This window comes from Lynx canadensis, chromosome A2 (genome assembly GCF_007474595.2).
Source record: "Lynx canadensis isolate LIC74 chromosome A2, mLynCan4.pri.v2, whole genome shotgun sequence".
NCBI classification, from domain to species: Eukaryota; Metazoa; Chordata; class Mammalia; order Carnivora; family Felidae; genus Lynx; species Lynx canadensis.
Genome location: NC_044304.2, coordinates 19,342,658 through 20,496,090, shown reverse-complemented (window position 1 = coordinate 20,496,090; position 1,153,433 = coordinate 19,342,658). Strand labels below are relative to the sequence as shown.

General features: G+C 42.4%; 24 protein-coding genes, 1 long non-coding RNA gene, 1 other non-coding gene and 4 pseudogenes across 46 annotated transcripts; 15 read left to right on the top strand and 15 right to left on the bottom strand.

Annotated features, from left to right (window-relative positions):
• Positions 1 to 10,825: 10,825 nt before the first annotated feature.
• RPL29 (ribosomal protein L29) lies at positions 10,826 to 18,068 on the top strand. 2 transcript variants are annotated; one of them, XM_030306917.1, is made up of 5 exons: positions 10,826 to 10,830; positions 15,677 to 15,688; positions 16,107 to 16,151; positions 16,478 to 16,542; positions 17,566 to 18,068. In XM_030306917.1, exons 3-5 carry the CDS (start codon positions 16,115 to 16,117, stop codon positions 17,947 to 17,949), a joined length of 486 nt encoding a protein of 161 aa, XP_030162777.1. In that variant the 5' UTR covers positions 10,826 to 10,830; positions 15,677 to 15,688; positions 16,107 to 16,114; the 3' UTR covers positions 17,950 to 18,068. The 2 variants fall into 2 exon arrangements, with proteins under 2 accessions (XP_030162777.1, XP_030162776.1); XM_030306916.1 differs by lacking the exon at positions 10,826 to 10,830 and having other exon boundaries at positions 15,612 to 15,688.
• A 2,157-nt stretch (positions 18,069 to 20,225) lies between these two features.
• On the bottom strand, positions 20,226 to 25,273 carry LOC115508332 (aminoacylase-1). 3 transcript variants are annotated; one of them, XM_030306911.1, is made up of 15 exons: positions 25,165 to 25,273; positions 24,545 to 24,656; positions 23,783 to 23,847; positions 23,607 to 23,711; positions 23,151 to 23,245; positions 22,786 to 22,862; positions 22,605 to 22,694; positions 22,448 to 22,504; positions 22,035 to 22,108; positions 21,900 to 21,949; positions 21,660 to 21,804; positions 21,490 to 21,558; positions 20,780 to 20,859; positions 20,586 to 20,646; positions 20,226 to 20,504 (listed from the first exon to the last, which is right to left on the bottom strand). In XM_030306911.1, exons 2-15 carry the CDS (start codon positions 24,636 to 24,638, stop codon positions 20,340 to 20,342), a joined length of 1,227 nt encoding a protein of 408 aa, XP_030162771.1. In that variant the 5' UTR covers positions 24,639 to 24,656; positions 25,165 to 25,273; the 3' UTR covers positions 20,226 to 20,339. The 3 variants fall into 3 exon arrangements, with proteins under 3 accessions (XP_030162771.1, XP_030162770.1, XP_030162769.1); XM_030306910.2 differs by having other exon boundaries at positions 25,051 to 25,173; XM_030306909.1 differs by lacking the exon at positions 25,165 to 25,273 and having other exon boundaries at positions 24,545 to 25,044.
• A 1,533-nt stretch (positions 25,274 to 26,806) lies between these two features.
• Positions 26,807 to 31,914, bottom strand: ABHD14A (abhydrolase domain containing 14A). The gene is made up of 5 exons (XM_030306915.1): positions 31,792 to 31,914; positions 29,278 to 29,489; positions 28,987 to 29,102; positions 27,368 to 27,603; positions 26,807 to 27,161 (listed from the first exon to the last, which is right to left on the bottom strand). The coding sequence occupies exons 1-5, from the start codon at positions 31,873 to 31,875 to the stop codon at positions 26,979 to 26,981; spliced, it is 831 nt and encodes a 276-aa protein (XP_030162775.1). The 5' UTR covers positions 31,876 to 31,914; the 3' UTR covers positions 26,807 to 26,978.
• An 835-nt stretch (positions 31,915 to 32,749) lies between these two features.
• Positions 32,750 to 37,097, top strand: ABHD14B (abhydrolase domain containing 14B). The gene is made up of 4 exons (XM_030306914.1): positions 32,750 to 33,039; positions 33,952 to 34,190; positions 35,389 to 35,630; positions 36,012 to 37,097. The coding sequence occupies exons 1-4, from the start codon at positions 32,765 to 32,767 to the stop codon at positions 36,189 to 36,191; spliced, it is 936 nt and encodes a 311-aa protein (XP_030162774.1). The 5' UTR covers positions 32,750 to 32,764; the 3' UTR covers positions 36,192 to 37,097.
• A 1,038-nt stretch (positions 37,098 to 38,135) lies between these two features.
• Positions 38,136 to 48,234, top strand: PCBP4 (poly(rC) binding protein 4). Its single transcript, XM_030306912.1, is given in 14 exon segments — positions 38,136 to 38,306; positions 44,383 to 44,524; positions 44,669 to 44,692; positions 44,801 to 44,833; positions 45,059 to 45,175; positions 45,397 to 45,528; positions 45,688 to 45,816; positions 46,063 to 46,137; positions 46,303 to 46,347; positions 46,424 to 46,487; positions 46,611 to 46,663; positions 46,753 to 46,782; positions 46,785 to 46,924; positions 47,346 to 48,234. Coding segments are annotated over 13 exon segments (1,212 nt in total). The 5' UTR covers positions 38,136 to 38,306; positions 44,383 to 44,443; the 3' UTR covers positions 47,635 to 48,234.
• A 669-nt stretch (positions 48,235 to 48,903) lies between these two features.
• GPR62 (G protein-coupled receptor 62) lies at positions 48,904 to 50,147 on the bottom strand. The gene is given in 8 exon segments (XM_030306913.1): positions 48,904 to 49,034; positions 49,036 to 49,200; positions 49,203 to 49,235; positions 49,237 to 49,392; positions 49,394 to 49,417; positions 49,419 to 49,565; positions 49,567 to 49,601; positions 49,604 to 50,147. Coding segments are annotated over 8 exon segments (1,098 nt in total). The 5' UTR covers positions 50,067 to 50,147; the 3' UTR covers positions 48,904 to 48,959.
• Positions 50,148 to 55,381: 5,234 nt separating this feature from the next.
• Positions 55,382 to 55,759, top strand: LOC115508338. The gene is made up of 2 exons (XR_003966982.1): positions 55,382 to 55,453; positions 55,696 to 55,759. It is a non-coding gene; the product is annotated as an uncharacterized LOC115508338 (long non-coding RNA).
• PARP3 (poly(ADP-ribose) polymerase family member 3) lies at positions 55,699 to 62,066 on the bottom strand. The gene is given in 12 exon segments (XM_030306907.1): positions 55,699 to 55,949; positions 56,401 to 56,556; positions 57,763 to 57,940; positions 58,197 to 58,283; positions 58,497 to 58,643; positions 58,891 to 58,995; positions 58,997 to 59,118; positions 59,208 to 59,340; positions 59,552 to 59,740; positions 59,957 to 60,082; positions 60,728 to 60,917; positions 62,003 to 62,066. Coding segments are annotated over 11 exon segments (1,596 nt in total). The 5' UTR covers positions 60,911 to 60,917; positions 62,003 to 62,066; the 3' UTR covers positions 55,699 to 55,779.
• A 370-nt stretch (positions 62,067 to 62,436) lies between these two features.
• RRP9 (ribosomal RNA processing 9, U3 small nucleolar RNA binding protein) lies at positions 62,437 to 70,072 on the top strand. The gene is made up of 15 exons (XM_030306908.1): positions 62,437 to 62,569; positions 62,855 to 62,937; positions 65,527 to 65,636; positions 66,002 to 66,069; positions 66,151 to 66,192; positions 66,467 to 66,593; positions 67,428 to 67,552; positions 67,635 to 67,727; positions 68,057 to 68,157; positions 68,237 to 68,371; positions 68,448 to 68,510; positions 68,661 to 68,806; positions 68,889 to 68,968; positions 69,717 to 69,790; positions 69,904 to 70,072. Exons 1-15 carry the CDS (start codon positions 62,483 to 62,485, stop codon positions 69,995 to 69,997), a joined length of 1,428 nt encoding a protein of 475 aa, XP_030162768.1. The 5' UTR covers positions 62,437 to 62,482; the 3' UTR covers positions 69,998 to 70,072.
• Positions 70,073 to 77,699: 7,627 nt separating this feature from the next.
• Positions 77,700 to 77,808, bottom strand: LOC115509464. Its single transcript, XR_003967365.1, has one exon. It is a non-coding gene; the product is annotated as a U6 spliceosomal RNA (small nuclear RNA).
• A 2,327-nt stretch (positions 77,809 to 80,135) lies between these two features.
• On the top strand, positions 80,136 to 83,096 carry LOC115501164 (IQ domain-containing protein F1-like). The gene is made up of 4 exons (XM_030296093.1): positions 80,136 to 80,165; positions 81,583 to 81,693; positions 81,828 to 81,890; positions 82,647 to 83,096. Exons 1-4 carry the CDS (start codon positions 80,136 to 80,138, stop codon positions 83,094 to 83,096), a joined length of 654 nt encoding a protein of 217 aa, XP_030151953.1.
• Positions 83,097 to 92,328: 9,232 nt separating this feature from the next.
• LOC115500038 (IQ domain-containing protein F5-like) lies at positions 92,329 to 95,360 on the top strand. The gene is made up of 2 exons (XM_030294348.1): positions 92,329 to 92,338; positions 94,921 to 95,360. Exons 1-2 carry the CDS (start codon positions 92,329 to 92,331, stop codon positions 95,358 to 95,360), a joined length of 450 nt encoding a protein of 149 aa, XP_030150208.1.
• Positions 95,361 to 107,663: 12,303 nt separating this feature from the next.
• On the bottom strand, positions 107,664 to 109,083 carry IQCF2 (IQ motif containing F2). Its single transcript, XM_030294334.1, has 3 exons — positions 109,066 to 109,083; positions 108,806 to 108,889; positions 107,664 to 108,047 (listed from the first exon to the last, which is right to left on the bottom strand). Exons 1-3 carry the CDS (start codon positions 109,081 to 109,083, stop codon positions 107,664 to 107,666), a joined length of 486 nt encoding a protein of 161 aa, XP_030150194.1.
• Positions 109,084 to 121,725: 12,642 nt separating this feature from the next.
• Positions 121,726 to 123,561, bottom strand: IQCF3 (IQ motif containing F3). The gene is made up of 4 exons (XM_030294326.1): positions 123,544 to 123,561; positions 122,877 to 122,914; positions 122,192 to 122,206; positions 121,726 to 122,119 (listed from the first exon to the last, which is right to left on the bottom strand). The coding sequence occupies exons 1-4, from the start codon at positions 123,559 to 123,561 to the stop codon at positions 121,726 to 121,728; spliced, it is 465 nt and encodes a 154-aa protein (XP_030150186.1).
• A 10,081-nt stretch (positions 123,562 to 133,642) lies between these two features.
• LOC115500016 (IQ domain-containing protein F5-like) lies at positions 133,643 to 135,212 on the bottom strand. Its single transcript, XM_030294314.1, is given in 3 exon segments — positions 133,643 to 134,037; positions 134,040 to 134,076; positions 135,147 to 135,212. Coding segments are annotated over 3 exon segments (498 nt in total).
• A 27,704-nt stretch (positions 135,213 to 162,916) lies between these two features.
• Positions 162,917 to 163,510, top strand: IQCF6 (IQ motif containing F6). Its single transcript, XM_030294303.1, has 2 exons — positions 162,917 to 162,931; positions 163,142 to 163,510. Exons 1-2 carry the CDS (start codon positions 162,917 to 162,919, stop codon positions 163,508 to 163,510), a joined length of 384 nt encoding a protein of 127 aa, XP_030150163.1.
• Positions 163,511 to 191,085: 27,575 nt separating this feature from the next.
• GRM2 (glutamate metabotropic receptor 2) lies at positions 191,086 to 202,153 on the bottom strand. The gene is made up of 5 exons (XM_032592165.1): positions 199,794 to 202,153; positions 196,491 to 197,328; positions 193,914 to 194,989; positions 191,870 to 192,050; positions 191,086 to 191,640 (listed from the first exon to the last, which is right to left on the bottom strand). Exons 1-5 carry the CDS (start codon positions 200,241 to 200,243, stop codon positions 191,567 to 191,569), a joined length of 2,619 nt encoding a protein of 872 aa, XP_032448056.1. The 5' UTR covers positions 200,244 to 202,153; the 3' UTR covers positions 191,086 to 191,566.
• A 2,804-nt stretch (positions 202,154 to 204,957) lies between these two features.
• On the bottom strand, positions 204,958 to 235,929 carry TEX264 (testis expressed 264, ER-phagy receptor). Of its 4 annotated transcripts, none has more exons than XM_032592158.1 (6): positions 235,875 to 235,929; positions 234,865 to 234,940; positions 232,060 to 232,352; positions 222,306 to 222,527; positions 208,987 to 209,155; positions 204,958 to 205,552 (listed from the first exon to the last, which is right to left on the bottom strand). In XM_032592158.1, the coding sequence occupies exons 3-6, from the start codon at positions 232,315 to 232,317 to the stop codon at positions 205,260 to 205,262; spliced, it is 942 nt and encodes a 313-aa protein (XP_032448049.1). In that variant the 5' UTR covers positions 232,318 to 232,352; positions 234,865 to 234,940; positions 235,875 to 235,929; the 3' UTR covers positions 204,958 to 205,259. The 4 variants fall into 4 exon arrangements, with proteins under 4 accessions (XP_032448049.1, XP_030162761.1, XP_030162762.1 ...); XM_030306901.1 differs by lacking the exon at positions 235,875 to 235,929 and adding an exon at positions 235,062 to 235,851; XM_030306902.1 differs by lacking the exon at positions 235,875 to 235,929 and adding an exon at positions 235,082 to 235,851.
• Positions 235,930 to 243,108: 7,179 nt separating this feature from the next.
• Positions 243,109 to 354,507, bottom strand: RAD54L2 (RAD54 like 2). The gene is given in 32 exon segments (XM_030306900.1): positions 243,109 to 243,322; positions 243,325 to 243,352; positions 243,354 to 243,392; positions 243,394 to 243,456; positions 243,458 to 243,501; positions 243,504 to 243,536; positions 243,539 to 243,565; positions 243,568 to 243,633; positions 243,636 to 244,280; positions 246,152 to 246,244; positions 248,455 to 248,544; positions 249,609 to 249,644; positions 249,647 to 249,807; positions 252,830 to 253,026; positions 253,767 to 253,939; positions 254,592 to 254,797; positions 255,549 to 255,648; positions 258,517 to 258,635; positions 259,964 to 260,082; positions 260,310 to 260,561; positions 261,810 to 261,987; positions 262,674 to 263,016; positions 264,383 to 264,579; positions 265,787 to 265,920; positions 266,046 to 266,228; positions 268,493 to 268,719; positions 269,041 to 269,157; positions 269,929 to 270,068; positions 271,071 to 271,272; positions 306,446 to 306,638; positions 351,921 to 352,065; positions 354,320 to 354,507. Coding segments are annotated over 30 exon segments (4,386 nt in total). The 5' UTR covers positions 306,585 to 306,638; positions 351,921 to 352,065; positions 354,320 to 354,507; the 3' UTR covers positions 243,109 to 243,287.
• Positions 266,914 to 267,332, top strand: LOC115527214 (annotated as a pseudogene).
• LOC115508328 lies at positions 277,199 to 277,408 on the top strand (annotated as a pseudogene).
• Positions 283,808 to 284,244, top strand: LOC115508327 (annotated as a pseudogene).
• Positions 354,508 to 382,700: 28,193 nt separating the features above from the next.
• On the top strand, positions 382,701 to 464,595 carry DCAF1 (DDB1 and CUL4 associated factor 1). 7 transcript variants are annotated; one of them, XM_030306892.1, is made up of 25 exons: positions 382,703 to 382,879; positions 393,850 to 393,967; positions 398,842 to 398,918; positions 401,041 to 401,114; positions 403,518 to 403,631; positions 413,708 to 413,845; positions 415,451 to 415,963; positions 416,282 to 416,383; positions 420,092 to 420,250; positions 421,964 to 422,143; positions 422,755 to 422,964; positions 423,620 to 423,789; positions 427,948 to 428,072; positions 429,221 to 430,484; positions 431,101 to 431,299; positions 432,479 to 432,561; positions 433,136 to 433,220; positions 436,209 to 436,442; positions 437,500 to 437,593; positions 438,109 to 438,213; positions 438,422 to 438,495; positions 439,024 to 439,125; positions 453,478 to 453,483; positions 459,120 to 459,372; positions 463,611 to 464,595. In XM_030306892.1, the coding sequence occupies exons 2-25, from the start codon at positions 393,858 to 393,860 to the stop codon at positions 463,667 to 463,669; spliced, it is 4,530 nt and encodes a 1,509-aa protein (XP_030162752.1). In that variant the 5' UTR covers positions 382,703 to 382,879; positions 393,850 to 393,857; the 3' UTR covers positions 463,670 to 464,595. The 7 variants fall into 7 exon arrangements, with proteins under 7 accessions (XP_030162757.1, XP_030162756.1, XP_030162758.1 ...); XM_030306891.1 differs by having other exon boundaries at positions 453,475 to 453,483; XM_030306897.1 differs by lacking the exons at positions 459,120 to 459,372; positions 463,611 to 464,595 and adding an exon at positions 458,212 to 458,528 and having other exon boundaries at positions 382,701 to 382,879.
• Positions 464,596 to 465,918: 1,323 nt separating this feature from the next.
• Positions 465,919 to 471,169, bottom strand: RBM15B (RNA binding motif protein 15B). The gene has a single exon (XM_030306899.1). The coding sequence runs from the start codon at positions 471,105 to 471,107 to the stop codon at positions 468,411 to 468,413; it is 2,697 nt and encodes an 898-aa protein (XP_030162759.1). The 5' UTR covers positions 471,108 to 471,169; the 3' UTR covers positions 465,919 to 468,410.
• Positions 471,170 to 473,362: 2,193 nt separating this feature from the next.
• MANF (mesencephalic astrocyte derived neurotrophic factor) lies at positions 473,363 to 477,447 on the bottom strand. Its single transcript, XM_030296081.1, has 5 exons — positions 477,370 to 477,447; positions 477,053 to 477,275; positions 476,183 to 476,310; positions 475,054 to 475,195; positions 473,363 to 473,866 (listed from the first exon to the last, which is right to left on the bottom strand). The coding sequence occupies exons 1-5, from the start codon at positions 477,445 to 477,447 to the stop codon at positions 473,682 to 473,684; spliced, it is 756 nt and encodes a 251-aa protein (XP_030151941.1). The 3' UTR covers positions 473,363 to 473,681.
• Positions 477,448 to 479,244: 1,797 nt separating this feature from the next.
• On the bottom strand, positions 479,245 to 1,076,482 carry DOCK3 (dedicator of cytokinesis 3). Of its 6 annotated transcripts, none has more exons than XM_030306883.1 (54): positions 1,076,439 to 1,076,482; positions 980,997 to 981,080; positions 935,468 to 935,508; positions 896,332 to 896,387; positions 859,156 to 859,252; positions 711,886 to 712,034; positions 696,779 to 696,863; positions 678,423 to 678,464; positions 677,627 to 677,781; positions 618,124 to 618,205; positions 612,338 to 612,398; positions 610,906 to 611,053; positions 595,898 to 595,986; positions 590,407 to 590,532; positions 578,425 to 578,549; positions 576,746 to 576,908; positions 576,102 to 576,208; positions 575,365 to 575,536; positions 574,895 to 574,992; positions 571,800 to 571,883; positions 570,620 to 570,720; positions 567,501 to 567,582; positions 563,151 to 563,321; positions 559,320 to 559,512; positions 556,097 to 556,224; positions 553,318 to 553,464; positions 551,290 to 551,388; positions 540,435 to 540,529; positions 538,663 to 538,738; positions 538,044 to 538,144; positions 537,722 to 537,780; positions 535,109 to 535,257; positions 520,722 to 520,807; positions 518,098 to 518,124; positions 517,865 to 517,960; positions 513,448 to 513,508; positions 512,848 to 512,941; positions 510,405 to 510,553; positions 504,642 to 504,728; positions 503,157 to 503,261; positions 498,909 to 499,050; positions 497,708 to 497,874; positions 497,478 to 497,564; positions 496,820 to 496,999; positions 496,102 to 496,185; positions 495,863 to 495,979; positions 493,800 to 493,921; positions 492,389 to 492,527; positions 491,719 to 491,866; positions 487,825 to 487,943; positions 486,606 to 486,693; positions 482,702 to 482,824; positions 482,092 to 482,174; positions 479,245 to 481,314 (listed from the first exon to the last, which is right to left on the bottom strand). In XM_030306883.1, exons 1-54 carry the CDS (start codon positions 1,076,473 to 1,076,475, stop codon positions 480,805 to 480,807), a joined length of 6,216 nt encoding a protein of 2,071 aa, XP_030162743.1. In that variant the 5' UTR covers positions 1,076,476 to 1,076,482; the 3' UTR covers positions 479,245 to 480,804. The 6 variants fall into 6 exon arrangements, with proteins under 6 accessions (XP_030162743.1, XP_030162744.1, XP_030162747.1 ...); XM_030306884.1 differs by having other exon boundaries at positions 487,825 to 487,925; XM_030306887.1 differs by having other exon boundaries at positions 491,719 to 491,800.
• LOC115527210 lies at positions 1,027,860 to 1,030,260 on the top strand (annotated as a pseudogene).
• Positions 1,076,483 to 1,100,508: 24,026 nt separating the features above from the next.
• On the bottom strand, positions 1,100,509 to 1,129,330 carry MAPKAPK3 (MAPK activated protein kinase 3). Of its 3 annotated transcripts, none has more exons than XM_030306879.1 (11): positions 1,128,962 to 1,129,330; positions 1,128,042 to 1,128,318; positions 1,108,906 to 1,109,045; positions 1,107,657 to 1,107,721; positions 1,107,108 to 1,107,187; positions 1,105,196 to 1,105,319; positions 1,103,947 to 1,104,022; positions 1,103,476 to 1,103,600; positions 1,102,965 to 1,103,050; positions 1,102,612 to 1,102,692; positions 1,100,509 to 1,101,923 (listed from the first exon to the last, which is right to left on the bottom strand). In XM_030306879.1, the coding sequence occupies exons 2-11, from the start codon at positions 1,128,264 to 1,128,266 to the stop codon at positions 1,101,771 to 1,101,773; spliced, it is 1,155 nt and encodes a 384-aa protein (XP_030162739.1). In that variant the 5' UTR covers positions 1,128,267 to 1,128,318; positions 1,128,962 to 1,129,330; the 3' UTR covers positions 1,100,509 to 1,101,770. The 3 variants fall into 3 exon arrangements, with proteins under 3 accessions (XP_030162739.1, XP_030162738.1, XP_030162740.1); XM_030306878.1 differs by lacking the exon at positions 1,128,962 to 1,129,330 and adding an exon at positions 1,128,590 to 1,128,713; XM_030306880.1 differs by lacking the exon at positions 1,128,962 to 1,129,330 and adding an exon at positions 1,128,620 to 1,128,698.
• LOC115527202 (ubiquitin-conjugating enzyme E2 L3-like) lies at positions 1,115,805 to 1,124,076 on the top strand. The gene is given in 3 exon segments (XM_032595194.1): positions 1,115,805 to 1,116,156; positions 1,116,159 to 1,116,295; positions 1,123,945 to 1,124,076. Coding segments are annotated over 3 exon segments (621 nt in total).
• Positions 1,129,331 to 1,132,922: 3,592 nt separating the features above from the next.
• Positions 1,132,923 to 1,138,351, top strand: CISH (cytokine inducible SH2 containing protein). 2 transcript variants are annotated; one of them, XM_030306882.1, is made up of 4 exons: positions 1,132,928 to 1,133,199; positions 1,134,264 to 1,134,365; positions 1,136,275 to 1,136,495; positions 1,136,735 to 1,138,351. In XM_030306882.1, exons 3-4 carry the CDS (start codon positions 1,136,354 to 1,136,356, stop codon positions 1,137,265 to 1,137,267), a joined length of 675 nt encoding a protein of 224 aa, XP_030162742.1. In that variant the 5' UTR covers positions 1,132,928 to 1,133,199; positions 1,134,264 to 1,134,365; positions 1,136,275 to 1,136,353; the 3' UTR covers positions 1,137,268 to 1,138,351. The 2 variants fall into 2 exon arrangements, with proteins under 2 accessions (XP_030162741.1, XP_030162742.1); XM_030306881.1 differs by lacking the exon at positions 1,134,264 to 1,134,365 and having other exon boundaries at positions 1,132,923 to 1,133,199.
• Positions 1,138,352 to 1,153,433: the final 15,082 nt, after the last annotated feature.

Sequence of the window (1,153,433 nt, the reverse complement as noted above, 5' to 3'; positions counted from 1 at the left end):
GATCATGACTCTGACCTCTGAACTTACATCAGCCTGAGAGTCCTGACCCTGACCTCAGACTGAGCTTGGCTCTCCATCCTCATCAAGTTCTGAGCAATGGCTCCTGCCCTCTGACCCCCTACTCCAAGCTAAGTCTGGGCCTTTGACTGCTGGACAAGACTGAAGCCCAACCCTCTGATCTCCGACCTCAGCTCCAATTTGTCTGAACCCTTAGGCCCAGGTTGAATCTGGGCCACCAAGCCCTGACTCACATCCCAGGCTGAACCCCAGGCCAGCCCCCAGGTCTAATGAGGACTGGCCCTCACTTCCTTTCCTGGGCCTCCGTCCTGGGCTCACCCCGGCTTCCAGCTTCGTGTCTCAGTGTGGAGGAGGCCCTGCAAGCTCCTTACACTCACTCAGCCACCCCCACCCTGGGTTTTGAAGCAAGAAGCACATCACACCAGGCGATTTATGACTTGGATGAGCAGAGGCTGGAAACATATGCTATTTCGGGGCTGGATCCTATCGGTTTGGACTGCAGGGGAAGCAGAGCCCACAGCAGAGGGGAGAGAAACATTCAGGCAGACAGACCCTCGTGCATACGGACACCACGTGGTGGGGTACAGGGGCCCTGGTAACCTGGCGCTGGGACCACGCTCCCCTGGGGCAGAGAGGCAGGTGTGCCTGCACGCACTGACCCGGAGGAAACAAATGATGATAAATGTGACATCCCCTCTGACTCCTACACCTAGTTTTCTTTCCAGCCAAGGGACCCATATGCCCTGGTGGCTCAGAGAAGAAACTGGGTCCAAGTCCTGGCTCGCCTTCCCGCAAGCTGTGAGACCTAGGGCAGGCTGCTCAGCCTCCTACAGTCTCAGCATCCTCATCTGTAAAATGGGAATGTGTTGCTACCTTCTTCACAGGCGTTTGTGAAGACAAAATACCACTGTGGAGGCAGAGCCCCTATGTGTGCCTGGCACGTGGCAAGAGCTCACAGAGCAACAGCTACTAGTATTTCATCAGAGATCAAAGTCCAGCTGCTCCAGTTGGAGGGTCAGTAGCATCTCCCTTCTTTTCCCACCTAAGGGCTCCTTGGCGGGGGGGGGGGGGGGGGGGGGGGGGGGGACACAGTTTGGAAACCCTTGACCTAGATTCTAGGCTGGCAGTAGGACCAAAAGTAGCATTAGCTGATGATTACAGGGGCCCGAACAGCATGGAATTTGTCAGCATGGAATTAGGTCACCGAATTCTTAAAACAGAGGAGCCAGAGAAGCCAAAAAAACTCAACATCTGAAGGCGCAGTGCTCTCCCAGTTTAAGAATGGAGCGCACTAACCCTGAAAGGGTGGCTTCCTGCCTTGGGCGGCAGGCACGTGCCGTCAGCTTCTCCCTGGGGGGCCCTGCCACATCAGGGACTAGGAGGGCCCTTCAGCTCCACCAGGAGCTTCCAAGTCACCCATTTCCTGGGGAGTTGGGGGATTTCCCACTTCCCCACCTCTACTCGGTTCAGGTGCCTGGAAGGTCCAGCCCCTCCTAGGCCTCCTTCCTCTACCCAGCTGCCTCTACTGACCCCTCCCAGGACTGCCTGGCTGGCTGCTGAGTCCCTTGGGGTGAATCCCAGGGAGCCATCCCTGCTGCCTCCAGGAACCCTGCAGAGTGGGCTGAGGACACATCGGTGGCCTCAGGCCCAACCGTCTTTGGGTTTCCTCTCCTCACGAGTAACATAAGGAATTGGCAGCATGGAGGAAGGTGGGCGCCCATGCGCTGGGCACCCACAGTGCACCAGGTGTTTTAGGTCCCTCATCTCTGATTTAGGAAACAGAGTCAGACAGGGGTGACAGGCCCGAGGCCACATTGCTGGGAAGTGGTGTGGGAGGATTTCACCTAAGGCTGCTGTCCTGAGAGAAGAGGCAAGAAGTGAGCTCCCAGGTGTGGGGTGGGCTACCTGTAAGCGGCCTGTGGCCTTCGGGTCCTCACCCTGATCTCTAGGGGTGGCCCAGCCTCCACCACGACCGGCTGAGACCCGCCCTCAGTGCCAATTCCACATGACCTTTCCAGGTGGCTAATGAGGGCCCAGGCATCACTCAGTAATTGGCCTCATTAGGCGGCTGGGGCTGCCCGGGGGATGGGGTGGCGGATGCTGGGCCCCGTGGGGACAGGCCAGACAGCCTCCCGTTAATTACCTGAAAAATCAGACAATTAGGCCTCCTGCCACCCGCCTGCCCACGTCCTGCTGGCCCCTAATTACCGACGGCTACTGAGCAGGCCGGGAGTGACCTGGATTTGGACCAAGGACCAGCCATTGCCATCTCCCCCACCACCACCCCCCCCACCCTGCATCCATCACAGGCCATGGACACGGAAGGGTTGGGGAGGCAGAGGAGTTGTCTGTCCACAGGATCCTCCTGTGGTCCCCTTCCTCAGCCCCGGACCCTTTCCGCCCACAGTCTCTCCCGACAAGGGCAGTCTCAGAAGAAAAGAGACAGATGCCTGTGCAGTCCTGGAGGCCCGCAGGGAAGATGAGTGGGTTGCTGGGGCAGGGGCAAAGACTCAGAAAGAGGGGTCCAAGAGGTGTGGGGAATGACAAAGTGACTGACCTCCCCCTTCGGCCTGGCCCCTCCAGGGGAAATATACTGGACCGTGTTCAGGAATAGGAATGGCCAAGAAGACGAAGCAGGGAGCTCTCCTTGGGGGTCCCGGCCCAGCCCAGGAAACGCTGGGAGCCTGAAACTGACCTTGGGGAGTCCCCCCACTCAGAAGGGGAGATGGGCCTGGACAAAGCACAACCAGAATAAAGCCTGTGGTGTTGGGGGAGGTGTGGAGAAAGGGGCCTGGTTTGGCTGGGGTAGTCCTGGAAGGCCTCCCAGAGGCAATGATCTTTTAGGCTGAGCCAGGTGAGGAGCGCGCTGTTCCAGGCAGAGGGAACAGTGAGCGTGAGGGTCTGGGGTGAATCTTCCCCTGCTGAAAGCCCCTGCAGGCACCAGGCAGTCTGGTGGAGACTGTGAGACCAGCTCTGCCCCCGAGGGGGGTGCTCAGCAGGGGAGCCAGACGGACTGCTTAGCAAGGATGGGTGACGCAGATGCCCTGTCCCTCCACCCGAGAGAGTGCTGGGAGCTGCCACCTTTGCAGACAGGGCTTGAAGGAGAGAATCTGATCTGGGAGTGCGGGGCCTCTTCTCTTAGTGCTCCTTAGCATTCCTTCCTAGCCCTAAAGCAGCTTGTAGGACGCACGAGGGCTACCTCCCTGACTTGTTGCCTTTCCTGGCTTCTGTGCTAGGATTGAAAGTCTCCTGCCTTGTTTCCCTGGGGGACTTGTAGACCCAAAATTGCCCGCTGCACAGAGAAACAGTTTCAGTCCAGAGAGGTCAAGAGTCTAAGCTGAGGTCACCCAGCCAGCTGGCTGGAGTGGGCCTCAGAGGCATCCACTCTGGTCTTCTGGTAGAGATCTTGGCCTAGACAAGGCTAGAGCCGTGGCAGCAAGATAGGAGAGAGGCGGGAGGGAGACAGGACCACATGGGGAGGCTGGACCCTGCATTTGGGAGAGAATTTCCCTGGCTGCCAAAACATATGCCAAACTCATCTCCCAGCCTTGTTCCACCTCCAGTCTTCTCTTTCCCCAAACCGTCCCTGTGAAGAAATGGCGGGGGTGGGTGGGGGGGGTGAGGGTGTAGTGAGACCAGAACCCTAGAGGGATTCTGACCCTGAATGTTTCCAGGAAATAGGACAAAGTCGGGGCATGGAGGGGAGGATTGCTGCCTCCTGTGGCAGTTATGAGATGGGAAGGAGATCCATACGGACACCCTCAGAAAGGCCTCAAGGCAGACAGTCTGAGATGTTCAGAACATCCAAGCATTCCTCGTAGGCGGAAATCATCCAGAAGTTCCGGCTGTTGCTACTTTTGTAAAGTACAGGGTCAGTGGATGTTTTTAAGTGACTTCTTCACTTAATAGCCATGTGAGCTTCACTTCTCAGACCTTCAGTTTCCTCATCTATGATATGGGGATGTGAAGAGAGCCTCCCTTGTAAGTTGCTGTGGGAGTAAAATGAGACAAAGTGTCAGTCATTGAGGTAGGCTGTGTGCACCTGCTCTCAAGTCCTTCTGTCTCCCCATCTGTGAAATGGGCCCCACAGCCCAGAAAGTCAGAGGCAATCCTGATTTCCAAGTTCTGTCTTTCTGTCCTTGGGCATCACTGAAATGTGCCAGAAGTTCCAGATTCTGGGTTTCTGAATGGCACCTCTCAGGCAGCTTCACATCCAGGAATGCAGCAGGGGGCAGGGGTGGGGGGTGGGCTTGTGGGGGAGGGGGCGGTGGTGGGAGGTCAGGGACAGCCAGAAGAAGAGGAGGCAGGGAGGAAGCCCTTGAAGAAGGCAAAACAGGCCTTGGACCAGCAGAGGGACAGAGGAAGGACGTTCCTGGAAGGAAGCTTTGTGGGCAGTCATGAAGGCAGGAACAAAGCTGACTGTGGTGGAAAAGGTGGCTTGGAGATTCGCGGAGAGGAGAATGGACAGGTGTCAGGATAGAAGAGTAGAATTTTTCTTTCTTTTTTTTTTTTTAAGATTTTATTTTTATGTAACCTCTACACCCAACATGGGGCTCAAACTTACAACATGAGATCAAGAGTCACATGCTCTACCGACTGGGCCAGCCAGGCACCCAGGAGCAGAATATTTCATATAATCAGTACTGCAGCAAGGATGGTATGGTATGTGCTGGGTATTTTACACACATGCTGAGTCGTCCCAAGAACTGATATGATCACCCCACTTTATAGATGCAGTAACTGAGGTTCGGCCAACCAGTCACCTCCCTGAGGCCGCACACACAGCAGCAAGCAGAGCAGGGCATTCAAGGAACAATGTATTTCTCCAGCAGGTGCCGCATTGTGTGCCAGGGCCCAGGAGACAGAAGCATCAAGATGGACCTCAGGGACTCTCTCTCTGCCCCTCCCCCGTTCATGCTCTGTCTCTCTCCGTCCCAAAAATAAATAAACGTTGAAAAAAAAAAAATTAAAAAAAAAAAAAAAAAAGGGGCGCCTGGGTGGCGCAGTCGGTTAAGCGTCCGACTTCAGCCAGGTCACGATCTCGCGGTCCGTGAGTTCGAGCCCCGCGTCGGGCTCTGGGCTGATGGCTCGGAGCCTGGAGCCTGTTTCCGATTCTGTGTCTCCCTCTCTCTCTGCCCCTCCCCCGTTCATGCTCTGTCTCTCTCCGTCCCAAAAATAAATAAACGTTGAAAAAAAAAAAAAATTTAAAAGATGGACCTCAGGGAGCCCACAGGTCATAGGTCTGGTCATAGGTGAAGCCCTGGCCTGGGGACTCCCAAGTGTGGGCTTAACCTGAACTTGCCACCTTCGCCTTAGCTTTGAAGCCAGGTGTCCTGACTCCCTGGAGCCGTGCTCCTTCGCCGGCCCCATTCTGAGTCTTGTGGGAAACCACCTTTCCAAGCCGGGGAAATGGGGATGCACTCACTCTGCAGAGAATATCTGGAGCCAAACAAGGGTTGGGGCCCAGCAGTGCCCCTTCTAGGCGTGTGCCCTTGACTGCCCTCCCTTGAGCCTCAGTTTTGCCATCTTTCCCATGAGGCTGAAATGGGAGCCATGAAAAAGTGGCCAGGAGGCTTTGTGAGCTTCTTGTAGCATGAGACTCCGTGTGGCTGGAGGTCAAAAGCTGCAGCAGAGCCTGGGGGGCAAAGCAGCTGAAGCCCCTTCCTCTCCATCCCTTTCCACTGGTCTGGGTTTGCTGACAGTCACTGGTGTGACTGCCCTGTGCTCCACAACGCTAATTGCCATGGCTACCCAGGCCTTTCCTGGTAAACACATTAATTTTCTGGGTGGCAACCACTGTAGGGATGTGGGGCCCCAGGCTCCTGCCAGCTGCTCCCTGAGAGTCAGAGCGCCATGACACACACACACTCAGGCACACAAATAGTCACCCAACCCTACAGACTCTTGTCTTGTAGGGCTTCCTCTCCTGTTCCTGCTACTGCCAGCCATCAAGCCATGAGTCCTCCCGTAATCCTTCCCAAATGCCTTTGTGTTCCACCATGGTAGCACTGAGGGTCCTGGATGGAAACCCTATGTCCATCTCCCTCAGGGGATGGGGAGCTCCTGGAAGGTGGCAACTGTTTTCGTTCACAGTTGGGGACACTCCTTTAACGTGAATATTTGTTAAATAAATGGATGGATGGTTGGTTGGAGGGACAGATAGATAAATGGGTGGATATTTGGTTGCCTGATGGATTGGATCATTAGATGATGTATTAGTTTCCTATCTCTGTTCTAACAAATTACCACAAACTTAATGGCATAAATCAACACAAATCTATTATCTTATAGTTCTAGAGGTTAGATATCTGAACTGGATCTCATTAGGCTAAAATCAACGTGTTGACAGAGCTGTGTTCCTTCTGAAGGTTCCAGGGGACATTCCACTTTCTCATTTTTCCGGCTTCTAGAGGCTGTTCATTCTCCTTGTCTTTGGGTTCCATTCCTTTATCTTTAGAGCCAGCAATGCTGCCATCATGTTCTGTCTTCTGATTCCCTCTTCCACCCTTAAGGAACCTTGTGATTTCATTGGGTCCACTCAGATAATCCAGGATAATCTCCCTATTTTAAGGTCAGCTGATTAACCACCTTAATTCCATCCATAATCTTAATTCCCTTTTGCCGTGTTAAGTAACATATTCACAGAGTCTGGAGATTAGAATGTAGGCATTTTTGAGGGTTATTATTCTGTCTACCATAGATGGTTGGTTGGATGATGTATAGATGTATGAATAGGTGGATCGATGAGTGGATGGATGGATGGATGGATGGCAGACTGAGCTCCCCAGGTAGAGATCAAGAGCTTGAGACAGGGCATACATGTTAACCTCCCCCCTTCTGCATTTTCTGCTTCTGTTAATATAGTACAAAAGCCCTGGGCCAAGGGAGAGATTTTTCCCAGGTTCTGTACTTCTCTCCATTGCATTTTATCTTCCCAACTGGCTCTGGCTCTCCCAAAGGTCAGGTATCCTACCCCACATACCAATCTGGCACTCCAAACCAAATCTGACCCTTGCCTTCCAATGAGTGAGACAGTGACCTTGTGGGACTTTCAACTGGGATCGGAAATTGGAGGGGGGATAGGGGTGCAGAAGGGGATTCCTTTTAGATGAATGTGATGGAATATCAGTGAGAGGAGGCAAAGAGAGTGGGTCAGGCTCTGGAGCTCACCCACTTTGGGATTTTTTTTTTTTTTTGAGGGAGAGAGCAATTAAATTTGTGTTTATTCCTTATTTATCTGTTTAAACATAATATCTGTTTAATGTAAAGGAATATCTGGAAATGGCAATGCATAATGATATAATGGACACTGGTGACCTACCAAACAATACGAAAAGGGGAATGAAATTTGCCTTGTAAGACTGTAAGCAACGTGAGGCCTGGGATTCCTGTCTGTCTTGCTCAGGCCTGCATCCCCTCCAGTATCAATAGTACTTGGTATCCTGTGGACTCTTGAGAGATGTTCACTGGTAGAATTTTCTTGTATGCGCCACGCCTACCCAACTCTTGTCTACCCCAGGGTATCAAGAATCTCTCCTCCTGGATTCTGACACAGCCCCCACCTGCTCTGAGGATGGTCTTTCTCAGCCCTGCACCAAGGGGGTGATGGCGACCCCAACTCTCCAGCCTGATGGAGGAAGTGGGATTAGGAGAGGCCTCAGCAGGCCCAGGAGTCAAGTGCTTAATTTTGCATTTCCCCCAGTTTTCATATGAGGCTCAGTGTCACAAGGCAGGGAAGGGAGAAATAGGGAACTGGAGCCCAGATCCAAGCCCCTGTCTGGGCAGGAGCGAGTGGAGGGGGCTCCTGCCCTGACAGTATGTGGGGGGTCTCCTCCAAACAGACTCTGGTGCTGGAAGGAGCCCGCTGCCACCATATCAGCCAGGCTGGTCTCCCTCCATGATGCAAGTCCAGGGGTCAGGCCAGCCTTGGTCCCCAGCTCTGCTCCATAAATACTGTGCTCCAGGAACAGGCCCCCGGGGAAGTGGGTGAGAAAGGGCCATATTCCCTGCACCGTCCTGCACCCCTTCCCACCTACCGGCACTACTTTGTTCCGTCTTCTCTCAGGGAACCCCCTCTCCAGGCTGCTGCCACATTCCCACCCCCGCAGCCCCCAGGCCCCTCCTCCCGCCAGGGTGGGAGCATAGCAATTCAAGTTATTTTTAGCCAAGCCTCATCTCCAGGAGAGGCAAGTCAAGGGGAAGCCGCCCCCGCACCTCCAGGAGCTGCTTGTGGAAAACGATTAAAACCAGTGCGGCCAGGCCCGTGCCAGATGGGCAGCCGTGCAGAGACAGGCCCAGTGAGGACCACTGGGCTCTCACCCGCCACCGCCACCGGCTCCCAGAGCTGGGGCCTGGTTGCCAGGAGTGGTGGGGATCTCATCTCACATGCCCCTCATAGCCACCCCCACTCCGCAGCAGCTCCTCAGCCCGCCCTCTCCTGGCCCCGCCCCCACCATCCCGGCCCAAGGTGAGGAGGGCATCCCAGGGCATCCCTGCTCTCCCATCTCCCTCTGGACAGGGCACCCTGGGGGTGGGCAGCTTCCCTATTTCCAGAAAAGATCTGGGGGGTAGGGAAGGACCCCCATAGTGCCTGCCTGGCCTCTGGCTGCTTCAAGCCTGGTCTCAGCAGGATAGAGATCGCGGCCAGACCCCGGTAAGTGCGTGGTAGGAATGGGTCCCTGAAGCCTCACCACAACCTGCCAAGTAGGTAGTGTCCTCATCCTCATCTTACAGGAGGGGTCACTGAGCCACAGGGGGTTCAGTATTTGCTCAGGCTCACCCAGCTGCTATGTGTCAGGCAAGATCTGGATCGTACTCTTGAACTTTCGCCAGTGGATGGGCTGGGGGTGCCTGAGAATGTGACGGCCAGCTGATGAACAAGTGTGCGATAGACACAGAAAGGAAGGACGCACCAATGTTATTCTGGGGGGATGAGATAGGCCCTCCACTCTCTGCTACTTGCTGTGGATGCCAGAGCACGCTCTATCACTGACTCACTCCTCAGGTGAGGCATCACTCTCCTTTTCCCAAACTGTCACCAGTGTGAGAGTCTCAGGCAGGGTCCAAGCCCAGAAGACCTTCCAAGAGTGGCTTTGACAGAGGAGAAGAAGTTGGTGACCCTGGGCAAGTCACTTCACCTTTCTCAGCCTCAGTTTCCCTATCTGCAACATGGGAGCAACGAGGGAAGCCGCTCTGAGGGTATGGTGAGGACCGGTGATGAGCAGTGAAAAGCTCCTGGCTCCAGACCTCAGCAGGGCACCCCTCTCTGCTGAGGCCTGGACTTAGGGCTGTGTGCTGGGAAGGCAAGGATGCCCACTGTGGGCCAGGCCCTTGGACTTTGAGGGTACAGGTCAGGGAGGCCCGGATCAGCTGGGGTCTCCTGCCAGAGAGCTCCCTGCCCCCTTCCCGTCCCCTCCCCACTCCTGCCTGATCTTTCACGGCCTACCTTCCAGCCAACAGCATGCCTCCTCTCCCAGGAAGACTTCCAGGTCCTTCCTCTAACCCCTAGAGGCTCCTGGCCTGGATGGACCCTCTCTGTTCTTCATTCTGGTGTTCTGTGCCTACATCTTCCTCTCCACCCAGTCCTCCAGGCTCTGTGCACAGTAGATGCTCCTGGTGATCGTGGCCACAGCTACGGCCCAGCAGACATAAACGGTTTTAAGCTCAGGGCCTCCCAGGGTCCATCCACAGATCTCCTGGAGAGGTCATCCTTTTTCTTTGCTGCATCACTAGAATCTCCCCCAGCCTGCATGGCTGACCCCATTTTACATGGAATGGGGGCAGAAGGGGAGTAAGGGGTAGCCCCTAGGAAGTTGGGTGATTTACCCAGGGACACAGGTTAGAAAGGGCAGTGTCTATGTCCACAAGCCCTTCTTGATAAGGGGGCATTTGATGGGACCTCAGCCCTCCTGGCTATGCTGTTCCTCAGATCCCCAGCTCCTTTTCTGGTGTCTCTTGTGCCTCCCTAAACAGGGGTGGGCTTCCTTCTCCCTCATTTCGTCCATGATGCACTGGGCCCTTCGAGGGGGGTTTACTAAAGGACTAAATGGGAAGCAGACAAGGGCAAGTCAAGAGCCTCCCCTAGACCTCCCCCACCCCACCCCCTGGCTTACAACCCTCCTGTGGCCCTCATGGCCTATCTGTCCTTCAGCCCGACAGTAAGATGCTCCCCCCACCCCAGGCCTCTCTTTAGCTTGGGCTGGGACAGTGGGCATCCAGTCAGGACGGGGTAAAGGAGAAAGGGGAGCTGGAGGGGCTGCGGTTGCCATAGCAATGACATTGCTGACTCCCTGGAAGCTGCTGGGGAGGGAAAGGAAAGGGTCCCTCCCAGCCCTCTGCTTCATTCTTCCTTTTCAGACCCTCTTTGTTAAAAAGGAGTCCCCTTGGCTGTTTTGTGTTTTCCACCTCAGAGGCGAGGCGGGAGTGGGGGGAGCCACTCGGGGATGCAGTCTTGCCCTGTCCAACCCCCTCACACGCACCTACTCCCCCTCCATGCCCAGCGAGTCAGTTCTTTGAGGCACTGAGCTTCTCCTCCATTCACATCCTGCCTGCCTCTGCCCGCCTGAGGCTGGCTGACCCCTGCCTCCTCCCAGGGTCACTGCCACCATCACCAACACGCCCTCCTTTCTAGGCCTGTTCTGGGTGAGTGAGTCTGAGCAGAGGCAGGGGCTAGCACTGAGGATGCTCCCACTCAGAGCATCTGTTGACCTTAGAGGCCAAGGGCTTCTCCCAGATCACCTGAGGGGTGGGAGTCAGCATCACAGGGCTCCCTCTATGGCCTCACCAGGCATACACCATCCCATGCTCTTCCGGGTCCCACTGGGCGTCTGGACTATGGCAGCCCTCCATTTGGCTGTGGGACCTCTAGCAAGTCATGCCCAAAGACTCCCCTTTCTCCATCTGTGAAATATGGTAACGAAAGCCCCATCACCCCCCAAGGCTGCCAGGTGGTCTCATGAATGCACATCCAGGCCCTGGGAGGCTTTCCTCCTGCTCAGCACTGGGTGATGCTCTCCCCCACTGTTACAGATGAGGAAACTGAGGCTCAGAAATGTGAAGTCACTCTGCTGGTGAGTGGCAGTCTGATTTGAACCCAAGCCCACCTGATGCCCAAACTGTGGCTTCCTATAACTCTCAGGTAGACCAACAGGGGCGGTCCCCACAGGCTTCGTTTTCTCTACCCTGAACTCTCTTCGGGGAAGACACCCACCCACCCCCCATCACCACCAGGCTCTTGATGGGGCCAGGGGGACCCAACCTACCCAGAGCACCTGCCAAGAATGGCAGATAGAGGCTTGATCCACAGGTGGAGGTGGATGGAAAAGTAGTGTGTGTGTGTGGGTGTGTGTGGGGGGTGGGCGTGTGAAAGAGAGAAAGAGAGAGAGGGACAGAGAGAGGGAGAGAGGGACTGGAGGCTCAAAGGGTTCCCATGAGAGGGAGCCCCAGCCTACCAGCTGCAGCACCATTCCATTCGTGGGCCCGTGCTGCCCCCATGCGGATAGCAGGCTCACATTCCTGGCTGGGGACACTGCAGCACTCCGGGGCCAGAGGCCCCCCCCAGAGGGAAAATCGGTGGCCTGGGGCTGTTGAAGACATACCCAGTGACCTGAGGGATGGGCTGCACCTCCAAGCCTCCGCTTGATCTGTCCTCTCTTTTCCTGCCAGGCCCCAAGCCCCACGCTGGCGTCACACGCTGCCCACCACCTTTCCTTCTTCAGGAACTTTGAATCCCAGACTCCCAGAGATAAGTGAACTGAAAGGTTATATTCTCCAACCCTCTATCCCATACTTCATCCTCATCTTCAGTAATTAAATCACTGCTTGCATACCTCTTGTACAAGAGAGCTCACTGCTTCTGGGAACTCACTGCTCCATAGTTCGGAGGAAATTCTGATTGATCTGAAATAATCCTCATCCATGGAGCTGGTATTGGCCTTCCTCGGTCACAGCTTTGCCTTCTGTGGCCACATAGAGCTAGGTGGCCTCTCAGTTGGGAATTTCTAAGCAGATCCAAAGCCACTGCTCAGGGGGCCTCCTCTTCTGTGCCCCCCCCCCCCCAGTCTTCTACAGAGAGAACATCCTGGTTTCTGATAACCCACCCACAGTCCCTCTTATCTGGTACACTGGGGGTCCCTGTCCCTCTGGAACTGAGGGGACTCTAGCCTGAGGGGAATCTGGACCCCTGAGGACTGTCCCTTCCCTCCAGCCTGACCCTCCCTTGGATCCTGTCCTCATTTTTAGCATTCACTTGCCTCTGACATTCTTTCCCTGAGCCTTCTCCCCCTCTTCAGAGGCCTTGTGGGGAAAAAAGCATAAAGGAGACTGACAATGATTGAGCACCTAATGTGTACTCAGCACAGTGTTCAGTGCTTTACTCAAATTATCCAGTGTCACCCTGTGGAGCAATTACTGTGTTTGTCCCCAGGTTACACTCAGAATGAAGCTTAGAGAGCAGAGATCTGACCTGGTCAAAGAGCTGACTCTTATCCCTGTGAAATCCCTTCAGGCTGATTGGCTTCTTGCCTCTCGATTTGCCATCTGCCTGGGTTTGTGAAGTGTGTACATTTAATTCCTCAAATACTTATCAGGCCCCCACATGCACCTGGACCTGTGCCAGGCACAGCAAAAATAATCCCAGATGTCTCCAATCCTGTTACTTTGGTGAATGGGCCCTACTGGATCCTACTTGGACTGTGGCTCTGGACAAGGCCTGGGCAAGACAATGCCACTGGAGGCCACGTGGTTCAGGTGGGTCACATCCAGCCTCGTCCAGTGCAAGGTTTATCTAGGCCTCTCCTCTCCAGCTTGTGCCCAAGGCATCGGCAAGGGGCCTGGTTGATAGACACTCCGCTGAGTCTAGCTAGTGGCTCTGCCCTAGGCTAGGCCACTGAGGATGGAAGGTGGACCCAGGCCTCCACATGGACCTGAAATGGGGCAAGAGCTGCTCATTCATAGAGGGTGGAAGTGTGTCAACCTTGGAGGAAAGGTTACATTTTTCACCTTTTTTGTGTCAGAGACTCCTTTGGCATCTGGTGATGTTTACTGACCTCTTTCAGAATAATGCATTGTTGTGGTGGGGTTTTTTTTTGTTGTTGCTTATTTACTTATTTATTTTAAGTACTCTCTACGCCCAATGTGGGGCTTGAACTCACAAGCCCTATATCAAGCGTCATACACTCTTCTGAGCCAGCCCCAGAATAATGTTTTTAAAGGCTTTTTTTTTAAATTAAAAAAATGCTTATTTATTTTTGAGAGAGTGTGAGCAGGGGAGGCGCAGAGAGAGGGGGACAGAGGATCCAAAGCAGGCTCTGTGCTGACAGTAGTGAGACCAACATGAGGCTTGAACTCTTGTGAACCATAAGATCATGACCTGAACCAAAGTCGGATGCTCAACCAACTGAGCCACCCAGGAGTCCCATATTCCTTTTTTTTTTTTTTTTTAGTTTACTTATTTATTTTGAGAGAGAGAGAGAGAGAGAGAGAGAGAGAACAAGCAGGACAGGAGCAGAGAGAGGGGGAGAGAGAGAATCCCAAGTAGGCTCCTCAATGTCAATGCAGAGCCCGATGCGGGACTCAAACCCACAAACTGCAAGATCATGACCTAAGCCAAAGTCAGATACTTAACCAACTGAGCCACCCAGGTGCCCCCCCAACACACACACACCAATAATGTTTTCAAATGAGCAAAATAAAATAGGACCACAAAGGATTTTCATGAACAGGGAAGGATGTCCATGAATTATGACTGAATGAATACAATTGTCACAAAAGAGCTTTCACGGAAAAAGAATGAGAGAAAGAAAGGAAGGGAGGGAGGGAGGAAGGAGGGAGGGAGGGAGGGAGAGGGAGAGGGAGAAAGAGAGACGGAGGTGAGGGAGGGGTGAAGAGGGAGGGGTGAAGAAGGGAGGGAAGGATGAAGGGAGGGAGAGAAGAAGGGAGGGGGGAGGGAGGAAGGAAGAAGGAGGGAACTATCCCTATACATAAGGCTGGCCCTACCATCTTGCCTATTGAAAGGCATGGCAGGCAAGTGGCTCTAGGTAATGTTCCCTTTTGGCTCCTGAACAAGTCCCAGATCAATCAAAGCTCCCCACTCTTGTCACTGCTCCCCCTTTGACAGGCAGCTGGGATTTCACCCTGGGCCAATCCCTATAGCAGCTCCAATGTTAATGCATGGCCATCACCTGTCTTTGAATCTGCCTCCCCTGTCGGACTATGGCTCTCTGCTCACTGCTTGCTCTGCCACTGTTATAACAACCTGGCAAAACTAAGTCCCGAGCAGATGTCCACACCTCCCTTTCCCCTTCACCCCCCAACTCTCTGCAATATGCTCCTGTCACTCCGTGAAACCACCTTGCCAAAGAACGTCCATTCAGCAGGTGTTTATTAAGTTCCTGTTCTACATCAAGTCCTATGTCAAGCAATGGGGGAAGTAAAAGTGACCAAACCAGTCCTGAACTCATGGCACTTGTGCCAGTGGACACGTACACAAGTAAATATAGAACATAATTAGAGTCTGGAAAGTTCTATGAAGGAAGCAAAGAGAATGAGAGGACACAGAATAACTGAGGAGATGGAGTAGAGTGTATCTATTTTAGATAGGGTGGGCAGTCTTTGGGAGACCTCTCCAAGAAAGCACACCATCCAAAGAGCATAGTCCAGGGAGAAGGTAGTCCAGTCAGAGAGGATAGTAAGTGCAAAGGCCTTGAAGTCAGAACAAGCATTTGTACTTGGCAGGAAAGGAAAAAAGCCCATGGGTTTGGAGAGAAGTGAATGATATGGAGAAGACTGCCAGGGTTAGGGGAAGTAAAGAGTTTCTTTCCAAATGCAAGAGGAGGCCTTTGAAGACTTTCAATGACAAGGTCTGATTTGTGTCTTTAACCGTGCCCTCCGGTCCCACTGCTGCGTGGAGATGAACTGTGGAGGGGGAGAGGGGAAGAGGGAAAAGTTGTCAGGAGGAAACGCCCGACTCATTTTGGATGTCCCACAGGCGTGTCACATTTAATGCATCCAAACAGAAACATCTGGATCACTGGCCTCCTCAAAGCAAAGCAATAAAAGCCCTGTCCCTCCCAACCTTCCCCACTTCTGTGAACAGTACCAGCATTCATCCAGACGTTCAAGCCAAAAATTTAGGGGTCACCTGGCCTCCCTCTCCTCCCTCATCTTCTGCATCCCAAATCCAGTCTACTGATCCACTCTTCCCCATACCGGCCGCCCTGGCTGGGTTCCAGGTTCCCCCACTCTCCAGTGGCACCACGGAGAAGACGGCACCAGCCGCCCCACACCTCCCCCGCTTCACTTCTGCCCCCTACAGTCCATTCTCCGCACAGCAGCCAAGGTACTTTTAAAGAACACAAGTCTGTCACTCCTTTCCTAGCATGTATTCCTCAGGGTCTCCCTTCGTCTTCGGGACCTTTAATGAGAACTGGGCCCCAAGAGCCTAGTCCAGGAAGAATAAACGTGGGTAAAACCTGCAGGAAGCTGCGCGAGGCTCGTAGCGCCGCCTTCCCATCTGGCTTGTACCCTCCCAGGCTTCGGAACCTTTCTTCCCGGCGCTGGGGGAAGCTTTTCCGGAAGAACCTTCCGGCCCGGACGACCCTATTTCCCGTGCTGCACAGCGGCCTTCCTCTTTCTCTTCCTGTCCAGGGCGCTTCGGGAGCCGCGGGCTTTGGTGAGTTTTGGCCGCGCGGTATCCGGAGCCATCCGCGGCTCCCAGCCAGCTGCCGGGCGCAAACCCCGCGAAGGACAGGGAGACCGGCTGCGTGACTGTGGGGAGCGGAGGGCGCGGAGCGCGCGTGGTGCTTGCGGGTTCTCAAGGAGTGGATGGGAGGGGGAGGATTCGGATTTGGGGTAGAGCGCAGCCTTGGGAGGGAGGGTTGGTTTCAGGGCACTGTTACCCGAGTTCGGGAGGCGGGGACCGGCGTCGGGTCGTGCTGAGTAAGTTGAGGCCGGTGGAGGCCGCAGATGCAAGGCAGGCATCTGTGTGCAGCTTCATTCCGGCTTCTGGCCCACGTCCTTACACATCAGGGCGGCAGTGATAGGCCCAGCCCTGTGAGCCCCCGGGCCTGACCGCCACTCTCCTCTTCCAGGTGCAGATATGGCCAAGTCCAAGAACCACACCACGCACAACCAGTGTAAGTTCCCCAGGCCCAACCTCTTATCTCACACTTCAGACCCTGACAAGAACTAGGGATGCGGGGCAGGGCAAGGGGGCACATTTCTACTGTGGGCCTGGGGCTGATTTTGTTTTCAGTCACTGTTACCTTTGGGTTATAGTTGTAGAAGCCAGGCATCCGCTTGAGATACCCACCGTGCTTTGCATTCAATGATAAGGGTTATTCCAGATCTCAAGAAGGCCTACTCTGGGAAGTAATGGTTTTTCCCAGGCTGGCCAGCTGTGATGTTGGGTGGTCTTACTAGAGCAAATCTCATTTGGTCTAATTCCTTTGCTTCCTCACAGCACGGAAATGGCACAGAAATGGCATCAAGAAGCCCCGGTCACAAAGATACGAATCTCTTAAGGGGGTGAGTGTGTGTGCCGCATCACATACAAGTGTGTCTGTTTGGCCCCAGTTGCACCATCAGAGAGCCTTTCATGTATCTTTTTCTGGCTTCAGCATCTGCCTGAGCACCGTTATGAACTGTCTCTTGTCTTACCTGGACTACCAAAGTCCACGGTTTCTCTATCCAGCCACCTTTTGCTTGGACTTGAAGTTCTGCCAAACCCATAAGAAACCTTTACTTGGCTTTTCCCAGCCCAGGTCGTAACTCCCTGGTCAACTGTCACCTGCCTCCTGAGGGTAGTTTGACCATCCCCATTGTTTATCCAGAGCACTTGAAGGGAGGGAATGGCTTTATCTTTGTGTACTGCGCACTTTGTGAGAGTCTTCCATTCTTCTAGTCACATGACCTTGATCTGACCCGGTGCTGAGCTTGGGGGTCAGCTTTCCTTCCTGTGCCAAGGAGTTCCAAGAATTGGCTGAGAAGGCTGAGGCTACAGGGTCGAAGCAAGAGAACAGGGTCCTGTCTCTTCCCTGTGCCCTTGGTCTCTGATCTGTGGAATGAATCTTTGAATTTCACAGCTTCAGTTTCCCCATCTTGATTTCTTTTTCAGCCTTCTTTGCCATGAATCTGTTGTACCAGGTTTGGTGTTTAACTGACACTTTCCTTAAAAGAGGTGGGGATGGCCCTGAGGGGTTTCAGGAAAACTGAGCTGACGCCCTGCAACCCTGGCAGAAGGGGCAGCCTTCATTTGTTCTTTCCTTCTGCACTTGATTTGAGCTCTATTGGGCTCTGGGCATGTAGCCCGGAAAATGTGTGTGTGGAGCATTAGGGTGGAGTGTTGGCTTCTGGGGTTGTAGTACGTGTTTCTCTTCAGGTGATTTGTGAGGGGTGTATATTTCAGCATTTAAGTTTGACTGTCTACCTCCCCAGTAGGCCTTGGCTGGAGCCCAGCAATCTCCTGGGTACAGCTGTGGAGAGGGCCACAACAGGTGACTTGGGGCCCACGTGTTGCACTTACAGTGTCTGCTTTTTTTTGCCTTCCAGGTAGACCCCAAGTTCCTGAGGAACATGCGCTTTGCCAAGAAGCACAACAAGAAGGGCCTGAAGAAGATGCAGGCCAACAACGCCAAGGCCATGAGTGCACGTGCCGAGGCTATCAAGGCCCTTGTCAAGCCCAAGGAGGTCAAGCCCAAGATCCCAAAGGGTGGCAGCCGCAAGCTCAATCGACTTGCCTACATCGCTCACCCCAAGCTCGGGAAACGTGCTCGTGCCCGCATTGCCAAGGGTCTCAGGCTCTGCCGGCCAAAGGCCAAGGCCAAGGCTCAAACCAAGGCCCAGGCTGCAGCTGCAACTCCTGCTCCAGCTCCTGCTGCAGCTCAGGCTCAGGCTCCCAAAGGTGCCCAGGCCCCCACAAAGGCACCAGTGTAGAGGCTTCCATCTGCCAGTGTGAGGGTAGAAGGACTGGTGTGACCCCTGGGCTTCTGTCTGCATGGGGCTGGTGTCCTCCTGTGCTATTTGTACAAATAAACCTGCGGCAGGATCTGTCAGTTGGCCTGTGTCTGTGATCTTGGAACTAGGGTTGGAGTGGGGTTGGTACCTCCATTTTTTGCTTTCTCTCGGTGGTAGGGTATGGGTGGGAGTCAGGGGAAATGGGGTTCTGGAGTGTAGGAAGGGGACCTGGTAAAAGAAATGGTGGTGGGCCTTAGGGAGGCTGGAGCACATAGCCTGCTGGACTAGGCAGGCTGGTGAGGAAAGTAATCACAAACATCCTGATCTTTGAATTTACCCAGGAGATAAAGGACCCTGCTGAATTCTGCACTCTGGCCTGAGCCATTACACACTTAAGCTGTTCCTAGTGTACGTGGCCAGCATCCACTATTCTGGTTGTTCTGGTCCCCCCCAAGCGCTGGGGGCCCTGGCAGGCAGGGCAGTGGTGGCACTGTCTTCCTAGTGCAACTGCGCCAGACCCTGCTGTGCACCCTGGATCAGCTGCTTTATTTGCAAAGTCTTCGTCCTTAGAGGAGTCAATGAAGCAAGTGGTACACTGGTCATTGGTATCTGGGGGCTTCCTATAGAAGGTGCCAAGCATATCACTGTTCCTGGTCACCCAGTCCTCAAAACTCACATTTGAGTATGGTGATCATGTAATTTGTGAACCAGCCTTGGGCACTTGTCTCAAGGATTTCACTTCCTTACTCTGGGGTACTAGCTACAACCCATGATAAATGGTCTCCCTTCTGAGGTAGGTATTACTATTCTTTTTGTTTTACAGGGAAGGAAATTTGTTCCAAGATGATGGAGCTAGGCTGGGATGGAAGTCGCATTGGGACCCAGGCAGCCCATGCTGGACCCCAGAAAGTTTGCTTGGCCAGCCAAGGCTGGGCTGCTAGCTCATGACTGTCATCCTGGCATGCTCTGGATGGCCAACTGCCCCATTACCAGGGGGTGTCAGATAGGTGGGGTCTTGAAAGGGACCAAAAGCAGGTTTTATGTCCTGAAGGTAGCTTGGCCCACCCTGAGGTTACCAGGTCATGTGGCTTCCACTAAGGCCTGTGCTCTAATCCCCAAGAGAGGGGGCATAAAGACTCCTTTGCCCAGTCATCCTGCTGCAGTCTGAAGGGGGAGGCCAGACCCCAGGTCAGGGGCTTCAACTAGGCCTACTGAACGTCACAACCAGCTTGCTGCACTCAGCTTTTGCATGGAGCCTCCCTTGTGTAGAAGCACAGGTCCCCAGTTCTTGAGTCTCAATTCTTTGTGGCCTCCCATTACCTGCAAGCTATGCAGTCCTGGACAGGGTATTCTAGCAGAGCTTCTAAAGGGGTTCCAGTGAAACCTGCATCCAGGGGCTGCTGTGAGGGTTCAAAGGTAACAAAGTCCTGGCTCCTTGTCAGAACTCCAGGTGCAGGGGTTACTACCATGGGGACTAAGCCTGCAGACCACAGAACCAGGCTGTGGACTTCCCTCTGGCCACTATCAGCACTTAAAAGCCCAGCCATACCTGTCCCACCCAGTTCCTGTGGAGGCCAGAACAGGACTAGATCGGATAAGCTAGAGGAACAGGCTCAACTCTCAGGGCCACAGTGACTCTTGGTACTGCCTAGAGCCCTAGCAGTGCTGACAGACTGAAGCCCCCATTCGTGAGCCACTCTGCACACTGATCCTTCCCTGCACAGGGTGCTGGGGACCCTAAAGTCAACTAACCAGGTCTACCAAGGCTCCTGCCCCTCTGTGACTCAAGCTCCCAACACCAGAGCAGGCGCCACACCTGTCATCCCTAGGGTCTGGCAAATGCGAGCAGTCATGACTTGCTCATTATCTGCCTGCCCCGACATCTGGCAGGGCCCACCTGGCCTCCAGTTCTAGTTCTATCTCAGGATCCCAAGTGTGTTTCCAGAAAGCCAGGAATGTTTCCCTGAGATCTTTGTCTTAGTTTCCCCCTCAACGCGGATGGTATCCCCGACCTTAAAAGTCAGATATAGGTATAGTGACCATTGAGAACAAGAATTATGGTCCTTTGATGCCAGACAGGGCTGGGTGGTACTGAATGAGCATGCTGTGTCGAGGGGCACAAGAGCAGCATAGGGTGCTAGAGACATATCCAGAGCCAGGCTCAGTTTCCTCATCTGTGAACGGGGGATGATAACAGCATGTCCACAAAGAAAATGACAGAATCCCTGCTTCATGAACATCCTTGCTCTTAGTACTTCAGAACTGGCCCCTGTCCGCACACAGACTTTATTGTGGGGCAGGGGGGCAGAGGGGTACTTAACACTGGTCAGGATGGACACTCCCGGGGTAGAGGCTGGGGAGCCTGGGACTCAGCTCTCACTGGGCAGGGCAGGCACGCTGGCCAGAGCAGGCAGCAACCGTGTGTATATGTCAACCCCACGGAGGAACACAGCCTCATGCAGACGCTCATCGTGGTCATGCAGCAGCACGGGTGTGCAGTTCATGGGTGAGAAGCCCAGAGCTGGGACCCCCACCTGCAGGGAGCAAGGAGAAGCTGTTAGGAGGAAGGCCAGGATCCAGGCCCACCCACTGCTCATCCATTGCATGAGGCTCACCGCACGGAGATAACGGCTATCGGTGGCAGCTGGGAAGATCTCCGGCTCCAGAGTGAGGTTCCTGCCGAGGGAAGAGCCTGGTGAATGGGGAGGCAGTGAGGGGAGAGGGCAAGGGAAGGATTGAAGGGACAAGGAAGGTGGAAGGGAGGTAGGGGAAGGACAGAGGAAAGGGAAAGGCTGGCCAGTATGCTCACATGTCCTTGAAGACCCCACTGAATGCTGCCCACCAGGGATCTGAGTCATTAGTAGATGTCACTCGGGACTCTGTCCACTTCTGGGGGGAGGGGAAGGAAGGCAAGATCAGGACAGGGCCCGGACATCTTGCCCTATTCTTCATAGGGTGGGCTGTGCCTGCCACAGGCACACATCCAACCCCCACTCCCCACCCTGGCCTCAATCCACCTATTCAGATGCCCAGCTGGCCAGTCCAGCCACAGGTCTGGGACCTTGCCCTGCTCTCCATCTTCTTACTTCCTGTCCATCCTTCATATCCTAGGCCAAGTGGCCCTTCCTCAGGTTGGCTCTCCCAGACCTCTCAGACTGGCCGAATACTCGTTATGGGTTCTCAGAGTGTGGGGTCCCACCCTTTCCTGAACCACATGTGTTCATACTTATGTAAAAGTAATATTATACAAATGTCTAATTCAGGTCTATTCCTTTTTTCGTGCTGTAAGGACTAGAAGGCCATGAACTGTGCCTAATTTTACTCCTATGCTATGCTCAGCACCCAACAGTGGCCTCCATGACTAATGCTTGTTGGTGAATAAAACGTGTCTCTCATAGCTAAAGCAATGTCTAGATATATGCACGCACACCAAGCGCACACTCCCACTGTGACCCACACTCAGCCAGCCCGGTCTCCCCTGTGCCCACGGCTCCCCGACCATGGGTCCCCAGCCGATACCTGAATAAACTCGAAGGTGACTCCCTCGCCGGCTGCCTGGCACCAGCCCTGCAGCTGCTCCTCGAAAGCCTATGAGAAGGGAGATGAGCTGACCTCTCGGGCTCTCCCTGAGCCTCCAAGATAGGTTTGAGGACCTGGCTCCCTCCTCCAAACCCAGGTAGAGGTGGCACCTTCAGGTCTACATCCGGTGCCACACGGAAGTCAAAACTGGCGCTCATAGTAGCAGGTACCACATTGCAGGCCACGCCGCCCTCTAGCTTAGTCAGGTTCACAGAAGTCACAGCCCCCTCCTTCAGGTGGGGGTTTGACTGCAGCCTGCGGTGGGAGACAGGGCAGGGGCAGCAGGGGGAACCTCCTTTCTCTCCTGCACAGATGCTCAGACCCCCACCCTCTTTCCCAGGCTGCCTTACCTCTGCCTCTCCTTCTCCCGGAAAGCCAGGATTGAGCTCACGACCTTGTGCTAGGAGAGTGTGAGATCGGATGTGAGAGTGGCCCTGGGATAGAGCCTTGGGAATTCCCAAACTCCCTCCCTGTGTGCCACGCACCAGCTTCTCTGCTGCTGTGTCCTCAATGAAGCGTGAACTGTGACCCGGCTTCCCGATGCTTGTGACCCGCACCCCTGGGAAAAATGAGTGAGAAGTGGGTGTCTTAAGCATGCGTAGGGCTGAAAAAGTATCAGCCCTGGGGTGGACCCAGGTCCTCCCCTCATTCCAAGCTCCTCTGGCAGGGCTGTCCCCCACAGAATGCACAGTGTAGAGCTGGCTTCTGCTCATGGCAGGGGGTTACCCTAAGAAGCTCAGGAAGGAGAAGCCCAGGTAGGAAGGGTCTGGGAGGCAGAGGCTCTGGGTTCAAGGCCTACTCAGGTCCAAACCTGCTGCATGACCCTGGGCAGACCCCTGCCCCTCTGGCCCAGCACCCCATCTGCACAGTGACACCCTCCTGCCGAGCCCATACTCACACCAGGGGCTCCGCTCACTATAAAAGACAGTGAAGGCATCGGCGGGGTTGGCCAGGCCTGGGGAGGAAAAGGGGATTCAGAGGGTGGAGTGGCCCAGCCCCCACTAGCAGATTCCCTATCCCCTACTGGCCGCTCAGGGGCCTGCCACCCTGCTCACCCTCATCGAGGGCAAAGCCAGCCCTAAGAGCCTGGAACTCGGGCCGCTGCACAAACAGCTCCATGCCTTGGTGACCCCCAACCTCCTCATCTGCAAAAGCAACAAGGACATGAGATGAGGGAGCCACCCTCACCAACACATCCTCCTCCCTTGAAAGTGTCCCTCCCCAAGCCACTCCTACCTGGCACAAAGGTCATGTGGATGGTTCTGGGGAAATGGTGGCCCTCAGCCTTCAGCCTCCTCACAGCCTCCAGGTACCTGAGGGGCAATGACAGGAGGTAAGCCAGGTGTTGAGGGAGCCACCAGATGCTTGGGTCGGCAGGCTGGAGCCCTGGGCCCTGGGCCCTACTCTGCCACAATCTGGTAGGGGGACTCTGGGAAATCCCTGTCCCTCAGTCTCCCTATCCATGTAATGGTGGTAATTCCTGTCCAAGGTAAGGGGTCAAGATGTTCCTTGGCCCTGAGTTTCTCCAATCACACCCCAGGTCCTGTGTCAATTCAATGGGCCAGTGACATTGGAGGGGACAGGGAATGGAGGACACTCACTGGATGCTGACACACTTCATGTCCTGGGTGCCCCTGGCATAGATGTAGCCCTCGGCATCCTTGAAGGCCTCAAAGGGGTCATGACTCCAGTGTTCCTGGGGTGGAGATGAGAAGAAGGACCCAAGCCCCAAATTTAATCTATTCTGCTCAACTGTGGCCCTGTCCTGGAAGTCCATAGTAGAGTTGGGGTGTCAAGTGGGGTGGTGAAGGGGATAGAAGAGGGCTGAAGAGGGCAGCTGATTGCCATCCCTCAACTCTGTTCCCACCATCACCCCCACCCCCACTGTGGGCACAGAATGGACCACTGGACAAAAGCTGCTTGAACAGAGTAACGCCCTATGAGATCAGGAGTCAGTTTTAGGACCAGCCCAGTAGGATCCCTGGGGTCCAAGAGAAGGTCTACATCATCTTCACGTGCCTCAAAGCCTACACCACTCCCCCCGTCCCCACACACACCTTGAAGACAGGCACCACATCCGTGTGGGAGTTGAGTAAAAGGGAGGAGAGTCTGGGGTTGGTGCCTGGCCACGTCAGCACGGTCACCACACGGCCTGGTGCCACCTGGAGAGGACCAGGAGGTGAGGAGATGCCCCAGGGCCAGATCCCCTCCCCATGCAGGGCCCCAAGCTCACCTCTACTTTCTGACAGCTCAGGCCCAGCTGGTGGGCTCTCTTCTCAAGGAAGGCCACGGCAGCCTCTGGGGACACAGAGAGTCTTGGGGTTGCTTCTGCCTACCTACACTTCCCACCGATCCAGGCAAAGCTGGGGTGCATTCAGAGAGGGGAGCCCATTCGAAATGGGCTGCTGCCTCCTCAGTGCAATTCCACATCCCTCAGGGACACCTGCATTTCTGTCTCCAAGGAAGAAGATATTTTTGGCCAGTCAGGGACCCTTTGTGGAAGGTCAAGTGGGAAGTCCACAGTTAGAAACAGGAGTGATTGCTATCTTCCTTAGAAATAGGAAAACTGTGGTACAGAGACATGAGATTCACCTAATGTCTCTCAGCTGGTAAATACAGGGCAGGGGTTTGGACCCACGTCCACAATTTCCAGCCACCAAGCTTGATTCCCTAAGGGCTGTGGCCTTTGTCCTGCCCCAGTAGGCTTCTGGAGCGTCTTTCCTTGTGGCTGTCTGGTCTCCCCTCCCCGACCTCAAACACTGGGCAGTGAGGTGAAGTTGTTCCTTAACTAGCCACCAGGAGTAACTTCTGGTGCAGCACAGTCTGAAGGGGGCGGCTGAGCAGTCTGTTGGTCTGGGGAATGGCTAGAGGCGTTGAGGCGCCATTTGGGGCAGCAGAGTGGGGCTCAGCTGGGTGACAGGGGTTGGAGTCTGGTATAGAGCACAGTCCCCGCCCTGGGGCCCCACCGCAGGCCCTGGAACCACCGCGTTCTCACCGTAGTCGGGTTCCGGCTGGACGGTGCGGATGCGCAGGTACTGACGGAAGAGTGTCACGGACGGGTGCTCGCCCTCGAGACCCTCGCTGGCCATGGCGCTGCGCGGGGTGAGCTGGGGGCAAAGCGAGTGGCTACCTACCCCTCCCGTCTGGGGCCCAGTGGACTCCATCTGCACACAGGCCCTCCCCAGGGCGGTTCCTCCAACGTCCCACAGGGAGAACACACCCCGTTTTGGAGCCCCCATTCTGTTTCAGGAGCCGTGCTGGCCGCTTTCGACACATGCCCATTTGAATCCGCCAAAAAGCCCCATGAAATTGTGCCTCTGAATGTCCACTTTACAGAGGAGAAAGCTGAGGCTGAGAGGTTCAGGGACAGCTAGAGAATAGCTGAGCCAGGTTTGATCCCAGGCATTGACTCCCCCAGCCCTTCCCAAATCATTCTCCCAATTGCCCGGATTTTATCCCATGGAACCCCAGATCGCTCTACTCCTCTCCGGGGCCCCCCACCTCGCTCTCTGCCGGTCTTGGGCCCGCGGTTGCCTCTCAGCGCCCGCTCCGGACTGTGCCCAGGGCTCAGGGTCCTGCGAGGTCGCGGGCTCAGAACCGCCCGGGTCTGCCTACCACGTGCCCGGACCAGGTCGCGGGGCGGGGCCGAAGACTGCGAGTAAGGGCCGCCCCAGTCTCTAGGGCCGCGTCGGCGCGGGAGTCTCCGCCCGCCCCTCGTTCCAGCCTCCGCTCCGATTACCGGATCCCTCTCGGGGGCAGCCTCCGCCGCCACCTGCTACGCCCCGCGGCTGACTGCTGGCCCCCGCTGGCCCCGCCCCCGCCCCCACAGGCCCCACCCCGCCAGGCCCCGCCCCCGGGCCTAGAAGCGAGCTCCGGATGGTCCCGCCTCCAGAGGGCTCTATCTCCCACAACTTCCACATGGGGACAGAAGAGAGGCGGGTAGATACTGACGCACGAAGTGTCTGCCCCTCCAGCGCCCCTTACTCTTGGGGTACAGAGCTGCAAAGTCCTGCCAGAGCTGGCCCCTGCCTGCTCCCCGACCCCCTCCCATGCGTCTCCGACTTCTCCCCCATTCCGTGTCTCAGCTCCTCAGGGAGGGCTTCCCTGACTGCCACAGCCCCCTATGTGGAGAGGTTATTGGTCAATATCTGTTTTTTCATACTGTGTAAGCTCCAGGAGGCCGGTCCGTGTACCCGCAGATCCGTGTACCTGGTAGGGCACTGAGCCTATGCCTGGACAAAGTGCCAGGAAAGGATAAATGGACAGAGGGGCACATATGTGACTGCCTGTGAGATCGTGCGAATGTGCAGCTGTGTGGGCAAATCTAACAGTGTGCATCAGTGTGTGTGACCGTGTGTGTGACAATACGAGTGTGAGGTGGTGGTTGGGTGTGGTAGCATCTGTGTGACAGAGAATGTCATGGTGGGAGGATGAAACTGAGGCTGCGTGACAGCGGGAGAGGTGGGGAAACTGCACAAAAGCATACATGTGACATACTGTTGGCTGACCCTGTGCCAGGCTTCCTGGCTCTTCTGCAGCCACCGGAGAGGGAGGATAAAGAGGCACAGGTGTCGTACTGGCCACCCCCAGACTGCACACAGTTGTAGCTGCCCACTTGTGCCCCCAGTTGCCCTTTGTACCCTTAGGCAGTTCTGAGTCAGCTTGGGGAGGGGCAGGGTTGAAGACTTCAGCCTCCTGGCTCAGAGGAGGCAGGCCAGGAGGGTAGGGTAGGGGTCCATCCCAACGCTCCCAGGGTTTAAGTCAGGTCTGCTTACATACCCAGGAGCAAGCAGTCTTGATAGTTCACCACCAATGCTATGTTAATTGTTAAACCACATTCCTCACCTCCAGCCCTACACATCCTGCTCCCTTGGGCCATAGGTCCTGCATTCCTGACTCACTCCGTTCAACTGCCAGATCCTGGATTTCCCACCAATCCCAGTGGGCACGCAGCAGTAGTAATACCCCCTCGCCCTGACCCCCTCCAGCTCCGTGTGGCCAAGTACCTCACTTACCCAGACTGATTCAATCCTAAAACCAAATTTTGAGTTAGGTATTAACATCATGCCCATTTTACAGATGAGGAAATTGAGTCACAGAGTGGTAAGGGCAGCCAGCTAGGAAGTAGCCCATGTTCTTAGTCTTCCCAGGCTGCTGAAACCTCCCTCCAGCTCCCAGCCCCAAAGCAGTTCCAGACTTGCCTCCCAGTCCCACCCCACCTGCTGTAATACCAGGAAACAGGACCTGTCACTCCCCAGGCATGACAAAAATGCTCTTTTTTATTGTGCCTGTGAGATGAAATGAGAGGTCCTGACTGGGTCTGGCCCTCTGACCTCCACCCTCCAATCCCAGGGGCTGCCTCCCTGGTGAGGTGCTGGTCCAGACTCTCCAAGCTCAGGCCAGGCCTCGGGCCTGGCCAGTGGGTGACCTCAAGGCAGGTGGTCAAGGAAGGCAAGGAGGACAAGGTGGAAGTCTTGAGGCTTGTGGAGGTAGCAGGCGTGGCCTGCATCACGCAGCTTCACCACGGAGTGGTTGGGCAGGTGACGGAGCTGCCGCAGTGACTCCCGAGCCAGGATGCGGTCCAGCTCCCCATACAGGATGAGAGTCGGGGTCTGCAGGGCAAGGCAAGGGCTTGTGATCCTGGAGCCTGATGGGAACTCACCCTCTAGCCACCTCCTTAGGAAATCTTTCCCAAACACCCCATCTCTTTCTATCCAGATGAGGCCGTGTGTCCTCCAAGTGAGACCTGAGTCCTTTCCTGCCATGACTCAAGCCAGGGATAGCAAGCCAGGACCTTTGGAAACCCTCCTCCTAGTACCTTCACAGCCCAGAATTGTTCCTGGGTGTAGTTCTGGGTGGAGGCGGGTGCGATGGGCACGAATCCACGCAGCTGGTGGTGGCCTTGGATCAAAAAGGGCAGGGCATAACGGCCACTCAGAGAGGGGCTCACCAACACGGCATTCCGCACCTCCAGGTCTCGAAGCACTCGCTCCAGCAGCTCTGCCCGCCCTGCCTCTGTGCTTGCCTCCTTGGAAGGTGCTGAGTTCCCAAAACCTGGGAACAGCAGGAGGCACCAGCTGAGGGAGGCTGGAAAGGAACTCAGGACTTCCTGCCCACCACAGTGGGGGAAAGAGCAGTGGCACGTGGCAATGCTAGCCCAAACTTCCCAGAAGCTACTTTTTTTTTTTTTTTTTTTTAATAATTTTTTTTTTCAACGTTTATTATTTATTTTTGGGACAGAGAGAGACAGAGCATGAACGGGGCAGGGGCAGAGAGAGAGAGGGAGACACAGAATCGGAAACAGGCTCCAGGCTCCGAGCCATCAGCCCAGAGCCCGACGCGGGGCTCGAACTCACGGACCGCGAGATCGTGACCTGGCTGAAGTCGGACGCTTAACCGACTGCGCCACCCAGGCGCCCCAGAAGCTACTTTTTATAATGTGATAGGTCTGCTAGAAAAGCATTTTTAATTCATTACATTGGCAAAACCAAGAAGATTGATAATACGCAGTGTTGGGAAAGATGAGGAGAAATGGGCAGGCACATTCATAAATGACGGATGGGAGGATAAATCCATATAGCATTTTTGGAGGGTAAGGTAGTATTTGTCAAAATTTTTTTAAATGTGTATCTTTTGACCCATCAATGTCCTTGGTAGCTACCCTACAGAAATTATTGCCTTTGTGCTCAGAGACATGTCCAAAGTTGCTTCAGCTTCATTTCTCAAGCATTTCAATTTACACTGAAAACTCTAAATCAACCTACATATCCACCAGTAGAGGAATGGGCAGATAAAATGTGTCCATGCCTCCAATGGCACATAGTACACATACAGATGACTGGCATGACCTATGAGACATGGTACAGGAGGAGAAAACCAAACTGCGGATAGATTTGCTAAGCAGACGGGACACCAGTCACGTTCCTAACCTCACCACACAATCCTGCAGAACCACATTTTTCTATATATGGAAACGCCCAAAGGGAGTCAGGAACCCCCAAACTGCTGGGAGAGAAATGTGGCATGGGTCTCTGAGGGCATCTCTCTTGTTGGATTTTTTAAAGACCAGAATAATAGCACAAACCATTTGCATAACTAAAAAAACCAAAAAGCTACCTAGTTTGTCATAAAAGTACAGTGAGGTCTCTCCATGTGATGGCTTGTAAAGTGAGTCATGTTTCTATTTGCTCTGTGACATGCAACAATCCACATTCTAGTTTTCAAGGTAGAGAATAAAAACACAGGCACTTTAGTATGGCCATCTTGTCTTGCGACCTGCCACCGTTTGTCCAGACACTGGGATCCAAATGCCAACCCCTCCCCCCCCCAGCCATACCGTAAGGCTTTTCTACCCCTCCGACTCCCCACTCTGGGAAACTGCCCCCTTGTACCTGCTGGATGTTGTCGCTTCCCTAGACCCCGGAGTGGGGCTCTCACCTGGGAGGTCAAGGGCCACGGCCCGGTAGCCCCTCTGCGCCAGCAGCTGCAGTGTGCCCAGCTGCTCCCACGTGTGGGAGTTAAAGGCCTTTCCATGGAGCAGCACCACCTCCACCCTGTGGGCACACAGGGGAGTGTGTGTCCTGGGGGTCTGAGAGTGGCCCGCCATTCTTTCTTTTAGGCTTCTCCCACTGCCCTCCCAGGCCCTGAGCACCCTGAGTTGAGCTGGGGTCCCACACAGGACTCCCCTTGGACCTAGTCCTTCCACTGTACCCTGGGGTCAGCACCCACCTGCGTGCCCGGTGGAGTGGGAGCACCTCGCGGTAAAAGATGGGGGAGTTGCCAGGGGTGAGACCAGCCAGGATTGTGACATTGGGGCCTCCCCAGAGCCAGGAGGTCTGCTCAGGGGGGCCTGGCAGCCCCACGTACAGTAGCAGCATGAGCAGCAGGCCCAGGCCCAGCAGGGCTACCTGGGACCGGCTCATGGAGGTCTGTACCACAGTCTGGAGGAGAGGAGAGGAAGAAGAGGCTGGCGCTGCACCTCCACCAGGCCCCCGGGACCCCATCCCCAAACCCCACCCGGAAGCCCCCAGCAGAGGAAGAGCTCAGCCCTTGCCCTTTCTCCTGCTCTGGGCAGGGATCTGACGTTCATACTCAACTCCTCCACATGCTGGCGCAAGGGCTCAGATACCCTGCAGTGTGAGAAGGGGCATCTGAGATGTCTCGATACACAGCATGCTCAGTGACCATCACCACTGTGCCAGCTGAAACCACTTCCATTCATCGGGTGCTGATGACAGCCAGATCCTGTGTTTGGCCCTTCGCATGCAAGGGCTCATGAATCCACACAAGAACGAACACTGGGGAGCAGATATGATTATGGTTCTCTTGCAGATGAGGAAACAGGCCCAGAGAGGTAAATTCTCTTGCCCAAAATGCAGAGTAGCAAGTAGGGGAGCTGGGATTTGAATCCGGGGCTGGGCTGCTAACCACCAAGCCACACTCCGTTTGCCAAGGAAGAAACCATGGGGCTGAGAAGTGAGGGATGAACTGGAGCCTTGCTGGTGGACAGAGGAGTGAGAGTCATCAAAAGTGAAGGACTATGTGTAAAGCTACATCCCACTGACAGCATGTTTGAAATGGTCCTTTTTTTTCCTTTTTAATCACATTGCATAGAATAGTGCTTAAATCAGAATGTGTTTTTTTACAGTTGATGGGAATATTTAACACTCTACCTCAGCTGATATTAAGTGGGAGGAGGGCTCCTGGAGAATATCTGGGATGGGGGAAATGCTGAGGCATGAGGGGTATGGGGCAAGGGAGGAGCATAGTACACCTAGAAATGGAAAAGGCGGCATGGAGGTTGGAGAGATGAATGCTTCCCCGACCCCAGCTTCATGACCTCAGTCTGAGTCCTCTGACTATCTAGAGCACAGACTCCAGGACCCAGGACCCAGACAGAACAGTTAGCCCTGGCTTCAAGATTCTGTTTGCCACTTCCTGGCTGTGTGTCTTCAGTTTGTCAGTAAAATGGGGGGAAAGGATAACCTTGCATCAGCCCTTTCAAATTTCCTGTGATATGTCAATAAGACAGTGGACCTGATCCAGGGATGTCCTGTCATCATTTCTTGGGCCTAGGATGAGTACACCTGCCTTATTCCGATTGCAGCGAACACATCTTTATTGAGTGCCAACTGGGTGCTGGCCCTCGCTAGGAGCTGGAAACCCATCTTGAGCCCCACACTCCTCTCCTGGGAGCTTTGGGGATATTTCCCAAGCCCCCACCTCTAGGCTCCCAGTCCCGTGGTGGGTGGGCAGTGGCAGCCCCTCTGGTGCTGATGGAGAGCCAGGAGCTGAGGAGAGGAAAATGGCGCTCCTCTCTTCCTTCTGACCACGAAGAGCAACCTCCCACTTGGCATTAGCCTATGTTCCCACCAGTGGGAGAATCTGTGCTGTACCTTTCCCTGCAGGCGCCCAGCACCTTACCCTCTGGGGGTAGGGAGAGTCAGGACTTTGGCCGTTGCCTTGGCAACCCAGGCAGCTAGTGCACTAGACCATGATAGTGGACAGCTAGCAAGCAACTGGCTGCAGGCAACTACAGATACTGTGTGGGGACAAGGAAGCTTTACTCAAGTTAGGTCCTTGACATACGTGTCAACAATGACACACAGGTGTACACATGTGCGCACAAACATCGAGTCCTGCTCCCACATGCTTTTCTTTTGCACAAACTATTCCCCGCACGTACAGGCAGACATGTGGCCTGTGAACAATTGATCCCTTGAAATACATACCCTCAAAATCAGGCATACAGTCAGCCATCAGGAAGGCAGGTGGACATACTGACACACGCTTTCAAAACCATGCAGACCCTCACATTTCCAGCACACAGTCATTCACACAATCCTAAAACTACACATGCATACAAGAAACACACGTGCACATGACAGACAGACATACCCTCAGAAATACACTCACAGGGAGATACACACCCTCAAAATCACATGTACGCAGAAATGCACACAGTTGACATACACAAACACAAGCGGACAGACCGATCCCCAACCCTCCGCTATGTATGCATGTAGAAACAGACACACACATCGACACACACGTACATTCAGACCACTAAGAACACACGCACACAAGCGCGTGCGTGCACACACAACACACCAACACACACACTCACTGCCCCAGCGCCTGCCACTCCCGCAGGACTCTGCCCGAGGACTCTGGGGGCAAGGGGCGGAGCCAGGATGGCCCGCCCCGGGCACCCTGCTGGCTTCACTCCCCGGGGACACTCACCCGACCGACCGGGATGACCGGGCCGGACACCCCAGAGCGGGCCCCGCCCACGCGGAACCAGCAGCCAAACAGCGCCGCAACCATTGCGCTGCCTCGGCGGCTCCGCAGGCTGCTGCGGGCACTGGTGTGGCGGAAAGCGTGGCCAAGGAGGCGCGCTTGCGCAGTCCGCAGTCGCAGCACCTCCCCCCCACCCCCGCCTCCTCCCCCACCCCCGCCTCCCAACCCAGATGGGGGGGAGTCCAGGCGGCGCCTGAAAGCACACAGGCCTCGTCCCCCGTCCAGATTTTCCGGATTGCTTCCATCCCGAGGGCCAGGGGAGAGCCACCGGCTTCTTCCACCAGACCATCTCTATCGTGGGTCAGTCCCTGGTCTGCACAACGGGGTTAAGGATAAGGGTTGTCTTAAGGACCACAAAGGACCGGTCAGGCCTTAGCTCAGTGTCTGGCGAGGAGTCCCTTGCCTGGTAAATGTCAGATATTGTTGTTACTTGGTAGCTCCAGGTCTCAGCCCAACTGCTTCCCCAACCCCTACGGATACACATGCGCACGCACTTGGTCACAGCCCAGGGCAGCCTCTCGCTCCTTCACGGCTCTTTATAGCACCCATCCTGGTGGGCAATGTGTGACCAACGTGTGGTCTGCCCCGGGCTCAGGACAGGTCCCAGGCTTGGCGGCCAGGCCTGGCACGGGGAAGCTGCGCTGAGCATGCAGGACTCACTCTGTTATCGACACCCTGCTAAAAAGGCAACATCACACCCATTCTACAGGCCAGGAGGCTCAGCGACGATAGGTAAACGACCAACGCCACCTGGCTGGACTTTGTCAGTACCTCGCGTTCAAAGCTGTTGGGTTTCACTGCATGTCAGGTGCACAACTCTGGGCCCCGGGGCAGTCAAGGCCCCAGGGATGAGTGGGTTGGGGACAAGGCGGGGAGGAGCAGCAGGGATGAGACTCCATGAACCTCAAGCCGCACCATGTGCATCTGGGGCAGGTTTCTGGGAGCCGCACCTAGCCGGGTACTTGGAACACAAGGGGCCGAGGGGCTCTGGGAAACTGAGGCCGCTGCGACAAGAAAGAGGTCTAACGGCACCGACAGGCCTGCGACGTCTTGTGGCCACAAGAGGGCGCCCCGTAGCACGGCCTGGTCCCCGCCCTCGGCCAGGCCAATTCCCGGTTTCCCTGCCCCGGGCCTCAGTCGCAGCCAGCACTCGCCTGCTTCTTGTCTGCGCGAGCCTACGCAGCTCCTCAGGTACCGGCCCTGCACCCCCGACCCTCTCTTCCGCTATCCAGTGAGGGCCCACCCCTACTACCCCAAGTTCTTCCCCTTCCCCTTCTCGGCTCCCCAGGTTCCCTCCTCGGGTCTGCCCCCACCCTTCCGCGTGCGCCTTACCGGGCCCTGCGAGCCAGAACCGAGGTCCGCGGAGGGGACAGAGAGAGCCGCTGCAGCGCCGTTGACCGTGCCCCCTGACCACGGCGTCAGAGCGTTGGCCCCCAGCGGGAAGCGCGCTGGGCACTCCGCATCCCTTGCAGGCCGGAACTCCAATGCCTTTCCCGGCTCTGCTCCAGCTTCCGCCTCCGGAAAATGGGTTTTTAACTCCATCCCCGACCCCCTCTGGCCTGTGGTGCCAACCTACAGCCTGTAACAGTGCCTTGAAGAGGAAGAGGTCGATAAGCAAAACAGCACCTTACTGTTGATTGAGCACTTACTATGCTCCCTATGTGTTAGGAACGATGTCCAGCGTTTTACATGCCTGAGCTCATTCAATCTCATCAACTACCTATGAGCCGAACACTATTGTATTATCCCTATTTGTAGAAAAGTATAATAACAGTGAGGACAATAATCGTAATGGGAGCCCCATGTATTGCATTCTAAGGGCAGGCACCCTCATCTGTCAATTCTTTTTTTTTTCTTAACCCATTAATTCTTGAGGTAGGCTTTATTGTTCCTTATTTCAGAAGAGGAAATTGAGGCCCAGGACCACACAATTGAGTGGGAGAGGCATAAAAACACTATGTCTTCCTCCCCCCCCAAAGCATGTTCCTAGAGTTCTGGTAGCTTCCTGGAGGCCTTCTTGCTGCTTCTTGAGGGACCCCTTCTCTCTCTGTGGTAGCCTGGGCAGGGTGTTTTGTGGCTCATCAGTCTGGCCTTGAACCATAGGTGCTTCACCAGTGCAGCAGCCAGTATGGCGGGTGTGGAGCAGCACGAGGGCACCATCCAGGTGCAGCAGGGCCAGAGCCTCTTCTTCCGAGAGGCTCGGCCAGGCGGTGGACAGGCTGCCTGCTTCTCAGTTCTGCTGTTGCATGGTATCCGCTTCTCCTCTGAGACCTGGCAGAACCTGGGCACGCTGCACAGTCTGGCTCAGGCTGGCTACCGGGCTGTGGCCATCGACCTGCCAGGTACTTCTGGGGTGGGCTCCTGGACAGGGGTTGTGGGGGCCTCACTGGGGGCTGGGGGACTTGGGAGGACCTGGCCAGGCTGGGCCCCAAGCTCCACAGGGCACGGTGCACACTGTGGGGCCTTCCACTGTCTCTAGTCTCCATCCGGATGTGATCTGGACACTGTCCAGATCCTTCTAACTGTGTTGTCCTGGGGCAGTGTCTCAGTATCTCTGAGCCTCTGTTTCCTCATCTGTAACGGGAGATACATTCATTTTGAGGGTTGGCTCTAGTGAGAATGGACTGAGATTATGTGAATAGTGGCCAGTACCTGACACCCAGTAATCGGTGCTCAGCCAATTGGAAGTAAAATCTTTTGATGGAGCCATAACCATAGGGTCTGTTGGAAGTCCTGCCTAGTAAGACTGAATCTTCTGACACATTTGGGGGTGGGGCAGACCCTGGAGGGTGGCTAAGCCATGTACAAAGCCCTAAACTGGGTTCTGGAGTAGGCAGGGACAGCCCCAGACTGGCAGTCATAACCTAGACATGGTGACATGTGAAGGGGCAGCATAGCTGACCTGTTCCCCTCACAGGCATGGCTGCCATGTTTTCAGTGCCCAGGTGTGGGCCTCTAGGCCCAGATGGAATTGGTTCAGACAGTGGGTTGGGCTGATCTTCCAGGTGAAGGTCTTAAGCTAATCTTTGTGGGAAAGGTACGACTAATTGGAGGGGAGGTCCATGTGCAGAGCGAGCTCCTCAGTCACTGTCCGTTCTGCCAGCCCTGGGATGGGTGTCTCTTAACCAGTTAACTCACTTAATTTTCACAACAATCTGAAACGACAGATACTTTTGTTATCTCCTTTAACACACGGGGAAACTGAGCAGCCGAGAGAGGGTTGAGGAGGGTTTCCCAAGGTCACATAGATAGTAAGTGGAAGACTGAGACTTGGACCCAGCTGGGTTGGACTTCAGAGCCTGATCCTTTCCAGGACCACTCTACTGCCGGGAGAGATGGGCACAGACATCGAGGGAAATGCCTCATGCTTGCCACAGATAATGGTAGATCTAGGCTGCTGTAGGAATAAGCTTGGGTACGCTGTGTGCTGCAGGAACCTGGCACAGAAAGATCCACCTAGGAGGACTTCCTGGAGGAAGGGACTGTCTCTTCCACTTCCCGATTCATGCCTTTGTCTTTCTCACACCTGAATCCCTGCAGGTCTGGGGCGCTCCAAGGAAGCAGCAGCCCCTGCCCCTATTGGAGAGCTGGTCCCCAGCAGCTTCCTGGCAGCTGTGGTAGATGCCTTGGACCTGGGTCCCCCAGTTGTGATCAGCCCGTCGTTGAGTGGCATGTACTCCCTGCCCTTCCTGACAGCCCCCGGCTCCCAGCTCCGGGGCTACGTGCCAGTGGCCCCTATCTGCACTGACAAAATCAATGCTGCCGACTATGCCAGTGTGAAGGTACCCCTGTGTGGGAGGCTGAGATCCCCCTGCCACGAGCAAGGAAGGGTCCATCCTGGGGCCTTTCCTCACCTGGGGGCAGGGTAACCAAGGGGTGTCTTCTGGGAGGAGCTAAATGACCAAACTCCACCCTTTTGGTTTACTTAGCAGATTACTGTGCCTTGGCCTGTGTTAATCTGTATGCTGGGGCAGACAACATCCATGCCTCTATCCGCCTGGAGCTGGGGCTTCTACCACCCACTGGGCCAGCTTGTCTCTCCCCCTAATTTGGGGTGACCCCAGGGAGAGACTGAAGTGATTGTGGGGCTAGAGCTGACTTCTAGGAGGCTGGGGCCAGTGTGTCAGGTCCCTGTTTACTCTGTCTCCCTTTCCTTTCTCTAGACCTCAACACTTATTGTATATGGAGACCAGGACCCCATGGGTCTGACCAGCTTTGAGCACCTGAAGCATCTGCCCAACCACCGTGTGTTGGTCATGGAGGGGGCAGGGCACCCCTGTTACCTTGACAAACCTGGGGAGTGGCACACAGGGTTGCTGGATTTCCTGCAGGGGCTAGCATGAAATCCAGCCCTGCTGATGGGGGTGGCTGCTGGTCTGCCTTGGGCTCTGTCTCCTTCCTCCTGCCATGGGTCCCTGCGCATCATGTACATGCAACAGGTGTGTCTCTATCTGGTTTCTTGTCTTTGGGGTCTATCTTTTCCTCTTCCTCTTTCTCTTGCAGTGACAGACTTTGGAGGTGAAATAAAGAAGAAAAGCCCCAGGAATCAAGAGACATAATCTGGTGGAGGGTAATCCATTAGATGGGCTTCTCCTATAGGCTTTCCTGTTTGCTTGCACCCCTTTTTCTGCCCTGTTCAGCCTCCCCATCCTGCCTCCAGCTTCTCTTTGGCTGTCCTATGGGGCATTCACATCCCCTACCCCTGCCTTAGACCACACATACATCCAGATACATCCATGACCACATGCATGCTTACACATTTAGAGCCATCTATATTCCCAAATATGACCCTTCACCTGGGAGCAACTGCATAGGTACAGGCAACTCTGGGCTGACATGCACATTGTCACCTGCAGCTTTGCCCTGCATGCACTCACACACATACATTCTTGTGCCTCCACACATGCCCCCTCCCAACCATGCAGCACCCACTGTTCAGGAAGGTGGGGACCCAATAGGCCAGTCCTAGCAGGAGGCCCTCTGCCAAGCTTAGGGGTAGCCAGCCCTGAACTTCATTCACCCACAGGTTGCAGCAGGCCCCCCGACCAGAACTGCCCCCCAAAAGGTGACATCTTTTCGACCCTCAGATCTCCCTGCCCTCCCCTCCTCTCTTTCTGGGTGCTCCACACCTCCCCAGGTTATTAGGCCTGCATCTGCTCAGCCAAGCTTGTTTCCTGCTCTGAGGTTTGGGGGTTGGGGAGACGGAGAGTGGAGAGTGGAGGTCGGTGAAATAAAGTGATGCAATTAGACCCCGCAGGCTTTCGCTGTCTCCAGAGCGCCGCCCCTCCCCCGTCCCTGGGGACAGCCACTGTAGGCCCCTCCCCCACCCTGGCGGGACCAGATGGTCCCCCTGCCCTTTGTCCACCCGGCCAGATGGAGGGGAAGGGAGATTGGATTCCCCTCCCCACCCACACACACCCAGGTGCCAAGAGACTCAGCTGTGGGGGGAGGTGGAGGTCAGTGGGACCAGGCTGAGCCGATTACGAAGGAGAGGGGGAGGTAGATCTGCTCCCCAGGGGGTGCGGTGGGGGAAGGAGAGGGCTTGGGGGACCGTCCAACTCCTCCCATTCCCTAGCAGAGTACTCTACTGCGTCGCGGCCCTTGCGACCCTAGTCCCCAGGAGGAATTCTGGGGGGTAGCTTTGGGAGAATGGCGGGGCGGGCTGCACGGGATCACACCGCTCTCAGGCCCCTCCTCCAGCTGGTCCGGTAACTTGTCCCGGGTGGACAAGGGCCGGGCCTCGCGGAAGCTGTGGGTGGTTGAGGGGCGCGGGTCTTGGTGGGCGAGAGCCCCGCGCGGGGTTGCGGGGATGGAAGGCGCAGAAGCGAGCAGAGCTGGGAACCGGGTCGGGCGGAGGGTCGAAATCCGGGCTCCGAGGGATCCGAGCCCGAGCGAGGCAGCGTGGGGCCTGGCGGCCGGCCCGCGACCGAGATTTGGGAGCGGTGGGCTCGGCGCAGGCGCCGGGCGGGCGGCCCTGGCGGGCAGAGAGCGCAGGGGCTCGGGGCCAGGCACCGCGGGACCACTGGGCGGTCGCTCGCGGCCGGGCACCCCCTCCACCCCTACCCAGCCAGGTCCCCCGCTCTCGGCGCGCGGACGACCTCCCGGGGGAGGGTCGCACCAGCCCTCCCGGAAGCGGCCACCGCTCGGGGCGCACCGCGGCGCGCGGGGCGGGGCGGGCGGCTGCGGCACTGGGGCGGCTGGGGCGGGCCCGCCGCGCTGTAATCGGATCCGGGGAGGGGGCGGGGAGGGGCCGGGCCGGGCGGGCCGGGGGGTGGGGGGGGGGGGCGCGGAGCCGGGCTCCGGGCCGGCCGGGCTCCGCGCCTGTCAAACCCCTCATTGTTCGCAGCTGATGTCACTCGCAGTTGTGAGCGGCCGCCTCTCCCGGGGACAATGTGGGACTGAGCGGCCCAGCCGCCGCGCCGCCGCCGCCGCCGCCGCCGCAGGACAGCCCCAGCGAGGTAGGGCGCGGGCCGGGCGGGGCACCGCGGGCCGCGAAGTTTGGGGGTTCGGCTGGGGGGTGGGGAGCCCGCGCTGGAGTCTACAGGCCGGGGTCCAGATTTGGGAGACTGGGAGACATGCTTCCCTGTCCCACTCGGGCCCAGGCCTGCACAGGTGGGGGGCGCTGCTCTGCCAGAGGAGCCCCCAGCACCAAGGGAGGGCCTTCCTGGACCTGAGACCCCAGATTCGAGGCCCACATCCCACTTGCTGTTTCTGTTCTTTGGACCTGCTCTTCTCTCGATCTCCTGCCTTGGGTTCTGGTTCTGCTCCATCTCTATCCCCATCTGCCATTCCCCTGCAGTTCCTGGCTGGACACACACCCCTTCCCATTCTCCGCAGTCCTTGATTTGGGGGGGTGGGGGCGGCAGACAGATCTCCATCCAGGGGTGTGTGGAGATGACAGTTGGGGGCTCAGAGTGGTCCTTCACGCCCTGTGGCTCTTCAGCCCCTCAGCTCTGACCTAGCTTCTAGCTGGAGTCCTGGAGGACAGGGGGTGTCTCTGGCTACTCACTTCAGCCTGGCTCTCATGCCTGCCTGGCCAGGAGAGGGAGGTGCCCACCTCCTCACTCCCCTGTCCCAGGCCCGCCATCTTGAGACCTGTGGCACCCAGTGCTCCGCCCGGCTCCAGCACCATGGGGAGTGGTCTTCAAGGGGATGCACCCACAGCCAGTTGCATGCCCTCCTTCCAGAATGTGGGCTCTTGGTCCCCACCAAGCCCACAATGTTTACCTTTATGCTGGACCAACAGGGCATGTATCCCTAGGGGCCCTCCTTCTCCTACAAAGAGCTCTTAGACCCCAGGGACTCTCCAGGAGCTTAAACCTTAGCTCCAGTCTTCACTCTTTCCTGAGGTTACCCTCACTGCTTCAGGGCCAGCACCTGGGATCCTATCCTTTTCCCATCTGAAGGTCCCCTAGTTGCTCTGGGCCCTGGAACCCCCTCAATCTCCAAAGCACCCCCATCCCAGCCCCCACCCCCCAGACTTCATCAGCATGCAGGCTCAGACTGCCCAAACACAAGGGGATTGTTCTTCCTGCATGCTCAGGGTGGGGGGCTGGGAGCAGGCGGCCCACACACCCTGGCAGGCCCAGGCCACAGGGAGGCTGGCTTTGCCCCGCCCTGTGTCCCCAGACAGGCTCTGTCCACCCTCCCTACTCCCATCCCTGCCACCTACCCCCCCTCTAGCCTCCATCACCATCGCCCAGTGGCATTGACCTCTTGAGGAAAGAGCTCTGAGCTGCACAGGTGGACCCCTGGTTCTCCCAGCTCTGCCAGTTGCCTTCCATGTAGCCTTGTAAACAAATGCGTTCCTCTTTGGGCCTCAGGTTCTGATTTTGTGAAACCTGCGCCACTCCCCAGCTCTTCTTCCAGCCTCCCTTCCACATGGGGAACCCATTCTGGGCCCCTGGAAGTCTCAAAGCACAGCACAAATTCCCCACCCCAGTGACATGCCCTGGAAGCACCTAGATCCAAAGAAACAGCAGGAGCAGGGGCTCTGCTGAGGAATGGAGAGAGGATTCTGTCTAGCCAGATCCTGGGCCTCCTATGTGGCTGGTCCCCCCCATGCCCTGATCTTCTCACCCCATCCTCACTGCTTCTCTGGGACCCTCAGCCCCATCTCTGGTCCCTAATGCCGCCAGGCCCTTCTCCCTGCACACGTCCTGGCTCCTGATCTCCTGGAGGAACTCTTACTTTCCTGGGGAGTAGAAAGATAGGCTTGAAAATGCCCAGTTGGGGCTCCTTTGAGTTGAGGCATATCTTTAAGGGGCACAGAGGCCTGAGTGGTTATATCTGACTTGGAAGGTTGGGGAAGGCTTCACAGAGGAGGTGGCATTTGAGAAGGATTTTGACAGAGAGTGAGGAGGATGGGCATTTCAAGCTGGGTTCAGCCTGGGCAAAGGCCCAGAGGCCTGGAGGTGCTAGGCGTGTTTTGCAGCCTGGTGTGTAGGGGAGAAGGGGTAGAGATGAGAGAAGAGAAGCTGGCAGGGACCAGATCACAAAGGGCCTTGAGTGCTTGTCTGTGGTGATCAGGCTTTATTCCTTGGGCACTGGGGAGCCATCGATGGCTGTTGAGCAGCAGAATGACCGAGTCTCCAGCATGGAAAATAAAAGCTAGAGACCTTTCTCAATTTGGGTGAGGCAAAGGGTATCAGGGGGTGGGGCTGTACCATGAAGCTGTGTCCTTCCTCCTGGAGCCCAGTCTGGGCCTGCCTCAGTTTCCCTCGGCTGTGAGGACTCTTGAGGAGTTGCCTAATGATGCCCTAAGGAGGCTATAGCATTTCTGACACCAGACAACTTGTCAGAGCTCCCCTTCGCTGCCTAGCACAGATTCTACAGGATAGCTTTGGGTCAGGAAACCAGAGGGTGGAGCTCATGGACCCCCCAGGCTGCTCCCCTGCAGGCCTCTCCTCCCCTGACTCTCCCAAGAAGTGCTATGAATGGTCATCCTGGGAAGCTGTAAGGCTGAGAGGCTGGGCACATGGGTCGGAGGATACTGGAACATTTCTTGTGGAGGCCTGGGGAATCAAGAAGGGGGAGCATACCCAGTGAAGGGGATAGGCAAGGGAGTTAGGATCCCTCCCTCAGTGCTGATCTCCCCAAGCCTAGTGTCCACCTCCCGCCACGCCCTGCTTCGCCTGATGTCCCGAGCCATTCCCCAGCATCACTGGGTGTGGCCAGCATGGCTGCTTTTGGATTAGGAGTAGGAGGCTGCTAGGTTGGAGCCTGGTGGTGCTGAGGGGGATGTCAGGGGATGTGAGGTGGGGGATGAACTTGGAGACTGCCCCACACACACACACACTTTCTCTCTAGCCCAGGTGGGTCTGTAGGCCCTGGTTGGTTGGTCCAGACACTGGCTAGCAGAGCCAAGGGAATCCCCCAAGGGGCGGTCCCGTCCACTTGAGTTGCCTGGCCCCAGGAGCCCTCCCCTCCCCCGGATTGTTCTTGCTCCAGAACAAAGCCAGGGTGGACACTTGATCCCTGCATGTGGGGGGGAGCTGGCTAAGCCCCCGGCCCTTTGATTGGGCAGCTGTCATGAGAGAGAGACAGCTGGGGGGGAGGGGCAGGAAGGGGCAGCCGCCATCGCTTACACAGCTGTCACCCCCCCCCCCCCCCCCCCCCAGCCTGGGTGGCAGGAAGCCAGGGACAGAAGGAGTGGGCACTCGATCTGGGGAGGGGGCCTGGGGAGCAGAAGGGAACACCCGAGGTCAGAGGCCTGGTCTGAGCTTGGTATGTTCTGCCAAGGAACCCTGCTGACCAGAGGGGGCTGGGCACCCCCAGAGGTGAGCTGGAGGTCAGTATGGCATGACGTGTGGCTGCCATGTGGGTGGCCCAGCAGGGACCCAGGGCCCACCAGCAAATAACTCCCTAGAACCCTGGTGAGGGCAGAAGGGGAGCCAGCACGCCTAATAGGACTGTTTGCTCTTAGGGCCCCTAGGAGACTAATTTGGGAAACCTGTGTCAGGAACTCTTGTTCTCTCCTAAAAACAGGAAAGATCTTGAGGGTGTCTCAGAACAGGAAGGACACAGAGATACCAGCACCAGCAACCCCCAGCCCCATACATACACACATAGCACAGGTGGGTAAACTGAGGTCCATGTCAGGTGAAGGCCTGGCCAAGGTCACCCATGGAACTTGAGGCAGTGGGCTCTACTACAGACCCAGGTACCGTTTGCAGGGCAGGAACTCTAGTTCTGGCCACATTCTAGGCCCTTTGCCTTTTTTTCCTCAAGCCTTATGACCCCAAGAGGTAATGTGGCAATGGTATGGGGACAGTGTGAAGTCTCCCACTGATTGCCACTCCAAAGGAGTCCCTGAGTGTCTGAAAATTCTGGAGCCTAAGACCGTAGCTTTGGACAAGTTGTCAGTCCTTTCCAGACATGACCCACATGTACTAGCCAGGCAGGGGTCTCACAGACTACTAAGTCTGCTCCTCACCTTTCAAGAGCCCTGCTCCAGGAAGAGGACTGACAAATCCAGACGGGACAGCCAGAAAGGAGAGGCGGACGGGGCCTGTGACAGAGCCCCACACTAGCAGGCAGGACTGTGCTTTCCCCCACCTCTCTGTGACCTTGGGCAGGTTATAGACCCTCTGTTGGCATCAGGTTGCCTTCTGTCTGGTGAATTCATTTGTTCAGCTCACCATTATGTTCTGAACACCTTCTCCAGCTTGGCTCTGGTCTGAGCTCTGGGGACACAAAGAGAAGGTGGCAGCCTTGGCCCCTGCTCTAAGGGGCTCCCAAGCTTGGCTGTCCAGGGAGGCACAAACTAAGCACGTCATTACAAGTGCTTTGCTGGAGGAAGTGCATGCAGCTGGGGGAACATTCGCAAGGGCAGCCAGCATGAGGCTGGCCAGGATGCTCACAGAACAGAGTCCCTGTATCCACTGTTGACTTCTGACCTCTGGAGAGCCTATGGACAGGACTCAAGGGGAGGGAGGAGCCTGTGCTGGGGAGACAAGTTACTGAGTGCTTGGGGGGACAGCATTGTCCCCCAACGGTACAGGGAAGGAACAGGCCTCATGCCGTAGAGTGGCTTGCTTGGGCTTCCTGAGAAAGCCAGGCTGGGGGCACCCCTTTCCTACTCCATGCCCAAGCTCTGGCTAGCACGGGGGTTCCAACGAGGGGATAGGACAATGCTCCACGCCCTTGACCCTCATGTCAGAATAGGGCAGGGGGCTGAGGAAGAAGGTGCCCAGAGGTCTCTAGAGTGCTCTAGGCAGGCACACTCATCCTTGGCTCCCACACCCTCTTGGGCAGAAGGAATTTGCAGAGTTAGGGCTTGGTCCTTGGCTCAGCTTTGGCACCAATTGGTCCCACTCCATTTTCTGCCTTGGGTTCTGGTCCCCCAGTTAGCTCCCCATCAAGGCTGAGCCTTGGTAGGAGACAGCCGGCTGGAGGAGAGGGATTTCCAAGCAGGATTAAGGTTCAGGATTAAGTCGGGGCATGAAAAGGGGTCGGGTAGGGAGGGCTGGGAGGGCTGGCGGCTGGGCTAATCCCAGAAGCTAATCTCTGGCTCCTCCTTCCTCTGTCAGTTAACAGTTAACGGCCTTGACATTTCCCAGCCCCCAAATCCCTTTCTTACCCATCACCCAGTCCCAGGGGGGAAGCATTCTCTCCATTTTATAGGTGAGGAAATTGAGACTGGGAGCCCAGTGACTTGTGTCTGGTGCAGTAGAAAGTATTCCTGGCTGGGAATGTGGCCACTTCTTACCTCTGCAGCACACAGGAGATGGCTTGGAAAACCATTATGCAGACTGCTGGTCTCCTGACATCACCCCCCTTGCCCCATGTGCTGAATGAACCCTGCTGTCTGCAGGGAGGCTCTGCTTTAGTGACCAGTGGAGGTGGTATTCCCAGCCCTTGTGCCCCAATCCCCACAAGCCTCTGCCAGGCAGTGGGAAGGCTGGGGCAAATGGACCCTCCTAGAACCTTGCTATCTTTACTTCCACCCTCCTTTCAAGGCCTTCCTGTGGCTCCCGATGGGCTCTCCAGCCTCAGCTGCAGCAGGCAACTCCATGTTATAGTCCTGGGGCAGGGGCGGGGGGGTGGGGAGCTCTGGCTCCTGGATGCAAGTGCTTCTCATTTGAAATAACTTCAACCTTAACCAAACTTTCAAGGCCCAATCCACAGGGGTCCCCTTTTCCAAAAGGTCAGAGAGGAGGCTCTCCCTCTCTGGACTCCCATAGGCCTCCTGGTTAATTTTTCTAATATATGTGGGAAAGGGAAGGATACCCATGGAGACTGGCTGCCTACCGCATATGTACTTAGCTCATTTTAATTCTCATAACTCTTTGATGGTAGGACTTGGTAGTCTCCTCTTACAGATGAGGAAGCGGAGGCTCAGATGGGTTAAATGAACTGTCCAGGGTTACCTAGCAAGTAGTTGTATACAAGGACACCGGTCAGTGTGACATTCGAAACTGTCTCTCTTCTGTAGGAATTTAGTTAGTTTGGCTCTGATATCTTCATGTAAGGGCAGGGAACCCAAAAGAGACCTGGGCTCCTCTCTAACCCCGCTTCTGCTGCACCCACCAGAGCCGGCTGGGCACCGTGGACGCACCCCCAGGCCGCTGTGGCCCCAGCCCCGCCTGACAGGATGAGCGGTTCAGATGCGGGGCTGGAGGAGGAGCCAGAGCTCAGCATCACCCTCACACTTCGGATGCTAATGCATGGAAAGGTGAGTGGGTGGGGGGCAAGGTGAGGCATGGCCAGCCAGCAGTTTGATCTCCTGCGTTCTGTCTCTGCTAGAGCTCCTGTCCCGGCGGAGGGGCAGGGCCTGGGGCATCGGTGCTCCCTGACTCTACTCTTGTCTCATTTGCAGGAGGTTGGCAGCATAATTGGGAAGGTAGGTGCCCAGTTCTGTTCTGTGTAGACTTCAATCTCAGGCCTTAGGCCAGGTGTGGGGGCAGTGACCAGTCAGGCTAAGAGCCATTCTGTGTTTTGTCTCCTACAGAAAGGAGAGACTGTAAAGCGAATCCGGGAGCAGGTGAGGATGGAGTTTGGGAGAGCTGCCCAGGGCACCTGGTTTGGAGGGGAGGGGAGATCCCTAGCTGCATTTTCCCTGAACCCCACTATTTGGGATGACCAGTGAGTGCCCTTGGAAGGTAGCTGTTTCCAGCCTTGGCCGGGGCCTGGCGAGTGGGCAGGCAGACAGGTTCCTGGCAAGGAAGTGGAGAAGGAGACCTGCTGCCCGGCCTTTCTGTACCCGCAGAGCAGTGCCCGGATCACCATCTCTGAGGGTTCCTGCCCCGAGCGCATCACCACCATCACTGGGTCCACAGCAGCCGTCTTCCATGCAGTCTCCATGATCGCCTTCAAGCTGGATGAGGTCCGTGGGTGGCTGGGGTGGGAGGCCAGGGGTGGTTCCCTGGGGCAGGGGAACAGGGCTCCGACTCCACGCAGTGGCTGTAGGTGGCAAGAAAGGCTAAGCCCGGGGCAGGGTTCTTTCATTAGGGTGGGATTTGGGCAGGGCTTCCCTCCTTCAAACCCCAGCAGGAAGGTGCTCCGGGGGTGGGGCAAGCACAGCCAAACCACAGTCTTCCTACCCAGGACCTTTGTGCTGCTCCTGCAAATGGTGGAAATGTCTCCAGGCCTCCGGTGACCCTGCGCCTTGTCATCCCTGCAAGCCAGTGTGGCTCACTGATTGGGAAGGCTGGCACCAAGATCAAGGAGATTCGAGAGGTGAGGAGAAGGGGGATACCACCCTCGGGGAGTCCTACCCTCCACTTCAGAGAGTGGACCTGGGCTTATGGCTTCCTGTCCCCTGGGGAGCTCTAAGCCTGGGCAGCCCTAGCCTGGATATGAGGGCAGCCAGAAGTGGCCCCTGTTCTCTGCTTGCAGACCACGGGTGCCCAGGTGCAGGTGGCGGGAGACCTGCTCCCCAACTCTACAGAGCGTGCTGTCACTGTGTCCGGGGTACCTGATGCCATCATCCTGTGTGTGCGCCAGATCTGTGCTGTTATCCTGGAGGTGCTGCCCTGGTGCAGGGAGAGGGGACGGGGATGGGCCCTGGTCCGTCTTGTCAAGCCACCAAGTCCTATGCATATGGCACTGAGTGGAGGCAGGGCAGGGCTGCAGGGATGGACTGGGAGCTCCAGGGTGTCGGGATGTATTTACCCTGGGGGTCATGGGAAGGGCCTTGAAAACATAGGCCCTTGGGGGATACAGGGGGGCCTGGAGGGTCCTGACAGAGCCTCCCCCATTTGTGCCTTCTAGTCCCCACCCAAAGGAGCTACTATCCCATATCATCCAAGCCTCTCCTTAGGTACCGTCCTTCTCTCTGCCAACCAGGTGAGGTGGAACAGTAAGAGGGGTGAGAAGCATTACTGGAGAAGGGACTTGAGATGGGGGAGGGATGGAAGAAGGGACTTGGAGGTTGGGTGGGAGGAGGAGTGACTGGCCAAATTGGTTTGACTTGTCACAGTAACCCCCCTTCACCCACTTTGTCTCCCACAGGGCTTTTCTGTCCAGGGTCAGTATGGGGCTGTGACCCCAGCTGAGGTGAGTAACCATAGCCCAAGGGAGTCCTTCCCAAACCAGGCCTCCTCTGACTTCTGACCCTTCTTCTTTGGCACAGGTCACCAAGCTCCAGCAGCTCTCGGGCCACGCAGTCCCCTTTGCCTCACCCAGCATGGTGCCAGGTGAGCAGCCCTGCAGAAGGAGGCAAGCGCACACTCCAAGGGGCAGACAGCCCCCTTGGGATGTACACGGGGAGGCAGGAAAGGCCCAGAATCACATCTGATCCCTCTTCTCCTCCCTCCCAGGACTGGATCCTGGCACACAGACCAGCTCACAGGAGTTCTTGGTTCCCAACGATGTGAGCAGGGGATCGGGTAGTTTGAGGGTGGGCAGCAGGGGCCCAGGAGTCTGGGCCTGGCCTCGTGTTGAATTCTGTTGTCCCCCCAGCTGATTGGCTGCGTGATCGGGCGCCAGGGGCAGCAAAATCAGTGAGAATCCGGCAGATGTCAGGGGCACATATCAAGATCGGGAACCAAGCAGAGGGTGCTGGCGAGAGGCACGTGACCATCACTGGTTCCCCTGTCTCCATCGCCCTGGCCCAGTACCTCATCACTGCCTGGTGAGTGTGGGGAGGGGCTGTCCCAGGTCACGGGGCTTATGTGCCTGTGAAAAGCACACCTGGGGCGGGAAAGCTGATCTCCCTTTTCTGTCTCTGTCTGGGTGTGTCCTCTGCCTCCCCAACCCTGCCTTTCCCACTCCATGTTGCCCCATCTCCCCTCCACGTCTATTCCTTGTGTCTTCTTTTCCCATCCCTGTCTTTTTCCACTGGGTTTTGCCCTCCCTGCGTCTCCTCTCACCCCGCACCTTACCTGCTTATTCTTTCTTCCCGTTTCCCACTCTCCTGCCATTCCTGTTCTCTCGGGTTGAACATTGTCCTCGATTCCTCTCCATCTTTCATCTAATCTCCCCTATATTTGCCCTCATTGCCCCTCTCTCACCCCCACCTTCCCCTGCATCTCCCCCCATATCCCTCTCTCCAGTCTAGAAACGGCCAAGTCTACCTCTGGGGGGACGCCCGGCTCGGCCCCCACAGACCTGCCTGCCCCCTTCTCGCCGCCCCTGACGGCCCTGCCCACAGCTCCCCCAGGCCTGCTGGGTACACCCTATGCCATCTCCCTCTCCAACTTCATCGGCCTCAAGCCTGTGCCCTTCTTGGCTCTACCACCTGCCTCCCCAGGGCCGCCGCCGGGCTTGGCGGCCTACACTGCCAAGATGGCAGCAGCCAATGGGAGCAAGAAAGCTGAGCGGCAGAAATTCTCCCCCTACTGAGGCCGGCTGAGGCACAGGCGCAGGGGCAGGCAGGACCACCGGTAGGGGCTGCCTCTGCACCCTATCTGCCCAAGGAGACTCCACCCTGGGGTCCCAAACACCACTAATGCCCAGACGCATGGATGCACCCCCCACCCGGCCCCGGTTTGTGGGAGTAACTCCTCTTAGAGCGGGAGCAGTTTCTGGCCCAGGGTCTGGGGAACTGCAGCAGCTCCAGGGTAGGGGGCTCCACCCCCTCTAGCTCTATGCTTGGATGCAGGGAGCATCCTTAGTGCCCTCACTTCAAAGGGTCACTCATGCACTCCCCATCCCTTAGGGCTTCCCAGTCTCCTGCTCCTCTGTGGGGATCAGGGAGGAGGGCTGGGGGGTGGCTGGGGGCCATGCTTCTCTCCCCACCTCCCTGCAGATTCCTGCTGCTTCCACTGATACCCTTTTGACTGGAATGGACTGGCTGGGCTTGGCAGAGGGCAACCCAAAGAGGGGACCCTGCTGGGCAGCTGGGGGAGTGGTGTGGAGGCAGGGGCCGAGTTCTCAGCAGCAGACACTCTGTACAGTTTTTTCAATCCCTGTTTTTGAATAAATATTCTCAGAGACCAGGAAGCTGTGAAACATTGTGGGTGTTGGCAAAACCTCCAGAAAATGGGTGTTGACAAGGTCCCGGAGGACCCCATCTGTGAATCCGCCGGTCCCCATTGGGCTTTGGCTCCTTCCACATGCCAGTTTTGGGGCTCGGGCCCTTTGGGGTCATGTTGTTCAGCCTCCTGCCTCTGGCACCACACTGATCCAGTTGTTTTCTGGGCACTTTAGAAGCTGGTAGAGGAGTTCCAGTAGCTTGGTCCAGCCTCTCCTTGGTGTAGATGTCAGGGAAGTCCTTCTGAGTATCTCTCCACTGGTTCCTCCTGCTGTGGCTGTTACCTAGACCTTGCCCTGCTTCGTCCATCCCTTTGGCTGTAAACCCTTAGAGCCCACTTCTCTGTGATCCTGCCCACTTCCTCTCCTTCTTTGGCCTGGGGACTAGCCGTGAGTGTCCAAACCCACCTAGCTGGAGGAGCTCTTAGAGATGGTCCAGGATACAAATGGGAAAACAGGCCTAGGAAAGGGTAGGTCTGTATACAAAGCTATGCAGAGTCACGGCTCAGAACCAGGATTCCCTAGCTCCCAGAAGCCTCTTGGCCTCACCAGGCTGCAGGCCCTCTTTCTCCTGTTCCAGAGCCAGAAATCCAGGCAGGCACCTGCCTGGAAACTGTGCAGGAGTTTGGATGGGCCTCCTTCTGACACCACCATCTTTCTCCAGTGCCAGCTCAGTATGGGAGACAGATCTCCTCTCAGGTGGCCCCTGTCATGCTCAGGTTCTCCCCTTCTGGCAAATCTGGGGCTTGTTCTGGTGCCCCAGGAGGGCCCTAGGGCAGGGCGCAATGAAGGTCCCTGGAGGTGCTGCAGAAATGTCGGCAGGTGCCAGGCCCGAGAGTACAGGTCCGCGGGGGGCTGGGGCAGAGCCCGGCGGGCAAGGCGGCCCAGTGCCCGGCGTACGGGGCGCTGTAGCAGGCCATACAGGAAGGGTGTGAACCCGCGAAGGCCGAGTAGGCCACCCAGGTGACGGGGCGCCTCAGCACACTGCGGCTTGCTCAGCGGGCGCCAGCACGCACAGCCATAGGGCAGCCAGCAGGCTGCGAACTGGCCCACGGCCAGGGCTGGGGCCAGGGCTGCTTTGCCCCCAGGCAGGCGAGGCCGGAGGGGTGGCAAGATGGAGAGGCGGCCTATCCAGAGAGTCGGAGCGCGGCCGGGGAGCCGCGCGCGGGCCGCGGGGGCCGCAGGGGCCGCAGGGCCGCACGGCGGGCCACGAGGAAGATGCCGCCATAGGCGCCGAGCAGCAGGAGGGCCGGTAGCGCGAAGGCCAGCAGCGCCCAGAGCGGCCGGAAGGGCCCGAGGCCAACCGGCCAGGACGGAGCAGCGCGTTGGAGCCGGGGTGGAGCGGGCGGCGGCCGAGGCAGGGAGAGCGCGCCCAGCAGCCCCGCGGCGGCCCACACGGCCGTGAGCACCAGGCCCGGCGGAGGCCGCGCGCCCGGCCGCAGCGGGTGCACTATGAGGCGGTAGCGCGCCAGACCGAGCGCGGCCACCCCGAGCGTGCAGGCGGGGAGCAGCGCCGCCGAGAGGAAGCGCGCGGCGCGGCACGGCGCGGGGCCCAGGCGCACGCGGCCCAGCCCGGGCGGTGGCTGCGGCCAGCAGGCCAGCGGCATGATGGAGGCGGCCGCCAGCAGGTCCACGACGCACAGGTGCACCAGGTAGAGCGTGTCACGCAGTCTGGGGTGCGCAGCACCAACGACCAGCAGCGCGCCGTTGCCCAGCAGTGCTGCTGCCTCCACGACAGCCGCCAGGATCAACCCTGCCGTGACGGCGACTTCTGAGGTGTTCAGCACTGTGGTGTTGGCCATTGGAGCGCTCAGGCTTCACCCTGTGCTGGGCTGCAGAGAGCGAAATGGAGCGTCTTCCCTCCCCCCTTCCCATCACCTGTCCCTTGCTCCTCTGGCCCCTCACCTCACAGGATGCCCCGGTGCTGGCTCCATCGCCCAGGCTGCCATCCTCTCAGGGGCTTGGGCGGCCCCATGGAGGGATGCAAGGCTGGGACTTCTGCTCTCTCCCCTTACCGCCGCAACTCAGCCTCTGCTGGAGATGGTACTGGCTGACACTCTGATGTTGCCCTTTAGAGACAGAGCTGGCAAGGGAGGAGCAGGGCCTGGCACCAGCCCCCTGGGTCCTAGCAGCTGCCAGCTGCTGGCTGGAGACTGTGCTGTGGAGGAGCTGGGGGTGCCTCTGGAGGGGGGCCCAGAGCAGGCACAGGCTGGAGTCTAGACTGAGACATCAGAGTGGGGGCTTCAGAGTCTGTGGGACCCTGCTCTGCCTTTCCCCAGGGCAGGAAGTGGTCCTCCACATGCTCTCCCTTCTCATCTCCACCAGTGGGGGTAATCAGATTATTCAGCCTTTGTCCTGAGGGGAAACTGGGGTACCAGTAAGACAAGGGCTGCAGCGGGGAGGGCTACAGGAGGGCTAGTTCTCTCAGAGAGGAGGCTAGGAAAAGTGAGGGAAAAACATTGTAGGATGTGGCGCATAGTAGGCTCTCCACAAGGATTAACTTGGCACAGACTAGGTGCTTCATGATAGTGTGTGGAATTAATAAGAGGAGGCTTTGGGGGAAACTCTTGGGGTTTTTTGTTGTTTTAATTGAAGTATAGTTGACATATATTAATTCAGGTGTACATTCAACAATTCTATACATTACAAAACCACGCTAAGTGTAGTTACCATTTCGACTGCTGTTTTTTTGTTCGGTTTTGTTTTTGCTGTTAGCAAACAAGTCCCTTCTGCTAAGAGCACCCTGAGTTTCCTTTAAGAAACCACCCCTCCCCAATTCTCAGGGTTAGGGGTTGGGAGAGCAAGATCCCCACCCTCTGTTTTCCTAAGGTGCAAAACCCAGTCCCAGCCAGTGTATGGCATCCCCCCACACCTGAGGTGGTTGGCTCTGGGAAAGCCATGTGACTCTAATGGGGCATATGCCCCCAGGTGAAGTCACCCAGTCCCCTGTCCAACCCCCTTCTATGCCCTGGTGGTTTGACTAATATCCGAAGCTCCTTTCTCTCCCCTGCCTCTCCAACATCTCCCCCAGTACTTTGACTACTGGGTGCCTTAAACTTCCTATGTCCAAAACAGAACCATGACTCTTGACCTCTCTCCTCAATGTGCTCCTCTCAGAGTCTTCCCCATCTCAGAAGGTTTTACTAATGTCTCCCTTCCCCCAGGCCCCATGTCCAATCCATTAATATGTGTGAATCCAGCCATTTCTCCCACCACCACCCCTCACCCGAACCACTTCAGCATCCTCTCAACTGATCTCCTGGCCTCTGCCTCTGCACCTCATGCAGTCATTTGTTTGTCCTCAGATCCATTCCCCAGTCTTCCCCAGTGCTCCGCCTTCCAGGGAACTGTACTTCTTAGGGTTCTTTATAGCTGGTTTTTGGGTGTATTCAGCTAATGGAAGTTAGCAGAAGACTGGAGGGTGGAGGGAGGGAAGAAGCCGAGGTATTTTCCCTCTCATGCTCTCAGCCTGGGGCTCTGAATCTACTGTCCTTTGTGGAGGACAGCCTCTCTCTCCTTCACGCAGCCCCCTCTGTCGTTCCACACCTGAAGGGAGACCCTGGCTTCCCATGGTGGAATATCATTTCCTTCCATTATCCCTCCAGCCTAAGGGTGGTAGCAACTTCCTGCTGTTGCTAATCTTTGGATTGCCTCACCATCCCCTCTGGTAGTTCAGTTTCTTTCCTGTATCAAATTCCCCTTGTCTGGAATCCCCAGGGTGATTTTAGCTTTGCTGATGGATCTTCATTAACACACCCTCCAGTCCATCTCTACACAGCTGCTGAAGTGGATCCCTCTAAAAACAAATCAGATCATGTCACGATCCTGCTGTTATCCCTCTCAGAGCTTCCCATCATCAGAATAGACTCTCAGCTCCTCTGTGCCCAGTTGGCCTCTCCCCACCTTTCTGACCTCACACTCTTTCTTGATGACCACACTTCCAGCCATAGCAACCATCTTGCTGATCCTCCAACATGTCAAACTGGTTTCCACCTCAGGATCTTCACATGTGCTATTTCCTCTATCAGAATATGCTTCCCTCAGATCTGTCCAGGAGTTAGTCCTTCACCTAATTCAGGGCTCTGCTTGAGAGAGGCCTTCAGTGACCATCTTTTCTAACATCCCCCCACCTTCCCATCACTAATTCTTTTACCCTGACTTATTTTTCTTCCTGGCACTTTCCCTACTTGATAAATTTCATATCTATGCATGTGCTTGTTTACAGCCTGTTGTACTAGCCTGTAAGGTCCATGAGAGCAGGGGTTTTGGCTGTGTCTTGCTCGTGCCTGTGCCCCTAGAACCCACCCCAGGCACATGATCAGCGTTGTATAGAGCTAGATGGTAGCCACCAGGGCATGAACCTCCAGATTTGACTCATTTCCTGCTGGAATTTGAAGGGCCTGATCCAATTCTCCATTATTCAAATGAGAAAACTGGCACTCAGAGAGGTAAGGAATGTGTCCCAAATCACACAGCTAAGTTGTACCTGGAACCCAGGTCACCTGCTTCCTGGGCTCTGTCCACACAGGCACCACTTCCTGAGCTTGGCCACAATTTGAACACAGGTATTTGCCTCTAGGAGGTGAAGCTGGATTTTTGAGGTCTTGGTTGAGAGTAAGGGGAAGTCCAACACGTTCTCCTTCGTCTTCTCCCTGCCCAGCTGGGCCTGCAGGGCTGGGGCAGTGCCTGAGCCACCAGAGCCTGGGGAGGGTTCAGAAGGGCCAAGTGGGAATAGCAAATGAGAAACGTGGGCTGGGAAAGGTGCTAGGGGAGGGACAGAGACGATGGTGGGTTGGAGAGTGCCCCCTCCCACCAAAACAGTCCTACTCAATTAAAAATGGGGGGAAAATGGAACACTTCATAGTTTATGTGGGGTTTTTTTGGTTTAATTTGCACAAAGAAATGAAGGAAGGATAAATCAGAAACTGCAGCAGGTTGGTGGGAATGGAGTGAAAGGCTGGAGAAGGACACTTTTCGGAGTGCATGCTTATGTCCAAAAGATTGGACTTTTGGGGACTCTGTTAATGTTCTATGGATTGAAAAAAACAAATCAATGAAGATGAGGGAAACTCCCTGAAAGTGAACTATAAACAGGAACAAATGAACCTCCCTGTATTTCAAATGCATAACAGCCACACTGAAGAGAAATAAATAGCTCATCCAAATAACATTTGAACCTGTGCTCAAACTGCTGCTTTGACCATTGACCCTCAGTCTAGAGGGTGGTCATGAATAAAATTCAATACATCTGGAGCTTGACTTAGGTTTGTTTTTCATAATGGTACAGGTGTAGCAATTCTGAAGCCCCTTTTCACATGGGATTTAGTGATAAGTAAATATATTAAGGTTGATGGAAACCAAGATTCTGACTGTTAGAGAAAAGAGATTTTTAAATATGTATTTGAGGAAGAATGGAAGAGCCCTGTGGTGTTGGATTAGAATTGAAGAAATAGATATAGACAGACAGATGTGTTAATTTATTTACATATATGTATTTCCTGGCTCTCTTTACTACAAGAACTTACAAGCAATGACACCCCAGAACTAAGGAGCATACCTACTGCCCAAATCTGGGATGCTAAATACCATTTCCTGCTCTAGGGAACCAGGGCTCCTTGGAGAAATGGCTGATTTGGGTTTGTGTGAGATGAGCCTGGAAAATCTTGTGATGCCAGAAAGTAAGGAAGTGCTCAGAAAATGACATAGATCCAGGAATCAGTTTGAAGGGCCTTCTGCTGGCAAAATCTGGGGCATTTTGAAGATCAGGATAATTATAGTAATGGATTATAACCTAATGCATAAAATAAGAATCCACAAGTCCATATGGATAATAAAGAAAGAAAAAGGACTAGTATCAATAAATATAAAAGAAATGGTGGGATTAGATAACTGTCATTTGCAACCATCTTACCAAAAATTGATTTAAGTCATTGATTCCAGGTAAAAGTCACCAGTGGATGTTAAAGCTAGTGGGTGAAAGTCCAGGAAAAATGGGACACTTACACCTCAAAATATTTTCCCACAGATTACTGATTAATTACAAATAGGAGAAATGGTAATTTTCCAGTGGAGAAACCTGGTGGTCACCACCTTAAGAGATCAAAATTAACATCACCTAGAATGGGACATGTCCCTCTGGATATAATGCACCGAAGACACATCACATAGGTCACGTCCCTGCTCAAACTGCACTACCCAAATCTGATCATGACAAAACATCAGACAAACCCAAATTTTCAGTTAGTCTGTAAAACAACTGGCCCATCCCCTTCACGAGTGTCAAGAATGTCAAAGTCATGAAGGGACAAGAAGGGCTGAGGAATGGCTTCAGACTGAAAGAGACGGATGAGACACAACAACTAAATGCAGTGTGAGACCCCGGACTGGATCCTGATTGCTCTCTAGTACCTGCACCCCATTTGTGGACAGGGTTACCTGGGGGTGGCTGTCATTCCTGATTGTACAGCAGTATTCCATGGATATGTGCTGAACTTAGTAATATTCAGATGTAAGATACATATGGATGCTTGGCCCCAAGACAGGAATGCTTGATTTGCCTGGCTGTGTCTGGGCCAAATGAGTCCCCAGATGCCCAGGTGAGTCTCCAGATGCCCAACAGTTTTGAATCCCCCTTTGAAGGCTCAATGATCAGGAGGCTAGTTGTTGCAGACTTGGATGTAGATCGACCTGTGCGTGCGTGTGTGTGTGTGTGTGTGTGTGTGCGCGCATGCGTGTGCATCCCACATCAACCTTGTGAGTGCTTGCTCCCTGGAGTGGGCTGGTGCGGCTATGCGGTGTAGTGGGTTCCCAACAAGAGAAAAGGAGGCCTGGGCCTGGTGCAGCTGCGGCACAGACAAGCAGAGGCCAGGGAGTGAGCAGATACAATATTTAATAAGCTTGCTGTGCATGCTTGAAGTTTAGCCTACCCTGGTGCTCACACCTCTCGGACAGACAACCTGGGCCAGGGTGGACAGCCCAGATGGATCTGGGATTCTGCCCACTCTCAGTCTGTGCTCCTCTAACTTGAATGGGCTGCTGTATCTGTGCCCCAGTAATAATGGCAGCCCATCATGCCCATCACCTTAGGAGGTGAGACTCTGGGGCCACAGCCATGCCAGGGCTAGCAAGGATTGGAGGGAGGGGGGATCACTGTCTGGGACACAAGAGGGAGATCTGGGGGCAAGAAGGGGTGATATGGGGGCGCCTGGGTGGCGCAGTCGGTTAAGCGTCCGACTTCAGCCAGGTCACGATCTCGCGGTCCGTGAGTTCGAGCCCCGCGTCAGGCTCTGGGCTGATGGCTCAGAGCCTGGAGCCTGTTTCCGATTCTGTGTCTCCCTCTCTCTCTGCCCCTCCCCCGTTCATGCTCTGTCTCTCTCTGTCCCAAAAATAAATAAACATTAAAAAAAAAAAATTAAAAAAAAAAAAAAAAAGAAGGGGTGATATGGGGGATGGGCAGGAAGGTTGAGATGATGGTCTAGCGGCCAGCAGGCCCCGGGGCAAGGGTAGGGGGACAGCTCAGAGATGAACCTCTAGCAGGTAGCGCAGGCGACACTGGCTCTCTTGGTAGATGAGATATTCGCTCTGGGAGAAGGTGGAGCTGCTGAACTCTGCGCAGGGCACGGGCTGGCCCTGGGGCACCGCCACTCGCTGTCCATCCAGCTCCAGCTCGGTGTCCTTGGCTGGATCTGCAGGGCACAGCAAGGGCCATGGGTGACTCAAGGGTCACTGGTCCTTGGCTTTACCAGTAAGTTCTGCCTCCTATGCTCTCCACTTCTGCCACAGGGAACACCTGCTCATTCCCCCCCTTGCAATCTCCAAGCCACTGCACAGGCCGGGCCTTCTGCCTGGAGTATCCTCCCCATTTCTCTGCCTGGGAAATGCCTACTTATATCTTTCAATGCTCAATGACACCTTTTCGTTGAAGCCCTCCTGGATGCCCAGGAATATGTTCAATCAGCAAATGTTTGTCGAATGACAAAGTGAATGACCATAGTGAGGAAGCCTACTGCTTTTTGTCCCTCTCCTCAGCTCCTTCCCTGCCCACCTCCTGGGCCCACCATGCCCTGAAAGCATCCTGGTCCCCTAGCTCAGCCCCAGGTCTCTATCCTCAGGCCTGTCTAGCTTTTCAGGACTCACCAGGCTCTGTGTGGCCTCGGGCAATGACACTGTCGAAGCCAGGGGGTGGCTGCTTCAAGCTGGGCTCGTCGATGGTGATGTGGTACTCTCTGCCCAGTGCCACCTCACCCAGGAACATGTAGCCAATTTGGTGGGCTCCGCAGGACATGCCAGTAACTGGGGGACACAGGGAAGAAGCTTGACCCTCCTACCTGACTCCCTGGTCCCCTTCTGCTGCATCCTTATCTCCTCTGGCTTTGTTGACCGAGCCCAGGAAAGTGCCCACTCTTCCTGCATCCTTAAAAACACCGCTTGTCCTGGCTGTGCTCCCCCCCCACCCCTTACCCCACTCTTCTGATCCCTGAGAGCAGGTGTATGCAGCCCCTTCTACCCGACACCAACATCAGCAAGGGGCTCCCAGTGACCAAATCCAGGGTGGAGGCCTTTTCTCTCTGGCCTGTTCTGTTGATTTTACCACTGGCATCCTCCACCCCCTAGCCTAGGACCCCCTTGCACTGGCTCTGCTGAGGCTACCCTCTACTCCTTCATAGGCTCTTCTGCCCTCCTGGTGGTCCTCTTGGCCTTGAGCAACCTCAGACATCCAAGAACATCAGCCCCATCCAACCTTGCTCTCTTGGATCAGTGGGTGGTGGTGGTCTCCAATGATGGGCTGGCCGGGGAGCCAGTCTGGGGAGGTCTCCTCAGTGAGGACACCTCTGGACAGAAACTTGGGGATCATCAGAGATACTTCAACCCTGTCACACATGCTGCCCATCCCACCTCCCACACATCCCTCTCACAGATTCTTTCTTCCCCCACCTCCACTGCTTGGGTTGTGTGCCCATCACATCTGGCCTGGGTAAGAACATGGCCTCCCTATGCCTCTGGCCTCAGTCACTCTCCCTGAGGCTGTAGCCACTGAGATGCTGCTGCTATACCAAGTCTGGTGAGGGTCCCATCACTATCTGGATAAAGCTCCCTTGATCTTCCAGGCCCCAGCCCTCCCGTCCACACAAGGCATTTGCTTGGAGCCTTATCATCAGGCTGTGCTTGGAGGTCCTGACATGGTGTGCGTAGCCTCCCAGCCTGTGTGCCACTTCCTAGTTTCTTTACCTCCAAACCTCCTCTTTCACTGCACTCCCCTCCACATCTGGCTGGCACGCTCATCCTATCTGCATCACCTGCTCCAGGAAGAGATGCTGCCTGGGGCTGTCTGACCTGTCTGTGACCACTGGCCCCTCCACGGAGTCCCCATAGGACTCAGGATGCCCTGCTGAGCACTCTCGTCAGTAGCTATTCAAGGTTTCCTCTTTTGGGCGAGCACTGGGCCTGGTCCTCCCTGGTGTCCTGCATCTGCCCAGGTGGCCCCCGGGGGTATCTCACCATAGCCCGCTGACTTGCTATTCTCTGAGGCGAAGTAGATGCCCTTGCCAACGCGGCCACCAGAATGTGGCATGATGCGAAGCCCACTGGTGAGGATGGCGGCCACCACAGCCACATTGGTGCCATGCCACAGCAGCCTCCGATTACCCAGCTTGGCGTGGGCCTGGAACCTATCTCCCTGGGGGGAAGGAGGTGGGAACAGGAAAGGTCATGCTATCCAAGCTCAGGTGCTTCTCCCTGATGCTCAGAGAGCACCACCAAGGCCAAAGGCCCCTCTGGCCAATCACATCCACTCATGTACACGTGCACAAGACCTGGGTCTGAGGGAAACTGACAAGTTGTTAAGCTGACTCACTAATGGGCACATAAACTAAGGTCATCTCCTTCAGAGTCAGATAGTGATAGGGGAGTGGGTTGGGAGGAATCTCTCTTACCTCCCCTTCTCGGTTTACTTTCCAAACATGTTGAAGAACAGGGCACCTGTAGGTGTTGCCAGTCTGTTCTAAGTAGGTATATATTACCTGCAAGGAAAGCAGATGCTGGATGCCGAGGCTGACAGATGTGTGGACAAACCCCCACTGGTGCCCCAGTCCCAGAACTCTCCTTGGGCCCTTCAGACACAGGGAGAGAAGGCCAAGGCCAAGGCCAAGGGATTCCTCTGCACACCAGGAGGGCAGATGGGTAGAGGGACAGTGCCTGCTATTAGCCAGGCTCCTCTGTGGGACCTGGCCCACCTTGTACTCGGGTGCCTCGGAGTCGAGCAGCTGGAGCTGGCGCTTAAGGAGCTGATAGTCTCGGTCCAGTGGGTGTGGTACCTCCTTCACCTTCTCCTCTTCAGGGGCTGCCTGCAGGGTCTGAGCCAGCTCGATGTCTGCCAGCACCTAAAGTGATGGGCACTGGAAGCTTGTCTGTCCACTTGACTCCCAGCCTCCTCCCTCCCACACGACTGGGACCATGGTCACCCCACCTGTGCACCCCCATACCATCTATCTGCCTGGCCTTCCCCTCCCCTGTCCTTCAACCTACCCATTCAGTCCACCTATCTGGGCCTTCTTGGCCATCTGTCCTCCATCTCCCTTGCCCAGTCTGTCTGTCTGCCCCACTGCCCACCCACTTGCCAACCCTCACCAGCAGCATGTCCTTTTTGGCCTGCAGAAGCTCAGGGGAGTTGATAGATGGGGGCCGATTGCGGCCAAAGTTGTGGGGAATGACAGTGTAGAAGTGGGAGGATAGGCTTCTCCAGGCTGAGGCCACCATCCGTAGGGTCTTTGAGGGCTGCCTCCAGTGCCTCCAGAGCCTCGAAGCCCTGTGCAATCTGCTGCTTGCTCAACTTCCCTAGGGGCATCTTCTTCACATCTAGGAGGTGGGGAAAGTCAGGGAGACTCAGTCTCATGGCCTTGCAGCCCCCAGGCCCCTGCAACCCTGTCCGGCCTCTCTCCCCTCACCCAGGTTCATGAGGGTCATGGCATTCTTGAACATGTCTTTGCTGAAGATGTTGGTGATGAGCTTCTGTGTAGCTGCGTCCAGGGAGCAGGGCCGCACCTGCTGAACCATGGTCCTTACTGGGCCTCCAACCATCTAGAGGTAGAGGGCACAAATGAGCAGGAGTAGCTGGGCACAGCCAGAGAAGAACCTGGCATTAAACAGAGACTGGCCAGGTTGAGGCCAGAGAAGAGAGGTCTATGCCTGAGGCCACAAAGCTGGACAGTGGCAGAACACAACTGGCTGGGTCTCTCCATCTAGTCCCCTCCCTCAACGCAAGGCCCACCACCCTCCCTGGCCACTTCACCTTCACCATGGCTTCCTGGGCCTCGTCCTCTCCCCGTACTTCAATAAGCATGTACTTGCCCGGGTGGGCCACAAAATGGTCCCGATCCACCCAGCTGTTCTTGGTCTTGTCCCGAAACTTCTTCTCAAAGTCCTTTTTTGCATCCTCCAGTAACACGAAATAGCTGAGCTTTGACTGGCCCACTTCTCCCTGCAACCAACAACCTTCAGGGGTGTGCCTGCGACAGTACCCACTGTGGACATTAGTTCCCCTCTGCTGTGCCAAGAGCCCCTGGGTAGTCAGAAGTGGGGAGGGGGTGTGGTCGGCAGCTGAGTAAGTTGTGGGGACCCTGGGGGAGTAGGGGGCATGTATTGTAAAGGGAGAGGTGGGGAGGAGGTGGGCACAGGGTGGGAAGGTGGCACTCACTACACGACCCCAGCGGTTCCAGCAGGCGAAGCGGTCACCCTCTTCCAGTAGCTGGATGATGTAGAATTTGTTGTTGTTGCTCCCGATGTTGGTCTGGTTCAGGGTGCAGGCGTAGTCTTCATGCACCTGGGGCCAGAGGGGGCATAGGGAAGGCAGGCTGGCTTGGGCTGCCCTTGAATGAGACAGGGTACCCAGCTGCACAATGACCGGGGTCTGATGGGGAAGGAGTCATGCTGCACTGGGGCATCGGAGGAGGCCCTGTCAGAGAAGGCTTGAGGAGGTCACGGTTCTGCCCTGGGGGACACAGACTGAGGGGACATGACTCAACCCAGGCAGTTGGGGGAGTTCTGGGAGGACATGGCTGTGCTCTGTGTCAGGGAATCAGAGAGAGACATTGGTTCTGCCCTGGGGGGTTGACAGGACATGACCCTGCCATGCAAGGGATCTCAGGGGACATGGCTCTGTGGGGATGCTTTAGGGGACATAGTGAGCCCTGGGAAGACTGAGGGGTCACAGCCCTGCCTTAAGTGTGGCAGGGGGAGGCCTAAGAAGCTCAGGGGCCTGCTCTGGGGTCTGAAGAACAGACATGACCTGCCTGGATCTGATGGTATATAACCCTCCATGACCTTTGGGGTCTTGGGAGAATATAGCTTACTTGGGACCTTGACCTATCAGGCCAGAAACAAGCCCCAGTGGGAAGCAGAGTAGGTCTGAGTGTATTTATACCTAGGAAGGAGTAGGCTCCAAGACTGGATGGGGCCTACAGCTTACCTGAGTCCTGGGACTGTGGCTGAGTGGGCATGCTGGATCCACTCGGACTATGTGCTTCTCCGTGGGTGCAGCTCTGAGAGCCTTGGCAGTGGAGTGGAAGCTGTCCTCCTCCTCTGCCCCCTGACGCCCCTTCTTTTTTTCAGGACCCGCATGTTGCACCGGGGGCTTGCGCTTTGGAGCCATGGCTCTTCTGGGGCACAGAGGGGTCCCTCAGGGCTTCGTGGACTCTGCATTCCACCTGGCTGGCACAGCACCAGCTTGCCCCACTTTGGGTTTGCCCTTTGGTGTTCTGCCCCCAACCCCCCACCCTCAAGCCACTGTCTCCCCCTGCTTCCATTTCCCCATTCCCAGACTCAGACCAAAACCAGCTCTCTGTACCAGTCACCTTTCCCTTTTCCCATTCAGAGGGGCCAGGCCAGGACCCTGTACAGTCTGCCCAGGGTCAAGGAAGAGTGGTTCCCTATCCTCTAGCAATCCAGTATGTCCTGATGAGGGAGGGAAAGTGAAAGGAGAATCTCCTTCCTCTTGCTTCTGGGCTCCTCCTCCCTTCAGAGCACTCCCTGGGTACTGCTTGCTCCTCCCCTGTCTCAGCTGACTCAGATGGGCCTGACATGGTTGCTAGGCTGAGTCACCCAACTATGGAGGACAGTGGGCAGTAGTAGCTCCCCGGGGCCACACTCCTGGGGCCAGATGTGTCCCTCCAGAACGTGCGACCCAGGGGCCCAGAAACCATTCATTCCCAAGGGGTTCAAAAGTTCTGGGGTGCCAGTCAGGGTGTGAGATCAGTGGCCTTGAACTGCCAGAGGGCAAGGGCCAGTCCCACCCATCCCTGCCCTGCCCTGCGGAGGGCTGTGGGCTGGATCATAGGGCACTCACCTAGGAGAAAGAAGCCGTGACCTGGCGGCTAGTGGCGGCCACTAGGTCTACTATCAGGACCCCCACAGCAGTTCCAGTTCTAGGGCCTTGTCTAGCAACCCTCTGTAACCTTAGGTGTGACTTGGAGAGTGATTTCCCTACAATCGCCAGAGGTGGGGGCAGGGGCAACACAGGAGTGGGGGGTGTGGTTTTCTAGCTATCTGGCCATCAGTCAAGTGAGTCAGAGGCTGGGCAGGAGGAGGCCGGCAGCCTGTCCCACGGACCCATGGACACTTGATAGGGATACAGCCAAGGCCTAAGGGACTGACGCATCCTGAGCGCCGCTTGTCTGGCCAGAAGTGCGCAGTACAAGTCCGCCGGTTGCCAATGACCTTGGACCCTAGTGCAGGCACTGCCTACCTCTTCTCGAGGCTGCCTAGATTCCCCGGGTTATCTAGTGCCAGGCTGGTTCGTTCTTGCCCCCGCCCCCGACGGGGAGGAGTCACGTTCCGAGACGTGAAACCCTGCATCTCTGACACCTCCCAGCGTTCAAGGGCCGCAAACACAGAGAAAGCCCGTCTCTTCCGACCCGCCCTTGGACGTCAGCATGAAGCAGAGCGCACGCGCCACTGCCTTGTGCCGGAAGCGCCCGGAGAGGCTTGCTACCTACTGGAGACTGGCGCGGGAGCCTGTAGGAACTGTTGGAGGCGTGGCCACAAGCGTTTACCCTATGGACGCTTGGGGGGCGTGGCAGAGTTTACAGAAGGACCCAATGGAGCTGTGGGAGGCGGGGCTCACCGGGCAATGGGAGCCTATCCGGGCCCGGAGTCTTGCCAGACCGCCTGGGTTTAGCAGCCACGTGAGTTCTCCGTGGCGGTCCTTACACGCAAGGTGGGCAGCATGTCGGCGGCAGCGGCGGCTCGAAAACGCGGAAGGTCGGCCTCGGGGGCCGGGGCCGGTGCAGGGGCCGGCAAGCGGCGGCGGAAGGTGAGTCTGGCTCTTCTGCAGGCCAGAGTCAGTCCGTTACTGGGACCACCGTCATCTCCTACGGACACCCTGGCCCCCGGCCCCTCCGTGGCCCTTTTTTCGGGATTCCAGCTGGAGTCAGCTTCGTCCCTCTCTCCGCGGGCCAAATCCTGGAAGGCCTTGCACTTGAGACGGGGGGCCACCGCCTTTCCTAGTCCCGTGGCTCTCGAGGGATCGGAAAGGGCTCTTGCACAGTGCCGGGGTGGTTGGGACCCTTGACCAACGAAAGGATTATTTAATTCTCAGGCGGATTCTGCCGGGGAGAAGGGCAAGTCCAAGGGAGGCGGCAAGATGAATGAGGAGATCTCCAGCGACTCCGAGAGTGAGAGGTGAGCTTTCTTCCACTGGGGGAAGGGGACACTGAGGCCCATGGTGTATGGAAGACTCAGTGAGTGTGGGCAGAGCTGGGCCTAGAACCCAGGTTTCCCGCCTTTTTGGCTCTTAGATCTTGGCTCTTTCCTCCAGTTCTAACCCTGATGAGTAGGTCTCATCTTGAGGAGATTGAGAAGTCTCATCTCCTTCCCTGCAGGGTCCCAATGCGAGACCAGTGAGAGCTCCCTCATTGGCAGGGACCTGAGCACAGGCTGGACTGGCTGGTAAGGGAAGTGGAATGCAAGAAATGCTTGCTAGTTCTTCATCTGCTTTCCCACAATTTTACAATTGCTGCTCTCCCCGCTGACTCTCAACATACGCCAGGTACTGGCTTTACTGTTGAGAATAGAGATCAGCAGGCAGGTGAAGACAAAACTGTTGTAATAGGATGTGTATTCTACAGCTCTGTGTTCTGGAGACAGGTGAGGGAACATTTAAATAGGGCCTGGAGAGATGAAGAGGAGTCCCTCATGTAGAGGTAGGGAGGACACTCAGAGATCAGAGAAAAGTCTAAGGCTTTTTGTATGTAAATTGTCAAATTTGTATGTAAAACTGCCAGACTGGGAGATGGAGAGGATGGAAAGGTAGGTGTTGGCTGCATCCAGATTGTGGAGGGCTTTTAATACCTCCCTCATTATGCAGGTGACAGGGGTGGGGCATGATGCAGGGTTTCAGAGGACGCTAGCAAAGTGTCAAGTCCTGAGCCTGTGGAATGGAGTCTGTCATATCAGGGGATGGATCCTAGAGTTGGCCTTAGAAATTCAGCTTCTAAAACTGAGTACATGTTGGCCTTAACCTGCTCACAGAGATATATATTTTCTCTCAAGGTTACTCTGGGCAGGTGTGTGTCTGGCCCTGTGCCAAATACTTTTAACGTTTAAAGAATGTGTTGTGAATGTATGAGATACAGAAGAGTTCATGAAACGCGTTTGTACTATAGGGAGCAGTGGTGAAATGATGAACCTCTGTGCGCCCACCCCTTAGGTTAGGAACTAGACCATTTGCGGAAACTTGGAAGCCCCAACTGCATTCCTGACTTGAGTTAATCATTTCTTTGGTCTCCCCTTCTTCCTCTCTCCCCTCCTTCTCCTTCTCTTCTTCATTTTTTTCATTCAGATACAATTTACATATAGTAATATTCACCTTTTTTAGCGTACAGTTTGTGAGTTAAACACATGTAGTTGTATAACGACCACCACTGTGAAGGTATAGAAGGGTTTCATCACACTCCAGAACTCCCCCCCACTCCTTTGTGGTCAGTTACTGCCCTGCCTCCAGTCCCTGCTAACTACTGTCCCTGGATTTTGCTTTTTCCAGAACATCAAATGAGTGGAATTATACAATACAATGTATATTTCCTTTGCTTTCCTTTAGAGTTCTGTCTCCTATGTGTGAACCCCTAAACAATAGACCGATTCGTTTGGGTAAACGGAGTGCAAGTTCTAACCTTGGCTGGTTAGCAAGGCAGCCACCAACCCTGTTGGCTGAAGGCTTGCTGAGCACTGAGTACTAAATGGTCTCTGTGACCTGATTTAGCTTCGGCTTCCTTGAGAGTTTCCAAGGTCCTTTCTGGGAAAGTTGTGGGCAGGGTCATGAATGAGTCCTGGGGAACAACTGGGGCATTTGACAGGGACTAGGTATCTTTAGGCATGTGATCAGAAGGGACGGTTCCTGTGACCTACCTCTAGCTCCCAGGAGCAAGTCAAAGTAGGACTTGTCTTGAGTAAAGAAAGTGCCCTCAGCTGGGGTAGGGAGTGGGGCGTGGAAGGGAAAGCAGAAACTTCAGCACAAGGTCAAGCCAAGACCAGTTAAGCTTCACCTGGAATCCTGTCCTCAAGGTAGAGGATGGTGCTATGGCATCCATAGTGAGGTGGCATCCAAGGTGAGGATGAGGCAATGACATCCCAGCGTGTCTGCCTCTTGGGTCCTTTTTTCAGACCTGGGCTGGCTGCTCCCCTGTCTGGGGGTGGTTCTGGGATTTACCTTTTCTGCTTTTCATGTTGGATCTCCTATTCCCTGTCTCCCATGCCTTTCTCATTCTTAGTTTATCCTCTTGTTTGGGGAGCACATCCCCATCCTTAAATGAGGTGTAGAAAAGACCAATCTTGTGGCACCTTGTATATCTGATAGTAACTGGCATGGCCTTCCAGGAGTTCACATTTTCCTTCAGAATTTTGTGTGTGAGGCTCCTTTGCCTGCCTGCTTTCAGTGTTGCTGTTGAGACTTCTGAAGCCTTTTGATTCCTGACCCTTTGTATTTAACCTTTTGTCAGCAGCCTGTAGAACCTTCTCTTTCCCTCTAGAATTGAGAAACTTCACAGTGATCTTCTTGGGTTTGGGGTCTCTTTTCACCCTTATGTCGGGCACTGGGTAGGTCCTTTCAATTTGGTAAGTCACCTGTTTTGGTTTTCTACATGTGTAATCGTTGGCCATGAGGGCTGGCAGGGATGGGGGCGGTTGAGTGTCGGGAAGCAGCAACGAGGCATGGTCGTAGGGGCTAGAGGAGCGGGGTGAGCCCCCTCAGAGCCAGCCCCTCCCCACCCCCAGCCTAGCTCCCAGGAGGACTGAGGAGGAAGAGGAGGAGGAGCTGGAGGAGACAGCCCAGGAAAAGAAGCTGCGCTTGGCCAAACTCTACTTGGAGCAGCTCAGGCAACAAGGTGAGCCCATGCACTGGGCCTGTGAGTTCAGGGTCTGTGCTTAAGGCTGCCTGCTGTACCTGATGGGTGACTGATGCAGGTACCTGGTGGGCTGTCAGAGCTCCTGGTGCCAGTGGCCCTGGGGGAGAATGGCTAGGAGAGTAACGGGCCTCCTGGGCTGGGCCAGACCTTCAGCTTACTTTATCTCTAAGTAAAGGCAGGGGGTAGGCAGGAGGAGACCCCTCCTTTGCCCAAGGCATCCTAAACTTTCCATGGACCACAGCTTGAGTGTTTGGGGCCCAGGATGGAGGTGGTGGTGGTGGGGATGGGAAGGGAGAAGTGGAGTCTCGGCCTCGGTTTACTTGGTCTGGTCTGTCCTTGCACAGAGGAGGAGAAGGCTGAGGCCCAGGCATTTGAGGAGGACCAGGTGGCAGGGCGCCTGAAGGAGGACGTGGTGAGTGTAGAGGGAAGGTGGTAGGAGAGAAGGGTGGGGCTGGCCCTGCTCCTGGGAGCTCACCCTTTCCTCTCTGTGCAGCTCGAGCAGAGAGGCAGGCTGCAGAAGTCGGTGGCAAAGGAGGTGAGTGGGCAGGGCACTTTGGTGTAAGTAAGCTTGGGGACTCAGGCTGTGGGGGTCTTTCTTTGCTCTGGAACATGGTGAGCACTAAGGCAGACAGGACGGACCAGATAAGGGTCTGATCCTTGCAGTTCTGTGTCCACTTTGCCTTCTGGTCAGGGTGGTGGGAAAGGATGGCGTGTGTGTGTGTGTGTGTGTGTGTGTGTGTGTGTGTGTCTGTGTGTGTGTGTCGGGGCCTTCCTGCCCCCTGTCGCAGTGACCCAGCCCTGCCCACCAGATTCAGGCCCCAGCCCCGGCTGACATCCAAGTCTTGCGGGGGCACCAGCTCTCCATCACATGCGTGGTCATCACCCCCGACGACTCAGCCATCTTCTCTGCTGCCAAAGACTGCACCATTATCAAGTGTGAGTGAGCAGCTGGGTGGGGGTGCAGCCTCACCAGGGGTCTTTGGGGAGGGCTAGTCTGCGGAGGAGGGAGTAATCAGGGCAGACCGAGGCCTGATGGGGAAAGCTTCTGGAGGTAAGTTTGCTCCTGAAGAAGTGTTTTTTGTGGGCGCCTGGGTGGCTCAGTCGGTTGAGCATCCAACTTCGGCCCAGGTCGTGATCCCGTGCTTCCTGGGTTCGAGAACTGCGTCGGGCTCTGTGCTGACAGCTTGGAGCCTGGAGCCTACTTCAGATTCTGTGTTTCCCTCTTTCTCTGCCCCTCCCCCAGTCTGTCTCTCGGTCTCCCAAAAATGAATAAACATTAAAAAAAAAAAAACGAAGTGTTTTCTGGATGACAATGGAAGCTTCTGCCCAGGAGTGGCGCTAGTGACTCTGTGTTGCTGTCACTGGGGATGATGAGGCAGGATAATGATTGAATGAGGAGTGATGCTGCAGGTGGGCAGCTGGAGGGTACCTGAGGCCCTGTGCAGTCTTGGGATTGCATTCCTGGTCCTCCTGGGTCTCCCCTTTGACAGCGGAGTACTTTCCTCAGGAGAAACCAGAAGAACGCGCACCCTTGGTCCCAAAGCTCCATCCTGTCCTTTTCTTTGGGGCTTTGTGGCTGCTTTTTGGCATTATTGTCACCATTTAACAGATGAGGAAATTGAGGGGATTTGTGCAGGGTCTCACAGTGGCTGAGCCAGATCTTTGGCCCTGAGGCCACGACCTTTTCCACAGCCCCATTACTGCCCCTTGAGGGGGTTGCCAGCCAGTCCTCTCCTCTGTCACAGTAGCCTCTCTCTTTCCTGGTGTTAGGGAGTGTTGAGAGCAGACGGAAGCTTCATGTGATCCCACGAGCCAAGAAGGGTGTGGAGGGGCAGCCCCCCGGCCACGGCAGCCACATCCTCTGCATGGCCATCTCCTCTGACGGCAAGTACCTTGTAAGGCAGGGTTGGCCCTGGGAGTGGGTCAGAGGCCCGGGCACACATCGGGTGCCTGGGGCCATTGTCATCATCTCCACAGGCCTCGGGTGACCGCAGCAAGCTCATTTTCATTTGGGAGGCCCAGAGCTGCCGGCACCTGTACACTTTCACGGGACACCGGGACGCTGTGTCGGTAGGAACTATGGATGTTTGGCGGTGCTTGGGTGATGGGGTGAATGAGGCAGGGGGTCCTTGAGGTCAGAGAACCTGTACTTCTGTGCAGTCGGTGGCACTGTAAAGGACATAAAGGGGTGAAGGGATAGGGAAGAGCTGGGAGAGGCTGAGTGGGCTTGCCTAAGAAGCAGGGAGCCCTCTGAGAAGTCTGCAGCTGCTTGATGGCTAGGGAGTGTGCCCTGACTCCTGTGCTTTGTGACCTGCTTTTCGGGAAGTCCTCCCTGGGCCTGACCCGTCTCGTCTGCCGTAGTCCAGGTCCCCTTTCACCTGCTCTCTGTGTACCCTTAGGGGCTGGCCTTCCGCAGAGGCACCCACCAGCTCTACAGCACGTCCCACGACCGCTCTGTGAAGGTGTGGAATGTGGCGGAGAACTCCTATGTGGAGACACTGTGAGTGTGTGCGGGGACAGGGTGTGCGGATGTGGGTGCTTGTTCATGTGTGACCCATCCTGCCTCTGCCCCCCTCCAGCTTTGGGCACCAAGACGCCGTGGCCGCGCTGGATGCCCTGAGCAGGGAGTGCTGCGTGACGGCCGGGGGCCGAGACGGGACGGTGCGCGTGTGGAAGATCCCGGAGGAGTCCCAGCTTGTCTTCTATGGCCACCAGTAAGGCGATCCGCTGGGCCGGGTTGGGAAGGGTGTTGGGGAGAGGGGCCATGCCCCTTACTGCTTCTTTTGTCAGGGGCTCCATCGACAGCATCCAGCTCATCAATGAGGAGCACATGGTGTCGGGTGCAGACGATGGGTAAGAACTGCCTTTTGGATGTCTCGTGCCACTGCCACTGCTCCTGGACTTGCCTCCTGGAATCCCCCTGTGTGGCTGGTGTGATTCCTTTCCGCTGAGTGGCCTTTCTGCCCTACCCCAGCCCCTCATGATCATATTCTCCGTTCGCAGCTCTGTGGCCTTGTGGGGCCTCTCTAAGAAGCGGCCACTTGCCCTGCAGCGTGAGGCCCATGGGCTGCAGGGGGAGCCAGGCCTGGAGCAGCCCTTCTGGGTGTCATCGGTGGCAGCCCTTCTCAACACGGACCTTGTGGCTACAGGTGGGTGCTCTTTGAGGCAGGGAGGAGGGGGTTGCAGGGTGGGCTGGCGTGGGGGTGCCCACTGTCTCCCTGTCTCCCACAGGCTCCCACAGCTCTCGCGTGCGGCTCTGGCAGTGTGGGGAGGGCTTCCGACGGCTTGACCCCCTCTGTGACATCCCCTTGGTGAGTGGGGCTCTAGTGCCCAGCCTGTCTTTGCCACAGTCCCGAGGCCCAGGAGCTCGTGGCCCCTGGAATTAGACCCTTACTGTATTTTCCTACCAGAATGGAGGCTCCTCAGGTCAGGGCCAGCTATGACTTCTCTTTTTTATAGTCCCAGCTCCTAGCATAGGACCTGACAGGAACCCTCCCTCCTTTTTCCTCTTCCTTCTTCCCTTCCTCCCCTTTCCCCTTTTCTTCTCCCTACCTTGTCCTGGGTGCAGGGGAACAAGGCAGGGACAAGGCAGGGAACATTGTGTGCAGAGCCATGGAGGGCCTGGTGCTGTGATGGGTTCTGTGAGGCTGGTGCCAGATTGACACCAGTCTAGGGCTTGTGAACGTGTGGCACCCTAAGGGATAGTGGCAGGATGGTCAGCGACATCTGGTGACAGTGAAGGGCTTGATGATGGTCATGGGGTCTCTAGGATCCCACAGCCAGGAGCTAAGCCCTGGGCTACCCCTGACACCCAACGTACTTGGCATACACTGTCTCCTTAAATCCTCACAAATTTCACTGTGCGGCTGCTGCTCTGTTATCATCCACCTCACAGGTATGGAGGCTGAGGCCCTGACAGGTCAAGGGCTGGTCTGGGTGCAGGAGGCAGAGCAGGGATTTAACCTGGCCTGCTGAGGCCAAGCCCTTGGCTGTGAGGCTGGGGCTGTGGTGTTGGGGGAATCTGTTCTCACATCCTCCCATGTCTCTCCCTCTTCTCAGGTGGGCTTCATCAATAGCCTCAAGTTCTCCACCTCTGGGGATTTCTTGGTGGCTGGGGTGGGGCAGGAGCACAGGTATGAGGCATCCTTGGAGGGGTGAGGGTGGTGAAGCTGGGGTACCTGGTGGGACTGGGGGTGGTGGGGGCTGGGCCTGGCCTCAGCTGCTCCTTTCGTTTTGTCTTCTGCAGGCTTGGCCGCTGGTGGCGCATCAAAGAGGCTCGGAACTCCGTCTGCATCATCCCCCTCCGCAGGGCCCCCAGGCCCCCCACTGCCGGCTCCTGACTCCTCTCCACTTTATTTAAGTCCTTCCCAGGCCAGGCCCTGCCCTCTTTGTATTAAAAGCCTCCTCTTTTGGGCCTTGTCTCTTGCAGCTTCTTGGGCGGGGACAGCGGGTGATGGTGGGACTGTGGCTTGGAAAAGGCCAGGGAGGGACAGGGCTCCCACAGTCTCCATTCTGCCCCTCTGATGGCAGAGAGCTTTTTATCCTTTTCCATGGAACTTGGGGATAGAGACCTCAGAAAGCCCCTGGTCCCTAAGTATCCTTATTAGGCCAGGTCTCTACCCACTGCTCTGGGCTGGTAGGTGTCAGAAGCTGACCTCTCAGCCAGGAAGCCATGGCTGTCCAATTATGTGTTGGGGCTGGCTGTGGAGTCTGAGAACTGACAAGACCACTAGGCCTACAAGTCAGGGTGTCAGGGTGACCTGCCCCCCACCCCCGCCATTCCTGCCAGGGCCAGGTCAAGAACCTGGAGGGGACAGACTGCCCCTGGGGTGGGAGTGACACGCTACACTGCTTATTGCCTGGGGACAAGTGTCAGACTTAGGAATAGTGTGGTCCCCTCAGGAAGCCACAGGCTTCTCTCCTGCTCCCATGCTCTTGAGGCCTCACCCTCAGACCTGCTCCTGCCTGCCCTCATTCTTCTGAGGCCAGCGGGGTCAGGTTCAAATCAAACCCCCAAAAATCCTGTTCGAGGTCAGAAGACGTCGATAGAATTCATTTCATGTGTCTCTCCTCCAATTCAGCTCAATGATGGCATAAACATACCTCCTGAAAGACATTGCAAAGCAACACTGAAGTATACCTTAATATACTAACCCCTTTCCTATGGGCGTGCTCCTACTAGGGGAAATCCACAGCCTTTGAATCCTTGCTCCCCACTAAGTAATGCATCATTTTTCTTCTGACTGCTTTTATGATTTTTCTTGAGATTTGATATTCAGCAGTTTAATTACATGTGTGGGCATGGTTTTCTTTCTTTTTTTTTAAATGTTTGTTTATTTTTGAGATGGAGACAGAGCGCGAGTGGGGGAGGGGCAGAGAGAGAGGGAGACACAGAATCCGAAACAGGCTCCAGGCTCTGAGCTGTCAGCAGAGCCCAATGTGGGGCTCGAACCCACAAACTGCGAGATCATGACCTGAGCCGAAGTCGGATGCTCAACCGACTGAGCTACCCAGGCGCCCCAAGGCATGGTTTTCTTGAATACATCTTTTTCTTTTTTATTGTGTTAAAATACACAACAAAATTTACCACTTTTAATTTACCTTTACTTTTTAATTTACCTTTACTTTTAATTTAATTTTTAATTTACCATTTTTAAGCATACAATTCAGTGGTATTAGGTACCTACACATTGTGCAGCTGCCGCCACTGTCCACCTGCCAAAAGCTTACAAATCTGAAACTCTGTACCTATTAAATAATACCCCCCCCAACACACACACAGGCCACCTTCTCACGAGCCCCTAGCAACCACCATTTTACTTACGATTTTGACTACAACTAGCTCCTATAAGTGGAATTATACGCTATTAGTCTTTTTGTGACTGATGCATTTCTGATGTATTTCACTTCAGATAATGTCCTCAAGGTTCATTCATGCTGTAGCAGGTGTCAGAATTTCCTTTCTCTTAAAGACTGAATAATATTCCATTGTACGTATATGCCACATTTTGTTTATCCATTCATCCACCAAATGGATTGCTTCCATGTTTTAGCTATCGTGAACAATGATGCTCTGAACACAATTGTACAAATATTTCTCCAAGACTCTGCTTTCGGTTTTTTTGGAGGGGTGTATGCCTAGAAGTGGAATTGCTGTGACATATGGGAATTTTATGGTTAATTTCTTGAGGAGCCTCCATACAGTTCTCTACAATGACTACCATTTTACATTCCCACCAACAGTGCACAAAGGTTCCAATTTCTCCACATCCTTGCCAACACTTGGGTTTTTTTGTTTTGTTTTTGTTTTTTGATAGAGCCATCCTAATGAGCGTGAGGTGGTATCACCTTTCACTTTTGACTTGCATTTCCCTAATGATTCATCATGTTGAGGATCTTTTCATGTACTTCTTGGCCACTCAGATATTTTCTTTGGATAAATGCTTATCCAAGTCCTTTGCCCATTTTTTAATTAGGTTGTTTGCTTTTTTGTTGTTGATCGAGTATATCCCCTTTGGTGTTTGCTGAGATTCTTGAATTTGTAAATTTATGCCTTTCACAAATTTGGGCAGTTCTTAGCCTTGCTTCAAAAGTTTTTTCTACATCAACTTCTTTACTTCTGGGACTCTAATAACATAAGTGTTAGACCTTTTAATATTGTCCCACAGATTGCTGAGGCTCTTTTAATTGTTTTCACAATATTATTTCTCTTTGGATTATTTCATTCCTGTTGCTCTATATTCAAGCTCACTGATTTCTCTGTCATCTGCATTCTGCTAATGAGCCTGCCAGTGAGTTATTTCAGATATTGTATTTTACACTTATAAAATTTCCACTTGGTTCCTCTTTAAGTTTTTTGTTTTGTTTTAATTTTTTTAAGTTTATTTATTTTGAGAGAGAGAAAGCACGAGTTGGGGAGGAGCAGAGACAGGGGAGAGAATCCCAAGCAGGCTCCGCACAGTCAGCACAGATCCTGATGTGGGGCTCAAACTCAAGAACCATGAGATCATGACCTGAAACGAAATCAAGAGTTGGGACACTTAACCAACTGAACCACCCAGGTGACCCTTGTTTGTTTATCTTCTAGTAATCTCTGCACCTAATGGTGGGCTCAAACTCATGATCCTGAGATCAAGAGTTGCATGCTCTACCGATTGACCCAGCCAGGCATCCCTCTTTTGTTTTATTTTAGTTTTTATGTCTCTTCTGAGAACTATGTTTTTGTTCATTTAGAAAGGGTTCACCTTTACCATCATGGAAGATAGTTACAACTGTTAAAAACGTTGTCGTCTGATACTTGTAAACATTAAACTTGTAAACATTGTCGTCTGATACTTGATACTTGTCTTTTTCCTTAAGAATTAATCAGATTTTCCTAGATCTTTATAAATTGAGTAATTCTGGATTGTATCCTGGATGTTTCCTCTAGCCAAGGAGATGATTTTTCAGAAGCTCATGGTGCTACCACTGTGACAGCACTATGACTTTGCCATGGGGCAGAGCCGTGGGAGAAAACAAAAACAGGAAAATGGGGGGTGGGGTGGGGGAAGGGATGCTGTCCATAATCTTTGGCTTGAGGAGGTGTCTTTTTTTGACCCTCTGGTAAAAAAGAGGGGTTTTCTCTTGGATCATTTGCCACCCACACTAGTGCAATTCTGTGTTTTGAGACACCTTCAGCTCTGATGTGGAAACAAATTGACAGTTCAAATTTTGTCTTTCTTCCCCAATCTACCTGCTATCGTCCACTTTTCAGAGTCCAGTTGCTTTCTCCCCAACTTTTTTTTTTTTTTTTAACGTTTTTATTTTTGAGACAGAGAGAGACAGAGCATGAACGGGGGAGGGGCAGAGAGAGAGGAAGACACAGAATTGGAAGCAGGCTCCAGGCTCTGAGCCATCAGCCCAGAGCCCGATGTGGGGCTCGAACTCACGGACCGTGAGACCGTGACCTGAGCTGAAGTCGGACGCTTAACCGATTGAGCCACCCAGGCGCCCCATCTCCCCAACTTTTTAAAAACGTTCATTTTAGAGAGAGGGCATGTGAGTGGGGCACAGGGAGAGGGAGAGAGAGAGAATCTTAAGCAGGGCTCAATCTCATGACCCTGGGATGAAATCAAGAGTTGGGTGCTCAACCAACTAAGCCATCCCAGTGCCCCTCCAGTTGCTTTTGGTATTCTAGCCATAGTTTTTAGTTGTCATCATTGGGAAGGATTAGCTGTAATGCCCTTATTCCATCTTGCCAGCACCAGACTCCATGGTATTTTAAAGAAATTTTAAAAGATGGTCTTTTCTATGGGGCACCTGGGTGGCTCAGTCAGTTAAGCCACCGAAACTTTTTTTTTTTAATGTTTATTTATTTATTTTGAGAGAGAGAGAGCACGATACAGGGAGGGGCAGAGAGAGAGGGAGAGAGAGAGAATCTCAAGCAGGCTCTGTGTTGTCAGTGCAGAGCCCCATGTGGGACTCGAACTCACATACCATGAGATCATGACTTGAGCCGAAATCAAGAGTTGGACACTTAACCCACTGAGCCACCCAGGTGCTCCCACTGACTCTTGATTTTAGCTCAGGTCATAATCTCTCATTTCATTGACAGCACAGAGACTGCTTGGGATTCTCTCTCTCCCTCTCTCTCTGCCCCTCCCCCATTCACACTCTCTTTCTCTCCTCTCTCAATATAAATAAATAAAGTTGAAAAAAAAAAGATGGTCTTTTCTAGACGTCCAGATAGCCAAGACACGTGAAAAGATGCTCAATATCACTCATCAGGGAAATGCAAATAAATGAGATATCACCTCACACCTGTCAGAATGGATTAAAAAAAAAAAAGTGTTAAAAAAATTTTTAATAAAAAAAAAAAAGGGGCGCCTGGGTGGCTCAGTCGGTTGAGTGTCCGACTTCGGCTCAGGTCACGATCTCGCGGTCCGTGAGTTTGAGCCCCGCGTCGGGCTCTGGGCTGATGGCTCAGAGCCTGGAGCCTGCTTCCGATTCTGTGTCTCCCTCTTCCTCTGCCCCTCCCCCGTTCATGCTCTGTCTCTCTCTGTCTCAAAAATAAATAAATGTTAAAAAAAAAAATTAAAAAAAAAAGTGTTGACAAGAAGGTGGAGAAAAAGAACCCTCGTGCACTGTTGGTGGGAATGCAAACTGATGCAGCCATTGTAGAAAACAGTATGGAGGTTCCTCAAAAATTTTAAAATAGGGGCACCTGGGTGGCTCAGTCGTTTAAGCGTCTGACCTGGGTGTAGGTCATGATCTGACAGTTCGTGGGTTCTAGCTCCGCATCAGGCTCTGCTGACAGCTCAGAGCCTGGAGACTGCTTCGGATTCTGTCTCTCTCTCCCTCTCTCTCTCTCCCTCTTTCTGCCCCTCCCCTGTTCTTGCACTATCTCTCTCTCATAAACATTAAAAAAAATTACAAGAAAATTTAAAAATAGAATACCTTATGATCCAGCAATCACACTACTGGGTATTTACCCAAAGGATACAAAAACACTAATTCTAAAGGATATATGCACCCCTATGTTTATTGCAGCGTTATTTACAATCCAAATTATGGAAGCAACCCAAGTATCCATGGACAGATGAATGGACAAAGATACACACACACACACACACACACACACACACAGGAATTTTATTCAGCCATAAAAAACATGAAATCTTACCATTTGCAACAACATGGATGGATCTAGAGAGTATAATGCCAAGTGAAATGCCAGAGAAAGACAAATACCATATGATTTCATTCATATGTGGAATTTAAGAAATAAACAGGGGCACCTGGGCAGCTCAGTCAGCTAAGCGTCCGACTTTGGCTCAGGTCATGACCTTGCAGTTTGTGAGTTCGAGCCCCGCATCGGGCTCTGTGCTGACAGCTCAGAGTTTGGAACCTGCTTTGGATTCTGTGTCTCGTTCTCTCTCTGTCCCTCCCCTGCTCACCCTCTGTCTCTCTCTGTCTCAAAAATGAATAGAACATTAAAAATTTTTTTTAAGAAACAAAGGGGGAAAAAAGAGAGAGAGAGAGACAAATCAAGAAACAGACTCTTAACTATAGAGAACAAACTAATGGTTACCAGAGGGGAAGTGGGTGGGGGAATGGATGAAATAGGTGATAGGGATTAAAGAGTACACTTACCGTGGTGAGCACTGAGCAATGTACGGAATTGTTGGATCATTATATTGTACACCTGAAACTAATACAACACTGTATGTTAACTATACTGGAATTAAAATTAAAAGCTTAAAGAAAAAAAAAGATGGTCTTTTCTATTTACCCAACGTTCACTACTTCTGGGGCCTTCGATTCTACCTGCTGATGTGGGCTTCCATATGGGATCTTCCTTCAACATTTCTTTTAATGTGAATCTGTTAGCAATTTTGTTTTCTGAATTCTTATTTTTTTTTGAAAATGGCTTTATTTCAACTTTATCTTAAAAAAAATCAAGGTTATAATTTATGTATAGTGAAATGAAGAAATTTTAAATGTGCAGCTAAATAAGTCTTGCCAAATGCATACATCCCATAAATCTGTACCTTATCAAGATATAGGGCATTTCTATCACTCCAGAGAATTCCTTCATGCCTCTTTCTAATCTGCCCTAATTCCCAAAGGCAACCCTGGTTCTGATTTCTATCCCTATGTATTAGTTTTGCCTGTTATCAAACTTCGTATATGGAATTATACAAAATGTTCTGTTTTGTGTTTGTCTTTTTTTCCCCTCAACATAATTCTGGAGATTTATCGATGTTATTACATGTATTGTTAGTTCTTTACTTTTTATGGTTTAATAGTATTTTATGAGTATACTCATAAAAAATATTTATCCATTCTCCTATTTATAGACATTTGACTTGTCTCCAGTATTTGGCTTTTATGAATGTAATGCTACAAGCATTCCTGTACAAGTCTTTTTGTGAACATACATTTTCATTTCCCTCAAGTAAATATGAAGGAGTGGAATTGCTGAGTCACAGAACAGGTGTACGTGTATGCTTAATTTTATCAGGGGCAGCCAAACTAATTTCCAAATTGGTCATTCCATTCTGCCAACATTTGGTCTCAGTTTTTAAAAATTCTTTCATTTGAGCCATTATAATGGATAAGTAGTGGTATCTCATTGTAGCGTAAGTTTTGACTTTCCCTAATAAGCAATGATGTTGAGAAACTTTTCATGTGTTTGGTGGTTGTTTGTATATCTTCTTTTATGGAGTATTAAGTCTTTTGCCCATTTTTATTGGGTTGCTTATCTTTATTATTAAGTTGCAGAAGTTTTTCTATCCTGGACTAAAGACCTTTGTCACATTCTCTCTCTGTCTCTATGTATATATAATATATACAGTGAATATTCTTTTCTTTAGCCTGTGACTTCAAAAAAAAGTTGAGGTATAATTGACATACAACATTATATTAGTTTTAGGTGTACAGCATAATGATCTGATATTTGTATATATTGTAAAATGTTTACCACAGTAAATCTAGTTAACATCTGTCACCACACAGTTACAGAAGTTTTTTAACTTGTTAAGAGAATTTTTAAGATTTACTCTCAGGGGCACCTGGGTGGCTCAGTCAGTTAAGTGTCTGACTCTTGATTTTGGCTCAGGTCATGATCTCACAGTCATGAGATCAACCCCCCACCCCCTTCAGGCTCCACGCTGACAGCATGGAGCCTGCTTGGGATTCTCTCCCTCCCTCTATCTCTGCCCCTCCCTCACTTGCACTCATGCACTCTTTCTCTTTCTCTCAAAACAAATAAATAACATCTAAAAACAAAAACAAAAAAGAGGGCCGCCTGGGTGTCTCAGTTGGTAAGCATCCGACTCTTGATTTTGGCTCAGGTTATGTTCTCATAGTTTGTGAGTTCGAGCCCCACATCAGGCTCCACATTGGCAGTGTGAAGCCTGCTTGGGATTCTCTCTCACCCTCTCTCTGTCCCTCCCCCATCAAATAAATAAAATAAAATAAATAATAATAAAACAAAGAGATTTACTCTCTTGGCACCTCTCAAATATGCCATACAGTGTGTTGACTGTGGTCTCCATACTGAAAAATATGGTACATGTCATGTATTTGTATGTCACCCTTGCACAGGAGCCATGATAATCTTCTTTGCATAGTTCCAATTTTAGTGTATGGGTTGCCCAAGTGAGCACCCAGCTGACCTTTAAAAATGCTGTCTTTTGATAAACAAATAGTTTTAATTTGGATGAAGTCCATTCTATCAATATTTTGTACTTAATGTTTTCTCTGTCTTGTCTAAGAAATCTTTGTCAACTCCAAGGTCACAAAATAATTCTCATGGTTTTTCTTCTAGAAGCTTTATAGTTTTAGCTTTAATTTTTGTTTAGATCTATGACACATCATGTGTGGGTGTGTTTTGTCTATGATATTAGATAGGGGTCAAGATTTTTTCTTTTTTCCCCATTGAAAATGCATTTCCTTTCTGTACTGAATTATCTTGATACATTAAAGAAAATCAATACACTGTGTAAATGTGAGTCTATTTCTGGCTTCTTCATTCTGTTTCATTGATCTGTTTGTCTCTTCTTACACTAAAACCACATTGTCTTGATTACTGTAACTTTATAGTCTTCCAAGACAGTAAGTCTTGAAATCAGATAATGTAAGTCTATTTTGTCTAAGTGGGTACCCCTGTTCTCTCTTGGTTCCTTTTGCATAGAATATCTTTTTCTATCCCTTCACTTTTAGGCTCATGTGTGTCCTTGAAACTTAAGTCTTTGTTAACTAGCATTACCTGGGTCTTTTCTGTTTGTTTTGTCCATTTAGCCACTCTGTGTCTTTTTGATTGGAGAATTTAATCCATTTACACTTAAAGTACTTACTGATAGGTAAAGATTTACTAATGCCATCTTATTGTTTTCTGGCTCTTTTGTAGTTCTTTTATTCCTTTCTTCTCTTGCTGTCTTTCTTTGATGTTTTTCCATAGTGGTATGCTTAAAATTTTTTTTTTTAAGATTTTATTTTTTGTTAGGCAATCTCTACACCCAACATGGGGCTCGAACTTACAGCCCCAAGATCAAGAGTCACATGTTCTACTGACTGAGTCAGCCAGGTGCCCCTATAGTGGTATGCTTTGATTTCCTTTTTTTTTCTTTTGTGTATCTACTGTATGTTTGTGCCTTGTGGCTACCATGAGTCTGACATAAAACATCTTATAGTCTAAGTTGATAACAACTTCAATTGTATATACAACCTACCCTTTTACTCCTCCCCCAACTCTGTTTTTGATGTCATAATTTACATCTTTTTATATTGTGTATATATTGACAAATTGTTGTAGCTATAGTTATTTTTAATACTTTTGCCCTTTAAAATTTTTTTTTTTCAACGTTTATTTATTTTTTGGGACAGAGAGAGACAGAGCATGAACGGGGGAGGGGCAGAGAGAGAGAGAAACACAGAATCGGAAACAGGCTCCAGGCTCTAAGCCATCAGCCCAGAGCCTGACGCGGGGCTCGAACTCACGGACTGCAAGATCGTGACCTGGCTGAAGTCGGACGCTTAACCGACTGCGCCACCCAGGCGCCCCAATACTTTTGCCCTTTAACCTTTGTACTAAAATTAAGTGATTAGCGCAGCACCAGATTACAATATTACAGTATTCTAAATCTGACTGTATACTTACCTTTACCAGTGTGCTTTATATTTTCATATGTTTTTGTTATTAATTAGCATCCTTTCATATCAGCTTGAAGAACTCCTTGCAGCATTGCTTGTAAAGCAGGTCTTGTGGTGAGAGAGATGAACTGTCAGCTTTTGTGTGGGAAAGTATTTATCTTGTCTTCATTTCTAAAGGACAGCTTTATTCCTGATTAGCAGGGTTTTTTTTTTTTTTCTTTTAGCACTTTAAATATATCATATCTTTGAATATATCACTTTCTCATGGCCTGTTCTGCTGAGAAATCCACTGATACCTTTAAGGAGTTTCCCTTATATGTGAGAAAATGTTGCTCTTGTTGCTTTTAAATTTTGCAGGGGTGGGGCACCTGGGTGGCTCAGTTGGTTAAGCATCTGACTTCAGCTCAGGTCATGATCTCATGGCTTGTGGGTTCAAGCCCCGTGTCGGGCTCTGTGCTGACAGCTTGGAGCCTGCAGCCTGCTTTGGATTCTGTGTCTCCCTCTCTCTCTAGTCCTCCCCTGCTCGTGCTCTATCTCTCTCTCCTTCAAAAATAAATATACCTGCTCCATACTTCTTATTCCTTCTCGAGAGGATTCTTAAGATTGTATGTCTTCTCTCAATCCTGTAAAGCCAGGCTGAATTCTGATAGCCTCCTGTTTGCTTTCCCTGGAGCAGTGCTGAATGTTCAAATTGTGTTCTTTCTCAGTCCCACAGAGTCAACTGGCTTTGTATGCATGCTCACTGGCCATCTGCAAAGGCTTCTACTCGTCATCCTCAGAGGCCTACACAGGGAGCCAGCCATGGGTAAGGGAGTATGGGGTGAGTGGCACAGAGTGCTAGAGATGTCCATATGCCAGCTGGGGAATCTGAAGGTGAAGCATCCTCAGTGGCTTGTGGGCAGGCTTCCTGAAGGAGTCTGGTTAGAAGAACCCACATCCCTTTGATACATTTTGAGCCCTACCTGATATTCTCTCAGTTCCTCCCCACTGCTCAGTCATGTGGCTTACCTCAGTGTTCTGGAAGATATGAGAAATGCACTCTCAGTGACACCTGGGGTTGTGACTCTGAGGGGCTACCAGGGACTCACACTAACCAGGTGGGTTTTCACAGGACAAGAACAGGCAAAGGTGGGGAGGTCTTGTGGCAAGTGCCTTTTGTATGGTTCAGAGCTAAGAACACAGCCAAGAACTTCTATAGTGGCCACTCCTCACCATAAAATGTAGCCTTGAGTCCCTCAGGGAAGAAGACAGGAGGGCACCTGAGACCATTGCAGTCTGCAATGGGGGCCCCAGGTGGTCCTGGAAGCTTCATGGAGTTTCCTGGGCCTTGTATGGATGGTTCAACAATTCAACTCTTCCAAGGTAATCATTGGTAGCAATTTGGTACATATACCTTTCTCCCCCGTTATATGCATTTACTATATATGTATAATTATGTATCTTGATGACTTTACTTACATGAATGGGATCATAATGATCTCCAACGTTTTCACTTACAAATATATCTTAGATACACTTTCTCATCAGTACATATAAATCAAATTCATTATTAAAAAATTCTTTTTCTTTCTCTCTCTCTCTCTTTCTTTCTTTCTCTCTCTCTCTCTTTCTTTCCTTCCTTCCTTCCTTCCTTCCTTCCTTCCTTCCTTTAAATAAGTTCTACATCCAACATAGGGCTTGAACTCATGACCCTGAGATCAAGAGTCACATGCTCTACTGACTGAACCAGTGAGGCACCCCTAAATTCATTTTTTTACAGTTATAATTTATTAGTATTCTCTGAGTATAAATGGACTGTTAACAATTAAATCAATCTTCACTTTTACCAATTAGGGATATGATCAATGACTGGTTATTTTTGTATACCTGTACATCAGTGTGCCAATATTCTAGTGTCTTACTTTTGTATTCAGGGCTTTGGCCATTTCCAGCAGAAAAGAATGGACAGCACTTTTGTCTTTTCCTTGGATGCAGCTCAACTATCGGGAGCATCCTTGTGCCTGAGTCACAGCTGCCCTTATGACATCATAGGTCTCCCCCTCCACTCCATCTACCCATCCATGGATAGAGGAAGACCTGAGGGGATTTGAACCATCTACACCCAATCCAATGGTGAGTAAGTGAGAGACAGACAAACCAGGCTTTTTAGGGATGTCTCCATAAATCTCTTAGGATAAGGGGATCCCCCTGGCATATGAATACTCTGGGAAGCCCTGGAAGCTAGAGATACTGAATGCAGAGGGAGGGAGCACAGCTTCACTCTTGACTTTTCCCTAACTGCTGATTGCAGGAGAAGGACCAGCCTCAAAATATTAATGAACCCACTGAAGATGAGTCTCAGCAGAAAGAGGAACCGACCAGTTTATCCTCAGTACCACTGACCTCAGAGAATAATGTAGAGGTGGGAGGAGCCTTGACTTGGATGTCTCTGGTCCTTGTGTCCTAGTGCCTGTAGCTAGTGTTTTTTGCATGGTCTAGAACCAAGAAAGGAATAAACTCATTCTTGTTTGTCCTCTTTCCCCATTTCTTTTTCAGGCTGAAGATGTAAATACAGTTGAGACACAGACAGTGGATGGTGCTGATAAGAAAGCTAGACAAGTATGAGCTCCTATCCCCCAAGACCACACAGGGCTGGGGCTGGGAATGTAGGGGCTGTGTTTGTGGAATGGAATAGCCAACATATGGAAAGCTGAGCTTAAGCAATATTTGTCTGTGTGTGTGTGTGTGAGAGAGAGAGGGAGAGAGAAAGAGAGAGAGAGAGAGAGAGCATGTGCATATATGTTTGCTTGTTAAGAGTTAAAATGTGAAAGTCAAGAAGAGTAAGGATGGGGAAAAGATAAGAAATAAACTTTATGGGGTGGGGGATACTTAATACCATAACATGACAGAGGAAGAGAGTAGGTTGTGGTTTGGAGCTGGAGTCAAGGATGAAAGGACAGGATTAGCAAAAGATGCCACTTCTCTAGCAGGTGAGTGGAGTCTGAAAGGAAGGATCATAGGTCTTGATCAGGTGGAACATGTAACTTTTTGACCCATAGGTCATGTGTTCTTGCTCTAGGCTGGCCAACTTAATCCATATAAAATAGACAGGGCAGACGTACTCGCATTTTACAGATGGAGACTTTGAGATTCAGAGGTCAACATGTTGTGTCCATGTCCATTAACCAGAGAGTGGCAGAGACAGGACACCTACCTGGTCTTTTTGTTACAGCCAGTGCCTTGTCCAGTGCTCCTGAGCTTCAGAAGAAGGGCAGATTGTAGATAGGGAATCTGGGCCCCTTTCTGGCATGCCCCCAAACTCAAATGGGTAGGGAACATTCTCAAAATGCCCCCTCCTTTTTTTTTTCTTGCAAGATCCCAAGAAATCAAAATAAGCCCTCTACCAGTAATAATCAAGAAGTCATAAAGATCCAGGCCTGGTGGCGAGGCACCCTGGTGCGCCGGACACTACTGCACGCGGTAATCAGAGCGCTGATCATCCAGCGCTGGTGGAAGCACATCCTGACAAAGCTAATGGAGAGGAGGCGGCGGACAGCACTGGAGACCTTTACACGGAAGGAGTGGGCGGCAGTCAAGCTGCAGTCCTGGGTCCGCATGTGGCGCATCCGGAGGCGCTATTGCCGTTTGCTCAATGCTGTCCGCATTATCCAGGCCTACTGGAGGTGCCACTCCTGTGCTTCCCAGGGTTTCATCAAGGGCCAGTACAGAGTCACTGCCAACCAGCTGCATCTGGAGCTAGAGATCTTGCTGGGCTCAGGGCCTTGCATTGTGACAGAGTGTATTCCCCTCCCAATAAAACAGTGAAGTGGTCTTCCCCCAGGCTCTTTCTTTGACATGTTCCAGGAGGTCAGGGCACATGATAGCAGATACTTCACATCTGGCACTGAGGAATGGGCCGGGTTGTCCAAAGGCCCGAGTGTGTTAAGGGGAAGGATCCTGAGCCTTTGTCCAGACTGAGGAGAGACTGATTAGCAAGGTCTGCCATAAGTAGAAAAGTTGGTGAAACCTATCTGTCATGTTGGCCAACTCTGGGAGCATCCTTCAGGTAAATGGTACCCCTCCCCAAGGTTGCATATAATGGAGGCCTGGTGGGGGTGGGGGTTAGTGATGGCAATGGCAACACATTTGTCGGGAATTCACCCACCTAGGTCTAATTGCTTAGGGCTTGTTCTCTCACCTGCATGAATGAGAGGAGCCCACCCACCCCAAGCTCTGTGATCATGGTTCCCATTGGCTCATAAACTGGCCCCCATTATAAAAGGCAAGGAGAGATGGAAAGGAGGAGGCAGGCTGTTTCAGATTGGTAGGTGGCAGGTTTAATAAGTAAATGAACTTATGTATGAGGCTTGTCTTGTGTGGCTGCAAGGTGAGTAGATCTCACCTGCCTGCCAGAATCTTAAAAGTTTATATATAAGCCTTAACAGGGTTGAGACACATATACTGTCCAGATGTTCTCAATGCCACATTGCTCTCTCAAGGCTATGTCCTTGAAAAAGGCTCCCACTGTGGCATGGTGGGTGGCATGCACATTCCAAGGATAAGGGAGGGGATGAGGGGCCTTCAGTTGCCTGGGTCCAGCTTGCAAGTCAATGTGCAGTCATATCCTCTCAATGACCTTCTTCAAAACTCCCTGCCCAACTGGGGGCTGCATCCTCATACCCAGCCTCCAAGTCAGAATGAGTCAAACTGTAAATTGTTAAGAGTGCATAGCCCCAGTCTTCATTCCTATTTCAAACTCATCCTCCAGTCCCAAACGGAGGCTAGGATTCATTCCCCTTCAGACCTGTGGGAGGTTCCACCGGAGTGGAGATGGGAAAGAACGCACTCCACTGCTAGCCTAACCCTCTAGTGAGTGTCAGGTCATAGCATCTCACAGATAAAGAGTTAAGAAAGATCTGCCATGTCTCCCTCACCCTATCCCCAGGCTCAGTCTTAGCAGAGGCTGGTCCAGCTGGAGCTGGGGCCTCTGACAGTCACTTCCTATGAAAAGCTGCCCCGCTGGGGTGGGATTGGGGCCTAGGTTGTGATAAAGGGGCCATTAAGAGGTCAAGGTTAAGTTGTCCCTTTGCCCATCTGGGCACTGCTATCCCATGGTTTCCTATAGACACAGGGTCCTGGGGTCTTGGGTTATTCTCCATCAAGACTGCAAGCTCAAAAGCCCTATATCTGGTCCTGCTCCATCTACTCTGCCCTGACAAACTAGTCCTTCAGCTCACAGGGTTCTGAGATACTGCCTGGAGGCCTCAGGTTCCAGCTCTCTGTATTGCATTGGGGCATGAGCTCTGTATGTCCAGTTCTGTGTCTCTGTGCCCCACCCCTGTGTCTCACACAGGTTCTGGTCTCTCACTCTGAAGGATTTCTGTCTTTTTCCTTGACTACCTTTCCCTCTTGTGTTCAGTGTCTCAGAGTAAAGAGCAAGGATTTTGGAGTCAAACCCTAGGTCAGATCCCTTACTCCACCACTCACTGCTGTGTGGCTGTGGACACATTTTACCTCTCTGAGCTCATTTCCTGAGCTGATTCTCATCTTTCAGCACAAAGGTCAAGTGCCATAAAAATTTTGCATCAGCAACAAAGCATGGAAAGGGGTCACACCCACCTTAAAAACTGGCAGCCAGGGAAAAACTGCAAATTTGGGGATGCAGTAGAGTACCCCAGAGAGCACAGCAAGGTGTTCTCATTATCATTGGGGTGCAATGGTCCCAGGCCCTCTCAGTGCACAGAGATAGGGAATATATGTTTGTGCATACACACAAGCACACATTATCTACCTATCTATCTATCATCTATATCATCTATCATCTATCTATATTGAAATGTATGAGTTCACACTGATATCTCCAATTACAATCTAAAATCAGAGTTCTTTCTAGTTTTCTACTTTCTATGTTTCTACCTCCTGTTTCCAAGATTAAGACACCTGGTCCCAATTATACTTAATACATTTTCTTATCTGGTCTCCTCTGTATGTAATTAATCTTCCATGGCTGCTGCTGGCTATGCAGACATTGTCCTCACCCTGCTTGAGCTCTGACACCCTGCTGGGCCATTACCCTCTTCATGTATCTCAGGTTCCAGTTTCCCGCATTGGTTGCTGTCCTCTGTGAATGCCCCTCTCACCTAACTTGGGGCTGACATGAAATTTCAGGATGCCCTCTGCACAGATACCCTCCTTGCTGTACTCAAGTTCTGATTTCCTATACCATTAAGGATGCCCTCTTCATCTTGTCCATGCTATGATACCTACTACTGCCATGGCCTTGAACTCCCATGTCCAGACCCCCCCCCCCCTTTACTCTGCCTGGGTTCCAAATTGGCAACTCTTTTATGCCAACACCTTCCTCACCCTCTTGGAATCCATGCCCTGTTCTGTGTCACAGTTTCTCTTGCCCTTGTATACCTATGTTGCATTGCCCAGCCTAATGGCTTTCAGACTAAATTGTTCAGGAAGAGAAGGGACTAAAATGAGGGAAAGGATGAGAGGAAACTAAAATTTCCATTTAAAAACAGAGAAAAACCATCTGCAGAAAAAAATTCCCAGTCATTAAAATCTGCTTCAACATTTTTATCTCAAACCTCAACGAAACATGACCATAAAGAAAACCAGAAAAATGTCCATGAGAAAATGGCTCAACATGTTTGAACACAGGTTCAGGTCTTCTTCTCTTGGTGTAAATTCATAGGAATAACAGAAAAAGAATATATTTATTTAAAAAATCTCTAATAGAGGCGCCTGGGTGGCTCAGTAGGTTGAGCATCCAACTTCAGCTTGGGTCATGATCTCATAGTTTGTGGGTTCAAGCCCTGCATTGGGCTTGCTGCTGTCAGCGCAGAGCCCACTTCAGATCCTCTGTCCCTCTCTGTCTCTGTCTCTCCCCCATTTGTTCTCTCTCTTTCAAAAATAAAATAACCATTTAAAAAATTAAAATAAAAAAATAAAAAATCTCTAATAGTACCTAAACATTTAGGAAGGGAACTAAAATGGACAGAAATATGTGGCCTCCTTAAAGGACAGAAGGCAGATGTGAAAACACCAAAAGAACATATATCAAAGCTCTAAAAAAAGGTCTCCTATCAAGGAAGAGAATGGCCATGCAGTCCCTCCAAGCTTGGAAGCAGCTGATTCAGGAGGCAGCAGGGGCTGGTGGCTACTGTGGGGACTAGCTGGGATATAACCATAGAAGGGGCAGCCAGCTCTAGCTGAGCCATGTGGTTGGCAAGAGAAGGACTATCTCCAGGGAGGAGCTATGATTGGTAGGGCCTGATACCATGTGACTCCCTTGCACAGCAAGACTCCTGCCCAGGAGACCACCCACCATGAGATCCCACCCCATGCTTCCCTTGCAACCCATGGACATAGCAATCATCAAGAGGCAAAGAGGAAATCACAGGACAAAGATGAGTACTCAAACAAGAATCACCAAGCTTTGGAGGAAACCAACCGCAGAAAAAAAGCATCCCTAGACTCAATAATGAGAAACACAATGGCCAAGGGAAAGACTAAGAAGGCAACTTAAAGAGGTGGAATTAATATTCTCAGTGGATGGGAGGAGACATTTTAGCCATAAAAGAACAAACCATTATTTAAAAGAGCTATTTATGGATCTTAGAAAGGAACAGTGTTAAAATTCAAACTTGATAGATGGGATGAATAGCAGAATGCACATCACCAAAGTTAATGAGTAGAAAGTTTGACAAGAGAACTCTTGAAATACAGCAGAAAAGGGAAAGATTCAGAGAAATGAAAAGGTTGAAGAAAAGCAAATTTAAAAATGGAGCACCGATCCAGAAGTTCTACTCATGGTTGAATTAGTGTTCTTGAGAAAGGAAGCACAGAGATGAAAAGCAGGAATCTTCAAGGCATTAACGAGTTTCTCAGAACTCATCAAGGAGATTCAATTGCCCTAAAAAAGGTGGCATCCATCTGTTTTCCAAACAGGTTGCAGCACAGTCTCATAGCTGATGAAGATAATATACGTAAACATTTGAAGAGGAAGAAAAAATCCAGAAACTACCCACTCAGGAATAAGTTTCAGACTGACCTCAGCCTTCTCAGCAGCAACACTGGGTGTGAGGAGATTAAGTGGAGTGACACCCTTAATGTTCTAAAAGAAAAGAAATGTAAGCATTGAATGATATACCACCTATGACATCATTCAAGTCTAAGGGCAAAAAATGAAAGACATTTTTATTAATTCAAAGTTTACATTGAAAGTCTCTCAAAGTATTTCTGGGAAATGAATTCCACAATAAAGGAAAATGAATCCAGGAGAATGACGTAAGAAGCAGTAATGAGTACAGATGCCATTAAAATTTGTTGTTACAAGAAAGATTTTTCTATTAAAAAAATGTGTACTATCTCAGAAGATACTAACATGAGAGGATGCTGGAGGCAGTGAGTGAAGTAAGGAAAATTGGGCAGAAGTCCTTGCCAGATTTGGGGTAGAAGTGACAGATACTGATTGGGTCAAAATTTTCCATGACATAAAATTTAAAGTGTAAGTGTTAAAATGAACCTAAGTATAAATAAGTACTAGAAGAAAAGGAATAAATTGTATAACTTTTATAGAAATTTGAAATTATGTTCAGAGAAAACAAACCTAAATTTGAGGAGATAAACAAACTAGGGGTTTGTTTTTACATTACAGAAATCTGAGCATGGACAATCCAAGCCTGGTGTAGCAGTTCATGTAACTAAGCTACTAGTTTCTCATCTGCTCCTCCTCATTATCTTAGAGATGTAAGCCTTATTCTCATGTCCTCAAAGTGATTACCAGAGTGCTGGCTATCAAGCCTACTTTTTAGGGAAGAAGAGGGTTCAGGTAGAATGACAAAAAGGATTCATTTGCATTCTTAAGGAGCTTTCCCAAAAGACTTACCCAGCAACATCTCATTGGCCAGTGAGTATCACATGGCCACTCCAGTCAAAAGACATCCTGAGAAACGTCATTTTACTTAAATGAGCATGTTGCCAACTCCAATGAAATCAGTTCTTTTGGTAAGAAAGAAGGGTGTGGATATGGGTAAGCAACTCACAATCTCTGTCACAATTGCTAAAATAGTAGAAGGGAAGAAACTCACCAACCTCCAAACTCACTGAAAACTCAATCTGACAAAAAACAGGGAAAGAAAAACAGATCATAAGAAAAAATGATAGATTTAAAGCACAAAATAAGATGGTAGTAAGTCCATATATATTAGGAATCAATAAATGTGAATTAGTAATATCCATCTATTGAAAAATATTCTCCTTCTGAGTTAAACAGATCTTGCTTTTGGTAGACATGGAGATGAATTATACAGACTCCCCTTCAAGGAAGAACCTGCTGCCTTGGCTCCTGGGAGTGCTGATAGCAGCTGTCAGCCCTTTCAGGGACTGCTTCAGCTGCAAAGAGCCTGCCTTGCCCAAAGTCAAGCCCTTCAGATACCACCCTCAATGACTGATCTAAGTGAATGTGTAAAGACCTGGCCATTTGGACTTAATGTGGGTCAATCTTGCTAGGCCATTTCAGCAACAGAACTTCCTGTGGTGCTTGCTAAGGCTGCCAGCTGAATTGCTGCATCTTCTCCCTCTACCCAATCCTGTTTCCTTCCCTTTCTTCCCATAGGTGTTGATCCCAAGGGTACTCCCTAATACATAGCCTGAATGCTAAACTCCATCTCCTTTCTTGGAGAACCCAAAGTACAACAGTTGATGCCAGAGGTTGCCTGAGAAAGAAGATAATAAGATGGGGTTTTGAAGTGGGATCACTGACTTCATCAGTGCCTGGTTGGCAATGAGGACCCCAAATACTAGTGGTATGTGCAGCACAGATAGCCCCTGACACAGGGTGGTGGTTTAAATGGTAACCTTCTCAAGCGTGAATGGGATCATATATATATCCACTAGCTGGTGTGACATAGCAAGCATTTGGAAAGTAGGGGGGAATTAAGTATAAAGAATTGGATGGCTATTTTAGGCTCTATGAAGCTCTAGAAAAAGATAACAGATGGCTGAGAACAAGTAACAGGTAATTAAAAAGTAAGTGTAAAAGCCAGAGTGCCTTCTTGATGGCATATGAAGAAACTCTTGTCTACAATGGTAGGGCTTAAAAAAGCTGAGGGCCAGGCCCAGGGCTTAATCATCAAAGTGGCCAACATCCTAAGAAGGTTAAATTCTCCATCAAGGTAGGATGTTCTGCCAAAATCAGGGCAGGAAAAAGATGGAACTCTGACACATGGGATAGGATAATTTGGGTTGATGGCCCCCCAAATCTTTAATTCCCAAGTTCCCCTGAACCCTTTGAATCTGAAGAAATGTGATACTCCTCCTTAACTTCACTGATAGTAATGGTGACAGACAATGGGAAACTGAAGATGCAAACTACATGAGCAGGTAGCTTAGACTCTTGAGTACCCACCACTGTTGTGCCATCAGCCCTCTTAGCTCATACTCATGTGGGCTTATAGGGAATCCCTTGGGTCCAGCTGACATAAGAGGAAAATGCCTGACTTGCAGATTGTTAAGCTTAGTATGTGTATGCCATCCCCAAAGAGCAGGTGAGCCACAGCCTCATTCAAAGGTAGCCTTGAAAGACAGTGAGTGGTGAGGGGAAAGTCCTCTCAGTTGTCAGAGTTTCAGGCTGAACACCTACTTTATGCAGAAAGAGAAGTGGTCTGAGATAGAATATATATGGGCTTGGGGCGCCTGGGTGGCGCAGTCGGTTAAGCGTCTGACTTCAGCCAGGTCACGATCTCGCGGTCCGTGAGTTCGAGCCCCGCATCAGGCTCTGGGCTGATGGCTCGGAGCCTGGAGCCTGTTCCCGATTCTGTGTCTCCCTCTCTCTCTGCCCCTCCCCCATTCATGCTCTGTCTCTCTCTGTCCCAAAAATAAATAAAAACGTTGAAAAAAAAAAAAGAATATATATGGGCTTTTCAGTAGCGGTGAATGGCTTATTGGTCAGTTTCCTGGCAACACAAAGGCTTGAACAATGGGGACAAGGAAGTCTGGTCTAGAGGCAGATAGATGGACATACGGGAGTATACACAGAGTAAAAAATCTTTGTATTGTATGTTAACACCTGCCACCAGGGTACATCTACCACGGAATAGGCACTAAACAGTGAAGTAGACAAAAACACTGGACTGGTTGATGTCAGCCAACTTCTGTCACTCATTCTATTGCTGGAACAATGGGTCCTGGATGGTCATGGAGGCAGAGATAGAGGCAATATATGGACCCAACAGCATAGGCTCCAAGTTAGCAAGGCTTATGTAACTCTTGCTACTGCTATGTTCAAGTCATGGAGTTGTGGTGTGTTTGGTAAATCAGAACATTCACCTTCTGTTTCTGAGAAAAAGTCACAGAACTAATAATAGTTAAGTCAACAATGGCAGGAAAGCTTATCATTGATGTTCCTGCTTTAGTAACACAGTAGATTAAAATGTTTTCCCCAAAATACCTATTGATGAATAATATAATGAGTAACCATAGGCTGTAAGCACCTTACATTTTCATAAACTTTGTAAATTTGTCCAACTAAGCCTAATTTTTCTGCTTTTTTCCACATGTATTTTCACTGTATCAGTTTTATCACATCCTAGCAGATACCACTTCAGGTGGCATTGAATTTGTCTCTTCTCAGCTTCTTCAACCAGTATTCTCAACTGTAGTTGTTTTCATGCAGACTATTCATAAAGCTGAATTCTTTAGGCCTCTTAAAGTTGGCATTCACCCCTTCCATGAATGACAGCTGAGCTGTATGGTAACATCTGCTAACTCATCAACAGCTAAGGAAAAACCACTTGAAATCATTTTCCTTGTTTTAATTTGACTGTTGGTTTTGTCCCCAGTGTCTTCAACTCTCAGAGCAACTATTCCCATGAAAGGCTAATAGTGTTAAGTTTATTTTCTGTCATCACATTTTTTTTTTCCAGCTGCTGCAATTAAATATAATTTAGTTAGCTCACCAGTAGTAAACACGTTTTCTTGCTTGGCTAACAAATGAGCAGTCTGAAAACTTACTTTGTGCCCCATTTTCATTTTTTATTTTTGTAAAGAAGTTCTGCTGTGGTTAGATATCCCATTTAAAATTGCTAAATTTTAAGATCTTTGCTTTCTTGTGAGTTAGGAATAATACGGACTGCTTAGTCTGGTAATGTAGGTATATAATGCTGTATCCCTTTAGCACAGCTATAATGTTGCATAATGAACACAATGCTTTGCTATTGCCAAATAATGTGACATTTAAAGTCTACTTTTCTCCTCTGTTCTTGTTTGACATAATACATTATGTATTGGTGATAAAATATAAATCACAGCAAGCAGTATATGTGGCACTCGAAATACTATTCAGTTATAACTGCACCACTGCCATTTGTTATGTGTTGAGCAGCAGTGGGAGGTGATGGGAGGGTCATATACTGTCCCTGTCACAAATACTCAAATCTGTCATTGCGGTGCAAATGTGGCAATAGACAGCCTATAAACAAATAAACCTGGCTGTGTTCCAATACAATTTTATTTATGGATGCTTAAATTTGAATTTCATGCAATTCTCATGTGTCATGAGGTTTTTTTGTGGTTTTGTTTTGTTTTGTTTTAGTTTTTTCAACCACTGAAAAATATAAAAACCATTCTTTGCAGGATGTACAAAAACAGGCAGTGGGGTGGATTTAACCTATGTGCTGTAGTTGCTAACCCAAGCCCTAAATCAAGGCCCATTACATGGTGCTTGGTTCCTAATAGGTAGAATGTATGTGTCCCAGAATCAATGTGTGGCAGTGGTGGTGCATCCATGAGCACCCTTCCAGTTATACATGTGGGAATTTGGGCTTTGTGTCCCTGCAGGCTCCATACGACTGGGGATTCTAGTTTCTAGGGAGGAGGGTAGTCATCAAGGGTCACAATAAGGGTCCCACTAAACTTAAAGCTATGGCTGGGACCTGGTCACTTTGGACTCCTTCGCCAAGAGACAAGCAGGTATTGAAAGGAGTCACCATACTGGCAGGGATAATTAACCCTGGTCATCAGAAGGTGAGGGGGCTGCTGCCACACTATGGGGGCAGGTAAGACTATGAATGCTGCTTGGGTGATTCACTGGCAGATCTGTTGGTGCTTTGCTGCCCAGTGTAATGGTAGATGAATACAATTATGACCGGAGAAGTATGGTAACTAGAGAATCAGATACCTCACGGATGAAGGTCTAGACTCATGGATAAAGGTCTGGATAACTGCTCCCCCTGAAATTGCCTAGACCAGCAGAAGTGCTAGTCAAAGGGTGGAAGGGGGAAGGGAGAAGGGGGTAAGGAGTGTGAGTCTTCTCTACATGCCACCCCCCTGCATAGCCCCACACTGCCCCCACCCCATGCCCACTCTACATATTGCAAATGCACTCCTCAATGACCCCTGGGGCTGTGACCCTGAGAGGGGACCAGGTCTTCACAATGACCATGTGGGTCTTCAGAGGCAAGGAGCAGGCAAAAGTGGGGCACTTCTTGTGTAGTGGTTGCCCCTTACCCATCTTCTGGCTGTGACTTTGAGGTTCTCAGGGGAAAAGGAAGACAGGAGAGTGTTTGAGCCCACTTGAGCCTGAGATGAAGGCCCTGGCTAGTCCTGGGGGCTTCATGAATGCTCTCCCAGAGGACTGATAACTAGACGACCTACAGTTAGGCCAGACATAGGAGGTTTAGCAACAAGGGAGTTTATTCTGTTCCACTAATTCTGCTATCTTCTTCAGAGATGATCACTGCTAATTTTTATCTACCTTCTTAATCCCTACCCCTTTAAAAATAATGCTTTTGTGACAACATGTGTATAAATATATACTTATATTGAGTTCATCTTGATTTGATGATTGTTAATCTTGCTAAATCTTGAACACTGTTCTATATCAGTACATAGAACACTGATTCTAATTGTTATCTGGGGTGTCGTTGTTGAGATAAACTGAAATCCATATAATAAATACTATCCAGGCTTTAATGAGTATCATTATACACTTTTGTGTCAGTGGGTCAGTATTTGGGGTGTCCTTCTTTGTAGCTAGAACTCTGGCCACTCTGGTAGGAAAGAAAGGACAGTTCTTCTAGGTTTTTCTTAGAAAGGGGCTCAATTGCTGGAAGCCATCCTGGTGCCTGAGTCATAGGTGCCTTTATGACATCATATCTCTCACCCCTCTTCCACTTTTCCTGCCAGTGTGTGGCTGGAGGAGTATGGACCTGAGAGTGATGGGACCACCTTGCCCCTAACCATGGGTAATTTAGTAAAGTGCAGATCTGAGGGGGATTTGACCATCCACCTCAAGTCATGGGCATTTAATGTTTTGTAAGAAAGAGTTAGGTCCACCTGAGCTTTCTGGGAGGACAGTAAAGTTCTCAGGATGAGACCCCCCCCCCAACCCCAATCCTTCCATGTCTGAGGTCCCAGGAAAGGCCAGGAATCTGTGTGGTTGACTTGTCACCTAGTGATGGGAAGATCACCCTTACTTTCTCCAATGTTTTTCTTGGTAGTCTCTGATTACAGGACAGCAAAATTTCCAAGTTATAGTCAAAGATGATGAAGTCATATTGATAGAACAGAGGTTGAAGGAGCAAAGGGGAGAAGAGGAAGTGGCTGTCCCCCAAACTCCCACCCACATCACTACCATTACCCACTCCACTCCTCCATGTGTAGATGGTTATAGGCTTTACTATGTTGGGGAAAGTCTTGACTTGTGACATCTCTGACCCTTGGGGTTCAGTGGAGTATTCCAAAAGTCTGTGACCATGAACTTTGTTATCCAAAGAGAGATGCTTCAGTGAGTGAAGGGACACTTATTAGCGTGGCTCCAGGACAATAGGCATACACCCAGGGTGTGCTAGGCAAACAGAGGAATGGTCCTCATACACAGAGCTGGAATGAATACAGATTGACTCCTCCTTGGCTATCCTTTTCCCCCATTTTCTCCTTAGGCTGAGATGTGGGTCTGGCCAAGGTGTATAGATTGTGCCAAGGAGGTGGGCAAAGAGTATGAACTTAGACCATGCATGGTTGGGAGCTACAAGGTGGGGACTGTGTTTGGCGTAGAGGTACAGGGAGATTGGGTCTAGAAGTGTGTGTGCACGTGTATCTTTATACTAATGTATGTGTTAACTGATGTTTAAGCTCAAGTATAGATGGTGGAAGAATCTTTTAATACTTTGGTGAGGCAGAGGGGAGACAGCACGTTGTGGATGTAACCTGAAGTCAGAGGTGAGAGGGCAGGGGGTACAAAGATGCCACTTCTCCAGCAAACGGGAGGGGTCTGAGGAAAGAGACATGAACCGTACGTAGGTGGTTGGGTCCAGGTGAAACTTACATCTCTTTCACTTCTGATTATGGTGCTCTTGCTTTAAACTGGCCAACCAGGTCCATGCAAAACTGGGTGACACTGCAAGTTCAGGAGGAGGCCATGAGACTCAGAGGGCAAGATGATGTGTCCATGTCCAGTAATCAGAGAGTGGCAGAGGCAGGACACTTGCTTAATCTCCTGAGTCCATCCATTGCCCACAAAAGCTCTGCTGAATGTCAGAGAAAGGGGCAATTGTTGATAGAGGACCAGGGCTCCTTCCTGGCACACCTGGGAGTTGAAATGTATGAGTTTCCTAAGTGTCCCATTTTCTTTTGCAAGGCCCTGGAATAAAGACCACCACAAAACAGGAAGCGGCCATGTTCATCCAGGCCTGGTGGCGGGGCACCCTGGTACGCCGGACACTGTTGCACGCATCCCTCAGAGCGTGGATAATTCAGCGCTGGTGGAAGCAGATGCTGGTGAAGCTGATGGAGAAGAAGAAGCGATTATCCCTACAGTTCTATGCTCAGCAAGAATGGGCAGTGGTCAAGCTGCAGTCCTGGGTCCGCATGTGGCGCTTACGCCTTCGTTACTGCCGTTTGCTCCACGCTGTCCGCATCATCCAGATCTATTGGCGCTGGCATATTTGTCAAACACGTGGCTTTATTCAGGGCCGTTACAACCTCAAAGAAAGCCAACTAAATCTTCAACTTGAAATCTCTTTAGGCTTACAGGCTTGTAAAGTGCAACAGTGCATACCCCTTCCAGTAAATGAATGATCAGGTCTGCTATATCTGTGTCCTCTGCTCTCTTTGCCAGATTTCAAAGAGGTCATTGAGTTAATGATAGCATCTCATAAATCAGTCCCGAGGAAGTGCCAGTTCTCCTAGCATGGAGAAAGATTCTGAGAGCCCAATGCTGGATGAACAGGACCTATGAACAGATTGATTAGCAATGTCTGCCATGGGTAGGAGATTTGGGGGCTTCAGGGCCTCCAAGTTGGCCAACACAGGAGAGACTCTTTCACAGTGTGGTTCATGTAAGTGGCACCCTCTGTAGTTGTGTAACATGGAGGACTGTGCCATCTTTTGCTTCCCCCCACCCAAATGTTTAAAAAATGCCATTTAAAAAACTGTGGTTGGGGCGCTTGGGTGGCTCAGTCGGTTGAGCGTCCGACTTCAGCTCAGGTCATGATCTCACGGTCTGTGAGTTCAGGCCCCGCATCAGGCTCTGTGCTGACAGCTTGGAGCCTGGAGCCTGCCTCAGATTCTGTGTCTCCCTCTCTCTCTGCCCCTCCCCTGCTCATGCTCTGTCTCAAAAATAAAAACATTTAAAAAAAAATAAAAAAATAAAAAAATAAAAAACTGTGGTAAAATATACATAACATAGAATTGACCATTTTAACAATGTTTAAATAAACAGCTCAGTGGCATTAAGTATTTCACATTGTTGTGCAATTATCACCAGCAGCCATGTCCAGAACTTTATTCATCTTGCAAAATTAAAACTCTGTACTATTAAACAATTATTCTTCATTCTCCCTTGCCCTCAGCCCCAGGCAACCACCATTCTATTCTGTCTCCATCAATTTGGTCACTGTAAAAATCTCATTTGAATGGAATCAGACATTAGTGGTAGCAGTAGTAGTAGAAGTGACTGACTTTTTCATTTAGCATGTCTTCAAGGTTCATCCATGTTGTAGCATGTGTCAGAATTTCCTTCTTTTCTAAGGATGAATAATATTTATTGTATGTATACACCACATTTTGTCTATCTATTCATCCATGAATGGATACTTTGGTTGCTTCCACCTTTTGATTATTGTGAATAATACTGCTGTGAACATGGGTGTACAAAGATCTCTTTGAGATTCTGCTTTTGATTCTTTTGTGTATATACTCAAAAGTGGGATGGCTGCATCATTATAAAATAGTAATTCTATTATAAAATTCATTATAAAAATAGTAATTCTATTTTTAATTTTGAGGAACTGCTGTGCTGTTTTCGGTAGCATCTGTACCATTTTACATTCCCATCAACAGTGCACAAGGGTTCCAATTTCTCCACATCCTTGCCAATGCTTGCTAATCTGACTCTCTTTCTTTCTCTCTTTTTGATAGTAGCTATCTTCTGGAGGTAAAGTGGTATCTTATTGTAGTTTTTATTTTCATTTCCCTAATGATTAGTGATGTTCAGTATCTTTTCATATGCTTACTAGTCATTTGTATATCTTCTTTGAAGAAATATTTATTAAATCCTTTGTCCATTTTTGAATCAGGTTTTTTGTTGTTGTTGAGTTGTAGGTGTTCTTTCTATATTCTGGATATTAATACCTGATCAGATATATAATTTTCAAAGATTTGATCCTATTTTTTAAAAAACTAGCTGTATTGATAGCTCAGAGACTGGAGCCTGCTTCAGATTCTGTCTCCCTTTCTTTCTGCCCCTCCCCTTTCAGTGCAGCTAAAGCTAGCAGCAAGCAGGGGAGGGGTGGAGGGAGAGAGACACAAAACCTGAAGCAGGCTCCAGGCTCAGCACAGAGCCTGAACCGGGGCTCGAACTCGCGAACGGAGAGATCATGACCTGACTTGAGCTGAAGTCAGAGGCTTAACTGACTGAGGCATCCAGGTGGCTGAGAACCCAGTAGGGGTTCTTTTTTGACAGTTTTTTCCTTCTGCCTCAACGTTTCCAGTGAGATCTGCTGATGACGTTATAGGCAATCACTTATATATAATGGGTTGCTTCTCCGTTGATGCTTTCAAGATTCTCTCTTTGTCTTTGTCTTTTGGAAGTTTGATTATAGTGTTCCTTTGCATAGATCTCTTTGAATTTATCCTGCCTTGAGTTCACTGAGCTTTTAAGGTGTTTATATTCATGTATTTCATCAAATTTGCCAAGTTTTAAGCCATTCTTCAATAATCTCTCTGCACTTTTTTTTCTCTTCCTTCTAGGACTTCCACAATGCATATGCTGGAGAGGTTGGTGGTCTTCCACAGGTCTTTAAGCTATATTAGCTTTTATTCAATCTTTCTTTCTGTTCCTCAGACTCAATAATTTCAATTGTCCTATCTTCAAGTTTGCAGATTCTTTTGACTGCTCAGATATGCTTTTGAATCCCTCTAATGAATTTTCATTTCAGTTCTTGTAATTTTCAATCCAAGAATTACTTTTTAAAAGGATTTTCTATCTCTTGGGGCACCTGGGTGGCTCAGCTGGTTAAGCATCTGACTCTTTTTTTTTTTTTTTTTGAAATTTATTGACAAATTGGTTTCCATACAACACCCAGTGCTCATCCCAAAAGGTGCCCTCCTCAATACCCATCACCCACCCTCCCCTCCCTCCCACCCCCCATCAAAGCATCTGACTCTTGATCTCAGCTCAGTTCTTGATCTCAGGGTCGTGAGTTCAGGCCCCACATTGGGCTTCATGGAGCCTACTTAAAAAATGTTTTTTATCTCTTAATATTTCCATTTTGTTCTTACATCATCTTGACTTTGTCCATGTCTTCTTTTAGCTCTCTGAGCACCTTTTAGACAGCAGTTTTAAAGTCAATTTCTAGTAAGTCTGCCATCTTGTTTATCTCAGGGAGTTTCTGTTGATTTAACGTTTTTCCTTTGAATAGGACATAGTTTCTCATTTCTTAGTATACCTTGGATTTTTTTGTTGTTGAAAACTGGAAATTTGAATCTTATAATGTGGTGATTCTACAGGTCAGATTTTCACACTTTCCCTCATTTTGCTAGTTTTGTTGTTGTTGGTGGTGGTTTGTTGTAAGGTGTCTCTGTGTTTGGAGTTAATCTAAGGTGTAAATTTGAGACCTTCTCTTAAATTTTGAGCCCACACCTTTCCTGGGCAAACATAATGACTTTTTATATTACCCGGTATATGTGTTCTAGTCCTTAAATGTCTGGTACTCAATAAGGGAAAAAAAGAAAAGTAAAGAGTAAAAATTTAAAAAAAAAGGTTCCATATCTTTAAATCCTCTGGAAATTGTTTTAGCTGGAAGAAAAGGGTATTGAAACAATTGGTGGGGATTGGGAATTGCAACAATGGCTGCCTGCCTCTGTACCTCTGTGATCACAAGCAGCAATAAGCAATCAGAGCACAAATCCTTGATATTTAGAGGACAGAATCTTTATTACTCACCTTGGTTTTTGGAAACAGAATAAAAATTTTTATGGAACTCATACATGGTTGCCCACCACAGTGCTGGGGATTAGGGATAGAGTCAGGGATGGGTAGCCAGTAGTGTACAAAGGGCTGAAATTGACCAAAATTAATGACAGTTTACCATCTAGTTTTCTGGAAGTTATAAGCCTTCAAATAGAGTCCAGAGCTCCAAAACAGCTACATCAGACAGAGTCTTCCAGTGCAGTTGTTGTCTAGATGAGGGAGATGGATTCTTTGTCCATCCTTTCTGCCATGTTTTCTCTAGCTTTGACTTCATATAAAGGCTTTAATGTAAACATAAATTTCCGTCCCCCCCACCCCCCGGGAATAATACCCAAGAGTACAATTTCAGAATTGTATGAGAATTGCATATTTAGTTATTTAGGAAAATTCAAAATTGTTTTCCAGAGTTGCTGTGCCATTTAACATGCCTACCAACAATTTTTGAGAGATGCAGCTTCTCCATATTTTCACCAGCATTTGGTTTTGTCAGTATTTTTTGTTTCAGCCATTCTGATAGATAAGTAGTGACATTCCACTGTTTTTTTTTTAAAGTTTTATTTATTTAAGTAATCTCTACGCCCAAAGTGAGGCTTGAACTCATAACCCCAAGATTAAGAGTTGCACACTCCACTGACTGAACCAGGCTCCCCTTCACTGTGGCTTTAATTTCCATTTACCAAATGGTTAATTAAGTTGAATGCTTAATACTTTCAAGTGTTTATTTGCCATCTATGTACTCTCCAGTGAAATGTTTGTTAATGTCTTTTGCTTATTTTCCATCTGGATTGTTTCTTTTTTACTGTTTTGTTTTGGGAGTTTGTTTTTGTTTTTGTTTTTTAAGTAAGTTTCATGCCCAGCACAGAGCCCAACATGGAGCCCAATGCGGGACTTGAACTCATGATCCTGAGATCAAGATCTGAGCTGAGATCAACAGTTTTACACTTAACTGACTGAACCACCCAGGTGCCCCTCTTTGGGAATATAAAAGGTATATATTTTAGCAGAGAATATCAGCAAGATGATGAAAAAGGAGGCTCCCTGCTCATATTCCCTCTCAGTAGCAATAATTTGGCAGCCACCCATGGACAAAAGTACTCTGTGAGAGATCTTGGATCCAGGTAAGAGATTGTGAAACCCCAGTGGAGTCAAGACCTAAGAAGGCCATTTTGACAATGTAGGCTCATGCCCAGGTGGCTGACTCACTACCCATGGTCTTGTCTACAAACATGGAAATACCTCTATGTCCCCTGTTTGGCCTTGAGCTTACAACCAACACCATATATCAAGGAACTTGGGAGGAGTCATGTGTATCTATGTCTCAGGCAATTGTCACAGACCTTGGTCCCAGCTGTGGACCCTGAAATGGCTTGTAAACCAGTTCTAGCCCCTCTCAACCTCATCCTGGGAGCCCCTGGAGGCAAGCCTGTCAAACTTGGTCTGATGCAGATCCTGAAATGGCCCTGTGACTCACCTCAAGGTCCTCCCAACTGCAGTCTAAAGCAATCCTGACAGCCCAGGGGTCCAGGGGAAAACATGCTCCTCTGCACCCCCGGACATCCTGAAATTGCACTGTAATTTGGCTCCAGTTATTCCCAGCTTCAGTCCACAAAGTCCCAGAAGCCTGGAGATCCACTGGGAGAAATGCCCATCAGTGTCTCTGGAAGCAGGACAGCCAACTTTGGTATGACAGCAGATTCATGAAACAGCTCTGTGACTTGGCTCTAGCCCATCCCAGTTACAATCCATAAGCAGCCCTGCCCACTTAGTGACCAACTAGAAAAACACATCCACCTGTGCCTCCAGAGCCAGGCCTGCAGACCTCAGTCCTGGCTATGAACACTGAAGTAGCCTTGGGACTCAGTTCTAGCCCCTCTAAGCCATGATCTGGGCCCAGTTATGCCTTCCCAGGGCCTACCCAGTGTCCTGGCAGGATCTTTCTTAGGGACCTGGTGGGAGCCACATTCATCCATATACCTAGTAATAGAGACCATGAAGAATCAGGCAAACATGACACCAACAAAGGAAAACTAATAATGTTCCAGTAAGTGAGTCCAAAGAAATGGAGATCTGTGAATTGCCTGACAATTCAAAGTAATCACCTTAAAGAAACTGAATGAAATGCAAGAGAACACAAATAATTAAGCAAAAAGAAGAAAAAAATGAAGAAAATAAGAAATATAAAAAATAGAAAACATAAAAAAGAAACAAATTCTACAGCTATAAAATACAATGAAAGACTGAAAACCTATAGAAAACTTAAATAAGACTTGATCACTCAGAAGAAAGAATCAAGGAACTCAAATACAGGTCATCTGATAGCCAGTTAGAGGAACAAAAAGAAAAAAGGAATGAAAAAGAATGAAGAATGCCTACATGAATAATGGAATTCCACTAACTGAACAAATATACACATTATAGAAGTCCCAGAAGAAGAAGAGAGGGGAAAGGGCAGGAAGGTATTTAAGGAAATAATAGCTGAAAACTTCCTATATTTTGGGAGAGATATGGACATCCAGGTACCTGAAGCTCAAGGGACCCCAAGCAAGATCAACCCAAAGAAGACTACTCTGAGATACATTATAATCAAATTGTTAAAGTCAAAGACAAAGAGAAAAATTTAAAAACAGCAAAATAAAAGCAACTTGTCATATAGAAGAGGAACCCTCCCCCCAAAAAAAACCATACACACACACAAAGGCTATCAGTGGAAATCTCAGCAGAAACTTTGAAGGTCAGGAAGAAGTAGGATGATATAGCTGTAGTGCTGAAAGAAAAAACTTCCAACCAAGAATACTACACACAGCATTGTTGTCCTTCAGATTGAAGGAGGGATAAAGACCAGACGAAGAAAAGCAGAAGGACTTCATCATCACTAGACCTACCTTACAAGAAATGCTAAAGGGAGTCTTCAAGTTGAAATGAAAGAATGCTAAGAAATAACATGAAAACATATGAAAGTATAAAACTTGTTGGTAAAGTTAAAATATACAGTCAAATTCAGAGCACTCTAATACTGTAATTGTGGTGCACAAATAACTTTTTTTTTTTTTAAGAGAGAGAGTGTGAGCAGGGGAGAGAGAGAGAGAACCTTAAGCAAGCTCCACTCTCAGTGTGGAGCCTAATATGGAGTTCAATCCCACAACCTTGGGATCATGACCTGAGATGAAATCAAGAGTTGGACACTCAACTGACTGAGCCACCCAAGTGCCCTGGTGCATAAATCACTTTTAAGTCTAGTGTAAAAGTTAAAAGATGGTTGCCAGAAGGGGGTGAGGGTAGAGGAATGGGAAAAATGGATAGAGGGGAGTAGGAGGTATGGGCTTCCAGTTATGGAATGATTAAATCGTGGGAACAAAAGGTACAAAACAGGGACTATAGTCAGTGGTGCTGTAATAGTGTTGAATGGTGACAGATGGTAGCTACATTTGTTGTGAGAACAGAATAATGTAAGTGTTGTTGAATCACTATGCTGTACACCTGAAAATAATGTAACATTGTGGGTCAACTACATTCAATTTTTTTTTAAAAAAAACAAGGAACTGTGAAAAAAGACAATAGTAATAAAAATATAGGTACAATAATTTGTTAATAGATGCACAATATAGAAAGATATAAAGTGTGATATAAAGCATGGAAAGAAAAGTTAAAGTATAGAGTTTTTGTGTGCAATTGAAGGTAAGTTGTCAATATCTTAAGATAGATTGCTATAACTGTAAGATGTTTTATGTAAGCCTCATGGTAACCGCACACACACACACACAAATCTTCTAGTAGAGGGGCATCTGGGTGGCTCAGTTGGTTAAATGTTCTACTCTTCATTTTGGCTCAGGTCAGTTAAGTGTCGAACTCTTTTTTTTAAATTACTTTTTAAAAGTTTATTTATTTTGAGAGAGACAGAATGGGATCAGGGGAAGGGGAGAGAGAGAGAGAGAGAGAGAGAGAGAGGGAATCCCAAGAAGGCTCTGAAGGGTCAGTGCAGAGCCTGACATGGGCTTGAACTCACAAAACTGTGAAATCATGACCTGAGCCGAAATCAAGATTCAGACGCTAACCGACTGAGCCACCCACTTTTAATTTCGGCTCAAGTCATGATCTCAAGGTTCGTGGGTTCAAGCCCAGCTTTGGGCTCTGTGCTGACAGCTCAGAGCCTGGAGCCTGCTTCGGATTCTGTGTCTCCCTCTCCCTCTGCCCTCCCCCACTCACATTCTGTCTCTCTCTCAAAGATAAACATTTAAAAAACTTAAAATACATAAATGAATTCAATTCTCCATTCAAAAGGCACATAGAAAAGATTTTTAAAAAACAAGACAAACAACATGCTGCCTACAGGAGACTCACTTAAGTTTTAAGAACATACATAGGCTGAAAGTGAAGAGATGTAAAAACATATTCCATGCAAATCATAACCCAAAGAAAGCGAGCAGGGCTGGCTATCCTTTTATCAGAGGAAATAGACTTTAAAAAAAAATTTTTTTTAACGTTTATTTATTTTTGAGACAGAGAGAGACAGAGCATGAATGGGGGAGGGTCAGAGAGAGGGAGACACAGAATCCAAAACAGGATCCAGGCTCTGAGCTGTCAGCACAGAGCCCGACGTGGGGCTCGAACTCACAGACCATGAGATCATGACCTGAGCCGAAGTCAGCCGCTTAACCGACTGAGCCACCCAGGCGCCCCAGAGGAAATAGACTTTTATTCAAAATCAATCACAAGATTAAAAAGTCACTATATAGTGATAAAGAAGTCAATTAATCAAGAGGATATAACAATTATAAATAGATATGTACCAGAGCACCTAAATATTTAGAGCAAAATTTTTTTACACAATTCTTTAATGTTTATTTATTTTTGAGAAAGAAAAGCAGAGTGTGAGTTGGGGAGGAGCAGAGAGAGGGAAACACAGAATCTGAAGCAGGTTCCAGCCTGAGCTGTCAGCACAGAGCCCAATGAGGGATTCAAACCCACCAACCACAAGATCATGACCTGAACCAAAGTCAGACGCTTAACCAACTGAGCTACCCAGTTGCCCCTAGAGCAAATCTTAACAGAAGTGAGGGGAAAAACAGACAGCAATACAATAATAGTAGTGGACTTCAAACCTCACTTTCAACAATGGATAGATTATCTAGACAGAAAAACAATGAGGAAATAATAGGATTGAATAACACTATAGACTAAATGGACTAAACAGACATATCCACAGCATTCCACCCAATGGCACCAGAATACCATTCTTCTCAAGCACACATGGGACATTCCTCAGGAGAGATCATATATTGGGTCTCAAAAAAAGTCTTGGAAAATTTCAGAAGATTGACATGGTACCAAGTATCTCCTCTGACCACAATGGTATGAAATTAGAAATCAATAAAAAGAGGAAATTGAAAAATGCACAATTTGGAATTGGAAATTAAGCAATACACTTCTGAACAATCAATGAGTCAAAAAAGAAATAAAAATGGAAGTGAAAGTACCTTGAGACAAATAAAGATGAAAATAACAACATACCAAAATTTATGGGATACAGCAAAAGCTGTTCTAAGAGGGAGGTGTATAATGAGAATGCCTACATTAAAAAAAAAAAATTCAAATAAACAACCCAACTTTATATCTTAAGGAACTAGAAAAAGAAGAACAAACTAAGCCCAAAGTGAGTAAAAATAATAAACATTAGAGCAGAAATAGTATAATAGAAAAATTCAATTAACCTAAGGGCTGTTTTTTAAAAAGATAAACAATTTTGACACACCTTTAGCTAGACTAACCAAGAAAAAAAAAAGAGAGAGGATTCAAATAAATAAAATTATAATTGAAAGAGTATATTTTACACCTGATACCACAGAAATACAGAGGATCATATTATTATGAACAGCTATACACAAACTAATTGAATAACCTAGAAGACATGGATAAGTTCCTAGAAATATACAACCTACCAAGACTGAATCATGATGAAGTACAAAATGTGAACAGATCAATAGCAAGTGGATTCAAGCAGTAATAAAAAAAACAAATCTCCCAGTAAAGTCAAGTTCACATACTTGATGGGTGAATTCTAGCAACCATTTAAAGCCAATTCTTCTCAAATGTTTCCAATCACTGCCAAGACAAATGCCAAGCAGTTTTTCTCCTATGTTTCCTCCTAGAAGTTTACAGTTTCAGGTCTATGTTTAGGTCTTTAATTCATTTTCAGTTTATTTTGTACATGGCGCAAGACTAAAGGTTCAATTTCATTCTTTTGCATGTGGACATCCAGTTTTCCCATCATTTATTGAAGAGACTAGTCTTTACCCATTGTGTATTCCTGGCTCCCTTGTCAAATATTGACATACACGTGTGGGTTTATTACTGGGTGCTCTATTCTGTCTCATTGGTCTGTGTGTCTGTTTTTATGGCAGTACCATATTGTTCTTATTGCTATAGCTTTGTTAACATTAGTTGAAACCAGGAAGTGTGGTGCCTCTCAGTTTTGTTCTTTTTTTTCTAAAGATTACATTGACTATTCAGGATCATTTGTGGCTCGATACAAATTTTTGGGTTCTTTTTTCTATTTCTGTGAAAAATGCCATAGGAATTATGATAGGGATTGAACTGAATCCATAGATCACTTTGGGTAGTATGGACATCTTAACAATATTAACTCCTCTTAACCATGAACATGGAAAATGTTTCCATTTATTTGTATCTTCTTCAGTCTCTTTCATCAGGAAGGTAGATCAGGCCTGCTTCCATCAGCAGATAAGAAATGTGGTGGGTTCTGCTGCTACTGCTTCTGAGGATAGCTTGGGCCACTGCTGCTGGCTGATGTGGGGTACGGAGAGGGTAGATAAGCCTGGGTTCCATTATTGCTGCTGCTGTGGGCAGATCATGCCTGCTGCTACCAGTGGATTTGGAGCATGAGATGGATTGATCCATCTGGGTACTAGTGTCACTACTGCAGGCAGTTTAGCCTGTCATTGCCACTAGGTATGGGTCTCCCTGCATAGTTTCTGTGAGGCTACCCTTCCTTTGGCTTTAGAGAGCAGGCTGTTCTTGTTTTTGTTTTATTTCCTCTATACCCCTTAGTGGTTCTGGATTGCAGACATTTCTGGTGTCCAGTCTGAGATATATGATAGATAAAAAGAAAACCTAGAGAATTCATCATGGTGTACATTTTTAAATCTTGAGGTTCCTAGCCGATCCACCTTCTTTCCACATTTCAGAGTCCTTTTAGGATTGTCTACTGAATTATTTTCACAGTATTTAGTTTGTATTTAGAGGGAAGGAAAAGGGAGAATGTGGTGGTAGGAAGATGGGGGTCCAGTCTGCTCCCATTTCTTCAGTTGAGTGTGTGGTAACATATACCATCATCCAGTTCAAGGGGAGAAGATGTAGAACTGGACATTTGGAGAGGAGGTGATATGGATTTTCAACTCAGAACATGGAAATGCAAGCATAGCAGAGAAATTTTTTGGGAAATTTGTCCAGTAGACATCTACAGTTATGAATATTAACTGAGATAGATCATGCCTCAGGATTGTTTGTTTTGTTCCAGCCATGCTCGCTGTTCTGCAGGCACAGAGCAGGTAGATGGTTGAGTTCACCCCACACATGCTTGCAGAGAGAGGGCTAAGAGAAGTCAAGTTGTGCAGAGCAGAGATTACAATAATAACCGCAGAATCTGAACTGGGTAAAGAAAGATGCAAGGACATGTCAGGGGTGATGGCTGTAAAAAATAAAAAGGTAGGGTCAATAGATTGGAAGACTTTATCATATCTGAAGAAAGAGTCTATTGGGGGTATTTGAAAGATGAACTGGAAAGAAAGAATAAAGTAATCAGAAAATGCAACACTAGAAAAAGCCATTTGGGTAATAGAACAATTATTTGTACTGGTGAGGTCTACAGTCACACCGTCCAATAGAATAGCCACTATTCACATGTGCCCATTTAAACCTAAATTAATTTAAATAAAATAAAATCAAAGATTCAATTCTTTAGCTGCATCAGGCACACTTCAAGTACTTCGCAACCATATGTAGCTTGTGGCTACTATGTTGGATAGCACAGATCCAGTTCATTTCTATCATCACAGAAAGTTCCATTGAATCACACTGCTTTAGTATGACTATGGGAGTGAGTGGCTGAGGAGGGGAGCAAAAATGGTTTATTAGAGCAAGGAGATTGATAGGACAATCTGACTAATGATAAAATCACCGAGAGTGGAGATAAGAGTAGGGATGGGATAATATCAGAGACAGCCCTGTTTGCTACAGCCCTTAAGGAGAGGAGTTTGGGTAAGGATGCTGTGGAGACAGAGTTGGAGTACCATGAACTCATATTCTCTGTTAGTCCCCCTCAGCTGCTCATCAACATTCCTAGCTGCACCTATCACTAAGGCCAGCCTCCTGTCTTCACCTGAGGCTGCACTGCACTGCTTCTAGTAGTCAGACAAATGTTGGCATTTTCTCTAGGTGCTTGTCAAAGATACCTTGTCTGAGGTAACCCAGACCCCAGTTAACCCCTGACCCCAGGCTGACAGAGAAGAGTCTCAGAGTCTCTTCTCATGTGCAGAGATGCTCAGGGTCTTCAGTGAGATGCAGCCCACCTATCTTTCAGATCCCCAGGGGGGAAGAAAGGAAGGGTACTGGGAATGGGAACTGAGACTTCTGGCTCTGTCATATATCAGGATAGACAAGGACCTCAGTTTCTGTTTCAACAACTGAGTAAACAGCATATGGTCATTGTCAGTCCAAAATAGGGTCCATGGGCACAAGGGGAAAACCTTACTGAAGTTCTTTCCCAGGAAGAAAAGGAGGCAGCATGGCCTAAGACCCAACATTTCCATTAGCTGGAGGAGAACATGAGACATACCAGACCAGGTTAAACTTTTACTGGGGACAGGAGACACAGTGCCCCTTCTTGCCAACCTTTAGGGGTTGATGATCTCAATGTGGAACTGTAGGTGAGTGGCTGTGACTACACAGTGGCCCCGGAGGAGAGCACAGGTATGGCAGTTGTGGCATTGCCAGTGGCACTGAATGACATAGATGGCATTGAGCACCTGACGGTATCGCCAGTGGATACGCCACATACGGACCAAGGACTGGATCTTGACCACGGCCCTCACTGTATTTGCATAGGTGACCAGGGCTTGCCTTCGCTTCTTCTGCAGCAGGCTATCCAAGGTCAGCCTCCACCAGCGCTGAATGATACAGGCCCTGAGGGCTGCGTGCAGCAATGTCCGGCGTACCAGGGTGCCACGCCACCAGGCCTGGATCTCTGTAGCTGCTTTTGTTTGTTTTTTAAAAGTTTTCTAAGTGGAGATAAGAGAGACCACTCAGGGAACTTCCTGCCATCAACTTCCAAGATCTTCCTGGAAGGGGCCTGGATTCTCTTAACAGTTACCATTTTTTGGAGAGTTAAGGGGAGTTGGCAGGACACTGCCTAAGAGCCAGAAGACCTGGATAGTGAGCCCTTCTTTGCCACTGTGGGCACATCACTCTGCCCTCAGAGTCACAGCACCCTACTATCTCACAGGTGTATAGATCAAGGGGAAAACCATTAGCAGCTAGAAGGGTGCATTAGGGATGTGAGGGACTTTGTTAGTCATGGTCCACATCTTCAATGCTTATTGGGTTTTGGAGGTTTGGCCTCATAATGCCTTTGTCTGGTATTCTCTGCTAATTCTAGTCCCAAACCATCACTGGCTGATTTCCCTCTGCCACAATGTATTTCAGTACTCTGATTGGTTTTCAGCACCCTCAACCCACTTTCTACTCCAGCCTTCCCATATTTTGAACATTGTACTCTCTAATTCAGAGTCCTCACATTATCACCTTCGGCCCCATTCATTTCTTGGTGGCTTTCATTCTCCCCATTCTCTCTTCATGTCACAGTCAGACTGATACCCAGAGAGCCCATGCTGAGAAGGGAGTGGAGGAAAAATGGGCCAATATTGAGCTGACTCTTGATTATTTTAGACTCAGGATCCATAAGGAGCACAATTCCACACCCTATGGCACAAATATAAATGTTCTGGATATCTCTTAACTACATGGAAATTTTACTCACCTTGAGTTTCTGCTTCTCCGTCTTCTTCCATTCGGTTCTTTCTTCAACATCTTCAATTACAAGTACAATTAAGTTGCCGTGAGTCTGTCATCAGAATTGAATCGGAAATGAATGGATGAGTTAAGACTGCTGTTTCTCTCTATGGCTCTGTACAAAGATACCCCCTGCTTCAGCATCCCTTCTTTTCCCAAGACCTGTGAAGTCCTGGGTGATTCCCACCCACTCCTAGTTTGCCTAGTAAATCTGGCCATGTCTCTTACACAAAATCTGAGCCCCATGGCTTATCTCTAGATGGTTCATTAGCCTTGATTTCTCTACTTCCCAAAGTCTGGCATGAATAAAATGAGGGGGACAGTTATGACTTCCCAACTGCATTATGACATCAGGATTAAGATATCTGCCACAGAGTTGAGTCTTCCTCAGAAACAAGCTCCATGGGAACTTGTACTACCTTACCTGTCTACTTCCCTCCTGTCAGAGATGTACCAGAGCTCAGAGTGGAAAGATAGGGTGCGTGAGGGCCATTTGATACCCGGGGTCCTCCAGTGAGGCCCGCCCACATCCCTCCTCATTTTCAGTCACACAGGGGAGCAGGAAGGACCATGGCAGTGTATCTCTGTGGAGCTCTCTAGTGTCTTCTGAGACTTAGCATTTCCTGTCTCCCCTTGACTCAGGTTTCAGTACCTCAATACACCATAGGAAACCAGAAAGAGAAAGAACAGATGAATCTAAAAAGCAGTAAAATAAGGGTAAAAATTTAAATTAAATAGAAAACAAAAATAGGTGGTGGAAAGTAAATTGAAAATGTGGTATTTTTGAAAGGACCAATATTAAAGATAAACACTCCATGAACCTGAGTGAGGGAGAAAGAGAACAAAAATGGAATGAGAAAGGCAAAATAATCACAAAGAGAATTAAATAAATGTAAGAGAATGTCATCGTAACAAATTTGGAAACTAAGAGGAAATGCTTTCCTAACAAAATGTAAATTACGAAAATTAATTGGAGAAAATATGTAAAACTTGATAAATTGAGCAGGTTACTGAAGATCCAACATAAATAAGGCATCAAGACCAGGTAGATTCATACACAAACTTTAAACAAAACTTACAAATTCAGATATTTCCAGTGTGACAAACTATTCAAGGCAGAAGACAGAAGATAGAAGTTTCCATCAAGCATTTCATAGTGTCAATCCCCTAAAAAAATCCTGCTAGGATTTTTTTTTTAGGGGGAAGAAAAGCTATCTTCTGATACTCCTTCTAAGACCATGGACTATCCCTTCCTTTGACAAGAATTCTTTTACGTCTTTCAAAAAATAATTCTTCTATATATTTCTGTAAAGTTTTAAAAATTTTTCTGTAAAGGTCTTTTTAAGATTTTTTTTTTTTAAATTTTTTTTTTTCAACGTTTATTTATTTTTGGGACAGAGAGAGACAGAGCATGAACGGGGGAGGGGCAGAGAGAGAGGGAGACACAGAATCGGAAACAGGCTCCAGGCTCCGAGCCATCAGCCCAGAGCCTGACGCGGGGCTCGAACTCACGGACCGCGAGATCGTGACCTGGCTGAAGTCGGACGCTTAACCGACTGCGCCACCCAGGCGCCCCATGATTTTAAGTGATGTCTATACTCAATGTGGGACTTGAGAACTCACAACCCTGAGATCAAGAATCTCATGCTCCACCAATTGAGCCAGCCAGGAGCTCCTGTAAAGGTCTCTCTCTCTCTCTCTCTCTCTCTCTCTCTCTCTCTCTCTCTCTTTCTCTCTCTCTCTCTTTTGATATAATTTACATTCTACAAAGGTCACTTGTGCAACTATCACCACTATCTGATTCTAGAACATTTTCGTAAGCCCCCAAATAAGCCCCATACCCATTAGCAGTTAATCTCCATTCTTCCCTACCCCAACCTCTGATAACCACTGAACTTCTTTATGTCTTTATAGATTTGCCTATTCTGGATATTTCATATGGTTTGAATCACACAATAAATGGCTTTTTGTGTCTGGCTTCTTTTGCTTAGTACAATGTTTTCAGGATCCACTCATGTTTGTAGCATGTCAGTATGTCCTTATTTTCTATGGCTAAATAATATTCCATTGCATGTATATACTACATTTTTAATCCACTCATCAGTTAATTGGCATTTGAGTTGTTTCTACTTTTTTAGTATTATGAATAATATACCTATAAGTATTGATGTGCAAGTTTTTGTATGAGCATATACAATGCTCATACATTTTCAATTCTCTTGGATATATACCTAGAAGTGGAATTGCCAGGTCATATGGTAAGGTTTTTGTTTTTTTGTTTTTTTCCTGAAAGCAAAATAGATGCACCTGGGTAGCTTAGTCAGTTGAGCATTAGGCTCTTGACTTTGGCTCAGGTTCTCTTGGTTCATGGGATCAAGCCCCACATCAGGCTCTGCTCTGACAGTGTGGAGCCTGCTTGGGATTCTCTCTTTCCCTCTTTCTCTGCCTCTCTCCCATTCTCTCTCTCAAAATAAAGAAACTTAAAAAAAACAAAAACAAAACTGCCTTTTACAACCACCAATCTGTTCTCTGTATCTATGAGTTTGTTTTGTTGTTTCCAGTTTTTGGTTTTTTTTAGATTTCATATAAGAGAAATCATATGGTATTTGTCTTTGTCTGGCTTATTTCACTTAGTAAAATGCCCTTGAGTTTCATCCATGGTATCATAAATAGCAAAATTTCATTATTTTTTATGGGTATTCCATAAAATGGGTAACATTCCAGTGTATGTACAAACCACAATTTCTTTATCCATTCATCCATCGATGGACACTTAGGTTGTTTCCATATCTTGACTATTGCTGCAATGAACATGGGGGTGCAGGTTATCTTTTCAAATTAGTTTTTTTTTTGTTTTGTTCACATAAATACCCAGAAGTGGAATTGCTAGATCGTATGGTAGTTCTATTTTTACTGTTTTCCATAGTTTCAGCACCAATTTACCTGTCACAACAGTGCATGAGGGTTCCCTTTTCTCCACATCCTGATCAACTTGTTTTTTTTTAATTTTTTAATGTTTATTCATTTTTTTGAGAGACAGAGAGAGACAGAGCATGAGCGAGGGAGAGTCAGAGAGTGAGAGGAAGACACAGAATCTGAAGCAGGCTCCAGGCTTTGAGCTGTCAGCACAGAGCTTAACGTGGGGCTGGAACCCACGAACTGCAAGATCATGGAGCTGAGCAGAAGTTGGCCACTTAAGCGACTGAGTCACTCAGGTGTGCTGTCATCAACTTGTTATTTCTTATCTTTTTAAAAAAAATCATAGCCATTCTAACAGGTGTGAGGTTATATCTCATTGTGGTTTTGATTTGCATTTCCCTGATGACTAGTGATGTTGAACATATTTTCATGTACCTGTTGGCTAACTGTGTGTTTTCTTTGAAAAAATGTCTTAGATCTACCCGTTTTTATTATAATTAATTAATTAATTATTTTTTTGAGAGAGAGGGCGCAAGTGAGCAAGGGGCAGAGAGAGAGAGAGAGAGAGAGAGAGAAAATCCCAGAAGGGACAAAGAGAGAGAGGGAGAGAGAGAGAAAGAGAAGCAGGCTCACCCAAAGTGGGGCTCGTGTTTACCTACTGAGGTTTGAGCTCACCCCAAGCAGGGCTTGTGCTCATCTGAAGTGGAGCACAAGCTCACCTGATGTGGGATTCGAACTCATGAACCGTGAGATCATGACCTGAGCCAAAGTCAGATGCTTAATGACTGAGTCATCCATGCACCCAGACTGGCCCATTTTTAAATTGGATTGTTTGAATTTTGCTTTTGCTTTTGGTGTCAGATTTTAAAAAATCATCATAAGACCAATGTCAAGGAGATTACCACCAATGTTTTCTTCTAGGAGTTTTATAGTTTCAGGTTTTACATTCAAGTCTTTAATACACTTTGAGTTAATTTTTGTGCATAATATGTAGATAATGGGCCAGTTTCATTCTTTTGCATGTGGTTGTCTAATTTTCCCAACATTATTTATTGAAGAGACTGTCCTTTCCACATTGTTTATGATTGACTCCTTTGTTGTAAATTAATTGACCATTAGTATATGAGTTTATTTCTGAGACCTCTATTATGGTACATTGACCTTTGTGTCTTTTTTTAATGTCCATACCATACTGTTTTAATTACTATAGATTTGTAATATAGTTTGAAATCAGGGAGTGTGATGCCTCCAGCTTTGTTCTTCTTTCTCATGGCTGCTTTGGCTTGTCAGGGTCTTTTGTACAGGTTCTACTCAAATTTTATGGTAGTTGTTTTCTATTTCTGTGGAAAAAAAAAACACTGGACTTTTGATAGGGATTGCATTGAAATTTGTATATGGATTTGGGTAGTATGGCTATTTTAACAATGTTAATTCTTCCAATCCATGAGCATAAAATATATTTCCATTTATTTATGTCTTCTTCAGTTTCTTCCATTAATGTTGTGTGGCTTTCAATTTACAGGTCTTTCGCCTCCTTGTTTAAATGTATTCCTAGGTATTTTATTCTTTTTGATGCAATTATAAATGGAATTGTTTTCTTAATTTCTCTGAAAGTTCATTAAAAGTGTAAAGAAAAGTGACAGCTTTTTGTGTATTGATTTTGTATTCTGCAACTTTACTATATTTGTTTATTAGTTCTAACAGTGTTTTGATGAAGTCTTTAGGGTTTTCTAATATGGTATCATGCTAACTTCAAATAGTGGTAGTTTCACTTCTTCATTTCCAATTTGGATGCCTTTTATTTCTTTTTCTTGTCTAATTGCTCTAGCTAGGACTTCCAATACTATGTAGAATAAAAGTGGCAAGATTGGTCATCCTTCTCTTGTTCCTGATCTTAGAGGAAAAGCTTTTAGCTTTTTACTATTAAGTATGATGTTAGCTGTGTGCTTGGCATATATGGCCTTTATTATGTTGAGGTACATTTCCTCTATACCCTTCTCTGTTGAGAGTTTTTAACATAAATGAATGTTGAGTTTTGTCACATTTTTTTCAACATCGGCTGAGATGATCATATGATTTTTACTTTTCCTTTTGTTAATGTGGTGTATCACATTGGCTGATTTGTGGATTTTGAACCATCCTTGTATCCCTGGAACAAATACCACTTGATCATGGTGTATGATACTTTCAATGTACTATTGAATTCAGTTTGCTAATATTTTGTTGAGGACTTTTGCATTTATGTTTATCAGGGATCCTGGCCTGTAATTTTCTTTTCTTCTGGTATCCTTGTCTGGCTTTGGTATCAGGGTAATCCTGGCTTTGTAAAATGAATTTGGAAGAGTTCCTTCCTCTTTTATTTTTTGGAATAATTTGAGAAGAATTGGTATTTTTAAAAAAGTTTTTAAATGTTTATTTTTTGAGAGAGAGAGCTAGCCAGGGAGGGGCAGAAAGAGAGTGAGAGAGAAATCCCAAACAGGCTTTGTGCTGTCAGTGAGCCCAATGCAGGGCTCAAATCCATAAACCATGAGATCATGACCTGAGCTGAAACCAAGAGTCAGACACTTAACCGACTGAGCCACCCAGGTGCCCCAAGAAGGATTGACATTAATCCTTTTTCGAATGTTCGGTAGAATTCACCAGTGAAACTGTCTGGTCCTGAACTTCTGTTTGTTGGAAGGTTTTTGATTATGAATTAAATCTCTGCTAATAATCAGTCTGTACAGATTTTCTATTTCATCAGAGTTCAGTCTTGGTAGGTTATATGTTTCCAGGAATTTATCCATTTCTTCTAGGTAGTCCAATTTGTTGGTGTTTAATTGTTCAAAGTGGTTTCTTATGATCCTTTGTATTTCTGTGGCATCAGTTGTAACATCTCTTTCATTCCTGATTTTATTTGACTCTTTGCTTTTTTCCTTGGTGAGTCTAGGTAAAGCTTATCAATTTTGTTTATTTTTTCAAAGAACCAGCATTTGGTTTCACTGATACTTTCTATTGTCTTTTTAGTCTCTATTTCATTATTTCTGTTCTGATCTGTTATTTCCTTCCTTCTATTAACTTTGGGCTTCTTTTGCTCTTCTTTTTCTACTTTCTTGAGGTGTAGGCTTTTTATTTCATACTTTTCTTGTTTCTTGAGGTAGGCATTTATCACTATGAACTTCCTTCTTGGAATTACTTTTGCTGCATCCCATATATTTTGGTATGTTATATTTCCATTTCTGTTTGTCTCAAGGTATTTATTTCTCCTTTTGATTTCTTTTTTGGCCCACTGGTTTTATAGTAGCATGTGGTTTTAATATCCACATATTTGTGAATTTTCCAGTTTTCTTCATGTAATGAAGAATTACATTTCTATTGTAGTCAGAAAAGATGCTTGATATTATTTCAATCCTCTTACATTCTGTTCTGTAACATAACATATGATCTATCTTGGAAAATGTTCCATGTGCACTTGAAAACATGTATTCTTTTTTTTAGATTTAATTTTTTAATTTTAAATACAAGTTAGTTAGCATATAGTGCAACAATGATTTCAAGAGTAGATTCCTTAATGCCCCTTACCCATTTAACCCATCCCCCCTCCCACAACTCCTCTAGTAAACCTCTGTTTGTTCTCCATATTTAAGAGTCTCTTATGTTTTGTCCCCCTCCTTGTTTTTATATTATTTTTGTTTCCCTTCCCTTGTGTTCATCTGTTTGTGTCTTAAAGTCCTCATATGAGTGAAGTCATATGATATTTGTCTTCCTCTGATTGACTAATTTCGAACATGTACTCTTTTTCTTTTGGATGGAATGTTCTGTGCATTTGTTAATTCCATCTGGTCTAACATGTCATTTAAGATGATTGTTTTCTTACTGATTTTCTGGCTGAATTATCTATCCATTGATGTGAGGGTGTTAAAGTTCCCTACTAGCATTGTAACACTGTCAATTTTTCCTTTAGGTCTGTTAATATTTGCTTTATATATTTCGATACTCTTATGTTGGGTGCATAAATATTTACAAATGTTATATCCTCTTGTTAGATTGACTTTTTATCATTATGTAACACCCTTCTTTGTTTCTTACTACAATGTTTATCTTAAAGTCTATTTTGTCTGATATAAGTATTGCTACTCCAGCTTTCTTTTGGTTTCCATTTGCATGGAATATCTTTTTCTATCCCTTCACTTCCAGTCTGTGTGTGTCTTTATATCTGAAGTGTATCTCTTACAGGCAGCATATAGATGGGTCTTTTTAAAAATCCATTCAGCCGCTCTATGTCCTTTAATTGAAGAATTTATTCCATTCACATTTAAAGTAATTATTGAAACATATGTGCTCATTACTATTCTGTTGTTTTTTGGTTGTTTTTGTAGTTCCTCTCTGTTCTTTTCTTCTTTTCCTGCTCTCTTCCTTGGTGGTTTGATGACTTTCTTTAGTGGTATGCTTATTACTCTTTATTTTATGGGTATTTACTATAGCTTTTTGCTTTGTGGTTACCATGAGGCATACATATAACAATTTATACCTATAATGATCTATTTTTAAGGTGATAACAACTTAAGTTTGAGCCCATTCTAAAGCTCAACATTACTCTTCCCAATATGTTTTATGTTTTCAATGTCACATTTTACACCTTTTTATCTCGTATTTTACATCTTTTTGTTTGTGTATCCCCTAATTATTGTAATCATAGTTATTTTTATTATTTTTGTCTTTTAACCTTCATACTAGCTTTATTTTATTATTTTATATTTAAGTGTAGTTGACACACAATGTTGCATTAGTTCCAGGTATACAACATAGTTATCCAACAACTCTATACATTATGCTATGCTCACCACAAGTGTAGCTACCATCTAACACCATGCAATGCTATCACAATACCATTGACTATATTCCCTATGCTGTACCTTTTACTCCCATGACTTATTCATTCTATAACTGGAAGCCTGTATCTCCCACTCTCCTTCATTGATCTTGCCCATCCTCCACCCTCTCCCCTCTGGCAACATCAGTTTACTCTTTACATTTATAGGCCTGATTTTTTGTTTGGTTCATTTGTTTATTCATTTATTTTGTTTCTTAGATTCCACATATAAACAAAACCATATGGAATTTGTCTTTCTCTGACTTATTTAACTTAGTATAACACTCTCTAGGTTTATCCATGTTATTGCAAATGGCAAGATATCATTTATTTTTATGCCTGAGTAGTATTCCATTATATACATATAAAGTCACATATTCTTTATCCATTTGTCTATCAATAGACACTTGAATTGTTACCAGATCTTGGTTATTTTTTTTAAGTTTATTTATTTTGAGAGAGCATGCACACACATGAGCAGGGAGAAGGAGAATCCCAAGCAGGCTCTGTGCTCTCAGAATGGAGCCTGATGTAGGGCTCAATCTCATGAACCATGAGATAAAGACCTGAGCTGAAATCAAGAGTTGGATGCTTAACTGACTGAGCCATCCAGGTGCCCCCAGATCTTGGTTATTGTAAATAATGCTACAATAAACATATAAGTGCAGATGTCTTTTTGAATTAGTTTTTTCTTTTCTTTGGGTAAATGCCCAGTAGTGGAATTACTAGATCATATGGTACTTCTATTTTTAATTTTTTTAATGTTTATTTATTTTGAGAGAGAGAAACAGAGGGAAAGTTGGGGAGGGGCACAGAGAGAGAGAGGGAGTCACAGAATCTGAAGTAGGCTCCAGGCTCTGAGCTGTCAGAACATAGCCCGACACAGGGCTTGAACCCATGAACTGTGAGATCACGACCTGAGCTGAAGTTGGATGCTTAACCGACTGAGTCACCCAGGTACCCCCTATTTTTAGTTTTTTGAGTAACCTCCATATTGCTTTCCCAAAATGTCTGTACCAATTTACATTCCCACAACCTTTTCCTCTGAATCCTTGCTAACACTTGTTATTTCTCATTTTTAGATTCTAGCCATTCTGACAGGTGATCTCAAATTGTAGTTTTGACATACAAACTTTATAAGTAATTAATCCACTAACTTTACTATATATTTATCTTCCAGTGAGATTTATTCTTTCCTTTGTATTTTTGTTACTAATTAGCTCCCCAAACTTATACTCACAGGTCCCAAAGCAGAGGTTACTGCATATTACACAGGATCACAGGGAAGCAGCAGGTTTTAGTCAGGTGGCAGAAAGCAGGAGTAAGAAAAGAGCTTCTCACATGGCCTCTGTCAGAGTGGGAAAGGCAAGGAAGGATAGGGTAAACAGGTTAAGATTGTCTGGTTTGAGTCATTTCTGTGGTTTCTAAGCTATATACATGTCTAATACCTGGCTTCGAATGATTAAGGCAGAGGATTATGGCTTTCTGGATGTAGAGGACAAAGACAGAGGGGGTTTACCCTGAATTGGTTAGTTTGAGACCCATATAAATTGTTCCATGTATCCGTAGTTTGTTCCTTTTTACTGCTGAGCAGTGGTGCATTGTATGGATGTACCACAGTTTGAATAGTCATTTGGGTTGCATCCACTTTTCTGGCTATTATTCTACTATGAAATTTTTGTGGAAGCTTTTGTGTTTTCAATTTTCTTGGATATATACCTAAGAGTGGAATTGCTGGGTCTTATGGTAACTCTACACCTAACTTTTGAGAGATCATCAAACTATTTTCACATCAGCTACCCCATTTTACATTCCCAAGAGCAATCTACATAAGATCCAGTTTCTCCAATCCTACTATCTACTGTATTGTAGATATTACTATATTGCAGAGCTGCAGCTGACTGCATTTGCTGATGGACTGATGTGAATGGGGATGGATAGAGATAAGTAAAAGGGAGGGTTCAGAAGAGAATTTGAATCAAACAGATGTGGTGAATGGTCAAGGCACAAGGAGAAGCAATTTTGGATAAAATCATGAAGTGTGGGCGTCCTGTCTGCCACATTATGTTTGAAAAAACCTATTAGACATCAAAGCAAGACATTAAGTGGGAAGTCATACGTTGGGTATGGAATTCAGAGGCGCTATCAGGGATGGTGATGTAGATTTGAATGGCATCAGAATATAGCAGATAGCTAAGACCATGTCGATGATGTTATCTGGGAGTACACATTAAGAGGGACTAAAAGAACTTTTATGATTGAGCCCCTCATAGGTTAGAGGCTCATCAATGAAGAAGCCGTTGATAAGATTAAGAAAAAGCAGCCAGTGAAGAAAAAGCAGGAGAGTGTGATGTTCCTGAAGCCAAACAGAGTGTTTCAAGTAAGAGAGAGTTGTCAACTTGTAGTCTGATGCAGAGAGAAGGCAGAGAACAGAGGATTCACCATTTTCATGTAAGCAAGTTAGTTGGTGATTTTAGATGGTGTTAGTTTTTGTTGTTCAACCAACCACCAAAACACAGAGACTCAAAACAATAACCATTTATAGAACTCACAGGTCTGTGGAGTGACAATTTCAGCTAGGATCATCTGGGTGATTTTTCTGTTCTCAACTGGGTTCGCTAAAAATATGTGGTCCGTTGGTAGGTGTGATGGGGGCTGGTGATGTAAGATGGCCTCATCAGAGACAGCTCATCTCTGTCCCATATGTTGTCTCATGCAACAGTGGTAATCTCCTTGTTCGCATGGGAGATGGTTGTTTAAGACCTCTTAAAGTCTAGGCTTGCAACCGGCACAATATCACTTTTACTGCATACTATTGGCCAAAGAAAGTCACAGGGAGGCCTAGATACAAGAGGAGGTTAAGTAGCCTCTGTCTGTTATTGATTGAGCTACAAAGTCACATTGCAAAGGTGCATGGATACAAGGAGGACAGTAATTTTGGTCATTTTTGTAAACAATCTCTCTCAATCAATACCCTTGACCAGTGTAGCTTCCGTGGAGTTGGGGGGAAGGAAAGACCAATTGGAGTGAATTTATGAGAGAATGGGAAGAGCGAGAGAGGAAACAGTGACAACATGTTTTGCTCTAAGAAGATGCAAAGAACTGGATAGGAGGTAGTCAAGAATGGACTTTTTAATGGTGGAGGATACTTATGCTGATGTAAATGATTTGGTGAAAAGGAAGAAACCAGTTCAGAGAAACAAATGAAATTACAGAACAACATCATTGCAAAGGCAGGAGGTAACAGTGGGCAAAAGGAAAAGAAGAGCACCAGAAGAGCAAAGTGGAAGGGGTGGTATTGGATGGGGCAAAGATAATTCACTTCAACTCAAGGAAGGCAATGAATGAGTGTGGTAAAAAAGGCCAGCTGAGATGGAGGATGAGACAGTAGGGAGATGGAAGTACAGTCTGCTGCCATTTTCTCAGTTAAGGGTGTAGTGATATCATCACTTGAGGTCAAAAGGAAAAGAGGAAGAATAGCGCATTTGAGGAAAAAGGAAGTGATGTGAAATATTCAGGTCAGAAAACAAATTTACAGAGAAGTGTCTTGAGAAGCAAGTCTGTCCATCTGTGGTCTTGAAGATAAACCCAAACCACGCAATATGGTGATTTGTTTTTCTTCACGGAAATTCAGCTTTTCTTGTGGATGAAGTAGGTGAAGGGTTGGGTTCACACAAAGGTGGAGAGAGAGGGCCAACAGTGGTAAAATTCTAAGAGAATCCTCGACAGAGAATGGAATCTGAGCTGGGGAAAAGGGTAGTACAATACTGGTAAGGTCAATCTTTGGGAAGTCCTTATTAGGACTGAAGAAACATTTGGATTAATGCATAAGAATCAGCGACTCTAACACAAAGGTTGACAAACTTTTTCTGTAAAGGACCAGATACTATTTTAGGATTGATGTCACAATCACAACCACTCAACTGCAAGCCATAGTTTTCTGACTTCTGCCCTAAAGCATAGAAAGCAAAAGTTAGAGACCAAGATTATTAAAATCAGTATTGGTGTTGCTGTGGTCAGTTATGACAAGGACCAGGACAATGCCACCCAAAGTATGGTGAGCATTTGCTACCACTGAGATTAAGTACAAAGATTGAGATTAAGCACTTAGAAATTTGTATAGCAAATTGAAACAGAAATTTTATGTGTGTCCAGCCTAACAAAAGTAAGCCTTATATTCTGTATAACTTTTCTACTTGTTTTTTCCCACAATTCATTTTTATTGTTTTACAAAAGAATTAGTATATGATGGATTGGACACTTTTTTTTTTTTTTTTAAAAGGCCATTCCTTAAAGGCAGCTTGAAAAGCAACAATCTCTGGTGCAATTATAGGAGTGGGTGATTCAGGTAAAATGGAAGTCAAAATCACTGGAGGTAAGAGGCAAGGGGCTTGGAGCATCATCTAAGTTAATACTGAAGTTACTAAGAATGGTGTCACACATAGGGTGGCAGTGATATCAGTGGGAGCCCTATTTGTGTTTCAGCACCCTGGAGAAGCTGGTCCTGAGGATGGAAGCAGAGCTGAGGTTCCTTAAGATCATGATACCTGCTATTTCCCAAAGAAAACAGCATCCAAATTAGCACAAAACTTGAAAAACCTTGTGCCTAGTCACCACTAAGGTCAGCCTCCTGTGCATTCTATGGGCTGTACTGCTCTCAAGAGCCAGCAAAGTGTCTGACTTCTGTCTAGGGGCTTGCCAAATAGACAGCCAATGGGTGCAAGCCCCAGCTGGCTCATGATGGCAGGCTAACAGAGCATGGATTCAAAGGCAACTCTCATAAGAAGAGGTGCCTGGAGTCTTTGGGAATATAAAGCCTAACTGCTCCCAATTGCAAGATCAGGAGATAATGGTGCCAGGGCTATGGAATGGTACACTTGGCTCTTGATGTGTGAGAACAGCCTCAGGTAGCAGTTTCTGATTTGGATAGAGCCAGTGGCATATGGCCACTGTCAGTCAGCACTAAAGGGTGGGAGTGGGGGGAGAGATATGTGTCTTTTCCCACATAGAAGGTGGAGGCCTTGGGGTCTTCATGGTGTAGGAGTCACTGAGACACACAAAACCTGGTCAGACATTTATTGGGGGGCAGTGGAGTAGTACTCCACCCTCTGGTACTTTTAGACTGATAGGATTTCAATATGGAACTCCGGCTGGTTGGGAGTGACTTCATATTGTGCCTGTAGAATATCACTGGTCTGGAAGGCAAAATAGCTCTTTGGGGCCTGAAGGATGCAGACAGCATTGCATATTCGGCAGTAACGTCGATGGCACTGCCACATGCGAACCCAGGACTGGAGCTTGACTGCCGCCTCCTCCTGGATTACATAGATCTTCAACAGGTCCCGCCGCTGCTTAAGAACCCGCCTCCACAAAAGTGTTCTCCACCAGAGCTGAATCATCCAGGCCCTGAGGGCTGCCACCAGCAGGGTGCGACGTACCAGGGTGCCACGCCACCAGGACTGGATCTTCTCAGCTGCCTTGATTCTTGCTCTGTGACGTTTTTGACAAAGCCTCTAACCAAGCAAAGCAGAGGACTCCACATGAATTTGTTATGAACAACCACAAGTCTGGTGTCTGCCACGCAGGAGCTCTGATCTTCTTTCTTAACTAGCCTTTCCCCTGGTGGTTCTGAGGACCCAGGAGTCCTGGGTGGGGTTTTGCCTCTACTTCTACCTTACCTGTGGCCATAGACGTATTGGTCATCTTCTGAGTCATAGTGTCCTCATCTACAAAATGGGGATATGCTTGCCCTGTGATCTTCACAGGTTCTGTGGAAACAATTTCTGATCCAGAAGACCTGCCATGAGTGTGAGGAACCAAAAGGTCCTCTGAGGATGAACCTCTGCATTTATGGCCTACATCTCAACCCAAATTCCAGCCTATGATTCTGCCTCCTGATGCCTCATGCCAACCCATAGCCCCTTGAGGGCTTTCCTTTACCTCACTTCTTTTGATTTCCACTACCTTTCAGTCACTGCTATATCCTTCTAAACCCAGGCTTTACTTTCTCTGGATTTCCAGTTCCCACTACTGTGCCCCACCTTCCAGTGGCCTGTCTGCATCCTGATTCCTCACCTCTCTGCTGTCTCTTCATACTTAACATAGCTCACTCAGAATAGGGAGGGAATTTATGGGGACAGGAGAGCAACACTGAGCTGACTTCTCAGCTGTGGGACCAGAGATGGATCCTTCACTTTCAAGAACTCTGTGCTCAGATGGTCAATGAACTGTGGTTCTCTCATGCTCCTAGGCTCCACCTACCTTCAGCTTCTCAGTTTCTAGTGCATCCTTATCTGGACCAGACTTCTGCAATCAGAATATAGAGAGAAAGCATGAGTGAGGACCAGTTTCTGTGCAAAGTCCTCACAGGTCTACTTCCCCATTCTTTCTGAGTCCTTTTTTTTTTTAAGATTTAAAAAAAAAGGGGGCGCCTGGGTGGCGCAGTCGGTTAAGCGTCCGACTTCAGCCAGGTCACGATCTCGCGGTTCGTGAGTTCGAGCCCCGTGTCAGGCTCTGGGCTGATGGCTCAGAGCCTGGAGCCTGTTTCCGATTCTGTGTCTCCCTCTCTCTCTGCCCCTCCCCCGTTCATGCTCTGTCTCTCTCTGTCCCAAAAATAAATAAATGTTGAAAAAAAAAATTTAAAAAAGATTTAAAAAAAAAGTTTATTTATTTAATGTGAGAGAGAGGGAGCATGAGTGGGGGAGGGGCAGAGAGCGGGAGAGAGAGAATCCCAAGCAGGCTCCATGGCATGGAGCCCAACACAGGGCTCAATCTCACAACTGTGAGATTATGACCTGAGCCCAAATCAAGGGTGGGACGCTTAACTGACTGAGCCACCCAGGTGCCCCTCCTGAGTCCTTTTGAAGTCATCTGGTGCTTCCCTCTGCCATGGGCTAACTCCCTACTTCCAGGGAGGGGGTGTTTGGCTGTCTTACACAGCATTTACCGCCCATGGTTTGGGGCAGTAGTTCAGGTGTTCACACCCCCTCTGGTTGCTGCTCCATTGGTCCTGGCAGAATCAGGAAGGGTGGGAGAGGAGGAGATAGCCATGATGTCACAAGGGCAACTATGACCCAGGGACCAGGTTGCCTCAAATTTGTTGGGTAAAGAGGAAACATCTACCCATTTCCCTCCTGCCAGGGATTGACCAGGGATTGTCCTTGGGGAAACCATAGCCCCCGTGAATCTGTCCTGTCCAAAGGATGACCTCTAGTCTGGCCCACCCACAAGACTTTCCTGTCATCATCACTAAGGAGAGCTGCTTACACAGTGCAGAGGAAGGTTCCTGGGCTCAGGGTGCTTCCTGTGTCTTGCCTTCTTTGCCTCCATGCCCTTCATCAGTATGTGGGAAAATCCTTCTTTTAATTAGTGAGTATGTGAGTATGTGAGACTGTGAGTATGGAGGGTGAGCAGAAGGGGCTAAGGAAGGGTCAGGATGGAGGTACCTCAGCCTATTTCTATTCCCCTCCAGCTGCTGAACCCCTGTATTTCTACAGTTGTTTGGTGCCTAACAAGCCAATATATGTTCCTTAAAACAAAATAAGCCCTTCCACTCAGTGTCTGAAATTTACTGGGCTGGAGGAATTTTCCAAACATGAGTCATTATGTAAGAGACAGTGTTCCCCAGTGTAGATTCCTCTAGTGGTAGCAATGGTCATATTTGAAAGAGTCACTTAGTTATTCAGGCTTGCCTCCAAGACCAGCTGCCTCTGGCTGTCCCCACTGCCATCTCACAGGCACGTTCACTTTCATCTCTTAACTGACTCTGGATAGCCCCCTCCAGACCTCAGTGACATGCTGATGTGGTCTCTTCATTTCAAGACCTTAACTCTCCACCAAAAAAGATGAGGACTTGGCTTTCTGCCCCATCCCCAAAACCGCACTTTTTCTCCCTTCATCTTCCCCACTAGGTCACTTGCTGCCATTTAGGTCCCCAATCGCAATTTAGTGTTTATATTATCATGACTCTGTGAGTGCCACTGACCACTGTGCCATGGAGCACATTCTGGTTCCCTATCCTTTCTTGCACAACTTCATAAAAGCTTTTTATCATGAAAATGTTTAAATATATACACAATTTGACAACAGATAAGGACTCCCTATGTGCTCATGACCCAGGATAACCTGTTTTCCCTGCTCTCTGCCCCACGGATGAGTTAAGCCATGGCAGAGAGTGCCATGAGGAACATCTTCCCGCATGTGTCTGTGCCTCCATGGGAGGCATTCTCCAGGGAATGCACAGGGGGGTGGCTTGCTGTGTCATGGGACAGGTGGTTCCTCCATGCTACTAAATGCTGACAGATTGTTTTCCACAGTGGCACCACCAGTGCAACCTCTGTCAATCACCTCCTAATTTTCGCCGAACTGAAAGACGTGAAGTGGTGTCACCTTGCTCTTTTAATTTCCATTTTTTTCACTAGGGACTTGAGCAGAGCAGGATTCTTCAGGGTGAATAACAGGGATCCAACCTTGACACAGACCCTTTCTAGCTGTGTGCACTTGAGCAAGTCTTCCAGTGGTGTCTGTTTCCTCCTGGGCAAAGTGAAGATAGAAACATGGTTCCTCCTCCAAGGAGCTCTTGTGGAGATTCATGAAGGTGAAGTCCTTGGAATGGCACCCGGTCTTAGTACTGCTCTGTGTCTTTCAGCTCTTACGATTATTTCATCTTGACCTTCTAGCATCTCTGTGTAATTGCCTGGTAGAGTCCTTGGCCTATTTTTTTCTGTTGGATTCCCATCATCCTCTTGGATGACTTCCTTGGACAACCTTTTGTGGATAGATATGTTACAAATATTCTCTCCCCAACAATCATCGGCCAGCTGACTTTCTTCATGGTGTTATTCACTGCACAGATATCATTCCATCCATTTCTCCCTTTGTAATTGTGCTTTTGAAATTTTTTAAATTAGTGCTTTCTCATCTAGGGTCACATATTTTCCTGTTAAATTCTGGTTTACATCTTACACTGAGGTCTTCACCAAGTGACAGAACATGATCCTGCACATTGGGTCTCCCTCTTTCTTGGATTTAGTTCCTATTTTGGATAGAGCACATGTTATGATAGTTTCCTAAGGAAAAGTATATGGATATCAATATGTAGAGATTTGCATGTCTTAAAATGACTTTTTTTTACACCTTCAAATCTGATTGATAGTGTTGCTGAGTATGGAATTCTAGACTGAAAATAGTTTTCCCTCAGAATTTTGAGGAATTGCTTTAACTGTTTTCCTAGAGGTCTAATGTTACTCTGATTCCTTTCTCCATATGATGTGACTTATTTTTTCCTCTCTGGAAGCTTTTAGGATTTTCTCCTTATCCCTTATCTTTAGTTTTTAGGATGTTCTGAAATTACTGTTGTTTCAATAAGTGATTGCATAGTGAAGGAATACATGATTCCATCTAGGTCTTAGATTTATGCCTTCATCAGGGTTCAAACCCTACTCCTTAGAAACAACTGTCCCAACATTTCTGAGCCAACCATCCCAGATCCCTCACACCCACTAGACATGTTGTTCTCAGCCTCTCTGAGATGTTCCCCCACTCCCTGCCTCACTCACTGTATGGGGCACATTAGTTTATAAAATTTGTATTATTCAACTATTGGAAACTTTATTGTATTAGTTTTCTAAAAATCATTTCTACCTTTTAATTTTCTCCATTTTAATACTTAGAGAAAACCCATTAGATCATAGATTGATCCTCTAATTTTCCAATATTTTCTACACTATTTTCTTTGTCTTTTTATTCTACTTTTTTAGAAGGTATTCTCCATTTTTAAAAGTCTTAACTTTCAAGAGCTCTTTCTTGTCCTTGGATTATTCTTTTATAGCACAGTATTCTTATTTCATTGATTTGTTATCTTTTATTAGGAATAGTAGTAATAGGGGCACCTTAGTGGCTCAGTCAGTTAAGCATCTTACTTTGGCTCAGGTCATGATCTCTCATGGTTCATGGGTTCCAGCCCCACCAGCTCTGTGCCAACAGCTCAGAGCCTGGAGCCTGCTTCGGATTCTGTGTCTCCCTCTTTCTCTGCCCCTCCCCGGCTCGTGCTCTGTCTCTCTCTCTCAAAAATAAATAAACATTAAAAAAAAAAAGAGAATAGTAGTTGTAATTGTTAAGTTTGGTTTTTTAAACCTTTTTCTTCTGTTCCCAGTACGATCTCTTTTCTTTTAAGTCCCCTTTTTTCTTTTTATTTCAGTCTCTCATGTTAATGATCCTTGGTTGTTTATTCATGTGTGTGAGCGTGGCACTAAAATGCCAAAGGGAAGCTCAGGGTGCATGGGTGCGGTTTCTTAACTGGTACCACTCAGAGTAGGTTAATAAGGCAGAGTTGGGTTTTGTTTCAGTGGGGGACCCCCCAAATTAGCATTCATTTGTTTTATTCTTTGGAGCTTGTGGTAGATTGCTTTAGTGGTCTTACATTCATACTTTTTCCTATGGGACTTTGTAGTTTCTTCCCGTAAGGGGACAGAATCTATCTTCCTGTGCCTTAGATTGGCAATGTGATGTGCTTTGGCCAACAGAATAAGGTGGAATGATGACATGCAAGTTTGGCCTTGGTTTTGAAAGTCTTTGCCAATTTATGTTTACCCTCTTGGACTTCTGCCATTGCCAACAAGGAAGTGCCCGGGGTATGAGGAAGAGGATGAGAAACGTGGGGCAGAGTTTCTCTAGACAAGCTACCCCAGTTAAACACAGCCTAGGTCAGCATGCTTACTGCTGCCTGCCACTGAGGCTTGTGGCAGTCTGCCATGCAGCATTTGCGTAGCAATAATTGACTGATGTCCCAGAAAGGAATCCCAGAACCTCAAGTCAGAGAGTGGAATGAAATCTGACTGACTGCAAGCCTTCAGGGAGCTGAGCTGGCACCAAGGGTTGGAGGCCTCACTGTCTAGCCTACACACTTTCAGTTAATTGCTCCATTTTAGTATGCCTTCCGCCACCTCTGCCTTCACCTCTGCCTTCCGCCATGACTGAAATATTGGAGTCTAGATCCTCTCTGGTTCAACTTAGGCAGAAAAGAAGACTCTCTTCAGCCAGGGTGGAGGAGGGGCTGTTGCCAGCTGTACACATGAAGGAAGAGAATGGGATGAGGGAAATCCAACAAATCCGTATTTAAATGTTTACTCCTCACCTTAGATTCTTAGTGTCTCAACTACACACTGTTATTATTACAGTCTTTTGATGTATTTTCATGTGCTTTACCATACTCCTAGCTCTAGCCTTTTTGTCAAAACCGTCTTAACTGATTGTGGACACTTACTTAATATGATTTTTTATCAGCTTGTCAAGTTCCCAAAAACTCCTGATCAGATTCTTATAGGAATTGAGTTCCACCTGGAGATCAACTTGGAGATAATTTGCAATTTTACAATGTTGAGTCATTCTATCAATAACTATATGGTATATCTCCCCTTTTATTTGGTCTTCTGTTACCTCCTTTGAGCTATGGACAAGAGTGGCATATGTAACTTCAAGGATATGCCCTAAAAGAGAAGGAATATGCCTTTCTCCTTCTCCTTCCTCCTCGCTGGCTAGATTGTGGAGGGGATTGTTGAAGTTGAAACAGCCATTTGGGATCATGAGGTGATCTTGGGCTCACAGACCGTATACAGCAGAGTAACAAGGTAGAAGGGGCTAGGATTCTTCACCCTGTGAAGTGCCATACCGGGGTTTGGACACCTATTTCTCAACTTCTTTGGAAAGGAGAAATAAACCTCCAATTTATGTGCGGCTCTGCTAGTTTGGTCATGCTGTCCTTCACAGTGACCACATAGTTAAGATCTACCCCAGTGGTTCTCAAAGTGGGGTTCCCTAGAACAGTAGCCACAGCATCACCTAGAAAACATACTAGAAATATTCTTGGGACCCTGTAAACTAAATCAGATATGTTGGGTGGGGCCAGCAATCTGCTTTGATGAGCCCCCTCACATGATTGTGATGTATGCTACAGTTTGAAAAGCATTGCTCTATTTCGATCCAACACATATAATAGGATGTCCACTTTCTTTAAGAGACACAGCTCAGAGGTTATCCTAGAAGTGAAGACTGCACACATGTGCTTTGTGTAAGTCGAGTGAGGCAAGAGAAGGACCTGACAATTCTATTCATTCCTAACACAGTTGTTTCATGAACGGCTGATGGTTGCCCATGACTCCTGCCTGCTGACTTGTTGAACTAGGCTAAAGACTCCACATTTGGCTCATAGGTGACCAATCCATGATTAGATTCACATTCATTCATTCTGATTCTAGATAATTAGCTGATTTACCCATCAATCTATAGCACTTTCCCTTTTCACCACACTACACAGCATTAGAAGAACTGGGTTCATTAAATGAGACATAACCCCACACTTACTTGAGAATTCCCTAGGCACACCTTCTGTCAGGTTTCTAACTCAAAAACTAATTTTTGAAAACCACTTTCTGAGAAGCAGTTCACATCAAATTCAATCTCTTTTAATTTTTTTTGTCCTTACATTTTATTTAAGTCTTTTTTAAAAATTTAAATTCAAGTTAGTTAATATATAGTGTAGCAGTGGTTTCAGGAGGAGAATTTAGTGATTCATCACTTACATGTAACACCCAGTGTTCATCCCAACAAATATCTTCCTTAATGCCCATCACCCATTTAGCCTATCTCCCCAGGCACCTCCCCTCCAGCTGCCCTCAGTTTGTTCTCTGTATTTAAGAGTCTCTTATGGTCTGCCTCCTTCTCTGTTTTTATCTTATTTTATTTTTCCTTCTCTTCCCCTATATTCACCTGTTTTCTTTTTTTTTATTTAAAAATTTTTTAATGTTTATTTTTGAGAGAGAGAGACAGAGCACGAGCAGAGGAGAGGCAAAGAGAGAGGGAGACACAGAATCTGAAGCAGGCTCCAACCTCCGAGCTGTCAGCACAGAGCCCAACGTGGGGTTCAAACCCACCAGCCATCAGATCATAACCTGAGCCGAAGTTGGACACTTAACCAACTGAGCCACCCAGGCACTTCCTTTTGCTTCCTAAGTTCCACATATGAGTGAAATCATATGATATTTGTCTTTCTCTGACTTATTTCGCTTAGCATACTACACTCTAGCTCTATCCACATTGTTGCAAATGGCAAGATTTCATTCTTTTTGATCCCTGAGTAATATTTAAATGTTTATCAATCTAGTGAGATTTTTTTTTTTTTTTTTTTGCTGTTTTAACAAACTGACATAAGTGAAAATGAAGGTTTATGGGCTCACAAAATGAATTCCCATAGTATAGGTAGTTGTAGCTTCAGGCATGGCTGGCTTCAGAGGCCCAAAGGAATCCTCACGGCTTAGTCTTTCTCTTGGCAACTGATGGATCCACTTTACTCTGTGTCAGTTCCATTCTCAGCTATTTCCATGTGGTGTCCCTAGCAGCTCTGGTTTCATAATCCTTATAGTTGGTAATCCTAGGAGTTTCAATACAGCACCACAACAGAGACTCAATGGCCTGACTTATGTCATGCACTCATTCCTGAACCAATCGTTGTGGCCACATGCATAAAATACTCTGACATTTCTAAGTACTTGCACGTCCTAGGCTGAGTTTAGGTTAGGTGCATGCCTCCATCATCCAGGAGCAACCATATCGGTACCCTCCATGAGACTTCTCCATCTCATCTTTGAGGGGCTCTTAGGGATAAGGGGCAAGCAAGACCTAGAAGAGAAGAAATACATATAAGGCAGGTTAGCTATTAATGATCTCTACCAGAAAGGTACAGATCCAGAAAATCCAGTGAATTGAAAAACAGAGACATCATGAAATGTGTAGGACAGAGGGAGGCCCAGACTGGGGGAGAAAGATACTGAGGAACAGATTATAGATATAATGAGAGACAGAATTATGAGGGATAGACCGAGACACATAGAGAGATGAAAACCAACAGAGAGAGCAGTATCTGTAGATGAAATGGTGAGACCAATAGATCCTCCTTCCATTGCCCATATATACACACACACATACACACATGGAAGCATTGCCAGAGAGACATAATAATTCCAAAAATCCTAGAATAACATGTCAACTGGGTATGAAGGACCTAGGATGGTTGTCTGAGAGATTCATTCAGGGATGGTGGGGCAGCTGTTTCCAGAAAATAGGCTGTGAACCATGGTGAAGCCACAAATTCAAGTCCTGGTAGGATTGTGTATTCATTCATTACATAAATGTTTATTGAAACTGCAAAAAGACAGCCACAACCTAATGAAAAGTTTCTCAAAGTTTGAACAGACTTTTCTCCAGAGGTGGACAAATGACCAAAAGGCACAAGAAGATGCCCAACATCATTCATCATGAGGGAAATGTAAATCAGACTGCAATGAGATACCACTTCCCACTCACTGGGTTGGCTAGAATTTGCAAAAATGAAAAAAAAGTGTCAGAAAAGATGTAGAAAAATTAGAACCCTGTACCCCATTGGTGGGAATGTAATGTCGTGTAGTGGCTAAATATTTGTAGTGACATTATTCACGTAGCCAAAAGGTGCACACAATCCAAGTATCTATCAAAAGATGAGTGGAATGGGGTTCCTGGGTGGCTCCATCAGTTGGGCGTCCAGCTCTTGGTTTCGGCTTAGGTCATGGTCTTGAGGTTCGTGAGTTCGAGCCCCACACGGGGCTCAGTGCTGACAGTGTGGAGCTTGCTTGGAATTCTCTCTCTTCCTGTCTCTCTGCCCCTTCCTGCCCTCTGCCTCAAAATAAATAGATTTTTTTAAAAAGTTAAAAAAAATGAGTGGATAAACAAAAGCTGGTATAGACACACAATGTTAATCAGCTATAAAAAGTCATGAAGTACTGATGCATACTACGGTGTGGATGAGCCTCAAAACCATAGGAAGTGTATGAAACCAGACAAAATATTTTATTATTCCATTTATATGAAAAGTCCAGAGTAGGTAAACTTATGGAGACAGAATGCAGATTGGCAGTTGCCACTGGCAGGAGGACGGTTTACCAGGGAATTAACGCTTAATGAGTATAAGGTTTTCTTTTCTTTTTTAAAAATTATTTTCAATGTTTATTTATTTATTCAAAAAAATTTTAATGTTTATTTATTTTTGAGAGAGAGGGAGAGACAGAGCATGAGCATGGGAGGGGCAGGCTCCAGGTTCTGAGCTGTCAGCACAGAGCCCGAAGCAGGACTCAAATCCATGAACTTCGAGATCATGACTGAGCAGCCGGACGTTTAACGGACTGAGCCACCCAGGAACCCTTTCTTTGGTTTTCTTTCTTTTTTTTTTAAATGTTTATGTATTTATTTTGAGAGAGAGAGTGTGTGTGAGTGGGAGGGGGCAGAGAGGCAGGGAGAGGGAGAGAGAATCCCAAGCAGTCTTCATGCTAGGCACGGAGCCCGACGTGGGGCTCGATTTCACAACCATGAGATCGTGACCTGAGTCAAAATAAAGAGTCAGATGCTTAGCTGACTGAGCCACCCAGGTGCCCCTTAATGGGTACAGGATTTTCTTTTAGGACCATGAAAATGTTTTAGAACTTGATACAGAAGACAGTGGTTGCTTAACATGGCGAAGGTACTAAAGGCCACTGAATTTTTAGTCTTATATTAATCGTTAATATTATATGGCTAATCTAAAAATGGTTATGTGAATTTTACTTAAATTATATTCATGTTTTGTGTTCTTTCATGTGATGATCAGTCAGGTGCAGCTGCAAGAAAATAGAAGCACAAAATAAAGTTTATTATACTTCAATGTCTCAAAGAAGAGGTCATCGCATGTCACACAGGGTCATCAGGTTTTTGTCAGGTGGCAGAAGACAAGGATGAGGGAAAAACTTTTCCCATGGCCTATGTCGGAGTGGGAAAGGCAAGGCAGGAAAGGGTAACAGTTTAGAATGGACTGGTTTGAGTGTTTTCTGTGGCCCCTAAGCTGTTGGGGGTGGGCAGGTGCCTAGTACCTGGCTTGGGATAATTAAGGCAGAGAAATACAGCCCTCTGGGGTGTAGAGGACAGAGAGAAAGGAGGTACCTCCCTGAATAGGTTAGCTTGCAGATGAAAGGCGTGCTCTGGGATGAGTCCTTAGCTATCTCTAAGAACTAACTGGCTAGACCTGGGCGGGGCAGTGTCTCCCAACCCAGAAAGGGACTTTTTTTTTTTTTTAAGATGACAAAATGACATGATATACAAAACCTAAAATATACATACAATAACATATTAGAAAGGGAGAGAGATGAAGAAACAGAACCTACTGACCTAGGTTCTGGGAACACAGATTTGAACCCAGAGTCCTTATTCTCCTGAAGCTCATCCTCTAGTGGGGGCAACAGAAAATAGAAAATGAGGCAAGATAACCTTGGGTAGTGATGGGAACTTTGAAAAGAGGAAAGCAGAGTCAGGAGCTAGAGCGTACAGTAAGGTGGGGAAGGCATTTCAATAAGGTGGTCAAAGAAGGTCTCCTTGAGGAGAGAGAGTGGAGCACCTGAACGGAGACACACCTGAACGGAGGGGGATCTCCACCTGGTAAGAGCATCCAAGGAGAGGAGGCTGCAGGTGCAAACTGCTGAGATGGGAATGTGCGGGGAAGGTCTGAATAGCAGGGTGGGCCAAGGAGGACATGGAGAGGGCGACGTGGTCAGGGCCAGACCCTGCAGGCTTATCTAGACCATGGGAGGGCTTTTTGAATTGTTCTACATTTAATGGGAAGACATGGAAGAATTAAGGGCATCAGGGGACACAACCTCCATGTGGCATAACTATAGGAGGTGCCATTTATATAGACCACAGTGTGAAGGAGTCTCCCTGGAGTTGGTGGAGTTGGTGGCCCTGCATCCCCAACTCTCCTACCCATGGCAGACATTGCTAATCAATTACAGATCCCCCTCACCCAGAACCTGGTAGTTAGAATCCTTTTCCACAAGGGACCCCAGATGACCTCTGCCACTTCCTCAGAGCTGACCATGACATGCCCGGTATCTGCCATCATTTTCCCTGACCCTTTGCTGACACAGGACCTCCTGGAGCTTGTGACAGAGATCTGGTGACACAGAGTTGGAGCAGACCTGATTAGCTCTTTATTGGGAAGGGGATGCAGTCTGTAATCCAACAAATCTGTGACCCCAGAAAAATCTCGAGTTCTAGTCCCAGATGGGATGCTGTGAGGTCATAGCTGCCCTGGAAAAAGCCACGGCTATGGCAATTATGCCAGCGCCAATACAGCTGAATAATGCGGGCAGCATGGAGCAAACGGCAGTATCGCTGGCGTATGTGCCACATGCGGACCAAGGACTGTAGCTTGACCACTGCCCGTTCTTGCTGAGCGTAGGACTCTAGGGCTGCTCGTTTCCTCTTTTCCAGCAGCTTTGCCAGTGTCATCTTCCACCACTGCTGAATGATCCATGCTCTGAGTGTCGCATGCAGCAATGTCCTGCGCACCAGGGTGCCCCGCCACCAGGCCTGATCTTTATGGCTTTCTGTTCTTGGTCAGGGAGCTTCTTTTTCTTTGGGGGAAGAGGTTGCAAAGACAAAGAAGGGACTCTCAGGGGACATTCCCCACCCAACTCAGCTCCAGGCTGTGCCAGGAATGGCTCCTGATCCTTTGTCAACAACGTCCCCTTCCTCAGGATCTCAGGAAGACTAGGCAGGGAGCCAGTAGACCAGATAGGTGTCCTGTCTCTGCCCCTCTCTGATTAATGGACCTGGACATGTCACACTGTCTGTCCCCTGCATCTCAGGGTCCTTATACGTCCTAGCTACCACGTGGTGACATGGACCTCGTTGGTCAGCCTGGAACCAGTACATCATGTATCGTGTTGCACATGGGCCTGGCCACCTACCTGGGGTGCAATATCCCTTCCCTTACATCCCACTTGGAGGCTGGAGAAGTGGCATCCTTTGCTCACCTTTCATGCCTGACTCCAGCTCAACCCACAACCTGCTGTGTCCCTCCGGGAAGTCACAGTATAGAAGTTTCCCTGCTCCACATGGTCTGGAGTCCTTACTGAGTGAGAATGAGTCTCACTCATTTCTCACTTTCATTCTTCTTGGTTCTCACACCCTTGACTTTAGTTAGCATGCATACATGCACACATGTGTGCACATACACACACACATGTGCTCCCACACAGTTCTACACTCAGATCTCCCTGTTCGTGGCAATGCCTTCCCTACACTGGCTCACCATTCCACTCCCCAGCTTGACATGGTCTGATCCCCACTTGTTCCCCTCCCTACAACCAACTCTCCGTGCCTCAGTCACCCACATTTCTCTGACCGAGAAGGAACTAAGAGGGGAAGATAATCAAGGATGAGTCCATCCCTACTCACTCCAGCTTGGGATAGGCCAACCATTCATCCTGGTTGCCCAGGGACGTTCTGGGGTTATGCTTATTGTTCCTGAGGAATAATTGATACCACTATCTTTCACCTGTGGATCCTAGTTCAGATGACAAATTCCGGGATCATGCCATGCTATGGGGCACAGAGAGGACAACCCATGACCGTTGAGTGACTCAGGTCAGAGATGCTGCAACTAGGAGTTAACCTTCAACTTTGAGGACCTCTCACTCACCTTTGGTGGAGGGGGTGGCGGTGTGGGTGAAGGCTGTATTTTTTTCTTTTTCTCTTTTTTCTTCATTGATCTGGTTTCATCAATGTCTTCTTCTATTGTGATTTCACAAAACTGGCCATCCTTCTGTAATCAGAGTTTAGAGGGGAAAGGTATCGGTAGGTGCTCTTTGTACAACTTTGTGCCAAATCCACCAAACATTCAACCTCCTGCCTTGTCCAGAGAGAGACCCTAAATGTAGGACTGGCACCCTGAGTTAACTGTGCAAATCCACCTTCCCCTGACTGTAACTTTGGGTGGCTCTCTCTTACACAAAACCAAATGCCCATGACTTGGGACATAAATGGTTCAAATCCCCTCCGGTCTGCAATCCCCTAAATTCCCCATGATTAGGAGCTCAATGTTTTCACTGCCCCCAGGTCTGTGCTCTCCCAGCCACAGCCCGGCAGGAAGAGGGAAGAAGGAGACAGGGTTATGATGTCATAAGTGTACCTATGACTCAGGCACCAGGATGGTTCCAGACGTAGAGTTTGTTTTGGTGAAAATGTGGAAATCCTCCCACTCTTTCCTACGTCAAATGCCCAAAATTCGGCTAAAAAGGCAGCACACTGAAAATACTGGCCCACTGGCACCAAAGTGTATATAGAGACAGTAATTTCTGGCTAGTTGGTAAAAACATAAAGTTGAGACAATTTAAACATTTATTAATAGAGAATTCAATTATACGCATTTCAGTTCAAACAAATAATGGAACCAAATAAGCATTAGAAACAAGGAGTTTGGAGCAAAATCTTAAATGCTTCACAAAAGGTTTTTGAATGGCTGGGAAGCACACGAAAAGATACCCAATGGCAAAGACACACAGCAGTTGAATCTCTAATAACACTGACGGTGGGAAGGTAAGAAATAGCACTTTGGAAAGGGGTTTGGCAGTTTCTAATGAAGTTAACCATATATCCACCCTATAACTCTGCAGTTCTACTCATAGGTATTTATACAAGAGAAATGAAAACACATGTCTGCAAAAGAGCTGTGCGTGCCTGTTCATAGCAACTTTATTCAAAGAGGTCAACGTTGGAAACAACCCTAGTGTTTACCAACAGGTGACTAGACAAAGAAATTGTGGTATATTCATTTGATGAAATAACAGATGGTAATAAAAGTGAACAAACTTCTGATACACACGATAACAGACGAATCTCAAAAAACATTATGCTAAATGAAAGACATCAAAGAGCATTCACATGATGATTCCATTTATATAAAGTTAGAAAACAGGCAAACTAAACCATAGGTAAGATAATTCAGAATGGAGTTGACATCTGGGGGTAAATGTAAGAAGTGTTGCCTGAAAACAGCACAAAGAAAGAGAAATTTGTTTATCTTATTTTGGATGGTGGTTATCAGGGAATACAGAATTATGAAAACTCATCAAACTCTATTAAGAAGCACTTAATAAAGCCACAAAAAGGGGGTATGTAGAGAGGAGGCCATCTAAGGTTGGAAGGTGTTAGTGTGAAGTTAACAGGGTGAGGGGGTTGGGGAAGACAGGTGTAGGCTGGAAGATGCAGGCAGAGGTGGGAGGGATACACGGAAGGCATGGGAAGCATCTGCTTGGAGATATAGGTGTTGGACAACCCCCAAATGCCAGGCTTGCATCTTTTAATTTCTTTCTTAGTTTAGATCACGGCCCAGAAATTTTTCACTATATTGTTAATTTTTTTCCTTTTTTTAAAAGTCTATTTATTTTTGAGAGAGAGCATAAGCGAGGGAGGGGCAGAGAGAGAGAGGCAGACACAGAATCCAAAGCACGCTCCAGGCTCTGAGCTGTCAGCGCAGAACCTGACATGGGACTCAAACCCACGAACCATGAGATCATGACCTGAGCCGAAGTCGATGCTTAATGGACAGAGCCACCCAGGAGCTCCTATATTGTTACTTTTCAATCCATTCAAGCAGAAATTTAAAAAAAATATATTTTGATCAGTTCTTCCAGTTATTCTCAGGGAATGGATTAATCCTAATTACTTATCACAGCATTATCAGAAGTGGAAGTCTCTCCTGGATCATTTGTGTGTTTTTAAATCGAAGTACATTGATACACAAGGTTAAATTAGTTTCAGGTGTACAACACAGTGATTTTAACAAGTTGAACCCCTGCTATATTTTTATCCACTGCCTTATTTTCAACTTCCATCATGTTTTGTTAACAAAATACAGGTGTCTTTTTTCAGCATTCTTGCATTTATTAAAATTCAAAAATCAAAATTTGATTCTTGTACCAAAGGATTTGTAAACAAAGCACATACAGTCATACGTAGAGCACATGTAACAGTGAAGAGCAGCACCTCCCCCCCCCCCCCCCCAGTAAACCCTCTAGAATAACAGTCACCAGTAGAGAATTCTGACCAAGAGCTTCTAATGATGGAATGTGTTAAAGCCACACTTACCCCCACAGGCCAGATGCAGAGTCAGGTGAACACAGCCTGGAACCAGGCTCCAAACCACTCTCATTCATTGCAGCCCATGGCACAATCTCAGGACTGCACAGACCACTACGGCCTCTCTCTCACGGTTTCACACCGTCCTCCTTCCGGACATGCTGGGAAGCTTGGTTTCCTTGTATGTGTGCTCGGGGAAGGGGTGACAGCCCCACAGGCTCCCGCTGTGCCTCATCAGGGCAGGAGCACACCCTTCATGCTCCTGGAACCATCCAGGAAAGTGACAAGGAGACTGGTGGGCGGGAGAGGGACAGAACCAGCTTGCAGAGGATACCTCTTGGGTAACACCATTCTTCTCTTTTTTAAAACAGTATTAAATTCAGAAGCACACAGGAATATAAAAATAGTAATCCACTATGTTTCATTATCAATACATCTTGGATTCTTACCCTGCCCTTTTAGCAAGGGTTTAAAAGTTTTGGAAAAATCTAAACAACAGACCTATCAATCAAAATAATTCTGCAGAATCTTTCTGAAATGACCCAGAGAAGAATATCAAATGGTGTTCACTAGTCCCAGTATGCAGAATCTCTGTGACTTCCTGGAATTCTAGAAATATCTAGTGCAGCCATATGCTGAGGGGAATCCATGCAAAATGTTCAGCAGGTTTTCTGATGTATCTCTGACAGCTTTCATCATCTGTGTGAAAGAACTGCCTTAACAGAAGAGATCCAGTTCAGATTCAGTATCTTGAGGTGGCAAGTTCGGGGCAGGGGGCAAAGGCACCACGCAGTAGCTGAGCTCTAGGGAGAGAAGCCTCTGGAAGGAGAAGCACCAAGACCTGGATGCTTCTACTAGTTGCTGGCTATAGCAGCCCCATGACCCTTTCTTTGATGTCCAGGGTCATTGCCATCCTGCTCCCACCAGACCTAGGAGTAGATGCATGAACTGTGATCTTTCCTCTTCAGAACAACATCTCAGCCACCACCTCAGCTGAGGATCTGTCCACCTGCTCCTTGCTCAGCTCAAAGCACCTGCGGGCGACCTGGCATCCTGGCATCCTCACTCACCATCAGCTCCCCGGTACATGTATATGCCCATGGCCTGAACCTCAAGGAAGAATCTCTCCACATCTTGGTAAGCTTTTGTGTATTTGTGCCTAACAATGAGTTCACACCACCCCTGGTGAACCTCTGTGTCCTGCTGGGGGAGGTGGTATGTCTTCTCCAGGCTTTGCAGAGTTCAGGGTTCAGAAGTCTTCTGCTCCAAGGGATACTCCAGAAGCAACACAAGCTTGCCTGGAAGGAGATTTTCAAACACTCCTTTGGTCTCCCTTCGTTTCCATTGTCCGGGTCTCCGGTTCACTGGAATCCATTTTCTCAACCTCGGAGCTCACCTGTCAAGTGCAAGGCCTCGCTCAGCCCGGACCTGGCCCTCCCTCTGCAGCACCTGCCCATATAAGGTGAGCGGTGGGCTCACCTTACCCCCCACCGCCTGCTGGCCCATGGGAGAGCAGTGGGGAGTGCGCGCGGCTAGCAACAGGTCAGGCGCAGAGTGGGCAACAAAATACAGGTGTCTTTTGATCCAGCAAGAAACTCTGTATTTTTAATAGATGAATACTGCAGATTACATTTATCATAATTTCTAATATGCCTGGACTTATCGCGATACTGTTTTATGGCTTCCATGCCTGGTTTTCCCAGGAAGTGGCCAGCAGAAGGGAGGAATGCTTTGTCACTCAGCCCCTGGGGAGGGAGGCTGCATGCACAGATGCTGCTTCTCAGCTCTTGCTCTGACCTTCCCTGCTGGCTCTGGCTACAGCCAGACGCTGTTGTCCTACCCTGAGTGGAGATGCCTGGGCAAGGGATGCAGAAAAATAAAGCCCAATTTCTATACTCCCTGGGGACACGTGTTAGAACATGTTCCCTGTCTCTATTCCCATCCCAGTGAGCCTGAACCCTAGGGTCTATTTCAGAGAGGAGATTTGCCAGATCTGTCATCAGGAGCAGAGGCTTAGGGTGGCCTCGACCCAGGCCCTCTTCTATGTGATAGATTTCCATGAGTGGCCATCAGGTTGACTGAGCATGAGGTAGGCTAGGGTTTCCTATGTCATGGCATTCTCTATTTTAAGCTCCACCTAGCTTTGCAGACCAGACAGATAAAACAGGAATCAAGGAGGGACCCGGTAATACTGTCTGGGGTCCTGAATCTAGCTGCAGCTTGAGCCACATCTGCCCTTTGAAAAATGGGCCTCCCAAAGATAACCACATCAAATCTCTGGAACTTGGGAAAGTGACCTCCTACTGTAAAAGATGGGATTAAGTGAAGGGTCTAGTGAGGAGGGGCTTATCCTGGATTATATGGGATAATTCGATCACACGCACGCTTCATCAGAGAGGTGCCGAGGGAGTTTTGAGAGAGACACAAAAGGGAAGGCGATGTCAGGATGCAGGCAGAGGTCACGGCAGAGGTCACAGCAGAAGCTGGAAGAGGCAAGGAAGGAATTCTCTAGAGCTTGTTGGGGGAGTATGGCTCTCCTGATTACCTTGATTTCAGACTCCAGCCTACAGAACTGAGAGAGAACAAATTTCTGTTGTTTTAAGCTCCCATGTTTGTGGTAATTCGTTGCAGCAGCCACATAAACTAATACACCCCGTAAGTTTTAAGTGAAGCGGTAAAGTCTCTTTTGCTTAAGCCAAGTCAGTTTTCTGTCATTTGCAACTGAAGGAGTCCTAATTCAGACAGGAGTTTGAGAGAACAGAGAGGCAAAAAGCATGGGGAATGTTATCTGAGCATAATGGAGGAGAGAAGAGGGGAAGGGGAAGGGTAGAGAAAAGGGGATGATGAGCCCTGCTAATGTGGCGATGTGGACACTGTTGCGGGGAGGAAAAAACAGGCGGAGTCAGCGCAGCAATGGGAACCGATAGGACCATTATGATCATCCATTATGACATAGGAACATCCATGCCATATCTACAACTGTGTGCGCATGCGTGCGTGTGAGAGAGGCAGAGACAGACAGAGAGACAAAGACATTCAGAGAGAGAGACAGTGATCAGAGGGATGAAGCTGATCTGAGACACAACCCAAGAACTGCCAACCTAAGTCTGTCTGAAAGCCCAAATGATGGAGCACCAGCTTTGTGAGAGAAAAGAAGTCAAATAGTGATAAGCCAAATTCCAGTACCTAACAGAACAAAACTGGGACCTGTTTGTTGTATGCAAAGACATAAAAAACCTGGCCCCATACTAAAAGGAGTCAAGGTAATACAAAGTTAGGGTCAGGGGCTAGAAAAAGCAGAACTTGCCTGAGGAAGGAGAAGAAAAAAGGAAAGGAAGTGGTCCCTTCTCAAATCCACGAAACTGCCAAATGTGTAGACACCCTTTATTGGTACATACAAGGGCAGACCCAGCCATGGGGGATGCCCAGCCACCACTATCCTCATCAAAGATGATTGTTAAATTTTTATAGTGTTTATTTCCCTAATCCTCCCCCCTTTAAAAATAAGGTTTTTAGGGGCACCTGGGTGGCACAGTTGGTTGAGCATCGATTCTTGATTTCGGCTCAGGTCATGATCTCATGGTCATGGGTTTGAGTCCCACGTTGGGGTCTACACAGTGTGGAGCCTGCTTGGGATTCTCTCTCTCCTCTCTCTTTCTCTGTTCCTTCCCTGTTCCCTCTCTGTGTCTCTCAAAAATAAATAAATAAACATTTTTTCTTTTAAATAAGGGCACCTTGAAGCACTTGGGTGGCCTGGTCGGTTAAGCGTCCGACTTCGCCTCAGGTTATGATGTCACAGTTCGTGGGTTCAAGCCCTGTGTCGGGCTCTGTGCTGACAGCTGGAAGCCTGGAGCCTGCTTCAGATTCTGTCTCCCTCTCTCTCTGTTCCTTCCCCGCTCATGCTCTGTCTCTCTCAAAATAATAAAGATGAAAAAAAATTAAAATAAAATAAAATAAAATAGGGGCGCCTTGGTGGCTCAGTCAGTTAAGTGTCTGACTGCAGCTCAGGTCATGACTCTTGGGTTTGTGAGTTCAAGCTGTCAGCGCAGAGCCTGCTTCGGATCCTCCATCTCCCTTTCTCTGTGACCCTCCCCCACCTCACACATGCTCGCTCTCTCTCTCAAAAATAAACATTAAAAAATTTTTTAATGAAAAAAATTAAGAAAAATACCGCTTTTATAACACATACATAGAATATGTATCTAGACAGGGTCCATATTGTGCAATTCAATTTGTTTTACTTACACCTTCCATGTCAGTCCATAGAGAACAACCTTATTCTTTGTGGTTTTATTAAGTGCTTCTTAATGGTGTTTGATGAGTTTTCACAATTCTGTATTTCCAGGTAACCACCATTCCAAAACAAGATATAGCAAATTTCTCTGTCTCTTTGTGCTGTTTGCAGGCAAGACCTTTTATACCTAGATGTAAATTCTATTCTGAATTATTTTACCTGTATTTTCCTTTTGCTGGTTTTCTAACTTTATATAAATGGGATCATCCTGTAAGTACTCTTTAACGTCTGGCTTCTTTCACTTAGCATAACATTTTTAAAATATTTATTTTTGTGAGAGAGAGAGAGACAGAGTGTGAGCAGGGGAAGAGCAGAGAGAGAGGGAGACATAGAATACAAAGCAGGCTCCAGGCTCTGAGCTGTCAGTACAGAGCCCCATACATGGCTCGAACTCATGAACTGCAAGATCATGACCTGAGCCAAAGTCAGATGCTTAACCGACTGAGCCACCCAGGCACCCCTAGCATAACATTTTTGAGATTCACCTATGTTGTGGTTATCAGCAGTTTACTCATTTTCAAGTTAAAATTTCTGTCCTATGAATTTGACTGCTTGAGGTGCCTCATATACATGGAATCATTTCTTTCTGTGAATGACTTACTTCACTTAACATAATGTTCTTAAGGCTCATCCATGCTGTAGAATGTGTCAGAATTTCTTTCCCATTAAAGGCTGAATAATGTTCCATTGCGTGTATATACCACATTCTGTTTATTCATACATCTGCCAATGGCCACTTGGGTGGCTTTCACATTTTAACTGTTGTGAAAATTGCTGACATAAACATGGGTGACAAATATCTTTTTGAGACTCATTTTCAATTCTTTTGGGCATATACCCAAAAGTGGGATTGCTAGATCACATGGTAAATTCTATTTTTAATTTTTTGAGCGTTCACTGAGCTGTTTCTATGGTGGCTGCACCATTTTACATCCCCACCAACAGTGCACGAGGGTTCCAATTTCTCTACATCCTCCCCAACAGTTGTTATTTGTGGGGTTTTTTGTGTTTTTTTTTGAGAGAGAGTGCAAGTGAGGGAGGGGCAGAAAGAGGGGGACAGAGGATCTGAAGCAGGCTCTGTGCTGACTGGCTGACAGCAGCGAGCCTGAGGTGGGGCTCCGACTCACTAACTGCAAGATCATGACGTGAGCCCAAGTCGGATGCTCAACCGAGTGAGCCACCCAGGTGCCTCTGCTGGTTTGTTTTTTTTTAATAGTATCCATCCTTATGAATGTAAGGTGTGTCTCACTGTAGTTTTGATTTGCATTTCCCTAATGATCAGTGATGTTGAGCATTTTTACGTGTATTTATTGACCATTTGTATGTCTTCTTTGGAGAAACACTTATTCAAGTCCTTATTCAAATTGGGCTGTTTCTTATGGAATTTTAGTTCTCTATACTCTAGATATTAACCTCCTAATCAAATATATGATTTCAAGTATTTTTTCCCCATTCTGTGGGCTGCCATTTTACTCTGACAATAGTGTCTTTTGATACACAAAATTATAGCTCAATTTGTCTATTTTTTGGTTTCCTGTATCTTTGGTGCCACATCCAAGAAATCACTGCCAAGTCAAATGTTGTGCAGCTTTTGCCCCGTGCTTTCTTCTGAGAGTTTTAGGTCTTACATTCAGGTGTTTGATCCACTTTGAATTAATTTTTTAATATAGGTGTTAGATAAGGGTCCAATTTCCTTCTTTTTTTTTTTTTAAATTTTTTTTTCAACGTTTATTTATTTTTTGGGACAGAGAGAGACAGAGCATGAACGGGGGAGGGGCAGAGAGAGAGAGAGACACAGAATCGGAAACAGGCTCCAGGCTCTGAGCCATCAGCCCAGAGCCTGACGCGGGGCTCGAACTCACGGACCGCGAGATCGTGACCTGGCTGAAGTCGGACGCTTAACCGACTGCGCCACCCAGGCACCCCTCAATTTCCTTCTTTTGCATGTGAAGATACAGTTTTCCCAGCACCATTTTTTAAAAAGTTTCCTTTCTCTTTTGAGTGGTCTTGGCATCCTTGTCAAAAATTACTTGACTACATAAGTGAGGGTTTATTTCTGGGCTCTCTTTTCTATTCCATTGGTCTGTCTTTATGTTGGTACCACAGTGCTTTGATTACTGTAACACTGTAGTAACTTTTTTTAATTTTTGTTTGTTTGTTTGTTTGTTTTTTTGGTAGTAACTTTTGAAATCAGGAATCAAGAATGTGTGAGTCCTTCAGTTTTGTTCTTCCTTTTCAAGGCTGTTTTGGCTATTCATTTTTTTTTTAATTTTTTTTTTTAACGTTTATTTATTTTTGAGACAGAGAGAGACAGAGCATGAACGGGGGAGGGTCAGAGAGAGAGGGAGACACAGAATCTGAAACAGGCTCCAGGCTCTGAGCAGTCAGCACAGAGCCTGACGCGGGGCTTGAACTCACGGACCGCGAGATCATGACCTGAGCCGCAGTCGTACGCTTAACCGACTGAGCCACCCAGGCGCCCCTGTTTTGGCTATTCAGAGTTCTTTGAGAGTCCATATGAATTTTAGAATGGACTTTTTCTATTTCTGCCAAAAAATGTCTTTTGAACTTTGATAGAGATGGTGTTGAATCTATAGATTACCTTAAGTCTTCCAATCCATGCATGTGGGGTGTGTTTCCATCTATTTTTGTCTTCTTTAATTATTTTCAGCAATGTTTTGTAGTTTTCATTGAACACTTGTCTTTCATTTTCTTGGTTATGTTTGTTCCTGTTTTATTCTTTTTTATGCTATTGCAAGTGAATTTTGTAATTTCCTTTTCAGACTGCTCATTGTTAGTTTACCGGGAACAACTGCTTTCTATCATTGACTTGGCATCTTGCTACTTTGCTTAATTAATTTATTAGTTATCACAGTTAGTAGAATCTTTAATGTTTTCTACATATAATATCTTATCATCTGTGAACAGAGATAATTTTATGTTTTCCTTTACCATTTGGATGCCTTTTATTTAAATTTCTTGCCTAATTGCTCTGGCTAACACTATGTTGAACAGAAGTGGTGAAAACAGACATCTTTATCTTGTTCCTGACCTTAGAGAAGCTTTTAGTCTTTCACCATTGAGTACCATGTTCACTGTGATGTTCATATATAGCTTTTATTATGTTGACTTAGTTTCATTCTATTCCTAGTTTGCCCAGTGTTTTTATCATGAAAAGGTACTGAATTTTGTCAAATGCTTTTTCTGCATTAATTGAAATGATCGTGTGGTTTTTTCCCCTTCATTCTGTTAATGTGGTGTACTACATTGATGGGTTCTGTATGTTGAACCATTCTTGCATTTCAGGAATGAATCCCACCTGGTCATGTGTATAAAGCTTTTAATATGCTGCTGAATTCAGTTTGCTAGTATTTTTTTAGGATTTTTGCATCAGAGTTCATAAGGAATACTCATCCAAAGTTTTCTTTTCTTTCTAGCCAGCCCTGCACATGTTTTTGATGGCCTGATCCCTTGTCTTCGGGTCAGCTTTCTTTCCTTTTCTTCTGTGGGTACTTGAAGATGTCCTTCCCAGCTGAATCTAGATGCCACTCAGCACGTATCTCTCCAGCTCTCCTCCGTGCTTCACAGACACACTGTTGGTCCTTTTTATTTTTTAGATATTGTACGTGAGGAACAAAATTTGAGCACTGCAGCCCAGTATATAAATTTCTTGCTCCTTACTACATGAGATGGTACAGGAAACCCAGGTATCCAAAGGTTTACTACCTCAGGGCTGGTGCCTTAATTTTCTTCCATAGCAAGCCAGCCACCTCAAGATTTTCTATGGCAGCCAATGCCAACTGGAAGGACAAGGTCCACCAGGACTTCCTTCCTGGGCTTTTCCCCAACCATCTATGTATATGTCTGCCATGGCACTGGGTCATGGCTGTGGTGACATGGTCAGGAGGAGATTTTACTTTGTTTCCCTTCATGGATTCCCTTGGGCTAGCTCATGTGATGGAAGCAAATATAAGGAAGAGGATGTTCTGGAGATGCATGTAAAGAAATGGTCATAAAATGGAGCATCTTGAAGATGTGGATGGAATTCAAGGCAGCTTTGGGCTCTGCAGGGCTTTTGCAGAACTCACTCTGGGCCACTTTCTCCAGTTCGGTTAATTTTTATGTCCTAACTTTTCTTGCTACCACCATTTCTTTATGATCTTTATTCTTTTTCTTTTCCCTGCCTTGTAACATTGATTACTGAGGAACTGGGGCTTGGCCACCACCGCTCATAACCCTCACATGTCTAGGCATGAGCCTCAGCTCTGCTACTCCCTTTTCAACTGTCTCTACTTTTTGCAATTCGAACTTCAGGGCACGAGAATTTTTTTCTTTTTTAAGATTAAAAAAATTTCAATCTCTACACCCAATGTGGGGCTCAAACTTACAACCCCAAGATCAAGGGTCATATACTCCACTGACTGAGCCAGCCAGGTGCCCCAAGAATGTTTGCTGATAGTGTTGTGTGCTTAAAAACAAGGTTCCACATATATCCAATAGCTATTTCAAATATTATCTTTTTTTGGTCCACTTTATCCTGTGAATGTCCAGGATAAGTATACGTGTAGAATTTTCTACTTGTCTCTGTAACTCTATCAGCTTTTTGTTTTTTTTCTACAAGTTAAATGTTTATTTTTGAGAGAGAGAGAGAGAGAGACAGAGTGCAAGTGGGGGACGGGCAGAGAGAGAAGGAGACACAGAATCCGAAGCAGGCTCCAGGCTCCAAGCTGTCAGCACAGAGCCTGATGCAGGGCTCCAACCCATGAACTTCGAGATCATGACCTGAGCCGAAGCTGGATGCTTAACTGACTAAGCCACCCAGGTGCTCCTATTTACACGTTTTGAAGTTATGTTGTTGAATACATACACATTCCCAGTTATTATGGCTTCTTGGAATAATGTTCCTTTCATTGGTTTAAAAAGGACCTGCGGAGCGCCTGGGTGGTTCAAATGGTTAAATGACTAACTCTTGGTTTTTGGCTCAGGTCATGATCTCACAGTTCATGAGATCGAGCCCCTTCCAGCTCTGTGCTGAGCAATGGGGCCTGCTTGGGATTGTCTCTCCCTCTCTCTCCCCCCACCCCACTACATGCGTGCACTCTCTCTCTCAAAATAAATAAACTTAACAAAAACAAAAACAGGAACTGCCAAGAGCCAGATAGTAAATATTTTGGGCTCTGCCAGCCATCTAGTCTCTGTAGCAACTGCTCAACCCTGCCATTGTAGCTCCACAGCAGCCATACACAATATGTAAACAGACAAGAGTGGCTGTGTCCTAAAAAAACATTTTTTATAAAAACAGGCAGTTGGTTGGATTGGCCAGTGGGCCACAGTTTGCTGACCCCTAGTATAAAACACTTTTAGTCCTTCCAGTGTTTAAATTCCATTTTATGTCCTATTTATTCTATTCTATGTTGCAATAGCTTTCTTTTGTTGAGAGTTTGCCTGATATATCTTCACCTTTTTGTTTTCGAATTTGTGTTACTTTGCTTTAGCTGTCCCTATTATAAACATTTGGTAGATGCATTTAATGTATTTAATTCCATCTATGAACCTGTTTTTTAGTTGCTGAGTTAATGCATTACACTTATGGTGACTGCTGACATATTTGGATTTCTTTCTGTTCTCCGTCTCGAAGTTCAGATCTGTTGCACCACCAGCAGGGTAGGTTAGCCATCAAACTCAAGACACGGTGGACTTTCATCTAGCACTAGGTTTCCTTAGCTCTGTAGAAAGCGCAGGCCAGGAAATCCACATGCGTGGCAATGTCGGTCTCCTCAGGAGCCCAACAGCTACCCATGCATGCATTCCTCCCCACCTTCCACCCACAGGGAGCACTCTGGCACGGAGAACCGGTGTCTTCGTTTCCTACTGGTCTTTTCTATCGTTCCAGTTACTCAGGCACAAGGTGAGCATTTTAACTTGCAGCTCTCCCAGCCCAGACGCTTCATAGTAACCAAGACAGATAAACTGCACCTGGTGCATGGCTTTCTATCAAACACCCTCAAGACACATGACAAGGGAAAACCAAGGCCAACGCCTGACTGGGCTTGCTGGTAAGGATGCAGTGGGCCACTTTTGATTCAGACAGTTTATCACTCTGGTAGACAGTGAAAGCAAGATTATTCAAAGCGCCATGTCCCTGTGGTTCTTGTCCCCATGCAACAACAGGAAAGATATGAAATAAAAGGGCCAGATGACTGCAGTTCAAGTCATTGCTGAGGGGCCCAATCCAAGCTACTGCTGGGTGGCTTTATATTCTGCAGTTCTATGGGGGGGGGGGGCAGGGCAAAGAGCCCTGCTCTTCTTCAGAACCCAGGGGGAGATGGCAACGGTCTCATAACAGCCTCCCCAGGAAGACAGCAGCTCCTGACATGCCCTCTGCTCCCTCATCTTCCTCCGTTCCAGGAGGATCCCAAGGTGTCCGGTCAAAGACTTGGATTCACTGTGGTTCAAGCTTTTGCCTTTTGTAACCTATGTGCATATGTGCAAGTCTGCCACGACAAGGTCATTCTTCTACAGCTCCATCCCCTTTCATGTATCCACTAAGATTTCTCAGGGGCTCAGGCCACTCCATCAGATACCATCATTAGTTGTGCATATGGGGCCTGAGCCTCATCTTAAGGCAGCATTGGATGAGTGACCATAACGTGACAACTCCCAGTCAGGTGATCAGGCCCACTGACAGTACTGACTGCAGCCAGGCTCTGCATCTGGAGCCGAGCCTGCAGAGTACGACATTCATCCAGATGCAGCAGAAGTGCTGGCAACAGGGCATGCTCCACCCCGCCCAGGCAGTAGAGTCTGGGGCGGTGCCCTTGTCACCCCCACTCACACTAGAAAGCTCAGCATGATTAGCAGTCTGTGAAACGGTATTAAAGAGTCCAAAAAAACAGGATGAAGCTGCAGAGAATCTTTTCAGTGTCCAGAAAGTCAATCTTGTTCTGTTATCTCAAATGGAGACTGCTCCTTTCTGGAATCAGCAGATGTTGGCAGGTTTCAAGAGTTTTCATTTTCTTTTATTTTTAATGTTTATTTATTTTTGAGAGAGAGACAGAGAGAGAGAGAGAGAGAGAGAGCAAGTGGGGGAGGGGCAGAGAGGAGAGGCAGACACAGAATCTGAAGCAGGCTCTAGGCTCTGAGCTGTCAGCAAAGAGCCTGACATGGGGCTTGAACTCACAAACTATGAGATCATGACCTGAGCTGAAGTCAGGTGCTTAACTGACTGAGCCACCCAGGCACCCCAAGAATTTTCATTTTCAAGGTTTTCATTGGTCAGTGGAGGGTGGTGGCGGCAGTTTGGGTAACACTGACCAGATGCCCTGAGGACAACAGCTGAGAGAGAGTAATGGTCCCTGCACCCCTCACCCTTGGGGTCTAAGGGCATTCTCTTCTTAATTTAGCTTAGTTCAGCAAGAATCTGGTTCCGTGGTCTTCCTTATATACCCTGTGCCATCCTAGCACACCTCCCATCTCCTGACGTGTCGGCCACATCATCACCACCTTAGGATCTGTCAACCATGGTCATGATCAGACTCTTTGCAAGCAAATGATCTCTGATTAGGCAGCCTGGAAGCCACTTTTGGAAGTACAGACGTCTGTGGGAAAGCCCAGCCTCACTCTTGCCCTTGACTTACAAGGTTCTTCCCCTTGCTGGAAAGATCCCAAACATCCTCTCTAGTATTTCACATCTCTGCGGTGTATCTCCTAAATTTATCTTTCTGACTTCATCTTCCTTCCTTTCCTCTTCTCTTACTCTGCTTCTGCCATACCAGCCTCCCTAGTGTCACTCGAACATGACAGGGACATTCTTGCTTCAGCTTCTTGACACCTCCCATCCCCCAGATACCTGTGTAGCTTCCTCCCTGCCTCCTTCATCATGAAGTGACCCACAATCTGACCACCCCTATAAAAGTGGTACCTCCTTTCCATCCAGCATGCTCTGCCCCCCCCCATCCAACTTTTCTCTATAACAAACATTACTATCCAAACATTCTCTATATAACTGTTCCATAAATATAGGAATCTTGCCTGCTTTTTTTCACTGTTGGATCCCCAGCCTCTACAACACTTTGTGGCAGAGTGGATGCTCAATAAATAAGTGTTGAGTAAATTAATTTGGTCTAATCCAGTGAAATAAATCCCACTGAGCACAGGCCACTCAGCCCTAGTTCATGGACAAGTGCCTTCCCTTGGCCCCAGGCCTAGTCATGGATTCCAAGCAACACTAAGCAAAGAATTTCTGCTCAAAAATTCACTCATCCATTCAACAATTACTGAACCCCTACTATGTGCCAGGTACTATTACAGGCATTTGTTAAAGCAAAGAGTGAGACAGGGAAAGTCCATACCTGCATGGAGGTCACATTCCAGTGAGGAAAACAAACCAACAAATAAATGAGCTTTCCATGAACTGGGACAGATGGTCATTTGTGATTGCTGTGCACTGACGAAGGGGTTTATGGATCCCACTGTCTAGTTTTGACAATGCTAACCCTCACCAACAATGACTAGTGTGTTAGAAAGATTCCTGCAAAAAACCCTAAACAGAAATGTTACTTACTGAACTCACAAGTCACAGAAAGAAACCCTGGTGCTGCAATTTTTCTAGCCTCTAGAGGGAGCTCCTAATCAGCCAAAATAAGATGCCACGGAAAATGCTTTTAGAAAAACAAATGTTTTGAAACATTTCCCTCCCTACGTGACTTTGTTGCCAAAAAGTTCACTTATAAAAATTCTTATAGCTAAACACTTAAAGTTTTGAAAATATAATTTCCTTATATACTTTTCACTTATCTCCCACCTTCACCCCCCCCTTAAATTTTATTAGTTGTCAGTGTTCTGGACAAAAGAATTAACTAACAAACTGCCAGAAGTATAAAATGCAGGGAGAATGTGATCATTATTATAAGAGATTTCAACATCCGTAGCCAAAACTAAGGGCACAGGGGAACTAAGAAATGATAACAAACAAAATTAATCAGACACATGCAGAACTTGACATCTTTCAAAACGGAGAGCAATCATTTATTTCATACATCCAAGAATATTTACAAAGGGCTGGCATGCACTTGGCCGGCAAAAAGAGCTTAATTTACAATTAAAAAAATTTTTTTTAATGTTAATTTATTTTTGAGACAGAGAGAGACAGAGCGTGAGCAGGGGAGGGGCAGAGAGAGAGGGAGACAGAAACCAAAGCAGGCTCCAGGCTCTGAGCTGTCAGTGCAGAGCCCAATGTGGGGCTCGAACTCATGAACCGCGAGATCATGACCTGAGCTGAAGTTGGACACTTAACCAACTGAGCCACCCAGGCACCCCTCAATTTACAATTATAATCAGTATGTCTAATTATATCAGAAACAAATACGTTAGACATGTTTAAAGTGTTATCTCATTGGAAATTAAGGAAAACCTTTGATGGAAGGCGAAACCAAAATAAAACCACAAACTACAGAAACAGCAAAAAGAAAAAGAAGACTACTTGTTATTTTTTTCTGAAAAGAGACTATTTCCTAATGAAGCCTGGACATGGACAGACTCTCACAGCCACAAAGCCTTCGTTATTACGGAAGAAAGACCAAAAATGTGGAAACCCAGTACTCATCCTTTGAATGAAGATAAAAACAAGAACAAAAATGATAGAAGAATCCAAAACAAATGAGGACAGGGAGATAATACAAACAAATAAAATTTCAAATTACTGAAACAGACACTCCCCCCCCTGCCCCCCCCAAAAAATTACAGGAAAGATAAATAAGCTTAAGACCCCCTTATTTGAGGGGTGCCTGGGTGGCTCAGTCCGTTAAGCGTCCGATTGCAGCTCACGTCATGATGTCGCAGTTTGTGATTTTAAGCCTCGCGTCAGGCTCTGTGCTGACAGCTCAGACTCTGGAGCCTGCTTCAGATTCTGTATCTCCCTCTCTCTCTGCCCCTCCCCAGCTTGTACTCTCTCTCTCTCTCTCTCGAAAGTAAATAAACATTAAAAAAAAAAAAGACTGGTTATTTGAAAAAGACTAATAAAATATATAAACTTCTATGAACCAGATTTAAAAAAAAGAGGGGGTAAAAATATACAAAATAGGAAATGAGAGCTGAGGACTACAGTAAATTTATAATTATTTGGAGAGAGTATTCTGTTCAATTTTATGGCTAACCAAATTTGAAAATATTGAGGAAATGGATGATTTCCTAGCAAAATATAAATTATTAAAATCAACCCAAGAAAAGTTGAAAACTTGAATAGATCAATTACCACAGAAGATTATATTTATTATGTATTAAATATTGCCTGGGAACCAGATGGTTTTATGGCTGAGTTTCATTTAACATTTACAGAGGAGATAATTCCAAATCTATTTAAATGATTCCACATAATAGGAAAAAAGAGGGAAAACTCTCCAATTCCTTTCAGGAAGCCAACTTAACATTCACACCAAACCTGATAAAGATAGGCGCCAAAAAGAAAGCTAGACAGACCAGGGGTTGGCAAACTTTTCCTGTAAAGAGCCAAAGAGTCTATATTTAAGGTTTGCAGGCCATACGGTGTCTGTTGCAAGTACTTAACTCTGTGTTGGAACACAAAGGCAGCCAGAGACATTATGTAAATAGATGAATGTGGTAGTGTTCCAATAAATCTTTATTATGGACACTGAAATTTGACTCTGACATAATTTCAAGTGTTGCAAAATATTATTATTATTTTGATTTTTTCCCAACCATTTAAACATGTAAAAACCATTCTTAGGTCATGGATTGTACCAAAATTGGCCAGATTTGCTTGGGCAGGTACAGTGGTTTGCTGACCAAGGTAATAGCCCAATTTCACTAATCCATATAAATGTAAAAATGTGAAATAAACATTACCAAATAGAATCCAGCAATGTCAAAAGAATCGTACGGTGGGATTAAATCAAGTTTATTCCAGGAATGGCTCAATATCAGGAAGAATTAGCATATGTCCTTAGTGAACAATTCAAAGTAAAAATGAACAGCCACTTGGCCAAGTCAATATATGCCTAAAAGGATGCTTATAAAGTTCAGCAGATCTTAGGAACACTTTGCAATAGGAAGAAACTACTTAAAATTGATGAAGACTTATTTTGTTTCAGGCAAACAGCATTCTAAATGGTAAGGGGAAAGAAAACAATTTCCAATAAAATCAGGAACCTGACAGGGATGCCTTCTATCATTCCTATTATGCACAGTGCTTTGGGTCCTGCAAACACAACAGGATGGGAAAATTAGTATAAGTTTTGAAAAGGAAATAAAAACTATTTCCTTCTGTTGCTGACGTGATCGTATACTTTGAAACTCTAAGAGAATCTAATGAGAAAAAACAGTCTATGAGAAATAGTAGAAAATTTGGCATGTGGCCTCATAAAATAAATACATAAAAATCAGCGGTGTTTCTCTGTATTAATAGTAACCAAATGGAAATTCAGTTGGATAAAACATTCCGTCCACAACAACAACAAACTATTAAATACTTAATAATAAATTAATCTGTAAGGACAATAACAGCATAAGAGAGGGGGAGCAATACAGGGTCAAAGTTTTTATATACAGTTGAAACTAAATTGTATTAATTTGAGTGGGCTGTCGTAATTTAAGGTGCTAATTGTGATCTTTGGAGTGACACTAACAAAAAATTTAAAAATATATAGTAAAGGAAACAAAAAAGGAATCAAAATGGTAAACTAGAAAACCTAACACAAAAGAAGGCAGTAAAGGAGGAACTGAAAAACCACAAGAGGGGTGCCTGGGTGGTTCAGTCGGTTAAGCGTCCGACTTTGGCTCAGGTCATGATCTCATTGTTCATGAGTTTGAGCCCTGCATCAGGCTCTTTGCTGACAGCTCAGAGCCTGGAGCCTGCTTCGGATTCTGTGTCTCCCTCTCTCTCTGCCCCTCCCCTGCTTGTACTCTGTCTCTCTCTCTCTCAAAAATAAACATTAAAAAAATTTTTTTTAAATAAAAGAAAGAAAACAACAAGGATATCACATATAGAAAACAGCAAAATGTCAGTTCTTTCTTACCCATGATTACATTAAACAGCTTAAACTCTCCAATCAAAAGCAGAGAATGACAGAATAGATTATAACAAAGAAACATGGTCCAACTATATTGTCTACAAAACACTCTCTTTGTATCCAAGAACACAAACAGGTTGAAAGAGGAAGGATGGAAAAAGATACTCCAGGAAAACCGTACCAAAAGAGAGCTGGGTAGATATACTAATATCAGATACATTAGAGTTTAAGACAAAAATCGTATAAAAAACAAAGACGTTATCTAGTAATAAGAGAGTCAATCTATCAAGAATATGTTATAATTATAGGGGCGCCTGGGTGGCTCAGTCGGTTAGGCATCTCTTTTTTTTTTTTTTTTTTAATTTTTTTTTCAATGTTTTTTATTTATTTTTGGGACAGAGAGAGACAGAGCATGAACGGGGGAGGGGCAGAGAGAGAGGGAGACACAGAATCGGAAACAGGCTCCAGGCTCTGAGCCATCAGCCCAGAGCCCGACGCGGGGCTCGAACTCACGGACCGCGAGATCGTGACCTGGTTGAAGTCGGACGCTCAACCGACTGCGCCACCCAGGCGCCCCTAGGCATCTGACTCTTGATTTCAGCTCAGGTCTTAATCTCGGGCCAGTGAGTTCAAGTCCCGCATTGGGCCCTGCGCTGGGTGTGAAGCCTCCTTAAGATTCTCTCTCCCTCCCTCTGCTCCTCTCCCCCACTTGCACAAGCTCTCTCTCTCTCTCAAAAAAAAAAAAAAAAAAAAGTAATAATTATAAACATATATGAAAGTAACAAAAGTCTCAAAATATAGGAAGCAAAACCTGACAGAAATCAGTGGAGAAATAGAAAGTTCAACAATAATAGTTGGAGACTAATCATTTGATCAATTAGACAAAAGATACTAGGGAAAGAGAAGATTTAGACATCACTATATAGCAACCAGACCTGACAGACATCTAGAGAACACCCCTCCCAACAACAGCAGAACACCATTCTCCTCGCAGGCATGTAAAACATTCTTCAGGACAGAACATATATTAGGCCACAAAACAAATCTCAATGAATTTAAAAAGGTTGAAATCATACAGAGTATCTTCTCTGACCACATGGAATGAAAATAGAAATATATATATATATTAGAATGTTAATAAAAATAATAGAAGGAAATCTGGAAAATTCACCACTCTGTGAAAATCAAAACCACACTTTATTTAAAAAAAATTTTTTTTAAGTTTATTTATTTTTGACAGAGAGAGAGTGCAAGCATGAGCTGGGCAGGTGCAGAGAGAGAGGGAGACACAGAATATGAAAAAGGCTCCAGGCTCTAAGCTGTCAGCAAAAGAGCCTCACGCGGGGCTCGAATCCATGAACTGTGAGATCATGACCTGGGCCGAAGTTGGACACTTAACCTACTGAGCCACCCAGGGGCTCCAAAAACACACTTTAAAAAAAGAATATTTATTTATTTTGAGAGAGAGTGTGTATGCACGTTCAAGAGTGGAGGAGGGGGAGAGAGAGAGGGAGAGAAAGAGAATCCCAGGCAGGCTCCACCGTTGTTAGTCCAGAGCCTGAAGCCTGAGGCCGATGTGGAGCTCGATCTTACAAACCATGAGATCATGACCTGAGCCGAAATCAAGAGTCAGACATTCAAATGACTGAGCCACCCAGACAACCCCTACTAAAAACACACTTAAAAAAATTTTTTTTTAATGTTTATTTATTTTTGAGAGAGAAAGACAGAGCATGAGTGAGTGAGGGGCAGAGAGAGACGGAGACACAGAATCCGAAGCAGGATCTGGGCTCTGAGTTGCCAGCACAGAGCGCGACGCAGGGCTCAAACTCACAAACCAGGAGATCATGATCTAAGCTGAAGTTGGATGCTTAACGGACCGAGCCACACAGGTGCATGCCCCAAAAAACATACTTTTAAATAACTAGTGGGTCAAAAAGAAATCCCAAGGAAAATTAGAAAATACTTTTATATGATTAAAAACAAAAACACAACATCCCAAAATGGATGGGATATAGCAAAAGCAGTGCTCAGAAGGAAATGTATAGCTGTGAATGCCTCCATTAAAAAAAGAAGAAATATCTCAGGGCACCTGGCTGGCTCAGTCAGAATAGTCACTGAGAGTCACTCAGTGACTCAGTGGCTCTCAGAATAGTCAAGAGAGTCACTCTTGATCTCAGGGTCATAAGTTTGAGCCCCACATTGGGCATACTTTACTTAAATAAATAAACTTAAAAAAAAAGAATATCTCAAATTAATAACCTTCCACCTCAAAAAACTAGAAAAAGAAGAGCAAACTAAATGCAAATAGGGCAGAAATAATAAAGATTAGAGCTAAGATGAACAGAATAGAAAATAAGATAAACAATAGATCAATAAAACCAAGTTGATTCTCTAAAAAGACCAACAGAATTGATAAGCCTTTAGCTAGACTGAAAACTCAAATTAGTAAAATCAGGAATGAAAGTGGGGACCTTATAGAATAAAAAGATCATGAGAATCTTACAAACAATTTGCTATACCAGCAAATTAGATAACCAAGGGGAAATGGGCAAATTCCTAGCCACACACAAACAACCAAAACTGACTGAAGAAGAAATAGAAAATCTGAATGGGCCTGTAACAAGGAAAAAGATTGAATCAACAGTTTAAAAACTTCTAATAAAGAAAAGCCCAGGGCCAGCCGACTTTATTGGTGAATTTTATAAAACATTAAAGAACTGATACCATTCCTTCTAACATTCTTCCCAAAAACAGAAGAGAAGAGAATCTTCCTAACTCATTCCTTGAGGGCAGCACTTCCATGATGCCAACTCCTGACAAAGATACCATAAGAAAAAAACTCTAAAGACCAATACCAATTATGAGTACAGATGCAAAAACCTCAAAAAAAAAAATCAGGAAATCAAATCCAAAAACATGTTAAAAGCATTATACAATGGGACCTAATGGGATTTATCCCAGGAATGGGGGGAAGGCAAGTGCAACATATGAAAATCAATGTTAATAAAGGGGAAAATCACATGATCATCTCAATTGATACAGAAAAAGAATTGACAAAATCTAGTATCTTTGATAAAAGATTTTTTTTATCTTTGATAAAAGCATTCAATAACCTAGGAGTAGAAGGAAATTTCTCAACTTGATAAAGGGCAGCTATGGAAAACCCACAACTGACATTGTTCTCAATGGTGAAAGACTGAAAGTTTTTTCTCTAAGATGAGGAATAAGACCAAGATAATCTGCTTTCATCACTGTTATTCAACATCATACTGGAAGTTTTAACCAAGGCAATTAAACAAGAAAGAGAACTAAAATGCATCCAAGTTAGATGAACCATGGGTTTGGGCCCTGCCTCGGGCTCTCCGCTGTCAGCACAGAGCCTGCTTCAAATCCTGTCCCCCCCCTTTCTCTCTGCACCTGCCCCATTCACACACTCTCTCTCTCTCAAAGTAAATAAACCTAAGCAATTGTTTAAAAAGAATAAAAATACTTAGGAATAAATTTAACCAAGCAGGTGTAGGACTTGTAGACTTAAAACTATAAAACACTGAAAGAAATTAAAGGAGACCTAAGTATATGGAAAGATATTCTGTGTTCATGGGTCAGAAGACTTAATATTCTCCAAATTGATTTACAGATTCAATGCAATACCTTTCATTCTCACTGCCCTTTTTTTTTTACAGAAACGGAAAGCTCAGATGGAATTGCCAAGGTGTCAGAATAGCCAAAATGATCTTGAAAAAGATAAAGTTGGAGTACTCAAACTTCTCAATTTCAAAGCTTACTACAAAGCTACAGTGATCAAGATAGTATGGTACTATCTAGATATGTAGATCAATGGATTAGAATTGAAAGACCAGAAATAAACCTATAGATTTATGTTCAATTGATTTTTATTTTTTTAATTTTCTAAGTTTATTTATTTTTTGAGAAAGAGAGAGCAAGAGCAGGGGAAGGGCAGAGAGAGAAGGGGACAGAGGATCTGAAGCAGGCTCAGCAGAAAGCCCAGTGTGGGGCTTGAACTCAAGAACCACGAGATCATGACCTGAGCCAAAGTCAGAGGCTTAACCAACTGAGCCACCCAAGAGCCCCTGTGTTCAACTGATTTTTCAACAAGGACACCAAGACTCAGGGGAAAGGATATTCTCTTCAGCAAACACTGCCTGGACAACTGGGTAACCCTCTGCAAAAGCATGGAGTTGCATTCTTGTCTCACAGCATACACAAATATTAACTCATAATCGATTGAAGTCCCAAAGGTAAGAGATAAAACTATAAAACTCTGAGAAGAAAACATAGGAGTAACACTTTATGAGTTTGGATTTGGCAGTGGATGGATTCTTAGCTCTAGCACCGAAGTATAAGCAATGGAAGAAAAATAGATAAATTGGATGTCAACAGAATTAAGAACTTTTGTGCACCAAACGTCATTATATAAAAAAGGAAAAAACAACCTACAAAATGGAAGAAAATATTTTTTTTTATTTTTTTAATGTTTATTTATTTTTGAGAGGAAACAGAGACAGAATGCGAGTGGGTTAGGGGCAGAAAGAGAGAGAGACACAGAAGCAGAAGCAGGCTCCAGGCTCTGAGCTGTCACACAGAGCCCAACGCGGGGCTCGAACTCACAAGCTGTGAGATCATGACCTGAGCCGAAATCAGACGCTCAACCAACTGAGCCACCCAGGTGCCCCAAGAAAATATTTTCAAATCAAATATCTGATAAGGACCTAGAGTCCAGAATATATAAAGACGTCTTACAACTCAACAATGAAAAGACAAAGAAGCCAATTAATTTTTTTTTTCAACGTTTTTTATTTATTTTTGGGACAGAGAGAGACAGAGCATGAACGGGGGAGGGGCAGAGAGAGAGGGAGACACAGAATCAGAAACAGGCTCCAGGCTCTGAGCCATCAGCCCAGAGCCTGACGCGGGGCTCGAACTCCCGGACCGCGAGATCGTGACCTGGCTGAGGTCGGACGCTTAACCGACTGCGCCACCCAGGCGCCCCTAAAGAAGCCAATTAAAAAGTGGTCAGTGGACATGAATAGACATTTCTCCAAAGAAAAATACGCAAATGCCCCCAAAGCACATGTTCAACATCATCTGGCAAATGCAAACCATAACCCCAATGAAATGCTATAATTTTTTAAAGTGGGAAATAACAAGTGTTGGCAAGGATATGGAGACTGGTGGGAATGTAAAATGGCCTGGATGCTGTGGAAAACAGATTGGCAGTTCCTCAGAAAGTTAAACACAGAATTCCCACATGACCCAGCAATTCCACTCCTAGGTATATAGTTAAAAGAACTAAAAACAGGTGTTCAAACCAATACTTGTACACAAATGCTCAGAGCAGTACTATTGACAATCACCAAAGAGCGAAAAACACTAACATATCTGCCAATTTATGAGTGGATACACAAAATGTGGTATATCCATGCAAGAAAATAGTAGTTAGCCATAGAAAGGAATGAAGTACTGATACATACGAGAACACGGATGAACCTTGAAAACATGCAAAGTAAAAGAAGCCGGTCATAAAAGGCCATTTATTCTCTCATTCCATTTATAAGAAACATCTGGAATAGGCAACTCCATACAGACTAAAAGCAGATTAGTAGCTGCCAGGGTCTGGGGTGACAGAAGAGTAGGGGGAAATGACTGTGTAATGGATACACGGTTTATTGGGGGGGAGTGGGCAAAATTAGAATTAAAACAAGCCGAGGGGCGCCTGGGTGGCTCAGTTGGTTAAGTAGATAGCAGTGATAGCAGTGATGGTTGTATAACATGGCGCATGTACTAAAAGCCACTCAATATACACTTTAAAATGGTTAAGGGGTGCCTGGGTGGCTCAGTCAGTTAAGCAACAAACTCTTTTTTTTTTTTTAATTTTTTAAATGTTTTTTTAATTTATTTGAGAGAGAGAGAGCCAGAGAGAGAGAGAGAGAGAGAGAGAGAGAGCAGGGGAGGGGCAGAGAAAGAGAGAGACACAGAATCCAAAGCAGGCTCCAGGCTCTGAGCTGTTAGCACAGAGCCCAATGCGGGGCTCAAACTCACGAACCATGAGATCATGACTCGAGCTGAAGTCAGACACTCAACCAACTGAGCCACCCCAGTGCCCCCAGCAACCAACTCTTCGTTTTGGCTCAAGTCATGATCTCAGGATTTGAGATCAAGCCCCGTGTTGGGCTCCGTGTTGGGTGTGGAGCCTGCTTAAGATTCTTTCTCTCCCTCTAACGCTTGTGCTGTCTCTCTAAATAAACAAAATAATAAAATGGTTAAAATGGTCAATTTTATGTTATGTAATTTTTACTTCAATTAACTTAAAAAAATACATAAAACACACAAAACAGTTTTATATTTCCTTAGGTACATGGATGTACCGTGTCTATAAAGGCATAACTAATTGTCCAGGATACTCTCCAAGCTGGAATTAGTACTAATGCCAAGAAGGATTGCTAAGGGATATTTTAGCTTGAAATATATGAATTAAAAAGAAATTATTTTTAATAGAACATGTAAATTAGTCTGTGCATGGTATAAATTCTGGAGGAAGAGCTTTGGAGGCAAATTTCATGGGAAATCCACTTTCCACCTTACATGTTTCTGCATTATTTGAAATGTTAGCAACATATGTACCATTTTATAATCAGATCAAGAAATCAAGCAAGGAAGAGAAGAGAGCCGGAAGCTGGGGAGCGGAGGGGACTGATGAAATAGAGACCAAGGCTCGTAGTCTGTAATCTTAGCTCTCGGACCCATCTGCTGCCAGTTTGTGAATACCTATAAAAGCATGAACATAAAAGGGGCCAGCAGGTTCTCCCAGAGACTTCTAAGAAGGAGACAAAGCCAAGGTATTCTGGCAACAACACACCTAGGCCAGAGTGGGGTAGGGGAGAGACTCACAAGGAATAGTGGGATCTGACACCCTGATCATGGCAACCTGGCCCAGATGGACTGAGCCTCCGAACACTGGCCATGCCCACAGCCTGTGGATCCCTTCTGCAAAATCTGGCGGACTGGACTGGGAGTGGATAGATGCCTGATGCCAGGACCAACAGCTGAGTGCAGCGATGGAGGCCTTTAACACACTGATATCAGCTCTCTGCTCACCCAGACTGACAGTCATTAAAGGAAGCAACAGAGTCTGCTCCAGAGGACTTTTCACATGATGCAAAGAGCTTGTGTGGCTGACAAGAGGGACAGAACCTCTGAGACACCCCAATGGCCAATGCCATGGCCATGAGAATGAGCGTTCACACAAGGTCTCAAATACACATAAACAGGAGCCACAGACAGTGCATAGCCCAACAAGCAGTGGACGCCTAGCAAACCCTCATGCAGAAAAATGAATGCTAACATGCATGCTAAAGCCAGAGCCACAATGGCCTTCCAGATCCCAAAGGACGCCCGGCATCTCTGCATCACCTGCGTCCGCACTTCCAGTCCCAACCCTGAATCCTGGAATCGCAGCTTTCTGTGAGCTCCCAGGAGACCTGGCTGCACAATTGCATTCTTACACACGGCAGGGCAGATCCAGGTTTTGTGGGGCCTGAGGCTTATATAATTTGGAAGGCCTACTTTAAGAAAAAGAATACAAAATTACAGGCTTGAAATTGGCAAGTGAATAATGAAGGACAAATAAAGAAATTACAACAAATTGTAAATTCTCAAAAGTTGGCAAATAGCAAAGCATAGCATCATGTATATATTAGCTCACCTTCCCACCTCTATCATGCTTTTCCTACATCTTTTTGCAGCATAACCTTTGATTACTTCTGAATATGATGATTTTGTAATATCATTTTTGATAGAAACTTATTTATTATAGATACTCAGGATGCCATGAAGTAAAGTATGATTTCTCATGCTGACTTACACACTGTTTGTTCTGAGTAGCTCTGCTAGTTGCTGCACTGAAATCACAGGAATTCTGATCAATTCCCTTTCACAAAATTCACACCAAAATAAGAGAAAAGTATGGCATGTTTATAATGGTCTCACTGCATTAGCAGGTATATTCCCGACAAGACAGAACCTCAGTTTTAAGCGGGCATCAGTGAGAACAGAATCTTCCAGTTACAGTTTTACATGTCTAACAAGAGGAAGAACTTTCTACAGAGCAGCTTTTATCTCCATACTTTTCAAGCCTCCGTTTTCCTCCCCCGCCCACCTACTTCTGGTGCCTGGCGCTGTAGGGCATGTTCATATCACCGTAGCAGCATGTGTCGCTGCATCTTCTTACCATGACACAGTAACTGGTGAGAGCCTTCCTGGAAGCCATTTCTAGTGGAATGGTTGGCAAGGATGTATCTATTCCCCACGGTGACTGTGAACGACATAAATCTGTCTCATTTAACCCATACTAAATACGCATATCCCAGCTCTGTTTCTCCTTAGTCATGTCCCAAAAAGGGCTGCAGCCACTCCAACACCACCCAGTAGAAGAGTGACAGAGGTGGTCAGACAGGGGGAGACAGAGGCCCTCTTCAACTGTCTTGCTTTCACAAATTTTACATGAAAGCATACTAGCCTGTGAATGCACTGTTTGGAGGCCCTCCCACGGGCTCTGACACTTAAGCTTCTGGAAATCCAAACTGGCTAGGAGTATTCCTAAGTAAAACCCCTTACTTGAAGGAAAGCTGCATGAGTCTCTTATTGCTGCCGCCAACAGGAACAGAAACAAGTGACTGGAAAGTGTAGAAAGAGCAAGACTTAAGAGGCTAGTTGGGTCTGCGAAATATACTGCAAGCAAGAGATAACGGCCGACCTCCAAAATGATGGGAATTAACAAATGAGGGGACTGGTCAATCCGGAAGGAGGCACGAACAAGAGGAGAGAGGAGAGAGATGTGGCAAAAATGTGGATGGATAGGACCTGATGAGGGAGGAGACCTGTGTGCAGGTGGGCGGAGTCTAACGGGGGGGGGGGGGGGGACTAACAGTTGAGGGCGGGGCTAAAGACTAGGGTGGCCTGATAAATGAGTGGACTCTGAAGACCAGGGCCATGGACACACAAAATGTGAGTAACACCTACACGGAAAGGGTCTGCCTGACAGATAATAAGCAGTGACTACTGATGAGTGGGGGACTGAAAATAAGATGAATGGGCCTGGAAATGGGAGGGCAGGGCCACCTGTGCCAGGCCCCCTTTCTACCCAGCACCACAGATGGGGACAGAAATGGGAGGGTACCCCAATGAGCATCTCCATGTTCTTCCCTCCCCTATCAGTTAGAGAACGCAGCTGTAAAGATTCAGTCATGGTGGCGTGGCAACATGGTGCGCCGGACGTTACTGCACACAGCACTCAGGGCCTGGGTCATCCAGTGCTGGTGGAGGTCGATGCAGGCCAAGATGCTGGAACAGAGACGGCGCCTGGCACTAAGACTCTACACCTGCCAGGAGTGGGCAGTGGTGAAAGTGCAGGCACAGGTTCGGATGTGGCAGGCTCGCAGACGATTTCTTCAGGCACGCCAAGCGGCCTGCATCATCCAGTCTCACTGGCGCTGGCATACCAGTCAAACCCGGGGTCTGATCCGGGGCCGCTATGAGGTCAAAGCCAGCCGGCTGGAACTTGACATCGAAATTCTCTTGACCTAGGGCACTAGTAGAGCCAAGGAGACTGGATCTCTCTTCCAATAAAGACACTTAACTGAGCATACTCTTGCTCTTTGGAAATTAGAGCCATAAAAGAGGGATCAGCCCATCCCAGGGTACCCCACTCTAGGCCCTTACTCTTAATGCAAATCTGACCCATCCTGTACCCAGAAGAGACCCCAGGACCCAGGACAGGCTCTGACACCTCAGCCAGCCTGACTCCAGCTCTCTCCACAAGCAGGGTTAGGCATTGGGCTTTATTTTTCTGCAGCCCCTCCCCAGGCATCTCCATTCAAGATAGGACACCAGAGAGTCACGCTGCAGCCAGAGCCAGATGGGAAGACCAGGATTCCACAGGCCTATGCTAGGCAGGGTCCTCAGGGCCAGTGCAGTGTTTGACAGGGAGCCAGGAAGACAGGGCACCCAGCTGAGCAACAGCAGGACAGGAGCTGTGCCTCACTGGGGGATAGTCAGCCAGAGCTAGCCTCTGGGGAAGACCAGGACAGGAGCCCAGGAGCAGCAGCTGTGCCTGCCGCTTCCACCACCAGGGGTTGAGAGACAAGGTTTCCCTCCCCTCTGCTGGCCACTTCCTGGGAAAACCAGGCACTGTGGGGGAGGGGAGAGAGAGCCCAGGGAGGTAGGGCTGAGGAAACAAGCAGAGGGAGTCCAAGGGTAGGCAAGGACTGTCCCTATGCCACTGGAAGTCATTGGTTTAGGGATATGACCTCTAAATGTTACCACATCTTCAGAAGCAGCTCTTCTGGCCTCCCCCCAAGATCTACTGTATTTGCCCCAACCCTCCCACAGATGGCCACGCCCCCTGCAGGGCCTGTCTCAGGAGCTGATGGCCTGTGCTGGCTGAATTTCTTGCTAACTCTCAGCACCCAGGCTCAGCCCTCTGTCTCTGTCTCTCACAGCCTCTGCTTGGATGCTCAAGGTCCCTCAGATATTTGTCTCTGAACCTGCCTCCCAGAAGCCTGAGGCTCATGACCCTCCCCAGGTGTCTGCAATGGGTGGCCTTGCCTGAGGGGTGGGAGGAAGTGTACAGAAATCAGAGGTCCTCAGGGGCCTTGCATCTGGGTAAGGCTTCCCCTCTCCTCAGGGGTGTGCGTGCGTGCGTGTGGGGCTCAGGGGAGGGTGTTTCCAGAACAGCTATGGCAGAGACGGGGATTCAGGGATCAGTCTGACACCCATTGCCTCCAGTAGCTGCAGGTGGCAGTGATGCAGCCATAGCTTGCTCTTCCAAAGGAACCCCTCCAGGAGCTCTGGACACAGCTCTCATCTGCCCGCCTCGCTGGCGTGAGAGGTAGGAGACTCGCTAGGTCTGCATGCTGAATATGGCAGAATTCTGCATGACTTTCCCTGTAGGCACCACCCCTGCAGCGAGAGATGGTTAAAACCCAGGCTGGCAAGGCTTTACGTCTCTGATTCTCAACCTATGTTTCATTGGAATCCCCTAGGACACAAAACATACCAATGCCTGGACACATCCAGAGATCCTACTTTTTACTGGTCCGTGGAGAGTCCTGGATATTGGAATTCAATGTGCAACCATGATTTGAAAACCGTTGAGTTAAGCCCTTCCCAGCTCAGGTAATATAGCCCACTAGGCCCATGTGGTCCTACCTGGGGATGGTGATGCAGAATTCCAAACTGCTCGCCAGGCTCAAGGTAATTAAGGCTTTCCACTCTGCGATGAGCTAAGAATGCAAAGTAAAACAGGGATTCAGAGGGAGAGCTCCTTTGGTGGAAAATTCTTGGAAGCAAGAAAACACAGGTAGCTGGGGCTGGGATGAGGAGAGGCTGTTGGGGGGAAAATACGTGGGGCCTCTTATCCCCAGAGACAGGACCCCAGGAATATGGCACCATTCCTGTGTGAGCAGTGGAGACTCAGGGACCAGCCCAAGAAGGCCAAGCTTCATCCAAGGTCTAAACTACCACCTTGGGTGTCCCTCTAATGGCCAGGGGTCTTGAGAACCGGAGGTGTCTGGACCTGTGGGTGTTGGGCAACAGACAGCCTGAGGCAGAAGAAATCAATGAGACATAGGATGGGAATCCACAGAGAGGATCTCCTTTAGCAGCCAGGTCTGTGGGTAGAGTCGGCCTGGATTGGTGGAGACACCCAGAGCTTCTCAGCAGAGGTGAGGCTGTAGGTGGGGCTTTCAGAGTCAGACCTCTCAAACCCTCACAGAACATCACAGAACTTCCCTTCTCTTCCCCATCATCATTGAGAATTGAGCTGGAGAAGGAACTCTGCCTGAGAATACACTGAAACACTAGAAGTAGGGATGGGGGGAGGGGGAGACACTTGTAGCCTTGGGGCAGGAGTGGTCCTGAGCACACTCTGAGGGACTTTGTATCCCCATTCTTGCTCTTTCCCCAAGTGACATTGTGTCCCCAAGAGATATTGCCCTAGGCCTGATCAACAAAGAAATATACTGACCTTCAGACTGGCCCAGCATACTAGGCCCCTAAGAAGATAGTTCAGCAAGTAAGGGCCCATCTCCTACTGGTCCCTTGCAGCTCTGAAAAAGGATTCCCAGATGGCATTTCATTCTTGCTCCCAGGATGCTCACTCCATGCTCTCAAGCCCCTCACCTGATACATCTCCAATCTCAGTTCTGATTCCACCATTCAGGGCCTCCATCCTGCCTTGTCTTCTGCTTCTCTCTGTCCCACATGGCAAACCCAAAATGAGATGGTGCTGTGCAATTACAAGATTTGCAGTACAGATACAGTAATTAAGATAGTGCAGTATTGTTGAAAGAATAGATCAATGGAACAGAAGAGAGAGCCCAGAAATAGACTCACACAAATATAGTCAACTGAACTTTGAAAATGGAGCAAAGGCAATCCAATGGAAGGTTTTTTTTCAACGAATGATGTTAAAAAACAACATCCACATGCAAAAAAGGTGAAGCTAGACACAGACCTTACACTTTTTACAAAATTAACTCAAAATGGATCACAGAAGTATAATACTCCGAGAGCTGTGAAAGAATTGATAAGCTGGACCTCATTAAAATAAAAGCTTCTGTTCTGCAAAAGACAGTGGTTACGAGACATAAGAAAAGAAACCACAAACTGGAAGAAAATGTTTGCAAAAGACAGTTGATAAAGATTTGTTATCTAAAATGTACAAATAACCCTGAAAACTTAATAATAAGAAAATGAACAACTCATTAAAAATGAAGAAAAGACCAAGCAGACACTTCACCAGAAAAGAGGTATGGATGGCAAACTAGCATATGAAAATATATTCAACATAATACATTATTAAAGAATTGAAAATTAAAACAATAATGAAATAACCCTACACATCTATTAGGAAGTCAAAAATCCAAAACACTGACAACACCAAATGCTGGCTAAGATGTGGAGCAACAGGAATGCTTATTCAATGCTGGTGGGAATGCTAAATGGCACACCCACTCTGGAGGACAGTTTGGTGGTTTAATACAGAAGCAAACATAGGCTCCCTATATGATCCAGCAATTCAGCTTCTTTGTATTTACTCAAGTGAGTTGAACACTTATGTCTACACAAAAATCTGCATATGAATGTTTATAGCAGTTGTATTCACAATTGTCAAAAGTTGAAGGCAACCAAGAAGACTTTCCAATGGGTAACTGATAAACTTACTGCGGTACATCCATACCACAATGGAATATTTAGTGAAGAAACAAGCTGTCAAGCCACAGAAAGACATGGAGGAATTTTGAACTTAAATCTGAAAAGGTAACATATTGCATGATTCCAACTATATGACATTCTGGAAAAGGCAAACTATGGAGACAGTAAATGGTTGGCAGGTGTCTGGTGGAGGGAATGAGGGATGAACAGGTGAAACCATAGGAGCATTTTATTCTGTATGATACTATAAATCCAGATACATGAAATTATGTATTTGTCAAAACCAGAGAACTACAAAACACAAAGTGAGCTCTCATGTAAACCATGGGCTTTAGTTAATAATAATGCAGCAATACTGGTTTGTCAATTGTAATAAATGTACCACGCTAATGCAAGATGTTAATAATAAGCTAAACTGTGTGCAGCAGGATGAGGAGCAGGGAGCCCAGGGGACCTCTATTTTCTGCTCAATTTTTCCATAAACCTAAAACTGCTTTAAAATGAAAGGCTGTTAATATAAAAAATAAAAGGCATAATGACTAGAACAAAAGTACTAAAGCTGTCTGCATTTGTAAACAGCTTGATTGTGTACATAGAAAGTCATTAAGTATCTACTTGAACACCTACTTGAATATGTGAGTTTAGTACAGTCATGGGATATAATGTCAATATATAAAAATCAGTTGTCCAAAGAAGGTATATAAATGGCCAACAAGCACATGAAAAGATGTGCAGCATCACTAATCATTAGGGAAATGCAAATCAAAACCATGATAAGATATCACTTTGTATCCATTAGGATATGAAGACTTTTCTGAAAAAAACCAACAAACAAAAAAACCCAAAATAGCAAGTGTTGGCAAGGATGTGGAGAAATTGACAAGTTTGTGCATTGCTGGTAGGAATGCAAAATGGTACAGCTATTGTAGAAACTTGTATGGCAATTCTCAAAATATTAAAAATGGAATTACCATGTGACCCAGCAAGTCCAGTTCTGCGTATACACCCAAAAGAAGTGAAAGGAGAAATTCAACAGATAGTATGACCCATGGTTATAGCAACATATTCACAATAACCAAAAGGTGGAAGCAACCCAAGTGTCCATTGATAGATGAATGCATAAACAAAATTAGCACATATGGAATGTTATTCTGCCCTCAAAAATAAGAAAACATCAACATATTTTATAATATGAATGAATCCTGAGGACATAATGCTAAATGAAATAAGCCAGTCACAAAAGAACAAATACTATTATGATTCCTCTTATATGAAACTTCAAGAGTAGCCAAATTCATAGAGACAGAAAGTAGAATGGTGTTTGCCAGGGGGAGGGGGAGGAGGGAATGGGAAATTAGTGTTTAATGGATACAGAGTCACGTGGAGAAGATGAAAAAGATGGATGGTGGTGATGGTTACATAACAGCATGAATATATTTAATCCCATAGAAACATTCTCTTAAAAATAGTTAAAAGGGCAAATTTCATGTCATGTATATTTTAGCACAGTAAAAAAGTAAATTATAACTAACAAAAAACTGGAAAATGAAATTAAACTTAAATAAGCATTTCCAATAGCATCAAAAAAAAAAATCAAATGCCTAAGAAACAGAAATAGAAGATTTCCATGCTGAAAACTACACAACATTGCTGAGAGAAATTAAAGAACACTGAAATAAATGAAAAAATATGCCATATTCATGAATTGAGTGACAATATTGCTAAGATTACAGTTTCCCACAAATTGATCTATATATTCAATAAATCCCAAACAAAATTCCAGAAGATTGTTTTTGTGCAACTTAAAAGGCTGATTCTAAAACCTATGTTGAAAAGCAAAGGACCTAGAACAGCCAAGACAGTCTTGAAAAAAATCAAATAAAATTGAAGAGCTTACCTCACCTGACCTCAAGCCTTACTAGAAAGCTACAGTAATTAAGACAGTGTGGTGTTTATTACGATAAATAGATCAATGAAACAAAATAGAATCTGGAAACAGTCTCACCCATTTGTGGTCAACTAGTATGATCTAAGTCCTAAATATAAAAGCTAAAAATAAAGTTTCTAGGAAAAAAAAAAGGAATGTAGTGATATCCATGAAAATGACACAGTGGATGGCTCCTAGGCCCATTCCTCCATAGAAACATCAAAAAGTCAAACAAAAACTATCAAAACCAACTTTGTCAGAACTCTACAAAACAGTCAAAAGTTTACAGCAACCAAATGAATGCTGATTAAAGAAAAAGGCAATTTAAAAACAGTAGGAAGACTTTGTGGAATTTTTACTTGCCATTGTCCCATCCCTCCTCTTCAGAATGAGGGCTGTCTTGCAGATGGCAGCCCAGTGTGGGACCTGGTTACTGATTCCAGAGCAGAGCAGACCATAGAATCATGTTTGCTGGTCTAATCTGTCTGGGTGTTACCTGAAGGACTAATGCGAAGCACCTGCCTTTGGTTTGCCAATCTCAGAGCTCATTTGGGGTGGAAAAGCAGTAAGCGTTCCTGGAACAATGTAAGGCAAATGAACAACCTCAGCTGTTTGGGGGAAAAGATTATATATTAGGCACACAACAGAGTGCTAAAAGCCTCATGGGAAAATCTGGGTGTAGTTTCCTTCAGAAATTAAGGCATTCAAAGTGCCCATGTGTACTGGGAAATTAAAAAAGCCATGTTCATGACCAGGGCAAGACTTATGCTCAGAAGACACCTGCAAAGACCTAAATCTTTCATCCCTGTCTCATCCCTAAGCTGTTTGGAAGCAAAGACTAAGGCAGATGGCCAGGCTAAATGGCCTGGCTAAGTGTTGAGGGAGTGTCCCAGTGCAGAATCAACTTGCAAAAAGTAGAAGAGTTCTTTTTTCTTCTCTCTCTTGGAATTCAAGAAATTTTCCAATAAATCACTAGCTGAACACAGGTAAAGGAAGACAGACTTCAGAAACCACACATTACAAAGAACATAGACTTGGGGAGCTTGGGTGGCTAAGTTGGTTGAGCATCCGACTTTGGCTCAGGTCATGATCATATGGTTCATGGGTTCAAGCTCCATGTTGGGTTCACTGCTGTCAGCATGGAGCCCACTTTGGATCCTCTGTCCTCTTCTCTCTTTGCCCCTACTCCATACACATGCATGCACACACACACACTCTCTTTCTCCCAAAAATACATAAACATTTAAAAAAGAACACAGACTTAAAATAATAATTTAGAAAAGTCACTAACCAAACAACCATAGCCCACAACAAGCCACAAAAACACAACTTGGGAAGAGAGAAGATTCTGACTTCCAGAGTTGCCACATTATAATCAAAATGTCCAGTTTTCAACAAAAAGTTACAAAACATGTGAAGAAACAGGAAAGTATGACACATTCACAGGAGAAATGACCAGAAATTGTCCCTGAGGAAGCACAGACATTGAGTCTACCAGAAAAAGAATCTAAATCAATGGTCCTACATATTCTCAAAAAGCTACAGGATATCAGAGACAAAGAGTTAAAGGAAACTGGGACAACAATGTATGAACAAATAGAGAATATTGATAAAGAAAAATAAATTATAAAAAGGAACCAAATAGAAAATCTAGAGTTGAAATGTACAGTAACCAAAATGAAAACTACTAAAAGGTAGTTTTCAGCAGATTTCAGCAGGCAGAAGAAAGAATCAGTGAACTTGAAGATAGGACAATCCAGTCTGAGGAGAATAAATAAAAGAAGAATGAAGAAAGGGGAACAGAGCTTAGGAGAGCGAGACACCATCAAAAGTACTAAAATATGCATAATGGGAATCCCAGATTAAGAGGACAGAGAGTAAGGGACAGACAGAATATGTGAAGACACAGTGCCTGAAAACGTCTCACATTTAATAAAATACAATAATCTAAATATCTTAAAAGTTCAATGAACTCCAAGAAGGATAAACATAAAGAAACCCACACTGAGGCACTTTATAATTAAATTGTCTAAGGCCAATGACAAAAAGAGAATCTTGACATTAGCCAAAGAAAAATTCATCATGCATAAGAGACTTAGTAAAATTAATGGATTTCTCATTAGAAATCAGGGAGATGAGAAGGGAGTGGGATATTTTTAAAGAGCCCCTAAGAGACTTTAGATTCAAAGACAGAAAGGTTGAAAGTAAAAGGATGAGGGGTGCTTGGGTGGCTCAGTTGGTTAAGCGTCTGACTTCGGCTCAAGTCATGATCTCACAGTTTGTGAGTTCAAGCCCTACGTCAGGCTCTGTGCTGACAGCTTACTCAGAGCCTGAAGGCTGCTCTGGATTCTGTCTCCCTTTCTCTCTGCCCCTCCCCCGCTCACACTCTGTCTCTGTCTCTCTCAAAAATAAATAAGCATTAAAAAAAAAAAAAAGAAAGTAAAAGGATGGAAAGACAGATTCCACGCAAACAGTAAACAAAAGAGCTGTAATGGCTGTACTATTACTATTTTAAAATGTCTATATTAAAAAGAGAGATCTCGGGGTGCCTGGGTAACTCAGTCAGTTAAGCTTCCGACTTCGGCTCAGGCTGTGATCTCATGGTTCATGGGTTCAAGCCTTGCATTGGATTCTGTGCTAACAGCTCAGAGCCTGGAGCCTGCTTCAAATTCTGTGTCTCTTTTTCTCTATGCCCCTTCCCCACTTGTGCTCTCTCTCTCTCTCACTCTCAAAAATAAATAAAAACAATTTAAAAAATGAAAAAAAAGAGAAAGATCTCAAACAGAAAGGGGACAAAAATGTCAACCAGCAATACTATATTCAGCAAAACTGTCCTTCAAGAATGAGGTAAAAATAAAGACTGCCCCAGACCAACAAAACCTGAGGGAGTTTTTCACCATTAGACATGCCTTATGAGAAGTACCAACAAGAGTTCTTTAAATTGAAATGAAAAGACATTAAACAGGAACATGAAAGCATATGAAAGTATAAATCTTACTAGTAAAGGTAAGTATAAAGACAAATACAGAATACTGTCATACTGTAATGGTAATGTAATGGTAATGTAAATCACTTTTAACACTGGTGTAAAAATTAAAGTACAGAAGTATTAAGAATAACTATAAACGGGTGCCTGGGTGACTCAGTCAGTTAGGTGTCTGACTTTAGCTCCAGGCATGATCTCAGTTTGTGGGTTCGAGCCCTGCATCAGGCTCTGTGCTGGCAGCTCAGAGCCTGGAGCCTACTTCAGATTCTGTGTCTCCCTCTCTCTCTGCACTTCCCCCACTCACACTCTGTCTCTCTCTCAAGGATAAATTTTTAAAAAAATTTTTTTAAAAGAATAACTATAAACAAAGTTGTTAATGAAAGCACAAAGTTTTAGAAAAGTAAAATCTGGGGCACCTGGGTGGCTCAGTCGGTTAAGCGGCAGACTTGGGCTCAGGTCATGATCTCACAGTTTGTGGGTTTGAGCCCCACGTTGGGCTCTGTGCTGACAGCTCAGAGCCTGGAACCTGCTTCAGATTCTGTGTCTCCCTCTCCCTCTGCCCCTTCCCTACTCACATGTGCACGCGCGCTCTCTCTCTCTCAAAAATAAACATTAAAAAAAATTTTTTTTAAAGGTAAAATCTGACATCAATAACAAAACGTGTGTGTGGGGGGGATAACATGTAGAGTTTTTATATATGATTAAAGTTAAGTTGTTACAGCTTAAAATAGACTAACATACCTATAAATTGTTTGATGTAAACCTCACAGTAAGCACAAAGGAAATAACCCAAAGTAGGTACACAAAAGATAAAGAGAAAAGAATCAAAGCATATCACCACAAAAAAATCCCTTCAAATCACAATAAAGACAATAAGAGAGTAAGATAGGAATAAGAGAGCTACAAAAAAGACATAAAACAATTAACAAAATGGCAAGAGTAAGTCCTTACCTATCAATAATTACTTCAAATGTAAATAGACTAAACAATCCAATCAAAAGACATATTGTGGATGAATGGATTTACACTTGATCTTAGCCAAAAGGTCAAGCATGGATGAATGGATTTAAAAACAAAGTCGGGGCACCTGGGTGGGTCAATCGGTGAGCATCCAACTCTTGATTTTGGCTCAGGTCATTATCTTAAGGTTCAGTTAGTAAGTTTGAGCCTTGTGTCAGGTTCCACACTGACAGAGCAGAGCCTGCTTGGGATTCTCTCTCTCCCTCTCTCTCTGCCCCTAACCCCCTCAAAATAAACAAATTAATTAAAAAAAAAAAAGGAAATCCTTTAAAAAATAAGATAAGAAATAAAAACAAAACCAAACAACATGCTGTCTACAAGTCACCTTAGATTTAAGGACACATATAGGCTACACATGAAGGGATAGAGGAAGATATTACATGCAAATGAGAACCAAGAGAGCAGCAAAGAAGGTTATTGTATAATGATTAAAGGGTCAATGCAACAAGAATATATAACAGCTTGAAATATGCGTACACTCAACATCAAAGCACCTAAGTATACAGAGCCAATGCTGGCAGATATAAATGGAGAAATACACACCAATACAATAAAATAGTAGGAGACTTTAATACCCCACTCTCAGTAATGGATAAATCATCCAGACAGAAAATCAATAAGGAAACAGAACTGAACAACACTATAGACCAAATGGCTCTAACAGGCCTATGTAAAACATTCCCCCCAACAGCAGCAGCATATTCATTTTTCTCAAGGGCACATTTTTTTCTCCAGGATAGATCATATGCTAGGTCACAAAACAAATCTTAATAAACTTAAGAAGAGTGAAGTCATTCCAAGTATCTTTTCTAATCACAATGCAATGAAAATAGAAATCAGTAACAGAAAGAAAAGGGGGAAATTCACGAATACATAGAAATTAAACAAAAACTCTTAGCCGTTGAGCCAAAGAAGAAATAGAAAAGGAAATTAGAAAATATATTCATAAACAAACAAAAGTGAAAATACCTTATACCAAAACTTGTAAGATGTAGCAAAAGCAGTTATACAAAGGAAATTCATAGCAACAAATGTCTATCTAAAATAGAAGATTTCAGGGGCGCCTGCCTGGCTCAGTGGGTACAGTATCTGACTTTTGATCTCACAGTTGTGAGTTCAAGCCCCACACTGGGCACAAAGCCTACTTAAAAAATAAAAATAAATAAGTAAATAAAAATAGAAGATTTCAAACAACCTAACTTTATACCGCAAAGAACTAGAAAAAGAACAAACTAAACCCCAAATCGGTAGAAAGAAAAAAATAAAGCAGAAATAAATGAAACAGAGAATACAAAAACAATTTAAACATTGATGAAATTAAGGGTTGATGGACTAAGAAAAATAGAGAAGATTCAAATAAATAAAATTGTGAGTAAAAGAGGAAACTTTACAATCGATGCTACAGAAATAAAAAGAATCATAAGGGACTATTATGAAAAACTATATGCCAACAAACTGGGCAATGCAGCAGAAGTCAAAAAATTCCTAGAAACACATCAAGACTGAATCAAGAAACAGAAAGCCTGGACAGACCAATAACAAAAAGGAAGGCTAGAGCAGCAATCAAAACACTCCCAACAACAGAAGACATGAATACACATTTTTCCAAAGAAGACATCCAGATGGCTAACAGACACATGAAAAGATGCTCAACATCACTCATCATCAGGGAAATACAAATCAAAATCACAATGAGAGACCACCTCACACCTGTCAGAATGGCTAAAATTAACACAGGAAACAAGTGTTGGCAAGGATGTGGAGAAAGGGAAACCCTCTTGCACTGTTGGTAGGAATGCAAACTGGTGCAGCCACTCTGGAAAACAATATGGAGGTTCCTCAAAAAGTTAAAAATGTAACTATCTTAGATCTAGCAATTACACTACTAGGTATTTACTCAAAGGACACAAAAATACAGATTCAAAGGTGTACATGGATCCTGATGTTTGTAGCAGCATTATCAAAAATAGCTAATCTATGGAAAGAACCCAAATGTCCACTGGCTAATAAATGGATAAAGAATAAGTGGCATATATGCAATCGAATATTACTCAGCCGTCAAAATGAATGAAATCTTGCCATTTGCGATGATGTGGGTGGAGCTAGAATGTATCATACTAAGTGAAATAAGTCAGTCAGAGAAAAACAATACCATATGATTTCACTCATATGTGCAATTTAAGAAACAAAACAGATGAACATACAGAATGGGGGACAAAAAAGAGGGAAACAAACTGTAAGAGACTCTTATGGATGGAGAACAAACTAAGGGCTGATGGAGAGAGATGGGTGGGGGATGGGATACATGGGTGATGGGTATTAAGGAGGGCACCTGTTCTGATGAGCACCGGGTGTTGTATGTAAGTGATGAACCACTGAATTCTACTCTTAAAACCAATACTGCACTGTATGTTAACTAACTAGAATTTAAATAAAATTTTGAAAAAAAAAAAACCCCACTCTCAACAAATAAAAGTCTAGGACCAGATAGCTTCATGGGTGAATTCTACCAAACATTTAAAAAAAATTAAAAACAGTCCCCAAACTCTTACAAATTAGAAGAAGAGAGAACACTTCAAATTCATTTTATGAGGCCAACACTACCCTGATACAAAAGTCAAAAACACCACAAGAAAAGAAATCTTCAGGCCAATATTCTTGATGAATATACATGCAAAATCCCTCAAGAAAATACTAGCAAACCAAATTTATTAGCTCATTAAAAGGATCATACAAAGTGACCAAGTAGGATTTATCCCTAGAATACAAAGATCCCAGGGATCTGGGGGCTCAGTCGGTTAAGCATGTGACTCTTGATTTTGGCTCAAGTCATGATCCCAGGGTCATGGGATCGAGCCCCATGTCAGGCCCCCCGCTGTGAAGCCTATTTAAGATACACTCTCTCTTTCTGCTGCCCCTCTCCTCCACTCCCATTCTCTCTCTCTCTCAAATAAAAAAACAAAACAAACAAAAAGATCCCAACAAACGCAAATGAATCAGTGTGAGATACCACATTAACAGAACGAAGGATAAAAATCACATGATCATCTCAAGATGCAGAAGAACATTTGACAAAATTCAACACCCTTTTGTGATTAAAACAAACCACAACTCTCAACAAATTAGGTATCAAAGGAACTTACGTCAGGGGTACGCAGACGGCTCAGTCAGTTAAGCAACCTATGCTCAGGTTCATGAGTTCAAGCCCTGCATGGGCTTCTCTATCTCCATCTCTCTCTGTCCCTCCCCCATTCTTTCTCAAACATAAATAAACATTAAAAAAAAAAAGACACTTGGGGCGCCTGGGTGGCGCAGTCGGTTAAGCGTCCGACTTCAGCCAGGTCACGATCTCGCGGTCCGTGGGTTCGAGCCCCGCGTCGGGCTCTGGGCTGATGGCTCAGAGCCTGGAGCCTGTTTCTGATTCTGTGTTTCCCTCTCTCTCTGCCCCTCCCCCGTTCATGCTCTGTCTCTCTCTGTCCCAAAAATAAATAAACGTTGAAAAAAAAAATTAAAAAAAAAAAAGACACTTATTTAGAAGGAACATAATAAAGGACATTTACGGAAAGCCCAAAGTTAATAGCATACTCAGTGGTGAAATCATACTCAGTGGTGAAAAGGTGAAAGTTTTTCCTCTAAGATTTGGAGCAGGGAATGGGTGTCCACTCTTATCTCTTCTATTCAACATAGTACCAGAAGTCTTACTCAGAGCAATTAAGCAAGAAAAATTTTAAAAACTCTAAATCCAAAAGAAAAAAGTAAAATGATCTGTTTGCAGATGTCATGATCTCATATGTTAAAAACCCTAAAATTACACACACACACACACACACACACACACACACACACACACAACCTGTTAGACTTAAACACTTTCAGTAAAGTTTCAGGATGCAAAATCAACAAACAAACAAAACTCAGGTGTATTTCTTTGTTTTTTTAAATTTTTTTAATGTTTACTTTTGAGAGAGAGACAGAGTGTAAGGGGGGGGTGGAGTGAGGGGGAAGAGAGGGAGACACCGAATCAAGAGCAGGCGCCAGTGTCTGAGCTGTCATAAAGCCTGACACAGAGCTGGAACTCACGAACTGTGAGACCATGACCTGAGCCGAAGTCGGACACTTAACCAACTGAGCCACCCAGACGCCCCAATCAGTTGCATTTCTATACACTAACAATGACCTATCTGAAAAGGAAATTAGGAAGACAGTAGCATTTACAATAACATCAAAAAGAATAAAATACCTGGGAATAAACTTAACCAAGGAGGTGAAAGACTTGTACACTTTAAACTATAAAACACTGATGAGAGAAATTAGAGACATAAATTAATGGAAGAATACCCCATGTTTATGGATTAGAAAAATTAATGCCATCAAAATGTCCATATGATCCAAAATAATCTACAGATTCAATTTAATCTCTATCAAAATTCCAACACCATTTTTTTTTTTACAGAAATAGCAAAATTCATTTGGAATCAAAGAAGACCCCAAATAACCAAAGCAATTTTGAGCAAGAAGGATAATGCTGGAGGTGTCCTATTCCTTGATTACAGACTATATTATAAAGCTCCAGTAATCAAACAGTATGGTATTGACATAATAACAGACATATAGGTCAGTGGAACTGAATAGGGAGCCCAGAAATAAACCCATGCATATATGATCAATTGGTCTTCGACAAGGGTGCCAAGAATACACAACCGGGAAAAAAACAGTCTCTTCAATAGGCGGTAATGGGAAAATTAGACTTCCACATGCAAAAGAAAGATATTGTACCTTTATTTCACACCACATATAAAAGTCACTCAAAATGGATTAAGACTCAAATATAAAAGCTAAAACAATAAAACGTTTAGAAGAAAACATAGGGAAAAGCTTCTAGACATTGGACTTGGTATGATTCTTGGATATGACAACAAAAGCACAGGCATTTAAAAAAAATACTAAGTGGGATTCCACAAAATTAAAAAGCTTCTTCACAACAAAGGAAACAATCAACAAAATGAAAAAGCAACTTATGGAACAGGAGAAAATATTTGCAAACCATCTATCTGGTAAGGGGTCAATATCCAAAAATATAAGGAACTCCTACAACTCAGTAACTACAAACAAACAAAAAAACCAAATAGGTAAAGGACTTGAATACACATTTCACCAAAGAAGACATACAAATGGCCAATAGGTAATGAAAATGTGCTCAACATCACTCATCATCAGGAAATGCAAATCAAAACCGTAATAAGATATCTCCTTACACCTGTTAGAATGGCTAGAATCAAAAAGACAAGAAACAAGGAGCACCTGGTGGCTCAGTCAGGTTAAGCATCTCTCAGTTTTGGCTCAGGTCATGATCCCATGGTTCGTTGGACTGGACCCTTAGGGCTCTGAGCTGACAATGTGGAGCCTGCCGTAGGATTCCTCTCTCTCCCTCTCTGTCCATCTCTCTCTCTCTTTCTCTCTCAAAAAAAAAAAAAAAAAAAAAAAAAAAGACAAGAAACAAGTGTTGGTGAGGATGTGGAGAAAAGGAAGTCCCATACACTTGTGATGGGAATGTAAATTGGTGCAGCCACTGTGGAAAACAATATAGAGTTTCCTTAAAAAAATTTAAAATAGAATTACGATATGATTGAGTAATTCCACTACTAGATATTTATCCAAAGAATATGAAAACACTAATTCTAAAAGATATATGCACTTGTATGTTTATTGCAGCATTATTTACAATAGCAAAGATATGGAAGCAACCAAGTTGCCTATCAATAGATGAATGGACAAAGAAGATGTGGTCTATATGCACAATAGAATATTACTCAGCCATAAAAAAGAATGAGATCTTGTCATTTGCAACAACATGATTGGACTTAGAGTACATAATGCTAAGTGAAATAAGTAAAAAAGAGAAGACAAATACCATATGATTTTACCCCACATGTGAATTTAATAAACAGAACAAATAAAAAACAGAGAAAAGAGACAAACAAAAACCAGACTCTTTTTAATGTTTATTTATTTATTTTGAGAGAGAGAGAGAGAGAGAGTGAGCAGGGGAAGGGAAGAGAGAGGAGAGGGAGAATCCCAAGCACACTCCACGCCATCAGTGCAAAGTCTATCATAGGACTTGATCCACAAACCGTGAGATCATGGCCTGAGCTGAATCAAGTGTTGGACGCTTAACTGACTGAGCCACCCAGGTGCTCCCCAAAACCAGACTTTTAAATACAGAGAACAAACTGATGGTTGCCCGAGGGGAAATGGGGGGTGGTGGTGGTGGTGGGTGAAATAGATAAAGAGGATTAAGAGTACACTTATCATGATGAGCACTGAGTAATGTATACAGTTGCTGAATCATCGTGGGGGGTGAGAAAAAACAGAATTGTTGAATCATTATGTTGTGCAAAGTAATATAACACTGTATGCTAATTATACTTCAGTTAAAAAAAAAAGAAGAAAACGTGACATATATCCTATCACACACTCACAGTGTGTGGCCATAAAAAGGAAGGAAATGCTGTCATTTGCAACACGAATAAACCTGGAGGACATTATGCTAAGTGAAATAAGCCAGATACAGAAGGACAAATACTGCATGATCCCACTTTTATGAGAAATCTAAAATAGTCAAATTCAAAGGAGAATAATCATTACCATAATGCTTGGGAGAGGTGGCGGCCAAAGCGTACAAAGTTTCAGTTATGTAAGATGAGTAAATTCTGGAGATCTGCCATACAACATAGAGCCCATAATGAACAATACTGTAGTGTATACTTAAAAATTAGCTAAGAAGGTAGATTTTTTTTTTTTTTGCCAAGGGCCTCTTAGCAAAAAAGAAAAATTTTAATTTAGTAAATAAAGAGAAAGGAAGGAATCTTTTGGATGGCTTTGATTTCAGTGATGGTCTCATGGGTGTAGACTTATCTCCAAACTAATGGTATTGTATACATTAAATATGTACAGCTTTCTGTATGTCAATCATGCCTTGAAAGAGTGGCTTTAAAAAGAATTATAAGAGGGGCTCCTGGGTGGCTCAGTAGTTTAAACGTCAGACTCTTGGTTTTGTTCAGGTCATGATCTCTCTGTTTGGGAGTTCGAGCCCCGCTGTCAGCACAGAGCCTGTTTGGGATTCTCTCTCTCCCTCTCTCTCTCTGCCCTTCTCCCACTCATACTCACTCATTCTCTCTCCTTCTCTCTCTCAAAATAAATAAGTAAACTTAAAAAATTGTTTTTAATAAAAAGAATTATAAGTATACTATGAACAATTATACTCCAACAAATCAGATAATATACATGAATTGGACCCATTCATAGAAACACACAAATTATCAAAACTGCCCCAAAGAAAAATCTGAAATAGACCTATCAGAGATTGAATCACTAATCAAAAACTCCCAATATGAAAAGTTCAGGATCAGGTGGCTTTACTGGTGAATTATACTAGACATTTAAAAAATTAACACCAATCTTTTCCAAACTCTTCCAGAACACAGAAGAGGGGAGAATACTTCCTAACTCATTCTATGAGGCCAATATTACCCTCATGCTAAAACCAGGCAAGGATGCCACAAGGAAAGAAAACTGCAGATCGATATCCCTTATGAATATAGATGCGAAAATCCTCAACAATATACGACTAAAGCAGATCCAAAAGCATATTAAAAAGACTGTACACAATGACCAAGTGAGATTTATCCCTGGGATTTAAGGCGGTTCAACATACAAAAGCCATTCAATGTAATAGAACAAAGGGGAAAAAATCCTATGAACATCTCCATTGATGCAGTGAAAGCTTTTGGCAAAATCCAACATCCTTTCATGATGAAAACATTCAGAGAACAAGGAATGGAAGATCCTGAACATGATAAAGGGCAATTAGGAAACGCCCCTGCTAACATCATACTCAATGGTAAAAAGACACAGCTTTCTCCCTAAGATTAGAAATAAGACAAGGATGCCCACTTTCACCAATGTTCTTCAACACTGTACTGGAAGTTCTAACCAGAGAAATTAGGCAAGGGAAATAAAGCATCCAAACTGGAAAATAAAGAATAGAGCTATCTCTGTTCACAGGTGACATAATTGCACAAATAATACATCCCAAAGAATTTTTTTTTTAAAACTACTAGAAGTAAGAAATGAATTCAGCAAAGTGGCAGATACAATACCAACACACAAAAATCAGTTGTGTTACTATACACCAGTAATAAACAATCTGAAAATGAAATTAAGAAAACAATTCCATAATTTACAATAGTATCACAAAGAATAGTGTATCTAGGAATAAATCTACTCAGGGAAGTGAAAGACTCACATATGGAAACTATAAAACATTGCTGAAAGAAATTATAGAAGATCTAAGTAAATAGAAAAACATCCTGTGTTCATGGGTTGGAAGACTTAATAATTTTAAGATGGCAATAATCCCCAAAGTGGGCTACAAATCCAGTACAATTCCTATCAAAACCCCAATGGTCTTATCTAAAGAAATAAAAAAGCAAATCTTCAAATTCATATGGAATTGAATAGTCAAAACAATTTTGAAAAAAAAAAGGACAAAATTAGAGTACTCACATTTCACAATTTCAAAACTTACTATGAAATTACAGTAATCAAATCAGTGTGGTACAGGCATACAGATAGATGTAGTGCTGAGACGACTATCCATATGCAAAAAATGAAGTTGGACTCCTCCCACTGTACATAAAAATTAACTCACAATGGATCAAGGACCTAAATATAAGAGCTAATACCATAAAACTCTTAGAAGAAGGCAAGGGGTAAAAATCTTCATGACCTTGGATTTGGCAATGAATTTTTAGGTTACACCAAAAGCATAAGCAACAAAAGGGAATATAGATAAATTATTTCACCGAAATAAAAAACGTGAGTGCATCAAAGGACATTATCAAGAAAGCAAAAAGACAACCTACAGAATAGGAGAGAATATTTACAAATCATACATCTGATAACGGTCTGGTATCCAACCATCAGCTAAGTGAAAGAAGCCAGACACACAGGATCACATACTGCATGATTCCATTTATACCAATATCCAGAATAGGAAAATCAATAGAGATAGAAAGTAGATTGACTGGTGATTTGCCACAGGCTGAAGGAAGGAAGAATGGGGAGTAACTGCTTAATGGGTCCAGGGTTTTATTTGAGATGATGAAAATGTTTCAGAACTATAGAGAGGTGTTGACTGTATAACAGTGTGAATTTATTAAATGCCACTGAATTGCCAATTTTAAAATGGTTAGTTTTATGTTATATTAGTTTTGCCTCTTAAAAAAAAGTATAGACCAAAAAAACAGGAGAATGTGTTCACAAACTTGGGGCAGGCAAAGATTTCTTGGACAGATCATAAAGGTACTAACCATATGCCAGAGGGAAGGGGGGCAGGGGAATGGGCAAAATGGGTGAAGAAGAGTGCATGATACAGGCTTCCAGTCATGGAATGAATAAGTCACGAGGATAAAAGGCACAGCATAGGGAGTACAGGCAATGGTACTGTGATAGCATGTCTGGTGACAGATGGCAGCTACACCTGTGGTGAGCACAGCAGAACATATAGAGAAGTTGAGTCACTATGCTGTACACCTGAAATTAATGTCACATTGTGTGTCAACTATACTAAAAAAAAATGTAAGGCACTAACCTTAAAAAAACAAAATTAAAGTCTTTGCTCATTAACTGAGTAAGATAAGTAAAAGCAAAACTACAGAATAGAGAAAAGGTTCACAATACATTTATCCAATAAACTCATCCTGCACATATAAAGAATTCCTACAAAACAGTATTAAAAAAATAAATAGCCCAATAAAATGAGCAAAAGATTTGAAGTACTTCAAAAAAGAAGATACAGAATAGCCTAAAAGAAGGTGAGAAACTGCTCAGTATAATTTACCACCAGAGAAATACAAATTAAAACCATAATAAGGGGGCGTCTGGGTGGCTCAGTTGAGTATCTGACTTCCGCTAAGGTCACGATCTCGTGGTTGGTGAATTCCAGCCCCATATTGGGTTTGCTGCTGTCATCCCCGAGCCCACTTCTGATCCTCCGTTCCCCTCTCTGCCCTTCTCCAGCTCACAGGCACACGCATATGCGCGCTCTCTCTTAAAAATGAACATTAAACACACACACACACACACACACACACACACACACAGAGTAAGATGCCACTAGACACGCACTACAGTTAAAAGGACTGGCAAGTGGCAAAGAGTATCTGGGATATATTGGTGTAAAATGGCACAATCAAGGGGTGCCTGGGTGGCTCATTCGGTTAAGTGTCTGACCTCAGCTCAGGTCATGATCTCGTGGTCCATGAGTTCGAGATCCGCGGCAGGCTCTGTGCTGACAGCTCAGAGCCTGGAGCCTACTTCAGATTCTGTGTCTCCCTCTCTCTCTGACCCGACCCCACTCACACTCTGTCTCTCAAAAATGAATACATGTTGAAAAAACAGTTTTTAATGGCATAATCACTTGAGAAAACCATTTGGAAATTTCTGATAAAGATTAAAAATCCCTGACTCTATGACTCAGCCATTCTACTCTTAGGCATTTACTAGAGAAAGTTGAAAACCTATGTCTACAAAAAGGCTTGCTCAAAAGTGTTCATAGTAGATGTATCTATAACAGCTTTAAAAATTGGAAACAGTCCAATATACATCTACAGGAGAATGGAGAGCGGAATTCCAGTGTATTTGTACAATGGAATATTACTCGGCAATAAAAAAGAAACAAAGATTCGATTCTCACAGCAACATGGATGAATCACATAAACAGATTTAGAGAAAAAAGTCAGACACAAAAGGGTACATACGGTATGACTCTATATAATAAAGTTCTAGGCAAAGCTAGTTAATGGTGATCAGAATCAAACAGTGGTCATCTCTGGGAGGACGTGGTAGTTACTGGAAAAGGGGCAGGGGGGATCTTTGAGGAGGAAAGAGAAAGTTATATATCTAGATTTGGGTGATGTTTACATCAGGGTACACGTTTGTCAAAATTCACAGAATTGTACCCCTAAAATCTGTGTATCTTATAGTATGCAGAATACTGCTCAATATTTGTTTTAAAATCAGACAAGCCTCAAATCTCCCTACAGCAACCACTCAAGGCTAGAAGACAACAGAGAAATGCCCACCAAGTTTTGAGGGGAAGAGTCTGGACGGTGAGGAAGGTGGTCGAAGGTACAGGCCTCCAGTGACAAAACAAGTGAGTGCTAGGGATGTTCCCTACCGCGTAGTGACTGAAGCTATGCTGCTGCAAGCTTATACAGGGAAGTCAACAGAGTGGATCCCAAGAGTTCTTGTCACAAGGAAAAAAGGTTTTTTCCTTGTTTTGCTTTCTCTTTTCATTTTATCTCCAAGAGATAACAGATGCTAACTAAATTTTTTGTGGTGATCATTGCACAATATGTGTAAGTCAGCCCACTCTGCTGTACACCTGAGATACACAGCGATATGGGTCGACTGTATCAATAAAACCGGGGAAAAAAGAGATATTTTTTAAAGGTTTTTTTTTTTTAATGTTTACTTTTATTTTTTGAGAGAGAGACAGAGTATGAGCGGGGAGGGGCAGAGAGAGGGGGAGACACTGAATCCAAGAAGGCTCCAGTCTCCCAGCTGTCAGTACAGAGCCCTACACGGGCTCAAACTCACCAATCGCAGGATCATGACCTGAGCCGAAGTCGGACACTCAACCGACTGAGCCACCCAGACGCCCCTAAAAAGTTTGGTGTGTGTGTGTGTGTGTGTGTTTTAATTAAAAAAAGAGGAGCCTGTTAGGTGGAAAACTGGTGGCCGAGGACACGGAGGGCAAGGAGAGACGGAAGGAAGGGCCAGGGCGCTCCAGACTGGTAGGTGGCGGGTTTAAGAAGCAAGCCGACTTACAGGCTGGTCCAGGCTTGTCTTTGACCCTGCCGGATCTGAGGCCTTAGCCCCGTTCAGAAGTTCTCAGCGCCACATTGCTCTCTCCAGGCCTCCTGCTTGAAAATGGCTCCCGCACTCGGATGGCGGCTGCGCGCATTCCAGGGACAGGGGAGGGGCGAGGAGCCCCCAAGGCCTGGATCCAGCTTGTGGCTCAGCAGCCAGCGGCCACGTGCCCCAGGCCGCTTCCTCCCACAGCGCGTAAGCGGTATCCTGGGTGGGATCCTGGAACAGAAAAAGGGTATTAGGGGGAAACTAGGAAATCTGAATCAGCTATGAATTTTTAGTTAATAAGAAGGTACCACTGTTTCCCCATTAATTGTAACAAATGTACTATTTGTTACTAATTTACTCATGTAAACTAATAATAGAGGAATCTGGGTGTGGGGCCTGTGGGAACTCTGTATCGTCTCTCACAATTTTTTTATAAAGCAAACACTTTTAAAATTTAAACTATATAAAAATGAAATAATATGAAGTTGTAACTTTTTAAAAAAAGGGCACGGACCCCCAAATACTAAAACCAGTTCATTTTTATTCAAGTACAAAGTCAAGAGGAAAATATCTCCATCACTAATCTGGGTGATAGTTTAAAGGTGTGTTCACTTTGTGAAAAAAATGCATTGAGATCTACCTCTATGAATTGTATACATTTTTCAATAAAACTTTTATTTCATGTCTGTATAATGGGTATATAAATAAAATGCACCTAACATGACTACTGGATTAAATGAAACAAGCTAAGTACAATATGAACTCTTATACACGTATATACACACACAGTCCAGAGCACAGTAAATGCTCAATAAATGTTGTATATTATTTTAATTAAAAGGATAAAAGTTCCCCTGGATTTACATTTAAAAATTCTGAAGGGGGTGAAAGGAAAAAAATAGGCATATATTTGAAAAAAATATGGGTCAGAGATTGATATAGCTAACGCTTAGTGGAGGCAGTCTACTTTTTTATATGTAAATAAAATTGTCATAGCAAAAAGGGGAAGTAATCATTAGAGACAAAGGGATGTTTTAATTAAGATGAGTTACATTAAAGGGGCGCCTGGATAGCTCAGTTGGTTAAGTGTCTGACTTCGGCTCAGGTCATGGTCTCACAGTTTGTGGGTTTGAGCCCCAAGTCAGGCTCTCTGCTGTCAGCACAGAGCCTGCTTTGGATCCTCTGTCCTTCCCCCTCTCTCTCTGTCCCTCCTCTGCTCGTGCTCTCTCCCTCTCTCAAAAATAAATAAAACATTAAAAAAATATATGTGAGTTACATTAAAATTTGGTAAAATAAGCTAATAAGACAAAATCTTCGTAATAACATTCATGGAAAATGGGGGGAAAGGACATTGTCAAATATAAAAGAAGTCAGAATATGGGGACCACAAGGCTTCCATGAAAAAGAAAAACTACTTAATAAAATTACAACAATTAAAAGTGACATCAAGGGGCACCTGGGTGGCTCAGTCGGTTGGGTGTCCGACTTTGGCTCAGGGCCTGATCTTGTGGTGGGTGGGTTTGAGCCCCAGTCAGGCTCTGTGCTGAGCCTGGGGCCTCCTTCAGATTCTGTGTCTCCCTCTCTCTCTGCCCCTCCCCCTCTTGTACTCTGTCTCTTTCTCAAAAATAAACATTTTAAAAAAATTTAAAAAAAAAAGTGACATCAAAAGTTGGAACTCAAGGGGGCACCTGGGTGGCCCAGTTGGTTAAGCATCTGACTCTTGATTTCTGCTCAGGTCATGGTCTCACAGTTGTGAGACAGAGCCCTGTGTGGGGCTCCTTAACGGCAGCTCAGAGCCCACTTGGGATCCTCTCTCTCTCCCTCTCACCCTCTCTTTCTCTGTCCCTCCCCTGCTTGTGCTCTCTCTCTCTCTCTCAAAATAAATAAACTTAAAAAAAAAAAAGTTTGAACTCAGGAATGAGGAAGCGGAAGAGGAAGGCAGCAACCTGTGGATGCCTTGGATAAACAATGAATATGAAATAACTAAGTAAATTACTGTTACCAAACAATTTAGACGAGATAAAACTGGACAGTGTAAAACTACTAGCTAATGCTAATGTTCTCAATTTCTCAACAAGGGATCAGTCAATATGGCCTACAAGGAAAATGTGGTTAATAAAAACATAATGATGCTGAAAGACCGCCAGAGTGAGTTTCAGATGTTGTGACCAAGAGGCTGTCCCAGCACCCAGTTTATTTTGCCCAGAGAAAGGACTCATTACAGGGAGCTCAGCATCCCAGGGCTTCCATGCCGCCATACCTGAGGGATGAGAACCAACGTGAATGCAGAGATGGGAGGGCCAGGTGTGGCATGGCTGAAATACAAACACCACGTGAGCCACCTGGAACCTGTGGGCGTCTGCCTCAGTGCCACAGTGCACAGTGACAACTTAGACAACAATTCCTGGGACAGGTGCAGTGTACGTGGTGGAGGGCCCACTGTCCTTTCCTTCATGGGATGAGGTTGGCCACAGGTCAGACTCACCTCAGATTCCCTGAGACTAGCCAAATGTATACCTCTAAAGGTCACTCTCTCTTTTCTTCAACCTACTGTGATTTTTCAGGGGGAACATATCTTGTGTGGTGAAGAAATGTCTGTGAAGTTCAAGAATTTCTTCAGTTTTACTTTCAGATTCATTTTCTTCAATTAGAATCAAGTAAAATTAAATCTTCACTAAGAAAATAGACATATGGCATGATCCCATTTTTATGAAAGTATTTCTATCCCTCCTTCTATCTGTAAAAAATGCATGGAAATATGTCTAGGATGCTGCACCAGAAATGTTAATGATGGTTATATTTGAATCATGCAACTGGAACTAATACTTTTTTTTTTTTTAACTTTTCCACAATGCTTAAACTGTTTATAGGGAGCGTATATTGTTTCCACAGAAAGAATAAAGTGATTTTTCTTTAAAAAACAAACAAACAAACAAATAAACAAACCTGCCTTCTTGATGAGAGCCCTTGGGGTTTAAAGCTTCCATGTTTTACTTTCTCCCTCCTCTGGCTGCCCGCCACCCCCCTTCCCCCCCCACTGTCTTCCTCCCAGTTTCCTCCATTTCTCTCCTCCCTCCCTTTGCACCCTCCAGCTTTTCACCTCCCTTTAGCCCCCCACCTCCTTCCCCTGTTTTTCCCAGATCTAGCCCCTCCCCCCCGGCTGAGGACACCCCATCTTTAGTGCTCAATGGCCTGTTGGCCCATGGGTGGGGAGGCCAGTCTCCTTTCCTTTCCTGCAGGAAAGTTGGGGTGGGGACATTTTCAGAGGGTTTTGAGATCCTCAGTGACCCCTCCTTTCCCCTCTACCTCTCCTGACCCCGGAACCCAAGGGAGGAGGCAAGAGCAGCCAGGGTGGGGTGGGGATAATGGAGAAAGAACTCTGTATGAATGTAGCCATGGGGCAAGTCTCCCCACAGGACCCAGGGGATGTGGAACAGCTTGAATCATTTCCCCAGCTCTGTGTCATCCCCTCAGCTCTATTTTTTTTTTTTTTTTGTCCCCAACACCTTTGCTCAATACATCACCAACTTCTTGGATTTCAATATTCTTTCTATCTCAAGGGCCTCCTCTGGAAAGGGCCCACTCTCCCTGATCCTATGACAGGACTGGGGGAGCTGTGAAAAGAGTGGCCTTGACCATGCCACAGGGACTCCTGGTTGAGAGAGAGAGAGAGAGTCAGGCCCACCCAGACAGGCTGCTGTAGCTTGCCCAGGACCAGTGCAAGGGACAGGTGAAAGGGTGGCAGAAGGGCAGGGTGGAGCTGTGGGCAAAGCCACAGGACAGCTGCCCAAGCAAAGCAGACTGCTGGTTACACTGAAGGACAGTCAATTCCCTATGGCTGGAGAGAACCCCAAATGTTTGGCATCTCAGCTGTCAGGCCCCAGAAAGGGCAGGGCTCTCCTTGGAGGACTCCAAGTCTCACATAAGCAGGGCCAGCCCATCAGGGACCCCTGGGCCCCCACCTGGTTCTGGCACCAGGGCTTTGTGGGACATGGATGTGGTACTGAGCAGGACAGCAGAGACATAAGCCTAGGACGGTCAGGATCAGGGGGAGGACGGGGGCAGGGGCAGCTGGAAGGGCCTGGTCCGAGCAACATGTGAGAGTTGAGGAGTGAAATCCAGCAGATTCTCTGCCCACAACAGTGTGGGCGTGGAGAAGGCAAGGCAGAGGTGGTGGTGGAAGGAAAGGGGTGTGGTGGGCAGATGTGAGGACTGGCCCTCAGGAACTCTTCATCCACCTTCTGCCCCCAGGTGATGGGTGACAGGGACAGAAGGTGATTCTTCACTGAATATTCCTTGTACCTCCTTAGTTATGAGCCATTTTAATAACTACTTTTAACAAACTATTATTATTATTATATTAAAAAATTTTTTTTTACGTTTATTTATTTTTGAGACAGAGAGAGACAGGGCATGAACGGGGGAGGGTCAGAGAGAGAGAGGGAGACACAGAATCTGAAGCAGGCTCCAGGTTCTGAGCTGTCAGCACAGAGCCCGACGCGGGGCTCGAACTCACGAACCGCAAGATCATGACCTGAGCCGAAGTCGGACGCTTAACCGACTGAGCCACCCAGGCACCCCTATATTACATTTTAAAGTAAATAGCTGAAGCCATGGAAAGGAGGGTTGCTCTCCCCGGTGCAAAACATCAGAGCACATCTTGGCCTGTCCAGAAGCTGGGAAGGTGGGCAAATGCTTCCTGGGTCCAGTTTTGCAGGAAGATCCAGAAAAGGCCACACTGGAAGCACAGATCAGCACCACAGGTCCCATGGGATACAGTGCCCCGGTGCTCAGCCACTGGGGGCTGCACACAGGCCTGGGTCATTCAAGACCAGGGATCCTGAAAAGAGACACCCCAGTAGTCTTGCCAAAATTAGCAAATGAAAATACAGGAGGCCCAGTTAAATTTGAATGTCAGATAAACAACAAAATGTTTAGTATAATTATGTCTCAAATATAGCATGGGACATACTTATACTAAAAATTTATTCATTGTTTATATGCCGTTCAAATGTAACTAGGCATTTGTATGTTATGTGGCACTCCTACACTTCAGATATTGGCTGGAGAGGAAGAGCCACTCCTGCAATTGTTGTTTTGTTTTGTTTTCTGTTTATACTTTTAAAATTGTTAACCCAAATTTCCACAGCCTTGCTAGCCTGTAACTGCAAATGAATTAACTTAAAAACAACCAATGTCCCTGGCCTGCCCATCTCCCAACACAAGACCTTGTCCCTCTGAGACTCCGCAGTGCCGGGGCACCCCAGAAGGTGCCAGGTTCTGCTCCTGTTTGAGTTCTGTGCCCACTGCCCCCCTACGCCACAGGAGGGCAGCGGTTGCCTGGCTGAGCGCTGTGCCTGAAACCCTGCCTCTGCGCCCTCTGCTGGTGAGCCCCAGATGGCAAGTGCGGGGGTGGGAGGATGCCCTAGGGCCCTGGGCCCCCCGGGCCCCACGACCCAGGCAGTTGGGGGAGAGCTCCTCCGAGACTGGAGGAGGCCCCTTCTTCCACCTCTCACAGTCTGACAGCAGATGACCTCTCTAACTGCCCAGGCTCTGTCCTTCCTGCTTCATCTCCTCCCTCCACACCAGCTCTTTCTGGCTCTGTACACGGTACCCGAACAGGCAATGTTCAGCTGTGTCTCCTCTTGGTTCCCTCCATACCAAGGCTCAGCCTGGCTTTGTGCTAACCAGTTGCTCTTCCGAGTGCCAGGCAGGCCAGCTGTGGAAAAGCCCACAGTTACCGGTCACGGTCGGCCGCCCCTCCTGCCCTACCGCCCACTCCATCCGGGTCCTCCCTTGTGCTGTCAGAGGAGCCTGAGTCCCTTGAAGACCCCTGCTCTCATCCCAGTAGTTTCTTGGCTGCTCTGCAGGGGATCCTTTTCAGAGAGGATGGCTTTCTCATCTTCTGTCTCCCCAACCAAGCAGGACTGGGTCTGTCTTGCTGGCTGCCAGATCCTAGCATCCGGCACAGAGCAGGCACAGATCAGAGTCAACAAATACTATGGAAAGGAAGGTTGGGCGGCCGTGGAGGGCATGAGGGGTCTCCCTGGGTCAAAGGCAACGAGTGATTTTTTTTAAAATAAAGACACTTTATTTACAGGTAATACAAAATAAACCACAGGACAAACTACTATGCACGGGGAGGGATGGCCCCCACAATAACCCCCCTCCCCATCCCAGAATAACTTATGTAAAAAATTAAAAAGGCCCTAGAAGGAGGGAAGGGTGGGGCTGGAAGCACCTTTGCTGATTGGGGATTGGGGCCGGTGGTCCTCGGCCATCCTGTTCCAGGGCAGAGTAGACCCTGGCTTGCTCCCTTCTGAGTCCTGCCTGGGCCTAGCAAGGAGGGGACACGCTGCGAGGACAGTTGGTGGCTGCTGCAGAGGCTCCCAGGCCAAGGACCCTGACTTCTGACTCTGAAGGGTTGGAATAAGTAGGTAGGTAAGTGGCTGCGGGGGCGGGCATGGAGTTGGGGTTATTGCAATGCTCCAGCTGACTTCCTCCTGGCCCTGGATGTGGGGGTGCACCGGATTCCAGGGAGCAGCTGTGTGGGGGCAGGAATGTGGGGTCTTCAAAGCGACGATGTTGTTGAATCTACCACCTCACGGCCGTTGCAAACGGTGGGGACAAACTGGGAGCCAGACCCTAGGAAAGGAAGTCAGAGATTGGGGCCAACCCTGAGGTCCTTTACAGAGGCAGGCAGCAGGGCAAGCAGGAGTGTGGAGGGAAGTTTCCCGCCTTCACCCCTCCCTCTCCTATCCAGCCTCATCTAAGGAGCTCTCCACCTCCAGCCAAGGAATCCCAGCAACCCAAGGAGTGGTCCCCATGTTGAGGAGCTGAGGCAGAGAGCAGGCTGCTTAGGGTGAATGCTGACCTTGGCCGAGGCTGGAGCTGGCCCTGGTGGCGGCGCTGCTGAAGCGGCTGGTGGGTGCACGATGGCTAACCACGTTCTTCTGTGGCTGGAAAAGGATGATGTGCAGCTTGGGCGCAAAGAGACAGCCGAGCACCACAGAGCCGCTGAGGCTGACCGACACGCACATGGTGGTGGTCTGCACCTGGGATGGGTGAAGTCAAGGATGAGTCTAGCCCCATGACCCCTGTCAGGCTGCAGGGTTAGGGAGTAGGGGAGATGGTAAGCATCCAACACTGGGTCTTGGTCCATTTGCCAAGCCCCAAAGGATTTCTAGGAAGGTGGGCACAGTCCCAGCGTCAGCCCGTGAACCACCTTCCCAGGGAGATCAAAGTTCCAGCTGAGGGGGGTGAACATGCAGGGTTGCAGGAATGTATGTGTGCATCGGAGTGTGTCTGCCAGTGTGTGTATAAGTGTGTATCTGCATGCATATGCGTGCAGGTATGTGTGTGTGCATGAGTGTGTGTATGTGTGCATGTGTGGATACTGCGTGTGTGTGTGTCCAGGTTAGTCCTTAGCCAACTATGATTGGCATGCAAATGCAAATCATATGCAAATGCAGGCTGAGTCAGAGCAGATTCCCTCCCCAGCCCTGGCCTCCACCAACCAGGCAGGTGGCCCAGCAGGTGCAACAACAGCCAAACCCAGCCGCCCTGGCCCCCAGCACTGCCCACCATACCTCTGTCCTGGGGGAAAGGGCCTTTGCAGGGGCTCTTGTCTCGATTTTCCTGCTCCTTTAATTGTTAAGATTGTCAGTTCAGACCCTGCTCTACACTCCCAAGCTGAGTGACCTTAGGCAAGGGATTGAACCTCCCTGAGTCTCCGTTTCTTCGTCTGTAAAATGGGGAGAGCCACGGAGTTTACTCCAGAGTTGTGAGGATTCACCAAGATGATCCTCTTACTGTCTAGAGGACAGCTCATCTGTCACCTCTGCAGAGAGGCATTCCCTGACCACCCCCATTTAAAGCAGCCATGGCCCCCTAGAAGGTGAGGAGACCTATGAGACACTCAGTGCCAGTTGGAACTTTGCTTGGAAGCCACCAACTGGGGTACAGTTTCCACCTGCTTAAAACTCCCTCAACCCTATCCCCTAGATCTCCTACTGCTCTGTGCTTTAGCTTCTCTGCCTTTCCTGCTTTCATCTCTCAACCCCAGAGCTGCACAACTCCAGGGGCACTGTGCTACACTTCAAGGCTCCAAGAGGCATCAGAGCATGGTACCCTCTGAGACCATGTGGCCTGATAGCCCACCATTCCCATTCCCATTTTCCACCCTCACCTCTGCCTATCTTGCACCATTTGTGCCTCCCCTCCTCAACAAGGGAGGTCAATGCACGCCCTCTGCTCCAATTGGCCTCTGTATTGACTGCCCTTCCCTACCTTCTCCATCCAACCTATTGAAACCTGCCTGTCTTGCAGAGCCCAGTTCAAGGACTCCTCTTCCAAGAAGCCCTCCATGATTCTCTCTCTCTCTTTCTCTCTCTCTCTCTCTCTCTCTCCACACACACACACACACACACACACACCACATACACACCACACACACACCTCCCTCTTCTGTGCTCTCACTAGGACCTAAACAAGTCAACAACATTTCCTGACTTAGTTCTTTAGTTGATCCCCTGGTCACCCACCCACTAGCCCAGGAGCTACCCAAGAGCAGAAACCAAGTGTCCCCTTCTGCAGCCAACCCCTCCATGGAGCAGGGCAGAGCATCGGCCAGCCCATCTGGACATATTTTAGTCCATGCCTCTCCTCGAGCTTAGGGGGTGACATCTGAGTCCTGAAATCTCAGCTCTAACTCCTCCACCTCCTTGTCCATTGTCTTAGTCCCCACTCAACCTTCCCACCTTCCCCTGGGATCTAGTCCCAACTGGGCCACTGCAAGCTGGGTGAGCTTTCAGCCTATCGGAGCCTCAGAGTTATCAGAAGAGTAAATGAGACACCAGGAAACAAGAGGTCCAGGACCCACCCCCAACCCCGCTGCCACTCTGTGGCAGGTGGCTCACCCGGTAGTCACTGGAGGTGACATAGAAGATGGGCAGGAAGGCCAGCCAGATGATGCAGGTGGTGTACATGGTAAAGCCTATGAATTTGGCCTCATTGAAGTTCTCGGGGCACTTGCGGGTCTTGAAGGCATAGAGCGTGCAGAGCGCGATGAGGAGCACGTTGTAGGCCAGTGAGCCCAGCATGCTTGCATCTCGATGGTTGCAGCGCAATGTCACCACCTCCCGCCGCTCCGGGGCTGTCTCCTTGCCGGTGCCCGGTGCCTCCACCACCAGCCAGGCAGCCACAATGAGCAGCTGGCCCGAGATAAGCGCCAGGCAGATGGCCACCTGTGAGGCAGGACTGATGAAGCGTGGCCGCTGGGCTCCCTCCCGGGCCCCACCGAAAATGCGCGCGATGCGGTTGGTCTTGGTGAGCAGAGCTGAGTAGCAGACAGAGAAGGCGGTGCCCAAACCAAGGCGCCGTAGGGTGCACACCACCGTGGATGGCTTGGCAATGAAGATGAAGGTCATGCAGTAGCAGAGGAAGACACCGCCCAGCAGGATGTAGCAGAGCTCTCGGCCTGAGGCCTTAACCACTGGGGTGGCATTGTGCCGCACAAAGACACCCAGCACGAAGAGGGTGGCCAGGGCGCCTAGGCAGGCAATGGTGACTGGTCCCACGGCCCAAGCATCGCCCCAGCGGATGTACTCCTGGGGCAGCTCAAAGCAGCCAGTCAGGCTGGCGTTGGGCCAGTAGCCCAGGCCACAGTCAGCACAAGTGAACTCGTCCAGCCGGTACTCGTAAGGCTGGCAGGGGATGCAGAGCCAGCAGCAGACCTCCCCTGGCTGCACACTCTTCACCTCATTCTGGAGACAGGGCTCACTGCAGCGAGACGTGGGCAGGGGGCCAGCCAAGGGCGAGGCCCATGGGATGAGGCTGGTGTCCAGGGTCAGGCCTTCTGCCCAGTAGCCCACCTTCTGGTAGCGATAGCGCCCACTGCCTGCCCGCAGGTAGGTGAAGATGTTGTAGCGACCGATACCATCACCAAAGCGGTCGAAGCGGACTTCATTGTGTGTGTCAGCTGGGCGGAAGGGGGCTGGAATTGGGGAGGGAAGAGAAGGTTGGATTGGTGGGTAGTCTTGATGTGACCTCCACCCTCACCCTAACATGGAACCCAGACCCCGACCTGAGGCCACTCCTTGTCCTTCTGAGCCCCATCCCAACACTAAAGCTGGACTTAACCCCAGCCATTGTTCTAAATGAGAGGCTACAACAAATCTCAACTCTAAACTCCAAATAAAACCCCAACCTCAAAGCCCAGGCATCTCCACAAACCTAATGTCCACACCAACACCCAACCATGACTCCCCAAAACCTAGCTTTATGCCTAGTCCCCAGTAACTTCCAACCCAGACCCCAGACCCTAGACCCCAACCTTATCACAACACACACTGCAGCCCTCCCCCCAGACTTAACACGGACACCCTCACACCTAAATTCAGCCTCAGGTCCAGTCCTGGTCCCACTTAATTCTCTTGATGACAAGTCAACTCTCTCCCCTCTAGTCCTAATACTCACATCAGTGCTAGCCAAACCCCAACTTTAGATGTGCTCATCACGCAGCTCACAAGGCACTTCTCTTCCCCATCTCCCCTCACCCGGGAACCTCACATCTCCCAGCCGGGCTCAAGAGGAAGCAGGACCCCTGTCATCCCAGGTCCCAGTGAGAAGTTGGGGTTCATACTAGCAGATGATGTGCATAAGGCTCCATATGGTGAATGATGCAGCCTGGAGTCCCTTGCAGGTTCCATGTAACCCCTGCTCCTTCAAGCCAGCCTCAAAGTCCTCAGAATCCAACTTGAGCCCTCCAATAAATCCTACCTAGCTCAGTGGGCTGAATTGAGCCTTGCTCTGATGGCAACCTCATGCACCCGAGTCCAATCCTAACCCCTCCCCTGATTCTCCCACAACTCTGAATATAAATCTCATTGGAATTATTATTCTTCTTAACCCTGGGCCAGTAGGCTTTGGGAGCCCTGGCACCCTCCCACTGCTCCTACAGTGATGCTTCCTGAAGCACAGTGATGATTCTGAGGCGTTCATTTTTCTTAAAGCTGGAACGTTCATTAAAATAAATTTTGGTATGAAGAGACTGTGGCCACCTTGAATGGAAAATCAAGACGAGGAATAGAATTTTCCCAGAAAATAGAGTGCCACCTGATGCTCACTCTCAACCCACCCTTATTCTGACTCCCACTGATGTTTTGCTGCCTGAGAATGGGCTCGAGGGCCCCCAGTCCCTACTCTCCGCATGATAAAGAGGCAGGAGGGAGAGAGAGAGCAAGGTTCAAACAGGAACTAGAGACCCTCAGTGCAGGACTAGGCCAGAAAGTGAAACCTCAGCCCTGGCTTCAGTTGGAGTCCCCTCTGTCTAGCCATCCTTGTCCTGGATCACATCCCAGCCCTCCCCCACCCCCGGGTGACTCCCTCACTTGCTGTAGGCTACGTTTTCTTAGTCAGGTAATGGAACCTGAAGACCCGATCCCTCTTGCCTGCTGAAGGCCAGAAAACTGCTGGACACTAGCCAGCCCCATTACCATCAAACTTGACATTGAGCACGAAGTCCTTGTAGAGGCGGCGCCCGTTGACAGGCCGCATTGCATCACAGAGGTGTGTGGTGTTGGGGCAGAGGGCTCGGTGCATGTTGTGCAGTGCATGGGCCATGGCATACACTGCGTTGACCACAAACATGATCTTGGACTCTTGCTCAAAGGGCACGGAGCGCAGCGAGTGGGCTGCACAATCTCGCCGCCGGAAGCTACAGCCAAACCTCTGCTCCCAGAACTCACGGAACCAGGGGTTCCGGCTGTTGTTCCAAGGGTCCAGGCTCCGGAAGTAGGAGGCAAAGTCGCTGATGGGATAGGAGGCCAGCTCGATAGTGATGGCGCCCTCAGCGGCCCCCTCGCTGCCGGCCACCACGCTCTCCAGGGCGCCCCAGCCATCACTGGCCACCCAGGTGAAGCTGGCGTTGAGACGCCGGGTGGCTGCGAGGAGCTCGCGTGCGTCCTCGGAGCGGGTGAACAGGACAGCCACACGGGCACTGGGCTTCTGCAGTAGGGCTCGCACCACGCCTTCGAAAGCTGCACGGCTCATGGCACGGCCCACCTTCTCCGAGGTGGCCACGCAGATGTTGCGGGCACGGGCCTCCAGCTCAAAGGCTTCGATGCCTGTCTCACCATAGTCACCCTCGGACGCCACCGTGGACACATATGTCCAGTTGAAGAAGCGGAGAATCTCGGCCATGGCCTTGGCTTGGAAGAAGTCGGGGGGCACAGTGCGGGCAAAGTAGTCATAGCGGGACTTGTCGCTCAGCTTGGCACTGGTGGAGGCATAGCTGATCTGTGGAATCTGAAATAGCCGCAGGAGGTTGGCCACCTGGGGGACCAGTAGAGAGGGCCAAGATCAGAGATCAGGTCAAACTCGAAAGACAGATGTGTTCCTCACAGCTACTCGACCTTGGGATCAAGTGTCTGTGTAGTCAGCCCTGAGGTCTGCTTCTCCCCAAAGACCCATACCCTGTCTTGATGTGTCTTCCCTCTGGGGGTAGGGAGTGTTCCACTCCTTCCCAAGGGCTGGGAGAGAGAAGACCTAGGGCTGAGGCACCTGGCTCCAGAGCCACACGAGGACCCCTCTACTGTCCCCCTTCAGATGCAGAGCAGTAGCAAAAGTAGGGAAGCAAGGGAAGGCCCAAAGCTTGGGCTGGGGAGAGGTTGGTACTTGGCTGCACAGGGCAGGGGGCAGGGCACTAGCTGGGATGCTCAGGGCTCTTGGGCTCTCTACCTATTTGGGCCAGGTAACCTTTCCCCAGAGTCCATCCTGATGGAATGATGGAGAAAGAAGGAAAAGGCTTCCTAAGGAAGGGAGACCCAGATCTTGGCTGCCATCAGATGGCTGAACTTGAAATAAACAAGGCTTCCTGCTTACCACTGACCACCTGGCAGGCCATCCCCTACCCTTGGGTCCCTAGGACCTGCCCGCTAGAGTGGGAGACAGACAAGGACATGGTGGGATGGGTAGGTGAGAGCAGGACAAGGCCCAGGTTCCACACGTGGGAGCTAGGTCCTGCCTTTGCACCTGGGACACAGGCTCTTACTCTGACAGTCTCAATGCCTTCTCCTCTCGTACTTTCTGCCTCTGTGTCCCTGGGCAAGTTAGCAAACCTCCCTGAGCCTCAGTTTCTCATTCCTGCCTGATGAGGTTGCTGAGTAGGGAAAAATGAAAATGCATGTGAGGTCACAGTGCCGGGCAAAAGGAAGACGATAGGGGTTTGGGCAGGAGAGATGGGGTTGAAATGAGGAGGAATTATTAACAGGCAGGTTCAGCCTAAGATGAAGGGCTGGGCCTTGTTTTGACTCAGACAAGGAAAAAGCAGACCAATTTTGAAGTGTGGGCCCTGGTACAGGAGGCAGGCAACTTGGGGTGGGAGGAAAGTAACTGGACTCCTGGAGATGAATGCATGGAGCCCTAAGAACTGTGGAGAGGGTGGATGCTGGGAAAGCACCCTGGAGGCCCCTGAAAGCATCAGCAGGTGGGATGTGGCAGATGTGGGTGCCGGCACAGCCATACCTGTCCAAGTTGCTACTGGCCACCTCCAGCAGCTGGGACTAGCAGAACAGGTAACTCACTTCCTGCAGTAAGAGGATGAGGAGGCCTCCCCCATCCCAGGTCAGAAGCTGCCTCCACAGTTCAGACTCCTGCTTCATTTCTCCTGACTAAGTGTGCCAGGTCAGGGGTCCTGGCCCTGCCTCTGACTGCAGTGCCCTTAGCTGGCCTCGTAAAGGAAGCTGAAGCCCCAGCCAAGGCCCTCTGTGCAAATCCTAATCCTGATCCCAGTTCTGGCCTCATCTTCTGGCAACCTATTCTGGGCACCAGGCAGGTAAGTGTCCAGGCAAGAGGTGGGACCCAGTCAGGGAGGGGGAGGGTCCCACATGGGCTAAAGCAGCTACACATGCCCAGGGATATCAGCTGGGCCAGTCTGTGAGAAAGCAGGAGGGAGGGTCTCATTCCCTTACCTTCCCACCCCTGCAAATCCTGTCCCCCCAAAGACCCTAAGGGACCCTCCCCCCACTTCACCCATTCTGCTTCTTTTCCTCCGGGGTCCCCATCCCTGTTTCTCTTCGCTGGGATGCTCCTGGCTTCTATCTTTCACCCCTTTCTAGTCCATGGAGAGGTGATCTGACAGAGCTGGAGGCCCTTGGCTGTGAGCTCTAGGTGAATGTCTCCACTTTGCCAGTGCCTGCCACTCTTCAAGCCTCAGTTTCCTCATCTATAAAATGGGTTAATAACAATAGCAGTTAATATTGATTATGCCTCTGACACAAGCTTTGCATGTATTATCTCATTAAATTTCCACCGCAACCTTAAGAGTGGCAAGTGTTATGAGTCCTGTTCTGTAAGGAGGAAACTGAGGCACAGAAGAGAGAAATAGCATCCAGTGTCACATAGTATGTCTGGGAGCCAGGATTCACACCTGGGGTTCTGATCCAAGAGGCCTGGCTATTAAGCTTCTTAGGACTCTTTAACATCAGCTGTGTGTGTGTATGTGATGTGGGATGTTTTCCTTATACAATTTCTAAATTGTGGGATTTAGCACAATGGGATGGGATTTAGCACAATTGTGGGATTTAGTAGCAAGTGGGATGTTTTCCTTATACAATTTCTAAAAGTCAGCCTGCATCATGTGACAGGGGCACTTTCTTGGTATTCTGTAAAAAGCTACTTAAAGGAAGCTCCTTGCCCCCCTTCTAATACATGGCAGCCTAGAGCCCCTGCTCAAAGGGAATTCTGGGCCCCTGCCTCTGGCCTCCCTCCCCAGTCCCCATTTGGGCAGCCCCACATACCTGAATGGAGACGTCGCTGTAGGAGCCGCCAATGACACCAGTGATGGCAGTGGGAGCATCACCGTGGGTGGCATAAGAGCCGTCGGGGCAGATGTGGCGTGAGCCATCGGCACCACGGCTAAGTGAGGCACGCACGAAGTCGAGTGCCTGCTCCAGGGCATGTGTGTCCTTGGAGCAGCTGTCGAGTATGTGCGCGCCCAGGCGCACACCCGGCAGCAGGCGTGGGTCACGGTTGATGCGGTCCAGTGCAAAAAGCATGGCCTCCAGGCGCTGGATGCCACGATGCTCATTGACAGGCCCACACTCCTCTGCCGGGCCGCCCTTCTGATGTACCGGGAACAGCCCACCCAGGACCAGGTCCCCCTCCAGGGTCAGCACCTTCTTGGCGGGGCCCTCAGCCACAGTGCCCCATAGCAGAAGCAGTGCCAGGAGCCCAAGCAGTGATCCCATTGTCCCAAAGGGGATGGATGGGTCCAGCAGACCTGGGCCTCCAGGGGATGAGGGTAGAAGCAGCAAAGGCAAAGAAAGGAGAAAACAGGGACCAGGAAAGGACAGGCAGGAAGAGAGATAAGAAGGGGCCCAGCTCCTGCAGAGAAAGAGACAGACAGACAAACAGGGAGAGGTGGAACCCGAGAGTGGCTACCCCTTCTGACTCTGCCGTCCCCAATTCCCTCACCTAGGGACTTTCCTAGGGAGCCAGGGAGAGGTGGTGTCACTGACTAAGCTGAGAAGCTCCTGAGACACCCATTGACCTGTTTCTCAGCCTTGCCCTCATCTGGGTCTTTAGATGGCCTCTGTGCCCATTCCATACTCAGCAGAGAGGGAGGGAGGCAGACAGTAGAGGCCCAGACATAAGTTAGGAGAACTCAGCTAACACCAATCCTGCTGTGAATCAAAGAGTGTCCAAGACCTTGCACAAATCTCCCAGGACCCCAAAATCAACACCTTTGCAGCAGGAGCCAGGTTAGAGTATAAACTTAGGGGTCCAATCTCTATCTTGAATCTTGCATTCCCAGAAATGAGCCATTGTGCCTGAGAAACCACCACAGAAGAGGGAAGGAAAAATCTCCGAAAGGTAGTCTCCAACTCCTAGAGAGCCTGGAACCCAGGGTGAGCACCCAAGTGTCCTAGCCTCTAGTTCTTAAAAAGCCATTCCCAGAGCCCCTGACTGAGGATGTAATAGAGACTCTAGACCCTGGGAGTTTGACAGCAAGGTGGAGAGGTTGGCCCCAGGGAGGGAAACTGAAGTGGCCACAGGTCTTAAGTCAACAGGAAAAGTCAATGTGAGCATATGTGTGTGTCCAGGGACAGGGTCAGTTCATCTAGTCAAAATCTCAAAATTGCTCAAGGTGAGACTTTTGGGCACCTCAGCTCTGCATAGAATGCCGTTTGAGACTTTATGCTCCTGTGTTTTCTTCAGCTCAGAACCAAGCATCAGAACCATCTCTAATCTCCTTATCCTCATCCTTTCCCTATCCTGTCCACCCTGGCCCTGGCCCTGGCCCTCAGGGACCCCTCCTTCCCTCTTCCACTCTGCACTTCATTTGTGCCCCAGCTACCCTCCCAGATGCCCACCCCACACAGGCTCTCACAATCACGCAGGCTTGGGAAGGCTAGGAGAAGGAAACTGAGGCTGAATAAGGTTAGCCACTAGTTCAAGGACCCCATGTCCTGGCACAGAGACTGGGGTTCTTCACTTTGCCCCTCAGCTCCCCAGGGTTAATCTCCCACTGGTGCCAGGGCAAGGAGACTGGGATCCTGTGGGTACCGGGAAAGCAACAGTTCAACCAGGCAACCAGGAGAGAGAGGCAAGCATGAAGACCAACACAGATGAGGAAGGGACCCAGATGGGGGCTGAGGTCCAAACGGGTCAAAACCACAAGCCTCCCACAGGGGCGGCCAGGACCCAAATTCAGACAGGGACAATACCCTGAAGGGAGATAGAATCCCAGAGGCGGGCAGCCAGGGGGCCTGGGCAAGGAGTGATTGAGACCGGTAGGCTGACACAAAGATAGAGGCACAGACAGAAAGACAGACCAAAGGATGTAAGGAGAGGAGGAACGAAGGAGCGTGATGCAGGGCGTGCGTTCTCTGGGGAAGAAAGGCGGGACGCCTGGGGTTGTCTTCCCGCTTCCCAGAGCTCCTGGCGAGCTCTGGCTGGACCCCCCGGCCCGAGCGCCCCAGAACTCGAGGGCCCGCGGGACGCTGGGACATGGGGTCAGGATCTATAAGGTCGGCGGCGGCCGCGGCACCACGGGCTTACCCTACCTGGCGCGCCCGACTCCGGCGCGGAGAGAAACGGAGAGGAGCCGGGGGCGCAGGGTTCCAGCTCTCGCTCACTAGCTCGCTCTCTCGGCAGCTCTGCGCTCTCCGTCCGCCCGCTCGCCCGGCCGCTTTCAATCGCGGCCCGCCCCGCCCCTGGCCCCGGCCCGCCCCCAGCCCCTCCTCCGTTCCTCCCCACTCCGGATCTCCCGCTCCCAACCCGGCCTCCGCCTCCCTCCAGACTCCTGCACCGCTCCGTGCCCTGCGCCTCTGGCTTGTGTTCTTCGCGGGGCTTTCGTCCCGGAGCTGTCCACCGCGTGGTGCTGAATCCTCGGGCGCTCCTGCTATGCGCAGGAGCAGGTGCCTATCTGCCCCCTCTACCCCGCGGTCAGACTGCATCCCACAGAGCAGCGGGCACGGGACAAGGGACACGGGGCTGGTAAGGTCACTGAGCCCCAGGAGGTGCGCACAATGTTATGGCGTTCCATCTTTGAGAGCGGAGGGGCTAGCCGTAGGGTCCAAAGGTGCCATTGGGAGATAGGTAAGGGGGCATGTGGGAGATAGGTAGAGAGCTTAGCCTGCTGCGACGAGTCTTTCCCTGTCCTCACATCCATTCTCTCCATCCACAGACTGCAGCTCAGTCCACATGCCAGGCCTGGGGTAGGGGCATATGTCTTTGGCCCTACGTGAGAGCTGGGGCCTGAGTCACTAGAGGAAGAGATGGGGGGGCGGTCAGAGGAGAATGGGGCCTCCTCTTCCTGCAGATGACCTTTAAAGCTGCTATCCACCCCCTACACACACCCCGCCCTGACCTCCTCCCCCACCAACCTCCACTAATCCCCACCCTCATATACAAATATTTATGGCAAAGATATATCAACCTGGGGTGTGTGGGGGGTGCTACAGAGCCAGTGACTAGGGTCAACCCTAAGGGACATGCTGGGGCTGGCAGGGGATCTGGGAGGGGAGGAGGGGTGGGGAGGAGGCTCCTGAAACTGGCTGCTGCGTAGGAGGGAACAGGAGCTGGAGCCCGAGCAGAGGGAGGACAGCTCTGAGAAGATGCTCTTGACTCTTCTTCTCTCCTGCAGCAGAATGGAGAAGGACGCCCCCATGGGTAGAAGGTGGTGGATAAACTGCAGCCCCTGATTGTGCTGAAGGGTTCGGGGGAGGGGGCCCACACCCAGGTTTAGCCCTGGAGCCTGCATGAAGCATGCACACACTAGGTGCTAAGGCACACAGCATCCCTGTATCTGCTCCCCTGGCACTGCCCTTTCTTCCACAGGTGTCAGCAGAGGCAAAGCTAGCTCAGACACATGCTAATGAGCACATGCCAAGCCCAGGTCCCTCTGGCACATGCACCTACATGTGTGTTTGGCAGTTAGGGGGGAGGGGTGTCACCAAGAAAGGATAGACTTTATCCCAGGATGCAGAAACCCAGTACCCCCACTGGGTTGGAAAGAGCACGGCTGTGAAACACACACATCAAACACAAACACAAACTCCATTGCTAATGGGAGGTAGGTGAGGTGACAGCAGAATGAGGGTTCAGAGCTGTCAGACAAGGCTGGGGAGACAGATATGTTGTCTTCCAGCCCTGGCTGCTCTCATCCTCTCTGGCTGGTTCAGAGCAACTGCTGCCTGGGGTAAGTGAGTGATGAGCTGGGCCCTTGGAGCAGAGGGGTTGATAGCAGCAGGGTGCTGAGGTAAGAGGACCACACAGCAATCCCTGCCCCCCTCACTAAGACAGCCTCACAAAAGACACAGGGCTTTAAACACAGCACCAGTCCCAGAGGCCCATTATGCGGCCCACAGAAGTGGCCTACACAGTCCCACTGCAGCGCATGGACATGCATGTATGTCCACATGTATGTACCCAGCTCTGCAGCCACCACTCCCAGCCGTGCACACAAAGACACCCAGCCTTACAGACTTGTATATATGGACATGGCCACACACAGAGAAGTATATGCAACTATACACACAGATGTACACACAGACATAATACATAACTTTACATGCAAGCAGCTGTATATATAGACACCCCATCATATACATATAACCATACACATGGACATATCTACACATATATAAACTCACAGACACAGATGCACTGACCTATAGCTTTACATGTGACACACAGAAAAGCACATAGCTTTACATGTGAACACACAATACAGCTGTACACAGACACACAGCTACACACAGATAGATGTATATGGACAAAGCCCCCACAGTGATGCTCCTAGCCAGCCACTCTCACACCTCTGTCAGTACCATCACATATAGTTAAGACACATAAAGCACAGTACCACGTGCATATAACCACATAGCCATCCACACAAATACAGCCACACTCAGCCACAATCATATCCTAATGCCTACTTGGGCACAGCTTCACCTGAGACCACCATGAACAGACCCACCTTAGTTACACACACAGAGCCAAAGGCATGTGTGCATGTGTGCAGTTACACACAAAGGTACACAGACACTGGCAGGCACAGCAGGGATGTCTTCACCTGCTAACTAGATACCAGCATGGGCATGGGCACACTTGAGCTACAGATACAAAGGCATCCCTCGGAAGCAAAGGCAGGCTGTGAGCTCCCCACTCCTGGGCCCCGAAGGGCACCCCATGCTTGGCCCTTACTCCCCTTGACCTGTTCTGCCTGTTTCCCAGCAGCCTGGGGAGCCTTTGGGGCTGCTGCAACGGAGAAGCAGGTGTCAACTGGAGCCACAGAGCAGGGAGTGGAGGGCCTTCAATACCCCGCTTCCTCCTCTCACCCCAGGGTACCTTGACATATTCCCTCCTCTCCCCAGGCTAGGGGTACTTCTGCCCACCCCCAACCTATCTGCACAGGGCTCCTCAGGGTGAAACAAACACACAAATGCACAGCCCAAATCCAGGTGAAACAAGAAAATTATATGCTTTATTCTGGTTCTGGAAGCTCCAATGTGAATCTGAAAAAAGATGTCAGAGGGGCAGTAGCCCCGGGCTCTGGGTGCAGATTACAGTCCCTGGCTCCTTTGGCCCTGGGAGCCAAAAGTGTGGTAAGAAGGCTTAGCTAGAGCCCAGGGCAGTGGAAATCAGGTCCCCCTGAGGCCCCAGGCCCCAGCCTGGGCCTGAGAGGTGAAGGAGGAAGAGGGCTGGAGAGTCTGCTCAGTTCCTTAGCGATTGCACCCCAGGAGGGTATGAGCCTAGGGTTACTCCTCACCCTTCTCGGGGGTACTAGGTTCCCGGGGCCACTTGGCAGCCCCTAGGGGTTCAGCCTCAGGGCTCAGCCTTGGCTCTCCCAGGGGTCCCTCGCCTTCCAGGTCCAGCTCCTCAAAGGATGAGCCACTGGCGCCCGACTCGCTATAGCTGTGCTCACTGCGGGTGTCACCATCGTCCCAGCCACGGCTGCTCACCCCAGGGGACAGTGTGGCAGCTGAAGTCTCCCGGCTGCCAGGACCAACCTCCAGGCTTACAGAACTCGTGTCACTCATCGTATCAGCTCCTGGACCAGGAAGAGGGAGTACACATTAGCTAGGACCCCCATGCCCTCCCCTCCTCCAGGGACAGGACAGAGGCCTTATCACTTGTTCAGCAATCCAGCATACATAGTGTGCTCATGAATAATAAAGCGGGCCCTGGCTCAGGAGACTCGTTGCAGCTGGCCTCTGGCCTCTGCCCTGAGCAGGGCTGCACTGACAGGGCAAAGGAAGAGAGGGCGGGGGAGGGCAGTCAGCTGTGCACTCCTCTCCCTCCCCTGAAATAGCCTCACAGCTCCCTGCACGCCCACAAAGCCTGCTGCCCCACCCCCACCCCCCAACAGTCCATTAAGGACCACTCAGCCCTGAGGTGAGGAGCTAAGGGTAGAACAAAAAGACTCAAGTACTGTCCCCTCCTCCACCCCCCATTTCAGGCTTAGAGAAAGGTTTGTTCAAGGCCAGCTACAGACAGTGCCTACAAGGCATGAGGACAGGAGAATGGACCAGGAGGCCTACTCTCTTGTCCCCTCCCCCATGCAGGGCTCCCCAAGGAGCAGCCATATCCAGGAAGGCAGCTGGCCTCAGCCTCTGGCCCACAGAGCCCTGATTTGAGGAGGCAGCTAGGGCAGGAGTGGGATGGAGAAGTCCTAGGAAACCAGCTGCAAGGAAGGAGGGTACTGGGATAAAGCATTTTAAAGGCTTTCTTCCCATATGCATGGGTCATCCCAGAGGAGCCCTTAAATATCTCCAATGACTGGGGGTTCCTGAGCCACAAGGCAGCAGAAGGGGACCAGAAGAGCACTCTGAGGGCAGCTGGAGAGCCCTGAGACAGGGGTGATGGTTCAGGTCCCTCCCAGTCTGTTCCTCCCACCCCTAACATCCTCCAGGCAAGCAGACACTTCATCTGCCCTCTTCAGGAGCAACCCTTCAATTCATCTCCCCAGATCAGAGAAACTGACAACAGTTGGCAGGGGGCAAGGAGGGACAAAGAGCTCAGGCCTGCTGTGTAAGAATCCAGATTGAGAGAAGGCTGATATGTCTCCCTTCCTATGTGAGAGGGAGAGGGGCAGCTGTCAAACATCACAGAGGTGAAGGGTGGGCCAACTTCCCCAGATCCTGTCTCCATGGTGATGGAGCCCCGAGCCAGGAGCAGCTGGGGAATGCTTGGCATTTGGACTTGGCCTCGAACTTACACTGTGGCTCAGATGGGGACTAGCGTAAGGATGGGGAGACTTGGAGTCCGCTCTCCAGTCCCCTTGGCCCTGAGAAGATGTCCTTTGGGCCAACTGGCAGAGGTGAAGGGGACCCTGGAAGTGCCAGGCTTCTGGTCCAGGGCCCTCTTCTGCCTGGGCCCCAATCATGACGCCCAGAATAGAGGCATCCATGAGTGACCTTGGGTTACATCCTGAGTTATGGGTGGTTCCTTCTGACTCTGGGGCAGGACTCCAGCCTCTTAGTCACTCCTTAAATGATAATCAGTGCACCAGCGGCTGTAGGCCTGAAAAGAGCAAATGAAATGGGGCCCCCAGGCCCCATTAAACTGTCATGTTCCACCAGCCCACTTACCCAATGGCTCTCTTGGGATCTGGATATGGGAACCTGCCTGCTTAGCTGCCAGCTGCCTCCTCCTCCCTCTCCCAGCTCCTAGGCTAGGGGTGATCAGAGGAAGGAGCCCAGGGAGGCCCCTTCAGGCTGGGGCCCAGTATGCTGGGATAAGGACAGCCCCTGGGGACATTTCTGGCAAATGAGTCCAAGGCAGGGAAGTGGCATCCCTCTAGGCCTACCAAGGTCTGCACCAGAGGAAGTTCCAGATCTTGGGCCTGTGTCCCAGGGCACAGGAGGCCTGGCAAGGAAGAATAGCACCTAAGTCTCTAGGGCTGCTGGGGCAGGGAATGAAGCTACCACCTTCACCCCAGTCCCTCCTTCCTCCAATGCCCACAGCCAGTGCAGGGAGATCAAATATTCATTGCTTCTCTGGAGCTAAATAATACATCAATGTAATAACAGGCATAAGGCAGCTAATCATCCCCTTTCACCTCGTAGCCCAAGTGAAGGCCCTAGTGGGGAGGCAGGCAGGGGCAGGCCAAGCCCTGGGCAGCCAAGTACCCAGCACACACTGCCATGCAAATGACATGCACCTGGCAGACACATGCTCAGAGTCTGCCCTGGGTGTCAGGGCAGACCCTGTCAGAGGTGGGCAGACCCCTTGGTGCCCCCACCAGGGAGTGGGCGGGCAGGCTAGTGGGGAGGACAGGCCAAGGCTCTGGGGGCGTGGGAGCCACGGCTGCAGCCAGCTGCAGCAGGTGCCAAGCAGTCCTTCAACACCCCTGGCAGGCAGTGTTTGGGAGAGAAGCTGGGTGGGTGGGCCAAGGACGGGGTGGGGGTGGGGTGTAAGCAGCACAGGGAGGTTGAAGGAAGGTCAAGGCACTCCCCCTTCCTTCCCTGGGGACTGCCTGGGCCTGCTGACCTTGTGCCATGTCTTGTGCCCACAGTAGGGGCACTGAAGAATGTCTGCTGGGCTCCACCAGGCGGGTGGAGCAGTGCCCCATGGAGATAATTAAGTGGCAGATGAAGTTAACTGTGTTGGACACGGCCTCTAGGGAGTGGAGACTGACTCTCAGTACCCCAACCCCCTGCTACAACGTACACCACTCTAGGGTGACCTTGGCTATGGAAGACTGGCTGGGCAGACGAAATCTAAAGAGAGAGGGACAGCTGCTCTCCTCCAGCCCTGTACCACTCCCACAGGTCTTGGGCCTCCAGAATCGATTACACAAGGCTCCACGAGCATGGACAAGGGCTGGATTCCTTAGGATATTACCAGCAGGCCCCCTTGCTCCTGGGAACAGCCCAGGGTCACAGAGGTGATGGAAGGGAGGGGGGCTGAGAGCAGGCAAACCACCAGCTGGCCTGGACCTGGGATATGAAGGCTGGCTCTGGTGGAAGGGGTAGGCACTGATCTTCTGGCTGCCCTCTGCATGCTCTCTGGCTGCTCTTCAGAAGGGAGAAAGCATCCTTCTTCTGGCTGGGTTCCATACCGGGGGACAGGAGAACAACCTGTTCCCTTCTGTACCTTCCAGATCCAGTGCCAGGCTTACTCCCTGATGAGCCCCACCCAAGTGATGCTTTTCCCAAACAGCTGCATCTACCTCCCATGAGCATCCAGCTGTCTGTGAGCTCAGTTTCCAAGGGTACTCCCTGTTGCATCTGAAGGGAATCCAGGCAGGGTCTTTGTATCTGTGTTGCCAGGGGTAACATGTGTGAATCCACATCTACATGGATCCATGTATCTGGAAACAGGCAATTCTGCATGTGGGTCCGGGGTAGGCACGTCTCCTTCCTCCACCTCTGTCAAGCTTAGCCTGGACACCCACAGTGCCAACCCAGCCATGGAGGAGTCTCCTAAACCATGCCCCACATGTCCAGGGAGAGGCTCCACAGAGGGCCCCACCATCCTTACCTGTGCCATCCATCTGGGCGTCAGTGGCCTCTGCGGGCCCTCGGCTTTTCCGCTCTGTCTCCTTCACCTCAGGCACGTAGAAGTCTCCCTGCCGTGCCAGCGGGCACATGAAATAGATCTGGTCTTGCTGGTAGATCTCTAGCCGAGGGTGGGCACACAGCTTCCGCCCCTTGTTGGAAAGTGGCAAAAGGTGGAATGAGACCTATGGGGCTTCTGACCCACTTGTCCCTGAGAGGCCCTAGGAACTGTCGATTGTGCACTCCCTCCCAGGGGGCTGGCTCTGTCTCCTAACTCAATCTCCCCCAAGTGCCAAACCTCTGCTGAGGGAGGCACACACAGAGCACCCTAAGAGCAGGGCCCATACTCCAGGAGGCAGTGGTCTAACAAACAGGAGTCCTTTGGACAACACCCTGGGGCAGGTGCTAAAAGAATCCAGGGGCCTGGAACCACTGGTCCTATCTGTATGCCTGCAACCAAAAGACTGTTCCAGAAAGCAATGGTCTCAAGGAGCCATGAAGCTTAGCGCCCCAGACTACCCCAGGGACAGGGACACCATGAACTGTGGCCCCAGCCACCCAAGCCAAGCCAAGTTGTGACCTGCTAGGTTTCCCATCCCAGGATCCTCAGGCCCTGACGTCCCCTCCACCCTGGACAATATTGATTGACCCAGAGATATCAGAAAGGAAAGGTCACTGCCCCTGACCCTTAGGCTTCCAGCTCCTGCCCTTGCAGACATGTTACTGACAAACCCTGGACAGGGGCTCCCGGCCAACTAAACCCCTCTTGCACTCCCATTCCCCTACCAGGTCAGGTCTATGCCAACCTTCAAGGTTACCAGATATGGTTGGTTCCCACCCCTTCTAGCACCTTCCCAGAGTTTCAGCCAAGGGGAAAGAGGCAGACCCTAGGCTGGAGGGGCAGGCAGGACAAGTAGAACTAGCACCGAACATCACCCCAATTCCCCAGGGAGCCGAAGTACCAGTTTATAGGGCCCCAAGTTCTGAGACAGGCACTCTACTCCCCTCTGCCTGGACACAAAACCCAAAGATCTCCCCACCCCCAGGGTGTGTGGAAGGGGGCAAAGACACATGCCAGAGCTGCACTGAGGCATTCAGAAACACTCACAACAGGGGTCAAGCCCATTTTGCTCCCCAGCCTGCCCCCCTTTCCTGCCATGGAGTGCAATTACCCACTAAGATGACTGTGAGGCCCCTGCCCTATCACTGCTCACCCGCCAGCCTTCACAACACGACTATTTATAGCACATGCCCGGCTCTCATCATGAGCTCTGAAATGAGCCTTCCACTTAGCAGTAATGAAAGACTTATTGCCTGGTAGGGAGAAGCCACTCTAGGACTCCACTTGTCCACCTCCCTGGCCAACATTAGGGTTGAGGAACCCCTTCCAATTAAAGCAGTGAAGAAGGGTAAAAATGAACCCCCCAGGGAAAGAGAAGAGGAAAAGTGAGCCTGGAAGGTTTATCAGCCAGGGAGTCCAGCAGCCAGAAGGGACAGGGTATGTCTAGGACCCCGCAGGGTAAGTAGATGGCCTGGCCAAGGTCCACCTGCAGCTCACCTCACCTGACTCCATGGGTAATGCGGGCAAGGCCCTGCACCCTAAGTCTCCATGTGCTCAAACACTGCAGGGTCGGTGAAGGAAAGTCATTATTTTCAATAGTTTGAGTCCAGTATTTTTTGCCAATTTGGGTGCTCTTCATGCTACCTCATGAGTCCACATGCCCAGCTCCTCCCATCTCCACATACACTGATGGCTGCCTCTGCTTTTCCAGCTACCCACACACTCACTCAGCCCTGGTCCTCAGGAGGATGAACAAAAACATGACATCAGGAAGTAGGAGCTACCAGGCTCTGGGGGTTACTCTAATGCCAGCACTGGGAGCATCTGCCAAACCTGAGCCCCCCTCAGTGAACTATGCCATGTCACAAGCCCAGGGTCGGGGGGGTCTCCCTGAAGAAAGTCCAAGTCCTTCCTTGGTAGCTAAAGGGAAGAAAAAGGTCCCCGAAACCAATCAGGGCATAGCTTTCACCAACATGCCCATGCTCTGGGTATTCAAAAGGTGCAGAGGAAATCTGCTGAGTGGTCATCAGCCACCTGGTAGTCCATATCTCAAGGGATGTACAATTTTAGCTTTGGGAGATGCTCCCAGGAACAAGAGTCTGTGCCCACCGAGAAATTCCAGGGACAATGGAACCCTACGCCAACTCTTGTCAACACTCAAACCACCTGCCTGGCTTCCCTTCTAGAAGTAACAGGGATGATAAGAGAGAGTAGTCCTTTTTTCAGTCTCCCCTCTAGGCTGGGCATCAGGGTGGGCAGTACCAGGCAGCCACCCTTACCACCTGCTTTGCCAGCCCCCTCATTGGCAGGCGAGAGGCAGCTCTGTGGCTGCTCTGCGCATCTGCCTCCTCCGGAGAGCCCGGCTCTGAAGTTGCCTGGCTGTGGACAGCCTCGTTGCCATGGAAACTGCATCCTCCATCCTTGCCGTCGCCTTCATCTCAAAGCCATCGGGGAGAACAGAGGAACAGGGGAGACAGAGGAGAGAGAGAGAGAACTGGCCTGCTACACAGCCCTTCCTTCCCTGTCCAGCTCTCCCTCCTTATAGCATCCCACACAAGGAGTGCCAGCTGCCCATGCCTGCCCCCAGGCCCCTGGAGGGGCAGCCTCCCACCCAAACCCAGCCTGGTCCTCCCCCCACCACCTGGGGGCCCCTGGGCCCTCCTTGGTGGAAGGAGACAGGGAGCTAATTAAAAATCTCACTGACGGCTCAGCCTCAAATCATTTTAACACATGCCAGGTCCTGTCAAAATTCAGACTCGGGGCAAAGGAGAGAAGCAGGAGGAAAGCAAAGGTGCAAACTTCCAACTCAGGCCCATAGGCAAGGGAGGGGTTTATAGTTGTCCCTGTAGCCTCTCCTCAAGCCCCCCTCCATGTTCTGCCCCCAGAGCAATAATGAGCCCAACTGGGGCTGGGGGATGAGGGACAGGACTAGCCATAAGCCCTGTCCCTAACGGATTAGGCAGAGGACAAGCCTTGCCCTGCCCCCCCCGCCCCCTGCAGCCAGGTAGAGCCTCTGAGGGAAGAGAGGGTAAACCATGGGCCAGCTCTCAGGTCCTTGCTACACAGAAGGAGCTGTGACCTGGGATGCATGTCAATGAGCTGATAAATATTGGAAAATCATTGGAGAAAGGCAAGACCAGCTGCCTCTCCCTCAGCTAGCCCCAGGGAGCCCTTGGAGAACAGACTGTCAAGGGACAAGGACACCAAGTCAATGCCACACTGACTGGTACTGCTGGGCAAAGGGGACTGGATGGGCCTGGTGTCCTTCCAGCCCTGGGCACACCCCCTCCCACAGCCCAGATAGCCAGAGGCTCCAGGAAGCATCAACAGGACAGGGGAATCTACTCTGGCCACTGAAGCCACCGGCTATTTGATGAAGCCACAACCCAAAGCAACTCACTCCCACACAGAATCAAGGAGACCACAAGGTCTCTCTCCTTGGAGGGAGAGATGCAGTCATCCACAATCCTTCCCACCTAATAGGAAAAAAGTCACTATGCCAAGGGGCCACCAGGAACTGCTAGAAACTGGATTCAGGAGTTCTAGTTCCTCAGACACATCTCCAAGGCTTACCTCCCACCTGGGCTTTTCATAGAAGAAACAAGAGGGGGACTTGGAACACCACCCATAATGCAGGGATTTCCAGGAGACCTGTCAACGGCACTTCCTCCAATACCACTGCTGCACTGACATGGGCTCATCCCCCTAGGGGTGCTGATAGACAAGGGAAGAAACGGTGTACACAGGCTGCCAGGGTGCCACTGCCTCAGCTACCTTGGTAACACACCATATATTCCCTTCTCACCTCAGGCTGAGCTCATTACTGGGTGGGTGGAAGGCAAGGATTTTGGCCCATGCAGCTTAGGGCTCCTACAGAGGCTTAGATGGTCATGGTGGGCCAAGGTTTCCCCATGCCACCCGCAGTGCTTCCCCTGGTAGTTCATACTGCATCAGGAGAGGGGAGGATGAGAGTAAGAGAGAAGACCTGAACTACTCTCATTTGAGCACCAACCAACCCATGCCCTTGGCTTTGGCTAGATGTGGGAAGGGGATGTAGGGCAGAAAAGGTCAGGTCCAGGTGGAGACTGAGGTTGGATCACACTCCCAACCTGCCTGGATGCTGGGTCTGCTCAGAGCTAGGTGGACTCAAATCCCCAAAAGGATGAGGCAAAGGGTACAGGTCAAGGATTGGTTCACACATCTCCCACCTGCATTTGAGCCCCAGAAAAAGATGAGTTCTGCTCTGTTGTCTCTACCCAATCACAGCCCTTTGCCTCACTGGGGTGAGGGGCTCTGAGCCTCCCTGTTCACCCTGAGCTGCCCAGTCCTACCCATCCCTCCATTCCAGGCTGGACAGCTGGGCAGCTACAATGCCAGCAAACAGCTGTTGCATCCCACCCGAGGTGGTGGCATCTCCTCACTGGGTGAAGTGAGGCATGCTCATTTTTAATTACACAGGCACCAATGTGTACCCGCCTGCACACAGCACTCCCTACAAATGGGGGCTCAGACCCTGGAGGCCCCTTAGGCAACTGGTCTGCATCACACGTGCAAAGTGATGGGGGAGGCACAGCAGGCGCTGCTACAGCTAGAATGTGGCACATTGTTATTATTCTGCCCAGGAACTTCCATCAACTTCCCTCTCCCTGGCTGTCTCTCATCCCCACCGGGCCTCCCAACAGCCTCTGGCCCAGAACCTAAACCTGTCTGTGGAGTGGGAGGGGATAGCACGAGATAGCTCTGGGGTCCCTGCAGTGCCACCAGGGAGAGCCTGCAGAAGGGTGGGTGAGAACCCTCCCCCCGCCACTTGTAGCAGGAGGGCTCAAAGCTATGAAAATGATGGGCAAAGGAGACAAAGAGTGAGATGGAGCTGCCAGGGAGGGGAGCGAAGGGGCAGAAGTGGCAGAGAGAGCTCCAGGCAAGAACCCAGAGCCTAGCTATTGATGAATAGATGGCTTCTCTATGGGTCTCAATATTCCCAACTGTAAAATAAAGAGACTGGAACAGATGATCCTAAAAGAAGTGAGAAACTGGAAAAGGTGAATAAAAACACCATCACTGAAAGATAGGACAATTATATACTTGAAAAACTCAAAAGGAGTCAATTGGAGAAACTACCACAAATGTTAAGATCACAAAATTAACAAAACAGCCAAGCCCAGTTTTCTGTGCACCAGTCAGCTACTTAGAAAACATAATGGAAGCAACAGATGAAGGCTTTGTGGGGTCATGTCTACCTGAAAGCCCCCCAGATGGCAAGGGAGGGGCTGGCAGAGGAGCCAGGCTTGGGCAGGAAGCTGGGAAAGACTGCAAAAAGGGGATGGTGTGAGGGAGAGTAGGGTGGGGAAGGAGGGCGCTGTGCCTGGCACCCCAGCCTGCTGTGCCTGCTGGCGCCACTGCCTCAAGACTTTTCATTTTCACCTCAGAGCCAACAGCTTGCCATGCAATTTACACCTCTGCTCATATTCCTGCATACCCAGGCTTCCTGGGCAGCTCAAGAGGGGGCCTCGGCAGCCATCAGACCAGGGCAGACTGGGGCACTAAGGAGCAGGGGAGGGTGATTCCCTCTAAGTAGGCACAGGAGACCCAGGCCCTTAAGCACCCTAGTTCCCATCTGAACCAGGAAGCCTCTGACCCTGCAGCCAAGCCCAGCCTTTCCCTTTCCCAGGGCCCAGAAGGCCAATTTCCAACCCCACCTCAGTCCCAATCTGGCCTTCTTAGGTCCTTGTGGAGTAGGACCAGGGGGCAGGGAGCCCGAGGGTGAGGACCTTATGGGAGACTTGGAAGCTCAGCCCTGGGATCCCCCCCACTCTCCCTTCCAAATATGGGAGGGGAGCCACGGCTTCCCAGACGCTGCTGTTACCATGGCAGGCTCCACATCCCACCCCTCTCCAAGACCCAGCCATTCTCTGAAGCATCTGTGCAGTCAAGGACCTTGAGCCCTGTAAGGTTCACAAGCTGACAAATATGTTACTGATTGATTATCCAGCAGCAGGAAGGCTGCTCGGTGCAGATGGAACCATGAAGCCAACCACCTGGGAGCCAGAGACATCAGGAAGTGCCAGAGGGGAAGGACAAGTGGGCAAGTAAGGATGAAGAGGAGAGGGGGAAGGAGGTAGGTGAGGAGGCGGTCCTGAATTTCTCATCTCTAACTGGTACCTCTGACTTCTGCCCTCCACCCACCCCCTAGGAAAGCCCTTTCTCTGGAGACTTAGGTTTTCCTATCTGTATAATCAGACAGCTAAACTTCCTTATCTGAGGGCTCTGCTAAAGGGCAGAGTTTTTCTGCTCTGGATGACAAGCCCCCTCCTCAAAATCTCTCCCCTTTCCCTCATTCCTGGAATCCCAAGCTTTGTGGAGAGGAACAACAGAATTCTTCCTTGGTAAATCCCATCTGCCTAGGGAAGAAGACTCCCTCTGGATTGGTGACAGCCCAACCCCACAGCACCATCCAGACAAGCCTCAGCCCCCAGGGTCCTGAGGACTGCCAAGCTACCACATCTGAGCTGGTATTTCGAGAGTAGTGGCTCCCACGCCCGCCCCAGCAAAGGCTGGCTTTGTGCTTTCAGCCCTGGGGTAGGGGAGGGGAAAGAGGTGAAGCCAGAGAGACTGAGGAACAGGTTCTAGGGCCTAGGCCAGCAGAGGGGAGAGACCTGGCCTCCTGTGGGTACCAGCCTCCAGGGGGAGTTCACTAAGAGGAGTCAGGGAAGCCATGCCCTGATAAGGTAGGGGGCTTCTCTTGGTTTGAGGGCATCTGGGAGTAGAGTGTCATTCAGAGCTCAGCTATGTGGCCTCCAGCTCTCCCTCCCCATCTCTGTGCTGAAGTCCTGTTACAAAGCCCAGCTTGGATGCTGTCACTCATCTGCTCAGACACTATCAGTGGCTGCCTGGAGCATTTAGGACCCAGCTTCATCTCTTGGGCCCGAACTTTTGCTCCTCCCCTGCACTCTAGCCACAATGTACATAAGCCATGCCCAAATCAGTGACTCTGCCTGACCTCCTTTTTCACCTCGGGAAATGCTACCTTTCTTTCAAAGCTAAGCCTAAATGCCACCACCTTCCAAAGGTTGCTTTGCCTTTCCTGGTGAATCCATCCCTCCCCTTCCCACCCCACTCTCCCTGGGCATGCCTAAACCCTGTGACTGGGGGAAATGGGCAAGGAAAGAATTCTTGGGGCCTGTCACTCAGCCCCAGGTCCTGGCACTGCTGAGAGTGCAGGTGGCAGCACCGGCAAGTGAGCCTCAGTAAGGGAAGCCTGGGAATGGAGCTGTCTCCACCTCACTGGGGGTGAGGATATGAGGCCCAATAAGGCACCTGCAGCAGCTGCTTCCTGTGCCCAGAGCAACTGCGAAGGTCTTCCTTAATGGGAACCTGCTGGGCAAATGGGCAGCCAGGCTCTTCCTGCCTTTGCTTCTGGCTCCCCAAGCTGACTTCCAGACCAGTAGCTTCAGCTCTGACTGCCCACCTACTACAGAAAGAGGGTCAATTAGATGTTGGCTCACACTGCTGCCAACCCATGCTCACTCTGGGGACCATCCCAAGTGTATCCCAAGTTCATGACAAGTCCTGAACCTCTTGGGCCCAGCCCCATTCATGGATGAGGCTAAGTGGCAAAAGGCACAAAACCATCAGAATGATACTCGGCCCAGGGCATCCAGTCTGGACTCAGCCACTGACCTTGGGTAACCTCCTTTTTCCAGGGAATGTCGGCTTTGATTGTGACCCTACGATTGCCTCCTAGCTGGTTCCCCCATCCCCTGAACAATGCAGCATAAAAGAGGGCTCAGTAAATAACTGCTGAGGTAAGCAACTGAGCTGAGGTGCCAAGAGAGCCTCCCTTATTAAAAATAAAGTTCAGGGCCACCTGGGTGGCTCAGTTGGTTAAGTGTCTGACTCTCAATTTTGGCTCAGGTCGTGATCTCACAGTTTGTGGGTTTGAGCCCCATATCGGGCTCCACACTGGCAGTGTGGAGCCTGCTTGGGATTTTCTCTCTCTCTCTCTCTCTCTCCCTCTCTCTGCCCCTCCCCAGCTCTCTCTCTTTCAAAGTAAATAAATTCTGAAAAAAAACATAAAGCTAGGAACCCTCCCACATTTGCTCAGCAAAGGTGATGGGCACAGAGAGCGATTACCCTAAATTTCACATCCCACTGGGGTGTCCTCACCTAGATTCCCACTGCCTGGGCCATGTTACTCCACACTAGTGTTCTAGCCCCAGAGTGGACTCAAATCCTGCCCGCCCCCAGCACTGACTCCCTCAAGGTTACCCAGGTAGGATAAGTGGAAACACATACAGAAGATTCTGAGCCACTGGAGAGGACCCCAGGCTGACCATGCTACTAGGAAGAAGCAACAGACTCCCACAGCTCAACAGACCAACTCACTCTTGCAGGCACCTTGCTGAGGCCCCTGTTCCTTAGTCCCCAGCTGGCTGCTCTGTGACACCATCTGATCATCTACCACTCAAGAGTTCAGTCACCACCACCCCAGGGAGAACTGCAGGACTCCCCTCAGCTCCAACTCCCAGTCAGTCATGCTCCCCAGAAACAACTGCTTCTTCTGGGGGTGCTGCCCTTGGCTTGCACTTGGGATGAGCCCAGGCGCCTCCCAGCTCCACTCACACTGCAGCTGCCACAGCGTCCTCGGGATCTGCAACAGACATGCAGTTGGCCAGTGGTAGAGGGGGCATCTGCCCAGCCATGCCCCTCTCTAAGGACAGAGGTTTTCAAACCACTTAAGCCTTAGGTGTCCTCCTCCAAACAAAAGCTCACAAGATCATCTGGTTCATTAAAACCCAGAGGAAGAGCTACTCCAGTTGAAGCAAGTAAGGGACCAAGTGTAGTCCCCTACCCCTGGCCAAGACACAGGGGCACCTAAGCATAGCCCTAGACTCCTGTCCCAAAGAGGTCTGAGAGCTATGGTCTGGGGTTCCTGCTACTTTAAACCCCTAGTAAGACAATCCCATCAGCCCAGCTGTCCCAAAACTTTACCACCAAGACTCCCCCAAACAACCAGCTCACTATATCCACCCCGCCCCCATCTGCCCCAGCTTCCCCACAATTCTATGGAGAAAGAGCCAATACTGACCTCCAAGGCCTACCTGTATTACCCAGCCAACCAGCTCCCACATGGACAATGCCCTTTGTCTCCCTAAACTCAGGAGATGTCCAAACATCACAAGGACCCTCCCCTGAAAACTCCTAGAAAGCAGAAACCTTGGGGAAGGGGGATTATGAAGATCAGGGATGCTGTTGAGAGGTAGTCAGGCACAGGGGGACTGGGCTGGGCAGTCTCACACTCTCAGTGACCTCCCCAACAACTGCTTCAGATAGCTGTGAGCCATGTACTGAGCTCAGGGGCATCTCACACACAGTCTCACACATGGGATCCCCAGGCCTCTCACTCGGTCCTGGTCTGCTCCATGTGCCCCAAGCGTTCCCTGAACACTCATTAAGACTGGTTCTACCCTGTGGTGAATCTGGGAGCCTTTGCCTATTGCTCTGGGCTGACACTTGGGCCCCAACTCTTCGGTGGCCCTGAAATTTCAGGGAAGTTCAGTTTCCTCCTGCAGCTGCCAAAAGACCCCACTTCCTGGGACAGGTCTCCTCCTGTCCTGAGGCCACCTCCTTGGACTCTGGTGGAGCAGCCTGACAAAGCTGGGGCATCTTCCACATAAATAATAGTCACGTGGTACCCAGGCATCCCTCGCACAAATGCTGTCCCAGATTGCTCTGCCTAGGGCCCCCCGGTGGTTTATGTGAAAAAAAGGCAGAGTTCTAGCCCTTACAGCTCAGCTTGCCAGGCTGCCAAGGTGGGGAGGGCTGGCCGGAGAGCCAGGGGCTGCTACACAGACCACAAAGCTGGGGATCTATCCATCCTCCCAGAATCCTCACAGAAACCTGACAAATGCTTCATCTTTGGGTCCTTACAGTGACCCCTAGGGCCGTTCTGTCCCATGAGGTCAATCCTGCCTCAGCCTCAGGCACATCTGCAACTGCCAGGACAGCACCTGCTCTCCACCTCCCTCACCCAAAACCCTGAGACCATTCACCCTGCCCCCTGCTCCAGCCTGCCAAGCCCTTCCTTCCATCCTTCTGGCAGCACAACTACTGGCCTCCCTCACCTCTCCTGAAACAGAAAGCCGATGGCTGCTGTCATTCCATTTGAAACACCTTCACAGCAAACCCAGCCTCAGATCTTGAAAGCCAGAGAGGCGGAGAAAAAGAAGGGCACACATACACGTACACACACATACATACAAAGGCAGCTATCTGTCAGAGCTGGGACAGTCAGAAGAGCCCATAGTCTCATTAGCAGCCTTCTTTCTCTGGTCCCAGGGCAGTGGGGGAAGAGGGCAGATGTGGGAGGGAGCTTTATAATTATCTTCTGTTTCCTAGGCTGAGAGGCACAGGGCCACCCCCCCTGTCCACTACAGGGTGAGCCCCTTCCTCATTTCATGTGATGTGCTCCCTGAGACACAAGATCAGGCTAAACACAGGGGCAGAGGCGACCCCTGCCTCCAGAAACCATCAGAGCACCTTGGGCCATGCCTCTACTGGGGGCAGCCTGGCATCTCTCTTCTCCCATAGCACTGTGCCTCACAGACATCCCTGGAGAAGCCCCTTGCTCTCTCCTATACCCCTGGTTTCTTCATCCAAGGCAAGAAAGAGAATGGTAGCCCCCTGCTCCAGCCCCCACCCCAGGAGAATGAAGCCCAGAGCACAGCTAACAGGCTCCCACGGGAGGAGGAAGGAGGAAGGGCTTTCATCAAAGAGGTGACGTCAAAACCAGGCAACTTGTGAAGCTGTCAGGGGCCGGGAAATTTGGACAAAGGTGTCTAAAAATAAACCCCTGAAGCCAGGAAAAGGCTTTGGTGGCTGAGCTGCTCGCCACCACACCACATGCCACACGTCCTGTTCTGAGGTCTGGAACCCACAAAGTCTCTTCCCGGGGGTGCTCTGCCAATCCTGAGGTTGAGGATGGCACTGACAGGACTGGAGACACCACACAGCAGCCTTTCTTCAGGAAGCATGCTGAGTGGACCAATGTCTGCCCTCCTGCCCTTACCACCAGCCAGCGACCCCACCTCTTGCCTCACCTTGCCCCTCAGCCTCTAGTCCAACTTACCACCAGGCAAGCACAACCCCTCCAGCACCCTACTAGCTGCCACTGCCAGCTCACAAAGGAAATCCACCTCTGTCCTCCTCACGCTCCTGCCCTGCCACAGCAACAGCCCTCCTGTTTCTTCTCTTCCTGTCCTGACCACCAAGGCCACAGCTGGTGACCCATTCATTCATTCATTCATTCCCCAGCCCTGACACCAGACTCTACACCTCCCTAACCAAGACTGTCTGAGCTCCCATTACCCATCACCAAGGCTTTGTCCCTTCCTCCAGGCTGCTCTAGAGAACAAAGCCATCGAATTCCTTCAAATCCACCAAATTCAAATTCCTGCTGACTTTCTTCTCCTGTTCCTTGACCCTAGCCACATTGGCTGCGCTCCGTGCACAGCCCTTCCTGCCAGGAACTGTCCCCAGGGTGTATACTATCCACTGGCTCAGGTCCCTAAACATATCTACCACCCCAATCCTCTCTGAAGTCCAAACTGCACATGGCACGGGGGATTCCACGCCTCTATCAAGATGTCTCCCAGGCAGCTCCCCCACTATACAGCCCACAGAGCTGGTTGCACCCCCCACCCCCCAAACCAGGTCCTCCCTCAGCTTTCCACATCTCAGTTAAAAGCACCACTACACACCTGTCCACCTGCCCAGGCTGAAGGGGACTGGAGCCTGCTGTGACTCCTCCTTCCCCAGCCTCTCCACATCCAATCCATGCACAAGTCCATCAGTTCTACCTCCAAAATAGACTGTAAATCTCCACCTTTTCTGTATCTCTACAGCCACTGCCCAAGTCCAAGCCACCACCATTCACACTAGAAATCCTGACAGCTTCTTAAGTACCTCCACTGGCCAATATGATCTGGGACCCAGTACCCACTGCCCAGGATGAGAGAGCTTATTCTGTATACACGTGGTTAGAGATGATGTATTATTTTCCTGGATGCAACACTGCAGTGATTTCCCACCACCTTTAGATCAAACCCATGCTCCCACTCTGCTCTGCCTGGAATCTTCTTCACCCCTTCTCCAAGCGCTCTTTCAAGATTCTACCCGGGAGGTAACCTCCTCCAAGAGGCTGTCCCTAACCACTTTATCCAAGCTGGACCCCTGCTTTTTCTCACCATTCTTTTCTAGCACATATCCCATTTTTGTTTGACATTTATCTTTTTAAAAAATATTTTATTTTTACGTAATCTCTACACCCATCGTGGGGCTCAAACTGACATCTCAAACTGAGATCAAGAGTCGCATGTTCCACCAACTGAGCCAGCTGGACACCCCTTGTCTGATATTTTTTACCTGTCTCTACCACTTGCTGTCAATACCTATCTACCACTGTGTCCAGCATCTCACATTGTGTCCAGCACAGTACGTGGCACATAGACATTCAGTAAATTCAAGCTGAATGGATGAATAAGCAATTGCTTTCAAGCCCAACTGGGCCATTTCCCTAATACCCAAGTTTACAAAATGTTTCAGAGGAGGAGGGATGTGCAACAGTGAAAGTTTCAAAAAATCTCTGTGGACACAGAGACCCCTCATCAGATTCTCCTAGTATCTGGCTCTCTTCCTTCCTTCAGGTAGGCCAGCCTGCCAGCGTTGCTAAAGACTAGGTCAGGAACTGAAGGAGACAGGGTTCACCACTGCCCCAGCTCTGCACTCAGGCAGCAGGTGCATAAGCCCATGCGTGGGCTGGGCCAGGGGCAACACAGTAACACCTGGGGCCTGCCAGCCACCGAAGCCTCAGGGCTCTTGTTCTGTGGGCCTCCATCAGGAAAGGGTCAGGGTAGACCTGGCCATCCATCTGAGCCTGGAGTGGGGCCTGAGAACTAAAAATGTCTCTGGTCCAAGCCAAAGCCAAACTGATCAGGCTAAGTTTCTGAACAAGCTCCCTATGCTCCCAGTAGATGCTCTGGCACCCACAAGGTCTTGGGCATTTGGGACAGATGCCAGTAGCCTCTGTCCAAATTCCTAGCTCCACAGGCACCTGCTCCATGGGGGTCCCATGGTGCTGCCCTCCCCAAACCAGCTTTTCCTCCCAGCCTGGGCAGTCCTCCCTGGCTTTCACCCAAAGGACTGGCTGTCCCCCAGCACACGCATACCCCAGGCCTGTCTCTCACCTTGATGTAGGCATCCAGGGCAGGATGGACACGGCGGGTAGCCAGCCAGATGGACAGGGTGGAGGTATAGGGGAAGGTGGCCGTCACCACATGGCTGGGTGCCGGGAAGGAGAACACCTTGAAGCCAAATTTCTGGTAGAGCTGGATGAGCTCAGAGGAGGGTGACTCCTCACCTTCACTCAGAATGCTGCCCACTGCACAGCGGCACTTCTCAGGGGGTACCTGGGGAGGAAGAGCAGGAAGTGTTAGTGTTGGGAGCAGGGGTGTTAGTGTTGGGCGAAGGAAGGAGGCTCTTAGAACTCTTGCCACTTGGGTTCTGTGACAGCTCAGGCCTGGCAGAACCACCAGTTCCAATAGGCCACAGCCCCAGATACCAGGACGGAGAGAAGTATTTTCCTGCTAGAACCTATCCATGGCCCCAGCCTATAGCATCTTGCTGCAGGACTCATCCATCCCTTCATTTATGTTTCCAACAAGCATGCCAGACCCTGTGCTGGCTGTGGAGAGGCTGCAGGAAGCACTGATCAGGAAGTGGAACCACACTGGACTCTGGGTTGCTGATGGAACTGTGAGATCCTCTTCCCAGGTTCCTCAGGCAGGGCCAGCCACCATCACCAGAGCCTCCGGACCTCCTTTCCAACCCATGCCCCCATCCCAGACCACACTTGCCAAGTCCTTTCCTGGCTCAGCTGGAGAATGCTCCTTCCCCTCCAAATCTCCCTGGGCCCCCAGTACCTGCACATCACTGTACTCTGCTCCCCTCCCTAGCTGCCCTCCCTCTCCTGGCTCACATAAAGCCAAGGCAGGTGGGGCTCCATGTGAGTCTACACACTTCCTAGGCCTGATCCCAGGCCTGTAAGGCCCAGCACTCACCTTTCCTTCTGGCGTCAAGGGGTCCCAATTTGTCTCATTTCCTGCCACCCGAGTCTATACCAGACCCTGATGCCCCCAGGGGTATCTGGTCTGGAATCTAAGACACTCATTACAGACCTTGTGCTGTCAATCCTAGATTTCCCTTGACCCGAGGGTCCCTTTCTCCCACTACCTGGGGCCCAGTGAATCACCCATAAATTCAAACTCCCTCTACCTCAGGTGCTCCTCTTCCCAGCCTACCTTCCCAGCACCATGAAGTCATTTTGACCTGTTCTTGCCTCTGCCCTCCCTTTCCAAGCCCTGTCAACAATGTCCTAGGGTTTTCTCAGCCCTGCTCTGCCTCTCTTTGATCAACCTAGCTCTGTCCTTCTAGTCTCACTTTGCCTGGGACTCATGCACCAACTGCAGGCTCTCACTTCTGTGCAGTCTCACAGCTCTCTGCAGCTAGGGCACCCATGCTGCACCCTTGAATGCTACGTCATCAAGCCTAGCTCAGGGCTTTACTGGCAGGCAATATGGTCCAGCGGTCAGGACCACGACTTCTAGAGGGAGGCAGGACTGGGTGTGAATCTTGACTTGTGTGACTCTGGATAAGTCCCTTGGTTTCTTGAGCGCCAGTTCCTTTCAGAATTGACATATTGAATGAGATGCTTTATATATGAGGGCTCATCCTGGTACAGAACTTAACAAGTGCTCTGTAAATATTGTTGGTTATATTAATAGCTATGACACAGGAAAAACAAGTGACCCTTGGCCTGGAGAATGCCCATTCACCAAACTTCTTAACATGTAGCTCCTCCTTGCCCATCTTCAGGTTCAAGCACCCTCCTGGGGAGTCTTTCAGGGTAGCTCTGTGGCACACCCCCCCCCCCCAACATTTTGCTGTAAACTCTTGCCTCCATCAACTCTACCTGGAAGCCGTCACTTAGCCAGCTGGCCACTCCTCCCACCCAACCCAGGCAAGTGCAGTACCACCTTTTGTCTACAGATGGTGCAACTGCTCCATTCACACCAAAGGCTTGAGACTGGACATACCAGCAAGGCCTCCTGCTGACAGACCAAGGGACAGTGCCTGCTGTAATACCAATCACCATGATCCAGACCCCAGCAACTTAGGATACACAAAAGAAATATTCAATATAGGTTAGATGGAGAAATGGATGGAAGGTCACCTGATCACCTCTGGCCCACCTGGGACTGGGTCCCAGGATCTTTTCTGGGATCACTTCAGCAGCCCTCATGGAACTCCCAGCTCAACATCCTCCTCAATCCCCAAAAAGCACCACAACACCCATGACCACCCTGCTTAGAACTTTTCAATGGCTCCCAATTCAGCTCTAGGATGAAATTCCCGAGCCCAGCATGAGACATTGCCTTACGTCGTCCACACAATACTGCCTAGATTTGTCCACACACTCACCTAACACTCCTTTTTTGCATCCCCAAGGCCCCAGCAGGGGCCAGAACCCAGGTGGGCAGGTGCCCATGAGCATCTGAGTGGCAGAGGGAGGGACAAATCTAGGTTCTGGCCCAGCCCACCTTGCCAACCTCCTCTCCCACCACAACCCCGCACACGCCCACACAGAACTATTTGCAGCTTCCCAGACATGCCACGTCCTCCCATGCTTCCTGCCTTTGCATAAGCTACTTCCTCTGCCTAGAGTGTCCTTCTTCACCCTACTCCAGAGTTCCTTCTGCCTGGGCAACTCCTGCCCATTCTTCAAGACTCAGCTCAACCCTCCTACTCAAAGCCTTCTGATGCTCTCTGCCGAGCAGCTCTTCCTCTATGATCCCAAACGTTCATCCAAAGGAGCAGACCTTGTGCTGCATGGTAACTGACAGCCTCTCCATCTCTCCCCACCACTCTAGGCTTCTAGACAAAATGGCCCAGGATCCTGTCCACACATTAAGTTCTTGGGCTGTGCTCAGCAACAGCACACGCATGCACGCACATGTACACACAGGGGCCCTGCACATGAGCAAAACTTTTCTTCCTCCAACTTGAAAAGAGGAATGCTCATCAAAGGAAAGGGAAGCAGCTAATAAGGAGGCAGGACTTCTGAGATCTTGAAGGTGTGTTAGCCACAGGTTCTTCCTTTCTGTCTGAGCAACCCTTCATTTCCACAAGTGAGGACATTTCCTGTTCCCCCACCCACCACCTCTACCCTGTTCTACCCTGGCCAGTGGCTAAGGGACAAACTAAGTGGTTACTCAGCAAGTCCACCAACTACTAAGCAGCTCTGTACCAAGCTGGAGCCAGGAGGCAGCTGAACCAGGCACCAGCAAGAAGAGGGAACAGGCCCTAAGACTAGTTGGGGAATGGCAAAGCTGGCTTAGGAGCAGGGGAAGGCTTCCCTGGGCTCCCTGGAGAGCCAATGCCCACCTCCAAGAGAATGGCCCACTGAGGTTGTCAGGAGCCTAGAAGATAAAGGAATGTCCTGATAGCTAGAAACTCCACCCACCTTGGTTCAATACAATGTCTCTATTTGGGCCCAGCCCTAGGAGGTCAGCCTGGGCCTCTTAGTTCCATCTGCTTGCTCCCTTTCCTCCCTGTAGCAGTCATTTCTCAGGGTACTTATGCCTAGAACAAGAGCTATGAGGCCTCTTGAGTCCTGGCATGGGAGAAGAGGGTGGTCTGCTTGGAATCTAAAGCTTCTGGACACAAATTGGCCCCACTACCCTTTCCAGAGAGGTCTTGCAGTAACAGGTTGACCCTATTGGTGAAGCCATAGTGAAAAGAGGGTCCCAGGGTGCCTGGATGGCTCAGTCAGTTAAGCATCTGACTCTTGATTTTGGCTCAGGTCATGATCGCAAAGTTTGTGAGACTGAGACCCATGTTGGGCTCTGCACTGATAGTACACAGCCTGCTTGGGATTCTCTCTCTCTCTCTCTCTCTCTCTCTCTCTCTCTCTCTTTCTGCCCCTCCCTCCCACACACATGACCACTCTCTCTCAAAACAATAAATAAACATTTAAAAAAAGAAGAAGAAAAGAAGGTTCCTGTCTGGCCAAGACTTCACTGGAAACAGGACAAGACTGATTATCTTCCAGGATCCAGGAAAGGAAAATGGTGTCAGCTGGCCCATTTTGGGGTCAATGGCTGGTCAGTAGAAATGGCCAGCCCTAGGTCCATAACCTGCAACATCTGACAAGGAGAGATGCAATGCTTGCCAATCTCAGGCCTGGAGGGCTGCCTTGACTCCTCCCTGGTCAGCATATCCAGCCCAGAGCTGCCCATAGTAAGGGGAGAAACAGCAACAATGCCCTTCACTTGCACTGGTACCCCCCCCTCCCTCCCCCCAGGGGAACACAGCAGCCACAGCTGTTCATTGCTGGAGGGTGAACAGTGGATTCATTTAACCTCCGAGGTGCTGCAGGTCAACATACCAACTTCCCCAAGCAGGTGGCACCCAAAGGCAAAAGCTGGGCTAGGACTAGTCATGAAGGGAGTGACACAGACATCAGGGTCAGAGGGTAGGACCCATATTTCAGGCTGGAGGGGAGGGGAGTCAGCAGGATGCCAACCTCCAAAGGGGGGGTCCAGGGGCTTTATGGGAACTCTCACCTAGAAGTCTTTCAGGGCCTTCCTACTTTCAGTCCCAAGCATATCGTAACAACAGCTGGTACCTGACAAGGTGCTTTCCGTCTGCCCCGGTTGCTGCCTTCTGTACATCAGCTCATTCAATCCAAACAGCATTGTGCAATAGGTACTTTTATCAATTCTGTTTCTAAGACCCAGACAGCAAAGCTATTTAGCAAGGGCCACACAACAAGGTAGTGTTGTGGAGTCCGGATTTGAACCCAGGCAGACTGGCCCCAGAGCTGTGCCACACAACCCACAGCACCTGGAAGCCCAAGATATAGGCCCTGGCTAGGAATGGCCTGCACAATGGACTCTCTCTATGCTGTACCTCGTCACATGGCCTAGGCGACCTGCAGGAGGCTAGGCCAGAGGCAGGCAAGCAGGGTTCCCAAAAGTACAAAGTCCTAGTGGCATGAGGCATGGGGGTGGGGGTAGGCAAGAGTGCTAAGCATCTACTGGGGACCAGGTATTGGGCCTTACACTTATTACTTAGTTCCTAGAGAAATAAAACCCCTGAGGTAGAGATTCTTGGAAAGGCCAAGTGACTCACTCAGAATCACACTCCAGGAAGCAGTGGGGCCTTGATTCAAACTCAGAAAGAGTCCAAAGCCCTCTCTTCCCACACCTCAGTCCTCCTCCCTACCAAAGACAGCTCTGCTGAGAAGAGGGGGTGTGCCTTTCCAGGGCTGCCCCACACAGTTAAACTGCTTATAGAGCAAAAGCCTGGACTCCATCTAGCAGAAAATCATCGCAGGTAACTGAGGTAGGGAATGGTCTGGGCTTTGGGAAACACCAGCTAGCCCACATTCCCACTGCCCTTTGTCAAGGGTCAACCCTGGGAAATCCCACTCCCTCATTCCTTCCCAGGGTCCATGTGGTCTCAATGTCTCCTGGGAGTGCAGGACGCCCCATCCCCAAACACACTAAAGGGGAAGGGGAAGTGCAGCACAGGCCTAAATCCATACTCTTACCAGCCTTAGCCCCTGCAGACGTGGTGGTCCCAAGCTGGCTTTCAGTGGACTCAAGAGAAAAAAGGAGCTTCAATACAGTCTAGTTTACTAAAGGCAGAACCCAAGCACCACCAGTTCCCATATCTGCCCCATGCCTAGGGCAAGCACCCTCTCCTAGGCCTCAGCCAGGTAAACTGAACTGGCTACCACGCCCCATTTGCCTCAGTCAGGCTCCCCACAAGGGCAGGCAGACAGGTTGCTTAAGGCCCAAACAGCAGTGGAGGCGGTAGCAGCAGAGGGTGGGGCAACAGGTGGAGGGCCAGGCTGGCACACAGGACAGATCCATGGGCATGGTGAGAGCAGCTGAGCCAGTACAGCCTATCCACAGGCCAGAGCTGGCCAGGATCAAGTGAGCCACCAGGGGTCTTCTTCCCAGCTCCTTCCCTCCCACCAACACCCAAGGCTCCCAGAGGGACCAGGCCAAGGAGGGGAGGCTAAAGTCATTGTCCAGACCCCCACACTGCACCTCAGAAGCAGGGCTGAGAGCAGAGCAGTTCTGACCCTTCTCCAGCTTTACAAGGGCAGAATTGGATCTGTGTGTGTGTGTGTACGTGTGTGTTCACATGCTTGTGCACTGAGGGAAGGGAGCAGGCACAGATCGGTGACTGACTCTGGAACGCACCCCCTCCCTTGGTCCTTAGAAGAAGAAATGGCTGCACTCCAAGAATGTTGGGCCCTGGAGAGGGAAGGAACACCTATGAGTCACTGTCAGGGTCTGTCCACTTCCTGTCACATGCTCCCTCATTCCTTGTCCTACCTCTCCAAAGGCCCTCAGGGATAGAGAATGGAATCCTTTATCTTGCCCAACACTTCCCCAGACCCTGCAACTTCCTCCCATACAGAACTCCAGGATCTGGAGTTGACTGACATATATATGCTGACAAATCCAGGACACAAAGCTGATGAGATATATATGCTCAAACAGCATTTGACACAAAAAAGTCCACAGCAATTGCCATGACCCCGCCTCAGTGGTGCCCTTTCCGGTGTCACTCCTGGGCCCACAGCCAAGTGAGGCCCCACCAGGCCTTTCTCAGAAACCAGCGTCCCCCTGCCCAGCTGAGGCCAGGAGCTGAGGCCTAGAAGGGGAGTGGCTAGAGAGCTGTCAGTCCACACATTATGGGGGAGGGCAGCAATGACAGCAGGTGGCCACCTCTCACCTGGTCACTCCCTGTCCCACTCACAGAGCCTGAAATAGCCTCATTCCTCCCTACATTCACACAGAAGCAGGTTATGGCCCCCATTGTGCTCAGCCAGGAGAGGGAGAGGGTGTGGGGATGGGCCACACAACAGTGCAACCTAGATCCTGTCCCTTCCTTCTGTGAACCACAAATACACAGGGCCCCATGCTGGACACTGCTTAGGGAGGCAGCCGAGGGAGAAGGCTTGGGTTCTTAGTCTTCCCCAGGACTGGATGGGGTTTCTCCCCCAGGCTCCCCTGATATACCCACACTGAGAGGTCCTGAGGGCTAGGCCCTTTGGTCCCCAAGGTGCCCCAGTGCCCAGCAGCATGGCATAGATCAAGTGTTCAAATACTGCTTAAAAAAAAAGCATGCGTGAACTGTGTGAGATCAATACAACTCTTGCTATATGATCCTCAGTCTCTTCCTCTATAACATAAGCACTGTGGAACCTGTGGCCTTAGGTCCTTAGAGACCAGATAGTCTGTGATAGTCATGAGTACTTGAAGTCTGAGGGTCCATGGTTCCCTGAAGCTTTTGTGAGAATCTCTTCTAGGCAGAAATATACTGCCCAACTCTAAGAGTAGGTGGAGACTAAGCATCCCTGAGCCATCCCAGGTGTCAGGGTATAACCTAGCTCTGAATGTGGACACAGTATCTTCTAGAGTGACCCAGGACTGAGAGGAACAGGATCAGAGGGGCCACTTTGACCTATATGTTTGTCCTCTGAGCCAGCCAGATGTCCATAGCCAGGCCAAGGTCTAGGCCTAGGTCATGAGAGCTCAGCCTAATGTCTCAGTGTACCTAATTAATATGAATATTTTGTCCACCCTTTTTGTTGTTGTTAAACAGCTACTGAGGGCCAGGTTGTAGGATGAATGCCTCACCTGTGTCACTTAATTTGATTCTTGCCAGACAACCTATGAAGCAGATATCTTAACACAGTTCTATAGATGAAGAAACAGAGGCCCAGAGAGATTATGTGACACGATCAAGATCCAAAGCATGACAGTGATGAGACAGAATCAGAACCCAGGGCTGCCAGTCTTGAGGCTATACTCTCAGGCTGTGGTCCCCCAAGACTGGCACCCAAGTCAGGCTGCACCCAGCCAACCCTGGACACCCAAGGCCACCCGACCTCAAGGACAATTGTATGGAGGACTGGGCTAGGAGGCCATGGGAAGAGCACTCCATGCCAGGGTTTTTCTACCTCACTCTTCCCTGGACCAGCCTCCAGCACTGACCTCAAGGTATACTCCTGCTTTGGCTCTTTCCCATCCTGGAATTAGCATTTCCAACCCAAGTGGCAACATGCTGCTTTAGGAACAGGACATGCTGATGAGGAAAGAGGCAACTGCAAGGACTCTCCTCCTTCCCACCACTGAGGCCTGCAGAGTCTCTAACTGGATCAGGTGAGGAAAGAGGGGCAGAGACCAGGGGAGGGCATATAAGAGGGGCAGGGACCTACATAACGGAGCCCTGCAAGGGTGGGGGTCGGGCATCTGGTCCAGGAGCTTCCTGAAGCCTAGCACCTGCCCCATGCCACTTAAGGTTCCAGTGCTCTAGACTCCCACTTAGTGCCATCTCCCAACCATGTGACCTCAAATCCTCATCATCTATTCATCCCTCAACCAGGCCATGTCACCTCTCACCTGGGCCCAGCCCAATCTCCTCAATGGCCTCCCTGTCTCCTCTCCTCCTCTCCTCCACCTGCCATCCAGTTAGCTTCCTAAGTCACAGGGGTCAAACTGTGCTGTGCCTTGCCTCCCAACCTGCTCTTCTTCCCACTGCCTGGCCCAGTGAACCTTTCTACCACTTTCTTCACCCACACATGTCCACTGGCCACACTTCCCCTGTCATCCCATGTCTGTAAGCCTTTACTGCTGTACTTCCCTCAATCAGGAGGCCCTTTGTGGCAGAGCAAAGTTCTACTCACGGGAGATGTCCCAGCTAAAGTCGACCTCCTCTCTAAGCCTCCTGGGCAGACTTGAGTACCCTCCCCAAATGCACAGCTCAAAGCTCTGTGGGCATCGAGTATAGTGGCTATTAGAAATTCATTTGCATGGGGCTGACTTGCCAAACACATGAAAGTTTTTGAGGCAAGGGCCAGGTCTGTTCATCTCCGGAGTGCAGACGTCATGCAGAACCTGGCACAGACAGTCAGTACACCCTTGTTTCGACTAAGTACTCCAGTGAGGCTTGGTCAGCAGATAGTGGGTAGGCTGTAGGCCTTGCCTACTTGAGCTCTTCAGACAAGGAAACCAGAGCTGGGGATTCCCAATGGCCTGTTTGCCAAGGCTCCAAGCTGAAGGCTGAAGAACTCTTGGCAGAGCTGCCAGCCCATGCAGCTGTGGGCAGTACCACCCCATGGCATGGCAGGAGGCCACATTGGTGAGCCCTGACTCACCACAGGCTGTAAGTACAGCCAGACGCCCACAGGGTGCCAGTGATGCTGGGCTCGTCTGTGAGCCCAGCATCCTAGACATTCTGGGGAGCTCACCTGGTTCCACTTGCCCCCTCCTCTCCACCAGGCCCTCCTGCAACCAGGCAGCTTGACATCCAAAGAGATGCCATATGACTGAGGCAGGAGTCACCAAAATGGCTGAAGAGGTAGGATTCTAAGCCCCATGCCCAGGGCCTGCCCTCTCAAGCCCACAGGAGCTGCAGCCACAGCAGGAAAGCTAAAAGAGGGAAGGCACAGAAACAACAAGGTATGACCCCAAAGAGAGGCAGAATCTGAACAGCCTGGCCTTAGAGTACTGGCCTCAAATGGGGATGGAAGAGGGAGGGACAGCAAGAGGAGGCAGGGGACGAAAGCCTTGGCAGAAACTAGAGACACACAATGCTGTGGCCCCCTGCAGTCAGAAGTCCATGGGTAGCTATGGGTAGCTATAAGCCAAGAACCAGACCTGGGCAAATAGAAAGGAGCATATGGATGCCTGGCACAGGAGTCCAAGCTAAATCTGGAAGGAGCTTCAAACTCAGAGAAGAGGTTGTCTGCAGGACCAGATCACAGATTTTCCCACCCCTTCCTCAGAAACTACAACCCCCCGGCCCCATGTCCATCCATGGGGCAGAACCGCAGCCAGGGAACAGGAGGCTCCTTACCATGTGGGGGTTGTCGTAGTAGACGGCGATGGAGCGGAGCTTGGGGGAGACACTGCAGCTCTCGGTGAAAAGCCTCCCAGTCTCGCTGTAGGGCCCCACGTGGAACTTGTAGGCCACAGTGACATTGCGGATGGGGGGTGAGCCGGCACTCACCACCACCCCAGACAGCAGCCCTGAGTACCCAGCAAAGGCCAGCAGTGTCAGCAGCAGCAGCAGAGTCAGGCCCACAATCAGGCCTAGGAGAAGCAGGTCAGACATGGCTCTGTGCCCCCGACACTGTGCCCCCAAGACAGCTGCAAAAGAGACAGGAGGGAGAGGAGGCTGGTAGCCTGCTCTGACCAATGTGCCCACCTGCCCGCCAGCCACTTATGGCCCAACCTCAGCCCTGCCTTGGGTGCTCTGACCCAGGAGGAGGAGGGACCAGGGTGTTTACACACAGAAGTGACCTAGAAGAGAGCTACAAAGGATGACTGAAGCCGCAAGCCTCTTTATTTCTTAATCACAATTGTTGAGGCTCTCAGAACAGCTCTGCCTGTCAGCTGGCAGCCTTGGTCACACCTGGGGAAACTGAGTCATAGAGGTGAACAGGAGTGAGTCAGCTATGGACATACTCCCAGCCCTGACCAGCCTCCCTCAAGATGGGCAAGAAAGCCAGCTTGCCTTTTCCCTACATTACTTCTTCCTTCCCACAGCAGAGCCACACTGCCTGCCCAGCTTCCCCAAGCCTCATGGACCACTATCAGAGGGAGGATGGGCAAGCGCCAGGGTCCAATCATTTATTAACAAATAGGGAAACCATAAGGAACAAAACCCCACAGGGAAAATGTACCACAGGAAGAGACTTTCATAGGAAACTCTCCTTTGTGAAGCACATCGGTCCCTCAGAATCTTGCTATCCAGCAAGCTCACCCATCCAGAACCAAGGAAAGATCGGATCAAATCAGCCAAAGCAGCCAGAACAAAGTCCAGCACTGTGCTTCCCAGACTTGAGCCAATGGTACTAATAAGATTCATCCCACTTTTCCAGCCCACAGATTAGAAACAAAGAGGAGGAAGACAAGTTTGTTAGAAATGGAAACACACCAGGGAGAACAATTACTTATCCCTGGCCCAAGCAGTTCATCCCATGGGGAAGGGGTGCCAACCTAGAGGGAGCCACAGCTGGGTCCACTTGCTGCCCTGTCCCTCTCCCCATCAGCATCTCCAGGTGTTTAGAATTAGTTTTTGTAGTTTTGATCTTGCCACCCCACCTTCTCTACTAGGTAGTTCGTGGAAAGGCATCCTGGGGTGAGGTGAGGGTGTCTTTTTTTCCTTTTTGTGTTTATGTCGTTTATCTGACAATTGTCCCTCCTCCCCATTGGCCTTTCCTCATTCCTCCTTTTTGTATGCTACAAGTAATAAAGACACTCATTTCAAGGAAAACAACAACAACAACAACAACAAAGAAACAGAGAAGCTATCCAAAAGCAGGGCCAGGAACACAACATAGAGGTTGGTGTGTGAGCCATTTAAGGCAGACTGTCCAGCCCTCTATGTCCAGCCCTCTACGAAGCTGGGGGCCAGAAGCCCAACCCTCTTATACAAAGGGCTTGATTTGAGTCCCCCAGGGGGGTGGAAAATCACAGCAGTTTAAAAAGGAAGGGAAACATGTGACCCACTGGAGGAATATTCTCACTCCAAGTATTTAAAATTTTAAAGATTTGGGGCACCAGGATGGCTAAGTAGGTTGAGTGTCTAACTATTGATTTTGGCTTGAGTCATGATCCCGGGGTCTTGGGATCGAACCCCACATCAGGCTCCACTGAGTGTAGAGGCTGCTTGAGATTCTCTTTCTCTCTCACTCCCTCTGTCCCTCTGGCCCATTCGTGCACTCTCGCTCTAAAATATAAATAAACAAAAATTTAAAAGATTTGGGAGGTGGAAATCAATGCTTCAGCCCTATGGGAAATTTAGCTCTATGGAATAATTTGTTCCCTGTGGGTTCTGGGTGTCAAAATTTTTTGCTGAAAAACGGTCTTTGGAGTCAACATACACATAGTGTTGGCCTTAACAAAGAGGCAAACTAAACTCCTAAACCTTTGATGTCATAGCATGGAGGTGCATCACACTGGTATTAGCCATCCCTGTTCCTGCGCCACAGTTGTGCTTTTTTTGGATGCATTGGCCATCCTACTCATCTTGCCTCCAGTTAGTTTCATTCCTATTTTCCTTGGTGATGATGATGATGACGATAAATCTTTCACTTACTATAGTGTAGTACTAATCTACGGTACTTACTATATGCCAGGCACTATCCAAATGTTGAAACACAGCTACTTTATTAATCCTCAAAACAAGGTAGGTAAGGATCAGGAAGTTAAGAGACTTCCCCCAAGATCACACAGGTACTAAATAGAACGACTTGGACCAAAATGCAGGCACTAGGAACTCAGGCAGTCTGACTCCAGGCTGCCATTTTCACTTTCTCCTCCCAAGTGACAGGATTTCCAGAAAGGCTCAAGCATTTAATCCATGTTGGGACATCTCTGAACCCAAGGCTCTCAGCTGGAAGCTCTCACTCAGCAGCTAGGTCTCAGTTGCCTTGAGAGTGACCATCCTTCACTTTGACCTACCCTTTCAGCTGCACATTCCCCGTCTACCTCAAAGGAACTTAGTTCCCACCTCCCTCTTCCTCTCACCTCCTAAAGTACTCAGAAGAGAGGGAAAATGCACCCCAGAGCTTAGGTCAGCACAGGAGGGAGGCAGGGCAAAGTGTATTTCCCCATACTCAAGAGAAAGGGCAGGAGAAGGGCCGAGTAAGCTCACCTGAAAAGCCAGGCTCACTTTTAGCAACTCATGGCATCCAGCGCCGCAGGGACCAAATGCTCCAAGTACTCCAGTGCTGGGGGCAGAGAGAAAATCACCACTGAGCTGGGCACCGTGCCCTGACTGTTCCCTTTTCGGGGAAAGCCCACTAGGGCCTCTACAGGAACTCCCTCCTCACCACAAGGCTGCACCTCTACCTCGTCCTCCTACCGCTTACGGAAATCAGAAGCCAAACTCGGCCTCATAATGTCAACTCTTCACTGGGGCTGTGCTTATGCCCCTGTTCTTGGAGAGTCCTCTTCCTGGAGGGTTCCAGCCTCTGTAACTGGCTTTGAAACAGCCCCTGTCGCTGACATCGGTTTCTCCTCGGGTCAGAGACCAGGGGTGGTCGTCTCTGACCCGAGCCGGCGAGGCTTCCTGAAGCTGCTCACTTGCGCCGCGGCAGTGGGCCGGGCCCTTAAACTTCGGTGCCAGTGAGCGGCGGAAAGACCCAGGCCTGCGCGGGACTGAGGTGCGCCGACTCCCACTCTGCGCTTCCAGCCCTGCTCACTCGCGCCTCGCTTATTTACCCAGCTCCTTTCTTTTCAGCCATGACCTCACGGGGTCTCACACACCTCCGTAACTTAAGAGAATCTAAAGTTTGCAGCCACGGCTGAGGCGCGGCCTCCAGGGATAGGGGCGGAGCTAAAGTGCGGTTTTTGCCTCAGTTCCCCAACCCCCACCCTCCACCCCCGGCTCCAGCTCCTCTGGCTCGGGGCGTGCCCCGTGGCCGAAGCCGGGGCAACGCGGGTGGTAGGCTGGTCCAAGGTCGCGTTCGGGCCCTTGGACCTAGCCGGGCCCTTGGACCCAGCTGTGGGCGAGACGAGATGCAAAGAGCGCCCTGGGTTGCGGGGGTCACGAAGGGGACGCGGGAACCCTTGAGGTCGCGCCCGGACAGACGGAGGCTCCAGGCCCTCAGCGCGCGTGAGGCCGCCCAGGCGGGGACGCCTCTCCTCCGGCCCAGCCCTCACCTCAGCGGCCGCCCGCCGCGGACGCCGATCCGCGCAGGCGGCTCCAGGCTAGGTCGCGGAGCCTGCGCGCGCCCGCCGCGCACGCTCGCTCCGCCCCCTCTCGCGGCGGGACGTGGCCGTGGCCGTGGGCGCGTGCGCGCGGTACCGGAGGGCGGAGGCCTGCCCCGCCCGGTCTTAGCATCGAGCGGCGCCCAGCCCCCGGAGCTGTCAGGGGCGGAGCCCACTGAGCACTTTCCTGCCTCCCACAAACTTACCCGGCCCAGGTGTTGGGGTAAGTCAGCCTGGTGGCCCACAGTAGAGAGCCAGACTGGGTCCAAGGAAGCCCGCACCAGAGTGAAGCGTTTGAAGAGGCTTGGGAAGTTCAGCACAGCAGTATCAGCCTATGGCATTTATTTGTAGTACCCTTCGTCCTGCCACTTCCTCTCATTGTAGCTTCCCGATGGACCTGGGAACCCAGCAAGTCAAGGCTACCTGCCCCCGTTTTACAACTGAGGAAACTGACGCCCAGCTTGGACTCAGGGAAGAAGCTAGTGGATCCAACCTCTGGAATAGCGCAAATATCAGTCATGCCTCCCAACACTCCACCCCACCCCACCCCCAACCACAGGAGTGGTCATTCATCCACCCAACATTTATTGAGTAACACTCCTTGCCAGGACAGTTCAAGGGGCTGGGGATACTGAAGAAACGGAACTAAGGCCCTACCCTCTTGGAGCTAAGCAGGAACCGCCCCCTTGCAGTCTCCTCCCCAGAGCCCTGGAAGTGCCTGGGGGAGGTTGGGCTGACCTTCTAGCTTAAGGTATTCTAGTGTAAACTCCTTGAACATAGGCTGAATCCTCAGCTCATATTTCTGAGGACCTACAAACTATACAAAGCACTCGTCTAGAGCCCTAAAGATAAAACTTTGCCCTCCTGAGAGGCCCAGTCTTGCAATGGAAGGGGTAGGAGAGGGAACAACTATGCTCCTAAGCTTGGCTACATGACGAGCTGGCCCAAGAGCTACCTTGGTGCCTCTGACACAGAGGATTGATATTTGGGAGGGGAATCATCTTATTCTGGATTCCACTACTGCACTAGCAAAGGGCAGACTGAACACACGGAGGCACTCATAATCCTGGCTTCCTTTCCCACTACTTCACACTGTTCCAATCCCAGGCAGGAAAGAATGACCCTCATCCACAGGGCCAAGCCTATCCCCAGCCCTCTGGGCAAACACTGGTAGGAAGAGCAGGTGGCCCCTCACAGGCACTCAGGGCTGGGCTGGCAGAGTCATGGCAGTTTGATTTTGCTTATGAACATCAAACACATGATCAAAACCTTTAGGTGCTCCAGGCAAGTGGGCTATACACTTGGAAGCATTTCCTGTGAGATAAGGGCCAATTCATGGTTCAGAGACAAGACAGCTTCTGAACACAATGTTCACCTGGTCATTTTTCCTGTTTCTCAGAATCTGATGAGATTGTCCCAAGAAACCGTTGTCTGGAGCTGCTCTTTCCTCATCTTGTCCTCTCTGCTCACTTCCTTCAGGCTGGCTGGGGAATTCCAGATGCCCACGTCAGAGTTCAGGGTGTGCCTTAGGAGCTTCACCACCTCTGTTGTCAATGGAGAGTCTACCTGTGATAGAAGCTGCTGGCCACAAGTCCCCACTCCTCCCTTTCATCTCAGGCTGCTCCCAACAGAGTAAGCCCAACCTTTGGTAGGGATCTCTGCAAGACCTCTGCTGGCCACCAGCTAAGGCAGCTAAGACGCAGTCCTCTTCGCTCTAGAAATAAGTGTAAGCAGACCTGTTCCACCTTATAGTACGAATCCTCTCATGAACCCAGACTTGGCCTTTGTCTCCTCCTGCCTTTCTCTGTCCAAGAAACCCCCACAGAGCCACTTTAATTCTCCCTCTGCAAACTTCCAGAGACTCTTTCCATAGGGCTTCTCCCCTTACAGGGACCAAACTTGGAGACAAAGAGTGGACTGCCCTCACCTTCCCTTACGTCTCATATTCCAAAGCCCTGGACAGTTCTCTGTGAGGCAATGGTTAGCTCCACTAACCCAGATGACAAATGGAGAAGGCATATGCAGTGTAAGACAGTCTGCATACCCTGCCACCAGTCATCTCCCATCCTCTGAAGGCACTGATGCTGCACCCAATCCCCAATCCCCCACAGTCTGGTTAGGGCTGCCCCAGCAGGACTTGCCATGATTGAGGATCATCTAGCTTTAAGCCACTCTGAGTCAGTTTCGATGTTTCATCTAGAGCCTGGAAATGCGGTCCTCTTCAGGTGAGCAAAGGCAGAAAAAGCCTAGTGAACCCCATTGCAACAAAGAGCCTACCAGCAGTCTGCCCTCTATTCCCACCTCTCTCCCCCACCCCACTCACATCAAGTACCATCCCAGTGCCCACTATAGTCTAAGTTTATATCCCTTTCACCACCCAGTCAGCCAGCCAGCTGTTCAGACAATTCCTTGATCAAACAACACTGCCTTCTGGAGTTTAAATTTTATTTTACAAAAAGAGAAATAAAGAAAACTGATAGGCAGTTATACTGACTTACAATTGTTCTGTTTGCTTTTTTAAAAAAGTGACATGAAACACAAGTAAAAATAAATACGTCATAGAAACAGCCAGTTGCCCAGTCTCTGGGGCAGGAGCACCTGCCCTGCTGAGAGAGGAGGGAAGCCCATGATCACACCAGCAGCTGGAGCACCCAGACACAGATGCTCCTCAAAGCCAGGCGCAGCAGGTCCCAGGCCTCAGGGGGCGTCCTGAGGAAAGAAGACGGAAAACCAAAGCCAGGTGCCAGGTCCCTGGGGCCACTTCATATCTCCCCCCCCCCCCCACCCCTCCCGGCAGCAGTGTGGCCTTAGTGGTTATCCATTGCGACCCCCTCAACCCACCTGGACCCCCTTCCCCTGACCCTTCTGGAGAGGGTACAGGATAAAACCAGTCTTGGGCAGGCTGAGGGGGATTTTTCCTGTGAGTCCCCAGCCCACCCTGAGTAACACAACCAGATAACAGTTTACACCCATATGCACGAATGCACACTCTCTCGCGCGCACACGCGCGCACACTCTCACACACACACACACACACACACACACACACACACACACACACCCCTGGGCTGAGCTCTCTTTCAGAGAAGGGTCCTGGGTCAGGTCACAGTATGAGGTCCCCTCTTCTGAATATCATCCCAGTAGTGGTAACAGAGTACCCAAATCTCCCCAAGCCCTCTGCACTACAGACTCCACAGCCTGCCTGGCTACCTCTTCCCAATGCACTGGATTACTATATCCAACCAACCTGTGAGAGAGGAAAGGGGCAGACTCAGGTCCCTGAAGAATGAAGAAGTAAGTTGGCCACTGCTTGCTCGGGAAGTTCATCGTTAAGACTTGGTATTCATAAAAGGCCTAGGGCCAAGCTAGTGGCACAGAAGAGACATGAAGGGGTCACATCAGAACACATAGGGCAGAAGAGTCAGTAGGAGGGGACAGAGTCTGACGGTGGCTGATGGAAAGCACAGCATTCTCAGGCCTTGAGGTGCAGATCTCCTGGGAACAAGTCAGAGGAGGGCCAGAAAGTCTCCTGGGGGTCTGTTGGGGGAAAGAGCTCTTATCTCAGAGTTTTGCTGGGGAAAGAATGATTGATCTGGGTGCACAGGAGGCCATGACTCAGAAGGGAGACTGGTCTTCTGAGGACTCACAGGGAACTGGGAAGCAGGAGGAAGGGGGTCATAGCCAAGAACACTAGGAATAAGGAATGTATAACCCCCAGACCTTCCCCATGGGATGAGGACTCGGTTCCAGAGCAATGCCACAGCAATGCCAGCCTCAAACAGACTGAGACAGACAGCCTTGCTCTGCTGACAGCTTTGGGAGTGACCATCCCACCCAGACCACTAAAATTTGGTTGTTTCAACCTATCAGCAAAACTTTACCCCAGTTAACTGCTTCACGCCCTAGAGAGGGCAATTTCATATTTAGTTGTGAATCACAAGTATATACAGAGATACCACATACTAATTCCTAGAGAAGAGAGTTCCAAGGACCAGAAAGAGTTCTCCTTAAGTCAGGAGGTGAAGAGATAGATGCTCAAAAAGCACAACTCGAGGGGTGTGAACTTGGCAGATATCCAATGATCTGATCCAACATGGTTCATTTACTTTCTTACTGAAATGGCTACTTTGTCTCTGGTTCCATTTTCATCCACAAAGATATTAAGAAAAGAAAATTGAACATCATTACAAATGGTAATCCTGAATCATTAAGTAGTACTATATTCCCTAGGCTGAGGATTCAGACTAAGCCAGATGGATCAAGCTTGAGAGGTCCTTGAAAACATCCTTTGGAAGACAATGGTGAGGGGAAAATGCTGAGAGGCCTGATCCACTGCACATCCCTCCCCACCCCCCACCCCCCCCACCCCCCATTATCACCATCCTTCCGTCACTCAGGCCTAGATGGTGGTTGAAAGCCACCACCAAGTGTTTCTGATCAAAGAGGCTGTAAAACATGGTTCTTAGGCTCTGAGACATTTCCTGCTTCCCTCACACACATGCTCATATTTGATGTGCATGCACACTTGCCTACCAGCACACATAAAGAGATAGCAGAAAAGTGTTTTTTCAGATTAAAAAACAAAAAAACCCCAAACATGAAACTGGTAGCATTCTAATTTCCCATGATCCCACCCCATAGCCTTTATACAATATAAGCTGCACATATCAAAAAAAGGCTTCTCTAGCCAGGTCAGCTTCCCCAAACTATTGCCTCTTCTGACCTGAAGTAAGACCCAGCCCCTGGAACCAGTGGGTAGAGAGCAGGTATGTATTGCCTCTCAGAATACCCATTCACTTCCTGGTACCTTCAAAGGCCCATCCTTCCAGTGACTGGTTTCAATTCTTTGCTGATAATTTCCAGATTCTCAGAGCCTGCTGCTGTGATTTCCTAGAGGTAAACACAGACATATTCCTCCTTCCCTAACACCACACACACACACACACACACACACACAAAACCCTCTGGGATCCCAGGGCTCTGGGGGCCTTAGAGGCATCAGTTGTAGCCCAGATTGTGAGTGTGCTCTGCAAATCAGAGATCCAGGCTAGCTCGCTCCTACTGCACCAGCCTCAAATCTGAGAGCCCACTCCAACTGAGTCCCTTCACCATCATTCTTGGGATACCTCTGAAAGAGAAAGCACTGGTTGGAACTGCTATTTTAAAATTATTAAAATAATTTGCATAGCTAAATTGTAGATCTAAGGCTTCTATGAGTAGGAGAGCTAAGTGTCTGACAGGGTACCTATGAAAACAGAGAGAGAAAGCTCTTTAAGTTCCACTTTTGGTGCAACTGGACAGCACACAAACACACACACATGCATGCATGCTCCCCCATTAGCCATCTCCTTGTCTCTTCTCTGGGGACAATACCCCAGAATGTGCTAAAGCCCTCTAACAATGGAAACAAACTTGTCAGAAGAGTTGCAGAAGCAACTACTACTAGGGGAGACTTGGCTAAGCTGCCTCCAAGGCTGGAAAGAGGCAGGTGCAGCAGCTGCCCAGTGGGGACCCATGAATAGATGGCAAAACTCTAAAGCCAGACAGGTTTGTTCTTCATAAAGAACTGCCTAGCAAAGTCTCAGTAGCAGGGGGAAAAGAGCCAATAGGAAGACAGCCAGTGTTTATGCTTAAAGACTAGTTACCCCCTCCTCTACCACTGGCAACAAGAAAGAGGAGACCCAGAATGACTGATGTATTCTTTTAAGACAAAAGCCAGACTTAAGGCTCCTACAGAGGAAGGGATGCTCTGTGTTCCTTCAAAGAGGATGGAGATAACAGACACCAGGCCACAATGATCATCTGTCAGGCTGGGGAGGCCAAGACATTTCCTAATAGGAAATCAGCAGTCTATTCTCTCAACCCAGCAGTCACCTATGCAGAGCTTCACTATTCAGCACAGAGAGCCTACCTTAAAGTCATCCCAGGAGGACACAGCTCCGAATTTGGGGTCACCGACTTCCCAATGGCAAACTCCATGATCCCAAGTTTCAATCTTTGTGGAATGAGTCTCACCTGCACTAACTATCCAGTCACAAGATTCACTGGTCTTCCTGAGAGGCCATTTCCCGAAAACATAGCTGTTTAGTGTAAACCTCGGTCAAGCCCAACTCTCTTTCCTTGGTCAATTCACCATCTACCTGGGACTTGTTTACCAGCAGCTATGGGATCTGGGAGATATTAACATTTCCCTTCCTATCTCCTACCCTCCTAAAATCTAACTACCCCCCCCCCAAGAAAAACAAGACACATGGAAAGTCCAAATAATAAATAATTGCCCATAAGAAATAAATTAACATGGAGCTTTCTAGCGGGGAAGGAAAGGAAAGGCCACAAGGATAGGCAGGTTGGGGGCTCAGGTCCATCCTTGTGAAGAAGGTCTTTTCTGGCCACAACTGCATGACCTCTTGCTCACACAACACAGTGTTCCCCGCCCCCCCCCCCGCTCCCAGCCTCTGCATACAATCTCACACCCTGTGAAGGGAAATCTGCTCAGAGACAGCCACTGGGGAAAGAGACAGAGATTGGTAATGCCCATTTTCTCTCATATTTCCCCCAAATTCTAAAATAAATGTGGCTCTGAAAACCAGGGACTTGGATTAGCTGGGCCTTCTCTTCACCCAACCAGAAGGAAACTTGTGGGTTCCATGGCTCTTTTCCTGGGCTCATCCCGATACTGATACTAATAGTTGCCATGAACCAACACACTCTGATTTCCATTTTAAAAAAGATAAATTCATTTTTTAGTTTCCCGCTTAGTGCCTCCCACCCTCCCCTCCCACCTCCACCCCTGCTCTGTTACATACAAGTACAAGTACACACACACACACACACACACACACACACACACACACACACACACACACCTGGTCTGCTTCTTCCCCCCCACCCCCAGAAAGACTCCACTTCATATGAAATCTCATTCTGTTCTCCCTGCCCACCCTCCTTCACTTACCCTCCTTCCCTCCCCTCCCCTCTCCAGGCCAAGCTAAGTCACCCAGTAAGGCAGCTCTCTTGGGAGAGAATGTTCCCAAAGACAGAAATGGGATGTGAGCTTCTATGCTCAGATGGCAAGCAAGCAAGCACACAGCATAAGCAAGGCAGGCAGGAAGAGAGGCAGGCTGCCCTGCCCCTTCATTCCTGTTTTGGGTCCCTGATTTCCCACTATTGCTGCCCTGTTGGATTATTTTGCCTCTTTTGTTACACAGCAACAGAGCCCTGCCACTACAGTCAACCACTTTTCTTTGCCCTCTTCCTTTCCCCTCCTGCCAAGTGCCCTATTCTCAGAAAGCCCAGATTGCTGCCTTTCAGCTTGGTGGGCAACCTGCTGGGGGGCCCCGAGTGAGGTGGAGAGGGGCTCCCCAGCTATTTCCCAGTGACCTCTATCACATCATCGTCCTATCCTCATCATCATTGGAGCTGAAGCCCACCCTCAGCAACCTCATGAGAGTCAAATGGAGGCACCTGGGAACCGGAGGAGGCCGCCAGCAGGGTAGCCTGCATGTGGGGACATGTAGCCTGGGTAGACAGACATAGCCCCGTGAAAGGTTGCTGGGTAAGACAGGGGAAGGAAAAGGCCAAACATCCTCGGCTCGGACAGGAGTGGCTGTGAGATGGGAGTGAATAGCTGGGTAGTATCCCTGAACAGACGGGTTGAGCATGAAGGGGGGGTTGCTGGCAGTGACTGAGGTAGCCGTGGAGGGAACTGACGGGGCCTTGCTGGCACCAGAGGGTCAGTAGTCACTGGAAACACCAGGCGGGCATCTGCCAGCAAATTGGACAGCTGGTAGTAGGAGGGGGTACTGCCCATAAACAAGGAGTTCTCCCCAGCCTGGGAGGTGAAGGGAGCGGTGAGGTTATGGTTTAAGGAGACAGGTGGCATGGCAAACCCGCCAGAAACTGGATACCCGTGTTCGTACGGCTGCACGGGGGCTGGCAGGTGGCCTTTCCTGGACCGCCGGCGGGCTGACTCTTGGGCAGCAGGTGGCGTGGCCATCTTTCGCTTATGGCCCCGTAAGTCCAACACTGGGTTCCTGTCACCACAGGGCTGGCCGGTCACCAAGAGGGAACTATTGAGGCAATGACCCCCATGTCGAGGCTCAGTCCCGAGAGCTGTCCCAGGAACAGCACTGCTGTCCACGAGTTGAGCCGGGGGGCCAGGCAGGGCGGCATTGGAATTTGGGGAGCTCTGTTGGGATTCCCTGGCGGCAGCCACATCTGCATACTGCTGGAGCTCACTGATGATCTCCGGGCTGTCTGGAGAGACGGGCCTGGCCAGCCCCTCGGGGTCGGGGGCTTTGGGTGATGAGGCACTGTGTCTGCCGTTGCTTGTGGATTCGAGAGAAGGCCCCTGGGAACCTGGGGATAAAATGTAGGTAATTGAGAACCAGAATGGCCAGGGAGAGAAGGGGAGTATAGGAAAAATTCCATTAAAAAAAACCCTTGTCCTGTGGTCCCCCAAATTCAAAGAGTTTGATATCCAACATCACCCAGTCAACTTTTCCAGTCACAAAGAAAGAAATCTCTTGATCTAGGAACAAGTCAATGATAAGACATATAACTTCTCTACACCCCAGGTCCCCAATCTGTGAAACTCGACCAAAGTGAATTCTAGGAGATAATGAATATGAAAAGCTAAGAGATCATTTCTGCAACAAGTTGGACTCTTCCAGGGGGCAGAGACAGCCAGTGACCAAGATGGGAGGGAAAAGGAAAATGAAGTTTAAAAAAAAGGTCCATCCTGGTTTAAAAACAAAACCCAATCCATGGCCATGAAAGACAACTGGGACAATTGGGGATATAGTCTAGATAGCAGGTACTATTATGGAGTTTTAAGCTTTTTAGTGTGATAATGGTGTTGTGGCTAGGAGGAGAATGTCCTTACTCTTAAGAGATGTGTGCTGAAGTACTTAAAGGTAAAATGACACGACATCTTCAGCACTATTTGCAAATAGTTCCAATAATAGGAAGGGAGAGACAGAAGAAAGTTTATGAGAACAGTAACAGTCATTGGACCTAGATGCAGGGTACATGGGTGCTCACCGTGCTGTTCTTTCAACTTGTCTGGAGGTATGGAAATTTCCATAATAAAAGCTGGAAGCAAGAGCAGTCTAGTGCTCATACTCCACAGAGGAAGGATAGATGAGAGGCACTCCTGTAGAGGGGAACTTGGACAGAGTTCCTAACACTGTTAATGTGCCACATACACACTCTTTGACTTGGCAATCACACTTCTAGGAATTCATCCTATAGACATACCCACATGACTATGAACCAGTACTGTAAGAGGGGAGTGAAACAATGTAAATGTCCAAGGACAGGGAACTCGGTAATGCGCTGTGTTATACCCATCTAACAGCATCCTGTGTACACCTTCAATAAGGCACATCTAAAGAAATGGTAAGGAACAAGTACTGAGATACACTAGTGAGTGAAAAAATAAACAGTATAGTATAGTAAGTTAGCATCTGTTTTAAAAATATAGAGGGGGAGCCTGGGTGGCTCAGCCAGTTGGGCGTCTGACTCTTGACTGTCAGCTTAGGTCATGATCTCACGGTTTGTGGGTTTGTCAGACTCTGCGCTGACAGTGTGGAGCCTGCTTGGGATTTCTTCTCTGCTCCTCCCCTGCTTGAGCTCGAGCTCTCCCTCTCTCTCCAAATAAATAATAAAGTTTAAAATAATAAATAAAAAATAAAAATACAGAGATGGGATGCCTGGGTGGCTCAGTTGGTTAAGTGTCCAACTTCGGCTTAGGTCATGATCTCATGGTTTGTGGGTTCGAGCCCTGCGTTGGGCTCTGTGCTGACAACTCAGGGCCTGGAGCCTGCTTTGGATTCTGTGTCTCCCTCTCTCTATCTCTGCTCCTCTCCCACTCACGCTCTGTCTCTCTCTCTCTCTCAAAAATAAATATCAAAAAAAAATTTTTTTTAAATACAGAGAAAAGTTACATATGTATACTTAACACACACACACACACACACACACACACACATTCCTGTACCAAGTATATGTATAATATATCTCTGAAGAAAGCAAATGAGAGTAACACCTTCAGAAAGGAGCAATAGATGGCTGGGAGTGTGGGGGGAGCAAAACTTACTTTTCACTTTACCCCTCTTAAACCTTTTGAATTGTGAACTATATACACATTATTCAAAAAATTAATTAATTACAAACCAAAACAAACAAACAAATGCCATGCAGGTCAATAGAAAGTAGAAGCCTTATACCTGAGGCAGCCATCCGACCATCTTCTGGGACCTTCGGTTTGCCAGTTGCTCGGACAGCAAAGATCCGCCCATCACTGGTGCGAATGTATGTCCCTAACAAAAAACAGGAGGAAGGCTGCTAGAAGCAGATACACAATCAGCCAACCCTGGGAACCCCAGGCCTAGGCATCGTGGGCTGGGAAACCAGCTATAAAATTAGGTCTTATGCCCTTTCTTGAGATCCCCTGAAATGACAAGTGGACCGATTGAACTGTGGACCCAGTATTACTCATTTACTCCATAAGACTGTGTGACTATGAGGCATTGTGGTAGACACTGAAGAACGTTAAGACAGAAAAGGGACCTGTCTCACAGGGGTCAACCTCTAGAGAAAGAGACAATGATACCAGAAAATATCAGGAAAGATGAAATGCAATGGAGAAAATAAACAGGATGCTGTGAAAGAGAGTAAGTTGGCTGCCTTGGTTCTGGATGAAGTACTCTGGCAGGAGTCCTCTTAATCTGGGAAGAAGGAGCCTCGTTGCCTCAACACCTTCTTCTACCTTGATAGGAATAATTTAAGACCAGCATTCTGTTCCCATAGGGCACAACCCTACCTTCTCTGTTTTTTGATATCAATCTCCTGGAAGGTCAGGGCTGCCTCTGGGCTAGAGATCAGCAAACTTTTTCTTAAAGGGCCAGCTGGTAAATATTTTTGCCTTTGTGGGCCAAAAGGTCTCTGTTACAACCACTCAACTCTCCTACTATAAATTGAAAACAGCTGGGGCATGGCTGTGCTCCAACATCTTTATTTAGGGACACTGAAATGTGAATTTCATATAATTTTTAGGTGTCACAAAACAGTATTCTTTTGATTTTTTTTTTTAGCCAATTAAAAATGTAAAACCCATGCTTAGTTCACAGTTACAGAATCCAAGCAGGTTGGATTTGGCCCATGGGCCATAGTTTGCTGACCCATGCTTTAGGCTAAGAAGAGTCTGGTAAGGAGGCTGGGTATAATCTTCTCTGTGGGTCATGTACTTCATGGCATCTTTTCCCTGAGCCTAAAAGGTACTTTGACCCAACAGAAGCTAGGGCAAAATCTCCTTGCTAAATAGCCTCAGGGAGCCTCGTAGTAAAGGTTGATATGAATGATAGGTTCAGAATGCATTCTGACAATGTCCAGTCCAGACTTCTCTTTCCAGTAATCTCATCTCCGTCTACAGTCTATAAGCAGGACAGAGGCAGTGGACTTTTTAAATTACCACACTCAAAATGTCTGTCATGCAACCCACAGATACTAATTTATCTACCCAATACATTTCCTAATTGAGACCTCCACCCCACTCTGACCAAGTGGGTAAGACAACATAGCAACATACATGTTAGCTAATAACCCATTCCACAGCTCTTTCCCTCCACTTTTGGTCTCCCTGTGTGCAGTGTAAGTGCCAGGCATTAAGCTGTTGTTTAACAAGGCATCCACTTCAAACGCATCTATCTCAAATAAGCCAATTGCACCTGTATGACAGCTACTAACTAAACAAGTAGATAAGGAACCAGACTGTGCCTACCCATGAAGTTCCCCTTTTAGAAAGCCCAGAGTAACCCAGAAAATTGAACCCTGAGTGACCCTGCTTTTCCTTTCCCATTCCCTAATTCCTGCTCTTACGTTTTAAATTTACCAATAAAGAGTAACCCACAAAACTCTAACCACCCCAACTCCTGGATCCTAATAGAAACCCAGGCCGTCTCTCCCTGTTTCTCTACCCATAAACTCATTGTGTGGCCCTGGGGTGCTGTGCACCTACCAGGACCTGTGAGTCATAAACTTTGTTTTTTCAAAGTCCACTGATGGTTGCTGCTGAGGTGCATCATGCAATCACAGTAAGAACCACAGGGCCAGTCCAGTCACCACACTGGCTCTGGGAAATGTCTGTGGGGGCTTGCCATGATTAGTACACCACCAGGTCGTACCCAGGCACTTCTAGCTGATAGCATCACTATCAACACACTGTGATTGATACAAAACATGGTGTCTATTCAAACTCAATTCAAGATTCTCCATAAAAACAAGGACAAAAATACAGGAATGGAGAGACCCTAACTCTCTTCTTTTAAGCCACTGACAGATCTCTTTTGGGCCCACCCCAACTCTGCTAAGCTCCTAGAAATGCTTCTTCTCATGCTTCCTCCACATGTGACATTCTTACATAGGACGATTCCTATCCTCCCTCTAGCTCAGGCCATATATATTTATTCTGCTTCCCAGTCCCACACTCTGAACCAAAAGTAGAGGATGGGCCCTGTGGTCGGGCTCTTACCTTTCGTCCCACGGATGATGTGAATGCTCTCACCAGCATTAATTCTCGCCTGTACATCTGTGGAGCTGTTGAGTCCAGGAATAACAATATCTAGTGAAGATACAGACCTCAGATTTAGATTACCTGACTGAGAAGGGAAGAAGATGCAAAGTCCGTGTTTACCCCTGTTCCTCAATGGCTTCCCTAAAGCCTCTCAGTGGAGCAGAGGTCTGAACCAAGGGAGGAGAAGCAAGCAGGGCCTCCTCTCACAGTTGCCTAGCAAAGAATACTGTGAGAATGAGAACCTTTTAAAAATCTGATCATCTTTCTGATCAATTTCCCTTGATTAATTAAAAATTCATAGTTTAGTCTGGAAAAAGTCCTAGTTCAAATGATTATTTCTATATTTGTTTGTTGTCCTCCTCTCTAAGCCATCTGAATCCATCTGCTCCACATCACTTTAGGCTCCAAAAGTGGCCTCGTCCTCTTCCTTGCTGGCATTACTCCACACCTAACTAAAGAATAAAACGATGTTTGAGAATCAGCAGAAGTAGGATTATAAGGGGCTCGCTTTTTGTCTTTAGTCATTTCACAATTTTTTATAATGGACACATATTATTTTCATACTCAAAATCTAAGGTATTTTTACTCAAATTTATGTACCATGAATATTTCTAGGTAATAAGATGAAAACAGCTCCATGAAATGCTTTCCTTCCCAAAGAACCACTGCAGAGAGAGACGGGCTGCCAGCCTCCTACCACTGGCCCACCATGCTCAATTCACATCAAACTCACAAAGAAAGAACAAGTGACATTCGGTATTCTAATTAATTAGGGAAGTTGACAGTTATACCCAGCTGACCCTACAGTCAAGGCAGGACTCAACACATTCACACCTCTCATACCAACTCTGGTTTCCCGTGAAATTTCCACAATCTCTACAGTGTCTATCCTACTATCACATTTAAGAAAACCCAGTTCCATGTTAGAATTCTTAGATATTCCATTAGAATGCAAATTCCTCAAGATCAGGGACTATCTTCTCTATTTTTACCCACAGTGCCAGTGTAGTAAGGCCTAGAATATAAAAGGTGTTTAATAAATACCTCCTGAATGAACAAAGTAAGTTTAAAAGGGATAGGCAGCCCTGGAAGAGGACCTAGGAGTTCCCAACCTGTTGTGGTGACCACCTTCTGCACAAGGACCCCCCGCGCTGTAGGTAGTTGATCGGGAAGTTCATGGCTGGATTTGTGCTGGAGGCAGAGCTTACACTGCCTCCCAGTGGGACATGCCGGGGCATCATGGGGATGGGGGTGGACTGCACAGGACGAACACTGGCCACAGGCTTCTCATCACTCTTCAGTGTTGGCTGCCTGTGAGAGAAAGACAAACACACTAAGAGACTTTAGCAGAACAGCCCTTACCTTTCTGCAAAGGCTGCAGAGTTTCTCCAGATTCCCCCATTCTACAGTACCCCCATTCTCAGCTGCTACTGAGAAGAACCAGAAAAACCTGCAGAGTATGGCCAATTCAAAAGGAGACTAGAAGCAGGACTGAGACAGAGTGGCAATGAGACATACAGCCTCTCAGAGTCAAAGAAGAATCAGATGTCAGCAGAATAATATCTTTTTGGAGATCTGAGGTGACATTTGCTCCTCTAGAATTTGGACTGTCTACATACATTAGGGATTAGTCCTTGGAGGGAAGTTAGGAAAAGGTAAAGATGCAATAAGGGAGAAGAAATTCTTCAGAACACAGTGCATGCCAAGTTGAAGGCAAAGGGGTGTAATTTTCCCCACTCACCCAGGAAAAGGCCATGTAATGCCACATGTTCAGGTGATCTTGAGAGAGCACATGTTCAACATCAACCATCTTTATTCTCTGGAACCTCTAGTTTCAATAAGTAATGCAGACACCTCTCTCCTCCACATTACACTTCAATTGGGCTCCTCCTGGGGCCAATGTCCAAAGTACTCCTCTAGTCATGACCACTACAAAGCAGCGGCAGCCAAAACGCTGTTCACAGAACCCGGGTCTCTGAATGGCACACAGCCCATGGCCAGCTGAGCACCGCTGTGCATCTTATGCCAGCATGCCAAATGTTACCCGATGGTCAATGATGCACTCCTCATTCTTCACTTTCCTTTCAAATGAATGTTGGTACCTTGAGAAAACTACTCCTGATTTAAGATTTTTGAAATTAAGACCCTGTCTCTAAGCTTTCTGAAATTTGTGCCTTTGGTCTTCAGTCTTGGGGGGAAGACCTCCTTGGACTGGTATATTCTTTCTTACCTGACCGAAGAACATTGCTCTGAGGTTGCTACAGGCAATTTTGGGTAGCCCTCTGGGCCCTGTGGACTCCTGTATTCCTAGATAGGCCATAGAGCACAATAAGCTCTATGTCTCATTTCCTATGCTCTATGTCTGAGTCTCATTTCCTCAGTCTGCCCAGGGTAGCTTTGCAGGAGCTAGCAGGGCTAGCAGCCCTGGTCAGATGCCAGTGGGAGTCTTCCTAGAATTCAAAGTCTGATCAGGGTAAAAGTCAGGGTAACAGGAATCTAGCCTAAGCTCCCTACTCTGCAGGGGTTGAAGCAAGGAAATTGGGCAGAAAGCCCTCCTCACATATACCCAGACAGGCGGAAGAATCAACAGGATCATGGTATGGCTCATCAAGTGCTGTGAGAGGCTAGTGCCTCCCACAGAACAGAGATGGGCCACAACAAGCCCACAGCCCAGCCCATTTGTCACATCTTCCCCCAACATGGCTTTTTTCTCACTGGGTTCAGGCTTACTCCATTCCTGTTGCTTCATGGGGAAGCCCCAGAAAAGAGAAAAAAACAGGTGGAGGACAAGAAAGGAGAACATTCCCAGACAATAGTATCTTGGAAAGTGACACAGAAATAAAGTCTGAAGGCTTTGAAAGAGAATAACATTTTTCTTGAAAGCATCTTGTACATAAAAAGTAGCAAATTTGGAGCACCTGGGTGGCTCACTCAGTTAGCCTTCTGACTTTGGCTCAGGTAACGATCTCACGGTTCATGAGTTCAAGCCCCGCCTCAGGCTCTGTGCTGACAGCTCAGAACCTAGAGCTGCTTTGGATTCTGTGTCTTCCTCTCCCTGCCCCTCCCCTGCTCATGCTCTGTCTCTCTCTCAAAAATAAACATTAAAAAAAAAAAAAGAGTAGCAAATTTACTCACCAAAATTAGTCTTAAGTAAAATTTACATGGTTTCATTTCCCTTAGAACCTCATTTGTCAAGTTTTTTTTTAACACATAATCTTCATAGGAAAAAGTTTTAGGGGCACCTGGGTGGCTCAGTCCATTAAGCGTCTGACTTCACCTCAGGTCATAATCTCAAGGTTCGTGAGTTCAAGCCCCGCGTTGGGCTCTGTGCTGACAGCTCAGAGCCTGGAGCCTGCTTCTTATTCTGTGTCTCCCTCTCTCTCTCTCTGCCCTTCCCCACTTGTGCTCTGTCTCTCAAAAATAAATAAAGGTAAAAAAACTTTTTAAAAAAGGATAATAAAACAAAAATTTTTTTAATGCAAACCACTCAATCAGGCAGTCAATCTGGTAAGGCCTATGAAGTACTTTGCCTTAAAATGAAAAAAATTAAGCATAGATAATGTTTTGTAATTTCTTACAAAGGAGCTCTTTGCTTAGCAACTAGCTTCTATCATGTTCATACTTTGGAAGCTGTTCTCAAGAAAAAGATTTTTTTCTCAGAATTGTGGCACAGCCACACAATGAAAATCCCATTAAGAGCAGCAGAATTCCTTGACTGCAATCCAAGACCCGCAAAAGACCTGGCCTTCACCCTTGAACTTCACTGCTTAAGCAAGATGTAGGACCAAGGCGCTACAGATATGAAGGCAGCTGTGTGGGAGGGATGGGCCTCTGTGTCTTGGGAAGCTGCACCTCTCCAGGAGTCTAGAAGGACTCTTCTGAGTCACAAAGCCAGTAGGTCACTCTTTCAGCCAGAGCCACTTAAAACACCAGGGCTGCTGAACTGCTTTGGAACCTCATCCAAGAGCAGAACCTGTCGGTTCACAACAACCAGCAAACAAGTTATAGGCTCTCCCTTTGTTTAAAACAGAACCAGTCAGGGCTCAACCTGGGTGGCTCAATTGGTTGAGCGACCAACTTCGGTTCAGGTCATGATCTCATGGTTTGTGAGTTTGAGCCCCGTGTCGGGCTCTGTGCTGACAGCTCAGATCCTGGAGCCTGCTTCTGATTCTGTGTCTCCCTCTCTCTCTGCCCCTCCCCCACTCATGCTGTCTCTCTCTGTCTCAGAAATAAACATAAAAAAATTTTTTTTTTTAATTTTTTAAAAACAGAACCAGTCAAAAGGTTTGGGCCTGGCCCAGCAGCAGGCCTTCCTCCCCTTTCAGTGACTCACCAGTTTCTCTGACTGAAAGCAGGGATGCTGGTCAGGTTCTGGTCGCTTGCAGGGTAATACTGCGCATACGACGGGCGGGTATAGGGGACGGATGTGCGCTTGTCTTCCTCATAGCTTTTCTTTGCTGCTTTTTTCTCAGCCTTGGTCAGCTTGTGATCCTTTCGGTTAAGGAGCAGTGACTCATGCTCAAAAGGCTCCTGGGGACACAGGAGGACATTGATTTAATTATCAGTCTGTGCCAACACAACTGATAGACAATGAGGCTTACTCTGAACTGAGAAAGGGGTGGCTATCTCCAGCACTCGCAAAGAGCCTGCTTACAGACACATAAGCAGGTTTACTGTCTTTTTGTCAAGAGTATAAACTCACAACTTTAACCCCAGCCCACCTTTAGACAGCCCAAATCTGCCTTCTATATCAAAAGGATGGGAGAGGGGCACCTGGGTAGCTCAGTCCATTAAGCATCCAACTCTTAATCTCGGCTCAAGTCATGATCTCATGGTTTGTGAGATGGAGCCCCGCGTTGGGCTCCACACTGACTGTGTGGAGCCTGCTTGGGATTTTCTCTATCTCCCTCTCTCTCCTTGGCTCACACGGGTACAGCACGTATGCTCCCTCTCTCTCTCTTCCAAAATAAATAAACACTTAAAAAATAAAAGGATGGTAGAGTTCAGAGAATTACTAGACTACATTTCTAGAACTTTACCCCTTCTTTCTGCTAGGAAAAACTCACACTGGACAAATTATTCCACATGGCTGAGCTGAGCACTGCTAGAATAAGACTGGGGTGGGAAACTTCACAGGGTAAGGAGAGAACCAGATGAGTTCAAGTCTTCTGTATGAAACAAAGCTTCAGATGAAGGAAAGTAGTTTGCCAGACAAGCTTCCCTGAGTGGACACTGCTGTACTGGGAACTGCATGCATCCCAGGCTCTCACCTTGGTGATGAGGTGAGGGTACTTCAGACAGGCAAGTTGGAGTACTGGCTCCTTGATCCCCTTTATGTTCAAGGATGCTTGGGGAGCTGGCTCCTTCTCAACAAAGTGCAGTAGGTTCTCCACCTCCTTCCGGGTAAAGTTCAGCATTGGATTGAGATCATCCACCACCCGATCTAGAAGCGAGAAGACATGGAGAAAGTCAGTATGTGACAGAGAAGACTGCAAAAGCACAGCTACAAAGGTTGGCAGACAAGAGAGGTTGTGGTTGGTATAACTGTCACTAATATCTAAACTACCTCAGTCCATCCCATATTTGAAAGTCAAAGACCAGGTCTGAGGGGCGCCTGGGTGGCGCAGTCGGTTAAGCGTCCGACTTCAGCCAGGTCACGGTCTCGCGGTCCGTGAGTTCGAGCCCCCGCGTCAGGCTCTGGGCTGATGGCTCAGAGCCTGGAGCCTGTTTCCGATTCTGTGTCTCCCTCTCTCTCTGCCCCTCCCCCGTTCATGCTCTGTCTCTCTCTGTCCCAAAAATAAATAAACGTTGAAAAAAAAAAATTAAAAAAAAAAAAAAAAAAAACCAGGTCTGAGGCCCTGGTGAAATGGAAATATCATAAGAGAAACCTGTATACCTACACTCAGTTCTTATCATTAAACCTGCCCAGGACAAGTTGAGGTCAATCACCTCTTAAGCAATTATTTGAATCAGAATGAGATGGGAGGAACTGCTGACTTTCTGTGATTCAAAGCTTACCTGTGTTCCTACAACCTGGCCCTCCCCTCCCACCACTGATACAATAAGGATAATATTGTGCCTGGAAGATGCCCTACCTGACATGCCCTGCTTGGAAATTTGTCGGTCATAGATCTTCTTTTCAAGGGTGAAATCAGCCACAAGGCGATAGATGTGACAGGGCTTTTTCTGGCCATAACGGTACACCCGACACACTGCCTGGGCATCATGGCAAGGGTTCCAAGAAGCATCAAACACCACCACTCGGTTGGCACCGATCAGATTCACACCCAAGCATCCAGCCCTGTAAAACACAAGCCAACAGTCACAGAACCTTTCGTTTTAAAGACCGTTTTCAAACTGAAATTTGACTGTGACTGATAGCCCCATATCACCTCCTTTGTTCTAAGCATGACATACTGGAGGATTGTACTCTCCTGCTGATGAACAGTACATTGCTCAAGCACTGAAAAGTATGCCCTGAAAATCCAAAACAGAAGTGTTGACCAGTTTTGAAAGAAAACCCACTCTCTCTCCTCTGTAATTAGTAAGGCCCCTGCATCCTGGCCCCAGAGTGATGTCACTTGGTGAAGGGAAACCTCTGCATACAGATGTTTCTGGTGTGTTTAGTCTAACAGCTTAGGAAAATGACTAGTTCACACCCATCAAGGGCATTCTGATGGCAGAACACAGCACAGCCTTCAAGCTGCTTGGCATAAGACAAATAATGCCATCGCCTTTTACAGTTACATTACACTTTCTGCTTTTTAAAGCACTTTCACATTAATCCCATCATCTAAGACTCAGAATACTCCTGAGAGAAAAGCTAAGTATGACTATTATTAATGAAGGGCTCAAAGAACTTCGTGACACTATTATGATGACTACCCTTCTAACACAACTTCCTTTTGGGGTCCCCTCTCTGACTTTAAAAACAAGTCACAAACCCGAGCAGATCTCTTCTGATGAAACTTGGATGAGCCTTTGGGTACCTGCCCACGTGGCTAGCTGCCCTGAATACAGCCCTCTGACCTCTGCTCTCAGGATCCACTCACCTTGTGGACAGAAGGAATAGCCAGGTGGTGAGGTTGCTGGGATCATTGAACTGATTAATGAGCCGCTCCCTCTCAAAGGCAGGGGTGCTACCATCTAGCCCTAGGACAGAAGGAAAACCACAAGAAATGGACATATAAGGGCACGGGTACACAGCAAAATCACTGGGCAAATGTGTTTTTAAAACAAAACAAATACACTACAGTATTCTGATTCCACCCCCATGGACATTCCATGGGTCTACAGTGAGTCTCAGGCACCTATAATTTTCAAATATCGCCACGTGCAACAAGGATTACAAACTATGTTTCTCCCTTTAATAGACAAACTAATTCTAAGGTCAAGGTTCCTAGACTTTAGATTGCATAAGAACCACTCTAAATACGGAAGCTTGGTAAAAGCTGGCTCAGGGTGACCTCTCTACCTCAGTCCTGTAAATCCTGGTGAGTGCAGAAGGACTAAGAGTTCTGTGTTGTGACATGGATGTTGTCCCTCCACCAGGAATTTGCATTGTTAACAAACTCCTATGATTAAGAGCTTACTATAAGGAGAAAAAGAATAGATCTGGGGCAGTGGGATGGGGCATATGGATGAAAAGAAGGAAGTTCAAAGGAAGGGGAAAAAGTAACCTTCAATTAAGAAGAAGCATGAATAACAGCAAAGAAAACAATCAACAAAACTAAAAGGCAATCTACAGAATGGGAGAAGATACTTGCAAATGACATATCGGAGAAAGGGCTAGTATCCAAAATCTATAAAGAACTTATCAAATTCAATACCCAAAAACACCAAAAAAATTCAGTTAAGAAATGGGCAGAAGACATGAACAGACATTTCTCGAAAGCAGACATACAAATTGCTTAAGACACATGAAAAAATGCTCAACATCACTCATCATCAGGGATGATTAAAACCACAATGAGATACCACCTCATACCTGTCAGAATGGCTAAAATTAATAACTCAGTAAACAACAGATGTTGGCATGGATGCAGAGAAAGGGGAACACTCTTACACTGTTGGTGATAATGCAAATTGGAGCAGCCACTCTGGAAAAGAGTGTGGAGGTTCCTCAGAAAGTTAAAGATAGAACTACCCTACAACCTAGCAACTGCACTACTCGGTATGTATCCAAAGGATACAAAAATATTGATTCAAAGGGGCACAAGCAAAAAAAAAAAGGGGGGGGGGGGACATGCACCCCAATGTTTATAGCAGCATTATCAACAACAGCCAAATTATGGAAAAAGCCCAAATGTCCACTGACTGATGAATGGATAAAGAAGATGTGGTTTGTATGTATGTAACATACAATGGAATACTACTCAGCAATGAAAAAGAATGAAATCTTGCCATTTGCAACATGGATGGAGCTGGATGATATTATGCTAAGTGAAATAAGTCAGAGAAAGACAAATACCCTATGATTTCATTTATATGTGTAATTTAAGAAATAAAACAGATGAACATAGGGAAGGAAAAATAAAATAAATTAAAAACAGAGAAGGAGGCAAACCTAAGAAACTCTTAACTATAGAGAACAAACTGAGGGTTGCTGGCAGGGAGGTGGGTGGGGGATGGGCTAAATGCATGATGAGTATTAAGGAGGGCACTTGTGATGAGCACTGGGTGTTGTATATAAGTGATGAATCACTAAGTCACTCCTGAAACTAATACTACCCTTAACTAACTTGAATTTATATAAAATCTTGGAAGGGAAAAAAAAAAAAAAGGCGGCAGCAGCATGAATAAGAGAGGAGGGGCTACATTTGTCACCCTAGGGAAAAGAGAGAAAAGGACAAAGCTAAGGAGATGAAATACCACATGCAGGACTGGATGATGACTGTTATAGGAAGTATCAGTTTAGTTGGTATTAGAGGCTCTTTCAACTGGCACCCCAACCTACCTTTCCAACCTGAGTTCCCACAGTTCCCAAGCACAGCTCGGCATTGGGTCTTCCTACCACCCATGAACCTCTATTCTCTAAATACTTCCTTTAGGCCAGTGTTTCTCAACAAGGGTTTTTTCCTAGCCCTCCCACCCTACAGGGGACAGTTGGCAGCGTCTGGAGACATTTTTGGATGTTATAACTGGGTGGATGCTACTGTCATCTAATGAATAGCGATCAGGGACACTACTAAAAGTCCTACAATGCACAGGACAGCACCCCCTTGCTGCATCCCCCCCCCCACCCAACCTACAAAAGGAATTATCTGGCCCAAATGTCAATATCTGGACAGTAAGTACATGAGGTTAATATTTCTTAACTTTTGTTTTTCATGACCACCCCCTTTAAGAAGCCTTTTTATACATTTTTTTTTCCCCAATTGACACGTCCCTCATGAAAATTTAAATGCCACAGATATACTGTATATGTTTATTTACTGGATGCCTATTTGGGCTTTATATTTGTGAAAAGTTAAGTTTTTGTTTTTTTTTGTCCCCTCAAGAACCAATTTTCACCCTCTTAGGGATACTATCTCCCCTGTACAGAATGCACGATCATGGCTTATATTCACTCTGTTGCTTCTTCCTAGAATGATCTTTGGGCCACACTAACTCTGTATATTCAAATTCTCCCCATCTTTACCAGTCTACTGCAAGTTCTGCCTCCTCCAGGAATCCTTCTCCAAGCATCCTTCCCACAACGATTCTATTCTCCTTAGAACCTATAAGGGCACTCGATCAGTGCTGCTTTGTATTTGTCTTGGAGTTGCTGTATCTCAGATGAAGACAAGGTTTATGTCTTCTACTTCTCTGCTCTCCCCGTATCTTGCCCAAGCTCCCCAGCCCCTAGTACAGTGCCTCACACATAGCAGCTTGCTCTCAATACCTCCCTGCTTTTGGTTACTCCGGATACTCCTACACATTTGGTGGAGAACGGAGTAGAAGACAAAAATGCAGAGAAGGAAAGGAAAGCCTTAAGCAGACCCTGCCAAGGCTCCAGAAACAAAGCAGCAGTGAACTCACGGAAGTAGCTGACGTTTCGAACCCACTTCTGTACTCCTTGCCCATCAGCACCAGGTAGACAGGGCACTTCTCGTTTCCCTAGGAATTCCTCGATGAGAGCCAAAGTGGAAAGGCTCTGGCTGGAAGGGACAACATTTGGTTCAGAAGGCTCCCAGACCCAAGGGAATCTTGTTCCCCAGTGGACTCACAATCATATATAGCCTTCTGACAGTGGGAGCTCCCAGAACCTGCTCCCCATAAGAGGTAACCCCACAAAGAACCACTAGGGGTATTCTCCCTAGCTCATAATGGGAGCAGAGTCGTCCATACACTTACCACCACTCCCACTAAATTTGCTACCCTATTACTTCCTCAATTCTTCCTCAATTACTTCCCCTAAATTCTGGGGTTTAGCTCAGTACATAGTAACAAATAGCATCAGCATTAAAAACCAACATTACATACGTTAGATCTAACTACAGGCCACAATCAAAATTATGGGTCTTACTAGGGCTTTCAAGTTATAAAGAGAAGCAGTCTCCTCAGAAGTGATATATAAAACCAGCGGAACACTAAACTCTCCCCCAGTTAGAATTACCGCTCTCCTCTCAACGTGTGCCACACATGGAAACCTTTACTCTGAGGCTCCCAAGATACCCCTTAGCTCTCATGGGGGCATAATCTAGCCAGAGCAAAAAGAAAGCAGGTCTGTTTGAAAGAAAATATGTCTGTTTCCCTGAAGAGTCAAGCCTTGATGGAACTCAAAACTCTGGCCACAGAATGTAACTCTGGAACAAATCATATTACTTATTTGACCTTACATACAAAGCAACAAAAAAAAAAAAAAAAAAAAAAAATTTTTTTTTTTAAGTAGACTCCACACCCAGCGTGGGGTTTGAACTCACAACCCTGAGAGCAAGTGTCACCATGCTCTACTGACTGAGCCAGCCAGGTGCCCTCCTCCTTAATTGTTTTTAATTAAAAAAAAAAAAAAAAAAGGCTGGGGAGGGACCGAAGCAAATTAGATCAGAGGTCAGCAAATGTTTTTTGGAAAAGGCCAGATACTAAATATTTTTAGGCTTTGCAGACCACATTCAGTCTGTTGAATATTCTTCTTCTTCTTCTTCTTTTAAAACATTTAAAAATGTAAAAACTAGCTTTCAGGCAAGCCACAGGCCAGATCTGATGTGGGCCACAATATGAAGGGTTAGACTATGACTCCAATGTCAGCCTAGGGTTTTAAACAGTTCTCTGCAGAGAAATCACATTGGGCAAAATAAGAAACTCCAAGAATGAGATGAAATGCAAGAAGGTCCTCACAAGAAGCACTGGTTTGCAGAGGCATGAAAACAAAACAAAACAAAACAAAAAAAAAAGGAGCTGGGGTTACCCCAGACAGTCTTACTCTGTAGGGGCTATGTCACTCTACTATAGATACACAGTAATACTGGGGAATTTCTCTTCCTACCTGAACACGAGAATCTTGTCCCCAAGCTTCACACTTTCCTCAATCAGGTGGAAAAGCAATACCATTTTGGGAGAGTTCTCTAAGACCCCAGTCTGGTAATTAGTCAAAAGGTCCTTGGCCTGCAATAGAGAAATGAGGCAGCTTAGAGAAGGTCGGTGGCCAGATCACTAGAAATAAAATTCACTCCTTCCAAGGCAGAAGCTCATGGGCAACCTTTATAGTTCCCTGCAGAGACTTGGCAGCACAATGCATTGTACAACCCCCACCCTCTTCCCACATAGGCTTTGCTTTGTACCATCCCTTCTCAGCAGTGGTTTATGGGCATAGAAGTTTCTGCTTGACTCACCCATTCATATGTGACAATGTTGTTGCCTCGCTCCTGGAAAGGGTTGAAGCCAACCCCTTGTAGGAATTTGCTATTGGTTGCTTCTCCCATTGAGGAAGCCAAGGTGCTGTCCTCCCCCTTGCCTTTTGTTCCCTGTGATGGGCAGCGAGCACTAGTCCCAGCTGAGCCAAGTTCCTCCACATCTAGGTCCTGCTCATTGGCCAGACTCTCCTTCTGAAGGGCTTCATACAGCACATCCGGGTGATTCCAGATCTGGAGTTCAAGTTAAAGGGGAAATGACACAGGGCAGAGAACAAGCTAAGGGTGTCCCAGAGAGTCAGGAAACATGTACTTGCTGAAACACACACTGGTCCTACAGCATACACTGTCACGCTAAAAATTAAAGTATCTCCAACTCCCTCATAGCCAAAGAGCCTACGCATTCATTTTAACTAACTGTGATCACCATAACACAAGGGGAAGAGTTCATACCAGCAGGCATGCCCATATGCCCATAGGCATAATCAAAAAGGCTGTGTCACAAGCCTTGCATTCTTATTTAAATAAGGGTAAGAATGTCCCTGTTTCACTGTGTGGCTACAGCCAACTACTGTCTGAAACTACAAAACAAGACCAATCTCTTCCTATGGACAAATGTGTCTAACTTACAGATGACCAACCAGAAGTCATTTCAGGGACTGTTCCCAGCAGGAGTTGAGAATTCCTGGGGTGGGGGCAGAGGTGGGGGGATAGGAAGGGTGTGTTGGCACTGTAGCATCCTCACAGACCATATCTGCTGTAGCTTCCTGGCCCTGGTCTAGGACTGTGGTTACAAAAGAAACATTTTGAAATCCCATCTGCCCCTGACATACTCCTTCAGTTGACTCATTAAAGCAGTGGTCAGTTGGGAATAATACCCAACAGGTTGGCTGACAGCTGTCAAAGAAGCAGGTCCTTCATTAGTCAACAAGAAGCACATACTAAAGATAAGTCAGGGTTCATCAACCTATTCATGAAGCTTAGTGCTAGATACCTGGGCCTTGCTATCCCCAAACCATCTCAAACATTATCAGGATGAAAGAGGTCTCAATCTAATTAAACGCAGAATCAAACACAAGGTACCCCAATAACTTGTCTAAGCTATATATTTCTTGAATCTTGATTATGCTAACAGACAAAAACTGCCCCACAATGTTTTTCCACTACCCCTTTCTCCCAAGTGAAAAAAAATCAGTGAGAAAGGAAGTGATTTCTCAAGTTTGGTACCACAAGTTGACCAGATGAACTGCACAACTGCAAGGAGCACCATTTATATCACAGGCTGAGTGGCACCCCCAGGAACTGTGCAGCACACAACCAGCATATTTCTCCTTGGGGCCCCCAGTTCTTCAATGCAGCAAACCGAGGGGGACCCCTGTCACTTTATTCTTCCCTTATCAAGGACTCCTAGCAGGAATAACTTCCTTGGGACCATGTGCAACCTTCATTCATATCTCAGTATTCCCTGAGGCCTCAACACACCTTGCAGCACACACAGAAAGCCTTGAGGGGGTTCAGCCCCAGCCAGCCACTGCTACCACAGTCTCGGAAACGGTCCATGAACTGTGTGTACAAATCTCGCTGGATCTTTGAGAGCCGCACCAGGATCACATTTTCTTCCTTGGCAGGTAGATGAATCTTCAGCACAGTGTGGCCTCTCCTACGAAGGCAGAGATCAGAATCATCAAGCCAGTGTGGCCAGGAGGGGTCAGTGCAGGATAACAAAAGAATCCTGCATTTCTGCCACACCTCCTTTTGAGGATCTCAACATTCACAACAGACTTAGAACAATAAGGATTGGTTTAGCGACCATCAGAAGAAACTCATTTTAAGGATAAGAACTAAAGCAAAGAGGATTGGGTGGCAGAGACCGGGAGCTCCAGGTTCATACCCAGATCTAGGGCTGTTTCTCTAAGCTTTCTGCACATACTCCATCTTAACAAGGAAAAACAAGGAAATTGTTTTAGACCGGCTTAACTACATCTACCGAGATGCTGACACTGGTGAGGCCATGCCCCCGGGAACCAGCATTTCTATGCTTTCAGAGTCAGCAGAAGGCTAGCTCTCTTTTGCTTCTCAGCAAGTAAGGTAGGTATCCCTAGAAACTTCAAAGATTAACTTCTGAGAGAAGTACTTCTAGGCCAAACTTTCAGAGGACTGAAACAGTGGCTATCCATCATTTGTGTGCTATTCAGGAAAAGCTACTCAGTAAAAGGAAAGTTTTACTATCACCCACTAGGGAGGGACCCTCCTGCTGTAACAGTCCCCCTTTGGGACAGCTTTGCATGCCTGTTACACCAATGGGTCTCTGATGGTTCAAAACACAGGGCCCTGAGGATGGCTCACCTCTGCACAAAGCCTTCCAGGAGGCTGTGCAAGACGTGGCTCCGGTACCGCATGAGGCGGACATCCTGAGGCGTGCTGTCAATACACTGCCCATTCAGGATGGGGCGTTCAAACATGTTGCTGAACTCCTGCCGGGTGCCGAGAAAGTCTGGGCGCACAAAGTCCACCATGCACCAGTACTCAATGAGGTTGTTCTGCAGGGGGTACCCGGTCAGCACCACTCGGCGGCGAGAGCGAATGTTCTTCAGGGCCTGTGAGGTGCTGGCCTGGCAGTTTTTGATGCGGTGTCCCTCGTCACAAATCACCACATCAGGGCCAGGGCGGCATAAGGCCTTCTCAAACTCTAGGGAGGGAAGAGGATCCGGAGTCAGAGGGTGAGAGGGCCTGCTCTTAGTCAACAATATGAGAAGTAGGGGTGCACCCTGGAGGAGACAGAAGAAATGAAGGAAGCAGGAAAGCAAGAGTCAGCCCCCATTAGTGAAAGGGAGCCAGCCATCCAGGCTCCTGCGCATTTGGTGTGACACGTTAACCTGGACTATTGACTCTTGCAGTAAATATCTCTTTTCCCTCTTTCCTTTCCTTATCTTTTTTCTTTTTCTCCTTTACACTCAAAGTAAAATACCTCGCATTCCTACCTAGGGCTTATATCAACTGGGTGGCAGAGAGTGTGACTTTACAGACTACCAGCCTAGGATTAAAAATGGGTCTGGGTAAGAGGCACTCAGATGGCTCAGTCGGTTAAGCATCCAACTCTGGCTCAGGTCATGATCTCACCGTTTGTGAGTTTGAGCCCTCCATCAGGCTCTGTGCTGACAGCTCAGAGTCCGGAACTTGCTTCAGATTCTGTGTCTCCCCTTCTCTCTCTGCCCCTCCCCTGCTCGCCTTCTGTCTGTCTTTCTCAAAAATAAACATTTTTATAAAAAAAAAACCTTTTTTTTTTTTTTTTTTAATGGGTCTAAGTGAGACTGATGGGAATCATCCAGATACTTCAGTCAACTTTCACCATTGCCAGTGTCTCTGCGCCATCTGCAGGCTGGCTGGTGGGGAGCTAGCTAAAGGACAAAATCTTTCTGGAGTTACCTGCCAGTCATTGCTAAAGGGCAAGTTCATCCCAGCTCTACCACAGAAGCAAACCTAGCACAAACATAATCTATAGATGGAGAGACCTATAAAATGAAACAGGCTCTGAACCTAAAAAAAACTTTCTTCCCCAAACAGGCAAAGCCCTTAGAAGATGGAGCAGAACTATCACTACGAGAGGAGTGACTTTCACTAAAACAAAACAAAACAAAACAAAACAAAACAAAACAAAACACAAACCTGGGATAAATTCTCCTTTTATAAAGTCACAATACCATTATTACTCTGCATATCAGTGATTTAAATACTTTGTAAATATTTTCTTAATGCTACCCCAGAACACCTCTAGGATGTGATGAGAGGAAAAGTCACTTTCCTAACTGCTCTGTGAGAGAAACAGGGTCAGATGGGCAGGGGAGTCTCCCTAAGCCAGTCTATGAGTGGCCCACCCAGAATTCTATCTTCTGAGAGCCAGTGGAGGTCATCCCACCTATCTTAGGGACCTGGATTTCTGGTTCATGACAATACAACTCACATCAATAATCTTCACATCTGACTTGGTGCTACCACAGACACTATTTCTTCCTGAAACACTACCCCTAAGAGTATCCCCAGGATAGGCTACCCACCTCTCCGAAACTCCTGCTGTCGATCTTCCTCATCCAGATCAATGATGACCGGGTGAGAGCGTTTCTTGGTTTTCTTCGATCTACCTGTGGCAAAGGATTTCTTCAGGGTGAGGAGTCTGTACATTTCGTACCCCATCAGTAGTACCCCACCCTCTGATACCCAATCAGCCATCACTTTAGCACGAGCTGCCATTGTCCTGCAAGAGTGAACAGAGAAAAAAATTATTGCTTCCACTGCTCCCCAGAAAGAATTGTTCACAATTAGAGCTGCGTTGATGTACATTCAGAAGTCCTTATTGCCAAGGACTTCAGTGGCAGCACCATAGGGCTTGCTGGCTGCCCCCCTTCCCAGTATCCCAAAGATGCTAACCGCACTGAGGATGGACGGGGAGGTCACCAATGACAGTTAAACATCAGAAAAACGGAAATGCAATGGCACAAGGCAAGCAAAAGTAATGACTCCCTTGGATGTACATGCATGACTACAATTCTACATTTGAGGGAGAATTTCAAATTATTCCCATAATAAACACAAGATAGTAAAAGCAAGGGCAATATTCTGCATTTTACCTTCCCAGGCCCCGATGAGCAAAGAGCTAAGGACAAGCAGTAAAGCAGAAAGGGCAGCAGAGCCCAGATGACACTAAGAGCACAGTCTCTCCACTCCTAAACAACTGAGTCCTGATTCTAATTCATTAACTGCATGTGGACTAACAGTTCTGAAACCCAAGAAAGAAGAGCAGGTGATCAACCACCTAGGGGGCCGCCCACAGTCTCCTCATTTTGATGTATGTGACCAAACATCACAAAAGGCAGCCTCTGAAGAAGAGAAAGTCTATCTTCTCAATTATCCATGCCAACAAGGGGAAAGGGTAGCATGGATGGCTGGCTTGGACCAAGAAATAGCTTTAGAATTTTGGAAATCAAATTGAATGTATATAATGGAAATATAATTTTATTCAAATCTAAAACAAAAGTTTACCCTTTTCAAAACTTGGAAGTTGTATCAGTAAAGGTCAACTGTAAACAGGGGCTTAAAAGAGACTTCTGATTAGGCTCCTAAGAAAGAGAAATGTAAAAGGTGAAAAGTTAGAAGATGGATAGTTTCATTTCACCATGTTGAATTTTATTACCATTCACATGGGCAAATAGGATGATGTATGCGTATTTTTCAGGATATAAAAGCACCTTCAAGCAGAACATAAGACATTTCCCAAGCTACCTAACTCTGACTTTATTGAAAAGCTAGGTAGAGAAAAAATGAGTATCAAGGAATGGGCAGTGGGGGGCAGGGGGGATTACCACATCAAGAAACCAAAAGGAATCTGGGTTAGTGCCCTGATATCCAGATCCTGGAAAGAAGTCTAAAAGGAAAGGGAGAAGAGGAGAGAGTAGGCCACTTACTTGTGCTCATCATTCAAGATGTGAACTTTAAAGAACCGAGGCTGGACTTCTTCAGGCTTGTTGTCAGCTGGAAGGGCTTCAGGTGCTGGAAGCCACATGTTGAACTCTGCCAACCAATTCTGAAGAGTATTAACCTGTCAGAAAGCCAAGTCCAGAAAAAGGATTTTAAGAAACAAGCTCATAGATGAGCTCATCAAGCTTTTTAGTACCCAGAAAGGCATTAACCCAGAGCTCTTCAGAGGGGTGACTGAACTCTTACCGGCACAATGGCAAGGACAGTTTTGGCTGGCGTGTGGCGGAAGAGGACATCGATGAAGGAGATCACTTGCAAAGTTTTCCCCAGACCCATGCTATGGGCCAGGATACAGCCAAAGCCACTACTGGTCTTAAACCTCTCCAGGGATTCAACCAGATTATCATACAGGAACCGGATCCCACCAATCTGATAAAGGGCAAACAGAGACAATAGTTAAAGGAGCTGGCAAAGACCAAGATTCGGTTTTATTCACCTTGGAATTAGAATTAAGTAAAGGAGCAGACACTATACCAGACAGTTGGTGTGGATGGCTACAGAAGTCTCCCTGTACCCTGAATGGTCTATTGGCTGATGACAGTCTTCTTAGAGAAAACACAGAAAATCATTCACCTGGTACAATGGCCTATCTGAGGCAAAAATCTGCAGTACCAAATTCTTGACAGGGTCTCTCACTCAGCCCTTAGCCGCTCACCTCAAGATAGCCCATTCCATAAGGAGTTCTTATTGTGAAGAGTTCTTACATTGAGTCAACCTCTGCCTTCATGGAATCTCCACTCACTGGTTTTGGTTCACAGCTCTTGGTCAACAAAATCTACTCTGCTCCCTCCTATCAGAAAGTTCCTCAGACTTCTGACTCTTACATCTCTTCTGGAACCACTTCCAGAGTCAAATCAATTTCCTAACCAAGGCACTGTCCTGCAGACAGCATCTCAATCAGTCTTGCAGATCTCACAGAAGAAAGCTCAAGAGTATTAAGCCAAGAGATCTGATACCTCTACATGATATGGCAAACCTGAGACTTGCCCTTCCCATTCATCAGAAATCCTGAAGCATCTACTCCTCCTTTCTGGCTGAAGCGTGTGCTCCTGCTCTGACATTGGCTGCACTCCCAGAGGGGTGGCAAGACCATGGAATCACAGAAATGACTGGGGCTGATGTAAATCCAAAGGCCTATCACCTTGCAGACACCCACCTCACCAAGAAACTACTGGACCTTGTTCAGCATCCATGTAACTACAAGCAGCTTCAGGAGCTAATGAAGCCACCAAAATCCTCAACAGAGCCATCTCTCAGTTCATCATGATGGCTGCAGATGCTGAGGCCCTGGAGATCATCCTGCACATTCTGCTGCTATGTGAGGATAAGAATGTGCCTTATGTATTTGTGGGCTCCAAGCAGGCCATGGGGTGGGCCTGTGGGGTGTCCAGGCTTGTCTTCACCTGTTTTATCATCATCAAAGAAAGCTTACAGATGAAGCAGCATATCTAGTCCATTCAGCAGTCCAACTGAAAGGCTCTTAGTCTAAAGAGGCAGCCTCTGCCCCACTCCTCACTGAGTCGTCCCCCTGCGGGGTTGCGTATCATATTGTCTGGGTTAGCATGTAGTACTTCCAGCTACCTTCTCTTCCTATATTATACTACTAAATCTGGATTTTGCATTTTTTGTATTATTTTGTTTTACAGGTTGTTACCCATATATTAATCACCCACCCCAGTCCAATCTCCCATTTTACTCTCTCTGCCATCTTATCCTCCCTTTTGAAAAATGAACTAAATGCTGAGAACAGGCAGAAACAGAGCAGTGACACCATTCAAAGGCAGGGAAGAGCCAGGATAGAGATCTGGTTCTAGCTTTCAGGTGCTAATTTCCCATTGTGTGTAGGACAAGATGTATGTAAACACCATTCACTTTGTGTCCCTTGTGCCTGGCATAAAAAATCATTCCATAAGTGTTTGCTCTCTATGGGGATTATGTAGCACTTGGGAAAAAGCATGTATCCTATGAGGTTGTTAGGTGTATGTCCAAGTGTCATGTGCTAATATACCCCTGCCGTTTGCTTTGGTAATGTAATGCTATTCCCCCTCTCCCCAACTCCTAACCATGCCCCTGAGGGTGGCAGGGCAGCAGCATACCAAAGATGTGTTGCAGAATTCCGGAGCCTGTCTGGGCAAGTTAGACATGGGGCAGTTGACCTAGGTCTTGAAGGAGTTCACAGTGGCAAGAAAAAAGAGGGTCAACTTGTGCTGGAATGAAGAAGTCTGGGCCCAAGGCATGGAGACCTGACTAGAAGCTACAGTAAAGATGTTGGAGTCAAAGAAACATCCTCTCTGGTGAATGGAGATGTCTTCAGTGGATACTTGGTACCAGCTCTGAGAGCCCTTACCCCTGCCACAGTGTGGGTCAGATGTATGTATTCTTCATCACATCAGAAAGACAGTACTAGTGTGCCATTCTTGTGAGCATCCTAATAAAAAAATACATTCATATTCCAATTAAAAAAAAAAATCCTGAAGCATCAAGTGCCAGGAGGAAGGATCAGGGCTTTCTAATAACTGCTCATGGTACCAAACAAGTACTTCACAGGCTCTGATGCTGACAACCACCAGCAGGTAATGTCCTCAGCAAAGAAGCTGAAAGGAAACAAAGAAAAGAATCAAGATTTGCTGTACCTGATGAGGTTTCACTGCCCGTGCCAACTGTGGGGCCAGGAAGACATTCTCCTCCTCCGGAGGGTGGTTCAGATTGACAAGGACCCGCCCCAGAGCATCACGCTGGTTTAAGACATCATTCACGTGGGTACCACCCTTCTCCTCTTCCTCATCTTCCTCACTGACAGATTCGCTGCTGTCCACAATATGCAGGGTATCTTCCTCTCCAGAGCTCAGTTCAATCACTTCTGAGATAGCCAACAAAACAAAACAAAAACCAAAACCCAGGGAGCAGAGATAATTTACTGCCCATTATCAAAGCTTACAGCATGGGAACAAAGTTAGAACTTGTCATCACTTATAAAATTTTGAGTTTTACTATTTCTCTCTTATGGCTTCAAGTTAAGACAAGGGAAAACCTTACATTTACAAGGAGACTCAGGGATATTTGTCACAGTCAGACCCCAAAATAAATGGGGAAGGACTGATTTCTATTCAGATGTACAGCCAATCAATCAGGGTGAACACTGAGTCAGAAGGAAGCAGAGACACCTCTGGCTCGACCTTACCATCTCGACTGCTTTTTTCATCCTCACTGCCACTGCTGCTGTCCAAACAAATGACTTCCTGGGACAGGACCCGAGGAGGCAGTTGGGGACCATCACTTGCTCTTAAGACAATTTCCTCTAGGGAAAAAAAGATGGAAGGGAATGCCAAAACCACCTTTAGTGTAAACTTATTTCCCCAAATGATTCATCAGCCCTTTACCTTTGTCACTCTCAAGGGGACAATCCCCTGAGGAGAGAAGTTGAGGGTATCTCAAACACCTCAGTTCCCTTTCTAACTTCCCTTGTCTTTACTGGTTCTTATCTCCTGGTTATTAAGTATATATTACTAAAATATATAAATTATGTATAAAATATAAATATAATACATAAGATATGTAATATATATAAATAAAAATATAATAATAATTATTTTTTAACAAGGTCCAATGTGGGGCTCGAACTCATGACCCTGCTACCAAGAGTCGCATGCTCTACCCACTGAGCTAGCCGAGTCCCCATGAGGGGTACACGTTTAACCATCTTAACTTTTCATCTTATTTAAAAAAAATTTTTAATGTTTATTTTTCAGAGAGAGAGAGAGAGAGATCGTGAGCAGGGGAGGGGCAGAGAGAGTGGGAGATGGTGGGGCTTGAACCAACAAACTATGATATCATGACCTGAGCTAAATCGAGAGTCAGACACTTAACTGACTGAGCCACCCAGGTCTCCCCATCTTAACTTTTTCAGTAAGATATTTCTGATCATCTGCTCCTAAGAAACCGAATGACTCAAAATGATTCCTGAGAGGCCACGATCTTATTTCAGATCTGCCCTTAACCATTGTGTGTGCCAAAGGCCTCTTCTCCTTATACTTCAGGCAGGGTCTTTCCCACCAACTCTGCTGCTTACCAGGAAGGAACTCCAGGGGAACAGTAGGAATGGGGGCTGCGTAATCCTTCCTCTGCTGCTCCAGGCGTTTCCTTCTTTCCAACTCTTCCTGTTGTGCTGCTTTGGTAACGGGCTCCAACTGATCCTCCCGGAGCAGCTTTCTAAACATTACAATAAGAGTGAGCACTTGGGTTGGTTCACTGGAAATTTGGACAATGTAATGACAAGCTAAAGAGCTCATTGCTGAGCTCAGAGAGCTGAGGCAAGAGGAGGAGAAGCCATGTCAGTCCCACACACCCATGCAACAGGAAAGGCAAAAAAAAAAAAAAAACAAAACAAAACAATGGAGTGGGGCGGGGGGTGAACTTCAAGGTTCAGGTGATTGTGGGCTAGCTAACATTTTTCCATATTATTTAACTTCCTGAGAGATGCTCCTGAAAACTCATCTTTGCACATAACAGATCAAAAGTAAAAGAGTAATACATGATTCATGAAGTTGAAAAGCAGTATTAAAATATAGAGTTGTTACATAGGAGGGTAGAATTATAGATCCTTATTTATCCCACATCCTCATTTCGTAAACTTTGAATAATACTTTCAAGCTATCATTATGTTAAAAAAATGAGAGTAGGAGAATAGGATATCATTTATCTCCTTTCGATAGCAAAATGGTTATGTGATGGAAGGACTGTAGGGGACTTAGACAGTGAAGGAAGTTCACATCTGCCATTCTCTTAGCTCAAGGAAGAAGCCTTCTTTGGGCCAGACAGGCCCTTGTCAATTGAAGTTGAGCGCTAAGAAAATGAGAACCCAACTTCTTTTCCTTTATCTTCCCCTGTTTTGAAACGTAAGGGAAAAATAAAGGAAAAAAACAGTCCAACCAGAGCACCCTATCATCCCTGGGCTGTCTCCCAGGACCTACAGAGAGTGGAATACTCCCCAGTACAGCTTGAGCACCATCCGTGTCTGCCCCACAACCTCAGACAGCCTGGGGGTGGTCCTAAGCTGCATCTCCACTATTAATTGGGGCACACAGCTTATACTTTTCTTTTTTGGAAAGGGGACCCTCCTGCTCAAACCAGTCCTGCTACTGACAGCCTTCAAATGAAGGTAATATCTCTCTCTATTCCTTCCCTCCTCCTCTTACCCTCAGCACAGCTCACCGTATATTTCTCCTCATGTGGGAGGGCTTCTGAGCTCTCTTCTTTTTGGGGTCCTCGGAGGTGAGGCTCTTGCCTTGGTGGCGCCTAAGCTGCTCTGAAGGCTCAGACTGAGATGAGGTAGTTGAAGTGCACCGCGGTGGCCGCTGCCCATCTTCCTCCAGTTGGGCACACTCAGTGCCACACATGTCTTCCAGGGATGGGTCTGAAAAGACAAAGGGAGAGAGGTGCCAGGGACTGACATTTACTGGGAGAAAAACAGGTTTTGATGCCAGGCACACCTAGGTTCAAACCTCAACTCAGCATCTTATTAGTTGGTGATCTAAGGCAAGTGACTTACATCTCTCTGAATCTCAATGGATTTATCTATAAAATGGGAATAGTGATGCCTACATTTCAGAGCTGTTGTGAGGACTAAATAGTGTGTGTGTCTAGAACCAAGCCTGCTCTAGAGTAGGCTCACAACAAATGATAGCCCTCACACTTGCTATAATTTACCACTATGATCAGAGTAAGAAAGTTTCATGGCCACAGAATGCTCTGAAAGTGACAGTAGGTTCCGAAAACAGCTCACACTCACCTGTGTGACACTAAGCAAGTCTCATCTGCCAACAAGAGGAATATTCCTCCTTTCACTGTCTTAAAGTGTTCACTCATTTAATTCATTGACCATTCAATGAGGACCTACAACATGGAAAACACTGTCCAAGATGCTTCAAGGGATATTTATAAGACTCCTTCCTTTCAAGGAGTTTGTTTTCTAGACATAATAAGGCAAGGTATGCTAAATACCACAGGAAGGACAGGCTAACTGACCTAGAGAACTTAAAATTTTAAGACATCATTTTTCTAACCAGAGGTAATTAGCTAAACCAAGAATAATTGCCTTAGGGTCACAGGAATATGAAAGACACTACTTTGTGGTATTATCGCACAAGAAATATGGAAGGTAAAATGTGAGTGAAGCCTTGAAAGGTGAGCAGAATATCTAAAGGTATTGCCCTGAGGAGGCGGAAAGGGGATGAAATTCCTGGCAGAGGGAATGTCATTTGTGGCATCAAACACCCGCAAGGACTGGGGTGGGGTAGGAGGGTCCGTATGCACACCCCTCTTCCTCAATCTGCTGAGCAGCATTCTGATTACTGGATGGGCAGGCTTTGACAGTCATACAGACCATAAGCCTGTCCCCAAATCCACCAGAGTCTCCCAGATACAAGCACTACACAACCAAAAGGTCTTTCCCAAAGGTAAGAGGAATTTAAAACTAGAACATAAATGCTGTAACTGAGGTGCACTAGTCAATGCCACTTGGCTTTCAGGCAGGAAGGACCAGGAAGTTTGGGGGTTTGGTGGGATGATTTTTGTTTGCTTTTAACTGAACTTTAAATTTTATTTGGATTTCACCAGTTGTTCACTAATGTCCTTTTTCTATTATAGGATCCCATCCAGAATATCATATTGCATTACCTGTCATGTCTCAGTCTCTCTCAACTGTGGCAGTTTCTCAGTGTATTCTTGTCTTTCATGACCTCAACAATTTTTTTAAAAAGTACTGGCCAGGTGTTTTGTGGACTGTCCCCTAATCTGAGCATCTGATGTATTTTCATGATTAGACTGAAGTTATGGTTGGGGTGGGGGGAGTGGAGAATACCATAGAGATAAAGTGCCCTTCTCATCACATCTTATCAGGGTACATGATATCAACATGACTTATTACTGGTGACATTAGCCTTGATCACTTGTTTAAAGTGGTATCTGCCAGATTTCTCCACTGTAAAATTACTATTTTTACCTTTCCATATTTTATTCATTAGAAGCAAATCACAGGGCGCCTGGGTGGCTCAGTTGGTTAAGCATCCGATTTTGGCTTAGGTCATGATCTCATGGTTTGTGAGTTCGAGCCCTGTGTTGGGCTCTGTGTTAACAGCTCAGAGCCTGGAGCCTGCTTTGAATTCTGTGTCTCCCTCTCTCTCTGTCCCTCCCCCTACTTGCACCTTTTCTCTCTCAAAAATAAACATGAAAAAAAAGAAAAATAATAAAAGAAGCAAATCACTAAGCCCAGCTCACATTCAATGGGAAATGAATTAAGCTCAATTTCCTGGAAAGAGGGGCATCAAAGAATTTCTGGACATATGTTAAAACTATATGCAAATAAATATTTAGAGTGGTAGGGGACTCTGAGGCCTTGAGGATGCAAATATTCTGTTTCTTAAAATTTACCCACTAATTTTAACATTCATCAGTGGATCTTACCTGGAGTAATTATTATTATGATGTTCTAATGGTGGTTTTCTCTTTCTCTCTGGGCTACTCCCTAGGTGGTACTAGTTGAATCTGGGCTCTGCCACTTGGTAGTTCTATGTTCATGGGTTCAACTTCTCTGAGTCATGGTTCCCACATTTATAAAATGGGGATGTCACCAGCTCTCTCAGGGAAAATACTCTTCTTTAAACCCAGGTCTGCCAAATTCCATGGAACTCCATACTCCCAATCACATTGAACAGTCTAGCAGCAAAGCTATGGGGCTTATTCAGCCATTCTGGGTAGCAGTGTTTATTTGTTTGGAAAACTCAAACTTTATATATCCTAATCAAAAATCAAAAATAAGAAAGCAAAAGGAGAAGCAGAAATGATACAAACTGCATTTTTTTCTCACAAAATGAGTGTTTCTTACAAATACACATGCACACACACACACCTGCCACATGAGACTGTACACATCTTCATTCCAAATCTCTCCACATGAGACTGCCACAAACTAGGCACTGCTGCTTCTCCTGCCCCCTCTGTCTTTTAGTTTAGCCTAACACACATATGAACATTTGAGTACCAGGCCCTGTGCCAAGGCACAATGGAATGGTCCACATGGGGAAACATATGTGGTGAGTGCCTAATAGCAACAACACTTTGGGAAAAGACACCCAATCCAGTCATGGAGGGTGGAGTACTTCCTTAGGAAAGGTGAAACCTGGGTTTAACCTAATACAATAAGTAGGTAACGGACAGTAAAAGAAAAGAAAGAACATTCTAGGCAGATATAGGAGCATAAGCAAAAGGAAGAGACTTTAAAATTATCCTTTTTTATTTATTTTTATTTTCAGAGAGAGAGAGAACAAGTGCGGAAGGGGCATAGAGTAGGAAAGAGAGAATCCCAAGCAGGCTCCACACTGTCAGTGCAGAACCAATGTGGGGCTCAAACTCACATACTGTGAGATCATGACCTGAACGTATACTCAACTGACTGAACCACCCAGGAGCCCCAGGAATAGAGACTTAAAATAAGGTGGAATAGTTGGAAAAATACATGTAGTTCAATACTGGCTAAAATGAATTAAGCAAAACAACAGCAGGAGGGGCCTTCCAACCCAATAACCATTTCCCTGTCTCTCCCCAGGAGCTCTTTGCCCAAGGCAGACTAAGATGTAGACCCAGATCCTTCCTGGATGCTGGCACAGAAGTCAGTCCCTGTCCCAGGGAGGACTACCTCCAAGGCCTTGTCTTCCTAGCATTCTACATTCTCCCGCCAGTTGTTTGGCTGAGGAGGGGAAGTTGATGTGGCCACGGTAAAAGTTGGGGATAGAAATGGGTAGTGGATGTGGACATGTGTGCACACATGCACACACAGTCCCATGTGAATACCCAGAGTGATTCACTCCCCTGCAGCAGCAGTGGAAGCATCTTCTTTGGCCCTCACACTGAGAGACCATGAGGGTTTAAAGCAGATAACCTTTGCTTTTTGAAGACAAAGGAGAAATGGCCAAGGGAGGCACCAGACAAGGAATGTTCATGATGGGGCACTGCAATACTATTAACATGAGCAAGAGGTTAAAACATCACAGTTCTCTGTTACCACAGGATCCACAGCAGGCCTTTTACAAAAGGTCTCCCAAAGACAGAGTCCAGGGTGGCAAGAAGCATTGGGAATGCAACATGAGCCCTGGCTTATGGACATCTTCCACCTACTGAGAAAGTAAGGTGCTACTGCTTTGTCTCCACCCAGACATGAGAACTAAAAGAGAAGCTCTGAAGGAGATGCAAGTCCGATTGGCTGCCCTCCCAAATCCACTACCCTCCCCTCAAACAGTCCTCTCCTATTTCCACCTGAAGCACTACAAGAGGAAAGCTCAGCAATTCTGTTTTCTTTAAGAACTATCATTCCTTCAGCCCCCCCCCCCCACCGCCAAAGAGCTAATACTCTCTTGGCATTGTCACATAATATTACTGTCACCTTCTTCCTAACTCACAGCCCTGAATTCTTCCCTACTAAAAGGGAAGCCATAATATTCCTCCTCCCAAAGGAACAGATGGCTGGACAGCAGAGTCCCTAAGAGGGGATAACTATTGCTAAATAGCTACTCCCACCAACACTACAGCTTGCCCTACATAGTTACACTTGAAGCTGGGTTGGTACACTTCAACTTAGTGCTTTGGTTCTCTGACCTGGTTCTGATAATGAAATTTGATGTTCTCCTGGCTTTAAGCCCTTTAGTTTCTATTTCACAAGCAAATTTATTGAGTAACCACTTGGAGGAACATTTGAAGCAAGGTTAGAGAGTAGGCAGACAGGACAGAGTCAAAGTATACAGGGCAGGCCTTGAATGTCAAGCCAAAGGGTCTGAACTTGATCTATCCAGGAGTGGGAATTTGTTGCCAACTGTTATATTTCTTTCTTCTGGTTTCTGCCTTGCAGAATGGGCTGTTTCTGGAAGGAGGAACAGAATCTGATAACCTTTCAGTATCACAGACAAATTCACAATCAAACATTCCAACTTGTGAGGCCTAGCTATGAATTCCTATCTGACCCAGGATCGAACGTGGCTAAGTACAGCAGCAATTTTAAAATGATCACAGTAGGTGTTCCTGGGTGGCTCAGTCAGTTGAGCATTCGACTCTTGATTTCGGCTCGGGTTATAATCTCACAGTGATCAAGTCCTGCATCGGGCTGTGCACTGACAGCGTGCTCAGTCTGCTTGGGATTCAGTCTCTCCCTCTCAGCCCCTCCCCTGCTCACACTCTCTCTCTTTCTCAAAATAAATAAGCATTTAAAAAATATAAAAATAAAATGATTATAGTATATACAATTCTCATGCACACTTAATTCAGACACAGGTTTCCCCTGTATTCTTAGAGGATACAGGTCTAAACCAGCTCCTTATCAGTAATCTTCAGCTTCTGGGTTCAACAACTACTGTTTGTTTGTTAAAGAGCTTTAATTTACAGATATATTAATACTTAAAAAGTCTGCTGTCATGTAAGTCAATGTTTTATAAGTGCTTCACTGCTGCTTCATGATGCTTATTATGAAGTTTCTGGTTTTTATGTAGTATCACAATATATACCACATCTTAAACTGTTCTTAATAATAAACTATTATTTCAAAATTTCTATAATTAATTTTCCTCTAAGTTAGAATGTAACTTTTCACTGCATGCTCTTTTGTATCTTCTGAATATTGGACCTTGTAAATTTACAACCTAATCAAAATAATTAACTTTCAAAAAATAGCCCTCCCTAAAATTCTGGGATATACTCCACCAAAAGTCATTGAGGAAAAAGAGAAATGGTTAAACAAGGAGGTAAAGAGACATGTGGTTTAAAAGTCATTGACTATTACGACCCAAATTCAGAATCACAGAATCAGGTCTGGTCACAAATACCCCTGAACTTTCTCCTTCACGTGAGCCAGCTGTGAGCAGCAATCACCAGAGTTACATAAACACCAATGAACAGTTACATAAGCTTCTCAGGAATGAGTTATGAACACCACCATGACAAATATGACTAGGCAAATGAGGAGCTTTGAAAGAAAAATCTCTTTTTCACTCATTGGGGGTATAAGGTACAAACACTTCCAGGGCCCTTTCTCCAGATGTTCCATCTCTTCTTCTCAATCCCATCTGTATAAACAAAGATCAGTGAATTCTAAGCCTTACCATATTCCTCTTGATGTAATGCGATAGGATGTATACACTGCAACTGTTACATATATGTGTCAAAACATTACTTGAATCTCAACACACCTTGAGATCTCACTCCCAGTTTGCAAAACCACAGGGAAAAAGAACTATGTTGGCAGAGTGGAGTGGCCACTGGAGAGGCCTGACACTGTCCTGAGGAGAACCAGCGGTGTGATGGAGCGGGCCAGGGACCGCTAACACCTGAGAAAGATTACAGGACAGCACGTACCAGAGTGGAAGTCCAAGTCAAATGCAGAAGGACAGCCTCACTGAGCAACCAAGATTGTCATCTGTACCCGAAGTGATTTCAGCAGCAGCCAGTACCTGTGGTGGATTTCCAGGTGAACTGAGGCATTCTTAGATGAGACACCAAGAGGTGGTTAAAGCAGTATTACAACATCCAGGTAGCTGATTTCCAAGCAAAAAACCAGCTGACAATGTATTGATGTATTTGAATCAGCTGACAATGTAATAAGGCTAACATCCATGATTTTTAGAAAACAAAAGAACTATGTTAAATTTGTTAAGCAAGACCACAAGGATGCAATCAGCAAAATCTAGAAATGCATAAAACTACAGTGACAAGTGAATCCTTTTCTTCTGAAAATAAGATGCAAGGAAAAAAAGAAAATGAAAAAGAAGTAGGGAAAGCTCAGATTAAAGAAATTTAAAAGACAAATGAACTAAATGTAGAAATGTGGAATTAACAGTAAAAATAATTTTTAAAAGATAATCAGAGATTATCTGGATATTTTATGATACAAGGAATTGTTTATTTAAAATATTTAGGTTTGATAATGGTATTGTGTTTCTGTTTCTAGGACTTTATATGTTAGAAGACAAAGTAAATATACTTTGAAGTTTACAGATAAAATGTCACAACATTAAGGATCTACTTCCAGGGGCAGCTGGGAGGCTCAGTCAGTTAAGCTTCCAACTTCAGCTCAGGTCACAGTTCATGGGTTTGAGCCCTGCGTCAGGCTCTGTGCTGACAGCTCAGAGCTTGGAGCCTGCTTCAGATTCTGTGTCTCCCTCTCTCTCTGTCCCTCACCCACTCTCTGTCTCTCTCCCTCTCAAAAATAATAAAATAAAAACATTAAAAAAAAAAAGTTGCTGGTAAGGTCTTAAAAAAAAAAAAAGATCTACTTGGAAGTAATCCAAGGTTGGGGGGAACAGATGAAACAACACTAACCTTGTATTCACAACTATGGCAGAGAATACTGGGAATACAGGGTTCATTTTACTATTGTCTCTCTTTTTTTATTTCGTTTGAGATTTTCCAAAATAAAAACTTCACAACTGTTTTAGAAGTCTTAATGGAAGATAAAATGTAACAAGCACTAATCTCTAAACTATTTAGATCTCAATTTTTCCATGTTTGTTAATATACATTTGCATATTCCATACTGATAACCAATGAATACACATCATTTTATGTTCTCCTTCGGTCACTTGTTACATACATATAAATATTTCTTTGACACACTCCACATGCTTGTCATTTTAATGGCAGGCTATCAGTATATCACAGAAGGTTTTTCATTCAGGCTGTTTCTTAGTTTTTATTTGCATTTGTAGTGGCAAAGACTTTAAATATTTAGATATTGGCAAACATTGCCTATAAAAAGTCTTGATAGTATATACTTTAGGTTGTGTGGGTCATACAGTCTCTGTTGTAATGAGCCAGCATTACCAGAGTAGCTCAAAAGCAGCCATACATAAACATAGAAGTGAACAAGTGTAGCTATGTTCCAGTAAAATTTTGCTTACAAAAATAGGCAAAAACAATTTTGAAAAAGAACAAAGGAGAATACACACTTCCTGATTTCAAAACTTAATATAAAGCTACAGTAATCAAAACAGTGTGGAACTGGCATAAAGACAGATATAGAAACCAATGAAATAAGATGAACAGCACAGAAATAAGCCCTCACGTACATGATCAAAGCATTTACAACAAGAGTGCCAATACCATTCATAGGAAAAGGACAGTCTTCAGCGAGTGGTGTGGGGAAAACCAAATATCCACATGCTGAAGAATGAAACTAGATCCTTAACTTATACCATATACAAAAATTAACTCAAAATAGATCAAAGACCTAAATGTAAAACCTTAAACTATAAAACTTAGAAGGAAACATAGGGAAAAAACTTCATGACACTGGGTTTGGCAATGATTTCTTGGATATGAAACCAAAAGCACAGGCAATAAAAGAAAAAAAAAATACAAACAGGACTTCATGAAAACTTAAAAATTTTTGTGCATGAAAAGACACTATCAACAGAATGAAAAGACAACCCATGGAATGAGAGTAAATATTTGCAAACCATGTATCTGATCTGGGATTAATATCCAGAATATATAGAGAACTCCTAAAACGTAACAAAAAACTGATACAAAAATGGCAAAAGATAGATATTTCTCCAAAGACACACAAATGGCCAATTAATAAAAGATGCTTAAAATCACTAATCATTAGGGAAATGTAAATCGACACTACCATAACTTATCACTGTACACCCATTTAGGGTGGCTACTATCAAAACAAAATAAATAAAAGTATTAGCAAGGATGTGGAGAACCTTGTGCACTATTGGCAAGAATGCACAATGATGGCACAAAAAAAGACACTCAGATCAACGGAACAGAATAGAGAACCCAGAAATGGACCCACAAATGTATGGTCAACGAATCTTCGACAAAGCAGGAAAGAATATCCAGTGGAATAAAGACAGTCTCTTCAGCAAGTGCTGCTGGGAAAACTGGACAGTGACATGCAGAAAAATGAACCTGGACAACTTTCTTACACCATACACAAAAATAAACTCAAAATGGATGAAAGACCTAAAAGTAAGACAGGAAGCCATCAAAATCCATGATGATCCAGGAAAAAGCAGGCAAAAACCTCTTTGATCTTGGCCGCAGCAACTTCTTACTCAACACATCTCTGGAGGCAAGGGAAACAAAAGCAAAAATGAACTATTGGGACCTCATCAAAAGAAAAAGCTTCTGCACAGTGAAGGAAACAATCAGCAAAACTAAAAGGCAACCGACAGAATGGGAAAAGATATTTGCAAAGGACATATCAGATAAAGGGTTAGTATCCAAAATCTATAAAGAACTTATCCAACTCAACACCCAAATAACAAATAATCCAGTGAAGAAATGGGCAAAAGACATGAATAGACACTTCTCAAAGAAGACATCCAGATGGCCGACTGACACATGAAAAAATGCTCAACATCACTCATCTTCAGGAAAATACAACTCAAAACCACAATGAGATACCACCTTACCCCTGTCAGAATGGCTAACATTAACAACTCAGGCAATGACAGCTGTTGGTGAGGATGTGGAGAAAGAGGATCTCTTTTGCATTGCTGGTAGGAATGCAAGTTGGTGCAGCCACTCTGGAAAACAGTATGGAGATTCCTCAAAAAATTAAAAATAGAACTACCTTACGACCCAGCAATTGCACTACTAGGTATTTATCCAAGGGATACAAGTATGCTGTTTCAAAGGGGCACATGCTCCTCAATGTTTACAGCAGCATTATCAACAATATCCAAAGTATGGAAAGAGCCCAAATGTCCATTGATGGATGAATGGATAAAGAAGATATGGTGTATATATATATATATATATATATATATATATATATATATATATACCACACACACACACACACACACACACACACACACACACAAATGGAGTATTACTCGGCAATTAAAAAGAATGAAATCTTGCCATTTGCAACAATGTGGATGGAACTGGAGGGTATTATGCTAAGTGAAATTAGTCAGAGAAAGACAAGTATCATATGACTTCACTCATATGAGGACTTTAAGACACAGAACAGATGAACATAAGGGAAGGGAAACAAAAATAATATAAAACAGGGAGGGGGACAAAACATAAGAGACTCTTAAACATGGAGAACTAACAGAGGGTTACTGGAGGGGTTGTGGGAGGGGGGATGGGCTAAATGGGTAGGGGGCATTAGGGAATCTACTCCTGAAATTATTGTTGCACTATATGCTAATTTGGATGTAAATTTAAAAAATAAAATTAAAAAAAGAATAAATCAAATTGAATTCATCATTATTCTCCCCCCCCCCAAAAAAAAAGAATGCACAATGACACAGCTGCTATGGAAAACAGTAGGGCAATCCCTCAATAAGTTAGAACACTGGAGTGCCATGTGATCCAGCCATTCCACTTCTGGACATATACTCAAAAGAACTGAAAGCAGAGTCTTGACATACAGTCTTGCTCACAGGATCATTATTCATAATAGCTAAAACAAGGAAACAACCTAGGTATCCACTGATGGATAAAAGGGTAAGTAAAATGTGATATATACATACAATAGAATACTATTCAGCCTTAGAAAGAAATTCTGACACATGCCACAACGTGATTCTTTTTGTTTCTTTTATTATTTATTTTTAAATTTACATCCAAGTTAGTTAGCATCTAGTGCAATAATGATTTCAGAAGTAGATTCTAGTGATTCATCCCCTATGTATAACACCCAGTGCTTCATTAAGAAAAACAAGTGTCTTTCTTAATGCCCCTTACTCATTTAGCCCATCCCCCCACCCACAACCCCTCCAGCAACGCTGTTCGTTCTCTGTATTTAAGAGTCTCTTATGTTTTGTCCCCTTCCCTGTTTTTATATTATTTTTGCTTCCCTCCCCTTATGTTCATCTTTTTTGTATCTTAAATTCCACATATGAGTGAAGTCATATATTTGTCTTTCTCTGACTTATTTTGCTTGGCATAATACCCTCTAGTTCCATCCACATAGTTGCAAATGGCAAGATCTCATTTTTTTTTTTAATTTTTTTTCAACGTTTATTTATTTTTGGGACAGAGAGAGACAGAGCATGAACGGGGGAGGGGCAGAGAGAGAGGGAGACACAGAATCGGAAACAGGCTCCAGGCTCTGAGCCATCAGCCCAGAGCCCGACGCGGGGCTCGAACTCACGGAGCGCGAGATCGTGACCTGGCTGAAGTCGGACGCTTAACCGACTGCGCCACCCAGGCGCCCCCCTTTTTTTTTTTTTTTTGATTGTCAAGTAATACTGCATTGTGTGTGTATATATATACACACACACACACACACACACACACACACACACACACACACCACATCTTCTTTATCCATTTACCCATCGATGGACAATTGGGCTGTTTCCATATTTTGGCTAATGCCGATAGTACTGCTATAAACATTGGGGTGCATGTGCCCCTTTGAAACAGCACACCTGTATCCCGTGGATAAATACCTAGTAGTGCAATTGCTGGGTTACAACGTGATTCTTGAGGACATGATGTTAAATTAAATAATTCAGTCACAAAAGGACAAATACTGCATGATTCTATTTATATGAAGTATTTAGCATAGTTAAAATAAAGACAGAAAGTGATGGAGAGTGATGATTTAAAGGGTACAGAGTTTCAATATGGGATGATTAAAAAGTTCTGGTAATGGATAGTGGTGAAGGTTACAAAACAGTGTAAATGTACTTAATGCCACAGAATTCTACACTTTAAAATGGCCAAAATGGTAAATTTCATGTTACATATATTTTAACACACACATACACACAGTTGGCTTAGTCATTGCACTAAGTTAAAGAAGTCTGACACAAAAGGCCTCATATTGTACAATTCCACTTATAGAAATGCCCAGAACAAGTAAATCTATATAGATAGCAAGCAGGATAGTGGTTGCAAGGGGCTGAGATAGAGGGTAATGGGAGTGCCTGCCTATGGATAACAGGGTTGTTTCTTGGAGTAATGAAAATGTTCTGAAATTAGACAGTAGTGATAGTTAAAAGCCTTGTGAATATACTAAAAATCATTGAATTATAACTTTAAAATGTACCTCAATAAGAATATATACATATTTTTAAATGTTGGCTTGGTGCTTCTGCTTCCAGCTAAGATGGAATAGCTTGAGGCAAACCACTGCTTGCACTAAGAATAGCTAGAAACATGTTATTGAATTTAAAAACAACAAAACCTTTTTGAAGGCATTGAAGAGATGCTGAGAGAACCAGAAGTAGAAGGGACAAGATTACAGAGAAAGGGAAATTAAGAAGAGGTGAGCTAGCATTCTCCTGCCATTTATTCCCCTCTTTTGCCAAGTCTGAGTGTTGGGGCAAACTGAGAGTCATCCAAACTGAGGGCTGTTAATAAAAAGCAAAGAAACCAGAACTTTTGACAATTTCATGAGGCTAAAAAGACAAAAATTGAAGACATGAGGGACCATGATCCTAATGAAATGGGAAAAGCAAAACTGAGCCAAAAACTCAGTTCATTTTCATCAGGTCATTTGCTTTGCTCTAAAGGTGAGATGGGAGACTAAAAAGCTAAGCTAAAAGCCACTGAAAAGCAGAGAATATGTTTCTGCAATCTCAAGGTGCAGAGAAGGATTAGAAATTTAGGAACCACCAGAGCAGATGGTTCCAGGGAACACCTTCGTTCTCAAGTGGAACCTATGGGATGGCCTTACTCTAGAAACAGGGGTGTGCCAGGAGTAAACAAAGGCTTATAAACTATGATCTGACATTTATTCAGCTTTGTCCTGCTGGATTAGGGTGATCAGCCCCACTGTATGTGCCTAGAAGAAAAGGAAAACTTCTCTAAAGATATTATCCATAGTCTCTATAACTTTTTATGTACACTGCCCAGCATTCAATGAAAAATTACCAGCTATGCCAGGAGACAAGACCAAATGATCAAAAACTAAGAGGGAAAATCCTGGAATCATGGCCCAGTTTGTCCGTAACCTCACGGAGAAGGCCCCAGAGCTGGTGAAGGCTGCTGTGACTTGCTCAAAGACTCAATTGGCCACATTTTGACACTATGCCAAGGTTGAGTTGGTTCCTCCAACCCCTGCTGAGATCCCTACAGCTATTCAGAGCTTGAAAAAAATAGTCAAGAGTGCTCAAACTGGTAGCTTCAAACAGCTCACAGTTAAGGAAGCTCTGCTGAATGGTTTGGTGGCTACTGAGGTGTGGATGTGATTTTATGTCAGCGAGATCATAGGAAAGCGTGGCATCATTGGCTATAATGTTTGAAGACCAATCTTTAACATCTGTCTATACTTGGTTTGTTATTTGAGTGTTTTTGGACCATGTGTGATCAGACTGGTATTTGAATAAAATAAGATAATGTATCAAAAAAAAAAAACAAAACAAAAACTAAGAGGTGATAAACAGACAACAGAACCAGAATCACTGGTGGTCTAGACACTTAAAAAATAATAATAATAAATAACTGATAAAATGTGCAAGAAAACAAAGAAATGGAGAAAATGAAAACAGGGATAATGTCACCATATAATCAGACTCAATAAAAAAAGACAATCAAAGGGAAATTCTAGAAATAACATATATAATAACTGGAATCAAGAAGCTCTATGGATGACAGGTAGGATAAATAGAAAAAAACAAAACACAACAAAAAACCATTCCTAGGGAGCTTATAGCAAAACTTTTGAAAACTAATACCAAATAAAAAGCTGTACAAGTAGTCGCAAGTGGGGGAGAACACATTACCTTCAAAGGAGCAACAATAGGAATGGCAATGTATTTTTCAGACATGAAAGATGCTAGAAGACAGTGGAAAATCTTCTAAGTGTTGAAAGAAAATAACTGGCAACCTAGAATTTTGTACCAGCTAATACATCATTCAAAAATGAGGGCAAAATAAAGCAATTTTCAGACAAACAGAAACACACATTAAATTTGTTGCCAAAAAACATTTTCAAACCTAAATACCAAAGGGAGTCCTTGAGCCAGAAAAAAAATGATCTCAGACAAGAAAGAAAGAAAGAAAGAAAGAAAGAAAGAAAGAAAAGAAAAGAAATGAAGGAATGAAAAGCACCATAAAAGGAAAGGCTCCTAACCTCTTCTAGTTGGTACCACCCTATTTGATGTTTGCTCAAATAAACTCCTAAAAATAAATAAATAAATAAATAAATAAATAAATAAATAAATAAATAAAGGAACAAAAAGGGTATAGATGAGGCAAATATAATGAATACTGACTATAGAAAAACAATAACATTTTATAGCATTTAAAATGTGTAGAATTAAGGGGTGCCTGGGTGACTCAGTCAGTTAAACATCTGACTTCAGCTCAGGTCATGATCTCCCAGTTCACAGGTTCAAGCCCATGTCAGGCTCTGCACTGACAGCTCAGAGCCTGAAGCCTGTTTCAGATTCTGTGTCCCCCCCTCTCTCTGCCCCTTCCCCACTCATGCTCACTCACTCACTCTTTCTCTCTCTCTCTCTCAAAAGTAAACATTAAAAAAATTTTTTAAGTAAAATGTGTAGAGTTAAAATAAGGATATATAACCTAAAAGGCAGGAAAGAAGTAAACAGATTTAAAATGCTGTAAGGTTAAAAATAAATAATAAGATAAGATAAGATAAGATAAGATAAGATAAGATAAGATAAAATGTTCTCAGGTTCTAATACAGTTGGGGAAGTAATAAAAGCAATGATTTATATTAGACAAGGATGCATACCATAACCTAAATAACCACTAAAAGCATGGTAAAAGATTATATAACTAACAAGCCAATAGGGAGAAAACTGAATCATACAAAAACAAAAACAAAAACAAAAACAAAAACAAAAACAAAAAAATGCCAACAACTTGATTAATCCAAAGGAAGAAGAACAAAATAGAAGATGATATAGAAAATAAACAGCAAGATGATAAATTTTAACACAACTCTATCAATAATTACATAAACTATAAATTGACTAAATATTTCAATTCAAAGACTAAAACTGTCAGACTGAATCAAAAAAACAAAACCCAACTAACTGGTGCAAGCATGAAAAACAAATAAGAACAGAGAAAAAGTTGAAAGTAAAAGAATAGACCAAAAAAAAAAAAAAAGTAAAAGAATAAACACTAATAAACACTAATCAAAAGCTGACATAGATCTATCTATACCAAATCAGGTGAAAGAGACATTAGGGTAAGAAGCATTACTAGAAATAAAAAGGGATGTTTCATAATGACAAAAGGTCATTGTACAAAGAAAATATAACAATATCAATTCTGTATACACACAACACCTTAGTGTCAAAATACATTAAAACTGACAAAACTGAAAGAAGAAATACAGAAATCTACAATCATAATGAGAGACTAACAAGTCTCTTTCAAGAATATGAGCCAACAGACAAAAACACCAGTAAGGCTATACAAGAACTGAATGAAACAACAAACCTGAATTAACAAACATATTTAGAACACTTCACTCAACAATGACAAAACACACATTGTTTTCAACAGCTCATGCATCATTTATCAAAATTGTCTATATACTGCACCATAAAGCAAACCTCAACAAATTTCAAACAAGTGAAATCATTCAGAGTATGTATCTGACCACAGTGAGAGCAGCATAGAGATACTAGAAGCCTAGCAGTGCTAGGGGAAGAGCAATGCCAGGGGAATTGGGGAGTTGTAGACTTGCCAGAGTTTAAAGATGTCATTAACATTTTATATAACACCCCTACCATCCTGCTGAGACAAAAGAAAGGCTGTCCCTAAGAGTATGAACCACATTCTACAGTAAGACCTATATACTGGATCCTCCCTAACAAAGCCTAAAACCAAGCCCTGACAAGGTCTGCAAGAAGAGAGAATTTAGAGATTGAGTCCTACCAAATTAGATTGGAAAACATCTTGGGCTTTTCACAGATTGGTACCAAAATGGCATAAAACCAAGGCTTCATAAGTTCAAGGTGATGGATCAATCAGTAACTGAGCTGCCTGTGAAAATTAGAATGAACAAGAATGAAGAGCCTCTACAATATATTACGCACAAAGACCATTTTATTTACTCAAAAATCACCAGATATGCAAAGAAACAGGAAAGTATCCATAGTCAAGAAAAATTCAATCAGGAGAAATCTAGGGGCACCTGTCTGGCTCAGTCAGTAGAGCTTGCAACTCTTGATCTTGGAGTGGTGAGTTTCAGCCCCACACTGGGGGTAGAGCTTACTTTAAAAAAATTGAAAAAGAAAGGAAGGCAGACAGGAAGGGAGGGAAGGAGGGAAATCTAGATGGCCTAGATATTAGACTGTCAGCCAAGCAGCAACCAAAAGAAATAATAAATGTTATTGTTTTAAATCATTTAAGTTTTGGGGAAATTTATGACACAGTATTAGTAACTGAAACAGAAACTTGGTACTTGGGGTAAATAAGAATAAACAAATTAATAAAAAATTAGAGTATGGTTTTGCGTTTGGTGTTAAGTGGTGAGAAGAAGCTGGAAGGGTCATAAGGAAACTGGTCATAAAAGCCCAAAGGGTCTCAAGGAGATTATTGATGAAGGCTTAAAGGAAAATGTTACAGAAAGCTAAAGGAAAAGAAACACTGTTTCAGACAGTTTAGCAACTCTATCACCAGTAGTAACATGGAAAATTGATATCAAATCCAGGGTAGACCTGTAAGATCCTTTGTTATGATTTCAGAAATATTTAAAGTAGTGCCTCATAGACCTTTTCAAACAGACTAAAAGCCTCCTAAAGATTTTGCAGGCATGCCTAGAAGATCTCTGTTAAACAAAAGACTTAGAAAAAAGTCTTCAGATAAGAGAAACTGTACTTAGGGAGTGAATTCAAGAAACTACAACTAAAAGCCACATTCACACATGGATCTGAGTTAGATGACAAGATCTTGGACTATAAACTGATGCTGAAATGGAATGAAACTTTGAGGGTCTTGAGGAAAGGGGGCAGTGTATTTTGCATGTGGGATGATGTGAATTACTGTGGCCAGAGGCTGGAATGTGGCAGTCTTTTTTCCAAAGATGAATATAACAATATCTTTCATCCCAATGCTTTCCCTCAGTTTGACCCTGATCCTCCTCCTATTGAGAAATAAATTCTAATCTTTTTCTCTTGAATCTGGATGGGCTTATGACTTGCTTATAACCAAAAGAATAAGACAGAAGTTGACACTATAACTTCCAAGGCTAGCATCAAAGGCAATGTAACTTCCACTTTGCTATTTTAACTGTGGCCACTATCTGCAACTGAAATTGACAGAAGTCTAAAATTCTTATGAAAATGCAAAAGTCCTACAGTAATCAAAATAATTTTTTAAGACAATAATGAAGTTGGAACTCTTGTACTATCTGATTGAAACTACAGTAATTATGATTTTGCCTAGGGATAAACATAGTAATTAATATAATACAGTCCAGAATTAGACCACACATTTATAGTCAATTGATTCTTTGTAAAGGTAATTAAAAGTAATTCAATGGAGAAAGATAATCTTTCCAACACACCATTTGCAACAGATACAATTCTCACCTCATTACATATTATACATAAACAATAATTCAAAATGGATCAAGGCCTAAATATAAAAGCTTAAACTATAAAACTTCTAGCAGAAAATGTAGTAGAAAATATTCACAACTTTAGGGTTAGTAAAGATTTCTTTTCTTTTCTTTTTTTTTTTAATGTTTATTTTTGAAAGAAAGAAAGAGTGAGAGTAGGGGAGGGACAGAGAGAGAGGGAGACACAGAATCCCAAGCAGGCTCCAGGCTCCAAGCTGTCAGCACAGAGCTTCATGCAGGGCTCGAAACCATGAACTGTGAGATCATGACCTGAGGTGAAGTCAGACACTCGACCAACTGAGCCACCCAGGCACCCCTAGGGTAAGTAAAGATTTCTTAAGCAGGATACAAAAAGCTTGAACCACAAGCGAAAAAAATGATAAAAGTGCTTCATCAAAATTAAAAACTTCTGCTCTTCACAAGACATCCTTAAAAAAAAAAAAAATGAGGGGTTCCTGGGTGGCTCGGTTGGGCGTCTGACTCTTGATTTCCGCTTAGGTCATGATTTCACAGTTTGTGGGTTTGAGCCGCGCATTGGGCTCTGTGCTGATGGCAAGGAGCCTGGTTGGGATTTTTCTCTCTCCCTCTCTCTCTGCCCCTCCCCTGCTCACGCTTTCTCCACACCCCCCTCTCAAAATAAACACTTAAGAACAAAGATGTTGATGAAAACCACATTCCAATCTTTAAAATATGCCTCTTTTCCACCCATGAAATAAATGACCACTGAACAATGGAAAAGCTTATTTAAAGTGACTACAATAAAATTACAGATTTTTTTTTTACAACAAAGAACACTATCAACAATGTTAAGAGATAAGCCACAGACTAGATGCTACTTATAAAATAAATAGCAAAGGAGTTGTAAGTGTAATAAAGAATACTTACAAATCTGAAAAACTTCATCGCCTACAGTAGTCAAAACCGAAATCATTACTTCAGAAATGTAGGCTGGTTCTTGAAGTATTCCCACACTTACTCCAATCACTCAACTTTATTATTCCATCAGCCACGAGAAAACTCACACTAATTTTTTCCCCTCCTTAACTGAAGTCTCCATGCTAAACACTAATGCTGATCATATACACTCAGCCTGATTTACCCCATCCTTCCATCCCCCCAAATTCCAGAAGCAACACGACACCTAGCCATTGTAACACATTAAGGGAGGGAAACCCCACTACCCAGCATGCAAAGTTGAAGAGCTGAATCCTATCTGGAAACAGCTGCAGCCCATCCAAGAGCAACATATGACCCAAGGCACCTGGTGACCATGGCACCTAGCGATCTTCAGTCAGCTGCCTGGGGTGGGGAGAGCTCTTCCTTCCAGATCTGCTAAAGGTCTCGAGTGATAATAGACTGGCCACTCTTTCCTCAAAATTTTCCCTTGTAATTTTACTTCCAAAGGTCTCTTAACTGTCTAATAAAGATTTTTAAAAAAGATTATGTGAGGGGTGCCTGGGTGGCTCAGTCAGTTGAGCTTCAGATCCTCTGTCCCTGCTTCTCTGCCCCTTCCCAGCTTGCACTATCTCTCTCAAAAACAAATGAAACATTAAAAAAAAAAAAAACTTCGGGGTGCCTGAGTGGCCTAGTTGGTTGAGCGACCAAATCTTAATTTTGGCTCAGGTCATGATCTCACGGTTTGTGAGAACCAGCTCCGCGTGGGTCTCTGCACTGACAGCACGGAGCCTGCTTGGGATTCTCTTTCTCCTTCTCTCTGTCCCTTCCCCGCTTGTGCTCTCTCTCTCCCAAAATAAATAAATAAACGTTAAAATAAAAAATTAAATAAATACTTTTAAAAATAATAAAAAATTTAAAAAACATCACCCTAAATCAATCAATCAATCAATAAATAGGGACTAGGCTAAGGACCTTAGTGGGAAGACTGAAGCAATGGACTATTGCCTTGCTTATTTCCCAAAGTATGAGTGATGCAAACATGGGAGAAATAAAAATAGAATTAAATACTCAAGCAAATTATTCCTGGAAACTTCAGGATCACTAAAGGGTCAGTGCTTCCTCCACCTGCCATTCAGCACTATAAGGAATAAAGTGGTTCTGGAAGCTGCAGCTGCTTGATGTTATATAACCAGAGAGAAGTGTCAAGACTGGAGCTGGTTCAAGGGACATGTCAGTCCATGCTGGGCTTCCTGCTCTTCTGTGACTCCAATTGGCAGCCTCTCTCAAGGAGGCTAGAAAGCAATCTCCAGGCATCCCCACTGAGCCTGACAGCTGAGTGTAAGAGGGGAAAACAGGATCTCAGCATCATCAAAGTGGGGGTTTTAAAAGAAGAATGAAGAGAATAAGCCTGTTTATGGCCTTGGGGAACTGTTGCCCCTCCCTCTGGATCTCAGGCTGGCAAAACCCCACACCCATTCTCCTGCCTGCAAACCCACTTTAAATGGTGGCAGAAGCACAGAATAACATACAAATCTTTCCATAACATGCAAACTCCACTAGGACTCCCATGTAAGGGTGTCCACAACAAGCAAGAAGAAACTAGGATGGCATTAAGTGCTGCCTCTTTTAAGAGGGAATGAGCAAAGAGAAATAGCAAAAGCTCATTCTGTGTCTTTTGAGAGAGGACTTGTGTACACACACTAAGGTGATAATCCTTCAAAATGTGTTACTTGTGTCTGTTAACCTAGAAGACAGTAAAGCTGGTCCAATGGACAAACAAAAGCGTGCTAGGGATCTGTATTGCAGGGAGGAGGTGGGGGAAGGTCAATCAACAGAACTTTTACTTTTTCATTCTACTCATGAACATTTTGATGTATTGAGGCTACCAACCACAAAAAATAAAACCTCAAATTCCCAGAAGGATTCATTAGGTGAGAAAAGGCTGTGAACAAAGAGTAGGGTTTCACAAGCAAAGCATCAAATCAGACTTCACAACAGACATCATGAAGGGAAAGCACAGGAGGCAAGAGAGAAGATACCTTTGCAAAATGCCCAAATTAGAGAATACTGCTACAGCACATAATTTCTTCCACAAAATGCATTCATGTACAACTGAAACATTTAAACAATCCCGTCAGAATTTCTGATCTGAGAGCAGAGAACAGGGTAGGTTGAGGAGCAGATGCTCTGGAGGACAGGACAGGACAGGACTCACTCTCCACACCCCAACCTGAAGAGAGCATCATTAAAAGTCATGCCTTGGCAAAATAATAAACTAGTGCAGATTACAGACTCTCGGAATAGTCTCATTGGCTGGAACCTTAAATGTTAACTCCATGAATGCAAAAGGTTAGAGAGTTGCTCTGATCAAAGAAAGACTGGTAAGGCCCTTTCTGGCTGATCATATTAAAAATAAAACAACAAAGGGGCGCCTGGGTGGCGCAGTCGGTTAAGCGTCCGACTTCAGCCAGGTCACGATCTCGTGGTCCGTGAGTTCGAGCCCCGCGTCGGGCTCTGGGCTGATGGCTCGGAGCCTGGAGCCTGTTTCCGATTCTGTGTCTCCCTCTCTCTCTGCCCCTCCCCCGTTCATGCTCTGTCTCTCTCTGTCCCAAAAATAAATAAACGTTGGAAAAAAAAAAATAAATTAAAAAAAATAAATAAATAAATAAAACAACAAGGATGCCTGGCTGGTTCAGTCAGTAGAGCATGAGACTGTTGATCTTGGGATCATGAGTCTGAGCCCCATGTTGGGTGCAGGGATTACTTAAAAATTAATTAATTAATTAAATTTAATTTAAGAAATAAAAATAAAACAACAAACCTTTTCCTTGGGGCTGTAGAAAATGCAAAGAAAATTTGTACTTATCCAGGAGCACATTACACAACAGCCTTGCTTCCTAATGGGTGAAGGGGACAATTAAAAGAAGAGTGGCTAAGAACATAAGCACAAAGTCTCTATAGTGGAAGAGCATTCCGTAGTAGCTCTCCCAGCATCCCACACCCCACAGAGTAGCAACTCTTTAGACCTCCACCACACTCAGTGACCATCAAGGGAAAAAAGCCTCATTCATTCTTGCTTTCTCTCATCTCCTCATATTCAGTCATGAATTCTGTGCCCTAAGAAGTTACCTAAATATCCCTCTCTTCTTCTCTCCACACCACTGTACTACCTGGTCTGGATTCTTGCTCTGGCCTCCAGAGTCTCCCTGCCTCCCTGCAATCCACACTGCAGAAAGAGTGAGCTTTGTGAATCCGCTCTAGTCACAGTCTCCACCCACCCAGGATCTTTTAAAACACTTTAAAACTATCCCTTCTGCTCTTAGGATAAAATCTGAAATCCTTCATGCCTTTCCTGATTGCTAGCTCACTACCTGACTACCAAAAACCTCCCTCCACCCACCCACTCTCAGTTCCATGTTCTCTAGCCTCAAAAGCATGGTGCTCTCAGAGGCTCTGGGCCTTTGCAGATGCTGTGTCCCTCTTTTCTCATTTCCTTATCTAACAGGGATGTGTTAGATTCTAATTTAATTGTAACCCATATTCTCTTTCAGGTCTCTGCCTAAAAGCCTATAGAAGACCATCTCTAGGTTTCTTCCTTTTTATTTTTATTTCAGCATGTGCTCAACATTGTTAGGCTGCAGTGCCTGTCAATATATCTGGGGAGACAAGGTTAGTAACTGATGCTTTCTCTCTTGGTACGCTGTTTGGGGAATTTTATTCAAATCTGGCACATCCTGCTTCTGTACTCTAAATTGGACCAAAGACTACTATAAGATTTCAGAATACAATTTACAAAACACTTAAAGACACTCCTTCAGGAGGATTGCTGGGAACTGTGAAGTCAGGGCAGACAAAGTAGCTGGTGAATAGCTACAGGCCCAGCACCAGGTCTGCAGTGAGCCCTACTAGATTTGGATCCCATGCACTGCATCCCCAGTCATGTCCAAGGCCATTACAAATACTATAAACATTAACTCATTCAGTCCTCAAAACAGCCCTATTAAGTAGATAGTGCTACCATTATTCCCATTTTACAGATAAGGAAATTTGCTCAAAAAGCCATTAAGTAGTAAAGATAGGATCTAAACCTAGGTGACTGATCTGTCTCCAGAGTTCATGCTCTTAGCCACCACACTGCATAATTTCCCCTCTATTCCCATTTCCCTGAAAGTTATGTGGAAAAAAAATAGAGTTCAGAGACAGCTATGTATGTACTGTGCCTCAGTTTATAACAAAAGGTACAGGAAAATGCAATGCAGAATGCTGAATCAATTAGATAATCATATTTGGAAATGAGAAGGATGAACCTTGACCCCTACCTCACACCATACAAAAATCAATTCACGATGGATCACTGACCTAAATGTGAAGGTAAAACATTTAAAGCTTCTAAAAAATAACAATATCTTCATGACCTTGGGGAAGCACTAAAGCACTAAACATAAAGGGTAAAAATAAATTTGATTTCATTATAATTAAAACATCTATTCATCAAAAATACAATATAAAAAGGAGCATAAAACTGCAAAATAAGCCCCACAAAACACAATTAAAAGTGAAAAACCAAGCAATATAGAAGGAAAAGATGTGTGTGTGTGTGTGTGTGTGTGTGTGTGTGTGTGTGTGTGTACCCAATAAGACTCATAACCAGATATGAAGAATTCCAATCAATAAGAAATAGATGAAAGGAAAGAAAAATGTTCCAAAAAATGTGTTCAGACACTTTACAAGACTGAAAATGGTCATAAGCATATAGAAAAAGCCTAACATCTTAAATAATCAGGGAAATGCAAATTAAACTCACAGTCAGAAGTTCCCACCCCCTGGATTATTGGGAAAGAGGGTTGAAGGTCCTACAAAGTCACTCTGAACAACTGGGTCAACATCTGACATGCTTTCCTGCCGCAGATTTACAAACAATCTTCTGCCCCCAGCACACCTGAACTCTGCACCTTTGTGTCTTTAAGCCTGGCACACAGAAAAGGACAGGAAATGGTTGCAAAATTGGCACTACTTCATTTCTAGTAAGAAGTCACCCTAAATTCTTGATTTAGGCTACTCTAAAAAATCAGTCCAACAACAGATATCCAACTTGTCTCAGGAAGAGGTGATACAACTTTCTGGGGAAGGGAAGAGGATAAAACAAATACAGAATAAAAAGATCTGTGGTGAATCTGTAATTTAAGGACTGGTGCTGGTCATCTAAGTTGAGAAAAAAATGCTAAAATGCAATAGAGAGCTATTTATACTGTCTGTCTTGCATTCAGGTCACATGGCTAAACTGGCCTTCCATGCAGATTCACAGCCCTTTTCTCCACTTTGGTGATTCCTCTTTGTTCCTAAAAACATGCCCATACTTCCACGTCTTCATCCAGAATGAGAAAACAACAGATCTAGAGTTCAGGTTGCAGAATTTCATCTTGCAGAAGTGAACCTGAAGGCTCAGCAAGGTCTTGCCCAAGATACAAAAATTTAGAGGAAGATGATTACCTTGCCCTGAGGGGTGTTCCTTTCTATTACACACTAACATGCTGAGGTAAAGGATTTTTGCCAGGTCTTGGCTTGAGCCAGTATGGACTGCCCCCAACTATACTGTGTCATCCATTTCTCCCTCCCTACCTGATAAGCCCCACTGGCAAAAAGTTAGAAGGATAAAACTTTTTAACTTTTAAAAAAGCCTTTCTTTTTATTTTTAATGTTTTTAGATTTATTTGAGAGAGAGGGAGGGAGAGATAGAGAATCCCAAGCAGGCTCCACACTGTCAGCACAGAGCCTAACATGGGGCTGGATCCCATGAACCGCGAGATCATGACCTGAGCCAAAATCAGGAGTCAGATGCTCAACCAACTGAACCACTCAGGCACCCCTAAAAAAGCCTTTCCTTGACCTCAAATACCCCCTCATTTATTGCTTCTTCTTTTTGTTTCCTTGTATAGCAAAACCCCTCAAAAAACTTGTCTATTCTTAGGGTCTCCAATTCCTCTCCACCTGTTCTTATTTTAGCCCCTATCATGGCACTGAAATGCTCATCAAGGTCACCAAGGACGCCCACACTGCTAAATCTGACAGCCAATTCTCTTTTAATTTTAATTCCAGTGTAATTAACAGTGTTATATCAGTTTTAGGTGTACATTACAGTGATTCAACAATTCCATATATTATTCAGTGCTCATCAAGATAAGTGTATTATTAGTCCCCTTCACCTATTTCACCCATGCCCCCAACCACATCCCCTCTGGCAACCATCAGTTTGTTCTCTACAGTTAAGAGTCTGTTTTTTTGTTTGTGTCTTTTTTTTTACTTTTGTCTTGTTTCTTAAATTCCACATGAATGAAATAATATGATATTTGTCTTTCTCTGACTGGCTTATTTTGCTTAGCATTATATTTCTAGATCCATCCATGTTATTACAAATGGCAAGATTTTGTTCTTTTTGTGGCTGAATAATATTCCATTGTATGTATGTGTGTGTATACGCATTACATCCTCTTTATTCATTCATCTACTGATGAACACTTGGGCTGCTGCCATTGTAAGTGATGCTGCAATAAACAAAGGATCCATGTATCTTTTTGAGCCAGTGCTTTTCTAAACCTTTTTTTTTTTTTTAATTTTTTTTTTTTCAACGTTTATTTATTTTTGGGACAGAGAGAGACAGAGCATGAACGGGGGAGGGGCAGAGAGAGAGGGAGACACAGAATCGGAAACAGGCTCCAGGCTCTGAGCCATCAGCCCAGAGCCCGACGCGGGGCTCGAACTCACGGACCGCGAGATCATGACCTGGCTGAAGTCGGACGCTTAACCGACTGCGCCACCCAGGCGCCCCTTGAGCCCGTGCTTTTCTATTTTTTGGGTAAATACCCAGTAGTTCAATTCTTGGATCATAGGGTAGTTCTCTAATTTTTTGAGGAACCACCATACTGTCTTCCACAGTGACTGTACCTGTTTGCATTTCCAGCAACAGTGCACGAGGGTTCCTTTTTCTACACATCCTTGTTGACACTTGTTTCTTGTGTTTTTCATTTTAGCCATTATGACAGGTGTGAGGTGATATCTCATTGTGGTTTTAATTTGCATTTCCCCGATGATGAGTGATGTTAAGCATCTTGGCCATCTGGATGTCTTCTTTGAAGAAATGTCTATTCATCTCTTCTACCCATTTTTTATTACTATTATTATTATTATTATTATTATTATTATTATTGTGTTGAGTTGTATAAGTTCTTTATATACTTTGGGTACTAACACTTTATCAGATATATCATTTACAAATTTCTTCTTCCAGTCAGTAGATTGTCTTTCAGTTTTGTTGGTTGGTTCCTTTGTTGTACAAAAGATCTTTTTTAAAATAATTTTTTTGTAAGTTTATTTATCTATTTTGAGAGAGAGAGAGAGAGAGAGAGAGAGAGAAGGGGAGGGGCAGAGAGAGAGGGAGAAAGAATACCAAGCAGGCTCCATGCCATCAGCACAGAGCCTGATGCAGGGCTTGAACTCATGAGAGATCATGACCTGAGCCAAAACCGAATCAGACACTTAACTGACTGAGCCACCCAGGCACCCCTGTTGTGCAGACGATTTTTATTTTGATGCAGTCCCAATAATTTATTTTAGCTTTTGTTTCCCTTGCCTCAGTAGACACATCTGGAAAGATGTTGCTACAACCAATGTCAGAGAAATTACTGCCTGTGTTCTCTTCTGGGATTTTTATGGTTTCAGGTTTCACATTTAGGTCTTTAATCCATTTAAAATTTGTTTTTGTGTATGGTATAAGAAAGTGGTCCAGTTTCATTCTTTTGCATGTAGCTGTCCAATTTTCCTAACACCATTTGTTGAAAAGACTGTCTTTTCCCATTGTATATTCTTTCCTCCTTTGTCAAAGATTAATTGACCATACAATTGTGCATTTATTTCTGGGCTTTCTATTCTTTCCATTGATATGTGTGTCTATTTTTTGTTCCATTACCATACTGTTTTGATTACTATAGCTTTGTAATATAACGAGGTCTGAAATTGTGATACTCAAATTATTTTCTTTTTCAAGCCTGCTTTGGTTGTTTGAGGTCTTTCTTGGTTCCATACAAATTTTAGGATTATTTGTTCTAGTCCTGTGAAAAATGCTGTTGGTGTTTTCAGAGGGATTGCATAAAATCTGTGGATTGTTTGGGGTAGTATAGACATTTTAACAATATTTGTTCTTCTGATCCATGAGCACAGAATGCCTTTCCATTTCTTTTTGTCGTCTTAAATTTCTTTCATCAATATTTTATAGTTTTCAGAATACAGGTCTTTCACCTCTTTGGTTAAGTTTATTCCTAGGCTACTTTTTTTTTTTCTGTACAATTGTAAATGGGATTGTTTTCTTAATTCCTCTTTCTGCTGCTTCATTATTAGTGTATAGAAATGCAACAGATTTCTGTATATTGATTTTGTATCCTGTGACCTTACTGAATTCATTTATCAGTTCTAGTAGTTTTTTGGTGGAGTATTTAGGGTTTTCTATATATAGTATTATGTCATCTGCAAATAATGTAAGTTTTACTTCTTCCTTACTGATGTAGATTCCTTTTATTTCTTTTTGTTGTCTGACTGCTATGGCTAGGACTTCCGGTACTAGTTGAACAAAAGTGGTGAGAGTAGACATCTTTGTCTTGTTCCTGACCTTAGGGAAAAAGCTCTCAGTTTTTCCCCACTGATGATGTTAACTGTGAGTTTTACATACAAGGCCTTTATTATGTTGAGGTATGCTCCCTCTAAACTTACTTCCTTGAGGGTTTCTATCATGAATGAATATTCTACTTTGTCAAATGCGTTTTCTGCATCTATTGAAATGATGATAAGGTTTTTATCCTTTCTCTTATTAATGTGATGTATCATGTTGATTGATTTGCAAATACTACAAATATCCAGCAGTCAATTCTTACTCCTCATACTACCCTGGTTATTGCTAGCCTTTAACTAACGAAGTTGATCACTTCCTCCTTGAAACTGTTTTTTTTTTTAAGCCACCATAGCACTTTTCTCTTGGGTCTCCTACTACGTCAGTGGCCATTTCTTCTCAGTCTTCTTTCCTAGACCCTCTTTATCACCCTCCCCACTGCTGAGTGTCCAGTGCTTAGTCACTCAGATTACTTCTCTTATTCCTGGGATGATCTCATCCTGTCCCATGTCATAAGTACCATTTATATACAGATATAGCCCATGTTTTTATCTTCAATGTAGACTTCTCTTCTGAACTTCAACTCAGTAATCTAACTAACTGCCTTCTCAACATCTTAGCTTGGAGCCATAAGACATGTCAAACTTAACATGTCTCTAAAACTACACTTCTGTCTGTCCCCATTCTGTGCCTCTCCCCCAATCTTTCCAAGCTCAGAAAATGGCATCTTCAAGCTGTTCAATCCAAAAACTTTGGGATTGATCCTTACCTTCTTTCTTTCACACAATCCATATCCACTTCGTTAACAAAACCACTATGTGGTTTCATTTATACCAAAATTCTATAAAATATAAACTAATCAGTAAGGGCAGAAAGCAGATCAATGGTTCACTAGAGACAGGGTTGGAAGGCAGGGAGGGGAGGGAAGGACTTCAAAAGGGGATAAGGAAACTTTCAGGGGTGACAAATATGCTCACTAACTTGATGATAGTTTTAAGGGTATATACACAGTATACAATTAAACCTTGATAAGCTGGAAAAACAAACAAAAATCCAAGTAAACTTTTTGACAATATAGTACTCTGTCTATGCAGCTTAAGTGAGATATATTAAAAGGAAAAAAAATTGCAAAAATAACCTTGAACTTTAGACTTATTGTTTGTAGTGGATATCTGAAACTATTTTGAGTGCACTGTACAATTGAACAAATGAATAAATACCGTGATGCTACTGGGAACCAGGTTCTCACCGGGTGAAAAGGGAGATACAGATAAGGAATGGGAGAAGGAGTAAAATTAAGAGCACTGTTATGAACACAATTTTTAATTCATTTTTTTAAGTTTTTTTTTTTTTATTTTTGAGAGAGAGAGAGAGAGAGAAAGAATAAGAGAATGAATGAGGAGGGGCAGAGAGAGAGGGAGACAGAGGATCTGAAGCAGGCTTCACTGTGTCAGCACAGAGCCCAATGCAGGGCTCAAACCCACGAGCCACGAGATTATGACCTGAGCTGAAGTCAGACGCTTAATTGCCACCCAGATGTCCCTGAACACAATTTTTTAAATAAATGTATTTCCTAGCTCTAGAGACCAAAAGAGCCAACAATCAATGATATCCTAGTAGTAATGAGCATATGTATAGCGCAGATCTTGGTTTCTAAATACCATTTCCCTCTAAAAGAAACCAGGAGTTTGGAGAAAAGGCCAATTCCCAGGTCAGAACAGAGAAGATACAAGCTAGGCTTGGAACACCATCGTACCAGAAAGAAAAGGAAGTGCTCACAAATTGTAGGGAACATGTCAAAGAAATACTGAAGTCAGCTGAAATGGGCTCCCACTAGCCAAACCCAGGACAATTTGAGTATTAAAATGAACAACAGGAATGGATTCTATCACACTAAATTTTTAAAAATGGATCTAGGAATGCCTTGGTGGCTCAGTCAGTTAAGCATCGTCTCTTGATTTCGGCTCAGGTCATGGTCTCACGGTTCATCCGATTGAGCCCTGTGTTGGGCTCTGCACCAAGAGCGCCAAGCCTTCTTAGGATTCTCTCTCTCCCTCTGTCTCTGCCCCTCCCTGGTTCACATGGGAGTGCACATGTGCCCGCTCCGTCTCTCAAAATAAATAAATATTTCCTTTAAAAACTATTCTTAGAAAAGGAAGAAATCTAGGCTTAAACTAAGAATGTCTAATGTAACAGAAAGGTCATAAAAAATGGTGAAAACTACAACTCCAAAGACTATGCTGCCTTCTGAAGGGCCCTGGGGGCTTCCATTGGAGGGAGAAAACATTGGTTAGAGTTCCCATTAGATTGCTGAAATCACCCCACCCACTCTGATCTTAGTTCAAATTTCTGGAAGCTCCCCTACACCTCTTCCACTTCCAGCTGCTCAGAGAGCATGACTTTTCCTGCAGACTGCTACTGTTTAATGATATGTCCAGAACTCGCGGTGAGAATCTGAAAAAGCATGTTGGAACCCAAACGAATAAAACCAGGGTTTGGGTATATCTCAAACTGCTACCGCTGGCCCTACATGCTCAGGCCCTCCCTATCTCATCCCAGACCACTCTGGCCTCTATTCTCTACGCTCCAGCCACCATGGCCTCTATGTTCCTGATTCTTAAACAGCAAATTCGTTCCCACACCAGGGCCTTTGCTCTGGCCCTCTGCCTAGAACACTTTACCCCTAATTCTTTACATTGTAAGCAAAGAGGACAAATAGAAAGGGGTCAGTGAAAAAGCACAAAGCAAACTCTCTGCAGGAAAGGCAGAGATCCAGAGGTTGAGAAGATCAGCTTTCCCTACTCAGTGGTCTAAGGTGAAGGAGGTCAGCCTGAGGCCAAAGTTGATATTCAGGAGGTTAGCTTTCTGTCAATAAGATGGCTATGAAGCAGGTTCCAGAAGGAACATATCTAGCTCCAGTTCCAGGATCTCAGTATCCTGATATGCCATGTAAAACAGACAAGAATAAAACAACAAAAAAAGAAGGCCTTCATGTTCTAAAAAGATGTGCCCATCAAGGCAGTCTGTGTCCAGATCTTGATTAACTTAAGCCAGGGCCTCTCAAACTTTTCCACTGACGAGTCCTGAATGTCTGCAGAAAACGTTCTTATCCCTTGGGGACTCTCATGGCACGATCCAAAATTCTAAACTCTGAAATTTATTTGAAAAAAAAAAATCTTATTTTACCTTAAAAATGCATATGAATTATTTTCTATGCCTAATTTTTATTACAATTTTTTAAAATTCCTTACCAAAGTACTAACCCCCAACCCCCAACACCACTCCACCTATCTCCTGATAAAACTGGCACTCCAACAAGGTTTGTCATGTTCATCCTGAAGCTTCATAAACTCCCAGTATGCCTACCACGGCCTGAGGAAATGAGTTTGGAAATGAAACCCTTTGGCAAGCAATCATTCTTAGAGTAACAAATAAGTTCTTTAAGTCTGCAGTTTCTGGCTGGGGCTTTGGTTTGTTTTCTAGTAATATTCCATTAGAAAAACCCTACTCTTGTGTTAGGTTAATGAGGCTGTTCACAACATGGGCCAAACAGCTTGGATGAGTAGAATGCTCTCAGAAGAAAAGAGTGGTGGTGGCCCCAGAATCCTCCTGGAGAACCAAGCAAAGACCAGAGAAACTGGCACAGGTAATAGAGTAAAAATACTGTAGGAAAGAAATGGGACATCTGGCTTTTCCTTGCAAATATTTCACAAGAATAAAGGTAGCCTAAAAGAAGTGCAAGTGGTAATGGAAAGGGGAATCATATTATTAACTAAGATTCAGGGGTGCCTGGGTGACTCAGTTGGTTAAGCGTCTGACTCTTGGTTTTGGCCCAGGTCATGATCTCACTGCTTTGTGGGTTCAAGCCCCACATTGGGCTCTGTACTGGCAGCGTGGAGCCCACTTGGGATTCTTTCTCTCCCTCTCTAGGTGCCCTTCCACCACTCATGCTGTCTCCGTCTCTCTCAAAATAAATAAACTTAAAAAAAAATTTTTTTTTAAACTAAGATTGATTATTCACTTGGAGAACAAGTGAAATCAGGAATTGGATCCATTAATCCAGATGAATGTTAATAAGAAACACATGAAGTCCTTGTTAATTAATAGTTTAAATTTTAAGCATCCCCTCCACCCACCCAACCACTAGTGCATATTCAGGACCAGGTTTCTTGCTATTTTTCTCCCTGTCTCCCTGCTGCAAGAGGACAAGAAGCTACCTTGGGGAAACAGATGTTAAGATCTTTGCCATTTGTATAGACAGGAAAACCCTTGAAAATATCTCTTGGTCTAAACTCCATCACTTACAGTTGCACTGAAGGCTTATAGTGGAGTGATGCTGAGGAAAACAAATGTGCTAATGAACCACCAAGGCAAAGAAAGATCTTTTTACAAAGCCATGTAAACATAGGACTCTGTGACAGATACCAGCTGTGCGACACTTATACATCCACTGGAATACACATTAAGCAGCAACTGAAAATGAACTTTTTTTGTAAAGACTAGATTATTCTAGGAGTTCCCTTCATCTAAATATTTCTAAGTACTTTATCTGGGGCAAGACATTGGACCTGAAGCTGAGCTAGAAGAAAATACTGAACCAGAAAAACATTTTGCATGAGGAAAGCCAATTCCCAGAGACACCAGGTTTTGAACCTCTACCTTTGATAATCAGAGACCCCGTAAGGTGCTGACATCCAACTTCTCCCACCGTTCCAAGAGAATAGAGAAAACTCAACACAGACATCTGGAGAAAAGGAAAACAGGGGAATGAGGGACGCCTGGGTTGGCTCAGTCAGTTGAGGGTATGCTCTTGATTTCAGTTCAGGTCATGATCCCAGGGTCAGGGAATTGAGCCCCATGTCAGGTTCCATGCTGAGCATGGAGCCTGCTTGAGATTCTCCCTCTCTCTGCCCTTCTCCCCCATTCATGCACATGCTCTCTCGCTCTCTTGCTCTTTCTCTCTAAAAGAAAAAGAAAAAACAAACAGGGGAAACAAAAACCAATCAAAAATGTTTCACAACATGCCATGAGCCCCTAATGTGTTAGAAATGGAAAGCACTGTTTTCTCTCTACCTTTTTAAAGACAAAATCATGGTGCTACTCCCCAAGAGCCAAAGTCTCCTTATTCTCAGACTACTACCCCACAAGTCAACGTTCAAAGGTCAGTATCAAGGAGGAGATAATGCCCCAATTTAATGTAGCAAAGCTACATCTCTAATTCCCCCACTCCCTATACCATTCTTCCCACCTTTGTAAAGATTTCATTATCTTCCCAGGCTTTACCTATTCCATCTTCAACCTGCCTCACACATCAAGTAAGTCACCAAGTCCTATAAATTCCACTGTTACAAATCTGACCATTTAATACTCCTGTGTAGGTCAACTGATCCAAACAGTTCAAATCCTCATTAATCCTTTCTGTAAAGTTCTAACACAGACCTAGTTGGTCTTCACCATCTAATAGGCCATCTCTTCTTCATGCTGCTAAAACAACATTCCTAAAAATCAAAGGTTTAATGAATGCTCCCCAGTAAAAACTTCCGTCAATTCCATGCTGCCTATAAAACAAATTCTAAACTCCTTCCTAACCTGATTCCAGGCCACCACTCCAGTCTCACTCTGGTCATCCCCCTAATGTGTCCAATTCTACATCAAACAAGATAGCTCACCATTCTCTAGCATATGCCATACTTGCCCTTCTACTTTGCCATTACTCATGCTATTCTAATTGTTCTCTCATCTCTAGTCAACAGTATTACCAATCAACTTCTTTCCTTAAAGTACAAACTAAGAGAGAAAGCAACCCATTACAGGTAGGGAATGATATGAATCTATAGTCTCAGAAGCAACATGGATTTGAAAAAGGAGTACCACTTTGGAAACCAAAGGCCCAGCTCCGCCACTTTCTTGTAAAGTTATACTGAGTAAGCCATTTGCCTTTCTGAGCCTCAGTTTCCTCATCCCTAAAATGTATCTGCTCTGCCTAACAGATAGGATTATCAAGATAAAGTAGGATAAAGTATGTCAAAATGTTTGTGAGGGGACTAAAGCAGTACTTAGAGGGAAATTTATAATTTTGATTGTTTTTATTAGGAAAAAAAGGTAAGCACATTCTTAAGAAGTTTGAAAGTACTGCTAGAAGTAGAAGGAAGATTATTATAGGTAGAAATTACAAAGAAAACATACACAAATCAAGAGAATCAACAAAGCCAAAAGACAGTTCTTTGAAAAGGTTAGTACGATTGTTCAGATGTTTGTGTAAACGATGAAGAAGCACTATAAAAGTGAGTTATTGTTATCCAATAGAGATGAAACTTCAAATAAAAAAAGCTGAAGTAATAATTTCTTTTTTGAAAGTGTTTCTCAATCTCAGCACTATTGATATTTGGCCACAATAACTGTGTGTAGGACGGAGCTGTCCTGTGCAATGTAGGATGTTTAGCAGCATCCCTGGTCTCTGCCCACAAGATGCCAGTAGCATTCCTCCCCCACCTCCCAGAAGTCGTGACAATCAAAACTGTTTTCAGACGTTGTAAATTGTCCCCTGGGAGGTACAATCATCCCAGGTTGAGAAAGACTGCTCCAAGACAACAAAAGGCCACATCACACTATACCAGCTAAGACTATTCATAGCTATTCCTAATTTTAGAATAGCGGGCCGCTCTACCCATTAAGGTTGTGAGATGACCAGCAAGCCAAGGCAGGAAAGGCAAGACTGAACAGACAGGCAGGTCTCAGATGTTTCAACAAAATTTCATAGTGTTCAAAATGAGAGAACCAGGAAAACTGTGAGCTCTAAAACAGGGCAGAATTTCCACAAGTAACACAAGTATCACTTCCATTTGGGAGTGCCTGGGTGAGCACAGCTCTAACACTACAGTGAAACATCAAAAGGATACTTAATCAAATTCCAAGAAGTTAGATAACCCTGGCAAGGCAAGAGAAAAAGTACTCACCAAATACTTTAACACTCGGAACTTTAAAGGCAATAAAAATAAGTCATTTCAAATTTTTAAAAAATTGTTTCATCTGAGAGTTGTATAAATAGTAAAAACAAACAAAAAAAAACCCTCCAGTTACACAGCTGTGACAAATCACAATTAAATTCTCACCACTTCTAGGGGCACCTGGGTGGTTCAGTTGGTTAAGCACCCGACTTCAGCTCGGGTCATGATCTTGCGGTTTCTGAGTTTGAGCCCTGCATCAGGCTCTGTACTGTCAGCTCAGAGCCTGGAGCGTGCTTTGGATTCTGTGTCTCCCTCTCTCTGCCCCTACTTTGCTCCCACTGTCTCTGTCTGTCTGTCTGTCTCTCTCTCTCTCTCTCAAAAATAAACATTAAAAACAATTTTTTTAATAAACATTAAAAAATAATTTTAAAAAATCTTGCCGCTTCTAAATAAATAATAAAGTGCACAGAAGAATATGTTTTGTTTTGTCTTAATAATTAAGAACCGAACAAGGAAACCAGAATTCCAAGAAGCCAAGAGGGAAAACTGTGTGTATATATCCATTATACCCACCAGCAACATCTAAAATCCAATCTAAACCTGACATGAATCTAGGGGGTAGCTGAAATATAATTCTGAGAACCCAAATGATAAAAAGCAAAAAGTGATGCAGATACCAGGGGTACTCTAATGCCATCTTAAGAACCATGAGACCAAAGCAAGACAGTATGATGGTATACCGTGCCAGCACACACTATCTTCCATTATTTCTACTTATTCTACTTTATATAGAAAGGAACTACAGTACCATCTTGGGAGACTCCAACTGAATTACAGTGGACAGCAAATGATATCAGGAAAAATAAATAAATAAAATGCTAATTTCCCTGCCAGAGGTGAAGTGGAAATAGGGCAGAGACTACCTAAACAGTATAAATGAGGAAAAACTGATCCCTGAACCACGTGACAACTGTCAGGATGAATGAGAACTGAAGACAGTACCAGCAGCAAAGAAACAGAATTGATGTTCATTCTCCTAGAATCTGGAGAAGAATAGTAGCACATTTTCCTAGTTCTACTATATAATTTAATTTAATTTAATTATAATATATAGAACATATAATTTCAGGAAACTCACGGTTACCCCCACACCTTCCTGTAGCCATCTGATGAATCCATGACCCTCAGACCACAAAGTCTTGCCACAAGGACTCTGCTACTGATTTCTCCATGACTCGGGCAAGTATGCTCTACTCTCAAATCTTTGAATCTGAATCCACATGTCTGTCAAAGATGAGTTAAATACTAAAGGTTCTTCCAGCACTAACGTGAGGCCTAGATAGAGGAACAACAATTCACTTCCTGAGAAAGAGCATATGAGTTAATTGTTGCTATGCAACCAGTGTCTGCCTTCTCACAATAGATGACCTAAGAAATCCAACTGGAAATACCATGCTCTTCCAGCAAAAAATCCACTAGAAGAAAAGAAAAGAAAAGACAACCCATGTCACTCAGTAGAGCCACTCACCATCCAGTAGGTCTTCCGCGTCATCCCTGCCGTGCTCCTCCACTGCCACTTCCTCCTCCTCCTCCTCCTCTTCCGCATCCTCCAGCTCCACGTCCGGGTCCAGGTCTGGATCGCTCCCTGAGGCGGATTCGTCTGACATGGCTCCCAGAGGTCCTCAGTGGGCATTACCGACTCATGGTACACTGCAGGGGTCCTGAAAGAAAGAAAAGAGGCATCAGAATCACCAAGGGCTTCACTTAGGAACAGGATTCTTTTAAAGAGAAAATGCCAAGGATGAATGCCCTGGAAGGGCAAGCTAACCATACCCGAATCTCCACCTTCCTCACAAGTGCACTAACCCTGAGAAGCTCAAGTTTCTCTTAGCTGCTTGGACATGAAAATATCTTAAAGTGACCAAACACACTCTATGCCTCAGAATTACCATTTGTTCATTCCTTCAACTTCCTGAGCATCAACTCTCTATATTTCTATTTATCCATACATATACAAATACACATTATAGATATATAATCACAGGCACTATACTAGGCTTTGGGGACACAGTAGGAAGCATGTTGGGCAGTGCTAAGAAGCTGGTGCATGCCAGAAAGAGATCAGGGAGAAGTTCTCATTGAACAGAGGCCAGAAGAAGAGGGAGACACACAGACATCTGGGGAGAGTGTGTTCTATGGAGAGTGAGCAGCAAGGGCAGAGCCCAGGAGTGAGAGTAACTGGGAGTACTCAAGGAACAGGGAGTGAGTGGGTACTGCCTAGAGCAGGGCCAGGTCCTGCCTTGCAGCACTACCCAGAAGGCCACTCTCTAACCACCTGAATAGAAGGCTTCCAGCAGGCAGCTGGCTGTTTAGCACACTCCCACTCCTCCCAAGTATGTGGGGAACCTCAGGCTCCCCATGGGCCAGAATGCCCCTGCGCCCATCTCTGCTCTCAGGTTCTGTCCTACCTCTTAGCCCAATTCCAGCTCCATTTCTTCCAAGAAGTCTTGGTCAACTGCCCCAGTCTTCTGGGATCATATTCCTGCTTCTGAACTCCAATAGCCATGCTTGACTATGCTGACCTTCACTGAAGCCTTCACATGGGTCACCTGGCAAAGTGGTTTGCCTTCTGCGGTTTCTCACCTTCAGACCAAACAGTAAATCCCTAAGGGCAGGTATTTAGCTGAGAACTGTTTTTTTGTGGCCTGGAGCTGGAAGCACGTCCTATTTAGATCAATTCATTCATTCACGTTCGCTTCCTCATTTGCCAACTTGCTCTATTAACTCTTCTATGTGCCAGGCACTGTGCATGTCTGTCTGTCTCACTCTTTTGCTCTCACTTGGTCTACTTTACTATCAGCTATAAAAGTCATTTCTTCTTGAGGGGGACAAAAACAAGGTAAAGACTGCTCTGAGATAAAGCAAATATAGCAAAATGTTAACATAAAGATTCACTGACCAATTCTTTCCATTTTTCTGTATATTTCAAATTTTTCATAATAAAATGTGGAGGAAGAACACAAAATAAATAATCTTTTATACGACAAACTGCTACAGACAACCACATCCACAATCAGGTTATCCTAAAATTCCTCCCATCTCCCAAAATAAAAACTAAAATACAAGTCTCTAATTATTCAACACAAAAACTATTGCAGAACTGAAATCTCTTAAGGTCCAGACACAATTTGAAACAGAATTTTTATGTCCTCCTGAAACAAAATGAAGTAAACTGGATCCTTTAGAGTTCTAGAAAGCTAGAATTTAAGTTCAAGACTGTTCAGTTAAAAGCCACAGGAATTATGAGTGTGTATGTGTCCTGGTGGGTCATGCACTTAGCCTCTCAAGACAATGAAACCAAAAAAAAAAAAACATCTATGAAATGATTTAGTAATAAAATTAAAATTTTTGCATTAATAACGCACTTCCAAAACACGCACAAAGTGTATTAAGGCACAGGGAAAAAAGGTGTTCCACAAATACAGATTAATATAACTAATGCTGAGTCACCATTCACTGAGTGACAAATTCCAAATTTCTCAGGGAATAACTATCCTATATCTTTAAGTTCATTAGGTTTTGAAAGGAAGTAGTAAATCAATTAGATGTCAGCAGCTTTGGAAATGAAAATTATTCTGAAGATGAGTAATGATGATAACTCAACAGCAGCTACTCTGTATGTGGAAGTCAATGTTTATAATCAGCATAACCCCTCTGGTTCATCCTAGACTGCTTGAGATAAGTGTTTTGCTTACAGTGTGTTTGGTTGATTATGGAGTGGCTTTTAGAAGACAATTTTTAATTAGCAAGCACCTTAATGTAATCTGAATGTCTGTCATTTCAGAGAAGAAATTGTGTAGTTGTGGAAGAATGACAATCACTTAGAGGTAAACAATAATAATGAGAAGCCTCCTGTAAACCTAGTTAACAAACATCTTCAAAATAACCTCAGTCCCGGGGCGCCTGGGTGGCGCAGTCGGTTGGGCGTCCGACTTCAGCCAGGTCACGGTCTCGCGGTCCGTGAGTTCGAGCCCCGCGTCAGGCTCTGGGCTGATGGCTCAGAGCCTGGAGCCTGTTTCGGATTCTGTGTCTCCCTCTCTCTCGGCCCCTCCCCCGTTCATGCTCCGTCTCTCTCTGTCCCAAAAATAAATAAACGTTGAAAAAAAAAAAAATTTTAAAATAACCTCAGTCCCAAGCTCCTAATAGATAGAAGCAAATATCAACTAAACATCAACAACCAGGGGCGCCTGGGTGGCTCAGTCAGTCAAGCATTCGACTTCAGCTCAGGTCATGATCTCACAGTTTGTGAGTTTGAGCCCTGCATCGGGCTCTGTGCTGACACCTCAAAGCCTTCGGATTCTGTATCTCCCTCCCTCTCTCTCTGTCCCTACCCCACTCAAGCTCTGTCTCTCTCTCTCTCTTAAAAATAAAAAAACACTTAAAAAAAAAAAATCAACAACCACACATACTACTAGAATTTGAGACATTGGTCCAGGCCCCTACTCAAAACATTTCAAGTACAGGACATTTTAAAATAGTACCCAGGCCAGGGGTACCTGGGTGGCTCAGTCAGTTAAGTGTCTGACCTCAGCTCAGGTCATGATCTTGCGGTTTGTGGGTTCAAGCCCCACATTAGGCTCTGTGATGATAGCTCAGAGCATGGAGCCTACTTCAGATTCTGTGTCTCCCTCTCTCTCTCTGCCCCTCCCCTGCTCGCGCTCTGTCTCTGTCTCTCAAAAATAAATAAATGTTAAAATAAAAAAATAAAATTATTTAAAAATAAAATAGTACCCAGGCCATCAGATGCCCATAACAGAATAAAGTGGAGAGTGATAGATTTCTTAAATCCCACCAAATTTGGTTATTCTCTTTCCCTACCTTGCAAGAGCCACTAAAATTTCTTTACAGAGATGACACAAATGAATTTTCTCCACTCTTCAAAATCATACCAACGACTCAAAGGGCAGGTTTTGCTGTTACTGATCTCCTTCAAAAAAGCAACAGGGATGCCCAGGTGGCTCAGTTGGTTAAGTGTCTGACCCTTGATCTCAGCTCAGGTCATGATCTCACGGTTCAGCCTCTGGGCTTACAGCATGGAGCCTGCTTAGGACTCTCTCTCTCCCTTTCTCTCTGGCCCTCCCCTGCTTATGCACATGCATGCGCGCTCTCTCAAAATAAATAAACATCAAAAACAAAAAACAAAAAAAAGCAACAAAGGGAAAATGTCAGAGGAATAGTTAACCTTGGGGGGCAGCAGCACAGTCAATTACATTCTGTCTATAAGGGTATCCACACATACAAACACTTCCATGTGGGCACAGCCTTTCAAACACAGACAGCCTGATTCAAGAAATCAGCTCTCAGTAGAACTGTAAGAGGTGAGGAAAAAGGTGATAAGGAAAAAATGTATCTCCCTCATTTGCTCCTCAGCCCATGTGAAACACTGCCTCAACCTCCAGGGAAGAGGAGCGCTAGGAGAGTGATTATGGGTGTGCTACACCTTAATGAGGACCTGTATTCCTACAAAGCAAATTCTGGGAATCAAATTCTATCTTAATGAAACTAGAGAACTAGCTATTTAAAGAAACTCTAAAAAGAATCACTCTGAAAAGTAAATATCCAATCCCTAAGTAATATGTTAAGGTCTACAGTTTAATATATTGTGTTTGCTAAAAGAGACTATATATAGTTATGAAGAAACCCACAGCCAATCCCAGGCCAGCCCCTTACAGCCTTGAGAGTAAAGGAAAATTTGGTTCCTCTGCCCTGCTAAGTTCAAAAACAATGTCACCTGTCTATAGAGTGGTGCCTGGCTAAGAATCAGTGAAATTAATCATGCGGGCACAGCCCTAAGACACACCCCTGGGGAGGAGAATACACAGGAGAGAAAAACACAAAGACACACACACATACTAGCAAAGCCTTTGTTCACAAAGCAGACCATGCTTGGAGAGTGCACACTAAAATCATAGAACTGTGGGCACATACTGCCTCACCACTGTGGGGCAGCCCATGCAATTTCAGAGGTCCTCGGCAGCATCCTGATGCTATGTTTGATATAAAAGAAACCATTCCAAACTGCCATGTCCTCATTAATTTTGGTAACCTTGAGTTGTATTACATTTCCTCAAATTATCTCAAAGCAATTCCACAGTGAGTGCCATGTACACTTCTTTTTCCATTAAGAGTATAAACAAAACCATGCATTTATGCTAATTTGCAAGGGGTATGCAGTCTTAAAAGCATGAAAATATTCAGTCTAAAACTTTAGGCAACACTTCAAAGAAACACATTAGTCAAGCAATTTATATAATTCAAAGACTTTTTAAAAAAAGAGTTCAGTCCATTTCCAGTACTCACAGGGTATCAACAAGAGTCTTCCAGTCTGCTGAGAGATCAACTGTGGATCTCTGAAATTATTTCCTGGGCAAGACAAAAGCCCAATGCATACATGTAGTCCAAATGCCTTTTAATAACCTTTCAGTCACTTAAGAACACATTTAATACACACAAAGCAGGTACAGAGCTAGAAAGTGACACAGCTTGAAATATTTTATTAATGAGACTTTTGGCAATGTGGAGCTTAATTAAGACAAAATAAGGAAAAGAAGGTGAACAAAACATTCAGGGCTCTAAGGAGGAAAGCCACAGGAGACAACTCTCCCCAAAAGGCAATGCAGTGGGGTCAGGCCCAGGGACTCAGCACAAAGCACAACAGAGGCACTGGAGCCATGTTTACAGAATCAGTCAAGAAATCTTAATTCCAGGGATGCCTAGGTGGCTCAGTGGTTAAGCGTCTGATTCTTGGGTTTCGGCTCAGGTCATGATCTCATGGTGTGTGGGTTTGAGCCCCATATCAGGTTCTGTGCTGACAGTGCAAAGCCTGCTTGGGATTCTCTCCCTCCCTCTCTCTCTGCCCCTCCCCCTCTCAAGCTGTCTCTGTCTCTCTTAAAAGAGAAAACAAAACAAAACAAAACAAAACAAAACAAAACAAAACCCTAAATTCTAGCCATAGCTCTATGGGAAACTAGCTGCATGACCTTGGTCAAATCAGTTCTCCCTCAGCTTCCATTACCCCTCTTATTCTAGCCAGGAGAGAGATGGACTCTAGTTCATCTTCAAGATCCCTTCCAGATTCTATGACAGCAGTTCTCAAAGGATGGTCCAGGGACCCCTGGGGTCCTGAAGACACTTTCAAGGGAGCCACAAAGTCAAAATCATACATGGGTTAAAGAACCATCCGAAGTGCAAGACAGACCAATGGATTTTAATGTAATAGAATACAAGAAGTTCCTGGATGTGGTTTCGAATTCCATATTACAATTAACCTTGAAGAAACTACCACTTGTCAGAGTTTAGATACAGTATTAAAGAATACCCACAATTACCTGAAAAGGCTATTAAAACACTCATCCATTTTCCACCTGCCTTCTTCATCTACTTCTACAATACAGTAAATTAACAAAACAATAAGTGACAACAAATTATATGTAGAAGCAGATCTGAGGATCTAGCTATCTCTATTCAATCAGACATTTTCAAATTTTCAAATGTGTCAAACAATTCAACTCTTCTAATTTTTTTCTTTTGGAAAACAATTATTTTTCATTAAAAATTATTTAATACATATTGAATTTATTATTTTGTTTTTAATGTTTATTTATTTATTTTGAGAGAGAGTGAGAGGAAGGGGCAGAGAGGGAGGGAGAGAGAATCCCAAGAATGCTTCTGTCAGCACAGAGCTCAGTCTCACGAACCATGAGATCATGACCTGAGCTAAAATCAAGAGTTGGTGGACTTCAAGCTGTACTACAAAGCTGTTATCATCAAGACAGTATGTACTGGCACAAAAAACAGACACTCAGATCAATGGAACAGAACAGAGAAGCCAGAAATGGACCCACAAACGTATAGCCAACTAATCTTTGACAAAGCAGGAAAGAATATCCAGTGGAATAAAGACAGTCTCTTCAGCAAGTGCTGCTGGGAAAACTGGACAGCGACATGCAGAAGAATGAACCTCGACCACTTTCTTACACCGTACACAAAAATAAACTCAAAATGGATGAAAGACGTAAAAGTAAGACAGGAAGCCATCAAAATCCTCGAGGAGAAAGCAGGAAAAAACCTCTTTGATCTCGGCTGCAGCAACTTCTTACTCAACACGTCTCCGGAGGCAAGGGAAACAAAAGCAAAAATGAACTACTGGGACCTCATCAAAAGAAAAAGCTTCTGCACAGTGAAGGAAACAATCAGCAAAACTAAAAGGCACCCGACGGAATGGGAAAAGATATTTGCAAAGGACATATCAGATAAAGGGTCAGTATCCAAAATCTATAAAGAACTTATTCAACTCAACACCCAAATAACAAATAATCCAGTGAAGAAATGGGCAAAAGACATGAATAGACACTTCTCCAAAGAAGACATCCAGATGGCCGACTGACACATGAAAAATGCTCAACATCACTCATCTTCAGGAAAATACAAATCAAAGCCACAATGAGATACCACCTCACACCTGTCAGAATGGCTAACATTAACAACTCGGGCAACAACAGATGTTGGCGAGGATGTGGAGAAAGAGGATCGATCTCTTTTGCACTGCTGGTGGGAATGCAAACTGGTGCAGCCACTCTGGAAAACGTATGGAGATTCCTCAAAAAATTAAAAACAGAACTACCCTACGACCCAGCAATTGTACTACTAGGCATTTATCCAAGGGATACAAGTATGCTGTTTCAAAGGGACACATGCACCCTAATGTTTACAGCAGCACTATCAACAACAGCCGAAGTATGGAAAGAGCCCAAATGTCCATTGATGGATGAATGGATAAAGAAGACGTGGTATATATACACAATGGAGTATTACTCGGCAATCAAAAATAATGAAATCTTGCCATTTGCAACAATGTGGATGGAACCAGAGGGTATTATGCTAAGCAAAATTAGTCAGAGGAAGACAAATATCATATGACTTCACTCATATGAGGTCTTTAAGACACAGAACAGATGAACACAAGGGAAGGGAAGTAAAAATAATATAAAACAGGGAGGGGGACAAAACGTAAGAGACTCTTAAATAAGGAGAACAAACAGAGGGTTACTGGAGGGGTTGCGGGAGGGGGGATGGGCTAAATGGGTAAGGGGCATTAAGGAATCTACTCCTGAAATCATTGTTGCACTATATGCTAACTAACTTGGATGTAAATTTTAAAAAATAAAAAATAAATAAAATAAAATAAATTTAAAAATTTAAAAAGAGCTGGACATTTAACTGAGTGAGCTACCCAAGTGCTCCAAGTTTATTACTTTTTAAAGAAATTGATATTTTTAATTTGTTTTAATTTCTAATACAGTGAAGATTAACCATTATAACCCATATAAACAAAAGCTTTTTGGGATCTTCAATAATTTTTAAGAGTATAAAAGGATCCTGAGACCAAATAGTTTGAAATCTATAGTCTTAGAGTCCATATTTTCAGGTATCATAAAGAAAAATTAGCACTTAAAAAAATGTAACAAACAGAATCACATTACATGAACAACAAAAAATATCTGGACAGTTCCATACTGTATTCAGATAAAAAAGTACAAGATTATTCTGATATATTAATGGTATACAGGTTATTTTATAGATGTAATTCAGCATCAAGGGCAAACTTTCTCAGTGACTAAAGTTAATACTACATTTGAAAAGTCAAATTTTTACTTTTACTATAATCCCCAACCTCTTTAAAATGGCCAGGGGCTGAGGTTTCTTGTGTTTGCTCCCTGACTTAGGTTCTTCATCCAAGAGGTCACTGAGCAGCGCATCCCTGCAGGGTCAGTCCCAGGTATTTTGAATAAGTAGGAGTAAAACTCTAGAAGGCCACTGCTGAGAGGAGCAAATTAAAGGCTCATTTAATTCTCCATGCAGTCAGATGGAAAAAAAGGGGGGAGGGAGGGCAGCAAACAATTGAGTTGGTAAGATATGAACTAAAGCAGCAGTGACAGCTTTGGCTGTGAGAAGGCTATGTGACATAGCCAATGTTCCCCAGAGGAATCTGGGCTCTGAAAAATTCTCTCCCTCTCTTCTCTCTCTCTCTTCTCTTCTCTCTCTCTCTCTCTCTCACACACACACACACACACACACACACACACACACGCCACATGTACATTTTAAACCATCAGTATAATCTAAGGGCAATAAAAAAATAAAAATAAAAATAGTAAAAATGAAAATAAAAATTAAAATTAAAATTAAAATTAAAAGTAAGGTCCCTGGATCTCTGAATACAGAGTAAAAGCAATTCTGGCTAAATATGTTACCATTCAACTTGTGACCCCTGTATCTCTTTCCACACAGCTCTCAATTCTTAAAGTGAGGATGACAGAGATAAGGATCTACATGGTGGGGGCATGTTTGGCCTACTTTCCCTAGGCTTGCTGAGGCCCAAACCAGCCCTGAGTGCAGATCAGCCTAAAAGCAGGTCGGGTTTATCTACTAGACGGTAAGACTGAAGTGGCTTGGAGAGAAGCCAAATCATGGCCAGTGTCTCATCTCTCCAACTCCCTCTATCTACAACCACCTCCACTGTCCCTGACCAGTCTGTTCCCAAAGCCCCAGCCCTCTGAGGCTCTTCCTTTCTCTTAGGAGTTTCTAACTATTACAGAGCCATGGAGCTCAAGGCTGGTTGTCTTCAAACTCAGACAAACACAAGCTGAGCACAGAGGGGATGGTTTGCCCTTCATAGTCCTGCAAACATTCAGCACCAACTTTGGGGAAGATCTCTCCATATCTAGTCAACTTATGTACCAGATACAGTCCTGAAAAGCTCTGTGCTAGTAGCATTTCAATAAATCAAAACTTTTAAAAATAAAACTATAGCAGGAACTCTACATGAATCCTTCTATAATGCAAATAGCCACTAATTTGCTGAGTTGATGTTGATTGCTTTAGATTTTCAGTTGTCATTCATTTTTAAATAGTTATAACTACATGGTATACAGGTTGCATACTATGTTTTTCCTAAATTGGTATCTACTACCAATTAACTAAAATTTTAATGGATAACTACTATTTTGTGATACACATGCATATTTTCAAAATATTCTATAGGAAAAATATGATATACTAATATCACTGTATTTCCATGCTTACTCAAGTTTTTGATTTAGCTTTGCCAGTAACTTGGGCACTCTGTGTGCTAAGCTAAGCTCCTTAAAGACATAAACGTTTCTATGCTTTTTTTTTTTTTAAGTAGGCTCCCCACCCACCGTGGGGCTTGAACTCACGATCCTGAGATCAAGAGTCACATACTCCAGGCGCCTGGGTGGCTCAGTCAGTTAAACATCCGACTTCATCTCAGGTCATGATCTCACAGTCCATGGGTTCGAGCCCCGCGTCAGGCTCTGTGCTGACAGCTAAGAGCTTGGAGTGTGCTTCAGATTCTTTGTCTCCCTCTCTCTCTGCCCCTCCCCTACTCACACTCTGTCTCTCTCCATCTCTCAAAAATGAATAAACATTAAAAAAAAAAAAAATAGAGTCACATGCTCTAGCAGCTGAGCCAGCCAGCCAGCCAGGCACACCAATATAAGTAAACTCATCTGGCTCCACTCTTCACAGTTCTAAAGTGAATGGTAAGACTAGTCAGGTGCATACTCCTATGGTGCCTTTGGTACAAAACAAAAATATATTTGGTCCTTTTCCCTGGTTCCTGGCAGAGCTCCCAAACCCTTAGAATTTTCTGAGTGACAGGAGTGTCTTCTGCTGTTTACCCTGAGCCCTCTTGTGATCACAGCTGAATCCGTGCCAACAAAGTAACTTAGGGTAGAGCCCCTAGACAGCCTCATGATGGCACTGGTCACCAAAAAGACCAAGTGACTAAAAGACTGGGACTTTCAGCCCTGCCCACCAACCTCCCAAGATGGGAGATGGGGAGCTGGAGAGTAAGTTCTATAAAAACTCTTGAACACTGAGATTCAGAGAGCTTCTGGGTCAGTGAATACACTGAGACGCTGGGAGAATGGCACAACTGGAAAAGGCATTGAACTCCATGCCACTCCTCCCCCATATTTTGCCCTATGCATCTCTTCCGCTTAGCTGTTCTGAGCTGTGTCCTTTCAAATAAACCAGTAAACATAAGTATATTCCTGAGTTCTGTGAGTCATTCTTGCAAATTATTGAGCCTAAGGAAGGGGGTCATGGGAGCCCTGATTTATGGTCAGTCAGAAGTATGGATAGCCAAGGACTTACAACTGGCATCTGAAGTAGGGGAAAGTCTTATGGGACTGAGTCCTTAGCGTTAGGTCTCTGCTAACTTGGAATAGTGTCAGAAATGAATTGTTGGACACCCATTTGGTATCTGGAGAATCAGAGAATTGGTTTTGGTACTGGGAAATATCCCGGTGCCATAAAGATTTAAGTGACAAACCATAGTAAAAAGTGCAACAAAAAGTCTGAAGATCTATTATTTCTTGACTTCACATGTGCAAAAATAAACTGTGGTATTTACTTCAATGCAAGAGGTAGCCTGCACTTTTAAACTACTAAACGTCACAGTTCCAGTGGACTTAAATTATTAAATGGCACAGGGATTTGTAAATGGGAATCCATACTGCATTTACCTCTCAAATCACAAAAAAAGGAAAAGAACCACCGATCAAATATGTATTATTTTCTATATTTCCAACGGATAATAAAAACTGATTATGAGAGTAAAGAAAAACTAGCAGAACCAATGAGGATCATTAGTAATGCAAGGAGTTCAAATTACATATAGAGTCTAACCATCACCTGTTATTAGATACCTCCCTTGGCCAACACACCCTCTTAGACTGCCAAATCTATTAGTAGCTACCAAAATGTAGAAGAATCAAAATGAGTTCCATTCAAATACAATCCCTTTTTTCTCAAGGTGGCAGCACCTTTCTCCAGAATGCCATGAGGAAGTAAGGATCAGAATATGAACTAGAAGACAAGAATCCAGGGGCTAACCGTGTATACCCCACCATATACATAAAATAATTCTTGAAGAATAATTTCAGATTAGAGGAGACTAAATGCAACATGGGATCCTGGATGAGATCCTGGATCTGGGGAAGAAAAGAGCTATAAAAGCCAGAACTGAGAATAGTTGAAGCAATGGAATATGGACTATGGTTTAGACAATAGTATTATATCAATATTATATTTCCTGATCTTGAGAATTATTTTGTGATTATATAAGAAAATGTCTTTAGGAAATACACCAATGAAGTCTTTAGTGGCAAAAATAAATAAACAACCTTCTAAAAGACAGTGAAAAAGAGAATAAAATTATCTATTCCTAGTTTTCCAAAGATTTAAACACTTACCAAGTACAAAAATACCTTCTTTCAAAGTATAGATTTGAAGGATTACCTAGCTGACTATTCTCTATAGTTAATTAGTAACAAATTAGTATGAAACTTCCTTTCCGTTAAGACACAAAAAACATAGGGTTAAAAAGGCTAATTAAATTAAGCCTCCCAGCATCCTCATGCACAGACAGGATGTCCTCTTGGTAGGGGGTAGGCCTCTCTCCCTCTTCCTCGGGAGCCCAGCAGGAACTGGAATCATCTCTAAGGCAAGTCTCACCTGGGTTCCCTCTGGAAGGCTCTAGGTCTGGTCAATGTCATAAACAAACAGCACCCCACCAGCAGGTAGAAATTGGACTCACCAGCTTGTCCTCCTTCTTTGTGTAGATGTGGCCCAATTCTGAACAATCTTCTAAGGAGACTTATGTAATCTATCTAGATTACATATTTCACTGTTACTTTATGGCCAAGGTTATTCAACCTGTGCCCAGTTTCTTAGGCTCTTACACACACACACACTTCACACACTTCAGCATTAAAGAAATAAGTAGCTTAAGATTCATACCACTGAACCAGTTACTTAAGTAAACGTGCCCTATAAGTCTCTCTCTGGTCTAACACTGGACATGAATATTGACAAAAACAGTGACATCTGAACATTAGCAAAAACAGGTGGAGGAAAAAGAGTGTGTACTTGACCTAAAGCCAATATAGTGAAGTAGAAAAAAAGCTTCTTCTTTCAAACTAATACTCCTATAATTCTTTGAGGAAAAGCATATGGAATCTGGACAAAACTCAGGCTACAGATTTTGCAAGTAAGAAGGGGACCTGCAGGGAAACCTCATCTCTGTAAACAGAAATGATGTAAAAATGGACATTAACCCTTGGGAAGAAAGGCCATCTCTCAAAGACTGCAACATGGCTTGTGTGGGTACATACACCAAACCATGTACTCATCACTCTTCAGAAAAAGATGCTTATTCCATGGAGGCAAGGCCACAACTTCATTACACCATATTGGAGGTACAATAGATCAAAATAATCCACATAGTAATCTTATGGCCATGAGATACTATAATGATAGAGGGGATAAAGGTCACGGACTGAGATGAACAAAAAGCTTGAGGAAATACTTCAAAGAAAAAAGTAGCTGATAGTTATTTTGTAGAAATAATGGTCAAAAGAAAAGGCAGAAAGGCTAGCAATTAATTCGGTCCAAAGCCTATGTATGACATAATAAAGACATTCTGCCAGGCATTGTGGAAATGATACAATATACATGCCTCAAAGAATGATGCAGAGCAAGAAGCCATAAGACTATCTGACTCCAAAACAGAAAGAATCAATAACAGTGTCATTTGGGGACACCAAAGAAGTCTGTAGCATTTGAGTAAATAAAAATACCAAATCAAATCTAATCATAATTTAAAATGATACCCTTAATACAAAAAAAAAAAAAAAATGATGTTTCTGTCCCACTAGGAAATTTACAATGTATTTTCTTCCCTAATCACACTAAACATACTTGATCCCTGGTGCCCAAGATACTCATGTACCCTAGTGCAGTTAAGGGTACAGTCTAGGCCTGCACAGTTGCTCTCTAACCAGGGCGAGGCTGCCCTGGAATTAAACCAAGCCTCTGTCGCATCAGCACTCACTATGCCAACCTACAAAAGTTGGCATCCACCATCCAAGAATAATCTAGTTGATTGAGAGTGAAGAATAAAAGTGGAACACCTAGAGACAACTGCCAAATCTCAAGGACACACTCCAGGGCTGGGTTTGGGCAAAGTTAAGGAAGTTCCAATCTTCTGGTCTTTTACTTAACAAGTAGTTATTACTCATTCTTGTGGCTTGTTCTCAAGTGGACATTGCCCCAGCACCATGGGCAAAATACAAATGCATGAAAAACAGAAAGGTAGTAAGTGATAGAAAAAGGACAGGATGAGGAGCTAAGCTTCCCTCCTGCTCACCACAGCATACAAGAAGGAGTGCAACTCACTGTCACATCACAGGGAGCTGAATGAAAGGCCCAGCTAAGTCAATGGTGGCACTGGCCTAGTTACAAATGCAGGGCTAGAGCTGCCACTCAGCCAAGCTAATCAAGAAACTACTGAACCCTCCACATCACAAGGAGTTCCGGAATCTCCTAATCATCTCTCCCGTTAACTAAAGATAAAAACAAAAAACAAACAAAAAACAATAGCTTCCACAACAAACAATTCTGACAAGTGAGCCTCTTCACATTCCAAATGTGCCTGCTCTTTTTTTTTTTTTTTTCAACGTTTATTTATTTTTGGGACAGAGAGAGACAGAGCATGAACGGGGGAGGGGCAGAGAGAGAGGGAGACACAGAGTCGGAAACAGGCTCCAGGCTCTGAGCCATCAGCCCAGAGCCCGACGCGGGGCTCGAACTCACGGACCGCGAGATCGTGACCTGGCTGAAGTCGGACGCTTAACCGACTGCGCCACCCAGGCGCCCCAAAATGTGCCTGCTCTTAATGAAGTTCATAACATTATTTTTACACTAGTTTGGATATGACATACGAGGCAGGCTTCTATGTATATTTTTGACTTGATATTAGTACTATACAAACTGTAGTTATTTATAAACTCTATAATAAATAAAATATTGAAATTATAAGAATAATTACATATTTTGAGCTTGGACAGGCTTCTAAAAAATGCCACTAACATAAAAGTATGGAAAGAACTTGTGCCATTTTACAAATGCTGCTTTAGTGTTGCTGTTACCTTGATCAAGAACTATGAAATACATTCCATTTCAAATTTCAGAATTAGTAAAACCCAAGATTAAGTGTGCTATTTTATAGCTTCTCTATGGATTATACTTTTGCTCCCCAAAGTCTCTAAAATTACTATCCGTCAAAGAAATTACTGATAGTGAGTATTTGAATACTGGGTATACAAGAGTCATGAAGGTAGGACAGCACCAGAAGATGCCAGGTTAACAGCTCTAGAAGCTATCTAGTAGAAACCAACAAGATAGCACCACAGTAACAAGGTCCATCTAATAATTTGGACAAGAGCTTCCTGCTTGGCACCTTGGCAGACAGGAGATCTTGCAAATTTTCCCAATGCAAAACATCTAAACATATGGGTAAAATTCTATGTAAATGTATCCATTTTAATTTTTAATTTTTTTAATGTTTATTTTTGAGAGAGAGAGTAAGCACACACGAGCAAGGGACAGGCAGAGAGAGAGAGAGAGAGAGAGAGAGAGAGAGAGAGAGACATAGAATCCGAAGCAGGGTCCAGGCTCTGAGCTGCCAGCACAGAGCCTGACACAGGGCTCAAATCCACAGACTGCAAGATCATGACCTGAGCTGAAGTCAGATGCTAAACCAACTGAGCCACCCAGGCACCCCAATATGCATCCATTTTAATTTTTTTTCAACGTTTTTATTTATTTTTGGGACAGAGAGAGACAGAGCATGAACGGGGGAGGGGCAGAGAGAGAGGGAGACACAGAATCCGAAACAGGCTCCAGGCTCCGAGCCATCAGCCCAGAGCCTGATGCGGGGCTCGAACTCACGGACCGCGAGATCGTGACCTGGCTGAAGTCGGACGCTTAACCGACTGCGCCACCCAGGCGCCCCAATATGCATCCATTTTAAATGCATAACAGTTTTCACCAAAAAAAGTAACAGAATGGACCAAGGACCAAGAATGAAAAGCAAACTGAAAACACAAATACACTTGAGAGCTAACACAATGGCAGTCCAAAGAGAAGAGGAGGGTGCCAGTCTTGGGGATGGGTGGAAGTAAGATAAGAAACAATGCCTTGGGGTTCAAAGAAGCTAAAAAGGAAAGACTGCAACCTCTACATAAAGACAGAACATGAAGAGCTATACTCCCAGGAAAGAATGATACAGAAAATAACCAGCAACATAGAAGACAACATAAAAGCTGTGTCAACCTAGTTTGGAGGAGGGGAAAAAAGTATCTAATCTACATAGTCCAAGAAATTAATCAAAACTAAAGTGGTCCCAGGCAAGTGATACACCCTAGTCAGCTAGAAGTAAATGCAAAACATCTCTGGGACACACCCCAATCTGGGCCACATAAGAGTCCCATAGATAAAGCCTTATTGAAGATGCACTCACAATCCAAAAGTACAAACACATGAACAACTAATCAAACAAAAGCAAGAGCCAACAGGGAAGACTAAAACTAGTTTCCTAAAAATTTCTTTAAAAAAAAAATTTTGTTTACATTTATTTATTTTGAGAGACAGAGAGACAGAGCACAAGTGGGGAGAGGCAGAGAGAGAAGGAGACAGAATCCGAAGCAGGCTCCAGGCTTCGAGCTGTCAGCACAGAGCCCGACACGGGGCTTGAACTCACAAACCGTGAGATCATGACCTAAGCTAAAGTTGGACGTTCAACCAACTGAGCCACTCAGGCGCCCCTAGTTTCCCAAAAATTTCTGATAATACAACTACCAGATTGAAGGAGATAATAAGCTACATGCTATCTCAAAAGATGCAGAAAAAACTTTCATAAAATTTAGAACTAATTTATGATTACAAAAGCAAACAAACTCTTAGCAAACTAGGTGAAAACTTCTTTCACTGGATAAAAGGAGTCCACCAAAAGCCACCACACCACATTTAGTATGAGAACATATGGGAACATACACTGTAAATTCAGGAACAAGACGTGGTTGCATGCTATCAAAATTTCTATCAACATCAAGTTGTTAGAGATTCTAACCAATAAATAAGACACACATAGAAACCATAAAAATTGGAACAAAGAAAGAAAACTGTCAACGATTGAGGATCCTATTATTTCAACATAGAAAATGTACAGGTAAACTACTATTAGAAATACAGGAGCTAAAAAAAAAAATAGTAAGGCAGTTATGTGAAAGATTAATATAGAAAAACCTATTTTATTATTTCTATATGCAGTTAACACCCATTTAGAAAGTATAATTTTAAAAATATTATTTACAGTAGCAACAATAACCGTATGTTACCTGACAATAAATCTAGGGAAAGATATGTTAGGATTTTTGTGACAAAAAGTATAACACTTCATTTAAAGACATTAAAAGAGGGGCGCCTGGGTGGCTGAGTTGGTTAAGCGTCCAGCTCTTGGTTTCCACTCAGGTCATGAGCTCATGGTTCATGAGTTTGAGCCCCACACGGGGCTCTGCGCTGACAGTGCAGAGCCTGCTTGGGAGTCTCTCTCTCTCTCTCCCTCTCCCTGCCCTTCCCATTCTCTCTCTCAAAATAAATAAACTTTAAAAAATAAAAACTAAAAAGAAATAAACACATTAAAAAAGACCTAAATAATCAGAAAGATTGACATGTTCCAAGATGGAGACTATCACAAAATGTCAATTCTCCCTATAAGCTTTTTTCTTTTTAATTTTTTTTTAATATTTTGTTTTTGAAAGAGAGTGCAAGTAGGGGAGGGACAGAGAGAGAAGGAGACAGAATCCAAAGCAGGCTCCAGGCTCTGAGCTGTCAGCACAGAACCAAACGAGGGGCTTGAGCCCACAAACCGTGAGATCATGACCTGAGGTCAAGTTGGAGGCTTAACCAACTGAGCTACCCAGGTACCCCTCCCTATAAACTTCTAATCAAATGAACATCTAATCAAATGCACTTCTAATCAAAATTCCCAGGCACAAAATGTGTAAACTGAAAAGGAAAAGATCAATAAATTCACTACATCAAAAATGAAAATCCACAAGAAAATACAAACAAAGCAAAGATAAGCCAGTCTGGGAGATACCTGTGGATATAGAGCCAGTAAAAGGATTAGTATCCACAATATATGAGTAACTCTTTAAAAACCAGTAAGAAGTCACAATGAGATACCACCTTACACTTGTTAGAATGACTAACATTAACAACTCAGGCAACAACAGATGTTGGCGAGGATATGGAGAAAGAGGATCTCTTTTGCACTGCTGGTGGGAATGCAAACTGGTGCAGCCACTCTGGAAAACGTATGGAGATTCCTCAAAAAATTAAAAATAGAACTACCCTACGACCCAGCAATTGCACTACTAGGTATTTATCCAAGGGATACAGGTGTGCTGTTTCGAAGGGACACACGCACCTCAACATTTATAGTAGCACTATCAACAATAGCCAAAGTATGGAAAGAGCCCAAATGTCCATCGATGGATGAATGGATAAAGAAGATGTGGTATATATATATACAATGGAGTATTACTCGGCAATCAAAAAGAAAGAAATCTTGCCATTTGCAACTACGTGGATGGAACTGGAGGATATTATGATAAGCAAAATTAGTCAGAGAAAGACAAATACCATATGACTTCACTCATATGAGCACTTTAAGAGATAAAACAGATGGACGTAAGGGAAAGGAAACAAAAATAATATAAAAACAGGGAGGGGGCAAAACATAAGAGACTTAAATACGGAGAACAAACAGGGTTACTGGAGGGGTTGTGGGAGGGGGGATGGGCTAAATGGGTAAGGGGCATTAAGGAATCTACTCCTGAAATCATTGTTGCACTATATACTAATTTGGATGTAAATTAAAAAATAAATTAAATTTAAAAAAAAACAGTAAGAAGATAAAGGATATGACTGGGTAACTCTTAGAAGAGAAAACTCAAACGACCAAGAAACATTTTATACACATTCGATAAAGTTTTTGCCACAGTCTGACAGTACAAAATGCTGGGGAGGCTGCTAAGCAAGGATTCTTACACACAACTGGTGGGAGTGCAAACTGACACTTTGAATAATTGGAAATATCTACCAGGGTTAAAGATGCTCAGCCCTATGAATTATAAATTTTGCTCCTAGAGAAATTCTAGAACAGGTATACAAGGAAATTTTGAATCTTCATTGTAACACAGTTAGGATCAGTGAAAAATAAAAAGCAATCTAAACATCCATTAATAGGAACATGCATAAACATATTATAGCCCTCTCATCCAATGGAATATTATACAACTTGAAATAAATGAACTAGAATATAACATAAATCAATATGGATAAACTTCAATGACATTAAGTGAAAAAGAAAGCTGCAGAAAAATAAATACAAGATAATAACCATTTATATAAAGTTTAAAAAATAAACAAAACAACTGGGGCACCTGGGTGGCTCAAGTTGGTTGAGCGTCCAACTTTGGCTCAGGTCATGATCTCACAGTTCATGAGTTCAAGCCCCACGTCAGGCTCTGTAATGACAGCTCAGAGCCTGGAGCCTGCTTCCAGTTCTATTGTCTCCCTCTCTCTCTGCCCCTTCCCCACTCGCGCTCTGTATCTCTCTCTCAAAAATAAATAAACATTAAAAAAAAGCATTTAAAATATACAAAACAACACTCAATGTTGTAAAGAAACACACATGCAATAAAAAAAGGAAAACATGCATGAGAATATATAATTCAGAATAGTGTTACCGCTGGGGTAAGGAAGTAAACAGCACTGAGAAGTGAAATATCTTCACTCTGATTTGTTTTTTTAAGTACGAATATCTGAAGCAGGATTATGGTATAATATTGAGATATGACAAAGCTGGAGGGCCACGAACATTTTTTTGTTACATTATTCTTGAATATTCTTCTATGTTTGAGATAAACAAAATAAACAATAACCAACCACCACCCAAAATAGTAAATAAAAACTCTGACAGGTAGCCACCCCTAAAAGTCATTTTTTGGCATTAAAAATTAGTTCAAGGGAGGGGCACCTGGGTGGCTCAGTCGGTTAAGCGTCCAACTTCGGTTCAGGTCATGATCTCGCGGTCCATGAGTTCACGCCCCACGTCGGGCTCTGTGCTGACAGCTCAGGGCCTGGAGCCTGTTCCAGATTCTGTGTCTCCCTCTCTCTCTGACCCTCCCCCATTCATGCTCTGTCTCTCTCAGTCTCAAAAATAAATAAACGTTAAAAAAAAATTTTTTTTAATTAGTTTAAGGGGCATCTGGGTGGTTCAGTAGGTTAAGCGTCCAACTTAGGCTCAGGTCATGATCTCATGGTTCATGGGTTCAAGCCCCATGTTGGACTCTGTGCTGACAGCTCAGGGCCTGAAGCCTGCTTCAGATTCTGTGTCTCCCTCTCTCTCTGCCCCTGCCCTGCTTGTGCTGACTCTCTCTCTCAAAAATAAATAAACATTTAAAAAAAATAGTTAAAAAAATCAGTTCCAGCTCTTATGATGGAAACTGGGATAAGTGGAGGTTCATCACATCATCCCAGCTGGTGACCCAACCCTAAGTCACCTCTGTCAAGGACTCAGGACACAACGCTTGTGGCATTCTGATCTGATCTTCCACAGCTACTGAGCTATGTTTCAAATTGTATCGCTTAAAATTCTCACGTTAGTTCTAACTGGATTAACATACAAGGATTTTTTTTTTTTTAAGTAATAAGATTCGTGGTGCCTGGCTGGCTCAGTCAGAAGAGTGTGCCACCCTCGATCTGGGGGTTGTGAGTTCAAGCCCCACGTTGGGTGTAGAGATTACTTACATAAACTTTTAAAATACAATAAAAATAAAGTAATAAGAATCAACATTTGGCAGAGATAAACACACTGTGAAGGAAGAACATACTTGCTGATACACCAGGACAGCAGGCTCTGTTCTGCCTATGCTAGACAGCGTAAGGTTGCGGGGGGGGGGGGGGGGGGGCGCTACTCTTGGGGAAAGACAGTCACTTCCCAAGGAAACTACACTCCTACTCCCCAAAGCCTCCTTTCCTTAAAAACAAGACAAGTGGGGTCCAGTAACACCAGTGTTAAGCAACTCTGCAGACAAAAGGTCCTAATTTCAATGAGAAAAGATTTTGAAAATGAAACCAGAAGCTGGTTCTTTGAAAAAATTAATAAAATTGATAAACCACTAGCCAGTTGGATCAAAAAGAAAAAGGAAAGGACCCAAATAATAAAACCAAGAATGAAGAGATCAACAACCAACACAGCAGAAATAAAAACAATAGTAAGAGAATATTATGAGCAATTATACACCAATAAAATGAACAATCTGGAAGAAATGGACAAATTCCTAGAAACATAAACTACCAAAACTGAAACAGGAAGAAACAGAAAATTTGAACAGGGGCACCTGGGTGGCTCAGCCGGTTAAGCATCCAACTTTGGCTCAGGTCATGACCTTGTGGTTTGTGAGTTCGAGCCCCGCATCAGGCTCTGTGCTGATAGCTTGGAGCCTGGAGCCTGCTTTGGATTCTGTGTCTCCCTCTCTCTTTGCCCCTCCCCTGCTCATGCTCTGTCGCTCTCTGTCTCTCAAAAATAAATAAATGTTAAAAAAAAATAAAAAAAAGAAAATTTGAACAGACCCATAACCAGTAAAGAAATCAAATTAGTAATCAAAACTCTCCCAAAAAACAAGAGTCCAGGGCCAGATGGCATTTCAGGGGAATTCTACCAAACATTTAAGGAAGAGTTAACACCTATTCTCTTGAAGCTGTTCTAAAAAATAGAAGTGGAAGGAAAACTTCCAAACTCTTTCTATGAAGCCAGCATTGCCTTGATTCCAAAACCAGACCAAAGGCCCCACTAAAAAGGAGAACTACAGACCAATTTCCCTGATGAACATGGATGAAAAAATCCTCAACAATATATTGGCCAACCAGATCCAATAATACATTAAAAAATATGTTCACCATGACCAAGTGGGATTCATACCTGGGATGCAGGGCTGGTTCAATATCTGCAAAACAATCAATGTGATTCATCACATCAATACAAGAAAGCACAAGAACCACGTGATCCTCTCAATAGATGCAGAGAAAGCATTTGACAAAACACAGTATCCTTTCTTGATAAAAACCCTCAAGAAAGTAGGGATAGAAGGATCATACCTCGAGATCATAAAAGCCATATATGAAAGACCCAATGCTAATATCATCCTCAATGGAGAAAAACTGACAGCTTCCCCTCTAAGGTCAGGGACAAGACAGGGATGTCCACTCTCACCACTGTTATTCAACATAGTATTTCAAGTCTTAGCCTCTGCAATCAGACAACACAACGAAATAAAAGGCATCCAAATCAGCCAGGAGGAGGTCAAACTTTCACACTTTGCAGATGATATGATATTCTATGTGGAAAACCTAAAAGATTCCACCAAAAAACTGCTAGAACTGATCCATGAATTCAGCAAAGTCACAGGATATAAAATCAATGCACAGAAATCAGTTGCATTCCTATACACCAACACTGAAGCAACAGAAAGAGAAATCAAGGAATCAACCCCATTTACAATTGCACCAAAAACCATAAAATACCTAGGAATAAATCTAACCAAAGAGGAGAAAAGTCTATACACTGAAAACTATAGAAAGCTTATGAAAGAAATTGAAGACGACATAAAAAAATGGAAAAAGATTCCATGCTCCTGGATAGGAAAAACAAATATTGTTAAAATGTCGATACTATCCAAAGTAATCTACATATTCAATGCAATTCCTATCAAAATAACACCAGCATTCTTCACAGAGCTAGAACAAACAATCCTAAAATTTGTATGGAACCAGAAAAGACCCCAAATAGCCAAAGCAATCTTGAAAAAGAAAACCAAAGCAGGAGGCATTGCAATCCCGGACTTCAAGCTATACTACAAAGCCCTAATCATCAAGACAGTATGGTACTGGCACAAAAACAGACACTCAGATCAATGGACAGAATAGAGAACCCAGAAATGGACCCACAAACGTATAGCCAACTAATCTTTGACAAAGCAGGGAAGAATATCCAGTGGAATAAAGACAGTCTCTTCAGCAAGCAGTGCTGGGAAAACTGGACAGCGACATGCAGAAGAATGAACCTCGACCACTTTCTTACACCATACACAAAAATAAACTCAAAATGGATGAAAGACGTAAAAGACAGGAAGCCATCAAAATCCTTGAGGAGAAAGCAGGAAAAAACCTCTTTGATCTCGGCTGCAGCAACTTCTTACTCAACACGTCTCCGGAGGCAAGGGAAACAAAAGCAAAAATGAACTACTGGGACCTCATCAAAAGAAAAAGCTTCTGCACAGTGAAGGAAACAATCAGCAAAACTAAAAGGCACCCGACGGAATGGGAAAAGATATTTGCAAAGGACATATCAGATAAAGGGTCAGTATCCAAAATCTATAAAGAACTTATTCAACTCAACACCCAAATAACAAATAATCCAGTGAAGAAATGGGCAAAAGACATGAATAGACACTTCTCCAAAGAAGACATCCAGATGGCCGACTGACACATGAAAAATGCTCAACATCACTCATCTTCAGGAAAATACAAATCAAAGCCACAATGAGATACCACCTCACACCTGTCAGAATGGCTAACATTAACAACTCGGGCAACAACAGATGTTGGCGAGGATGTGGAGAAAGAGGATCGATCTCTTTTGCACTGCTGGTGGGAATGCAAACTGGTGCAGCCACTCTGGAAAACGTATGGAGATTCCTCAAAAAATTAAAAACAGAACTACCCTACGACCCAGCAATTGTACTACTAGGCATTTATCCAAGGGATACAAGTATGCTGTTTCAAAGGGACACATGCACCCTAATGTTTACAGCAGCACTATCAACAACAGCCGAAGTATGGAAAGAGCCCAAATGTCCATTGATGGATGAATGGATAAAGAAGACGTGGTATATATACACAATGGAGTATTACTCGGCAATCAAAAATAATGAAATCTTGCCATTTGCAACAATGTGGATGGAACCAGAGGGTATTATGCTAAGCAAAATTAGTCAGAGGAAGACAAATATCATATGACTTCACTCATATGAGGTCTTTAAGACACAGAACAGATGAACACAAGGGAAGGGAAGTAAAAATAATATAAAACAGGGAGGGGGACAAAACGTAAGAGACTCTTAAATAAGGAGAACAAACAGAGGGTTACTGGAGGGGTTGTGGGAGGGGGGATGGGCTAAATGGGTAAGGGGCATTAAGGAATCTACTCCTGAAATCATTGTTGCACTATATGCTAACTTGGATATAAATTTTAAAAAATAAAATATAGAAAAGAATCTGAAAGACTAAGATGGTTTAATATTTATACATGTTGTTGAAGCTCAATCCATGCAATTTATGTTGGCTTCCCAGAGCACCTGAGACTGGCAATTAAACTCAGTAGTGTACAGGAGTGAAAAGGCCTCTCTGTCCTCACCTCTAGACACTGCCTTCAGGAGTCTCATACCCTCCACTGTCATCAACAAAATGAGAAGAAATAAAGTTTCTCCCATTTGGATTTGTAGAAAGGAATCAAATATGATCCTCAAATGAAAAGTGGTTTCTTAACAGCATCCTATTATAAACATATACATAACATGCACTCCATGCTCCCGCACAGCTCTAACTGCCTCTCTTTAACTCTTTTCCCCCTATTATAATATCACATCTGGGCTAGTTTCTTCAATAGCCTATCTCTGGTTTAGATAAGAATCCAATATCCATGCTTACTGAACCCCAAGAATATTAATTAGCCTCTTCTTTAGAGGGTTAAAGGGAAGGAAGACTCCAAGAGCACCTCTTATACTTCTTACCTAGTCCATTTTTAATTTCTTGCTCTGTTTACATTTGGTTAGGCATCCTGGATGACAAATCTCACATCTTCAGTTACATGTAATGGGGGACGCCAAGTCTACTGTATTCTAATTGTGGCCCACGGTAGGCATTTGATTTCCTGTGTAAGGCACAGACAAATTCCTTCATTGCTCTGGAAAAGATATTCCTGGCCTAGAGATTTCCTGAGTCCTTACTAGGACCTGGCAGCAGCTTCAAACACTTCGGAAGGCTTATCTACACAACACATTAACACCAGGAGAAAGATGCTATAGCCAGCTGACTCAAAATCCTGAAAAACACATCACTAGCTCAATTATTTAATTTTGTTTTCCAAAAGGTGTCTCCATCTAGGCTGCCTCCAAACTTGACAGGAAGTACAGTAATCTACTTATCAGAAGGTCTTCCTTCTGGTCAGTAGTAGCCTAATACTATGTTACAATGCCTACAGCATTCACCTCACCTCATCTCATCAAATAGACATTTTATCATCTCTCATCATCACAAGAAGGGTGAGTGCAATACAGTAAGATATTTTGAGAGAAAAAGACCACATTCACATAATTTTATTGTAGTATATTATTATAATTGTTCTATTTTATCATTTTTTACTGCTAACCTCTTACTGTGCCTAATTTATAAAATTAAACTTTATCATAGGTATGTATGTATGTATGTATAAGAAAAAAACAAAGCATATATAGAGTTTGGTACTATCTGTGGCTTCAGTCATCCACTGGGGCCCTTGGAACATATCCCCCACTGCTAAAGGGGGACTACTGTAATCGATTTTTAAGGAAGATTTGAAAATAGCCACAGATTATTTAGGGAATTGAGGAACATTAGTGAAAGGAAAGGGATTATGATCTGTGGAGGACAAGCTGATACTCTACCACCTAGTAACTAATCCTCCCACACCTGGGCCTTTTCCAGTATCAGGGAAAGTCAATACTTTCATTATCTGCAGACTTAACAATCAGTTAAAATTCACTAAATGTACTACCAAATGCTTACACACAGAAAACAGTTAAAAAGAAAAACCCTCCCAACAAAATGATAATGCAAATGCTATGGTATTACTACATTCTAACTGCTGACCCTTGTGATTTGTGATAAACACACTGGGGCTGGGTGGGGAGAGGAAGGCGTAGAGCCCATGGCTTTACAAACCAAGAGGTTCTTTTACTAAAACACACATTCTCTGTACACTGACATAAAGAGGCTCTGAGATCTTGGATCGGGCTGTTCTGTGAAGCTTCAGAGAAAGAAGTGATGACTGAGAACCAGTACTTGGAAAGCTCAATCACCACATGAAACCAAAGCTATAACTTAAAGATTACAACCTCCGAGGGTACTAGTGAAAAGAATCCTGTGTAGCAGTAGAGGTCCAATTTTTAAAAGGAAGAAAAAGATGATTTTACAAAAAACAGTTCTAACACATCCAAGTGCCAAAATCAGAAAAACCCCAAGCTCTGTTTTTAGTAACACGTTACATCCCTCCTGTCCAAAATTGACCTTTAGCTACTCCCAGTTATTAAAACTGACAAAACAACTCATCATTGTGGAAGCTTGATGGTCTCTGGAATGTCTTTTTAGATAGTCACATGTCTAAAAATTCTGTTCAGCTCAACAAAAACTTATTAACAACTACTATCTAGTGGGGACACAAAGGTAAAGCACAAACACAGGTCAGATCAAGTGTTAATGAGGCCCAAAGTGAGTTTTGAAGGAAAAGTTGGGCAGAGTTAGTTATGGGGGTGGGGTGGGGAAGACTAGAGATGGGGATCGGAGATGACCAGGGAAGAGGAGGGAAGAGTTCAAAGACAGGAAACTCTACAAGCAATAATTCAAAGACAAGGAAGAGCAGAATATGCTAAAGGGAATCCAAGACATTTGTACTACTGGAGCATAAAGTGGGAAGTATGAGGAAAGAGTAGAAAATGAGGCTGGAGAAGTAAGAGAGCAAAGGTCATGGAGCACCCTGAATACATGCTAAGGAGATTGGATCTTAGCCTACAAGAAGGTCAGAATGACATGATCAGATCTGTCTTTTATAAAGATCACTCTGGGGGCGCCTGGGTGGCGCAGTCGGTTAAGCGTCCGACTTCAGCCAGGTCACGATCTCGCGCTCCGTGAGTTCGAGCCCCGCGTCGGGCTCTGAGCTGATGGCTCAGAGCCTGGAGCCTGTTTCCGATTCTGTGTCTCCGTCTCTCTCTGCCCCTCCCCCGTTCATGCTCTGTCTCTCTCCGTCCCAAAAATAAATAAAAAACGTTGAAAAGAAAAAAAAAATTTAAAGATCACTCTGCACCACAGAATGTTGGATAAAAGAACAGGTATATGCAGTTTCAAACCAAAAACAAATCCCAACTCATTTTTTACTGTGACCTTGGGCAAGTCACTTAACCTCTCTGGGCCATGGTTTCTTCACCTGGAAAATGGAGGTACCCCCTACCTTCAAGGATTATTAAGAGGCTCAAGTGGGGAATTAATATAAGTGTAAACTGTATTATGAAGATAACACAGCTCAGTATTTAGCATGTGGTAAGTTCAAAGCATGGTCTGGGAGAAAAATTTGCTGGAAGAAATGTGAAGATGGAATAAAAGACAGGAAATAGAGCCAGTTAAAAAGCCAGAGGAAAGGCGAGACTTGAGAACTATTTAGGAGGTAAAATAAAGAGCTAAAGGAGTGCTGTTCTTCAAACCTCAACAAGAGTAAAAGACACAAGAGGCTTCTCTTCCAGGTTTCCCTAACCAGTGGCTAGGGTGGCACTGTCACCTCTTCCTCAGACATCAGCCCAGGCTGGAGACCAGATGTCATGCATATCCCAGCTTTTACTATTAGCAATGCTGAAGAGACAGTAGGTATATCACAGAGTGGAAGCTCTTTGATGTCAGAGAGACCCAGGTTAATGGCGTTACTTAACTGGGACAAATTACTTACCTTCTCCCCATCTGGGTAATGACACCTACACTTCAGGTGCAGTAAGGGTTCACAAAGCATATGACCCAGCAACACAATAAACCCTTAACAACCTAGCCCAACACAAATCCTACACAGATGTGTAACTTATTTTACAACGTTTCTCATGAAAACACTACAGTCTTATTGCAGCTCGAGCCCATTTGAAAACACTAGTATGTGAGACATCCCAGTACACAGCAGTATGCTGGTTCTCATATAGACAATCAATGTTCCACTTAGGGAGAGCCTGTTTTTCTTTCCAGCATGTGTATAACATCTTCCACCATAATATGTGCTATCTGGTTTCTAAACAAATAAAACTGCTTTTGGAGAGCTCATCTCTGCAGACAGCAGCTAGGATACTGTACAGTTTTACCCAAAAGTTAAGTAAAAAATTGGCCCCAAGCCCAGAATATAGGCATTCCAACCAGACAAAACTGGATAAACCAAATCTACAAACAATGAGTGAATAAAACAGTAGGAGAGAGAACACACAGACAGTGAGAATAACACACACCAAAAGGCCCACTCCCAGAAGAAACAAATAGGGCTCTGGAATATATCAGTTCAGATCTCCAGCAGACAGGTGGGGCAAAAAGTTACCAAGCATAAGACACCACAGTTACTAAAAGAAAAATATCCAGGACACAGATAGTCTCCCTTTAAGCCAGAAATGAAATTTATATAAGCAGTAAGAACCAAATGTTCTACCCACATTAAGATTCAAGACTCCTGGGATGCCTGGGTGGCTCAGTTGGTTAAACATCCAACTTTGGCTCAGGTCATGATCTCACAGTTCATGGGTTCAAGCCCCATGATGGGCTCTGTGCTGACAGCTCAAAGCCTGGAGCCTGCTTCAGATTCTGTGTCTCCTCTCTGCCCCTCCCCTGCTCACATTCTGTCTGTCTTGCTCTCAAAATAAGTAAAAACATAAAAAATTTTTAAAAACAGATTCAAGACTCCTATGGCAGGCTAGATAGATTGAGAGACATAACCCGAGGAAGGAAGAATATCGGAGGAAACAAAACTTAAACACACTAAATATGAAAGACTAACAGTTTCTACTTCAATAGGCTATTTTATTGATGCTGTTACTACTTCATAGATTTGATTTCTCATAATACACAGATTTTATACTCCACAACACATCATTCTTTGCTACTTTTACTCATGGAATAATAGTATGAGAAGTGAATCTTTAAGAGAGAAAAACTGGCCAAAATGCCCTTGACATGGAATTGTTCTTTAAGATGCTGCCATAGCACATGGTTTTAATTTTAATTAAAAAAAAAAAAAACAACAACAACAAAGGAAAAAAATCAAGCCTTCCTCTAACCATCTAAAATGTTTTTAAAAACATTTAACCTGAAATATCCACTATAGAGTCAATAGATGAAAAGCAAGTCTAGCAGGGGCCATCTGACAGATGTGACCGTGCCACAGGCCTCTCTGATGGAGAATTTGGGCTGAGAGCACTGGTTCAGTGAGCATTGGTGAATTCCAATTTGCCCTAACCAGAGCTTGTAAAACAGGCCTGGTGAGGTTCTGAACAAATAAATCTACGAATATATGAAACAGATGGCTCTGCCAAAAAGACTTCTAACCTGTTAGAGGAAGGGTCTCTCTGAGAACATACACAGTAGAGCAAATTTCAGGGGAAGAGTTTCAAGACAATTTTTACAATATAATGTTATAATAAAAAGCACACAAAAAGCTTATTAATATTTAAATCCCACTTTACAAAATAAAATAACATTCATCCAAGTATTTATATATGCACAGGGAAAAAAAAAGACAAGAAGGAAATAAAGGAAATGCACTGGGACAACTGGGTGGCTCAGTTGGTTAAGCATCTGACTTCAGCTCAGGTCATGATCTCGTGGTTCATGAATTCGAGCCCTGCATTGGTCTCTCTGCCCTCAGCACAGAGCCCACTTCAGAATCTCTGTACCCCCTCTCTGCTCCTCCCTTGCTCGCATGCACTCTCTCTCTCTCTCTCTCTCAAAAATAACCATTAAAAAAAAAAAAGGAAATGCACCAAAAGGTTAACTGTTTTTATCTCTGGGTGGTAGTTTTACCAAAAAGTTAGGGGCACTTGGGTGGCTCAGTTGGTTAAGCGGCTGACTCTTAATTTCGGCTCCAGTGGTGATCTTGAGGTTCATGGGATCAAGCTCAGAGTGGGGCTCTGCTCTCTCTCGTTCTCTGCCCTTCCCCTGCTCATGTGTGCACATGCTCGTGTGCACTCTCTCAAAATGAAGAAATAAACTTTTAAAAAATGTTATTTTTCTTTATTTCTTTTGTTTTACTTTATAATTGTAAAATCAGAATTTTGCCTTTATACATGTATTTTCATTAAAGTCAAACTGTCAGCGAACAAATCCTCCTTGGCCTTATCCCCATCCTTAGTAGCATCATATTTTCCAGGCTGTGAATGCCCCTATTCATATCCACATCCAGGAACCATGTGCTCAAACTGCCAACAATAATTAACTGGGTACCTACTACAGGGGCCCCATCTTAGCTAGGGCTCACATGAAGGCCTAAACAGCATCTGAAAAAAGACCATCAATAGTCACCCTTGAAAAACCTATTCAAGTGCCCATATAAATACAGTACAAATAGTTTCATGTATGTACTCATGTAGATATATACACTGAAAATAATTCCAAAGGGTTACAATGTTCAGAAGTTAAACCCTCATGTGTTTTGCTGCTTGGACCAGTCAAGCAATTGTATGAAGATTCCAGCTAGCAAGCTTTCCTTATTCGTCCTCCTCATCATTTCCAAATCTTTTTAAGTCAACAATTCTCTAAGGCCCCCAATTCTTTTTTTTTTTTTTTTTTTGGTACAATACTTACCAACTCATCACCATACCACTTTAACAACTTCTCTTCTGCAAATGATCAAGAATTCTTTAAATTTATAGATTTTTGTCAACCATATTAACATTGCCTGCATACACTGCCTGTGGGTACTCACTCACTGAGTAGAAATTACCTCACTAAGTCATTATTTCTTTCTCTTTTTTCTCCTTTTGCAAACAATAGTTCAATTTGAGTAAGGTAAAATGTTAGATGTAATTCCATTACATAATTACAATACCTTTTTATTGGGAATGCAAAAAAGGAATCAGTGTTGGTGGGCCTACTGTAAATCTAGTTAAGGACTGAGCTAAGATTATATTTATTAAGTGTCTAATGAATGATAGAGACCCCAAATGCACCAGAGTTCAGAGAAGAAAGCAACAGCATCTGAGGTTTAAATGCTGCTGGAAGGGGTTCTGGAGGAGGCAGATCTTGAAACAACCCTGAAGCAAAGCAGAATTAGACAAACAAGGGGGTTAAGTTTGTCTTAACTAGCTGGCTCAGTCAGTGGAGCGTGCCAACTCTTGATCTTGGGGTCACAGGTTCGAGCCCCATGTTGGGTATAGAGATTACTTAAAAATAAAATCTTAAAAAAAAAAGCAACAGAACTGGACAAGTGAAGAGGGAAGGAGAGGACATTCCACATAGGAATGATGGCTTGGATCTGAGGAGTACTGAAAAGGTAGAAAGTATCAGGTTTTCTGGAAAGGGAGATAAAATGATTCATCACTACATACTTATTAAACATCTCCTTTGACCAGCACTCGTAGACACTGAAGATACACAGAGAGAATCCTGGACATAGAGTGATGACTAGAACCCTTCAGGGATCATCCCATCAACTGACACAGATATGTAAGCACACACTGTGAGCAATCTGGCAAATACAACACGTGACTAAGGTTCAACTGATAAATGGATTAACAAAATGTAGTACATCCAGGGCCACCTGGCTGGCTCAGTTGGTTAAGCATCCAACTCTTGATTTTGGCTCAGGTCATGATCTCATGGTTCATGGGTTCGAGCCCCATATTGGGCTCCACAGTGATAGCACGGAGCCTCCTTGGAATTCTCTCTCTCCCTTTCTCTCTGCCCCTCCCCAGCTCACTCTCTCTCAAAATAAACTAAAAAGGGAATGAAGTACTGACACATGCTACAACATGGATGAACCTTGAAAACATCATGCTAAGTGAGACAAGCCAGTCACAGAAGGCCACATACTGTTTGATTCCATTCACCTGAAATGCCCAGAATAGGCAAACCCATAGAAACAGAAAGTGGATTAGTGGTGGTTACCATGCGATGGGGGGAAAGGGAGAATAGGGAGTGATGGCTTAATAAACGTGGTTTTCTTTTTGTAGTAATGAGATGCTCTGGAATTAGGCAGTGGTAATGGTTGTATAACCTTGTGAATGTACTAAAAGCCACTCAACTGAACACTTAAAAATGGTGAAATTTATGATATGTGAATTATATTTCAGAAGAAGGAAGGAAGGATGGGAAGGAAGGAGCAAATAAGGTTCTACAGGATGGAGGAGATAATTTTGCCTTGAAAAGCTGGTGAAGGCTTTCCAGAGCAGGCAATGGATCTGAATATTAGAGCTTTAAGAAGAGAAGGATGAAGTCATTCAGAGAATGACATATGCTGAAGTCCAGTTCCATGGGAATATAGGTTGGGGGAATAAATGGGGAAATTGCAAGAGATGAGAAGCAGACAGGCCAGATCCTGATCTAGCAGTATCGTGAAGACCTTACTAAGAAGCCTGAACTTTGTCCTATACAAGGATTGGCAAACATGTGGCACTTGGTAACACTTTCCTTTCTCTGTCTCCGGCAGATATAACTAGTATACCATGAGTCCTTCTCTGCTGTGCTCAGAAATGGACTTGATATCAATCTCTATGCAATGCTCCCCATAGTCTATATGCCCCTAATGAGAGCCACTGAAAGATAAGTGGCATCATCTGAATTCCCAATTTAAAAGGAACACTGGTGGCTGTGTGAAGGCAAGGAAATTAGGCAGGAAGCTGCTATAACACTTGGCAAAAGGTGGGGACGCCCTGAACCACAGTAGTGGCAATGAGAAAGGAGAAAAGAGGAAATATTAGAGACTAAGAAGAAAAAAACAGTAAGGGTTCAGTAGTCAACTGAAGCCCCATGAGGGCAGCCTTACTCACCACTATCTCCCCAGCACCCAACACAGTCCTTGGTACACAGGAAGGGCACCATAAATATCAACCAAATCGTTAAACGTTTCATCAACATTCTCTCATTGTATCTTCACTACAATACCATGAGGAAAGTAAGGTTATCCCCATTCCACAAAGAAGAAATCTAAGGTTTAGAGAGGTTAAGTGGCCTGTCCCAATTTCACCCAGCTAGAGAGTAGTAGAATTCAATTTCAACTCAGACTTCTAACTCCAGACTCCAAGCTTTTATCCATGGCCCAGGTTTCCAGCTCAAACAATGGTGCAGATAATAGTGTTGTTAATAGGGACACCTGGGTGGCCCAGTCGGTTAAGCATCTGACTCTTGATTTCTTTGGCTCAGGTCATGATCTCACAGTTCCTAGGATCGAGCCCCACGTCAGGCTCCACGCTGACAGCGTGGAGCCTGCTTGGGATTCCCTCTCTCTCTCTGTCTCTCTCTCTCTCTCTCTCTCTCTGCCCCTTCCCTACTCTCTCTATATAAAGTGTTGTTAATGGTAAAATCCCAGAAATAGCTGGAAAATGAACTGGGGTCAGAAAAACAGATTTGGGTGTTCCTACCATATTCAGGTAGCTGAAGCACCAATATGGAAGAGACTCAGGGAGTATGTGTAGAAGGGAAAGGGTAGCCAAGCATGGGCCAAACCGTGAGGGAGTAGAGAATAGCAGCCTGCACAGAAAGTCAGAGAGGCAGAGAAAGAACCAGCCAGGGAAGTACACTATCAGGAAATACATCAGCAAGATGGGCACAATCAAGAGTCAAATGCTACAAAAATTTCAGATATGGTGGGATCACTGGAACCACAAAGATATTTAGGGAAGGGATTCTAAAAGGAGTTAAAGGCTGCCTGGTGTTTCCTAAACCTGGTGTTTTCAGGGCATCAGAATCTGAAGAGCTTATTAAAAATACATAGTTCCCCAGTTCCCACCAATAGTGATCTTGTGTAAGTGACTCAGTCTCATTAAGCCTCCATTTTCCCATCTCTAAACTGCAAATAATAGCATCAGCCTCATAGTTTTATTCTGAAGACTTAACATGCTTTAAAGAAGTCCTACACATGATTACGACCCTATTTGAAAACTGGCTTTTAGAAACCTCAGATACAGGAACCACACAAGGATTTTTAACTGGAGAGAGAAGGGTGAAAGGCAATCCTTTCAGAACTGCAAAGGTGAAAGAATGGAGGGAAAAAAATCAGCTGTCACAATCCAGGACTAGACCTGGAGGGCTTAGGTTAAGAGGAAGGCAAAGAAACCAGAAAGAATGGAGCAAGGGTAAGGCACTACCAAGAAAAACTCAAACAATTGCTGCACGGGAAGGAAAGGGAGGAATTAAATAGGACTCTGAGGCTTGAAGTCTGGATGACTCCAAAGAACAAAGGCATACCTTCACCCAAATCAGGAAGAACAACAGAAGGATAGCTGGTATTGGGAAGGGAAAAATGAAGAAATTCATGCAAGTTATTGGATAAGAGATGAGTGAAAATAAATGCCAAAAGAGCCAACTGGCAGTAAATGTGTTTCGGACAGGAAAGCAGTAAACCAATGAAGAATATGGGGGGCGCCTGGGTGGCACAGTCGGTTAAGCGTCCGACTTCAGCCAGGTCATGATCTCACGGTCCGTGAGTTCGAGCCCCGCGTCAGGCTCTGGGCTGATGGCTCAGAGCCTGGAGCCTGTTTCCGATTCTGTGTCTCCCTCTCTCTCTGCCCCTCCCACGTTCATGCTCTGTCTCTCTCTGTCCCAAAAATAAATGTTGAAAAAAAAAAAAATTTAAAAAGAATATGGTCTCTAGGGGGCATGGTTGGCTCAGTTAAGGGTCCAACTCTTGATTGATCTCAGCTCAGGTATTGATCTCAGGGTCGTTGAGTTCAAGCCTCACATTGGGTTCCATGCTGGGTGTGCAGCCTACTTTAAAAAAAAAAAAAAAAGGAGAAGGAGGAGGAGAATACGGGCTCTGAAAAAAAAAAAAAAACACAAATAAAAAATAAAAAAGAATATGGGCAGGGGTGCCTGGGTGGCTCAGTCGGTTAAGTGTCCAACTTCGGCTCAGGTCATGATCTCAGTTTGTGGGTTCCAGCCCTGCATCGGGCTCTGTGCTGACAGCTCGGCTGAGCCTGTTTCAGATTCTGTGTCTCCCTCTCTCTCTGCCACTCTGCCACTCACACACACTCTCTGTCTCTCTCTCTCTAAAATATAAATAAACATTCAAGAAAAAATTAAAAAAAAATTAATGACTCTTTGTTTCAGTTCATGATCTCACAGTTCGTGAGTTCAAGCCTCATATCGGGCTCCTTGCTGACAGTGCAAAGCCTACTTAGGGTTCTCTCTCTCCCCTCTTTCTCTGCCTCTCCCACATGCGTGTGCACACACTCTCTGTCTCAAAAATAAATAAGCTTAAAAAAAAAAAAAAGAATATGGTCTCTAAGATGATATGGCCTGAGTCAGAGTCCCAGCATTGCCATTTTCTATCTAAAGGACATTAAAAGGGGAACGTGGATGGCTCTGTGGGTTGAGCTTCTGACTCTTGATTTAGGCTCAGGTCATGATTTCACAGTTCCTGGGATCGAGCCCCACCTCAGGCTTTGTGCTAAGAGCATGGAGCCTACTTGGGATTCTCTCCCTCTCTCTCTGCTCCTCCCCTGCAAGCACTTTCACACACAAACTCTCTCTCTCAAAAAAAAAATAAACATTTAAAAATAATAAATAAATAAGAAGTTACCTAATTTCTCTAAACATAGGTTTCTTCATTTATAAAATGAGAATAGTAATAGTGCATATCTCATATAAGATTATTTTTTAAATTAAGTGAAAAAATAGCACATTGCCTAGCATATGGTAAGTTAGCTTTCAATAAATGTTGATTATCTTTAGCTACTCCATGATGACAACAGTGTTAACAGCAATGCTTTGGAGAAACTAAGTCATATTATCCAAAAGTCAAAAATTTTCCCAACTCTGAGACAGGACAGGAAAGGAGAGGATTCTTTGAATTTTGAAATCAAGGAATTAGTGTCTAAATTAGTACCATTAGTACCATTTCACAAGCTAGGCCTTCTTCATTCTTGACTATTTAATTATCACATCCTTTGAACTCTGGGGTTTAAAAACATTTCTGTAGGGGCGCCTGGGTGGCTCAGCCAGTTAAGCATCTGACTTTGGCTCAATAATGATCTCACAGTTCGTGAGTTCAAGCTCCACACCAGGCTCTATGCTAACAGCTCAGAGCCAGGAGCCTGTTTTAGATTCATTCTCTCTCTCTCTCTCTCTCTCTCTCTGCCCCTCTCCTACTCACTCTCTCTCTCTTTCTCAAAAAATTAATAAACATTAAAAATTTTAAAAAATTCTATAAATGTTCTTACCTTGAAGCAAAGTCCACTTTAGTTCAGTCACTTATTCAACAAGCATTTATTGCAAAACTATTAACACAATGAATTATGCTAAATACTGTATGATGAAAAATAATACACAACGTAAATGTGGTAACTGTACTGAAAGGGATTACAAACCAGAAGGTAAAAAAAGAAAAAAGAAAAAACTTATGCAAATATCTGAAGTACCAGGCATATTGTGAAATGTCACTGATATACTGCTAGTCATGAGAGTCAGAGGAGGGAAGACTCACTTCCAATATGGATAAAACTGTCACCTGAACTAAGCCTACCAAGATGGTCATAATTTCAATGGCCAGAACTCAGGGGAAACAACATGAACATAACCAAAGGAAACAATGTGAATATAGATGCAAAGGTATGTTCCAGGAAGAGCCAGGAATCAAGACTAACTGAAGATCTAGCCATGAGGTAACCAGTCTTATGCTGAGGACAAATGAGAGGGAAGAGCCACAGGGTAAAGCCTGGATTTCCTGGGACGGGCCAGGTGGGGAAGCCAGAAACTTGTCTGGGGAGCAGAATGGTGGCTATGGTTCCATATATGTTGAGTAGGACACTTCTAAAACCACCTCCTCACAGCTGATAGGCTTTTAAAGCTGGATAGGACTTCAGACTCTAACTCAGCCCTTCTGTCCTTCTGACCGAGGACACCAAGACCAAGAGAGGTGACTGAATTGCCCAAGCCATGAAGTTAGTGGCCAAGATGTAGCTGCAGTCCTGGTCTGCAGACTCAATTCAGTGCACTTTACAGTAATTCCCCTGGTCAGACAAAAATGTCCAAAAGCCAGGAAGAAATGTGGGTTTACTGCTTGATAAAGAAACAAGGGTTATAGAATTGAGTCACTTAGAGAGCCTGAGGTGGTGGGAGTGGAAGAGCTAGGTCTCTGAGGGCCAGGATACAGAGGGAATAGAAGGAAAACAACAAACCTGGGTTACATCCATATCCAGGGGGACAAAAGGAAGGACTTTTACAAAGGCACATCTGAGAGGAAGGCAGAGAATTAAGACAGTGCAGAATCCTAGAAGCCAAGGTCAATGTCTCCTCTTCGGCTAAAACACACATGTTCAAAAAATATCTGCTGAATGAATGAATGGATGAATAAAGACAGAGTGAGACAAAATATGTTTGCACCCCACGTAGGTAAAGCACTGTACTAAGCACTTTATGTGGGAGTATATGAGATAATCTCACAACAATCTGATGAGACAGAATTATCATGATTATCCTCACTACCATTCAAGAGGAGAAAACAAACTTATAAATTGCCCAAGTTAAACAGCAGGTATCAGAGTCAGGATTAAAAATCGAGTCCTCACTATCTGGGAAATAGTGTTAATTTTTAGTAGGGTAGAAAATGGCAAGGTAATGATGTTTAAAAAAAAACAGAATGTTCTTATTAGTAAGACATATACACTCAATAACAATGTCTGAGATTTAGCTTTAAAACATACCCACAACAGGGGCACGTGGGTGGCCAAGTCGGTTCAGCTCAGGTCATGACCTTGCAGTTCATGAGTTCGAGCCCCACATCAGGCTCTGTGCTGACAGCTCAGAGCCTGGAGCCTGCTTCAGATTCTGTGTTTCCCTCTCTCTCTGCCCCTCCCCTGCTCGCACTCTGTGTCTCTCTCTCAAAAATAAACATTAAAAAAATAAAATGAGGGGCGCCTGGGTGGCTCAGTCGGTTGAGCGTCCGACTTCGGCTCAGGTCATGATCTCACGGTCCGTGAGTTCCAGCCCCGCGTCGGGCTCTGTGCTGATGGCTCAGAGCCTAGAGCCTGTTTCAGATTCTGTGTCTCCCTCTCTCTCTGACCCTCCCCCATTCATGCTCTGTCTCTCTCTGTCTCAAAAATAAACATTAAAAAAAATTTTTTTAATAAAATGAATAAATAAACATAAAAAAAATTTAACATACCAACAACAACAAAAAAGTGAGGAGAACAATTGAAAAAAAATTGGGGAAATGCTGATAATTGTTGAAACTGGGTGATGGGTACATGGGGTTAATACACTATAACTCCCTGTTGCTGTATATGTTTGAAATTTTCCATAGTAAAAAGTTCATTCATGCGTGACTTCCCTCCCTGCAAAGACGGTGGGGAGTGAGAAGTTGGTTAAAACAAGGGAGAACAAACATCCAGAAGAAAAAATGTCCCAACAACATGGATTTCACCTCAGAAATAGTGTTCAGGAGACACATAAGACCAGAAGCCAGAACACAAAACATTAACACACATAGATAAAACAGGTGGTACGGAAATGGCAGTAAAACTGTATTTTAGATAAGAAACAAGGATAGGAAGGAGAAGGCTAGGGTAGCATGAGAGGCCCAGAACTAAGTAAAGTTATTATGCTTCTACCTTGCATGTAAGGTAAAAACTAAAAGGGGAGAGAACAGGAAGATGCTAGAAAGGAGACACCGATTACTAACTAATTAATTGATCGATAATATATGAAATAAATACATGAAAAGATGCTCATTCTCCGTCCGCAACAAGAAAATGTTATCTAGGCTTCAAACAAATTAGTTACATAGGCTTCAAATTGGCAAAGATTAAATATATTGATAATGTTCAGTGCTAAAGAAGAAAAAATACAATCTTTTTAAAGTTATTTGGTAACGTCTAGAAAAATTTTATTTGTTTATTTATTTCTGAGAGAGAGGGAGAGAGAGAAACAGAGTGTGAGTTGGCAGAGGGTGGGGAGGGGGTGCACACGAGAGACAGGGAGTCATAGAATCTGAAGCAGGCTCCAGGCTCTCAGCTATCAGCACAGAGTTTGATGTGGGGCTCGAACTCACAACCCATAAGATCATGACCTGAGGCAAAGTCAGATGCTTAAATGACTGAGCCACCTAGGTGCCCCTATTGCTAGAAAAATTTTAAACATGCATATCTTTTGTTTGTTTTTTAATTTTTTAATGTTTGTTTATTGTTGAGAGAGAGAGAGACAGAGTGCAAGCAGGGGAGGGGCAGACAGAGAGGGAGACAGAATCTAAAGCAGGTTCCAGGCTCTGAGCTATCAGCACAGCACCTAATGCGGGGCTCGAACTCACAAACCATGAGATTATGACCTGAGCTGAAGTACCATGCTTAGCTGACTCAGCCACCCAGGCACCCCAACATGTGTATCCTTTGACAAAGAAATTCTACTTGTAGGAGTTTGTCCTAGGAAGTATACAATGTATATAAAGATGTATACAATGTATACAAAGAGGTGCATTGTATATATATATATATATACACATATATATACACATATACATATATATATATACACACAAGGATGCTTGTTGCTACAAAGACAGAAACAAATGTCTGTCACCAGGGGACTAGAAAAGTTGATACAATGCAATATAATACTATGTAACTATTAAAATATATGCTAGGTACATGTACTAAACAGGAGAAAATGTTCAAGATAAAACCATTAAGCCAAACCACAAAGCATTAAGAGACCTAGATAAAACAGGTGGTAAGGAAATATAGTTATATATTATATATTAGTTATATACATATTGAAAAATATTTGTAGAAGAGTAGCTATATTGTGATCCCATTTCTGTAAAAAGGAATTACTTACCTCTCTCTTTCACATACATTCACATTAGCATACATAGTAGAAAAAAATGTGAATAAATATAGACTGAATTCTTAATGGTGATTAACACTGAGACATGGGATTCTGGTTTCCTTTCCTTACTTAAAAAATGCCTGAATTTTACCGTGCTCATATATTACTGGTATAATCAGCGGGGTGGGGGTGGGGTTAAAAAGTTAAGGACTTTCCAAAGCAAGAGACTCTGAGCAATGAAAGTGTCATGATACAAAGACAAGGGGGAAAAATAGGGAGCACAAGCCTTAAAGTGAGGTCATGGTCAAGAATGAGGGAGAGGGGAGCCCGGGGCTCAGTTGGTTAAGCATCCAACTCTTGGTTTCAGCTCAGCTCATGATCTCACGGTGCCTGGGATTGAGCCCTCCCCAGAGCCTGTTTGGAATTCTCCCTATCCCTCACTCTCTGTCCCCACCACCATGTTCTCTCTCTCTCGTTCTCTCTCTCAAAATAAATAAAGAAACTAAGGGGCGCCTGGGTGGCGCAGTCGGTTAAGCGTCCGACTTCAGCCAGGTCACGATCTCGCGGTCCGTGAGTTCGAGCCCCGCGTCGGGCTCTGGGCTGATGGCTCAGAGCCTGGAGCCTGTTTCCGATTCTGTGTCTCCCTCTCTCTCTGCCCCTCCCCCATTCATGCTCTGTCTCTCTCTGTCCCAAAAATAAATAAAAACGTTGAAAAAAAATTAAAAAAAAATAAAGAAAGAAAGAAACTTAAAAAAAAAAAAATGAACGAGGGAGATGGAGGGCAGGTCTAGGGCCTAAGGGAAAAATGAGCCTTGGGGCAGTGCCTGGCTGGCTCAGTCAGTGGAGCTACAACTCTTGATCTTCAGGTTGTGGGTTCAAGCCCCACACTGGGTAAAGATTGCTTTAAAAATATAAAAAATTAAAAATTAAAAAAAAAAAAAAGAGAGAGAGAGAGAGGCACCTGGGTGTCTCAGTCAGTTGAGCCTCTGACTTCAGCTCAGGTCATGGTCTGTGTTCATGAGTTAAAGTCCCATATCAGGCTCTCTGCTGTCAGCACAGAGCCCACTTCGGATCCTCTGTCTCCCTCTCTCTCTGCCCTTCGCCCACTTATGTGCAAGCTCCCTCTCTTTCTCTCAAAAATAATAAATATTAAAAATAAAAAACAAAAGAAACAAAAATTTTAAAAAGAAAAAAAAGAAAAAATGAGCTTTGGGAAACATGCAAGCAGTTGCTATGGGAATGGGACCCTAAGAAGGCAGCACAGGAGCACCATGAGGGTCAGAGCTCAACTCAACTGAAGCAGTGGGAACTGCGGTCAGTCAACACATCCCATTTTCCTGATTCCCTAGAAACACTAAGCAACCTAGGGTTAACAAAAGAAGCCAGAGGTGAAAGTTTAGGGATGGCAACTGGCAGAACAGACAGCATACAAAGTCAGGCAGGCAAAGGGTTATCAGACCCAGGGAAGGCAGCACTGAAACTGTGGGCCATGGCAAACCAGCATCCAAGCTGAGGTGGGTGAAACAGTGGGGAAGAGAAAGGTGGAGAAACGGTGTGGGGAACACAGTGGAACTGGAAGGCACAATGAGGGCAGAGAGCCTGAGCTCAAGTCAGAATCACACCTAAAGAATTCTTTCCCACATTTTCTGGGGTCCAATTTCTATATATCATTATGTTAGGAGGAAGACCACTACTAGTGTCAAATATTGCAAAAAACATTTCCACCTGATTCTGGGTTTTTCCCTTGACCAATAAGTGATGTGTGAGGACACTGGGGCTCCACTCTCTCTAGGTTCCTCCCCCATTCAGCCTCTTCCAGAGTTTCCAGGCAACTGTTAACAGAGCAGATGCTCTACTCCCTGCGTGGCACTACATTCTTTGTGGGTATCCTTTCCTAGCCAGAAGCCTGGAATAAGGGGTAACTGTTCCCCCAAACTGAAGCCATAACAATATCCTATAAGGACATAAAAGGGGTCCTAAACCTAGGATCAGAAAACCTAGAAGCTTTTCTTCTTAATGGCTTCGTGCACTTGAAAGCAAGCTACTTCACTTTTGTGTTTTTTTCCTCAACTGTAAAATGGGGCTACCTGCTCCACAGGGTTGTTGGGAGGGTAAAGTAAAGGAAATGTATATGAAAGTTATGAGCTGTAATACCATACATGTACAAGGTATACTTATAAAGCAAACATTTTCATTTCTGCCTATGTATAACTTTCACTGATGATGTTTTAAGACCATAAGTGGGCGCTAGTAAAGCCAATGTGCCTATGCTGGCTGAAATTTTTGTTTTTATTGCTTCTAACCTACATTACAACAATTTCCTTCTCAAAATCTCAACACTGCTCACAGAATATCTTCAACAGTTGCTTGCCACATTTAATGTGCCTTATACTTTGTTTCAGTTTTCCTTATCTCATATCAATTTTTACCTTTAACTACTTTTCATGCTTTCCTTTTCTGCAATATGTTATATTTGTCACCTGCATGAAAGAAGACTACATTATATAGGCTTTAATAAGGTTCCTCACACTTGGCCTTCAGTGGGATTCTTATGTGATCTGATCAACCATGAAAATTTAAATCAATTTAGATAGTACACCCTCAAGTTATCTTACCACAAAGAAGAACCAAGAGGGTGACTTATGAAATTGGCACAATTCCATAATTTCTAGGTTAGTAACTCAGACCACATAGCCTCCTAACAAAGAATTAATTCATCAGTTCCAGTTTTAGTACAGGATTAGGCTAAGCAAAGAACTAGTACAGATAATTTCATAGTCACTGAGTTCAAATTCCTGAATGAAGTTTGAGCAACTAATCTTGTATCCTGAAAATGGTGACATTGAGCTCAATTCCAAAAGGTCCATCAGCCGGTAAAAGTCACAACATCCTGGTGTTAAATTCGTTACCCACTCCCAGGCTGGCCACTAGCTGTCTGGAGACCTTGTGACCCAAACTGACTAGTCACTCTTCTTCGTGCATGAGGACAAAGCGCTCAGAGCAGTAAATGGCCAAAGGAAAATCTAGATAATACCAATGAAAAACTTCCATTTTTTCCAAATGAAACTTTTGCCAGACCCATAGAAAGCAAGTAATAGCGCCCCCAGCCTGAAAACTATGAACATACGGAATAAGCAACACATTTTCAATCAAAATAAAGTATTGCTTTTAACAACCTGTAAGTACAAAGGCAGAAGCACTGTTTCAGCCAGGATCAGACACAGCCTTAAAATCAGAACGCTCATCACACCACCAGCTCCACAAGGAATGATTTCCTGTCACTTCATATGCAGAGGTCATTCATTTGTTCATTCCACAAAGATTTACTGAGTAGCTACTCAGTGCCAGAGATGGTTAGGTATTAGGATATAAGGATAAATAAGACAAGGTCCTGCTCTCATGCAGATTACAACCTAGCCTGTAAAACACACAAATATACCAAAAGTTAAGAGTACAGTGTACAGAGTAATTATGAAAGAAGCTTTGGGGCGCCTGGGTGGCTCAGTCGGTTGAGCGTCCGACTTCAGCTCAGGTCACGATCTCACGGTTCGTGAGTTCGAGCCCCGAGTCAGGCTCTGGGCTAATGGCTCAGAGCCTGGAGCGTGCTTCCGATTCTGTGTCTCCCTCTCTCTCTGCCCCTCCCCCACTCATGCTCTGTCTCTCTCTGTCTCAAAAATAAATAAACATTAAAAAAAATTAAAAAAAAAAAAGAAGCTTGGACAGACCTGCAATGGCCAGATAAAGGAGAGGCATTCAGCTTAATCCAGAAAGAATCAAAGAATCTTTTAAGAGATGGTGGTGCCTTAATTCCTGGTAAATGCAAGACTAAGAGTCAGAAAATCACTAGAATGGGAAAGAAAGTTAGGAGAGGAATAGCTTCAGCATGCTGGGATGTTCAAGGAGTTCACTGTAACTACAGCTTCAAGTGCCAGAGAAATTGTGGCAGAAGAGGGACTAGAACAGACACAGGAGTGGCTGAGCCTAAAGGTGAGATGTTGAAATAGAGACATACTAGCATCTAGATGTTCACAATATTTTAAGGCTAAAGGAATATTATTTACTTTTACCAGAAGTTAAAGACCAGCCACAATGGAGGAGGGATTTGACTAAGGAAAACTGGAAGAGTTGTAGGGCCGGTTATTTCTAATTACTTCTATCTGGCTTATACTTATTCTTACTTTTCTCTTGACTTCTTTTTTTCCTCCCATAGGGAAAAAATTAAACTGAACAATTCTGTAACAAAGGCTGTCAACCTTCTGTTCATCAAAAACTTTCTGAACAGAGTGCTATATTCTATCAAAATACCCCAAATTAGAGAAAGATGACAAATCTCTCTAGCATCTGGAGCCTTCCTAGCAAAAAGACCAAAGCCAGGTCTCTGATAAGACGAAAGCTAGAGAAACATCCTGACCATGGGATACACAGAACATGATGCTGCCTGTCATACTCTAGCAGTGTAAATGGGAATGCTTACAGTTCTCAAAACAAGGACATGCCGAACAGTTACCTCCTGGCTTCTCCATAGAAACTGCCAGGAAAAAAACCTACCAGTGCCAGGAATGACCTTGGACTTTATAGTGTGGACTCCTGCCCACCAGTACTAGATAAAGACTACCTCGGCAATTCTCTCACCTGTCCAGAGTACAAACAGGTGCAGACAGCAGGCTGCCTTCCTCACCAGACAAAGAAACTGAGCCCCTCATCCATGCACAGCACCTGGCTATGCTCCTACTACTAATACTACTGAAAATAGTGCCCCCATTACTACTTCTAACTACACTAACAGCTACTAAGAGCAAGACACTACTACTAACAGCAAGCACTGACTACCTACAAAGTACTAGGCCTTCATCTTCAGTCCCCAATACAATCTGCAGAGAAGGTTATACTATCCTCATTTTACAGAAGGAAAAAAATAAATAAATAAAACAAGGCTCAGAAAGGTTAACAGCTTACCCAGGTCAAAAAGCAAGAAAGAAGTAGAGGTGGGATGACTCCAAAGACCATGCCCTTCCTATTGTACTAGACACCTCAGAATTTTCCTACATAAAACAAAATCACAGGGCGTCTGTGTGGCTCAGTCAGCTAAGTGTCTGACTTCGGCTCAGGTCATGATCTCACAGTTTGTGGGTTCGAGCCCCGCATTGGGCTCTGTACTGACAGCTCAGAGCCTGGAGCCTGCTTTGGATTCTGTAACTCCCTCTCCCTCTCTGCCCCTTCCCTGCTCAAGTTCTGTCTCTCAAAAAATAAATAAACGTTAAAAAAAATTAAAAAAAAAAAAAAAGCAAAAACTCTAAGGCTTCTTTCCAAGAGTTTCTGAAGTCAATCCATTTGACTAAGAGGTATTCAAAAACACTTCTTTCAGCAATCACTTTGCTTTTAAAACAACATATGTTGGGGCGCCGGGGTGGCTCAGTTGGTTGAGCGTCCAACTTCGGCTCAGGTCATGATCTCACAGTTCGTGAGTTCGAGCCCCGCGTGGGGCTCTGTGCTGGCAGCTCAGAGCCTGGAGCCTCCTTCAGAGTCTGTGTCTCCCTCTCTCTGACCCTTCCCCGCTCATGCTCTGTTTCTCTCTGTCTCTCAAAACTGAATAAACGTTAAAAATTAAAAAAAAAAACAAAACAAAAAAAAACATATGTTGGGGCACCTGGGTGGTTCAGTCGGTTAAGCTTCTGACTTCCACTCAGGTCATGATCTCACGGTCCATGAGTTCGAGCCCGACATCAGGCTCTGTGCTGACAGCTCAGAGCCTGGAACCTGCTTTGGATTCTGTGTCTCCGTCTCTCTCTGCCCCTCCCCCACTTGTGCTCTGTCTCTCTATCAAAAATAAATAAAATGTAATAATAAAAAATTTTTTTTCAAAACAACATATGTAAACCATTTTTTCTTTTCTTTGATCAAGTGAACATTCTAGACAGAAAATGAAAGATATTTTAAAGAATTTATCATGTGAGTGCCTTGGATTTTTGGCCAAAATATAAACACAGAGAGAGAAGAGAGCAAAGGACAGAATTTCATTCTACTAGATCAGAATGGAGATTAACGATTAAGGCAAAAATTTTTTTTTCAAATATAATTTACATTATATTGTATGCAGTGAAAACCAAGAGGCAAGCAATTTCAAATAGACTGAGCCTTACCTCAATCTTATTCCTCCTGTTCTAGGGGACAGCACTCCAAGTGATCAGCAGACACTCCCAGCCTACATACAGTGAACCAGACAAAGGGGGTAAGCAACGCCTTCATGCTCCCAAACCACAGTGGAAAGGAAAGTGTGACGGCTTCCTGGGGAACCCAAGCACATATACAGTATTTATAAATCACTATTCACAAACACACACAGAAACAAAATGTTACCTGTGGTTTGTCTACAGAAATACTTAAAGTTAACAGGTGTATTTAAATTAATGCAAAAACAATCCCATACTAATGTGAACACATTATAGCTCACCTTTTTCACAAAAATATATGAAGACAATCAATTTTCACTAGTCAAAATTAATACTGTATAAAAAACTTCATTCAGCAGCTTTACCAATTAAAAGCATAATATACCTGAACCACTTCTTCTCTCACAGACCTATAGCCACTTCTGAACTAAGAACTACTATTAAAATGCCAAAAATATCACCATTGTAAAGATGCCCAACACAGTACCTGCATAATTCAACAGACACTGGTTTATGAAAGAGTTAACTATTTAAAATATAAAAATTTAAAAGAGACAGAAATCAAGGGACATACAGGATTTTTTAAAGATTAAGGGGGGAAAACCAGAACTATTAGTACAACCTACAGATAGTCAGAATTACCTCACATTTCACTGAAAATTTATAGACTCCAACTGGGCACTACCTCTTAACACTCTAAATAAACTCAGAAGGTGCAATGGTCTGATACTGCCATTTGTTGTATAGAGTTTGATACCTCATCTACAGACAACACACCAACTTTGCCTGAATGCTACACACAGAGCTCTGGTGCACAGCTGCAGGCCTCAGAGCTGGAGTTTGCACACTGCCTTCAATAATACAGATGAGACACAGTGTGCAGACCAAATTCACTGAAGACGGAGAACACTTCTAGTGAAGAAGATAATGTTCTGTAAAAGCTCAAATGGCAGTCACTAAGATTTAACAGATTCAACATAATGACTTCATGGCAGCAGGAGAAAATGAAGTTTCATGGATTAGGGATACAAAGAACATTTAACAACATAAACTGTTAGGGTTTTCACATCCCTCTGTAGAGTTGCACACATTAAACAATGACACACAAATTAGTGAAAACAGGCTCTGAAATTAATTTAGATTTCTAAGAACTGGACTGAAAACCCCTAGAATTTACATATATTATGGTGTCTAAGTTTGTCTAGCATTACAAACAATAGCCACAGTGCTGAAATGAAAGTATGAGTCACAATTCAAAAACAGGAGGAAAAAAAAAAAAGAAAAGTACAGAAGAAAGCTTTGGATCCAAATACCACAAAGAAACTCTTAACATACTGTCAAGGACAGCTACCATTCTGACTTGGAGTGAAAAGGAATGATTCCACAGTAGTCTTCTACTCTGGAACAAACTCATTCAGCCCCCAAAAGCCCTTTCCAGCCCCATCCACCTTGGTGTCCAGTCACTAACATAGTCAGCCACATCCACTAGCAAGCACGGGAATTCTAACAGATCTGAGTCACCCACTCCCCCGCAGTAAGAGGTCATTCTCTATCAGAAAGCCCACTCTGCAAAGTTCTCCTGTTCATCTCTCAGGCTGCCATCACCGTGGCCCACATAAAGCAACCTACCAAACTCGGCAGCCTACCAACACTTCTCTACACTCTCCAAATCACAACTCCAGCTCACCCTAATACCAAGGGAGGCAACGCTACTCACCGTGACACTCTGGTGACATTCAGTTCCCTGCCTGAGAACCCCTCAACGCCAGGATACGTCTGGGCCGGAGAATCCAGCTCTTTGCTCAACTCCTCTGTGCCCAGCTGAGCTTCCAGCCGTTCCAGGAACCAATCACTGGTTACCCCAGAGAAGCTAAACTCCCAGTGCCTCTACTCCCCAGCCAGACCCCAGTCGGCCAAGTTCACAGACGTGGGACGGAGGGGGCGCGGGGGGAGACACATCCCGATGTGCCTTAGGGACCAGGCACACGGAGGGCCCTAGAATTCCAAACGCAAGCCCCCCCCCCCCACATCCACCCCACTATGGTTAGCTTCCAGGGTGTCCGCATTAAGCGTCAAGAGCGCACACCACTGGAGTTAAGTCTCCGAGCCCCTGTGACTCCCTTTCCTGGCTACCAAGATACTAAATACCAAGCCACAGAGGCCCCGGGTCGAGGCCAAAACCCCAGCCAAGGCTCCGGCCACTGGAGTTCCCCAGTGGGGATCCAGCGCCCCAAGGCCCGGGCCGCTGGGACGGGCTTGCTGCCCCAGGCCGCTGAGCGCCACGGGCCCGTGCCGCGTCCCCACTCGGCCCCCATTGTTGCCGTCCCGGCGGCCCAAGCCCGGAGCCGGGGGCCAGCACCGGCACTCACCTCCTGCGCCGCGGCTCCGGGCCGCGCCGGGCCGGGCAGGGCCAACTGGCTGCGCTTCCCGCTTCTCCTGCTCGGCTGCGTCTGCGGCGGCGGGGGCGGAGGTGGCGGCTGAAGCGGGAAGCGGCCGGCCAGGCCCGGGCGCCGCGGGCTGGCTCGGGCCGAGAGTCGGTCTTCTCCGGCGGCGGCGCTCGCAGGCTCCTCTCGCGGTCCGCGCCAGAAAGTGTCCCCCTCCTGGACCGCGCGCCCGGCCGCCCGGACGGGAACACGCGCCGCCGACAGGAAAGTTCCGCTGAGAGCTGCCCGGAGGCCGTTCTTCCCCAGTGCCGGGTGGACCGTAATTCGTCCCTAGATAGAACCATCTGTGCTACAGATGACCGTTTCAGGAGTGAATGTGGCACGAAAATCCCAGGCCTGAATCCACCTGGGAACGGTTCCGGGGTGGGTGGGACAGAATGGGTTTGCACCCCACCAGCCACCAGTGCTTCAATTGAGCCTCGGTTCCTCCTTATTCCTCACTTGGGGGAGGCCTGTGAGGATTGAATGCGATGCTGCAAGTGGCTGGCACGGAGATATGGGGTTCAACATTGAGGCACGGTCATTGGCAATGCTGCCAATGATGATCGCTGCTATTACTACCGTCTCATACAGAGGTTGTGCACAGCCCTCAAGGACCATGAAATTGATGTGTGCCATGTAACTCTTGGTTTTCCCCCCTCCACCCCCACCTCCTGTCCCGTTTCCTGTTGTCTGAGGCTATCTTCAGAATTTCCTGAAAGAGCAGCAGGGACAAGAAAGGGCTTTTTAAATCACTGACACGGGGGAGTGGGGGGGGGGCGGATGGGTATGGAGCGGTTGGAAGGGTAAGGATGCAGATTCTCCTTCCTTAAATTGGGAATTGCTGCCCTGTGGGCGCCAGTTAATGAGAAGAGTGTATTGTGTCAGCTCTCTCCACTACAGCCCCAGGTCGTTATCCTCCTCCTCCTCCCCCTCCCCCTCCTCCTCCTCCTCCTCCTCCTCCTCCTCCTCCTCCTCCTCCCAGTAAGTGAACACTGGCAAGATGCTGAGAAAATTATAAAAGCAGATCTTTTTTTTTTTTTTTGGAAGACTTGTTTTGTTTTCCTCACAAAATCAAGAGGATAAAAAATCCTTTCTCTTCCCTACTTCCCTTTTCTTCTGAGCCTTCACACTTCTGGATACCAGACATAGTTATTTTTGGAACAAATTAGGTTATAAAAATACAAGTGTGTGTTCCAAACTATGGGTGGGAATTTATATCTTCAGAGGTGCTCCAAAAAGTATTACAGCTTTCACACGTTCTCAAATTTCCCATTCTCAGTCCTGTGGCTACTGACACTCAGGAAAGTTTACCCTGATACCCTTCTCCCTTGTCTGAAGAGACTTTCCAAAGGGCTCTGATATCAGTCACTTGTACCTGAATGAAATTTTGTCACTGTGTCACACACATACACACATATATTTCCTTCTAGATTATCTCCTGGGAGTAAGGAAAGGGCTCTGCCTGTCTAAAAGCATTGTGATAGCCATTTGGAAAACATCAGGCTCCTGGGTTAGAAAGCACACTCAAATCCTTTGAAGGCTCTGAGTTCCCTCAAGTAAGAGGAATTCATCCTAGGCTCTTAAAGAACAAAGGATCCCTCAAAAGCTGGTTCACTTCTCTCAGCATCCTGGGGTCAGATTAGCATTCTGATGCCTTTCTGCTCCACGCTTTGCATTTTCCCCAGTTGGTCTCTTAGCTTGGACTCTTGGTATGTGGCACATAAACGGATTTGGTGTCCAGGGCTGAAGCAAGTTTAGACAAGAATCTTAAAGATGACCAAAGGGAGAAGAAAGAGACCAGTGAGGCTGGGCAGAGGCTTGAAAAAGGAATCTTATTGTTTATCTCCCCCCTAAAAGACTAAATACACAACCATCAAAGATACCCACACTTACGTTCCTCCTTTGTCACTGAGGTTGGAGCAACAAGGTCCAGGGCTGGCTCCCCTGGTAATAGAAGCCCCTTCCATTCCCTCCTCCCAAGATGCTATTGCCCTTCTGTGACATCATGGTTTCCTTGACTTCCAAAGCTTCCCTGACTACTTGGATGATGTTATGCTCTCACAACTACCTTTGGAGATCATGTTATCCCCAATCCACCTGTAGGAAAATGGGTTCTATTGGGGGGAATTTCTAGAGTGAGTTACATGTATACCTACCTATTGATGGCCCTACCTTCAAACGAGGTTTAAAAATCTGAGATCTTCCTGAGACAAAACACATCAGCAACTTGCTAGTCAATCAGAAACTAGAACTAGGCCTTCTCCATCACTATGAACTCACACCTGGAAAAAACACCCTCTACCTTTACCCTGTTTCACCACCTCCTCATTCCATAGAAGCCAGCTCAATGCTTCCTCCATCAGCCAAACTTGAGCCCATCCCCACTTCTGGATGCCAAAGATCCTAGATGCCATCATCACTATGAGCCAGGTTCCAAAGTGGCAGATAATTTTGTCTCTTCGATAGCCATCCTATTCTTGGGATATTTTTTAAACTTTTTGTTTACACACCACTTCCCTCATACTAGATTATAATCTCTAGGAGGCTTTTTACAATTTTTTTAAAGTAGGCTCCACGCCTAATGTGGGGTGTGAACTCAAGACCCCGATATCAAGAGTCGCATGTTCTATCAACTGAGCCAGCCAGGTGCCCCTCTGGGAAGCTTTTTAAAGAAATCCACCGCAATGTCTAATGAAAGCCTGGAATAATTGCTGTACCATAAAATTCCATTTATGTTTGGCAATTACTTACTGGGTACCAGACACTGCACTGGATACTAGGGAATAGTAACAAGACATGCCAAGCATAACTATAAGCATTTTATAGGTATTAACTCATTTAATCTTTCCACTGACATTGAGGTATATACAATTAGCATCCCTTCAAAGTTGGAAAAAGTGCTTGGGGATCTTACTTGACAAGTAAGAAGAGGGTAGGGGTTTGAGTACAGGACATCTAGATCCAGAGCCCACTCTCATAACCACGCACTGAAGTGAATGAAGAACTATGCTTACAGTTGAGCTTGGAAGATTCTCATCTGTAGAGTGTTAGCTAATACAATCCTGTTCCATGTGGATGTTCATTCAGCAAACATTTATTGTCCCCAAACTGTATTTCAGGTGCTCACATAGGCCCCCAGGGAACACAGTGCTGAGCAAAAGAAAACACATCTCTGCCCTGAAGCATCTTACCTTCTAAACAGGAGAGACAAATAGTACAAAATGATTTCAAATTCTAATGAGTGCTGAAAAGAACATAAAACAGAGACTATGGGAGAGGCCATCAGGAGCAGGGAGGCATTTACTAAGACCCTGATGAGGTAAGCACTCCAAGAATGCTACAGAGAAGCATATAAAGGCTCAGGAAAGGAGAATTCTAGGCAGAAGGGCCAAAGCTCAGGGGCAGCATGGGGTGTGGTGGAACCTCAGATGACTGTCCTAGAGAGTAGAGAAGTGGCTTGTAGCTTGCTCCCAAATTCTGTGGTGTTGAGGGATCACTTTTTAGGGCTGGCACTGGCTGGAAATGGTGTGAAAGATGCTGTTGATCAACTGTCCTAGGAAAGTAGCACACATTACTATACTTATAAATGACCATGCACATTTAAGTCCATAGATAGTTGTCATGGGAACAGTTGCTTTTTAAAAAGTCCTACAGAGAATAATTCCATTCAGTTCCATCAAATTCATCAGCTTACTCAGAGAAGCCCTCCATGACTACCTACTCAATCTAAGTAACTGCCTAGTGACCATTAAACCACCCTATTTTCTCTATCTGCAGAAAATTTAATATTACCTGACATTTTTCTTCATAGGTTTATCATCTCTCTACCCTAATTAGATTGTGAGGTCCATGGAACAAGGAACCTTGTCAATCTTACCAAGATCCCCAAGCCCTAAAAGAGGTACAGAAAAGCTCAATAGCTTTCAGCTTCAGCTGAAAGAAGAAGGGCCTTTAAGGATAATGTTTTGGATAGCAGAACAGCATGGAGCAAATCAGGGATCTAAGAGGACAAGAAATAAGTTATCCTACTTTTTTTTTTTTAAGTTTGCTTATTTATTTTGAGAGCGAGAGAAAGCATGGGTGGGGGGGGCAGAGAGAGAGAGAGAGAGAGAGAGAGAGAGAGAGAGAGAGAGAGAGACTCCCAAACAGGCTCTGCACTGTCAATGTGGAGCCTAATGTGGGGCTCAAACTCACAAACCATGAGATCATGACCTGAGCCGAAGTTGGATGCCTAGCTAAATGAGCCACCCAGGTGCACTAAGTCATCCTACCTCTTAATTCTAGAGAACAAACTGATGGGTACCAAAGGATGGGGGGAATGGGTGAAATAAGTGATGTGAATTAAGGAGTGTACTTGTGATGAGGACCAGGTGATTAAAATAAAAACTTAAAGGCACCTGGGTGGCTCAGTCAGTTAAGTGTTGGACTTCAGCTCAGGTCATGATCTCATGGTTCATGGGTTCCAGCCCTACATCAGGCTCTGTGCTGATAGCTCAGAGCCTGGAGCCTGCTTCAGATTCTGTGTCTCCCTCTCTCTCTGCCCCTCCCCAGCTCACACTCTGTCCCTCTCAAAAATAAATAAATATTAACAAATTTTTAAATAAATAAAATAAATAAACTTAAGGGCACCTGTGTGGCTCAGGAGGTTGAGCATCCCACTCTTGATTTCCAATCAGGTCATGATCCCAGGGTTGTGAGATTGAGCCCGGCACCAGGCTCCATGCTGAGTGTGGAGCTTGCTTAAGGTTCTCTCTCTCCTGCTCATGCACTCCCTCTTAAAAAAAAAAAAAAAAAACAAAACCTAACTTGGATGTATGTTTAAAAAATAAATTAAAAAGTGATTTATGCACCACCATTACAATATTAGAGTGCCCTGAATTTAACTGTATATTTAACTTTATCAATGAGTTTTATACTTTCATATGTTTTCGTGTTGTTTCTAGGCATTCTTTCATGGGATCGAGCCCCATGTTAGGTTGTGCACTGGCAGTGCAGAGCCTGCTTGGGATTCTCTTGCTTCCTCTCTCACTGCCCCTCTTCCAGTCATGCTCCCTTCTCTTTCAAAATAAATAAATAAACATTAAAAAAAAAAACTTAAAAAAAAAAAGAAGTCATCCTAGCTGGACTTCAGGGTTTGGCTTGATGAATTGGGATTCTAGATTTCTATTCTAGATTTAGTGGCTGAGGTTCTATTTAACCTACCCTCTGTTAAGGTTGGGTGGGTAATGTGAGGGGCCCTGGACTCCAGAGCCATGAAGATTTACCTGCCTTTACTACACATGGATGCTCCCAGAGGTAGGGCTTGCTTTCATGATAAAAACACTCAGAAAACTAGGAAGGAAGGGAACTTCCTTAATATGATAAAGGGCACTTATAAAAAATCCACAGCTAATATTGTACTCGATGGTGAAGTACTGAAAGCTTTGAAAGCTTTCTCCTCCAGACCAGGAACAAGACCAGGATGTCTATTTTTACCACTGCCATTTAATATTGTACTGGAAGTTCTAGTCAGAGCAATTAGGCAAGAAAAAATGAAAAGCATCCAAATTGGCCCTTTTGTGATTAAAAAAAAAACCACCTCAACAAACTAGGAATAGAAGAAACTTACCTCGACATAATAAAGGTCTTATTGAAAAGCCCATAGCTAACATCATAGTTAATGGTGAAAAACTGAAACTTTCTCTTCTAAGATCAGGAATAAGACAAGCATGCCCACTCTCATCATTTCTATCCAAGATAGTACTGGTGGTCCTAACAGGAGCAATTAGGCAAGAAAAGGAAATAAAAGGCATCCAAATCGGAAAAGAGGAAGTAAAATTGTCTGTTCACAGATGACATGCTCTTATATGCAGAAAACTCTAAACATTCTACACCACACAAAAAAGGACTAATAAACATTCAGCAAAGGTACAGGACACAAAACCAATATACAAAAATCAGTTGCATTTCTTTTTTTTTTTTTTTCAACGTTTATTTATTTTTGGGACAGAGAGAGACAGAGCATGAACGGGGGAGGGGCAGAGAGAGAGGGAGACACAGGATCGGAAACAGGCTCCAGGCTCTGAGCCATCAGCCCAGAGCCCGACGCGGGGCTCGAACTCCCGGACCGTAAGATCGTGACCTGGCCGAAGTCGGACGCTTAACCGACTGCGCCACCCAGGCGCCCCAAATCAGTTGCATTTCTATACATAAACACTGAACAATCTGAAAAGGAAATTAAGAAAACCATCCTATTTACATTAGCATCAAAAAGAATAAAATACTTAGGAGTAAACTTAACCAGAGACAAAAGCCTTGTACTCTGAAAACCATAAAACATTGGTAAAAGAAATTAAATACAAAGAAATGGAGAGACATTCTGTTTTTATGGACTGGAAGACTTAATATTGTTGGATTCAATGCTACCCTAAACAATCTACACATTTGATGCAATCCCCATCAAATTGCAAGGTGTTTTTGTTTCTGTCTTTTGCAGAAATGGAACAATCCATCCTAAATCATATGGAGATGCAAGGGACTCCAAATGGCCAAAAATAATCTTGAAAAAGAAGAACAAAGCTGGAAATGATCCTGATTTGAAAACTTACTATAAAGCTACAGTAATCAAAACAATGTGGTACTGGCATAGACAGGCATATAGACCAAATGGAATAGCATAGAACCCAGAAATAAAGCCTTGTGTATATGGTCACATGATTTTCTATAAGGATGCCAAGACTATTAAGCAGGAGAAAGGATGGTCTTTTCAATAAATGGTGCTGGGAAAACTGGATATCTACATGCAAAAGAAGGAAATTGGACCCTTACCTTACACCATATACAAAAATTAACTCAAAATGGATCAAATACCTAAATGTAAAACCTATCGCTATAAAACTCTTAAAAGAAAACATAGGGCAAGGCCGCCTGGGTGGCTCAGTTAGTTGAATGCCCAACTCTTGATATTGGCTCAGGTTATAATCCCAGGGCTGTGAGATCAAGCCCCCATCAGGCTCAGTGCTGAGCAGGGAGGCTGCTTAATACTCTCTCTCTCTCTCTCTCTCTCTCTCTCTCTCTCTCTCTCCCCCTTTCCTCCACTTGTGTTCTCTCTTTAAAAAAAAAACAACAGGGGTGCATCCAGCTTCAGCTGGGGTCATGATCTCACAGTTAGTGAGTTTGAGCCCCGCGTCAGGCTCTGTGCTGACAGCTTGGAGCCTGCTCCGGATTCTGTGTCTCCCTCTCTTTGTGTCCCTCCCTTGCTTTTTCTCTCTCTCTCTCAAAAATAAATAACAATTTAAAACAAAAAACAAAACAAAACAAAACAAAACAGGAGCACCTGGGCAGCTCAGTTGATTGAGCATCCAACTTCCACTCAGCTCATGATCTCATGGTTCATGAGTTTGAGCCCCACATTGAGCTTGCTGCTGTCAGCGCAGAGTCCACTTCAAATACTCTATCCCCCTCTCTCTGTTCTGCCCCCTCTAGTGCTGTTTCTCTCAAAAATAAATAAAAATATTTTTAAAAGAAAAAAAAAAACACAGGGCAATAGCTTTATGACATTGAATTTGGCAATGATTTCTTGGATAAGACAACAAAAGCACAGGCAACAAAAGAAATATATAGAGGCACCTGGGTGGCTCAGTCAGTTAAGCATCCAACTTCGGCTCAGGTCATGATCTCACAGTCTGTGAGTTGGAGCCCTGCCCCCACACCCTGTCGGGCTCTGTGCTGACAGCTCAGAGCCTGGAGCCTGGTTCAGATTCTGTGTCTCCCCCTCTCTCTCTGCCCCTCCTCCACTGGTGCTCTCTCCCTCTCAAAATAAAAACATTTAAAAATTAAAAAAAAAAAGAAAAATATATAAATTAAGCTTTATGAAAATGAAACACTGGTATACATCAAAGTACACCAACAAAGAGTGAAAAAGATAAGCCATGGAATGAAAGAAATATTTCAAATCATGTATCTGATAAGGGATTGATATCCAGAATATGTAAAGAACTCCTAGAATTCAACGACAGAATACAAGTAACCAGACTGAAAATGAGCAAATGACTTGAATAGACATTTTTCTACAAAAGATATACAAATAGCTAGTAAGGATGTGAAAATATACTTAAAATCACTAATTATTAGGGAAATGCAAATAAAAACTACAATGAGATACTACTTCATACCCATTAGGATGTCTATTACAAAATAATGCAAAACAAAAACAAAAACAAAAAAACAAAAAACCCCCAGAAAATAATAAGTGTTAGAGAGGATATGGACACTAGAATACTTGGGTCTTGATGATAGGAATGTAAAATGTATAATCACTGTGGAAAACTGTTTGGCAGTTCCTCAAAAAGCTAAACATAGAATTATTGTAACACAGGAATTTCATCCCTGGGGATGTACCCCCGAAGAATTGAGAACAGGGACTCACAAACAGATACTTGTATGCCAATGTTCATTGCAACAATATTCACAGTATCCAAAAGGTGGAAATGCCCCAGTGTTTATCAGCAGATGAATGGATAAACAAAAGTAGTATATATATACAATCGAATGTAATTTAGCCACAAAAAGGAATGAAGACGTCCTGCTACATGCTATGACATGTAGTACCATATTGAAAATACACTAAGTAAATGAACTAAACACAAGAACTCACATGTTGTATGATTTCATTTATATGAAATATACAGAATAGGTAAATCCATAGAGACAGAAATCATGGCTGGGGGTGGGGGAGCCGGCAATGGAATGGAAAGTAATTGCTTAATGGATATGGGGTTTTATTTTGAGGTGATGAAAATATTTTAAAAGCAGATAGAAGTGGTGATTGTATAACATTGTGAATTGTTCATTTAAAGTGGTTAACTTATGTGAATTTTACCTCAATTTTAACATTTTATTTATTTTGCAGAGAGTGTGAGCAGGGGAGGGGTAGAAAGAAAGGGGGACAGAGGATCCACAGTGGGCTCCATGCTGACACCAGAGAGCCAGATGCAGGGCTTGAACTCATAAACTGCAAGATTATGTACTGAGGTGAAGTTGGATGCTCAACCAACTGAGCCACCCAGGTGCCCCAATTTTACCTCAATTTTAAAAAATCAAAAAACAAGCTTAGAGAGGTTGAGTTGCTTGAGATCTCACAGCCACTAACTAGTGGAACCAGAATTTGAACTCAGATTTGAGAATTCAAATTAAATACATACATACATACATACATACATACATATATACATACATACATATTTTTAAGATGTTTAGGGAAAGTGGGAGAATTTATTTACTTCAAGGGTAAATGACTTATACTGGTTTTTTTCTGAGAGCATGCTTATTATTTATAAGGGAGAAGAAATGATGCTTTCCACACAGTAGGTGTTCAATAGCTCTTTTTCTGAAATGGTCATCATTTACAGGCTCCATGGTCTGGAGAGAATTTGAGAGTATCTGGAAGGAGTTATAACTCCCTCCAAGCAGTGAAGGGTTCTTCCTCAAGAATGGGGGTTGGGGAGGAACCATCTCCTCCCACATGTTGTATGACCTTGGGCAAATCACTTAACCTCCCTGAGATGAGTTCTTCATCTGTAAAATGCAAATAATATGCTTGCAATGGTGAAAAAGAAATGAGAAAATGGCTATAAACTTTCTTTGGAAGTGTTAAATGTATGTGCACGTTTATTTAGTTCAGAAAAAATTAGGCTAACATTTTCACTGTTAAGTCACTCCCACTATCTTCTAGAGATGATCACAAGCTCACACTCACCTCTCCAAGAGATTGGCTGGGATTCCCAAGACTCAGCTGTACTGCTGTAATTATCTTGGGCACCTATTTCATTCTTATTGTAAATTATATTTGACTCCTCCAGATGGGACCAGGTTGGTCCATCTCAGTAGCCCCAAGTCTACTACAAAATTGGGTTCCATTAACATGTATTGAACAGAATATTAGGGGTGTCCACAATCCTCATGTTGCCATCAGGGGATTCAGGTTCATCAAAAAACCCTGGGGATTTGTTATATAAAGGTGAAAAACCACAGCCCCTGAGACTCCTGGGGGATACAGGCACACAAACATAATTATTTTACAGCCTTAATCCCTGTGAGAACAAACTACGAGTGGGGGTACAGGGGAGGGAATATTTGGTTTAGATACTCTAGGAATCTAATCTCCCCTTTGGTTACTTCTCACCCCTTTCCAGGCCTTACCCTGGCCCCACAGCAATCACCCAATGTGTTGTTAATTGTTGGGTGCTCAGTAATGTGTGGTTGGACCAACTCAGACCATAGGGCCACCATTCCCTCTTGCTAAACCTAAACCTCTACTACCGGTTAGTAAACTCACTCTGCTTTTTTTTTTAATTAAAAATTTTAAGTTTATTTCTTTATTTTGAGAGAGAGAGAGAGAGAGAGAGAGCACAAGCAGGGGAGGGGCAGAGAGAAGGAGAGACAGAATTCCAAGCAGTCTCCACACCATCAGTGCAGAGCTTGATGCAGGGCTCAAACTCACGAACCATGAGATCATGACCTGAGCCAACATCAAGAGTCGACGCTGAACAGACTATGCCACACAGGTGCCCCATAAACTCACTCTCCTTTAATTCCTGGCCCAAATGTCATCTCTTCTGGGTTGTCTCCATGAACATAAAGGCCAGTCCTTTCTCTGGGCTTTCTTGGCATTTCATTCCACAAATATTTATTGGGCACATTCTGTTTCAGCCCTGAAGACAGTTATACAGCTTGGCCTCTGTCCTTAGAGCTTATGTCCACTGGGGAAGGCAGACCAGGAGCAAGCAGCTATACCACTATGAGACGGAAGCACAAGTTAAATACCTTAAGAATTGCAGGAGACATCTTGGAGACTACTTAGCTCACACTCCCCTTTCCAAAACTTCCCACCCACTCAGGAATGAGGCCTGGAGGCTATGTTTATGCTATATGTCTCAGTTATCCAGCAGTAGCTGATTGGCCCAGGGAGAATACCTAATTACAGATGGGCCAATTGGATTCTATATCCCAAGAATTTCAAGTTTCGAAGGTACAGAGAGCTATGACACAACCAGTCAGAGGGCATTGGTCTGGGAGTCTCAGAAGAGGGAGGGAAGGAAGGGTGAGGGCTCCTGCTGGAGAAGTCCAGAAAGTGCCCCCTTCTCTTCAGTACCTTGTTTCGCTTAAGGGAGTTTCAGGGGTTTTAGGCATCATCAAAATGGCCCCAACTGAGCCAGGAGTGGTCAGGTAGGCTCCCAACCTGGCTGAGCTAAAAGGAGGTGGGGGGACAGGCAGACCAGGTCAGGAGAAGGAGTGAGAGTTGGATAAAAGGCAGGGAAGAGGATTCTGAGTAGGGGGGAACAGAATAGGCAAAAGCCAAGAGGTAGGAACTGTGCGAGTAAGATGGAAAGAAACAAAGACTAGAGTTGTGACCAGGACTAGGGTCACACATGCCCTTGTAAGGCACATTGAAGTCTAAAACAATTTGCAATTTAAATTGCACTAAGAGGGGCATCTGGGTGGCTCAGTTGGTTAAGCTTCGAATTAGGTCATGATTTCGCAGTTTGTGAGGTTGAGCCCTGCATCAGGGCTGTCAGCACAGAGCCCCACTTCCGATCCTCTGTCCCCCTCCCTCTGTGCCCCTCCACCTGTCTCAAAAATAAATAAATAAACTGAAAAAAAAATATGGGGCACATGGGTGTCTCAGTTGGTTAAGCATCTGACTCTTCTTTTCGGCTCAAGTCATATTCTTACGGCCTGTAAGTTTGATCCCTGCATCCGGCTCTGCACTGTCAGTGTGGAGCATGCTTGGGATTCTCTCTCTCCCTCTCTCTTTCTGCCTCTTCTCCACTTGTACACTCTCTCTCTTTCAAAATAAATAAATAAACTAAAAAAAAAATGCACTAACAGTGAAGGTTAGGGGATCATACCATGGGTAGTGAGAACTCTGTGATGATCCCAGCAGATGTTGCTGGCCTAAAATGAGGGTGTGGGAGAGCACAAATGGACAAATGGGGTCAGTGCTGTTTAGGAAATGTCATGGTTTGGTCTTCATAACTACAAGTGGGGATAAGGGAAGGGAGGAGTCAGTGTGACACCTGCCTACCTGGGGATGACTTTTGTGGAGAGGGGAGCTTACCTGAAATGCAGAGAAGCAGCGCTAGAGAGGTTAGGGTTGCTTAGAGCCTCATTGTGTAAAGCAGGGACCAGAACCAATAGCCATGGCCTCACTTGAGAGCTTGTTAGAAAGATGCTAAGGACCCAACCCAAACTACCACAATAAAGTTTAAGAGGCTCTCATTGAAATAGCACCTGATGAGTCATCAGTGTCAGCTCCATTCCTTTTTCCTTGTCCTGCTCTCTACCCAGTTTAATCTGTCAGTGGAGATCCCTGGGTTTTAAGGATCAGTAAAGACCTCTCAATATGTATGTAGACTTTGAGATGTATGGGTAGTTTTCTGGGGAGAGGATTTGTAGCAAGGTAAAGACCTATAAGATAAATGAAATTGAGAAAAAAGAAAATTCATGAAACCAGAAGTTGGTTCTTTGAAAAGATCAATAGGGGCACCTGGGTGGCTCAGTTGGTTAAGTGCCCGACTTTGGCTCAGGTCATGATTTCACAGTTCATGGGTTCGAGCCCTGCATCAGGCTCTGCACTGACAGTGTGGACCCTGCTTGGGACTGTCTCTCTTTCCCTCTCTCTCTGCCCCTCTCCACTTGCTCTCTCTCTCTCTCTGTCAAAAATAAACAAACTTAAAAACAAAAGATCAATAAAGTTGACAAAACTTTAGTTAGACCAAGAATAAAAGAGATTACTAAATCTAATTCAAATTGCTAAAATAAAAAAAAATGGGAGTGGGAACATTACTAATGATCCTACAGAAATAAAAAAGATTGTAAGAGATTATTATGAACATAGTAAGCTGGATGAAGTGGACAAATTTCTTGAAATACAAAACCCACCAAGATTAAATCATGAAGAAATAGAAATTTTGAGTAGACCTACAATTAGTAAGGAGATTGAATCAGTAATCTAAAGTCTCCCAACAAATAAAACCCTGAACCTAATAGCTTCATCGGTGAATTCTACCCAACATTAAAAAAAAAAAAAGTTTATTTATCTTTGAGAGGTGGGGGGAGGGGCAGAAAGAGAGGGGGAGGGAAGATCCAAAGCGGGCTCTGTGCTGACAGCAGAGAGCCTGATGCAGGGTTCAAATTCACAAACTGTGAGATCATGAACTGGTCCGAAGCCAGACACTTTAGCCAACTGAGTCACCCAGGTGCCACTCTATGCAATATTTAAAGAAGAACTAATACCAATCCTTCTCAAACTTCTAAATAAATGAAGAGGAAAGAACACTTGCTAACTTATCCTACAAGGCCAACATTGCCAATATCAAAGTCGGGTAAAAGACACTACAAGAAAACTACATATAAGTATACCTTATGAACATTGATGAAAAAATACTTAATAGAATATTAGCAAACCAAATTCAGCAGCATACTAAAAGGAATATACACCACAACCAACTGTGATCTATTCCTGGAATGCAAGAATAGTTCATCATACTAAAATCAATCAGAGTAATACTAACAAAATGAAGAAGGAGGAAGCACATAATCTCAATCGATAGAGAAAAAACATTTGACAAAATTCAACACCTTTTCATGATAAAATCACTAAAAGAACGAGTAACAGAAGGAAACTACTTCAATACGATAGAAGTCATATATAAAAAAACCCACAGCAAAAAACAAGCCCAAATCACAATGGTGAAAATCTGAAAGCTTTTCCTCCAACATCAGGAACAAGGTAACGATGGATGCCTGCTTTTGCCACTTCTATTCAATACAGTACTGGAATTTTAACCAGAGCAATTAGTCCAGAAAAAGAAATTAAAGGCATCTAAGTTGGAAAGGAAGAAGTAAAATAATCCCTGTTTGAAGATAATAGGATCTCATATGTAGGAAATCCTAAAGATTCCAAACAAACAAACAAACAAACAAACCAACAAAACTGCTAGAACTAATAAATGAATTCAGCAAAGTAGCAGGAAACAAGTCAACACACAAAATAAGTTTCATTTCTATACATTAGCAATGAAATAAACAGAAATAGCGGTGCCTGGGTGACTCAGTTGGTTAAGTGTCCAACTTCAGCTCAGGTCATGATCTCACAGTTCATGAGTTTGAGCCCCTTATCGAGCTCTGTGCTGACAGCTCAGAGCCTGGAGCCTACTTCGGATTCTGTGTCTCATGCTCTCTGTCTGCCTGGCCCCCTCAAAAATAAATAAACTTAAAAAAAATAATAAACAGAAAGAACAAGTGTTGGTGAGGAAGTGGAGAAATTGGAACTTTTCTGCATTGTTTGTGAGAATGTAAAATGACACAGCAACTGTGGAAACAGTACAGTGGCTCTACAAAAAATTAAAACTAGATTTACCATATAATATAGCAATTCCACTTCTGAGTATGTACCCCGAAGAACTGAAAACAGCATCTCAAAGAGATATTTGTACATCCATGTTTCATAGCAGCATTATTCACAATAGCTAAAATGTGGAAGGAACCCGTGTCCATTGATGCATAAATGCATGAACAAAAGGTGATATATACATACCGTGGAATATTATTTAGCCTCTAAAAGGAAGGAAATCCTGTTGCATGCTACAACATGGAGGAATCTTGAGGTCAGTCATTTGAAAGACAGATACTGTAAGATTCCACTTTTTAAAAAAATTTTAATGTTTATTTATTTTTGAGAGTGAGAGAGACAGAGCATGAGAGACAGTGAGAGAGGGAGACACAGAATCCGAAGCAGGCTCCAGGCTCTGAGCTGTCAGCATAGAGTCCAATACGGGGCTGGAACTCACAGACCCTGAGACCATGACCTGAGCCAAAGTTGGAAGCTTAACTGAGTGAGCCACTCAGGCGCCTCTGTAAGATTCCACTTACCTTGAGGTATCTAAAGCAGTCAAATTCACAGAACAGAAAGTAGAATGGTAGTTGCCAGGGACTGGGGGGAACAGAGAATGGGGAGTTAATATTAATGGGTAGAGAGTTTCAATTTTAAAAAATAAAAGAGCTACAATGAAGATGATGGATGGTGGTCATGGTTGTACATTATGAATATATTTAGTGCCACTGAACTGTACACTTAAAAAGGTTAAAAGGGTAAACTTTTATATGTATATGTATTTTATCACAATAAAAGAAAAAAAAACAGAAAAAAAAAAAAAGAGTTAACAACTAGTGGGATCCAGAGAAACTTTTCCATAGCTGGATGTGGGGTTATAAACACAAGGGAACACTCAATATTGTGTGAGAGCAAAGTGAACTTTTTGTTTTTATAAAAGCCATTTGTTTCCTATGTAAGTATATCTGGGGTTTAGGAAACACAGAGCTGGTCCTTAAGGAGCTACATGTCAACTCTCTTGAATGCTCTGATGCGCTTTAGCAGCCTGTGGGGTCCCAGAACATGTTCATTACAGCCACTGTCACATTGTATGGCTGTTTGTGTGGCTATCAACCTGAAGAGCCTGTGAACATGAGGTAGAACCCTGTTTCCTACCCAGCACATGGTGCTCCATCAATGAATGAAAGAATGAGCAAATGAGTGTCTATCAGGAGGTGATGCACCTACAGTTCTAAGAAGGAGAGGGAAATCACAGTTTCGGTTCTTCCCATGGTTCTCTCCATCTATTTATTTCCACTTTTTGCAGTCTGCCCCTGACACTTACCACTTGCAGGAAGCCTTCCCAGATTATGCCCAGCTACCACAATGAAGTTTGGGGCCTTCAGGATAACTCATCTTCATCATTTCCCTTTCACCTGGAGAAGGAAGTAGGCAAGAAAGTTAACACGGGGAAGCATGAGCTGCCTAAAAAGGCAGCTAAGTAGGCTGGGAGGGGGAGGATGGGGAATCAGACCCTCTATACTCCAGCATCTCCAACTCCAGACTCCAAAAGAGAGGGGTTGGGATGCTTCCTCATCCTTCCCCAGAGCAGGTATCCCAACAGACCTGGTGGAGGCCACTGGGCTGCTCAAGTCCCTCTGGGAAGAAGATGTTGTCCTCCAAGGTGGCATCTTCGAAAGGCTGCTGGAGGAGGGGATAAGTACCGTAGGTCAAGCCAGGGTACTGGCCGAATGCTCACTTCCTGTGCCTCCTTTCCTGATGGAGAAAGCAGGAGTTCTGGACTTTGTCCTTATAGCCGAGCAGGCTTGGACAAGTCAGTTAATTTCTCTGAGCCACAGCTTACTCATCTGTTAAAATGGAGCAATGATGCCTACCTTGTAGGACTGTTGAAAGAACACTTTGAGGGTCTGAGCATGGGACCTTGCTCAAAGGAGATGCTCTGTGTCTGCCTGGACTTAGTGCAGAACTCTAGCTGCACAAAGGTCAGTAACTTTCACCAGAGGCCTGGCTGTAGCATCACCAGTTAAACCATGTGACTGAGCTAGTGACAAAGCCTCTGGTGCCTCAGCATCCTGAGATAAAGGGTGGGAAAGATCTGTTCCCACCATCTCCCTCTCATGAGTGGCAGCTGAGAGGAAACCACGGGACAGAGATGGCTTTAGAATAAAACACAAAAGCCAACTCATACTGAGCAATTACCTGGGTCAGGCTAAGTCCTTAATGTCCATTAGCTCATATAATCCTTGCAGACACCATGGGAAGGGTACTATTATTCTCTGTATATATCAGTTTTACTTCTGTCTATCTACTTACTATTTTTATTTCTATTAAAACAATTTTTTAATGTTTATTTTTGAGAGAGAGACAGAATGCAAGCAGGAGAGGGGTAGAAAGAGAGGGAGACACAGAATCCGAAGCAGGCTCCAGGCTCTGAGCTGTCAGCACAGAACCCGATGTGGGGCTCGAACCCATGAACTGCTAGATCATGACCTGAGCCAAAGTCAGACACTCAACCAACTGAACCACCCAGGTGCCCCTCTACTTAACATTTTTAGAGAAGTTTTAGATTAACAACAAAATTGAGCAGAAAGTACACAGCCCCCACACTTCCCCCCCACACCCGCCTCCTCCCTCACCCCAGCCTCCTCAATTACCAACATTCTCCACCAGAGTGGTACATTTGTCACAATCAGTGAACCTACACTGACTCATCATCATCTCCCAGAGTCTGTAGTTTATTAGCACTCTTGGTGTTTGTATATTCTATGGATTTGGACAAATGTATGGTGACATGTATAGTTTTACTTTTCAATACGATTTATTTTTACCAAAGCAGTACATGCTCAGTGGTTTCAAAGCTAAAGTACAAAAAGAGCTTATATGGAAAAGCAATCTGCCCTGCCCACTCTTTCTAACCCAAGGCCCAGGCCTCAGGGGCAGAGTGGATCCTTGTTCTGTAGTCCTCAGCCTCGGGAGGCCGGCGGCGGTGGGGTGGGGGGGTGGTTCACCCTTAGCACTGAGGTGATGAACCCTCTTTTTAGGATAAGGACTATCAGAAGGGACTGGGGACAAATAGCCCATTGGGGCCAAATGGCCAGATTGGATACCCTCTACCCCAAGGTCAGCCAAGCATCTCCAATAAGACATTCTAAAGGTTATTATAAAATCCCTGCTTACTTCTTTAGAAGCCCTAGAGATCATTTTTGGACTTTTGCTGGATGAGGAGAGCTAAAGCCCAACACAGGAAGGCTGCCATGATGTGAAGCTCCTGGGGCAGAGGGAGATTGGGTTCTGGCTGGCTGTGTATCCTGGGAAAACTTCTCCCCTCTGGACTTTGAGATCTTCATGAGAAAAACCAGAGAGTTGGACAGTTGATCTCTACGGCCAGGCCATGTCTCAACTGACAGAGGGAGTCTGGGCTCCTATTGCTTAGCGGCCCAATCTCTAGTGCTCTTCCTGTGAGCTGGGTACTTCCTTGTAACCACCTTCAAAGTAAGCACTATTGCCCCATTTCATAGATGAGAAATTGAGACCCAGAAGGGTTGTCAGGCCACATAGCTAAAGAGGAGCAGGGTCAGGATTCTAAATCAGGGCACATGCTCTCCTTCCCCGGGGCTGGATCACTGAGACTTCTGTCCCGCTTTCACTGGAATAGGTGCTCTGGTGTGTGTGTGTGTGTGTGTGTGTGTGTGTGTGTGGCAGGTGAGTGGGTATATAGGGAGGAGAGTAACAGAGGATCCCATGGCTTCCAGTAGCAGCAGGGCCCAGCTCACTAGGCCCCCAGGATTTCAAGTCTCCAGGCCCACCTCAGGGTGAAGAGCATCACATCCACATTCTGTTTAATGCCAGCTTCTCACCCCAGACCAGTAGTTCTTGGCTTTGGCTGTGAATGAATCACCTGTGGAGCTTTGGGAAACAATAGTGTCTGTGACCCATCTGTAGAGATACTGATTTAATTGATCTGGAACAGGCTCCTGGCACTGGAAGAGCATCAAAACTCCACAGGTGATTCAAATGTGCAGCTAGGGCTGAGAACCTTGTACTAGTCTGTCAGCTTACTGAAGAGTCTTGTTTTTGCTTCACCATGCCTGGCCCTAGGGAATGTCTGCTGTCTTTGCCCTGCCTCCCTAGCCATCAGGGCAGAGAAAAAGCAGTAGCCTTTGTTTTCTGCTACAATGTAACTACCTTTCTCTGTAACAAGGTCCACAGCACCATTACTCTGCCCTCTTGAATTTCTGGTCCTCCTCAGAGTAGCCAAGGCCATGATGCTTTTTATGGATCCTTTGAAACTAAAGCCCCTGGAATCCAGTCCTAACAGGTTTGGGGGTGGGGAGCCCACCTTACTCTCTGCTCTGCATCTTTGAGGAAAAGAAATGGGGGAGGGCAGGGTTTGCTCTCCACCCAGGCTGCCCTGAGTATTTTCTGGCTCCTAGGTAAGGCTTGCAGCCCCATGAAATTAGTATGTCCTGCATTCAAAAAAGGACAAGGAGAGGGGCGCCTGGGTGGCTCAGTCGGTTGAGTGTCTGACTCTTGATTTTGGCTCAACTCATGACCTCAGGGTTGTGAGATAGAGCCCCTCTTTGGGCTCTGTGCTGAGTGTGGAGCCTGCTTGAGTGTCTCTTTCCTCCTCTCCCTCTTTGCCTCTCCCCCACTCACATGCACGTGTGCACTCTCTCTCTAAAAAAACAAAAACCCACACAAAAAAGCTCCGAAAAAACTTTAAAAAAGGACAAGGACAATTCTGGAGGCTACAAGAATCTCAGAAGAGAGGCAAATCTGAATGCTACCCAGAGAATGAGAATCTCCTGTCTCCTGCCTACTGAACTCAGGTACAGAAAGGTGCCTGATGTGCTCCTGACTTAGGACACCTATGTGGGCTTTGGGCCACAGAGCCCTGGATGCTGATTTCAGAACCCATAAAAGAGAATCAAAGTTAGGAGTAGAGGGCCAGGTGAGAGGTGGGTTGGACATGTACTGGCGGTTGTAATTAAGCCGAGCCAGGACTAGGAACTGGAAGTGATAGTGGGGGAAGTTACTCAGGACAGGACTCTGAGGTGGCCACTAAATGTGGTATTCCTTAGCCTGCTCTCTTTCTTTTTAAAGCCTGGGCTTTGAAGTCACAGATTTATGGCAGGCCAAGCCAAGATGGGTCTGGAAGTCACATGACAGATGGTTTTCAAACTGAGTTCCTTAGAATCCTAAGGAGTTCCTCAGAATTGGTAGGAACTCTGCCACACGGTGTCCTCCAACTCCCAACATGGCTTCTTTTTTCTACTTGATGAACAGATGTACAAGATTTCACTGGAAAAAAAAAAGGATTCTACACTAAAATAATACTAACAAAATTTAAAAACCATAGCTCTAGTAAACTTCTGATGGGGAAACTTGCCCAGGGTCGCCCTCTAGTCTTTTACCCCTTAGACCAGGCCTGTCCCCACAGCACACTCGCAGGCTCCATAGAGTATACAGTAGAAGACCCTCTGTGGAAGTATGGCTTCAATGCTGCAACAAAAATGGCCAAGAGAGGAGCCACATGGGGGAGGGCCACTCTTAACAGAATGAATGACCCCAAGACCCAGAACTTCAGCCCCCGAGAGGCAGTGTGAAGCTGCCTTGGCTCTAATGTCAAAAGCCCTCATGATTCTAGTCTGTTCTTACCTTCAGGTAAATGTAGGGACCTGACCTGGGAGGCAGGGCCCTAAGGGATTCCAGGCTGCCCCACCACTTCCTGGGCCATAGCTTTCTCTTTAAGGAAGGCAACTGGGGGGGTAGGGGGAGTCACCTGGGTGGCTCAGTGGGTTGAGCCTCTGACTTCGGCTCAGGTCATGATCTCATGGCCCTCGTGAGTTCGAGCCCCATGTCGGACTCTGTGCTGACAGCTCAGAGCCTGGAGCCTTCATATTCTGGGTCTCCCTCTCTCTCTCTGCCTTCTCCCGCTCATGCTGTCTCTCTCTGTCTCTCAAAAATAAATAAAACATTTTAAAAAATTAAAAAAAAAAAGGAAGGCAGCTGGGCACAGTCACTCAGCTCCTAGACTGTGGGCCCTCGAGAGCAGGACATGTCATCTCCATCGTGTGCTGCATCCTCCTCAGCCCAAGTGACACAGGACACAAGGTGAGGCATAGAGCTGAAACTCAGGAATCTTTAACTTCACAGAAAATATTTTTTATTGATTAAAAAAATTTTTTTTGAGAGAGAGAGACAGAAAGTGAGTGGGGAAGGGGCAGAGAGAGAGGGAGACACAGAATCTGAAGCAGGCTCCAGGCTCTGAGCTGTCAGCACAGAGTCCAACACGGCACTTGAACTCACAGGCTGTGAGATCATGACCTGACCCGAAGTCGGAGGCTCAACTGACTGAGCCACCCAGGCACCCCTATTGATTTTTTTTTTAAACAAGGCTTCAGGGGTGCCTGAGTGGCTCAGTCAGTTAAGTGTCTGACTTCGACTCAGGTCATGATCTCAAGGTTCATGGGTTTGAGCTCTGCATCAGGCTCTGTGCTAACAGCTCAGAGCCTAGAGTCTGTGTTTCCCTCTCTGTCTCTCCCCCACTAGTGCTCTGTCTCTTTTTCTCTCTTAAAAATAAATACTAAAACAAATTTTTTAAACAAGACTTCAATCAAGTGGCTCTCCTGAATCACCCCCCCCATACAAACTGTGACCTTCCACAGCAGTGGTTGACTTTGTATACTATATGTAGTGAAACTTTCTTCTCCCTCCTGTTTTCTTTCATGGGTTGGCTTCTCTGGTGGTAGAAATTTCTATACTCTGGAGAGAGTGGGCTCTGGGTATTCCCATTTATTCTCCCAACATTTTTCTTCCTCTGAGCAGTCCAACGGGTGAGGGTATCCCAAGGCCAACAGGGCTGCTTATCAATGCAGAAGAATGTGAGAGCATATGCTTGTCCAGGAAACAGGTGGAAAATTCAACCACAAGTGAATGACCATCGATGGATTGCACTGAGGGGAAGACTGAATCCCCAGTTCAGAGGTCTTAACCTCTCTTTGCCATGGAACATCCAGAACATCAGTGATCAGAACTTTTATATATATTCAATTGGGGTGGGGCCCTGTATTCACCCTCTTCCTCTGGGTCTCAAGGGACAGGATGATGGCCAAAGACCACAGACCACAAACCCAGGCGCCTGCTGTTCTTACCTCCCTGCAATGACCAAGATCTGAGAAACTGTTCTCATCCCCAGGTCTCCGACTGACCCCCTCATGCTTTACAACCCGAGCCCCTCCAGACCCCCCACCTCCTTCAGAGTCCAAAGGCCACTTCTGAAGCCCTCCATACCCCCAAGTAATTCCCACTAATCCCTGGTTGTCCTGGTCCCTGGTCCTGTGGGGAGGCAGCCAGCTTTGTGACTTCACAAAAGGCCATCTTGTGACAAGTTTGGACCAGATGAAGCAGGAGCTAGACAGAGGGGCTCCCCCCAGAAACACCATGTGACTTTTCATGGAGAGACACCCCTACCTCTGAGGGAATGAAGAGGAACTGCCTCATGGTAAGAGCCCAGGACATCTTCTACACTTAGAAACACCTTTCCTTAATGACTTCAACTCCCAGACCTAACTGGATATTCCTGGCTACCCTGGCAATATGTCTCAGAGGTCCAGGCCCATTGCAGCAAGGTTTAGGGAGGGGCAGGAGGTGGTGGTTACTTCAAGTGGTGGTGGTGACGGTGGGTCTCTGGCCTCTGAATGGGAAGTCAGATGAGCCTCCTTCCATTACACAAAGCTAATCTTCTCTAGGCTTTTCAAAGTAAAAAGACTGATAGATGTTTTATGTGACCTGAGTCTTCATCAGGGTCTGCCCCTGTGGTCTCCAGAGTACCTTCAAATAGGTCAGGACTGAGATCCCTGAATTCTATAGAAAGGTTTCATGGCCACAAACAGGTATTGTCAAAAATCCAAGGTCTTTTCTCTCCAATTCTGACTCCACTGTTGTTTCTCCTGGAAGAACTTATGATTCCAGGAATGTGAGGCAAAAGAGGCTGGGGGTGCTTTCTCTTTACCTTCCTTGCACCTGTTCCTCACCCTCTTACCTGGAGCATAGTCTCTGGAAAGGGCAGGCCACAGGGGTCAGCAGGGATGCTAACTGGCAGCAAGGCTGTCATCTGATAGGTAGTGCAGGTACCTGGAAGGCAGAGGTTGGCCCTCTTCATGCTGCAGCCCTTGTTTGTGATGGGCAGGTTCACTGTGAGGGTAGCCCAGGGTATATCTATGGCCACCCCCTCTGCCCTCTACTTTGTGACATCACCATCCTGCCAGAGGATCCAGAGAAAGAAGCAAGTGTGCTCTGGGCAAGGATTCTAGATACAGGCTTTATCCCAGCAGCTAGGCAGGGTGGATAGGCTGGTTTGGGAAGGTGACATGTCTGGCTTTACATCTAAGGGGCTCTTTGGCCTTGACTACTTTCACCTTTGATCAGTGGTAGCTCTTAAAGCTCTTAAAGCATCTGGAGGCCTAGGAACAGATCTTCTTAAACCACCCTCTGACCCATGCAATTTTCAGTTCTGGGGTGGGACAGAGAGGTGGACAGGTGATCCCCCCTAGGGTGGTTCCTCTGCTACTTCCCAGCACTTTTGAAAATATGCCCCAGGATTTTTTTCTGGTGAGGAGCTCATTTCTCATTTAAATGAGGAAAACCTGAGCTCTGCCAGCAGCTAGTCCTGGGGGCAAAGAGAAACCAGCTGAAGAACTTAAACAGGGACAGCATTAGACCAAGAATAATCAAAATAGGAATAGTCATCACTTCTCTAACACTTACTGTGTGGTAGGCCTCAAGCCGAGTATTTTACATGCATTATCACATTTAATCCTCAATGCTAGAAAGAAGATGTTATTTCTACTTTCCAGCAAAAGAAACTGAAGCTCAGGAGGCGGAGTGATTAGGCCAAGGTTCCACAGCTGGTAAATGGGAGCACCAGTATTAGGATGCAGGTCTATTTTCTTCCCAGGCTGGACTCCACTGCTGACCCATCTCCATCTGCAAACTCTTCCCAGTAAAGAGGAAAAACTATTTTCTTATTCTTGACCACAACCAATGGGGTTAAAGAGAGAAGGGTAGATGGGAAGAATTTGAGCCTAATAGCACTCACATCATCAGCTTGTGGCTAAAGGAGCCTTGACTGCTTTGCCTGTCTAATGAAACCCTTTGGGAGGCAGCTGTTCTTATTTGCTTCTAACTATTTTGCAGATGCTTTAAGAGAGGCTCTGGGGACCACATGCAGGGAGTCCTTGGGGTCCAGGGCTGAGCAGTGGTTCTGAGGTGGTGTTGCCAGATAAAATATAAGATGACCAGTTCACTTTTTAAAAATGTTTATTTATTTATTTTGATAAGAGAGTAAGATAATGCTTGCGAGAGAGGCAGAGAGAGAGGGAGAGAGAAAATCCCAAGCAGGCTGCACACTGTCAGTGCAGAGCCTGACACGGGGCTCAGTCCCGTGAACCGTGAGATCATGACATAAGCCAAAATCAAGAGTCAGATGCCGTACCTACTGAGCCACCCAGGTGCCCCAGGATGACCAGCTCACTTTTAATTTCAGATGAAAAATATATAAAAAAATACAAGTATGTCCTAAAGATTGCATGGGGCTCTTCTGGAGGCTCTTCGGTCTTGTTGAGACCCTGGTAGGTGGGAGCTGGGGGGGGGGGAGGGTTGGGGGGGATGGTCTGCTTCATTTCCTACTTGAGCCTCAGGCCCCTCTATGAAGTTGAACCTGTGGGAATAGGAGGCACAGACTGACTTCTGGAGACCACAGCTACTGTGGCCACTGGACAAGGTGGGGCTCAAACTCTGTGGAGTCTCATTTTCTCCCTCTGCAAAACAAGAGTGGTGGATGTGGATGCTGTCATATAGGAGTGGTTTTTTGCACACCTCATGGGCAATGGTAGTAAGTGTTCTATTTTCCTAGGGGGCTGCCAAGGTTCCCAGGCAGGAGGAGGGCACCAAATGAATGACTGGAATTCCCTCTTTGTCCAGATTGGGGCCCTCAGAGCCTCATAGCCCTAAGCTACTCCATGGTGGCTCCTGTGGCACTTGGACACTTGCGGAAGCAGTCTTGTTCAGCCAACAGTGGAGCGGGGGTTGATGTGGGATAGCTGGCCTGATCTTCTGGTCCCAAGGAGTTGTAGGAGGAGACCCAGGAACTGTGGGCACCAGTGTGGGAATGCGCTGGTGAGAACACCCGGATCTGGTGAGCCTGGAAGTAGGTGACTGGAAAGAAGGGGTGGCAGAGAGGGGTGGAACATCCTGAGGCCCAGAGGACTTGGTGCTATTGATTTTCCTACTCCAGTACATGGGCATGCTTAGGGGTAAGGGCAGGTAGAACATATCCAACTCTGTAGCCCTTGGTGTTGGGGCCAGGGATGGGCTGCTCTTGACCTTTATATGCCACCAGGCAGCCCTGTAAGCATGACTTTTGGATGGTGCCTACTGTTTCTGAGGCACACCATAGGGAGGGGTTCAGCACAGGCACAGCAGGGGAGGACAGTCCAGAGATGTTCTTCCAAAGAGGCCAAGGAATCTCTTTCCAGTGATTCATGGACAATGTGCCGAACCAAACCAGGTGTGTGGGCCTGGACTATCTGTGGATTTATGCTTGTATGTGCTTAGATGTCAAAATGTTGTCTGTGAGGCCTGGTGCCAATGCACAGGTGTGCATGCTTGTGTATCTGGCACACGTTCCTGTGCTGTGATGTATCAGTGAATATGCTTGGAATGCATCTGCAGCCTGGAAACAAGGGTGCCGTCTCCTCCCCTTCCCAGAGTGGCAGTCTGGGAGTGCCATCAATTGTGTGGCTGTGTGTGTGTTGGCAGGGGTAGGGAGGCTGCAGGCATTGTGGAGCAAAGGTTCTAGAGAGGACCACTCTACAGGCCATGCATAGCTCCTGCTCTGCTTCTCCAGCCTCCTGGGTCCTGGCTTTTCCTATTTTTAATTACAAAAAAATTTTAAGATGAAATTTATTGTCAAATTGGTTTCATACAACACCCAGTGCTCATTCCAACAGGTGCCCTCCTCAATGCCCATCACCTACCCCCCTCCCTCCCACCCCCCATCAACCTTCAGTTTATTCTCAGTTTTTAAGAGCCTCTTATGGTCTGGCTCTCTCCCTCTCTAACTTTTTTTTCCTCCCCCTCCCCCATGGTCTTCTGGTAAGTTTCTCAGGATCCACATAAGAGTGAAAACATACGGTATCTGTCTTTCTCTGTATGACTTATTTCACTTAGCATAACACTCTCCAGTTCCATCCACATTGCTACAAAAGGCCATATTTCATTCTTTCTCATTGCCAAGTAGTACTCCATTGTGTATATAAACCACAATTTCTTTATCCATTCATCAGTTGATGGACATTTAGGCTCTTTCCATAATTTGGCTATTGTTGAGAGTGCTGCTATAAACATTGGGGTCCAAGTGCCCCTATGCATCAGCACTCCTGTATCCCTTGGGTAAATTCCTAGCAGTGCTATTGCTGGGTCATAGGGTAGTTCTATTTTTAATTTTTTGAGGAACCTCCATGCTGTTTTCCAGAGCATCTGCACCAGTTTGCATTCCCACCAGCAGTGCAAGAGGGTTCCCGTTTCTCCACATCCTCGCCAGCATCTATAGTCTCCTGATTTGTTCATTTTAGCTACTCTTACTGGCGTGAGGTGGTATCTCAGTGTGGTTTTGACTTGCATTTATTTCCCTGATGAGGAGTGACGTTGAGCATCTTCTCATGTGCCTGTTGGCCATCTGGATGTCTTCTTTAGAGAAGTGTCTATTCATGTTCTCTGCCCATTTCTTCACTGGATTATTTGTTTTTCGGGTGTGGAGTTTGGTGAGCTCTTTATAGATTTTGGATACTAGCCCTTTGTCCGATATGTCACTTGCAAATATCTTTTCCCATTCTGTCGGTTGCCTTTTAGTTTTGCTGATTGTTTCCTTTGCTTTGCAGAAGCTTTTTATTTCATGAGGTCCCAGTAGTTCATTTTTGCTTTTAATTCCCTTGCCTTTGGAGATGTGTCGAGTAAGAAATTGCTGTGGCTGAGGTCAGAGAGGTTTTTCCTGCTTTCTCCTTTAGGGTTTTGATGGTTTCCTGTCTCACATTTAGGTCCTTTATCCATTTTGAGTTTATTTTTGTGAATGGTGTAAGAAAATGGTCTAGTTTCATTCTTCTGCATGTTGCTGCCCAGTTCTCCCAGCACCATTTCTTAAAAAGACTGTCTTTTTTCCATTGGATATTTTTTCCTGCTTTGTCAAATATTAGTTGGCCATACTTTTGTGGGTTCAATTCTGGAGTCTCTATTCTATTCCATTGGTCTATGTGTCTGTTTTTGTGCCAGGTCCTGGCTTTTCCAAAGTCCCTGTGTGATGCTCTTCAATCCCATCATTGACCCAGAGCCCCATTCTGAGTTTCTGAAGGGAAGCAGTGCCATCTGGTGGCAGACTGAGGCTGCACCAGGAGCAGGTAAGTGGGACCCTGGGTTCCCACAAGGGCTCTTTCAGGTTCCCAGCCAGTGGCGAAATCACAGCTGTGTTACCTAGACCATGGACAGAGGGAGGGTACTCATGCATTTTGGTTTTGTGGCTCAGGGAGGCACAGTAAGGAAGTCAGCTCAAGGAGTGCTGGAGGATAGGTATAGGAAAGCTGTGAGTGCAGCCTCTGGACCCACAAATCTGATCCCCGTTCCTTGGGCCACTTCTCTGGGCTCAGATTTCTCATCTGTATAGGTGGCTAACTGTATCTACCCTGTGGGGTAGTAGTGAAGGTTAAATGAAAAAGTGTGGGTTAAACACTTGGCTCAGAACTGAGCCTGCTGTAAAGTCAAAGGAAATGGTAGTGGCCATTACTAACATAGGCAAAGTTCCAAAAGCACAAAGAAGTGAGCTGTGCCGTCATTGCAGGTAAAAGGGTTGCAGAGAGGTGACAAGTCTGGTTCTGCCACCCCACAGTCTAGAATTTTGTGTCTGAACAGCTGCTCCAAGTTACATAGTTAAATGAGGAGGGAGGTCTCTTTTCTGGAAAAAGGGGAATGGAATCAAGAGATCCAGCATCCAGGCTCTGGTCAGCTTCTTACTAGTTGTGGAACCTGAGTATAGCAGCAGGCAGGTTTGTTGGGTTCTTGATCCCCCTGTGAAAGTGTTGGCTGTGAGGACTGCATAGAAATGCATAAAAACTTGTTCAGTTCTCCTGGAGAGAGAAAAGCTGGGTAGGGTCTTATCAGGGAGAGATTTTGCTCAGCTGTGGAATCACATATATTTTTCATATCCCTAAAAAGGGATACCTGAGTCAGAGGCAAGAATCGTTCTGGTTCCATTGCTAATTGGGTGTGGGATGCTAGGTAAGTCATTTCACTCTCTCTGGGCCTTACTTTTCCCAGCTGCAAAATAAAGGAATTAAATTAGATGACCCTGCCTTAATCTATTGCCTTTTAATTTTTTCCTTTTCTCTGCCTCATATGACACCTAGGATAAATACTGATCCCACAGGTTAAGTCTTGAACAGAAAGGAAGACAAAACCAGTGTCTTCTGTTTCATGAATGCTGTGCTTTCTGATAAGCTTGTAGGAAATATTTTCCTAGATAATGGTATACTCTAGGTATAATAGGGCAAATGAGAGAATAAAACAGAAGCTCACTCCAGTCACACAAGGCAGAATAAGGTTACTGAGAAGGTGTCAAGCGGTCGTAGCGTACGCCAGCTTGTGTGGATTTGGTGCCTCACTATGCGCTTCCGCCTTCCGAAGCAGCCAATGAGTACGCAGCAGTTCGCATCCAGGAGGAAAAACTATAAATCCCAGAAGTCAATGCGCCGGGAGTAAGGACTCAAGCGCCAATCAAGACTGATGGGCCCCGCCCCTAGAAGAGGAACTTCATTTCCCAGGCGGCCCCGGGCTCTTCGATTTTTTTCTTCCCTCGCGCTGGCATTTTCCTTCCGCCCCCTTCCAGCGAGCCTCGCGCCAAGTCGGAACGCGCGCGCGCGCGGCACGTAGCGCGCGAGTGACGCATAATATGTGGGCCGCTCTGGAGCTGTGGTCGCGCTGTGTGTGAGTGAGGGAGAGTGAGTGCGGGACCTGAGGCGGTGTGTGTGAACTGTGGCCGCTGGCGGGGTCAGGGGGGAGCGGCGGAGCCGCCCGGGAAGGTGAGTGGGGGAAGGAGGGAGACGGATCTCTGGGAGGGCCGAGAGGAGACAAGGCGCGTGGTCAAGGCGGGAGGGAGAGTGGGCGCCGGGCTGGGGGAGGGGCGGCACCTGCCTGGGCCGCCGGCGAGGAGGGGGCGGGCCGGGCCGCCGGGGAGGCTGGGTCTGGGGCCTGACAGGACTTTTCCTTCTTCAGATTCTTGGCTCGGGGGCGGGGCCTCCACGTTCTTCTCTCAGTCCGCAAAAGAAGCTTCCCGAGAGTAACTCTTCCGCCCGGAGTGGGGGGCAGGGGTGTGCTTGCCCCTGCCTGGAGGAGGGGTGCCTCCCCTTCCCCTCGTTAACCTTTTTCTTCTTAGTCTTCCCATTTTCCGTTCCGTACGGGCTGGGGGGCTCCATCTTCCTTGCCGTACGGCGGCCCCCTTCCCTGGCTGTGTCTCCGCCTCCAGCTCCAGTCACCTGGGCGGGCTCTCCCCTCCCTCGGCCTCGTGCCACCTCCCTTTGCACCCGCCCGGCTCTCTGACCGGGCGAGGGGGGCGGAGCTTTCCGGGCACTCCTCCCACCCCTATGGTGGAGGGGAGGGATGGAGGGAGAGGTGTGTAGGTCCTACTGCGGGGAACCAAACCTCGGAGTGCCCGCCTAGCTTCCCGGGAGCCTATTTCCGGGGGTTATAGTCGTTTTCAACTAGGGTGACAGGCATTTGCTCAACTCTTCTCTTCCTAGACGGTTTCCGTCTCACTTCCTCTTACTGTAGTGCTAGCTCTTGGGTTTCGAATTTGAAGAATAATTTTGGAGTGTGGGTAATGGTTCTTTTTGAGTCCCAAATGAATCGTCTTTGTCCATGTCCCATTGGCCTTAGTTTTTCTTTACTCAGTCTTTTCAGCGAAGCCTTTTAATTAGTATACACGTTTAATTATTAGCATCATCTTCCTGTTCTAAACGCTTTGTTAATGTACAGAGCGAGGAGTTCATTGGCAATGTCCTGTAATTTTCTTTTTCCGGTGTACTGAACTTTACCTTTAAGGTTTATAAAAGCTTGTATATTAAGACTCTTTAGGAATTGATTTCGTATTTTTTTTCTTGATGCTGTCAAGATTTTTGTACATAGCAGTATTATCTATTTGAGTGGTGATACATTTTTGGATGTTGAGATAATACAGAAATTGGGGAATATAAAGGACGTAATTTTATGCTCAAAATCCCTTGAGTAGTTGCTGAGTGCAGTGTTCTGTTGTACAGTTAAATTTAGTAGAGGAAGAAACTGGTAGAATGAACCACAAGATAGTTTGGAGTGAATGAAGTTGGGTTTATTATCAATTTCCTTATGTTAATTTTGTCATTGTTATGGACGCCGAATAGAAAATTGTTATATGTGATCTTGTCATTCTTATTATTGGGTAAATTTTACTTGAATCTTCAAACTTTATTTAAAAAATAAGAATGCTTTGAGACATTTGTTTCACGATTTTAGCCTTACAAGATCTGTCCTTAACATGGACTTTATTTTAGGCTTTGGTATAGTTTCTGCCAGGTAGGCCATTAAGTATTGTGTATTTGGGGAGGACAGATTTTATGATTTAAAAAATTACAAAAGGTTACAAAATAGTGGAAAAATGGTAGAGCTAGGTTAACAACCTATACTGAAAAATGTTTTTCCTTTCATTATCTCTCAGAAAATTTGTTACCTTCACAAAAGTAGTAGATATTATCTGGTGCTTGTGTGTTTTTCCAGAGATCTTTTATTCCAGGGTAAGGTGCGTGTACATGAGTGTGTACACACACACACACTGTGCTTTTCTCATTTGACACATACTTAAGAGTTGGTTCAAATTAGTAAAGGAAATGCTTATTTTTTTCAACTTAAAAAAAATTTTTTTTAATGTTTATTCATTTTTGAGAGAGACAGAGGCAGAATGCGAGTGGGTTAGGGGCAGAGAGAGAGGGAGACACAGAAGCAGAAGCAGGCTCCAGGCTTTGAGCTGTCAGCACAGAGCCCGATGCGGGGCTCGAACTCACGAGCTGTAAGATCATGACCTGAGCCGAAGTTGGACGCTCAACCGACTGAGCCACCCAGGCGCCCCTTTTTTTCAACTTTTATGGAAAATTTTAAACGATTGTTTATCCATTCCAATTCAATGATTGTTAATATCTTGTTATATTTTCTCTATAGGTGTGGTGTATATTTCTTATTTTGTGGAACCATTTGGAAGTTAGTTGCAGACACATCATCTCTAAATACTTTAGCAGGCAACCTTTAGGTTTAGGACATTCCGCATATTTTTTGTGGGCCTTTATTTCATTGCATGGACAGTATTACCATTTAGCCTTCAGAACAACCACTTCCACTTCACAGATAAGGACGTTGATATTTGGAGAAGTTAAATAACTTGACCCAAGATCTCACGGGTATATTTGCAGAGTTGGCATATGAATGCTTGAAATCCTTTTCTACCAAAGTACCAATTGATTGGTCGTTGGGACTTCTCTGAGCCCCTTTTATTATCTGTAAAAAAAAAAAAAAAAAAAAAAGGGTAGGGTTGTTGTGAAAATTCAGAATAACATTAGGAATTAGCCAAATGTCTGTCCCATATTAATATTCAGTAATTGGTAGCTATTGTGTCACTATTGGATAGGCCATAAATTCTGTGTACCACTTAAAGAGCTCACTTTAAAACGTGGTGAAGGGGCGCCTGGGTGGCGCAGTCGGTTAAGCATCGACTTCAGCCAGGTCACGATCTCGCGGTCCGTGAGTTCGAGCCCCGCGTCAGGCTCTGGGCTGATGGCTCAGAGCCTGGAGCCTGTTTCCGGTTCTGTGTCTCCCTCTCTCTCTGCCCCTCCCCCGTTCATGCTCTGTCTCTCTCTGTCCCAAAAATAAATAAACGTTGAAAAAAAAATTAAAAAAAAAAAAAAAACGTGGTGAATTGAGTAATGTACCTTCACTGTCCTGTGCATAACAAGATGACTGCACCTTTAACATTTTATGTTAATGGTCTTTCATTGATAATAAAGTAAATTATCATTGATATTTTCAAAAATTATTTTTAATGCTTATTTATTTTTGAGAGGTGGGGGAAGGGCAGAGATAGGGAGACACAGAATCCAAAGTAGATCTCAGGCTGTCAGCACAGAACCCTATGTGGGGCTCGAACTCACCCAACTGTGAGATCATGGCTTGAGCCAAAGTTGGGCACACAATCAACTGAGCCACCTAGGCACCCCAATATTAATTTAGTCAATTACAAGTTTAAGTTTTGCCTGGGCAAGTGAAAGTTATTCCCCAAATTACAGTTATTCATAAACATAATTAAATGGAAGTTTTGAAAACGATGCCAAAAGAATGTATGTGTTTCTAAATTGAACTCTAAAATTTTAGTATTTCAGTGCCCTTGATTGTACCTTTTTCTTCTTAAACTTTTTATTTTTTAAAAAAATTTTAAATGTTTATTTATTTTTGAAGAAGCGACAGAGTGTGAGTGGAGGAGGGGTAGAAAGGGAGACACAATCCTAAGCAGGCTCCAGGCTCCGAGCTGTCAGCACAGTGCCTGATGTGGGGCTCCAACTCGCGAGCTGTGAGATCATGACCTGAGCTGAAGTTGGACCCCCAACTGACGGAGCCACCCAGGCCCCCCATTAGTTTTATTTTTTTTTTTTAAATGTTTATTTATTTTTAAGAGAGGAGATTGAGTGTGAGGCAGGGAAGGGCAGAGAGGGAGGAAGACAGAGGATCTGAAGTGGGGTTCTGTGTTGAGAGTAGACAGCCTGATGTGGGGCTCGAACTCTTGAACCACAAGATCATGACCTAAGCCGAAGCCAGAGGCTTAACGACTGAGCCACCCAGGTGCCCCTTGAGTTAACCTTTATTAAACATAATATTTTCCTTAAACTTTGCCTTTATATGTTCTATGTTGATCTCTTAAGTTATCCAAGAGGCATTTCCTCCTGATTTTTTTCCCACTTAAAAAAACATGTGGTCAAATTCACATACCATAAATTGACCACTGACCATTTTATAGCGTTCAATTCAGTGGTATTTAGTAGACTAACAATGTTGTGCAACCATTACAATGTCTTTTAGTTTCAAGATGTTTTCATCACCCCATTTCCATTAGACAGTACTCCATATGTTCCCCCAATCCCAAGCCCCTGGCAACCAGTAGGCAAGTTTCTGATAAATTTACCTATTCTGGATGTTTTGTGTAAATAGAATCATAAAATATATAACCTTTTGTGTCTGGCTTCTTTCACTTAGTGTATTTTCAATTTTTTTTTTTAAAGTTTTACTTATTTATTTGGAAGGAGGATGGAGAGAGAGAGCGAGAAATCCCCAAATCCCAAACAGGCTCCACACCATCAGCGTGGAGCCTGACGCAGGGCTCGATCACATGAACTGTGAGATCATAACCTGAACTGAAATCAAGAGTTGGATGCTTAACCCACTGAGCCACTCAGGTGCCCTGAATATTTTCAGTTTTCTTTCACAGCTCTAACATATATCAGTACTTCATTTCTTTCTGTGGCTGAGTAATATTGCATTGTATAAATGTAACCACATTGTGTTTATCCACTCATTTTTCGATAAACATCTTTTGGCTATTGTTTCCACCTTTTGGCTGTTGTGAATATGCTAACTTTGAACATTTGTGTACAAATACTTCTTTGAGTATCTTTTTCAGTTCTTTTGTGCATATAACCTTAGTGTGGAATTTCTGGGTCATATGGTAATTCTGTGTTGAACTTTTTAAAAAGTTTTTGAGGAGGCACCAAACTTTTCCATAGTTGTTATGCCATTTTATGTTACCACCAACAGTGTGCTTTCCATTTTCTCCACATCCATGCCAATGATCATTATTTTCTTCTTTTTAATGTTTATTTTGATAGAGAGCATCTGTGTGTGAGTGGGAGGGGTAGAGAGAGAGAGAATCTCAAGCAGCTGACAGCACAGAGCCTAATGTGGGGCTCGATCACATGAACTGGGAGAATAATGACCTGTGTCGAAATCAAGAGTTGGACACTTATCTGACTGAACCACCCAGGCACCCTTATGATCATTATGTTCTGATTTTTTGATTCTAGTCATTTTAGTTGATGTAAGTGGTATCTTATTGTGGTTTTGATATTCATTTCTTTGATGAATATAGATCATCTTATGATATAGAGCATCTTTTGGAGAAGTGCCCATTCAGGTTCTCTGCCCTTTTTTTAAGTCAGGTTTTTGTTGTTGATGTTGTTGAATTGTTTTTTATATATCCTGGATACTAGATCCTTATCAGATACGATTTGCAAATATTTTCTCCCATTTCATGGATTGTGTTTTCATTTTTCTTGATAACGTCACTTGATGCACAAAAGTTTTAAACATTGAAGTCCAGTTTATGTGTTTGTTCTTTTGTTGCTTATGCTTTTGGTGTCATAAATAAAAATCCTTTGCCAATTTCAGGGCCATGAAGATTTACCCTTATGTGTGCCTCTAAGAGTTTTATAGTTTAAGTTTCCACATTTAAGTCTTTGATCCATTTTGAGTTAATTATTGTATGTGGTATGAGTCAAGGCCTCAGCCTCATTCTTTTGTATGTGGATATCCAGTTGTTTCAGCACCATTAGTCTTTCTAATAATGATCTATTGGTCTTTCAATAAATTCTTTCCCTATTGAATGGTCTGGCATACTTGTTGAAAATTAGTTGATTATAAATGTGAATTTTTATTTCTGGACTCTTGGTTCTGTTGCATTGGTGTATATGTCTATCTTAATGCCAGTACCACACTATTTTGATCACTGTAGCTTTGTAGTAAGTTTTGAAATAAGTGTGGGGGGTGTCTGGGTGGCTCAGTTGGTTCAGCATCTGATTCTTGATTTCGGCTCAGGTCATGATCCCAGGGTTGTGGGATCGAGCCCTTCATTGGGCTCTGTGCTGAGCATGGAGCCTGCTTAGGATTCTCTCTCTCTCTCTCTCTCTCTCTCGCTCTCGCTCTCGCTCTCTCTCAGATTACAATAAGTAAATGAAATCTGAAGTGTGAATCCTCCAATTTTGTTCTTTTAAAGATAGTTTTAGTTATCAGTGTTTCCATTTTTGCAAAAAAATGTCATTAGGATTTTGATGTGGATTGCACTGACTATTGACCATTTCGGAGAGTATTGCTTTCTTAACAGTATTAAATCTTCTAATAACGTGAACATAAGGTGTCTTTTCATGTATTTAAGTCTTCTCTAATTTATTCCAGCAATATGTTGTAGTTTTCAGTGTATAAATCTTGTGCTTTTTGGAGTTAAACTTACTCCTTAATATTTTGTTATTTTTGGTACTATTATAAATGAAACTTAAAAAATGTTTATTCATTTTTGAGAGAAAGAAAGCAAGTGGGGGAGGGCAGAGAGAGTGGGACAGAGGATCCCAAAGTGGGCTCCATGCTAACAGCAGAGAGCCCGATGTGGGGCTCTAACTCATGAGTCACAAGATCATGACCTGAGCTGAAATCAGATGCTTAACTCACTGAGCCACCCAGGTGCCCCAAGAGGGAATTTGGCTTGATTCCATGACTCTGGGATCATGACCTGACTGAAATGACTGAAATGAAGTGTCAGATGCTCAGCTGAGTCAACCTAGGCGCCCCAAAATTATTTTCTAAATTTCATATTTGGGTTGTTTGTTGCTGGGATGTAGCAGTACAACTGATTCTTTGTGTTGATCTTGTACTCAGTAACTTTCCTAAAATTTGTTAATTAGCGTTTTTTTTGTGAATTCTCTAGGATTTTCTATATATAGATTATGTTACCTGTGAGTAAGGATAGTTTTACTTCTTTTCCAACTTGGATGCTTTTTCTTTCTTTTTCTTGTTTAACTGCTCTGGCTAGAACTCCAGTACAGTGTTTAATATAAGTGTTAAAGCAGGCATCCTTGTCTTTTTTTGTGATTTTTAGGGAGAAAGCTTTCATTCTCACTGTTGAGTGTAATGTTACCTGTGGGTTTTTTTTTTTTTTTAAGTTTATTTATTTTGAGGGAGAGTGTGAGTGGGGGAGGGGCAGAGAAAGAGAGGGAGAGACCGTGAGAATCTCAAGAATCCCTGTCCACGCAGAGCCAGACATGGAGTTCAAACTCATGAACCATGAGATCATGACCTGAGCTGAAGTCAAGAGTCGAATGCTTAACTGACTGAGCCACCCAGGTGCCCTTCTGTGGGTTTTTTAAATACCCTTTACCATGTTGAGGAAGTTTTTTTCTGTTCCCAGTTTGAATTTGTTTACTTTTTCTTTTTTCACAAAAGGGTAATGGATTTTATCAGATGTTTTTTCTCCGTTAATCAGATAAGCATGCTTTCTTTTTCTTCATCCTATTAATATATTACATTGATTTTTGTATGTTGAACCACTTTTGCATTCCTAGGATAAATCCCACGTGGTCGTGATCTATAATTCTGTTAACGTGTTGCTGTGTTCAGCTTGCTAGTATTTTGTTGAGGGTTTTTGCATCTGTATTGATGAAAGATATTTGTAGTTTTCTTGTGATGGCTTTATATGGTTTTGGCATAAGGGTAATGCTGGCTTCATGGAATAGATTAGCAAGTGTCCTTTCTCTTCTATGTTGTGAAAGGATTTGAGGATTGATGTTAATTTTCTTTGAATGTTTATTAGAGTTCACCAGGAAAGCCATCTTTTTCTTAACACTTTTGGGATGTGTCTTAAGAGATTAATTTTGCTGTTACTGCTTTGCCCAGTTTCTAGATCTTCATCATAAAATTTTACTGTCTAAAAAACTTGACTTAAATTATTGTGCCCCCCCCCCAACTCCTAGTGCTAGTATTCCTCAAGATTGTGAAGGTCCTGAAAAAACAAGAAACAACTCAAAAACTCTTGTAGACCAGAGTACACTAGGGAGACATGACAACTAAGTGCCACATGGTATCCTGGATGAGATCTTGGAACAGAAAAAGGACATGGATGGAAAACCTGGTGAAATCTGAATTAAGTTGAGTTTATTTAATGATAAAGTATCAATGTTGGGTCTTTCTTTCTTTCTTTCTTTCTTTCTTTCTTTCTTTCTTTCTTTCTCTTTCTTTTCTTTCCCTTCCTTCCTTCCTTCCTTCCTTCCTTCCTTCCTTCCTTCCTTCCTTCCTTCCTTCCAGCACGAACCAGGGAGAGGAAGAGAGAGAATCTTAAGCAGTCGCCATGCTTAGTGTGGAGCCCAAAGTGGGGCTTAATACCACAACCTGGGATCATGACCTGAGCTGAAATCAAGAGTCAGATGCTCAACCAGCTGAACCACCAGGTGCCCCTCACACTTATTTCAAAACTTACTACAAAGCTACAGTGATTAAAACACTGTGCTACTGGCATTAAGATACATATGCCAATGCATAGAACTGAGAGTCCCTGATGCTTAACCAGTTGAACCACACACGTGCCCCTCAATGTTGGGTTTCTTAATTTTGATATTGTGCTGCTATAAACTATTATGGTGCATTAGGGGAAACTGAACTGGATGAGGGGTATATTTGAATTCTCTCTACTACCTTTGCAATTTTTTTATAAATCTAAAATCATTCCAAATACAGTTATTTTAAAAAATGCATAGTCCATGGTGACTGAAAAATACAACCTGGGTTTTCTCAAGTTAAAATCAGAGGTCTGTATTAGTCACACCTGCAGTATTTCCTTTTTTGTGACTCTGGCTAGAGAGGCTAAAAATGTGGATTCTTGGGGCTTCCTGGGTGGCTCAGGCAGTTAAGCTTCTGACTTGAACTCAGGTCATGATCTCATGGTTTGTGAGATCAAGTCCCGTTTTGGGCTCTGTGCTCACAGCCTGGAGCCTGCTTGGGATTCTCTCTCTCCCTTCCTCTGCCCCTCATCTGTTCACGCTCTCTCTCAAGAAAAAATAAAAAAGTTAAAACAATAAAAATGTGGATTCTTCTCTCCAGAAAAGAAGACTTTAAAAAATTTTTATTTGGAAATAGTCTCCTTTGGTGACATGAATCACAATGTACTGTTAGAAGTGCCTCTACTTTATTAAAACACGAATATTTACATTTTATTTTATTTTTAAAGTTTTTTTTTTTTTTAATTTATTTAAGTAATCTCTGCACCCAACGTGGGGCTTGAACTCATGACCCTGAAATCAAGATGCGCATGCTCCTCTGACTGAGCAAGCCAGGTGCTCCACAAATATTTACATTCTAGACATTTGGTGGTATTTTTCACATGTATTTCCTTTGGTCTTATGGTAGATATCTTTAGAAGAGTTAATAATTCTAGATCAGATAGTAATCCCTTTCTAGTGTTAAAGTGTTGTTTTTTTTTTATTTATTTTTTTTAACGTTTATTTATTTTTGAGACAGAGAGAGCATGAACGGGGGAGGGTCAGAGAGAGGGAGACACAGAATCTGAAACAGGCTCCAGGCTCCGAGCTGTCAGCACAGAGCCCGACGCGGGGCTTGAACTCACTGACTGTGAGATCATGACCGGAGCCGAAGTCGGCCGTTAACCGACTGAGCCACCCAGGCACCCCAGTGTTAAAGTGGGTTTTTTTTTTTATTTATTTATTTATTTTTTTTTAATTTTTTTTTTTTTTCAACGTTTATTTATTTTGGGGACAGAGAGAGACAGAGCATGAACGGGGGAGGGGCAGAGAGAGAGGGAGACACAGAATCGGAAACAGGCTCCAGGCTCTGAGCCATCAGCCCAGAGCCCGACGCGGGGCTCGAACTCACGGACCGTGAGATTGTGACCTGGCTGAAGTCGGACGCTTAACCGACTGCGCCACCCAGGCGCCCCTTTTTTTAATTTTTTTTTTTTTCAACGTAAAGTGTTTTTATGAGTGGTTGCTATTTCTGTGAAAACAAATTTTGCAGGGAAAGTCTGACATTTTGATCTTAAGACTACTTTGGCAAAGAAGTTGGTCTGTAAGCCATCTAAACCTTTGAGTCTCATTTATCCCTTTTGGAGCCCCTTATAAATAAACTTCTCTTCCTCATGTGGATGTCTCATGGCATCTCCTTCAAAGCTTGTCTCAGCTCCCTGTCCCTCTGTATCCGTGGACTGACCACTCAACCTAGCAACTTCTCTGCTTCTTTCCATCCTCTCATGCTCTTCCTAGGAAATCAGCTGTGAGAGAGGTTAGGAAGCCTGAAGGATAAATGGGTTTATAATGCTCCTCAACTTTCATGTTGGTAATGATCCACTTTAGTTCTTGTCCTTTTGTTAAGAATTGACACGAATATATTGTTTATCTTTCATAGAACTTTCCCCCAAAGATTTACGAGAGCAAAATATTTTGGGGAGTGGTTTTTGCTACATTTTCTATTAAAAAAAAAAAAAAAGCTTCAGGGACCCTGGGTGGGTGGCTTAGTCGGTTAAGTGTCTGACTCTTGATTTCAGCTCAGGTCATGATCTCATGGTTCATGAGATTGAGCCCTGCATTGGGCTCTGTGCTGATAGTATGGAGTTTGCTTGGGATATTCTCTCTCTCTCTCTCTCTCTCTCTCTCTCTCTCTCTCTGTGTGTGTGTGTGTGTGTGTGTTTGTGTGATCTTCCTCTGCTTGTGCACACATGCTCTATCTCTCGTTCTCTCTCAAAATATGTAGCTTCAGAATTTTGGTCCTCAGAGATCTAAGTCAAGGGAGTTTTCTATGTGTGGTATGTAGACATATGCATTTTTGAGGAGAGAAAGGGATCCCAGCTTTTTGTCTGATTCTCAAAAGGGGTTCCTGATCCTAGAAAGGTAAGAATCACAGTTTTCATCCAGTTTGTCTCATTTGACAGTTAAGCAAACCGAAGTTGGGAGGGGGTGAGAGGACTTGAAGAGTATTCTGGCTCCCAGTGCTGGGTTTCCCACTGTACCACAAATGAAATTATCTGAGGGGGGGTCTCAGAGTTAAGTTTTTGTTGCTTGCTCATGCCTTTTCTCCCCCTTTATCACTGTAGGAAGTATGTCCAGTTTATTTGCCTGTGTTCATGTGTTATTTACTTATATTTTTGATTCCTTAGGCCAAGCCATGACTACAGTAGCGGTGCATGTGGACTCCAAAGCTGAGCTCACTACCCTGCTGGAGCAGTGGGAAAAGGAACATGGCAGTGGGCAGGACATGGTACCTATCCTTACCAGGTATAAACAATTATAAATTTTAAAAAATTCATTTAAAAAAAGGGAAAAATTGGAGAGTAGGGGAACATTTTTATCTTGAATGTGAATTCTAAATCCATCTTTATCTCACTACTTCTTGAAGCTCTTACATTTCTTACTTTTCCTTTGAGGCTGTTAGTTCTTAATCTCTTTCTTTAGGTTCTTCTCTTGTCTGTGTTTCAATCCTAGGGTTTTGTTAGTGGTTCTCTTTTCTCTTCACCCTGAATATTCTACCTAGTTTCGTTCCTGTCCATGATTTAAAACATTATTCCTAGGTTCAGTTTAAAATGTCTATTTCTGCTTCAGACTCTTCTTTTTAAAAATTTCAGACCCTTTTCTCAGCTGCTTGGTATACCCATCTTTACCTGGCTATTTGCAGACACCTGAAACATACCATGTCTACAATAGAGCTTATCATATTCATCCTGCCTCCTCCTTCTTTCACTCCCTTTGTACTCCCTGCTTGGTGTACATAGTTTCAAACTAAAAACCTGAAAACCATCTCCCCAGTGTATTCCTCTCTAGTACAATTTAGCCCCCAAGCAGGATTTCTGCTTTTTCTTCTTCCCTATTCCCCCTTACCACTTTATTCATTAGATACTGATCATGTCTTGATTGGCCTCTTAGGCAGTGTGAATTTTCTCTCCATATCCAGTTTACCCTCCTCCAATACATCCTTCTATTGGCTGAAAGAGTCCTCTTTCTAAACACAAATCTGATTTTTATGTCTTTGATTGTAATTCTTCTCTGACTCCATTTTTCCTACAGAATAAAATATAAACTTTGTAGAGTAGTCTAGGAAGCCATTTATGATTTGGCCCCCGCTTCCCTTTTCTGCCTCATAGTATTAGTCTCTTTCAGTAAGGAATAGTACGGTATTTTCTAATGTCTGTGTTCCTTTGGCCTGAAATGCCTTTCTTTGGTATGTCTGTCTGCCTGACAAAGAATCAGTTTTGAGAATCATGTCTGTAAAACCTTCTCTGACTTTGACATTCCCAGGTAAGTTTGGGCACTCCTTTTTTTCTTTTTTAATACTTCTGTCGTTCATATATATGTATATGTATGTGTGTATATGCACATATACACACACACATAAAATGTGGTATAATTCCCCTCATTTTAACTCTAATCACATTGTACTATAATTCTTTTTTTTTTTTCATGTGTCACTTTACTAAATTGTAAGTTTTTTAAAGACAGGTACTACACCTTTTTTATTGGTGTCTTCTTGGACAATGACATGTGCATGCCTGGTACATAGTAACTATGTGGGACATAATTTTACTAAATGATTGTATTAAATAGGAGAATGAAAAATAAAGGCTGGAGAGGGATGCCCATGGTTTTTCTAAAGAGGAGGTCACTGGAACATGGGGATCTTTAACATCTAATCTTTGATACAGCAGAGAAAAAAGCCTTTTGTTTATGCAATGATGTATTCTACAGGAATAAAGAGAACTATGATCTTTTGAAAGTTTAAATAGGGATAAATGCTTTGTTGCTGTTGATACATGGGGAACATGTGAAAAGTGCAGTTTATTTTTTTTTTTAGGAACAGGATTATTGCTGACGGGTGGAAAGTGGATTTTAATTTGTAGAGGCATTGGAGATTAAGAACTACTGATCACAAGATACTTGAAATGCAGCCACAGTGAATTAAAGAGTCTAAGTATTGTGCAGTTAAAATATGAACTATTGCTGTAACTAAAAGAAGAGAGTCATAAATAGGGATAACAATGTTAGTGGTAGTTTCACCTAATTGGAAAAAGTATTTATTGAGTACATATACCAAAGATACTCAATGTTTTATTTTGAAGAATATTTCACATTCATGATCATATTTGACCCTCCACTTAGTCACTGTGCTGTGATATTCAGTAGTGCAAAGCCTAGAGGGGCTCTGTCTTCAAGGAGATCACCATCTGGGGGGCAACTAGCAGATACAAAACAATGAGTAGTAGTACAAATTAATATCTAATGAGGTGTTAAATTGGGCAGTATGGTTCCTTAATATTGCAATGGTTATGAGTATGGAAAGAATGTTAATGAGTCAGTTTCTTTTATTCACTCAGCAAATATTTGAGGACCTTTTGTGTGTTGCAACTATCAGATACTTCCCTGAACCTCAGTTTCCTCATTTGTCACTAAAAGTATCAATGAGAGCTGCATTGTTAAATGGCACCCTTCTTTGGAGCTACTTGCAAAAGACAGCCAGACAGTGGAGACCTAAGCTTAGAATTTTAGGTTTTAACTCCTAATTCCTGTGGTAAAGGTTTTTTGGAATAGGGAATTGAAAGATGGTGGATATAGCTTGATGAGAAGCAGAGAAAGAAGGTTTTCTAGGAAAAGTGAAAAATGTGACTAAAGCATCGAGGGGAGAATGAACTGGGGCATTTTTTTTTTTTAATTTTTATTTATTTATTTATTTTTCCAATATATGAAGTTTATTGTCAAATTGGTTTCCATACAACAACAGTGCTCATCCCAAAAGGTGTGGGGCATGTTTTTGTGGCAGTGAGGAAAGGGCCCTCTACCATAGTGAAGGGCGAATATAAGGTAGGAGTGGAAAATAAAGTTACATGGAGCAAGATCTTTAAGGATATTCAACGTTAGACAGGTTTAAGAGCTAGTAGGATGTGTTAAAAGTCCAGTATTTTTGAAATGGGCAATTCCCGTCATCCAAATTGTGGGTGTGGTAGTTCACTGGATATTTCCTGAAGTTCTTTCACATGTCTGTGGTCTCTTCTTTACCCCCACCTCAACTGACTGCATGTTTTGGGTGTTTTGGTATATTCCATGAACAGCAAATGAATTTCAGGCTTGCCTATTCTTTTATTTGCCACAACTTTCACTACTTTTTTGGCAGTTTTCCTAAGAAAAATATGTTTTTTTATCTTAGACTTTCTATTTACTATTTGTTTTTTTATTTATTGTAGTCAAATCTTTGACTTGATTCTGTGAAAAGAGACTGGAATTGGGCCAAGCTATGTGAGCGTTACCCAAGTTCTACGGTTTGTTTTTTCATACTATTGAGACATGTACTGTACAGTACTCTGCTTGATGGATTCTTTACTTGCAAAACTATCATCTATATCACATTAAAGAACTTGAGTACTACCTCCATAAGACTCCTTCCTGCCCTATCCCAGTCAAATCTACCTTAAATTGTTTTTCTGTTTGTTTTTTTTCGATTCTCAGTTTTCATTGTAACCACACTTAACTAGCTCTCACATGCAAGGTTTGTTCAAAGCAGAGTACATATATTACCTTAAACCTCAAGGAAACTCTCTAAGGTAGGGACTATTCCCCTCATCTTACGGATGAGGCACAGAAAGGTTAAATAACTTGATCAAAGTCACACACAGTGGAAGAGGTATGATTTGAACCTTAGCCATCTGGCTCCAGAATCCATGTTTTTAATTTCTGTGCTGTATTGCTTAGTTTCAGCTGAAGATACTAGTAGATCTTATGGTATGTAATTCTAAACATTTTATGTCACACCCCTTTGTGGCAAAGATAATTCTCAGAGTTTAAAGGGAAGGGTAGAAAAAGTAGAAATACTTTCGAGACTTACTGGGGAAAAATATACCAGAAAGGGCAAGAGTTTTTGTAGGTTGCTTAACTTTTAAGACTAGGAAGTATGGTTTTGTAGACATAAAGCATATAGGAGAGTTTGAGTTAGGACAGAGCATGACAGATACTGGAGAGTGTGAAAACCTTGTATTTGATTGTTGTTACAGTAGGTTAAAATATCAGTCTTAGGGTATTCAAAATGTGATTTTTCTTATTTCAAAAAGAAGGCATGAATAAAAAAAGACTATTGATACATGTAACAAATAACGTGGATCACTCAAAATATGCTGAGCTAAAGAAGCCAGTCATAAAAATAGTGTAAACAATTCCATTTATATTAAATTCTAGTACAGGCAAAACTAATCTGTGATGATAGAAAGCAGATGAGTGATTGCTTGGGATATGGGTGGGAGCTTAGGAGTGGGGGTGGGGGGAAAATGTCACAGGCTGAAGTAAAAGCACTTAGGGCCCTGAAACAATTGTGAACTCTCTGAAGAGCAGAGAAGACCATGTGACTGAAGCTTATTAAACTGGAATGGAGAGTAGAAGTCAGAGATGCCAACAGAGGCTGTGTTAGTATAAGCCATGGTCATACTTGGATTTAATTGAGGTTATTGTGGTAAGTTGCTGGAAGTTGGAGAATGAATTGCCAAACATTGAAGCAAGAAGTTTGGAGAAAAGGCTGTTGCAGGTGGTTCAAGCATTTGATGATGGTGTTCTGGGCAGGGATAGGAATGGTCAAGATTTAAAGAAATGATTGAGGGTCGCTGGGTGGCTCAGTTGGTTAAGTGCCTGACTCTTGATTTTGGCTCAGGTCATGATCTCATGGTTCTTGAGTTTGAGCTCTGTGTCAGGCTCCATGCTGACAGCGTGGAACTTACTTGGGATCCTCTCTGCCCCTCCCCTTTTTGCACTCTTTCTGTCTCAAAATAAACAAAACTTAAAAAAAAAAAATGAAGTCAGGAGATACCTGTGTAGGTAGTGCCAAAAAGAATTGTTGTGGGAGTGAGGAGAAAGGGAAGGTTTTAACGATGACTCCTAGGTTTTTGGCTCCTTGAGGGGATGGTAGTCCAATTTTTTGAGACAGGCAAGTGGAGAGAAGAATGAATTTGGGAGTGGACATTGTTTTATTTAGATCTGTGTTCATTAGGAAAATATCTTTTTTCTCACTTTTTACTTTTATTTTACACTTTGTTGAATTGACTATAGTAGGTGGTGGTACATTTTTTTTTTTTTTTTTTGTATGCTTGTCTAGAGTTGACCCTGTCTTCCCTTTGTGCTAGGATGTCTGAATTGATTGAAAAAGAAACTGAAGAATATCGTAAGGGGGATCCAGACCCATTTGATGACCGACATCCTGGTGAGACCTGTGTTCTCTTAAGCCTGGTTCTAATTTTCTTACAAAAGAAGATAGCTTAATAGGAAAATTGAAATAGCATCTTTCATGCTAAGTTTTAAGACCATCTAATTGTTAAAATATTGCTCAAGGTGAGGTAGTAAGGAAAAATAAGTTTCTAGAAAAACTGAAATTTTTGTAATATTTACATATCAAATAGAGGATAACTAAGGAGCTAAATTATGTAGGTGTACCTTATTGACTCCATTGATAGGATTACTTAGAGGGAAATGTTCTCCCTTTCTGACTTTTAACACAGAAGAGATTATTCTCTGTGCTTTAATTTTTCAAACAAGTTTGAAACAGTTACGAACTTGGATTCTTTGAAGGAATAAAAGGGATAATTACCATTTTACTATGAGGAAATGTAGTTGAATACATTAAGTGCCTTCCTTTTAGTTATGAAACGGATACTTGGAACCTTGAATAATAAATAGAGTTCTTGATGTTTGCTTTAGTATCTCAGCAGCTGAAGTATGCCATTTCATGTTAATTTGGTTTTATTTTGGGCTAATTAGAACCATGACAATCCAGTCTGCTTTGGCATAGAATTTGGTATGATACAGAACTATATGAGACTTGAGACTTTGCCATTTTATGTCTTCTCTAAGAGTACCAGTGGGAAAGCTTAAATCAAACTTTCTCTGTGTGAAGTGAGAAGCAGTCCTTTGTGGAAAAAAGAGATACTGTATGTGTGGAGAGAGATGAGAATGAGTGGGACTTATAAAAATAAGAACATTGTATATATACCTGAATGGTACAGGGTTTATTTCTATTTCCTAGACTTTTGTTCTCAAATATAAGTAAGCTAGGCATTTCAAATTGAGTGTCTAGTTATTTATGTGATGTTACCTGTTGCTCTTGTCCTAGACATCCTCACTTGTGACTTTGGAGGACTATTCACCTATTTAACTCTTACCTTCAGTGAGGCAATCAGAGCATAAGTATAAATGTGAATGTGAGAGAAGAAACTAAGTTAACTTATGGGGTTATGAAAAGAATTAAAAGAGGGATGATCATGCTTAGTGACCTTGGAAAGGCCTTGGAAAGGATGAAATGGTATGAAGAAGGGAGAGACAGAATGATGATTGATACACTTTTCAGGAGAAAATTTTAAAGGCAGTTTTTTCCTCCCTACCTCTTATGTTATTAGGTATAATTTCTATTAATAAAAGTGAGGATGTCAGTTTTGTCATTTATTAAGAGAGAAAGGTAATCTGAGGTCTTCATCTAGTTTTTATGATACCATTCTGTAACTTTTCTTTTTGTGGTTTACCTTGGAATACTGATTATAGCTTGGTAGAAACTTCATAGCAGTGGCTCACATCTTCTCTTTATCCTAAATTGTATTTTGAGTTTGACTAAATTTGCCACTCTAATGATCTTAAAGGAAAATTAAAATAGATGGTATCTGTTTTAAAAACCAATAATTCTACCAATCATTAATTCTTTTACCTGTATTGAGTAGATTCTAGGTTCCTGGCCTTTCTTTCCCCAGGAGCTGAGAAGTTAAGATGGCCAAACTTATCATATCTTTAGAGTTGGTATTACTTAGTGGGATTCCCTTCCTGTGCCTGCCCCCACAACCTGGAATATCATTACAGGTTTGAGGATGCATTTCTGCTACTTTTGGTATATAGTTGAAAAAGAGATTAGATTTGGAGTCTTATCTCCTCCAGGCCACCCATCAAAAGAAGTGCTTCCTACCTAAATCTGGCTGGGAAATCAGGGGTTTTCTTTCTCTTAGGCTCCTTTATGATTCTTTTTTAGACCTTGTGTACTCTTAGTAATGCTGGTCTGGGTCTACTGCACATTTATTTAGTTTGGCATGGCTGTGTAGGCAATGTGCTGGGAGATGGGAAAGTTAGAGAGCAGTGTCTCGAGTTTTTATATTGTCACTTTTAATTTTAGAGAATGTTTCTTATGAAATCTGATTCATCAAAAAAGTTTTTCTTTGTTTCTGTTTATTTTTGCTGGCATTTTAATGGTACTTGTAATAATCCAGGTGCCTTTCCAGAGGTCTGAGTTGCTTGACTGGGATGACTTACTCATTCCTTTGTTTGTTCCTCCCCTCTTCTTTTGGTAGGTCGAGCTGATCCAGAGTGTATGCTGGGCCACTTGCTGAGAATACTCTTCAAGAATGATGATTTCATGAATGCAGTAGGTTTGCTTCTTACTTTTCTCCAGAGATTATCATCAGTGGATGCTATACCTTTATTGTTTGTAAATAGTTTGTTTTCTCTTGAGGTCTTGACAAAGTTGGGAATAGTGTGGGTAGATTTTGTTTGTTTGTTTGTTTGGTATTGGTTCAATAAGCTAAGAGTCGTCATGGATTTCTTTCTTACCAAAGTCCTGGTCGTGGCCAAGGTGTTTTCTCTTTGGTGTGTATTTTCATTGTTTGAATATGGCAAGGACTCCCAAGGCATCTGTACTCATCCTAGGGCAAGATGATTTTGAGTTTGGGAATATAGACGTTTTCTTGAATTTCTGAATAGAAAACTCAGAGTGATGTATGTATGAGGCATGATTCTGCACTGACACTGTGGTGTGTGCATTGGGCATGTGGAGGGAGACAAAGCTACCTTCTCTAACTCAGGGCTGTTGAGAAATAAATGAGGTGGGGGGAATATATATATAGCATTCACAGGGCCTGAGATAGTAATTATTCAGTAAGTTGTAGCTGTTAGGTTTGTTTTTGGAGGCCAAATTGCATGATCCTTGAGAGCATGGGCTTTGGGGTCCATGTTTTGGGTTTAAATGGAACTTCACTGTTCACTGGCAGTTTGATCTTGAGGCAACTTAAGCCTCTCCAAACTTCATTTTCTCCAAGCTTTATTTTCCTAATCTATAAAATAGGGATGATCTTCCCTTTAAAATATTTTTGTAACCTTTGAATGAAATGAGTCATGAAAAGTGCCGTGCTCGCTTCGGCAGCACATATGCTAAAAAAAAAAAAAAAAGTGCTTAGCACAGAACTTGGTACATGAGGGCTCAGTAAGTACTATTATTATTATCTGTACTGTATTAACTATTATTCTCTGTATTGTATTAACTCCAATTTATTTCTTGATCACCAGTGTCTCTTCTCTGCTTCTCTAGAAATGTTGAGCTGTCCTCTAGATATCCCCACTTGGATATTCCCCACAGGAACCTTGAATTCCACCTGTCTAATTGTGTGCTGTATAGTCTGTTTCTCTTGTTCTCTAGCTCAGTAATGATGTCCTTGTCTAGCCAGCTAGACAACTTTATTTTTCCAAGTTCTCTTATTCAGTTAAACTTACAGGTCTTATCATTCCTTTTCATTTAACTTCATAAATCCCTCCATTTCTTTATGTCCTTGTTGCCAGACCTTAGTTTAGCCACTACCATCTCTCTCTTGGTGATCGTAATAACCTCTTAACTGATTTCTCATCTTGTCTTGTTCTCTTCCAACCTATTCTTCACTTTATAGCCCAGAAATTTTTCTAAAATGCAAAAAGTGATCATGGCATCCTCTTACTTATAATCTATTAGTGGTTTCCCATTGGCCTCAAGATGAATTTTAAATTCCTCAGTTTATAAACCCAATCTCTCTGGCTTTTGTTCTTTTAATTTTAAATTCTTGCCCTTTGTCTCGCCTCTCCTCCCCACTCTTCCTTAGCTACTCCTACTTGTCCTTTACGTTCTAGCTTGAAATCCTTCCCCCTCTAAGCCTTTCTCTGATTCCTCTGCAGGGGTTGTGTGACCTCCTACAGACTTCTGTAGCATCGTATACTCATGATACTTGTTTTTCCAACTGTCACTTCTGTTGGATTATGAACCCTTTGATGGTGGCACTACATCTTATTCACTGTTGTATACCCAGCACAGAATACAGTGCCACTTAGTAGTAGAGATTCAATAATATTTGAGTACTAGAAGGAAGTTTTATTAATGCATTTATATATGTTTATAATTTGTATATAATATTAAATGTATTTATAGTAGAAGTACAAAATTCAAGTTTTTCATTAACTATTGTCAAGAATCTGGAGGGGGTTGGTTGTCTTGCCCTGCTTTATCCTTCTGAAAAAGTGTATGTAAGAATAGGGGTTAAAAAAAGAATAGGGAGTGATTTCTTCTGGATACTCTTTTTTGAGAGAGAATGCATGTGCCCAAGTGGGGGAGTGGCAGAGGGTGAGGGAGAGAGAGAGAATCTTAAGCAGGCTCCATACCCAGCTTGGAGCCTGACATGGCCTCCATCTCAGGACCATGAGATCATGACCTGATTTGAAATCAGGAGTCAGATGCTTAACTGACTGACTGAGCCACCCAGGCCCCCCTTCTTGATATTCTTTGAGCTTTAATTTCTGTGGTTGCTGATTTGTTCTTTTGGGAGGATTTGACATTAAAGCTGCAGAAGAAATATATGATCCCATCATGGCTCAGTGGGTTATAATAATTAAGGGTTTAATTAGTAATTGTTAGGTATAATCTTCTTAAGTACCTCTTAGGGAAATGATGGGAATGTATTGAGTTTATTAGACTTCATTAATTTGCCTGGGTTGAATTTCAGATGAAAAGTATTCCTCCGTTTTTTTACAGCTGGTGAATGCATATGTGATGACAAGCCGAGAGCCCCCTTTGAACACTGCAGCTTGCAGACTTCTATTGGACATCATGCCAGGGCTAGAAACTGCTGTTGTCTTTCAAGAAAAGGTACTTACTAAAAAGAAAAGTCATTTTATTTTTAAATTGAATGTTGATCTGTTTGATTTGTCTTTGTTAAGATAATTGTTACACATTTTTATAACAATAATGTTATAGAAATATAAGAAATCAATAAAAATATAAGAGTAATTGTTTTCATGAGTACTTACTGCTTAGGTGCTATAGTATATCTTAAGTCTTAAGACTGTATGTTAAAAAAAATTAAAAATTTTTTTTTTTAATGTTTATTTATTTTTGAGACAGAGAGAGACAGAGCATGAATGGGGGAGGGTCAGAGAGAGAGGGGGACACAGAATCTGAAGCAGGCTCCAGTTTCTGAGCTGTCAGCACAGAGCCCGACGCGGGGCTCGAACTCATGGACCGTGAGATCATGACCTGAGCCGAAGTCGGACGCTTAACCGACTGAGCCACCCAGGCGCCCCCAAAAATTTTTTTTTAATGTTTATTTTGAGAGAGATAGAACACAAGTCCGGGAGGGGCAGAGGGAGAGGGAGACACAGAATCTGTAATAGTCTCCAGACTCTGAGCTGTCAGCAGAGCCTGACGTGGGGCTTGAACCCATGAACCGTGACATCATGACCTGAGCCGAAGCCAGATGCTTAACTGACTGAGCCATCCAGGCGCCCTGGTTAAGATTGTATGTTTTTAGAATGGATTTATGATATTATCCAAACTCTTATTCTTCATGAGTTGTCTTCCTTAGTGAGGAAGGACTTTTCTACTTTGAGGAAACCCATTCTATTCTTGTGTTATTTATTTATTTTTTTTAATTTTTGGGGGGTAGTATTTAATATTTCGTTAATATTTGAAGATCTGTTTTGTGCTGTGTCTTATGGTGGGTGTTGATAATACTTTTGTCAGCAAGATGGAAGATTTCACATAATGTATTTGGGAGGGCACATACAAATAAACTGATAATTTCAAATAAGGATAAGTACTATGAAGACCAGAAAGTGGTAATTTGATAGTGACTGTGATAGTGAGTGTGTGTATATACTTCAAATGTCAAAAATTTGTTGCTCTATTTTTAGAAGTAATACAGATATTTTGTTCTCAGCATTAAGAATTTGCAGTGTGAATTGGGTATGTCACATAATTTTCTTTTTCTCAAAGATATTAATATTTAATGTTCTGAAATAATCTGGAGGTCTTAGTGTAGTTAAATGTAGAAACCAAATGAAAGATCTGGAAATAGATTTTCATTTAACTTTTTTAAAAGTTTATTTTTCTTTTTTTGAGCGAGAGTGTGTGTGCAAGCGGGGAGGGGCAGAGAGAGGGAGAGAGAATCCCGAGTAGGCTCTGTGCTGACAACTCTGACATGGGGCTTGAATTCACAAATGGTGAGATCATGACCTGAGCCAGATCAACAGTTGGACACTTAACTGACTGAGCCACTCAAGTTCCCCATCATTTAACTTTTAAGGAAATTGTTACGCAATTGTATCACGTAAGGTATCTTAGAGAATAGCATTGTAATTAATGTTGTAATTTGCACATTGTATACAGACAAGTTTTAAAAATCTCCAATTAGTTATGATTGTGGGAGACCAAAAACATCTATATACTTGTCAGAAATATTTTAATATGCATTTTTTATTAAATGTTTATTTATTTTGAGAGAGAGAGCATATGCGTGACCAGGGGAGGGGCAGAGAGGAAGAGGGAGAGAGAGAATCCCAAGTAGTCTCCGAGCTGTAAGCACAGAGCCTGAGTGGGGGTGGGGGTGGGGCTCGGGCTCGATCCCACAAACTATGAGATTGACCTGAGCTGAAAGCAAGAGTTGGGCACTTAACCAGCTGAGCCATCCAGCCGCCCCTTAATATGTATTCTTTTGAAAACCAAGATGACAAATGAAGCATTTATACCAGTGTATTTGTATATGCAAGATTTGTAGAAGACTATAGATGATTTTACTGTGCTTTGTAAAAGTGTCCTGGTTGTCATTGTAGGAAAGTCATCTCTGGTTCTTTGTAGTTGCATCATTGTATATTTAGAATGAAGTAAATACCCTTTGGATGTCAGAAACACTGAGGGATTTTTTTGAGTAATAAAATTTGTTTCATAATAACTCATTTCTGGTGAGAGAAGTGAATTATTAAAGCAAAATCATATGTTAGATAGGAAATAACATAGCTTTGAATCCAGTGTCCTAGAGCACAGATTACAAACTTCTTTGAGATTGTGAGGCCTTAATGTTGGATTACATGATGATCTTTATCCTTCAGAAGTATCCTATGCAAATTTTTTGGTGTGAATCAATATTTTACTTTAAAATACAATTATAACTTGTAAATTAATGAGTTAGAGATCATTATTTTTGGAAAGATGGGCTACTGGTGTTTTACAAAGCTCTGGTTCAGACTCTGCTTTACAGCAGTATTTCTTAAACTTTGTGAACTGTAGTAACATGTTTTTACATCGCAACCCAGTACATACAGTAAGTATATGAAAAAGAAGTTTTTTGAACATTATTTACTCTTTGTGTGATATATTCTGATATTTCACTAAATTGATTCTATTTTAGCCACTATTTTTTTTTTTAAAAGTTGCTTATTTGTACTTTCAGAGATAGTGAAATAGCTTTACATTTTATTTACAATTATTTGACTGTAGTTTTCTTCATTATATTAAGCGTGTTACAGAACTGAGCACTTTAATATTATTTATGTAATAGGGTTTTTTTTTTTTTTTAACATTTATTCATTTTTTTGAGAGACAGAGAGACAGCACAAGCAGGGTAGGGGCAGAGAGAGGGGGAGACACAGAATCCGAAGCAGGCTCCAGGCTTCGAGCTGTCAGCACAGAGCCCGATGTGGGGCTCGAACTCATGAAATGCAAGATCATGACCTGAGCCGAAGTTGGATGCTCAACCGACTGAGCCACCCAGGCGCCCTGTTTTTTCTTTTCTTTTAAGAGAGAGCGCATGTGAGGTCGTGTACACATGCAGGCAGGGGAGAGACAGAGGGAGAGGGAAAGAGAATCTTAAACAGGCTCCATGCTCAGTGTGGAGCCCAATGTGGGGCCTGATACCGTGATCCTGGGATCATGACCTGAGCCAAAATCAAGAGTTGAATGTTCAACCCACTGAGCTACCAAGGTGTTCCTGTACTAGGTTTTTCCTATGGTTAAGTTTGTCAGTGTTAGGTCAGGACTTTTAGGGACTTTTTAAAAAAAAATTTTAAATTTTTATTAAAAATTTTTTTTTAATGTTTATTTTTGAGAGAGAGACAACACAAGCAGGGGAGGGGCAGAGAGAGAAGGGGAGACACAGAATCCGAAGCAGGCTTCAGGCTCTGAGCTGTTAGCACAGAGCCTGATGCAGGGCTTGGACCCATGGACCACTAGATCATGACCCGAGCTGAAGTTGGATGATTAATGGACTGAGCCACCCAGGTGCCTCTAGGGACTTATTTTTTAAGTATTGTTTTGATGTTTTTCTCTTTGAGGTTGTCCTTAAATTATTGGAGGTGGGAGGGATAAAATCAGAGAGACTGAGGTCTCAGAAAGTATAATCTGTAAGTGAGTGTTTCTCAGATTTTATATTCTGGAACATTAAGATTCCTCTAAAATGTTAATAGGTGCTTTATGAAAAAAGTGTCTATGAGATCATTTAATAGGTGGATGGCTACCATTTATTAAGTGCTAGCCCTGTGCTAAGCATTTGTTTTGCATCATGTATTAATCGTCACAGCATCCTGTGAGGTAGGAAGAAAACCATGAATATATGACCTTTCAGAAGCTGAGAGGGAAAAAAATGGTTTTAAGAAAGAAGGGAGGAGACCCAGATCTATCCAGGATAACTTGGAAACTTTCCTATTGCATGCACACACAGATTCCAGGTAAATTGCAATAAACTCTTAGAGAAATCCCTAGGTACCAGAGGTAACTGTAAAAACAAAGTGGTAGTTGAGGACAGGAGATAAAACCTTGGCTGAACAGTTGGAACTGGGACCTCGACCCCTGTGTAAAACCAGTACTCCCAAAGGACCTTCAGTGAAACAGTGCAAAAGAGAAGTATCTGCCTACTGCCATGGAAGATGACTGGTTTCTCAGTCTGTGACTCCACTCTGATGGCAGGGGGTGAGGGTGTGGGGTAGGGGTGGATAAATCTCTGAGACACCCTGGGCACAACCTTTATTTTAGTGTATGTTTGAAATTTCTGCCACATGAATAGGAACCCCAAAGTCAAGAAATTAACAAAATAATTGTCCTGAACTAACCATATTCCTTGAGTGTCTGACAAAAGCAAATGTAAAATTACTCTTGGGGGAAGCTCTCATAATCCAGGCTATAATGGATTTCAGAGAACAGCAATTTCCAGGTGAAGTGAGTTCACAAAAACATTACAAAATACACCAGGAAATAATTTTTCAGGATTAGGAATTAACAATAAAAGAGAAGAATCAAATAGAACAGATATCTGAAAGATATTAGGAAGTCCCTTTTAAATGACTGGATGTGTTTTCTTTTTGGATTTTTCATTACTAGTGTATAGAAATGCAACTGATGGGGCACCTGGGTGGCTCATTTGGTTGAGTGTCCGACTTCGGCTCAGGGATCTCATGGCTTGTGGATTCGAGCCCCATGTTGGACTTTGTGCTGACGGCTCAGAGCCTGGAGCCTGCTTTGGATTCTGTGTCTCCCTCTCTCTCTGCCCCTCCCCTGCTCATGCTCTCTCAAAAATAAACATTAAAAAAAAAGAGAAATGTAACTGATTTTGTATGCTGTAACTTTGTTGAATTCATTTATTCTAACATTGTGTGTGGAATCTTAGAAGTTTTCTACATAAAATATCATGTCATCTGTGAATAGAGATAATTTTATTTCTTCTTTTCCAACATAAATGCCTTTAATTTCTTTTTCTTGTCCAGTTCTGGCTACAGCTTACTATGTTGAATAGAAGTGGTGAAAGCAGACATCTTTGTCTTGTTCTTTTTTTTCTAAAATTGTTTTTAGTGCTTATTTTTGAGAGAGAGCATGTGTGCACTCATGAGCAGGGGAAGGGCAGAGAGAGAGGGAGACAGAATCTGAAGCAGGCTCCAGGCTCTGAGCTGTCAGCACAGAGCTGGACACCCATGGACCTCAGCCAAAGTCGGATGCTTAATCAGCTGAACCACTCAGGCGCCTCTGTCTTGTTCTTGATGTTAGGGAGAAAGTCTGTTAGTCTTTTTGATTGTTGAGTATAATGTTGAGTGTGTGGATTTTTCATAACTGGCTTTTATGATATTAAGGAGGTTTCCTTCTATTCCTAATTTATTAAGTATTTTAATGAAAGTGTGTTGATTTTTGGCAGATTCTTTTTGTATCAGTTGAGATGGTCAGATAGTTTTCCATTAATTCACAGTAATTTCATACTCATTTTATTGTGTGTAGTTTGGTGTACTAGATTGATTTTTGTATGTTGAACTATACTTGCATTCCTGGATAAATCCATTCATTGATCATGGTGTATAATCCTTTTAGTGTGCTGCTGTGGTATTTTATTGAGTTTTTTTTGTATCAGTATTCATAAGGGATATTGTTCTATAGTTTTCTTATAGTGTCTTTGGCATCAGGATAACGCTGGCCTCATGGAATGAGTTTGAAGTGTTCCTTTATTTTTTGGAAGAGTTTGAGAAAGATTGGTATTCTTTAAATGTTTAGTGTCCAATTCACCAATGAATTCATCTGGTCCTGAGTTTTTCTATTTTGGGAGATTTTTGATGACTGATTCAGTCTCCTTACTACTTAGGTCTTAATCAGTTTTTCTTTATGAATCAGTTTTGGTAGATTGTGTATCTAGGAATTTGTCCATTTTGTCATTTTACCTAAGTTATTCATTTTGTTGGTATATAATTGTTTATAGTGTTTTATGTTTTTTTTAATTTCTGCAAGATTGGTAGTAAGATTGGTATGAACTTTTGTTTGTATTTTTAAATTTTATTTGTTTTTTAAGTTTGTTTATTTTGAGGAAGAGAGAGAAACAGAGTGGGAGGAGCAGAGAGAGAGGGAGAGAGAGAATCCTAAGCAGGCTCTACACTGTCAGCACAGAGCCTGATGTGGGGCTTGAACTCCTGAACCTTGAGATCATGACCTGAGCTGAAACTTAAGAGTTGGATGCCTAACTGACTGAGCCACCCAGGCATTCCTCTCTTTCAGTTTTGAGAGTAATGTGAGTCTTTTTTATTTTTATTTTTTAAATTTCTTTGGGTCTTGTTCAAGATTTGTCAATATTGCTGGATCTTTTCAAAGAAACAACTTTTGGTTTCATTTTCTGTATTTTTCTATTTGCTGTTTTACTTATCTTCACTCTAATCTTTATTATCTGCTTCTATTACCTTTGGGTTTTGTTTGCTCTTTTTCTAGTTCCTTAAAGTGTACAGTTAGGTTATTAGGGATTTGAGATCCATTTTTTTTTTAATTGTATGTATGTTTGCAGCCATGAATTTCCCTCTTAGCAATGCTTGTGACACCTCCCACAAATTTTGGTATGCATTCATCTCAAGGTATTTCTAATTTCCCTGTGACTTCTTTGACCCCTGGGTTATTTAAAAGTGTATTAATTTCCACATATGAATTATCCAGTTTTCCTTAGGTTGTTGATTTCTTATTTAATTTCAATGTGATTGGAAAAAATTCTTTGTAAGAGTTTATTCTTCTTAATTTATTAACCCTGTTGTTGCCTAACATGGTCTATCCTGGAAAATGATCCATGTGTACTTGAGAAGAATGTATATTCTGGTCTTGTTGGGTGGAGTATTCTCTGTGTGTCTGTTAGGTGTAATTGGTTTATAGTGTTCAACTCTTAAGTTTCCTTACTGATCTTATGTTTGGTTGTTCTATCTATTATTGAAAGTGGGGGTACAGAGTTTCTGTTAGGGATAATAAGTTTTGGAAAAACATAGTGGTGATGGTTATGCAACATTGTAAATGTACTTAATCACACTGAATTGTACACTTAAGAATGGTTTAAAAGGTTCAAAATTATTGGATATGTAAAAAAAAAAAGAATCTAAATTCTTAACAAAAGTCCAAGACCATGGGAGAAAAATGGCCATTTGGGAAAGGAAACAGAGAGCTAGTATGTATAAAGTTTACAGTTATTGAATTTAAAAACATAGTAGATGAATTAGAGTGAAGTTTAGACACAGCTGAAGATAGAACCGTGATACCATGATCTGAGCTGAAACAAAGAGTCAGACACTTAACCGACTGAGCCACCTAGGCACTTCTCATGTCAATATATTTTTTTTGAAAAAGTTTTTTAATGTTTTCATTTATTTTTTTTTGAGAGAGAGAGAGAGAGAGAGAGAGAAAATGAACAGGGGAGGGGCAGAGAGAGAGAGAGGGAGACACAGAATCTGAAGCAGTCTCCAGGTTCTGAGCTGTCAGCACAGAGCTGGATATGGGTCTTGAACTCACCAGCTGTGGGATCATGACCTGAGCCAAAGTTGAAGCTCAACTGACTGAGTCACCCAGGAAGCCCTCATGTCAATATTTTAAAACAAAATTTCTCAGCATGTGTTTTTCAGAGTGTTAATTTTTTGAAAAGAGGTTAAAATGTTTAGAAATATATGGGATAATGACTCCATGACCTTAGGGAAGAATTTAAGATACAAAGTGCACAAAATTTATTTTTTTTTATTATTTTTAAAAAAAATTTTTTTTAAGTTTTATTTATTTATTTTTGAGAGAGAGACAGAGAGAGTGAGTGGGGGAGGGGCAGAGAGAGGGAGAGAGAGAGAGAATCCCAAGCAGGCTCTGTGCTGTCAGCACAGAGCCCGACGCGGGGCTCGAACTCACACACTGTGAGATCATGACCTGAGCCGAAACCAAGAGTCGGACTCTTAACCGACTGAGCCACCCAGGTGCCCCAAAGTGCACAAAATTTAAAAGAAAATACTGTTGAGTATGATTACATAAAAATTATGAACTTGTGTTTATCATAAAACACTTGTAAAAGCTGTGTATTTCACAGAAATGGAAGCCTAAATGGTCAACAGGAATGAAAAAATGCTGAACCTCATTAATAATGATGAATTCAAATTATATGCAGTGCTGTTTTTATACCCACCAGACTACAGAAGGTGAAAAATATGACTGTGGTCAAGTGTTGACAGAGATGTAGAAAAAAAGTATTCACTGTTGGTGGAAATGTGAATTGTTGCAGTCACTTTGGAAAATAGCCTGGCATTCTCTGGTAAAGTTGAACATGCACACATCCTACATCCATGATGCAGTAGTTTTTTGTTTTTGTTTTTTAATTATTTTTGAGAAAGAGAGAGTGTGCGCATGTGAGGGAGGGGCAGAGATAGAGGAGGATAGAGGATTCGAAACCGCCTCTGTGCTGACAGTAGATAGCCTGATGCGGGGCTCGAACTCACAGACCGTGAGATCATGACCTGAGCCGAAGTTGGACACTTAACCAACTGAGCCACCCAGGCGCCCCTGTTTAGTAGTTTATTTATTTATTTTTTAATGTTTATTTACTTTTGAGAGAGAGAGAGAGAGAGAGACAGTGCAAGCAGGGGAGGGGCAGAGAGAGAGGAAGACATAGAATCTGAAGCAGGCTGCAGGTTCTGTGCTGTTAGCACTTGGTGTTCGAACTCACGAACTGTGAGATCATGACCTGAGCTGGAGTCAGATGCTTAACTGACTCAGCCACCCAGGTGCCCCCTGATTTAGTAGTTCTGATCCTAGATGTCTGCTCTGTGGATAGCTATGGATAGGCTTGCACAAAAATAGTTGGTTTTTTTCTGTTTTTTTTTTTTAGTTTTTTATTTAAAGATTTTTTTTATGTTTATTTTTGAGAGTGAGAGAGAGCACGAGTAGGGGAGGGGCAGAGAGAGAGGGAGACACAGAATCTGAAGCAGGCTCCAGACTCTGAGCTGTCAGCACAGAGCCCTCCTGGGGGGCTCAGACTCACAGAGTTGTGGTTTTTAAGCCAACAAAATAGCAGCAAAATATGGAGGTGAAGAACATCTGGAGGTCAACTGCCTGGGATCAGACCCCAGCTTTCACTTAATGTTACTTCACCTTATTGTGACTCAGTTTCCTTTTCAGTAAATACTTACCTAATCACGTAAAGTTGATAGAAGTTAATAAGTAATTGTGTCTAAAGTCTGTCTTATGTTGAATGCTATTTGTGACAATTACATGTAATAATATAGGTGAATGTAAAGAACATAATGGTGAATAATAACTTGCAGAAAAATGCAGTATCATGTGGTTTATACAGTTCAAAGCATATAACTTTAACAAGTTTAATGAGAAAATTGTTAAAATTTAGTAACATGGGTACCTTTTGGGAAGAGAGGACACAGGTGGTATAAGGAGGAACACATGGAAGATCTCTATCAAGTAGATCATGGGTGATTTTCATTTTCTTTGGACTGTACATGTTTTTTTAATTAAAAAATTGTTTTTAATGTTTTATTTCTTTTTGAGAGAGAGAGAGAGAGAGAGAGAGAGAGAGAGAGAGCGCGTGTGTCGAGAAGGAGCAGAGAGAGAGGGAGACACAGAATCCAAAGCAGGCTCCAGGCTCTTAGCTATCAGCACAGAGCCTGATGCGGGGCTCAAACCCACAAACCATGAGATCATGACCTGAGCTGAAGTCAGGTGCTTAACTGACTGAGCCACTCAGTTGCCCCTGGAGTATGCATGTTTATGTGTACTATTTCATAATAAAAACTAGTGAAAAATGAGTTTGGGATATGTGGTGTTAAGTACTTTAATGGATAACTTCTCATTAGTAATGTTAATTGTGCATTGTGAACTTCAAAGAATATAGAAGTTTTAGTGCTTCCCACTTGGTCATGGAATATTTTGGGTCTCAAACATCTAAGGTAAGACTGTTATGTGATTATTGATCTTTAGCTTGAATTTCAGTGGCTAGATAGGAATCTATTTCACAGGTGCACAGATACTTTAATCCACTTAGACACTTTACTTGCATTTTTAAATTTATGAGCAGCATTGAAATATCTTATTAAGAGATTCTTTCATAAGACTAAAATCTTTGCTTATGTCTTTAATTATGAAAATGGTCTTTGCTGAATTGTACTATTTCATTTCCTTTACTATAGGAGGGAATTGTTGAGAATCTTTTCAAATGGGCCCGAGAGGCTGATCAGCCATTGAGGACGTATTCTACTGGACTGTTAGGAGGTGCTATGGAGAATCAAGACATTGCTGCCAACTATAGGGATGAGAATTCACAGCTGGTAAGGACTATGTTAGAATTACTTTTTGTATAAGGTGGGAGAATATTCACAAGTTCTTTCCTTACTACCTGAACTCGAAAAGGTAGATCTTATTCATTATATGGTACTGGAATATAGCTATAATTTTGACATTTCAAGATAACTTTTTTTTTTTTTAAGTCTGTGTATTCTGAGAGAAAGAGCGAGCTGGGGAGGGGCAGAGAGGGAGAGAGAGAATCTCGTGCGGGCTCTGTGTTGTCTGTGCAGAGCCCGATGCGGGGCTTGATCTCACAGACTGTGAGATCATGACCTGAGCCAAGATCAAGAGTTGGACGCTTAACTGACTGAGCCACCCAGGCACCCCTCAAAATTACTTTTCATAATAGTTTTGATTTTACTTTTTTTAACTTGAAAATAGCCATTTTTCATCTTATCAAGGATCATGATCGTTTATACTGGATAAAGAATAGAAGCATTCTCTTTATTTTCCTAACATTTGGATTATGAAAATTTTCAAACATACAGCAAAATAGAATTTTACAGAGAACAGCTGTGTACATACCACTTAAATTGTTTGTGAACATTTTACTATATCCATGTATACCCATCCATCCATCCACCTTTTCTTTTATTCATCCACCATCCTTTTTTTTTATGTAGTTCGAAGTAAATTGCAGGCATAATTTCTTTTTTTTTTTTTTTAAACTAAGCATAATGCTATATTTTAGTGTTGGCTCAAAAAATAAGTACTTAAGGGGTGCCTTTGGTTGAGTGTCTGACTTTGGCTCACGTCCTGATCTCATGTTCCATGGGTTAGAGACCCACATCGGGCTCTGTGCTAACAGCTCAGAGCCTGGAGCCTGCTTCAGATTCTGTGTCTCCCACTCTGTCTGCCCCTCCCCTGCTTGCACCCTGTCTTTCTCTCTCAAAAATAAATAAAACAAAAAATAAAATAAGTACTTAAAACATGAAAAAGTAGTGAACTTGAAAAAATAGATTGTATAATTATGTAGATGGCAATATCTAACAATGCAATTTACAACAGATATAAGTTTGAGAAACCTTCATGTTTTCAGACTTTTTTTTTTTAATGTTTATTTCTGAGACAGAGAGAGAGCATGAATGGGGGAGGGACAGAGAGAGGGAGACACAGAATCCGAAGCAGGCTCCAGGCTCTGAGCTCTCAGCACAGACCCCGACGCAGGGCTTGAACTCACAAATCGTGAGATCATGACCTGAGCCGAAGTCAGTCGCTCAACCGACTGAGCCACCCAGGCGCCCCTGGACATTTTTTTAAAATCATGTATATGTCTAGTGTCTGCCTCTTCAGGTGTGATGGTCCAGCCCAGCTTGATCCAGATAGATCAGCTATGAATGATGTCTGATGTGCAAATGTGGTTTGGGTTCTCTGGGAAATTTTATGAGGAATGAGAGTTCTAGCTGTTTATTTCATTAAGCTGTAGGAATGAGGTCAAAATATTTATCAAATCTTTGCCATTTCCAGATACTGAAATAACTGCATGAGGATCTACTTCTCCTTAAATGGAAATAAGAATTATTTATTAAGACTCATTTAAATTAAGATGCAGAAGAAATAAGGCCTTTTATTCCAATATCTGTTGATAGGTGGCAATAGTACTTCGAAGACTGAGGGAGCTACAACTTCAGGAAGTGGCTTTGCGGCAGGAAAACAAGCGTCCCAGCCCGCGAAAGCTCTCCTCTGAACCCCTTTTGCCTCTGGATGAAGAAGCTGTGGATATGGACTATGGCGACATGGCTGTAGATGTAGTGGATGGTGAACAAGAGGAAGCCTCTGGGGACATGGAGATTTCCTTTCATCTTGATTCAGGCCACAAGACTAGTAGTAGAGTGAACTCAGCAGCCAAACCTGACGAGGGAGGATTGAGGAAAAACAAGTCAGCAAAACAGGGTGACAGAGAGAGTTTTAGGAAGGCCAAGCAGAAGTTGGGTTTCTCAGCATCTGATCCAGATCGTATGTTTGTTGAGCTATCTAATAGCAGCTGGTCAGAAATGTCCCCTTGGGTGATTGGCACCAATTATACTCTTTATCCTATGACTCCTGCTATTGAGCAGCGACTCATTCTCCAGTATTTGACCCCCCTAGGAGAATATCAGGAGGTAAGCTTATTGGGAAGAATGCTGTTCACACTTTGGGACTAGTGCTTATTTCTGAGATATTTTAGGTAGCATTTTATACTCTGAGGTGTTTTTACTCTAATACAGAAAAGTCTTTGCCTCAAACTGGTGAAGTCTTATGCCACTGGTAAAGTCTTAGGTCACTTCAGATGTAGGTCTATTTGATAAAAGTGGGTTTGTATGTTTATAAGGGAGTGGGGGGGGGTACCTCATTTTTTAAAAATCTTTTGTCTTCATAATGGAACAGGAAATATGTGAAAATAAACCCAGTGTTAAGATTTATTTTTGTTTTCATTTCAGTTACTTCCCATATTCATGCAACTTGGATCACGGGAATTAATGATGTTCTATATTGACCTGAAACAGACTAATGATGTCCTGCTTACATTTGAGGCACTCAAGGTAAAAAAATTTTTTTAAGATTTTTTTTTTTTTTTTTTTTTTTAAGTAGTCTGTACACCTCACATGGGGCTCAAACTCACAACCTTGAGGTCAAGAGTCGTGCACTCCACTGATTGGGTCAGCCAGGTGCCCCACTTGGGGTAAAATTCTTGAAAATGTTAGGTACTGAGTGTTTTATTGACATGGATGTACCCATGTGTTTTGGTGTATAGCATCTCTGAGTTTTATTGCTCAGGGCATTTTCATTGCCAGAGGTGTCAAAATAGTAACAATTGAAAATTTCCTATTTCTGTAGAAGAGATGAGGCTTACTTACTAAGTGGTTTCACAGAAATTCAGGAGTCTGTCCTACAGGGTTGAATAGTAGAAAGTGGATCTAGATCTGGGGATGGCCTCAGTTATTTTTGCTGCATAGGAGTGGAAAACTATGTGTATAGTACCTTATATCCTACTTTTTAAATATTCTTTGTCAGGCAACATTACTTTTTCTGAATTCTTCATTATTTACATAGCGTATGATGTTAGCTTATCTAGAGTAAACAAAATGTGAATTGGAAAATGAGTAAAGAAGTAGAGGCAGACCTAAATTCAGTAGAGGTAAGTGGACTTCCTAGGTTGCAGAGGCACTAAATAGGGGAGGGCAGGTTAGCTAGCCCATGAAATTCATACTTACTCAAGTAATCTGAATGGAGAGAGATAAATTGAATGAATAACATTGTGGCTATCATACAATTCTACTCAATAGGTAACTAATGAACAGAGTACCTTTCTGTGATGTTTACACTATTAGGTAAATCAAATCTTTATAGTTTGGTTAAGACAGTCATGTAAGCCTATGATTTCTTTTAGATATTATAGATGTTGTGGAAAAAGTATGGGGCACAAAGGAAGGAGTATTGTCTTCTTCCTGAGAAATGTTTCCAGAAAAGACCTCTGAAAAAAGAAGTGATGCTCTTTCTGGCTCTTTAAAGTTACAACTTTAAGGAAAAAAAAAAAAAGAAAGAAAGAAACAACTTTATTTTTGATATTCTAGAGCTATGCTATCCAATAGAAGTTTCAGTAATGGTGGAGGGGCGCCTGGGAGGCTCAGTCGGTTAAGCATCCGACTTCAGCTCAGGTCATGATCTCACAGCTTGTGAGTTCGAGCCCCATGTCAGGTTCTGTGCTGACAGCTCAGAGCCAGGAGCCTGCTTCAGATTCTGTGTCACCCTCGCTCTTTGCCCCTCCCCCACTCATACTCTGTGTGTGTGTGTGTGTGTGTGTGTGTGTGTATGTGTCTCTCTCTCTCTCTCTCTCTCTTAAAAATAAACATGAAAAAAATTTTTAGTAATGGTGGAAATTTTCTATGTCTCTGCTTTTCAATACAGTGGCTACTAGCTGTATGAGCACTTAAAATGTAGCTAGTGTCACTGAGGCATTGAATTTTTTATCTTAATTAGTCTCGTGTGGCCAATGATTACTGCATTGGACAGCAGAGTTCCAGAGTATATTGAAATGAAATGGAGGTGAGGAAAGTTGCCTTTCAGATGCCAGAAATTTTAAACTTGGAGGAGGTCAGACATACCCTGTATAACATATCCCTGTGTGTGGATGTAGCGTGTGTGTGTGTGTGTGTGTGTGTGTGTAAATTCATTATACTTTGAACATTGGAATGCAGCTAGAGGTCAGAGTTCTCTCTAGTCCAAAGGTCTTGCTTTCAGATGCAGCATCCTGTCCTGAACCAGGATATAGTGGAAGAGGGGATTTGGGCAGTTGCTATTTCCATAGGTTATGTATGAGGAATTATAATGGATATTGTTATTCAACTATTTCCATGCAGAGTCATAGGGGATTAAAGAAAATGAAATAAGGGTGAACAGGGAAAAGTTGCAAGAGATCTTTCTTACAGGGAAATAATGTAGAAAGATGTGTACTCTTGTTTAAAAGGAAGGTTCAGGGGCGCCTGGGTGGCGCAGTCGGTTAAGCGTCCGACTTCAGCCAGGTAACGATCTCGCGGTCCGTGAGTTCGAGCCCCGCGTCGGGCTCTGGGCTGATGGCTCAGAGCCTGGAGCCTGTTTCCGATTCTGTGTCTCCCTCTCTCTGCCCCTCCCCCGTTCATGCTCTGTCTCTCTCTGTCCCAAAAATAAATAAACGTTGAAAAAAAAAATTAAAAAAAAAATAAATAAAAGGAAGGTTCAGTTGTATAGGAGAGGGGGATAGGTGTTGAAGTTAAAATAAAAATGGGTTAAAATGTAGTCATTTGAAGAACCAGACCTTATACGGAGATACAATATAAGGAGAGAAAGTAGAATCTTTGCTTACATGAGCAAAGTGATCTAGGTTATAGGCTTTGTATTGGTAAGGTTGAACCTGCTTATTACTCTCTTTTCTCTTCTACCTATCCTGGTAGTGGAACTGCCACTTTATGGTAGGGACGTGAGAAAAACTACATGCCACCTTCTAAGGGTTGTCAGGGAACCATATGTGGTTTAGCTACTTGGAGGACAGACTTGGATAACAGACAAAAAGAGTAAAGAGGTAAGAGATTTGAATTATATATGAGGATTAGTCTGAATCTGGGTGTTGAGAGAACTTCTGAAGAAGGTACATATCTGTTGTTTTTGCCATTAACCCTGGCAAGATTTGTATCAAGTTACATACTTTCCAGTCTGTTTTGTCTCTACTTTGTGCCTGCTTCACCATCTGGAAGACACCTTGGCACGAGAAACACGAGGGGGAGCTCTAGTTCTTCCGAGGCCCTGTCCACATTAGCCTGGGTTGAAGGTCATGAAGTAGCCTGCTGCTTGCATTGTACTTCCTGCCTTTAAAATTGCCCAGAAGACCAGGTCTACCCAGAGAGACTAGTGGGAACTGAACAGGAAGTTAACAAAACTTGAAAGATAACATGCTTTTAAAGATCTGTTTAAAGTGCATTCTGATAAGTTCCAAACATTTGCTAGTTTGGTAATTTGTTGAAGATGGTTATTTGGGGTTATATATAATGAGGTTCAGTATAAAAGAATACAAAATTTTGGGGTGTCTGGGTGGCTCAGTTGGTTAAGCGTCCGACTTCAGCTCAGGTCATGATCTCACGGTCGTGAGTTCGAGCCCCACATCGGGCTCTGTGCTGACAGCTTAGAGCCTGGAGCCTGCTTCGAGTTCTGTGTCTCCCTCTCTCTCTGTTCCTCCCCCACTGATGCTCTGTCTCTCTCCTTCAAAAATAATAACATTAAAAATAAAATTTAAAAAAAAAAAAAAAAAAAGAAGACAAAGTTTGGTATTTTATTAGATGATAAGTCTGACTGAGCCAAAACTAGAACATAGAGCTGATTATATTTAAAAGGATTAAAATGGGAAGGTTAAGAAAAATCCTTTAGGGAAGCTATGTAATAATAAAATGGTTGTGGGACTATGTCATTGTTTATGGCAGTATTTTTCATTTCTTGTTTTTCACCTGTATGAAAACCTTTGGTGTTAGAAGGGGATGTTAGGAAATCTTCATAGGTTTTTTTCCCCCCTCAGCTTTATTGAGATATAATTCACATACCATAGAGGGTTTTCTCTGTTTTTTTATTTCCCTTTAAGCAGTACTGGTTTTATTTCTGTTGTGAGGGAGTGGTTGTCTATTTCAGAGGATTCCTTTTATTTAGCAGCTTGATTTAATGTTTTGTGAAAAGATTTTGTGATTATTCTAGATCCTTCCACAGTAACATGTGTCCTCTTTGTTTAGCATCTTGCATCTCTCCTGCTCCATAACAAGTTTGCCACAGAGTTTGTTGCGCATGGTGGAGTACAGAAATTACTGGAAATTCCTCGTCCTTCTATGGCTGCAACTGGTGTATCCATGTGCTTGTATTACCTGTCCTACAACCAGGATGCCATGGAAAGAGTAAGTCCAGTCCATTTAGAGTTTGGGAATGGGATTGGGTGAGGAGACTTTTTAGCACCTTCACAGAAAAAAATGAGTAGTTGGGAGTTTCTTAATGAAATTTTAATGAAAATAATTTTAATGAAAGAAGCAGAGAACATGATGAATATATGGCTTTCACAAAGCATTCTAAAAATGTAAAATTGTTTACAAAAGATTGTTTTTTCTCCTATTTGAATTAAAAAAAAAAGCAAGGTAGATTGAGGTCTAGGGGCTTTATTTAGTTTTTGCCATTTCTGTTGAATTAGTATTAGTTCTTGGGTTCTTATCAGATGTTGTTAATGGAGTTATATTTTGGGTTTTAGAGTCAATCTATTATAAAAACAGATGATGCTTTGTATGTGTTAACAAATAATGTGTGGTGGAGATAAAATAATTCCCGTTGTTCTCAGGGCTCCAGAGTTTCCCCATCTGGTTCTTCTGTTTTTCCAGTTAAGACTTGTTTATTTAGTGATTTAAAAAAAAAATGTGAATGAGTTACATTTGAAAAGTAGTGGGTCCCTAGACACACCTAGGGAAGCTCTTATCATTTCCATGCCTGGAATATTTTTTCTAATGTTCTGTGTGTTTTGGCTCTTCTGGTAGAGTGAAGTTGGTAAATTCTTCTTGAGCTATGTCTTGATTCATCTTTGCATATTTGTTAATAAAGTAATGTTTTAGTTTTAATTTTTTCCCTTTTGTGATCAATACTATGCAAAGATATGTATTCTTTTGAGAATAGTAACTTAATCTGTAGGTGTGTATACAAAATTAATTATGGCTAAGATAAAAAAGTAAACCTGGGAAATGCTTTAGAATTCATTGATCCGTAGGAGACATTTTGATCCATAGGAGACATCGAAATGTATGTGAAACGAATCAGTGAGTGGATGGATAACAAACTTGTAGACTTTAGTATCAGAAGGCTCAAGTCACTTTTATCACCCATGGATATTCTCTTATCTCTTTGAGCTTCTTTCTCATCTTTTTTATTTTATTTTATTTTTTGAGAGTGAGACAAAACATGTGAGCTGAGGAGGGGCAGAGAGAGACAAAATCTTAGGCAGGCTCCACACCCAGCACAGAGCCATCTCTGGGCTCAATCTCACTACTGTGAGATCATGACCTGAGCTGAAATCAAGAATTGGATGCTTATGGGGCACTTGTGTGGCTCAGTTGGCTAAGTGTCTGACTCTTGATTTCAGCTCAGGTCATGATCTCCTCGTTCGTGGGTTTGAGCCCCACATTGGGCTCCATGCTGCCAGTGCAGAGCCTGCTTAGGATTCTCTTTTTGTCCCTCCCCCGATTGCGCGCGCTCTCTCTCTCTCTCTCTCTCTAAAACAAACAAAAAAGAGTTGGATGCTTAACTAACTGAACCATTCAGACACCCTCTTACCTTCTAAGTGGGAACTGATACCCTATGGAACTGAGCACTGTGAGCATTAGAGGATGTAAATATTTGCAAAATTTGGCATTCAGTAAATAGCTCAAATTTAAGTATCTAAATTTAGGGTGTTCAGTTTGGAATAGATTGTTACAGAATTTCATTTGTAATTTAAGTTTTAAACTCCGAATGACTGCATTAGTGATGATCGTTGTATTCTGCACAGATAGCTAGCTACAGTGGTGAATTTTTCATCCCTTTTTGAAGGTTCCTTTGCCTGAAATTTTTAAAAACTGTTTTATTTTTTGCAGGTTTGTATGCATCCCCACAATGTTCTGTCTGACGTGGTGAACTATACTCTGTGGTTAATGGAATGTTCTCATGCCTCAGGATGCTGCCATGCTACCATGTTTTTCTCAATTTGCTTCTCCTTCCGGGCTGTGTTGGAGCTCTTTGACCGCTATGATGGTCTTCGTCGTCTGGTGAATTTGGTGAGGTTCTCAGTGGCTTCTTTTTGTGAGGAATAGGGGTCTTGCTTGTCTTGGCTGCCTTTCAGTAGTGTTGAGGAGAGGAACCTTTTTTTTTTTTTTTTTTTTTTTTTAAGATTTCATTTTTAAGTAATCTCAGCACCTAATGTGGGATTCGAACTGACAACCCTGAGATCAAGAATCACTTGCTCCACCAAGTGAGCCAGCCAGGCTCCCCAAGAAGCAGCTTTGGACTGGAAGAATTTTGCTATCATTTTTTGTGAATGAAGTCTTTTACTTCTCTTAAGCGATTAGAGGACTCTGCCGTTGTAGACTTGCCTTGAATATAGTAATCTCATAGGGGGAATTGTGTTGATAATCTTGATCTTTCTTAAAGCAGTGGTTTTGTGCCTGAATGTCTTTCAACATGATTACAAGCTATGCAATTTTTCAGTAACTGTTTAATGTTTTGCTTATATATGGCAACTCTTAACATGTTTTATAGACAAATGTGCTTTGATGTTTGTCTTGTTGAGCATAAAAGTTTACTGTAATCCTTTTCCTCCTTTTACTTTTTTCTTTCTGTTTTTTCCTTCCTTCCCTTTTTCCCCATCTTTTTGTCTCTTTCCTAATAGATCAGTACTTTGGAGATTCTAAATTTGGAAGATCAGGGTGCACTTCTGAGTGATGATGAAATATTTGCTAGCCGCCAAACTGGGAAACATACCTGCATGGCCTTGCGCAAGTACTTTGAGGCTCACCTGGCCATTAAATTGGAACAAGTAAAACAGTCACTTCAGAGGACTGAGGGTGGCATTCTTGTCCATCCTCAACCCCCATACAAGGTGAGAGGACCTTGCCATAAAAGGAAAAGTTAACTCTTACAGCATTGTTGGGCCTAACACTCATTGAGATCAATGGAGTTTATGCAGTATGTACATTGTTGGATTATACTTGCCTTGTGTAGAGGCAGAATACTTGAACATGGATGTATCAGGGACTTGTTTTGCTCCTAGTTGTAAGTTGCTACTAAAAGATGAACTGAAGTGTGTATAAAAGGGCTTTCTTCTATGAAAAGTACTAGATATCCTGCCTCCTTCTGTGTGGAATTCTTTTTCTGAAAGGGCACGTCTGTTACTCCACTTCTGTATCATTTTTTAACTTTCTTGATGTGTTTTGGAATAAAGATGTATTTTAAAAATCACAAATGGAAAACAAACCAGTTATTTTATGTGGTACTTCTTTTTCAAGTTGTGAAATATATGTACCAACAAGTTGTGAACATTTTGTTACCTTTTTTGGGCAAAATGTATTATGAGTCTAATTATAAGTAAAAGATTAAACATATTCATTATTTCACATGTGAGCTATTGACTCAATTGTGAAATTTGAAAGCTGTTATTACTTAGGTTTATCAAAACTTGTTCACTACTGAGCTGTGATGAGGAAGGTAGCAAGCAGGTAATAGAGTTCTTTAATAATATGCATCTCTCCCTATAGGCGTGTTCATATACTCATGAACAGATTGTGGAAATGATGGAGTTTTTGATAGAGTATGGTCCAGCGCAACTATATTGGGAACCAGCTGAAGTCTTCCTGAAACTTTCTTGTGTTCAACTCTTGTTGCAGCTTATTTCTATTGCCTGCAATTGGAAGACCTATTATGCAAGGTGAGATTAGAGAGAGGTTTTAAATGAAGTTAGATTCTGCCTTTTGGTTAAGGTGATATTGGTTTTGTATATAGTGTATGCTTAGCAAACATTTGTTGAACTGAATTGAAATTTTGGGTGTGAATCTGAGAAAGTAGATTAAAGAGGATAATGTGTATATACATACGTATATATGTATATATATGTATACATACGTATATATGTATATATGTATATATATGTATACATACGTATATATGTATATATGTATATACGTATGTATATACACACACACATATATATATACATATATGATTTAAATGTTTATTTTTGAGAGAGTGTGTGTGCATGTGTGCATGCGCTAGTGGGGGAGTGGTGGAGAGAGAGAGTTAGAGGATCCAAAGCAGGCTCTGCGATGACAGCAGAGAGCCTGATGTGGGGCTCGAACCCACGAATCATGAGATCATGACCTGAGCCGAAGTCAGATGCTTGACTGAGCCATCCAGGTGCCCCTACGAAGATAATCTGTTTTTTCTTAACTTTTAAAAATCTTTTTTTTTTTTTTTTTTTTTAATTTTTTTTTCAACGTTTATTTATTTTTGGGACAGAGAGAGACAGAGCATGAACGGGGGAGGAGCAGAGAGAGAGGGAGACACAGAATCGGAAACAGGCTCCAGGCTCTGAGCCATCAGCCCAGAGCCTGACGCGGGGCTCGAACTCACGGACCGCGAGATCGTGACCTGAGCTGAAGTCGGACGCTTAACCGACTGCGCCACCCAGGCGCCCCGCTTTATTTTTGAGAGAGAGAGAGAGACAGAGCATGATCAGAGGAGGGGCAGGGAGAGAGGAAGACACAGAATCCAAAGCAGGCTTCAGGCTCTGAGCTGTCATCACAGAGCCCGATAAGGGGCTCGAACCCATGAACCATGAGATCATGACCTGAGCCGAAGTCAGACACTTAACCCGACTGAGCCACCCAGGCGCCCCCAGAAGATAATATTTTTAATTTACAGAATGTTTGTTTATATATATGGTTCTGATGATTATGAATACTGCACAAGAGATAGGGATCAAGGTCTGTGCTCTTATAGAAGTTATGTAATTTACACAGCTGCAGAGGTGGGTTTGAAGTCCTGTCTTGAGACTGCAGTTCAGTATTTTTTTTTTTTTTTTTTTTTTTTTACTTAGACTTTAAACATCTTTCTACTGACTGACAGCCACACATAATCTTCTTTCATAGAAAACTGTATTTTGTGCTTTTATGATTTTCACAATTCAGTTAAAAGCAGTCAGGGCACAACAGGATGAGGCTCAGAAAAGGACAGCTGATAGAATCAGGAGTTTGGGTTCTACTTGAGTGTGATATCAGAGAAAGTTATATTTTGGAAAAGATAGAATCTGAAGAGAAGACAGTAACAAAGTTTATGAAGAGTGATTCTTTACCTTCTTTCCCTATCCATTCATTGTCATAAAGACAAGACTGCCTTATTTAGGGTGCATATGGCTTGTTTGTGAAACGCCAGGATAGTAAATCTAGGGAGATAACTTTTGGAGCAGCCATTTTAAAACTTTTTGGTCTCAGGACCCTTTTATTGTATTAAAAATTGAGAACCCCAAAGAGCTTTTGTTTTTGTGGTAAATCTGTTGATATTTAACAATTAGAAAGTAAAACTGAGTAAATGTAAAAATACGAATTTACTTAAAAATAATCTTAACCCCGTTACACATTAGCATTTTTTATGAAAAGCTTCCAGAATAAAACCAGATGATTTCAGCAAGGTTTTTAAATGTCTGCCTAATATCTCATATTTGCTTCTGTATTCACTCTTTTGTGACATCACACATGACATAGCCTCAGAAAGCTCTAGTAGCCACTTGTGAGAGAGTGAAAGTGAGAAAGGAAACTAACACCCTGGTATTATTATGAAAATAATTAAAAAAATTTTTTTAGGTTATTTTATGAGAGAGAGAGAAAGAAAGCATGCACGCGCGCCAGGGAGGGCAGAGGGAGGGAGGATCCCACCCAGGCTTCACATGGTCAGCATAGTGCCCAATATGGGGCTCGAACCCATGAACCTCAAGATGATGACCTGAGCCGAAACCAGGATGCTTAACCAACTGAGCTACCCAGGCGCCCCTGAAAATAGTTTTTATATCAGGGGACTTTCTGAAAGGGTCTCAGAGATCACTGGGTTCCCCTAACCACACTTGGAGAACTGTGTTTTACTTTTATTATTTAAGTTTTAAGTATTTATTTTGAGAGAGTGTGAGTGGGGAGGGGCAGAGAGAGAGAATCCCAAGCAGGCTCCACACTCTGTGGTGAGCCCAACGTGGGGCTTGATCTCATGACTGTGAGATCATGATCTGAGCCAGTATCAAGAGTCGGACCCTTAACTGACCAAGCCATGCAGGTGCCCTGAGAACCACTGTTTTAGAGTATTAAAGTAGATTATTATATTCACTTGAACTTTGTTGAAAAGATGATGAAAGCTCAGAAGATAACTAGGAATGTTATAAATACATTTTTTGAGTGGCAAATTCATATTTGATTACAAAGAAAATATAAATATATTGGGAATGTGTCCTTTAAAAGTTTGTTTCTAAAAATCAAATACTTGTTTCTGTTTAGAATATACAGATCCTTAGAGAAGGAAATGATTTTCAGCTACTGTTAATTTCTCTAGTCTTTTTTCCATAATGTGTGTAAATATACCTAATTGAGATCATAGAATTTAACCAAATTCATCTTTTTATGAAATAATTCAATATACAAAATGTACAGAGACTAACATAACAACCCAATATGCAGTGTTGGCATGTGGTGGCATTATTTGCTTCTTTCTCAATTCCTTTTTCTGCCTCTCCATAGTGACCAATCTTCTGAATTTGGAGTATATCTCTCCATTCATACTTTTATACCACACACATGTGTGTGTATAAGCAATAATATAATACTCCTTTGTATGTTTTTAAATTATATGTTATCCTGTATGCATCTTTTGCAACTTGCTTTTTTTCAACCTTGTGTTTTTGAGATGTATATATGTTGATATTTATTTGAATTCACGTGTTTCTATATTAGTTTATTACCCTATTGATGGACATTTAGTGTTTGTTACTTCCTTTTTTGCTATCAAATGAATGATACCACATACCTCCTTTTGGGGTCTCTCTGGGGATATGATGTATATATAGCTGGATTGTAGGGTGCCTGCATTTCATCTTTATTGGATGTTGCTTTACCGTTTTCATCTCAACAGCAGGATATGGGGATTCTCATTTCTCTGCCTTTTTATCAATACTTGGTATGGTCAGACTTAAAATTTTATATCTTATGTTTTCTATTTTATTAATGTTGTATTTTGAGCCTCTCCCTTTGTCCTTTAGAATTCTTTGAGAAGGGTTGTCCATAGCTGCAGAATAGTTCATCAGATGAGTGTACTATAACTTAACACACATGTGTTCCTACTATCTGTGTAGGTTTTATAATTCTTTTGTTATTTTAAATGATGTGATAATGGACATCTTAACACATAAATGCTTGTTTGTATTTCTTTTTTTTTTTTTAATTTTTTTTAATGTTTATTTATTTCTGAGACAGAGAGAGACAGAGCATGAGTGGGGGAGGGGCAGAGAGAGAGGAAGACACAGAATCTGAAGCAGGCTCCAGGCTCCGAGCTGCCAGCACAGAGCCCAACTCGGGGCTTGAACTCACGAACCATGAGATCATGACCTGAGCCGAAGTCGGTCGCTCAACCTACTGAGCCACCCAGGCGCCCCTTGTTTGTATTTCTGATTATTTCCTTAGGACAAATTCTTCCAGGTGAAATTCCTGGGCTAAAGCTTAGGCACATTTTTAGAATCTTGTTTCCTATTTCTAGATTGTTTTTCAAAATGAGGGTCCTATTTGTACTCCCACCAAAAGTTTGAGAGCATTTGTCCTTATACATCCTTATCAGCATTGGGGATTATCCTTTGTTTTTAATTTTAGCAGTGGGGAAAATTCCATCCCCACTGTTTTGAAAGTAATGTCATGGTGACTTACAAATGCTCTCTTCATGTCTTGGCTAGGGACAGAGCCACATAGGTAGTAGTTCTGATCTATTCTGTATCTCAGTTTAACTTTTTTGTTTTGACTGTCTCCTAGTTTCCGTTTAACTAATTGTTTTTCCTGTCCAGGAATGATACTGTGCGCTTTGCTTTGGATGTTCTGGCTATTCTCACTGTTGTGCCAAAAATCCAGCTGCAGTTGGCAGAATCAGTGGATGTGCTAGATGAGGCTGGCTCCACCGTCTCCACTGTAGGTAGGTTGTACCTTTCCATTTTTGTGATTGCTTGGTCTGGATTTGTTTTCTTTTGCAATTCTGGCCGTAGTTGTATACCTGATTTGCAATATTAGAGCAGAAGGTAGTAATGGAGAATGCCTTGTCCCATCTAAGTTGTGCTATACACTTTTATTTGTTTTTATTATTATTTTTAATGTTTGTTTATTTTTGAGAGAGAGACACATGCACACTGCACGAGTGGGAGTGGGACAGAGAGAGGAGACACACAATCTGAAGCAGGCTCCAGGCTCTGAGCTGTCAGCACAGAGCCCAACGCGGGGCTCGAATTCATGAACTTCGAGATCATGACCTGAGCCGAGTCGGAATCTTAACTGACTGAACCACCCAGTTGCCCCTATATAAGGGAATCAGTTGTGTTGGTGAACTCAGGTTTTCTAAGTGATACATGTGCTATGATGGTACAAGTTCATTCTTGAAAACCTGTACTCTGCAGAGTCTTATGCCAAAAATAAAGTTTATGGGAAAAATGGGTTAGGGCAGACAGTAGAAAACTTAAAGCAACTTTGTAATCTGAGCCCTAACTCCGTAATTGGCAAGCAGCTCAGAATGGACAGAAGCTATCATACATAATAAAAGGAAAATGTATCGTATTAAGAACAGGTCAGGTAAGGGCTCCTGCTAAGGTGAGCATGGGAAGTGGTATGACTGGCTGTGGGTCTTGGGGGGTACCACTTTGGGGAGAAAGCCTGAGGTGCAGCCACTTGTTTTTAACTTTCTTCATATATAGCAGAAAGGGTTCCTGATGCCATTGTGGCAGCCAGGCTGAGGGTTTTTCTCCTTTCTGCTAAAGGTTTTAATTTATTCCTGCTATTTTTGCTCCCCTTAACCCAGGAAAAATTGCACATGACCCTGGTAACTTCCACATAATACTGACCTCATTCCCCTGTTTAACAACTGCATATGAAGTATTGTATCATGAAGCTATATTGTAGTAGAACTGATTGTATTTTATTCAAAAAGTTACTTGTCCTTTAATAAAATGGTACAGTAGTTTCAGGTGGAACAAAATGAATCGAAGTCTAAATTTTGACTCTGGAACAATCATTGAATTTGGCTGTTAGTTTTTTGAAGAACAATATAAAATGTTTTGTATTTCTCCCCAATAGGTATCAGCATTATTTTGGGAGTGGCTGAGGGTGAGTTCTTTATCCATGATGCTGAAATTCAGAAGTCAGCACTTCAGATTATCATCAATTGTGTTTGTGGCCCGGATAACCGAATTTCCAGTATTGGCAAGTTTATCTCTGGAACTCCTCGGAGAAAGCTGCCTCAGACTCCGAAAAGTAGCGAGCACACCCTGGCCAAGATGTGGAATGTGGTTCAGTCCAACAATGGCATCAAGGTGCTCCTGTCCTTATTATCCATCAAGATGCCCATCACTGATGCAGACCAGATAAGGGCTCTGGCCTGCAAGGCCCTAGTGGGCCTTTCTCGCAGTAGCACTGTCCGGCAGATCATCAGCAAACTGCCCCTTTTCAGCAGCTGCCAGATCCAGCAGTTGATGAAGGAGCCTGTGCTGCAGGACAAGCGCAGTGACCATGTCAAGTTCTGCAAGTATGCTGCTGAGCTCATTGAACGAGTGTCAGGAAAGCCTCTTCTCATTGGCACTGATGTGTCTCTGGCACGACTGCAAAAAGCAGATGTTGTTGCCCAGTCAAGGATTTCCTTCCCTGAGAAAGAGCTGCTTCTGTTGATACGTAACCATCTCATTTCTAAAGGGCTTGGGGAGACAGCAACCGTGCTGACGAAAGAGGCTGACTTGCCCATGACTGCCGCTTCTCATTCTTCTGCCTTCACCCCAGTCACTGCTGCTGCTTCTCCTGTCTCTCTTCCCCGAACACCTCGCATCGCCAATGGCATTGCAACTCGACTGGGCAGCCATGCTTCTGTGGGTGCCACTGCCCCTCCTGCCCCCACTGCCCATCCTCAGCCACGGGCCCCCCAAGGTTCACTAGCCTTGCCTGGCCCATCTTATGCAGGCAATTCCCCCTTGATTGGTAGGATCAGTTTTATCAGAGAGAGGCCATCACCCTGCAATGGCAGGAAAATCAGAGTGTTGCGGCAGAAGTCGGACCATGGCGCCTATAGCCAAAGCCCAGCCATAAAAAAGCAGTTGGACAGACATCTTCCTTCCCCACCTACGCTGGACAGTATCATCACAGAATATCTTAGAGAGCAGCATGCTCGCTGCAAGAACCCAGTTGCCACCTGCCCACCTTTCTCCCTCTTTACTCCTCATCAGTGTCCTGAGCCAAAACAGAGGCGGCAAGCGCCAATAAACTTTACCTCAAGGCTAAACCGCAGGGCATCATTTCCAAAGTATGGAGGGGTGGATGGCGGATGCTTTGATAGGCACCTTATCTTTAGCAGGTAAGGAGAGGCCACCTCACTACCTGGGAATTGGAATGATTCTTCTATTTAAATCAAAGTGTGATGATTCCAGAAAGCTGGACTATTTGTTGGTCTGAAATACCAGTGATTGTCACTTTGTGTAAATACATGAGTAATGTGACTGTACCCCCTTTTGTCAACCAGGGGTTCCTTATGTGATTGTTATTGTTAGGATATTATTAGGATAAGGATACTCTGTGTTCTTGTTACAACTAGTGTGTTTTCTAGAACTCATGTAACATTCTGTTCCTAACTAGACTCCCAAACTTGTTTTTGTGCTGGTCCAGTTGTTTCCTGTTCTGATTCTTTACAAATCTCACATAAAGATGAGGGGATCACAAGTTTTAAATATGAGGACTTTTGTTATTGTTAAAACTTGGAAGTGGAGGTCCTTTTCTCTCACTTAAAATGAAAAGGAAGCACTGAAGGTCACTATGATATTTTGGGAGAACCCATTTGAAACATAAATGCTCTTTTTTTTTTTTAATTTTTCTTTCATCCTTTTAGCAAAGTTTTCTTTTTTTGGAGTCCTTGTGCGTTGTCTCTGATTTTTCTTTTTTCTTTTCTTTTTTTTTTTTTTTTTTTTTTTGCTTAGGTTCCGTCCTATTTCAGTGTTCAGGGAAGCCAATGAGGATGAGAGTGGTTTTACTTGCTGTGCATTCTCAGCACGGGAGCGGTTCCTGATGCTTGGCACCTGCACTGGGCAGTTGAAGCTCTATAATGTGTTTAGTGGACAAGAGGAGGCCAGCTATAACTGTCACAACTCGGCTATCACACATCTTGAACCTTCCAGGGTAAGAGTCCCTTCCTAGGTGGTTCTCATTCATTCTTCTTTGATGATTTGGGAACTATGGGCTTGTGGGCTGGCTGTTAATTTGTACATAAACTTTTATTGGAACATAGCCATGCCTATCTGTTTATGTGTGGTCTGTGGCTGCTTCTGTGCTACAATGGTAGAGTTGAGTAGTTGTGACACAGACCATATGGCTTACAAAGCCTAATGTGTTTACTGTTCGGCTCTTTAAGTAAAAAAAAGCTTGCCAACCTTCTTCTAAGAGTTGTATGTGTATGTGTGTGTGAACCTTTCTTTTTTAATTTGCCTCAGATGGAAACTATGATCACAGAAGTTTTCTTTTTGTGTCAGAAATAAATCTCAAAGTACTGTGAGTTTTTAGGAAAAAAGCATTATATGGTTCTAGTGGGTCATGGTTTATTAGTATTATTCTGTGGATGGAATTGACACCTTTATTTCTAAAAGTTAGGACTGTTAAGATGACAAGGATAGTTTTCCTGATACTAGAGTAAAGGAGACTCAGCCTTTATTGGGCTTTCTTTTTTTTTAAAGTATTTAAAAAAATTTTTTTTTTTAATGTTTATTTATCTTGAGAGAGAGAGACACACACACACACAGAGTGTGAGCCGGGGAGGGGCAGAGAGAGAGAGGGAGACACAGAATCCAAAGCAGGCTCCAGGGGCTTGAACCCACGAACTGCGAAGTCATGACCTGAGCCGCAGTCGGAAGCTTAACCGACTGAGCCACCCAGGGGCCCCTTAATGGGCTTTCTTTTTGAAAAAATCCTAAGAGTTGTTAGCTAAGAAAGTCTAAGAAATGTTTTCACTTGACTGATATTTCAGGTGAGGGAGACTGAGATATATGGCCAAATGTTAAGAAAGGTGGAACCATCTTTGACATCTTTCCAAGTTTTTTTCTTCCCCTACCCTTGGAACTATTGTATTTTTTGTTACTAGCTCAGGAGGAGTTAGTCTTTTCTTAAATTTAGGTATTTTTTTAGGACATTGCATGTGCACATACTTAAATCCCAGCAGTTTCGAACACTTCTTGGTTCTTCGTAGTTTTTCTATTTTCTATATAATACAATAATAATTTTTGAGCTTGTATGTTAAAATGCTACAGGCAGACAGCATTTATATAAGCATGTGACTACCCACCTTGGGCCTCCTTCTTCTTTTAGGATGGGTCCTTGCTGCTGACATCTGCTACTTGGAGCCAGCCTCTGTCTGCACTTTGGGGAATGAAATCAGTATTTGATATGAAGTATGTATGTATTTTTTATAACCCAACTCTTTCTGTTCTACAATTTACCTAATTTATATTTCCCTTCATCCGATTCTTCAACTTTGAAGCCTTTTGGGAAAAGACGAATGCTGTGAGTTATTGCTAACTTCTCTCTTCCTTGTCTGTCGCTCATGTTTAATAAGGTTTTATCCTTAATTCTGAGATATTCTTACCAAGTATTCTTACCAGTCCCATCACACAGCTGACCCTTTACTAATCCAAAATGGCACATCTGTGTAATTTCTCATGTTCACATATGGTAGTTGTACTCTTTGCTGGAGTATGTTCAAAGACATGTGGCTTGTTATCCATTTTTTTTTTAACAAAGTAATTCCTGCTAATTAATTAATTCTTTTGGATCTGCTTGGTTAAACTGATGGAGGGATTTTTTTTTTTTTTTTAAACCTTAAGTATAGTTTTTCCTCTTTGGTTGCTGAGAATCCTCAGATGAGTATAGTCAGGCAGGAGGCTGAGAATCATGTTTATTTTCAGTCGGCTCAGTGACTGTTTCCTGAAGGTGTATCATTTAAGTACTTTTGTTGTTTGTCTGTAGGCATTCCTTCACAGAAGATCACTATGTTGAGTTCAGTAAGCACTCTCAGGATCGAGTCATAGGTACAAAAGGAGACATTGCCCACGTAAGTACTTAAGAATCCACTGCTTTCAAACTGATTATGCCCATTTGTTTGTAATGAAAACTTCTGGACTGAAGGGCAGTCCTAAGGGCAGCAAGAAATTACTTAGTGATATTCTTTCCAGATAAAATCTAGAAGTGTAGTAAAGTAGTTATAAGCCATGTGGGACCAAACATGAACTAATCCGACAACTTAAGAAAGGTATGATTAGCACAGCAGTTATTTTCAAATACTTACTAAGTTTTAGATGAAATATAAGTCCCTGCCTTTATGAAGCCTCACTGGGGAGACAAATAGAGAAGCATATATATGGTATGTCAGGTGATAAGTGCTGCCAAGGAAAAGAAAGCAGGGTAAAAGTTAGGAAGTGCTTGATGGTGCTGTGAGGGACTTCTCTTTTATCTAGGATGGTCAGTATCACTGATAGGGTGATGTTTAAGGAGTGTTTTTTTTTTTTAATTTTTTATTTTTATTAAAAATTTTTTTTTTTTTTTTAACATTTATTCATCTTTGGGAGACAGAGACAGAGCATGAGCGGGGAAGGGACAGAGAGAGGGAGACACAGAATCCGAAACAGGCTCAAGGCTCTGAGCTTTCAGCACAGAGCCCGACGTGGGGCTTGAACTCACAAACTGTGAGATCATGACCTGAGCCGAAGTTGGAGGCTCAACCGACTGAGCCACCCAGGTGCCCCCCCCTTTTTTTTTTTAATTTTTGAGAGTGCACATGCACAAGCAGGGGAGGGCAAAGAGAGGGGACAGAAGATCTGAACTGGGCTCCATGCTGACAGCAGAGAGCCCAGTGCAGGGCTCAAACTCACGTACTGTGAGATCATGACCTGAGCCGAAGTTGGATGCTTAACTGACTGAGCCACCCAGGCACCCCAGGAACCTTTCCCTTTGAAGGAAGTGTCATGCAGATATCTGGGGGGAAAAGTGTTTTAAGACCGAGGGAAAAGCCCTTTGGAGGTGGGAGAGGGAAGAGGGGTAAGAGCTCAGCTCAGTGTTGTGGGGGAATGGGTGACGCATATCATAGTAGCATCTTATATATAGGGTGTTGTTAGGACCTTTGGCTTCTCTGAGTGAGATGCAGGCACTGGAGGCTGAGCAGAGGACACATGATGGGATGTAAAGTTCCTAAAGTGTGAGTCTGGTTTCTGTGAGAGAAGCAAGAGCAGGCTTTCCAGTTAGGAGTGTGTCGGGCCAGCTCACATGTGAGGACTGTAGTGGGGCTGGGCCCAGGAGGGCATGGTACAGGTGATGAGAAGTGATACAGCCGGGCTCTGGGTTTTTGGACACAGGAAGTTTGTTATTAGACATTCAGGTAGGGAATGGGTAGTTGAACATACAAAACGGGAGTTCAGAAGAGAGGTCTGGGATAGGGGATATAAATATAGGAGTTATTCACGGGTTGATAGAGCCATGAGACTAGATGAAATCGTTAAGGAGGCTAGAGAAGAGAACTGAGGGGACAGAGTCCTGGCCTATGCCAATATTTCGAATTTGCCATGTGAGGGAGGGACTTGAGAAGGAGACCAAAAATAATGGGCAGCAGGAGACCTCAGGAAAAAGATGTGCCCCAGAAGGCAAGGGGGAAGATCCTTTGAAGGAAGAATTGATCAACTGGTCAGAAACTGTTAATGAGTTCATAAGATGAGAATTGAGAATTACCTTTGATTTAACAATATGGATCTTGTTAACCTCGTCAGGAGCTAGTTCTGTGCACTGGGGTGAAAATCTGTTCTCATGAGAGAACAGGAAAGTGGAGACACTGAGTAGAGACAAGTTTTCTGAAGTGTTTTTTGCAGAAAAACAGAAAAGTGGGGTGTAATAGCTTGAGGGTAATGGTGGGAATATGGGGTTGTGAAGGGAGGGTTTCTCAAACTTTTCATTTGAAAATGTTAAAATATGTAGAGAAATTGAAAGAATAGTACATACACCTATTACCTGGATTCATCAGTTTAATATTGCACCATATGTTCTTCCTGTGTTAATATGTATGTATTTCTGAATCATTTGAAAGTAAGTTGCAAACACATTTTATTTCTAAGTCTTACAGCATGCATATTTTAGCAGTAAGGATATTTTACTACATAATTATACTCTTATCAAATATAAGAAAATCTATAGTAATTCCCAAGTATCATCTAATATCCATTCCATACTCAGTTTTCCCTATTGTTCCTGATGTGTTTGGTTTCAAATGCTTTTTGTTTTTTGTTTTTTGTTTTTTGTTTTTTGAACCAGGATCCAGCCAAGATTCACATATTGCATTGGTTGTTATGTCTTACTAATGTTTTAAAGCCAAGAACCATTTCTCCAGTTTTCATGACATTGACTTTTGAAGAGACCAGGCTAGTTGTCTTGTCTCATGATCTTGATTTGATTGTTTTCTTGTGTCTCCTTATTGTTCCTATATTAAAGGAGGATTCTTTTTTTTTTTTTCTTAAAGATTGGAAATACTACAGCATGTTTGTAAGGTGATGGGAAAGATCTGGTCTCTGTATGGGTTGCACATTGTACATTTGGAACTTTTACTATTGTAGGGCTAAAATATGTGTATTGGGAGATTTTTAAGGAGAAAGGGGTATGTCATTGATGCCTTTCTTCAAAAAGTGGCTCTTTAATAGTATTCTATGGTTAATCATTGGTCTATCCATATGAATTTAATTTCTCAGTTTCTATTGTAGAAACATTTTCTGTTTCTTGAAAGGGGGAGGGGTAGAAGAGGGTTTTCTTATCCTTATTGCCATCTCTCTTTTCATTTTCTTGTGGGAAAGAGACTTTTCAAACCTTGAATGGGAACCAAAGCACTTAAACATTGCTTGGATGGGTGTACTCTTCATACTTTCCAGGTATTCTACAGTATTAGGGCTTTTGTGATTTTGTTGGGATTTGGAAAGCATGGAGAGATATTTTACACAGCTTCTCTTCGAATTGTTAGTGGATGGATTGGTCTGATTTTTCTCTTCCCACCCCTTCTTCTCTAAAGATTTATGATATTCAGACTGGCAACAAGCTGTTGACTCTGTTTAACCCAGATCTTGCCAACAACTACAAGAGGAACTGTGCCACCTTTAATCCTACAGATGATCTTGTCTTAAATGATGGCGTCCTCTGGGATGTCCGCTCTGCACAAGCCATCCACAAGTTTGACAAGTTCAACATGAACATCAGTGGCGTTTTCCATCCAAATGGGCTGGAGGTCATCATTAATACTGAGATTGTATCCTTTACACCCATGTCTTATTTTCCGTTTGTTATCTAGTTTGTGATGCAGAAATAATTTATCTTTCTACCAACACCCTGTTAAAGTATCCACACAGGTAATAATTTGGTGCCTCTCTTTTGATTTGAAGTGTTAGTTAATCTCCAATGGTTGGTAATTACCAGTGAACTTTCATTAGCATGTTTTTTTTTGTATTGAGAAGAGTGACCACCAGATTCTTACCTTTTACTTCTCCAGGTATTAAATTGACTTTTATATCTTCAGAAGGATTTTACTTTTGCATTGCAGAAATCACAAGTGTAAAGTGAATTGATGCTGTTGAGATGAAGGGAGTTCGTGTAGTTTTCATGTATATGAGGATACCATAGGAGATTTTCAAGGATGTTACTTGATAATAAGCATTTTATATGCTTTTGTTTACTTTGAAAGCATTTTTACTTTACTTTTATTTATTTATTTACTTTTTAAATTTTTTCATGTTTTTATGTATATATATATATATTTTTTTTTTTTCAACGTTTATTTATTTTTGGGACAGAGAGAGACAGAGCATGAACGGGGGAGGGGCAGAGAGAGAGGGAGACACAGAATCGGAAACAGGCTCCAGGCTCTGAGCCATCAGCCCAGAGCCTGACGCGGGGCTCGAACTCACGGACCGCGAGATCGTGACCTGGCTGAAGTCGGACGCCCAACCGACTGCGCCACCCAGACGCCCCATATATATTTTTTTTTGAGAGAGAGAGAGAGCGTGAGTAGGGGAGGGGCAGAGGAGAGGGAGACCCAGAATCTGAGACAGGCTCCACGCCCTGAGTTGTCAGCACAGAACCTGATGCAGGGCTCGAACTCATGAACTGCAAGATCGTGACCTGAGCTGAAGTCGGATGCTTAACCAACTGAGCCTCCTAGGTGCCTCTTTACTTTACCTTTAAAGCATTACCTTTAAAGCATTCATATCTCAACAGGAGAGGAAAAAAGAGATATTTTGGAATTTCTTCTATGAGTTTACATAAGAAATTTTGTATAAAATAGTTATCCTTGACCACTTCCCTCCTAGTGGGATCTTCGCACTTTCCATCTTTTACACACAGTTCCTGCTCTGGATCAGTGTCGTGTTGTGTTCAACCACACAGGGACAGTGATGTATGGAGGTAATAAACTTTTTACTTCTCTATATTATTCTTTTTCTCCCTTCTCTCCCCTCTCCCCTTTTGGTTTGGAAATATCTCTCAAATATGAATTGGAAAGCATTTGAAGGTTGTAACATAAAAGATAAAATGATAGCACAAATGGTGACAAAGTTTATTGATGAAAATAGTGTTGATTTAGGGTGAAGATAACAAGTACATCTTGTACAGAAAGACATTTCATGCATTAATTTCCCATCTGTATCCTTACGAACTTGTTGCATTTGTGCTTTTATGATGTTGCTGGCCTTTAGCTATAACACTTGTTGGGAGCTAGATGAAAGGTTGAGGATACTGTTCGGGGGTATGCTAGTAGGATACGTTGAAAGGAACTAATTAGATAGAATGAATTTACTACAGAGAAACTCACTAAAGTCTTGATTGTCCATTAATATTTTCTGCACTTGTGAATAGGGGATGTTTCTGATTTCTAAAAGTATTTTGCTCCTTGGCCCCCTTTCCCCCTTCCTCCCAATTAGCTATGTTGCAGGCAGATGATGAGGATGACTTAATGGAAGAGAGGATGAAAAGCCCTTTTGGATCATCCTTCCGAACATTTAATGCAACTGACTACAAACCTATAGGTAAGCTTGAAGGGGCAGACATTGTTCGTTCTGTCATGTTTTGGTTTTCCATATTTAAGATCATCCTTTTCTGTAATTCTTCATTGAAAAGCCAAGAGGTTATGGAACTATTTAGGAGCAATCACCTTGAAATTCCTTTAGAGGAAAAACTGGTTTTAAGGTCAGAGCAGTAGTCCAATCCTGAGTCTTGACACATTTTGTTTTCCAGCAACCATTGATGTGAAACGGAACATCTTTGACCTGTGTACAGACACCAAAGACTGCTATCTTGCTGTCATTGAGGTAAAGGGAGCTAGCAGAAACCCTGCTGTTTTGTTTTGATCTTTAGGATCATTTTCAAGTTATACTACAGGCATTTTGTCTGATCTAAGATGTGTTCTAAAGTTGATGCATTTCCAAAGGTAGATTATTGATAACCTACTTGCTTGATGGAGAGATCTACATTGTAAGAGAAATAATAAGAAAATTCCAGTATAAAACAACATGGACAGTCCCATCTTCTAATATCTTGGAGTCACTGTGCTCCCTTTCTGAGAGGAGTCTGGATCTCTTGACAGAGCAAGACAGGTTCATTCTGAGGATGCTCTCTTTTGCTTAATATTGCTTGCCCTGCCAAAGCCTTCTTATCCTGTTTTCTTTCCCTTTCTGTGGCCTGCGTATAACATTTTCAGAGTTAGTTCAAGAATTTTGGGTATCAGAAACTTTGACGGTTACAGGGTCAAGGTGCATGGGTGCGAGTTATAACTGAGATGTAGATGTGGGCCTTCTGAAAACTAACTGCTCTTCGTGGACTGGGTGTTTTATTTTCAGAACCAAGGCAGCATGGATGCTCTGAACATGGACACGGTATGCAGGCTGTATGAAGTGGGCAGGCAACGTTTGGCAGAGGATGAGGATGAAGAGGAGGACCAGGTCAGTGGTCTTTGAGATTTCTTGTTGCTGTACTTTATAGAGGTTATGGTCTTCTGGTTTTTGCTGTAAGGATTTTTTTAATATCAGCTTTTGTTACCTGTTGGCATATTCTGCAGGCTTGTTGTCACTAAAATCACTAACTAAAACTTTGAAGAAAGTAGATTTTTGTTATTATAAAACTTTAACGCCAGTTCCTGACAGTTCTGTGAGTTCCGTTTATAGATTAATTTGGATGTTAGCAATCTCTGATACTGTTTTAGAGATTTCTTTGAACTCACTTTCAGGACTAGTGCTTTGTGTGGCTTTAGGATGAGCAGCCCCCATATTTCCAATGTCAATACAAAACAGAAAAATCAATCTGCTGAGATGGGTCACAGAAATGGCTTAAGCTTTATAAAGTTGTGGTTTGCATTTTCTCAGTTTTATAGCATAGTCTTTTTTCACAGTAATGGATTGGAGCTTATAAGTAGAGAGAAGATTTTGATGCTTTTGGAAATTAAGCATTTATAAAATGTGGGTAGGTAGTATGTCTCACAGAATATTAGTTTGCTTTTTTTCATAGGGGATTTTAAGTTACGGTCATATTATGCTGGGTGTTTGCCTATGTGGTGTGTCTGTATCAGTTGTGAAGAATTTCTTAAACTTCTGACTTTCAGCAGATCTTTCCTGTCAAGTGGGCTCATACTACATTCTCTATTCATAAAGCTCCTATAAACATTGATGTGCAGGCTTTTGTATTTGGGTAAATACTAAGGAGTTCAGTTGGTAGATTGTATGGGAAGAGTATGTTTAATTTCATCAGAAACTGACAAACCCTCTAGCAAAGGAGCTATACCATTTTGCATTTTCATCATCAGCAAATGAGAATTCTTATTGTTCCACATCCTTACCAGCATTTGGTGTTGTCAGTATTTCGGATTTTGGCCATTTTAATAGGTATGTAGTAGTATATATCACTATTTAATTAATTAAAAAATTAGTAGATGTTCCTTTAGTTGAACAACCTCTCCACACAATCAAAATGTGTGGTTTGATTTTTTTTGAGTAGAAAAGAATCAAGATCTTGAAGTTTTATGAGCCTGCTACAAATGTTTTCTGAAAATTATTTAACTGAACCTCCTGACACCCTTACTGATGCCTGGTACCAGACCAAAAGGAAGGAAACTTTCTCCACAGTCTGTTTTGGGCCCCTTCCCCACTTTAGGGAGTTCCTTCTTTTTCCTTTTTTAATCTTTATTTACTTATTTTGAGAATGGGTAAGGATCCACACTGTCAGCACAGAGCCTGATGACCCAGGGCTCCATCCAATCCTATGAGCTGGCAGGTCATGACCTGAGTGGAAATCAAGAATTGGATGCTTAACTTACTGAGCCACCCAGGCACACCTCAGGGAGATTCTAAGTGGAAGGCTTTCTCAGTCTTATTTTAATTTGCATTTTCCTGATGACTTACGATGTGAAGCATCATTTCCATATTTGCCATTTGTAGATTTTCTTTGGTGAGGTGTCAAAGTCATTGGCCTATTTTTAAATTGGGTTTCTTGTGTTTTTATTGAGTTGTAAGAGTTTTTTTGAATGTTTTGGCTGATAGTGCTTTCTCTGATGGGTCATTTGCAAATATTTCCTCTTAGTTTATAGCTTGTTGTCTCATTCTCTTGACACTGTCACAGAGCAGAAGTTTTTGTCTTAATAAAGTCCATCTTATCAAGTATTTCTTTTGTGAATTGTGACTTTGAGGTTGCATCTAAAAAATTATCTTTAAATTCAAGGTCATGTAGATTTTCTCCTGTTATTTTCTAGGAGTTTTATAGGTAGTTGTGCATTTCACACTTAGGTCTGTGATTCTTTTTGAGTTAATTTTTGTAAAGAGTGTAAGACCTGTGTTTAGATGAATTTTTTTGCTTATAGACGCCCAGTTTAAATACCCGTTGTATTGCCTGTGCTCCTTTGTCCAAGATCAGTTGACTATCTTTATGTGGATCTATTTCTGGGCTCTCTACTGTGTTCCGCTGATCTATTTGTATATTTTCTCCAATACTATACTGTCTTGATTACTGTTACTTTATAGTAAGTTTTGAAGTTGTGTTGTGCCAGTCCTCCAACTCTGTTCACCTTCAATATGGTGTTGACTATTCTGGATTGTTTGCTTCTCCATATAAACTTTTGAATCCATTTGTTGGTATCTACAACATAACTTGCTGGGATTTTGAAGGGAGTGCATTGAGTTTATATGTATAGATCAGGTTAGGAAGATCTGACATCTTGACAATATTGAGTCTTCCTATCCATGAACATGGACTCTCTTCATTTCTTTAATTCTTTGATTTCTTTTGTCAGAGTTACATAGTTTTCCTCATACAGATATTGTACATATTTTGTTAGGTTTACCTAATACCTGATGGATTACCTAAGTATTTCATTTTGAGAGGTGGGGCTAATATAAGTGATACTGTGTTTTTAATTTTAGTTTCCATTTGTTCATTGCTGGTGTACAGGAAAACTGTTACATAGGAAAGACTGAATTAACCTTGTATCCTGCAACCCTGCTATAATTGTTTAATCCAGTTTTAATTGTCATTTCTTTGGGATTTTCTGCAAAGACAATCATATTATTTGCAAACAAAGACAGTTTTATTTCTGTAAAATGTACCCTTTTATTTCCTGTTGTCTGATAAGTAGGACTTTTAGTATGATTTTGAAAATCAGTGATCTTGATCCTGATCTTAGGAAAGTTTTGAATTTTTCATTATAAAGTATGGTGTTAGCTGTGTTTTTTTAATTTTTTTAAAGTTTATTTATTTATTTTGAAAGAGAGCAAGCACAGGCGGGGAGGGGCAGAGAAAGAGGGAGAGACAGAGCCCCAAGCAGGCTCCGTGCCATCAGCACAGAGGCTGACGTGTGGCTCGAACTCATGAACTATGAGATCATGACCTGTTCCGAGATCAAGAGTTGGAAGCTTAACTGACAGTGCCACCCAGGCGCCCAAGCTGTGTTTTTTTTTCATAGATGTTCTTTATCTGGTTGAAGAAGTTACTCTCCATTCCCATCTTACTCAAGAGTTTTTAGTTACGGGTGTTGGGTTTTGTTAGTCTTTTTCTGAATCTGTTGATAAAATCTTATTTCTTTAGCCTATTGAAGTAGTGAATTACATTAATTAGATTTTAAAATGTGAACCAGCCTTGCATAGCTGTAGTACGTCCTATTTGGTTGTGCTTTTATAATTCTTTGTATATAGTGTGTGATATGATTTGCTAATATTGTGTTGAGGATTTTTATGTCTGTGGTCATGAGACATGTTGGACTGTAGTTTTAATTTCTTGTGCAGTAGTACCCCTTCCCCCCCCCCCCTTCTGTACTTTTGCTTTCCGTGGTTTCACTTTCCATGGTTTCAGATACCTGAAGTCAACTCCAGTCTGGAAACAGATGGTCCTTATTTATTTATTTATTTATTTATTTATTTATTTATTATATTAACATTTATTATTATTATTTTTAATTTTTTTTAACATTTATTTATTTTTGAGACAGAGACAGAGCATGAACGGGGGAGGGGCAGAGAGAGAGGGAGACACAGAATTGGAAGCAGGCTCCAGGCTCCCAGCCATCAGCCCAGAGCCCGACGCGGGGCTCGAACTCATGGACCGCGAGATCGTGACCTGAGTCAAAGTCGGACGCTTAACCGACTGAGCCACCCAGGCGCCCCATTAACATTTATTTTAATGTTTATTTATTTTTGAGAGAGACAGAGACAGAATGCAAGTGGGTTAGGGGCAGAGAGAGAGGGAGACACAGACTCCAAAGCAGGCTCTAGGCTCAGAGCTGTCAGCACAGAGCCCGACGCGGGGCTTGAACTCACAAGCTGTGAGATCATGATCTGAGCTGAAGTCAGACGCTCAACTGACTGAGCCACCAGGCGCCCCATATTTAAAATTTTTTTAATGTTTGTTTGTTTATTTTAGAGACAGCACAAGTGGGAAAAGGCAGAGAGAGGGAGATGCAGAATCTGAAGCAGGCTCCAGGCTCTGAGCTGTCAGCACAGTGGGGCTCCAACCCACAAGCTGTGAGATCATGACCTGAGCCGAAGTTGTACGCTCAACCGACTGAGCCACACAGGCACCCCATTTTTTTTAATTAAAAAAAAAAAAAATTTTTTTTTAATGTTTGTTTATTTTTGAGAGAGAGAGTGACAGTAGTGGGGGAGGGGCAGAGAGAGAGAGGAAGATGCAGGATCTGAAGCAGGCTCCAGGCTCTGAACTGTTAGCACAGAACCCAAAATGGTGCTTGAACCCACAAACCGAGAGATCATGACCTGAGCCTAAGTCGGACGCTTAACCGACTGAGCCACCCAGGTGCCTCCAGATGGTCCTCTTTCTGATGTATGGTCAGAAGGTCAGTAGTAGCCTACATCATAGTGCCTATGTCATTCACCTCACTTCATCTTATTATGTAGGCTTTTTGTCATCTCACATCACCACAAGAAGGGTGAGTACAGTACAATAAGATTTTGAGAGAGAAAGACCATATTCATAAAAGTTATTGTTAATCTCTTACTGTGCCTAATAAATTAAATTTTATCATAGGCGTACATGTATAGGAAAAAATACAGGGTTTGGTGCTATCCTCAGTTTCAGGCATCCACTGTGGGTTGGGGGGAGTGGTCTTAGAACCCATCCCTATTGGATGAGGAGAGGACTACTGCAATGTCCTTGGTGTTGCTGTTAGTGTAATGCTGGCCTCATATAATGAGTCAGGAAGTATTTTACCTGCTTCTGTCTTCTAGAAGAGATATTAAAAAATTGATGTAATTTTTTATGTTTAGTAGAAGTCAGCAGCAAACCCATCTGGGCCTGGTGCTTTCTGTTTTGGAAGGTTATTAATTACTGAATCAGTTTCTTTTTAAATTTTTTTTTTTTTTCAACGTTTATTTATTTTTTGGGACAGAGAGAGACAGAGCATGAACAGGGGAGGGGCAGAGAGAGAGGGAGACACAGAATCTGAAACAGGCTCCAGGCTCCGAGCCATCAGCCCAGAGCCTGACGCGGGGCTCGAACTCACGGACCGCGAGATCGTGACCTGGCTGAAGTCGGACACTTAACCGACTGCGCCACCCAGGTGCCCCTGAATCAGTTTCTTTAATAGCTAAAGCCCTATTGAGATTGTCACATTCTTGTGTGCATTTTGGCAAATGGTGTTGTCTTTCAAGGAATTGGTCTGTTTCATCTAGGTTATCAAATTTGTGGGCATAGAGTTGTTCACAGAATTTTTAAAATACTTCTTTATTTTAGTAATCTTTATACCTAGTGTGGGGCTCAAACTTATGACCCTGAGATCAGAAGTCACATGCTTCTCCAACTGAGCCAGCCAGGTGCCCTGTTCATAGAATTTATCCTTTAAATGTCCATGGGATCTGTAATGATGTCTCCTCTTTCATTTCTGATATTAATTTGTGCCCTCTTTTTTTCTTAGCCTGCTAGAGGCTTATCAATTATCAATCTTTTTATTTTATTTCTTGAGGGAGAAAGTGAGTATGAGCAGGGGATGGGCAGAGAGAGAGGGAGAGAGAACCTCAAGCAGTCTCCGCGGTGTCAGCTTGGATCTTGTTATGGGGCTCTATCTCATGAACCATGAGATCATGGCCAGAGCAGAAATAAAGAGTTGGATGCTTAACCAACTGAGCCACCCCTATTATAGGGGCCCCAGGCACCCCTATTATATCTTTTTAAAGAGCAAGATTTTGATTGCATTGATTTTCTCTATTAATTTCCTGTTTCCAATTTCATTGATTTCTACTTTAATTTCTATTCCTACTTTTCTTCTGCTTACTTTGGATTTGATTTGCTCTTTTTTTTTTTTTTAAGTTTATATATTTATTTTGAGAGAGAGAGAGTGTGTGAGCAGGGGAGAGGCAGAGAGAGGGGGAGAGAGAATCTCAAGCAGGCTCTGCTGTCAGTGCAGACCCCTACATGGGGGCTCGATCTCAATGAACTATGACCTCATGACCTGAGCTGCAGTCAAGAACCAGACATCCAACCAACTGAGCCACCCAAGAGTTCCTTGATTTGCTCTTCTATTTCTAGTTCCCTAAGGTGGAAACTTAGCTGATTGATTTTAGGTCTGCCTTTCTAATAATTTGCATTCAGTGCTCTAAATTTCCCTCTATGCACTGCTTTCACTGTACCCCACAAAATTTTATGTGAGTTTTCATTTTCATTTAGTTCAAAGTATTTTCTGAGATTTCTTCTTTGAATCTTGCTATTTAGAAGTGTGTTGTTTAATCTCCAATATTTTGGGGCACCTGGGTGCTCAGTTAAACATCGGACTTTGGCTCAGGTCATGATCTCACGGTCCATGGGTTTGAGCCCCGCGTCAGGCTCTGTGCTGACAGCTCAGAGTCTGGAGACTGCTTTGGATTCTGTGTCTCCCTCTCTTTCTGTGCCTACCCTGCTCATGCTCTCTCTCTCTCTCTCTCTCTCTCTCTGTCTCAAAAGTAAATAAACATTAAAAAAAATTAATCTCTAAGTATTTTGGGGTTTTCTAGCTATATTTCTGTTATTGATTTTTAGTTTAATGCCATTGTGGTCTGAGAGCAAACATTATTATGATTTCTATTTTAAATTCGTTAAGGTGTGCTTTATGGCCCAGAATGTCGTCTGTCTTGGTGAATGTTTCATGTGAGCTTGAGAAGAATGTGTATTCAGTTGTTGGACAAAGTAGTCTGTAGATGTCCATTATACTCAGTTTATTGATTGTATTGATCACTTCAACTGTGTCCTTACTGGTTTTCTGCCTGATGTATTTTTCCATTTCTGATAAAGGGGTATTGAAGTCTCCATTACAATAAGTAGATTCATTATTTTCTCCTTGCAGTTCTGTCAGTTTTTGCCTCGTGTATTTTGATGTTCTGTTAGGCACATATATATTAAGGATTATTATGTTTTCTTGGAGAATTGACCCCTTTATCATCACATAATGCCTTTCTTTATCACTAATAACTTTCCTTGGTCTGAAGTGTGCTTTGTCTAAAAGTAATACAGCTACCCTAGTTTTTTTAAATTCATGTTAGCATGGTATATCTTTTTCCCGCCATTTATTTTTAATCTATATGTGTCTTTATATTTAAAGTGGGTTTCTAGGGGACAACATGTAGCTGGGTTTTGTTTCTTGGTCCACATCAATAATGTCTTTTAATTGATGCATTTGGAATGAGATTCTAAGTGATTATTGATATAGTTGGCTTTGTATCTACTGTATTTCTTGCTGATTTCTATGTGTTGCCCTTGTTTTTTCTTCCTGTTTCTGTCTGCTACTTTTTTTCTGCTTTTTGTGGTTTTAATGGAGCATTTTTCTAGGATTCCACTCCTTTGTTAGCCTATTAGTTCTATTTATTTATTTATTTTTACTTTTTTTAGTAGTTGCCCTAAAGGTTGCAATATATACATTTACAAGTAATCCAAGTCCACTTTCAAATGACACTCTATCTCTTTACAGGTAGTACAAGCACCTTATGGTAGAATAATCCTAGTTCCCATGTATTTCTCATATCTTATTGCTGTCCTTCATTTATATATAAGCATATGTACATATATATATAATAATACATAATCACACAAGTTATTGGTGTTGTTTGGATAAACTATTATTTTCAACAAAGATCAATTAAGAATGAGAAAATAAGGGACACCTGGGTGGCTCAGTCGGTTGAGCATCTGACTTTGGCTCAGGTCATGATCTCATTGTTCGTGGCTTCGAGCCCTGCATTGGGCTCTGTGCTGACAGCTCAGAGCCTGGAGCCTGCTTTGTCTTCTGTGTCTCCCTCGCTCTCTGCCCCTCTCCCGCTTGTGCTGTGTCTCTGTCTCTTTCTCAAAAATAAATAAACATGAAAAAAAAAAGAATAAGAAAAATAAAATGTTTATTCTACCTTCATTTGTTCCTTCTCCTGTGCTTTTCTTCCTTTATATAGATTGGAGTTTCTGACCTTGATGATTATCCTTCTCTCTGAAGAATTTAACGTTTCTTGCTAGACAGGTCTACTGGCAACAAATTCCCTCAGGTTTTGTATTGTTTTGTCTGAATAAGTCTTTATTTCTCCACTTTTGAAGGATACTTTCACAGGACAGGGCTATGGAATTCTAGGTTAGTGGTTTTTGTCTCTCAGCATTTTAAGTATTTCACTTCCCTCTCTCCTTGCTTGTATGATTTCTGAGGAGATGTGAGATACAATTTTTATCTGTTTTCCTCTACAGGTAAGATGTTTTTTCCCCTTGGGCTTCTTTAAGGATTTTTTTTTTTTTAAATCTTTTTCTGTAATTTGAAAATGATGTGCCTAGGTATAGGTTTTTTGGGGGCATTTATCTTGCTCAGTTTTCTTAGAGCTTCCTGGATCTGTGGTGTGGTGTCTGACATTAATTTTGGTAAAATTTTCAGTCATCATTGCTTCAGATATTTCTTCTGTTCCTTTTTTTCTCTTCCTTCTAGAATTCCCATTATGTGTATGTTATTCCTTTTGTACTCATCCCTCAGTTCTTGGATATTTTGTTCTGTGTTTTTCAGTCTTTGTTCCTCTGCTTTTCTGTTTTGGTGGTATCTATTGAGATATCCTCAAGCTCAGAGATTTTTTACTTAGCTGTGTAGTCTACTAATAAAGCCCATCAAAGCCATTCTTCATTTCTACCACAGTGTTTCTGATTGATAGCATTTCTTTTTGGTTCTTTCTTTAAATTTCCCTGCTCTGCTCCCATTGCCTGTCTGTTCTTGCATGCTGTCCAGTTTATCCATTAGAGAGCCCCCTTAGCATCTTAATCATGGTTGTTTTATATTCTTGTTCTTACAACCCCTGCCATATCTAAGTCTGGTTCTGATGCTTGTTCTGTCTCTTCAAACTGTGTTTTTTTTTCCTTTTTAGTATGTCTTATAATTTTTTTCTTGATACCTGGATATCATGTGCTGGGTAAAAAGAACTGCTGTAAATTGGTCTTTAGTAATGTGGTAGCAAGGTGTGGGGCCAGGGAAGTGTTTTACAGTTCTTTTTTCTTTTTTACATTTATTTATTTTTGAGAGACAGAGACACAGCATAAGTGGGGGAGGGGCAGAGAGAGAGGGAGACACAGAATCAGAAGCAGACTCTAGGCCCTGAGCTGCCAGCACAGAGCCCGACGTGGGGCTCGAACCCACAAGCCGTGAGATCATGACCTGAGCTGAAGTCGGATGCTCAACCGACTGAGCCACCCAGGCTCCCTGAAGTGTTTTACAGTTCTATAAGTAGGTCTCAGTGTTTCAGTGAATCTATACTTGTGTACTGTGAACTTCACACATTTCTCAGTCTTTTCTATCCCCTTTGGGAGGGATCAGAGGGCTAGAGTGGCTGGAGTTGGATATTTCCCTTCCCCCAGGTCAGTTAGGCTCTGATAATGTCCCAGCAGGTTAGGCTTTGGTTAAATAGTTTCTCCTGAGGGGAGGTCTTGTTAAGAAGAACAGAATGCTGTGATGTATTTCAAAATGGTCCCCCTCCACCTCCCGTGGGAGGCCCAAGAGGATTTTTCTGATATTCACCGTGAGAACCTGGTCAACCCAAGGGGATTTTTCTCTGATATTCATCGTGAGAACCTGGTCAACCTCCGGGAGGTAAAACTCACAAAAGTCTGGGGGCCCTGATGACTCCGTCCCCCTGGAGTTTTTATCTCTCACATTTATCCTTAGAATTGTGTCTAGCAATTTGTCAGTTACAGTTCAGGTTTCCCTGCCTTGGCACTGGTTCCTGTGAAGGTTTATCCTTTTGGGTTTATGCTCTGACAAGTTGCTATTCTCTGTATTTTCTTGTTGGTGTCTCCAATTCTGGGGACAGTGGTGCCTCTCTGACCCCACCTCTGTCGAATTTAAGAGGAGTTGTTGATTTTTCAGTTTATTGAGCTTTTTACGTGTTAGGATTGGTGACTTTAAGCTTCTTATATGCCACACTGGAAACCAGAAGCAGTACCATAGTTTTTTGAATGCCATATTTATTAAAACGGATCGTTAGGCTCTGGAGTTGAAACCACTTCAACCAATGCAGCTAGGGATCCCTAGTGGGGAAGGAGATATCCGTTAATGCTTTCCAGCTGCATGGCTTGGAGGGTCCTCAGTGATTTCCTTGGTCATGGGTAAGAGGAGCCTGCAGTGTTTAAAGCTCACGTGAGTTCTGAGATGTGGGTAAAAGGGAGAGGTCTTCAGAAGGATACTTCAGAACTTTGATTTATTTGTGACACGGTCTTCATGTTTTCTTGAGTGCTGTACTATTTAACTTGTACCTGTTGGTAGTATTTCTTGGTAGCGGAGCTTGTAAGTGGTGTTAGAGCCTCCAAATGTCACATGGTTGCTTTAGGTTGGTTTCTTCTTTCTTTTTTAAAAATTTTATTTTTTTAAATTTACATCCAAATTAGCATATAGTGCAACAATAATTTCAGGAGTAGATTCCTTAATGCCTCTTACCCATTTAGCCCATCCCCCTCCCACAACCCTTCCAGTAATCCCCTGTTTGTTCTCCATATTTAAGAGTCTTTTATGTTTTGTCCCCCTTCCTGTTTTTGTATTATTTTGGTTTCCCTTCCCTTATGTTCATCTGTTTTGTCTCTCAAAGTGCTCATATGAGTGAAGTCATATGATATTTGTCTTTTGCTGACTAATTTTGCTTATCAGAATACCCTCCAGTTCCATCCACATAGTTGCAAATGGCAGGATTTCATTCTTTTTGATTGCCGAGTATATACATTGTATATACATACCACATCTTCTTTATCGGTTCATCCATCGATGGACATTTGGGCTCTTTCCATACTTTGGCTATTGTTGATCGTGCTGCTGTGAACATTGGGATGTATGTGTCCCTTCGAAACAGCACACTGGTATCCCTTGGATAAATACCTAGTAGTGCAATTGCTGGGTCATAGGGTAGTTCTATTTTTAATTTTTTGAGGAACCTCCATACTGTTTTCCAGAGTGGCTGCACCAGCTTGCATTCCCACCAACAATGCAAAAGAGATCCTCTTTCTCTGCATTCTCGCCAACATCTGTTGCCTGAGTTGCTAACGTTAGCCATTCTCACAGGTATCAGGTAGTATCTCATTGTGGTTTTGATTTGTATTTCCCTGATGAGGAGTGATGTTGAACATTTTTTCATGTGTCAGTCGGCCACCTGGATGTCTTCTTTGGAGAAGTGTCTATTCATGTCTTGTGCCCATTTCTTCACTAGATTATTTGTTATTTGGGTGTTGAGTTTGATAAGTCCTTTATAGATTTTGGTTAACCATTTATCTGATCTGTCCTTTGCAAATATCTTCTCCCATTCTGTCGGTTACCTTTTAGTTTTGCTGATTGTTTCCTTCGTTGTGCAGAAGCTTTTTATTTTGATGAGGTCCCAGTAGTTCATTTATGCTTTTGTTTCCCTTGCCTCCGGAGATGTGTTGAGTAAGAAGTTGCTGCAGGCAAGATCAAAGAGGTTTTTTTCCTGCTTTCTCTTTTAGGATTTTGATGGCTTCCTGTCTTAAACTTAGGTCTTTCATCTGTTTTGAGTTTATTTTTGTGTATGGTGTAAGAAAGTGGTCCAGGTTCATTCTTCTGCATGTCACTGTCCAGTTTTCCCAACACCACTTGCTGAAGAGACTGTCTTTATTCCACTGGATATTCTTTCCTGCTTTGTCAAAGATTATTTGGCTGTATGTTTGTGGGTCCATTTCTGGGTTCTCTATTCTGTTCCACTGATCTGAGTGTCTGTTCTTGTACCAGTACCATACTGTCTTGATGATTAGAGCTTTTTAGTATAGCTTGAAGTCCGGGATTGTGATGCCTCCTGCTTTGGTTTTCTTTTTCAAGATTGCTTTGGCTATTTGGGGTCTTTTCTGGTTCCATACAAATTTTAGGATTATTCTAGCTCTGTGAAGAATGCTGGTATTATTTTGATAGGGATTGCATTGAATATGTAGATTGCTTTGGGTAATATTGACATTTTAACAATACTTGTTTTTCCTATCCAGGAGCATGGAATCTTTTTCCATTTTTTTGTGTCTTCTTCAATTTCTTTCATAAGCTCTCTATAGTTTTCAGTGTATAGACTTTTCTCCTCTTTGGTTAGATTTATTCCTAGGTATTTTATGGTTTTTGGTGCAATTGTAAATGGGATCGATTCCTTGATTTCTTTCTGTTGCTTCATTGTTGGTGAGCCTTAGGTTGGTTTCTTTTTTTTTTTTTTTTTTTTTCAACGTTTATTTTATTTTTGGGACAGAGAGAGACAGAGCATGAATGGGGGAGGGGCAGAGAGAGAGGGAGACACAGAATCGGAAACAGGCTCCAGGCTCTGAGCCATCAGCCCAGAGCCTGACGCGGGGCTCGAACTCACGGACCGTGAGATCGTGACCTGGCTGAAGTCGGACGCTTAACCAACTGCGCCACCCAGGCGCCCCTAGGTTGGTTTCTTAATAGAGTCTGTTCTTTTATTCTCATGGCCTGTTGTTACCTTAGACATCCCACTCCCTTAATGCATCATACTCTTTTTCCACTTTACGTGTCATGAAACAAGATGTACTTCATCCTTGAATAGATAAAGAAGATGATGTTTTTGAGCTGTTTGTCAGTATATTACAGTGGTAAAGGTGGCTGCAGACCATCTTATCACTACCAGATATTAGTTGTGTCTCAAGCTTTTCGGATGTTACATGTTGTCCTGTAAACCTAAACCAAAAACTGGGCTTATTTGAAGTTACTTATCAACACCATTATTCCTACCCTCCAACATCCTTGCAGTTTATGAGGGAGTGGCAATAATAATCTTGGTGACTGTCATTTGTGTCCAGTCCATGTGGCACCCATTATCTTTGAAGGAGAAGGTCAAGAAAAGAGAAGCTAGCATTGCCCTAGACACCTTTGGGTCTGGAGAGTTGCTATTCCCTCTGTTGGCCTCATTGCTCTGCAGACACGAAGTGATAAGAGGGGAATTTTTCATGGCTAGCTGTGAACAACTTAAGAGAAAGGACTTTTTCCTGTGCTTCTATTTAACTTTCCTTTTGAGAGGTTAAGGGAAAAAGGGATTAGAAAAGGGGTAGGTAGGGTAGTTGTTAGGACTTCTGATACTCAAATGCAGGAAGGATCAAACAGAGGCTTTCTTGTCATGGAAAACCAAGGTTGAGAGGGGCAGACTCCAGAGGGTCCTAACGAGTGGCCCTAAGGCCCAGTCTGTGGAAAAACCTAAAAGCCTTTAGCTGGGAGGAGACTAGGTGTCTGTGCAGGCAGTGTAGGTGAGTTAGCATTTCTTCTGTATTTCAAGGCTTGTTTCATTACATATTGACACCACTGTCCTTAAGGATTGTCTGGTGCATTTCATATTTAAAGGACCTCATTAGAGAACTGGTTTTATTCTTAAGTCATTGGCATTTTGGTTTTTATTTAGAGATGTTTTAGTGGGATAGACCATATCTGTTCAAGCATGTTCCCCTTGTAACCTGAATTCTGTTGATTCACATGTCCTCCTGGAATCTTGTAGTAGTGTTTTTACTGTATTTACCAGCCATCAGATTTCTGTCTTTCCTCTGCCAGCTTGATTTTATTTTTAACTATTTTTCCTTTGTGCACTTCACCTAATTTTAAAACTAGAGAATTAATTTTCTTACAAGTCATTTGCCATTCAAAGTTTTGTCCTAGTCTACATATCTGCTCTTAGGTCTTCTCAGATTTCCCAGGTCTGACTTATATGGCTCAGGGATGCTGGCACCTGTGACTGACATCTTTGAATTTGCCTTTTCATTTTAGCAAAATAAAATCAGCGGTATGAATGGTCAGCTGCTACCTGATAAAATGGTCCAGCATAAAGTACCTGTTTAAATAGCTATTTATTTAAAAAGCTTTATTGAGATATAATTTACATACCATAAAAATGGTTGTCTTTTACACTTATGTTTAAATAAGTTTGGAGATTAACAAGAAGAGATGAATGGAATCAATATATTGTTGAATGAAAACATATATGATGTGTTTGACATCCATAATATTTGGTTCCTAAGGTTGCTAGTCCTCCAGCCTTCAGGCATTTGATGAAAGCACAAATAAGTCAGTCATTTGTGAAAGCTCATATTACCCATTGGAATTTTGGTGTCTGTGTCATTTAAAAAAAAACAATTCAGTCAACTTTGATGTTGGCTTTTAGGATACTTATAAAACCAGAGATTAGTTAATTGATAATTGTTCCTAGAATTTGAAAAGGCAATACATTTCAACTAATTATAGTTAACCTTAAATTAAAAAGGAATAATGCTCTCTTTTCTCCACTCCATTTTGGAATCTGGGACACACTGTGTGCTGTGCTTCCTGTGTGTTCTGCACTGCCTAGAAGCAGATGGTAAGAGTCTTTACTGATTACACACCTGCTATAAGCCTGGTCAGTGATTCCTGAAAGGCCTTTTTCTTTCCCCCTAAATTTTTAAAATGTACATGAATTAGATTCTGCTCATGAGGAGAGAAAAACACAAGTGTTTATGACTCTGAAATAAACCTTTTATTTTAATGATTGTTAACACTAGGAGCAAGTGTCCAAAGGAGGAGCAGGAGTTTAACTTTTATAAAAATATGACACATTAGAATGTCAACAGAGTAGGCTTAGGTTTTAATTACATTTTATAAAGCTATCCTGGTTATGTATGTATGTATTTGATTTTTAAATGTTTAAGAGAGTGAGCAGAGGAGGGACTGAGAGAGAGGGAAACAGAATCCCAAGCAGGTTCCACACTGTCAGTGAAGAGCCTGATGGGGCTCAAACTCACGAAGTGTGAGATCATGACCTGAGCTGAAATCAAGAACCAGACCTTTAACTGAGCCACCCAGGTACCCCAAACTATCCTAGTTTTTAGATGAACTGTTTTAATTTTTTTAATTAATTAATTAATTTTTTTTTTTTTTCAGTTTATTTATTTACGAGAGAGAGAATGTGGGTGAGGTAGGGGCAGAGAGAGAGATGAGAGAGAATCACAAACAGGCTCTACACTGTTAGCACAGAGCCCGATGTGGGGCTTGAATTCATGAACCATTGAGATCATGACCTGAGCCGAAGCCAAGAGTTGGATGTTTAACCGACTGAGCCGAGGCGCCCCTAGATTAACTATTCTTATTATTAATATTAAAAAAATTTTTTTTTAACATTTACTCATTTTTGAAAGTGAGAGAGACAGAGCATGAGTGGGGGAGGGGCAGAGAGAGTGGGAGACACAGAATCCGAAGCAGGCTCCAGGCTCTGAGCTGTGAGCACAGAGCCCGATGCGAGGCTACAACTCACGGACCATGAGATCATGACCTGAGCTGAAGTTGGACGCTTAACCAATTGAGCCACCCTGGTGCCCCAAGATTAACTATTCTTAAAGTATGACCAGAGGTTTGGTTTTCTAAGAGGTTGGTTATATTTTTGATGGTAATACAGGCAAAAAGCTATTTCTCTTGAAAAAGAGACATGTATTCAAGAAGAATTTTGAATGGTCTAGACACAAATGCTGCACTAATTTAAAAAATCACATTAAGTCCTAGGGTATAAGACAATTGGATGTAGCAGAGAAGGTCAATGGAATACCTGGAATTACTTTTTTGGTTCTGTCATTAGGAGTCTGTGGATAGGGTATATTATTGCAAAAAAGTAGAACTTTAGAACTAGAAGGTGTTTCAGAGGACATCTTGTGCAGTGCTTCATTGGGGGTGCACTTCACAATTCCTGGGGAACCTTTCCAAAATCCACTTGTGTGAGCTTCATTCATAAAGGTTAGTTCTGTCAGCCTGGAATATGTATTTTGGAAAACTTTTTCCCAGGTGATTCTGAGAATCATTATCTGAATAGGAGTCACTGACTAAATTAAATTAAATCACCTCTTTAATAAGAAATTGAGATTCACAGAAGTTGGCATTAGAAAAATGTTCAGTAAATAGTGCTTCTGTTGTAATTCTGGAACATGGACGTGTTTATGGGGCTCCTGGGGTTTTGGATCTGGGATGGGATAACCATAGCTGGAGAGACCAGAGATGGACAGCAGGAGGGAGAATGTGGTTGGTGAGTGTAAGGAGAGTGGGTAGGAGGGAGTCCTGGGGACCTGAGATTTGTGGGAAACACTATAGTCAACTGGATGTGAAGCCATAGGAGTGGGAGAAGTGAAAGATATATGAGATTTTTCACCTGCTAACTGGGAGAAGTATGGAAAAGGTACTAGGTTTAGAGATGCTTTGAATTCAGTTTTAGAATTAAGAGATTTTAAACTTCTGTGGTACGAATGGGTAGAGCTGTCTGAGAGTTCAAGATTTAGGAATTAGGAAATATAAAGACAAATAAAAGTTGTAGGAACCTGTGTGCCTAGGAAATCTGCAAGAGACCTGGTACAGATAAACCCAGTGCAGAGGCCAGGATTGGTGTCAGTCACTATAGAGAAGCCCCACCATTGACCATTCAGGCCTTCCTTTTTCTTGTAATAGGAAATAGGTTTCCGTCCTTATAATAGGAAAAACAAACTATTGTTGAACACTTCATATATGCCAGGCACTTTCCAAAGAGATTATTATGCGTACATGCAGACATGTCCCCCCCCCCCCCAAATCCTAACAACAGCTCTGTGAAGCAGAGTAAATCATCCCAAAGTCAGGTATTGTATCAGTCTACTTTGGGTTCAGTGGCCGAAGCCATACTGTCCAGTGTTAGAGGAAGAGGGACAGAGTGAAGGAATGATTGAGCAGGTGGCAGTGGGTCCAGAGACCTAGAATAGGGTTTAGGTGGAAGTAATGTGGAGCCTATGTGGATTGAGAAGTAGTTCGGTTTATGCAAGCTTACCCTCTTCAGAGAAGGTGAGAAGCCAGTGAGAGAAGTGTGAGGGAAGTTTAGGTGTGTGGGGTGGGAAGTGAGTGACTGTGGTAACAACATCCAGAGAGGACCGCTGTGTGGAACATGAGTGGAAGGCTGGCTTCTACTGAAGGAGAGGGGCTTATGTTACCAACCAGGTACTTAAAACCAGCAGAGAATGCTCCTAAAATTATTTCCTGGACTTTCTATTGAGTTCAGCCACAGAATTAGATTCTACAGTATTTTGGACAGATCTTGTGAGCTGCTGTTTCATGATTCGGGTTTCAGATTTAAAATTTAGAAAGTGAGTTTATGGCTATATCCATGTGTAACAACATATATTAAACCGGCGTTGGTCATTAATCATAGAGTATATCTTTTTTTTTTTTTTTTTTTAATTTTTTTTAATGTTTATTTATTTTTGAGACAGAGAGAGACAGAGCATGAACAGGGGAGGGGCAAGAGAGAGAGGGAGACACAGAATCTGAAACAGGCTCCAGGCTCTGAGCTGTCAGCACAGAGCCCGACGCGGGGCTCGAACTCACGGACCGTGAGATCATGACCTGAGCTGAAGTCAGACGCTTAACCGACCAAGCCACCCAGGCGCCCCATTAATCATAGAGTATAAATGATGAAGTGATGGGTTTTACTTGAGATGCAGGTACAGCTCCCCTTCCTACTCCTTGCCCTTGCCCTTTCATGGTCCTCCTATAAGACCTCATGGCCTTCTGGGGTGAATATATATAAACTATTTCTTCAACATCAAGATTAAATATGGGTTGGATTTTTAGTCTTTTGGAGGAATTTGGAATGTTATGTGTGGTTCAGAGCTCACACTCTGAGTGACTTATTTTCTAGGATTGCTTTTGATTTAGGAGGTTTTTCGCAGTTCTCTTGGATCAGCTAGGCTTTGATGTCTTTAGAAATGAAAGCGAATGGCCTTCTGAAATTTGCTGGCTAACAGATAACTGTTTGAACAGTGTGACCTTTTACATAACCACTCAACAGTAGACCTTTGAAAGTTATGGGACATTGAAAATTTATGTAAATTGCCTAGGTTTACATAACATGTAATTGGCAAAGTCAGGATTCTAACCCAGGCGTGTTTGATCCCAAAGCCTGGGCATTTTTGCCTGTCCCATAGTCTTTAAATAATGCCAAACACGCATATCAGTAACTATGTATTAATTTTAGAATCAAAAATAAAAAATTATGCCGTCTTAAATTTTATATATTGTCCCATAGAGGCTTAAGAAACACAGGGCTTTGGATATTCTCTTCTTTTTAAAATTTTTTTTTTTTAACGTTTATTTATTTTTGAGACAGAGAGAGACAGAGCATGAACGGGGGAGGGTCAGAGAGAGCAGACACAGAATCTGAAACAGGCTCCAGGCTCTGAGCTGTCAGCACAGAGCCCGACGCGGGGCTTGAACTCACGGACCGTGAGATCATGACCTGAGCCGAAGTCGGCCGCTTAACCAACTGAGCCACCCAGGCGCCCCGGATATTCTCTTCTTTAATGTACTTGTTTTTAACTGTGGTACTTTATTAATGGATTAAACTAATTTTGGTCAAGGCCATGAAAATATGCCTGGAAAAAAGAGGCAAGAGTTGTAATTTGGTAAGCACTTTGGATTATTTCCCTGAATTTTGACCCTTCTGCCTTCTCCCAGTATTTGTATGAGCTCATGTGTTTGTAGCGGCTAAGGAGCTTGTCTGTGTCCCAGTTTGTCATTACTGCCTCCAGGCACTCTCAGCACTTTTTCAGTGGATGAATGCTTACTTAGCCATCCTTGTGGAGGTGATATGTGGCCAAGGCTGTGGGAACACTGTTACCAGGCTGTTGTGTGCTTTCACACACAGTCGCATACAAACTCTGGTCTAGACCATATACACGTTTGTACAGGCCTTAGGATTACTGAGTATTTAAAGGGATTAGTTTTTCCCATATAGCTGCCAGAAATTGTTGAAAAGTCCAAGTCACTGGGTCAAACAGTATGTCAAAATGTCTCTAAAGGATGGTTCCAAAATTATCAAAAGTCCGTAAAGCAGGGCTACTCTGCTGAATGTGAGTGAGCCTAATTTACATTATAGTTGATGAACTCTAGTGGCCAAATGAGCACAGAATTTTTGGTTTTTAAGTGATTGCCATATAGCAGCACTTTTAAAAATGTGTTCTACATATTTTTTTCTGTGCATGTTGGGCTTGTTCTTTCTTGGCTTTCATTAGGGCAATTAAGTGAATTTTATATTTTATTGCAGGAATTAGAAGAAGCGCTTTGCTACTGGCAAGGTTGACAGTTGGTGTTTGAGCAGAAGGATAAGTGAATGTTGGTTACATTTACTTGGAACACCTGTCATCCTTATCAAAGCAGAGGTGTCTTGGTTTCCTTTCAAGCAGGAGAGGACACAATTTGAATTCTAGTTGAACTCTGGCAGATGCCAGAATGTATCCTTTACAAAGCTCAGGGTACCCAGAACCAAGTATTTTGTTAGTTTTCTGGTAGTTTTCCTGCCTTGGAAAGCTCTCTTAAGAATGTGAAAGGAAGGATGGTTTCTCTAACATACTTTTGTGTGTTTTTGTGTGCGGCTTATAACCGAAAATGTGGGTATCTGTTATATTCTGTATTGTAAAAGTCAGTTTTGTTGGACTATTAGATGATCACATCCTTGGTTATAAGAGCAAGGGCAAGAACTTGAAGGGCTTAGGAGCTGACTCAGCAGCTGTGTTCTTTCTCTGTCTTGTTAAAGCATTGCTTTTTAGATTCTAGTAGAAGCTTTTGTTCCAGTGCCCCAACTGATTTTACTTGGTTTGGTTGACGCAAGAGAGAGAGAGAAGCGCCTCCTGGGTTTTGTTATTAGTTATTTAGGAACCTAGAATGCTGCTGGCAAAGACCTCTGTGAGGTGAGTTGTGTGTTTTCTTGGGTAAGGGCTGTGTGACCAGTAATGCCTTTGTGGAGTGACCAGTAATCCTCATCTGAGAGGTGCTTTGAGAATCTTGGGGAACATGTCTGGCCCGTCTCAGTCTTCATTAGATTATCTAGATTACCACTGTCTCTCCTGACAGTTTCCTCCCCTGTCCTTTGAGAAGGAGGGAAAGATTCCCCATGTGGCCCACATGGGCTTAGGCCTCTGTGTTTTCTTAATGGACCTCATGCTCTCTTACCAGGAAGAGGAAGAACAGGAGGAAGAAGATGACGATGAAGATGATGACGACACTGATGATCTAGATGAGCTTGACACTGACCAGTTGCTGGAGGCGGAGTTGGAGGAGGATGACAACAACGAGAACGCAGGGGAGGATGGGGACAATGACTTTTCTCCCTCTGACGAGGAGCTAGCGAACCTTCTAGAGGAGGGAGAGGATGGGGAGGACGAGGACTCTGATGCGGACGAGGAAGTGGAACTGATCCTGGGGGACAGTAAGTGTAGGGCTGGCCCTGAAGCTGAATCTTGGTACCCAAGGAGAGGTCCCTTCCCTGCACCCTCCCAGCCAGCAAGCCACACCAGGGTTCTGTGCCCCCTAACTATAGATTCACCACTCTGGCACCTTGAGGAAAAGCGATTTCGCATCTCCAATCCTCTGCTTTCACCAGGCTGTGTAACTAAAAGGCTATTATCTCATCTGTAAAACAGAGGTTGGCAAACTTTTTCTTAAAGGCTGGACAAATATTTTATGCTTTGTGGGCCATATGGTGTCTCTTGCAGCTCTTCAGCTCTGCTGTTGTAGTGTAAAAGCAGCCAGACACAAGACATAATTTAATGATTGTGGCTCTGATTCAGAAGTAAAAGTTTATTTACAAACATGCATGGTGGGCTTGGTTTGGCCAGTGGGCCACATAGTCTGTTGATTTCTGCTTTAGAGGATTAGCCTTAGAATGTAGTTCTTCCTGAGGGGCAGAGCCGGAGTCAGCAGCTGCTTGTGGGGGTGCTGTGCCTCCTCCTTTTTAAAGTTACGAAGAAGTAAAAGCTCTCTTGTGTTGGAATCTTTTCCTGTGCTTTTGCCTAAGGCTTCTTAGAGGCTAGGCAACAAATGTTTCTCTTTGGCTTCTGTTTTGCCCACTCATCCCCTGCTCTGCCCCCGGCTCAAAGTTATCAAGAACAACCTCTAATTTTCCTACTAATTTCTCTTTAGGACAAGTTTCTGAAGTTGACCCCTGACCATGCTAATGAATCCCAAATAAACCAGCTGTTAGTTCTAAGAGTTTGCTGGCTCTGCAATTATACTCTACCCATTTCAAGAGGACGTATCTGGCTGCCTGTTGACAGTGACGCACTTGCTGTGGTCCTGGTTCTTCCTTGTGCTATCCTGGCTGACTGGGGAGCAGTCTCTCTGATACCCAGCCATATTCATGTAGCTAACCCGGCCAGCATTCTCACAACTATGGCAGGTATTATGCCTAATATGGTGGCTACTAACCACATGCAGCCATTAAAATTTTAATTAAATTAAAAATTCATTTCCTCATTCATGTCCACAATTGAAGTACTTGGCAGCCACATGTGGTTACCATATCGAACAGCACAGATGCAGAACATTTACATGAAATTCATTTACAGGAAATACTATGTGCTGGCCTAGGCCCAACTTATGCCAAGCGTCTTCATAGTAGTTGCTTGGTTTTTATAATCATTGGCGTTTGGTGGTAGGAGGAACGTGTGTGTGTGTGTGTGTGTGTGTGTGTGTGTAAGCAGAGGGTGGTTGCGGTATATATTTAAACATACGTATAAAAGATTCTATTCCACAGTGACCCAAATCCAATTTCTTTGGGATAAATCTTACATGTGCTTCTAACCTTCAAGATGGAAGGCAGTTGGCTTAGGGGAGACTTTGTTACAGAAATCCTCTTGGTGAAGTTGTATTTTGAGGAGGCTCTGTGGGGGTTGGGAGGGAGTGCCTTCTCTATCTGCTCGTCTGCTCTTTACCAGCTTCCATTTTTCTATATTGGAGGTTGAGGTGATTCAGTGGAGGAGGACTTGCCTTGTCCCTAGCCATGGTCAGAGAGCCAGGTAAGAGGGACTAAGGGTCATGGACACATGACAGTATTGATGGGAGTAAAAGGACAATTTTTAGTGAACTTTTTGTCATCTGTGAATAGTGCCACATGGGGTACAAGTTGTGTTTCCTTCAATTACAAGTAACAAGGCCAGGAGTGCAGCTGGCAGCGGTGCTCCTGACATGAGATGGTCACTCATTTTTTTATTCTTGAATATAAAGCCACTAAATTTGTTTTTGGCCTGTAAAATTACTGCCTCCTTTATTAACTCTTTAGGAAATTCCTTCAGGCCCAAGAGGTAATCTGGAGAACCTTAATTCTTTTAGCAATGAGAATATTACTTTATTTTGGTGGGAATATTTATGATGTGAATATGCTGTAATAGTCGACAACTTGAGGACATTTCAGCTTGGGCTCCAGAACAGAGGTGGTGATATGGAGGCAGCATGGATATAGCATGTACTGCATTGCTGTCTGTTTTGTAGAGAACAACCCGCACCCCCCGGCCCCGCCCCAGAGTTTACAGCAGAGCAGAGGGAGCTACTCAGATTAGCTCTTAACCTTTCTGAGCTCATGTAGTAGCCGTTTTAGGATGTGATGAAAGTCACTGAGACTATTGAAAACCACAGCCCTGTGCCACCCCATAACTTTGCTAGGCCCAGGTCCTATAGAGAGCCAATGATCAGTTTCACATGCAGAGCCCCAGCCCTAGGAAGAGAAAACACCTTGACGCTGAAGTCTTGTGTGTTTCTGTGTTGCAGTCAGTTCTGCTTTCCCCAAAAGCTCGTGTGTTGTAGAGGCAGCAGGTTAAACACTGCAGGGATTGATTTTTTTACATCTAGACTGCCTTTGCCTCAGAGGGTCTTTCAGAAGGAGAGGTCCTGACCAGAGTCTGGGGTTGGGGCTCTTCAACACGTGAGGGTGAGAAGAGGCTAAGGAAGCTAGAGAAAGATGTCCTTTCACCTGACCACCAAGAATGGAGTCTGCACCCAGGCCCTGAAGCTTCTCTCAGACCCTGTGCCTGATTTGCTTAAAGATTGTGTCTCAGTCCTTGTGCAGCTGCATTTATACTCCTTAGATGTGAGGCACAGTTGTTAAGCTCTTAGCAGCTGCACAGCTGACGGTCAGGTGTCAGGCAGGCGGTCTGGCATTGTTGGATCATACATCACAGGAGCACTAGGGGACTCCCTGGAGGTCTGCCACAGCTGGGACACAGTGCTGTGCTTGGCTGTGGAGAGCAGGCCCTACCTTTTTCTGTTGGCGCTTCCTCCTGGAGTTCTTGCAGCAGGGAAGCTGACAAGGCCGTTTGGTTCAGCTCAGATGTTAGTTCTCTGATCTTCCTGCCCTGACATCCCTGTTCCTCACCAGTAGTCGGGTCGTGCTTGTGCCCTTGTAGGCCCAGAAGCACTGACTTTTCCAGTTACCTCTCTTGTTTACATTCAGGGCTTTTTGTATCACAGCCGTCTGTTTGCTGGTTTCATTTTATCCACTTCAGTTTTCTTTGTAAAGGAGATTGTAGTGAATGAAGGAAGGTTTGGGAACATGCATTGTTCTTGCCTCAGCTTTCCTGAGAGTTCTCAGGTATCTGGGAAAGGCTGATGGGGAATTTTTTGGAACCATTGGTGTCCCTCTCTATGTGGGAACTCCACAGCCTGTGGGCATTTGCAAGGCTCCCGCTCACAATCTGTCTACTTCCTTGGAGACCTTGTTAAAAAGGTCTCATGGCTTCCTGAACTGTAATCAACGGGGGCACCAAGACCTTTCCCTCACCTTCCTTCAGCAAGTACTAGAGTCCTTAGGAGCCTAGGTACTATGTTTCCCTCCAATCTTGATCAGCCAGACAATGGTGTATCTACCTCATTTTGAAGGTTCTTTTGCCTAGTTTCATTCCTCAGTGGATCCTTCCAGAGGTGTTAATGTGGTCTATTCACTGCCTGAGAAGGCCGATGGTCAAGCGGAGTGCTCCTCCTGTGCCAGAGACACGGTGCCACCTTCCACGGTGTCATAGCTACTCCCTGCTGGTCTCCAACCTAGAGTTTCTAGGTACTCCTCCTCTGGTGTTGCTGCATGCTGGCCTGTACCTTTCTGGGAGCTTGTTCCCTGCTGATTATATTCAGAACTTACAGAGGAATGAATCCTAGGTTGACAGTCTCTACCCTTATGAGGTCTTTGATAAGAGAGTTGTTGAGAGTTTAAGAGAAATCTCACTCTTGCTTGGGCTTGGACTCCCTTTTTAGTAGTCCTAGGGGGATCGGGCAGGCCTGTGCACCCATCCCTGAAGGACACAAGGCCAAAGGGCTCAGTCATTACTCCCTCAGCCCTGCCCCTTTGCAGCTATGCAGAAGCTTCAGGGCTTGCCCTGTCCCTTTAGCCAACCCCCCCCCGCCCCCCGCCCCCAGCAGGAAGCACCTCTAGAAAGCAGAGAGCATTGCATCCAGGCCCTTTGAAAGGCACGAGAGTAAAAGGCCCCAGGGTGCCCACTGTTGCCAACAAGTAAATTCTCCAGAGCCAGCTCCAAGTAGTTAATTGTTGTGTTTTCTTCTTTCTGGAAACTGGCAGTTAACTCTGCTCAAGCATAAATGTGTGTATGTAGGTGTTTCCTTCCTAAAAGCTTCCTGTAAGCCTAGTGCATAACCTAGTCTCTCTGTCTTCTTCCCTTTCAGCGGACAGCTCTGACAACTCTGATTTGGAAGATGACATCATCTTATCTCTGAATGAGTGAGGGACCATCATCATGTGGAAGACATTCTTGACAGGCGAGAAACTGAGTCAGATGAATTCAGAACACCTTCCCTTCCCCATCTCCCAGGGCTGTCTTTTAAGGAACTGCATGCCCTGCATTCAGAGGAATATGGCTTAGAGAGCCTCACTGGAATCTGAGGGTCCTTCTAAAACAATAACAACCACAAAAAGACAACAGGGTTTAGGCCCTATTCTGCTTCCCCCCTTCTCCTAGGATGGACAGCTCTTTCCTCAAGGGCGGGGGGGGGGGGGGGAAACATGTCTCTGGGGTTATTTCACAATATATTTTCTTTGTATAACGTTCTTTACTTAAAGAACAAGAAATAGTTTTTTATAAAACTTAAAAAGAAAAAAAAAAACAGGCATTTATAACTGAGGGTATGAACTTATATCCACCAGGTCTCTTGTCCCTGCACTTCATTTTCTATGGAAGAAAATGATGTCTAAAGAACAATACAGAGGCATTTTTACATACGTATTTAAATGAAAAGGAAAATCGTGGTTTCTTAAATTGATAAGGATTAAGAATATTTTATTATAAATATAATATATGATTTTTTAACCTGTTTTGTTGCCTCATATGCTGTCAGGTTAATTTGCTTTCCTTCGTGCCCGAGGTGGGGAGGAAGGCACTGCTTGTTTGCTGAGTAAATGCCCAGGTTCACCCACCTTCATGGTTTGGGGGCAGCAAGGTCGTTGTGGATATTGGTTTTGTGGAGTTGAGGGAACTTAGGATATAAGTTCACTCCCTCTATTTTTCTTTGTGATTGTTTTTCAAAAATTTTTTTCTTCCCTTTCTCCCCAATGTGGAAATTACAAATCAAAGGCCTTTTTTCTTTAATGTAAAGTGTATTTATTTAAAAAAAATACAAAATAAACTACAAGTCTGTCTTTGTTTGTTCATGGCCTTTCCCTGTTCTCTTTACCAAAGTGTGATGGTCCCTTTCCCTGCAGCTCTAGCCAGCCAGTAGAGAAGACGCCTTCTGGGAGAGGCAGTCCAGGATGGCGGTGAGAACACATTCTGCCCAAATAAAGCACTCTGGGGAGAAAAGTAGCTTAGTCACAGTGTCTAAACCTGGTCTGCAGCCGTGCTCCAGAGGGAGTAACGGTCTGTGCCCGAGAACCAACCACGTGGGGTGGAGGAGAGGCTTGGGCATTGTCCACCGTGGGCACATCTCTGTGTCCCAGACTGACTCAAGAAGGCAGCTCTGCCGTACGTGTTTGGTGGAACTGGCAAGTTAGGGGTCCTGGGGAGTTTTGGAGAAACATGCTGGCAAAGCTAAGGAGTGAAAACGTTTTGGCCATCTCTATAGTCGGGTGGGTGACTGTCACCAGTTTCCTCAAGGGACAGTGATAGCGGACCGGAGTTGTTCACTTTTGGCGGTTTGGGGGCAGCGGGGGCTTGGGCAGCCTGGGTTTGCAGATGCAGTCTCGGGCCTCCAAAATCAGCCTGCGGTTGGTTAAAACTGCGCTACTGCCAGGGAAGTGCCACATGCTCTGACCTTTTCACTGACCGCACCTCACCCTGCTTTCCTTCCCAGTAAACAGACCTGTCTCTTCCTTTGAGTTCGCTCAAGTAATAGCTTCTTGGTTTCTATTATGTAGGTATCACATGGCTAGAGACTTTTTTCTCCCTTTGCCAAGAGGGGACAAATTGGGTTGTGAAGTAAACAAGCAAGACAACATGGCTAAAACTCACCAGGGGCTGGCAGAGCCCTGTCGGGCTTTGGAATACCATACAATTTGTCACACACACAAACGCGGGCCTGTGTCAGACAGGTAGCTAGCTCTTGGTACTTTAGCAGAGGTCTCAGCTTCATGCCTCAGCTTTAGTGGGTTGCTAACACCTGACCCGTGGTGTAGCCTTGACTGCTGGTGCTGGATGCAGAAGAAAGCAGGTTAAAAGGCCAAAAGTAAAAGCGCTATATTCTAGACAGGAACTCAGCTGAGCCACTGGCTGTGTCCCTAAACTCTGCCGGCAGCTCTTGGGAGTGCCTACGGGTCTCTGGGGTGGAGATGAGGCCCTCCAGCAGGAAAGCAAAGTTCTGGTTGACTTGACAACGTGCCTTTAGGGAAGCGCCCTGAGAGGCTTGAGACATCAGCCCTATTTCTTACTATACCAGGGCTTAAGATTGGAGTCACTTAGGAAGAAATCTGTACAATACTAGGAAACCAATGAGGAGGCAAACTTTTCTTCACTTTTTTTTTTTTTTTTTTGCCTCAGGTTGATTTTTTTTTTTTTTAAAGCAACCCCTCAGAGAGGATCCGAACCCCCAGGTGGAGGTGCTTGATGCCTGCAGTTAAATTGTTCTCTCTGGGGCAGTCTGAAATCAACCAGTGCCTTGACCACCTGACTTACCCTTACTAGTGCTGGCCAAGGCCTGAGAGAAGTTCACAGAACCTGCTGTGTCTTAAGAGCCAAAGGAAGGAAGTGGTTGAGAAGAGGGTCCAAGGAAGAGGAGGAGGAAGGTCACACAGTAGGCGTGGCTCTTTACTAAAACTCTGTATTTCCTTTTGGGAACAGAGAACACCTATCCCTGAAGAGCGGACAAGTCAAGAGTTGAAGTGTCTTCTCCAGGTTTCCATCTGGGAATGCTAGGAGGTGTAGTATTCTGGGTTCTGAGCACCCACTCTGTGAAGGATCAGCCCAAAGAAGTTTGGGACTTAAGGGGCAAGGCACCTCTAGCCTGTGTGTGACCCAGGCATTTCTTGAAGATCTGCAGGAAGCCCTGTGATGTGCCTTCAGGTCACCCCTACCTCGCTTGCTCTGAACAAGATAAGGGCCACTCCTGGCATTATGAGCTACCCCAGGATGGTGGAGCTGTGGTCAGCTGCCCCCCCCCCCCCCCATAGACTTGCTTAGATACCCTGCAGGTGTTGCCACAGCTCAAGTACAAACAGACAAATAAACACATTTAACACCTCCTTTGTTAAGGTTTTCTGTTGTGAACATGCTTGTTCTCTCATGAGTACCAGCTTTAGCCCAGTGAGCAGTACTTGCCCAGGCACCTTACCCTGTTCATTTTAAATCTCCAAGGTCCCTAAAAGCCACCTCCTTCATTGTCCTTGTGGACAAGCATGTATTCTCCATGCAGGATACACTGAGCCTCAGCCTCCACTTCACAACTGTCGCAAAACATCTGGCTGTCACCTGTGTTGCCTTGCCCCAGCTGGGGTAATGGGTCAGGCCAGGAGAGTGGCATGGCCCACAGAACCTAGAGTTCCTGGCCTTTTGGGGGTTCATTTCTCTTACTGGGGCTTCTGCTGTCCCTCAGCTCTGACAATGAGCCTTTTGGGACATGGTGACAACTGCTGTATGACTGGTTTCCCTCCCTGGTCTCCAATGGTGCTGGCTTCATTTGCCCTATGACCTCACTAGAGACCAGTGATGACAGCATTAGTAATTCTTTAAAGAGTCCCTCCCAGCTCAAGGATGCCTCCACATTGCCCCCTAGCTTGGGCAGTGCTAGTCAAAGCCATTCAAGCCAACAAGCAAAAAGCTTGGTACCTGTGACCGCATTCCCCACAGAAGCACCTTTCTTCCAGTGGTTCCACCTCAGCAGCAGGGCAAGAGGCTGAGGCACTCTCTCTTACCTTGCACCTGAGAAACAGGTAAGCCAGTTAAGAGCATCCTCCTAACCCATCATGTTCCCTTGCAGCATTGCAAAAATTCTTCCGTCTGGGGATTCAATGTCCCTCACAAAAGCTCTAGTTACTGGGCAGAGGCCTGTTCCTTTGACAATCAGCCACGAATAACCAAAGGAAGAACCAGAATTCACAAACATTGGGTCAAGTTCAAGAATTAGCCCAGAGAAGCTTCCTGTCACCCTCCATTCTGACATCTGGCCTCTAGTGTCCCTGGGAGTTTGAGGCAGCTCGGTCTCCAACTGAGCATTCCTGGGCTGCCACATTAAGGCTGCGAGGCTGAACAAGAGGGGGAGCCTGCGTGGATATGTGGGAACGAGGCCCCTTGGCACCAATATTACACTGTTCTTCCCCATGACTACAAGACCACACAACTGCTAGACTACCGGCTCGCAAAAAGACCTCAAGATCGGGCACCTTGTCCAACAGCTACACCTCAAGTGGATGAACACGCACGTTTAGGGCAAGAGAACAAAAACTCCAAAACTACCACAGCTGCTGGTTATAGACCTTAGGCTCACCCCTTTCCTTTGCATGGGCTTTGCTCAGCCAGGCAAGGTAGGGTCCAGAGGCAAATTGAAGCCCACCTGCTCTCAGCCAAGGTTAAAAATGTGAACGCAGTCCTGACTCAGCCCAAAGAGCTGAGGGACTGAGAGCGGACAATCCATCAGAACTCTGAGCTACACCAGTGCCGCAAAGATGGCGCATTTGTGTGCAGTGGGGAAAAACTTGATTAAACCAAGACTCTGAACAGGATTAAAAATCCATCCTCTGACAAAGGCTTTACTGACAACTTTCCATACAGTTAGTCAAAAAATAAAAAAATACAGAACACAGCAGACAGTATCTTGTACACTAGAAATCAATGTGACAGGAGTCCCTTTGCTCATCGCTGTAAAAAAAAACCCTCAAAAATCTAAGAACTTAGTGTTGGTAGGGGTCAGGACTCTGGTCCCCCACCAAATGAACCAAAATAACCCAGCAGAGAATTCAAACCAAGGGAGTAGGAGGTGGGGAATCAGATTTTAAAATGACTGCTTTTGTGACACAAATGCGGAGCTGGAAACAGGTCTGGGCTAGGCAGTGTCTCTTACTATAACTATCACCATGTGTTCTTCTTCTAGCTTGCCCAATGTCCTCAGTGCTGACTGGAGGTACTGCTGTGAAAAGTCACAGGGCGGGAAGGCATAGAGCATGCCCGTGCTGTCTCTGCCCTTGGAACCACCCACCGGCAGGCTGATCACCCCCGCGGCCTGCTTCTGTTTCAAGTAGGAGACCAGGTTCCTGAGAAGCCGCCTCTGTAGGCCTGGCTCCACCGTGGGCATCCCCTCAGTGCCAGGCCCGCTGGGGGTTGCCTGGGTGGCTAGAAGCACTGCATAGCCATTGGGGCTCCCCTGCTTGATGCGCCGTGTGACCTCATCGAGCTTGGGCTGGTCCAGTCGCAGGCGCTGGGCGATCTTCAACTGGGTCAGCTTGCTCCCAGAAGTGTGATCTTTGAGGAGGCCGGTGATAACCCCTTGGTCCCCCTCTAGGATGTGCATAGATGTCGGGAAGCAACTGTTTTTCAACACTAGGAGCCCATTCCAACCCAGCTGCAGTGTCTGGGCATACTCAGAAAGATTCTTGAGCTTTTTGGTCTCGTGTTTTGGCTCTTCCAGAGGCTTGGGCTCAGCCTCAGAGGTCCGATGATTGCGCTCGCTCTCTCGTGTTTTCTTCCCGTGGGAAGAGTCTGGAGCCTCATGGTGGTGGTGGTGACTCCGCTCCTCAGCCCCATGTCTGCTGTTGCTGAGAGAATTGCTGCTTGACTCCTTGGTCCCGTCACTGGCGTGGTTCTCCTTACGGCTGCGCTCAGGAGTGCGATCAGAGCCCCGGTCCACCTGCTGCCCACCACCCTTGGTCCTGCTCCGTTCCTCGTAAGGGGAGTGGGTTGTCCTCCCGCGGTCACTGGAAAGGCTCCTCCGCTTCCGCCTCTCCTCCCAGGGCTTGGGCAGGCCCCGGTCCCCATCTCCCCAGCGTTCCCCACTCCGGCTGCGCACCGAGCGGCTGTAGCCCTCCAAGCTGTTTCGCCGGTCAGAGCTTTTACTAGGGCTGGTCCAGTCCCCTTCCAAAAAGGTCCGGTCTCGGTCTGAGTACAGGAGGTGTGGGGGGGTCCTATCCCGCACCCGCAGGTCAGCATCCAGGTTTCGGTGCCGGGTATATCCATCCGGCAGCAGCTCATAATGCACGGGGAGGGGTGAGGGCTGGTACTGCTGGGGATATCGAGTCTCCTCTGCTTTGGCAAAATCCACGCGCAGCCTTCGGTCTGGACCACCCAAGGGAAAGCCCCTCATTTTTGCACAAGCAGCCTGGGCTGCATCCAAGCTCTCATACTGGATGTAAGCAAAGCTATCTCCCTTGACGTGATCAATGGTTCGAATGCTCCCAAAGCGATCAAACTCCCGGGCCAGAGCGGCCAGTGAGGTGTTAGGTCCCAGGCCACCCACCCAGAGGCGAGTGGTGGGGTTGGCCTTGCCATAGCCTATCTTAATGGGGTTGCGGCCAATCACCCGGCCTGACATGGCCACCTTAGCCCTGTGGGCCATGTCTAAGTTCTGGAACTTGAGGAAGGCATACGCACCGCCCTGGCCACGGGCAGGTCTCTTGATGACCACCTCCTCGATGATGCCGTACTTCTCGAAGGCCCGCCGCAACTCCACCTCAGACACGCTGTGGTCCAGGTTCCCGATGAAGAGGTTGCGCGTGGCGCGCTGGTCGTCCTCAGGCATCAGGTCCTCCTCGCACACGGCCGGGTAGCCATAGGGACGCCCGCGATCGTCGTAAAGCCCGTAGTAGTCCAGGGCCCGCTCCCGGGATAGTCCCACTGCGGCAGCGGCGGCAGCATCCAGGGCAAAGGCTGCGGCGGCGTGGCGAGCACGGGGCTCCCGCAGCGGCGGGGCGGCTACGGGGGACAGCGAGCGCTGCTTATATTGGTAGCCACTGTGCAGTGGCAGGTAGCCTAGCGGGTCCGCGGGGGCGGGGGGACCTGGGGGCGGCGTGGAGGCGGCAGCGCTGCTGCTGCTGCTTCGCCGGCTGCTCCCACCGCCGCCACCACTGCTGCCGCCGCCGCCGCCGCCGCGCAGGTACACGGGCTCCACCTTGAGCGGCCGGTCGTAGAGCAGCAGCTGGCGGGCCAGGGCGTGCTGGCGGGCCTCGCGTGCGTCCTGCGGATGCCGGAAGTTCACGTAGGCCACGCGGCCCAGCTCTGGCGTGTGCGACAGGCGCAGGCTGATCTCACCGAAGCGCTTGAACTGATGGAAGAGCCGGTCCTCGAGGTGCTCGGCGGGCAGTGCAGGGCTCAGGCTGCTGATGAGCAGCGTCTTGTACTCAGGTGCGGCCGCCGACGAGCCGGGACCCGCGGGCTCGGTCCCGGGCGGCGGCGGAGGTGGCGGCAGCGGAGACGCGCGGGGCGAAGCACCTGAAGCGCCTGGGTCCCCGGAGGCCTTGCCGCCCCGTCCCCCGCCGCCGGCGCCCGAGCCCGAGGAGCGGCCGCTGCTCGCACGGTGATTCGCGTCCCCGGCGCCGCGGCCGTCGCGATGCCCACCCCCGCCGCCCCCGCTACCGCGGGGTTTGTCGCGGGCCCGCGTTGGAACGGGATGCTTGGCGCCGCCCGAGGCCTTGTGCGCTGCCCGCCGCCCGCCCGCCTCCGCCTCCCGTTCGCGCTCCCGCGGCCGCTTGGCCGACGATGACGAGCCGCGCCCGCTTGGGCTCGAGTCTCGCTCGCTCTGCCTCTTCATGGCGCCGGCGCAGCGGGCGGGCGGGCGGCCCGCAGGCCCCTCACAGCGGCGGCGGCGGCGGCCGAGGAGGCAGCGCCCCCGGCGCCGCCATCTTGGACAAAAGGACTCGGCGCGGCGGTGGCAGCGGGGCGGGGCGGGAGCAGCGCCCAGGGGCCGGGCGTCGCGTTATCAGGCTGCGCGGGACTGTCACGTGACCCGGCGGCGGGCGGGGCGAGAGCTGCGCCGGCATACGTCATCGGACGGCGCCTCTCCGTGCCACGTGACCCCGGGTGGTCTTGAAAGTGAGCTCTGACGCCACCCCGCGGCCAAGGCTCTGGGCTACGCGGAAATTCATGGCCCTCCTGAGAGCCAGGCTGGCTTGCACTGACTCTGAGCCCCGTGGGCTGCGGGCCCTGGGTGTCCCACGACGCGTGGAGTAGGAGTGGCAGCGTCTGTGGGCGCCGGGCTCCCGGGTCTTAACCCAGTGGCTCTTTACGTGGCCTCCCCCAAATCCCCACCACGGCCGTCTCCCGACTAGGGTCCGGAATGGACAGGCGCGAGAACCTCCGTAGGACCCGTCCAGGACCCACCGCCCACAGAACAGGCATCCTCAGCGTTCTGGTATCCTATGCAGTGATCGTCGTAAAGGCCGCGAGGCCATGGGCTCTGAATGCACAAGGCCAGACCTGGCAGGCGAGCCAGCAAACCTGCCGTTTACCAAGTGGGAATAGGCTCCTTGGCGCCACTGGGCCCACCCTCTGCTGCAGCCACCTGAGCAGACAGTGGGCTGTAAGGACAGGGCCACGGAGCCATGGGTGAAGACAAAGCCAAATCCAGTAGTTACCACAGCTTGCCACGCTTACCTCTGGCTGACCAGTGCCCTTCTGTTCACCTCCAGGCGAGATGTGGGGCCAGTGGGGTGGGTGGAATGAATTCTGCCCAGGCGCCCAAGCCCCCTCAGGATGGCTTCATTCCCCCGAGAGCTGTTGGAAGCATTGCAGAACCTGACCCAACTTCAGCAAGGCAACTGTGGGGTGGGTTAAAGCCTACCAGCTCCTCCTCCTCCCACAACCATAAATAAACCACTCCTGGAACAGCTGAGGCAGGTGCAAGGGGGAAAGCTTACACGAAAACACCTGTAACATTGCCAGAACTGACCTACACTTCCAGAAGGGACGAGTTAACCCTTTCATAGATAACCTCGGGGGTCAGCCCTACAGTGGGAGCGGTTGCTGTTTTCCCTGTTCTTGTGTTCAGTGTGGCCTATAGGCCATGGCCATCCATCTCCTAAGGCTTCTGCCTTTAGCTGTGGATTTTCCCAGTGCCTGTAAGGGGCTCAAGACACTGCGCTTGTCAGATCCTAACAGCTCATTCTCCAAAACAAGGAAGTCTTGGCCTGAGAAGTGGCTCAGCCTTGCTTTCCTCTTAGACGTTGTGTTGCAGATGTGCAAGATGTGGGGCCACTGCACTAGTGGATGCCACTGCAGGCTGTGACAAGGCCTGTGTAGGCAAACTGAATTTAGCAACTGTATAAATAAACTGCAAAAAAGGAAGACTGAAGTCTTTCTTGGAAAAGCACTACCGGTCTTTCCCTTCAGGTGGTCTCTGCAGGTCCGAGAAGCACAGGGGTGTCCACCAAGCCACAGCTTACACTGACAACTGGGTTCCCCAAGAGCCAACCCCAGAAGTAACTAAAAAAACCAGACTCTGGAGACACTGGGGACAAGACCTCAACTATTTTAGACTTATCTTGGGTAAACAAAGGCAAAAGGCAAGCTCTCACTGACTCTTTGTATAAACCGACCCCTGCATATCTCACAAAACCCCAATTAGGCATCAGAGGCTTGGGACTGACCCCACACCACAAACTCAGATGACCAAGTAGATGGCCAGATCTGGATGGTGCTTGGTGGAGGAAGCCAGCCCAAGAGCATCTTTAGAAATGTGATGGTACTGAACACAGGCAGCTACTGAAGTCATCGTTCCAGAAAACCATACTAAACATACCCTCAGTCCTGCTCGGACCCAGCCCTGATATAAGCCCCTCCCTTGCACACCAGATTCAACCCCCTGTGCTCTGCCAAGAGGCTGTTCGGCCTCCAGCTCCCCAGGTGGGACTTCCACTCCAAGTCACCTCGGGGTGAGGCATGGGACCCAGTCTTCTCCCGGGCTTGCCTCCAGTCCTGCACGAGCCCCCATGCCTCAGCCCGTGTCCTGCCTGGCACCTCCGGCACTGGCGGCCAAGGGGCAGATGTGAAGATAGCAGACAACTCTTGTGAACTGGAAAGCATAAACTGCTGGGATCTTCGTTAGGGCTGAAATCCTATTTCAGATTCACTTTAATTCTCCAGGGACAGCTAGAAATGTTCTTCCTTTAATAAAAAATTCCCAAACACACTTTGAAGTCCTAGAGTAAACCAGCAACAGAACAAAGTGAACCCCCCAGGGGGCGCTGTAGAGCCAGCATCGGCAGGAGAGCTCCAGGCTTCACACCTGACATTGTCAGGAGCCTGCCTAAAAAATAAATTACAAAAAGGCTGCAGGGAAGACGCAAGTGGAATGCTTTCCCCACAGGTGCAGCGGGGGGCGGGCAGACTACAAATCAGTCCGTGAACCGGCTGCCTTGGGGGCATATTTAGGCATCAGTTCATTAATCTTCCGGATGTAGTCAGACTTCTCCGCACAGCCTTTGCACGTCTCCCCCCAGTCGTCCAGGATCTTCTTGAGTTCTTTAACCCGGAGCTTCTTCAGGTCCACTGTGCTCAGGTCAATCTGCTTGTCTGGAGGAGAGAGTAGGGAGAGCTTGTGGGAGCGGCCACGGACCCTCATAGTCCTGGGATGGGTCACCCCAGCTCAGCCTCCCATCCGTTAAAACAAGCAGTCCTACTGGTCTGAGAGGGACAGACGTTTCCAGACACCTGCAGGTGTGTGTCTGTGCCCACTGCCCTGAACTGGGGGAACTGGCCTGGGCCCTTTCACCAGAAGGCTGGTCTCACGCTGGCAGCATCCACCCAGACATGCAGTATTGCCAAGGACAGGGATGGGGGCTACATGGTTCTTACAGGAGGAACCTTACAGGAGAAATGTGGTTCCCACTCCAAGTGCCTTGAAAAATAGTCACAGTAGAGGTCAAGTCATTGTAGAATGACAGCTCCACGGTGACAGAGCAGGGAGACCCCCTAGCTCCAATTTCCCAACACAGGCCCTGGTCAAGAGCTTACTCTCCCCACAACCACTTGTGACCACAGAGAGACCTTGAGCCAACAGCCTGTCAGGTCACGGTCAGGAGACTGGGCATCCTTGACACAAGTGGACAAACACAGGTCCTTGGACACTCAAGTCACAGTAAAATATGCTGGTGCTGCTTAAACTTTACAGACGAGGACAACTATTCCTGGTCCTGTTTCTGAGGCCTGCTTTTCCCCACCAGTAATGTCGGCAAGAGAGATGCTGCAGCAGCTGGAACTCCTGGCCTGCCTGTCTGCACACAGCATTTCTCTTCAAAATGAGGAAGATTGCTGGGCCTTCAGAGCTTATGGCCAGGAAAGGTCAGGCCACATCCCTTCTCTGCTCAAAATCCCATGTTCCCAACTTGACTCAGATTAAAGATCTGAAGCCAAATCTTCACCAATCTGCAAGGCCCTCTGTGCCCTGTCTACCCGCCATGCCTCTGGCTGCCTCTGCACTGCCTGTTTGCTCAGCCTGGAATGTTCTTCCCTTAGCTGTTCCCCTTGGCTAATCCACCACCTGCCTCCAAAGTATGTTGAATGTCACCTCCTCAGTGAGCCCTATTCAGACCTCCACCCATGAGGCCAGATCCACCCTGCCCCTCACTTAGCACAGTCTACCCGGCTATAAAACTCACGAGGCTCTCGTTTCTCACCTGCCTCTCCCAGCTACAAAGTTGACTCCTAATGCCTGAGCTCAGAGGGTCCGTGTTTGTTAAATAAGGTTTAGCCACACTCACCATACTTTAGCTCACAGATCTGGCTGTCCTTCTTTTTGAGCTTCTCACAGACCTTCTCCACAGGGATGTGGTGGGCCAGGGGCTTTGACACCTCGTTGATGATCTTAGTGGCAGCGTCATCTGTGGCCCCAATGTAGTAGCACTGCAGCAAGAAAGGACAATGACCTTCAGGAGGTTTCCTTTGAAAGCCTTCTCCTCCACAACACACTGATATCTCAAAACATCTCTTTGCCAGGACCCCCTTTCCCCACGCCCTCTCTGTACCAGCGGTCAGATTCAGTCAGCGTAAACCCTGGGCTCTTAATACATGCTCAGTCCCAGAGCTGACAACCTCCAAATAAGTTTAAGAGTCGCCAGGATTCAGACCTTTAAAAAAAAAGACACACAGGGGCGCCTGGGTGGCTCAGTCGGTTAAGCGTCTGACTTCGGCTCAGGTCAAGGTCTCACAGTTCGTGAGTTCGAGCCGCGCATCTGGCTCTGTGCTGACAGCTTAGAGCCTGGGGCCTGCTTCCAATTCTGTGTCTCCCTCTCTCTCTGCTCCTCCCCCGTTCATGCTCTCTCTCTCCTTCAAAAATAAATAAAAACATTTAAAAAATTAAAAAATAAATAAATAAAAATAAAAAAAGACAAACCAGCGATTGCCAGGGAAATTAAAGCTACAAAAATCATCATTAGGGCTCTTGTCCCAATTCAGCTCTGGCGTACCCTGTGCCCACTTTGTTATCTTGTGTCCTTGCACGTGGCCTCTGAACACTCACATGGTTGTTCCCTCTTCCTGGGATGCTCTTCCCTCCTGCCTTGCAATGACAACTCTTCCTCAGAGAGATTCTTGACTATTTTGCCTAAATCAGCATCTCCCCTCTCTGCCAGAGCACCGTGGTCTATTTTCTGCTGGACACTCATCCCACTGCTGTCATTTGTTTGCCTGTCATTTCTCCCCACTGATACTCCCAGTGCCCAGCACCCAGTACGTGCTCATTCAATACTAACAGGGTAACAAAACCTCACAACTGCGGAATTCATGAAAACAATGGAGACTGGAGTCCCACACTAGCATACTAACAGAACAGTTAACCTCCTGAACAGGCAAGTGGGCAGGGCCAGCCAGGGAGGGTAACCAGCTACTCACCAACCGATTCTCTTTGCCTCTTGCTTCCCGGCAGAATTTTATAAGCTCTTTTTCAACAGAGGATGGTGAGAATGTGACATCTCGATCTTTGAGGTCCTGATAAAATCTTCCCAGATAAGAGATACAGACTGGAAAAGAGAGGGAAGGGAGATGCTCAGCAATCACCAAGGTGCACCCCAATCCACCAGGAGGGAACTCCGTCATCAATTTAAATAGCAGACAAGGTGAGAGAGGAGTTTTTCCATCACCGGGTTTTCTCAGGTGCCCACGGGTGGGCAGAACCCACCTCCGGGTTGCTGGGGTCCCTTGGTACACCTAGGGCACATGGGGAACGAGCATCACCCAGTGACCCACACATGGCTCCTCCCTGCTCCTTCCATAAAGTTTAAGCCGAGATTGAACACGTGTCCTTGGGATGGACTCACTGTGACCTCAGAAGAGGCCAAACCGGAGGGCGAAGACAAAAACAATCCAAATGCTTCTCATTTCCAAATACAACATCGAACCCGAGGTGCGGCTTCGCAGGCCCACCGGCCCCAGAATGGTGCCCATGGCCGGCCCTGGGGATTCCCGACCTGGGCCAGGGAGAGCCTCTGCCCCGTGATGGGAAAGGAAAGAAACTCGGGCGTTATCTCAATTTCAAGCCAAATTTTCTGCACGATCTAGTCCCAACTTTTTCTTGTTGGACCAGTTTCCTAGGCCCAGGAACTGTTTTCTAGGCCGGCGTCCGCCCCTCTTCGGGCGGACCCCGCTGGGACGGCCGCCGCCCCCGCCCGTTCCAGCCCCGGCCTCTCGGCCGTTCGGTGGTCTGGGTGGGTTCAGAGCCGCCGCCAGGCCGGCCTCGGTGCGCGGACCCCGGCCCCGCCGCACCTTCGCAGTCGCCTGGCCGCAGAGCCCGGCCGCCCGGCAACACGCTCAGAGCCAGCGCCACCGCCAGCCCCTGCGTGGCCCACATCCTCCTCCTCCTCCACCACCGCCGCCGCCGCCGCTGCCGGACTGAACCGCGCCCGCCGTGAGGAGCTGCCTCCGGGTCCCGGCCGCGCGCCGTAGTTCCCCATTGGCGGGCGGACCCCGCGCCCTCCCACACGCCGCGCTCTCATTGGTCCACGCGCCCGGGAGCCCAGACGGGCCGCTCCACGCTGCCCTTTCTTATTGGCTGGTAGCTTCGCCCGCCCTTGGCCCTAGACAGTTGTCGGCCGCTGATTGAACCAGGGGGGCCGGCAGGAAGCGGCCGCGAAGGCGGCGGAAGGGGTCCGGGCCGCCATCTTGAGTAGGGGCAGCAGCTGTGACAGAGGCGGGGCGCCGCGGACTGGCGCAGAGGACTGGTGTGGGGTTCGGCTTCAGCTTTGCGCCAGACTTGTCCCGAGTAGTTCCTGCTCTGGGACCCACGTCTGCCCGAAAAACCCCTCCCCGCCCCGGGGCCCCAAGGGCAGGCAGGGAGAGCAGACCGCTGCAGGCCAGGTTTCGGGGAGGTTCTTTTCTTTTTTTCAAACGATACCGTGGGCGGAGGATCCAGGCTTCGGGAACGTCTGCGGAAGCTCTTGCGCCCGCGAGGCTTGCCGACCGGGTCTGAATGTCCGCATCAGGCCGGAACCCGTCCTGTAGGAGCTAACTGGACGCCGGCCGGGGTGGACAGAAGCTGGGCTGGAGGATTTCTCATTGGAAGGGCCCTCTCCGAGCGGCCGTCCTAGGCCTCGGGGAGCGCCTGGCCTCCTTAGGTGCTGTGGCTGTACGATCCGAGCCGGCCCGCCTCAGCGGGGAGCTAAAGGACTGGCCCGCCGCCTCCGGCTTTCCCACCGAGCCTCAGGATCCCTGGCTGCCGGGGGCGCCTCCTGGGTGGGGGCCCGCGAGTCAGCCGACGAGCACTTGAGGGGGTTTCCTCTTTGGCTGCCCTCCCTTCCAAGTGCAGGGCTTGGCTGGCTGTCTGAAGGCAGGGCGTGGAAAAGGCTGGCTCCGTGCTCCGTGCAGAGAGGTTTCTATGGGGTTAAAGGGCTTGGAGCCCAGCGACAAGGGATGGAGAGGGGCACTTGGGCTGCTCCCATTCAGTGAATTCAGTGGGTCAGTATCAGGTATTCATCTTTAATTCACATCACAGCAGTCAAAGGAGTGGGGAAAGGGGGAGAATCAAGTGGCAGATATTTACATCTAAAATTCACATTACTTGTTGGATTTAGAACATGCTACCACAATATATACAGTAAAATACCTTTTGGGACACTAGTACAAATTGTTTTTCCTCTTAACTTTGCTTTCTGGTACAGGTATAGGATAATTTTTAAACCACTTTTTTAAACATAAATACACACACAAAAAAAAAATGGTTAGAAGTTTTCTTATTTTAAATAAGCACAGAATGCCAGAGGTTAAAAACACATTTATAGGGCTGAATACCAATTGGACATCACACTCTATACATTTTTTGCTCAAATTCCTGTACAAATACACAGCATTCAAATAGGTATTTACAAATAAGCTTGAAAGAATGAAAATCAGTATTTCACAATCTTTTCAGAGGATTCTCATTTCTGGCCTCCCACTTCCCCTCAGACTGGCCGTTCTCCAACAAAAGGGATTTGGATTATGTCCTTTCATCCAGTTAGGGAAAATGGAAAGGGAAGACAAACCTAGCTTACCTTACATAAAAAAGCAAGGCCAAACGAACCCACAACCCACACTGCCCTCCCTACCCTCCTGTGCTACAAGGTGGAGAAGGTCGATGTTCTTATGTGATGACTGCCTTGTCCAGGGATTGAGGTTCAGAAGTGCCCTAAAATCTAAAGATGCCCTTCTACCTAAAATTCAAATCCAGAGCTAGCCCCCAACTCTCTAACACTTGTGAACACCACATACTCTACGCCTGCCCTCTGAGGTCAGGGTTGCCATGACTCACCCACTCTACCTAGAGCTATCCTTATAATTATCAGAAATGACCCACACTGGTGGGAGACACCCCCAGATGCCCTGAAGGTAATGTGGCCCTCCATCTACCCAATTGGTTACTTGCTGGCATTTCCTGTTCAATAAGCTGGCATTTGTTTACAAGAAAAGAACACCTTGGCTGGCCTTGTCTGTTTGGGAAGGTGGGCTGTGGGGGAAAGGATGGACGTCTAGGGCCCAGGGCCTGGCCAGAAGAGGAACTAGGGGAGAACACATCTGCTCAATAAGGAGAAGGCAGCCTTGTGACCATCAAAGTTGTGAACTTATGCAAATGAAAAAAAAATTTTGTAGACTTTTTTTTTTAAGTAACTTAGAAGCACCCTGGTAAAATACTATTACCACCCCACCTTATCCCCCCCCCCCAAATAATAACCCAAGAGAAAAATCCGTGCCCTGACCTGAAAAAGTTTCCTATAAAGATACCATTGCGCTCTGCCCAAAAGACTGGGAAGGCTGGAGAAACTGCCCTCCTGCCCACCCTGAACCCTGAGTGGTGGTCCCCGTGGGCTTGGAGGGGGGGGGGCGGTGAGCTACAGTTGGCCACTTGAGAGAGGATAATTCAACCTGTGTGGCTCTCTGCTTCCAAAGGAGGGGCTTCCTCCCACCCTCTTTACCTAGAAGCTTGCTGAACCTTACCACGAGTCCTCAGGGCTGGAAGCCTGGCTGGGCAGCCAGCCCCACTGCTCAGAGGTAGTGCTGAAAATCCCTGATTCAGGAACTGGATGACAGGCATTCTGGCCACTTTTGAAAGAGGATTTCTGGCCCCTGCCACACCCCAGCCTCGCTCTATACCAGCTTGTCTCTCAACACTTGGCCTCCTGGGCCATGGGGAAGAAGGTTGCTAGGGCCTCTGGCTCCACACCCCCACACAAGCGCCAGGGGGCAGAGGGTGGGAGATAACCTTTGCAGATCCATTCATCAAGGGGGCTCCTGCAGGGCATGAGGTGTATGGAGAATGTAAGGGAGCAAATGGTCAAATAAAAGTGATGGAAAAATCCAAGGTAGAGTGAGAGACAGGGCTGGCCCATGGAAGCTTGGCAGTGTGCCCTGGGCATGCAGTTAGGCCAGGTCACATGCCTGAGCTGGCAGGTTGGCTCAAGCAGCCCCTCAGTCTCGCACTCCTGGATGGAAGAGTGGGCAGGTGGGTAGGCATTTGTGCAAAACGGCTTGTAGCTCCCTTGTCCACCTGTGACATGTAGTCCACGTGGTCCTTGCGATCCCTGAATACAACCATGAGTTCTTCTGTCCAGACAGCAACAGAAGAAGTCCCTAGTGCAATTTCCATTCTTCTGTGCATCTCTGCCCTGGAGGGAGGGCCTGGAGCTCCTACCCCTGGGCCCTGCAAAGCTGCAAAGCAATTCTCTCTGTGCAATATCTCCATATAGCTCCACGTGGTCTGGAACTGCAGGAGGAAGAAAGCATCTACTGCACAAAGGAAAGAAAGGAAAACCCATAGAATGGAAACGTAGAAAATGAAATAAAAAGAGAAGCCACAACCCTTCATGCTGCTGCGGCCTCTGTACATGGCAACACACAAGTTCACGGCAGTAGAACGTAGACTCGGGGTGGTTCTCTCCTGAGTGCCAGGCCTCTCTGGCTCCCTGGCGAGGGGACTTGCTTTTCAGACCTGGAGTGGATGGGCAAGCTGCTCACAGAGGGCGGCGTCCCAGCCGCCTCCTTGCCCCTCACTGTTCCCCTCGGCCGTGTTCCCAGGCCATGCGGGCCTGCTCTTCCTTGGCGCTCCCTGGGGGCAGCGAGGCCTTGCGGTGCAGGCCCCGAGGCCTGTCAGCATCTTCACGTAGCAGCACGCCTTCATCGTGCTCCAGGGCTGGCAGGCGGGTGTGGTAGGGCTTGGGTGGCAGCGCAGGTGGGTCCATGGGGTCCTGAGGGATGACACACCCCGGTGCTGAGTGGCTTCGGCATGGCTGGGCCTTGATGGAGTCCAGAACGGCGGACTCAGAGAGGCTGTAGTGGACAGGGAGGTAGGGTGGCTCAAGATCTTCATCTGCATTCCAGGCCTGGCTCGGCATGGAGTCCATGGTGTCAGTTCGAGGTGGGACCTCTGAGGAGTGCCCAAAGTTACTCTCGCTCAGGGAGGACACGCCGCTGCTGGCACTGCCAGACAGTGTAGAGTTGCTGCCGTCCAGACCTGACTGGGGGCTTGTGGGGGAGGCTGGGATAGGGTGGAGAGGAGACTGCAAAGGAAAGGGTGGGCATATTAGAATCCCTTTCTCCAGACAGGTGGGCTGGCCCACTAGGTGAAGAGAGGACCAAGTACCCGCACATATTGGCTACACATTTGTTTCTTCAGCAGCTGCCTCCCAGCAAGCCAGTGGAACCCCAGAATCAGCTACATTTCTGTGGACAAAACTGGCCCTGGCCTGGCTGCTAGGCATTTATATCCCATGTGGCTCTGGGGTGCTGACAGAAGGGCTGGGTGGGCAGGCCAGTGCAGAGAGCAGGAAGAACCCCAGGGGACATGGGCCAGATGAATGCATTCTGTTGCTAAAATCTGTGACAGAGTCTATCTTTTCCAACATGCAGAAAAGGAGTTTTCATAAGGCTTTGCTGCCTCCTGTTTCTTGCTTTTGACTGGCCTCTAGTGTAAAATGCTCTCTGATCTACTATGGAAATGTTTTTTCACTTCTTGAACTATAGTGCATCGATACCTAGTGGTGTCAGCAGGGAGCCCCCAAGCCCCTCACTGCCCCTTGCTGACGCATTCAGGGTACTCGTGTGTTGCTGTCCCCAGGACCCTCTGACCTCCCTGTCCCCATCGCATTGATTGCAGGACACATGGGTCATCTGCAACACAAGTGTGGCTCTGGCCACCCCCAGCTTCTGCCAGGCTGGTTGCTCTGGGACAGAGGAGCACGGAAGGGCTGTGGTTCTTTTTGTAGACCCAGGAGATTCCAGAGCAGACAAGAAGATTCCTTTCACACTCTTGTGGGGTTGTTGCTTCAGTACATTACCTTGCGCAGAGTCCGGGCAGGCAGGGCCGGGGGGGTGTCACCCAGGGGGTGGTGGAAGGCGTCAAAGTGTAGGGAGTAATGACCTGCAAAGGGAATAGAACAAGAGCCTTAGCTGGGGCTTTCTTGGGCTGTGTGCTGGCACATCTTCCAACTGCACGGCTGTGGGAAGAGTCTCCTGGGCACCCCTCAGCATTGAAGGTCACAGAAAAACCTCTTTTTTCACTGAAGTTCTCCAAAACAGGCTGCTGGAGTAAAAGGCACCTGTGCCACACAGAAGGTCAAGAAGGTCAAGTACGGCCGAGCCCATGGAACGGTGGGCCACAGGCAGTTGTAGCTCTCCGACAGGCTGGTGAGGAGCCGGCCAGCACAGTCTGTTCCATTGTCTTCAGCCCCCCTGGTTGGGAAGGCCTTCCTGAGCTCACCTGCTGTACTTGGAAACCTCACGACCCCAAAGCCCAGCAGGCTTCTTCCTGTGGTGGGGATATTTCTTCCTTGGCTGAGTCAGCCCAGAGAACGGCCCATCTTCTTAGTCTCGAGGGCTGCTACCCTCGCCTCTGAGTCGAGTCTGAAACCAGGGGCTATCTGGGGGACCCGCTGGAGGTCTTCTTACCATGCAGCAGGCTTCGGGGAGGCACTGGGGGGGCCAGGATGCGCCCCATGTGGGCAGACAGGAAGGGCTGGGCCTCTCGGGCTCCGCTATCCAGGCTCCAGCTGCTGGGGGCTGCTGGCACTGCTGAAGGGTGGAAACAGATGGCATGAAGGGAGGTTACTTCTGAGCCATCCTCAGGGAGAAGCCCATCTTACAGCCTATGGCTTCTCCAGGTGTGCACTGTGTAGCCAGCACATGTGTGAGTGGCATGTCAGCCCCCCAAAAACACTGGCCACGTGAGACACTGTGGCCCATGGGGGAGAGTGACCAGGGACAGAAGCTGCTTAAGAGGATAGCAGCAGAGTGGACTGACGTCTGAAGAGTACTCAGGGTGAGGCAAGCTGAGAGACAGTGCAGCAAGGAGTGAACATCTGCAGCCTCCGGGATTTGTCAGAAGAGGACAGAGAACAGAAGTGAGCAGAGCAGAGTGGAACGGGCTGATGGGACAGAATGCAGACAGAATGCAGGCCACAGAGCTCCTCACCAGAGCCAGGTCAGGGCTCTCCAACTGCCCTGGCCTAACAGGAAAAGCAGGGAGCACAGGGGGCGGGAGGCACAGACTGCCCCATCCTAGAGCTAGTGCACAGCCAGGGTGTGGGCAGGAGTTGCCCCCCAAAAGGCCTCTGGTAACATACAAGCTGTTCCCACCCTACTGCTTCTCTGCCTACTGACTGGATTTGGGATGCACAAAGGGTTTTCAGGCAAGGACTGGTGTGCCTGCTGGAGGGAAGAGTATACAGCCCAAGAGTTGTGGCTCAGGTCTGGTTCCACCCGTGGCTTCCCAAGAAAAGGGAGGGCTGTGGGAATGAGGGTGCTTTTAGGCTTGCAGAGAGGCGCAGTTCCTGGCATCCACATGCTATGGATGCAGGGTAGAGCGGGCCTTGGACAAAGGGAAACAGAGTGTCCATCTATGCCAAGGAAGGAGGCCAGCGCCAGAATACTGGTCCGTTCACACCTCTCCCCCAGCCACAGCTGAGGTGAGCAACTTTGCAGGAGAGGAGAGGAAAGGAAGAATGGCTGGATCTTGGGCTAGAAGGTGCCACTCTGCAGAAACAGCAGGGGACATATAAATACTGTTGGCCAACTCCTCCTGGAGACCAAATACCACTGACAAGAAATGTGTCTTTTCTCTAATGGAGCTAGGCAAACATAATCTCCCTTTTGGGCTATCAGCAGCAGGGAAGCAGCTCATAATTCAGAGACCTAGCCCCTAGCTTTGTTCTGAGGCAGTTATAACTCAAGTGTGCCCGAAGAGGCTGGGGTTTGTGCTCTTCCAGCGCCAGGTACTGAGCGGGAAATGCTAGCACCTAAAGGAATAGAGAGGTTCTGGAAAGGAAGGAGCTGGGGTCTAGCCTTCAAGGAGGATGTGGCCAGGAGGGGCTGGGCCCATGTGGTCCAGGGATAAGATAGTTATGCCCTTCTCCTTCCTTCCCATTAGTGAGGAACTCAAGGGCTTGCAGTAGAACACAAGGTAGAACTCTACTACCTGAACAGCCTCAGTTCTAAGGACTGCTCAGTCTCATGGGATGGCTGATGGCAGGTGGCTGGTGGGAGGGCGTGGCAGTGATTGGGTGGGCAGGCACTCAGCTGTTGCCTAAAGGGAGGAAAGAATTCTGAATCTGATGAGCACCAGGTGGATTCCACCAGACGGCCTCCTTGGAGAGCCTGAGGCAACTGAAGAACAAGATAGGCCCATTCTCACACAGACTCTCCTCAAGATGGGGCATGAGCTTCTGGGTCCTCATCACTGAAACTTGCTCTCTCCAAAGAGAAAAGTTCTAAAAAAAAAAAAAAAAAAGCCCCCGAATTTCAGGAATTAAGAAGCTTGGAGGTGGGTCTGGGCAGCTTCCCCAAAGGGGTCCTGACAGCCCAAGCTCTCACTGCAGGGCCACAGATATTCACCCACAAGAACCCACAGGAACTTGCGGGCAGTGAGGTTATGGGGCAAAAAAGCTCGCAGGCTGCAGGGCTTTTCAAAGGGTGCCTGCCTGAGCCACTCCAGTGATCCAGAACCATCTAGTTCACCCTATAGACTGATGTTGGTGAGCAATGAGGCCCATGGACCTCTGCCATGTGATACAAATGCACTGGGGCTAGTGGAAAGTCTAAGATGGAGTGACTTATCCTGGGAGAAGGGGGCAATCCCTACTGTGGCCTGGCCATTTCTTGCTCTGTCTCTGTGAACGGAGGTCCAGCACTGGCCTGAGAGTCACTGCCTGGCAAAGAGAGATGACAAGTGAGAAGCAGAGTCCTTATGGGACTCAGGATCCTGATGACAAGAGAATGGTGATAAGTATGTATAGCTTCTGCCCTGGAGGATCCAGGAAGAGACTTAGGGAGCCACTACTCTGGCCTGTGTGTTCCCACTAGGCAAATGTCTTATTTGCTGCCCACAAAACACTGGCACTGTGGCATGGACATGCTTGCTGTGGCCTCAGCCTCTTTCCTTCCCACACGTGGGGATGGGCATGTCCAGCTTCTTGCTGCAGCCTGGTCTGAGGCCTGGTGTTCTTCTTTGTCCGGTTGGCATAGGGTCCTGGTCTGGCCACCAGCACCCACTTGAGCTCTGAGCTCTTCTGTGCTCTTGGCTAGTTTTCAGATGGCCCCACATCTCAGGTGAAGAAAAGATACTGTGGATTTTGGCCCCTGAGGCCAAAATGGCACTCTATTTTGTGGGAATAGGTGCAAGGTCCAGGTAAGCCGCATGTTTTGGGGATGTGCAGGCTTGAGGCTAGGAAGTCATCTTCGGCGGGAATCTCCATATCCTTTGTGGTTGAGCACCTGGTACCTATGCCTACCAGCCACTGAGGTTGTGGACCCAGTGTCTGGTCTCCTTAAAGAAGACACAGAGGCATGTCCTCTGTGGTGAGCAAGGGAGGAACAATGACAGTGGGGACAGTAGACAGCACTTGGTGAGGAGGTGCAATGACAACATGATGACAGCTTTGGAGGTACAGGTTCTGATGGGACAGCAACTTGTATTCCTGGGGACTGAATTTGCCCTAAGCTCCACCAGATGAAGGAGAGGGAGTGGAAACTACAGGGAGAGGGGCTGATATGGGGCCAGGTTCTGGGTGGCAGGTGGTCTAGCATAATCCTCATATAGGTATTGCTTTGTGTTAAAATTAAGTCAGATCTCCATGTGTGAGGCTTTGGGCCAGGGTCATGTAGGGTCCAAGTCTGGTTCTTCCATTAGCTTGTTGCAGCGGGACACAGGGTAAAACTCCACTATCCAAACATCCCCTGTTCTAAGGACTGCCCGGGTTCATGCCCAAGTTGATGGGCTTGCAATCCCTGCTAATAAGATAGACTCATAGCAGCTGGCCACTTGCTGGCCAGAGTGGCTGCAGGAGGACTCAACTCAGAGTACCTAGGGCTTCCTTGGAGAGGACTGTCTCTGGGAAATTCACTTTGCCATGGTCTGTCCTTCCCATTCTTCTAGGAGCTTGCTCAGCCACAGGCCTATTCTGAGCAATAAGGAGAGGTCCCTGAGGGCCCAAGTTGAGAGTGACCAAAGGGGCCATCAGGCTTGCCAAATCCTGGAGCTGGTTGGGAGAAGCCCAACAGTCTGAACACAGCAGCCTGAGTTTCCATAAAGGTGGGCTCAGGGCAGGTAGGAGCTGGGGCCTCTCTGAAGGTGGGCCCTTGGGAGAGAGATACATAAACTAACAGGATCCAAACTTAGCATCAAACCGGACATGGGTTAAACAATGAGCACAGGAGTTGGTCAGGACTCTGGACACACAAACAGGCCTGGGTGTTGGAGTGTGGCACAGCCTTGGCCAGTTGGTGCTCAGGGACAAGAGTCAGACACTCAGGATGGGGACAGACATGGGGGAAGGCCACCTGGAAAGGGGAACAATACCTTTTTCAGCCACAGACAGATTGGGATCACTGCAGGGTTTGCAGGATCCGACCACTTGCTGGAACAGGGCCCGCTGGAAATTTGGCAGCTGAGGGGGGAGAAAAATATCAAAGATGGTGAAAACAACCAGGTACACCTCAGGAGGCAGAGCTATGGGCCCAGGAGCCAGATCATATTAAGAGAAGACAGGGAAATCAAAGCAGTGGTACCGATCATGCTCAGCCATAGGAAGACTGTCCCTCGCTATCTGGCTCTGAGTGCTGCCATGTCAACATTGGAGGCACCTCCCTACAATGCCTGGCTGGGCTCCAAGCTGTCTTGTACATGGCCAAGAAAAAGGACATAGGCACCTGAGGGTATCTAACTGTATCCCTCTGTCCTGACAGGGAGACCCATTGGCAGAAAGGACTGAGGCACCCCTCTACCCCTCAGCACTGGCAGGCTTGGCCTCCTGGAGATCCTTGCACAAGCCCAAGTTAGCAATGTGGATAAGGCAAAGGGCAGCACTCAAGCCTAGAAAGTCACGGACAGGACTCACTGTTCTGATGGGCAGCTGCCAAGCAGGCCTGCTCCCTCTACCTGGCAGGGCTGATCAGGCACAAGGAAGTACAGCTGAGGTAACAGTTGCTTGGAGGTGATTTTCATGGACTCTGATAGAAGGGCAGGCAGATTGGGCACAGGAAGGAGTTAATCCCCACATCTCTTTGTTCAAGGCCCCCAGGTAGGACATCCAGAGAGCTGTGCAAATGGTGGAGAGAGTAGCCTCAAGAGGCAATGAGGGGCTTCAGATAGATGGATGGATGAAAGAGGCAGAGTCTGTCTCAGTGAGGATGCCCTTCACACACACAGGGAGGAAGACCATCCTCCAGACCCATGTCCACCACTGCCTTCTCAGGATAAGAAAGAATGAGGTTCCTCTGCTAGACTGTTTATGGATAAGGAGTCCAGGAAGCTGTACAAGCAATGGGTTGGCAAGAAGGACAGCCACACAAGCAACTGTGGCTCTAACCCGCCAGCATTCTTCCTACAGGTCCACTCCATCTGGATTGCTGATCCTCAGAGCCACTGCAGTCCTGTCCAGAGTGGGCACCCAGCAGCCTTCTGAGGGTCTTATGGCAGAATGAAGGAGGCACACAGGGCAATATAGAAAGCCTAGCAGATGCAATGAGGGCAGCCCAGGCCGCCATACTTGCAGCAGAGGGCAGTCTGGGTCCACTACCTGTCCGTTCTCCAGGATGGCTGCTGGATACATGGCACTGCTTGGGCGGTCCCGGTGTGTGGGCAGCAGCAACATCATTTCCCGGGCGTGGCGGTACTTATCTGGCAGAGAGGGAGAGCCTGTAACCAAGTGAGAACAATCACGCACAGATGACAAGCCACAGATGGAAGGCCCAGCGGGCAAGCATCCTTGGGGCCAGGGAACCAGGGTAGGTGTCCCCTTGCAGCTGGGGTGAGGATGAGCTCAGCAAGCACAGGAGGGATGAAGCAGAGCCCGCTGGTGAGATGGTGGTGGGGCCGCACCTGACATCCCAGCTGAGGTGGGCATACTGCAGACTGGGGCAATGCAGGCCCACTGATAGAGCCCCCTCACGATGCTTAGAGGCAGATCATGAGAACCGAGGACAGGAGCTGGGCCTCAAAGGGCCCCCTGCACCCAGCGCTCTTGGGATATGGGGTGACCTGGATGCTGGGCTCTTTCAGGGGGCCCAGGCATGGGCACAGGCCAGCTTGTAATGGAGCCATCACACAGAGACAGAGACACTGAGATAACATAGTGGCATGGTTCTTACTTGACGCATTATGTCTCCCCACACTTACCGTTTCCAGATATCAACTGGCTCTGTTCTCAGCTGACCCCCTATCACCTTTGCCCAAAGGCTTCTCCTTCCCATATTCAAGGCCTCCAGAGCCTGGCCTCTGCTTTCCTTGCTGTCCTACCATAGCTCCAGAGCCAGGCTGGCTGGGGGCCCAGGGCCCTACACACAGGTGGCTCTCCAGAGTTTCTCTCTCTGAGACTTGCCCTTCAGTGAACTTGGGGGTCATATGGGAGCTAGTCTGGGAGTTGTGGGGCTTTAAGCCAGGCTCTTGAGTTGACTTGGTTCCTGCTTTTCTTTTGTGAGGCTTCTGTGGTGATATCCTCTGGCCTGAGGGGCTGTTACAGAGGCCAGACCTCAGCAGATGTGGTGGTCCAGTCCCCATCAATGCAGGCCATAGCTATAGGTCTTCAGGAACCTGTCAGCCTATGGTTCTTGAGGGTACCTTCCACAGTAATAGAACAGCTTTCTGACTTTCTTTGGGAATGGATCATTTGGAAGGCCCTCCAGATGTGCACCACTCGTTCCAGACACCAGCATGTCCATGAGAAACTAGCCCATGGGCAGCCTCTGGCTGGCTCAAGTGGTTGAAACCCCTCTGTGGCGTGCTGTTAGTGAAGCTAGAGAGTCCAAGGGCTCCATCTGAGAAGTGAACCTGCAGCTCTGGAGGCTCTGTGTCCTTGAAACCCAGGGTCCCTGGGGCTTTCCTTTGACTATGCCATGAAGGCACTGTCAGAGCACAACTAAAATAGGTCTTTGCAGTCAGCTTCCCCAGGAAGCTGCGACATTCCTCTTGCACTCATTTTAGACCAAGAAGATGAGCCTTAAATATCTTGAAGAAGTCAGTATAATAAAAATCAGTAATGGCTGTTTAGAGAAAAATGGAAAAGAGTTCTTAATTGCAATGATTTCTATAGTGCCTTCCCAGCAAGAAACTGAATGCTCCCTGAGCCCTGCCAGCCACAGCTCTGGACAGGACCCTTTTACTTAGTGTGCACAGAAAGAGACATGCACCTTTACACTAATCCAGTTACATCAAACTCCAACCTAACACCCATTCCACACCAGGCACGTGGTTGGAACATGGCACACTGCCTAACTCAGGCTGGCCATGGTCCCTGACCTCACAGAACTCACAGCCTGGCTCACCAGGCCAACCCCACATCTGCATACTCCATGTGCTGATACATGTCAGGGGTGCTAGGATGGAGGGACAGTAGCCTGAAGGCCCCAGATGCTGTGCTGAGGATCTGAATCCATGTGATGGAGGCCCCTCTTGTGCTATAACAGAGAGGTGCTTTGTGCTACTGCCAAGTTTTCCAATTCTGCCACTTCACTTTTCTCTCACTGCCCTCAGCCCTGGGCAGCCAATCCCATGGTAGCAGAGAATGACGGTTACTTTTCATTAAAACATTTAAATACCACAAGGGCTTTGGTGTCACAGGACTTTTGAACTGCTTGAGTTGTAGTCTGGTAAACCCAAGGGAGGCTATGTCCCAGCATGACTGAGGTATTCAAGGAGGATCAATCAGAATCTCCAGGTTTCCTAGCTCCACTCAGTCTTTTGACCATTAGGGGGAGCTGCCTACTTACAGGAGTATAGACTGTGCCTTGCAGGCCTTCTGGAAGATTTCAACAGGGACCACAGCAGAGAGTGTCAATGGGCTTGGTGAGGAAGGCCACTGGTGTCATGACTACTCTTGGGTGTGGGGGAGGGGACTCCAATGCAAAGGACTCTCCAGAATACCTTCTCCATAAAAGCCTTCCCTTTACCCGTAACAACCAGAAAAAAGAGCAGACTTCTCCCTTCCCTCCATGCCCCCAGTGCATCTCCTACTGCATCTACCACATCTATCTGAAAAAGCAGTCTTCCTCTGCGATTCCAGATCTCTCTCCATCTTCTCTCACAGGGCCTACTGCTGGTATGCTACATACTGGCCTATGGTTTTCTCCAGATAGGCTTGCACATGGATTGCATGGATGGTGTAGCCTAGAAGTGAATTCCTGCTCCTTCTTAGCTGCCTCTGCACTCATCACCATTCCCAGCGTTGGGAATGTTTACTTTTGTACTTAATGTCTACTCCAGAAAGGGAAGGGGCTTCTGTCAGCCTTTCTCTATATGCTATCCTGGAGTTTGGCCCCTGTGATAGCTTGTCTCCAGAGATGGCAACCACCAATGCCTTCCCTTCAAAAACACACATGCCACTCTTCACATCATGAGGTGCAGTCTCATTCCCCACCTTGGTCTCTAGGTTGGCCTTAGTGACTTGACTAGTTGACAGAATGTGGCAAAAGGACCATTATGGGTTTCCAAGGCTGGGTAATAAGAAGCCTTGCAACTTCTGCCTGGGTACCTTAGAATGCCTGTTCTGAGAAAAGTCAGCTGCATGCTGTGAGAAGCCCGAGGTACAAGTAAAGACCCTCCAAAGCGACTCTGGTGGACAGTCCCAGCTGAGCTGCCAGCTGCCATTTTGGATATGCAGCCTAGCTGAACCTTTAGATGATTCCAGCCTCAGGTGACATCTGACTGCAAGCTCATGAGAGACTGCAAGCCTGGAAGCAATAGCCAGTGACCGCCTGGTGAGCTCAGACCACTCCTTTCTGTTGCCATCCTGCACAACCACCCTGAGAAGCACTAGATCCTAGTCACTATAGCTGATTGCCATCCCACTGCAAATGCTTCTGTCTAAAAGGGTGGAGAATCAAATTTCACTGAGAACTAGCATCAGATTGTGAAAAAGATGCTGGCTCAGAAAACAATATTGAGCCAATGAATAAGAAATCAGGCAATAACTGGCAAAGTAAATAGCTTTTCACAGAGCCATCTCTCCTGATTACGCCTTTCTTAGCTGACAAGGTCTTTTTGGTTGCTGTTCTTTTTTAGAATAATATTTTCCAGGGTTAAGTTTAGCCTTCAAATTTAATTTTCATACTGTGCATTCATCCTCAGTTCCTCAAGATAAGACTCATTGTTGCCTTAACTTTGATTTTTATTCTTGCAAATGTTTCAATGGAAAAGAACTGAGCTTTCTCCTGGGCCACATGTCCTCTTACTGAGGTGGAGATGCGACAGCCAGCCACCTCTGTGGTAGGGTAGCTATAACTGCTACTCAGGGCAGGGTCTGAAGCCAGACAGAGAGACTGCTGAGCTGGGAACCCTTGAGTCCCTAGTGCTAAAAGGGGAACATTCTCTAAGTCACAGGGCCGCTTTCAAAGACAGAGCCACAGATGAGAGGAGGACAAGTGGGGCTCATGAGGCCTTCTCCTCCCTTCTGCAAGCAGCGCCCTGCCCTCCTTACCTCGGGCACTGGAAGGGGCAGAGGTAATCATCTGGGATGGTGCTGAGTGAGTGGAACTCAGGCTGGAGGAAGAAGGGCTTGCCTGGGACGAGGACAGAACAGAGACGTTGGTGATTGAGCCCTGGTACCTGGGGTTGGGATACGCGAGCTGCAAAGGGAGAAAAATCAGCAGGATAGAGGTCTGAATGGCCAGGATTGTAGGACTGGCCCAGAGTTGGCTTCTTCATGCCATGAGGTGCCCAGACCCAGTGTCTGATGAGGTACCCTGGGTCCTGATGGGGGCCAGGATGGTGGCTGGCACCACAGGTCACCCTCACCACCCATGGAGCAGGGCTGTTGGGTCGATTCTAATGGTGGTGCCCATATAGGATGCAGGACTTAGCCATCAGAAATGCCAGGAAGGAAGGCAATTTGGCAGAGGATCTTTCCCATGGGATCTCTAAGAGCAATCATGACTGAAGCTAGATTTCCTTCTTGGAAAGTAATGCCTGGGAACTTTATTGACATGGGATGGAGTGGAGGGAAGGCAGTTTTACTGGCTCTGGGTATTCTGATTTCAGAAACTAGAGAACTAGGCAGGGGTATGAGCCCTCAGACCAAATCAGCCAGCAGAGAGGCGAGTCCTCCAGGTACGGTGCTCTCGCCCACACTCCTTGGACAGCTCTGGTACCTGCATATGGTGGTATAGATCCTCGGGAGCCTCGCCCATGGAGCTGTCACCCAGAACCACCACGTTTCCTGCTTCGCTAGATGCATGTGAGGAGAGAGAGGATGACGAATGGCGACCTGTGCCCATCAAGTTCATGGGGCTGCGAACAAGAGTGGGAGATAGGGAGGAGTCAGGCGGGGAGCTGAGAAACCTTGCTAGGTGGTAGGGGGACAGTGTAAGGGTGTGTGTGAAACAGTCACCCCTAGCCTCAGATGACACTAGTTTAGAGGGTTTCAGAGTTAATGCTTATACCCATTTGAGGCCTGGGGCAGTCCTGAATCCCTGCCTGCTGCTCAGGGGCCCCTGTTCTGGCAGGGCCAATGGTAGGCTGGCAAAGTCTCTATTTGGAGTTAAATGGTTTATGGCCACTCCATCTGATTATATAAATAGTTTTTCAGTTAGGAGGGATGAAAGTGATATGCTCAATCAGGTCAAGGATTCCAGGTCCCCTTCCCATTCGATGTTACTCTGAGCCAGTAGCCACCCCCTGCTGGGATTTGCTCCTAGGCTCCTAGGCCAGGGGTATCTTCCTGGTATGAGGAAGCTGTCAAAATAGCTGGCTAGGAACCATCTGTTGACTTCCTCCCACATCTGTGGTCACAGGCTCATCAATACCCTCCTCTATCAATAGTAGGCAGTCCTTTTCATTCATTCCTTCTTATTTATAGAGGCCCACTCTGTGCTAACTTACTACTTACATTGGAAAACAAACCCAAGTAAGGGGCTCCTCTCCCTGGTTCCTCCTCTGATCTGGCCTTCCTGCCCTGGAGGCTTGGAGTATCTTCAGTTGAGCCCAGACAGACCAGGACTCCTGAGTTCAGAGTAGGGACACCTTGATGTTTTTCCACATCACCATGTCATTCTCTCCCTTAAACTGACTGGTGATCCTCATTCCCCTTGGGATCAAGTCCAAAGGCCTGAATGAACATGGCCCATTTAGAGCTGGAACTGGCCCTCTTCCATGCCCTGGAATCCTGTACTCCAGCCACAAGACTCTGCTGGTAGGGCTGACCAGGCTGGCTTGTTCACATCTTGAGATGCCTGCATACGTTAGTCTCTTTGCCTGGATCTTGTTCTATCACCCTCCTAACCCCATCCCATTTCTGCCTCACAAACTTCTACTTATCCTTCAAGACCTACCCCAAATGCCCCCTCCTCTATGTTCTCACAGTACCATGTACACTTCTCTCTCTCCCAGGATGACTGGATGTGACCATGGGTCTTATGGCAAGAGCTGTGTGTTTGAGGTATGCATGGGTCAGAGGGTATGTGAGTGAATACACACACCTACTATTTCAGGCTTTCTTGCTCTGACCTCTGACATCCAGACTTACCTCCATGGAGGGGACCCTCCCCAGCTCTAAGGCCGTACCTGTGCCGGTGGGTCATCTTGATGCTCTCAGGGCTCATGGGACTATGGGATGCTAGGACATTTCCCCGTGGGGTGCTGGTGCCTGAACATGCAGGACTTAGCTTGTCCAAACCCGGAAACTCCTGTTGAGAAATGAATGTCCCTTCATCAGAGTAAACAATGAATAAGTAATTAAGGGGTGAGAGGGAAGGGCTGGCTAGTGGTAAAAATGTAAAAGAAGAATGTAAAAAGAAAAAGAATCAGATACTTTTGGCAGAACCTGAATTGCTGACTTCTTTTGGGCAATGGCCCCTTCATGACTAAAACACTCTCCTGACTGCACTGGAGTCTAGACCAGAGGCTGAGAGGCCTTGGGTTGACCCTACTAAGAGAACACATCTGGAAAAGGCTGAAGTTGCTCTGAGTTCACAGGAGTGAGGCATTCTTGGTATAGAATAAGTGGACTAAGAGCTGAGAAGCAGGAGAAGAGGAGTTGATTAACAGCTGCCAGTCAGTTTACATAAGGACTGGGGTTGGGTTTACTGGACTGCTAAATGGCCCAACTCTCAGTGTCCTGGGTTAAGTTGCCTGTGACACAGTTTATGGGGACAAACGATGTAGAATCCTGATGTGGGCCCTAAGTCCTGCAGGGGATATTTCTGAGCTTGGCCTAAAGAAGCAGCAGGTTTTCCATGCCCTTCTCCCAAAACACGCTGAAATGAAAAAGAAGGGTAAACTGGAGAGGACACCTCCATGTGTGTCCTGGAGACCTTGATGTATGCGGGTGAGTATTTTGTGATCTTTGCTAAAGTGACCCAACAGCTTTGCATGGCAGAGAACATCTCCTGTTCTAGTGGTCAGGCTCTAGCCTGCTTGGGTCACTTGTGGTGATGAGAAAGTTCGCACATAGCAGAGACTAACCAAGAATGAGAGGTAATAGAATACCCATTAGATTTAGTGACACTACCCAAGTTCTTCACTAAATGGATATTTTAATTTTAAGGTAGAAACACAAAAGACTTTCACTTTCTCTGCATGTTTCACCCTGAAATACCATGGGAAGATCATTACAGAAAGGAGAAATTTCAGGCCCTATAGGCTTTCCTCTGAAAAATGTGCCCACTTCTCAAACTACAGACAAGCTTCTTTTTCTCTTTTTGGAGTCCATGCTATCTACAACTGGGCAGGAATGGTTGAGACATGCACTGGGGGCCACCAGCATCAAGAACAAGGCAAGTCAACCCCAACAGGTTAGGCCACTGAGTCTGAGTGGTCCAGCCTCTCTAGGGCCAGTGATTATCCCTGAAGAGGAGCCTCTTGTCCGAGATGGCCTTGCCTAACACCAAACAGCTCTATTTTCCTTGTCGCAGATAATAAGGTTCACACCTCTTGAGATCTGGCACCCAGACTATTTAGCAGATAGGTTTCTCTCGAAACACCTGGAGTCAGCTTTATTGTTGAAAATGGGGTGAGGGCACATAAACAGGGGTTTCAAGACCACCTGGGCCCTGTTCTCTGCCAGCCAGCATTCCCTGCGAGACTGCTGAGGGGAAACTAGTCCTGGAATACAGGCTCTGCTTTTGCTTGTGTGAATCCGTCTTTGGGCCTACCCTGCTGTTGAAGCCCAAGAGCCAGGTCAGAGTCGGGAGAACTTCTGGAGCAAGAGGGCATGAAGATGGCAAGGGAAAGAGGGAAAAGAGGGAGATGGGGAGAGAGGGCTGGCTCAAGCTATGTCTTACCTCTGTAGGTTCTTGGGATGAAAAATATCTCCAAAGAGATATCTACATGTGGATAACATAATTTAGCTCTTTTCTTCCTCATGTGAAAACCTCTCTTCACCAGCACAGTACCTTGAAAAACATTCTTTGCCCTTGAATCTGACTCCTCCTCAGGGAGGGGAGTGCGTGAGGGGATCCTGGGCATCCTTCCCCTGGATAGAACACTCACCTCTGCCTCTTGCCCCTCTGTGGTGGGGACAGCTTTTCCTTCACATTCCCCCCACCCTTTCCTTTGGCTTGTTGCACAGTCTGCAGGGAATGGCATCTGGTTCTACGGCAGCAGGGGCATGACAGGGATCAGCTTACATGGTAGAGGCTGGCCCGCATCATCTGGAACTGATCAATTAGCTTCTTATGCAGAGGGCGCATCTCTGGGTGCACAAACTTCTCATGAACTGCGAGCCCAACTCCAAGGACATGGACCTATTAGGGTGACAGATAAGGCCACTCTGCAAGTCAGGGAGTGGACCTTGACAACTGCAGCCATCCTGTGGTGCATAGCTTTTCCCTCGTGGCCACTGGCCTCTAAGCCCTGTAAGACATACCTGCTCCTGCATGAGCTCCTTGAGCTGGGTGATCTTCTCTGCATCTCCTGGGTGCTTGGCGATATAATCTTTGTCAAAGAAGGCCTGAGAAAGGAAAGGCTCAATCAGGAAGACTTCCCAGGACTACCCCTTAGAGGGGACCCAGGAAGTGTAAGTCTAAGGTACCATTTGAAAGGAAGGTCCTGACTCCTCACAGGTATACACACCATCTCCAGCCTGGCCTGCTTGGACCTCCTGCAATCAGAGGTATGTTTTTTTGCATCTAAGAAGGACTGAAGGTGGTCAAATAATCTAAGCCTGGGTACTGGTCCCAGTCCCTCACAGAGCTTTGATGGTCTGGGTAGGGCAGGTAGGGCTGGTGGCCAGGGTGTAGGGCTCAGTCTCTTAGAAACCCACAACTTGCTTCTTGTGAAGGGCTGGGCTCCAGGGCTCCTCTTGGAGGCCATTTAACATCCTTCCCTAATCAGATGGATTACTCATCTGTCAGAGTTCAGAGAATAAAAAAGAAGAGACTGTCCCATAGGAGAGCCATGCCACAGAAACGAGGAGTGGTAGTGAGCCTCATGCCCGGGACCATCCTCCAGTCGGCTGAGGCACAGCTAAGGGAGGGCTAGCTGGGAAGGCTGCCCTAGAAGGATGGGGTCTCAAGGAGAGGAGCCTGAGAACCACCTTCTCAGCAAGGCTGCCTGTTGTGGGTTTGGTCCAGGGCCCAGCTCACCTCTTGGTATCTTGCGACACCTCCATTGACAGCGGCATCGATGACGCCATTCAGGCACATGCTGAGCAGATTGATGTTGCCATGTGCCTGTCTGTGTTGATACTGGCTAATCAGGGCCCGTAGTTCCTGGTTCTTGTTCTCAACCACTTGGATGGCATTCTCCAGAGGGCTCACCTCCACCTGAGGGCACAGGGCACAGGGCACACAATGTTGTCCCAGGCATGATAACAACCCCTTCTTCATAATGATCCTGAGAACAGGGATCTAAGGCCAGTGATGCTGATTCTCACCCTTGTTCCTGTGGACTTAAGACTCCCTGACCCCTTTCAAATGTTCTCTTCTGATTTTTAGGCACTTAGAAGTATAGTAAAGAGTGAAGAACATCAGTTTTAAAGTCAGAGAGCTCTGACTTCCTGAACCTCAGAGAATAGTTTCCACATTTGTAAATTGGGAGATTAAAAATATCTGCTCCCCTGGTGTTGTCAGGATTAAAAGGGAGAAGATGTACAAAGCTTCTGACACAGGATTGGCCTGTGGCAGTCTAGGCCAGGCAGTTGGCCGAAGCTCTCTTTCTGTCTTTGGTCCTTAGAGAAAGGTCCCTAGAGCCAGGGCTGAGGGAGCAGCTGTGAAGATCAGCTCCATCCAAAACGTGTCTCACCAGTTCCCTCCTCTCCACTTCGAACCACCGAGAGATGCCAGGCAAGCTGTGGGTGAGGGTCAGTGTGGTACGCTCGATCCACAGGCTCTGTAAGGATGGCACAGACAGGGACAGGCCATTAAGCAATTTCTTCCATACCTGCCTGCTTGAGGGATGAGACAGGGACAAGATCCTGAGAAAGTGGGGCTTGCCCCTGGCCCCACTGCCCCTACTTTCCCACTGTTGTTCACCTTGAATTCATTCTCCTTGTCCTTGGGGCCTTTGTGAAAAGGCCTGTCATACCGGAACTTCCTCACATTGTTGACACGGTAGAAGCTCTTGACGCGATCTGGGACCCTATCCATTTGAAGGACATCCACATAATCTGGAATGGGCGTCACCGCATAGATCTGCAAGTCTGGGCAGGAAGTGAAGGGGAAACCCAGACTTGCCCAAGGGATGGATCTGAATACTGACCCCTGTCATCACCCAAAGGAGAAAAGAGCCCCATAGCCCCTGTTCCCTCCTGGCAGCAGCAAGGAGCAGGACCCTTGCGCAGACTCAGGCACAGTTAGACCAGATTTCCCTATCTGCACCCTCTTCCCGCTCTAGCATTGAGCCTTCTGAGCACTCAGCCAAGGTGAGATGTCAACAGCCAAGAAAGAAGGGAAAGGGGTCAGAAGAACGCAGGTGGCCACACCGCAGGAGCAAGAAAGTTGCAAAGGCCTAAGCCTGCCCAATGTAGGTAAACTGTATTTACTGCAGAACAATCTTTTAATAAGAATACTATTTGGGGTCTTTGTAGAGAGATAACATGGGAGTCCACCTGTTCTCCCTCCCTGGAACAAGCTTACAGTCATGGTGACTGTCATGAGGTCTCCAAGGAAGCTGTGTGAGGGGGATGAGGGGGAGGCCAGTATTTGTATCCACACTTCCAAGTACCACTAAAAACACAGGCACTCTCCATCTCCTTCCCCATACCCTCCATACCCACTCCCAGGGCTGTACCTCAGTCCTCCTGACAAAGACTAGGGATAATAACAGATGCACACAGGAGTGGAGCAGGGGATAGAAATGGTAGTTATCCCTGTGGCAAGAGTTCTGGTGGGATCCCCAATTACCCTGTACAGTGCCTGCTTCTGGATGCCTAGGCAGGTCCTTCACAGGGCCAGGTAGGGACTTAGGTGATGGTAGCAGCCCAGCCTGAGGGATGAAGGTCCCGCAGAAGCCCTGCTTCAGGCACCCACAGCTAAGGGCATGCCATGCTTCTTCTGTACGAGGCTGCATGAGGGTCCTGCTAAGTGTGGGTTCAGTGATGAGGACATATTCTGTTCAGGACTTATGGGTAACTTAGCCTGTAAGACCAACAACATAGCATAGGGGCAGCTGACTGGGTGGGCCTCACCTCCCAGGACCCCAGCCCGCCTTCCCTCGCCAAGCATAGAAAGATACACTGGGCATCACACTGCAGGATGGCATCATCAGGGTGGTTGGGGTGCTGCATGGCGACCGCCTGTGGGAACTCGCTGAGCATCCTCTGCTGGAAGGCCTCCAGCCTCTCGTAGTCATGGCCCCGGCACACGTATTCTTTGTTCTGCCACAAACAAGAGAGCATGCTCTATGCCTTGCCCACAGCCCCCACCTCCACATGGGTGTCAATAGCTACTTGTGTCACAAGCATGTCCTAGGAGCCCCTGTGACAGGCATGGGGCATAGCACTCAGACTCTGCCCAAAGGGAAATGATGATCCAGAAGGGAGAGGGACAGAAAAAGGGAGACTTGCACTGTGATGTGGCAGCCGGGAGGCAGGGCACAAGTTGCAGGAAGCAAAGGAGGGAGGGCGCCTTACCCAGGAAGGGGTGAGAGGTGAAGGGTGGGATTTTAGAAAAGGCCATGCCTGAGAAGAGTCCTGAAAGGCCCACCTGGGCAGCTCTGAGGGAGGAGCGGGGAAGGGTACTCTATGTGGGCACAGTGACAACCAGGGCAGCAACAGCCTGTACAGGAAAAGGTTGTGTGTGGAGAGGTGGGAGGGTGAGGAAGATGCCTGCAAGGAATGATTTCCAGGGGTGCCACCACATAAATCTTAACAGGGGGGTGACCAAGTGCATGCTTTTGAAGGGCCACTTTGGTTAGTGGGAACAAACAGTCCAAACATTATTCAGTGTCTAGTAGGTATTCAGTAATTATTTACTACATGGGCAGTAAATTCCTTTGCAATTATGTCAGCAGAACAAATAGACATCATCCTAACTACACATTTCTTAAAACCCTGTTAATACCATATTTGGTTTGGGTTAGGTCTCAGTTTTTCTTCTAGTGGGCTGCAGTAAAACAGGGCCCCCTCAACCCTGCTATGCTTACCTCACAGCTGGTCACGAGTGAATGGAACACTTCTCCAGCCCTCTGGTGATATATGTCTGCCTGCCCAACTACCTCACTAGATCCACTTTGACAAAGTTGCATCAGGCACTGGCAGCCCCTCCTGGCATGTCTTCAGAGGAAGAGAGAGAAGTTCCACAGGGCCAGCCATATGGTTACTGGTACAGGGATGATTATAGGCCAGGTCCTGGAGGACTTCACACCTTTTGGAACAGAATTTCTGCCCCCTTTTCACCTCTCCTCTTACTATGGGAGAACTCAGCTAAGGCTGGGCCACATGTCTGGATGAATCAGAACGGAAAAACAATACCAGAAGGGAAGTCACGGTCAGGAGGAGCAGGCTGGCCTCTCCAGTGAACAGACCAATAGTTAAAGGACAAGAGACATTTCTAAGTCCCTTGCTTGATAAGCAGAATTGACAAAGAAGATAATTGTAAAGAATTGGTCTTTTCAGGGGCGCCTGGGTGGCGCAGTCGGTTAAGCATCCGACTTCAGCCAGGTCACGATCTCGCGGTCCGGGAGTTCGAGCCCCGTGTCAGGCTCTGGGCTGATGGCTCAGAGCCTGGAGCCTGTTTCCGATTCTGTGTCTCCCTCTCTCTCTCTGCCCCTCCCCCGTTCATGCTCTGTCTCTCTCTGTCCCAAAAATAAATAAACGTTGAAAAAAAAAATTAAAAGAATTGGTCTTTTCATATCAACTCAGAAATGTACAACCCTCACCAGTATCTGTTCCTGGGTCAAATAAAGAGAAACAGAAATTCCCCCAAGAAGGGAAGGCTGGATGTTTTCCTGTCCCCGTGCAGATTAGTAGATAATCACATTTGCAAAGCAAGAGAGGCAGATGGTCCAGGGAAACCAAGCTGACAGAGCTAAAGTAATAGATGGCCTATGTGTTCAAGGAAGGTGAGGGAGTAGCCTAGCCTTCTGGGGAAGGCCCAGCAGGAGGAAGGCACATAGTGTTGACCTTGATGCTGGTTGTCAGTTTCAAGTTGAGGATGCCCAGCATCCTCACATGAGACAGATCCGGCTGCTGCTGCTTTGTACTTTGTCCTTGCCATTTACCAGGCAAACAGCTACCTCTACTGGGACTTACTACATTTGCCAGAGATGAACTGAGCAGTGGAGGGAAGGGAAGGCAGCATGTGGCTAGGCCAGGCGGATCTGCATGCAGGAAACACAGCTCCTAGGGAATGCCCCTTGTGTGGAGACAGAGATGGACTGATGGGTGACATTTCCTAACACCGATTGTTATTCTTCCTCCCTTACTGGCACTGCTGAAACCACATTTGAACATTCAGACTGTCGCCTGCAAGCATTATTTGGATGGCTCAGATGCAGGTTCTACGCCAGGTCTTACTTGTTAGAAAGCTCTGAGTACCCTGAGACACTGATATACCCTGTGACATAAGCATGAGTGGTGGAAGCCAGGGCAAACCACGATGGAGAACTCCTGTTTGAAGGGGAAAGAAATGAGGATACCAAGGGCCTGATTTTGTAGTATCCAAAATAATGATGTTTTAGAGTACAATCTGGTTTATGATATACAAATTGTGGGACTAAACAAGGAGAATAAAATAGTAATAAAGCGTACTTTGCAAAGACAAAATGAGAAAGAAGTTACAAGGCCAGAATCATTAGTTTGTCTAAGGACTTTATAGAGATGCTTTTGGTTTCTTATTCTTGTGTAATTCCTTCTTTCTCTTCTGCTGACCTCTACTTCCATTGCTTTTGTATAATCTCTGCTGGCGGGGGCAGCAAATATGCCACTTCTGAGATGCCTGAAGTGGAAGGTCCCTAGAGAGTGAACAAGTCAAGTCTGGTCCTCCTGAGGAGACCCTCTCCTCATTCACATTCTGCTGCTAGAAACATTCCTGTGGACTGGAATTGGAGCCTTCCTGCAGGTCACAATTAGGTGCAGTGTACTTGCTAGCCCTGTCAGTGTTACTAGTTCCTGCAGAAGACAATTTTCTTTTTCACCTAGAATGATTACTGCCTAGGAAATGTGAAAGTTGATCTGCCCTACCACCTAAAATGTGGTTAGCTTGGACTCTTGCTAGCAGACTGGCTTTTTTTTAAATTTTTTTATTTTTTATTAAAAAATTTTTTTTTAATGTTTATTTATTTTTGAGACAGAGAGAGACAGAGCATGAACAGGGGAGGGGCAGAAAGAGAGGGAAACACAGAATCTGAAACAGGCTGCAGGCTCTGAGCGGTCAGCACAGAGCCCAACGCGGGGCTTGAACTCACGGACGGTGAGATCATGACCTGAGCCGAAGTCGGACACTTAACCGACCAAGCCACCCAGGCGCCCCTGGCTTTTTTTTTTTAAAGGAGCCACTAAGCCCAACTGACCTGTGATGTGATACCAAGCTCATCATTGCTCACTGACGAAAGGAATTTTTCCAACAAGACAGGATCCCAAACATATCAAAGGGACTCTATGAACTTTCCCAGCTGCTGGTTGAGACTTGTAAACATGGAACATTAGTAAGATATTGGGACTGGGGACAGTCAGAGCTAGTGTTAGGTCCCAACTGCAGCCCAAGGCCCCTTCATCAGCACAGCTTCTTTTAGGTCCCCTGAGAATGATGAATCCCTATGGGCTGCAGCCTACAAGCCCAGACTGACTTTTCCTGGAGCCTCTGGCTTATGTGGAATAAAGAAGAGAATCACAACTGTTCAGCTGGTGTCAGTATGTCTATAGTCAGTCATTCCTTCTCTGTTGGTATCCCACCTCAGCCTTCCAGGTGGGAGAAATGGCTTTCACCATCCGGGGATAGAGAACTGGCTGCCAGTAAAAGGCTTTCCATAGCCAGATCCCATTTGACAGCTCACAAGCTTCTCTGAAATCAACAGGTTCTCAATCCTGGCTACAGAGCATACAGTGCAGCCTGGTGTAGAGCCATCATCTTAAATGACAAAGCCCAACAGGCCAGCATCCTGTTTAGGTCAGGGTTGTACTGGTGTCCTATTTGGCTAAAAATAGTCACAATGGAGGATTACAGGCATTGGAACTATAAATTGGAAGGCTTCTAGACATACCTATGGGTCATTCTCAGACCCTGGTCATTTCCTGCAGGAATTTGGTTGATTTGGTAAGAAAGTCACCCTTGTATATTCCAGGTAGCTACAAAATAGTACAGCAGAGTAAAACAAAATCTAAAGTTGGGAGCCAGTCCAATCAAGTAAAGCCAAAAGCTTTTTGTTGACTAGTTAGTCCTTCAAAAAGTAGTATTCAGTAGAACAGGGGAAAAGATAAAAAACAGGTTATAAATGAATTACTGTGTAAAATATAAGTTCTTGTGACTACCTGAATGAACTCACCCGAAGGAAGAAAGGAAACTTCCTGCCATAGAAGCCGACCCGAAAGAACTCAGGCTCCAGGCGTTGCTGCTCCATGATGTTGTCATAGTAGCTGGCCTCCATTTTCTGTGAACAAGAAAGGCAGCTGCCTTTAGGTTGGCCTGACTGCTACTGGTGTGCAAAGCAAGTTCTCTCAGGTCCAAGTAGACACTGTCTTTTGGAAAGACTGTGTGAGAAGTGAGCCCCTAGCCATGGTCAGCATCTCCCCAGGTTGCCTCATAATGGAAGAGGAAACCCTCCTCTTCCATCATCCTCTGATGGTAGGGTGGGGACAGCAGCCCAGTGCTCATAATGTCCTACCCAGTGGGTGGGCCCAACCTGATACAGATCCAGGCTTCCTGAACTTTCAGGGGGCACAGGTTTAACATGAAATTTTTTTTGCCCAGGGATTTCTGTTTTTGACTGATACTCATTACACCAAATGACTTCTAGCTCATGTTAGTTAATTGGTGGCTAACAGCTATTCTCAGCACCATTTTCCATCAGTCTAACTGCATTGCTCTTGCTCATCTATCATCGGACTAAAGATGCTAATAATCACAGTGAGAAAGTCTCAGTTGCCAGCATCACTGGTACTGGTTCCAATTTAGGAGATTTTAAACTTTGAAAGTTGAACCAATATCTATGATTTTTACCAACATCAGTAAGTTTCTTAGTATTGGCTGACCTGGCTTCACATTCAGAAAAACTCACTGAATTTTGACTGGGAAGATAGTTGTAACACACTAAATCAAGCCAGCTTGCTGAGGAGCAGTGGCCTCCAAAGACCAGTCAAGAAGCTACTTCTAGAGAACTACATCTATTATAAAGATCCAAATATCCATCTGGATCAGGGAACGTGGCACAGCTGGCCATGCTGCAGAGGGTGCAGGAGGAGGGTAAGTTGACACTGCTGGTTTCTCTTTGCTATTGAAGTTTGTAGCTGTTATGGCTCAGAATCCAGCACCAGCAGCCAGGAAAATCTGGTGGAGACCTTCAAAGTCCATGGGACATTTCACTTAATTTTTGAATATTTTGCATCAAAGAAGGGAATAAGAACAAGGTGCTTGAAAGTGACCACAAGCCAAAGCAGGGAAAGATCTTATAAAGTTTTTATATGAAGCATCCCTGAGCAAAATCATTTCAGGTGAAGCTTCTTTGTGAAGGTGAGCTGCCATCTCCTCCGTGAACTCCCCCTTCTTATCCTACATATGCTGCTTCTCCCTTCCCCTAGCACCAGTGGCCCTTGGGGTCTGGATCATATAATCATTTGTCAGGTGTGTGTTTTAGTTCCCCAGTCAGACTGCAAATATCTCAAGGGTAGGAACCTTGGCCTCTGCTTCTCCTGTACATCCACAGCACTAAAGCAAGGGCTAGACCTGCAGTGAATGCTCACTCAGAAACGGATGCCAAGACAATGCTAGTACCTCCAGTCAGGGTTGGGTTGGGGGAAGAGACAAAGCTCACCCGAATCCAGCTGAGGCTCTGATAATCGTAGAGGCTCTCGTATTGACATGCCAGCTCCCTGCACAGTGGGATTCCAAACTCCCAGCTCTGTGTTGGAAATAGGAACAAGGCTTCAGCACCTCAGACATCCTCAGAATGGCCCAGACTCATCAAATACATTCGAGGGCACAACCAAAGGCCCCCTGCAACTCATCTGTCACAAAGAACATCTGCTCAAGATGAGTCTGTGGAGCACAACACACAGTGCTCTGGCTTTCTAGCTCAAGGTTGTCGCTTTGAGGTTTCTCCTCAAATGTCTCTATCTCCAAAAGGCCATTTCCTGACCACCTCATCAAGGACAGGAACTTCCCCAGCCATTGTCTGTTTCAGTACTCCCAAGTTATCTTTAAAGGTATTTACTTTTTTGTTGTATTAATCTCAATAGATGATAAACTACATGAGGGCAGGGACCCTGTTTATTTACTTTATCCTCAGAGCCTAGACCAGTGCCAGGCATGAGCAGATAATAAAGATTTATTTAGTAAGTTAATGAAGGAAGCAATGACTTTTGCTTTTATTTAAATTCCAGTTAGTTAACATACAATGTAATATTAGATTCTGGTGTACAATATAGTGATTCCATGCTTCCATATAACACCCAGTGCTCATCACAGCAAGTACACTCCTTAATCCCCATCACCTATTTCACCCATCTCCCCACCCACCTCCCCTCTGGTACCATCCGTTTGTTCTCTATAGTTAAGAGTTTGTTTCTTGGTTTGTCTCTCTTTTTCCCTTTGCCTGTTTGTTTTGTTTTCTAAATTCCACATATGAGTGAGATCATATGATATTTGTCTTTCTCTGACTTATTTTGCTTAGCATAATACTCTCTATGTCCGTGTTGTTGCAAATGGCAAGATTTCACTTTTTTTATGGCTAATATTCCATTGTGTGTGTGTGTGTGTGTGTGTGTGTGTGTGTGTATATATACACACCACTTCTTCTTTATCCATTCATCTGTCAATGGACACCTGGGCAGAAACAATGACTTAAATTTTTTCTTAAATGTTTATTTATTATAGGGAAAGAGAGAGACAGAGTGTGAGTGAGGGAGGGACAGAGAGGGAGACACAGAATCTGAAGCAGGCTCTAGGCTCTGAGCTGTCTGCACAGAGCCCGATGTGGGGCCCGAACCCACAAACCATGAAATCATGACCCGAGCCAAAGTCAGATGTTTAACCGACTGTGCCACCCAGGAACTCCAGAAACAATGAGTTTTGAATTAAGATCACTGAAGCTCAGAAACAGTTAAAAAAACCAAGCAGAAAGTGGCTACCCAAGGACTTAGTAGTAGGCCTGACAACTTCCTTTATAGAAATATTCAAATATCAAAGAAGGTTTCAGATGATCCTTGCCTAGTGAGGTCCCAGGCTGTCTCTGTGGTGTGGCCCCTGTTACAGTTATAGGCCCATATAACAGGTGCCTGTGGAGGGCTTAAGAGGCCTTCACTAAGGGCCAGTACTGCCCATTTCCCCTGCTTTTTAATATAGTGCTTTCTTTTGTTAGACTGGGAATCACTGGTTTACTTGATATTTCAGCCAGGCTCTTCTTGCCAACTTCTAAATGCTAATTAAAAAATTTTTATTATAGGACATTTTAAGCATATAGAAAAAGAGAAGAATGAACCCCTAGGTACTCATCACCCAGCCTCAACAATGACTCGTTGTCATTGGCAACTCATTGCCAGTCTTGTATCATTCATACCCCAACCACTTACTGCCCCCCAGAGTTTTTGAAGCAAATCTCAGACATCATATAATTTCACCTAGCCATATTCCAACATGAATGCTTTAATAGAACTATATTTTTAAAAAATACCATTTGAAATAGCATCAAGGAGAAGGACAACGCTATGTCATCTGGGACTGTGTTTCTCAAAAAGAGCAGATTATTTCTATCCTTTGAAAGAATTAATGTCATATGGATTGAAACCACAGGGCTAATTAAAAATATTGAAACAAACCAAAGGGAATTTTTAAATAGACCCTGGTTCCCTGAGCCAATACAATGCCTCTGCCCCAGTGAGCTAGGAAACCTTTTATACTCCCATATTATACCCCTTTTGAGGGGCACATGTCAGCCCCCCTTCCGGCTTCAAGTGCTACTTGGGCAGGTTTTAGCCAAGGATCCTCAATAGGGTCTGCCTGGTAGGCAGCTCCATGGGGGCCGGCTAAGCAGCTGAGCTGTGCCCAGACCTGTGGCCAGCTTGCCAAGAGTGCCCCATGGGGAACTGCTCATTTAGGTGATAAGGGCCCCACGTAGGGCTAATGGCACTCAGCCAGTTAGCAGCCTGTAGCTCCCAGTAAAGCAGGTCTTCTTCCCTACTGGGATTAATGTTCATCTGCCTTGCTGGCATCTCTGCCTGATTTGTGTAATTTGCTCTCCTGCTCCAAGCCCTCCTCCCACCCACCCTCAATTATCTTTAGAGTGAGCCAGGACCAAGATTTTTAAGACATTCTGTCAGCCTTAAGGGATTGTGCTGGAACTCTGGTGGGTCTGGGGGCTTTGAGAGCTGCCTCTGATCACAGGTGAGGAATGTGTTGCTGGTACAGTGCATCCCTGGTTAAATTTTTTCTCTTGGTTTCCTGCCTTCTGGCAGGAGGCAAATCCAACTCCAAAACTTCTTATCAATGTCTGAAATCCAATTATTTCTACCAGCTCTGGCAAGATGGGTGCTTTTACACATCCTTGTGGCCCCTTTGACAGGGATGATCCAAAAGTTACACTCACTTAGGGCTCATTCTAATCAAAGTGAAAAGGAAGGCAAAGGCCCAGGACTCAGACTGGTGGTCTTTGTACTTCTGTTTACACACAACATATTAGAAGCAACAGATTCATCAATTCTTCAGAGGAGTGTGGGCAATAGCAACTCTCAGTCAGGAGAGCCCAAGCCCAGCCCCACAGAGAAGGCTGCTCTAGTCTTAATGGTCTGTATGCCAGATAAGCAGGTGTCAGAGCCCTCTGCTAGCTTTCCTTCCTGTCTGCTCCCTCTGCCCTGCGATGGAGGACCAACTCTCATTTTTGAGCCTCTCCTTCCTTCTTTTCAACTTTACTTCTTTCCTTTCTCCTTGTCTGGCCTGGGAGTGCTGACCCTCTGTGGACTGGAACTCAGTCCAGCTTGGAGCAGGCTCCAGGCTCTCATCACTGAAGAGAATGGCCCAGGGTTAGAGTATGACCATGAGTTGAACTTCTGACTCAATCCTTCTGGGTGCTCAGCAAATAAACACAGGACCAAAGGAAGTCAGGTTATCTGTATAAAGCATATAACAGAGAGGCTGGGAGAGTGTGGAAGAAAAGTAGAGGGCCTGGCATGTGAGGCAGGGTGTGCTGGGAATGCTGAGGGCTATAACCCCTTTACCTGCCCATCCCTAGAGTCTTCTTTTTTGCCCTCCTCCTGCTGTCAAGGCAGCTTTTCTCTGGACACCAAGAACCCTACAGGAACACTTTTCTGCAGCAGCCTGGTTTTGCTTTTCTGGAGCCAATAGTAATAATAATAATAATAACAATAATAATAATAATAACAACTTCAATTAAGAGCTGGTTAACTTGAAGTTAATAATAATTAACTTCAATTAAAGAGCTGGTTAGCCCTATCCACTGGTTCTACGGGGGTACTGAGGCACAGAAACACAGAAGTTGGACCTTCTATATTAACTCAAGAGAATGAATGTGATAAATATCTCTTTGAGGATGAGCTTATGAAAGGGCTCTGCACTCAGCACAGAACTTGCTACTCCAGAAATTCACAGAAAAAACAGGGTTACTAGAATGAGTGCGAAATCCTCAAGAAGGTGGCCTACGGAGCCTTCCAGTCCTTCCCCCAAATCTGTTCATCTATGATACTCAAGCAGGTTTTGCATTTCATTCTTTCATCCATACTAAGCTTTAAACCTGCTTTTCTAAACACTACTGTAGTGTTTAGTGAAGAGGGGAACAATTAATGTTCCCATGTCCCACTGGTAGGCTCTGTCAGAACAAGACAACTCTCCACTGTGTACTCTGTGCCCACGGAAAGAAAAGAGAACTAATACACTAAAAGCACTTATGCACACTCACACCATGATCATGCCACTCCTGAGCTGGCAGGGCTTTCTGGGGATGTGGGTAGATGACAGTTCCAGGTGGGCTGGGTGCCAGAAAGGCAGGCTTGAAAGTATAGTGGTGTGGGGCTTTAAGTCCAGCCCTGGACCAGCAACAAGAGGAGGCTTTGGGCTAGCACTATGGATCAGTCACACGTGGCTGCCCGAATGCTGAGCATGGACCCCTTTTCCAGGCTAGGTTATACAAGAGCTCCTGAGATTCTGGAAAGGTTCCTGCATGGGTGAATGGTTTTGACAAAGATGTTCCCTATGTTATATGAAACTAATGAATGTTTTCTGATTTATGGGCAAAAGCCATTAATGTTTAAATCTTTCTTTTTTATGATGAATAAATACATTAAAAAAACCCAATTTCCTAAATGGGTAAGGGGCATTAAGGAATCTACTCCTGAAATCATTGTTTCGCTATATGATAACTAATTTGGATGTAAATTTTAAAAAATAAAAAATAAAATTAAAAAGTAAAATAAAATAAAATAAAATAATTTTTTAAATGTTTATTTATGAGAAGGAGAGAGAGACACAGAGCATGAGAGGGGAAGGGGCAGAGAGAGAGGGAGACACAGAATCCGAAGCAAGCTCCAGGCTCTGAGCTGTTAGCACAGAGCCCAATGTGGGGCTTGAACTCACGAACTGTGAGATCATGACCTAAACTGAAGTTGGACGCTTAACCAACTGAACCACCCAGGCGCCCCTTAAATTCAGCCTTTAAAAAAATTATTTAATGCTTATTCATTTTTGAGAGACAGAGAGAGACAGAGTGCAAGCAGGGGAGGGGCAGAGAGAGAGGGAGACACAGAATCTAAACCAGGCTCCTAGCTGTCAGTACAGAGCCTGATGTGGGACATGAACCCATGAACTGTGAGATCATGACCTGAACCGAAGTCAGATGCTTAACCAACTGAGCCACCCAGGCACCCCAAATTCAGGTTTTTAAAGCAATGATCAAAGCTGAATAATGAGCAAACAGCATCAACAAGTCACACAACCCCAGCCTTTTCAGTGTATGGGCCACAACCAACTGTAGGTGGTCAGAGAGCCCCATAAGGAGCCCGCTGAGAGATAGGAGCAGGATGGCTGGGAAGCACCAAGGAGGCCTAAACCAATGCTGACACTGCCTGCCAATCCTACAGATTGAAGCCTGATGGGGAAGAATCCCAATGAGAGAAGTCTAGTCTGTGCTGTGATGAAGGGAAATCCAAGATAAGTACATGTACCAGTAAGAGGCAGGACAGGCCTCCTTTGACTAAGGTTAAAATCCGTTTGTTTTTATAGCTCATATGTTCTATGGCAGATTAGAAAATCAACATTAATTCTCTATGTAATCTAATAAATGCAAGGGGAGGGGCAGAAGCCCCCGCTATAGGAGCATCGGCATTTATAGATGTGCAAGGGTGCTCTGTGGGGCTGTCTCATACCCTCAATCTGGAATTGGTTTCCAAACCACAGAATTAAACTGTTATATATTTTTTTCCCCAGAGAAAATCATGCTGCCTCCAAAGCTGATGCACATACACGGACATCCACCCACTTATCGCCCCCACACCACCCTCTGCAGCGTGCCTAGATGGCATGCATTATTGTAGAACCCAAAGAGCTGAACAGCTTGCCTAATGACACCTACCTTGCCTTTGTTGAAGTAGTGGATGATCTTGCGGCACAGTCCCTCTTTCCGCTGCCACTCTGTCTGGGATGGGTAGTGGAGGAATTCCCGAAGTGGCCGTTCTTCCCACTGCAGCAGCTCACAGTAGAGGAGCAGAGTGAATGCGGCCTCTGTGGGGAACAGGCAATATGGAGATCCAGGGACTTCTCCTCAGGGTTCCAGGGGGAGTCTGGTGCCAGGGGACTAGCCCAAGCACTCTGCTAGGATAGGGCATGTGCAGCCCAGGTCAGGGAAACTGGATACCAAAGGTTACATAGAGGGGCTGCCCAGCCAGCCAATAACCTTTGCCCATAGCATTAAGGAGTCAAAGATCCTGGTAGACAACTTCCTCTCATAGCCTAATTATCGATACTGGGCTCCAGATGAAATATGACCCAGCTACCTGAGAATTTGTGCACAAGTTACCTTGCTTTGGGAGACACAGACATGTCAGAGTCAATTCTTGGGTTCCTTTTTAGTCAATGTATTACAGCTTCCTTTCCAACCTTCTCAGAACTGGCTCTTGCAGGAGGGCACTGATCAAGTCTTCTCTCAGCCCTCCCTAAGCCAGCCCCAGTGCCTACAGCAACATTTTCTGACCTCAGCATGGCCTTCATCTCTACTGTTTCTACAAGGACCAGAGAGACATGTAAATGGTGGTAAGTGTGTGATGGGCCTGTAGCCAGAAGCTCCATTCCTGGAGGAGCTCAAAGTTGATGCTGAACTCAGGGCAGAGGCCCAGTGACACTTTACCCTACATGTGGAACTGTTCAAGAAAGTTATATAAAACAAGAACAACTAAATACTGTGGCCCTAAATTCTAAGGCATGAGTCACACTTAATTACAGCCACTGATCAGGGTCCTCATTATACAGTCTGCTCTTTCCTGTTCTATTTGGTCATTTTTGGTGGGCATCTCCTAGTGGCAAGGTAATTAGCTCTAGCTTCTGTCTGGCCTTCAAGGCCCTACTCAAGTCCGCTACCAATAACTGTGAAGAATCTCATTTCTAACTATTCCATGACCCACTTCCAGTTTTAGCCAAACACACCTGCCTGCAGCCACTCCCCAGGCTCTTCCTCATCCTTGCCTCTCTGCCTGTGCTCTGGTCACTGGACCTTCCTGCCCAGGGATGCACATGCCTCCTTACTGGATCCAGATGGGAAGTCTTTTATTTCTGGGGAACAAGCTCCTGAGGCACTCAAGGGCTCCCTTTGGAATTTAGGAAACCAGGTGAAATTTTTTTCTTTTCTGATCATATCCTTTTCAGATGTTATTCCTGAGGCCGCCAGAGACAAGGCTTAGCACCCTCTCTCTCTGTCCAAATCCCTGACCCCACCTCTCAGTCATGGCCCAGACCTCTAGGAATTTAGTAAATGCCTCTATATTATATGGAATTTATCAAAGTCTATTGTCTTCTCAGAGGCTTGCTGCAGTCATGGGTGGAAGTAGACAGAGAGAACGGCAGATTCAGTCCAGTCATTTCAGATTTAATTCTTGTTAACTTATGTGGTCAGAAAAGGTGGCATCTATGCCAAACAATCCCTTACATCTAGAAATAAGGAAGGAGGGTTCTGTGTTTCTACAAACCCATCTAGTTCTAGTAATGTTTGTGGATAAGAATAGCTTGAATTTCATGGTTTGTCACACAAATTCAAGTCCTATGGCTCAAGAGCTAGGATGTAGTGGCTAGTCACCACAGTGAAGAAGGTGGCTATTTTGGGGAAGCTATGGCACCAGGTGATCAGGCAGGAGACACATGCATGCACATACCCTCTTGACTGAGTGGTACTCAGTAAACAGTGTGACAGGCAGGCTGAAATGCTTTTAAATTTGTTCTATTAGAAAGGGCCTTAGTAATAAATTGTAGAAAGGGGACCTATATGGTCCATCAGAAAGCCAGATGAACACTCTCAACACTTTCTATTGGAAAATCAAAGTGGGGCTGCTGTGCATTTTGCAGGGAAGAGCCTAGACTGCAAAGCAGTTCTGCTAGCAAGTTCAGAAGTTAGGCAGATATTTCAGTGTTATGGCCTCATGTAGCTCTGGCTGTGAAGGTTTTCAAGGTCAAGAAGGCTCTGCTCTTAGAGAGGGACAGTGAGCTCAGGATGCTCTGAACCTAGTGCATGAGAATTTGGAGGTTACCCTTGAGGCCTCAGAGGGGATGGACAGGAGGCAAGGAGAGAGCAGAACAGCCTCAGACAGCAGAGGACATGGCATGAAGGCACAAGTGGAATTTATGCCTGCTTTCTTTCTGCCATATGTGACAAAGGATTTGAAGGAAAGAATGAAGTGAGGGGGCAACATAGGCCCCAACACTCCACTAAGATCTGGCAGGCACCAGTTCAGAGCCTTTCTCTGCTAGCTGTGCACACCTGTCCAGTCTTTCCTCACAGGGAGACATGGTTGGGTCCCCCTTCTACTCACCTGTGTAGTTTTCAGCCTGCAAATGCATGTCACAAAGCTTATGGATATAGCGGATATACATCTCTTCTTTGTTAATCTCAGATTTGTAAAAGTTCTGTGAGAGAGAAAAGGAAATACGCATAAAGATGAGAGAGGTTTCCACCTGTGGAGGCCATACCTGAGCTCCAGGCAGCTGGCCAAAGCCCTGGGTGTACTGGACAGGAGGAGGGCAGGCCATGGACACAGACAGCACCAGCAAGAGAAAGGATCAGCCAGAAGGCACAACTGCTCCCCAGGTATGGTGGAACGAATGGCAGATCTGCAGGAATCCAAATATTGAGAAAGAGGAGGAGTGCCAAGGCAGACTGGGAATTAGGGTATTTCATGGTTGACTGGACCTTGTTAAGAAGCCAAGGATAGAGTTCTGTCCAAGGAGAACATTCTTTTCTCAAGTGAAAATGTGACTGATGAGGTGCAGGTCTCTGAGATATTAGGGACAGAGCTGATATCCTGACTCAAGTCCTTAGGCTTGCAGCCACAGTAGAAGGGCCAAGCCTGTCACAGCGCAGGCCAGAAGCTATTCCGCTGGGCAGATAGGAGGAGGGGCCCATGTCTTCTCACCATCAGGTTAACAGTGCAGCCAATCTTCTTATTCTCTGTTTCCTCTCCTTTCATGCAGTCCCTGGAAAGGAGAGCACAGATGAATGTCCCATGGCATGAAGTGGTGGCTCTGGAACAATGCATAGAACTGCAGTGTCACAGAGGCATTAGTATAACTAAACCCTAAATTAAGATGCTCTCCAACAGAAAATGCTTCCACAGGTGGGGGCTATACAGTGAGCTCCCTCTGAGGTTTGGACCCACTCCTAGGGTTCAGAGATCTCTGTTCAACTGAACCTCTCATTCTGGTGGCAGAGTGTAGAGCCCAGATGGTACATTAGGGTAGTACCAATATCCTCAGCACAGAAGAATGTATCAGTAAAGATAAATGTCAAATCCTCAAGTCCCCAGAAGGAGAGGCACAGAGCTTTTCTTACAGGGAAAGTTTCATTTTGTAGGACAGCATTCAACAGAAGCCAATATGCTCCACTCCAGAGACCTAGCTTCAAGACCCTGTGGTTACAGCAACCGTGGCATGGCCACCATGTTAACCATCTTACTGGCTTTTCTCCCTATGGTTTCCTTCCTGTGTACTAAGTAGAAGCAGCAGGTTTAAAGTTTCTTTCTGATTTAGGGGTAGCTTCACCCAGGGCTGAGTTACATTCATGCTGATCAGAGCAGGGTTGGGTGTAAGAGGGGTCAAGCCTGGTCTGTGAGACACAGAACAACAGGAACACTGAGAATGGATCCTTCCCTAGGGAGAGAGGAGGACTGGTCAAAACCAAGCTCCTCTGGAAGTAGCAGAGTCTTGGCACAAGGAGACAAAGGAGAAGGAGAACCAGAATGGTGAATCTCGCCAGAAGCCTCCTCTACACACAGCCAGCCAGAGTTCCATCTGTTTGCTGTGTCTCCTTCTATGGCACTCTACAGTCCTCTGGCATATAGATATAGTTCCTTGTGTAGCTGTGTGTTAGGGAAAGGCAGCATAAGTGGGTTTATGGACCACTAAGATCAGGTGGAGAGAGTATCTTGACTTTGCTCTACTAACAGGCATGGGGCCCAGTGAGAAACATCACAGTTGGGAGTCAGGAGCCTTAGTCCAAGTCACTGAACCTCTGGGTGATAATGTGACAAAGTTAGTTATCCCCGCCTTCCCAGCTGCAATCCAGCTCACAAAGGGATAACTTCTTTGAAAGAAAGGAATACTGAAAAATCCACACAACTCTCATGATATTCTGCAAAGCCAAGTGTCCTCCCTTCTATGGAGGGCTACTATCAGACGTGGCAGCTCTGTGGGATTTGAAACCAAGGTCGTCCTCCTTTTTTGGTTCCCTAACTGCCATATGGCATTTGGTTCCTCTGTAGTCAGACATGGGGGTCCTTAACAGGCTACTGCAGAACCTTTTAGTGCTAGTAGGGACAGGAAAGTGCTGTGACTTTTTAAGAGGTGGACCAAATGGCCAACTAGTTAGTTACAAGCAACATAGAAAGTGGCAGGAAGCATCTGTCTCTCCAATAAGTTGGCTGATAGAGAGTAGTGAGGTCTCAACTAGCTACTTTGGCATTTAGTGTTTTTTTTTTTGTTTTTGTTTGTTTTGTTTTTTCTAGAAAGCATCTGAAACACTTCCCAGGCATCACCTTCTTTTTGGCTATAACTAGAACTTCATTGCCAAGTCAATTAAACAGGAAAGTATTGTCCTCAACCCTGTGATGTCAGGGGCATTCCCTACACCTTTGTGCTCTATGACCACCTCTCCCATGCATTGCTAACAGCTGCCTCTTCTCTTCTGTGTGGCTGTGCATCACTTCTGTGTGGCTACTCAACATAGAGGACACCTTTTAAAGCCTCTGACTTGGGTGCAGCCATTGCTCTCCCCTGTTCTTTCTCTGGAGGACGAACAGGGAAGACCCTCCTAAAGAGGCTTCTGAAGCAACCGGTTATGAGCACTGGGCTTGTGGTGACCTAGACCAGGGCCCAGGCAGCCCTTAGTGCAACTGGAGAGGCCTGAGAAAGGAAGGCTCCATAACCTCCAGTTCCTCTTCCAGGTGGAGGTTCCACTTAAAGTCCCAAGGGCTTGGCAACCCTAGCCCTGTCCCTGTATGTTCCAGGGCACTAAGAACCACTCCCCCTACCCCACGGGGCTCTGCTTCCTAACCTGAGAAATACAGTTGCCACCAGTGAGCATCTTTATATCTGACACAGAGTATCATTCACACAAAAGTTGAAAAGGTACTCCTCTGAGTACTTAAGGTTCATGCTAGTCTAAAACAGAGTCTCACACTCTAGGTTCAGATCATTCTGGAGTATAACCTATTAATTATTTGCCTAATCAATGTATATGTATCTGTCAACTATTTTCTTAGTAGGTTCTTATTGCACTAAACTGCACTGGGGTAAAAGAGACTACTTTGGTTCCTGCACGGTCTTCCAATTGGTCAATATATACTGTACACTTGTCAGAGGACCATCAAGGCTCCATGCAGGGGACCAGGGAGATAAGGACAAGGTCCCTGTCCTCAAGAGGTTTCTCTCTTCAATTGAATGAGTCAGAAAGGTGACAAATGATCATCATGCAAGGTGACTGATGCTTTGAAAGAAGTGTATACAGATCCAGGTAAGCTTTTATCTGGTAAAACTTCCTTGATGGGGCTTGGTAGGAAGGCCACTCTTGGGAGGACATTGCATGTAGAGAAGCCTGAAGAGAAGGGATGTGAGTGGTGACAACATGGATGAAAGAATAGGGCATGGCTCTTGAGTCAGATGTGGGTTCAAATCCCAGCAATGGCATTTCCTATCACTGGTGTTTCTTCACTGATAAAAACAGGGATAACCCTTCACAGCTCCTTATGGGATTAGAGATAATGCTTGTCAAGCACAAAGCACATAGTGTATTTTTAACAGATAAGAGCCATGATAAACATTGTGGTGTTTCCTTTTGTGTTAACAGGGAGCAACACTAGGAGGTTAGTATGTGCACATGGGTGCTGGGACTGTCAAGGAACAGGGCTGGAGGAGTAGGCAAAGGCCAGTTTATGAAGGGGCTTTGCTGCCATGTGAAAGAGCATGAATTTTGTTTTTTAATGAACCCATTATTGAGACAAGAAATGGAAGAGAATGAAATTGGGTTTGGCCATGAGTTTGAGTTGTTTGTACAAGGTAGATACAAAAATCAAACAGGAAGCTAGAACTAAGCTAAGAAATTAATTTAGGCTCTTTCTGGTAGGCCATAGTGAATAGAGCTTAACCTTTAGTAAATGTTTTAGGGAGGGGGAGGTATAGAGTTTTGTGCATCCCTCTTCCCTGTCTGATAGCAGGTACAGAAAAGGCTGGGGATGTGGCATGAACAAAGGAGTCCACTGATCTAAAAGGCATCCCCAAAAGGCCACTTGTCAACTTTTAAGGTCCAGGAAAAATGGGCTGAAACTTGCACAAGCACAACTGTGCTACAGGAAGAGGGGATGCCTAATATGGGAACCCATTTCTCAGGAATTCCATTTCCATGTCCAGATAGTACACTGGACACCTGAGTCTTCTGCAAAGCAGAAGTCTTGCCATAGGAGTACCTTCTATTCAGCAGCAACTGGAGGTGGCCTAAACCCCCTCATTTCCTGATGCATGGGTTGGAAGTGCTCTCCCTTGGCGTTTACATGTCTTGTAGCACAGAGGAGACAACTATTGCTTGGGGATGGATTTCCTCCGTCATTCTTCCTCATTCCCTATCACCTCCCTCTAGGCTCCTAAAAGGTACCCTTAGCCACCACATGAACTCTGCTAAGAGAATAATGAAGACTGCAATGGTGGCTTCATTGCCCCATCTGGAGTAATTCAAAAGCCGTGATATGACAGAAAGCAAGATTTCATGAAAAAACTAATTTTACATGAACTCTCAAACTGAACATAGCATAAAGATCTCTGAGCTCACAGGCTGCTTCCTCTAATCTGTTCATGGTCAGGACCAAGGGACAGAAAAAAACACTTTAGGCAAAGAATGGAGGCATGGAAAAGTAGGATCCCCAGTGCCTGGAAAAACCAACTGGAAGTCCTGCTGTGTCACACTTCTGTACCGGGTGATATTTCCCCGCCCATCTGTCATATGGCTCTCAGGAACACAGCACAAAGGACCTACAGTTGTTCGCTGCATTGCTCTGAGCTGTGACCTTTCTGGATGGAAACCTGCATGTCCCTGGGATGCCTCCTGGATATATGTGCTCACATATCAGGGGGGATCCTAGGAAGCCCTGGCCTACCCCTGGGAGAGGACTCTTTCCCTCTCTTTGGCCATCAGTAGATTCCCAATGACTGATGATGGCATCCAAACCAGAAGAGTCCTCCCCCTGAAGGCCACATGGTTTCAATTTTAAGGTCAGAGGATGTCCTTGCTGAGGCAAGTATCCTGATCAGACAAGAGGTCAGATAGGTAGGTGCCTGAGAAGATACCTGTAGTCAAGAAGGCGTTCCATGAGGCGGGTGACTGAGGTCACAAAGGAAATGCCGGTTTCACGCCATGTTTCCTGTTCAACCTTCTCCAGTAGGCTATTAGTTGGAGGGTGGGGGGAAACAAACACAGTATACAATTTATGAGCCTTCTTTGGGCACAAAAGTGAGGTCCCAGAGCCCATGGAGCCTGTGATGGATCTGGAGACAGAAGACTTACCACACTACAGTCTTACCTGGGGTAGGGCCCAAACAGCTGGGTTCTACTCCATGCAGCAGAAAGCAAAGACAAGGCGATTACTGAACTGGCAGGAACAGATGAGCATATTTTCCATTTTCCTGTATAAGTTCCTAAGGATGCCAATGAACTGAGGAAGGGGTTTTAAAGCCCCAGCCCTTTAGGTGTATGCTGTGAGGTTTGTTCTAAAACAGCAGCTGAATAAGAGCCCACTGAGGATGGATCTGGCTTTGCAGTTGGCCAACTACCTCCATCACCACTCAGAGGCATCCTCAGCAAACATACAAACTCAACTTTTCATGTAAACCAAGGAAAAGGTTCCGACTAGTCTTGAGGGCCCAGTATGAAGGGCAGTGAGTGAAACTAGGAGTTATACCTGGTCATCTCCACTGTCGGGATGTTTCCAAGTGAAAATTGCCAGAGCCAAGAGCTAAATGCCCAGGTCCTTTTCTCATTTGCCAGCCCATGCTCCTGGCACCTCAGGGTAGCCTCTGGCTTCTCTGCCTTCCCACAGATCTCTCCTAGGGGATGATGACCTAGACTCTCTGCTTGCTCTAGTGATGAGCCCAGGTCCAGGTCTCATTCCTGATTCCTTTCTACACTGTCCCTCACTCCCTAAAAGTCATGAAAGTCACCTGGAGTGGCAGGCCCAGCTAAAAGCCCAGCACTGGGCACTCCCACTCACAACCTGGCTGCTGTTAATGCTGCCATGACGGCGACAGTCTTCCCCACACAGAGTATATGGCCTGAGCTGAGGCTTCTGGGAAAGTGAGGGTTTCCCATGTGACTTATATCACTAGAGAGAGAAGGCACACCATTGCTCTGGTCTCTGAGCTGTGTGGATGAAGCCACTGTGTCAGTATTTCCCAAACTATTCTCCAGAGCTCTGCTGTCCTGGAGGACCAAGAAAGGTGTTCTGCGAGCAAACAAGCCTGGGAAATGCTGGTCACTACACACTCCTGTCAGAGATATTTCACATCTTTATACCTATTAAAGGCTTTGCTAAGTCCTGTAATAGAGGTCTGCTCAATTTTGTTTAATTGAATCTTTTCTGAACTGATCACTTACTTTTTTCCCCCAGCAACTTCCCCAAAACACAAATTGGGAAATGCTGCTTTATGGTTCTCGGAAGTTTTCAGTCCTCAAACATGATTTAGAAGAGTTTATGAAACACTATTTGGTCAGGTAATTAGTAAGTGCAAGTTATTTGTGTGCTTTTTCCTTTGTAGTAAAATCATCTGTTAGTGACTTAGGAAGAGATTTCTCTGCATTATTTCCACAGTTAGAAACATCTTTAGCTAAAAGAAAAATACTAAGGTAAAGATTCATTTACACAAATTATAATTATTTAAATTTCAAATAAATTCACATTTTGTGTGACTCATTAAGGAACAAAGTGGGTAGGATATAGCAGAAAGATTCCCCCTTCTTGAAATTGGGAGATCTGAGTCCTCCCCCCAGAGTGGCTTTTCACAGGTCATTCAACCGAGGGCATGCTAACACTTTCCTCATCTCAGTTTCACCACCTTTATTCATGAAGATAATTTCTGCCCTGCTCACTTCACAGGTGTGTTGTAAGGATTAAGTAAGAAACGTCAACACATTTGTACACTGTAAAGTTCTAAGCAAATGTACAGTATTATTATTGGAAAAATATGTCATAGGCTTGTCTTCAAAATGGCATGAAAACAAAGAAAATATTAAAGCTGGAAATAATGAGTGAGATGGGAGGGGACTCTAGAGCTATAAAAGTCTAAAGATTTTGTTTTTTTGGAAGATAAAATGTCCAGCATCACTATCTATCTGGGAGAATCATGGCTCTCCCGAGTCCCTCCTTTGGACTTAGCCCTGTGGCAAAGACTCTTGGCCTCCAACATTTCAAGACAGGAGCTATGAGGGGCGCCTGGGTGGCTCAGTCGGTTAAGCGTCCGACTTTGGCTCAGGTTGATCTCGTGGTCTGTGAGTTTGAGCCCCGCATCGGGCTCTGTGCTGACAGCTCAGAGCCTGGAGCCTGTTTCAGATTCTGTGTCTCCCTCTCTCTGACCCTCCCCTGTTCATGCTCTGTCTCTCTGTGTCTCAAAAATAAATAAATGTTTTAAAAAAAAAGACAGGAGCTATGAATGTGGACCTGGGAAAATCCCTGACATCACTCAGTACAAACACCCTGTTTCACAAACAGGGAAACTGTCCTGGAGAGTGGGCACAATTTGTTAAAGTCACAAGATCCATGGTAGTGTTTTTTCAAAGTTGATTGTACCATCTTATGAAGCAAGGATTTAACTGTTTACCTCTCAGAAATGCCAGCACTGAGCCCTCAGAGAGTCCCCATGGGCTGTGTGCCCAACTGGATACAGTGCATGCTATGAAGACATATAAAGACCCTTTTCCTATCAGCAAATCTAAGAGCTCAGAGTTACTGCCTGTCTCTACCTCTTTAGTCAACTATGGCAATCCCTGAGAGCTTGCTGCCATAATGCCACCGTCCTATTGACTAGGAACAATCTAGGTCACTCCTGATACTCACCCTCTGAAGCCCAGCCAGCGTGGGTTGCACCCCTACCCCTCATCAGCCCATTTCACCCCCTCCCCCAGTGTGGGGTGCTTGGGGCTAAAGCAGCTTACAGCAGGCCGAAGAGCTCTCTGTAACTCTCGTCGCCTTTCCCTTCTGACACCATGCTGTCCAGCTTGTCAATCAGCTCAGCCTCCACCTAGAGGGAAGCAGAGACTTCATGAACCCAAGCTGACCTCAGAGGAAGATTGGGAAATCTAGCTCCTACCACAGGTGAGAATGGCTGGGAACTGCTTCCTGATTTTGTCCTTGTACCAAATAAATCCGAGGGAAGGCAGGACCTCATCTACAGCACCAAGAAACCACTCTACCCCCTTGATTAGGAAGGCTCCCCACTCCAGTGGTTTAAAGTTGGAACTTACACACCTCAGATACTCTTTTCCCAGTCTAGGGTCAAAAGGCAAGGATTCCATGTAAAGAAAAGTATTTTGGATACAAAAGAGGTCTTTGTCAAGTGTTTCTCTTTCTTAAAAAAATGTACACTCAAAAGAATTTGTGTGAGTAAAATACATTTGGTTAGAACTTTACCCTCTAGTCAGCCAGTCACAAAGGAAGCTTGCAGCAGGGCTACCCCTTGCTCGAATGGCTGACATGATTCTGAGTTGAGCAAGGTATGAGTGTTTCCTTCAGAGATTCTACTTCAGGATAAAAAGCTCCACTGTTTGTCCCCATAGGACCTAGAGCCCTTGGGGCTGCTGCCTCGCCACTGCCTCATCACTGGGGCACCTGCATTTGTTACTGAATTCTTAAACCGTGAGGAGCAATACTGTACTTTTTCCTACTCAACTGATCTGCAAGGTGTTCAGCAGTGCTCAGCCACTTCCAATAAGCCTCACTGGATTTACTCTGAGGTGAGAAATTAGTCATAAGTGATGTGAGATAAAAGTCTTTTAAACCCCTCATTAGCCTTTAAAATGTGGTACTGGGAGCGCCTGGGTGGCTCAGTTGGTTGAGTGTCTGACGTCGGCTCGGGTCATGATCCCACTGCTCGTGAGTTTGAGCCCTGCATCAGGCTCTGCTGACAGCTCAGAGCCTGGAGCCTGCTTTGGATTCTGTGTCTCCTTCTCTCTGTCCCTACTCTGCTCCCACTGTCTCTCTGTCTTTCTCAAAATTAATAAACATTAAAAATAAAAAAATTAAACATTTTTAATGTGGTATTGTGGCACCTCACACCACTCAAGAGTGGCTAAAATTAACAACTCAGGAAACAACAGATGTTGATGAGGATGTGGAAAAAGGGGAACCCTCTTGCACTGTTGGTGGGAATGCAAACTGGTGCAGCCACTCTGGAAAACAGTGTGGAGGTTCCTCAAAAAGTTGAAAACAGAATTACACTATGACCGAGCAAGAACACTACTGGGAATTTATTCAAAGGAAACAGCGTGCTGATTCATAGGGGTACATGCACCTTAATATTCATAGCAGTGCTATCAACAATAGCCAAATTATGGAAAGAGTCCAAATGTCCATCAACTGATGAATGGATAAAGAAAATGTGGTTTATATATACAATGGAATACTACTAAGTGATGAAAAAGAATGAAATCCTGCCATTTGCAACAACGAGGATGGAACTGGAGGGTATTATGCTAAGTGAAATAAGAGAAACTCAGTCAGAGAAAGAGATATATGTTTTCACTCAGATGTGGAATTTGAGAAACTTAACTGAAGACCATGGAGGAGGGGAAGGAAAAAAAAATAGTTACAAACAGAGAGGGAGGGAGGCAAACCATAAGAGACTCTTAAATACAGAGAACAAACTGAGGGGTTGATGGGGGTAGGGGAAATGAGTGATGGGCATTGAGGAGGGCACTTGGGATGAGCACTGGGTGTTGTATGTAAGTGATGAATCATGGAAATCTACTCCCGAATCCAAGAGAACACTGTATACACTGTATGTTAGCTAGTTTGACAATAAATCATATTAAAAAAATAAATGTGGTATTTTGGTATTATTTATATAAATACTTCATATAAACAAAGAGGCATGGCTGCTTTTTTTTTTTTTAATTTTTTTTTTCAACGTTTATTTATTTTTGGGACAGAGAGAGACAGAGCATGAACGGGGGAGGGGCAGAGAGAGAGGGAGACAGAGAATCGGAAACAGGCTCCAGGCTCTGAGCCATCAGCCCAGAGCCCGACGCGGGGCTCGAACTCCCGGACCGCGAGATCGTGACCTGGCTGAAGTCGGACGCTTAACCGACTGCGCCACCCAGGCGCCCCGTGTTATAGCTCATTATTAAAAGCAGCCATGCCTTGGGGCGCCTGGGTGGCGCAGTCGGTTAAGCGTCCGACTTCAGCCAGGTCACGATCTCGCGGTCCGTGAGTTCGAGCCCCGCGTCGGGCTCTGGGCTGATGGCTCAGAGCCTGGAGCCTGTTTCCGATTCTCTGTCTCCCTCTCTCTCTGCCCCTCCCCCGTTCATGCTCTGTCTCTCTCTGTCCCAAAAATAAATAAACGTTGAAAAAAAAAAATTTAAAAAAAAAAAAATAATGAGCTATAACAGAAGCATTTTCTCACTTCACATAGGGCCAAAGAGTCCTAAAGCAATGAAGTTATAAAAAAATAATTGAATTAGAAAATTCATTGAAGGCAATTATAGTTTCTGAACCCCTTCAGCAGGAAATGAGAATGGATGAATAAATGTGGCTCTGTTTATAGTGGTCTGCTCTGCAGAGACTGTCACACATTCACGTATGGCCTGATGAGTCAGCTGCTTGAATATGCATTTCAGAGAAAGAAAATATGAGACCAGGGGTCCTTAGGGATTGATGCCATGTCTTTCTCTGTGTGGAGAAGAGACTTCAGCAGGGACTTGCCTGGGTCATGTAAAGTCAGATAGAGCCAGGACCAGAGGCCAAGGGATCTTATTCTCAGTTCAAATCTTGTCTCTTCTTACTGGGTCAATCAGTGGCCCACAAGCCTCCCAGGGGATGAAGGGTCTGTTTATAATAAGGGATCTCTCTTCAAACATGCAGGTATAGATAGATTGTGTTTTCCAGGACATGGCAAATAGGGGAAAGGGACCTGGAGCAGCAGGGGGTATGACTGTGTAAACATGGGTGCAGTAGTTCCCTTGAATTCTCAAAATGGGCCCCTGGGCTAGCAGTATCAGTCATTAGATATCATTAGAAATGAAGATTCTCAGGCTCCCAGTGGATCAGAAACTTGGGAAAAGGAGAAGCAATCTGTTTCAATAAGCCCTCCCAGTAGTGATGCCTATTCAAGTGTTAGAACTTCTGTATTAGGCAGAGGAGTTGGTGATGGGAAGATATGGGGATATTACTTCATCACCCTCTATAGTGCTGATAAAGGGAGAAGTTATTAGGAGAAACTGAGAAATCCAAAACAGGTAATGCTGTAGATCAATGTATGCAAAACCAATGTCTTTAAGTCAAATAAAATGCTAAGTTCTTCAAATATATCGTGTCATGGGGTACCTGGGTGGCTCAGGAAGTTAAGTGTCCGACTTTGGCTCAGGTCATGATCTCAAGGTTCATAGGTTTGAGCCCTATGTCGGGCTCTGAGCTGACAGCTCAGAGCCTGGAGCCTGCTTTGGATTCTGTGTCTCTCTCTCTCTGCCCCTTCCCCACTCACACTGTTTCTCTCTCTCTCAAAAATAAACATTAAAAAAAAAAAAAAATATATATATATATATATATATATCATGTCATAGTTGGTAATATTGACAATTTTGTGTTTTCAGAATTACTTTTATTCTATGGAATCAATATTCCTGAAGTGACAAGTGACATCTTATTATACATTCAACAAATATTTGTCCTGTGACAACCAGCTGCCTACTTCAGGGCAAGATATTTACTTCTCTAAGCCTACATTTCCTTGTTTGTGAAGCAGTAATGGTGGTTAACAGTCTTCTTTGGTGTCCCTGTGCTCTAGCTCTTAGAAGTGCTCAATAAATGTTAACTTTGATTTTCATCTCCATGAATCTAACATGTCTCAGGGACTATGTTGGGTTCTAAGGAAAAATGCACAAGAAACAGCCCTGGTGCCCAATACCTAACTCATCATCTGGTAGAGGAGGCAGGAACAACAGATAACACAGGCCAGCATGGTCAGTGCTTGGTGTGGGGCACACAGAAAGGGTAGCCTACAGTCTGAGATGTCAAAGGACAGCAGAGTTGTGAGAAGTGGGGTTGTAAGAACGTAATTAAGCTCTAACTTATAAAGGGAGACCTATAAGACTAGTCACAGACCTATCTACTGAAACTTGGCAGGCCAGAAACGAATGGCAGGAACTCTTCAATGTGATAAATAGAAAAAATATGTGGCTGAGAATCCTTTGTCCAGCAAGTCTGTCATTTAGAATAGAAGGAGAAATAAAGGTCTTCCCAAACAAACAAACACTGAAGGATTTCATCACCACTAAACCAGCCCTATGAGAGATCCTAAGGGGGATTCTGTGAATGAAATGTTCCAAGGATCACAAAATACCAGAGACATCACCACAAGCATGAAACCTACAGACATCACAATGACTCTAAACCCAATCTTTCTATAATAACACTGAATGTAAATGGACTAAATGCTCCAACCAAAAGACATAGGGTATCAGAATGGATAGAAAAAGAAGACCCATCTATTTGCTGTCTACAAGAGACTCATTTTAGACCTGAGGACACCTTCAGATTGAAAGTGAGGGGATGGAGAACTATCTATCATGCTACTGGAAGTCAAAGGAAAGCTGAAGTAGCCATACTTATATCAGACAAACTAGACTTTAAATTAAAGGCTGTAACAAGAGATGAAGAAGGGCATTATATAATAATTACAGAGTCTATCCATCAGGAAGAGCTAACAATTATAAATGTCTATGTGCCGAATATGGGAGCTCCCAAATATATAAAACAATCCCAAACGTAAGCAACCTTATTGATAAGAATCTGGTAACTGCAGGGGACTTTAATACTCCACCTACAACAATGGATAGATCATCTAGACACAAGATCAATAAAGAAACAAATAAAGAAACAATGATACACTGGATCAGATGGACTTGACAGATATATTTAGAACTCTGCATCCCAAAGCAACAGAATATACTTTCTTCTCCAGTGCACATGCAACATTCTCCAAGATAGATCACATACTGGGTCACAAATCAGCCCTTCATAAGTATACAAGAATTGAGATCATACCATGCATACTTTCAGACCACAATGCTATGAAGCTTGAAATCAACCACAGGAAAAAGTCTGGAAAACCTCCAAAAGCATGGAGGTTAAAGAACACCCTACTAAAGAATGAATGGGTCAACCAGGCAATTAGAGAAGAAATTTAAAAATATATGGAAACAAATGAAAATGAAAATACAACAATCCAAATGCTTTGGGATGCAGCAAAGGCAGTCCTGAGAGGAAAATACATTGTAACCCAGGCCTATCTCAAGAAACAAGAAAAATCCCAAATACAAAATCTAACAGCACACCTAAAGGAAATAGAAGCAGAACAGCACAAACCCAGCAGAAGAAGACACCCCAAACCCAGCAGAAGAAGAGAAATAATAAAGGTCAGAGCAGAAATAATATAGAATCTAAAAAAACTGTAGAGCAGATCAACGAAACCAAGAGTTGGTTTTTTTGAAAAAATAAACAAAATTGATAAACCTCTAGGCAGGCTTCTCAAAAAGAAAAGGGAGAGGACCCAAAAGGATAAAATCATGAATGAAAATGGAATTATTACAACCAATCCGTCAGAGATACAAGCAATTATCAGGGAATACTAAGAAAAATTACATGCCAACAAACTGGACAACCTGGAAGAAATGGACAAATTCCTAAGCACCCACACCCTTCCAAAACTCAAACAGGAAGAAATAGAAAACTTGAACACCGGTTAACCAGTGAAGAAATGGAATAAGTTATCAAAAATCTCCCAACAAATAAGAGTCCAGGACCAGATGGCGTCCCTGGGGAATTCTACCAGACATTTATTTATTTTTAATTTTTTTTTCAATGTATGAAATTTATTGTCAAATTGGTTTCCATACAACACCCAGTGCTCATCCCAAAAGGTGCCCTCATCAATACCCATCACCCACCCTCCCTTCTCTCCCACCCCCCCATCAACCCTCAGTTTGTTCTGTTTTTAAGAGTCCCTTATGCTTTGGCTCTCTTCCACTCTAACCTCTTTTTTTTTTCCCTTCCCCTCCCCCATGGGTTTCTGTTAAGTTTCTCAGGATCCACATAAGAGTGAAACCATATGGTATCTGTCTTTGTCTGTATGGCTCATTTCACTTAGCATAACACTCTCCAGTTCCATCCATGTTGCTATAAAGGGCCATATTTCATTATTTCTACCAGACATTTAAAGCAGAGATAATGCCTATCCTTTTCAAGCTATTCCAAAAAATAGAAAGGGAAGGAAAACTTCCAGACTCATTCTATGAAGCCAGCATTACTTTGATTCCTAAACCAGAGACCCAGCAAAAAAAGAGAACTGCAGGCCAATATCCCTGATGAATATGGATGCAAAAACTCTCAATAAGATACTAGCAAGTCGAATTCAACAGCATATAAAAAGAATTATACACCATGATCAAGTGGGATTCATTCCTGGGCTGCAGGGCTGGTTCAACATTCGCAAATCAATCAATGTGATATATCACATTAATAAAAGAAAAGATAAGAACCGTATGATCCTGGCAATCGATGCAGAAAAAGCATTTGACAAATATCAGCATCCTTTCTTAATAAAAACCCTCAAGAAAGTCGGGATATAAGGAACATATTTAAATATCATAAAAGCCATTTATGAAAAGCCCACAGCTAATATCACCCTCAATGGGGAAAAACTGAGAGCTTTCTCCCTGAGATCAGGAACACGACAGAGATGTCCACTCTCACTGCTGTTGTTTAACATAGTGTTGGAAGTGCTAGCATCAGCAATTAGACAACAAAAGGAAATCAAAGGCATCAAAAATGGCAAAGATGAAGTCAAGCTTTCACTTTTTGCAGATGAAATGATATTATACATGGAAAACCCAATAGACTCCACCAGAAGTCTGCTAGAACTGATACATGAGTTCAGCAAAGTTGCAGGATACAAAATCAATGTACAGAAATCAGTTGCATTATTATACACTAACAATGAAGCAACAGAAAGACAAATAAAGAAACTGATCCCATTCACAATTGCACCAAGAAGCATAAAATACCTAGGAATAAACCTAACCAAAGATGTAAAAGATCTGTCTGCTGGAAACTATAGAAAGCTTATGAAGGAAATGGAAGAAGATATAAAGAAATGGAAAAACATTCCATGCTCATGGATTGGAAGAATAAATATTGTCAAAATGTCAATACTACCCAAAGCTATCTATACATTCAATGCAATCCCAATCAAAATTGCACCAGCATTCTTCTCGAAGCTAGAACAAGCAATCTTAAAATTCACATGGAACCACCAAAAGCCCTGAATAGCCAAAGTAATTTTGAAGAAGAAGACCAAAGCAGGAGGCATCAAAATCCCAGACTTTAGCCTCTACTACAAAGCTGTAATCCTCAAGACAGCATGGTATTGACACAAAAACAGACATATAGACCAATGGAATAGAATAGAAACCCCAGAAGTAGACCCACAAACGTATGGCCAACTAATCTTTGACAAAGCAGGAAAGAATATCCAATGGAAAAAGACAGTCTCTTTAACAAATGGTGCTGGGAGAACTGGACAGCAACATGCAGAAGACTGAAACTAGACCACTTTCTTACACCATTCACAAAAATAAACTCAAAATGGATAAAGGACCTGAATGTGAGACAGGAAACCATCAAAACCCTAGAGGAGAAAGCAGGAAAAGACCTCTCTGACCTCAGCCGTAGCAATCTCTTACTTGGCACATCCCCAAAGGCAAGGAAATTAAAAGCAAAAATGAACTACTGGGACCTTATGAAGATAAAAGCTTCTGCACAGCAAAGGAAACAACCAACAAAACTAAAAGACAACCAACGGAATGGGAAAAGATATTTGCAAACGACATATCGGACAAAGGGCTAGTATCCAAAATCTATAAAGAGCTCACCAAACTCCACACCCAAAAAACAAATAATCCAGTGAAGAAATGGGCAGAAAACATGAATAGACACTTCTCTAAAGAAGACATCCGGATGGCCAACAGGCACATGAAAAGATGCTCAACGTCACTCCTCAGGGAAATACAAATCAAAACCACACTCAGATATCACCTCACGCCAGTCAGAGTGGCCAAAATGAACAAATCAGGAGACTATAGATGCTGGAGAGGATGTGGAGAAACGGGAACCCTCTTGCACTGTTGGTGGGAATGCAAATTGGTGCAGCCACTCTGGAAAACAGTGTGGAGGTTCCTCAGAAAATTAAAAATAGACCTACCCTATGACCCAGCGATAGCACTGCTAGGAATTTACCCAAGGGATACAGGAGTGCTGATGCATAGGGGCACTTGGACCCCAATGTTTATAGCAGCACTCTCAACAATAGCCAAATTATGGAAAGAGCCTAAATGTCCACCAAATGATGAATGGATAAAGAAATTGTGGTTTATATACACAATGGAGTACTACATGGCAATGAGAAAGAATGAAATATGGCCCTTTGTAGCAACGTGGATGGAACTGGAGAGTGTGATGCTAAGTGAAATAAGCCATACAGAGAAAGACAGATACCATATGTTTTCACTCTTATGTGGATCCTGAGAAACTTAACAGAAACCCATGGGGGAGGGGAAGGAAAAAAAAAAGAGGTTAGAGTGGGAGAGAGCCAAAGCATAAGAGACTCTTAAAAACTGAGAACAAACTGAGGGTTTATGGGGGGTGGGAGGGAGGGGAGGGTGGGTGAGGGGTGCTGAGGAGGGCACCTGTTGGGATGAGCACTGGGTATTGTATGGAAACCAATTTGACAATAAATTTCATATTAAAAAAAAAGAACCTAATTAAGGAAGGCTCTTTGACCCAGGAATTACAGTTGAGAAGTTTATCTCAGAGAATAATTAGGAATGGGTATGTGTTTTGCAATATTAACAACAACAATCTGGAATGAACTTACGTTTCTAAAACTAGGAGCTGACTAAATACATTGTGGTGTAGGCCATGCAATGGACTACTGTGTAGCCTCTAAACTAAGGGCAGGACAGAGGAGCATGAACTGACATGAAGAGATGGTGATGAAAACATGTTACTAAAAAGGGGAGATTAAAAGTCAATACACACAATGGCCCCTGAACCCCAATATACACAATGATTCCATTTTTTAACTTAAAAACCTCTATGTATGGGGAAAAACAGTCTAAAAAGACATACTCTGTCTCCCCCACAAGTTACTAAAATAGTAGGATTATGGATTAAATTTTTTCATTATATCTTATTTGCATTTTAATTTTTCTACATTAAATACCTATTGTTTTTATAATTAGAAGAAATATTTTTAGTAGGTGGGAAGGAGTAGGGGAGTAGTTAACAGAGCCAAAGCTGTGGAAAGCACAACTGTAATCAAGACAAAAATTTTGGTAATTTGGTTATGGGTCGTATTTTTTTCTTAACATTTAAAAAAATGTTTATTTACTTATTTTGAGAGTGAGAGAGAGCAGGGGAGGGGAAGAGAGAGAGGGAGAGAGAGAGAATCCCAAGCAGGCTCCACACTGTCAGTACAGAGTCCGACATGGGGCTCGAATTCACGAACTGTGAAGTAATGACCTGAGCCGAAATCAAGAATGGAACACTTAACTGACCGAGCCACCCAGGTGCCCCAAAGGTTATGGGTGTTCTTGCAGAGAGCAACTTCAACAGAAGTGGGTATACAATACATATTAGACTGGATGGATAGGAGGGTGGGAAATGGAAATGTGGGGATGAAAAGAGTAGACCACTTTTTTTTTTAAATATGAACTTTATTGTCAAATTGGTTTCCATACAACACCCAGTGCTCATCCCAACAGGTGCCCTCCTCAGCACCCCTCACCCACCTTCTCCTCCCTCCCACCCCCCATCAACCCTCAGTTTCTTGTTTTTAACAGTCTCTTATGTTTTGGCTCCCTCCCTCTCTAACCTTTTTTTTTTTCTTTTTCCTTCCCCTCCCTCATGGTCTTCTGTTAAGTTTCTCAGGATCCACATAGGAGTGAAAACATATGGTGTCTGTCTTTCTCTGTATGACTTATTTCACTTAGCATAATACTCCCCAGTTCCATCCACATTGCTACAAAAGGCCATATTTCATTCTTTCTCATTGCCACGTAGTATTCCATTGTGTATATGAACTACAATTTCTTTATCCATTCATCAGTTGATGGACATTTAGGCTCTTTCCGTAATTTGGCTATTGTTGAAAGTGCTGCTATAAACATTGGGGTACAAATGCCCCATGCATATCCAATGGAAAAAAGACAGTCTCTTTAACAAATGGTGCTTGGAAAACTGGAAAGCCACAAGTAGACCACTTTTTAAAAATATTTGGTGGCAAACGGAAGCAGCAGCAAGATTTTGCTTACCAGAGTCAACAAGGTTTACATGGCTTGCTTGATATCAATTTTTCATGATAGTCTTTTTTTTAAGTTTATTTATTTATTTTGAGAGAGAGAGAGAGAGAGAGAGAGCACGTGTGCAAGCGGGGGAGGGGCAGAGAGAGGGTGAGAGAGAATTCCAGGTTCCGTGCTGCCAGCATGAAGCCCAACACGGGGTTCAATTCCACAAACTGTGAGATCATCATCTGAGCTGAAATCAAGAGTCAGATACTTAACTGACTGAGCTGTCCAGGAACCCCACGATAGCCTTAATGAGGGAAAGAACACAGCTTAACAGCTGAGTCTTAAAGTGTGAGAAATGAGTTCCAACTTATTCTTCCACAAGGTTATCTTTCTTTATTCACTAGTCGTAATGGTAGAATACAGCCTAGACCTTCTTTTAACAAACTCAGTGACCCATGGTGCAGTTCTGCAATGTCATCTGCTTCTCCATAACTAGGTTCTCTCATCAGGCAGTTGTGGATTTTGCATAATTTAGAAGGTTGTGAAAAAAAAAAAGAAAATTAAGTTCTTTTCTGTTTGAAGTTATTATTTTCTGAAGAAATGAAGGCATTAGAGTTGCACACTCCAAAAATGGATTCTTATGTTAAATACTATTTACCCATGATAAAGAACATTTATAAAAAACCTACAACTAGCTAGCATCATACTTAATTGTGAAACACCAAATACTTTCCCTGAAGATTAAGAGCAAAGCAAGGATGTCCACTCTCATCACTCTTATTTAACACCAGACCAGAGGTCCTAGCCAGTGCAATGAGGTATAAGAAAAAAAAAGGGGGGGGGGGCATACAGATTAGAAAGGAAGACATAAAACTGTCTCTGTTTGAAAGTGATAGGATTAGAGCACTGGGTATTGTATGGAAGCCAATTTGACAATAAATTTCATAAAAAAATGAAAGTGATAGGATTAACTAAATAGAAAATCCCAAGGAATCTCCAAAACCTGCTACAGCTAATAAGTAAGTTTAGCAAGGGTGCAGGATATAATATTAATATACAAAACAACTGTATTTCTATGTACTAGCAACAAAAGTAAAATTTAAAAATCAGAATAATTTATAATAGCACCAAAAACCAGGAAATACTTAACATATAAATCTAACAACATGTACAAATCTGTGTGCTGAAACTATAAAACATTAATGAAAAAATAAAAGAATACCTAAAAATTGGAGTGATATATTGCCTTAATGGACTAGAAGTATGATTAAGTATTACTAAGATATCAATTCTTTCCAATTTGATCTACAGATTATAATGCAATCTCAACCAAAATCTCAGCAGTAATTTCTGCAGATATTGACATGCTAATTCTGAGACTTACAAGAAAAGGAACTGGAATAGCTAAGACAATACTGAAAAAAAAATTTGGAGGATTCACACCGCTTGATTTTAAGACTAACTATGAAGCTACCATAATCAAGACTGTGTGGGAATGGTGAAAGGTAAGACATAGATCAATGGAAAGACTGGAGAGCTGTATACTATGTACATGTGGAGAGAACTGTACACATACAGTGAACTGATTTTTGACAAAGAATAGTTTTTCTCTTAACAAAGGTATTGGACCTCCATGTGTGAAAAGGAAAAAAAAGTCTTGACCCATACTTCACATCTTACACAAAGGCTACCTCAAAATAGGTAATAGATCTAAATATAAAATTATAAAACCTCTAGAAGAAACACAGGAGAAAAAATTTCATGGTCCTGGGCAAAGATTTCTCAGATATGATCTCAAAAGCATGATCTATAGAAGAAAACCATTGATAAAATGGATTGCATAAGAATTAAAAATTTTCATTCTGTGAAAGACACTATTGTTAAGTGGGAAGCCAAGCTAAAGACTGGGAGGAAATATTTGTAAATCATATATTCAACAAAAGACTTACATCTAGAATACATAAAGAACCCTCAAACTCAACAATAGGAAAACAAATAACCCAATTAAAATGAATACAAGTTTTGAATAACCATTTCACCAAAGAAGATATAAAGACAGAAACACATTAAAAGATGCTCAACATCATTAATCATTAAAGAAATGGAAATTAAAACCACCAAGATATACAACTATGTATCTATTAGAATGGCTAAAAAACACACACAAAGAGATGATATCAAATTCTGATGAGCATATGGATCAACTAAAACTCTCATACAATGCTGCTGGAATTTCAAATTTGCAGCAATGTGGATGGAACTGGAAGGTATTATGCTAAGTGAAATAAGTCCATCAGAGAAAGACAGATATATGTATTCACTCATATGTGGATCTTGAGAAACTTAACAGAAGACCATGGGCGAAGGGAAGGGGAAAAAAAAGTTACAGAGAGGGAAGGAGGCAAACCATAAGAGACTCTTAAGGACTGAGAACAAACTGAGGGTAGATGGGCAGTGGAGGAGGGGAAAGTGGGTGATGGGCAGGAAGGAGGGCACCTGTTGGGATGAGCACTGGGTGTTGTATGTAAGCCAATTTGACAATAAATTATATTAAAAAAGAGAAAAAATGGCATAGCCATTTGGGAATAAAATTTGATAGCATCTTATAAAGTTAAACATACATTTACAATAGCCAACAATCCTACTCCTAGAAATTTACCTAAGAAAAATGAAAGTTTATATTCATACAAAAACCTGTAAAGAAATATTTTTTAATAGCTTTATTCATAACCAACAAAAAGTGGAAATAGTGCAAATGTCTTTCAAATAGTGAATAACTGCAATGGAATACCACTCAGCAACAGAAAAATCGGTAAGTGCAACAACATGGATGAACCTCTGGATGGCATTATGCTGAGTGAAAGAAGTCAGACTCAAAAGGCTACATTCTACATTATTTCATTCAAATGACATTCTGGAAAAGGCACACCTACAGTGATGGAGAACAGACTGTCATAGGTTAAAGGTAGGGGGAAGGTTTGACTACAAAATGGTAGCATAATGGAATTCTTAGGAATTTCAAAAATCTTGATTGTGGTGGTGGTTACATGACTATGTGTTTATCAAAATTTACAGAACTTTAAATCACAAAGAATGAATTTTGCTCTTTGTAAACTTAAAAACAAACAAATAAACAAATAAGAATTTAAAAATTATTGTCTGTCTGGTCTGTTCCTCACTGTTACAACTACTCACTACAAGACCACTGGTTATCTCAGAGTCACAGGGTTAGGAGGGAGCTTACTGGGAAACTGGTACAGTCTCCAATCCAATACATAAATTTCTTCTAGAGGTCTCCTGGGAGCTTCTGCTTGAGAATCACCAGCAAAGAACTCCCCATCTCCCAAAGCAGGCTAGCTTACACTGGACAGTTCCTGTTGCTAGCAAGTTACTTCTTTTATTAGCTAAAATCAGCTTCACTGACCACTATTGGTCCTAGTCCTATTCCTTGGAGCTACACATAAAAAGGCAGGGGCCATCTCCTCTGCCTTAGAGGTGGCAGAAGGTATGCACAGAGGAACAGTCTGAAGTGACTTAGTCAGAAGCTAAGGGCTTATACCTTCTGGACCCACTCCTCTGTGCAGGAGTCTATGAAATTCTGGGCTATGAGCCATGAGACGTCATCTGATCTTGGCTCTAGCCCTAGAAATGCTTGGACCATGCACCAGAGAGGAAGGGTACTATGCTCCCAGGGCCTCTCCTGAATGAAACTTGGTCACAGTCTCAGTCACTCTCTCCTTGAACAGAAAATTTCTTTATATCATGTTCATTCCTTTCCTATTATTCTTTTCTGACCTCTAGCTTCGTGAAGAAAATCCACAAATCAATTCTAGTCAGCAATTAAGGGAAAACCCTTGAACAGGATTCAAGATGGGCAAGCCAAGATGGGCTGTAGCCATTCCCACTAGAACCATAGTCTGGCCATCTGGATCACCTGCCTGGGCAGAAGGGGTCCATCCAGAGGAGAGAAGGTGTCATCTTACCTGTTTAAAGTTGCCATTTTTCCTCTGCTCCCAGTCCATCATGTCATGAAAGATGGGAATCATGATGTTCCGTACTTCTGGCTGTGGGACCAGTGTCACACCCAGAAAAGGACCAATCATTCCCGGAATAAAGTGGATCTTATGTTCACCTGAACAACAAAACCCAATACATATTAGTTTATGCTTTCTTTGCTCCTTCTATAGAAGCTTCCCAAGTGTGGCCATAGCAGATACTTTCATCTGCCCTAGAAACATTGAGAGGAAAGCAAGCTCTCCCCTATGGCTCTCTGAGATACTCTTTTCCTTGGCTTTTTAGAATTCATAGATAAAACTGGCCCATCCCAGCTAAAACAAATGTTCAACAGGCATAAATTGCCTTTCCAAAGAATTTATGGGGAAACTACCCAAAAATCATTCCGAGGTCAAGGAACAGAGTTCACTACTTTAGACAGAACAGGATTTCTGAGTAACCTATGACAGTTTCATATTGTTCAGCATTTATTTAGCAAGGAATATTTATCCATTTCTGCTTAAACACAATGCACTATCCCTGAGGTCTCTACCTCTAGCCCAAAGGCATTTAAGAGATTCTTAAATACTGAGAACAAACTGAGGGTTGATGGGGGGTGGGTGAGAGGGGAAAGTGGGTGATAGGCATTGAGGGGGCACCTGTTGGGATGAGCACTGAGTGTTGCATGGAAACCAACTTTACAATAAATTACATTTAATATAAAAAATAAAAATAAATAAGTGATGAGATTTTCATAGTCCCTGGTCCAGCCACCAGAGGCCTGAAGTTCATGGGCCTCTTCAAAGTCTGTGCTCATGTCTGCCCAAAAGGCTTCCTCCTGAGTTAGCAGGAGCCTCCTGCACAGCCCTACTTGGACAGAATGGCTCAGGGACTCTGTCTGTGCTCCTCCCCATGTCTGTCCCTTGTCTTCACATTGCACTCTGATGGTAGCACTGCATCTACACAGACTAGACCAGCTCATCCCCCAACATTCTTTCCATGGGAAGTGGGTGATGCAGACTTCCTTGACTGGCCTGCAATCTGGGGCATGTTTGCAGAAGCCAGGGCCAGTCCTGAGGACTGTGGGACAGAACTTTTCTCTTTCTTGCAGTGGTGGAACAGAGTGAACCATTTTCCAGAGCTTTACTTACAGTCCTTCAGAGTCTATAAAGGAGACAAACTGTGGACCAGTGTAATGATTGCTATAGCCAAGTAAAACCCGTTCTTGAGGACCAGAAAATGCCATTTACACGCAAGCGCACACACACACACACACACACACACACACACACACACACGCACACATGCACACACACACACAAGATAGAGGCAAGAATAGCTTTATCAGGCAAATTTGGCATCTTTTTTGGTTTCTTCTATTGTGAAAGCCTATCTAAGGGGCCAATATTAGCCCTGAGGCTGATTCTACATATCCCAATCTTGGTATTTGGTACAGTTTATTAGTACCTTGTGTTCCTGGGAATTTCAGAGTCAACTTCAGGGTTAAGACCTATACCCAGACTATGCTGGATGCAGGGTGTAAGAGTACTGAACTGGAAAGCCTGCTTGGTGAAATGTATCCCCACTCACAGAAGGAAGCCCTAATCTTCACTGGCAGGAATGCCTCCCACCTTGTTTGCTGCTTCAGGGTTAGTGACTGAGATGGTTAATGGAGGACTGGAAGATTTTATGACCACCATTCCTAAGGCTTCAGAGGCATGAACTCAGTTGAAAACAGTAAGAGCTAGGAAGGGTAATGGCTTTTCAGGGTAACAGCTTCTCTAGTATCCTGAGAGGCCACTCAGAAGCCTATAATACCAAAAGATGGCTCTCCTAGTCACCAGGGCAATACAAGGATTCCACCAAACAATCTGACAATTTCAGATCCAAAGCACTGGGTATTAGAGAAGCTGCTGAAGGAAAGGGAGCTAAAATCAATCTCACCTAGGGGCTGCAATTCCCTTCTTGCATGCAATCTTCGTGCAACTGGTGGCAGAAACCTGATCTGCATGGCCTGAATACCAGAGACCCAAAAGATGTTTCAATATTTATGGAAATGAATAGCTGCCCTTGCTCATGTGCTGAGTATTTCCAAGATCTATACTTCTGTGCACTTACCATGATGAACACTGAGTAATGTACAGAAATGCTGAATCAGTATATTGTACACCTGTAACTAATATAACACTGTATGTTAACTATATTGGGATTAAAATTAAAAATTTAATTAAAAAAAAGATCTATGTTTCTGAGTCTGCCACTTTTGGACTGGGACATGAAGAGTACAGAAGATCTTACTGGCATCAGTTCTTAAGCTGGAAAAAACTCCTAGAGCCTTCATACTCTTCTCCTTTGGACTTTAGTTCTCAAAAAAGGGAACGTGCATGTGTGTTACTGGGGTCTTGCTTCTCAGCCTAACTCTCCCTCTAAAAGGCTCCGTGTACATGTGTGGCAACTTCCACCTGAGGTGTTACGTTAAAGATATGTAAAGGTCACTTTGGTCTGAATTAACATCCATAAAACCTGGGGGAAGTTACTAGTCTTATCACTTTTTATTTGGCTATGCAATATGTGGAATAGAAAAATAGGGAGAAAAGACCTACCCAAATTCTGCCACATGCTGAACAGTTCATAAGCCATCATCACACGCATGTCCCCATACCTGGAAATAATAACACAGGATCCAGCTTTCAGTGGGAGAAAGTTCAGGAAGGTGGGGCTATAAACCCAATAAGGCTAGCACTTCAGCACTGTCTCTAATGCTTCCCCCAGCACTACATCATTTGGCTGTCAACTGAACTCTCACATTTGGCTCTTTGGAAAGCTACCCAGTGAGAACCTTGTGGACTTCTGAGGAACCACTCATGGAAACATAACCCTATCTGGATGTGTGGTAGGGAGGTGAATAAGAAACATATGTCTTACTTATCTATAATCTTCTTCCTCTTGGCTGAAGTGATGATTTCTAGCTGAAGGCTTGGCTGATTTATGAACAGAACTGCCAGGCTAAAATAAGAATTCCACACCTAGAGAGACAGAGAAAGAGAAAACTTGTGACAGCCCAAGTCCTTAACCTTGCAAGGAGAGATTCTAAATATATGGATATAGCACAGAATTCATTTTACAATTTTAAGATTTTGGGTTTTTTCCTTTATAAATGTCTTTGCAAACAACTTTTTTTTTCTTGACTCCTCTTAAAACCAATAGTGTTGTTTCTGGCCTAGAAAGCCTACTCCTGGATGTCTGGTTCCTAGTACCTCCAAAAGGGAGACTCTTGGGTCATATCCTAGTCATTATCAAACTTGGAAGTGGTTCAATACTATGAGCATATTAATAAAGCAAAAGCCCAGTGAGCCTGCCCTAGCTCCCAGCCACACATCTGACACCTAGCTAAGTCCATCTCAAATTCCTGACCTGAAAAATTGTGAGTAAAATAAAATGGTTGCTAATTTTAAGTAAAACAAAAACAGGAACAAAAACTGAGCTTGTTTTTTGGCTTTCTACTGTTATTACAAATATAGCAATGGATCTCAGGAGCTCCTACCTTAAAGTCGAAGTCTGTCTCTGTAAAATTCTTGTGCAGTGCAGAAGACAGGTACTGGACAGTAGTGACTATAATACTGTAGTAAGGGAACAAGGCATTGGCAGAGTTAAAAGACTAACAATGGCATCTGTCAACTTAGCATCTATGACCTATGAGTAAACATCTTGAGTACAACTTGCTCTCATATAAGATGTAACTATGAGGGAAGTGGATAGATGGCAGAAACCTCACAGAAAACTGGTCTTGGAGAAATGCTCCATAGTTGGCAGGACAGCATAGAACATCAGTGGGTTCTAGGCCTGGCTCTGCCATTACCTGACCTTGGTACAACTTCTGCCTGAGCCCAAGGGTCCCTCCCTATAACAGGGGGTGGGGGAAGTTAGTTGGTTCTTTAAGATTTCTTCTAGTTCAAAGAGTGATTCTAGTATTTTGAGGACTTTTGGGTAATGAATGTATATAATGACTACCAGAGAACTTAGAGAATAATTTTATTATTTTACTTGATAATAAGGGTTTATAATGATTAAATCCCTTTTATCATAAACTCTTATCATATACTATTATTTTTATCTATAAGTCATTTGTTTTCAGCCTTTGGTCTAGAATATCACTCTCAATTTTAGCCTGGGCAAATACAAGGAGCAATGGGAGCCTGGCTTGCCAGAGTCAAGGGCACAGGTTAAAGCAGAGAGGAAATGAAGTGGGACAGGCAGGTAAGGGTTTGATTACAGAGGGCCTTAGGTGCCAGGCAAAAGAACGTATGTCTAACACTGACTACCCTGGCTTTGGTGCAGAAGAGAGGCAAGGCAAAAAAAAGTGCATTAGAGAGACCAATCCACCAGCACAGGAAGTAACAAATTTGAAAGGTAAAAGCCTTAAAAGAAGAGGCTGTTCCTGTAGGATGGGCTGAGGAGGACCATGATGTGCTCTGAGTAGAGCTAAGAGAAAGAAACAAAAGAGAGTCAAATGGAAAATCCATGATTTAAGGAAATACATGTGCAACTTTGTTTATAACCATTCTTCTGTTCTCTATAAAATGTTTGCAATTTTGAAAAAAGAAAAAAAGTGCACTATGTTACATGTATTGCCAACATAAAAAGCGAATCAGTGGGAGAAGGCCGAGGGCTAGAAAGTGGAAACCAAGTGGCCTTCTCCTGAGTGGAGGGAAACCAGATGAGTTAGCACCTTACCACCTGCATCACTCTCCTGGTTTGCCAATTAGAAGTACAGGCTAGAAATATGAATGGAACAGGCGATCTGGGAGCAGTCTAAGGGTGAATTCTGTGGCTGGACTCAGAAGTGGTCAAAGCCTTACAGCCAGGTCTCGGGTGCATAATGAGCATTAGCTGTGGGAGGCAAGCAATATCTGGCAGACAACACAAATCAAATGAAGAGGAGGGCTTGGGATACTGCTTGCAACTAGAGAGCAACAAAGGCCAGTGGTCCATGAAACAGGTCTTTCTCAAGGAGGAACCTTCTCTGGGTATTATTATTTCACATCCTTTGTATTCCTTTTCTATATGAACCATGGGATCATCTGCCAGGCACTTAAGACTCAATTTTGAACTATCTTCAATGCTTTCTTCTTGAATTTATGGTAAACAGTCAAGTCCTGCTGATTGTGCCTCCAAACATTTTCCACATTTACCCTATTCTCTCTGTCCCCAAGGCCTTGGCAATCATCTCTGTCTTGCTTTCTCTCTGCCTCTCACACACACTCTCTCTCCTTAGTCTGAGAATAGCTCTGTTGATGCTGGTGCTTCCACACTCACTTGCTTGTGAGAAGTCTCATCACCATCCAGTCCCGAGGGAAGACACTCATCTTCATCAGGTTCCGGAACACACAGAAAATCTTCAGCAGGAATTCCTGATCCAGGAGGAAAATCTGATTGTGAGATACCACCACTACTACTACAGCATGCATTTCCTCAACAGGGCTTTCCTGACCTCTAGACCATAAGAATGGGTGGAATCAGTGGGTCAGATTCTGATACCCTTTGTGAGTTACTTCTCTTTTAGAGGACTGCATGAGAGTCAGATGTAGGCTAGATGGGAGAAGACCCAAACTGGGTAGAGCAGATGCAGCTCTGTACCCACTGAGCCTAGTACCTAAATCCCAAAGCATAGGGAAAGTTACAGCCCATCAGAACCGGTATCCAATTGGGTCTGTGGGTCTCATTCTTTGAGTCCTGGCCCTTGGGCACTTGATGCTAACAATCTGCTTTCGTGGATGTTAAGAACACATTGACAGGAGAAGCACTTTAGGAATGGCAGAATGAAGACCTCCAAAAATGTGCTCCTATATGAAAGCAATGAGAATACGGGCAAAGACAGGTTAAGCAAGGAGTTACAACAATCCAAGGAGTGCTATTCAAGAAAAATGGGTTGAATCTTAGTAGGAACAGTGGACTTCATTGCATTTTAATTTGCCCTATTCCTATCCCCTTCTTCTTCCTACCTCTACGGTATCCTTGAAAACAAGCAACTGCAGAACTACAGTAGTACTGAAAACCAGCAGCTTAGCATTCACTAGAAGGGACAAAATGGTTTTGGAGCTCCCTCAAAAGTGCCGTCCTCAGAAAATTATTAACTTTTCTATCTGTCTGGCAGCAACCTAGGAAATTCCCACTCAGAGAGCTTATTCGATCTGGTTCAGAGCTTACTCAATGAGAAGAGCCTTTTACTTGGGGGCATTTATTGGGGAAAAAAATCAGCCATAAGGATTTAACATCCTAGCTGCATGAAGAGGCCATATCAGAACACGTAAGAAAATTGCCAGAAGAGTTAAAAGAAAATCTGGGGAATGATATATATATATATATATATATATATATATATATATATATATATATAGGGACTTTGAAAATCTCTGACATATACGTGGGAATCTGAAAGTCCACACACGTTAGGGCTGTACATATTCCAAGGAAAGACCGAAGAAACCTAATCTCTCACCCTGGCTGACTTTGTGGCTCTATGAGAAGTAGGAAGTGAAGGCTAAGGCAATAATGTAAACTGCTGGAGCACTGAAGGTGAGACCCAATACATGCATACAGACACTTAGCAAAGTATCAAAGACTTATTGGCTTAAGGCATTTAAGGAAATCTCTGTCCAGGTGTTAGCTGACCACTAAGCTAACTGAATGAAGACCTCAGTGGCTTCACACAACAAAGAATACAGACATTAAAGAATTAGTCCAGGAAAGTCACTAAACAAGCAAGTAAACAAATATCAATAACAACAACAAAACAAAAAAAAGCAACAACAACAAATCCTGGGATGTGGGGTGGGGTGAGATCTGATTTCCAGAGTTGCCACGTTATTTACATTTTCCAGTTTTCAACAAAAAAAATTATAAGATGTGAAATTAAACATGAAAGTATGACCCATACGCAGGAAAAAGAAGTCAAGAGAAACTTTACCTGAGGTAGCTCAAATACTGGACTTACTAGGAAAAGACTTTAAATCAGCTGTTATAAATACCCTCAAAGAACTAAAGGAAACCATGCCAAAGAATTAAAGGAAAGTACAAGGACAATATCTCACCAAATAGAGAATATCAATAAAATAGATATAAATTATTTAAAAAGCATTAAACAGAAATTTTAGAGTTTAATAGTACCATACCTAAAATGTAAATTTTGCTAGAGAAGCTCAACAGCAGATTTGAACTGACAGAAGAAAGAATCAGGAAATTTAAAAGATAGGTCAACTGAGATTGTTCAGAGGAACAGAAAGAAAAAAATGGAGAAAAACAAACAAAGCATGAGACCTGTGGGACACCACCAATTGTAAAAACATACAAATAATAGGAGAATCAGAAAAAGAGGAGAGAAAAAGAGGAGGAGATGTTGAAGAACTTTTTGAAGGAATATTGGTTAACCCAAATTTGATGAAAAAACTCCAATTACACATCCAAACAGCTCAATGAACTCCAGATAGGATAAGACCAAAGAAATCTACATACAGACATATCATAGTGAAACTGCCAAATGCCAAAAACAAAGAGAGAATCTTGAAAGCAACAAGAGAAAAATAATTTATCATGTGCAAATGATTTTCAATAATAGGTAACTTACCAGCAGATATGATGGAGGCCAGAAGGTATTAGAATGACATATTCAAAGTACTGAAATAACATGAACATGAATATCTCGCTAATGATAGCGAGACTATCATTCAAAAATGAAGACAAAATTAAGACATTCTTAATGTAAAGAAAAATGTAATGTAAAAAAAAATTCTTAAGAGTAAAAAAAACCCCCCAAAACTGTGAGAATTTTTTAGTAGACCTGCCCTATAAGAAATACTAATGGGAGTCTCTCAGACTTAAATAAAAGTAACTTAATTGATATAAAGAAATATAAAGCACTAGGAAAGGCGACTATATAGGTAAATATAGAAGATAGTATATATGTAAATTCATTTACTCTTTTCCTTTTTGATTTACAAGGCAACTGCATAAAGCAATATTTATAAAACTATGTTGATGAGATTATAATATATAAATATGTAATTTATATGACAGTAACAGCACAAAAAGGGGAAAGAACTGGAGTTTTATTGGAGCAAGGTTTTGTATACTATAAAATGAAATTGGTAGATAGTTTTAAGATGTTAATTGTAATTCCCAGGGCAATCACTAAGAAAATAACTTTAAGGGGCGCCTGGGTGGCGCAGTCGGTTAAGCGTCCGACTTCAGCCAGGTCACGATCTCGCGGTCCGTGAGTTCGAGCCCCGCGTCGGGCTCTGGGCTGATGGCTCAGAGCCTGGAGCCTGTTTCCGATTCTATGTCTCCCTCTCTCTCTGCCCCTCCCCCGTTCATGCTCTGTCTCTCTCTGTCCCAAAAATAAATAAATGTTGAAAAAAAAAAAAAAAAGAAAATAACTTTAAAAATATACTAAAAGAAACAATGAAGAATTAAAATGGCACACTAAAAATATTTATTTAACATAAAACAAGGGATAAATGGAGGAAAAGAGGGACAAAGAAGATATAAGACAGATATGAAACAAACAGCAAAATGGCAGATGTACATCCTAACTTATTGGTAATTACAGTAAATGTAAATGAATGAAACATTCTAATCAAAAGGCAGAGATGGAAAGATGGATAACAAATAAACATTATCCAATTATATGTGGTCTACAAGATACATACTTTAGATTCAAAGACATAAATATATTGACAGTAAAAGGATAGGAAATATACTCAATGAAAATGGTACCCAAGAGAGCTGGTATGGCTATATTGATATTAAACAATATAGACTTTAACAAAAACTGTCATTAGAGACCAAAAAAAAAAAAACCATTTTATAATAACTAAAGACCCAATATGTTTTAAAGACTTAATTATTAACATATATGCATTTAAAAAAGAACCCCAGAACACATGAAGCAAAATCTGACAGAATTAAAAGGAAAAATAGACAATTCAACAATGGTAGTTGGAGGCTTCAATATACCACTTTCAATAATGTATAGCACAACTAAATAGAAGATCAGCAAGGAAAAAGAAATCCTGAACAATACTATAGACTAATTAGACCTAATAGACATATAAGACACTCCATCCCACAATAGCAGGATACACATAGAAGAATATATTCTCTAGGACAGAATGTATGTCAGTCCATAAAAAAAGCCTCAATATATTTAAGAGAAATGAAATCATATAAAGCATGTTCTTCAACCACTATGGAAGGGAGTTAGAAATCTATAGTAGAAGGAAATTTGGGAAAGTAAAACACATGTGTATTAGGGGGTGCATGGGTGGCTCAGTTGGTTAAGCATCCATCTCTTGATTTCCACTCAGGTCATGATCTCATGGGTTGGTGAGTTCAAACCCCACACTGGGCTCTGAGCTGACTGTGGAGTCTACTTGGGGTTCTCTCTCTGCCCCTCACCCTGCTTCGGTGTTTGCTTGCTCTCTCTCTTTCTCTCTACTTGGGGTTCTCTCTCTGCCCCTCACCCTGCTTCAGTGTTTGCTCTCTCTCTCTCTCAAAATAAATAAATTAAAAAATATATGTGAATTAAACAATAAACTCCCAAATACCCAATGGGTTAAACAAGAAAGCACAAGTGAAACTAGGAATACTTTGAGATGAATAAAAATGAAAACATCAAATCAAAATTTATGGGATGAAGCTATGACTTATAGCTATAGTGCCTACACTAAAAAGAGATAAGGTCTTGGAGTGCCTGGGTGGCTTAGTTGGTTGAGTAGCTGACTTTGGCTCAGGTCATGATCTCACAGTTTGTGAGTCTGAGCCCCACAATGGCTGGCTGCTGTCAGCACAGAGCCTGCTTCAGATCCTCTGTCCCCCCCTCTCTCTGCCCCTCCCCCACTCATGCTCATTCTCTCCCTCTCTTTCCCTCTCAAAAATAAATAATAAAATAAAATAAAAAGAGTTAAGATCTCAAATCAAAACCCACCTTACACCTTAAGAAACTAGAGAAAGAAGAGCAAACTAAACATAAAGCAAGTAGAAGGGAATAAGTGAAACAGAGAGAACAGAACAGAGCAAAAAATGAAACCGAAAGTTGATTCTTTGAAAAGATCAACAAAATTGACAAACCCAAGAAAAAAGAGGGAAAAAAAAGAGAGAAAGAAGACACTATTACTAAAATTAGGCATGAAAGAAGGGACACCATTACCAATGACACAGAACTAAAAAGGATTATAAGGTACTACCATAAATAAATGTACACCAACAAATTATATAACCTCAATGAAATGGAAAAATTCTTAGAAAGATACAAAAAACCAGAATTCATTTAAAATGAAACAAAATCTGAATAGACCTATCATAAATGAAGAGATGAAATTAATAATTTAAAAGATTCACACTAAGAAAAGTGCATGACCAGATGGCTTCACTGGTGAATTTCACCAAATATTTATTTTATTTTATTTTATTTTTTTATATATATATATGAAATTTATTGACAAATTGGTTTCCATACAACACCCAGTGCTCATCCCAAAAGGTGCCCTCCTCAATACCCATCACCCACCCTCTCCTCCCTCCCACCCTCCCATCAACCCTCAGTTTGTTCTCAGTTTTTAAGAGTCTCTTCACCAAATATTTAAACTAGAATTAATATTTGTCTTTTTGATTAGATCCACTCTCAATGTGAAGTGGTGTCTTATTGTGGTTTTGACTCGCATTTCCCTAATGACTAATGATGTTAAACATCTTTTCATGGGTGTATTGGCAATTTATGTATCTTCTTTTTTTTTAATATGAAATTTATTGTCAAATTGGTTTCCATACAACATCCAGGGCTCATCCCAACAGGTGCCCTCCTCAATGCCCATCACCCACTGTCCTCTCCCTCCCACCCCCCATCAACCCTCAGTTTATTCCCAGTTTTTAAGAGTCTCTTATGGTTTGGCTCCCTCCCTCTCTAACCTTTTTTCCCCCTTCCCCTCCCCCATGGTCTTCTGTTAAGTCTCAGGATCCACATAAGAGTGAAAACATATGGTATCTGTCTTCCTCTGTATGACTTATTTCACTTAGCATAACACTCTCCAGTTCCATCCACGTTGCTACAGAAGGCCATATTTCATTCTTTCTCATTGCCACGTAGTATTCCATTGTGTATATAAACCACAATTTCTTTATCCATTCATCAGTTGATGGACATTTAGGCTCTTTCCATAATTTGGCTATTGTTGAAAGTGCTGCTATAAACATTGGGGTCCAAGTGCCCCTATGCATCAGCACTCCTGTATCCCTTGGGTAAATTCCTAGCTGTGCTATTGATGGCTCATAGGGTAGATCTATTTTTAATTTTTTGAGAAACCTCCACACTGTTTTCCAGAGTGGCTGCATCAGTTTGCATTCCCACTAACAGTGCAAGAGGGTTCCCGTTTCTCCACATCCTTGCCAGCATCTATAGTCTCCTGATTTGTTCATTTTGGCCACTCTGCCTGGCGTGAGGTGGTATCTGAGTGTGGTTTTGATTTGTATTTCCCTGATGAGGAGTGACGCTGAGCATCTTTTCATATGCCTGTTGGCCATCTGTATCTTCTTTGAGGAAATGTCTATTCAAATACTTTGCTCATTTTGAAATCAAGTTGCCTTTTTATTCTTGAGTTGTAAGAGTTCTCTATATATTTTACATGCAAGTCCTTTAGTAGATATGATTTGTCAATATTTTCTTCCATTCTGTGGGTTGTTTCACTTTCTTGTTGGCATACTTTGAAATACATAAGTTTTTAATTTTGATGAAGTCTACATCTGTTTTTTCTTTTGTTGCTTGCTTTTGGTGTCATAACTAAGAAATCACTGCTAAACTGAAGGACACAAAGATACACTCCTATGTTTCCTTCTAAGAGGTTTATAGTTTAGCTCTTACATTTAGGTCTATGATCCCTTTCCTGTTGATTTTTAAAATATGATATGAGGTAGAGGTACAACTGTTTTTTCTTTTTTTTTTTTTTTTTTTTTGGCACAGAGATATCAAATTGTCCCAGCACCATTTGCTGAAATGACTGCTTTACTCTTTGAATTATCTTGGCAATATTATTGAAAATCAAATGACTAAATATAAAGGTTTAGTTCTAGACTCTCAATCCAATTCCATTGATCTTTATGTCTATCTTTATGCTAGTACCAATTCTGATTACTGTTATTTTTTTGTAAGTTTTGAAACTGGGAAGTATGAATCCTTCAATTTTGTTTTCTTTTTCAAGACCATTTGGCTATTCTGAGTCCCTTTCATTCCACTATGAATTATAGATCAGACTGTCAACATCTGCAAAATGGCAGCTCAAACTTGGAGAGGTCTTATATTGAAACCTGTATATCACTTTGTGAAGTACTGTCTTAACAATATTAAGTGTTCCAATCTATGTACATGGGGTGTCTTTTCATTTATTTATGTCTTTTAAAATTAATTTTCCTAATTATTTTATTTGTTTTTATACTATTATAAATGGAACTGGTCTCTTAATTTTATTTTTGAATTGTTCATTGCTAGTGCTAAGAAATACGATTTTTGTATATTAATTGTGTATCCTGCAACTTTGCTGAACTTATTACTTCTGATAGTATTTTTTGGATGTCTTAGGATTTTCTGTAAACAAAATCATGTCATTTGAAGACATAGTTTTACTTCTTCCTTTCCCACCTGGGTGACTTTTATTTCTTTTTTGTGCCTAAATGCTCCAGCTAGATCCTCCAATATAATGAATATAAGTGGTTAGAGCAGATGTCTTTCTCTTGTTCCTGACCTTAAGAGGAAAGCATTCAATCTTTTCTTATTAAGTCTGATGTTAGCTGTGGATTTGTCATAGATGCCCTTCATTAGTCTGAAGAAATTCCCTTCTATTTCTAGTTTGTTGAATGATTATATCATGAAAGGCTGGTGGATTTTTTTAAAAAATGTGTTTTTTTTAACATCCATTATGATGATCCTCTTTTGGTCCTTTATTCTATTTAATGGTGTATTACATTGATTGATTAGCATATATTAAGCCAACCTTGCATTTCTGTGTTCAATCCCACTTGATCATGGTGTATGCCTCTTTTAATATGTTCCTGGATTCTGTTTGCTAGTATGCTGCTAAAGGTTTTGCATTTGTATTTATAAGGGATATTGGTCTATAGTTTTCTTTTCTTGAGATGTCTGTTTTTGGTTTCCATGTCAGGGTAATACTGACCTCATAGAATGAGTTGGGTTCCCTCCTCTTCTATTTCTTGTAAGAGCTTGTGAAGGATTGGTATTAATTCTTCCTTAAAAATTTGGTAGAATGTACCAATTAAGCCATCTGGTCTTGGGCTTTTCTTTGTGCAAAGTTATAAATTATTAGCTTGATCTTGTTAATTTGTGATGTCTTTTAAGAGGGATATAATCAGGGACACTGAACTGTATAGTTTAAAAGTGTAAATTTTATGGTATGCAAATTATATCTCAATAATGCTGTCATGAAAAAAAGAACATATGTACAGAACTCTATATTTGGTGTGGTGGACTGCATATGTTCCCTCATCTCTGTTTCAGCTCAAATCCTCTAAAATGATAGTTAAGAAATACATATGTCCACAGAGACAAAGGAAACAGGAAATAAGAACACAGTAATCAGAAGAGGTGAACAAATTTTGAAAGCTTTCATGGTGACTGACTTAATATACTTGAGAAAGATGACAGCCAAGAGCCTTTGGAAGTGATAGCAACAGGAAGCAAGGATTTCAGAAACTGTAGGCATCACCAGGTACCTCTGTGGGACTGGGATATGAGGGCTAAAACCAGGAAGATTGATTGACAGTCTCCCTAAGATCCCTTCTGCCATCTCATGTCCCTGGGTGACCAGGCTTTCCCCATCCTGTCAGAAGACTGAGGGCTGCTCTCTGGAGTAGCTGATTACTGAGATCTGTTCTCAAGGATACAGCAACATATGAGGGTGGACATGCCAAAATGAAAATAGGCACCGATACAAAGTTTACCTGCTAAACTGGAAGGTCCCCAGACCCTTTGTGTTATTTGGTTCCCAAAATATTGGCAGGCTACTCCATCCCTAGGAAGGGTAAATGATTCCTCTCTCAGGAAATAGACAAGCCCAAGAGAACACACCAGTAGCTATAGGAATTAGAGGATGCTCTGACCCAATGACCAGACCCTCTTTAGTCAGCTACAGGGAAGCCTGCTGGAGACAAGCCTTGCACACATATAAAGCTTCTAAGTAGCACCAGAGCACTTCACTTTCAGACCCAGGACTGACATCCAAAAGTCTGTACATATAGGAGGAAAGTCTCTAACTTTTGTCTCTAACTTTGTTTCCTGAAACAAATAAAAACAGGGCATGTTTCCAGGAAAAAAAAAAAGTGACTTGACAGTACCCAACAGATTTGACCTTGAGGAATGCTGGAAGGAGAGATTTATTACAGAGAGGTAGTAGGAAAGCCTAGCCAGATTTAAAAACCAAAAGGAAATAAGAAACATGCAAATAACAAAAGGAGCAATTAATTCCAGGAAAAAACAAAGTTCTACAAGAAAGGAAGTGTAGTAGCACAGTAGTTGGGTCACTACAGTATTTACCTAGCTGTAATAAAGAAGAGTTGATTACCAATTTAAACAAGAGTGTATGCAAACTATATTGGAATAAAGTAACCACCTATATTGGAAGAAAGAGAGGAAAGATGTGTATGTGTGTGTGTGGGGGGGGAGGAGGAATGATACAGAAGAATCACCCTCATCTTTCATGGGAAGAAGAAAATAGATAATAACTGACAGTTAAAATTTTATTTATCATTTTTTTTGACAGTTAAAATTTTAAATGGCAGTAGAAACTTGAAGAACAGCAAAAGAGTTCAAAGTGGCTGCTTTTGGGGAGTAGCAATTGGACATGGGTCAGGTTGAGGCAGGGAACGACCATTTTATGTTATAAGCTTTGTAATATGTTTTGACTTTTAAGACCCTGTATTATTAAAAATTTAAAAACCCACAAAGTTCTGGGTATAGTGCTTGCACACAGCAGGCTTTCAATAAATGAATGACAAATTTAAAAATGAAAAATTTATGTATATATATTGTTGTTATAAAAATAAAACATTTAATTAAAAAGTAAGAGAATGATGCTAGCCTGAGCTTTTGGATGCAAATCAGTTAGTATAACACATGTGATGAAAATGCTCTAGAACAGCCAACACTGGATTTTCAGGCTCCACACTCCAGCTCAAGCACTGCTTGACTTGGATGTGAGCTTTGGGCTCTGGCTAACTTTTGGCTCACTTCAAGGGCTATCAAAGTTCATCCCTCCAAGAAGATAGGCTGACCTTATGGCAATGAGTTAATGATAACAATCTGCAGAGATCCATGTCTGTGGAAAGGCAGGCAAGATCAAATACTAGCAAGTGACGCCTAATACTTATTAACTGATACAATATGATTAATAAAGGTCATGCAAATGAAAAACAATATAATGCATTATTATGAAATGCAAATGCTGTGGTTCTGAATGGAGGCAGAGCATACAACTAAAATTTGCAATAGTTTGCTTGTCAAGGGATGAACTTAGTAGCACATTCTAAGGCAAAGACATAGCCCCAGTAGTTTGTCAGCAGTGATACCACTGGAAGCTTGGGAATGCTCCCTTGTCTGGATCATGGCCCATTTCTCTGCCCTATCTGCCCTGGTGCTCTGGATCTGGAGTCTGTAGCCAATGGGTAGTGCTCACTTTTGCTCTCTACAGGTCACTTCCAGAAATACATTTTAATGAAAAGTTGCATTATTATTATTATTATTATTAATTATCATATAGTTATTATATGTGGGGCAAAATATGAGTGTTGAGTTCATAAGAAAGGGAAGAATTCTGGTTTGCTGACAGCTACTATGGCCTAGAGCAGTCTCTCATATAGGGACATGGTCACAGGGCTGCTATTAGTGAAAACTTGCCAGTGTTACTGAGGTCTGGGTGTGTAAGAACACTGCTGGCTTTCAGCTTTGGGAAGCCATACACTCACAACTGTAAAGTGGGGCTGGTGAACCCTTCACCCTAGGCAGAGCTGGTCACTTGTACTTGCTCCCCTGGCAGGAGAAAGCCCCTGGTCAGTCTTAGCTGCATGTTTCCTTTCCTGGGTGAAAAGTCAGTTCTGAGGTAGGTTTGCTGCCTACCTTGAGTTCATCTTTGCTCTGGAAGTTGTCCAGGAGGTGCTGGTAATGGGTGTCACACATCTGGCGGAGCAGCGAGAGAAGGCAGGACACATACTCACCCTGGGGACCAACGGAGAAAATACTTGGTGCAACTAATCACAAGAGCTGTGTTTCCCCAATCCACAGAGGGCAAGGAGAGAAGGAAGGGTCTGAGATGGCCCCAATGATCATGAAAGGGAAGGTGAGAACTCTGGCCCTGAAAATGAGTTTTCCTTTCTGTTAAGTTTTCTGAAGGGCTTGGGAGTTTTAATAAGACTTCTGTAGCATGGGACTAATGGTAAAACCTTAACCTATAACAAAGAAATATTGCAAAGTGAGACAGAAAGTCTCGGTTTTTTCCCTAGGAAATTTTTGGCTACACAATCCTTTGTCACTATATATTGCCAGGCCATTGTACTGAAGTTGAAAGGGATTACTCAGAACAGGGTGCTTGGCCTTCTCTGGGCAGAATGCGGGCTCTTCCCATATTGCTCCAAGATGGGATGGCCCTTCTTCAAAATTCTTCTGGGGACCTCGTAGAGCTTACATGTGGTTACTGGAACAGGAAGATGGAACAAAGTAGTTCGACATAACTTTCTGGAAAGTAGAGTCAAAACTGACCTTTATGAGAAGGTGAATTATGGGCTTTAAGATAAGTAAAAATTTATGGATACAAAAATGAGCCTTTAAGATTCCTTCAAGTTCCAACTGGGATAACATGGAAGAAGACCTTGTTTTAAGGACTCCAAGAATTTTACCATCTTATGGCAATTTTTGGCATAGGGAAGCTGACCAAATATTTTTAAACTCATGGAAATTTGACAACAATATTTTTGGCTCTCAAATCATTTCTAGACACATGAAATTATTCTACAAATGTATATGTGTAGAACATATACATGTATATGAACCTCAGTTTTATCTGAGCATGGGCATAATAATGGGCATAATAAGCTATAATTCCTAGATTTAGTAGGAGGATTGAAGGAATGAATGCACATAAAACTTTTCAGTGAAAAAGTCCAGTATGTAAAGGAAGTGCTCAGTAAATTATGCAGTTATTATTATCTTCATTAAAACTATGTAATTTAGTGTTGCTAACTGAGTTAATATTTGTAAAGTGCATAAAGCAGGGGTAGGCCTATAGCAAGCATTGTGTAGTTGTTGGTCAGAAGGATGGGTTACCAGGACATACCAGGGTACATGTTTTTACCTATAGTGAGAGTGCTCTCAACAGGAGATCCAAAGGGAACATTCTTTCTAAGCCCAGTGCTTCAGAACACATGCCTGCTCTCTGTTCCCCTTTCCCTCCCTAGCGTTTGGCTAGCTCCCACAGAGAATTTGCTTCAAGGAAACCACTGCAGTCTCTCACCTGCCAAATGGAAGAGTCCGTGCAACCTGTTTATTGTGTTCTGCCATCAGGGGTAAGAAGTCCACTCTGGGTGGAGGAGTGGGAACTGTCTCTCTGTCCCTCCCGAGACGTTTCCCCAGGCTGTTTCTCTTCTAATTGTCCAGTAATGCCAGTGCAATTCTAACTCATCACATTTTTTCCTGATGCTAGACATTTAGATACAAATGTTGTGGACAAAAATAACTAGTTTGTAGATACAACCAAATTCTAAGAAAATTATTCTGTTGTGCACATCATTTAGGAGAGCCTGCTACTAGAAGGAATACTCCATTTTCCCCCTTCAATCTCTTACTGCATCTCTGCTCCACTCTACAGAACAGGAAATGAGTTGGCACAAAGTCAAAGGCCAACAGAGACAGTGTGCAGGAAAGCGAGACAGGGAGCATTCCCCACATCTGCCCTAGAGTAGACTTCTGGGACTACAAACATAGAGCCTTCAGAGTGGAGACAGGAGCCAGATGCGAGAAAGGAAGAAGGCAGCATGCTGACAACCATGCAGGGAGGTGGAGATGAAGGTGGTGCTATGAGGAGGTGGGGTTGGTGTGGAGGAGCCCCAGGTTAGAAAAGAAGGCAAGAAAACCTGAATGTTAGTTACTAACAGTGATCTCGGCTGTGCACTGCGGGCACCGCTGCCCTCTTACCGCCTCCTGAGCGTGCGATTTGCTCATGATGGTGAGCAGAGTCTGCAAGAGCACGTCCAGGAGGCTCTCCACCATCATTTCTACCTCCTCCATGACATCTGCCTCCTGGAGCGAGCAGTGAGAGAGCACACCGTTAGCACCAACCTGGCTGACGTGCAGCTGGCAGCACTTACAAAGTGTGTGGCATCAGGAGTGGTCTTCTGATTGGACTCTCAACACTGAGCTCTTGGCCTCACTAGCATGAGATGTCAAGGAACCTGGGACAACAGCTCTGAGAAAAGGTGAGGCAAACCTGTCTCTGTTGCCCTGGTATGGTAGCCGGGTCTTCGCCTAACCCAGCACTACTTGACACCCACAGTTCTGAACCTTAGGTAGATACCTTAATTTCAGTATACAAGGCAGAAGCAAAGGTCCTGAAGTACCTGTTTACCTTGATTTCCCTAGAAGAGTCTGGAGAAAGCACAACACTGCTAACACTTTGAGAAAATGGTATTCATGCCACAAGGTGTGGTGGTGGCACCTTCAGGACTGCTAACACACATCTGAATGCACATAGAAGTATTTCAGTCTTTAAAAGGAATGTTTTCTTCTCAGGGCTTTCTCCTTAGGTGATCTCAAGCTTTGCTGGCCCTACTGTTGCTCAGATATGTCTACATCTCTCTTTTGAGCTTCTCAGCATTCTTGCTCATGTTTCCTGGTCCACCTGAAGGACTCTGGTCTCAGTGTGTCTTTCTCAGGCAGCCTCACAAAAACAATGGCAGGCCCCCACTAAGGGCTGCTTCTCAGCCACCACACTCTGAATTTAGGAAGTGTCTGTGCTGTCCTTCTATAGACCTCTCATGTTGAATCTCAAATCTTGTAGCCGAATTTTATTTATCTCACAGAGATTCCCACTGTCCCTTCTCCAGCCTCTTTTTATTATTACTGGTACAAATGTCTATCTGTCCATCCATCCACCAACCCATTATTCATTAAGCAGTTACCATGTGCCACTCACTTTTTGTGAATCTGAGTATACAAAGGTGAACAAGGAAGATAGTATCTTTATGCTCACGGTGCTTAAATTCCACCCCAATCCATTCATTCAATGTAATTATACTGTGACCCATTCCACATGAAGAATTGGAGCAACTCTTGGTGCTAAAGTCATCTTTATCATCTGCTATACTGATCGCTAACACTCTCACCTGTGATGTCTCTCTGACTAGTTGTAAGCAACTAATTGCACCTGACTCTAGTACCACAGATACAACCAGACCATCTCTTTCAGGTTTTAACCTGTTTCCATTCCTCCTCCATTCCTTTCCTTCCCTTTATTTTCCCTTCAATTTCTCTCCTTTATTTAGCAATAAGTCTCCCACTTCCTCAAGTCTGGCCTTGGGCTGCTAATAGACCTTATGTGCTTGGTGTTGCCTCTCTGAGGCCTGGTGGGAAGGAGAGCTGCCAAACCTTGCCTGGAGCCAAGAGCAAACAATAGGGCCACTACAAGCACCATAGGCACTCTGCCAAGCAGGGCCCTGTCACCAGATGGTACTTTAAGTCTGGACACCAAAGCACCCTATTGAGGCCCTGTATCTCACTCAAACCAACCACACTCTTTTTTTTTTCAGGACCTCTCCTGTTCCACATGGATAGCCTAACCTTGCACTCTTATCACCTGTCTACTGGCCTTCATTTTATTTTATTTATTTTGTATAGAAGAGTATCTATGTAACTTTATTCTAGGAAAATACACAGAAAACAGTAACCATAAATGAAAGGACATACATTCTGTTGCATTAGAATTAATTATTCTGTTTATCAAGAGAAATAGCAGCAAAAATGAAAAGACAGCCACAAAATGGGACAAGATTTTGGATATGGATATAACTGACAAAAAAAAAAAAGACTCATCTAGAATACTGGCCTTCATTTTAAATACAGTTGTAATTTTATTCTCCAGAAACCTCATCTCCTCTTAAGATGTTGTAATAAAAAACTCATTCTTGTTCTTAATTTCTTTCTTTATACTTTCCTATAGTTTACAAATTTTCTCTAAGAAATAACCATTTTTCCTATTACCATAAATATATAAAATAAATATCATTAAAATAAATTCCTACCTTTATTCATGCCTGATACATGTCTTTCCTTCCTTCCTTCCCCTCCCACCATATATCTCTTTTTAAAAGAAAAAGTAAAGAGGAAAGAAAATAGGCAAAAGCAGTACCAGTTGAAACCTCATCTTTAAAGTCCAACTCTATTATCCCATGAGGCTCAGAACTCTTGTGGGCAACAATTATCTCTCCTATGTCCTGACCTCATCTGGCATGGTATGGAATGTCATATGGGTGGAATCGAGCTGCCAGGAAGCTGACAGAAAAGTCTGAATGAGCAAGCTGCCTCTCAGCCTGGGCTTGCCTCCCTGTGCTTGTGCCTTAGTATCCTCAGAACACTCTCAGGAACATAGGATTAATACCTTTTGATAATAACAGAATATGGCACAGGATTCGGCTTTCTGGTATTAAAGAGAACTACATTTCAGAAATGCAACTTTTTCAAATAGCAAAACTGTGTTGTGTTGAGAAGCCTGCTCAGCATACACAGGCCTCTGCTCACTTGAGCACCTTCCTGCCACTGATGAAAGCTTCTCTGACTGAGAAGTGTACAAAGTGATCTTTGTTGGTCTGCCTCTGGTTAAAGTAATACAAGACTGGGGCAGAGCTGAGGGGAGATGGAGTGGGCATGGGGCCACTACCAGAGAGCTGGTCTTGACGATGGAGAAGATGCTGCCAAGAATCCCTGAGCAGATCAGCAGCTCCTTCTGCTGCCTCAGGTGAAGGTGAATGTGATGGAGAACCACAGGAAGCAGGATGCGGCGGGATTCTGAGAGAGAAAACACAAAGGTGAAGAAGCCCTTTAGAGAAGAACTAGCTACTTCTGGGAGCCAGTGACACTGCGAGACTTAACTGGTCTCAAAGCAAATGGGGTTGAAACCAGTGCGAAGATGGAGGCCACTCCCTTCCCTTATGAGGGCCAAAAAGCCCACTTCCTGGACATTATAAGACATCCCACAGCATTATCCTTCCATTTCTCTTTCCTTCTTTCTCATTTTAAGCCTCAGTATCTATGGTATTTTGTGCAGGATGAATGTTAGGAAATTGCTCCCAAATGAAATCTCTTTAATGACTAGATCCCAAATTAAAAGCATAGCTTACACTGAAAATTCCATTCAATTGACAGACCTAGTTCTATGAACTACACTGATTGAACCTGCAGACCTGCTATGCATTATAAATGGTCACTCTTTATGATGCTCTGACTAGTTGGCCTGGCACTCCCCCCTTCCCCCATGAGCATTTACTTTGTGGCAGCCATTAGGCCTACCTCCTTTTCCCCTTAGGCTTAGAGGACAAGCTTGGCATGCCCACAGCAATGAATGGAATAGTAGCAGGATTTTGTCTTCTCATAAGCCTTTGATAATTAGCTAACCCTTACTGCCAATCCTAAGTTTTCTCCTCCCTGTTAACTGAACAACACTATCAGGAGACAACTATATTTAGGACCCTGACAGGGGCATCTGGGTGGCTCAGTTGGTTAAGTGTCTGGCCCTTGGTTTTGGCTCAGGTCATGATCTCACAGTTCAAGAGATCAAGCCCAATATCAGGCTCTATGCTGACAGCCAGGAGCCCGCTTGGGATTCTCTCTCTCCCTCTCTCTCTGCCCCACCCCAACTAGTGTGTGCATGTGCACGCGCACACACACACACACACACTCACACATTCTCTTTCTCTCTCAAAATAAATAAATAAACGTAAAAAAAAAGAGAACCCTGTCAGGAAGGCTGAATCCTAGTTCAAGATCTTTTCTTAATTTATCCTAAGACCTTAGGCAGGTTGATTCCTCCAATGGGCTTGATTTTTCCTATCTGTACAATGAGGTGCTAATTGGATTTACTTCACAGGTGTGGTGAGAAGACAAAGTGAAATACAAGTGTGAACATGTTTGTGATGCTCTGCACTCCTATGTGTCAGTGACTGTGTGATTCTACAGGTACCTTCATACCTGGCCAGCAGGATTTAGTCAGATTGTCAGTAATACAAACACACCAGGGCATTTTGGATTTATTGTTCACATTTGACCACAGTTACATGTTTCAGATAAAATTCAGAAAGAAAATCTTTTTTTTAGCCAAAGACAAACTACATGACATACAAGAGATTTGGGGGTTGTCTGGTCAAATACTTAGAATATAAAATGGAATGATAGCTATTCTATGTTTAAAAGGATGTGCAGACAAAAGAGAAGTTCTTAATACATTTTGCAGACCAAAATTATACCAACATAGCAGGATTTATATCAACCAATAATTATCTGCTGAGAAAATAGCAGTTTATTACTGGAACCAGCTGAAAAGACCAAACTGATGTGCTCTGAGAATATAAGTGTTGCTTAAGAGACACCACCTTAAGGTGCTGCTTCAAGGAACATGCTGCAACTCAAGAATTCAGTGAAATTGAGATGCAAATGAGAATCTGGGGGTGGCTTGTCATCTCAAAATCCAACTACATCGTGTCACTGCCACATAAAGTTTAAGAACAATTTTTCTTTCTTTAAAAAATTTTTTTTTAATGTTTATTTGTTTTTGAGAGACAGTGACATGGCACGAGTGGGCGAGGGGCAGAGAGAGAGAGGGAGACACAGAATCTGAAGCAGGCTCCAGACTCTGAGCTGTCAGCACAGAGCCTGACATGGGGCTCGAACTCATGAGCTATGTGAGATCATGACCTGAACCGAAGTTGGACGCTCAGCCGACGGAGCCACCAAGGCTGCCCAAAGAACAATTTTTCTTAAGTGATTATGGGAAGCAGCAAGTGCATGCAATAATATTAGAAATAAAGGATGTCAGTGAGGGCAGTCTGATGTCCCCCTTCCCATATATTCAGAAAGCATCTTTAAACAGTGCACAAAGCTTGAATGTGTGCAGTGGCCTCAGTGCTAATGTGTCCAAACTAGTGATAAAATCTTTAATCTAGGAACTGAGGAAGAGAGAAGTGTTTACCATAAATAGCTACTGGTAGAGAAAAGATGACTCTCCTGGTTGCAGCTTTGCCATGAATAATACCTTACATTGGCAGAGTTAAGTTAAAGGAAACATTTATTTAGTATTGCAATTATGTGTAGCACTTGGTTGAGAAATTACTGTTCATATACTTTAAAAGTCCAATTAAAAAATTTTTATTACCAAAAATTATAGTTATAAAAATTCTAATAATAATTGTTTTTCTCGAATTTCAGATTTATTCCTGTGCCCTAGAAATTTATTCTGATTGTAACATTCCATTTAAAGGATCAGTTTCATATTGATCGTAACATTTGGCCACTGAATATTTGGTACCACTGCCAGGATGATCTCTTGAATGTGGTTTCAGGTGTGAATCTGCAGGTTCTTTCTGAAAGGCAATCTGGGATCTTGATCATTTGTTAGTCTGTCTTGACCTCTTAGGGAGTATGGAAGGCTCACTGTCCATCTCTGTCTTTCAAAGACAGGAAGGGAATCTATGTGACTGGTGAGATAAGGAAAAAAGAAAACACAGTTGGTCCTCAGGGCCCCCTTTCAAGATCTCTCTTATTTCCTTGACTTATCCTTATCCCCATTGGGATCCCCTTCTCTCTTGTTCCCCCTTCTTTCCATCTTGCTGGGTGTGGGGTAAGCTGGCTAGGCTTGTAGGCCTAGAAGTTGCTCCACAGGCCACCTCATGGGCATGCCCCAGGGTGTGGGTCCCTAGGGATAAATCATGAGTGAGGCAGTAGGCCTAGATCTTGGCTGTAGTATCTAATGGAGTTTACCCAAAACTCTGAATTTTTAGGGCCACAGGCTTCTTGCATGATGGTTGATAAAACTGATCCTTTGATTACCACTTGACAACACCCTGGAAAGGAGGAAAGGTGAGTCTGATTCTCATCCCAACTTGATTTACCTGAGAAAGAAAACAGGCGGCTATCCACGGTCCTGGCGATGGACTGCAGCTTCACCACATCCATTGACTGCCCAATGTGCACAGTGCTGGGCATGCTCCCCAGAGTCCCTCTTACAAACTCTGCCACCTCCTGCACGGTGAACATTTGCAGCAGCTCATCAAAGATGGTTGGGAAAGAATTGAGGAGTGCAGCCTGCAGAAGCAAGTGAAGCTGCAGTTAGCACAGAGTTTGTTGTCTGTCTTTCTCACATGCTCAGACAATAATAATACAAGAGGCTGAAAAGGCATTGTAGCACCCCTGTCTCACATGAGCTCCTCCCTGGCCTTTGACTCCACACATCCCTACAGCACCCTTGGGGCATAGAACAGGGAGGAGTACAAAGGAAACCAAAACAAAATTTGCTGGGGCCCAGGTCACTTGAAACTTTCATAACTTGCCAGCATATTTGCTGGCAAGAGAAGGGAATATAAAAAGAAATCAGCTCAATATGGTTTAACAGCCATAGCTATTTTGTTTACAAAATGGATTTAAATTTTTTGTCTGTCTCTATGATCAAACACTTGACTTTCTAATTTTGGTCTCAAATTCAAGCCAGGAACCTCTCAAAGAAACTATAGCAGAGAGAGCTGGGCACCACCAAGCAGCATGAGCTGAACTCCATTCACAGCCCTGTAGCCAGCAATCCAGCTCTGTGAGCTGGACCATTTCCCCCAGGATGGACACATTTATCTGAAACCATGAAATCTGAAGACTTTATAAATGATACCCTTCATCTGTGATGCTTGGCAGTCTCAAGTGTAAATCCAAAAGGATGGAGACTGTATGGATTTAGTCAGCTATGAATTCTTGACGACTGATGATTATGTTGGCATAGAGTTCAGCAACCTAGATGGCCTTGGGCATGGGCAGGAGTCTGTGTGTTCAGAGACTTCTCTTCATGGATCTTGGCTCTGGTAGACCCATGAGGTAGACTCTTTATGATAACCTGATAATAGTTCAAGAGCCTTTTACAGGCAGAGTAGTATAGGTGAAAGAGAATGGCTTTTGGAATTAGACATGAGTTCAAATCTCAACTTTACTACTTATCTGTCGCATCACCTTAGGTGAGTTATTTGCCTAATATCAGTTTTCTTATCTATAAAATAAAGATGATGATATCACTTATCTCCTGGTATTGGCATGAAAAAAATTAGATGCATGAAGTTAGTTTCCAGTTAGAGTGCTTGGCACATCATTGGCTTTCAATAAATGCTGGTCCTCATTCTCTCTTGTCTACATGGAAGCAACATGAAGAAAGCTTTTCCACTTCTCAATACTCTTACATTATTAACCTAGAATTCACAAAGGGTAATGAAATGTCACTTTGAGATGAGAAGATGAGAGTGTACTTTTCCTGCGTGGCAGGTAGTGAATGGGAGGCTGTTTTCCTTGACTGCTTTATCAAGCAGGCCTAGAGTGAGTAAAAATGTATGCCATGGGGAAACATGTCTGTCATTCTACAGTCTATGCTAAGGCCAGGCCCAAGAATAGAACTTACATGAATTCTGCTCAGGCCAGGCCCAAGAATAGAACTTACATGAATTCTATCTATAGATTTATAACTCCCTGGAATATCAGAGATTTTTTTTACAATGATTAGAACAAGCACAAAAACATGCTGTCATAAGCAGTTAGATACAAAAGACAAAGGGGGAAAAGCAGGTCCTTTATAATCAAAAGCAAATAGTAAATGCTCTCTTAAATGGTGAGCTTTCCCATACTTATGCACCAGAACAGAAGGATCCTTGCACCCTAACATCTCCTAGTGGTCAGAAGCAAAGACATAATCTGACTGAACCATAGACTTGCTGAGAATTCTGAAACTTATGAAACATGAGCCTGGAACCAAAGAAGCAGGTCTGATCCTGACATGGGTCTAAGCTGAGACTAAATCTGAACTATCCTGATGAGATAGGAGTATGCCATGCAGTACAAAGCATTGCCAAGTTCTCAGAAAGCATATCTGCCCTGCTCTGCTAGCTACCTCTGAGCTCCCCATATCTCTGTATGCTGAAAGGAAGAGTAGGTGTCCTGGGCCCTTGTTGGCAAGAACCAATGAGCTAGAGGAGAGACACAAGGAGGAAGAGGAGTTGCTTGGAGTACTCTGGAGGAGAGACCATCAAATGAGCCTTTCTTACAAAGGCACCTGGAGACCTTGAAGAATCCTCACTTAAAGAGTTTCATTCACAGTTGCTCACCTGTTCTCTGGTCCAAGGGGCTTAAAGGCAATTGGCATGGGGGCAACATAGGGTCAAGTGGAAAACAAAAAAGCAGACTATTCTAATCTTTTTTTTTTAATGTTCATTTATTTTGAGAGAGAGAGAGAGAGAGAGAGAGAGAGAGAGAGAATGAACCAGAGAGAAAGAATGTGAGTGAGAGCAGGGGAGAGGTCGAGAGAGGGAGAAAGAGAATCCCAAGCAGGCTCTGCACTGTCAGCACAGAGCCCAACTCAGGACTCGATCTCATGAACTGTAGGATCATGACCTGAGCCAAAATCAAGAGTTGGATGCTTAACCAACTGAGCCACCCAGGCGCCCCCCAGACTACTCTAATCTTAAAGGAGATATTTAAACATATATTTGCACTCATGACAGTCCTGGCAGCAACTGAATGAATGGACGTGAGAGAGGCTGTCTGATCTTTGCTGATAGGTTTTGAATAATAACTGGCTTCAAAAAAATCAAAGAAATGGAATCTATTAGATAAAATTCTGAATTTATTTGTATAAGAAAATAACCCCCTTGTGACTGGGGTAATAAACACAATCTTGGATCCTTTCTAGGATGAAGCTACTTGGAAAAGGTAACAGATTAGCTAACTGGGCATTTCTAATATAAGGAAGCAAATTTCCTTCCCACACTGATATTTATAATAGAATTTTATCTTAATTCTTTAAAAAAAATTTTAAAGTTTATTTTTGAGAGAGAGAGAAAGACAGAGTGTGAGCAGGGGAGGGGCAGAGAGAGAGAGGGAGACACATAATCCAAAACAGGCTCCAGGCTCTGAGCTGTCAGCACAGAGCCCGATGTGGGGCTCCAACCCACAGTCTGTGAGATCATGACCTGAGCCGAAGTCGGACTCTTCACTGACTGAGCCACCCAAGTGCCCCTAATCTTAATTCTTAAGCAAAGTTTTCTAGTTATTTCTGCCTATTTTACTCAACTTCTGGAATGGACAAGTACTAAAGTTTATTTAAAAAGTTTTAAAAAAAATTAACAGTGACTAGGAAATAAAATTCTCCATTATGTTCTAAATATCCCCTTTAAATAAGATGTTCATAAATGACAAAAAGTATGTAACTAAATAAATTTGGTTTAAAGAGGGCTTCCGAGGGGTGCCTGGGTAGCTCAGCTGGTTGAGCGTCTGACTCTTGATCTCGGCTCAGGGCATGATCTCAATGTTCTGAGCTGGAGGCCCACATCAGGCTGTGTGCTGGTAGCATGGAGCCTGCTTGGGATTCTGTCTCTCCTCCATGCTCCTCCCCTGGTTGTGCTTGCTCTCTCTCAAAGTTAAAAAAATTAAAAAAAAATTAAAGAGCCTTCTGAGAATAAAGTTGTGCTTCTTCCCCACCCTAAAGCCACTGGGCTATCTTATATTTGGTAGCTGGGGCATAGCTGACTTTGAAGTAAAAATAGCATTTTGTTCTATTAGGTATTTCCTTGCAAGTCACCCTTTACCCAACACATAGGAGCCTGGCAGGGCTTCTTCAACTCTAGAAGCCAGAGGACAAAGAAACCAGCCATTAAGACAGACAAGGATCCAGCAGCAAAATTTCCCTGCAGCTTACAGACCTGAGTGAAAAGGAGTGTTTCTGAGTTTCTGCTGTCCAGACTGAGCACAAACCGGATGGACTGGAAAAGTTCTTGGATGCTGGACCGGAATTGCTCCTCTTCCATCCCACAGGTGGCTCGGGAGTACAGGATCCTGGACTGCACGATGAACTTGAAAAGGTACTCCAAGGCCTAAGTAAAAGGGATGGAGAGGTGTTAAAGATGGCCAAGAGCTAACACAGCAGGGAATAAAGGGTAAAGTAACAGCAAATTCTATACCCAAATCAGATGATGAACAATTTCAACTGTGGAGACAAGCACTTTTTTTTTTTTTTTAATTTTATCTCCAAAGTCCAACTGGTCACTGAGCAGCAGCTGTCTTCTTACTGAGGAATCATCAAATTAATTTACAACTGTTTCTGTGGTTCTGGAATTGAGGAACCACAGACTGAGGAACCACAACAGCTGAATTCAAGACCATATAGGATCCAAAGAAAATGAAGTTTCTTTGTATTTTTTTCAGGTCTGGAAATAAGAGGCTTCAAAAGCAATGATGTAACCTCTCTTAAATTTATTCCAAGAAGGAAAAGTCCTTAAGGAGCCTTCTGCACCTTTGAGATATAGCTGGGGTCTGACATGGTGCCAGGCTTCTCACTGGACATTAACTCTGGAGAAAACTTGCCCCAGGTTGCACAGCCCCAGGTGGACCTGACACACCCACTCTCTATCCTCTTCCAAACCCGGACACCTTCCCACAGACAATTTTTGAACAATGCAGAAGATGAAGCTCCCATAACTTATTTTGGGAGCAGTATCTAATTCTGAGGAGTCCTTACAGCTTGGCCCATGCTTATGAGCACAGTAATTATCTTTTAAGAGAACAGATTGAAGATCTAAGACTATGCTTTCTAATCAAAGAAATGCCACAGATTTCCCAGACACTGGGAAGGCAGAGACATTGGGAGAGAAACTTATCCAAGGATGAAACAAATGGAGCTCAGTTACTTGAAATATAAAATAGAAAACAATTCTCAAGCTACCTTTCATGACCTATGTATCTATCAAAAGGTTTGGTAAAACAAAACCTCATTTTGTTTTGTTTTGCAGCCCATATAGAATTCAGTAGGCATTGTAGAATGGCTAGGTTAGAAAAATATGTCTTCCAAGCCTTGCACCAGAAGATTGCATTAGAAAAAATTAAAGTGTGTGGCCTCAGCAGCATAAATGCTACAGCCTCCATTCCAGACTTTTAATGCCTGGTCTGAAAAGAACCGGGGAGATGTGTGCTACATACTCTAATTTTAAAAGGGAAAATGTGTACCTCATGACCTGTTTTCTTTTTCCAGTTTGAAACAGCTAACACAAGAGTGTATTGAATGGCTTGAAACATCCACTAGTTTCACAGTGAAGGGCAGAACCAGACAGAAAAATTGCTTGCATTTCCTGGGCCTGAGAGCTTAGTATCTTCATTAAATTTTAAAATATAAAACAACGTCCAAGATGGCCCTGCGAAAACCTGCATGAGGGATAAAAAATAAGTCCACTTCCAGTCATCCATCACCCCCTGACTTCCCTTGCCCACTCCTCTTGATTTTTATGGTCAGTACCAGCGTGGGAAGGACCAGGTGATGGCCAGTTGCCTCTGACTAATGGAACCGGGGAAAGAGAAGAGGGTGGGCCAGTGAGGAAGGAGGTGAGTGGTGGAGCCTATGGAGTTTGTTCAAAGTTCAAGGGTGCTCCCAACACTTCATGGAGACAATGAAACACTTAATGGTGGGTGAAGCAGCCACTCTGTGCATTTCTACTTAAGTTAATAAGCCTGAAAGAAAAAGAGATCCTAAAAGTTATTACAACCTTTCAAGCACCAAGAAGATCCATTGTGCCTGCTCTTTTCTCTCCATGGTTCCCTGGGGGACCTGAGATAGCTCACGAGTGAAAAGTGTGCTGTCTTTTTAGAATATCTTGCCAAATACCAAACTCAAACCTGTCAAAGATACCTCCTACAGGTCATTCACAAGGGACAAACAAAATAACCAAGTAAGAAAACGAAAGACTCTTTATTTTCATATTCCTTAGTGGTCAAACTTTCTTAGAAAGGCCACGACTTTGAAAGTGAAAGGAAGAGATGCGAATGAGTGGCAGCATGTATTGAATCAAGAGTAAGAAGAGGTTTCCTGGTCCACATTTTATCATACCAGACTGAGAGGTGCTAGGCCAGGACCATACGCATCCTGTGAAGGATGAAAACAGGACTGATTAGAGATTTACTGGTTTGGTCAAGAGGACTTGTCAACTAAAACTTGAAGAAGAAGGGGAAATGACCTGATAAAACCTTAGTACTGGATGCATTAGTATGAGAGGCCATTCAAACAGGTTTGCAGCGGTAAGAATAAGTATGAAAGTACCTCAGAAAAGTGCTCCCCCAAATGGATATCTTCTTTCTTTCCACCCAAACCTGATCTTCTCCCAGAATTCTGCATCTTCCTAAGTAACCCTGATATCAACTCAGCTGATCTAGCCAGATTCTTTGGAACCAGCACTTCTTCCTTTCTATCACTTCACACATCCAATTTAATGTTTGAAATTGATTCCCTGCTTTGGTCACATCAGCTATTTTTTGGTTGCTTGAAAACTCATGTTGTTTCCCACCTAGGCTTTTAAACATGCTGTTTCCTGTCTGGAATGCTCATCCCCCAGCTCTTCACATCGATTTCAGCCCAGAGGTCACCTCCTCAGACAAACTTTCCCTAAAATTTTGATCTGAAGTAAATTTCCTTCATAGTTCTTACTTATCAAGTTTTTTTCCCCACTTAATTTGTGTATTTATTGTCTGTCTCTCCTCCACTTGGATGGAAGTGCTATGAAAGCACAGCCTTTTCTGCTTGGGCCCCTGCTGAATCTCCAGTGTCTACTACGGTGTCTGACACATGGCAGGTATCAAGTAACACTGACTTGACGGAATGACTGAATGACTGATTGTTAGGAGAAAACAACTTCTGTGATGCTTTCTCCAGTATCCTGAGCAATTAATTTAGGGACTCACATAGAATCTTTTGCATTTAACTCAACTTTTATCCCCTCAAATATTGTCTGAGGCAGCTGCCAGGTACTGGGTTTAAAGAAGAACAGAATATAGGCTCTGTCCCCACATCACACTCAGAACTCTGCTCTACACCTGTGTTTGAGCATGCTTCAGTGGGGATGTGTTCTTCAAGGCAAGAGGTCTGTCTTATTCTTCTTTGCATCTTGGCATCCACAACAGATGCTGACTGCTTTGTAGACAGGTATTATATGAAGAAGGACAGAAATAATAGTTATGGCCTTACATTTTTACAGAACATACGGAGAAGAGGCAGGGGAAACACAGACCTATGATTTTATTTTGCTTCTTCAGTCTGGTAATGTTTAAGGAAGCACCTGTCTCACCTGTTAGCATGTGGACAAGAACAACAAAATCACAGGCCCAATGGTACTCAGAGCAAATGATGTGAAATTAAAAGAGGACAGAGAAAAAGCAGAACTACTTTGTTGCCACTCTTCTTTTATTACTAACTGGAAAGGGTGGGAAAGACATGGTTAAAAAGCAACTAAAAAAAATAACTCAAGAACAAGAAAATGTAGGGGCGGAAAGGGAGAAAGCATGAACTTGGTGTGAGTTCCCAAGGGATATGGCAACTTTCTTTAAAAAGCTATATTGAGAACTGTTGAGCAAAAGAGAAATCAACATTCTCTCAGTGGGTCTCCACAGAAGTACCATGAAAAGAAGTTACCAGAAAGTGAAGTTAACTCACAATGACGATGGTCCCCTGAAAACTGGAGCTGCCCAGAAATGCAAAAGGCTGCCTTATCTCGGAACCTGTCCATGCAGGAGTGCTGCCATGGGGGACTCCGGTTTCTTCCAAAGGTCAAGGTTTTAAGATTATCTTCTTAATGTATCCATATACAGTGCATCCAATCAGCTCTTTTTACTTAAAACAGTTCTAAAAAACAATGTTTAGTAACCACTGAAGACAGGAAAAGTTGGAAGATCTTAAGTCTAATCAATGTTGCCACCAACATTGGTTTAGAAGGAGATATGATGCTTTGGCCAGTGGAAGCAGAGATGGATGCTGCTGGCAAAACCAGTCAGGAAGGATGGCCAGGAGTTGCATGTACATCATCCCTCCTTTCTGCTTTAAGGTAACACTGTTAGGAATAAAGGTCTGGGGCAAAATTAAGATGGACAATGGGGAATTATGTGGTCCAAGGCATTCCTGAAAGCAGGCCAGTGTACTGGGATGTCGACACTTGTTCTGCACACTAAACCATTGAAATTACTGACAAACAACAGCAGGGGTGGGCCCTTTATGTACAGTGAGCTCAGTACATTACCCTCATGGCTTCCTGAATGTGGTCCTGTCGAATCAGTTCTGCTGAGCAGTCCATGTACCACTTCAAACAGCGAATGAGCTCCCTGGGAAAGAGAACAGTTCCAGAAACCCCACTTTAACTCAAAAGCAATGCAGTTTGAAATTTTTGCAGCCCTGAATTTGCCACACAGGAAAAATAAATATACTGCTTATGAGGCAGAATGGAGTGATGGATCTGTTACAAATGTGAAATCTTCAGATCATCTGAGACCATACAACATGCCTCGTCTGTAGAGTTGCCACATTTTAATTAGCAATTATAATCATTCTTTCTCTCTTTCCCTGACACACATTTTTCTTTGATAAGAAAGTTTTCCTAAAGTCCTAGACTTCACCTGTAATTTTGTTTTGTCTAAAATTTCTATGTCTCCAGAACATACAACAATAACTAGTAAGTAGCAGATTCTGGATAAAGGTATACGGTCCTATGTGCCTCTCCTTGCTCGCTCTACAGCAAGTGCCCACTCTACAGAGTGATATCAAAGTGTCAGAGTTCCAGTGACTCTACAGCCTCGTCACCTGTTGGTTTTATATATATTTTCAAAAATTGTGCTAATTCTATAGAAGAAAATGAGGCAATTTTAAATTGCCTTAATGGTTTTAGATAACTTCTGTTTTCCATGTTAACCATTTATATTATATCTTTTATCAATAGTTTTTTATTTCTTTGACATTTATTGTTGGTGCCATTTTTATTTTTTTAATTAAAAAAAATTTTTTTTAATGTTTATTTATTTTTGAGACAGAGAGAGACAGAGCATGAACAGGGGAGGAGCAGAGAGAGAGGGAGACACAGAATCCGAAACAGGCTCCAGGCTCCAAGCTGCCAGCACAGAGCCAGACGCAGGGCTCAAACTCAGGGACCGTGAGATCGTGACCTGAGCCGAAGTCGGATGATTAACCAACCAAGCCACCCAGGTGCCCCATGTTGGTGCCATTTTTAGCTATTCATGTTTCTCAATGAAAAAGCAAGACTTACTTTTAGTAGGTTTGCTGCCAGTTCTTGGAAGGAAAAAAATGACAATTGTGTAGTAAACTATGGTTTAAAATGTCAGCTGAAAGACCACAACCAATATCCTACTCAACAGTGAAAGAAAATTGTTCCTCTAAGATCAGGAATAAGGATGCCTTCTTTTTCTACTTCCACTCAACATAGAACTGGAAAAACAGCACGTAAAAAACCAAACAACCTGATTAAAAAATGGGCAAAGGAGGGGTGCCTGGTGGCTCAGTTGGTTGAGTTTCTGACACTTCAAATTGGTTTAGGTCATGATCTTGCAGTCATGAGATTGAGCCCTGCACTGGGCTCTGCCCTGGGCGTGGAGCCTGCTTGGATTCTCTCTCTTTCCCTCCCTCTCTGTGCATCCCCCTCAAAATAAATAAATTAGTAAATAAATAAATAAACAAACAAACATTTTTAAAAAACGGGCAAAGGACTTGAATAAATTTTCTCCAACGAAGATATGCAAATGGTCAATAAATACATGAAGAGATGCTCTGCATCATTAATCATTAGGAAAATGCAAATCAAAACCACAATGAGATACCACTTCACACCAGTTAGCATGATGACTCTAAAAAAAAAAAAATCCCTCTCCAAACACAACAAAAAATAAAAAGTCTTTGCTTGAGGATGTGGAGAAACTGGAACTCTTGAACACTGCTGGCAGGAATGTAAAATGCTGCAGCCACTGCTGTGGAAAAGAGTATAGTGGTCAATCCCACCTCTGGGTATATACCCAAGAGAAATGAAATCAGTCTTTAAGAGATATTTGTATACCCATGTTCATAGCAGCATTATTCACAATAACTAAAAGGTGAGAGCAACCCAAGTATTCATTGATGGATGAGTGGATAAACAGAATGTGGTACATACATACAACGTAACATTATTCAGCCTTTAAAAGGAAGGCAATTCTGACATATGCTACAACATAGATGGAACTTGAAGACATGGTAAGTGAAATAAACCAGACACAAAAAGATAAATATTGTATGACTCAATTTACATGAAGTTCCTAGAATAAGCAAATTAATTAATTTTTTTTTTCAACGTTTATTTATTTTTGGGACAGAGAGAGACAGAGCATGAACGGGCGAGGGGCAGAGAGAGAGGGAGACACAGAATCGGAAACAGGCTCCAGGCTCTGAGCCATCAGCCCAGAGCCTGACGCGGGGCTCGAACTCCCGGACCGCGAGATCGTGACCTGGCTGAAGCCGGACGCTTAACCGACTGCGCCACCCAGGCGCCCCTAGAATAAGCAAATTAAAAGAGAAAGTATAACAATGGAGGTTGCTAAGGGACGGTGGAGGTGATGGGGAGTTACTATTTAAGGGGTACAGAATTTCAGTTTTGCAAGATGAAAATAGTTCTTGAGATAGATGGTGGTGATGGTTGTACAACAATGTGGACATACTTAATGCCACTGAGCTGTACACTTAAAAATAGTTAAAATGGGGGGGGGGCGCCTGGGTGGCTCATTTGGTTAATCGTCTGACTTCGGCTTAGGTGATGATCTTGTGCGGGGTCCGTGGGTTTGAGCCCTGCATCAGGATGTGTTGACAGCTCAAAGCCTGGAGCCTGCTTCTGATTCTGTGTCTCCTTCTTTCTCTCTGCCCCTCCTTCACTCCCAATCTGTCTCTCTATGTCTCTCAAAAATAAATAAGCATTAAATTTTTTTTTTAGTTAAATGGTATTATTTTATATTATGTGTATTTTATCAGAATTAGAAAAAAATGAAGTTAAAAAAATGTCAGCTGGGGGCGCCTGGGTGTCTCAGTCGGTTAAGCATCCGACTTCAGCTCAGGTCACAATCTCGCGGTTCGTGAGTTCGAGCCCCGCGTCGGGCTCTGGGCTGATGGCTCGGAGCTTGGAGCCTGCTTCCGATTCTGTGTCTCCCTCTCTCTCTGCCCCTCCCCCGTTCATGCTCTGTCTCTCTCTGTCCCAAAAATAAATAAATGTTAAAAAAAAAAATTTAAAAAAAATGTCAGCTGAATGAATGGTGGTTGTCATGGAACCTTTTTTAAGCCTGTCCTTCTATTCAAACACAAATCCTAATGATGATGCTAAATGGAACTTACTTGTACGCCAGGGCTCCAGCAAAGTGCTTCTGGATGTATGTGTCCATTACAGGCCGGAAGTGGAAATACTTGATGTCTCTGAGCAAGTTGATGATGAATACCTGAAGGAGATGTAGGGTACTACAGTTCACTGGAGACCCTGGACTTATCCCCAGCAGGAAACAGAACTCTTGCTTCTTCAAGAAATGACAAACCGTCAGTATTTTCTCTAGTGTTTTCCATGGGCAGAGAACGTAAGGTTTCTATTCTGTACCTGTATTTCTGTCTTGTCTGCTCTATTCCCACAGCCCCTGGCCACCCAGTCTGGACTTGGGACTCATCTGTTTGTGCTAGTGTTACTCTGAGCCTCTCTCTTCATAATAATGCTGGATGACACAATACAGACTAGGAAAAGGCAAAGCGATACCTGTGTAAGGTGGCATAAATTCTAAGGTGTCTCAAAAAATTTGGAAAAGAGACAAAAAAAAAAAAAAAAGATTGTCCTCTGAGACAGATCAACGTATGAAAGGCTGTGCCCTTCCGAAATGGGGCTGGCTGGCCAGGAAAGCAAGGAAGAAAAGCCAGAGGGGCAATCTACGCAAGTGCCATTTTAACTCTCGCTTCTGCTCCTCATCTATCAGGTAGACTTACAGTATATGGTTCTTGAATATACAGCACTCCTATAGGACAGGATATATTAAGCAAAATGCACTGAACATTCAAATCACTGTCCATTCTCACTAAGCAACCTACAGAGATTTGGGTTCCCAAACAACTGCCCAAAGGGAGAGAGTGTGACCATCACAGATGAGACTCTGCTCTTCCTGGCCATTATACCCTATTTTTGTAGGTGAAAAAACAGGTCATCTGGTTTCCTATATCAGTCTCCAAGACTTTTATTGGTGTAGGTCTCTATTTCAGGGGCTAGGCAACTCTGCAACAGTGATGAGACTGAGGTATCAAAACTACTGAGGCCCGGACCTGGCCATGCTGAATTCTTCAAATTTGATGCTGTAGGGATCTGCCCGGTTGGTAGGTTGGTTGGTCTTCCTTGGGTGACACTCCTCAGCCACTTTTCTATTGGAAACATCTGCATAGATGTTATACTGACTCACTCTAATAAACTGCTTCCCTTGGATTTTTAAAAACATATGACAGAAATAATAAATAAAAATGAAAAGTTGGGAGGGGTGAGACTTACCAAAGACTGAAACACCAACAGGCCATATTTCTCTGTATTATCATCCAAAATCACAAAGAGTGTATCTAAGATGTCCTGCAGAAACTGCAACATAAAAACCAGAGGGCTCAGATCTTAGGACCTTGAACACATGGTCAAACTTCCATACACCAATGAACTCATCTCCCAATAAACAAACTCAAAGATCTCTTAAGATCTCAAATCACCACTTAAACTAAACTAATCTAGGATCCCACCTCCACCTAGCTAAGGGCCCTGAGAGATATTTGGAGAGGCTCTTTCTCTTGGGTAAGTGCAAAATTTCTATGGAAAGAACGGTCACTTAAAAAAACAGGACATCCGGGGCGCCTGGGTGGCGCAGTCGGTTAAGCGTCCGACTTCAGCCAGGTCACGATCTCGCGGTCCGTGAGTTTGAGCCCCGCGTCAGGCTCTGGGCTGATGGCTCAGAGCCTGGAGCCTGTTTCTGATTCTGTGTCTCCCTCTCTCTCTGCCCCTCCCCCATTCATGCTCTGTCTCTCTGTCCCAAAAATAAATAAACGTTGAAAAACAAAACAAAACAAAACAAAACAAAACAAAAAAAACAGGACATCCATGTAGAATTGTAATTTTGAAATAGAGTCAATCTAAGTGATTCTGATGCCAAATTCATTTTGAGAAAAAGAGTTCACTCTCCTGGGACCCCAAAGAGTTTAGGAGTCCCTCACTCTTTATTGTGGCCTAACTCTTTAGAGGACATTTGAATGAGGGTGTGGCAGGCTAGGTCTTAACTATAGAAACCATGTTTTGGTCTAGAAATCAGTATTCTGGGAGAAGGGAGAAAGCTGTTGCTGAGGTCTGTCAATGAGGGTAAAAGAAGTACCATTTTGTTTTTGTTTTTTAACATGTGCCTTTTTCTTTCTAAGATACAAAATCCAAGGGAGAGAATAATACTCAAGGATACTGACAGTCTTCTTCCAAAATAAAGTCTAACATTCTGTGGTCAAAAGGCAATTGAATGATACAATGTTTATTTTATTTGTTTATTTTTTATTGTTAAATTTAATATAATTTATTGTCAAATTGGCTAACATACAGTGTGTAAAGTGTGCTCTTGGTTTTTGGGGTAGATTCCCATGGTTCATCACTTACGTACAATACCCAGTGCTCATCCCAACAGGTGCCCTCCTCAATGCCCATCACCCATATTCCTCTCTCCCCACCCCCCCCATCCACCCTCAGTTTGTTCTCTGTATTTAAGAGTCTCTTGTGGCTTGCCTCCCTCCCTCTCTGTTTGTAACTATTTTTCTCTCCTTCCCTTCCCCCACGGTCTTCTGTTAAGTTTCTCAAGATCCACATATGAGTGAAAACATATGATATCTGTCTTTTTCTGACTGACTTATTTCATTCAGCGTAATACCTTCCAGTTTTATTCACATATTGCTGCAAATGGCATGATTTCATTCTTTCTCACTGCCAAGTTACAACTTACTTTAAAACAAGTCTAAGGTGGAAGGTTTGGATGGCAGCGTTGATGGGCAGGATTGGCCATAGGGTGATGACTGCTGGTGCTAGGTGATAGATACATGTAGGGTTCTTTATACCATTTTACTTTTGTGTATATTTGAAATAGTCTAATAAAAAGTAAAAAATAATATTTAAAAATGCTGGCACATTCTTTTCACACTCTCTTCTGGTGGTTTGAGATCAATTATTGATGCTAAAAGCAGATATGCTGATAAGATAGTCTCTTACTGGAAATACAACACTACTCAGCCTCAAAAAGATCAGACTTTGGGGTGCCTGGGTGGCTCACTAGGTTAAGTGTCTGACTCTTGACATCTACTTAAGTCCTGATCTCAGGGTCATGAGATTGAGCCCTGTGTTGGGCTCCATGCTGGGCGTGGAGCCTGCTTAAGATTCTCTCTCTTCCCCTGCCCCTACCCCCACTCCCACTCATGCTCACTTACTCTCTCAAAAAAAAAATCATACACTTCTCTTAATACCTTGTCTGCTAATTGATATTTTAAATATGTTTATTTTTATATGTTAGTTAATATACAGTGCAATATTGGATATGTTTAGAAGAAAAATATGCCCTGAGAATAAACTGATCTTAAGTTTCAAAAACTAGTATTAGCTTGGTTAAGAGTTCCTTTTAAAATTTATGATACTCTAATTGATTTAAACAAAATTCAGACAAAACTTCTTTTGTACAGACTTTAAAATTGTTTCTTATTTGGAGACAGCATGTTGTGTCTAACTGAGTCAATGGAGCTATAAAATGAAAGTACAGATAGGGTATCTGTGCTAATTGATTTGATAATTATAATGACAGAGCAATGCTCACTGATGACAAGTTGTCTTCTTGACACTTAGTGTCCATTCTACATTCCACTGCTCTTGCTCATCATCAAAAGCACCTCCACTTTCCTCAGCAGACTTCAGTCCATTGTGCAGAATCCACCTGCAGCACTTTCACCATCAGGAGGTGCCAGGTGGGCAAACACTCTGTGCAATGCAGAGAAGCCTTACAGAAGACAACAGGGGACTTGTAGTGTTGCTGTCAGTCTGACGGGGCCACAGATGGGAAATGTCACAAAGGTATCTAGAGAAAGCAGTTGAGGCAGGGAGTAGGGAAAGGTCTCTGGTATGGACTGTAAGTGAGAGACTGGGCAAAAGCAGCAGCTACAAGTTAATGGAGAGTATTTAGAGTTCTTCTAGATAATCAAGTGAGTACGGCCAGAAAGACTTCAGGCCAGGTTTGTGGTAAAAGGGTTACAGATAAGGAAAATGAGAAAGAGACCTAAGGAAGGAAGAGGAGGCAGCACAAAGCACTGGGTATGTTTCTAATTATCATTTTACTTTCTAGGAAGAAAAAAAAGTCAGAAAATAGGGTTTATAACTTAGTTTCTAAAAGGTAATAAACCTGATGTCATACTTACTTTTAAAAAAGAAGCTAACTGAAAAAAAATAAAAAGAAAAATAACTCTAGTCCTACTCACTAATTATATTTTGAGAAATGGTCTTAGAGGTATACTGGTAGAAATCAAGGTGAAGTAAGACCTTCTGCCCAGATTCTTACTTAGGTAGCATCTATGAATTATAGGAAGGCATACCTTAACAATTTCTTCTCCACTGACATGCCGCAGCCGCCCTAGTATGTCCATGATCCGGTCTGGAAAAGCCTTCCATTTCAGCAGAGCAAGGAGGTCCACTACAAAGCAAGCCCAAAAGTAGTGAACACTGGCTATGCCAAGGACAAGCAAAACCCAGACTTTCCCTGCCAAGGACAGGTGGAATCTGGGGGAAGAGAAATAGCTGTTAACATTACAATAGACTCTTTAGTGCTGATATCAAGGCCAAAGACACATCTGTGAAATCTGGAGGTGCATTCTGGAGCTAATAAAACCATGGGAAATCTTACAGGTTGCTATTACCAAGTGGTTCCTTCAACTTCAGATGAAAAGAATGCCCTCATTGTGGCATGAAAAAGCAATTGACTTCTGTTTCCCTTAGCATGTATCAGCAACATGGAACCAGTCACTGAGGACAGGGAGCGCAGCACCCTGTAGGTACCACCACCTACCATTCTGGGTGAGTTTGGTGGAGGAGAGCTGTGTGGAAATGAAGAAAGACTCTTTGGTGCTGCGCTGGAAGATGAGGCTGGAGGGGATGTTAGGGCAGCCATTGTAGTCCTCTTTGCAGCAGGGCAAGCCCAGGTACAGAGCATGGTTGTTAAACGTGCTATTCTCATCACACTGCAGGCAAAAGTAGAGAACACAGAATGTTTCCTGAACCATGACATGTGGAAAACTCAGGTCACAGATTTTTCAATGTTGATATTTGCTCTCATCTTCCTGAGGCTAGATCTTGGGCCTCAGGTCCTCTTAGAAGAGTGCTTTCTGTTCAGAAACTCCCCATTTGGCTCACATGCCTTTTAGAGAGAACATGGTGGGGCAGGTGGCCTCCATCTGCTGTGCAGGCAACTTTGGGTGGCAGCCATGCTGTGATAGCTGACAAAACCATGATCTCAAATGGCAGGTCTCTGAATGTACTAGCTAATGGCACAGAGGAGTTGGTAATAGACTTCCATTACTTGTGGAGTGGGAGGTGAGGGACAAAGGGCCTGCTGGCATTACTTGTGGGAGGAAGGTCACTGTAGTTACATGACAAAAGCCTGCCCACAGCTGTCCTGCTGTCATCTACCAGCGCACTACCCTGGATCCTTTGGCCTGCCCACTGAAAGCCACCTAACTCAGAACCATATGTGAGAGTGGCTTCAGGAGTGTGAAAGTTGAGATGAGAGACAGCCAGGCTCCATACCTTGTACACATAGAGCTCATGGATGTCATCTGAGAGAGTGGTGCCATCATCCCGCATCAGGGGTGAGAATGCAAAGCCAAAGAGTTTCTTTTCCCCTTTGTCCTTTGCTGCAACCAGAGCTAAGTGTTAGTTGTTTTTGCCCTTCACTTTGCGTTTTAACAGAAATTCCCCTTGTGCTTATCACCTACATTTTTTACTTCTTTGTCCCTTGCTTTCATTAATTAGGTACATACCTGACTGCAGGAATGATGATAAATGTACTAGACTGAATTTCCACTTATATCCCAAGGTACACAGGCTATCTAGACCCAAATAGAAACTAGATTGCTAGTCTTGATAAATCAGAGGCTCTTTAAGGAACAGTTTAATATGTACACAGGAGACATCCAAAGGAGGATAATACTGGTAATTATCCAGTGTCTGGACCAGACACAAAGAAGGACGAGTACCAGACCTTTTCTGGTTTTGAGTCACTGTACACAGAACAGCCTCTGTTGACACCCCATCTCTGAGTACCCATTTATTCAGAACTCATTTTATTGCCCCAACAATAAGAACCCTCTTAATTCTCTTTCTGAGGAAAGAACTCTGAGACAATAGAACATTCATATCTTCCAAGGAATGTGGAGAGAAGTCTCACTCACTGGAACAATGTCTGAACTCGAAGCGCAGGTGGGAGCCCCGGAACCGGTCAATGGGGATGGGCAATTTGATAATTTCTCCCCAGCGAGGACTATTACTGTGGTAGAGGACAAAGGAGTGGTAGGAACTCCTGTTTGGCTCTCCTGAACCCAAGCTTATACAATCCTGGAAGAGAGAAGCAAAATAAAGTGTGATCTTGCTGGAGGAAGCCCCTGGATTTCTCTGTCACTAGGACACTTTCTCCTTTGTGCAAGTCTTATTTTCCCACCAGGCCAAATCTACAAGATGAGAAAATTCATTTGACTTAAACTCAATACTTTTGGAAACAACTGTGTAGATGGCATAAGGAATCAGCAGTCAACAATGCTCCTTCTTTTCCGTGGGGCAAAAGTAACCACACACGCTGCTCAATAAACTGGAGGGCAGCTGAACAGTGTAAGTGAACCACGAAGATAGGTTCTTCATCCTCATTAAGAAAGGAAACAATGAACTCCACAGGAGAAGTCAACTGTATATGGCACTTTACCTGATCAGAAAATGAACTAATTTATAAAGTGGAGAGAGCCTGTTTTCTAATCTTCCTTACCCCAATGTTGCACTGGCATTTTAGGTTGCCCTTGGCTGACTGTCTTTGGATATAGACAAGGCAGACCAGATTTAATTTGACCTCCTGTTTTCAGATATTGCCATGAAGATGTAGTCCCATCTTCCTGGAAGACAGGAAGTTTCAGGCAATACAATCAGGAGCAGCTCCCTATCTGCACAAGGGTGGTCTGAGCAGCTGACAGCTCTGCTGACCTTGGCATTATCCATGCCAACAATGGACACGCCTTAGTCTTCGAGATGGGCTTTTAAAAATGAAACAAAAATCAGTGCTTCTACCACCAATTAAACAATATCCTCCATTTATTTCTAGCTTTGGGGGATGATTTTGACTAATTTTACCTATTTACTTCTGTAAAATGTGGATGACCACTCCTGCTCTGCCTACCTCACAAGGCTATTGTCAACATATAGGAGGAGGTCTATAAAAGAGTGATTTGCCTTCTGTCAAGTGCTGTGCAAATGATGCCTTGTTATTTGCCAGGGACTTCACCATGACATGACTGAGGGAAATCTGACATACTGACAATGGAAAAACAGCACTCCAGGTCTTCACTTTGAATGAAGAGTGACAGAAGATACACTTGCATCCTTGTACTGGCATTGGCTGGAAATAATCTTTTACAGCCTGAGTCTGCTGTTCCTTGTCACATAACTTGGTACCAGCCAGTGAGTGCCTAAGTCCTACTCCTGACCAAAGAGAAACTTTTTTTTAGCTTTCATTAGCTTAAGGAACAAAAAGAGTGGGACCTAATAACAGTTGCCAAAAGTAGGTAGCTTGATGCTAGACAGAATGGCAGAAAAAGTAACATGTAGGACACAACTAGAGGGAATAGGTCTAAATTGGAGCAGGAAGGATTGAGGTCAGACTGGGAAGAATTTCTAAAAAGGCTGTGTGACACTGGAAGTCATTATCAAAGCATACTGCAGGGTTTCCTTGAAGAAAAGGCAGAGAAGAATGCATATGTGGTGATGTGAGTGCAGTCTGCTTGATGAATGGGTCTCTGAATAAAGTCCATAGACTCATTAAAATTATTACAGGATTAGCCTCCTTTCCCAACTGACTGGCAAGTCTTACCTTCAGTATTTCTCCATCTGCGTAAAGCACATACATGGTCACTTCAATATTCTTTTGTACACTCTTTCCCCCTCTCTCGAAATCCCCCTTCTCCAAGGTTAGGTACAGGTCATTGCGGATATCACCTATGGGGAGAGAAATGTCATGTCTTCAAGACCATAGGAGCCACACTGCCCCGTTTGTACGGAGGACCAGGCTAGCATTTGGATCCTCCAGTGTTGAGGTGGGTGCTCAGAGCATTGCAAGCTTGGTTAATAACGGTGGACATTCTACTGATATCAGTGCGGCAGCACTCTGTTGGTTAGTCAGGTGCTCTCTAAGTCTAATTTCTAAAGGTGTTCATCACAGTTTGTCCAGGGTGGGAAAAGCTGAGGCAGAGAATCTTCTCTTGTATTACAGGTGACTACTCAGTCTCTCTATCTTCCAGGAGAATAGCTGAAATCTAAACCTTCCAAAGGGGGAAGATTTTTAGAATCAACAGGAATAACGTTTATTGTATTATGTCTACTATTTAACTCTAATCACTCCTCCTTTCCCTCCAAAAAAAAAAAAGTGGTTTCCTTTTTCCTTTACGGGTTTTCTTTTTCAACTTGCAACCCTTCTGAGTCTGACTAGAGGATACACTACTTTTTCCTTCTGGAGGCTTAGCTCCAAATCCCATCCCTTTCTGGAATGCCAGACCCAGGTCACTGGACTGTCATTTTTTTTTCTTCTTTGTGTTGCAAGTGCTCTGGGAGCAGATGACTTTCCAGAAGCACAGGTGCTAAAGCACTGGGGTAACAATCTGTTATGCTCTTTGCTTCTCTCTGACTTCTGCCCACTTTGCCAATATCTGCTGCTCGAGACTTGGGCAGGTGAAGCCCAAACTGCAAGCCGAAATGACCTAAGAAATGACCACATCTGCCTTTTTTTTAGGGTAAGGGGATTGTCTATTCATGTATAAGAAGAGCTCATTTGGGCTGCTCTAAGCTTCTAAGTTTGTAACATGACCAATTTTATTCATACATTCTAAAGAAGGTATTTTGACTTTCAAAACAACAACCACGATGACAACCACAACAACAACAATGTAAAGTCCTGGGGAAAAAAATCTTCAAAGGGAAAAAAATGGTATAGGAAAACATGTAAGGTCAAAGTGAAGATGTGCTAACAGCCTGAAGAACTCAACTGAGAGGTGATGGAAAGATTAACTTGCAAAGTAAGCCAATTCAAAACATTCTTTCTACCTCAGTTCTTAGCAAAACTGAAAAATCTGAAAATGTTCATTACTTGGAATCACAATGAAATAAACAGATATTGTTTTTGGTTAGCAAGTAAGCTTTCTGGTTTGGTCAGATACATGATGATGGCTCATTTTCTGCACAGACTACCTTTCTGATTATGCAAGTGTCTTAGTATCTCCTATGCATGAAACATGATAGACTAGAACTGGCATATATCTTGAGCTGTGGAGGTCTTCATGACCAGACCTATTATTCAGGTGGTCTTACTATACCAGAAGTGCAGCCATGGTTATTTAGTTGCATAATGAAGTTCTCAAAATACTTCAGCTAAGTGAGGAAGAACAGCCAACGAGAAGCAATTAATTATTCTCTGACAGCCCAGGGAACTTTCTCTAATGTGTGAAAAACATCTTGTTCCCCAACAGCCCTGAGGCTACCATGAAGGGAAAGGAAATTATGTTCTGAAAATCACATACAAATGCAACTAGCTGCTGGATAGGTAGGACAGCCTAGAGGATGTCTATTCTTGCAGTTCACATGGACTTCCCTCCTGGCTGAGAAAAGCCTCTACTTCGAATTCTCAGGAGTCTGGACTTTAATCTGCCTCCTTTGGACATCTCTGCTTGGGCCCTTCAAGCATATCATTAAAATAGCACTCAGGTGTGCAGGTAAGGTAGGAAAGGAAAGCGGAAGGGAAAGTCAAATCCATCATTTTGCTATTGTAAGGGCAGAAGCTGAATAAAATCATTCCTAAAAGTAAAATTCAAAATTAAATGGGACCTTTATTATAGGTAATTGGTATTATAATGGGACAAATCACAGTTGGTTACACCTTGAATTTTTAACAATTGAAACAGACATCTTAGAGCCTTCTCTTGATAAAAGTCTTTTACTTACACATTAGCTCTTCTATGGAATTTAAGTAATTATTAAATTTCTACACTGATTTGGCAGAAAGTGAATAGTCTAGAGAATTTTAATGTCTAATCTACAGAATAGGTACTTTGTTTAACTATTACTCTGGTTTAAACCAGCACTCTCTAGAAGTTATTCTCAAGGTAATCCACATGACTTGTAAAAGCAGATACCGGCTACCAGCAATAATATTCTAGCTTGTACAAACATTTTAAATTTCTGTGGCTCTCCACAACAGTTAACCATAAATAAACGTGTCCTTCAAATGAAACATGTGAGCTTTTCCTATCAATATATGATACAGAATACTCATACAAAAGTGGGCATTACCTTGGAGATTGATAATGACAGAATTTGGTCTGTGTTGATTATATAGAGTGAGTCCATGGTTTCTGGGGCAGCTCCTCTGGAGCATTTTAAATCAACATGCTAATTTAAAATGGAAGGGCTGGGCTAGATATTCCTACAGCTTTCATTCTTTTAAAACTTCCTATTTAAATAGAATACCTTCAGTGATATCTTGCTGAGACAATTTATCAATACAAGTAAACATACCCTCTGAGTTACAGACTGAAGCAGCTTGATTTCATCAGATCTTTTGCTGCTCTTTATTTGGAGAACAGACTTGCCTACACCAGGACTATTCTCAGCAGAATAGGTATTAGGCCTCTTTATGGGTTGCAGTTTTGCAAATTATGGCCTCAATTTCGAGAACTGTGATAGTTAATGTTGCTGGGGCCTTCTTGTCAAAAGCTCTCTGGGGATCATTTAAATAGAGCTCTCCACTAATTCTCCTGGAACTAGGAGAAAACCTAAGAAGCAGCCAATGTGAAAGCCTCCTGGGATCTAATGACCCAGGCCTGCCTGACAGATAGCTCCCGAGATTCCCTGCTCTTCAGCTGTCCTTATTACATGTTACATGTTCACAAAGCCTACAGTGGAATCATGTGTTTGGGTTAAGGCACTGTCTCCAGGAGGCTCCTATAAACTTTAGCGCCAATTGCAAGGAAATATTACCAGGAGAGGGATGAGGACAGGCACATTACAATGAGATGGGAAAGAGAAGGCCTGAGCAGTAGTTTGTGAGGTTAGTTTACAGAACACTGGGTGGGTGGCTGTATTCTAATCACCTAGGAAACTTATTAAAACTAGATTTCTAGCGTCTACCTCTTGAGATTCCAGTTGGTATTGGGTGAGGCTTGTGTACATACTTTAAACAAAACCAAAAATCACAAGGCAATTCTGATGTTCTCCAGGGTTTAATGCCAGGGAACCAGACCATGGGGGTTTGCTGGGAAGCTGCTGCTGAAATTTTTCTGGGTGTTAGGGACTAGGCAGCCCTTAAGCAGAACAGAGGAATGCTGAGAGGGGTATGGAAGTGGGAGGTTTTTCTGCGGGATGTGGGAGTAGGTATTATTGAGGGCAACTCTGCCTCCCTTTGTTAGGTGTGCTCTGCTTCCTAAGGTTGGCAGAGCATCTAAAAGCATCAGCAATGCCTTTTTATCTCTGTTTAGTGCTCAGCTGACATGCAACAGAGTTTCTTGAACGGAAAGATGAATGAATGAGGTTGTTCTTATAGGAGGGCCTCAGAATAAACTTTATTCTTTTCACAGTCTCAGAGAGTAGCCAGCTGTTGGTATAGCTGCTTGCCAGAGAACTAGGGACTTAAGAGTAGGTAGAGGTTGGCCAACTTTTTCTGTAAGAAGCCAGATAGTAAATATTTTAAGCTTTTTGGGTCACATAGGTCTCTGTTACATGTTCTTTGCTTTCACAGCCCTTTTAAAATGTGAAAAAACATTCTCAGCTGGCAGGTGGTACAAAAATAGGCCTCTGGCTGGATTTGGCCCAGGGACTATAGTTTCCTGATACCTGGCTTGGGTGTTTATGTGTCAAGAACAGCTTTACTACACTGCAAATACACATCAAAAATCCAGATTCTTGTAAGTATAAATAAGCAGCTGCTGGGAAGCAGCAGAGTAATGAACCTGAAGCCACCTTCTTATGTCAGGGATTGGCCTGAAACATTCTGGGGTCTTTATGGAGTGGGAGGTCCTAGAAGGAAACAGTGTTCTTCAGCTACCAGAAATCTTAGGGGGCCAAGAACACTGTGACAGAGCTGCATCCAGCAGTCACAGAGAATTGCACACCTCAGTGGCCAGGTGTGATCCTCTGAAGACCTGCACCCTGGTATGACACTGGAGAAACAGAGCTCACAATGTGTTTGCACATCTCTTCTGACAGCAGTCTCTGGAGAGGTTTCAGAACCTCTGAGGTCTGGCTTGGGCACCAGAGCATCTGTTAGCAGGAGAATCTCCTGCCAGATACTCCAGCCTTACCAGGAATTTTGGGTCCACAAGGCTCTAGCCTATGTAGAATTCCATCCCAGGAGAAATAATCCAGGACAGCCAATACAGATTTGGGCACTCAGTCTTGTTTAGACTCTTTATTACATTCACGTTCCTTCTGTATAAATTAGTCATACCACATATTAGGAAGATTTGGGTTCAAGGATACTAGTATTTAACACTATTATTTACTTATACCTTGTCTACTTCTAGATAGGATTAGGAGGGAGAGTGCTTTCTTTCCCTTAAGATCATGTGAAACTAGAACTAACCTTCTCTCTCTCAGCAGACATAGCAGCCTGCTCAGGATGGCACCAATTTTATCTTTTGGCAGAATAGGAGTGAAGTCCTCCAACAGCATCATGGGGATATGGAGACATTAACAACCATTCAACTTAGACAATTTCAGGCATATGACCAATGTTGTAATGTGTTGTAGTTCTTATTTTATTTTTTAAATGTTTGTTTATGATGATTTTGAGAGAGACAGAGACAGAGCATGAGTGGGGGAGGGGCACAGGGAGAGGGAGACACAGAATCCAAAGCAGGCTCCAGGCTCCAAGCTGTCAGCACAGGGCCTGATGTGGGGCTCAAACCCACAAACTGTGAGATCACGACCCGAGCCGAAGTCGGATGCCCAACCGAGCCACCCAGGTGCCCCTTATTTTTTTTTTTTTTAATATTTATTTCTGAGAGACAGAGAGAGAGAGAGAGAGAGAGAGAGCGAGCGCGCATGAGTCAGGGAGGGGCAGAGAGAGAGGAAGATACAGAATCCGAAGCAGGCTCCAGGCTCTGAGCTGTCAGCACAGAGCCCAATGTGGGGCTCGACTCATGAACTGGGAGATCATGACCTGAGCGGAAGTCTGTCGCCCAACCGACTGAGCCACCCAGGTACCCATTATTTTAAAGAAGAGACCTCTCCCCCTGCCAAAAAAGACTCTTACGGGAATTCTCAGAGTATCTAGAAAAGACAGGTTCTTTACCTTCTTTCTTTTTTTAAATACAAGGATATTTATTTTGAATCACTGTAGTAACACAAGACTGGAAATAATCTAAATACACACAATAAAGGGCTATACAAATTGTGATTCACCCAGAAAGTAGAACCATATGCATCCATTAAAAACAATGAGAAAATAGAGGTGGTCCCACATGCTTCACACGGAATAAATTCCAAGAATTCTTAGCTCAGGACAATGGGCATAGTGTTCTACCATTTGCACAAAAAGAAAAAAAACAAAAATGAAATATGGTTTGTGCATAGCCTATCTCTGGATGTTTACAGAAGAAAATGGTTGGGGCGCCTGGGTGGCTCAGTCGGTTAAGCGGCCAACTTCAGCTCAGGTCATGATCTCGCGGTCCGTGAGTTCGAGCCCCGCGTCGGGCTCTGTGCTGACAGCTCAGAGCCTGGAGCCTGTTTCAAATTCTGTGTCTCCCTCTCTCTGACCCTCCCCCGTTCATGCTCTGTCTCTCTCTGTCTCAAAAATAAATAAATGTTAAAAAAAAAAATTAAGCAGAAAATGGTTAACAACAGCTGCTGCTGGGGAAAGGAACTGGGGTAAGAGAAATATACTCATGAGTATTTTACTTTCAAACCACGTCTTCAGTGTCACACTTCTACTGGTTTCAACTGTTACAAGATCAGTGATGTTCCCTGCTCTAACAGGAAGACAAGAATGGGCATGGTCTGACATCATTTATATATGGTTATTCCTTTCTTGGGTCAAGGGTTATTCCTTTCTTGGGTTATTCCAACCTGTTGTCAGACCAGATGTGATCATTCCTAAATCATCCCTTAGATATTGCCAAAGCCTCATTTGACAGTCAGACTGACCACTACTACTTGTGGCAAATACTTTCATCACTCTTCCTGAGGAGAGCTTTCTTTCAAAAGTCATGCCTTTGTCTTTTGTGTGAGATGTGTCCAACAGAGCTGAAAAGAGAAGCTTTCTACCTTTCTGATTCTGTATAGCCTGGGATAAGCACTACTCATTTTCCTTTCAATGGAAGTAGCTGATGTGTCTCATACAAACTTTCCCCGTAGCTATACACCTAGGGCTTGTTAATGTTTTCTAAACATTCCACTATGTTCTTAGTTACTTCAGATCTTAATGAACACCTAAAGTAATACACAATCTTCTAGATTGGGCTAGTATCTTCTTTTTTTATGTCAGTTACCCCAAAGGGTGAGGCTGATGAAGGATTAATAATGTACATGATACCCCACCCCAGTATTCCAACATTCCATGAAACAAATGAAGATGGAAACAAAGCAGGCAAAAGCAGACAGGACACACAAAAGCAGGAACTTACACCCAACTATCTTCATCTCTGCACCAGAAAGAAAGGGGCGACAATGAGGGGACAGCACAGAGAGAGACAAGAACAATTAAGACAAACAGGAAAAGAGAAAAAAAAAAAAAAAAAAAAACATCACTTGCAGGTCGGTGATGAAGCATGCACTTTTTATCAAGAGTCAAAGCAAAGGACAGAGTGTATTTCTGAGCACAAGGGCAAGAATCAGAGGGTCCCCTAGAAGGATGCCATGCCTGCAGAGTTGCTTTCTAATGGGCAAGTTCAGAGCAAACCCAGAGAGCAGTACTTGTGCCAGGTCTGACTTAGGGAGGGACAAAGCCTCCCTAAGGCAGAGTCCTCTCTAGGACATGGTTCTCAAAAGGGGTCCCCCCAAAAAAAAAAAAAAAAAAAAAAGTGAAAATCAAAAGGGGTCCCAACCAAGCAATATTACCATCGTCTCAGAGCTTATAAGGAATGTAAATTGTTGGGTCCCACGCCAATCCTATTGCATTAGAAACTCATGGGGGGTGGGCCCAGCATTCTGTGTCTGCAAGCCCTGCAGGTGACTCGGCTACATACTAACACTGGAGAACCACTGATTTGGGAAAAACCTGGCCCTGAGCCAGAGCACACTAACTCAAAAGCAGATTTCTTCTACCAAGAAAGAAGACCATTTAAAAAACTCTGCATCTATTGAGAGGATCATATGGTTCTTGTCCTTTCTTTTATTGATGTGATGAATCACGTTAATTGTTTTGTGGATATTGAAACAGCCCTGCATCCCAGGTATAAATCCCACTTGGTCATGGTGAATAATTTTTTTAGTGTATTGTTGTATCTGGTTGGCTAATATCTTGTTGAGGATTTTTGCATCCATGTTCATCAGGGAAATTGGTCTATAGTTCTCCTTTTTAGTGGGGTCTCTGTCTGGTTTTGGAATCTGGGTAATGCTGGCTTCATAGAAAGAGTTTGGAAGTTTTCCTTCCATTTCTATTTTTTGGAACAGCTTCAAGAGAATAGGTGTTAACTCCTCCTTAAATGTTTGGTAGAATTCCCCTGGAAAGCCATCTGGCCCTGGACTCTTGTTTTTTTTTGGGAGATTTTTGATTATTAATTCTATTTCCTTACTAGTTATGGGTCTGTTCAAATTTTCTATTTCTTCCTGTTTCAGTTTTGGTAGTGTATTTGTTTCTAGGAATTTGTCCATTTCTTCCCTATTGCCCATTTTATTGGCATATAATTGCTGATAATATTCTCTTATTATTGTTTTTATTTCTGTGTTGGTTGTGATCTCTCTTCTTTCATTCTTATTTATTTGGGTCCTTTTTCTTTTTGATCAAACTGGCTAGTGGTATATGTATACAATGGAGTATTACTCGGCAATCAAAAAGAATGAAATCTTGCCATTTGCAATTATGTGGATGGAACTGGAGGGTATTATGCTAAGTGAAATTAGTCAGAGAAAGACAAAAATCATATGACTTCACTCATATGAGGACTTTAAGCGACAAAACAGATGAACATAAGGGAAGGGAAACAAATATACAAACAGGGAGGGGGACAAAACAGAAGAGACTCATAAATATGGAGAACAAACTGAGGGTTACTGGAGGGGTTGTGGGAGGTGGGGTGGGCTAAATGGGTAAGGGGCACTAAGGAATCTACTCCTGAAATCATTGTTGCACTATATGCTAACTAAATTGGATGTAAATTTTAAAAAATAAAAAATAAAATTAAAAAAAATTCAAGACTTAGAAAACAAGTTAAAATGTAATTCCCACAGAGCCATGTGACAGAACTCTGTACTACTGACTCCAGGGAATAGGCTTTCCAGGAAAGCTAAGCACTCCAGAGGGATTTAGGAGGTGGTGGCCCAGCTCTTCTAGCTTGGGGATGGTCTGCAGGAGGGCACAGCCTCTTCTTGAGCAAAAAATTTTAAATCACTCCTTTCAGTTTATAGTCTTTTGGCCAGCAGTTCTCTTTAAAGTTTTATTTTGGTTACTTCACTGGGAACAATGTTAACTCTAACTTGTTCACCTGGAACACCTGTCCTACTCTGGTCTTTCCTGCTCTTCTTCTTGAAAAAAAAAAAAAAAACCTAGGAAAGAAGTTATTAGCTTTTGAACTGAACTAAAGTGAGTTTGGACAGAAGGAGGACATGCCCTCAGGAATATGGTGACCAACCAATAAAGGCTGTGAATGCTTAGTTTCAAAATTAGGCTTAAATTCCCATATCTATTTGTTCTTCTATAGTCTAGAATGTCATCTCCTCGGTTGGAGTGTGTCTTTTCTGGGACCACCAGCAATAGCACTCTTGCCTCTAGCTCACTACCACGGGTCATGAGCAGAGCTGGATAGCTGTATAGTCAGGATTTCAGCTGTGGTACAGAGTAGCACATCTCCTGTTCACAGTAGTCACGTGATGTGTATGTACACACCCTTGGAAAGCAATGGGAGATCATCAGAGGGACCTTTTTCAAAATGGTATGTTGGATACTGGTGTGGCTAGAGCCTGGTTGAACTCTGTAACTCAGAGCTCTAAGCTCTGTCAATATGCTTTGAGCCCTATCTGGGTCATCCTGACAAACAAGACCTCTCCAAATGAGTGCCTGACAATTTCTATCAAATGCTGTTTTAAAATAAGAATCATAGTTTATGAGTAATTATAATTTTTCCATTTACTCCAATCTCTCAGACTTAAGTGTTAGAATGCTCACAGTTACTGACATAATTCATTGCCTTGTTCATTTCTCATATATATGTCCATGTGCCAAGAAGTTGCAACTTCTTGTAACTTGGTCACACCAGCACTGTAAGGGTGGAGGGACTGCTGCAGCCCAGGTACAACACTCCTACAGGTGACAGATGGATCAGCCGCAGGTGGACGGGTGGCCAGGAAGCCAAGGGAGTTCTGGCTACATGGTTTCCCAAGATAGGGCAACTGCATGTAAAACATTCCTGTACCACTTTTACTGTTGCTCCAGCAGAACCTGCAGGCCAGCGCTGTCACCAGGCCTGAGAATGGCAAATCCACTCTGATGAGATCGTGGAGTGCATTAAGAGGTCTGTCAGTCAGTTGTTAGCTCGCAACCCTGGGAGTGCCCATCTGCAAAAAAAATCTTTCCTCAGGGGGAAGAAGGGTAGAGAGGGAGCCAGATTATGCACAAAGGACTGCTTCCTGCCTGTGAACCAATCCTTACTTTCAGTTTTGGCACTTAGTGCTCAAAGGCAGACAACCCAGGAAGCAGCATACTCACAGGCCTGGCCTGGACCTCCCAGGATGGCCCAGTGTCTGAGCCCTGTCGGGCTCAGCCCTGTAGAGCCCTGTGGAGACAAATCCTATGATGGTCCCTTAGCTGCCTAGGGGAGGGAAAACTCCCTTAACCTCAGCTTCCTTCACCAATGCCTGATGCAGCTGATTTCCCAAGACATGTCTAGCATACCCAGGTCCTTTACAAACCTGTGTGTTGATGATGCAAAGAGATGCAGGGTGCTCTACAAAAAGATTTCTTTCCATAGGTGAGGGTTGGACAACATAATTCTTAAAATCAAACTTTGCTTAAGAATTTTTTCACTAAATTTTGTTTCTTTTTAGTCTCTGTTCACTTCACTTGGTTTTAATTCTCTGACTGTGAAGGCTAAGAGGAAGGAAATGTCCAAATGTACAAATCTTAAGTTCTTAAAAGAAAGGAAGGACTTTAAATATATCTCTCAGAATATATGACTCCACTTCATGAGCCTGGATATCTAACTTAAAAAAAATCACCAGATCAATTTTGGTAACCATCTATTCCTTCTTCTATGACATTTTGTCAAGAACCCAGGACTATGCCTGGGCTCTTCTTGTCCTGATAACCAGGGCTGTGGAATGGTGTCAGGACACTGTGAAATGGTGTCAGGACACTGTGAAGGACATCGTTCTCCAACAGTCAGATGTGGGCCCTTCATAAGCATGAAGTCTCCCAAGCATTTAAAGATAAACATGGAATTGATCGAGTGGCCTAGGATCCCACACAGATCCTTCTGTGTGCAGAGCAGGAGATGAGGGCTGTTCACAGCAGCTTGTTCTGCATTCACAGTGTCTACGAGTGGGGGAAGCAGATAACAGAAAAACAAGTCCAGGCATAGTGTGGGAAGTTGTAAGGCAGCTGGAATCTATCACATGGGCCTTCTCTGTGCTCAGACCATACTCTGCTTTGGGTTTGTGTTGACAAATATTTCCAACAAGCGGATTTAGAACACCATGAAGAAGCCCAAATAGGTGATATTTAGAGTGGTGACAATCAGTTCAGTCTGGCCTGCCCTGGATCTTTCAAACAGAAGCAAATAAGCTTTTACCAGATCATTAAAACTCAATGGAAAGGGTAGGTCCATTACTCCTGTAATCCATTCAGAAAACCAGCTATTTGCCTGTTCAGATTCCCTTGTCTTTGTTCACATCTTCTCTGCTTATCAGACCACCTGCCCTCTATATGAGTCACTCCCGTCCTTCCCTCACACCCTAAGGCCCTCGTGGCTCTGATGGCCTGTTTTGATCCACTTTGGATGCTTTGCCTGTATCTGCCTGACTAGGAAATGTGAACCTGGGATTGAACTGCTAGAACCACACGTGAGGGTTGATGCATTTCCACCTTCTGCACTAGCTCTCCATTGGGCATTAGATGGGAACAGTGAGCCAATTCCCGAGAAACTGTCTAGGTAGTACTATTCCTAGTGCCTAACTTATACCATTTGCCCCATTTGTTTTCTGATACATTAAAATACATCTGGTTTTCCTACATGAATTGGATTCATCAATACTACAGGCACATATTTTGGTATATTTTTCCCCTTAAAGAGGAAGTTCTTGTGAGCCAATTTTCTAGGAAATGTAATGGAAGAGAAAAAAGTAAAAGGCATCCCCCTAAGAAGAGTTCCATGTCAGTTCCTACCACCCAGTCTCTACAGGAGACAACAAAGCCCATCTTCTGGGTTGTCATGTTGCAGATGTCACGTTGGTGAATATGATGTGGAGGCTTCTTGAAAAAATGCCAATAAGGAGCCACTGACTCCAGATTGTAGTCAGCAACCTGGCTTGGGATACAGAGGCTTTTAATGGCTGCATGGCTCCTCCATAGCACAGTTTACCATCTGCTCATGAGAGAAGCACTGGACTCCATCCTTCTAACCCTTCTCCCAACCCAGTCCCAAGAAGTGCAGCCTACCTGGCATGATGACATCAGGAAATCCCAATTTTCTTGTAATTGCCAATCCCCTATTAAATATCATGGGGTTTTCCCTCCTAATCTGTTCCATATCTCCACGGAGAAGCTGCAGAGAGATGATAAGACCTGCAAAAACATAAGCATTTTCTTACTCAGAACCACATTTCCACCCTTTTTTGTAGTACTAGAAATGACATAAAGAGTCACATTTTTTTTCAGGAGGAAAATATACAAAGTTTAGCATTTTTCTTGAGAAAAATTTTGATGTAGAAAGTATATACTATTCTGAAGAAACATTCTAGAAAGCTATTTAAGAAAAGATAACCTCAACAACCCAGAGAACTAGTTTATTATATACAGACCGAGGTCTGGGAGACTGAGTTGCCTTTTTCTCTGTTCCTCAGCATCTAGCCCAGGGCCTGGCTGGACCCTAGCAAACACTCACTGAATGGGAGGGTTGAACTACATAAACCATACATTTAGGAACCCAGAGAAATCTACAGAAACAATGGCAGACTAGAAACAAAGAAGACCCTGTGCCAGGATGTCCCCCCAGCTGAAAACGAATGAGCTAAGAGGTGCTGTTTTATGCTAGGAGTATGCTAAAATGTGGGAAGCAACTTGCTGGTTCAACCTTGCAACGGCTTGTAAAGACAGCAGCAGAGCAGACATCATGTTCCCTTCAGGGAACCACTGCACTTCAAGGAAAAGGGATGTTTTGTGGGGCTAACTGAGCTTTGCTTCAGACTATAAGCTTCAGATCTTCCAGATGATCCCAAAAGCTTTGTTCAGAACATGGGAGAACCTGTAATGTGTCCCCAGGTGAGCTGGCTTCCACTTCATTACTTGTATGTACCCTAGGAGTTTTGCACAAAGTAAGAATCTCCTGGAAACCATCCTCTCCCCTGCCCCCGAGGGTTACTACTGTAGCCACTGGCTAGAAGGCTGGGAGGTCAAGCCCAGATAGAGTTAGGAAGTGATTCTGAGACTCTGTGAATGAGATTAGCTGCTAATAGGATGATGAAGATGCTGATCTATGTGTCAGCAGGAAGCAAACTCATCAATCTAAAAACCTGGGAATTATGATAGTTAGGATTACCAGAAAAGTAGTGGCTAGAATGGAGACAGTGACAAGAGTTGTAGGATAAGAATGGTTTGGAAATGGAGAGGAGAGAGGGAATGGAGAAGTGGAGAAAGAGAGATGTCACACAGAACAGTCACAGGCACTCTATCTGTCAGATCAAAGTATCCTAGTAACAAGGAACATGTACTCTCATAGCTGGGCTGGGGGGTCATCAGGGTTCCACTGCAACTCAGAAAGAACCTCAAGATGATCTTATTGCTTTGGCCAAATTCATGTACCCCAAGAACCCTGAGACTGCACATATGATGTCCCAGGTATCATTAACAATGAGATCACAGTGCTCTGGAAAGCAGATATATGGTATTCCAGTTGTTAGTCTGGTTAATGTTTAGGTTTTGAACACCCTATTTTTTTTTATAGCCTAATTACTTGGTGGGCTCAACTACAAATAACTTATGAGCCTGAAAGGCTGGAGGTCAGAATCCAGATCACAATAAACTCTTCAGAAGAGAGCAGCTTGTGAGGTACTCACAACCCCTCCCCCACAGCCCCAGCACATTTATCTGTGGTATCTTTACATGGCTATCAGATATTATCCTCTGGGCGAACAGGGGTCCACCATCCTAGGAGACAGCCTAAACTGGAGCAGATAGCTAAGGATCAGACAATTCCCAGAATCTGAGATGATAGAGGGCAAAGGAAAAGAAAATCAATGGGTTCATCCTTCTCACTTGGCACTGGCAAGGATTATTCATTCAAGTGCCCACTGACTACCTTTCCTACCTTTTATCTCATTTTCTGAGCAATGAAATTGGCCTAGAGATGCAAAGTGCAACTTGTGAGGATGCAGACTGAAGACACTGGGAGAGGTGCATCTAGCTTTTGAGCTATCCAAAAGGAATTCTGAATAGCTGCTCTGAAGTGTGACAAGCAAGAGGAAAAGGGCTTCAGTTTATGCAAGAGAACACATGAAAAGGCACATGAAGGATGAAAGAAGTCACCAATGGAGGCTATAAAACTTCATCTGCTTTTGTAGAAATTGGGATCCTGGAATATGTGAGTCCTCTTCCTGGTTCTGAAGCCCTGAGTGATTGAGGCGCATGCCAAATAATGCTAAGCATGGTCCTCAGGACAAAAAAGCCTCTGTAAATAACTCAGAAAAGTGACCCACTCGCCTACCCAATATGCAACCAGTCCTTTAGCAACACTTGCTCATCTACCTACCAATCACCTGGCTCTCAAGCCAAAGAACTTGAAAGTAACTAATTCTATTACAATTTCTTTGTTAAAATGATCTCTGACACAAGAAAACTGTTTTCTTACTAAATTTCATCTCAGATTAAGACTGTCCCATAAAAATATCCCACACATTTGTGTGGAATACTGGAAGGTCAGCAACCTGGCCCTTGTCCCTCTCAACCCCCATCTCTGTGAAGAGATGAGTGAAGATTAATAATGTAAATTAATCCCAGCCCAAGAAACATAAAGAAAGCTGTATAAGTCATTAAAAAATACATAGAAAATTAATTTCTCAACTGTTTTGTTTTCACTTGTTTTTAATGATCTTCATGCTACTGGAATTACTAAAAGTTACTTCTGTGGCTACATATCTAAGAGGCCAATCTAAGGGAGTTAGTGATGAATGATAGTTTTAGTCTCAGCACCTAAAACTAATGTAGTAATTCCTTCTGAATTTTGTATGATTTAACTCGAAGGGAGAGCACTACTGAGTTCTGAAACAGAACTGCCAAGGCAATTAACTGTCCACAATGTTTAACAAAGATGGGTGACAGTTTATAGCAAAGTTAATTTTTTATAATGACGTGTCTTTAATTAAGGAGGCTAATAAAGACCTGAACTATTCCTTGAGTAATCTATGAAATTTTTTGACATGAAGACCCTAAAATCCTGTAGTAGAAAACCCATGCTGAGAAGCTTGGCAACAGAGTGGAAAGCCAGTGGCCTGGAGTATGGAAACCAGGGCTCCCTGCTTTAGCCATGAAGTCACTTCATTGAGCTTCAGTTTCCTCACTTATTTAATGAAGTAGTTGAAACAGGTAATTTCCAAGATCTCAACAGCTTCCAAGTCAAGCCTTACCTAGAAGCCATCAGACACACACTTCAAAGAGAAGCAGCCTATTTCTCCTCCTGGATTTTCCACAAGTACATGGAGACCTCTAACTGGGACACCCTAACTAAGGCTATATGAAGTCTGGGGTACCTTTCTAACACTGTTTGAATGGCCAGTGTTTGTGAGTTCCAGACAAAAACCACAGACACTGAAGATGGCACCATCCCTGCTCACTCTAGGGAATGAGACACAATTCAGCATCTTAATCTGGTGAGGTAATGGGGGAAACTACTCTTTCAGCTGTTTTTTAAAAATTTTTATTTATTTTTTTAAATTTTTTTTAACGTTAATTTATTGTTGAGACAGAGAGAGACAGAGCATGAACGGGGGAGGGTCAGAGAGAGGGAGACACAGAATCTGAAACAGGCTCCAGGCTCTGAGCTGTCAGCACAGAGCCCGATGCAGGGCTCAAACTCACGGACTGCGAGATCATGACCTGAGCCGAAGTCAGCCGCTTAACCGACTGAGCCACCCAGGCGCCCCTCTTTCAGCTGTTTTAAAAAGTGTATTATTACTACCATCTTTCTTCTAAAATGTTCTCCATGTTTTTTTTAAAAAAGTTTTTAATGTTTATTTGAGAGAGAGAGAGAGAGAGAGAGAGAGAGAGAAGTGGGGAGGGGCAGAGAGAGAGGCACACAGATCTGAAGTAGGCTCCAGGCTCTGAGCTGTCAGCAGAGAACCCAATGCAGGGCTTGAACCCATGAACTGGGGGATCATGACCTGAGCCTAAGTCAGACACTTAACTGACTGAGCCACCCAGGTTCCCCAAAATGTTCTCATGTTTTAATCATATCATGTCCCAAGAACTTGTATCCAAAGGTAACTCTTTACAAATCAAGTACAGTAAATAAAGCAAAGAACACCACAAACATGGATATGAATGGGAGTTTTCCAAATTACCAGTAACTTTTTTTTTCTTTTATAATTAAAAACTGTGAGCAGGGAAGAGGGGCAGAGGGGGAGAGAATCTTAAGCTGGCTCCATGCTAAGCAGAGCCTGATGTGGGGCACGATCCCATGACCCTGGGATCATGACCTGAGCTGAAATCAAGAGTAGGACATTCAACCTACTGAGCCACCCAGCCACTGCACCAGTAACTTTTTTATATTTTAAAAACAAGATTTTATTTGCCTCCTGCTTTAGCCTAGTTTTAGGTGAGAAATATGGACTCCCTTCCCTTTCAAGCACTGCATGGAGTTCCCTGGCATTCAGGCACATACATAGAAAAAAACCAGTCACTTAAAAATTGTGAGAGAGACCCTGAGGCTCCCTGTGCTACAGAGTTTTAGAGAAATCAAATACTCCCATCTGAGGGTCTCAAACTTTGCAGCCTCTGGTGTGGAGTTGCTCGGAGGGCCATCCTAGTTGAATATGTGCTGATCCTGATAAAGAAAAAAATTAAGTACTTCTTAACAACTTTGGAAACTTCCATGCCTCGCAGTGGCTTTAGAATGTCATGTAAGGCCCACTTGTATTTATAATGAGGCTATGAAAGTTAAAAAACAAATAAGGTTATGTAAAAGATATTATTAAATAAATGATAGGTAAAACTGTCGGAATAAGCATGGTTCTATGTAAACTTGGTAGCTATCTTCAAGGGTATATAAAAGCTCAGAGGCTTTTAAATAGTGCTTCTAATTTAATCAAGCAATTAATGTTCAATTTAGAAAGCACAATCTTTCTAATGTGTGGAATTGCACCAAGATTTAGATAGAAATTAAACAGTTTTAAAAGAAAAGGAGGGGAAAGGAAAAGAAATTGAATGAAGATAAAAGCTGCTGTGAAATAAAGACTGTCTATTTCAGTTCCTGAATGATATTGGCAGACCAAACACTGATTCTCATTAGTGTCAGGCTTTCTTTGTGATGTTAACACTGAACAGGAATAGAAAAAGTGATTATTAATATTTGTCTTTTATTTTTGGCTGGGGTGTGTATTCTTTATTCAGGAAAACACAGACTTCACAATGTCACAAACTCTGAAACCTTTTTGTTTGCTTTTGATTTAAATTAGAACTTAAGTTACCTATCAAAGCACATGGAATCCATTATAGAAAGAACAGAAAATGTATTTTGGTTGAAAGTAATTAGGGAAGGTCTCAAATTATCACAAAAAGAAATAGTAGAAAATGACTGGGCAGGAGAATAAATGTCTGTGGGGAATTGAACTTTACATATGGCGGCTGATCCACACAAATTCAATGTATGATCTATAGGTCTGTATGATCAGGAACAGTAAATGCAACACAAAGTTTTCTAGCCAGAGAACTATGTTACCATGGCTGGCGCTGGGAGCAGAATACTTGGCGCTGGACTTGCGGATGATATTCTCGTGGATCTGGGACCACTCACTCTCGTTGTTGCACCTGCAACAGAAGGACAGGTGTTATGGCTCTCAAGGCTTTTAAACATCTGGTCTGATGTTCCAACTGAAACACCAACTTTGAAGGCAAACTTCAAACTCACTTTCCTGTTTTACTAAATTAGACAAGGCATGTTTTCTGTTAAGGCTCATGGAAGATTCACACTTGGGTAAAGGGTGGAAACTCTAAAATGAATGTCAACAAATATTTTTAATTGGCAAAATATCCTATTCTCTAAAGTAGCAATCTCCTACATCACAAGCTTTTCTCTTCTTCTTCTTTTTTTTTTTTTTGAGAGAGAGAGAGAGAGAGAGAGAGAGAGAGAGAGGATGAATATGAATGAGTGGGAGATGGAAGAGAGAGAAGGATACAGAGGATCTGAAGCAGGCTCCGGGCTCTGAGCTGCTAGCACAGAGCCTGATGCAGGGCTTGAATGCCCGAACCGTGAGATCACGACCTGAGCTGAAGTCGGACGCTTAACTGACTGTGCAACCCAGGTGCCCCTAAGTTTTCTCTTCTAGTCTCTTACACCACACACACACACACACACACACACACACACACACACACACACAGTAGGTTCCAGAGGCAAGTTCCTGAGAGGGGAAATAATAGTTCCTCTAGACAATTACCACTGCCATGCCTTGCACTGACTTTGTATCATCATTCAATAGTCTCTATACTGGCTTCAGAGGAAAATCCTATTAAGCTCAGAGCAGTATGGATATTTGCTTGTTGCTGTTTCAGCCAGGCCAAGAGAGGAAGAAAAGTTTAGGAGAATAGTGAGTTTGGTCCACTGTGAAATCCTCTATAATCAAGAGGAAGGAAGGCTTAGCAGAAAAGGTTGAAATGTCTAAACATATAAAGTCCTTTCCTAGGGGTTTCAAGATTGGGACAAAAGAGAGAATAGAGGAACAACACTGCACCTCTGTTAATTTCTCTAAAGGGCAATTCCAAGACAGCTACAACCACACAAGTGCTTGGTGTAGTTTACAGACAGACACCAGGGATTCCTCATCCTAATGCAGACACCTCAATGAAACAACTGAAATGAGATTATGGTCATCTCTTGAAAATTTCACGTGACAACAGGAGTCTCTATAGCCTTGGCACCCCCTTTCCCTGTTGCATAGGAAGGTATGACCTTCCAAAATGTAAGACCCATGCACAAAGGAAAACTTACAGGATTTTTCCATGCTTACTCAGAAGTGTGCAGTCCAGCATGCCCACTTAAATAGGAAACCCCAGTGAGAGTTTTAGCATGTGAAATCATATGGTATTTGACTTTCAGTTTGACTTATTTTACCTAACACAATGCCCTCTAGGTCCATCCATGTTGTCACAAATGGCAAGATCTTTTTTTTTTTTTTTTTAAGCTGCACAATACTCTATTTGTGTGTGTGTGTGTGTACCATATCTTATTTATTCATCTATTGATGGACACACCTGGGTTGCTTCCACATTTTGGCTATTGTAAGTGATACTGCAATAAACACAGGGGTGCGTATATCTTTTTGAATTAGTGCTTTTGTTTTCTTTGGGTAAACAGTAGTGTAATTGTTGGATTTGGTATGGTATTTCTGTTTTTGTTTTTTTTTTTTTTTGTGGTGAGCATAGCATAATGTATAGAGAAAATGAATAATTACGCTGTATACCTGAAATTAATGTAATGTTGTGTATCAGCTACACTCAAATAATAAAAAAGATATCAAAGAGTAAGGAACCAAAAAAATAGTGTGAAGACTTAACAACAGAAAAAGTCGTCCAGGAGCGTGAAGTACACGCAATGTGAAACACAACTAAGTAAAAGGGTTTGTATAGAAGTCATTCAGAGATAAAGGAAATTAGTCATTAGTTTAATTTTATTACTCTTTGGACTCCTGAGTCAGTATAAATAAGCCTCAGTTACTCAGAGATGTTGCAAAGAATTATCAAAGATGAGGTTCTCATAGTCCAGAGCTGTGAGGATAATTTTCTACTTATAGAATTCCTTCCAAACAAAGGAAGAGGGAGACCGTTCTTTAAGATGAGCACTTGTGATTTAGCAACTCAGTTGGAAATCAAAAGTGAGAGGTGCTGGCAGCAGTACATCCAGCCCTTCCTGTCTGACATGCTCACTGTCTCATCTCTTCCAACCAGTCAGTACATCAGAGTGCCCAGCTGGTGAGGATTCAAAGACTTGTCTTGCTGTCAGCTTTTTTTTTTTTTTGTCACTTTCTAGGTTTACAAGATCAGTAGTTACTTTCTTTAACAGAAATCTGACTACAGTTTGTCATAAATAACATACTCCCCCTCTCACTGCAAAAGAAGAGTCTTGAAAATTAACTCCCTCCCTCTGATAGATGGTGTAACTTCAGCATTTCTCCAATAAAATATTAATGGTTTTTGGCAGTACAGTGGAGATACTGCTTTGTCAACCACTTTCACATTGACAATGTGTATTACCTCATTGATCTCTCCTCTTCATGGTCTTGGTTTAACCATTATCATCTCTCTTCTGGACCAGTGTAATCACTTCCTAACTGATCTTTCAAATGTCTCCCTTTCCTAAATACCAAGGGGTTACTTAAATCATCTAAAACTAAGTGGATGTGGTGTCATCAGCATATTTTAACCAATCACTAGGGTATTTTGTAAGGAAAAATTATAAATATAAACATTTATTAAGTAATCAAATGAGTTGTGATTATAGAAGCATCATGTTATACCCAATCAAATTAATATTTAGAGCATGATTATTGATGTTGGTAGTTTGTCCTCAATTATTAGAGAGTTTGTCCTCCTCTGTGAGGAGATAACCAGCATAGTACTTCAACTACTACATGTCCAGGGATTTTACTCAAGGGATAGGACAGAGAGGCGACAGGTTTTTGGTTTTCTACATGTGATTCCCAAGTATCCAGAGCACCAGAAGCACCGGAGCAGGTGTGCAGGCTCTGTTCAACAGAGTTCAGAATACTCTTCTCATTCATTCATGCACCAGAGCACACAGTAGCATTTGCCTCTTCCTCACCACCTCCTTAACTTTTTTTTTTTTTAAAGTTAACATCCAAATTAGTTAGCATATAGTGCAACAGTGATTTCAGGAGTAGATTCCTTAGTGCCCCTTACCCATTTAGCCCATTCCTCTACAATGGGGAGCCCATTGTAGCCTTCCCACAACTCCTTCAGTAACCCTCAGTTTGTTCTCCATATTTGAGAGTCTCTTCTGTTTTGTCCCCCTCCGTTTTTATATTATTTTTGTTTCCCTTCCCTTATGTTCATCTGTTTTGTCTCTTACAGTTCTCATATGAGTGAAGTCATATGATTTTTGTCTTTCTCTAATTTCAATTAGCATAATACCCTCCAGTTCCATCCATGTAGTTGCAAATGGCAAGATTTCATTCTTTTTGATTGGCGAGTAATACTCCATTGTATGTATATACCACATCTTCTTTATCCATTCATCCATCGATGGACATTTGGGCTCTTTCCATACTTTGGCTATTGTTGATAGTGCTGCTATAAACATGGGGGTGCATGTATCCCTTCAAAACAGCACACCTGTATCCCGTGGATAAATGCCTAGTAGTGCAATTGCTGGGTCGTCGGGTAGTTCTATTTTTAGTTTTTTGAGGAACCTCCATACCGTTTTCCAGAGTGTCTACACCAGCTTGCATTCCCACCACCTCTTTAACTTCTAAATTTCTGTGTTTATGATGGCTATTCACCCAACTTTCTTCTCATCTTTCCCCAAGGGGAGCAACACAAAAAAATGTTTAAGAAATTTTAGAGGGCTATTTGTAAGACCTTTAAGTTTGCATTTTTAGAAGGGGGCCTACTATAGGGAAGTAGTGGTTAGAGTATATTCCCATATTTTATTTCACTTAATTCTCATAATCCTGTAAGATTGGTATTACCATGTTCATTTTACTGAGAAGAGTGAAATGAGCTGGAGTCTAAACATAGGTCTGCCTGGTCCCCAAAGCTGGTGTAGAGAAAAAGAGGCTACAGAGTACTGTAACCCTGAAAGCCTTACTCCTACACCAGGCTTCAGGGTACTTGTGTCCCTGATGTCAGTCAGCATTCCCATTTTGTCTCTACTACAACTATTTAGTCTTGCCTATGGTTTAAAACTTAATTTAGTGCAAATACTCCATATTAAAATTCTCTCCCATTGGGTGCGACCTGCTTTATTTTGGCCTTTATTTGGTTGAAAATCCTAAAAAGCTGGAAAAGAGGCAACAGCCTACAGATTTAAGAACACTACTGATGCTGACCACTGTTTTATGTAGTCCTTACTTATAGTGCAAAAAAAGAGAGAAGTATCCAGAAGAACGAAGAAAAACAGCACATATTTCTATAAAAATGGCCCAATTGAACAGAATCTCCAAGACCAAGCTGATACAAATAAACCAATTTGATATATTCTGGATGTGCACTCATAGGCCATGAGAAATTACATTTTTATTTATGAGAAATTTAAACCATTTCTTATTTTACAACTTATATATGTTTATTTTAGCACAGACTTAAAAAAAAGACAAATAGCATGCGCTCTCTCTCTCTCTGTCTTTAATAGGAATATTTAATTTAACTTCTCTTTCCAGGTGATAGAAGGGCTTCTTCCAAGAGTAACATTTTTTGGCCCCTTGTAGTCACTTTCCTGGGAGAAGGAGTGACTTCTTTGGCCAGTGCTTTTAGGAGAAGGACCTGGGCATGAACATCTCAGTTCTGCCTCTCCCCTCTTTTGGGACCAACCTGTTTGCAGAAAACACACAATCCCTCTGTGCCACCACAGAGGCTCCACATTGATGATGACTCTAATAGTCTTTCTAATTCAGGGTTCACATTAATCACAAGTTGTAGTGGGTTGAATGGTGGCACCTAAAAAGTATATCCATATCCTAATCCCTGGGACCTGTGAATGTTACCTTATTTGGAAAAAGGGTCTTTGCAGATGTAATTAAATTAAGGTTCTTGAGATCAGTAGATAATCCTGGATGATCTGGGTGAGTCCAACCTCAATGACAAATGTCCTTAGAGAAAGGCAGGGGAAGATTTAAGAGATGAGAAGAAGTTACAGACAGAAGAGGAGGAGGCAATGTGACCACAGAAGCAGAATTAGAGTGATGAAGCCCTAAGACAAGGCAGGCTGACAGCCCCCAGAAGATGCAAAGAACAGATTTTCCCCTAGAGCCTCCAGAAGGAGTGTGGTCCTGCTGGCATCTTGATTTCAGATTTGTGGCCTCCAGATTGTGAGAATAAATTTCTATGTTATAAATCAACACACTTGCGGTAATCTGTTATAGTAGCCATGGGAAACAAATATAAAAGTCCGTGTGGCTCATAGATCTAAATAAACTATGATCTCAAATTTAAGTTTTCTTGCTAATAAAAGTGACATGTTTATTTATACTATTTACATACACACATATAGAGATGTACATATACACACTATAAATTTTGATTCTACTCTACATCATATATCCATTTCTATTTACAGCTGCTTAACATTTTGCTCTCAGAACCAAATTACTGATATCCATTAACTTCCTCAAACTGCAACAAACAGCATTTTATTCTGACTTTAATAAGCTGAAATTATTAAATAATTGGGAATGAAGATTGACCTTCGTCAAGTATCTTTTTTGATATCAGGGTGATTATATGGCTTTTCCCTTTTGGATAACTAATATGATGCATTATATGCTAATTGCACTGTGAACAGAGAGTGTGGCTTGTGCCTTATTGAATTTATGGAAATTTTTTCTATGAATAATTTTTGTAAATGTTCCACATGCACTGGAAAAGATGTATTCTGTTCATTGGATAAAAGATTTGTTTAGAGCTGGGAGGACCATATGGCTTGATGAGCTGGGATACTCCATTTACACCTGCTGTACTGGCATCAACAGCACTCCTTTTGATTATCAGAATGTCCTGATTTAGATGACAAATTATGCTCACCTTATCTGGAAGTAGGAGAGTAAGAGGTTAAGAGCATGGTCACTTACCAGGCTGCTCAAGCACATGCCTCATGGCTCTATGCCCTGTTTTCTTATCTATAAAAGAGGAGTAACAATGGCCCATGATGAGTGTTCAAAGATGCTGACTATTATTTTCTGTCACATCAACCTTATTCAGATTCTCTAAGTCAGATTTATTTACCTGATTTAAATATTTATTTCCATCCTTATTTATTTTTGTCTTCCTGTATGTCAAGATGCATATTAAATTCTCTTGCTTTTATTGTACTTTTATCTTCTTTGTATTTGTAATAAACTGACTATAATAATTTTGAATCAATATTTATTATATGCATTAAGGTCAAAACAATTAGATCTTCACTATAAATTCCACCACATATCAGTATAAGTAAATCTCTATTCCTGTGGAGGGAGAAAAGGGCTTTCTGGAATTCTGGCAAACTGGGGGTGGAGATGTTGGTAAGGACACCTGGGTGCTGGCTCTCCTTTCTTCACCAGTTAAGAAGGCCGAATTTGGTCAACTTCCTTTAAACTGAGATACATAGACTGTTGGGCAAATTTCTCCAGAATGGGACTATGAACCCTGAATCTAATGACTAGCAGAGTAGTAACCTTCTACTTTGCAGAGACCATGTAATCTGGGGCTGGTTCTGCTGAGGATTGTGGGGCTGAGAGAGTAAGTGGTGCTGTCACGTGCTGTGTCTGTGACTGCCCTGAGAGGCCACTTTGTTTCCAGTGAGATCATGTATTCTTGGAGGATGAAATATGAAACTGAATTTACTTTTATAGTGTGTGTGTATGTTCTTTTTCTACCAATCCTGACACTCCTGACATAGCACACCCATTTCATACCTTTCACCTTACAATTTATCATCAATATTGTGACATTTGTTTGTATTTCTTATACTTAGCTGCTTTATTTTTACACTTCTTGTGTCTCTTTTTTGTGAATCTCATGAATATCATATATATAGATTCTGTGTTTTTACTTTACTTTGGAAATTTTTACCTAATAGGATTTTCTTTCAGCTCAATTATTTTTATTATGATAATTGATATGAATGGGGCTTCTTTTGTCCTTTCCTCTAGGCTTTCTGATTTTTTAAATGCTCTTTTATAGCAGTTTTTGTACTGTATGATCTATGTTTTTACATGTATCTTTGTGATGGATGATATATCTTGCATTTATTTCTATTAGGGTTTACTTCTGGTTAGACATGTTCAAATTTTCACACAAATATTAATGCAGTTTTTAACCTAATTTGTGCCTTTATTATTAGTAGTTAATAAGAAATATGATAACCCAAGCCACAGCAATAAAAACTACATATTGGCCATAAAGAATTGACACTTAAAAATAACATGTCAAGTAAAATACAGGATCCTTTCTTGATAACAACCCTAAAGAAAGTAGGGATAGAAGGATCATACCTCGAGATCATAAAAGCCATATATGAACGACCCAACTCTAATATCATCCTCAATGGGGAAAAACTGAGAGCTTTCCCCCTAAGGTCAGGAACAAGACAGAGATGTCCACTCTCACCACTGTTATTCAACATAGTATTGGAAGTCTTAGCCTCTACAACAAGACATCACAAAGAAATAAAAGGCATCCAAATTGGCCAGGAGCAGGTTAAACTTTCACTCTTCGCAGTTGACATGATACTCTATATGGAAAACCCAAAAGATTCCACCAAAAAACTGCTAGAACTGATTCATGAATTCAGCAAAGTTGCAGGATATAAAATCAATGCACAGAAATTGGTTGCATTCCTATACACCAACAATGAAGTGACAGAAAGAGAAATCAAGGAATTGATCCCATTTACAGTTGCACAAAAAAACATAAAATACCTAGGAATAAATCTAACCAAAGAGGTGAAAAGTCTATACACTGAAAACTATAGAAAGCTGATGAAAGAAATTGAAGAAGACACAAAGAAATGGAAAAAGATTCCATGTTCCTGGATAGGAAGAACAAATATTGTTAAAATGTCGATACTACCCAAAGCAATCCACATATTCAACATGATCCCTAACAAAATAACACCAGCATTCTTCACAGAGCTAGAACAAACAATCCTAAAATTTGTATGGAACCAGAAAAGACCCCAAATAGCCAAAGCAATCTTGAAAAAGAAAACCAAAGCAGGAGGCATCACAATCCCAGACTTCAAGCTATACTACAAAGCTGTAAGCATCAAGGCAGTATGGAACTGGCACAAGAACAGACACTCAGATCAATGGAACAGAATAGAGAACCCAGAAATGGACCCACAAACGTATGGCCAACTCATCTTTGACAAAGCAGGAAAGACTATCCAATGGAATAAAGACAGTCTCTTCAGCAAGTGGTGCTGGGAACACTGGACAGCGACATGCAGAAGAATGAACCTGGCCCACTTTCTTACACCATACACAAAAATAAACTCAAAATGGATGAAAGACCTCAATGTAAGACAGGAAGCCGTCAAAATCCTCGAGGAGAAAGCAGGCAAAAACCTCTTTGATCTTGCCTGCAGCAATTTCTTACTCAACACGTCTCCGGAGGCAAGGGAAACAAGCAAAAACGAACTACTGGGACCTCATCAAAATAAAAAGCTTCTGCACAGCGAAGGAAACAATCAGCAAAACTAAAAGGCAACCCACAGAATGGGAAAAGACATTTGCAAAGGACATATCAGATAAAGGGTCAGTATCCAAAATCTACAAAGAACTTATCAAACTCAACACCCAAAAACAAATAATCCAGTGAAGAAATGTGCACAAGACGTGAATAAACACTTCTTCAGAGAAGACATCCAGATGGCCAACCAACACATGAAAAAATGCTCAACATCACTCATCATCAGGGAAATAAAAATCAAAACCACAATGAGATACTACCTGACACCTGTCAGAATGGCTAACATTAACAACTCAGGCAACAACAGATGTTGGCGAGGATGTGGAGAAAGAGGATCTCTTTTGCAATGCTGGTGGGAATGCAAGCTGGTGCAGCCACTCTGGAAAACGGTATGGAGGTTCCTCAAAAAACTAAAAATAGAACTACCCTATGACCCAGCAATTGCACTACTAGGCATTTATCCACGGGATACATGAGTGCTGTTTCGAAGGGACACATGCACCCCCATGTTTATAGCAGCACTATCAACAATAGCCAAAGTATGGAAAGAGCCCAAATGTCCATCGATGGATGAATGGATAAAGAAGATGTGGTATATATATACAACGGGGTATTACTCAGCAATCAAAAAGAATGAAATCTTGCCATTTGCAACTACGTGGATGGAACTGGAAGGTATTATGCTAAGTGAAATTAGTCAGAGAGAGACAAAAATCATATGACTTCACTCATATGAGGACTTTAAGAGACAAAACAGATGAACATAAGAGAAGGGAAACAAAAATAATATGAAAACAAGGAGGGGGACAAAACAAAAGAGACTCATAAATATGGAGAACAAACTGAGGGTTGCTGGAGGGATTATGGGAGGGCAGATGGGCTAAATGGGTAAGGGGTATTAAGGAATCTACTCCTGAAATCATTGTTTCACTATATGCTAACTAATTTGGATGTAAATTTTAAAAAATAACATGTCAAGTAAAGCTTATGATATGCTTTCTATGCCTAGAATTTTTTGTTATTGTTGCTTTTTTTGAATTATTATATGTTAAATGAAAGATTAATTTTTAAATCAAAATATGATCACTTCAGGGGTGCCTGGGTGGCTCAGTTGATTAAGTATCCAACTTTGGCTCAGGTCATGATCTCACGGTTCATGAGTTCAAGTCCCACATCAGGCTCTGTGCTGACAGCTCAAAGCCTGGAGCCTGCTTCGGATTCTGTGTCTCCCTCTCTCTGTCGCTCCCCTGCTCATGCTCTGTCTCATAAATAAATAAACATTAAAAACATTATTTAAAAAATATGATCAGAACCATTTCTTGTTCTTTGAAGAAATGCCATTAATTCACTGAGTCACTTACTCAACTGTGGTGATGACCATCTCTTCCTCTGTAAGATAGTGAAGCCCCACTCAGTGCACAGGGTTGGTATGAAGTTTCAGTGTGATTATATTATCTAGAAGGGCTCTGAAAGAGTACAGAGCATGAAGCAAATGTATGCTGGCATTTCTACTGAAAATAGGTTGAATTTTATGTGACTCCATAGAGTAATGAAGATATCATGCATGGAATTATATAGGATTTATAGTTTAGATGTAAAAGTGGAACTTGCCAATAACCAAGAGTCATTAGCAAAAATAATAAAGGAAACTCCTTTTTAGAGGACAGGCTGCATACCCATTTCTTGGTTATACCTTATTTCCTCTCATCTATATACTAGTTTTTCCTGTTTGATTCACTAGTTCATATGGATTTTTTTGTCTCTTATATTACCTTATTCTTTTTTTTTTTTTTTTCAATTTTGTAGATGAGGAAACTGAAGTTCAGGGAATTAGGATGATTTCTGTAAATCTAACAGCTTCTATCTACCAATCCCTTCATCTATCCAACCTTCTAATAGATGAAAGTATTATCTTAAAAAAAAAATCAAGATGGGATCATACATACCACTAGCTACTTTTATTATTTTATTTTTTTAATATTTATTTATTTATGAGAGACAGAGAGACAGAGCATGAGCAGGGAAGGGGCAGAGGCAGAGGGAGACACAGAATCCGAAGCAGGCTCCAGGCTTTGAGCTGTCAGCACAGAGCCCAATTTGGGGCTCAAACTCATGAACCCGTGAGATCATGACCTGAGCTGAAGTTGGATGCTCAACTGACTGAATCACCTATGCGCCCCCATCTGGCTACTTTTAAATCAGCTACCAAAGTTGTTACATGAAGGAAGTTCTCTGTTGATCTACTCTTAAAGCCATCATTCTTTCAAAGTCACGCTCGCTGGAGAACAGAAAAGGAAGGGAGAATGCATGTGTGTTTTTCAAGCCTGTGGCAGAAAATACTTGAGACCTCAATGCGCCAACACTTAGGTATATGTTAGAGTCATGAGCTTTCTCACCTCTACATGAACAGGAGTGAGTAATCCTGAGCTGACTTTCTTTACTCTCACTTATATTTAATGAGTTCTGTTTTGCAGCAGCACTAACACACAAACAAATCCACTGGACTCTGAGGCTAGAGATAGTAGGCACTGCAAGTCAAAACAGAGCAGTTCCATGGGCACAGACCTTCTGGATTTAGGTCTTCTTTGTATGGCCTGAGCAGACATTTGGTATAGATGCTCATAAACTGACAACAGACACAGCAGGTAACAGTCCTGGGTAGATGATGATCTGTGGAAAATTGGGAAGGAGATGATTCACAGAAAATTGGGAAGAACTGAGTTAGGAGAGGGAGAAATATGAGCTACTGCCTTAAGTGACTTGCAAGTGAGAAGCACTATTTTAATTTAGTGTTGTTATACATAAAGACTTGAGCTTTTTTTTTTTTTTTGGTCTGTACCAAAATAAGGATGGCCCAATGGCCCTTTACCCATCAACGAATGGGTGTCTATTTAAGATTGGCTCCTAAACAAGTACTCTTAACTTGTTGCAGTTTTGTGGATAAAGTGGCTATGAAACAAAGACACCAAAGGCAGTGTTCAGAGGAAATGTCTGTGTCTATCTCAAATACGAGGGTCCCTTCCAGTCATCACAAAAGAGAAGAGGTTGCCACCTTACATTTCCATCCTCACAAATCCTTTCATGTTATGGGGCATTCTCTGAATCCCTTTATTTTGAATGTCAGAGCACTGTTTAAGGTAAGTGACATTAGCTTGAAATTATCTCAATCAATGCAAGTTTTAGATGCTCATAAAGCTTATCTGACACAATTGGTTAAAACATTTTTTTTTTTAAATTTTTTTAACATTTATTTATTTTTGAGACAGAGAGGGACAGAGCATGAACGGGGGAGGGTCAGAGAGAGAGGGAGACACAGAATCTGAAACAGGCTCCAGGCTCTGAGCAGTCAGCACAGAGCCTGATGCGGGGCTCGAACCCACGGACAGTGAGATCGTGACCTGAGCTGAAGTCGGACGCTTAACCGACTGAGCCACCCAGGCGCCCCAAAACATTTTTTTTAAATAGCAAAACTACACAGATTTAGTAATAATTCTTGGGTATGACTTCCAAATTGAAGACCTGGACGTTATTGTAAAACTCACCTTAAAAGCAGCATAGTAAATAGCGGTATCATTAAGGTCACATACAAGGGCTTACAGGACAAATGAAGACACAGAAACATAAAGTGTCCAAATGTTCAGCAAAAATGTAATTGAGTCTCAAGATGAACTTTCGGTGAAAGCATCATCAAGGATTCAAAGAGTGATAAATCAAAACCAACCTGATTGAAGTGAAGGAATGTGCCTTGGAAAACCATGTCAGATAACATAGAAAGTGGCTCTAATGTTGATAAAAACCTGATGGCATGGTTGCATATGAAGAATTTGAATAGAATTTTCTTATATCACGTGAGAGTGGGGAAAAAGCAATACTTCTCAATTTTATATAACATGTGATTGAGTATGTAATAGGTACTACACATTTAATATAAAATATGATTTAAAATATAACATAATAGATTTAATATTCTAGTTGTTTTTTTTATTTCATTAAGGTTGACCTAAAAATGTTTATTTGAACTGTCTCATTGTGAATTTGAATTGGTCACTGCACATTCAGAAGCATCATGTATTTGGTCACATGCATCATTTACGGCACCCTGACTTCACCCCAGTGTTGGCTTTAGCTTCTTATTAGCACTCTTCTCCTTTTGTGTCCTAGGCTCCAGGTGCAACATGCCCTGTGCCTGCCTGTGACCCCAGTCCCTCTGGCCAAGAGGAAACATATGACATCTATATCGGACTGAACTGCATATAGTTGTTATTCATTTGTGACTTTTAAGGCTTCTGGCACACTAGGAAGCAACCTAGTTTTCATGTCTTGTCTTCTTGTTGAGATTTTCTTAAAAGGATGTGAGGCCTTTACCACACACACATGACATTAAACAACATCTATAAAGCCAGAACAATGGTTATACCAAGAAACATATGGGAGCTTCAATCTTCGCTGGTTGAGGCTGACTCTGAATAATGAAAGAAATGATGAGAATGTCAACAACTAATGAGATACTTTGCCAATTCATTGATTGAAATTATGCAAGGTTTTTTTTAATCCTTGCAAAATCCTTTCCTAACAAAGGCTAAAACACTATCAATAGCAATTAGTAAGCCCTTAAAGTTTCCAATTTAATCTAACAGAGCTGTCTCATGAAACTCATTGGAAAACATTGCTTCTTCTGAGAGCTGGATTCACTGTGTTGATGTGGATTTAAAGCACTAACCCTAGAGGAATTCCATACTGTGCACAAAATCAATTTCACAAACATGCATTTGGGAAGTCTGTCTGACAGTCTTAATATTTTCAAATGGAAAAATTATCCTACATTTTGACTCTATTATCCTTCAAAAAACTTTTTTGGTAACCATCTTCTGTTGTTTTAGAAGCAATTAGGCCAATTAAGCCTGACAGCATGATTTCAAGAGAGATGCTGTGCAAGTCCCTCTCCACAATGAGAATTCGCACTGAAGCAAGGAACAGCTGATACATGCAAAGAGATGCAATTCAGGAGTGCTATCTACTCCTTGCCCTTGGGGAGGATAGAGTGGAGTAAAAGATAATGATGATGATTTTGGATTCCTGTTTAGTCCTTTTCAAAGGGAGGAAGGTGTTTCAAGAAGCAGTTCCCACCAGCTATCGATGAAGAGACTTGGTATATGGAGCAAGTCTGTGACTGATGCATGAAAGGAAGAGAAAACCCACCAAAATTTCCTTTTTAGGTTACTATTCCAAAGAAAGATCCTCATCCCATAAAGTACAGAACTCTGAACAGAATAGTACTTATGGCAAAATATGTAATAAGGGGGTCTGTACTTTTATTTTGAAGTCAATAAAAGTGTGGTTGATTTTATAAAGGCCCAAATTAAGTGTAATTGTGAAGTAAGTTCATTTTATGCCTGAATCATAACAGATAATACAGAAAAATATCCATACAATATTATGGTGAAGATATACTAACATGGTGATTGACAGTATTAGATTTTATTTGGGAAAACAGTATTGGGTTAAAACCATAGAGGACAGATAATTGTTTTTTTTGTTTTTTTTTTAATTCTCATAGTTAGAAATACACTTGCTTTGAAAACTCACTAAACTCTCCACTGATCATGTTTTCAGCACTACTATTCATTCCTAAGTCTCTACCTGAAAAGACTGATGATATGCCTCAATTCCATGTTTCTTTTCTTCATTTGTTTTTTTCTATTGCTTAACAAGAATCAGGAGGAGGATGCACTGCTTCTATAAGGCAGATTCATTGGCTGTTGAACACTAAAAATAATGCCAGGGCTAACTGGGTGTGACTTATGGATCTGTGGTCCCAGATGTGAAGAGTGAAGCCACAGCTCCTCAGAAAAACTTGTTTTTCTTTAAAGACAGGCAATTTGACTCGTGATCATTCTTTGAAGCAATCTGCATTGGTACCTACCTCAGTTACAATAGCTAGGGGGCAAGTATTAGACAAAGATGACCCTTACATCCAAAACACGTAAGAAATTGCATTATTAGCTTTTCTATAAATATGTAATAATGTTGGTTAATCCTAAATAGAAGAGGCAGTTTAGAAGATTATACTGCCAGACTTCTAGCTTAGGATAGAATTTTCCAAATTTAGCTGCTTTAGGATCACGTGGGAAACTTTCTAAGAATATAGCTTCCTGAGCCCCACCCCAAACCTTAGATCAAAATCTCTGCATTTTCAAAAAACTCCCTATCCTACATACTCTGGTGGTTTTGTGTCCCACAAAGCTTGAACGCTGCTGCTCTCAAGGGTAGTGCTGGAATGCCTTATGTTGCAAATCATTAATATTTTTGATGTCTATTACTTACGTGTAAACCTTAAGAACAAAGTCCTTTTCTTCCTTTAATTCTGTGAGCGACTGTAGAACATCCAGGATGCTTAGGACTGCACAGCCATATGGTCGCCGGTAGTGCAGGTGAGCAGGGCCTTTCTTTGAGTCATTCAGGAGCATCCGGCCTGGAGCACAGCAGGAAACACCAGTCACACTGAGAACTCCATGCTCCTTTCCAGTATCGCCTGATTGTCATCCAAGGATGCCAGAAATATAGGTGCTAGCTTAGAGATACACTAAATCGGAAGACTAATTTAGGATTGAAGGGAGCCATCCGAGGATGCAGAATCTGTATGTGGAGGAATGCCAAACAGGCCTTTGGCCAGGGCTCTTCCCTTGCACCACATTCAATCGATCATACTTATTATCTACCTTAATACCAACAGTCCATTTATTAATAATATTAGAATGAAACAGTGGTTTTACAAATTTCTTAGAAAAACCAGTGTGTTAACAGACTTAAACTTCTTAGGCATATTAAGGATACAAAGTTTAATGTTTTAGCTGCCAGGTAAAAACTATGTATGCAAAGATAGTAACAACATGTTATTCTTCCAACCAAACAACCATATGTTATTCTTCCAGCTGCTCCTGAACCACTGCTGGAGCCAAAGTAGTCTCAGAAAGTGAATGGGAGCTTGCCTCTCCTGCCTACCAAGGCTGTGCCTATAGTGGCAAGAGGACTTGCAAAAACCAAACTGGAACCTCAGCAAATGCTTATGAAGTACAGCAAAACAGAACCCAAAAGTATAGCAAAATAGGTGTTTTGTTGGCAAAGGATTAAAAAATATTCTTTGACAAAAATGTACAAGATATGCCAGAACCCAAACCTATCAAGGAAGACTTGGTTAGTCATACCCTCCAAATTATGTCATACGCCTGAAATAAAGCTGAGCAAATCAACCACGGAACAGTAGCAAAAATCACTGTTTTCATCTTGGGTGTGGTAAAAGTGATATACTATACACCTACCGCAGCAAGGACAGTAATTTACTGGAAAATAGCACAGATACATACTTTTGGATACAAAATCCAACAAAGGCCATTCACCACCAGTTAAGTTGGCAAGCCTGTAACCCGCTGTAAGATCTCTGAAATGGAAAGCTGGTACAAAGGCAGGGCATTGTGATAGAAAGAATATGAAAAATGACCCCTTGAAATAAAGAGCTTGGGTCCAAAACCAAGTAGGGAGCAGAAGATTTTAAGTGAAAAAAATACTTTCATTTATGTCAAATTCATAGCTACCAGAGCAGCTGAGCCTAAGGTAGAGTTCCAATACAAGCTAGATGCTCATCCTGAGACCTGACATTGTAGGTAAGAGCTAGGGAGATGATAGAGCTCAAACATAGTAGATACTTATCCCAAGGTGGACTGGTCTTAGTCATGTGAACGGATAAGGTCGACAGTACCTATTCGTATCACATGCGCAACTATATATAAATCTCTCTTCATATCTTTGCTGCTCAGATCCTAAAGAAAGAAAAGAAAGCAAGTAAATTAAGGTAATAAATACACAGAAAATAATAAAAATTCATTTTGAACCTCATAATCATTTGCCTTTGTTGCTTTTAGCAGATGTTATAGATGGGGAGGGGGACTAAAGCACATAGAGGTTTAGTGTTTATAAGATTCCTGCAGTGAAAGTTTGAATATCTTATATGCCTCTGGGAGTTTATCTTATTGATAATATTTTTCCAGCTTTTATTGAGAACACCCAACAAATATCTATCTACAAGAGTTTTCACATTACAAATCATCTTGATATTGCCTTATCCACGTTTATTCTAATATCACATGAAAATATAACAAAAGGAGCGTTCAATGCAGGAAAAAAATGGGAAAACACCAATCAGCTTATTAATGACTAAAATTCTAAGTTTATTCTTTACTAATTTTATGTTTGTTCTGTTGTCCACAATGATTATTATACAGTAGATATGTTCCCTTGCGAAGAGACTAATTTAGCCTTAATGAAACCTCAATAATTGGATGTCCATTTCTAACTTGAGATATGCATCATCCATACTGAAGTATAATGCTGAAAATAATCTTATCTGGAAAATTCTAAGGGCTTCCTATAAGTAAACAAATCTGATCCAGTCAGGAACTTATAAAATTAGAGTTATGAAAATGATTTTATATATTAAGTTATTTATGCTAAGAACACATTTTGAAATAAAAATTATCATTATAAAAATCATGATTATGTATTTATACTTCAATTGTACTTAAAGTAATAACACACTCTTTAATATATACTCTGTTTCAGACTTTTAACCAGGTCAACAACCACTGCTCACTCTGAGATACTGTTGTGAATTCATAATGATTGATGGAATAACCTCTGTCCTTAATGGGACAGGTTTCCAAGATTTCCCTTTTGCTTCTAAAGAAAAGGTCCCTTCGTTTCCTTTCCTTCCTATCTTTCATCTTCTGATTGGTCCCCTTTGCTTTTTTCTTTTTAGTAAATCCAGGAAAGGGACAATCAAGTGACAGTTATAATTTCGAATGAGCTTTGAGATCCAGAGTCTCCATGTTTGCTTTATTTTTATACCTTGTTGCAGGGTTAGGACCAGGGTGAGGCAAGCAAGGCACCTAAGGTGCAAAGTTTAATAAGGAGGTCTCACTCTCAGGGTCCTGGGCTTTGCTTGCCTCCCCGCAGTCCCAGCTCTACCCTATGGAGTGGGCCAAAACATACCAAAGGAAAGGAGACATTAAAAAGTAATGTGCAAGGGTGAAATTGAAACTTTTAGATTCTAGATGGTTATGATGTTTCACCAAATTCTTGACGGAATAATGAAACGTGCTTGTAATGAAATAGATTACAAAATAATTTAACATGAGTTGGTATCTCTGGAAACACTAAGAAATATTTTTACATGAAAGATGTCTTTTGATATTGAAAAAGTATGGTTCAGGTTCCATTTCACCAATTTCTTTAATTTAGAAATGTAATTTAAAACGACATCCTCGGGGCGCCTGGGTGGCGCAGTCGGTTAAGCGTCCGACTTCAGCCAGGTCACGATCTCGCGGTCCGTGAGTTCGAGCCCCGCGTCAGGCTCTGGGCTGATGGCTCGGAGCCTGGAGCCTGTTTCGGATTCTGTGTCTCCCTCTCTCTCTGCCCCTCCCCCGTTCATGCTCTGTCTCTCTCTGTCCCAAAAATAAATAAAAACGTTGAAAAAAAAATTAAAAAAAAAAAACAAAAAAAACGACATCCTCAAAATATCACTGTATTTTGACACATTAAAAATGGCTACTAAATAACAAATAAAAATTAAAAAACAGATTACCACTTATATGTGTTTTTTTGGGGGGACTGAAATATATCTATTTACTGAAAGATATAGAAATGTTTGACACATTTCAAAATGAAATGGTTCCTTCTACATAGCTTGGACTGTGTTAATCCAAACTATCAAATAACCAGTTTAATTACTAATCCTTACATCTCAGAATTCAAGCCAGTTACCAAAGATGATCAAACAATAATCAGATCAGCTGTACACATGAGCACAGGGCCTCTCTCTTGGCTCTTAGTATGTGGAAGAAAGAAAACTTAAATACAGTTTATGGTATTGTCCAAGTAGTTCCAAGTAGGGGCCCTTTCTGACCATGTTGTACATGGTACCCAGAACTCTGTGTGGTATTTATTTGAAGTGAATAAATACGTAATGGTAATATTCAGTACAAAAAAAACCATTTTAAGTAAAAGTATTGTCAGTCCCACATAATTTCAATGTCAAATTTCAATGTGAAAGCTATCACATTAAACATAAGTGTATGGTTAAACACAGTTAACACAGAGTTAGTAAACATACAGTCGTTAAGACTAAGTACCAAGTATGACTATCCAGGTTAAAATACTTACAAGTCCTGTAAAACCAAGATGGGAGGAGAGATTCCCACCATTCATCTGGTGAGCAGAATAAGAATTTAGATTTACTCATTGGAGCATATACACTCCAATCCTACTCGGGGTTCAGCATCTTAGACTCAGTTAATGATGTTCCATTTGAAACATGGAAAAGTCAACTCACTTTCCTGTGCCTGAACTGCCCTTTTTCTGTAGAGATAATGGGATTTACAAATATAAAACAAAGCCAATTTATTCATACTTATGCTACAGAAGAAGCAGAAGAGTATAAATAAATGTAGAAAATCTAATGCCAATGAAAGCAGGGAAAACAGCACAAGTTCATTTTCTGACTTGGTCACTCAAATATAATAAAAAATGAACATATTCATTTACTTATGTAACAAATCATTATGGAGGCCCTAGTATTTGCCAGGCACTTTGTGTGAATCACTGGGTATTGAATAATGAGTAAATTCACAGACATGTTCTCACACACTCATACACTCATAGCCACTGTTTATCATGAAAGTTAGCAAAATCCTCACAGTATTAGACATTCACATAAATATGAAACACCTCCTTCTTGATAAAATTCTTCCCGGACAGGAAGCTCTGAAATCTAACAAGGTCAGAAAAAAAACTACAGGTTTTACAGAGAACAGGGTTGAACCATGAGTAATGTGCTGGTCTGTAATGTGGCTCTGAAGTCTGCTTATGTAATCCTGCAAAACTGCAGTTTGTATGGTTCTCTCTTCTTGATGTTGAGGTAAGCTAACAGGCTGGCATCGACCACAGCTTTGGCTGCATTTTTGTGCATTTACTCTCAAACTTTGTAGCACATATGCCAATCTTTAAAACTCCTTTAGCTCACTGGAGGAACTCAAGTCTTTTTTTTTTTTTTTTTATGAAATTTATTGACAAATTGGTTTCCATACAACACCCAGTGCTCATCCCAAAAGGTGCCCTCCTCAATACCCATCACCCACCCTCCCCTCCCTCCCACCCCCCATCAACCCTCAGTTTGTTCTCAGTTTTTAACAGTCTCTTATGCTTTGGCTCTCTCCCACTCTAACCTCTTTTTTTTTTTTTTCCTTCCCCTCCCCCATGGGTTCCTGTTAAGTTTCTCAGGATCCACGTAAGAGTGAAACCATATGGTATCTGTCTTTCTCTGTATGGCTTATTTCACTTAGCATCACACTCTCCAGTTCCATCCACGTTGCTACAAAGGGCCATATTTCATTTTTTCTCATTGCCACATAGTATTCCATTGTGTATATAAACCACAATTTCTTTATCCATTCATCAGTTGATGGACATTTAGGCTCTTTCCATAATTTGGCTATTGTTGAGAGTGCTGCTATGAACATTGGGGTACAAGTGCCCCTATGCATGGAGGAACTCAAGTCTTAAGTGAGAAAATAGGTTCCACCAAAATTATTACTTCATATAACTTAAAGTTAAACATGAAAATTCTGGCTAAGATGATCTTGTTCAAAAATTTCATGTGCTTTGTAAAAATTTCTCAAATCACTTCTTGGGATCTTAAAAAAATCCAGGGCTATAGTGCAAAGGGAAGTATAGAAGTGGTATTTTTAGCAGCCTTGTGTCTTCCCATTGTGGCAGAATAAGAGCACATCATGAATGTTATGTGCATCTTTGATTTATAAAGTCAGAGTACAGCTTAGGCCTCTGGGCCAATATAGATAATTAAAATGCTGCGAAATGAAATTTTTGATTTACTGTAATTACATTGAAACATCATCATAATTAAGTTCATTTTTCAAGAGACAAGGACTGCACTCATGATATTCAAGGATAGCACATGCACAAAGCTCTGATGCCAAAGAACAAGGAATCAATGATTTCTTTTGCTGCTTTAACCAAATAATATCAGAGAGCCAGGATCCAGAAAGACCTCCTATAGTCACGGAGGCATTGTAGACAGATGCGTGTCTCATTTCTTACTAATTGTTTCAGAAAAATGGCCCCAGAGGATTATCTCAGTGTTTAGACACTCTCACTTCAGAAGCTCTCCCCCAATATTCTAACCTAAATCCAAGGAACTGCAACTTGTACTTTTTGCCTTGTTCTTTCCTACTGAAGAAACAGTGTTGATTTTCCCAGACTAAACCACTGCACCTCTCTTAACTGCCTTCATAGGTCTGCTTTACCTGCTTTCTTCCCGTATTATCTCCTAAGGTTTAGGAGATTCAAAGATGGATTAAAAAAATCACTTTATCTTTACTAGTCTTATAAATCTTTCTGTATATCTGGAGCATTTTCACTAGAAGCTATCCCCGTGAAAGTGGCTTCTGATTCTGCAGTAACATTGAGATTTTGAAAGATAAAGTTGTGGTAAATGAACAAAAAAGTCAGGTAAACAAATCCAATTTTATCTTTCAGAGAAAGTCACATATCGGATCCTTAGATAAGTCCCACTTGTGTCTAAGAGGCACAATGTAAGCTCTGAGCTACCTGACTGTCACCTATCAACCATGCACCACACATAAGGGCAATGGCACTGTGAGACTATCACACCTCCTTTCATTAATGGGTCTTAATGTATCTCAGTATCACGGAAGCAGATTAAAGAATCCGTGAGAGTCAAAACTGGTTTAAAATTGTAACATAGTCTTGTTTTTTCCTTTAGCAAATAAATTAACTGAAATAAACAAAGCTGAACACTTAGTTTTTTAACTAAATAAAAAACATTTAGTAAATCAGAATCAACCTGAAGAATTCATAAGGCAACGTGGTATTGTGAGACTGAGCACTTTCCATAAGCAGATTAATAAGACTTCTCTGAGCTGATGCCTATGGTCTTAGAGACCATCAATGACAGCATGGTTATTTGGAAAAAATGAAAGTATAGATAATAGCAGGAAAAGACCCTCCATTTGGTATGTGAGAGAGATGAACTACTTAGTTTGTCTCTCTTTCTATGCACTCTGCACTCACTAAAAAACTGCAAAGCTATAAATCTGGTGGATGCCTTTAGAGAAACTATACTTCTACATCAGAGAAATTCCCAGTGGCCTTAAATAAGAAAAGTAAGAAAGACTTCTCTCAGGTTTTGTCTATTCTATTAAATAGCTTATAAAATCTACACTAGTAAAATGTATTTGATTATATTTCTTTAACAAAAAGTTCAATTAAAAATTGTGGCTGATTTCAGTTTTCTTTAAATATTTCATTAAAACCTGATAGAAACATAAATCAAGTCCTATTCTCCCCAGTGTGTGGAGAAGAATAAATGCTTGTTTCCAGGGTGACAATATCCACACAGGAGGCCCCTGGCTAGAGTCAACAGCAGTGAAGGGAAAGAGAATTTGCACATACTGTAAAAAGGGCACACATTCGTTCTATCTTCTCTGGGTTCCTTGGCCCACCATTCTTGTTCAGTCTCACCAGAAACCGCTCACTGAAATGTAGGAGAGAGAGACAGAGAAATGTAAGGGACCACATGCTCCAAAACAAATAAAAAGGGCATTTATAGAGAAACCCTAAACACTTTCAGAACAGCTCATAGTGACAGGCAAGGCCAAAAGTACATGTCTAATGGCAGGACACTATTTTTCTTGCCAAGCAGCATGCACTGGACACTATAAACTACCTAACAGCTGTTGTTTATTTGCTGGTTGTGGCTCTTCTCTCCCTAAAGGTGTGTGCTCCCTGAGGGGCAAAATGAAGATAGTATCTAGTATTTTTTTCCAAATACACCCAAAGCTCCAGTCATAATGCTAAGCCCATAACAAACATACACATTCTCTGATTGAACCATGGATCATAAAAATGTTCATCATACTAGAGCCAAAAGAACCTACATTACCCAGTTTACGTCTTCCTATAAAACTCTTAAGAATAATTTTAGTACTAAAAAATGTTATAGGGACTTACAAAAATTTGGGCAAAAAGTCAAAGAGAAATAATGTATTATAACTAAAGTTACCATCAGCATTTAATGGGGTCATTAAAATATTTTATTCCCCAAACAACACAGTTATTCCTTAATTCCTGAAGGAAATTACTGGATTAAAAAACCTGAGACAGAGTGTTTGTGACATCTGGAGAGGTGTCTCTTCACTCTCTCACTGTAGCCTGCTCCTGCCCAGGCTCAGTTTCCCACCTCTTCATCCCAAGGCTCCCCACCAACTGCAACAGGAAAACTGAGCCATGGCAAAGACTAAGTATGTGATTCTAAAAGTAATTTATTTCTCCTGTGCCCACAGTCATGTACTCACTACATACACGGGGTATCAGTAAAAAGGTAAATATTAAAATATTGTACTAGAATTAATATCAACTTCATAGGTTGCTTACTTTGTTCATGTATTCATCTGTTCATTTAGTCAACAAATAGTTGTTAAATTCTGTGTGCTAAACATGGGAATACAAATGGGAACAAGATACATACAAGGTACTTTTTTTCATAGAGCTTGTGGTCCTGGTAGACAATTAAATATGCATAAATGAAGCTGAGAAATTATTTGGGCCAGATGTAAACTTGAGATTTTTTTCAGCCAGGGGATTGGATGGGAATAAGGAGAAGATGTACACAGAAGGAGAAGAAAAAAAACGGCTTTGGTTGGAATCCTGAGGGACATTGATATTTAGGAAGTAGGCAAGAGAAATACAGCTAGCAAAGTAGACAATGGGGACAAACAGAAAAACAACAAAAATAAGGAGGATGGTGGGATGTTATGTCAGTCAAGGGAAGAAAATGTCCAAAAGAGGAGGGAGGGATCATTGAGGTCAAAGGCCATTGAGAATCAAATGAGAGAAGCACAAGAGTGTCCCTGACAGTTCAGAAAAGAGACTAGTGTGATTCTTGCAATAACTGTTTTAGTGGAATGGTAGAGAAAGAACCCAGTGTGACAAGTAAGAAGTGAGAAGGCAGAAACAGTGAGTCTAGACTACTCTTCAGTGAAAAACTATGAAAAGGTGGAAGTGATGAATTTATAGCTGAATGGGCATGTTGGGTTGAGGGAGGTCTTTATTAACATGTGTACACACACTCACACACACACACACACACAATTATCAATAAAGGCACCAAAATTCATCAAAGGAGCATAGTAATTTCAACAAATCATGCTTAACAATCTATATGAAAAAAACTAAACCGTGATCCTTGCCTACAAGGCAATTAACTTGAATGGATCATAGACCTAAATATAGGAGCTAAAACTATAAAACTGTAAGAAGAAAACACAGGAAAAAAATGAAGACAAGTACATTTTTATATTTTACTCACATTTATTATTTCTATATTTAGCATTAAAGAAAAATATTTGTGATCTCAGATTATTAAGAAAATATCATGAATCACAACAAAATGATAAACTGTACTTATCAAAATTAAAACCATCTTCTCTTAGAAAGATACTCTTAAGAAAGTGAAAAGACAAGCTATAGACTGAGAGAAAATATTTACAAACACTCATCTAAGAAAGGACTGTATGGAGAACACACTATTGAGTTCTGCGAGTTCTTTATAAGTAATAACTCAATTTAAAAATGAACAAAATATTTAAACAGATCTTCACCAAAGAACATACAGGGATAGCAAATAAGCTTAAGAAAACATTAATCATTAGAGAAACGAACATTAAAAGCACAGTGAGGTACCACTATACACCTATTAGAATGGCTAAAACTAAAGATTAGATATACCAAGGACTGGTGAGAATGAAGAGCAACTAGACCTCTCATAAACTGTTGAGGGAAATACAAAATGGTACAGCCACTTTAGAAAATAGTCTGAGAGTTTCTTATAAAGTTAAACATATTACATGACCCAACAATTCTACTTTTAGGTATTTACTCAGCAGAAATGAAAACTTATGTCCACACAAAGACCAAAAGTGAATATCTGTAGCAGCTTTATTCCTAATAGAAACTGTAAAGAACACAAATGTCCAAAAGGAAATGATTGGACAATCCACATAATGGAATATCCACACAATGGTGGATTATATATATATTATATAAAATACATAAATATTTTTATTTATTAATAAAATATATAATTTTATGTTAATAAAATATATATTACTTCACAATAAGAACTACTGAGATATATAATAATATGGATGAATCTCAAAAATGTATGCTAAGTGAAAGAAGCCAATCAATCACAAAAGACCATATACTGTATATCTTCACTTATAATCTAGAATAGGCAAAACTGTAAGGATGGAAACCAGATCAGGAGTTGCCAGGGTTGAGGAAGGAGGGCAGGGATTGACTGCAAAGGTGCATGAGGGAAATTTCTGGGGTGATGAAAGGTTCTACTTCTTGAATATGGTGGTGGTTTCACAACTATAAATTTGTCAAAACTCATCAAAGGATGTATTAAAAAGAGTGAATTTTACTACATGCAAATTGCAGTTCAACAACCTGACTTCAAAAAAAGATGGGATGCACCAAAGGACACTTACTTCTTTTTTTTAAAATTGTTTTTTTTTTTTTTTTAATTTCTTTTTCAACGTTTATTTATTTTTGGGACAGAGAGAGACAGAGCATGAACGGGGGAGGGGCAGAGAGAGGGAGACACAGAATCGGAAACAGGCTCCAGGCTCTGAGCCATCAGCCCAGAGCCCGACGCGGGGCTCGAACTCCCGGACCGCGAGATCGTGACCTGGCTGAAGTCGGACGCTTAACCGACTGCGCCACCCAGGCGCCCCTAAAATTGTTTTTTAATGTTTATTTATTTTGAAGGAGAGGGAGTCAGAGCACAAGCAGGGGTGGGGTAGAGAGAGAGAGGGAGACACAGAATCCGAAGCAGGCTCCAGGTACTGAGCTGTTAGCACAGAGCCCGACACAGGGCTCAAACTCATGAGCTGTGAGATCATGACCTGAGCTAAAGTCAGATGCTTAACCAAGACTGAGCCACCCAGGCACCCAAGGTAACTTATATTAGGACAATGTTAGAAGAAGATGAGATACTGAAGACAGAGGAAAGACAGAAAATAATTGGCAAAGGAAAAAAAGGTTCCCACGTCCTAGAAGAACTGAGAGAATCAAGGAAAGAACACAGGAGGAAACAATAGGTGTAGATACAAATAAGTTTGTAGTTTTAGTAACGGAAAGTTGAAGCTTATCAGAGAAACAGGAAACAAGCACATCAAAGTAACATTTTTCTGTTATTGTAGTTGATCTATCCCAACATGTGTATAATGCATTTAACAACCACCCAGTTAGCTCTTAACTTGATACAGGAGTATAAATGTATTTTTAGGAAGTTTATGTCTTTTCAAGAGAACGTATCATTACTTCTGCATCTTTGAAGGAACACCTGCAACGGCTATACTCTCACACTACCAATCTCTGTGAATCTCTCAAGGGCAGACGTCTATCAGGGAGGTTGCTGTTTGGAGCTGCTAGATACCCACAGAGAGGTGTGTCGTTTGGAGAGGCTACATCAAGCTCTGGTCCAAAGATAAAAGGGTATATAAAACAAATTCCTGAGTGGCAGGTTGCTGGTCCTATCAGAATCCAAGAACTTATCTTTCTCCTCAACAGTGAGAGGAGGCCCAAATTCTTATAGTGCCCACATGACCTTCAAATTTCCTAGAGCCTTTCATGCTTCTGGTTTCACCTAGCCTTCTTCACAATTTGTGAAAAAAAGAACTGTTTTTTCATTTCATGGAGCTTTGGGAATACATCTAATTGTTTCCTGTTTTGCTAGCTTCTTGGGTATGATAAACAAATGATGCTTTCTTTTTAAAAAATTTTTTATTTAATTTACTTTTTAAATTTACATCAAAGTTAGTTAGCATACAGTGCAACAATGATTTCAGGAGTAGATTCCTTAATGCCCCTTACCCATTTAGCCCCCCAACCCCCACCCCCCACAACCCCTCCAGTAACCCTCTGTTTGTTCTCCATATTTAAGAGTCTCTTATGTCTTTGTCCCCTCCCTGTTTTTATATTTTTGCTTCTCTTCCCTTATGTTCATCTGCTTTGTATCTTTAAGTCCTCAAATGAGTGAAGTCATATGATATTTGTCTTTCTCTGACTAATTTCACTTAGCCTAATACCCTCTAGTTCCATCCACATAGTTGTGAATGGCAAGATTTCCAAATGATGCTTTCTATTAACATTCAAAGTATCTGAAGGCAAATATCTATCCAATGTTTCCTGAAGTGGTCAAAAAAGCGGGAAATTCTGAATTAAATACAGTTAAACAGGTGTCTATCCTCTAGGACTTCACAGAGGCTTAAAATGTTATATGTTTTAAATACCAAGTGGGACAGGTGACATTTGACCCCACAAGCTGCTTTTGTGTAAGGCAAGGGAATCTGTACAAACAAAGTTTGATAAATGCTGATCAAATCTATTTGCCAACCAGAGCTACAGATTTCCCAAAGGTATGAAAGGAACTGTGGCCAAAAGAGTAAAATTTATTCTTGAGGTTTTACAAACATCTTCTATAAGAGAGCAAAATATCAGTTTTTCCCTTAAATATGGGTGAGAAAACTCCAATTCTTTCAAAAGAAAAAAAGAGATGGTGTTAAATTCTTACTGTTTAATAAGCAACATTATAAGAGAGCTTCTCTGCATTTAGTTGTCTTTATGATAAGCTATGCATGAATAGTATATGAAGCTACATTAATTTCATAACTTCACATTATTGAGCAAGTTGCTACAAATGAATTCCATAATTTGAATCTGTGACAAGTCTACTAGTGTCTTAATTTTAATATCACTTGATTTTATGAAAATTCTAATTCACACATTCATACACATCTCTATGGGTGGTAATTTATGCATCCCTCAAAGCAAATGTTCGGTGACTGCCAATGATGTTCCAGTCTATGCTGAAGAAGAAACGGTCTCTGATATTTAGGGAGAGTGTTTCCTGAAGACTCTGTTTTGGAAATATAAGCATGCTCCTCAAATAAATTCAGAGGAATTCTCTCAACTCTTTCAACTAATCTTCATGTTTCCCATTTGGTCCTCTGTGGAGATGGATGGCAAATATTTAGCATCTTTCTCATGATAACCTCCCAGGTGCTTAAAAATGGACAAGTAGCCCCAAGGTGGTACTACACAGTACATTCCAACAGATTAAAAAACCTCTAGTATTTCCTCATAGATTCATTTTCCAATTTAGGTCACTTGGCTCATTTCTCAAGTTCTTCAAGTTTCCCCACTGCATTCTGAAGCACAACAGAAATGCATATAAAGTGGTTTCATAGAGGCAAATCACTACTGTGGTTTTCAAATTTTTTAGCATCAGCTTTTCTCTTTTCAATTAAACCTTACACTGTTCAATATATGAAAGATTTATAAAGAGAACTACTTTGGTTGAATCAGAGGTGGGGGGAAGCGGAACAGAGGGAGGAGTCCTCCCTACTTAGGCCTCTTTGCTAACCAATCACTACCTGTCCCTGAGATACTTCAGGGCTCCAAAGAATATTTTATAACTACTAGTACAACTCAAAGGATTCTTTCCAGCCTTCTTCTCTCCTTTTCATTCTTTCAACCAGCATTCATAAACCTCTAGGATATTTCAGAAACTGAGTTGGATACTGGGAATAGAGAAATGAAATGGTCCCTCCCTATCCTCAAGGCTTTGAGTCTACTCAGAGACCCACATAAAGCAAAAATTACAACACAATGTGAAAATGCTATAGTTACATAGAAAGGGACTGCTGACAAGTTCTACTGGGACTAGGGTAGGCTGCCCAAAGGAGATACCGTAAAGGATTCTTGCAATATTGCCAGGCTTTCAGCTTTGGTAAGGGGTAGTTAGAGATGAAGAGAAGGAGATTTCAGGAGAGTGCTTCAAATGCACACTCTCAGAGGTCTGAGGCAACTTGATGGTGGGAAGGCTCCAAGCATGAATTAGGAGGGCACTGGAAAGGTGGGGAGTGATCAAAGTGCTATGTAACACAGTGGACAAATCCACAGTGTGGACTTACATGTGGGGGTTCTCCAAACTTGGCTATCATCAGGAATAACTGGCAGTTTATTAAAATGAAGATTCCTGGACTCCATCCCAGGTCTTCTGGATCAGAATCTCCAGAGGAAAGGACTCAAAGAGGACTTCTGGAGAGAATCCAAGAATTTGTATTTTTTTTAAAGTCTCAGTTGTTAGGATTACCAAGTTTGGAAAACCTCATTATGGGCCTTATAGAGGCCAGGAAAGTTCAACTATGAGAAACAATGTTGATCTCTTAAATCTTTAGAATGATCACTAGGGCCACAGTGTTGAAGGCAAGTTGGTAATATAGAAAACACTCGCAGGATAATTGGAGCAGCCCCATCAAGCTATGATGCTTTTTAGGAACAGAAGACAGAGAATGGATGTGAGATATAAGCTGACCACATGTAGCAGTTGATTGCATCTGGTGTCAACCAGGGAAGATATAAAGTTCAGATGTGTACGCTGAATTTGAAGTCTCTGTGGGATATGTAGGTGAACCAAAAACAGGCTGATAAAAAGCCCAAGTCTAAAGCTCAGGGAAAAGAGATGGGTGGAAGATGCAGCCCCAGGTCCTTATCACTTGCTGTTGCAGCAGCAACGGCAGCTACTTAATGAGCATCTTTTATATACCAGACATTGTTTAAAGTGTTTCTTTTCTTGCCTTTTTTCTTGTGTTTAATCCTCATAATTGGTATTTCATCTCTGAAGAAACAGAGTCAGAGGGGTAAAATTCCTAGCTTGAGATCAGAAAGTAGAGAGAGAATGGTCAAGTTGCAATTCTAATCTGAATCTGTTTGATTAGGCTCCCAGAGGTGCTACATGAAGAAAATCCCGCTAGCCCCATAATCCCTATTACCCACATGGGGCACCTGACCCTTTTGATTAGAAAATTTATGCCAAACTCTCATTCCAGCTCTGCTGGTGACACCTAGTCTATTTGAAGTTTATGGCATTCACATCCAGGAGACTGAGAGGTGATGGGAACCATGGTTTGCCTGATTTGGAACAAGCAGAGACTCAAATGACAAACAATCCCAGGAAACAGATTCTTTTCATTTTCTCGAAAAGCAAAAGAGACACATGAGTAAATGTGTTATCACATATTCTTGAACATTTATAATAGCATTTTTCTAATTGTGCAGCCCCTAAAGGGTCTTTAGAAATAACATACTTCTCGTGAAATTGGAACTAAATGGTAACTTAAGGATCAGTTATGTGGGAAGCTACAGTTGTTTTCTCTAATGATTTATGCTCGCATGCCAGGATTGGGCTCTCAATGCTAACAATAAAAAGCATGTAGATGAATAAATGGGGGTGCAGTGAGGGTGAGGCCCCGCTGACAGGACAGCACAATGCTAAATCAGTTCATCTTTGCCGTCTCCAACATTCAAGTCATAATACTTCTAAGAAAGGTGTACATGCGTGTGGGGAAGTTGAGAGGCAGGAAGAGCGACTCTGACTCTTACGTGTTTTGCTAATCTATGGGGCCTAAAGAAGTGCCACACTTTTATATTTCTCAGCTGAAGGTCAAGCAGTCTGGAGTGTCAGAGGAAAGTAATCATGCTAGCCCTTGAAGCCAAATAAGCAATGTTAGAGCAGTGGCTGCTTCTCTGAGTTCAGGAACAGTTCTTTTGTCTGGTATAGACAAATGCACCCTTCATAGATAGGTCCTTTGTAACTTCCCAAGAGTAACCCAGACCTAGTAGTTCTGAAAGAAACTAGTAAATGAGTGAGAGCTGAAAAAAAAAAAAACAACAGTTTGGCTAAGAACTCTTTCCTCAAGTATATAGAAAAAATGCTACCTTGTAATTTATCTTACTGTACTTAAATATGTGGTCAAGCATTACCATAGAAAAATAAAGCATTTAAGAGCAAATCACTGATAACATGACCTAATGTTTTCTTATTTATTTATTACAATGTTTTCCAATTTATTTACTATGCAAATGGGAAAGACTTAAATGCTCAGGTGTGCTTGCTCTCTAAGGCTTCATGTAAAAACACTGTCTTGGCAGGAATATAGAAAAATGACTGTCTTTTATGAAAGATCATACTCAACATAATCTAACCATGATTTCTTAATGCATATTCTACTAACTAGAAAAGGATAGCCTCAAAAATTCACTCTCACTAGTAGGATCTGATGGCAAGCAAAACAAACTTTGAACAAACATCCCTGTCTCCAGGAATTCAGTGCTTAAGGCTTTCCAGTCTTCACAGTTACGTTTTGGAATTTCTACACAGCAAAATGGAAATGAAACAAACACACACCAAGGTTTTGAACAGGATGAGAGCAATTATCAACATGTTACTACACTTTAGAGTTAATCAGCATCTTCTCATACATTGCTTCATGCGATGAGCGGGAACCTGGCAGGAGTACTCCAAATTTTCATTGGAAAGAGTTATCTTTCTGATCTTGTTCCCCTCCTCCCTCATTACCCTCATTTACATTGATAATCTTTTGTTCTGTGCTTTCCAGTTCTTTGTTCAGAATGTGAACATTTATGTCCTTTTAAGTTTCATTCCTTTACTCACTGCACATGTTTTTCTCTGTTTGGCATGATATAGAGTAGGAAGAATATATATTCAGAGATGTAAGAAAAATACCATTTGCCCATGTTTTTTCATGGTCTGCTATACAACACACACACACACACACACACACACACACACACACACACACTCCTACAGATCTGGCATGAGTATTGTAACGACATGAGTCCTCTATGGATACCAGAATATACATTATTTATACTTATTAACTTGTTTGTGTCACTATTTCTGCTGCTATTTCTGTGTTTCAATGAGGTAAAGTTTTTCTGTTTAACACATTATATGTCAAGAGGGAATCCTGATGGGAAGAGCAGAGCTTATAGGAACCAAAATAAATACACACAGGAGAATCCTGATTGTTTTTTGAGTGGAAGCTAGAAGACTGAGTCAACTTGAAAGTCAAATGAATACTTAAATCTGTCAGATATTTTACTCGACATTTTCTAAGCTTTTAAAGAATAAGACTGAGAAAGCCCAGGAATAATCTCAAGAAACAAGAGCCAATAAAGATTTCCTAAGTACTAAAAATTTTAAAGTATTTAAAAATTCTAAATTTTTTTCAAGAAGTTTTTTTTTTTTAATGAAATTTATTGTCAAATTGGTTTCCATACAACACACAGTACTCATCCCAACAGGTGCCCTCCTCAATGCCCATCATCCACTTTCCCCTCCCTCCCAACCCCCATCAACCCTCAGTTTATTCTCAGTTTTTAAGACTCTCTTATGATTTGGCTCCCTCCCTCTCTAACTTTTTTTTCCCCTTCCCCTCCCCCATGGTCTTCTGTTAAGTTTCTCAGGATCCACATAAGAGTGAAAACATATGGTGTCTGTCTTTCTCTGTATGACTTATTTCACTTAGGATAACACTCTCCAATTCCATCCACGCTGTGACAAAAGGCCAGATTTCATTCTTTCTCCTTGCCAAGTAGTATTCCATTGTGTATATAAACCACAATTTCTTTATCCATTCATCAGTTGATGGACATTTAGGCTCCTTCCATAATTTGGCTACTGTTGAAAGTACTGCTATAAACATTGGGGTCCAAGTGCCCCTATGCATCAGCACTCCTGTATCCCTTGGGTAAATTCCTAGCAGTGCTATTCCTGGGTCATAGGACTATAGAAAGCTTATGAAGGAAATTGAAGAAGATATAAAGAAATGGAAAAACATTCCATGCTCATGGATTGGAAGAATAAATATTGTTAAAATGTCAATACTACCCAAAGCTATCTACACATTCAATGCAATCCCAATCACCATTGCACCAGCATTCTTCTCGAAGCTAGAATAAGCAATCCTAAAATTCATATGGAACCACAAAAGACCCCGAATAGCCAAAGTAATATTGAAGAAGACTAAAGCGGAAGACATCACAATCCCAGACTTTAACCTCTACTACAAAGCTGTAATCAAGACAGCATGGTATTGACACAAAAACAGACACGTAGACCAATGGAATAGAATAGAGACTCCAGAATTGGACCCACAAAAGTATGGCCACAACTAATCTTTGACAAAGCAGGAAAGAATATCCAATGGAAAAAAGACAGTCTCTTTAACAAATGGTGCTGGGAGAACTGGACAGCAACATGCAGAAGGTTGAAACTAGACCACTTTCTTACACCATTCACAAAAATAAACTCAAAATGGATAAAGGACCTGAATGTGAGACAGGAAACCATCAAAACCCTAGAGGAAGAAGCAGGAAAAAAACTTCTCTGACCTCAACCACAGCAATTTCTTACTTGACACATCTCGAAAGGCAAGGGAATTAAAAGCAAAAATGAACTATTGGGACCTCATGAAAATAAAAAGCTTCTGCACTGCAAAGGAAACAGTCAACAAAACTAAAAGGCAACCGACGAAACGGGAAAAGATATTTGCAAATGACATATCAGACAAAGGGCTAGTATCCAAAATCTATAAAGAACTCCCCAAACTCCACACCCGAAAAGCAAATAATCCAGTGAAGAAATGGGCAGAAAACATGAATAGACACTTCTCTAAAGAAGACATCCGGATGGCCAACAGGCACATGAAAAGATGCTCAACGTCACTCCTCAGGGAAATACAAATCAAAACCACATTCAGATGTCACCTCACGCCAGTCAGAGTGGCCAAAATGAACAAATCAGGAGACTATAGATGCTGGCAAGGATGTGGAGAAACAGGAACCCTCTTGCACTATTGGTGGGAATGCAAACTGGTGCAGCCGCTCTGGAAAACAGCATGGAGGTTCCTCAAAAAGAAGTTTAAAATATAGGAACAATTTTCACTGTAACTATGTCAAATTCTTTTTTTATTCTCCCTTAATGTGGGAAAATTAGTGATATTATTTTAAAAACAACATTATAGTAACATTGCTAACAAGGTATAGAGACAAAATTTCAACTTAAGTCTGGATTCTCCAAAGCCTGTACTCATTCCGATTGTCTTTCTTGATATGTAATATTGAGCAAAAATAAACAAACCAGGGTGCCCAGGTGGCTTAGCTGGTTAAGTGTCCGACTCTTTTTTTTTTTTTTTTAATGTTTACTTATTTTTGAACGAGAGAGAGACAGAGTGTGAGTGGGTGAAAGGCAGAGAGAGAGGGAGACACAGAATCTGAAGTAGGCTGCAGGATCTGAGCTGTCAGCACACAGCCTGACACGGGTCTTGAACCCACGAACTGTTAGACCATGACCTGAGCTGAAGTTGGACGCTTAACCAACTGAGCCACCTAGGCGCCCCAAGTGTCTGACTCTTGATCTTGGCCCAGGTCATGATCTCAAGGTTTGTGAGATCGAGCCCCACATCCAGCTCTGCACTGATAGTGTGGAGCCTGCTTGGTATTCTCTTCTCTCTCCCTCTCTTTCTGTCCTTTCCCTGTGCACACCTGTGTGTTCTCTCTTCCTCTCAAAATAATAAATTTGAAAAAAAAGAAAAAGAAATAAACCAATTTGAAAATAGCTATGTCTCTAAGTCTCAACATACCTTGATTCATGTCAGATGGGCCTGCTTGCCTTTCCCTAAAAGTATTCTTTGCTCACTGCAACCTATCTTACCATTTCTCTCTGCTGCTCAATTCCTACCTATCTTTTGAGGCCCAGCTCAAACATGCAGTGGCATGAAGCCTTCTATGGCCCTATTAGTCAGAAGGGACCTGTTTCTCCCCTATTTAGGGCAGCAATTCTGACAGGCTAGCATTAGATCTGGTGTGTACATATGTGACACCTTCTCAATGCAGAAGAGTTAACATAGCAAGGCTGAAACTGCTATTAGAAAGGTATGCTCGCAAGGCTGGCCTTTGGTTCTTGAAGAGTTCCTAACAGTTAAGGGTGGCTCACTGGCCTAGACTGTTTTTGTGAGCAATACAGTTTATGCTGAACTTCTGCTTCCCTTCTGGGAATTTTATACATGGTAAAGAGAGGGTGCCTATATGACAGCTACCTATAAACATTGGGTGCTGGGTCTCTAATGGGCTTCCTGGGGCCAACTCAGATATTACTACATCTTCACTGCTGGAAGAGTGTGCTCTGTGTGATCACTCCATGTGAGGGAGAAAGCATAAACAGGCCTGCACATGGATTCCTCCAGGCTCTGCCTGTGTCCTTCTCCCTTATGATCCAGCAGTGTATCCTTAGTATGTCACTGTAATAAATCTCAGCTATGAATACAGCTGTATGCTGAATCCCAAAAGTCCTCCTAATGAGTGACCACTAGGGATTATCCTAGGGATCTCTAACACATCTTTTAAGTCCAGTGTTCTGGTCTATAAAGTAGCAGGGACAGTAATTGCCTACATCTCTGCACCCCTCAAAGAATCAAGCATAGAGGCTTACAGTTTATAGAGACTTACTAAATAAAAATAAACTTTACCACTTAAAATCTTCTTGAATTCTAGTGACTTTGTGCTTATAAGGACAGCACAATTAAAATACCAACGTAGCTGTGAGAAAAATGGGAAATAAAGGGGTAGTTCCCCCCCAGAAGGCTCCAATCTGTACATACACAGCTTTTTCCTGCTTTAAAGGCTCTCAAGAGCTTCATAGCAATAAATGAATATTATAAATGTGCTGCTGCCACCACAGGGCTCTGATGACATCTTAGCTTCATGGAATCTCTCTGCTGTCCTGTCACCCAGGCAAAGCTGATAGAGAATCCTGCTACTTGAGGTCCCAGGGAAGGCTGCCTGGCAGCCTAGCAAAAGCAGAGCCTCTGTAGTGGGAAGAATCTTTGTAGGGGAACTGACCTTTATTTGCCCTTCCCATCTTTCACAAGCCCAACTAAAGCATATAAAGAACACAGATGTTTGGACTCAAGAGCAAAACTTAAACACGTACAATAAAGATGGTAATTGTGAATATTTGCTGAGATTTACTATCTTCCAGGGCCTTGTTCTAGGCACTGTAATTAGGGAAACACTACTATTTTTTTTCAAACAAAAGGTCTCCCATATTTATTACTGAACCAAACTACTGGTGCAGAAGCATAGTGACAGAGAAAAATCATCTTCTAATAAAACATGTCCATTGTTCAAGTAGTGGTGATGTTTACATAGTATATGATATGAGCAAGTGGACTTCATGCAGCATAAATATGTGTGCCACCTCATATATGATTCCTTATAGACCCAGCTTGGTGGTTACGCAATGTCTCCTCTTGGAGTTGTACCTGATTTTATTACCAGTTTTCATCCATATCCACTGGGGAATGTGATGATTCTGCTTTGGTTTCTTGGCCAGGAATCTCTTGATCCTGAAATTCTTGTGAGAAGATACAGCAAGGAACAGTCAACCACACATACTATGATGGTGCAGAAAAGGCAAGACACTACTATTTTATAGTTGAGGAAATGAAAGCACAGAGGAGTTAAGTAATCTTAGCTTATCTGGCAGCAATAACCATGATAAAGTAGGTAGGGTCTGCTCTGTCAGGAGTGTGAGTTCAGAGAGTTTAAGACAAGGGCAAGGACAAACCTTAGAGGTTAAGCTCAGGAATCCTGATGAGTCCTGACTTATAGGTATGAGGCTGGAGCATCTCAGGCAGAACTGGGATTGGGAATGAACTATGGGTAGGTTGAATTATCCTCAGGGGAAGCAGGATAAAGCCACAGACTGGTCATGGCTGACCACACCCTGGTCAGAAATAGAGTGTGCAGCCAGAGCAGACAGGTGGAATGAGGTGGATGCCAAAGCATAGGTACTAAGATAGCACAGGGACCATTCCCAGAGTGGGCTCTTTAGGCCTTAAAGGGGAGTCTTCAGAACTTGGGATCAGACAGCTTTCAGAAGCTCCGTGTACCTTCAGAAGCAGGATGTAAAGGGGATATGCATATTGTCTGTGTGCACATGCGATCTTCTGAGAATAGAGTACCAAAGGGTTCTGTACTCCTTCTCCCTGGCTTACTTCTGCGTCTTCATTCATCCATACATCTTGTAAGCCCAGGTTAGATGCCAGGATGCTCTTCTGGGCAGTGGGACGCTGCCTGCAAGATGATTCCTCCATTTCCTCCATAGCCACACTTCTTTTGCTTTTAGCCTACACAAATGCCTTTAACTAATTAGGATAAACTAAGCTAACTGTTATTCTGAAGCTATCCATAGGGTACTCAGCCTTATCAGTTTAAGCCTAAATATATAACCCACAAATTTCTTAATGGAAGTAAAAAGATGTTTCAGTGCAAAAATTCAAGGCAAACCAAGAAGTAAAACAACTTACATTTCAGGGTTTCTGAAGCAGATAAATGTTTTATTTTGATCTCAGTAAGTTTTTTTTTCCTCAGCTTTTCTCTTAAACCTAGGCTCCTGATGCGCTTCCGGTGATATGACATTCTGGCATCAAGAATCTGTACCTCAGGGGATTGCTGATAGAGAAATCTGCCTATTGTTTTTAGAAGGTACAGTGAGTAGTCACCAAGTACAGACCCCTTGGCTGCTGGAATCCATGACGATGACCACTAGATCTCCTTAAAAGTTTCTTATTTCTATCTTATGGTTATCCTGCAATCTGCTTGGCTATTCTCTTATAAATGCCTGTGGCAGTATGGTGTAATGGAAATAAAGTAGGGGGCAGAACAGGACTCGAATCCTGGACTGGATACTAGCAAAGTGTTCACATTTAGAGTGGATGTAGGGACTGAATTAGGTGACACTATAAAGCTCCTGGCATAGGGCTTGATACATCACATGCACTCAAGGAGTGTTCACTCCTGTCCCTTTCTATCCCTCCTTTCCCACAGAGACTGATTCAAACATTAATATTTCTCCCTAAGCCTCATTAGAAAATAAAAATCACTGGATATGGTTGTCTTCAAAATTTATCAGAGCCTAATCCAACTTATTTGTGATTCCAGGCATTTCCATCCCTTCTCCCCAGTCCCTGTAGGACCATGCCTCATTACACTATCTCTTCTATCTTCATGTTCCCTTCTAAAAGTCCCCTCAGCTCTGCTACTCTTTTCTACCAAACTTCTTCAGAGAGTATCCTCATTCCTGCCTCTATGTTTCTGCACTGACCATTCACTCCTCAATTGTGAGTTAGTTTCTTCTTATCCAATGGTTAAAACACATCATTTAATGATAGCACCACAACCCAAAACCTCTGGGATGCAGCAAAGGCGGTCATAAGAGGAAAGTATTTGGCAATCCAGGCCTTCCTAAAGAAGGAAGAAAGATCTCAGATACACAACCTAACCTTACACCTTAAGGAGCTGGAAAAAGAACAGCAAATAAAACCCAAAACCAGCAGAAGACAGGAAATAATAAAGATTAGAGCAGAAATTAATGCTATTGAAACCAAAAAAAAAAAAAAAAACAAAACAGTAAAACAGATCAATGAAGCCAGAAGATGGTTCTTTGAAAGAATTAACAAAACTGATAAACCACTAGCCAGTCTGATCAAGAAGAAAAAGGAAAGGTCCCAAATAAGTAAAATCAAGAATGGAAGAGGAGAAATCACAACCAACACAACAGAAATAAAAACAATAATAAGAGAATATTATGAGCAATTATATGCCAACAAAATGGGCAATCTGGAAGAAATGGACAAATTCGTAGAAACATATACACTACCAAAACTGAAACAGGAAGAAATAGAAAATTTGAACAGACCCATAACCAGTAAGGAAATCGAATTAGTAATAAAAAATCTGCCAAAAAACAAGAGTCCAGGGCGAGATGGGTGTCCAGGGGAATTCTACCAAACATTTAAGGAAGAGTTAACACCTATTCTCTTGAAGCTGTTCCAAAAAATAGAAATGGAAGGAAAACTTCCAAACTCTTTCCATGAAGCCAGCATTACCCTGATTCCAAAACCAGACAGAGACCCCACTAAAAAAGAGACCTATAGACCAATTTCCCTGATGAACATGGATGCAAAAATCCTCAATAAGATATTAGCCAACTGGATCCAACAATACATTAAAAAAAATTATTCACCATGACCAAGTGGGATTTATACCTGGGATTCAGGGCTGGTTCAATATCCGCAAAACAATTAACGTCAATAAAAGAAAGGACAAGAACCATATGATCTCAATAAATGCAGAGAAAGCATTTGACAAAATACAGCATCCTTTCTTGATAAAAACCCTCAAGAAAGTAGGGATAGAAGGATCATACCTCGAGATCATAAAAGCCATATACGAGCAACCCAATGCTAATATCATCCTCAATGGGGAAAAACTGAGAGCTTTCCCCCTAAGGTCAGGACTGAGACAGGGATGTCCACTCTCACCACTGTTATTCAACTAAGTATTGGAAGCCTTAGCCTCTGCATTCAGACAACACAAAGAAATAAAAGGCATCCAAATTGGCCAGGAGCAGGTTAAACTTTCACTCTTCTCAGATGACGTGATACTCTATATGGAAAACCCAAGATTCCACCAAAAAACTGCTAGAACTGATTCATGAATTCAGCAAAGTTGCAGGATATAAAATCAATGCACAGAAATTGGTTGCATTCCTATACACCAACAATGAAGCGACAGAAAGAGAAATCAAGGAATCGATCCCATTTACAGTTGCACAAAAAACCATAAAATACCTAGGAATAAATCTAACCAAAGAGGTGAAAAATCTATACACTGAAAACTATAGAAAGCTGATGAAAGAAATTGAAGAAGACACAAAGAAATGGGAAAAGATTCCATGTTCCTGGATAGGAAGAACAAATATTGTTAAAATGTCGATACTACCCAAAGCAATCTACATATTCAACACGATCCCTAACAAAATAACACCAGCATTCTTCACAGAGCTAGAACAAACAATCCTAAAATTTGTATGGAACCAGAAAAGACCCCAAATAGCCAAAGCAATCTTGAAAAAGAAAACCAAAGCAGGAGGCATCACAATCCCAGACTTCAAGCTATACTACAAAGCTGTAAGCATCAAGGCAGTATGGTGTTGGCACAAGAACAGACACTCAGATCAATGGAACAGAATAGAGAACCCAGAAATGGACCCACAAACGTATGGCCAACTCATCTTTGACAAAGCAGGAAAGACTATCCAATGGAATAAAGACAGTCTCTTCAGCAAGTGGTGCTGGGAACACTGGTCAGCGACATGCAGAAGAATGAACCTGGCCCACTTTCTTACACCATACACAAAAATAAACTCAAAATGGATGAAAGACCTCAATGTAAGACAGGAAGCCGTCAAAATCCTCGAGGCAAAAACTTCTTTGATCTTGCCTGCAGCAATTTCTTACTCAACACGTCTCCGGAGGCAAGGGAAACAAGCAAAAACGAACTACTGGGACCTCATCAAAATAAAAAGCTTCTGCACAGCGAAGGAAACAATCAGCAAAACTAAAAGGCAACCCACAGAATGGGAAAAGACATTTGCAAAGGACATATCAGATAAAGGGTTAGTATCCAAAATCTACAAAGAACTTATCAAACTCAACACCCAAAAACAAATAATCCAGTGAAGAAATGTGCACAAGACGTGAATAAACACTTCTTCAGAGAAGACATCCAGATGGCCAACCAACACATGAAAAAATGCTCAACATCACTCATCATCAGGGAAATAAAAATCAAAACCACAATGAGATACTACCTGACACCTGTCAGAATGGCTAACATTAACAACTCAGGCAACAACAGATGTTGGCGAGGATGTGGAGAAAGAGGATCTCTTTTGCAATGTTGGTGGGAATGCAAGCTGGTGCAGCCACTCTGGAAAACGGTATGGAGGTTCCTCAAAAAACTAAAAATAGAACTACCCTATGACCCAGCAATTGCACTACTAGGCATTTATCCACGGGATACATGAGTGCTGTTTCGAAGGGACACATGCACCCCCATGTTTATAGCAGCACTATCAACAATAGCCAAAGTATGGAAAGAGCCCAAATGTCCATCAATGGATGAATGGATAAAGAAGATGTGGTATATATATACAACGGGGTATTACTCAGCAATCAAAAAGAATGAAATCTTGCCATTTGCAACTACGTGGATGGAACTGGAGGGTATTATGCTAAGTGAAATTAGTCAGAGAAAGACAAAAACCATATGACTTCACTCATATGAGGACTTTAAGAGACAAAACAGATGAACATAAGGGAAGGGAAACAAAAATAATATGAAAACAAGGAGGGGGACAAAACAAAAGAGACTCATAAATATGGAGAACAAACTGAGGGTTGCTGGAGGGGTTATGGGAGGGCAGATGGGCTAAATGGGTAAGGGGCAGGCATTAAGGAATCTACTGAAATCATTGCTTCACTATATACTAACTAATTTGGATGTAAATTTTAAAAAATAAAAAATAAAGTTAAATAAAAAAAAAATAAACCACATCATTTAAAACCTCCCTAGATGATCTTCAAATTCAGTGGTTGTCATTGTGTCTCAATGTGATTTTTCTATCCACTGACTCCCAACCCTGCTCTTTGGTCATAAATTCCCACTTTTCCTTGATGTAATTGTAGTTGAGCCCAACCTTCTCCTCTACAACAAAATCCTATTGCGGTGGTCCTTAAATCCATCACAATATCCTGAAGAAACTCTGCCTTACTGTCTTTAACAAATGTCTCAGTCATTTTTTTTTTTCCCTTCAACAAAGACCTTAGTGGTGATCAATGGATATCCCAACCTGGGCCCTGAAATCTCTGGCACTGTCTACTGGCTTTCTACTGGCTCTAAAGATTGTGATCTGCAGTAGCTGTATTTAAGAAGACTACAGCAGCTATTTAAATGATCTGTTGGACCAGGATGGAACAGTGGATCCTTTGAGAACTGTCTTCCATTGACTAGCAACTGGTGGGAATGAGCAGTCCAAGGTGTGCAGCCAAGTACATGCTGGGATAGGAGTGGAAGTGGCTAACCTGCCTGAATCACTCTACCTGTGGCTTTGGCCTTGAGGCAGGAGTAGAAATGGGGCAAAGGAGAGAATGCCTTTATTTGAATTAATCTAGATTCTACACAAAGTCATTTTTGCAACTGTAGACTTGATGCTGGAAGTCCATCTTCAGAGTTTAAAACAAGTCATTAGTTCATTTAATAACTGTTACCAGTTCACTGAAGGCTCTGTAACATTTTTGTTTGCACATATAATCCTCTAAAAAAGAAGTGAGGGAGGAATTAGCATGTGTATATCGACTTTTATATTTACCCATATATTTACCATTTCCAGTGCTCTTCAATCATTCCTGAAAATCTGGGTTTCCCTCTAATTCTTTCTTTTAGCCTGGAGAACCAGTTAGCTGCCGTTAGCATATTTTGAAATACAATTCTACTGGTGACAGATTCTCTTACTTTTCTTTTATTTGAAAATATCTTCATTTCATCTTTATTCTTGAAATTTTTTTCACCAGATATATAATTCTGTGTTTGGCTTTCAACACTTTTTTCTTTTTTAATTTATTTTTATTTTATTGTTTAATAAAATTAATTGTCAAATTGGTTTCCATACAACACCCAGTGCTCATCCCAGCAGGTGCCCTCGTCAATACCCATCACCCACCCTCCCCTCCCTCCACCCCCCATCAACCCTCAGTTTGTTCTCAGTTTTTAAGAGTCTCTTATGTTTTGCCTCCCTCCCTCTCTAATCTCTTTTTTTTTCTTCCCCTCCCCCATGGTCTTCTGGTAAGTTTCTCAGGATCCACATAGGAGTGAAAACATATGGTATCTTTCTCTGTATGACTTATTTCACTTAGCATAACACTCTCCAGTTCCATCCATGTTGTGACAAAAGGCCAGATTTCATTCTTTCTCATCGCCAAGTAGTATTCCATTGTATATATAAATCACAATTTCTTTATCCATTCATCATTTGATGGACATTTAGACTCTTTCCATTATTTGGCTATTGTTGAAAGTGCTGCTATAAACATTGGGGCCCAAGTGCCCCTATGCATCAGTACTCCTGTATCCCTTGGGTAAATTCCTAGCAGTGCTATTGCTGAGTCATAGGGTAGGTCTATTTTTAATTTTTTGAGGAACCTCCATGCTGTTTTCCAGAGCGGCTGCACCAGTTTGCATTCCCACCAATAGTGCAAGAGGGTTCCCGTTTCTCCACGTCCTTGCCAGCATCTATAGTCTCCTGATTTGTTCATTTTAGCCACTCTGACTGGCGTGAGGTGATATCTGAGTATGGTTTTGATTTGTATTTCCCTGAGGAGGAGTGACGTTGAGCATCTTTTCTTTTCTTTCTTTTTTTTTTTTTTTTATAAAATTTTTTTTTTCCAACGTTTATTTATTTTTGGGACAGAGAGAGACAGAGCATGAATGGGGGAGGGGCAGAGAGAGAGGGAGACACAGAATCGGAAACAGGCTCCAGGCTCTGAGCCATCAGCCCAGAGCCTGACGCGGGGCTCGAACTCACGGACGGCGAGATCGTGACCTGGCTGAAGTCGGACGCTTAACCGACTGCGCCACCCAGGCGCCCCAGACGTTGAGCATCTTTTCATGTGCCTGTTGGCCATCCGGATGTCTTCTTTAGAGAAGTGTCTATTCATGTTTTCTGCCCAATTATTCATTGGATTATTGCTTTTCAGGTGTGGAGTTTGGTGAGCTCTTTATAGATTTTGGATACTAGCCCTTTGTCTGATATGTCATTTGCAAATATCTTTTCCCATTTTGTCGGTTGCCTTTTAGTTTTGTTGACTGTTTCCTTTGCAGTGCAGAAGCTTTTTATCCTCATGAGGTCCCAATAGTTCATTTTTGCTCTTAATTCCCTTGCCTTTCGAGATGTGTCGAGCAAGAAATTGCTGCTGCTGAGGTCAGAGAAGTTTTTTCCTGCTTCTTCCTCTAGGGTTTTGATGGTTTCCTGTCTCACATTCAGGTCCTTCATCCATTTTGGGTTTATTTTTGTGAATGGTGTAAGAAAGTGGTCTAGTTTCATTCTTCTGCATGTTGCTGTCCAGCTCTCCCAGCACCATTTGTTAAAGAGACTGTCTTTTTTCCACTGGATGTTCTTTCCTGCTTTGTCAAAGATTAGTTGGCCATACTTTTGTGGGTCTAATACTGGGGTTTCTATTCTATTCCATTGGTCTACGTGTCTGTTTTTGTGTCAATACCATGCTGTCTTGATTACAGCTTTGTAGTAGAGGTTGAAGTCTGGGATTTTGATGCCTACTGCTTTGGTCTTCTTCAAAATTACTTTGGCTATTCAGGGTCTTTTGTGGTTCCAAACAAATTTTAGGATTGCTTGTTCTAGCTTCGAGAAGAATGCTGGTGCAGTGGTGATTGGGATTGCATTGAATGTATAGATAGCTTTGGGTACTATTGACATTTTAACAATATTTATTCTTCCAATCCATGAGCACGGAATGTTTTCCATTTCTTTATATCTTCTTCCATTTCCTTCATAAGCTTTCTATAGTTTCCAGCAGACAGATCTTTTACATCTTTGGTTAGGTTTATTCCTAGGTATTTTATGCTTCTTGGTGCAACTGTGAATGGGATCAGTTTCTTTATTTGTCTTTCTGTTGCTTCATTGTTAGTGTATAAGAATGCAACTGATTTCTGTACATTGATTTTGTATCCTGCGACTCTGTTGAATTCATGTATCAGTTCTAGCAGACTTTTGGTGGAGTCTGTTGGGTTTTCCATGTATAATATCATGTCATCTGCAGAAAGTGAAAGCTTGACTTCATCTTTGCCAATTTTGATGCCTTTGATTTCCTTTTGTTGTCTAATTGCTGATGCTAGCACTTCCAACACTATGTTAAACAACAGCAGTGAGAGTGGACATCTCTGTCGTGTTCCTGATCTCAGGGAGAAAGCTCTCAGTTTTTTCCCATTGAAGATGATAGTAGCTGTGGGCTTTTCATAAATGGCTTTTGTGATGTTTGAGTATATTCCTTCTATCCCGACTTTCTTGAGGGTTTTTATTAAGAAAGATGCTGAATTTTGTCAAATGCTTTTTCTGCATCGATTGCCAGGATCATACGGTTCTTATCTTTTCTTTTATTAATGTGATGTATCACATTGATTGATTTGCGAATGTTGAACCAGCCCTGCAGCCCAGGAATGAATCCCACTTGATCATGGTGTATAATTCTTTTTATATGCTGTTGAATTCGATTTGCTAGTATCCTATTGAGAGTTTTTGCATCCATATTCATCAGGGATATTGGCCTGCAGTTCTCTCTTTTTGCTCTATCTCTGGTTTAGGAATCAAAGTAATGCTGGCTTCTTAGAATGAGTCTGGAAGTTTTCCTTCCCTTTCTATTTTTTGGAATAGCTTGAAAAGGATAGGTATTATCTCTGCTTTAAATGTCTGGTAGAATTCCCCAGGGAAGCCATCTGGTCCTGGACTCTTATTTGTTGGGAGATTTTTGATAACTGATTCCATTTCTTCACTGGTTATGGGTCTGTTCAAGTTTTCTATTTATTCCTGTTTGAGTTTTGGAAGTGTGTGGGTGCTTAGGAATTTGTCCGTTTCTTCCAGGTTTTCCAGTTTGTTGGCTTATAATTTTTCATAGTATTCCCTGATAACTGCTTGTATCTCTGAGGGATTGGTTGTAATAATTCCATTTCATTCATGATTTTATCCTTTTGGGTCCTCTCCCTCTTCTTTTTGAGAAGCTTGGCTAGAGGTTTATCAATTTTGTTTATTTTTTCAAAAAAACCAACTCTTGGTTTCATTGATCTGCTCTACAGTTTTTTGAGATTCTATATTGTTTATTTCTGCTCTGACCTTTATTATTTCTCTTCTTCTGCTGGGTTTGGGGTGTCTTTGCTGTTCTGCTTCTATTTCCTTTAGGTGTGCTGTTAGATTTTGTATTTGGGATTTTTCTTGTTTCTTGAGATAGGCCTGGATTGCAATGTATTTTCCTCTCAGGACTGCCTTCGCTACACCCCAAAGCATTTGGATTGTTGTATTTTCATTTACATTTGTTTCCATATATTTTTAAATTTCTTCTCTAATTGCCTGGTTGACCCATTCATTCTTTAGTAGGGTGTTCTTTAACCTCCATGCTTTTGGAGGTTTTCCAGACTTTTTCCTGTGGCTGATTTCAAGTTTCATAGCATTGTGGTCTGAAAGTATGCATGGTATGATCTCAATTCTTGTATACTTATGAAGGGCTGATTTGTGACCCAGTGTCTGATCTATCTTGGAGAATGTTGCATGTGCACTCGAGAAGAAAGTATATTCTGTTGCTTTGGGATGCAGCGTTCTAGATATATCTGTCAAGTCCATCTGATTCAATGTATCATTGTTTCTTTATTGATCCTGTGTCTAGATGATCTGTCCATTGTTGTAAGTGGAGTATTAAAGTCCCTTGCAATTACCACATTCTTATCAATAATATTGGTTATATTTGTGATTGTTTTATATATTCAGGGGCTCCCATATTTGGCACATAGACATTTATAATTGTTAACTCTTCGTGATGGATAGACCCTGTAATTATTATATAATGCCCTTCTTCATCTCTTGTTACAGCCTTTAATTTAAAGTCTAGTTTGTCTGATATAAGTATGGCTACTTTAGCTTTCTTTTGACTTCCAGTAGCATGATAGATAGTTCTCCATCTCCTCACTTTCAATCTGAAGATGTCCTCAGGTCTAAAATGAGTCTCTTGTAGACAGCAAATAGATGGGTCTTGTTTTTCTATCCATTCTGATACCCTATGTCTTTTGGTTGGCGCATTTAATCCATTTACATTCAGTGTTATTATAGAAAGATTGGGTTTAGAGTCATTGTGATGTCTATAGGTTTCATGCTTGTAGTGATGTCTCTGGTACTTTGTGGTCCTTGCAACATTTCACTCACAGAATCCCCCTTAGGATCTCTCATAGGGCTCGTTTAGTGGTGATGAAATCCTTCAGTGTTTGTTTGTTTGTTTGTTTGGGAAGACCTTTATCTCTCCTTCTATTCTAAATGACAGACTTGCTGGATAAAGGATTCTCAGCTGCATATTTTTTCTGTTCATCACATTGAAGATTTCCTGCCATTCCTTTCTGGCCTGCCAGGTTTCAGTAGATATATCGGTCACTAGTCTTATTGGCCTCCCTTTATATGTTAGAGCGTGTTTATCCCTAGCTGCTTTCAGAATTTTCTCTTTATCCTTGTATTTTGCCAGTTTCACACTGATATGTTGTGCAGAAGATCATATCGAGTTATGTCTGAAGGGAGTTCTCTGTGCCTCTTGCATTTCAATGCCTTTTTCCTTCCCCAGATCAGGGAAGTTCTCAGGTATGATTTGTTCAAGTACACCTTTAGCACCTTGCTCTCTCTCTTCCTCCTCTGGAATCCCTATTATACGGATATTGTTGTGTTTCATTGCATCACTTAGTTCTATAATTCTCCCCACATACTCCTGGATTTTTTTTATCTCTCTTTTTCTCAGCTTCCTCTTTTTCCATAATTTTATCTTCCAATTCACCTATTCTCTCCTCTGCCTCTTCAATCCGAGCTGTGGTCACCTCCGTTTTATTTTGCAACTCATTTATAGCATTTTGAAGCTCCTCATGACCGTTTCTTAGTCCCTTGATCTCTGTAGCAATAGATTCTCTGCTGTCCTCTATACCTTTTTCAAGCCCAGCGATGAATTTTATGACTATTATTTTAAATTCATGTTCTGTTATATTGCTTAAATCGTTTTTGATCAATTTGTTAGCTGTCGCTACTTCCTAGAGTTTCTTTGGAGGAGAATTCTTCCGTTTCATCACTTTGGATAGTCCCTGGAGCGGTGTGGAACTGCAGGGCACTTCCTTTGTGCTGTCTGGAGTAACTTGTGTTGATGGGGGGGGGGGGCTGCAGTCAAACCGGAGGTCTGCCCCCAGCCCACCACTGGGACCACAGTCAGACTGGTGTGTACCTTATTTTCCCCTCTCCCAGGGGCAGGACTTACTGTGGAGCGGTGTGGCCCATCTGGGCTACTTGCAGACTTCCAGGCTTGTGGTAGTGCTTCTATGGGATCTGGTGTATTAGCCGGGGTGGATCTGCAAGGTCCACAGGGGCGGGAGGGGCAGGTTTAGCTCGCTTTGTTGTCAGTGGTCCCCTGCGGGAGGGGCCCTGCAGCACTGGGAGGGAGGCAGGCAGACCTGTTGGAGGGACGGATCCACAGAAGCACAGTGTTGGGTGTTTTCGCAGTGCAAGCAAGTTTGGTGACAGAAACTGGTTCCCTTTGGGATTTTGGCTTGGGGATGGGTGAGGGAGATGACGCTGGCCAGTGCCTTTGTTCCCTGCTGAGCTGAGCTCTGTCTTCTGGGGCTCAACAACTCTCCCTCCCGGTGTCCTCTCGCCCTCCCGCTCTCCGAGCAGAGCTGTTGTCTTATAACATTCCAGATGTTAAGTCCTGCTGGCTGTCAGAACTCACGCAGTCCGGCCCCTCCGCTTTTGCAAACCAGACTCGGGGGCTCTGCCTTGCCGGGCGGGCTGCCCCTCCACTGCCCCAGCTCCCTCCTGCCAGTCCCTGTAGCATGCACCACCTCTCCACCCTTCCTACCCTCTTCCATGGGCCTCTTGTCTATGCTTGGCTCGGGAGAGTCCGTTCTGCTAGTCTTCTGGTGGTTTTCTGGGTTATTTAGGCAAATGTGGGTGGAATCTAAGTGATCAGTAGGATGCGGTAAGCCCAGTGTCCTCCTATGCTGCCATCTTCTCTCATCACTTCTAAGTTCTTTCCTTCAACACTGTAAAGATGTTTTCTACTGTCTTCTGGTCGCTATAGTTTCTGATAAAAAGCCCATGATCACTTGAATTGTTGTTACCCTGTATGCAATGTGTCATTTTTACTAGCTGCTTTTAAGATTTTCCTTTGTATTGGTTTTAAGTAGTTAGACAATGATGTGTCATATTTATCCTGTTTTGTGTTTGATGGGTTTCTTGAATCTGTAAATTTATGTCTTTCGCAAAATTTGTTGAAGTTATTTGCCATTATTTCTTCAAATGTTTTTTCGGACCCATTCTTCTTCCTGTTTCCTTATGAAATTCCAGTATGAGTCTTTTTTGAAATTGTCACCATAAGGTTTTGTTGTTTATTTTGCTTTGTTTCAATATTTTTTTCTCTTTAGACTGGATAATTCATATTGGTCTTTATATTCACTGATTCTCATCTCATGGTTCAATTAACCTCATCCAGAGATATTTTCATGTCATCTCATGGTTCAATTAACCTCATCCAGATGTATTTTTTTATCAGATATTCTTAATATAGATATATTTTTCAGTTCTAAAATCTCCATTTGGTTATTTTTTTTAATTTGAATTCAAGTTAGTTAACATACAGTGTAGTACTGGTTTCACGAGAATTTACTTACATGTAACACCCAGTGCTCATCCCGACAAGTGCCCTCCTAAATGCACATCAACCATTTAGCCCTCTCCCCCATGCAACTCCCTCCAGAAACCCTCAGTTTGTTCTCTAAGAGTCTTATGGTTTGCCTCCCTCTCTGTTTTTATCTTGTTTTTCCTTCCCTTCTGCTATGTTCATCTGTTGTGTTTCTTAAATTCCACATATGAGTGAAATCTTAGGGTATTTATCTTTCTCTGACTTGTTTCGCTTAGCACAGTACACTCTAGTTCCATCCCATCCACGTTGTCGCAAATGGCAAGATTTCATTCTTCTTGATTGTGGAGTAATATTCCATTACGTATGTATATATGCACGTATGTGTGTTTACACACACACACACACACACACACACACACACCCCACATCTTCTTTATCCATTCATCAGTTGATAGACATTTGGGTTCTTTCCACAATTTGGCTATTATTGATAGTGCTGCTATAAACATTGGGGTGCACGTGTCCCTTCGACTCAGTATTGTATCCTTTGGATAAGTCTCTAGTTGTGCAATTTCTGGGCCATAGGATAGTCCTATTTTTAATTTTTTGAGGCGTCTCTATACTGTTTTCCAGAGTGGCTGCACCTGTTTGCATTCCCACCAACAGTGCAAAAGGGTTCCCCTTTCTCTGCATCCTCGCCAGCATCTGTTGTTTCCTGAGTTGCTTATTTTAGCCATTTTGACAGGTGTAAGGTGGTATCTCAGTGTGATTTTGATTTGTATTTCTCTGATGATGAGTGATGTCAAGGAACTTTTCATGTGTATGTTAGCCATCTGGATGTCTTCTTTAGAAAAGTGTCTACTCATGTCTTCTGTCCTTTTCTTCACTGGATTATTTGGTTTCTGGGTGTTGAATTTGCTTCTTTATAGATTTTGGATACTAACCCTTTATCCAATATGTCATTTGCAAATATCTTCTACCATTCTGTAGGTTGTCATTTGCAAATATCTTCTACCATTCTGTAGGTTGCCTTTTAGTTTTGTTGATTGCTTGCTTCACTGTGCAGAAGCTTTTTTATCTTGATGAGGTCCCAATAGTTCATTTTGTCTTTGTTTCCCTTGCCTCTGGAGATATGTCTAGTAAGAAGTTGTTCTGGCTGAGGTCAAAGAGGTTGCTGCTTATTTTCTCCTCTAGGATTTTGATGGTTTCCTGTCTTACATTTAAGTCTTTCATCCATTTTGAATTTTTTTTTTTTTGTGCATGGTGTAGCAAAGTGATCCAGTTTCATTCTTCTGCATGTCACTGTCCAGTTTTCCCAGCACGATTTGTTGAAGAGATTTTTTCCATTGGCTGTTCTTTCCTGCTTTGTCGAAGATTAGTTGGCCATACATTTGTGGGTCCGTTTCCATTTGGTTATTTAAAGAAGTATTTTGTATTTTTCTGTTGAGAGTTTTTACTATTTATTCACTCATTGAACATGTTATAAGAGCTGCTTTAAAAGCCTTGTCTGACAATTCCAACACCTTAGTTCTCTCACAATTGGCTTCTGTTGGTTGCCTTTTTGTCTGAGAATAGGTTACATTTTTGTGGTTCTTTGGATATTCCATAATTTTGGGCTGTATCTTGGACATTATAATTGTTATGCTGTGACACTGGATTCTTTTATAGTCTTCTTAAGAGGTTTAGTTAGTAATTTTGTTTTAATAGGAATTAACTTGTTTAGGCTTAATCTTTAATGTTTCTCCTGTGATTGATGGCAGGTCAAATCTCAATTTTCTTTTAGCCTTAGTTGCTAGCTTCTTTGAGTTTGCCTTGCCTGTTTGTGTTTCAGGATCACCTGCTGACACGGGCAGTGTCTATATATAGAATTTGGGATTCTCCATCTCCTCCCCTCTCTTCCCCAAGACTCCCTGCACTGGTCATGCTTGCCCCAGGCTCCATGTGTTAGTTCCTCAGGCTAAAAATGTGGAGGCTTTCTACTGGAGTTTTAGCTACCCTACAATGTTCTGAGACTACAACTCAGACCAGACCACAAAAAAGGAAATTCACCCTGTGTTGGTCCCTTCCTTCAAGTTTTTACTCCCCTCCAGTATCTGCCTGCTTCTGTTCATTTCGCAGAACCTTAAGGTGATTGTTTTTTGTTTTTTAGCCAGTGTTAACAGGGGTTAGCCTGATAGGAGCTAGCCTGATAGGGGCACACTCTACCATGCCAGAAATGAAACCAGCACATCTGTACCTTTAAAAGACAGCCCAAATCCAAGCCACCCTTGTTTCTCATCTGGATTATGGCAAAGGCCTCCCATCTAGTTTACTTATCCTTAAATGACCAAGGGTGAGAAGGCTGATCATAGTTCCATCCCTTGGCTCCACCTTATTAGTTTGGAGTCATTTTGAGATCCAATGATGAGAGGACGGTAGACAAGAGATCTTTTCTCTGGAAGATGGCCCCATGGTATATTCACCTTCTCTGGAATGGCTTATCCTGACTTTATTCAAGATAGCAAAATCCCCCTTATAGTTTACTTTTTCTATTCAATAAGACTTCTCTCTCCAAATATACTATACACTTTACTTATTTGTTGTATTTATGGACTGATTCTCACTACCAGAATGTGAGCTTCATGAGAGCAGCAATTTTTGTGTGTTTTATTTACAGCCATCTCTAGAGCCTGTAACAGTGGAGGCACATAGTTAAGTGTAACATAAACACCCAATTCATAAATAATTACTATACCAATCTACTATAATTTCTATTTTTACACCCCTTAATTCTCCACATGCCCCTCCAGCCAAAGTTTCTTTTGAACTTATGTCAGAAGCATTAGTCATTCTATTCTACTATGTACTGTGCATTATGGTCTAGACAAAAGGCAAATTCCTTGTAAACAAAAATCTTCTTAAGGAACCTGACCATTTCTTTTAATGTTTTAATCTAAACTCTATAGGACACTGTATCAGTCAGGTGAGCATCTGGCTCTTGATTTCAGCTCAGGTTATGATTTCATGGTTTGTGGGATCTGAACCCCACATCAGGTTCTGTGCCGACAGCATGGAACCTACTTGGGATTCTCTCTCTCTCCCACTCTCTTTGTCCCTCCCCTCTCTACTTTCTCTCTCTCAAAAATAAATAAACATTAAAAAAGTTTTCTCAAGGGGCGCCTGGGTGGCTCAGTCAGTTAAGCATCCAACTTCGGTTCAGGTCATGATCTCACAGTTTGTGTGTTTGAGCCCCACATTGGGCTCTGTGCTGACAGCTCAGAGCCTGGAGCCTGCTTTGGATTTTGTGTCACCCTCTCTCTCTCTGCCCCTCCCCAGCTTGTGCGTGCATGTGTGCTCGCTCTCTCTCTCAAAAATAAATAAACTTTAAAAAAATTAAAAGAAAGTTTTCTCTAGTCTGACATCAAGAGTCAGAGCATAATAATCAGTGGCATACACAAGAGACCAACTTCTGATCTTATTCTCAGATGAAAAGAGACACAGGTTAAATCATAGATAATGGTATATACCTAAAGTGAAAGTTTCACTTTGACTACCTCTTAGCAGATTTTTACTCTGATGTTTGTGAACAAGACCTGTGCCTTGGGCATATATATGAAAAGCATTATATGAAAGTATGTTGGATTGGCTTGGCCACTGGAATGAAATATATTTAGGTTTAAACTATATTTGCATTCATTCTATATTTTCAGTTTTGCATTATATAAGAATATATTAATGAAAAAGCTTATAAGACAATAGGATTATAAGAAGTTTCACTTAAGTATCTGTGTGTTGGTTTCTCCATCCATAGATCATAGATCCCTGGATGATCACAGAGACTGAGCTAATTTTTAATTTCTCTAGACCTCTGTAATTTCCAAGGAAGATATGCATATTGACAATGACAGACTAGAGAGGAGAGTAGAAAAGGAAGGTGATGCTGACAGTCACTTGAGCCAGGGTGGTAGTTCCTTTTATTCCTATGGGGACTCACAGGAAATCCTTGGGGGCAGTGTTGGGTAGTGAGCTGGAGGCTATATTCCAGAGCAAGTTAAGGCAGGCTAGACCATACCATGGGGCCCTGAGTGGAAGGATCAAGACTGAACTGCAGGCCCCTCATCGGCTGCCTAAGCTCCCGCCAATACGGTCCAGTTGCATTGTAAGACATGAACTTTTTTGCAGGGGGAAGCAAAACTGTTTGATTTAATAAACAAAATTCTCACATATCATTTTAAAGGAAAATTCCTTTCAAGGACACCTGAGATTTTCACAGAGGCAAATTATCTCATTTGGGTAGAATGCTGGACTCTCAAGGAGAGTTCTGTACTTCAACTACAGAAACAGCTGATTTTCAAGAAGAAGTTAATTCTACGCAAGGGTATTTTGAATGTTCAATAAACTCCAGAAGAATAAGAAATGAAGTATTTTAGCTTACTCTGCACAGCAGCCATGAAAAGATAGCTAACATAAGTGTTTTCATGTGATAATCAAGAAAGATTAAGTTTTTGAGGGCAACTTTGTGTTCTCAAGGCCTCGCAGAAAAACTGGCAAAGAGAAGGCTCCTCAGAGAAAGCCAGTTGAGTGATGAAATCAATCATTTGTACCCTGATGCTTTAGAGCACTTTGCTAAATTGGTAAAGAGTCAGCAAGAGAACTAGGCATATTAACAGACACACCAGAGGTACACAGAAAATAAGTTGGTTACACGATAATACTTTTTGTATGAATATGAAAATTCACATAATAGAAAGAACAAGTGAATCCACACAGAACAAATACAAATTATAACACAAATTCTATTCTAAAAGAAAATTATTTGTACTATTTTGAGGAAATAATTATGTGGTAATTATTAAATAGATTAATATAATGGTTAACAATCTTCTTTAAGTTTATTTACTTATTTTAAGAGAGAGAGAGAGAAAGCATGCATGCACAGGGAGGGGGCAGAGGGAGAGAGTGAGAATCCCAAGCAGACTCCTCACTATCTCAGAGTCTGATGCAGGGCTCAATCTCACAAACCTTAAGATCATGACCTGAGCCAAAATCAAGAGTCAGATGTTTAACTGACTGAGCCACCTAGGCACCGCAATGGTTAACAATCTTAGTAGATGTGTATACAGAAAAAATAATTTTTTAACAAAGGTAATGCATTCGTTATACAAGGGGAATCTATGATATTAAGGAAAAAATACAAAGGACACTTTAAATTCTGGCTGTTTATAGGCTTTGTTCTTCTATTACCTCATTATCATTCCAAAGCAAAGTAGATGTTTGTTCCACACTGACATCAGAAGCTGGCTACTTGAAGGGGAGAAGTATAAATGAAACATTCTGGTCTATTTATCTACTCATCCAGAAAAGCCAATATTTGTTATAGTTTGCTATAAGACTATTGCCAGCTACTTTAAGAAAGTATCACTACCAAAACTTTAAATATCAGTCAGTTCAAGAATTCTTAGAAATTTTAGTCTTTTAAAAAATTACTGAAGATTGTAATATGCATTATATGCATATAGCATATATAGTTTTTCCCCACAAATACAGGTCATACTATACCTACAATTGTAAACTTGCTGTTTTCACTGGACAATATTTGTGTGTGTGTTTTTTTAATATATAGAATGCGTTTATGTAGAAGCAATCCCTGCTGTAGGTAGATTGATTCTAAGATGGTCTTCCAAATTTCTCCCTCAATCCTGGGGTTGCAAATCCCTGTGACTGTAAATATAGTGGCTTTTACTCCCATGATTAGGTTATATTATATGATACAACTGAACATAAGATAGGGAGATTATCTGGGTATGACCCAGTACCATGAATCTTTTATTTATTTATTTTGTGTGTGTGTGTCTTCTATAAAAATAATTGTTTTGTATATATATGTATATATATATATATACATACATATATATATGTGTATGTATACACACATGTATATATATGTACACACACATATATACATATATATACATACTTACATATATACAAAATTTATTGTCAAATTGGTTTCCATACAACACCCAGTGCTCATCCCAACAGGTGCCCTCCTTAGTGCCCATCACCCACTTTTCCCCTCCCTCCCATCCCCCATCAACCCTCAGTTTGTTCTCAGTATTTAAGAGTCTCTTATGGTTTGCCTCCTTCCCTCTCTGTAACTTTCTTTTCCCCTCTTCCCCTCCCCCCTGGTCTTCTGTTAAGTTTCTCGGGATCCACATATGAGTGAAAACATATGGTACCTGTCTTTCTCTGCCTGACTTATTTCACTTAGCATAATACTCTCCAGTTCCATCCACATTGCTAAAAATGGCCAGATTTCATTCTTTCTCATTGCCAAATAGTATCCATTGTATATATAAACCACATCTTCTTTATCCATTCGTCAGTTGATGGACATTTAGGCTCTTTCCATAATTTGGCTATTGTTGAAAGTGCTGCTATAAACATTGGGGTCCAAGTGCCCCTATGCATCAGCACTCCTGTATCCTTTGGGTAAATTCCTAGCAGTGCTATTGCTGGGTTATAGGGTAGTTCTATTTTTAATTTTTTGAGGAACCTCCACACTGTTTTCCAGAGTGGCTGCACCAGTTTGCATTCTCGCCAACAGTGCAAGAGGGTTCCCATTTCTCTGACCATGAATCTTTTAAAAGTACAGAAGTCTCCAAATAGTTGCAGAAAAGGAAGTCGGAGGTTCAAAGCATGGGAAGGATTCACTGCACTGTTGCTAACCTAAAGATGAAGGAGGCTACATAGCAAGGAAAGCAGGTGATCTTTTGCTGCTAAGAGCAGCTCCCAGATGAAAGCCAGCAAGGAAATGGGAACCTCAATCCTACAACTTTAAGGAAGTGAATCCTGCCAACAACCAATGACCTTGGAAGCATATTTCCCCTAGAGATTTCAGACTAGATCATAGCCCAGTTGACACTTTGACTTCAGCTTTGTGATACCCTAAGCAGAGAACCCAGCCATGTTATGGCAGACTTCTAACCTACATCATTGTGAACTAAAAAATGGGTCTTTTTGAATTTATAATTTGTTGAAATTTGTTATGCAACAATTGAAACCTAATTCAGTTTCCCTCTCACTTCTTTTCACTTCTGTCTTTTCAAAGGTTATACTATTATATACTTAGTTATCTTTTGACTTATGGACATTTAGACTGCTTTAAGATATTTGCTACTATAAAGATAACGTTCTTACACATATGAACACAAGTTTATTGGTATCAAGTTGTTCACAGTATATCTATGTAATTTTAAAAATGTGTCCTATGACTCCAAAAGCACAAGCAACAAAAGAAAAAAATTGATGAAGTGGACCTCATCAAACCAAAAGCTGCTGTGCATCAAAGGACATTATCAAGGAAGTGAAAAGACAACCTACAGAATGGGAGAAAAAATTTGCAAATCATATATCTGATGAAGGTCTAATATCCAGGAAATTTATAAAGAACTCATAACTTAACAAAAAGACAAACAGCAATCTTGAAAAAGAAAAACAGGATTGGAGGTATCACAATTCTAGACTTCAAGTTATATTACAAAGCTGTAGTAACCACAACAGTATGGTATTGGTACATAAACAGACACATGGATCAATGGACTAGAATACAGAGACCAGAAATAAATTTACACTTATATGGTCAATTAATCTATGACAAAGAAGGCAAGAATGTGCAATGGGAAAAAGACAGTTTCTTCAAAAAAGGTGTTAGGAAAGCTGGACACATGCAAAAGAATGAAATTGGAGCACTTTCTTACACCATACACAAAAATAAACCCTAAATTGATTAAGGGCCTAAATGTGATACCTGAAACCATAAAAATCCTACAAAAGAGCCCAGCCAGTGATTTCTCTGACATTAGCCATAACAACATCTTTCTAGATATGTCTTTTTTTTTTTTTAATTTTTTTTTTCAACGTTTATTTATCTTTGGGACAGAGAGAGACAGAGCATGAACGGGGGAGGGGCAGAGAGAGAGGGAGACACAGAATCGGAAGCAGGCTCCAGGCTCTGAGCCATCAGCCCAGAGCCTGACGCGGGGCTCGAACTCACGGACCGCGAGATCGTGACCTGGCTGAAGTCGGACGCTCAACCGACTGCGCCACCCAGGCGCCCCTAGATATGTCTCTTAAGTCAAGGAAAACAAAAGCAAAAATAAACTATTGGGACTTCATCAAAATAAAAAGCTTCTACAAAGCAAAGGAAATGACCAACAAAACTAAAAGGCAATGTATTGAATGGGAGAAGATATTTGCAAATTACATATCTGACAAAGGGTTAGTATTCAAAATATATAAAGAACTTATACAGTCCAACACCCAAAGAACAAAGAATCCAATTAAAAAATGGGCAGAAAACATGAACAGACACCTCTCTGAAGAAGACACAGAGCTGACTAACAGACACATGAAAAGATGCTCAACATCACTTATCATCAAGGAAATGCAAATCAAACATACAATGAGATATCACCTCAAACCTGTCAGAATGGCCAAAATAAAAACTCAAGAAATGACAAGTGTTGGTAAGGATGTGGAAAAAAAGGAACCCTCATGCACTGTTGGTGGGAATGCAAACTGGTATAGCCACTGTGGAAGACAGTATGGAGGTTCCTCAAAAAAATTAAAAATAGAACTACTCCATAATCCAGTAATTGCATTGCTGAGTATTTACCCTGAGAATAAGAAACCAATAATTTGAAGAGATACATGCACCCCTATGCTTACTGCAGCATTATTTATAATAGTAATTTATGGAAGCAGCCCAAGTGTCCATCAATGGACGAATGAATAAAGAAGATGTAAGATATCTATAACACACACACACACACACATACACACACACGAATATTATTTAGTCATAAAAAAGAATGAAATCTTGCCATCTGCAATAATATGGATGGAACTAGACAGTATAATGCTAAGTGAAGTAAGTCGGTCAAGGAAAGACAAATACCATATGATTTCACTCATATTTAAGAAACAAAACCAATGAGCAAAGGGAGAGAGAGAGACAGACAGACAGACAGACAGACAAACCAAGAGGCAGACTCTTAACTATAGAGAACAAACTGATGGTTACCAGAGGGGAGGTGGGTGGGGGTATGGGTGAAACAGGTGATGGGGATTAAGGAATATACTTGTCATAATGAGCACCAGGTGATACATGGAATTGTTGAATCACTATATTGTACACATGAAACTAATATAACACTGTATATTAACTACACTGGAATGAAAATTTTTTTTAAATATTCCATTGTTTATAGCAGTATTAACAATACCCAAATTATGGGAAGAGCCCAAATGTCCACTGGCTGATGAGTGGGTAAAGAAGATGTGGTGTGTGTGTGTGTGTGTGTGTGTGTGTGTGTGTGTGTATGTGTATACACACACAGTGGAATATTAGCCATAATAAAGAATGAAATATTGCCATTTGCAACAATATGGATGGAGCCAGAGCGTATTATGCTAAGTAAAATAAGTCAGTCAGAGAAAGATAAATACTATATGATTTCATTCACATGTGGAATTTAAGAAACAAAACAGATGAACATAGGGGGAAAAAGAGAGAAGCAAACCATAAAACAGACTCTTAACCAAAGAGAACAAACTGAGGGTTGCTGAAGGGGAAGTAGGTAGGGAATGAGCTAAATGGGTGATGGGCATTAAGGAGGGCACTTGTTGGGATGAGCAATGGGTGTTATATGTAAGTGATGAATCATGAAATTCTACTCACTCCTGAAACTAATATTATACTATATGTTAACTAACTTGAATTTATTTTTTAAATGTTTATTTATTTTTAGAGAGAGCAAGAGCATGAGTAGGGTAGGGACAGAGAGAGAGAGAGGGAGAGAGGGAATCCCAAGCAGGCCCCACACTCAGCATGGAGCCTGACATGGGGCTTGATCTCACAACCGTGAGATGATGACCTGAGCCAAAATCAAGAGTTGGACACTTAACTGACTGAACCACCCAGGTACCCCACTAAATGGAATTTAAATGAAAATCTGGAACAAAACAAAATATTCAGTTAAAATATATATTTTTTTAAATTTCCAAAAAAGAACACATAATCCAATTAAAAATAGGCAAAGGACTTGAATACATATTTCTCCAAGAAGATATACAAATGGTGAACAAACACATGAAAAATGCTCACATCATTAGTCACCACTAAAATGCAAATCAAACCAAAATGAGGTGTTAATTCACATTCACACCCTGTAGGATAGCTAGAAGAAAAAAAGAAAATTACAAGTGTTGACATGGATGTGCTGAAATTGGAACCCTCACACATTGCTGGTGGGAATGTAAAATGGTTAGGTTTCTGTGAAAAACAATTTGGCAGTTCTTCAAATGTAAAACACAAAATTACTATATGACCCATAAGACCCAGCAGTTCCATTTCTAGATAAATACCTAAAAGAATAGAAGGCAGGCAATCAAAAAAATACATATGCATATGTGTTCTCAGCAGTACTATTCACTACAGCCAAAAGGTAGAGACACTGCAACTATCCAACAACAAATGAACACATAAACAATTTGTGGCATAGTCCATGCAATGGAATATTAATGAGACATATAAAGAAATGAAGTACTGATGTGTGCTACAACATGAATGAACCTTAAATACATTATAACTAAAATAAATCAGATGCAAAAGGTCACATACAATTCCATTTACGTGAAATATTTAGAATACATAAATCTACAAAGATGGAATGCAGACTAGAGGCTGTAAGCAGGAGTGGGCTGAGGAGGGAAATAAAGAACAACTGTTTATTAGATTCAGGGCTTCCTTTTGGGGTATGAAACTGTTTTGGAACTAGACAGAAGTGATGGTTTGCACAACACTGCAAATGCAGTAAATGCCACTCAACTGTTCACTTAAAAATTTTTTTTTTCAACGTTTATTTATTTTTGGGACAGAGAGAGACAGAGCATGAACGGAGGAGGGGCAGAGAGAGAGGGAGACACAGAATCTGATACGGGCTCCAGGCTCTGAGCCATCAGCCCAGAGCCCGACGCGGGGCTCGAACTCACAGACCGCGAGATCGTGACCTGGCTGAAGTCGGACGCTTAACCGACTGCGCCACCCAGGCGCCCCTCAACTGTTCACTTTAAAACAGTTAATTTTGGGGTGCTTGGGCTCAGTTAGTTAAGCATCTGACTTCAGCTCAGGTCATGATCTCATGGTTCGTGGGTTTGAGCCACGTGTTGGGGCTCTATGCTGACAGCTCAGAGCCTGGAGCCTGCTTCGGAATCTGTGTCTTCCTCTCTCTTTGCCCTTCCCCTGCTTGTATTCTCTCTCTCAAAAATAAATAAACATTAAAAAATGTTTTTAAGTTAATTTTATGTTATTAATTTAAAAATTTGTTCTATATAATTTTTTAATATGTGTGGTTTATCTGTGTCTTTTTTGATTATTCTTGCTACTGACCTTTTGCATCTATTTAAATTTTTTTACTTGAAGATAATTAATATACAGTGTTATACTAGTTTCAGGTATATAATATGATGATTCAACAATTCTATACATTTCTCAGTACTCATTAAGATAATGGTACTCTTCATACCCTTTATCTCTTTCATCCATCCCTCCACCCACCTCCATTCTGGCAACTACCAGTCTGTTCTGTATTTAAGAGTCTGTTTTTTTCCCAAAGCTGGAGGCATCACAATCCCAGACTTCAAACTGTATTATAAAGCTGTAATCATCCAGACAGTATGGTACTGGCACAAGAACAGACACTGATTAATGGAACAGAACAGAGAACCCAGAAATGGACCCACAAACGTATGGCCAACTAATCTTAGACAAAGCAGGAAAGAATATCCAATGGAATAAAGACAGACTCTTCAGTAAGCAGTGCTGGGAGAACTGGACAGTCACATGCAGAAAAATGAACCTGGCCCACTTTCTTACACCATACACAAAAATAAACTCAAAATGGATGAAAGACCTCAATGTAAGACAGGAAGCCATCAAAATCCTCGAGGAGAAAGCAGGCAAAAACCTCTTTGATCTTGCCTGCAGCAATTTCTTACTCAACACGTCTCCGGAGGCAAGGGAAACAAGCAAAAATGAACTACTGGGACCTTAACAAAAGAAAAAGCTTCTGCACAGCAAAAGAAACAATCAACAAAACTAAAAGGCAACTGACAGAATGGGTGAAGATATTTGCAAATAAAATATCATATAAAAGGTTAGGATCCAAAATCTACAAAGAACTTATCAAACTCAACACCTAAAAAACAAATAATCCAGTGAAAAAATGGGCAAAAGACATGAATAGACACTTCTCCAAAGAAGACATCCAGATGGCCAACTGACACATGAAAAAATGCTCAACATCCCTCATCATCAGGGAAATACAAATGCAAACCACAATGAGATACAACCTCACACCTGTCAGAATGGCTAACATTAACAACTCAGGCAACAACAGATGTTGGTGAGAATGTGAAGAAAGAGGATCTCTTTGGCACTGCTGGTGGGAATGCAAACTGGTGCAGCCACTCTGGAAAAGAGTATGGAGGTTCCTCAAACAATTAAAAATAGAACTACCTTACGACCCAGCAATTGCACTACTAGGCATTTACCCAAGGGATACAGGTATGCTGTTTCAAGGGGCACATGCACCCCCATGTTTACAGCAGCACTATCAACAATAGCCAAAGTATGGAAAGAGCCCAAATGTCCATCGATGGATGAATGGATAAAGAAGATGTGCTATGTATATACAATGGAGTATTACTCGGCAGTCAAAAAGAATGAAATCTTGCCATTTGCAACTCTGTGGATGGAACTAGAGGGTATTATGCCAAGCGAAATTAGTCAGAGAAAGACAAATATCATATGACTTCACTCAGATGAGGACCTTAAGATACAAAACAGATGAACATAAGGGAAGGGAAGCAAAAATAATATAAAAACAGGGAGGGGGACAAAACCTAAGAGACTCATAAATATGGAGAACAGAGGGTTACTGGGGTGTGTGTGGGAGAGGCGGTGGGCTAAATGGGTAAAGGGAATTAAGGAATCTACTCCTGAAATCATTGTTGCACTATATACTAACTTGGATGTAAATTAAAAAAAAATAAAGAGAAAGGAAAAAAAGAGTCTGGTTTTTTATCTTTTTTTCTTTGTTTTATTTCTTAAATTCCACATATGAGTGAAATTATGTGATATTTGTCTTTCTCTGTTTGACTTTTTTCAATTAGCATTATACCGTCTAGGTCCACCCATGTCATTGCAAATGGCAAGATTTAATTCTTTTTAATGTCTGAGTAATATTCCATTGATAGCACATCTTCTTTATCCATTCATCTACTGATGAACACTTGGGCTATTTCCCTATCTTGGCTATTGCAAATGCTACAATAAACATAGGGATGCATATATCTTTTCAAATTAGTGTTTTCATTTACTTTGGGTAAATATCCAGGAGTAGAATTACCTGATAATTGTATTTTTAATTTTTTGAGGAACTTCCATACTGTTTTCCACAGTGGCTGCATCAATTTGCATTTTCACCAAGAGTTCCATATCAACAAACCATAAAATTCTTAGAAGAAAACATAGGCATTACTTTCTTTCACATCAGCCACAGAAACATTTTTCTCTAGATCCGTCTCCTCAGGCAAGAGAAACCAAACCAAACTAAACTACTGGGGCTACACCAAAATAAAAAGCTCTTGAACAGCAAAGGAAACCATCAACAAAACAAAAAGATAACCTACAGAATGGGAGAAGATATTTGCAAATTATATATCTGATAAGGGGTTGGTATCCAAAATATATAAAGAATAGAAATAAACACCAGAAAATGTAATCCAATCTAAAAATGGGCAGAGGACCTGAACAGGCATTTTTCCAAAGCAGGTATGTCTATTTTTTAAGTTTCTTTTTTCAGATAATCAGTTTTTATTTTATTGACCCTTTCTTTAGGTTCTGTTATTTTCTTCTGTATGTTTTAAGTTTACTTTGTTTTTCTTATTCTAGCATCCTAAACTTAAAATGTAATTCATTTATTTTCTTCCTCTGCTTTGTTTACTTTATCTTTTTCTAGCATCCTAAACTTAAAATGTAATTCATTTATTTTTCTTTTTGGGGGGTGAGGGGGACTTTCCAATGACTTGGTTTGTTAATAGTTGGTGTGTAAACACAGAGCAGGTACTCAGCAAAATTGAGGGGCACAGGAAAGCATCCACCTGCTGACAAACACTCTTACAGTCTGTGGGCAGCTATTCACAAAGTCCAGTATGTGGAAGCAGACAAAGGAACAGCTGTACCATGGCTCTTCCATAAGAGTAATTTGATGTGCTCTGTAAATGGCAGTCTTTGACCTCATTTAAAGCAGTTAACAACTCAGGAAACAACAGATGTTGGTGAGGATGTGGAGAAAGGGGAACCCTCTCGCACTGTTGGTAGGAATGCAAACTGGTCCAGCCACTCTGGAAAAAAGTGTGGAGGTTCCTCAAAAAATTCAAAATAGAATTACCCTATGACCCAGCAATAGCACTACTAGAAATTTATCCAAAGGATACAGGAGTGCTGATTCATAGGGGCCATGTACCCCAATGTTTATAGCAGTGCTATCAACAATAGCCAAATTATGGAAAGAGCCCAACTGTCCATCAACTGATGAATGGATAATGAAGATGTGGTTTATATATACAATGGAATACTACTTGCCAATGAAAAAAATGAAATCTTGCCATTTGCAACAATGTGGATAGAACTAGAGGTATTATGCTAAGTGAAATAAGTCAGTCAGAGAAAGACAGATATAATATGTTTCCACTCATATGTGATATTTGAGAAACTTAACAGAAGACCATGGGGGAAGGGAAGGGGAAAAACAGTTATAAACAGAGGGAGGCAATCCATACAAACTGAGGGCTGATGGGGGTTGGAGAGGGAGGAGAAAATGGGTGATGGGCATTGAGGAGGCCACTTGTTGGGATGACCACTGGGTATTGTATGTAAGTGAATCATGGGAATCTATTCCAGAAGCCAAGAGCATACTGTATATACTGTATGTTAGCTAACTTGACAATAAACTATATTCCAAAACAAAGTCACATCTGAATCTATATTGGATTAGGGAATCTAAGGGTTTCTTTGTGAACAACTTTCTTAAATTTTAATTTTAATTGTTATCTGTGCAACAGTGTTTTTTTTTTTTTAAGTTATTTGTTTTGAGAAGGGGTGGGAGGGACAGAGAGAGAGAGAATCCCAAGCAGGCTCAGTGGTGTCAGCACAGAGCCCGATGGAGGGAGTCTCGATCCCACAAACTGTGAGATCATGACCTGAGCCCAGATCAGGAGTCGGACACTTAATTGACTGAGCCACCCAGGTGTCCTGCAACAGTGCTTTAAAAGTCAAATAGTCCAAAGTCTTTGGTGGTGAAACCTTCAATCAAAACACTATAAATCATCAGTGAGCTTCATGTCTTTTCCCCATTTATACTTATCTGTTAAGAGCAAACCACTTTTTGGGAGGGAGGGGAGGGTGGGTGATGGGTATTGAGGAGGGCACCTTTTGGGATGAGCACTGGGTGTTGTATGGAAACCAATTTGTCAATAAATTTCATATATATAAAAAAAAAATAAAAAAAAAAGAGCAAACCACTTTGGCCCAACTTGGATGTTCTTTTATTTTTTTTTAATTTAATTTTATTATTTTTTTAATTTACAACCAAATTAGCATATAGTGCAACAATGATTTCAGGAGTAGATTCCCTAGTGCCCCTTACCCGTTTAGACCATCCCCCCTCCCACACCCCCTACAGTAACCCTCTGTTTGTTCTCCACATTTATGAGTCTCTTATGTTTTGTCTCCCTCCCTGTTTTTATATTATTTTTGTTTCTCTTCCCTTATGTTCATCTGTTCACCAACTTGGATGTTCTATTATTCACCATTTACTATAGAGTGAGGTGGTGTAAAAGAGGACAAATTCTTTTTAACACTCTTGGATTCTCCACCCTCTGACAACTGTCAGAGCATCCTGCTCCCAAGGAAGAATCTTGTGAGAGCAAAGCAAATAAGCAATCTTTTGTGTTTTCATCAATGATGAAAACTTTTGCTCTTTTCTGTTTTCCTGTGATTCTAGTTAGGTGTTTATTATTCTTTCTCATTCTGTTCTTCATGTCCCATACTTCTTTCATATTTTTCATCACCTTATATCTCTTTGCTACATTCTGGATAGTTACAATCATTTATTCACAAATATTTACCGAACACTTATTAAGTGGCAAGCACCGTTTCAGGCACTTGGGTAACTCAGTAAACAAAATAAATACATCCCTGCCCAGAAGGAGCTTTTATTTAAAAAGACAAAATAAGTGATGAACATAACAAATGGCTAAACTATGCAGAATGTAGGAAGTGAAAATGCCATCTTAAAAAGAAGGGAGTAAGGTAATTCCTTCTCTGTTTTTTTTCCTTCAGAAGAAAATTTTATTTTCCTGTAATGAGATCATTGGTTATGTCAGAAACTTCTGTTTCACAGCATAAGTGAAACAAAGCTGCATAATGTCTGTCATGCCAGTTATGTGTTATATATACACTTCAGGAAGTCTTAAATTCTTATTAGGTGCAATACTTGCTAGGAAAATTCACATCTCCCCACATTTCTTTTTTCTTTAATCACTTTATTGAGGTATGATTGGCATATGAACATCTGTGTATGTTTAATGTATACAACTGAATGAGTTTGTAGTTAAGTATATACCTGTGAAACTATCACCACAATCTGTGCTATAAACATATCCAACACCTCCAGAAGTTCCCACTCTATTAATCATTAATATTTATTTATAGTGTGAGATAAGAATATAACATTCTGCCCTTTGAGCAAATTTTTAAAGTATACAACACAGTATTGTTAACCATAAGTACTATGCTGTGCAGTAGAGCTCTAGGACTTACTTATCTTGTGTAACTGGAACTTTGTCTCTAATACCTCCCCATTTTCCTCTCCCCCCCAGGCTCTGACAACCACCATTTTACTCCCTGATCCTATGAGTTTGACTATTTTAGATTCCTCATATAAGTGGTATCATGTAATATTTGTCCTTCTATGTCTGGCTTATTTCAAAATATAATGTCTTCCAAGTTTATCTATGTTGTTGCAAATGGGAGGGTGTCTCTCTTTTGTTAAGGTTGAACAATATTTCACTGCATGTATATGCCACATTTTCTTTACCCATTCATCCACTGATGAGCATTTAGGTTATTTCAATGTCTTTGCTAGAGTAAATAATGTTGCAATGAACATGGGAGTGTAGCTATCTCTTTGAGATCCTAATTTAAATTCCTTTGGATGTACACCTAAAGGTGGGATTGATGGATCATAGAGTAGTTCTATTTTCTATTTTTAAATTTTTATTTATTTTTATTTTAAATTTATTTATTTAAATTCAAGTTAGTTAACATACAATGTAGTATTAGTTTCAGGAGTAGAACCCAGTGATTTATCACTTACATAGAACACCCAGTGCTCATCCCAACAACTGCCCTCCTTAGTACCCATCACCCATTTAGCCCATCCCCCCACCCAGCTCCCCTCTGTTCTCTGTAATTAAGAGTCTCTTATGGTTGGCCTCCCTCTCTGTTTTTGTCTTATTTTTCCTTCCCTTCCTCTATGTTCATCTGTTGTGTTTCTTAAATTCCACATATGAGTGAAATCATATACTTATCTTTCTCTCATTTCTATTTTTTGAGGAACCTCCATACTGTTTTCCATACTGGCTGTACCAATTTATGTCACTAACGTGTGTACAAGGGTTCTCTTTTCTCCACATCCTTCCCAACACTTTTGTCTTTTGTTTTTTGATGACAGGTATTCTAATAGGTGTGAGGTGATATTTCATTGTGATTTTGATTCACATTTCCCTGATGATTAGTCATGTTGAACATCTTTTCATACATCTGTTATCTATGTATTTGTCTCCTTTGGAGAAATGTCTATTCAGTTCCTTTGCCTATTTTTTAAATGGGTTACCTGGGTTTTTTTCACTACTGAGTGGTAGGAATTCCTTATATATTTTGATTATTAACACTTTATCATATATATGGTTTGCAAATATTTTCTCCAATATCATAGGTTGCTTTTCCATTTTGTTGTCTGTTTCCTCTGCTGTGCAGAATGAAATTTTTTAGTCTGATAAAATCCCACTTGTCTATTTTTGCAACAAAGCTTATGTTTTTGGTGCCATATCCAAAATATCATTGCCATAGCTAATGTCAATAAGCCGTTTCTCTGTTGTCTTATAGAACTTCTTCTTATATAAGTTTTAAGATTTAATGTCTTATGTATTAAGTCTTTAATCCATTTTGAGTTAATTTTTATGAATGGTATGAAAAATTTCATTCTTTCACATGTGAATATACATTTTTCTTAACACCATTTATTGAAGAGACTATCCTTTTACCCATTGTGTATTCTTGGTACCCTTACAAAGATCAGTTGATAATATATGTGTAAGTTTATTTCTGGCTATTCCATTGGTCATTATGTCTGTTTTTATGCCAGGATCATACTGTCTTGATTACTGTAGCTTTGTAATATATTTTGAAATCAAGTAGTATAATGCTTCCAGCTATGTTCAATTGTTTCTTCTCTTTTATTGGCACTTATTCCCCAATCTTAAATGAATTCCTAAATTACTTGACAGTAGTACATTGTACGTGTTAGGTATATATAAAATGTTTTCTTAATGACTGAAATATTCCCTGTGTTTTGTCCTTTGCTCTTTACATATGTTCTTACTTTTTCAGATAGCCTTGTTTCTGCATGCAGAAACTATTCCCATGAAAATTCTCATCTTCATCTGTGACATCTCACCTGCATCCCAGATGCCCTCACCACATGGCCTGGGTTGTTTAGCTATCACTTCAAACTCAACATAGCCCAAATTGAACTCATCACTTCTTTCACTCAGCTGGCTTCAGTAATTATAGCATCACTCTTCTTGTCTCCAAGGTAAAAAAAAATCCACATCATTGAGTTATAGGTTTTATAAATAGAGAGAAAAAGAGATAAAAGGAGTAACTAAGTTTATTGTTATAATTAGTAGACTACTCATCCATTCAATAAGTAATTACTGAGTACCTACCATGTGCCAAAACTCTCTCAGATACGTTCAGAGAATTAAAAAAAATCTCTGTTCTCATAGTGCTTACAGTCCAGTGATGGAACACAGACAATAAAAAGGTAAATATATAAACTATTTAGTATGCTAGATGGTGTTAAGTGCTAGGGAAAAATACAAAAGAAGGAAGAGACACTGAGAATGTGCATGTATATGTGGGAGATGGTGGCAATGATGGTTTCAATTCGATTGTGTGGCCAGGAAAAGCCTGAAAGGGTGACACTTGAGTAAAAACCTGAAGAAGGTATCATTCGTTGTATGGAAGCCAATTTGACAATAAAGTATATTAAAATAAAATGAAAAAAATTTTTGTGACTGCAAAAAAACAAAAACAAACCCAAAAAACAAAACCTGAAGAAGGGGAGGATGCAAGCACCATGAAGACATCCAGGAAACAGATGTAAAGAAAGTGCCTAAAGTAGAAATGTGTTATATTTTCAGGAGGCCATTGTAGAGTGATCAAGTGGGGAATGATGGGAAATCAGGGTATAGAGGTGATCAGCTGGGTCCACACCTTACAGGGCATGATGCTGTATCTTCTTTAATCTTACTACTAGTCTCCTTATCCTGGGGCTTTACCGTTTCATGTATGCAACAGCTTCTAACTTATCTGTTTTTCTAGTTTAACCTATATATTACCACTGTGATAATCTCAAATCACCACCTTCAACATGTCATTCATGTTATTCCCCTGTTCAAGGATTCTTACGGGTTATCTAATCCATCAAATCTAAATTAGTGTGTTGGGTTTTCAGGGCTGTCCTAGATATATTTAATCTTGTCTCTAACACATCTTTTGATCGGACATTTACTGAATTCTTTCATTGTTAAAGGGGCTATGAGCAAAGATGGGTAAGAAACAGGTTCAAGACCTGGAGTTTACTGTCAATACAAACCTTTTCCTAGCTCTAATAACCTCTTCTAATTTCCTACATACATACATTGATATCTTTACTGTGTCTGACTCATGCTTTTGCCTTTGGTACTTTCTGTGCTTGAATATCTTCTCTCCTAAACTTACAATAAAATTCAAAATTCTTTTGTGGCTATAAGGCCCTGCATAATCTGGTACCTCACTATCTCTTCAATACCCTCTTGTGATATCCTGTCCTTCTCTTACTCGAAACATTCCAGGGATACCAACCACCATTCAATTCTCTGTATATACCAAGTTTTTTTCTTGCATCTATGCCTTCTTCTGCCTAGATCACATTATCCACTCTTTATGTTTACATGAGTAAACATAAGGATTTACATGACTTACATCACTTTAAGTCTCAGCATGGATGCCATAAGAGCCTCCCCTCACTCCAGTCTACCTGAGGTTTCGGAGCATTCTGCATGACTTTCCTTCATAGCACCTATCACACTTTTCAAACTACATACTTATTCATTTAATCATGTGTTTGGTGATCTCTCGAGTAGAGACAGCTAGTCTCTCTACTACAGCATAAGCTCCAGAAAGACAAGCAGATATTTCTCTTGCTTATCTCTTGCTCATCTAACCCAAAGGATAATAGATGTTAAATAAATACCTGTTGAACAATGAATTAGTACCCTATCCAGATCCTGGCTATTCTTTAATTCAACAACTTTCATTTTCTCCAAGAGCCCTTTCTGGCTTCTCAGTCTTTTAATGATCCTCCTCTTCTCTGACTTCTTTTTCCTTTTTCTTCTTCTTATTTTAAATGTCAATATATTTTTCAGAGAGAGGGAGAGCACAAGCAGGGAAGGGACCAAGAGAGGTGGACAGAGGATCCAAAGCAGGCTCTGCACTGACAGGAGCAAGCCCCACAGGAAGCCCAAACTCCTGCATGGTGACATCATGACCTGAGCCAAAGTCTGATGCTCAACGGAATGAGCCACCCAGGCATCCCTTTGTTTTATTTTATGTTAATTTATTTATTTTGAGAGAGAGAGAGAGAAAGAGAGAGAGAGAGAGCATGCGCATGCGTGCGGGTCGGGGGAGGGGCAGAGAGAGAGAAGGAGAGAGAGAATCCTAAGCAGGCTCCATGCTGTCAGTGTGGCCTCTGATGTGGGGCTCGATCCCACAAACTGTGAAATCATGACCTGAGCTGAAATCAAGAGCTAGGATACTTAGCTGACTGAGTCACCCAGGCACCCCCTCTTTTATCTCTTTAAAAATAGTTCTTTGAATATAGTTCAAAACCTTGGTGACAGCTGATGTGGTCACCATGACAGGAAAAGCCATTTCTCTCAGTGTATTACATTGTAAAGCTGATTGTATTTCTTTCCCAAACTATACAGTTTAATCCTAATACAAAGCAAGGTCTGAAATGTGACTGATTAGAAAAATATATAAAACAACCAATGATTTAGGACTTCCATTTTTTTAACTTAAAAGACTCTGTAAAAGCTTCTATCTGAAAGGTTATTTTTTGTTTGTTTTTTCCTGACTGCTTAGTGTGCTTAAAAGTCTTGCTGCATGTAGACATATGCTTTAATCCTACTTTACCACTCAGCTTTGGGACTTGAAATCAGGAAAACATGTTTCCCACCTTTTAGAAATCCTATAATGTCCTGTACAGACCTCTTCAGGGTCAATGACATTCCTTTTTAACCCATAAATCACAAGAAGTCATTACAGAGGCCCCAAAAAAGAAATTCTTAGTAAATGCTTGATAAACTGTTCAATTAAATAAAAATTTCTTGATTCACAGCAGATTGATTGGTACTTATTTGACAGATGCACTTATCCATTCATTCACTCAATAAATAGTTATCTAATGATCCAATATCCAAATTCCGTGCTTAGCACTCACTGGGGAGAAATGGTACAAAGACACATAAGAAAGCTCCCATTCCAATGGGGAAAATCTACATGCATGTGTACATTACAATGTAATATCTAGTAATGGGATAAAGCTAGGTACAGGGTGTCATCATGGGCACAATGAAGTCCCAGGGCCTTATTCTATCCATAAATACTGAGGAGAGTTTCACATAGTTGAGTTTTAAAAGATAGGAGTTTAACAAGCCAACAAGGGTAGGGAGGCATGAAAGAGCAAGGCATGTTTAGGGAAAGATATTAAAGTCATCAGGATGTGGGAAATAAAACTAAAGAAATAGAATTATATCATGCTGGGCCTTTTATGCCACACTAAATAACAAGAGCTTTAGGTTAAGTGGGAGCTGAGGTGAACAGTTTGCATTTTTTAAAAGATAAATATGGGGATGCCTGGGTGGCTCAGTTGGATAAGCGTAGGACTTTGGCTCAGGTCATGGTCTCATGGTCTGTGAGTTTGAGCCCCACGTCGGGCTTTGTGCTGACAGCTCAGAGCCTGGAGCCTGCTTCTGATTCTGTGTTTCCCTCTCTCTCTGCCCTTCTGCTGCTCATGCTCATGCTCTGTCTCTCTCCCTCAAAAAATAAACATTCAAAATATATATTAAGCTTATGGAGAAGATGGCGGCATAGGAGGACGCTGGGCTCACCGCACGTCCTGCTGATCACTTAGATTCCACCTACACCTGCCTAAATAACCCAGAAAACCACCATAAGACTAGCAGAACGGAGTCTCCGGAGCCAAGCACAGACGAAAGGCCCACGGAAGAGGGTAGGAAGGGCAGAGAGGTGGTGGGCGCTGCACGGACTGGCGGGAGGGAGCCGGGGTGGAGGGGCAGCCTGCCGGCCAAGCAGAGCCCCTGAGTCTGGCTGGCAAAAGCGGAGGGGCCGGACGGAGTGTGTTCCCACAGAAGCGGGACTTAGCATCTGGGAGGTCATAAGTTAACAGCTCTGCTTGGAAAGCGGGAAGACTGGAGGACAAAGGAAGGGAGAGTTGATGAGCCCCGGAACGACAGAGCTCAATTTGGCGGGGAACAAAGGTGCTAGCCAGCGCCATCTCCCTCGCCCATCCCGCAGCCAAAATCCCAAAGAGAACCAGTTCCTGCCAGGGAACTTGCTTGCTCCGCACAAACACCCAACGCTGTGCTTCTGTGGAGCCACCCCTCCGGCAGCGGGTCTGACTCCCTCCCGCTGCCACAGGGCCCCTCCTGAAGTGGATCACCTAAGGAGAAGCGAGCTAAGCCTACCCCTCCTGCCCCCGTGCCCCATGCCTACCCACCCCAGATAATATGCCAGATCCCCAGCACCACAAGTCTGGCAGTGTGCAAGTAGCCCAGATGGGCCATGCCACCCCACAGTGAATCCCGCCCCTAGGAGAGGGGAAGAGAAGGCACACACCAGTCTGACTGTGGCCCCAGCGGTGGGCTGGGGGTAGACATCAGGTCTGACCGCGGCCCCGCCCACCAACTCCTGTTATACACTACAGCACAGAGGAAGTGCCCTGCAGGTCAGCACCACTCCAGGGACTATCCAAAATGACCAAACGGAAGAATTCCCCTCAAAATCTCCAGGAAATAACAACAGCCAATGAACTGATCAAAAAGGATTTAAATAATATAACAGAAAGTGAATTTAGAATAATAGTCATAAAATTAATCACTGGGCTTGAAAACAGTATAGAGGACAGCAGAGAATCTCTTGCTACAGAGATCAAGGGACTAAGGAACAGTCAGGAGGAGCTGAAAAACGCTTTAAACGAGATGCAAAATAAAATGGAAATGACCACGGCTCGGACTGAAGAGGCAGAGGAGAGAATAGGTGAACTAGAAGATAAAATTATGGAAAAAGAGGAAGCTGAGAGAAAGAGAGATTAAAAAATCCAGGAGTATGAGGGGAAAATTAGAGAACTAAGTGATACACTAAAAAGAAATAATATACGCATAATTGGTATCCCAGAGGAGGAAGAGAGAGGGAAAGGTGCTGAAGGGGTACTTGAAGAAATAATAGCTGAGAACTTCCCTGAACTGGGGAAGGAAAAAGGCACTGAAATCCAAGAGGCACAGAGAACTCCCTTCAGACGTAACTTGAATCGATCTTCTGCACGACATATCATAGTGAAACTGGCAAAATACAAGGATAAAGAGAAAATTCTGAAAGCAGCAAGGGATAAACGTGCCCTCACATATAAAGGGAGACCTATAAGACTCGTGACTGATCTCTCTTTTGAAACTTGGCAGGCCAGAAAGGATTGGCAGGAGATCTACAATGTGTTGAACAGAAAAAATATGCAGCCGAGAATCCTTTATCCAGCAAGTCTGTCATTTAGAATAGAAGGAGAGATAAAGGTCTTCCCAAACAAACAAAAACTGAAGGAATTCATCACCACTAAACCAGCCCTACAAGAGATCCTAAGGGGGATCCTGTGAGACAAAGTACCAGAGACATCACTACAAGCATAAAACATACAGACATCACAATGACTCTAAACCCGTATCTTTCTATAATAACACTGAATGTAAATGGATTAAATGCGCCAACCAAAAGACATAGGGTATCAGAATGGATAAAAAAACAAGACCCATCTATTTGCTGTCTACAAGAGACTCATTTTAGACCTGAGGACACCTTTAGATTGAGAGTGAGGGGATGGAGAACTATTTATCATGCTACTGGAAGCCAAAAGAAAGCTGGAGCAGCCATACTTATATCAGACAAACTAGACTTTAAATTAAAGGCTGTAACAAGAGATGAAGAAGGGCATTATATAATAATTACAGGGTCTATCCATCAGGAAGAGCTAAAAATTATAAATATCTATGCGCCGAATACCGGAGCCCCCAAATATATAAAACAATTACTCATAAACAGAAGCAACCTTATTGATAAGAATGTGGTAATTGCAGGGGACTTTAACACCCCACTTACAAAAATGGATAGATCATCTAGACACACGGTCAATAAAGAAACAAGGGCCCTGAATGAGACATTGGATCAGATGGACTTGACAGATATATTTAGAACTCTGCATCCCAAAGCAACAGAATATACTTTCTTCTCGAGTGCACATGGAACATTCTCCAAGATAGATCATATACTGGGCCACAAAACAGCCCTTCATAAGTATACAAGAATTGAAATTATACCATGCATACTTTCAGACCACAATGTGATGAAGTTTGATATCAACCACAGGGAAAAGTCTGGAAAACCTCCAAAAGCATGGAGGTTAAAGAACACCCTACTAAAGAATGAATGAGTCAACCAGGCAATTAGAGAAGAAATTTAAAAATATATGGAAACAAATGAAAATGAAAATACAACAATCCAAATGCTTTGGGATGCAGCGAAGGCAGTCCTGAGAGGAAAACACATTGCAATCCAGGCCTATCTCAAGAAACAAGAAAAATCCCAAATACAAAATGTAACAGCACACCTAAAGGAAATAGAAGCAGAACAGCAATGGCAGCCTACACCCAGCAGAAGAAGAGAAATAATAAAGATCAGAGCAGAAATAAACAATATAGAATCTAAAAAAACTGTAGAGCAGATCAACGAAACCAAGAGTTGGTTTTTGAGAAAAATAAACAAAATTGACAAACCTCTAGCCAGGCTTCTCAAACAGAAAAGGGAGATGACCCAAATAGATAAAATCATGAATGAAATGGAATTATTACAACCAATCCCTCAAAGATACAATTATCAGGGAATACTATGAAAAACTATATGCCAACAAATTGGACAACCTGGAAGAAATGGACAAATTCCTAAACACCCACACTCTTCCAAAACTCAATCAGGAAGAAATAGAAAGCTTGAACAGACCCATGACCAGTGAAGAAATTGAATCGGTTATCAAAAATCTCCCAGGGCGCCTGGGTGGCGCAGTCGGTTAGGCGTCCGATTTCAGCCAGGTCACGATCTCGTGGTGCGTGAGTTCGAGCCCCGCGTCGGGCACTGGGCTGATGGCTCAGAGCCTGGAGCCTGTTTCCGATTCTGTGTCTCCCTCTCTCTCTGCCCCTCTCCCGTTCATGCTCTGTCTCTCTCTGTCCCAAAAATAAATAAACGTTGAAAAAAAAAAAAAAATCTCCCAACAGGGGCGCCTGGGTGGCGCAGTCGGTTAAGCGTCCGACTTCAGCCAGGTCACGATCTCGCGGTCCGTGAGTTCGAGCCCCGCGTCGGGCTCTGTGCTGACGGCTCAGAGCCTGGAGCCCGTATCAGATTCTGTGTCTCCCTCTTTCTCTGACCCTCCCCCGTTCATGCTCTGTTTCTCTCTGTCCCAAAAATAAATAAATTAAAAAAAAAATTAAAAAAAAAATCTCCCAACAAATAAGAGTCCAGGACCAGATGGCTTCCCAGGGGAGTTCTACCAGACGTTTAAAGCAGAGATAATACCTATCCTTCTCAAGCTATTCCAAGAAATAGAAGGGGAAGGAAAACTTCCAGACTCATTCTATGAAGCCAGTATTACTTTGATTCCTAAACCAGAGACCCAGTAAAAAAAGAGAACTACAGGCCAATATCCCTGATGAATATGGATGCAAAAAGTCTCAATAAGATACTAGCAAATCGAATTCAACAGCATATAAAAAGAATTATTCACCATGATCAAGTGGGATTCATTCCTGGGATGCAGGGTTGGTTCAACATTTGCAAATCAATCAACGTGACACATCACATTAATAAAAGAAAAGATAAGAACCATATGATCCTGTCAATCGATGCAGAAAAGGCCTCTGACAAAATCCAGCACCCTTTCTTAATAAAAACCCTTGAGAAAGTCGGGATAGAAGGAACATACTTACACACCATAAAAGCCATTTATGAAAAGCCCACAGCTAACATCATCCTCAATGGGGAAAAACTGAGAGCTTTTTCCCTGAGATCAGGAACACGACAGGGATGCCCACTCTCACCGCTGTTGTTTAACATAGTGTTGGAAGTTCTAGCATCAGCAATCAGACAACAAAAGAAAATCAAAGGCATCAAAATTGGCAAAGATGAAGTCAAGCTTTCACTTTTTGCAGATGACATGATATTATACATGGAAAACCCAACAGACTCCACCAAGTCTGCTAGAACTGATACATGAATTCAGCAAAGTCTCAGGATATAAAATCAATGCACAGAATCAGTTGCATTCTTATACACTAGTAATGAAGCAACAGAAAGACAAATAAAGAAACTAATCCCATTCACAATTGCACCAAGAAGCATAAAATACCTAGGAATAAACCTAACCAAAGATGTGAAAGATCTGTATGCTGAAAACTATAGAAAACTTATGAAGGAAACTGAAGAAGATATAAAGAAATGGAAAAACATTCCATGCTCATGGATTGGAAGAATAAATATTGTTAAAATGTCAATACTACCCAAAGCTATCTACACATTCAATGCAATCCCAATCAAAATTGCACCAGCATTCTTCTCAAAGCTAGAACAAGCAATCCTAAAATTCACATGGAACCACCAAAGGCCCTGAATAGCCAAAGTAATTTTGAAGAAGAAGACCAAAGCAGTAGGCATCACAATCCCAGACTTTAGCCTCTACTACAAAGCTGTAATCCTCAAGACAGCATGGTATTGGCACAAAAACAGACACATAGACCAATGGAATAGAGTAGAAACCCCAGAACTAGACCCACAAATGTATGGCCAACTCATCTTTGACAAAGCAGGAAAGAACATCCAATGGAAAAAATCAGTCTCTTTAATAAATGGTGCTGGGAGAACTGGACAGCAACATGCAGAAGACTGAAACTAGACCACTTTCTCACACCATTCACAAAAATAAACTCAAAATGGATGAAGGACCTGAATGTGAAACAGGAAACCATCAAAACCCTAGAGGAGAAAGCAGGAAAAGACCTCTCTGACCTCAGCTGTAGCAATCTCTTACTCGACACATCCCCAAAGGCAAGGGGATTAAAAGCAAAATGAATTACCGGGACCTTATGAAGATAAAAAACTTCTTCACAGCAAAGGAAACAATCAACAAAACTAAAAGGCAACCAACGGAATGGGAAAAGATATTTGCAAACGACATACCTGACAAAGGGCTAGTATCCAAAATCTTTAAAGAGCTCACCAAACTCCACACCCGAAAAACAAATAACCCAGTGAAGAAATGGGCAGAAAACATGAATAGACACTTCTCTAAAGAAGACATCCGGATGGCCAACAGGCACATGAAAAGATGCTCAACGTCGCTCCTCATCAGGGAAATACAAATCAAAACCACACTCAGATATCCCCTCACGCCAGTCAGAGTGGCCAAAATGAACAAATCAGGAGACTATAGATGCTGGAGAGGATGTGGAGAAATGGGAACCCTCTTGCACTGTTGGTGGGAATGCAAATTGGTGCAGCCACTCTGGAAAACAGTGTGGAGGTTCCTCAGAAAATTAAAAATAGACCTACACTATGACCCAGAGATAGCACTGCTAGGAATTTACTCAAGAGATACAGGAGTACTGATGCATAGGGGCACTTGGACCCCAATGTTTACAGCAGCACTCTCAACAATAGCCAAATTATGGGAAGAGCCTAAATGTCCACCAAATGATGAATGGATAAAGAAATTGTGGTTTATATACACAATGGAGTACTACATGCCAATGAGAAAGAACGAAATATGGCCATTTGTAGCAACGTGGATGGAACTGGAGAGTGTGATGCTAAGTGAAATAAGCCATACAGAGAAGACAGATACCATATGTTTTCACTCTTATGTGGATCCTGAGAAACTTAACAGAAACCCATGGGGGAGGGGAAGGAAAAAAAAAAAAGAGGTTAGAGTGGGAGAGAGCCAAAGCATAAAGAGACTCTTAAAAACTGAGAACAAACTGAGGGTTGATGGGGGTGGGAGGGAGGGGAGGGTGGGTGATGGGTATTGATGAGGGCACCTTTTGGGATGAGCACTGGGTGTTGTATGGAAACCAATTTGACAATAAATTTCATACATTGAAAAAAATATATATATATTAAAAGATAAGTATGGTGGTGCTGTGGACAGTAACTCAGGGTAGGAAGGTAGTAGATTCAGGGAATCTGTATTTGGGGAGAAATGTGAAGGATCTGGGGTGACAGGGGGGATGGATTTCGCTGATATTTGGGAGACAGAAGTTGATAAAATATAGTGGTTAAATGAGAAAGGAAGCAGATATAGAGAGAGGAGCCTAAAAGGATCCCAAAGTTTTGACATGGATCTCTGAGCAAATGATAATGCCTTTCACTTGATTTAAGACAGGAAGAAGTGTATGTGTGAGGAAAGAAAATGAATTCAGTTTAGATATGCTGAGGTAGAAATGTCTGAGGAACATATAAGGGCAGATGTCTGGTAGGAAAAAGGAAATGAGGCTCTGAAGCTCAGGGGAGAGATCTTAATCAGAGATTTAGATTTCAAGGCTAAATATTTACAATTTTATTCAGAATGATAAAATGTCACAAAAACAGTCAGAGCTACTAATGTCCTACCAGCTGCTGCTTCTTCCCTCCTGCAGACTGTTTCACACTCATCAACCAACATCTATCAGGATATGCTATGTGGGTTTGCAGTCGGCCATGCACTGGAGCCTCCCGAGATACATCTGTCAGATCAGCAATGAGACTTACAGTGCAAGAACAGCTGGTCCTCTCTGGAGCCTGTTCCCCCGGCTCAAACCTGTCCTCAGCACAGAGGTGAGAGTGTCCTGGCGATACTGAACACTGGACTAGCACTGTTTGATTGATCAGATTGACTGCTTTGTATCAACACTCTGTGCACCTGATCTAACACATTCCTAACTTTTCATGATCTCTGATTACTAATTCAAGGAAGTAATATATGACCAGTTTAATACCTAATTATTATGAAAGTATACATAGCTGGCATCATCAGCTCAGTGAACTAAAAATTTTTTTTAATATGAAATTTATTGTCAAATTGGTTTCCATACATTTCCATACAACACACAGTGCTCATCCCAACAGGTGCCCTCCTCAATGCCCATCACCCACTTTCCCCTTCCCTCCCATCCCCCATTAACCCTCAGTTTATTCTCAGTTTCTAAGAGTCTTTTATGGTTTGGCTCCCTCCCTAACTTTTTTTTTTCCCTTCCCCTCCCCCATGGTCTTCTGTTAAGTTTCTCAGGATCCACATAAGAGGGAAAACATATGGTATCTGTCTTTCTCTGTAAGACTTATTTCACTTAGCATAACACTCTCCAGTTCCATCCATGTTGTGACAAAAGGCCAGATTTCATTCTTTCTCATTGCCAAGTAGTATTCCATTGTATATATAAACCACAATTTCTTTATCCATTCATCATTTTTTTTTTATCCATTCATCATTTGATGGACATTTAGGCTCTTTCCATAATTTGGCTATTGTTCAAAGTGCTGCTATAAACATTGGGGTCCAAGTGCCCCTATGCATCAGCACTCCTGTATCCTTTGGGTAAATTCCTAGCAGTGCTATTGCTGGGTCATAGGGTAGTTCTATTTTTAATTTTTTGAGGAACTTCCACACTGTGTTGGGACTGAACTAAAATTTTTGAAGGCTTATACAACTACACAGATCCTAATGGAAAGAAGAAAGAATGTTTAACAATTAAATCTAGATTTAAATTCTGCTTACTAGTTTACTCTTAAAACTAAAGAAAGGAAGTAGTGTTTTCAACTAAGGACCTTACAGTTTTATTATGTGAATGGGAAGGTGGTATAGTTCTCTAATTTAGTCTAGGGGTTTTTAAAAGATCAAAACATTTCCAGCAGCTCTACAAAAAAGAACATTTTTTTCACTTTTCTTCTTTTGAAATATTTTATTGTTTCTTGAGGCTCAATTACAAATAATAAGCCCAAAGAAAAAACAACTGATGCATTAATAACCTCACGTGGACCAGAGCTGGGGTGTCTCTGCTGGGCTTAGATCTTCTCTGTGCAGTAAGCCCGAGAAAGCATGTAATGAGCACAGACACTGTGTGTGGTGCTGTGATCATGGAAAGAGAAGACACAATCCCTGGCACTCAAGGATGATTAAGCAGGGTTCTCTGGTTTTTAAACTGCAGCCCATGGACTTTCAGTGGTCACACAGAATACTGGGTGGGGTTAAGGAGCACAGTGAGATTTCTATTATTTCCCTTTTCCCTTCAACAGTGAAGTAGTTCTATTTTACCTGTTTTATTTATTGAACTTTCTCATAAAATTTAGCTTAAAGAAAGGATTCTTGGGGCGCCTGGGTGGCTCAGTCGGTTGAGTGGCCGACTTTCGGCTCAGTTCATGATCTGGCGGTCCGTGAGTTTGAGCCCCGGGTTGGGCTCTGTGCTGACAGCTCAGAGCCTGGAGCCTGTTTCAGATTCTGTGTCTCCCTCTCTCTGACCCTCCCCTGTTCATGCTCTGTCTCTCTCTGTCTCAAAAATAAATAAAACGTTAAAAAAAAAGAAAGAAAGGATTCTTCCATATACCAAAATAAGTAATAAGTTTACAAATCTCTGACCTAGGAGGAAAACAGGAGCAGCCAGAATCTGCATCTCCATAGCCCTGACCTACAGTCTTACCTGTGCACAGCAGCTGTAGCTGTCATCCCTGCCACAACTACCTTTAGCCACAGCTTTCCTAGACACACATGCTGGGAGCTACTGGTGACAAGGAAATTCCACATGCCCCCATCAGTAAATGTATCATTTTATCCCTATGCCAAAGTGAAGCAAGGTGTTTTAATTTGCGGGGCAAGGTCTGTCAAGAACAGAGGTACTGGGAAGCATGCAAACTAACTGCTTTCCTTTTGTACTGTTATAACTTCCATTTTTAATTTTCTTGTATATAACATGCAATTGGAAAAATGAAACCATGATTTCAGTTTTTAAGCAAAAAATAAAAAAAATAAAAAAACCCATAAAGCACTTTGAATACAGGAAGTTTCCAAGCAATATAAAAGCATCCCCAAATTTACTTTCTCCCCACCCCACCTAGAAGATGACCACAGAGAAATGTCTGGATGCCCTAGAAGTCTAAGTTGGCTATAAAGATCATCTCACCCATCACAGCCGTGCTGGCCTGTAGAGAAACAGAAGCCTGGAATGTCTCCTTGACTCCTCCCACCTTTCACGATGAAAGCACTGCTGCACTTGCTCATGCTTAAAGGCTTCACTGTTCTGCCCAAATACATGGTCTGCTGCATATCAGACCCGTTCTGTGGCCTCTCTTCCAATCCAAGGAAAAGAGGAACAATGGAATCAGACCAACCTTCCCTTCAGTCTGGAAGATGCTCTCTCCCCTTTGCAGGGCTGGAATGGCATTGAGGGCTTGGCTGCTCTTAGACAGGACACCATTAGCCTACTACATTGTGAACCCTCTCTCCCACGTGCAGCAAGGCAGGGCCCAGGGTACTGTATTCTGGAGCTGGACCTCTCTGCTGAACTTGCTTTGTTCTATGTTTCTCTTATGCGTTTTCTCTGGCACTGAAGAGTTGCATCGTCTTCTCTCTCTGAGGTGGTAACAGCCAAGACTGGGGTTGAACTTCCATGTGGAAATAGGCACAGGATAAAAAAGAGGCCACACATGACTTCAAGGTAAACTGGGATTTGAGGCAAAACTCTCTGCTAAGTAAGAAGAGGTCACCTAATCTTGTTTTTCTTTCTCTGTCATCTATCTTCTCTGAAGGCCAGAGATGCTTATGACCCAACCAATACCATCCTTATACAATCTCAACCTCACCACAACCTCTAGTAACTTTTACCTGATCTGCTTGCCTTCTCTCATATCATATAAGGAAAAGAAGACATCAGTATCTTCTCCAATGGTATTGTAGGTGAAACTCTTCAGACTGAGGAAGAAGTGATGTGGCACTGGCATCCGACAGGTTTCTCCATGACGTGGGCGCATCGTATCTACCTAATGAGGAAGGCAAAAAACAGTGATTCCAATTTTAGTTATTCATGCATTGGTCATAAATAAAATGAAAACTAAATGACTGGCTTTCCTCATACTACCAAAGGGGATAATTTAAGAGAGAGAAAAGGTGTTTTCTCTGCTAGTAAGGGAGTACTGTGTCAATATACTTGGTTTGAAGTGGGCAAATTTGCAGCTGGGAGAAGTAAACTGAGTGGAGGAGATATAGGAACAGTAATTCCAACTTATGAGTGAACTTAAAGTCTCCACAAGATCACAAATTTATAAATTCTCCACAAACTTCTAAATTCAAAGTTATTTTTTGGAGACACTGTCACCCTGATGCACTTGATTTACATTGTTAGATGGTAATAGCTACCATACTAAATGACACTTCTGTTTTCTCCCAGATGGATTCATTTTAGTCTCCCGTCTACTTTATTTTAATTGTGCTTAAGTAAATTTGCACAGAGCAGTGAGTGGAGACCAGGCAAATCTGCTTAGAGACCAGGGCCATTTAGATTAAAGGCAGCACACAATCAAGACATCAGGAGTGGCTATCACTGGCTGGTGCATCCCCATGCTGTGATCTCTTAAAAGAAAGAGCTGAGGGAAATACTGGGAGGCCTAGTTAGACTGCTTACCTGGGATGTGCTTTGCTGTACGCTCTGCCGGCTAGATAAGTGCTATGGAAAGAAAAAAAAGAAAAAATCACTCAACTGGGAAAGAAAGTAACTGTTATTCAGCAGCCTCTATATGTTAGGCATTCTGTAGTCTTTTACTTATATGTTCTCATTTAATTCTGATAAAAATCTTGGTGTAAGAAAGTGACGTGCTGAAGATCATACAGCAAGAAGGTGGCAAAGTCTGGATTCAAACCCAAGACTCTCCAGCTCAGAGTACCAACCACCCAAGTGATGGGCTCTTGCTAGTAGATTTTTGCTTTGGTGCTGTTTGCTCCACACCCTCTACCACCTCCTGAGCTGCAAGATCCAGCTTATTCAGGCTTTCTACTCTGGAAGATATGTAGTCTTTAACCTGAAGCACCCCTCACCCCCAACATGCTGTTCCTTTGCTGCTGGCTGATGTTAGAAGAAGCAGATTCCAATCCCAGCTAAATGTAAAAGGGTTGTGAAATCAGATAAATTGCTTACTCTCTCCAAGAGACATTTTCTTCACCTGTAAAACTGAGATAAAAGCTTTTATTGTCTTTCTCTCAGTTACTGTGAGGCTCAAATTACCTAACAGGAAGCTGCATGGAACAGTAGTTAGGGACCTAAGTGCAGAAGTGAGACCACCTGGTTTTAAATCTTGACTCACATTTGTCTTTGCTCATATAAAAGTGAGGATAACATTTTGTGCTGAACTCAACCTCACAGAGTTTTGTGCAGATTAACCTGGTATGGTAACCTGGTATGTTCAGTCCCTGGTCTTGTTAAATGCAACAATGAGAGTTTCTATTTGCTCTCTTTGGGACCTAGAAGTGGGAGACAACACTCATTTGGTGAACTATTCTACACCACGTGGGTAGGAAGGATGGTTGCTGAGTAGACCGATTTCATTTTTTTAATTTAGGGTTAAATGTGTCCATTTGGAAAACTGAATACAATTAGATGTTAATTTAAATGTATCTTACTAGCCATATTTGCTAATTATTAAATATTCATGTGTATTATTAGCTATATTAGTAATTTATTATTGATTATTAATGTTCATTGATGGGACTATATGTTCCCATGATGCATATTAAATATAATAAAATAGGCCTCCAACAGCTGGGGAAATCATCACATAGAATGTATATGTATAAAAGAAAATGTATACAAAAAGGTTTCTAAAAAATTAGGCTTTCCGGATGCCTGAGTGGCTCAGTCCATTAAGCAACCAACTCTTGATTTCAGCTCAGGTCATGATCTCATGCTTAGTGAGACTGAGCCCCGCATTGGGCTCTGCACTTATAGTGCAGAGCCTGCTTGGGATTCTCTCTCTTCCTCTCTCTGCCCTTCCCCTGACTCACATGTGCACACATTTTGTGTTCTCTCTCTCCCAAAATAAATGAAACATTTTTAAAACTCAGGCTTTCAAAAAAAAGTTTTCTATGGTTTACTGACCCATATCCCACTGGGAAGGTTATTGGCCTAAAATGCTTTCCATTGTTCTATTTTACATTCAGGGACTACACTGATTCTTCTCAAGTGGAGTTACTGATTAACTCCTAAAAATGACTACCAATCCTCAACACAAATATTCAATTATAACTACATACAGGAGTTTATAGCTAATTTCGGTGAACTCCCTTTTGACAATAACAAATGTCATTCTAGATTTTAGAAGACCAAATTTGAGGAGAATTTTCAAACCAGTCTAACAAATGTTGTGTGGGTAAAGCATCAAAACTGACATTCTGGAACCTCTTTCATGGCACCGTAGGGAAAAACCACTTCCCCTTTAGGTGGCATTCAGCTGGCCAGCTGATAATATCCCTCTTCAGAACCATCACCACCTGTATTAGGGCCATAATGTATTATTTCTGTGTGTTTGCTACCTAACTCTAGACTTTGCCCTCCCAGAGAGCAAACAAAACCCCTATCTTAATCATTTTATATTTGAAGTACATAGGGCAATGTACATCAAAAATATAAATTAATTAAGAATTGCATGGACATTGCTAGTGGGGGTATATATAGTCATTTTGGAAAAAAATATGGCCTAATGTATTAGCGCTGAAAATGTTATTACCTAACCATTCAGCAATTTGTCTCCTGGTTATAAACCCCATAGAATTGCTTGCTGTTAATGTTACCATCATATTTTATAATTAATAACATAAAATATTCAAAGACCTCTGTTGAGTATATATAAAAATATTTGGCTGGCCAGATGTCTGTCTGGTGAGCCAAATACTAATACTTCTTTCTTTTAAATCTGTATTTCTGTTAATACTGGTAATCTACCTTTTCCTAGGAAAACTTTTTTATTTCATCCAAGTTTTCTCATTTATTACCAGATAATTCAAGAAAATATTCTCTTACAATTGCTTTTGTGTCCTTTGTGTTTGGAATAAATTTTCCTTTCTCATTAAAAAAATGTATGCACTACATTACTATTCTGCCAAATTTCCCCCATACAGAAGGCGTTTTCAGCCCTTTGAAGTCTTTGGTTCATTTAGTCTACAAAAGTCTACCATTGTGGGAAAAAACCCTGCAACTTCAGACATTCTGTTCAATAGAATAACACAATTAATTGCCTGCTATATATATTTAGAACTGTGTTAAGTATTGTGGGTCTTACAAGGAAATACAAGATCTATTTAGTCAGATCACTAATAAAACGATGCTTCATTGCTAGCAAATTTAATCAATTGATTTAAGTCCAGAAATGAAAGTACAAACATTGATCTAATGAAAACATTAATTAGCACTAGAAGATAACAGACTAATACAGTTCCCAACACATGCTAATGCGGAAAGATAACAACATAACAGGAGGTTATAATGTAAGTATTCTGTTAGATCTCCCCACAATTTAGAAGCTCTTATATAATCTTCAAGTGTCCACATTCCCCAAAGAGGCATAGCTCATTAAAATTAACAAAAATACTTTGTTGTTGCCCTTTGAAATGCTTTTTTAGTTTGGGCGGCACCAGTTCTCTGTCGTTGAAAGTGCATTTGGACTTGTTATTATGCAGAAGCAAGAACTGAGGAGAATTAGGGGATTCTTCTGGTTCTTGTCATATAGAATAGAAAATCTGTGCATATAAAGAGATTTTTACCAATTATTACCACTAAACACTTGCACAGGGGATTGATCTTTTTAATGAAAAACAAAATTTCTAAATGTAAACTTAAGGTATAATCCTATTCATAAAGGTTTTCTTGCAAAATGAGTGACAAGGAATATTATATTCAGAAAGTTTCACATGGAGCCTTTGTAATTTCCAGTAATAGATTTAAATGTTAATACAAAAAGGTTTTAAAAGGTTATTCCTTTGAAACTTCTTGGTAAATTTAACATTTAATCAAAACACTTGCTGTGCATTTACTATATGCAATTTAACATAAAAATAAGTTGTTTTCAATAAATTTATGGACTTTCAAAATCATTTTTTTCTTCTGAATATCTAGTTCTTTTATCTAAAGGCAAATACATGGGATAAAAGACAGCATAAAATGAAAAAAAGAGACTTGAATCTTTCTTTGGTCTTTTTGAGAAGTCAACATTTTAAAATTAACATTTAAATGTATTAAAAGTAATATAAGCACATAGGTTTAAAAGTTAAATAGCCTTAAAAGTCTTGCAATAGAGTAAACTGAGGGTTGATGGGGGGTGGGAGGGAGGGGAGGGTGGGTGACGGTTATTGAGGAGGGCACCTGTTGGGATGAGCACTGGGTGCTGTATGGAAACCAATTTGACAATAAATTTCATATTAAAAAAATAAACTGCTGAAAGACTACCAGTTGGGGGGGGGGATGGGCCAGAGACACACTGATAATTCAGAAAAAAAAAATGCAATTCAATCAGTAGACTTATAACACTATGTTCAACCTCCCTAGTAATCAAATGAAAATTAAAACAATAAGAAACAATCATGCCTATTAAGTTGGCAAACATAAAAAAAAGTCTTGCAATAAAATTATCAGTCCTCTGTTCATCCTGTACTATTTCCTAAGATAAGTACTTTTAACTCTTTATTATGTTTTTTTTCTAAAATTTATCAAGTATTTCTAAATGTCACATTTATAAAGCTCTCTTTTTGTGAAGTTTTAGATTTATTTATTAGCTTCTTATAATGGTAGTGAGGATTTTCACATTTGTTTATATTCACTTCCCTTCATCTATCTTCCTAATATCTCCCAATTTTTGGTTAAAACTTGTTAGTGACTGTAACTTAAATATTGTTCACTGGTGAGCCAAACAGTGTATTTCAATTACATTTCCTTTCTTCTACATTTTGCTTTTGTTTTAGAAGTCTTAGTTTTTGGGGCGCCTGGGTGGCTCAGTCAGTGAGCATCTGACTTAAGCTCAGGTTATGATCTCATGGTCTGTGGGTTTGAACCCCACGTCGGGCTTTGTGCTGACAGCTTAGAGCCTGGAGCCTGCTTCAGATTCTGTGTTTCCCTCGCTCTCTGCCCCTCCCCTGCTCATGCTCTGTCTCTCTCTCAAAAATAAATAAACATTGAAAATAATAAAAAATTCTTAAAAAGGCAATCTTAGTTTTATTTAAGTTACAGGGCCCTTTCCTATGTTCTTCTACAGCTTTATAAAATACCTTTCAAAAACATCCTCCATATGGTACAATATTCTTTTTCTTTCAAGTTTATATTTAAATTCTAGTTAGTAAGCCATACAGAGAAAGACAGATACCATATGGTTTCACTCTTATGTGGATCCTGAGAAACTTAACAGGAACCCATGGGGGAGGGGAAGGAAAAAAAAAAAAAAAAAAAAAAAAGGACGTTAGAGTGGGAGAGAGCCAAAGCATAAGAGACTGTTAAAAACTGAGAACAAACTGAGGGTTGATGGGGGGTGGGAGGGAGGGGCGGGTGGGTGATGGGTATTGAGGAGGGCACCTTTTGGGATGAGCACTGGGTGTTGTATGGAAACCAATTTGTCAATAAACTTCATATAAAAAAAAAAATAAATATGATAATAACAAAAAAAAAAAAAAAATAAAAAAAAAAAAAAATAAAAATGTAAAATCCAAAAAAAAAAAAAAAAAAAAAAAAAAAAAAAAAAAAATAAATTCTAGTTAGTTAAAATACAGTGCAGTATTGGTTTCAGGAGCAGAATTCAGTGACTTGTCACTTACATACAACACTGAGTGATCATCACAACAAGTGTCCTCCTTAATACCCATCACTCATCTAGCGCATCTCCCATCCACCTCCCTCCATCAACCCATAGTTTGTTCTCTATTGTTAAGAGTCTCTTGTAGTTTGTTTCCCTCTCTTCCCTCCCCCAATTTCCCATGTTCATCTGTTTTGTTTCTTAAACTCCACATGCGTGAAATCATATGGTATTTGTTTTTCTCTGACTTACTGTGTTAGAGCATAATACATTCTAGCTCCATCCACGTCACTGCAAATGGCAAAATTTCATTTTTTGAAGTGGAGTAATATTCCATTGTATGCATATGTGTGTGAATGCATGTGTGTATATATATATACACACATCTTCCTTTTTATTATTTTAAAACTAAATATAATTTATTGTCAAATTGGTTTCCATACAACACCCAGCGCTCATCTCAACAGGTACCATCCTCAATGCCCATCACCCACTTTCCCTTCTCCCCTACCTCCCATCAACCCTCAGTTTGTTCTCAGTTTTTAAGAGTCTTTTATGGTTTGTCTCCCTCTTCTCTGTAACTTTTTATTTTCCCCTTCCCCTCCCCCATGGTCTTCTGTTAAGTTTCTCAGGATCCACATACGAGTGAAAACATATGGTATCTGTCTTTCTCTGCCTGACTTATTTCACTTAGCATAATACCCTCCAGTTCTATCCACATTGCTGCAAATGGCCAGATTTCATTCTTTCTCATTGTCAAGCAGTATTCCATTGTATATATAAACCACATATTTATCCATTCATCAGTTGATGGACATTTAGGCTCTTCCCATAATTTGGCTATTGTTGAAAGTGCTGCTATAAACATGGGGGTAGATGTGCCCCTATACATCAGCACTCCTGTATCCCTTGGGTAAATTCCTAGCAGTGCTATTGCTGGGTCATAGGGTAGTTCTATTTTTAATTTTTTGAGGAACCTCCACACTGTTTTCCAGAGCAACTGTACCAGTTTGCATTCTCACCAACAGTGCAAGAGGGTTCCTGTTTCTCCACATCCTCGCCAGCATTTATAGTTTGCTGATTTGTTCATTTTAGCTACTCTGACCGGCATGAGGTGGTATCTGAATGTGGTTTTGATTTGTATTTCCCTGAGGAGGAGCGACGTTGAGCATCTTTTCATGTGACTGTTGGCCATCTGTATGTTTTCTTTGGAAAAATGTCTATTCATGTCTTCTGCCCATTTCTTCACTGGATTATTTGTTTTTCGGGTGTGGAGTTTGGTGAGTTCTTTATAGATTTTGGATACAGCCCTTTGTCTGATATGTCATTTGCAAATATCTTTTCCCATTCTGTCGGTTGCCTTTTAGTTTTGTTGATTGTTTCCTTTGCAGTGCAGAAGCTGTTTATTTTCATGAGGTCCCAATAGTTCATTTTTGCTTTTAATTCCCTTGCCTTTGGAGATGTGCCGAGTAAGAAATTGCTGCGGCTGAGGTCAGAGAAGTTTTTTCCTGCTTTCTCCTCTAGGATTTTGATGGTTTCCTGTCTCACATCCAGGTCCTTCATCCATTTTGAGTTTATTTTTGTGTATGGTGTAAGAAAGTGGTCTAGTTTCATTCTTCTGCGTGTTGCTGTCCAGCTCTCCCAGCACCATTTGTTAAAGAGACTGTCTTTTTTCCATTGGATATTCTTTCCTGCTTTGTCAAAGATTAGTTGGCCATACATTTGTGGGTTTAATTCTGGGGTCTCTATTCTATTCCATTGGTCTACGTGTCTGTTTTTGTGCCAATATCATACTGTCCTGATGATTACAGCTTTGTAGTTGAGGCTAAAGTCTGGGATTTTGATGCCTTCCGCTTTGGTTTTCTTCTTCAATATTACTTTGGCTATTAGGGGTCTTTTGTGGTTCCATACAAATTTTAGGATTGCTTGTTCTAGCTTTGAGAAGAATGCTGGTGCAATTTTGATTGGGATTGCATTGAATGTGTAGATAGCTTTGGGAAGTATTGATATTTTAACAATATTTATTCTTTCAATCCATAAGCATGGAATGTTTTTTCATTTCTTTGTATCTTCTTCCATTCCTTCATGAGCTTTCTATAGTTTTCAGCATACAGATCTTTTACATCTTTGGTTAGGTTTATTCCTAGGTATTTTATGCTTCTTGGTACAATTGTGAATGGGCTCAGTTTCTTTATTTCTCTTCCTGTTTCTTCATTATTATACCACATCTTCTTTATCATTCATCAGTTGATGGGTATTTGGGTTCTCTCCAAAGTGAGAGAGTTTGGTGGTATCTCATTGTGTGCTTTTTTAAATTTAAATTCAAGTTAGTTAATATACAGTATAGTCTCAGCTTCAAGAGTAGAACCCAGTGATTCATCTCTTATATATGACACCCAACGTTTGTCCCCAAAAATGCCCTCCTTAAGGCCCATCACCCATTTAACACATCTCCCACCCACCTCCCCTCTAGCAACCCTCAGTTTGTTCTCTGTCTTTAACAGTCTCTTATAGCTTACCTCCTTCTGTTTTTATCTTATTTTTCCTTCCTTTCCCCTGTGTTCTGTTGTGTTTCTCAAATTCCACATATGAATGAAGCCATTTAATAGCTTTCTCTAACTTATTTCGCTTAACCTAATACCCTCTAGTTGTGGCAAATGACAAGATTTCATTATTTTTCATCACAAGTAGTATTCAATATATGCCACATCTTTTCATCCATTCATCAGTCAATGGACACTCCATGTGGGCTCTTTCCATAACTTGACTATTGTTGATAGTACTGCTATAAAGATTGGGGTACATGTGCCCCTTCAAAACAGTACACCTATATCCTTTGGATAAATACCCAGTACTGCAAATGCTGGATCACAGGATAGTTCTATTTTTAATTTTTTGAGACCTCCATACTGTTTTCCAGAGTGGCCGCACCAGTTTGCATTCCCACCAACAGTGCAAAAGGGTTCCCCCTCTCTCCACAACATCACCAACACCTGTTGTTTCCTGTGCTGCTCATTTTAGCTGTTTTTACAGGTGTGAGGTGGTATTTCATTGTGGTTTTGACTTGTATTTCCCTGTTGATGAGTGATGTTGAGCATCTTTTCATGTGTCTGTTAGCCATATGGATGTCTTCTTTGGAAAAGTGTCTATTCATGTCTTCTGTCCATTTCTTCACTGGATTATTTGTATTTTGGGAGTTGAGTTTGCTAAGTTCTTTATAGATTTTGGATTCTAACCCTCTATCAGATATGTCATTTGCAAATACCTTCCACCATTATGTAGGCTGCCTTTTAGTTTTGTTTATTGTTTCCTTTACTGGCAGAAGATTTTTATCATAAGTCTCAATTGTTTATGTTTGCTTTTGTTTCCCTGGCCTTTGGCGAAGTGTCTAGAAAGAAGCTGCTCTGGCTGAGGTCAAACAGGTTGCTGCCTTTTTTCTCCTCTAGGATTTTGATGGTTTCCTATCTCACATTTAGGTCTTTCATCTATTTTGAACTTATTTTTGTGTATGGTCTAAGCTAGTGGTCTAGCATCATTCTTCTGAATGTTGCTGTCCAGTTTTCCCAACTGTTGAAGAGACTGTCTTTCTTCCATTGGATATTCTTTCGTGTTTTGTTGAAGATTAGTTGACTATATAGTTGTGGGTCCATTTCTGGGTATTTTATTCTGTTCCATTGACTGTGTTTGTGCCAGTCCCATACTATCTTGATGACTACAGCTTTATAATATAGTTTCAAATCCAGAATCATGGTATCTCCAGCTTTGTTTTTCTTTTTCAGGATTGCTTTGACTATTCGGGGTCTTTTGTGGTTCCATACAGATCTTAGGATTGTTTTCTCTAGCTCTCTGAAAAATGTTGATGGTATTTTGATAGGGATTGCATTAAATATGTAGACTGCCATGGATAAAACTACCAAATACTCTATGAAGTCATTTTTCTCCTGGAGACATTTCCTCCTGACTGCCCCTCTGCTTTCATCTAGACCAGTTACTGTCTAGGCCTATTGCACAACTGTCATCCTGGAATGTTCCTCTGATGGTAACCTGAGAATTCTCTGCACTTCTCCTTTCATTCCCTTTCCTGTATGGCACAGGATGCTGTATAGCAAAAGATGCTAATAGCATCTTTTCGTTTACTCCCTTATTTTAAACAAATAATTTATTGTTTCGTAGTTTCCTAAAAAAGAGTTAGAGACTTTTTATTCATTTGTTTTTATACTTTGAGTGACCAAAATTTTCTTCGGGCAACTTTCCCATTTGATTGATAATATAGCAGAGTAAATGCAGAATTCTAAGACAAATTTTATTTTCCCTCAGAATTTTAAAGGCAGTGTTTCATTATTTTCTAGTTTTCAGCATTGCTATTAGGAAGACAAATGCTATTCTTAGGACAAATCCTTAGTAGGTGACCTATTTTTCTCACTGGAAGGTTTCAACTTTAGTGAGCTAAAATTTCACAATTAAGTACTAAATACTTATTAGGACTTTTCAATCTGGAGACTCATATCTATGCTCTGGAAAAGGTTTTCTTTTTTTTTTTGCCAGCTTTACTGAGATATGATTAACATATTATATAAGTCTAAGGTGCACAACATGATGATTTGATACACATATAATATTGCAAAATAAGTATCAAAATAAGGTTAGTTAACACGTCTTTCACCTAACATAATTACCTTTTTGTGTTGTTGTTGGTATGGTGAGAACATTTAAGATCTACTCTTTTAACAACCTTCAAGTACACAATACACTATAGTGAACGACTGTCACCATGTGTTACATTAGATACCCTGAATTTAATCCTCTTATAACTGAAAGTTTGTACCCTTTGACTAATATCTCATTTCCCCTACTCCCCACCCCTGGCAACCAACAATCTACTCTTTGTTTCTATTATTTCAGCTTTTTAAAATTCCACATATAAATGAGATCATAAAGTATTATTTGTCATTCTCTGATTTATTTCACTTAGTATAATGCTCTCAGGGTTCATCAATTTTGCTATAAATGGTAGGATTTCCTTCTTTATTATGGGTGATTAATATTTTATTGCATATATACTGTATTTTATTTCTCCATTCATCCATCAATAGACACTTAAGTGTTTCTATGTCTTGGCTACTGTGAATAGTGCTTCAATGAACAAGGAAGTACAGCTATCCTCTGAGATCTGAATTCCAATTTCTTTGGATATATACCCAAAAGTGGAATTGCTGGATCATACAGTTCTATTTTCTATTTTTTGAGGAATCTCCATTCTGCTTTTCACAGTGACTGTACAAATTTATATTTCCAACAATGGTGCACGAGAGTTCTCTTTGCTACATATCCTTGCCACTATTTATCTCATCTTTTAAAAAATTCTTTTTCTCTTTTATTTTTTATTATTAAAATATAATCAACATACAGTGTTATATTAGTTTCAGGTGTACAACACTGATTCAACAATACTCAATGCTCACTACAGTTAAGTGTAATCACCATCTGTCACCATTCATTGTCATTATGTTATTACTGACTATATTCCCTAGGCTTTACTTTCAACTCGGTGAATTATTTATTTTATAACTGGAAGTTAGTACCTCCTGTCTTTTTGATGACAGGCATTCTAACAGATGTGAGGTAATATTTCATTGTGGTTTTGATTTGTGCTTCCCTAACGGTTAATGATACTGAACACCTTTTCATGTATTTTTGTGTCTTCTTTGGAAAAAAGTCACATCCTCTGCCCATTTAAAAAATCAGACTGTTTTTTTCTCTTGAGCTTTAGGAGTTCCTTACATAGTTTGGATATTAACCCTTTATGGTTTGTGAATATTTTCTCCTCTTCTGTAGGCTGACTTTTCATTTTGTTAGTTGTTTCTTTTGCTGCACAGAAACTGTTTTATTTTAATGTTGTCCCACTTGTTAATTTTTGCTTTTGCTATTGTGCTTTTGGTGTCATATTCAAAAACCACTGGCAACAGCAATGTCAAGCAGCTTTGCTTTATGTTTTCTTCTAGGAGATTACAGTTTCAGGTCTAACATTTAAGTCCTTAATTTTTGTGAGCAGTGTAAGATACAATTTTCATTCTTCTGCATTTGAATATCCAGTTTTCCCAACATTTACTGAAGAGACTATCCTTCCCTCATTGAATATTATTGGCTCCCTTGCAAACATTAGTTGACCATATACGTGTGGGTTTATTTCTGGGGTCTCAATTCTGCTCCATTGGTCTGTTCATCAAGCCAGTACCATACTGTTTTGATTACTATAAATTTATAATGTAGTCTGAAATCAGAGGAGAGCCTGGGTGGCTCAGTTGGTTGAGCATCCAACTTTGGCTCAGGTCATGATCTCGCGGTTCGTGAGTTTGAGCCCTGCGTTGGGCTCTGCTGACAGCTCAGAGCCTGGAGCCTGCTTCAGATTCTGTGCCCCCCTCTCTCTCTGCCCCACCCTTGCTTGTGCTCTGTCTCTCTTTCAAAAATGAATAAACATTAAAAAATTTAAAAAAAAAATCAGGAAGTGTGATGCCTCCAGGGTCTATTGTGGTTCCATATGAAATTTAGAATTTCATTTCTAAAAAATCCCATTGGCATTTAAAAAATATTTACATTTATTTATTTAAATTCAAGTTAGTTACTATACAGTGTAGTACTGGTTTCAGGAGTAGAACCCAGTGATTCATCACTTACATAGAACACCCGCTGCTCTTCCCAACAAGTGCCCTTAACGCCCATTTAGCCCATCCCCTACCCACTTCCCCTCCAGTAACCCTCAGTTTGTTCTCTGTAGTTAAGAGTCTTTTATGGTTTGCCTCCCTCTCTGTTTTTATCTCATTTTTCTTTCCTTTCTCCTATGTTCATCTATTTTGTTTCTTAAATACCACGAGTGAAGTCACGGTATCTGTCTTTCTCTGACTGGCTTGTTTTGCTTAGCATAATACATTCTAGTTCCATCCATGTTGTTGCAAATGGAGAGGTTTCATTCTTCTTCATCACCAAGCAGTATTCCCTTGTATATATGTATCACATCTTTTTATCCATTCATCAGTCGATGGATATTTGAGCTCTTTCCATAATTTGGCTATTGTTGACAGAGCTGCTATAAACACTGGAGTGCATGTACCCCCTTTGAATCTGTATTTTTGTATTCTTTGGGTAAATTCCTAATAGTGTAATTGCTGGATTATAGGGTAGTTCTATTTTTAGTTTCTTGAGGAACTTCCATATTGTTTTCCAGAGTGCCTGCACAAGTTTGCAACCCACCACAAGTGCAAGAGGGTTCCCCTTTCTCTGCATCCTCACCAACACCTTTTGTTTCTTGTGTTGTTAATTTTAGCCATTTTTGACAGGTGTGAGCTGGTATCTCATCATGCTTTTGATTTGTATTTCCCTGATGATGTGATGTTAAGTATCTTTTCATGTGTCTGTTAGCCATCTGATGTCTTCTTTGGAAAGTATCTATGCATGTCTTCTGCCGTTTCTTCACTGGATTATTATTATTATTATTATTATTATTTTTTTGGATGTTGAGTTGGATAAGTTCTTTACAGACTTTGGATACTAATATCCCAATATCTTCTCCCATTCTGCAGGCTGCCTTTTAGTTTTGTTGATCATCTCCTTCACTGTGCAGAAGCTTTTTATCTTGATTAATAGTTCGGGGTGCCTGGGTGGCTCAGTCGATTAAGCATCCAACTTCAGCTCAGGTAATGATATCACAGTTCATGAGTTAGAGCTCTATCAGGCTCTATACTGACAGCTCAGAGCCCGGAGCCTGCTTTGGATTCTATGTCTCCCTCTCTCTGCCCCTTCCCTGCTCATGCTCTCTCTCTCAAAAATTAATAAACGTTAAAAAAATTAAAAAATAATGAAATTAGAGAAAGACAAATATATGACTTCACTTATATGAGGACTTTAAGAGACAAAACAGATTAACGTAAGGGAAGGGAAACAAAAATAATATAAAAACAAGGAGGGGGACAAAACAGAAGAGACTCATGAATATGGAGAATAAACTGAGGGTTACTGGAGGGGGTGTGGGAGGGGGGATGGGCTAAATGGGTAAGGGGCACTAAGGAATCTACTCCTGAAATCATTGTTGCACTATGTGCTAACTAATTTGGATGTAAATTTTAAAAAATAAAATTATATAAAAAAAATTTAAAGTAATACATTTTAAGAAAAGACCCAATAGTTCATGTTTGCTTTTGTTTCCCTGGCCTTTCGTGAGATGTTACTCTTAGTGAGAAGTTACTCCGGCCAAGGTTGAAGAGGTTGTTGCCTGTGTTATCTAGCATTTTGATGGTTTCCTGTCTCCTGTTTAGGTCCTTCATTTTGAATTTATTTTTGTGTCTGTTGTAAGAAAGTGTTCCAGTTTCATTCTTCTGCATGTTTCTGTCCAGTTTTCCCAACACTATTTGTTGAAAAGACTGTCTTATTTTTTTCCATTGAATAGTCTTTCCTGCTTTGTTGAAGATTCATTGACCATATAGTTGTAGGAGTCCATTCTGATATTGAAGCTTTCTATTGATTCTTCAGTCTTTGTATCCTTCAGCTCCAAAATTTATTTCATTGTTTTTTATATTTTCTTTTTGTTGAACTTTTCATTTTGTTCTTGTATTATTTACCCAGTTTTGTTGAATTTTTTTTTTTTTTTTTTGTGAGAGCTACAAGCCCTCTGAGTATCTTAGAACAATTATTTTGAATTATCTGTCAGCAATTTGTATATCTCCATTTCTTTGGGGTCACTGAAAGTTTACTGTGTTCCTTTGCTCATGTCACATTTCCCTGATTCTTTGTGATTCCTGTACTCTTGAATAGTTATCTGTGTATGTGAAGAGCAGTCACCATTTCAAGACTATACTGAATGAGTTCAGTGAGGAAAGATCTTCACTGATAGGTAGGGGGATGCTAGAGAATGCTATGACTCTGGGTCTAGTGGTGCAGGATGCCAAGTGTAGGGCATATGGCAATTCTGGGGCCAGGAGTGTGTGTCTCACTGGCTTAGGCCACATGGGTCAACAATAGCGACAACCATGGGATTTCGTAGAGAGGTGCAGAGGGTCTACAGTGTCTGCAATGGTTGGTGGGGTCCTCAGTGGTTCTTCCAAGTCCAGTGTCTAGGAACCTGGGCAGGCAGCAGTGGGGGTCAGAGCTAGTAGTAGGTATACCTTCAGCTTCAAGGTACCTGCAAAGTATCAGGGGAAAGCTGCAAGACACACAGTTAATGGGACCAGCACAAGAGGCAGATGCCAACTGCACATGCACTAGCAACTGCAGGGGCTCTGGTTACTGGCATGCATTCGCATAGCTGTAGGAGGCAGTGGAGACTGGGACAGAGACTGGCCTGGCAGTATGCAGGTGCATAGCTTCAGGGGTTAGCTTTAGGTGTGCCCAGCAATGAAGGCCACGGACAACTGTCAAGGGCAGATCTGGGCCCATAAGCAGCTGTGGGGGCCTTGGTTATTGGCATACACTCCTGTGTATACAGGAGTTCACCATGGGAGCATGCACGGCAATGAAGGTCAATCACAGAAGTCAGGCCAGCAGGTATGCAGCAGCAGGGGCTACATATGAATATATGCACAACCACAGAGGTCAGCCATGGGAATCTAGGCTTGCATGTTACATGTGCACAGCCACAGGGTCTAGGCTAGCTGCTGCATATTTAATGCCCCAGAGAGGGGTGGGGAGGGAGCAGGAGGTGCTTAGGGGGCTGGCATCTGTGAATGCAAATACCTGCAGGGTGAAAAACTTGGGTGAGAAAATTTGCAGGGGTTCTGTGGCAGCTTTGCTGGCCACTGGTTTCTTCAAAGGTGAAAGATGCTGAGGTGCAGCAGTCTCCTAGGGCCCATGACGAGGACCTCAGTGATGAAAGCTGAGGGGGTTTACAGCATCTATAAGGGTTGTTCAAGTCCTCAGAAGTGAAGGCTGCTGGGATCCTATACCCAGCAGGCCAGTGGGAACCATGGTCACTCTCGCCGCATGGCAGATATGGGTAGCCCCTGTCCTTTTCCTTGTTCCTACCTATCTCTAGATGTCTCAGCTTTGCCAGTCTCTTGATGGGGTAAAATTGAAGAGGATCCTTTATACAGTGCCTGAAGGGCTGGGAAGGCTGGTCGCCTATCCTCTTCTCCTTTTCCTGGAGAGGGGAATCCTTTTAGGCTAGGGAGTTCCTTCTTGGTGCTGAGTAGTGCCAGCCTGGGGCATGGAATGATGTAGCAAAATGAAAGTGTTCTTCCTATGCTTTTTGTCTGGTTATTCTGAGGTTTTTTTGCTCCACTGTGTTGCTGAAGCTTCTTAAGTGATGGTTTTCTTCTAAGCTCTCCCAGAGCTATCTTTCATTTGTGCCTGTCTAAATGTTGATCTTCATGGTAGGACAGGGGATGGAATCTTCTACTCCACCATCTTGGTGATATCACTACCCTGGAAAAATTTTTAATATGATTTCTTCAGTAATTTTATTTCTTTATCTCTGTTCTTTCTTCTTTAACTCCATTATCTGGATATTGGACCTCTTGGATCAAACCTCTAACTTTCCTAACATTTCTCTCCTATTGCTAATTTTTTATTGGTGTCATCCTGTTTTCTAATATTTTTATCAAGTTTATTCCAGTTAACTCATTTGTAATTTTCTAGAACTCCTTCAATTGCTTCTTAGATTGTTCCACTCTGTTTCTTGGCTGTTTCTGGATTTCTCTTTGCAGACAGTAACCACCATTTTCTTCTACTGACTTGTCTGTTTCTTCCAATTTCCTTTCACATGTATTTGTTCTGTCTCTGACTTTTATGTGGGAGGTTTCCTTCAATGTTTATTGATGTCTGGCTGTCCAGAAGTGCTGTGTAGGATCTGCTGAATACTGGGTTTCACTGTATGAAGGTTTATGGAAGGTAATGGTAATCTCATCCAACATCTTTAAATGGTAATACCACATAATATTCTGATGACTCTGAAGTTGTTATATCTGAGCTTCACTTCTGAACACCAGACTTTCAACATCTCAGTTTGACAGTCTAAAAGTCATCTCAAACTTGAAAAGAAAAACCAGACCAATGTATTGATTCCCACTGCTATACTCCGAAACCTGCCTCTCCCACAGTATTTCCTATTCCACTTTTACAAGGTCAAAGTTGGGAAGATCAAAACATAGGAGTCATTCTTCTCTGACCTTCCTCTATTTTGTACACACATATACCAAATCAATCTATCACCAACTCTGAATGGATTTGTCTCCAACACACATTCAGAATCCAACAATTTCTTACTACTTTCATTGTTCCAACTCTGGCCCAAATACCAAAAATTAAAATATTTTGCTTGAATGACTGCTCCCTAATTCCATTCTTGCCCCACTCTGGTCCTTCTGCACACATCAGCTGGAGGGATCCTTTTAAAATGTAAGCCAGATTATGTGATTCCTCTGCTCAAATACCTTCATAGGCTTTCTGTCACACTTAGAATAAAATGCAAAATCCTCATCAAAAATAGCATCCTCTAAGCCACCATTCTGAGGGGAGGTCTTAGCCTCAAACTCTCAATCACCCTTCACTTTCCACATCTAATTGATCAAAATTCATCATTTTTATTTACTAACATCTACATTCTCTACTGCATTTCTTCTTCATTCTTATTGCTGTCTAGTCATTATTTATTGCCTGAATCACTTCTGTGGTCTCTTTCCTTCCTGATTCCAGTCTTCTGCATTTTACATTCTCTATAGACAGAGCCAGCATTTGAAACCCATATCCGATCATGTTACTCCCATAGCTATACCAGACTACTGGACAAAGTGTAACATGGGGCTTATAAAACTCTTCATGATCTGACCCTTGCCTCCTTCTGTGACTTACCTCCCAATTATTAACACATACTTACGTGCCAAACTTACCAAATATCTGATAGTTTCCTGGAACTACCGCTTCTCTATTTCATTTTGGAATGTCTCTCCTTCTTGTTTGTCTTCTGGGTGATCCCCTGTCTACCCCTCAAGGTTTACAGTAAGTATTACTGTTTCTGGAAGTTTTCACTGATTTTTCCCAGCCCCAGATAATCAGTCACTCCCTCTAACAACATCTTAATACATTTATGGCATACAGCACATATACGGCAATTGTTTGTTTGTGGTCTATTTGATCCCACTAGACTAGTTTCTCAACCTGGGGGCCATGTATGGACTTCATGGGAAAACATCAGAAGTAACTGTCAATTATTTAAAATTGAGGGTAAAACTTTGTATGCAAAACCATACTTGCATTGTCCTGGGAAGAAATTCTCTCTGATCTCCATGACCCAGAAAGGGTAAAGAACATCGATACTCCAGATGGGGATATTCTCGAGGGATGGGATAAGTCTTGTTCATCTTTAATCTCTAAATCTCATGCTTTACAGCATCATACTGAACAGAGCATAGTTAGGGCAACTATACACAAATGCTTTCCTACACTAGCAAATATACATTAGCAATTGATATGTTACTTGTGTGTTACTTAGGCAAATTTCCAAAGGTCCTTGACCAGGCAACATACTTTGTATCCTCAAAGTTACCTAAAAAATTACATTTTCCTTAAATAGAAACTTGTAATTCTTTCAATAAACACTCAAATACATAAGTCCACAAAGCAATATTTTACCCAGTCCCTTAGTTTAAGCTTAATAGTCACCTGAGGCTTCTGATCTTTATTTGTTTTACCTTAAAATTTTTTACCTTTAGTTACTTCTCATTCAGGCTGTAAAATGTAATCTTCATCATCAATTAACTCAATACATTTTAGTAACAGCCAATAGACAGCTGTTACTTACTATATTTTACTATATTACGTCTGTAATATAGTAAAATATATCTTACTATCTCTTACTATATTTTAAATTATTTCCAGGTTCAATCACTACATTAACCAATAAACTGGATCTTTACAGCTTCAACTACCTTCCCTTCTTAAGAGGTGGTGAGAGACAGAATTTTGGATGCAGGCTGAAGGAACTCCATTCACTAGCAAAACCAACAGATAAATGATCCCTGGATATTACAATACAGCCTTGCACAGTATTTCCATTTAGAAAGCAATGGTGATATGTAGTGTCAGAATAAGGCAGATCCCTTACATACACTGGGACAAAGACAAAGGAACAATTTTAGCAATACTGTTTCATAGTGTAATTAGGAATAACAAACAAAGAAGAAATAATGAAGTGTGTAGGAACAAGCTTACCCTGTGTTAGATTTCTTACCATTTTATAGAGATCTGAGACACTAATCTGGTCTGAATCCACTACTTCAAAGTCCTTTCGAGGCACCAAGTCCAGGCCCAAATGCCTAGTAAAGAGAAAGAACACACTCAGCATGCCATGTCCTTCAATTACTCATCTCCTTTTATGTGCCCAGAAGTTCTTATTTGCCATAACCTTGTGTACAGAGGTTGAGACATTACCCCAGCAGGGACATGCCTTTATACAGTAACAGCTAATTGTGCTCACCAGTAGGTAAATAAATGAGGCTGGGGATTTTAAGACTGTGATAGTTTTAATCCCCAAGTAGTTCCCCCTTCTGATGGAAAAATAAATTTATTCAATATCATGTCTCTAACAGATTTCTTTGAATTAAGAATGTATTTTCTATAGATCATTGATAAGTCATGTTCATTTTTCTCATCCTACCAATCCTACAAGTATGCTCAAGGCTTAGTCATGCATTACTTTCATTAGCATGAAAAAATCATTCAGGATCTAAGTAGATTTGTAATTCAAACACATAAAAATCACCTCTGAAAGATATCAAACTCAAAGAATGTATGTTTTAGTTGCGTTAAAAAAATTTTGGGGGGTCGGCTTGGTGGCTCAGTTGGTTAAGCATCCGACTTTGCTCAGGTCATGATCTCACAGTTTGTGAGTTTGAGCCCCATGTCGGGCTCTGTGCTGACAGCTTGGAGCCTGGAGCCTGCTTCAGATTTTGTGTTTCCCTCTCTCTCTGCCCCTCATCCGCTCACAAGCTGTCTCTGTCTCTCAAAAATGAATAAGAGTTAAAAAATTTTTTTTTTATGTTTATTCATTTTTGAGAGACAGACAGGGATAGAGCATGAGCAGGGAGGGGCAGAGAGAGAGGGAGACACAGAATCCGAAATAGGCTGTCAGCACAGAGCCTGATGTGGGGCTTGAACCCATGAACCATGAGATCATGACCTGAGCCGAAGTCGACACTTTGACTGAGCCACCTGGGAGCCCCTAGTTGAGTTTTTAATCTCATTTCCAATTTAATTAATACTGACATTGGTTATAGTAAAGACTTTACCACACATTAGTCAATATCTTAAGAAACTTTAGATGAAAGTTTAACCAAGGAGTATTACTCCTAAAAATACCCCCATATTCAGAAGATCTGGTATAACTTGGGGAGGAAAGAATAAAAGATAGTGATTGGCAATTGATTGGCAGTTAGTATGAAACAGTGAAAATAACTCCAGAGAACCAGAAATCTTGGGTTCAAATATGAAACATAATTTATATTCAGTAAATGTTAGCTCCTTACTTTCTAAACCTGGAGTCAAATGGAGTTAGGGAATTGTGGCCCCCAAAACTGCTTACAACAGTATGTGTGTATTCATGTATGAATTTTTTCTGAGGAGATAGTCAATAACTCTTATCAGGGTGTCAGAGCTGCTCTGTGACCACCCTATACTACAGCACAAGGGTTATGAATCACTGCATCTCGCAAAAGTATTCTATAGACAATGAAAGGAGCATATTTTTTTTCTCTTCAACTAGATGATGAACTGCTTTTAGAAAATGCTAGCAAAATAGGGGCACTTAGGTGACTCAGTCGGTTAAGGAACCAACTGTGGCTCAGGTCATGGTCTCACGGTTCCTGTGTTCAAACCCTGCATTGGGCTCTGTGCTGACAGCTCAGAGCCTGGAGCCTGCTTTGGATTCTGTGTCTCCTTCTCTTTCTGCCCCTCTCCTGCTCATGCTCTGTCATCAAAAATAAATAAACATTAAAAAAATTTTTAAAGGAAGATGCTAGAAAAACTAATTCCGTAGACTCTTTCTGTGCATAAAAGCACCACTCATCTAAGATAAAACTATGTGTACATCCAAAATGCAGATTTGTTTTCTTTATAATTTATAACCTATTCATAGGAAAAGATATGAAGAGGTTAAAGAAGTTGCAGTAATAAAGAAGATTGCTAAAATAAAAATAAGAACCTATATGAAAAAGGTGGGAGCAAATATACTAATTGTATAGGCTAAAGCGATTACCATGATTAAGAATCAAAATTTAGATTGGTACTTCTCAGCAGGCAAGAATAAAGAAGAAATCTATTTTTCTACTAAAAGATAAAAACTCAAGTTTTTCTATTATATATATATTATAACTTACATTATCCTTAATAGAAAAACATGAATTTTTAAAGAAGAAATAATTTTTGGTACTAAGTGCAAAAAACAAAATCCTCACTTTTGCATGTTGAGATCAGTAGTAATACACTGTTGGCTTTAACTATGATAGCTTACAGTTTAATGGTAAAGCCATGCCATTGAATCTGATTATAGAATATACTTAAGTTGATAAGAGATTTAATTTTTTCACCACTGGGATCCTGAGTTCTTACATCAAGGAAATATTCCATCCAGTCACCTCATATTAACTATTCTTAATTTCTCTGATATTTCAGGTCTCTGGCTTCTAACACTTAAGGGATGTAAAAGCAGCAGTGTCATGGAAAGCAAGAGAAAGCTGAAGCACATCCTTTCTACCTTTCTTATCATAAAAAGCAATTTACACCATAAAGATAATTTTGCAGATATGATCTCAAAGTATTTAAAATACTTTTATATACATTTAGAAAAACAGAGGAAAGATTTTTAAATGGCATTAGTATTTGCATTAGGGAAGTGGAATCATCCAACTCATCATTAAAAACATTTTCCAAATTTCTGTAGTCCTTCTTTTGAAACATTTTAAATACAAAAATGAATCAAAATTCCATACATATTCTTTAACCATTAGTGCTCACAAAATATATGATAGTCTAAATATTACAATTAAATAACAAAAAGACTGTGTACATATTCCATTCAAAACAGATGTTTTCAAAACAACAGCATAAGAAAAAAATTCCAATGGACCTAAGTCAATAGGACTAGGATTGAGTGTATATGCTCTGTGGTTGTGTACCACACAGAGCAATGGGCATGTCTGGAGACTGGCATTTATGTACACTCTGTCTTAGCACTCTGATACACTTAGCTTGCTTGTCCATTCAACTATCCATGCAGACACCCATCCACTCACCCCATAGGTACTCTCTGAGGACCTATCATTTCCCACCAATGGTGCTGGGTACGGAGAATACAGCAGTTGTGAGTCAAGCAAATGTTCATATTCATCACACTGATTCTCCCCTCTCACTAGAGCACAGTGCCTTTTAGTTTCTTGATTTCATTATCATAGGCAATAGAAAAATTATTAATGGGTGATCTTATAAAAACCAAAGACTAAGTTCCTTCTACTGAGATAGTCTTCAAAGGAGGAAGAGTAGTTTTCCAAAGCTAAATTGGAGGACTGGCCTCACTGAAAAAAAGGCAGAGATGCTGCATGGTGAGAAGCCACACTCGTTCACTACAAATTTTATTCTGGAAAAGAGGTTTCTGACTATTTCTATTTCTCTCAGTGGTTTACTCTAAGAATAGTGAACAGTAAGTGCAGGGAGTGGTCAATTTAGTCTCTTCCCTGTCTTTGCAGCGTGGGGAGGCAGTGCAACAGAGTACTGAGGGGCATGGGCTCTGGTGTCAGATTGCCTGGTTTGCATTTTGGCTCTTCCACCAGGCCACACTATCTTATCTACTATCACAGGCTGTTGTAAAGATCAATCCATGGAAGCATTTAGCACACTGTCTGGCACTGCAAACTATTACTGCTGTTATAATTATCATAATTACGTGTGGCATCATTAACAAAAATATGGCTTAAATTACAAGGATGGTGATCAAAGAGATACAATATCTGAAAAAGAGACTCTTGAACAGAGGGACACAAGCAGGAGAATTAATACATCTATGTATATCTGTATACAGATGTAGTATAGAGCTGAGTTTTCACAAATAGTCTAATCCTATAGGTGCACATTCTTCACAAAAACATTTAGTCTTGTCTTGCCACCTGGCACTGATCACTCATTCATTCCAATAGTTCAATACTTTATTACCACCTACTCTGTGCTAGGCTCATGCTGAACTTAATGGACACAGCAGTGAATAAGAGATATTCCTAGTCCTACATTCTTTCAGGTGCAGCTCTTTAAAGGCCCTGAAACTCTGTATCAAATTATTTGAATCATATATATATATATATATGTATGCACATATATATGTGCATTCTAATATATATATATATATATATGTAAGAATGTTTTATATTCTATTTTCTATTGTATCTCTTTTTCTTCTGGGGTTCCTCATCTAAACCACAGAACATAGAAAATAATTTGAAGTTAATTAATCATATACAATGGATGTGTTAAGGCGCCAGAACTTAGTTCTCTCCCAAAATTGGTTGAGAAAGACTAGCGATACTAGGATTTCCTGTATGTACTGGCTTTTTCTAACGCTTATTGTAAAGAGAGCATATGGCTAATAACTACACTAATGAAAGCCTAGTATATTTATATTTATACAATAATATAATATGACATAACTAATAACAGCTACCCTTTACTGAACATTTAGTTGGGATAGGCATTTTATATATATCATCTTTAAGCACTATGGGAAGTAGACAGTATTAGATCCATTTTAAAATTGAGAAAACTAAAGTACAGAGAGGTTAACTAGGTGGACTATTAAGGCAGCAGAGTTGGGCTTGTCTCAAACTATGTCTGTCTTACTCTGAGCCTATGGTATTCCCACTTCTACCTGCTATCTTTCTACTAATAACCATGACGGTTAAGTACTAATAAGTGACTGTAATCAATTTAGTCACAATAGTTTGAGGGATGATTTTTGTGTCAGTGTATCAATCCAGAGGAAACAAATACAGATTGGTGAATGAGTGGTCACCAGGTATAAAAACAAACCTGTTGTATTAGATACATTCACATGGTGCCTGCCAAGGGCAGGTATTGTGCTAAGTTCAGGGGATGATGATGAGCAAAACAGATGCAGAGAGACAGACACAGAGAGGACTGAGGGGAGAGAGGGAGGGAGAGAGGGAGAGAGAGGGAGAGTGAGAGAGGGAGGGAGAGAGAAATTTAGCCATTTGAACATAACTTCACCAAAGGATTTTGACACATGCATACTTTAAACATTGTTATCTCAGATTTCTTGGATATGGCAAGTTACTAATTGACAGGCACAACACCCTGTATCAGAGTAACTCTAAGAAGTCACTGGAAACTTCTGCTAATTTCAGATGTCTTAAAGCTGGACAATATCACCATGTCCTTAAAGGAAAAGTACTGAGTCATAAGACCTTCCGAGTCCTAGCTAAAATCTACTCAGAGGAAACTTGTTGGGGTGAGGGATGGGGTGGCAGGATTTTCTGCATACTACAAGCCAAGCTTCTGCTTGTGCTGCTTCCTCTAAAAGGAATTTCTTGGTGAGGGAAGAACTAAGCGGGAAGAACGGGATATGGGTGGGTTAAGATATATGAAAAATCTGAGAGAGAAGGTACAAAAGGGGGGGGTAGAGAGAATATGACAGAAGAAGATAAAGACAAGAGAAGAACTGGAAATTATGTATTTATTGGTGATTTGTCTTAATGTTGAGACTTTGGAATAAAAAGATACCGATTGTTTCATTTGATATTTATGATCAATAGAAACATTATCCTAATTCAACAGCTTATAAAGTGTTTAGACTATATTCAAATCTGTACTTTCTACCTGAAGAAGAAATACAAAAATCTCATAAATTATTCTATGAATAAAGCATTCCTTAGGTGTTTTTCTAAGGTAAAGATCAGTTAAAATGTGTCAATCCTGGATTAACACAAATTTAATTTAGCTATGCTATATAATATGAGATTAAAGAGAAGAAACTTCTAGTAACATCTTTATGGAAGGTGCTGAAAATATTAACACATTAAAATTACATTACTAGAAATAATTTTAAAATTCCTTTGGAGAGGATATAATTAACTGACTTACTCTTTGAACAGACTTATGCAGAGATAATGGCCAGCTCATTTGAGCACAACTTTGTTTTATGCCCTTCCTATATTTCAGTTTCTAAAAATATAGGAACATAACTTTTTTTTAATTTAATTTTTTATTTTTTAAAATTTACATCTAAATTAGTTAGCATATAGTGCAACGATGATTTCAGGAGTAGATTCCTTAGTGCCCCTTACCTATTTAGCCAATCCCCCTTCCCACACCGCCTCCAGCAACCCTCAATTTGTTCTCCATATTTATGAATCTCTTCTGTTTTGTCCCCCTCCCTGTTTTTATATTATTTTTGTTTCCCTTCCCTTATGTTCATTTGTTTTGTCTCTTAAAGTCCTCGTATGAGTGAAGTCATGATTTTTGTCTTTCTCTGACTAATTTCACTTAGCATAATACCCTCCAGTTCCATCCACGTAGTTGCAAACAGCAAGATTTCACTCTTTTTGATTGCCGAGTAATACTTCATTGTATATATATATACCACATCTTTATCCATTCATCCATCGATGGGCATTTAGGCTCTTTCCATACTTTGGCTATTGTTGATAGTACTGCTATAAACATGGGGGTGCATGTGTCCCTTCGAAACAGCACACCTGTATCCCATGGATAAATGCCTAATAGTGCAATTGCTGGGTCATAGGGTGGTTCTATTTTTAGTTTTTTGAGTGTTTTCCAGAGTAGCTGCTTTCCAGAGTGGCTGCACCAGCTTGCATTCCCACCAACAACAGAAAAGAGATCCTCTTTCTCCACATCCTCGCCAACATCTGTTGTTGCCTGAGTTGTTAATGTTCGCCTTTCTGACAGGTGTAATGTGGTATCTCATTGTGGTTTTGATTTGTATTTCCCTGATGATGAGTGATATTGAGCATTTTTTCATGTGTCGGTTGGCCATCTGGATGTGTTCTTTGGAGAAGTGTCAGTTCGTGTCTTTTGCCCATTTCTTCAATGGATTATTTGTTTTTTGGGTGTTGAGTTTGATAAGTTCTTTATAGATTTTAGATACTAACCCTTTATCTGATATGCCATTTATAAATATCTTCCCCCATTCTGTCAGTTGCCTTTTAGTTTTGCTGATTGTTTCCTTCACTGTGCAGAAGTTTTTTATTTTGATGAGGTCCCAGTACTTCATTTTTGTTTTTGTTTCCCTTGCCTCCAGAGACACATTGAGTAAGAAGGTGCTGCAGCCAAGATCAAAGAGGTTTTTGCCTGCTTTCTCCTCGGGGAGTTTGATGGCTTCCTGTCTTATATTTAGGTCTTTCATCCATTTTGAGTTTATTTTTGTGTATGGAGTAAGAAAGTGGTCCAGAAGAACATAACATTATAAGTGCTGATTGTTACATGATACCAATTTTTACTTATGGAATGAAGTGTACCCATATGTAAATAGGCCAATAAATATAAGTTATATTGTTCCAATTTTTTTTGCCAAATAAATAATTCTTTCTAAAAATTTATTTATTTAAATTGAAGTTAGTTACCATACAGTGTAGTATTGGTTTCAGAGGTGGAACCCAGTGATTCATCACATATATATAACACCCAGTGCTCATCCCAACAAATGCCATCCTTAATGCCTATCACCCATTTAGTCCATCCCCTCATTCACCTCCCCTCCAGCAACCCTCAATTCGCTCTGTCTTTAACAGTCCCTTATGGTTTGTCTCCCTCTAGTTATCTTGTTTTTCCTTCACTTCCCTTAAGTCCATGTGCTGTGTTTCTTAAATGCCACATATAAGTGAAATTATATGGTATTTGTCTTTCTCTGACTTATTTCACTTGGAATAAGACACTCTAGTTCCATCCATGTTGTTACAAATGGCAAGATTTCATTCTTCTTGATTGCCATGTAATATTCCATATCACTCATGCTTGCATGCACACACCACACCACACCTTCCTTATCCATTTATCAGCTGATGGACATTTGGGCTCTTTCCATAATTTGGCTATTGTTGATAGCGCTGCTGTAACATTGGGGTTCATGAACCCCATTGAATCAGCATTTTTCTATCCTTTGGATAAATACCTAGTAGGGTATAGCTGGATCGTAGGGTGGTTCTACTTTTAATTTTTTGAGGAACCTCCATACTGTTTCCCAGAGTGACCACAAAAATTTGCATACCCACCAACAGTGCAAAAGGGTTGCCCTTTCTCCACATCCTCGCCAACACCTGGTGTTTCCTAAGTTGTTAATTGTAGCCATTCTGACAGGTGTGACATGGTATCTCACTGTGGTCTTCATTAGAATTTCCCTGAGATGAGTGATGTTGAAACATCTTTTCATGTGTCTGTTAGCCATCGGGATGTCTTCTTTGGAAAAGTGTCTATTCGTGTCTTCTGCCCATTTCTTCACTGGATTATTTGGTTTTGGGTGTTGAGTTTGCTAAGTTCTTTATCGATTTTGGATACTAACCCTTATCCGACATGTCATTTGCAAACCTTCTCCCATTCCATCGGTTGCCTTTTAGTTTTGTTGATTGTTTCCTTTCTGTGCAGAAGCTTCTTATCTTGGTGAGGTCCCAATAATTCATTCTTGCTTCTCTTTCTGTTGCCTCTGGAGACATGTTAAGTAAGAAGTTGCTGTGGCCTAGGTCAAAGAAGTTGCTGCCTGTGTTCTCCTGTAGGATTTGGATGGCTCCTATCTCACATTAATCCATTCTGGTCTTTAATCCATTCTGAATTTATTTTTGTGTACAGCATAAGAAAGTGGCCCAGTTTCATTCTTCTTCTTGTTGCTGTCCAGTTCTCCCAGTACCATTTGCTAAAGAGACTGTCTTTTTCCCATTGGATGTTCTTTCTTGCTTTGTCGAAGATTAGTTGGCCATATATTTGTGGCTCCATTTCTGGGTTCTCTATTCTAGTACATTGACCTATGTGTCTGTGTTTATGCCACTATCATACTGCCTTGACTACAGCTTTGTAATATAGCTTAAAGTTCAGAGTTTCAATGCCTCCAGCTTTCCTTTTCTTTTTCAACATTATTTTGGCTATTTGGGGTCTTTTGTGCTTCCAAACAAATTTTAGGATTGTTCTAGCTCTATGAAGAATGCTGGTGTTATTTTGATAGGGATTGCACTGACTGTGTAGATTGCTTTGGGTAGTATCAACATTTTAACAATATGTGTTCTTCCAATCCATGAGCGTGGAATGTTTTTCTATTTCTTTGTGTCATCTTTAATTTCTTTCATAAACTTTCTATAGTTTTCAGTGTACAGATCTTTTACCTCTTTGGTTAGGTTTATTCCTAGGTATCTTATGGTTTTTGATGCAATTGTAAATGGGAACTATTCCTTGATTTCTCTCTCTGCTGCTTCATTATTGGTATATAGAAATGCAACCAATTTGATTGTTGATTTTATATGCTGTGACTATGCTGACTTAATGCAACAGTTCTAGCACTTTTTCAGTGGAATCTTTTGGGTTTTCCATGTAGAGTATTATGTCATCTGCAAAGGGTGAAAGTTTGACTTCTTTGTAAATTTATACTCTTTTTCTTTATTTTTGTTGTCTGACTGTTGACGCTAGGACTTCCAGTACTATGTTGAACAATAGTCGTGAGAGTGGAGATCCCTGTCATGTTCCTGACCTTAGGGAGAAAGCCTTTAGTTTTTCCCCAGTGAGGATGATATTAGCTGTGGGCCTTTCATACATGGCCTTTATGATGTTGAGGTATGTTCCTTCTATCCCTGCTTTCTTGGGGGGTTTTATCAATAAAGGATGCTGAATTTTAATATAATAATTTTTAGAAATAAATAATAAATAAATAATATATTCTTATTAATATATTCTTAATCTCAGGAAACAAAATAAAAATTGGTTATGTAGATGTGGAGAGCTCTGTATTTAATTTAAACTCTTTAAAAAAGTATATTACCAGTTTTGTTTCTATCCTTGGAAGTTCTAATTCAGTGTTAAATCAGATATATATTATGGGACATACAGTATTCACACTAGGAGAATAAGACAAAGATCAAATAACCCACAAACTAGAAATACTGGCAATAATTTGCTTGGTTTTAAGACTCACACTTAAAAATCAGAGAGATGGTGGGGGCGCCTGGGTGGCTCAGTCAGTTGAGTGTCCAACTTCGGCTCAGGTCATGGTCTCACAGTTTATGGGGTTGAGCCCCACATGAGGCTCTCTACTGTCAGCACGGAGCCTGCTCTGGATCTTCTGTCCCCCCTCTTCCTCTGCCCCTCCCCCACTTGTACTCATGTGTGTGTGCTCTCTCTCTCTCAAAAACAAATATAAACATCTAAAATAAAATAAAATAATATCTTAGAAAAACTGGAGAGATGGTAAGGTCCTGCCTAAAGTATATGAGCTTTGCGATCAGTTCTGGGTACATAACCCAGCTCTACCACTCACTATGCAACACTGGAAAAAGTACTTTGGAGCCTCAGTTCCCTCATCAGGCAAAACAGAGCTCTTGTCTTGGAAATGCATAATAGCATTTCATTATAACAATACATATGTAAGGGGCACCTGGGTAGCTCAGGTGGTTAAGCATCCAACTCTTGATATCAGCTCAGGTCATGATCTCATGGTTCGTGAGATTGAGCCCTGCATTGGGCTGTGCGCTGACAGCATGGAGCCTGCTTGGGATTCTCCTTCTCCCTCTCTCTCTGCCTCTCCCCTCCTCACACCCTGTGTCTCTCTCAAAATATAAATAAAGTTAAAAATGCATAAGTTAGACCATGTACCTGCCACCTTATATAAGCAGATGTACTCCATAATTAATAGCTGTTTTTTTTAATGTTTATTTATTTATTTTTGAGAAAGAGAGAGAGAAAGCATGTGTGGGAGAGGGACAGAGAGAGGGAGACAGAGAATCTCAAGCAGGCTTCGCTCTGTCAGAGAAGAGCCCAACACAGGGCTTGAACTCACAATACGTGAGATCATGACCTGGGCTGAGAGTAAGAGTTAGATGCCTAATCAGCTGATCCACCCAGGCATCCCATTAGCTGTTCTTAATAGCTTCTGAAATAGATTTTGAAAAGGCAGAGCTATGATGTCTCTGTAAAGACTTATGGAAAAGGCATAAAAGTTTAAAATTACATATGATTAATATTTACTTATATTACTTTTTTCAAAGTAAGAAGGAAAAAAATTTAAAGGGTTAGTTCAAGTGAGAACCAGAGAAAATAGTCCTATTGATTTGGGGGCAATATGTCTTTTTCCTTTAGTAATGATATATGTAAAAGGTCTCACTCAAGGTTTTACATTTTCTACTGGGAGTAAAGGGATAAATGGAAAGAAGAGGAAGAAGGAAAAGAAAGAAGTGCAGTGGGATAGAGAAAAGACGGAAGAGGATAGAGAGAAGCTGGGAGAGGAGGAATAGGGGAGGAGGGAGGGTGTAAGGAAAGAAGTAGGGAGGAGGATAGAACTATGTTCCTGATTTGTATGTTTATTAAAATGGACATATAAATACACCCCCCAATACACATACACACTTTGCTGAGTAAAAGTTATTAATGAAGGTGTAACAGCTCTGCAATTTACTGACAGGTATTCTTAATGGTCTTTGCCTTTTTCAAATATGATATAAACTCATTTCCAAGCTATCATGTATCTTTAAGTTTTCAGATTTGATTGCCAAATCTGATTGGTCTGTTCTCCATGTTTTATTATAAAGAGATATTGATACTTCTTGAATATTTCTCTTCCTTATTTACTGGTATGTATAATTACAGCTAAACTGCAACATAATGATTTATATACAACTTGGTGTCATTGGTTCAAGTTTACAATTTGCTTGGCACATAGTAATATTATTTTTGAAATTATTACTGCCTTTGATTTATTAAATAAATATAATACCATTTTATAACAGTACTGTTTGTGGCTGAGGAAGTAGGATCAGTAGCTATGCCATATGTAACATACAGTATTTTGCTAAGATTTTTATTGCTGAAGTTAGATTTAGAGAATACTGTCTGATCTATGGTACACCTGAATCCATATTATATCATACAAGGAGTCTGTGGTGTGTGCCAGGTAACCCTACTGACAGTCAAGAGAGGGTGAAATTTAATGAAACAAACAAGGACATAACTCTGTCACTTCAAAAGTTCACAAGTAGCCAATTTAGGGTTTTACTTTTTTTTTTCTTTTCTAAGGAAGAACAGCACCACTCTGGGTTGGATCGACTTTATTAGATTTTGTGTTTCCTCCTTCCTAATGTGCTGTTCCACTTTTGTAAGAACACATTCACTTGTCAAGTCCCTTCTTAAGAAAGGAGCCATGAAAGGTAACTTCCACTTCCATGAATACTTTAAAATGGCTTTAGTTGGCCCTTACACTTAATTAGATAGTTTTGCTGTTAATACAATTCTGGCTGGCAAACCATTTCCTACAGAATTGTGAAGATACTACTTCATTATATCCTAGAATCTGGTATTACTGATAAAACTTTTGAGGTTGGTGTGATTCTTATTATTTTGTAAGAAGACTTGTTTTCCTGCCTGAAAACCTTTTAGGATCTTCTCTTCATCCCTGGAATACTGAAATATCTTACAATGCCTTGCTGTGGATTTTGGGCTTTTCCCCCATTCATTATATTAGGTATTTGGTGGGATCGTCCAATCCAAGACTCCTGGCTCTTTGGCTCTGGGAAATTCTCTTCTATCATTTCTTTAGGATCTCCTCTTTATTGCTTGTGTTCTTTTTCTGGAAATTATAGTATCTGATATTAGGCCCCCTGGACTGAACCTTTGTATTGCTCTTCTTTTTTCAAACATTTCCCATCTTTTTGTTTTATTTTCCCAGAAATAACATAAAATTATCTTACTGTTCTCTTTTTGAATGTTTTATTTGGGAAATCACATTCTCTATTTCTTTTTCAGAGTACTTTATTTTACATAATGGATCTTGACTCTCTCTGAGGGTGCTGAGAGATTTTTTGTTTTAAGTTCTTTACTAATCTCTAGCTGTCTTGAGGGCTGGGTTATTTCCTTCCAATGGTGCAAAGTATTTTGTTTATCCTGGTCTTTCTCTCTTTTCTATGGAAGGATTTTTTTTTGGTTTCCTTTATTTTTTATTTTAACCATATCACTATCAATCTAATCTTTTCTTTCTTTTTTTGATATGAAATTTATTGTCAAATTGGTTTCCATACAACACCCAGTGCTCATCCCAACAGGTGCCCTCCTCAATGCCCATCATGCACTTTCCCCTCCCTCCCACCCCCATCAACCCTCAGTTTATTCTCAGTTTTTAAGAGTCTCTTATGGTTTGGCTCCCTCCCTAACTTTTTTTTTTAATACCTGGTGATACTCAACTGTCTATCCCAATTTATTTATTTTTTTAATTAAAAAAATTTTTTTAACCTTTATTCATTTTTTTGAGAGAGACAGAGCATGAGTGGGGGAGGGGCAGAGAGAGAAAGAGACACAGAATCTGAAGCAGGCTCCAGGCTCCAAGCTGTCAGCACAGCCTGACATGGGGCTCGAACCCACAGACTGTGAGATTATGACCTGAGCCGAAGTCGGATGCTTAACCGACCAAGCCACCTCAAGGTGCCCCTGTCCATCCCAATTTAAAAAGCACTAGAAGTGTGGGGAGTTTTTGCACATGGTGGGTGACTAGCAAAGTTTCTTTCTGGTAAGTGGAAGGGATCTGGTCATTACAATTTGAAACCCTTACATAACACAATATGGAGGGCTTTGTAATAAAGGTCCCAGAGTACACTCTTGTTGCCCAGTTCCCCCCAGGCAGTCTGTCTTTGTATTTGTTTATCTGAAATGACTGGCTGCCAGTCTTTCTACTCATGGCAGTGGGTTATTCCTTTTATATACTTTTAAGCAATCCCCCTGCCTTTTTAAGCACCAAGGTATGCTCCTCCATGATTCTGCAAACTGCTGGACAGAACATCTCTTTCATTAGCTAAAGTTTCTTCCACGTATACTGGGCTTCCTTCATCATTAATACTCTATCTACATTCCAGCTTCTAGAAATGAGTTCATATATTCCATTTATTGCTAGGCCCCCTCCCATTCTTTTTATTTTTCATTTCAATGACATCTTGAGAGGGTGAGGAGCTAAAGACTTGTACTAAAACATACATAAAGTATATGTATGACCAGGAAACAACCTGGACACTTTAAAGTTCAATGGACTTGATTTTTGTTTTTTTAAAGTTTAAGTTTTTCTTTTTCTTTTTTTTTTAATTTTTTTTTCAACTTTTATTTATTTTTGGGACACAGAGAGACAGAGCACGAACGGGGGAGGGGCAGAGAGAGAGGGAGACACAGAATCGGAAACAGGCTCCAGGCTCTGAGCCATCAGCCCAGAGCCTGACGCGGGGCTCGAACTCACGGACCACGAGATCGTGAGCTGGCTGAAGTCGGACGCTTAACCGACTGCGCCACCCAGGCGCCCCTAGGACTTGATTTTAAGATAATGAGACAAAATCACTTGAGAATTGTATCAATTATTATATCTAGGAAGAAATAAAATTTGAATACTATCTACTCTAGCTTCCCATGCCAAAGTCTTAGAATGCTATATATGACAAATAACCATACCTCCTGCATAAATGCAGGACTATTTTTGAATGACAAATTAGTTAAGAATATTTTGAAGTAGAGATGTAGACAGTTCCCATTTGGAGTATATGCATACTCAGATAAATTGCATGGCTATAAAATGTAAAAGACACAGAAATCACCTGAAAAAATAAAGATACTAAAAGATGAAACAAAAGTGTACTCTGATTACTGAGATCTAGAATCAAGGAATTTGAGCTGGAAGAGACCTCACAGGATAATGCAGTCCAATTATTTAATATTCCAGAAGTGAAAATAAAAATTGAGATATATGGAGAACAAACTGAGGGTTACTGAAGGGGTTGTGGGAGGGGGGATGGGCTAAATGGGTAAGGGGCACTAAGGAATCTACTCTTGAAATCATTGTTGCACTATATGCTAATTTGGATGTAAATTAAAAAAAATAAAAAATAAAATAAAAAAAAACTGTGTGAGTTTCAGTGTGTAGAGCCAGTAAGTGCCCTTTGCTAAACCAAAAGAAACAACTACTCATCTTAAAAATGATCAAAGCTTAGTGTGGAATATAATAATGTCTTTTCATCACTAAAGAGAGTTTTGATCAGGTTCAAACTCTGTAAGAACTGAGCTAACATAAAGTAACTGAAATGCCCAAATGATATTCATACTTACTCATTACCCCAGTCCAGGCGCACGGTGATATGCCGCTTAACCTCCCGCACCTGATCCTGAGTGAGGTGACCAGACAGTAGCTGCCTTCGAAGGTCAATAAGTTCGTTCATCACATGGCGTAGCTTGTAGAAAAGATCTACTTTGTGTTTCTGAAAGGGCATTTTTGGTTTTGGGTGACATGAAAAAGGGATAGGGAAAAAGAATGAAAAAAGAAAGAGAAATAGTTAAACTATGAAGTGTTCATTTCTCTGAATCTCTAAAAAAGGCAATGTAAAGAGGAGCATATTTAAGAATCTTAAAACAAAGTACTTAGTTCAAACTGTCTAAATATCTCTATATAGATAACATCTAACAAGTAATACAATTCATCTGGATCATGCAAAATACCATTTATCTCTACTCCATTCTGGACAATTCATTTTCCAGTAAATCAGAGTTACTAAACTTAATCAGAACACAAAGTTAGACTCATAGGAGTCTACAGCTGATTTCCCTGTCAGAAATTACTATGTAACATCTCTGGTTTCTCTACGAGGGATACTCAAGTTGGGGAAGGGAAGAGAGAATCACTTGCCCTACTTTGAAGGAACTAAGGTTCCAATAAAAAGCCACAATCTCTGGAGCAATATTCACTCCAGGTTTCCAGGCCTCATCTAGTTTTAATTAGCTTTTGTAAACAATATGCATCCCTAGTGTCAAAGATATGAACTCTTTTCAGTTTAATAAAAAATGTCACCTTTTTAAGAGTTAAATGGAAACATCTTAATGAATTTAATTATGGACATGATAGGGCTTTTAACAGATAAAAAGTGTAAATGCCATGACAGTAGATACTTGATGAAAAAGATTTACTTAAGAATATAGATTTAAAAACTAAAGTCTTATTTGCTCACAAGTGCAATCCTGGTTTGGAAATTTTAGGTTTCTCTTTCGGTTACAGAGAAGCATGATTCTATATGATAATTAAAACTCTTGGAATGTAACTTTTCTATAAAGAATGCTTTTTAAAGTCAGATCAACCTGTACCATAGGGTTAGGAAAGCCTCTATCTAGAATTTCCTCTAAAAAGACACTTGCCAAAATAAGCTTGATTAAAGTTAACTATAAATAAAATTAATAATAAAGTAAATGACAAACCAGCAGAATCAGCTAATATTCATGGCAATGATCTTATGATTAAAATGTTCAAGACCTCATGCTACTTAGAATTCATCTAATGGAGCATTAGACTTTTAAAATCCATCTCACAGAGAAACTATTTTTTTTAATGTTTATTTATTTTTGAGACAGGGACTGAGTGCAAGCAAGGGAGGGGCAGTGAGAGAGGGAGACACAGAATCTGAAGCAGGCTCCAGGCTCTGAGCTGTCAGCACAGAGCTCAATGTGGGGGTTGAACTCATGAACCATGAGATCATGACCTGAGCTGAAGTCAGACGCTTAACGGACTGAGCCACTCAGGCGCCCCTCACAGGCAAAGTATTTTTAAATAGAAGACCTTAGGAATCATGCACTCTAACTACATCATTGCTAATAGCATGAGATCCTTTTTCACTCAATGTTTATACAAAGAAAAGTTAAGTACCTTGATGGTACACAATGCTGGCAGAATGAACTTAAAAATCCTTGTCAGTTCATATAAAAAGGCCTAAGAATATTATATCATTTAGAATATTGAGATCTTAAGGTAAGCAAAAAAGGCAATGTGGTGTCTCCTTCCAGCATATTCATTTATTTTTGATAAAATAGGGCCACCAAAGTTTAAAATAGAAAATTAGATTATTTTCCCATCAAACCATACCCAATAATCCACTGCATACATACACACAAGCATTTATTCAATCACTTGATTACAAACGCTTATGAAGCACCTGATGAATGCTATCACTATGTTGTGATCAAAAGTCCCCACCCTACTCTTAAAAACTGAGAATAAACTGAGGGTTGATGGGGGGTGGGAGGGAGGGGAAAGTGGGTGATGGGCATTGAGGAGGGCACCTGTTGTGATGAGCACTGGGTGTTGTATGGTAACCAATTTGACAATAAATTTCATATTAAAAAAAAAAAGTCCTTACTCTCGTGGCTTCATTCTAGAGAGCAGAGACAGACTGCAGACAAATAAATAATGGTAGTGATAAGTTCTAAAAATAAAATTATAGCAGAGTAGAAATAGTGGGTGGCAAAGGGTGGGTTGGCTGGGGAAGGGGGGGAAGGTAATACTTCAGGTAGGGTGGGCTTCTTTGGGAGCTGAACTTTAACTAGAAACCTGAATGAAACAAGGTGACAGCATTTGGGAAAACTGAGGAAGTTCAAATTTAAAACAAATTGAAAACAAAACTGGGGAAGTTTTAGAGGCATAAAAAGCAGCAAGAACAAATGCCTTGATGTGGAAGTGGACTTGGCATGTTCAGAGAGAAAAGAGAGGTCAGTGTACCTTCAGCAAAGTGAACAAGGGGGGAGAGTGGTGATGATACAGTCAGAGAAGTACCAGAGACCAGATCAGGCAGGGCTTTGGTAAGCCATGTTAAAGGGTTTGGCTTTTATTCCAAGCAAGATGGAATGCCACTGAAGATAGGGAGAAGAATGATGTGATAGGGTTAAGGCTTGAAAGCATCACTCTGAGTGCTGCTGAGAATAAACCAAGAAAAGCCAAAAAGGAAGGCAGGGGTTCCAGTCAGCAGGCTATTTATTACAACAATCCACAGGATTACAGCTGACTAGACAAAGGTAAGAAGCATAATGTAAAACTTTTAGGGCTTGGGGTTTTGACATGTTTTGTAGGTTAAAGCTGTCAGGATCTGTGGATATATCAGATGTGGGATATGAGTGGAGTCAAGGATTTCTCTTTTTCTTGGCCTGGGAAGCATGACTGGAGGAGGGAAACAATGTTCAATTTTAACATGCTAGGTTTGACATTGAATTCTAGTATTTAGAGGTCATCTAGAGGAGTATCTAGCACAGGAAACAAAGAAGGAGGAAGGAGTGAAATGAGAGGAAAAGCAGGAGTGTACTGAATACAGGGTTTTAATGAGGACTTTGTCAAATGCACTGACTGAGAGGTTAAATAAAATACAGACTGAGAGTTAGCCACTGCATTTGGGTTTGTGGTGGCCATCACTGATTCCTATAAGGGCAGTTTTGATGAAATTGTTGGAGTGAATTCAAGAGTAATGGGAGAGAAGAAAAATGGGAACAGAACACAGACAACTCTTGTGGAATTTTCAGTAATTGGAAGCAGAGAAATAAGATAGTAGAATAATGCTGTGCAATCAGGGGAGGGGTTTTTTTCAATGAAACAAAATTTCAGGATACTCGTATGCTGAAGGGAACGATACAGTAAAAAGAAAAAAATTTGATGATGCAGATATTAAGTCTTTGAGTAGCCAAGAAGAGATGGGTCCCCAAGAAGGGAAGCTCTGCTTAGGCTGGATATTCCATATATTGTCACAGAGGAAAAGCACAGAATACGGATAATGACAAAGGCATTTGGGAGATTTGGTGACAGGAAAACTAAATTTTTCCTCCAGGTGCTTTATTCTCAAGGAAAAAAAGAAGCAAGGTCATCAGCCGAGAGTGACTAGGGTGGGAGGGAGTGTTAGAGATTTCAGAATAGGGAAGAAGTTGTAAAAGTTCCACAGAGAGTGGTAACACAACCTCGACAAGAGGTAGAGAGTTCGACTGTCAGATGATTTTGAGTTTTGTGAACACTAATTAAAAGTGTGGTTGTGTGTGTTTTTTAAGCCAAGGGTAATAATGTATATTGATGCTGAAATATCATGTATGTAAGTATGTATCACATATATGTATGTGTATGCATGTATATTTACGCACACACATATACACACATACACACAGAGTTTATGCAACACATACATGCACACATATACATACAATATCAATGCAAAAATATACTAATATACTCTTTTAAGGCATTAAACAGTCATTTATTAAGAGTTTCTAACAGACCATACTGTCCAAAGATACTACAATACTCCCATCCCAAGTACTATTCTGCAAAAATGTGACCTTCACATGTGTCCAGTATGAGATAGAGTCTGTTTCTTCACACCTTTGAATCTAGGAAGGCCCTGAGACTGCTCTGATCAACTGAACACAACAGCAGGAAGCTAAAGCTAGTTCTAGAAGCTGCCCTTAACTTGTCCAGCAGCTTCAGCTTCCTGTCTCTTGGAATATATGCTCCTTCTGGAAGGTTCCCTCTTAGAATCCAGCTGTCATGCTGTTAAAAGCCCAAGCTGCATGGAAAGGCCACAAGGAGACACTCCATTAAGCAGTCCCACTGTGTGAGTGAGCCAACTTAGTTGCTATCCCTAGCCCAGGAGAACTTTCAGGAGATTACAGCCCCTACCAAAATCTGACTGCAACATGAGAAACCCTCTGTGAAAACCACCCAACTGAACTCACTCTATCCAGAGAAGAATGAAATATAATAAACAGTTGCTTTAAGCCACTAAGACTTGGAGTAGTTTGTTATGCAGATAATTGGAAAAACTGTACAGTATTTTCTCCAACTACAAAATCAGTTGTTTCTAATTATATGAAGCCAGGAATGCTAACTCTGCACTAAGAATGAAACGGGTCACATCATCAGAAAGCAGAACTATTATTACAATCAATGTGATGCTAATTTCTTTCTCCAGGCCAACCCAACGAGCTCTGTGACCAGAGCTCCTAGCACTAGAAGCTGCTCCACTAGCACTGCTCTGACACCACACTGCACTCTTGGGTTTGGTGGCAGAAAACATACACCATTCAAGGTGAGTAATCTTGAGTGACTGGCCACAGAGTACAAAATTTACCTAGGATCACTTGACACCACAGGACAGTTGAATGTCTCACTTTGGCTGAACGATGCTTTTCTACTGAGACTCTCCTGCTCCTCAGTAGATTAAAATAACAGTACAATTAGGTTGGTGGTAAGTTTTAGCTTTCCTGCATAATCATCCCTTGTTCCTGTCAAGGCTAAAATAAATGCAGGAGAATTTTTTTAAAGGGCGGGGAGAGTTAAGATGGCAGAGTAGTATGGAGACCCTGAGCTTGTCTTGCCCCTGAAATGCGGCTATATTAGCATAAAACCATTTTGAACACCTAGGAAATCGATCTGAGGATTAATGCAACAATCTGCATAATTTGAGCCGGAGAACTTGGCAGATACATAGTGCAGAGAGGTAAACTGAAGGAGAGAAAAGCCACGGAGCCATGGAGGGTAAGGAACCTTTTTTGTGGAGAGGACAGAGAAAGAGAAAGGGAGGGAGTGCAGCACGTTGGATCACACAAGAAAAGCACTACCCCCAAAAGAAGCTGCAGAGAAAGAGTGAAAACACAGGGGACTAGACAAGAAATCTGTTCCCCAAAACCATTGACAAAGAGAAAGGAGAGGGTTTTAACATCACCAGGATTCTATAAACAGTGGAGCAAAGAATCTAAAGGTCCAGAGTTCAGTGCCTGGTGGTACTCTGGTGAAGAAGTAGAGCAAACTCCCATGATTAGGCAGTGTGGTCTGAGGGGTCTGTGTACCACACAGGGAGAGGCAGTTCCCCAGCTTGGAGGGCATTTGGTAGAGGCCATGTGGTTTCTCCACAGGCAAAAGTCCTGGCAGACCATGGAGAGCTGCCACATTTACCGATATTGGAACAAAGACACCAGAATACAGCAAAACTTGGTGCCAGTTGTGTGTTCTGATTTACCATAAACTCTGAGCCTCTGTTGCTGCACAACATTTTCAGGGACAAGCCAGGACTTGCCATTGCTGGGCAAAACCCTCCTCCAGAGAATCAGCACGGGTCCAAAGCCGCAGGGGTCTCTGAAGTGTTGGGTTTTGAAACACAGCCCCATCTGAGATAAAAATCTAGAGTGAAGTAACACCTGGCAGCCAGACAGCTTGGACACAGACAGGGTAAAGGTGGGGACCTGACGGAATCCTGAGATAAAGGAGGGGTACTTGATAGTGTGTCTGTGAGGGCACAAAATTTCCAAGCCAGAGACTAGAGAGCTGGGTGAAGCCACTTTTACCTCATGGATAGACCACAGTGAGCTAAGAAGCACCACCAAGTGGCGAACAGAGCCACTACACCAAGCTCCATGCTCCTGTGCCCTCCAGACACATACCCCAGAAGATCAGAACAAATCCCTTCCACCTGCTTAGTCTACGGACTAAAGTGTGCTCCAAAGTATAAGTTCTAAGGGAACAGGATGCAGCTTCATTTGGATTTCATTCTGTTTGCTTGTTCATTTTCTTTGCTTCTGTTTTTACTTACATTGTTTTTTCTTTCTTCTTTCTTGGACACAGAAACAACAAAAATTTTTTTTAATTTCTTAAAATTTCTGTTGGGAAGACGGCGGCGTAGGAGGACGCTGGGCTCACCGCATCCTGTGGATCACTTAGATACCACCCACACCTGCCTAAATAACCCAGAAAACCACCAGAAGACTAGCACAATGGATTTTCTGGAGCCAAGCAAGACGGAAGGCCCACGGAAGAGGGTAGGAAGGGCGGAGAGGCGATGCGTACTACACGGACTGGTGGGAGGGAGCCAGGGCAGAGGGGCAGCCGGCCAGCAAAGCAGAGCCCCCGAGTCTGGCTTGCAAAAGCGGAGGGGCCGGACGGAGTGTTTTCCGACAGCAAGCGGGATGTAACATCTGGAAGGTTATAAGTTAACAGCTCTGCTTGATGAGTAGGAGGGCTGGAGGAGAACGGGAGGGAGAGTTGTTGAGCCCCGGACAACGGAGCTCAGCCTGGCGGGGAACAAAGGCGCTCGCCAGCAACATCTCCCTCGCCCAGCCCCCAGCCAAAATCCCAAAGGGAACCAGTTCCCATCACAGAACTTGCTTGCACCCCGCAAACACCCAACGCTGTGCTTCTGCGGATCCATCCCTCCGGCGGGTCTGACTCAATCCCGGTGCCGCAGGGCCCCTCCTGAAGCGGATCTCCGAAGGAAAAGCGAGCTGAGCCTGGCCCTCCCGACCCTGTGCACCTTGCCGATCCACCCCAGCTAATACGCCAGATCCCCAGCACCACAAGCCTGGCAGTGTGCAAGTAGCCCAGACGGGCCACGCCACCCCACAGTGAATCCCGCCCCTAGGAGAGGGGAAGAGAAGGTGCACACCAGTCTGACTGTAGACCCAGGGTGGGCTGGAGGCAGACATCAGGTCTGACTGCGGCCCCGCCCACCAATGCAAGTTATTCAAGACAGCACAGGGGAAGTGCCCTGCAGTTCGGCACCACTCCAGGGACTATCCAAAATGACAAAGCAGAAGAATTCCCCTCAAAAAAACCTCCAGGAAATAATGACAGCTAACGAACTGATCAAAAGCGATTTAAACAATATAACAGAAAGTGAATTTAGAATAATAGTCATAAAATTAATCGCTGGGCTTGAAAACAATATAAAGGACAGCAGAGAATTTATTGCTACAGAGATCAAGGGATTAAGGAACAGCCAGGAGGAGCTAAAAAATGCTATTAATGAGCTGCAAAATAAAATGGGAGACGACCACAGCTCGGATTGAAGAGGCAGAGGAGAGGATAGGTGAACTAGAAGATAAAATTATGGAAAAAGAAGAAGCTGAGAAAAAGAGAGATAAAAAAAATCCAGGAGTATGAGGGGAAAATTAGAGAACTAAGTGATGCACTAAAGAGAAATAATCTACGCATAATTGGTATTCCAGAGGAGGAAGAGAGAGGGAAAGGTGCTGAAGGTGTACTTGAAGAAATAATAGCTGAGAACCTCCCTGATCTGGGGAAGGAAAAAGGCACTGAAATCCAAGAGGCACAGAGAACTCCCTTCAGACATAACTTGAATTGATCTTCTGCATGACATATCATAGTCAAACTGGCAAAATAAGAGGATAAAGAGAAAATTCTCAAAGCAGCCAGGGATAAACGTGCTCTAACATATAAAGGGAGACTGATAAGACTCGTGACGGATCTCTCTACTGAAACTTGGCAGGCCAGAAAGGAATGGCAGGAAAACTTCAATGTGATGAACAGAAAAAATATGCAGCCGAGAATCCTCTATCCAGCAAATCTGTCATTTAGAATAGAAGGAGAGACAAAGGTCTTCCAAACAAACAAAAACTGAAGGAATTCTTCACCACTAAACCAGCCCTACAAGAAATCCTAAGGGGGATCCTGTGAGAAAGTACCAGAGACATCGCTACAAGCATGAAACCTACAGACATCACAATGACTCTAAACCCATATTTTTCTATAATAACACTGAGTGTAAATGGATTAAATGCGCCAACCAAAAGACATAGGGTATCAGAATGGATAAAAAAACAAGACCCATCTAATGTTGTCTACAAGAGACTCATTTTACACCTGAAGACACTTTCAGATTGAAAGTGAGGGGATGGAGAACTATTTATCATGCTACTGGAAGTCAAAAGAAAGCTGGAGTAGCCATACTTATATCAGACAAACTAGACTTTAAATTAAAGGTTGTAACAAGAGATGAAGAAGGGCATTATATAATAATTACAGGGTCTATCCATCAAGAAGAACTAACAATTATAAATGTCTATGCGCCAAATACGGGAGCCCCCAAATATATAAAACAATTACAGACATAAGCAACCTTATTGATAAGAATGTGGTAATTGCAGGGGACTTTAATACCCTACTTACAACAATGGATAGATCATCTAGACACATGGTCAATAAAGAAACAAATAAGGAAACAATGATACATTGGATCAGATGGACTTGACAGATATATTTAGAACTCTGCATCCCAAAGCAACAGAATATACTTTCTTCTCCAGTGCACATGGAACATTCTCCAAGATAGATGACTACTGGGTCACAAAACAGCCCTTCATAAGTATACAAGAATTGAGATCATACCATGCATACTTTCGGACCACAATGTGATGAAGCTTGAAATCAACCACAGGAAAAAGTCTGGAAAACCTCCAAAAGCATGGAGGTTAAAGAACACCCTACTAAAGAATGAATGGGTCAACCAGGCAATTAGAGAAGAAATTTAAAAATATATGGAAACAAACGAAAATGAAAATACAACAATCCAAATGCTTTGGGATGCAGCGAAGGCAGTCCTGAGAGGAAAATACATTGCAATCCAGGCCTATCTCAAGAAACAAGAAAAATCCCAAATACAAAATCTAACAGCACACCTAAAGGAAATAGAAGCAGAAAAGCAAAGACACCCCAAACCCAGCAGAAGAAGAGAAATAATAAAGGTCAGAGCAGAAATAAACAATATAGAATCTAAAAAAACTGTAGAGCAGATCAATGAAATCAAGAGTTGGTTTTTTGAAAAATAAAAAAAAACGGGATAAACCTCTAGCCAGGTTTCTCAAAGAGAAAAGGGAGACGAACCAAATAGATAAAATCATGAATGAAAAAGGAATTATTACAAACAATCCCTCAGAAATACAAGCAATTATCAGGGAACACTATGAAAAATTATATGCCCACAACTGGACAATCTGGAAGAAATGGACAAATTCCTAAACACCCACACACTTCCAAAACTCAAACAGGAGGAAATAGAAAGCTTGAACAGAACCATAACCAGCGAAGAAATTGAATCAGTTATCAAAAATCTCCCCAAGGTGGGAGGGAGGGGAGGGTGGGTGATGGGTATTGAGGAGGGCACCTTTTGGGATGAGCACTGGGTGTTGTATGGAAACCAATTTGACAATAAATTTCATATATTAAAAAAAAAATCTCCCCAAAAGTAAGAGTCCAGGACCAGATGGCTTCCCTGGGGAATTCTACCAGACATTTAAAGCAGAGATAATACCTATCCTTCTCAAGTTATTCCAAAAAACATAAACTGAAGGAAAACTTCCAGACTCATTCTATGAAGCCAGTATTACTTTGATTCCTAAACCAGACAGAGACCCAGTAAAAAAAGAGAACTGCAGGCAATATCTCTGATGAATATGGGTGCAAAACTCTCAATAAGATACTAGCAAATCGAATTCAACAGCTTATAAAAAGAATTATTCACCATGATCAAGTGGGATTCATTCCTGGGATGCAGGGCTGGTTCAACATTCACAAATCAATCAACGTGATACATCACATTAATAAAAGATAAGAACCGTATGATCCTGGCAATCGATGCAGAAAAAGCATTTGACAAAATTCAGCATCCTTTCTTAATAAAACCCTCGAGAAAGTCGGGATAGAAGGAACATACTTAAACATCATAAAAGCCATTTATGAAAAGCCCACAGCTAATATCATCCTCAATGGGGAAAAACTGGGAGCTTTCCCCCTGAGATCAGGAACATGGCAGGGATGTCCACTCTCACCGCTGTTGTTTAACAGTGTTGGAAGTGCTAGCATCAGCAATCAGACAACAAAAGGAAATCAAAGGCATCAAAATTGGCAAGATGAAGTCAATCTTTCTTTCACTTTTTGCAGATGACATGATAATATCCCGATAGACTCCACCAAAAGTCTGCTAGAACTGATACATGAGTTCAGCAAAGTCGCAGGATACAAAATCAGTGTACAGAAATCAGTTGCATTCTTATACACTAATAATGAAGCAACAGAAAGACAAATAAAGAAACTGATCCCATTCACAATTGCACCAAGAAGCATAAAATACCCAGGAATAAATCTAACTAAAGATGTAAAAGATCTGTCTACTGGAAACTATAGAAAGCTTATGAAGGAAATGGAAAAAGATATAAAGAAATGGAAAAACATTCCATGCTCATGGGTTGGAAGAATCAATATTGTTAAAATGTCAATACTACCCAAAGCTATCTACACATTCAATGCAATCCCAATCAAAATTGCACCAGCATTCTTCTCGAAGCTAGAACAAGCAATCCTAAAATTTGTATGGAACCACCAAAGGCCCCGAATAGCCCAAGTAATTTTCAAGAAGAAGACCAAGGCAGGAGGCATCACAATCCCAGACTTTAGCCTCTACTACAAAGCTGTAATCCTCAAGACAGCATGGTATTGGCACAAAAACAGACACATAGACCAATGGAATAGAATAGAAACCCCAGAACTAGAACCATAAACGTATGGCCAACTAATATTTGACAAAGCAGGAAAGAATATCCAATGGAAAAAGGACAGTCTCTTTAACAAATGGTGCTGGGAGAACTGGACAGCAACATGCAGAAGGTTGAAACTAGACCACTTTCTCACACCATTCACAAAAATAAACTCAAAATGGATGAAGGACCTGAATGTGAGACAGGAAACCATCAAAACCCTAGAGGAGAAAACAGGAAAAGACCACTCTGACCTCAGCCACACCAATTTCTTACTTGTCACATCCACAAAGGCAAGGGAATTAAAAGCAAAAATGAACTATTGGGACCTCATGAAGACAAAAAGCTTCTGCACAGCAAAGGAAACAATCAACATAACTAAAAGGTAACCAACACAATGGGAAAAGGTATTTGCAAATGACATATCGGACAAAGGGCTAGTATCCAAAATCTATAAAGAACTCCCCAAACTCCACACCCGAAAAGCAAATAATCCAGTGAAGAAATGGGCAGAAAACATGAATAGACACTTCTCTAAAGAAGACATCCGGATGGCCAACAGGCACATGAAAAGATGCTCAACATCGCTCCTCATCAGGGCAATACAGATCAAAACTACACTGAGATATCACCTCACACCAGTCAGAGTGGCTAAAATGAACAAATCAGGAGACTATAGATGCTGGAGAGCATGTGGAGAAACGGGAACCCTCTTGCACTGTTGGTGAGAATGCAAACTGGTGCAGCCGCTCTGGAAAACAGTGTGGAGGTTCCTCACAAAATTAAAAATAGACCTACCCTATGACCCAGCAATAGCACTGCTAGGAATTTACCCAAGGGATACAGGAGTACTGATGCATAGGGGCACTTGTACCCCAATGTTTATAGCAGCACTCTCAACTTTAGCCAAATTGTGGAAACAGCCTAAATGTCCATCAACTGATGAATGGATAAAGAAATTGTGGTTTATATGCACAATGGAGTACTACATGGCAATGAGAAAGAATGAAATATGGCCCATTGTAGCAATGTGGATGGAACTGGAAAGTGTGATGCTAAGTGAAATAAGCCATACAGAGAAAGACAGATACCATATGTTTTCACTCTTTTGTGGATCCTGAGAAACTTAACAGAAGACCATGGGGGAGGGGAAGGAAAAACAAAAGAAAAAAAGAGGTTAGAGTGGGAGCGAGAGCCAAAGCATAAGAGACTCTTAAATACTGAGAACAAACTGAGGGTTGATGGGGGGGTTGGAGGGAGGGAATGGTAGGTGATGGGCATTGAAGAGGGCATCTTTTGAGATGAGCACTGGGTATTGTATGGAAACCAATTTGACAATAAATTTCATATACTAAAAAAAAACTAAAAAAAATAAAATAAATAAAATAAAATTTTTGTTAATTTTATTAAAAAAAATTTTTAATGTTTATTTATTTTTGAGAGATAAAGACAGAATGCGAGTGGGTTAGGGGCAGAGAGAGAGGGAGACACAGAATCCAAAGCAGGTTCCAGGCTCTGAGCTGTGAGACAGAGTCCGATGCGGGGCTCGAAATCACAAGCTATGAGATCATGACCTGAGCCGTAGTCGCATGCTCAACCGACTAAGCCACCCAGGCGCCCCTAGAATTTGTTATTTCTAAATTCTATTTTATTATTTAAAATCTTTTTAATTTAAAAATATTTTTAACTTTTTCCTTTCTCTTTTCTCTCTTTCCTATCAAGCTTCTCTCAAAAAGCTGACAGAAATACATATACAATCTAGCTTCCTTTATTTGATTGTTTTGTGTTTTTTTAGTTTTTTAATTTTAATTTTTAGTTTTATTAATTTCTTTTTTTCCTCCAAAATGACAAGAGTAGGGATTCACCCTCAAAAAAAGAACTGGAAGAAATGATGGCCCTGATTTAATCAACATAGGTATAAGTAAGATGTGTGAACTAGACAGCTAGGGTTGAAAAAAGCATAGAAGACACCAGAGGATCCCTTTATGCAAAGCTAAAGAACTAAAATCCAGTCAGGCCAAAATTAAAAATGCTATAATGGAGACACAATCTGGAATGGATTCATGATGGCAAGGATGGGTGAAGCATAGCAGTGAAACAGTGATACAGAAGATAAAATTATGGAAAATAATGAAGCAGAAAGAAGAGGGAAGCAAAGGCAAAAAATCATGACATAAACAAGACTTAGAAAAATCCATGACAGTAACAGTCATTTCAAAGGAATCCCAGAATATGAAGAGAGAGAGTAAAAGGGGAAGAAGGTTTATGTGAGCAAATTATAGCTGAAAACTTTCTTAATCTGGGGAAGGACACAGACATCAAAATAGAAGAAACACAGAGAACTCCCATTAGATTCAACAAAAACCAACCATCACCAAGGCATATCATAGTCAAATTCACAAAATACACAGACAAAGAATCATGAAAGCAAGAAGGGGAAAAAAGTACTTAACCTACAAGGGAAGACATAAGATTTGTAGCAAATCTGTCCACAGAAATTTGGCAGGCCAGAAAGGAGTGGCAGGATATATTCAATGTGCTGAATGGAAAAATATCTAGCCAAGAATTCTTTAACCAGCAAGGCTGTCATTCAGAATGGAAGGAGAGATAAACAGTTTCCCTGACAAACAAAAAATAAGGAGTTCATTACCACTAAACAATTCCTACAAGAAGTATTAAGGGGTACTCTTTGAGTTGAGAATAAACAAACAAAACAGACCAAAAGCAAGAGAGACTAGAAAGGCCGCAAGAACATCACCAGAGGAGGAGCCAAGATGGCAGAACAGCATGGAAGGTTTTTTTTTGTGTCTCACGTCCATGAAATACAGTTAGATCAACACTAAACCATCCTGCACACCTAGAAAACTGATTTGAGGAATAACACAACAATATGCACAATCTGAACCACAGAACTCAGAAGGTATGCAGTGCAGAAAGGTGAATGGGGGAGAGAGAAGCTGCAGAGGGCAGGGGGCTGTTTTTGCTTGTGGAGAGAGGATGGAGATCGGGGAGAGTATGGGAAAAGAACCCCCCAAAAGCAGCTGGAGAGAAAGTGGAAAAGTGGAAACAGCCACAGAGACTGAACTAAAAAGGGAGAAAAGAAAAAAGAGAGGGTTTAGATTTCATTAAGACCCTGTAAACAGGGGAAGATCAGAGTCTGAAACTCTGCAGCTCAATGCCTGGCAGTGCTCTGGTAAGAAGGGCTAATCCCCAGGAGCAGAGTGAAGTCCGAGGATCCTTGGGCCACAAAGGGAGAGGCAGTTCCCCTACTGGGAGGACATTTGGTAGAGGCTGTGTGGCACCCCCACAGGCAAAGGCCCCAGTAGACCCCAGAGAACAACCACATTTGCTGGTGCTGGAACAAGGTTGTTAAGGATGAAGCCTGGTACCAGATGTGTGTTGTGATTCTCCATAATCCCTGAAATCCTTCTGCTACACAATCGCGTGAACTTTTTCTGGGGCAGGCTGGCACTCAGCTTCAGTCTCTAGGCATTGGCAGCAGCATGGTCCCGCGAACGTTCCTGGGTGCAGCAGGCACCCAGTCATTGCTCGGTGAGACCCTCCCGCAGAGGAGCAAAACAGGTCAAAGTCGCAGTCCCTCAGCAGTAAGGGGTCAGGAAAAACAGCTGTATCTGAGATAAAACTCAGGAGGGAGGTGCTCACTGGCAACCTTACAGTCTGGTCACAGTGTAAAAGCGGGAAGCTGACTGAATTTGGAGGCAAAGGACGGTTGCATGATTGCTGATCAGGGAGAACAGAGTTCCATTACGAGAGACTGGGGTAGCTGGGTGATGCCATTTTCACCACTCCTGCACATGCGCATACACACCTACAAACCCCACAACGATCCACCCCAGTAAGCTACGCAGTGCAATCTAGTGGAGAACAAAGCCATTACACTAAGCCCTGCCCAACTGGGCCAACCTTGCTCTTCAGGAGCACACGTACTTTGACTTCTAGGGGAAAACAATGTAATTTCAATCGTATTTCATTCTGTTTGCTGGTCCATCTATTCAATTTTCTTTTCTTTTTTCCTTTTTCATTTCTTTTCTTTTTATTGAATACAGAAAGAGAAAAAAATTATTTTTATTTTCAATTTCAATCCCAATCAAAATTGCACCAGCATTCTTCTTAAAGCTAGAACAAGCAATCCTAAAATCTGTATGGAACCACAAAAGATCCCGAACAGCCAAAGTAATATTGAAGAAGAAAACCAAAATGGGAGGCATAAGAATCCCAGACTTTAGCCTCTACTACAAAGCTGTAATCCTCAAGACATCATAGTATTGGCACAAAAAGAGACACATAGACCAATGGAATAGAATAGAGACTCCAGAATTGGACTCACAAAAGTATGGCCAACTAATCTTTGACAAAACAGGAAAGAATATCCAGTGGAAAAAGGACAGTCTCTTTAACAAATGGTGCTGGGAGAACTGGACAGCAACATGCAGAAGGTTGAAACTAGACCACTTTCTCACACCATTCACAAAAATAAACTCAAAATGGATGAAGGACCTGAATGTGAGACAGGAAACCATCAAAACCCTAGAGGAGAAAACAGGAAAAGACCACTCTGACCTCAGCCACACCAATTTCTTACTTGTCACATCCACAAAGGCAAGGGAATTAAAAGCAAAAATGAACTATTGGGACCTCATGAAGACAAAAAGCTTCTGCACAGCAAAGGAAACAATCAACATAACTAAAAGGTAACCAACACAATGGGAAAAGGTATTTGCAAATGACATATCGGACAAAGGGCTAGTATCCAAAATCTATAAAGAACTCCCCAAACTCCACACCCGAAAAGCAAATAATCCAGTGAAGAAATGGGCAGAAAACATGAATAGACACTTCTCTAAAGAAGACATCCGGATGGCCAACAGGCACATGAAAAGATGCTCAACATCGCTCCTCATCAGGGCAATACAGATCAAAACTACACTGAGATATCACCTCACACCAGTCAGAGTGGCTAAAATGAACAAATCAGGAGACTATAGATGCTGGAGAGCATGTGGAGAAACGGGAACCCTCTTGCACTGTAGGTGGGAATGCAAACTGGTGCAGCCACTCTGGAAAACAGTGTGGAGGTTCCTCACAAAATTAAAAATAGACCTACCCTATGACCCAGAAATAGCACTGCTAGGAATTTACCCAAGAGATACAGGAGTGCTGATGCATAGGGGCACTTGTACCCCAATGTTTATATCAGTAGTTTCAACAACAGCCAAATTGTGGAAACAGCCTAAATGTCCATCAACTGATGAATGGGTGAAGAAATTGTAGTTTATGTACACAATGGAATACTATGCGGCAGTGAGAAAGAATGAAATATGGCCTTTTGTTGCAACGTGGATGGAACTGGAGAGTGTTATGCTAAGTGAAATAAGTGATGCAGAGAAAGACAGATACCTTATTTTTTCACTCTTATGTAGGTCCTGAGAAACTTAACAGAAGACCAGAGGGAAGGGGAACAGGTAAATAAAAAGTTACACAGAGGGAATGAAGCAAACCATAAGACACTCTTAAAAACTGAGAACAAACTGAGGGTTGATGGGGGGTGGGAGGGAGGGGAAAGTGGGTGATGGGCATTGAGGATGGCACCTGTTGGGATGAGCACTGGGTGTTGTATGGAAACCAATTTGACAATAAATTTCATATTGAAAAAACTGTCCTTTTATGTGAGAGAAATAAAAATGAAGGGAACAATAAAAAACAATAAAAATAATTTTCTTAAATTTTTCCTACTATATTTTTTACTTTATTGAAAAATTTTCAAATTCTGTTTTACTTCAACCATTTCAGTTTATTTCACTGTATTCATTTTTTCAACTTTTCAAACGTTTTCCTTCCCCCCCTTTCTTCTCTAATCTATCAAGCCCCTTTCAACACCCAGACCAAAACACACCTAGGATCTAGCATCCTTTATTTGACTTTGTGTGTGTGTGTGTGTGTGTTGTTTTTAATTGTTTAATTTTAATTTTTTAATTTTAATTATTTTTAACCTCATTCATTCTTTTTCTTCTTCAAAATGATGAAACAAAGGAATTCACCCCAAAAGAAAGAGCAGAAAGAAACAACAGCCAGGGACTTAACCAACACAGATACAAGCAAGATGTCTGAACCAGAATTTAGAATCACGATAATAAGAATACTAGCTGGGGTCGAAAATAGATTAGAATTCCTTTCTGCAGAGATAAAAGAAGTAAAAGCTAGTCAGGATGAAGTAAAAAATGCTATAACTGAGCTGCAATCTCTAATGGATGCCGTGGTGGCAAGGATGGATGAGGCACAGCAGAGAATCAGCGATGTAGAGGACAAACTTATGGAGAATAATGAAGTAGAAAAAAAAGAGGGAGACTAAGGCAAAAGAGCACGATTTAAGAATTAGAGAAATCAGTGACTCATTAAAAAGGAACATCAGAATCATAGGGGTCCCAGAAGAGGAAGAGAGAGAAAAAGGGGTAGCGGGGTTATGTGAGCAAATCATAGCAGGAAACTTTCCTGACCTGGGGAAAGACACAGACATCAAAATCCAGGAAGCAAAGAGGACTCCCTTTAGATTCAACAAAAGCTGACCATCAACAAGGTATATCATAGTCAAATTCACAAAATACTCAGGCAAGGAAAGAATCATTAAAGCAGCAAGTGAAAAAGAATTCCTTAACTTACAAGGGAAGACAGATGAGGTTTGCAGCAGACCTATCAACAGAAACTTGGCAGGCCAGAAAGGAGTGGCAGGATATATTCAATATGCTGAATTAGAAAAATTTGCAGCCAAGAATTCTTTATCCAGCAAGGCTCTCTTCAAAATAGAAGAAGAGATTAAAAGTTTCCCAAACAAAAATTAAAGGAGTTTGTGACCACTAAACCAGCCTTGCAAGAAACTTTAAAGGGGACTCTCTCAGGTGAGAAAAGATTTTAAAAATTAAATAAATAAATAAATAATAATAATAATAATAATAATACATACAAACAAAAAGCAATAAACACTAGAAACACCAAGAGAACACTACCAGAAACTCCAACTCTACAAGAAACACAATGACAATAAATTCCTATCTTTCAATACTCATTCTAAACGTCAATGGACTAAATGTTCCAATCAACTACAACGGACTAAATGCTCTAAATCAAATCAATACTTCATAATAAAAATAAGGGGATAGAGAACCATCTATCATGCTAATGGTCAACAAAAGAAAGCCGGAGTAGCCATACTTCTATCAGACAGTCTAGAGTTTAAAATAAAGACTGTGTCAAGAGATGAAGAAGGGCATTATATCATAATTAAGGGGTCTATCCACCAAGAAGACCTAAAAATTTTAAACATTTATGCTCCAAATGTGTGAAAACCCAAATATATAAATTAATCACAAATATAATGAAACTCATTGATAATAATACCATAATAGTAGGGGACTTCAACACCCCACCTACAACAATGGACAGATCATCTAACCAGAAAATCAACAAGGAAACAATGGCTTTGAATGACACATTGGACCAGATGGACTTAACAGATATACTCAGAACATTTCAACCTAAAGTAGCGAAATATACATTCTTCCTCAGTGCACATGGAACTTTCTCCAGAATAGACCACATACCTGGACACAAATCAGCCCTCAGCAAGTACAAAAAGGTCGAGATCATACCATGCATATTTTCATATCACGCTATGAAACTCGAAATCAACCACAAGAAAAAATTTGGAAAGGTAACAAATACTTGGGAGACTAAAGAACATCCTACTAAAGAATGAACAGGCCAACCAAGAAGTTAAAGAGGAAGTTAAAAAGTACATGGAAGCCTATGAAAAGGATAACACCACAGCCCAAAACCTCTGGGACACAGCAAAGGCAGTCATAAAACGAAAGTATATAGCAATCCAGGCCTTCCTAAAGAAGGAGGAAAGGTCTCAGATACACAACCTAACCTTACACCTTAAAGAGCTGGCAAAAGAACAAAATAAAACCCCAAACCAGCAGAAGACAGGAAATAATAAAGATTAGAGCAGAAATCAGTGTTATTGAAACCACACCAAACCAAACCAAACCAAACAAAAAACAAAACAAAATAAAAAAAAACACTAGAACATAGAACAGATCAATGAAACCAGAAGCTGGTTCTTTGAAATAATTAACAAAATTGATAAACCACTATCCAGGTTGATCAAAAAGTAAGAGAAAAGGACCCAAATAAATAAAATCAAGAATGAAAGAGGAGAGATCACAACCAATACAGCAGAAATAAAAACAATAATAAGAGAATGTTATAACCAATTATATGTCAATAAAATGGGCAATCTGGAAGAAATGAACAAATGCCTAGAAACATATGCACCACCAAACCTGAAACAGGAAAAAACAGAAAATTTGAACAGATCCATAACCAGTAAAGAAATTGAATTAGTAATCAAAACTCTCCCTAAAAACAAGAGTCCAGGGCCAGATGGCTTCCCAGGGTAATTGTACCAAACATTTAAGGAAGAGTTGACACCTATTCTCCTGAGGCTGTTCCAAAACATAGAAATGGAAGGAAAACTTCCAAACTCTTTCTATGAAGCCACCATTACCTTGATTCCAAAACCATACAGAGACCCCACTAAAAAGGAGAAATATAGACCAATTTCCCTGATGAACATGGATGCAAAAATCCTCACAAGATATTAGCCAACAGGATCCAACAATACATTAAAAAAATTATTCACCACGACCAAGTGGGATTTATACGTGGGATGTAGGGCTGATTCAATATCCACAAAACAATCAATGTAATTCATCACATTAATAAAAGAAAGGACAAGAACCACATGATCCTCTCAATAGATGCAGAGAAATCATTTGACAAAACACAGTATCCTTTCTTGATAAAAACCCTCAAGAAAGTAGGGACAGAAGGAGCATACCTCAAGATCATAAAAGTCATATATGAAAGACCTAGTGCTAATATACTCAATGGGGAAAACTGAGAGCATTCCCCTAAGGTCAGGAACAAGACAGGGATGTCCACTATCACCACTGTTATTCAACATAGTATTGGAAGACTTAGCCTCAACAACCAGACAACACAAAGAAACAAAAGACATTCAAATCTTCCAGGAGGAGGTCAAACTCCCCTCTTCGCAGTTGACATGATATGCTATAGGAAAAACCCAAAAAAATCCACAATAAACTGCTAGAACTGATCCATGAATTCAGCAAAGTCACAGGATATAAAATCAATGCACAGAAATCAGTTGCATTCCTACACACCAACAATGAAGCAACAGAAAGAGAAATCAAGGAATTGATCCCATGTACAGTTGCACAAAAAACCATAAAATACCTAGGAATAAATCTAACTAAAGAGGTGAAAAATCTATACATTGAAAATGATAGAAAGCTTATGAAGGAAATTGAAGAAGATACAAAAAAATTGAAAAAGATTCCATGTTCCTGGATAGGAAGAACAAATATTGTTAAAATGCCAATAGTACCCAAAGCAATCTACATATTTAATGCAATACCTATCAAAATAACACCAGCATTCTTCACAGAGCTAGAACAACCCTACTTTGTATGTAACGAGAAAAGACCCCAAATAGTGAAGGCAATCTCGAAAAAGAAACCCAAAACCATCACAATCCTGGACTTCAAGATGCATTACAAAGCTGTATCATCAAGACAGTATGGTGTTGGCACAAAAACAGACATTCAGATCAATGGAACAGAATAGAGAACCCAGAAATGGACCCACACACATATGGCCAACTCATCTTTCACAATGCAGGAAAGAATATCCAGTGGAATAAAGACAGTCTCTTCAGCAAGTGGTGCTGGGAAAACTGGACAGCGACATGCAGAAGAATGAACCTGGCCCACTTTCTTACACCATACACAAAAATAAACTCAAAATGAATGAAAGACCTCAATGTAAGACAGGAAGCCATCAAAATCCTCAAGGAGAAAGCAGGCAAAAACCTCTTTGACCTTGGCCACAGCAACTTCTTACTCAACATGTCTCTGGAGGCAAGGGAAACAAAAGCAAAAGAGAACTACTGGGACCTCATCAAAATAAAAAGCTTTTGCACAGCGAAGGAAACAATCAGCAAAACTAAAAGGCAACTGACAGAATGGGAGAAGATATTTGCAGATGACATTTCAGATAAAGGGTTAGTATCCAAAATCTACAAAGAACTTATCAAACTCAACACCCGAAAACAAATAATCCAGTGAAGAAATGGACACAAGACATGAATAGACCCTTCTTCAGAGAAGACATCCAGATGGCCAACCGACACATGAAAAAAATGCTCAACATCCCTCATCATCAGGGAAATACAAATGAAAACCACAATGAGATACCACCTTACACCTGTCAGAATGGCTAACATTAACAACTCAGGCAACAATAGATGTTGGCAAGGATGCGGAGAGAGAGGATCCCTTTTGCACTGCTGGTGGGAATGCAAGCTGGTGCAGCCACTCTGGAAAACAGTATGGAGGTTCCTCAAAAAATGAAAAATAGACCTACCCTATGACCCAGCAATTGCACTACTAGGCATTTATCCAAGGGATACAGGTGTACTGTTTTTTTTTAAGAAAAAAAATTTTTTTAATTTATTTTTATTATTTTTAATATGAAATTTACTGTCAAATTGGTTTCCATACAATACCCAGTGCTCATCCCCAATAGGTGCCCTCCTCAATACCCATCACCCAACCTCCTCTCCCTCCCACCCCCCATCAACCCTCAGTTTGTTCTCAGTTTTTAAGAGTCTCTTATGTTTTGGCTCCCTCCCTCTCTAACCTTTTTTTATTTTCCTTCCCCTCCCCCATGGTCTTCTGTTAAGTTTCTCAGGATCCACATAAGAGTGAAAACATATGGTATCTGTCTTTTTCTGTATGACTTATTTCACTTAGCATAACACTCTCCAGTTCCATCCACGTTGCTACAAAAGGCTGTATTTCATTCTTTCTCACTGCCACGTAGTATTCCATTGTGTATATAAACCACAATTTCTTTGCCCATTCATCAGCTGATGGACATTTAGGCTCAGGTGTACTGTTTTGAAGGGACACATGCACCACCATGTTTATAGCAGCACTATCAACAATAGCCAAAGTATGGAAAGAGCCCAAATGTCCATCGATGGATGAATGGATAAAGAAGATATGGTAATATATACAATGGAGTATTACTCGGTAATCAAAAAGAAAGAAATTTTGCCATTTGCAACTATGTGGATGGAACTAGAGTGTATTACCCTAAGTGAAATTAGTCAGTCAGAGAAAGACAAATATATGACTTCACTCACATGAGTGCTAAGACACAGAAAAGATGAACACAAGGAAAGGGAAGCAAAAGTCATATAAAAACAGGGAGGGGGACAAAACCTAAGAGACTCTTAAATATGGAGAACAAACAGGGTTACTGTATGGGTTGTGGGGGGGGGGAATGGGCTAAATGGGTAAGGGGCATTAAGGAATCTACTCCTGAAATCATTGTTGCACTATATGCTAACTAACTTGGATGTAAATTTAAAAAAAAAAGAATATTCAATAAAAGTAAAATAAAAATAAAAAGAACATCACCAGAAACATCAACTCTACAGGCAACACAATGGCACTCAGTTCATATCTTTCAATAATCACTCTAAATGTAAATGGACTAAATTCTCCAATCAAAAGACACAGTTTATCAGAATGAATAAAAAACAAGATCTCTATGTTGCCTACAAAGACTCATTTTAGACCTAACACACCTGCAGATTGAAAGTAAGGGAATGGAGAACAATCTATCATGCTAATGGGCATCAAAAGAAAGCCTGAGTTGCCATACTTATATCAGACAAACTAGATTTTAAAATAAAGACTGTACAAGAGATGAAGAAACACATTATATCATAATTAAGGGGTCTATTCATCAAGAAGATCTAACAATTGTAAATATTTATGCTCCCAACTTGGAAGAGGCCAGATATATAAATCAATTAATCATAAACATAAATTCATGATAATAATATCATAGTAATAGTAGGGGACTTTAATACCTCACCTACAGCAATGGACAGATCATCTAAGTAGAAAATCCACAAGGAAACAATTGCTTTGAATGACACACTGGACCAGATGAACTTAACAGATATATTCAGAACATTTCATCCTAAACAGTGGAATACACATTCTTCTTGAGTGAACATGGAACAGTCTCCAGAATAGATCACCCACTGGGTCACATATCAGTCCTCAACAAGTACAAAAAGATTGATATCATACCATGCATATTTTCAGACCACAATGCTATAAAACTCGAAATCAACCACAAGAAAAAATTTGGAAAGACCATAAATACTTAGAGATTAAAAAACCTCCTACTAAAGAATGTATGAGTTAACCAAGATGTTATAGAGGAAATAAAAGTACATGGAAGCCAATGATTAATGAAAAAATGATGGCCCAAAATCTTTGGGATGCAGCAAAGGTGGCCATAAGAGCAAAGTATATAGCAATCCAGGTTTTCCTAGAGAAAGAATAAAGGTCTCAAATACACAACTTCACCTTGCATCGATAGGAGCTGAAAAAGAGAACAGTAAATAAAGTCCCAAAACAGCAGAAGAAGAGAAATAATAAAGATTAAAACAGAAGTCAATGATATAAAAAAAAATGAGTAGAACAGATCAATAAAACTAGGAGCTAGTTCTTTGAAATAATTAACAAAATTAATGAACCCAGCCAGATTTACCAAAAAGAAAAGGGAAATGATTGAAATAAAATTACGAATGAAAGAGGAGAGATCACAATCAACAACACAGAAATACAAACAATAAGAGAATATTATGAGCAATTATATGCCAACAAATAGGGCAATCTGGAAGAAATTAATAAATTCCTAGAAACATATAAACTACCAAATTGAAACAGGAATAGAAAATTTGAACAGACCCATAACCAGTAAAGATATATTTATTTTATTTTATTTTTTAAAATTTACATGCAAATTAGTTAGCATATAGTGCAACAATGATTTCAGGAGTAGATTCCTTAGTGCCCCTTACCCATTTAGCCCACCCAAGCACAACCCCTCCAGTAACCCTCAGTTTGTTCTCCATATTTATGAGTCTCTTCTGTTTTGTCCCCTTCCCTGTTTTTATATTATTTTTGTTTCCCTTCCCTTATGTTCATCTGTTTTGTCTCTTAAAGTCCTCATATGAGTGAAGTCATATGGTTTTTGTCTTTCTCTAATTTCATTTAGCATACTACCCTCTAGTTCCATCCACGTAGTTGCAAATGGTTAAGATTTCATTCTTTTTGATTGGCGAGTAATACCCCATTGTATATACATACCACATCTTCTTTATCCATTCATCCATTGATGGACATTTAGGCTCTTTCCATACTTTGGCTATTGTTGATAATGCTGCTATGGGGGTGCATGTGTCCCTTTGAAACAGCACACCTGTATCCCTTGGATAAATGCCTAGTAGTGCAATTGCTGGGTCATAGGGTAGTTCTATTTTTCATTTTTTGAGGAACCTCCATACTGTTTTCCAGAGTGGCTGCACCAGCTTGCATTCCCACCAGCAGTGCAAAAGGGATCCTCTCTCTCCGCATCCTTGCCAACATCTATTGTTGCCTGAGTTGTTAATGTTAGCCATTCTGACAGGTGTAAGGTGGTATCTCATTGTGGTTTTCATTTGTATTTCCCTGATGATGAGGGATGTTGAGCATTTTTTTCATGTGTCGGTTGGCCATCTGGATGTCTTCTCTGAAGAAGGGTCTATTCATGTCTTGTGTCCATTTCTTCACTGGATTATTTGTTTTCGGGTGTTGAGTTTGATAAGTTCTTTGTAGATTTTGGATACTAACCCTTTATCTGAAATGTCATCTGCAAATATCTTCTCCCATTCTGTCAGTTGCCTTTTAGTTTTGCTGATTGTTTCCTTCGCTGTGCAGAAGCTTTTTATTTTGATGAGGTCCCAGTAGTTCTCTTTTGCTTTTGTTTCCCTTGCCTCCAGAGACATGTTGAGTAAGAAGTTGCTGTGGCCAAGGTCAAAGAGGTTTTTGCCTGCTTTCTCCTTGAGGATTTTGACGGCTTTCTGTCTTACATTGAGGTCTTTCATCCATTTTGAGTTTATTTTTGTGTATGGTGTAAGAAAGTGGGCCAGGTTCATTCTTCTGCATGTCGCTGTCCAGTTTTCCCAGCACCACTTGCTGAAGAGACTGTCTTTATTCCACTGGATATTCTTTCCTGCATTGTGAAAGATGAGTTGGCCATATGTGTGTGGGTCCATTTCTGGGTTCTTTATTCTGTTCCATTGATCTGAGTGTCTGTTCTTGTGCCAACACCATACTGCCTTGATGCTTACAGCTTTGGAGTATAGCTTGAAGTCTGGGATTGTGATGCCTCCTGCTTTGGTTTTCTTTTTCGAGATTGCTTTGGCTATTTGGGGTCTTTTCTGGTTCCATACAAATTTTAGGATTGTTTGTTTTAGCTCTGTGAAGAATGCTGGTTTTATTTTGATAGGGATTGCATTGAACATGTAGATTGCTTTGGGTAGTATGGACATTTTAACAATATTTGTTCTTCCTATCCAGGAGCATGGAATCTTTTTCCATTTCTTTGTGTCTTCTTCAATTTCCTTCAAAAGCTTTCTATAGTTTTCAGTGTATAGATTTTTCTCCTCTTTGGTTAGATTTAATCATGGGTATTTTCTGGGTTTTTTTTGTACAACTGTAAATGGGATCGATTCCTTGATTTCTCTTTCTGTCCCTTCATTGTTGGTGAATAGGAATGCAACTGATTTCTGTGCGTTGATTTTATATCCTGCAACTTTGCTGAATTCATGAATCAATTCTAGCAGTTTTTGGTGGAATCTTTTGGGTTTTCCATATAGAATATCATGTCATCTGCGAAGAGCAAAAGTTTGACCTGCTCCTGGCCAATCTGGATGCCTTTTATTTCTTTGTGTTGTCTTATTACAGAGGCTAAGACTTCTAATACTTAGTTGAATAACAGTGATGAGAGTGGACATCCCTGTCTCAGTTCTGACCTTAGGGGGAAAGCTCTCAGTTTTTCCCCATTGAGGATGATATTAGCATTGGTCTTTCATATATGGCTTCTATGATTTTGAGGTATGCTCCTTCTGTCCCTACTTCCTTGAGGGTTTTTATCAAGAAAGGATAATGTGTTTTGTCAAATGCTTTCTCTGCATCTACTGAAAGGATCATGTGGTTCTTGTCCTTTCTTTTATTGATGTGATGAATCACATTGATTGTTTTGTGGATATTGAACCAGCCCTGCATCCCAGGTATAAATCCCACCTGGTCATGGTGAATAATTTTTTTAATGTATTGTTGGATCTGGTTGGCTAATATCTTGTTGAGGATTTTTGCATCCATGTTCATCAGGGAAATTGGTCTACAGTTCTTTTTAGTGGGGTCTCTGTCTGGTTTTTGAATCAAGGTAATGCTGGCTTCATAGAATGAGTTTGGAAGTTTTCCTTCCATTTCTATGGAACATAGAACATAGAACAAACAAGATGTTTTGGAACATCTTGAAGAGAATAGGTGTTAACTCTTCCTTAAATGTTTGGTACAATTCACCTGGAAAGCCACCTGGCCCTGGACTTTTGTTTTTTAGCAGATTTTTGATTACTAATTCAATTTACTTACTGGTTATGGGTCAATCAGTAAAGATAATGAATCAGTAATCAAAAATCTCCCAAAGAAACAAGAGTCCAGAGCTGGATGCCTTTCCAGGGGAATTCTACTAAACACTTAAAGGGGAGTTAATACCTATTCTCTTGAAGCTATTCCAAAGAATAGAAATGGAAGGAAAACTTACAAACTCATTCTATGGGGCCACTATTACCTTAATTCCAAAATCAGACAAAGACCCCACTAAAAAGGAGAATTACAGACCAATTTCCCTGACGAACATGGATGCCAAAATTCCCAACAAGATACTGCCATATCAAATCCAACAATACTATAAAAGAATCATTCACCACATTCAAGTTGATTTCCTCCTGGGCTGCAGAGCTGGCTCAGTATCTGCAAATCAATCAACATGATACATCACATTAACAAAAGAAAGGATTAATAACTGCATGGTCTTCTCAATAGATGCAGAAAAAGCATGTGGCAATATACAGCATCGTTTCTTGATTAAAAACCCTCAAGAAAATAGGGATAGAAGGAATATTTCTCAACTTTATAAAGGCCATATATAAAAAGCCTACAACTAATATCATCCTCAATGGGGAAAAACAGAGCTTTCCTCCTAAGGTCAGGAACATAACATGGATGTCCACTCTCAACACTATTCTTCAACATAGTACTGGAAGTCATAGCCTCAGCAATCAGACAACAAAAAGAAAGAAAACGCATGCAATTGGCAAAGAAGAAGTCAAACTTTCACTCTTTGCAGATGACATGATGCTCTACATGGAAAATCTGAAAGAATCCACCAAAAAACTGCTAGAACTCATGTATGAATTCAGCAAAGTCACAGCATATAAAATCAATGTACAGAAACTGGTTGCACTTCTATACACCAATAATGATGTAGCAGAAAGAGAAATCAAGGAATCGATCCCATTTGCAATTGCACCAAAAACCATAAGATACCTAGGAATAAACCTAACCAAAGAGGTAAAAGATCTATACTGAAAACTACAGAAAGCTTATGAAAGAAACTGAAGAAGACTCAAAGAAATGGAAAAAATTCTGTGCTCATGGATTGGAAGAATATTGTTAAAATGTTGATACTACCCAAAGCAATGTACACATTCAATGTAATCTCCATCAAAATAACATCAGCATTCTTCACAGAGCTAGAAAAAACAATCCTAAAATTTGTTTGGAGCCACAAAAGACCGTGAATAGCCAAAGGAATGTTGAAAAAGAAAAGGAAAGCTGGAGGCATCACAATTCCCGACTTCAAGCTGTATTACAAAGCTGTAATCATCAAGACAGTATGATACTGGCACAGAAACATAAATTCATAAATCAATGGAACAAAAACATAAACACATAAATCAATGGAACAAAACAGAGAACCCAGAAATGTACCCACAAATGTATGGTCAACTAATCTCCGACAAAGCAGGAATGAATATCAAATGGAAAAAAAAAAAAGTCTCTTCAGCAAATGGTGTTGGGAAAACCGCACAGTGACATGAAGAATGAAACTGGACCACTTTCTTACACCTTACACAAAAATAAATTCAAAATAGATGAAAGACGTAAATGTAAGACAGGAAACCGTCAAAATCCTAGAGGAGAAAATAGGCAACAAACAACCTCTTTGACCTTGGCTGCAGCAACTTCCTAATACACATGTCTCCAGAATCAAGGGAAATAAAAGCAAAAATGAACTATTGGGACCTCATGAAGATAAAAAGCTTCTGCACAGCAAAGGAAACAATCCACAAAACTAAAAGTCTACAGAATGGGAGAAGACATTTGCAAATGACATACCAGATAAAGGGTTAGAATCCAAAATCTATAAAGAACTTAGCAAACTCAACACCCAAAAACCAAACGATCCAGTGAAGAAATGGGCAGAAAACATGAATAGACACTTTTCCAAAGAAGACATCCAGATGGCTGACAGACACATGAAATGATGTTCAACATCACTCATCATCAGGGAAATACAAATCACAACCACAATGAGGTACCACCTCACACCTATCAGAGTGGCTAAAATTAACAAGTCAGGAAACAACAGATGTTGGAAAGGATGTGGAGAGAGGGGAACCCTCTTGCACTGCTGGTGGGAATGCAAACTGGTACAGCCACTCTGGAAAACAGTATGGAGGTTCCTCAAAAAATTAAAAATAGAACTATCCTTAATGCCCCTTACCCATGTAGCCCATCCCCCTCCCAAAACCCCTCCAGCTACCCTCAGTTTGTTCTCCATATTTATGAGACTCTTCTGTTTTGTCCCCCTCCCTGTTTTTATATTATTAAGGAATCTACTCCTGAAATCATTGTTTCACTATATGCTAATTAATCTGGATGTAAATTATAAAAAATAAAAAATAAAATAAAAAAACAGAACTATCCTATGACTTGTTACTATTTTTATTTTTTGAGAGAGAGACAGACAGACAGAGAGTGAATGGTGAATGAGCAGGGGAGGAGCAGAGAAAGATGGATAGAGAGTATCCCAAGCCAACTCCAAGCTGTCAGAATGGAGCCGGATGCAGGGCTCTATCTCACAAACCATGAGATCATAACCCAAGGCGAAATCAAGAGTCAGACGCTTCACCAACTGAGCCACCCAGGCGTCCCATTACTTCTTACTTTTTGAACATGCTTTTATTTATATATAGGTAGGTGTCTTATTCTTTCACTTTTTTCTTTTTTTTTCAATATTTATTCATTTTTGAGAGAGAGAGAGAGAGAGAGAGAGAGAGCAAGCATGAGCAGGGGAGAGTCAGAGGGAGGGAGACACAGAATCCGAAGCAGGCTCCAGGCTCTGAACTGTCAGCACAGAGCCTGACAATAGGGCTCGAACTCATGGACTGCAAGATCATGACCTGATTCAAAGTTGGATGCTTAACTGACTGAGCCACCCTGGCACCCCAACTAATCCCAGTATAATATGAAAATATCTAAACTGCAGTACTTGCCATTCTAATGACTTTTCTGCCAAAAATATCATTAAACCCAGGAATTTAGACTGTCGTTTTAAGGTTGTTCCATGACACAGTTGGCCAAGGCTCAAAACTGAGGTCAAAAGAGAAATTTCTGTGAAACAAAACAGTACCTAAATCCAAGCTATTTCACAGTGATTTTCAAGCACATGTTTGCAAGAAATAAAAATGCAAAGCAGCAATGTGAAAATTCTTTTTAAACTGTTCACGAATATGGGGGTGCGCCTGACACAATCTATTTGCCTGGCATACATATTTATTCCTCCATTTCTGAAGGGCCATGATATCTTCTTCATTCCACTCCCAACCCAAACAGACTTAATAATAACCAAAATAAGACCTTCATAGTGTCAATCTTATTTTATAACACAAGTATTTCCAGGAGAGCTAAGACTTTAAAAATTCTTTCTATTTTAGTTTAAATAAGCTGATCATATTCTTTCACTAGAGCAGGTAAGAATCTTGATAAGAAGGGAGCAAAGTCAACTGAAAGATAAGGAAAATGTTAGTGATACAAAAAAATGGAGGCTGCAGTTGCTGATATCAAGGGCACCCATTCACAACTCTGAACAGAGTGAACTTACCTGACAGGGAGCTGTGGACAGCTAAAGCATTCTCAGGCTCACAGGTAGCCCTTCTACACAAGATAGAACAAGCCTCTACTTAAAGACAACATTTAATCCTTTCGTGGAGGTACCTCTTCTCAGATATGGAAATGAATAGGAAACCAGTCCCAATCCTCCCAATGCACAATTCCCCCTTTCTCCAAATTCTACAGATAAAAGGTGGAAAGTAGGTTAACTTGCAGAAAATAAAAGACTGAAAACTGAGCCCTGGGGACAAGGAGGGGAATACACGTGGGGAGGATGGGAGGGTTGGAAGGAAATCAATCAGTAAGAATCAAATCTATTGTCTGTGAAGAAAGACTCAGGGATCGGAGATACCAGGAACCCCTGAAAGCGTATGTGTGTAGGGGATCTGAAGTGCATGCCTGGGGAATGGAAACAGGATTGGTTAAAAGTCTTTTAAAAGTCTGTTAAGACTTGGGGCGCCTGGGTGGCTCAGTCAGTTATGCATCCGACTTCGCTCAGGTCATGATCTTGTGGTTTGTGAGTTCCAGCCCTGTGCTGGGCTCTGTGATGACAGCTCAGAGCCTGGAGTCTGCTTCAGATTCTGTCTCCCTCTCTCTCTGCCCCTCCCTGACTCACACTCTGTGTGTGTGTGTCTCTCTCTCTCAAAAATAAATAAACATTAAAAAATGTCTATAAGACTCTTAACTATAGAGAACAAACTGATGGTTATGAGAGGGGAGGAGAAAGGGGGGATGGGTGAAATAGGTGATGGGGATTAAGGTACGCAGTTGGCTGTGTGTTGAGCACTGAGTGTTGTTTAGAAGTGTCAAATCAGGGGCGCCTGGGTGGCGCAGTCGGTTAAGCGTCCGACTTCAGCTCAGGTCACGATCTTGTGGTCTGTGGGTTCGAGCCCCGTGTCGGGCTCTGGGCTGATGACTCAGAGCCTGGAGCCTGCTTCCGGTTCTGTGTCTCCTTCTCTCTCTGCCCCTCCCCCCTTCATGCTCTGTCTCTCTCTGTCTCAAAAATAAATAAACGTTAAAAAAAAAGTGTCAAACCACTAAATTGTACACTTGAAACTAATATTACACTGTATGTCAACTAACTAGAATTTCAATAAAAACTTAAAAAACAAACAAAAGTTTTCCAAAGTAAAAAAACAAAGTCTATCTTTTTTCTACTAAAAAAAAAAGTCTGTAAGACCTTCAGATCATTATCCAGGCTTTCCCCCCTGGATACCTTTTTCCATGTGATAGTTTACTCTCTGCAGAGGTTAAAACAGGGTCTATACCATGGAGACACCAAAAAGAGCAAATGATATTAAAAACTGGGAAATTAAGTCAAAGATTAGGTAGTAAATGATGGGATCCCTGGTGCCCTTCCTACACTGAGCTCCCAAAATGCTGACAGCCAGGTTTACTACATCATCCTAGGAAAGAGAATGCAAGGTTCCTCACTGGGAAAATTAGGCCCAGGGGAAAAGACCCAGAAATACTGACAGTTGCTCCCCTTCTCCCATGAAAATCCATCCCTTCTCTGATCACTCTACAGAACGTCCATTGGTTAGTAAATACTAGTTCCATTCACAGAGTGTTCTGGCAACATTTTAATGCCTCATCCTTTTTTTTTTTAATGTTTATTGATTTTTGAGAGAGAGAAAGAGAGACAGAGCATGAGTAGGGGAGGGGCAGAGAAAGAGGGAGACACAGAATCCAAAGCAGGCTCCAGGCTCCGAGCTGTCAGCACAGACCCCAATGTGGGGCTTGAACCCACGAACCGTGAGATCATGACCTGAGCCAAAGTCATATACTTAACTAACTGAGCCACCCAGGCATCCTTTTAATGCCTCATTCTTAAATATCAATAGGAAAGAACACCATATAATGAAGAAAGCTCCCAACATGAAGGAAAGAGACCAAACAATCAGAAAAATGGAAACTAGAGGAAACGGAAACAATGCCAGGAGTAAGAGAAAATTTCAAAAAACTAATCATCAGTATTTTCAGAGAACACAGAGATTATAGTACATCCATGAAATAAGAAGAGGATAAAACCGAAAAGGAGAAAAAGATCCAGAGCCCAAAATAACTTTGGAAGTTAAAAATAAGATCAATGTAATTTAAAGCAAAATTCAGTAAAAGTGATAGAATAGAAAGTTGAAGAATTCTGTTGTAAAACAGAACAAAAAAAGTAATACAATGAATAAATGAGGGGAAAACATAAGAAAATTAACAAATAATTTTGGGATGTCCAATTCCAATAAAAGAATTATAGGAAAAGAGAAATATGGAAACAGACAGGAAGAAACTAATCAAGAAACTAATACAATAAATGCCCCAGGACTGAAGGAAATGAGTTTCTGTGATGATAGAACTCAGGAATAGTGATCATAATCAAGGAAAAAAGATCCAGTTAAGACATACTATTGTAAAATTGCAAAGCACTGGGAACAAAGAGATGATCCTAAAATCTTTCATGGAAAACAACTTGTCAAAGGAAAAAAAAAAAGAAAGAAAGAAAGAAAACTTGTCAACCAGAGTCAGGAAACAGAATGACACTAGATTTGTCAACAACACTGGAAACTAGAAAATAATGAAGGAATGCTTTAAAACTTCTGTAGTTTATTTGTAACCAAGAATTTTATTCCAAGCCAAACTATGAATTAAGCTAAGGTAAAGGCACTTAAAATATGTAAAATCTCAAAAAAAAAAAAAATTCTCCCACACACTTTTCTCAGGGAGCTATGGAGACAGTGATTCATCAAATTAGAAAGTAAACCAATAATTAAGGTGACACTGATTTAATCCAGAAGACAGAGGGACCTAGGAGAGGGGCAAAGAAAATTCTAAGGGCAGATTAACATAGGAGGTTGGAGGGTTCCATACAAAATATCACTGAGAAAAAAAAAACTGGTAAAATATCTAAATTGTTTAAGCATATTCAAAGGAGACTTTCAATTCTGCTAGAAGGTTAAGACTTAGAAAACAGAGGAAACAAAACAAATGAAAAGAGAAACAATTATTAACCACAAAAAAACAAAGTTACACAAGAAAGGAAATGTAAACTTAATTCACTATAAAGATGTGAAATAGTGTGAAAATAGATGTGAAAACAGTTATATGGGCATAATAACAACTGCATATTGATTCAACAACAACAAAATGGTGATGTAACTATTATGGAAGTACTGGAAGAGGGAAGAGTATATATATGTATGTAGAAGAACATTCAGAGCTTAATTCTCATTTTCTATACCAGAAGATCATGAAATTATACCTAAAATAGAAAAAAATCAAGATATACATTAAAAGAATATTCTTTAGATATATGAAATATCAGAAGAAATAACTAAAAGTGCTGAGTAAAATGTGTGTATAGTGGGATTCAAGAATGAGGAGAAACAGGACCTAAAACTATTGTTTTTCATTTAAGGCCTAGTTGCCTTTAATATATGATTTAAAAACCCATATATACATATATCTGATTTTTTTAAAGATGAAATTAAATAACCCCTACCATAAAAGGCCCTCCTCCATCCTCTACCTCAAGCAGATTACTATGGGTCACAAAGTTAAACTGAGTCTCAATCCAGCCTTCACTGATGTTTATTACTTTAAATATTAACAAATGAAACCAGTCAAACCTACAATGATCCCGTCAGAATCAACAGAAAAGCTAGACCTTTTATATATCTCATTCCCATATCAGGGAAATACAAATCAAAACCACACTCAGATATCACCTCACGCCAGTCAGAGTGGCCAAAATGAACAAATCAGTAGAGTATAGATGCTAGAGAGGATGTGGAGAAATGGGAACCCTCTTGCACTGTTGGTGGGAATGCAAATTGGTGCAGCCACTCTGGAAAACAGTGTGGAGGTTCCTCAGAAAATTAAAAATAGACCTACCCTATGACCCAGCGATAGCACTGCTAGGAATTTACCCAAGGGATACAGGAGTACTGATGCATAGGGGCACTTGTACCCCAATGTTTATAGCAGCACTCTCAACAATAGCCAAATTATGGAAAGAGCCTAAATGTCCATCAACTGATGAATGGATAAAGAAATTGTGGTTTATATGCACAATGGAGTACTACATGGCAATGAGAAAGAACGAAATACGGCCCTTTGTAGCAACGTGGATGGAACTGGAGAGTGTGATGCTAAGTGAAATAAGCCATACAGAGAAAGACAGATACCATATGTTTTCACTCTTATGTGGATCCTGAGAAACTTAACAGAAGACCATGGGGGAGGGGAAGGAAAAAAAAAAAGAGGTTAGAGTGGGAGAGAGCCAAAGCATAAGAGACTCTTAAAAACTGAGAACAAACTGAGGGTTGATGGGGGGTGGGAGGGAGGGGAGGGTGGGTGATGGGTATTGAGGAGGGCACCTTTTGGGATGAGCACTGGGTGTTGTATGGAAACCAATTTGACAATAAATTTCATATATTGAAAAAAATATATATCTCATTCCCAGAGTGGATGAGAAAGGAAACACATTCCATAGCAGAAGAATGCTGTAGAGAATTGTATCTGTTCATTCACAGCTTTCACGCTCCAGTGACAGTATGTATATACAGTGCAAGAATGATAGCAGCTACCCTGCCATCCAAGCCCCTTCAGGATAGGAGTCACCCTGCTGCAGCAAAGAAAGGGAAAAGGCAGAAAGTGCACATTTGCATTCAAGTTATCTAGAGATGCATCTCGAACAGTATTTTCACACCAGGCCATAATCCCAAGGGCATAAAGGGACTGTGTTGTGTTAAATCCGACCCCTGTCTGCTCTAGTCCTTTTAAATGACTTTGTCTTACCTACTGAAACAAACAAACAAACAAACAAACCAGCTGGAAATCTTAAACAAAAACACAAACTTACTTCAACCCCCCCCATCCCACCTTTTACCTTTTACACCTCAAGTTTATCACCATTAAAAACAATCTGTGAAATTTATCCAATCTCCTGTCTTCCTACTACTGACCCCTGGCTCTTGAGTTTCATGATTCTGTAATATAGAGACATATGGGGAGCCTAGGTGGTTCAGTTGGTTAAGCGTACCACTTCAGCTCAGGTCATGATCTCACAGTTTGTGAGTTCAAGCTCCATGTCCGGCTCTGTGCTGACAGCTCAGAGCCTGGAGCCTGCTTCGGATTCTGTGGTTCCCTATCTCTGACCCTCCCCTGCTCATGCTCTGTTTCCCTCTCTCTCAAGAACAAATAAACATTAAAAAAATATATAGTCAGACAATATACCATAGCGGGTAAGAGTACTAGCTCTGGATTAAGAATACATGGTCTTCTATTTCAACCTTGCCATCTGTGGTGCCTTAGGCAAATTTACTAAGCTCTGTGACTTTGATTGCTTCATCCTTTTAACAAAAACAACAAAAAGAGAACATCTCTCTGGGGTTATTACAGGTGTTAACTGTGCCCTCCCTCTAACAGACACTCTGCTCTGGTCTTGGCTTCCAAACATCAACAAGGCTTATAGATGTGCTTCCAAACTATGACCATGGCTCCCCTGCTGGGGGCACACTACATCTGGCCTTTGCCCTGGAATCTTACCATGTGCATATCCCTAATAATAATCTTTTTCAACCTCCTACAGGTAATCACAGTCTTTTTTGTATCCTTTTGTTCCTTCATATTTTAGTTACCTATGTACGTGTCCTTCAAAAAGTACTGTTTAGTTTTGCTTGCCTTACAATTTTTTATATGAAGAAGTTTTATATCTTTGATGACATAAACCTTTACTTTTGAAGAAAGTGCTACACTGAATAAAGTAGACATAAGCAATTCATAATTTTTTCTTGAAAAATATGAGAAACAATTAAACATTACTAATATGAAGTCTTACTAGGTTTGACTCCATTGGACCACCATCAGACTGCTGCCTCACAAAGTATAAAACCAAAAATTTAATTAAAAAAGTAAAACATTTCCAATCAAGTTATTCTCATTAAAAATGTATGTGGTTAGGGGCACCTGGGTGGCTCAGTCGGTTAAACGTCTGACTCTAGCTCAGGTCATGATCTCATGGTTTGTGAGTTTGAGCCCTGCATGGGGCTCTGTGTTGACAGCTCAGAGCGTAGAGCCTGCTGCAGATTCTGTGTGTGTCTCTCTCTCTGCCCCTCCCCCACTTATGCTCTGTCTCTTTCTGTCTCTCAAAAAAAAATTTTTTTTTAATGTATATGGTTATATACAACCTTCTAATACCATAATTCCCTAATTCTCATATATCAATGATGATACTATTGAGGATATTTTACTGAACAGAATATTGGTTTTAAAATACATAAAATTAATATTATTAATCTTTCTGATGTTTAAAATTTAGTTGTATATATTTTATAGTATGTTTTAAATAACGTAAATATACATGTACATGTATATGATTTATAGGTAAGTGTATATGTGGGTGTGTGCACACATGCATGTTGAAAGAAAAACTTTTAATGGTTATGATACACAATAAAAATGTTTGGAAACCACTACTCTAGATAACACAAAGAGGTATATCTAGCCCCATATACTGTTCAATGTAGCCACCCTGAACGCCTCCCAATTTTTTGTAATTTCCAGACTGGTAGAGAGAACAGAAGAGGTAACTCCATTTCCTTTCATCAGCACAGCTCCATCTCTTTAATGAGGATCAACAGACTAAGACTTACATATAGTAATGCAAAGATGTGCTACTTGGGCAAGGTTATCCAGTTCACTAGAAAGATCCCTACAAGAGGATAATTATGTGGTAAACTTACAACTATCCATGGTCTGGCTCTTAGCACTAATATGATTTTGACCATGTCCCAGAGTTGAATGGACTTCAGAATAATGACCAACCCTAATAAAATTTCTTTAGGCATTTACTTATAAACGTGGAACTCAAAGTAAACTACTAAAACCAATATACTATAAAAACTTTGCTGATAAATCTTTTATTTTTTATTTTTAATTTCTAGTATAATTAAAGTTAAGTATTATATTAGTTTCAGGTGTACAATATGGTGATTCAATGATTCTCTATATTACTCAGTGTTCATCATGATAAGTGTACCTTTAATTCCCTTCATGTATTTCAGCCATCTCCCCACCTACCTCCTATCTGGTAACCACCAGTTTGTTCTCTATATTTAAGAGTCTGTTTCTTTGTCTCTTTTTTTCTTTGTTCATTTGTTTGTTTCTTAAATTCCACATATAAGTGAAATCATATGGTATTTGTCTTTTTCTGAGTTATTAGTTATTTCACTTACAATACTACTCTCTAGATTTATCCATGCTGTCGCAAATGGCAAGATTTCATTTGATGGCTGAGTAATATTCCATTGTACCTTCTTTATCCATTCATCAGTCAATGAGTACTTGGGTTGCTTCTATAATTTGGCTATTGTAAATAATGCTGCAATAAACATAGGGGTCTATATATCTTTTTGAAATAGTGTTTTCATATTCTTTGAGTAAATACCCACTAGGAAATTATTGGATCATATGGCATTTCTATTTTTAGTTTTTTTGAGGAACCTCCATACTGTTTTCCACAGTGGCTGCACCAATTTACATTCTCACCAACAATGCAGGAGGTTTCCTCTTTCTCTATATCCTTGCCAACATTTGTTGTTTCTTGCCTATTTCATTTTAGCCACTGTGACAGGTGTGAGGTATACATCATTGTGATTTTGATTTGCAATTCCCTGATTAGTGATATTGATCATCTTTTCATGTGTCTATTGGCCATCTGTGTATGTCTTCTTTGGAAAAATGTCTGTTCATGTCTGCTGTCCATTTTTAAACTGGATTATTTGGTTTTGGGGTGTTGAGTTGTATAAGTTCTTTATATATTTTGCATACTAACCCCTTATCACAGAGATATAATTTGCAAATATCTTCTTTAGCTCAGTTGTTTGTCTTTTTGTTCTGTTGATTGTTGAATATGAAAGCACTAATTCAAAGAGATATAGGCATGCCTGTGTTTATTGTAGCATTATTTACAATAGCCAAATTATAGAAGCAACCCCAATGCTCACTGACTGATGAATGGATAAAGAAGATACATGTAGTGTGTACACATACATACATACATACATACACACACACACATATAGACATGCTGGAATATTATGCAGCCATAAAAAAGATGAGATCTTGCCATTTGCAATAACATGAACAGACCCAGAAAATATTATGCTAAGTGAAATAAGTCAACCTGAAAAAGACAAATACCATATGATTTCACTCTATGTAGAATCCAAAAAGCAAAACAAATGAATAAACAATCAAACAAAAAGCAGACTCAGACCTGAAAATACAGATAACTAATGGCTGCTGGAGGTATGTGGAAAATGGGTGAAAGGAGTGACAGATACAGGCTTTTAGTTATGGAATAAATAAGTCATGGGAATAAAAAGCAGAGCATAAGGCATAAAGTCAATGATATTGTAATAGCATGTATGGTGACAGATGGTAGCTACACCTGTGGTGAGCACAGCATAATGTATAGAGAAGTTGAATCACTATGAAACTACACCTGAAACTAATGTAACACTGTGTTATCAATTATACTTATTTTTAAAAAATTATCAATGATCACTTCGTACACTTTGAAAATCTTATGATTTTGTCAATGATACCTCAATAAAGCTGTAAAACAAAACAGAACAAAAACATACGTAGAAGTAAAATGTACAATGATAATAGAAAAATTAGAAGGGGAAAACTAAATGTATTCTGGTGTAAGGGTCTTATCTAGGGTTCTTACATAGTGTGCATTAATTTGTATATCATTGTATGTAGTACATTCTAGTGTAAGGTTCTTATATAAAATTCTTAGTATATTTTATTTATATTATTTATATTTTATTTTTTAAGTTTTTAATGTTTATTTTTTAAAGAGAGAGACAGAGTGTGAGCAGGGGAGGGGCAGAAAGAGAGGAAAACAGAATCTGAAGCAGGTTCCCAGCTCAAGCTGTCAGCACAGAGCACTTGAGCTGTGAGATCATGACCTGAGTGGAAGTCAGATGCTTAACTGATTGAGCCACCCAGGCACCCCTATATTATATTGTAGAAAGTCAATCTCAGGAACAAAATGTAGAATAATTGTTGCTAGTGGCTGGGGGTGAGATGGGTGGGAGATATTGGGAGATGTTGGCCAAAGGGTCCAAACTTTCACTTATAAGATGACTAAGATGAATACATAGTGATCTAATGTACAGCATGATGACTATAGCTGGTAGTACTGTGTATTATATACTTGAAATTTGCTGAGAGTAGATATTAAGCCTTCTCATCACACACACTGGAAAAAAAGTAACTATGTGATGGAAAGGATGTGTTAATTAACTTGATTGTGGTAAAATATTTCCCAACGTATACCTATATCAAACCATAGTGTTATACGCTTGAAATATACATAATTTTATTTGCCAATTATACCTCAATAAATTTGGAAAAATAGGCATATATTTTATAATGCAGCAATCTTACTCCCAGTGACATCCCAGAGAAAGTCTCAAACAGGTTCTTGAGGAAACTTTTATGGGATGTTTATCACAGAACTATCTGTAGCATCGTAAGTTGGGAGGCAAACTAGGAGCAACAGCAAGAAATAATAACTTAGATGTACACATAGCAACATTGTATTATTTGGGGAAATACAAATTTCAATAACTTATGCAAAATTAAAAACACACATATAAAAACTCTTTGGAGAATAATAACATATTTAAGAACAAATGTTAAATATATTAGGATAATTACCCACAGTAGTGGTGGTGGGAGAATAGGAGTAGAGATAAATAATGGAAAAACAAAAATAAATAAACAAGGGAAAGCTCTAAGTGGACTAATGACAGTAGTGTGCCATAAACCAGCAAGTGTGAATATCTCAACCCTCACTTGAGGTTCAAAAGAAAATATAATAAAACGATATGTTAAGTTATTGCTCTACAATGAGGAACAGTAAGAGAGACTGATGTTGGCACTGGCCTTAGTAACACATACATAAACAGTCAAAACATCAGATGATTGCATACCTGAAATGACTCTAACAATTGGAAATGAGTGTGTTATTTGGATATTCAAAGGATAGTCTCATGGTCTAATGCATGCATCTCTACAATGTAATGAAACCAGATCTTTCTCTGCTGTATAAATGCCTCTGTGCTTCTGTAGACTGAGCCTCATGAAATTTCCAGTGGTTCTGATTATTCTGAACAGTTAAGTTCTACTGCAGTGCCTGGCTTTTACCTTTCTCTGGCTCAAATCTTGAATTCCTCTTCATTTTATAGCTGACTTCTGAAAAAATCAGTTTTCTCCTGCCTGGATCCTAGAACCTTGCCAACCCACTACATATACACCCTAGCTTACCAGACAAAATATGCCCCCAGAATGGAAGAGGTAGGGCCAGCCTAACAGAACTCCCTTTTCCCTAAAAAGTATCTGGATGGGTAGTACTAACATTTGACTCTATGATACTTCTTTTTCCCCTGTGTTTCTATCATTTAAAAATCACTCTTCTGGCTGACAATTTTTCTTTAGATAAAATTAGTATTAGTTCCTAAAAAGTGTAGCAGGTTGTATTCTCTTTGTAAGGTAACTGCAACTACGCTATGAACAATTACATACTGCTTTTGTCATTAGCTCTCAGAGGGAAAACTTGTTTTCTTACTTCAAAGGTTCTTTGAAATGATAACCTCATTTTTACCTTCTTTTACTGCCTTTCAGGACAGATTCAGCATTGAAGCCTCTAAATTGCCTTTTACTGACATTCCCTAGAGTCACCAACTTGCGTGATGCAATGAATTCCTCCCCAGTTCAAGCCTTTTCTCTTAATCCTTACGGGACATTTTTTATGGGACCTTTGACTCTGATCAGCATTTATTAAGTTTATGGAAGATTTATGTCATAGTTCAAGGATCATGAGTAAAAATTTAGAGTTCCCCTTTAGCTGAAAGTTTAAAATACCTTGGGACCAAGAATTCAGCAAGATGAAATGATATTAAGTGTCATGAAGTTGTCATCTAAACAACAATGCTAGTAGGTAAAAACAATATAAGATAATAATAAGCTTTTAATTATTGTCAGTATTGATCCTTGTTTTAAGGACAGAACCAATCTATTTGCATCTTAGAAAAAAGAAATCATGTCATATTATTATTATTATCATCTATAAAAAGTAAGTTTAATTCATCAGCAGTATCACATTCAAATTCAAAGGAGAATAAACAAAAGCCTATTTTGGAATTACGCCCGGGTAAAGCTATTTCAAGGCTCAAATCCAAGGAAATGGCATATGCAAAGAAACAGTACTGGAAATGCTCTTAATTCTCTTTAAAAATCCTTTTCTTCCTGCATTAAGAGCTATTGTCAAACACTAGGAGAACATGACTAATACGCAAACGTGTTATCACCATTCTCTATAATTAACAATGAATCAACATACGCTCTTCTTAGCTCCCCTCCGATATTTGTTAAGAGAAATGAAAGTTCAAGAGATCTATGCTAAGCTACTCTTCTTTCCCATGTTAAAAAGAACACCCACTTCTTTTTACCATTCTTACGGTTAACTTCTCACTTACCTAGACCAATTCCCTTTCTGTATATTCAGTCTTAGAAATGACTGACTTAATATAGTTGGTACAATACTATTGCTTTTAACAAGATCATCAATGGTTAAAGAGAAGGAAGACTAATAAAAACGCAGTGTTCTTTCATATGATGAGATAATGCCTTAGTCCTTTTGGGCTGCTATAAGAAAACATGATAGACTGGCTGGCTTATATACAATAGAAATCTATTGCTTACTGCTAGAAATTCAAGGTCAGGGTGCCAGCTTGGTTAGGTTCTGGTGAAGGCCCTCTTCCGAATTGCTGACTGTGGACTTCTCACTGTGTCTTCACATGGTAGAAGGGTCTAGAGAGCTCACTGGGGTCTCTTTTACAGAAGCACTAATTCCATTCATAGGGCTCCACTCTCATTACCTAAGTATCCCCCACAGGCCCCACTTTCTAATACCATCACATCAAGCACTAGGTTTTCAACGTAAGAATTTGGGGAGGATATAAACATTCAGACCATAGCAGACAATGATTTAACTTAACCCCTGTATGACAGATTCATCTGACGCTGCTAAAATAAGTTGCTACAACTTGGGGAATCATTCCTTTTCTGTAAGTTGTCTTCAAGAAAGAAAACCAGATTTCTTTACCAACATGTTTCTAAGAGCTGGGACTTTTGTCACTTTTTGCTTACCACTACTTTGTAAGGTATAAAACAGTTCTTTTGGTAAATGATTAAGGGAATGAAACAAAAAGAGAAAACAAAACTTTATTAATGGTCTATATGTATGATGCTACTCTGTAAATCTTTTACAAGCTAGCATTCTAGGGATGTTTTTAAATTTTCTCATACATCATTTATTCCATGAAAAGACTAATACACAGGCTGCCTAATATATTTAAAATTTTTTACTTGAAAAAATTTTTTATTTGAGTATAGTTGACACACAACGTTACACTAGTTTCAGGCGTACAACATAGTGATTCAACTTCTCTATATGTTATGTTAGGCTCACCATAAGTGTAGCTACCATCTGTCACCATACAATGCTATTGCAATATCATTGCCTGTATTTCTTATGCTGTGTCTGTTATTCCTGTGACTTAATCATTCTATGACTGGAAGCCTCTATCTCCCACTCTCTTTACTCGTTTTGCCCATCCCCCTAACCCTCTTTCTTCTGGTAGCCATCAGTTTGTTCTCTGTATTAACAGGTCTGATTCAGCTTTTTGTTTGTTGATTCACTTGTTTTGCTTTCTAGATTCCACATAAGAGTTAAATCATGTGGTATTTGTCTTTTTCAGTTTGACTTCTTTCACGTAGCATAATACTCTCTAGGTCTATTCATATTATTGCAAATGGCAAGATCTCATCTGACCCCTGCCCTTCATTCCCTGGTAACCACCATTTTACTTTTTTTTTTTTACAGGTTTAACTCTTATATTCCACATATAAATGATATAGTATGGTATTTATATTTCTGTCTGACTTACCCTGCTTAGCATATTGTGCTCAAAGTGCATCCATGATGTCACAAATAAGAAGAAATCTTCCTTTCTTGTGACTGAATAATATTCCATTGTGTGTATGCCCCAAATTATTTTTTAACTATCTATCTGTTGTTGGACTTTGGGGCTGTATCTTGGCTACTTGTGAATAATGCTGCAATAAACATGGGAGTTCACACATGTCACTGAAATCCTGTTTTTATTTTCTTTGGGTATATACCCTAGAAGTGCAACTGCTGGGCAGTATGACAGATCTATGTTTAATTTTTTGAAAAAGCTTCATACTGTTTTTCATAGTGGTTGGACCAATTTATATTCCCACCAACAAGGAGTAAGAGTTCCCTTTTCACCACATCTTCACTAGCACCTGTTGTCTTTTGTCTTCTTGATAACATTTTAACAGTTATAAGGTAATAGCTCTTTGTGGTTTTGATTTGCATTTCCCTGATGATTAGTGATGTTGAGCATCTTTTCATGTATCCATTGGTCATTTTGATATCCTCTTTGGAGAAATGTCTATTTAGTTCTTCTGCCCATTTTTAAAATAGATTGTTTGTTTTACTGTTATTGAGTTCATTGAGTTCTTCATATATATTGGATAGTAACCCCTTAACTGATACATGGTTTGTAAATATTTTCTCCCATTCTGTTGGTTGTCTTTTCCTTTTATCAATTGTTTCTTCCACTGCAAAGAAGCTTTTGAGTTTGATGTAGTCCGATTTGTTGATTTATTGTTTGTGCTTTTCGGGTCATGCCCAAAAAATTACTGCCAAGACCAAAATCAATGAACTTCATCCTTAAAATTTCTTCCAGAAGTTTAATGGTGTCAGGTTTTATGGTTAAATATTTGATCCATTTCAAGTTAATTTTTGTAAGTAGTGCAATACAGGGGTCCAATTTCATTATTTTTTTACGTTTGTTTCTAGTTTTCAGTACCATTTGTTGAAAAGAATATCCTTCCCCATTAAGTGTTCTTGGCTCTGTTGTTAAGTATTATTAACTGTATATGCCAAGACTTAATTCTGGGCTCTCTATTCTGTTCCATTAACTATTTTTGTTCCAGTATCATACTATTTTTGTTACTATGGCTTTGTAGTGTAGTTTTAAGTCTAAAAGCATGATACCTCTGGTTTGGTCTTTTAAATGTATTTTTATTTATTTCGTTTAAAAATTTTTTTTGAGAGAGCACTAGCAGGGTAGGGGCAGAGAGAGGGAGACAGAGGATCTGAAGCAGACTCTGTGCTGATAGCAGTGAGCCTGATACGGGGCCTATACTCATAAACCACAAGATCATGACTTGAGCTGAAATCAGATACGTGACCAACTGAGCCAATTTGCTTATTCTTAAAATGCTTATTCCTCAGTGTTAAAAAAACTAACAGGGCACCTGGGTGGCTCAGTCAGTTAAGCATCTAGCTCTTGATTTCAGCTTGGGTCATGATCTTGTGATTCCTGAGTTCAAAATAAATAAATAAACTTAAAAAAAAAAAGACTAACAGAAAGCAAGCTAAAAGTACAAGTTTAGCAGAGTTTTATAGACAAAAACTGGATTGAGGACTTGACAAGAAGGAGAGAACATACCAAGCAATCTAGTCTCTCAACTGGAACCACTAGAGGAAATGTCCTAAAAAATGCATGTGAATCAGAGGTAGACCACACCTTACCAAGACTATATATAATACAGCGTCATCAGATAATCTGACCCTACTGGAACTTCCTGGTAGGGATAAGATAAATCTTCTCTTGGAGAAGAGGAGAAAGCCTCTATATTTTTTTATATACAGTATCTAGCATTCAATAAAAAGTTATCAGACTTACTAAGAAACATGACCAAAGGAAAAACAATCAAAAGAAAGAGATCCATGCCTGATATTGGAATTGAGACATAGCCTTATGCTAACTATAATTGATATATTCAATAAAACAGGTGAGAAGATACAGAATTTCACCACACAACTGGAATCCATAAAAATCAAGTAGAAAATTCTTTTTTTTTTTTTTTTAAATTTTTTTTTCAACGTTTTTTATTTATTTTTGGGACAGAGAGAGACAGAGTATGAACGGGGGAGGGGCAGAGAGAGAGGGAGACACAGAATCGGAAACAGGCTCCAGGCTCTGAGCCATCAGCCCAGAGCCCGACGGGGGCTCGAACTCACGGACCGCGAGATCGTGACCTGGCTGATGTCGGACGCTTAACCGACTGCGCCACCCAGGCGCCCCACAAGTAGAAAATTCTAAAACTGAAAACTGTAATAGGTGAAGTTCTTAAGAACTCAAAAAGTAAAGCAAAAGAAATCATTAGTTAGTTTAGAAGATATATCAGTAGAAAATATCTGAGCTTAGCATGGAGAGAATGAAAAATAAACGTAAGAGACACAATACAGATGCAGTGTGTCTTTCATACACATAAAATACATATTGCTACCATGTATGTTAGTAGCACACACATAACTAGATGGTGCATATATCTAGAGCACATGTTACTGGGGTCCAAGAGGGCAAGAACAAATATGGAACAGAGGCAATATTTGAACTTAGAATTTTTCAAAGCCAGTGAAAACCATCAAGCCATAGATTCAACTAGGTGCTAAGAACTCCAATCTGTATGAATACATTACTTAAGTACATTACTAAAATTAACATGAAGAGAAAATGTTTTGTATTGTTATCTTCCATGAATAACATGATTTATTATATATGCACGGAACTTCCAGAAGAATCTATAAGTAAACCATTACAAGTAATAACTTGAATGAGGTCACTAAATACAAAGTGAATCTACCATAAACACAGGGAATTTAACAAACAACTGGAAAATAAATAGCTAAATTTTTTCAACTTATAATAGCAACAATAAACACATATTTCTAAGAATAAAGCTAATGAAATACAATCAAGACCACTAAAGTGAAAAGTACAAAACACTGCTGAGAAAAATTAAAGATTTATATAAATGAAGGAGGTACAGACCATGTTCACGGATTGGAAAACCTAATATTGTTAAAATGTCAATTCTTCCAGAAATGATCTATAGGTTCAAATACAATCCCAATCAAAATTCCAGAAGGGATTTAATGAGGGGGAAAAGAGTAAATTTCAATTTTTTTAATTTAAGAAATGTTCATGTTATTATTTTTTAAAATGTTTATTTATTTTGAGGCGGGGGGAGGGCAGCAAGAGGGAGAGAGAGAAAACCTCAAGCAGGCTCAGTGTTGTCAGCACAGACCCTGACACAGGGCTCAATCCCATGAACTGTGAGATCATGACCTGAGCTGAAATCAAGGGCTGGACACTCAACTGACTGAGCCACCCAGGTGCCCCAAGAAATGCACGTTTTAAAACTTAGGTACAAATATCAAGGGCCAACAACAGCCAAGAAAATCTTTCAAATTTTCCTTATATCTTAAAGACTCTGGAGAATTTATACTAGCAGATATTGAGACTTGTAAGTCCACATTAATTATGACATGTTGTACTGGCACAAGAATAAAAAAATAAACCAATAGGATAAAATAGAATCTGTAAACAGACTCAAACATATATGCTCATTAGACTTGGGACAAAGGTAACACTGCAGTATAGTGAGAAAAAAAATATTTTCTTTTTGATATGCAGTGCTAGGTTAACTGGCCAACTGACCCCATATGTCCGTGACCAAAATTCAATTGGAGATGTATCTTACATTTAAATGTGAGAACTAACCAATAAAGCTTCTAGATTATAACATAGACATAAATTTCTGTTAGACAACAATTTCTTAAACAGGACACAAAAAGTGCTAAGTATAAAGGAAAAAACTGATAAATAAGACTATGCTGAAGTGAAGAATTTCAGCTCACTAAAAGATACCACTGAGAGATTAAACATACAGGTGGCAGTGTAGTAGGGTAAAATATTTCTAACAATGTGTATGACAAAGGATTCCTATGCAGGATAAATAAAAATGTCTACAAACCAATAAAAACATTTTTAATTTAGCTGAAATTTTTTTAAGTAGGCTTCATGTCTAGCATGGAAACAGGGGACTTGAACTCATGACTCTGATATCAAGACTAAGCTGAGGGAAGCCTGGGTGGCTCAGTCAGTTGAGCATCTGACTCTTGATTTTGGCTCAGGTCATGAGTCCCACGTCAAGTTCCGCATTGTGTGTGGAGCCTGCTTAAGACTCACTCACTTTCCCTCTCCCTCTCTCTCTCTCCACCCCCCCGACCCTCTCACCGCACTCTTGCACTCGCTCTCTCTCAAACAATAATAATTTTAAAAGACCTGAGCTGAGATTAAGAGTTGGATGCTTGGGGCGCCTGGGTGGCGCAGTCGGTTAAGCGTCCGACTTCAGCCAGGTCACGATCTCGCGGTCCGTGAGTTCGAGCCCCGCGTCAGGCTCTGGGCTGATGGCTCAGAGCCTGGAGCCTGTTTCTGATTCTGTGTCTCCCTCTCTCTCTGCCCCTCCCCCGTTCATGCTCTGTCTCTCTCTGTCCCAAAAATAAATAAACGTTGAAAAAAAATTAAAAAAAAAAAAAAGAGTTGGATGCTTAATAGGCTGAGCCATCCAGGTCCCAGGGGAAAAAAAAAACAAAAAAACAAAAACAAAAACAAAACCAAACCAGTAACTTTACAAAGCTGATACCCAAATGGTCAAGTTAGTTATCTTATGAAGAGATGTTGAGCTTCAGTAGGAAAAAAACAAATTAAAATCAAATGAAATACCGATACATGCTCAACAGAATTGCTAAAATTAAAGAGACTGACAAAGCTAAGAATTCTGATGGAAAAAAAAGGATACAGAATGGTTATAAATTGTTGCTAGGAAAGTAAATTGCTATAATTATTTAGAAAGCTGTTTGGAAGTATCTATTAAAGTTGGACATTTGTCTAATTAGGTAATAGGTAATAAGCCAGCAATTCCATTCCATCTAGCAATAATTACATTGCAATGTACGTATATTTTGCAAAAGCCTTTAATACTTTCATGGAAATGTACTATATAATCCTGAAAAACAGGTGTTAATTGACCTATGAACTCACAGTCCACCCAACTTAATTCCAAATCATCATTATCCAGGCTTTCTTATAGGCTCTATTCTATTTATATTTCTTTGACACTCTTGGATAACAGAGGTAACTGGGAGATTAAAGTACTGTCATTTCTTGGGATATTTAAGATATTCATGAGAAGGGACTACTGTCTCTCTTATTTATACCTCCATCTTCAAAATTTTTCTGAATTCATAGATCATCAAATCTCTCAAAGGAATAAAGTTACAAAATAATTTCTTTTTAGATGACACGACTGATAAATACATGATGCAGGTTAGAGTCTCTTATCACTCTTCCCAAGGAGACAACTTGAAGTTCACTTCTGAGCAGCAGCAGTTTGGTGGAAAAGTCAGAAAGTGGTTGGTGTGACTGTTAAGGAAACAAATGCCCTAAAAGAGTCAATCGATTGCTGAATTACATATGTCTCATGTCCTCTGCTCAGTAAGAGGACAGTGTCAGGTGACAGAGAACACAGTGCAGAAGACCAGGCTGAAAAAACTAACAATTTCCTTTGTAACACAGCTTAAAGTCTGGAATTTTGATGCTTCCGGCTTTGGTTTTCTTTTTCAACATTCCTTTGGCTATTCGGGGTCATTTGTGGTTTCAAACAAATTTTAAAATTGTTTGTTCTAGCTCTGTGAAGAATGCTGGTGTTATTTTTGTAGGGATTGCATTGAATGTGTAGATTGTTTTGGGTAGTATCAATATTTTAACAATATTTATTCTTCCAATCCACGAGCATGGAATTTTTCCCATTTCTTTGAGTCTTCTTCAATTTCTTTCATAAGCTTTTCAATAGTTTTCAGCATACAGATCTTTTATCTCTTTGGTTAGTTTATTCCTAGATATCTTATGGGCTTTGGTGCCATTGTAAATGGGATCCATTCCTTGACTTCACTTTCTGCTGCTTCATTATTTGTATACAGAAATGCAACCGATTTTTGTATGTTGATTTTATACCCTGCAACTTTGCTGAATTCACGTATCAGTTCCAGCAGTTTTTTCTGGTGGAGTCCTTCAGACTTTCCAGGTAGAGTATCATGTCATCGGGAAAGAGTGAAAGTTTGACTTCTTCTTTGCCAATTTGCATGTCTTTTCTTTCTTTTTGTCGTCTGATTGCTGAGGCGAGGACTTCTAGTACTATGTTGAACAACAGTGGTGACAATGGACATCCCTGTCGTGTTTCCGACCTTAGAGGGAAAGCTCTCAGTTTTTCCCTACTGAGGATGATATTAGCTGTGGGTCTTTCATATATGGCCTTTATGATGTTGAGATATGTTCCTTCTATCCCTGTTTTCTTAGAGTTTTTATCAAGAAAGGATGCTGTATTTTGTCAAATGCTTTTTCTGCATCAATTGAGAGGATCATGTGGTTCTTATACTTGCCTTTAAAATTTCTTTTCTTTAATTTTTTTGATGTTTATTTATTTTTGAGACAGAGACAGAGTGTAAGCAGGGGAGGGGCAGAGAGACAGGGAGACACAGAATCCGAAACAGGCTCCAAGCTCTGAGCTGTCAGCACAGAGCCTGACACAGGGCTTGAACCCACAAACTGTGAGATCATGACCTGAGATGAAGTAGGACGCCCAACCGACTGAGCCACCGAGGCACCCCCTTTAAAATTTCTTTTTAATGTTTATTCATTTTTGAGAGAGAGAGAGAGAGAGAGAGAGAGAGAGAGCAAGTAAGGTAGGGGCAGAGAAGAGAGAGAGGGAGACACAGAATCTGAAGCAGGCTCCAGGTTCTGAGCTGTCAGCACAGAGCCCGATGCGGGGCTTAAACTCACAAACCATGAGATCATGACTTGAGCCAAAATCAGACACTTAACTGACTGAGCCACCCACGTGCCCCTCTTTTCCTTTCCTTTTAATGTGACATATCACATTAATTGATTTGTGAATATTGAATCAGCCCTGTGCCCAGGAATAAATCCCACCTGATCATGGTGAATAGTTCTTTTAATGTACTGTTGGATTTGATTTGCTAGGATCTTGTTGAGAATTTTTGCATCCACGTTCATCAGGGATATTGGCCTGTAATCATCAAGACAGTATGGTACTGACACAAAAAGAGACACACAGAAAATGAACAGGACAGAGAACCCAGAAATGGATGAACAAATATATGGCCAACTAATCTTTGACAAAGCAGGAATGAACATCCAATGTAAGAAAGTCTCTTCAGCAAGTGGTGTTGGGAAAACTGGACATTGACATGCAGAAGAATGAAACTGGACCACTGTCTTACACCATACACAAAGTAAATTCAAAATGGATGGAAAACCTAAACATGAGACAGGAAACCATGTGAATCCTACAAGATAACATAGGTAGCAACCTCTTTAACCTTGGCCACAGCAACTTCTTACTTAACATGTTTTCAGAGACAAGGGAAAAAGAAGCAAAAATGAATTACTGGGACCTCATCAAAATAAAGAGGTTCTGCACAGCAAAGGAAACAATCAACAAAACTAAAAGGCAACTGATAGAATGGGAGAAGGTATTTGCAAATGACATATAGGATAAAGGGTTAGTATCCAAAATCTATAAAGAACTTAGCAAACTCAATACCCAAAACCAAATAATCCAGTGAAGAAATGGGCAGAAGACACGAATAGACACTTTTCCAAAGAAGACATCCAGATGGCTAACAGACACATGAAAAGATGCTCAACATCACTCATCAACAGGGAAATACAAGTCAAAACCACAATGAGATCCCACCTTACACCTGTCAGAATGGCTACAAATAACAATTCGGGAAACAACAGGTGTTGGTGAGGATGTGGAAAGAGGAGAACCCTTTTGCACTGTTGGTGGGAATGCAAATTGGTACAGCCACTCTGGAAAACAATATGGAGGTTCCTCAAAAAATTAAAAATAGAACTACCCTATAATCCAACAATTGCACTACTAGGTATTTGTCCAAAGGATACAAAAATGATGATTTGAAGGGGCATATGCACCCCAATGTTTATAGCAGTGCTATCAACAATAGCCAAATTATGGAAAAAGCCCAAATGTCCATCAAGTGATGAATGGATAAAGACGATGTGGTATATATATACAACGGAATACTACTTGGCAATCAGGAAGAATGAAGTCCTGCAACAATGTGAATGTAACTAGAGTATATTATGCTAAGCAAAATAAGGCACAGAAAGATAAATATCATACGATTCCACTCATATGTGAAATTTAGGAAACACAACAGGTGAACACAGGTAAAAAGAAGGAAAAATAATATAAAAACAGAGAAGAAGGCAAACCATAAGAGACTCTTAAAGACAGAAAACAAACTGAGGGTTGCTGGAGGGGAGGTAAGTAGGGGGATTGGCTAAATGGGTGATGGGCACTAAGGAGGGCACTTGTTGGGAAGAGCACTGGGTGTTATATGTAAGTGATGAATCACTGGGTTCTACTCCTGAAACCAATCCTAGAGTGTATGTTAACTAAGATGAATTTAAATAAATAATATTTTTAAAAAAACTAACAATTCTCTCTACTGTGTGTCTAATCCTAGAATTTATCCACATACGGCTTAGATGAAAGTAATGTATGACTGAAAAGAGTAAATGCAAATTTTTAAATTTGGAGAATGTAAGTCTGGAAATGGGCCCAGCCTTTAAAAGCACACAAACACTGTAAGTCCAGAGAAATAACTATGGTACAAAGTGGTATATAAGAATCATGAGCTTTATGGGGAGAAAGTAAAATATTTCCTTGCAGAAAAAAAGATTTCAAGAGGGACTATAAAAGCTGGAGATAAAGGAGAGATGCCTTTCCTAAAAAGAATCTATAGTTTAAGTACTTGCATGGACTGAAAATGACACAAAGATTTTGGCATTCCCAAGAACAAATGCTGAAATACAGAAAGAAATTAGCAATTAAATAATAGGGAACATGAAGTAAGGAAAAAAGGAAAACATATATATTCCTATTACATTTCAGACATTGCTAAGTTCTTGCAAAACACATCTCTTGTAATCTTCACCACAAACCTGGAAAGCAGATATTGTACTCTCCTCCACTTGACAGATGAAGAATTCAAAGTCTGGAAAGGTTAAATGACTCACCCAAGGTCACTGCTTAGATGCAGCAGGGGGAAGACCCAGAGCTCAAGTGAGTTCCCTAGTGCACAGAATTATTACAGCAGCACTGTGAGGCAATACTATCATCTTCAAGTAGTGGTAAGGAAACTGTTCAGCAGATAGCTCATGTGACTTTATCAATTACTCTTTCATGATATCATTATGCCCATCCATTAAGTCAAACATTTACCAAGCCCCTACAATGTGCCAAACCCCATGGTAAACACTGTAGATAGAGATGAAAAACAAAACAAAACAAAACAGTCCTTGACTTTAAGAAGCTCAAAGTCCAGAAGGGTTGGTGAAAAGGTCAGACAAATGAACAAGAAGTTAGGATATACTCAAATTAACTGATACTACAGAGAGGCAGCCTTAGGAGCTGGGCACTGAACCCTGGGAAAGCTTCTCAAAAGTGGGTATGCTGGAGCAGGGATTAACTGAATGAAGAAGATACTAGAGGTGTGGAAGAACTAGAACCTTCTAGGAACATTAGCAGGGAAAATAGGAAGAGATTAAGCTAGAGAGGGAAGTAGAGCTAAATCACAAAAAGCTTTGTATACCGTGTTAAAGAGCCTGGGTTGTATTCTGGTTGCATTCTGTATCATGTATTACTGTACATGACAGTAAGTCAATGGAGGCATTTAATCAGAAATAATATGATGGATGGATGGATGGATGGATGGATGGAAAGAAAGAAAGAAGGGAAGAAAGGGAGGAAGGGAGAAAGGGAGGGAGAATATGGTCATACTTACAATTTAGGAAGTGATTCTGGAAGTAGTGTGAATAATATTGGATACACTGCTGATGAAGGTGCAGAATGCAAGAGAGAATGAGTCTGAACAGTAAAACCAGGTAGGAAGTCCAGGTAAGAAGTGATGAAGGTCTGTGGAGGTATAGCTGGTGAGGTGATAGATTTAGGAAGTATTTAGGAAACAGAATTGATAAAACTTGGATCATTCAAAGGGGTGAAGAAAAAGGAGGAGCCTATGATGACTCCCAGGTTTCTTCATGAGTTGTTTAAGGGGACTGTACTGGGAAATACTGGAAAAGCATTTTTAAATATGTTGAGTTGAAATATCTATGGGATTTAGTAGAGAAGTTCAGTGAATAGTTGGCTATAGGAGTCAAATTCATGGCAGAAGTCTACGATGGAGCTAAAGAGATTTACAGTTTGTGGATGCAATGGGTATGTATGAGAACACCCAAAGGGATTATACAGATGGACAAGAAAACATGGCTAAAGACATTTAAGGGAGGAAGGCAGAAAAAGAGTTAATCCATGAAGTAAGACTTTCACATGATTATGTTTTACATATCCAGATACAGAATATTCAGTACTCTTAATTCTTCATATTTTTACACTTCAGTCAGCAAAATGCATATACAATGAGTAGATGACATACTGAAGAATGTGAGACATAGATAAGGCTATCAAATCAGCTACACTTTCTGCAGGATCCCCAATCAGAACTATTTTTGCAACAAAATGCTCTTACAATTCCAATATTTCTTCTCCTAGATTGTCCTCTAAAGACAGTGTAAAAATCCCGTCAGAACATGGGCTTCCTTTTTTTCCTTTTGAAAATACTGAAAGTAAGAAACTGAAATGTAGAACAAGACTGCAGGTCCTGGACTGGGTTCCACAGAGACAGTTGGTTTGTCTTTTTGATGATGGCAGCGGAAGTGCAAGGAGCCATCTTTTTGAGTGCTCTGGGCCTGTCATCACAGAAGCCTCTCAAAAAGAGCACCCTGCAGGCCCCCTTCCTCAATACTGACCGGAGAGGACAGCTTTGCCTTCTGTTAGACTCAGTGTACTCTACAACTGTAGCTGACCCTTGGACAACAACATGGACTTGAACTGCATGGGTCCATTTATACACAGATTTTTCCCCCAATAAATACAGTACAGTAAATGTATTTTCTCTTATGATTTTCTTAGTAATATTTTTTCTGTGGTTTACTTTATTGTTAGAAAACAGTACATAATACATATAACATACAAAATATGTGTTAATCAACTGTTTATGTTACTGGTAAGGCTTCCAGTCAACAACAATAATAAAGGAATACTACTTTATTAATAGTAAAGTTTTTAGAGAGTCAAAAGTTCATATACACGGATTTTCCACTGTGCAAGGGGTCAACACCCCCAGCCCCTACATTGCTCAAGGGTCAAGTGTACTTCCTGGATGTCCATTCTTCAGCAAGTATTGACAAGGCAATTATGACCCAGTCTACTATTTATCAGTCAGAAATACCTCTGAGATTCAGTTAGCAACAGTGTCTCTAAGCAATGGCGGTTGAAAAGATAGAATGCAACTATTACAATTTCAATATATTCCTTATGTTACTGGTGGAAGAGATGAGAAAAAAAATTAAGTAACAAAAAAAGGCATAAATAATGAAGAATTCTATTAATAGAGATCTTAAAATCTCAAAATCATATTCATATCGAGTGCCTCTACATAGTATCATCATGTAATTCTGTTATTGACAATAAATAAACTACATAAATACCTTACAAAAAATTCTTAGTGATATTTCAAGTGGATAGCCAAAAATATCAGCTATTTTATTGGGCTGAATATGAAAGTGCCATTTTATTATATCCAAATTGATCAAATACCAGCAATTTTATATGATTTACTTAACATATTCAAAATAGATGCTTCTCTCAGAAATTCTGACAATAGAGACACCTGGGTGGCTCAGTTGGTTAAGGATCTGACTTCAGCTCAGGTCATGATCTCCAGATCTGTGGGTTTGAGCCTCACATCAGGCTCTGTGTTGACAGCTCAGAGCCTGGAGCCTGCATCAGATTCTATGTCTCCCTCTTTCTCTGCCTCTCCTCCACTCATGCTCTCTCTCTCTCTCTCTCTCTCTCTCTTAAAAATAATAAACATTTAAAAAGTTATATATAAAAAAAGAAATTCTGACAACGAAGGCATTCATTAACTCATAAAATATTTACTGAGGACTCATAATGTGCCATGTTTTAGATACTGGGGTTATAGCAATGCACAAAACATAATTCTTTAAAAAAATTCCTCTCACGAAGCTTCCATTAGAGTAGAAAGAGAAGAAAAAATATTACATAAGTAGAATATATATTATCTTAGAGGTGATAAATGCTACAGAGAAAAAGAATGATTAAGAAATAAAGAGCGTGACAGATACCACCTCACACCAGTCAGAGTGGCCAAAATGAACAAATCAGGAGACTATAGATGCTGGAGAGGATGTGGAGAAATGGGAACCCTCTTGCACTGTTGGTGAGAATGCAAACTGGTGCAGTTGCTCTGGAAAACAGTGTGGAGGTTTCTCAAAAAATTAAAAATACATCTACCCTATGACCCAGCAATAGCACTGCTAGGAATTTACCCAAGGGATACAGGAGTGCTGACGCATTGGGGCACTTGGACCCCAACGTTTATAGCAGCACTTTCAACAATAGCCAAATTATAGAAAGAGCCTAAATGTCCATCAACTGATGAATGGATAAAGAAATTGTGGTTTATATATACAATGGAATACTACATGGCAGTGAGAAAGAATGAAATATGGCCTTTTGTAGCAACGTGGATAGAACTGGAGAGTGTTATGCTGAGGGATATAAGTCATACAGACAAAGACAGACACCGTATGTTTTCACTCTTATGTGGATCCTGAGAAACTTAACTGAAGACCATGGGGGAGGAGAAGGAAAAAAAAAGGTTAGAGAGGGAGGGAGCCAAAACATAAGAGACTCTTAAAAACTGAGAACAAACTGAGGGTTGATGGGGGATGGGAGGAAGGGGAGGGTGGGTGAGGGGTACTGAGGAGGGCACCTGTTGGGATGAGCACTGGGTGTTGTATGGAAACCAATTTGACAATAAATTTTGTATTAAAAAAAAGAAAGAAAGAAGGAGTGTGAGATAAACATTTACAATTTTAAATATGGTGACCAGGACACTGTGGCTGAGACTGTAACCTCAGCAGAAACATGAAAGATGAAACACAGTGACCTATAAAGAAGGTCATCACTCTTAAATGAAATAATGAAGGACTTTTAAATGAAGTAACAAAGGACTTTTAAAATAAGATTAAGTCCATCTCAGTAAGGTACTATTATCAAATAAAATATGGAATGTTAAAAATACATAATGGATTCTGAAATACAGAGAACAAACTGAGGGTTATTGGGAGTAGGGAAAATGGGTGATGGGCATTAAGGAGGGCACTTGTTGGGATGAACACTGGGTGTTATATTTAAGTGATGAATCACTAGATTCTACTCCTGAAGCCAAGACCACACTGTATGTTATCTAAATTGAGATAGATAGATAGATAGATAGATAAATAAATAAAACATTTGTAAGTGTAATGTGTGCGTGTATGAATAATATATATAGATTCAAAACAGAAAGACTGTAGAAAATATATTCCACTTAAGTAAGCAGTATCTTTATTTTTATTTTCTTATTTAAATTCAAGTTAGTTAACATACAGTATAGTCTAGGCTTCAGGAGTAGAACCCAGTGATTCATCTCTTACATATGACATGAAACACAGTGTTCTTCCCCAAAAAATTCCCTCCTTAATGCCCACCACCCATTTAACCTATCCCTCCATGCCACCCCCCAGAAACCCTCAGTTTATTCTCTGTATTTAAGGCTCTCTTATGGTTTTGCAATTGCAACAAAAACCGTAAGATACCCAGGAATAAACCTAACCAAAGAGGTAAAAGATCTATATGCTGAAAACTTTAGAAAGCTTATGAAAGAAACAGAAGAAGACTCAAAGAAATGGAAAAGCTTCTCTGCTCATGGAGGAAAGAACAAGTATTGTTAAAATGTCTATAATACCCAAAGCAATCTAAACATTCAATGCAATCCCAATCAAAATAACACCAGAATTCTTCACAGAGCTAGAACAAACAATCCTAAAATTTGTATGGAACCACAAAAGACCGCAAATAGCCAAAAGAATGTTGAAAAAGAAAAGGAAAGCTGGAGGCATCATAATTCTGGACTTTAAGCTATATTACAAAACTGTAGTCATCAAGACAGTATGGTAGTGGCATAAACACAGACACATAGATCAATGTACTAGAATAGATAACCCAGAAGTGGACCCACAAATGTATGGCCAGCTAATCTTTGACAAAGCAGGAAAGAACATCCAATGGGAAAAAGACAGTCTCTTTAGCAAATGGTGCTGGGAGAACTGGACAGTGACATGAAGAAGAAGAATGAAACTGGGCCACTTTCTTATACCATACACAAAAATGAATTCAAAATGGATGGAAGACCTAATGTGAGATAGGAACCATCCAAATCCTACTGAAGAATACAGGCAGCAACTTCTTTGACCTAGGCCGCAGCAACTTCTTACTTAACATGTTTCCAGAGGCAAGGGAAAGAGAAGCAAATACTGGGACCTCATCAAGATAAAAAGCTTCTGCACAGCAAAGAAACAATCAACAAAATAAAAGGCAACCGATGGAATGGGAGAAGGTATTTGTAAAAGACCTATATCAGATAAGGGTTAGTGTCCAAAATCTATGAAGAACTTAGCAAACTCAACACCCAAAAAACAAATAATCCAGTGAAGAAATGGGCAGAAGACATGAATAGACACTTTTCCAAAGAAGACATCCAGATGCTAAAAGACACATGCAAAGATGCTCAACATCACTCATAATCAGGGAAATACAAATCAAAACCACAATGAGATACCTCACACCTGTCAGAATGGCTAAAATTAACAACTCGGGAAAAAACAGATATTGTCAAGGATGTGGAGAAAAAGGAACTCTTTTGCATTGTTGGTGGGAATGCAAATTGGTACAGCCACTCTGGAAAACAGTATGGAGGTTCCTCAAAAAATTAAAAATAGAACGACCCTACAATCCAGCAATGGCACTACTAGGTATTCATCCAAAGGATAGAAAAAAATGTTGATCTGAAGGGCAAATGCACCCCAATGTTTATGGCAGTACTATCAGCAATAACCAAGTTATGGCAACAGCCAAAATGTCCATCAACTGACAAACGGATAAAGAAGATGTGGTTTATATACACATGCAATACTACTTGGCAATGAGAAAGAATGAAATCTGACCATTTATAGCAACATGGATGGAACTGAGGAGTGTTATGCTAAGTGAAATAAGTCAGGCAGAGAAAGACAGATACCATATGTTTTCACTCATATGTGGATCCTGAGAAACTTGACAGAAGACCAGGGGGGAGAGCAAGGGGGAAAAAAAAAGTTCCAGAGAGGGAAGGAGGCAAACCATTAAGAGACTCTTAAATAACAAGACAAACTGAGGGTTGATGGGGGGTGGGAGGGAGGGTAAAGTGGATGATGGGTATTGAGGAGGGCACCTGTGGGATGAGCACTGGGTGTTGTATGGAAGCCAATTTGACAATAAATTATATATATATTTTTCTTTTTTTTTTTTTTAGTTTGTGTTTTTATTTTTTTATTTTTTTATTTTTTTATATATATGAAATTTATTGACAAACTGGTTTCCATACAACACCCAGTGCTCATCCCAAAAGGTGCCCTCCTCAATACCCATCACCCACCCTCCCCTCCCTCCCACCCCCCATCAACCCTCAGTTTGTTCTCAGTTTTTAAGAGTCTCTTGTGCTTTGGATCTCTCCCACTCTAACCTCTTTTTTTTTTCCTTCCCTTCCCCCATGGGTTTCTGTTAAGTTTCTCAGGATCCACATAAGAGTGAAAACATATGGTATCTGTCTTTCTCTGTATGGCTTATTTCACTTAGCATCACACTTTCCAGTTCCATCCACGTTGCTACAAAGGGCCATATTTCATTCTTTCTCATTGCCACGTAGTACTCCATTGTGTATATAAACCACAATTTCTTTATCCATTCATCAGTTGATGGACATTTAGGCTCTTTCCATAATTTGGCTATTGTTGAGAGTGTTTCTATAAACATTGGGGTACAAGTGCCCCTATGCATCAGTACTCCTGTATCCCTTGGGTAAATTCCTAGCAGTGCTACTGCTGGGTCATAGGGTAGGTTATTTTTAATTTTCTGAGGAACCTCCACACTGTTTTCCAGAGCGGCTGCACCAGTTTGCATTCTCACCAACAGTGCAAGAGGGTTCCTGTTTCTCCACATCCTCTCCAGCATCTATAGTCTCCTGATTTGTTCATTTTGGCCACTCTGACTGGCGTGAGGTGATATCTGAGTGTGGTTTTGACTTGTATTTCCCTGATGAGGAGCGATGTTGAGCATATTCATGTGCCTGTTGGCCATCTGGATGTCTTCTTTAGAGAAGTATCTATTCATGTTTTCTGCCCATTTCTTCACTGGATTATTTGTTTTTCCGGTGTGGAGTTTGGTGAGCTCTTTATAGATTTTGGATACTAGACCTTTGTCCGATATGTCACTTGCAGATATCTTTTCCCATTCCGTTGGTTGCCTTTTAGTTTTGTTGATTATTTCCTTTGCTGTGCAGAAGCTTTTTATCTTCATAAGGTCCCAATAGTTTATTTTTACTTTTAATTCCCTTACCTTTGAGGTCAGAGAGGTCTTTTCCTGTTTTCTCCTCTAGGGTTTTGATGGTTTCCTGTCTCACATTCAGGTCCTTCATCCATTTTGAGTTTATTTTTGTGAATGGTGTGAGAAAGTGGTCTAGTTTCATTCTTATGCATGTTGCTGTCCAGTTCTCCCAGCACCATTTGTTAAAGAGACTGTCCTTTTTCCATTGGATATTCTTTCCTGTTTTGTCAAAGATTAGTTGGCCATACTTTTCTGGGTCTAGTTCTGGGGTTTCTATTCTATTCCATTGGTCTATGTGTCTGTTTTTGTGCCAATACCATGCTGTCTTGAGGATTACAGCTTTGTAGTAGAGGCTAAAGTCTGGGATTGTGATGCCTCCTGCCTTGGTCTTCTTCTTCAAAATTACTTTGGCTATTCGGGGCCTTTGGTGGTTCCATATGAATTTTAGGATTGCTTGTTCTAATTTCGAGAAGAATGCTGGTGCAATTTTGATTGGGATTGCATTGAATGTGTAGATAGCTTTGGGTAGTATTGACATTTTAACAATATTGATTCTTCCAACCCATGAGCACGGAATGTTTTTCCATTTCTTTATATCTTCTTCCATTTCCTTCATAAGCTTTCTATAGTTTCCAGCAGACAGATCTTTTACATCTTTGGTTAGATTTATTCCTAGGTATTTTATGCTTCTTGGTGCAATTGTGAATGGGATCAGTTTCTTTGTCTTTCTGTTGCTTCATTATTAGTGTATAAGAATGCAACTGATTTCTGTACACTGATTTTGTATCCTGCGACTTTGCTGAATTCATGTATCAGTTCTAGCAGACTTTTGGTGGAGTCTATCGGGATATTATCATGTCATCTGCAAAAAGTGAAAGCTTTGGGGCGCCTGAGTGGCGCAGTCGGTTAAGCGTCCGACTTCAGCCAGGTCACGATCTCGCGGTCCCTGAGTTTGAGCCCCGCGTCAGGCTCTGGGCTGATGGCTTGGAGCCTGGAGCCTGTTTCCGATTCTGTGTCTCCCTCTCTCTCTGCCCCTCCCCCGTTCATGCTCTGTCTCTCTCTGTCCCAAAAATAAATAAAAACGTTGAAAAAAAAATTTTTTTTTAAAAATAAAAAAAAAAAGTGAAAGCTTGACTTCATCTTTGCCAATTTTGATGCCTTTGATTTCCTTTTGTTGTCTGATTGCTGATGCTAGCACTTCCAACACTATGTTAAACAACAGCGGTGAGAGTGGACATCCTGCCATGTTCCTGATCTCAGGAAAGCTCTCAGTTTTTCCCCATTGAGGATGATATTAGCTGTGGGCTTTTCATAAATGGCTTTTATGATGTTTAAGTATGTTCCTTCTATCCCGACTTTCTCGAGGGTTTTTATTAAGAAAGGATGCTGCATTTTGTCGAATGCTTTTTCTGCATTGATTGCCAGGATCATACGGTTCTTATCTTTTATTAATGTGATGTATCACGTTGATTGATTTGTGAATGTTGAACCAACCCTGCATCCCAGGAATGAATCCCACTTGATCATGGTGAATAATTCTTTTTATAAGCTGTTGAATTTTGATTTGCTAGTATCTTATTGAGAGTTTTTTGCATCCATATTCATCAGAGATATTGGCCTGCAGTTCTCTTTTTTTACTGGGTCTCTGTCTGGTTTAGGAACCAAAGTAATACTGGCTTCATAGAATGAGTCTGGAAGTTTTCCTTCCGTTTATGTTTTTTGGAATAGCTTGAGAAGGATAGGTATTACCTCTGCTTTAAATGTCTGGTAGAGGGGCGCCTGGGTGGCGCAGTCGGTTAAGCGTCCGACTTCAGCCAGGTCACGATCTCGCAGTCCGTGAGTTCGAGCCCCGCGTCGGGCTCTGGGCTGATGGCTCGGAGCCTGGAGCCTGTTTCCGATTCTGTGTCTCCCTCTCTCTCTGCCCCTACCCCGTTCATGCTCTGTCTCTCTCTGTACCAAAAAAAAAAAATAAACGTTAAAAAAAAAATTAAAAAAAAAAAATAAAATAAAATAAAATAAAATAAAATAAAATAAAATAAAAGTCTGGTAGAATTCCCCAGGGAAGCCATCTGGTCCTGGACTCTTACTTTTGGGGAGATTTTTGACAACGGTTTCAATTTCTTCGCTGGTTATGGTTCTGTTCAAGCTTTCTATTTCCTCCTGTTTGAGTTTTGGAAGTGTGTGGGTGTTTAGGAATTTGTCCATTTCTTCCAGATTGTCCAGTTGTGGGCATATAATTTTTCATAGTGTTCCCTGATAATTGCTTGTATTTCTGAGGGATTGTTTGTAATAATTCCTTTTTCATTCATGATTTTATCTATTTGGTTCGTCTCCCTTTTCTCTTTGAGAAACCTGGCTAGAGGTTTATCAGGTTTTTTTTTTTTATTTTTCAAAAAACCAACTCTTGATTTCATTGATCTGCTCTACAGTTTTTTTAGATTCTATATTGTTTATTTCTGCTCTGACCTTTATTATTTCTCTTCTTCTGCTGGGTTTGGGGTGTCTTTGCTTTTCTGCTTCTATTTCCTTTAGGTGTGCTGTTAGATTTTGTATTTGGGATTTTTCTTGTTTCTTGAGATAGGCCTGGATTGCAATGTATTTTCCTCTCAGGACTGCCTTCGCTGCATCCCAAAGCATTTGGATTGTTGTATTTTCATTTTCGTTTGTTTCCATATATTTTTAAATTTCTTCTCTAATTGCCTGGTTGACCCATTCATTCTTTAGTAGGGTGTTCTTTAACCTCCATGCTTTTGGAGGTTTTCCAGACTTTTTCCTGTGGTTGATTTCAAGCTTCATCACATTGTGGTCCGAAAGTATGCATGGTATGATCTCAATTCTTGTATACTTATGAAGGGCTGTTTTGTGACCCAGTAGTCATCTATCTTGGAGAATGTTCCATGTGCACTGGAGAAGAAAGTATATTCTGTTGCTTTGGGATGCAGAGTTCTAAATATATCTGTCAAGTCCATCTGATCCAATGTATCATTGTTTCCTTATTTGTTTCTTTATTGACCATGTGTCTAGATGATCTATCCATTGTTGTAAGTAGGGTATTAAAGTCCCCTGCAATTACCACATTCTTATCAATAAGGTTGCTTATGTCTGTAATTGTTTTATATATTTGGGGGCTCCCGTATTTGGCGCATAGACATTTATAATTGTTAGTTCTTCTTGATGGATAGACCCTGTAATTATTATATAATGCCCTTCTTCATCTCTTGTTACAACCTTTAATTTAAAGTCTAGTTTGTCTGATATAAGTATGGCTACTCCAGCTTTCTTTTGACTTCCAGTAGCATGATAAATAGTTCTCCATCCCCTCACTTTCAATCTGAAAGTGTCTTCAGGTCTGAAATGAGTCTCTTGTAGACAACATTAGATGGGTCTTGTTTTTTATCCATTCTGATACCCTATGTCTTTTGGTTGGCGCATTTAGTCCATTTACATTCAGTGTTATTACAGAAAAATATGGGTTTAGAGTCATTGTGATGCCTGTAGGTTTCATGCTTGTAGCGATGTCTCTGGTACTTTGTCTCACAGGATCCCCCTTAGGATTTCTTGTAGGGCTTGGTTAGTGGTGATGAATTTCTTCAGTTTTTGTTTGTTTTGGAAGACCTTTATCTCTCCTTCTATTCTAAATGACAGACTTGCTGGATAAAGGATTCTCGGCTGCGTATTTTTTCTGTTCATCACATTGAAGTTTTCCTGCCATTCCTTTCTGGCCTGCCAAGTTTCAGTAGAGAGATCCATCACGAGTCTTATCAGTCTCCCTTTATATGTTAGAGCACGTTTATCCCTAGCTGCTTTCAGAATTTTCTCTTTATCCTCGTATTTTGCCAGTTTGACTATGATATGTCATGCAGAAGATCGATTCAAGTTACGTCTGAAGGGAGTTCTCTGTGCCTCTTGGATTTCAGTGCCTTTTTCCTTCCCCAGATCAGGGAGGTTCTCAGCTATTATTTCTTCAAGTACACCTTCAGCACCTTTCCCTCTCTCTTCCTCCTCTGGAATACCAATTATGCATATATTATTTCTTTTTAGTGCATCACTTAGTTCTCTAATTTTCCCCTCATACTCCTGGATTTTTTTATCTCTGTTTTTCTTCTCAGCATCTTCTGTTCCATAATTTTATCTGCTAGTTCACCTATCCTCTCCTCTGCCTCTTCAATCCGAGCTGTGGTCGTCTCCCATTTTATTTTGCAGCTCATTAATAGCATTTTTTAGCTCCTCCTGGCTGTTCCTTAATCCCTTGATCTCTGTAGCAATAAATTCTCTGCTGTCCTTTATACTGTTTTCAAGCCCAGCGATTAATTTTATGACTATTATTCTAAATTCACTTTTGTTATATTGTTTAAATCGTTTTTGATCAGTTCGTTAGCTGTCATTATTTCCTGGAGGTTTTTTTGAGGGGAATTCTTCTGCTTTGTCATTTTGGATAGTCCCTGGAGTGGTGCCGAACTGCAGGGCACTTCCCCTGTGCTGTCTTGAATAACTTGCATTGGTGGGCGGGGCTGCAGTCAGACCTGATGTCTGCCTCCAGCCCACCCTGGGTCTACAGTCAGACTGGTGTGCACCTTCTCTTCCCCTCTCCTAGGGGCGGGATTCACTGTGGGGTGGCGTGGCCCGTCTGGGCTACTTGCACACTGCCAGGCTTGTGGTGCTGGGGATCTGGCGTATTAGCTGGGGTGGATCGGCAAGGTGCACAGGGTCGGGAGGGCCAGGCTCAGCTCGCTTTTCCTTCGGAGATCCGCTTCAGGAGGGGCCCTGCGGCACCGGGATTGAGTCAGACCCGCCGGAGGGATGGATCCGCAGAAGCACAGCGTTGGGTGTTTGCGGGGTGCAAGCAAGTTCTGTGATGGGAACTGGTTCCCTTTGGGATTTTGGCTGGGAGCTGGGCGAGGGAGATGGTGCTGGCGAGCGCCTTTGTTCCCCGCCAGGCTGAGCTCCGTTGTCCGGGGCTCAACAACTCTCCCTCCCGTTCTCCTCCAGCCCTCCTACTCTCCAAGCAGAGCTGTTAACTTATAACCTTCCAGATGTTACATCCCGCTTGCTGTCGGAAAACACTCCGTCCGGCCCCTCCGCTTTTGCAAGCCAGACTCGGGGGCTCTGCTTTGCTGGCCGGCTGCCCCTCCGCCCTGGCTCCCTCCCGCCAGTCCGTGTAGTGCGCATCGCCTCTCCTCCCTTCCTACCCTCTTCCGTGGGTCTCTTGTCTACACTTGGCTCCAGAGATTCCATTCTGCTAGTCTTCTGGTGGTTTTCTGGGTTATTCAGGTAGGTGTGGGTGGAATCTAAGTGATCCGCAGGACGGGGTGAGCCCAGCGTCCTCCTACGCCACCATCTTCCTCTGTTGATATCGTAAGGTAGGCTATATCTTTAAAGCAAGTCACTGTGATCATCACTATTCTACATTTCCATAGAATATGGAAATTCTGACTATCTAATGAAGGATGGTAGGGAAGCATATACTTAACCTATTTTACAGACTGGGGTTATAGCAATGCACAAAACAACTTTTAAAACTCTCCTCTCTCAAGAAGCTTACATTATTGTAGAAAGGAGAAAGAAAATAAACTAAGAAGAATATACAGTATCTTGGAGATGACTAATCATGTCTCAGGCTCTTACTGGTTCCAAAATTCTGCTTTACTAAGCATGAGTGTAACCACAATTTCTAGTATACTCATTGCAAGAGAAGGCTTAAGTGTTTTTTATCTGTTAGATGTTTTAGTTACGTATCTATTGCTGCATTAACAAAATACCATACAATCTGGTTGCAAATTTAAAACATGACCTCACTTTTTATGGAATAGGAATCTGGGAATGGATTAGTTGAGTGATTCAGGTTCAGCATCTCTCATGAGGGTTAACAAGCAATATATTGACCTGGGCTTCACTCATCTCAAGACCTGGCTGAAGTAAAATCTGCTTCCAAACTTACTAACTTGGGCCTCTCCATAGTCTGCCTTGAAATAAAGCAAAACAAACAAGGAAAGGGGAAAAATGAGAGAGCCAAATACAAAAGCAAGAAACAGACTCTTAATTATAGAGAACAATCTGATGGTTACCAGAGGTGAGGGGGAGTTAGAGGATGGATTCAATAGGTTATAGGGATTAAGGAGTACACTTGTGATGAGTACAGGGTGATTTATGGAAGTGCTGAATTACTATATTGTATACCTGAAACTAATACAACACTGTATGTTAACTACAGTTAATTCCAGTTAACTAACTGGAATTAAAATAAAAACTTAAAGAAAAAGGAAAGAAAGAAAGAAATATGGCAGCTGGCTATCCCCCAAATGATTAAAGAGACACAGATAGATAGATAGATAGATAGGAAAAGAGACAGAGAGAAGTCAAGATATACATTTTAGTCTTTTTAAAATTTAATCTCAGAAGTGATATCTTATATCATTTCTGTTTGTATTCAATTCATTGGAAGCAAGTCATTTAAGTCCAGCCCAAACTCAAGTGGAGATTTCAAAGTATAGAAATCCCGAAAGACAGGGCAAGGATCATGGGAGTATATTTTAGAGGCTACCTACCACAATCACCTTTACCAGGTATTTACATATTTAAATTTTCTTGATCTTTTAGAAGGTAATTTTACCTAATTTTACCTAATTAGGTAAATTACCTAATTTTACATGAAACATGTTAATTTTTAGTAATACCCTAGCAGCTAGTAGAGTCAAGACTTTAAAAGTTCATTAAGACCTACTACACATAAATCCTTAGAGTGAATGTATGCCTTTCATTTGCAGCCTTGTGAATCATTCTATTAAACTATTAATATGTGTCTAATTCTATTAAATATGTGTTTAATTCAATTAAACTATTAAATGTGAATAATTCTATTAAACTGTATTTGTAAATTTGTCTCTCCATGTTTTAAGATTTTACCAATAAAAAGTATATATGGAAATGTGGAAAATAGTGATTCTAGACTTTCACTTGTAAATATACCCTGTCTTCTATGTTTTACTGCATGGCCCCTGCTCCCATTCCCAACTAACCTACAGACTACAAAGTATAATAATATATTACTCAGGTTGAATACATCATTTTCTGCTAAAACAGGTAAGTGACTCTTTAAGCAATGTAAAAAGCCACTAAGATCTATTTGAAATTTTCTTCTCATTTTCTCTTTTGTTACTATTTTTTAAAACGAGTTAACAGAAAAATTCAAAACACTGAGGACAGCTATGGAGAAAATTTGGATGTCTGAAACATTATTTTATATTGGAAACAAACATTCACAAGTTTGACTCTTTATGTTTCTAGACCCTATGCTATATGCTCTATTCTATTCCTAGATATATACCTGAGAAATAAAAAGACATATATACGTGTACATGATGTTCATGACTATACTAGTAAGGGTTCTCAAGAGAAACAGAACTAACAGGATGTGTATACATATGCAGAGAGACTTATAAAGAATTGGCTCACACAATTATGGAGTCTAAGAAGTCTCAAGATCTACAGTCAGCAAGCTGGGATTTAGGAGAGCTGATGGTACAGGAAAGGCAGGAAAAGACCAAGGTCCCAGTCAGGTGGGAGGAGTTCCCCCTTACTCATGGAAGGATCAGCCTTTTGTTCTACTCAAGCCTTCAACTGATTAGATGAGGGCCAACCCCATTAGGGAAAGCAATCTGCTTTACACAGTCTACAAAATCAAGTGTTAACCTCATTCAAAACATCCTCACAGACACACACAGAATGTTTGACCAAATATCTGGGCATCCTATGGCCCAATCAAGTTGACACATAAAATTAACCATTACAACTGCTTTATTCAGAAGAGACCAAAGCTGGGAACAACCCAAATATTTACAAATAGGAAGAAAACTTGTGGTATATCCATCCAGTGGAATACTGCTCAGGATAAAAAGAAATGAACTATGTGACACTAGAAAATGGCACAGTAGGGAGCTCCAAGCACTTGTTTCCTCATAGAAATACTGAAAAACAAGCAAAACCTGTCAGAACCAATACTGTTAGAACTCTGGAAAATGGTCAAAGGATTACAGAAACTAAGTGAACGTTGAACCAAGAAAAACACAACTTAAAAATGGCAGGAAAGTTTTGTAGTATTTTTATTTGTCCTTGCCCAAGACTTTAGTATGGCACAATTCTAAAGCGGTGGCAGTCAAAGTAGCATCAGGCTGTGTACCAAGTAAGAGATGCTGGTCCATGGTTCTAAAGGGAGCAGAGCAGACTTTACTCAGAAATAATTGTGTGTGTCTGTTCTAACTTGTCTGAGGGATACTTGAAGGACTGGTGGAAGGCACTTATCTCTCTTTAGCCTAGTATGGATACAGATTGAAAATCCAGGCTTTATCAGAAAATGGTATAAGGTGAACTAACACACTACAGACACCTGGAACCAAAGATTATGGTTCAAGACATATAATAGACAACTTAAGGTCTGGAAAAAAAATCTGGCAGAGGATTATTTTTGAAATTATGACATTCAAAAGTACTCATGCTAAGACAAGACCAAAGAAGACTCACCTTTCACCTTGGGCTGATTCCTAGGCTCAGTGCAAACCTAGCTACTATTTTGAAGAAATACCCAGCACAGAGCCAAAATGCAAAGACAAGGAGAGGTTTTTGGTTTTCTTGCATGTTATTTTATGGTCTTTTCAGCAACTAGCATTCAAAGAAATCTCTCTGAAAATTGTAGTTGAACCATATTAAAGGAACAGCAACTTCAGTGCATACACATGACAAAGAATACATTTTTTTTAAGTTTGGAAAAATCAAGGGACTTTAATGCTTTGACCTGAGCTACTAGCAGAACAAAACTGCCATTTAATAAGATGAGGAAGATCAAGGTGGGGGGACAGGTTGTAAAGGGTTTGTTTTGAACATGTTGGGTTTGAGATTTTTATTAGATATCCAAGTAAAGATGTTAGAAAGGCAGAGAAAGACACATGCCACTTGTTTTCACTCCTGTGGATCTTGAGAAACTTAACAGAAGGCCATGGGGGAGGGAAAGGGGGGAGGAAAGGGAGAGGGAGGGAGGCAAACCATAAGAGACTCTTAAGGACTGAGAACAAACTAAGGGTAAATGGGGGGTGAGGGAGAGGGAAAAGTGGGTGATGGACAGGGAGGAGGGCACTTGTTGGGATGAGCACTGGGTGTTGTATGGAAACCAATTTGACAATAAATTATATTTAAAAAAAAAAGAAAGAAAGACAGTGGATATCTGGATCTGGAGTACTGGGAAAATGTCTGGCTAGAGATACAAATTTGTAAGTCATCAGTATGAAGATCAGTCTTAAAAAAATTTTTTTTAGTGTTTATTTATTCTTTGAGAGAGAAAAAGAGAGAGAGCATGAGCAGGGGAGGGGCAGAGAGAGGGAGACACAGATTCTGAAGGAGGCTCCAGGCTCTGAGCTGTCAGCACAGAGCCTGACATGGGGCTCAAACTCACAAACCGTGAGATCATGACCTGAGCTGATGCCTAACCAACTAAGCCACCCAGGTGCCTTGTCAGTCTTTAAAGCCACAAAGCTGCATATAACCTAGAGTATAAGGAGAAGCTGGAGGAATGACCCTGTGGTGCTTCAAGTTTAGAGGTCAGAGGGTGTCTACTGCACAGTACTTAAATGGGTTTCTATTTGGAGAAATCCTTGATATAAATATAAATACATGAGTAAAAGCAAGGGCTACATACTACCTCCAGCCCTTGAGAGTCTACCATATGAGTCTCCACCATATAGAGCTAGCCCAGTGCCTCACCCTAAAGGGGGAACTCTGCAAGGCAGAGTTCTACTGCAATGGCTATGCCACAAACTGAAAAGAATATGTGGAGAAATCAGAATCTCATATTCTGCTGGTGGGAATGTAAAATGGTGTAGCTACTTTGGAAAACAGTTTTGTAATTCCTCAAAATGTTGAACACAGAGTTGCCATATGACCCAGAAGTTCCATTCCTAGGTATATAACCAAAAGAAAGGAATATATATGTCCATGAAAAATCTTGTACATGAAAGTTGATAGCATTATTCATATTAGTCAAAAAGTGGAAATAATCCAAAGAATATCAACAGTTAAACAGATAAACCAAATGTGGTATATCCAAACAATGGAATATTATTTGGCCATAAAAAGGAATTAAATACTGATACATGCCACAGTATGAATGAACTTTAAAAATATGCAAAGCAGAAGAAGCTAGACACAAAAAGTCAAATATTATACAGTTCCATAGATTTCTTTTGGGGGTAATGAAATAGTCTGGTATTAGTGATGATAGCTGTGTAACTTTGTGAATACACTAAAAGCCACTGTATTGTATACATCAAAAGAGTGACTTTAAAACCAATAAAATTAAGTGTACCTATAAAAATCAGTCAAGGGATTCACAAAATACCAGGATGTAAAGTATGCCACCATACTAAACCACCTAAAACATGGGAGGGAGAGGAGTAAAATTTTAGTGCTTTTAGAATGGGTTCAAATTTAAGCAATTATCAACATAATATAGACTACTATATGCATAAGATGTCATATATAAGCCTAATGGTAACCACAAATCAAAAACTGGTAATAGATATAAGAAAAAGGAATCCAAGTATATCACTAAAGAAAGCCAACAAAACATGAGAAGAAAGCAAGAGAAGAAAGGAACAGAGAAAAATTACAAAAACAACCATAAAATAAGTAACAAAATGGTAATAAATATATACCTATAATAATTACTTTGAATGTAAATGATCTAAACACTCAAAAAGATATAGTGTGATGGAATGGATAAAAAAGAAAGACCTATCTATATGCTGTCTACAAGAGATTCATTTTAAACCTAAAGACACATGCAGACTGAAAATGAAAGGATGGAAAAACATTTATCAAGCAAATGAAGTAAAAAGAAAGCTAAGGTAGCAATACTCATATCAGACAAAACAGACTTTAAAGCAAATATTGTAACAAGAAACAAAGAAGGACACTAAATAATCACACAGGGAATAATCCAACAAGAAGATACAACAATTGTAGATATTTATGCAAACAGCATGGGAGCCCTCAAGTAATAAAACAGCTAATAACAAACATAAAGGAAATAATTGATACTAATACAATAACAGAAGGGGACTTTAGCACCCCACTTATACGAATGGATTACTGAAACAGAAATCAACAAGGAACAGTTAGTTTGAATGGCACGTTGGACCAGCAGATACATTCAAAACATTCCATCCTAAAACAGTGGAATACACAGTCTTTCAAGTACACATGGCGTATTCTCCAGTAAAGATCACATATTGGGCCACAAAATAAGTCTAAACCAATTCAAAAAGACTGACATCATACCATGCATTCTTTCCAATGCTATAAAACTAGAAATCAACCACAAGAAAAAATCTGGAAAAACTACAAATACATGGAGGTTAAATAACATGCTACTAAACAATAGGTTAATCAAGAAATAAAATAGGAAATAAAAAATACAAGATGACAAATGAAAATGAAAACACTACAGTTCAAAATCTTTAGGATGCAGCAAAATCTGTTCTAATAGGGAAATTTATAGCAATACAGGCTTACCTCAAAAAGAAAAATCTCCAGTAAACAATCTAATCTTATACCTAAAGGAGCTAGAAAAAGAAAAACAAACAAAACCCAAAACCAGTAGAAGGAAGGAAATACTAAAGATGAGAACAGAAATAAATGAAATAAACTTAAAAAAAAAAAAAGAACAGATCAATGAACTCAGGAGCTGGTTCTTTTAAAAGATCAACAAAATTTATAAACCTTTAGCTAGACTCATCAAAGAGAGAGAGAGAGAGAAACTCAAAATCAGAAATAAAAGAGGAGAAATAAGAATCAACACCTGAGAAATACAAAGGATTATAAGAGAATATTACAAAAAACTACATGTAAACAAATTGAACAATCTAGAAGAAAGGGATAAATTCCTACAAACATATAACCTCCCAAACTGAATCAAGAAGAAATAGAAAATTTGAAAAGACCACTTACCAGCAATGAAATTGAATCAGTAATCAAAACATGTCCAACAAACAAAAGTCCAGGACCACATAGCTTCATAGGTGAATTGTGCCAAACATTTAAAGAAGAGTTAATGCTTACTCTTAAACTATCCCCCCCCCCCCGCCAAAAAAAGAGGTAGGCAAGCTTCCAGATTCATTCTATGAGGCCAGCATTAGCCTGACACCACAACCAGATAAAGACGCTACAAAAAAAAAAAAAAAAAAAAAAAAAAAAGTACAGGACGATATCTCTGATGAACACAGATGGAAAAATCTTTCATAAAGATTTACCAAACTGAATCCAACAATACATTAAAAAAATCATATACCGGGGTGCCTGGCTAGTTCAGTCAAAGGAACATGCAACTCTTGATCTCAGGGTCATGAGCTCAAGCCCCATGTTGGGTGTAGAGTTTAGTTAAAGAAATAAATGAACTTAAAAGAAATCATTCACCGTGATCAAATGGGATTTATTCCCAGGATGCAAGGGTGGTTCAATATTCACAACTCAATCAATGTCAGACACCAAAGTGTAAGGATAAAAACCATATGATCATTTCAACAGATGCAAAAAAGCATTTGACAAAGTGCAACAATTCGTTATTAAAGCCTCAACAAAGTAGGTTTAGAGAGAACATACCTCAACATAATTGAGACCTTATATGAAAAACCCACAGTTAACCTCACATTCAATGGGGAAAAACTGAGAGCTTTTCCCCTAAGATCAGGCACAAAATGAAAATGTCCACTCTCACTACTTTTATTCAACGTTGTACTGGAAATCCTAGCCACAGCAATCAAGAAATAAAAAAAAGAAATAAAAGGCATCCAAGTTGGTAAGGAAGAAGTAAAACCTTCACTATTTACAGATAACACGATACTATAAATGGAAACCTCTAAAGATTACACCAAAAAAACCTAAAATTGATAAATGAATTCAGTAAGGTCACAGAACACAAAATCAACGTATAGAAATCCATTGCATTTTTATACACTAATAATGAAGTAGCAGAAAGAGAAATTAAGAAAACAATTCCATTTATAATTGCACCAAAAATAATAAAATACCTAATAATAAATTTAACCAAGGAGGTGAAAACCTGTACTATGAAAACTATAAAACACTGATGAAAGAAATTGAAGATGACACACAAAAAAGGAAAGATATTCCGTGTTCATGGATTAGAAGAGTAAATATTGTTGGAATGTCCATAAGCAATCCCAAAGCAATCTACAGATTTAATGCAATCCCTATCAAAATTCCAACAGCATTTTTCACAGAACTAGAATAAATAATCCTAAAATGTATGTAGGTCCAAAAGACCTTGAATATCCAAAGCAATCTTGAAAACGAAGAACAAACTGGATGTATCACAATCCCAGATTTCAAGATATACGACAAAGCTGTAGTAATCAAAACAGTATGGTACTCATATAAAAACAGACACATGGATGGATCAATGGAACAGAACACACAGGCCAGAAACAAATTTATGCTTATATGGTCAATATCACAAAGGAGGCAAGAATACGCCATGGGAAAAAGTCTCTTCAACAAATGGTGTTGGGAAAACTGGTCAACATGCCAAAGAATGAAACTGGACCACTTTCTCACACCATACACAAAAATAAACTCGAAATAAATTTAAAGTCCTAAATGTGAGACCCATAAAATCTGAGAAGAGAACACAAGAAGTAATTTCTATGACCTCAGCCATAACGACATTTTTTAAGACGTCTCCTGAGGCAAGGGAGATAAGCAAAAATAAATCAGTGGGACTATATCAAAATAAAAAGCTTCTGCATAGCAAATGAAACAATCAACAAAACTAAAATACAACCTACTGAATGGGAGAAGATATTTGCAAATGACTTCAATAAAAGGTTAGTGATCAAAATACATAAATAACTTACACAACTCAATACCAAAAAAGCCCTCAAATAATCCAATTAAAAATGGGCAGAAGACATAAACAGACATTTCTCCAAAAATACATACAGATGGCTAACAGACGCATGAAAAGATGCTCAACATCACTTACCATCAGGAAAATGCAAATCAAAATGACAATCACCTCACACCTGTCAGAATGGCTAAAATCAACAACACAATAACATGTTGGTGAGGATGTGAAGAAAGGGGAACCCTCTTGCACTGAATGCAAATTGGTGCGGTCACTGTGGAAAACAGTATAGAGGATCCTCAAAAAGTTAAAAATAGAATTACCTTATGATCCAGCAATTGCACTACTGGGTACTTAACCAAAGAATACAAAAACACTAATTCAAAGGGATACATGCACCCTAGTGTTTATAACAGCATTATTTACAATAGCCAAGATTTGGAAGTAGCCCAAGTATCCACTGATTGATGAATGGATAAAGAATATGTGGCATAGATATACAATGGAATATTATTCATCCATAAAAAAGAATGAAATCTTGCTATTTGCAATGATATGGATGGAGCTAGAGAGTATACTGCTAAGTGAAATAAGTCAGAGAAAGACAAATACCATTATTATTTTACTTACGCAGAATTTAAGAAACAAAACAAACAAGGAAAGGGAAAAACTAAGAGACACACAAATCGAGAAACAGACTCTTGGGGCACCTCGGTGGTTCAGTCAGTTAAGTGTCCACTCTTGGTTTCAGCTCAGGTCATGATCTCACAGTTCATTAGTTCAAGCCCCACACTGGGCTCTGCACTGACAATGTGGAATCTGCTTGGAATTCTCTCTCTCTCCCTCTCTCTCTGCCCCTCCTGCACTCTCTATCTCTCCTTAAAAAAAAAAAAGACTCTTAGGGGAGCCTGGGTGGCTCAGTCAGCTGAGTGCCTGACTTCAGCTCAGGTCATGATCTCACAGTCCGTGAGTTCGAGCCACACGTCGGGCTCCGTGCTGACAGCTCAGAGCCTGGAGTCTGCTTCTGATTCTGTGTCTCCCTCTCTCTCTGCCTCTCTCTCTCTCTCTCTCCCTCTCTCAAAAATAAATAAACATTAAAAAAAATGTTTAAAAAGACTCTTAATTATAGAGAACATACTGATGGTTACCAGAGGGGAGGGAAGTGGATGGTTACCAGTGGGAGATGGATAAAATAAGTAATGGAGATTAAGGAGTGCACTTGTCATAATGGGCACAGGGAGACTGATGTAATGGAACTGCTGAATTACTATACTGTACACCTGAAACTACTATAACAACAAGTATTTTTGAGGATGTGGAGAAAAATGAACCCTAGTGCACTAGGGATAGGAATGCAAAGTGGTGCAGCCATTGTGGACAACAGTATGGAGGTTCCTCAAAAAGCTAAAAATAGAATTACCACACGATCCAGTAATTACACTACTGGGTATTTACCCCCCAAATATGAAAACACTAATTTAAAAAGACATATGATGGGGTGCCTGAGTGGCTTAGTCAGTTAAGCATCCGACTCTTGATTTCAGCTAAGGTCATGATCTCACAGTCGTGAGATTGAACCCTGCGGTGGGCTCTATGCTGGGCATGGAACCTTCTTAAGGTTCTCTCTCTCCTTCTCCCTCTGCCCTTCCCCTGCTTGCTCTCTCTCTCTCTCTCAAAAAAAAAAGTAATTGTAATGAAAAAAAACACAAAAAGACACATGCATCTCTATGTTTATTGCAGCATTATTTAAAATTAAAGCCAAATTATGGAAGCAACCCATGTCCAATGACAGATAATTGGATAATGGAGATATGGGATACACACACACACACACACACACACACACACACACACAATGGAATATTACTTATCCATAAAAAACAATGAGATCTTGCCATTTGCAATGACATGGATGGATCTAGAGGGTATAATACTAAGTGAAATAAGCCAATCAGAGAAAGACAAATACCATATGATTTCACACATATATGGAATTTAATAAGCAAAACAAATAAACAACAAAAAAAAGAGAGAGAAACCAAAATACAGATTCAAATATAGAGAACAGACTGATTGATGGTTATCAGAGGAGAGATAGGGAAGGGGAATAAGTGAAATAGGGAAAAGGGATTAAGAGTACACCTATTGTGATGAGCACTGAGTAATGTGTAGCTGAATCACTATACTGTACACCTGAAACTAATAGAACAATTTAAAAAAATAAGAACTTAAAAATTAAAAATTAAAATAAATACAATAAATAAAAGGGTGACTTGGTAATATATGAATTCTATCCCAATTTACAAAATAATTTTTAAAAATAATACAGGCCTTTGACAACTCTCTTGAAATTTCATACTGAATTGAAAAAATGACAAGTTAACCAACAACTGTTACCTATACTTACATTTAACTGAAATTAAACACAGATTTTCAATGTAAGTTGTCATTTTCTGCTAAACATGAGTTAGGGAATATTGTTCTGTGGTGTTTTCAACATAAAAATTCTTTAGTAATTTTGATTAATTGGTAGCAATAAATGCTATACCACAATAAGCTGCAATTTTAACTTGTATTTTTTAATTCTTAAAGAGACCTTAGTGTTGGTTGTATGAACTTAAAATTCAATAAAAATTAGATGAACACTATTTAAAGTACAGATTAATGATAACATTTCAAGCCAATATTTGGGGATGACTGTTTTAAGGTCTGAAATTAACCAAAAGAATGTTCAAAAAGAAAAAAAATTCTATAGTCTATTTAATCAAACTCCAGGAGTAGCATTTAAATCTATTTTGTATCTGAATGATAGTTTTTTGTTTACAAAATAAATATTTTTTAAACGTTTATTTTCAGAAAATGAGAAAGACAGTGTGAGTGGGGTAGGGCCAGAGAGAAACAGAGTAAGAGAGACAATCCTAAACAGACTCCACACTGTCAGCACAGAGCCTGACGTGGGGCTCAATCCCAGGAACCATGAGATCATATGTGAGCTGAAATCAAGACTTAAGACACTTAACTGACTAAGCCACCCAGGTGTCCCTAAAATAAATATTTTTAAACTAACTTCTAATTTATTGTTTTGTGTATTAAATTTTAGTAATCCCTTACCAAAAAAGTCGTGATGTTTAGTTTTATAAATTCTTTATATACTTTGGATATTACCATTTGTCAGATATGTCATTTGCAAATATCTTCTCCCATTCCATAGGATGCCTTTTAGTTTTGTTTCCTTCGCTGTGCAGAAGCTTTTTATTTTGATGAACTCCCAATAGTTTGTTTTTGTTTCCCTTGCTTCAGGAGACAGATCTAATAAAAATTTGCTATGGACCATGTTGAAGAGGTTTCTGCCTGTGCTCCTCTCCAGGATTTTAAAGGTCTCCTATCTCCCATTTAGGTCTTTCATCCACTTAGGGTTTATTTTTGTGTATGGTACAAGAAAGTGGTCCAGTTTTCCCAACACCATTTGTTGAAAAGACTGTCTTTTCCACTGGATGTTCTTTCCTGCTTTGTCATAAATGAATTGTCCATATAATTGTGGGTTCATTTCTAGGTTTTCTATTCTGTTTGTAAGTGATGAATCACTAAATCTGATATGAAACTAATATTACTCCATACATTAACTAGATGGAATTTAAATAAAAACCTGGAGGGAATGAATGAATGAATGAATGAATGAATAAATAAGAAGTCATAATGTTTGTTAATCTTTACACTGTTTATTAGACTCTGGACATTTTCCCACAGAAATAATTAGACCTAGAGGAACTAAACTTTCAGATCTTGGAGAAGTTAAAAGACATTGATATGCTAATGATACTGTATATTTTAACCACTATATGTAAGAAGATTCCAGGAAAAAAGTATTTAGAGCATGGCCTTTGGAATATCAGGTGCCTATGCTTAGGTATGAGAGATTTATTTTCCCTTTGTTGTCTCCCCACCTCAAGCTAAATGAATGGTGCCCTCTCACATGCAAACTACCAATGTCAGCTCCAATAATCTGGGATAGCCCTCACTGCATCAAAATCACCTCAGGGTTTGTTATTGTTTTTTTCTTTAAAAATTTCTGGATGCCATCTCCAGAGATTTTGATTCAAATGCTTGGTGTGGAGCCTGGGTGTAAGTCTTTTTTAAAGCTCTCCAATGATTTTAAGAGAACTATAATTAGGAGCGAAACGTCTGGGGTACGTCAGATATATGCCCGAGGGATGAGGACTAAAAAAAAAAAAACCACAGTTAAACCTATCTCTTCCACTTATTAGCTTTGTGATATGGGACAATTTTTGTTCCCTCCTTAAATCTCAGTTTCCTCATCTATAAAATGTAGATAATACCATTTTCTTCAATGCGGCTATGAAAACTTGGTAACAATGTCTTTAATACAGCAAGCATTCAAAAAGTGTTAACATTATCATTCATTTCAAAAAGTTTTTAACATAGGATCTCAACTTCATAAAATTAGATCCCTCCAATTGCTGAAGAAAGCAACAATATCTTCAATAGAAAAATAAAAAAATGTACCTCCAGTTTGTTTTACTTTGAGCAAATTGTTTTTATCAAATGATTTTTTCCTCTTGGCATTGGCCACCAACAGGAATTCTTATTCAGTAAATAACTACAAAACAACTCTAACTCAGCTAGTTACTTTTCAATCTTCAAAAGGAGTGAGTTGGGGCAGTGCATTCAATGCAACCAGTGTAGCACCAAAGCATCTACCAACGCAAGGGCTGGGAAATCAGGAGGAATTTGGTCCTTCTTGGGCCCGATTTCTAAGATGAGGGAGTTCACTGTTACCATTTTAGTTTGTTTCTTTCTAGTCTCTCATTTGTTTACTACTTTTTAAAAGTGTATTTATTTTGAGAGAGCAAGAACAAGTGGAGCAAGGGGAGAGAGAGAGGGAGAGGGAATCCCAAGCAGGCTCCACACTGTCAGCACTGAGCACAATGTGGGGCACGAACTCACAATCCATGTGCCAAAATGAAGAGTTGGACACTTGACTGACTGAGCCATCCATGCACTCCTATTTACTACCTTTTTTAGTTATAGAAACAATACGTTCTTATTAAAACACAAATAATGTAAAATTAAATTCAAAGTTCTCTGTGTGCACCTCTCCCAACCCCACTCCCTGTCCTACTTCCACAGTAACCACGCTAATGGTTCAATGTGTGTGTGTGTGTGTGTGTGTGTATAAAAATATATATTCAGACTTTTGTCTATATATGTACATCACCATATGAGTATCTTTTTTCCTAACGTTATACTAAAATAGAACTAACATATTTCCTTACATACACTGCCCTACAACTTGTTTATTTTTATTTAGCATATGCTGATTTTAACTTCAACAGATACACATTCTTTCATTTATTTAATAGATACTCTATATTTTTAGGTTAGGCCTAATGATTCTTTATTAGGAAACTGAACAAACGTGTATATATAGGTGCACTGTCAGGTAATATACAAAGATAAAAGAAGTGCTCATCTTCAAAAAATTTACAGATTAGGGGAGGAAACAATGAAAGCTTAATTATAAACAGAAAATGTCATTGAAAGTAATCCACATAGTAGAATGATAACAAATAACAAATAGTTCTTCAAACCACTAGGGAAAGCCTCTCAGAGGAAGCACCATTTAAGCAGAAACCAAAGAATAAGGAAGAATCAGAAAGTGAAGAGTCAAGGGATGAACACTGCAAGCAGAAGAACAAGCAAGAACAAAGATCCCAGGTGGGAAACAGTTTGGTGCTTTGGCAAATGGGACAGGGAAATAGAGATTACAGGCAGGGATCATGGCCAGGGGTTGATATTTATCCTAAATGAAATGGGAAGCACTGAAAAGCTGATCAGTGAAGAGACACAATGATTCCACATGCATTTTAAACAGATTATGGTTCTTGTTGTATGGAGAGATGAACAAAAGGAAAATAAAATAAAATGCCACATGCATCCCACTTCCTCCTTTCTCCTCTTTTAAAATTTAGGCCAGTGTTACACAGTTCCCCCCCCCAAATCAAATCAGCAAGCATAATACATTCCAGCTCCACCCATATCACAGAAAGACAGATACTGTATGATTTCATTCATATGTAGAATTTAATAAACAAAACATACGAATATAGGGAAAAAAAGAGAAAGAGAGAAGTAAACCATAAGAGAGACTCTTAACTATAGAAAACAAACTGAGGGTTGCTGGAGGGAAGGTGAGCAGGGGCATGGGTTAAATGGTTGATGGGATTAAGGAGGGCACTTGGTTGAGGGAAGATTTAAGATGGTGGAGAAGTAGGGGACCCTAGGCTTTCTTTGCCCCTCAAACACAGCTGTATTGAGGTCAGGTTACTTGGAATAACCAGAAAATCAATCTGCAAAGTGGCAGAAGGATCTCCACAGTTGGAGGGAGGCTGCTTGGCAGGTGTGATGTGTGTGAAAGTGAACTGAAGGAGAGAAAACTGATGGTGCCACAGAGGGGGAACCCTTTCCAAGGAGAGACAAAATGGAGAGGAAAAAAAGAGGGGTTGAGAAAGAGTGGCATCGAGTTAGCACAAGAGGAAAACCTCTCTGGACCATGGACTGGGGAAAAAGAAGTATTGAATGTTCCAGTTCTTTTTTGCAAACAGGTTTTGGAGCTCAAACTCTTGAGGTTTTGGAAGTGCCCAACTTCCTCTGGAGTGGAGGTGTGGTGTGTGCTCCTGGGGGAGGAGGGAGCTGGCCTTGGAATGCATAGAGTGGTAAAGAGATCTCCAGGATGCACTGGGAGAAAACAGTCACCTTCCTGGGCTACTTTTGGAAGATGGTTTATTGCCTCCCCAAGAACAAAAGATCCTGCAGGTGCCAGCCAAAGGCCTTCTATCAGCAGGGTGGAGAGGCTCTACTCCAGAGAAGAAAAGCAGATCCATGTGGTACCAGGTCCTTTAAGACTTTGGGTTTTGAATCTCAGCTGCATGCCAAAGAAAAAACACAGGAGAGTTGTGGTACAGGCAGGCAAGCTGACTGCCCTCGCTGTTCTGTGAGGGCTGCCTCAACAAAGGGATTGAGGGGTTGAGATCCTCATTCTAGGGATGAGAGATTGGGGTGGTGCCATTCCCCCCCACCAAATACCAACACAGTGGAACTTCAGAGAGCAACACAGCAGCCCCAGTAGAGGCAGGACCCACTTACACCAAACCCTGCCCCTCTGTGCCTAGCAACTGCTTATTTACAGGGCCAAGACCAGTAAACCAGCCCTGCATGAGATCCTAAGGGGGACTCTGTGAATGAAAGGCAGAAAAGACTACAAAGGACCAAAACACCACAAACAAGAAACGTATAGATAACACAATGGCATTAAATCCATATCTTTCAATAATCACTCTGAATGTAAATGGACTAAATGTCCCAATCAAAAGACACGGTGTCAGAATGGATTAAAAAAAAACAAGATCCATCTATATGCTGCCTATAAGAGACTCATTTTAGACCCAAGGATACCTGCAGATTGAAAGTGAGGAGATGGATGGGGCTTAGTCAGTTGAGCGTCCAACCTCAGCCCAGGTCATGATCTTGTAGCTCATGAGTTTGAGCCCCCTGTCGGGCTCTGTGCAGACAGCTCTTGGCCTGGAGCCTGCTTCGAATTCTGTGTCTTCCTCTCTTTCTGCCCCTCCCCAGCTCATGCTCTGTCTCTCAAAAATAAATAAAAACATTAAAAAAAAAAAGAAAGTGAGGGGATGGAGAACCATCTATCATGCTAATGGATGTCAAAAGAAAGTTGGACCAGACAAACTACATTTTAAAACAAAGACTGGGAGAAGCCAAGATGGCGGAACAGCATGGAAGTTTTTTGTGTGTCTCGCGTCCATGAAATGTAGCCAGACCAACACTAAACCATCCTGCACACCTAGAAAACTGATCTGAAGATTAATACAACAATCTGCACAACCTGAACCACAGAATTCAGCAGGCACGCAGTGTGGAGAGGTGAACTTGGGGAGAGAGAAGCTGTGGATGGCAGGGAGCAGCTTTTGTATGCAGAGAGAGGACGGAGTCAGGGGGAGGGGAGAATATGGGAAAAGCACCCCTCCCCAAAAGCAGCTGGAGAGAAAGTGGAAAATTGGAAACAGCCCACAGGGACTGAACGAAAAAGGGAGAAAGGAGAAAGGAGAGCGTTTAAATTCCATTAAGACTGTAAACAGTGGGGAGCACAGTCTGAAAATCAACAGCTCAATACCTGCTGGTGCTCTGGTGGGAAGGGTGAATTCCCAGGAGCAGAGTGGGGTCCAGGAGGTTCTCAGGCCACATGGGGAGAAGTGGTTCCACTTCAGGAAGGACATTTGGTAGAGGCTGTGAGGCCACCTGGGTCCAGCAGACCCCAGAGAACAGCCACATTAGCTGGTGTTGGACCAAGGTCATTGGGGGTGAAGCCTGGTACCAGATGTGTGCTGTGATTTTCCATAATCCCTGAGGTGCTGCTGCTACCCTGTTTCGTGAACTTTTTCTGGGGCAGGGCTGACACCTGGCCGCAGTCTCTAGGCAGCAGAAGCAGCATGGTCCCACAAGCGTTCCTGAGTGTGGCCCGCACCCAGTCATTGCTCAGTGAGACCCTTCGCAGAGGGGCGGAGGGAGTCAAAGCCACAGTCACTCAGAAGTAGGGGGCTGGGTAAGGAAGCCGCATCTGAGACAAAACTTGGGAGGGAGGTGCTGCCTGGGGCTTGGTTACAGACAGTGTGGAAGCGGGGAGTGGACAGAAGTCAAAGACAAAGGACGGGTGAACCAACTGCTGATCAGGGAGAACAGAGTTCCGATCCTAGAGACTGGGTAAGTGGGTGATGCCATTTTCACTGCGCCCACGCATATGCACCTACAAGTGCCACAACACTCCACCCCAGTAGGCTAGCAGCGCCATCTAGTGGAGAATGGAGCCATTACACTAAGCCCCGCCCAACTGGGCCAACATCGCTCTTCAAAAACACAAGTCTCACTGTCTACTTAATTTATGGACTACAGAGTGCTTCATAGTTTGACTTCTAGGGGAAAATGAAGTAATTTCAGTTGTATGTCAGTCTGTTAGCCAGTCCAACTATTCAATTTTCTTTCTTTTTCATTTTTCTTTTTCTTGAATAAAGAAAGAAAAAATTCATTTTTATTTTCAATTTTTATTAAAAATATTTTTCTTAAATTTTTATATATATTTTTTACTTTTCTGTAATTTTTTTTCAAATTCTATTTTACTTCCATCATTTCATTTTAGTCTACTTCAGTGTATTCATTTTTTCAAATTTTCAAACAATTTTCTTTTTTTCCCCCCCTTTTCCTCTAATCTATCAAGACACTTTCAACACCCAGACCAAAACATACCTAGGATCTAGCATCATTTATTCAATTTTGTGTGTGTGTGTGTGTGTTTGTTTTTAATTTTTTAATTTTAATATTTTTTAATTTTAGTTTTTTTAATCTTTTTTTCTACCTCGTTAATTCCTTTTCTTCCTTCAAAATGATGAAACGAAGGAATTTACCCCAAAAGAAAGAGCAGGAAGAAATAACAGCCAGGGACTTAACCAACACAGATACAAGCAAGATGTCTGAACCAGGATTCAGGATCACAATAATAAGAATACTAGCTAGGGTCGAAAATAGATTAGAATCCCTTTCTGCAGAGATAAAAGAAGTAAAAGCTAGTCAGGATGAAGTAAAAAATGCTATAACTGAGCTGCAATCTCTAATGGATGCCATGGTGGCAAGGATGGATGAGGCACAGCAGAGAATCAGTGATATAGAGGACAAACTTATGGAGAATAATGAAGCAGAAAAAAAGAGGGAGACTAAGGCAAAAGAGCACGATTTAAGAATTAGAAAAAATCAGTGACTCATTAAAAAGGAACAACATCAGAATCATAGGGGTCCCAGAAGAGGAAGAGAGAGAAAAAGGGTTGGAAGGGTTATGTGAGCAAATCATAGCAGGAAACTTTCCTGACCTGGGGAAAGACACAGACATCAAAATCCAGGAAGCACAGAGGACTCCCATTAGATTCAACAAAAACCGACCATCAACAAGGCATATCACAGTCAAATTCACAAAATACTCAGGGCAAGGAAAGAATCATTAAAGCAGCAAGTGAAAAAAAAAAAAAGTCCTTAACCTACAAGGGAAGACAGATCAGGTTTGCAGCAGACCTATCCACAGAAACTTGGCAGGCCAGAAAGGAGTGGCAGGATATATTCAATGTGCTGAATCAGAAAAATATGCAGCCAAGAATTCTTTATCCAGCAAGGCTGTCATTCAAAATAGAAGAAGAGATTAAAAGTTTCCCAGACAAACAAAAATTAAAGGAGTTTGTGACCATTAAACCAGCCCTGCAAGAAATTTTGAGGGGCGCTCTCTGAGGGGAGAAAAGTTGAAAATATAAATACATAAATAGATACATACATACATACATACATACATACATACATACCAAAAGCAACAAAGATTAGAAAGGACCAGAGAACACCACCAGCAACTCCAACTCTACAAGCAATATAATGGCAATAAATTTGTATCTTTCAGTACTCACTCTAAATGTCAATAGATTAAATGCTCCAATCAAAAGACATACATAGGGTAACAGAATGGATAAGAAAAACAGATCCATCTATATGCTGTTTACAAGAGACCCACTTTAGACCTAAAGACACCTTCAGATTAAAGTAAGGGGATGGAGAACCATCATACTAATGGTCAACAAAAGAAAGCCGGAGTAGCCATACTTGTATCAGACAATCTAGACTTTAAAATAAAGACTGTGTCAAGAGATGAAGAAGGGCATTATATCATAATTAAGGGGACTATCCACCAAGAAGACCTAAAATCTGTAAATATTTATGCACCAAATGTGTGAAAACCCAAATATATAAATCAATTAATCACAAACATAAAGAAACTCATTGATAGTAATACCATAATAGTAGGAGACTTCAACACCCCACTCACAGCAATGGACAGATCACCTAATCAAAAATCAACACGGAAACAATGGCTTTGAATGACACATTGGACCAGATGGACTTAACAGATATATTCAGAATATTTCAACCTAAAGCAGCGGAATATACATTCTTCTCCAGTGCACATGGAACGTTCTCCAGAACAGACCACATACTTGGACACAAATCAGCCCTCAGTAAGTACAAAAAGATCAAGATCATACCACACGTATTTTCAGATCGCAACACTATGAAACTCGAAATCAACCACAAGAAAAAATTTGGAAAGGTAACAAATACTTGGAGACTAAAGTACATCCTACTAAAGAATGAATAGGTCAACCAAGAAGTTAAAGAGGAAATTAAAAAGTGTATGGAAGCCAATGAAAATGAAAACTCCACAACCCAAAACCTCTGGGACGCAGCAAAGGTGGTCATAAAACTGAAGTATATAGCAATCCAGGCCTTCCTAAAGAAGGAAGAAAGATCTCAGACGTACAACATAACCTTATACCTTAAAGAGCTGGAAAAAGAACAAAATATAACCACAAACCAGTGGAAGACAGGAAATAATAAAGATTAGACAGAAATTAATGCTATCGAAACCAAAAAAAAACAGTAGAACAGATCAATGAAACCAGAAGCTGGTTCTTTGAAAGAATTAACAAAATTGATAAACCACTAGCCAGCTTGATAAAAAAGAAAAAGGACCCAAATAAATAAAATCAAGAATGAAAGAGGAGAGAACACAACCAACACAGCAGAAATAAAAACAGTAATAGAATATTATGAGAAATTATACGCCAATAAAATGGGCAATATAGAAGAAATGGACAAATTCCTAGAAACATATGCACTACCAAAACTGAAACAGGAAGAAATAGAAAATTTGAAAAGACCCATAGCCAGTAAAAAAATCAAGTTAGTAATCAAAAATCTCCCAAGAAACAAGAGTCCAGGGCCAGATGGCTTCCCAGGGTAATTGTACCAAAAATTTAAGGAAGAGTTAACACCTATTCTCTTGAAGCTGTTCCAAAACATAGAAATGGAAGGAAAACTTCCAAACTCTTTCTATGAGGCCACCATTACCTTGGTTCCAAAACAGAGACCCCACTAAAAAGGAGAACTATAGACCAATTTCCCTGATGAACATGGATGCAAAAATCCTCAACAAAGTATGAGCCAACTGGATCCAACAATACATTAAAAAAGTTATTCACCACAACCAAGTGGGATTCATACCTGGGATGCAGGGATGGTTCCATATCTGCAAAACAATTAACGTGATTCATCACATCAATAAAAGAAAGGACAAGAACCATAAGATCCTCTCAATAGATGCAGAGAAAGAATTTGACAAAATACAGCATCCTTTCTTGACAAAAAACCCTCAAGAGAGTAGGGCTAGAAGGATCATACCTCAAGATCATAAAAGCCATATATGAACGACCCAATGCTAATATCATCCTCAACGGGGAAAAACTGAGAGCTTTCCCACTAAGGTCAGGAACAAGACAGAGATGTCCACTCTGACCACTGTTATTCAACATGGTATTGAAAGTCTTAGCCTCTGTAATCAGACAACAAAAAGAAATAAAGGCATCCAAATCAGCCAGGAGGAGGTCAAACTTTCACTCTTCACAGATGACATGACACTCTATATAGGAAACCCAAATGATTCCACCAAAAAACTGCTAGAACTGATTCATGAATTCAGCAAAGTTTCAGGATATAAAATCAATGCACAGAAATCGGTTGCATTCCTATACACCAACAATGAGGCAACGTAAAGAGAAATCAAGGAATCAATCCCATTTATAGTTGCACAAAAAACCATAAAATACCCATGAATAAATCTAACCAAAGAGGAGAAAAGTCTATACACTGAAAACTATAGAAAGCTTATGAAAGAAATTGAAGATGACATAAAAAAATGGAAAAAGATTCCATGCTCCTGGATAGGAAGAACAAATATTGTTAAAATGTCGATACTACCCAAAGCAATCTACATATTCAATGCAATTCCTATCAAAATAACACCAGCATTCTTCACAGAGCTAGAACAAACAATCCTAAAATTTGTATGGAACCAGAAAAGACCCCAAATAGCCAAAGCAATCTTGAAAAAGAAAACCAAAGCAGGAGGCATCACAATCCTGGACTTCAAGCTATACTACAAAGCTCTAATCATCAAGACAATATGGTACTGGTACAAGAACAGACACTCAGATCAATGGAACAGAATAGAGAACCCAGAAATGGACGCACAAACATATGGCCAACTCATCTCTGACAAAGAAGGAAAGAATATCCAATGGAATAAAGACAGTCTCTTCAGCAAGTGCTGCTGGGAAAACTGGACAGTGAATGAAGAAGAATGAACTGGACCACTTTCATACACCATACACAAAAATAAACTCAAAATGGATGAAAGACCTCAATGTAAGACAGGAAGCCACCAAAATCCTCAAGGAGAAAGCAGGCAAAAACCTCTTTGATCTTGGCCACAGCAACTTCTTACTCAACACGTCTCCGGAGGCAAGGGAAACAAAAGCAAAAATGAACTATTGGGACCTCATCAAAAGAAAAAGCTTCTGCACAGCAAAGGAAACCATCAGCAAAACTAAAAGGCAACCAACAGAATGTGAGAAGATATTTGCAGATGACATATCAGATAAAGGGTTAGTATCCAAAATCTATAAACAACTTATTAAACTCAACACCCCAAAACAAATAATCCAGTGAAGAAATGTGCAAAAGACATGAATAGACACTTCTCCAAAGAAGACATCTAGATGGCCAACTGACACATGAAAAAATGCTCAACATCCCTCATCATCAGGGAAATACAAATCAAAAACGCAATGAGATACCACTTCACACCTCTCAGAATGGCTAACATTAACAACTCAGACAACAACAGACGTTGGTGTGGATATGGAGAAAGAGCATCTCTTTGGCACTACTTGTGGGAATGCAAACTGGTGCAGCCACTCTGGAAAACAGTATAGAGGTTCCTCAAAAAATTAAAAATAGAACTGCCCTACGACCCAGCAATTGCACTACCAGGCATTTATTCAAGGGATACAAGTGTGCTGTTTCGAAGGGACATAGGCACCCCAATGTATATAGCAGCACTGTCAACAATAGCCAAAGTATGAAAAGAGCCAAAATATCCATTGGTGGATGAATGGATAAAGAAGATGTGGTATAGGTCAGAGGGAGGGAAGATGGCGGCTTAGGAGGACACTGGGCTCACCGTGCATCCTGCTGATCATTTAGATTCCACCTACACCTGCCTAACTAACCCAGAAAACCACCGGAAGACTAGCAGAACGGAGTCTCCGGAGCCAAGTGCAGACGAGAGGCCCACGGAAGAGGGCAGGAAGCGCGGCGAGGCGGTGCGCACTGCACGGACTGGCGGGAGGCAGCCGGGGTGGAGGAGCAGCCTGCCGGCTAAGCAGAGCCCCCCAGTTTGGCTTGCAAAAGCGGAGGGGCCGGAGGGAGGGTGTTCCGACAGCAAGCGGGACTTAGCATCTGGGAGGTCATAAGTTAACAGCTCTGCTTGGAAAGCGGGAAGACTGGAGGACAAAGGGAGGGAGAGTTGCTGAGCCCCCAGACAACAGAGCTCAGTTTGTTGGGGAACAAAGGCGCTCGCCAGCACCATCTCCCTCGCCCACCCCCCAGCCAAAATCCCAAAGGGAACCGGTTCCTGCCAGGGAACTTGCTTGCTCCGCAAAAACACCCAACACTGTGCTTCTGTGGAGCCATCCCTCCGGCAGTGGGTCTGACTCCCTCCCGCTGCCACAGGGCCCCTCCTGAAGTGGATCACCTAAGGAGAAGCGAGCTAAGCCTGCCCCTCCTGCCCCCGTGCACCTTGCCTACCCACCCGAGCTAATACGCCAGATCCCCAGCATCACAAGCCTGTCAGTGTGCAAGTAGCCCAGACGGGCCACGCCACCCCACAGTGAATCCCGCCCCTAGGAGAGGGGAAGAGAAGGCACACACCAGTCTGACTGTGGCCCCAGCGGTGGGCTGGGGCAGACATCAGGTGGGACTGCGGCTCCGCCCACCAACTCCAGTTATACACCACAGCACAGGGGGAGTGCCCTGCAGGTCCCCACCACTCCAGGGACTATCCAAAATGACCAAACGGAAGAATTCCCCTCAGAAGAATCTCCAGGAAATAACAACAGCCAATGAACTGATCAAAAAGGATTTAAATAATATAACAGAAAGTGAATTTAGAATAATAGTCATAAAATTAATCGCTGGGCTTGAAAACAGTATAGAGGACAGCAGAGAATCTCTTGCTGCAGAGATCAAGGGACTAAGGAACAGTCACGAGGAGCTGAAAAGCGCTTTAAACGAAATGCAAAACAAAATGGAAACGACGACGGCTTGGATTGAAGAGGCAGAGGAGAGAATAGGTGAACTAGAAGATAAAGTTATGGAAAAAGAGGAAGCTGAGAGAAAGAGAGATTAAAAAATCCAGGAGTATGAGGGGAAAATTAGAGAACTAAGTGATACACTAAAAAGAAATAATATACGCATAATTGGTATCCCAGAGGAGGAAGAGAGAGGGAAAGGTGCTGAAGGGGTACTTGAAGAAATTATAGCTGAGAACTTCCCTGAACCGGGGAAGGAAAAAGGCACTGAAATCCAAGAGGCACAGAGAACTCCCTTCAGACGTAACTTGAATCGATCTTCTGCACGACATATCAGTGTGAAACTGGCAAAATACAAGGATAAGGAGAAAATTCTGAAAGCAGCAAGGGATAAACGTGCCCTCACATATAAAGGGAGACCTATAAGACTCGTGACTGATCTCTCTTTTGAAACTTGGCAGGCCAGAAAGAATTGGCACGAGATCTTCAGTGTGCTAAACAGAAAAAACATGCAGCCGAGAATCCTTTATCCAGCAAGTCTGTCATTTAGAATAGAAGGAGAGATAAAGGTCTTCCCAAACAAACAAAAACTGAAGGAATTTGTCACCACTAAACCAGCCCTACAAGAGATCCTAAGGGGGACCCTGTGAGACAAAGTACCAGAGACATCACTACAAGCATAAAACATACAGACATCACAATGACTCTAAACCCGTATCTTTCTATAATAACACTGAATGTAAATGGATTAAATGCGCCAACCAAAAGACATAGGGTATCAGAATGGATAAAAAAACAAGACCCATCTATTTGCTGTCTACAAGAGACTCATTTTAGACCTGAGGACACCTTTAGATTCAGAGTGAGGGGATGGAGAACTATTTATCATGCTACTGGAAGCCAAAAGAAAGCTGGAGCGGCCATACTTATATCAGACAAACTAGACTTTAAATTAAAGGCTGTAACAAGAGATGAAGAAGGGCATTATATAATAATTACAGGGTCTATCCATCAGGAAGAGCTAACAATTATAAATGTCTATGCGCCGAATACCGGAGCCCCCAAATATATAAAACAATTACTCATAAACATAAGCAACCTTATTGATAAGAATGTGGTAATTGCAGGGGACTTTAACACCCCACTTACAGAAATGGATAGATCATCTAGACACATGGTCAATAAAGAAACAAGGGCCCTGAATGAGACATTGGATCAGATGGACTTGACAGATATATTTAGAACTCTGCATCCCAAAGCAACAGAATATACTTTCTTCTCGAGTGCACATGGCACATTCTCCAAGATAGATCATATACTGGGTCACAAAACAGCCCTTCATAAGTTTACAAGAATTGAAATTACACCATGCATACTTTCAGACCACAATGCTATGAAGCTTGAAATCAACCACAGGAAAAAGTCTGGAAAACCTCCAAAAGCATGGAGGTTAAAGAACACCCTACTAACGAATGAGTGGGTCAACCAGGCAATTAGAGAAGAAATTAAAAAATATATGGAAACAAACGAAAATGAAAATACAACAATCCAAACGCTTTGGGACGCAGCGAAGGCAGTCCTGAGAGGAAAATACATTGCAATCCAGGCCTGTCTCAAGAAACAAGAAAAATCCCAAATACAAAATCTAACAGCACACCTAAAGGAAATAGAAGCAGAACAGCAAAGGCAGCCTAAACCCAGAAGAAGAAGAGAAATAATAAAGATCAGAGCAGAAATAAACAATATAGAATCTAAAAAACTGTAGAGCAGATCAACGAAACCAAGAGTTGGTTTTTTGAAAAAATAAACAAAATTGACAAACCTCTCGCCAGGCTTCTCAAAAAGAAAAGGGAGATGACCCAAATAGATAAAATCATGAATGAAAATGGAATTATTACAACCAATCCCTCAGAGATACAAACAATTATCAGGGAATACTATGAAAAATTATATGCCAACAAATTGGACAACCTGGAAGAAATGGACAAATTCCTAAACACCCACACTCTTCCAAAACTCAATCAGGAGGAAATAGAAAGCTTGAACAGACCCATAACCAGCGAAGAAACTGAATCGGTTATCAAAAATCTCCCAACAAATAAGAGTCCAGGACCAGATGGCTTCCCAGGGGAGTTCTACCAGACGTGTAAAGGAGAGATAATACCTATCCTTCTCAAGCTATTCCAAGAAATAGAAGGGGAAGGAAAACTTCCAGACTCATTCTATGAAGCCAGTATTACTTTGATTCCTAAACCAGACAGAGACCCAGTAAAAAAAGAGAACTACAGGCCAATATCCCTGATGAATATGAATGCAAAAAGTCTCAATAAGATACTAGCAAATCGAATTCAACGGCATATAAAAAGAATTATTCACCATGACCAAGTGGGATCCATTCCTGGGATGCAGGGCTGGTTCAACATTCGCAAACAATCAACGTGATACATCATATTAACAAAAAAAAAGAGAAGAACCATATGATCCTGTCAATCGATGCAGAAAAGGCCTTTGACAAAATCCAGCACCCTTTCTTAATAAAAACCCTTGAGAAAGTCAGGATAGAAGGAACATACTTAAAGATCATAAAAACCATTTATGAAAAGCCCACAGCTAACATCATCCTCAACGGGGAAAAACTGAGAGCTTTTTCCCTGAGATCAGGAACACGACAGGGATGCCCACTCTCACCGCTGTTGTTTAACATAGTGCTGGAAGTTCTAGCATCAGCAATCAGACAACAAAAGGAAATCAAAGGCATCAAAATTGGCAAAGATGAAGTCAAGCTTTCGCTTTTTGCAGATGACATGATATTATACATGGAAAATCCGATAGACTCCACCAAAAGTCTGCTAGAACTGATACATGAATTCAGCAAAGTTGCAGGATACAAAATCAATGTACAGAAATCAGTTGCATTCTTATACACTAACAATGAAGCAACAGAAAGACAAATAAAGAAACTGATCCCATTCACAATTGCACCAAGAAGCATAAAATACCTAGGAATAAATCTAACCAAAGATGTAAAAGATCTGTATGCTGAAAACTATAGAAAACTTATGAAGGTAATTGAAGAAGATTTAAAGAAATGGAAAGACATTCCCTGCTCATGGGCTGGAAGAATAAATATTGTCAAAATGTCAATACTACCCAAAGCTATCTACACAGTCAATGCAATCCCAATCAAAATTGCACCAGCATTCTTCTTGAAACTAGAACAAGCAATCCTAAAATTCATATGGAACCACCAAAGGCCCCGAATAGCCAAAGTAATTTTGAAGAAGAAGACCAAAGCAGGAGGCATTACAATCCCAGACTTTAGCCTCTACTACAAAGCTGTAATCCTCAAGACAGCATGGTATTGGCACAAAAACAGACACACAGACCAATGGAATAGAGTAGAAACCCCAGAACTAGACCCACAAACGTATGGCCAACTCATCTTTGACAAAGCAGGAAAGAACATCCAATGGAAAAAAGACAGTCTAACAAATGGTGCTGGGAGAACTGGACAGCAACATGCAGAAGGTTGAAACTAGACCACTTTCTCACACCATTCACAAAAATAAACTCAAAATGGATAAAGGACCTGAATGTGAGACAGGAAACCATCAAAACCTTAGAGGAGAAAGCAGGAAAAGACCTCTCTGACCTCAGCCGTAGCCATCTCTTACTCGACACATCCCCAAAGGCAAGGGAATTAAAAGCAAAAGTGAATTACTGGGACCTTATGAAGATAAAAAGCTTCTGCACAGCAAAGGAAACAACCAACAAAACTAAAAGGCAACCAACGGAATGGGAAAAGATATTTGCAAACGACATACCGGACAAAGGGCTAGTATCCAGAATCTATAAAGAGCTCACCAAACTCCACACCCGAAAAACAAATAACCCAGTGAAGAAATGGGCAGAAAACATGAATAGACACTTCTCTAAAGAAGACATCCAGATGGCCAACAGGCACATGAAAAGATGTTCAACGTCGCTCCTCATCAGGGAAATACAAATCAAACCACACTCAGATATCCCCTCACGCCAGTCAGAGTGGCCAAAATGAACAAATCAGGAGACTATAGATGCTGGAGAGGATGTGGAGAAACGGGAACCCTCTTGCACTGTTGGTGGGAATGCAAACTGGTGCAGCCGCTCTGGAAAGCAGTGTGGAGGTTCCTCAGAAAATTAAAAATAGACCTACCCTATGACCCAGCAATAGCACTGCTAGGAATTTACCCAAGGGATACAGGAGTACTGATGCATAGGGGCACTTGTACCCCAATGTTTATAGCAGCACTCTCAACAATAGCCAAATTATGGAAAGAGCCTAAATGTCCATCAACTGATGAATGGATAAAGAAATTGTGGTTTATATACACAATGGAATACTACGTGGCAATGAGAAAAAATGAAATATGGCCTTTTGTAGCAACGTGGATGGAACTGGAGAGTGTGATGCTAAGTGAAATAAGCCATACAGAGAAAGACAGATACCATATGGTTTCACTCTTATGTAGATCCTGAGAAACTTAACAGAAACCCATGGGGGAGGGGAAGGAAAATAAAAAAAAAGAGGTTAGAGTGGGAGAGAGCCAAAGCATAAGAGACTGTTAAAAACTGAGAACAAACTGAGGGTTGATGGGGGGTGGGAGGGAGGGGAGGGTGGGTGATGGGTATTGAGGAGGGCACCTTTTGGGATGAGCACTGGGTGTTGTATGGAAACCAATTTGTCAATAAATTTCATATATATAAAAAAAAATTTTAAAAATAAATAAATAAATAAAAAGTTGAGAAAGAGAAAAAAAAAAAGAAAGAAATCTTGCCATTTGCAACTATGTGGATGGAACTAGAGGGTATTACAGTAAGCGAAATCAGTCAGAGAAAGACACGTATCATATGACTTCACTCATATGAGGACTTCAAGAGACAAAACAGATGAACATAAAGGAAGGGAAACAAAAATAATATGAAAAGATGGAGGGGGACAAAACCTAAGAGACTCTTAAATATGGAGAACAAACAGGGTTACTGGAGGGGTTGTGGGAGGAGGGATGGGATAAATGGGTAAGGGGCACTAAGGAATCTACTCCTGAAATCATTGATGCACTATGAAATCATATATGCTAACTAATTTGGATGTAAATTAAAAAAGTTAAATTAAATTTAAAGAAAAAAATAAAACAAAGCCTGTAACAAGAGATGATGAAGAGCATCCTATCATAATTAAGGGATCTATCCACCAATAAGATCTAACAACTGTAAGCATTTATGCCCCCAACTTGAAAGAAGTCAGATATACAAATCAATCACAAATATAAAGAAACACATTGATAACAGTACCATAATAATAGGAGACTTTAATACCCAACTGACTGCAATGAGCAGATCATCTAAGCAGAAAATCAACATGGAAACAATAGCTTTAAATGACACACTGGACCAGATGGACTTAACAGATATATTCAGAACATTTCATTCTGAAGTAGCAGAATACACATTCTTCTCGAGTGCACATCACATGGAACATTCTCTAGAATAGATCACACACTGGATCACAAATCGGCCAATCCTAAAGGTGGAAAAAAAACAAGATCATACCAGGCATATTTTCAGATCACAATGCTATGAAACTTGAAATAAACCCCAAGAAAAAAATTTGGAAAGCCCTCAAATATATGGAGGTTAAAGACCATCCTAGTGAAGAATGAATGGGTTAACTAGGAAATTAGGAAAACAATAAAAAAAAAATACATGGAAGCAAATGAAAATGAAAACATGACAGTACAAACCCTTTGGGATGCAGCAAAGTTAGTCCTAAGCTCAAAAAGTCCTTACCTCAAAAAGTAAGAAGGGTCCCAAGTACACAACTAAACCTTACACCTCAAGGAGCTAGAAAAGGAGCCACAAATAAAGCCTAAAGCCAGCAGAATAAGGAAAATAATAAAGATTAGAGCAGAAATAAATGATACAGAAACAAACAAACAAAAAACCAGTAGAACAGATCAATGAAACTAAGTGCTGGTTTTTTTGAAAGAATAAACAAAATTGATAGCCCCCCTAGCCACACTCATCAAAAAGAAGAGAGAGGACCAAAATAGATAAAATCACAAATGGGAGAGATCACAACCAACACCACAAAAATACAAACAATTATAGGAGAATACTATGAAAATTATATGCCAACGAACTGGGCAATATGGAAGACATGGACAAATACCTAGAAACTCACACACTACCAAAACTGAAACAGGAAGAAATAGAAAATTTGGACAGGCCAATAACTAGCAAAGAAATTGAATCATTTATCAAAATCTCCCAATAATCAAGAGTGTTGGGCCAATGACTTCCTTGGGTAATTCTATCAGACATTTAAAGAATTAATAACCATTCATCTCAAACTTTTCCAAAAAATAGAAATGGAATTAAAGCTTCCAAACTCATCCTATGAAGCCAGCATTACCTTGATTCCAAAACCAGACAAAGATCCCCCTAAAAAGGAGAATTACATGCCAATATCCCTGATGAACCTGGATGCAAAAATTCTCAACAAGATCCTAGCAAATCAAATCCAACAGTATATTAAAAGAATTATTGGGATGCCTGGGTGCCTCAGTTGGTTAAGCATCTGACCTGGCTCAGGTCATGATCTCACGGTTCATGAGTTCAGGCTCCACATCGGGCTCTATGCTGACAACTCAGAGCCTGGATGGAGCCTGCTTTGGATTCTGTGTCTCCCTCTCTCTCTGCTCCTCCCCCACTCACGTTCTGTCTCTCAAAAATAAATAAACATTTAAAAAATATTTTTAAAAAATTATTCACCATGATCAGGTGGGATTTATTCCTGGGATGCAGGGCTGGTTCAATATTTGCAATCAATCAACATGATACATCACATTAATAAAGGAAAAGATAAGAACTGTATGATCCTCAATAGATACAAAAAAAAGCGTGGAAAAAATACAGCATCCTTTCTTGATAAAAACCCTCAAGAAAGTAGGAATAGAATGAACATATCTCAACATCAAAAAGACCATTATGAAAGACCCACAGCTAATATCATCCTCAGTGGGGAAAAACTAAAAGCTTTCTCCCTCAGACAGGAACATGATAGGGATGTCCACTCTCACCACTGCTGTTCAACATAGTACTTGAAGTCCTAGCCTCAGCAATCAGACAACAAAAAGAAAGAAAAGGCATTCAAACTGGCAAAGAAGTCAAACTTTCCCTCTTTGCAGATGACATGATACTCTACATAGAAAAGCTGAAAGATTCCACCAAAAACTGCTAGAACTGGGGCACCTGGGTGGCTCAGTCTGTTGAGCACCCAACTTTGGCTCAGGTCATGATCTCATGGTTTGTGAGTTCAAGCCCGCATTCGGCTCATTGCTGTCAGTACAGAGCCCACTTCAGATCCTCTGTCCCCTCTCTCTCTGCCCCTCCTCTGCTCATTCACTCTCTCTCAAAAATAAACAAACATTAAAAAAATCAAAATTAAATTTAAAAAAATTTTAAAGGTAGACCAGGGGCCTCAAGATCTAAGTAAAGCATGATGATTAGTTCCCTGAGTTTAAAAAACAAAACAAAACCAACAAAATTTCTAGAACTGATAGGTGAATTCAGCAAAGGTGCAGGATATAAATTCAATATACAGAAATTGGTTGCATTTCTATATACCAAAAGGGAAGCAGCAGAAAGAGAAATCAAGGAATCAATACCCATTTACAATTGCACCAAAAACCATAATATACTTAGGAATAAACCTAACCAAAGAAGTAAAAGATCTATACACTGAAAGCTAGAAAACTTATGAAAGAAATTGAAGAGGACATAAAGAAATAAAAAAACATTCTATGGCCATGGATTAGAAGAACACATATTGCTAAAATGTCTTTACCACCCAAAGCAATTTACACATTCAATGCAATCTCTATCAAAATAACGCAGCATCTGAGGCACCTGGGTGGCTCAGTTGGTTGCTTAAGTGTCCAACTCTTGATCTCAGTTCAGGACATGATCTCACAGTTTGTGAGTTCACTGGCAGTAAAGAGCCTGCTTGGGATTCTCTCTCTACCCTCTCTCTGCCCCTCCTCCTCCTCCTTCTCTCTCTCTCTCTCTCTCTCTCTCTCTCTCTCTCTCTCTGTTAAAATAAATAAATAAAATTTTAAAAAACACCAGCACTCTTCACAGAGCTAGAACAAACAATTGTAAAATTTGTATGGAACCAGAGAAAATCCTGAATAGCCAAAGTAATGTTGAACAAGAAAACCCAAGCTGGAGGCATCACAATTCTGGACTTCAAGCTATATTAACAAAGCTATAATCATCAAGATAGTATGGTACTGATACAAACACAGACACATAAATCAATGAAATAGAATAGAGAACCCACAAATGAATGGCCAACCAACCTTTGACAAAGCAGGAAAGAGTATTGAATGGGGAAAAGACAGTCTCTTCAGCAAATCGTGTTGGGAAAACTGGACAGAAACATACAGAATGATATAAGCCCCCTTTCTTACACCATACACAAAAATAAATCCAAAATGGATTAAAGACCTAAATGTGAGAGAGAAAACCATCTGAATCCTAGAGGATAAAATATGCAACAACCTCTTTGACCTCAGCCACAGCAACTTCTTACTAAACATGTCTCTGGAGACAAGGGAAAGAGAAGCAAAAATGAACTATTGGGACCTCATCAAGATAAAAAGCTTGTGCACAGCAAAGGAAACAATCAACAAAACTAAAAGACAGCCTACAGAATGCGAGAAGATGTTTGCAAATGACATATTGGATAAAGGGTTAGTATCCAAAATCTATAAAGAACTTAGCAAACTCAATACCCAAAAAACAAATAATCCAGTGAAGATATGGGCAGAAGACATGAACAGACACTTTTCCAAAGAAGACACCCAGATAGCAAACAGACGTATGAAATGATGCTCAACATCACTCGTTATCAGGGAAATATAAATCAAAACCACAATGAGATACCACTTCACACCGTCAGAATGGCTAAAATAAACAACTCAGGAACAACAGGTGTTGGCAAGGATGTGGAAAGAGAACCCTTTTGCGCTGTTTGTGGGAATGCAAACTGGTGCAGCCACTGTGGAAAACAGTATGGAGGTTCCTTAAAAAATTAAAAATAGAACTACCCTATGATATAGCCATTGCACTACGAGGTATTTATCCAAAGGATACAAAAATGCTGATTTAAAGAGGGCACATAACACCCCAACATTCATAGTACTACCAACAATAGCCAAATTATGGAAAAAGCCCAAATGTCCATCAACTGATGAATGGATAAATATGTGGTATATATATACAAATGGAATGCCACTTGGCTATCAAAAATTTGCTACAACATGGATGCAACTAGAGTGTGTTATGCTAAGCGAGATAAGTCAGTCAGAGACAAATATCATATGATTTCACTCATGTTGATTTTAAGAAACACAACAGAAGAACATAGGAGAAGGGAAGGAAAAATAAGATAAAAACATGAGGGAGGCAAACCATAAGAGACTCTCAAATACAGAGAACAAACTGAGGGTTACTGGAAAGGAGGTTGGGTAGGGGGGCTGAGCTAAATGGGTGATGGGCATTAAGGAGGGCACTTGTTGGGATGAGAGCTTGGGTGTTTTACTTAAGCAATGAATCACTGAGTTCTACTCTGGAAACCAATTCTATACAATACTATAACTACCTTGAATTTAAGTTAATTAATTTAAAAAAGACGGCACTTATTGTGATGAAACTGAGTGCTATATGTTAGTGATGAATCACTAAATTCTACTCTTGAAACTAATATTACACTATATGTTAACTAGAATTTAAGTAAAAACTTGAAACATTAAAAACAAAGAATCAAATCAGTGAGAAAAAAAGTAGAGATGGAGAGAAACTGAAAGACTCAAGATATAAAGATAGAAATAATGGGGCTTACTGAAAAATTATCTATGCCTTAGAGAATGAGGAGGAAAAAGGAATTACAGATTTAAAAAAAAAGACTAGGAGGAAAACTTCCTGAGAGGGCATATGAGATTATTTTTTTTAACTTTATCAAATGAATGAATACAACACAATTCTTTTAATTAGTCCATGCTGAAGACTTTTGGTTGCTCCTATCTTCTACAATTAGCAATGATGGTACCACGGACATTCTTGTGTCTTAGTGATTCAGGGAAGGCATATCTGTGCCATAATCTTAGAAGTGGACCTGCTTTGTAGAATGGTGTGCACATTTAACATTTAACAGATTGAAAGATATTGTCAAATTTTACTCCAAAATGGCTATATCTACATCAATATCAAACACTGGATATTGTCAATCTTTTTAGTTTTGTCAATCTGATAAGTGAAAGTTTGTATCTCTTCTTAGTTTGTATTTACTTGTATGTATGTTTGGGCATGTTTTCATATATTTACTGGTAGTTGTACTTGTTTTTTTAATGAAATGCCCATATAAAAATCTTGCTACTGGCATTTAGAAAAATACCATAAATAGCTGTTATTTAGTACTGCTTTTTGTTCTGGCCAAAATTCGTCCAGGAACTTTAAAATCATTCTTCTATACAATACTTAAGACATGGAGCTGTGTTTGTTTCAGAAAAGGTAACCACTGTGATGCAGAAAAAATAGGCAAATAACTCTTTCATTTATAGACTAAGACAATGGCAAAAAGTGGAAAAGTGAAGCAAACTAACATTTGTGGGCATTAATGTTTGTTTGTGAATCTGTGTATACAAATATGAGCATGACAAAAATCAGCTGAAGGTCCCTGGGGGTTACACAGATGCCAGCCAGAGTCCACCTCCTTCAGGATATGTTTGCCTGTTAGTTGTCTGAAAGTCTTAGGTGCAACTCCTGGTCAACTAGATAATCAGCCTTGTGTCTATTAGAGCCTACTTGTTCTCAAAGAAGAAAAGGCATAATGATACAATTGTCAAAGGCCAGAAAACACAGAGCTCTCTTGAGAATGTAAAGAAGAAATTGTACCTCCAAGTGAAGGTGGTATTAAAAGCTATAATATCTCCCCCACTTTTTAACTGTTTAGAATCAGGATGGCTACATATATGTGTAGTCAACAATGTTTAAACTAAGTTTCAGGCTGATATTTTTATATGCCCACTTCTCAAACCTGACTTCTACAAAACTGCCTTCATTGAGTTATAAGAAATTTTGGTTTCTTAATACATTTCTGGTAACTTTAGCAATGTTATTAAAATAAATTCCTTACAAAGATACCTACACTGGCAGTGATACCTAAAACTAACTATTGTTGTTAATGGATATTAGGTGTGGTCTCAACATCCTGCATATATTCATGCAAACAGGAGAGAACAATGAGAGAATTAGTAAGAGAACAATGACTAAATAAATTGATGCACCATATTGGTCTTATTCCTAAGACCAATGCCTGACATTCTGAGACTCTGCCCAATTTATCTAGGTTGGAACACTTCCTCCCTATTATGTTCCTACCCTGCAGTGATCCTATCTTTTAAATTTACTTTCTTTTCTTGACCATCCTTCCTGAACTGTCCTCATTTACCTCCAACTTTCAAGACCTAGTACTCACTGCATTAGGGAGTAGGTAGAATTTTTTTAAATTGCCCTTTATCACCTCTCCTGTGTGAACCTTTACTTCCCCCAAGGCCTGTAAGTATCTGGAAGTCTAGGGCCATATTTTATACTTAAGTGCATTCTCTATACTCTACCCTGTCCCTTTTCACCAACTGCAAAATACAGACCACAGAAGAGGAGGAGCTCAAGAAATAATGGTCGATCACAAATTATTTTTTGCTGTAGACCTAATAGTTTCCTGATGTTGCTTCAGTCATAGATGGTTCAGCAATCCTATTTGCTTCACCAAGTCCTTAAAAATACGCCTTCCACATCCCCTAATCACAGACTCCATACTTTAGGTTCTTTGGTAGTTTCTTAAGTAACCTGATCTCCACCTTTTCAGCACATGTTAAACTGAACAAAGCCATGTGAACGATGAGCAGGAATTCAGAACACAAGTAACATTTCAGAGCATAAATGCTAAGAACTGTGCCTCTTCATTAAATATTAAATAAACTTTATAGGTGGCGCTCATTAAACAGCCAAAAAAAAATTCCATACCTGAATCTGTTTAAAACAAAAAATAACATCAGTCATTCCCCTGTCAAAAAGTTATAACTCAGGTTCTTTATCACAGATGTCAGAGGCCATTTAAATCAACTGACTAGGGGCGCCTGGGTGGCGCAGTCGGTTGAGCGTCCGACTTCAGCCAGGTCACGATCTCGCGGTCCGGGAGTTCGAGCCCCGCGTCGGGCTCTGGGCTGATGGCTCAGAGCCTGGAGCCTGTTTCCGATTCTGTGTCTCCCTCTCTCTCTGCCCCTCCCCCGTTCATGCTCTGTCTCTCTCTGTCCCAAAAATAAATAAACATTGAAAAAAAAAATTTAAATCAACTGACTAATTTAATCCCTGAAGGAGCATAGTCGTTCTACTGAGAATGTTAACAAGTAACAGTAACAGTTGTGTACATCAATACAGAATGCTATATAAAAAATAATCCTAAAGATAACAGTCCAAACCCTTTTTGCTGTTTCAGGAATACAGAGGCATTTATATTCTATGGAAAGCCTGATCTTTCACAATATGCCTAAGATACCATCATAAATCAATTTAAGTAAATTACACAAATGTCAAAGTTTTTGTTGCTTCCCATACTTTTATATGCTACACAATAATAACAGGTAACATTTATTAATCTCTCAGAATGCTTCAAGTACTGTGCTAAGTGCTCTTCAAAGGTGTTATATGAGTATGTGAAGTGAAGAAGGTATTAAAAGCTACAGTATCTCTATGAGATTACACTTCTTCCTCAGATAATTTTGGGACCTTCTGTGGCTCTAAACATCACTAATGACTGTACAACCTCATTCTCCAATTCCACTCTCCCTCTGAAAATCCACTCCCACATTTTCAAATGTTTACAGAGATCTTCTCCTCAATGCCCAGAAACAAACTAACCTATTTTCCCTTTCTTCCTCATTTTCAGACATATATACACCACTTCCTCAAAGTCTGCTCCCCTTCTTATGTTTTGTGTTTTAGCTAACACAACTACAGTCCACTGGATTTCTCAGGTGAGAAATAGCACAGGTTTGAAATCACACTGCCTGGTTTGAAACATCTCAATTGCTCAACAGCTGTGCCAAATGGGAAAAGTAGTTAATCTCTCCCTGTCAGAATTTACTGAAAAGCTGAAGATATCAATAATACCTATGTCACAGGGTGACTGTGAGGAATAAAAGAGAATATACTAAAGTGTTTATAACAGTGTCCAATATATAGTGACTGTTTGATAAATTTACATGTGAAATATCTTCCTATAATTTTCTTTGACTTATCAACCACATACAGCAAGCTGCTGGATCTCACTAATTCCACTTTAAAGTTTTTCTTGTATGCAACCTCTGCCATTCTTCTGGCCCAGGCTTATAGTATTTCTCACCTTCACAGATTCCTCAGCCTTGCCACTCCACTCCATCATCAGTGCTGTAAAAGCAGATATTATTATACCCTTCCATTGCTTAAAAAAACTTTGGTGGCTTCCCACAGCCTTAGAAAATAAAAAGCAATTTCATAACCTGGGACCGATAGCTTCTTCTAGTCATATATTACACAGACCTTCCATCAAGACCTTGTGGCTAGGGGCAGCACAGATCAGACCCTATAAGGCCTGATCAACAACAATAAAGATTTGGGTGTCTGTTCTGAAAATTATGGTAAGCTAATAAAGGATTTTAAGCAGGGAAATTTCATGATCAAATCAATTTTTTAACTGAAGAATAACTGATATATAACATTATGTTAGTTTCAGGTATACAACACAATGATTCAGTATTTGTATACATTGTAAAATGATCACCACAGTAAGTCTAGTTACCATCTGTCATCACACAAAGTTACAAAAATTTTTTTCTTGTGATGAGAACTTTTAAGATTTACCCTGTTAGCAACTTTCAAGTGTGCAATACAGTATTATTGACTATAGTCACCATGCTGTACATCCCCATAGTTTACTTATTTTATAACTGGAAGTTTGTAGCTCTGGACCGCCTTCACCCATTTCACCCTTTCCCAATGTCCCTCCCCCCTCTAGTAACTACCAATCTTTTTCATGTATTAGACGTTTTGTTTTGTTTTATTTACATCAATTTTTAAAGGGTAATTTTGGCTATACTATGAAAACCAAAATACAAGACCCTAAAAACGGAGGTGTACATTCTACTACAGTTTAACTGGTGAGAAATGATGGATCAGAATGGAAGCGATGGAGGTGGAAAGATTAAAAAGATATTTAGTAGCAAGAAAATGGAAAACTAGATGATGAGTTCATATGGATTTTTCATATGCACAGATAGGCTGATAAACAATGGAGAAAGACCAAGGTAGAGGAACAGAGGAGGCTGGGAGTGTTCTTTTGGAAGTGCCAGGTTTGAGGTGCCTTGAGACAATCTCAGAGAGATGATAAGTAGGAAGGTTTCCAATTCCAGTTATTCTAGGCTGGGTTATTTAAATCTTCTTTCTAAAAATATCTAAAATTACTACATAAAATATTTCAGAAATCCCGTTTCTTAAAAGCATCAAAGAGCCAATATTATGATAAAGAATTATTAAGCCTAATTTTGAAAGAAAGTAAAAACTCAAAGAAAGAAGCTAAGAAACCAAAATTACGTCTCCCTGAAGGACAATTGTTAATCTAGGCAAAACCACAGCTTTGACAGTCTATTCAGGCTAGGAAGACACATGTGAGAACTCACCCAAGTGAAGAACCTAATGGGAGGTACTCCCACATTAAACTAAAACCTCAAAAAGGCTACACTCTGGATATAAAGAAATTAGAAGAAGCCATATCATTCCACAGGACTAAGGAGATGGTCTACTGCTAAAGAAGATGGAGTAGGGAACCTTTCCCTAAAGATTATAATCATTACTGCAGTGCCTTTCTGTGAATTTTATATTCAATGTGCATCCTGGTGTAGTCCAAAAACATCTCAATTTTATTTCTGTTAAAAGTGGTTCCAGACTAGTATTCCTAGATCTAGCAGAAGTAAACGCAAATTCTCTGCAGAGGAAGGCTCTTCTACCTTACCCTTCAAAGTACCTCTACAAATTCAATTTCAAAAAAAATGAGCAACATAGCCAGATATCCAAACATAGGGTACCAGGGTAAAATCAGTAATAGAACACCAAACATCAGAAACAGACTTGAGTTACTAGAATTATCAGACAGACTGTAAAACAGCCATGGTTATTAAATTTAGTGGTGGCAAGAAGGCAGTTGGATATATGGGTCTAAATGTCAGAAGAGAAGTCAAGGCCAGAGATAAATTTCTGGTAGACACTGGTAGATAGATACTGAAGCTGTGGGTATGACCTAGGAAGAAAGTAGTGAGGAGAAGAAAAGGGGGCATAGGACTGAGTCTGGAGGAACTCCAACATTCAAAGCCAATGGAGTTCCCAGGGGCGCCTGGGTGGCTCAGTCGGTTAAGCGTCCGACTTCAGCTCAGGTCATGATCTTGCAATCCGTGAGTTCGAGCCCCATGTCAGAAATTGTGCTGACAGCTCAGAGCCTGGAGCCTGCTTTGGATTCTGTGTCTCCCTCTCTCTGCCCCTCCCCTGCTCATGCTCTGTTTCTCTGTCTCAAAAAAAAAAAAAAAAGCATTAAAAAAAAATTTTAAGCCAATGGACTTCCCAGAACCATTTTAGGTCCAAACCAAAACCAAAGGCCCAATCTTTTTGCAGCCTGACCACTTTAGATTTTCCTGGGTTCTTGTGCAATGGAATATTACTCAGCCATCAAAAAGAATGAAATCTTGTCATTTGCAACAATGTGGATGGAGCTAGAGAGTATAATGCTAAGTGAAATAAGTCAGTCAGAGAAAGACAAATACTGTATGATTTCACTCATATATGGAGTTTAAGAAACAAAACATGAACATATGGGAGGGGGAAAAAAGAGAGGGAAACAAACCATTAGAGACTCTTAATGATAGAGAACTGAGGGTTGATGGAGGGAGGGAGGGAGGTAGGGGACGGGATAGATGGGCGATGGGTATTAAGGAGGGCACTAGCTATGATGAGCACAGGGTGTTGTAAATGATTAATCACTGAATTCTATTCCTGAAACCAATACTGCACTGTACTTTAACTAAAATTTAAATGCACATTTAAAAAGAAAAAAAAATAAATGAACACTACTTACAATAGTAACTGAAAAAGTCTATTCCAGACAAATAGAAAACCTAAATAGTATGATAAACTTTGTTTTCCTTTCATATATCAAAAATTATGCTACATAAAACCATCTATAATCTTCTGAATATCCATGTACTTTCACATCCTCATGTTCCTTCTGCTTGGAAAATTCCTGTTTTCTCTACTAGTCAGAATTCTAATTATCTATGAGATAGTTCATAGATAAAACTATCTAGAAAACTTCTTTTGGTATCTTTTTTATCACCTCCAGACACAATTAAATTCCCCCCACCTGTATTTCCCAGAGTCCTTACCTCAGACCTCTTTCACAGCTTTTATCACACAACACTATTATCTGTGTACTGATCTCTCTAGTAAGAATGTGGGCTTCCTGAAGGCAGGAACTGAATGTAAATTATCTGCAGAGTAGGTGCTCAGGTATTGGATAAGACTTATAGTGTGCTTATTAGTTACAAATAGGAATACAACAGAAAACTTTCAAATGACACTAAAATTAATCCTATTTATAAAAGTTGTTTTTAATCTTCTTCATTCCCACTTTTCTTTAAATTGTCATTTTTCTTTGTCATTGAATAAAATATGGTCACATGAACATCCAGAGTAAATTATATATTCCTATCAGTGATGTGTATGATTTTATTGTTTAGAATCTAAATATCAGATTCCAGTATTTGATGGTTACACAGAGACACAATGAAAACTTCAATTTATAAAATGTCCATGAAAAAGAATCTATGGGTAAACTGTCAATAAATGTCATTACTTTGAGGGTCATGAGTATGAATAACAATAGTATATCTCACCTAAACACAAAATTCTAGTTAACATAATAAGCCTATACAAATTAATTATTCTTTTTTAGTTTCTAACTATGAGAGTTAAGTCTATTAAATGAACGAGGTTACTCCTATAGCAGCAAGATAATAAAAATCACTTTGTAAAACTCACTTTTGAAACATTAAGACTTCAGTTCACTTACTTAGAAAAGCAAATTGGACGGCAAGCTTTAAATTAATGTATTTCTTCTATTTAACCTTAAACATCATGAAAATTAATTTTTGTAACATTTATTTATTTTGAGAGAGAGGGAGAGAGAGAATCCCAAGCAGGCTCCACTCTCAGTATGGAGCCCAACATGGGGCTCAATCCCATGACTGTGAGGCCATGACCTGAGCCAAAATCAAGAGTCAGATGCTCAACTGACTGAGCCACCCAAGCTCCCCATGAAAATTAATTTTAAATGTAAGACTCTAAGTACTTTCCTGGTGTATTCTTGCACAAATAAGCCACAATACAATAGCTTGTTATTTTCCCTTAAAATGATTTCTCCTTCAGCTGGAGATAGTGGGTAGAAAGGAAGAAAAATAAGAACATGGGTGGGACTTAGGCAAAGTTATAAATGTTGGATTCATAATGTATTTGCTATGTGGCCTTAAGGAAATATTTTTCCTCCAAAGCCATGTTTCTTTTTACCTGTCAAAGGTTTTTACTGAAATTAAATAATATAATTAATAGTACTTTCTAAACCAGTACTCTTTACACTGTGGATTGCATCCTATTAATAAGTCATAAAAATCTAGAGGGTTGGGATCAGGAACTGCTTTAGAATAAAACAGAAAAATAAATAAATAAATAAATAAATAAATAAATAAATAAATAAATAATAAAAATTAATTAAACCAGAAATAAGGACATAATAGAGTACACTCTATAGAATAAGTGTTGTTTCATTACTTTATATTTGATTTATTACTTTATACTTGTTTCAGTGTATCTTTGGCTGTGTCTGCATACATTTTGGTAGACACACACATACATTTATTTATCTGTGTGTTGGGGCGCCTGGGTGGCGCAGTCGGTTAAGCGTCCGACTTCAGCCAGGTCACGATCTCGCGGTCCGTGAGTTCGAGCCCCGCGTCAGGCTCCGGGCTGATGGCTCGGAGCCTGGAGCCTGTTTCCGATTCTGTGTCTCCCTCTCTCTCTGCCCCTCCCCTGTTCATGCTCTGTCTCTCTCTGTCCCAAAAATAAATAAACGTTGAAAAAAAAATTATATGTGTGTATTGGGTTGCAATATAAAATGTATTTCTAACTGTGGGTTGTATGCAAAAATTTCAAACTCACTCAACACCATAAAAACAAATAATCTGATTAAAATGGGCAGAGGACCTAAATAGACATACAGATAGCCAAAGAACACATGAAGAGCTGTTCAATATCACTAAACATCAGGGAAATGCCAATCAAAACCACAATGAAACTGGACCACTTTCTCACACCATACACACATAAAAAAATTAAAAATTAATGAAAAGCCTAAATGTGAGACAGGAAACCATCCAAATCCTACAGGAGAACACAGGCAGTAACCTATTTGACATTGGCTGTAGCAACTTCTTTCTAGATACATCTCCTGAGGCAAAGGAAACAAAAGCAAAAATGAACTATTAGGACCTCATCAAAATAAAAAGCTTCTGCACAGCAAAGGAAACAATCAACAAAACTAAAAGGCAACCTACAGAATGGGAGGAGATGTTTGCAAATGACATATGTGATAAAAGGTTAGTATTCAAAATCTATAAAAAAAACTTAGCAAACCCAACACCCAAAAAACCAAATAATCCAGTTTAAAAATGGGCAGAAGAAATGAACATTTTTCTAAAGACATCCAGATGGTTAACAGACACATGAAAAGATGCTCAGCATCACTCATCATCAGGGAAATACAAATCAAAACCACAATGAAATACCACCTCACACCTGTCAGAATGACTGGTTAACAGCCAAAATTAACAACACAAGAAACAACAGATGTTAGTGAGGATGTGGAGAAAGGGAATGCTCTTACACTGCTGGTGGGAATACAAACTGGAGCGGCCACTCTGGAAAACAGTATAGAAATTCTTCAAAAAGTTAAAAGTTATATTTATATATATATAACTACTCTATGATCCAGCAATTGCACTATTAGGCGTTTACCCAGAGGATACAAAAATATGGATTTGAAGGGGCACATGCACCTTGATGTTTATAGAACCATTATCAACAATATCCAAACTATGCAAAGAACCCAAATGTTCACGTATTGATGAACTGACAAAGATACGGTGTGTGTGTGTATATATATATATATATATATATATATATATATATATATAACTATAGATAGATAGATACAATGGAATATTACTCAGCCATCAAAAAGAATGAAACCTTGCCATTTGCAATGATGTAGATGGAGCTAGAGAGTATTACACTAAGTAAAATAAGTCAGAGCAACACAAATACCATATGACTTCACACAGGTGAAATTTAAGAAACAAAACAGATGAACACGGGGGGAAGAAAAGAGAGAGGCAAACCATAAAACAGACTCTGAACTATAGAGAAAAAAACTGAGGATTGCTGGAGGGGAGGTGGGCAGGGTAATGGGATAAATGGGTGATGAATGTTAAGGAGGACACATGCTGTGATGAGCACTGGATATTGTATATAGGTGATGAATCACTGAATTGTAAACCTGAAACTAATATTACAATGTATGTTAACTAACTAGAATTTAAATAAAAACTTGAAACTACAATAAAAAACCCACAATGAGATATCACCTCATACCTGTCAGAATGGCTAATATCAGAAAGACAAAAGGAATAATAAGCATTGGCAAGGATGTGGAGAAAAGGGAACCCTCATGTAATAATGGTGGAAATGTAAACTGGTATAGTCATTATGGAAAATAGTATGGAGGTTCCTCAAAAAATTAAAAGTAGAAATACCACATGACCTAATAATTCCACTACGAGATATTTACCCAAAGGAAATGTAAATACTTCATCTAAAAGATATACACACTCCTACATTTATTGCAGCATTGTTCACGAATAGCCAAGTTATGGAATGAATGCTAGTGTCCATCGATAGATAAAGAATATGTGGTGTATATATACATATGTGTATATATACACACATGCATACATACATACACAAACACACACATACACGAAGTGTATTATTACTTAGCCATAAGAAACAATGAGATCTTGCCATGTGTGACAACACAGATACAACTAGAGTATATTACACTAAGTGAAGTGAGTAAAAGAAAAATACCATCTGATTTCACTTATATATGAAATCTGAAAAACAAAACAATCAAACAAAAAACAGAAACAAAGTCATACAGAGAACAAACTAGTAGTTGCCAGAGGGGAAGAGGTGGGAGAGGGGATGAGTAAAAAAGGTGAAGAGGATCAAGACGTACAAACTTCCAGTTATAAAATAAATAAGGGATGAAAAGTACAGCAGAGGGAAAATAATTAATAATGTTGTAAAAATATTGCATGGTGACAGATGGTAACTACACTTACTGTGGTGAGCACTATGTAATGTATAGAACTATCAAGTCACCATGTGGTAGACCTGAAACTAATGTAACATTGCACATCAACCATATTTCAGTAACAAAAAAAAATTTTAAGTACCTGTAATAAGCCACTAAAGTGTTAGTGATCAAAGGTGACCTTTAACAGGTTATCTAACATTTATGCCTCAGTAACCTCCTATATAAAATGGAATAATAATTGTATCTCCTCACCAATGGTTGTAATGATTAAATTAGATTAGGCAAATAATCAATACATGGTAATTTAAAAAGATAACTACTATTTACCTGTATTAATACATTAAACTAAATTTTAAAAGATCAAGATAATAAATTTATATGTTTTTATAAATATAATTTCTGAATATTAATCAATGTAAAAAGAAAACACTTCTTATGAATATATCAATCCCACCAATGTGTGTTCAATAGCAGAAATTCAGCATTGTGATAAAGAGACTATAAGGAAACAAAAGCAATTAAGAATGCATACATCCCTGACATATGGCCCTTATGGGAAGTAATCACAAAGAAAAGAAGCAGTCTTTGCTAAAACATTAAAATGTCTATAGCTGAAAAAGATGAAACACCAAACACCATTCGAAGTGGACTGGAGAATAAACAAAAAGCAGAATCAGACCTATAAATACAGAAAACAAACTGATGGTTGCCAGAGGGAAGGAGGCTAGGGGGAGAGGCAAAATAGGTGATGGGGAATGGGAGATACAACATGCCTCCAGTTATAGAATGAATAAGTCATGGAAATAAATGGCACTGCATAGGGAATATATGGTACTGTAATAGCCTTATATGGTGACAGATGGTAGCTACACTTGGGGTGAGCACAGCATAAGGTATAGGTAGAGTTGTTCAATCACTATGTTGTACACCTTAAACTAATATAACATTGTGTGTCAACTATACTCAAAAAAGAAAATAAAAGAAAAAGAATAGATTGAAAATTAGAGAATGTTGCCTGAAGAATAGACAGAGTTAGTATGTGGTTGCTAAGCAATGAGTTTCCAGGCTCCAGCACTTTAGGATCCCACAGTGTGTTATTCCTATAAATGATACGTTTTCCCACAAAGCAAAGAACCATGCTTGAACAACTTTAGGATCCTTCCATCAGACCCTTTCTTGTAAAGATATAAGCCTGAGCTTAGATTGATGACATACAGAGTTCAACGTAAATGTATACTGTTTTTATGCTATGTAATTTAATATGCTTCTCATAAATATTTTTAATGCTAGTCTTTTAAAATATAAAACATGCCAGATGTAAGGCAGAAAGAACAGATCTAGCATAATCTCAAGAGAGAAAACCCAAAAGAATATGATATTCAAAACATTTGGGAAAGCAATGCAAACTGTTAATAGGTTCATTTTGAAATCCCAAAAGATTTTCTAGTAACAATGAGAACCAGCCTAAGAAAGACTGTACTAAGATCATGTCATTGTGCAACTGGGTGAGGACAGAGTAGGGTGTGTGTGTGTGTGTGTGTGTGTGTGTGTGTGTGTGTGTGAATTAGTCATATTTGCATATATATTTTTTAATGTTTATTTATTTTTGTGAAAGAGCACACACACAGGAGGAGAAGGGAAAGAGAGAGAGGGAGACAGAGGATCTGAAACAAGCTTTGTGCTGACAACAGAGAGCTGGATGAAGGGCTCAAACTAATGAACTGTGAGATCATGACTTGAGCCAAAGTCAGACGCTTAACTGACTGAGCTAGCTACCCAGGCACCCCACATTTGCATACTGAACGTGGCATCTACAGTAGCCACACTCATCTTCACAGTTGAATACGTAATCATTCTTGAGATACATATCACAGACTAAATCAAACATGAGGATTAAAGGGGTTTATGATAAGAAGGAATTAATGGACATAATATTTGGGTTTTACACTAGATTGTTAAGTCTGTACTTACATAGTTTTTTAAACAAAGACTTTTTAATAACAGTTTTAGCTTCACAGCAAAATTAAGAAGAAAGTGCTGAGATTTCCCATGTATTTCCTTCCTCCACACATGCATAGCCTCCCCCATTATCAAAGCCCCCACCAGAGTGATACATTTATTACAACTGATGGTCCTACATTTACACATCATTATCATTCAAAGCCATAGTTTAAATAAAGGTTCACTCTTGGTTTTGTATGTTTTACGGATTTGGATAAATGTATAGCGACATGTATCCATCATTATAGTATCATAGTTTCACTGTCCTAAAATCCTCTGTGCTCTGCCTATTCATCTCTCCCTCTCTCCAAACCACTAACAACTGTTGATCTTTTTACTGTCTCCATACATTGCCCTTTTGTATAATGTCATATAGTTGGAATCACTCAGTATATAGTGTTTTCATATTAGCTTTTCTCACTACTTTAGTAATATGCACTTACAGCTCTTCCCGGTCTTTTCATGGCTTGATAGTCGATTTCTTATTAGTGCTGAATAATATTCCATTGTCTGTACCACAGTTTGTTTGTTTAGGATTCTACATTTTTATTTTGGCCTACTTAAGATTTTTCAGTATTAATACATATTATTTTCATTAAAATTTTTTTGAGTATAGTTGACAATACAATGTTAATTTCAGGTGTACAATAAAGTGATTTGACAAGTCCATACGTTATGTTATGCTTACCACAAGCTGTACCACAGTCCATTAACCCATTCAGCTATTGAAGGACACATTCGTTGCTTCCAAGTTTCTATAAACACCCATGTACAGGTTTCTGTGTGGACATAGTTTTCAACTTGCATAGTTTTTTTTAATCAATTTATTCATCTATTTCTTTCACCACTCTTTAGGGTAAAGATCATAGGCCATTTACCTTTTTATTCCCAGGTCCTAATATAGGGAAGGTCTGCACATATGGTAGGGTCTCAGTGAATATTGGTTGAATATGACAGACTGATTCAGACTAATGCTATTCAAGTAAGTATGCTCAAGGTTCAGAGTCCAAATATTTGGAAAGCGAGGAGTAAAAACAAATATATGTAGATACTTAGTAAAGGTAAGCATAAGATAGACTGCAAAGAGGATAAAAACATGCCACACTGGCATAGTATAAAAAATGTTATTAAAAAAAGATTAACAAAAAACATTAGAAGAGGAACAGATGGGTATGTTATGGAAACAATACATTCCTGGTTTACTAAATAAATTTAAAATATTCTGTTTTTCAAAGCCTCTGAAAATACATTCATAGTGGGAAAATGCTTACCTTAAGTATTATAGAGGTTTCTGGGTTCAGTAACCTGTCTTAATCATTTTTATATGTTCTGGTTCCAAGTACAATGCCTGGCAAATCACAGTAGGTATTTAATATATATTTGTTAAACTGACTATAAGCAGAGTTGTCATTTTAAATGGGTAATAAATACAATGTATGCAACAAATAAATACATCCTCTCAAAAGTCTATGAATGTGATAAGCTATACAATCAGAACCAAGTAAAAGTATTTCAATGATGCCCCTGTTAAAATCATCAGAGACCTTTTCATCTATTAAATGGAAAACAAAAAATATTAATATTTAATATCAGTGAGGATGTGGGAGGAAAACCAGATCATCTAATATATTGGTAAGAGTATAAATGAAAAAATTTTTGTTGAAAAGCAAAAATTCCTCTTCAACAAATCTACTTAAAAGGACAACTGAAGATATAGCTAAAAATTAGTATACAAGGGGCACCTGGATGGCTCAGCAGTTGAGCGTCCAACTTTGGCTCAGGTCATGATCTTGCGGTCTGTGGGTTTGACCCCCTCATCAGGCTCTGTGCTGACAGCTCAGAGCCTGGAGCCTGCTTCAGATTCTGTGTCTCCTGTTCTCTCTGCCCTTCCCCAGCTTGTACTCTGTCTCTCTCTCAAAAATAAACATCAAAATTTTTTTTAAAAATTAGTATACAAAATGTTCACTAAGGGCTATTAATAGGAATTAAAAGTTAAGAGCATATGTCCAATATATTAACATGTTCCATATGATGACACAGAACTATACATTCAGTTTGAAATTTTAGTGACTGAGAAAACACAAGTTTATATTTAAGATTTTTGAAATAACCAGGTAAGTAAATATTCTGACAATTTAGGAGTACAAAAGTGAAAAAAAGTGTCATAAAAATATATATAATGTGGGTACCTGATGGCTCAGTCAGTTAAGTGTCCAACTATCGATTCACCTGAGGTCATGATCTTGTAGTTCATAGGATCAAGCCCAGTGTCAGGCTCTGCACTGACAGGGCAGAACTTGCTTGTGATATTCTTTCTTTCTCTCTCTCTCTCTCTCTCTCCCTCCCTCCCTCCCTCCCTCATAATAAATAAACAAACTGTGGCACCTGGCTGGTTCAGTTGGTTAAGTGTCTGACTCTTGATTTCAACTCAGGTTATGATCTCACAGTTCATGAGATTGAGCTCCACAACAGGCTCTATGCTGCGCTGACAGCATAGAGCCTGCTTGAGATTCTCTCTCTCCCTCTCTCTGCCCCTCCCCCACACACGTGCACACTCTCTCTCCTAAAATAAACATTTAGAAATAAACTTAAAAACAAAACAAAACTATACGTATATACGCATATATACATGTATATATATATACATACACATATATATACACGTATATATGCATATACACATGTATATACGTATATACACGTATATATACATATATGTATATATACACACACACAATGTGATATTATCTATATGTATATTTAAGACCTGTACACTTATATGTATATGTAGATATGTGTGTCTACATTTATGTTTACAGATGGATGTGGATGGATGAATGGATGGACAGATATAGTTACTTTGACATTCAGGGGGGGCCTTTCAGTCTATAGTATACAGCACAGGAATTAGCTTTTCTATTATTTCTAGCTATTTTCAATTTTATTTCATACTAAGCAGATATTGGATCCCCTGAATGTCCTCTGTATTTTCAAATAATTCTCTCACAATTTTTATATGTATTTTTGTTGGGTGTTGCAAGTGATTTTCCTTGACATTAAGTTGCAGATTTCTAATTTATTCTTTGACTATATCCACTCTGTTTTTAGCTGTTCTTATAAGTTTTTAAAAAACGTTTTTATTCTAAACTAAAACACAAATACAGAAAACCACACAAATCAAATGTACGACTTAATGAATTATTATAAGGTGAACACCTCCCAGGTCAAGAAGCAGAACTATGCTACCACCCCATTCACCCAACCACAGCCCTTATCTCTCCCACCAAAACTATTCATTATTCTAACATTTATAGTAATCAGTTCCTTTATGTTTTTTCTAGTTTTAACACCCATGTGTACATTCATACACATTATAGTTTAATCTTGCCCATCTAAAAAACTTTGATGTCTTTTAAGTCTCTCCTAACCTATAGATTCTTACTCTATCACAGTCCCTTCATTTCCTTAAAATCTATCTACTTAAGGACCTTATTCATCTTATTTACAGTTTCCCACGATCCAGATTTTGTTGACTGCATATTCTTTTTTAAAGTTTATTTATTTTGAGATAGAGAGTGAGTGGGGGAAGGGCAGAGAGAGAGAAGGAGAGAGAGAGAATCACAAGCAGGCTCTGTGAGTCAGCACAGAGCCTAAGGGGAGGCCAGAACTCACAAACTGTGAGATCAAGACATGAGTCAAAATCAAAAGTTGAACGCATAACTGACTGAGACACCTAAGTGCCCCTGGGCTTTCTTTTTTTAATCCAATTTTACAATCTCCATCTTTTCACTGGCGTGCTTAGGCCATTTAACCTCTCCCATTTAAATTGAGTGTTTAGACCATATACGTTTAGTATTATTATTAATATAGTTGTGGTATAAATCTAACCTCTCCCATTTAAATCAAGTGTTTAGACCATTTACATTTAGTATGATTATTAATATCATTGTGGTATAAATCTACCATCTTGCTATTTGTTTTATATTTTTCCCATCTATTCTATGATTCTCCTTTTTTCTTCTTCCACCTATTTCTGGATTAATTGGGAAATATTTATGATTTCATTTTATCTTCTTTATTGGCTTATTAGTCATAACTCTTCACATTGTTATTTTAGTGGTTGCTTTAGGCTTTGTAGCACACTCTTTAACTTATCACCATCCACCTTCAAGTGGTATTATACCACTTCATGAAAGTATAAAACCTTACAAAAGTATAATAGTACACCTCAATTTCTCCCCTCCCAGCCTTTATAATACTATTGCTATTCATTTACTTACACATAGCTTATAAACCCCACAAAATGCTGTTAATATTTTTGTTCAAACTATTAGTTACCACTTAAAGGCATTTAAGTAATTAAATTGCTGTTTCAAGTTCACTAAATTTTTCCATCTTCAATCTGCTGTTAATCTCATCTAGTGTCATTTTCAACCCAAACATTAAAGTTTTCATCTCTAGAAATTCAACTTAAGGTTTTTTATATCTCCCGTATACCAATGAAGTTTTTGAACATACTAAATATAACAACCATTTTAATGTCCTTGTCTTCTAATCCTAACATCTATATCAGTTCAGGGTTGATTTCAAATGATTAATTATTCTCCTCCTTATAGATTATATTTGGGTGCTGGGAATTTCAACATTTCGATAAATATCTTTGAGTTTTACTCTGGGATACAGTTAAGCCATTTAGAAACAGTTTGATTCTTTCATGTCTTGCTTTTATAATATTTTATGATTTGCCATGCTCAATCCACAGACAGTAATTTCCCACATTTGAGGTAAGACTTTTCTGAATAGTCTACCTAATGCTCCATGAAAATTAAAAGTTTTTTTCAGTGTGACTAGTAGGCACAGGCACTATTACCAGCACAGTGTAAATATCAGGTACTGAACTATAATCATTCTAACAATTTGTTTCTCAAGCCTTGAGTAGTTTCCTCACATGCATGAACTGATCATCACCCTACTGAATGCTCTGAAGAGACCCTCTGCAGATCTCTAGGATTTCTCCTCTCCCTTCCCCTTCCCTCCTCTCCTCTCTCCAGCTCTCTCCTCAGTACTGTGTCCTGCCAACTTTGGCTGCTTTGTTCTCACCAGAATCTAGTTCTGCCTTTTCAGTTTCTAGAGTCTCCTGGGCTCCACTTGAATTTCATCTCCCTATGATGCAAAGTAGAAACTGTCTCAAAGTAGTAAGCTGAGACAGTCTTAGGGCTCACCTTATACCCTATCTCTCAAAAATCACTATCCATTGTTGCTTCATACCCAGTTTCTTTATATTGTCCATGTTGTTGCTGTTCAAGTGAAAGAATATGAATAATTCCACTTACTCCATCCTGGGCAAGAGCAGAAGTCTACATTGATTTTTAAATGTGAAACCAAGTTTGTATTTCTGAGATAAACTCTTGGTCATAATGTCATCCTTTTTATATAGTTGGATTCAACTTGTTAATATTTTGTTTCATGCCTACACTCACGAACTAAATAAAATAGATACAATGAATGCCACAAGGGGAGGGATGAAGAACACTGCCACCCTGTCACATTTACTATTAGTAAGTAGAATGAGAAAAGCCTAAAGACAATCACAAAAGTACAAAGCTTATGTAATACTTTAGAGGTGCTGATAAAAGAAACTCAAGACTTGCATGTAATATATTATGGGTACATACCACAACATATTTTACAAGAGGGTTTAACAAACAGTATATTTAAAAAGCTAGTTTGATGCATTTAAAACTGAGATTAATTTACAAAGCTACTACATAAAAGTAGGGATATTTATACAGTCTTTATATGACTGAAAAGACTCATAAATGAAAAGAATCAGGTAGAACCTTGAAAGTATCAAAGTACATACAAGGAAGAACAGAATTTTAGATAGATATATACAGAATATACATATCTCACATATATCACATGTATGATACACATACACACACAGAGCCTGGCCATTAGCAATATTCTCTGAGCTACAGATCTCACTGTATTTAACGGTCTCCTTGCATAATAATACTATTTTCCTACAAGCCTATTGAGTTTTAATAAAAATCTGGTTTAAATATTGGTATCATACATGGATTTATTTGAGCTCTGGGGAAGAAAAGTAGTGTCACCCATTCTTGCTCTTAGACCAAACTGGATATTCTCTACATCTATCTATTGAGAAATATAGCTGTTTCTCATGGCAAATATTATTCTAAGCCCCAATGTAAACTAGGAGGTGGGAAAATCTCACACAAAAGAATTCCACAGACCGCAAGATCCACACTGGTGTGAAAAGTGGAGTGAGTCACTTTAATACCAAGATCAGGGAACTATATAACAGCCTTTAGATATCTGCAGAGGAATCTTCACTCAAGCACATATCATAAGCTATCATAACTTTCATAAAATATATCTTGAAGTCTTTTGTTGACATGGGTTCTTATTACATGGATGATTTCAATGATTTCTAGTAGTTATATATTATGGACTGAACAAAATTATGCTTGAGATTTCTTCCCACAAGAAATGAAGATGGGGAAACATTTAGAAGATCCTAGTACCTTTCTATTAAAATTCTGAGGCCATTTCATACACCTTATACTGAATGGATCAGAGGTGTAAGAAGTCCAAGGAATGAACCAAGATGGTAAAAGGATAAATTATATCATGTAATGTTGTACTGTCTTTGGAAGAATCATATTCTCTCTAAAATAAAGGTTAATTGACTTTCAACTTAACCTTCAAATAAATAAGATAAAAGTCTAATTAAAGCCATAATACTATGATTTCATCTTTGGTCATTGGAAAAAAAACCAGTGTTTTCCTGACTTAGGAAACTCAGAGTTTTTAAACTTGTTCTTTCTCTGATAGGACCACTTTCCAGATCTCACCATGGTTCATTTCCTCACCTTCTTCAAGTTTCTGTTCAAAAGTCACCTTATCCAGAAGGCCTTGTTTCACCACTGTTTACACAACAACAATGCAACATTACCCCCAAAACTTCCTATTCTTCTCAATGCATTATTTCTCTCCTTTGCATGTAACATCATTTGATATTTTACCACATTTCCCCAAATTTAAGATATCATTCAGTGTAAGCAACATCACTGTGAAAGAAACAAATTGCCAAGTGTAAGTCATTAATTTTAAGATATTTCCTAATTTCTTTGATAAGCTAATCTGAAAATTTATATGGAAATGCAAAGTGCCCAGAATACCCAAAACAATTTTGAAAAAGAACACAGGTAAAGGATGCACACTTCCAAGATGTAAAATTTACTATTAAACTATTATAATCAGGGGTGCCTGGGTGGCTTGGTCAATTAAGTGTCTGACTTCAGCTCAGGTCATGATCTCACGGTCCGTGGGTTTGAGCCCCGTGTTGGGCTCTGTGACGACAGCTCAAAGCCTGGAGCCTGCTTCTGTTTCTGTGTCTCCCTCTCTCTATGACCCTCCCCCGTCCATGCTCTGTCTCAAAAATAAATAAACATTAAAAAAATAAACTATTATAATCATATGGTATTTCTACTTTTAATTTTTTGAGGACCCTCCATGTTATCTATCTTCCACAGTGGCTGCACCAATTTACATTCTCATCAACAGTGCACAAAGGGTTCCTTCTTCTCTACATTCCCACTAACATTTGTTCTTTCTTACCTATTTGACACTAGCCACTCTGACAGGACTGAGGTGATATCTCATTGTGGTTTTGATTTATATTTCCCTGACAACTGGTGATGTTGAGCATCTCTTCATGTGTCTCTTGGCCATCTGTATGCATTCTTTGGAAAAATGTCTATTCAAGTCCTTTGTTCGCCTTGATTAGATTTTTTTTTTTTTGATATTGAGTTGTTTACATTCTCTATTTTGGATATTAACCCCTTATTGAATATAACATTTGCAGATATCTTCTCTTATTCAGAAGGTTGCCTTTTTATTTTGCTGATTGTTTCCTTTGCTGTGCATATGCTTTTTATTTTGATATAATCCTGACAGTTTACTTTTGCTTTTGTTTCCCTTGCCTCATGAGACATCTAGAAAAATGTTGCTAAGGCCAATGCCAAAGAGATTACTGTCTATGTTTTTATTCTACAAGCTTTATGGCTTCAGGTTTCACATTACGTCTTTGATCCATTCTTTTTTTTTTTTAATATATGAAATTTATTGTCAAATTGGTTTCCATACAATACCCAGTGCTCATCCCAACAGGTGCCCTCCTCAGTACTCCTCACCCACCCTCCCCTCCCTCCCACCCCCCATCAACCCTCAGTTTGTTCTCAGTTTTTAACAGTCTCTTATGCTTTGGCTCTCTCCCACTCTAACCTCTTTTTTTTTTTTTTTCCTTCCCCTCCCCCATGGGTTCCTGTTAAGTTTCTCAGGATCCACATAAGAGTGAAACCATATGGTATCTGTCTTTCTCTGTATGGCTTATTTCACTTAGCATCACACTCTCCAGTTCCATCCACGTTGCTACAAAGGGCCATATTTCATTCTTTCTCATTGCCACGTAGTATTCCATTGTGTATATAAACCACAATTTCTTTATCCATTCATCAGTTGATGGACATTTAGGCTCTTTCCATAATTTGGCTATTGTTGAGAGTGCTGCTATAAACATTGGGGTACAAGTGCCCCTATGCATCAGTACTCCTGTATCCCTTGGGTAAATTCCTAGCAGTGCTATTGCTGGGTCATAGGGTAGGTCTATTTTTAATTTTCTGAGGAACCTCCACACTGCTTTCCAGAGCGGCTGCACCAGTTTGCATTCCCACCAACAGTGCAAGAGGGTTCCCGTTTCTCCACATCCTCTCCAGCATCTATAGTCTCCTGATTTGTTCATTTTGGCCACTCTGACTGGCGTGAGGTGATACCTGAGTGTGGTTTTGATTTGTATTTCCCTGATGAGGAGCGACGCTGAACATCTTTTCATGTGCCTGTTGGCCATCTGGATGTCTTCTTTAGAAAAGTGTCTATTCATGTTTTCTGCCCATTTCTTCACTGGGTTATTTGTTTTTCGGGTGTGGAGTTTGGTGAGCTCTTTATAGATTCTGGATACTAGCCCTTTGTCCGGTATGTCGTTTGCAAATATCTTTTCCCATTCCGTTGGTTGCCTTTTAGTTTTGTTGGTTGTTTCCTTTGCTGTGCAGAAGCTTTTTATCTTCATAAGGTCCCAGTAATTCACTTTTGCTTTTAATTCCCTTGCCTTTGGGGATGTGTCGAGTAAGAGATGGCTACGGCTGAGGTCAGAGAGGTCTTTTCCTGCTTTCTCCTCTAAGGTTTTGATGGTTTCCTGTCTCACATTCAGGTCCTTTATCCATTTTGAGTTTATTTTTGTGAATGGTGTGAGAAAGTGGTCTAGTTTCAACCTTCTGCATGTTGCTGTCCAGTTCTCCCAGCACCATTTGTTAGACTGTCTTTTTTCCATTGGATGTTCTTTCCTGCTTTGTCAAAGATGAGTTGGCCATACGTTTGTGGGTCTAGTTCTGGGGTTTCTACTCTATTCCATTGGTCTGTGTGTCTGTTTTTGTGCCAATACCATGCTGTCTTGAGGATTACAGCTTTGTAGTAGAGGCTAAAGTCTGGGATTGTAATGCCTCCTGCTTTGGTCTTCTTCTTCAAAATTACTTTGGCTATTCGGGGCCTTTGGTGGTTCCATATGAATTTTAGGATTGCTTGTTCTAGTTTCAAGAAGAATGCTGGTGCAATTTTGATTGGGATTGCATTGACTGTGTAGATAGCTTTGGGTAGTATTGACATTTTGACAATATTTATTCTTCCAGCCCATGAGCAGGGAATGTCTTTCCATTTCTTTAAATCTTCTTCAATTACCTTCATAAGTTTTCTATAGTTTTCAGCATACAGATCTTTTACATCTTTGGTTAGATTTATTCCTAGGTATTTTATGCTTCTTGGTGCAATTGTGAATGGGATCAGTTTCTTTATTTGTCTTTCTGTTGCTTCATTGTTAGTGTATAAGAATGCAACTGATTTCTGTACATTGATTTTGTATCCTGCAACTTTGCTGAATTCATGTATCAGTTCTAGCAGACTTTTGGTGGAGTCTATCGGATTTTCCATGTATAATATCATGTCATCTGCAAAAAGTGAAAGCTTGACTTCATCTTTGCCAATTTTGATGCCTTTGATTTCCTTTTGTTGTCTGATTGCTGATGCTAGAACTTCCAGCACTATGTTAAACAACAGCGGTGAGAGTGGGCATCCCTGTCGTGTTCCTGATCTCAGGGAAAAAGCTCTCAGTTTTTCCCCGTTGAGGATGATGTTAGCTGTGGGCTTTTCATAAATGGTTTTTATGATCTTTAAGTATGTTCCTTCTATCCTGACTTTCTCAAGGGTTTTTATTAAGAAAGGGTGCTGGATTTTGTCAAAGGCCTTTTCTGCATCGATTGACAGGATCATATGGTTCTTCTCTTTTTTTTTGTTAATATGATGTATCACGTTGATTGTTTGCGAATGTTGAACCAGCCCTGCATCCCAGGAATGGATCCCACTTGGTCATGGTGAATAATTCTTTTTATATGCCGTTGAATTCGATTTGCTAGTATCTTATTGAGACTTTTTGCATCCATATTCATCAGGGATATTGGCCTGTAGTTCTCTTTTTTTACTGGGTCTCTGTCTGGTTTAGGAATCAAAGTAATACTGGCTTCATAGAATGAGTCTGGAAGTTTTCCTTCCCCTTCTATTTCTTGGAATAGCTTGAGAAGGATAGGTATTATCTCTCCTTTACACGTCTGGTAGAACTCCCCTGGGAAGCCATCTGGTCCTGGACTCTTATTTGTTGGGAGATTTTTGATAACCGATTCAGTTTCTTCGCTGGTTATGGGTCTGTTCAAGCTTTCTATTTCCTCCTGATTGAGTTTTGGAAGAGTGTGGGTGTTTAGGAATTTGTCCATTTCTTCCAGGTTGTCCAATTTGTTGGCATATAATTTTTCATAGTATTCCCTGATAATTGTTTGTATCTCTGAGGGATTGGTTGTAATAATTCCATTTTCATTCATGATTTTATCTATTTGGGTCATCTCCCTTTTCTTTTTGAGAAGCCTGGCGAGAGGTTTGTCAATTTTGTTTATTTTTTCAAAAAACCAACTCTTGGTTTCGTTGATCTGCTCTACAGTTTTTTAGATTCTATATTGTTTATTTCTGCTCTGATCTTTATTATTTCTCTTCTTCTTCTGGGTTTAGGCTGCCTTTGCTGTTCTGCTTCTATTTCCCTTAGGTGTGCTGTTAGATTTTGTATTTGGGATTTTTCTTGTTTCTTGAGACAGGCCTGGATTGCAATGTATTTTCCTCTCAGGACTGCCTTCGCTGCGTCCCAAAGCGTTTGGATTGTTGTATTTTCATTTTCGTTTGTTTCCATATATTTTTTGATTTCTTCTCTAATTGCCTGGTTGACCCACTCATTCGTTAGTAGGGTGTTCTTTAACCTCCATGCTTTTGGAGGTTTTCCAGACTTTTTCCTGTGGTTGATTTCAAGCTTCATAGCATTGTGGTCTGAAAGTATGCATGGTATAATTTCAATTCTTGTAAACTTATGAAGGGCTGTTTTGTGACCCAGTATATGATCTATCTTGGAGAATGTGCCATGTGCACTCGAGAAGAAAGTATATTCTGTTGCTTTGGGATGCAGAGTTCTAAATATATCTGTCAAGTCCATCTGATCCAATGTCTCATTCAGGGCCCTTGTTTCTTTATTGACCGTGTGTCTAGATGATCTATCCATTTCTGTAAGTGGGGTGTTAAAGTCCCCTGCAATTACCACATTCTTATCAATAAGGTTGCTTATGTTTATGAGTAATTGTTTTATATATTTGGGGGCTCCGGTATTCGGCGCATAGACATTTATAATTGTTAGCTCTTCCTGATGGATAGACCCTGTAATTATTATATAATGCCCTTCTTCATCTCTTGTTACAGCCTTTAATTTAAAGTCTAGTTTGTCTGATATAAGTATGGCTGCTCCAGCTTTCTTTTGGCTTCCAGTAGCATGATAAATAGTTCTCCATCCCCTCACTCTCAATCTAAAGGTGTCCTCAGGTCTAAAATGAGTCTCTTGTAGACAGCAAATAGATGGGTCTTGTTTTTTTATCCATTCTGATACCCTATGTCTTTTGGTTGGCGCATTTAATCCATTTACATTCAGTGTTATTATAGAAAGATACGGGTTTAGAGTCATTGTGATGTCTGTATGTTTTATGCTTGTAGTGATGTCTCTGGTACTTTGTCTCACAGGGTCCCCCTTAGGATCTCTTGTAGGGCTGGTTTAGTGGTGACAAATTCCTTCAGTTTTTGTTTGTTTGGGAAGACCTTTATCTCTCCTTCTATTCTAAATGACAGACTTGCTGGATAAAGGATTCTCGGCTGCATGTTTTTTCTGTTTAGCACACTGAAGATCTCGTGCCAATTCTTTCTGGCCTGCCAAGTTTCAAAAGAGAGATCAGTCACGAGTCTTATAGGTCTCCCTTTATATGTGAGGGCACGTTTATCCCTTGCTGCTTTCAGAATTTTCTCCTTATCCTTGTATTTTGCCAGTTTCACACTGATATGTCGTGCAGAAGATCGATTCAAGTTACGTCTGAAGGGAGTTCTCTGTGCCTCTTGGATTTCAGTGCCTTTTTCCTTCCCCGGTTCAGGGAAGTTCTCAGCTATAATTTCTTCAAGTACCCCTTCAGCACCTTTCCCTCTCTCTTCCTCCTCTGGGATACCAATTATGCGTATATTATTTCTTTTTAGTGTATCACTTAGTTCTCTAATTTTCCCCTCATACTCCTGGATTTTTTAATCTCTCTTTCTCTCAGCTTCCTCTTTTTCCATAACTTTATCTTCTAATTCACCTATTCTCTCCTCTGCCTCTTCAATCCAAGCCGTCGTCGTTTCCATTTTGTTTTGCATTTCGTTTAAAGCGCTTTTCAGCTCCTCGTGACTGTTCCTTAGTCCCTTGATCTCTGCAGCAAGAGATTCTCTGCTGTCCTCTATACTGTTTTCAAGCCCAGCGATTAATTTTATGACTATTATTCTAAATTCACTTTCTGTTATATTATTTAAATCCTTTTTGATCAGTTCATTGGCTGTTGTTATTTCCTGGAGATTCTTCTGAGGGGAATTCTTCCGTTTGGTCATTTTGGATAGTCCCTGGAGTGGTGGGGACCTGCAGGGCACTCCCCCTGTGCTGTGGTGTATAACTGGAGTTGGTGGGCGGAGCCGCAGTCCGACCTGATGTCTGCCCCAGCCCACCGCTGGGGCCACAGTCAGACTGGTGTGTGCCTTCTCTTCCCCTCTCCTAGGGGCGGGATTCACTGTGGGGTGGCGTGGCCCGTCTGGGCTACTTGCACACTGACAGGCTTGTGATGCTGGGGATCTGGCGTATTAGCTGGGGTGGGTAGGCAAGGTGCACGGGGGCAGGAGGGGCAGGCTTAGCTTGCTTCTCCTTAGGTGATCCACTTCAGGAGGGGCCCCTCTTCTGTGGGCCTCTCGTCTGCGCTTGGCTCTGGAGACTCCGTTCTGCTAATCCTCTGGCAGTTTTCTGGGTTATTTAGGCAGGTGTAGGTGGAATCTAAGTGATCAGCAGGATGCGTGGTGAGCCCAGCGTCCTCCTACGCTGCCATCTTCCCTCTCTCCTCGCCAAAATAATTTCTAAAAGAAAATACTCCAGAGTAATTAACAGGCGTTATCTACCCAAGGAATGGAACAAATAGGAAGTTCAGGTTCTAAGGAGCTTCCTTGTTTGTGCCAGTGGCCCCACGCTAGCTCTTTATTAATTGCACCACCTGGGATGCTGATAGCGAACTGAGCTTTGGAACATTTCAGGCCTGGCATGGAATGCAGTTTTTCCACAAGCTGCCACAGGGCACTGCTCTCCATGTGCTTTTTTTCCTGACCACTCTTCAATTAAGAAGTGTGTTATTCCCTTTCAGCCGGAAAATTCTGTGATTTCTTGTCTTGGGGTTCAGAAATCCGATTTCACAGCTTATCTTCCATTAGATGAAAGTGTTTACGGTGTGTCTGGAGCTGGAGTAAGTTCCTGCGGGTGCCCAAGAGCAGGGGCCTCCTCTCTCCTCTCATTGATTTGCTGATGCCTAACTGCACTGACGCAGCGGTGAGATACCGGGGAGAGAGCTGATCCATTCTTATTTTATTTTTTGTGTATGGTGTAAAAAAAGTAGTCCAGTTTCATTTTTTTGCATGTAGCTGCCTAGTTTTCCCAGCATCATTAATTGAAGGGCTGTCTTCTCCATTGTATATTCTTTTTTTTTTTTGAATTTTTTTTAAAGTTTATTTATTTTGAGAGACAGAGAAAGCAGAGGAGGGGCGGGGAGAGAGAGGGAGAGAGAGAGAATCCCAGGCAGGCTCCATGCTGTCAGAGCGGAGCCCGATGTGGGGCTTGAACTCACGAACCATGAGATCATGACCTGAGCCGAAACCAAGAGTCAGGTGCTTAACTGACTGAGCCACCCAGGTGCCCCTCCATTGTATATTCTTACTTCCTTTGTCATAGAGTAATTGTCCATATAAGCATAAGTTTATTTCTGGACTCTCTATTCTGTTCCATTGATCTATTTTTGTGCCAGTATGATACTGTTCTGATTACTATAGCTTTGTAGTACATCTTAAAATCTGAAATTTTCCTATGTCCAACTTTGTTCCTCTTTCTAAAGATTGCTTTTGCTATTCTGGGGTCTTTTGTGGTTCCATACAAATTTCACAATTATTTGTTCTAGTTCTGTGAAAAATGCTATTGGTATTTTGATAGGAATTGCACTGAATCTGTAGATTGTTTAGCCAAATTATGTAAAGAGCCTAAATGTCCATCAACTGACGCATGGATAAAGATGTGGTTTATATATACAATGGAATACTACTTGGCAATGAGAAAGAATGAAATATGGCCTTTTGTAGCAATATGGATAGAACTGGAGAGTGTTATGCTAAGTGAAATAAGTCATACAGAGAAAGACAGATACCATATGTTTTCACTCTTATGTGGATCCAGAGAAACTTAACAGAAGACCATGGGGGAGGGGAAGGGGGGAAAAAAGTTACAGAGAGGGAAGGAGGCAAACCATAAGAGACTCTTAAATACTGAGAACAAACAGGGTTGATGGGGGGGTGGGGGAGGAGAAAGTGGGTGATGGGCACTGAAGAGGAGGGCACCTGTTGGGATGAGCACTGGGTGTTGTATGGATACCAATTTGACAATAAATTATATATTAAAAAATAATAAGAAAGAAAGAAAGAAAGAAAGAAAGAAAGAAAGAAAGAAAGAAAGAGAAAGAAAGAAAGAAAGAAAGAAAGAAAGAAAGAAAGAAAGAGAGAAAGAAAGAAAGAAAATCTGTAGATGGTTTTGGGTGGCATAGACATTTGAACAATATTAAATATCCCAATCCATGAGCATGGAATATCTTTCCATTTGTTTGTGTTGTTTTCAATTCTTTTCATCGGTGTTTTATAGTTTTTAGAGTACCAGTCTTTCATTTCCTTAAGTTAATATCTAGGTATTTTACTCTTTTTAGTGCAATTGTAAATGAAATTGTTTTCTTAATTTTTCTTTCTGCTACTTTGTTATTTGTATATAGAACTGCAACAGATTTCTGTATGTTAATCTTGCATCCTGCAACTTTTCTGAATTCGTGTATTACGTCTAATAATAGTTAATAGTATTACTTCTAATAATAGTATTACTTCTAATAATAACTTCTATGGTTAGTATCAGGCTACCTACAAATGGTGACAGTTTTACTTCTTCCTTACCAATCTGAATGCCTTACAAAGAACTTTTTCAAATCAATAAGATGGCAAGCAACTCAATAAAAACTGAGGGAGGATGGGGGTGGGGGGAGGGAAAAATGGGTGATGGGCATTGAGGAGGGCACTTATTGGGATGAATACTGGGTGTTGTATGTAAGCAATGAACCACAGGAATCTACCCCAAAAGCCAAGAGTACACTTTACACACTGTATGTTAGCCAATTTGACAATAAATTATATTTAAAAAAATAATAAATAAACATTAAAAAAAACTAAGCTAAAGATGTGAATGACCGTTCTACCAAAGAAGATACATGAATGGATAAGCATTTGAAAGATGTCAAACAGCATCAGCCACTAACGAAATATAAATCAAAACTGCAAGATATGCCACTTGCAAAAACCCAGATGGATCTAGAGGGTATTATGTGAAATTAGTCAGAGAAATACAAATATAAAATAATTCCACTTATATGTAGAATCTAAAAAACCAAAATAATAAAGAGCAGAACCAATCTATAAATATAGAGAACAAACTGATGGTTGTTAGAGGGGAGGGGCAGTGAGAGGATGGGCAAAATGGGGTAGGGGGAGTAGGAGCTATAGATTTCCACTTATAAAATAAATAACTCACAGAAATAAAAGGTACAGCATAGGGAATATAGTCAATGGTAGTGTAATAGCGTTGTATGTTAACAGATGGTAGCTACACTTGTGGTGAGCATAGCATAATATATTGAGAAGCAGAATCACTATGTTGTACACCTGAAACTAATGTAATATTATGTGTCAACTATATTCAAATTTTTAAAACAGTAAAAAATTCCTAAAGTAAGATACCATTTCTCACCCACCAGAATAGCTATGATAAAAAAGGCAGATGATAACAAGTGTTGCTAGAAATATAGAGAAAATGAAACCATCACAGACTGCTGGTAATAATGGAAAATGGTACAGATACTGTGGGAAAGTTGGCAGTTTCTTAAAAAGTTAAACATGAATTTACCCTGTGACCCAGAAATTCTACTCTTCTGTATCTACCCCCACCCCAAATGAAAACAAGTCCACATCCACACAAAGATTTGTACACAAATGTTCATAGCAGGATCATTCATAGTAACCAAAAAATACAAACAATCCAAATGTTCACCAACTATGAATAAACAAAATGCATATGCATAGAATGGGATACAATTCAGGATAAAAAGGAATGGACTACTGATGCACGCTACAACATGGATAAATCTCAAAAACATTATACTAAGTAAAAGAAACCAGATATAAAAAGACCACATATCATGTGATTCCATTTAAATGAAATGCCCAGAAAAGGCAAATCTACAGAGAATGAAGGCAGATAAATGGTCACTTGGGCCTTTGTGGGAGTGTGAATTGATTGCAAATGAACATGAGGGACCGTTTTGGAGTAATGGAAATATTTTAAAGGTGGATGTGGTGATGTTTGCACTACTCTGTAAATTTACTAAAAATCACCTAACTATATACATAAAATGGATGACCTTTAAAATATGTAAATTACAGAAATGTATTTTAAAAGATGCTTCCAAATTTCTGATATAAATCAAAAATATAAAACACCCTGTATCTCAGAATATATTAAATACATTTCTTGTTTGTTCATTATCTGTTTCCCGCTCTAGAAAGCGAGTTCTGAAAGGGCAGGGACATTATCTTTTCTATTAACTGCTAAATCCCAGCAGCAAGGTGGGGCACACTGTAATGTATTGAACATTGAACAATACATTGAAAACTACTGAATATTCAATATTTGTTGAATGGACAACTGAATAAATGCATTATTGTTTTCCTCTGATTAAGAATATGTAAAATTTGTGTGATGCTCAGCACTGCCCACCATTAATCACATACACTTCCACAAGTGTATCCTGAACAATGATTATCCAAAATTTACATTTACATAAGTATTATCATAGCTGATCCTCACAAGAGCCTGAGGACACAAAAAAGATGAGAGAGCAAAGAGCCTAGAATGGACATGCTGGGCTTGAGCCACGTGTAGTACACATCTGGGTAGATATGACTAATAAGCCAATAGGCAGTTGGAAATAAAGAGACGCTGTTTAGTGGAGAGATCTGGCTCATCACACCTTGAGAATCATCATTCTTGTGAAACCACAAGCCTGAGTGAGCAGAGGCAGTGTATATAGGAGAATGAATGTGTTGCTATTCTGCCCACAGAAGACAACCTAAGTCGAGAGCTTATAAGCAGAGGAATAACATAAAAGTGATATGAATAGTTTAGAGGAGGAAACAAACTAAATCTTACCAGAGAGGATGAGTTTTCAAATGACAGCAGTGGGACTAGACAGAAAGAGGAGAAGCTGAAAGTTGTATCAAAGGAAGAATTGCTACAGGTGAGAAAATACGTGATGCCTGCAAGGTAGGAGAAGCAGAAAAGAAATCTCCAGGAAAAACAAACAAACAAAAACAAAACAAAACAAACAAAAAAAAACCAACCACAACTGAGAGGCCATAAAATAAAAACAAAAAAAAAGAAAAAGAAAAATTAAGTTGCAAATAAGCTTTCAAAGAGATAAAAGGAGAATAAAGTGAGGAAATTATGGAGTGAAAATTTTGGCTTTAGGTAATAAGTCATTTAGAAATCCTTTCTTCTAAATTTACCTAGTGAAGTCAAAAAACAAATGAAGAGAACCAGAATTATTCTCACATATTGCTCAGTTGCATGTTTTAATACAAATATTTAAAATTTAATAAAGATACTTAGGGAATAATACAAACAATCTGTCATGTATCAGAAGGTTTCTGGATGAAAACTTGAAAGTATCCATCTGGTGTATTCTGAAACTCTGTCATGTGTTCAATAATGTAAGCATTCCTTAAAATATTTACCTGAGTACCACAGATTTAGTAAACAGAAATGCTATTTGTCTTTAAAAAAAAAAATTCCTCCCTGAAATACACTGTTCTACTTTAACAATGTGTTGCTATGGAAGTTCTCAGAATGAGGAGACCAAAACCAAAACCAAAACCAAAACAAAAACAAAAACCAGAAAAAAACTGGTGCTCTATTTTTAGTAACACCCAATGGAAAAGTATTCCAGCATTTGGTTCTGACAGATTAACAGCGTTATTTTCAGAGAAAGGCAGTCCTAAAACCATCCAAGATTTGAAATGCCATCTAGGTAATTTAGATTACAAAGGCTAAAGAAGTAATAAGAAATGAAACCTAATGCTCATTAAATGTCAGTTTTTAAAAGAAAGTTATTTTATATTAAGTTTAAATTTGAAGCCAATTTAATTTCAGTGTCAATACCTAGCTACAAATACTTTCTTTTCTGTTGGCAGAAAGGTTCTCTTTCCATATTTAAACAATAGCTATTTATTTGCAGTATTATGGTCAAAATTTTCCTAAAATTTTAAACATTTGAAACAAATATACAAATATTAAGGAAAAGGCAATATTAAGGAAAATATTAAGGAAATATTAAGGAAAAGGTACATTATAATTTGTCCACTTATTAGCATTACTCAGATATTACAATAAAAATTTGATTAATATAAAATACCAACTTATTCATTTTAAAATCTTTACAATTCATGGTTAACAAGTACTGTGAATTTATTCAGTTTAACTAAGTCTAAATCTCTTACCATGGAAAACTTGAAGTCAAGGAGACCTAGATTCTAGTTCCATTTTGCCTACTCATCTAGACAAAATCTATCTCCTTCAGCTTGGTTGTGATGCTCTTAATTCTCTAATTCTCAGTTGCCTTATCTATAAAACAAAAGCAATCTTCCCAGCCTAACTTCTTGAATGTAGTAAAGATAAACTGGAAAAACGGATGCCAAGCACTGAAGCTGCAACATACCAACCAAATATATGCCAGTATAACTCATAACAAAATTCAACCTGTATTTCACAAAATTAATACTAGGCTACTTGTTTTTATTCAATTTCATATCATAAATATAGCCAAAATGAATTAAGCCTAAGTCTGTGACTCACAAGGTAAAGATAAAGAATCTAATTATACAAGAGGTTATACTGAAGAATCAGGGAATCTTCCTTTGACAATGTGTGATTCTTAAAATATCTGTACACACCAATACAATCTTCAAAAAGCTAGTGTGCAGGTACTAAAATTTCTTATTTTTTAAATTGGAGTTGCTCTCCAATCACGGATTTTTTCCTATTCTCATATATTTACCTAAAACATCTTCCATAAAAGGCAACTTGTTGTTGTTTTTAAATATTAGTGTCTTTGTAACTGGTTTCTAGGAGATTTATGTCTAAGGATGTTAATCATTTGCCATGTACTGCAAATGAAATACCCTATTTTCTTACCAACATTTTACTGTGATGTCTTACTTTTTGGTTGTACAGAAGTTGTGTATTGAAATATGATCATGTTCTGCTTAAAAAAAATAAAAAGTTCTGAACAAAATACAACAGTGGCTGATGAACTGATGAGCTTAAAAAAAAGTAGTGCATAGGAAATAAGCAGCTGTCCTCACTAAAAACTCAGAATCACAGTCAAGGCAGGCTCAGCTGTGGGTGAAGTCCCAGGAATGAGTAAATACTGATTTGAAATGATAATTTGCAGCACAAGTGTCATCATCCTCAGAGGGCACAGAGAAGCTAATAGCACACATACATCAGACTCATCGTTTAGAGCTGGTAGTAAGGATAACAGCATGAAAATATATGCAGCTTCTAAAGCAGGTCTCTAAAAAAAAAAAAAAATGGGTCCTTCTCTAGGAGAGAATTTTGAGAAAGGCAGACATCTGCTTTCTTGGAAATACTCTTTTCTATGAACAATAATAACAGACTTTCTTAGCCCCCAATTTAGTCTTTTGGGGAAGAAACAAAGATTTATACTCTTTGAGCCAGCTCTAAAAATGCTGTGTTCCTGCATGTTTTTGATCCACAGCTTTAGAACATCTCATACCTGAAATAATCACTTTCAGCTCCTGTTAGATAAAAACAGGAGCTCCCAGGAATTAGGAAAGTGTTATAATATTTTAAGCTCTTTAAATATGCTGCTGTCATAACTCAAATTTACAAAGTAAGCTTCAGAGATGGTTATATCTCATTGAATGTATGTCCTTGGGTATAATTCGCTCACCCAATTGCTCTGCACAGAAGAGGACATGCAACCTCTCTGGGTTGCCTCTGAGAGAACTCAAGCTTCCCAGCCAATCTGTCATCGTTTGCCTGAAACATTAAGTGCATTTCTATTGAAAGTGTGCTTTAAAGAAACCTCATAACTCAGCCCAAACTACATTTAAACAGGAGGATGTCCCTTCTCACAGAAACTTCATTTTTACAGAATGTTAGAAATGAACGCTGTAATATAACTGCCACAGTTCATAATGGTATCCAAGGGTAAGCATGATGAAATCAAGTGTTACAGCATTAGAGCAGTAGTGAGATCCTAGGTTTCAGTTTTCAGTCTTACGTTAGAACTGTATCTCTTCATAGTTTTCATAAACAGTGTTCTTTCTCAAACTTGCTTTACACATGACAACAGCTTAAAACATTCTTATTAAAATTATGGCTTACTACTATTAGAGAATTATCTGACAATCCAAAACAGCCTTAGTGATACTAATATGAATGAAGGAAAACTCTCACGGCAGATTAAACAAAACAGTACATCTTTAAATAATCTTTTAGGGGCTGCTTGGGTGGCTCTGTTGGTTAAGCATCCAACTCTTGATTTTAGCTGGGGTCATGATCTCACGGTTTGTGAGATTAAGCCCAGGGTCAGGCTCTGCGCTGGCAGCACAGAGCCTGCTCGGGATTCTCTCTCTCTCTCTCTCTCTCTCTCTCTCTCTCTCTCTCTCTCTGTCCCTACCCCACTTGCTCTCTCTCTCTCTCTCAAAATAAATAAATAAACTTTTAAAAAACGTGGCGGGGGGGGGGACACCTGAGTGACTCAGTCAATTAAGGGTCCAACTCTTGATCTCGGCCCAGGTCATGATCTCACAGTTGGTGAATTCGTGCCCCAAGTTGGGGTCTGAGCTGACAGCGCACAGCCTGCTTAGGATTCTCTCTCTCCCTCTCTCTCTGCCCCTCCCTTGTTTATGTGCACTCTCTCAAAATAAATAAATATACATTTTTTTAAAATAAGCTTTTTTTACATCCATTGTTCTACCTACATAGATCAGGACCAAATGCTCACCAGTGGATCAATATTTCAGTATTACTTTTACTCTGAATACTGGCCGGAAATTAGTTTAAATAAAAAGCCATTATGCAGTCCATAAAGAATCCATATTAGAAGAAGATACTGGTTTTTTATTTGTGAACTCGCATGAAGTCAAATATGGAGAAGTAATGAGGATTACTTTTACAATGTAAACATTTGGTGAATCTTTCTGGGACTTGGCTAGAGACAAGGTTGAGGCAAAAAGGATAACTCAAATTTGTTTACCCATCAACTCCTGTCCAATAAAACCTGAGAGGGGAAGAAAGAGGGAGGTAGCGTGTTACCAAGTCACCTTAAGTAACTTCCTATCTGTGCGACTTACCAGAGTAAAAAGTGAGAATGTTAATGCTATCTCACAATGCTGCTATGAGTAGAAAATGGTTATAAATGTATAAACAGTGTTGAGTCCATACAGACCATCAGTAAATAATGGTCAGTTTTTAAGAGAAAGGGACTCTTAGAGAAAGCTGTTTTAAAAAAGAAACAGAAGGTTTCAGGAGCATAGAACACTTACTTTAAAATGTAGAACTATCACCAATCAGATAGAGATAACCCCTTCATATAACATAAAATCTGTAAATAATAGATAACAGCAAAATGAAAGCAAAATATATAATATATGGCTGGGTGCATAAGAAAGTAAAGCCAGAAACTACTATTACATCAAAATAAGGAGAATTTGTCATCACACCTGCACTTACCCTGGGGATACCCACTAATCCATGGGTTTTAGCCAAATATCTTAGGCCAGAGCTAGGTAGGAGGTGGAATCAAATCTCAGAAGGCTAGGATTCCAGAAAGCAGATGCCCTCAGTGAGATGAACTCGGAGGGAATAAATCCCACCTATCACAGAGAGAAACAGGACTACATATCCATCTCAGCCTTGACTGTGGATGGAATGAGTCACAAAAAAGGAACAATAACTGCAAATGAACACTCCCATGTGTCTGAGGAAAGAATTCACTCTACTGTTGCAGCCTAAGAAACCTCAATCTAAATTTAAGTTTTTGTTTAAATTCCAGTTATTTAATGTACAGTGTAATATTAGATTCTGGTGTACAATATAGTGATTCAACACTTCTATACAACACCTGACGCTCATCACAACAAGTGCACTCTTTAATCCCCATCACCTATTTCACCCATCCTCCTATCCACCAGCCCTCTGGTAACCATCAGTTTGTTCTCTACAGTTAAGAGTCTGTTTCTTGATTTGCCTCTCTCATTTTTTCCCCTATGATAATTTGTTTCTTAAATTCCACATCTGAGCGAAATCATATTGTATTTGTTTTTCTCTAACTTATTTTGCTTAGCATTATACTCTCTACTCCATCCATATCCTTGCAAATGGCAAGATTTCATTCTTTTTGATGGCTGTGTAATTTTCCATTGTATATATATATACATCTTCTTTATCCATTCATCAATTAATGGATACTTGGGCTGCTTCCGTATCTTGGCTATTGTTGATAAAGATGTTACAAACATCAGGATGCATGTACCCCTCTGAAACTGTATTTTTGTATTCCTTTGGTAAATACTTTGTAGTGCTATGGGTGGATCATAGGGTAGTTCTATTTTTAACTTTCTGAGAAACCTCTATACTTTTTTCCAGATTGACTATACCAGTGTGCATTCCCACCAGCAGTGCATGAGGGTTCCCCTTTCTGTGCATCCTCACCAACACCTGTTGTCTCTTATGTTCTTAATATTAGCCATTCTGACTGGTGTGAGGTGATATCTCACTGTAGTTTTGATTTGTATTTCCCTGATGACCAGTGGTACTGAGCATCTTTTCATGTGTCTGTTGACCATCTGTGTGTCTTCAATGGAAAAATGTCTACTCATGTCTGCTGTCCATTTTTTAACTGGATTATTTGTTTTCTGGGTCTTCACTTTTATAAATTTGTTATGCATTTTGGATACTAACCCTTCATCAGATATGTCATTTGCAAGTATCTTCTCCCATTCTGTAGGTTGCCTTTTAGTTTTGTTGCATATTTCCCTTGCTATGCAGAAGCTTTTTAATTTGATAAAGTCCCAAGTTTATTTTTGCTTTTGTTCCCATTGCCTCAGGAAACATATCTAGAAAGAAGTTGTTATGGTCAATGTCAAAGAGGTTACTGCCTGTGTTCTCCTCTAGGATTTTGATAGTTTCCTGTCTCACATTTAGGTCTTTCATCCATTTTGAATTTATTTTTGTGTATGGTGTAAGGAAGTGGTCCAGATTAACTCTTTTGCATGTTGCTGTCCAGTTCTCCCAACACCATTTGTTGAAGACACTTTATTTTACTGTATATTTTTTTCTGCTTTGTCAAAGATTAACTGACTGTATAGCTGTGGGTTCCTTCTAGGTTTTCTATTCTGTTCCACTGATCTATGTGTCTGTTTTTGTTCCAGTGTCATACTATCTCGATCACTACAGCAAACCAAAAACCATAAATACCTAGGAATAAACCTAACCAAAGAGGTAAAAGATCTGAACACTGAAAACTATAAAACACTAATGAAAGAAACTGAAAATGACACCAAAAAATGGAAAGCATTCCATGCTCATGTATTGGAAGAAGAAATATTGTTAAAATGTCTATATTACCCAAAGCAATCTACACATTTAATGCAATTCCTATCAAATACCTCAATATAAACTTTAACATGTTTCTAAGACAGGTAATACCCCAAGAACCTGGCAAAAACAAATGTAAATTTTCTCTGAGAAATGCTTTTACCCTAGCTTTAAAGAATTCCTAGAGTTATAGTTCCAAAGAACATCAGCTGCAAAACAAAAACAAAACCACCAAAAACAGGATTAAAACAAGGAAATATACACAAGAGTCAGCAAAGAAAAAGACAACTGAATCAGGGGGGCCTGGGTGGCTCAGTCAGGTAAGTGACCAACTTTGGCTCAAGTCATGGTCTCAGTGTTCCTGAGTTCCAGCCCCACATCAGACTCTCTGCTGTCAATGCAGAGCCCACCTCAGATCCTCTGTCTCCCTCTCGTTCTCTGCTCCTGTCCCATTAGTTCGTTCTCTCTCTCAAAAATAAACATTTAAAAATGAAATAAAATAAATGTAATTTAAAAAAGACAACTGATGGGGCGCCTGGGTGGCGCAGTCGGTTAAGAGTCCGACTTCAGCCAGGTCACGATCTCGCGGTCCGTGAGTTTGAGCCCCGCGTCAGGCTCTGGGCTGAAGGCTCAGAGCCTGGAGCCTGTTTCCGATTCTGTGTCTCCCTCTCTCTCTGCCCCTCCCCCGTTCATGCTCTGTCTCTGTCCCAAAAATAAATAAAAACGCTGAAAAAAAAATTAAAAAAAAAAAAGACAACTGAATTAGTACAAAAATTGAACACTGAAATGATCGTATACAAAATATTATGGATATCTATGTTTAAAGAAATAAATGAGTACAGTACATAACAGGAAGAAAAGGCTGTAAAAACTAACCAGGCAGACTTAAAAAAAATAACTAAAGAATTCTTTGTCTCTTATTTTTTTCCTTTGCTTGTTTGTTTTTGTTTCTTAAATTCCACGTGAGGAAAATCATATTGTATTTGTCTTTCTCTGATTTATTCTGCTTAGCACTATTCTCTTTAGCTCCATCCATGTCATTGCAAACAGCAAGATTTCATTATTTTTATGGCTGAGTAATTCTGTTGTATATCTAACCACATCTTCTTTATACATTCAATCAGTAGACATTTGGGCTGATTCCGTATCTTGGCTACTGTAAATAATGTTGCTATAAACATCGGGGTGCCATGTATCCCTTTTGATTAGTGTTTTTGTATTCTTTGGGTAAATACCCAGTATTGCAATTGCTGGATCATATGTAATTCTATTTTTAACTTTTTGAGGAATGTCCATACTGCTTTCCAGAGTGGCTACACCAGTTTGCATTCTCACCAACAGTGCACAAGTATTCCGTTTTCACCACATCATCACCAACACCTGTTGTTCCTGTGTTGCTGATTTTAGCCATCAGACTCTTAATTATAGAGAACTAACTGATGGTTACCAGAGGGGAGGCAGTGAGGGGGATGGGTGGGACAGATGACAGGGATTAAGGAGTGCACTTGTCATGATGAGCACAGGGTGATTTATAGACATGTTGAATTACTATATTACAGTAATTCACCTGAAACTAATATAACACTGTATGCTAACTGGAATTAAAATAAATACTAAAAAAAATAGCCAAAGAGTTTCTAGAACAAATGTAATCAATGAACTCATGGCTCGTTACATAGCACACTAGACATACCTAAAGAAAGAATTAAAAACAAATGAGCTGGGGCGCCTGGGTGGCTCAGTTGGTTAAGCATCTGACCCCTGAGTTCAGCTCAGGTCATGATCTCATAGTCATGAGACTGAGCCCTATGTCAGGTTTTGCCAAGCGTGGAGCCAGCTTAAGATTCTCTCTCTTCCTCTGTCCCTCTCCCCCGCTCGTGCTTTCTCTCTTTCTAAAATAAAAAAAAATAAAAATAAAAAAACATATAAGCTAGGTTTCCAACTATATATAAGTTGGAAAAAGAAAAACTGGGTAAACCCACAAAAAATGTAGAAGGAAATAAAAACAAGAACACAAATTAAATAAATAGAAAATGAGACCATAACTTACGGTTAGCAAAGCCAAAAGTATTACCTGAAAAGGTTACTAAAATAGACAAATCTCTGGCAAGTCAAAGTGAGATGAATAAGGTGGCACAAATAAAGAATATTAAGAGTGAAAACAGGAATTAACTATTGCAGAAGGCAATTTATGTCTTTACCATTAAAAACATGAAATAGAAAAATTCCTAAAACAAAGAAATTCTCAAAATTGACAAGAAAAATCCTGAATGGGGGCACCTGGGTAGCTCAGTCAGTTAAGCATCCGACTTCTGGTTTCTGCTAAGGTCATGATCTCAGGGTTGTGAGATTAAGCCCCATATGGGGTTCTGCTCTGGGCATAGAGCCTGCTTGGGATTCTTTTTATGCCTCTGCCCTTCCCCATCCCCTCTCTCTCTTAAAAAAACAAACAAATCATGAATGATTCCAAAAGCATTAAAGAAATGGAATCAGTAATTTAAAGTATCATTTAATGAAGAAAATACTATCCTAGTTTAAAGGTTAGTTCTATCAGCTATTCAAGGAACAGGTAATCACAGGGGCTCCTGGGTGGCTTAGTCAGTTGAGCGTCCAACTTAGGCCCAGGTCATGTTCTCACAGCCCGTGAGTGTGAGACCCATGTTGGGCTCTGTGCTGACAGCTCAGAGCCTGGAGGCTACTTCAGTTTCTGTGTCTCCCTCTTTCTCTGCCCCTCCCCCACTTGTGCTCACTCTCTCTCAAAAATAAACATTAAAAAAAAAATAAAGGAACAGGTAATCACAATCTTATATAAGCTTTTTTAGGAAAATAAAAAAAGAGAAAACTCTCCAATTCATTTTATGAGGTTAGTATAACCTTGATACCTAAACCAGACCAAGGACACTGGAGAAAGGAAAATTACAGACCAGTCTCACTCTTGAACATGGGCAAAAAAAAAAAAAAATGGAATTAACCTTAATGTCAACCAAGAGTGGAATGGATAAATAGGGCATAATCACATGGAATACTATATAACCATGAAATGAACAACTACTAATACAACATGAATAAATGTGAGAACATACTACTGAGGGATAAAAGGAAGTTGTAGAAAAATATGTACAGAGTAATTCTAACCATATAAACACCGAAACAAATGTATACCATTTAGGACTACATACATATTATGTATGTAATACACACACACACACACACACACACACACACACACACATATTTTTTTAATAACATATACAGGATCTAAAAAAGTATAAATTACAGAAGCAGAGAACAGAGATGTTGGTCAAAGAGTACAAAGTTCCAATTACAGAGGATGAAAAAGCCACAGACCTAACATACAGGCATGAGGGCTATACTCTACAATACTGCATTGATTACTAAAAATACGCTAAGAGAGTACATTTCAAGGGCACTCATCACACACAAGGAATGGTAACTATGTGAGGAAAAGGTGACATGCTTATTAGGTTCCTCTAGCACTCATTTCACCAATTACATATATATTGAATCATCATGTTGTACACCTTAAATTATATACAATCTTTATTTAAAATATATAAATGAAAAAAATTAATTGACCATATTGGTGTGGTCAATTATTATCTCCATCTATTCCACCGATGTATATGCCTATCCTTTTGTCAATACCTTTTGTCTTGATTACTATACTTCATAGTAAGTCTTGAAATCACATACACACAAAAAAATCACATACTCCAACTTAGTATATATTGCAGAATCAATGTAATCAATTTCTACCCAAAAGTGCGCACTGAAATTTTGTTTGCTACTGTGTTGATGCAAAAATTCATTTTGAAATTAATGGATATCTTAACAAAATTTAGTTTTCCACCCCGCAAGCATGACTTCTTGCTCCATTTATTTAGGTCTTCTTTAATTTCTTTCAGTAATGTTTTATATAGTTTTTAGTAGACAAGTGTTGCGCATACTTTATTAAACTGATCTAATGCTAACCAAACATGCTTCAGTTTCTTAGCATATCTTGTATTTGGGTGGTAGTGGGGGTAGATCTGGGCTTTGAATAGGATGTTCTTGCCTTACTGCACTGGTTAAGTCTTCTAGTCTTCTAGTCTTCTAGTACTATGTGGAATAAAACTGTTAAAAGCAGACTTCCTCACCTTGTTCCCAAAAGCAGACTTTCACAATTAAGTATGATATTCGCTGTAGGTTTTTATGAATGCCCTTTCTCAGGGTGAAAAAGTTCCCTTTATTCAAAGTTTGCTGAGCATTTTTATCATAAGAGTGTTGGATTTCCTCAAATGCTTTTTCTGAATCATTTTGCTGTCTTTTCTTCTTTAGACTGTTGGTAGAATTCACCAGTGGAACTATCTGTGCCTAGACATTTCTTTTTGGGAAGGATTTTCATAAATTCAATTACTTTAATACCTGTAGCATAATCAGATTACCTATTTTACCTTGGGTGAATTTTGGCAACTTGTGATTTTCAAGGATTTGTTTGATTCATCTAGATTCTCACTTACATGTTATGAAGTTGTTTATAACATTTTCTTATTGTCAATTTAATGTCTGTGGAATCTACAGTGATATCTCTTTCTTTAGTCCAAATGTATTGGTAATTATTATTTCAGTTGTTTTCTTTGTAAGTCTTGGTAGATGTCTATTAATTTTATTGATATTTTAAAAACTGGCTTTTGGTTTGACTGATTTTTCTCTTGTTTTTCTATTTTTAATTTCATTAATCCCTGCTCTTTATTTTTTCTTTCATTCTGCTTGCTTGGGTTTATCTTCTTTTATTAGATTCTTGAAGTAGTTATTGATTTGATACCATGTTTTTTTTTAATTATATGCACTTAATGCTATAAATGTCCCTCTCAGCACTGCTTCAACTGCATTCCACACATTTTAATACATTATATTTTTTATGAATATAATTTATTGTCAAATTGGTTTACATACAATACCTAGTGCTCATCCCAAGTGCCCTCCTCAATGCCCATCACCCATTTTCCCTCTCCCCCACCCCTCATCCACCCTCAGTTTGTTCTCTGTATTTAAGACTCTCTTGTGGTTCGCCTCCCTCCCTCTCTGTTTGTATCTATTTTTTTCCCCTTACCTTCCCCCATGGTCTTCTGTTAAGCTTCTCAAGATCCACATATGAGTGAAAACATATGGTATCTGTCCTTCTCTGACTGACTTATTTCACTCAGCATAATACCTTCCAGTTCCATCCACGTTGCTGCAAATGGTAGGAGTTCATTCTTTCTCATTGCCAAGTAGTATTCCATTGTATATATACACCACATCTTCTTTATCCATCCATCAGTTGGTGGACATTTAGGCTCTTTCCATTATTTGGCTATTGTTGAAAGCGCTGCTATAAACACTGGGGTAACGTGACCCTATGCATCAGCACTCCTGTATCTCTTGGGTAAACTCCTATTAGTGCTATTGCTGGGTCATAGGGTAGTTCTATTTTTAATTTTTTGAGGAACCTCCACACTGTTTTCCAGATAATACATTATATTTTCATTTATATTCATTTAAACATATTTTTTATTTCTTGAGACTTCCTCTTTGATCCATGGATTATTTAACAGTGTGTTAATTTCTAAGTGCTTCAATATTTTCCTGTTGTCTGGTCCTGATTTCTATTTTGTTTCCATTAATGTCAGATTATCCTTTGTATGACATGAATTACTGAACACTTGTTGAGTTGTTCTATGACCCAAGATATTGTCAATCTTGGTGAATGTTCCACATGTGCTTGAAAACAATCTGTATTCCAATTTTATAGGATGGAACAGTCTAAAACTTTCAATTAGATCCCAATGGTTGATGGCATTGTTCAGTTCTTCACTATCCTTGGGGACTTTTGTCAAGTGGTTATATCGATTACTAGGGGAAAGGGTCATAAATCTCCAAATATAATAAATGATTTCTCCATTTTCTCTATTCAGTCCTTTCAGGTTTTATTTCATTTACTTTGCAGCTGTTTTTTGGTGCATGCATATTTAAGATTGTTACATCTTCTTGGTAAACTGATCTTTTTACCACTCTGTGATATCCCTTTTCTTTATTCTGATATCAACTTTAATTAATAGTAATATAATTCATTTTATTTATTTTTATTTTTATTTTTATTTAAGGAAGAAATAATTCATAATTAATATAATAATATTTTTTACTGTAGCCATTCAAGCTTTTTTTTATTGTTTGAATGGTATGTATTTTTCTAACTTTTCACCTCCTATGTCATTATATATGGAGTTTCTTACAGCACACAGTTAAGTCTTTTTTATCAACTCTGCCAATTTTCATCTTTTTATTATTCATATATTAGGATTTAAATCCACCATTTTAGTATTTATTTTTTTGTTCCCTCTGTTTCACCTTCCTCTGTTTTCCCTTTCTTAATTTCGTATAGGTTATTTGAGCATTTTAGTATTCCATTTTGGTTTATTGATAGCATTTTTATTATATTGCTTTGTGTAACAGTTTTAATGATTGCTCTAGAGATTATAACATATATGCATAATGTATTATAATCTATTAGTATCAACATCTTACTACTTGAAATAGAATGCAGATACCACAGTTTATGTCCCTTTCCCTCACCATTTTAGATACAACTTCCTTAAATATAAACCTCTACATACACTGAAATCCATATTAGTGTTATAATTTCTGCTTTGTCTCCTCAAAGACTACTTTAAAAACCTAACAGAATTTACCCCTTCTATTGATTTCTTCATTCCTATATTCCAAGTGTCCTTACATTATCTCTTACTTTGTATCTGATAAACATCCATTATAGCTACTATTTTAGAACCAATCCAACGGCAACAAATTTTCTTAGGGTTCCTTCATCTAAAAATGTGTTTATTTCTCCTTTATTCCCGAAATATATTTTTCCTGGATACACAAATCTGGGGTAACATCAGGGTTTTTTTCTTTCAGTACTTGAAAAATGTTGGGCCACTCCCTTGTGTCTTCCATAGTTTCTGATGACAAATTTGCTGTCATTCAAATTGTCATTTCCCTAATGGTAATGTGTTGTTTCCCTTTTAAAACTTTTTCTTTGGCGGGTGGGGGGATGGGTCAAATAGGTGAAGGGGAGGGATTAAGAGTACACTTATCATGATGAGTACTGAATAATGTACAGAATTGTTGAATCACAAAATTGCACACCTGAAACTAATCTAACACTGTATAGTAATTATATTGGAATTTTAAAATACATAAATTTTTTTTTAAATATATATACATATATACAAAGATTTTCTTCTTTTGCCTTAATTTTCAGAAATTTAACTACAATGTGATTGTGCATGGATTTCTTTAGGTTTATCCTGTTTAGAGTTTACTCGGCTTCTTGGCTTACATCTTTTGCCAAATTTGGGAAGACTTAAGCCATTATTTCTTCAATTTTTTTTTAACTCCACATTCTGTCCTTTCTGTCTAACATTCTGTCCTTTCTGTCTAGTCCTCTGATGACTTAAATGTTATATCTTTTGTTATTGTCCCACAGGTCTCTGAAGCTAAGTTTACTTTTCCATTTAGTTTCTCTCCATTATTCAGACTGGATAATTTCTTTTGATCCATCATTAAGCTCACTAATTCCTTCCTCTGTTCTTTCCATTCTGCTATTGAGTTTATCTAGTAATTTTTAAATTTTTGTTAGTCTATTTTTCAGTTCTAAAATTTTCATTTGATTCTTTAAGTTTTCTATTTCCTTGCTGCAGTTTCAAGAGTGTTTTCATTTGTTTCAAGAGTGTCTCTTCATCCCAATGGCTAACAGACACATGAAAAGATGCTCAACATCGCTCATCATCAGGGAAATACAAATCAAAACTACATTGAGATACCACCTCACACCAGTCAGAGTGGCTAAAATTAGCAACTCAGGAAATAACAGGTGTTGGTGAGGGTGTGGAAAAAGGGGAACCCTTTTGCACTGCTGGTGGGAATGCAAACTGGTGCAGCAACTCTGGAAAACAGTGTGGAGGTTCCTCAAAAAATTAAAAATACAATTACCCTATGACCCAGCAATAGCACTATTAGGAATTTATCCAAAGGATACAGGAGTGATGATTCATAGGGGTACATGTACCCTAATGTTAATAGCAGCATTATCAACAATAGCCAAATTATGGAAAGAGCCCAAATGCCCACTGCCCATCAAATGATGAATGGATAAAGAAGAAGTGGTGTAAAAAAAAAAAAAAAAGATGTGTGTGTGTATAGTGTGTACATAGTGTGTGTATATATATAGTGTGTCTATATATACTGTGTGTGCATATACATATGTGTGCATATATATATATATAGTGTATACAGTATATGTGTATACACACACACACACACACACACACACACACACACACACAAAATGGAATACTACTCGGCAATGAAAAATAATGAAATCTTGCCATTTGCAACAACGTGGACAGAACTGGAGGGTATTATGCTAAGTGAAATAAGTCAGTCAGAGAAAGATATCATGTTTTCACTCATATGTGGAATTTGAGAAATTTAATAGAAGACCATGGGGGAAGGGAAAGAAAAAAAAAGTTACAAACAGAGAGGGAGGCAAACTATAAGAGACCTTTATTTTTATTTTTTAAAATTTTTGTGTATGTTTTTACTTATGAGAGAGGGAGAGAAACAAAGCATGAGCAGGGGAGGGGCAGAGAGAGAGACAGACACAGAATCTGAAGCAGGCTCCAGGCTCTGAGCTGTCAGCACAGAGCCCGAATGGGGCTCAAATTCATGTACCACAAGATCATGACCTGAGCCGAAGTCAGACGCTTAACCAACTGGGCCACCCAGACTTTTAAATACAGAGAACAAACTGAGGGTGGAAGGGGGTGGGGAGGCAGGTAAAACAGATGATGGGCACTGAGGAGGGCACTTGCTGGGATGAGCACTGGATGTTGTATGTAAATGGTGAATCATGGGAATCTATTCCCAAAGCCATGAGCACATTGTATACACTGTATGTTAGCTAAATTGACAATAAATTATATAATAAATAAAATAATGTAAGTAAATAAGGATGCAAATTAAAAAAAAAACAAGAGTGTCTCTAATTGCTTGCTGGAGCAATTTTACAAAAGCAGTTTTAAAACCCCTGTTGATGATTCCAATGTCTTTGTAATTTCAAAGTTGGCATCTGTTGATTATCTTTTCTTCTTAAAGTTTTCCTGATATTTTACATGACAAATAAATTTAGTCTGTATACTGGACATTTTAAGTATTGTACTATGACATTCAGATTCCTGTTTAAAACTTCTATTTTAGTAGGTGGTCAATCTGCTTAGATTCAGAATGCAATTCTAGGCTCACTTTTGTGGTCTGTGATTCATATATCAATTTCGTATATGAAGTCTTTCCAGTGCTCTTCTGGTTTTCCCCATTTGTGTGTTACCTAGATAGCAGAACTCTACTTCACTTACACTCTGCATGGATTTGGGTGGGGAGAAGCACTGCCTCATTTCAGCAGGACAAGGATGAAAAATAGAGGACTGTTCACATGGTGTACTAGAGCGGAGCACTATCTCGTAATGGGGAGGTTAAAGTCAGTTTTGCCTATAGGCTCAGCTGGGAAGGGACCCACTTATTCTTATAAGGGAAATGGAAATCAAGAGCTCCAACCACAGGCTCCTCTGTGGATGGAGGCTGCTTCCTTACTTTAGAGCATAGAAGGAAGTCTGGTTTTGCCCACAGAACTCTGCAAAATAAGGGCATCACTATGTTAACACTGGGTAGTTGTGAAATCCAGAGTCCCACCCACAGGCTCTGCTGTAGAAAAGTGCCACCTTGCAAGTGGTGGTGAAGTGAAAGTCAGAATCTTCCCACAGACTCCAATGAAGAGAGGCACTGCCTGATTACTATAGTGGGGAGGGGTAGAAGTCAGTGTTTGACCTAAGGCTCCACTGGAGAGAGACATGTGTTACTGCACATGGGGGTAAGAGTGTGTGTATGAGATGGAGTAGTTCCACTATTGCAATGCCTATTTCGGTGGGTATGAGGGTGCAGCTTTTATTGCAATGTTTGTCTGGAGAACAGAAAGGATAGATTAAAAGGTTTCTGTCTTGCTGTGCCATCCTTTGGCTTAAAAAAAAAAAGGCTTTCTTTAATGCTTTTTATGTGCACCCAACAGTATATCCAGGTTGTGGGCTTCTCTAGAGCCCAGGCCAAAGTATATGGGAGGCAAGAAAAAACAACAATCAGGGAACTCACTCAATCCTTGAGTCCAAAGGTCCCTAATCACTCCACCTTCTCTTCCTTTACTTTCAGAGTTTTCTGGCAGGTGATTTATGGGTTTTGTCCAGGATTTTTGTTGTAATTACTAAGAAGAATATACAGAATGTGTTTATTCCATCTTGTTCGAACCCAAACCTTGTCACTCATGTTTAGCCCTGATTTTGTGTGTCCTATCACTCTCCTGTTTCCAGAGGATATGGGCTGGGTTTTTACTAATCTTTCTATTAATTATGGGCTTAGCAAAGCATGTCATATATGACATATCCTATCAGCTTACTAGCTATAAGAAACTGTGGATACAACTTCTTGGCCTTTACCCACCATTAGGCTCACAATGCAACTCTTAAGTTTGTTCATTCATTCAGTAAATACCTATTTTATGAAAGCTTCTGGAGCTACAGCAGTGAGTAAGACAGTTAAAATCCCTGGTGTTAAGGAACTTAAATTCCATTGACTGGGATAGGGTGGAGGGACTGCAGGCATACAAATAATGTATTCTCCTCAGATTGAACAACATTCAGTGTACTATGTCTCAGTTAATATTAGGAACATACATTGAAAAGCTGCAAATATTCAGAAATCTAAAAATTTGTAATTGGCATAGGTAAGATAAATTTTTTCACTTGGTATAATGGAATTTTAATGATCTAGTAAGCTAGTTATCAACTACTTACCACATAGAGTTGTTTCCACAGACTGGCCCATTCTTGTAGAGTTGCTGTAACCTCAGTCACAATAGAATCTTCAAGTGGAACCACAGTTTCATACTGCCTACAACCAGACACACAACAAACAGCCACATTATCTTTGATAAAATACCAGAATGCTATCTATTGACATTTTTAATGTGTGTAATTCAAATTTTAAATTCATGCAAATATAAAGGAGAGGTACATCCAACTGATTAAAGACTCTTTTGCAGTAATATGATGCAACAATGTAAATGGACTGAATTAATGTAAAAATACCTGGGTTTTGCTATATAAGTCCTCAATTTTACTTTTAGAAATACTGCCTTTAAAACAGACTTTTTAAGAAAAAAGAAATAAAGAGGGCACTTGTGATGAGTACAGGGTGTTGTACTGAAGTGTTGAGCCACTATACTGTACACCTGAAGCTAGTATTATACTATATGTTAACTAGAATTTCAATAAAAATACACAAAAAAGAAAAAAATAAATACAAAATAAAAGATTTTTAAAATAATTTTTTAAAGTTTATTTTTCAGAGAGACATAGGGCGAGGAGGGAGGGGCAGAGACAGAGGGAGACAGAATCCAAAGATGACTCCAGGCTCCGAGCTGTCAGCACAGAGCCCAAAGCAGGGCTGGAACCCATGGACCATGAGATCATGACCTGAGCCGAAGTCAGACACTTAACCAACTGAACCACTCAGGAGCCCCTAAAACAGAATTTTTTAAAGACCGTTTTTAAGCCTTTTTCTTTAAGGAAAGACCATATACTGCCCAAGTCTTGCTTAAATTAATTTTTTAAGTTATTTGTGCCCTTTAACACTTAACAGTAATGCAAAGATTTGATGGAAATGAGGGGAAGGGGACCCACGCACTGATTTCTAAAACATTTTATAAACCCTTCATTATACTGGTTTTCTATTTTCTTAGAAAACTGTGTCAGTAGAGGAATTCTGGGTCTGGTAGAGGAATTCTGATCCTGGTAAGGGTCAGAAAGGTACTGGGTTTCCCTCAGCCTACCTCGTAAGCAGCATCGACTGTGGTGCCATTCCCTGTGCTAACTGCCAAGGATTTATCAGTGAACAAAAGTGGACAGGGTTCCTAACTTCAGAGAGCTCTTGTTCTGGATAGGCAATTAACAGACAAATAATCACAACATACATAAATGAACAGTGATGAATCTAAGAAGGAAATTAAAGTGTACAATGAGATATTTTAGCTGGGAGACATGATTTAAAAAGAAAGGATCAGTGAAATCTTCTCTGAAGAAGTAGAATGGCCCAAAAGATGCAAAAAGGTCATGACAGGAAAAGTGTGTGGAGAGGGAGAAAACCAGGTATGGTGTCACTTGCAAAGGAAACAGTATACAAGAAGCCACCAAAATTAGAAAGAATTTCACATAAACAAGAACTTTAAAAAAGCCAGTAATGCTGAAGCCAGCTCTGACAGGGCCTTTTCAAATGATACTAAATGTTCCAGATCTTAACTCAAGTAAAACGACTGAAAAGTTACTGAAAGGTTGTTCAAAGTAGGGGCATAACTTGGTAATATTTTTATAATGTCTATGCCAATTGTGAGGGATAATGAAATATTTTCTGGTATAAAAATGTTATATACTGATATGCTGAGGTGATTAGAATCTATAATTCTGATTTATTAACCATATTCAACCACCTGGAAATAGCAAAATATTATACAAACTATTATCATTATGTATTATGTCTTTATACAGTATGATAGGTGACAAACCACTGTGTTCAAAGATGACTCAGTACATTGAGTATCAATGAATATATGTTACTTGATGGTGTTTTATGGCTTTATTGTTGTATTTTGTGTGCTTCAGTCCAACAGATAAAAAGAATCTTCTTGGAATGATGCCAGAGAACTATCCACATTGATCAAATTTATAAGCTGATTAAAATAAAAACTTCCAAAAATTAACAACTCAGGAAACAACAGATGTTGGCAAGGAAGCGGAGAAAGGGGAACACTTTTGCAGTATTGGTGGGGTTGCAAACTGGTGCAGCCACTCTGGAAAACAGTATGGAGGTTCCTCAAAAAATTAAAAATAGTGGGACACCTGGGTGGCTCAGTCAGTTAAGTGTCCGACATCGGCTAGGTCATGATCTCATGGTTTGTGAGCTCAAGCCCCACATCAGGCTCTCTGCTGTTGGCACTGAGTCCACTTTGGATCCTCTGATTCTCTCTCTCTCTGCCCCTCCCCCGCTCTCCAGTGTGCATGTGCACACACAGGCGCTTGCTCACTCTCTCTCAAAACAAACAAACAAAAAAATTAAAAATAAAGCTACCCTATGATCCAGCAATTGCACTACCAGGTATTTATCCAGATGATATGAAAATGCTAATTCAAAGGGGCCCATGCACCCCAATGTTTATAGCAGTACTATCAACAATAGCCAAATGATGGAAAGAAGCCAAATGTCGACTGATGAATGGATAAAGAAGATGTGGTATATATGTACAATAGAATACTACTCGGCAATCAAAAAGAATGAAATCTTGCCATTTGCAACAACATAGATGGAACTAGAGTGTGCTATGCTAAGTGAAGTAAGTCAGACAAAGACAAATATCATATGTTTCACTCATATATGGAATTTAAGAAACAAAAGAACATAGGGGAAGGGAAGGAAAAATAAGATAAAAACAGAGAGAGAGGCAAACCATACAGACTCTTAAATACAGAAAGCAAACTGGAGGGTTGCTAGAGGGGGCATGGGTTGGGGATGGGCTAAATGGATAAAGAGCATTAAGAAGGGTACTTGTTGGGAGGAGCACTGGGTGTTCTAGGTAACTGATGAATCACTGGGTTCTACTCCTGAAACCAATACTAAACAGTATGTTAACTAACTAGAATTTAGATGGATAGATAGATAGATAGATAGATAGATAGATAAAAACTTTCATCAAAGGCTTAAGAGTAAAATGGGATATATTTTTTTTCCTTGTGTCACTAGCATCCAAGGCAGTGACTCCAAGACTCAACTTTACCAATTATTTCAGGTACTACTACAACAGTTTAAATAAATGGTTTAATTTAGTTTAACTCTTAAAAATAAGTCATACTGAACTTCTCAGATAAAGGAGAGTAAGCCAGTGACAAATGACAGATCTGAAAAAGAAGTCTTAATGACTTACTACAAAAAACTGAATTCAAGGAGAAGACATCCTTTATTTCTTCAAATTACTGGATAACTGCATATAAACATTAATTTCTGAAATTATTTTTATATTCTATGTTTTTAAGAGTGCTACAGAGATAATCAGGAGATTTATAGAAACAATCAGGGAGATCACAATCTTAATAACAAAATTTAAATATAAAGCACAAATAGATGCTATGTGACATCAACTATAAGTTTTTGTGCAGTTCTGAAGGAAAATGTTCACTGTAAACTGACGATAAAGCTTCATGAAGGAAGTGAGGTTCCCAAAGGAAGGTTAGGTTTGAAAAGCATGGAGGTAGAGAGAGGACCCTGTAGGCTGTAATAAGCTATAAAAAAGGTACAGAGAAAACAATGAGCAAAACATATTAAAGAGGATTCATGCTGGGGACACACAGGTAACTGAAAAGACAGAAGGTATTATCAGGGCAAGGCTAAGAGATTTAAACCTGGCCCTATGGAAAGAGACACAGGAGATGTTATAAGAGTGTTGTGTTTTAAAAGAGAGAGGGAAACAGAGGCGCCTGGGTGGGTCAGTTGGTTGAGCATCTGACTTTTTTTTTTTTTGGCAAGTATTTTATTATTTTTTTGTTTTCTTTTTTTTCTAAATACAATTTGTTGTCAAATTGGTTTCCATACAATACCCAGTGCTCATCCCAACAAGTGCCCTCCTTCCTGCCCATCACACACTTTCCCCTCTTCCCTACCCCCATCAACCTCAGTTTGTTCTCAATCCTTAAGAGTCTCTTATGGTTTGCCTCCTTCCCTCTCTGTAACTTTTTTTCCCCTTCCCCTCCGCCATGGTCTTCTGTTAAGTTTCTCTGGATCCACATAAGAGTGAAAACATGGTATCTGTCTTTCTCTGTATGACTTATTTCACTTAGCATAATACCCTCCAGTTCCATCCACGTTGCTGCAAATGGAAGGATTTCATTCTTTCTCATGCCAAGTAGTATTCCATTGTATATATAAACCACATCTTCTTTATCCATTCGTCAGTTGATGGACATTTAGGCTCTTTCCATAATTTGGCTATTGTTGAAAGTGCTGCTATAAACATTGGGTCCAAGTGCCCCTATGCATCAGCACTCCTGTATCCCTTGGGTAAATTCCTAGCAGCGCTATTGCTGGGTCATAGAGTAGATCTATTTTTAATTTTTTGAGGAACCTCCACACTGTTTTCCAGAGTGGCTGCACCAATTTTCATTCCCACCAGCAGTGCAAGAGGGGTCCCGTTTCTCCACATCCTCGCCAGCATCTATAGTCTCCGGATTTGTTCATTTTAGCAACTCTAACCGGCATTAAGTGGTATCTCAGTGGGTTTTGATTTGTATTTCCCTGATGAGGAGTGACATTGAGCATCTTTTCATGTGTCTGTTGGCCATCTGAATGTCTTTGGAAAAGTGTCTATTCATGTCTTCTGCGCATTTCTTCACTGGATTATTTGTTTTTCGGGTGTGGAGTTTGGTGAGTTCTTTATAGATTTTATACTAGCCCTTTATCCAGAGCATCTGACTCTTGATTTCATCTCAGGCCATGATCCCAGGGTGTGGGCTCGAGCCCCATGTAGAGCTCCACAAGGAGCATGGAACCTGCTTGAGATTCTCTCTCTCCTCTCTTCTCTCTCTCTCTCTCCCCTCCTCCCCCACTTGCACTCTCTCTCTAAAAAATAAAAAATATATTTTCTAAAAAAGGGGGAGGGAAATAAACCATGAGAGACTCTTAAAGATAGACAACCAACTGAGGGTTGATAGAGGGAGGGAGGTGGGGGATGGGCTAAATGGGTGATAGGTATTAAGGAGGATACTTGTTATGATGAGCACTGGGTGTTATATGTAATTGATGAATCACTGAATTCTAATCCTGAAACCAATATTGCACTGTATGTTAATTAACTAGAATTTAAATTAAAAAATGTTTTAAAAAGAGTGTTTGGGGTGCCTGGGTGGCTCAGTTGGTTGAGCGTCTAACTTCGGCTCAGATCATGATCTGTCACTCTGTAAGTTCGAGCCCTGAATCAGGCTCTGTGCTGACAGCTCAGAGCCTGGAGCCTGCTTCGGATTCTGTGTCTCCCTCTCTCTCTGCCCCTCCCCTGCTCATGCTCTGTCTCTCTCTGTGTCAAAAATAAATAAACATTAAAAAATTAAAAAAAAAGAGTGTTGTGTTTTAATAAGATTAATGCAGAAATAATGTATGGAATAAAATGGAAAGTTTCATATATTACATCCTCAGCTATTTTAACCAGGGATATCTATGGGAAATTTACATTCCTATTTGAAATTTCTAAGGCTTTGGACTCACTTCAATTTATACTAATCAAGTTTAAACTAAAACAGATTCATACTCTGGTTTCTCTTCAAATCGTATAAATCTTTCGCCTTTTAAACTAAAACAGATTCATTTTTCTTAGATTATAAACACAAAATCAATATCCTAAAAATTCCTAAAATTCAGACAGAGTATTATTACAAACATACTATTGCATAGGCCAAGCAGAAAAAACTGCTACTGAACCTCACTTGGAACTATGGCTTTTAAAGGTTCTAGAACTAAATAGATTGGGCCTAAAGCAGTTCCCTCCTCCCCTCAGCCTAGGGTCATGATCTGCCATAGCCCAAATATAACCATGGGGAAAGAGATTTAAAATGTTACTGTAGAACTTGGGTCTACATTGGGCCTTGGGAGCAAGCAGAGGTAACTGAATAAGCACTATACAGATGTGCTCAGAGGGAGAGAAGGAGGGGAAAAACAAAATCTCTCACTTCTAAAAACCAAAATTCTAAAACATGAAAAATATAATGGTCAAGGTTTAAAAATAATATTAAAAATCTCCTCAGATTTTTATAAAAGTCTGATAAACATTTTTATATGTTTATAATGTTTAGAGAGGGATGCCTGGGTGACTCAGTCGGCTGAGTGTCTGACTTCGGCTCAAGTCATGATCTCATGGTTCGTGGGCTCGAGCCCTGTGTCAGGTTCTGTGATGGCAGCTCAGAGCCTGGAGCCTGCTTTGGATTCTGTGTCTCCTTCTCTCTCTGCCCATTCCCACCTGTACTCTGTCTCACTCTCTCAAAAATAAATAAATGTAATAATAAAAAAAATTTTTATAATGTTTAGAGAAATTAGTTAACTTCCATTTAAAAAAGGAAAAGAAGCAACACAAGCAAAAACAAATAAAACAAGAGCTAATGAATGTGCAAAAGAACCAACTAGGAATTTTACAAATGAAAAGTATATGAAGAAAATGTCCACTGATGGTTGAATAGAATAATAAAATGCAATACATATATATAAGGGAATATTATTCAACATTTAAAATAAATGAAATTTTGATACATGCTATAACATGCATGAGCTTCAAAAACACTATGCTAAGTAAAATAAGCCAGGCACAAAAGGACAAATATTGTGTGATTCCATTTATATGAGGAACCTAGAATAGGAGAATTCATAGAGATAGAAAGAAGAGAGGTTTCCAGGGGCTGGAGGAAGTGGGAATGGGAGTTACCTGTTTAAGAAATATAGAGTCTCTGTTTGGGATGATGAAAAATTCTAGAGTTGAATACTCAAGAAGGTTGCACAACATTGTGAATATGCTTAATGCCACTGGATTGCACTCTTAACACTAGTTAAAATGCTAAATTGTATGTTATGAATATTTTATCACAATTTTTTAAATGTCAAAAAACATTAGCAGTAGGGGGGAAAAATCTCAACAGAAAGGATACATGCTGGACAGAATTCAAAAGAAAATTAGTAGCAAGGGAGTAGTGAAGAAATCACTCTAGAATGTAGGTCAAAGCAAAAAAGTAACCCAAAGTATGAACGAGTACTCAAGAGACATGAGAGATAAGTGAAAGAATTCCAACCTACTCATAACAGGATTCCCAGCAGAAAAGAACGGCAGTGTTGCAGAAAAACTGTGATTAAACCCCAAATGTAGAGACAGAGTTGCCTTCCACTATACAACCAGAAGATAATAGACACTTGATTTCTCAGCCTTTCTATTATTATAGTACAGGCTCATAACCTGAGCTCAACCTACCACAGACTTAGAAAGGAAAACCAATTACCCAAAGAAGAAGAGAGTAGAAAGAAATCAATTTGGTGGCAGCAACAGTCAGTTTACATTTATTTATTTTTGAGAAACAGAGTGAGACAAAGCGTGAGCAGGGGAGGGGCAGAGAGAGAAGGAGACACAGAATCTGAAGCAGGATCCAGGCTCTGAGCAAGAGGTCAGCACACAGCCTGATGTGGGGCTCAAACCCATGAACTGTGAGATCATGACCTGAGCCAAAGTTGGACGCTCAACCAACTGAGCCACCCAGGCACCCCCAGTGACAGTTTAAAGAGGCAGCAGTCCTGTGGGAGCATTCAGTTTTAAGTTGGTGAGGGGAATGAGGAGGCAGAATTAAATATGGTAGTCAGGATGTGTCTCACTGAGATTTGAGAAAAGGCCTGAATGAAGTAACAGAGTTTTAGCCAGGGACAGTACTCCAAGCATAGGAAACAGCATGAACAAAAACCTTAAGGCAGGAGCATCCCTGATATGTTCGAATAAAAGCAAGGAAGTCACTGTACCTGAAGTAGACTCAGAAATAGGGAGAGTAGAAGGAGCAAAGCCAGGTCATATAACTTTGTAAGCCTTTATAAGAACTTGGTTTTTACTCTGAATGAAATAAAAGTCATTGGAAGATTTTATTTCTTTTTAAGTTTATTTTGAGAGAGAGAGAGCGAGTGAGTGAGTAGGGGTGAACAAGCAGTGGGGGGTGGGAAGTGGGGAGGGCACAGAGAGAAGGAGAAAGAATCCCAAGCAAGCCACATGCTGTCAGCGCGAAGCCTGACACGGGTCTTGATCCCATGAACCATGAGATCATGACCTGAGCTGAAATCAAGAGTTGGATGTTCATGAGCCACTCAGGCACCCTGCCATTGGAAGATTTTAAACACAAGTATAAAATGATTTTTTTCACATAACTCTGGCAGCTATGTTGAGAATAAACTGTAGGAGAGCATGGATAAAAGGGGGGAGAGCAGTTAGAAGGCAATGAAGTAAGATGAGCAAGAAAGCATAATCAGAGAAAGTCTATACTTTTGATTTCATGTCATGCTGTGATAAGTTAGGACATAAGCGTGTTCTTCTCTAAGTTGTCTAATACTGCACAATGCAGAAGTCTACCCCAGAGCCCTTGAGATGCTCAAATTATTGTTCTTTGGCAGCTGTCAATAATTCTTCCAGTATTTCTTACATGCGCACCATTATTGATTCCCTTCCTATTCCCTCTCTCATCTATTGATTTCAAGCCCCCAAATCCCCAATCAGCTGTGATGATGGTAATGCCAAGGTTCCTAGAACACATGCAATAGAAATCCATACAGCTACAAGCACAGTAAGTCTGAGGTTGACTTTCAAAACAGTTTGTTAAGGGTGCCTGGGTGGCTCAGTTGTTAAGCATCTGACTTCTGCACAGGTCATGATCTCATGGTTCATGAATTCAAGACCCACATCAGATGAGCTCGATCTCCACATCGGGTGAGCTTGAGTCCCATTTCAGGTAAACATGAGCCCAATTCAGGTAAGCCTCACTTCTCTCTCTCTCTCTCTGCCCCTCCTGGGATTCCCTCTCTCTCTTCTCTCTCTCTTCTCTCTCTCTCTCTCTCTCTCTGCCCCTCACTCACTGTGCTCTCTATAAATAAATAAATAATTAAAACTTAAAAAAAAAAAAAACAAGAAAGCAGTTTGTTAAATAGACCAACAATGAGGGGCACCTGGGTGGCTCAGTCGGTTAAGCGTCCGACTTCAGCTCAGGTCACGATCTCGCGGTCCGGGAGTTCGAGCCCCGCGTCGGGCTCTGGGCTGATGGCTCAGAGCCTAGAGCCTGCTTCCGATTCTGTGTCTCCCTCTCTCTCTGCCCCTCCCCCATTCATGCTCTGTCTCTCTCTGTCTCAAAAATAAATAAACGTTAAAAAAAATTAAAAAAAAATAGACCAACAATGAGGTCAAAGAAAAAAAAAGGCAAGTATAAAAGGGTAATTTGGACTACATAATCAAAAGGAAGAAACTTTCTTGGTATCGCTGACCTACTGATTCTCCCTTTAACTCTATCCAAAATCTATAAAGAATTTACGAAGCTCAACACCCAGAAAACAAACAATCCCATTAAGAAATGGGCAGAAGACAAAAAAAAAAAAAAAAAAAAAAAAAAAAAAAAAAAAAAAAAGAAATGGGCAGAAGACATGAATAGACATTTTTCCAAAGAAGACATCAAGATGCCTAACAGGCACATAAAAAGATGATCAACATCACTCATCATCAGGGAAATACAAATCAAAACCACAATGAGATACCACCTCACACCTGTCAGAATGGCTAAAATTAACAACACAGGAGACAGGTGTTGGCAAGGATGTGGAGAAAGGGAAACTCTCTTGCACTGTTGGTAGGAATGCAAACTGGTACAGCCACTCTGGAAACAGTATGGAGGTTCCTCAAAAAACTAAAAATAGAACTCTCTATAATCCAGCAATTGCACTATTAGGAATTTACCCAAATGGTAAAAGAATACAGATTTGATGGGGTGCCTGAGTGGCTCAGTTGGTTAAGCATCCAACTTCGGCTCAGGTTGAATCATGAGGTCATGATCTCATGATTCATGAGGTCATGATTCATGAGCCCCATGTCAGGCTCTGTGCTGACAAGCTCAAAGCCTGGAGCCTGCTTCAGAGTCTGTGTGTGTCTCTCTCTCTGCCTCTCCCCTGATCGCTCTCTGTCTCTCAAAAATAAACATTAAAAATCTTTAAAAAAAAAAAAAGAATACAGATTCTAAGGGGTATGTGCACCCCAATGTTTATAGCAGTACTAACAATAGTCAAACAATGAAGAGAGTGCAAATGTCCATCAACTGATGAATGGATAAAGAAGATGTGGTGTGTGTGTGGGTGTGTGGGTGTGTGGGTATGTGTGTGTGTGTGTGTTATGGAATACTACTCATCCATCAAAAAAATGAAAGCCTGCCATTTGCAACAATATGGATGGAGCTAGAATTATTAGACTAAGCAAAATAAGTCAGAGAAAGACAAATATCGTATGATTTCACTCATATGTGGAATGTTGAGAAACAAAACAGATGAACATGGGAAGGGGTAGGGAGAAGAAAGGGAAACAAACCACAAGAGACTCTTAACAACAGAGAACAAACTGAGGGCTGATGGAGGGAGGTGGATGGGAGATGGGCTAAATGGGTGATGGGTATTAAGGCACTTGTTGTAATGAGCACTGGGTGTTGTATGCTCACTGGGTGTTGTATTCAGAAATCACTGAATTCTACTTCTGAAACCAATACTGCACTCTATATTAACTAAAATATAAAAAATAAAAATAGTTGAATAAAATTATTAAAAATGTTTTTAAATAAACTAAGAGTTAAATAAATCTAGCAAATGTAGAATGGATAGATGAGACAATTTAATATACTCTGTAATATCTAATTGGAAGGATCATCTGTGGTCAGAAAACCAGGGCTACAAAAAGCTGAATGCTCACTTTATTGATGTTCTGCGTAAGAGTTCACTTAGATTAATCTTCTCTTTCACTTTCAGAGCTCAAAACCAAAAACCAAACTCTAGTTTTGATCCTGATGTTTGCTGAATTACAAGGTCAGTTGAATTTATGTCTTCCCATAAATACGAAGATAAAAGGCAGGCTACTGATTAGAAAGCATGGTAGAAATAAAAGTATGACATGGGACACTTAAAAGAGCCCAAGTTCCACCCTTAATATACTTCCCTTTGCAGTAGAAAAAGGCCCTCCTTCTCTACTCATGAGGGTGTCCTTGCCTTCCTTAAAGACTTCCTTAAGACTTAAAGAGTTATCTTGCAAAGGAAGCCAATTTTCCAACACTCCTCCAAGTGTCCCATTAATTCAGTCTGTTTCCTTCCCCAGATATCCCACAATGAATGTGGTAAAAGGCATTACAGCTATTAATAAGCTTAACTCCATGGACTTTCCCTCATCAAGGCTGATCTGGTACAAGTGTTGAATGAGAACTGGCTAGTAGCAGTGGGTAATGCTGAGACTCTGATATAGTATCATCCTCCAAGTGGATTAGCCAACACAATTTGGCAAGTGTACTACACTGGACTCCATTCACCATAAAAGGGATGGGATTTGGACTTACTTCCTCTGCCTCCTTAATCTCTGGAAACATGACCTTCAGTAGACTACTCAATATTTTATTTGCCATCATGTTAATGTGGGTAAAACTGAAATATGTGCAAGGACCTCACTTGAAACCAAAAGAAGTAAAATAATAGACTGGTACCCACAGGATTAACTGGCATTACTAATTACTTCATCACCCAGAACACTGGACTGTACAGAACAACAGAGAGGACTCTAAAATAATTCATCATGCTATCTTTTTAAAGACTTGGGCACTATCCACATGATGTGATAAATGCTCTGAACCAGGAACCAATATAGCTATGTTTTTCCCAAAGACAGAACATGGGTCAAGAAAGAAGTAGTAATGGAAGGGACACTTCTCACTCTCAAACATAATGACTCACTTGTAAAATTTTAGGTTCCAATCTCTTGAGGATTTTTTATTCCACTGATACAGAATCCAAGTGAAATATGAATATACCAGATGAGAACATGATTCAATTACACTGAATGTGAGATTACCATGAGGCTGTTTCAGTTTTAAATTCTTCCTGCCACTGGGCACACAAGTGGGAAAAAAGAGGTGGTTTTGGTATTGGCTGTTGTGTTTAATTTTTGCCAGTCCTCAAGAAGAAACAGATTTACTGCTATATAACAGAAGTGGGGAAACACACAGATGGAACCAAAGGGATCCACAAGGAACATCCTACTATTGTCATACTCTGTGGTAAATGTTAACGAAAAAACTATATCATCCCTTATCATACTGAATCACCAAAGGCTCAAATACCATAGCTGAGGTGCTAAAGAAAAAACATCATAAAATGGGTAGTAAAAAAAGGAGTTCGTTAATGAAAATTAATACCTGCAACTAGGTAGAGAAACATGTCTATATCATCCACTATGTATTGTTCCTTGCTCTATCATATATATTTATAAATTTTACTTCATTCTTATCTTCCTTGTTCCTTTCTCACCATTTTTAAAGGGTGTGGTGATGAGATTTAACTTATACTACAGTCCACAAATTACAGAAGAGCAAAATATAAACTTTATGAAGCTAAAGGAGAATATTCTAGAGATTATCAATTTGGAAACACATACTAACTATAATACCTTGTATAATATAGCTAAAGTATTACAAAGAGGGAATTCCATACTCTTCAATTCTAGAATTAGAAAAGACTGAATATAATTCACAGAGTTTCCAGACTGACAAAGTTTTAAAAATTGTATAATTTTTTTATATTTACTTTTTTAAATGTTTATTTATTTTTGAGAGAGAGAGAGAGAGAGACAGAGCGTGAGCAGGGAAGGGGCACAGAGAAAGGGAGACACACAATTCAAAACAGGCTCCAGGCTCCAAGCTGTAACCACAGAGCTGAACGTAGGCCTCGAACTCATGAACTGTAAGATCACAACCTGATCCAAAGTTGGACACAGCCAACTGAGCCACAGAGGTGCCCCTGTTTAAGTTTTATAAAAACCAGAGGTCCAAAAAATTAGAAATTAGAAAATATTACTTATAAAAATTTAAAACATATTCATGAAATAGAAAACAATGAGAGCTAATAGGGAGGACTGGCGATGTAAATTCTTTGCTAAATCAAAACACACTTAAGAAAGGTCTAATCATGTGAAAATAAATTTTTAAATAAGACCAAAACAATAATAGTGTAAAAGGAGGGATATAATCATAAATTGTAGCCAGGGTTTTAAAATATCCGAAGAAAAGGATAAAAACTGTATGATCCTTTCAATAGATGCAGAAAAGCATTTAAGAAAGAACAACAGAGGCGCAGGAAGATGGCGGCGTAGGAGGACGCTGGGCTCACCGCGCGTCCTGCTGATCACTTAGATTCCACCTACACCTGCCTAAATAACCCAGAAAACCGCCAGAGGATTAGCAGAACGGAGTCACCAGACCCAAGTGCAGACGAGAGGCCCACGGAAGAGGGTAGGAAGGGTGGCGAGGCGGTGCGCGCTCCACGGACTGGCGGGAGGGAGCCGGGACGGAGGGGCGGCTCGCCAGCCAAGCAGAGCCCTCGACTCCGGCTTGCAAAAGCGGAGGGGCCTGACGGACTGTGTTCCAACAGCAAGCGCGACTTAGCGTCTGGGAGGTGATAAGTTAACAGCTCTGCTCGGAAAGCGGGAAGGCTGGAGGACAAAGGGAGGGTGAGCTGCGGAGCCCCCGGACGACAGAGCTCAGTTTGGCGGGGAACAAAGGCGCTCGCCAGCGCCATCTCCCCCGCCCATCCCCCAGCCAAAATCCCAAAGGGAACCGGTTCCGGCCAGGGAAATTGCTCGCTCCGCGCAAACACCCAACTCTGTGCTTCTGCGGAGCCAAACCTCCGGCAGCGGATCTGACTCCCTCCGGCTACCACAGGGCCCCTCCTGAAGTGGATCACCTAAGGAGAAGCGAGCTAAGCCTGCCCCCCCTCCCGCCGTGCACCTTGCCTTCCCACCCCAGCTAATACGCCAGATCCCCAGCATCACAAGCCTGGCAGTGTGCAAGTAGCCCAGACGGGCCACGCCACCCCACAGTGAATCCCGCCCCTAGGAGAGGGGAAGAGAAGGCACACACCAGTCTGACTGTGGCCCCAGCGGTGGGCTGGGGGCAGACATCAGGACTGACTGCGGCCCCGCCCACCAACTCCAGTTATACACCACAGCACAGGGGAAGTGCCCTGCAGGTCCTCACCACACCAGGGACTATCCAAAATGACCAAGCGGAAGAATTCCCCTCAGAAGAATCTCCAGGAAATAACAACAGCTAATGAGCTGATCAAAAAGGATTTAAATAATATAACAGAAAGTGAATTTAGAATAATAGTCATAAAATTAATCGCTGGGCTGGAAAACAGTATACAGGACAGCAGAGAATCTCTTGCTACAGAGATCAAGGGACTAAGGAACAGTCACGAGGAGCTGAAAAACGCTTTAAAGGAAATGCAAAGCAAAATGCAAACCACCACAGCTCGGATGGAAGAGGCAGAGGAGAGAATAGGTGAACTAGAAGATAAAGTTATGGAAAAAGAGGAAGCTGAGAAAAAGAGAGATAAAAAAATCCAGGAGTATGAGGGGAAAATTAGAGAACTAAGTGATACACTAAAAAGAAATAATATACGCATAATTGGTATTCCAGAGGAGGAAGAGAGAGGGAAAGGTGCTGAAGGGGTACTTGAAGAAATAATAGCTGAGAACTTCCCTGAACTGGGGAAGGAAAAAGGCATTGAAATCCAAGAGGCACAGAGAACTCCCTTCAGACGTAACTTGAATCGATCTTCTGCACGACATATCATAGTGAAACTGGCAAAATACAAGGATAAAGAGAAAATTCTGAAAGCAGCAAGGGATAAACGTGCCCTCACATATAAAGGGAGACCTATAAGACTCGTGACTGATCTCTCTTTTGAAACTTGGCAGGCCAGAAAGAATTGGCACGAGATTTTCAGGGTGCTAGACAGCAAAAATATGCAGCCGAGAATCCTTTATCCAGCAAGTCTGTCATTTAGAATAGAAGGAGAGATAAAGGTCTTCCCAAACAAACAAAAACTGAAGGAATTTGTCACCACTAAACCAGCCCTACAAGAGATCCTAAGGGGGACCCTGTGAGACAAAGTACCAGAGACATCACTACAAGCATAAAACATACAGACATCACAATGACTCTAAACCCGTATCTTTCTATAATAACACTGAATGTAAACGGATTAAATGCGCCAACCAAAAGACATAGGGTATCAGAATGGATAAAAAAACAAGACCCATCTATTTGCTGTCTACAAGAGACTCATTTTAGACCTGAGGACACCTTTAGATTCAGAGTGAGGGGATGGAGAACTATTTATCATGCTACTGGAAGCCAAAAGAAAGCTGGAGTAGCCATACTTATATCAGACAAACTAGACTTTAAATTAAAGGCTGTAACAAGAGATGAAGAAGGACATTATATAATAGTTACAGGGTCTATCCATCAGGAAGAACTAACAATTATAAATGTCTATGCGCCGAATACCGGAGCCCCCAAGTATATAAAACAATTACTCATAAACAGAAGCAACCTTATTGATAAGAATGTGGTAATTGCAGGGGACTTTAACACCCCACTTACAGAAATGGATAGATCATCTAGACACACAGTCAATAAAGAAACAAGGGCCCTGAATGAGACATTGGATCAGATGGACTTGACAGATCTATTTAGAACTCTGCATCCCAAAGCAACAGAATATACTTTCTTCTCGAGTGCACATGGAACATTCTCCAAGATAGATCATATACTGGGTCACAAAACAGCCCTTCATAAGTTTACAAGAATTGAAATTATACCATGCATACTTTCAGACCACAATGCTATGAAGCTTGAAATCAACCACAGGAAAAAGTCTGGAAAACCTCCAAAAGCGTGGAGGTTAAAGAACACCCTACTAACGAATGAGTGGGTCAACCAGGCAATTAGGGAAGAAATAAAAAAATACATGGAAACAAACGAAAATGAAAATACAACAATCCAAACGCTTTGGGACGCAGCGAAGGCAGTCCTGAGAGGAAAATACATTGCAATCCAGGCCTATCTCAAGAAACAAGAAAAATCCCAAATACAAAATCTAACAGCACACCTAAAGGAAATAGAAGCAGAACAGCAAAGGCAGCCTAAACCCAGCAGAAGAAGAGAAATAATAAAGATCAGAGCAGAAATAAACAATATAGAATCTAAAAAAACTGTAGAGCAGATCAACGAAACCAAGAGTTGGTTTTTTGAAAAAATAAACAAAATTGACAAACCTCTCGCCAGGCTTCTCAAAAAGAAAAGGGAGATGACCCAAATAGATAAAATCATGAATGAAAATGGAATTATTACAACCAATCCCTCAGAGATACAAACAATTATCAGGGAATACTATGAAAAATTATATGCCAACAAATTGGACAACCTGGAAGAAATGGACACATTCCTGAACACCCACACTCTTCCAAAACTCAATCAGGAGGAAATAGAAAGCTTGAACAGACCCATAACCAGCGAAGAAATTGAATCGGTTATCAAAAATCTCCCAACAAATAAGAGTCCAGGACCAGATGGCTTCCCAGGGGAGTTCTACCAGACATTTAAAGCAGAGATAATACCTATCCTTCTCAAGCTATTCCAAGAAATAGAAAGGGAAGGAAAACTTCCAGACTCATTCTATGAAGCCAGTATCACTTTGATTCCTAAACCAGACAGAGACCCAGTAAAAAAAGAGAACTACAGGCCAATATCCCTGATGAATATGGATGCAAAAATTCTCAATAAGATACTAGCAAATCGAATTCAACAGCATATAAAAAGAATTATTCACCATGATCAAGTGGGATTCATTCCTGGGATGCAGGGCTGGTTCAACATTCGCAAATCAATCAACGTGATACATCACATTAACAGAAAAAAAGAGAAGAACCATATGATCCTGTCAATCGATGCAGAAAAGGCCTTTGACAAAATCCAGCACCCTTTCTTAATAAAAACCCTTGAGAAAGTCGGGATAGAAGGAACATACTTAAAGATCATAAAAGCCATTTATGAAAAGCCCACAGCTAACATCATCCTCAACGGGGAAAAACTGAGAGCTTTTTCCCTGAGATCAGGAACACGACAGGGATGCCCACTCTCACCGCTGTTGTTTAACATAGTGCTGGAAGTTCTAGCATCAGCAATCAGACAACAAAAGGAAATCAAAGGCATCAAAATTGGCAAAGATGAAGTCAAGCTTTCGCTTTTTGCAGATGACATGATATTATACATGGAAAATCCGATAGACTCCACCAAAAGTCTGCTAGAACTGATACATGAATTCAGCAAAGTTGCAGGATACAAAATCAATGTACAGAAATCAGTTGCATTCTTATACACTAACAATGAAGCAACAGAAAGACAAATAAAGAAACTGATCCCATTCACAATTGCACCAAGAAGCATAAAATACCTAGGAATAAATCTAACCAAAGATGTAAAGGATCTGTATGCTGAAAACTATAGAAAGCTTATGAAGGTAATTGAAGAAGACTTAAAGAAATGGAAAGACATTCCCTGCTCATGGATTGGAAAAATAAATATTGTCAAAATGTCAATACTACCCAAAGCTATCTACACATTCAATGCAATCCCAATCAAAATTGCACCAGCATTCTTCTCGAAATTAGAACAAGCAATCCTAAAATTCATATGGAACCACAAAAGGCCCCGAATAGCCAAAGGAATTTTGAAGAAGAAGACCAAAGCAGGAGGCATCACAATCCCAGACTTTAGCCTCTACTACAAAGCTGTCATCATCAAGACAGCATGGTATTGGCACAAAAACAGACACACAGACCAATGGAATAGAGTAGAAACCCCAGAACTAGACCCACAAACGTATGGCCAACTCATCTTTGACAAAGCAGGAAAGAACATCCAATGGAAAAAAGACAGCCTCTTTAACAAATGGTGCTGGGAGAACTGGACAGCAACATGCAGAAGGTTGAAACTAGACCACTTTCTCACACCATTTACAAAAATAAACTCAAAATGGATAAAGGACCTAAATGTGAGACAGGAAACCATCAAAACCTTAGAGGAGAAAGCAGGAAAAGATCTCTCTGACCTCAGCCGTAGCAATCTCTTACTCGACACATCCCCAAAGGCAAGGGAATTAAAAGCAAAAGTGAATTACTGGGACCTTATGAAGATAAAAAGCTTCTGCACAGCAAAGGAAACAACCAACAAAACTAAAAGGCAACCAACGGAATGGGAAAAGATATTTGCAAATGACATATCGGACAAAGGGCTAGTATCTAAAATCTATAAAGAGCTCACCAAACTCCACACCCGAAAAACAAATAACCCAGTGAAGAAATGGGCAGAAAACATGAATAGACACTTCTCTAAAGAAGACATCCAGATGGCCAACAGGCACATGAAAAGATGTTCAGCGTCGCTCCTTATCAGGGAAATACAAATCAAAACCACACTCAGGTATCACCTCACGCCAGTCAGAGTGGCCAAAATGAACCAATCAGGAGACTATAGATGCTGGAGAGGATGTGGAGAAACGGGAACCCTCTTGCACTGTTGGTGGGAATGCAAACTGGTGCAGCCGCTCTGGAAAGCAGTGTGGAGGTTCCTCAAAAAATTAAAAATAGACCTACCCTATGACCCAGCAATAGCACTGCTAGGAATTTATCCAAGGGATACAGGAGTACTGATGCATAGGGGCACTTGTACCCCAATGTTCATAGCAGCACTCTCAACAATAGCCAAAGTATGGAAAGAGCCTAAATGTCCATCAACTGATGAATGGATAAAGAAATTGTGGTATATATACACAATGGAGTACTACGTGGCAATGAGAAAAAATGAAATATGGCCCTTTGTAGCAACGTGGATGGATCTGGAGAGTGTAATGCTAAGCGAAATAAGCCATACAGAGAAAGACAGATACCATATGGTTTCACTCTTATGTGGATCCTGAGAAACTTAACAGGAACCCATGGGGGAGGGGAAGGAAAAAAAAAAAAAAAAAAGAGGTTAGAGTGGGAGAGAGCCAAAGCATAAGAGACTGTTAAAAACTGAGAACAAACTGAGGGTTGATGGGGGGTGGGAGGGAGGGGAGGGTGGGTGATGGGTATTGAGGAGGGCACCTTTTGGGATGAGCACTGGGTGTTGTATGGAAACCAATTTGTCAATAAATTTCATAAAAAAAAAAAAATAAAAAAAATAAAATTAAAAAAAAAAAAAAAAAAAGAAAGAACAACATCCATTCATGATAAAAACCCTCAACAAAGCAGATTTAGAGGGAACATACCTCAACATAATAAAAGCCTTATATGAAAAACCACAGCTAACATCATCCCCAACAGGGAAAAATGGAAAGCTTTTCTCCTAAGGTCAGGAATAAGAGACAAAGATGTCCACTCTCACCACTTTTATTCAACATAGTACTAAAAAGCCATAGCCACAGCAAACAACCAAAAGAAATAATGGGAATGAAATCAATAAGGAAGAAGTAAAAATTTCACTATTTGCAGATGACATCATACTATATATAGAAAACCTGAAAGATTCTACCGAAACACTGCTAGAACTGATACACAAGTTCAGTAAAGTTGTAGGATACAAAATCAACGTACAGAAATTTATTGCATTTCTATACACAAATAATGAAACAGCAGAAAGAGAAATTAAGGAATTGATCCCATTTACAATTGCACCAAAAACCATAAGATATCTAGGAATAAACCTAACCAAAGAGGTGAAATGCCTGTACTCTGAAAACTATAAAACATTATTGAAAGAAACTGAAGAGGGCACAAAGAAATGGAAAGACACTCCATGCTCATGGACTGAAAGAACAAATATTGTTAAAATGTCTACACTGCCCAAAGCTATCTACACTTCTAATGTAATCCATATCAAAATACCAACAGCATTTTTCACAGAGCTAGAACAATTATAAAATTTGTATGGAACCACAAAAGACCCTGAATAGCCAAAGCAACTTTTAAAAAGCAAAGCAAAGCAAAGCTAGAGGCAGCACAATTCCAGACTTCCAGTTATATTACAAAGCTGTAGTGATCAAAATACTTTGCTATTAGCACAAAAACAGACACACAGATCAATAGAACAGAATACAAAACTCAAACTATATGGTCAATTAATCTTCTGCCAATTTTTAATGAGATTGTTTAGTTTTCTGGTGTTGAGTTGTATCAATTCTTTATACATTTTGAATAATAACCCCTTATTAGATATATAATTTGCAAATATCTTCTCCCATTCAGTAGGTTGCCTTTTTGTTTTTGTTGATGGTTTCCTTTGTTGTGCAAAATCTTTTTATATTGATGTAGTCCCAATAATTTATGTTTGCTTTTCTTTCCTTCGCCTTAGGAGATATAGCTAGAAAAATGTTGCTACAGCTGATGTCAGAGAAATTACTGCCTGTGTTCTCTTCTAGGAGTTTCATGGTTTCAGGTTTCATATTTAGGTCTTCAATCCATTTTTATTTTATTTTTGTACATGGGGTAACAAAGTGGTCTAGTTTCATTCGTCTGCATGTAGCTGTCCAGTTTTCCCAGCATCACTTATTGAAGAGATTGTCTTTTCCCCCATTGTATATTCTTGCCTCTTTGGCATAGATTAACTGACAATATAAGCGTAAGTTTATTTCTGGACTCTTCTGTTCCATTGATCATTTGTATCTACTTTTGTGCTGGTACCATATTGCTTTGATTTCTACAGCTTTGTAGTATATATCTTGAAGTCTGGAATTATGATACCTTCAGCTTTGTTCTTCTTTCTGAAGACTGCTTTGGCCTATTCAGGGTTCCATAAAAATTTCCATATTATTTGTTCTAGTTCTATGAAAAATAATGTTGGTGTTTTGGCTATCGTTATTTGTAATACTTTGTCTTTTCACCTTTATACTAGAGTTGAAGGTAGTTTACACACCATTACAGTATTAAAATATTCTAAACTTGACTATATACTTACCTTTACCAATGTGTTTTACACCTTCATGTTTTCATGTTAACTAATACCCTTTTCAGCTTCAAAAACACCCTGCAGCATTGCTTATAAAATGTATCTAGTGGAGATTAACTCCCTCAGCTTTTATCTTTCTGGGAAAGTCTTTATTTCTCCTTCATATATGAAAGATAACTTCACCAGATAAAGTATTCTTGGTTGGCAGGGTTTTTTTTCTTTCAGAACTATAAATACATCATCTCATTTACTCCTGGCTTGTTAGGCTTCTGCTGTGAAACTGCTGATAGCTTTATGGAGTTTCCCTTCTATGCAACTACTCTCTTTATGTTGCTACTTTCAAATTTTTCTCTTTGTTTTTAACTTTTAACAGTTTGATATAACATGTCTTGAAGAAGTCTTCTTTAGGCTGAACTGTTTAGAGAGCTTTGAGCTTCATGGACCTGGATGTCCATATCTCTCCCCAGGTTTGGGAAGTTTTTAGCCATTACTCTAAATTAGTTTTCTACCCTAACTCTCTCTCCTCTCCTTCTGGGACTACCACAAGGCATTTACTAGTTCAAGAGGATGATTCCATAAATCCTGTAGACTGTGTTCATTCCTTTTCATTCCTTCTTTTTCTTTTTTTTTTTTTTCTCTTCTGGCTGGATATTTTCAAGTGACTTATTGTTGGGTACACAGATTTTGTCTTCTGTTTGACCAAGTCTGTTATTGACACTATCAATTACAGTTTTCATTTTGTTTACTGTATTCTTCAGCTCCAGAATTTGGTTCTTTTATTTTTTCAGTTCTATCTCTTTGTAGAACTTCCTTTTTTGTTCATATGTTCTTTTCCTAATTTCATTATCCATCTATGCTCTCTAGTAGCTGCTGAGCTTCCTTTAACATAATTATGTTCTTCTTTTTCTTTTTCTTTTAAGGAAAAAAAAGAAAATAATTATGTTAAATTACCTTTCAAGCAATTTATAGATCTCCATTTCTTTCAGTATAGTAAATTGAAAACTAATGTGCTTCTTTAGTGGCGTCATATTTCCTTAATTTTTCTTATTCCTTGAAGTTTTGCATTTCTGTCTTTTATTCAAAGAACTTATCTTCTCTAGTCTTTGCTGAAGGACTTCAGGAGACAAATGCCTTTACTAGTCAGTGCAAGAATAAATTATGAAGTTCCTCAGACCTTTTCTATGTATGCTCCTGCTCCACATCTCTTACTCCTGATTTAGTGAGAATTCCTAAAGATGCCTTCTCTTGATCTCACAAAGCCAGGCCAGGTGATCCCTGGGCAAAACCCTGAAATGCTCAAGTTGTCTGTCTTCTCCTAATCCTACAAAGATTATCTGTATTTCTGCAGAATTGTGAGCCATATGCAAAGGCTTGCAAACACACTATCCATGGGCACAGGTGATACGGTGACAGGAAGAGTGGGTAAGGCATCAAGAACATTTGAGGGGTCCATGGACCAGTTGGAGGAATCTGTAGGAAGATGTTTCCACTAGCTCAGGGGCAGGCTTCTTGGTGGGAGTCTGCAAAGTGGTTAGTCAGTCAGATCTGTGACCCTTTCATGATTTCTCAGCCCTGGTTGCTGTAAGTCCCCATATCTCTTACCTGCCCCCAGCCTCTCTCAACCACTTTGCTGTGCAGATTACTTCAGTATGGTGAGAAAAAAGGGGGCCTCTGGGGCAGCATCCTACATGGCTGGAAAGCCAAGTACTCACTCACTATGCTCTCACTTTCCCCCAGTGGAAAAAGTTCAGACCAAGTGAATCTCTCTTGTCATTGAGCTGTAACACCATTGGGGAGGGATGACATAGGTAAAGTGAAACTGTTCTTACTACTCTCTTCAATGCATCTATTATCAGATTTCTGGCTTCAATAGTGTGCTAACATTTCTTAAGTGGAATCCCAGCAATGCAGGAATGGAAAACAGTGTAAAACTTTAAGAATGGCATCTTGAACATGATGTCCATTATTTAAGTCCTACATCCAGATTCCACAAAGATAATCTCATTCATAGTTGGTTCTGTGAGGAGATGATGGTAGAAAACTCCTATTGCTTTGTCTTGCTTACTACTCTCCAAGTCCAGACATTTTTACAATCAAGTTTTATCAAATCTTTAAAGATTACTCTCTAAAAGGCAACCAACGGAATGGGAAAAGATATTTGTAAATGACATATCGGACAAAGGGCTAGTATCCAAAATCTATAAAGAGCTCACCAAACTCCACACCCGAAAAACAAATAACCCAGTGAAGAAATGGGCAGAAAACATGAATAGACACTTTTCTAAAGAAGACATCCGGATGGCCAACAGGCACATGAAAAGATGCTCAACGTCGCTCCTCATCAGGGAAATACAAATCAAAACCACACTCAGATATCCCCTCACGCCAGTCAGAGTGGCCAAAATGAACAAATCAGGAGACTACAGATACTGGAGAGGATGTGGAGAAACGGGAACCCTCTTGCACTGTTGGTGGGAATGCAAACTGGTGCAGCCACTCTGGAAAACAGTGTGGAGGTTCCTCAGAAAATTAAAAATAGACCTACCCTATGACCCAGCAATAGCACTGCTAGGAATTTACCCAAGGGACACAGGAGTACTGATGCATAGGGGCACTTGTACCCCAATGTTTATAGCAGCATTCTCAACAATAGCCAAATTATGGAAAGAGCCTAAATGTCCATCAACTGATGAATGGATAAAGAAATTGTGGTTTATATACACAATGGAGTACTACGTGGCAATGAGAAAGAATGAAATATGGCCCTTTGTAGCAACATGGATGAAACTGGAGAGTGTGATGCTAAGTAAAATAAGCCATACAGAGAAAGACAGATACCATATGTTTTCACTCTTATGTGGATCCTGAGAAACTTAACAGGAACCCATGGGGGAGGGGAAGGAAAAAAAAGAGGTTAGAGTGGAAGAGAGCCAAAGCATAAGAGACTCTTAAAAACTGAGAACAAACTGAGGGTTGATGGGGGGTGGGAGGGAGGGGAGAGTAGGTGATGGGTATTGAGGAGGGCACCTTTTGGGATGAGCACTGGGTGTTGTATGGAAACCAATTAGACAATAAACTTCATATATTGACAAAAAATAAAAAATAAAGATTACTCTCTACATTAACTTTTTCAAAGTCTAGAACTAGTGTGAAGGTTACCAGATTCATTCTATAAACTACTCTATACACCAAAAGTAGTCAAGGATATTTCAAGAAAAGAAAATCACAGACAAATCTCATATGTATACAGACAAGCAAGATGCTAAACATAATATAGGAAAATAAAATGAAATAGTGTACTAAAAATATTAAGACTATGGAGAGTGTATACTAAGATACAGCAGTTTTAGAGTAGAATTGGTGATACATCCTTAATGTTGTCTCTAAAACTTCAATGTTGGGTGGGAGGGAGGGGAAAGTGGGTGATGGGCATTGAGGAGGGCACCTGTTGGGATGAGCACTGGGTGTTGTATGGAAACCAATGTGACAATAAATTTCATATTTAAAATTTTTTTAATAATAAAATAAAATTTCAATGTTATTTCCAGAGGCCTTTTCCTACTGTCCTAAAAACATGTAGTTAAATGAATACTGATTTAATCAAATGCTTTTTTCCATATATTATATCTAATCTATTAAATCTATTGGATGCACACAACCCAACCTCTTCTATTCTGCCACTCTCTTGGTTTTTTTTAAATATACGAAATTTATTGTCAAATTCGTTTCCACTCAACACCCAGTGCTCATCCCAAAAGATGCCCTCTTCAATACCCATCATGCACCACCCCTCCCTCCCACCCCCCCATCAGCCCTCAGTTTGTTCTCAGTTTTTAAGAGTCTCTTATGCTTTGGATCTCTCCCACTCTAACCTCTTTTTTTTCCTTCCCCTCCCCCATGGGTTCCTGTTAAGTTTCTCAGGATCCACATAAGAGTGAAAACATATGGTATCTGTCTTTCTCTGTATGGCTTATTTTACTTAGCATCACACTCTCCAGTTTCATCCATGTTGCTACAAAGGGCCATATTTCATTCTTTCTCATTGCCACGTAGTACTCCATTGTGTATATAAACCACAATTTCTTTATCCATTCATCAGTTGATGGACATTTAGGCTCTTTCCATAATTTGGCTATTGTTGAGAATGCTGCTATAAACATTGGGGTACAAGTGCCCCTATGCATCAGTACTCCTGTGTCCCTTGGGTAAATTCCTAGCAGTGCTATTGCTGGGTCATAGGGTAGGTCTATTTTTAATTTTCTGAGGAACCTCCACACTGTTTTCCAGAGTGGCTGCACCAGTTTGCATTCCCACCAACAGTGCAAGAGGGTTCCCGTTTCTCCACATCCTCTCCAGTATCTGTAGTCTCCTGATTTGTTCATTTTGGCCACTCTGACTGGCGTGAGGGGATATCTGAGTGTGGTTTTGATTTGTATTTCCCTGATGAGGAGCGACGTTGAGCATCTTTTCATGTGCCTGTTGGCCATCCGGATGTCTTCTTTAGAGAAGTGTCTATTCATGTTTTCTGCCCATTTCTTCACTGGGTTATTTGTTTTTTCGGGTGTGGAGTTTGGTGAGCTCTTTATAGATTTTGGATACCAGTCCTTTGTCCGATATGTCATTTACAAATATCTTTTCCCATTCCGTTGGTTGCCTTTTAGTTTTGTTGATTGTTTCCTTTGCTGTGCAGAAGCTTTTTATCTTCATGAGGTCCCAATAGTTCATTTTTGCTTTTAATTCCCTTGCCTTTGGGGATGTGTCAAGTAAGAAATTGCTGCAGCTGAGGTCAGAGAGGTCTTTTCCTGTTTTCTCCTCTAGGGTTTTGATGGTTTCCTGCCTCACATTCAGATCCTTTATCCATTTTGAGTTTATTTTTGTGAATGGTGTAAGAAAGTGGTCTAGTTTCAACCTTCTGCATGTTGCTGTCCAGTTCTCCCAGCACCATTTGTTAAAGAGACTGTCTTTTTTCCATTGGATATTCTTTCTTGTTTTGTCAAAGATTAGTTGGCCATACTTTTGTGGGTCTAGTTCTGGGGTTTCTATTCTATTCCATTGGTCTATGTGTCTGTTTTTGTGCCAATAAAACACATTGTGAATACAATGCTGTCTTGAGGATTACAACTTTGTAGTAGAGGCTAAAGTCTGGGATTGTGATGCCTCCTGCTTTGGTCTTCTTCTTCAAAATTACTTTGGCTATTTGGGGCCTTTTGTGTTTCCATATGAATTTTAGAATTGCTTGTTCTAGCTTCAAGAAGAATGCTGGTGCAATTTTGATTGGGATTTCATTGTGTGTAGATAGCTTTGGGTAGTAATGACATTTTGACAATATTTATTCTTCCAACCCATGAGCACGGAATGTTTTTCCATTTCTTTATATCTTCTCCAAATTCCTTCATAAGCTTTCCATAGTTTTCATCATATAGATCTTTTACATCTTTGGTTAGATTTATTCCTAGGTATTTTATGCTTCTTGGTGCCATTGTGAATGGGATCAGTTTCTTTGTCTTTCTACTGCTTCATTATTAGTGTATAAGTGCCACTCTCTTGTTAATGTGAGTCTCAAAAAGAGTAACAGATGGATGGAAAACAGTATAAAACTGCAAGAGTGGCACCCGGAAGAGACTGTCCATTAAGTAAGTTCTACATCCAGATTTAGCGAACCATTCTAGCTTCTCTCCTTTCTGAAAACTGGGACACTAGCTTTTCCTTTCCTTCTGTGAGCTACCTTAGATCCTTCCAATAACGTAAGGAAAATTGTTTTTGTTTGTATTTCGAGGTTATCTAGTCTTTTTTATTAAGTATGGCTATGGATAAGAATTATGTCCTATGACTTGCCATCAGAAAACTACTATATTAGTTATCAAATTGTTAAAGTCTCTAACTTACTCATTTACCCATCATGTTTACTAAGTGTCTGCTACATGTCAGGCACTGAGCTAAAGATGAAGACACACAGGTTGGAATAATCTAAGTACAATAGAACACTGGCACAAAGAAAGAAGTGATAAACATTCTTTAACAGATGTCCAACCATCTATAAATTAACTTTGTTAGCATCTTGCCTATATATCCATAGGGATGTTAAATGAGACTGTCATATGCTTTGCAGAAACCAAAACACATTATATCCAATGCACTGGCATGGCTTAGTCATGGTGAATGTGTGACTCTTATCAACTACATTCTTTCTTTTTTTTTTTTTTTTAGTTTATTTTTTTAATTTACATTCAAGTTGGTTATCACATAGTACAACGATTTCAGGACTAGATTCCTTAATGCCTCTTACCCATTTAGCCCATCCCCCTCCCACAACCCCTCCAGTAACCCTCTGTTTGTTCTCCATATTTAACAATCTGTTAGGTTTTGTCCTCCTTCCTGTTTTTAAATTATTTTTGCTTTCCTTCTCTTATGTTCATGTTTTGTCTCTTAAAGTCCTCATATGAGTGAAGTCATATGATATTTGTCTTCCTCAGACTGACTAATTTCGCTTAGAATAATACCCTCTTGTTCAACCACATTCTTTCTCTTTCTTTCTTTCTTTCTTTCTTTCTTTCTTTCTTTCTTTCTTTCTTTCTTTCTTTCTTTCTCTTAACGTCTATTTATTTTTGAGACAGAGAGAGACAGAGCATGAACAGGGGAGGGTCAGAGAGAGGGAGACACAGAATCCGAAACAGGCTCCAGGCTCCGAGCTGTCAGCACAGAGCCCGACGCGGGGCTCGAACTCATGGACCGCGAAATCATGACCTGAGCCAAAGTCGGCCGCTTAACCAACTGAGCCACCCAGGCGCCCCAACCACATTCTTTCTTAAATGGTGAAAAATCATCTGTTCAAACTGAAGCACGTCTCAAACATTAAACTAACTTACATACTCCTGAATATTTTTAAGGTAAAATGTTACTAACAAAACAAATACTTAAATAGGGACTTAATTATCTTATTCTGAGCAAAGAGAATATGAATTTCAACTCAGAATTTAATACAGCCTTAGAGTGTGTGTATACACATACATTTCTCTCTACCTTAAGTATTTAGGAAACATTCACATACAAGTTGCAGTTTTCCCACCAGCAAGTTACTAGGCTTTGCCTATTTTCTCTAGTAGTATAAATAAGTTTTGTTACAGAATTATATGTTTTTAAAAATCAAAAATATAAAGAAGTAAAAATGAACATAATATTCCAAAAGACTACTTATTCATATTTAATAAGCACTGTTGCATAACCAACTCTTGAGAAATTTTGCTCTGAGAAAACAAAGTAATGAGTTCAAGAAGTTGTAAGCTGATGAAAATTATCTAGTAAAGAGGGAAAATGGAACATTTAGAAAAAATACTGCAAAAAGGAATTTCTGTAAAAATCAGTTCTGATTTTCATCTCTAATGAAGACAGAAGTTATTTCAGTAAATATACAAACAAAAATAAAAGTTCCAGAGAAAAGAAATGTTATACATTACTACTTAAATTGATGCTGTTCTCATGTGTTCCTTACAGCACACATGTATTTTCCTATATGCAATCTCCCACACACACTCAACCCACTTTGAAACCACACTCATTAAACCAGAGTAAAGAGGTAAATCCAAAAAATAATATGAACATGAATAATTCCTTAAGCAGAACATAAGAGGAGTATGTCATTGGCCTACCTGTAATACCTTGTGCCTCCCTCCTAAAATAAATTTAGGAATCTAGGGTCAAATTTATAAGCTTCTTTTCAAGTAAACTATTTTTCAAGTAAACTAAAGTTTGGTTAGTAATCAGTAAAACTGACAACTCCTAAAACTATGGAAGTTGGCTATTCCTAATTTAAATCATGCCACTAACTTCCCACAATTTAAAATAAAAAATATTTGTGTTTCATAATGTAATGATGTTATACAAATGTGCCAAAGTGTCTCTTGTATACTGGGCCCTGTATTATTTACTTCTTCACAGCAAGAGAGCACCATTAGCTCACAGCCCACCAGTGCCAAAATTTTACATCCAACTGCTTCTAATATAACCCAAATAAGCATATTTTTAGCCATTTAGAGCCTGTCATTTTACATTAATAAAGCTGCACTCACTAACTGCTATTCACAGTTTAGACCCACGCTGGACTATAAAAGATCATAAGCTGCTGCTATTCTATGGTGCTCTTTGACCCAGAGATTTCCCATCATGCAGCTAAGTAACATAATCTAGATACATAAGTCCCTTCTCTCCCAGGGGTTCCTGTGCCCTCTTCCTGTTATAGGTATGGCCCTGCGCTGCCGGGAGGTCTCCAGCTGTTAGGGACTTACCTTTACAACCCGTCAAAGTTCTGCCTAAATAAAGCTCATAGTATGTTCCTTCCATCTTGTAGCCATATCTTTTTTCTTATCAGCCCTAAAATCTTCAAATTTACTACAAATTTACTATCTTCAAATATACAAATGTATATTTTTTTCAGTGAAACTTTACAAAAACTGGTGGATCATTTTAAGAATGAGAAAAGCCAGATGTGAAGAAAAACTTTAAAAGCTAACTGAAAACTATGTAAATTTTAAAAGTCCCCACAAGAAAATTTCCATAGCCTATTCAAGTAATTTCATTCCCTGTCAACCAAATAAAAAACAAAAACAAAAGCACTTCAGCACAAATGGTACAAGTTTTCCAAGAAGCAGATGATATATCCTAAGAAGCATTGAGAGTACAGGGTCATCTTTTCCACAGGTATGGCAGGATACAATGAAGAAGGCACATGATAGAAACACAATGCATGTTCACTGATTGAGGCCTTTGTTCTCGGCTACTATTTACTAAGGTAGAGCCCCAAGCCCTGGTCTTGCTAATCATATCATGCGCTGGGAGGACCTGCAGGAGAATTATGATCGTTTTAATCCACAACACCACCTATGTAGTATTGCAATCTAAAATGCTTAAGCTGAGTCTAACCAGGAAAAAAACATTTATTTATTTGTTTGTTTATTCATTTATTTAATATGAAATTTATTGTCAAATTGGTTTCCATACAACAACCAGTGCTCATCCCAACACGTGCACTCCTCAATGCCCATCACCCACTTAGGAAAAAACATTTAGGCAAATACAAACTGAGGGACATTTTGCAAAACAACTGACCTGGGCATTTCTATGGTGCTCTTTGACCCAGAGATTTTATGTAAACATCATAAAAGGAAAAAAGAATACACTTATCAAAAACAGAATGGACCCAAATAAATAAATCACGTGTGAGAGAGGAGAAATCACAACCAACACCAGATAAATACAAACAATTATGAGAATATTATGAAAAATTGTATGTCAACAAACCAGAAAATCTGGAAGAAATGGATATAAAATCCTAGAAACGTATAAACTACCAAAACTGAAACAAGAAGAAATAGAAAACTTGAACAGATTGATATCTAGAAAAAAAAACTGAATCAGTAATCAAACATCTCCAAACAAACAAAAGTCCAGGGCCAGATGACTTCACAGAGGGATTCTACCAAACATTTAAAGACGAGTTAATACCTATTCCTCTCAAACTGTTCCAAAAAATACAAATGGAAGGAAAACTTCCAAACTCATTCCATGAGGCCAGCATTACCAATTCCAAACCAGATAAAGACAACACTGAAAAAGAGACTTTTTGCAACAAAATATTAGCAAACTGAATCCAACAGTACATTAAAAGAACCATTCACCATGATCAAGTGGGATTTACTCCTGGTTTGCCAGGGTGGTTCAATATTCGCAAATCAAGCAGCTTGATACAAATTGAGCATGATACACTGCGCATGGAGTCTGAAGATTGTCTCCATCTCTATCTCCCTCCCTCCCTCCATCTCTCCCTCCCTCTTTCTCTCTCCCTCTGTCCCTCTCCCCTGCTAATGTTCTCTAATATAACATAACATAACATAACATAACATAACATAACATAACATAACATAACATGAAATAAAACAGGTAAGAACCATATGATCCTCTCAAGATGCAGAAAAAGCACTTGACAAAGTACAACATCCATTCATGATAAAGACCCTCAACAAAGTAGGTTTAGCGGGAACATACCTCAACATAATAAAGTCCATATATGAAAAATCCACAGCTAATATCATCTTCAACGGGGAAAAACTGAAAGCTTTTCCTCTAGGGTCAGGAACAAGACAGGGATGTCCATTCTCACCACTGTTATTTAACACAGTACTGGAAGTCCTAGCCTCAGCAATCAGACAACAAAAAGAAATAATAGGCATCCAAATTGGCAAAGAAGTCAAACTTTCACTATGTGTAGATGACATGATACTCTATATAGAAAACTCAAAAGACACCACCAAAAAACTGCTGGAACTGATACACAAATTCAGTAAAATCTTAGTATACAAAATGAATATACAGAAATCTGTCTCATTTCTATACACCGATTATGAAGATTTAAATTTTTTTTCATTTCAGTATAGTTGACACAGAATGTTACATTAGTTTCAGGTGAACTACACAGTGATTCAATTTCTCTATGTATTACACTATGCTCACCACAAGTGTAGCTATCATCTGTCACCAAACAACACAATTACAAAAGCATTGACTATATTCTTTATGCTGTACCTTTTCCCCCCATGACTTATTCACCTCATAACTGAAAGCCTGAAAATACTTTTTTGACTCCTAGACCATACCCCCACCAAAAAAAGCAATCAAACAAAAACAGCTATAAAAAGGACATTCTTGGGAAAATTAGGGATATTTGAATATGAACTAGATATATTATAGTACTAGTATCAATGGTAAATTTCTTGAGTGTAATAATTATATTGTGATCATGATCATCCTTTTTCTTAGAAGACACATACTCAAATATTTAACAGTAAAGTATTAGAATGTCTAAAACTTACTCTCATGTTAAAAGCAAGGCTGGGGAGAGAACATGAGCTTAATATGGCAAAATGCTCGTAACTACTAAATTCAGGGGAAAGGATATAGGTGTTATTTATATTATTCTTGTAATCTGTGTATAGATTTGAAATTTTTCAAAATAAAAAATTAGGTAAGAAGAGTCTGATGATTTTTAAAAAAGGATTACATAGAAGAATTTATCCCAAAACCAAATTATGTTGCCATCTGCCCTTCAGTTATGGTTATAAGAGTCTTCAGTCTTTGGCCCGTGAGTCTTTCCTGTATTCTACTTCCTCTTCTTTCATTCTCTCTAAAATTTCTTCTTTTTTTTTTTTTTTTTTTTTTTTTTTTTTTTTTTTTTTTTTTTTTTTTTTTTTTTTTTTCAACGTTTATTTATTTTTGGGACAGAGAGAGACAGCATGAACGGGGGAGGGGCAGAGAGAGAGGGAGACACAGAATCAGAAACAGGCTCCAGGCTCTGAGCCATCAGCCCAGGGCCTGACGCGGGGCTCGAACTCACGGACCGCGAGATCGTGACCTGGCTGAAGTCGGACGCTTAACCGACTGCGCCACCCAGGCGCCCCTTCTTTTTTTTTTTTTTTTTTTTTTTTTCAACGTCTAAAATTTCTTCTTATTGGGTTTTCATTCTTACTAGTCTACCCCAACCGCTCCTAACTATATCTTCAATCTTACTCAACAACACCAGACATATTTGATTAGTCCATCCTCTAAATACTTTCTTTGCTTGGTCTCCAAGACACTACTGTTTCATTTCTCTACGTACCTCACTGGCCACAACTTTTTAGATTCTTCTGATTCTCTTCTTCACTTTATCTTTAAACATTACAGTTCCCCAGTATTCTGTCTTCGCCTCACTTCTCCATCTACAGAAATTCCTTTACTGTTTTCATCCAGCCCCGTAGTTTTAAATACCATTTGAATGCTGATGACTTCCAAATCTATGTTTGAAGCACCAAACTCCTCAGAACTCCACATTCATAGTCAACTGCTTACCTAATATCTCCACTTGAGTCTAAGAGTCATTTTAAACTTAACATGTCCAAAATTGAATCCTTTGATTTCCTCCCCAAAATATATCCCTTCCCAAGCTTCCACATTTCTGTGAATGGCAACCACATCTCCAGAGTTATTAAGACAAAAAACCCTGAAGTCATCTTCAATTCCTTTTTTGTCTACTCTACATGCTCAACAAATACTGTCAGCTCTAACTTCAAAATATATGGCACCTTACCACTTCTCGTCACACCAGGGAACATGTGAATCCAAGCTATCATTCTGTCTTCCATGGACCTCTATAGTATTCTACCAAGTCTCCTTGCTTCTACCTTTCCCCACTATAGTTCTAGTTTCAACAAAGCAGCCCAGAATAACACTTTTAAAATTAAAAATATGTCCCTTCTCTTTCTGAAAGTTTTTAGTGACTTCCAGGATCATTCAATAAAAGATAACACCCCTGACATAGCCTACAAGGCCCTACAATATTTATTCCTTTGCTGCCACTCTGGACTCATCTCCTTTTACTGACGTCACCTTCACACACTGTAGTGAAACTGTCTACCTTACTCTACCTGAACAAAAAAGGCACATTTTGCACATAAAGGATTAGAGTAGAGATAAAGCTCATGGATTAAGGGCTTGGAATAGGAGTCAGAGAAGAATGATGAAGGGAGGCCCAAGAGGAAGAATGGAACAAGAATAGCCATAGAAATTAAGGAAGAAAAAGGATACCAAAAAGAGATATATCATCAATGTAATATTTATAAGAGTGGGGGAGAAAAAATGATAAAGGAGAATTAACTCATAACAGGGAACAGAGTAAAAATACCATGTATTAAAAAAATGGGAAATCACATTAACATATTATACTGGCTATTTCTTTTTTTTTAATTTTTTTTTTCTTTTTTTCTTCAACGTTTTTATTTTATTTTTGGGACAGAGAGAGACAGAGCATGAACGGGGGAGGGGCAGAGAGAGAGGGAGACACAGAATCGGAAACAGGCTCCAGGCTCTGGGCCATCAGCTCAGAGCCTGACGCGGGGCTCGAACTCCCGGACCGCGAGATCGTGACCTGGCTGAAGTCGGACGCTTAACCGACTGCGCCACCCAGGCGCCCCTATACTGGCTATTTCTGAATGACAGTATTCTTCTAACATCCCTTGTTTTCAGATGTTTACGCTTTGTTATGGCTAGACTATCTCACTTTTGCCCTATATATCTTTAGTTTGGTCCTTTATCCAAGGGCATATATTTACAACCTTTAGCAATCTCAACAAAAAGTCCAAAATACTTTCCCAAGGCCCCTATAACTTGCCAGTCCTTGAACTCTAATATTTTTTTCACCAATATTAAGTGGCTGGTGAAGTCTATTCAGTTTGCTAGCTGTACTCTCTAAGATTCCTCAACTCTTACATAGCTCAAAAGAAGCTAGAACTAACTCAATTACTTAGGGGGAATTTGCAAACAGATTAAGACCTTAATTCTCTGAGGTTCTCTTCTCTCCAGGTTTTAACCTCTTACTTTCCAATCTCCCTGAGAGTTCCAAACTCCAGCCTGTTTCCTCATCCCTGAAAGACTACCACTTTCTGTTTGGAATCTGCTCCACCAGTTAACAGCAAACTGAAAAATTCTCTGTGGAAAAAAAGCCAAAATAAACATGAACTCTTCCTGTATGAATCCCTTCCTTCAAGGATCAAAATTCCCCAAGATCCTCCAAAATTTTAAAGAGAGAAAGAGAGAGACCGACAGAAAGAGAGAGACCAAGAAACAGACACTTAACTATAGAGAATTAACTGATGGTTACCTGAGGGGAGGTGGATGCGGGGAGGGGTCAAATAGGTGACGGGGATTAAGGAGGGCACTTGTGATGAATCACTACATTCTACACCTGCAACTAATATTACACTATATGTTAACTAAGTGGAATTTAAATAAAAACTTGGGGGAAAAAAGATCCTCCCTACATTGATTGCATTTCAGCACCTAAAGACAATTTTTTAATACTTTCTTCAGATTTCAGAAATATTATTTAGGACCACCAAACTGTGGGAGGTTTGCCTACTGAATTGATTCTACATAGCTTTCTAAAATTTACATCAAAAAAACGATTTCTCTGCTTCCTTAGAGAAAGTGTGCTTCCAACAAATATGGCTGCTCTGACTCCTAAAAACTGAGAACAAACTGAGGGTTTATGGGGGGTGGGAGGAAGGGGTGGGTGGGTGATGGGTATTGAGGGCACCTGTTGGGATGAGCACTGGGTGTTGTATGCAAACCAATTTGACAATAAATTTCATAATAAAAAAATTTAAAAAAAGAAATCAAACCAATTCTCTTACACATTAAAAAAAAAGAAAAACAAATATGGCTGCTCTGTATAATTATTTAAGCCATATCTCCTTTGCCTTCCAGAAACAAACTGAATAGAGGTAGAGATTTTTCTGCTAACAAAGTGGTCGTTAATTTCCTTTACAACTATTATAAACAGGGAACACTGCTCTTGGATTTAAGATGAGTCCCTGGTTATCAATCAGGAAGTGTATTATTTTGCTAGCATTTTCTGAGGTACTCTATTTCTAGATCCCTAAACATTCTATCTCCTTGTCTCATCTCACTTCCATGCAGTTTCTGTCAATTTCAGCTCTTATCAGTCTTATTACTGAACTAAGTGTTATAAATCAGGGGCATTATTTTTGAATTTTGTATTTTTGCATTATATTTTGCATTTTGAGGTGAGCTATTCACATTCAGAAATTATTATTCACATTATTAGTACTTCCAGAAATATATGCCTTCCTGGTCCAGGTCTAGACACTCTCTCTTCCTTTTTCCACACAACTTCTATACAGTCTTAATGATTTTGGCAATCCTTTCCTATAAATTTGAGATAGACTATTTGCTGCAAACGTTCACTAAAAGAGGATTTTCAAGTTTCCTTTCTCTATATCCGTTTGTCTTTGATATTTTATAAAAGAAGAAGGAGAATAAAAAAAAGGTATGCTGATCGTGCATTCATATCAGAATCTTCTTACAGGCTTACTATTCCTCAATAACAAATTTTATCTTAGAATGCATACCAGTCACCTAATAATACCTCTCATCTCTAAATCCACCCTTCTAGGCACTGACTCTGAGGCTGGGATTTGCCAACTTTGCCTCACAAGCTCCTCTGTCTACTGGGGGCACCTGAAAGATACTGGGGAAAAGGAGATAAGAAGTGTTTCTTGCTGTTCCTATACACAGTTCCTAACCAGAGAAAATAGGTCCCAGCCTCCAGTTGTTATTGGCATTCCCAGAAACAGCCTCACTGCCCTTCTTCATATATACCAGCAACAGCCATGTGATGTTCTTACTCCTCAGATGTTTGAGCTCCGGTATCTCAAGACCCATCTTCCCAGATCCTGAGTTCTAGTATCCCCAGCCCATTATCTTTTGTATCCCCAGCCTACAGAGTATAGACTTCTTTCTGTAGTTATTATTTTTGGTTACATCAGTATTTCCTCTTTTTTTTCATTTTCAAACACGTATGTAAACAATAACCCATATTAAATTCTACCTTGTAGGGGCGCCTGGGTGGCGCAGTCAGTTAAGCGTCCGACTTCAGCCAGGTCACGATCTCACGGTCCGTGAGTTCGAGCCCCGCGTCAGGCTCTGGGCTGATGGCTCGGAGCCTGGAGCCTGTTTCCGATTCTGTGTCTCCCTCTCTCTCTGCCCCTCCCCCGTTCATGCTCTGTCTCTCTCTGTCCCAAAAATAAATAAACATTGAAAAAAAAATTTAAAAAAAAAAATAAATTCTACCTTGTAAAGCAACTCATAAGTTCTTGTTTCCTGATTAAGCCCTAACTAAACTCTGATGCTTACTCAACCTCTGTTCAAAAACATTATTTCTAGTACCAAAAGCTATCACACTTATATAGTACCTTAAATTTTATATTTTAAAATGATAAATTCTGGAAAATAAAATCACAATTTTATAATAACACATATTTATTACTTTTAAAATTAGAGCATGACAGTAAAGAATTTCTAAAAGTCACTCACAATGTGAATGTGCAAAAACAACAAATGTTAACACTGATGTATTTACATCTTGCTCTCTTCTATTCAGAGATTGTACTTGTTATCCTATCAGAACCTATTCTCAAAGTAATAAATAAATTATTAAAAACATACTGCATGCATTATGTTTTTAGAAAATTCACAACCCAGGTTACCTTTCAGGTACAGAAGAAAAGATATTAAAGTTGTCAGTATTTTAAGAAATAGTTATATTCTCAGAATTATATATTATATTATATATGATAAAGCAAACTTATTTTTGGCAGGAAAACATGTTAATAGCATATTTTATACTGCAAACCAAAATGAAAAAAAGCCTTCATCCACAATCTATAAAAATTATGAATAAATTTAGTAAGGCCAACTACTCACCCCCTATTACTGACAATTGCCTTTTTCAAGTGAATATAATTTACAGGAAAGATACCCTGTAAAAGAGAAAAGATTTCCCATTAGAAAAAGCAATTTCTGATTAACATCACATATATACTAAAATAGCAGCCAGATTTCAGCATGGAAATCAACAATACAGTAGAACTCTTAATGTAGCAACCACTTTGCATATTAAGAATGCAAAATTGCACAAACTATACACATTAGATAGGAATTTCATTGTCATTTGCACTCAGAGTCTATCTTCAGGTGAAAACTGTGATCTTAAGCAACAACCAAAAAGATTATTTTAAGTTACAGATTGGAAATATTCCACCTAATCACTCTCAGGATATAGACTTATATACAAAGCTTGGCATGTATCTACAAAACTATCCCCTAACCAACAACTTATACATTACCCAGCTCTGAGCTAGAGAAACAATTCTCGGACTCTGACAAACATTTATATTCACCAGAATGAACCAATTTGGAAGTTTCCATAAATATTTCTCTTTTTACTCTTTCTAAATAGTTTCCATTTTGATATTTGCCATAATTTGATTTCAATTCCTAAGGTACAAAAAGATGTATTGTTTTAAAAAAAAATGAAGTTTTGCAATCAGTGTTTCGTTATTTTTCCCTGATGTATGAAACCCTTCAAATACAACACAAATGGTCTCAATTCTTTTATGTATACTCTTTGGCCCACATCACTACCAAAAATAAATCTATACCACACAAGGCCATCAGCAACTAGACTACAGTAATTCATTTTATAGTTTTCAGTATACAGATATTTCACCTCCTTGGTTAAATTTATTCCTAACCATCTGCTTGTTTTCAATCCTATTTTGAATAGCACTGTTGCCTGTATTTCTTTTTCAAATATTTCATTGTTAGAGAGTAAGACACACAACTAAATTCTGTGTGTTAATTTTATATCCTGCAATTTTACTGAATTTGCTGATTAGTTTCAGCAGGTTTTTGGTGGAGTCTTTAGGATTTTCTACATATATCAAATCATCTGCAAACAAATACAATTTTACTTCTTCCTTTCTGATTTAGATGCCTTCTGTTTCCTTTTCTCACCTGACTGCTCTGGCTAGGACTTCCAGTACTATGTTGGACAGGAGTGGTGAAAATGAGGATTCTTGACTTGTTTCTCATCTTAGAGGAAAAACTTTCATTTCAAACCCGTTTACCATTGAGTATGACATCAGCTGTGGGTTTGTCATATGATGGCCTTTTTTATGTTGAGATATGTTCCTTCTAAACCCACTTTTCTGAGAATTCTATTCATGAAAGGATTTTGTATTTTGTCAAAATGGTTTTTCTGCACCTACTGAAATGATTACATGATTTTTATCTTTCATTCTATCAATGAGGTGTATCACATTAATTAGTTTGGTAATGTTGAACCATCCTTTCATTCCTTGGATAAATCTCATTTTATCATGGCATAAAAGCCTTTAAATGTACTATTAAGTTTGGATTGTTAAAGTTTTTTGAGAATTTTTGCATCTGTATTCATCAGGGATACTGTCTTTGGTTTTCTTTTTCATTTAGCATTCTTATCTGGCTTGGGTATCAGGGTATTACTGGCCTCATGAACTGAGCCTGGAAGTGTTTCCTCCTCTTCAATTTTCTGCAAGAGTTAGAGAAGAATTGGTATTAATTTTTTAAAGTTTGGTAGAATTCACCAATAAAGTCATCAGGTCCTGAACTTTCTTTGTTGGAAGAATCTGATTGCTGATGCAATCTCCTTACTCATTACTGGATCATTAATATATTTTTTTTATTTTTTCCTGATTTATCCTTAGTAGGTTACATGTTTCTAGGAATTCATCCATTTCCTCTATATTATCCAATTTGCTGGCAAATAATTGTTCATGGCATTCTCTTATAATCCCTTGTATTTCTGTAGTACCTTTTTTTTTTTTTTTTTTGGTGAGAGAGAGAGAGGGCAAGCAAGGGAGGGCAGAGGGGTAGAGGGGGAGAATCTTTAAGGTTTTTAAAATATTTATTTATTTGGGTGAGCGCACAAGCGGGGGAGGGGCAGAGGGAGGATATAAAGCAGGTTCTGCGCTGACAGGCCAACAGCAGCAAGCCTAATGCAGGACTCGAACTAATGAACCCGCAAGATCATGACCTGAGCCGAAGTGGCTCAAATGACTGAGCCACCCAAGTGCCCAAGGGAGAGAGAATTTTTTTTTAATGTTTTATTTTTGAGACAGAGAGAGAAAGAGGTGGGAGTGTGAGCAGGGGAGGGGCTGAGAGAGAGGGAGACACAGAATCCAAAGCAGGCTCCAGGCTTGGAGCTGTCAGTACAAAGCCTGAATCCAAGCTCAAACCACGAACTGCAAGATCATGACCTGAGCCGAAGTCAGACACTTAACCAACTAAGCCACCCAGGCACCCCAAGAGAAAATGTTAGGCAGGCTCCACACCCAGTGCAGAGCCCCACGTGGGTCTCTATCTCAGGACCATGCAATCATGACCTGAACCAAAATTCAAGAGTCGGATGTTTAACCAACTAAGCCACCCTTCTGTGGTATCATTTTTAATGCTTCCTATTTTATGTCTCATTTTGAGTCTTTCCTTTTTTTTCCTTTAATCTAAGCATTTGTCAATTTTTATCTTTAAAAAAAAACAAAGACAGCTCTCAGTTTTGTTAATCCTTTTTTTTTTTTTAGTATTTATTTATTTTTGACAGAGAGAGAGAGACAGAGTGTGAGCAGGGGAGTGGCAGAGAGAGAGGGAGACACAGAATCCGAAGCAGGCTCCAGGCTCTGAGCCATCAGCCCAGAGCCTGATGTGGGGCTCGAACTCACAGACCACGAGATCATGACCTGAGCCAAAGTGAGACGCCCAACCGACTGAGCCACCCAGGCGCCCCTGTTAATCCTTTTATAGTTTTCTGGTCTCTATTTCACTTTTCCCACTCTGATCTTTATTTCTTTCCATCTGCTGAATTTGAGCATAGTTGTTCTTTTTCTAGTTCACTGAGGTGTAAAGTTGGGTTATTTGACATTTTCTTTTTTCTTATTGTAAGGCATTGATTATTATAAAATTGTCTCTTAACACTGGAGCAACCCATAGGCTTTGGTATGCTGTTTCCATTTTCATTTATATCAAGATATTTTTTAATTTCCTTTTTGATTTTCTGACCCACTGCTTGTTCAGAACTGTGTTGTTTAATTTGCACATATTTGTGAATTTTCCAGTTTTCTTCCCATTATTGATTTCTACTTTTATACCATTGTGGTCTGAAAAGATACATAGTATAATTTCAATCTTCTTAAATTTGCTAAGTCTTGTTATGTGGCCTATCATATGATCTATTCTGAAGAATGTTCCATCTTCAGTTGAGAAGAATGTATATCCTGATGCTGGTGAATGAAGTGTTGTATCTATGTCTGTGAGATACATTTGGTCTAAAGTTCAGTTCAAGTCAAGTGTTTCCTTGTTGATTTTGTCTGAATAATCTATTGCTGAAACGGAAGTAATGAAGTGTCCTTTTACTATTGTATTATCATCTAATTTTCCCTTCAAATCTGTATCTGTTTAATATATTTATTACATACTAATATATTAGTTTTTGATACACCTATAGATATGATTGCTATATCTTCCTGATGAGCTGATTCCTTTATCATTATACAATGACCTTCTTGGTCTCTAGTCAACAATTTTTATCTTAAAGTCTATTTTACCTGGAGTAAATATAACTACCTATGCTCTCTTCTGGTTTCCACTTGCACAAAATATCATTTCCTATCCCTTTACTTTCAACTTATGTATGTCCCTAAAGGTGAAGTAAGTCTCTTAAAGGTGGTATGTAATTAATGGGGCCTTGTCTTTTAATCATTCTAGCTACTTTAGGCCTGTTGATTAGGGAATTCAATTCATTTACATTTAGAGTAATTATTGATAGGTAAAGAATTACCATCTTGTTGTTTCCAGTTGTTCTATAGCTGCCTTGTTCCTTTTTTCATCTCTTGGCTGCCTTCCTTTATGAACTGATGATTTTCCATGGTGGTATGCTTTGATTCCCTGTATCTTCTGTGATTCTACTATAGGTTTTTGCTTTGTGGTTATCATGGTATTTATGTAACACAACTTGTAACAGTCTATTTTAAGCCAGTAACAACTTAATTTTGATCATATACAAAAACTCTACTCTTTTACTCTCCCCTGCTCTTACTGTTTTCGATGTCACAATTTACCTATACTTTGAATTATTATAGCTATAGTTTTTTAAACACTCTCCTCTTTTAACACTAGAGCTAATATATCACCATATTATAGTATTAGAGTATTTTGAATTTGAGTATATACTTACCTTTACCAGAGTTTTATATTTTCATTTTTTCATGTTACTAATTAGGGTCCTTTCATTTCAGCTTGAAGAACTCCTTTCAGCATTGCTTGTAAGGCAGGTCTAGTGATGATAAATTCCCTCAGCTTTTGTTTAGCTGGGAAGTTTATATCTCTCCTTAATTTCTGAAGGACAGCTCTGCTAGGTAAAGTATTCTTGGTTGGTGTGGTTCTTTTTTCTTTCACCACTTGGAATAATTATCTCTCTCTCTTCTGGCCTGTAATATTTCTGCTGAGAAATCCACTGACAGCCTAATCAGGGGTGGGAGTACTTTGTAAGTTACAAATTTTGTTTCTCTTGCTGCTTTTAAGATCTCTCCTTGTCTGTAACTTTGACAGTTTTATTATAATGTCTCTTAGAAGGGATTTCTTCACGTTCAGTTTATCTGGTGGCGTATTAACTTCATGAACTTGGATGTCCAAATTTCTCCCTAGATTTGGGAAGTTATCAGCCATTAATATGCTTTCTGCCCTCTTCTTCTTCTTCTTTTAGAACTTTAATGATTCACAAATTGGTCCTACTGATAGCTGCCAATGATCATAAAGGCTTTCTTCACTCTTCCTCATTTTTTTTTTCTTCTTTTCTAGTCAGTTCTCCTCTGGATAATTTTAAAGTTCCTATCTTTAATTTCACTTATTTTTTTCTTCTGCTTCATCAAGCCTGCTGTTGATGTGCTCTACTGCATTTTTTTTTACCATTTCATTCATTGAATACTTCAACCCCAGAATTTCTGTTTGGTTCTTTTTCATTATTTCTAATTCTTTGATAAATTTTTCATTTTGTTAATGTATTATTTTCCTGATTTCAATGAACTGTCTCTCTGGGTTTTCTTTAGCTCATCAAATTTCCTTAATACAGCTCTTTGAATTCTTTATCAGAAAAATTGTACATCTCCATGTCTTTGGATTCAGTTACTGGAAAATTTTTTATGATCCTTTCGTGGTGTTTATTTCCTTGGTTTTTCATGTTTCTTGGGAGTTCTGTGTTATGGTGTTCACATTTGAAGTAGCAGTCACCCCCTCCAGTTTTTACTAATTCCCATCAGGGTAGAAATACCTTCCAATGTCCCTCCTAGAGACTCTGCAAAATTCTCAGACCTTCCACGAACCTGCTCCAAGCTTCTTGCTCACTTTTGTGGCAGAATTCTTCAGCACGTATGCCTTTATTGATCCTATAATGCACCAGGTTGAGTGCTGACAGCCTCTCTCATGTTTTCCCAAGAGTGGCACTAAAGCTCAAGTTTGTGGTCTCTGGACTACAGATTCTGTGTGCTTTCTGTATATACTCATGAGCAGTGTTCCAAAGCTGGCTCTTGCCACCACCTTAAAGAGTATGCACAGTAAGCCAGCTACAGTGTGGGGGGGTGTGTGTGTAGGTGAGGCACACAAAGCACTGAGGATGTCTATGGGCCTATGGGGGAATCTGGAGTGGGGGGCTTTCCCAGCAGTTAATGGGTGGGCTTCTTGATAGTGTCTGCTGCACAGTAGGCTCTGCGTCTATTTAATGCCACCCAAAAATTCTATGTGCCACTTTCCCAAACTCTTTCCACCTCTCAATCATGGAACTCCCAATTTAGGACTCTGAATATGGCAAGACAGAAATGAGCCTCTCTGGCAGCATCTACGAAGCTGGAAAAGCTGGATGCTTACTTTCATGCTCTCTCTTGCCCTCAGGGAGAAATCACGGGTCTAAAAAGATCTCCTTTGGTCTTTATCTATTGCTACCTTTTGGTAAAGTTGACGCAGGTAAAGTGAAATTATTCCTATTACCCACTCCAATGTCAAACTCTTATTTTCTGCTCCAAAAGAGTGCTGGGTCTTCACCTATAGAAACCTATACATCAACAAATGTTTCCTCATCCAACAGTTACCCAAGGGTAACCAAGGGTCTGAAGAACCCAAGGGCCTTCAGAAGCTCCCAGATGACAACACAGTCACCTCACGGTACACAGCTGACTGAGGTCTGTATATTACTCAATGCACAGTTGGGTGAGACTTCTCTGGGTCCCCTGTGTACAGAATATTTGTTGTTGAGGGTGAGGACAAAAACTAGGGACATCTTATAGCACCATGATGCTGACATCAAGTCTACCAGTAATGCATTTTATATTTCAGCCCATAATAAAAGATAACCTGTACCAACAGGAAATCCTAATACAGGAAAATATGGACTTAAAACAGATAAAACACATAACTGCATGTAACCAAAACTAAATGATGACAGCCCATTATCTATAAAGGAAGAATAATAAAAAGTTAAAAAGATACAGGATTAGCATGTGCTTCCAGGAAGATGAATAAGACATAGTTTTCACCATTCCTCCTAAGTACAATGAAAAACTCCGGGCATTATAAATATAACAGAGACATATATGTAATATATATGTAAGTATATAGATATTTCACACATATAACATGTATAACATATACAAAGCATATGATATATATCATATATTAAAAACTCTAGACATAAATACATCTTGTAAAAACAAGAAGAGTCTGAAAAGTAGAGGGGAAAGGTGGACCAACTAGGGACCTTGGGATGCAAGAAAGAATACAGTGGTGAATTCCCTAGATTTTCTTTTACCTTATACATCTGCTATTTGAATCTGATAAAGCTAGAAACCTAGAAACACCAATAGGCACAGACAAAAAAAAGAATGTTCTCTCTAGCCTTAAGAACCAGGAAAGAGTCAGCATGTCAACAAAGAAAACTTTTCAATAATAACTACTACATTGCTTCCAAACATCAACCCTCTCCCCCAAAAAAGCTGTGGCCCAACTCCCACCCACACAAGGAAGGTCAACTGGAAAGAATGGACTTCTACCTTTATTGGGCTATAATAACACACCTGGACCTTGCAATGGAATAGTGTCTGAGAAGGCCAAGTTAGGAGTCAAGACTTTCTACCCAAGTGGCAGCGGAGCCCACCTGAACTTCTGCCCCTAATCAGCATTAATGAGACTCCTCCATCATTCCACTGTGGTGTCCAAAGAGGCCTAAGACAGAGTAGGAGCTTTCACCACTGCTAAGCAGTAACAAGACTACCACCCTCCTCCTGGTGTCATCAGAGACCACATGGGGAACAGAAGGCAATGCTTTCCAGCCACTAAATAATCAGTGGAAGACTACTAGGAAGGTACAAATCCTACACCTAATCAACAATAACAGGAGTGTGCACCCTTCAGTGTCAATGGAGGCTGAGTGGGTAACATGGCCCTCAGCCCCCACTTAGCAATAATGAGGCAAACCCTCTCCTTCTCCTACAGCAGCATTGTCAAGAAAAGCCAAATAAAACAAAAGGCTTAAATAAGAAGCAATATCTCATAACATAATGTCCAAAGTTCCAGGTCCATACCAAGAACCAGGAAGATCTGAAATTGAATGGGAAAAAAAAAAGCAATACATACCAACACAAAGAAAACAAAGATATTAGAATTATCTGAAAATATTTTAAAGGAGCCATCATAAAAATGTTTCAGTGAGCAATTACAAATATGCATGAAACCAATGGGAAGAAAAAAACTAAAGAGTCTCAGCAAAGAAACAAAAACATTTCAACAAAGAAACAAAAATGCTGAATGGTCTAAACAGTAGAATGGAGGAGGCATGGGAAAGAAGCAGTGAGCCATAGTCAGAAAAATTTGAAATAACACTTGGAATGTGATATTATGATGTAATAAGAAATATATATTTCTTCATCTCCAGTCCCTAACACAAAAGTTTCTAAAACTCTTTGAAGGATAGAAGCATCTTTTGTTATTCATGATGAGTCCCTTTCAACCCTACTGGGGATTATACTAATGAGGTGACCCTTGGTGGGCCCCCAGATAGCTTCAGAATGGGAGATGCCAGAGGAATCATGCAATTAGAGGGTTGGTACTTTCAGCTCCACTCTCCAACCCACAGGGAGGGAAGAGGAGCTGGAGACTCAGTTAATCACCAAGGGCCAGTGATGTCATACATCATGCCTTCATAATGGAATTCTGATAAAAACAAACAATAGGGTTTGGAGAGCTTCCAGGCTAATGAACACATCAAGTTACTATGTCAAGAAGGACATAGAAGCTCCATGTCCCAGTCTACATACCTTGCCGTAAGCATCTTTTCTATTTGCCTGTTCCTAAGTTGGATCCTTTATAATAAACTGATAATAGTAATTAAGTTGTCTTCCTGAGTTCTGTGAGCTGTTCTAGCAAATAATCAAACATGAGAAGGGGATCATAGGAACCCTCAATTTATACTAGTTGATCAGAAGTATAGAAGTCCAGGACTTGAGATTGGCATCTGAAGTGAAGATGGTCTTGTGGGACTGAGCACTTAACATGTGGGATCTGACCCAGAGTTAGTGCCAGAAATGGACTGAATTTTGGACACCCAGCGGGTATCCAGACATCTGTAGAATTGGTTGTTGGTGTGGAAAACCCTGCAACTTTTTATTTTAGAAGTGTTGGGAGACTAAACAATAAAGAGAAAACAGACTTAAAAAAAAAACAACAAAAAAAAGAGACTCAGGGACCTGTATGACTATGGCAAAAACAAAACAGAATCTAACATTCTTATTATCAGGTCCTAGGAGGAGAGAAGAAAGAAAAAAGGCAAGACTTAGAATGTACATGAACAGAACAAATCCTAGTGACAATATGAAGCAATAAGAACTCTCACCCATTGCTGGTGAGAATGCAAAATGGTACAGCCACATTGGAAGACAGTCTGGAAGTTTCTTATAAAATTAATATACTCTTACCATACGATCTAACAACTGCATGCATTGGTAATTACCCAGTGAATTGAAAACTTATGTCCACACAAAAATCTGTACACAAATGTTTATAGCTGCTTAATTTGTAAATGCCCAAACTTGGAAGCAATCAAGATATCCTTCAATAGGTGAATGAAGAAACAACCTATACTCTATCCAGACAATAAAATATTATTCAGCAATACAAAGAAATGAGCTACTGGGGTGCCCGGCTGGCTCAGTCAGTGAAGTGTGTAACTCTTATCTCAGGGCTGTGGGTTCAAGCTCCATGTGGGTGTGGAGACCACTTAAAAAAAATAACACCTTGGGGCGCCTGGGTGGCGCAGTCGGTTGAGCGTCCGACTTCAGCCAGGTCACAATCTCGCGGTCCGTGAGTTCGAGCCCCGCGTCGGGCTCTGGGCTGATGGCTCAGAGCCTGGAGCCTGTTTCCGATGCTGTGTCTCCCTCTCTCTCTGCCCCTCCCCCGTTCATGCTCTGTCTCTCTCTGTCCCAAAAATAAATAAACGTTGAAACAAAAAATTAAAAAAAATAACACCTTTAAAAAAATCAAAAATAAATAAATGACCTATCAAGCCACCAGAAGACATGGAGGAATCTTAACTGCATGTTGCACAGCGAAAGAAGTCAATCTGAAAAGTCTACAGTCTATATGATCCTAAGTAACATTCTTTAACAGGCAAATTACAGAGGCAGTAAAAAGATCAGTGGTTGCCAAAAGTCCTGGAGGATAAGAAAAGGGATGAATAGATGGGTATTTTTAGGGCAATGAAACTATTCTTATGAGACTGTAATGATAAATACATGACATTATGCATTTGTCAAAACCATAAAACACAAAGAGTGAACCTTGATGTAAACTATAAATAATATTAGGAGTGTATAAATACTGGTTCATTAAATGTAATAAATATACCACACTAATGCAGAATGTGAATAACAGGAGAAGCTGAAAGAGGAAGGAGGGCTCCATGTACTTTCTGTACAATTTTTCTGTAAACCTAAAACTGTTCTAAAAAATAAAGTCTAGGGGCGCCTGGGTGGCGCAGTCGGTTAAGCGTCCGACGTCAGCCAGGTCACGATCTCGCGGTCCGTGAGTTCGAGCCCCGCGTCGGGCTCTGGGCTGATGGCTCAGAGCCTGGAGCCTGTTTCCGATTCTGTGTCTCCCTCTCTCTCTGCCCCTCACCCGTTCATGCTCTGTCTCTCCCTGTCCGAAAAATAAATAAACGTTGAAAAAAAAATTTAAAAAAATAAAAAATAAAAAAATAAAAAATAAAGTCTAATAAAACTTAAAATTTTTAAAAATGACAGAAAACTTCCCAAATTTAGCAAAAGACAAAACCTCCATATTGAAGAAGCTGACCAAACCCCAAACAGAATAAACCAAAAGAAACACATACCAAGACACAACATAGTTACATTTCTGAATACTATAGGGAAAAGAAAGAAAAGAAAAGAAAAGAAGAGAAGAGAAGAGAAGAGAAGAGAAGAGAAGAGAAGAGAAGAGAAGAGAAGAAAAGAGAAGAGAAGAGAAAAGAAAAAAAAGTAGCAAGAGAGAAACAATACCTAACCTCAAGTGGAAAAAAAATTCAAATGACAGTGAATTTTTCACTAAAACGAGAGAGGATGAGCATCACTACTCACAGTAGCCAAACATGGAAACAATTCAAATCTCCATCAACTGATAAGCAGACAAACATACTGTGGTATAGTCATAAAATGGAATGTTATTCGGACATAAAAGCAATTAAGTACAAATATATGTCACATCAATAAATAATCTTGAAAACATCATACTGAGTAACAGAAGTCAGGCACAAAAGGCCACGAAAGTATCCAGAATAGGCAAACCCACAAAGACAGTAGTTGTCAAGGGCTGGGGGGAAAGGGGAATTGGTATAAGGGTTCATATTTGGGGTGACAAGAAGATTTTGGAATTAGATAGTGGTAATGGTTGTAAAACACTAGGAATGTACTAAATGTCAACACGGAAGATACTGTCTTATGTGAATCTTACCACTATTTTTTAAATTTTCTAATATAACTGTAAAATTTTAAATTTTATAATCAGAAATATTTTTAAATTTTTATTAATAAAACATAAGGAACAAAAGGAAGTGGCAAAAAGTTCTCACTGCTGAAAGAAAATAACTATTGGGGTGGCTGGGTGGCTCAGTCGGTTGGGTGTCCAACTTCAGGTCAGGTCATGATCTAGCGGTTTGGGAGTTCGAGTCCTGAGTCAGGCTCTGCGCTAACAGCTCAGAGCCTGGAGCCTGCTTCGGATTGTGTGTCTCCTCCTCTCTCTGCCCCTCCCATGTTCATGCTCTGTCTCTGTCTCTCAATAATAAATAAATGTTATAAATTTAAAAAAAAATAACTGTTAACTTAGAATCCTATACCCCCTGGAAATATTCTTTGGGAATGAAAGAGAAGTCAGGAGATTTTCAGATGAAAGAAAACTAAAAGAATTTGTTACCAGCAGATCTATCCTAAAAGAAGAGAAAATTATCTAAACATAAGAAAAATGGTAAAACAAAATAATCTCGAAACATCAGGGAGAAAGAAAAAAGAAGGTAAGCAAAAACGTGTGGAAATATGATTGACTTTCATCCTCTTGAATTTTTAAGATTATGTATGATGGTTTGAAAAATTAAAAATTATAACAGTATCTGTTGTGGTTCATGTATGAGAAAAAATATTTGACACACTTGTAAAGAGAAAAGTAAACAAATATAAAGAGAGACAAGTTTTCTACAATTCACACAACCAGAAAAATGGCAATTCCAATACACTGTAATGAGTTCCTCATTTACAATATAATACCTAGGAATAACCACTAAAAAGATCTACAAAGACATATACTCAAAAACACTACAAATACATTAAAATGGAATTCTCAAAAAATGCTCTGGGGTGCCAGGGTGGCTCAGTTGGTTAATCATTTGGCTTCGGCTCAGGTCATGATCTCATGGTTCATGGGTTCAATCTGCATCAGGCTTTGTTCAGACAGCTCAGAGCCTGAAGCTGCTTCAGATTCTCTGTCTCCCTCTCTCTCTCTGTCCTCCCCACCCCCCACTCTCTGTCTCTCTCAAAAATAAATAAAAACATTTTTAAAAATCTTAATGTTCAAGTAACCCACAAGGAGGAGGAAAAAGAAAGCAGAGAAAAGAATAATAGAAATAAAAAAAATAAAGGGGCCCTTGGATGGCTCAGTTAGTTAAGTGTCCAACTTCAGCTCAGGTTATGATCTCACAGTTCGTGAGTTTGAGCCCCGTGTTAGGCTCTGTGCTGACAGCACAGAGCCTGGAGCCTGCTTTGAGTTCTGTGTCTCCTTCTCTCTCTCTGCCCTCCCCTCCTCACATTCTGCCTCTCTCTCAAAAATACATAAATATTTTTAAAAAATTTTTTTAAATCAAAAAATAAAATGGAAGACTTAATAACAAATCAATAATGACATTAAATGTAGATAATCTCAATAAATTAGTTAAAAGACACACAGCCAGAGAAATTATAAAACATGACCTAATAATATGTTGTTTACAAAAAACTAACTACAAATGTAACTATAAATACAACATCCTAGGCAAATTAGAAATATAAGCATGAAAAAACATGCAAAAGTTAATGAAAAAAGCAATAATTAATATTAAAGTAGATGCCAGAATAATTTTTTTCTTCTGACACAAAAATGGAACATTATATAATGATACAAAGTCAATTACCAAGAAAACACAGCAATCATAAATGTATATGCACTAAATAACAGAGCTACACAATGTGTGAAGCAAAACTGACAGACATAAAAATAGACAACTCTACAATTATAGTCAGAGACCTACAGAACTAAACAGAAAAAGAGCAATGATAAAGAACTCAACACTACCACTGACCAATAGGATCTAGTGGCATTCACAGAATAATCCACTCAACAAAAGCAGATACACATTCTTTTCAAGTGCACATATGACTCATAACCAAGATATATCATGGGCAAAAACACAAATGTCACAAATTTAAAACAATCAAAATCATACACAGAATGTTTCCTTCAACCACAATAAAATCAAACTGGAAATAAATAACAGAAGGATAACAGAAAAATCTTCAAATGCTTAGATATAAAAAAAAAAATTTCTTTTTTTTTTTAATTTTTTTTTTCAACGTTTATTTATTTTTGGGACAGAGAGAGACAGAGCATGAACGGGGGAGGGGCAGAGAGAGAGGGAGACACAGAATCGGAAGCAGGCTCCAGGCTCTGAGCCATCAGCCCAGAGCCTGACGCGGGGCTCGAACTCACGGACCGCGAGATCGTGACCTGGCTGAAGTCGGACGCTTAACCGACTGCGCCACCCAGGCGCCCCAAAAAAAAAATTTCTAAATAATCCATGCATCAGGGGCACGTGGGTGGCTCAGTTCATTGAGCATCTGATTCTTGATTCTGGCTCTGGTAATGATCTCACAGTTCATGAGATAAAGCCCTGAGTTGTGCTCTGTGCTGAGAGTGCAGAGTGGCTTGGGATTCTCTCTCTCTACCCCTTTCTCTCTCTCTCAAAATAAATAAACATTTAAATAGTCCATACACATCAAAGAGAACTTTTCAGAGCAAATAAAAATTACACTGAACTGAATTAAAATGACAATATAATATATCAAACTTTTGGGACACAGGTAGAGAAATGCTGAAAGGAAATTTATTGGCATTAAATGCATATATTATTATTTTGTTGTTTGTTTCAACTTTTTATTTACATTGTAATTAGTTAACATGTAATGTAATATTGGTTTCAGGAGAAACTTCAGGCTCATCATAAGTGTCCTCCTTAAAACCCATCACCCATTTAGCCCATTCCTTGCCCACCTCCCCTCCAACAACCCTCAGTTTGGTCTCTATAGTTAAGAGTCTCTCATGGTTTGCCTCCCTCTCTTTTTTTTTTTCCCCTTCCCCATGTTCATCTGTTTATTAAATTCCACAGGAGTCAGAATGACTAAAATTAACAACTCAGGAAACAACAAATATCAGTGAGGATGTGGAGAAAGGTGAACCCTCTTACACTGTTGGTGGGAATGCAAACTGGTGCTGCCACTCTGGAAAACAGTATGGAGCTTCCTCCAAAAGTTAAAAATAGAACTACTCTATGACCCAGCAATTGCACTACTAGGGATTTACCCAAAAGATACAAAACTACTGATTCAAAGTGTCACGTGCACCCCAGTGTTGACAGCAACATTACCAAAAATAGCCAAATTATGTAAAGAGCCCAAAAGTCTATCAACTGATGAATGAATAAAGCTGTGGTATGTGTGTGTGTGCTTGTGTGTGTGTGTGTGTGTGTGTGTGTGTGTGTGTGTAATCGAGTATTAGTCATAAAAAACTGAAATATTTCCATTTGCAATGGCATGGATGGAGCTAGAGTGAATTATGCTAAGTGAAATAAGTTAGAGAAATACAAATGTATATATTGGCTCAGGTCATGATCTCGTGGTTCATGACTTTCAATTCTGTGTCATGAGCTGCGGATTCTGTGTCTCCTCTCTCTCTGCCCCTCTCCCACTCATATTTTGTCTCTCTGTCTCTCTCAAAACTAAATAAAACATTGAATTTTTTTTAAAAAAGGAGAGGCTCCTGGGTGGCTCAGTCATTTAAACATCCAACTCTTGATTTCAGCTCGTTCGTGGGATTGAGCCCCACTTTGGGCTCTGTGCTGTCAGATTCTCTCTCCCCCTCTTTCTCTGTCCCACCCCCATACATGCATGCATACACTTCCTCTCTTGTGCAAAATAAACATTAAAAAAAAAAAAAGGAAAATGCATGGGGTGCCTGGCCAGCTCAGTCAGTAGAGCATGAGACCCTTGATCTCAGGCTTGAGTTCAAGCCCCATGTTAACCACAGAGCCTACTTAAAAAAAATAAGTAAATAGAATTTTTAAAAATTTTTTCAAAAATTAAAATAAAAAGGAAAATTGCAAATCAATAATCTAAGCTCTCTCCTCAAGAAATTAGAAGGACAGGTACCTCAGTGGCTCAGGAGATTGAGCATCCTACTCCTGATTGGCTCAGGTCATGATCTCAGAATTGTGGGATCAAGCCCCACGTTGGGCTCCATACTGAGCACTGAGCCTGCCTAGGATTCTCTCTCTCTTTTTCTGGCCCTCTCCCCCATTCACACTCTCTCCCTAAAATAAATAAAAATGAAAAAAAAGAAATTAGAAGGAAAAGAGCAAAATAAAACGAAAGTGAGCAAAAAGAACAAGAGAGCAAAAATCAACAAAATTTAAACAGAAAAACAATAGAAAAATCGAGGAGATATAAAGCTGGTCTTTGGAAAGATCAACAGGACTAATTTATTTTTTTTATTTTTTAGCATTTATTTTTGAGAGAAAGACAGAGTGCGAGAAGGGGAGGGACAGAGAGAGGCAGACACAGAATCCGAAGCAAGCTCCAGGCTCTGAGCTGTCAGAACAGCTGGCTCGAACCCACAAACTGTGAGATCATGACCCGAGCTGAAGTTGGATGCTTAACCAACTGAGCCACCCAGGCGCCCCATAACTAATTTCTACCAAGACTAACAAAGAAAAAAACATATAAGACAGAAGTTATCAATATCAGGAATGAAATGGGATATTACACATACATTAAAAGGATAATAGAGGAATACTTCAAAAACTCTACATACATAAATAAGATGACATACATGAAATGGATCAATTCCTTTTAAAATACAAACTACCATAACTCAATCAATATAAAATATATACATATATATATATATATATATATATATATATATACACACACAGTTAGTCATTGAATAACACACGGTTGGGGCACCAATCCCCCACACAGTCAAAACCCGATATATAACGATGACCTCTCAAAAATTTAACTATTATTAGCCTACTGTTGACCAGAAGCCTTACTGACAATATGAACAGTCAATTAACACATATATTGTATGTTATATTATAGAGTGTATTCTTACAATAAAGTAAGCTAGAGAAGAATATTATTAAGGAAATCAGAAGGAAGAGGAAACAAATTTACAGTACTGTATTGTATTTATCAAAAATTCACATAGAAGTGGACCCAGGCAGTTCAAATCCATGTTATTCAAGGGTTAACATAATTTGACTAGCTTGACTAGACCTATAACTATTAAGGAAACTGAATTCATATTTTAAAACTCCTAAGAAAAAGATCTTCAGACCTAGATGGCTTCACTGCTTCATTCTATTAAATGATTGAAGAGTGAACACTACTACACAATCACAAAAGAGAAAAATAAAAACATTTTGCAATTCATTTTATGAAACCAGTATTACTCTGATACCAAAATCAAAGATAGTATAAGAAAACTATAGCCTTGGGGCGCCTGGGTGGCGCAGTCAGTTAAGCGTCCGACTTCAGCCAGGTCACGATCTTGCGGTCCGTGAGTTCGAGCCCCGCGTCGGGCTCTGGGCTGATGGCTCAGAGCCTGGAGCCTGTTTCCGATTCTGTGTCTCCCTCTCTCTCTGCCCCTCCCCCATTCATGCTCTGTCTCTCTCTGTCCCAAAAATAAATAAACGTTGAAAAAAAATTTAAAAAAAAAGAAAACTATAGCCTCATATCCCTCATGAATATAGATATAAAAATTCTTAAAATGTTATCAAATAGAACATCCAATATATAAGAAGAGTTATGCATGAGGTTTATTTTAGAGATGCAAGTTATTTTCAATATTCAAAAACCAATCAATGTAATCTACCAAATTAAATCTAATGAAAAAAACCACATAATAATATTAATGCATAAAAAGCATATGACAAACTTCAACACCAATTCATGACAAAAAGAAAACTCTCAGGAAAAAAGCAAAAAACATCAGAGAAGTACCATAAGCAAAATGGAGAAGGAGTTCTCTATCATTTTCCCACCAATAAACTACTTTTAATAATCAACCACAGACAAGAATGACCTTGTGGAAGTTCAGAAGTTCCAGCACACTGTTGGAGAAAAAAAAGCAAATCTGAGACTAGATGCACTGAAGAGGGTAAGAAGAACAATTTCACTTTACCTGCATTATCCCTCACGAGGCAGCCCAGATCACTGCCAAGATAGAACTTCTAGATCTGTGATTTCTCCCATGGGGGAATATGAGAGCATCTGAGTGAGCACCTGGCTTCCTCAACTTTGTGGGATGCTGCTGAAGAGGCTCATTTCTTTCTTACCCTATCCAGAATACTGAGGTGTACTACACAACTGTAGGGCAAGAAGGGGCTAGGAGAGCAGTCAGGGCTCCCAAAAGACATAAAAGGATCCTACTAATCACTTTACAGGCTCCATCAGGAAGTCTATCCATGAGCCAATGGGGACACCTCACCTGTAAACCTTCCCAACTGGTGCAATGGCACCTTCAACATGCTGTGCACCTCCCAACTCCCCAACTCCATGGCCAGCTCCTTGTGTGTACCACCAAGGGCAACAACAAATGTAACCCTTTGTAGATGGTTTCTGAACACATGCAGAAAGTCACCCAACTCCTTAGGACTTGAAAAAAGCACAGAAACTTGAACATTCAGCACCACTTTAGGTAAAGCAAACAAGAGACTGTTAGCAACTGGCCTGATTTTACAGGATTGAGAGAATGCACACAATCTTGAGAAATCCATTCCAAAAAGGAGTATGCAGTGTGGAGCAGGTACCTTCAAAAGAAAGGTCTAAGATAGCTTCAGAATATCCATCCAGGATGACAAAAGGTATTTCTCTACCAAAGACAGTGAGTAAAAATGGAGGAAGTGACTGCTTCTTCAAACGCAAAAAAAGAAATGCAAGACTTCAAGGAACATGAAAAATAAAAGAACCATGATACACCAAAAGAACATATTTTTTCCAGTAACCAAGCCCAAAGAAGCAGATATGCAATTTGCCCAACAAATAATTCAAAGTAGTTGTTTTTAAAAAGCTCAGGGACTGGGGCGCCTGGGTGGCTCAGTCGGTTGAGCGTCCGACTTCAGCTCAGGTCATGATCTCACGATTTGTGAGTTCGGGCCTCGCGTCAGGCTCTGTGCTGACAGCTCAGAGCCTGCAGCCTGCTTCCAATTCTGTGTCTCCCTCTCTCTCTGCCCCTCCCCTGCTCATATTCTGCCTCTCTCTGTCTCTCAAAATTAAATAAATGTTTAAAAAAATTCTTTTAAATAAAATAAAATAAAAAGCTCAGGGACTTACAAGAAAACACTTCAGAAAGACCATTAAACAAAATCAGGAAAACAATACACAAACAAAATGAGAAGTTCAACAGATACACAGAAATCATAAAAAGAAAACAATTTTGGAGCAGAAGATTACAATAAATTAAATGAAAAATGTAAAAGAAAGTGCCAAAAGCAGACTACATCAGCAGAAGAAAGAATCAGCGAGATTAAAGATAGGAAGTCTGAAATTATCTAGCCAGAAGAGAACAAAGAAAAAAGAATGAGAAAGAGTAAAGAAAGTCTATGTGAATTATGGGATGCCATCAAGGGAAACAATCCATGCATTACTGCAGTTCCAAAAGGAGAAAGGAGAAAAAAGGAACAGAAATCTGATTCAAAGAAATAATGGCTGAGAAGTCCCCAAATCTGGGGAAAGATCTGAATATCCAAGTTCATGAAGCTAAGTCTCCTAAAAATATCCAACCCAAAAAGATCAATTCAAAGACACATTGTAATAAAACTGACTAAAATCAAAGACAAAAAGAATTTCAAAAGCAACAAGAGAAAAAAAAGTTTGTAACTTACAAGGTAACCCCCATAAGGCTATCAGCAGAATTCAGCAGAAACCTTGCAGGCCAGAAGAGAGTAGGATGATACATTCAAAGTACTGAAAGAAAAAAATTGCCAGCTAAGAATACTTTACCTGGCAAAGATGTCCTTCAAAAATAAAGGACAGAGAAAGATTTCCCAAGGCAAACAAAAACTGAGAGGGTTCATCACAACTAAATCTGCCTTATAAGAAATGCTGAAAGAAGCTCTTCAAGCAAAAATGAAAGGACACTAACAAATCAGTAATATAAAACATATAAAAATATAAAACACACTGGTAAAGGTAAGTTTATAAATTCAGAATTCTCTGGAACTGTTATATAGTGGCATATTAATCAATTAACTCTAGTATGGAGTAAAAAACAAAAGTATTAAAAATAACTACAGCTACAGTAATTTGTTAAAGAATACATAATATATGAAAATGTAAACTGCAACATGAAAAATATAAAATGTGGGTAGGAGTAAAAGGGTACAATTTGTATATAAGATTGAAGTCCAAAATATTATCAGCATAAAACAGACTGTTAAAAGGTGTTTCATATAAGCCTCATTGCAACCACAAAGAAAAACCTACAACATTCTAGCTAGTACAAAAAGGTAAGAAAAGTAATTAAAGGCATCCAGATTGGAAAGGAAGAAGTAAAATTTTCATTAGTCCTAATGACATAATATCTGTGGGAAAAACCCAACAGAATCTTCTTGCCCCCTAAATAATAGAACTAAATGTGTTTAGCAAGGTTGCAAGATATAAGGTCCATATGCTAAAATAATCTGTATTTCTATATACTAGCCATGAACAATTGGAAATTGTTTTGTTTTTAAAAAATAAAAGAAACTGGGGCGCCTGGGTGGCTCAGTCGGTTAAGCGTCCGACTTTGACTCAGGTCACGATCTCACGGTCCGTGAGTTCGAGCCCCGAGTCGGGCTATGGACTGATGGCTCAGAGCCTGGAGCCTGCTTCCGATTCTGTGTTTCCTTCTCTCTCTGCCCCTCCCCCATGCATGCTCTGTCTCTCTGTCTCAAAAATAAATAAACGTTAAAAAAATTTAAAAAATTAAAAATTAAATAAAATAAAAGAAACTGCTGAAAAAAACCCTACAACAGATATTCAAAAGGTAGGGGCGCCTGAGTGGCTCAGTCGGTTAAGCGTCCGACTTCAGCTCAGGTCACGATCTCGCGGTCCATGAATTCGAGCCCCGCGTGGGGCTCTGGGCTGATGGCTCAGAGCCTGGAGCCTGCTTCCGATTCTGTGTCTCCCTCTCTCTCTGACCCTCCCCTGTTCATGCTCTGTCTCTCTCTGTCTCAAAAATACATAAACTTAAAAAAAAATTTTTTTAAAGGTAAAGAAAAGGTAATCAAACCATACCATGATGAAAAATCACCAATTCGCAAATGAAGAGAAAAAGGAAAGACAAGTGAACTAAAAGAGCCAGAAAACAATTAACAAGATAACATTATTAAGTCCTTAACCTACTAATAATTAAATTTAAATAGGTTAAGTTCTCCAATTAAAAGGCAATATAGTTGCTGAATGGACTAAAAATATAACCCAATCACATACTGCCTATAAGAAACTCACTTTACCTTTAAGGATAAACAAAGGCTCAAAGGAAATTAAAAAAAATATAGTCCATGCAGATGTAAACCAAAAGAAAGCAGAGTTAGCTATACTTATGTCAGACAAATTAGATTTCAAGTCACAAACAAGAGTCAAAGAAGTTGATTATATAATGACAAAGGGGTTAATTCATCCTGATAAAACAATTGCAAATATGTATATACCCCAAAAAAACAGAACACCTAAATATATTAAATACTAACAGATCTGAAGGGAGAGCAGACAACATTACCAAAAAAAGTAAGGAATATCAATACCCTCTTTCAACAAAGGTTAGATCCAGAGTATTAGTAAGAAATTATTAGACTTAAATTACACTTTAAACAAATGGACCTAACAGACATATAAAGAATATTCAATTTAACAGCAGCATAATACACACTCTTCTCAAACACACACAGACTAGTCTCAGGGTAGAGAACATGCTAGGCCACAAAATAAGTCTTTAACTCAGGGTGCCTGGATGGCTCAGTTGGTTAAGCGTCCGACTTCAGCTCAGGCCATGATCTCACAGTTCGTGGGCTCAGGCCCCATGTCAGGCTCTGTTCTGACAACTCAGAGCCTGGAACCTGCTTCAGATTCTGTGTCTCCCCCTCTCTCTGCCCCTCCCCTGCCTGCACTCTGTCTCTAAGAATAAATAAATGTTAAAAAAAAATTTTTTTTAAAAAGAAGTCTTCAACTCAAGAAGACTAAAAGCATACCAATTATCTTTTCTAACCACAATGGTATGAAACTAGAAATTGATAACAAGAATTCACAAATATGTGGAAATTAAACAACACACTCCTGAACAGCAAATTGGCCAAAGAAGAAATCAAAAGAGAAGTCAAAAAATAACTGAAACAAATAGAAATGGAAACACAACATACCAAAACTTATAGGATACAGAAAAAGCAGCTCTAAGATGAAGGTTTATAGTGATAAATGCCTAAAATAAGGAAACAATACTCAAAGAGCAACCTAACTTTATACCTCAAGGAACTATAAAAATAATGACTTAGGGGGCACCTGGGTGACTGGGTCATTAAGTATCCAACTCTTGATTTTGGCTCAGGTCATGATCTCATGGTTAATGAGATCTAGCCCTGCCCGGGCTCTGAGCTGACAGCATGGAGCCTGCTTGAGATTCTTCTCTCCCTCTCTCCCTGCCTCTCTCTCAGCTTGCACATGAATGTGCACTCTCTCTCTCAACATAAATAAACAAATATTTTTTAAAAATAATGAAGTAAGCCCAAAATTAGGAAAAGGAAGTTTATATAATGATTAGAGACGAAATTAATAAAATAGAGCCTAGTAAACATCAATGAAATTAAGATCTAGTTGTTTGAAAAGATACAAAAAATTGAAAAACCTTTAGCCAGACTAACATAGAAAATAAGAGAAAGAATCAAATATATAAAATCAAAAATGAAAGAGAATGAACAAATAATCCAGTGAAGAAATGGGCAGAAGACATGAATAGACACTTTTCCAAAGAAGACATCCAGTTGGCTAACAGACACATGAAAAGATGCTCAGTATCACTCATCATCAGGGAAATACAAATCAAAACCACAATGAGATACCACCTCACATCTATCAGAATAGCGAAAATTAACAACTCAGGAAACAACAGATGTTTCCAAAGTGGCAAGGATGCCACTTTGGAATACAGTATGGAAGTTCCTCAAAAAATAAAAAAATAGAGCTATCCTACAACCCAGCAATTGCACTACTAGGTATTTATCCAAAGGATACAAAAATGCTGATTTAAAAGGGAACATGCCTCCCAATGTTAACAGCAGCACTATCAACAATAGCCAAGTTATAAAAAGAGCCCAAATGTCCACTGACTGATGAATGGATTAAGAAGATATGGTATGTATGTGGCATATATATATATATATATGTATATATATATACACAATATGTATGTATGTGTATGTATATACATACACAATATATATATACACAATGGAATACTACTTGGCAATCAAAAAGAATGAAATCTTGCCATTTGCGACAACATGGATGGAACTAGAGTGTATTATGCTAAGCGAAATAAGTCAGAGAAAGACAAACATAATATTAATTTCACTTCATGTGTGGAGTATAAGAAACAAAACAGATGAACATGGGAGAAGGGAAAGAAAAATAAGATAAAAACAGAGAGGGAGGCAAACCATAAGAGACTCCTAAACATACACAACAAACTGAGGGTTACTATAAGGGAGGTGGGCAGGGGGCTTGGGTTAAATGGGTGATAGGCATTAAGGAGGGCACTTGTTGGGATGAGCACAGGGTGTTATACGTAAGTGATGAGTCAGTGGGTTCTACTCCTGAAACCAATACAACACTGTGTATTACCTAACTTGAAGTTAAATAGTTTTTATTTTATTTTTTGTTTTTTTTTATTTTTTATTTTTTTAATATGAAATTTATTGCCAAATTGGTTTCCATACAACACCCAATGCTCATCCCAACAGGTGCTCTCCTCAATGCCCATCACCCACCCTCGTCTCCCTCCCACCCCCCATCAGCCCTCAGTTTATTCTCAGTTTTTAAGAGTCTCTTATGGTTTGGCTCCCACCCTCTCTAACCTTTTTTTTCCTTCCCCTCCCCATGGTCTTCTGTTAAGTTTCTCAGGATCCACATAAGAGTGAAAAGATATGGTATCTGTCTTTCTCTGTCTTTCACTTAGCATAACACTCTCCAGTTCCATCCACGTTGCTACAAAAGGCCATGTTTCATTCTTTCTCATTGCCAAGTAGTATTCCATTGTGTATATAAACCACAATTTCTTTATCCATTCATCAGTTGATGGACATTTAGGCTCTTTCCATAATTTGGCTATTGTTGAAAGTGCTGCTATAAACATTGGGGTCCAAGTGCCCCTATGCATCAGCACTCCTGTATCCCTTGGGTAAGTTCCTAGCAGTGCTATTTCTGGGTCATAGGGTAGATCTATTTTTAATTTTTGAGGAACCTCCACAATGTTATATTTGCAAATGACATATCAGACAAAGGGCTAGTATCCAACATCTATAAAGAACTTACCAAACCCCACACCCAAAAAACAAATAATCCAGTGAAGAAATGGGCAAAAAACATGAATAGACACTTCTCTAAAGAAGACATCCAGATGGCCAACAGGCATATGAAAAGATGCTCAACATCACTCCTCATCAGGGAAATACAAATCAAAACCACAGTGAGATACCACCTCATGCCAGTCAGAGTAGCTAAAATGAACAAACCAGGAGACTATAGATGCTGGAGAGGATGTGGAGAAATGGGAACCTTCTTGCACTGTTGGTGGGAATGCAAACTGGTGCAGCCACGCTGGAAAAAAATAGTTTTTTTTTTTTTAAATGAAAGAGGAGACACTACAACTGATACCATAAAAATACAAGGATTATAAGAGATTACTATGAACTATTATACACCAACAAATTGGTTAACCTAAAAGAAATGGACAGATTGCTAGAAACATATACCCTGACAAGACTGAATCATAAATAGAAAATCTGAACAGGGGCACCTGGGTGGCTCAGTTGGTTAAGTGTCCAACTCTTGATTTCGGCTCAGGTCATGATCTCATGGTCTGTGAGTTCAAGCACCAGATCAGGCTCTCTGCTGTAAGAGCAGAGCCTGCTTCAGATCCTCTGTGTCCCTCTCTCTGCCCCTCCTCTGCTCATGCTCTCTTTCTCTTTCAGAAATAAAATAAACATTAAAAAAAAGAAAATCTGAACAAACCAATTATGACTAAGAAGATTAAATCAGATGTTTCAAACCTCTGAACAAAGACAACTCCAGTAACAGATGGTTTAACTGATGAATTCTACCAAAGATTTAAAGAAAAATCAATACAAATCTTTCTCAGGGTCTTCCAAAAAAACCGAAGAGGAAGTAACACCTCAAAGCTCATTTTACAAAGTCTGCATTATGTTGATACCAAAGCCAGACATCTTTGTCATGTATCAAGGTAATGCTGACTTAACAAAACAAGAAAATTAAAGGCCAATATCCTGATGAATGCAGATACAAAAATATTCTCAACAAAATACTAGCAAGCCAAATTCAACAGCACATTAAAGGGGCACCTGGGTGGCTCAGTCGGTTGAGCATCCAACTTTGGCTCAAGTCATGATCTTGCAGTTCATAGGTTCAAGCCCCACACTGGGCTCGCAGCTGTCAGCTCAGAGCCTGCTTTGGATCCTCTCTCCCCCTCTCTCTGCCCCTGCCCTACGTGCACTGTCTCTGTCTCAAAAATAAATAGACATTAAAATTTTATTTTAAAATAGCGCATTATGGGGCGCCTGGGTGGCGCAGTCGGTTAAGCGTCCGACTTCAGCCAGGTCACGATCTCGCGGTCCGTGAGTTTGAGCCCCGCGTCAGGCTCTGGGCTGATGGCTCAGAGCCTGGAGCCTGTTTCTGATTCTGTGTCTCCCTCTCTCTCTGCCCCTCCCCCGTTCATGCTCTGTCTCTCTCTGTCCCAAAAATAAATAAACGTTGAAAAAAAAAAATTTAAAATAGCGCATTAAAAGAATCATATACTGTTATTAAGTGGGACTTATCCATCAAATGCAAGGATAGTTCAACATATGAAAATCAGTAAGTGATACATACATTAACAGAATGAGGGATAAAAATATGATCTCAATAAATGCAGAAAAAGCATTTGACAAAATTCAATAGCCTATTATGATAAAAACTCTCAGGTATAGATGGAGAGGTATAGATAGAATACACTTTGCCATAATAAAGGCCACATATGACAAGCTCACAGAAAACATATTTGATGAAAGCTTTACCTCTACAACCAGTTAGAAGGCAAGGATGCCTACTTTCACCACTTCTGTTCAACACAGAAGTCCTAGCCAGAGCAACTAGGCAAGAGAATAAATGAAGACAACCATTTGGAAAGGAAGAAGTTAAAATTGTCTCTGTTTTGCCTATGACATGATCTTACATATAGAAAACCATAAAGCCTCCACCAAAAAACTTTCAGAACTGATAAAGCTGTTAAAGTTTCAAGATAAAAAATTAATATACAAAAAATAAGCTGCATTTCTTAAACTAAAATGAGCTATCAGACAGAAAAATTAATAAAATCCTCTTACGATAGCATCGAAAAGAATACAATATTTAGGGTTAAATATAACCAAGCAGGTGAAAGATCTGTACACTGAAAACTGTTAAGACATAGATGAAAGAAAATGAAGAAGACACAAAAAATTAAAAAATATCCCATGTTCATGGATTAGAAGAATTACTGTTAAAATGGCCATACTACACAAAACCATCTACAGATTCAATGCAATTTCTTCCAAAATTCCCATGGCACTTTTCACAAAAACAGAAGAAACCATACTAAAACTAATCTGGAACCACAGTAGACCCCAATGAGCTAAAGCAATCCTGAGCAAGAAGAGCAAAGCTGGAGGCATCACACTTCCTGACTTCAAACTATATTAAAAAGCTATAGTAATCAAAAGAGTAAGGCACTAGCATAAAAACAGACACATAAATCTAAGGAACAGAATAGAGAGCTCAAAAATAAATCCATACATATACAACCAATTAATTTATGACTAAGGTGCTGAGCATACACAATGAGGAAATGATAGTTCCCTTCAATTAATTATATAGGAAAACTGGATATAAACATGCAAAAGAATAAAAATACACCCTTACACATCATACTCAAAAATCAACTGAGAACAGATTAAAGATTTAAATATAAGACCCAAAACCATAAAAATCCTAGAAGAAAAGTCAAGGAAAATGCTCCCTGACATTGGTCTTCACAATGACTTTTTTGGATATGACACCAAAAGCACAAGCAACAAAAAGCCTAAAACAGACAATTAGGATTACATCAAACCAAAAAGCCTCTGCACAATAAAGGAAAACTCAACAAAATGAAAAGGCAACAAACATACTGAAACAAAAATATCTGCAAACCATAAATCTGATAACTCCTATAACTCCTACAACTCAGAAGCAGAATACAAATAATCTGACTGACTTAAAAATGGACAAAGGAATTGAATACACATTTCATTGTATGTCCAAAGACATACAAACAGCCAAAAGGTATAAGAAAAAGTGTTCAACATCACTAATCAGCAAGGAAATACAAACCAAAACCAAAATGAGATATCACCTCACATGTGTTAGAATGGCTATTATCAAAAAAAAAAAAAAAAAAAAAAAGATAACAAGTCTCAGTGAGAGTGTGGAAAAAGGAAATCCCATACACTGTTGGTGGTATGTAAACGCTCTGGCCATTATGTAAAACACTATTTAGGTTCCTCAAAAAATTAAAAAGAGAACCAACATATGATCAAGGAATTCCACCTCTGGCTATGTATCTGCAAGATATAATCTTAACTATAAATCATGTCTCAAAGAGACAGCTGCACTCCCATATTCCTTATAGCATTATTCACAATAGCCGAGATATGGAAACAACCTAAGTGTCTACCAGTGGATAAGCAGATAGATGATGGGATACACACACACATACACACAATGGAATATTATTCAGCCAAAGGAAAGAAGGAAATTCTGCCATTTGCAACATTATGCTAAATGAAAATAGCCAGACATAGAAAGACAAATAGTGTATGTTTTATAAATAAATAAGTAAATATTGAATCATACAGAGAGTAGAATGGTTGCTACCAGGGGCTAGGAAGTGGGGAAATTGTGAACATGCTGGTCAAAGGGTACAACCTTTCTGCTATAAGCTGAATAATAAATTTATATAAGCTGACGAAAAGCTCTGAGGATCTAATGTATTACATATTGACTATGACTAATAAAAGTGGGTCGTGTACTAGAAATCTGCTATAAGATCTTATGCATTTCTACCAGCAAAAAAAAAAGTTATTATGTGAAGTGACAGATGTGTTAATCAATTAACTGTGTAAATCATTTCACAAAGTATACATATATCAAGTCATCATCTTGTACACATTAGACATATACAACTTTATCAATTATATCTCAATAAAGCTGAAATAATATTAAGTAAAATTAATACTAGGAATAGAGGAGAACTTCCTAATTTGATGAAAAGCACTTACAAAGAAGCATTATACTTAATGGTGAAAGAATGAATATTTTTCCCCTAAGATCAAGGGCACCATTCATATTCACCATAGTGTTGGAAATTCTAGCCAGTGAAATAAGGCACTAATTTTAAATTTTTTTTAATATTTATTTATTTTTGAGAGACAGAGAGACAGAGCACAAGGAGGGGAGGGGCAAAGAGAGGGAGACACAGAATCCAAAGCAGGCTCCAGGCTCTGAGCTGTCAGCACAGAGACTGACCTGGGGCTCAAACTCACAAACCATGAGATCATGACCTGAGCCGAAGTCGGATGCTTAACCGACTGAGCCATCCAGGTGCCCCAATAAAGCACTAATTTTAAAAAGGAAATAAAAGGCATACAGTTCAGAAATGAAGAGATAAAAATGACTCTGCTTGCAAATGACATGATTATCTATGTAGAAAATCCCAAGAAGTTAAAAAAAAAAAGTCCTATAACTGATAAGAGAGTTAAACAAAGGTTACAGGACACAAATAAACATACACAAATCAATTGTATTTCTAGATACTAGCAATGAACCTGAGCACACTGAAATTTAAAATACAATACCATTTATAATCACTCAAAAATAGGATATACTCAGGTGTAATCTAACAAAACAGATACATAACTTGTATATGAAAATGTCAAAAACGCTGAATAACCAAAGAGATAGACTATGTGCATGGACTTGAAGACTCAACCTATCATTTCTCCCCAAACCAGTACACATGTTTAATATGATCCCTAAAAAATCCTAGCAAGATTTTTTACATATTCTCAAGATTCTTCTAAAGTTTATATGAAAAATAAACTAGAATACATAAAAGAATTTTTAAACAGAATAAAGTGTGAGAATAAAATCAGTCTATCAGATTTCAAGACAGCTACAAAAATCAAGACTTGCAGTACTGGCAGAGAGACAGGCAAATAGATCAATGGAATAGAACGGAGAAACCAGAAACAGACCCACACAAATATACTGTTGCTGTTTTTACAACAGCAATTTAATAGGGGAAAAATAACCTTTTCAACAAATGAAGCTGGAGCAACCGGACATGCATACACAAAACAATATCCCTGATAGTGTCAACAAATCAGATATAGATGGAATAAGTCAACCTCACCATCAAACCTGCTCTAAAAATTAACTTCAAATAGATCAAAGACTTAAAAGATAAAACTATGTAACTTTTAGAAAAAACATAAGAGAAAATCTTCTACTCAGGAAATCTAAGGGAAGGCAAAGAACTCTTAGATTTTACACCAAATGCACAATCCATGACAGGAAACACTCTCAAGTCACACTCCACCAAAATTTAAAACTTCCTCTGTGAAAGACTCTGTTCAAGAGCATACAGATGGAGAGAAAAATTTTCAAACCACACATCTGATATAAAACTAGTATCTAAAATATATAGAGAACTCCAAAACATAATAGTTAAAAACAGAAAGTCCAATTAGAAAATGGGTAAAAGGTGTGAAGATCATATACAGATGGCAAATAAACATGTGTTCAACATCAGTAACCATTATGGAAATACAAATTAAAATTACAATGAGATACTACTACACCTATCAGAATGACTAAATAGAAAACAGTGACAAAATCAAATGTTGGTAAGAATGCCAAGAAACTAGATCTCTCCTACACTGCAGGTGGAAATATATAATGGTACCACCTCTCTAGAAATTGGTTTGACCGTTTCTTTAAAAACTACATCTGCAACTACCCTATAAACCAACAAGTGCATGCCTGGGCATTTACTCCAGGGAAATATAAACTTTTATTCATGAAAGCACAAAACCTGTACATAAATGTTTATAACAGTTCTCTTTTAATAGCAAAAAACTGGACACTTGGATAACCTTCAAAATATGAATGGTTAAACAAATGGTATATCCATGCCATAACATATAACTCAAAAATAAAAAGGAATGCACTATTTTTTAAGTGTATTTGTTAATTTTGAGAGAGAGAGAGAGAGAGAGAGAGAGAGAGAGAGAGAGAGAGCACACAAGGAGGGGGACAGAGAGAGCGAGCAAGAGAGAGAATACCAGGCAGGCTCTACACTGTCAGTACAGAGCTCAATGCAGGGCTTGAACTCACAAACCATGAGATCATGACCTGAGCCAAATTCAGATGCTAAACTGACAGAGCCACCCAGATGCCCCAAGGAATGATACATGCAACAATATGGACAAATTTCCAGACAGTTATGCTGAGTGAAAATTCCCATTTCCAAAATGTTGCCATACTGTATGGCTCCACTTACATACATTTTTAAATGATGAAATTCTAAAAAAAAGAAAACAGATTACTGGTTGCCAGAAAACACACGGCAGTAGACGTGGAGGGGAGGTGGGTATTGCTACAAAAAGGCAAAATGAGAGATCCTTGTGGTGATGGAAATGTTTTGCCTCTTGATTATAATAATGTCACTGTCCTGGTTTTTATATTGTACTACAGTTTTATAAGATGTTATCAATGGAAGACTTGGATCTCTTTATATTTATTATAACTGCATATGAATCCTTAATTATCTCAAAAATATAACGTATAACAAAGAAAACCAGGACCTGTCTTCTGTTAAAAACAACTAGAAAACTGAACCAAATATGTGAAACAACTATTTTCAGAAACTAGACAACCAGTAGCACAGTAATGTGTGATCACTAGGAGAAGGGAAACAAAGGAAGTGAGTCATACAATTTTCTAACACTTTTTGTCTAGAGGCCTTTATAGATCAAAACAGGACAGCACAGAGCAAAGCACTGTAAACATTTATAAACATTAGTAAACACTGTACACATCAGTAAAGAAGAGTGGAAGAGATGGATTCTGTGTGACAGAACAGAAGGGAATCATGAAGACTAAGAATTACAGGATTCCCCATAGAGATTTCCTTGAGTCTTTGCCTGAAAACTAAGCTGCAATCGTACAGAGTGAGACTATACAAGTCTAGGAAAAGAGCAATTAATGGACATCTGTAAACTAAACAATTCCTGGAAAAAACATAAGATTGGTACACATTTAAATGCTAACCCACCAGAATGAAAGAACTCCGTGAACACATGGTCTTGCAATAAAGACCCAGTAAGACTGCATGTAAAGAGCAAGGTCAAACAATCCTAGAGTAAAGGCTACTGTAGACATACTGCAACAAACCTTAAGGATCAAGCTGAATTACAAGTGAATTAATTGCCTGCAAAAATGAGTTAAACTTCTGGGGTGCCTAGCTGGTTCAGTTGGTAGAACATGCAACTCTTGGTCTCAGGGTCCATGAGTTCAAGCCCCACACTGGACATGGAGCCTACTTAAAAAAAGGAAAGAATTAAACTTTCTTTAAAAGAAGATGACAAAATTCAGATCAATAAATTCAACAACACAACTTCAAAATTCTGGAAAAGAAAACACAAAAAATTACTAGGTATGAGAAAATATAAACCATAATCAGAAGAAAAAGTAATCAATAAAAATAGACCAAAAATGATATACAATGGTAACTAGCAGAAAAGAAGTTAAAAATAACTATTAAAGTTTCCTCAAGAATTTAAAAGAAACCATGAACATAATGAAAGCGGAATAAATATACAAAATGGAACAAAATGGAAATAACAGAGCTGAAAAACACATCTAAGTGAAAACTTCATTCAAGGTATTTAATGGAAGATTAAATACTGTGGAAGAAAGAGCAGCACACTTGAAGACCTAGTATTAAAACCACGCAAATAAAGGAACATAGTTGAGGGAAAGCCTAAAAAATTAAACAGCAGTAAAAAAAAAACAAAAACAAAAAAACTGTGAGATAATATAAAACAGTGTAAGTTTTTATTTAAATTCCAGTTAATTGGGGTGCCTGAGTGGCTCAATTGGTTGAACATCTGATGTAGGCTCAGGTCACGATCTCACAGTTTGTGAGTTCGAGCCCCACATTGGGTTGCTGTTGTCAGCGCAGAGCCCACTTCTGATCTTCTGCTCCCCTGTCTTTCTGTCCCTCCCTGCTTGCACTCTCACTCTCAAAAATAAATAAAACATTTAAAATTTTTTTTTCAATTTAAATTCCAGTTAGCTAACATACAGTGTAATATGTTTCAGATGTAGAATTTAGTGATTCATCACTTACATACAACACCCAGTACTCATCACAAGTGCCCTCCTTAATACCCATCACCTATTTAACCAATCCCCCTGCCCCCCTCCCCTCCAGCAACCTTCAGTTTGTTCTCTACAGTTGAGTCTGTTTTCTGGTTTGCCTCTCTTACTGTTTTTCCCCATCTGTGTCCATCTGTTTTGTTTCTTAAATTCCACATGTGAGTGAAATCATATGGTATTTGTCTTTCTCTTACTTATTTTTGCTTAGCATAATTGCTCTATCCACATCATTGCAAAGGGCAAAATTTCATTCTTTTATTTTTTTAATGTTTTTATTTTTATTTATTTTTGAGAGAGAGAGACAGTGTGTGTGTGTGTGTGTGTGTGTGTGTGTGTGTGTGTATGTGTGTGTGAGCAGGAGAGGGGCAGAAAGAGAGGGAGACACAGAATCTTAAGCAGGCTCCAGGCTCTGAGCTGTCAGCACAGAGCCCAACATAGGGCTCAAACTAATGAACCCTAAGATCATGACCTGAGTTGAAGTTGCATGCTCAACCAACTGAGCCACCCAGGCATTTCCAAAAACACCTTTTAAAAATAAAAGTGAATAATCCGAAAGTAAATAAAATGACTAGGATAATAGAAAGCAGAGATCTTTGAAATAATCAACCAAAAAATGTTTGAAGTCAAAAGTTGTTAATTTTTTTCAAAGGATCAACAAAACAACAAAAATCTATGTAGATTTGATCAAGAAAAAGAGAGGGCACAAATTTCTAAAATCTGGAATGAAGGAGGGATTACCACTGAATATCTTACAGACATTAAAAAATAATAAATAGCTTGAATAACTATAACAAAAAAAATCAAAAGTATTTTTGACAAATTTCCTACAAAATACAACTAACCTAACTGACAGAAAATGAATTAGACAAAGATACTAAAGACAGAACATTAGCTCTACCAAAACAAAAATAAACTTAAATGACAAATTAGCTTCCTCAAAATTAAAATCTACTCTTCAGAACACAACAGTAAGAAAATAAAAAGGCCAGGTGCACCTGGATGGCTCAGACAGTTAAGTATTTCAGCTCAGGTCATGATCTCATGGTTCCAGAGTTCCAGCTTTCTTTCTCTCTCTCTCTCTACCCCACCCCTGCGTGCTCGCTTTCTCTCTCTCTCTCAAAATAAATAAACTTTAAAAAAAAAGAAAAAGGCAAGCCACAAACTAGAAGAAATATTTACAAGGACTTGTATTCAGAATAAAGAATTCACATAACTCTATAAAAAAAAAAAAAAAGACCCAGTAAAATGTAAGTGAAAGACATAAACAGATACTACACAGAAAAATGAGGCAACAGGTCAATAAACATTTGAAAAAGTTTTTAACCTCTTGAGTCATCAGATAAATAAAAATTAAAATCAGAACAAGATACTGCTGGCCCATTCATTAGAATGGCTAAAATTTAAAAGACTAAAAATGAAAACTGTTGCTGAAACATGGACCAACTGAAACTCTCATATTTAAACTTAAATTTGTGGAGAGTTCTCACCATTAACTGGTAAGAATTGCTCACTGTGCCTAAACTATTTGGCACAAACAATATGGTTTATGTTAAATACGTGCTTTCCTTCTGGGAGTGCGGAATTTTGTTATGTACTAAGTAGAAGGTGCCTATATCACCAGTGACAATAAAAACTCTGGGCACCAGGTCTCAAACAAGCTTCTCTGGTTGGCAGCATTTCACATGTGTTGTTACAGTGTTGTTGGGGGAATTAGGTTTGTCCTGTGTGACTCCACTGGAAAAGGACTCTTGGAACCCTGTAGCTGATTTCTCCAGACTTTACTGCATTCATCTTTTTCCCTTTGCAGATTCCTCATAGAATACAAAAAGTAATTCATAGCTTTTGAGAGCAACTATATAATGAATCCGGTGTGTCTTCATAGCAAATCTTCAAACTTAAGGGTGGTCTTGAGGACTTCCAAACACAAGTAAGCCTTGCACAAAATACCACCTAGCCTTCATTCTTTTCAACTTCTACCACTTTCTCCCCACCTACAACAATACAAACACACTAATAATTAAGGCCCATTGATGGAGTATACTTAACATGTGGCTGTTAGATAAATTCCAGATCACAAACACAAAATTCCAAAGCTGAGTAACAACGATAAAAGTCATTTTAAAAAGATTTTCAGTTAGAACTCTTACTGATGACAACCATAGTTTCCCTTCATTTAAAAATAACATCAGGTAAGTTCTCAGGATTACTTCATATTTGACCAAGTCTGATTCAAAATTAACCACCACAGGTAGAAGTAAATTGAGAAACTGAAATGATAATTCTCAGAGTGAATGTGAAATCACATCTTCAGGGTCTGATGTAAAAAACCATTTAATGGTTTTTTTAAACAACTTTATTGAGATATAGCTGATATATGACACACTGCTGATATACCATAAACTGCACACATGTGTGGAATTTGATGCTTTGGGCATATAGTACATATACAATGAAACCATACACAATTAAAATAAAGAAATTTGCATCATCCCCAAAAGTCTTCTCTTATCTTTTCTGTAATCCATTCCTCTTTTCAACATTATTAGTAGGCAGCCACTAAACTGGTTTAAGGCATTATAAATTATCAGCATTTTCCAGAATTTTACATAAATCAAATGCAAAATGTTCATCAGACTTCTCTACTCCCCAAACCAACAACCTTATACTCCCTAGAATCTACATCTACTTCCTTCCTTTCACCCGTTACCTACTCACTAGACTCTGGCTCTCTGCTACTATCAATCCTATTAAATGGGATTCTCTTTTTATTTTTAATATGAAATTTATTGTCAAATTGGTTTCCATACAACACCCAGTGCTCATCCCAACAGGTGCCCTCCTCAATACCCATCTCCCACACCCCATCAACCCTCAGTTTGTTCTCAGTTTTTAAGAGTCTCTTATGTTTTGGCCCCCTCCCTCTCTAACCTCTTTTTTTTTTCCCTTCCCCTCCCCCATGGTCTTCTGTTAAGTTTCTCAGGATCCACATAAAGGGAGTCTCTTAAAAATCACCAATGGCCTTCTAATTGTAAAACACAATACCCCCTACTCAGTACATTCTACTACACTACTCCACAGTACTTGAAATCATTAATCACCATGTTGTAAAAAACAAAAAACACACTTCCTTCTCCTTAGCCAATTATAACCTCCATTTCTCAGTCTCTTTGTGCTAGTTCCTCTTTTTTGTCCTCTAAGGTGATCTCAAGTCTCACTTGCAGCCCTATACTACCATAGCAGTAGTTGTTATAGCAACAGAAGCAAACATTTATTGCGCTGTTATCATGTGCTAATAAGCACTTTGTTATGAGCTTCATATAAGTTCACTGATTCCTCATAACAATTCTTTGAAGTAATAATGTTATCCCTATTTCAAATACACACAAAATTAGACAGAATAACATAATGAACCTCCATGAACACATCACTCAGCTTTGATAAGTACCAATATTTTGTCAATCTTGATTCATTAATCCCCACATACACATTTTTACCTAATGCAGTACATTAGAGAGAATTTTAGAATTCATGCATAAATACTTCAATATGTATCTTTAACAGGTGCTTACTGTTTCTCCAATAAACTCCATTTTATAATTATGCTGTGTGGCAATGGTAGATACACTCCTCTGTTAAATGGCAGATTCCCTGTTGCCAGAGAGACAAAATCCAAATTCTTTAGCATTCCTTATGTTCTCTGGCATATAAGAGTCTTCAAATATAGATCCAACCTACCTTTCCTGCTTTGGCATCCATCATTTTTCTGTACTATGCCCTTGCCAGTTTGGAGTATCTAACATTCCTTGAACATGCCTTGCAATTTCATGCCTCTATACCTCTGCTTTTATGATGTAAAACATTCTATAAGGCCTTGTAGCTATCTGGCAGAATTCTAGGTATCTAGTTGACAGTTATTACATAAAACCTAATTACAAAATGGGAAATATAAACTTTCTAGAATTTCATTCTTTTCCTCATGAGCATATATTTTATTTAAAAACACAAAATTATCAAATATCTGTTGTCCTTTTCTTAATTTTATCTAACTCTCTTATTTTTTAATTCTTTATGTATGCTCTTAAGAAAGCTAATATTTTGGCAAGCCTAACAATTATGTAACATGACATTTCACCAAAAGATATTATGTCTCAAAAACTTTTGATTTCTAAAATTATAAAGCCTAAATAAGTTTTACCCTGGAATGTATGATGCAAAAATAAAGCCTTCAAAAAATGCAAAAGACAAAAACCTATCATTCTTAAGATCACTGGGTATAAAATTTAGTAGTTTATTTTTCCTACATAGTATCCTCTTAAAATGTAAAACTTCAATATATAGTCACAAAAATATGTAACTTAAAGCATATTTTATAATCATCCCAGTTTTTATTTTCCTTTTTTTAATGTTTATTTATTTTTGAGAGAGAGTGTACGTGCGCACAACATGCAAGCATGCACAAGCAGGAGAGGGGCAGAGAGAGAAAGAAAGAGAGAATCCCAAGGAGGCTCTGCGCTGTCAGCACAGTGTCCGACACAGGGCTCGATCTCATGAACCATGAGATCATGACCTGGCTGAAATCAAGAGTCAGACGCCTAATTCACTGAGCCACACAGGTGCTCCTCATCCCAGTTTTTCTTTAAGAATGTAGTATTTTACTACAAAGTATTCATGAAGAACAAAACAATTAAGCTTTGAGAGTTTTATAAACTGTTTTATAGAAAGAAATGTTTTACCACTTGTTAATACTTCTGAATGCTCTATTTGCTATCTAGTTCAGATATTATTTTATTCAGGCTATTATGAGTTTTATTATAAGTCAAACACAACTCAAGACATACTAATAAGTCACCTTTTAATTTTCTTTAAACACGAACAGCTATAAAAAACCTACTGAAATTTTTACTTATTGTGATTATATTAATTACATATATAATTAATATAAAATAAAATTATATATACAATTAAACAGAATTATATATAAAAGATATATAGAAATGCATTTTTATCACTTTAAAGTGTGTAGAATCATTAAATGATTATATTTTACAAATAATAAAGAATTTTCACCATGGTTCCACAAAATATCATTGCCACATGAAATGGTTATCTCTATCTTTATTTCCAGCTGTTAAATTTTTAAAGTTTAAGAATACAAACACACGCTATTCAAAGGCATACAGTTATTTTATTAATAAATGCTACAATAATCTAAGACGCTAGAATGAAGTTGGTATTACCAAAATACACAATTTCAGAAGTCATTAGTCAAAAGTAAAGACAATAAGAGAGTCTGATCAGACAAAAATGAGCTCTAATGCTTAAGATTAGTTTAATTTGGTTTCTTCATTTTGATTGGCTTATGAAATCATTCCTAAGATTAATCACAAGGTAGTCTCTCCTACAGTCTCTAAACACCTTTGTTGCAGGAAATTTAGAAAATAGGTATGAGATTCTGAGCACCTTTCCTTAACTCTAAAACAGAATTCTGATTATCTGCTAGACAAGTCATATGGAGAAGCCTTGAGACTATATGGAAAGTCTAGCTGTATCAGTGATCTGGCTGAGGAGAGCCTTCCAGCCATCCTTGTCAGGATGCCAGACATGTGACTAGACCCTCTTGGACACCACAGCCAGCTGATCCTCCAGATGATTATAGCCATATAACTAAGTGTCCAGGTGGCCCCAGTCAAGGTACAAAATAATGAGAGATAAAATGGTGATTAAATTAATCCACTAAATTTTGATACACTTTGTTATACAGTAGTAGATAATATTTTAAGGGTGTCATAGTTCATGTCTCACTCAACAAGGTTTCAAAGCCATACACTGTTCATCAATTGTTGTTTTAATTACAAACATACTATAATTTGAATGACTATCATCTCCACAATGATCCTCAAACACTAGTATTGGAAACAAGGTGATAGGGTGGCCAAGGTCACAAATATTACCTATAATAAATAAAAAGTATGTAATATCACAAATTACAACTTTCCAATAATTTATGAGATTTCTCATCTATTCAAATTCTAAATTTTTGGTAATTTTAAATCAAGACAAATACATAAAATACAGAAATTATTTTCACAAAAGCATTACTGATGAGTAGTGGTAGAGAAGGGATTTTGGCAATGTCTACATTTTTCACTGCCACAACTTCAAGGGGGGAAATGTTACTGACATTTATTGAGTAGGAGTCATATATGCTGCCAAGTATATTATAATGCACAAGACCGCCCCCCACAATGAAGAATTATCTGGCCCAAAATGTGAACAGTGCCAAGGGTAAGATGCCCTGGCTGCAAGGAATTAAAATTTGAAGATACTGTCTTCTTATAATCATTAAAAACTAATAAAAACTAATAAAATGAATGATCGTACTGGAAAAATTGATGATTAGAACTCTGAACAATTTTCTTTCTTAATAAAAACAGTATATGATCATTTTGATTATTTATCTGTACAAGAAAATAGCAAAATACGTTAAACATTAAGCTACAGAAATATATAAAAGCTTCTAATATTCATGATATGAAAGAGTGAGGAGAAAGCAGTTTTTGCAAATACATTCCTGAAGAACAATGTTCTTAAATGTATTATAACTGCCAATTAAAATATATTTTGTTTGATTAAATTAACTGGAAACAGAATACATAAAATCTATTCATAAAAAGTCTTGTTTAAATTTATATTTTAACAAGAATATCATCATCAACAAAGACATCTAATTGAACATTATTTGAAAGTTTTTTCTATTTTGTATTTTAGAAATAAACTTATCTAAATAATCCCATGGATCCACAGGACTAGGACTATGAATAAGTCTTTACTTTTTGTCAAATCTCTACAAAAAGTCTCTACTTTTTGAAGGAAAAAAATATTAAGTGTCCTAATGGGCTTTTTCAAAATAAACTTTGCAGCTATGATCATACATGCATTTTCTGTCCTTTAAAAAAAAATAAAACATTTTAAGGCACCTGAGTGGCTCAGTCGGTTAAACATATGACTCTCGATTTCAGCTCAGGTCATGATCTCATGGTTTGTGGGTTCGAGCCCCACATCAGGCTCTGTGCTGATAGTGCAGAGCCTGCTTGGGATTCTCTGTCTCCCTCTCTCCGTCCCTCCCCAGCTTGCATGTGCGCTCTCTCACTCTCTCATAAATAAATAAATAAACATTTAAAAAGAAAGAGAAACATTTTAATACTGCTGACACACAGCAGCATCTGATATAGTTCTGTAAAGGAAAGGATGAGTGCGCCTACTGTAAAAGATGAAAAGATGCGCAGGTAAGAATTGTTTTTATACCCAACAAACATACTAGTTAGGTTCCTATATTAGAAAAAGTAACAATGAACTTATCATACCTTTACATTTGGCTTCTTTGTTGAAACTCCTCTGTACCAACCTAAAACAAAGCATACAAAGGAAATTAACATCATATTGTTGTCATTTCCTATAAGACACACCGTATGAGAATTTTTAGGGAAAAAATTAATGCAAAACTTGCCAAGATAGGTACAAGTATGGTGGATTTATTAGGAGTAGTTTACTCTGAAAGGAAAAGTCTTACAATAAACACATTTCCAATTTTCTTCAAAAGGCAAAACTTTCAACTGAATAAAACACAAAAAATTTTAAAATACCTCAAAGGACCTGTACTTTAACTCTATGAACATTTCTTGGTTTTCTAGATGCTGATGTTGACGTCTGTGCTTCATTTATTCCCTCTCAGCATTCATACACAGCAATAATAATGAAAGTTTCCATTACACAATAAAAACAATTTTCAGAGAAAGGAAATATTACCAAATTTTCTCAATTCTAATCTATTATTTTAGAGTTGTGTTATAGTTTTTCTTCTTGGGTTTAAAAAGGAAAATCTCCATTATTTAAAAGCAGATGTTTTCTGAAGATTTTTGCTTCTAAGCCTGCATAGAGTTTCTTTGATTTCCTTGGGGAAATATCCTTTCAATTTAGATCCTAATAAACAGTCTCTTTTTAGTAATATATATTCATTTCCTACTTATATTTATTAGTTATCTTTGCCTTCAGAATAACAATATTTGATATCTATAATCTCAAAAAATCAACGTCCTTTCCTCCTTGCTATCCCAAATATTGTACTCTTATAAAATATTTTCTAGTAAATGGAAACTGAATGATTATACAGGGACAGAGGAAAAAGCAGATCATATAATTGTACGTCCTTTAAAAATAACAATTGAAAGACATCAAAAGCACTTATGAAAACTTTTTTTTAGAGAACTAAGCATATTGATAAATCTCACATACAAATAAAACTTTTTGAGAATGATTTCTCCATAGGCTTTAAGCTATCATTGCAGAAAATGTTCAAGTCTTTTCTTCTTGTATATACCAATGCCATTGCCCTTTTGAACTGGACAAGAAGTGATGAATTTTCTCTTGTACTGTATAAAACCAATGACTTGAAAAGCAATAGTAAAACTCAGCTTTGCATCAAAAAAAAGGTGGGGGGGGAATCTCCAATGAGTGGTATCTAAAGGAGGAAAATGAAGGAAAGGAAATTATTGATAATAGCTAATAATAATTGAGAGTTTATTGTTCTTAATTCCATGTACTGTAATTGAGAGATTGTTCCATGTATTAACCTTTAAATCTCACAACAAAGCTATGAGGAAAGTAATCAACTTTCCTGAAATCTTAACAAACAATAAAAGAAGAAATATCCTTGTTTATGTTTAGTTCAACAGCTGAGATAATAAATTTGGGAAACTCAATTTATACCTTGAGAGTTTCAATATCTTTATTAATACTTGTTATAATATCTTAAGAAACAGAACAGAGAATGGTATCAGCAAGAATGGCAGAGTAAGGATCTCCAAAAAGCCTCTCCTCAATAAAAGCAGTTAGAATCCTGGCAAAAACTTTCTAATTCGAATTGTATAGAACTCTGGAAGTAAACATTTAGTTTTGTTGACTGTTACCTTTGCTGTTCAGAAGGTTTACATTGATGAGGTCCCAATAGTTCATTTTTGCTTTTATTTCCCTTGCCGCTGGAGAAATATCTAGTAAGAAGTTGCTGCAGCTGAGGTCAAAGAGGTTGCTGCCTGTTTTCTCCTCTAGGATTTTGATGGTTTCCCATCTCACATTTAGGTCTTTCATCCATTTTGTATTTATTTTTGTGTATGGTGTAAGAAAGGGGTCCAGTTTCATTCTTCTGCATGTCACATTCCAGTTTTTCCAACACCATTTGCTGAAGAGACTGTCTTCATCCCCCACCATTGGATACTCTTTCCTGCTTTGTCAAAGATTAGTTGGCCATTCGTTTGTATGTCCATTTCTGGGTTCTCTATTCTATTCCACTGATTTATATGTATGTGTTTGTACCAATACCATACTGTCTTGATGACTACAGCTTTGAAATACAGTTTAAAGTCCAGAATTGTGATACCTCCAGCTTTGGTTTTCTTTTTCAACGTTACATTGGCTATCCAGGGTCTTTTCTGGTTCCATACAAACTTTAGGACTGTTTGTTCTAGCTCTATGAAGAATGCTGGTGTTATCCTGGATAGGGACTGCATTAAATGTATAGATTGCTTTGGATAGTACAGACATTTTAAAAATATTTGTTCTTCCAAACCATGAGCATGGAATGTTATTCCATTTCTTTGTGTCATCTTCAATTTCTTTCATAGGCTTTCTTTTTTTTTTTTTTTAACGTTTATTTATTTTTGGGACAGAGAGAGACAGAGCATGAACGGGGGAGGGGCAGAGAGAGAGGGAGACACAGAATCGGAAACAGGCTCCAGGCTCCAAGCCATTAGCCCAGAGCCCGACGCGGGGCTCGAACTCACGGACCGCGAGATCGTGACCTGGCTGAAGTCGGACGCTTAACCGACTGCGCCACCCAGGCGCCCCAATAGGCTTTCAATAGTTTTCAGCATACAGATCTTTTACCTCTTTGGTTAGGTTTATTCCTAGGTATCTTACGGTTTTTAGTGCAAATGTAAATGTGATCAATTCCTTGATTTCTCTTTCTGCTGCTTCATTATTAGTGTATAGAATTGCAACTGATTTCTGTACATTGATTTTATATCCTGTGACTTTGTTGAATTCACATATCTAACAGTTTACTTGAAATAATCCAAACAGTATTTATTCAAGAAACTTGAATCTTGGTAAGAACAAAGACTTTTTAAAATTCCCCTATCCCATATCCTCCCTGCAGCCTTGTGTTAGGCTTGAAAACCAAAACCCCTACTGAGGGTTGATGGGGGGTAGGAGTTGGGGAGGGTGGGTGATGGGTATTGAGGAGGGCACCTTTTGGGATGAGCACTGGGTGTTGTATGGAAACCAATTTGACAAATTTCATATACTGAAAAAAAAAAAAAGAAAACCAAAACCCCACATTAGTGATGGAAATCAGAAAACTAACAGCCCTGAAAAGGACCAAAACGGGAAATCAAGAAGACCAAAATACATTAAGAGGTTTACCATGTTTATGAATTGTAAAACTCAGTTTTGTTAAGGTGCCAATTAACCCTAAATTGGTCTGTAGATTCAATGCAATGCCAATCAAAATCCTAGCAAAAATTTTTATAGCTATTACTTCTAAAATTTAGGAAACTGACCACTAGCATAGCCAAAATAATTTTGAAAAGGTATGAAAAATGTGAATGACTCATGCTGCCTAATTTCAAGACTTAAGATAAACCTACCTTAATAAATATAGTATGGTACTGGCTAAAGAATAGATACACAGATCAATGAAATACACTGGAAAACCCAGAAATAAATGCACACATAAATGAACAATTGATTTCCAACAAAGGTGCAAAAGTACTTCAATGGAGAAATAAGTTTTTTTAAACAAATGGTGGTGAAATAATTGGACATAAGTATACCAAAGGAAAAAAAAACAATAAAACAAAAAAAATCTGCTACCCATACCTTGTACTATAAACAAAATTACCTCAAAATGTATCATACAGTTAGATGTAAAAGTGTAAAACTGGTACAACAGGACAACATTTTTGTGACCTTGGGTTAGACAAAGATTTCTTAAGCATACTCTATAAAAGAATTAATAATGTAATCCTCACAAAAGTTTTAAGCTTTTGCTCTTCTAAGAGTTAAAAAGACTCAAAAAACAGTTAAAATCTTCATGATATAAACTTGAAAATTATTTCTTGGATATTACACCAAAAGCACAGGCAACAAAGTAAAAATAGATAAACCGGACTACATCAAAACTTAAAACTTCTGTGCATGATAAGACAACCTACTGCCAGTAAACATCTCAGCAAATTGTTTTTGGATATTGACAAACTGATTCCAAAGTTTATATGAAAAGGTAACAGACCTGGAATAGGTAACATGTAACATAATCTAACGTAAGGAGAGTTAAAAAGATGGAAGCTGACACTACCTGACTTCAAAACTATTATAAAGCTACAGTAATCAAGACAGTTCAGTATTAGAGAAAGAACAAACAGATCAACAGAACAGAGAGCACAAAAGTACACCCACATAAATATAATCAACTGATCTTTGACAAAGGAACAAAGGTGATACAATGGAGAAAAGGTAGCCTTTTCAACAAAGAGTGCTGGGACAACTGGACATCATCATAAAAAAAAAAAATTTAGACACAGACCTTACACCCTTTGCAAAAATTAAATCAAAACAGATCAAAGATCTAAATGTAAAATACAATCCTTAAAACTCCAGAGGGGCACCCTAGGGGGCTCAGTATTTGAGTGTCCAACTCTTGATTTTGGCTCAGGTCATGATCTCATGGTTGTGGAATGGAGTCCCATGTCAGGCTCTGTGCTGAATGTGGAGCCTGCTTGAGATTCTCACGCGTGCTCCCTCTCTCTCTCTCTCTCAAAATAAAATTTAAAAACTCTAGAGTTTTCTGGATAACATAAGAGAAAATCTAAATTACCTGTGTATGCCAATGACCTTTTGGATTCTACACCCAATGCATGATCCATGAAAGAAAGAATCAAGCTAGACTTCATTAAAATGAAACTATTGCTCTATAAAAAACACTCTCAAGGGAATTTGAAGACAAGCCACAGGCCAGGAGAAAATATTTATAAAAGACATATCAGATATAAATCTGTTACTAAAATATTCAAAAAATTCTTAAAACTTAACAAAAAACACTCAATTACAAAATGGGCAGAAGTGCCTGGGTAGCTCAGTCAGTTAAGCCTCTGGCTCTTGATTTTGGCTTAGGTCATGATCTCATGGTTTGTGAGATAGAGTCCCACATCAGGCTCTGTGCTGACAGTGTGGAGCCTGCTTGGGATTCATATTCATTCTCTCTCTCTCTCTCTCTCTCTCAAAATTAATAAATAATTTGTTTTTAAATGTTCAAAAGATGGTGCAGGGAGAACTGGACAGCAACATGCAGAAGAATGAAATTAGACCACTTTCTTACACAAACTCAAAATGGATGAAGGACCTGAGTGTGAGACAGGAAACCATCAAAACCCTAGAGGGGAAAGCAGGAAAAAAACCCCTCTGACCTCAGCCACAGCAATTTCTTATTTGACACATCTCCAAAGGCAAGGGAATTAAAAGCAAAAATGAACTACTGGGACCTCATCAAGATAAAAAGCTTCTGCACTGCAAAGGAAACAATCAATGAAACTAAAAGGCAACCAATGGAATGGGAAAAGATATTTGCAAATGACATATCAGACAAAGGGCTAGTATCCAAAATCTATAAAGAACTCACCAAACTCCACACCCAAAAAACAAATAATCCAGTGAAGAAATGGGCAGAAGACATGAATAGACATTTTTCCAAAGAAGACATCCAGATGGCCAACAGGCATATGAAAAGATGCTCAATGTCACTCCTCATCAGGGAAATACAAATCAAAACCACACCCAGATATCACTTCACGCCAGTCAGAGCGGCTAAAATGAGCAAATCAGGAGACTATAGATGCTGGCAAGGATGTGGAGAAACAGGAACCCTCTTGCACTGCTGGTGGGAATGCAAACTGGTGCAGCTGCTCTGGAAAACAGTGTGGAGGTTCCTCAAAAAATTAAAAATAGACCTACCCTATGGCCCAGCAATAGCACTGCTAGGAACTTACCCAAGGGATACAGGAGTGCTGATGCATAGGGCACTTGTACCCCAATGTTTATAGTAGCACTTTCAACAACAGCCAAATTATGGAAAGAGCCTAAATGCTCATCAACTGATGAATGGATAAAGAAGCTATGGTTTATATATACAATGGAGTACTATGTGGCAATGAGAAAGAATGAAATATGGCCTTCTGTAGCAACGTGGATGGAACTGGAGAGTGTTATGCTAAGTGAAATAAGTCATACAGAAAAAGACAGATACCATATGTTTTCACTCTTACATGGATCCTGAGAAACTTAACAGAAGACCGGGGGGAGGGGAGAGGGAAAGAAAGTTACAGAGAGGGAAGGAGCCAAACCATAAGAGACTCTTAAAAACTGAGAATAAACTGAGGGTTGATAGGGGGTGGGAGGGAGGGGAAAGTGGGTGATGGGCACTGAGGAGGGCACCTGTTGGTTTGAGCACTGGGTATTGTATGGAAACCAATTTGCCAAAAAATTTCATATTAAAAAAAAATGTTCAAAAGACCTGAACAGACACGTCACCAAAGAAGATCTACAGATATCAAAAAAGCATATGAAAAGATGTTCAACATTATATGTGATTTGAGAATTATAAATTAAAATGAGATACCACTACACATACATATTATTAATGGCCAAAATCCAAAACACTGACACCACCACATGCTGATAAGGATGTGGAGCAATAGGAACTCTCATTCATTGCCGGTAGGAATCCAAAATGGTAAAGCCATTTTGTAAGGCAGTGTGGCAGTTTCTTAACAAAACTAAATACACTCTTACCATATGATTCATCAGTCTGACTCCAAGGTATTTACTCAAATGAGTTGAACATTTATGTCCACAAAAAAAAACCTGCACCAAATGTTTATAGCAGCTTTATTCATAATTGCCAAAATGTGGAAGCAACCAAGTTATCATTCAGTAGGTGAATGGATAAATAAACTGTGGTACATCCAGACACTGGTATATTATTCAGCAATAAAAAGAAATGTGCTATCAAACCACAAAAAGAAATGCAAGAACTTTAAATGCATACTACTAAATGAGAAAAGGAAATCTGAAAAATTCGCATACTATATGAGTCCAACTACATGACATCCTGTAAAAAGCAAAACCATGGAGAGACAGTAAAAAGATCAGTGGTTGCCAAGGGTTGGAGGGAAGGATAGATAAATAGGTGGAGAGAATTTTTAGGCCAGTGAAACTATTCTGTGTGATACTATAAGGGTGGGTACATGTCATTTTATACATTTATCCAAACCAACAGAATGAACACTAAGAGTGAACCCTGATTTAAACTATGTATTTGGGGTAATAATGATGTGTTGATGCAGGCTCACTGACTGTAACAAATGTACACCACTCTGGTGTGGATGCTGATAGTGTGAGAGGCTGTGCGTGTGTAAGAGCAGAGGGTATATGGGAATTCTCAGTACTTTCTTCTCAGTTTTGTTGGTAGCCTAAAACTACACTAAAAAATAAAGTATTTTTAATGCACTTACTATATGACCCACCAATCCCACCAATATGAAAAAAAAGTCCATACTAAAATCTATATACAATGTTGAAAACAACCTTATTCATAATCTTCAAAAATAAAGCAATTAAAATATCTATCAACTGCTATGTGGATAAATAAAATGTGGCTTGAATCTATACAATGAAATACTACTCAGAAAAAGCAAGCCACAGATCAACATGAATGAATTTTGAATGCATTATGCTAAGTGAAAAAAAAAGCCAGGCACAACAGGCTATGTAATATATGATTCCAGTTATATAACATTCTAGAAAACACAAAACTAGAGGACCAGAAAATACATCAGGGCTGCCAGGGCTGGGGGGAAGGGCATTGGAAGGGAGGTTGCCTACAGGGAGCCTGATATTACATATGGGGGTGACAAAAATATTCTGTATCTTAACTGTGGTGATGGTTATAGGGTTATACATTTATCAAAATTCATAGACAAGTACTCCAAAAGGGTGACATTTGTTGCACATAAGTTATACCACAATAACCTGACTAAAATAAATATATATACATACATACACACACACACTCACACACACCAGGATAACATTTCACATCTACCACATTGGTTAACTCTTTATTTTAAATCTAACAAAAGCAGATATTGGCAAGAGCATGTAGAGAAATCGATCCTGCTAGCGAGGGTGATAATAAATGGTCCTCGCTTTCAAAAACAATGCAGTATTTGTTATATGCATACTGTATGACACTGATATTCTACTTCTGTATATTATCCCTTAAACACTACCACTGAAATGGGGATATTACTGCATTTTAGAGAAATTTCTAGAAATTGGCAAGGGGGGTCTGAGTTGCCAGAGAAGACATTAAAAATATTTATGCTTTCCAAATTCAAAGATTCTTAGAAGAAAATACAGATGAAAATCTTCATGACCTTGTGTTAAACACTGGTTTCATGCACAAGCAACAGAAAAAAAAAATAAATGAATTCAGCTACATCAAAATTAAAAGTTTTATTCCCCAAAGGACATCAAAAAAATACAATCCACAGAATGGGCAAAAATATTTGTATATCATATACCTAATAAAAGACCAGTATCCAGAATATACAAAGAACTCTTGCAACTAAATAAAAAGATAGGGGCGTCTGCATGACTCAGTTGGTTAAGTGTCCGACTCTTGATTTCGGCTTAGGCCATGATCTCACAGTTCATGAATTCGGATCCCACATCAGGCTCTACACTGTCACCTGGAGCCTCCTTTGGATTCTCTCTCCCTCTCTCTCTCTCTCTGCCCCTCCTCTCCTCACTCTCAAGATAAACACTTTTTTTAAAAATGAAAAGATAAATCATTTTTTTCAACAGGCAAAAGGATTTAAATAAACATTTCTCCAAAGAAGACACATAAATGACTAATAAAAAAATCAAAAGAAGTTCAACATCATTAGTTATTAAAGAAATACAAATCAAAACCATAGATACCATTTCTCTCCCAATAAACTGGCTACAATAACAAACACAGACAATAACAAGTATTGACAAAGATATGGAGATATTGGAACATTCAAACATTACTGATAGGTTGTAAAATGGTGCAGATACTTTAGAAAACAGTTTGCCAGGGGCATCGGGTGGCTCAGTCAGTTAAGTGTCTGACTTTAGCTCAGGTCATGATCTCCTAGTTCATGGGTTCAAGCCCCATGTTGGGTTCTGTGCTGACAGCTCAGAGCCTGGAGCCTGCTTCAGATTCTGTGTCTCTTTCTCTCTCTGCCCCTCCCCTGCTCATGCTGTCTCTTAAAAATAAATGTTAAAAAAAAAAAGTTTTTTAAAGAAAACAGTTTGGGGATAAGCACTGGGTGTTGTATGGAAACCAATTTGACAATAAATTTCATATTTAAAAAATCAAAATAAGAACTACCATACAATGTAGCAATTCCTTTGGTAGATTAATAAATAGGAATATTATTATTGGTTAAAAAATAATAAAGAAAGAAATAAAACAGTTTGTTAGTTCCTCACAATATTTAAGACAGAACTACCATATGATCTGACAATTCCACTCTTAAGTATATACTCAAATAAATTTTAAATGGGTATTCAACTATCTGCACACAAGTGTTCACAGCAGCAGTATTCATAACAGCCAAAAGGTAAAAATAACCCAAATGTCTGTCAACTGATGAATGGATAAATAAAATATGGCATACGCATACAACGCATTACTACTTAACCATAAAAAGCAAACAAGTTCTGGGGGCGCCTGGGTGGCGCAGTCGGTTAAGCGTCCGACTTCAGCCAGGTCACGATCTCGCGGTCCGTGAGTTCGAGCCCCGCGTCAGGCTCTGGGCTGATGGCTCAGAGCCTGGAGCCTGTTTCCGATTCTGTGTCTCCCTCTCTCTCTGCCCCTCCCCCGTTCATGCTCTGTCTCTCTCTGTCCCAAAAATAAATAAACGTTGAAAAAAAAAAAAAAAAAGCAATCAAGTTCTGATACATGCTTCAACACAGATGAACCATGAACACACAAATTGAATAATTACATTTATATGAAATGTCCAGAATAGGCTAATCCACAAAGTAGATTAGTGGTTGCCAAGGGGTGGGGGAATATCTGCTAATGGAAATGGGGTTTCTTTCTCGAGTGATAAAACTATTCTAAAATTAGTCAGTGGTGATAGCTGCACAATTCTGTACCATGAAAACAGTGAACTGTACATTTTTTTAAATTTTATTTTAGACGCAAAGAGATCACAAGTGGGGGAGAGAGCTGGAGGGGAAAGAGGGGGGGGGAGAGAGAGAGAGAGAGAGAGAGAGAGAGAGAGAGAGAATGAATCTTAAGCAGGCTCCATGCCCAGCATGGAGCCCAACTCAGGGCTCAATCCCACAACCCTGGCTCATGGCCTGAGCCAAAATCCACAGTCAGATGCTCAACCAACTAAGCCACCAGGTGCCCTGTGAACTGTACATTTTTAAAGGGTAAATTTTATGGTATGTGAATTCTATCTCAATAAACCTATTATAAAGGGATAAAAAGGCAGGCTAGTACTAGGCCTGAAAAGGTTGAGAATTATATCCTTAGAGAATTTTCTATACATATGCACTAGGAGACTTTTACAGGAATGCTCTGTTGCCTTTAATATATTACACACAGTATCAAAGTACTGGTCATCCTTCCATACTTTCTCATATTTCACAAATTCTTGAGGCTACCTTGTTAAATCTTATGACAGGTCATTTTTTATCTGACTGCAATGCCATTCATGTTAACATCTCCCTTGTACTACTCAAAGAAAAACTATTAAGGAGTTACAGAATCCAAATGCTTCAATATAATTACACAGATGTTTTGGTGCACATGACTATATGTCACTTTTTTTAAGGTTTTTATAAAATGACAATGAGAGAATTATTAGGATAAAGCACCACCTCAAGACTTCAAGTAAACACTTGATCAGGTAACATGTTTACAAAGGTCAATGATTTCTCATCCAGTAAATCCTCAAAATATTGCTTATCAAAAGCGGTTTCCTTATTAATTAAATATATATATTATACTGCAATACAAACTCTTGCTTCTCATTGGGAGGTGGGGAGGAAAGAAGAGAGGAAGACTTAGACCAGTTTTGCTGAATACTAAGCAACTTCAAAAATACATTATCACCTCCATGGGATGCTACCATTGTGAGGGTCATGAGAACCGTGCTCAACGAATTTCAGGCACCACCTTTTCTTAAAACCAAAACACTGCTACAAATTTTGGTAAATGTGCCCATTCTATACAAGATTTAGAACTGAAGAGAGTGAAGAAAGCATAAGAAGAAAGAAAAGAGAGAAGAAAGAGAACTCAATCGTTTTGTCTTTTACATATAGAACAAAAAAGTTCATAACTTCTCAGATAAAGAATCAAAAAGAAAACAACTCAAATATTTCTAAAACCATTAAGAATCAACAGGAAAGAGATGTTTTTAATTAGCTAACAGAATAAAGCATATTTTAAATGTCTGTTTTTCTACTACAAGAACCCTGGACAATCTAGCTATAATCCTTCCTTTCGTTTTCCTCATTTATCTTTGACTACCAAGATTTCACAATGCTGAGACACAAAGTAAAACCCCCTTGGTCATATTGCCTGAGTCCTCATCAATCTCACTGTCATCATATGCATTTAAGTGAAGAGTATATCAGTCTTTCCCATCTTAAGTCAATGTCTGATGGCTTGATCACTATTAGGAACTTAAGATTCAGACATATTTTTATACTCTAACACTTTCAGGTTTAAATTTTTATGGAATATTGAATGAAGAAAGGAAGGCATTATTACAACATTCAATATTATAATTTACTACAAAGACTGCTGCTTTCAGAGAATCAATTATCATGTATGTCTTTGACTTAAGTCATAATATCATGATTGAATTTAAAGAAATGCTAAACAAGTATTGCCTTCAGAAACCCCAGATCTTCCTTTCCTCAGTAACTGGTTGCAACTCTCTAATTTCTAAGGTAGGGACATGTTATTCACAGGACTATTGTGAGAAACACAGAATTCTTCACTTTACCCAAATGTCTGGTGATGAAACTTTACAATGCAAGAACTACTAGGAAAAGTTTGAGTACTGTCTTCAAATCCCAAAAGTAAAGTATAACTCTTTGAGCATGTTATTCCTCTGTCAAACTGTCTAATGTCATCCCATCTCAAAGTAAAATCCAAAGTCCTTACTACAGCCTCTGCTGGCCTCATTTCCCACCACTCTCTCTGCTCCTTCCCAACCAACCTCTCTACTACAGTCACACCAGTCTCCCTGCAATTCCTTCAACTCACTAAGCAAGCTCTCACACTTCAGTCCTTTATACTTTTTGCATGTATGCCTAGACTGCTCTTCTCTCAGAAAACCATAGGATTGCTTCCTCACTTCCACATATTCTCTGTCCAAATGTTATCGTCTCAGAAAGACCTTCTATGATTATCCTATATAAATACATAGCAGAAGCCTCCCACCCCACCCCAATGCACATAGTCTATTTCCTTCTTCCTATTTTATCCTTCTTTATTCTTCTCAATGAGAACAGGGACTTCATTTCATTCTTTTACAGCTGAGCTCCAAGAGATAGAAGTGTGCTTCACCTCCATTAGGTACTCAAATATTTGGGAAATACAAGAAAGAGTGAGTCTGTAATATAAGGGGTGATAATACCTACCTGGCAAGTTTGTTGATAAAATTAGCACTGAATATATAAAAAAAATAAAAATAAAAAATAAAAGCAGAAAAAAAAAGAAAAAATAAATAAATAAACGTTAAAAAAAATTAAAACAAATAAAAAAAAGATATATGGAAAAAAAATTAGCACTGATACATGTAAAGTGCCTTGCACAATGTCTGACACACTGTAGTAATTCAGTTGTGGGGTGGGGGCAGGGTGTGACAGAGAAATTACATACACTAAAAAACTCTGTTTGCTAAGTACTATCAAGTGGAGACTTTATGGGGGAGACTAGGCTTATGAAGTAAAATAACTGCAGCCTGAAGTTTCTTAATGCTACTCATTCTAAGAAACATTAGGGGACCAAAAATACGAACTCCTAAACAGCTCTCATAAGTCATTTTTGGAAAAGTTGGGATGTAAATTAAAAGAAAAAATACTCTTACCCAATTAACAAAGGTCAAATTAGCGCACAAGCTAACATCTGTATCTTCCCTTCTTACCAACAAAATGTTGATACACTCTTACAGAGAAGATTTACTACTTGCAACAGAAAGTACAATCACTGGACACAAAATCAGAGTAAATGAGTATAAAGAGCCTCCAAACCCATGGAAAGTGAGTAACTCTTCCAGCAAAATAAGAATTTTTTTTACCATATAATCTGTCCGTAATTAGTGATCACTGATAGAATCTAAACTATTTGCCTAACAAATATGACTTTAATCACAATTTATTTATTATTAAAAAGCCACCAGTGAGGGGCGCGTTTGTGGCTCAGTTGGTTAAGCATCCAACTTCGGCTCAGGTCCTGATGTCAGGGTTCATGAGTTGGAGCCCTGCATCGGGCTCTGCACTGCCAGTGTGGAGTCTGCCTAGGATTCTCTGTCTCCCCCTGTCTCTTTGCCCCTCCCCCCAAATAAACTTTTTTTTAAAAAGCCACCAGTGAATCTCTCATGCTTGTAACTCTGTTTCAACTTTCACTCATAATTCACATTCATACAAAGTACTATCTAGAGCTTTCCATCTAATGGCCGTCCTGTTTGTGACTTAAACTAAGACTTCTACCAAAATCCACCAGATGAAGATAGTACTTTAGGAATATGAGAGCTAAAATAAACCAAAACGTCTCTTTTGATTTAATATCCTAAAACATAGACTGGCTTAAGAGAAAAGGCTTATTTTCTTTGGCTATAGAGTTTATTATATAGTTTTCATATATAATTTATTACTAGGTGTATGTGTAGTTTTCCATGAAAAGCCAAACTAGGTTTCCTTAAGCTAGATTTACAAAAAGTCTTTATATCACAATAGCCAAATTATGGAAAGAGCCTAAATGTCCATCAATTGATGAATGGATAAAGAAGATGTGGTTTATATATTCAATGAAATACTACTTGGCAATGAGAAAGAATGAAATCATGCCATTTGCAGCAACATGGATGGAACTGGAGGGTATTATGCTAAGTGAAATAAGTCAGTCAGAGAAAGACAGATATCATATGCTTTCACTCATATGTGGATCTTGAGAAACTTAACAGAAGACCATGGGGGAAGGGAAGGGGAAAAAATAGTTACAAACAGAGAGGGAGAGAGATAAATCACAAGAGACTCTTAATACAGAGAACAAACTGAGGGTGGACAAGGGGGTGAGGCAGGGCACTTGTTGGGATGAGCACTGGGTGTTGTATATAAGCCAATCTGACAATAAATTATATTTTAAAAAGTCTTTATATCAACCTCATCAACACAAGAAATAAGAGTCACTACTGAGAAAAGTTCTCTGCTGGAAAGAGACAGGAAAAGAACTGACAACAAGTAAACAAAATAAAATGCAGGCTATAATCCCACTTAAAAAAAAATCAATGCAAATCATAATCTCATATTTTAAAAAAACTTACTTATAAAGGTCCACAAGATGGAAAATGACAAACAATAGAAAAGTAAAGTGGAAAAATAACACTAAAACGAAAGACTCTAGGATATTAAGTGGACACTGAAAAATCAGATTTGATTTTAGTAACCTGATGAAAGCTTGTAGTGACACTGTGGCACAAATCTCTAAAAAAATTATTTGCTTATGGAGTTCACATTCCTCCAAACTTGGCCTCATTTGATATAGAAACAGTCCCAACCTGTAAACTTCTTTCACCCAGATATCATAATCCTAGTATAGATCACTGAAAAAGTGACATATATGCATTTCATCAACTTAAACATCACTGACTATATTTACTAAAAATGGAAAATCATGTAAAATAAATTATAAAATTATATACTAGTGAAATTAGAAAATTTCAGAGCGCCTGGGTGGCGCAGTCGGTTAAGCGTCCGACTTCAGCCAGGTCACGATCTCACGGTCTGTGAGTTCGAGCCCCGCGTCGGGCTCTGGGCTGATGGCTCGGAGCCTGGAGCCTGCTTCCGATTCTGTGTCTCCCTCTCTCTCTGCCCCTCCCCCGTTCATGCTCTGTCTCTGTCCCAAAAATAAATAAAAACGTTGAAAAAAAATTAAAAAAAAAAAAAAAGAAAATTTAGTAATGTATAACTAAACTTTTACATTAAAAATACCATACCAGGGGCGCCTGGGTGGCGCAGTCGGTTAAGCGTCCGACTTCAGCCAGGTCACGATCTCGCGGTCCGTGAGTTCGAGCCCCGCGTCGGGCTCTGGGCTGATGGCTCGGAGCCTGGAGCCTGCTTCCGATTCTGTGTCTCCCTCTCTCTCTGCCCCTCCCCCGTTCATGCTCTGTCTCTCTCTGTCCCAAAAAATAAATAAATGTTGAAAAAAAAAAAAAATACCATACCATGATACCAATGTCATGTCAATATCATTTTGTAAAATGTGATTAAAAATTAAGGTAACAAATGAAACTAAATTTCTAGCAGAAATGTAGTGCTACATCCTATTTCATACTGAAATCACTAGGGATTTTAGAATTTAAAAGGTATTCAAAGTGTAGTCTACTTAAGCAATTGGTCCACAAAGGAGATGAAAAAAATATAGAAAATAGATTTTTTTTAAATATAACCACATTAGACTGAAGAGCAAGAAGCAAATTATAAATTTTAGAAAGACAGCTAAGGATTCACTATACATTCAAAAACAACAGAACTCAGGAAAGCATTATACTGTTTAAAGGTAATTACTGTACAAAGACAAGAAACTGAGAATACTAGATAATTGTCACAGAAGTAGGGGAGAAGCACAGTACTGTGTATGAGTCCTTATTGCCAATAAGTGCTAAGTACTTACTATATGAATGAAATGAGACAGGTGTGTCAGAATGGCTAAAATTAACAATTCAGGAAACAACAGATATAGGTAGGTGAGGATGTAGAGAAAGGGGAACCCTTTTGCACTGTTGGTGGGAATGCTAACTGGTATAGCCACTATGGAGAACAGTATGGAGGCTCCTCAAAAAAATTAAAAATAGAACTAACCTAACATCCATCAATTGCACTACTAAATATTTATCCAAAGGTTACAAAAAATGCATATGCACCCTGTTGTTTGTAGCAGCACTATCAACAATAGCCAAATTATAAAAAGAGCCCAGATGTCCATTGACTGATGAGTGGATAAAGAAGATGTGGTATATATATATATATAATGGAATACTACTCAGCAATCAAAAAATGAAATCTTGCCATTTGCAACAACACGGATAGAACTACAGTGTATTATGCTAAGAGAAATAAGTGAGTTAAAACAAATATCATGTTATTTCACTCGTATGTGGAATTTAAGAAACACAACAGATAAACATAAGGGAAGGGAAGGAAAAATAAGATAAAAACAGAGAGGGAGGCAAACCATAAAAACTCTTAAATACAGAAGAGAAACTGAGGGTTGTTGGAGGGGAGGTAGATGGAGGGAAGGGCTAAATGGGTGATGGGCATTAAGGGGGGACACTGGTTGGAATGAGCACTGGGTGTTTAAGTGACGGGTTCTACTCCTGAAACCAATACTATACTGTATGTTAACTAACTTTAATTTAAATAAAGAAATTTAAATAATTTTTAAAAAAGGAAACGAGAGGGGTGCCTGGGTAGCTCAGTCAGTTGAGCAACCGACTTCAGCTCAGGTCATGATCTCACAGTTTGTGAGTTCGAGCCCCGCATCGAGCTCTGTGCTGACAGCTCAGAGCCTGGAGCCTGCTTCTGATTCTGTGTCTCCCTCTCTCTCTGCCCCTACCCCACTCATGCTCTGTCTCTGTCTCAGAAATAAATAAACATTAAAAAAAAAAAAAAAGAGGGGCGCCTGGGTGGCGCAGTCGGTTGAGCGTCCGACTTCAGCCAGGTCACGATCTCGCGGTCCGGGAGTTCGAGCCCCGCGTCGGGCTCTGGGCTGATGGCTCAGAGCCTGGAGCCTGTTTCCGATTCTGTGTCTCCCTCTCTCTCTGCCCCTCCCCCGTTCATGCTCTGTCTCTCTCTGTCCCAAAAATAAATAAACGTTGAAAAAAAAAAAAATTTAAAAAAAAAAAAAAAAAGGAAATGAGAAGGGTGCCTAGGTGGCTCAGTCAGTTAAGCGTCCGACTTCGGCTCAGGTCTCGTGGTTTGTGCGTTCGAGCCCTCTCTCTCTCTCTCTCTCTCTCTCTCTCTCTTCTCTTCTCTTCTCTTCTCTCAAAAATAAACATTAAAAAAAAAGGAAATGAGATAAGTGCAAAAATTAACATTTGTCAACTTTGGATTACATCTTCCATGATTAGTCAAGTTAAACACCCTCTGTGTATATTAAAAAAAAAAAGTCACTTAAACTCTGATTTTTTTAAAAGAAACTTTTTAAAAATTTAATCCCATCAGGTTAGAAAAGCAATAAGTAAAAAGGGAAATACCAATTAATTAATAGAAAAGTCTATTTAGAAAAATATCCTGGGGGTGCCTGCATGGCTCAGTTGGTTAAGTGTCCAACTCTTGATTTCAGCTCAGGTCATGATCGCATGGTTCATGAGTTCAATCCCTGCATTGGGCTCTGTGCTGACAGCACAGAGCCTGCTTGGGATTCTCTGTCTCCCCCTCTCTCTGCTCCTCCCTGCACATGTGCTCACGTGCTCGCTCTCTCTCAGAAATAAACATTTTTATTTTTTTTTTTAAACGTTTATTTATTTTTGGGACAGAGAGAGACAGAGCATGAACGGGGGAGGGGCAGAGAGAGAGGGAGACACAGAATCGGAAACAGGCTCCAGGCTCTGAGCCATCAGCCCAGAGCCCGACGCGGGGCTCGAACTCACGGACCGCGAGATCGTGACCTGGCTGAAGTCGGACGCTTAACCGACTGCGCCACCCAGGCGCCCCAGAAATAAACATTTTTAAAAAAGAAAAATATTCTGAGTCTTGTGTGTGAATATATATATATATATTTATTTATTTAACATATATATTATTTATTTTATAGATATATAAATATATATCTCTATATATTCATCTGAAAGCTACAATTACTTAAACATATAGACAAAAAGTAGTAGTCAGAGCACAGGTTGGCTCAGTCCTTAGAGCATCCAACTTTTTTTTTTTTCATTCCCTTTTATATATATATTTTTTCCAACTCTTGATCTCAGGGTTGTGAGTTCAAGCCCCTCGTTGGGGGTAGAGTTTACTTTTTAGATAAATAAATAAATAAAATGACAGGGAAAACTTTCCCTTTAAAAAAAAATATAGTGGTCACCTGTCCCTATGCTATGCTCTGTGCTAGGTGTTTTCACATTTATAATCTCAAACACTGTTGACTTTACTGCCTTGTTAAATATGCATTATTATTTAGGTTGTGAACTGTCCTTCCCAGTCACCCAATGTAAGTGAGGTTATACTATCAAAAAGAGCCAACAGTACCACTACAATGGCTACTGACAGAGAGGCTGCAGAACAGTGTCAACAGTGTTAACCCAAAAGAATGAAGCCTCTGTATAGATCAGGCCATGTGATGGTCAACAAACAGCAGTTCTTTACAAAGATTCTGGGTACAAAACAATCAAGTCAGATCAAAAGCACCAAATGCAGTTCAGCAAAAAGTACCCTTCAACAAGAAGTTTCAAACTTTTTTATTTCAAAGGTGTAACATAGTCTTCATCGACAAAAGGAAATAAATGGAAATTTATTTATCCCCACCCGCCATCCTGGGATAGTAGTGGCACAGAAGTAGAGACAAGCCAAAACTTCTCTTCTACTCCATGTCATGATTAAAAATAGTTTAATAAAAAGTCATGGTTCATTATGAAAGGCAGACTTCCATGTAGATCTACTTTAGAAATCATTTAAATGACCAACTATAAAATCAAGGACCAAAACCAAAATCTATAATTATCTAAAAATACTGATTTTTTTCCTTTGGTACATCAAAAAAAATATGCATAGCTCACACAATTCTGTATCCTTTTTCCAATTATATAACTAACAGGCAAGAAACAAAGTGCCAACCACTTGCATAAATTTATACAGAGAATTCAACCTCAAAATGTGGAAATTTATTCAAAAGGTCTACATTCAAAATAATCTTTCCAGACACAAATGTGAGACAGGAAACCATCAAAATCCTAGAGGAGAAAGCAGGCAAAAACTTCTTTGACCTCAGCCACAACAATTTCTTATTCAACACATCTCCAAAGGCAAGGGAATTAAAAGCAAAATTGAACTACTGGGACCTCATCAAGATAAAAAGCTTCTGCACTGCAAGGGAAACAATCAACAAAACTAAAAGGTAACCAACAGAATGGGAAAAGATATTTGCAAATGACATATTGGATAAAGGGCCAGTATCCAAAGTCTATAAAGAACTTACCAAAGTCAACACCCAAAAAACAAATAATCCAGTAAAGAAATGGGCAGAAGACATGAACAGATGCTTTTCCAAAGAAGATATCCAGATGGCCAACAGACACATGAGAAGATGCTCAATGTTACTCATTATCAGGAAAATACAAATCAAAGCTACACTATGATACCACCTCACACTGGCCAGAGTGGCTAAAATGAGCAAATCAGGAAACTACAAATGCTGGCAAGGACGTGAGAAAGAGGATATCTTTGGCACTGCTGGTGGGAATGCAAACTGCTGCAGCCACTCTGGAAAACAGTGTGGAGGTTCCTCAAAAAATTAAAAATAGAACTACCCCATGACCCAGCAATAGCACTACTAGGAATTTACCCAAAGGATACAGGAGTGCTGATGAATAGGGGCACATGTACCCCAATGTTTACAGCAGTTGTTTCAACAATAGCCAAATTATGGAAAAAGCCTAAATGTCCATCAACTGACGAATGAATAAGGAAGATGTGGTTTACATATACAATGGAATACTACTTGGCAATGAGAAAGAATGAAGTCATGCCATTTGCAGCAACATGGATGGAACTGGAGGGTATTATGCTAAGTGAAATAAGTCAGTCAGAGAAGGACAGATATCTTATGTTTTCACTCATATGTGGATCTTGAGAAACTTAACAGAAGACCATGGGGGAAGGGAAGGGGAGACACAAACAGAGAAGGAGGGAGGCAAATCACAAGAGACTATTAAATACAGAGAACAAACTGAGGGTGGACAAGGGGGTGGGGGAGAGGGAAAATGGGTGATGGGCATTGAGGAGGGCACTTATTGGGATAAGCAGAGTGTTGTATGTAAGCCAATTTGACAATAAATTATATTCATAATAAAAAATTATTTTTCGGGGCGCCTGGGTGGCGCAGTCGGTTGAGCATCCGACTTCAGCCAGGTCACGATCTCGCGGTCCATGAGTTCGAGCCCCGCGTCGGGCTCTGGGCTGATGGCTCAGAGCCTGGAGCCTGTTTCCAATTCTGTGTCTCCCTCTCTCTCTGCCCCTCCCCCGTTCATGCTCTGTCTCTCTCTCTGTCCCAAAAATAAATAAACGTTGAAAAAAAAATTATCTTTCCATTATTTTCACTGAAAACTGTCAACAAATGATCTAGTGTACTTATTTGCACTAACTTCATGCTATTTTAAATCTTCATTTATCAGCACTAAGTATAAAAGATAACAATGGGTGACAAATCAGTGGCACATTTAAAACTAAGATCTTTTTGCTCAACGTCGCTCCTCATCAGGGAAATACAAATCAAAACCACACTCAGATATCACCTCACACCAGTCAGAGTGGCCAAAATGAACAAATCAGGAGACTATAGATGCTGGAGAGGATGTGGAGAAACAGAAACCCTCTTGCACTGTTGGTGGGAATGCAAACTGGTGCAGCCACTCTGGAAAACAGTGTGGAGGTTCCTCAAAAAATTAAAAATAGACCTACCCTATGACCCAGCAATAGCACTGCTAGGAATTTACCCAAGGGACACAGGAGTACTGATGCATAGGGGCACTTGTACCCCAATGTTTATAGCAGCACTCTCAACAATAGCCAAATTATGGAAAGAGCCTAAATGTCCATCAACTGATGAATGGATAAAGAAATTGTGGTTTATATACACAATGGAGTACTACGTGGCAATGAGAAAGAATGAAATATGGCCCTTTGTAGCAACGTGGATGGAACTGGAGAGTGTTATGCTAAGTGAAATAAGCCATACAGAGAAAGACAGATACCATATGGTTTCACTCTTATGTGGATCCTGAGAAACTTAACAGAAGCCCATGGGGGAGGGGAAGGAAAAAAAAAGAGGTTAGAGTGGAAGACAGCCAAAGCATAAGAGACTGTTAAAAACTGAGAACAAACTGAGGGTTGATGGGGGGGTGGGAGGGAAGGGGGGGTGGGTGATGGGTATTGAGGAGGGCACCTTTTGGGATGAGCACTGGGTGTTGTATGGAAACCAATTTGACAATAAACTTCATATATTGAAAAAAAATTCTATACTGAAAAAAATAAGTAAATAAATAAAAATAAAACTAAGATCTTTTGGTGCACCTGGGTGGCTCGGTTGGTTAAGCGTCTGACTCTGTCTCAGTTCACGTCATGATCTCATGGTTCTTGAGTTCGAGCCCCACATCAGCCTCTGCACTGACAGGGCAGAGCTTGCTTAGGATTCTCTCTCTCCCTCTCAGTCTCTCTCGAAATAGATAAACTCTTTTTTAAAAAACTGACATCCTTTACTCTCAAATGAGTTTTTCTTCCCTTTATTAGTCACTCTGGAGAGCCATAAATTTCAATAATACTGCCATTGATTAAGATGTTTTTAAAACTCTTGTAGAATTCAAAAATATATAAAATACATTTACAAACTTTTGGTTTTAGCCCTGACAAACCATTTATATTGGACAAATATAAGCCTGAATGAATACATGAAACAACTGTGAAAAGCATGATAGCAACTATCACAGATAAGACTTGAGGTACTATAATCCTTTAGAAAAGAGAACATTAAAGTGAGATCTTCATTCACCTGACTTTTTCCATAAAAGCATGCTAGCAAAAATGACCGTTCCACTGATATAAAGAGGAAAAGGTTAACATTGAGAGCTACCAATAAAATTTCCACTCTTGGGATTGCCCAATTCCTTAACTGGGATGCAGGGAAAGGCTCCAAGAAGCCCAGCAGAAAACAGCAGCCAGGAAGCTAAAGAGCTGATAAGAACCACATTACCTTTAAGGGAACAATAAAACACACACAGTAACTTTTCAACAGAAACTATGGAAATTGAAAATCGATAGTAAAATCTTTAAAATGTTATAAGAACATCTTCATGAACCTTGAATTCTATACCCAGGGGAAACATCTTTCAAAAATGACGACAAATTAAAAACAGATTCACATAAACAGAAGCTGAATGAATGTGCAGCAAACCTGAACTAAAAGAAATACTACTAAAAGGAGTACTTGTGGTAAAAAGAAAATGATCCTAGGTAGAACCATGAAAAATGAGAAAGGAAAAGCACTCGAAAGGCTAAAAATGTGAACAAACAAATGAATATGGATAGAAGCAACATATATGACAACAGTGGTAACAAAAGGGAAGAGACGGTAAATGCAATGAAATCACTGCGAAGTTCATGTGTTAAATATAAAAAAAGTAGTAAAAACTCTAATAAATCAATAATGCATGTTTTAAACTCTAGGATAACCACCTACAAATAAAATATTTCAAAACCAACAAGTTAATAGAGAAAAATAATAGAACAATAAAAATGCTAAGTTAATTTAAGGCATGCAAAAAATGATAAATCAAGTAATAAAATAAGGCACAAAGACCAAGGTGACAGCCTTAAACCTAATTAAAAAAATAATTAAATCACCTGCATATAGACTAAATAATCCAGATTGTCAGAATAAATAAAAATAAAGCCCTATTATATGCTATTTCTCTCTCTCCGCCCCCCCCCCCCCCGCGTCCCTGCTGGGATTCTCTCTCTGCCCCTCACTCACTGGTACCCTCTGTCTCAAAAAAAAAAAAAAAAAACAAAAACAAAACAAAACAAAAAAACCCACATAAAAGTTAAAGGAATAGGTGATTCCTACTTGGCACCAGAATAACAGCAGGCATCAAATCTCTCCACACGACCTCCAAAAAGACATATTAAAAAAAAAACGGCTAGGGGCGCCTGGGTGGCGCAGTCGGTTAAGCGTCCGACTTCAGCCAGGTCACGATCTCGCGGTCCGTGAGTTCGAGCCCCGCGTCAGGCTCTGGGCTGATGGCTCGGAGCCTGGAGCCTGTTACCGATTCTGTGTCTCCCTCTCTCTCTGCCCCTCCCCCGTTCATGCTCTGTCTCTCTCTGTCCCAAAAATAAATTAAAAAACGTTGAAAAAAAAATTAAAAAAAAAACGGCTAATAAAGCCACATAAAATTTATGCCTTCAGCATTACTAAGTGTCGGAGGATACTATGGACTTCAAATTACATTTTTGCAGAGAAAAACTCCAAGTTACAACAGAGCTAATTCTAAAGCTTCTGCACTACTAGACAGCTCTTCACTGCCACATCTCCAAAAGTTGCCTCCCTTCTACCCATCTATTTCCCCTCTAGATGTCCCTTTTCTTCACAAAAACTCTTCAGACTATTCCTTGCCCTCTATCCACAGAGTTACAGTGGCAGAATGAATATTCTCAGCTATACAGGCAGCAGAGTATGGAGCAGAGTAGGAATTTGTCTATATAAGTCAAGTACACATAAAATTCTAGGGCAAGCTCAACTGGTCATTCTGTCTTCAGATTTAATATATAAGGGCACCTGGGTGGCTCAGTCAGTTAAGTGTCCAACTTCAGCTCAGATCACGTTCTCAGAGTTTGGGAGTTCAAGCCCCACATCAGCCTCTCTGCTTTCAGCACAGAGCCCTCTTTGGATCCTCTGTCTCCCTCTCTCTCTGCCCCTCCCCCACTCACCCTCTCCCTCAAAAATAAATAAGTATGGAAGGAAGGAAGGAAGGAAGGAAGGAAGGAAGGAAGGAAGGAAGGAAGGAAGGAAACAGAACTACCCTATGATCCAGCAATTGCAGTATATTTATCCAAAGGATACAAAAATATAGACTCAAAGGAGTCCATGCACCCTGATGTTTTTGGCAGCATTATCAACAATAGCCAAACTATGGAAAGGGTCCAAATGTCCATTGACTGATGAATGGATAAAGAAGATGTATGTGATAAATCTCTACAATGGAGTATTAGTCAGCCATCAAAATGAATGAAATTTTGTCATGTGCAATGATGTGGATGGAGTCAGAGAGTATTATGCTAAGTGGAATAAGTCAATCAGAGAAAGACAAATACCACATGATTTCACTCATGTGGAATTTAAGAAACAAAACAGATGAACATATGGGATGGGGGGAAGAGAAGAGAGGGAAACAAACTACAATAGACTCTTAACAACAGAGAACAAACTGAGGGTTGACAAAGGGAGGTGGGTGAGTAGGGGATGGGCTGGATGGGTGATGGTTATTAAGGAGGGCACTTGTTATGATGAGCACTGGTGTTCAAGATTCTCTCCTGTGCTGGGTTCTCCTGATTCTTGAATCCCACATCTTTCTATTCTTTAACTTATTGCTTTGTTCTACAGAAACACATCCCTTCATAGCTTCTTGAGTAAAGTTATATGGGAGGACAACTGAAACTTCACATGTTGGAAAATATATTTAGTAAAATTCTCATATTCAATTCATAGTTTGGTCGGGTTATAAAATTCTTGGTTATAAATCATTTTCCGTCAATGTTTTGAAGACACCACTCCACTGTCTTCCATAGTTAAAGTCCAATCTTTTGTATGGTACATACATTTCTATCTTTGAATGCTGGCTGAATCTTCTTAGTCCCAATATTCTAAAATTTCACAATGATATGGGTCTATTTTCATTCATTTGTGTTAGGTACTTGCTGCATCCTTTTAGTATGGAAACCCATGTCCTTACATTCTGGAAATTTTTCCTGAATTATTTCATAGCTTATTTCTATCTTTCAGTTTCTTTCCTCTAAGTTACTGAATCTCCACAAATGATGTACCTCTTGAAGCTGACCTTGAATTGTCTTATCTTTTCTAACCTTCTATGACTTGTATTTTTGCTCTACTTTCTGGGGAATTTCCTCAACTTTATCTTCAAATCCTTCTACTGAGGTTTTCCATTTTTGTTATGTTTTTAATTTCCAAGAGCTCTTTGCTGTTGTCTAATTTGCCTTTTTAATAGTACACTATTCTAGTTTCATGGATGCAATATCTTCCTTTATCTCTGAAGACATTATTCGGAAGTTTTATTTGTGGTTTTTTTTTTAAGTTTTCTTCACCCTATGTAGACTCTTTCCCATGAGTTTCTTTTTCTTTTTTCTTTTTTTTTGGGGGGGGGGGACAGGAAGGGAGCCATCTTTCATATTAGAGGCATCCTCAAATATCTTGTAGCATTAATTGCCTGTTCATATTCAAAAGAAAGGAAATAAAAAGCTAACTGGAAACTCTAAATGCATGGGTGAATCTTGCTGACCTTATGATTCACTATATGGAGATGGGACTACCATTTGTTGTGAAAACCCTGACATCAGGGTATCAACTGGGGTCTAGTCAGAACACAAAAACCAATCTTTCAAACAGGAAAATTTAATATTTAAAAAAATCATTGGGGCACTGGATGGCTCAGTCAGTTAAGTGTCCGACTTTGGCTCAGGTCATGATCTTGAGGTCCGTGGGTTCAAGCCCCACATCAGGCTCTGTGCTGACAGCTCAGAGCTTGGAGCCTGCTTCCAATTCTGTGTCTCCCTCTCTTTCTGCTCCTCCCCTACTCTCTCTCTCTCTCTCTCTCTCTCTCTCAAAACATAAACAAACATTAAAAAAAATTTAAATCATTAAATAGGTAAAAGACAGTGAATGACTAAAATGTAAAAATGAACTCTAAGATATAACCAAGGCAGCAACTATGAAAAGATATTGCCACCTTTAAGGCTAAGTTAAAAGTAAACAAGAAAAAAAGCTTAGTAACTTACAGAAGGGGTCCCAAAAAGCTAAGATACTGATCTCTGATGAAATGGTAGACTACTGCAGAAACTGCTACAGTGAGAACTGCTGGAGGCCACTCATCAGAACCAAGACCACTGCTTACCATAGAGAATACTATAGGGACCAACTGCCTGCAGAGCAGTTTGCTACAGGGATAAAATAAAAACAGGAAGAACCAAGCCCTTCATCCTCCAGCCTAGTAGTCTCGCTACAGTGCCTTCTTATTGGCAGAACCTAATAAAGATTCAGCTGGCAGAGAAGAAATGTGGTTTGCTGAGTCTCCAGCTCTAGTATCATAAAAAAGGGCTAAGAAGTGCAGGTTCAGAACTCAGAGACAGTAAGTCAATAACTGGCACAATCAACATCTTTAAGTCCCTCATCTTGCCCTATTTAGACTGTCCCAAAAGAGTCTTCTAATCTCCTGTTTTGGAAGGTAAAGGTCTGGCTGCCAGGATTTTGAGAGCCAAGTGGGAGATGAAGGCTAGAAGTTTCTATATTCAATATTCAGTATGAATGCTGTCACTTAATCCCATTTTAAATACAAAGCCTATTTCCTTTGGAACTGTGCAGGAAGTCTCCCAATCCACAGATGCTCTATCCTCTATCAAAAAAAAAAACCTCAAAACTTTTATCAGTATGAGGGAGAGCTGCCACCAAAGGAAATGAAATAAGGGAGAAGACCTGTATGATTTCATCCTCATTTCTAAAAGTACCTGATGCTATAATTCCTATGCCTTTTAAGGATCTGCAGTGTAAATAAGGTTGGTTCCCAGCTATTCCTACTACATGCTTGGGGTTCAGCTATCTTGGGTGTGTTAAGTCATGTTTTCCACTCTTCCAATGCCTTGCCAACTTTGCTTGTCCTAGTGGGTGTATTGCATTTTTTAAATCCCTATACTTTCATTCTATAGTGTTTCAGAAAGAAGCAAAATCAAGTACAAATATTCAATACTCCATTGTAACTTAAAAGTTCCATTATTTTCAACACAGTAGCAAATTTTCAACATTTTAGAGTTTGTAAGGTTACTTTGAGGGGCATTCCAAATATTTTTTGAAAAAAGCTCAATATTACTAGAATCCTTATATAATCTACCAACGTGCCTTCTCTAAGTATAAGATTCATCCAGATATATATGCCATAATAAATTGTTACTAAAGTGTTTGTAAATTTATGGTCATATTTAGTAATAAAAATACAATTAAAAAGAATAAAGACCTGACACAAAAAAGAATAAAGATCTGATGCAAAGATGCATAATCTTTTTCAGTCCTAGTAGTAGCACCCAAACTGTGATAGAAAAAATTGTGAGCAATTTCTTAAAATAAACTGTAATTTTCCTCCAAAAGCTCAAACTTCACCTATGTAGCTAAAATTTCCATTAAAAAAATAGCTATCTTGCATATCTTATAGAGGGGAACCTGAGGCACCACAAGGTCATGCTGTCATAAATCATCCACAACAGAACTAGAAACAGAACTCTGATCTCCCAAGATCTGTTTCATGTATCCTCTCCACAAAATCAATGGTGTATCCCGATGAAGGCACACTAGGAAAGAGCAGTGAATATGTAGGAAATGAGAATACAAAGAGAAGAGAAACTAAAGTTTGAAATGCCTGGGCCATTCACTTGTCAAAGATCGCATGAGACTTAGATTATCAGCATCACTCTGAACCTCTGACAAATTTGATTTCAAGTATATACATAAAATTACAAAAAAATTTACAATCCTCCTCTGCCCACCACAGATCCAAGGGAGACAAGCACATATCTATTTAAACTTCAGGGCACCTGGGTGGCTCAGTCAGTTAAACATCCAGCTTTGGCTCAGGTCATGATCTCATGGTCATGAGTTTGAGCCCCACATCGGGCTCTGTGCTGACAGCTCAGAGTCTGGAATCTGCTTCATGTTCTGTGTCTCCCTCTCTCTCTGCCCCTCCCCTGCTTGCTCTCTCTCTCTCTCTCTCTCTCTCTCTCTCTCAAAACTAGACATTCAAAAAAAAAAATCTTTAAAGACTTTAAACTTCAAACTTTGAGTCTTCTTTCTATAGTCCAAAGTATATTACTAACTTAACAAACTCTCATAAAACACTCCATGAATGAAAACCTTCCTGGTGACCAGAAAACCATTAATTTAAAACCTATTGCTCAAATGTCCAAAAATAGAAAATCTCATAAATACATCTGTTAAGTGTTCATTTGTTCACTTTTTAAGTAACCTATTTGGAGAAACACCAAGCTCCACAAAACCCAATAGACTTTAGAAATGGACCTCAAGGGGCACCTGGGTGACGCAGTCAGTTGAGCATCTAACTTCAGCTCAGGTCATGTTCTCACAGCTCCTGAGTTTGAGCACCACAACAGGCGTGTTGCTGTCAGCACAGAGCCCGCTTTAGATCCTCTGTCCCTGTCTTTCTCTGCCCTTCCCCCGCTCATGCTCACATGCGCTCTCTCTCTCTCTCAAAAAGAAATAAAACAATAAAAAAATTTTAAACGGATCTCAAGAAATAGTTTTTCCAAACTAGAGTCTCAATGAATTCCAAATAGCTTACTCAGAGCAGACAAGCAGAATCCTCTTGTCTGCCACGTACCACCTATGTTCCCTTCTCCTTAAGCTTAAGTTTCATCATCTAAACATGGAAGTAGTAATGTTTCAAAGGTCATTTTGACCATTAACTGAAAAAAAATGAATGTATAATATCTACCTATTGCCAAAATATGGTAGGTAGAGAGCAAATGATTATTATGAAACTCTTACTTTTATTTTTTTAAGGTTTATTTATTTTTGAGAGAGCGCGCCCATGAACAGGGGAGGGGCAGAGAGTGAAGGGGACAGAGGATTCAAAGCAGGCTCCGTGCTGACAGCAGAGAGCCTGATGTGGGGCTTGAACTCACAAACCATGAGATCAAGACCTGAGCTGAAGTCGAACACTCAACTGACTGAGTCACCCAGGCTCCCTTCTTATCAATTTTAAACATTAACTTAAGTTGCAAACATAATGAAAAATCTGCCAAAGGCATTTAAAACATGGTTAAGTGTTCAGAACTATCTTAACGTACACTAAGTCATCTGATTTGAATATCTGTAACAATTTTCACTCATAAATCATTTCCTAAAGTGAACAGAAATAAAATCATTATCATTAAAAGGGAATTTTTCTTATCAGAAAGATGTACATTTTTCCTATCCATAAAATCTCATTAAAATTGAAGTTTTTAAAATGCCATTAAACAGGCATCTGGTTGGGTCAGTCGGTTAAGTGTCCGACTTCAACTCAGGTCATGATTTCTCAGTCCACGAGTTCAAGCCCCACGATGGGCTCTGTGCTGACAGCTCAGAGCTTGGAGTGTGCTTGCGATTCTGTGTGTGTGTGTGTGTGTGTGTGTGTGTGTGTGTGTGTGTGTCAAAAATAAGCATTAACATTTTTTTAAAAAATAAAAAATAAAATAAATAAAATGCCACTAAAAATTGGCAGGAATGTTTATCCAACAAAGTACAGTAGTACACTAAGTACACTAATAAGGCAGGTACCCAACCTTGGAAGGTATTATATAACTTTTCAACAATATAAGCTATAATGAAATATCTTCTTTCTACAGCTGTATCAGAAAGTTAAAACTAGTGCACTGATACGGATATTGATTCTTAGTCTGAATATTATAGAGAGACAAGATAAGAAAAGGGAAACCAAATTTAAACAAATTGAAAGCTGGCACAAAATAGTCTTATTGGTTGGAATATACATAAATCAAAAATTAGAAAAGATATCAGGAGATTTCTAGATGACTTCACCTGGCTGACCTTGCTGACTCACTGAGAGATTCACCTTGAGCAACTTGAGAACTGAATTACTTTCCTCCCTCTGTAAACAAAATAATTATGGCAACATTTAGATTCATTCTGGGGCACCTGGGTGGCTCAGTCAGTTAAGCCTCTAACTTTGGCTCAGGTCATGATCTCACTGTTCGTGAGTTCGAGCCCCATGTTGGGCTCTATGCTGTCAGCTCAGAGCCTAGAGCTTGCTTCAGATTATGTCTCCATCTCTCTCTCTGCCCCTCCCCAGCTCATGCTCTCTCTCTCTAAAAACTAAAGATATAAAAAAAATTTTAATATATATATATTTGGATTTATCCTAATCACAGAAAAACTAACATAATAAGTTTTTATATTACTTAGATCCCTTAGAATAAAATATTATTTTTTAAACTAATTTTTCAACTAGTTTGTATTCTTCACACTACTTTAAAAGAGAAACTTGTTATTAAATATATTTTTTTTAAGTTTTACTTAAAACCACGTTAGTTAACATATAGTATAATAATGGTTTCAGGAGTAGAATTTAGTGATTCACCACTTACAATTAACACCCCATGCTCACCCAACAAGTGCCCTCCTTAGTACCCATTATCCATTTAGCCCATCCCCCCACCTGCCTCCCCTCCAACAACCCTCAGTTTATTCTTTGTAGTTAAAAGTCTCTTATGGTTTGCCTCCCTCTCTGTTTTTATCTTATTTTTCCTTCCCTTCCCCTATGTTCATCTGTTGTGTTTCTCAAATTCCACATATGAGTGAAATCATGTATTTGTCTTTGTCTGACTCATTTATTTCACTTAGCATAATACATTCCAGTTCTACCTATGGTGTTGCAAATGGCAAGATTTTATTCTTTTTGAATGCCAAGTAGTATTCCATTGTGTGCACACCACATCTTCTTTATCCATTCAAAGTCTGTAGACATTGGGCTCTTTCCATAATTTGGCTATTGTTGATAGTGCTGCTATAAACATTGGGGTGCATGTGCCCCTTCAAATCAGCATTTTTGTATCCTTTGGATAAATACCCTAGCAGTACAGCTGCAGGTCATAGGGTAGTTCTGCTTTTTATTTTTTGAGGAACTTCCATACTGTTCTCCAGAGTAGCCACACCAGTTTGCATTCCCACCAGCAGTGCAAAAGGGTTCCCATTTCTCCACACCCTTGCCAACATCTATAGTCTCCTGATATGCTCTTTTTAGCCATTCTGATAGGTGTGAAGTACTATCTCATTATGGTTTTGACTTGTATTTCCCTGATGATGAGTAACTTTGAGCATCTTTTCATGTGTTTGTTAGTCATCTGGATGTCTTCTTTGGAAAAGTGTCTATCCATGTCTTCTGCCCATTTCTTCACTGTATTATTTGTTTCTTGGGTGTTGAGTTTGATAAGTTCTTTATAGATTTAGGATACTAACCCTTTATCTGGTATGTCATTTGCAAACATCTTCTCCCATTCCATCAGTTGCCTTTTACTTTTGTTGATTGTTTCCTTCACCATGCAGAAGGATTTTATCTTGATGAGGTGCCAGCAGTTCATTTTGGCTTCTCTTTCCCTTGCCTCCGGACACCTGTTGAATAAGAAGTTGCTGCAGCCAAGGTCAAAGAGGTTTTGCCTGCTTCTCCTCGAGGATTTTGATGGCTTCCTGTCTTATGTTTAATCTTTCATCCATTTTGAGAGTATTTTTGTGTATGGTGTAAGAAAGTGGGCCACGTTCATTCTTCTGCATGTCACTGTCCAGTTTTCCCAACACCATACTTTGTCTTTTTTTTCCACTGGTATTCTTTCTGCTTTTTCAAATATTAGCTGGCCATACGTTTGTGGGTCCATTTCTGGGTTCTCTATTCTGTTCCATTGACCTGAGTGTCTGTTTTGTGCCAGTACCATACTGTCTTGATGATTACAACTTTGTAATACATCTTAAAGTCCGGGACTGTGATGCCTCCAGCTTCAGTTTTTGTGGGGTTTTTTTTAATGTTTTATTTTTTTTATTTTAGAGAGAGAGGGAGACAGAGAGCCTGTGAACACAAGCAGAAGAGGGGCAGAGAGGGGGAGAGAGAGAATCCCAAGCAGGCTCTGTGCTGTCAGTGCAGAGTTCAACTCAGGGCTCAGTCTCATGAACCATGAGATTGTGACCTGAGCCAAGATTAAGAATCAGACACCTAATGGACTGAGCCATCCAGGTGCCCCCAGAATCATCCATTTCTAAAGCAAACAAAAAATTGGTTCCTCTTAATGAGGAATGATATTTAGAAAAATTTGAACTCTGATCTGGGCATTAAGATCATTGCTTCGGGAGTGGTTTTTTTTCCCCCTCAAGGTCTTTCAGTAGTTTTTGGCTGTCTGTTGCTGCATAAAAAAGCACCCCAAGCCATAATGACTTGAAACAACAGCTTATTAACGTCTCTCGCACTTATGACCGGGCTCAGCGAGGCAGTTCTCACCTGGGGCTTTTAAGCAGTTGTAGTTAAATGGTGGCCAGGGCTGGAGTTTTCTAGAGGTTTAATTGGAATTGACATCCAAGACTTGACAGTTGCTGCTGGCCATCAGTTGAAAGCTCAGCCAAGACTTTCAACTGGAGCACTTCCAGGTGTCTTCTCCATGTAGGTTAGGCTTACACTGCATGATGGGTAGATTCTGAGAGGAGGTATCCCACGAGTATGAGGGGGAAGCAAAACTGCCTTTGCTCTTGCAGGCAAGTCTCAAAGTTGCCCAATGTCCTTTCCTGAATATTCTACTGGTAAAAGTAGACACAGACAAGCTCGGATTCAAACAGGTGGAGACAATGATACCACCTCTCTTAGGCAGACTGGTGTGCATGTACAGGGAGAGAAGAAGTTGATAGTAGCCAGATTTGGAGACAAACTACTATATTTATATTAGAAATGATGAGTTTATACTGATACCTCCGATTTGGTTCTAAGCCCACAATGATCTCCCTTGTCTGCAGCTCCCTTCTCAGTTATTCAATCAGATGACACACACCCAAAATAGTTTCAGGACTGATGTACACATTTCACTATGAAAAACAAACCCAGTATGAAGAGATCAAGATTTGTTTGTAGTTCTTGTTTTCGTAGACTGAGGACTTATACTTTTTTTCTTTTGTACACTTTTAGTTTCAAAATTTTGGATGACATTTTTCTCTTTCCTATCTTACAAACTGTTTTCTGTGTTCCATAAAAATCAATGATCTCAAATAGTTACTAAAAGTAGTTATTTAATGGGGCGCCAGGGTGGCTCAGTCGGTTAAGCGGCCGACTTCAGCTCAGGTCATGATCTCGCGGTCTGTGAGTTCGAGCCCCGCGTCGGGCTCTGTGCTGACCACTCGGAGCCTGGAGCCTGTTTCGGATTCTGTGTCTCCCTCTCTCTCTGACCCTCCCCCATTCATGCTCTGTCTCTCTCTGTCTCAAAAATAAATAAGCGTTAAAAAAAATTTTTTTTAAAGTAGTTATTTAAATCTTGTTGAATATTTTTTCTTGCAGTCCTTTTTATAATGCTATTTCAAATTAAACAAATGATAAAATTCAGAAATAAACTCTTAATAGTCATTCTAATTTTAATGTGTTAATCATCAATATTCACTATCATTTCTTATATATACACATTATTTAATAACACTTAATTTAAAGCACCTTCACTTACAGGAAGATACACACTAAGATGTTGTTTTACTATGATTTCCCAAACATTTGCTCATCATAAACTCTTTTTGATAAGCCCTGAATGATTGTCGCTTTCTTTGTATAAGTCTCTCACCCACAAGACTTTCTTTTTGGAAATGCACATATTTTTTTATTATTATTTTTTTTACATTCAAGTTAGTTATCATATAGTGCAATAATGATTTCAGGAGTAGATTCCTTAGTGCCCCTTACCCATTTAGCCCATCTCCCCTCCCGCAACCCCTCCAGTAACCCTCTGTTCTCTGTAGTTAAGAGTCTCCTATGTTTTGTCCCCCTCCCTGTTTTTATATTATTTTTGCTTCCCTTCTCTTACGTTCTGTTTTGTATCTTAAAGTCCTCATAGGAGTGAAGTCATATGATATTTGTCTTTCTCTAATTTCAGTTAGCATAATACCCGCTAGTTCCATCCATTAAGCTACAAATGGCAAGATTTCATTCTTTTTGATTGCCGAGTAATATTCCATTGTATATATACACCACATCTTCTTTATCCATTCATCCATTGATGGCCATTTGGGCTCTTTCCATACTTTGGCTATTGTTGACAGTGCTGCTATAAACATCGGGGTGCATATGCCCCTTCGAAACAGCATACCCGTATCCCTTGGATAAATACCTAGTAGTGTAATTGCTGGGTCGTAGGGTAGTTCTATTTTTAATTTTTTGAGGAACCTCCATACTGTTTTCCAGAGTGGCTGCACCAGTTTGCATTCACACCAGCAGTGCCAAAGAGATCCTCTTTCTCCACATCCACACCAACACCTGTTGTTGCCTAAGTTGTTAATGTTAACGATTCTGACAGGTGTGAGGTGATATCTCATTGCGGTTTTGATGATGAGTGATGTTGAGCATTTTTTCATGTGTCGGTTGGCCATCTGGAGGTCTTCTTTGGAGAAGTGTCTATTTATGTCTTTTGCCCATTTCTTCACTGGATTATTTGTTTTTTGGGTGTTGAGTCTGATGAGTTCTTTATAGATTTTGGATACTAACCCTTTATCTGATATGTCGTTTGCAAATATCTTCTCCCATTCTGTTGGTTGCCCTTTAGTTTTGCTGATTGTTTCCTTCACTGTGTAGAAGCTTTTCATTTTGATGAGATCCCAAAAGTTTATTTTTGCTTTTGTTTCCCTTGCCTCCGGAGATGTGTTGAGTAAGAAGTTGCTGCGGTCAAGCTCAAAGAGGTTTTTGCCTGCTTTCTCCTCAAGGATTTTGATGGTTTCCTGTCTTACATTTAGGCTTTTCATCCATTTTGAGCTTATTTTTGTGTATGATGTAAGAAAGTGGTCCAGGTTCATTTTTCTGCATGTCGCTGTCCAGTTGTCTCAGCACCACTTCCTGAAGAGACTGTCTTTATTCCATTGGATATTTTTTCCTGCTTTGTCAAAGAGTAGTTGGCCGTATGTTTGTGGGCCCATTTCTGGGCTTTCTATTCTGTTCCATTGATCTGAGTGCCTGTTTTTGTGCCATTCAGTTTTCTTTTTCAAGATTGCTTTGGCTATTCGGGGTCTTTTCTGGTTCCATACAAATTTTAGGATTGTTTGTTCTAGCTCTGTGAAAAATGCTGGTATTATTTTGATAGAGATTGCATTGAATATGTAGATCGCTTTGGGTAATATTGACATTTTAACAGTGTTTGTTCTTCCAATCCATGAGCATGGAATATTTTTCCACTTTTATGTGTCTTCTTCAATTTCTTTTATAAGCTTTCTATGGTTTTCACTGTATAGATTTTTCACCTCTTTCGTTAGGTTTATTCCTAGGTATTTTATGGTTTTTGGTGCAACTGTAAATGGGATCGATTCCTTGATTTCTCTTTCTGTTGTTTCATTAATGGTGTATAGAAATGCAACCGATTTCTATGCACTGATTTTATATCCTGCAATTTTGATGAATTCATGGATCAGTTCTAGCAGTTTTTTGGTGGAATCTTTTGGGTTTTCCATATAAAGTATGTCATCTGAGAAGAGTCAAAGTTTGACTTCCTTCTTGCTGATTTGGATGACTTTTATTTCTTTCTATTGTCTGATTGCTGAAGCTAGGTTATATATATATCTATATATTACATACCTATATTATATTATATATAACTTAAAAGTTGCCAAGAGTATATCTCAAATGCCACTGTAAAAAAGAAATTATAATTATGTGACTTGATGGAAGTCTCAGCTTGCTGTTATGGTTGTTATAATTTTTCAGTATGTAAGTATATCAACTTTCAAGTATATAATACAGTGTATTATACCTATATATTATATACTTATAATATATAATTATATACATATGAATTAATATAATGTAATATAACATAATATATACCTATATTATACCTATAATATAATTCAAGAAATATCAGATTTACACTCTTCAGCTTGAGAGTGGAAATGTTCTTACAGAAAAGCCTGCATCGAGGCACCTGGTGGCTCACTTAAGTGTCCAACTCTCTTTTTTTTAATATAATTTATTGTCAAATTGGTTTCCATACAACACCCAGTGCTCATCCCAACAGGTGCCCTCCTTCCTGCCCATCACCCACTTTCCCTCTCCCCTACCCCCATCAACACTCAGTTTATTCTCAGTCCTTAAGAGTCTCTTATGGTTTGCCTCCCTCCCTCTCTGTAACTTTTTTTTTCCCCTTCCCCTCAGCCACGGTCTTCTGTTAAGTTTCTCAAGATCCACATATAAATGAAAACATATGGTATCTGCCATTCTCTGCCTGACTTATTTCACTTAGCATAATACCCTCCAGTTCCATCCATGTTGCTGCAAATGGCAGGATTTCATTCTTTCTCATTGACAAGTAGTATTCCATTATATGTATAAACCACATCTTCTTTACCCATTCGTCAGTTGATGGACATTTAGGCTCTTTCCATAATTTGGCTATTGTTGAAAGTGCTGCTATAAACATTGGGGCACATCAGCACTCCTGTATCTTTTGGATAAATTCCTAGCAGTGCTATTGCTGGGTCATGGGGTAGTTCTATTTTTAATTGTTTGAGGAACCTCTACACTGTTTTCCAGAGAGGCTGCATCAATTTGCATTCCCACCAACAGTGTAAGAAGGTTCCCATTTCTCCACATCCTCGCCAGCATTTATAGTTTCATGATTTGTTCATTTTAGCCACTCTGACCAGCATGAGGTGATATCTCATTGTAGTTTTGATTTGTACTTCCCTGATAATGAGTGATGTTAAGCATCTTTTCATGTGCCTGTTGGCCATCTGGATGTCTTCTCTGGAAAGTGTCTATTCATGTCTTCTGCCCATTTCTTCACTGGATTATTTGTTTTTCGGGTGTGGAGTTTGGTGAGTTCTTTATAGATTTTAGATACTAGCCCTTTGTTCGGTATGTCATTTGCAAATATCTTTTCCCATTCCATCAGTTGCCTTTCCGTTTTGTTGATTGTTTCCTTTGCAGTGCAGAAGCGTTTTATCTTCATGAGGTCCCAATAGTTCATTTTTGCTTTTAATTCCCTTCCCTTTGGAGATGTGTTGAGTAAGAAATTGCTGCACTGAAGTCAAAGAGGTTTTTTCCTGCTCTCTCCTCTAGGGTTTTGATGGTTTCCTGTCTCACATTCAGGTCCTTCATCTATTTTGAGTTTATTTTTGTGTATGGTGTAAGAAAGTGATCTAGTTTCATTCTTCTGCATGTTGCTGTCCAGCTCTCCCAGCACCATTTGTTAAAGAGACTGTCTTTTCAGATACCGTATGTTTTCACCCTTATGTGGATCCTGAGAAACTTAACAGAAGACCACAGGGGAAGGGAAGGAAAAAAAAAAAAGAGGTTAGAGAGGGAGAGAGCCAAAGCATAAGAGACCCTTTAAAACTGAGAACTGAGGGTTGATGGGGGGTGGGAGGGAGAGGAGGGTGGGTGATGGGTATTGAGGAGGGCACCTTTTGGGATGAGGACTGGGTGTTGTATGGAAACCAACTGGACAATAAATTTCATATTAAAAATAAATAAATAATAAATAATAAATGAAAAAAAAAGAGACTGTATTTTTTCCACTGGATACTCTTTCCTGTTTTGTCAAAGTTTAGTTGGCCATACATTTGTGGGTCCAATTCTGGGGTCTCTACTCTATTCGATTGGTCTATGTGTCTGTTTTAGTGCCCATACCATACTGTCTTGATGATTACAGCTTTGCAGTAGAGGCTAAAGTATGGAATTGTGATCACTCCCATTTTGGTTTTCTTCTTCAATATTAGTTTGGCTATTCGGGGTCTTTTGTGGTTCCATACGAATTTTAGGATTGTTTGGTCTAGCTTTGAGAAGAATGCTGGTGCAATTTTGCTTGGTATTACATTGAGTGCATAAATTGCTTTGGGTAGTATTGACATTTTAACAATATTTATTCTTCCAATCCATGAGCATGGAATGTTTTTCCATTTCTTTGTATCTTCTTCAATTTCCTTCATAAGCTTTCTACAGTTTTCAGCATACAGATCTTTTAAATAAAAGATAAGAACCATATGGTCCTGTCAATACATGCAGAGAAAGCATTTGACAAAATACAGCATCCTGTCTTGATGAAAACCCTCAAGAAAGTCAGGATAAAAGGAACATACTTAAACATCATAGAGGCCATTTATGAAAGGCCCACAGCTAATATCCTCAATGGGGAATAACTGACAGCTTTCCCCCCTGAGATCAGGAACACGACAGGGATGTCCACTCTCACCACTGTTATTTAACATAGTATTGTAAGTCCTAGCATCAGCAATCAGACAACAAAATATAATAAAAGGCATCAAAACTGTCAAAGATGAAGTCAAACTTTTACTTTTCACAGACAACATGATACTTTACGTGGAAAACCTGACATATTCCACCAAAAGTCTGCTAGAACTGATACGTGAATTCACCAAAGTTGCAGGGTACAAAATTAATGTACAGAAATCGGTTGCATTTTTATACACTAATAATGAAGCAACAGAAAGAGAAATAAAGAAACTTATCCCATTCACAACTATACCAAGAACCATAAAATCCCTACAAATAAACTTAACCAACTCTTGATTTCAACTCAGGTCACAGTTTGTTTTGGTTCAGTAGTTCTAGCCCCACATTGCACTCTGCACTGACAATGCAGAGCCTGCTTGGGATTCTCTCTGTCTCCTTCTCTCTCTACCCTCCCCCAATTACACTCTCTTTTTCTCTCTCAAAATAAATAAATAAACTTTTTTAAAAAGGGAAAAGAAAAGAAAGCATCAATTTTAGGGCTAAGGACAGCACAGGAATAGGCACCTAAGGCAAATCAGACTAAGATAATGAGGAAGGGGATAGAAATGTTCAAGGTAAAGTGGAAACTGGAACTGAGTGAGAAATCTACAGCAGGAGACTCAAAGTCAAATCAGGCTATGGATCATGAATCTAGATAATAAAACAGGGCATGAATAAGATGTCTTCAGAGAGCTATACAGACAACAAATCAGGAAACAGACACAATCTGGATAATTGGCATGCATCTTCAAGCATAAAGCATATGTTATAAGCAACAAACACTGTCTCAATAATGAAACCAGAGTTTTTTTTTTACATACTTTCATTTACAAGCATGAGCCCAGCAAGTGAATTTAAATGTAATTCTTGCTTAGAGGGGATGTGATGAAGACAGAGTACCCACCTGAATTGGCTCTTTCAACAATTAGATTCTGACATTATTTATGACAGGGAAAATAACATTATCTAACCAACCAATATCAAGTAATAGTCTGAGGTCCCCTGACTGCTGTCACAAAACAATTTCTAAATCAAAATTCCAAATCAAAACCACAAAGAGATATCACCTCACACCTGTTAGGATGGGTACCATCAAAAAGACAAGAGATAACAAATGCTCACAAGGGTGTAGAGAAAAAGGAACCCTGGTACACTGTTGATGGGAATGTAAATTGGTACAGCCACTAAGGAAAACAGTATGGAAGTTACTGAAAAACTTAAAACTAGATACCTGTATTCCAGGTTCACTGCAGCATTATTCACAAGAGTCAAAACACAGAAACAATGTAAGTGTCCATCAGTAGATGAATGGGTAAAGCAAAGGTGATACATGTATATATAAAGTATATAAATATATATTTTTATTTTTATTTTTTTTTATGAAATTTATTGACAAATTGGTTTCCATACAACACCCAGTGCTCATCCCAAAAGGTGCCCTCCTCAATACCCATATATATGTCAAATATTAATTCTAGATGAACAAAACGGTAATACAAGATATAATGACAATATGCTATATAGATCAGCCATGAATTAATTACAGTAATAAAAAATACTAATTTAACAAGGATGATAAGTATATTGGAAGAATGTAAGAAGCATGTTTATATATCTTTGGGATAGGAAAGAATAACTGAACTAAAGTCTTATGTTCCACTACAGAGTGAATACATAAGAATAAAATAGAAAAAAATAAGAAAAAGAAATATAAGTGTGTTATTTTTCATGTTGTTTTATTAATTTATTTTATTGCTTTTATTTTAAAATTTTTTCCAGCTTTATTGAGCTATAATTGACATACAACATTGTGTAAATTTAGGGTATACAACATGTTGATTTGATACACTTACACACTGCAAAATTATTACAACCATAAAAGCAAGCTGACACTTCCATCAAGTCACATAATTACCATTTCTTTTTTATGGTGACATTTGAGATCTACTCTTAGCAACTTTCAAGTATATAATACAGTATTATTAACTATAGTCACCATGATGTATGTTACATCCCATAATTTATTTCTCTAACCTTCTCTTGTTGGTAGACATTTAGGATGTTATCAATTTTTTACTACTACACACAATGCTGTAGGTGTCTTTATGTGTACATATATAGAAATTTCTCCAGGGGCGCCTGGGTGGAGCAGTCGGTTAAGCGTCCAACTTCAGCCAGGTCACGATCTCGCGGTCCGTGAGTTCGAGCCCCGCGTCAGGCTCTGGGCTGATGGCTCAGAGCCTGGAGCCTGTTTCTGATTCTGTGTCTCCCTCTGTCTCTGCCCCTCCCCCATTCATGCTCTGTCTCTCTCTGTCCCAAAAATAAATAAACGTTGAAAAAAAAATTAAAAAAAAAAAAAAAAAGAAATTTCTCCAGATCAATACATTCAAATATTTTTTACCATGGCCCAGATTTAGAAATATATTTTATATCACAATCCCATACACATAAAATTGAAGCAAATCTCAAGGAAAAAAAATTTAATGATGTTACATGCAATTGAGCCAGATACCAACTGACTACCCCTGCATCAAATCTACCTTTCTCTAACCTGCTTTTTAATCCTGGAAGTGAACCCTATGATGTTTAATCCTATGTATCAACTATCTGGGCCACCTGAGTGCCCAGATAGTTGGTTAAATATTATTCTGGGTGTGTCTGTGAGAGCATTTCTGGATCATACTGTGACATTTTTTATTAGCAAACTGAGTAAAGCATATTGTCTTCCCCAATGTGGGCGGGCCTCATCCAATTTACTGAAGGCCTGAATACAAAAAAATAGATGGAATAAGAGAGATTTCACTTTCTCTGCCTGTTTTCAAGCTAGGACTCTGGTCTTCTGCATTCAGGCTTGGAATCAGACTGGAACTTAACACCATCAGTTCTCCTGGTTCTCAGGCCTTCTGACTGTGACTAGAACATTGGTTCTCTTGGTTCTCTAGCTTGCCAATTGAAGATGCTGAGACTTGTTAGCCTCCATTACCATGCAAACCAATTCCTTGTAATATATATACATATATATGTATATATGTATATGGGTATATGTATATATGTGTATGTGTATATGTATGTATATGTGTATATGTATATGTGTATATGTATATATGTATATATGTGTGTGTATACGTGTATATGTATATATGTGTGTATATGTATACATATATATACACACACACATATATGTATACACACACATATATATGTGTGTATAATATAATACACACATATCTCCTACTGGTTCTGTTTCTCTGGAAAACCCAGACTAATATAGACATATCACCATTTCTTCTTTGTCAAAACGTCCAGCATTAGGCTTTGTCAATAGAGGGTACTAATGGGACAATGCAAGGCCAGAGCAGAAAGGAGAGCTTCCTTTCTTGGTTCTGGTGCACTGTTGTTTTATTGTAAGCAGCCTAGCCAGGTGACTGGCATGTTGGAGGCCCAGTGGTGCTTACCTCAGTCACCTCCACAGACAAGCTATGGCTCTTAGGCTCTGGCAAGTCTGAGGAGCTACACCTATGGACAGCTCTGGCTCACTCATGTCATTCCATAAGTTTTTCTGCTACCCAGCAGATTATTCCTATAGATGAGTTCCAATCCATGCCCTCTGGAAAGTTTCTTCCCCATTGACAGGCTACTTGTTCCTATGACAGCCATGACCTTTCCAAAAGGATCTGAATCTTTGCCTTGAGGCAAGGGAATATTCTTTTAAATTCTTAGTTCCTTGCTTACTGGCTCTACCTCAGTTGCTGAGGTAGTTGCTGACTTCTGCATTTGTTATTTCTATATCCCTTTGAATGTTTTTTACCCCTTTCAGTAAATAGGTAGCCACTTTTTACTAGTTAACATTTATATTAAATATTCCCTATTCAAATTATTACTGTAATTGGATCATAACTGATACAGCAATATACTCTTGACACTTTAATCTATTTTTTATTAATGCTGATAGTGAGCACTAAATAGAATTTGTAACCCACTTATGATTTTATTAGGCTACCTTAAAAACACTTCTTTGAGGTATAAACTTAGAAGTTAAACTGCAAAATCACAGGATATGCACATATACCATCACAAGATATCCCCAGTGTATAAGCATGCCCACTGAAACAACTGTGCCAACAACTCAATATGTGAGACATTTTAATCTTCTAATGAGTATGGAATTGTTCATCATCCTGATTGTAACTTGCTATTCCTTGACTGCTGACAAGACTGCTGTGAAATCCCTGGTCATATTTTTCTCCATTTTTCTATTCATCTGTTTTTTGTTTTCACTGGTTTATGAGTTCTTTCATATTCTATTTATCTTTGTCAGTTATATCACCAAAAAAGTTTTTCCAGTCTGTAATTTGACTTTTGTCCTTTTTTAGCAAAAATCCATTTCATTGATGCATAATTTACACACAGTGAAATGCACATTGTGAATGTACCATTCTATAAGCTTTGGCAAATGTAACAGCCATGTTACCCATATTTCATCAAGACAGAAATTTTCAATCACCCTGAAAGTTCCTTCATGCCTCTTTCCAGTCAATACTCTCCCAGGAAATCACTATTCTGTCTTCTATCACCACAGATTTGTAGTGTTCCTTGTTCTTGAGGTTCATATAAGTGGAATCATATAGAATGTGAACTTTCACATCTGGGTCTTTTGTTCAGCACATTTTTTTAGATGCCTCCATGTTGTTACATTTTTTAACTTTTATAAAAATTTTTTTGAAGTCCTTTTATTTTTTAAAGTAAATTTTTTATTGATATGTAACATTCATAAGTGTACAAATCATTAGTCTACAACTAAGTAAACTTTCAAAGAATATACAACTGTATGTCCACCACTCAGATAAGTAAAATGTTATCAGCATCCCAAATGTCACTCCTGTCTCTTCCAGTCATTTGACACATACACACACCCTTAAGCTGAATGTGATACAGAAAGGAAAATGGATTGTTACCACACACAACAATATCATAGATATACTCTCAGAAAAAGAAGCGAGATAGGAGTGGTTTTCTAACCACTATTCTGACAAATATCACCAGCTATTGGTTTTACCTGGTTCTGTACTTTATGAGCACAGAACCATAATATAAACTTTTACATCTGACTTCTGTCAAGATTGTATCTGTGATATTCATCCGTATTGTTGTATGTAGTAACAATATATCATTTTCCATTCCGTATCACATTCATTGGAAGCAATATACCACAATTTATTTACTCATTCTACTGTTGATGAACATGTGGTTTTTTCCTACTTTGCAGCAATTATGAATAAAGCAATTACTAACATCTTATACATGTATTTGGCTCTTGGATATATACCTACAAAGAGATTTGCTACATCATCAGTATGCGTTGATTCAACTTTAGTAAATAGTGCCAAATACTTTTCCAAACTGGTTATCCCTTTTCCTCTCCTACCAGCAGTGTATAAAAGTTAACAGTTGTTTTATATCCTTACCAGCACTTGGTATTGGCCAGTGTTTTGGATTTTAGTCATTCCAGTGGCTGTACTGTTGTATCTCACTGTGGTTTTAATTTGTATTTACCTGCTGACTGAAATTAAACACCTTTCCATATGTTTATGAGCCTCTGGAGTATCTGTTTTGTGAAGAGCCAAGCCTAGTCAAGCCTTCTGCTCATTTTTCTATTGGAATGTCTTAATTTTGATTTGTAGTAGTTCCTTATATACTCAAATACAAGTCTTGTCAAACATCTCTCTCACTCTCTAACCTGCCTTTTTTCTCTCCTTAATGATGTCTTCTGAACAACAGATCTTCATTTGAATAAAGTACAACTTACCAATCTTTTCCTTTATGCTTAGTGTTTTTGGATCCTTATCAAAAATCATTGTCTGTCTACCCAAAGGCCAAGAAGAATATTTGCCTCTACTTTCTTCAAGGTACATCATGGTTTTACATTTCATATTTAGGTCTACCTTCCATCTGGAATTGTATATAAGGCAAATGGTATGAGGTAGAGATCAAGATTCATTGCTTTCAATACTGACACGATACCATTTATTGAATAGGCTATCATTTTTTTATTCCAGGTGGCCCAGTATCACCTCTAGTAAAGGACATCATTTCCCCCAATGCACTGCAATTATCACCTTTTTCATATATCACTGGACAATATACATGATAGTCTGTCTCTGGACTCCCTATTCTGTTTCATTATTCTGTCTTTACCCCAAAACCACAATGTCTTCATTTATAATAAAACTTGATATCCAGTAGTATAAAATTTCCAGTTTATTGCCTTCTTCATGATTATCTTAGCTATTTGTAACCTTCTGCATTTTCATATAAATGTTAGAATCAGCTTCAAAGGCAAGGGAATTAAAAGCAAAAATGAACTACTGGGACCTTATGAAGATAAAAAGCTTCTGCACAGCAAAGGAAACAACCAACAAAACTAAAAGGCAACCAACGGAATGGGAAAAGATATTTGCAAATGACATATTGGACAAAGGGCTAGTATACAAAATCTATAAAGAGCTCACCAAACTCCACACCCGAAAAACAACCCAGTGAAGAAATGGGCAGAAAACATGAATAGACACTTCTCTAAAGAAGACATCCGGATGGCCAACAGGCACATGAAAAGATGCTTAACGTCACTCCTCATCAGGGAAATACAAATCAAAACCACACTCAGATATCACCTCACGCCAGTCAGAGTGGCCAAAATGAACAAATCAGGAGACTATAGATGCTGGAGAGGATGTGGAGAAACGGGAACCCTCTTGCACTGTTGGTGGGAATGCAAACTGGTGCAACCACTCTGGAAAACAGGGTGGAGGTTCCTCAAAAAATTAAAAATAGACCTACCCTATGACCCAGCGATAGCACTGCTAGGAATTTACCCAAGGGACACAGGAGTACTCCTGAGTACATGATTTTGAAAAATATCACATGTTCAATAATACATAAATGTTACAGCAGAAATACTCACATATGTCACAGAAGAGGCTAATAGTCAAGCCAAACTTCATTTGAGCACATATTTACTGCCTTGTTTTAATTATAACTGATCACCATGTCCAGCCAATCAAACAGAAACACACAGATGAACTAATTACAATTCAATTCTATTCAAATGCAGCTAAGCATGGGTAGAAAATTATCTATTTGATTGTAAAATCAAAATTAATCATTTGACATAATATGTAAAAATTACATTCTGAGAGCTAACAATTAGTTATTTAATTGTTGCTATTAGAGCCAAAATAGCTCATACCTTTATGATAAAAATAGATCAGGAAGGATTTTATAACAATGTACCATAATGTGGTTGGTTATGGTTTCAAAACAATTGCTGATAATCTATTACCACAAAATAAATATATATAATGCTACCCAATGTACCATAATGTGGTTGCTTATCATTTCAAAACGATTGCTGATAATCTATTACCACAAAATAAATATATATAATGCTACCCAAAAGCATCACTATTTGTGTGCTGTATACATCCATACTTACCTTCACATTTTTCAAAAATCTGGACCGTTTCTCCTATTTCTAAGACCAACCCTTGAGGGACAGATCCTCGAAAGCTGCATATCACTAGAAAAACAAAGGGAAACACATCAATTAGCATTTTAAAGATTTTTTAATGTTTATTTATTTTTGAGAGAACCAGAGAGAATGCACTAGAGCAGGGGAGGGGCAGAGAGAGGGAGACAAAAGATCTGAAGCAGGCTCCACACTGACAGCAGAGAGCCCAATATGGGGTTCGATGTGGGGCTCAAACTCACGAACTGCAAGATCATGACCTGAGCTAAAGTCTGAGTCACCCAGGCACCCCATCTGTTAGCATTTTTAAATACTGGGACAAGGTCAATGTCACTGAAATTAAGCCCTAACTTTTCTTAAATATATACTCTCCCTTCTTGGCTAATTCATCTTTCAAATTTCTAAGCCCCTTTCAACTTAATCTGTATTTTGAGCAGTAATATTAAGTAGCTCAGAATACCGAAATATATTTTGGCAAAATTACTGTTCCTCAGTGGTATGTGCATGTGTGTGAAAATGCTTCTGTAATCAGAGTGTCTCTCTCCATCAGCATGACTTACGTTCACCTGTCCTTCTGGGGCAAATATACTTCAATTACTTAAGAAGAAATAAACACTGGAGGCTTCTGATCTAATATAACAGGCTTTTTTTTTTTTTTTGAGAAAGAGAGAGCACATGTATGCACAGGGGAGGAGTAGGAGGAGAGGGAGAGAGAGAATCTCAGGCAGGCTCCACACTGGGTGTGGATCCCACGACCACAACACAGGGTTCGATCCCACAACTGTGAGGTCATAACCTGAGCTGAATGAAATCAAGAGTCAGATGCTTAACTGAGTCACCCAGACACCCCAAAACAGATAGTTTTACAAAGAATAACTAAATAGGGACACCTGGGTGGCTCAGTCAGTTAAGTATCTGACTTTGGCTCAAGTCATGATCTCACAGTGCATGAGTTCAAGCCCTGCTCTGTGCTGACAGTCCAGAGCCTGAAGCCTGCTTCGGATTCTGTGTCTCCCTCTCTCTCCACCCCTTCCCCACTTGCACTCTGTCTCTCTCTCTCAATAAACATTGAGAAAAACAGAATCACCAAATAAATATGAATATACTTTGAGAAACAAAGTACTCATAATAAAAATATAAACAGAAATTAATGAAATAAAAAGCAAATGTACAACAGAGAAAATATGTCATACCAATCAGAATCCCATATTTATTGCATCATAATTTACAACAGCCAAGATATGGAAGCAACCCAACTGTCCATCCACAGATGAATAAAGAAGAATACACACACACACACACACACACACACACACACACACACACAAACAGGAATATTACTCAACCATAAAAAAATGAAATCTTGCTATTTGCAATGATGTGGATGGAGCTAAAGTGTATTATGTCTAGCGAAACAAGTCAGAGAAAAAAAAACCATACGATTTCAATCATATGTGGGAATTTAGGAAACAAAACCAATGAACATATGGGAAGGAGGAAAAAAGAGAGGGAGGGAATGAAACTACAAAAGACTCTTCATGATAGAAAACTAAGGGTTGACAGAGGGAGATGGGCTAAATGGGTGATGGCTATTAAGGAGGGCACTTGTTATGGTGAACACTGGGTATTATATGTAAGTGATGAATCATTAAATTCTACTCCTGAAACAAAAAAGAGCTACATTTTGCTCACAAAAAATAAAAATAAAGTAAGTTCTTTGAATCGCTAGTATCAAAAAGACAAAAAGTAGTAAGTGTTGGTGAGAATGTGGAGAAAAGGGAACACTCATCATGGGAATGTAAATTGGTACCCACACTGCAGAAAACAGTATGGAGGCTCCTCAAAAAATTAAAAACATCCACGTTGCTACAAAAGGCCATATTTCATTTTTTCTCATTGAGTGTAATGCTAAGTGAAATAAGCCATACAGAGAAAGACAGATACCATATGGTTTCACTCTTATGTGGATCCTGAGAAACTTAACAGGAACCCATGGGGGAGGGGAAGGAAAAAAAAAAAAAAAGAGGTTAGAGTGGGAGAGAGCCAAAGCATAAGAGACTCTTAAACTGAGAACAAACTGAGGGTTGATGGGGGGTGGGAGGGAGGGGAGGGTGGGTGATGGGTATTGAGGAGGGCACCTTTTGGGATGAGCACTGGGTGTTGTATGGAAACCAATTTGACAATAAACTTCATATAAAAAAAATAAAAAATAAAATAAAAAAAATTAAATAAAAAAAAAAATTAAAAACAGAAATGCCATATGACCTGGTAATTCCACTACTAGGTATTTACCCAAAGAAAATGAGAACACTAATTCAAAAAGATATAAGCAGCCCTATGTTTACTGTAGCATTATTTACAATAGCCAAGATATGGAAGCAACCTAAGTGTCTGTAAGTAAATGAATAAAGAAGATGTGGTATACATATATATGTGTATATACACAATGGAATATTGCTCATAAAAAAGAAAGAAACCTTGCCATTCACAGCAATATGGATGGACCTAGAGGGTATTATGCTAAGTGAGGTAAGTTAGAAGGAAAAAGAAAAATACCATATTATTTCACTTATGTGTGGAATCTAAAAACAAAACAGACCAAAAAAAAACACAGAAAAAGACCCATTATTACACAGAACTAACTGGTAGTTGCCAGAGGGGCAGCATTTGAAGAAATGGGCAAATGGGTGGAGAGTGGAAGGTACAGGTTTCACTTATGGAATGAACGTCACAGGGATGAAAGGTACAGTATAGGGAATATTAATCAATGCTACTATAATAATGTTATATGGTGACAGATGGTAACTATACTTGTGATGAGCATAGCATAACCTATAGAGTTGTTGAATCACTATGTTGTTCACCTAAAATTAATGTAACACTGTGCATCAACTATACTTCAGTAAAAAAAAAAAAAAAAAAGATGCAGAAAAATTGATAAACCCCTCACCAAAGTGACTCAAAACAAATAACTTCCACAAGAATGTTCACAGCAACTTTATTCACAATAGCCCAGAACTGGAAACAACCCAACTATTCATCAAGATAAGAATAGATAAAATATACACTGAAAACTATAAAAAGCTTATGAAAGAAACTGAAGAAGACACAAAGCAATGGAAAAATATTCCATGCTCATGGATTAGAAGAACAAACATTGTTAAAATGTCGCTACTACCCAAAGCAATCTACATATACTCAAAGCAATCCCTATCAAAATAACACCAGCATTCTTTCACAGAGCTAGAACAAACAATCCTAAAATTTGTATGGAACCAGAAAATATCCTGAATAACCAATCTTGAAAAAGAAAACCGAAGCTGGAGGCATCACAATCCCAGACTTCAAGCTGTATTACAAAGCTGTAATCATCAAAACAGTATGGTACTAGCAAAGAAACAGACACTCATATCAACGGAATAGAAAAAAAACAGAAATGGACCCACAAACGTATGGCCAACTAATCCCTGACAAAGCAGGAAAAAATATCCAATGGAATAAAGACAGTCTCTTCAGGAAGTGGTGCTGAGAAAACTGGACAGCGACATGCAGAAAAATGAACCTGGACCACTTTCTTACATCATACACAAAAATAAGCTCAAAATGGATGAAAAGCCTAAATGTAAGACAGGAAACCATCAAAATCCCTGAGGAGAAAGCAGGCAAAAACCTCTTTGAGCTTGGCCACAGCAACTTCTTACTCAACACATCTCCGGAGGCAAGGGAAACAAAAGCAAAAATGAACTTTTGGGATCTCATCAAAATAAAAAGCTTCTGGGGCGCTTGGGTGGCGCAGTCGGTTAGGCGTCCGACTTCAGCCAGGTCACGATCTCGCGGTCTGGGAGTTCGAGCCCCGCGTCAGGCTCTGGGCTGATGGCTCGGAGCCTGGAGCCTGTTTCCGATTCTGTGTCTCCCTCTCTCTCTGCCCCTCCCCCGTTCATGCTCTGTCTCTCTCTGTCCCAAAAATAAATAAAAAAAATAAAATAAAATAAAATAAAAATAAAAAGCTTCTACACAGTGAAGGAAACAATCAGCAAAACTAAAAGGCAACCAACGGAATGGGAGAAGATATTTGCAAACGACATATCAGATAAAGGGTTAGTATCCAAAATCTATAAAGAACTCATCAGACTCAACACCCAAAAAACAAATAATCCAGTGAAGAAATGGGCAAAAGACATAAATAGACACTTCTCCAAAGAAGACCTCCAGATGGCCAACCGACACATGAAAAAATGCTCAACATCACTCATCATCAAAACCGCAATGAGATACCACCTCACACCTGTCAGAATCGTTAACATTAACAACTTAGGCAACAACAGGTGTTGGTGTGGATGTGGAGAAAGAGGATCTCTTTGGCACTGCTGGTGTGAATGCAAACTGGTGCAGCCACTCTGGAAAACAGTATGGAGGTTCCTCAAAAAATTAAAAATAGAACTACCCTACGACCCAGCAATTACACTACTAGGTATTTATCCAAGGGATACGGGTATGCTGTTTCGAAGGGGCATATGCACCCCAATGTTTACAGCAGCACTATCAACAATAGCCAAAGTATGGAAAGAGCCCAAATACCCATGGATAGGTAAACGGGTAAAGAAGATACGGGGTGTGGGTGTGTGTGTGTGTGTGTGTGTGTGTGTGTGTGTGTGTGTATGTATATGTATATGTATATGTATATGTATATGTATATGTATATGTATACACACACACACACACACAATGGAGTATTACTCAGCAATCAAAAAGGATGAAATCCTGCCATTTGCAGCTACATGGATGGAACTAGAGGGTATTATGCTAAGCGAAATAAGTCAGAGAAAGACAAATATCATATGACTTCACTCATATGAGGACTTTAAGACACAAAACAGATGAACATAAAGGAAGGGAAGCAAAAATAATATAAAAATAGGGAGGGGGACAAAAACATAAGAGACTCTTTTTTTTTTTAATATAACTTATTGTCAAATTGGTTTCCATACAACACCCAGTGCTCATACCAACAAATGCCCTCCTCCCTGCCCATCACCCACTTTCCCCTCTCCCCCACCCCCCATCTACCCTTGGTTTGTTCTCAGTCCTTAAGAGACTCTTAAATATGGAGAACAGAGAGTTGTTGGTGGGGATGTGGGAGAGGGGGATGAGCTAAATGGGTAATGGGCGTTAAAGAATCTATTCCTGAAATCACTGTTGCACTACATGCTAACTAACTTTGATATAAATTAAAAAAATAAAAAATTTTTTAAAAAGCAAATTAAAAAAAAAAGTTTGACAATAAAAATATAGGGATGCTGGGGATCCTGGGTGACTCAGTCAGTTAAGTGTCTGACTTCAGTTCAAGTCATGATCTCTACATTCATGAGTTCAAGCCCCACATCAGGCTCTGTGCTGACAGCTCTGTGCTTCAGATTCTGGGTCTCCTTCTCTCTCGGCCCCTCCTCCTCTCTCTCTTCTCTTCCCTTCTTTCTCTCTCCCTCTCTCTCTCAAATAAACATTTAAAAAATGTAGGGATGTATTGCTGGTAGGAATATAAAATGGTGCAGCTGCTGTAGAAAACAGTTTGGCACTTCCTCAAAAAGTTAAACGTGTAATTATCATATGATCTAGAATTTCCACTCCTACGTATACACCCCAAGAAAACTTGAAAACATATGCTCACACAAAAAGTTATACACAAAGGTTCATAACACAATTGTAATAGTCAAAAAGTAGAAACAATCCATATATCCATCAAATGGATAAAGGTATAAACAAAATGCAGTATATCCATTCAATGGAATAGTATCATCCATAAAAAAGAATGAAGTACTGATACATGCTACTACCATGATGAGCTTTGAAAACTTACGCTGAATTAAAGAAGCCAGACACAAAAGGCTACATATTGTAGGGTTCCATTCATATGAAATGTCCAGAATAGGCATATCCATGGATACAGAGAGATTAGTAAATTCTATATCCTTGGAGGGGAGAGAGGAATGTGGAGTGACTGTCATTGGATACAGGGATTCTTTATGGAGATGAAAATTTTCTGGAATTAGATAGTGATGATGATTACACAACTTTTTAAATACATTAAAACCACCGAATGATATAGTTTTTTAAAAGGCAAAGAAGGGGCGCCTGGGTGGCGCAGTCGGTTAAGCGTCCGACTTCAGCCAGGTCACGATCTCGTGGTCCGTGAGTTCGAGCCCCGCGTCAGGCTCTGGGCTGATGGCTCAGAGCCTGGAGCCTGTTTCCGATTCTGTGTCTCCCTCTCTCTCTGCCCCTCCCCCGTTCATGCTCTGTCTCTCTCTGTCCCAAAAAATAAATAAACGTTGAAAAAAAAAATTTTTAAAGGCAAAGAAATGCAAGTGGCTTTCCTTGACTCTTAATAAGTCAACATATATTACTGATACTGCTCGGTTATATTCAAGAAGTCAATTCCAAGTCTGAAGTGACTGAACAAGTTGAGACATTAACTCGGTACCATCTGAAGTGGAAGCTACTAAGATGTGTTATAATTAATGGTAGTAAATATATACATGAGCTGAAAATAACTTAATTAGACCAATTTCCAAAGCTTATAAAAATGTAAGATGTTTAAAACCTGTGGTTATTCATTGTATGATCATCAGCAAGTACTCTACAGAAATTATATGACTCTCATGTGTTAGTCTGCCATTAGCCAACAATGAACTTCATTTGCTCACATGGACTTGATCATCTTCACCTCTGTGAATTTTTATAAGAAACATAAGGGAAGTATACTGACTTGCTAAAGTATCCAGCAGCAAGATGGCTTAGTAGTGGTCAAGTTTTATTGCAGTTTTATTGTATTTCAAGCTGTGACTGCAATTTTTCTGAATGAGAACTTCCTTCATCCACTATTATCAAATAATAAATGGCTTTGGAAATTAATTTTTGCTTCCAGTCTTGATAATGTTTATTAGTGAATCCAATTAAAATCACACTTATTTGTGAAACATAACTATATTAGAGATATTTTGATGCCAATGTGAATCACAACTAATGTTAAGCTGCTTTATAAACTCCTCATACTTTCAAAAGTTAAAAAAAAGAAACAGTATCTCCATTCTAACCCAAACTTGGATCGTACACATTTTTGTGCTCAAAATACAGTTCCTGCAGTTTTTTTTTTTTAAACTTCAATGCAACTGCAAAGGAAATTTTCGTATTTCAAAACCCATATAACGGTGCAACTGAGGAACTTCCACCTAACCATCGGTTGGAAATACTTTAATCTCAAATGTAATGACAGGCTAAAAGGCAAATAACAAGAGAAGATGCTAATAAATTCCATAAATGCCTTCCAAAAAATGAATATTCTCAAATTAAATATGTGCCTACAGACTGACATCAGTATTTAGTAATATCTATCTGTCTTAAAAAGTATTTATAAAGATGAAAAACAGAGGGGCGTCTGGGTGTCTCAGTCGTTAAACATCCAACACTCGATTTCAACTCAGGTCATGATCTCACTGTGAGTTCAAGCCCTGCTTTGGGATCTGTGCTGACAGCATCGAGCCCCTTGAGATTCTCTCTCTCTCTCTTCTCTGCCCATCCCCACTCGTGCTCTCTCTCTCAAAATAAATTTTTTTTAAAGATGAAAAACATAAAATCTCATTACAGATCAGCATTGACAGATGAAGATTTGCGACTGATTCTAATCATAGGGAACATTAATGTTAAGAGACCATTTAAGGGGTACTCGGGTGGCTCATTTGGTTAAATGTCTGACTCAAAAATAAATAAACATTTAAAAAAATTTTTAATAGTTTTAATACAGACTGTGTACCACATTATCACCTTAGTACTGCTTAAGAAACCCACAAAAATATTTTCAGTCTCTTACATATTTTATGATTATTTTTCTTATTTCTAGGTCAAAAAACTACAAAATAGTTTGCATTTGAAGCATTATTGCATTGTTATTTGTTAACACCAGGATAATTATTAGATTAAATGAGAAACAATCCCAACAATAGTCATTTCTGTATTATCCATACCAATGAAAATAAAAAGAAAAATATGTGCTTCAAACAAAAATAATTTGTTTGGCTTGGTAATATATGCTTTCTTCGAACAGATTTGTCCTCTTAACTAAGTTTTGTTTGAGCCCATAATGAAGTTAATTTGCGTTCCTTGAGCTGGATTGAGGGAGCAGCACACCCTGGGAGAACATGGATAGCAAAGAAAATCTGACTTAAGGCACACAAAAATTGGCCATGAATAATGCCAAAGTAACCCACACCTCTTTCACAACTGGCAATTAGCCATTACTTTAGCACTACCTCATGCAAAGCAAGTGAAACATTGCAATACAAAATAAAAAGTATACTATATATTCCTTAAAGGGCTAGTAGGACACTGGAAAAAATCTAGTGTGTATAACAAATTGAAAACAGAGATGGAAAGAAGAGTATTAACTATGGAGCTAGTTTCTAAAAAAAAAAAAAAAACTGATATATATATATATATCAGTTAAATGCCACCTCAGTGCATCTGTAATGATTAAATTTACAGAAAGGGCCCAAGTTTTTATTTAATGTCTCACTAGAAAGTAAATATAACAATGTAACTGTAATTTGCTTCTAGAGATACTTCCCTTCCTTCCTTTTTAGAATAGTTACTGAGTGATAAGGAGCACCTACAATGGAATTTTTCTATGAGCCATGCTTAATCCATACAGGTAGTCAAACATGATGTCCACTGACAGGACTGAGAAAAATAGGTATAAAAATAAGTTTGGAAAGAGATACTGACTGTAAATTGATTCATGAAAATATCTATCCTTAATAAGCCACTAGGCCTTTAAACCAGATAAACACAGGTACTAATAAGAAAACTGGAGAGGCGCAGGAAGATGGCGGCGTAGGAGGACGCTGGGCTCACCGCACGTCCTGCTGATCACTTAGATTCCACCTACACCTGCCTAAATAACCCAGAAAACCGCCAGAGGATTAGCAGAACGGAGTCACCAGACCCAAGTGCAGACGAGAGGCCCACGGAAGAGGGTAGGAAGGGCGGCGAGGCGGTGCGCGCTCCACGGACTGGCGGGAGGGAGCCGGGACGGAGGGGCGGCTCGCCAGCCAAGCAGAGCCCTCGACTCCGGCTTGCAAAAGCGGAGGGGCCTGACGGACTGTGTTCCAACAGCAAGCGCGACTTAGCGTCTGGGAGGTCATAAGTTAACAGCTCTGCTCGGAAAGCGGGAAGGCTGGAGGACAAAGGGAGGGTGAGCTGCGGAGCCCCCGGACGACAGAGCTCAGTTTGGTGGGGAACAAAGGCGCTCGCCAGCGCCATCTCCCCCGCCCATCCCCCAGCCAAAATCCCAAAGGGAACCGGTTCCGGCCAGGGAAATTGCTCGCTCCGCGCAAACACCCAACTCTGTGCTTCTGCGGAGCCAAACCTCCGGCAGCGGATCTGACTCCCTCCGGCTGCCACGGGGCCCCTCCTGAAGTGGATCACCTAAGGAGAAGCGAGCTAAGCCTGCCCCCCCTCCCGCCGTGCACCTTGCCTTCCCACCCCAGCTAATACGCCAGATCCCCAGCATCACAAGCCTGGCAGTGTGCAAGTAGCCCAGACGGGCCACGCCACCCCACAGTGAATCCCACCCCTAGGAAAGGGGAAGAGAAGGCACACACCAGTCTGACTGTGGCCCCAGCGGTGGGCTGGGGGCAGACATCAGGACTGACTGCGGCCCCGCCCACCAACTCCAGTTATACACCACAGCACAGGGGAAGTGCCCTGCAGGTCCTCACCACACCAGGGACTATCCAAAATGACCAAGCGGAAGAATTCCCCTCAGAAGAATCTCCAGGAAATAACAACAGCTAATGAGCTGATCAAAAAGGATTTAAATAATATAACAGAAAGTGAATTTAGAATAATAGTCATAAAATTAATCGCTGGGCTGGAAAACAGTATACAGGACAGCAGAGAATCTCTTGCTACAGAGATCAAGGGACTAAGGAACAGTCACGAGGAGCTGAAAAACGCTTTAAAGGAAATGCAAAGCAAAATGCAAACCACCACAGCTCGGATGGAAGAGGCAGAGGAGAGAATAGGTGAACTAGAAGATAAAGTTATGGAAAAAGAGGAAGCTGAGAAAAAGAGAGATAAAAAAATCCAGGAGTATGAGGGGAAAATTAGAGAACTAAGTGATACACTAAAAAGAAATAATATACGCATAATTGGTATTCCAGAGGAGGAAGAGAGAGGGAAAGGTGCTGAAGGGGTACTTGAAGAAATAATAGCTGAGAACTTCCCTGAACTGGGGAAGGAAAAAGGCATTGAAATCCAAGAGGCACAGAGAACTCCCTTCAGACGTAACTTGAATCGATCTTTTGCACGACATATCATAGTGAAACTGGCAAAATACAAGGATAAAGAGAAAATTCTGAAAGCAGCAAGGGGTAAACGTGCCCTCACATATAAAGGGAGACCTATAAGACTCGTGACTGATCTCTCTTTTGAAACTTGGCAGGCCAGAAAGAATTGGCACGAGATTTTCAGGGTGCTAGACAGCAAAAATATGCAGCCGAGAATCCTTTATCCAGCAAGTCTGTCATTTAGAATAGAAGGAGAGATAAAGGTCTTCCCAAACAAACAAAAACTGAAGGAATTTGTCACCACTAAACCAGCCCTACAAGAGATCCTAAGGGGGACCCTGTGAGACAAAGTACCAGAGACATCACTACAAGCATAAAACATACAGACATCACAATGACTCTAAACCCGTATCTTTCTATAATAACACTGAATGTAAACGGATTAAATGCGCCAACCAAAAGACATAGGGTATCAGAATGGATAAAAAAACAAGACCCATCTATTTGCTGTCTACAAGAGACTCATTTTAGACCTGAGGACACCTTTAGATTCAGAGTGAGGGGATGGAGAACTATTTATCATGCTACTGGAAGCCAAAAGAAAGCTGGAGTAGCCATACTTATATCAGACAAACTAGACTTTAAATTAAAGGCTGTAACAAGAGATGAAGAAGGACATTATATAATAGTTACAGGGTCTATCCATCAGGAAGAGCTAACAATTATAAATGTCTATGCGCCGAATACCGGAGCCCCCAAGTATATAAAACAATTACTCATAAACAGAAGCAACCTTATTGATAAGAATGTGGTAATTGCAGGGGACTTTAACACCCCACTTACAGAAATGGATAGATCATCTAGACACACGGTCAATAAAGAAACAAGGGCCCTGAATGAGACATTGGATCAGATGGACTTGACAGATATATTTAGAACTCTGCATCCCAAAGCAACAGAATATACTTTCTTCTCGAGTGCACATGGAACATTCTCCAAGATAGATCATATACTGGGTCACAAAACAGCCCTTCATAAGTTTACAAGAATTGAAATTATACCATGCATACTTTCAGACCACAATGCTATGAAGCTTGAAATCAACCACAGGAAAAAGTCTGGAAAACCTCCAAAAGCGTGGAGGTTAAAGAACACCCTACTAACGAATGAGTGGGTCAACCAGGCAATTAGAGAAGAAATCAAAAAATATATGGAAACAAACGAAAATGAAAATACAACAATCCAAACGCTTTGGGACGCAGCGAAGGCAGTCCTGAGAGGAAAATACATTGCAATCCAGGCCTGTCTCAAGAAACAAGAAAAATCCCAAATACAAAATCTAACAGCACACCTAAAGGAACTAGAAGCAGAACAGCAAAGGCAGCCTAAACCCAGCAGAAGAAGAGAAATAATAAAGATCAGAGCAGAAATAAACAATATAGAATCTAAAAAAACTGTAGAGCAGATCAACGAAACCAAGAGTTGGTTTTTTGAAAAAATAAACAAAATTGACAAACCTCTCGCCAGGCTTCTCAAAAAGAAAAGGGAGATGACCCAAATAGATAAAATCATGAATGAAAATGGAATTATTACAACCAATCCCTCAGAGATACAAACAATTATCAGGGAATACTATGAAAAATTATATGCCAACAAATTGGACAACCTGGAAGAAATGGACACATTCCTGAACACCCACACTCTTCCAAAACTCAATCAGGAGGAAATAGAAAGCTTGAACAGACCCATAACCAGCGAAGAAATTGAATCGGTTATCAAAAATCTCCCAACAAATAAGAGTCCAGGACCAGATGGCTTCCCAGGGGAGTTCTACCAGACATTTAAAGCAGAGATAATACCTATCCTTCTCAAGCTATTCCAAGAAATAGAAAGGGAAGGAAAACTTCCAGACTCATTCTATGAAGCCAGTATTACTTTGATTCCTAAACCAGACAGAGACCCAGTAAAAAAAGAGAACTACAGGCCAATATCCCTGATGAATATGGATGCAAAAATTCTCAATAAGATACTAGCAAATCGAATTCAACAGCATATAAAAAGAATTATTCACCATGATCAAGTGGGATTCATTCCTGGGATGCAGGGCTGGTTCAACATTCACAAATCAATCAACGTGATACATCACATTAACAGAAAAAAAGAGAAGAACCATATGATCCTGTCAATCGATGCAGAAAAGGCCTTTGACAAAATCCAGCACCCTTTCTTAATAAAAACCCTTGAGAAAGTCGGGATAGAAGGAACATACTTAAAGATCATAAAAGCCATTTATGAAAAGCCCACAGCTAACATCATCCTCAACGGGGAAAAACTGAGAGCTTTTTCCCTGAGATCAGGAACACGACAGGGATGCCACTCTCACCACTGTTGTTTAACATAGTGCTGGAAGTTCTAGCATCAGCAGTCAGACAACAAAAGGAAATCAAAGGCATCAAAATTGGCAAAGATGAAGTCAAGCTTTCGCTTTTTGCAGATGACATGATATTATACATGGAAAATCCGATAGACTCCACCAAAAGTCTGCTAGAACTGATACATGAATTCAGCAAAGTTGCAGGATACAAAATCAATGTACAGAAATCAGTTGCATTCTTATACACTAACAATGAAGCAACAGAAAGACAAATAAAGAAACTGATCCCATTCACAATTGCACCAAGAAGCATAAAATACCTAGGAATAAATCTAACCAAAGATGTAAAGGATCTGTATGCTGAAAACTATAGAAAGCTTATGAAGGTAATTGAAGAAGACTTAAAGAAATGGAAAGACATTCCCTGCTCATGGATTGGAAAAATAAATATTGTCAAAATGTCAATACTACCCAAAGCTATCTACACATTCAATGCAATCCCAATCAAAATTGCACCAGCATTCTTCTCGAAATTAGAACAAGCAATCCTAAAATTCATATGGAACCACAAAAGGCCCCGAATAGCCAAAGGAATTTTGAAGAAGAAGACCAAAGCAGGAGGCATCACAATCCCAGACTTTAGCCTCTACTACAAAGCTGTCATCATCAAGACAGCATGGTATTGGCACAAAAACAGACACACAGACCAATGGAATAGAATACAAACCCCAGAACTAGACCCACAAACGTATGGCCAACTCATCTTTGACAAAGCAGGAAAGAACATCCAATGGAAAAAAGACAGCCTCTTTAACAAATGGTGCTGGGAGAACTGGACAGCAACATGCAGAAGGTTGAAACTAGACCACTTTCTCACACCATTTACAAAAATAAACTCAAAATGGATAAAGGACCTAAATGTGAGACAGGAAACCATCAAAACCTTAGAGGAGAAAGCAGGAAAAGATCTCTCTGACCTCAGCCGTAGCAATCTCTTACTCGACACATCCCCAAAGGCAAGGGAATTAAAAGCAAAAGTGAATTACTGGGACCTTATGAAGATAAAAAGCTTCTGCACAGCAAAGGAAACAACCAACAAAACTAAAAGGCAACCAACGGAATGGGAAAAGATATTTGCAAATGATATATCGGACAAAGGGCTAGTATCTAAAATCTATAAAGAGCTCACCAAACTCCACACCCGAAAAACAAATAACCCAGTGAAGAAATGGGCAGAAAACATGAATAGACACTTCTCTAAAGAAGACATCCAGATGGCCAACAGGCACATGAAAAGATGTTCAGCGTCGCTCCTTATCAGGGAAATACAAATCAAAACCACACTCAGGTATCACCTCACGCCAGTCAGAGTGGCCAAAATGAACCAATCAGGAGACTATAGATGCTGGAGAGGATGTGGAGAAACGGGAACCCTCTTGCACTGTTGGTGGGAATGCAAATTGGTGCAGCCGCTCTGGAAAGCAGTGTGGAGGTTCCTCAGAAAATTAAAAATAGACCTACCCTATGACCCAGCAATAGCACTGCTAGGAATTTATCCAAGGGATACAGGAGTACTGATGCATAGGGGCACTTATACCCCAATGTTCATAGCAGCACTCTCAACAATAGCCAAATTATGGAAAGAGCCTAAATGTCCATCAACTGATGAATGGATAAAGAAATTGTGGTATATATACACAATGGAGTACTATGTGGCAATGAGAAAAAATGAAATATGGCCCTTTGTAGCAACGTGGATGGAACTGGAGAGTGTAATGCTAAGTGAAATAAGCCATACAGAGAAGACAGATACCATATGGTTTCACTCTTATGTGGATCCTGAGAAACTTAACAGGAACCCATGGGGGAGGGGAAGGAAAAAAAAAAAAAAAAAGAGGTTAGAGTGGGAGAGAGCCAAAGCATAAGAGACTGTTAAAAACTGAGAACAAACTGAGGGTTGATGGGGGGTGGGAGGGAGGGGAGGGTGGGTGATGGGTATTGAGGAGGGCACCTTTTGGGATGAGCACTGGGTGTTGTATGGAAACCAATTTGTCAATAAATTTCATAAAAAAAAAAAAAAAAAAAAAAGAAAACTGTCTGAAACTATTTAAAAGGCCAGGTAGAGAAGAAAACCATAGCTTTTACTTTCCTTTCAACTTCCCTTTGCCCTAAATATAATCTTTCCTTCCCTATTCCCACTCCCTTGTGCCATACCATACTAGAAATGTACTTCCAACATAAGTGACAAAAAGAATATCATCTACAGCTATGCAAACATTAAATGTAAAATTGTGCTAGTCTGTGGAAACAGAATAAGATGTTAATTAAATATTTGGAGTAAAGGAAGGCTATTTAAAGCTATACCTATAAAGGCTATAGGAAGGAGATGAATGTTGACAGAAATAGACTAACTGAATAAGGCCTACTCCCATTTCCAGAACTTTCCTAGGCATATCACACATATTAACACATTTAATCTTAAGAAGGAAGGGGAGGGGAGGGGAAGGGAGGGGAAGGGAGGGGAGGAAGCGGAGGGGAAAGGAGGGAGGAAGAGGAGAGGGAAGTTAGTTATCAGCAAGAGGAATCAAAATGACAGTCTTCTAAGAGAACTAAAAGACAGCATTACTTCTTACAACAAATGAGAAGGCATTCCAAGAGAGTTCATCTGACTCACAGTAGTCACCTCATAATTAATCCCCCAAATAATTAATCTACTAAATAATTAACTTTTTAATGTAGAACTTTCTTTCCCATCATCCAAGACACTGATGTGCCTTTTTCAAGGCAATACTACTGGTAGGAGAATACACAAGTGTATTAGAAGGCAGTTTGGTAAGCAAAAAACCATTGTAAAAGGGGGTGAAGAGTTTAAAGGAGGTATTTCATACAAGTCATACAAAGCCTAAAAGTACCAACCTTATCCCACCGTAAAGCACTATCCTCCAGAAACTGTACTTTGTTAAAAAAACAAAACAAAACAAAACAAAAAAACCTCATGTCTCTCTTCTCTGAAGAGCACACAAATACTACCAACATCTGGCTCTCTGGAACTCTCTTTTCCACTCTCATGCCCTTTATTCATTCCTTCCCCAGTTATGACCACACTGCAGTCTTTGCTCTCTACAGAGAACATTTCACACTCTTTGGCAACCTACATAACCTCCTGGTTTTCCCCCACAGTGGTTACTGACATCCACTAGTTTAATTTTCAGAGCTCACTAGTTTAATTTTCAGAAGTCAACTTTATAAGACTGAATCCTTTCTCTCCAAGATCAGAAAAAAGAAAATATGCCCACTCTCACCACCTTTAAGATTGTATTGAAGATCCTACCCAGCACAGTCAGGAAAGAAAAAGAAATAAAAAGCATCATCAAAATTGGAATAGAAGAAGTAAAACTCTATTTGCAGATGACAGGATTATCTATTATCTACTATCCAGATGACAGAAAATCAAATGGAATCTACCAAATAAGTAACTAGAACTAGCAAGTGAGTTTAGTACACTTATTTATTACAAGATCACTACACAAAAATCAATCACATTTCTGTATAATAGCAGAAAACAGAAAAGGAGATTTTGAAAAATATTATCATTTAAAATAACATCAAAATATGCAATACATAGGTGTAAATAGGACAAAAATAAGTGGAAAAAATCTGTACACAGAAAAATATTCCTGAGACAAATTACAGAAGACCCAAATAAATGGATAGATATGCCCTGTTTATTAGTTGAAAGACTTCATACAGTTAAAATGGCAATATTCTCCAAGTTGATCTACAGATTCAGTGCAATCTCAATCAAAATCCCAGTTTTCTGTAGAAACTGACAAACTGATTTTTTAAATTATATAGAAATGAAAGACAGAACAGCCAAAACACTTTAAAAAAGAAAATAGAATATTAAGACCACCTGATTTCATCAGCACCTGAGTGACTCCATCGGTTAAGCATCTGACTCTTGATGCTGGCTCAGGTCATGGTCTCGTGGTTCATGAGATCAAGCCCCAGGGTGGGCTCTGTGCTGAAAGCAACATGGAGCCTGCTTGGGATTCTCCCTCTACCTCTCTCTCGGCCCTTCCCCTGCTCATGCATGGACATGTGCATGTGCACTGTCTCTCAAAAAATAAGACTACCTGATTTCAATAATTATTATAAAGCTACAATAATCAAAACATCATGGTATTAATGTAAAGACAGACTAACAGATCAGTGGAACAAAATAAAGATTCCAGAAATAAACCCACACATATACAGACAGCTAATTTTTTTTAAAGACACAAAGAAACTGCAGTGTCAAAAGGATAGCCTATTCAACAAATGGTGCCAGAACAACTGGATATCTATACAAAAAAAAAAAAAAAAAAGAGCTTACGTCCATACCTTGTACTGTATTAAAAAAAACAACAACAACAACTTGAAATGGATGAAATGAATAATAGACCCAAATATAAACCTAAAACTATAAAACTTCCAGAAGACAATGTCAGAGAAAATCATTGTGACCTCAAGCTAGGCAAACATTTCTTTGACAAGCATAATCCATAAAAGGACAAATTGATAAACTGCATATCACCAAAATTTAAAACTTTTGCTCCTTGAAAGACACTGTTCAGAGTATGAAAAGACAAGACTCAGACTAGAAGAAAACCTTTACAAATCATATATCTGATAAAGGACTTGTGTCCTAAATACATTTTTAAAAACTCTTAAAATCCAAAAATAAGTGTGATGTCACACACAACAGCAGAGTGAGAGCTCTACAAGTTGGTCCCTCCACTGAAAGAACCTGTGAACTGGAAAAAATGACAAGAATCAACTATCTTGGAATGCTGGAACCTAACTGGACACTTACAGAGGAGTGCTCACTACGAAGGGATGAAGGGAGATGTTGCTGATCCTGGGCAGAACAATATATGCAAATCAGCTATCCCAACCCATTCGTCAGCCCCTGTCTAGCAATGGGAATAGCAACCGGTTTTCCTGGAGTAACTGCCTGGTGCCAGAGCAGGCAGTGTGAGTCCTGTCCACCAAAAATTCAGTGTTACACATTTTGGATATATCCCTGATGTACCAGTGCAGATACTTTCCTTGGTTGTAACCCAATTCCATTTACAATAGCATCAAAAAAGAATAAAACACTTAGAAATAAATTTAACCAAAGATGCATGGGACTTGTATGGTGAAAACTACAAAGCAATGCTGAAAGAAATTGAAAATCTACATAAGTGGAAACATATCCCATGTTCATGATTGACAGAATTAATACTGTTAAGATGACAATACCACCCAAAGCTATCTACAGATCCAATGCAATTCCTATCAAAATCCCAAGAGTATTTTTTGCAGAAATAGAAAAACCCACCCTAAAATTCATAGGGAATCTCAAGAGACTCCACGTAGCCAAAATAATCTTAAAAAAGAACAAAGTGGGGTGCCTGAGTGAAGCAATAGGTTGGGCGTTCCAACTTTGGCTCAGGTCATGATCTCATGATGTGTGAGTTCGAGCCCCACATCAGGCTGTGTGCTGACAGCTCAGAACCTGGAGCTTCCTTAGAATTCTGTGTCTCCGTCTCTCTCTGCCCCTCCCCTGCTCACACTCTGTCTCTCTCTCAAAGATAAACATTAAAAAATTAAAAAAAAAAAAAAAAGAACAAAGTTTGGGGCGCCTGGGTGGCTCAGTTGGTTGAGTTCCGACTCTTGATTTCGGTTCAGGTTGTGATCCCAGGATCATGGTATGAAGTCCCTCATTGGGATCCATGCTGAGCACTGAGTCTGCTTAGGATTCTTTCTCTCTCTGCCCCCTTCCCTGCTCACGTGAATTCTCTCTAATAAAAAACAAAAAAAAAGAACAAAGTTGTATGACTCACACATTCTAGTTTCAAAACTTATTACTACACTGATCAAAACAATATGGGAGGTACCTGGCTGGCTCAGTCAGAAGAGCATATGACTCTTAATCTCGGGGTGGTGACTGCAAGCCCCACGTTGGGTGTAGAGATTTCTTAAAAATAAGAAAACATTAAAAAAAAAAAAAAAAAGAAAAAAGCCAATATGGTACTGGCATAAAGACAGCCACATAGATTCACTGGAATATAATTAAAAGCCAGAAATGAATCCTGACACATATAGTCAACAGATTTTAACAAGAGTGCCAAGACCATCAAATGGGGGAAAAAAGACTTTGGGAAATGGGTGCCGGGAAAACTGAATATCCACATGCAAAAAAATGAAGTTGGATCTTAACCTTAAACACATACAAAAATTAACTCAAAATGGATCAAAGACCGAAATATAAGAGCTAAAGCTATCAAATTCACAGAAGAAAATGGGCAAATTCATGCCATTAGATTTGACAATGGTTTCTCAGATAGGACACCAAAAGCACAACAAAAGAAAATAAATTGGACTTCATCAAAATTAAAAGCTTTTGTCCATCAAGGTACACTATTAACAGAGTGAAAAGACAGTCCACAGAATGGTAGAAAATATCTCTAACCATGTAAAGACAACCATGTCTTTAATGTACAGAATCTATAAAAAGTCCTACAACTTAACAGAAATAAAAAATATATCCAACTCAAAAACAGGCAAAGGATTTAATAGACATTTCACAAACAGCTGTAATAAGCACATGAAAAGGTGTCCAATTTCACCAGTCATTAGAAAAATGCAAATGAAACCTACTTTACACCCACTAGGATGGCTACTGTTTTCTCTTTAAAAACAGAAAATAGTAAGTGTTGGCAAGGATGTGGAGAAATTGGAACCCTTGTACATTGCTGGTGAAAATGTAAAATGGTGCAGGTGCTATGAAAAACAGTTTGGTGGTTCCTCAAAAAGTTAAACATAGAACTACCATATGATCCAAGAATTCCACTCCTACGTGTATACCAAAAAGAACTAAAAACAGGGACTCAGTCATATGCATCAATTTTCACAGCAGCATTAATCACAATAGCCAAAAAATGGAAACAATCTAAGTGTCCTTCAACAAATTAGTAAATAAATGTCACACAGACATCACACACACACACACACACACACACACACACACACACACAGAAATACTGTCAGCCAAAAAAAAAAAAATACTGTCAACAATAAAAAGTAATTGAGTTCTAATACATGATACAAGTGGATGAGCCTTGAAAACATTACGCTAAGTGATATAAGCCAAACACAAAGGACAAGGGTTACATGATTTCAGTTATGTAAAATATCTAGACCAGGGGGAGGACAGAATGAGGAGTTACTGTTTAGCGAGTTTAGAAGGGGTTTTTTTTGTGTGTGATTTGTTTGTTTGTTTGTTTAAGTAGGCTCACACGTTCATGAAGCCCAATGCAGGGCTTGAATTCATCACCCTGAGATCCAGACCTCAGTTGAGCACAAGAGTTGAATGCTTAACCAACTGAGACACCCAGGAGGCCTAAGTTTAGAGTTTTTTGTTTGGGATAATGAAAAGTTCTGGAAATAGATAATGGTAATGGTTACACAACATTGTGAATGTACTCAAAAATGGTTAAAATGGTAAATTTTATGTTATGTATAGTTGATCACAATTTTTTTTTCAACGTTTATTTATTTTTGGGACAGAGAGAGACAGAGCATGAACGGGGGAGGGGCAGAGAGAGAGGGAGACACAGAATCAGAAACAGGCTCCAGGCTCTGAGCCATCAGCCCAGAGCCTGACGCGGGGCTCGAACTCCCGGACCGCGAGATCGTGACCTGGCTGAAGTCGGACGCTTAACCGACTGCGCCACCCAGGCGCCCCAATTGATCACAATTTTTAAAAGCTATTATGATAAAAAGAAAAACTGAGATATGGGGCATGAAATTTTAAGATCATGGAAAGCATGACTTAAATAAATGATTCCAAAATTTCAAAAACAACGAGAACTAAAAAAGCCCAACGATATGAAAAAAGCCTAATTTTTAGACGGGCAAAAAGATTTGTACATTCACTCCAAAGAAAGTAAACAGATGGCACATAAAAGGATGCTCAACATCATTAGTCACTAGGTAAATGCAAACTTAAAGCCACAATGAGATATTGTTACATACCTACAGATAGTTAGCTTTAATTAAAAAGACTGACCATACCAAATGTTGGCAAGGATGTGAAAAAATTGGAATTCTCATATACTGGGATTATAAAACAGCACTATCATTTTGGGAAAAAGTGTGGCAGTTTCTAAAAGAAGTTAAACCACATACCACATAATCCAGCCATTCCTCTCCCAGGTATTTATTTCCCCAAGAGGAAAGGAAAAAGACAACCATTCCAAGACCTATATACATGGGTGCTCATTGAAGCTTTATGTGTAATTAGCAAAAAAATGGAAACAACCCACATACCCATCAACAAATGAATGAATAAACAACTGTGGCATGTCTATACAATAGAATACTATTCAGCAAGGAATGAACTATTGATACATGCAATAGATAAACAAAGCATAGATAAATCTCAAAATAATTAGGCTAAATGAAAACAAGCAGGCAAAAGAAGAGTACATGCAGTATGACTAATTTATATAAAATTTTAGAAAATGCAAACTAATGTACAGTGACAAAAAGCAGATCAGTAGTTGTCTGAAGATAAGGAAAGGGACAAGAAGGGAAAGAAAGGATAAAGGATAAAAGGGAGGGATTAAAGAAACTTTTGGGAGTGATTATAGTGATGGATTCAAGGGTGAATACATATGTCAAAATTTACCAAATTGTACAGTTTACTTTTTTAATGTTTATTTCTTTTTGAGAGAAAGAGACAGGAACAGAGTACAGTGGGGGAGGGCAGAAAGAGAAAGAAATCAGAATCCAAAGTAGGCTCCAGGCGTGAGCAGGGGAGGGGCAAAGAGAAAGGAGGGAGACACAGAATCTAAAGCAGGCTCCAGGCTCTGAGCTGTCAGCACAGAGCCCAACGCAGGGCTCAAACTCATGAACCATTAGATCATGACTTGAGCTGAAGTCAGACACAACCTACTGAGCCATCCAGGTGTCCCCCAAATTGGACACTTTACGTAGGTGCAGCTTATTGTATCTCAATTATAATTCGGTAATGTTTTTTTTTAAAGCAGTCAAGGTGAACTGGGATGGCTCACTTTAAATCCAAATTTAGTTGCCAAGTCTCATAGAGAAGGAAAAAGGTAACAAATTGTTCAATTAGTGAACAGGGTCACAAAACTAGTAAGAAGTCAAATTAGGATTCAAATCTAGGACTGTGTCCTAATCAAAACCTTTCTCTTTATACTTCTTTTGAAAAACAGAATCATATGAATGGGTAGAAATCCATTCAACAAGTATTTATCATATGTCAGGCACTATTCTAGGCTCTGGAGACACAGCAGTCAACAAAAGATACAAAAACCCTTGTGCCTGTGAAGCTTAAACATTCTGGAAATAAACAGGTTGTAAAAAAAATCAAAAATATATGGTATGTCAGATGGTCAAGTGCATGCTAAAGTGAAAAATAAAATGAAGTGCTAAAGAATGGGTAGTTCAATTTTTTTTAAGTAGAAATGTTTGAAGGAAGATACTGCAGGACAATGCAAAATATATAGTCACAAAATGACAGCTAGTCTAAAAATAAAATAAAAACAATTAAGAAGGGAAAGACACATAGGTAGACTGACTTCACCTAACAAAAACATAATTTAGTGCAATACACTGGTATATACCTGTCCTGCCTGAAGGACAATTAAACCATTCCCCACTATAGGTCAATGAGAAAACAAGACAGCAAGATAATACAAAAAACTACAAGAGATGAAAAGTACTGGACTAGAGATATTTTAAAATTTTTTTTTTCAACGTTTTTATTTATTTTTGGGACAGAGACAGAGCATGAACGGGGGAGGGGCAGAGAGAGAGGGAGACACAGAATTGGAAACAGGCTCCAGGCTCCGAGCCATCAGCCCAGAGCCTGACGCGGGGCTCAAACTCACAGACCGTGAGATCGTGACCTGGCTGAAGTCGGACGCTTAACCGACTGCGCCACCCAGGCGCCCCATGGACTAGAGATATTTTAAAGTACACCTAAATCTAAATAAAACTCTAAAAAACTCAAGTGGAAGAACATGACTCCAAAAGTTAGTACAATAACCATAGCACACAATCTCAACATGCTGTTTATTTAGCTGGAAAATCGTCATTATGCAGTAGCATAATTATAGAGAATTGTTTCTGCCTAGAAATACAAAAAAATGATTTTCAAAAACTGATTTAAAAAAATCCTACTAGCAACCATACACTGAGACCTGAAATATCAACGTTTTAAGACTACTGATGCAAAATCATAAACCTAGAAAATACAAACCAGGCTCATTAGACACAGCAGATAAACTGAAAACAGGTAATAAAAAGAAAGTGATATTTTATTCAAGGCAGAAAAAACACCTTAAAATTTTCTATCGTGATTTGGAAACAGTCCCTCGTTATAACTGCCTGAATAAAAGGCCAACGGGGGCGCCTGGGTGGCGCAGTCGGTTAAGCGTCCGACTTCAGCCAGGTCACGATCTCGCGGTCCGGGAGTTCGAGCCCCGCGTCAGGCTCTGGGCTGATGGCTCAGAGCCTGGAGCCTGTTTCCGATTCTGTGTCTCCCTCTCTCTCTGCCCCTCCCCCGTTCATGCTCTGTCTCTCTCTGTCCCAAAAATAAATAAACGTTGAAAAAAAAAAAAAAGGCCAACACTGACAAAATGCTGGGATTCAAAGGGTGGATCCAATCTTTACCTAGGATAGAAAATAGGATAAAACCCGTATATCACTTCACTTTAAAACCTAACTTGCCTGAGAATTGATGAAACTTGCCTGAGAATTGATGAAAGCTGTGGCCACTCTTTGAGGAACATGCACCTAAGTTTACTGACATCCATGGAAAAACAGCCACAGATTTCTAAAAACCTTGCAAGCATACAGCACTCAATCTTAAGTTCCTGGGTCAAGCATTCAAGAAAACAGAACTTCTGGTTCTTTGTAGGAAAAACTTCTTCAGACCCTATACTCCAAGTATCCTAATACATGAGAAGTAATTTCTTGATGATTTACCAGGTGTGTTAGGATGTAAAAGTTTAAAAATCATCATTTTCCCTGCTCCACCAAATACTGAAACCATAAAATTTTTAAATTTAAAGTGTAAAGGAAGCTAGCCAAATACATCTAATTTCACTCCCTCCTAAAATCTAACTAAAACCACAGTTAAGAAAAAAATTTATTTTTAATCCTGTAACCCATACGATGAAGAAATGGGAAAGGAAACAAAACTTAAGTAATTTTAAAAGCTGAAAAACAGATGGACCAGTCTGAGAAAACCAAACCCGTACCAATAGTAAAAAGAACCAACCCAATTTACACCTCAAAATTCTTAACAAGCTCAAGAACTGGCAGTAACGGGTAACTCTGGAAGTGGCGGGAAGGAGGTAGGGAGGAAGGAGTTCAAGGGAGATGCTAAAATAAGAAAAGATTGATATAAAATTTCTAGGCAGCATTTAGAACATTAGATTTACCTCCTCCAATCCATTATCTCAGTGTATCCCCTTTCCTCCACTCAGGAAAATGGCTGGAAGTTTATTCTCCAGAAAAGTAAATGCATTTTTATTCTAGATTGGGTGACACCAGGCACATCTTAGGAGTAGCAATGAGTACAAAAAATAGGATTATGTGAACATACACAGAAAAAACTCCAGCCCCTTTCTAACACCGTGCTCTCCAAATTCTAGTATCCAACACTTTTTACCCTTCAGGCATTCTCATGCTATCCATTTATGTTTCAAATTTGTATTTAAATTCTAGTTAACATATATTGCAATATTGATTTCAGGAGCAGAATTTAGTGATTTATCACTTATGTATAACACCCAGTGTTCTCATCACAAATGACCTCCTTAATCCCCATCACTCATTTAGCCCATCCCTGGCCCACCTCCCTCAAGCAACCTTCATTTTGTTCTCTACAGTTAGGAGTCTCTTGTGGTTTGCCTCCCTCTTTTTTTCCACCCATTCCCCTTTGTTCATCTGTTTTGTTTCTTAAATTCCACATGAGTGAAGAAATCATCTGGTATTTACCTTTCTATGACTTATTTCATGCATCATGCTATCTATTTAGAGTTAATAAAAAGGGGCCCCAAGGACCCAACATATTGGACAAAAATAAACCCAACCCAAAGAACATAACTGTGAAATTTGTGAACGTATTGTGAAATCCCAGAATTCTGGGAGAATTATGATTCTATTAATAAGCTTCCAAATAGGAAAAACAGATTGTACCTAAAAGATCAGGAGTCACAGACTTCTAACACTGCAAGCCAGAAAACAATAGACACTGCCTTAAATATGGTGAAAGAAAATAATTTCTAACTTAGCATTCTATATCTACACTATTGATAAGAGTCAGGATAAAATGAAGACATCTTTAGGGGCACCTGGGAGGCCCATGTGGTTGAGTGTCTGACTTTGGCTCAGGTCATAATTTCATGGCTTACGGGTTCGAGCCCCGCGTCAGGCTCTGTACTGACAGTTCGGAACCTGGAGCCTGCTTCCAGTTCTGTCTGTCTCTCTCTGCCCCTCCCCCACTTGCGTACTGCCCCTCTCTCTCTCTCTCTTTTCTGAAATATAAATAAATATTTTTTTAAAAAATTTTAATATGAAATTTATTGTCAAATTGGTTTCCATACAACACCCAGTGCTCCTCCCAACAGGTGCCCTCCTCAATGCCCATCACCTACCCTCCCCTCCCTCCCATTCCCCATCAACCCTCAGTTTATTCTCAGTTTTTAAGAAAAAAATTTTTTAAAAACGAAGATATTCTCAGACATGCAAAAAGTTTATAGGCTGTAGGAAAAAAATGTAAACTGAGAGCACTTTGGAAAACAATTTGGCATTATCTTCTCAGATTGGAACTTGCATATGCCACAATTCAGCAATTCCTTTCCTAATCATATACCCTAAAAAAAAATACATGTATGCCAGGAGGCAACACAAGAAGGTTCATAGCAGCACTGCCCCTAATAACAAAAGAGAAGGGAAAAAAATATGAACTGACAGAAGAATGGATTAATGAAGTACAATATACTAGAGCTACACAAAATACTGATGAATCTTAGATTTAACTTTTTATTTTTAAAATTATAAGGTGAAACTTTTTCTTTTGGTATATAGTTCTAGGAATCAGCACATCCATAGATTTGTGCTACTATAACCACAAACCATAAGAAACTCCCTTATACTATCTTTTTCAAGTCACACCTTCCCTCATCTCTACTCAGGGCAACTGCTGATCTGTCTTCTATCCATTATAGTTTTGTCTTTTGGAGAATGCCATAAAAATACAGTCATACACTATGTAACCATTTTGATGGACTTATTTCATTCAGCATTAACCCCCCTGAAACTCACTCAAATTGTTGCATGTATCAACAGTTCATTCCTTTTAATTGTTAAGTAGTACTTTATTCTATAGACACACCACACTTTGTCTATTCACCCAATGCCAAAATGACCACTGGGTGATGCAGATGTGGACACATCTGAACCAATGGCTCAGTTCATTGACCATTGGTTTTGTTTTCTTTTGTAAAGACTGTTCAAACCTTTTGCCCATTCTTTTGTTATTACTGGGTTTTGAGATTACAAATCATCTGCCATACAAATGTTCTGCAAATAATTTCTCCAGGACTGCGGATGCCTTTTTGCTTTCTTCACTGTGTCCTTTGCAAAGCAAAATTTTTAATTTTGATTCAGTGCAAGTTATCAAAATTTTTCCTTTCATACTTTATGCCCTTTGTGTCCTATTTAGGAAATCTCTAACGTAAAGTCACAAAGATATTCTTCTTCATTTTCCTCTAGAAATTTAATAGTTTTGACTCTTAAGTTTGTGACACATCTCAAGTTAATTTTGCCTTAAGAAAAAGGTTGAGGTTACTTTTCATACAGAAATCCGACTGTTCCTATACCCTTTCTTGAAAAGACTATCCATTCCCCCACTGAACTGACTTAGCTCATTTGTCAAAATCAATTGAACATATAAGTATGGGTCTACTTCTGGATTCTATCTAATTTCATTGATCTCTATGTCAATAGTTCTACAATACCACAATGTCTTAATTACAGTAGCTTGATGTAAGTAAGTATATAAATATATAACTTATTGTCAAGTTAGCTAACACAGTGTATACAGTGTGCTCTTGGTTTTGGGGGTAGCTTCCCATGATTCATCACTTACATACAACACCCAGTGCTCCTCCCAACAAGTGCCCTCCTCAATGCCCATCACCCAGTCTTAAAATCAGGTATTGTAAGGGGCACCTGGTTGGTTCAGTTGGTTGAGTGCACAACTCAATTTCAGCTTGGGTCTTGATCTGAGGGTTGTAAGTTTGAGCCCCGTGATAGACTCCACGGTCAGCGTGGAGACTACTTTAAAAAAAAGAAAGAAAAAGGAAAAAAAATCAGATATTGTGTATCGTATAGTATTATTCTTCCTTTTCAAGATTGTTTTTACTATTGTATGGTGTCTTTCCATATAAATTTTAAAATCGGCTTCTCAACTTATTCAAGAAAAAATCTCCTAAGCTTTGACTTTGTAATGAATCTATACGTCAGTCTGAAAAGAACCGCCATCTTAACAACACTGAAACTTCCAATAAACATAATTTGTCTCTGCATATATTAAAGTTTCCTTTAATATCACTTTGCAATATTTTGCAGTTTTCAGTTTGCAGGTCTTGCAAATCATTCCCTATTTTGTTCCTAAGTATTTTTTTTATTTTTTTTAATGTTTACTTATTTTTGAGAGAGAGAGAGGGAGACAGAGTGTGAGTGGGGGAGGGGAAGAGAGAGAGAGGGAGACACAGAATCTGAAGCAGGCTCCAGGCTCCGAGCCATCATCACAGGGGTGATGACACGGGGTTTGCACTCATGAGCTATGAGATCATGACCTGAGCCGAAGTCGGATGCTTAACTGACTGAGCCACCCAGGCACTCTGTTTTTCCTAAGTATTTTTTTTTTATTTTTTTTTATTTTTTTTTATTATTTTTAAAAAAAATTTTTTTTTTCAATGTTTATTTATTTTTGGGACAGAGAGAGACAGAGCATGAACGGGGGAGGGGCAGAGTGAGAGGGAGACACAGAATCGGAAACAGGCTCCAGGCTCCGAGCCATCAGCCCGGAGCCTGACGCGGGGCTCGAACTCACGGACCGCGAGATCGTGACCTGGCTGAAGTCGGACGCTTAACCGACTGCGCCACCCAGGCGCCCCCCTAAGTATTTTTTAATGCTATCATAAAAGAAGTGTTTTTTTAAATATAATTTATTGTCAAATTGGTTTCCATACAACACCCAGTGCTCATCCCAACAGGTGCCCTCCTTCCTGCCCGTCACCCACTTTCCCCTCCCCCACTCCTCATCCACCCTGTTTGTTCTTAGTCCTTAAGAGTCTCTTATGGTTTGCCTCCCTCCCTCTCTGTAACTTTTTTCCCCTTCCCCTCCCCCACAGTCTTGTGTTACGTTTCTCAAGATTCACATGTGAGTGAAAACATATGGTATCTGTCTTTCTCTGTATGACTTATTTCACTAAGCATAATACCTTCCAGTTCCATCCACGTTGCTGCAAATGGCAGGATATCATTCTTTCTCATTGCCAAGTAGTATTCCATTGTACATATAAACCATATCTTCTTTTCCATTCGTCAGTTGATGGACATTTAGGCTCTTTCCATAATTTGGCTATTGTTGAAAGTGCTGCTATAAACATTGGGGTCCAAGTGCCCCTATGCATCAGCACTCCTGTATCCCTTGGGTAAATTCCTAGCAGTGCTATTGCTGGGTCATGGGGTAGTTCTATTTTTAATTTTTTGAGGAACCTCCACACTGTTTTCCAGAGCAGCTGCACCAGTTTGCATTCCCACCAGCAGTGCAAGAAGGTTCCCATTTCTCCACATCCTCTTCAGTATCTATAGTTTCCTGATCTGTTTGTTCACTTTAGCCACTCTGACCGGTGTAAGGTGGTATCTCTCTGTGGCTTTGATTTGTATTTCCCTGATGATGAGTGACATTGAGCCTCATTTCATGTGTCTGTTGGCCATCTGGATGCCTTCTTTGGAAAAGTGTCTATTCATGTCTTCTGCCCATTTCTTCACTGGATTATTTGTTTTTCAGGTGTGGAGTTTGGTGAGTTCTTTATAGATTTTGTATACTAGCCCTTTCTCCAGTATGTCAAGACAGTATGGTATTGGCACAAAAACAGACAGACCAATGGAATAGAACAGAGAACCCAAAATTGGACCCACAAATGTATGGCCAACTAATCTTTGACAAAGCAGGAAAAAGTATCCAATGGAAAAAAGACAGTCTCTTTAGCAAAAGAAGTTGTTTTATAATTCCATTTATAATTGCCCACTAACATAAAAATATTATTGGCTATACAAACTGAGTATACTTTGTATACTGACTTTACAGCCTGTGACCTTACTAAATTCAATTATTAGTTCTAACAGCTTTTTTCCCTAGATTCCTTAGGGAATTCTACATACACAATCATGTGTGCATTTAAAAGAATTTTAGAAACATAAAAATAAAAAATAAATAAAAGAGTTTTAGGAGTGCTTGGGTGGCTCAGTTGGTTCAGTGTCCAACTCTTGATTTCAGCTCAGGTCATGATTTCAGGGTTTGTGAGATCAAGCCACACATCGGGCTCCCACACTCACAGCACAGAGCCTGCATGGGATTCTCTCTCCTCTCTCTCTGCCCCTCCCCCAGCTCACACTCGCAGGTCTCTCTCTCTCTCTCAAAATAAATACTTTTAAAAAATAATAAAAAGTAAAAAGTAAAAGAGTTTTAGCTTTTCCTTTCCAATATTTACAATGTGTGTGTGTATGTGTGTGTTTTACTGTTGTATTGCAATAACTAGTACCACCATACAATACTGAATAGAAAAAGCGAGAATGGACAGCCTTGCCTTGTTTCTAATCTTAAGAGGAAAAAAATGTATGGTTTCATCATTATTTATGACGTCAGCTTTAGACTTTTACAGATCATGATCTTAGTGAAAAGCACTGAACTAGTCACAACAGAGTTACGTTAGCTATAGAATTTTTGTAAATGCCCCTTAATGAAGCTGCAAAGCCATTTTTATTCTCAGTTTACTGAGAGTTCTTGTCATGAATGTTTAATTTTGTCAAATACTTTTTTGCATTTATGAAAATTATATGATTTTTCTTATTTATCCTATTAAGACAGCAAATTAAACTGAATGATTTTCTAATATTAAACCAACCTTCACATTCTCTTGATAAACCCTAATTGTTCATGATGTATTATCATTTTTATATACCTTTGTACTTAATTTACTAAAACTGTATTAAAGATTTTTGTGCCATAAAAACAGGGAGACAAAGCATAAGAGACTCTTAAATAAGGAGAACAAACAGAGGGTCCCTGGAGGGGATATCCCATGGGAGGAGAGATGGGCTAAATGGGTTAAGGGACATTAAGGAAGACACTTGTTGGGATGAGCACTGGCTGTTATACATAGGGGATGAATCACTGGAATCTACTCCTGAAATCATTGTTGCACTACATGCTAATTAACTTGGATGTAAATAAATAAATATTTTTAAAAAAGATTTGTGTGCCAACGTTTATGATGAATTTTGGTCTGTAGTTGTCTTGTAATATGTTTGTCTGATTTTGGTATTAGTTAATATCAGTTCCAATAATAAATTGGGAACTGTTCTCTCCTCTCTTTTCTGAAACAATTTGTTTAGGATTGGTATCATTTCTACCTAAAATGTTTTATATAATTTGTCATTAAAGCCATCTGGGCCTGGAGTTTTTTTGTGGAACAGTTTTTAATTACAAATTCTATTTCTTTAGTGGATATATGGCTATTATAGTTTCCTATTACTCTTTGAATAACTTTTGTTATTTGTATATTTCAAAGAATCTTCCACTTCACCTTAGGTGCAAAATTCATAAGCATAAAATGTATAATATTCCCTTATTATCCTTTTAATATCTGTAGGATCTGTAGTGATACACTCTTTTCTTCTTCATATTGGTAATTGGTGTCTCCACTCTTTTTTCTATCAGTCTGTAAGCTTAGTGACTTTCTCTTTTCAATATACAAGCTTTCATTTCCATTGATTTCTTGTATTGTTTTTCTATTTTCATTTTACTGACTTATGCTATCCTTCTTTACTTTTACTTAAATTGGACTTATTGGGGCTCCTGGGTGGCGCAGTCGGTTAAGCGTCCGACTTCAGCCAGGTCACGATCTCGCGGTCCGTGAGTTCGAGCCCCGCGTCGGGCTCTGGGCTGATAGCTCAGAGCCTGGAGCCTGTTTCCGATTCTGTGTCTCCCTCTCTCTCTGCCGCTCCGCCGTTCATGCTCTCTCTCTGTCCCAAAAATAAATAAACGTTGAAAAAAAAAATTTTTAAATTGGACTTAATATGCTTTTCCTTTTTCTAATTACCTAAGGTGGGAACTCAGATCACTGATTTTTATCTTGTACATCATTGATTTTAGATCTCTCGTTTGCTGATATAAGCATTTAAAGCTACATGTTACCCACTAAGTATGGCTTTGGCTGCAACCCACAAATTTTGATATGCTGTATTAATCATTATTCAGTTCCAAATATTCCCATATTTCACTTGGGATTTCATCCTTTTTTAATGTTTATTTATTTTTGAGAAAGAGAGAGAGACAGTCTGACGGGGGGGGGGGGGGGGGGGGAGTGCGGGAACGGGCAGAGAGAGAATCCCAAGCAGGCTCCGTGCTGCCAGTGAGGGGCTCAATCCCACAAACTGTGATATCATGACCTAAGCCAAAATCAAGAGTCAGACCTTTAGCCAACTAAGCAACCCAGGCACCCCATGATTTCATCCTGGATCACAGTATTATTGAGAAATGTTTTAATTTCCAAATTTTTGAGATTTTCACAGCTGTTACTGATGTCTAACTTAATTCTGTTTTCAGAGAACATACTCTGTGATTTCAATCTTTCTGAATTTATTACATATTGTTTTAAAACCCAAAATAGGATATATCCTAGTAAACATAATTTGAATCTGTGCATTTGAATCTGCATTTGTGTTGTTGAGCGTAGTATCCTATATATATCAATGTCAAGGTAAGTTGGTAATGTTCAGATCTTTGCTTTTACTGATTTACTGATTTTTAGTTTTATGTCAACTGTAACTGAAAGGAGAAACTGATGGATTGACTCTTAATTATTATGAAATGTTCCTCATTATTTCTGTTAACCTTAAATCATTTCTATGGTATTAATATACCCACTCCATCTCCTTATACCTCCTGCTACCATGATGTATCTTTTGCCATTCATTTGCTTTCAGACCACTTATATATTTATACTTAAAGTGAGTTTTGGAGTGCCTGGGTGGTTCAGTCAGTAAGCATCCCACTCTTGATTTTGGATCAGGTCACAATCTCACAATTCATGAGATTAAGCCCCATGTTGGGCTCTGTGCTGACAGTGTGGAATCTGCTTGAGATTCTCTTTCTCCTTTTCTCTCTGCCCCTCCCTCATGTGTGTACACTCTCTCTCTCAAAATAAATAAATATATTTATAAATAAATAAATAAATAAATAAATAAAATGAATTTCATTTATAGGTAGTTTCATATATATAGTTGGGTCTTGTTTTTTTTTTTAAATTAAGCCCTCCTTTTAACTGGAATATTTAGTGCACTAACATTTAACATGATTATTTTATACAACTGGGTTTGTGACTGTTATTTAGTTATTTTTCTATTTATTGCCCCTGGTTTTTGTTCTTCTGTTTCTCCTTTTCTGCCTTGCTTATGTCAATATTTCACAGAACTGCATTTTAGCTTTTCTAATCTCTTTTTTCTAGTTTTACTGATACAACTATAACTGTACTAATTTAAGGTGTACAACTTAATGATTTAATATATATTTCAAAATGATTACCACAATAAGTTCAATTAATATTCATCACCTCACACAGTTACAATGTTTTTTTTCTCATGGTGAGAACTTTTAAGACTTACTCTTAGCAACTTTCGAATGTAAAACACAGTATTGTTAACTATAGTCACCATATGGTCCATTACATCCCCAGAACTTATTTTTCGTATAAAAAGAAGTTTGTACCTTTTGACCATCTTCACCCATTTTCCCCATTCTCCATCCCCTGTCTCTAGCAACCTCCAATGTGTTCTATTCCTACGAATTTGAGGTTTTAGATATCATAAAGTATTTTTCTTTATCTGTCTGATTTATTTCACTTAGCATAATGCTCTCAAGGTCCACCTGTGTTACAAATGGCAAGATTTCCTTCTTTTTTATGGCTGAATAACATTCCAAGGTACACCACTTTTTTTTATCCATTCATTTGTCAATGGACCCTTAGGATGTAGCCATTTCTTGGCTATTGTAAATAATGCTGTAATGAACTTGAAGATGAAGTTATCTCTTCCTGATAGTAATTTCATTTCCTTTATGTATATACCTATAAGTGGAATTGCTGGATCATATGGTAGTTCTATTTTCAATTTTTGGAAGAACCTCCATACTATTATCCATGGTAAATGCACCAATTTACACTCCCACTAACAGTACACCAGAGTTCCCTTTTCCCCACATCCTCATCAACACATCTCTTGCCTTTTTGGTGATAACCATTCCTTCTGTTTAAGATTTTATTATTTTTTAAGGATTTTATTTTTAAGTAATCTCTACCCAACATGGGGCCTGAACTCACAACCACAAGATCAAGAGTCACATGCTCTACTGACTGTACCAGCCAAGGGCCCCTGAGGATGACCATTCTAACAGATGTGAGGTGATATTTCACTGTAGTTTTGATTTTCATTTCTCTGATAATTAGTGATTTTGAGTATCTTTTCATGTACCTCTTGGTCATTTGTAGATCGTCTTTGGAAAATGTCCATTCAGTTCCTCTGCCCATTTTTAAATCATATTTTTTTATTGACCTGTATGAGTGCTCTACATATTTTAGATATTACCCTCTTATTAGATACATGATTTGAAAATACTTTATGATATCATTTGGGAAAGACAAGAATAGGATCCCATTACAAAGGAGAGTTATAAGGCATACTGTGAAATGAACAGCATGTGGTCAGGGCAGTAAGTCTTCAAATGAAAACAATGCAGAAGGATAACCAACTGAATACCACTGCAACCTGGATGCTTTTATAATTATTAAAAATTTGCTACATAACACTAGCAGCTACATAATAATTACTGCTGCTTACACGATTTTGAGATTTATAAAACCTTCAAGACTGTCATTAGCTTCCATCTTTCACTACTGGGGTAATGGCAGTTACATAAATCCAAATCACAACAAATCCTCCCAAACTCTACAGACCACAAAGGAAAAGAAGTAAAATCACAAAAATTCCACATTGTCAACACAACTAAATGATACAAAACACTAAAAACTTCAAATTACCTATAAGTAGAATAAATACCAATTTCCAGCAGAAATGTTTTCAGAATTGTCACTCCAACCCTTTGTAGAGATCAAATGGGTGGTTGGGGTGTACCACAATGAAAAAAAGAGAGGAAAATGGATGAAATAAGATTGAACAAAAATCAGCCCCAAAAAGAGAAAATCCATTCCAAGGGGAAAACTACTGAAAAAAGAACTCTAGTAGATCAGTGTAAACTTAGAGAAAGTGCTTAAAAGTGGCTATGGAACTAAAAATACTGTCTTAGGAAGGGATTTATTCAGGGGATAATGGAGAGGCAATCTTTTTTTTTTTAATATCTTATTTATTTTTCAGAGACAGAGCACAAGCAGAGGAGGAGCAGAGAGAGAAGGAGACACAGAATCCAAAGCAGGTTCAAGGCTCTGAGCAGACAGCTCAGAGCCCTCGAACCCAGAAACCCGTAAGATCATGACTTGAGCAAAAGTCAGACGCCTAACTAAGCCACCCAGGTGCCGGGAAAGGCAATCTTCTTAAATGGTAAAATGAAGGGACAAAAAAAAGGGAAATTTAGGATCCTGAAAAAAAATTTAAAAAAAAAAAAAGAAAGAAAAGTCAAAAGACATATAACCTTCACCACCAACACTCATTCAAAAGAGAACCAGTAAAGAGATTATACTTTGCTACAACAGAAAACATCACTTCTGAACCAGGAATCTTATAAACCATGCCAAAAACCAGCTGTGCTCATGAAATGATGAAGAAACATTCTTCATCTATATGAAATTACTATGAGGAAAAAGAAAAACAAAGCTGAAAACACTTCAACTAATAAAAGTCCTAAGTTCCCCCCTCAACAACCCGCCAAAAAATTAACTATGGAGCAGAAGAAAACTGTGACTCACAACTACACACTTGTAGCATCTAAGTATATGAGGATTAAAAAAAAACCTTGAATTATAAGTTTGAAAAATAAAAACAAAAATAGACCAGAAATGGAGGTGCCTGGGTGGCTCAGTCAGTTAAGCATCCAACTCTTGGTTTCAGCTCAGGTCATGATCTCATGGTTTGTGAGTTTGAGCCCCACATCAGGCTTCACTCTGACAGCAGAGCCTGCTTGGGATCCTCTCTCCCTCTCTCTGCTCCCCCCATCTCTCTGTCAGAAATAAGTAAAACAAAACGTTCTTTAAAAATGGGCCAGAAAACAATGAGGAAAGAAACAAGTTGATTCAAAAAAAAATCCAGTGAAAATAGAAGAAAAAGTCAAAATCATATCAGAAATGAAGATCAGATTTGAATGAAAACTTCATACTGTGTATTGAAGAAAAATAAAGGAAATGAGAATATGAATGAGATAAATAAGTGAAAGTGAAAGTAGTTGAAATGGAAGACAAGTGAATATTTTAAACTTAAAGTTTAAATGGAATTCCTAAAAGCTAAAAGCGAAACACTGGAATGTGCCTAATAACTAAAACTGTAATTTGAAAAAGGTTTCTTAAAACAAAAGAAAACCTGAACCTACATATTGAAATCATCCATCAGGCACTTGGGAAATTGACCCATAATGAAAAACTTTGAGACATGCCCTAGAAAAGGTAATAGACTTTAAAGAAAAAAAATCCCTGAAGGCATCAAAAAAAAAATCAGGAAAACAAGAAAACTACACTGACATCAGAAATCTCAAAAACAAGGTAACAATAAAGCAGCATTTTCAAGAAACCATAGGAAGGCATGTATGAATCAAGAATTGCCTATCAAACTGGGGTGCCTGGGTGGCTCAGTCGGTTAAGTGTCCAACTTCAGCTCAGGTCATGATCTCGCAGTTTGTGAGTTCGAGCCCTGTGTCTAGCTCTGTGCTGACAGCTTGGAGCCTGGAGCCTGCTTCATATTCTGTGTCTCCCCATCTCTCTACCTCTCCCATGCTCATACTCTGTCTCTGTTTCTCAATAATAAATAAATGTTTAAAAACAATTTTTTTAAAAAGAATTGTCTATCAAACCAAGCTGTCCTTCAAGACATTTTTTTGGGTGTTGGGCATTAAATAATCCAGAAATTCTACACCCATTTCCCTTTCTTGAACAAACTACTAAAGAATGAGACTTAACCAAACAAGAGATGACTGGAGAAAGAACTACAAGGGAAATTACTGTGGATTTGATATATTTAATTATAGATCTAATAAAAGAGGCAGAAGTGAGGATTAAAATAATATATAAATTTTGTATGTTTCGACAACATACAAATAATGCAACTAAATATTAAAGGAAGGAAGAGAAGGAAGAAGAAAAGTGAAATTAGCTTACTGTTTATTGTATAAAGGTAAGAGTCAAAGGATAACACAGGAAAATGGCAAACTAAACAGTAAAAATAGTATAAAAAAAAAAAAACCCTAAAACAGGACATTAAGGGCATTTGAAAAAAAGTATTACTTGGATAAAAACAGAAGTGTTGCTAAATACCTAAAAGATTAAAACAAAGGCACAGAAAGATGTAGAGAACATCACACTATAAAAAATATAACAAGTATAATTCATATATCAATTATTTTTTAAAATGTGGCAGGGTCAACACAAAAATTAAGTCATATTTATAAATGTCAATGGGCTTTATTCATCCATTAAAAGACATTTTCAGTTTGACACACATAGCAAGACCCAACTACATGCTTTATATCAAAAGAAAAGACTTCTAAAATAGATTCATAAATGCAAAAAAAGAGGATTTTTCAGTCTATGAACCATTCCAAATTAGTTTTTGTATATGGTGTGGAGCGGAGGTCAAGATTCATTTTTACGTATGAGTATCAAGGTCTTCTAGCACCATTTGATTAAAAGATTGTTCATTCATTATTCACTCAATTACAGTCTCTTTGTCAAAAATCCCCACATCCATGAGTCCATGTAACACATAAATAAATCAATATGTACATAAGTCAGTTATGTATATATGGACTCTGTTCTGTTCCACTAATCTAAATGTCTACCTTTGCACCAATAACCATACTACCTTGCTCACTGTACCTTCAAAAGAAGTACGGAAATCAGACTGCATACACTCTCCAACACTACTCTTTTTAAAAACTGTTGTGGCTATATAAATTTTAGCTTCTCAAATTCTGCAGAATAAAGTCTGGTAGGATATTGACTGGGATAATAATAATAAGTCCTCCAACCAATGAACATGTTATCTCTCAACTTATCTAGATCTTTAATTTCTCAACAATGTTTTGTTATTTTCAAATTAGAGCTCCTACATATCCTACAAATTTCGTTGTATTTATCCCTAGGTATTCAATGTTTCTGATGTTATTGTAAAGCATGTTCTTTCATTGCACAAATTGCTCATTAGAAAAACAAAAATAAGCAACTGATTTTACATACATTGGCTTTGTTCTGAGACCTTGCCAACTACATAATTAATTCCAGTAATTTCTTTTTAGATTCTTTACAGTGTACATAATCATGGTCAGCTACAAGTTTAAGGGTTTTCTTTCTTTAATTCCAATATTCAAGTTTGCTACAGGCATACCTCATTTTATTGCACTTTTGCTTTATTGTGCGTCACAGATTTTGCATTTTTTACAAACTGAAGGTCTGTTACAACCCTGCCTTGAGCAAGTCTATTACTGTCATTTTGCCAACAGTATTAGCTCAGTTCATGTCTCTTTGTCACATCTTGGTAATTCTTGCAATATTTTAAACTTTTTCATCATTAGTTTATGTTATGTTGATCTGTGGCCAGTGATCTTTAATATTACTATTGTAACTATATTGGGTGCAATGAACCATGACCATATAAGACAGGTAAACTTCATGAATAAATGTACGTATTCTTTTTTTAAAATTTTTATTTAAGTTCTACTTAGTTAACATACAGTGAAATATGAGTTTCAGGAGGAGAATTCAGAGATTCATTACTTACATACAACACCCAGTGAGTATCATAACAAGTGCTCCTTAATACCCATCACCCATCTAGCCTACCTCACACCCATCTCCCACCATCAACCCTTAGTTTGCTCTCTATTGTTAAGAGTCTCTTATAGTTTGCTCCCTCTCTCTTTTTGCCCCCTCCCATGTGTTCATTTGTTTTGTTTCTTAAATTCCACATATGACTGAAATCATACGGTATTTGTCTTTCTCTGACTTATTTTGATTAGCATAATACACTCCAGCTGCATCCATGTTGTCACAAATGGTGACATGGAAAAGATTTCATTCTTTCTGATGGCTGAGTAATATTCCATTGTATTGATACACCACATCTTCGTCCATTCATCAGTCAATAGACACTTGGGCTCTTTCCACAGTTTGGCTTTTGTTGATAATGCTCCTATAAACATTACGGTCCATGTACCCCTATGAATCTGTATTTTTTAACCCTTTGGGTAAATACCTAGTAATGCAATTGCTAGGGCATAGGACAGTCCTATTTTTAACTTTCTGAGGAAGCTCCATACTGTTCTCCAGAGTGGCTGTACCAGGTTACATTCCCACCAACAATGCAAGAGTGTTCCTCTTTTCTACACATCCTCACCAACACCTGTTGTTTCTTGTGTTGGTCATTTTAGCCATTTTGACAGGTGTGAGGTGGTATCTCATCAAGGTTTGCATTTGTATTTCCCTAATGATGAGTGATGTTGACCATCTTTTCATGTGTCTGTTAGCCATTTGGATGTCTTCTTTGGAAAAGTGTCTATTCATGCCTTCTGCCCATTTCTTAACAGAACTATTTGTTTTTTAGGTGTTGAGTTTAGTAAGTTCTTTATAAATTTTGGATACTAATCCTTTATCAGATATATCATTTGCAAATATCTTCTCCCATTCTCTAGGCTGCCCTTTAGTTTTGCTGATTGTTTCTTTCACTGGGCAGAAGCTTTTTATCTTTTTTTATTTATTTTTGAGAAAGAGAGCACAAGTGGAGGAAGGACGGGGGCGGGGGGGAGCAGAGGATCTGAAGTGGGCTCTGTGCTGACAGCAGTGAGCCTGATGAAGGGCTTGAACTCACAAACTGTGATATCATGACCTGAACTGAAGTCAGAGGCTCAACTAACTGAGCCACCCAGGCACCCCAAAATTTTTTCCTGATTAAGTCCCACGTTAAGTTCACGTTTGCTTTTGTTTCCCTTGCCTCTGGCAATGTGTCTAGTAAGAAGTTGCTCCAGCCAGGTCAAAGAGGTTGCTGACTCTGTTCTCCTCTAGGATTTTGATGGCTTCCTGTCTCACCTTTAAGTCTTTCATCCATTTTGAATTTATTTTTGTGTATGCTGTAAGAAAGTGGTCCAGTTTCATTCTTCTGCCATGTCGCTGTCCAATGTGCCCAGCACCATTTGTTGAAAAGTCTGTCTTTTTTCCATTGGATATTCTTTCCTGCTTTGTCAAAGATTAGTTGACCATATGGTTGTGGGTCCATTTCTGGGTATTCTATTCTGTTCCATTAATCCTATGTGTCTGTTCTGGTGCCAGTACCATACTGTCTTGATGATTACAGCTATAAAGTATAGCTTGAAATCTGGAATCATGATGCCTCCAGTTTTGTTTTTCTTTTTCAGGATTGCTTTGGCTATTCAGGGTCTTTTGTGGTTTAATACACATTTTAGATTGTTCTTGCTCTGTGAAATATGCTGTTGGTATGTTGATGGGGGTTGCATTAAATGTGTAGATTGTTTTGGGTAGAAAGACATTTTAACAATGTTTGTTCTTCCAATCTATAAGCATGGAATGCATTTCTTTGTGCCCTCTTCAATTTCTTTCATAAGTGTTCCATAGTTTTCAGAATACAGGCCTTTTACCTCTTTGGTTAGGTTTATTCCTAGGTATCTAATTGTTTTTGGTACGATTGCAATGGGACCAATTCCTTGATTCTTTTTTCTGCTGCTTCATTATTGGTGTATAGGAATGCAATCGATTTCTGTACATTGACTTTATATTCTGTGACTTTGCTGAATTCATCTATTCTAGCAATTTTTGGTAGAGTCTTTCAGGTTTTCTACATACATGTCATCTGCAAATAGTGAAAGTTTGTCTTCTTTGCTTATTTGGATGCATTTTATTTCTTTTTGTTGTCTGATTGCTGAGGCTAAGACTTCTAGTACTATGTTAAATAGTAATGGTAAGAGTGGACATCCAGGTCTTGTTCCTAACTGCAGAGGAAAAGCTCTCAGTTTTTCCCCATTGAGGATGGTATTAGCTGTGGGTTTTTCATATATGGCCTTCATGATGTTGAGGTATGTGAGGTTTTTAGCAAGAATAGATGATATGTTTTGTCAAATGTCTTTTCTGCATCTAATGACAAAATCATATGGTTATCCTTTCTTTTATTAATGTGTATATCACATTGATAGATACGCAGATAATGAACCACCCCTGCAGCCTAGGAATAAATCCTACTTGATCGTGGTGAATAACTCTTCCAATGTACTGTTGGATTCAATTTGCTGGTATCTTGTTGAGAATTTTTACATCCATGTTCATCAGGCATACTGGCCTGTAATTCTCCTTTTTAGTGAGGTATGTCTGGTTTTGGAACCAAGGTAATGATGACCTTGTAGAATGAGTTTGGAAGTTTTCCTTCCATTTCTATTTTTTAGGACAATTTGAGAAGAATAGGTATTAACTCTTATTTAAATGTCGGGTAGAATTCCCCTGGGAAGCGATCTGGCCCTTGACATTTGTTTCTTAGATTTTTTTTTTAATGTTTATTTATTTAAGAGAGAGATGGAGAGAGCGAGCAGGGGGAGGGTCAGAGACAGAGAGGGAGAGAGGGAATCTGAAGCAGGCTCTGTGCTGTCAACATGGAACTCAATGCAGGGCTTGATCTTACGAACCGAACCCTGAGATCTTGACCAGAGCTGAAGTCAAGAAGCAGATACTTAGCTGAATCAGACACCCAGGTGCCCCTGTCAAGAGATTTTTGATTACTGATTCAATTTTTTGCTAATTATGGGTCTGCTCAAATATTCTATTTCTTCCTGTTTCAGTTTTCTTAGTTTGTAGATTTCTAGGAATTTGTCCACTTCTTCCAGATCAGACAGTTTGTTCACATATAATCTTTCATAATATTCTCTTATAATTGTTTGTATTTCTGTGGTGCTGGTTGTGATCTCTCCTCTTTCATTCATAATTTTACTTATTTGGGTCCTTTCTCTTTTTGATAAGTCCAGCTAGGGGTTTATCAATTGTATTAATTCTTTTGAAGAACCAGCTCTTAGTTTCACTTATCTGTTCTACTGATTTTTTTGTTTCTACATTATTTCTCCTCTAATCTTTATTATTTCCCTTCCTCTGCTGGCTTAAGGCCTTATTCGCCACCATTCCTTTTCTAGTTCCTTTAGGTATAAGGTTATTTTATGTATTTGAGACTTTTATTGCTTCTTGAGGTAGGCCTGTATTGCAATATACTTCCCTCTTAGGACTGCCTTTGCTGCATCCCAAAGGTTTCGGACTGCCATGTTTTCATTTTCATTTGCTTCCATGTACTTTTTATATTTTCTTTAATTTCCTCGTTAACTCATTCATTCTTTAGTAGGATGTTCTTTAACCTCCATGTTATTTGTGGTCTTTCCAAATTTTTTCTTGTGGTTGACTTCAAGTTTTATACCGTCATGGTCTGAAAACATACATGGTATAATCTCCATCTTTTTGTTCCTGTTGAGGGCTGATCTGTGACCCAGTATATGATATATTCTAGAGAATGTTCTGTGTACACTCGAAAAGAATGTGTATTTGGCTGCTTTAGGATGAAATGTTCTGAATATATCTGTTAAGTTCATTCAGTCCAGTGTGTCATTCAAAGCCATTGTTTTCTTGTTGATTTTCTGCTTAGATGATCTGTCCATTGCTCTAAGTGGGGTGTTAAAGTCCCCTACTATTATGGTATTATTATCAAAGAGTTTCTTTACATTTGTGATTAACTGATTTATATATCTGGCTTCTTCAGGTTGGGGGGCATATATTTACAACTGTTAGATCTTCTTGATAGAAAAACTCCTTAATTATGATACAATGCCCTCTTAATCTCTTGTTACAACCTTAGGTTTAAAATCTAGTTTGTCTAAGTATGGCTACTCCGACTTTCTTCTGATGTCCATTAGCATGATAGATGGTTCTCCATCACCTTACTTTTTTTTTAATTTTTTTTATTTTTTTTATTACATTTTTTTTGAGAGTGAGATAAAGCACAAGTGGGGTAGGGGCAGACAGAGAAGGAGACACAGAATCTGAAGCAGGCTCCAGGCTCTGAGCTATCAGCACAGAGCCCGTTGTGGGGCTTGAACCCACAAACTGTGAGATCATGACCTGAGCCAAAATCGGACACTCAACCGACTGAGCAGGCGCCCCATCCACCCTCTCACTTTCAATCTGCAGGTGACTTAGATCCAAAATTAGTCTCTTGTAGGCAGCATATACATGTATCTTGTGGTTTTTCTCTTTCATCCACTCTGAGATCTTACGTCTTTTGATTGGAGCCATTTAGTCCATATACATTCAGAGTAATTATTCACAGATATGAATTTAGTGCCATTGTATTACCTGTAAAGTTGGTATTTCTGGTGATGTTCTGTTCCTTTTTAGTCTTTGTTGCTTTTGGCCTTCCCCCCCCCCCCAAAGAGTCCCTTTAATAGGGGTATCTGGGTGGCTCAGTCAGTTAAGTGTCCAACTTTTGGTTTCAGCTCAGGTCACAATCTCACAGTTTGGGGGTTTGGGCCCATCAGGCTCTGTTCTGGCAGCACAGAGGCTGCTTGGGATTCTCTGTCACCCCCTCTCTCTCTGCCCTGCCCCTCTCTCAAAGGAAATAAATGAACATTTAAAATATATATATATATTTCTGGGGCGCCTCGGTGGCTCAGTCACTTGAGCATCCGACTTTGGCTCAGGTCATGATCTTGCAGTCTGTGAGTTCAAGCCCTGCATCAGGCTCTGTGCTGACAGCTCAGAGCCTGGAGCCTGCTTTGGATTCTGTGTCTCGCTCTCTCTCTGCCCCTCCCCCACCTATGCTCTGCCTCTCTGTCAAGAATAAATAAACATTAAAAAAAATTTTTTAGGGGCGCCTGGGTGGCGCAGTCGGTTAAGCGTCCGACTTCAGCCAGGTCACGATCTCGCGGTCCGTGAGTTCGAGCCCCGCGTCGGGCTCTGGGCTGATGGCTCAGAGCCTGGAGCCTGTTTCCCATTCTGTGTCTCCCTCTCTCTCTGCCCCTCGCCCGTTCATGCTCTGTCTCTCTCTGTCCCAAAAATAAATAAACGTTGAAAAAAAAAATTTAAAAAAAAAAAAATTTTTTAATATATATATATTTCTTACAATGCTGGTTTACTGGTCATGATGAACTCTTTTAGTTTTTGTTTGTCTGGTAAACTCTTTATCTCTCCTTCTATTCTGAATGACAGTCTTGCTAGATAAAGTAGTCTTGGATACATATGTTTCCCATTCAGCATGTTGAATATATCCTGCCACTCCCTTCTGGCCTGCCAGATTTCTGGAACAGATATACTGAGAACCTTATCTGTTTTCCCTTACAGGTGAAGGGCTTTCCTTTCCCTTGCTACTTTCAGAATTCCTTCCTTGTCTATGTATTTTGTGAATTTGACTATGATATGTCTTGGTAATGGCTGGCTTTTATTATATTTAATGGGAGTTCTCTGTGCTTCTTGGAATTTGGTATCTGTGTCCTTTCCCAGACTGGGGAAGTTTTCAGCTATAATTTGCTCAAATAAACCTTCTGTCCCTTTTTCTGTCTCTTCATCTTCTGGGACTCCTATGATATGAATGTTACTACACTTTAAGGAGTCGCTGAGTTCCCTAAGTCTACATTCATGACCCAATACCTTTGCTTCCCTCTTCTTTTCAGCTTCATTATTTTCTATAATTCTATCTTCTATATCACTGACTCATTCTCTGCTTCATTCATCCTCATTGTCATGGCATCCATTCTAGTTTGCATTTTGGTTATAGCATTTTTAATTTCAGCCTGACCAGTTTTTATTTCTTTTATCTCTGCAGTAAGGGATTCTCTAGTGTCTTCTATGCTTTCCTCAAGTCCACTTAGTATCCTTTTAACTGTTTTAAATTCTAGTTCAAGCATCTTACTTACCTCTGCATTGACTAAATCCCTAGCCGTTACTTCTTCCCATTCCTTCTTTTGAGGTGAATTCCTCCATCTTGTCAAATTATCAAGGTCACTGTTTTTTGTTAGTAAAGCCTGTTTTATTCCTGCTCCTGAGAGTAATGGCTATATTAAGAAGAGAACCAAAAACTACCAAACAAATGAAATTAAAAGGGAAGCTAGTTCTTTTGTGTGTTTTGGTCTGCTTGTTAAAAGCAAAATTAGATCCTAGGTGTATTTGAGTCTGCTTATGAAAAGAAGCTAGATCAAATAAATAAAATAATAATAAATACATTAAAAATAAAAAAATGCTTTTCCTGTATCCCATTAAAAAGAAAAAAACCCAGGAGCGCATGGGTGGCTCAGCTGGTTGAGCGTCTGACTTCAGCTCAGGTCATGATCTTGCAGTCCGTGAGTTCAAGCCCCCGTGGGGCTCTGTGCTGACAGCTTGGAGCCTAGATCCTGCTTCAGATTCTGTGTGTGTGTTTGTCTCTCTCTGACTCTCCCCCGCTCATGCTCTGTCTCTCTTAAGAATAAACATTAAAAAAAAAAAAAAAACCCAAGGGACACCAGATCCTGTTTCCGCTACAGCCAAACCTTTGCAGCACTCAATGATCAGTAGACTTGGCACAAGCCAGGGGTTTGTGCTGGTCTTCTGGGAATGGGGCCTGCTGCACTGATTCTCAGAAGGTCTTGTCCTAGTGGAGATGCACCTGCAGGATGCAGGGGGGCGGGGCTTGATGTAAGTGGCTCCAGCCTCTACTTGCTGGCACTGTTTTACTCACTGACATGGGTCAGGGCTCATGAATGGGAGAGAAAACGGGAGTTTCCCCGCTCTCTCATCTTAAGACAGGAGCTCCCACCTGCCACTACGCAAGAAGCCCTCACAGAAGAGCAAAACAATCAACCCTCCTGTGTCCCCAGCTTCTGTCAGATCCCTGCCTTCACCCGGTGTGTGTCCAAGTCGTCTGTCTGCCAGGTGGCACAGCATCCCATGTTTTAGCTCAGGTGTAGCTGGGTTTCAAAACTCCAAATTTCAGAGACCCTATGACACAGACTTGCGCTGATCTTCTAAGGGAGAGTCTTGTTGCATTGTAGCCGATTACTGGTTTGTCCCAGAAAATGATCACGCAAGTGCATAGCAGCTTAGAGTTTATAGTAAAGTGCAGCAGAAAGCCAGCACCAAGGCCCTCAGCAGGAGGCCCTGTTTCTTTGCTGGTGAATGGGGCAGCTCAATGGCATCTGCAGGGTCTTTTGTACGCAGAGAAGCCATGCCACCTCTCCCAAATCTACACCAAGAAGGGGAACTGTTTCTCCCCATGCAACCCAGGGGATCCTCAGACCATGCTACTTACTCCTGGGTTTCTGCCCTCCTTCTCCACTGGAGCACCACCAAGTCTGCCAGGAGAGACCATGGCAATGGCACAGACCTCCAACTTCACACTTTGTGCTCTGCCACTTATAAAAGCTTATAGTGCTTAGCTCCTCTTCTTTTCCCAGTCAATGGTTTGGGGGAAGAGTTTTCTTGTGAAATCCCCTGCACATGATGTCACTCTGTTTTCATTCTTCGTCTCTCACTCATTCACTCCTCTTCCCGTGATCAGGGCTCCCTCCCCTCCACAGTGCCCACCAAATCAACTCTCCAAAGCTCCTACCTCCACGAGGGGGTTGTTTTCCTACTTACAGATGTGCAGTTTTGTTCTCTCAGTCCTCAGATCGATTTCTTGGGTGTTCAGAATAATTTGATATTGGGGCACCTGGGTGGCTCTGTCAGTTAAGCATCTGACTTCAGCTCAGGTCATGATCTCACAGTTCATGGGTTCAAGTCCCGTGTCAGGCTCTGTGCTGACAGCTCAGAGCCTGGAGCCTGTTTCAGATTCTGTGTCTCCCTCTCTCTCTCTGCCCCTCTCCCACTCACACACACTCTCTCTCTCTCTCTCTCTCTCAAAAATAAACATTAAAAAAAGTAATTTGACATTTATCTAGTTGTGTTCAAGGGACAAGGCAAGCTCAGGGTCTCCCTATCCTCTGCCATCTTAACTCCTCCAGTTAATATTGTGTGTGTTCTGACTGTTCTACCAACCAGCCATTCCCCTGTCTCTCTCCCTCTCCTCAGACCTCCCTATTCCAAAACACAAAAATATTGAAATTAGGCCAATTAATAGCCCTACAATGGCCTCTAAGTATTCAACTGAAAGGAAAAGTCAAGTCTCTCACTTTAAATCAAAAGCTAGAAATAATTAAGCTTAGTGAAGAAGGCATGTCGAAAGCCAACAGGCCAAAAGCTAGGCCTCTGGCACCAAACACTTAGCCAAGTTGTGAATGCAAAGGAAATGTTTTGGAAGGAAATTGATGAACCCACAAATTATAAGAAAGCAAAACAGTCTTACTGCTGATATGGATGACATATGCTGGATAAAAGATCAAACCAGCCACAACATTCCTTTAAGCCCCCAAATTAATCCAATTCTACAAAGGACTGGGAGGGATGAGGGCACTGCAGAAGAAAAGTTTGAAGCTAGCAGACATTGGTTTATGAGGTTTAAGGAAAGAAGACATCCATCTCCCTAATATAAAAGTACAAGATGAAGCAGCAAGTACTGACATAAAGCTGCAGCAAGTTATCCAGAAGATCTAGCTAAGATAATTAATGAAGGTGGCTACACTAAACAACAGATTTTCTATGTAGACAAAACAGCCTTATATTGGAAGAAGATGCTATCTAGGACTTTCATTAGAAAGCTAGAGAGAAGTCAATGCCTGGCTTAAAAGTTTCAAAGGATAGGCTACTCTCCTGTTAGGGGCTAATACAGCTGATGACTTTAAGATGAAAGCCAATGCTCACTTACCATTCTGAAAATTCTAGGGCCCTTAAGAATTATGCTAAATCTACTCTTCCTGTGCTCTGTAAGTGGAATTGTAAAGCCTAAAAGACAGCACATCTGTTTACAACATGGTTTACTAATATTTGAAGGCCACTGTTAATACCTACCACTCAGGAAAAAGATTCTCCTTTCAAAATATTATTCTCATTGACAATGCAGCTGATCACCCAAAACCTCTGATGGAGATATCCTGCAAGATTAATATTGTTTTCCTGCCTGCTAACCATCCATTTTATCCCATGGCTCATGGAATAATTTCAACTGTCAGTATTTTTATTTAAGAAATATATTTTGTCTAGTTTCTAAGGATCATGTCTCTGAGGTCAGGATTCCTGATCCAGAGACAATGGCCTGATGGGTAGCACCTGAAGGTATCATCAAGAGTAACTGAAATAAGTTGAGAGCTGTAATGACATGAACCTCTGTGAGTCCCTTCTCTGTGGCATCTATGCCTATGTTTTTGAGAAGCCTTCTGCCGTCCAGCAACAAGGCATTCTTCCTTGTATCAGGGTTATGATATGATTGCTCAAGCCCAATCTGGGACTAGGAAACAGCCACTTTTGCCACATTGATTCTGCAACAAGATGGAATTGAATCTAAAGACTACACAGGCTTCGGTCCTGGCACCCACTAGAGAGTTAGCTCAGCAGATACAGAAGGTAGTCATGGTATTAGGATATTACATGGGTGCCCCCTGCCATGCCTGCATTGGGGGGACCAATGTACATTCTGAAGTGCAGAAGCTGCAGATGGAAGATCCCCATAACATCATGGGTACCCCAGGACATGTGTTTGATATGCTTAACCAGAAACACCTGTCTCCCAAATACATCAAATAGTTTGTACTGGACAAGTTGATGAAATGTTTTTTTTCTTTTATTTTTTTAATTTACATCCAAGTTAGTTAGCATATAGTGCAACAATGATTTCAGGAGTAGATTCCTTAATACCCCTTACCCATTTAGCCCATCCCCCCTCCCACAACTCCTCTAGTAACCCCCTGTTTGTTCTCCATATTCAAGAGTCTCTTGGGGCGCCTGGGTGGCGCAGTCGGTTAAGCGTCCGACTTCAGCCAGGTCACGATCTCGCGGTCCGTGAGTTCGAGCCCCGCGTCAGGCTCCGGGCTGATGGCTCGGAGCCTGGAGCCTGTTTCCGATTCTGTGTCTCCCTCTCACTCTGCCCCTCCCCCGTTCATGCTCTGTCTCTCTCTGTCCCAAAAATAAATAAACATTGAAAAAAAAAAATTTAAAAAAAAAAAAAAAAAAAAAGAGTCTCTTATGTCTTGTCCCCCTCCCTGTTTTTATATTATTTTTGCTTCTCTTCCCTTATGTTTATCTGTTCTGTGTCTAAGTCCTCATATGAGTGAAGTCATGTGGTATTTGTCTTTGACTAATTTCACTTAGTATAATACCCTCTAGTTCCATCCAGCTGATGAAATGTTAAGCCGCGGATTCAAGGACCAGATCTATGACATATTCCAAAAGCTCAACAGCAACACCCTGGTGGTATTGCTGTCAGCTACAATGCCTTCCAACATGCTTGAGGTGACCAAGAAGTTCATGAGGGACCCCATTCAGATTCTGTTCAAAAAGGAGGAGTTGACCCTGAAGGGTATCCACTGGTTCTATTTCAATGTGGAAGGAGAGGAGTGGAAGCTGGACACATAGTGTGACTTGTATGAAACCCTGACCATCATGCAGGCAGTCATATTCATCAACACCCTAAGAAAGGTTTATTGACTCACTGAAAAGATGTACACCAAAGACCCCACCATGTCTGCTATGCACAGAGATATGGAATGAGATGTTAAATGAGATGTTATCATGAAGGAGTTCACTCTGGCTCTAGCAGAGTACTGATTACTACTGATCTGCTGGCCAGAGGCATTGATGTGCCACAGGTTTCTTTAGTCATCAAGTATGACCTTCCCACCAACAGGGAAAATTATATTGACAGAATCAGTCCTGGTGGACAATTTGGCCATAATGGTGTGGCTATTGACATAGTGACAGAAAAAGACAAGAGGATTCTTCAATATAGGGAAACCCTCCATAACACCTCCATTGAGGAGATGCCCCTCAATGTTCCTGAACTCATCTAAGGAACTGTCCTGCTACCTAGCCCTACTGAGGGTTCAGTCCATGGGGGGCTAAAGAGGAGCAGGAGAGGGGAGGGAAGAGAACCAAGGGATGGACATCTTGTCATTTTTTTCTTTTTTTCTTTGAATAAACGTCACTTTTTGAGGCAAAAAAAAAAAAAAGAATTTTGTAAGGTTACAGCTTCCACAGATAGTGGTTCCTTATCTGGACAAAGTAAATTGAAAACCTTCTGGTAAGAATTCATAATTCTAGATGTCATTAAGAACTTTCGTGATTCACAGGAAGAGGTCAAAATATCCATATGAACAGGAGTTTGAAAGCAGCTGATTCTAACCATCATTGATGACCTTGAAGGATTCAAGACTTCTGTGAAGAAAGTAACCACAGATGTGATGGAAATAGCAAGAGAGCCAAAATTAGGAGTAGAGTCTGAACCTGTGATCGAATTGCTGCAATTTCATGATAAAACTTTTTTTTAACGTTTATTTATTTTTGAGAGAGAGACAGAGCATGAGTGGGGGAGGGGCAGAGAGCGAGAGGGAGACACAAAATCCAAAGCAGGTTTTAGGCTCCGAGCTGTCAGCACAGAGCCCAAAGCAGGGCTCGAACCCACGAACCATGAAATCATGACCTGAGCCAAAGTCTGATACTCAACCGACTGAGCCACCTAGGCACCCCTCATGATAAAACTTTAACATTGGAATTGCTTCTTATGGATAAACAAACTAGTTTCTTGAGATGGAATCCTCTCCTAGTGACAATGCTGTGAAGACTGGTGAAATGACAACAAAGTAATTTAGAATATTACATCAACTTCATTGATAAAGCAGCAGCAGGATTTAAGACACTGACTACAATTCTGGAAGAAGTTCTACTGTGGGTAAAATGCTATCAAACAGCATCCCATACTACAGAGAAAAATCATTCGTAAAAAGAAGAGTCAATGCAGCAAACTTCACTGTTATCTTATTTAAAGAAATTGCCACAGACACTCAACCTTCAGCAGCCACCACTCTAATCAGTCAGCAGCTGTCAACATCAAGACCCTCCACCAGCAAAAATAATATAATTTGCTGAAAGCTCAGATGATAGTTAGCATTTTTTTAGCAATACAGTATCTTTTAATTTTTGGAGGGAGACTCTAAATGCTTTTTATTTTTTTAAGTTTTTATTACAATTCCAGTTAACATATAGTGCAATAGTAGTTTCAGGTGTACAATATAGTGGTTCAATACCTCCATATGACACCCAGTGGTCATCACAACAAGTGCACTCCATAATCCCCATCACCTATTTAACCCATCCCCCCAACTACCTCCCCTCTGGTAGTTTGTCCTCTCTAGTTAAGAATCTGTTTCTTGCTTTGCCTCTCTCTTTCTTTTTTTCCTTTGCTCATTTGTTTCTTAAATTCCACATACAAGTAAAATCATACAGTATTTGTCTTTCTCTGACTTAAGGGATGTCCACTGTTTAATACACATAATTTTACTACACACTTAATAGACTATAGTGTAAACATAACTTTTATATGCACTAGGAAACCAAAAAATTCATTTGACTCACTTTATTGTGATACTCAGTTTATTGCAGTGGTCTGGAAACCAAACCGGCAGTATCTCCAAGGTATGCTTGTACTTTTTTTCTTGATTATGGAACAAAGCTCCCAAAGCAATGTCAAATAAAACTTACAGGGGCGCCTGGGTGGCTCAGTTGGTTGAGCATCCAACTTGGCTCAGGTCATGATCTCACAGTTCGTGGGTTCGCACCCCACATTGGGCTCTGTGCTCACAGCTCGGAGCCTGGACCCTGCTTTGGATTCTGTGTCTCCCTCTTGCTCTGCTCCTCCCCTACTCACACTCTGTCTCTCTCTCTCAAAAATAAACATTAAAGAAATAAAAAAATAAAACTTATAAAGGCAGATGTTCTTATTTTGTTCCTGAAGTTTGAAGGGAAACATTCTATGTTTCATTATTAAGCATAATGTTAGATGTGGGTTCTTCATATGTGCCTTTTATTAGATTGGTAAATCCAGCATTATATAAAATATATACATTGTATAAATCTATATAAATTATTTGCTTATATCAAGAGTTTTTACATCTATAATCATAAAGGATATTGGTCTATAATTTTCTTTTAATCTTATTAGGGTTTTAGATAAAAGTTACACTGGCTTCATAATGAGTTAGGAAATGTTTCACCCTCTTTTGCTTTTGAAAAGCATGTTTCACAGAATTCACACATGAAACCATTTGGGACTTGAGTCTTCTTTGTGGGAAAATTATTTTATTAGAAACTGAATTTATTTAATTTAGTATCACTCTATTTCTTCCTGTGTCAATTTTGTTCAAATGTGCCTCTCAAGGAATTTAAGTAAAATGATTCATAATATTCTCTAATGTTCTCTCATTATGAATGTTTTATTTAATTTAGTCTTACTAAAGAACTTATCATTTTTATTAATCCTTTTAAAAAATCACTTTTAGTTTTACTAGTTTTCTCTAGTCTCCATCCATTTTCTACTTAATTGATTTCTGCTCTGATTTTTTTATTTCATTCTATTTTAATTTGCTATTGTTCTTCTATTTTCTCCAGTAGGTACCTTGGATTATTCACTTTAAATCTTTCTTGCCTTCCAACCACTCTGGAAAACAGTATGGAGGGTCCTCAAAAAGTTAAAAATAGAACTATCCTATGATCCAGCAATTACACTACTATTTACCCAAAGGATACAAAAATACTCATTCAAAGGGATACGTGCACTCCAATGTTTACAGCAGCAACATCCAAATTATGGAAAGTGCCTAAATCTCCATCGACTGATAAATGAATAAAGAAAATGTGGTATATCTATACAATGGAATATTACTCAGCCATAAAAAAGAATTAAATCTTGGGGTGCTTGGGTGGCTCGGTCAGTTAAGCATCCAACTCTTGATTTCAGCTCAGGTCATGAGCTTGCAGTTCATGGATTTGAGCCCATCAGGTTCCATGCTGACAATGCAGAGCCTGCTTGAGATTCTCTCTCTCCCTCACCTTCTGCCACTCCCCACTTGCAAAATTCACACACCCTCTCTCTCTCAAAATAAATAAACTTAAAAAAATTAAATATTGCCATTTGCAACAATGTGGATGGAGCTAGAGAGTATTATGCTAAGTGAAATAAGTCACAGAAAGACAATTACCATATGATTTTACTCACGTGGAATTTAAGAAACAAAACAAATGAACATGGTGGGGAGAAGAGGCAAATCAAGACACAGACTATTTTAAGTTTATTTATTTGAGAGAGAGAGAGGAAGTGAACATGAGCAGGGGAGGGGCAGAGAGAGGAGGAGAGAGAGAGAATCCCAAGCAGGCTCCTCCCTGTCAGTGTAGAGCCCGACATGGGGCTCAATCCCATGAATCATGAGATCATTCCCCAAGCCAAAATCAAGAGTCGACACTTAACCAACTGAGCCACCCAGGCACCCACAGACTTTTAACTATAGAGAACTGATACTTGCTAGACGGGAGGGGAGTGGGAATGTGTTAAATAGGTGATGGCTATTAAGGAGGGCACTTGTTGTGATGAGCACTGGGTGCTGTATGTAGGTGATGAATCACTGAATTCGACACCTAAAACTAATACTACACTGAATTTTACCTAATTAGAATTTAAATAAAAACTTGTAAAGAAAAAAAATCTTTCTTTCTTTCCAATATAAGCATTTAAAACTTCCCCACTATGAAAGTGGATGATGGACACTGAAGAGGGCACCTGTTGGGATGAGCACTGGGTGTTGTATGGAAACCAATTTGACAATAAATTTCATATTAAAAAAAATAAAAAATAAAAAATAAATAAAACTTCCCTGCTATGATGTGACAAGAAGAGCAGTCACCCCTGCGCAATTCCCCCTGAAAGTCCAGAACCTCACCTTATGTCAGATAGACCCTGAATGAGTCTCACAGAGACACTCTCACAGCCTAGAGCAGGCTCAGAATTGCTATGTGTGAGGTGCGGCCTGGGTAGAATAGGCCTGAGAGTAATGCCCAGGGGAAAGAGCCTTCCATCAGTCAATGGACCAATACTGTTTCCATGGTTTGGACAAAAGCAACATGGAAACCTTAGAGGCTGGCATCAGGAGAAACTGCATGAGGGGTACAGGATCCCTCTGCACCACCTCTGCAACTTCTCTGTAAACCCAAAATCACTCCAAAGTAAAAAGCTCATTAAAAAATTTTTTTCAGTAAATAAAAAAATTAAACTATAAAATTTCCTCTAGCATTGCAATATTTATTGCATCCACAAATTTTGATAGTATGTTTTCATTATTCAATTCAAAACATTTTCTAATTTCCTTTGTGGTTTTTTTTTTATAATTGACTGATGAGTTATTTAGAAATATTTCCAAATATGTGAGGGTTTCCTGATTATCTTATCATTGATCTCTAAGTTAATTTTATTCTAGTTGGAGAACACACTCTATTATTTCAATCCTCAAAAATTTATTAAGATATGTTTTTTGGTGGCACCTGGGTGGCTCAGTCAGTTGAGCAACTGATCTTGATTTCAGCTCAGATCATGGTCCCAGGGTCATGGGTTCAAGCCTCGCACTGGGATCCACACTCAGCGTGCAGCCTGCTTAAGATTCACTCTCTCCCTATCCCCTGTTCACACTCGCTTTCTAAAATAAAGAAGAAATTTTTTTAAGATACGTTTTTTGGGTTAGCATATGGTCTATCTTGGTGATAACATATGCAATTTAAAGAGGGCACTTGTTGGGATGAGCACTGGGTGCTGTATGTAAGTAACGAATCATGGGAATCTACTCCCGAAGCCAAGAGCACACTGTATACACTGTATGTTAGCTAACTTGACAATAAATTATATTTAAAAAATAAAATGAAGTAAATAAATAAACTTCAAAACAAAATAAATACCTTCATTTTAAAAAAATTGTGTCCTGTTTATTTACTTACTAAATAAATAAATAAATAAATAAATAAATACCTTCATTAAAAAAAAAATTGTATCCTCTGTTGGGTATAGTCATCTAAAATTTCAATTGTGTCAAGTTTTGGTTGGTAGTGTAGTTTAAATCTTCCAAAATCTAACTGACATTTTGTCTGCTTCATCTATCACTTACTAAAAGATAAATCTCCAATTATTATAGATACATCTATTTCTCCCTTTAGTTCTGTCAACTGTTGTTTCACGTGTGCTAAACCTCTATTAGTATATACACATTTAAGATTTTTAAATCTTCAGTAAATTGAAACTTTTATCATTATTAACTGTTCTTGGTCTCTGGTAGTATTCCCTGAAGTCTACTCTGTCTCATAGTAATACAGCAAAACCAGCTTTCTTATGCATGTTTGTACAGCATCTTTTTCTAACCTATTTTAGTTATTATCTATATCTTCATCTTTAAAGTATATTTCCTGTTAACAGTGTATTGTTATGTACTGCTTTTTTTATCCAGTCTGATAATGTTGGTCTTTTAAATGGATAATTTAGTCTATTTAAAAATTAACATAATTATTTATATGGTTTAAGTCTATAATCTTGGCTTTTTTGGTCCCATTTGTTCTTTGTTCCTCTGTTCTTCGTTTTTTGTGGGTAATCATTCTCCTGGACTTCTTAGTTCTATGCCCATGATTTCCTTTAGCTCTGTGAGTATATTTAAGGCAGCTGATAAAAAGTCGTGTGTAGTAAGTTCAGTGTCCAGACATCCTCAGGCACAGTTTCTGTTCATTTCTTTTTTTCTATAAATGGGCTACAGATTTTGTTTCTTTGCATGTCTCATAATCTTTTTTTCTTGGAAACTAGACACTACATTATAATGTAGTAACTGACAATTTTGATTCTTCTCACTCCCCAGAGTTTGTTGTTTCTGCTTGCTGTGGGTTATAATTGTTTGTTTAGTGATTTTCCTAAACTAGCTTTGTAAAAGTGTATTTTTTGTGTTATGTGACCACTGAAGTCTCTGTTCACTGGCTTAGTGCTCAGCCTGAGATCTGACAGAGATTTTCTTAAAGACCTGGAGCCAAAATGAGGAGGTGAGGAAAAGTACTCTCCTGGTCTATGCAGACTGGCCTGAATTAGGGCACTCCTTCAATGCTTAGCCAGGCCATTTACAATTCTGCCCTAACCTTCATTTCTGCATACAGAGAGCCTAAAAATAAGCCAGAAGTGCAAGTTCAGGTCTTTCTGAGCATGTGGCTAGCCCTTGGCATACACATAGACTTTTGATTCCCTGGCAAACACTGTGTAAAGCCTATTACTTCCCCATGTTATCTCCTTCACCCCCTATCCCTTCCTAGGCTTTTCAATGTCTCTGCTGCTTGTCCCATCTGTTGTCCTTTGCCACAGGTGGCTGCAGGTACCATACGCCTTTAAGTGATTTAAATGAACATTGTCCAAGAAGGCTACTCCAGCCTGAGAGAGTTCTGAAGGGGTCAAAACAAATGTAAGACCTTGAGCTAATCACTCATGGCACTACTAGACAGGTCAAAGTACACAACCCCAATTCTTTCAGAACAAAATCCATATAGCCCCACTCTGGCACTAGAAACCCATACCAGGTACATGGGCTGTTGCTCCCACAGCTGTTACCAGCTGGGCAATGTAGGGGATAGCAGGTGGGTAAGTAAAAGGACCACAATACCCTTTTACCAAAATTTATAAGCCTCTTTCTTCATTAAGCATTCACCTGGTTTTATAGTTTTTGTTAGATTCCAGAGCTCAAAAAAAGTTCATAATAACAGTTTTTACCAGCTTAATTGTTGCTTCAGTAGACGGGTGAATCTTTAAACCTCCCTACTCTGTTATTACTGGTAACTTCATGTCCCTTGTTTCTGGTTAATTGAACATATTTTACAATTTCACTTGTTTCTTCTACTGGCTTTTTAGGTACACTATTTGGTATTTTTAGTACTTTAGAGACTACGATATGCATCCTTAATTTACTATAGTCTTTCCCTAAGTAATATTTTAATACCTCAGAAACAATGTAAGAACTGACTTCAGTATCTCTATTTTCCTATCATTTGTGTTCCTATTGTCATATTTTGCCTCTATACATGCTATAAACTCTGAGACATTATTACTTATTCCTGTTGTTTCTCCTCCACTAAGGTGCCTTTTATCTCTAAGATTTTCTTTGAATGGAATTTACCTAGGTAATCTTATTTGGGTTTCTGTGAACTTTTTGGATCTGTGCACTGGTATCTTTCATTAATACTAGAAAATTCTCAGCCATTATTTTCTCAATTATTTTTTATTCCATTTTCTGTCTAGTCTCCTTTTGGGATTCCAAGCACCCATATGTTAATTTGATTGTATCCTACAGATCTCAAAACTTGTTCAGTTTTATCATCATCCATCTTTTTCTTTAGTTTAGCATGGATAACTTCTAAGGCACCATCAGTTGCCTTATTCTTTCTACTGCTATGTTCTGTCCTGCAGCTAAGCCCATCAAATGAATTCTTCATTTCTGATCCTGAACTTTTTGGTTCTAAAATTCCTATGTGGCTCATTCTTTTACAGTTTCCATTTCCCTGCTGAAATTCTTCACCTCTTCATACACGTATGAAAAGCATACTTATCACAGTTACTTTAAAGTCCCTCTCTGTTAATGCTAACATCTAGGTCATCTATGAGGCTGCTTCTATTGACTATTTTGTCTTTTGATTATGAGTCATTTTTATCTTCTTTCATTGCATGTCTCACAATTTTCTATTGTACGCCAGACAATAATAGGAGCCACTAGGCTAGAAGACTGAGTCAATCTGGGTACTTAGGCTGGGTCTGGCTTTATTTCACCTTTGATTTATTTCAACTATTTTAATTTAGCTCACCACTGTTTCACAAATGTTTGGATAGAGAATCATAACTTTTTCTTCAGCAAGATTAGAGATTTGAGCACCAGCAAGATTTTTAAGGTCTATGACTTTCCAGCCCAGCTGAACCACAAGAAATGTCTCTGCTTCATATGCCACAGAAGATCTCGATCTCATTCAGCCTCTCTCTCTCTGATTTACAGCCAAGCTACCAGCCTCTTAGGCACCTTGGTTTTTATATCTTGGGAAATCACTTTGTACCCATCTGCCTTCTCCCAGTTTTCAGCAGCTGCTGCTATGCTCCCGATGAAGTGCTCATTTATCTCAGGGAGATCTCTCTCACCTTTCATGCCCTATTCCCAACCACTGGCACATCACTTCCATTCACTTGGTAAAGACTCCATGAATCTTGGGGGTTTCCTCACAGTCCCCCTGCCCTTTTCTCAGCCTCTGGCAGACTCCCACCCCAAACTAAGTGAAGACACAGTGGAAAATGACTAGCAGGTGAGTGCAAACTTGCTCTGTGACTGGAGGTCTTCAAGATTCTGATCAATCATCAAAAGTTCTCTGAAAGTTCAGTTGACTTCTATCCTATATGTGACAGTTTCTCACCTCCTCCCACCATTCCCCTGGGATAAAAGCAGCCAGTTATGAGTCTATTTGGTCTTAGAAAATATTTGTGTCTCTCTGTAATTTAATGTTTAACAGTACTACTCAGTTATAAAAAGGAAAAAAACTATTGAGATATGCAACATGAATGAATCCCAAAATAATTATTCTGATTAAAAAAAGTCAGACCAAGGCACCTGGGTGGCTCAGTCAGTTACGTGTATGGCTCTTGATTTTGGCTCACGTCATGATCTCCCATTTCATGAGTTCAAGCCATTGATCAGGCTCTATGCTGACAGTGAAGAGGGTGCTTGGGATTCTCTCCCTCTCTCTCTCTCCCTCCTGCAAACTCTCTCTCTCTCTCTCTCTCAAAATAAATAAATAAACTTACAAAAAAAAGTCATACCAAAAGTTAAATGCATGCTTTTGATTCCATTTATATACAATTCTAGAAATGCAAATTAATCTATAATGACACAGAGTAGAGCAGGGTTGCCTAAGAATGGGTGAGAGAAAGACAAGAGAGAGGGATTACAAAAGGAACTAGGAAACTTTTGAGAGTAACTGATATGTTCATTAGCATGACTGTGGTGATGAGTTTATAATTATAAATATAATATCATAATTAGAAACATAATTATAAATATATATTATAATTAGAAACATAATACATATATATTTACAGTTAAATATTATACATACATATATCAAAATGTATCACACGGCACACTCTAAATATATACAATTTATTGTGTGTGAATTATACCTCAATAAAGGTGTGTTTAAAAAACAACCAGAATAGCATTGCCATTAAAATACGAAATGAAAAATAGTGGACAAGAGCAGCAAAATTTACCAACAGACAAGAAATATCCATCATTTTACACTGGAGAAGATAAAAGTTGTGATCAAGCATTTCACCATTAAAAAACATAATAAAGCCTCTATGAAAAAGGACCACAAAGCATAAGTACAAGAACTCAAGAAAGAGATGTTAGGACAACAGAAAAAAATGAGACAAAAATTTACACAGCTCAAGAAAAGAGAAAAGAAAAAAAAGTAACAGAAATGAAGACAAAATTAAAAGAGGCACAAGAAAAAATAAGCACCACAGAATTACAGAATGCATAGTAAAAGGTAGAGGATAGAAATTAGAAAAGTGAACACAAAATGTAAATTGCAATACAGTTAATGTGTAGTAACAGCAGGCTAACATTCCCATGATAACAATTAGAAAAAGCTAAATAAATCACAAATATCATATTTCCAAAGGCATTAGAAAACTGTGGAAACAACAAACACCAGATGACCTAAAATTCCAAAGAAGAGAGAAACAGTCCAAGGTAAGATGACAAATGCCAGCTGTTTTTCTTCCTTCAGAGCATGTGCCAATTATGTACATAGGTTGAAGTTTGGGTTTGTTCCAGACAAAGAGTTGCTATTGAAACAAAACAAAAAGAAACCAGCAAAGCATTTAGTAGTTACAAGGGACTGGTGTAATAAATTGGAAATTTGACAGGGCTCAAACACATGACCCCACAGGATCTGCTAAATTCTGGAGATATATAGAGAATTACAAAGAAGTGCTGAAATGTCTCTATGGGAGAATGAAATTTCCTGAAGTTTCACAGTGTTTTAGAAATAAACACTTGCCAAAGTAAAGGACAGGCTTCAAATAGAAAACCAGTCTTACCCAAAGGAATTTGCCAAATTTAGTGGTGTGCTAAGACAAAAACCTCTCAATGACATAAATTAAACTTCTACAGCATTTCAGGACTCACAAAGACCATGATCTACCAGTCTCTCAAATAAAAAAGCTCAGGAAGATTTTACCATAAGGGGGAGCTAGACCCAACTCTTACTAAAACCGCAACACAGATCTAACTACTGAAATCCCTGACTGGACTGACAGAAACACTCTCCAGTAGAAGACTGTATCTGGAGTCTGTACTATTCTTTTATATGCAATGTCCATTATACAATAAAAACTTACTAGACATGCAGTGGGACAAAAAATATAACCAATAATCAAGAGGAAAAACTAGATAATAGAAGATTCACAGATGATCCAAATATTGTACTAACCAAATAGGATTTTTTTAAAAACTATGATTAGTAGGTTAAAGAAAATTAAGAGGGGCCCCTGGGTGGCTCAGTGGGGTAAGTATCTGACTTTGGCTCAGGTCACGATCTCATGGTTCGTGAGTTCAAGCGCCACATCAGGCTCTCTGCTGTCAGCACAGAACTCGCTTCAGATCTTCTGTCCCCCTCTTTCACTGCCCCTCTCCTGCTTGTGCATTCTTGCACTTTCTCAAAAATAAACTTTTTTTTTTAAAGAAAATTCAGGGGTGCCTGGGTGGCTCAGTCGGTTAAGCGACTGACTTCGGCTCAGGCCATGATCTCATGGCCTGACAGCTCAGAGTCTAGAGCCTGCTTATGATTCTGTGTCTCCCCCTCTCTGCCCCTCCCCCATTCGTGCTCTGTGTCTATCAAAAATAAACATTAAAAATATTTTAAATAAATAAAAAGAAAATTCAGAAAAAATATATAAAATAAATAATGTTTCAGATATTCAACGAGGACTAGAATCTGTAAAAACTAATCAAATACGATTTCTAACAATGAAAAATTCTATAACTGAAATAAAGCACTCAACAGGAGTTTATAAGAAGACTGAACACAGGGGGTGCCCGGGTGGCTCAGTCGCTTAAGCATCGGACTTCGGCTGAGGTCATGGTCTCATGGTTTGTGAGTTCAAGCCCCACATTGGGCTCTGTGCTGACAGCTCAGAGCCTGGAGCCTGATTCAGATTCTGTGTCTCCCTCTCTCTCTGCCCCTCCCCAGCTAGCTTGCTCACGCTCGCTCTTTCTCTCTCTCTCAAAAATAAAATTAAACCTTAAAAAAAAAAAAAGACTGAACACACCAGAACACAGAATTAAACTGAAGAGAGATCAATAGAAAATACCTAAACTGAAACAGAGAGGAAAAGAATGGGGAAGAAACAAGAAGTATATAATAGACATGTGGAACTTATTCAAAAGGCCTAAGAAACTGATAACTAGTATCCACTAAAAGAGAGGGAAAAATAGTAATATTCAAAAGGTAACACTTGACATCTTTCTAAAACTGATTAAAAACATCAACCCACAAATTTGAAATAGAATTAAAGGGAAAAGTACAGCTAGAGAAACAGCAAAAGGAATCCAATATATGCCTAACTGAAATAACTAAACAAACACAAAACAAAGAAAGATGTAATTTAGGAATATAATTATAAAGATATAATTTGGGAAAGTTTTCCTGTGGGGGGGGGTGTGAAAAAGATTGATTGGAGAGAGAGAGCAGAGGAGGGGCAGAGAGGGAAAGAGGGAGAGAATCTCAAGCAGGCTCTGCACTGTCAGCACAGACAGTGGGGCTAGAACGCACGAACTGTGAGATCATGACCTGAGCCAAAATCAAGAGTCAGATGCTTAACCGACTGAGCCACCCAGGTGCCCCAATAAAGATTTTTAAGATAAATATTGAAACACACACTTTGTGCCAAGAAACAGTACTACAGAATGCTCAGAGTAAGATGTAGCTTAGAAATTTTACTGGACTTCAAAAACTTTAAAAAGAAAAAAACAGTCTCTTTAACAAATGATGCTGGGAGAACTGGAAAACAACATTCAGAAGAATGAAACTAGACCACTTTCTTACACCATTCACAAAAATAAACTCAAAATGGATAAAGAACCTGACTGTGAGACAGGAAACCATCAAAACACTAGAGGAGAAAGCAAGAAAAAACCTCTGACCTCAGCCACAGCAATTTCTTACTTGACACATCTCCAAAGGCAAGGGAATTAAAAGCAAAAATGAACTATTGGGACCTCATCAAGATAAAAAGCTGCTGCACTTCAAAGGAAACAATCAACAAAATGAAAAGGCAACTGACGGAATGGGAAAAGATATTTGCAAATGACATATCGGACAAAGGGCTAGTATCCAAAATCTATAAAGAACTCACCAAACTCCACACCCGAAAAACAAAAAATCCAGTGAAGAAACCGGCAGAAGACATGAATAGACATTTCTCCAAAGAAAACATCCAGATGGCCAACCAACACATGAAAAAATGCTCAACATCACTCACCATCAGGGAAATACAAATCAAAACCACAATGAAAACATATGGTATCTGTCTTTCTCTGTATGACTTATTTCACTTAGCATAACACTCTCCAGTTCCATCCACGTTGCTACAAATGGCCAGATTTCATTCTTTCTCATTGCCACACAGTATTCCATTGTGTATATAAGCCACAATTTCTTTATCCATTCATCAGTTGATGGACATTTAGGCTCTTTCCACAATTTGGCTATTGTTCAAAGTGCTGCTATAAACATCTTATGTGGATCCTGAGAAACTTAACAGAAGACCATGGGGGAGGGGAAGGAAAAAAAAAAGTTAGAGAGGGAGGGAGCCAAACCATAAGAGACTCTTAAAAACTGAGAACAATCTGAAGGTTGATGGGGGGGTGGGAGGAAGGGGGGGTGGGGGATGGGTACTGAGGAGGGCACCTGTTGGGATGAGCACTGGGTGTTGTATAGAAACCAATTTGACAATAAACTTCATATTAAAAAAAAAAAAACCAATAAGATACCACCTCACACCTGTCAGAATGGCTAACATTAACAACTCAGGCAACAATAGATGTTGGCAAGGATGTGGAGAAAGAGGATCTCTTTGGCAATGCTGGTGAGAATGCAAACTGGTGCAGCCACTCTGGAATACAGTATGGAGGTTCCCCAAAATATTAAAAATAGAACTACCCTACAACCCAGCAATTGCACTACTAGGTATTTATCTGTTTCGAAGGGGCACGTGCACCCCAAAGTTTATAGCAGCACTATCAACAATAGCCAAAGTACTACTCGGCAATCAAAAAGAATGAAATCTTGCCATTTGCACCTACATGGATGGAACTAGAGGCTATTATGCTAAGCGAAATTAGTCAGTCAGAGAAAGACAAATATCATATGACTTCACTCATATGAGGACTTTAAGATACAAAACAGATGAACATAAGGGAAGGCAAGCAAAAATAATATAAAAACAGGGAGGGGGACAAAACCTAAGAGACTTTTAAATACGGAGAACAAACAGAGGGTTACTGGAGGGGTTGTGGGAAGGGAGATGGGCTAACTGGGTAAGGGGAATTAAGGAATCTACTCCTGAAATCATTGTTGCACTATATGCTAACTAACTTGGATGTAAATTTAAAAATAAATAAATAATAAAACTGTGGGAAAAAATAAATTTAGGCGGTTACACATATATTCTGGAGACAGTGAGAAATCGTATTGACTATATACGAATAGCTGTAACAAATGGCATAAACAAAGTTAATAGAGAAATGACAGTTTAAAAAACAATTGTAAGGCTAATGAAAGACAAAGAAATAATATTCTAATGTATCTAGAGCTCTTAAATATTGGCAAGAGTGGAACAAAAGACCCAAAAGGGGGAGAAAAAGCATCAATACATGCACGCACATAGAATACAAATGCAAGTATCCAACAAAAACAAGATCAAATCCAAATGCAAATTAATTAGGAAAATGCAAATTGAAATAGCAGTGAGAAATCACTTCCCAGTTTTCAAACAAGAAAAAAAATTCAAAGGACAGATAATATTTATTGCTGGCTGGGATGCAAGAAATGGGCACTTCTATACATTGTGCTAGAAATGTAAATTGTTATGGCCTTTTTGAAGAGTCATGTAACAACATCTATTAAATTAAAAATACATAGAGTCTTTGAACCTGACATTCCATCCTTGGAAATGTATTCTATACCAATAAAATCACCACTACACAGAAGAAAGAAAGAAAGAAAGAAAGAAAGAAAGAAAGAAAGAAAGAAAGAAAGAAAGAAAGAAAGAGAAAGAAAGAAAAAGAGAGAAAGAAAACAAGACAGAGAGAGAGAGAGAGAGAGAGAGAGAGAGAGAAAGAAAGAAAGAGAAAGAAAGAGAAACTAAAGGAAATAAAGTGTAGGCAAAGTATGTTCTATGCCACCAAGGTGTCCTTAAAGTACAAAGTTAAAGTATAAAAGTTACAAATGTGTTCTAAACAACCAAAAATTCTTGTCCATGATTCTTTGCTGAGGAAAGTATCAGAGGATGAAATTCTGAGAAAACTTCACAAAAAGAACTGACAATAAACATTAAATAAATTTAATAAAGCAGAAATATGGATAAAATACGTTGCACTCTGCGTGAAAAGCGTGGAGCCTGCTTGGGATTCTTTCTCTCCCTCTCTCTCTGTTCCTTCCTTCCTCCCTCCCTCCCTCCCTCCCTCTCTCTCTCCCAAATTTAAAAAAATAAATAAAAAATAAAATAAAATTTGGTGTGGGAAAACAAGAAAATCTATTCTGTAAGTGATTTTACATACTCAGAAAACCAACAAAATAAACTGAAAAAACAAAATGAAAATATGACTAAAATTGTGTCCATATGTGTATATATACACAAATATAAATAAACATATACAATCAATAGAAATACAATAGAAAAGATCTCATTTACAACAGCAAACAAAAGGATAAATAGGAACAAACTTAGAAAACTTAGAAAATAATGCAAGATCTATATAGAAAAAAATGTTAACCACCACTGAAGGGCAAATGCATTTACCCACAGACTTAACATCTCTAACATTTATGGTCTTATCCTACAGATACACTTGCACAAGTGTAAATGAAGGTTGACAAGTACATTCAAGGTCAATCCCTATAACACAGATTAGTGAAAAATGTAAAGAGTTCAAATATCCGTTAATAAAGGACTGATTAATGGATTATGGCATATCCATAAACTAGAATACCCTGCACATTTTAAAAATACAAAAGCTTTTGGGGCACCCTAGTAGCTCAGTTGACTCTTGATTTCTGTTCAGGTCATGATCTCACACTTCGTGAGTTTGAGCCCCACATCAGGCTCTGCATAGATAGTGCAGAACCTGCTTGGGATCCTCTCTCTCTCCCTCTCTCTCTACCCCTCTCCAACTTGCACATTCATGCACTCTCTCTCTCTCAAAAATAAACTGAAAGAAAGAAAGAAAGAAAGAAAGAAAGAAAGAAAGAAAGAAAGAAAGAAAGAAAGAAAGAAAGAGATGCCATACGTTAAAAAAAAAAAAAAAAAAGAGGGACACCTGGGTGGCTTGGTTGGTTAAACGTCTGACTTTGGCTCAGGTCATGAACTCATGGTTCATGGGTTCGAGCCCTGTGTCAGGCTCTGTGCTGCTGACAGCTTAGAGCCTGAAGCCTGCTTCAGATGTGTCTCCCTCTTTCTCTCTGCCCTTCACCTGTGCGCGCTCTCTCTCTCTCTCTCTCTCTCAAAAATAAACATTAGGGGCGCCTGGGTGGCTCAGTCGGTTGAGCATCCGACTTTGGCTCAGGTCATGATCTCACAGTCCGTGAGTTCGGGCCCCACGTGGGGCTCTATGCTGACAGCTTAGAGCCTGGAGCCTGCTTCAAATTCTGGGTCTCCCTCCCTCTCTGCCCCTCCCCCACTCATGTGTGCGTGCACACGTGCTCGCGCGCTCTCTCTCAAAAATAAACATTAAAAAATTTTTTCTTAAATAAACATTAAAAAAAGATAAAAGAGAAAGAAAGGAAAGAAAGAAAGAAAGAAGAAAAGAAAAAAGAGAAGAGAAGAGAAGAGAAGAGAAGAGAAGAGAAGAGAAGAGAAGAGAAGAGAAGAGAAGAGAAAAAAGAAAGGAGGCTCTCAGGGTACCTGGGTGGCTCAGTGGGTTAAGCATCTGACTCTTGATTTTGGCTCAGGTCATGATCTCACAGTCCTGAGATCAAGTTCTGTGGCAGGCTTCACACTGACAATGCAGAGCCTGCTTGGGACTCTCTCTCTTCTTCTCTCTTGATGCTTCCTCCCCACTCTCTTTCAAAATAAATAAACATTTTTTAAAAATAAGAAAGCTCTCTATGGACTATCTGGAAATATCTCCAAGAAACACTAAGTTGGGATAGGAGGGAAGAGTGCTAAACACTAAGTACAGTATGTATAACATGCATTTTATGTGCACAAAAATATTTAAAAATAAGAATACACATTAATATTTGCTTATACTGTATATGCATATAGAAACTCTGAGAGAATACATAAAGAACAACTGTGGAAAGAGTGAAGGACTGGGTGGTCAAGGGAAACCACAATATTGTATACCCCTTTATATCTTGAGATTTTTAAGCCATCTATTAGCTATTTAAATATATGAGTTAAAAAATATCTGGGGTGCTTAGGTGGCTCAGTCAGTTGAGCATCTGACTCTTGATTTTGGCTCAAGTCATGATCTCACAGTTCATGGGTTCGAGCCCCACATCCAGCTCTGTGCTGACAGGGCAGAGAATGCTTGGGATTCTCTCTTCCCTCTCTCTCTGCCCCTCCCGCTGCTAGTGGACATGAGCATGCTTGCTTGCTCTTGCCCTTTCTCTCTCTCTCTCTCAAAATAAATACATAAACATGTGTGTGTGTAGATATAGACAGATGGATAGATAGATATCCAAATAGATAAATAAGTCAGAATTCAAAGTTAAAACCAACAGAATAAAGTTTAATAGGAATAAAGATGGAAATCCCTAAAAGGAAGAAAGATGGAAATCCCTAATTTATGCTCCAAAACATCACTTAAACAAATACAAAAGTTCTTAAAAGTACTTCAGGATGCCTGGCTGGCTCAGTCGATACAGCATGAAACTCTTGATCTCGGGGTCTGGAATTCAAGCGCCATGTTGGATATAGAGCTTACGTTAAAAAAAAAAAAAAAAAAAAGTACTTCATGTGAAAAGCTTGGTTAGATTTGGTGACCTAACACAAACAAACAATACAAAATGGCTACTCCAGAAAAAATGTCAATGTCGTTGTCAATTTCCTCAACAAAGAGCTCAGGGCACAGAACACAGACAATAAAAGCTCTAGTCTACTGTAAAATAAATGATCACATTACATCTGGTATGCTGTGCTCAACTGAGAGGCATTTTAAAAGAAGCACTCACAAGACTATACCAAAACTGGAGGAAGAGATAAAACTATAACAACACTGACCTAAATTTTCTGTGGGATACAGAGAAGCATAATACATAAAACCTGACTTCCAAGAATATGATTCTGCTTAGGATATAATTATAAACACCAAATATATCAGGATATATAAGATAGCAGCCTTCAGTCAGCCCAGATGAAATTCAGTTGTCAGAAAGAAGACTGTTGTAAGCATTAAATGAGATAATATATTTTAAGAAAAATCCCATGACACAGTAAGAGTTTAGCAGATGATAAAATTCCCTCCTTAACATGAATGGTTCCCAATACCAACAGATGAATATGGCGTATCAGGCCTTCTATGACTTGATCTCTTCATCTTTCAACAATTCCTCAAATTTGTACCTGACCTGGTTGGAACTATGAGCAATCAGTTCCCTTATGCTTCATGCTTTTTTATACCTTTACTCCTTTGTAAATGATGTTCTCCAAAATGCCCTTTCTCTCATCACTCTCTCTCCAACCTCCTGAAAAGTTCTATTCATTTTTCAGCCTCAACCCATGCATTTCCTTCTCTTTGAAATATTCCCTAACCTACCCAAGCAAAGTTAATTATGTCACTCACTGGTCAACATTCAATACATACACTGAGCATTTTCCATATGTCTGGCAAGATGCCAGGTGCAGAGGATACAGTAGTAAAAAAATAAATACCTCACTGCCACCCTTTCAGAGCTCACACTTTAGTGGAGAAGAAAAAACAAGCAATCCCTATACAATGTGTTGAGAGCTATGTTAAAGTACATAAAAAGTACAATGTGTGCATTGAGCAGAGGAACTGAACCTGGTCTAGGGACAAGGAAGGCCTCCTTGAGGAAACAAGCTGAAAACTGAAGGATGAATATAAGACAAAAATGGGTGGAAAAAAAATGTGTTAGAACAGCATGCACAAAGAGCAAAGAAGCAGGAGAAAGCATAACTTTCTTAAGAACTAACAAATGTTAGATTGGTTGAATACAGTTGGAGAGAGTGAGACTTGCAGTTATCTAGTTAAGAGAAATAAACCAGGGTCAAATCTCCAAGATCCAGAGTCTAGAAAGAACACGCAACATTTTAAGCAACTTAAAAGTTCGATATAGCAGATTAATGACTTGGTGACAAAGAATGAAGCTAGAGAGGTAAGCAGGAGCCAAAAGTCCAAGGGGCTGTTAAATCATTTTGAGTAATCCGGATGTTACTCTAAGAGAAGCAATAAAAAGGGTTTAAGCAAATGAGTAAAAGATCTGATTTGTTTTTAGTGAAATCACTCAGGCAGCTACAGTGTAGAGAAGGGAGTAGAGAAGAATACCAAAATTGAATGCAGGTAGGCCAATAAAAACACTGATCCAGCAATCCAAAAAGAGATAATGGTGGCCTGCTACCCTTACCCCCAGAGATGTTTAGAATCCTTAATACTTGGTGACTAACTGAATATGGACTGGCAAAATTCTAGCTTCATATGACTGGTATCATTTATTGAGGCAAAAAAGTACTAAAACAAGAACAGGCTGAAAGAGACTGTGGAGGATGATAAGTCATCTAGACAAGTAGCTGATGTGCTGGTGAGATACCCAAATGTAGATACCTAATAAATACTGGAATTTCTGCATCTGGAGCTCAAAATACATACTGAAATAAAGAATATTATTTATCAGGGTGCCTGGATGGCTCAGTCAGTTAAATGTCCAACTCTTTTTTTTTTTTAATTTTTTTTTCAACGTTTATTTATTTTTGGGACAGAGAGAGACAGAGCATGAACGGGGGAGGGGCAGAGAGAGAGGGAGACACAGAATCGGAAACAGGCTCCAGGCTCTGAGCCATCAGCCCAGAGCCTGACGCGGAGCTCGAACTCCCGGACCGCGAGATCGTGACCTGGCTGAAGTCGGACGCTCAACCGACTGCGCCACCCAGGCGCCCCTAAATGTCCAACTCTTGATTTCGGCTCAGGTCATGATCTCAGAGTCATGAGATCATGGCCAATATTGGGCCCTGTCCTGGGCATGGAGCCTGCTTAAGATTCTCTCTCTCCTCTTCCTCTGCCCCTCTGCCCTCACATTCATGCACACTTTCTTTCTCTAAAAGTAAAAAAATAATTAAAAAATTAAAAGAATATTATTTATAAGAGTAAAGATAGTAACACTTTTCTTGTATCACCCACAATATATAAGACATACCAGAATTACTGTACTTAACATGCTAAATGTGACCATGAATTCTTGAAGAAGAGGAGCTCATCCTAACACAAAATAAGTTCTCAACAAGTTTTTTTTTTATTTTGTTAAATGTTTTATTTATTTTTGAGAGAGTGCAGCAGGCAGGGGAGGGGCAGAGAGAGGGGAACAGAGGGTCTGAAGCGAGCTCTGGGCTGGCAGCAGCGAGCTCGGTATGGGGCTTAAATTCACGAACCACAAGATCATGACCTGGGCCAAAGTTGGACACCCAACCAAATGAATCACCCAGGTGCCCCTCAACAAGTTTTTCATGAACTGAAAGTGAATTTCTGTATAAACGCAAAATAAGCTCTATAACTCATTTCTTATTTCCATTACCCATATTATAATTTAATTTCACTAAAACAACGCATTTATTCTCTAAAATTTCAGAAGTTTCCCAAAGAATACAAAAGTAAATCATAAATCTTAACTCTTCACCTCAAAATCCTCAACCTCAGATACACACACTTCTAGAGGCAGATAAAGTCCTACCAAAAGTTATAGAGTCACAGATTGTTTTTTTTTTTATATATGAAATTTATTGACAAATTGGTTTCCATACAACACCCAGTGCTCATCCCAAAAGGTGCCCTCCTCAATACCCATCACCCACCCTCCCCTCCCTCCCACCCCCCATCAACCCTCAGTTTGTTCTCAGTTTTTAACAGTCTCTTATGCTTTGGCTCTCTCCCACTCTAACGTCTTTTTTTTTTTTTTCCTTCCCCTCCCCCATGGGTTCCTGTTAAGTTTCTCAGGATCCACATAAGAGTGAAACCATATGGTATCTGTCTTTCTCTGTATGGCTTATTTCACTTAGCATCACACTCTCCAGTTCCATCCACGTTGCTACAAAAGGCCATATTTCATTTTTTCTCATTGCCACGTAGTATTCCATTGTGTATATAAACCACAATTTCTTTATCCATTCATCAGTTGATGGACATTTAGGCTCTTTCCATAATTTGGCTATTGTTGAGAGTGCTGCTATAAACATTGGGGTAAAAGTGCCCCTATGCATCAGTACTCCTGTATCTCTTGGGTAAATTCCTAGCAGTGCTATTGCTGGGTCATAGGGTAGGTCTATTTTTAATTTTCTGAGGAACCTCCACACTGCTTTCCAGAGCGGCTGCACCAATTTGCATTCCCACAAACAGTGCAAGAGGGTTCCCGTTTCTCCACATCCTCTCCAGCATCTATAGTCTCCTGATTTGTTCATTTTGGCCACAGATTGTTTTTTAAAATAATCCATTTCTTGGGGCGCCTGGGTGGCGCAGTCGGTTAAGCGTCCGACTTCAGCCAGGTCACGATCTTGCGGTGCGTGAGTTCGAGCCCCGCATCAGGCTCTGGGCTGATAGCTCAGAGCCTGGAGCCTGTTTCCGATTCTGTGTCTCCCTCTCTCTCTGCCCCTCCCCCATTCATGCTCTGTCTCTCTCTGTCCCAAAAATAAATAAACGTTGAAAAAAATAAATAAAAAAAAAATAAAATAAAATAATCCATTTCTATAAAGAAGTTGTGGTTTATATATACAATGGAATACTACTTGGCAATGAGAAAGAATGAAATATGGCCTTTTGTAGCAATGTGGATGGAACTGGAGATTGTGATGCTAAGTGAAATAAGTCATACAGAGAAAGACAGATACCATATGTTTTCACTCATGTGGATCCTGAGAAACTTAACTGAAGACCATGGGAGAGGGGAAGGAGGGAAAAAAAAAAAAAAAAAGGTTAGAGAGGGAGGGAGCCAAAACATAAGAGACTCTTAAAAACTGAGAACAGGGGCGCCTGGGTGGCGCAGTCAGTTAAGCGTCCGACTTCAGCCAGGTCACGATCTCGCGGTCCGTGAGTTCGAGCCCCGCGTCGGGCTCTGGGCTGATGGCTCAGAGCCTGGAGCCTGTTTCCGATTCTGTGTCTCCCTCTCTCTCTGCCCCTCCCCCGTTCATGCTCTGTCTCTCTCTGTCCCAAAAATAAATAAACGTTGAAAAAAAAATTTAAAAAAAAATAAACAAACATTAAAAAAATCATTAAAACAATTTGAGAATTACAGTCAAAATTACTAATTATATCATATGGAATAAATAAAAATCCATGAGTACATAATGATACTAAAATAAGAAGAAAAATAGCAAAATAGTAAGTAGAAAGAAACAAAAAGAAGTAGAAACAACCCTATAAAGAAGTAAATTAGTAACATAAAGAGCAGGCTAAAAACAATGTATATACAATGGAGAGAAAAGACAAATTGAAATGTTTAAAGTAGAGGTTCTTCAGCTTAGCCCAAAGATGAGCTTAAAGTCCATAAATACTCTGATATGTCTCGTAAACTTTTATATTTGCATATGTGGATGTTCCTGAAGAGAAATGGTCCATAACATTAAACAGATTCTCAAAATGGAATCTGACATTTACCCCTTTTCCCCCTCAAAAAAGCGCCATGAGAATAGAGGAAAGATGACAGCTATAAAACACGAATGATACATAATAAACTTTTACCTAAAAGGTTTTAAAAGCAAAACCAAGATTTGTTTCCTTAAGTCAATGATCTGGGACAAAAGTAGGTTTGTTCTGACTTAGTGGCCACAGAGACATAGGCATCTTCCTACTAAAGCTAGTGGCTGAAGAAGCAGACTCCAAAACCAGAATGCCTGGGTTTGAATCTTAGCTCTACCACTTACCAGTTGTATAACCTTGAGCAAGGTGCTTAGCCTTCCCGTGTCTCCGTTTCCTCATCTTTAAAAACAGGGCTAATAATAATATATACTTCATGGAATTACAGTGAGGATTTAAAGAGTTAATAAATGTTGGGGCGCCTGGGTAGCTCACTCGGTTAAGCACCCGACTTCGGCTCAGGTCATGATTTCCCAGTCTGTGAGTTCGAGCCCCGCGTCAGGCTCTGTGCCAACAGCTCGGAGCCTGGAGACTGCTTCAGATTCTGTGTCTCCCTCTCTCTGACCCTCCCCTGTTCATGCTCTCTCTCTGTCTCAAAAATAAATAAACATAAAAAAAAGAGTTAATAGGGGCACCTGGGTGGCTCAGTCGGTTGGGCGGCCGACTTCGGCTCAGGTCATGATCTCACGGTCCGTGAGTTCAAGCCCCGCGTTGGGCTCTGTGCTGACGGCACAGAGCCTGGAGCCTGCTTCAGATTCTGTGTCTCCCTCTCTCTGACCCTCCCCCCGTTCATGCTCTGTCTCTCTCTGTCTCAAAAGTAAATAAACGTTAAAAAAAATTTTTAAAAAAAAAGAGTTAATAAATGTAAAGTACTTAATAGTGCGTAAATGCTATGTGTTTAAAATTATTATTCCAGTGCTTACTGTGAAAAAATATGTACATCTGTACATTTTTATCTACACATAGAAAGAGTCTGAAACACCAACAGCAGTTACCTGAGGGGGGAAACAGGGATACATCTGGGAGGAAGGTGTAGGGGTATGAGTTAAAAGGAGGCTCTCACAAGCATTACTTCCATAACTTTTTTAAATCCATAAGGATTCTTCTGAATTAAGTACACTGTATTTGCTTATGCCACGTATAAGCATACTGAACCTACATAAGCATTCCGTAGTGTCTCTAAAGTTGTACTCTTTTCAGTATAATTCTAGTAATACAAAAATATCATAGAATAGTAAATCTTACTTTCCTCTATGTGAAATTTAAAAAAAAAAAATCATTGCTAAACCTTTTAATACAAACACTAGTCCTCAGAACAAAATTCTGAGCCTCAACTTTAAAAACCAGCTGCTTATAAATTAGAGATACTGGATAATCTTTTTCCATTTCTAGATAAAGCACTTTAAGTTAGAGGCTACCTTTTTAAAATGTTTTTCAAACACACTTTGGGCAAAGAGAAATTTTAAAGGGGGTGAAAATGCCTTAATGTAAGAGATAAACTAGCTATTCAGAGTCCCAAATGAGTTTCAATTATGAGGTGGGAAGGTGAGCATGTAATGCCTGGTGAGTCAGGAGAAGTACAAAGATTTCAAAGAAACGCCTTCAGAGTGGGAAAGGGGGAAGCTAAGGGTAGAGGCATGGAGGATAGACAAAAAAGGACAGCAAGTGGGTCTGTCTCCCATCCTGGCCACAGAGACCATGAATTACTAGGGAGAGATGCAGACAGAAGAGTTGAAAGAGCATTGTCTCCAAGAATTCGAGACCCCCAGAGCACAAACAGTGTACACAGCAGTTCTAGTACTGTTTTAAAGGGTACAGGTGTCAAAAATCCCAGTTACAAAGGCAGTTTTGAGAATTCTTAGTAATAAAAAAATTGTAAGACTAAAATGAAAAAAGAATATTAACACATCACACTAAAGTTTAATTTCAGAACTTGTTTCTGTCATTTAACTAATTGAAATATTCTAAAAGAAAATCAGGCCCAAGGTATTAATTCCATTTACTTTATGAACTAATAAAACATAACTGTCATTTCCTCAACAAATAATCTATTTCCAACTTACAATCTCCAAATACCATAGAGAAGAACACTCTCTCATACGTATCAAAGTTAATAAAGTCATTTATAAAGCAATAATGCCTACTACCACACAATATTTTCTTACTAAAATTATATATAAACTCTGATCTCAAGTAAGGAAAGATGGTATATTTATTTTACTGATGAGGCAAACAGGAAGTAGTTAAGTGAATTGTTCACAATTATTATAGGTTTTCTATGTTAGGAACAGTATTGCTTAGTTCCTCTGGAAATAAATTCCATTATTCCTTTATCTAGTTTTTCTGATCTAAAATCACTCTTCTGCTCCTCCGATTACCTTCCCAAAATATCTTTTCCCTTGATCAAAATGTTTCAATGGCTCCCTACTGCCACAGAATAAGGGTCAAACTCCTTAACTTGGCATTCAAGGCCCTTCACACTATCAACCAAACGCATCTTCCCAATCTTCTCCAATGTCACAGGAGTTGGATCTATTCATAGTTCTCCAAAAACACCCTGCACAAGTCTCTAGGTCATATCTCACTGTTTCCTACTGGCTGAATCTCCCTTCATGCTTCCTCTTCGCTCACAAAAATCCTATTCACTCATCAAGACTCAGTTATTTCACCCTTGGGAATATTTCCTGGTGTCCCCAGACTCTAAACTCCTGTGGCACATTCTACTTCTACATTTGACATTTACTATGGTTTTGTGTGTGCATGATGTGTATGTGTGTCCGGTAGTCTTCTTCCTGTTCTGTGTGCCCAGCATTCCTAATCCTCACCCTTTACAAAAGTTTCCCCACTCTGTGTCATTCACTGGGACTGTCAGTCAGACCCCCTTCAACCAAAGGTTGGCATGTGAAGTAGACTGGGCCATAACATTCATTCCCTGAAGTCTTTCCAACAGGAAATAACTCTTTTCCTATTCCATGATGCACTGTAAAGATGTAACCCCAGAGATTCCAGGAGCTATGTTTCCCAATAATTAAAGGAGTAAATTTAAAGTTAATAACCTCAAAAAAAGAATCTAACACATAGACATATGCTAAATATAAGAGGGAGACAGAGAGGTTCTGATGTCTTGAGGCCCTGATCCCAGTCTATCCTGAGGCCAGATTCATTCATGTCTTTTTTGGTTCCATAAACCAATACATTCTCCCTTCTGCTTCAATTTGAGATGGACTTCTATTATAATTAAAAGAATCCTTTGAATAAATTCCTCAAGAGCAGGAATGTTTGATGCCACATTGCAGGCATCTGATAAATATTTCTAGGCTGATTCCTATCTTCTCATGTGGGTTTTTTTTGTTTTTCCCAAGATTGAGTGATACAGGAGAAAAACCCTGTAAAGGGAATCAGGATCTGAATTCAAGACCTAAATAGCCAGCCAAAGTGGGTGACCACAAGCAAGTCACTATACATCTCTGACCTTGCTGATTCCATCAGAAAAAACATAAAGACTGAGCTACATCATTGTGGTCTCTTCCAGACCCACATGAATATATAATTCTTAGCTAAAAACTCCTGTCTACTGGCATTGTTTCAACTATTACCTTCATAAAATATAACTTCCCAAATCTAATTTTCACAATCCTCCAGATTAAAGGTTTTTAGATAGACCTGTGCCTTCTTCCTTCATTGTTCCACAGAGCCTAGGTACCAGATCTTCTACAAATGTATACTGAATCAATTAAAAAAAAAAACTCAATGAGGTATCTTGACTTGCCAGTTAGACTTATACTTTTAATTTCATGTTACTACCTATGTTTTTAATTACCTCAAAAAAAAAAACTTCTTCCTCTTCTACTCTTGCCAAGAAACTTTCCCTCTTAATACCAAAGGCTCAATATAACAACTAAAGCTGATACTATCTTGCCAATCTTTGTATCATGTTAATCTCAGTACCATCTTTATCTTCCACCCCCAAATCATAACTAAAATCATTTCAAATTCTACATTTTTGGGGATGAATTATTCTTCAACAACTTCTATCCATTTATATCTTCATATTAAATCTGTTTAAAATGCTTCCACCAATCTCCAACCATTACAATTGCATGAGTTCCTTTCTCTCAACACTGGGATTTAAACTACACAGTCTCTATGGAGTGAAGAATTAGCTAGAATATCCCTAAGTGAAAGTACATGTGAGAACCACTCTTAATGTGCTGACTCAAGAAGATTTAAATAGCTTATCTTCAAATTCAACTTCCAAATCATTTTCATTTGATTAGAGGAATCTAGGGGGAACCATAATATAAATATCTCTGAGTAGTAAGATTAGGGCCAAATAAACTGTGTTTTATTCATCTCTACCATCTAGTTTTCCAACAATAACCACATGTTAACTTGTGTAGATTTAAATTATTCTTTAAAAAATAAAAATTTAAAAAATAAATTATTCTTTAAAATTATATAAATGTTCTTAGTATATTCACCTTAAATATTAACTAATATGGTAAGAAAAGAATGAATCGGGACTGAGGAAGGACACAGAACTACCAGCAAAATGAAACATGAATTCTGAGAAGAAGGAAGAGATTAAATGCCCAGATTCATATGATACATACTTTTATAGATACAAACATGCAAAGCAAGGCCACTAACAAGTAATAGTTTGGACTAAGTGAAATGGAAAATTAATATAAAGCTAAAGAAAAAATAACCAATAAGAAAAATCCACAACTAGCATCATACTCAAAGATGAATACTGAAAGCTTTTCTTGCCCCTAAGATCAGGAACAAGACAAAGATACCTGCTTTCACTTATTCCACATAATGCTAGAAGTCCCAACAACAACAATTAGGCAAGAAAAAGAAACAAAAGGCATCCAAATTAGAAAAGAAAAACTAAAATTATCTCTCTTTGCAGATGATACGGTCTTATACATAGAAAACCTTATAGAATCTATACCCCTCCCCAAAAAAATCAGACTTAATAGATAAACTCAGAAGTTCATCAGAAATTGCAGGATATAAAACTGACATGCAAAAATCAGTTGTATTTCCATGTACTAACAATGAACAATATGAAAACAAAAACAACCAAAATAAATGTGAAGACATCGATGGTCATTAATTGGAAGAATATTGTTAAGATGACACTACTCAAAGCAATCTACAGATTCAGTGCAATCTCTATCAAAATTCCAATGACATTTTCTGCAAAAACAGAAAATTTCATCCTAAAGTTCACACAGAATCTTGAGGGACCCCAAATAACCAAAACAATCTTGAGAAAAAACAAAGTTGGAGAACTCAATTCCCGATTTCAAAACCTACTGCACAACTACAGTAATCCAAACAATGTGGTACTGGCATAAAGACAGATAAATACTTGAACAGAGCTCAGAAGTAAACACTCACATGGGGGCCTGGGTGGCTCAGTCCGGTTGGGCGTCCCACTTCAGCTCGGGTCATGATCTCACAGTCTGTGAGTTGAGCCCTCCGTCAGGCTCTGTGCTGACAGCTCAGAGCCTGGAGCCTGCTTCAGATTCTGTGTCTCCCTCTCTCTCTACCCCTCCCCCACTTGTGCTCTGTCTGTCTCTGTCTCTCAAAAATGAATAAATGTAGAAAAAAAATTTTTTAAAAAAAGAAGTAGAGATTCACATATATAGTCAAGTGATTTTCAAACAAAGATGCTAAAAGTCCATTCAATGGGGAAGGACTCTTCAACAAGTGGTGCTGGGATACTGGATATCCACATGCCAAAATATGAAGCTGGAACCCTACATTACACCATATACAAAAATTAACTCAAAATGGATCAAAGATCTACATGTAAACGCTAAAACTATAAAACTCTCAAAAGAAAAGCTTCATGATGAATTTGGTCATGATTTTTTTTTTTTTTTTTTTTTTTGGCTATGACACCAAAAGTACAGGCAGCAAAAGAAAACAGATAAATTAGACTTTGTCAAAATTAAAAGCTTATGTTGTATCGGGGCACCTGGGTGGCTCAGTTCATTGGGCATCCGACTTCAGCTCAAGTCATGATCTCACAGTCTGTGAGTTCGAGCCCCACGTCGTCGGGCTCTGTGCTGACAGCTCGGAGCCTGGAGCCTACTTCAGATGCTATGTCTCCCTCTTTCTCTGCCCCTCCCCCCGCTCATGCTCTGTCTCTCTCTCTCTCTGTCAAAAATAAATAAACATTAAAAAAAATTTTTAAAAAACAGAAACAAAAACTTATGTGTATCAAAGGACTTATACTATCAAAGGACAGTATAAAAGAGTGAAAAGGCAAACCATGAAATCAGAAAAAAATTTGCAAACCACGTATCTGATAAAGGGTTAATACCCAGAATATAAAAAGAAGCACAACAACAACAAAAGATCTATTTAAAAACAGGCAAAGAAATAAAAAAAAGAATGAAATTTGTCATTGCAATGACATGGATGGAGCTATAGAGTACTATGCTAAGCAAATTAAGTCAGAGAAATACCACAATTTCACTCATATGTGGAATTTAAGAAACAAAACACATGAACATAGAGGGAAAAAAAGAGAGGCAAACCAGGAAACAGAACTCTTAACTATACAGAACAAACTGAGGGTTACTGGAGGAGAGGTGGGAAGAGGAGGGATAGGTTAAATAGATGATGGGCATTAAGGAGAGCACTTGTGATGAGCGCTGGGTGTTGTATGTAAGTGATAAGTTACTAAATTCTACACCTGAAACTAATACTACATTGTATGTTACCTAGCTGTATTTAAATAAAAATTTGGAAAAGAAAAAAAAATGGGCTAGGTACTTGAATAGACATTTCTCCAAAGAAAACCTATAAATGGCCAATAATCACATAAAAAGAAGTTCAACATCATTATTATTAGGGAAACGCAAATCAAAACCACAATGAGATCCCATTCCACAGCCATCTGGATAGCTGTAATAAAAACATGTTTTTTAAGAACAGAAAGTAACATGTACTGGCAAAGGGCGTAGAGAAACTGGGAATCCTTGCACATGGATGGTGGGAATGTAACATGGATGGTGGGAATGTAAAATAGCGCAGGCGCTATGAAAAACAGTATAGTGGTTCCTCAAAAAACTAAACGCAGAATTACCATATGATAAAGAATTCTACTTCTAGGTATATACCCTAAAGATTTGGAAATAGGGAGTCAGATACTCATATGCCAAATGTTCACCACAGCATTATTTGCAATAGCCAAAAGGTATGAACAACCCAAATGTCCAAACACAAAGAATGAATAGGCAAAATGTGACATATATATACAATGGAATATTTCTCCAAAGAACATCTACAGATGGCCAATAAGCACATGAAAAGATGCTCGACATCACTAATCATTAGGGAAATGCAAATCAAAACCACAATGAGATACCACTTCATAGTCATTAAGATGGCTATTATCAAAAAATGAAAAAAGTAAGAAATGTTGGTGAAAAGAGGTTAAAGATCTGCATGCTGAAAACTACAGAAAGCTTAAAAAAGAAATTGAAGAAGACACAAAGAAATGGAAAAACATTCCATGCTCATGGATTGGAAGAATACTGTTAAAATATCTATACCACCCAAAGTAATCTATGAATTCAATGCAATCCCTATCAAAATAACACCAGCATTCTTCACAGAGCTAGAACAAACAATCCTAAAATTTGTAGGAACCAGAAAAGACCCCAAAAAGCCAACATAATGCTGAAAAAGAAAAGCAAAGCTAGAGGCATCACAACTCTGGACTTCAAGCTGTATTACAAAGCTGTAATCATCAAGACAGTATAGTACTGGCACAAAAACAGACACACAGGTCAACAGAACAGAATAGAGAACCTAGAAATGGACCCACAACTGTATGGCCAACTAATCTTCTACAAAGCAGAAAAAGAGTATCCAATGGAAAAAAAGACAGTCTTTTCAGCAAATGATGCTGGGAAAACTGGACAGCAACATCCAGAAGAATGAAACTGGACCACTTTCTTACACCATTCACAAAAATAAACTCAAAATGGATGAAAGACCTAAATGTGAGACAGGACACCATCAAAATCCTAGAGGAGAAAGCAGGCAACAACCTCTTTGACCTTGGCCACAGCAACTTCTTACTAGACGTGTCTCTGGAGGCAAGGGAAATAAAAGCAAAAATGAACTACTGGGACCTCATCAAGATAAAACTTCTGCACAGCAAAGGAACAATCCACAAAACTGAAAGGCAGCCTACAGAATGGGAGAAGATATTTACAAATTAGATATCAGATAATGGGTTAGTATCCAAAATCTATAAAGAAATTATCAAACTCAACACCCAAGAAAACAAAGAATGCAGTCAAGAAATGGTAGAAGACATGAATACTTTTCCAAAGAAGACATCCAGATGGCTAACAGACACATTAAAAGATTCTCAATATCACTCATCATCAGGGAAATACACATCAAAACCACAATGAGGTACCACCTCACACCTGTCAGAATGGCTAAAATTAACAACTCAGGAAACAACAGATATTGGCAAGGATGCAGAGAAAAAGGAACACTTTTGCACTGTTGGTGGGAATGCAAACTGGTGTAGCTGCTCTAGAAAACAGTATGGAGGTTCCTCAAAAAATAAAAAATAGATTTATTTAAAGTATACAAAAATGCTGACTCGAAGGGACACAGGCACCCCAATGTTTACAGCAGCACTATCAACAATAGCCAAATTATGGAAAGAGTTCAGATGTCCATTGACTGATGAATGGATACAGAAGAGGTGCTACAGGAGACAGGTGTGCTGTTTCAAAGGGACACACGCACCCCCATGTTTATAGCAGCACTATCAACAATAGCCAAAGTATGGAAAGAGCCCAAACGTCCATTGATGGATGAATGGATAAAGAAAATGTGGTATATATATATCTATATAGATATAGATATAGATATAGATATACATACACACACACACACACACACACAATGGAGTATTACTTGGCAATCAAAAAGAATGAAATCTTGCCATTTGCAACTACATCAATGGAACTGGAGGGTATTATGCTAAGTGAAATTAGAGAAAAACAAAAATCATGATTTCACTCATATGAGAACTTTAAGAGACAAAACAGATGAACATAAGGAAAGGGAAACAAAAATAATATAAAAATAGGGAGGAGGACAAAACAGAAGAGACTCATAAATATGGAGAACAAACTGAGGGTTGCTGGAGGGGTTGTGGAAGGGGGATGGGCTAAATGGGTGAGGGGCACTAAGGAATCTACTCCTGAAATCATTGTTGCATTATATGCTAACTAATTTGGATGTAAATTTTTAAAAATAGAGGCGCCTGGGTGGCTCAGTGGGTTGAGCGCCTGACTTCAGCTCAGGTCATGATCTCACGGTTCGTGGGTTTGAGCCCCGAATCGGGCTCTGTGCTGACAGCTCAGAGCCTGGAGCCTGCTTCAGATTCTGTGTCTCCCTCTCTCTCTGCCCCTAACCTACTCGCATTCTGTCTCTCTCTCAAAAATAAATAAAAATTTTTTAAATTTTTTAATAAAAAATAAAATTTTAAAAAAGGAAGACGTGGTATATATATATACAATGGGATACTATTCAGCAATCAAAAAGAATGAAACCCTGCCATTTGAAACAATGTTGATGGAACCAGAGTGTAGTATGCTAAGCAAAATAAGTCAGAGAAAGACAAATATCATATAATTTCACTCATATGTGGAATTTAAGAAACAGAACAGATGAACATAGGGGAAGGGAAGGAAAAATAAGATAAAAAAAAAAAAAAAAGAGAGAGGGAAGCAAACCATAAGAGACTGTTAACCACAGAGAACAAACTGAGGGTTGCTGGAGGGGAGCTGGATGGGGGGATGGGCTAGGTGGGTGATGGACATTAGGGAGGACACTTGTTGAGATGAGCACTGGGTATTATATGTAAGTGATGAATCACTGGGTTCTACTCCTGAAACCAAGACTACACTGTATGCTAACAGACTTGAATTTAAATAAATAAAAAAATTTTTTTTTAATTTTTTTTTTCAACGTTTATTTATTTTTGGGACAGAGAGAGACAGAGCATGAATGGGGGAGGGGCAGAGAGAGAGGGAGACACAGAACCGGAAACAGGCTCCAGGCTCTGAGCCATCAGCCCAGAGCCCGACGCGGGGCTCGAACTCACGGACCGCGAGATCGTGACCTGGCTGAAGTCGGACGCTTAACCGACTGCGCCACCCAGGCGCCCCATAAATTTTTTTAAAAAAAGAAATGTTGGTAGAGATGTGGAACCCTCACACACTGCTGCTAGTAATGTAAAATGGCACAGCTGGTGTGGAAAACAGTTTGGCAATTTCTCAAAAAGTTAAACATGGAATTACTATTTGATCCAGCAATTCCAAACTTAGGTACATACCCAAGGGAATTGAAAATAAGGATTCAAGGGGCACCTGGGTTAAGCATCCAACTTCAGCTCAGGTCATGATCTAGCAGTTCATGAGTTTGAGTCCCACATCTAGCTCTCTGCTGTCAGCGCAGAGCCTGCTTCAGATCCTTTGTCTCCCTCCCTCTCTCCCTGCCCCTCCCCAACTTGTGTACATGCATGTGTGCACTCTCTCTCTCGCTATCAAAAACAAACCTTAAAAAAAAGAAAAGGACTCTTCCTGCACACTAAGTGTTCTTACACACCAATGTTCATACAGCAGCTTTATTCACAAGAGCCAAAAGATGGAAACAACACGATTGTACATCAACAGATGAATGGATAAAAAAAGTCATATATACACATAAAATGGAATATTATTCAGTCATAAAAAGAAATGAAATTCTGAAATATGCTACAACACAAATGAACCTTGAAAACCTTATGCTATAAGTAACATAAGCCAGGAACAAAAGGACAAATACTGTATGATTCTATTTATATGAAGTTTCTGGAATAGTCCAATTCATGGAGACACAAAGTAAAATAAAGGGTTCCAAGAGACGTAGGGAGAGGTATAGACTTTCTGTTTGAGATGATCAAAAAGTTCTGGAAATAAAGAATAGTGATGATTATACAAAACTTATATGTATTTAATGACACTGAATTGTACACTTAAAATGAGTAAAATGTATTTTACCATAATAAAAATAATTTTTAAATATTGAGGTAAAGAATTGACCAATTAAAATAGATCATTACTAACACAGAAACCTGCTACAGCATCTGAGAAAGCAAATCAATAAAAACAATGAGTGCTCTGTGGGACAAACACAGTATCATTACTTATAGTCATATACCACTGTCTCATTAGAGCTTAAATATTTCAATATGTTCAATATGCACCTGGGTGGCTCAGTCCGTTGAGCATCCAACTTCGACTCAGGTCATGATCTCATGGTACAGAGCCCCACATCAGGCTCTGTGCAAACAGCTCAGAGCCTGGAGCCTGTTCTGGATTCTTTGTCTTCCTCCCTCTCTGCCCTCCCCTGCTCATGCTGTCTTTCTCTCTCTCTCAAAAATAAATAAACCATAACAGACTCTTAAAAACTGAGAATAAACTGAGGGTTGATGGGGGGTGGGAGGGAGGGGGGATGGGTGATGGGCATTGAGGAGGGCACCTGTTGGGATGAGCACTGGGTGTTGTATGGAAACCAATTTGACAATAAATTTCATATTAAAAAATAATAAAAATAAACATTAAAAAATTGTTTTATATTTCAATGTTTAAATGTATCAAAAGATTTTATTTTCCAAAGGTTCCTTCCCTCAAACCATAATGCTTTTTAATCCCTTTCCCAGACCTAAAAGTAAAACAAAACCCCTCCTTCCTGGCTCTCCTCATGACAACAAAATGGTTGCAGCACTACCAGGTCATGTCATGTCTATAACACCCATTCACAGGGAAAGTGCCCTCTGCACAGACCAAATATGCATCAGGTTCTATCACTCTCACAGCATTGCCTCTGTTCCAAAGATGAGCCTTCCTATAGAGCCCCACCTTGACCATGAGTCAGAAAGTTCTTTCAGCAGGACTGAATCTATCATAAAGGCACTGAATCTCACTCCAAAAAAGACAGAAGCCACTTTAGTTCTTCACACAGTTGATCACCCAATTTCCCTTGAACAAGTTCAATTCAGTTCTAGCTTGCAAGTGTATAGCTGGGGACAGAAACAGAACAACAATGAATGGCTAACCAGTAAGAGAAAGAAAAGGATAATACTCAAAGTATCTACCAAGAAAAGGAATGTACAGAGATACAAAAAAAATTAAATACATATTTCAAGTCATTGATAGTGAGTCAGAGTCCTACATATCACCCCAAATTCCCTAAGAGCATCACAATCAGATGAGAAAAGGAGCAAACAAGAGAATCACTAAGTGGAATTAGGGATTTCAGTGAGGAAGTAAACAAGTATCACTGTATTAGCATCATAATCATTTGTTTCTATTAATAATATCAAATAGTCAGAAAGTTCAGTTAAATAACTGATGCCCAAGAAGTTGAACTGGCAATAGGGAACACTTTATTTTTGCAATGCTTAAAGATCTATTCCTTTCAAGCATGTATCAATTTTTAATTTTTGAAAAATGCAAATCTGTGGAGGAAATAATGTCCTAAGCTGACAAGGGTACAGAGAAATAAGAACCCTCACTGTCCTGGCAATAGTTAGTTTCAAGCAACCAACTGTTTAGAAGTAGGAGGCTAGGTAAATTATAGTATATCCATATTATGGAACAGCAGTCATTAAAACAATGAACATGCCAGACATAAGAAAAGATTCACAGTATAATAGATTTAAAACAAAAGATTATAGGACAATATATACAGTATGGCCTTAAATTTATTTAAAAATGTCTACTTAAATGTGTTTATAGAAAAAGACTAGAAAGATACACTAATATGTTGAGAGGGGTTATGTGTGGGTACCAAAAGTAAGATATCATCCTTATTTTCTTTTTGTGTGTATTTTTCTACATATACTGACATTTCTCTAATGAACATACATATATAATGTACTCAAAAGGAAAATTATTACACAGAAAAAGAGAAAGCTTAAATGTATTCCACATATTGAATTCACAATACAGGGAAGAATACATTACATTTCAGAAAAAATTCCAACAACAACAACAACAAAAAAAAGACAAAATCTTTTCTTGGTGCTTTTAAAGGTTTAACCTTGAGTTCTCTGGAAAAGTCACTCATCCAAAACACAGCTTCCCCAAAGATGTCAAATGAAAGAAGAATTGTTGGGGTAATTTCAAACTACACCCAATTACCTGCTACAAGACTTCTGAATCATTGTTGTGATAACTGTGAAATTCTAGGTGAAATGGATTCATACTGGAATTCTAAGGCTGCCACCCAAAGTCAGTCATTTGAACTCAGCAGTAAACCTTCTTAACACGCTCATGAAATAGAAAGGCTAAGAGGGGAAAAAAGTGTATTCATGATGGCACAAAATTCTAACAACTAAATATTATCAGATTTATAGCTTGACTTTTAAAATACTATCAGGATGTATAGGGGCACTTGTACCCCAATGTTTATAGCAGCACTCTCAACAATAGCCAAATTATGGAAAGAGCCTAAATGTCCATCAAGTAATGAATGGATAAAGAAATTGTGGTTTATATACACAATGGAGTGCTACGTGGCAATGAGAAAGAATGAAATATGGCCCTTTGTAGCAACGTGGATGGAACTGGAGAGTGTAATGCTAAGTGAAATAAGCCATACAGAGAAAGACAGATACCATATGTTTTCACTCTTATGTGGATCCTGAGAAACTTAACAGAAACCTATGGGGGAGGGGAAGGAAAAAAAAAAAAAGAAAAAAAGAGGTTAGAGTGGGAGAGAGAGCCAAAGCATAAGAGACTCTTAAAAACTGAGAACAAACTGAGGGTTGATGGGAGGTGGGAGGGAGGGGAGGGTGGGTGATGGGTATTGAGGAGGGCACCTTTTGGGATGAGCACTGGGTGTTGTATGGAAACCAATTTGACAATAAATTTCATATATTGAAAAAAAATTAAAAAATAAAAATAAAAAAATAAAAATAAATACTATCAGGATTGGGAATGCAAGCTGGTGCAGACACTCTGGAAAACAGTATGGAGGTTCCTCAAAAAACTAAAAATAGAACTACCCTAAGACCCAGCAATTGCACTACCAGGTGTTTATCCAAGGGATACAGGTGTGCTGTTTCGAAGGGACACATGCACCCCCATGTTTATAGCAGCACTATCAACAACAGCCAAAGTATGGAAAGAGCCCAAATGTCCATCGATGAATGAATGGATAAAGAAGATATGGTACACACACACACACACACACACACACACACACACACAATGGAGTATTACTCGGCAATCAAAAAGAATGAAATCTTGCCATTTGCAACTATGTGGATGGAATTGGAAGGTATTATGCTAAGTGAAATTAGTCAGAGAAAGACAAATATCATATGATTTCACTCATGTGAGGTCTTTAAGAGACAAAACAGATGAACATAAGGAAAGGGAAACAAAAATAATATAAAAACAGGGAGGGGGACAAAACATAAGAGACTCATAAATATGGAGAACAAACTGAGGGTTACTGGAGGGATTGTGGGAAGGGGGATGGGCTAAATAGGTAAGGGGCACTAAGGAATCTACTCCTGAAATCATTGTTGCACTATACGCTAACTAATTTGGATGCAAATTATTTTTAAAAAAAGAATATTAAGAAAGGAAAGAAATTATTTTTCATTAAGGTTTAGTTTTATATAAACAATCTTGGACATACTGTTATAGAACTAAGGAGAAGGCTTCTGTAGAGGTAAAACACCCTGAAGGTCACTTGATCAGTGAAAGGTAATGATTCATAGCATTTGACTTAAAACATAGCACTACTTAAAACATAGCTCCATTTGGCATATATTTTCTTAACTATTATTTAATAAAACTAAAAGTTTTTACTGGGAAAAAATAAAATACTATAAGGATTAACAAAGCAAAATAAAATTCTTCACTAGATTGGAATCCTAATTAAGCATTTATTGATCACTCACTATTTGCTAGGTCCTGGGGTTACAAACATGAAGATAAAGTTCCTTGTCCTAGAGAAGCTTAATTCCCCAAGGCAAAGAGATGTAATTAAGCATCTAAAGGGATAAGTTCCATACCAAAGGTTGGTACCAACTGCTGTAGGAGCAAGCAACAGTGCTTATTTATATCCAGCAGAGCTGGGAAGGCATCAAAGGGATGACATTTGAGCTTTTTAAGTTGGCATTTCCCAGGCAGAGAAAGATAATCATTGCATTCCTGTCATAGTATAAGAATCTAAGCAAAGTGACAAAGGTAGGACCGCTATAAACCTGTCTGGAAAAAGGATGAGTTGTCCAGCATATCTAGAGTATAGGGAATGTGAAGAGAATGTCAAAAACAAAACTCAAGAAAAGTTTGGGGCCACCCTTCCTCCTGTACATGAAATGTACATGAAATTTCATACAGAAGATGAAAATGGACTTCACATCTTCCTAGTGCTATAATTTCTTTGTTCTCCACACTTAAATATAAGGCCACACAGACCTCTTTAGCAACATCTTTCCCCCTTGGTTATGGACCACAATCTGGCTATGAGCCCACCCTAATCCCAAACACGAATAGGTTCACAAAAGTGGCACAGCTGGCAATTTCATAAAATGTCAGTAAGTCATTCAGATTATTTGTGTTCAAAATAGCAAAATATATTTGTCTATAAACTAGACATTTCCCACTAGATAACATTTTTTTCTGATTCTGTTCAACCCTTTTACCAACCACTTGGAAAAAGAAAACAAATTTGTCAATTGGGTAGATAAAGGTTCAAAAAAAAAATATGTGACATTGAAAATTCAAGCTTCAAAAAGACCTGACAGGCTGTACTGCTGAGCCAAATACGTTTAGCCCCCTACCAACTTAGGACCAATAGGGGCAAATCAAATATGCTCCCCTTTGATGAAATGTAATGGAAATAAATATAAAATCTTTTTTAAATAAAACTAATAATTTTACATTTATATTTATTATCAATTGTACAAGTTCAGGATGGAAGAGACTTGACTTGAGTTCATGTAAAATAAAATCTAGGGTTTAACTGCTGTAACTTCAGTATGAGTAATTAGTGTGAGATGGTAGCTCAAAAGTCCAAAAATCAAGCTTTAAAACCTTCTACATGCCTGGCACTGAGTTATATCTGCCAAGAATACAAAGATAAATTTGGCACAATCCCTACTTTTAAGAGTTTATAGCCTAAAGCAGTGGTTTTTTTTTTTAACTATGGGTCACAAGATCCATTGAGTGAGCTGCCACCAATACTTCTCACTTAACAGAAAATATCTGAGTACACTGTACAAAGTACACAGTACTATATCATAAAACTTTTAACTTTTTCATATATATGTATACAAGTCTATGTATGTGTAGATACACACACAAGAGACAGCAATTTTGTTTTTAATGTTTATTTATTTTTGAGAGAGAAACAGAGCATAAGTGTGGGGACAGAGAGGGAGACAGAATCCAAAGCAGGCTCCAGACTCAAAGCTGTCAGCACAGAGCCTGATGTGGGGCTCAAACCCACGAGCAGCGAGATCATTACCTGAACTGAAGTCTGATACTTAGCCGAACCTACAGCCACCCAGGCACCCCAGAGATAGCAACTTTAAATGTACTTCTTATTGTAGGGCATAGTAAAAAATTGGAAACACATTAGTCTAGTGGAAGAGGACAAAATAAATATACCACTATAAGGTACAAAGTTTTATGAACTTAAAAGAACAAAATCTATCTAATTGGAGAAAGAGAGGGTCAAGGGTCTAAAAAGATTTACAAAGATAACAATATATGAAAGGAGCCTAGCTAGGCAGGAAAAACTTTGAGAGATGGAGGAGGTAAAAGACCCCACATAAAAGGAATAATATGAATGAGACATGATGCAGTAAATAACAAGTACTTAATGGGTGACAAACAGTCCTGGCACATGACAGCACTAGTATAATTAAGTCGAGATTGAAAAACTTGGTGAAAGTTCAGTTCCACTAAATTATAAAGTACCAGTAGGTCAGCAGATGAGGCTGAAAAGCAAATTTGAGCCATAACATGAAAGTGCTAGGCATGTGGTAAACACTTAATCACTTAATGAATGTCAGCTATTCCAACTAGACTTACTTAGTTCTAGAACCTGAAACCCATGTATCTCTAAAATGCCTTACAATTCTAAAATGTTATAAACTACTGAAGGGCTATGATGCAAATTATTTAAATATAGGCACAGAACACAGACTTCTAAGAAATTATAGGGAGTCTATTCAGTAAGGAAGAATGTTCGAATTACAGCTCTCTAAACAATAAAATAGGGCTGTCCCAAAAAGTGGTTAGAGCTTTTCACTAGATGAATCTGAATAAAGGCCAAATGCACATCTATCTGAGGTATGTTACTAAGTCTATAATACAAAGTTCTGCATTCATCATACACTAATTCTTCCATCAGTTTTGGTTCTCACTCACCAGTGAGTAAGAGCTCATGAATGAGTTTCAAAGAGAGAAGGAGAAACAGATGGAAGCAGGAGGCTGCGATTTTATTCCACTGCAGAAAAGTAGGAAAACAGGAAGCTTCTGAATGACATTTCCCAACATAGTAATTATTTCTACTAGAGTATCCTACTGTGTGATATAGCAAATCAACTGCAAGTACCTGGACCACAGCTAAAATAATATGGCAATGTATTTTTGAAGACTTTTTTAAGTTCCTTGAGGCTTTATGTGAAAAAAAAATCTTGCTTTTCCATACAAAATGTGTCAAAAGGGGTTATGCAAGAGTCGAGAGCAAAATCATAAACAGGTTTGTTCATTAGAGTAAAAGCATAATGTTAGAATTAAAACCCTAATATAGCATATCCAATAATGCTTACACACTGGGAATAATTTCAGATCATTCTTATCATCAAGAATAAAGACACAGATTTCAAAAGAAAGATTCAAAATACAAACTATTAAAAATTAAAATTAGCACCAATGTAAAAATATGATATGAATATATATAAAGTACTTTCAACCTCAAACCTCAATGACCATTATCTTGAGACTGTTATGTTTCCAAATATGTCTAAAATTGCTAAACAGAAAAAGGTGTCATGTTTACAATTTAGTTTAATGTTTCTAAAGCACATTCTCTTTTAACACTGCATGATAATTTTTGTTTAATGTTTACTTATTTTTGCTACAGAGAGAGACAGAGCATGAGCAGGGGAGTGGCTGAGAAAGAGGAGACACAGAATCCGAAGCAGGCTCCATGCTCTGAGCTGTCAGCACAGAGCCCAAGGCAGGGCTCGAACTCATCAACCGCGAGATCATGACCTGAGCCGAAGTCAGACACTCAACCCACTGAGCCACACAGGCGCCCCTTAACACTGCATGATAAAATGAACTGTAATATTTGAATAGACTACAGAATATTGTTGCATAGTGACTTTTCTATTAAGCGGTAGGGCACCTGGGTGGCTCAGTCGGTTAAGCATCCAACTTCAGCTCATGTCATGATCTCATGGTCTGTGAGTTCAAGCCCCACATCAGGCTCTATGCTGACAGCTCGGAGCCTGGAGCCTACTTCCAATTCTGTGTCTCCCTCTCTCTCTGCCCCTCCCTTGCTTGCACTCTGTCTCTCTCAAAAATAAATAAAGCATTTAAAAAAATGTATTTTTTAAATGTTGGGGCACCTGGGTGGCTCAGTCAGTTAAGTGTGTGACTTCAGCTCAGGTCATTATCTCACAGTCTGTGGGTTCAAGCCCCGCTTCGGGCTCTGTGCTGACAGATCAGAGCCTGGAGCCTGCTTCGGATTCTGTCTCCCTCTCTCTCTGCCCCTCCCCCATGTGTGTGTGTGTGTGTGTGTGTGTGTGTGTGTGTGTGTGTGCGCGTGCTCTCTCTCTCTCTCTCTCTCAAAAATAAACATTAAAACAAAATGTTGACAATTTCCTGTTGGCTATTTCCTGTTTGCTTTACAGAATTACAGATCAAAACAAAGACCTCTTGGGGCACCTGCGTGGCTCAGTCGGTTAAGTGTCCGACTTCAGCTCAGGTCATGATCTCGCGGTCTGTGAGTTCGAGGCCCACGTCGGGCTCTGTGCTGACAGCTCAGAGCCTGGAGCCTGTTTCAGATTCTGTGTCTCCCTCTCTTTCTGACCCTCCCCCGTTCATACTCTGTCTCTCTCTCAAAAATAAATAAACGTTAAAAAATTAAAAAAAAAAAAGACCTCTTGGTTTGAAAAGGCACTCAATAAATATTTGCCAAACTCAACTTCTTTCCTCTCAGCTAACAGTGTCTTTAAAAAAGCGAACATATCCTTCAGAGCTCTTTAAAAACGTGCCTTCTGACTTGTCATGTCCTAAATGTGTATTCATTACCAGTGCAAATCTTTACAATTAGAAGCAGAACAATAAATACTATGTAGTCTTTTTTTTTTAATGTTTATTTATTTTTGAGAGAGAGAGAGAGCAAGCAGGGGAGGGGCAGAGAGAGGGAGACACAGAATCTGAAGCAGGCTCCAGGCTCTGAGCTGTCAGCACAGAGCCCGACATGGGCTCCAACCCACGAACTGTGAGATCATGACCTGAGTCAAAGTCACACTTAACCGACTGAGCCACTCAGGCACCACAAGAATGCCTTATCTTTTGAGCCACAGATATACGCTACTGACAAAGTCCTTTCAGAAGCAACATGATGTAATAAAAGAAGCTGTGGCTTAGACTCCCAAAGTTCTACATTCAAATCTCAACTCAGCACTAACTGACTTAAATTCCCTAGATCAGTCCCTAACTCCTCTCAGCTAAAGTTTCTTTCCCACCTGTTTCAAAAAGAGAGGAGAGGACATATTATGGTGTAAGGCTCAAGTAGAATCATAATGTGGAAGCTCCCTGTAAACACTAAACCCCAATCATAAAACATCAACCACATCCTCATTTTTTAAAACAAAATAAAGTCCTGGGTATATGATATATTCTCTATCCCTAGTAGATGCCTTTACCTCTGAGAGGTATGGGGCCCTTACAGAGGTTTCCAACACTGGGATTCCCTCATGGAACAAGTAACTAAAAAGCCCACTGCCTTTGCACTATTTCACTGAACCGTAGCCTATTTTAGCCTATTTACCAACAGATTTAGTGAAATTTTGTGATCACTGGTTCTTTCCAATCTGGTTTCATCAACCTATTCCTTCTCCACCTTCAGATGCCTCTGCACCACAGGATCTTTACAAGGTAAATTTCTTTTAAGGACCCAGGGCTTTTTTTAAAAAGTGTTTTTTTTTGTTCTATCTGGGAAAAATCAAGCAAAAGGAAATCTGGTAAAAATAAGGCAGAAAATATGAATTACTTTTTATACAAGATAAAAATAAATATAACATTACAAAACTAAAATATCAGGTATTCTGGTTGGTGATGAGGAAAAACTGTTATGGTTTATTTACTAAGTGTGGATTAGGAAATAAACAACAAATGCCCTGAGTTATTAAAAAAAAAAAATTACCTTATGACAGCAGAATAAACAAGATAATGACCTGAGGCAAGCTTCCAGCCCTAAGATGACAAACTAGTACATATGTACTCAAACTTTTGCTACTATTCTATTTTAGAAGTTAATTATAAACATTCTTGTTTTGTTATCAGTGTTTGCTGCTGCTGCTGTCAGAGGATGAGAAAAGTATTTTCTTGATCTTTGGTTTCTATATTGGGTAGTTTGGGTGCCATCAACATGGGAAAAGACAACTATTTCACAAAAATAGGTGGATTGTTCTCACCTAATGCATTTTAGAAGAGGAAGCTTCTTAGAAATGTAAAATAAAGAATGGAAAGATACAGGGCTTTCTAAGCATTCATGGCAACAGAAAGGAAAACAGAATCTCAGAGGGAAAGAGACATAAAGAGTCAAAACATGGCTAACGGGTTCAGTAAAAAACAGCCCTTTAATACTAAAGAAGGATAGCAAAAAAGCCAAGTGTATCACAAAATATTGCCCATTGCCAAGAAGAAAAATAAGGAGAATATTCAATTGTTGAAGGACAAAAAAGGACTAACCACCTCTGAGATCCAGTTTCTTCATCTGTATGATGAAGATAACATTAGAACTGCTCTGGGACTCTATATGGTATAACATTAAGTAAGAATCCCTAGCAACACAGTGACTGACCCAAGACTAAACCTCAAAAAAGAACAGTTTTCTCCCCTTCCTCTTAAGTCAACCACAGAATATTACAATGAATAGAAGCTCATTTATCACCTAGTTCTAGGTGAATAAATCAAATAATTTGAAAATGTTGTAACCTGTATAGAATTCCTGTATTAAAAAAAAAAAACAAAAGCTAAAGTAAAATGTTTCTACAGAATCTCAAACACCTTACCAATGTCAAATACAGATGAATAGCTGCAATGGAAAAAAAATCCTTTGCAATGCTACAACAGGGGACTTTTCCCCTCACTAACATCCAAGCAGTTTCTCCAAATTGGTAGGGAGTAGGTACAAGTTTTCCCTCCTTGCTGTAAGGATTATGGATTAGCAAAGCAAGCAGAGATAGAAACCTATGCTCCAAGTTGGTCATAAAAATCAAAGCTGAAACTCAAAATACTACCTCCTAGGAATAATGATAATAGATTTTCAAACTAGCAATTAAATAATGCAGCTAACACACTATTTTTGATTGACTATTTTTCTTATTGTAAGTATAACATTTAAGCTACTTTATAGGCTGAACCAGATTTTACTAAATAAAAAGCCTAAGAGTGTATCCTAACGTGCTTACGGAAAGAGATGTGCCCTGAGTTTTGAACAATTTCTACAAGAACTTTCAGACCATAACTGAGGAAGGGACAGTAGAACAAAGCCGTGAGAGAAAGTAGGAAAAGAGATGCCTTGTTTGGCAGGAAAAGCATCTAAAGTACGCTAAATCACAACTGTTAATATCTTCAGAATAACAACATCTCTCATTTACAAAGCATTTAGGTCCTTCCCTGTGCCCAATGCTGTGTCCTCTCCACGGGAAATAACCATTTTTCTAAAGCTAACCCCACAGTCCTAAGAATGCAAGAATTTCATTCCATCTTCCTGATTAAATCACACACCAAATCCTAGTGCCTGGAGATTCACATATGCCTATCTTGATTACCCTGCACTGTGTCCTTCTAAGAACTAACACATCAGAGGAAATACCTGGTATTATTATTACTCTGAGTACTACAGGGAAAAGAAGAAATTAACATTTATTAAGCATCTGGTATGCTTTCATTTGATTTTCACAACCCTGTAGGTAAATATTATCCCCAATTTACACAGTAAGAAAATGATGTTAACTTGCCCACAACACCAGTAAAGAGAAGCCAGGACTCAGAAATCTGCTAACTCTCCTACACAAGGATTCTTTCCCAGAAGGAATTATCACTTAGGTGCCACTTTCACATCAATTATTTGTTATTCTAGTTCAGCAGTTCTGAAAGCAAGTTATGGAGAAGATAAACCATCAACTCTTCATTTCATGGAATATATATATATAGTATTTAGAGAACTAAGAGAAAAGGTAAAATGTCCCCAGAGGCGAATCCCGGCTCTTTGCATCATTTCCCAATTCCTTCTCAACAGAGACTCAAGCACTAGGGCTTCTTTTATCGCTTCCATCCTAGCATACTATCATGCCATTGTAGCACAGCTAATTAAAAACTTTAGAAAGTTACCTTTCAAAACAGGATTTTATACCAACATAGAAGATCTCTCTGCAGGTCCTTAAATTTCAATAAATTCAATTTTCACATAACTTGCCTGATTGTATTCCTAAATGTTTGTTACTACTGCCAGTTTAAAAAGTTATTTCGCTCCCATAAGAGACTCTTAAAAACTGAGAATAAACTGAGAGTTGATGGGGGGTGGGAGGGAGGGGAGGGTGGGTGATAGGCATTTGAGGAGGGCACCTGTTGGGATGAGCACTGGGTGTTGTATGGAAACCAGTTTGACAATAAATTTCTTCTTAAAAATTTTTTAAGTTATTTCGTAGTGAATTGTGAGTTAAATCTTGATTGAACTGAGGTGAAAAAAAAAAAAAACATGAGAAATAAAAATCTATGTTTAGAGAGATTTCCCCATCCATAGTTTTCCATTACAAGTTGGGAGGTAGGGGAACCTGTACACTCAACCTTTTAAATCTGTTTTTAACCCAATAAGATGGCACAGGACTTACAATAATGCATTGTGGCTGAGCTCTATCATGTTATTGCCACAAAACACTAGCATTATTAAAAGGAAAACTAACATTCAACCCTTTGTATTATTAAATATTCATTCTTTTTAAAGAAGTTTAATGTTACAAGAATCATTTAGCTTCTGGAGTTTAACACTTGTAAGATAAAAAGAGGATTCTAAGATGAATAACAGTCTCACCTGAAAACAGGTTTGTTGGTGTTTTTGTTTTTAACGACACCGTACTATATACACACACTAAACGTAACATTGAGACATGTCCAAAAACACTTCCCACTGTAAAGTAATTATTTCTAATACTGAATGCAGAACAAATTAAAACAGACCAAACACTTGCAGTCAAATGTCTACAAAATTTTGAACTGGAAAAATGATGTCAACGTTTTTTATCCATTTGAAAGGTTCCAGTCCAAAAAATAAACAGTCATCGGGCTCAGCAACTCAGGTGCGGAAACTCGCTAAAACCGAGATTGGGTGCGGAGAAAACAAGACTCTCAGGATTTGGCTTCTTGGGTAAAACTGCCCTGTACCCCCACACCAGAAACCTCACGCAGCCACAGGGGCCCAGCCCACCGTGCCCGCCCCTCCCGCCCGCCGCACCTGCCGAGGCCGCACCGCCAGCGCCCCCTGCCGCCCTCCCCACTCCCGGAGGCCCGCTCCCACCCCACCGCCACACGCCCTGCCGCCCCCGCCGCCCCCGCCGCGCCCGCCCCGCGCCGAGGCCGCGCAGCCTGCGGGCAGGGGCGGGAGCGCGCGGGCGCGAATCGAGGCGGGGCCGCTACGGGGCCCAGAGCAAGGGCGCGTCCCTGGGACCCCTGCTGTGGCCAGGCCGGAGCCTCACCTACCTACGCCGTATTTCTCCTCCTCCGTGGGGGTCCACATGGCCGGGCCGGGCGCGGCCCCGCGGGCGCGGCGGCCGGGCGACAGCGCGGCGGGGACGGCCGCGGGCCCGGCTGTGGCGCACCGCAAGCCGAAGCGGGGGCGGTCAGGCGGCGCGGGGCAGTGGGCGGCGCATCCCTCACAGGCCGTCCGGGATGCCGCCGCCGCCACGTCCGAACCGCGAGGCTCCCGCGAGCGGCCCAGCAGTCCCGGGAGGCGCGGGCGAGGTCTCTCCACCTGTCCGTCGCCGCTGCTCCCGCGCCGCCGCTCGGTCCCTCACAGCTCCGCTGTTCTGCTCCCGGCGCCGCCGCGGTTCGGCTCGCCTCAGCGGGCTCGCAGGACAGCCGCGCATGCGCCACTCCCGGCGCGCGGGGGCTCGCGCTGCCCGGGCTCGCGCCCCCCGAGCCCGCGCGCGAGCTCACGCGCCGCCGCCGCGCGCCAGCGGAGGGAAATCCGCGAGAGGCGATTGGACGGCCCCGCGGGGGTCAGACCTAGCTCCTCCGTCGACCCCCGCCCTCGGCGGTAGCAAGTGATGGTAGAGGCGGGCTGGGCAGGTGGGAGGCCCTAGGCCGCTAGAGTCTTGCGCGTCCGGTGCTTCCTGCCTGGCACAGCGAGATTGCCGCGGGACTCTGTCCGAGAGGGAGGATCGAGAAGGGAGGAGGGAAGGATACTGTTTTCAGACCCATCCCAGTGTCGCCCACAGTGTGGACACTGCCCATCCCGGAAAGGTCCTGGGAGCCACCCTGCGTATCGCCGGACCCGAAAGGTGGGGTCGCCGCGGGAGAACAAGGTGGGGCACTGTTGCCCCTCGCTCTTCGTCTCTGGGATGCCTTCTAGGCCGAAGCCCTACCGCCTCCTTGGTTCTTGTTTCGCTGAGTTGTCCTATGCGGTAAATTCTTGGAGTGTGAACAATCAGAGTAGCCTACTTAGTAAGGAAACCCTTCCTTGTTAGGATCTGGGATCCTGCCCTGGGCACCGCCTCTGCTCCTCCTAGGTCTCTGCCTTATAGGCTATTCGGACTTTTGGCTCAGTCCCAAAACTTTCCTCCTTTGTTTCCTCCCCCCCCCCCCCCCGCCCAAAATCTGTTCCCTCTTACTTCTGCAAATATCACCTTGTGACCCTAGGTCAACCATTCTCCAAAGATCAGGATAATCCTGGCAACTGCAGGACTTCTTTAACCTGCATCTGGACCACGTTGTGGTCCCAGCCCTAATCCCAGCATATTTATCCATCTCTGTCACCAGCATCTGTCATCAGACAAAACCCTGGTGTCACTCCTCACTTGACTGAACATCCTTGAACACTCTTCCAAGCCCAGATCAGTGCATCACTTCCAGGAAAGCTTCCCAGATCCTGCAGCTAGCAGACTGGATCCTCCCCTTCTTTTGCCTAGGATTCCAGCTGTGTGCATTTGTGCCTTATTTCTCCCATTAAGACTGCTCCCAAAAGGCAAGCTCCAGGCTAAGGTCACTCTCAGCACCTACCTAACACCTGATGCACACCTGTTGAGTAGGAAGCAAGACTAGTACAAGAATATCTTGGTAATCAACAGATCTTATTGGTTATTTCTTCATAATGCCCTTTATGATAACTCATTCCAGGCCTGACTAAGCTCACCTGGATTATTGCCACAGATCCCCAAATCCTGACCTATAGACTCACTCCTTCCACCAATGAAGGCTGCACACTCCTGTATTAGGAAAATATTCTGTAAATGATTCAGTTTCTCAAGAGCTAGATACACTGAGGGGTTGGGGGAGTCCAAGAACATAATAAAGGAGTTATCTTCATTTATGTAGCTAAGTGTTCCCAGAAGACCCCTGCCCAATGACCACCCTGGAATGTCACCATGTAATGAAGCCCACATTCCCAAACAGGGAGCTATCTAGCAAGTGGGCCAAGTTATACAGACCTTCTGAATGAACAAACTTAAAGCTCTTATTTCATCTCCTAGTTCCACTCCATTGGCTGATGTACATGATCACAGTCTCAGAGCCCAATGACTGGTTTTCCCGAAGTTTACTCTCTTGTTCCCAGTCTGGATTCATCTTAGATGACAGCTTCCCCAGACAAAGACACTCCCAATCAACAACTGCACACCTCAGCTCAGGGATGGGAATGCATTAATCCCAACTGGTAAAGGGAAAAGAAAACGGGCCAAGGTGAGAAGGGGGCATCTGATAAATCTCAGACTCCTACAGTCTTGCTCTTTGTACTAAATTTAGATTGTTTTCTTGAAGCAAAAGAGCACGTCATGGAGAATCAGGCTTCAGCAGAGATATACACCTGCTCTCATATACCCACAGCATCTGTTCTGAGCCCTTCTTCATGCTGTCAGTCCACTCTCACTGCACCCCCCATACACACACCCCTCCCAACATGTGAGCCAACCTTCAACTTGCCTCTGAAAATCAGGACCCTTGGCACCCTGCCTTCCCCTCCTCTCCATCCACTTCTTTATGTTTTCACCACCACCCAGCTTCACTGCCTGCTCCTTCTTAGGATCCCCAGAACTCACCGCCCCATTGTTGCTCTCTGCCCTCCATTTTCACCCAGTTCTGTTCCATAGGCTCCTTCTGTGGTACCAACAACATCTGCCCTGTTGGTACCCTCAGCTTCCATTCCTTCTTTCTTCCTCCTCTAGATGACTGTGAAGAATAATCAACCACTCCAAATCCCTTTATTTTAATGCAATTCATTTGACTCTCAGATGATCTGGTTTCTGACCCTGTCACCTCCAGAAACTGCTCTCCCAGAAGTCCCCAGGGATGTCCCAACTCTAGCTGCAAGCAGCTACTCTTCCCTGGCTCTGGCTGGGCCTTTGCATACAGTAGCACTCAACCCATGTATTCTCCTCTCTTGAAACTCATGGATCCTCCTCACCCTCCAAGGGCTGTTCTTCCCTTAAACTTCCCAACAGCCCTTGGCAAAAGGAGATTTTGCTCTCCCATGAGGGCCTTTCCTGTAGCACCTACTCACCCCACTTTCCTCCAAGAGATCAGATGGGTCTGCCTTGCACATTGACAAACATCTGTTTCCTTTTTAAGTGGCAAAGATTGCTCTGTTTATTTTTACCCCACACAGAGACTATCATAATGTCTACCATCAAACAGGAATTCAACATATACTCTTGGGTGAATGATCTACCTGTATGTTATCTGAGATCATAATGCAATAGGTTGGAAAAGAAAACTGAGAAATTTATTTCAGCAAGTCACAAATCTCCCAATTGAGAAACTTGAGTTAAAAAGAGTAAATTTCCTTGATATAGGCACATTTCCTTGATATAGGCTTTAATTAAAAATTCATTGATGGAACACCTGTGTGGCTCAGCTGGTTGAGCGTCTGACTCCTAATTTCGGCCTAGGTCATGATTCCAGGGTCATGGGATCAAGCCCTGTGTTGGGCTCTAGGCTGAACATGGAGACTGCTTAAGATTCTCTCTCTCTCTCTCTCTCTCTCTCTCTCTCTCTCTCTCTCTCCCCCCCCCCTCTGTCCCTCTCCCTTGCGCTCTCTCTCTCTCTCCCTCTGTCCCTCTCCCTTGCGCTCTCTCTCTCTGTCGCTATCTCTAAAATTTAAAAAAAAAATCAGGGCGCCTGGATGGTCAGTTGAGCGTCCGACTTCGGCTTAGGTCATGATCTCGCGATTTGTGCATTCGAGCCCCGTGTCAGGCTGTGCTGACAGCTCGGAGCCTAGAGCCTGCTTCAGATTCTGTGTCTCCCCTTCTCTCTGCCCCTCCCATGCTCATGCTCATGCTCTGTCTCTCTGTCTCTCAATAATAAATAAACATTTAAGAAAATTAAATTAAATTTAAAAAATTCATTGAGACATCTTATTGAGTAGCTATGTAAAATATAAACATGGTTTGCTATTTAAGAAACAAGTGTGCAGGGGCGCCTGGGTGGCGCAGTCGGTTGAGCGTCCGACTTCAGCCAGGTCACGATCTCGCGGTCCGTGAGTTCGAGCCCCGCGTCGGGCTCTGGGCTGATGGCTCAGAGCCTGGAGCCTGTTTCCGATGCTGTGTCTCCCTCTCTCTCTGCCCCTCCCCCGTTCATGCTCTGTCTCTCTCTGTCCCAAAAATAAATAAACGTTGAAAAAAAAAAATTTAAAAAAAAAAAAAAAAAAAAAAAAAAAAAAAAAAAAAGAAACAAGTGTGCAAACAGTTTGACTTAACATGTCACTATTACTTTTGGATTGAACTCATTACCTCAGATGATAAATTGCAACTTGCTGACTAAAGAAGGAATCAAGTCTTCAACAGGAAGTTCTTCAAGATTGGTGGCTATTAAAAATAGCCCATAACCAAACATTTTGTATATAACATACAAGAAATGCAGACAGCATCATCTTTTTCACTTAAATAGAACTTAAGTTAATCAATTTTTTAACATAAGCAAACATCATAATGATAAATCCCCCCATCACTTTCGGACAACGAGACTGGCACTCTTCTACAAAGCTCAATGAGCTACACTTCACATCTTCTCCCCTTTTTTTTTCTGTTGCCTGGAGAATCAGATACCAGTATTTAAGGAGCCAGCCAGTCTGATGACTCAGCTCATAAAACAATGTGTGGCCACAAAGATGATGTTTATCCAGGAGCATCCTGGAGGCTCTTGCTGCTGAAGTCGGTGAGCAGTAGGCAAGTGGTACACAATGCTCAGTCTCCCAAGAGTTTCTGGCCATGGTGCAAGAGCAGCATTCGCTTCCTTCTCTCATGGTTGATCTCATCAGATACTCTGTCCAAGCAGAATGGTGGGAAATTTTCAGAGAAATGCAGTGGTAATAGAGGCAAATTTAAGCAGAGTACAGATGATGGTGGCAAATCTAAGCAAAGTACGGGTGATGGTAGACTTAGCTCTGCCTTCTCTTGATCAGGCAGTGCTTGCAACTAGGACTTATGCACATAAACAGCCCAGGGGCAGGTGGATAGGAGGCTCAGAAACATTTGTTTCCCAAGTCATCTCTGCCCCACTGGGATCCTCTAGGAGTGAGTCTACTCTGGTTAATAGAGCATCTACAAAGCTAGTTTTCCTCATGGCAGAGAGATGCACAAGCATCCCCAAAAGCAACACCCCAAAGCAACACCTTTTTGGAACTCTCCTCTCAGGAGGCAACATTGGAGTAAAGGGCTAACAGAGTAGGTTAACACAGAACTGGCTGACAAAGTTGGGGTCCTTTCAGGAAAGAGACCTAAGAGACTAAGAAGATATTATTAGTATTTTGCTTTAAATTTTGCTACATCTGAATATGTTCGCGGTGGGGAGGGGATAGGGAAGAGTGTGAAAAAGACAGATTAAGCAGTGCAATATTTCATTATTTTCCCTAAAATGACAAACTTTAACCATCTGTTCCTATTTTATCAACCCATTCAAAATATTATTAAAATGCAGATTCCGTGTGATTAACCAAGATTTTCAAATGAAAAATGCCCAAAACCTCCCTGATTTCAACCACTGGGACTGATGTGGTGCTCGTGGATGGGCTGTGTCTATCAAGCTCTACCATGAGAAGTACCCCCAGATATGTCACAGGCTCTTCAGGACTCCCTGCCCACTCAAGACTTTGAGCTACCCCAAGACAGTGCCATGCTATATTATTTTTGGTGTTCTTAGTGCCTAGCACACAGGATTTAACACACAGTAGGTGCTCAGTAAATATTGCTTGAATGAATACATTAGCAAATGAGTGTTTTTATTTTCCCAGAAATGTATAGCATTGTTCCAAAATGGGTTTTGTTTGTTTGTTGTTTGTTTCTGGCCAGGAAAAAGGGAGGAGAAGGCATGAAAAACAAATACCCACAGGAAGGAAGGGCAAGTAGATAGAAACTTGGCATTACTTAGTTCTCCTTTCCCTTCGGGGGAAATAACTGTGCCCTTGAATTTCTGCACTCAGTCACCAAGGAGGAATTGAAATTAAAAACCTTGGAGAGTAATTAGCAACAAAACGTTCTAATGTCAAGAAGTGAATTTTATGGGACCATATTTGTAATATTAATTGGGCCTCTGCGTAGCCAAATGGTGAAATTATTGCTCCAATACAAATAGGCCCAAAAGAGAAAAACAGCCCAAAATAGCATAGATATTGCAAATCAGGACAGAGGTAATTTCTCTACACATAAAAAGCAACCAATTGCAATGTCTTCACTAATTCACTTGAGTTAAGTGCAAAACAAAGCCTGTTTGTTTGGTGTAGCACCACCTACTTTATCTCTGAATTGCTATGTGGCCAGAGCTAGAAAGGTAACCTTCATTCCCACCAGTTCCTTATACTTTTCACCTTGAGGTGTGGAAAATCTTAATCACTCACCAAATATTTATTGAATACCTGTTATGGACCAGGTCCAGAACAGAAGTTGTTGATAGTTTTTCCATTACAGAGTTTGCCATCTTGTTGGGGAGTAGAAGAATTGAATCAATTATTCACACAAGTGAATCTCTAATTAGAGACATAAGTACTAGGACAGAAGAGTACAGTGTACAAAGGGAGCATCTGCCAAGGGGCCTGACCTAGTTTGGTAAATCAGGGAAGACTTCTTGGAGGAAGTGGTGTTTAAACTGGAAACTGACAATGCAGACAAATCAGCCAAGTAAAGAAGGAAAGTGTTCTAGGCAGAGGGAGCAGCATTTAGGGAGGGAGGTCTGCTGAAGAAGGAACTTGATGTATCTGAGGAATGAAAAGGCAAATGGGACCAGGATGTGATAAGTGCAAGCAAGAGGAGAATGGGGAGAGATGTGGCTGGTGTGGGAAGCAGGCCAGGTTCTGGGGCCTTGCTGGGTCCCATGATATTGGGGGTACCAACAATTACCAGGCCTTGAATCAGAAGCAGAGATGAGAGACAAGGGTAAGACCAAGCCCTAAGATCAGGCTCCTCAAGGAGATCCTGGTCTTATTGGGAGAACAACCAAGGCAAAGACCCATCCCCTTAAGTACTGGGCTCAAAGGCACACTCCCCAATTCTTGGATCACCCAACAGAGGCTATGGAGAACTACTCTTCACCCAGGACCACGCTGGGCTTCCTTCTCTCCTGGTCAAGCCAATCCTTCCTTGATTCTCACGATGGCACAACCAAACCTAGCTTCAGCCCTCATTTCTAGGCTCAGAGAGGAAAAGCAACTTGCCTCCTGTCAGAGCCAACCCTCCAAAGTCCAGGAGGGTCTCTGCCCCCCTTCTTCAACTTTGATCTCAACACCTTGCTTGTCACCCCCAGCCCTGCCCATGCTAAAGTTTTTTAGAGAAAGAATATCACCAAGCATCCCAAGAAACAACTGGCCCTAAATCTAATCAGGGACCATTGCTAATCTCTTCCTCTAGGAACATGTATATAGTAGAGGATGAAAAAAAAAAAAAAATGTTTGAGGAACTGTCTCCAGAGAACACACCTTGGATGTGTACTTGGAACATGCAGGACCCTGACCTGTAGGACCAGCACTCTCTCTGTTGCCACTGAGGAAGAGCAACTCTAAGAAATGGAGACTATTTTCTTCTCCAGTTAGCAATGAGGTTGATGGATCAGAGTTTATAAAATGCAGTCATGAATTATGGAAAGATAAGGATAATGATCACAACCCAGAAACCTGCCATGCCAGGATCCATGGCAATTTTCCATGAGAACTCGTCACCATGTGGCCCTACTGAAACCACAACACACTCAGCCTGCCCCAAACCCAACCTGTCATTCTTGGGCTTTTTCAAGTTTAAATGACCTAGTAGCAGCAAATAGAACTTGAAGGCTCTGCGTTCACATCCAGCTCCAGACATTTCCCAACTGGGCGATCCCAGGCAAGTAGCTTCATCTCTCTGACCCCAGTTTCTTCCTCTGTCAAATGGGAATAATAACAGCTTATGTGTCAAGATGATTAGGAGGATAATGCCTATGAAGCTCTCAACACAGAGTCTAGCACAGGGCAAGTGTTTGCTCAACATTGGAACCTCACTCCCCGCCCCATCAGCTCCAATTGCTGCCCAGAAACACTGGGTCTCCTTGCCTTTGTGGAATCTGCTTCTCCTTAGAGCCAGCCTGTGATTCAGTCACCCCCATCCAGCTGGGCTGGCCTCCCGCGTCCGCCTCTCACCAGCCAGCACTTAGCTCAGCACCACCTTCTCTCTATCTAACACCAAAAGGTATTGATTTCCCTGATCTATTTCCATGATGCAACACCTTTAAAAGCCACATATTCCCTTCACTTTTCCTCCATGATCATCCCATACCCTGCTCATAGCCAGTTTCCCTAGAGCCACAGGGTCTTCAGCTGCCAAGGCTTAGATCGATTTCATTTTCCACTGGTTTAAAGGTCAAACATGAATTTTTCCCCATTATTGTACTGTGTCTTGTCACACAGACTCTCTCTGTTTCATGCATTAGTCACAGTCTTTCTATCAAATTAAATATTCCTCGGTGGTTATTTTTAGAGAAATCTTTTTCTAACTCTACGTGGTGCAATGATGTGTGTGCACCCACAGCTCTGGGATCCAGGCATTACCAGGTGGGCTCCAAACTGTGTGTGGGCTCAGATTCCTCTAGAAAGCAGCAGCCAGCAGAGCAGTGGAGTTTGTGACCTGGCTCTGTCCATGGAATCCCCTGCCCAGCCGAAAATAATTAATCCCCTAGGCCTTGGATGATCCAATCATTCATCAGTCTGGTAAAGGCCCAAAGTAGGCTCTTAGCACAATTGTGGGTTGAGCAAAGCATGTATGTAGCACCCCAACTGCTTATTTATTTCTCTTCTCACTCCTAGTACAAGGGCACCGGGAGTAATTGTGTCCCCACACCCTGCACCCTCATGGACGCCTGCTCTGAGGAAAGGCAGCCTGAGTGAATGGCAGTGGTTACATCCCTGCCTACACCTATAGGACTTCCATCTACTCACGCTAGCATCAATGGAGAAATGAAGCCCTCAGAACAGAACTGCAGACCTCACAGGGGTGGGTGTGCATGAAGAAGGAGGGGCTTTCTGAGAGCCAGTTCTCTTTACTCACTTGAAGGCACTGTGAGGATCAGAAGCTGTGCATACTTCGCCTTAAGGAGCTCACAGTGGAGTAGAAGCAACCAGACCCACAGAAAGTGACTAAATAATAATTCAAGACAGAATTTAGTACTTCTCCCTGAGGTATGGACTGTGGGGAAAGGGGTGGATTTCTCGTTCCTGATGCTCCTTTCCTGATGCTGGTCTCCACTGGCTGTGATCCCTGGGCCTCACTCGCCAGAGCAGTGATGCTAGAGGGATGGGAGGAGGGAGGAGGTTGGCTGAATCTTGGGCTCAGTTCACAGGTCCAACTGGTCTCACAGTAGGCTGCTTCCTGCCCCCTTCCACCAGCTTTCATCAATGAAGAAGGTGATGCTTTACCCTCCATCTGGGTTTTATTTCTCAACTCCTTCAGAAGTGGGATGGGGGAAAGGGGACTACTTATTGTAATCTACAGAGAGCCCATGTAGATGACAAGTGCTACAGATGTTCAAAGGCAGGGAGACCAAGTAAACTGGAAAAATCCAGGAAGACTTGACTAAGGAGGCAAGGTCTTCAAGGATGAGTCTAGTTGAACATGGCTCAGGAGTAAAGAGGCACTCTTGCTGGAGATCTTATGAACTAAGGCAGAGAGAGAAGCAGTAGTAAAGATGTGGGGGAAGCAGCAACGAAGCCAGTGTGACCAGAGTCTGAGATTTCCTTGGGAGAGGTGGCAGGTGGATGGAGGCAGATGACAGAGAATTCCTAGCAGTCAGTAGAGACTAGATTGGTCAGTCGGTCAAGGCATGTTGCCCAAAGGCTCTGCCAGATCCAGGGGAAGTGGCTGGGGGCAGAGTTGAGGATGGCTTAGAGGAGAAAGTACAGGGCAGGCTGAAAGGCTGCAGTGACTATTCCACGGTTCCCTGATATTAGGATGTGGGTCTAACCTGGAGAATTGGCACTGAAAACTGGGCAGCCAGGGCCTCATGAGGCCTTCAGGAGAAAGAATGTGACCACAAAAACTGGCTGGTGAGTGAGGGGGAGACAGTCTAAACAGACAGACACAAAACTTTGTGTCTACAAAATTTTGACCTTAGATCACTACAGTGGGTGAGGAAAGCCCTGGCAGGGCCTGTTGAGCCACTGGGAAAGCCACACTAGGTCACTTTGATAGGATCTCCTCTCCCAATGAGGGAAAATAGAACAAATGGAAATTGAGTAAATGAACAAATGGAAAAATGAGCATCCTCTCTAACCATCAAAGAAAGACAGATTGAAGCTACAAGGCCCCTTCTTTGGTCCATCAAATAACAAGAAAAAAAAATTAAATGACAGTGCGCAGGCAGTCAGGTATGTGAGAGCAGTCTGCCTCATGTAGTATTTCTCACTCGGGTGGCTCTAGTTGACCCCCCAATAAGGCAAGTGAGTATCACAAACCCACAAATATTAATTCTGTGAAAATGGATCAAGGAAAAGCTTCATCCACATAGATATTCACTGCAATACTATCTTTATATTGGAAGCAACCCAAATGACCACAAGTAGGGCATGAATTTACTGAACATGGGGCATTACCCCCTTGCAGTTTTATGCAACCATTAACAACAATGAAAGCCATATATCCACGTGGAGAATATCTATTACGTAACATTCAGTGAAAAATAATCAGGCCCCAAACTCTGTTCATAGCATAGTTATAATTATGCAAGAACAACTGCATGTAGAAACAAACCAGAGTAAAATATATCCAGAAGTAAACCTTTCCCTCTTTTCTGCAATTCCCCAAAGAGTATATGTTGCTCTCAGGACAAACTTACCTGTACAAAGCAGTGCAGCTTTCTCAGAAAACAAAACACAGATGCGGCACATGGAACTGGGCCACACTGCTGCCCTGCACCCCAGGGTCCACTTTCCACCCTCCTTAGAGCTCATCCCTCCTGGTGATGAGCATGGAGGAGTTCTTGAAGCTGGGCTTTCATGACAGAGAGCCAGGGACAGCACTGAGCATAGATTCCTATGCTTCATCCTCTCTTCCCTCCCCAGGGTGTCTTGTCTACTCATCCACACTGGCTGGCCCGGCCCCTGACTTCCAGAGCACAGAGCCGATTTTTCTTTTTCCCCCTGGCCAGTGAGGCTTTGGTCTCTTAGCAGACACCTAGAGCCCTGCAATCCTCCTTACTGACTGCTTGGACAAGGCTGCCACCCCCCTTCACTGCACTCACTGCCTCCTTTTCCCCTATCTACAGCCCCCATCTCTCCAGCTGGGCTTCAAGCTGTATCACCCCACTGAGGTGCCCAGGTGAAGGCCACCAAAGATGTCCGTGGTGGAAACTGTGATGTTCTCTCTCTGTCCTTGTCCCACTTTTCCTGCTTAGGAGCATCCAACACAGTAACCATCCCTTTCTTGGAACACTTGCTTCAAGAGAAGCAAAAGGTTCCAAAAACCTTACTCTTGGTTTTCCTCCTACCTTACTGCTTTCCCAGCTCTTTCAAGTTTCCTGGGCCTCTGCCCCAAGATTGTCTCCTTTTCATCCTCCTCCACAATCTCCCCTTTCTTGTCTGGTCTTGTGGCTTTGGATCCAATCTAAGTCTAATGTCTCCCAAAAGCTGTGCCCCCTAGCTCCATTACTTGGGCAGACCTCCTGACACCTTGGATGTCTTAATAGTACCTTGAAATGACAGTGGCCAAAGCTGCACACCCAATGTCTCCTCCTCTCAAGAGGCAGCAGATCCATCACCCCAACAGCTCACAATAATGCTAGCTGTCATTCTTGGTGCCCCTTTCCTTCCCCCACATCCATTGAGTGGTCTCACGTCCAATGACTCTAACTCCAAATATATCTCAGATCTCCCATCGCAGACCAAACCACACCCTTTCTCACTCAGAATTCTACAGCCTTTTGTTGGTCTCCCTGCTTTCACTTTGCTCCTACAATTCTTCTCAGGCAGCCAGAGGATTTTTTTTTAAGTGTAAATCACAGCATGTCATTCCTCCAGTCAAAAGAATGGCCTCCAGAGAAACAAAGCCTCTACTCTGTTCTCGCTACTGCTATTCTACATTGTATTAGAAGTCCCAGACAGTGTACAGGCAAGAAATATAAAGGCATAAAGATTGGAAAGGAATAAGTAAAGCTGTCTTTATTCACAGATAACATTATTGGAAATGTAGAAACCTACTAGAGCTAATATGTAAATTTAGCAATGCCACAGAATATAACATTAATACATAAAAAATCAATTGTGTTTTCATAAACTAGTAACCAACTATTGGGAAATTAAAAAATTTTTTTAATTCTACTTATAATAACATCAAAAAACTGAAAATACTAGCAGTTAATGTAATGCAAGATGTGCAAGACTATAAAATATTGCTGAGAAAAAAAAATGTAAAAGACCTAGATAGAAAGATATGCCATGTTCATGGATTGAATGTAATCAAGACAATATGGTATTGGCAGATATGTAGACAATCAGGTGATGGACAGAAGATATTTGAGTCCAGAACTACACCCACACATATATAGTCAAGTGGCTTTTGATGAGTGCCATAGCAATTTGACAGGGAAAGAAATGCTTATTTTTCTTCAAGAAAAATATAAACCTCAACTCTAAGCTCCTACCACACTCAAAAATCAATAACAGGTGGATCATGGCCCCAAATGTAAAAGCTAAAGTTATACAGATTAAGGGGGGGAGAAAAACATAAAAGGATGTTCATGACCTTGGAGTAAGTGAAGATTTCTTAGAGAGGACATAAAAAGCACTAATCATAAAAGAAAAAAATGATATCTTGAACTTCAAAAGAACTAAAAGTTCCCACTCATCAAAAGCACCCATTGGGGTGCCTGGGTGGCTCAGTCGGTTAAGTAACCAACTTCAGCTCAGGTCATGATCCCATGGTCTGCAAGTTCGAGCCTCACATCTGGCTCTGTGCTGACAGCTCAGAGTCTGGAGCCTACTTCGGATTCTGTGTCTCCCTTTCTCTCTGCTCCTCCCCCTCTCGCACTCTGTCTCTCTATATCTGAAAAAATATATAAATATTTTTAAAAAAATTTTTTAAGCACCCATTAAAAAAATGAGTAGATAGGGGTGCCTGGGTGGCTCGGTCAGTTAAGCATCCAACTTTGGCTCAGTTCATGATCTCATGGTTCATGTGTTCGAGCCCTGCGTTGGGCTCTGTGCTGGCAGCTCAGAGACTGGAGCCTGCTCCCAATTCTGTGTCTCCCTCACTCTCTGCACTCCCCTCAAAAATAAATAAACATTTTTTAAAAAAGGAAAATGAGTAGCTAAGCCAGGATTAGATAAGCCAAAACACTTCCAACATCTATATATGACAATGGATGTGTATCCAGAATATATAAAGAACTACTGTAACTCAATAATAAAAAGGCAAACAACCCAGTGTTTGAGAATAGGGTAAATACTTGAACAGATTTACAATTGACCAATAATCACATGAAAACATCATCAATCATTAGAGAAAGGCAAACAACGAAAAACCACAATGAAATACTATGCATCCATCAGAATAGCTACAATAAAAAGGACTGATAACCACCAAATGTTGATGAGGTTGTGGAGCCATCAGAAGTCTCATAAAGTGAAGGGGAGTGGGAGATACAGGCTTCCAGTTATGGAATGAGTAAGTCATGAGAATAAAAGTCACATCACAGAGAATACAGTTGATGGTACCATACTAGCATGTCTGGTGACATAGTGTAACTCTGCTAGTGGTGAGCATAGCATAACGTATACCGAAGTTGAATAACTATGTTGTACATCTGAAACTAATGTGACATTGTACGTCACAAAACTATATTCAAATGTTTAAAAATTATTTTTAAAAAGTTAAACCTCTTGGGGGTGTGTGGGTGGCTCATCAGGTTAAGCATCCAACTCTTGATTTCAGCTCAGGTCATGATCTCACAGTTGGTGAGATCGAGCCCCACTTCAGGCTCCATGCCAACAGCAAAGAGCCAGCTGGAGATTCTCTCTTCCTCTGTCTCTACCCCTCCCTGCCCCCCTCCCCCTCAAAATAAACAAACATTTAAAAAAGTAAACCTCTAGAGTGGGAGAGAGCCAAAGCATAAGAGACTGTTAAAAACTGAGAACAAACTGAGGGTTGATGGGGGGGTGGGAGGGAGGGGAGGGTGGGTGATGGGTATTGAGGAGGGCACCTTTTGGGATGAGCACTGGGTGTTGTATGGAAACCAATTTGACAATAAATTTGATATATTAAAAAAATAAATAAATAAAAATAAATAAATAAATAAAAATAAAAAATAAAAAAAGTAAACCTCTTAAAAAATAGAAAAAAAATGTGTATGTCTTTAAAATATTATTAAAATACAAATATTTAAATAAATAAATATTTTAAAAATAAAATAAGACTTAGATTTACACTTAAGATTTCACTTTATATAAACTGTAATGCAGAAACACACTTTGGAAACTACTTGCTTGACCAGAACAGTGGCCAAATGACAAACCTACAGACTGTTCTTGGAGCCCATCACAGACCCAGTGCTACTCCTTGTGCAGTTTCCATAGCTCCATCTCAGACATGCTCTGAAAGGTTAGATAAATCAGGCCTGGGAGCATATAGCATGTATTTGACCTGCTTCATTCATCAGATCAAGGCCAGGTCTTAACTTCTGGGCTCAGAAATCTGGCCTTAGAGAGCAGGAGTAGGTATGGATCTGTGCTTGGGGAGCTGGACCAAGACTGCCAGGGAATGGACTGGAGCAGGGGGATGAATGCTTTCCCTCCTTGGGCCTAGAACCAAGTGGTAACCTCAGGGTTTGTCTTGTGCTTGGGAGGTGATCCTTGGCCCTCACCAGTATGAAGCTCTCTCATCCCTGCCAACTGGTCCTGTGGGCAGGAGGTGGGAGAATGCAACACCCAAGGCCTGAGGGAAGACTTAATTTCATGTGTAGCCTTTGGAGAAGAGAAATCCATCTCCTGCTCCCTCCCTCTACTCTCTCCTTCTTTCAGGCTGGCTCCCAACACTATTTTCCCCTGGCTCCCTGAGCCCCAAGCTTTGACTCTTAGAAATCCTTGGGAGTAAATGGCACACCACCCTCAGTGTCAGAGGCCTTGGCAAAGCATGGGAGCCTCTGGATTCCTAACTTCCCTTCTCAGAGCAGATGCCTCAGAGCAGGTCCTCTTCTCAGAGCAGATGCCACCTTCCCTCCAGACCCTTCTCCTCTCCCCACACTAGAAATAGTCCAGAGCCCCCCACTCCCTCCAATTGAGCTAGACTATCTCAACTCTTGGGGCAGCAGACTCCCTGGTTATGGTGTTTTCTCTTATGTTCTCACATTGAATCCTCTCAAGAACCCTGTGAGCATCCTTGTGGCTGCTTTATGGGCAAGGAAACTAAGATTCCAAATCAGGGAAGAGCTTTGTCCAAGATCACAGGCAGCAGCCAGCCCCAGAGCTGCAGGTGTTTCCTGACACCAAAACCCCTTCTCTATACCAGGAAAGAGCAGTGACCAGTCTTCCAGGGGCTGGCCTACTGTAGAACCTGGAATAGGCAGTCCTGGACCAAGCACTGTGACATCCATGGGGAGAAGACTGGAGGCTGTGGAAGATACTCTGGGGGAAGAGGGCAGGAGGGGAGGCTTTCCCCTCTCCCACCTCCATCCAGGTCAAGGATGTGGCCCACATCTTGTCTAGATGGAGAGAGAACCCCAAGAAGGGAGAATGATAGTGGCCCTTGGCATTGGCAACCATTGGCCAGTGAGAGAGCACTAGGCGTGGCCAGCTGAGGCTAAGAGCCCCAAACCAAGCTAAGTAGTGGTATCACTCAAGGAGCTGGTAGTAAATGTAGGTGCCAGCCAGGCTGAGGCAGCTTCTCTTCTCTGGAGCTCCCACCTTGAAGGAGGCTACAGGGAGCAGTCATGCCTTCAGCTGGAGAGCAAGGACTCCAGATCAAACAGGCATGTCTTCCAAAATTTCCACAGCTGCAGCCCTCTCTGTCCTCAAGGCACAACCAGGAAATCCCTTATATGTCCAGCCTTCCGGCAGTCCCAGTCCTGGGCGTGGCAGAGAGAGGGACATCAGCAGCCAGCCCAGGAGCTGGAGGTCTCAGACTCAAAGAAGCCCCCTGCATAGGGAAGCCCCACCCTTCAGGCCTCCAGGCTTAGGCCGCTGCCTCCCAGCATGCCTAGGACCAGCCTTCCTGCACACCTGCCCTTCTCTGCATGCCCCCGGCAGAGCCCCTTACCTCTTGCTCCCAGTGCTGAGCACTGATACTCCTCTCACGTGAAGGCCTATGGAAATGAAGACCAAATGAGAGTCATGGCAAGTTGCTGACAAGGTCCCATTTAAGAGCAAGCGAAAAGAGAAAACAGCTCTGCAGAGGAAGGTGGGCACCAGGAGGACCTGAGAGAGAACTCTGAGGCCAGAGAAGGGAAGCTGGCAAACCAGAGGACTGGGAGGCTGCACATGTGGGAGCAGGCAGTCTAAGTTAAGAGACTGGCTTATGAGCCTCAACTTTCTCATTTATAAAATGGGAATGAAATACAATAAGGCGCTTTCCAGCCCTGACCTTCTCAGATCCTATCTAGAACTGCTCCCAATGCTGTGTCTGAACGACACGCGTATGGACTTTCACTGTTCCTGGATCCACTCCCATCCTTGGAGGATGGCTAGGTTTGGCCGATCCAGGAGGGCACACATGGAGCTGAGAAAGTACAGGGCCCCAAGAGGCACCACTTGCCCTCCAGGTAATAGGACTCTGAGGAGAAAACATCAGAAGCCCTAAACCCACAAGCTCTTCTAGGTCCCCCTCATCCTGATGCCCTCCTCCCCACCCCCAACTTTATGGCCATCTCCAGGGAGCCTTCCTTTGTCCACAGCTCCACTACTAACCTTCTGTGTGGCATTGCATGAGTCAGCTGACCTCTGACCTCCTTCCTCCCAGAGGACAGAACCTGGCCTCCTGTCTTTCTCCTAAACCTCCTCCCACCCACTGCATCTTTGCCTCCTCCAGGCAGCCCTCTCTGCTTCATTTGGGCAGGATTTATTCCACAGAATTAGCTGAGAAAACCCACCTGACTTCAAGAGCCACAGAAAGAAGAAAATCTTCCAGGGTTAGGCATAGGAGATGGGGTACCTGTCCTGAGAAGAATACCTTGGGGTCCCCTCATCCCTTGGCAGTGTTCCCAGCCCAGGCTGGAGGCCTGCATTGACTCAGGAGCTGGAGAGAGGAGGGCCTTCTCTTCTCCTGGTTGAGATTATGGTGTGTAACTGTTGCTGAGAATCTCTGCAAACCCCTCACCCCAGGATCTGACACCTGAGCAGTCACATAACTCTAATAAGAGTGAACCCCGGTTACAGGAGCTCACTGATTGGAAGCGAGCTCCTCTCTCCTGGGCCCAGAGGGCAGCACCCTATCTCTACAGAATCTGCCTCCAGAGTTAAGTGCTGTCTTACTGCTTCTTATCTTTAAAGAAACAGACACGGGCACTGACTTTGCTGATGTTAACAACACCAGCAAGCTTTATGTCCACAGTTTAGTGGATCCAAATGATTGCCAACAATTAGATATTAACTCTGTCTCAGGAGCTCATATTCTATTTGTAGAGTCAAAGGCAAGGTGAGGGCTGATTCACATCTGTCTGAGCTGTCCTGAGCCAGATCCTATTCTTGATGGTCATTGGCAGAGCCTAGAGAAAGACACCTCCAAAATTCCAATTTCCTGGTGTTCCATAAGGCTGCCCACACACTCACTTCTGTACAAGGAAGGCTGACCTAGAATAGTACTCTCCAGGCACATTATGCTAATTTTTCCTCCTCAGATACTTGAAGATCTTTTCAGCCCCAGGGCCTTTGCACTTGCTAGTCTCCCTTTTTTGGGATGCTTTTCCTCCTGCTCTTTTTTTTTAAATTTGTTTTTTGTTTATTTTTGAGAGAGACAGAGCACAAGAGGGGGAGGGGCAGAGAGAGAGGGAGACACAGAATCTGAAGCAGGCTCCAGGCTCTCAGCTGTCAGCACAGAGCCCAACACAGGGCTTGAACTCACAAACTGTGAGATTGTGACCTGAGCCAAAGTTGGTTGTTTAACCAACCGAGTCATCCAGGTGCCCCTCCTCCTGCTCTTCTTATAGCCAACTTCTTGTATTCCTCCTTAGCTGAGTGTGCCCTTCTCAAAGACCTTCCCTGACTCCCCTATCCCTGTCACCCCACTTTGGCTGTGAGCTCTGTCATTAAAGAAGGAGTTCCATCTGCTTAGCTTGCTCCTGCCAATAGTCCAGAGGGCTTGCCCACATTAGGCACTCTGGGTTAGCTCATCCCCTCATCTGGCTGGTGCGGTGACCAGACTTGTGCCCCCACAGGAATCCTTAATGACCCTGTGAGAAGGAGTTCTCTGGACCTGCCTGGTTGCCATTGCACAAAGCCTCCTCTACCTCATGTGTCTCCCCCCCACAGCCCTGGCCAGCCCCTCTGCACAACCCATTAGGCTCTGGCCTGGCAGGAATGTTCAGAGACAGAAAGATGTCCCGAGGATAGGTGGGCAGCTCAATCAGACAGGAGCTCTGACTGCAGCGTTTCCCAGGAAGATAGCCTCCTTTCTAAAGGCTTTTAGCTTGAGACTCAATACTTTCCTGTACACCATCATACCCCACAGTCTCTTGTGTGAGGTGACATTTTTCAGGACCTATAGCATGCTGAGAGCTCTACAGGGCTCTGTGCCTTCCCTTTCACAGTCTCATAGGCTAGGGGACAAGTGTCACTTGTCCACATGGGTTCAGGGAAGTTAAGACAGTTGTCCAAGGTCACAGAGCAGAGCTGGGAGGATACCCCAGGCTGCACAACCTGGCCCAACTTCCATCTAATCCTCAGGAAAGTGCCCTGACCTTAAGCCACCCTGAGAGGGGACCGGCACTCCCTTCCCAGGTTCAGAGGTTAGAGGGCATAGGAAGTGATCCTCAAGAGCCCTTCCTCTGGCAGCCAGGGGCACAGAAGACCAGCAGAAGGAAAGGACAGGCTTGTGACACCTCAGCCAGGCCAGGTCAGGGAAGGAATCAGCCAGGGTTGGGACTCTTTGGGCAAGGACAGATTTCCTCTTAGGGAGGTTTTTATAGAGCCCCATACTTCCAGGTTCTGACCTGGCCCTGCCACATACCACATATGGGAAGCTGGTACTCCTCAAACTTCAGTGACTTTGCCTGCAAGATGAGCATAACCTCTGCCCAAGAGGGCTAGTGGAGAGACAGTAATTAAAGGAGATCTTATATGAGACATTCCGGGCACAGTCTAGGTGCTCAAAACATGGGCTGAAAATGGGACTGGAAGGCTAGGCCCAGAGCTGGGAAGCCCAGCCCCCTCACTCACTTGGCCTTTCCATGGCAGGCCCTGAGACCTTCCATGCACCCGCAACAGCCCAGGTTGGGATACATGGCCCATGAACCAAGGTCTCATCAGCTGGAAGTGAAGGTGTACTGGGGAGTGTCTCAACACTGGGGAGCTGCCCCAGGGGGTGGCTGAAGGATTCACCAGGTTCCTGCACAGAGAATCACGGCCAGGTCTGAGGGCTGATCAGTTTGCTGTGAACACAGATGAAGCCTGGGGGTGGGGATGGGGGTGTAATCCGCTTTATCCACACTGTCCCTGCAGCAGAAGCAGGTTTTTTGGGATAAGGAAGTCTCCCCAATGCCACCTCATCCCCATTACCTCTTCTTTGTCCTAACTTTCTCTGAACTCCCCACAAGAAAGAGGAAAGTAAGCCTGCCTATAAGAGCCATGATCACAGGTCACCACTGCTTCCCCCTTAGCACTTGGCTGGAGCCCACCAGACAGTGCAGGCAGCTGCTTCCTGCTTGTCCTCATGGAGTCTGGCCTCTATGAGGACAGGGATAGTGGAGCAAGGACCATCTTGAAGATAGTTTGCCATTTCAGAGCCCAGTCGTGGACTTTGGCAAGCCACTTAGCCACTCTGAGCCTTGGTTTCCCATCTGTAAAATGGGATTGCAATGCCTATCTGCAGGATTTGAGATACATTTTATTTGTCTCTGGTTCAGTGGTCAATAAAAATGTTTTAACCATGTAAACTCTTGTTCAAATTACATCTCAGGAGAAACTCCAGTACACAAATCAGCTCTGTTGGAAGCAGGGGTGGAGGGCCCTAGGACCCCTCTACCACATCCTGAAAACCCAGAGAACCAGGTGTCAAAAGATCTGGCCCCTGACAAGCAACACAGGAGCCACCTGAAAATGCCACAGCAGAAAGAGGAGGTGGACAGGTTGTTTGATAAACTAGCATCAAAAGCTGTGCGTATCTCTAGGGGAAGCACATGCGGATGTGGGGAGGGGAGGATACATGAGATTGCTCTGGGCGTGCTAAGAGGGGGAAGCTGCTACCAGGTGCCCACTGCCTCATCCCTGAGGCCCCCACTCTGCCTTCCTGTAGGAGATGGGGTTTAAAAAAATGAAAGATCTCCTTGCCATGGTTGCCTCTCACCCACTAAACCTACTTGTTCTCCATCCTTCACACAAGCACATCCCATTCCTGCCTCACCTTGCCTCCCCCCTACCTGCCAGCTGGAATGCCCTTTTCCAAAATCTTTGTCTCTCCAAATTCACATGTCACCACATCTGGGAATCCTTCCATGTTTGTCCCCAGCCAAAAGTAGTATTCCTTCCTCTGACCTTCTCCAGTATGAAGAGCAGTGACTAAGAGCTTGGGGCTCAGTTTTTCCACCTGTAAAATGGGAATGTGAGGACTTAGATGGTCCATGTAAAGTCCCAGCACTGTGTGCCTGGCACACAGTAGGCACTCAATAAACAGCAGCTGTTCACTGTGATGTTGTAGCCTCCCCCTCCACCAGGGCAGGACCACAGCTCCTTCAGGCTCTGGCACACAGTAGGCATCTACTGAATGCTCACTCAGGTGACCAGCAGGTGGCTCCACACCCCAATTAACCTGCCCTGATCAACTACTCTGAGCCTCAGCAAACTGGTTCCCTGAGTTTCCAACTTTCTGACTCTCTAGCTGCTTTCTCCTGGTGATGGAAAACAGAGAAAGGGCAGAACTGGCAGAATCCTGGCACCTTGACATGTCACCTAGCAGACATTTGGGCAACATTGGTGACCAAGGCCTTTGGACTTGCTGTCCCTCTCCCCTTTTCCACCACACGTTGCCCACCCTTGTGAGGATTACTCCCATTTAAAAGATAAGAAAACTGAGACCCAGCAAAGTGTGTGATCTGCCATCAACTGGTGGCAGCATGTGTGCCAAGGGTACAGAAAGGATCTGGCCCTACTTAATCAATGTCTCATTTTACTGATGAGGTTGGGGAACCTCAAAAAGTGGAACAGCCTTGCCCAAGGCCTCATGTAAACCAAAACTCAGGTGTCCTGGCTCTAAACTAAATAACCCAACCCCACCCTAACCCACTCGAAGGGAAGGAAGTGAACTTCCCAGACCCTTCCCTGGCTGCTGGCCTCAATTCCAAGGGGTGAACATTCTGAGTGCCCAGTGGGACAAAGGGAAGAATTTTACCCTGCTGGGTTTGAGGGCAGCTGTGAGGACCCACTAGAGATGCAAAGGCTCAGCCCAAGGCAGTCAGGTCTGGAGACAGCTACCCAGGGCCTATGCTTCCTCCCCATGCCTGCCAGAGAGAGTTTCAAGCAGGCCTGGGAGCACTGAGCCCCCTGCAGAGGTTGCGGCTGGCTGCATTTGAGGCTCAATTCTGACGCTGCACTGGAGGGGCTGAATCGAGGGTGGAGAGGGGCTGGTGTGGAATAGCAATGAACCAGCCTCCTGGAAGCCAGCCAGCACCAGGTTTGCAAGACAGAGAACTCTGCTGTCAGCTGGGTCAGGGGAAGCATCACTGGGAAGCAATCTCTCTCTCTCTCTCTCAACCTCTCTCTCTCTCTGTCTCTCTCTCTCTCTCTCTGTCTCTCTCTGTCTCTCTGTCTCTCTGTCTCTCTCTCTCTCTCTCTCTCTCTCTCTCTCTCACACACACACACACACACACACACACACATGCATTCATTCATGCACACATGTGAGTACACCTCTATGGATTCTTTATTGAAAGCTCCCAGGAAAACCACCACGCAGGCCAAGCAAATGCCTGTATCTGAACAGGCTGATGAGAACATGTGGCCACTTGGCTTTTTAGTTCACCTAATTCTACCTGATTGTTAGACATTTGCTCCCATTTCACAGATAGCCACACTGAGGCCCAAAGAGTGTGACTTAGCCAGGCATCCAGCCTCCTAGCCCTGGCTTGTGAGAGCTATACCTGATACCAGAGATCAAGGAGCCATGCTTCTCTTGGGCTCTTGAAAGTGGCCAAGTAGACATGGACAATCATTCCACCCTCTCCTTTGCTAACTACCTCTGCTGCACCCCCCTGGCCTAGTCACCCCCCGCCACTTCCCCACAACAGTGATGGGTGACATATGGCCAATAAAAATCCTTCCCTGGGTCTGGAGTGTAGGCACCTGGCAGATGCCTCCCCTCTGGGACTGCTAAAACCACAGTCTTAGCTTCCAAGAAAGCTATGCAGGCAGAAGATCAAGGCCAGCCCCAGGGAGAAGCACAGACAAGCAGAACTGAGGGGCACAGAGTCCCTCTGTCCCCAAGACCCTGGTCCCTGCAATTCTGACTTCAATCCTATAAATTAATCAGGCACCCTCCTTAGCCACTGGTGTGCATTAATCTCTTTGGCTTAAAAGGCCCTATGACACCTCCTTCTCAAGCCACGTCCTTTCTTCACAGATCATACTGAGCCTGTGATTCGGCACATATGTGTGATAGCTTATCCTTCTTCCTGATGAGTATAAATCTTCTGAGAGCCCTATGTGCAGCTTTCACTGCTGCTTTCCTTGCACCCAGCACAGGGTCTCAGTGCATACTCAGCAACCAAGCAAAGGAGTCTGTCTGCAGCTCTTAAGCTTTGTGACTGGAAAGACTATCTGCCTTTGCATCTGGCCGGCATTTCACTGGGCAGAGTACACGAGGAGGGTTGGTCTGAACCACAGGTTCCGTGAGGCCCCCAGAATTCATCTGGGGAGCCCAGGAGCCCTTCAAAAGGGTGGGCCACCCTTCTTGAAGCCCAGGACTGGAACTGCGATTCAGAAAGCCCATATGATGCTGCTCTGGAGAGCAGGCTCTTGGAAATGAAACCCCATGGGTAGCAAAAGCCTGATTTTCTGGGCGGGAAGTCCCAGAGGTAGATTTGGGGCTGGGTTCCTTATCCCTCTGGCAACTTCAAGTATTTCTCTCCTTCCTGATGGCTAAGTATGCTAGGGTAGCACATGAGTGCTGGGCACTAGCCATGCACCAGGCAGCTCACTAAGCACTTCACACACAGCATCGGCCCGGATCCCCCAGATGACTCCCCAGAGTGGGCACTACCTCCTCACTGCAGTTGAGGAAATGAGGCGGGAAAGCTTGGGGACTTGTCCAAGGTCGCCAAGCTAGGAAGGAGTCTATATCTCAGGAGTGCTGGCTTCTCCCTGCCTTCTACCATCTTCCCCCCTCCTCCATACCCTGAGGGGACGGGAGGTGGAGGAGGGAGAGCTGCAGGTGCCAGATGAGCTCTTGGAAAACTGGGAGGTTTCAAGATAGGAGCTGAGGGAATATGCCAGAGTCAGGGCCCCCCCGCCCAGGCTGCCCGCAAGGGCTCCCGAGGGCAGAGGGTGCTCTGCTGCCGGAATAGTCAAAAGACAGTCTCCAGCGTCCCACCCCCTTCCCTCCCCGACATTCTCGCTGCCAAATGAAATCTGGCAGCTTCTGAAAATAGCTCAGTGCTGCAGCAGGCTCTCTGCCCGCCCTTCAGCAGGCTGGCATGCAGCTGGGGGTGGCCACTGTGGGCAGACGCTGGTGCAAGCGGGGCCTGGGGGTGGGTGTCACACACACAGTGCACTGGGCACCCCAGAGCTGGTGGCATGAGACAGCTGCCATTCCTCCACTCCTCTGACCTTTCCACGACTGGCAAGGCCACAGTGGCCCTGGAGTCAGCCTGGCATGTTTACCAAGCCTGAAGGGGGTGCAGTCACTAGTAGGTGTGAGCAACTGCCCTTGGGCCACTTTTGTCCACTCGTGTAGACAGAGAAACCTAGGAACCAGGAGAAAATGCCAAAATGGTGTTTATTAATATCTAGATGTAAACCCCAGTGGTGTTTTCCTATCTGATGTGGTCTAGGGCTTCCCAGCCAGAGAGAGGGGTCAGGAACCAGGATGTGTATCAGGCACTTGTCAGGTCCATATCCGGCACTGAGAACCCTGAGGCTACTCTGGGCAGTGTGGGCCTGGGTAAACCTGGACCAGCAAGGAAGGTCCTCTCTTGTCCCACTCAGGCTGAAGCCAGGACCCAGAACCAGACCTTCTAAGCATCACTCAGCAGCCCTCTACTGCCTCAGGTCTGACCTGGAGTGTAGAAAGAGACTCCTGATTAACGGGAAGCCTCTTGGTCCTGTCCTCAGCCATCCACCCTCAAAAAAGTACACCAAGAGACAGTCCCTGCCATCAACCAGGACAAGGTGGAGGATGAACTGTTACAGAGAGAAGCTTTCCTGCCTGGGATCCGGTAAGCGGGTGGGGGCAGGAGAACTGTGCTGGCTTTTGTCACAGTGACAGTTTCCAAAGTAGAAAAGGGTTAAAAATACCTCTCACCCTCACCTGAGATGAGAAGCCACTCTTTGGGTAAGGGGTAGTAACAGGATCACTAGGCCCAGGGACTCTGCAGAGAGAGAGCTCCAAGGGGCCTGTGGGATGGGGTTGCAGCAAGATAGGGCTGGACCCCCCAGCGAGGCAGGCAGACTGACCCTGGTGCCTCGAGGAGACCAAAGGGAGGAATCCTGAGAGGGGCAAGTAGTGTGAGGGAGACAAACCTCTCCAAGGAGGCAGAGGTGGACCCTCCATTGGCCCTTCTCCCTCCCTTACTCTCTTACTCAGCATTCAGAGACAGCAACTCGGTCCCTGGTCACCATAGCAACCAATGGCCAGATGCCTTTCCCAAGGCCAGGCCCATCTGCCTACCCTACAGAGGGGGTATCTCCATGGGAGGAGGGAAGCCTGCCACAACCCCCAGTAGCCTAGAAGCCTAAGGCCATGTCCCAGCGCAGAACAGACCTATGTCTCACTGGGGCCACTCTGGCCAAAGTCTCTGCAGCTGAGGCAGGTGGCTCCCTAACTCCCAGGCTCTGGGCCCTGTCTAATGAGGTTTGGAGTCAAGGTCTCCCATCCTGATGTTCCAAGTGACAAATTAAAACACAACAAAAAATGATCCTTTTGTTACAAATAATGACCCCAGGCCCTCTGGGTCAGGGCCACAGCACACTCGGATCTATATGCCACACCAAGAGGCCCAGCTCATCCAAGGCCCCATGAGCTACTGGTTGTTGCAGCCCTGTGAGGCTGAGGAGCTGCCTGCCTGCTTCTTTCTCCGCTTGTTGAGCAGTCGATTGTTAGAGGTCTTCAGGTCCTTGATCTGCACCTGGTCATAGTCCACACGCATGGTTGCCAGGGCACTAGTCATCTCCTCCTGCGGACAGATACCCACGGAGGTCAGGACATACTGGCCTCAAGAACCATCACCCTCCTGCCTCTAGCCCCTTACTAATGTCAATGAGGGCAGTGACAGCCTTTATTGCCCAAGCGCCCAGCACTGGGCCATCCCCTTGTGTCACATAATCCTCACTACAGTCCTTTCTGGTGGACCCTGAGCTTATCCACTAAGGCACAGAAAGTATAGTGACTCCCTGGGACCACACTAGTGTAAGTAGGAGAGGGACCTTGGCCAATGTCACCTGCTAAGAACCATAGGCCTGCAGGGGACATCATCTTGAAAGGCACCCAGGACATGAAGCTTGGAGATTGTGTCCAGGGTATCCTGGGGCTCTGAGCTGCTGTCCCATGTGCTCAAACCTGGCTTCCGCTAAGTCTAAAACCAGGCTGACCACTCTCCAAAATAGAAACTGTAGGGGGGTTATGGCCAAAGCCCCTTCACTAAGCCCCTGGCCCAAAGTCCCTGTGAGCCGGGAGCACCATCCTGAATGCAATAACACAGCCCAGTGCTCTGAGTGCCACAGTTGGACACCAGTGCAGTCAGGTGTCCTGTGTCTAGGCATGGGGGAGTGGCTGATGACGCAGGATCTTGGTAGCCACCACCCTGGAGTCCCTTTTTCCAAACCCCAGGAAGCTGTAAGGAGACTGAGGCAGCATCCACCTACCTTGACCTCATCCCAGTGGTCTCTATCCTCCTGAAGCACTCGGGCCGTGTGGAGTGGGGTCTGTGGCACCACCATCGATTGCTGGAAGGAGCCCCAAGCCCATGGATTAGAACCTGCAGGCACCTGGGACAGCAATGGCTCCCCACCCCACCCCCTTTCTTCCTGTCTTAGATGGGACATCCAAGGCTCAAGGAGGCAAAGGAGCCTGACTGAAGCAGTGGCAAAGTCAGGCTGTTGGTGGGGTCCTGTCACACATCTGTGGCCTGCCCCAGGACCTCCAGAGACATCACCCTCCTCCTACGGCCCCACTCCAGCTTGCCACTCTGCCCACCACAGGGCACAGAGGCACTCACATTGATCCAGGGATGGTTCATGAACTGTGTGATGGTCAGCCTCTCTGTGGGGTCTGTCTTCAGCAGGAGGCGGATCAGCTGCTTGGCTAGAGGAAGAATGGGGAGTGGGGAAGTTACAGAGTCCCTCAGAGTCAGTCCCCCACCCCGCTCTACATGTGTCCCCAGATTCCTAACCCATAGAAACAGTGAGCTAATAACTGTTTCTTGTTTTAAGCTACTAAGTGTTGGGAAGAGCTCATTAAGTAGCCATAGAGAATGGATACAGGGTCCTCAAAGGGAAAATATTAATAAGGGACAGGAGTTAGAGGAAATTTTGAGGAGGTGAGTTTTGAGCCCATTTGGTAGATATAGAAACTGAGGTTCAGAAAGTTTGGGTAACCTTCCTAGGGCCACACAGCTGGGATGTGGGATATGGGATGTCACACACACAAGATCTGAATGTAGGTTGCTTTGACACCAAAGTGGTATCTCCCAGAATGAAGGCTGATGGGGTCCAGTGGAGCAAGCTCACCATCCTCAGAAACCTCCGACCACTCAGGATTGGGGAAGCCATACTGGCCCAGGCGGATTCTCCTCTTCATCCCTGGGGAGATGGCCTGACCCGTGTTGGAGTAGAAGGGCGGGAAGCCACACAGGCTGCAGGAGAGTGGAGGTCATTCAGCACAGGTGTGAGGGCAGCACCAGGGCGGACCCATTCCCCTCCCCAAATCCCTGACTGGGAAGACAGGCAGCCACTATGGCAGCCACCTTGGCAAGAATACCAGCCCTCTGGACTCTGGGGTCATGCTAGGAATGCCATCTGCCCTTGGCAAGGAGAGACCTTCAGGCAGCCTGAAGGAGGGGTGTCCCCTGACCAAAAAGGAAGGGCAGCCTGCATGAAGAATGACCCACTCAAGGTTCACCAAAGGTTTGAGGGGGGCAGAGCAGAAGTGGTTCTGAGGATATGAGGAGGTAGTATAGGGGTGAAGGTGGTGGTACTCACAGGATGTACATGATGACGCCCAGGGACCACATGTCACACGACTTGTCATACTTCTCTGGACCCAAGACTTCAGGAGCTAGCAGGGCAGAGGGCACAGGAGGGCTCTTAGCCCAAAGGTCTTGGAGACCAGATAGGAGCCTGAAGCCTGAGAAAGGTGGGGAGCAGGTGCCTGGGCTGGGGGGTGGGGCAGAGCAGACTGGTGTCTGGCACCTTCTGGGAAGGCAGCATGTGTGTGAAGTTGGGGGAGGAAAAACGGCTCCCAGAAAAAATAAACCCGCTTTTAGGCTGGGCTGTAAAGAATGATAGCTTCCTAGCTTCTTCGGGCCAATATCAGCCTTGGTGAGGGAGGAGAGGGAGAGAAGGTCAGTCTGGGATTTGGTGGAGTCCAGCCACAGGTGAAGGGCCTCAGGCCACCAGCTGCTCTGTGTCCCTTGTCTCCCTAAATGTACAGCCTAGATCACGGGCAAGGAGGGGCCAAGGGTAGGGCTCTGGTTTCCACTTTCAGCTTGGCTACCATCCCATGGGGCCTTGTTCTTCCCACCTGTGCAATGATGGGCAGGCCAGAAGATTTCCAAGCCAAAATACTGCAAAACACATCCTGGTAAACAGGATACCGTTTCAGCTGTCTCAAGGGTTCCCCACCCCTTCAGCAGCTCTCTTGGAAGGCCTCCCTGAGAGAAAAGAGCCCTCTGTAAATAGAGTCATCACCCCTCTCTCACAGTAGGGACACTTTCCAGATCTGGGCTTCCCACTCACAAGGGAGCAGGGAGCTTCTCTGGAAGCATGAGTATGTGACACCCCCAAATCCCGTCCATGCCCTCGTCTAAGGGACCCTCTCCCTCAAGACAAGTGGCTGGTGCCCTGTATCCTTCTAATATAATAGGGGAGGACTGCCTACTTTGTGAATATGAATCCCAGGAAGATAAAAACTGGAGAAAAACAACCTCGGTTGGGCTCCGTCCCGAGCTGATGGCAGCCTTTTATCACGTATATATTTAGAGCTGCTGTGATGTCATTCAGCTCACAGGCCACAGCCAGAATTTTCCTGGATCTATTTTCAAAAGCAGAAGCTGAAGTTTGGGAGAATATTTTTGCAGCCTCCGGCCCCCCACGTCACCGCCTCCATAGAATCCTTTCCTCCCTCCTTACTGGGCTTTAACCCTTTGGCTTCTGCAACCCATAGACTGCCCCACACCACAGCAGGGTCCAGTGGGAGTAGGGACATACAAACCATATCCCAAGGACTCACCCACATAATAGGGAGTGTAGCAGGGTGTCTGCAGGGCATTTTGGGTGGTCTCCTTGGCAAAGCCAAAGTCAGTGAGCTTGAGTACTGCATCTTTCTCCTTGGACGTGTAGAGCAGGTTTTCAGGCTGGGCCAGGAAGATAAAACATTGGTCTGGAGTTAGGCACCAAGCAGGGGCAGAGTCCCAAAATGATCTTCAGGCAGACTTCCTTCACCCCAATCCATTCAGGAGGAACCAGCTCCATCTCACTAAAAAGACCGGGGCCCTGGTTACCAACAATGTGGGCCAAATATGGAGAAGACCAAGGTGGCTGGGAGGTAACGCCTCCTTTCACAGAAGGGAAACAGAGGCAGATGTTCAGCCAAAGCTGTGAAAAGCCAAGTGCCACACAGAGCCCAGGGGCAGGAACTTTGAAGCCTGTGTTGGTAATGCTGCCATGAAATACCAAAATGAAGGTTCTGGGGCAAGGTAGGCTGTCATGTTGCCAAGCCCGTGTCCTGTGCCCAACCTGGAACAAGTGAGCAGGGCAGCCCTGCCCGAGGTTGCTCAGGAAGAAAGCCCCCACCACTTAGGCCCCAGGAGCTGCACAGAGGCTGTTCTTCCTGGTTGCAAAGCACAGAGAGCCTGAGGAAAAGAGAAGCAAGGAGGTCTGCATGAAGGAGGCAGTCCTGAAGCTGGTTTTTAATGAATAGGTAGGACCTAGGGCTCTGGAGGAAAGGAGAGACCCTCAAGCAGAGCTGGGGTAAAAGGACACGGTGTTGGATGGAGTTCCAGTTTGGAGCCAGTGAAAGCTTTTTCTCCAGTTCTATTTGAGATGATCTGATCTTGGATTGGGATGAAAGCAGGAAAGCATGTTTAGTTTATTCAAGGGAGTCACCTCTAAAGAAGGCTTTTCTCTCCTTGGGAAAAAAAGGAAGCCAGGGCCAAAATAAAGCAAGGGTTCAGAAGGTGAGTCTTTCCTGGCTCCATGTGTATCCAGAATCAAAAGATAAATGGACTGGCAGTACTCAGCCAGAGGAGGAGCCTGATGTTGTAGCTGGGCCCTCCACTCCTCTCTGCCCAGTCTCAGGAGGAAGTAAGCCTCAGGGTGATGCTCTAAGCCTGGGGTAGAGGGCTCAGGACTCACAGATTCTGCTCTGATGGTGGCTGGCACGTGTATACATATGTGTGTGGGACTGCCTCATGCGGTTTGCATTTTATGCATCCAATCCTGATGACCTATAGGACCCAGTCCTCCCTAGATAGGACATTTGGAGAGCTGAACCTCTAGAAAGTGTCTGAATCCCATCCACTGAAAGGGCAAACAGACCCAGGAGCTGGGACTACTTCAACTGGTTCCTCCTTGCCTCCCAGCAAATGGCTTCTTTCCCTTAAAATGCTGGCGTTAGAGGGCCTAATCTACCAAAACTATGGCTGTTACTTCACAGAAGCCACAACAGTGTCAGGCAGTCCCTGTCTGAGACCTGGTACATTGCATGTTCATAAAAGTCCTTGCTGAAAGAAAGAATGAATGAATCCCAGTGTGGCATCTGTGCAGGCTTAGGCAAGGTACAATCTCTCTCTGAGACCTGTCTTCCTCATCTGTAAAATGGGTAATGGCTCCTATCTCACAGGGTTATATGAGAATTAAACAAGATGCTTGTCAGTGTCTACTGGCTTGAGGCAAGCACTCATTTATGCTTAAGCCTACTGGGATTACACAGTGTTTAAAAGAAACAAGGAGACCCATCTGGCTAGAGCAGAAGGAATATGCTGAAACCATGGGAGAAGTGGCTGAGAAGAGCAGTCTGGGCCAGGGGGCAGAGGCTTTGAATGCTGATCAAGGAAACTCGCCTCCATCTAGTGGGTACTGGGAGCCATTGAGGGTTGTGTACTCCCTTCTCTGGTCCCCCAACCTGGGTCCTAGAGCCTCACCTTGACGTCTCGGTGGGCGATGTTCCGGCTGTGCAGGAACTGGATGGCAGTGCCAATATCCCGCATGATTCCTGCAGCTTCTGCAGACATAGAGGAGGGGGCAGTGATGCCAGTCAAAAGTCGAGCAGCCTGGGGCCCCCACCCTATCACCCCCCTGGAATAGCACAAGATGGTGATAGCAGTCCTGCCACCCAGGACACCCATCCTATACCCTCACCCCCATTCATCCTAATTTCCTCTGGGGGTAGAAAGCACAGTCCCCCTCTACCTCCTTCCTCAGGCCTGGGCTACCTCTTCCCAGCTGAGATGCTCATTGGCACCAAGAGGCTTTGAGGCCTCCATCCCAAAGCCATGAAGAGTCCATCTCTGACAAGGTATTTTGAATTCATGGAACTCCTTGGGAGGATGAACACTCTATCCCACCATCTCTTATTCAGCTGCATAGACTGAGGCACAGAGAGGAGCAGGGCCTTGCCCAGCATCACACAGCAACTTTTTGTGACTCATCTCAGTTGGAACACCCCCTCTGGTCCAGCTGCATGCACATACCTCTCTCAGTGAAAGCCTGGTCACCACGCTCCTGAATCCGGCTGAATAGCTCACCACCTTCCATGCTAGAAGAAAAAAGTGACTGTAAGCAGGGAGCGGGCTAATCAAGTGTCAGCCTGCCCCTGCTCTGAATCACAGGCCCAGACCTCAGGCCCTGCCGCTCTGCCCCTGGAAACAGTCAGCATCAGCCTCCTCGTGCCTTGAAGAACTTGGTGCGTAGTGGGCCATCAGCTTGGGTGGGTTTAACTGGACTCTTAGAAATAGGGTGGGCTCCCCAGGGATCCTCACCAGGATCACTGCACCCATCTGGTTGAGGCTTGGGCAGCCCAACCCTCCATCCAAGCCTCAGCTTCTTCATATAAGGGAGGAGATGTCAATTGTCATCATCATGACAACAGCTTTCTGAACACCTACAGGGTGTTGTACCCTGGGCAAACCCTTCACGTGCACTGCTATGTGACCCAGGGCTGGTCCCTTTACCTCTCTGTGCCTCAGCTTCCTCTTTTGTAAAATGGGATTTATAGCACCAGTGTCACAGAGTTGCACAGATTGAGTAAGCAATACACATGGAGCATTTAGAATGGAGTCAGGTACAGGGTGAATACTACATTTAGATCTTCCTCCACATTTTACATGGCAGTTACAAAAATTCAGAGAGGTTAAGGGCTATCTAAAATCACACAGCCAGTGGGTAGTAGAGCCAGGATCTGAACCCCAAATCTGACTCAAGAGCTGTTAACCTATAGGATGAGGGAGGACTTAAAGGTAGGTGGGGAGGAGCTTGAGGTGTAGACACGAGGCCCAGGGTCTGAGGAAGGCTAGGGTTGAGCCACAGTGCTATTGGGAGAAGCCCAAGGTAGAAGAGGCCACTGGCTCCCAGTATCTGGAGGGACCACAGGAGTACAAACCGAGGAGGTGACTGTGTGTGTCCTGCTTCCCCCACAAATCTCCCCTGACCCACAATCAGGACTTGGCGGCTTTCTCTGACAACTCTTCCAGCCCCTCTTCCCAAAGTGAAATCACACTCAGGGAAACCAAATTGGAGCCCCCATGGTTCCCTTCCCATCCTTGTGGGAACGACCTTGTGGCTAGCAGCTGCACAGCTCTATGGGCAATGCCTGAAGCTGCCCCTCCATTACTCCTCAAGGGCTGGAGTGCCTCCCATAGCTGCTATCTGAAGAGCAGAGAGGGCCCCTAGAAGAATGGTGGGAGCCTGGGGGCCACAGGAGTACCAATGAGGCCAGCATACCATTCCATGACGATGAGGAGACAGCGCTTGCTGTGATGCATGTTCTCATACACGTCCAGGATGCGCACGATGTGGGGGCCTCCTGAGGCCTGCCAGTGGTGGTCCACCTCCTGCCGGGCCTTGGGGCTGTCATACAGGAGCTGAGGGCAGGTAGGCACAGAAAGTGTCAGGCTCACAGCCCACTTCTCCAGCAGCCACCCAGATAGTGCCACTGCCCTCACTTTACAGACAAGAATACATAAGCTCAGAGAGGCCTGTGACCTGCCCAAAGTCACCCACCTTATAAAGGGAAGAATGAGGATTTGAATCTAGGTTTCTCTGATTTGTGGTCCAATGGCCACAGGAAGGCCCTGGGGGTAGCTGACAGCTTAGAAAGACTCAGAGGCTAGAGAAGCCCTGCATGCCTTCTCCAGGGCAGCCAGGGAAGTGGGAGTTGAGTGGGCTTTGTAAGCAAATCACACATCAGGTATGAGACCCCAGGTCAGGGGCCACATATCCCTCGAGCTGCACTTTTGCAATGTTATGGCACAAGAGTTGTAGACCCATAGGTAGTGTCTGGGGGCAGGGGGCACCCTAGTTGAGGGAGGTAACATCCTGGTCAGGTGAGGCCTGAGTTTGGGGCTGAATTCTCCCAGTGACTCAGTGTGACCTCAGGCAAACATTCACAGCTCCAAGTCAAAGCCCACAACTCAGTAAAATGGAGTAATAACAGAGTCATCCCTACAGGATGCATCACAGCAAGGCAGGTGGCGGGTGGGCGGGCATCAGGATCCTCATTCAGGTTAACTCAGCCCTAGGCTATGGCTGCCAACCATAATGCCAGTTGCTGGAAATGAGCAAGGCCCCCCGGAGTGGTCCTGCTCAGAGGAGGTATAGGGGAGGAGGAGAAGTCAGCATATGGGGTGAGGTGGTCCAGAATGTGGAGAACAGGGACAAACCATCTCCCCACAGGGCTGCTCACCTGAGACCCAGCCCCATTTGTTTCCTAGTTGATCAGGGTTGAGGACCAGGGTCAGAATTCAAGCCTACAGCTCAGAGCAGTTTCATCTTGCTCAGTACCTGCAGGACCCTGTACCATCCCTGGCCTTGCCTTCCCCTCTGCAGGGCACTGTGAAGAACAGCTCTGGGACCAAGCTCTCTAGGCTAAGGTAGACAGGAGCACAGAGGAAGGCAGTAGGCTCTCATGCCTGCTGCCCCATAGCTGTTCCCCCATTTCTGCAGCAGCTAACCACGACCTAGCCTGGGGGTGCAGGGAGCTGGGCAAGCCCCTCCACCAGTTTTGGGGTCCTTGCTCCATTAACCAGTCCAGGGTGGGGGTGTGCATGGAGGCTGCTGTAGGCAGACTCCCAGCCTGGAAACCATGGGTCCTTTGCTCACGCTGCCTTTGCCTCCCAGAACATCCCTCAGTTCTCTGCCCACACAGCTCCTGAGTACCAGACTCTTGCTTGCAGTGCTGGAGGCAGGGGCTCAGTCACTCCCACTCACCACACTACCTGAGGTGGCTGTAGCCAGGGGTACCCCAGTTTTAGCCACAGGACCCAGGATGTACCATCCTCCGTCCCTGCTCTGTTCCCTCTACACCTCTTTTCTGTGTGGCCTCCTTACACTTCTCCCTGCCCCTTGCTATCTCTTGCCCAGTCTGGTCTGACTTGATTGTGTCCTGGAGGGGTCTTCAGACTGGCTCCAGGACCCCCTCTTCACTCTGCCCTGCTACTAGCATCTCACTCCTACACCAGAGTCCTCTCTCTTCTCTCATAAAATCCCAAGCGCACAGCTGGAACACTCCTAGTGAGGTCCTCGGCCCTACCTATCCTTGCCCCAACCCCTTAAATCCCCTCCCCCATGGCTCCAAATAATAGCCACCACCTCCCCTGTCATTCAGGGCTTGCCTTCCTCTCATTGCCTGCTACCTTTGGCTCCTAACCCTTCCTGTTCTGGTCAGAATAATGTACTTACCAGGCCCAAACAGCCTTACTCTATGCCTATGCCACATGCACCATTGCCCCTCTCCTTCCCCATTGGGCCAACTCCCTCTTTTTGAGGAAACTTCTGGGCTCAGCTCAGATGTCTCCTTGTCTGCAAAAACCTCCCAGCACCTCCCCCTGTGGTTTTTGCCTCTGTACCTCCAATCAGGCTGAAAGCAGTTTTAGAGAAGAGGCAGGGCAGGTCCAGCTGCAGGTCCCTGGCTGGGGCCAACAGAAAACACTGAGCTCCTGAACAAACAAAAGACGGGCGGGTGGGCACAGTGCTAGAAGGGAGGTGTGGGAGAGAGTGGGGGGAAGGGAGTGGATGGCCAAGGAGGGCCAGAGGGCCTCATGGCCTAAGACTGTACCCTGTGCTTTGTTGAGGTGGAGGAGCAGGTGGAGCTGCCCTGAGTTGGAGCCTCTGAATGGCTCCCACCCTACTCAGTCCATATTTAGGAACCCATTTCCCACACAGATTAAAATAGTCCTTTTCTGAGCGCCAAGGCCCTGAGAACAGGCACAGGGGTGGAGATAAGGCTGCCCCCAGAAGACACAATAAATGCCTCCACTGACTTCTCTGCAGGGGAGATCACAGGGGCCAGAGCCGTGGACCTGGTCCCACCCAGGCCCAGCTATCAAGAAATCTCCTGGGCTGTCACTCTTAATCCCTTGGGTTGGCTTTGAGTGTGGCCCCAAACCTCTTAGAGCCTCAGTTTCCTCATCTTTCTTCTCCATAGCCAGAGCCTTCTCCTCTTCCAGGAGTCCCCCCAATGTCACCTCTTCTCAGAAGCCCTCCCTGACCACCCCGACTAAAGAGGACCTCAAGAGTTCCTCATTCTCCCTTCACCCTTTTTCTTTTTTTATACATGTGTTTTGCTCATTAAGGTATACTTCACATACAGTAAAATGCACAGGTCTCAAGAGCCCAGCTCAATGAGTTTTGACAGCTGCACACCCCCGTGACCCACACCCCCATCAAGATAGAAACACTTCCAGCTCCCCAGCAAGCTCCCACGTCATCACCCTTTTTACCTCCCTCCTGTGCAGCACTGGCTCACAACCTACAATTAGCTTGTTCCTTTGATAACTCTTTAAACAAACACACATATAGATATTGCACTTTCAATGTGCCTGGCTCTGTTCTGAGCACTTTATAAATGTTAGGAGCAAGGGGTTTTGTTATCACCATTCTTTAGCTGAGAAATGGAGGCACAGAGAGGGAAAGTAACTGGTCCCAGGCCACACAGCTGATTCCCCAGCCAGACTGGCACCATGCTGCCTCCCTCATGAGACTGTGGGCCCACAAGAGCATGGCCAATCTGCCTGGTCACCTGTGGGTCCCAGTTTCTGGGCCTGGCACAGAGTACTGGCTCAGATAATACTTGTATATTTATTGAACAAGTAAACCTAGAAAGTGGAGATAAGAGGATGAAATCCTCACAACTCACCATGAGGACAGAATAAGATTAAATTGAGGAGGACCCAGGAAAGCTCAACAAATGGTGAACCAGATTTTACCACCTCTTCCAAGGAGCCCATCCTGACTGCTCCAGCCCACAGGCTATTGCTATAAACTGGCTTCAGTCATGCAGGTACATGAGTCCATACAATCCTTCATAAAAGATGTCTCCAAGCAAGAGCCCCTTTTTCCCAGGCATAGAAATGAGCACAGGGGTAAGATATAGGAGGCTCAGGTTCTACTCTTACTCTCAGTGTGACCTTGGGTGGTTCCTTTGCGTCTCTGGGCCTCAGTTTCTCACAGAGAGAAACTATGGGGTTTGGGCTAGATTGGGAGAAGGGAATCTCTCAGAGGTTCAGAGGTGCAAAGGTCAGAAGCTCCTTGCAAAGTAACTACCATAGCCCCACTCCCACATCACTGCCTTCATGGAGCGGCCCCTGAGTCTCCACGGACACCTATCCAAATACCTGAACCTCATGGGGGCCACCTGGTCCCTAGTCACAGCCAGGAAGAAAAGAAGGGGGTAGTCACCTCAGCAGATCCCCCACCCTTGCCTCACTCCCATCCCATGTCCCCTGGACCCCCCAGGGGTCCACCAAAACTAAGTGTCAGTGATGGTTCCTGGGCAGCTCCAGCTATGCCCAGCAGGCACCCACATACCTGTGAGACAGAACACTGGCTTTCTCCTAAGGGTGGGCTCCTGTCTGTACTTGAGGTGAGGGCCCCCACCACAGGTAGATGAGCATCAAATCTGAGATGACATATCCTTGAACAAATGACACCACTCTAGACTCAGGCTTTGATGAAGCAGTTTCCACCTCTCCCTTCTCCCTCACTCTCCATTGCCAAATTGTCCCCAGACCCTACAGCCAAATGCCCAAGATCCCTGCCAACCCCAGCAGACAGTAGACCCTGACAAAGGTTGAGGCAGCGGGGCCCATGCCCCTCCAGCGGCACCAGATGGAATGGGAGCCTTGGGACTGGCCAGGCTCCCTCTCTCCCTCCCTGCTGTGTTCCATCCCACCCAAGGACAGGCTTCACGTGTAGATGGAGGAGGTCCTGAGTTCAGGAGCTGGGAAAGCAATAGCAACATTTGACTGTTTGGAAAACAATTTGTAGTTGACAAAACGCTCTCTTTCCCCTTATCTCATGGGAATGCTGGTGCCGCCCTATGAGGCAAGCAGGGCGGGACCAGCAACCCCAATTTATAGACTGAGGAAAGAGAGGTTCAGGAAGATGAAGTCACTGCCCTGGGGCCACCAAGCTGGAGTGTGGCAAGGCTGAACAGGGAGGAGAAGGGACTTTTGAGAGAGTGTCCAGACAACCCCTCCCCTAGGGGAAATGGGAGGAGGGGGTGACACCAAGTTGAAGAGGCACTGGCCAAAACTACTGCTTACAAGACTCGGGAAACTTGTTCTGAAATAAACGTGTGCATAGGTGTGTGCGAGAGCAGGGGTGTGTGTAAGGATGTGCACGGGAACATGGGTACATGCATGTATAGGGGTGTGTCCCTGAGGGTGTATGGGTATAGGGAGCATGGGGGGTGGGGGAAGTGTGCAAGTGAGGGACTGTGGGTATGCATGTGTCTCCATTCCCTGCAATAGTGACTCTGAACCCCCAGAGATGGGAACCACCCATCTGTCCATCTATTCATCCAACATTTTCTATCTCTCTGAAGTGCCTACCAGAGTACTGGACACAGAGAGGTGCCCAAGAAAGACTGGAGGTCTTGCTACCACAACTCAACCTGTGACAGCCTTGCCCAAGCAGGTGACCAAGCCCAGACCCCTCTGCTCAGACCTCCTCTCTCACTGAGGCCCCATCTTCTGCATCACCTCACGTTGCCCAGAGCTGTAAAAGCACTCTATCTGCTTTCCTAGGGCATCAAACAGAGCTGGGATGTCTGCAGTGGCTCTGTGAAGACGCAGTTTTGGGACAAGCCCCAACACCCTACTACCGCCACCTCCCAGCCCCAGAAAGGCCATCCACCCAGGCCCATATGCCCACCCACATATCTAGTGTCCACATCCAGCTAACCCCAGGGCTGGGCTCTTCTCAGGTAAAAGTGTTCACACTATCTCCATCTGTCTCACACACAGGAAGTCCCAAGGCCACCAGCCTGGACAGGCAGCCTCCCCCACCCCACCCCAACCCCCACACTCCCAGCCAGTTAACCTGCAGCCTGGGCCAAGCTGCTGTGTGGCCTCTAGGGGAACACCCACTCCTTCCGGGGAAAGAGAGCTGGCTTGCAATCTCTCCCATCAGTGAGGCACTAACAAATTAAGAAATATTAACTCTGGAGTTCTTGACAACCCACGGCTTGAGAGACATCATTCTTACAGCAAAGGGAATCTCCTGGAAGCCAGGTATCCAGTTGTTCTCACTGTCCAGTGAGCCACTAGAAGTCTATTATTTCCACTCCTCTATTCATTTGACAACATGATTTCAGGCATTTTATAATCCTAAAGCATGACAAATAAAACAAAAAACATCAGATTCTCTTTAGAATGAAGAGAAAAATTAAATATACCAGACACCTATGTAACTAACTCATAACTACAACTGAAAATACAATTTAATTCTGATGGGAGTTTTGGCAAAGAAGAAAACCAGATAGGTTCTGCTGCTTTTATCACCCCATGAAGAGAAGCACAGACATTCCTTGAACTTTTCTCAAGACGAAATTCTTTTTCTTTTTTAAGATTTTTATTTTTTATTTTTTCAATGTTTATTTTTTTGAGAGAGACAGAGACAGAGCAAGAGTGGTGGAGGGGCAGAGAGAGAGGGAGACACAGAATCCAAAGCAAGCTCCAGGCTCTGAGCTGTCAGCACAGAGCCCAATGTGGGGCTTGAACTCACAAATAGTGAGATCATGACCTGAGCCAAAGTCAGATGCATAACCAACTGAGTCACCCAGGCACCCCTCCAAGACCAAATTCTTAAAGGGATTCTGCATCAGACCTTACATGAGGGAAAAGTGTGACATTCTGAAAACGCCTTTGACAATAATTTTCCAAGATACAGAAAGATTCGCATGAAACTATCTGATAATAAACTCCCTCCTAAAGACTAAGGCCAGCACTTGGCATTGTAGCCTGGCACATCCACCAGGAGGCTGAGATAACATCACCAGACCCTTTATTTTCTGGGGAATCTCACCTTTGTTCTGTGCCAGAGTATGGAAAAGAGAGAGGTAGAAGGACTGGTATGTCCCTAACCCCTATCACATCTTCTCCCACTTGGGGGTCTAGTCCCAGCCTCAGGCAAGGGCAGACCAGAATGCTGAAGAGCTGCATTTCTGGGCTATTGATTACATCATGTTCAACACCCAACACTCGGGCCGCAGAATTGGACAGAATGTTATAGGAAAATACAGGTTTTAAAATCACATTTTGTTCACTGTGGGGAAACCTCTATTCTCTACAGAGAGAGGCTATGGATAAGAAAAAGCACTTTGAAGCAGCACCAGATCCAAGATGGCGGCCGGCAGGAGGCTGATGAAGGAGCTTGTAGAAATCCGCAAATGTGGAATGAAAAGCTTCTGGAACATCCAGGTTGATGAAGCTAATTTATTGACTTGGCAAGGGCTTATTGTTCCTGACAACCCTCCATATGATAAGGGGGTCTTCAGAATCGAAATAAACTTTCCAGCAGAGTACCCATTCAAACCACCAAAGATCATATTTAAAACAAAGATCTATCACCCAAACATCAATGAAAAGGGGCAGGTCTGTCTGCCGGTAATTAGTGCTGAAAACTGGAAGCCAGCAACCAAAACCGACCAAGTAATCCAGTCCCTCAGAGCACTGGTGAACGACCCCCAGCCCATGTACCACTTCGGGCTGATCTAGCTGAAGAATACTCTAAGGACCGTAAAAAATTCTGTAAGAACACTGAAGAGTTTACAAATAAATATGGGGAGAAGCGACCTGTGGACTTAACTCTGCTGCAACTGACTCCAGCGAATGTGAGTGGAGACCCCGAGCAGCACATTCAGACACCCCGCAAAGCAGGACTCTGTGGAAAACTGACACGTGCCACCGCCTGGCATTTGCTTGTGGCACTTACTAACTTTCTACAGTTTTCTTAATCAAAAGTGGTCTAGGTAACCTGTAAAGAAAGGACTAAAAATTTAAGCTGTTCATAAATAAATAAATAAATAAATAAATACACACACACACACACACACACACACACACACACACACACACACTTTGAACTTACCACATTCCCTCTTTGACAAGAATGTTCAACTCAGCCATATCTAAGATCCCTTCTGGCTCCCAGTCTGATTATTTGGTATTATTTTTTTCCCATGGTGACAGATCTCTAATTTTATGAGAAACACATGCCACTGGAATGGCAAGATTCATTTTATAGCCAGCTGTTGAGACCACCCCTGCCTTGTGCTGCTAACACCAATGAGGGCCACCCCTGCTAGCCCCTGACCCTTGCAAGCTGCTCTGTCCACTCAGAATGGTAGCCATAGCCTCAGAGATGGGATGGGATGGATTGACCTCAAGTTCAGGATTCAGAAGCAGGAATTTCCTTCTTAAGGCCTCAGTATCTTCTTATAAAGCCAGAGCCATGCCCCTCTTCCCCTCACTCACTGCCTCCACTCCGCCACTCCCATCCCCATCCAAGGACACTAGTGCTGTTTGGAGAGGTGCCGGCAGTGTCAAATCTAACTTTTTAGCCACAGCTTCGAATTAGAGCATCAGACGTGTGCCATTATTCTCTCACACACTCATTTCCCCAGCTTTTGTAGCTCATTAAAGGAACTAATGGAACCAATTCTGCAGCTATGCATTAGTTGGCTTCATGCCAGATCAGACCTCGCTTCATTAAGTTCTGACCATATCTTGTCCTCCACTTGCCCTGTCCATTTACCTCTCCTCCTCAGAGGCTAAGTTCCAGGGAGGTCAGCTTGCATGACACCACAGACCCCAAATGCCCAGGCCCCAGCTGGATGCTCGGGGACTGATAGAGTCAGATCAGTTTTAGCAACCCCTTCATGACAACTGTCTCCCTGGTGCTCGGCCAGCGGTGTGTTGGCCACAGCGTTTGGTCATAGACATCAAGACATCACCTCATTCAGTGCTCACCATATCATGAGAAGAACCAGTTTCATCCTTTTAACTGTGGGGAAACGGTGATTCTGAGAGGTTAGGTGACTTGCCCAAAGTCACACAGCTGGGCAGTGACAGTCAGGACTTGAACCTGCCTGTTGGTATCTAGGCAGTGGGGACCACGCAGATAGCTGTTTTGCTCCTTTCATATGTGGGGTTTGGCCCCATACCCTGGGGTCTAGACTAGGCTCTGCCACTTGTAACAGTGGCTGAGGAGACTCAGGCTCAGGGAGGTTTTGGGGCTTCTCGGGGTCTCATGGCTTACATATGTAAGCCACCTCTGGCATCCAGGAGTCTTTTGGGAACCAAGATTCAACCCTCATGCTCAGGGAGGCCTGCCCATTTTACAAATCCCTTCCCTACTTCTGCAAATATTTACTGGCCCTGCCTGAGGGCTAGGCCCAGAGATAGGGCGGGGAATGCATCCACAGGCAGTCTGTCCTCAAGGATTTTGGGTTTTATTGATGAGTTATTGCAAATTAGGGTACTTGGTGAGGATATAAGCCCTAGGGAACTAGTCCTGGCTCCTTCTCTCCTGTTTCTTTTCTTTCTAGATCCAGAACCTGGCAGAGCAGGCAAGGTGGGGAAGCCTAGCCAAGGGAGTCTAGGAATAAGGGGAGCCTCCAAATAACCCCCTTCTAGGCCAAGGCCAGAGCACCTGATCACAGGGAATGAAGTGCGGGGACGAGGGTAGGACAGCTGATAAGCTGGGAGCTTCCCTGACCATCTCCCTAGGATGGGAGAGGGTGGCTGAGGCTCCAAGCTGGCTGTCTTCCCAGGAACCTCTGCGGACAGGAGATCCAACACACATTTGGAAATTGTCGAGTCAGGAACGCAAGACTCCTTCAATTTGCTAAATTTTGATGGCCTCAGTTTATCTGTTTCCCACCAGCTACAGACAACTTGGAAACAAAGGCAGAAGTGCCAGGTCTGGGGAGAGGTGGAGATGGGTGGGAGAGGGGAAGAATGCTTCCAGAAAGAGAGAGCTGAGCTGGGCTCCACGGCAGGGAGGGACAGAGACAGCAGGAACATAAGTGTGGGCTGGGCAAGCCCAGAGATCCCAGTACCCTAGGCTGGGAGCCATGTAGTATGAAAGACTAGCTATGGGCATGGGACTCCAGGTCAGACAGACCCGGATGCCAGAAGCAGAGGTCGCTTCCATCCTCCACTTGCCTATAAGCTTTGGGCAGACCATTCAACCTCTCTGAACCTCACTGGTCCAATCTGGAAAATGGGAACAGAGACAGTATGCAAGTTCCCAGATGGCCATGAAGATGGAATGAGAATACACAGAGGGCTTAGATTAGCACAGTACCAAGTGCATACTGAGTGGATATGGGCTTCAAGGTTTGCTTGGCTTCAGGATTCCCCTGGGTCTGCCCTCAGGTGGCCCCACACTCTTCATGTCCCTGTTCTTCAAAACTTGGGGAAATCCAGATGCAGCCTCTGGCACCCAGAGGGATCCCAGCCTCTGGAATCCAGCAGGTCACAGAAAATGGTCTCAAATCCTGAGAGGGGCAGGATTAGACCTGGCTTTGCAAAAATTAATGAAAAATCAAGAGTCTATGGATTCTGTTTTGCTGTGAAAAGCTCAGTGAGGAGGGGAAAGACCCTTCCTGGTGGTGAGAGGATGAGAAGGCTAATCTCAGGGGAGAGACCCTAGGGTCAGGTGGGGAAGCAAGGTGGAGAGCTGGGGACCCAAGCCAGGGAACTCACCCAGCTCTCAGCTTGGCAGACTAGAGGAGAGGCATATCTTCACTCCCTCAAGTGGAAGCCACCTTTATACCCTCAAGTCCTCCATACATCCTTTTGAGCAAAGTCCCCTTCTGCAAAATGTGCAGTGACCTTGGGGCTTATTCCATAATTTCTCTGAGCCCCAGTTCCCCATCTGTGGTGTGCAGGCTCCTCACACGTGGCAATGGGGACAGGAGGACAGGCTGGTCTGGAACTACCAACATCTACTTCACAGGTGGAAATAGGGGCCCAGAGAGAGCTACAACCTTCACACAAACACACCCCACTCAAAGATTACACATGAAGTGGCAGGACAAGAACTCCCTTTGCCCCAGGCAGGTATCAGATCCCAGCATTCTCCCCACAGCCTTCTGACAGTGGGGGGTTTGGGGGGAGGAGCTGAGGTGCCTTGTGAGGTCCCTGAGTACATACTCAGAGGGTACAGGTTCTATTATCCTCCTTTAACTTCTTAGAGGAAAAAAGCATTTTTCTGTCAAAATCAGCTACATAATTAGTGAAACATTACCCTGGTTCTATTTCTCCTATGACAGTGTAAAAATGAGACATTTTCACCCTAAGACTGGAAGATTTCAGCAAATACAAATGTTTTATTCTAACCTCAGAAGCAATGTTCCTTCAATGGTCCCTCCTCACGAAGACTCCCACCTCAGCCAGTGTGTGTCCCACATTGTGCCACAGTGATGCCTACATAGCTGCTGGGGCTACAGAGGGCAGTGGCCACCTTCCCTAAGCAAAAGGTGACCAAGGCAAGTGAGGATATGACCAGGGCACCCAGCAGGCCATGCCCCTGGCCAGCCCTAGAGATAGGAGATTCAGTACCCCTGAGATTCTGTCCCCCTGGAGATGTCACAAAGATAACAAAGGAATAAATGTGTGTGGGAGACAGGAGGGGGGACATATTGGACTACTCCAAGAGGCACAGTGCAAAGACCCTAGGGAAACTTCTAACTCCATCCCCCAGACCTGCTCTTCCTGAAGCCAACAGCCAACACTGTATCTGCTGGCATCGCTCTCAATTCACTTGGCTTCATCCATGTCCCTGCAGCTCCCCACACAGGCTCGGGTGAGCACAGGCATCCATTACCTTAGTCTTCTCCCAGGAGAGGCAGGGGCAAGTGGCTTCCAATCTCCATTGGTGCCCCCCAGCACCACCACCACCACCCCCCCGCCAGCCCCTCTCTCTTCTGCTCCTGTTCAGCTAGAGGGCTCTGAGGGTTCCCACACCCAGCCAGCTTCTGGGAAATTTTCCTGGTCTCTGATCATGCCATGGAGCCATAGCCATGAGGAAGGGGAAGTCCTCTGAGAGACCAGGGTAGTAACCTGGCAGCACTGAGGGACACTCCTGTCATAGGAATGGGCAAACAGTGACTCATCCCCATTCTCTCAGGCCTCCCTAGGGTAAAGATGCACCCTGGTACAGGCTCAGCCTGACTAAAGGCTTGAACTGGGCAATGGAGTACAGTGGAAAAAGTTCTTCAAAGCTGAGTCATAACCCCAGAGCTCCTGTCCCTGTCACACAGCTGACTGTTCCCCTGGCACATTTACTAGCTAGCTCAGGAGTGGCACCTTGGGGCCCCCTCTAGCCAGTCTCCACGCTGCCTGTCTACTTGTGCCACTACCTGCCTGTCTGCTTCCCCAGCACTGCCCACGATCACTGCCCACCAAAAAAGTCTTCACTGCTAGAAGCGGGGGACCTTGTCAAGCAGAGCAGCCAGCTCCTCATCTTATAGATGGGTAGACTGTGACCTAGGAGAGAGGTCTGGCTCCTGATCCCCAGGGATAGCTGCGAGCCACAAGTTGGCTGCCCACAGGCCAGGGTTCCAGCCCAGCCAGGGCATGCCCCTGCTCTGTGACTCTGAGTGAGTTACTTTGCCTTTCTGAGTCTCGGTCTCTGCATCCATGACACTGGAGTGATACAACCCATTCTTAGATTCTTCTGTTTGTGGTTAGTGTGTAGGAAGCACTCAAGGGATAAGTGGGTGCTCTTATCCCATCCCCCACCCCCAACTCCTACTCTGTGTGCCACTGCCTGCCAGAGAGCATGGAGAGTACTTGCCAGTCCCTCTGTCACAGCCTGAGAAGGGGGATTAAACTTTATGTTGGGGGAACACCTACAGAACAAGTTGTGAGCCCCTTGTTGGAGGCTGAACCCTTAGGAATGGGGTGATGAGTGTGGCAGCTCCAGGCCCTGGACCATTACACCCCTGAAAATAGCCTCTGAGGGTCAGTGAGGTGAGGGGGTCAGGTTCAGGGTGCAGGCTAGAGAGTCAGATGTTCTGGGGTGCTCATCCCAGCTAGTATGGGGCAGCCCATAGACAGTATTGGCTTCTAGAGTAGAGGTAGGTTGCATCTAACATTCAAGCCCTCCCAGACTCTCCACAAGTTCCTCCCACTGGCTCTGAGGCCCTGGCTCAGACCCCAGCTCCTCTCCTCAGTCTCAGCCAGAGAATCTTTGGGAGTCACAGTGCTCCTGGTCTCACACTGTTGTCCTGAGCAAAAGTCTCAAACCACTGAGCCATAAAAGAAGACCCAAAGGTGGAGGCCACAGTTGAAACTAACTTCCCACATTCCACAGAAGACACCTCGGGTTACAAGCTTGGCCCAAATGTTCCTGACTCCACTGCTCTGGCTGCCAAGGCCACCAGCAACTGGTCAAGGCCAGCAGCAGGAAGGGACATTGTGAGTGGCATGGGCACAGCCAGATGCTCCTCTTTCCTGCCCTACACCTACCCTACCCTGTTGGAGGGAGACTTTCAGAGTGACTAGGATGAATTCCCAGCACCTGGCCAGCCCCATCTGTCCTATGCCTGCCCTCAGCCTGCGGGCTGCAGAGAAGAGGCCCAGCTAAGCCTGAAACTCCTCAGACAGAAAGTGGCAAGGTGAGAGAGGGGAAGGACTAAGTGACAGCAGGAGAAACAGAGAGGGGAAAGAAGAAATGGACGAGACAGAACAGAAAGTGCCATAAAGAGAAAGCAGCAAGGACAAAGCCCTAGCCTTAAAAAAAAAAGGCAACCCTAATACCAAACACACAAAAAAAAACCCAAAATCAATATTCTCAGCATCTCTGGCCTGTCCAGTGCTAAAAAGGCCTCCTGAGGTTCCTTATTCCCCCAAGCAGCAGCCTCCTCTCATACTCCTGCTCTAAGCAAAACCCCCATGGTTCCCAGCAGCAGGACTTTATTCACAATCACACAGGGCCTAATCCACTTAATTCCAAAAGGGTGGGAGGGTAGGGGGTGGGGGAGTCCAGGATACAAAGTTCCTTTCACACTATTCTTTCTCACCCCACAAAGGGCTGGCTTCCCCAGGTGCAAGATGAGCCCAAGGGAGTCCTCATAAAGACTGATAACACGCCACCAAAAAATGCACTCAAGCAGCCCCAAATGAGAGCTCTGCCCTCTAAGAGTGTCTACTGGCCTGTGCTGTATCATAGCAGGAACACAGGGATAGGTACAGCCACCAAGACTGAATCTTCCTTCCGGCCACATGTTCAAACCCAGGGTTCAAGTACACCACAGAGATGATGATTTTGCAAAAGATTCCAAAAGTGCCTTTTTGTCCAGGGTCACTCAGGGAGAAGGTGGCAGGAAGGATTTCAAGCCCAGAGCCTTGCTCTCTCTCAACCCCAGGCAGCCTCTCATGTGGGAACACATAAGATCTTGAACAGACAGGAGCAGGCCAGCAGAACCAAAATTCTCCTAGAGAATCACGGGAGCCAGTGAAAGCCATGTTCTTATTGTCCTAAGAGCAGGAGACCCACCCATGCAGGAGGGCTTGGTGCACACTCTTACCACACCTACGGCTGACTGCAGTCTTCAGCTCTTGCCTGGTGACCATCACCTTTGGACACATGGCAGCCAGTCACGAGGCTGGAACCAAAGGAGGTGGGGGGACTGCAAAGCCAGATGCTCCACCTGCTGCCCACTCACAGGGGTATCCCATGATGATATCCCAAGGAGGCCCTTGGAGAGAAAGATGAGGGATCCATGCAGGGAACTCACTTCCCCAAGTACAAACCTCAGCAGAGACATGACAGACCTCTGTCGTTACAGACACCGGGCGCTTCCCACACAGCCTGAACTGAATGACAGCCCAGGTGACCCAGAAGCTCCTCGAGCACCCTGAGCAACAGTGCTCTACAATGGTTCTGATGATGTTACGAAAGAAAGCTCTGGGGGAAGGAGGGAGGATTTTTGCCCACTTTGTGAGGAAGGATACCAAAGATAGACAGAGGCCCCTAGGGGTGAGGTATGAATCTGAGTTGTGGGCAAATGGAGAGGGAAAGTGGCTGCCCTTTCTCAAGGCCCTTCTTCCACAGAGCCCTCAGTCCCTCTATGGCTCCCCAGGGTTTATTGGGGTCTGGACACCTGCCCTGCTGAGATCAGCCATGTCCTGCCAGGACACACGACTGTGAGTAGTGTGTTGAGCTGGTAGGTGTTGAGCTGTCCAAACCAGCATGCTGTCACACACACCCCGTGCCCTCCTCTGTCATCCACATCCTTCTCAGATCAGAGGCCTGGATTAAAGCTGGCGGTCTCTTCCAGGAAGTCTACCCTGGCTGGCCCAGCCCTGACACAGTTTCCTCTCGCCCACTCACCAACCCGACTTCCTGCCTGTGGCAGCCTGGACTCTGCTGGGCTGGGCTTGTGAGACTCAAAAGGCTTGAGACAAACCACACAACCTTTCTGAGGCAGTCCCACAGCCGTCATGGCCCTTGTGTGCTGGCCTGCAGGACTACTTGTCTGCTCACAAGCAGACAGTCTTACACAGTGAGGAGAGCTGGGCAGATAGAGACAAATACCAGCAGCATCACTTGGGGCCCAGCTGGGGCTATCAGGGCTCCCAGTGGAACCACAGAAGATGATGACAGCACCCTTCCAGGGGCCAAGTCTTAGAAACCATCCCCTGTCCCCATAAACTAGCATGAGGCACAGGGTGACTTAAATGCTAAGACTCTGGCATCAAACTGCCTGGGCTCACATCACAGTCCTGCCACTCGTCAGCTGTGCATCTTGGGCAAGTCATTCGCCTTGTTGAATAGCAACAATTTTGTCCATAAAATGGGAATGACAAGAATTAGGTAACATAACACATCTCATGCATTGGGGATAGGACCCATCAGAACAGTCTGGGAAACTGTTGGCCATTTTTGGGAATATTAGAATCTGCAGCACCAAGGCCTGAAGACTGTGTCAGCTCCTGGATAGGGTGGGAAGACCCTGGCAGTCCCAGCAGTAGTTTAGGCTTTGAGCACAGCTTGCAAATGCATGAGCAGGTATGAAGCAGCTCAAACAATCTCTGCCAAAAACTCCACTATTTGCAGGTTTTAGGGTTTGATGCCTTTCCTAGAATCTTTGTTTAAACAGCAAATTGCCCACCTCTGGCAGTTCAGAACTTTCTACCAGCATGGTAGCACATGAGCTCCTCAAATTCTTTCCTTCCAGGAGAGGGACGGCCTGGGGTGGGGGTGGGGGAGGTGGTTCGGCACAGTGAAAGCCCTACTGGGGACTCCTTTGCACAGGACTGCCGGCCCCTCCACACGCTTCCTGACTTGTTGACTCGGTAACAAATGGCCCCGCCAAGGCTGATCTGACCGGTCTGGAGTTGGTAGGTGAGGGGGTGGCTGCTGCCAAATGAGAAAGTACCGGCCTGCCTGGTGGCCCCACCCAGCCTCAAATCCAGCTCCACAGCACCAGCTTCAACAGGCCAGCCCCACCCATGGAACAATGTGGGGAACTCCCCGGCATGGGGACCCAGCACCCCACCACTCCATTCTATTTGAAGAAGAAGGGAAGAGGAGGGCACTAGGAGCCCTGGGGCCTCCAACATACTCAGTGGTCAGAGAGGAGGGCCCCTAGCCCCAGAGCCCAGAGAGCAGTGGTAGGAAAGAAGAATCCACTTCTTCCGCATGCAGAACCCCTCTGTCTTCTCAAAGATTTTTAGGTTTTTATTTATCTAAGTGCCATGGCTACTTCTGCCTGCCCTGAGGCAGAGGACCACAAGTGGGCTGGGCAGGAAATCAGGAGGGGAAGAGATTCTGGCCTCTGCTATAATCTTAATCAAGCTACATGATTTCTGACCACAGACTCCAGGTCACAATTTTCACATATGCGATGAGGATTGAGGGGTTGTGTCTCAAATGTGGTGGGGTGACTAATGGGAGACAGATATACAAGGCTGTGCCCAGTTAGGAGTGAAACTGAGGCATACTGTTTCATTAGGTAGGCCTAGAAGGAGGCATAGGCAGGAGGTCAGTAGGAGGCAGTCCCCTGCCCCCCATGCTTGGCGGGCAGTCCTCTAGGTCCTGCCAACAGGACTGCAGCAAGTGCTTAGGGGGGACTGAAGAGTGGAAGGACCTGCCAGCAGCAGAAACTGGCCTCAAGAGAGAATAGCTGAGTGTGAGTGAAGCCAAGATAAACCACAGCAGTGTCAGGAGCTGAGGGAAAGGGGAAGAGGCCCAGCTCCCCGGGGAGGAGCCTGCTCCTCCAGGGCCCCCAGAGAATAGCAACGGCTACAGGACATTGACCACAACTCTTCCTGTTTGATGAGGGCCTGCTACATTCCAGGCTTCAGGGTAAGCACTATCTGCCATCTTGGACAACAAGGCCAAGAGGACAGGCATGGAGAGAGGCCAGGGCACTTGGCCTGGACCACCAAGAAGGGCAGAGATGGCAGGGGGTAGAGGCTAAGCAGAAAAATGCCACCCTCTTCCTCAAAGTTAGAGCCACCACTCACAGTACATGTACGATGTGCCAGAGGTTGTACTAGTGCCATCTTGGAAGATGGTAAAGACCTGCCAGATGGTAGAAACTTCCAGACTTGGTCACTGGAAGGGGGCTGGGGGCAAGAAAAGGAAAGTGTTGGAGTGGGGCCCACATCTAATCCATGTACCCCTTGAGGGCCAACTTAGGGCCAGGTCCTGAAGGTTCCAAGGCAGTAGCCCTAGCCATATTCACCCATAAAGCCTAAAGGGGTACAGCAGGAGAATTTATTCTAGGCCTGTCCTAGTTCGCAGTCCAGAACAGAGAAAGCATTGAAGCCCTAGATTCAAGAGGAAGTGCTTTGGAAACTGTTGTAGTCAGAAGTTCCCCCCTAAGTCATTTGTCAAACACAGCATCTATGGGGAAGGGCCTAGACCCAGCTCTGCTTAAAGCGGTGCTGCCTGGGCCCACAATCTCTGGCCTCCCCCTCTATCCCTGCCTCACTCACAGCATCTGGAACACCATAGGGGCTGGTCAGAACTCAGCCTTGGCACACAGGGCCAAAGGCTTGGTATTAAGAAGAGGTTCTCTGGCCTCATTTGGCCCCTTGCCTACCCAAACTGCCCCTGACCTCATAAGAGGTGAGAGAGCTATGATGGTGCTGAGGGAAGAGGTGGAAACTCCCCACTGAGAACAGCCACTTCCCCCTCGAAGGACTCAGAGGAGGACCCCAAACCCCACTTCACTACTGGGTTAGTAGGTGAAGAAGCTGTGCCTGAGACTCAGCCTTGCCAGCCCAGACCAGCCACCTCCAGACCCATCCTATCAGCCCCAGTGCCCCTAAGAAAGACACAAGGAGCTGGGCCCAGGTCCCTGCTCAGTTACTTGCAGACACTGTACCCTAAATAAGTCCCGTAGCCTCTCCAGGCCTGCACCAGACCCAGTACCAATTACTCTACAGGCACCATCACATTCCAAGCTCACATAAACCCCTTATCTTTCCCCCTGAACAGAGGCAGAAACCTGGTTTCCAGAGTCCAGGACCTAGTCCAAGGTCACAGAGCTGGCAAATGCAGGCCAGAGATTAGAGCCACGTCTGCAGAACCCTGCACTCAAGCTCATAATTGCAATGTCTGTAAAATGAGAAGATCCTTTGCTGTATTCTAACCTCCAAAGCTGCTCTCCTTGCCATGATCTACCCATCCAGGTGGCACAAACCACAATGGAGTGAACTTCCCAGTGATGACAGATTCAAGGCATTCTGGGTATGAGGCAGGGTCCTGGGCCAAGAACTAAGTGACTTAAGCCAGAACTATGTGACTAGATCAACCACCTCCAGAACTCCCTGGATTCCATCTGTATCAGTGAGTTCTTAGCCAGGCCTCCAGGGGAGGCTGTGGTGTGACATGAATAGATGGCTGGCCCACCCTCTGCCCAGGAACCAGGGTGGGTCAGGCTTGAAGCAGGGCCTGCCCCTTTCAACATGGGGCCGGTGACTCAGCTGGAGCCCATCAGCAGCTTCCTGCTCACAGACGTGATGGGCACCATCCTTACCCACCAGCCAGCCCTGGGAGTTTCCCACCCCTCCAGCCCAGGCAGGCAGGGGCCATAGGAGAAAGCAGCCCCACCCCAAACCTTGGTGGGGACTCAGCCTCAGGCAGAAGGAAACTCAGATTCATTCCAGTCAGAAGAGCTTCTCATGAAAAAGAAGAAGAGGAGAGGGGAGTAGGAAGGGTGGGGGGAGGAGAAAGAGAAGAAGAGTTTCTCATGGAAGGAACAACCAAGCTGAGTAAGCCCCCACCCCCCACCCCCACTCCCTGCCGGAACACAGAAGCCCAGCCAGCCATAACCCCAGAGTCAGGAACCGCTCCTTCCCAGCTTCCGGGTAGAGCAGACTCTACTCACACTGACTCCACCCCTTGCTCTCAGGGACATCCTGAGTTTAGCTAAGCTGAGCCTCGACTTCCCCACCTGTAAAGCAAGGAGGACCAGGAGCCTGACCTTACAAGGTAGTGTAAAGATGAAAGGAGATACTGATCATAAGAAGCTTAGCAGGGGTCCTGGGCATATGTGCACCCACAAGCCTCTGCTGTTGGGCCCTCCGAGTCACCCAGGAAGGGTCACTGACCTTCAGGGCACACTTCTGCCCAGTACGCCTGTGGAAGCACTCCAGCACCTTGCCGTTCACACCCAGGCCCAGCACCTGCTTGGACAACTGGTAGTCATCGGTCACTGCGTACTTCTTGGGCTCCCTCCGCCCCCCGAGGGCAGGAGCGCCAGTTGAGCCGGGTCCGCAGGGTGCACCCTGCGGTGGCGCGGGGCCCCCCTGCTCCTCTGCTGTCTCGTCATCCATGGCCCCCGCGGGGCGCTCAGAGGCGACCCCAGCCTGGCGCGTCCAGGGCCACCTGAGGGAGAAGGGAAGAATGAGTTCCTCTCAGACTCCTCCAATACACCCCAGTATTGGAGCCCTAGAGCCTGTCTGGGCTGCGGGTCGTGGACGGGGCCGGGAGTTCGGGACGAACTGCGGGAGAGTACAGAGGCGAGGCAGGAGGGGTGGTCGCACAACCAAGCACTAGGGAGTCCGGCCTGACACCTGTCTAGAGGGTAAAGGGTCGGGCGCCAAGTGACCGTGAGGTTCTGGGAGAGGGAGGTGGAGGGGGCCCTATGAGGGCGTACCTGGCAAGGGCGTATCTGACAGCAGAGTACCTGGCTGCGGCGCCGGCGAGGGGCAGGGACCGCGGTCCCGGGAGCCAGCGGCCGCGAGCGCCTAGAGCCTAGTCGCGCCGCCGGCGGCCCACGTGACCGCCCCCCTCCTTTCCTCCACGCCCCCCCCCCTCCCGCCCCGCGCGTCCCCGACTTGAGGCCGGGCTTGGTCAGCCTTAAAGGGCCAGGCGGGCCCTGGCAGGACAGGGCGTGGAGGGAGCCTCCGGCGGGCCCCGCCCCGGAGCCCCGACGGAAATAGGGGGCGTGGCTTCCCGAAGGAGAGCGGAAACCTCCTAGGCTCCCGGGCCCCGGGACCGCGAGGGCAGTGAGAGCCCCGGAGCTTACCAGCCACCTACGAAGTGACAGCGCAGTTTCTCTTGGAGCCACAGGAAGCCACTTGAGTCGGGCGTTTTCTCTGCACGCTGCCAGACGGCCCTCTAGCAAGGCTTGTAAGGCTTGCGACTTCCTTAGTGGTGGCCCACCGCCAGCGTACCTAAAGTCTTAATTTTTGCCATGGAGCCACGTGAAATGGCATTTCGTTGTGATTCGCGTTTTTCCCATCCCTGCGGGCTCTGGGTGTCTCTCGCCTTCTGTGCATCTCCTGCTCATATCCGTGGCTTTTTTTTCCCCCCCTTTGGGATGAAGCGTCCTTAGACCAGATATCCTAAATTCCCATTTGTCAGATCCATCAACTTTTCACCTTCTGGTTTGAGCTTTTGGTATCGTGTTTACAAATAGCCTCCTCCCACCCCAGATACTCTTTGGCTATGTGGTGCTCCCTTCCACATTTAGGTCTCTATTCTGAGCCCATTTTATACCTTAGGTATTTTGATAGTTTTCCCATCACAGGCTGTTAAACACCTCATTTCACAGATGAGGAAACTGAGGACCCCTGAGAGGAAACAACTTGTCTAGAGTCGCAGTGGGTGTTGTTCTCTCCTGGGACAAATCTGCACTACACCAGCACACCCCTCTCACTCCCCAACCCTCAGACTGAGGGACTGGAACAAGGTGGTTCACTTGGTACTGGGAAAGGGAGACTTGGGTCATGATCTCTGCGCGGGCCTCTGCTGCCATCTACAGGCCACTGGCATAACTGCAGGCACAGCCTAGGTCCCACCCGTAGGTGTCTCTGAGTCCTTCTGACTTTGGGATTGGGCCGGACTAGCGCTCTCACCCACCTCCCATGCATGCCCCAGCACAAATACGCACGTAGGTGCATGTGGATTCCTGGGGTCCTGTAGGTCCAAGGCTCTTCAGAGCAGTTCCTGGAGAGCTGCAACCTGCTGTGCTGGAGGAAAGTGCCCAGGGCTCTGCCCTGTCTCCTTGAAACACTCTTCAAGCTAGCAGAGTTCAGTGAAGCAGAGGCCCTGATGATGACCTCAACTGACCGTACTGAACCCTTCTTTTGGACTAGACACTGTGTGGGTGTTCTACCTGGGCACTCCATGACCTCACTGGAACCAGAGTAGGCGGGGCTAAACACATCCCACACAGCCTACAAGACAGACAAGCCCTAGAGATCAAGCAACCTGCCTAAGATCAGTAGCTGTCATGGCAGAGTCTCCATCCCAACCCCTGAAGAACAACTCCAGGGCCCAGCTCCTACCCTCAAATGATGCTCTCCTCCCCTGTGCCTCCCTGCCCCATTCCTACATCCACATGTACAAATATGCTCTCACATATGTTCAAATATGCACACAAATGCACAAATATGTACACATGTGTACAGACACATGGGCATGCACATGCACACCACACACATACACACATTTATGCCTAGCTGGACCCAGAATCTCTCTCCCTGAGTCCCACTTAAGAATCTGATCCAAGATCTCAGAGCCTTGGAGGAAGCCCTGTGATCTGGAAACTTCTGCAGCTTGGAGACTGGAGAAGGATCATCCCTCTGGAGGTGATTGGTTTGGGCCAGGTGAGCCCAAAGCTGAGCAAGATCTCATTCTGGACAAGCAGGGTCCCACTCAAAAGCAGAGTGCTGGGCAGCTGAGGGTGGCTCCTTGTCCCAGCCAAAGTTATCTCAGTGTATGCTGTAGTTGCTGAGATATCTTATTTTCTAAAAATGGAATTAGATTACAATTATTCTAAACATTTTATAATTGTATTTTTTAACTTATCTCTTTTTAATTAAAATTTAATTGCATAAGTAAAGCTTGGTTGTTATAATAAATTCAAACCATAGGGAAATGTAAAAAGTAAGCACTGGTGATGCCTGTCCTCTTGCAGTCTCCATAACCAATGCCAGTGCTTACAAAAGCACACACATTTCCCATGTACGTACATCATAGACAAATGTTTTGCAACTGCTCATTTAATCCAAGAAGAGTCAGAAGGTGTGGTTTCCCTTAGCTGCTCATTTTCCAGCAACCACCTGCACACTGATGGGAGAATTCAGCATTTGGGATGGCTGGGCAGGGGTGGGTTCATGGTGGCAGACTTTGCCACACAGTCCTCCATGATAGCTGTATGTCCAAGAAGTCTAGGGCTGAGGCCTTTGGAATAGCTTACAGTGGCAAAGAGGTCCAGTGAGTGTGGGGAGAGGGGGAGAGGGCTAAATATATCCCCTACACACATACACATGTGAACTGTCCTTCAGGGGGAGGAGAGGCTGCAAATGATGAGAGTAGAGAGACCAAATAAGCCAGACTTTGAGGAAGGCACTGCTGGTATTATTGTGACTGACCCATCTTGTGACTGTTTTGGGTAGGAAGAAGCAGGGAGATCCTGTGACAAGGCCAATCCCTGGAGTGGGAGGAGGGGTTATCCTGGAATATGGAAATTTGTTGAGTGAAACCATGAGAGGACTCGCCACTGGGTGGCGATGTGGGCCTAGCAGTTAGAGCAAGAGTGTGTAGGGAGCAGACAGCAGGAAAGGTGATAAAGAGTTGGCCAAGGGGACCCACAACACCTGGGGCAAAACAGGGGCAGGCCACATACTGTGCACACAGGTGCATAACTGTCAAATTCACGAAAGGTGGCTGGAGGGCAAAACCCTTGGGGCCCTCTAATTTAACATACAGAACTGCATAATCACTGACATCTGTAAGGGAGCTTTCAAGGGGACACCATTGGGGTACTCTGACATGGACTGGCCTGGAGGCAGGAAGCTTCACTGAGGACCTTAAAGCTGGATCTTGAAGGATGCCCAGGAGTTGTTAGGTCAAGGCACTTAGAGACGATGGGGCACTGGGGGGAACTGGGCTACAAGCCCCAACTAACCACTTGTCAGCTGTAAGATCTAGGGTGCATTTTAACTTCTCTGTGCATCAATCTCCTCACCTGTAAAGAGGACACAATATATAATGGTTAGACAATGAAATGAGGCTGGAAATCGCTGAGAGCACCTGGCACATACTAAGTGTTCTGTAAAATACTCACAGTTAGAGGAAAGACAGAGTCTTGAGGTAGAGAACTTGGGATTTGACCCCATAGAGACTCAGGTACCCAGGTTCAAATCCTAGTTGTTGCTTGGCAGCTTGAAGCCCCTTTGTCTTCATAATAATGGAGCGGTAGACAGTTTCTACTGAAGAGACTGCACCCTACATAGGTGCCCCATGCTGTGGTCTCCCAGTGCCCAAGCCATCAAGTGAGTAATGAAGTCTCCACACTTGCCCCCATCCCAAGATTGGGATGTGCCTTCTCCCCCAAGTCTTTCAGAGAAAACATTCTCGCCTGGATCCTTTTGGCTGTGATGGATCCTTGACCCCCGCGGACCTGCTCGGATCTGAGGCCCCCCTCTGTGCCCCTCCCCTCCTCTCATGTCCTTCTCCAAACCCCACCCCATGCCACCAGTTTCCCCACCACCGCACACAGAGTCCGGAGATCCAAGTGCGGCCCACAGGGGGCGCTTGCACACCAGACAGACCGCCTTGAGGGAGCCGCTAGCTGGGAGAACAGACCCAAGACCCTGCCTCGTGCTGCCACCAGTTCTACAGAGAGATACAGGGGCCTGTCCCCAGTGAAGCGGAATGCCCGAAAGAAGTCTGCGCTTGGGTGGGGAGAACCCCTGTCCCGGAGAACCCCTGCCCCGCCCTGGCCTTCTTCAACCCGGTTTTTCCCTGGTGGTCCCTAGGTCACGCTCAACCCGGCTAGTTTGTCTGCCTCGCATCTCAAAACTGCAATTGGCCCGCCCCCCCCCCGAGCTGCGATTGGTCGGCGCGTGGGGCCCCGCCCCATTTTCCTGGAAAGTTCTTGGAAATCTGTCAAAGGTGTTTCCTTTAGCGGCCCTGAGCCTACTCTAGGAGCCGGCGCCCCCGCCAGCGCGCCTCCCCGGCCCGGCAGCACTGCCGGCGGTTCTAGGAAGACGTCGCTTCCGGGAAGGGCTGGGACACAGAGGACAAAAGATTAGGCGGCTCGCCCCGCCCCACCCTCCCGGCCCGCCCCCAGCGCCCTCCCGGCCAGCCAGCGCCTTGGCCTCTCATTCCCATCCCGTCGCCGGTGCGCCCTCGGAGCCTGCCTTACGAGCGAGACCTGCGCCCACGGGCTCCCTCCAGCCGCCACCGTCCGGCTGAGCCTCAGCTCCGGAGCTGCCGCTGCCGCTGCCGGGACATGGTCCTCTGCGTTCAGGGGTAAGCGCGGCTCGCCGTCCCAGCCGGGCGACGGTTCCTGGCGTTCGGGAGAGTACCGCCTCGTGCTAGCTGCCGGCTATTGAGAGGGCTTGACGGGTCGGAAATGACCGAGTGCGGAAGGACCTCAGGGTGACAACAGGGAATGGTGACAACACCGTCACCACCCTATTCGCACTGTGGGTAGTGAAACTGGGGGTCGGCTGGCGACGGGAGGAGCACCGGGTAGCCTAAGCCTGGGTTCTGGCTGGAGCAGCTGAACGCCAGCGGAGTTCATCCTCCAAGACGTGGCTCACCTGCCCAGACCCCCTTCTGGGCCCAGAGCGCTCTACCCTAGCCTGCAGGCCGCAGGGCCTACTGCTGACCTTAGGTTAGCCCCTGCCCCTCTCCGATTTCACTGTTCTGCCATGGGCTAGCAATTAGGCTTTTCTTGGGAAGCCAATCTGAGATCCTCGCCTCCCCCAGGTTGGCTAAGCAGCAGGTCTTGGAAGAGCCTGAATTTTGCCCGTGGCACCCCCACAATTGCCTTGCCCCTCCTCAGTCCAGTCTGGGATCCCAGTGAGGACTTGACTCCTGCCTCCCTTCTCCAACTTTCCTCAAAGACTAGGATGGTGTGGAGGCTGGTAAGACAGAGTCCTGGCCTCAACTGAGCATTCTTCCTCAGCATTCCTTCCACCTCAACATCCCCTTCAACAATGGGTCTGATACTCTCCAGACTGATCTGACAGGAGCTCAGAAAGCTCCAGGGAGTGAGAAAGAAGATATGAGTGAGCACTCCACACCCAGGAAGAGCTGGGTGGCCCAGTGGCTGTTGTTATCAAAACTGGCATAGTACCAAGTGAAGAAGGTTGGAAGGTGGGGCAAGGCTGAAGTGCCCCTTGCTCTGAGCAGATCTGCTTCCAGGGAGGAAACCCAGAGGTGCCAGGAAAACTATACTACTATACTTCTCCCTGGCCGTCTCCAGCATACCCCTCCTCTGAATTTTGGGACTCCTGAACACCCCCACACCCTGTCCTCCAGATCCCCCCAGTTCTGAAGTCCCACATTCTCTTTTTACTTTGTTCCAGCTAAAAGTCCCTTGGAACCTCAGGACCAGTGTTGGGTGTCAGGGAGCAAGATTTTTAAGACCTCCACACACACAGCCACAAACCAGCTGGTGCCCTCCCAAGGTAGGGGGCAGAGATTCCCAAATATAGGTTTGGGCTCCCAGCTTTGCTTGAGGGGGTCCACCCTCAGGGTTGAGTTTGCCCCACTGGCATGCATCCCCAGGCGGGACGCACAGGCTGGGTTCCACAACAGGCACACACAGGTACAGGCCACCCACACCTGGAACACACAAGCCATCGCCCCCGCCATGACGACAGCTGTGGACACACCCCTCCTAAGATACACAGTCACTCACCAGGAACTGTGGGGACCAATACAGCTCCTTACACACCCAGATACCTTGTTGACCCTGGAGGTGCCCATGCCCACAAGTGCCCTGCTAAGCTGTCTGGACATGGCCACCCCCAGGCGCTCTGGCCTGACTGGCTAGCCTGAGCTGAGCTTTGGGTCCCAGCAGGCAGGCCACCAGCTAGTTCCTTGGAACGTGGCTCCCCCACTAGGATTCCAGAGCTCCCACAGTACACCGAGAGTGGGTATGGAAAAGTATTAAACAAACTGTGGTGTGCCAGGGTCTTGTGGCCTCTTCTCCCAATTTGTTAACATCTTCTAATGCTCACCTATAACCTACACTGTCAGATCTGGCTCCTCTGCCTGCGTCCTGCCAAGGCTTCTGCCTACCTCATCCTGCCTCATAAGCAATCTCTGGCACAGTTTACCCATGCTCTCATCTCTGCCTGGAGTGCCTTCCCCCTACTCCTTCCTTTGGCCTGGCAGACTCAGCTCAGGAACAGGCAGACCTTGACTCCCCCATGATACCCTTTGTGTTTGTGACTTTGGGTTATAAGTTCTCCTTGAAGGCAAGGTACATGGTTTTATTATCTTGGTGTCCTGCGGCCCAGTAGGGGACCAGACCCAGAACTGAGGCCTGAGGATGTATTTTCTGAGGAGTGAGGAAGGATCAGCAGTCTCTTCCTGGGAGCCAATCCTTGCCCTCACTCCCTGGAAGTCCCAGGATCACCATGCTGGGTGGCCTTCCCCTAGAGAAAAGCTACTGCTCAGATTGGGGCTGGCTCAGCAACCCAACTCTAGTCACCTGACAAGATGGTGTTGCCAACCCCCTCAGGATCTGGGCTGGTAGCATCCCTTATGAGGGGGTAGAGAAGCTGAACAGTCCTAGTGAACAGCAAGGTTTACATAAGGTCATAGAGCTTCGTAGGACTGGCTTGCCAGGGTGGGATCTGGAATGTAGAATGAGTACCCTGTTCTTTGGTGGGAGGTCCTGTTTATGGGAAGTGGGATTTGCCAGTGCCTTTAAAGCCACTGTCCACCCCAGACCCTCAGCTGGGAGGAGAAGAAAACAGGATGGGAGTCTGACCTGTTTAGGGAGATTGTTCCAGCCTCTAAGCCCTGGCCAGTGTGGACCGCGGTCCCTCCTACAGATACTCCTATCCGTGGGGAGGTAGCATATGACCTTAGGCATCCTATCATAATTTTGGGACCTCTCTGGAGCACCCCATGAAGGCCCAGGCCATGGCTCAAGCAGAACCAGCGCCATTTAATCTAATCAGCCCACCGCAACCAACAGGGCACCCATGTGAGGCTTCTTTGCACTGGATCCTACCGTTGTCAGGGACATCAGTTGTCCATTGTGAGCTAGAAATCTTATAGGGCATGATCTGTGTTGTCAGCTGGTGCAAAATAGACTAATTAATGTTCAATAAATGCAGGAGGGCGGAGAAGTCTCTTTCAAAAGAGAATCAACATGTAGGGGAAGCTATCAAGGAGCCTTTTGTGATGACAGCTGGGAGGCGGGGTACTGATCTCATTGAGCCCATGAGTGGGCAAAGGGGAAACTGAGGCTCATAGTGAGATGGACTGGCCAGAAGTCATATAGCCGGTCTGGGGTATAGAGGGTCTCTGGTAACAGGAGGGCATAGGGCCTCCACTCACTGCCCATCCACCCCCTTCTAGACCCTGTTCTTTGCTGGCTGTGGAGCAGATCGGGCAGCGGCCCCTGTGGACCCAGTCCCTGGAGCTGCCCGAACCAGCTATGCAGCCTTTGCCTGCCGGGTCCTTCCTGGAGGAGGTGGCAGAGGAGACCCCAGCCCAGCCAGAGAGTGAACCCAAGGTGCTGGACCCTGAGGAGGATCTGCTATGCATAGCCAAGACTTTCTCTTACCTTCGGGAATCTGGTGAGTTTGAGGAGGGAAGCAGGCCTTGTCCTGGGAAGTCCAATGGGGAAAGCTTAGCTCTGTCTGTTGAGTCTGGTTTGAGAGACATGGCCCTGCCCAGGAGAGTCTGATGGGGGGGGGGGTACAGTCCTCCCCATGGAAGTGTAAAGGGGGAGGCAGAGTCCTGCTCTGCCCTGTGTTGGTGCCCCCAACTAAATTCCACTGTGACTAGTCTCTTGGCCCCGTCTCCACTTGCCTAGGCTGGTATTGGGGTTCCATTACGGCCAGCGAGGCCCGACAACACCTGCAGAAGATGCCAGAGGGCACGTTCCTGGTACGTGACAGCACCCACCCCAGCTATCTATTCACTCTGTCTGTCAAAACCACTCGAGGCCCCACCAACGTACGCATTGAGTACGCTGACTCCAGCTTCCGCCTGGACTCCAACTGCCTGTCCAGGCCACGCATCCTGGCCTTCCCAGACGTGGTCAGCCTCGTGCAGCACTATGTGGCCTCCTGTACTGCTGACACCCGAAGTGACAGCCCTGAACCTGCACCCACCCCAGCCCTGCCTACCCCTAAGGAAGATGCACCTGGTGACCCAGCACTACCTGCCCCTGCAGTCACCGCCGTGCACCTAAAACTGGTGCAGCCCTTTGTGCACAGAAGCAGTGCCCGCAGCCTGCAGCACCTGTGCCGCCTTGTCATCAACCGTCTGGTGGCTGATGTAGACTGCCTGCCACTGCCCCGGCGCATGGCTGACTACCTCCGACAGTACCCCTTCCAGCTCTGACCCACCTGAGCATCCGCCTAGCCTCACCCAGACATACCCTGGAAGGGACATGGGCCCCAGCTGGACTTGGGCTCCCATCGTCCCTCCTCCAGTTATCCTAGTGACTGCAAGCACCTGACAGCTGGACCAGGAAGAGTCAGCAGGAGCAAGGCTGGGGGTGAGGGGTAGAGAAAAGTGTCACACAACTTGAAGGTCAACACCCCCAGCTCCCATGTGGCTCCGTTGTGGTGAGCCATGTGTCAGAAGAGAGGGAGACAGGCGGGACCTTGTCTCACCTTGTGGGTGAGGCCCAGGCCCCCATTTGCCTATTGTGGGCTCTTGAACTGTATAGACTTTGCCAGCCCTGGTGTCTCAGTCCACAGGGTGGGGCAGGCCCCCTCCTTCTAGCCAGCCTGTCTCAGGAAGGATGGCGGCCAGAGGAACTGAGGTTGACAGTGACAGTCCCTTGATGGGGGAACAGGCCAGGCTGAGGGACTACAAAGTTATACAGTATTTATTTATTTATTCTCCTTGGGTTTGTCTCAAGGTGAGCCAATCCCACCTCTCTGCCCTGAGCCCTGAGTGCTCTGGAGACCCCAGCTCTGCCCCAACTTCTCTGGTTCCTCCTGGTGGAGAGCCCCATCCTGAGACATGTTGCTGGATCCCAGGCAGTTCTGGATATCCTGGCACTGACCCACCCACCTGTGAATGTGTGCACCCTCTTCTGCCCCCAGCCCTGTTTTGGGAGGGTGGGAAAGCAGACAAGAAAATGAATCCAAAGTGTCAGTGCCCAGCAGAGCCTGCCACTCACCCCCTCGCAGGGCAGAGCCCTGTCTGCACAGAGCTGGTCTCGGTGGGGCACCAGCCTGCGGGAGCATGTGTGCAGTGTCAGGAAGCAGCATGTTGGCTCCACAGCTGCTGCTCCAGCTCTGCTGGGTCGGCTTCCTGCCCAGGAAGGTGCCTGCACACGAGAGGGAAAGAAATACCTATCTGATAAGACTTTATAAAATAAGTATTATAACAAGCAAAACCCAGTTTGGTAGTCTTTTTTCTTCCACTGATTTTTCTGTATTGACAATAAAATTGTACTTTTCATTTAAGGAGACCTCAGTGAGACCTCTTTTGAGTTCTTACACAATTTGTCCCCTTTGATATTATTTTCCCCCACTTTACATCTGGGTCAGCTGGGGCCCAGTGTCCTGTGGCTAAGCAGGCCCTGCTAGGGGACCCTTTGAAGAGTCGGGGAGGTACAGGGAGCAGCCTTCCTCTCTCGTTACCTCTTGCTCCCCTTGGAGGATGGGAGGCAGGAGGTGAAGGCCAGCTGGACTGCCTGCAGGGTCATTGACCAGGTGACTGCCAAGGCGGGGGATGGTGGCAGAGGAGCACCAGACTGGAGAGACGTGTAAACAGGAGATATCAAAGACTGGAAGTAGAGAATGCTGGGGGATGGGTGCTGTGGGGGCACCCACTCCTGGAGGCAGTGTCTTTTGAGAGGAGGAGGCCAACAGAGAAGTCAGGGCCAGTCATTCCAGTGAGAAAGTACAGGGAGTACAAAAGCACCAGGGCATGACTGGGAAGCTCATATTCCCTACCAACCACAAGGAGGCCTGGGGAAGTAGTCATGCTGTGCAGTGGGACAGAACAATGGAGTTGGGGATGGCGGCCAGTAAGCTGGCAGGGTCTGGCCTGAGGTGGGACCTGGTGAGGTTCTGGCACAGGCCAGTTGGGGTTGGGGGACCCTCTCCTTTCAGGGCCCTACACACCAGAAGTAGATGGAAGGGCAATTAAAATGAAAACTCTCCATTATCTGATGGTCTGACTTTGTAATGTAAATTCCACTGTGTCCTGAAATTTTCTGCACCTTCACTTGAATAACTCATAGGAAAGATCCTCTGAAGCTCATTCATAACCTTCTAACCCTTATTTTAGAAATAATCCTAACCTTCCTGTTTTCTTGGGACTTAGATGATTAGAAGAGACAAATGCTGGAAGACTGAGAGCAGGAAGGTGTAAGGACTGGTATGTGGATGACACGGAAGAGGCAGGAAGGGATGGATAAAAAGCCAAACGTTATGGGCATGCAGATAGTTATGGCAAAGAATAGAGCTGATACTGGATGTGAGTGAATAAGAGGTGAGCGAAGGCTGACTTTACTGGGACTAGTGCCCAGGCCCAGGTGCCCAGCCTGGCACCTTCTCTGTTGCTGGCTGCAAGGCCCGACGGCACACCTCCTCCAGGTCACCATGACCTGCCAGGGATGTCTGCTGTTCCTCATTGCTTCAGCCTGGATCTCAGCCCCTTTGTGACTCCCAAAGTGCCTGAGGTGACCCCGCTGTCTGCTCCACCTACAAATCTGAGTCACCCAATGGGTGAGTAGTAGACACAGAGGGGCTGAAGGCAGGGTGTTCCCCACTTGGTGCCATGGCCTGGACAGAAAACTGCCGTAGCAAGAGGAAACCCACAAACTCTTCGGAGGGGGAGGTGTCTCAGGGTGCCTGCCAGGTGCTGGCAATGGACAAGGGCTTTGCACCTCCTGTAGTGCTCACCACAACCATGGGAGTGGGCCTGAATATGACCCATACTCCACAGATGAGGAAACTGAGGCCCAGAGTGGGCAAGGCAGTGGCTGAGGAAGTAAAGTACAGAGCAGAGCTTACCTTGAGGGGTCCCGCCTGCCTGTCTGTCCCCATGCTGCTATGTGAGATGGCAAGGACAGGCATCTGGGGTTGGCAGCTTGCAGGCAAGTTGATCTTAGATGCTGGTTTTATCACCCTATGTCCTTGCCTGCTAAGGTCTCTGGACCAGACATTGGTCTGATCAACAGGGTCCTGTCCCCCTCACCTTTGCCTCAGCCCAAGCCAGGGTCCAGCTCTTGCCTGGGACTGAGATACTTGTCACCTTGCCTGGGGCTGCCAGATACTTCCAACACCTGATATTTTTCTGCTTCAATCTTTTCTTGTCTCCCTGTCAGGGGAGTGAGTGGTGCCTGCCCAGAACAGGGATAGTAGAGGGCAGGTCATCAGGCCCAAACCCAAGTCAGAGACCCAGCCTAACAGATGCTGAAAACCCTCTGGTCAGTACATTCACTGCCGGGTGGTTCCGGGCTAGTAATGGGAGCCCTGACAGCACTGGCCAGGGAGAAATAGAGGAGCCATCTGGTTGGGTGTGGAGGACCCTGCACAATATACAAACAATAACTGATGGTAACCCCCATTGGTTAAGTCCTTTACTAGCACACATGCTCCTCAGGCACCAGCTGGGCCAGACTCCATCTGGGCCTTGGGGACACAGGAGGAACACAGTCCCCCTCCTCATGGGACTCCTGGGCTGGTGAGCAGGAAACAATAAACAAATGAGCAAATAGATACTCAGGACAAGTTTTAAGAGTGTAAAGAAAGCAAAGCAGGGACAGGGCAGAGAGTGGCTTTTGGGTGTGGGGACACTGCTGCAGATGAGAGGGTCAGGGAAAGCTCTGGGGCCACTGAGCTGGGACACCCGAGCAAAGAGCAGCAGCTGGCTATGCAGACAAGATAGGAAAAAGACATCCAGGGAGAAGAAACCGCCAATCCCAAGGCCCTGAGGCAACAACAAACTTGGTATGATCAGGAGAAAGAATTCCAGAATGGCTGTCTAGGAGGGCTGAGGAGACAGAGGAAGGGTGGAGAGAGCAGAGGGGGCACATGAATTTTATTCTACTGTGGTGGAGGGCCTCCTCAGAGTTTAACAGGGAAATGCTATAATCTAATGTTCATTTCTCAGGGGCGAACCTGTCAGCTGGGTAGGGGATGGCCTCCAACAGGGCCTGGGGACAGGAAGCTGGAAAGGAGGCTGAGAGGTACAGGCTATGGCAGGGGTGGTTGTGGTGGGGAGCAGGAGGCGAGGACTGCAGCCTGGGGATCCTGGGTGGAGTTTGTGCCCCAGGACTTCGTGCTGCAGCCTTGAATACCGGCAGAGGTTGTCCCCATTTACAGCAGAAGAAGTAAGGCTCAGAAAGAGGTGGTGTTTTTTCTCAGGGTCACACAGTTTGTGAGGGGCAGAGCCAGGGTTCAAACCTTTATTTGAGAGCTTGTTGGAATGACCTCTGTTCTGCTCTGCCACCAGGGGCTGACATACTAAAGCCTTGGCAACTGCAGGGTGCTGAGGGTACACAGAAAGGAAGTAAGGGGTCAGGAACACTTTCTGAAGGAGGTATCAGAGGCAGGGGGTGGAGGCTGCACCCCCAGAGGATTCCACCAGGTCATGAGGAGGTGGGTTTGGAGGATGATTCTGTATGGTGCCCCTTGCTAGACTCAGCCTTCTGGAATGACTTTGGAACAGAGTTGCCACTAGGTCAGCCAGGTTCCTCTTGTCAGTGAGGTCTTGCTGGGATGTTTCTCTCATGATCACCAAGTATCCTAACACCACCTGGGTCATCAGTGCCCCTGTACCTGGGCTCAGCTTTTAATCTGCAACTGAGCAAATCTCGCTGGGCCAAAGCTGAATGCCAGTCTGAATAGGGCTGAGGGCTGGACCGGGCTGCTTGCTATCTCAGAGGGGCTGCTTGCTCTCTCCCACCCTGCAGAGCTGCCCACGGTCAAGTGGGGGACAGGTGCTTGAAAGAAGTCCCGACCAAGAAAGCAGGAGAGGATTCTGGGGACCTCGCCGAGGCTCTCTTACTCCAGGATAAGTAAAGCCTGTGCAGGCCTGGGCAGTCCCCTCATACCAACCTGTTAGACCAGTTTTAATATAAAGCAGGCTCAAGCTTTGCCAGAAACTCTACAACCTCTCATGGTGAGTTCTCACCACCCCGACTACACGGTGTAGGCCTTCCTCCCCAGCTTAGGCCATGCAACCAGCTGCCCGAGGGATCATTGCAATGGTCACCGTTGGGTGGCAGGCTGAGCCTCCCACATCTGAGACCCAAGAAGAAGAGACCCCTGGAGGTTTAATCCTGGCTAACACAACCCCTACACCCTGGTTTTACCCCAAACTCCCCTCCAGTCTGGATTGTGCTGTCCACTTGGTTCTCGGGAATTTCCCTCAACCTCACAGAACCTGAGAGGGTTGGTTCCTGGCTGTGAAGTGAGGAGAGTGACAGCACTTCCCTCAGAGGGGACATGAGGAGCCCAGGAGGATTAATGAGGCAATGCTGAGGAGACTGTGATAGGGTTCAATCTGGCACCTGCTTCAGCTGTCATTGTAACTGTTTCTGTCCATTGTTTTCATCTTTTTTGAGAGGTGGTCTGGGCAGGTGTTGATGTCTGCTGAGGTCCCCATCTGGGCTGCAGGGGAGCTGGGCTGGAACCACCTGGAGCTGTAGGTGGCCCCTCTCCCCATCAGCACTGTCCTCCAAGCCCAGCCCTCCACTCTCATGTATCATTTGCCAATGACCTTGGGTTCTGGTCCTAGTGAACAGACCCTTTGGCCTGGTCTCTGCAAAGGCTAGGAGGGAGGCGAAGCCAGCCCAACCTTCTAGCAACTTCTCTCGCAGTGACAATAAAGATTAAGCCATCTGCCACCCTTGCCCCACACCTAGGGGGTGGTCTCCCTCAGGCCTGTTCCTCTCCCAGCCCTCAGTGGTCTGTGACCTCATAGGTGAGCTACAGGTGATGGAGGTGAGTGGGGCAGGTGCCTCTGGGTCTACCCCATTTCAAAGATGCAAGCCTGAAACCTAGAGAGGCAAAGTAGCTTGTCCATAGTCACCAAGAGAGGAAGTGGACATATGGGGTTAGAGCCCAGGACTTTGAGTCCCAGGCCAGGGCTTGTCCCTCTCCCCCTAGAACTCTTGAACTGGAGTCAGCTGCCTGCTAGCTGGCAACTCAAAAAGCTGGGTTCATGGCCTTTCAGACTCCCCATGTCCAGACCTGGACTCTTCACTAGCCCCTAGACACACCTTCACTGTCCCCCCATCTTGGAGACAACCCCCACATTCACATCCCCATGTCCATCCATCTTGCCCCTTGTCCCTCTCAAGCTGCCCTTCTGCTGCTCCCCATGGCTGCTTTGCCCAGATATAGCCTCATTCACTCACCCAGCTGGACCATCCTGATGGCCCCCTCAGCCCTACCACCATCTTGAGTGAGGTGCTCACAAACCGGACCTTGCCCTGCCTTCCCCACTTAGTGATATTCACAGGCTCCCCCTCCCCCACCATATCTTGCCTGTGCCTTACCCCAGGTTCCAGGATATGGCTTCCAAAACTGGCAATCCATTCCATTCTCTTCCCTCTTAATAGCCCATCACACTGTATCATTCATATGGGAATGTCCAGGGCAAACTCTTACTCACCCTTCAAAGCCCAACTCAAATGCCCCTTTTCTGAGAAGCCTTCCCTAAATTCCCCAGCATTTATTCCTGTCTACTTTAGATACCTACTGCATCCTGGGGAATCTCCCTGGAGCCTGAGTTTTCCCAACTGTCTCCAGCCTGGAGAGGAGAAAACACTTTCAATAATAGATTCAAAACAGCCATTCTTTGTCTTCTTATGAAATATCTCACACGCACATACACACACACACACACACACACACACACACACACCATACTTCCCATGAAAGTCCCCTAGGGATATCTTTGAAATGGCAAACCAGCCAAATTGAAAACAATAGATAGGCAGGGTTCAAATCTCAGTTCCAAAATCACTCTGGGACTCCAGGCAAGTAGTTTAACTTCTAAGAACCTCAGTTTCTCCCTCTAATAGAAATACTGGTAGTGCCCATGCCCCAGGGGGTTGGAGAGTGACTGGATCTGACTTTGGGGTAACAAGGAGTAAGTGGGATGATGCTCACCTATGAACGTGAGATGAGGCAGGCCTTGAGCAGGAGGAGCCTTTTTGGTGTGGCCAAAGCTTTATGCTCAATGGAAAGATAGTTTCTTCCATGACCCTGGCCTGGCTGAAGCAGTCAGGGCCCAGAGCACTAGAAGTGGTCTCTGAGGCCCGAGGGAACTCAGGACTGCCATGACTCCTCCAGGCAGTCTGCTAGGATAGTTCCACGTATAGTCCCCACTAGCAAGACCCACACTGGGATGGTATTGCTGGAAGGGGAATGATGCCCAGCAAATGCTCCCCAGGCGGAGCCCTGTTCCAAGGATTCTCCCTTCATCCAACATCAGATGAGCCAGATAGGGCTTTTCATGTCACCAGAGCTGGGGTCTTCCTCCATCAGAGGTGAAAATTTTACTTGTAGTCTGGGTTGGGCCAAAGCTTTGTTCTCGAAAGTGCCTCTAGGCCTTCAGCCTCTTTCCAAAGAGTACTTCACTGCTCCCTACCCCCACCAGTCCCACTTCTGAGCAACATCATTATGAGTGTGTGTGTGTGTGTGTGTGTGTGTGCATGTGCGTGCACGTGCACGTGTGTTGACCTTTCCACTTGACCAACATTCCTTTATTTTCCTCAGCTCTTTTGGGTAGATGGCCATGGCAGGAGGTGCTGTTAGAAGAGCAGGTTCTCAGAAAACCTTTTTTCCAAAGCGCCAGAGACATGGAGCTCAAGGAAACACTGGAAGATGAAGGCCTATCGGGAAGAAAATGGGTTCCCAGAGCAGTTAGAGGAGTGTGGGTGAGAGACAACGGTCTCCTCTCAGAGAGCACTCTAACCCCAATGTAGGTGCATGTGGGGCCTGCCCCTAGGCATTATTGCCATTGCCTGGTCAGTGTTGTCAGCCTGGCCAGTAAAGCTGGGTGGCCCTGTGCAGGTTGCTTTATCTCTCTGATCCATATACGTCTCAAAGAAGCAAAAGTCCTGAGTTCACTGCCAGCGTGTGTGATCTCCTTACCCCAGAGGTGCCCAGACTGTGTCTCTATAGCCCTTTACCTCTTTGCTGAGAGCCAGCGCACCGTGTCCCTGATTGGGGGCTGTGGGCTCTGGGGGCAGTAGCACCCTATCAGCACCTTGACAATCACCCCCTTTCTCCTCTGGGTCTCAGTGGGCAAACTGGGGCATGCTAGACTCCAGGAGGATCCCTGGGTCTTTCAGAGTGCAGAGAAGGCGTGGTGTGGGCACTCCCCCACCCCCACCCTGAGTGAGGTGTTTTCACTAGAATCGCAGCATAGCTGCGGCTGGAGGCCTCTTCCCAGGAAGAAAGAGCAGAGCGCCTCTTCCAAGAACTCAGAGGAGGCCCACAGGCAGGGGAGGGAGGAGCGGGGGAGTTAATTTTAAACCAAACAGCCTTCAACGCTTCTCAGGAACTGGTTGCTCAACGTGATCTGGCAGGTCCCAGGCGGGCAGGCAGGCCTGCTGCCAGCTCAGAGGTGGTGGGGGTGGAGGACTCGCCCCAGAGGAGAGGCCCAGTGACCTTGAGGGAAGTTGGGCCCTGTCCTTGTCCATGAATCCGGGGCTGTCACCCCAGATCCCCACCTAGCTGACCTGATTTGCCGGGGTATGGGGTGGGGTGACTTCCTCTGTCCTAACCACGCTAGGTGAAATTATAACAGGATTAATAATATAGATGTCATGTCCTTCCAAGGGCCCTAAGACTGTCCCATCCCTCACTCTTTGCTTAGAACCTGATGCTTCTGTCCCCTGGCCTGTCCCTCTGGAGGTTATCTGATGAAGGCCTGCTATGGGGCCAGAGTAAGGCCTGTGCCATTCGCTCATGGAATGGAACCCTAGAATGCCAAGCTGGTGGCAGAAAATCAGATATGGAGGGTGAAGTTGCAGCAGCCAGCAGAATTTCTGGATCCAAGGAGCAAGGCTCCTGTGTGTGCAGGGAGGCTCTGAGCTGAATTCACTGGGCTCGCCCCCCCCCCCCCCAGCCCGCTCCCCACAGCCAACAAATGAAAGCAGGGGAGAGTCAGAGCGTCTTCACACTCATTGACCTCCTGGCCCCCTCTGGGCTGACAGTCTGGGCCCCCCTCCCAGTGTCTGGTTCCTACAGAGGCTCCTCCCAGGGCACCCCCTCCTCCATTATCTCCACCAGCTGCCCAATGAGATTCCAGCAGCCGGGCGGGGTGAGGCCTGTGTTCTAGGAAAGGATCCTGAGCTAGTGCTGCCAGGAGCTGCAGTTCTTGGAATCAGCACTGCAGGGTGAGGGGACGCTTCCTGGAACCTGCTGGCCACTCCAGGGAGAGAGGCTCAGAGGGCAGGCAGTGACCTCGGTGAGGGGGAGAGGGTGCTGAGGCCTCAGCTCTGGTCCTTGCCTCCAGGAAGCCCTACCTGACTGCAGGGGTCTCCTGGGACTCCCCCCATTTCAGCACTAAGTCTGCTGGGCCTCAGGAGATGCCCAAGTCTGGCACGGCCTCTGCAGTACTCAATATCTAGCCCAGGAATAGGCACAGAGTGGACAACCAGAAACAGTAGGGAAGTGGGGGGCATTGTGCAGGTGTGGGCACACAGGTGAAGGTGGGTTATTGGGCACGAGTATATTGCCCAGACCACTGAGCAGCCAGGGTGTGAAGGGCTCAGGAAATTAGGAGGGAGAGCAAGGTGGGGTCAGCAATGCCAGGCCTGACTCACAGAGTCCCCCTTCCTGATGGACAGACAGCTTCTGGCCAGATCTCCTATCACTCCTATAGGCCAGTCTTTTCCTACATGGCCTTTCCCTCAGATCCTTGTCCCACGGTTGGGGTACAGGCCCCGGCTTCAGAGTCAGGCCATGTAGAGTATTCCCAGCCCAATGCCCAGCTGTGCAGCCTGAAGCACACATCTGGCCAGTTGGAGTTTCAGCTTCCCTGCCTGGATAATGGGGGGGGGGGGAGATGCTACAGGGCCCCCAGGAAGGCTGTGGGGGCTATGACCTGGGTCTGGGACAGGGTTAGGGTCCAGCTACACTGCGAGGGTGTAGCTCAGTGTTCCCATTACAGGGTCGCGGGGTCAGCATCATCAGAGCAGGAGCCTGGAAGTTTGGCTGAGGGAGCTGGAGGGCAGGTCAGGATGGGCACAGAGGGCAAGTAAGGACCTCCCTCTCTGGCTAGGTGGCCTTGGGGCAGCCTTCTAACCACTCAGGGCATGTTTGCCTTCAGAAAAACGGAGAACCCTCCCTAACCAAGCCTGGATAGCAGTGTGGGCAGAGATTTGCCTCTCCCCTCATGCCCTCAGGTCACTTTTTGCCTCTCACTGAGCACAGCCCCAAGCCTGCTACCACCCAACCCTAACACATCCCAGAGAATGGGGCCCCCAACCCATCCTGCAGGGCCAGTCCTGAGATTGAGAAGGGCTGAGGTTCAGTGCCCTGATGGAGCCGTGAGGCAGGCCTATGAGAGAAGTCCTTTGACCCCTGTAGGAGGATGGTGGGGCAGCCTAGGGACACGGTTCATCACTGTGCCTGTGCTTGGGAGTGCCGGTTCTCGGAAGTGCCGGTTCTCAGAGGCTACTTGAGGCAGCTGGCAGTGGGTGGGGAGGCTGAGTTCTCCACCACCTAGAGGCCTGGGCACCTGCACCCAGGTCAAGCTGGCTGGAAAGAACCCACCATGGGAGAACTGGACCCGGAGCCCACCCAACCGGAATGAGAAGAGCTGCCGGTGTCATCTACTGGGTTTTCAGGGGATACTGGAGCCCTGCTGCAGATGGTTTCAGAGCCAGGCCACCTGCGTGACTTGAGCTAGTCACAAATCGTCTGTGAGCCATCGTCTGTAAAACAGAGACGATGTTATCACTTACCTTTATCGTGGCAAGGAGTATATGTGTAGCTTTCTTTCTCTTTGGGGTTTTTCCTCCCTAATCCCACCCCACCCCTCCGCTTCCCCGTAACATGAGCCCATGTAGACATGAGCCCCAGCAGTGCTCTTTCTCTGGCCCTTGTTGCAGCAAGAGGGACCCGAGGACACATTTGCTTTTCCCACTGGAGCACAGGCCCTGATGCTTGCAGTGCTCTAGGCAAAAGGACAAATGGAAGCCCATGTTACAGAATCTAAATACTTAAAAATCCTAAATCAAGCTATAAACTGCTAATAAAATGTGTTCTATTCTCCTACTCAACAAAGAAACTTTCGTAACAATACAAAATCTGAAAACCTGTAGTTTTTCTATGTCTGGAAGTCACATAAAAATATCAGAAAGTCAGAGGCACCTGGGTGGCTCAGTTGGTTGAGCGTCCGACTTCGGCTCAGGTCACATAATCTCACGGTTCATGAGTTTGAGCACTGCATTGAGCTCTGTGCTGACAGCTCAGAGCCTGGAGACTGCTTCAGACTTTGTGTCTCCCTCTCTCTCTGCCCCTTCCCCACTCACACTCTATCTCTCTCTTTCTCAAAAAAAAACATTATAAAAAAATTTTTTTAGGGGCGCCTGGGTGGCGCAGTCGGTTAAGCGTCCGACTTCAGCCAGGTCACGATCTCGCGGTCCGTGAGTTCGAGCCCCGCGTCGGGCTCTGGGCTGATGGCTCGGAGCCTGGAGCCTGTTTCCGATTCTGTGTCTCCCTCTCTCTCTGCCCCTCCCCCGTTCATGCTCTGTCTCTCTCTGTCCCAAAAAAATAAATAAAAACCGTTGAAAAAAAAAATTAAAAAAAAAATTTTTTTTAAATATCAGAAAGTCAGATATCAAAGATGATTGAGTTTCACGATTATCGCTCACGTCCAGGTGTTCAGTGGTGTTAGACGAAATAAAGACATGCCTAATTCACAGAGTATTATATATTTATTGTGTAACATTCACTGTTCTTGTTTTATTCCATTAAAACTATTGGTTATGTTATTATAATCAAGATTTTTCATATAATTTCTATCCTCTTGGCAGTAATGATTTAAAAGACTAAAGTGATATATTCAAAGAGCACAAAAATATAAATTAAACTAAATATATTAAAAAATTGAAAATTATTTAAAATATGTTCCAAAAAGCTATTTTAAAAATAATCAAAATTAGAAAAATGAAAAGGCAAAATATACATTATAAGTTATAACGAACTGATGTCAACATTTAAATAAAAAAAGATTTGAAAATAAAACTTTAACTTTTTAAAACTTTTATTCACTGTTAAATATTTCTATATTTCTATAGAGATAAACCTTCCCAATTCACATTCAAATCCTCTGTGAACTCTGAGGCAGGGTCGCAACCTCCCTGAATTTCCCTGGGGCATGAGTGGGTGTTTGGGTTTGTCTCACACTATGGCAGCACTGAGTGTCAAATCCCCAGTGATGGTGATGCCCACGTGTTTTTTAATCCATTTATTGTGAATTGATTGTTTTTGTTTTTGTGATATGTTCTAAATAGCAGGCCCCAGGCAGATGACAGGAGAGTGGTTACAGATCAGGCACAACTTCCAATAGATGGTATTGGAAAGCTTTGGGGGAAAAAAAGGAAGTCCAACGTCTCCCTCACACAGGCAGCCAACCATCATAAATGTTAAATATTTAAACATGAAAGAGAAAACCCTATAAGCCCTTTAGAGCATCTCCCTAGGGGTTACAACAATATCGATTCTGGGTGAGGAAACTTCTTCTTCTTTCATGTGCTCCCCTGCATCATTTTCAGGACAGGTTAGTCTGGGGCAAGGAGAGTCACGTCAGAAATCCATTAATGCCCATTTAATGTCACCTCCCTGTCTCAGGCACAGGGGGTGGGGGTGGGGGGCGCTTCCCCTAGAAATAGGCCCTAAGACAAGGATCCAAATACAAACAGCTTATTTGGGAGGTGATGCCAAGAATCACCAGTAGGGTGTTGGGAGACAATTCTCCATGGTCCTCTGAAAGTATATTTCTGTATACTTGCCCATAGGCTCAATGACTCCCTTGTTCCAAGCAATCCTTTCAAGGGTGATTATTATACCAAACAGCCTTAGAAGACAGAGATAGTATCTCCCTCTAGGGGAAAAAGGAGGATTTGTTTATTGTCCAGTATAACAAAGATAGTATCTCCCTCTGAGGCAACGTTGGTAGGTTTGCTTGCAGCCTATTATAAAAGATCTGGGCCCCCTGACCCCAGGGTTCCTCTTCTGTAATGCAAACCACTGCATGTGCAGGCACCATCTGGTACTTACTGGGTCATCCTGTGGAAACTGAGCTTCACGGGAGTGGTGCAAGAAAATGCTGATCCTGGGTCTACCACTGTTACTGTAACAAACTGATCTTTATTTCTGAACCATGAGTCTTGTGCCTTCTGCCAGCATCCTTGGGAATATAAGGGGCTAACTTGTTAGCTTGCAAGTGGGGCAAAATCACAGAGCCTTCCCAGTTTCTGACATAGAGGAGAGGGGAAGCGAGACAGGGAAAGAAAGGAAACTTAGGCAGGTGTGTTAATGAGCAGTTTCCCTCTGCAGGCAACCGAAGCTCAGTCCTCAGCTGAGAGATGAAATAGAACACACCTCATGGTTGTTCCACCCAAGGAGTGGGAGAGCTGGGATGCATATCCACCAACTCCTACCTTCACTGGTTTAGGGCTGCTCCGGGGGATGACCTTTCAGGCACTTACCAAGCTGGCCTGTGCATCAGAGAAAGCCTTAGGCTGAGCATTGCAACTGCCGTGTGGGAACTTCAGTGGGAGAGGATGTGACCCCACCAGGGGTTCTGTGTGAGCAGGGTCTTATCCGAATACTGCCCATCCCCAGTGCCCTGCACAGTGCTGAGCAGACTGCCATCAAGTGCATGCCATGTGGCCCAAGAATAAAGGCCTGTTTACGTCCCTCTATCCTCCATTAGGCCATGAACTCCTTATGGGTAGCATCTGTGTCCATTTTTCCTTCATACTCTGGTACCAAGGGTAGGCCTGACAATCAACAAACACTCACTGAAGGTTTATTACATGAATAATGCAAATAAATAAGCTTCTAAAATAAATGAACAAAACAGAGTCAGCCAGGATGAGACTGAGCCATCCTTAACTAGAGAAAGGCTGTCTACCCAAAATCAAAGCAAGTGCACTTGGTAGGGAGGCACCAGAGGTATCACTCCATGTGTGGGAAACACGATACAAGTACTCTAGCCATCACCATTTTTCAATATTATATTGAAGGTCTTAGCCAAGCTATGAGACAAGGAAAAAAAATAAGAGCTATAAATATTAGAAAGGAAAAAAACAAATTTATCATTATTTTCAGTGGTAAAATATCGGCATAGAAAATCCAAGGGAAGCAACGACCAACAGATCTAAGAGAAACCAAGAAGTGGCCAGTTATAGGATAAACCACATACATTAACAGCTTTCCAGTACACCAGCAAGAACCAGTTAGGCTATCTCCCTGTATAATAAACAACAACAAACACCACATAGCTGTATAGTAGATAAGCAGCAAAGCTGACTTTTCATTAGGGGCATGGGTCTGGGATAGCCAGGGGAGGAAATGAGGCATGAGCAACTGAAAACCACCTTCCCCTCAGCTGTGAGCTTCCCCCTCCTACCCCGCCCCCCATAAGCCACCAAACTTTCTCCAGGGCCCTGAGCCAGGGGCACAGGTGAAATCCCGATGGCCTTCCCCAAGCTGGGCCCTCTGCACTAGAGGCTGGACACAAGCTGGCCATTCCAGAGGGCAGGTCGGTTGTGTCCATTCCCTGAGACACAGCAAAGCCAGCAGCTAAAGCCCTGGACAGAGTTCTTAGTTGTTAGGGGTGAGGGCATGGCCATGTAGCGATGGGGCTTAGAGCCTCGTGGGGCAAAGGCAGCCCCCAAGCCCCCTTCCTGAGACCAGGTGGAAGGGAAGAGCTCTGTGAAGGAGCGGAGAACTCAGTCTGGGGCCATTTTATGAAACAGCAGCACCCAACAAACCTGAGGGTTCTCTACACTTTGTCCAGCCCTCACCCTTCACCTGCCAAACACAGGCACAGACCTGGCACATAGTTGAGGGGTGCTCAGGGGTGTGGAGGAATAAACACAATCCGGAATGACAAACTCTGAGGGGCCAATCTTGCCTCGAGCGCAGTGCTACAGGCCTTCTCTGTCAGCTGCAGTCTCCTCCGCCCTCAGAGGACACAGCAGGACTTTGCTGCCGCTTCAGAGAAGGGGCAGGACTGGGGGCAGGTGGTGGCACCCGGTAGTGCTGTCTCCTGTCTTAGCTCCAGGCCCACCCCAGTGACTGACAAAGTCTGAAAGGCTGAGCTGGCCTGGATGTGGCTCCCACCGTCTCTAACTCAAGGACCCTCCACTGCCAGCCTTGGCCTCTAAAGATCAATTTTATGTTTAGTAGGTGGGTGAGCAGTGGGTGGAAGGGGAAGAGATGCTCAGAGGAGTCCAGAGACAGGAAAAGTTCCATGGGGTCAGAAAAGATGGAGTAAGCATTTAAGTCGAATATGGAAGCTGGATTTCATTTGATTAATAGAGAGGGAGAGAGAGAGGAAGATTGAGAGTGAGAGCAAGAGACAGCATTCCAAGCATCTAGGATGGCCCAACCGAAGACGTGGCATGTGGGAAATCCCTGGGAATGGTCCATAAAGCTTGGGAAGACCCTGTGGTAGGTCCTCAGGTGAGTTTGCTGGGAGAATCACCAATCTTATCTCGCAGAGTTTAACGCAGTGTGGTCATCAGGGGGGTGTCAAGCCCCAAATGCCAGGTCAAAGAGGTCAGGAATGTGGGCAAGTCACCCAGGTCAGGCTCACTCCCCTCTCAGATCTCCCCTAACTTGCTGTGTGAGCCTGGCTGAGATGGGGGGCCTCTCCAGACTTCAGCTTTTTTCCCCATGAAATGGGAGCATAGTACTCAAGTTCCCATGGGCTCCCATGACTCAGAGACAGTGGTTGGGCCTCAGATGGGGTGATACCCCCCCTAACACACACAAAGTCCTGACCTGGCTCCCGAAGCATAGAGCTCCTCCAACCATGGGAGCCCTGCACAGACACCTGTGATCATGGACATGGACCCAAGTGCTTAAGTCCCACACCTGTGCACATGCCTGTATACAGGGGCACCTGTGTAGGGGTGTGCAAGTCTCTAACAGGTGCATGTGTGATGTGGCCTGGTTTCCCCAGAGCCTAGGGCCTCCTGTGGCTCCCCATTGCTGACTAGAGCACACCTAAGGACACAGCCACTCACTGGGGGTCTGTCAGGAGAAGTCCCTGTCCAAGTCCACAAGTTCCTCAGTGACAGGACCTCCTGCCTGAACCACCCCAACGCTGGCTTGATTTACAGCTGGTGCTCAGTGCTTGTGGGTGAACAATGGGCCTGACAATGGGAGGAGAGACAGGACAGATAAGGACCTCAGCCACCCCTTCCCCAAGCTTGGGAAGTAGCCTCAGCCCTCAGTAACTTCACAGAGGATGTTGGCAGGAAAAGAAGACTTGTCCCAGATGCTGCATCCTCACATGACCCTGAATTCCACCCCACCCAAGTGGCCCCAAGAGGA

What these genes read in the sequence shown, in the direction of transcription:
- RPL29 (XM_030306917.1), top strand. Translation starts at nt 16,115, where the DNA reads ATGGCCAAGTCCAAGAACCACACCACGCACAACCAGT. An exon ending in CCACACCACGCACAACCAGT is followed by an intron (nt 16,152 to 16,477) that starts GTAAGTTCCCCA and finishes GCTTCCTCACAG; the next exon opens with CACGGAAATGGCACAGAAAT. An exon ending in GATACGAATCTCTTAAGGGG is followed by an intron (nt 16,543 to 17,565) that starts GTGAGTGTGTGT and finishes TTTGCCTTCCAG; the next exon opens with GTAGACCCCAAGTTCCTGAG.
- LOC115508332 (XM_030306909.1), bottom strand. Translation starts at nt 24,788, where the DNA reads ATGGGGGCTCCAAAACGGGGTGTGTTCTCCCTGTGGGACGTTGGAGGA. An exon ending in TAGTGAGCGGAGCCCCTGGT is followed by an intron (nt 22,109 to 22,447) that starts GTGAGTATGGGC and finishes CATTTTTCCCAG; the next exon opens with GGGTGCGGGTCACAAGCATC. An exon ending in ACACAGCAGCAGAGAAGCTG is followed by an intron (nt 21,950 to 22,034) that starts GTGCGTGGCACA and finishes ACACTCTCCTAG; the next exon opens with CACAAGGTCGTGAGCTCAAT.
- ABHD14A (XM_030306915.1), bottom strand. Translation starts at nt 31,875, where the DNA reads ATGGTTGCGGCGCTGTTTGGCTGCTGGTTCCGCGTGGGCGGGGCCCGC. An exon ending in CGGTCATCCCGGTCGGTCGG is followed by an intron (nt 29,490 to 31,791) that starts GTGAGTGTCCCC and finishes CCTCTCCTCCAG; the next exon opens with ACTGTGGTACAGACCTCCAT. An exon ending in AACAATTCTGGGCTGTGAAG is followed by an intron (nt 27,162 to 27,367) that starts GTACTAGGAGGA and finishes CTTGCCCTGCAG; the next exon opens with ACCCCGACTCTCATCCTGTA.
- ABHD14B (XM_030306914.1), top strand. Translation starts at nt 32,765, where the DNA reads ATGTGCATCTGGGGCAGGTTTCTGGGAGCCGCACCTAGCCGGGTACTT. An exon ending in TGTGGCCATCGACCTGCCAG is followed by an intron (nt 34,191 to 35,388) that starts GTACTTCTGGGG and finishes GAATCCCTGCAG; the next exon opens with GTCTGGGGCGCTCCAAGGAA. An exon ending in CCGACTATGCCAGTGTGAAG is followed by an intron (nt 35,631 to 36,011) that starts GTACCCCTGTGT and finishes TCCTTTCTCTAG; the next exon opens with ACCTCAACACTTATTGTATA.
- RRP9 (XM_030306908.1), top strand. Translation starts at nt 62,483, where the DNA reads ATGTCGGCGGCAGCGGCGGCTCGAAAACGCGGAAGGTCGGCCTCGGGG. An exon ending in CCTCTGACGGCAAGTACCTT is followed by an intron (nt 67,553 to 67,634) that starts GTAAGGCAGGGT and finishes TCATCTCCACAG; the next exon opens with GCCTCGGGTGACCGCAGCAA. An exon ending in GGGGTGGGGCAGGAGCACAG is followed by an intron (nt 69,791 to 69,903) that starts GTATGAGGCATC and finishes TGTCTTCTGCAG; the next exon opens with GCTTGGCCGCTGGTGGCGCA.
- LOC115501164 (XM_030296093.1), top strand. Translation starts at nt 80,136, where the DNA reads ATGTCCATATGCCAGCTGGGGAATCTGAAG. An exon ending in GCCAGCTGGGGAATCTGAAG is followed by an intron (nt 80,166 to 81,582) that starts GTGAAGCATCCT and finishes TGCTGATTGCAG; the next exon opens with GAGAAGGACCAGCCTCAAAA. An exon ending in CTGATAAGAAAGCTAGACAA is followed by an intron (nt 81,891 to 82,646) that starts GTATGAGCTCCT and finishes TTTTCTTGCAAG; the next exon opens with ATCCCAAGAAATCAAAATAA.
- IQCF2 (XM_030294334.1), bottom strand. An exon ending in CGGAGAAGCAGAAACTCAAG is followed by an intron (nt 108,048 to 108,805) that starts GTGAGTAAAATT and finishes ATCTCCACTTAG; the next exon opens with AAAACTTTTAAAAAACAAAC.
- GRM2 (XM_032592165.1), bottom strand. Translation starts at nt 200,243, where the DNA reads ATGGGATCACTGCTTGGGCTCCTGGCACTGCTTCTGCTATGGGGCACT. An exon ending in ACAGCGACGTCTCCATTCAG is followed by an intron (nt 197,329 to 199,793) that starts GTATGTGGGGCT and finishes CTGGTCCCCCAG; the next exon opens with GTGGCCAACCTCCTGCGGCT. An exon ending in GCTCAATGTCAAGTTTGATG is followed by an intron (nt 194,990 to 196,490) that starts GTAATGGGGCTG and finishes CCCCAATTCCAG; the next exon opens with CCCCCTTCCGCCCAGCTGAC.
- TEX264 (XM_032592158.1), bottom strand. Translation starts at nt 232,317, where the DNA reads ATGTCTGACCTGCTTCTCCTAGGCCTGATTGTGGGCCTGACTCTGCTG. An exon ending in ACTACGACAACCCCCACATG is followed by an intron (nt 222,528 to 232,059) that starts GTAAGGAGCCTC and finishes CTTCCTCCCCAG; the next exon opens with GTACCCCCTGAGAAGTGCCG. An exon ending in CGCCCAGATGGATGGCACAG is followed by an intron (nt 205,553 to 208,986) that starts GTAAGGATGGTG and finishes TTCCTGGTCCAG; the next exon opens with GAGCTGATACGATGAGTGAC.
- DCAF1 (XM_030306891.1), top strand. Translation starts at nt 393,858, where the DNA reads ATGACTACAGTAGCGGTGCATGTGGACTCCAAAGCTGAGCTCACTACC. An exon ending in ATGGTACCTATCCTTACCAG is followed by an intron (nt 393,968 to 398,841) that starts GTATAAACAATT and finishes CCTTTGTGCTAG; the next exon opens with GATGTCTGAATTGATTGAAA. An exon ending in CCCTAGGAGAATATCAGGAG is followed by an intron (nt 415,964 to 416,281) that starts GTAAGCTTATTG and finishes TTTTCATTTCAG; the next exon opens with TTACTTCCCATATTCATGCA.
- RBM15B (XM_030306899.1), bottom strand. Translation starts at nt 471,107, where the DNA reads ATGAAGAGGCAGAGCGAGCGAGACTCGAGCCCAAGCGGGCGCGGCTCG.
- MANF (XM_030296081.1), bottom strand. Translation starts at nt 477,447, where the DNA reads ATGGCGGCCCGGACCCCTTCCGCCGCCTTCGCGGCCGCTTCCTGCCGG. An exon ending in TCAATCAGCGGCCGACAACT is followed by an intron (nt 477,276 to 477,369) that starts GTCTAGGGCCAA and finishes GACCAATGAGAG; the next exon opens with CGCGGCGTGTGGGAGGGCGC. An exon ending in GAGGCAAAGAGAATCGGTTG is followed by an intron (nt 475,196 to 476,182) that starts GTGAGTAGCTGG and finishes TTCTTGCTGCAG; the next exon opens with TGCTACTACATTGGGGCCAC.
- DOCK3 (XM_030306883.1), bottom strand. Translation starts at nt 1,076,475, where the DNA reads ATGTGGACCCCCACGGAGGAGGAGAAATACGGCGTAG. An exon ending in CGAGTTCAGACATTGTTCCA is followed by an intron (nt 576,209 to 576,745) that starts GTGAGTGAGACT and finishes CTCTGGTTGCAG; the next exon opens with CAAAGGACAAAGGGGAAAAG. An exon ending in CCATCCTGGAGAACGGACAG is followed by an intron (nt 486,694 to 487,824) that starts GTAGTGGACCCA and finishes CTCCCCCCTCAG; the next exon opens with CTGCCAAATTTCCAGCGGGC.
- MAPKAPK3 (XM_030306879.1), bottom strand. Translation starts at nt 1,128,266, where the DNA reads ATGGATGACGAGACAGCAGAGGAGCAGGGGGGCCCCGCGCCACCGCAG. An exon ending in TGAACCATCCCTGGATCAAT is followed by an intron (nt 1,102,693 to 1,102,964) that starts GTGAGTGCCTCT and finishes GGCTCCTTCCAG; the next exon opens with CAATCGATGGTGGTGCCACA. An exon ending in ACCACTGGGATGAGGTCAAG is followed by an intron (nt 1,101,924 to 1,102,611) that starts GTAGGTGGATGC and finishes ATCTGTCCGCAG; the next exon opens with GAGGAGATGACTAGTGCCCT.
- CISH (XM_030306881.1), top strand. Translation starts at nt 1,133,180, where the DNA reads ATGGTCCTCTGCGTTCAGGG. An exon ending in ATGGTCCTCTGCGTTCAGGG is followed by an intron (nt 1,133,200 to 1,136,274) that starts GTAAGCGCGGCT and finishes ACCCCCTTCTAG; the next exon opens with ACCCTGTTCTTTGCTGGCTG. An exon ending in CTCTTACCTTCGGGAATCTG is followed by an intron (nt 1,136,496 to 1,136,734) that starts GTGAGTTTGAGG and finishes CCACTTGCCTAG; the next exon opens with GCTGGTATTGGGGTTCCATT.